This window comes from Cavia porcellus, unplaced genomic scaffold, assembly GCF_034190915.1.
Source record: "Cavia porcellus strain 051 isolate PalLab524CR breed Dunkin Hartley unplaced genomic scaffold, mCavPor4.1 scaffold_1, whole genome shotgun sequence".
In the NCBI taxonomy this organism is placed as follows: domain Eukaryota; kingdom Metazoa; phylum Chordata; class Mammalia; order Rodentia; family Caviidae; genus Cavia; species Cavia porcellus.
Genome location: NW_026947484.1, coordinates 158,154,559 through 159,273,356, shown reverse-complemented (window position 1 = coordinate 159,273,356; position 1,118,798 = coordinate 158,154,559). Strand labels below are relative to the sequence as shown.

Here is a 1,118,798-nt window from a genome sequence, read left to right as displayed (position 1 = left end):
AGGGCTTTCAGTCCATGGTCAGGTGGCCCCACGGCACAAACTGCGTGGCAGCATGGAGGAGAAACACTGCTTACCAAGTAGTGGCCAAGTGGCAAGGGTAACAGGCATCACCTATCCGGAGTGGCCACTACTGTATTTGGTTTTATCCTCACACATTTTTCCCTCATGGGCTCCTGGCAGGGTCTGTAACCATCATGCATTTTGGAGGGCGGGGTGAGCTGGCCTCCCAAGCCTTTTGAAATATGGCTGGAAACATCCATGATCCCCAGTTCGCTTCCATGTGGTGTGCCTGAAAAGCCAGCATGATGTGGATGGCACCAGGTTGGCCACTAGCTTGGCCTCCTTGGACTACAGCTGCAGTAGCCTCTGAGTGCCTGGATGGCTATGCTTGGAGATACACTGGATGGCAGCTCTGACTGAGCAGCTATGGCAGCAACTCCTCAGACGAAACGTTTTTTGTACCTTTGAGCCTGTGATGGGGGGGTTCTTCATTTCTTTTTGTGTTACACATTTTTTTTTGATAAATAATTTTGTCTTTCTCCTTTTTATCGGTACCGGGGATCGAACTCATGACTGCCTGCTTGCAAGGCAGGCGCTTATGCCACTGAGCTACATCCCCAGCCAGGGTTCTTGATTTCTGAAATGCCTTCAAGGTATCTTCCTTCCTGTTTGCACTAAGTACTTGGCTTCTCTTTGATGCTAACCCATCAGCAACTATCCTCTCCTTTGCCCATCTTTGCAGGGGTCTCCTTTCCAATCAAAACCAAACTTTCTAAATCTGTAAGCTGTCATATGCTCTTGACCTGGCCAAAAGCAGCCAGCAGTACTCAGCCTGAATGGTAGCCTGCCCTTAAGATTTCCTCTGCTGGAACAGCTTGCCATCTTGCATCTTTCAGTTTAGGAGTATGGACAAATGTACACAGATTTCTTGCTTAACACACATTTCCTCTAATTCAACTGCCAATGGAGTCTGTTTGAAACCTCCTTAGTCTGGCCTTTTACTGTCTGCATTGTTATCAGCATTATGGTGTTCTGAGGTCTGACCTGGATCACATATCAAGTATGGCTCACAATATTCTAGGCTATTTCTAGCTTACACCCCAAAGTTTTTGAAACTTCCCACAAAGCAATTTCAGAGACTTCTGATTTACAAGCTCAGGTAGTCACTGCAACGATCTTGTTCACTCCTGATACAAATTTTGCTTGAGTCACTCTCCCAAATGCTGGAACAGAATACACGCATAGCTTAAAAGGAGAGCTACATTATAGGTCAGTTTCAGTGTGCCGAGTACAAGGCCGACTTGCTCCAAGATGTAAATGGCATGGCAGAGAAAAGATGTTCAGTGCATGTGGGTAGGATGCAGAGAGGACAGAGGACTTAGGGACATGAATATACCATTACAAGTTATGTCCCCAGTGACTTAAACATGAGCCTTTGGGGGACATTTTAGACTTACACTGTAACACTTGTGACTTCTAAATTTCAATTAACAGAGGAAAGGACAGGGATCCCAGCAGCTTTGGTCTCAATGATCTGTCATTGAGGTAGGGTCTTCCATAAAATTCTTTGGGAAACCAGAGTGTTTTATAGTTCTCCCGATCATATGGGCTTTATCTTAGGAACGAAGGTAGATTTAACTTTCAAATATCAGTTCACACAGACACTTCATTTAATGGCCAAGCTCTGCTCCTGTGACTAGGCCATTAAATAAGTCTCTAAGAAGCTGTACATTCGGCACTACTTCAGAATGCTTCTGTTAGCAAACATTTCAATTTACAAGTGTTTGGCAAAATTTTGCTTTTCCATGCGAAGTCCACATGGAGTGACAAACACAACCATGGCTATCTTCCCCAAAATCATAAAACAAATTAAGATCATAAATAAAGGTACTGCTAGTGTATGTATCTTACAAAATTCACGACAAAGAGATGGCCAAAGGAAACTCCAACTCAATGACTTTCCTTTGTGTAATTTTCCCAGGCAGAACTGTAACATGTAACACAACATAAAACTATTGTATAGTAGGATCAGCAAAACTATAGTATAGTGTCATACTATACACTATGTGCTGCACAGAAAAAAAGTCATTTACGCTCTATGAAAAAGATGTACAGCAGTGTACCAAAAAAAAAAAAAAAAAAAAAAAAAAAAAAAAAAAAACTATCCCACGGGGTAGGGGTTGTAAACCAAAGTGGTCCTAATAGTGCACTTAAGTTTTAAGTCCAATGACCTGTTAAATAGGTAGGTCATTAAATGAAGAATACTTGTACTAGATATATTTTCAAAGTATTTCAATGAAAATAATTTCTAGCACATGCTTTCCAATAACCATTACAATAAAACACAGCAGCCACCAACAAATCATCAGGTGGGCTCAGACAATACTGATCCCTCAGAAAATCCAGGGTATCTTAAGACACAGCAATGAAACAGAAAGTGCACAGCAATAATCAAGACTGCAAACCAGATATGCTCTTCAGCAAATCAATACAGCATCTAATCCCCTATTCTATCACATCCCCTGTCCTGACATCTTAGCAGCTTTCATGAATACTTCAAAGTTACATTGGTCACAACTGATACTGCTGGAAGCTGTGTTTAAGTGTGCAATTTTGGCTCACCAATGAAAGTGCTTCCATAGGCTACTAGGAGAGACCAATGAAACTGAAGTACTAAGGGTCACTGAAAAATGAACCTGCTTGCTCTGTTAGAGTACTGGAAATGCCAAACATCTGTGACAGGAAAACTGGTATTAAGGACTTTGGCAGATAGACATACCATGGAGCAAAGGAGGTGACTATCCAGGGGTGTAAGACAACCCCCCCCCCCAAAAAAAAAATTTCAAGAGTGCCAATTACCAGTGATAATTGCTCAATTATTTCCTGTGGTTTGGAGGTAACCCTTGAAAAAATGTGCACCCATGGTATTATAAGTCCTAAATTATCACACTTTCAAAGGCAGTATCACTTCTAAAGTTTACATCTGAGAATTTACCTTCAAATGAATCAGCTTTACCACCACCTGATGAACTGCTGGAAGCAAATAGTTCTAAGAAGTGAGCCACCAGAGTACAGATACATGCTTCTGGCCTCTGGCACAGGACAGTTCTGCCTCCATCATGTGAGCAGCAGGTCTCATAAGACCGTGATCCAAATCATATCCCTGATGTATAAAAACAGGCAAACCATGCATTTTCTAAAATGTCAAGTAGCTAGCTTTTCCCATGGCAGAATTACTGAAATAATGTATTTTGAAGACACTTGTCTTTTCATTAATGCTATTTGCTAATGCAATTTTTAATGAATGTTCCTAAGACACAATAAGCTCCTCATTCATTAACGAGTTCTGTGCCTGTGACTAGGTCGTTACATGAACTGGTTGCTTATGAGGAAACGTATACAGTATGTGTATGCCATTATTCAGAAGAAATGTCCCAAGGAGATGCAACATGTGTATCAAGGTACTAAATTAAAGTTCTAACAAGATATACACAAGTGTACCTAAAAACAAAAACCAGACAGGTTGGGTATCTGAACAGTATGCCTGAGTTTTTAAGTCTGAGTATTATCAGCAGCATATATACTGAACACAGTAAAGAACATGTACCAACAGACTGTCTTTACCAACTCGTGTGTACTCAATTTTTTGTACTCTTCCCTACCTTGTTTCCTTAAATGCCTAGTAATTTATTGAAAACTGGAAATCGTAGGTCATGTATCAGTGATGGGATTCCATTGTTTACTTCCAGCTGTTTGTTCCACCTGACAGTTACCTGTGAGCAAACTGCCAATATTGCCCATCATGTTACACGCAGCTGTCACGTTTTCAGTTTTCCATGCTTGCTGTTTGCAAGCTGATGTCCTGTGCCTCTGCAACCTGCTCATGTGCCAGCAAGTCTCAGGTTGATTTGGTCTTACAGTACCTTTATCAGTATGTTTTGGACTTGACTGTGTCTTGTGTAACAACCCATGCAGGTAAACTTTATCCTCTTGGCCTTTTGCACATTTTACTCACCATACATTATTTCCTTGAAATTATTTTTAAACAGCATTTTACATTTATGGTTTGCACTTTCCATGCTTTGTGGAGACCTCCATTTCCATCTGCTTTGCTAAGCCAACTAGTACCTTTGTTGAGACCTAGTGAATTTTAAAATAGATTTGTATTTCATCTATTATCTTCAAACTACATTTTGTATACCAGGACAGTTGTTTTTCCCAGTAAGATACTGGATCACCTTGTGGCTTTCACTGCTTCTGACAAGTGGGCTCATCACTGCCCCATACAGAGCTTTCCCCTCCTACGCCTTTTTAACACTGTCCTATTCTTAGGTTTGAGGCGTTTAATTGCCTTGCCTGTGTGGCTTTTTGGTGAAATCTTTGAAGAAACCCTTACATTTGCGCTTCTCCCAGTCATTTCCTGTCTGGAGACCCAAGGACTCTACACAGAGGCTCGCACACATCTGTAAGGCTCCTTTTCAGCACTCTGTGAACATCAGAGTTCTCATCCTCACCCATTCCACCTCACCTCAGGGAGAATACAATGCCCCACAGGAAAACTGTCACAGTAAATTCATTCAAAGGTGTCAAATGGGAGGACACAGGGACAGCATCTGCCTTTCTCAGTTCACCAATGGCCGCCTCACAGCTCACATATTAAATAATGTTTAGGGTTAAATGTAGGATAATCTTGGAGTCCTCAGCTAATTTTACTTTTCATCTTCAAATTTGCATATTATCTATTTTTCTTTTGTTTTCATGAAGTGAAAGCTTAGGAGACTTATACTCAGTTTCCCCCTTTACAGACTTTAATACATCTCCCAGCTAAATCCCACTGGTGTCTCCAAATCATTTATTCCCATTAAAAAACAGAATTTCATTATTTCTTTGTCCCAAGAAGGTAATTCCAAACTCTGTCTAGTTTTGTTACTAACTCGAAGTCTAACTCTGTGGCCCGAAAACATTAATGTAAATCCTTTTGACAGTAAGGATTACTATATGGTCCAACAAAGCACAGTGGTAGGGTCAACACAGTAAAGTGTGCCTGAAGATAAGGAAGTATTTTCAATTCTAGATAAATGAGACTGTATCAAGTGGAAGGCAAATGAAAAATCAAAAGGTTCTCCAAATTACCAGTGTTATAGTGTGAAAGATGACAATACAGTGGTTTGACATGTAAAAATGATACAGGAGGCAGGTAAACATATTTGGTGTCTATGAAGTTAATATTATCAGTAAGAATTTCTGCACACAAACCCACAACACATGGCAGGAGTAAAGATAGCAAATATTTGCTAAACACTGATGCACCAGACACTAGTATAATCATTTACACAATCTCATCAAATTCCTTCAGAGTATTCTTTCCCACCTTTTAATGGGCATGACACCTTATGCAGCAATCTCCCCTAGGGCCACACAGGCACTATAAACTAAACTGTAAGTACTTTCAGTTCAGTGGGAGAAACAGACTACAAAGAAATCAACTGGACCACTGTGTCCCATTCACTAAATCAATCTTTATCTATTATATTCAGATCGGAGGTATTCAGTCTTTGTGGTGACCTCAGGGACAATAGCCCATAGATACTTCTTTGTCAAGAAGGCACAAAACTGTCTTTGTTCTGGGTTCAACACCAACAACTTCAAGCAATTATTGTTTTCGGTGTTCAATGAGTTCCATCTTAATTCTGACTGGATTATCACTAAATTTCTTCTCTCCAAGGTTCCCCATATAGTCTTCCTGGTTCAGTAAAAACATGACGTCTTCGCTGTTTAAGTGAAGCTCACTTTATTCATCTAAAGTCGTGGCCATTAAGACTGATGGTTTTAATTTTTCAAATACTTTGAAGTACAAAGACCTCTCCTCCACTAAACTGAGTTAACAATTTACCTACTTTTTGTAAGTATTATTTTAGTACCTTTATTTGGCTATACATTTAGAAACACAATCACACATACACATACACACATTTTAATTTGTGTATTCATGACATGCTACCATACCCTGTACTCTAAGCACTCAATCAATTCAATGAAGCTGGAAAAGAACACCAAGTTTTTCCTGACCACTCTCAATTTGACTCTCATGTCCCATCCCTCCTGATACCATTAAATAGCCATCAAGGTTCCTATTTAAATTAAAATTACCTTCCTGATCATCAATATAGCTGCAGGTCATTTCTTTCCCTATGTGACAGCTCTTCCATAAACCTTCCCTCCCATTCCCCATTATTTGTTTTGTTTCTACTGGAGAACACATGTACCTCACAGGACACAGGGTACAATGTGAAAGGACACTCAATGGCCAAAACTGGAATAGCGAGCAACAAATAAATAGAAAAAAGTATCTATGGACATAAATGGAAAAAGTTCTAAGAATAATTCCAAATAGATACAGATAACCACTTCCAACAAAAAGTGGAGCTTAATTCTGCCGATTGTACAGTGGTGAAGTACAATTAGTAAATCTTGCTTCAAAGTAATTTAAGTAAAAAATACTAACTCGAGTGGTAATTCAGGTGAACTCTACCTTACGCAGATATGGAAGGTTATCATCCCCGTAGAGGTCATGTGTGTATTGTGTGCCACTCACAGATTAGACAGGTACCTAGCCTCAAAAAACCTACTGCTCTAGAGCAGCAATGAGAAGTACAGCCAATTCTAACATGGAGTAGGGAAATTCTACAGGACACCAGGACAGTATTTCCCTAACTCGCCAAAAGCAAGGAAAGAATGAAAAATAGGGCTGGGGATTTAGCTCAGCGGCATAAGTGCCTGCCTTGCAAGCAGACACTTGTGAGTTTAATCCCCGGTACCGATTTAAAAAAAAAAAAAAAAAGAATGAAAAATAAAGAGCAGAGATTAGGAAAAGTAACAATTGGTGCAATGTAGTACAATACACTGGCTCTTGGAACAGATTAATGGGAAAAATGATACAGTAAAATAAAATCTAGAGTAGAATTAGTAAACTAAAGTTAGCGTTTTAGTTTTCAAAAATATAACATAAGATGAAAACAGTAGAAACTGGGTGGAGGTGTTTTGAGAAATCTGCCTACAATGTTTGAAACTTTTCTAGGGTGTGTACTACTAACTGAAGTTATAGCTTCTTTACCAAGTTATTGGATTAGAAATATCTCAACTGGCTAACAATCTCATATGTTGGCTAACAATCTCATATGTATTTTCCCAAAGACTTGATTTTGTTTTTACTGTATGTAACACTGAAATCGGTCAAACATGAGGTAAGCTTCCTTTAGGTTCCTTAAACAAGTATTTAATTCCCTGACATGTCACCCTAATTTGTTTTTGTAATCCTTCAAAAGTGGTCTTTATGTTTATACAGCTTATTCTTAACTTGGCCATTCATTACTTAATACCATCCAATACTGGTTAGATGAAATGCTTCCAAGGGAAAACTTAAGAGAGCTTCACAGTTAAACAGTTGTTGGACACCACAGTAAAGTGATAGTTTAAGAGTAATTCAAGAAGCAAGCTAGGGTATTCTATTCATAAGGCACAGGTGTGCACTGGCCAGTAGGAAACATTCAACTCTCAAAGTCACAAGTGGTAATTGTAAGTACCCAAGGTTGTGAGGTAATCACAGCTTTTTTGAACGTTTAAAACCAAGCACTCACATATAAAAAGCAAATACAAAGAGGTAAACAATTCAAAGAAAACTGAAGTTAAAAATCCACATTAGGTCACAGCTTAAAAATCTCTAGTTTATTTCTAACAAACACCACTTGATGCTTGACTCACAGACTTTATTTACATTTTTCTACAGCATCATTTTCTCTTGAAATGAACTAGTACAGCTTAGTTAAACCAAATGAAATCATAATCATCCAAATTGTCTGTCAACTCCTATTAGCTAAATTTATAACCTTGCAATTGCTTAGTACAGTCAAAGTTTTAAATACAGAAAGCACAAGAATAAATGGTAACATGTAGAATCTAGATGATCATCTGGGCAACTTAGAAGGTGGACTTTCGAGAAGTCTGAGGCACAATTACAAGAGTAAAAGTTCTTGTGCAACCTACAGTAAATGTAGCAAGGAAAATTAAGACATAAAAAAATGGGAAAGCTCACTGTAAAAATATTATCAAAATATTTCTACGTATCTTGTATTCATCTTTAGATCCTTGGAAAACATTTTAAAATAAAAAACAAATATAATTTGTGTTTGATCTGTCTACTAAACACCTTGTTTTTATTTAAATTGTGGCAGACAATGTTAAAAAAAAAAAAAAAAAAGAGAAATCAGTACTCTGTAACAAAAAGATCCCAAGCACAAATGCTGATTTCCCTTCATATACTTACCTTGCATCGTCACTGAAGATACTGTTAAGAGAAACTTTTATTTTCAAACCAGGAAACAAAATGGAGCTCGAGACCAGATTTTAACTGAGAAATAAAACTCAAAGCATTTTAAGCCATAAGTTTTTTCATGTAAAATGAAATATAATGACTCCTGTTTTTATCATGCAGAAACAAGCATTCAATTGCTATTCTGAAAAACATGTCATTATGTTTGAAATGACACATCTCTGAATAAATGTTTAATCACATGTCTGTGCTGGCCCTTTACCAAAAGAAGGAACACACTTCAAAATCTTTGATTTGTTCATCAAGTACAATTTAGCTTTTTCTAACCTACTGTATTTACTAACTAGATTTTTCTTTTAAAGGACACTGCACAAACCTTTCTAAACCTTTTACTTAAGATAAAAGATTTTTAAAATACAAGTAACCAGATTAGCAGAGAACTGATAAAACTATTAAACGCTTCTTTCTTTGTCCAAATTATGGATAAGAAAAGGAAATGGTAATACTGTGCTCCTTCTGCAATCCACAAGATTTTTCTGAATTAAATGTGGTGATGCAAAACCGGTATAAAAGAAACAATGATTATCCTAAGGCAATTTCAGCATAGGGAATTTAAAATGAAGTTTCACTTGGCCACTCAGTTTAACTCTTCATGGCAGGAATCATTCTGATATAGGCCAAAAACACAGACGTTTAACTTCTTTTCCAGGTGAACATAGCAGGTTTTTTTTTTTCCCCAAAAAGTACTTGTTGAAGCTGAAATGGTTTTAAGGGAATAGATGTAAATAATAAACAAAAGAGCTTTTATTTGGGGTATTATGGCTTAAAATGCAATTTACTTTTAATTTCACAAATAAACACATTGTATTATTTTGAAAAACAATAAAGGCATGCACCTCTACTAGCAGATTTAGCACTTCTGACCAAGTAAGACATCAACTTCTTAAAAACTGTTTCATGCACTGTACTGGATGTTTTTTAGGATGTAAATTTTAATACATTATTTCTTTTTTGAACTTGAACGGGAACCAGAATGGGATGATCCAGAAGATGACCTGTGGTGCCTGTAAGACATAATGGAGAAAGCAGGCAACCTAGTAAGCTATAGATGGATTTTAGCATTCACACTAAACACTACAAAAAATTAAACACCTTGATGCTGGTAAAAGGAATAATAAATTAAGATGTAAGCTTACAAAAACAAAATTATCTGGTACTTAAGACTTTAGATGTAAGCCCAGAAACGGTGTAATAGTAATCAAAATCCTCTACAGTTTAAAAGTATCTTCTCATTTCAAAATATAGCCACCTCTCAATTATTTAAGGTAATAAAGAAAAGCCTTGCAAAAATGCGTAAAATTACACAATGTACCACAAAGACATGTAAACTTGGTAAGGGAAGTGTAACTAAATCAATTTCTCCACTATACTATATAAAGTGTAATAGGCCTATATGTAAAACAGATACAGCAAGGCTTCTGATTGTGTATGAGAAAATATATTAAGTAATTAAGTTTTGGAAATCTAGGTCACACAAAATGACTGTACAATTAGTTATAGTGTTATATTCATGCAGCTAATATGAATAATTCAATATCAACCTGGGTAAAGTAGTGGTGTTCCGTAGGGGTTGGCCCTGGGCTCAGGGTTGTTTAATGTTTTCACCAATCACCTGGCTTATGGAATAGAGAACATGTTCATTAAGTTTAGATGACAACAAACTAGGGGATTATATGTGGCTAAGATAAAAATTTGCAGAAGTGGTAAGAAAGCAACAGACTGAATTTCACTCAAGTTCAAAGTAATTTTCTTACAAAGAAACAAATACGCATAAACAAGACAATGTGTAATCATAATTTCAAAATGTGAAGAAGTAAAACTAATCAATCTGTACAGGTAGGAATGAGATAATCTTACTGGTAAACCCAGCTATTATCATTCTTTATAATACTTCTTTTTACGAGTTAAGAAGATATGGACAATCTGCAAAATTATGAAGCCATCAGAATAATTACACATTGAGAACCAAAATAAATAAATAAATACATAGGTAGTCTATTGCAGAAATGGCTGACAATGAACAATTACACTCCTCAAATTTCAATGCAAAGTAATTTAGTAAAGGTATGTTTTATAAAAAACAGATTTAGACTGCAAAAAGCTTTGAGGACTAATTTCCTTATAGATAAAAGGCAAATAATAAGCTGTGGAAATCCACTTATACTTGTTTATAGGAGGACAGATTGCCAGTCATCTGAAAGTTTAACATTTTATTAAATGCCCTAGAATCCCTGCCATTTTGAATACTTAACTGAAAATAGCGTAATATAAAAATCAACTTGCAAATTACTTCAACATACAGCTTCTGAACTGCAATCTCTAGCAGACAAAAATAACCGAGAGTTGGCTATAGTAATATAAATGGAAATAAAAATTTAAACAAAATGATCAGAGAATAGTTTGATCTACAACTTATTTCTAAGTTGATTCAAGTACAAAGCTAAACAAAGTTATCTTGTTTTCGATGTTTCAAAGATAAGTATAACTTGCTGTTGGAACAACAGAGGTAGATACCTAACCCCTTACTACAAAGTCCATTACATTACACCTTAAAAACACCCATTCTTATTTCTACAGAAACCCAAACCTTTCGGGTGACCGTGATCTTGTTCGTCTTTTTTTTCGATCACCAGGAGAAGAAGATCTAGAACGACTTCTCTTTCTGTTCCTCTCAGGAGAAGATGATGAACTTGAGTAAGATCTTTTTCGTGGGGAAGAAGAGCCCCTGTGGGACCTAGAGCTGGATCTTCATTGATTGAGAAACAAATCAAACATTTTGTTAAAAAAAGAAATGAAGAAGATTATTTATAACTATGAAGTTTTAGTAAGAAAGAATACTTACTGCTTATACTCAACAGAAGACTTCTGGATCAACCATGAAAATACTATTTAATACAATTATTTTAACTTCATCTCTTTTTAAGAGCCTTTAAGTATTCATTGCTTCTAACTGAAAATCACCTTATGTAGGATTTTTTCTATGCTTATAAACCTTTTCAATTTAAAGTACATACATAAAAATCAACAGATTAACTGTAGTTGTGATTCAGAAAATATCTCCCTGCATTTGGGCAGAACGTATGTTACACAAAACTTCCTAAAGAAAACACATGTAATATTTCCTTGCAGAATTATGCACTCATTAAGATGTTATAGAAAAATGAGCGATATGGTACAAGAATAAGAATGAACATTAACCATAGGAAACTACTAAATATTCAAGATAAATGAGTAACTTTAGGACTTGATTTATAGTCACAATATTCTATCAAGTAATACTATTTATGAAATATGACATGTTGACATTCACATGTTTCAGGCAAAAGTAAATGTGCAATAAATAAATGCAAATTTTTTCTTCATTTACATATTTTGGTTGAAGGAATTTAGCTCAAACTTCCCAAAAAATTCACCTTTGGGCTTAACATAAAACCAGAAAGCCCAAAAGGAGAATTCTTTGGAAAGTTACGAGCAATAAAAATATATGGGAAGAATATGAAGGCTGTTCTGTAAATTTTAATTACAGTGTTTCCCAAAGGGAATACTAAAATTTAAGAATTTTCATTTAAACGGCATTAAAATTAAAAAAATCTTACTAATATGTAAGAAAAAACGTTTGCTCTCTATTTTGTACTGACTTAACACAGATGTGTGCAACATTCTTTTCTCTATAATATGATTAAACTATAGTTGTCCTGAAATCCTAGCTTTGGTTCAAACAAGCTAGTAATTAAATGCCATTGTTCAACTTCAGTGTGAATCTCCATCTCCATATTAAGTTGGATATCAGAGTCTTTCTGTATTTACATTAATGCCTTTAGTATACAATCAGTAAGTTAACTTAAAAAATAAAGGCAGCACATTTTGACTAGTATTTCTAGAGAGCATATACTAACTTCGAATTATTTCCCCTTTACAGTTTAAATGCAAACATAGGTTAACAGCAATGATTAAGAATGTGTGCCACCTAAACTAACCAATCATACTGTACTTGGTGTGGTTTTTTTTTGTTGTTGTTGTTGTGAGACAGGATCTCCTTACATAGTTCAAGCTGGCCTTGACCGCACTATGCAGCCCAGGTTGTTCACAAACTCTTGTAATCCTCCTGCCTCAGCCTCCTGAGTGCTGATTACAGGTGTGCACCACCGTGCCTGACTACATTTGATTTAGTTTTAAGAGCAATGTGTATTCTATAAATACTGTTTATAATATTGTTAAAATTTAGAGTTGAAAATATGTACATAAATACTCCCAATAAACTTCATCTAGTATAAATAACAAAGTTGCTTCTGTTAATATTTGCCTTGCAAAACAAAACGTGTTTTGAGGCAGTTATTTATTCTTCCTTTCAATAAAATGTTCATTTACACTATATATTAATTTTGCTAGAACTAATTTACAAAAAAATAGTGTCAATAACTAGAGATTTGACATTAAGACTTGGTTCATCTTCTTACTTCATCATAACCAAAACAAACCTTGGACACATCATGTGGAACAGCCACCTTAATTCAATCATGGGAATGTCTTGGCACATTGCTAGCAATGGAAACATCTCATGGCGAGAAAATTAAGCTGAGGCAAGTGCATTAGTTTTCTAATGCTGAAATAAAATTGACAAGTAGAAGCAAAAAATAAGGGGGGAAAAAGCAGCAACACCTTCTGCAGCCTATTTTCTCTCTCTGCTTTACAGAGAGATGCTACCTCATTCACCTTGATTTCGACCCACGAGATCTCGAATGTTCTCTGGAACTGGAACGAGATCTTGACTGCGAACTGGAAGAACTTCTTGAACGGGACCTGGAACAACATGGAAGCATTTTTTTTTCCAGGACCACTTAACTGAGCTTTGTGATATGAACACTGAAAGAAAAATATGCATTAGAGTTCATTTTCATGTAAAAAATAACTACAATATACATTATCTTCCAAGTATTTTAACAAAACTTTTTAATAAAAAAAACACTTAAAAGTCAACTATTACTTTTTACTCGGATTAAATTAACACTAAAATCATTAAACTATAATTAGAAGTCAGGACTAACATATCCAGAAGATAGAATGTACGGTTTGTTAATTTGTCTGTATTGTTAAAACTCATTCTATCTCCTTGGCGTGCTACCCAGTGCTGCATGTTAACCACTAGCACATGGACATCTGATCATTGTGCTTTTCTATTTACTATCAATGGCATTAAGATATACTAGTATTCCCGCCATGGCTATACATAAAGTTTACTTAACGTATCTCTTGAATTTGCTCCTGAGGAAAGATACTGTTAACATTTTTTTCTGAACATTATTTTATAATTACTATTTTATGTTTTTAGGCTTTATGTTGTATTCATTAATGAATACTTTATGTTAAAAGTTCTTATCTAATACTTTATCCCTAAACATGATTAAAATCCAATGACTATAGTATTATTTGTAAACAGGATTTTTCAAGATGAGGCTTCTAAGGTACTGCTTTTCAGCTAAAAATTTTTTACCTATAAAAATCAAAGAATATGTCTTCATATGAGCCAACAAAACAATATACAACACCAACTAAGTCTTTTTTTATTACCAACTAAGTCTTTTTTTATTCCTAGACATCCCAAAATTGTGAGAAGTCAACAGAACCGGAAGGCTGAACAAGCTCCTTTATTTGGAATACTGACGTCAAACTGAAGTATTAAACAGTTGTGTAACACGCAGTCACCTTTAATGCCCAGAAAATTTTCGTACTAACTTTTACCATCTTTAATAAATAAATCCCTCATTTATTTTATGGAAGCTTTTAGATACTTAAATATCATTATATCTAGTAATTTACTTGTAGTTCTAAGCCTATGTCAGTAAAAGGCATGATACTAAAATAAAGGACATTTAATACTAAGATTTTGCATTTCTGAAAATACTGGACAGTATCTACAGGGCACCAAGATGAAGTCTTTAAATGATGATGTGAGTGAAAATTCTGAAGTAAAAAATAAAGCTATTTAGTTAAAAAAATAAAAAAGATAATATTTATAAATAAAGAAGTTAGATACTGACATTTTGACTGGTGTTACCCTTGACCTGTACCCGTTTACCTGGACCTAGACCTTGAACTTGAGGGAGAGGATGAACGTGATGAAGATCGTGAAGATCGAGACTTTGATCGACTTCTTCTATTGGATTTCTTTTTATTACTATCTTCTTCTTCACTGGCATCAAGATTGTATTTTGAGAGGTCAGCATCATCTTCATCCTCATCCTAATAAAAATTCAATTACGTATGTGAACATTTACGTATTAATGCTGTCTACTGGGAAAGATGAATGGTTCGTGTGGTAGGAGAATCTCTGGATGTACGGTCAGTAACTGAAAGAAAACTCACTCTCAGTTCTGGAATTTATCTATCAATTCGTAATGTCAGCTGAACAGATTTGATTAGTGTCTCAGATTATTCAGATGCTAATCTACAAGTCATATTCATTTTCTCCCTATCACAATCTCTTAGCCCTTACCAAGTTAGTCAGAGTATTTTCAATTCTAGCTCCTTAGAAGTCCCTAATTCTCCTCCTTTAGTCTAAGGTAGGAATTTTGCTCCTTTTTTCTCCAATGTATTAATTGAGACTCATCTCCCTAACTCTGGAAATTCCCTTTGCTTTTCTAGGATCTCATATACAAAGACTCATCACCCCGAAGAACAAATCAGATTAACTATAATCGCTTGTGTCTTAACACTTGCATTTCAGATGCCCTAAAGTAAGAGCCAGGTCATTAAAACACCAATCTGACCCCACAGAACACACACTACTGGACTAGAGCGGGACTGCTCTCTGTTCTAACCACAGTGGCCTATGGATGACTTTTTTAAAAAATATTGCTGACCTGTTTCCCATTTATAGAAATTGTAATTGTTGTTCTGCCTGAAGGTGCTTTTACCCTAGCTCTTCCTGGGGGCTCCTTCATAATCAATTAAGTCGTAATTCAAATTTCACCTTTTCAGAAATTATCCACTAAAACCAAAGTAGCTCTTTTTATTACATATCTATTAACAGTGTCACGTCTTCCATAACATTCTCTCTATAGCCTTCTTCATTTAAATGTGCCTCCTGTGGAGAAGGATAGCTCCATCAAGATGGTGTAACAGCTTCAAAACGAACTACTCCACAGTGGAAACTACTCCCTGCGAGCACACATCTTCACCCAGGGTCCACAGACTCAAAAGCACTCATCGCATAGTGGCTCACGTAAGACAAGGGCAAGATGGACGTGGAAACTGCTTACCTCATCTAATTTATATTTAGAAAGATCTGCATCCTCATCTTCTTCTTCTCCCTCTGATTCTTTATCATCAACTTCCTTTAATATAGACGCAGGACCAACTGCCTTCCCTCTGTACTTTTTCTTTTTACGCCCAAACTACAGAAAAATAGTTTCAACATTTTGTAAGCTGAAAATGCATTGAAATCAGTATTTTAAAAAATTGTTTCTAATATTTAAATGAAGTATTTAAAAATACTCCTCTGCACTAAAGATATTTTCTAACATATCCTCCTACTAGTATTCAATCTATATACTTATATGACTTACCTCATCATATTCTCCATCAGATTCTTCTCTTTCTATATACTCAACATTTTCTCTTTCATTGAAACCACCACCATATCCTAAAAAAGGAATGTAAGAATTCATTTGAGTAACATGATATTCACATTATCTGCAAAAAACATAAGATCTAATGAATGGCAGTAGCCTATCTACCTGGTATATTTCTAATCTTTTAAAAGCTTGTAACCTCTCAGACCAGCCTCAAAGCTATATATCTCAGCTATAAAGTCACGACTATATTTTTAACTCTCTTCAACTTCAAATTGTCTTCTATAAAAAATTTATGATATATATAAATAGAAAACATTTTAAGCTTCTGCTATAATCATGTTTTAAAAGAACATTTGTCAATACTGTATCATAATTCTTCTAGGGAAGGTAGGCCCAATGAAAACTACAAATTAAATTTCACTGTTTCCAACTCCAGTTCAGCCTGAAATCTTTTTTTTTTTTTTTCGTCTTCTTTTTTTTTTTTAATCGGTACCAGGGATCGAACTCACGACCACACACTTGCAAGGCAGGTGGCTTATGCCGCTAAGCTAAATCCCCAGTCCCAGCCTAAAATCTTGATAAACTGAAATTTTCCTGAGGTAAAATGTAGTGAGTCACTAAGCAGAATTGGCCATCCTTTGCCACTGGTTTAGTTGATTTTAACACAATTGCTTTTTAGTATAGTTAAAATTTATTAAAATTCTCTGAAATATAAAACTTCAGATCAAAAATATTCTGCTAAATAAGTGATTAAGACCAGCAAATCATCATTCTCTAATCAAGAGTAAACAACTTAAATGGTCACATTTTTCACAGCAGTACCAGTACACAAGGCCAGTGATTCCTTTAAGGACTTTATGAGCCAGCAAAGTAACTTTGTATTTGCCAAGCATGAGGATTTAAAAAGTTTTCATTTCATTTTTTAAAAGAAAAATCCCACCAATTAAACACATTTTTTCTCATTAATATACTCTGTACCAGCAATTTTAATATTTTTTCCATCCTTTCTTATAAGCTACAGAAAAAGAAACAAGTTTGATGAAAACAAAGAGGTTATTAAGTATGTGATATGAACTTGTACAACAAAGCCAACCTACAAACTTCTCTGTACAAGGGAAAACGTAGTAAAAAGCTTTCTACTGCAAGAAAATATGGATGTCATTTACCCTAAATAGGTGAATTAGAGCTCTAAAAACCACAAAAGTGTAACTACACTGCAAGAGTAACAAACTTCTCTTTTATTCCTGTCAGGTCCCACTGAACTCCTCTCTTAGAGAACAAAACTTAGAGAACAAGAGAATAAGTTACTCTGCAATTATGATCAGCAATAGCAAAGACTGGTAGACAAGAAAGCAGGAGAGGCTCAGGACATCACAAGCATGGAAAGAGTGTATCAAGTGAGAGGGTAACCAAACCCAAGCTGTGCCAACTGCAGTTTATATTAGACTGTCGCGAAACTTTAAAGGAGTCACAGTGAAAATCAAGGAGAATTTAAATGAAGGCAGTTTCTTGAGTTTATTTTAAAAACTTTTATTTTAAAATAAAAAAAAATTTTAAAAAGTTTATTTTAAAATTTAAAAACAATTTTTTTTAAGAGTCTGGAATTTAAGCCTAAAAGCAATCAAAAGTTTTAAACAAGGAAGTTTTCAGTTTGGAAAAACAAACGCGAACACCCACCCAGCTCTCTTGGCTGCACTGGGCAGATTATGTTTTCATGACAACACAGAATGACACAACGATATTTTTGCACAGCTTAAAAAGCTGAATGATAAAGTCACATTTGAATTACACAGATACATGGTTGGGCTAACTGTTGATAATGGGAAAACTAAGTGCTGCCAGATAAATAGTTTCATTTTACCACTGACAACAGAGCCAGTGGCAAATTATTACATAGGCCAATGACTACTAAACACCAGTGGAATAACCAGTGGGTTTCTAGGACCCATTTGCAAAGAATTTCAAGTTTTATCCTTTAGAATTTGTATTTTAAGATTTTCTCAAATGATTCTCACGCAGTCAAGTTTGAGAATTGCCTGAGCTTCAAAGGAAAATTTGCAATGTGTCCCTTTGCTCTTACTGTTGTATTAGGATATCAAATGAATAGAAAATACCAATTTTCCGAGCTTATCTAAAAATATAGTGATATCTCCACATAGGGCTCCCTACCTGTAACTTACACACTAAAATTATAAAATGAAAGTTTTAAAAATACATATAGGAGTGCCCCATAGGGTCCCCACGAGCAGGACCTGGACGCTGCTCACACAGCCATCTGCAGGTGGGGCTGCATCACCTGCTGGAAGAAGGGCGTGGCGAGGCTGGAACCCTGCCTCACAACCCCTGGCCGCGGAAGTCCTCCTACCCTTCCATTCCCTTACCCATGTTCCCAGCTAAATAGATGACCAAAGGTCTTTCTTACGCTTAAAGCAAACAAAACAAAACATATGGGCACAGATTTCTCAAGTGAAATTATAAGGGCAGAACAAACAGCATCCTCAATTAGTACTGCAACTCTCTGAGAAGGTACTATCAATGCTTAACTCAATCATTTAGTTAAAAATGTCACTGTTGTTATACCTGTTCTTTCTTCTAATTTAGCATACTTTGGAGTGTTACACATGTTACACTCTGATCTTCTGGCCCAATTCACATTACTGCAACTATAAAAACAAAAAATACTGTATCAGAAGCTTATAATACAATATTACAATGTCAAATTGTTAGATATTCTGAATTTCAAAATAAAAATTAGAATGAAATCACTATCAAAAGCGATGTTCACTAAGAGATAATATAAATCAAGAAAACATATACTGGTCCAGGAAATGTGGGTCCCAATGATGAATCAGATGATTTAGGCAGAGAATAAAATCTATACAATACGAAATGTACCATCATGATTTTGAAGAAGACAAATTGTAACTTCAATTTAAGTGCCTGTAATTCTTTAGTCTCCAAATGCACGTCAAAGAAGAGTAGGGTCATAACCTTCCAAGTTAAGTAGCCCCTCTATCCTGGAGTCATAAGCATTAAATTTCACAGCATACCGTATCTGGTGACTTAATATGCTGCAAGAAAATTTCCCACTACAAATTTAAAATTCACAGGACTGAAAATTTCTGTAAGATCCTTTTCTGATTCAGTCCTGTTTTGTATATGTAGGATTTATTCACATGGCAGAAAAGTTGAGGGGGGGATCAACACAGAACTAAGTCCATAATTGAAACTAAATATTAAAAAATCTATTTAGGAATAATTTTTTTTTTGTCTTTTTCCTTTTTATCGGTACCAGGGATTGAACTCACGACTGCCTGCCGCTGAGCTAAATCCCCAGCCCCTAGGAATAATTTTTTATGCTAGGCAACTTACAATTCTAAAATTATTCTTTAAATAACATGAATTTTATGATGCATGTCACATTAACAATAGAAATTTACATTTTAGAGTTTTCTCCTGAGGAAGTTAAAACTTTTAATATATCATACCCTAATTACCTCATCTTAATTCTTTATTGATATACAGTCCATTATAGTAACAAGTATTTAAGTTTTAAAACACAAAAAGAATACCTAAAATTTCTTTCCACTACACTTAAAATGGAAAATAGACTTCACAACTAAAAGGCCTCTAATAACAGAAAATTAATAAGCCTTGACTGGTTACATCATAATCTGAATGAAGAGTGGACAATAATAGGAACACATACGTTTTACACTGCCAGTCATTAGCACTAAATAGGCCTCGGCTCTTTTCTGCCAAAGTTTTTCCTATTTCAGTGCCCCCAGCTTTCATCATCTTGGCCTCAGTTGTTTTCTCTGAAAATAAAAAAATGCCGTATGAATCCAGGGAAAATAAATGTCTTGTACAAGATTAATACAACCTTCCTTAAATACTTACCCCGACCACATCGATTACAGCTGGTTCTTCTCGCGAAGTTTACATTTCCACATCTGAAAAAATGAAAAGCTTTTAGAAATGTCACTTAAATTAATAAAACGGTTGAGTTTTTATGTATTCACACTTCACATTTAGAATCCTGAAACAAACTCATCTGAATCACGTTAATGTTAGCATTAACTATAAAAAAACTTTACAATTCACTAGAAGATGAAACAAAACAAAACAAAAAAAACCCCACCAAAATATATGATTCAGAAAGTTAGTGGAAAAAACTGATCTGGAGTCAAAACCCAGAACTCTGATTTTCCCTTTCTAGTTATATCACCTGGTTATATTCATTACCTAGTTATATTCATTACCTCTGTGCTTTGGTATCCTCACAGAACCACCGATCTTTAATTAGAATGAAGCCTTCTTTACCCAGTGAAAATGAGATTTGACTCTCAACAATTCTTGACAAGGAACCAGGGAGTTAAAAAACACATTCTAAACTAATGCCAATACCAACAAGAGTAAGATAAATACAAAAACGTGTTAAGTTTTATAATACAAAATCCTAGTGCTGAACCGAATGGGGACAAAGTTGATAAAGGAAACACCGCTTCACAGAACTTGATGAAATGTTCTTTTGACAGATAGAACGTGGAATGGTAAGACGAAAGGTTAAGTTATACTAACTAAAAATGCAGATTCAATAATAAATAATTGAGTTTTATAAAATGTCTGTCAAACCTGAAACCTGTAGGACAAAACCACAGCCGGTATCCTCAAGGCAGGAGTTAGAATGTAACTTTATGCTTGCAATTAACAGAACTAAAATTCATTACCATTACCTTACTAATGTATAACCTGTTATCAGCAAAAGCAGGTTAAATGCGGTCAATGACATACAATGCTTACGTTTAACAAAAAAAGACCAACATGTTACAGTAGAAATACACCTGTCAAGAATCAAATGACAAACTGAAAAACTTCTAGGTTATTTTTCTTCCTAAAAAAAGCATTAGACTCTAGTACTGAAAATACACTCTGAACATGTCCCCTGGATTTATATATATTTTATTTTTAAAATGAGTTTAAATGCATTTTACGCTTAAGATGTCTACCTCAATGTCCAGGTGCACTGTCATTAAAGACAGAAAATAGCACACCATTTTTCAGGTGACTAAAAAGTGCAAGCCAGAAGTTATTCTAAATCTTCTGACGGCTTTTGATACTGTATTATCAAGCTGATGGCATTCCTAACGTAACTTTGGTTGTTCCATGTAACCATTATGAGCTAAGACTTGAGTTTCCACACGTTTTCTTAATACTGAACTCCCACTTACATCACAGTGCGTACGTGCCTTATTTATGTTACTGCTCAACACACGTGTTACTTGTGTTCATTACAGTGGAGTGATTCTGTTCCTATTTTTAAAACGAAATTCAGTACCTTCCTTTGAGTTAAACGGCCCACAACACAACCGAAACGAAAACATTTGTCCCACACGGTTTTTCTTTTGCTATCTTGAACTGCCTAGCTTAGTGACAAGGAATAACAACACTTTGATGTGAACAAGCGTCGTACACTGTATTTCTTTGATGTGTCCAAGTGCGAACACCTCTACTGATGCACTCTTCAGGACAACGTGACAACTTAATTTGGAACACACTGCGTTTAGCGACAACGACAGAAAGCAGAGTCACACACGTGCCTGGGCACCTGCGGGGCACAAAGCTGAATTCATGTAGGGAAATTAAAGGCCCATTAAGAAAAATCAGAATCTCCCAGATTGAAAGATGGGACGAACCCTGTGAGACCGACCAGTCGGCTCCGTATTACAAACAAGAGCCACAGGAAGCAAGGAGATGATGTGGATGGAGAAAGCGACGCTACCAGGGCAGAAGGACAAAGTTCCGCGGGGAAAGTCACGTGGGAGTCCGGAGCGCTCTGCCCTCCTCTCCCCTCCTCTCCTTTCCTCTGCGCTCAGATTCTCGGGGGCTGGGGGTCCGCACGCCACAAGACCAGGCCACCGCGGACACAGGCCGCCAAGGAAACGCAGGCCACAAACACTGCGAAGCCCCATGACCTCCCAAACGCCTGGCTGCGACGAGAGCCGTCGCCCTCTTCCCGCCCCAGCTGCCGCTTCATCGCCGCCTCCCAGGCTGAAGAAGCGCGAGGAACTCGCAAACATGGGAAATCCCAACAGATCACACAAGCCTCCTGACAAACCCAGCCCCAACCCGGGACCCTTCAGGAACTCACTTCTTGTCAGGGCAAATCCAGTCCCCGTCACTGACTCGGAAATTCTTGGTCGACATCTTGATCGCCTCCACCGCCACCGCCGCCCGCAGCTACGTCTTCGCAGGAGAACGCGGGCCGGGTCTTTCGGGCTCTCGGGCTGTTCGCGCACTGCCTGACTCCAGCCCGACACTGCGGAAGACTAGAAAAGGACGGCGTCAGGCCGGGGTTGCGTTTGAACGCTTTTTTACAGACTAAGGTGCCTGTGCGCCTGTTTTCTCTGGCGAAAAGTTATCGTACAACAACCTTTTAAAAATACCTAAACTAACAGGCATGCCCAGGACAGTCCACGCAGGAGGCCTCCGTGGCACTAGAAGCTTCAGAGAGCCCCCTACAGGCGGGAGGACCCAAAAGAAAAAACACTTCCGCTTACATGGGCGGGCCTAGGGAAGTGGAGGCGGAAGTGACGCGTAACTGTGTTGAGGTCGGGGTCGTGGAAAGGCCAGCTACCTAGTTTATGTTTGGGACGTGGGGTGTTCACGATTTTGGAGAAATTATTTTAGTAAAGGGAAAATCCTTGTTTCTTCATTGTGTATGTGGGGTGTCATGTAAAAACCTATTTTTATACATAAAAAAGTGCGATATAAAAGGGTACACAAAGCCAATAATTGAATAACCAGGGTGTTGATAAAACCACTTGTGTCTTTTCTGCCCTTATCCCACTGCTTTCCTCCCGGTATAACATTATCCGTTATTTTGTGTTCTCTTTTGAAACAAACCTGGTTTGTGTACATGATGTTTAGTTTGGTAAACTGTTTAGCTAAGCATAGTTCACTTTTTTACACTTGTCTTTATGCTTCTAAATTCATCCTATGTAGTTGCATATACCTGTAGTGCGTGTATTTTGTTTCTATATATTTGTAATTCTTCTCTTGTGATAATTTATCCCTTCCTGTCTCAGGTTTTGCCGTTGCGTTTTTAAGAATTCTGGCATCTGGGGGCTGGAGATTTAGCTCAGCGGCATAAGCGCCTGCCTTGCAAGCAGGGAGTCGTGAGTTCGATCCCTAGTACCCATGAAAAGGAAAAGGACCAAAAAAAAAAAAATTCTGGCATCTGAATGCAAGTATTTTTAATATCTTTAGTTTTAATATTTGCTTTAATATTTTTGGTAATTCTAACATCTTATTTAGGGGTTGGCAGCTGTTGATTATATTATGTAATCATTGGTTATCCTGGACATTGAACAATATTGTGTAAACCTGGGCCTTGTTAAAATCCATTGGGGATGTTGATTTTGTTGTTTTTGTGCATTAGAAGGCAGTCGGTCCAGTTTTGAATCGGATGACAGGTTCAATCTCTCCACTGACTGCTGATTTTTATACCACTTGTCTCAAAGCCTTTGCTGTGCTATTTTAAGTCTCTACTACACATACAGGGATTATTTGGTGCTTTGGCAGCAATTTAAATCATAGTTCACAGATCTTTTTTCTGTTTAGCTTTATTTAGTCTTCTGTCCGCCCTACACATGTGTGAGCTTGACATTTGGATAAGGTCCACATTTCCAGCTCTTTTTGATGAAGTCCTCATTTCCTCATCTTCTTGCCAGAAATACGTGGTTTATCTTGGAGTTTTAGCTGCCTTAGCAACAACTGTTGCCTGTGGCTTTAGCTGGGCAAGGTAGTGAGAGACAAGGGAGAAAATAGTGCAGATTCCCACCACACACTTAAAACTATAGAATCCTTTCTTGCCTGTTTCTTTGTCTACAAAGACATTTTCTCTTGTGTGTGGTATGTGTCCAAAGCAAGACCTAAACCCCCTTGGAGTCAGAGTCCAGATTGAAAATCTTGGACACAACCCAAATGCCCATCAGCTGCTGAATGTATAAAAAAAGATTTTTTAAACATTTTTTTGTCTTTTTCTTTTTTTATCGGCACCAGGGATCGAACTCATGACCGCCTGCGTGAAAGGCAGGTGCTTATGCCGCTGAGCTAAATCCCCAGCCCCAAAAGATTTTTAAAAATACAATGAAGTACTACTCAGCCATAAAAAAGAAACTTGAGACATTTGTAGCTGAATGGATAGACCTTGCGACCATACTCTGAAGTGAAATAAATTGGACAGATGTGTAAATACCACATTGTTTCTCTTTAAGTTAAATAAGAACCAAAATATAATAGATATTCTAAAATACAGAGGGAAAGGAAGGATGGGAAAAAGAAAAAAAAAACGAGAAAAGAATACAGTGGAAACAAAGCTTTGTAAATGAGAAGAAGGTTTAAAGGGACAGTAGGGGAACAGATAAAAAGAGGACTCCAGATATATCATGTATAAGTGCAAACTTTCTGAAGAATATAATCATTGTGTATATCTAAATGGTACCAGTAAACTTAAAAAGTCAAAATTGAACCAAAAACAAGCAAACAAAATGATTTAATATTTCCATACAAATTTCTAGTTCGTAGATGCCTCATATGTCCAGTCATCTAGCTGGGAAAAAAATTACTTCTTTTTAAAATTTTGTTTGGTACTGGGAATCAAACTCAGGGCCTTATGCTTGCCAGGCAGGTGCTTACCATTGAACTACTGGCCCAGGATTTCTTAGTTACTCCTGTCATTGCTGCTACCGCAAATTGATAAGAGGGTAGGTCTCTAGGCAGAGCTGTGAGAGAAGACAAGAAAACAGATACAGGTCCTTTCTGGTAAATTTTTATTCCTTGTCCCAGTTTGCATGCTTTTTTTATGTCTCAAAGAGCTAAGATAATAGTTTCACTTGTGTTATGTTTGTACATTGTGTCACCTTGAGAATTCTAAGAGATTAAGGGATTCAGCTCCCCTACATCCTGGGGCTCCAGAGAACAAGGCTTTGTGTTTTACGATGTTGTTCATTGTATCAACCTGAGGAGGTAGGAAGTTTAAGTGACTCAGCAGGGAGCCAGAGGACTTACTTTGTAAACATCCTGGGCCTGTGCAAGAGGAGGGGAGGGAGGGAGATAGCGTAAGTGCTACACCTACCCCAGGGGAAATAATATAATAAAGGCAAAGGAGGGGGAATTGAGGACCGTCCTTCACAGGAGCTTCAGTCTTAGTCTGCAGCTTGAAGGACATCTCCTGGCTTCTGGCGCAGACCGTTTGGCTTCTGCCTTGGACTCTTCAGACTTCGTTGTAGATTGTTCAGCGTTCTGTTGCAACCCCTCGGACTCCTGATACGGGCTTGCATGGGACACTGCAGTAAGTTGCAGCCCATGGGCTGACCCCTTCAGCCTCCAGAGTGCAGATGCCCTCTTCACACTCCCTCATCTGACTTTGTGGCTGAACATTGTAAGCCATTCTTGTAAATTCTTATACCTTAGTATAGCTTGTGTTATGTCTGTTTCTCTAGTAAACCTTGACTGATACAATGGGATACCCTGAATTTTTTTTATTGCTATCAGTGGGAAAGGCAGGCTACAGTGGACTTACTGAGCCTTGACTAGCACTGCTAATCAGGAGAAAGCAAATTAAAATATTAAATAATGTAGCCTGGCACGGTGGCACATGCCTGTAATCCCAGAACTCTGAGAGGATGAGGCAGGGGCTTGCAAATATGAACCCAGCCTGGACTTAGCAACTGAGAGACCTTGTCTCAAAATTAAAAAAAAAAAAATTCCCAATTCACAATGTCTGTTGTACATTTTGAATCTTATTTACTCATTCAGTTTTTTACACTAGTGAGACAATACAATGTTTACACATATGGGTCTGATTTATTTCACTTATGAGTATGGTCTTGAGTTGCATACATTTACCTGTAAAAGTCTCTAGTTTATCCTTATTTATGGCTGAGTAGTATTCCATCATAAAAAATCACTTCTTTTTCATCCATTCCTCAGTTGATACTAAATGTACAATAGAAATTGTGAATTGGGGAAAAGCTGTTCAAAATAAAAGACAAACTGTAATTGGGTGAAGGAGAAAGGAAGAAAGGAAAAAATACATCTATACACGAAATAGTTAAGATATATGGTCAATCAGAAATATAGTTAAGTGCAAAGGCTTGGGCTTCAATCCCCAGCTCCACAAACCACACAAAAGAAAACCATAGTATAATGTTACTACATATCCACTCAAATGAAATAAAAAAATTCAGGGAGCACCAAGCAATGGAGGATGTGGAGAGCAACGAGAATTCTCTGAAGCCACAGATAGAAGAATCAGTTGATCCATTTACATAGGGTCTCTTAAGTTGTGATGACCCAGCTTACAATTTCTAAATTTTATGAGGGCGTGAAAGTGGTACATAGTCAGTAGCAGGCGGAAGTATGAACTGTGACCTTCCCCAGTCCACACAACTTACAGTTCAGGGAGGAGCAGGGAGCTGCAGTGCACAGTCAGCTAAACAGCTGCGGTTTACTGTGTTGCTGAGCTACCATGTTCAAAAAGTGCACTAAATGCATTTTGGACTTGCAGTATTTTCAAGTTACACTGGGTTTAATGTATGTATTCTACTTTACAAAAGCAACCCTCTCCTAAGTGGAACAGCATTTGTGCTTTGAAAAAGGTCATAATTTATTAAATCTGAATTTACACATATCTTATGACCTTGAAATTCCATTCCAAAGTATACTTCCTAAGAAATACATATATGCACTAAAGATATGTATGGTGGAGCCTTGGTTACTTTTCTCTTGTTGCCACGACAAAGTACCCCACAATCAGAAATGAAGAAAGGGTTTTAGCTCACTGTTTGTGGCAGTTTCAGTCCATAGTCAGCTGGCTCCAAGGCAGGGTAGCCTGGCACTGGGCAACACCACAAGGCAACAGCCAGCAAAAGCAGCCAGAACAAAAGCAGGGAACAGCAAGCTTCTTTTCCTCCCTTCCCCACACCCCATTCCCCGGGGGTGTAGCACTGACAAAATCTCCTTGTCCTCCTCTGGTACAGCATGAAGATATTTACCAGTAAGCACCCTGGCTCCCTGCTGAGTCTCTTGGTTAAACTTCTACACTTCCCACGTTGACACAGTGTATCAACGGTAATAAGTGATATGCATAGCTGCATTATTATTGTTGTTGTTGTTGTTATTGTGGTGCTGGAGATTGAACCCAGGGCATTCAGACTAAGCTATGCCCTATACCCTACTCTTCTTTAAAAAAATTTTTTTGAGACAGGGTCTTTGTAAATTACTGCATTCCCTAGGCTAGGATGGAATACATCTCAGCTTTTCAGAGTGCTACAGGCATGTGCCACCACACCTAGCTTGAATTATTTTTTAACTGGTACCTTCTTCACTGGTTATCAATGGTGGATTGAATAAATTGTCACACACTCAGAGAAGACTCAGTGGAAAGCAATAAGAGAATAAATTACAACCCCATTGAACAGTATTGAATTGAAATACAGTATGGAATTGAAACAGCCACACTTAAAGTGGCATATGCTATGTGATTCCATTTACATGAAGTTTAAAAGCAATGGGGCTAATGGAGGGTAGTGATTATTACCCTTAGGTGGGGTGGTGGGTGGCCTCAAGAATAAGGGATACTGTAGCTGGTAAACGATATCATGCAATTACTATTACAAATAGTAACTAACTTTAGTGAGAAGCTTTTGTTTTAGAGCAGTATGTCAGCAGAAAAATCCTTGGCAGGACCTCTAGGATATTGAGTAAAAAGTAAGATTGTATCTGGGAATGGCCAGAGAAGGTTATTTGACTTCAAGGACTACTACTGAGTTTTCAAAGAAAAATATTCCTAGGGTAGCAAAGGAGTTTCTTTCAAGTATCCTGACTCCAAAGAGAACTCCCTTAAGACCTCCCCTTCTTTTTATTCTAATTATATGCTCACAGAACAATCCTCTGATTGATACTTTTGCTCCCCTCCTGGGTACACCTGCCGGACCATCAGGGAATACCGAGTGAGTTACACACACAAGTTATTCATCCAGATTAAATTCTCTTTATAGGCATATAGGATAAGTTTGCATTCTGCTGTGCATGTAAGTTTTTTTTCCATGTAAGTGTCTTATGGATTCTCTTAACATGTTGGTCCCACAGAGGTTAATTAAGCTCTGGTGGAAGGGGTGAGGTTGGGTTTCTGAACTCGGTAATCCAGATGTGGATGTTGTATTGGGGCCGTCTCTGCTTGCAAGTAACAAAAATCAGAATAAAACAAGTTAAGCCTACCCCTCCCCAAGAGAGGTGAAAGATGAAGGTTATAACAAAGAGAAAGTGGAGATGGAACAGCAGGACGAGGGTGCACTGCAGTTGGAAAGAGGCTGAAAGAAGCCACACGGGGCTCTGGCTGAGAGCTTTTTCAGTTCTCCCTGATTTCTCTGTGTACACAATACATACTTTTCCTTCACCAAGCCAGCTCTCTACTACGTAGTTCACAAGGCAGATGTAGGGTGGCCTGCTTCTGAGCCAGCAGGGTTCTAACCTGGCTCTGCCCACCACAATGGGTCACCTTTCTTGGTAGTGTCTTAGGATGTTTTGGATATCAGGTGTGGTCCTGGACAGCAGAAGCCTGGAAGTGTTTTGTTGTCCCCTAGTGGCACCTTGGAGGCCAGACGTGGTCATCAGTCACTGTGTGACCTCTTCAGAGTCCTGGTAGTGTTACCACTCTTACCTGTAGAAGGTTCGCATCAGGTGGCCAGAAGCCCTGGGACTGGTATCTGTGGAGTGACCTAGGGATGCGTGGCCATGCTAGTTTCTGGAATCTGGCTGGACATAGTGGTGCATGTCTGCCATCCCAGTGCTTGGGGAAGTTGAGGCAGGAGGATTGCCAGTTTCAGCCCAACCTGGGCAACTTAGCAGGACCCTCAAAACGAAAAATGATAACAGGACTGGGGATGCAGCTCAGTGCAAAGGACATGGATTCAGTCCCCAGTGCCACAAAACAAACGAACATGGGATTTACTTCTCGGAAGCCAGCAGAGCTTCTCTGTAAACTGCTGCTGTGACTACTGATACTGTTACTGCTGTCCTTGCTGTTGCTATTCAGCCTTATATTTAAGTGAATGGAATTATAGGGGAAATTATTCCACTGCATAGGCCTTGTAGTGTAACCTAATCAAAGGAGTGAGTGTACCGCATCTTTACAAATCCCCAGTGCACTTGAGGGGAACAAGCGTGCCAGGGATCTTGAGATCTTGGGATCTTGCCTCAACATCCTGCCAGCCATGGCTCTGGACTAGGCAGACACTTCAAACCATGGCCAGGGCTGTCCCGGGTTTCTCAAGGCATTGAGAAACCCTTCTTAAGCTGATTGCTCATCCATTTTCTCTGATGAGAAAATAGAACAGCAAACTAGTTGATGAGCATGCTTAAATGCATGTGAATATTCACACACGCTCAGGTGTCACATACCCCAAATACATATCTCTTAGCCTATTTGTCACACAGCTGTTTTTCCCTACAATTAAAAAAAATGTCTGAAAGAAAAGAGAAGAGGTTATGTGGGGTGTTTTCTTTTAGGGGGATAGGTACGGGGGAACAAAAAAATTAAAACAGTACTAGTACATTTCACAGTATGACATTCTTAGACATTCACAAAAGCTGTGAATACTTATCCACATACTTCGTAGTTCTCCTGTAGCTTATGTGCTCTTCTCATTCTGGAGAAATTGTTGAAAGGAGATGTTCACCAGCTGGTGTCTCAGAGTCCTTTATGAATTAGTGATGGTGTTTACTAGCCATGTAGAAATGGGGAAGTCTAATTAGGTCAAGACCGGCCCTGCAGATCACTGAAGGCAAAGCACGTATAAGGTGTCACTTGCAAATTTACCACGGTGCTTTCTTGAGCACGTATGTTTAAAAAAATAACCTGAAACAATACAAAGATTACATGCAGGTTTATGGAGAAAACCATACCAAATTACAAGAAAAACTTTGTGTTTATGTGTTGTGAAATTTGTGTCCGTGTATGCCAAAACAACACCATTGGACTTTACAGGTGTTCCATGCCACTGGGAGAATAAGGTGCTTGATACTAGTAGGACACCATTAGTTGATTTGCTTGATGAGTATAAGACTAGCTATTGCAGCTAACAGGTGGATCATGTCACAATATCTTACTATAGGGGGTGCACAGGGTGTTTGTAAATACAGGTGTGTAAGTAGTTAGGAAATGGTGTTGCAGTGTGGTGTAGTGTATGTAGTACAGATAACTCAGTGTATATTGCCAGTATTTCTAGAGACAGCTGCCCCACTGCTTTATTAGGAAAAGTAAATGCATTCGGTTGTTTCATCACAAGCAACAGAAACCAAATCGGGCTAAGCTTTACCCTCTCAGGGTATGCAATTAAAGAAGGGGAGCCTGGATGTGTCTATAAAGTAAGCGCCTCCTTAAATGATGAATCAGAGGCAGCCACCTCTCCCTGGCATTATCCCATTACCCTGTCTTACCCTTCTTCAAAAAGTTCTTTGGTTTCCCTCTTTCCTGGGGGAAAACAGTTAAGAAGCTGATCCACACTTCTGTAAATAACTAAAACATTTTATAATTTATATTCATACGAAGGGATTGTCAATAAGGAGAAACTAAAGCTTGAAAATCATAGTTCAGGCTCTCAGACATTTTGAAGGGCTAAATGAATGGAGCAGGCTATGTAAGACACCAGGGAATGAACCAAGTTGTGATGTGCTGTTCAACAGCACACAAATTCAACCTAAAATGAGGACTTGAGACTACAATGAGGAACATTTGTTTGGAGAGCATTTTTGTCCCCTTTTAAGGGTTCCTTGTGACGCCTTGTTAATCATTGCTTGGGTTTTCATTCCTACAGAGCCCAAGGTTTGCCATGATTGTTTCCATTATTTATGACCCTGTTTTTTTTGCTATAATCTATGAGACACAGAACATTCCTGGGGAGTTGTTCCAAAGATAAACAACAGAGAGAAATAAACAAATTTTAGGAACAGAAAGGTTAGAGCATTAACAGAATCCTACAGTTTCTTGTGGACAGGAGCAGCTTACTAAATGAGACCAGGACTAGGTTCTATCTGACCAATGTGCTTTCCTTTTTCTATCTCCTACTTTAAGGACTTCTGGAAGTCTAAGTTCATGACCACAGCACGGCACAAAGAATAAGAAGTTACTCAGCGTCAATGTCCAAACTCCCAGAAGGCCCAAAGACCCTTAACTGAGAACTCAGTGTGAGTCTCTTAAGGCCAGCCCTGAACAGAGCCATCTGTGGCTTATTAATAGAATCAGGAAGTAAGAGTAAAGGACAAAAGGACCCCTGTGCAGGAATCCCTGTAAGAGACAGGGGAATGTCAGGGTGGTCTGTTACATGATTGACTTTAGGACCAATCTAAACGGTAAATCATAGTATGGGGAGGAGAGGGCCAGAACATTCATTCCTTAAGAATGTATTTTGATCCTACTTGGGCTTGTGGCCCTGGAGGCTCTCTTTTAATCCCTAACCATGCAGTCCTGGAGGTTTTGGGCCTCTGGCCTCCGAAGTCCTTTATCTCTGCATATCCATCTCATGCTTACATTGGCCAACATCCTCACAAGCACCTGTCTGTCCCCATGCTCCCTTAACCCAAGCCCAGTTTGAGATTTCTGTACAAGGATGTTCAATCATTAAGTCCAGTCTCCTGGTGAAGAAGGGATAAAGCAGCCAGTATGAGAACCTTTCCCTTCTTTTCCCAGAAGATCACTACTAAGGGAAGGAAAGAAAGTAGGTGAGCTGGTCTAATCCTCTTGTTAACTGGAGATGCACATTAATAGAATAAGGATTTTAGGTATGAAGAGGAAATAACTTTTCTACTGAAATCCTGAAGTAGGATCTCACTGGGTAAAGATTACTTCTAGTAAATAAAACTAATGTATTGATTAATAGAACATGGCTTTCCTGGTGTTGTAATCAAGGATTGTGAGGAAAACAATTAAAATCAGGACAAAGAAGTTATAATATTTTATAATGATCACCCAGAGTTAAACATGAGAAAGTGCAGGAAATCTGTCCACAACACTGAAGATCCAGAATATTCAGCCAGGCACCTAGATCCCACAGCAATGTCCTGCATGAGTCCAGATGAAAACCCAGAGCCCATCACAATGCCTCTCAAAAGTCCAGCTAGAGGTCTACAGCCCACAAAAAGGACTCACACCAGTAGTTTGTTTTATGGATCCACGCTGGGAAGGCCCAAAGGTCAGCAGTGGAAGCTAGAAAGTCTATGCCAGTGGGGTAAAGGAGCTATGCCTGTTAAGTTGAGAGTTCTACACTGGAGCCAAGAAGGCATACTCAAAATAAGAACCAGGGCTTCCCTGAAAAGCTCCACAGCCATCCTCAGCGACAAGGAGGTCCCAAGCTCCTCTGACTATAAGAACAGTTGAGTACATGCTAGAAAGCCAGCATGACCAGTTTATGCTGGAGATTAAATAGCACACATCTCTTCTTCTGGAGCCAGAAAGCAATGTTCGATGTAAGGACCAGAGCTCCCCTAAAGTGAATCACAGCCACTCTCACCAACAAGGTCCGGAGCTCCTCTGATGACAGTGGTCGAACTCATAGTGGAGAAGCTAGTCATGACGAGCTCCTTCAGGAGAACCAATGGCTCAAAACAGTAGCACTTAGAGAAACCCACAGCACCTCACTCGTCTTCACGTCTCTAATTATGCTGGCAACTTTCCTCAGGTGGAACATCTATGCTCAGTACCATGCTGATTTAATCCAGTTGGTGTTAGGTTGATCACCAGTTTTTAATCCTAACACCTGGAAAATGTCATGTAATATTATGTCATTTTATAACTCTTTGAGAGGTATAAATTAGAGAAGTTTCATGAATTACATGCTCCAATTGTGTAAGATAGTGATTTACAAAGCCCCCACTGAAATCTTGTATGCTGTCTTGGGTTAGTGGAAATAAAGAACCTGGAAAGCTGCACAGAATATTTGTGATAATCTTAATACTCAAGTTGAGTAGCTTGAGAGACATCTGGGAGATTAGAAAACACATTTCTGGTACATTTGTGTGGTTCATGTGGTAGGACCTTGAGGACTGTACCCTGGGCTGTTCCCCTACTCTCTGGTTCTGGGATGCCATGAGTTGGAAAGGCTTCCTGTGCCATAGATGTTTCTGCCTTGTAGCTTAGTCATGGATGGAAACTCCTGAAACAATTAGCAAAAAATTAAATTCTTCTTGCTTTAAACTATGTCTGTCAGGGCTTTTGTCCAAAGCACTGAAAATTTGACCAATAGAGAAAACTGGCACAAAAGTAGTAGGATCATTTCCATAACTGCAGCTGACTATGTGCTTTAGAAGACTTTGGAAATGGTTTGTGGAAGGAGTTTAGAAAGATTTTGAGATGTCAGCTAATGAAACCCTAGGCTCTGTAAATAGAGACTGATAGGTCATCTTGATGAGATTTCAGAAGACCAAAATGATGGGTATGTGGACAATAAAGATTGTTTTCATGAGGTTTCAGATGGAAATAAGGACTTTACTGGGATTTTGACTAAAAAACACGGGTGTTACATTCTGTTAAAGAACTTACCTATATTTTGTCTTTGCCCTAAACTGTATGTAAGGCTGAATTTAAGAATTAAAGAATAATTAATTTCACAGAGGAAATTTCAAGGCAGCCCAATGTTCAGACTGTTCTATGGGTTCTTTTAGCCACATTTGTAGTGAGAACATTTAACAGTTAAATGATTTGAAAAACTTACATTTTGGCCAGAAAAGAAGCACTAAGTTGGGGCTAAGGAAGGGATGGTTGTTGAAGAGATTACCCATTATTAGAAAGAAACCAAATAATTTGCACCAGGGCAAAAAGAGCATTTTGAGGGAATCTCAAGAATCATAGAGACCCCTTTTACTACAGGTTCAAGGGTGAAAAAGTTTAAGCTCCTTTACTTTGAGAAAAAAGTTTTAGGGTGTCATGGACACTCAGGGCCACATAAGGAAATACCCCTCTCCCTGTTCAGCCATTCAGGCACTTGGAGGTTGCTGCAATCATAAGTCAAAGGGGTCTGCATATATCTTGCACTGGCGACAGACCTCAGCATCATCCATGTGATGTTGATTTTGCAGCTATGCAGAATGCAAGAGTTGCAGTTATGGAGACCCCAGATTGCAGAGGAAGATCTGAGAGGTTGTGTGAGACACAACAGGTTCACGGCTCCTGCCAGGAGCCTCTGAGTGGGCAATTTGTGAAGCATGGTTGTGAGGTTGAGGTGGCATTGGGAATCCCAGGAGGTGTAGATGCCAGGAATGTAGACAGTCTGTCAAGGAAAGCTGGGGACACTGATCAGAGCCTGCTCAAGAGAGAACACATGTGAGCTGGAATCAGCAAGCCTGTTGGAGCTGGGCTGTCAAAGCCCTCTGGAACTCCATCTCACTACCACATGCTGGTGATGTTGGATGTGGAGCTGCACGATTTGCCCTGCGGGGCTTTAGTCTTGCTTTGTTTCTATTTCTATTTCCCCTACACCACCCCCCACTTGGAATGGGAATGTTTGCCTGTGCCATCTTGTATCTCAGGAGCATGTAAGTTGTTTTTGATTTTTGTAGGCTCTTACAGCTAAGACTTTGGCTTGCGTTTGGGCCTTGTGAGCAGTGCTGGCACTATTGAGCCTTTGGGGCAGGGTTTATGTTTTCCATTGCACACAGGATTGTTACATCATATTAGGTGGAATTATGACCTTGATATTGTCTCTACATAAAGGGCCTGGTTTAAAGAGAGGTGTTCAGGAATCGAGTTGACAGGGTGAATTACAGTGTCTAAGCTGATCAATGTGATCAGCTTGAGAAATAGCTACACTTCAGAGTGTGACTGGCCCCTGGCCCCTGGCCCCTGGCCCCTTCTTTGGTGATTTTCCCCTGTTCTTTGCTCTCCATGCCATGAATTGAGCAGTTTTTATCTGCCATACCCTTCTGCCATATGTCTGTCTTGGAACCAGCTAACCTTGGGCTCAGATCTCAAAAACTATGAGCCAAAGAAAACTTGTCCTCCTTTAAATCTTATGTCATGCATTTTATTCCAGCTACAGAAAACTGACCAATACAGTGCCCCAAGCTTTTTTTTTTTTTTTTTTTGGCTCTGTCTTTGTCTCTTTGATTGCTTGTGTTTTTAAGATGATTGGAAAACTTAATATTGCCTTTGAATTCTTTAGGTTTGAAGAGCCAATCCTTGTATGAACTCACCTGGTTCTAGTGATTGGGCTGTACTGGAAAAGACCAATCAGAATACTGTTTTCCTTTGGATTCATTTAGAAACAGTGAGTGAGGGTAGTTCTCCCTGTTGAGAATTGCTAATCTGGTAGAATTTAAGCTCCATTATATATATAGAAAACTTACTTATAGAAAGAAGTCAAACAGACATAATAAAAGCTAATAGATGGAGAGAATTATAGAGAAAAATAGGAGATGAGGACAGAAGAAAGTCCTTGAATGTAGCATTTGAGTCTCTGAATTTAGCCTTGCTAAAGCATGCTTAGTCATTAGGCTGCCTCATCACATGAGCCAGGTCAACACACTCTCTGTTTGCGTAAGCTAGTTTGCACTGGATATCTGTTATTTGTCACCAAGAAGTCTGACAATAGGTAGAATTCTGCATAGCTCACACTGGAAAGGCCTGAGAATTTAAGGGCAGGCAGGCCTGCTAGAAAGGAATGGTTTTCAGAGACTAAATATTTCTGGGATATAAGAATATGCCTATTATGAAGTCTTTTTTTTGAAACAGGAAATGTGTATATTAGAAAACTAGTATTTTGAACTTCCAGTGCTGGTTCATGTGAAATGATAATTGGAATTTTATTTAAGATTACAGCAATGTCAGTAGTTTTAGGGACTTTATCTACTTACAAAGGAATGCTGTACCTTTTTGTTCTTGTGTGATTTTTCCCTGTATGTGAACTTTCTTGGGGCTTTGTGACTCGATCACATGTAGTGTTTTGTGAATCCAGCTTTGATTTAGGAAACAAAACTTGCCTTGAAAAAGGCAAGTTTATAAAGGGTATTTTGGTAATTATCCCTTTATTTTTAATTACTTATTTATATATCTCCAATTTCCTACAGACAGGAAATGAATCTTATTCCCATAACCTCAGCACCTGGAATGTTGTGCTCAATGTTAGTAAAGAAAAGAACTTTATTTTAGCATCTCTGAAACTGCACAAATCTGACCAGTGTGAAATTGTGCAGACTCAATTCCCTCCTACTCTCTCCTAAATGTCTGTGATTATTTTAGTCGGCACGCAACGAAATGTTTCATGTGATAAATTCTATTACAGTTAAGGCATGTTGTAAGCAATTGCTGCAGTAAACAGGTACGCCTACCTTAAGCAAAATGTTCCATAGTTTAAAGTAGTGGTTAAAATCTTGGGTCCTTGGCACAGGAATTTTTGTTCTGTGTCCTTGTAGTCTTGCAACCTTCGTCAGGTTGCAACTTTTAATTTTCCTTATCCATAAAATAAGAATAGCAATGTGTCACATATTCAGTATGTACCTGTTTTACAGCTCTTTGCATGAAGAGTATCTATAACATGTATGCAAGCATTTACTGCTGCTATTATTACTGTTGTTATTTACAAAACCCTACTTTTATCAAAGTAAAATGTGAACAATTTTACATCTTTATATAAAATGTATGTTTTGTTCTGTGTTTTGGTACCAGGGGATTGAACTGAGGTCTGGTTTTCTATTGAACTCCATTTCCAGCCCTATTATTATCATTATTATTATTATAATTATTGATTTTGAGACAAGGCCTCACACAATTGTACAAGCTAGCATCAAATTTGCAATCCTCTTGCCTCAGTCTCCCAAGAAGCTGGGATTATAAGCCTGTGACATTGCAACTTTTGTGTGAATTTAAATGAGCAGATGTAGTCAGGAATGGTGGCACACACCTGTAATCTCAGTACTTGGAGAGTGAGGCAAGAGTATCCTTGTGAGTTAGAGGCTAACCTGGGCTGCATATGAGTTCAAGGCCAGTCTGAACTACACAGGGAAACCCTGTCTCAGAAAAACCAAAATAAATAAGTAAATAAGTGTATATCAAATACTTAACACTTTATTATGCAATAATCAGTTTTCAAAACAGAATAATTTAACACTTAGGTACACACACACACCTACACTTCAGTATAATTTTGAGGATAACAGGTACAGAACTCATTTAAACCCGTCTTCATGAGTTCAAATACAGGCTATTCTATATATTGTTTGTGTGATTTCAGGCAAATTATGTAATTTCTTGGAATCACTTCTAATAAGATAAGGATGGTGATGGGATCTATTCCCAAGTGTGGTTCTGAGGATTAATTGAGGCAATCTCTCTAAGGCAATAAAGACAGAGATGGGAAAGTAATAAGTAGTCAATACATATCAGCTGCTAATGTTGCTCTGAGTCTGAATCACATTTAGTTGTGTAAATGAATATAATAAAATCCATCTATCCAGTCTGAAATGTAGGTAAAATATGATAGTGCCCTTGAAAATGTTTGGTAAATAGTAGGTATTTGATAAATGCCAATTTTCTTTCACATTTTTATGATTCAGGAGACAACTCTGAACTTTAAAATGCCTCTAGGTTATGATTATACATATCAAGTATATCTCTGTGAATATAGAATAAAGACGATCAGGTAGAATTTTATCAGTGACTCATACTTAACACTGTTTATGGAATAAATATTCAGTTGGCTTGTTGACCGTTGTTCTAAAAGCAGACTGTGCCAGAAATAAGTAGTTTTTGTTAACTCTGGTGGTTTTGGTTACAGATAAATGGTGATTTAGTTTATTCAGAGAAAGTTAGAGGAGTAGTTTGCCATTCCAAGTTTCTCATGGCGAAAACTGGTGTAGTCTGCCAGAAGCAAAGGAGGATCTTAGCAATCAATAGGTGCACGAGGAATAAAGGACTTCATTATGCTGTTTTGCTTCCACAACTTGCACCTGGAGCTATTTAATGAGCGTGCCCTTTGGAGACAGGTGGTACTCGGCAAAGTGTAAACCTCTTTAAACCTCTCCTTGTCTCAAACTGACATATCTTCATGACACTGTGAATAATCAATCTAAGTCTTAAATGATGTGAAAAGCTTTTATAAGAATGTAATTAGTCGAAAAAAATTTTTCCTGGTCTGTAGGAGCACACATTGCCAGAACGAGGTAAAGAAAGAATGTCAGGAAACAGCTGGGTAAAAAAGTCACAGATTCCTTGAAAAAGGCAAGTTTATAAAGGGTAGCGGTGTGTATGGGGTGGACAAGCCCAGTAGATGGCGGTTTAGTAACACACAATACCGTTTTGTCTTCATAGAGAATTCATGTTTTAGAAGTCATCTTTTCTTGTGATACATAGACGGCATCTTTTTAGTGTTCTTATGTTCATTGCAATCTTCTTTGTTACGGAAAAATTGGCACCTACCATCTCTGTGTGTCATCTCTGTAGGCATAGAGAATCAGACTTCTTGCAAAGTTATCAAGTGATACAGGTTATCAGAGGGACACTGACATTTTCTAGGATTTTTCAATCACAGTTCATTAGCATCATCTTTATTACAAAGGAACACAGATCTCTTTTGATATTTGAAGAGACAGTGGATTTGAGAATTTTTCAGGTAAAATAACAGCACAACCAACAATTGATTTCTTTGAATAATTGTTTAATTTTAGTACTTCAAGATTATTTTAACTGTTTTTTTAACTGTTAGGTAAAAGGAGCAAGAAAAATGGTAGAATTCTTAAATCTACCTTTGCTGAGTTAAGATTCAAAGATTGCATCACTTGTTACATGGAATTTGCCAAAATCCAGGCATTGGGAAAATTCTGTCCCAGAAGAGAAAGCTGACAGCTCTCCCTGAGATGGAATCAGGCCATTATCCGATGCTGTATTTGTTTAATTGAGCATACATTGTATCCTTCAGCAAGAAATCTTCTACTTGGTCCCCTATTTTCTCAGTCATCAGGGCCTGACAGATTTCTCACACAAGCAAGCATTGGACAGTGATACAATTTTGACACAAAATGTGCTTATACTTCCAAAGCCATTAAACAAGCTTGTTTGCTTATAATATTTTAATAAAATAAGGGACCTTCTGTGGAAAGCAGTTTTAGAAACACATCATAACATTTTAAGTGTGTAGGTCTTGCAAGGTTTGTTCCAATTTTCTAGCAACAGAGTAATAAGATTTCCCTAACAGATGCTTAGTGATGGATACTCACGTTGTCACTCAAGCTGGCAAGGTTTAGAACCAAAAGCTTTCTCCATCATGTTACCATTTTGAAGGATAAGCTATTACCTATGATTTTGTTTAATTACAAAGTATACTGTATAAATTTAATATGCTACATTGGAAATATACCCTAGAAACCCACTAGATCTTATTCTACAAATTTAATTTTTTTTTATTTTAAAAAGCTTAAGATAAAAGAGGACATAACAAAACAGATCAGAACAGACTAATTTAAGCAACATAGTGTTTCACAAGACAACCCGACATAACGGTAGCTACCATAGTGTTTCTTTCCTTGAAATATACAAATTTAATTTTTATCCCAGACAAGATTCTAATCCTGTAGGCGCCTGCAGAAAAACTTTAGCCCAGTTCTCAGTAATATCACAGAACTTAGAAGTTTGAAAATATCCTTAAGTGTAATATATTTCAGGTGGAGGTGGGTAGGAATTTAGACAATAGAAGACATGGGAGAGGCTGGGGAGAGCAAAGGGATGTAAAAATGATTAAGAAGCAGTAAGTATCTGTATCAACTCCCCAGGATTAATGTAATTACTATGTATCACAAATATATAGTAATAAAAAGAAAAAATTAACATATAATTTTAAGGATTTTCTTTTTGTGTCTATCTGAAGTTGAATTTAATTGCTGTTAATATTTAATGATGATTTCTTTATTCATTTTCAGACATTTATTTATAAAGCGCCTCCCATATACTGGTATGTTTCAGAAACGATGTTAGACACTGTTAATCCAGAATAAATATTTCCCTCTCTTTACCCCTGAGGAGGAGCTCAGAATTGAGCTGGGAAGGTAGCCAGGTAAATTAATAACTATCCTGTAGTGTGATGAATGTGTGACAGGTTTGTATACAGTCCCATGGGGAAACATGTAGGATCCAGTCCATGTCACTTGGAGATTCTGCAATGAAAACAGAGGGTAAATTATATTTAAACTGGCCTTTAGAGTTTGGGAATTCTCAGAGGAGTGGGGTCTGAGGATGCAGAATAGAAAATAGACACAAAGTAAAAAAGTATTTTCAGAGAGTGATATTATAAAATATAAGATATGATGGGAAATGTTGTATAGTGCTGGACGGTCACTCGGGGAAAGATTGCAAATACAAGATGCTAAGGAGTTTAGCATCATGATTTGTAGAATATAGGGAGCTACTGAAGAACTTTGAAAATGAACTGTTATGGTTGATACATTATGTCAATTTGAGAAGTGTAGAAGTTTAGTTAAGGGACTCATCAGAGAGCAAGGATCCTTACTTTGTTGTAAATATCCTCATGCTATGCAAGAGGAGAGCAAGGAGATTTTGTGAGTGCTATGTCTGCCTTGGAGACGGGGGGAGGGTGACCTGCACACAATATAAGGGAGGAGAAGGGCTTGCTCTTCACCCTTTGCTTGCTCTTGTTGCTTTGCTGGCTCCTGCCTTGAAATGTTGCCCCAGCACCAGGCCACCCTGCCTTGGAGCTAACTGATTACAGACTGAGACCTCCACAAACAGTAAGCGAAATAAACCTTTCTTTCCTTCACTTTGGGTGTCAGCAATGAGAGAAAAATAACCAAGACTTGAACAAAGGATTATAGTTCATTTATACTTTTAAAAATTATCCATGACAATGGTGTGAAAGGTTATTTGGATTAGACCAGGGATAGACAAGTCAAAGTATATGCAAGTCCTATACTAGCACGGGATAAATAAGAGAAAAGCGTATGTTTTTTTAAAAAATTTTTTAAATTTCATTTTAAAGATATTAAGACAAAAGAGGACAGAACAAATCAGATAAGAACAGAACAATGTAAGCAACACAGCACTTTACCACAAGACAACTGGATATTAACAGTAGCTACCATAATGTTTCTTTCTTAGAAATAGTTGAGCATACCTTCACATACAATAGTATCAAACATAACAAAATAGTATAAAAACATTCAAGAGAATAAACGTATTACAGGGTATTCAGAACCAAATAACAGAAAACAAACAATGGCTACTATATTATCTCATTTTCCATAAAAATTTGTTTATGTCATCACACATTAAAATCCAATAAGATACAACGTGCTAGAACCAATGGAAACAGAAGAACAAAAGCATGGTAGGACTTCAAATCAAGATGACATTAAATCAGCAATGGCTGCCATAATGTCTTGTTTTCTTTGAGAAAAACATATGTTAAAGAAATTTTTAGAGGGGCTAGGGATTTGGCTCAGTGGTATAAGTGCCTGTCTTGCAAGCACGTGGTCATGAGTTTGATCCCTGGTACTGGTGGGGAAAAAAAAATTTTTTTAGAAACTGAGTTCATAAACTTGGTGGTCAGTTGTTTCAGAGAGGAAAAAACTAGAGAAGAAAGAAGTTAAGGGTTTTAAAGAGATCTTCACATCATCCTTGCAAACTTTTGAACACAATAACAGATGAGAAAAATGAAGGCCTGTAACGTTAATTTGCCCAAGCTATGCTATGAAATAACTATATAACCAATAACTCATATGTTGAACCCTACCCCCATTGCAATAAATATTAGCTTTTGTTTGTTTGTTTGTTTGTTTGAAATGGAGTTTTGGGAGGTGATTAGGTTTAAATACGATCATGAAATTGAGATTCTTACCAAGGGGTTAGTGTTCCTGTAGAAAGAGTCCTGTTTTATGGCTGTTACCTAGAGGTCCTCTCAAAACTTCATGTGCTCATGAGTGGAGAGTTTCGAGGGCGGCCAGATTAGAGTGTGTGGATGTGGATTGATGATGTGATGCGGGGATTAAAGGTGTGGATAATGGAGGCTCCATCCAGGGCACCAGTAAATGGTTTGTAGCATGAGTGGAATATAAAGGGACAGAAAGAAGGCATGCTGGCTGCTGCTGCTGGCTGTGTTGGCTTTTTGCTACTTTGGCTTTTTGCTGCCTTCCTGTCTGCCACATCCTGAAATTTTCCTACACTGTGATGCCCCTCCACCCTTGCTTACCTGCTTTGCTGTTTTTTTTTTTTTTATCTCATCAATAAGAAAAGTAACTAAGACAAGACTGAAGCACTAACTATCTCTCTGTCCCTCTGTCTCTGTCTCTGTCTTTCTCTCTCTTTTTCTGTCTCCTCTCTAACACACGAGGGTAGTGCAATCTGCAGGAAACAGTTGTCTGCAAGCCAGAAGGGGGACCTAACCAGAATCTGAGAATTCTGGAGCCCTGATCTTGGACTTCTCAGCTTCTATAAAATAAGAAATGCCTATTGTTAAAGCCACCTAGAATGCCATATTTTTCTTTTTAAAGGAGCCTGAGCAAACTGGAATTACCCATAGTAATTTATAGAAGCCAGTTTCGAGCACATTCTTTTTGATTAATTCCAGAAACCAAGTTCTTCAACACTGTGCTATTTCTTTCTATAATGACTGAGTAAACAGTGAGGTCATTTATTGGGCCAGAAAATACAGGAAGAAGAACACGTGTTGAAGGGAAAATAATGATTTGGCCATTAGCATCCTGAGTTTGATGAACATTGCAGGCCAGACCACAGACATATTTAGAATGGAATACGAAATAACAGCCACTTCTAGAAACTCATGGAAGAAACAGAGTCAGAAAGTTCGAATTTAGGTATCCATGAGGCAGGGATGGCACAGAGAATGGATAGGGGAGTCCACTGCTGTGACCCACATGGCTCTTGAGGTTCTTGGGGTGAAGGACCGTGAGAAGATGAGAAAATAAAGAGACTCCCTGGGATGGGAAGAAAGGAAATGCCCCCTTCACTGTAGGGGCATTTATTTATACATGTTATCAATCTAATGTCATGTGACACCCTGTTGTCTTGGCAACTCACTGTTTGGATTGTTTTGGGGCTAGGTGTTCTCTGGGCTGAAGCAGCTTCTTCATGTGGCTTGCCCTGGATGCCCTTTGTTCGTCATTGTTCTTCGGATGGCCATGCCCCAGCGCTGCACTTGTGATCAATTTCCAGCTTTAAATGGCTCCCAGAAATCCACAGAAGGGCAGGACTCTGTGTGCAAGACGTTCAGTGGCTGTGAAGGATACTGAGAAGGAGCACAGAAATGGACTCAGTTTCCATAGAACTTCCACACAAGTGTGTGGAGACATCCCTTTTCTGTCTTGGGAATACCCTGAGCAGAAAGTTGGACTAAATTTTCTTACTTGTGGATTAGTTCTGTCAGAGCCTTTTTATAATTTAAAAAGTTTCCAGCCTCTCTTTATTCTGATGTTGTCTCTTTCCATTTGATAGCATGATATGCTACACCTTACAAATTCCAGTAGTCATATGAGAATATAAGTCTACTGCATAGATTATGCCCATACCCTCATCTTAATTCCTAAACTACAGCTGAGGCAATTTCATTCCCAGCATGTTTCCATGTCGAGACAAGAACTGTTCCACTAGTGAAATAGTTAACACTGAAATCCCAATGGATGATCACAGCATATCTTTTGCTTCCTCCAACTAATTGAATTCATATTTAACTTAGTTAAATTACTTATAGAATGTATATTCTGTTTTGTATGCTAGGATTTAGGACAAAAACATAAAGATACTCTATCTCTGAAGCATTGCCTCCAATCTTGAGAGTCTTATACAATAAGAATACAGCAGAGATGCTAAGATATTTACAATGCTAGTATAATAAATCAAATAAGTCAGGACACATTATAGGTGCAGTGGGCTGTTACAGTGGAAGGTTTAGACCATTGCACCTGAGTTGAAAATGAGATATATCATGTATCTATAAATGCATACCTAAACCCCACAACTTTGGGACTTAAAATAGAAATGATTTGTTATTTCTCACAACTCTGTGAGTTCACTGGCCTTTGTCCTCAGCCAGTGGCCAAGAAGGGTAGAGCCCAGAAGTCTCACTCACAAGCCTGAGATACAGGTGCTGTAGGTCAACTCAAGTCTTTGTGTCATTCTTTCCTTGTGGTATCTCACACACCAGGCAGGAAAGGCTTAAACTTCTTCAGAGAATGGAATTTGAGTTAGGCTGGAAGTCTAATCCTATTAATTCTACTAGAATTGTTTATTTTATTTTGGTGAAAGTAATTGTGTGAACATGTTGGTATGGGGAAGATGTGTTAGCAACTGTTTCGCCCCAAGTAACCATAGAAGTTGTTATGAAGAGAGCAATGTTGGGGTGAGCCTTAGAGGCTGAAATGCTCATTAGATGATGGAGGTGTAGGAGAACAAGCAAAAGCCCTTTGAGGAGGGGGAAAGAGCAGTCACACAAAGGCAGAAAGCAACATAGTTGATCCATGTATCAGGTCATATGGAAATGCATTTAGAGGAAGAAATGAGAAATGAGCGTGAGAGGCAAGCAAAATGATTGAAACCTTTTATAAGAAGTAAATTGAAGTTCTCTTCCAGGCTGAAGAATGCACTCAGAGAGGAATTATGCATGAGAGCCATTGCTCCTCACTCTCACTGATCCTTCTGGTACACTGTTGGTTTTGTGTGTTCTTGATCAACAAGTCCCCTGTGGCTTCATTTCCTTTCTCAACCCAAGTGACAGCCCTTGGTCATTCAGTTAAACCTGGGTTCATTGGCCCCCTTAATTCTTGACCCTCTCATTCCATTATACTAAATGCAACTGTCAATTAACCATCTGTGTATTTTAATCCTGAAACTAGGTACTGAGTAATACTGGAGTGAATCTCATGATTGTGTTGACTGCTTGCCTTATATATTTGTGTATGTATAAACAGAAAATATTGGCCACCTCTGTTAGAATCTCAACATTTTCTAGTGAACCTTTTCAGACCTTTCCTTTTGATGATATCTGTCTTAATCACTTTTCAAAACTTCACACAATGCTGCATACACTCTTTACCCTAGCAGATTACTTTGTCTACCTCACAGAGGCAATAACTGTTTTTTTTAAATTTTATTTAAGGAGAAAAGAAAAAAAAAGCAGGGAAAGGGTACAAATTATACAGATGTACAGAAAAAAAATGAACAGTAGGAAATCACTAGTTAATGGATTACATATTGTCATCTTAGAAATAATTGTTCAAGTCACAAAATTAAAGCTTGTAAAGTGGACATTCCATCAATGATACTGCAAACAGTTCTGTTCATTGATCCAATAAAACTCTGTGATATCATTTTCTATCTTATACACTTAAATATACATGCAGTTATATAGTTTGGAGCACTTTCTTTTCCTCTCTTTTGTACCATGACTATTACACATTTTGGGTTTCATTGCTCCCACGGCTCTTATTACTTTTTTGGAAGAGAGTAAAACCAAATGTGACATAACAGAACAGAAGGTCAAGTCAAAAGGGTGGACATAATAGATAATGTAAAAACATAATACAAGGTGATCATCAATGGTTACCATAATGCCTCCCGCTATCTCTAATAGAATTGCCTATATCATTAGTTGTAATACAATTGAACAAAACAGTAAAGAATAAAACCGACAAAACCAAAACATTGGAGACATTGTAGGTCTTCAAAAGTAGATAAAAGTCAACAAGAATGGGCGTCATAATGAATCTCATTATCTTTACAGCTCATGCCTAAACTTTCGAACCTGATACTATCCAGAAAAACAGAATAGGGGAACATCAGTTAAAAACCAGATGGTGAGAGTAATACAGGGCTTTAAATCAAGGTAATGAAAAGTCAAAGTGGGTTCCTATAATATATCCTGCTATTTTTTTTCCTTTAATTAAAAGGATAAAGATAAAAAAGTAAATAATGGAGTGGAGATTGAGATAAAAGAGGGCATAACAACGAAACAGCACAGATCAAAACATAACCATTTAAGCAGAATAGTGTTTCACCACCAGATAATCCTAACCTAAAAGTAGTTACCATATTGTCTCTTTCTTTGAAATCCTTGAGTACAACTTCGTATACTGTAGGATTAAGTATATCAAAACAATGTAAAACCATTCAAGAGAATGACAGCATTACAGAGTATTTAGAATCGACTAACAGAAAATGAACAATGGTTTCTGTATAATCTCCTTGTCTTTAAAAGGTTTTTGCTTATACTATCGTACATAAAAAAATCCAATAAGATACAGCCTATTTAGACCATTGGAGACAGAAGGACAAAAGCTAGATGAGACTTCAAAACAAGATGATACTAAATCAGTATTACCTATTCAGATGTCATTGTCTCCAAAATGGCTGTTCCTATCATCCAATCAGAGGCAATAACTGTTACAGCCTGAAAGATCTTCATTTATAATCTCTCTTTGAAGTGCATTCCATTTCCCTCGTTCTGTATTGTATCCTTCCTTTCTTTCCAAATTCCTGTTCTCCTAGGACTTATTTTACCTCTCCTACCCCTCTGAATTGATTTATACCTCTCTTACATCCTCCCCTTCCCACCTTCCACAGTCATCCTTCCTCATTCACTTTGCCCTTGATCCCATAGCTTCAAGCTTATGCAAGTTCTTGCTCTAGTCATGCCCTTTATTAGTAGCTTTCTAAATTTCCCTAACATTTTGTTCAGCACACACCATGAAAAGGTGTTCTCTGTCCTACAAGCATTCTCCTGACCCGTGCTTTCACCATCAGCAGAATTCTCTCACTGTGACCCCCCTTCCTTTTATTTATTTCACGTTTACTCCTTAGGCAGTATGCAACTTGACTTAAAGTCCTGATTGAATGTCAAGCAGTTTCTGATGCATGGTGTGCATATAATAAATATGCATTAATTAGTAGCGTCTAATTGCTGAAGTTGTGATGGCATTTAGTCTTCATCTTACTTATTGGGAGTAAAGGATCTTGCTTTACACTATAATGGCAGATTGAACAGAATGGCTATGATTCTGCACTCTATACATTTCTTTCCAAATCAATCATATTCCATTTACATTTTGGCTGACAGGAACCTATGCTGTTGTATTAGGGATCTGGCCAAAGTCTCCAAACTCCCAAATGAATGTATGGCAAAGGCTTAAATAAGTGAGACAAGAGGTATGATTTTAGGGCTCCAGGAGGAACAAAACCCTCTAGCAAAGTTCAAGACTGTGGGGACTGAGACAAGGAATGTCTCTGAGTAGCCCATATTTATTTAGTTTTTCAAACAAGGAAGGGATTAGAGTGGAAAACACGGGAAATTGAGCAGGATCTTGGGAGTGGTTCAAGGACTTTTCTAAGTAACAGGTTATGTTAATTTAGGAGAACTATTTTATGTTAATTTAGGAGAAGTACTTTAGGAGAAAGTCTTTTCACTACAAGAGTGCAATGCCTGCGGCTATAATCTCTTTTTAAAAACATTTTATTTAAAGAGGAAAAAAAACCCAGAAAAAGGGTATATTGTAGCCTAGTTCTAACCTATGCACCTCTTTCTTGTTCTGTATGTGCCGCACCCCCCCTCTTAGGTTAGGTAAGTTTCCATTTCCCATAAAAACCTTAAGTTTCAGTCCCTTGTAACCCCCCCAACCCTCTTCTGCCCATCAATAATAAAATGTGCTGTTCCTTAAGAAAAGTTTAACTACAAGGAAATTATAGGATGTCTTCCTAATCTAAACTTGTTTGAAAGGTAACTTGCTTGTTTGCAGGATGTGCTTTCCCCCAGAGGATGTTTGCCTAATCTAAACTTGCTTGTTAGCCCAACCCTTACCTGAACCTTGCTCTTCCCAAGAAATGTAATTGCTGTTTTCTTGTTCTGTAGTGCGCCACAAACCCACCCCCTCCTTGCATTGTGGGACTAGCAGCTGTTTGTGGTTTTACAAGATAAAAACCCTGCCCTTTAGTTGTCAGGCGCACAGTCTTCCATATTGGCTCCCAGAGACTGCATTGCCAGGTGTAGCCTAAAATAAAGCCTTTGCTCCCTAAATTTTAATTTCTTGCTTCCTTGGATTTTATTCTGGGGTCCGAGCTATCACAGTGTACAAGTAATACAGAATTAAAAAAAAAATAAACAGTAAGAAATCACTAGTTAATAGATTACATATTGTCATCTTAGAAATAGTTGTTCAAGTTACAAAATTAAAGCATACAAAGTGGGTATTCAAACAGTGAGACTGCAAACAGTTCTGTTCAATGATCCAGCATAAACTTAGTCATATGGTTATCTATCTTATACACTTAAATATACATGCAGTTATATCCTTTAGAGTACTTTCTTTTCCTCTCTTTTTTTACAATAACAATTACACATTTTGGGTTTTATTACTCCCACAGTTCTTTTTTTTATTTAAGGAGAAAAAGGAAAAAAAAAACAGAAAAAGGGTACAAGTAATATAAAATTTAAAAAATAAACAGTAAGAAATCACTAGTTAATAAATTACATATTCTCATTTTAGAAATAGTTGTTCAAGTTACAATATTGAAGCACCTAAAGTGGACTTTCAAACAGTGAGAGTGCAAACAGTTTTGTTCAATGATCCAAAAAACACTAAGTAATATGGTTATCTATCTTATACACTTAAACATATATGCAGTTATAACCTTTAGAGCACTTTCTTTTCTTTTCTTTTCTTTTTTTTTGTAGAATGATAATTACACATTTTGAGTTTTATTACTCCCACAGTTCTTATTACTTTTTTTGAAGAGAGTAAAACCAAATGCGATATATCAGAACAGAGTCAGTCAAATCAAAAAGATGGACATAATAGATAATGTAAAAACAAAATATAACATGATCAACAATAGTTACCATAATGCCTCTTGCTATCTTAAAAAGAATTGCCTATACCATCAGGTATAATAAAATTGAACAAAATAGTACAGAACAAAACCAATAAAAGCAAAACATTGGAGACATTACAGAACTTCGAAAAAGATAATAGTCAAACCAGAATGGGCATCTTAGAGAATCTTACTGTCTTTAAAGTAGTTGCCTATACCCTCAAACTTGATAGTATCAAACAAAACAGAATAGAGTATCAGTCAAAGCAAGATGGTGAGAGCAATACAGGGCTTCAAAAATCAAGTTAATAGGAAATCAAAATGGTTACTATAATATATCCTGCTATTTTTATTTATTTTTTCCCTTAATTAAAAATAAATAAATAAAGGAGATTGAGATAAAAGAGAACATAACAGCACAACAGCACGGGTCAGAACTGAACAATTTAAGCAACATAGTGTTTCATCACAAGATAACCCAATATAATAGTAGTTACCATGGTATCTCTTTCCTTGAAATATTTGAGTATAACTTCATGTACTATTAGCATCAAACATATCAAGACAGTGTAAAACCATTCAAGAGAATGAAAGTATTGCAGGATATTTAGAACCAACTAAAAGAAAATGAACAATAGTTTCTATATTATCTCCTTGTCTATAAAAATTTTTGTACTATCATATATAATAAAATCCAATAAGATACAACATGACAAGACCGATGGAGACAGAAGAACAAAAGCTTGATGAGACTTCAAAACAAGCTGATATTAAATCAGCATTAGCTATTATGATTTCTTGTTTTCTTCAAAATAGCTGTTCATACCATCACAGACAATAAAATCAAACAACCTAGAATAAAACCATTTCAATTAATGAATGAAAATATTATAAGGCTTCAAAGCAATATAATAGAGAATCATGATTACCACATACTTTTTTATGTATTCTTATCAGTTCTTACACTAGGGAAACTATTTGGTATTTATACATGTGCGTTTATTTCACTTATGAGTATGATCTCAAGCTGTACCCATTTATTTATAAATATCTCAGTGTGATCATTCTTTATAGCTGAGTATTACTCCATTGTATAAAAATACCAACTTTTTTTTAATCCATTCTTCAGTTGATGGACCTTTAGGTTGTTTCCAAGATCTGGCTATTACAAATTGTGCTGCTATAAACATGGGTGTACATATATCACTGTGGTATGATGTTTTCAGATATTCTGGGAATATGCCTAGAAGTGGAATAGCTGGAACAAATGGAACTTCTTCCATTCCCACCTTTTTGAGAAATCTCCAGAATGATCTCCACAATGCTTGCACCAGTCTACACTCCTACCAACAGTGCAGAAGAGTGCCTTTTCCCCCACAGCCTCTCCAGCATTTGTTATTGGTAGTTTTCTTGATCCTGGCCATTCTTTCAGAAGTGAGATGCAATCTCAGTGTAGTTTTAATTTGCATTTCTCTCATGAGTAATGATGATGAACATTTTTCTATGTATTTATTTGCCATATGTATTTCTTCATCTGAAAACTGTGTATTCATCTCAGATGCCCATTTTTGGATTGGATTTTTGAATTTTGGGGGTCTATTTTTTTTAATTCTTTATATGTTTTAGACAGAAATCCTTTGTCTGAGGGACAGTTCACTAAGATTTTTTTTCCCAGTTTGTGGATTTTCTTTTCACTATGCTGGAGATTTCTTTTGACATGCAGAAACTTTTTAATAAGACATGATCCCAGTTACTGATTCTGGGAAGTATTTCCCGTGCGGTTTGAGTCCTATTCTGAATTCTTTACCTATCTCTATGTCTTCAAGGTTTTTACCCAATTTGTCTTCCAGTAGATTTAGTGTTTCTGTTTTAATATTCAGATCTTTGATCCATTTAGATTTTATTTAGTACATGGTGATAGGCATGGGTCTAGTTTTAGTTTTCAGCATATGGAGAGCCAGTTTTTCCAGCACCATTTATTAAAGAGACTGTCGTTCTTCCAGTGAATAGGTTTGGCCCCTTTATCAAAGATAAGGTGGTAGAGTGTGTTTGTAGTTGTGGTTGTATCTTCTAATCTATTCTATTGATCTTCAGCTCTGTTTTGATTCCAGTACTATGTTGATTTTACTACAGTTGCTTTTGTAGTGTAACTTCAAGTCAGGGATTGTGATGCCTTCTGCCTTGCCTTTGCTGCTTAGAACTGTCTTTGCTATTCTAGGTCTCTTTTCGCTACAATCTCTATCTTGTTAATTGCAGTTGGAGCCAGGTGTCCTCAGCTGTGATCTTATCTTGCCCTTTGAGGCATCTCTCTGTTCTCCAGTCAGCCATGCCACAGCCTAGCACATGTGTTCAATTTCCAGCTTCAATAGCTCCCAACGCTGTAGCAGTTGGTAAATAAATTGAATATTATCCTTCCTTTCCCCACCCCCTATGTGAGTGTGTGCGTATGCATGAACACTTTGAAAATGATTACTTTTATGTCCTAATTAAAATGCAGTGCCCATTTAACAGATGATAATAATCACAAGTTAGTTGGAGCAACAAAGCTTTCCTGTAAACTAGGAATATCTGTAATGTAGCTCCTCATGCATAGAAGGCAATCAATTAATTTTTGTGGAATAAATTTGATGAAGGTTCCTTATAGATAACTCAGGAAAAAAAATGAGCATAGGATGTGTTTCTGCTAATTTAAGTCAAATATACCACCCCTCATTAAAGTTTAGGATGTTCTAACATTCTGACTATCATGCTACTGTTTATTGAAAGAACAAAAATCTCCACAAATCAGTAGAGCAATTCACAGGGCTTCTGTTCTTTGATAAATTTCACCTATTAGTGTTGTTTTAGATGCAGCCTTTCCATAAACACACAAAAACTCATGAAGGGTTTGAACTTAAGCTGAAGCTCTAAAACTAAGTACTATTGACCTTCAGTTTATCAAACTTTTATCTTACAGTCTGTGAGCTCGTTTAGTAGCATCAAGTGCAGGAAGCCGGAATGGCATCTCCTCTTCTGGGTACCTCTGGGATCCTCCTGTATAGTGTTGACAGTCCGCCTCAGCCAACCTGACAATAAAATGAACCATTTATCCAACACAAGCAGGCAGAAGCTGAGATGCTGCATCTTTTCTCTCTGCCTCCTGCTCCCAGAGCAGGTACGGCTTCCTTTGGGCTGAACACACACTCACAGCACTTCATCAGCAAGTTTTCATGTTTTCTGTTAAATTGGGTTTACTCTTCTTATGTGAATTTTCCCCTAGATACTTTTTTTTTTCAAATAGCACAGAAGGAAGTTGAGGTGAACTAAAACTTTTTAATAAACTTTGTGGTTATTAAATCTTAGAAAGACAAGACTTCTGAGGCACTTAGGGGAAGTCACCAAAGTGTGTGCACATGTGTGCATATGCACACACACGTATATTATTTTTATATGTAAATTTAAGTCTTAAAATCTAACTTTTCAAAGGGCTAGTATTTAATTGGAAGCTTTTACACATGGCTTGGGAGTCTACTATCATAATGTAATTATTTTACCATCAAGAATATCAAGTAAGGATTTCATTTCACTACTTGGCAGTTCCTTTTCTTAACACACACACACACACACACACACACACACACACACACACACACACACAGAAAAATATTCTATTTTTGAGTGTCTCACTTGAGATATATGCAACCTATTACTATTATAGTTGCTTGCTTAGAATTGTTATTTTATTTTTTCTGAAGATAAATGCTTCCTAGTTGAGCTGTGTTTTGTTGGTACTATACAATTCTAAAATGACTAGACAGACTTAAGAGCCATCCTAATTCACTGAATAGTTCCAATGTATTTTATTGTTATATATACAATAACCTAACGGACACCCAAAGTGTTTATCACCTTAAAAATATATCAACTCTTTAAGGTACCTAAAAATGCCATCATCCTTCTGCTGTAAGGCCCTTGTTCTCCTGAATGCTTTTATAAAAATAAAACTGTTATTAATAGAATGCGTATACCATAAACAATAAGTAGGATTCTAAGCATAATATCAAAGGGACCAGGGCAGAAAGATTTTGATGAACTGTGGTAGCAGACGTGCTATCAGGAAAGCATGCAGTCCTCAAGCTCTGCTCAGCTTGCAGACAGGCTGAGGCATAGCTCTGCAGTCCTTCAGTTATAATCATCAGAAAATGCAGAAGAAAACATCTCAAACAAAAGATAATGTATTGGCTGTAAGAACTGATACTCGCATTGTGTGTTCCAGTTGTCAAGATTTTGGCTCTTGCCTCTGAGTTCACCCTCCAGTGCCCTCAGGGCTTTTCCTCTAACGTGAGGCCTAGGCTGAGCTTTCTCAGTGAAGGAGGCCTGAGGATACTGCAGGAGGAAGTGTTCTCCAGAGTCTGGTCACCGGTCCCTCAGCCAGCAGTAGGGGTAAAGATGGAGCGTTGTCTGGGTCACGTACCCTGAACGTGGTTCATCAGTCACCTGGCCTTGGCCTGGAAATAGCATTTGTGCTATGCTCTTGGTATGACAGTTGATTCCTGCAAGGCTTCCTGTCTGTGTCAGGGCTCATTGCAAGCTTTTAGTTTCTTAACTTGTAATTCTGGGGCTCAAAGACCCAAAAGATTTTGTAACTATCCACTGCCTGATTTACTGGTCACAACTCTTAAACATTGTGGGTGTGTACCTCTTGAATAGAATGAAACATAGCCCAATGGTCCCCTTAGAGGTGTATAACAACTCTAGATGTTTTCTAAGGTAGTGCTTCCATGGCTTATTTAGTTGATCATGGCTCACAAACTTGACCAGTTTTGACTTGGCACCATATACTAAAGCATATGAAATAAATATGTGGCATTCCAAAATATGTAAAATGCAGTTCCGACATCTCCATTGATTTATATAAGACAGATTAATGAATACCTGTAATACAGGAATGAGTGAAATCAGGTTGATGATAGAGATTGAAATTATCATTGCAGCTCAGAGAATAAAGAGCATCTGTTGCCATCAGTGAAGGGTTCATTGGAAAGAGAGACACTGTTTTGTGCTTTGAAAAAATGGGTAGAATTTTGATATAAAAATGTAGGAGTTGATTTCTAATGAGAAACAGCACATCCTAAATGTATAACGTAACACTGACTGGGATGTTTAATAAAACTATATTGCTATGGCGTAACACTGTTGTTAGGGAGGCAACTTGAGAGTGGGAGTGGGAAACACATAGGGAGATGATTATGGTCAATCTTAAAGACTAAGCTAAGAACTGATATCTTTACACAATGAACAGAAGCCAGGCATGCTGGCCCAAGGCTGTAATCCCAACCCTTGGGAGGTTGGGGAAAGACAATCACAGTGTTTGAGGCCAACCTAGACTACAAAGCAAGATTCTACCTCAAAAACAAATAAAAAACTAAAAAACAGAAAGTTACACAAAACGAGTTCACAGCTCAATGGATTAATAGAAAGTTAACATACTTAGGAAGCCACTATGCAGATCATAAAATAGAACACGCTCAACATATGGGAAAAGCCATTCATGCCTTTGTCAAACATTGCACTTTTTTTTTTATCATAGAAGGAAATTACACTGGCTTTTGTTTATTACACTGTCTTTAACATAACAGATTAGTACCACTTACTTTTGAATTCTACCTATTAGTAGATGTGTATATAATTTTGTATCTAATTCTTTCACTATTGTTGATGGGATATATGTAGGCTAGTCCACAATCTCTCTAATGTGTTTTTTTTCAGGGTTTTGATGTTAAAGATAGGAGATTTGGATTTATGTTTGCATGCAATGATGCACTAGTGGAGTTTGAGCTGGAAAATTCTAGGAGCTGAATTGCATGAATAAGACTAGAAGAAAGATTTGAGGAGGGGAGTTAGTTGGGATACTGTTGTAATGACTTCATAAAAATAATGCAGAAATAAACTATGGTATTAATGGAGGAACTTACAGAGTTGGAGGTGCCTTTACCTAATAATAGGATTTGGCAATTAGTGAATTGTAGGGATAAATGTAATGTATTTATTCAGTACATTTTCAGGGATTCAAACATGTTTGAGCCTGATAACTATCAAAGATGATAAAGCTTTAACCAAATTATGAAGACTTGAAAGTCAACACAGGGAAATTCTTTTTATTCTAAAGTTAGGTCTTGCCTTACTAAACTATTTTACCAGCCTCTTAGTTTAAATTTGTGACAATGCTTCTTTTCCTAACTCTCATTTTTCATCATCGCTGTGGACAATCATTCTTGGAAGATGCTGAATCTGTCAAGGAAGAAAGAACCAGAACAATGGTAAGATACCTAAATTGCTTCCTCTCTGTGAACTCAGTATCTGGAGAAAGCAACAGAGGCTTTTCTATTATTCAAACCTGACAGCTTTGCTGTAAGGACTGATGGTAGCTAGGAGAATGACGGGCCTGGGACTTGGGAACATGAGTACACATAGCTTTTAAAGTGGTTTTATTCTGTGGGTTCACCTCTATCACTAATTCTTTCTTTATCTCTACGCAATTTTTTTCCCCTAAAACTGACACAAGCAATGGCTTTCCCCATTTCTCAGCAAATTCTTTCTTTAGCTGGGAATTCACAGAGATCTGGCAAACGCGGAGCAGCTCTAGGGGCAGCAGTTCTTCACCTTCATCTGTACTGATGTCACAAGAAAGGTGGTTGATCAGTTTGGTTGAATAATTTTTGAGACAATTTCCTTGGATAACAGTTCAGGCATTGCTGGGCTATGCTGTCTAAATGAGCCCCTGTGGAATGGATCTCAAAGACTTTATGTAGGTTTTAGCACAGCTTTTTCAATAGAGGCTTTCACATGTCTTGGGTAATATTTTACTATCATTGTATCCAGAAGTGTATGACTACTCATTAAGCTTGTTTATGTTGCTTCTTCCAATGGACGGCTTTGACAAATGTTTCCTCTTAAATTTGTACTTTCCAGCATTATTATTATGCCTTTGGTCTGGTACTAGCAAGATGCAGAATTAATAGTATCTTATATTTCTAGGTCACTTTGAAATTTACAAAGCATTTTTACATCTCTTATCTCCTATTACTTTCCCTCCACCTCGTGAGTGAAGAGTCATTATTCTTGTTTTACAGATCAAGAAATGGAGGCTCAAGGACATACATAATGTCACAGCCACTGATTTGTGGAACATCCACTCAGACTCGTTAAGTTCCGTGCCGTTTGACAGTGTCTCTTCCCTAGTTTCCTCTTGCATCTGGCTGTAGATTTTCATGTTATCCCTCAACTGTTAATTGGGAACTGTACCCTTGCCAGGTGAAGATGATCTGTGTATTGAATACATAGACAACAAGTTATTCTCAAAATTAGCAGACATTAACTTTGTGATATAAGATTTTCTTTTTATCTTCTTTGTGTTTATTTCAATAATTCTTGCATTAATACATGTATTACACCTTGTACTAATGGTGTCTGTAAGTGTCCAGTAAGCTTCTACTATAAGGCTTTATTTCTTTGACTTCTTTATGTCCCTTCAACAACAGCCAGATTATGTCATCAAAAGTTGACTCTCTTCTCAGTCTAAGAACTGAGTCCAGGCATATGCAACATTTTTCTTGAGAAAAGTTATTTCCCTGAATTGGTTCCATAGATCATTAGCCTGAGGTTGGATCATTAGTAAATATATTAAATGGAATAATCAGAACAAACCTAGGAATGAAAAGACAGTTCTTCATAAGATTAATATCAACTATCACTCAGTCAAAAGATGAAAGGCTGAAATTCAGGTGAGGACAAGTATAATGTTTGTTGATTTATGAGAATACACGGCTCAATCACCCACTGCAATCTACTGACTCAGATCAATATAACAGAAATAAGACTCTCTGAAGTTGTGTTCTCCTAGGATCTTCTAACAAAAAGCTCTTTTTAAAAGGCAACACTATGAAATTCACAGAGCTATGACAGGTAATGAGGTTTTCTTTACAGAGCAGCATACCGTGCCCATCCTATCGTTGAAAGAATAATCACAGGAGTCAAAAAGCTGAACAATATAGTTTTAAATTTTTTTTTTTGGAAAATGACGTGAGTATGCAGTTGTTTAAATATTTGGACATTTTGTTAATTTTTTTTCCTGGCTAAAGAGTGAACATCTCCATTTTCAGTCATAGCACAGATTTATCAACATAATTAAACTTTCCTGCTTCAGGGTTGTTGGAGAATGATCCAGCCAGCACAAACCAAGTTGGAGAAAGGGAATTATTAATTAGGTCTGAGACGATGAAGCACAAGCGGTTCTAACACTCTACTGTGGAGATGGTGGAAGCCAAGTGTTAGAGGAAAGACAGGGTATGAGATTTGTGGCACTGAAGGTTAGGCAAAAGAAAAAAAGAGGCTAAAAAGGGAGGTATGAAGAGGGCAAATGCCATCTGACAGTGAACTTCTGGTCACTTGAAAATTTTCTCCTTTAACAGTGCAGGGCATATGATGATCGAGTTTTTGTCTGTCTGTTTTAATGGAGCAGTAGGCACGTGATGGGAGGAAGGAGCCAGGCTGGTTATGAGGGCTGAGGCTTGGACAAATGAAAATTGATTATTTTTTCCCACAAGAGACATTCCCTTGTTGACTGTCATTAGATACAATTTAAAATGTGTGCCAAAAAAGCCCCTGCATATGTATTCAATTATTTAGTTTTTCTAAAGAATTTGACTCCATGTTTGATTGACTTTTGCCTATGGAATTGAATGACTCTGGAGCTCGTTTAATAATACAAAGTCACAGACTCAGAATGGGAGAAAAATTTCAAGATTATCTGCTTGCCCTTAGTGCAGAAATGCTAGTACTAAGGTCGAGTGGAAGTCTGGTATGTGATTCTCTCTTCCAGAGTATGTGCTACTTTAAGAGATGCTCCATTCTGTGCTGTGTGGCCTTATTTTTATAATTTTTATTTTGGCTTCCTAGGAAACATGCTTTATGTGTAGCAGCAATTTGATTATACTTATGGAGAACTTCTTGATCAGATATAGTCTTAGCAGAACTCGTAATCCATGGCCTCGATCCTACCATCAATGATATACTAACATGACCCAGTGTACAATTGCAGTCTTGCTGACATCAAATTTTCAGTTTCATTTTATTTTATTTTAAAGATAATAGAACCAAACAAAATAAAACAGAATAAAGCCAATCAAAGCAAAGCAGTGAAAGTGGTATGGAACTTCAAAACAGGATAAAAGGAAATCAATAATAGCTACCATAATATAGCTTGCTATCTTCACCATAGTTGTCCATAACATCAGACATATCAAAATAAAAAAAAAGAATAAAACCAATCAAAACATAACATTAAAAAGTAAATTGGAACAAAACAAAACAATGAGAACAATACTGCACATCGTTATCTTCAAAATCGTTGCTCATATTACCAGTTACAGGGATGAAACACAACAATATAATGGAACAAAACATTCAACTTAAAAAACAAGACAGGAGTAATCCCCCATAGCTGACGCATTGCGCACTACCATCCTCTAAGTAGATGCCCAAACCATCAGCCCCAGACCTGCAGAGTTAACCAAACAATACAAGCATCAAGCTGCTCCCTTCCTCTCAGTTGCTATCACCTCACCCTGAATCCTCTGAATCAGTGAAGCAGGAGGAGAAGGGGTGCTCTTCTTCTTTTTCAGCCTCCTGGCTGGCTCCTGGGAAGGTGTGGTTTCTCTTCTGGCTGAGGCTCTTCCCCATCAGCATGGTGGACCATACCTTCTCGTGAAGCATGCTCCACCGCACTTATGGGTAAGAGCCTCAACCAGAAGAGAAATCAAATCTTCCTGTGAAGCTGGCTCCACCATGCTGATCAGTAAGAGCCTCAGCCAGAAGAGAAAACATGCCTTCCCAAGAAGCAGGCTCTGCCATGCTGTCCATCAAATTTGAATCTCAAGCACAGTGACAATTACTTATCATTGCTGTATTACCAACAGTGGTACCCTGACTGGCCTGTTTCTCCCCTGGGACTTTGCTTATATTTTCTACTTTCTTAATTTCTAAGTGAATCTTTTTCTTGTTTCTGAAACAGATTCTTTGGCTTTCTGTCAATTCTGTGCATATCAGTCATCTGGGGAGGCTGTTAACTGTGTGTAATTTAGTAGTGTGACATGGAGGTATAGGAAGTTAAAGGCATAACATCTTCTGGGTGACTTTGGTGTAGTTGGAGAATGGGGTGACTTTTGGTGGATAGTGTTCAGGTGATATAACGCAAATGTGCACTTGCACTTTAATAGAACATTTCTAAAACATTGCTGAGTCACTAAACTAATAACTCCTAATTTATTCATTTACTATTAATTAATTAATTCAACAGATATTAAGCATTTACACTGTGCCAAGCACTGTAAAGAGCTTTGGGATAAATAATTAAGATTTTTGGAGGTGGGATGTATTGGTTTTCTATTGGGGGTACTTAAGAGAATGAAGGATTTTACCTGAATTTCTAGATCTTACATAGGGCAAATATTACCAGTAATGTTCAAAAAAAACCTGGACATTTGTTTCTGAATTTCTGTATCTCCCATAATCCTAAAAAGTGTGACAGTTTAGAGATTTTTAATTATAGGCATGTTTCTTCCAGTGTGTAAGAAAAAAGTACTCAATAAAACCAGAAATCTTAGCTCTAATAAATGTCTTAGGTAAAATAGTAAAATTCAATTATGCAAGTTTTCTGCCAGGTTTAAAGAAACACAATTTTCTTTTATAAATGTGATACTAAACTGGTTCATGTTGCATGAATAATACATATAAGGATGACTGCCTATGCAGTTGTGCAGGGTATAGAAGTGTTCCAAAGCTCATTGAGCTGAGAATGTAGCTCAAGTGATAAAACGCTTGCCTCTCATGTGTAAGGCCTGGAGTTTGATCTCTAGCACTGTAAATACAGAATCTCCTTTCAGCTAATAACAGAAATAACTTCTTTGTTTCTTTCTCTTGAGGGGAAGAGGTCACTGGAGATTACATCCAAGGCCTCCAGCATGCTAGACAAGTACTCTAGCTTTGAGCTATATTCCCAGTGCCTAAAGCAACTGCTAAGTAAAATATTGTTAGATTAGAGCCAAATTTCATGTTTGGTAGAAGGTATGATTTTAGATTATAAATTAATGATCTTAAGTGAATTTTCAAAAATTCCTAATATATTTTTAGATTTCTCAGAATAATCTAACTATATTATTGTCAAATAAATAGTTTAAAGGAAATTATACATGTCAACATAAACTTAAAACTCCTTGAATGGCATCCATTTTGGTTCCCACCAAAACCTAGATTAAAGTATTTTGATCAATTCATCTAAACAGAAATTACTAATCATTTATTTCACACTACTTTCTGTAACAGAATTTTATCCTAGTTTGATATACTCTTCCTGACTGAAGTCTTTTACCAATCACCCTTTCCTACCATGAAAATATGTATGTACATTGAAAAGTAAAAATTCATGGCTATGAGACTAAAGGTGTTAAAATTTTCCCCGAATTGATTTTTTCCTACATTGATTAATATATGCTTAAACCACATAAATAATTTTACATTTATATAAACATAAAATTCATTAGAAATATACCCATTGTTGTGATGGCTGAGCCTTACCATTCCACACATTTATTTCTCTGTAGAGGAATATTGCTTTTTGCTAGAATGAGACAAAATACAGCTTTATCCTGGTTTTTTTTTTTTTTTTTTTGGTTTTTGTTTTTGCATGTAAGATCTGCAAAAATGTATTCCTATAAATAAGGAGATAGGAATGGAATTTTGTTTTAGCAATGCCACTCAAATATTTGAACTCCTTCCAAGTTATATGCCAAAACTCACATAGTTATCTATCATCAAAAATTATTTTTAATGATCTACCAGCTGTCATCTCAATCAGGTCTTCTTTCCCTTTTATTAAAGGCAAAGAATAAAACTCATTTCAGATTTCATTATTCAGTTATTAATCATAGAGTTTCTCGGCACCAGCTCCGTTATTTTGAGTTGTCCTGTTTTTCTAACTCTGGAGACCGATCACTCAGTGCACCTATGGTAATAGGTTATGGTAAAGTGAAAGACAGGCATCTTTTGTTTTAAAATGGGATAAAAACAGGAACAACCAGCATGAATAGTCTTAAACCATTAAATAGTAGAAAAAGAGTGGCTTTTAAATTTAGGATCTACCAATCATTTTTTTGAAAATTTTCATGCTTCTAAAATATCATATCCTAGTTTGAAACCTGCTGATTTGGGCATATCTTATGCTCAAAATGGTTAATAGTTATTCAACGTTATGTTAATGTAAATTTTTCTACATTGGAAAAAAGAAACCTATGGGAGATTATATATTTATAAAAGAGCTATAGCAGTCTCTGCTGTTCCACATGACTTCTGTTTTGTTTTTCTTTCTTTTCTTTTCTTTTCTTTTCTTTTTTTTTTTTTTTGAGACAAGGTCTCCCTGTTTAATTCAAGTTGGCCCTGAACTCACTATGTAGCCCAGGCTGGTTTAAAGTGCATGTCGACCCTCCACCCTCTTGAGTTCTTGTCGGTGTCGCTCCCGGCCGGCAGGAAGAACACGCAACAATATCTGGCAGTGGTCAGGCTTTTCTTTATTCTCTCCTTATACAGTCTGCCCCGGGATCCTACCCGGCCGAAGCCTCAACCGGTCCGCTCCCCGCGGCTCCTTCCGTGCTTCTTCTCTACAGTCTGTCCCGAAGCCTCTACCGGTCCGCTCTCCGCGGCTCCTTCCGTGCTTCTTCTCTACAGTCTGTCCCGAAGCCTCTACCGGTCCGCTCTCCGCGGCTCCTTCCGTGCTTCTTCTCTACAGTCTGTCCCGAAGCCTCTACCGGTCCGCTCTCCCGGCTCCTTCCGTGCTTCTTCTCTCGTGGCGGGAGAGGCACTCACTTTTATAGGGTAACAGTGGCCAATCAGTTCAAAGCGCGCGATGCGGGCTGATTGGCTAACATCAGTTGTTGCTAGGCAGACTATCTTACAGAGCGGGTTGTTTACCAAGCAGGAAGCAGGAGATAAGCGCCATCTTAGCACACTCGATGGGAGGGGTAATCTAGCTCAGGCTTTGCTTTTTCTTACAGGCCTCATGTCCGCCAAGTAAGTCGACCGGGCTCGGCCGCGGCTCCCAACAAGTTCTGGGATTATAGGTATGTACCACCTGCAGTGCTTTTTGAATAGTATGACAGGAGCTGGGGATTTAGCTCTGCAGCAAAAGCACCTGCTTGGAAAATGTGAGGTCATGAGTTCTATCCCTGATACCAAAATCATCATTATCATCATCATCCTCATAGCATGACAGTACAATTCCTGCTTTGAACAGCTGGAATCCGTCTCGCCTTCCTTTGGATTTTGGGAGGTTTGTGACTATGGCGAAGGTGATATCTTGAGACTTAGGACATCAGGTGATAAATGGTGACAAAGTTCTGTCAGGTGACTTGAGATGCTCACTACAGGCTCCAGCTTCCAGGCTGTGAGACCACAGACAGAACAGCAGAGCGGGGAATAGGTTTTCTGATGGACAAACTGACATTGTTCTTAGACAAAAGATGGGACCCAAGAGAGTAATTTAGTAACTCAAACAATCCGATGTCTGCCCAAATCAAAATTTATAAAAGTCTTGCCTGATTTTGGTCAAAATTTGTCCTTGCATATTATGAGAATGATGAAGCATATTAATAGTAGACAAAAACTACTGGGCATATATTAACAGTTGTTTAATTTCATGGCTTTTATAGGTTCCAACTTGCAATAAATAGGGTTCTCAAAATTATTTATCTTTCAAATTTAAATTTTTATTCTCAAATGAATACTTGTGGCTAATTTTAAAAAGCCAGTAGCATTATAACAATCAACAAAACAATAAGTACATAAAAATAGGCTGTGTTCCCATCTCAAACATTTACTTTCAGTTTCTTCCCAGCTGTTTGCTCTGGTATTTACCTTGCAGTTTCTAGCAAGATAGTCTCTTGCTAATTCTGAGGATGTTTTCACTCTCAGACAGTATTTATTAGCTCCTTCTGGGGCAGGTCAGGATTATCTGTTTTATGCTTCCTCCCCAGCCCTTTTAAATGCATAAGCTTATTTTTCCTGCTCCTGTTCTCTCACTATGGAGTTCTAACATGGTTTTCTGATACGTTAGCGTTGAGTCTATATTTGTATTGTACTGTGAGTACTTTTCTTCTCTCCGAACTTTAAGCCAGTAATTATTGTGTCAGTTGGCTTGTTATAAGTCTTTACAACTATTTCAGTCCCACACTTTCTTACAGAACTGTGAAAAAACTTACAGCTAAGCTAATGAACATGCAATCCCTCCCGACACTTTCCTTTTCTTCCTCCCCTCCCTTCCCTCTCTCCTTTCCTTTCTCCTTCTACTTTCTTTCTTTTTAGATCAATCTATTTTGAAGCCTGGTATCCTTCTTCAAAAATGTGGATTGGTTGAGCTCTAGGCCAGGTGCTGGCCAGGTATGTATGTTGAAAGTCTTGTCGCTGGTGGTGAACCTACGGCACACGTGTCTCACGGAAAGCTCTGAAAGGTTTGCCATCATTGATCTAAATTGTTATTGCTGGGAATCCACCCTACCCCCCGCTTCTTTTCCCCCTGTATTGAGTTTCCTGCATTTTATGTCTTGCTCTTACTTGATCTTTTTGTCATTATTTTGATAAAACATATATTCTAACATTTTCTGACAAAGGCTACATGTAAGATAAAAATTTTGCAGTTCTTACATGTTGAAAATGTTTCTACTTCTATGCTTAAAGTGAAGCTGAGGATAGAGTTTTAGGCTAGAAAATTTCTCTTAGGATTTTCAAAACGTTGTTTCGTTGATTTCTTGTTGCAACTGCAAGTCTGATGCTATTCCATTATCTGACTTGTTTTGTATATGACTGGAACTTTTTTGTCTTTTCTAATCCTTGGTGTTTTGAAATTTCATTATGAATTTTGATGTAAGTCTTTTTCTCATTCATTATGTAAGACTCCAATTACGAACTTTTAAGATGAAAAATTTTATATTATTTTTGGTAAGTTTTTAAAATTAGTTTTTTGCATTGTAGTAAGCTGAACCTTGAGAAATAATTAATTAAAATTTTTTATTTATCTGTTTTCCATCATTTTGCTTCATATTTTTAGAGTAATGTCCTCAATTTTATTAACAATTCAGTTGAATTTCTGCAATCATGGCTTTAATTTTCCAAAGCTTTTTCTTTTTCTGCAGATGTCTTTTTTTCTTTTAAAAAGTACCCTGATCTTATGCTATAAATTTCTCTTATCTCCTTGAGGATATTTATATTATATTTAAAATTTAAAAATTTTATATGGCCTCATTTTTTTTTTTCTGATATTTTCTCTTGTATTCTATCATTTGGATTTCTGTTTTTAAGATAGAGACTCTTTCCAATGTCAGGTCATCCTTGTCCACTTGGACCTATGTAATTTGAGGTAAAAAATTCAACCTGGAAGTTCTGAGTGGCATAGACAGAGTCTGTAGATTAGTGGGTTTTACTGTAAAGAAATTCATTTTTAAGGTCCCAACATGTCAATGCTATGAGTCTTTTCTTCTAGGCTGATTAGTTTCTCTATTGGGGAATCTTCTAAATATCTTCTTGGAAGGCACAAATCTAGCAGGCAAAGTCAGTTGGCTGGTAGGATGATGACACTGGTGGTTAGTATGCAAATTTCATTTTATTGCTACTTCCAGGATAGGGCCTCATTCTTGGAGTGAATTATGCCATTACTCTTGAGTGCAGAGATGTTGCTCCATTGTCTCCAAGTATTGAAATGGGAGGTGCAACGTCTGGGGTGTGGTAAGGGTTCTGAGCGAATGTGAATTTTTAATCTGTCTTCCAGTTTCAACCCTACCCTAACCCATGATGTGGGGAGCTACTTGTTCTTGGCTCTTGCTGAGTGTTTCTGACAGTTTATTTGAATCTTTATCACCTGAGTTCTGATGATGAGTCCATGTCTTTTCCATCTTATAAAGTTTTGTTGCTATCTCTTATCTCTGTTTGCTCATCTCATTCCCTCTCATTTTTTCTGTCTCTGTGTTTTATGCATTCATTATTTCTTTACCCTTATTTTGACGTTGTTTCAAGATTGAATGTATTAAATATGTATTTAAGCCATCCTACTTAATCTCATTCTGCAACTTTTCAATGTTTTTTTTCACTTCAGTGATTTATTAATTCTGCCTCTCAGTGAGCTATTTTTAATCATAACTTTTTAGAGCTTTCAGAAAGTACAGGTCTGTATGAAAAGTTAATCAAGATGTATCTCTTCATCTTATTCTCCTGATCCATCAGTCTTAAGAAAACTAGAGAAAGCATATTAATAAGCATTCACTCAGGAGAACTCGAAAAGCATTTAAGGATTTGGTTGCGACATTGCTGGAAGACTGAATAGGAAGAGGTAAAGGTGAAGCTGCCCCTCTGTGCTTCCTGTTTGACTGGAGGAGCTACAAAGAGGACAGTGTTACCAGAGTCCAGGATTGCTGTGCTGAGAGAAGGCTGAGGTTCTGTGGCTTCTATGCTACAACTATTGCCACATTTTGCAGGCAGCATTGTGCAAAGCCAGAAATCTGTGATCTGCTCTAGATGCTGCCGTTGCCGCCATCAGAGGCAGAGCTCATGAGCTCCGTAGCAGTGAGTCCAGTGGAGACCCATGACTCTACTGCTGTGGAGTTCCAGTGCCTTGGGAGAGCCCAATAGCCGGCATTTGTCCTGGCTTCCTCAGTGATGCACCACCAAAGGGAAAATCCACACAACACTACTCCCTCCCTTTTGCCTTCCAGTCTCTCAACAGTGTCTCCCATTGGCAACCTGACCAGAAAGCAGCTGGCAAGGACGTTTATGACATAGATTTAGTTTGTAGGCTCCTAGCCATCTTGTGATAGAGAGGAGATTCCAGGAGGCTGGAAAAATGCATTTAGCCAGTTCAGGGATTTTTAAAGAGAAAGTCAGTAACTGATATCTGAATAGTCTCATTTTTTCCATGTAGGCATATCTGTCTGGCACATCCTCCTAGTGTGACACACACCTCTAAATATATTGTATACACATATTTTTAATAATTAGGGAGACTTTGAAAGTATGATCTGAACTGCTTATTGCAAAGAGGACTGATGATTTTCCAACTGCAAAGAAAATTTCAGTGATTTTGGTATTTTATAGATTATTTTGGCATTTCCAGAGCTTATCTTATATGTTACTGTTTTGTTAACACTTACAGAATGTGGAGGGAATATATAAATTTAATAGATTGTTAAGTGGGACTTTCCTATTGTCTTGGATTTTTGGTTATGGCCAAAAACTGAGCATAACAGGTATTAATTTCTGATGATTTCCTGAAGAAAACCAAAATCAAACTCAGAAATAGACCCCAGGGCCAGCCAAGTGGGAGCAGGACTGGGCCTACTGCCACCTACATGGCCCCCAACCTCTTACATTTGCTGACCCTGTGCATTCTTGGCTTTAAAAAAATAAAAGATGGGGATCACTTGTTTTTCCTTGATTAACCTTGTTTATTAAAGTGAATATAATCTTAAAGGAGACTGTAGCTGTTTTTGGTACAAATTAAAGATGAAGAAAAAACTATTTGGCAATTAGTAATCAGAATACAGAAGGGTATCTGTATCTCAGATCCCTTTGGTTCCCTTGTCATAGAACTATGTGTTCAGTTTTGCTCATGTTTTGAGAACCAGAAGTGAGAACATATTTATGAACACATCTAGTATTCTTGATTGTTAATTCTGATTCCTTCTGGGAAGAGCTGTTCAAAGTAAAGGAATGTGAGCTGTTAAGCATCAATGTTAATTTGACTGCAGGACTCATAAGTATCCAAACCACTCCCTGCCTCAAAGTGTGTAGCAAAGGTACACCAGCCAACAAAAGACAGAGAGTTTCTACTGCAAAACTGCAGGGACTTCATTTCCCAAGCCCAAAGCATAACAAGAGGGAACTAACCAGGACTTCATAGAACCTGACCGGATCTCTGTATACTTTATTGATGTGAATGGTCCAGAAGTTAAGAAGGCCAAAAGGTTTATTCCAACCATGTCTGTTCCAATATCTGATCCATAGTGGTAGCCAGTGTTTTCCAAGTGGCTAAAAACTATTCATCAGTGCCTAAATGTGAGAGCTAAGGACAGCTGGAGATGGAGAATTTATTTAACTGATTTGTGTATAATAAAGACAAATATTAGCCAACTTTCTCTTTATCAGAGTTGAGGCGTCTTGTAAAGGAAAGTGATCACACAAGCGTGTAGCCTTTCCTCTTTGATCACTCCACTGTGATACAGGTTAGAAACCAGCACCTGACTGTCTAGCTCAGCACGGGGAGGAGTAAGCTCTAGTTGAATAGCAGAGGTGAAACAACATGGACTAGCTTGAAGAGGATGTCAGCCTTTGATGAGTCGTGCTGGATAGTTTCTACCCAGTATTTTACAACTGCATGTGTTAGTGAAGAACAAGCCTTAATTATACATGTTGTGCATTCAGTTTATGGTGGTCTTCAAATTGCTTTCTCATCTGCAGAGATACTTGTATGTCTTGATGATTTTGTGCTTTGCAGAATTTATGTCAATTCACGTTTTAGCCTTGTGTCCTTAACTGCACAGTATGTTCATGTAGCACAAATGCTTTGTCTTTTGTGTCATTGTATTTCCAGAATTTAGTGCAATGCCCGACACTGTGTAGGCAGTCAGAAATTTGGTGATGATGAAGTCTCCTAGGGTATGGAGGTTACCGTTTAGGTTCACCAGGACTTTGACTGTGCTCCCCTTTTAAATAAAAACTGTCTTCAAATATAGGTATTGTTAGAGATAAAAACTGGTGGTCAACTTAACTCCAGAGGAATTAAATCACCGTGGTGCTGAGTGTAGATGTTCCACCTGAGGAAAGTTGCCAGCATAAATAGAGGCGTGGAAAAGGAGAAGGAGGTGTTGAGGCATTGTGAGTTTCATTAAGTGTTGCTGTTAGAGCCATTGGTTCTCCTGGAGAAGCTCTGGTCCTTACATCCAGTATTGCTTCCTAGCTCTGGAGAGGAAGACATGTGCCACTTAATCTCTAGGACAAACTCATCATGCTGGATTCCTGGCACGTGCTCGACTGTGCTTATTATCAGAGGAGCTCAGGGACTCTGTGTCGCTGAGAATGGCTGTAGTGCTTTTCAGGACAGCCCTGGTCTTTGTTGTGAGTGACTTCTTGACTCCAGCATAGAACCCTCAGCCTGCCAGCACAGCTCCTTCACCCTGCTGGCATAAACTTTCTAGCTTCCACTGCTGACCTTTGGGCCTTCCCAGCACAGATCCAAAAAAGAGACTGATGTGAATCTTTCTTGTAGGTTCTAGACCTCCAGTTGGACCCATGGGAGGCATTGTCATGGGCTCTAGTTCTTCATCTGAATTCATACAGGATATTGCTGTGGAATTCAGGCTCTTGGCCACAATATTCTATGTCTTTGGTATTATGGACAGATTTTCTGCAGTTTCTTGTGTTAACTCTGGGTAATCACCATAAAATAATATTAAAAATTCCATGACCTGATTTTATTTGTTCTCCACATAACCCCTGACTACAACAGGTATTAAAACATTTTCTTGATATTTTCCACTTTTAAATCATTGACTTAGCATTTTCAGTACAGCTTGCTGGGCTAAAACTTCATATTTTTGCCTTTGTGCTTATCCATTTTGAAGAATATGTATGTAAAGACACATTTGGAATATGTTATTTGTGAAGAACTGCAGAGACAAAACATTTTTATAAACCTTCTTTTTGAGCTAAAGAATAGTCAGAAAAAGAAATAGATCTTGCCTTGGAGTGGTTCAAGGCAGGTTGTTGTAATAGGAAAATTGTATTGATCTTAGGACAGATTCACTGTTTTTCCATATTGATTAAGTTACTCTTTAATGCTTTCTTGGAGGACAAAAAATGACACTGATGATAATGGAAAAATATTAATGGGAAAAATTGCCAGTCAATGTGCTAAATTATGTATATCAGCTCATTTAATCCACTCAACTATTCTATAAAGAACACGGCGTTATCATCAGAAATTCATCAGGTAGAAAACTGAGGCTCAGAGGATTTGAGAAATTTGCCTCAGTGTCACCACCAATCACAGTAGAGCCATGATGATAAACACATTTATTTTCTAGTCTGGTTCATAACATTGATCACCATGCTTTTTGAAAGGCTCTTGCGAAAGGAGGGAATCTCGAAGAGGAAGTATGGTCCTTTTTTAAAACAACTTTTGGGAAATTACCCAAATCATCAGAACTCTGAAAGTGATGGCTATACCACTTGAGAGTTTGCTCAGAGCTTCGGACTAACACATTTACCTAGTTTAGAAGTAACTGAGAGACCCCTTAGGTTGAACTTTGAGATTGACATGCTTTGCTTACTGTTCTGCGCTGTAAGTCATTCTCCCTGAGAAGGATGATTCGCTTGTATAAAAGAGTGACCTGTGGTTGACTTATTGTTGGAAAGAAGTGAAAAAAATTATAATAAGATAAGCATTTTGAAGGGGGTGAAAACCTGGGATCAGGTGCAGTATTACCCTTTTCCTATATATAGAATTTCATTTATCTTGTCTAGTGCTACAGAATTTTTTTTTTTTTGGAATAATGAATGGAGTTATTTTAACTGAGTGCTAATGTGGTGAATGCCAGGTGAAAAATCCAATTGAAATGCTGTCACAAGTTTCTTTTGTTTTAGTGACAAGAGGTGTCATGTTCTTTTGATTCCTGATATATGGAGTGTGAACTGATAAATAGTTTGTAGGTGAAATTGTCAGTCTCCATTATTGCATTCAAGCAATTATCTTTTCTGGTGGCTTGCAATGCCAGCCATGAAATTCAGGTTCCGATAAACAACACAGATGTGATCAGGCATTGAAAAAGTACTTATTTAGAAAATTGAAATTCCAAAGCCCTCAAATACAAGGGGAAGAATTTGCTGTTGTTTCCAAGAATAAACAAGGAAACAAAAGTGGGAAGCAGAGGCCCATTAGAGGTGAATCTTCCTCAAAGGTTATGAAGCTTACGCGTCAAGGCCCTTAAATGATGGAAAGAATTTCTAAGGCTTTGAAAGAGACCCTAGCAATGTATCGCCATGGCCCTATACGTTTGAAAAATTTGGGCAAGATTGCTAATTACAGTAAATTAAGACGGCTGATTATTTTCCACTCTGACTTTTCTTCCATTTCATTGTTCCTTTATTTAGTAGTTTTGCACAGTTTCCATACATTTTTAAGATGTAGTTAAAGAAACTTGAGTGAAAAATGTATTTTGCTTTAATTTAGAGGAATATATTTATGTGTTTTACAACATCACTTCTCATATATTTGAATTACTCTTTTCTCATTCTAGTATTGTTATAGCTTCCAGGTATACTCCTATGGTCTGGTCTGCCAACTTGATTAATGCTGTGATTCACTGATTTATAGCCCAAACAGTATACGTGTTATGAATATACTTTATAGTGTATAGCACTTAAAGTACATGTGTTTTGGAATCAAAATAAATTTTGAATTGTACAGATATAGAAATTTGAATTGTACAAATCTATGGAAAACTTAATAATTAGATGTATACATGTACTATGTCTATCCTTGGTTTTGACTGGCAGCTTTGTTTTGCCATATTTGACTTTATTCTCTTCCAAAAAAAAAAAAGTAATAAGAACTAAGGAGTAATAAAACCCAAAATGTGTAAATTTTGTTGTAAAAAGGAAGGGAAAAAAAGTGCTCTAAAGGATACAACTGTAAGTGTGTTTAGGGATGTTAAATAACTGACCATATTAATGTTTTTGGTTGGATCATTGAACACAAGTGTTTGCAGTCTCTCTGTTTGAATGTTCACTTTGTATGCTTTGATACTGTGACTTGAGCAACTATCTCTAAGATGATAATGTGTAATCTATTAACTGGTGATTTCTTACTGTTTTGTTTTGTTTTGTTTTGTTTTGTTTTGTAGTTCTGTATTACTTGTACCCTTACACTGCTTTGTTTTGTTTTGTTTTTTCTCTTTTTCCTTTTAAATAAAATAAAAAAATAATTAGATGTATAAAACTGTAATCATATAATATGGTTCCTTGTAAAATTTACAGCTCTCCAATATACTTAGTAATTCAGTGTGTGAATTTATCATATTTCTTTCATTTCTTGCAGTGGAAGTTCTGTGAAATAAAGTTTACCTGAAGAGATGTAACATTGATGTATCTGCATTCTTTTTTGCTGCCAGTCTGAGGCTGAGGACATCAATTGGTGGAGAAATGACAGCTTTGGAAAGCCACAGGTGGGCCCCAGTACACCACTATTGAAGACTTTCTGTACTGTGGACTTGTGATTGGTCAACAATGGAATAAAATCAATAAAATGAAAAGACAGCAGCTCCCTTTATTGTCCTTTTGAAGAAACATGAATTTGAGCAACCATCCATACACCAAAAGCCTTTACTTGGAAACTAGATAAGAAATTACAGCACCTAGACAGAGCACAGAAATAAGAAAAAACACGTTGAAGAAGGTAGGGAGGACAATTCCACATTACCTTTGTTACCTCACCCCAAACCTGCACAGCTCAGTGTAGAGAGATACACTCTCTGTAGGGAAGAGAGAGAAACTAGCATAAAATGTCTTTGCAGACCCCAATACCACGCCAAACCCAGTACCGGTGTGGCCTTCACAGCCCCATACTACCTGGTAGCCAATAAGAGATGTAGGTTTCAGATCCACTGGAGCATCATCCTGATTCTGCATCCTCAGGCTTCAAGTTTACCTTCTGTACCCAGACTTAAGCACCAGGCCCACTCCAAACCTGGGTCAAACCTAACAGACCCAGGGCCTATACTTTTTTTTTTTTTTTTTTTTTTTTTACCATCATACCTGTATCAAACCGATGGTTGCAGGCTCCAAACTCGCCTTTGTTGAACCACAGAGCAAGTTCACAGCAGGGTTAGACTGGAACTCATAGCTTCAGGTCGAGGCAATCCTTTGTGGCTTCAGGTTCCAGGGGATTGAGGACTGAGCCACCTCAGCAGGTACTGAACTGGCCTTTGTGGGTGTAGGATTCATATCTACGTAGGAGCTGATCTATTTACCTGGCAAGCTTGCTTCAGATCCTACCCAGCATCTCTCACAGAATCTTTGGATAATTTGGTAAACTATTTCTCTACTAAAGTCAGTCTGTAAGGGCTAGAAAAGATGCCTACTTCTTCAAATGCTTAGACACAGATCATAACATCAACAAAGGAACAAAATAAAATGCTGGCGACCAACATTAAAAAAGTGTACCAACTCTACACAAGGAAGATGAATGTATTGCAAACATGTGCCACTTAAATAAATTTAAAAATCTGTATTTCCTGACAAAGACTTTAAAGTAAAGCTCTTAAGAAGATTCAGAAAGCTACAAGAGAACACAGAGAGACAACTAAGTGAAATCATAGAAACAACATGTAAGTGCAATGAGAAACTAAAATGAGATACAAACCATAAAAAAGAACAAATGTTATGAAGTTAAAGAACACACAGAATGGATGGAAAAAATACAGTTTCAATAGCGCACTTGATAAAAAAAAAGAATCAGTAAGGTCATAAACGAGTCATCTGAAATTGCAGTCAGTGGAGAGAAAAGAATGTAAAAGTGAATGTAAAAGAATGAAAAGGTGAAGAAAATCTATATGACTTATAGGAACTCACCAAGTGAGTAAATTTATACACTATGATAGTCGCAGAAGGGAAAGAAAAAAGTAAGGAGCAGAAATAATATTTTTTTAAAGTGACAGAAAAAGTATCCAAATTGGGGGCTGGGGATTTAGCTCAGTGGCATAAGCACCTTCCTTGCAAGCAGGCAGTCCTGAGTTCGATCCCTGGTACCGATAAAAAAGGAAAAAGACAAAAAAAAAAAGTATCCAAATTAAGAGAAGGAAATGAACATCTAGATTATGAAGCTCAAAGAACATAAATAGATTAAACATAAAGAGATCTTTAGTGAAGCACATCACAGTCAAATTCTCAAAAATAAAGATGAGATAATTTGGGAAGTAGCTAGAGAAAGTGAGCTATCATATACAAGGGAACCTCTGTTTAGGCTATCATCAGATTTTTCGGCAGAAACTTCAGGCCAGGAGATAGTGGGATGATGTATTCAAAGTGTTGGGAGAAAAAAAAAAAAACTTCCAATCAAGAATGCTAGTAAAGCTGTTTTTCAGCTATAAGGACTTTCTCAGATAAATGAAAGTAGAAGAAATTCATTACCACTAGGTCTGCTTATAATAAATACTAAAGGAAGTTCTAGAAGTCAAATGAAAGTTTTTTTAAACAATATAAAAATGTGTGAAAGCATACAATTCACCTTAAAAGTTAGTATATCAAATTTAGAATATTCTAATATTGTAAGTGTGATTTGTAAATAAGTTGTAATTTCAATATAAACAATTGCAGGTATAGTAATTAGATAAATTATATATGAAATATATGAACTGTGACAAAAATAATGTAAAATCTGAAGGGCAATTTAAAGAGTACTTTTATATGCTGTCAATGTTAAACTTCTACTAGCCTATAAAGAACTATTACAACTATTAAGATTTTTTTGTAAACCTTATGGTAACCACAGAAAGGCATATACTAGATATACAAAAGATAAAGACAAAGCAATTAAAAACATTTTTTCTGCCGGAAGGAAAGTCAAAAAAGGAAGAAATGAACAAAACAAGTACAGAACAGTAAAAAACAATTAACAAATGACAAAAGTTGTTCTATATGTTATCACTTTAAATGTAAATGGATTATATTCTCCAATTAAAAGATGTAGAACAGCTGAAGCAGTTTTAAAAAGATCCAACAGTAAGCTGCCTGCAAGAGACTAATTTTAGTTTTAAGAGCACACAAAGGCTGAAAGATAAGAAATAGAAAAAGATTTCTTAAGCAGATATTAACCAAAAAGCAGCAATAGTGTTTGTACTTATATAAGACAGAATACATTATCAGTCAGATTCTGCAGCAAAAGTAAATGTAAGAGAAAAGATTTACTGATATGCTTTCATTAAGGTAAAAAACTCAACTGGGCAGCCTAACTTCACACCTAAAGGAAATAGGAAAAAAAAAAAAAAGAGCAAACTAAATCTAAAGTTAGTAGAAGGAAAGATGTAACAGGAATCACAGGACAAATTAATGAAATTAATAAAATACTGACAAAGTAACAGATCAATGAAAATATGAGAAAAAGTTAAATAAAATTGACAAATGTTTAGTCTTAGAAAAAGGATATGACTTACATAAATAAAATTATAAATAAAAGAGATATTGCAACTATTCCAAAGAAACTCAAAGGATCATAAAGACTATTATAAAACATCTGTGGCAACAACTTGGACAAATTAGGACAAATGGATAAATCTTTAGACACATTCAGCCTACCAAGACTGAGTTGTAAAGAAATAGAAAATTTCCATTGGCTAAATATAAGTGATGAAGTTAGATTGCTAATAAAATTTTCCCATAAAAGAAAAGCCTGAGAGTTACACTGGTGAATTCTATGAAGTGTGTGAAGAATTAACACCAATTCACCTAATTTTTTTTCCAGCAAATTGAAGAGGAGGGACCATTTTCAAACTCCTTCTAAAAGATCAGCATTATTTAGTTATCAAAGTCAGACAAAGAAACTACAAGAAAGTAAAATACAAGCAATATCATTGAAAGACAGACATGCAAGCATTCTCAACAAAATACTAGCAAACAAATTCAAAAGCACATAGAAAGAGTTATATACTGGGATCAAGTGGGATTTACTTCTTGAATTCAAGGATGGTTCAACATATGTAAGTCAACAAATGTGACAAATTATATTAAACAGAATGACAGGGAAAATCATGTGTTCATCTCAAGCAGATGCAAATGAAGTGCTTGACAAAATTGAACACACTTTCATGATATAAATTATTGAGCCGGGCGTGGTGGCTCACGCTTGTAATTCCAACACTCGAGAGGCTGAGGTGGGAAGATCCCTGCGAGTTTGAGACCAGCCTGGGCTACAAAGTGAGCTCAAGGCCAGCCTGAACTGCATAGCAAGACTCCGTCTCAAAAAAGACAAAATAATACTAATAATGATATAAATTATTAATAAGTGTAGGTGGAATATGTTTCTCAGACTCCAAAGGAATATTAATGAATAGTATTGAACATTAAGTCCCAACTTATGAATGAATTCTGTTCTGGGAGAACGTTTGTAAGTCAGATGTGTTCTGAAATCTGACAAAGTGAGTCTTACACACCTTTGACACAAATGTACAATGTGTACTGCTCTGAACTTCCTTACAGTCCTGTCCACATTATCTCTGCTTTTCCTCTTGCTTTTAGACAACCAGAACTCTGAGCACTGTACACTGTTTCACTATTCTGTACACTGTTACACTTTCTGTACACTGTTACACTACACAGTAGGCACAACTGTGACCCAGCAGACACATAAGCTACTTCCAAGATTTGTACCAGTCTGCAAATGTTTGTGGAGTAAGGTTCATTTTTATCTGTAAAAATTTGCAAGCCAAATGTTTGTGAGTTGGTCACTTGCTGTATAAAAAAGGGATTTTATATATATATATATTTTATATATTTATATATAATTTTATATATATAATTTATATATATAATTATATATTTATATATAAATATACTTTATATATTTATATATTTTATATATTTATATATATTTTATATATATATGTATATATTTACATACATACATGTGATAAAGTCTAATTTGTAAATTAGGGATAGTAAGATATTAATAACAAGTAATAATAGAATAGAAAAAATATAATATACTATAATAAAACATATATGAATATAGTCCCTCTTTCCCTGAATATTTTAGTATTTAGATTTTTCTTCCCACATTTCCTCCATCTTCCATGAAGTAGCACAGGTCTGTGTACATTCACAGGGTAAGAGAATAAGCTAGTCACTTGAAGCTGAGGTGCATAACTTGCACAATATCCTTTACACTGAAGTGTGGAGCTTAGATCTGATGGGAAACTTGTATCTATTTACCACTGACCCCCCTGCCAAAAAATCACAACATCAACCCAGATTCAAGAAGGGAAACAGACATTTCTTGCAGGGAGTTGCTGTAAAGAATTTGTGGTCACTGCACTCTGTCATACAGGTTTTCTCAGACTGATAAAAACTTAACCACGTATGTAACATTACTAAGTTATGAATCTGAAGAAAGTCACTTACCAGAAATGAAAAAAGTTGAGTCAACTGTCCTAGATAGAATACTGTTACCATTTTATTCTGTACATAAAATATTACCAGAAGATTATTATTATATGAAGAGGAATAAAAAAAAAGGAGCCAAATAATGTGTAGAATGACATTTCCTATGTGGGGGCGGCATAAAGAAGCAGCAGTTGAATCTAGTTGAATTTACGTTTGGTTTATGTAACCTGGATGTGAGAAACATGCTTGGGGATTCCTACATATTGGGTTTTGGTAAGTTAACACCACTTGCTGGAGAGACTGGGGAAAACTACCTATTTCTCTGCTTTTTATTTGTGGAAAGTAGTTATGCTTATTTCCTTACATTTACGTGGGCACTGTTAAACAATATATTCAAATGCTTCATGCTTTGGTGATATTTTTATTAAACATTTCCACTAAGTACCTGGTTCTTTTTCAAGAAATGGGTTATCGTAGTGAACAAAATGAAATTCAAAATATTGCTACCATCAAGAGGGTTACATTCTAGAAAGAAGCTTATGTGTGGTAACTGATATACTCCTGAGATTTATATTCTATAAGGAGCATACATTCTAGGTTTCAAATACTTGTTTATGTTTTTTTTTTAACATAAAGACGAATAAAATTGAGTAAAAATAATTGATGTGATAGTCTACAGTAACTTCAGACACTTTCTACTTAGAACCCTGCCTTCATAGATCAGCAGAGGGGACACTGGGAGTTCACATACATATGAATGTACCCAAACTGTAAACAGAGGCTAGATTATTTAGGATTACTCTAACTCATTTAGGAAAACTGAATCTCTCTGTCACATTTTAAAGAAAAATCTTTCTTGCTTTTATTTATTTACTTTTTAGTATTCTGAATAATTATGGAAAAGCTAATTTCAGAAAACTTTCCTGTTTTAAAAACTTTCAAACTTTCCATGTGTTCATAAAGCATCTTTAAAATGCATTCTTTATCAGTATGACAATTATATTGAAAATATCAAGCCCTAATGTGTAAGATAGATAACCATACTACTAAGTTTTTGCTGATTTATTGAACAAAATGGTTTGTACTGGTATTATTAGATTGTGTCCACTTTTTATGCTTTGATTTTATAACTTGAACAACTATTTCTAAGATGACAATATGTAATTTATCAAGTAATGACTTCTAAGTGTTTTTTAAAAATTTCTGTAATATTTGTATCCTTTTTTTCTGTTTAGCTTTTTTCTCTAAGTTAAAAAAAAAATCAAGCCCTGAGTTGCTATGCATTTTTCTTAATCATTTACTCATTGCGTAGAAGTAACTTTACCTTAGGCATCAAACCTATTGATGGGTCTTTCTCCTATGAATGAATAAATTATCTTTGTGAAGTTGCCTGGCTGAGGGAGAATTACCTCCTTTTATATTGAAGTTATATTTTTTAGGGAGCACTTATTTTAAATCCCATCTATCTTTAAACTTTGGCAAATGGTTGTACATTTGTGATTAAATGAGAGAGTTCCAGAAATTCTAGGAAAACAGATCAGCTTATCTTTTTATTTTAAATCTAGTTATAAAATATCCTATTTTAAGGTTTATACATTATAGTCTCTTGGATTTTACAGCATTAATTAAAAATGATGAAGGACATAGTTACCTTATCTACCTGTTAGGGAGGATATGGAATTTTAGCATACAGACAGATGTGCGGTATTAAAGAATACAACTTGTAATTAGAAAAATCCATTCTCAAAATGCTTCCTCTTCTAACCCTAGTTATGGTTTTTTTATTTTTTTATTTCACAGACAGGCAAATTTGACTGTTACTCGAATGAAGTTTCTGTTTTCATTTTAATATCATTTCCTTTCTTATCTAAAATATGACATTTTATCTAAATCATTTTATAAATATGCATTTTGAATTTTTCACATAATTTTTTAACACTGTTCCTGTCTTTACTCCGATTAATTTATTAGAAATAATTCCCTCTGCTTCAGCCTTGTTTGATGGTGGGTTTGAACAAAGACAAGCTTATCTGGCCTTAGCTCCTAGATCTGTCTTAGAACAGTAGCATTTGTTGTAGAACTGGTTTTTTTCTCTCTGCATCGTTAACCAAATAGCTTTTTAGTCATTCATTATGAGCAAGGTTGTGACATCTTCTTTATACTACTATTTCTCAAACAATCCATGTCATTTACACAACTCCAATTTCTGCTTTTGAGTTACTCAAATTAGATCGATGTGTTCCATCTTTTGACTTTTGTCTTTTTATGAACTTCTTTTTATGTAATGTGTTTCATCTGTAAGGGTATTATGTTAGAAAAAGTACAGAACACAAGAAAAGAATTTGATAAATTCATGAATATGGGAAACTTTTGCTAACAAATGGCATTATTAAGGATATGAACTGGGCTTGGTGACACATGCCCATAATCCCAACACATAAGGGATGAAGCAGTAGAATCTTTGGGTTTTTGAGATCACCCTGAGTGATATAGTGAGTTTAAGGTCAGCTTGAATTATATAGTGAAATCCTGTCTCAAAATAAAATAGCAGAAAATAAATCTTAAAAAAAGATAAAAAGATATGTCACATACTTGGCAAGGAACTTCTGTATATAATATTTAAGAAACTTCCATATATAATATTTAAAGAGCTTTCTCAATTTAATGAGAAAATAATCCAATGAGAAAATAAAATGTTTCATCAGATACTTCACCAAAAAATATACAAGTGCCAGCACTAGTCATAATAATGCAAATTAAAATCACGATGAGGTATCCTTGTATAAAATGGAAACCCAAAATACAAAAATATCAAGCATTGGTGAGGAGCTAGAACCCCTGGAATTCTCCTACACTAATGGTGGACAAACACAATAACATAGCTGTGTATCAGTCAGCTGTTACAATGCTGAAACTGTGTACCTGACAGACATCAGGGAAGACTTAATGTTGTTCACTGTTTCAGAGGTTTTTTTTCTTTTATTCCTTCTTTTTTGCTGTATCTGGTTTTAATGAAGCATTTTATATGTTCCCTGTATTATCAAATCAATTAATCTTTAAAAATTTTTGTAAGTGTTTGGAGTTTTCAATATAGATTCACTTGTAATATAAGTACATTGCTCACATAATGCTATCGTGTTTCATGGGCGATGTAGGTACTCTCCTCTCATTGCTTAGAACATCCCTGAAATGCCTTTCACTTACCTAAATAATATAGATACCCAAATACAATTCGTATTCCTGTTTGAACAGCTGTTTGATTAATGAAAAATTACAAAAAGAAACTATTTTATTCATTTATTTCCCTTCTAATACTTAATGTCTTTATGCAGATTTTTTGTTGTTGTTGAGATAGAGTCTCATTATGTAGCTCAGGCTGGCTTTGAACTTACTACATAACCCAGGCTGGCCTTGAACTCACAGTGATCCTGTTGCCTCAGCTTCCTGAGTTCTGGGGTTACAAGCATGCACCCCCATGCCCGGTGTACATTTCTGATCTACATGTCATTTTCTATTTTCCTGCAAAAATTGTTTCCACATTTCTCGAAGAACAAGTGTACTGGTAATGAATTCACTCAGACTTGTGCATTAGGAAGTCTTTATGTCTGCTTCCTCCTTTGAAGGATAATTTTGTGGGATATAGAATTTTAGGTTGATGTTTTCCTTTAATCACTGTTAAACTGTTCTGTTCCACTCTCTTCTTGCTTGCATAGTATTTGACCAGGAGTCTGTGGTGACTCTTATCCATTCACCTCTGTAGGTTCAGTGCTTTTTACGTCCCTCACCCAACCCCAGATTTCTTTGTCTTTGGTGTTTAGTAGTTTGACTATGGTATAATGAGGCGTGAGACTGTGTGTGTGTGTGTGTGTGTGTGTGTGTGTTACATGCACAAATACTTTTCTGGGTGTTTATCCTGCTTGTTTTGTGAATTTTCTGGATATGCCTATTGTTTGGTTTCTGTAATTTATTTCATAAATCATAGACTATTACAATATTTATCCAGCTGTCTTTTTTCTTATCTTCTGGTACATCAATGATGCATATATTATACTTCTTAAATTGCATATATTTTTGTTTTTCTTTTTGCCTTCCAGTTTGGGAAATCTCTAGTCACATATCCTCAAGCTCGTTTATTACTTTCTCAGTTCTCTGTCTCTTTCTCCCTCCCCGCTACTGTCTCTTTCCTTCTCTCCCTCCTTCCCTCTATGTCACTCTAAGATTTCAGCTGTGGTTAATGCTGACTATAGCTGTATATATCTGCAGGCATGAGAAGCTTCAATTTCCACTCCTGTCCTTGTATTTTACTCTCCTAGTTTCTTTGGTATTGCCTAAGAATTCCTGGAGTAAGGTCTGAATCCTGGAACTCTTGCATCTGTTGTCCCCTATAATTATACTGCAGTCCTATTGATTTAGTGATAAGAGTGCCTCTTCCATGGGGAGGTATTCTACAACTCTTCATCTTTTAGAGCTTGCACCTCTGATTTTTACAGCTCTGTGACTCCCCACACCCTTCTGTCGGTCATTGGGAAAGATAGAAAAGGCCGGGGTTGGGTAATGGCCCTGATTACCCACATCCAAGTCAGATGGGCCCTGATGAAATCTTTTTCCTGCCCAATAAGTTTTTGTTGTGGAGAATATTCTGGGGATATTTTTAAGATATTTATTCTTGTTCTTTCTTTAATCTTATCATGTTTCCTCCTGCTACTTTAGCTTTTCACCGTGAGAACCTAATGAGTTTCCAGAGTCTAACCTCATACTGTTAGGGTCCCAGGACTGTGACCCCCGCGAGCTTTTCACTTCCATGCAAAACTGACCTTAGCCCCCAGCAAGTCTTCAGCTGCATCCTTCAATCATTCCTGCCATCTCCTGGCTCCAGGGGCTTCTGTGCCCGAGACGATCTCTATTCATTGCTCCCGCCAGCTGGAACAGTGTTTGTGATTTCCCCTAAGACCTAAGTTCTTTGATAAATCCAAAATAAGTCTTTAGTTTTTAATTTGTTTAATTGTTTTTTCTTATAGGAAGGATGAGATGATGATTTTCAAGCTCTTTGCATGTCAGAGCTATAACAAAAGTCCATACTTGGTAATCATGTTTCTTGTTTCTTCTAAATTTTATACCACATCTTGCTTGTTGAGGGTCTAATTGAAATGGCTGTAGGTTTGCCTTGGGATTATGGTTATTCAGTAGTAAATGAAGTCTGTTACTCAGTGTGATCCTTCTTTTCAATCTCAAAGATTTCTCAGTTTGGACGGATACCTATACATTGACCTTGCAGAAACATCCTTGGGAATAATTAAGGACTTCAGTGACAAAGTTGCCTCCTGTATCTATCAAGTTTTGTTCCTGGAAAACTGTACACTGTTTTTCTCCTCTCTTTACTCCTCTAGAATCTCTCCCATCATTCACTTTCCTCTTTTGTTCTTTTTACAGAGACTTGCTAAGGGACAGCTGAAATATGTTCTGCTATAACAGCCGAGACCTGCTGTGGCCGCATAGCTAAGCTATTGGAATAGAGATTTGGGGATGGAGGTCATATATCATAGCCATTCACTGCAGGAAGATCTTATCTAGAAACATGTGGCTTATAAATAAGTAGGACTTCACTGTTTTCCCCTAAGTAATTACTAATTTGTTCAGAAAAATCTTTGTCCTACGTGGGCCAAATATTTATTCACCCAATAAGAGTTTATAGAGTCTCACTTCAAAACCCTTGTCTTCTTGCTTTATCTATTAACCATAGATTGTCATTAATTAATTTGTCCAATTTTAATTAATTTCCCATCTTCAGGTAATTACCTGTTTGAAACTAGACCCACTCTACCCATGTAAGCAGGTGGACGCACATTTTGGTTTTCTCCTCTTCCTTTTCTCTTCTGAAAACTGCTCAGACTTTTTAAAGGTTATTTTGTCCCTTGTTCCAGTAGGCTTAATTAACTTAGCCTTGTTTTCTGTACAGGTTATTCTGAAAGTGTTGGACTTCTAACAATTTTAGAATTTTGGGGGCAAGTATATTGACTGGATTACACTGCAGTTCTCGAAATACTTGATTCTCCTGAAAAAGCACATCAGATAGGCCAGGCAGGAAAACTTCTTTAGGTTTCACTGCTTGCTGGTACTTCACCATCTCCATCTTAACGAGTCACTGCTTCTGACACTACTTGTGGGAATTAAGAGTATTCTTATCTCAGCCCTGCAGCTAGGGAGCTTGAGACAGAGGCTAATTGACTTCTCAGGATCATCAAGAGAGGGCAAGCCAGGCTGCCAGGGACGCAGCCCCAGTCTCTTGTTTCTCAGCCTCTCTCTCTGCACCCCACACACAGCACCACTGCTCAGATACTATAATGGGCATCAAAAGGTGGAGGGACCCTTCCATCTTTTGCTATTGCTCCATTCCTGTCCTCTGTGGACTGGCTGATGCCATCCATGTTGGAGGGGGTGCTACAGTGTGGCTCTGGAGAGTTCCCCAAGGTCCACATAGGAAAAAAGCAGGCCCCAGCTTGGTGTCTTTGGAAGTGAGGAGAAACTTTAATGAGTGAGGACTACCATGAGGTCTTTGGGACATTTGAGACGTGCTCAGAAAGTTCCATGGGATCTTAGTCTGTTTCCTCTTTTTTTGCTTTCTGTGTGAGTGGTGTGAATACCACATGCTTGCATCCTAAAGAGCTACCTTGCTTCAGTCTCCAAAGCAACAAAGCCAAAAGATCATGGATTGGAACCTCCAAAACCATGACCCAAATAAATGGCCTCTGTTTGTAAGTCAATTATCTTAGATAATTTGTTACCTTAACAGGAAACTAAGCAACAGAGGGCAATTTGCTTTACCAAGTATGCCAAATGCTAAGGTCAACTAGCAATCTGCTCACATATACACCTAGAAACACAGTTTAATAAAATGATATACCCTAAGTCATCTGCTTTTCATCAGCTTGAAACAAATACACTTATGCATCTCATTAAGCCATATTTCATCTGCCCATAGACACAATAACAGTCATAATTCCATCTTATGTGGTGAAACCCTTCTGCATGTAACAGAAAACATAGTAACCCTTCTCCCTGAAGCCAGTTCTCCAGTGATAGTTTCCTCTTGTCCATACGAGGACAAGGGGAAACTTGTCCTGTAACTTCAATGCTATAATGAATTAACAATAGTTACATACTATGATATAAAAAAACAATGCATTTTACATTACATGATAATAGAGGAAAGAGCCGAAAAAATGTGAAGATACATGTATCCACACATAAGTGGAGTTTTATCCAGAAGACCTGGCTCAGAGGATTTTTCCTGAGCCAGAAATTTCTTTCTTGCAGTTCTGTGGGCCAGAAGTGTAAGCACCAGCTTTGACATCTCTCCTCCACTTGGCGGTAAATACCTTCTTGCTACATCTTCACATGGGCTTTTCCCTGGGTGGGTACATTCCTGGTTTTTTTGTGCATCTGCATTTCCCTTTTCCCATAATGACATTAGTCAGATTGGATTAGAGTGCATTGTATGATGCCCTTGAAACTTATTTACCTCTTTAAATGTCCAGCCAGCCACATTCTGAGGTGCTGGGAGGTAGGGCTTACACGTTTGAATTTTGGAGGAACACAGTTTCCTTTCTAATAAAAAGTGAAAGATTTCTGACAGGCAGCATAGATTCTTCTTCCTTTTCCTCTATTTTCACTTTCTCCTTCATAATTGGGAAGCAGTGTAGCATAACAGCTAACTGCCTGGACTCTTGATTGGTCCACTTGGACACTAGATTCACTCTTTGCTAAACTGCTTCTTAGATTTGCAATTAAAGTAAATTGCTTGACTTCTGTGTATCTCAGCTTCCTTGTAGGTGAAGTAAGGATGCCAATAATATCCCGTGGGGATGGTGTTAAGCTAAAGAGAATAAATACATATAACTTAGTAGTGACTGACACATAACAAACACTCAGTAAGTGTTAAGTATAAAACTGCTATAATTTCTGACCATAAAATTGTACAATGTGATACAGACACATAATAGTGCTCATAAATAAAGATTTATCTTCTGTGGCGCTGTATCCATTTTTCATCAAATGTCATAATCTGAAAGAAAGATGTGCAGTTTAAGGTGACTATCACAGCTGCCATTTGTGTCACTCAGTGTTCACATTCAGCATGCATCTGTGTGACCATCTGTTCCTCCAGTGGTATTTCGGATGCCTAATATTGTTAATAATAATAACTCCTTGTGTCTTTTGTATTTGTGTGAGTGATCATTTCTGTACTTAAATTTACTGTTCCAAATTCACCCTCAATCTAGTTTGTTGGTTTTCTTGTGCATAAATTAGCCTTTCTACTTTCTTTATAAAGATATTGATTGCAGAATTCTTTTTAGTGACACATAGCATTCAGTTTTTGCCTGGAAATGTTCTAAGCATTTTTCATGTCTTAAATCATTTTGTTCTAACAACAGCCCCATAACATAGGTACCATTATTGGCATTTTACGTTTATCAGTCAAATGAAATACAAAGAGATCACATTGTTTGCTCTTTGCACAGTGAGTTAGAGACGGTGTGATCAGCACACCTGTGCATTCCTGGTTTTTCTTTGGGTACTCCTTTTTCTTTACCATTCGAAATATTAGTCATACATGTCCTAATGAAAGTTTGGTCAGTGATGGAACATATATGTAATACAGTGGTCCTATAGGATTATAATGGCTGAAAATTATTGTTACCTAGTGATATTGTCGCCACTGTGATATTCTAGTGCTACTATGGATCACTCGTGTTTTGGTGATGATGCTGTTGTAAACAAATTTATTGCTCTTGTCATCTGAAAGTGTAGCAATGTAATCACATATGTTATATAATATTTAATAATTAACAAGTATATTACTGGTTTATGAATTTACTTACTGTACTTTTTATTGTTAGGGGATATTCCTATTTATAAATGTTACTGTAAAACAACATACTATTTTATGCTAGCTACATCCTCATCCATCTGGCATTATGTAAAGAGTCTACAATGGTTATGCTGCACCTCTTAATTATATGAAGAGGTGGTGTTGAGTGATTAATCTGCGTGGTGTAGGTTTGTGTGAGTATATGCTATAATGTTTCCATAAGGATGAAGCCACCAATAGATGCATTTCTCAGAGAGTATCCCTCATGCTAAGTGACACGTGACTGCCACCTTTCTGGCCACTCCTTAGATTCCATATTAGGTCTTCCTTTTTACACAAGATGGCTCTTGAATATGGGAATTTCCCAGGGTTCAATTCTTGGAATGTTTGTCTCCTCTAAGCTCGCACTCACTCATTCTAGGATGAGGTACAGTTTCAACAGTGAGGGACCTTACATTTGTATCTCCAAAGCCATTTTCTCCCTGAGTTTAACACATATTTTCAGTCAGCTTCCAGGCACTTCCAGGTTGGGTGCTGAGCATGCAAAAACTAACTCATGATTTGCCTCACTCTCCAAATTGTTTCTTCTCCTTCAGTTTCAGTCTGAAGGCTTCAGAGTGGATTTTGCAGTCCCCCTAATTTCATGCCTGTGATTTGGCAACAAGTTCTAATGGTTTTAGGCCCAAGAGGCTCCCTAATTTTGCCTTTGTCTTAAATATCACTCTGCTTGCTTTAGTGTAGCAATTGTAGACAGGTGCTCAAAGGTTTTCTATTCTCTTTCTGTCCAATAATGATTTTAACCTGATAAATGCCATCACTTGACGAGTGTGTCATTAGTTCATGCTGGCATTCTCTGCAGTTATTTTATTATTGTTATTCTCCAATTTCTCAGGTCTAATGCAGTAACTTTTCTTCAGTTAGATTTCTGCCTTCTGTGGTAGGAAAGAACTCAGTTCTTATTTCATCTCAGCAATGTTCTTCTACAAGAGCAAGATGCTTTTAAGGATCAAGCCTTTTTCAGAGGTTTAAAAAATAGATGAGTGTTTTGTTTCCTCAAATCAGCAGTTACCAGCGCACAAATAGAATGGAAAGAGATAAACAACTCTTAAAAAAAAAAAAAAGACATGGGCTAGATTCCCCTGAGCTAGTTCCCTCATCTACAAAACATTTCTGGTGAGGACGTTAATTACATTACATATTATTCCTTCCCCAGAATTTTACAACCTTCAAATTTGTCTGGCTGTTTACTCTAACGGATCCTCTATATAATCTAAAAATGAAAAAAAGATCTGTTCTACACTGGATTAGCTAAAATTTTTTCTGAATGTTTTGCAGGGTTGTTCCCAAGTGCTGTCTAAGCCCCTTCCCTCTCCTGGTCATATTCCCTAAGACCAATAACCTTCGGTCTCAATGCTCAGGCTTTTCTTTGTCTGATGCCATCTACTTCTCCTTTTTCTGAAAACACACACCTAAACTTGACATGACTCTGGACATTCCTACCTAGTTTTTTCAGCTGCACACCTACCAATACTGTTATCTAGGACAACCCAGCCCTTTATGATAAATGGCCAGAATGATAATTTTTCTCCAGTTCCTTGCCTCCATATTTTTTAAAAATATAGTTGTTTAACTCCTCAATTTTCTTTCTGAAAAATGACTCAGATTCTGTAACCTGACTCTCTTCACTTACTTCTAGATAGCGTTTTACCTCTGACATGCGAGGCAACTGTGACAGTTAAGTGGATCTCTATGTGATGGAGTTGGGCTGCCCAGGGCATTAGTAAAGCATCTTTCTGGGTGTGAGTGGAATTTGACCTTGGAGTCTGACCCTTTCCTTCCTGATACTTCTGTGCTTTGGTTCCTGGCCACAGTGAGCCAAGCAACCTTGTTACATCAGATCCTATGCTGGGTTGTTACTGATTTGGAGTCAGTGGATCCATGAACTGTACCCTTTGTGACTGTGAGCCAAGTAAACTTCTCCTTTAAGTTGTGGGTGTTGGATATTTTCTTCCAACAGACATAAAAACTGACCAATGGCATAACCGCAAAGCAGGACAAAGCCTCGACCCAGACTCAGTTGGCTTCCTGGACACTCCTGTAAGTTTAAAGGCCCTTCAAAGGAAGGATTATATCATTCAGAACTGGAGACTGCCCCCTTGGAAGTTCTCTGGCAAACTATTCATAATACCTCTTTGGTGAATTACAGCCACTGTGTCATTACACAGCCCAGTCTGAGAGGGAGAGGATGACTTGGTCTTTCTGTAACTCTACATCTACTGGACCCAGTCAGTGTTCCTCCCAGAGTCCTCCATGTCATTTTTACCCCTGTGCACTCCCCCCTCACCCTGTACTTGTGATAATTCTCCTTCAGAGGGCACTCTTAGACTTTGAGGGCTACTTTGCCAGAAGCCCAGAGAGCTGAGGGGTTCCTTGGAGTGCCATTCTGCTGTGGTGGCTCTTAGCTGATGACTGCATTCCTTTGTTCCCAGTCCCCTCCTCTTCCTTCAACCCCTCTCTCTGTCCTTACTCACAAAACTTTTTTCCATTTTACTCTTCTTGTGTCACTTTTTCTCTTCCCTTCTTTAGTTTCCTTCTCCCCCTCTTTAGTTCCTCTTTCCTTTTGAACAATTTCTTCTTATATCACAGTATCTATTGTAATTTGGATCCTTATTTACTTTCTCACACCAGGGAGACAATGCAACATTTATACATTTATGTCCGTTTTTTATTTCCTTTAAGAGTATGGTCTCAAAGTGCATCCATTTACCTAGAAATGGCTCAAGGTTTTCCTTTTTTATTGCTACATAGCATTCTATTATGTAAAAAAAAATACATCTTTTTATCCATCCAGTAGTTGATGGGTGTTTGGGTTTTTTCCAAGATTTAGCTATTTCAGTCAATGACTGAATGGTGATGGACGCTGCCCTCCAGAGGACAGGATCATTCTGAGGTGTGAACTGAAGTTAGTCTCTGTGAAACCTTGCCTGAAGTCTTACTTGGCTTCTTTCTCCCCCATCTACAGCTTTTCTTCCTCCTCCATTGATTTTTAAATTGTTCAGTGGCTCAGGATGTACTTCTGGAGATCATGACCTAACACATCACTTAATCTCTCTTTCAAGCCTGTTTTGTTTGATGACAAACAAGACTAATCCAATGTAGTGAATTCAGATTTCATCTCAATCAAGCCAGAAGTTTCCCCTTCCAATCTCTCCTTTCTCCAAACATCCTGACAGTACTAGAGTGGTGGTGATGTTTTTCTGGTACTCCGAGGGATTGTGTCCACCTGGTGCCAGATATCAGAAGCCATCCTAATGACCAGTTATCACCTAATTACCTGTTCCCATTGCCATGGCTAAGGCTTCGCACTCCCTGTGTCCCTTCCCTCTTCCCTCCTGCATCTCCTTCTCCCTTTCCTCCCTATGTTCTACCTTCTCCAGTTCCGCCTCTTTCTGTATTCCCAACACTGCACACACACAAAACCGTTAAGTGAAGAAAATAACAGTGTGGTCCCTTTCTAAGCCAAGTGTTAGCACCCTGATCTCACAGACTTAGCAGCATTCAGCAATTGAGGACAAGGAAGGTAATTAGTTAATTACCTGTAATTAGAAGAATGTAACTGCAGGTCTTCAACCCTGAATGTTTCACGCACACATTCTCCCCTTCCTCCATACCATCCTCCACATACTGTGGTTGTGTCATCAGTCCTCATGTTCAGGGACTTTCCAGTTTATGGTGATCTCGGCCACCAGAAAAGCAGGTCACAATCATCTTTTTGGAGGCCTATTAGAGAAGGGAGAATCACTTTGTCACCCCTGGAAATAAAAGCCAGAAGGTTCCTCACTGATCTTCCTCCTGGAAGGTGTTAATGAACGCCTTCCTTTTCTCCATAGAGAAACTTTCCACACCTTGAAACTTTCCATGGGAACTTGCTTGTGACCAAGCATGTACTTGGATGTAATTTTACCTGGTAAGCAATTCACTGGGGGAAGGGAGGATGTTTTAGACTACTGGAAAGGAAGTAGTGGTTCTTCGGAGAACACAGGTGTTTGTAGTTGGAATCGAAAAGAAGATCCTTTAGTAACAGGGCTACCGCATGATGACTGTGGAAGAGGTGCACTGTGGGAAACCTTCACACGAGGACAGTGTTCATAAATTACTGATAGCACCATGAACAAGGAAGTGTCAGCACAGTACTTAAAGAAAAAAAAGTAACTTTCATGCATTGGAGCCACAGATCGGGTAGTATCTTGCCAGATTGAAAAGGCAGCTCTGATCTTTCCAAAGGAGCAGAGGTGGCATAACATCTCATTCCTGCATGTGTACCTGGTTCTCCGATGCTCCCTGAAGCAGCTGCACCTCTAGCTAGCCCTGTAAGTGCAGCAGCTGCTCAGATGCATTGCTTAGTGAGGGGACACACAGTGCAGCCTGCAGGACGTGACTTGGTTAATATGCTTCACTATGCCTCGCCTCTCCAGCACTTGGGGGCACATCTTTTGTTATTCTGCTTATTTCTCCTGACAAGGGCATGATTTGGCAGTTTGTTAGGGACCAACATTACCATTTAGTAGAAGAACACTTGCTGTTTTAAAACTTTTAACTTGAATAAATGTCATCGAGAGTATATTTGTTTTAACCTATTGACTCTTAGCTCTTAAACACCTTCGGCAGGATCCATCTGTATATACAGAACCTGAAATCATTTGCAGTTTGGTAAAATATCTCATTGGTAGCATTTTCGAGTGCTGTTATGAATTAAGTACAGTAGTATCATCTTATGTTCCATGTGAGGTCTTAAACCTGACATTTACTTTCTGCAAATAAATTCCTCATGAAAACTGGCAAAGTACTTTCTCCACCTCCACATTTATAGTACTTTAATCATTTTGTTTAAAGTACTGAATAGTAACTTGGGGACTTTTCTTTCTTTCTGAAGCTGTACTAGGGATGAAGAGATCTAGAGTAGTAGGTACGTTAAAAGGTATATAATAATTGCTACCTCTATGACTGCATCCAAATAAAATTTCAAGCTTAATGAGATTTGATTTCAGTTCCAGCTTCCTGGTTCGTGTGTTCCCTTCGTCTTGAGAGGGTCCAGTTGGTTTGGCCTTTTACTATGCATCTTTGGTTTGCGTATTTTTCTGTGCTTGGATTTCTTCTGCCTCACCAAAAGCCATAGTGTCTCCTTGTTTGGTGATATGAATGATTTCTTTGGTTGGGATCCAGTCCAGAAGGAGCTGAGTGAATGCGTAGGCCTGGGTTTTCCAATTCTAACACAGCCACCTTATTAAGAGGAACTTCAGGCTAATTGGAGATTGCTACAAAGATACAGCAATTTTACTTTGACATAATATAGTTTAAGCTAAAAGGAAACTCGTATTGGAAGAAAATTTGCTTTATCCAATAAATTTAGTCTGGTTATAGCAGTGTTTGAGGTACTTAAGGAGAAAATGATAAACAAGACAGACGAGGTCTGGGCTCTCAGAAAGCTCTTCTTGTCATGTGGTGAGGGAACAGATAAAAAGCTCTGCAAGGAAAGATGCAAAATGTCAAGCCAGGTACTACATGCAGTGCTAAAATGCAATAGCCTGATAAAATGTGGTCCAGGTTGCTTTAGAGTATCAGGGGAATCCTCTTTGAGGGGTTGTTACTTGAGCTGAATAACAAATCATGCTTTTTTTTTTTTTTTTTTGGTTTTGTTTATCTTTTTGAGACAGGGTCTTGCTATGTAGTTCAGTCTGGCCTGGAGTTCTCTTTGTAGCCCAAGCTAGTCTCAAACTTGCAACGATCCTCCTACCTCAGCCTCCCCAGTGCTAGGATTAGAGACATGTGTCACCATGCCCAGCCAGTCATGCTATGTATATTGAGAGTCATATGTGGTTTAAGGGAACAGGATTCTTAGCAGAGCAAAATTCTTAAGTATGAATGAATATGGGTTGTTATACTAAAAAAACCTAAGATAACCAGTATAACTGAAGGACTCTAGGCTAGAAGAGTGGTAGAAGAAGAAAGAGATGGCAGAGGTAGGCAGGGGGCCCAGCATGGAAAGCTTGATAGGGACAATTTAAGGCATTGGAATTTTGTCATAAATCTCCAGGGAGCCATTGAATGTTTTGGGCAGGGATGTGATATTTCTGAATAATCAGATTGGCTTCTATATGGAAAGTAGAAACACTCCTCTTGCCTGTCTTCCTGCTGTGGATTTCTTAAGAGTCTTTGGATGTTTTTTTGCACACCGTTCTGATTACTGAAGCCTTACTTGAAATCCTGCCAAAACTGTATTTCTCAGCATGCAGCATCATCAGATTGAACATACGCCTCAACTTAAAATCCTTTGTGTCAACCAAGGGAACCACAGAGACAGGAAATTTTAAGACGAAGAGGCCTATATGGTGAACACTGTGTGTAATACATATACATCACTGAAAGTGACAGAAGGTTGTGACATTGTTTATTCATGGAAGAAAATGAGTAACCGCAGCAACTTGGGGTCCAAAGCCTTGCTACTTAACTGAGTAGCTCTAAGTGACTCTCCTATTGATGATTCTGATCTAAGGCACTCATGAGGTTTTTAGTAAGGCTCATGAAATCATGACTGAGGATGCTTCAACTTCGTATTTCCATTCCCTTTTTCTTACTGTGGGTTACTGTGTTGGACTGAGCTTCTGCTGAGAAGACAGTCAAGGCCCTGGGCTGATGGGACTTGCAGTGTAGAGGGGTAGAGAGGAATAGGCACTTCAGTGACTGTGAGCGTGGCGAATGCTTAGGCCCAGTGCCAGTTGTTCTAAACATTTTATCTGTGTCTGAAAAATTACTAAAGCCTAAGCCCTAAATTCAAGTGGACTTTCTCGGTAAAGTCACAGGAATAGTATTTCTAAAAACCTCCTAGTTAATTCTATGGTACATGCAGGACTGAAAATCATTTCCCTGTGTCATTTCTTAATCTTAGCCTGACTGACATTCTCAGTGGGATAATTCTTTTATGTATGGGGACTGTGGGACTGTTTTAATCTCTTGTTTTTGGTACTGGGGATTGAACTCAGGATCTCACGTTTGCTCTGCAGGCACGCTGCTGAGCTAAACCCCTGGCCCTGTATGGGGACTGTTTTGTTTTTTATTTTAAAGAGAACAAATCAAAATAGAACAAAACAAAGCAGAATAAAGAAAACCAGAACAGAGCAATGCAAACAACACAGGACTTCAAAATAAGACAATAGGAAGTCAACAGTGGCTACCACAATGTTTCTTGTTTTCATCAAAATAGTTGTCCATACCTTCACACACAATAAAATCAGGGACTGGTTTGTGTATAGTTAGCAGCATCCCTGGCCTCTGCCTACTCCATTTCCATGCAAATTGTAACCAAAACTGCCTCCACAGACTACCTAAAATAGATCTTGTACTACCTCTGTTTGTATCCTGTTTTATTTTTCCTCAAAAGAACTTATTGCCTTTTAACATTATAATAAATACATTGTAAAATATCTCCTCCTTATAAAATTTAAACATAAAAGTTGATTTTAGTGTCTGATACATAGTAGGTGGATAATATATACTGAATTAATGATTGTTTTATAAAACGGGGAGTATAAAGTACTATGGAGAATCGCAAATCCTTGGAAATCAGACTAAAAGTTTCAAGTGTCATCATGTTCTTCAGTGTTTAATTTTATTTTGTACTTAGAAAGGCTTCAAATATATATATATATATATTCTTACATACTTAATTATTAATGAGCAAATGATATGTTAAACTTTTCTCTGATTAGGAAAACGGGATAAAATATTCATTTATCTTCAAAATACTGTAGTTGTAATTAAGTTAGCTGTATGTATAAAGCCTTATTTTGGCACAAAATTTTGCTAGTGTCTATAGCAAAATGTAGCCAATATTGGTGGGTAAATCTATAGTCAAAATTTGCTAAAAGATTAAAAGAAACATTTGCCCTGTAAAGTTTCTGAAAGAGCATATCTGAATTTTTGTGGTGGACTTTGAAGTTGAGACAATCTTCTTACATTTTACCCAGCATATTTACATTAATTTCCATGACATCTTTTTTGAATAGCTCAAAGTATTTTTATATGAGATTTCAAATAAATAACCATGGCTTTGAGATAGATCTTATGAGGTTAAGTCTGACTGTTTTTCCCCAGGCAGGATTACACTTTAAACACTAGACATGCACATTTTATTTATTTTGGAATTATTCTAAGAAAACAATATCACGATGCTCTGTGGTGCGTGTTCTCTCCTGTTCTAAGTGTACAGTTGTAAATTGCCAATATAAAAACTACTGCGGCCTCTAGGAACTTTTTAGAAGTATGATTTGCTCCCCGTGTTAAACTAATAAATAAAGGCAGACTCTTCTATCATGAGTTCTGCCCGCTCGCACTGATTTCAAACCTCAGCCATTCATATGCAAGTTTGTTCCCATTTATCTTCAGCATCAAACTGCTGAGCAGATACTTGACTTTCTTGTTACAGTCCCCCTTTTTCTTTATGCTTATTTGCCTTTCCCTCTTCTTTTGTCTTCCTTTTCCTCTCTCTATCTTCATTCCTTTACTCTTTGACCCTGTGAATATTTATTATCACTATTCCACATCCGAGGCATGTGGAATTGGAGTTTTCTTTGAGTTTCTTGGAGTTTTCTTTGTCTCTAATGGAATTTATTTTTGAAGTTAAGAAAGCAAGTTACAGAAAAGGTAAGCCATTCATTTAAACATATTCAGCCCATTCAGCAGATGGTTGTTTATTTTTTCTATTATTTAATTTTTTAGTGTACTATATGAAAGAGTTGCTGGCCCGGACCGGACACTTTAGCCAGGAAAAGCCTCAGCTGGAATTAAAGAACTCCTGCCTCCCCTGCCCCTTAGGAATTTAGGGGTATAGGTAACCCTATACCCCTGCGCTTAGTAACCTACCTCTGGCGCCAAACGTGTGCCAATGGGCTACCTGTGCATCCCTAATACCCCTTAGGGTCCACCCCAGACAGAGGCTACTTATGGGCCTCACTCCGCGTGTTCGAGAGAGAGTGTGTTCTAGAGAGAGACCTCCGGCCCCGGGGTGGCGATGCTGCGCCCCGGGGGCCGGGGGGGGGGGTGTCTCTCCCCGCATTCCCAAAGTAAAGGTTACTTATATTTTATACTTCTTATCTTTGCAGCCACCGCCGGCCACTCCACTCCACTCCACTCCACTCCACTCCTTCCTTCCTTCCACTCCTTCTCCACTCCTTCTTCCTCCCCTTCTCAGACCTAACAATTGATGGAGTAGCTACTATGTGCCAAGAGCTGATTTTGATGCCAGGGATAGAGATGTGAACCAGACAGACAAATTCTTGGCACCCTGATTATAAAAGCTAGCGGTGTTTCACAGCACATACTGGCTTTAAATCTCCAGCCAGTGAAACTTAGCAGTGGGGAAGGTGCACCTTAAGTGATCAGTTGTTTCTCTCTTGCATTAATTATGCCTATGAGATTCTCCCTATTATTTTAAGTGTAGCTCATGTAGATAAACATGGATCATCCACTGCAGAACCAGAGCTGAGAGCAGAAAATACTACCTTAGGGCAAAAGTGTAACTGGCCAAGCACAAGCTAGAAAGATTTAAATAAATATTGTAGAGATAGTTTCCTACCCTAACACACTAGATAAAAATATGGCAGAAACTGCAGGAAGGAGAAAACATATGAAAAAGAATAAGGTACTTAACCAGACAGAATAGGGACTGTTACAAAAGACTTTTTAAAAAGATCTGCTTTTATTGAGGAAGTAAGACGATCACCAATTTGGGTTCTCACTGCTAAGATGTCATAGCTTCGGTAAAATATGCAGTCCGAAACACCAGTTTCCCCTGTAAATCTGGTCAGCTGGTACCTATTCCAGACCAAAAATTTATTTCCACGGAGCTCCATGGAAATAAACTTTTGGTCTGAAATATTTATTATGCACACGTATTTCTAGTTGGGTTTTTTTTTTTTTTTGGTACCAGAGATCGAACTCACAACCTCGTGCTTGCCAGGCAGGCGGTAGGCCACTGAGCTAAATCCCTAGCCCTGCACACATATTTCTAAATTAGGGCAGGGGCCCTGGACATTTTGGGGTGTAGAGACGGAGTTAAGGAAATGCTTTAGCACTACTAGGAACTGGGACAGAACGAGAAGAGGGTTAACTAAGCCAGGTGTCTTTAGGTGAATTATTTCCCCTAAAAGTTCTTGTTTCTAATTTGGATTTTTGTTACAATAGAACTCAAGGAGGTAAGATTGGAGTTTTACAAAGGGATCGCAGGAGAACAACTGAATAGATATAGAAGTGATAGGTAAACATTTTTTACTGCAGTCAGTCATAGAAAATTACCCTAGTCGAGCCACCTTCGGCTGTCAAGAATTGCTCTGTTACTGCATTATACCAGCTCCTTACATTTTATTAGAGCAAATGAGTCCATTGCAGAAAAGGATTTCTTTGCTTTGATTTTTTTGATCTCCTATCGCTTATGTTAGAGCTAGTTTTACAAGGCTGAAAACTCAAATTCTCATTCCTTAACTCATCTGCTACATTGTTAGGTAGCTCTTCAAAATATGCCATGAACTCACCCCGAAGATATTTAGTAATACACACGCTCTTGCCTTCTATTTGGAAATCAAAGTGACTTAGTTTCAATTGATAAAATACATACACATAAGCACTGAAGCCATTTTCCTTTGACTAGAACCCTTCTGAACTTGAGAAAAAATAAAACTGTAGCGTTGTGGACTTCAGTGTTAATTACTTGAATAATAAACAAACATTATTTTAAAATAGTTTGTTAAACATACAGAATAAGGAGAGAACTACTAGGTATTTTACAGGGCAAAGGGACTTAGATAATAAGAAAAAAAAAAAACAAGTTTGTCTCTATTAATGTGCTCAGGAAGGCAGCTGAGCCGATGAGATGTAAGGTACCAAGAAGGAGTGTGGTCCTTTTCACTGAGGGGAGTGGAGTGGGGGGTGAGACACAGCGAAACCCAGTGTAGTAATCCCTCCTGTTCTTATTTAGAAGAAAAACATCAAAGAAGTGCCAAAACCAAAATGAGAGAAAAGCAGAGGTAAAGTGAAGCTAAAATAGTTCACTGAGTATCAATATTCTGAGAGTCAAATGAAACAAAATGTGAGCTAGAGAAGGGAGAGCTAGGGATTATAGATTTAAGAAAGAGATTTAAGTAGTAAAACCCATTTCTTTTTGAGTGGGTCTCACAGGAGTTCTTTAAAGTGACCAGAATGTACCTTCAGGAATGCGGGTTACTATTTTCTCAGGGAGGCAGCGGAAATACAGTACTGGGACCAAAACAAGCATCATCCTCTTTTGCATTTAAATTACTTCAAGAAATCTTAGTTGACACTTCAGGCAAGTTATAAAAGAACTGCACGTTTCAGTCATGGGCACTTAAAATCAAAAGATAGGGAAATGCATTGTAAAAGAGAAAAAATTAGGAAACCCAGTGAAGCCATGAAATATGATTAGAAAGTTAGTGGAAGAACAGAGAATATCATAAAAGTTCAGAAAACCATCAACAGGGGTGAATGAAAATGGACTCTTTTGAAGAGTAAAATGAGTAAGGTAAGACTGTAGGGAGGTTGAGGGGAAAATACAAAAAGAGCTTCATTACCTGTGAAGTGCTTGCTTGGTTTTCAAAGGAGCTGTTAATGGAATAAAAACAATAGCCCAGTTGTCCACCAAGGGCTGCCTAGGGAGGGACTCTTCCCTGTCATTGTCTTAGTTATTCTGGAACTCAAGTTGATGACCCCATCTTTATCTAGAATGTGACTGACAGAGAGAACATAGCGATGTAGGGACTTTCTGTTACATCTTCAAATAAGTGACACACTTAACTTCGCTTGCATTATATTGGCCAAAGAAAGTCACAGGGCCACCATGTCCAAGTAGGAAGATGCAGTGCTATCCCATGCTCTAAGAGAAAGATCCAGATATTTGGCAAAAGCTATAACAACTGCACCATAATGAACTTTAAATATTAATGTTTCAAGAGTGGAACAGGCTAAGTACATACATAACCTTAGGAGAGAGTTAGCTAAATTGCTGTGTGCACTATTAATGGAATTTGTTAAAAAGCTCAGTATTGTAGAACACCTTAACATTTCAGTCTGATGTCAAAGAAATAACCATGATCTTTCAAAATATTTCTTGCAGTAAAATAGAATAAGGGAATAGTCTATTAGCCATCCCCCCTGCCGAAGAATGATCTGTTCTCATGTAATTCTTCTTTCTTATAGGTGCTAATTAATTTTCTAATCTGAATTTCTGTATCTCCTGTTGTTTTGTGCTCTGAATGATACGGTGTCTGCATTGGCATCAGAGTTTAAATGGATGAAGTGTAAAACACAAAAACAAATAAAATACCTAAAAGGGCTGTGTTTCTGAGATTTTAATTAGATCTGAATACAAAGCTAGGAATATACCCAGGAATAACTGTCAATCTCCCATAATAGTTCTCCACATTTGGTGCACATCAGAACCATCTTTGAACTTGATAAAACACGCAGACACTAGAGCTCTACTCCTGTTGTTTTATATCAACATCTCAGTGAGGAGGGAATACGCATGTAGATTTTGAGAAAGTGGTGAGCACATTGCAGTAAGCAGTGCAGTTTTAGGAATACTGACTTACAAAGAAAAGAATGACTTAGAGAAGACTCTAAGGCCAGCGTTGCCCTCTCAGTCCTCTATTCAAAATTTCCACCTCTAATTCGAAGGAAGTAGATATCAGCACACTGGCTGCAGAAAAGTCACTTTAATGCAATTTTATAAAAAAGAAACTTGGAATGCCTGGTGTTGCATTGGGTAAAAAGTCAAAGCCAGACTTCATGGTTTGTGGCTGTTTCTTTCAAGACAAAGATACAGTGCATGTGGCATTGAATTGCAAGAGTTACCTGGTTAATTTAGAGAGGTGAGGGGTTGGGTGGGAGGCTGGGAGGCAAACTGAGACTCTTCTGCTTTTGAACACAAGCTCTAAAATTGATGACATTTACATACTTTAAGCGTAAAATGACTACATTTAAGACTGTGATGGGAGGATACTAAAGAAAGCTATGTAAAATCAAGATGGAATTCACGTAGAGCAGTGATTTTTAATATTCCTGCTAGTGCATCAATCTGCAGCAAAGTCTACAGTGCTCCCAGCCAAGGGTGGAACACAGCTAAGCCCTGAACTAACACTTTGTTCCTGTCATTGCCATGAGCAACAGCAAGTTCCCAAGAGACTCAGATGCCATAGATTCCTTTGAAAGAGAGGAACACATGGCCAGAAGAATGAGGATGGAGTTTTCTGGAACCCAGACAACATATTGATTATGAGTATTCAGGAGTATTCTGCACTTGGAAAATGTCACCTGAGGGTAAAGTAGCAGGAAAATTATTCAGAACATTCTGTTTGCTTCTTATTTGGCAAGAACTTCACAGGCATAATACAATTAAATTTTCAAAGTTACCCTACTCTGCAGATGTTATTATCCTTATTCTACATCAGCGTATCAATCAGCTGCCCATCACTGGGATGCAATACTGGACACCCACAACTCACAGGAAGAGAGGTTAAAGTGAAGTCACTGCTTGAGGAATTTCAGCTTATGGATGGCTCCAAGGCAGAAATGCCATGGGAGAAGAATATGGCAGAGCAAAGCTACTTAGTTTGTGGTGGCTGAAAAGTAAAGCAGAAAACCAGCACAAGAGGAAGAGAGGAAGGGCCAGATATACTTCAAGGTCATGTCTTTAGACCACCAAAATACACCCAGAAGTTTGCTTTACTGGTTCTCTGGGTAAATCCCAAAGCCATCCCAGCACATCCCTCCCCATTTCAACTTAATGCCCAAACACGTCCTTAACCTTTACTTACTCTCCAGATAAACCCAAGATCATAACGCCCCCTAACATGACACACTATCACTTATACAACTGAGACACAGCCATCCTTTCCACAGTTCTCAGCAATTCCAGAATTACTAAGAACTACAAGCCAAAGTTTCTAGTGGTACAGGGTAAATACTTCTGTTCCAAGAAAGGAGGAATAGGGAACAGAAAATAATGGGCCAAGGATAAATTGAAACCCAGCAGGACAAGCACTAAGCTTTTCAAGCTCTTGGGGTCCCCAGCACACCTTGGGCATCAGTCTCATGGTATCATGCATTGGATTTTCAGGAGCTGCTGACCTGGGTTCCTGGCTTTCCTTTGAAATATAGGTGGAAACTCCATGATCCACCACCATCATGTGGAGAAACTAATGTCAGTGGAAGCACAAACTAAGCCCTTGTAGACTATAGCTTCAGTAGCCTCTAAATGCCTGCATGACTGAACTTGGTAAAAAGAAACCAGTTCCCTAACTGGTGATTCTTAAGCAGAGTACCCAAGAACTCACTTCTCAAATAAAATGTTTGTATTTTTGCCCCCTTGAGTCTATGATGAGTGTGGTTTTACTGATTCCTGAAATGCTCTCAAGGCATATTCCTTCTTGCCTCTGTATGAAGTACTTTATTTATTTTTGCTCATACTAATCTCTTTAACAACCATATTTCCTTTGGTTTGAATTTTATACCTGAGTTTCTTTTGGTCAAGATACAAGTTTTAAAGTTTTTTCCTTTTATCCCTGATTCTCACTATAAATTTGGCTAAAAGAAGTACCTATGCAACAGTCAAAATGTTGGACTGCCTGGAAATTTGCACTCTCAGATCAATTAGTCCACCATCCTCAGTCTCATTTTCCTATAGTCTCAGAACATGGGCAAAATGTGGAAAAAGAATTTTTTTTCTAGAGTGTAATACATGTGATCTCTATTCCAATTGCCAATGAAATCTTTATTTTCAGCTGAGATATCTGGAGGCTAGTCTTTGCTCTGTGCAATCCAATCACCATTCTGGTTGTTTAAGGTCTATTAGAATTATCCATCAGGGTCTACCTGCAGCATTCTGGGGTTTTTCTAGCCCATATCTACAAATCTTTCTGAAGTCCTAACACAAACCAATTCCAAAGGTTTCTAAATCACATGGTCAGGTACAATCAGCAGTGATTTTTTTTTTGAAAAAAATAAAATCAAATGAGCAAAAGAAACAAAACAAAACAAAATGAGGTCATTCAAAACAAAAGGATGGATATAGCACATAATTAAAATCACAATACAAGGTGATCTACGATGGTTACCATGATGTTTCTTGTTATCTTCAATAGAATTGCTCGTATCATTGGGTACAATAAAATTGAACATAGCAGTATGGAACAAAATCAATAAAAACAAAACATTGGAGACATTACAGTTCTTCAAAAGAGGGTAATAGTCAAATCAGAATGGGTATCATAATGAATATTATTGTCTTCAGAGTAGTTGCCTATACTCTCAGTTGCCATCTCATGTGGACAACAGATTTGAATAAAATCAGTCAGGACAAGACAGCAATCGAACAAGACAGATTCAAACAAAATTGGTCAAAACAAGGCAGTGAAAGCAATACAGGGCTTCAGATTAAGTTAATAGGAATTTAAAAATGGTTACCATAGTATATCCTGCTACTTTTGGAATAGCTATTTTTGGAATAGCTGGAAATCTAGTACACGTAGACAAACTGGAACAGAATATAACCAAACTAAACAGAGCGATGAAAGCAATATGTGTTTCAAATCATAATACAAGATTACCAATGGCCTCTGCCTTCCCTGTTTAGACAGTTCCTCTCCTTTCACTTTCCCAGGGTGCATTGTACATTTGTATCCCACTAACTCCTTTAGTTTTTAGGTTAGGGAGGCAACCCACTATTCACCTAAGTTGATTCTGAGCCTTTTTATTCCTGAGCTTGGTCTCAAGTTGTATCCATTTAGCTACAAGAGCCTCAAGGTTTTCCTTCCTTATAGCTGAGTTCTCCATTGTATAAAACTGTTATGTCTTTCCAACCAATCTGCAGCTGATGGGCAAGCTATCCTCACTTTTTCTGGTTTCCTGTCACATAGGGCATTATTTTCTCATCTTTGATTTTCATCTATAAACCCTCTTTCAGGTTAAATACATGTCTTATACAGAGCATCTTGATGGACCCTATCTCAGTCAGCAATGATTGTACTCTCAGTACCAGTTTTTTTTTAATTGGTCAACTTTCCCATCACTCTGGTACAATACCAAGCACCCACAACATAAATGAGTAAAGGATTAACGTGGCTCATGGTTTCAGGGAATTTAGTCCAGGGCCGGCTGCTCAAAGGCAGAAATATCATCATGGAAGAACAGGAGGAGCTATGATGCTCAGTTCATGGTTGCTAGAAAACAGTGGCAGAGAAACAGTGCCAGAGAGGAGACAGAAAGAACAAAACATAAATGCCAACATCATGCTTGTTTGATCCACATAGATACATCCAGAAGCATGATACTAGGTTACAGTGAGGATGTTTTCTCCCTAGCCTATTCTTAAATTCCAAAGTTCTTTATCCCTAAATTCAATATATTGTGGCCAATATCAACCAAGCTCTTGGAAACACCCTCACACTTTGGGTTATCCTATCAGCTACCTACCTCTGTGACAAAGTACTTGAGATAATCAACTTTTAAGGAGGAAAAGCTTATTCTGGCTCATTATTTCAGAGATTTTTGAGCCCAAAGTCAGTTGTCACTGCTTTAGGGCAGTGACAAACAGTAGTATATCAAGGTGGGAGCATCTGGAAGAAGAGATTTGTTCACTTTATGGGGACTGGGAAGCAAAAAGCAAGAGACAAAAAGGAAGGCACCAGGGTCTCAAGATCCCCTTCAAAGACATGTCCCCAGTGACTGGACTTTCACTGGGCCCCACCCATTAAATGTGGGCTACTCCCTCCCAGTCGTGCTGGAGGCTAGCGACCAAGCCTTTAACACCTAGGCCATGGGGGCAGTCAACATCTAAGCCATAGAGTTTCCCTTGAAATTTTAATTTTCCCTCCCATGACTGGGACTGACCAGGTTTGGCAATGACATTATACCATGTGCTTTATGAATGAATCTATACCTTCATCAGAACTGGTACCATTTTACTCCTTTGTGGTAGTGTCTTATCTTCTAGGAATATTTCATGTGGACAACCAGATGCCCTAACGAGCTCTGTCAGCTATACCTATGTGGTCATCTCAGAGTCATGAACTAGTTTTCAGAGCCAGAATGGTTGTAAAGTGAAAAGATTGTTAATTTTAGATACAATGGTATTTCATTTGTAGGGTCACACAATATTTTAGGTGATTTTCACATACAATGCAGGAAAAGTTCAGGGCTCTGGCTTTTACAGAGGTTTGGAGACCAACTCTAGTCCTTGACTTTGTGATGCATGTTTGGATCCATTTGTTACTTATGCCCATATGCGTTTCAGTTGTGGCACTTCTGGTCTATAGCATTCTTTGTCTGTGGTGATGGTGGCAGGTATGTTTAACCCATGTACACTTTACCATTGACAACTAGAGGATCATACTTAACATCTCTGCAGGTTTGTGTCAGGTGTCAGGCAGTCCGAGGTGATATCAGCTAAGTTCCTTTGAGACCACTGTTGTGGAACACTAGTGACCACTGCTAATCAACATCTACTGTTTCTTATAGATGCAGCAATACCATATTCTCCGTAGCCCTAGCGGAGGTTACATAGTACCTATTGAGGATGGTCATTCCTCTGATGAATGGACCACTCCTCTCATCTTGCCCGTGGATCTCATATTTATTCTTACTGCTGGTGTTGTACAGAAGGCAGGTGGTGTAAAAAAGAGATTGCCTGGAAAATGCAGTGAAATGGCTTAAAAAGTTCAAGAGAAGACATGGTCAGAAGTGTTTTCCTCCATTTGTATTATAAGATTCTAGGTGGGATTTTAATCATCAGAAAATGAATAATCATTCCCATTTTTCTCAGTGCTCTGGATAACATTCATTCATAGTCATCCTCAATGAAACAGCAACAACCTTTGAGAGAGTCATTGGAAGCCAATATTCACCGGTGGCACAATGAATGATTACATTATTATATGACTAATGATATAAGCAACATAAAATAAATGGTATTAGAGAACTGCAGAGGAAAAAATCTATCATGTTTCAATACACAGTGTACCAAAGAGCCACAGCGTTGTAAGTAATAACTGTGTTGGTACATTTTTCTCCTAGTTGGGAGGTCTGAAAACAACCAGGAATAGAATATTTCCCAATACATGTAAGAGGATGGTGCCTGCACTTGAACAAGAAGAGGTGGTGACTCAAAAGAATCTTCACATTAACCAAGTGGCCAAAAATAAATATATAAGCATTTCTTCTGTCTCGACTATTCTGAAACCTTAATCATATAACTGATTGCACACAAATGGGCTTGTGAATTTCCAAATACATTTTAAGGGGAAATTGTTAATATTGCATATAAAAAATATTGATCTCAAGTCCTACACATTCAAGGGAAGCCCTGATACTAGGAGATGGTTCTGGAGAAAACTGAAGATGTCCCAGGATAGCTCTATGCATAAATGTATCCATAAAGTTATGGAAACACATGCTTTTGGAGAAAATTAATACATGTGCTTAATTGTTAGGCTGAGGAAATAGTGTGGAAAGAGGAAACTCTCCAAAACATTAATCAGGGAAAAAATGAATAGACTTTTTGTGCCAATAAGTGCAGAATCAACATAAGCATTGGTTACCTCCAAGTGCCAAGCTTTAATAACAGGGAGGGACATGGTATAATAATAGGCCCGGATCTTGATTACTTTTCCTAATGAGAGTGAAGCACAGCATGGAAAAGTGACAACTTGAGATAATTCAAAATGTCACATTAGCTTTGAGTTTCAATCTCTTCCACAACCAGTCTTCATAAAAACTGCTAATGAGTAGTAAATTGGGCTGATTTGAGCTGCATTTTGATCTGCTTCTTGTGCTAATCTTTAGAGAAAGGATTTAGGTCATGGGATGCTGTGGATAGCACGTTAGAGCAGAAGTCAAGCAGCCTGAGTTAGAGACTGGGCATTGCATTAACAATGCGTGAGACCCAGTGCTCAGGATGGAAAAGGAACTAGCTATTGAGGAGCAGCTGGCAGGTGCTGTGCACTGTGCTAGGTCCAAAGGAGACAGGCAAATAAGGCTAAGGCCCTGGAACTACTCACAGAGTAGGAGTGGACACTGACATGGAATATTGTAGCACACGTCTCTTGTAAAGATATGAGCAAAGGAGTGTAAGAGTCCAGAGTACAGTGTGATTAACAAAGAGTGTGACATTAAATAAGGATAGATGTTAGCCACTGTGATCTAAGAGGAAGCAATAAGCCACATGTGTAGCTTTAGCATTTTAGGAAACCACAAGAGGAAAAAGGCACAGGCAAAATTAACTTTAGTAATACATATTATGTAATCTAATAGATTACAAACACAAAATGGGATTTAAACATATAATAGGTAAACAGTTATTAATTAACAAGAGTTCACATGCTTATTGTATCTAGTCTCTGAAATTCATCGTGTGTTTCACTTTCAACAGGAATCGGTTCAGATGAACCACATTGGGAGTACTCAGGAGTCACAGGCAGCGAGCTGCTACTCTCAAACAAAGCCGTGAGTCTGCATATACTTCCAAAAAGAGTTGAGGTGTGTGTGCATTTTTCAGTGACGGATTTCAATGGTGTCGTGGGGACGGGCCAAAGATCCGGGTGCTTGGCTGCTCTATTAAATTCGTACCGCTACATGGTTCATAAACTGGTAGTGTCTGGGTGCATAAGGACTTCTTGGGGAGCTTGTGGATTCCTGAGATTCCCATCACAGGGTTTCAAGTGGAGCTCAGGATTCTGTATTTCATAAAAGAGCTTTGATTATTACTATGTATACTCAGGTTGGGGTCTACTGGCCACTGAGCCTGTCAGTTCTCAGCCCGATAACCACAGAGACCCTTTGTCCAAATCCTCTGCTCTCCTCATGATGCCTCCCTTCTTAGAGTACAGTAAGGCCTGACTTTCTCAGAAAGATCTGCAAAGCGACTTGGAGATGGGTAATGGAACTTCCTCTTCCATCTCGTTTCTCCTTTCCTTCTTGCCTGCTCTACTTCAGTGACATTCTTACTGGTCCTCTAACACACGAAATTGGTCTGATTTATGGGCATGTGAACATGGAACTTTTTCTCCCCATAGTATTTTTCCCTCAGTGTTTTATAGCTTTACTTCTTTAAGGTCTCTGCTAAATATTTTAAGGATTTTCTTGAACTTCTTATTTAAATAGCCCACATCCCTTTCTCGCTTGATATTTCTTACACATATTTTGGTTTTTGAGTAGGATCTCTCTTAGTGCAACACCTACCCAATGTCCAGGGATATTAGCCTGTTCTGTTGACTGATACTTACTGCCTAAAACTGTAGGTGGCACATATTCAATACGTGTTGATTAACTAAACATAATCCAATGGCAGGAATATAGTGGGAACTCATGAAAAAAATGCTTAAGGACTTTCTCTTCTTTAACTCAAAGATAGAATTTCATTAGGCAGCAATTTAGTCCTTTTAAGTTTTTTGACCAAAAATGTCAGAGGCTTAAACAAAATAATTAGGAGACTGATTAGATTGGTCAGTCTTTTATGAGAAATAGACTGTGAGTCCAACAAACATTTTAAGAAACTCTTCGATTGAGACATTGGATCTCTACTCCCATAGGATTTGCCCGTAACTCATACATTAATGAAATTCTTATTTCTGCTTCAGGAATTTATTGCCTGTTTCTCCATCTTTAGGAATTTTTCCAGTCATTATCTATGTGGGCATAGCAGAGGTTACTGTTAGTCAAGTATAATCATATTGCCTGCAAATATGATGGACCCAGTGGTGAACATCTACCTCACCAGAATTTGGACTTGAAATTAAGAGAGTTGAAGTAGTTTCTTCATGAATACGCACAGTAGATGGAATTGTTTCCCTCAGAAAGTCCTAACCCCTGGAACTTAGGAGGTAACCTTATAAAAACAGGGATTTCACAGATGTAATTAAGTTGTGTAAGGAACACAGTCAGTTTCTACACAAGGAAGATCCAGGGAGTAAACCTTGAGGCATCTGTGTTCATAGCCTGGCTTTTTTCAGCAACAACCAAGTTCCTTGCTTAATTGTATAAAAATTCTCATGCTAACTCACGTTACATTTTCCAAATTAGTTCTATTTTTTTTTGTTTGTTTAACTTGCAACTGAAAGAATCCCAATCATCACAATTCTCCTTTAGAACAATTTCTTTTGTGAATCAAATTTTAAAAATGACTGCCTGTATTAAAAATGTAACCTTCCTTAGCGGCTGCTATAGCAGGATTGAAACCAGCCACCACTGACTTATTTGTTAGGACTAGTTGCCTAGGCAGTTGCCTGAAACTTCAGTGCCTTTGGATTTGGAAATGTCTCTTACAGAAAGGTAAACTCTGTAACAGCTGTAAAAAGAAGAAAATTTATCATCACTAGATTGGTTTCCCAGTTCTGTGGCTCCTTCAGAGATAGTTGCTGTGCTGTGGTTTCTGAACTCTATTTCTGTAAGCCTGCTGAGGTGCTGCTCTGTATGAATAGTGCAAAATACTGTTCTGTGTGCGGGCACAATGCAGGGATGGATGAGATGCTGTTACTTTTCTCAGTGAGCTTGGAGATCAGTGAGGGATGAAACCCAGAAACAATATATTAGAAGCCAGGATAGCGTGAGACAGGTGCTCAGATAGGAGTGCCACCAACAGACTCAGAGAAGAGGGTGATTATTTCTGCTGGAGTTATCAGCGAAGACTGAAGGATGAGCAGAACTTTGATTGACGGAGATGTATGATCCCTTTGCCCCTATGAACAGCTAGGTTAGATGTTCTTGTTAAATATTCACATGGTTTCCTGTACATCTCCATATTCAGTGCATGTTTTTGCCATTGTACTACAAGCTCTAGCAGAGCAATAATCCCATTTGTCATGGTCAACATTGTATCTTCAGAGCTTGTTACTGAGCTTGGTGCATAGCAGTTGGCAAAAAATGCTTTTTTTGTGAATGGATAAACTTGGTGATAGGCCCATGCCATTTAGAGGATAGAGCAGGTGAGTAATCCTCTATTTCAGTGATTTTTAAGGACTTCAATAGTGAGGGCTTATGTAATTTTCTCTACAGCTTTTACACTAACATGACTAGTTACACTTCACATGTTGCTTCTGCTTCAACTAGGAAATTCTCTCTACCACTCTGTGAAGGTTCCTGAAAAACAAAAGAATTTGGCTTATTTGTCCATTTTCCAGTTGAGTTTATGCATGTAATTGGCCAGATTGTATAATTACTACCCTTAGGCTAGATGTCTCAACTAGTTAGGCATGATTGCTCGAGGTTCTCAAGTTCATAACATCACTTCTAAGAGGTATGATCTAGTTATGGAATAGTTTTACTATTCCATATTTAATAGTAGGAGAGGATTTGGACTAGAAAGACACTGATTGGTCTGTGCAGAATATTACTTCTTTAATAGCCTAATAACATACAATGAAAACAGAACAAGTTTCCTGCTCACATTAATTGCAGGCACATTAGACTGTGTAGAGAATTCTAAGATATCAGACAAACTAGCTAAAAGAGATGTCTTAATTACTTCCCCATTGCTGAACCACAACACCCAACACCTGCAGCCTGAAGGAAGAAAGGTGGGTTTTTGGCTCATAGTTTCCGAGGCATCAGTCCATGGTTAGTAGAGCCATGGTTAGAACGTTTATCACAGAAACAAGGTGCTCACTTCATGGTGGCCAGAAAGTAGAGAGGGAAGGGAAGAGCTGGAGAGGAAGACAGTGTTTTCAAAATCATGTCCTGTCCCCTCAGTGGCCCCCTCTTCTGAACAAGCCCTACCTCCTAATAGCATATTTAAATACTTTCTGTGTGAATGGATAAACTTGGTGATAGGCCCACGCCACTTAGAGGCTAGAGCAGGTGGGAAATCCTCTATTTCAGTGATTTTCAAAGACTGAAGTCATGAGGGCTTATGTAATTTTTGTCTACTGCTTTTACACTAATGTGACTAGTTATACTTCATGTGTTCCTTCCTGTCTGCTTCAACTAGGAAATAGATTCATTAATGGGCTGTGGATTCATTAGTGGGTGAGTCCACTGATCAGTGTAAGGTCCCTATGATCCAGTTACCTTCTAAGAGCCCCACATCTGAACACACGAGGCTTTGGGAGAACGTTTTATACCTAAATTATAATGGATAAATTTCCTGTTTTCTTTTTTTCTTGTTTCCCACTATCTCTGAAAGGAGGAAAGAAACATAAATTTGCTTTGGTTATCTATTAAAATATTCTCTTTATTTTAAAAGATAATGAAAAGATCTCAATTTAGAGTTTTTAAGTGCACACAGAATTTGTATATTATTATGTGTTTAGTTTTTCTTTTCCTGCCTATGTGTTGGATTCACATTCATTCTTTTCTCCACTGAAAGTAGTTTGTATTAAACAAGGAAAGAAGTTCATACCTACCTGGTTAATATGATCATAGAGGTAAGGGAGACTAGAAATTCAGACCAGGTCATTGTGGATCTTTTTCCTTAAATAAAGTGAGAAGAGCAATGCACAACAGAAACAACAACTGAAGAATATTACTGACAGAGAGAAATTCTTTAATGGTATTGAATTTGACTGTGTTAAAATATGTATGAGTGTTGGGGATACTTGTTGACCGAGATGAGATGAAAGAAAGATGAACTTGAAATTACTGGCTGGCATGATGTTTGAGATGTACTTGGAATCTTTTAACTCTATTCTCTTTCCCTCTTTGGTTTTAATTTGAGTAACTTTTATAAATCACTTTTGAAGGTCCACTGTCAGCAAGAAAAACCCACTGTCTGAGTCATGTTCTCATACGCTGTACACATTTCCCAGAGTCGTATGAGGCTGAAATTTTCTCAGTTGGCTTGACTATATTTGAAGACGGCTCCTTCCTATTTCTTACAACGTACATGAATTCCGTTTGGTTGAGATAAGTGATTAACAATCTCTGTCGTAGCTACTGTTATAGACCAGTGCTGCAAAGAAAAAAGTAAACAGTGGTTGAAGAGTGAGTTAAAACCCTTTCTACCTCTCTTGTAACAATATGCTTGGGTAGCAGTACCAGGCTGAAAATGAAAATTTTGTTCAGGATCATTTGTTCCCTTTTTTCTGTGTTCTACAACGAGAGGTATCCCATTTCTCCCATCACAGTTTTTCTTTTCTTGTAGACAGTTTCTTCCCTGTTCCTAACATCTATTGTACATTTTGGATCTTATTTACTTGTTTGGTTTCTCATTGTAGTGAGATAAAACAATGTTTACACATGGGAGTCTGATTTATTTCACTTCTGAGTATGGTCTTGAGTTGCATCCATTTACCTATGAAAGTTTCAAGTTTATCTTCCTTTTCTTTTTTTTTTATAGAAAAAATGTATACACAAAGTACTTATACAGCTAGTATCTCTTAGTTCTTTGAAAATAAAGGCTTGTGCTAATATTGTTTGGACAGTGTTTCATGCTTATGTCTTGTACTCTGAACAACTAGCATGAATATAGCAATATATAATGTATTGACTATTGTTAGTCTCCTACTAACCTATTTTTAAATTCTGCTTTATTGTTGTTTTTAATTTTTCTCTTTGAGATAAAAAGTCTTGATCACAAGAAAAGAACAATGTCATCATCAGTTCTGACCATTTAAGAGAGTAAATTTGAACTGCAGCTCTCCACCGTGACTTCACACACGCAGCTGTATAGCTGAGACCTGTTTGCTTCCTGGTGAGCATAGTCCTCCTGCTTCCCTTCCAGAGGAGCTCTTTGACCTCATCACACTTGGAAGCAATGCCAGGAACCTTGGTGGCTTTCTTGTAGCCATGAAGGGACAGCCTTGAAGACAAAGGACACACAGAGACTTGCACACTGACCAGTACGAAGGATTCTGATGGTCCTCGAGAAAGTCATGAAGCTCCTAAGCACACAAGCCCTTGGGATTTAGTGCACACTTCATTACTATTTTAAGTTGTACTCCTTTGTTGTCTGTTGAGGTTTCCTGGATCGACAATATCAGCGTGTATCTTTTCTCTTCTGCTTTTCTATTTTCATGCTCCCGTGTCCCATGCCTATACCAGCCTTAGGCTGAAGAGAATATTGACAGTTACTAGAAGGTCCAGAGTATGTTTTAGCTGGTAAACTACCTTCCAAAAGCAGATAAAGTAGAGGAAGAGCACTGTGAAAGCTCTCACCCGGCTTCAGTAAATTTGCATAATTTAATCTCATTTTATCCTCCCAAGGCATTTTGAGCAAAGATAGTATTATCCCTGATTTCACATTGAGGGAATTTAGAAAGAAATGTATGCATAATTTACTTAAAGTTACCCTTCTAGGAATAGAAAAATTAAACTCTTTATTGAGATATAATATATCCAAAATATATATGATCATGAGGGTATATGTAGGATGTGTTTTCACAAGTTGAATGTATCTATGTAATGAGTCTGGCCTCAGACACAAAACATGAATTATCCATACCTCAGAAGCGCTTTTGGCTTGATACAGATCACACTCCTCCTACCAGGATTCCTGCTAACTTGTAACCCAAAAGTTTTATTGTTGTTCTTTCACTAAATTGAATGATTGGGTATATCTTTGCCAGTGACTTAAACTGACAATACTCATATTCGTAGCAGTCTGTGCATATTAGTTGATGAGGTTTTAAACTGATTATTTTCATCGTTTTGTAGGGTTTCATTGAATAAAGTACATTCAACCTTACATACTTTAAAAGTGTCATTTAAACTTGTGAACAAACTTTTCACACTCTTTAAAGAGCAATATTTCAATGGTCGAAAAACTGTTGCATGTGGCTGATATTCTGGGAAATAGTTTTCCTGCTGTATGCTGTATTATATCTTATTCCATAGAGGCTTGTTTAAAAAGCCAGTGCAGTAAGGGTTTTTTCTGATCTCTTCGAGGGTTTGAGGATAAATGCCACATAATGAGTATTCAAACTGTTCAGCTGTTTTGTGACTTGGTAATTCTCAATCTCTGCAAGTCCCTGGTACAGAACCATGTGTCAGTGTCATGCAAACCTGACCCTTCTTCTGTGACATGTGTCAGCTCCATTCTCTCACACTTTCCTGGTGGTTAGTGTCACTGTGCATCCATTTATGTATGTTAGTCATTTGTGTGTCTTCTCTGGAGAAATTTCTGTTCAAATCCTTTGCCCGTGTTTTAACTGAGTTATTGTTATCATTATTTTGCTATTGAGTTGTAGGGGTTCCATATGCACTTTAAATATGAATCCCTTATCAGACATATGTCTTGCCCATATTTTTTCTAATTCTTCAGTTTGTTTTTCATTGTGTTGGTTATTTCTTCTGCTATGTAGAAGCTTTTTAATTTGAAGCTTATGTTGTTTTGCTTATGATGGGTTTTCATGTTATATTTATCTAAGAGATCAATGTCAATCCCAATGTCATGGAGATTTTCAGTTATATCCAGTTTTTTTGATATGTAAATATACAGTTTTCCCAGCAAAACAGTTATTGAATAGATTAGCCTTTTTTAAAATCTAGGAATTCTGCCATATTCAATAATATGGACAAACCAAGAAGACATTATATTACCTGAAATAAAACAGTCACATAAGGAGAAATACAGTATGATTCCACTTTTTTATGTGAAACATTGATATTTTTAAAACTGAATTTTTATTTTTACATGTTTCTAGTACATAATTACTGCATTCTATATGAAGTATCTAAAATAGTGAAACTCATAGAAACAGACAGTAGAACTGTGGTTACCAGCGCTATGCTGAGGGCAAACAAGGGTGTGTCACCACACAAGTACAAAGCTGCAGGTGGGGAACCTGAATGAATTCTGCAGGTCTGCCATGCCGTGTTTTGCTTGTAGTCAATATTTATGATGTACTTAATATTTCAAGAGGTTAGACCTCATGTTAAATGTCCTTGTTACATAACAAAATTTTGAACAATTAATTAGTTAACTAGATAACTTTTCAAATTCACCCAAGGGGATATATAAGAGACTGAACCAAAGTCACAACCCAATTCTACTTGACTGCTTATTTTATAACAACTTCTCTGGCAACCAAATGTACCTTGGCAAAATATAATTTACAATAGTTCCATAGGAGCCAAAAAAAGTGTGCCAAAGAAAACACATTGGTATGGAAAAGAGTAGTTATGAGAGAACTCAGGCAATTTCCCAAGACCAGAAGAGGAGAGGATGGCAGTTACATTTCCGATTTAGAAGGAAAACCATCATTTACTAAAAAGGCAGATTAGCGGCTGAAACACATTATCAGTGACTCAAGTGCATTGTTTTTGAGCTCATCTCCATTCAGAGCATGGTTATTCCTTTTCTCTTCCTCTTCAGTCTCTGAGTCAACGGAATCTATCTTCCCAGCATTGGCCATGTTGAATTACAGTGGTATCCTTGGTTTTGCTAAGAGCTATGCCTTGTAGGTAACCAGTATAAATGTGTAATAAGTAAAACAAAGTAAGTTTAGCTTTATAATTTCTTCTACATTTACAGTTTAAAACAGATCATGCAGATGAATAATCAAGTGTATCCATTTGTGTTTCCAGTAGATGTCAGCGTTGGACTGTTTCTCAATGCTTATTGTTGCTATATTATTTTGAAAGGACCATAAATATTCAGTATGAAATATACTGAGATGTAAAATAGCAGGTGCAGCAAATCTGTGGTGAGGATACATTTAATGGGTGAAGGATTCAATATTCCATCTACCAAGCAAACAACTGTATATAAAAACCCCATCTGTAGCTTTTTTATCCATGTCCATTTTTAAAAATCAATTTATTTCAAAATACCAGTATACTATTCTGTAGAAGATAGCTTTGTACAATTAAGTGACAAAATGGATTAGAGCCATTGACAGAAATGTAAATATTTGAGTAATTTTAGGTTGCATCTGTTTAAATCAGAAAGGGGCACAGAAGGATTTTTAAAAATCTCATTAGGATAAAATTCCAACCATAAAGTTTTTGGTAAAATAGCTTTTGAGTTAATCTCTTTTTTTCCTCTCTTTTTCCTCAATATTAACATCCCATGTTCATTAGTTTAATGCATGTTGAAACCCCGTCTGATAATACTAACCCCAATTAAGCCAAATGGATGGTTGATCAACATAATAGGGAGCATGACATGTATAATTCATACCTTCAGTGGATCCTAAAATTGACACAAGTATTCGAGGTTATCAGCACACAGGACACAAGTTTCCTAAGGCGTTGTGCAGTTCTGTGGCTAAACAAAGTAGATCAGGCCCTGGGTCCAGCAGAAATTGCTTAAGAAACCAAGACATCTTGATCCATGAAGAAGAGAATCTTAGCCATCTTTGTAGAATCATTGCATGTACATATACACCACCAGTGCTATAAAGACTGGAAAGAGCTATGAAATCTTTCTTCACAGCATCTTCATGTGGACCTTGAAGATTAAAGAGGGAAAGGACCTGGTTTGAGTTATGCAACCTCATGAGTCAAATTCTTTTAGTATTCTCATTTATTTCAGAACAAAAACTACATATTGAAGACACTATATATGTACTGTAAATTCTACAGTGTAAATGTACTGTAAATTCTACAGTACATTCCAAGAAGAATTAAAAATTTCCCTCACTCTCAAGAACTTTGGGAAATAGGATAATTGAGAAAGTATAAATATCAATATAATATCAAAGTATATTTTAGCAAATTTAGTGACAGTGCTATGATGAGCGGGCAAAAAAGCAATATTTAGCTGAGTTAGCATCTTTGTAGTTTCTAGAAAGTGATTATTTCTTGCTTGAAAATTCTCTCAGAAACTGTGTTAGTCAGACTAGGAAAGAGCATCATTGTTTGGTGGGGTAACAAATGGGGTTTGAAGTCTACTGGACTGATCCACTACATTTTGATGTCTTGTCTCCTCCCAAATTGAGAATTGATTCTAATATTTATTGACTGCTGGAAAATATCTGTAGGGGAATTGTATCAGCTACTGTGATTCAGAAGACTGGGTCACCTAAAGGAAAGAAAAGGGAAAGCAAAAATAAAAATAACGACAATTTTGAGGCATAGCTGAGTGAAGGGATCACTGATTTAGTATACACTGCCCCCCCCCCACTGGTTCATCTTGAAAGCAATAGTATGAAATTTATCACTATAAGGGATGTATGTGGGTTTTGTCATGTAAGAGAACCAAGTTAGCTCATATAGAAATCAAAACCACAACCGTGACCTCATTTATACTCTTTTTGCACCCCCAAAATTCTTGTCACTATGTGTGATAACTGCATCCAAAGTGATTGACTTGAGGCACTGGTAATAGGATATGATCACATCAATATGCATCAAAGTATGATCTACTTCAAAATAATTTAGGTGAGTTTCAGTGGTCATGCAATAGACCATTATCCAGAAATAATGGTTTAGAAAATCTTTTCCTCACATTTTTTTTTTCTGAATGATGGAAAAGAATACCTCTTTTATGGGCACTATATATTTCCAACTATCTTTTTTCATCTCTTTGGGACACTACAGGGAAACACATTAGATCATAACTCAGTACCAGCGGAAAATTCCAATGATGAACCCAGCTTGTTCAAAGCCTCCTTGACATTAATCTGCCATATGCAATCACCATGTGTGACACTGAAGATCATATTTCAGTTCTGTACCAGAACTCAAAACTATCATGCAACTCATCCAAATCATTGGAGAGACATGCCTCTCCAGATAACAAGTGTGGGCGTAGGAATACAGATAGATTCGAGGGTACAATTACTTAGTGTCTCAGTTCATAGTGTCTGCATCAGTAACAAAAATTATTGTGCATTTCCCTGATCTCTGAGTACTAGAATCATTCACCTCAGTGGGAAGAAGGGAATGTACTTTAATACCTGGGTATCTTTTCATTTGGATAAACTAACACACATTCTACCTGACACCCTGAGTGTACAGTCAATACTCTGCTTCTGTATGCAGAGGAAGAAAGGGGGAGGGCATGGAGATAGGAAGATAGTGGTGAGGTGTGGTTGGGTATAGTGTTCCTTACCTTTTAGCTGTATAATGGTTTTTAGAAATAAAGTCTAAATAAAGTCACATGAATGTGCTCATTTTGAGTAGGCTTAACGTCTCCATATTTAACTCATAGACTTTAAATATCTCAGGCATAGACTTTCTTTATCAAGATCTTCATTTATCCTTTCCCACCATGAATTATTTTAATGGTTCATCAATCTCCTTTCATGACTCAACCTGTTTGATAATGATAAGTCATTTACCGTTTTGCTCACATCCCTTTCAGCCCTAAAGATATGGCAATTTCTTTTGGGTTGGAAACCCCCCAAATCGGCAGCATAGGGAATGGAGAACAAGTATTTGTTTCTTCCCCATAAGTAAGTATTTAGAAATGAAGTCTTACTTGCAGTCTTGAATTTTGGTTTCAATGCCTAGAGTTTAATCACCCCACCAAATCCTCTCTCACTGATGGATATTGATTATGAAGTTGATTAAAATGATTGGAACACAATGGAACACAATCTCATGAGGGGGATGTAGATTTAGGGTTCTGTTGATTCCTTGTAATTCAGAGAAGCAAATCACTGGTGCCCTGCTGTTGTATAATCTTGAGGGTCAGATTGTTTATTTTTGCCAGTGTAGCAAAATAGTCTCAGAGGGTTTTAGTGTATTTTTGCTGCTATTAACTGAGAAGTATGTGTTGTGTGTGTGTGTATGTGTGTGTGTGTGTGTCTAGCAGGAGGTTTGAGTTCCCACTTACCCAGCATAAAAATGAGAGTTATCTGCATACCTCTTAATTCAGGCTTAGTATTTTTTTTTTACTTGGTTTCCTTTGAAAACTGTCTGTCAGGGCTTCAAAACCATCAACTGATAAATTTCTATACAGCTGCCTGGGTGGTTGTAGTAATGAAATGTGACTGTGCCTTACAGTATCTGACGATTTAGGATTATAGGCAGAAAGAACAGCTTTTAAAGGAGACAGGCATATTCTTCAAATGTTGTTTTGAAAATGATGAAACTTAATGTAATCTATCGTGCTGGGGCTGCTTTTGCTATATTGGTTTAACAACAAGATATCCTTCCAGTAAAATCCTCTGGTCTCTCTCCCTCTCCCTCTGCTTTCTTTTTGCTCATTATAACAGAAATCTGGAGCTCTGCCTGTCAAAGAAAGCACAGTAATAAGCACCAAAGGATTGTTCCCAAAGAAACGAGGTACAATCCTGCATGGGTGAAATGTTAAAGAAAGGAAAATACTTAAGAAGCTCTCGTGTCTTTCCTTGTGTTTATACTCTTAGGAAATTATTTTCTGCATTTAGATGAGACCAGTCATGTTTCCACTGAATGTGAATATTGCAGATTGTTTTGAATCATATTACTCTGAACTTAAAATAATTGTTTCCTAAAAAACAAAAAGGTTGAGTCTATGTAAAATCCATGTAGATCGACTCTGTTGTTTATTATTCTCCTAAAATGCACAAAGCAGATGATTTCATTTTTTTTTTTTTTTTTTTTTTTTTTTTAGTTTTAACAGTTGCTTGTGTAGGTGGGTGATACAGTTTAGGACTCAATAGGCTGATCTGCCTTAAGCCTAAGACATCCCTGCATGTGAATTTGTCTCAGATCCCAGCCAGGGAACAAGCTAGAGGCCCCAGTGTCTTTGATGGAAAAATACAATACATTCCGGAGTCAGAATTTGGGGTCTGGAGGCTGCTGAAATATTCTTTGTCAACTGGTGTGCAGAGTTGTGGCCTGGAGGAGATGCAAGGCAAGAAACAAAAGGAAATGGTTCTCAGTGAATATAGTACACAGATGTTCGCGACTGTACCCAGGGTGTCCAGTAAATGAGATATTTGCTAAGAACAATGAAAGGCAATGAATACTACTTCAATTTCATTGCCACAACTGTTAAAATAGAGGCTATCGTAAACTTCTGCAGCAAATTTTGCATCAAAACATGACTTTAGAGAATATATGGCTAAATGCGTCAGTCAGAAATACACTTCTTAAATCATTTTTCCTTTAGAGTAAAACTATATAGTCTCTATAATATTTAGCAATATTATAGAATATATTTCTGTGTGCCCTAAAATTGTAAGTCTTCAATGTATTTTTGCTCCACCATTTCTGCCAGAGACCTTATTCTAGGAAGATAGCTCTGAGTGCACCTATCTTGTTGAGGGTGAAATTTTGTATAATCCTGAATTTTTCTTGTGTAGGAATCACATTAGTGTTTTATCTCCTTCAATATTTTACTATTTTTGTCTACTTGGATTATGTAAAAATATGCATCAAATTTCCTGACCTCAAGCAAAGCTCTAAGCGTATGGTTTAATTCATGCTATAGAATTTTACCAGCAGTAATTCAAACTCAATACCACAGACCAACACTTTTGAAATGTAATTTTTAAAGCTTTTGACTACAAGGAGCCAAATAGATAGCAATGGTCTTGCTGAATGATCCAAGTGTCTCCCTGGGCAAAGAAAACAGTCAAGTGACCTCCAGACTTTTTGTGTGGATCCATGTCAGTGGGCTCCACATAGGAGTTGATTTCATTTGGTTCTGTCAAATTTTGAGCCACTGCTGCATGTTTGCTATATTTATAAATGTTTAGAAAACATTACAAAGAGTATGTAAAACTGAATCTTGTTCACTCAAGCTGCATGAGTAGGATGATATGGTTCAGGAGCTAGAAACATTTCATCCAACTTTCATTTTGATTATTCTTCTTTTTGGTACTGGGGATCAAACTCACAATCTTGTGCTTGCCAGGCAGACACTTGAACAGTTGAGCTAAATCCCCAGTTTTTCTTTCTCTTTAGTCTGATGTTATGGGCAAAGATTCTGTGTGTTATAAATTGGATTCTCCTACAAGTAGCCTTACTCATTAGACAAGGATTCAAGTGCAATTAGTTTCTCAGGTGAAACTTTAAGAAACACCTGGAAGGAGATAAACCCAATACATGACTTCATCAAGCAAGTTACCACTCTGGATTACTCCTAAGTTTGGGAACTTGGGGGCCATGTGAGATACACATCTCAGAGTGAGCCTCTCGCCTGCTGCCTCCCATCAGTCACCATTATAGATGCTTCTGGAGCTCTTCAGTTTTCCTGTACTGCTAGCGGGCTCCATGCATGAGTAGAGCTGGTGGTGGGGACCAGAGACAGCTCCCAGGCAGAGCTGCAGAGGCTGGTGGCTGGGGTTGAGGACGTGTGCAGACGTGGTGGTGACCGTGGAGAGCACATAAGAAGATATGGAAAGCATCTGTGACCATGCTGGTTTAGGGAGATAAGGTTCAAAGATCTTGGATCAGTTTCAGTTTGGCAGCAGATGAAAAACAATGTTTTACACTGAGATTAAGTCTTATGGATTATAAAGCAATGCTACATAGAGCAAAACTACCTTTGGAAATACATTAGGGAGATCCCATGTTGGAGACTGACATATATATTCTTAATGGAATCATCTTCCAGGCTTTTTTCCATACTGTTTCTATAGTTGGGGATCATATGAGGTGATTGGCTTGCATGTGGGAGTAGTGTTGTATGAAAAAAATGCTATCTTTAAACAGTGGAATCACACTCATTTTTTGAGAGGCCCTAAGTCGAGGAAACACCATACTTCTTATTTTCACACTTAATTTAGGCTTGTGCTTCTTGAGTTGGTGTGTAGAATTACCTGCAATGTTTAACTTCTCTCTTTCTCCTGGGGACTGAAGTTAATTACATGCAGCTTAAATATGCATATGATGTGACTGTATTTGTTTACAAAGACCTAACATAGAATCATCAATAGGCGAACTCTTTGGGTGTGACTGGAAAGAGTTTATGCTTGGGAAATGGAATAGATTACCCTGCCTTTTAAAGAAATCAATTAAAGCTTTTTTAATAGTTGATGCAAGTTCAGTTACTTGATTGATGTAAAGAATTTGCCACCAGAAAGTAGACTGCAGACTCTGCTTTTCAGGATAAAGCAAAAGTTTTAGGAATTCGAACAGTGCTGTTTCATAGTAAGGTCTGGAAGTGGCTGTGGACCTTAATCCTGATCTTATTTTCATGAGCAGGCATTATGAGAAAACAGAGTTGAAATATAGGACAAGAGAAAAACACTATAAATTCATGGATTCCCATAGTCATGTTCCATTGGCACTGGTACTTAGAGATTCGTAATCAGAAAGTAGAGTTTTCTCCCATGACCTCCTAAAAAACCTCCACTGTTATTAACACTGGAGTTCTACTGCACCAGTTTTGGTTTGACCTTTATCTGTATTGTACCCCGTAAAACTGACATGCTGATGTGTTGGAATGTGTGATGCCTAGAAGATCAGATGTTTGCTAAGTTCCTTGTGGTATCTGCAGTGCCAAGTGGAATATCTGTTGCAAGGAGTGTGCTCAATAAATAACTTTTGAAAGAATAAATGGTAGGGGGCTGGGGATTTAGCTCAGCGGCCTAAGTGCCTGCCTTGCAAGCAGGCAGTCGTGAGTTCGATCCCTGGTACCGATAAAAAGGAAAAAGACAAAAAAAAAAATAAAATAAAATAAAATAAAAAATAAAAAAAAAAGAATAAATGGTAGTTGGCATTTTAGGAGGATTTCCTTCTTGGGATCCAGCTAGATTTCCAAGAAATAATAGCCCATGATGAAAGACCTTGAGACCTATCTGTAGGAAATAGTATTTAGAGATACTTATCAAGGTGGGTTAGTAAGATAAAGCCTACTGGAAACCAAACTGAGAGTGACAGAGAGACCGACTAGGGAAATAGCTCAGTGGCACAAGCATCTGCCTTGCAAGTGCAAGGTCCTGAGTTCAACTCCTGGTGAGAAAGAGAGAGAGAGAGAGAGAGAGAAGAGAGAGAGAGAGAGAGAGAGAGAGAGAGAGAGAGAGAGAGAGAGAGAGAGATGAATGGAAAAGACTGATCCAGTGAGCCAAATTTCACAACAGTGCTGACTGCAGGAAGGAAGAGTGGTTCCACAAGAGCGTGAGACAATACTTAAAGGCATCCTTTATTCCCCAAGCATACCCTCAGGTGCCATTTCACCAAGCTACCACCTTTTGCATCTATTTCCATTTTAACTCATGTCATGTTGTATTGTCATTATTCATTGCAGACATGCTGTCTATTTTTTAGACTCTAAGATAACTGTTCCAGATTCTTGGCTTAAGGAAGAGAGGAAACAGTGGCCCTCAGCTGCTTTTTAGATTGCTTGTAGACACTGCCCATGGATAGGCTGTGGTGGTGCTTTCGCAAGCAGATTCTGCTTTCTCATGTGCTGTGCTTTCATGCCTGTTGTGTCTGCTAGAAGTGTTTGGGTATGACTGTCTGCTTGGCAAACTCCCACCCACTCTTAAGTCTCAGCACACACACTGTAGCCTCTGTGTTGTCTCGCCTTGGGGACTGTCTTCCTGAGTTTCCACTGCCTAGTGCATATTATACTATACATATTATGACAGCATGCTAGGTATTTGTTGACCTTCCAGATTTTTGGTAGGAGTCAGTACTCTGACTCAGTACCCTATACCAGCCTTTTAGATTCTGCTATAACTCTGAGGTTTACCCAGGAAGAACTTCCTTGAAGTCTTGAGTCTGCAGAATCAGCTACTGTATCTTACAGTAGGAGAGTGTTTAGTATGCTGGTGCAATGGGTATAGGGTTAGAGAGCTAACAGTATTTGCTCTCTGAAACGTGTCTCTACTTCTCTATTTCTAATTTCTTCATCTGCTGTCTTTGAGTGGCTTCATTCTCTCTGCATGTGAATTTTATGATAACCATCTTCCTCCTATTCTTATGTCTCATCAGTGGAGATGCAGCATGGTTAGAACATGGTGTGTGAGCTTCTGGAGTTCCATGATCCACAATTAGCATCATGGATCATGATATTTAGGTTTGTTCTTGGAGACCTATGGAGCTGTCACGGTTTCTAGGCCACGGCTGTGTCTCTAAGGACAGGCACTGATGTGTCTCGTCTTTTTGTCCCTAGCACTTAGTGGGTTACATAGTTGTGTGTCACCATCCTCACTATCCTGCACCTCTAGAATGAGAATGTGAATCATCTCACATGCTGAAGGATGCTAAACCTTAACAGCTAGCACCAGTGTTCATTTTCTGACCCAGCTAACACCCAGAAGATAAGAAACATTAATTCTATCTCTTCTCAGTCAGTATTCAGATTTACGGCTAGAAAAGAAGCACTTTAGTTCTTTGAAGCATTTATATCATCTATAAAAGAAGAACTATGGCTTTCTATCACCTAAAGCTAGAGAGATTTACTGACCTTAACCAAAGGGTTATTTAGAATTAGCCATGTATTATACTTTGCATACCTAGGATGTTTGATTCTTTTTGAAATATGATCAACTAGCTATATGTTATTTGGTGTTCAGCAAGGTAATGGGGAAAGTGAGGAAGCTATTATTAAGTTTGAGTGATAGAATTTGAAGAAGAAAGAACATAAAGAAATCCTGTGACTTTACACAAACTTACTGCTAGGTAGCTGCAGAGTCAATACTATCCCATGAGGTTACCTCATGTTTAATATACAAATTGAACACCCAAGAACATTTCTCTAGATTTTAATATGTTCCATGCTGTGCTCTGTGTGCTAGCTATATTAACTTACAAGATATTGTTATGATTTACATCTAAAATGTCCTCAAAAAGTCTCATGGTTCAAGGTGGGACCTGTTTGGAAGAATGAGTTACTGAGGGTTTGACATGCAAGGACCTATTCTTGTCCCTGGCTTCTGCTTCTCTTTCTATTCCTGGATAACATGGCATCAGAAGCGTTGCCTGCCATGCTTCTCTGCTGTTCATTTATACCTTAGAGCCACCAAATCATGAACTGAACCCATTGAAACTCTGAAGCAAAATAGCCCTGTCCTTTACATTGTGAACGCTGGGCATTTTGTTCCAGTAATGGTAAAGTAACTAATACTTCCCAGTAACCCTCAGAGACAAAATGATAAGGTGAAAATTTGGCACAAGTCTTAGCTCTTCCCTTTTGGTTTGTTAGTATCTCTTTGTCTTGACTTCACTGTGGGTGGAGCACGCTTCTCTCGATTGGATTATGTTACTGACTGTGTCCAATTGCACATGGGTGAAACCACCAACATGCTGGCCCTAAACATGAGCACATTTCACTCCTTTCTCTCACAACTTTTCCATCACCATAAGAGAAACCTACTCTGCAAGCAGGAAGGAACTCTACCCACAGCTGCATCTCCTGGTTGACCACAGGCTTGCAGTGAGAAGTGGAGCTGCTTCATCTGCTGCAGCCAGAATTAGAGGAGCACTTTCACCCCAAATGACACCAAGTGTAGAGCAGCTGGACCCTAGCCCATCTGCAGATCTGCAAGAATGGTTATTCTTTAAACAACTAAATTTCAGAGGGCATCAGTTGGCTCTTTCTGTGGCCAAAACAGGAAACTCATGGAGGCAAAGAGAGTCTAGGCAGCTTGCTTAGAGCTGCTCAGTAAGCTGAGGAGCTACGATTTGAACTCAGATGGTTCATTTGCAGAGCCAGAGTTCTTTAGTTTTATATATTTTCTCTCTAGTACTCAAATAGAATTAATTCTAAAACTAAATGTAATCACTAAGGAATTTCGTTTGGAAAGGGAAGCAGAAGGGCTGCATAATATAGCAAAACCTTGGGGGATTTCAGAGTGAGACACTCCTAGGTTCAGATCTCAACTTCACCACACACAATGTGGCTTTGTAGGAACTGTTTGATGACCAGGAACTTTCAACTTCCTAAAAAAATATTGTAAGGATATGGTCTATGACATGAGGGGTTAATCATCCCATTTATCAATCCATTTATGTGCTCGAGACTTTTCTAGGCACTCATAAGCCTGAGATGAGTTAAGCTGTACTAAAACATTGCAAGACAGTCTACAAACAAAACAGACAGACCACATACAGCAGGATGAAGAAGTTAGTGTCCTATGTGGCATTTGCATCTGAAATGAACTCCCAGTGTCCTGTGTCTTTGCTGACAGCAGGTGGTGCTATTGGTAGGTGGTGCAGCCTTTAGGAGGGGGGCCTAGTGGAAGGAAGAGAGGTACTTAGGGGCGTGGCTTTCCAGGGGGTTTGGTCTCTCTCTCTCTCTCTCTCTCTCTCTCTCTCTGTCTCTCTGTTTCTGTCTCTCTTTGTCTCTCTGTTGGTCTTTCTGTCTCTGTCTCTCTTTCTAGCTCTCTCTGTCTCTCTGTCTCTGTCTCTCTCTGCTTCCAGGTTCCATGAGACAGATGATCAGGTTTTGGTCCGTCCTGTTCTCCTTTTCATGACATTCTGTCTCATCACAGACTCAAAAGCAGCAGAGCCAGCAGATCATGGGTTGAAATCTTTGAAACCATGAACCAAAATAAATCCTTTTGGCTTTTAAATTGATTATCTCAGGTCACAGTGACAGAAAGCTGGCCAGTACAACATCAGGCAGGGTTCTCCAGAGAAGTAGAACCAATGAAACTTTCTTTTTCCCCCCTCTCTCTTTCTTTGCATTTTTCTATCTCCCTTTTTCTCTCTGTCTGTCTCTGTCTGCTGTCTCTCTTCTTTGGTTTTCCTCCCTCCCTCCTTCCCTCCTTCTTTCCATTCCTTCCTTCCTTGCAATTGTCTTGTACAATTATGGAGGCTGCGGTGCCCTGAAATCTGCAGTGAGCAGAGCAGTAGACAGAGAGAGCACATGGTACAGTTCCAATGCAAGTGCAGAGGCCTGAGAATCAGGGAACCAGCGTGTGAGTTCCGGTATAATTCTTGTCCCATCTTTCCAGCTCCAGCCATTCCAACCTGCAGGCCCTCAGGCAATGGGAAAATTCTCTAACTTAGCTTTTTCTCATTCAGTCTTTCAACACACTGAAGAAGGCCCAACCACATGGGGCAGAGCATTTTGCATTATTTAGTCTATGTGTTCAAATATTAATCTCATTCTTCAGTACTTTCTAAACACACTCAGAATAATGTTGAACCAAACACACACACCTCCCATGTGCTGGTCAAGCTTGCATATAAAGTATGAACCCTTGCCATTTGATTTGGAAAGTAGTCAGGGAAGGCATCCAAGGGAGGTGTTTCTCCTGAAATACCTTATAGAAGAGAACATGCATTAGCTACTCATTAAATGCCGGTTTGTCTTTCCTGTAGCCTTTAAAGTTGAAAAAACCAAACACTCCTTTCTTAGTCCTGCAGGATCCTTTTCAGGTCATAAAGCATGGAAGACTTTTTCCCCCTTTTTGTGCTGTACTAAAGAAATGCTGACTCTCACTGAGGCTGAGGGTCACTGGCATGGATCATTTGTAATTGCACAACGTAATTTCCACCCCCAAACAGAATGCTTCTTGATGGTGTTTTAAAATCTCCAGTTGCTTTTTACTTATGAGGTGAATTTACAGTGAGTTATGTTCTAAGGTAATTTAACCTGACAAGACACACCACACTCAAGACTCACTGACATGGTTTTGTTTCTCCCTGGAGGAGAGGCTGTTAGAGTAGAGTGGTAATCACTGCAACATGATCAGCATGGGGGAGATTGATCACACCTAGGAAAGTGACCTCATGGAGGATCTTTGCAAAAGGCACACCTTTCTTGCTGATTGATTACACATCAGGGTGACCATCCCTGGATGGGGGACTCAGTGTGGTCCTCACCTTCTGCTGGCACATGCACTTTTTTTGTGAAAGTTCATGCAAGATTGATGTGCATCAGCTGGAGAGTAGGGTCCCATAAAAGCACAGCTGCTTTTGGAAAAAAAAAAAGACAGAGAAAGGGATTCATTGTCCACAGAAATAATGATCATAGGCCCGCTTCAAAGTGATGATTAAATCTTAATAAATTCATGGAGAGTGGTCCTCTTGCTGAGAAGGAGTCAGATGTGTCCATGGAAGAAAGGGCCTCTTCCCTCTCCTCTCTGATCCTGCCAGATCTTCAGGTTAGTGTTGCATGGGTAGTTTTTGCTCTTTCAGTTTTTATTCTAGATCATTGCTGTTCCACTTTCATATAAAATATGTTTATTAAGGCTCAGTCCATTTTCTTGAAATTGTGAGCTTCATTATCGGATAGCTGGTGATTTCCTCTCACTCTCCATGCAGAAATTGTCACTGGCTTCATATCCTTTCCTGTCATCCGAGTGCCCTGCCTCTACCTGAGAGCCTTTGTGCACCAGGACAGTACATTCATCTCTGTGCCTTTGCGGCTTCAGCTTCAGGGGCCTTTGCTTTTGCTAACCCTGGGGATGTCATCACTTGCTTGTTTCAGCTCTGAAATGGAAAATATTTTAATCTCTGAGCCCATTACTTTCTTGTCTCCATATCCCCTCCCTGTGATTATCAGATTTGTCCCTGAAGTTCTAAGGACCTCTAATCTCTGACCTTTTTGCTTTTCTTCTGTCAGCTCTCTCCTGTCTTCACTTCCTGCTTCAAACAGGAAGTGTTGTTACCCTCAAGTCTCTTGTCTAATTTTCTTCTGACTTGGCTCGGTGGGAAATCCTCAATTTGAGCTCAATTTCTTGCCCCCTCGTTAGCCAGAGTTACTACTAAAAAATAAAATCACACAACTTTGAAAACTAATGCTATTACTGTTATCATTACTGCCAGTTAATTTTTCATGATCTCCAGGCTTAAAAGAGCCAATACTGCCTCATATTCCTCATGCAAAGCCATCCCCCCATTTTCCTAATCCAAAATTTCTCCTCTTTCTTCAGACCTCCCTACTTCCTATCCTTTTGCTTCTCAGTAGATCACTGGCTCTGATTTCATATAAAAAAAAAATCATTAGCTTGAAGTCATCTCACAGTGTTGCCAATTTAACTACAAACTTATGACATTTAACCAAGTCCTCCTTGTTTTCATATCTTGCAGCGAAAGTGGAACTGAAAATCTTAGGGTTTGTCTCCCATGATTCCATTCTTTTCCCCTCCCATCATTCCATGATGTACGCAGTTGTTTTTTCTGTGGCAGAAACTTGACCCTCATCTTTGACTCTTGACTCTTCCTTTTTCACAATAGACAATCAGTCCCTTACTCCCTGAATATCTCTGTAATTTATTGCTTTCTCTTCATCCCATTGCCGCAGGGTTGCTGCAATACCCTTTTTATAACCATCCATTTGGCCTCCAGGCTTACCTCCATCCAATCTGTTCTCCATATCTCAGCCAAGGTGATTTTCCCAGCATGTCAGTCTGACTTCCCCACTTAAACTCTTTCTCTGTTCTGTGTTGCCTTTAAAAGAAAGTCTCAGTGAGGAAGGCAGCTTGCGAGTCTTGCACTCTCTTGGAAAGTGGCCTCCTTACTTCCCACTATGCTTCTCATCTAAGCTTGCAAACTGAGCTGTAAGTCAATGGAATTGCCCGAGTTCCCCTACCCTGGATGCGTTTGGCCTCACTTCTTGGTCATCCTTCATGCTGTGATCTTCATCTTTCTTCAATCCTGTTCACCACTTCTGATTTTGGCATAGACATGACCTCCTCTGTGAACTTCTAGCTAGCTCTTCCCTTCAAGACTGAGCTGGTTACGCATCTTATGTGACTGTGTTGCTCCTTGTATTTTGTCCATTTTTGTGCTTACCACACCACACTGCAATTTTTTTGTTTACCTATCCTCTCTTCCACTAGAAAATGAGTTTCTGAAGAGCAGAAGATACTTTTTTCGTTGTGCTATTACCAGTGCCATAAATTACAGGCTCAGTAAGTATTTGTTGGCAGAAGAAATTCCAGTAGTACACTGTGTGCTATTTTTTTTTTTTTTGCTACTGATTTTACAGGGGCAGGAATCATTGGAAAAACCACCAGCAGTCAGTCTGCAGAAATGAAGAGATGTGGGCAGATCATTCATTGTAGTGTAGAAGAAAATCAAGAAATATAATCACAGCAAATTTTGAATTCATCTTTAATTATTTTTATATTTCAGAGTTGAAAGGCTTTTCATATGCCTATCTTTTTTTTTTTTTTTTTTTTTTTGTCTTTTTCCTTTTTATCGGTACCAGGGATCGAACTCACGACTGCCTGCTTGCAAGGCAGGCGCTTTATGCTGCTGAGCTAAATCCCCAGCCCCATGCCTATCTTTATAATGAGTAGAATGGTCCTTTACACAGTTTTGTTTTGGGAAGGAGGTGTGTGATAAAGGAAAACAGTCTTATTTTTGAGACCAATTCATGCTAGAAAAATCTGCAAATATTGTACTAAGAGGTAGTATTTTTTTTGCCATGTTGTTGAGTTTTCTTCAAGAGTGCCATTATATTAGAATTATATTATCACAAATGATTTCCAGGAGGGCATTTTAAGTGGATTATTATATGGAAAAAAATTTTCAAATACACATCTCTGTTCTTAAAAGTCCTGGATAAAACAGCAAGAATATAGCTGGTCTAATGGGATAACTCAAAATTCTGTGTTGCAAAAGACAACTTTTTGTTCTCTCATAATTCTAGGTTGTAGCCACTCATTCTGCTAGTTTTAGTCATGTTGCAAGGAGGATATTTGACGACTGAGTAGTAATGAGATTTAATGTACATTTTATTTAACCTTCTATCAGGTAGGCCAATTAAAATGTTACATTTGAGAAAGCACACAGTCTGCATTCTGTCTAGGAATGTAATACATGAACTTACACTTTAAGATGCTTCTGTTTTATACTCTCTAATTAATGATGTCTACCAATTTATTCTCTGGGGCTGGTTAGCTCTCCTACTCAAGGCTCAATGATAATACAGCCCAAACTATTTGAATCTGTAAGAGAGAGTGTATTTTCAATAAACAGAAGATAAAAAAGAAAGAAAGAAAGGAAAAAACCCACCCTGCCTATATCCAAGGTGGAGGTTAAGCCTAATTGTGTGAACTTTGGAGCTACCTGCAGAAACAGTAAAGCACTCTGCATGTGGCTGGGAGGGTCATAAAGGCACAACTGTGACTATTATAAATGGTCCCTTGCCCTTTGGTGCATCATACTGATCCACTGCTCTGCTTCTCGTGGCCCTGGACTGTTCGTGTTTGATACGCTTCACCTTTCCACTATGTTTCTGCCTTGGAATCAGCTTAACAAGAACTGAAATCCCTTGAAACTATGACCTAAATTAATACTCTCCTGCCTTGAATTGTGGATGCTAGGTATTTTGTCTCAGTGACCAGCAAGTTGCCTAATACAGAAAATTGATACCAAGAATGAGATTGTTGCTGGGACTATGCTTGACCATGTGGTTTAGAAGCCCTTGGAACTGACTTGCCGGAGGTGTTTGAAAACTTTTGCAGATATGGGTTAGAGAATCCAGAGAATCCATAAGAGCCTGGTGGATAATTCTAGTCAAAGCTCAGAAGACCAGAATACTGATAGGAATGCAGACATGTCTCAGGAGGTTTTCTAGCCATTGCAGTAATGATATGTGGTTATACTTAGTAAAAACAATCATCTGCATTTTTTCCTATGTCCTAAGATTTTGTAAGAAAATGAGATTAAGGTTGATGAATTAATTAATCTGACCAAGGACATTTCAAAGTAGCCCCACATTCAGACCGTGACATGGGTACTTCTTTTACCCAGATTGAAGATGAGACTTGAAGGCAAAAAGCAGAGCAGAAAAATTTGAAAATCTTAAATTTTGGCTCAAAAGAAGCTGTGCATAAAATTGGGGCCAAAGAAGGCATGGCTGCTGAAGAAATTGGAACCAATAAAAAGAAACCAAGTACTTTGTGCAGACATCAGGAGAAATATGCCTTGGAGGCCATCTCAAACCTCAGCAAGATCCCACCTATTGCAAGTTCAAAGGTGTATAAGTGTTCACCTTTCATTTTTGAGAGCCTCTGATCCCCTGCTCTGGAAGGGCTTCCTAGGGAGTTGGTTCCCTGAGATTCATTTCATCATGTAGTGCTATCCAGGCATTTAGAGGTTTTGGTTTTTATTGTCCAAGAGGCCATGATTACTGCCTGTGCTAGCTCCAGACTGGTGTTTTCCATGTAATGGAGGTATTATCAGCATACTGTGCAAAAGTTGTGGGCTAAGAAGGCTTGCACCCAGATTTCAAAGGGAAGCCCAGGAGGGCAGACCAGAAGCTCCTGGGAGAGCAATGTGTGAACACAGAGAAAAACATAGGTGCATTGGAGATCTCAGGAACTCAGATGCACAGAACTTGAAAGTGCTTGGGAAAGCTGTAGTCTGTGAGCAGAGTAAACCTGAGAGAGGTCATATAGGTTGCAACCAGCTTGGTTACGGGGGTGGAAACCACAAGTACTCTGAAATTTATGTATCATTACCATGCTCTCTCGATGCTACATAAGGAGCTACAGGAATTACTTCTTGTGTTGGTGTATTTTGGTCTTGCTTTGGTTTGATTCTTTTCTATCCTTCTATTTTTCTCTTTTAGAATGGAAATACTTTCTCTCTTCCACTGTATCTCAAGATTGTAATTTGTTTTCACTTTTTAAAGAGGTTTATAGTCAAGATTTGTCTTGAGTCTCCACAGAGACTTTGATGTGGTACCATTAAGACTTTGGAGAAGGGATAACAGCATTTTATGTTGTATGCAAGATAGTTACAAGATGTTAGGAGGAATTATTAATTTCATATTAGGGTTATTTAGAGACTAAGGACGGCTTAAAGAGATATATTTGAATGTTAAATTGACAAGGGGTGAATGTGGTAATGAAGTCTAAGTTTTTCAACTTCATTGGCTTGGGATCTGTCTAGGAGGTTGGGAAAGCACACTTCTGGGGATGTCTGGGCACGTCATGGAGGTAGGACCTTGGTATTATATATGATCCTTTGGTCTTTGCTCTCTGGCACTGTTGTTCTCTTCTGCTATCTGGCCACCATGAACTAAGCATCTTGCTTCATGATGATCATGAAATGAATCCCCTAAAAATATAAGCCAAATGAAACCTGCCCTTTAAGTTGTGCATGCTGGGTATTGTATCTGGATGTCAGGAGAGCTAACTAGTACCCCTCTTTTGACTCACTCACTTTTCAACTGTAAGCAAAACAACATATCTCTTAGTCACTTTCTTCATGCTAAGACACAATTCCTGATACTTACAAATGAAAAAAGGAGACATTTACTTGGGCTCGTGGTATTTAGAGGTTTCAGTCCAGAGTTATCTGATTCCAAAGCAAAAAAGGCATGATGGAGATGTCCATTAGGGAAAGACTGCGAACATCATGGTGTTAAGGAAACAGAGCAAAGAGAGGTGCCAGGGAGGGAGACAAGCCTTTCCAGGTTATGCCTCAAGTGGCTTCTAACCAAGCTACACCCTAACAGCACACTCCACTGCCGAATTCACTAGTGGATGATTACACTGTGCCCTCAGGTGCCAGCCACATACATGAAGCTCTTGGGGGCCAATCTAAATATAAACCACAACTCTGCACAAGCCTTTTGCTTTTTGGAAAAAAACCACATGAGACATCCAGGTCAAAAAAGATTATTTATGGTACAACTGCTACCAGAACTTTTTCTCTGTAGCTATGATTTCATTATACCTAGAATAAAGAAAAATGAACCAATATGGCTCATAAAATTCTGGGAAGTTTATTGTTATTGTCTTCATCATTACACCAGGATCATGAAAATGAACAACATGATAAATTAAGCCCAATTCTGAGGTAAAATTTTTTCCATAATTCACTTTGGTGATATATTGAAATGGCAAATTTAAACAATAACTAAGTGTGCAAGTATAGAACGGTTATCTATTTCAGGACACAAAGAGAAGACTGGATGTGATCTGACTTTACTTATGGATCCATGTTTCTGGAATGCAATCATACCATATATGAAATTCAATCAGTGTAAGAACTGCCAATGATGTGGTTTAATTATTTGGTAGGTTTTGGGTCTCATCTTTATGTTTGGCTCTGCATTAGTCAGCCTAAACTGCCATAGTGAAATATCACAGTCTGCATGTCTTAAATAACAGAAATATGTTTTCTCAGTGTGGGGGTTGGAAAGCCAAAGATTGGGGCTCAGTCAGGTTTTGATTTCATGTAAGACCTCTTTTATAATATTACTGATGGCTGCTTCTGTCCCTACATGGCTTTTCCTCTGCATGTCCATGGATGGTTTCTTGGTTACTTTTTCTCATTGCTGAGACAAAATGTCTGACACCCAAAGTTAAAGGAGGAAAGTTTATTTGGCTCACAGGTTGTAGAAGTTTCAGCCCAAAGTTGGCTGGCTCCAAAGCAGGATGGCATGGTAGAGAGGCATTGCAGAAGAGAAACAGTCCATGGCAGAGCAGACAGGCAAGAGAACAAAGGGGCCTTAGCAGCTTCTTTGTGGCCCTGTTGTATTCTTTCCAGGCTATCAGGACAAGATAGTGCCAAACCAATCATTAGTAATCACGCATCCTTAATCCAAGTATCACACAATCTAGATCCAGACACTTCTGAAAAAGCCCCATCTATGACAGCATGAGCCTTTGTTGGGGACATCTAGATACAACCCAAATGAGATAGAAAGATTTCTTTTTTTGTTATAGAGGACAAGTCCTATTGGATCAAGCCAAACCTTTGTGACCTCATTTACTCTAATTACTAAATTACTGTCTAATGATTGTAACTTCAAAGACACTTACTTTGGGGTTTAGGGTTTCAACATGTGAATTAGAGAGAAATGTGATTCAGTCTATTGATGACTTAAGAAAAACAGAGATTTTTTAGAATTTTACACCTTGTGTAATGCCTGTATATTGCAGTAGGGTTATAAATGTAGAGGATGGAGCCTATATAAACCTATTAATTTTGCTTACCAAGAAGTTGATATTAGAATCTAAATTCAACTCACCTAAGGAATCTAAATTCTTTTTAAAAAGAAAGAATAATTAGCCATGAATGAAGATGGAGATACGTCACCCATATCCTCCTTCCGTGAAGTATTTGTTGTGGGACTACTGAGAATTTTGCCTGAAGACAGATTTCTGTGGTTTGTAGGCATTGTTTCTCCTGCTTTTAGAGCATTGTGCAGAGCCTGAGGGTGTTGAAATAGAAAGCCACTGCTCCCAGAGCTCTAGGAGGGGTGGCTGGGGGAATTACGAGACTGCTTCTTCCCCCTCTCTTCTGGGATGGTGATGCCATGACACCCTCTATTAAAACATCCTGCGTAGCAGACCCAACTTTATGACCTGCTTCTCTCCTCCCTCCAACTCCAGTTGCATATGCCTCATTGCTTAAAATCATTACAAAGATTGATCAGAGGTAAGAGAAAGAGGTGATACCATTATTGATAACTAACTTTACACTCTGATTCATTGGACCCATCACTGTTCCTAAGAATTTCTATCACTTTTGTTGTACAAATATGTGCTTAGTTTTTATTAAAGTGGTATGTATATATACTGTATTTATCTGTTTTTTGACTAAATCATAGTTTTCTGTCTTCCATGTTAGTAGTTTAACAGTACATAGTTTCTACATTCATTTTACCCCCAAAATGATTCTTTTGGGTTTCTCAAGGTGAAATTGACAAAAAATTATATATATTTACTGTATATAAATATTAGTGTTTTGATAATGTATAGTGATTACCACAGTGGAACTAACTTGCATGTTTATCATCTCACATTGCTCTCTGTTTATGGGTGTGTGGTGAGAATAGTTAAATTCTCCTCTCGGCCAATTTTAGTGCATATTACTGCTAACTCGAAGCACCATGTGGAACACTAGGTCTCCAGAGCTTATTCATTTTGGAACTGCAAGTTTGTACTCTTTGATCAACACTTTCCCTTTCCCTCACTTCCCAAGTCCCAGTATCTACCCTTTGATTGTCTGTTTCTATGATTTTGACTTTAGATTTTACAGATCAATGAGGTCATATCATTTTGATTGGCCTTTCTGTTTGGGTTTGAATTATTTCACTTACCGTGGTATCTTCCAGAGCCATTCACTTGATCTACAATGATAGATTTCTTCCCTTCTTGAGGATGAACAATATTCTATATATTTATTTATGCATAATATTTTCTTTGTCCATTCATCCACCAGCAGACATTTAGTTCATTTTCATAACTTGGCTATCTGAGTAATCAATGCCACATTGAACGAGGGAATGCAGATGCCCCTCTGAGAGTGATTTTCTTTCCTTTGGATGTGTACAGTACACCTAGAAGTGAGATAGCTGGATCATATGGCATTTGTTTTTCAGTTTGGGAGGAATCTATTTATTCATGGACTCATACACTTAATTTAGTTACATGTCCCTTTAGTCTTTAGTATATTTTAATTTGGCCCCTCCTGTGTTTGGTCTTTTATGACATGATCAGTTTTTAAGAGTCCAGGCAGGATCCAGTCATTCTGAAGAATGACCTTCAATTTAGAGTTGTTTCATCGTTCCATCAAAATTGCTTAGTACTACATAGGTGATGTGACCTTTAAGTTTGATTGTACCAGAAACCACACATTACATCATCAGTCTGCCTCATTGATAATGTTGGTGTCCATTGCATTTCTCCATTGTAAAGGCCCCTTTTCAAGAAACAAATTTTGGTAAAGATGTATGTAAGTTTAAACTTCTTTCCCATCTAAACGATTTCTGCTTTTTACATTTTGATTTATTTTCCAAAGTCATACTAATCCATATCCCATGCCAAATAATGGGGACATTATCAAAAGATCTGAGGAAAGAGAACTTGTAAATGTGACTTTCATTCTCAACCTGGAAACATTATCCATAAACCTACTATTCAGTTATCTTATCATCTTATTGCAGCCTTTTGTTAATTATAACATGTAATGCTAGCTCAAAAATATTCAGAAAAATTTTCTCATGGATCTGAGTATTCCTAACCTTTTGTCACTAACGTATTGCTTATAACTTTACCCTCAATAATGTCCAGTAAAACTAAAGTGGATCAGGCAAGCATCAGAACTATATAGACCCCATGTATCAAATGGGAAAGAATGAGGTAAAGCCCAAAAGATAAGAAACAATGGAAGGTAGATTACTCCCAGACGGCTTGCTCCAAATTTAGGGAAATGAAGGATGTTAAAAATGATACTGATAAAGGAAGTGAAAAAAAATGAGGGGAAATAAAGAAAGCCAATTGAGTGCAAGTTTCTGAGAATAATTTACCTCAATTCTAGTGCAAAAGTTCTCTTTTAATAGTTGAGTTAGTGTGTTTGGATTTAAAATTCTGACTCTTTCTTTGTATCATTGTTTGAGCCTGGACAGTTTACTTGATCTTGCTAAGCTTCATTTCTCCATTTATTAAATAGGGATAGTAACCCTTATATCATGTAGTTTTTGTAAGGGTTAATAATATTGGGTGCTCAAATTCTAACTTTGAGAAGATTTTCAACGAATGTTATCTGTTGTTACAAATATCACTGGTGAATTTTTTATGGTGCTTTGTACTATATAGACAATATCCACATCAGACATTATCTGACTCAATTCTTGTACAAATTCATAGCAGGGAGAAAAGAATAAACATGATTAGCAATTATTGATTTCCATATTGATGAAACATCCAGGGTGAGACCTGAACTGGTTTACTCTACCTGATTAAACTAAGATTGATGCCACTGTGTCACTTTCCTGCACAAAGCAGCTATTTCTAATGTCTACAAAGCAGACAAACACCAACTGCATAGTTTATGCAATGATGATATTAATTAAAGAAAAAATGCCAACGCCAAGTCAAAGATAATGAACCATTAATTGGAATTGTAAGAAGCAATGTTTTGTAGAAGCAAAACAATTATCTCAACATTTCTTATAGGCAGTATCACCAAAAATGTGTTTGAAGACCAAAACACTTTCCTTTTGTCTTTTTAAGGAGCTACAGCAAGACTAGCTTTAGGAATAGGATTATTAGATGTTCTAGCACTGTTCGGTCTGACCTTATGCTTACTACAGAGTGAACTGTTCTATTTGACTTTGTAGGCACTTGTTTATACTCAAATGAATTAATAATGCAAATGATTGATTATATAAGTATTTTAATAGGTAGACTATAATCTCACCTGTGTGTCTATGAAGTGGATTGCATCTACATGATTTTGAATGTATTGAGTGATAAATATACATCTATGTAAATCATAAATAATAATGGAGCTCTTAGTGTATGTTTTGTACTGTGCTGGATTGGAGATGAAAAAGAATGGCAAATGCACCCATATTGTCTTCAAAGAGGTCACAGTTTTTTGGTGAAAAATTGAGTATTCAAAATACATCATGCAATGTACACAAGAGTTCAACAGGAGCTCTTTTGTGATATATTCTATAAACTAACAAAAAATCAGTTCAGGACTCCAGAGCATCAATTAGAGCCCCACTTCCTTTTCTGCAAATAGCTGAGGGGCATCGGGGAGGAATGTATACCTCCACGGCAGGCTCCTAGCTCTGCATCAACCTGGTGCTGAGCTGTGGGCCTTTGGGTCCCACCCTGCCTGCAGTCATGTTTCTATTCCTTGGAGTCAATTTCCTATAGAGAAACAGCAGTAACTTCTTGTCCAATCAACACTACCTTGTTCTAGTTCCATAGACTCTGAATATGACTTGTTTCAGTTTTAATTTTTTTAGTACATGTTTGCATCATGTAATAATTACACTCGGCAGGGAACTGGTACATGTTCTTATCTTAATTCCCTGTTTTGAAAGCATTTCAACATATTACATCCATTGGCATAATAAGAACTGCTATGTTTTTGCAACAAGGTTTTGGCCTTCAGAGGGTGCTTTTTTTTTCAGAGGATAAAGATTGTCCTGGGTGAAGGTGCTAATTGCAAATTAGGTCAACATACAGAAGTTAAGATGTGTTCTGGTACTTGGACAAAGGCAATTCCTTCAGTAGGATTTTTGTCTTTGACCATTTGCTTCTTTAAGTGTTAAAATCAGAATTTTTTAATATCACAGCTCTTTATGGCTTATAAAACAGTTTCATGCATCAGCTACTTCATCTAGCACTCACAGTAACACCATAAAATAGAATGACCACTCCTTTCTTTTTTCCTGACAGATGGGGAAACTGAGAGATAGCAAGTTTATTTAGTGTGTTCCGTACCACTCAGAAAATGAAGGCTGAGCAGAGAGTAAAGCTCATTAGTTCATCTCCAAACACTTTTCTCCCAACACGCTAGCTTTATGTTCTCTTAATTTCTTCTCTCTTTTTCTCTTCTCTTTTTGCCCTTTTCCCTTCCTCTGCAATATTTCCCACTCTTTGTCTTCTCTTTCCCTTTCATTTCTCTTTTTTCTCTCTTTCTGTTGTTTTAATTCTTTTGCTTGAAATTTTTAATAAGGCAAATGAACATTAGGTAGCTGAGGGAAAACTCCTCCAATCAAAATGTCCCCCTTTGAGTCAGTAGAGCAATTTCAAAGAAATACATGGTGTGATAAAAACAAAAAGCAAAAGACAGCAAACACAAACTACAAAAAACAGACTCCAATCTTAGGAAAGGATAGGGGTCTTCAGTGTGGCTAATGTTAGCAACAGTGAGAGACAAGCTTCAGCTTCTGCGGTGCAGTACAGCCAGGTGGTTATAGATAGGGTTGGAGGGTATGTTTTAGAATGTACCATGAATTAGGGCTCACAAACAGCCCATGAACACGAAATTTGGTCAGTTTCATTGGAACTGGGTGAACCTGTCCTTTCAGATTCCAGCATTTTAGGAAATGTTATCATGGGAGTTGAAATTTGGGTCTATGATTATGATTCTTAGACAAGGCTCGGAGATCTCAATGAAAATCACTACATTGTCCTTATGCAAACCAAGTGGACCAATGGAGATCCAATCTCAAAGAGATGTTGATTGTGTTTTTTGACCCTGAGGGGAACTATGCAAGCTGAGTTTGAACCCAGGAACACTGTGTACAAGAATTGAGTCTGAATATTTCAGGATTTATTGAAATGTTTAAGCAGCATCTGCCAAATAAAAGCATTGTGCCTTCTCTTATTGACCATGAGACATAGCACCGCAACTGTTAGCTTTTCCCCAAAGTCCAAAACGACCACCAAAGTAAACCTCATGAATCTATTCAAGACCTGAGCCAGATACCAGCACAAGTAAAGACACTCATGAAAGAGGACTTCCAAAATGGCTTCAGAAAGTGGCAAGAATGTGGGATATGTGTGTTCAAATGGTGTGTGTGTGTGTGTGTGTGTGTGTGTGTGTGTGTGTGTGTGTGTATTTTGGGGAGGAATTGCTGGGAATATGGTCATTTATTGTAATAATTTTTTTTAAAAAAACTTAAGACTTCCACTGTGTTTTGCAATCATACTTCATGTATTGGAGGGGTTGTATTTATTATAAACTCATAAACCAGGATATGTGACCTATCTGGGTTAGAATAGAACTTCAGTCACTTCTGGCTCTTCCACTGAGCATGTTTATTTTATCTCCATGAGGTCTGGTATTCAAGCCTGTAAGAGAGAGGCCCTGACAGTCAAGGCATTTGGGAACCCTTTTCTGCAAAGAGTAAGAAAGACGTTGTGTGAGCTTTTCATTTATTGACATCCCTTGCAAACAATCCCTGTTTCTAATATTCTTTTCTGTTTGTGCCCATTTCTAAGTGAATCAGATAAAAACTAGGAACATCTGTGTATGAAATCTAATAAAAACATGTCTTATATGTGACTGAGACAACATAAAAATGACATTTGGGAACAGGAGAGAAAAGTTATCTGAACTACAATATAGTATGTCCCTTCTAAACATAGCCAGTGCACCTGCAATTTCCACTGCCTGATTTGTTTCTACCTCTTTAAAATAACGCATTTGTTGAAATTTGTATTCAAAACTATTTTTGGAAATAACTGGAGCATGCAACTGCTTGAGTAACATGCAGAACATTTAGTCTCCATATCTCCAGAGTTCCAGAATCGTCCCCACTGGAATTTGCAACTCATCTACCCATCTGTGCATTCAGTCTCCAGAGATCAATGCAAAGCCAAGAAGATAAAAGTCTTTGGGAGCCTTTGTGCTTTTCAACAGTAAACCAGGAATATCTGGGTTCCAGTTGTGGGTCTACATTTAGTACTGTGTGACCTTGAGATAAATGCTTGATTTCTCTGCTGCATACTTACTTGCAAAATAAAAAGACTGCACTAAGAAAAGAAATCCTGTGGCATTGCAGGGAAATCCTGTGTTTTCAAAATTGTGAAATGCCAAAGGAAATTCGATAGGCCACTTGGGTGGGTGGAAACCACTTTTCAGTTTATCTTTCATTGACTTTTACAATAACATTATAATAGAACAGATGTTTTTAAGGATTAATGAAAGATAAATATAAATTGACACAATAACATTGCTGTACCATTTCCATCCTGGTTCATTAACTGTCGTTAAAGATGCACTGTGACTTCTAGTTTGCATGTGCCATGATGTAGGCATCCAGGAGCTGTGCGCCTTCCCCACAGAAGCATCCCCAGCCTGCCATTTGAATCAATGGAAGTGTGAAATTCACTTCCAGATCATCTCTTTAGGAGATCACAAGGTCACTGCCACTCAAAAGAACATGGATGAGGAAAACAAGATACTGGAATAGAGTGGGAAAGAGAGAAGCTAATTCCCACCACTCCCTGAAGTTTGAATAGCTCCCCTGTGGTTTCAAGTTCAGTTCTGTTCTGCTTTTAATTTAAAACCATTCTCTACCCGGCAACTGATTTTTGCTAGTCTCTTGGGTGATTTTCTAAGACAGATTCCACTGTATTCCACCCTTGTGTGTGCACTTAGTTCCCATTAGCAGTAATGGGTGTTATGCATGTATAGCTCCCATTAACAATAATGGAAATTATGCATGTGCATCCAGAGGGAAGTATGCTCACCAATGCTGGAATCTTTTCAGGAGTAAAGTATTCCTCATGCAGCATTTGGCTTTTGTTTTAGGCATTTTATTGTGGTGACGATTTGTGCTGCAGAGAATGAGCAGGGTGTGAAAGACTGCCAGCTCCCTACGTGCAATCTGTACAGTGCTTTAAAAAATCTTGGCTGATAATTTTTTGCGTGACTGAAACAACAGTCAGGCAAAACCTGTTCAAGAAGTAAAACAGGCCAGGCATAATGGTGAAGGCCTGACATCCCAGTCTACGGGAGGCTGAATCAGGAGGATCACTGCAAGTTCAAGGCCAGCCTGGGCTCCATAGTGAGTTCAAGATCAACCTGGACTTCACAGTGAGACTCTGTCTTGAAAAAAGCAAAAAGTAAAACAGATTCATATCATTTAACAAAAGAATCAAGAGGGCCGAGTGCCAAGTAAAATCCTTACAGGTAGGGATCATGGTAGATAATGTCACTGGTTTCAGGGTAATAGACATTGTATAGATTTAACAGATGGAGAAAATGATTCTTCAGAAACCACTAAGTCTATTTATGCAGCCCATAATAACATTTCTTCAGATGAATGTGTCTTAACTGGAAGAGATAATTTCTATCATGATACATTGGTAAAAATATGGAAGGCCAAAGGTGATAGTATGAGGGATTGTGAATCACCAGCACATTCATTTTAGAACGAGTGATGCAGCAAACAATCTTTAACTTTACTAAGAAGTCAAAACTATGATTCATTTTCATTTTCATTTTTATGAGTGGCAGAGTGCAGTGAACACTAAAGATGTTTTGGACTGTCAAAGTGATGATCTAAGTGTTTATCTCTTCAGAGAGTGCCTTTTGCTGGAATATCCAGCATCGATGTTGATCTGTGAAATAAACTGGTTGTCTGGGATACTTCTCACCCCATTTGGAGACAGATAAACCCGTGACCCAAGCAGGGCTTGGGTTTTGGCCATGAGCGTGAATGACCATAAAAACCCTGGATTATTTAAGAGCCTAATAGTTAGGGGGAGAGCTACCTGCCTCTAAAGCTGACCCTGTCAGTTGGGAATTTATTTTACTTCTCCAAACCCAGTTATCTCACACATAAAATGAGGATCATAATTTCTGTATTATAGTCGCTGGGAGGATTCAGAAAGGTCTAAAATGGCATTAGTGGGACTATTCTGAACAATTATTATTCAGGAAAATAAAATTGGCCAGTGCCAGAAGTCAAGATGTTTACCTACCACATCATGTTGTCAGCACCTTCTTAGTTCTAAATTTTTATATATTTTAAACTCTGTTTATTATTTAACCATAAACCTGTCTGCGATAGTCTGTCTCTCTACATTTGGGGAAGGATAAACACAATATTCTTAGAAAAAGAATTTTGAATACGTAGGCTGATGCCTGCTTTACTGTGCTACGACTTTAGTCTTCACACGTAAGCAAAGCCAAACAATTATGAACTCTAAATTTTGATAATACATTCACTTACAAGAGGAGCGTGAATTGTTTGAAGAGAGTAAGAATTCCTATTCTTTCATTTGTCTCATCACTGTGATAATGAGTGTGCAAGAAATCTGTAAACAATGAAGTTCTTTGAAACCCTCACACAGTAAGGGATGGGTCCCCACACATCTCTCCTACAGGACACTAACCTCTGTGTTGCTCATATCTTATTTGTGAAATAGTGTAGTAGCTCATGTCCTCTTGTAAACTTTTAATTATCTTGGGAGCACTTACAATATCTATTTCAAATAAATGCTATGTAAAAAGTTGTTCTATTATATTCTTCAGAAAATAGCAAGAAAAATGTGTCTTCCTGTTAATACAATCACAATTTGAAAAAAATATTTTCTACCTTTGGTTGAATTCATGGAAGTGGAACCTTTGGATACAAAGGACATCAACTGTACATACTTTCTGACCATTCCTATCTGAAATATATTGAAATGTGTAGAGCCTACAGGCTACCCATTTACATAGTTGATTAACTAGCTAATTACTTTGCATGTTACAGTGGAAGGAGATCTCTGTAAGCCTTAATTTCTGTACCGGCAAAAGGAAACTACAAGAGTGTTTTATCAAGTTAGTTTTAGGAGTAAATAATGCCACACATAAATCAAGTATTACTTAACCAGCATTGTTAGTCTGAGAAAGTTCTTGAAAAATGGAGAGTATAGTCTCTGGAAGTTACCTAGTCATAGGTTGCGAGTAACCAGCAAGACTGGCTCCCAAGGAAATATTGGGGGTGTGAATGGAGTGGTTCTGTGAATGAATAAGACTCTAGACAGTGATAAAGGATACACATTCTCCTGATTACTTCGGCTTTCTAGGATTGGCATCACCAGCTACAATCAGAACATCACAGCTTCTCTCAGCATGGACTGCTCTGAGGCTGGGAGGGTGGCGCTTATCTCCAGGAGACCTTGGTTTATGGTAGGAAGCATAGTGAACCCCTTTGTATGGCAATACCCACTGATACAATGCCCACTTTAATCTGTGATTTTGAAAAAGATTCATTTTTTTTTCCTACCAGGAAAATTGCATGTCCCGAGTAATGATTTGGTGTCCATTTTGTTGTATGCATTTGTTAATTAGGATTTGTGGCTAGGGGAAGAAACAGCTTCCACAGAGATGACAGTCTGTTTGCAGAGTTTTTTTTTTTTTTTTTTTTTTAAGGATTCCATAGAGTTTTCTTTTAGTAGATATTCAGTTTATATTTTCATTGCTTACTTATTCATTTGGAAATACTGAGTATACTTTGTAAGCTCCTAAGGGTCTGAGAAGTTGGCTTGTTGTTGTTGCTTGCAGATCTTTGCAAATAAAAATCTGTGCATGCTGATTTGCTCAGGTGGAGAAGGAAATACCAGGTGATGATAATTGCTACCTCAAGTACTCTCCATGCCCTTGCCTCACTTCAGTTTCTTCCTATGATGCTTAGTATCACTTGCAGCTATCTATCTTTTTGTTTGCTATCTGTCTCCCTGAGGACAGAGATTTTGTCTGTTTTTTCCTTACTGCTATGTCTGTGATCTAGACCGTGGCATATACTAGGTCCACAGTATCTGCCTATCAGATGAACAATTGCTTCTCTACATAGCTGCATCCTGCTGCATAGGTGTGGTGAGGGAAATGGAGCAGAGGTTTCGTGGGGCTTCTACCTGCAAGACTGAGCGTGGTATTAGGAACCAACCCAGTCTCTTGGCAGAAGATGGAGGTAGGAACCCAGTTTTTCCAGTAGCTGGAAAAATTTTTCCAGGGTGTACATGCCAATTAGCATCTTCTAAGTCTCCAGGTTTGAATCTGTACAAAAGTTAATAATACTACTTTCAGCAACATAATTATATGTGCTCTATTTTGTGGATTATAAATCTGGGTTGTTATTAGCACATAGCATCACTGGAAAGCAAGATTTTTGTGACATTATCCATATAGCACATTCTGCCTTCAAAAGCCCTATGAGTTAGGGGGGAATCTCTGTTCTATGTCTCAAGTTTCTTACCCGGAATGAGAGCTGTTTTTTTGACGATTCTGAATGTTCACTACAGCTATGAATGTCCATGTCACTGAAAGCTGTATTTTTCTTTTCATCTTCCTTCTTAACATTAGGGATTATTTAGGTATTGTTTTTATTTCTATAAAAAATACCATAAAAAGAAATTTAATGTCAGGTGGTTGCTTCATTTTCTTATCATTAGGTGCTGTCCTACTTAGAATGGCAAATTTACCCTCTGCTATGGCTCAAATTTGCAGTATCCTTTCCTGTGAAAATGCAGAGTAGCTACAAGGAGCACCTTTCCCCCAGTAATTACTACTGTTGATGTGAGGTGCAGTGCTTTTCATAGAGGCAGTTTGCTGTGTCGGCAGGAAGGGTGCCCAAGTTGCATGAGACCTGTCTTTCTCATCCACATTATTCTGCCTTTGAAAGGACACTTCCCCCCACCCCCAATGTGAGAAAGACAACTGCCTTTCCTGCTAAGAACACTTATTTAGAGATTCTCTGAGCAGGTTATGGCAATCGTGAGCTGGACATGTGAGTGAGGTGGGTTTACTGGCTGTTAAAACTTAGGGTTTGTATTAACTTTCTGGACTCTATACACAGAGAATTCACACTTTCCCCTGAGAAGCAGGACCTGAGGACCAGGGAAGCTGCAGTTCTGTACCCAGTGGCTTGGTGATGGTATGCAAGGGATGCTATTATTAGGGAAGAGAATTTCCTTTAGGGAGACTTTTTTTTCCACGGAAGAACATGGAACTGCCTTGTACCTGTCTCAAACCCTGAGTGGGGTTGTAACAGAGGTTGAACTGAAGCTGTTGAGAAGTAGGAGTAAATGTAGGGTGAAAGCTACTAAGTTAACATCTGGTAGGCAGTGACAGACACACTTGGAATACCATGAGATCAGTGGACTCACAGAGAAACTATAGCTCTTCCATGTGAAGGCTTGCCCTAATCTCATTCAATTTGTAGGTCTAAATCTTCCTACTTCTCTCTAGAATATGTTCTTCTTTCCAATCAGGCAAATCTTACCATTTCTAATGAGTCACATTCACCTTTACTTACATGGCTTTATTCCTGTTTTGACTTTGGGCTAGAGAAATTTCTTTAATTCTATTATTTCTGTAAAGGTGTAGAGCAATTCCTATCTATCTCATTTGACTCTGCAAGCCATGTAAATTTACCCTTCTCCTGAACACAGCTTTATTTTACAGTCACTTTTTAGATTTAACTCCATAGGTTATGCATACATCTTCATGTCAGAGAATAAAGGTGTGTACTGTTTTAAAAATCCACGTAGGCTCGCATGGAATTCTTATTTTTTTGCTGTAAAGTTCTTGATATTTAACAGTTATTCTTGTTTTCCTCCCTAGTGAATATAATGGTGTGCTCTACCCTCCAAAGCTGCCTTTTATTTATTCTGAATTGTCTTCTTTTTGCATCTGTTAAGAGCCTAACACAGACTGAGGGAAACACAGATGTCTTCTTTCTCTTCTTCTACAACCATCAAACCTCGTTCTGCTGCTCAGCATTTTTCTAGAACCTTCTAAATTAATTTATTTATTCATTTTAGCTAGCATGCTGACCTCTTTTTTCCCAGGAAATCATCCATAATTCAGGGGCTGTTTATGCATAACCACAGCAGTACAAATTTTTAAATAAAGCTATTATGAATGGCAATAATTTGGGCATTTTGGTGTATTTCTTTCCGAAATGGAGGAGATTTTTCAGTGATTGTGTTTTACATATTTTATAGAAAGCCTTTGAAGTCATTTGCTTAGATCTTTTTTCTAAATGCTTCCTAATTTTTAATTAATTTTAGATGTAAATAGAATGTGACATCTTTTCTGTTTAAAGAAATGTTAATTATCACAAAAGTAGAGCATGCAACAGCTGGTTGAAAAGAACCCAAAATGAAGAATTATAGCATTTTGAACAGAAGGATTAATTTTTTTTATTAAATTGTTTTGGTTTTTGAAACTTGCTTGCATTTCTTCTAGAAGTTGATTTTTGTGAAAAAGAACACAGGCTATATTTGAGTATTTATCATGGAAACAGTTCTATTTGGAATTGTGACCCTATCGGTCTGTAATCGGATGAGCGTATACAATTTAACCTCTTTTGGCTTGTAGTTTTCTCATGTATAGGATGGATTAATATAGTTTTACCTACCTGGTAAGACTGTTGTGTCCATTAAATCAAATAGTATTTGTAGAAGACAACATAAAGCCTGGTGTGTACATAGCACTTGTTACTGGAGTGATTGTGTCTATCAGAAGAAAACTACTTATTTCAATACCAATAATTATATATTGTATATATATAATTATATATTGTATACCAATAATTCCCCAGCCCTCTGCCTTGGCTTGACATCCTTTGAAGCTTTGAATTCTCTGAAGCTGTGTGAGCTTTGGCTCTGCCCAACTGCAGAATTAGAACTTTATTCATTGAGCTATTTTGCCAGTATCTGGAAGATTCTCTATGAAACTGGGGAGAAATGGGGAGGTTTAGTCTTAAACAAGATTATGAAGAAGCCAACTCATGAGGTTTATTGCCTTAGCATTGTTTCTGTACCCAGTGTTGAGGGCTGTCATATGCCTGAGTGTGGGACGATAGGTGGATCTGGCATTAGTTCAGCTCATAGATACAAATTTAAACATAACATGTAATAGTAAGCCATGCTGGTGAATGACAGGGGACAGTTCCAGCAAGGAGATGGACTTCGCAATGGACTAGTCATGTCCTTGTATATTTATACATCCATTCGTCTAGGTATCTGATGATGATTGAGTACCTTATATGTTCTAGGCACTGAAGTAGGTACTTGGGATATATCAGTTAATAAACAAAGGCAGCATTTTCTGTCTCCAAAACTTGAGGTCTAGAAGAACAAATACATAATAAAATAGAGCAGATACGGAATAAAATAGAATACATATACAATAAAATCATAAGTGAAGTATAGGAAGTCAGAAGAATAAAAAGAACATTCTACCTTAGCTATGGGTCATGGAAGAGCTCCTTAAGGGAGTGTTATTTAAAGTAAGTAGGGAAAAGGAAATAATAGCGAGAGAGAAGTAAAGCCTGAATCAAAGAGAGGAGAGAGGATGACAAAGAGCAGGGCTTGCATTAGCATGCTGGAAATGAGGGCCCTCAAGGCAAGCTAACACTTTGTCACCCCTTAAAATGGATATTTTTAAAACCATTTGTTCAATATGTATTTCTGGGGGCCAGAAAGAAATTGATTTTTCTATTAAGATAAATTACATGCAAAACACATTCAGTTAGTAATTCCCTTCAGCTGGGTACAAACAGAGGCAATACTGTGGAGCTATTCAGCAAAAACATTCTCCGTTTTCTTCTCTCTCTTCAGTGTGTGTGAGTTTTGAGCCAGAGAACTTCTTGGCAGGTGTATCAAAAGTGCAAAGTTTAGATAATGCAATAAATGACTCACGCCTGACAAACAGCCTCCTGTCATGTATTACTTGGGTTTAGAAGTTCAGCACACTGTCAATTTCCAGCTGTTACTTTAAGTTTGTTTTGCAGAAATATTCGATAAGCCAGTACATTCGGGGGATGAGGAGAATATCTTTCAGTTACATTTGTGGGCACCGACTGCTTTTCCGAAGCAACACCAGAGTAACTATTGCAGCTGAAGGAGGAGCGGAAGACTAAAGTTAGCAAGCTTGGTATTTTAACATGCACCATCGAGGTGAGGACATCGCACAGTGCAACCCCTAATCCAGTTCACAAGTCACTGGAGCATCAAGTGACAGGGAGAAGGCACGTGAGAGGAGACTGCAAAGGTAAATGGAGACTAGTGAAGAAGTACCCGGTAGGAAGTACATGGAATTTGTGAGAAACAGGAGGTCTCTGGAGAGCACGAAGGCAGAAATGAGTCTGCAAATGCCTTGGTTTAGAAAGATGCTTCTTACTGTATTTCAGGCCAAAGCTTGGAAGGGAAATACGACTTCTAAAAAGGAGGATTCTCTAGGAGAATGTTAGAAGAACTGAGGAAACAACGGCAGTGGTTGACCAGGGAGGATGTCAGAATGGTGAGAAGCAGAGGGCACGAAATGTCTTGCTGCAGAAGGCACCGAGCCAGCAGTCTAAGGAAGGGCTGACCAGGTGGACAGCTGACTGGTAACAAAGCCCCATCCACTGGAGTTCCAGGAGAAGGCTCCCCGGCCATGAGGAATAAACAGTAAAATCAAGATGAGGCCTTAATATAGAAATCATTGTGGATAGTGAGGCATCCACTAATTATAACAGGAATGGAATTATAACTGGAAGGAACAGAAATGCCACATAGAGACCTAAAGGAAAGTGGTAGTGATGCAGGGGAACAAAACTCCCAACCTACTAGATGTCTGGTAAGAGACTGTGTTCTCTAAAATCGAAGAATGAATTTTAGGAACAACGGAGGTTAAGAGCAGAATATATGTAATGAGAGAAAGAAAGCTTCTGTCTGAGAGAGAGACAGATGGGGTTCGGAGTGGGTTGCTAGGGACTCTGCCTTTTCTAGGGACTTTGGTGGAGTGGTGGGGAGAATTGGAAACTTTTCGAGATTGGCTTGAGGTGGGGCAGAATTGTGCTCAACCAATAAGATTAATTGCTCAGGTAAAATTGACTAGATCAGGAATAAAAGGGGAAATGGGCCATGTAGCAAGCAGGCATGAATATAGAACAGTGACTTTTCCTCTTCCTGTAGGGGGTTGGGATGGTGACTCCTGGCTTCCTCAGGGTGATAGAAACCTATTTAAAATATCAATTCCTGATGCTTATCCTTAGAAGTACGTGGGTGCATCTGATTTATCTTTTGTCTTGAGATCTGGCTGCAGTGGGAGGTGTCTGTCTCCCCCACACTTGCAGGGTATCTGGCCTTCTGTCTGAGGCCTGTGATATTTATATCTAACTCATTGCCTATAACAGTAGGAGGAAAGGAGATGTGGGGTAAAAGCTGTAGTGAGTGGGTACCGGGAACTCCAGGGACCTGGTCTCAGGGCTTTAACTGTCATAGTCTTGTGTCAACAGCTAGTTGGAAAGAATTTGAGAGGCTAGGATGCTAATAGCTGATAATGACATGTTTTACATATTCAGCCTTTCTCTGCAGAGAAGCCAGAATCCTTAACTGGAAACTCAATCCTACATTCTCCTGCTTTAAATGCTGGAGTGGATGGGAGTAACAGAAGATCTAAATCTGTGTTATGGTTTAAACAGCCCTGGATCTTCGGGTACAAGGCCACCTTTTAATCTCACGTTAGGGTTTAGCCACCGGAGCCTGCATTCTGTTTTGGGTTGGTTTGGAAAAGCACTGTTTTCTCCTGCTAGCGTTCTCTTCTCTTCACCTCTTTTCATGCTTTACCCCAGCCCTGCTCACTCAGACCCCTTTCCTTGCTGTCTCCCTCACAGCTACAACAACTCATAACCCTTGCAATTGTAATTATGTAATCATTTTAGAAATAAATCATCTCCTTTATCTTTTCACAAATGGACAGCAGACTCCAGGATAAGAGGGACCATGTTCGTTTGTTTTTTTGTGTTGTATCTTGGAACCGGAAGTTTCCAATATATATTTGTTGAATAAATAGTGGAACTCATGAGCTATTTTTGTGTAACCTCTGGCAATGTCTAATCCAAAGCATTGGATTTCAGACAGTCACTATCTGAAATGAGACGAGAGATGTTAGAGTGAAACTATACAAGGGTTATCAGTAGTAGAAACGTTATCAGTAGCAGACAGTTGAACATTTTTTGTATGGAGATGGGCTTTCCTAGGATCTCTTATGCTGTCTGATGGAGGGAATGATGCCTTATTTTACATACACTGATGCTACTGTTCTGGCACAAAGAATAATGGAGGAAGTAGATGGAAAGGGCGGAGATGAGCCTAAGCTAGAATCAGAGGGAGGAAAGCGAGACCTCCTAGTTTTAAGGAATGAAATCTCTGAACACAGCAACTCCTGAGTAGGATAATGTGTAGTAACATGAACTTTTACAAATATTAAATTTTAAATACGTTTCTATCACCCTGAAATTTTGAGATGCTATTCTTTCTCATTGGAAACCCCCCCCCCATTCTGTTTTGCATTCGATTCGATATTCGATAACAGATTTCCTATTTCCTTGCCACGTGAAGGGTTCTGGGCAGGGTTCTCTGGCTTCTGTTTGCTCACTGAGGATAACAGAGTTTGAAGAGAGAGGAAATTTGTGGCCCTGTATGAAGTCAAGAGACACAAAAAGCAGTGGGGCACATGGGTGGTGATGATGTTTTTCCAGGTCCAATGGGAAGGACAAGAAGACAGGTCCCCAGACAAAGGAGATGTTCATTTCCTTCTGGGCAGCCTCAAGAGGGAGGCAGGACTTCAAGTCCCCTTGATGAACCCCTAAGGTTAGATGCCAAGCTTGAGTGCCAGCTTGTTAGCTGGCTCTTCTTTAAAGCCAAAGCATGATATAGCAATGCCACACTGGAGGATTTGACGGTGTCATGCGAGCTGTAGTAAAATCCGGATCTTACGTAAGCAGACAGACACTCTAGTGATGAGTGTTTGAACACGTGGAGGTGAAGTGAGAGCCCCAAAACTCAACACAAACCTGGAAGGGCGAGAAAGCCTGGTAATAACTGAGTTTATATCTCTCACCAGCTCCATGGGAATAGAAATTAGATCATTTATAGCCAATAACGAAATATGGTTTTGCTTAAATTGTTATCTGCTGCATTTAAGCAAATGCACAATAATGGTACAAGCTGTATTAGTCTTTTCCTCCTATTTTGAGAATGTAGTTCAATTTTAAAAATTTGAAGTTTGAGTCAAATTTGAAAAATATTTCAGGGCTCATCTCTAAACTATCTGCATTGCGCTAACTGACCTTACCACCCACAGAAAGCTCTTAATGGAACCTTACCAATAAGAGTGATAAGTAACGTCCAATTCATATCCATTCCTGTGGCCACATCATGCCAAACAGGTCTGGGGGGCTGCCCCTGTTATCTGGAAGAAGAGAATAACCTGAACATCAGTCTTTTCATAAAAAGCTGAATTATTACCAGCAAAGAGTGAGTGTCACACTGAGGTAATACTTAGGTATTACCTTAAAGAGAATAAGGCAGTCAGAGACCTGTTTCCTGTTTAGGAGGCAGATGCAAAGACACTGTGTTCCAAAGGAGCCTGCTCATGACAGGCTAGTGGTGTCAACTCCACACGGGTAGCATTGGCAATGCACAGGAAATAGGGAAGTCCATTTGCTGACTGCTTTATATGGTTTGACAGTGAAGTGATTTTTTTTCTATTTCATAATTGCAACTTTTGAATCCTTTGACTCAGTCCTGGCAGTTTTAAATACAGATTTACTGAGGTTTCATTATGGACAGGACACTGAGTTGAATGTGGGAGGATACAGCAATGAATAGCAAGTTAGGGTTCCTGATATTTGTAACATGGGAAGGTGATATGTGTGTACAAGAATGACCATCACGCCAAGGGAGTATTAGTTTTAGAAAAGATGAGAAAAAGATACTTCTATGTCTTTTTATTCCTTTAATGTCTCATTTTACCTTTTCTCTTTCTTTTTGTTTGCTTTTCATCAGAATTTGCATACAAAATGTACAAAACTTCTGTGAACAAGTAGGAAATACTAGATGGATAATTTCAGCCTCAGTCACCAGGTGTGGACACTGACGTTAGAATTGAGGCAGTGACAGAGGGGGGATAATGGAATTTATAAGGAATGTTTCGCAAGGTGGTTGGACAGGCTCCCTGCTTCCTTCTCTTCCTGCTTCCCTCTTCTTCTTCTTCCCCTCTTCTTTCTTCCTTCCTTCCTTCTTTCAACTTTAGGTAAAAAATCACATAGAGATGCACCCAAGATAGGGTAAATAAAGCAGGATCAGTGGTATGTTAGAGCCAGTTTATACTTATAAGAGACAGTTACCAATTATTTAGGAAATCTGTGAGCTGGTTTTTGAATTGTGCTAGCTTGCAAATCTGCCATGAGGTGAATGTTTACAAAATAAAAGTGTGTAAACCATGATGTCACAGCACACAGACACATATACACACACATGCACACACACATATATATGGCCAGAAAATTGCTCTTCAAGCTCAGTGGTGAAAATAACTTCCAATTTTTTCTCCTTCCCTCAAAGCTGTGACTCTTCTAAGGGAGCACGTGGAAAGGGGCCTCGAAGAGAGGCAGTGACCTGAGATAGATTGTAACACAAAGAGGCTGCACCAAGACCGCCAAGGGGAGAAGGGTGCTGGAAGAAGAGATGACACCCCAAAAGGCCCCCCCCCCCTTTTGATCATCAGGAATAACACAAAGAGCAGTTAAGCAAGTGGTTAATGGTGCTTTGAAGAATGAGAATTTCTATGCTACAGGTGAACCGCTAATGAGATTTTCCAGGGAAATAGGTGACGCGAGACTTCATTTTGCTATACTTCATGAATTTTCTGTTTCCAAGTCTTGTATGAAAATGAAAAACATTAGAAATGGGCAAAAGTTCTGTAATTATTGGTAAACAGATTCTTGAGTAATGAAGTATAATTTAAACTAATATTGAATACGAAACATGTTATCACCTAACGTGCCGTTATGTATTTTGGATAGATAACCAACCCTGTAACGCTGTAATGGAAATTGTTCCACCTGAAGTTTTGGTTGTAGACCACTCTGATGGTATTTGGCATTCATTTAGATATATTATATGACTCTTTAATTGAAAGCTTGTACTAATCCAATAAAATTTACCTAATAATTATTTGTGCATATCCATTATTATTCAATAATGCAGAGATGAAAGGTAAATATTGATGAATGTCCATGGAAATGACAAGTTATTGCCGGTGTCTTCCAAATGCATAGAATTACACATACAATACCAGCATCCTATATTTTCTTGTTAATGTTTTAGGAAAGAGGTAGAATTTCTTTTACTTTTCAGACAAGTCATCCTCTAAAATGTTGACAAGGGAAGTTATTTGTGTCATCAACTCTAGAGTACTTGAGGTAAGGTACAAAATAAGGTAATTCTTCAAAGTACAGGAGAAAAAGTGCTCTTTTGTGTGACAGTAAATAACATCAAAATTACTGGAGAAAGGAGAATTTTACTGAAACTCATGTTGAAGCTAAAATTTAAACTTGACTAAATCAAGAAATAACAACATAAAATTGTTACTTGCTATTTGCTGCTGTTTTCTGCTTGGCGTATCCAGGGACTTCATTATCATGCTATGTCCCCAGTTCTCACATAAAATACTAAAACCTCCATTTCTAATTCTTTCCACCTCTCCATTTGCACTTTATTATTATTATTTTAACAAAAGGAGCTAGAGCTGTGGGAAATTTGACCGGTCGTGTAGAACAGAAAACCCTAGCATGAGAGTGAAGCATCTTATTGAAGTTATAAAACAAACACTTTTATTTAATTTTTTTTTTTTTTGTTAAAGAATACTCTTTTTCTTTACCCATACTAGGGATTGAACTCACGACCTTGTGGGCTTGCCAGGGAAGAGCTTGTACTGCTGAATTAAATCCCTGGCAATAGACTTCGGTTTTTTTGGTTCCTACTTTTATTAGTTAGGCTTTTATTACTGTGTATGCATATGTATAAATATATACTAATAAATAAGTAAGTAAGATAAGCTAATTATTATATAATTTTAGTCTACACTGGATAATATTTCTCAGGGTTAAAACACTGTCATGTTTTTTGTACCACACCTTCTCACAAACCTTGTTAAGAAACTTTAATGTATTATGAACACAATAAATGTGCAGACTTTGTGTAAATCAAAACATAGTATGCTTATACTACCAGAATTAATTTGTGTTAACTGCATAATCTCATCAAGATAAAATCTGTTACTTTATCTACCAATTTGGAAAATTGTGCCCCGCCCCTTCATACATTTAGAATACAATTTGTTCCAAATCTTGACTGGCAGATTTCAACTATGATAAGAAATTTGTTCTTAAAGTTCTTCGTTTTAAGGGCTTTCCCACTGAAGAGATTCACAGGAATTTTATTTTATTTATTTATTTTTTCCCCCAGGGATTTTTTTTTTTTGTACCGGGATCGAACTCATGACCTCACACATGCCAAGCAGGTGCTTGTGCCACTGAGCTAAATCCCCAGCCCTCCCCAGGAATTTTAATGTTTCAGAATAAGAATCTGGTAGAAACTCTGTAAAAACATAATCTCTCATTTTACAAGTTCAGTTAGCATCACAACCCACTTAGGGGAGAGGGTGGCCTTCAAAGATCATGGGAGGTCCTGAGCCCAGATTGCTGTAAGGCTTTTTCTTCAAAAGGCTTTAGGCTTCAGAGACAAGTCTTGGCTATAGACACAGGCAACTTACTGTGTTTTGTGTGTTTCTTTTGCATCTTTCTGATGCTAGAGTTTCTAATGCTTAACTAAGTTTAATCCAGTTTTTTTGTTAACTCCTTTATATATCTTTCTTCTGCTTAATATTACCCATTCAGCAACCTCTCCTATTCAGACTTAAGTAGAAAGATGTTTAGACAGAAAGTGTCTGGGAAATTGATATCTATAAGTTTATTTCCAGGGTGATTCATGGTTTTGAACAATATTAAATTGTAATGTTGTCAACATAATTCATCTAACAGGGATAAACAACTTATTTTTACAAGTGTAATTTTATTCATCTGGGATGAGTCTTTTGGACAGGGCCCAGTTGCGAGAAGGCGGAAACTGGTAATGTGCTTGTTTTCTCCAAGTCTACCAATCTGGAAAGAATAATTTTATTTTACATGTTTCTTCACTTTTATGGATGACTTAGATTTCAGTATAAGACTACCATTTTTTAATAAGAAATGAATGGGTGTTCATCCCTCTAACAGAAAGTGAAAGAATGTTTTAGACAGAGCATGGCAAAATACAACCATTGGGTCGGCTCTGACCTGTGGCCCATGTTTGTACAGCCATGAGCTATTTCTTTTCTGTTTTTAAAGAATTTTAAACACCCACACAAATCTTCAGCAGAGATCATATTTGGCCTTCAATATTTAAAATCTTTACTCTCCAGCTTTTGAAAGGAAAAAGTTTACAGACTCCTGTCTTAAAATGGGCAGAATCGAATGACAGCTTAAAACTTTTTCTCTTTGGCAGGTACATGGGAATTTACATGGGAGTTAACTCACTGAAATCTTGTGAAATATTAGGTGCACCAAGAATGAAAGGATTGTCCCCGTTTTTCAGACAAGAAACCTGAAATATAAGAGCCTACTATAACGTCTAAATGTTAGAACTAAGATTTACACTAACAAAAGTTGGAATCAGGGCTTGTAGAGGTAACCACTGTGTTATGCTGCCTCTGAAGGTGATCTGAAGTGTATTTGTCTGGGATCAGTCCCATTCCTGGTACCAGTCTTCAAACAGTGAAATTAGAATCACGATGTGATCGGGGAAATAGTGCTCATGTACAAGGTAAAGTACCTAGATTGCTTTAAGCATGAATAAGATACCGTGCTATGCCTGGTTTGGCTGTACAGTGCTGCAAACATTAAAACCTGGATGCCCAAGGCTCTCTTTATCTCCAGTCTCTTTGTAGTGGGCTGACTCAGCTCGTGGAGTCCCTACCCGTGACACTCTCACAGTGATTTCGTACAGGACCTTGCTGGTCCTTATGATTCCTCACTCTGAGGCTCAGTATCTGTCTGCCCAATATTTGGAATTTTTATAACTAAAAACACTTCCAAACATTCCTCAGAGCTGTTACAGGACTGGAGAATCTTAAAATAAACTCTAGGCTGGTCAGCTTACTGGCAGGTTAAAGCTCAGGAGGGTTGAAGGCATACTCCTGGAAGAGCCAGGTTGTCATGGCTCCTGGCTGCTTGCCTTCTCATCTCTGTGCCTTTCACATTCAGGAAGAAGTCTGGGTTTGTCCGGAGAAGAGTTCCCAGCTTGGCTGCAATTTTCTCCTGCTTACATCCTGAGTTTTAGATGCCTCTGTTATAATTTCCTTGATTTGATTTTTCTTCCTTGCCTTCGGTTTTACAGCTACTTGTGAAAATCTTTAGCTTCTCATTGTACTCTCAATGCTTTTATAGATTTATCTTCGCTATAGTTTTATAGTGTTATTTCAAGAACATTTTGCAAGGAGAGGAGAGATAAACATACATACTCGCTCCACCATTCTGAAGTAGCATCTATCAAAATTTATGTGGCAAGAAAATGTATCTGTAGATATACTGATGGGTTTCCTAACAGATCATGCTTTATTTCATTTATTTTGTGAGATTTTCCATCAGCTCTGTAATGATGAAAATAACAAAATCCAGATCTGGAGGTGTGAGTCAATGATAGAGTGCTTGCATGGCATGCCTAAAGCCTTAGTTGTGATTGACAAGAGACTAGGGAGAGGGGAGAGACAGACAGACAGACAGAGAGAGAGAGAGAGAGAGAGAGAGAGAGAGACAGAGAGAGAGAGAGACAGAGAGAGACACAGAGAGAGAGAGAGAGAGAGAGAGAGAGAGAGAGACAGAGAGAGAGAGAGACAGAGAGAGACACAGAGAGACAGAGAGACAGAGAGACAGAGAGACAGAGACAGAGAGAGAGACAGAGAGAGAGAGACAGGCAGAGAGAGAGAGAGACAGAATCAAAGAATATTAGTCCAGGTGTAAAGCAGAAAGCATTTGGACAGATGTATTACTTTCCTGTCCTATGAATAGATAGGATTCCATGCAGTGAGAAAAGAGAGCAAAAAGCATGATAAAGCTAGGAGTGTCAGGAGATTAGTAAGTACTGTCCCAGTCAGAATTCTCTGTGACTATTTCCTGGAAGAGGAGGGGATCTGAGCTGTAACCAGACATGGTCCAGGCTTCAGTCAAATGAGCGGTGTGCATTGCTTGGGCTCTGTGGCTGTTCTGAGTTCTTTTTGTCCCTGTATTGAGGGCCATCCCTTGACAGCAGTCAAGAAGGTGCCTGTGCATCTTCCAGAAAGGCTGAAACTTTGGGATTTCATTTAGCTCTTCCAGACTCAGCCAGTATGCCTGACCTTGTCCTCAGGGTCTAATATATTCTAAAGCCCTGAAAGGAAACATTTTGGCTGTGTATATCTGTGGGGAAATGGCAGAGGTGTAACTGTCGGCCAAGGGCTCCCAGGTAATAGTTGATACAGTGAGGGAGGTCACTTTTTAAAGTTTTGTACACTTGTAAAGATTTGGGCATATTGGGAGAAGCATTAAAGGGTAGCGCAGTAGCATACGGCGAGCAATGGCAGGATTTAAACACCCTAAGATCTGACGGCTCGAGTGGAAGAGTGGGTCCCAGGATCCAGCGACACTGTATGCAGACAGCAGGCTGAGAAGAGCTGTGTCTTCAGTACCTAGACCCACTCTGCCCTCGCTGTCTGCATTTCTCGAAGTTGCCTCCCCCAGGCTTGCAGTCAGAGCTTAGGCTAGGTCATATGTCCGTTTCAGGGAAGAGACATCACCAGAGTTCCTATGGAAACTCTCCCTCACAAAATTTGACCTAGAATTGTCCTCTTCGGATTCCCAGTGGTAAGGGATCAGTTGTTGTTAAATTTTCAATTTGCTGAGGACTGGTATGTTTGTAAAAGAAAATAAAAACTAATAACTAGAAAAGAAAAATAAAGGGACAGAAAACAAAAAGCTCTAAGTATTATTATTATTTTTTTGTGGTAATAGGTATTGAATTCATGCCCTTTGCACTGACCACTCTAGCTTCCCACCCATTTGCAACTTTTATTTTGTGACAAGATGTCACCAAATTGCTAACTTATCCAGTTTGGGTTCCTAATTGTAATCTTTCCTGCCTCAGCCTCCCAGGATATTGGGATCATGGATGTACAGCCCCATGCCTGTTTTTTTTTTTTTTTTAAATTTCTGTTTTTAACTTTGAGATTCATAGAGATAAAATTACTCTGTTAGAAAGTTGTAGAACTTCCATACTCATTTCATTCTGCTTGGGGAAAGGACTGATCATAGCCTGGCATGATCTGTGTATCAGTCACCTCTTATCAGCAGCCGTCCAGACTCCAAGATACTGACTGTGGCATGTATGCGAAAAATAATAAATATAATAAAGCAAAAAATAAAATGGACATAGAGACACAGTCACTAAAAATAATACTTTTTGATAAAACTCAAAAAATGATAGCTTTTAGATTTTTTGTTTGTTTTGAGGTTTTTGTTTGTTTTGTTTTTTCTTTGCTATACTGGGCGTTGACTCTAGGACACTTTAACACCGAGTCACGTCTGTTTCTTTTTCACTTTTGATTTTGAGATGGAGTCTCCTTAAATTGTCTGGGTTGATCTTGAACTTATGATCATTCTACCTGACCCTCCCATGTAGAAATTACAGACTCTTAATGTGATGTGATATATGTTAGCATTTCCCAGTGTTGGGTAGAATAAAGATGCTCCATGATTTAAGAACTCCAGTGTCAAACAGCACTGGGAAATGTGCCTGAAGCTCACAGTAAGCATTTGGATAGGAAGGATCAGAACAATCCAGCAGCAAACATTGCTTTTTTTTTTTTTTAATCCCAGCACTGATGGAGAGGGGTGGAGATGCCCTTGGGTTTGTTTGATTTTCAGCATTGCAAAACAGACAAAGAAAAAACAAAAACCCTCAGCACTTCTCAAGCCGACTTGACTAATCCTTTTGTGGTGTTTCATACCTATTAGCAGCATCATGTGTAATTTTGGAAAGTGCTATATACACATTTTCCTGCCTGACAAGGTAAACTAAATGATTCTCTTTGATGGTATTCCTAATTTTGTGCTTCTATGAAGTATTCAGATTTGGACCAGTCATCTGATTTTTTAAAAACCCTGGTTTAAGTTTTGAGTCTCAGAGTTGTTATTATATGCTTTGTAACTCATATATATATATATATATATATATATATATATATATTTATTTATATATGTGTGTGTATATATATATACACACACACACAATAAGGAATTGTGTTAAATATCCATTGTTAATGAAGCAATTTTTTGGTTTTCCATTAGCTTTTGCATATTTACCTGTGGCTTGCTGGAAACTTGTGATTTACAGGAAAACTTAGAATATATGACTAAATACTGGCTGTTGCAGTGCTTCTTATGTGTCAAGCTCTGAAAATTTATATTTTCATAAATATCTGTGAACAATGGTATTGTCACATTAATAGAGAAAGATAATTCATTTTGATTTCACTGGGCATGTGTCAGCAGAGGACTTCTCAACGCAAGATAAATGTGTTCTGTCCAAGTGGGAATTGAAGATACAGCTTTTGGCTCTGCTGACCTTTGTGACTAAATTCAAAATGAGATTCATGATCGGGGGCGGAGGGAATCTAGGCTTATTTGGCCCAAATTCTGCGAGTTATTTCTTCCTTAATATCTGAATTTTGTGCAGACAGAAATTTGATGTAAAATGCTTCCATCTGTTTCTGTCTTAGTCCATTTCTACTGCTTGTAACTGATTATTTGAGAATGAAAATTAATTCCTTACCATTTTGGGGGCAGGGAAGCCCAAGATAGTAGTGCCGATGGGTTTGGTGCTTGGTAAGGGCCAATTCTCCATAGGAGAAGGCCCTGAAGAACTGCATCGGTGGGAGGGAGGAACAGTTTTTATAACATAGCCGAAAAGCAAAGAGAGAACAGCTTCCCAAAGCCCTTTCTAAAAGACACTGAATCCACCCATGAAGGTGGGGGCTTCCTGGGCTACTCCCCTAAATTGAGTACTGGTATTTTGGCAATTACTCTCCGCCTGAGTTTTGGAAGAGGACAAACAAGCCTAAGCATAGCAGTCTCTTCTGCCCTCTATAGCGTAAATAATATCTGTTGATGGTATTTTCCATTTTGTTATTGAATTTCACCCTTGCTCCCAAAGACTAAGAAGGACTCGATCTTTGATATTTATTAAGAAAGTATTATATTTAATGTATTAGATCTAGAGAAATCTAAGGAGAATGAACTGTGTTCTTTTCCTGTTATCACAGGAAACAGTATTAGGGTTATTCACTTCCCAAGTCCACCATGTGCGATGCATTTAAGGATTTGTAAATCCTTAGATGACAGCTGCACAGGGTTACACAGATGTAATGGGTGAGGTCGCTGGCCCAGGCCTTACGTTGTGACAATTTCATAGAGAGAAATACTCACTGTTTGATGGTAGGATAGTGTAATGGTTAAGAGAAGACTTAAAGCAGTAAATGTTTAACAACCAGCCCGAAGGGTGTTGATTTGAGTCCTTGCTAATTTCCATGGTGTGAATACTTTGATCATGGTGGCTACTCTCCAGAAGGAGACATGCTGTCACTAAGCAGAGTGTCAGAGCACAATGTGCTCATTACTGTTTTTCTGCCATAGAGATAAGATATAGCCAGATTCCAAAAGCACTCATTATAGGACAACATAGCTAGATACTTCTGATGTGTTTAATGCTTATTACCTGTTTTCCATGTAATTTATTTCATTGTAAGTTCATATCATTAAACTTTTAGTAACAGTCATGCTTAAAAACCATATCAAAAATTTCCCCAAAACTTCAGAGTTGGCCCTTGCAAGCTAGTTCTTGGGATCTCACTCACGTCACTGGGTAAGGAAATGAAGTTGAGGTGAGTTTTGAGTGTGATTCCTTGCTCCGACACCTGAAGAGTGTGTGCCCATGTGACATTTTCATTTCTTCCTAAAGCCTCAGTTTCCTCAGACGAACGATAAGAGTAAAATTCTATTTCCTCTGGATCACTATTGTGAGGATTCAGTAAGATTGACAGTCTCCCCACTCCATCCTGAGAGCAAGGGCTTGGTTGCTAAAAATTTCATAAAGTCCCTGTTAGAACTGTGACCAGAAAATATCTTTAAAAAAAAACTAAGCAGGAAGTCATTAGGAAGAATATGCTCCGCACTGCCTAATGATGTGATTTGCATAATTCAAAATTCAAGGGAAGACAAGCAGACTACTTTAAGGATTCAGACTGTGCTATCACAAAGAATGAATATTTTTCCTGGGATATGTGAAGTTTGGTTCTAACAAGGCTTCCTTTCACCTTAGTGTTATGGTTGTGAAGAGGAGCCTAATTCTGCAGAGCACAGTCCTTTCTTGAGTATCTGATACGATTTTCAGGCCCCAAAGCTTCTCCTTAGCTCTTACTTCACGGATTCTTGCTAGGAAGTAAAATAAAAATGTGCAGAGACTTACACAGGTAACCTTAGAAAAGAGAGAGGCATAAATGTAAGAACAGGGATCAAGCCTGGGAACCAGGAGGAACCCTCAGATGAATGGTTTCTGATCTTGGACTTGGAGAAAGTTTCTTCTTTCTCCTTAACAAGAAGTTCTCTGCATGTTTTGTTTCTGCTCATACAGCAAGTAAGTGATTATTTCTCGCATTCTACAGTAGTGTAGGTGTTGAATGTCTCTCACATGTCCATGTTAAAGGTTTGGTCCTCTGTGTGTTGCCCCTGGGGAATGCAGTGGGCATTCAGGTGGTGTGATCTAGCAGGAGTCCTCAGGTCATGAACAGGGATATGTCCTCAACAGGCACTGCCCTCCTTATTTTGCTTTTTGGTTCTTGGCCATAAGGTGGCTAATATGTTCTGCCATGCTGTGAGTACCATGCTGTCACTGCCATTGCCATCTGTCATGTCCAACAAAAGCCAGAACAACATGTCTCTATGGTTTTGGACCAGAAACCTCAAAAGTGTGAGTTGATGTAAACCTTTTGTCTTTATAAGTTAATGATCACAGGTATTTCATTATAGTGACAGAAAGCTGTATAGACAGAAAGCTGACTAGCACATACATCTAGTAGGTGTTCTAAACTGACTAGTACTAGAGTACTAAGTCCTAAGTACTAGAGTACTAAGAGTACTATGGTGAAGAAAAATGAGTGGCCATCATCTACATCAAAGTTGAACACTTCTGGAAAAGACACTATCAATGCGAAATCAAAGTAACAGAACACTAATTACAAGCAGTAACAAGTGCTGTGAAGAAAATAAAATACCATAATAGAGAAAGCCAGTTCACGGGGGAAAAGAATAAAAATTAAAGTGAAATGATCTGATTTTATAAATGCATAGGTTTATTTTTCCTAAGAGCAATAGAAAACCATCGAAGAGTTTGAATAGAGAAGGAACATAACCCCAGATGTTTTTGAAAAAAGAGTTAAAGGAAACAATGATGAAGGGGAAATGTGGGTCAGAAATTACTGTGATGCTCTAGAAATGAGAGGAAGGTGGGCAGGACTAGTGTGCTAGCGGCAGGATGACATGATACCCAGGAGTCTGCGTTTGACTGAGGACAAACAGAATCCGCTGCTGTATTGGAAGCAAGTGCTAGTGAGAGGGAGGATGACTCTTACACCTCAGCATTTCTATAAACTATTTGGGAAACATACTCCACAGAGATTCATAGGCAGAGGGAGCCTTAAACATCATGGCACTTGACTGGCATGGCCTTCGGGATTCTGGGAAAGCATTTAGGAAATTTTACCGGGTCATACACTGGTGTTAATGTACAAGGATGGGGTAGACGCTTGCTACCATCTCATCCTTTTTCTAATCCGACTTCTCCATCACACCTCCTCTCTGCTGCCCAGCCTTGGAATGGTTATGAGCATGTTGGGAATAGGAGACAAGAGGAAGAAAAGAATTTGATTTGGCTTTAGGCTCTGGAGTTACACCCATGAATAATTAAATTGCTGTGAGCTACCCTTGCTTTTGTGGAGTAATTACAGTGCTCTCAGTTCCAACATACCATGCATCGGCACAGGGCTAGGAGATGTAGCCTAATCTGAAGGTATCCTGTTGTGCCTGACTCTGGAGATGCTGCTGTAGATGGAAAGTTTGAAAATGATGCAGGAAGTGAGTGTGTGGAAAATTCTTCTAGTTATCACTGTTCAGTTGTTTCAGTGACAGAGCTACAAATATTTATGAATAATAACAAATTTATACTGTAATAAAAGTTCATCTATGCAACTTTTAGCTCAGTGCAATAGATTAATCATTTTAAAATGCAGTACTTATATCACGGAAGGGAAGCAACTTAAGGGAAGTCAGAAACATAAACTGAGATTAAAAAATGGTAGAAATGTCAATATTCCGAAAATTATTTTATTGTATAAATTGCACAAAACCCAATAATTCTAACACTGAGATTATGGTGATAGAGAAAGCAGTTATAATATTTCTACCCTCTGAAAACACAGATAGTAGAAAGGACATCTCATTGAAAAGATTATGAAAATAGGGAACTATTTCCCAAATAAGAAATCAAAGGGCTGAAAGAAGATTATAATAAAGTCAATTTTTATGTTCACACAGGTAAGCAACAGCTTTTTATTGATAAAGGTATTGTGTTCATTAATGCAGTGATCTCTCATGACGATCTGCTTCTTGGAGACAATTTTTTCAATGCAGTTTAATAATACAAAAATTATGTTTTGAAAATATTTCCCAAGATTTTACAGAGGCTCAAACAGAGCATAAAAAGGAAGAAAATACTATGTAAGCAGACATTTTGAAAATAATAAAATAAAATAAAATAAAATAAAATAAAATAAATCAAACTGTAGTGAGCCTATTTTAGCTATTCCAAGACTCAGCAGTTGTAGCTCTTGCCGTGTTTAAGCTACTTTTACCAAGATGGTCACTGCTCCTAGCGCAGGTGCTCCCAGGCCAGATGTGTGCAATGAGAACTTTTGAAAGTGCTGAAGACTCCACAGGGCATAAGAAATCTGTATTTATTGGAATTGCAAGTAAATCAATTACAAATGCCTCTGCACTCGCGTTTTGACTAACAGATTAGAAAGAGAGAGGATTCAGTAGTATTTTGAAGAGCTTAACAAAAGTAATTACAATTAATAAATTTTTAAGTGAAAGACATTCACCTTTCAGAGGCAACAGTGGGAACTGGCTTTCTTCAATTTGCTAGATCTGACTCATTTTCACATTAACAATTGGAAAAATGTCAAAAGGAAAAAAAGTAAATGAGACACATCCACAACAATTGAGGAAGGATTAATGGCAATATCGGGAAACATGTATGAAAAGAAATAGCAAAGAAAAAATTGGGCATAAGCTGAGTGTGGTAGTGCATGCCTAGAGGCTGAGGCAGGAGGATCATTACAAATTTGAGACCAGCCTGAGCTACAAAGTGAGTTCAAGGCCAGCCTGAACTGTATAACAAGACCTTGTCTCAAAAAAATCCAAAATAAAATAAAATAAAATAAATAAAATAAAATGTTGGTTATAAAATACTGATCAATTGTTTTGACAGTTTATCTGGATAGGAAACAATGATTCATTAGTGATACTCATAGTCTATTACTTTATCAAAAAACTACTTCTTTTTTTGCCCATGGAAAACACCTACATAGATATCTATAATTTTAAATTTAGGAAAAAAAGGAAGAAATAACTTTGAGAAATGGCAACTCAGTGCTGAAAAATGTCAGCAATAAGTCTTATGACAAAGCAGATGCAGTGAAAGAGGAGGAAAGGTGCTGGTGACACTAGAAATTTTAACATGGAAGCAGAAGACAGGCCACGCGGTCACCTGGAAGCTGGGTGGTGATATCATGAGAAAATAGCCTTTCTTCCTTGATCCTGGGTGTCTACGAGGGGTGAATTCAGACAGTGGCCTGGCAGAGTTCACTGTAAAGCAGACACAGAGAGGATCGTGCCCTTGAAGGAGAAGGTGGGTAATGGCACGTGGGCATCTGCCCTGAATGTGAGTCGGGGTGTCTTCTACACATACAAGTCACTCCTGAGCTTAAGGGTGCTATGGTGGGTGCTCTGATGACTGTCTTAGGTGCATGATGTATTTGCTGATGTCCATGCTGATTGTAGCTATGCAATCAGTGTTCTTCTCAGCAATTACTTTGGGATGTCACTGTTCCTTCCCTGTTCTTTTCAGATGGTCAGCATTCCTTTCTTGAGACCTTAATCATGCAGAGACTTAGGAAGGAAATGTATGACAGAGAAAGTTCAAATCTAGATCAGGTCTTAGTGCAAACCTTCAAAGAATACTTCCCTTTTCTGGTATCACTGGGTTATGGGTTATGGCGACCAGGAACACTGTATGCCTTGATTTGGAAATAGAGACTTTGTGTCTTTAGGGGTTTGAGGTCTAACAAATGATTATAGGTGTGGCATACACTGAGGTCTTGTTCCTTTAATAACAAGTGCAACATGCTATTTGGGAGCACTTTGTGTCTTAGGCTCAGTAATGTCTCACTACCTGCACAGCAGTTCCCTAACCTGCACAGCTCATTCCCTTCACTGTAGCAGGAAAACCAAAGTCTGAAATTGAATGCTTTAGTAATCTTTCAATGGCTATGTTTTCTTTCAAGATCCATCTCATAGATGCAATATTTTGTAATGTTTCTATATCTTTGCGCTACATCGTGATTACATTCATTTTGGGATGGTGGTACATGGGTTTAAACAATGGAGTGTGTTTAAAATACATTCAACTTAATTCTCACTGAAAAGTCTCAGAAAGAGGATCGGAGACAATTAGTGACCACCAGAGCGACAAAGTGAGAGTAAGCTTTTCCAGATCTCTATTGACGATCTGTCACCCATTGAATCATGGTGTTTCCTTCCATTGTGGGTGGTATGGTCCTTCTCTACCCTCCTGCTCGAATGAGATAGATCATAAATTTCAAGTGCCTCATAAAAACTAGAAAGGTAGCATTTGTATCATACATGGAAGAAATGATTTTTAAAATATTAATTCCCACGAATAGACTCCACCCTACTCCTGGAGCTCCATCAAAAGCTTGGCCCTTCCTTTAGTTAATGGAGCAGCCTGATCTATCTGTGCTGCCCTTTCTTGCCTTGAGGTACCACCTCCACCCCAAATTAAATCTTTGCCTGGATGCTTGCACTTCTTGCCTTGGTTTTCATTTCTATTGCTTGGTATTCATTTCATGAGGATTAGGGTTAGAGCGACCTCATGTTTGGTATTATATGGGTCTTTTACAAAGTTGTCTGAGCCTTAGATAATAGATATAATGTCATTGAAGCATCAACTTTTATCAGAAGTTGTATGTGTAAGACATTTCTCTAAAAAGTTGATGAAATTTAGTATGCAATTTTAACTGCTCTTCTGAAGATGTTTTAGAATGCTTCAGTACAAGTAAGAAAATACAGGGTCTTTATTTGACATTACATAGGAAGTTTTGTTTTATCATCTTTAAGCTTTTTAAAGAATTGGGAGGAAATTGAGAAGAAAGTTCATGGAACTTGACACGACACAATAGGATTGAATGATGACCTTATCAGAAAATATTCTGACATCGAAAAAGCAAATAGAAACAAGTGTTCTTTTAATTAATTCATTAAAAGAGAGAGAGTTCAAGTAAAAGTATGAAAGAAATTAATAAAGAAGAGCTAATTATATTCACACACTAGGAAAGATATTTGAGATGAAATATTGGTGTAGGAGACCAGAAAATGCCACACCACCATATGCCTCATTGGGAGGATAGGCTGATTTGAGTTGATTGGGAGAACTAGCAGACATAGAAGCAGCTATGAAAACAGAATACAAGTTACTCCTCTACAGGAGAAATCTCCATTTATGATAAAAGTCTATTTACCAGATGATCTTCCTTTCTATGCCACCAAAAAGAGGGTGACTGTACTCACAAGAGAGTCACACAAGAACCTGGAGAAGGCACTAGCTTATATCAGTATGACAGACCTTACTTTGTTTTTTCAACCATGCATTTCTTCATCTCCTTTCTCTAACTGGTCTTCTCCTCTTGTTTTGCCTGCATTTGTATTTAAATTTGAATTCTCACCCACTTCTTTGAGCCTGACTCCATTTCTTGGGTATCTCCATGAGTCCACACAATACGTGTGTGTGCATCGCCAACACCAAAAAGGAATCCCCGGTGTTAGCTCCTTATGAACTGGAGCCAAGAGGCTACGAAGAGGAGCCCTCGTACATCTGCCTAGGATGAGAAGGACTCTGAAACCTCAACTCTTTCAGAGGCCACCACAGGCTTATGCAAAATTTGTTTCTATGAGGGTGCCTGTCTGGCAATGCCTGTTTCACTGATGGTTGATGCCACCCTTGCCATTAATCCCTGTAACCCAAGGTGATTGTTTCAAGACAGCTAACTGACACCTCCTCATTTCACCCTTTATAAACTCTCATCTTTCATTGCCTCTCTGGCTGCATCTGGCATCCACCATGGTGTGTGAGTCACAGATCGCAACCTCTTGGTATCTCTGAATGGAAAAAAACCAAACTTATTTTGGAGAAAACATCTCTCTGTCACTTGTTTTCAGGCCTAAAGGTGTTGCTAAGCTTTTGTTTGCTTTTCTTGATAATCTGTTTTTTGGTATGGACACCAAACAAAGAATCAGGATGGAACTAAGGAAGATTCTGGCTTCATCCTATGCTGGTTTGGGATAGGTGAAGATGACAAAGCTCTCAGAGATGGGGAATGAGTCAAGCAGAAACACAAAAGCCTCCAAGTCCTGCAGGAGAAACTCAGAGAGAGAGACTTCACTTCTGATGCTGCTTTTGGGGTTTTGCAGTCTCCTTTAGTTTAAAGTAATCAGCAGGCCGAAGCACCAACTTTGGCCTCTCATTTCTCTGCCCAGAAGTGGCACTGGCCATATATAATTTTTTTTTAATTCATTGAGATTCCTTATTCTAAATATAGATTTTCATATCTAATAATGTACCAGTAACTTTGTATTACTTTTCTTAAAGTGTATTACTTTTCTTATAAAGAACTCCCATCTCCCAATGGCCCCTGTGACTCCCTGGATATGATCTAAGCCTAGAACCCCTGTCTGTCCTGGTCATATGCTGAAGGAGAGGAGACCGTCCTGACTTGTCCTTCATATATCTCTTTGTTGGCTCTGCAGGCGAGAAGAAGCCTTCCACATAGACCAGTGACCCAGGTACTCCCCGAGCTGATTCACAGCAATGATCCAGGCTGACAACTTAGCTTCTGGAATGAGACTGCCTGGGTTTTGCGGCTCCACCACTTCATGGCTTATGAAATCAATCAAGTCTAAGCTTTATTTTTTTTTTTTTTGCAAATGGTGATGGTAGTATATTTACCTCATTCAGTTATTGAGGCTCAAATACACTGAGAAGCTAGATACTGACTTAATGAATGAAAGACAAATAATAAATATGACCACAAAAGTAGAGGAAATAGTGAAAATTCAGGAAGGATGAACAATAGGAGAGAATTTCAGGAAAGAGGAAGCAAGGTTTAAGTGAATGTCATGTCTGTAGGGCAGTGAGAAAAGAATAGGAAGAAGAATTGTCTTTAGGTGGAAGTCTATATTTATGGAATTCCTCATTTCAAATTTAGCCTAAGGAAACTGACCATATTACTCTGACAAAATGAAGTGGAAAGTTCTAGGTGGTAGTGCTATAGTGTATAATTATTTAAGTCTGTTGATTTTTGAACTCTGCACAGCATGGATGCAATCCCCGTACAAACTCTATTTCTCTGTCTTTTTTTTTGGATGCTACATTATGATAAGCCTCCTTTGTTCCCAAGGAAGACAGCACTTTTCCTTTTTTTCTTTAATTTCCCATAGATAGAAGACAGCATTGAACACAGCCTACCCAGGGCCTTTGCGAAATACGTGATTGTTCCAAAACATCCAGGGAATATATTGAGAAGGGTTCATGACCAGGACCTCTCCGGGCCAAGGCTTCCAGTACGCTTTGTGCAGCCCCTTTGAAAGAAGAGTAGCCTCGTGCAGTGAATGACTTGTTATGAAGCCACTCCCATCAGTGGTGATAACAAAGGTAACAAGCAGTGTGATCAAGCCAAATGTGACAAGCCAAAGATGACAAGCAGCGTGATTCTGTGCCAATCTCACAGCTGTCTTGGATGCATCTGCAGGCTCCGAGCAAGCGCTCTGTGTCTGTCTTCTCTCCGCAGCCGTTGTTGCTGCTGCGAAGTGAGAGGGTGGGGTATTCAGCACCTTCCTGCCTTTCTCTTTCTGAAACTCCTACTTCTCCCGAGCTGTTGGCACCACATTTGTGCTTTGTTATTATTAAACTTTCTAAACTCTGAGGATATGGTGGGTGCTGTTTTAGGTGCCCGAAAAACATCCACGAACAAAACAAAATATTGCAAGTGGCATTTTGACTTTATGTCTGTTTGGTAGATGCTTTCCATGTAGCTTATTATTATTTTTGTTAATCTGTCAAATTTGAAACATCCCACGTTCACATAAATACTTTTGGTATTGAATCACGCATTTTTGTTAACTCTCACATTCACTTTGAACTGGAAATTTTCTAATCTGAATAAGCATAATTATAGTTAACAGTATCTTCTGTGTTCAGCTTTCAGAGATAGGTTTGCATTGTATTTTTCTTTGATTTTATAACATTCATACAGACATGTCACAGGCTAGCACCACCAGAGACTTGTGCTCAGGAGTCAATTAATGCTGCTGGGAATGACTCTGGGCGCTGCATTTTGTTTAAAGTTCTTTTCCTTATCACTGACCATTCCTTTCAGGGTAGTGGACTATCAGCCTCCGGCCAAACTTTAAAAAAAAAAACAAACGCTGGTTTATACATTGCTCCAGGCTCACGCCAGAGAAATCCGAGAAATTGCAATTTTCTTAATCAGGTTAAAAAAATATATATCTGTAAGCAGAAATAACATGGCTATGTTTCATTATAAACTTTTACTGCTGCTAAAACCCAGTTTCCTTCAGAATTTTTTGAAACCTCTGGGTGTGTCTGAGAGAAGGCGAAAGCAGAGACCGCTATGAAATTAACAAATGGACATAAATTTGCAGTCGGGATAATGCTCAGTTCCCTGTTCTGTGGCTGTCCTCGGGTGTGAGAAGTGATTAGGCTTTCATATGTGAAAACTTCTGCAGACTCTTGCAACCCACCTGGGAGACTGGCTGCCGAGCTATAGATCAGGGGAACTGTGTACTCATATCTTGTTTCTTGAATTCAGCAAAGGATTTGATAAAGCACCTCTCCGCGGTTGTCACAGAACTGAAGGAATGTGAGTGGAAGGAGCTATTGTTAAGTGACTGCGCAACTGTACTCAATCTCTTTGAAGTGTAGATGATCAGAAAATAAATGCTTGTAATCTGAACTGAAATAAATTAATCCGTGTTAATCTGCGTGTACTGTCACAGACCCACAGGATACTACTCCATACCCTGTTGTTCAGCGTGTGGATCACAGATCTACAGAAATTTCTAGGTTCAACTTGTCAGCCTGTGTGCCTTTCCCCAACAATTCCACCCCCTGCTCTCTAGTAGTTACAGCTAACAGAACTTCTCAACACTCTCCTGTTTGCTATTTCTGTGACATGTAACCCTGACTTCGAAATTTTGTTTTGTTTTAGAAAACTCATTTTCCTTTGGCTGCCAGTGTACCATTGTTGCAGTCTGTCTCTTACTGCTATGAAGTTCTTTTGTTCCTGGTCTCATTTAACTTCTACTGAAACCTCAAGTACTGATGTCCCAACCTGCATAGTTTTATTAATTATACTACTTTGAGTAATTTTACGCTAGCTTATACACTATTTATGGCACATTAACGCCAAATCTATAACCTCAGTCTAGACCACGTTCCTGACCACCAGAACTCCGAGTCTCATCCCACTCTTTGCATATGACCCTCTTTTAATTTAATCACTACATTAAAGTTATTTAACATAAGCTACTTACCCTTCCTTTTCCCAGACTTAGTATTAATAATAACTGAAAAAGGATTTTGGCATTGGACACAAACTTGTTTGATGTTTTATATCTATTACTCACTAGTTATGCAACACAAAGCAAATTAACTTATTTCTATTTGTTTTCTATTGCTGTCCACAAATTACTTCAGACCCAGTGGCTTCGTTCGCTCTCAGTTTCTGTGGATCAGGAGTCTGAACATGGCTTAGTCGGGTCCTCAGCTTCTGTTGTCTTGCAAAGCCGTAACGAAGGCTTCAGCTGGGACTACGATTTCATCAGTGCTCACCTGGGGAAGGATCTACTTATGAGCTCCTTCTGATCGTGCCTTGTTTACGTTTATTTGGAAAATGGGATTTAGGAGTGAGAGTCAGGTAATTACGAACAGATATTTTATCTACCTGCATATGTGGTGGTACATTCAGAAGTCCTTTTATGCAAGATTCTGCTGTGTGTCTTTTATCTCATTGCCTATCTTCAATGTCCCTTCTTTGTTGTAAGCAGACAATCTCCACAAATTCTTAGAATGTCCCTTGTGGGCACTACTGCCCTCCTGACAGGCACTGGGTAATCATTCTGTATGATCAGATTCCCCATCCTGGACACAATACCCATCACCTACAATTTAACAGGACCTACAACTTAACCCAACTACAAAAGGAGAGGTTCAATCTACATAGCTCACAGTCCTACTACATTCTGTGTATCTTGGTAGATATCAAGGCAGACACCTCATGGGAGAAGGGACTGGTGGAATTCATGGTGGCCTAGAAGGGAACGTGGGAAGAGGTGTCAGAGTGCAAGGCAGAGGGGCCAGACATAGAGCCCAAGCCCTGACCCCATGATCTATGCAGACACACCAAGAAGCGTGTTCTACCAATTTCCAGGTCAGGTTTCCATACTCTGCCCTAAATGCACCCATACCTAACAAATATGGATTCTTCTTTTTCTTTTTAATTCAGTAGAAACTTTATGCTGTTCATATTCAAACTGAACAAGTTCTTACCGAGTCCAGGTGAAGGCAAGGTTCCAGGTTCTGTATTGTTTATAGCAATCAACACAGTGGTGGACACTGCCTCACTTTCTCTTAGGAAAGTGACATAAAATAACAGAACACAAAATAACTCACTGCACTGGGCAGTGAGTACTGCCTCAAACACAGACCTGTTAAAAAGATACAACTTAGTATCTGAACCCTTCCATCAGAGTTCAACTGAAATTCATCAGGCAAGGATTTAAGGGAGACAAACATGCGTGTTACACTATATATTCAGCTAAAATATGGTCACTAATTCCTTTCTAAGGTTTCCATCCTTTTTTTGGTGACTTTTCCAAAAAAACTGGACTACTGATATTTTATGAGTCACTCAAACTTTTCTGTGATTGTGCTTCTCCTGCCACCATTACCATTGACTGTCCTCACACTGTCACTGATCTAAATTTTGTTCTTCTTTCAAAGCTCTTCCATGGAGCTATTTGATTCACGAAAAGATGCTATTTGCGATGTAAACTGTTACCTTACTCTTTTTAACAATATTTTGTGTTCTTGGGCCAGACATAGTGATGGAGACATATCTTGGGTCAAATTAATGTTTACTAGAACATGGAAAATACTGCTTATGAGTTTGAATAATCTGTAGTCCCTGCTTTATGTCAGTTTTGAAGACCAGAGTCTCTATATTATTCTTTTTTCAAAAGAATAATACTTCCCACAGAGCCAAGTCAAGTGTTATGTATTTATTAACTCACTGATTTCTCAGTAAGTCAGATGTGTACTATATGTTGAAAACCGCATGGGTTCTGAAGTCAAGCAGGTGGACTCTGGAGTGAGAGAAGCTGACTTCAAATGTTAGTCCTCAGTTTTCTGACTGTGGCATTGGCAAATTATTTCAAACCTAAGTTTCTGCTTCCTCGCCTGCAAAACAGCAATGATGGTAGTGATTTTATTATGATGGCTAATGTACCATGTCCCAGGCACTCCATCAAGAATTAAGATTGAGAACTGATGTCTTTGGAGTCAGATTGGACAGGATTTAATCTTACTGCCTGGATGATTTGAAACAAGTTGAGCTGTATCAGAAAGCCTGAGCTCCACTGAGAATGGCGCTACATGCCATAATCCCAGCACTCAGGAAGCTGTGGCAGGATTACAAATTTAAGGCACTGGCCAGCCTGGGTGAGGTTGGGACCAACCAGGACTACATAGCGAGATTCTTCCTTCTGAACTTGCCTTATAATCAGTCTTCTGAATCCTATGGATGATACAGCACCTTTACCAGCACAGAATGTTCTATATCAGGATCCCTTATGCAAACCGTTATTTGGTTAATTTGAGATGAGCATCTCAGTGCCTCTTATTGTTCTTAGAGTAAAATTCCAAATATAGTCACCTTTCAGTTCCTAGCTCCCAATGGGTACCAAATGTATAGATGTTCAAGTAGCTTACAGGAAAGTGGCATGGCATTTGCATATAATCTGGGCTTATCTGCCTACAAACTTCAAATCCTATCTCTGTGCCTGTAATATGTAACAAATTCAAGTGGGATATAAACACTTGTATACTGTATTGTTTTAGAAAATAAATGGCAAGAAAACGTCATACATGATTTTTTCCCCACACAAGTATTTTCTACCCTTGGATAGTTGCATCCAGGCTGTGGAACCCATGGGAATGGAAGGCCCAGACTCCCCGTGTCCTGAAGCCCAGACCTGTGTCTGACAGCTGTCTGTGTAGCTGAGCTCACCTCTCTCTCTGCTTTGCTTATTTCAGACAGAAGGGTCAGCTCTCTGTTTTGAAAAAGCTGGATATTTTCCCAGCTAGCCCCGTCTCACAAAACTTTCTCATTTACATATTTCCTGGAATGTTGCTACTTCTCGTGGACTCTCCTGACTACCTCTGCTCCCCATCTTTGTTACCGTCCACTTGTTCTCTCCAACCTCACTCTCAGTATGATGATAACAGTACATACTATAATCGTCTCATGAGGTTCTTTGAAGGTTTTTGGTGGTTTTTTTATTCTCTTGGCTTATTATATATTTATTTCTAGTCTATTTCTTCTACTTGAACGTAAATTTCATCTACTCTGGGCCTGAATATTTGTTGTTTGGGCTTACAGTTGTCATGTCTAGAATTATCTACAAACTGAGTTGTAGGTACAAGTTAGGAAATGGATTCTTTTTTGGTTATTAAGAAAATTAAATAAAGAGTGCATTGTGTCTGGTAGAAAATAAATGGAGTGGCTATTGCTTGTTGTTATTATTACTAGCGACACTAAGAAATTGCCTAGCTTTTGTGAAGTTTGCCATCTAGCGGGGCAGAGGTGGTTGTATAATGAGTCTGCTATCACTGTGAAAGGGTGGGATGAGTAGGGCTTTTCCCATATGTGAATATGTAGACATCCTCAGGAGTACTTGCTGAACTGTTTTACTAGATGATTCTTACAAAAACAGCAACAAACAAGCAACCAACAAATAAAAAACCAAACTGCCTAGGAGCAAGCACAGCATAAAATAAGTGGAACCCATGGCAATCCTAAATAGATTTAATATTTTGCTATTTTAGAGGTAAGGATCTATTATCCATGGCAAAGTAATGGAGTGCAAGAACTAGCTGTTATATATTTGTTGATTTTATCATCTGCTCCCTAATGTTACTGGATGTACGATATATCATGATGTAGATCATGTTTATACTTTCCTGACCTTTTGCCCTCCTCCCTAGAGCTGGCATCAAAAAGGGAGTTATGAGGATTTAGGCCTCCCATAATCTCCCTAAGACCTCTCCAACACTGCCCCAAATTAAATTCAGTCTGAGTGAGGGCATGTCTGCCATGTGATTGCAGCAGCGGGATCAGTCCCCCAGCCACACTTCAGCCTATTCTTGCTCTTAATTCTCTCTTATGCAGACACTTTGGGACAACAACTTCCCTGCTACTTCTCCCTTTGTTCCTGCCTTATAATCACTCTTCTGGATTCTACACATTATACAGTATATTCACCCTCGCAAAAGGTTCTATATTTGCATCCCAAATTTTGGTAATTACAATTTTATGCTTAGCAAATATATTCCCTCCTATTAGCAAATCTTCAGAGCATAGTTGTGGAGATAAGACTGACCTCTCAAATTTTATGATTAGGACCATAATGTTTCCATGTTGATAAATTATACATAGAACAAGGCAGTTTCTTTTCCCACCAGGATTTCTGTTTCTGCTTCTTGAAACTACCAAACTAGTAAGAGAGAAAACATGGTCTTTTTTCCTTGTTGGTTGATTTCCCACATCAAGGATATGCACGAACTGGGGTGCAAATAAGGATATCGATTTTATTTTATAATAAAGGGACAGATAAAACATTAGTTTAATGTAGAAAATATGCTACTGATGGGGCTGCTTCTGGTGAGCTATCTCTAGGTGCTTTTAGTGTGTTATTTTATAGACACACAACTTCAGAGATCACATAGTACCCACTGGGTTTGGTGAGCCACTAATGACAATTACCTTTTTGGCAGTGTGTTATGGTTTGTGTCTGGATGTCTTCCCAAAGCCTCATGTGATCGTGGATATTGGATTCTAGAGTTTGTCAGTAACTCATGATCCAATGCTGGGATTATGGCTGTGAGTGCTATACCCAAGTGTGTGTGGCCTACATATAATATAAGGGACAGAAAGAGTCTTCTCTCTGAGCTCCTCTTCTTTTGCTCTTGTTGCTTGTGCCATTTTCCACTGCTGTGAACTGTTGCCCTCTGCTGTGTGCCACTCTGCCTGAGAGTCCATTAATTATGGACTGAAACCTCCACAAACTGTGAACTAAATAAACCCTTCCTTCCTTCGCTTTGCACATGAGATAGTTTGTCCCAGCAATAAGAGAAAAGTAACCAACACAATTGTATAACTAAACTTGCTGAGAAGAGCAGAGGACCTGTGTTAGATCTCTCCCCCTGGGAAGGAAATGGAGAGAGGGTAGGCTGTGCTTGGGTGAAGGGATAATGATCACAAATGGTCGCCTTTTAGAAGGAACAAGATCATTGGCAGCATCTTTGCCTCCTCAGGTTGTCAGGCAGTAGATACTGTGAGTAACATTTTCAATGAATCTCTCTGCCCCTTGAAGTTTACAAATCACCTTTTGTTTTTGTTTTTGATACTGGGGATTGAATTCATGACCTGGCACCTCTCAAGCAGGCACTTATGCTGCTGAGCTAAATCCCCAGCCCCTACAAATCACCTTAAAAGAAAATTACCCCAAAATGAATGTGTGCTGCAGGAACAAGAGGCTTTAGGATGCTAGTGGTGGTACTCATCATAAATAAGTACAACAATAATTACAGCAGAATATGGAATGGAGACCGTGTACATGGCAATGTCAAAACAGGCCATATCTGAGAAAGTGAGGGGCTAGTGAGGGTGGCCAGGCATTATTCAGCGTGCAATGAATACTTTTGCAATCTATATTTTTATTTATTCATAGAAGAAGATGGCAGAATAACTGAAAAACAGTACTGATAAGTGATTTGAAACAAAAGGAACCTAGTTCTGTGACCTGTGCTGTTAACGGTTCTGTCTTGTTGCCTCTCCTGCATATTGAACTATGGTTGTATAGATGCTCTTGGAGCTGCTCAGATTGTATGGTGGTTTTGGGTAGATGTGTTTCTAGTTTCCATCATCTTCAGCAGTGTGCTTCATGAGAGCAGCTCTGGACCTGTCTGGTTTACCTGAATCCACAGACCCTAGTGCAAGTGCCTATACACATACATGTTCAGAAAATGTTTATTGCTTTTCAGTGTCAATCAGCAAAAGAAAAACAGTTCTGGCATTGGAGTCTTAAAGGATGAAGGAGAGAGGGAGTCAGTGCTGTTGGGCATCTGTTTTCTGAAAACCTCAAATCCCTTCATGCTTTACTTTTGTGTCGGTAGTAAGAGCAGAGATCAACTGGAGAAAGCAAAATCAAAGGCACTGCAGATGCCAGGCAGAAGGTAGTGGACTCAGATGAGAAAAAAGAGAGAAAAAATTTCTCAAAACTTTTGCCATATGTCCACCATTTTTTTGAAGGATTCAAAGATATAGCTATGTTGGTAGAAGCTGACTTGAGGAGAAGCTCCCTGAATTCTGAGTAGGTCTTCCATTTTAATTATTACTTTGTTTATCAGAGTATAACTAACTAAGAAAAGAAAGACAAATTCCTCTTAGTTTTGATTTTTCTATATTTTTCTCCAAAATAAAAAGTTGTATGAGTTGGAATAGGACAATAGGCTTAGTTACCTATAAGTCTGGTGTATAGGAAAACACTGAGAGATCTCCAAGGAATAATTATGACCCAGATCTTCCTAAATCTCAGCCATCTATGAGAATGAAGGAGGTTATGCATTTCAATACTCAAGCTTTTCAGTTCTGAGCTTATGTAAGAATTTTAGCACCTTTCAAAGACCCACTGTTTTGTGACTACTTTTAGAAACATTAAAATCTCTTTGATAAGTTTATAAATTAGGAGTGGGTTTTCTCACGCATTTCATCTGTATTTGTGGTGATCATTCGGGCCTACTCACTGGCTTTTGATTCTCTTATTTTTCACAGCTATGAAGTTGGTGTGGTTTTGAGTTGTTTTGAGCCTGAAACGCTAAACTATTAAGGAAAACAATGCTTTCAGTTCGTATCCATGGCCCCTTTTCTCCTAGGAGTGTAATACTGCTGGGATCACCAGGTTTGGATGAGATTTCAGTGTCTGTCACTTCACTCTATCTTTATTGTCACTGACTCTCCCGCCCTATTGTGCAGCTGCCATTGGAAATTCCTCCTTGACTTTCTCAAGGGTTTTGTCATGGTTCTGTGCCAGCTGGCAGCCTTGCTTCCCTGCCTCCCAATTTATGTGTATAAATCTTAGTTCCTCAGTGTGCTGGGAGTCAGCCCGCAGGTAAATCGGTAGATACGAATAATGTGCAGGATGTTCCATCACTCCAATGGCAGACATGATCACTCTGAGATTATCATGAAAGGTACCGTGGTTGATTCAGTTGCTAAGTCCCAGGACATGTGTGTCCATCGCAAGGGCTTTTCTGGATATTATAAATGCTCACTTACTGGAATCTTCTCTCTTTCAAAATGGGGAGAAGTATTGGGAACTGTATTAGTGAGGGTTTTCTAATAAAACAGATTGTGTAGAAGACATGTTCCTCTTTCTCTTTCTCTGCCCCCCTCTCCCTTCCCCTTCCCTCCTCTCTTTCTCTGCTGTGTGTGATATAGAATTGTCAAACAGAAAAACCAGTGTCCCAGCTCTGGCACTGCAGGGAGAGAGCTTCTGTTAATTAAAAAAATCTTAGACTTTCTGTTTTAGTCAGGCCTTCAGTTGATTGGATGAGGCTCACCATGCGAGGGAGGTGGCCTGCCAATTCAAAGGCTCATCTCACCTAAAAGCACCTTCCTAGACACTCCCAGAATAATGTGAAAACAAGTATCTAGATACCCTGTGGCCCAATCAAGCTGACATCTGAAACAAACCATGGGAGGGACCATATGTTTTGATTCTCATCTAAAAGATGTGTTTACCTACCAAATAACTCTAGGGGTGGAGAAAAAGACAAGTCCCAGACAGGTATAAAAATGGAGCCATTGCCTTTAGGTGAATAATAAAATGTAGAATGGTGCTCATGCATGGAATCTCTAATGGAATAGACAAACATTAAAGAAAAACCAGAAAAACACACAAAACTTAACCATGGCAACAAGAGCAAAAATACCCCTGAGAAGAAACAGATCTTGGAGGGAATGGACCCACTCCTTACCACCTACAAGTCATTTGGGAGTGTTAACCAAATCCTGAAAGTTTTCATTAATTTTTGATCCCTGGAGATAAGAAACTTAGGGACACATAGCAATGTTTTCCTTTATCAAACTGAGTGGTTGGAAGTAAAAACCAAAGAAATCTATAGGTGGCCATCTGAAAGAAAATATATTATTTAGATTAAGATTTGTTCATAGATGATAGAAAAATGGAACTCATAGCTCAACAAGATGTGTATGTATTTCTTGTATCAATGTAGGTGACTGGGCTGGTACATTTGGAGAAACTTAAAACTTCTTTCCTTGGCGTCCTGCTATTCCACCATTGCAACCTTGACCTCAAGGAAATGAAGATGACACATTTCAAGGAGGGGTGTGGAGCAAAGAATAAGCCTGCTGGCTCTTACGGAAGTTTCCTGAAAGCCTTAATACTCTGTGTGTCCCCGCAGTTTCTAACTGGGGACTCCTCTCAGCTACAAACACACAGTAGAAACACAGTGTGCAAAATGTAAGCATGTTCTTTATTTTGATCAACAAGGAGTGCGGTTCACCATTTATCAAGGATTCTATTTGTGTGTGTGTGTGTGTGTGTGTGTGCACGCACACATGCTTGTGTGAGTGTGTCTAAGTATGGATACTGCAAAACATCACCTGGTAATGATTTTAAGGGCCATAATGAATTCTGAATTCCCCTTGGAAATGAACATTGTTTTCTACAGTTAGATAAATTTATCTCTGCTGTAGGGTATTTGGCAAATTACAGAAGAGCAGAACTCTGGGATTATAGGTGAGACAGGCAATCAGTTCATTATGTCAACTGCATTTTGTCCACTTTTCTCTTTCTGCAGGCCCTTCAGGTACCAAAGATGTGCATCAAACCTATACCCCAGGGCCCTCAAAGTACAAGCAGTTTGGAAAGGAGGACAGACTGAGTTCTCACATGAAAGGAAGGAAACAGAAGGTCACTTCCACCAAATATGAGCAAATAGATAAAATGAGAAAAGTAGGAAAATAAATTGTGATGAGCAAATGAAAGAAATGGCTTGTAACAGCTATCTAGATAATTACAAGTTTTTTTTAATTTGCAGTGTAAAAGACAACTTCTAAGACACAAAAATCCAAGGAAAAGAATGAAGTCTCTACAAGTGATTCATGTGTCAAGCAATTTAATAAGGATATGATTAAATGTAAAAGAAGAAATGTCAAAATAGCAGAATCAAATTAAAATGGAGATTGCATGTCAAATGAAACAGAATCAAGACCCACGTTTGTAGCAGCACAATTCATAATATTTAAATTTTGGAAGCAACCTATATGCCCATCAACAGATGAATGCATAAAGAAAATGTATTAACACAATGGAGTACTACTCTGCCATTAAGAAGATAATTTGAGCCATTTGTAGGAAAATGCGTACACCTTGAGATTATGGTGTCATGTGAAGTAAACTGGACGCATAAGCTTAAATATCACATAGTTTCTTTTATATGAGAAACCTGAAATCTAAATGCAGATAATAAGAAGTAGGGAGATTAATCTTTCTCAAATGACAGAGGATCAAGAGATGGAGGGAGGGCAGAGAGAGGGGAGAGATAGGGAATGAAGAGAGGAGTGAAGGTGTATTTCCTAAAGGCTCCAACATGCCACAGGGATGTGAACATTATGTGCTGCAAACGTTATTAATAAAGAAAATGATCAAAAAATAAAACCAGTGATGTCTTCTGAAACCAAACTTTCCAAAGGGCCTGATGGAGAAGCTTTATCCAGACGAAGGCTCCATTATTAAAATTAAAGAATTATAAAGTATTTGTCATTAATTATATATTTGTACATTTATAATAAATGGATGAAAATAATTCAGGCTTAGACCTTAAAAATTTCAAAGTATATATTATTAATCATATGCTTGCTCTGTAACAAATGAAAGCAGATGGTTCAGGGCTATACCTCTGACTGTGTTTACATTTCACACAGGACAGAATTTGGGGCACTTCTTGCTCCATATATCATTTGATTGAGGAGATTGTTATAGTTGCTGAAATCAAAACTGGTTCTGTTTTTTCCAGAGGAGTAAATTCTTCATTTTTTTTCTTTTTTCTTTTCCTTCTAAACCATCCAAGATTGAAAAACAAGAGTGGAGTGTGAAAATAGCATGAAGCATTTGACATTTTGAAATTTGTTTTTCTCCTCATTCCACACAAACAGTAGCCTGCCACCGTGCTGGTCTGAGATTTGGGCTACAAACAGAGACTCAGCATGGGGTGCCCCATGCCCTGTATGGGCCAGAAAGCTGGCGATGTGCTCAGGCTGCTTGGTAGCATTTGTTTCACTCACCACCTTCCCTGTTGGTTTTCTTGAGATTACTGTGAAAGTCAAGGAAGGTGCATGTGTAGAGTTGTGCAAAATAGCTTACTTTTTTCCATTTTCAGGAACTGTATTTACTGAAACTGAAACTTGGCTTGCAAAGGTATTTATATTATGGCAATGTCTATTTGTCTACATTTCTTTAATTTATGCAGTATATGTTAATTACTCTTTAATGTGAAAATATTTTGACATTAATTTTTCTCATTTCTTTGACTTCTTGAATAATTTCATTATGAGGATGGTTCTAAATCACATCTGCTCTCCAAGCTTCTGGGTTTTTATTTAGTGTATACATACATACTTCAATATTGATGCTTAAGTTCTGTGTTTGAGGATTCTTAAAACATTTTTTAGTAAACAGAAATAATAGAGGTAACTTTGGTCTGTCGGATTTTGGATGATAAATTCTGCATAATCAGAATGTCCACATATTCAAAAAAGTAAAACATCTATTTACACTAATCAAATTATAGAGTTAATCATATTACATGAATAAAGCAAAACACCCAGTTTGGAGCTGGGACAGGTCACTTAACAAAATAGGATCTGCCTGACTCCCTTAGAAACTGTAGCATGTGGTTTATCTGCTGCCAAAGGATGATCAGAAAGATGTGGTTTTCCTCCATGCAGAGGGAAGCATTGTGCATATTCAGAGATAACACTTGGCTCCTGCTCATCACTCCTAAACCTCACCTAAGATTTTATATGGCAAAAAAGAGATGTGTTTGTGAAGTTGGGAAATGGATTTTCTAAGATTTCATCTGTTTAATCTAATACATTTGTTACCTTCCTAAAACCAAGCACCGCAACCCTAGATAGCGCCCACTGTGTATGTACCATCACCTGGTATATACATCCTGTGCCTTATCAGTCGTTTCTGATACATCTCCACTCTACAAGGCCATTGAAGTGATTGACTGAGAAGACTATAGTTTAGAAAGACGTGTTGACTAATCACTTTTTCACACAGTTGATAAATGTTTACGACTTTTGGAGCTGATATTCCTGATATTCTGAGCTGATATTCCTGAAACATCTTATTATCCATTATTCTTGGAAAATGCTCACAGGTACAGTGGGAATGTTATGCTCCTTGTTGCTACTAGCTTGATATCTGGACTACTACGTATTTAGGAAAAAAAATGGAAATGCAGTGCAGATTTTTCTCAGGGTATATTGTAGCAGCCTTTGCTATAGTTGCAAGAATTTAAAAAGTATTTTCCAAGATATCTATCTTGCACAGACAAGACCATTTTAAATTGCACTCATTAAATCATTTGTTGTCACCGCCAACAGCCATGTGGAGGCTAGTTAACAAATGAAAAATGAGCCCTTCTAACTTGTTTACTTTATAGGGCTGCTTCCTTTATTTCAGGGTGTTTTCTTTCTTTCTGGTAGCATATTGACAAAGGGGTTCCTGTAATAGTACTTCCTGACAAAAATTAAAAATGTGAAGGTTGAAAACATCACAGAGGCAATACCTAAGTTTACATAAGACAGTAGTGAAACTCCTTTTGAAAGTGAACCTTGGATCTACTTTCTACTTTGAGGGAGGGAAACCATTGAATCCATATTTACTTTGCTGAAAAGGTAGTATGGAAACACCTGAGAAATTTAGAATTCTTGGTATAGGGAAAAATCTTCTGTATAATGACCCCAAATTTATGTATTAGTTTTCTTGTCACTGAGACACAATACCAAGCCACCACAACTCAAAGGACTAAAGGTTTAATTCCCTCAAGGGTTCAGTCCGTGGTTGGCTGGTTCCAAGGCAGAGAAGCCATAGCGGAAAGGTATGGTGGAACAAGGCTGCTTAGTTCAGGCAGTCAGGAAGCAGAGTATAAGAGCCAACGCATAAGGAGTGCAGGGCTCAGGCGCAGACCCCACCTATAAGTGTGCTCCTCTAGTCATCGGAGACAAATCCCCAAACCCAGTAGGTCAAAACTCCACCATCACCACCACAGTTTATCTCTGAGGGTTTCCTTCTAGCCTTCAAGTTTTTCTTCAACCATAAAAACAAAGGGTCTTCAATCCTTTATTTGTTCATTTGTTCCTTCACTCATTCATCAATCTAATGGAAGTTCCCATTTACAAGCTTGTTGGCTTGTGGGGTTTTTCTTTGTTACTGTGACAAATTATTTTTTTATTTAATGTGAGCTTATGAACATTCTCTTTTCATGGTAGGTTGGCTGATAGCTGTGGTCGAATGTGTTGCTAAGTCTTAGGAAGGGGGGAATTCTTGTTAGCTCTTTGCAGTGCTTGGTGTCTTAGAGTCCACAACAAGGAAACATTTATGATGAAAAAGAACTTGGCCTTACGTAAATCAAGATTTGGCTCTTGGTTCCACCATTGTTTCTTTATATGGAAAAAATAAAATCCTTTAGGTCTTAGACTGAAGATGACGTGAAACACAAGTAAATTCGATTGCATGTAGTAAACATTCAATGTGTTCTGTCTATTCAGAACAAAAAATTCATTCTTCTGAGCATTTAAGAGGTATTTAGCTTTATGCCTAATATACGACTACTTCACATGAGCTTCTCAGTTTTCTTCTAATTGAGGAGTGATTGGAGTTGCTGAATTGTATGCAAATATTTGTATTTTAAATAGAGTTCAATGCCATTTTCAAGTTTTAATTAACTTAGAGTTTTGAGATTATTATTACTCGAGAAATGAGTCATTACCAATGCAGCAAAATTCACACAAAAATTACCCAGAGCCCTGAAAATATGGTATAAATATTCCTTCCAAGAGCATTAATGACAATATGAAAGAAGCACAATTCTCACATCAACCCTGGTGTTAATGCTATGAACGCTCCTGCTATTAGATACTTTCTCATTTGTCCTGGCTGTGCTCTGAGGTCTGACCATTACTTTGCTTTCTCAGATGATATGATGGAAAAGAGATGTGAAGTAATTCCTAAGTTTGTACTTTCCTCAAGGTTCCCTACACACTATTCATTGAGTACTTTGCCCTATTCCTGCCAAACTGTGTTATCCCTAATGGCCATCACTGCTTCCTGGTGTCCAGGTGGGGTTAGTTGTATTCACTGAGCTGATGAATTGTCCTGAATGCCCATCATGTGCCCAGCATTCCTGGGGCAGGAGCGAGGTGGAGGAAGAGGATCATAGTAGACACCAACATTGATGACTGACGTAGGAGGCCAGTTACATAAGGCTGGCAAAGCATGTTGAGATTATTTTTCTAAAAGCAATGAAATACACTGGATGGCCTCATGCAGCAGAAGTTGGTGTGGCTTATGCTTTGAGAAGATCATTGTTGCACAGAGAATAGAGTAGGGGATGTCAGGTGGCCACGCGTTGAGACAAAACACCCAGCCAGAGATCTCTGAGCTGACGAAGTGAGAAGCTGTGACTTGGATTAGCACTAGATCTGAGAAAGATTTGGGGTGAGCCTGGGGGTGGTACCAATAGGACCCGCTCACAAGGAAGCATTAGAACTAGTGACAGGATGCTGGAGTCAGCGCTGGAGAGACCGAAACCTCCAGAGCAGTTTGCAGGCAGTACTTGATCTCCTTCATGATATTTTATTCTCTCTTAAAGAGCCTGGAAGCTTGCTCAAAATAGTAACCCCTCTTGTTTATCTTTCAATCACCCATTATGCGGTTATAACTCAGTAAGTTTTTGTGGAAGGGAAAGGAAATACGGAGGTAAGCCTGAAATTATTTAGCTTGACAGAATAATGGCTACTGTGTTACAAAGCCTTTCACAGGGCATGCAGTACAATAGAAGAACGAAGGCCCTGAGTCCTTGCCAGGTACTTTACAGAATGGTGTGATTTACCCAATTTACACAAGAAAAGTTTACTGCTCAGAAAGAAACTGGGATTTTATAGGTCTAAAGCAAGTATAAAACATACTTTTGCAAAGACGATAGATAACTCCCTACCTGAATATTTAACAGTCAAAATTAAATAAGATGCAGGTCCTCTAATCTTAATTGTTTTAAGGCACATGTAACTCACTGCCTTGTATCTTAGATTGTCATATGTAACATTGCATAGTCCATTGTCTATCAGTCAGAACACTTTGGGTTTTAGCAAATGGACACCCAAACACAAGTGCTTCAGGGGTTAGGAAGAGAGAATCGTTATATCAGAATCATATAACAGAAAGTGTGGGGTAAGACTTGGCCCTGAAGGTAGCAAATGGGCAAAGTCTCAAATTATGTTATTTTAGAACTTGGTTCTTTACTCTTCCTGTTACCTTACCACCACATAGCTAAAAGAGCATCAGAGGCATTGAGAGGCACTGAGAGGCTGAGGCAAGAAGATCTCAAATTCCAACCAATTTGGGCAAATTAGTGAGATCTTATCTTAAAAAAAAAAAGAGTCGAATTTCTAGCAGTTCTCACCCCTGGCCAATGGCACTAGCACCTTGATACTTCACATCCTCTGGTTTTCACTGGGAAAGAAAGAGCTTCTCTGGAACACGGAGGGAGTGAAGTGCTTCCTTAAAAAATCTGAGGAAATGTTGACAAGAAGTAGCAGAAAATGGCAGGCTGAAGTATAATAAATACCCACTATATAAGAGCAGTTTCCTGTCAATTTAAAGAATGCGTGTGTGTGTGTGTGTGTGTGATTCCAGTGCATCCTCTTTGGCATGTATCTCCTATACGTGGAAGTTTTTAGCTTCAAGATTATAAAAAGCTGCATTCCCAGGGCTTAGCAATGTGTAGGCTATAAAGTACCTAATAGTTGTTGAAAAAACAAGCAAGCGTGAGTCATCCCTTAACCTTCTAGAAATTTCTGCTAGACTTCTCTGTTGACTTTTTGGATAAAACAAAATCACAATTTCCATGAGTGTGTATAAATAATTTGAAAAATCTCTTATACACTCCCAAAATAACATCACAAAGCAATGGTTGGATTCAGTTTCAGCCTACTGAAAAGGTTTTACACATGGAAGTTTTTGGCTTGCATTTTAAAATCTGGGTTCTTTTGATCTGTGTCACCTTTGGGGTGGAAAATAAACACCATATTTCCTATGGCATTTCGGAGAGCTGAACTTGATAATTCTAGTGGTGCTGTTTTGCTCTTTCAAGACGTTTAGTAGCAAGCACATATGTGTCTGACTAAATGTCACTGTGCTTAAAGCTCCTGTAATTTGGATTCGGAAGCTGGCCGAGGGAGGAGGAAGACAGAACTTTTTAGCTTCTGATTCCCTGTCCCATGATGTTTCTTTGTTCATTTGATTTTAATGATTCCAATCGGAGTTGAAACAAAAGCTGGAGGATTGGCCTACCACGGGTTAATTACTTGGTGGAAGGGCTATTTCTTGAGTCTGATGGTGGGGAATGGGTCAGAAAAGACTAATTAGACAAGCTTCACGTTCTAGGGAAATGCTAGTGGAACAGGTGAAAAAAACTGGCGATAATTGAGGCGCTAATTATCCTCCACCTAGCAATTGGCCACCAGGTGTTCTGCGGCACATAAAAGAAGGGACTGGCAGAGCAACAGAGGCTGTTTTTGTTCCGAGAAACAAGGAAATTGGGGAGAAAAAACAAAAAACAGACTTTAAAATCCACAAAACGGTGTTTCATATATTTCTGACTTATTGTTTCCTGCTGCATGGAGAAGAAAACTGGATCAAAGTTACTTGCTGGTGTGCTGTTTTATTTGTTTTAAAAGAACTTATGTTCCATCCAGCCTGGCTATACCAGAAAGATTTCAGTGTTGAGCATAAGTGCACGTACATCCCTGTGACTGAGTTTATGGTAACCATCCACATGCACATTGATTAGGAGGGAAGTCTATTGGCATATAGAAGACCATGATTAGTAATAGAATGGTAACAAACCAATGTGAACTGTTAGAAGCTATGACTTCATGATTAGCTTTTTCCTTTTTTGCAGGCTGTGTTGGAACAGCATAAGCATGTAAAACTATCTCTAGTGGTGTGAGACATGTTACCAACATAGCCCATGAAAAATCTTTCAAACATCATCTTTTATTACCCTAATTTCTCATTTTGTTAAAAAAACACCACTATTCAGAATTAATAACTTTAAATGGAATTATCTGTAATGGAATACTTCACAGGTAACAGAAATCAATTAAAATGGTGACTATCTGGGGTTAATGATCACCATTAAAATAATATTCATAAATATGCATTCAAGCCAGAAAGGACAAGACAAAAGTGGAAAATATTTTTGAGTGGCACCAGGAGAAAGTAAGTTTTCAAAAGGGTGAATCTCAGACATATGTGACCCTTGCCTCCTTCCATCAGCTCAGAGTCTGCCATCCAAAGGCCAGTACTTTGGTGTGGGCTGAAGGAAGCAGTGCTTCCTGGAGCAGGCTCTGTGCTTGTTTTTGGATTTTCACTGCTTAAAAGGAATGGAACTCCAGTTACGGACACTGCTCAGGGCAAGAGCAGCTTGTCTAAAGAGTCAGTGGCTGTTTTCAGACCTAAAATCTGTGTCTCTGTCCTGTTTTCCTGTCTTGGCCATTTGCCTTGGCAAGGAGCATGTTAAGGGTGATTTTGGAACTGGATTTGAATCGTAGCTCTACCATTCCCTAGTACTGTGGGGCTGAGCAGGGACTGTAGCTGACTGTCAGTTTTCTCCAGGCATAAAATAGAGGTGATGTTTAATACTGTGCAGGGAATTTACAGGGATTAAGTAACATGCAAAATGCCTTTTGCATTAAGTCTAGACTAGAAAACTAAGCTACTGCATAGTGTGTAAATATCACATGTGTGTTATATGGTGAAATTAATACAACGAATGTGCTACAGTGAAAATGCCAAGAAGCGAACCAGAGATGATTAAGCCACTAGTGGTTGGTAGTAGCAGAGCTCAGTTTTTATGCCAGTGCAGGAGAATAAGGAGACAAGCCCGGATTACTAGAGCTCGGAGACCATGGCCTTGGCAAGAGTCTCTGCCCGTGTGTCTGGATGGAGGTGAGGAGGCTGACACTGTGCGTGATTCTCTGAGAGGCAGAGAACTACAGTATTCTGAAATCTCCCGTGCGTCTTCTCAGCTGAGCTCAGCACAGCAGCCTCCTGAACACAGCCTACCTGAGTGACAGAGAGGACAATGGAATGACAAAGAATCCATCAGACAGTGAGAGTCCAACGTCTGGCACCGTGGCACGTTGCCTGGCGCATGGCATGTCACTGGGCCTGTATCCTTCTCTTCTCTTGGGAAGAGTCCAGCATTGCCTTTTCCTCTCTCTCACTTCCTTCCTTTGATCTTTTAAAGGTGGCTGGTTTCAGGTGAGATCAGAGAAGGAAGTTTAACCACTGTCTGCACTCTGAATTCTCTTTGTTGCTTCTATGTACTGCCACTCTTGGGGCCCATATTTTTGCCTCCATTGTTCTAATGTTCAGTGTTGTCTTTTGTGCGTTAAAACATGTATTAGGACATGTTTGTGACACATAATAAGTACATTCATCGTGAGGATTTGATATCTATCTGTCTGTCATCTGTCTATCTATAGTTCACAGATCAGTTTTTCATTTTCACTTTCTTCCCTCTCCTCCTTCCCCTCTCCTTCCATCCTCAGATTTCTTTTCCATCTGCAAAAGGTCTGCCTTCATGTTTCCTATCATCTCTCTTTTATTTTCTCTTTTAACTATGTATCCTTTGTGTTTCTCATGTAAGAGCAGCCATGCGCTATTTAACCTTCTGTGTCTGATTCATTTTGCTGATGAGCATTATGGATTTGAGATCCATTCGTTCTCCTACCAGTGAGTCAAACTCATCTTCTTTTAACAACTTGTCTTTTAGAGGAGGACAGCAAGTGAGCAGCTCCCTGTGGACTTGTCACCTCTCCTCCTTGCCCTCGGGGCGTCCAGTCTCCCAGTCTCAATCCTGAAGCCAGGGAACATGGTGCATTTTAAAGCACACGTCCAAATTATTTAATCAAGTTGGGGTCTTGTAAACCCTACCATAAATTAATTTCACTCTTCAGGATAGTGCTCATGTTCCTGCTCCCGTTAAAGACAGACCCACTCTTAAGTAGGTGCTGAAAAGTCAAGCAGCTTTATGCTTGGCTCCTGGATGACCTTCCTGTAGGGTTTTTGCTGTGCTTTCCATATCTGGCTCCCCTACCCTAAAGAACTCATCAGAACTGAGAGCACTGTGGGGCTAAGAAGAGTGAGGACAGTGTATTAACACACACATCCTTACAAGTGTGGTGAATTTTAATGGAAACACATCATGGAAGCAAAATTAACCAAGCTACACATCCTTTTGCTGCTTTGATGTTGAAAATGGTTATCTTTAAGAGAGATATATTGAATTCTTTCTAATCATATAAAGAAGTTGTTTACTCCCTGAAAACCGTGACCAAAAAATGGTTAGGGACTTGACTTGTGAAGGAATAAGTCACAGTTATGTGAATAATCCTCTACTCCAGGCAATTTCAGCCAGTCAAATAAGGCATTAGTGTACAGTAAAGATTGCTTTCTTTTTTTTTTATTCTTTAAATAAGTTGTCCCACATAGAATCATCAAAAATTTACAGCTTTCTAAGAGCTGAAGGAAGGACCAGATAGCACTTGTATTTTAAAACAGATCACTGTTTTCATTTTTCTGCATTTAATATGTATGTAGAAATTAGACATTCAAGATCAGAAAAAAGACTACAATCTCCTTTTGCTTTTATTGCAGTGCAAGTACCCGTTTAAGCAGCACCCAGACTTAGATGCGGGCATTAGGAGAAGCATCTGTGGAGTAGGTATTCATGGGGATGAAAGGTTAAAGATAAGAGAAGCCTGAGTACGGATTTTAATTCACCGGGGAAGCTGTCAGCGGCATAATTAGGAGAATAAGCTGCAGAGAGACTGTGTAGAATGCAGCTGCTAAACCATAGCCTATGACAATTTTAAAACTCCATCTTTCTCAGCCTTTAAATAAAAGCTTTTCCCACATCAAGGACTGTCTGGAGAATATGTCTTCCATAAACACTGCATGAAGACCGATTTACGATTACTGAAAGAAGAATGCAGCATATTTCATTGGGGGATATATTTCCAAATTAGAATGGCTTTCCTTTGACAGCATTCCATCTTGTTAACTCTTCAGTGATTCCAAGTTCTTGATTTTGTATGGCTCATGTATTCCTATTTTTTTGAAAACGTACTTAGCTTAAGTCGAAAAGATCTGGAAAGAAGATAGTAATGGTTCGATTTAGTCAGCTCTAGTAGCTACCGATTCCCAAGAGAAAAAGTTGGTGAATAAATCACCTGGGTATTGTATTAAAATATCTCAACAGGGAAAACCATTTGTTATCACAGAAACCAGCTGCATCAAAGTAGAAGGAACAGTGAGAATGAACGGATTATATATTTGAAGCCAAATTACTAAATTTTATAAATACTGTAAGACTTTAAGAGAATATTTTATTTGTTTCTATTAGTTGTTTTATCATTGTTGTTTGAAAGTAGCAGAGGTGAACTCAAAGGCAAAAAGCCTGGCGGCAAAAAATTTGAAGGATTAGATTTTGGTTGTTCTTTATTAGCTTCTTGGCTCATTTTGTAGAGCTAGACTCCTATTTCATGTCAGAGTCATGTACAGGACAGAATATTGGAAGATTTGGGAAGGTGGTGCCTCTCCTGTGAATGTCAGCTGAAGAGACTCCATAAGAGAAGATGGAGTAAGCTGTGCCTTTTGAAGAATTCGGGAGTGGAGAGATGTTTTTCTTTTGTTAATATGGTGAAAAGCCAGAGTTGATGGGTGCCATAGGTTGGACGAACTTGGTCAAGGCTTGTGGCAGTGAAAACAGAAGGAACAAGACCTCAAAGGCTGTGTCACTGAAGTCACATGGAGACTAGACCCAAGGCATCAGACCCTTTAGCTTCACTAACGTTTCATGGCATAAAAGCTATGAAAGAGCCTCCAAATCCCCAAAGACTTGGAGAGCTTGAAGAACGTGTGTCTTGTAGTAACCTCTGCTGCAGTGAGCAGTCATGTGAGGACCTTCCCTGAGCCACTGGCATAGCCCAAGACCCTGGGACGTGTGTGAGAGCAGAAACAGTAAGACAGGAGATAAAATTCTAGACAGTATGGTTGGATCAGTGCTGGAAGATGGATCTAAGAGGGCTTAGGAAAGTAAACTTTCATATTTCTTATAGTTTGCCGAGATTGAGGCCCCCTGTACTTAGCCAAAATTAAAAACATATCTTAGAGATAAAGTGATATTCTCATCTGTTATCTCCAATGTGCCTTATTCTGGAGACTCTCCTTCCTCCCTGGATGCCTGACATGCAGATTAGCACCAGCCTGACACCTTCCTTCCTATCTTCCTTCATTAAGATCTCTGGGCATAAACATCCTCTTGCCTGAAAAAGGACTACACATAAGTGCTTCTCCAAATTTTTCCTTATTCCTCCAAATTCATAACTGCATTTAATGTCATTCCTAGGAAAATTATCCTGGATTTTAAATAAAAACCTTCTTGTCCCACAACCTCTCCTCACAGTGCCCTCACAGGGTCAGTATACATGTTCCTGAATCTTTTTTCAAAAGGACACCAGTCATGTTGAACTATAGCTGACCCATGTCCTCATTTCTTCTTAATTATGCCTTTAAAGTCTTAATTTCAAATATAGTTACATTCCAGGGACATACTGGGAGTTAAGACTTCAAATTAATCATTTGAGGTGAAACTTAATTCAGCCTGTAACAGATAGATGGAATCTCAGTCGTTCCTTCTGCAGAAATGAGGCCAGAAATAGACCTGGTCGTAGACACAAGGACCGGGGTCTGGGGTCCTCTTGCTTGCTCTGATCCTTACTTTCCCAGGTTCAGAGATCCCTGGTATCTCCAGTTCCTTCCCTTGGTGGTGTGAGTGCACGAATCTGCTTTCTCCCTTTGACTGCTGCACCCCCTCTACTCCTCTCCCTACTCAGATCCTGTTTGGGACCACCTATCTGGCTGCTTCTTTTCTTTCATACTTGACATTCCTTTTTTGCTATGCGCCTTTCTATTACTCAACTTTTTTGATTTTTATACTTTATGTCCTTTTCCTCTTGACAACATAGAGGTAAATGTGCAGCTTAGATAATTCATGTTTAACTTAAAGTCTGTTGCACTGCTTTTAACTGTTTACTATAACTTTGATTTACTATAACTACACCTTGGCTTCTAAATTCTGGAGAGTTCCTTATTCATAATTGGAGAAAGGTCTGTTCTCAGTGCATCAATATAATTATTTTTGTAGAATTAATTACAAGTGGTATTGTTTAGGGCCTTATAAAAATTGTATCTAATATTTGATTCAATCACTTGTCAACCTGGTGAAAAGTGTACATATAATCTTGGGTTCACAGATTACACAATTTATATCATGTCATAACATTTAGATCATTTAGAAAGATATTTGAATCAATGGAGCTTTCAGCTTAGACCTTATTACTTGCTAGTGCAAACCCTACATGGAGTCCAAGCAAATTCCCAGCTTGCTGTTTTCCAAACATACCCCACGTATTTCAGCCTTGGTGCCTTGTTTAATGTATTTCTTCCTCTTAGCGTTATCCATCTCCACTTGTTAAAATCCTTTCTGTTTTCTCAAGCCTTCATCAAACAGTCCCTGTCCTAAGGCGCCTCCCTGTGTGTTTTCTGTGTCATGCTTGTTTTCTCGTGGGGCTCTAACTTGACTGTAGTCAGGTTGTGACTGAGTTTGGCTTATCTTTCTCCTTATACCATAAGCATCTTGCAAGCAGAGAAAGTTCAAGTCTGTTCTTAATGAGTATCTATGCATTTACTAAGAGCTCAAAAGTATCTGTTCATCTGAGTTGCACTGCCTGTATAAATTGAACAGAAACTTGTAGTTCATAAATCTTGAGCAGTATCTGCATATTCAAATACTAGTGACAAAGTAATTAGGAGGCTAAATCTGTTGTTAATACTTTTATACATTGTCCTGCCAAATTATAAAAGACAAAACTGAAAATAGTGAACTCCAAATCATCCCCAGTATTCATGTTACACAGCTTATTTGGGGATTTTCTTTTCAGTTTTAAAAATCAGTTACACAGCATCGTAAGCAGTTTTGGACCAAATTTAATAAACACTTAAAGACATGTCAGTCCGTTAAGCATGAAAGACTCAAAGAGTGCTTGGTTATTATGAGGATGATGGAAAATGGAGAAGACGTCTGTTGAAGAGACATTCCTGGGAAGGCAGAATTAGGAGCAGAGCTCAGTCCTGTCAGCAGGGAAGAGAGCAGAACTAAGCAGACGACACATCCAGCAGTTTCCCCCAAGAGGCTTGGAGTATGAAGAAGCAGCACCACCAGTGTACTAAAAGCCCTTCAGTGAATCACACCACTTCAGTGTGTTAATCTATGTCATGGAGTAGGATATTCAGAGGAGTGAAGATTCTTGGCCTCAGTAATTTTAGAAGAATTTGACTTCCTTGAAACCAACACATAATTCCGTTTAAGAAATAATGTAATTTTCCAACATTGCCCGGCACTACTGTGATTTTATCATCTTGTTATTCCATGGCTGTATCATCAAGGACAAAAGTAAAGCAAGTTTTTTCTTTTCCTGTATACACTACACGTGACCAAGAAGTAGCAGGTCATAGGGAAAATGCAAACATAGTAAGACACAGGAACCAGCATTAAAAAAACAAGCAAAAGCAATAGCTATGTGATAAATATCAGCTCCATAAATGAGTCATAGATTGATGCCTCAAATGTAGAAAACAATAACTAAGTATTCATTGATGGGGATGAACTGATATAAAAGAAGTAACAAAAGGTAATGAAAATTTGTGTTCCAACCTTATGGAAGTTAGTCAATCATGGTTCATACCTAGAACTACACTGCATTAGAACAGGCTTTTATATTCAAGGGCTCATAGCTTGATATCCGTATAATGCACAGCTGAGCAGGACTTGTTGAAGGTACCTGTCCAGAGTTCAGTGCAAGTTAGTGGAACCACTAGTGGTTGAATTCTAATCTCTGACTTTTTTTTGGCTCACTGTGTGTGCTACTAATCATAATTACCAATTATAATTATAATCTTAATTATAAAATAATAATATTTAAATTAATTATTAATTATAAATGGATGAAGAGACTCCTGGAGAGTGGCGGATCATGGGGATGCTACACTCATCAGTGGATTAATTCGGTGGTACTTACGGTTGAGTGTGCTAGGAGGGGCGTCACCTGCCGAGGCCTTGCATTTGGAGGTTTCTGTCTCCCTACCATCTGTCCCCTGTGCTCTGCTTTCTGGTAGTGAGAAAGTAAGAAATTTCACTTAACCAACCCATTCGACATCACGTTCTTACCTTGGAGCCAACTGAGCATAGACAGGAGTTTCAGAAACTGGGTCAGTTTTCTGTTCTGAGTTGTGAGTGTCAGGCATTTTGTCTCAGCTTAGGGAAAGCTGACTGACACAGCATGCTTCTTCTGCTTCCCACATCACCAGAAACAGGCAAGCATTACCAACAATCAATGCAGCAACTATTACGATAAACATAAATGAACTGTGAAGGCTTAGTTGTTTTATTTTTTTTTTATTTTTTTATTTTTTTTGTCTTTTTCATTTTCATCGGTACCAGGGATCGAACCCACGACTGCCTGCTTGCAAGGCAGGCGTTTATGCCGCTGAGCTAAATCCCCAGCCCCGACTCAGTTGTTTAATCAGAACGTTTTTCACAATTCTTTATATGCCCTCCTTTACTCACTTGTTGAGCATTTGCTGTATTTCTACTAACTGTGTCAGCAAAATCTAGTCTCAGTTTTTTGATGAACTCCTTGAGAAGTGTGGCGCTTTTGTCGAAGCGTATTCAGGTAGTTTAAGAGGAAACAAATAGGCATTATAAAGCAGGACTCTCTTTTACGTAAGCCCCACCCCCCACCTTTTTTACTGCCCAACTTGTGTTCTCTCTGGTCCCAAACAATTCCTCTCAGTCAGACATTTGTAAACCAATGCCCTCAATTACGGAACAACTGGGAGTTCAATGAGAGTGTGGATAAATAATTACATGTTCACCCTCTTGTGTGTTAAGTACGTAGGAGTAATATTGTGGACAGCGTTACAGGGACACAGAACTGCTTTATTATTAAAAATGAGATCCTTTAGCTTTCAAGAAATATTGCACTCAACACAATGTTATATGAAAGAGAAGCAATCTTAATAGCTGTTTAACTCTCTTATAAGGACCTGGTTGCTGAGTGGTGGTATGGAGCTTTGTGGGGCATTTGTAGTGGATTTCTTCTTACAGCTTTCATGATTATTAGGCAAAAGCATCAGAATAGTAAAGCCATGCCTTTTGCTTTCTGAGCAGGTCTCCATAAGAAATTTAATATGGTTCAGCGAGAGAGACTATGGTAGCAAGTCCATGTTAAGCCTAAACAAACTGCAGTAGAAATTGAAATGGTTGTCACTGGCTCAATGCATACCCCTGGATTAAACTGAAATATTACCCATGTCATGCAGGGATATTGAAGAGAGTTGTAATTCTGTAGGCTTCAACTAGGTACTGTCAGTAGTAACCGCCATATGAAAAACAGTGAAAATACATTTCTGGAAGAATTATTAGCAAAAGGTAAAACTACAACAAGGAATGCAATCCAGAACAATAATACACTAAAGAAGAAGAAAAATTATTTGCTATCTAAAATAGTAAAATTATGAAAAGCTGTCATCAGTGAAATTGCCCTCCTCACAGAGTAACAGAACTGTTTAGGTTTCCTTTACTGCTCTTGTTGACTAAGCCGAGTCTATACTATTTGCAGAGATATACACATTATATTATTTATTTCTGTAACTGGTAAAAAAATTCCAGTATGATGAATAACTTCTCCCACAGCATGCATGGTTTTATTTAGTACGTACATATTAATGTCTGAAATTACATTTCGACTCTACATTCACTGAGAATACTAATCAAATCACAGGCACTTCGATGACCTTGAGCATGGACCTCTGTCCTTCACCTACAGAAGTAAAAAATGCAAACAGAGAAAGCACGGGAAGATGTATAAGTATTTGTAGATTCACAGCATAGGTTTATCTCAGGGAGTGTTTATTCTTCCAATTTTAATACTTATATATGCATTTTCTGAGAGCATCCACATTCTAACAATGAGATGAGAACTATTTCACCAACCCAAAATGTTGTAGGCTGCCCATCTTCCATTTAGGCCATTTGAGTGATTTACTACCTATGATAGTAATTGCCAGTTTGACAACCTCTTTATTAGCCAAAGCACTTTGCAAAAGTTAAGCAGGAAAGTACAGGAAACTCTTCTGAGATTAAGTTATCTTTCTCCTCTAGAGAAATGACCACAGAGTCCATGTGATTGGTCATAGATCTGCAAAGGTTAGGGTCAGGGCTGGGATTAAAATTTCAGGACCAGAAACTGGCAGATATAAACTGTAACACACCACCACCCCCATCACACACACACACACACACACACACACACACACACACACACACACACACATGCTATGTAGGACTAATAAAACATCTAAAGCGTTTTTAAGCTTCTCCAATAGTAATGCAACCTCCTGTGATCCCAATTCCCAATCTCCAGAAAATACTTGCATCTTTTCTCTCAGGCTGTTAATATGGAGGATCATTCTGTGAAGGGAAGTAATAGATTTTGTGGTTTGGTTTCTGCTCTTAGATTTTCAAGTAAAGTAAGTTATAATCCTAGAAGTTCACCATGTTTTACTCAGCACTCCTATTAACACAGAGTGTTGAAAAGTGAGCAGACAAAAGTATTTTCTGGCTGGTTGATTTTATACTATCTGCTTTTTTGTAGAAACACAAGGCAAGAGTATTTTAAAAGTTATTTACATTTAGTTAAGAGGAGCACAATTGAACACTACCAGAAGCTGCAAAGTTTTAAATAATTGACTTAGAGTAGAGAAGACAAAAGTATTAAAAAAGACTTAAATGAACAGAAAAATCTATTTATTAGGCTGAGAAAGTAGAAGACAGAAGAGCAAGAGCTGACAGATTGACATCCCGGGAAATTACTAATGTGCTCCACACCCTAGAAAAATTTAAATCATAAATTTATTGAGCATTTTAGACTAAGAAAAACAGTGAAAGAAATTATCTACTAATATGATATCTTCGTTTGTTTCTAAAACCCTTGATTTTTCACATTTAGCATTACAGCAACTGAGATCCACCTTATAGTGAAAATGGTTTGATTAGTGTTAATATTTTCAGATTTCCAACAGCTGCTAATCTTCAGGGTTCATGAATAAAAAAATTCAGGCTTTATAGGAATTCTCTTAATTATGTTTTTCTACATTTTTTATCACTACTATTTTAATTAAATTGACTGGCCACAATACTATTTATTTATTTACTTTTATCTCATTATAGGATTATACTGAGGCTTAATTCTATACACAGGCTATTTTAAAATGATTTAGCACCTAAAGGATATAACTGCATGTATGTTTGTGTAAGATGGATAACCATATTACTAAGTTTTTGTTGGATTGTTTAACAGAATTGTTTGCAGTTTTACTATTTGAACATCCACTTTGTATGCTTTAATTTTGTAACTTGAACAACTATTTCTAAGATGACAATATGTAATCCATCAACTAGTGATTTCTTACTATTTATTTTTTTGAAATTCTGTATTATTTCTACTCTTTTTTTCTGTTTTCATTTTTTTTTTCTCTTTAAATTAAAAAAAATGATTTAGGACAGTGTGGTGTATTGGTTAGCTTTATGTAGCTGGGTCAAAATCCCTGACCCCCCCACACTTCGGTCTCACAGTTTCAGTCTGTCCGCGGTTAACTGGTTCCACGGAGAAGGGGCCTTGGTGGAACAAATACTCATGCAAAGTGAGGAGGAATTAGACCCCAGGGGAAGAGCACCAGTGAGGAAGTGACTGGCAACCAGACGCATTCCCAAGGCCACACCTGTGAGCTACTCAACTGGGCTCCGATGTGTGCTACACTAATCCCAGAGCTCACCATGTGGACCCTCAGCACTTAACCATCACACCTTGTTTTCTGCCATTAACTCACTATCTCTACGTGCTATAGCTATTTTATCATAGTTCGCATTTCCCAAGCTGAATAGAAATTATGGCACATATATTTAAAAGTTAGTAATCGTAAAATGATCATTTCAATCACAGAGTTAATTGTCCCGTTTGATAATCTTGACTTTTTAGTATGCAGCACATCGTCCGGATACAGTAAAAACATAAATTTCTTCTTATGTCTGTTGGTTGCCTTGAGAGTACGTCTGAAGTGGCTTCCAGCTTGACAAGCTGATGCTGAGTTATGCATCGCATGATGTAATTGAGCTATGTGAGCTGTTTTTTATGCCTTGGTTTTTGATGTTGAAATCAATATTGCTTTTGCTCTTTTTATATTTGAGAACTCCTTCTGATTTTATGTTGTAGCAGTCTACAGTATTCCCATCATTTTATTACATTTCTTCCACAGAAGTATTTACAGGAAATTTTCTTCGTTGCAATTATTCAAACACTTAAAAATGCTAGTATTGGAGAGTATTGTTGGGACGGCGTAGTACTTGGGTCCCTTGATAAGACCCGCAGTGTTATGGCTAGGGTGGTCTTCCTCACTCAGTTTGTGGGCCTAAGTCAGTCATCTCCAGAAATGACACATTCTGAAAGGAGCCTTGCTAACCCTCAGCAGGCAGGCCTTTCTTAGTCCAGTCCAGTTGACATATCGGGACTAACCGTCACAGTTGCTAAATTTTCATTTTCATAGAAGAATTCTATTTCTCTCGTTTTGTCCACTGGTTTTCCTCACTATTTTGGATTCAAAGAAACACATAAATTTTTAAGAGGTTTCCAGATAGCAACAGTATTGGCACCCAGACACCAGTTGTGACGTGGCTCTGGTTGCTTGTGTGTTTGTAAACATCAAGGGAACCAATTTAGAGATTTACACAATGATAGCGAACAGCTTGGAAGGATAGTCAACAGTAATCGTAAAGCACTGTTTTAACCTTCAGCTGAACTACATGGTTGTGAGAAATGGACAGAAGACCAGATGAATTATAGAGTCATTTAAGAACAGTCCTAGAGTGAGGGTCAAAAGGAATAGAGTTCTGCATAATTGCAAAGGGGCTTAAAAGCTGAACACTAAAGGCTGTAGCTCTTTCAGAACTTTTTCCCTCTGAACTGCTACACCAACTGTCATTTGGATGAAACACAGGATGTTGTGATCTGGTAAAGAATGAACAGGCATCAACTGACTGCAGTCAAAAGGAGATTCATGATGTTGGGGTAGCCAGGTAAAGATCTTCAGCAGGATATAATTTATTTTCTTTTTATTGTCTCTGTAATAGATACATATGATAAGGAATGAGCTATTACTTAGATAAATCTAAGAGATTCTTTCCATTTAACTACATTAAATGCATTTTCAAAGTGATAAAATGCATCCTCATACTTTAATAGCTATTTTTGTTATTATGTAAAACAATAATAAATACATTTTGGAGTGAATTGTATCTCTGATTTGTTAAAATATAAGAGAGATACTGAGTTGAAACTGAAATTGCGATATCTCAAATATATTTAATATTTTGATAAGTATATATAGGAAGCATGATCAAAATAGGGAATTGGAAGTTTTAAAATTTATTAAAGTAGAAGATACACTGCCATTAATCCCCCTCAAGATGGTTCCCCTTGCTTTAAACACAACAATTTTATCTTTCTTGTCACTTTCTGAAGCAGTTCTGGAAGTACTCTTTCATGAGAGTCTTTATAAGAGGTGATTAAATATGGTTGAATGCTGCCCTGAAGTGTCATCCAATAGAAAGATGGGCTCATCTACCTTGTTCAACTGATCTCGCACAATGTGACTTCTGACTCTGTCCCAAATCAGAAAGGCCATGAGAGGGGGAAATGTTTTGAGTGGAACCAGGGTATTGAAACAGCCAGCAGCAACTGAAGCCAGCTGCGAAAGAGGATTTGCAGAGCTACTTCTAAAAGTGGCAAGCACCATGAAATAAGTGTGCTCTGTGCAAGAGAGAGGATTTTGAAGAGAATGAACGGTACCCTGGCTTTTCTGTAGTGCACTTAAAAAATTTATACATTCACTAATTTTTTGGTTATCCCTATACATGGTATAATATTACATATACACATTTTTCAATTGTGATGTTTTTGAAGTCTAACTATCTTGACACATATAGATACAGTACATTAGTTTTGAATAGCACTACATACTGTAAATATCCCATAATTTACCAAATCCCCTGCTCATGGAATCTTCCAATGTTTATTAAAAATTATACATGAAGCAGCTATATTATTAATTATGATAATGTTAGCTATTCTGATAAAAAACGCCCAAACATGCTATTGTTCATATATGATAGACTCTTACTCTGTGCTTTTGTTGAGATGATAGTTCTTGAGTGGCAGGAGTCTCTGCTCCAAGTAGGGGAAGTGAGTCCTTTCCTATTAAAGGCTGCACTACGGACATTGTGGTTTCTGAAATCTTGAGCTTATTGGCAGCAGGCCAGAGGGAGGAAAGAGCCTGGAGCTTGTGTGCAGCTCCATGTCATCTCCTTGTCACTGGAGCTGGAACACACATAAAATGCCAAGAAGCCAAGGAAATTTTATCTGTGTGCTCAGGAAAAGGAGAAATGGGGTATATGGTGAAGTACTTTACCACAATATCTTTTGTGTGTCTTTTTGTGCCCTTTCATGACTCTATCAATGTCCTAGATACAGTGGGAAAACATCCAATTTAGTGAATTAGTCTCCAACTTAATGTAACATCAGTCACTATGTATTTCCGTTCCCAAATCTTTGCCTGCTCACAGTCTTCAGACTTTTCAATCTTTTAAAACTTTCCATTCTGTTGACTATATCTAAATGTGGCCTAAATTTGCATTCCATTGTTTGGAAAGTTGTAATTATTGGTCTCTCAAATGCCTTTTTCTATATCTATAAACTTCCTTTTCTATCTTTTACTCACTTTCCAATAAGAATTATTATTATTACTATTTAGTAAAAATGCTTATTGAGTTGAATGAGTTCTTTATGCTAGATCTTGATCTGGTAATTTGCATTGCAAACATATTGTTTATATCATATGGCCATTTTGTCTATGATGTGTCTTGATAAACAGAAGTTAACTTTAATATACTTAAAGTTACTCTTTCTTTTGTCTTTTTGTGCTTTTGGCGCGTTGCTCAAACATTTCTTTCCACTCTGATGTTCCAAGCATACCTACCTACATGTTCTTCTATATATTTTATTTTTTATTTCAAAATGAAAACGAATAAAAATGATACAGAATTTCAAAACAAAACAATACAGATTAACAATGCTTATTATATTGCGTTTAGTTATCTTCAAAGTAGTTGCTCACATTACAAGATATAGGCGTGAAAGGATGCTCACACAAAGAAAGCATAAACCATTCGTTGTGATGAACTGAGATTAGTGTATAATTATCTATCATGTGTATGATTTTCCCTGCTTTCTCTTCTCCTTTTCCCCATACCAGTTGTTATTTCCTTTTGAGCAGTTTCTTCCCTTTTCATTTTCACATTTTCTATTGTACATTTTGGCCCTTATTTACTCTTAGTTTTTTATACTAGGGAGACAACATGATATTTACACATGAGTCTGATTTATTTCACTTAAGAGTATGGTCTCAAGCTGCATTTATTTACTTATAAGAGCCTCGAGTTTACCCTTCTATATAGCTGAATGGAGTATTCTCCATTGAATAAAAACAGCACAACTTTTTATCCCTTCTGTGGTTGATGGGCATTTGAGTTCTTTCTAAGATTTACCTATTACAAATCGTGCTGCTCTAAACATGAGTACACATATATTGCTATGGTATGATGCTTTCATTTTTTCTGGGAAAATACCAGAAGGGGAATAACTGGATTGAATAGGACCTCCAGACCTAGTTTTTTGAGAGACTGCCATATTAATTTTCACAGTGGTTGTACCAGTCTACACTCTCACTGACAGTGGAGAAAGGTTCTTTTTTCCTACAGCCCCTCTTAGCATTTGTTCTTGGTTGATTTCTTGATGACAGCCATTCTTTTTGGTGTAAGATGGAATCTTCGTGTTGTTTTAATTTTCATTTCTCGTATGACCAGTGATGTTGAATATTTTTTTCATACATTTATTTGCCATTTGTATTTCTTCTTCTGAGAAGTATATATTTATCTCAGATGCCTATTTTTGGATTGAGTCTTTGAATTTGGGGGACCTAATTTTTTTCAGTTTTTTATATGTTCTAGATAGAAGACCTTTGTCTGAGGGACAGTTGGCTAAAATTTTTTCTCAATTCATGAGTTTGTTTTTTCACTCTCTTGGTGATTTCTTTTGATGTGCAAGAACTTTTTAGTAAGATGAGAACCCAGTTGCTAATTCTTTGAAGTACTTTTCGTGCAGTTTGGATTTTGTTCATGAACTCTCTGCCTGCCCCTATGTTTTTAAGACTTTTATCTACCTAATCTTCCAGTGGATTTAGTGTTTCTGTTTTAATGTTTAGATCTTTGATCCATTTTGACTTTAGTGCATGGTGATAGACATGGGTCTAATTTTAGTCTTTGGCACATGGAAAGCCAATTTTTTCCAGTGTCATTTATTAAAGAGGCTGTCTGTCTTCTAGTGAAAGTTTTTTGCCCCTTTGTGAAGCATAAGGAAGCTGAGGGTTTTTTTTTTTTTTTTTGCAAATAACATGCTGATTTTATCATAATAGCTTTGTAATATAATTTCAAGTCAGGAAAAGTGATACCTCCTGTTTTGCCTTTGTTATTGCCTTTGCTATTCTACATCTCTTCTGTTTCCAAATGAATTTTAGGAATATTTTCTCTAGATCTGTAAGGTATGCTAATCGTATTTTGACCAGAATTACACTAAATCTGTATAACAGTTTTGGCAGTACGGCCGTTTTTACAATGTGAATTCTTCTAAGCCATGAATGAGTGATATCTTTATATTTTCTGATATCTTTTTCAATCTGCTTTTTCAATATATAGATGTTTTACATCCTTTGTTAAATTGATTCCTAAGTATTTCATTTTCTTGGATGTTACTATGAAGGATGTAGTTTCCCTGATTTCTCTCTCAGTGAGTTTGTTGTTTGTGTACAGGAATGCCATTCATGGGTGTTGCTTTTGTATCCATCCCATGAAAATTTTGTGCTGAATTTGCTTATTAAGTCTAGAAGTTAGTGGACTTTTGGGGTATTCTATGTAGAATATCAGGTCATCTGCAAATAATGACAATTTAACTTCTTTCTTTTGTATCCTTATTCCTTTTATTTCTCTGTCTTGTCTAATTGCTCTGGCTAACGTTTCCAGAGCTATATTAAATAGGAGTGGTGATAGTGGGCATCCTTGTCTTCCTGATTTTAGACTGGAAGCTATCGGTTTTTGTCTATTTCATATGATGTTGGCTGTTGACTTGTCATAGATGGATTTTATCAGTTTGAGGCAGAGACCATCTATTCCAATTTCTTTAGGATTCTTAACATGATTGAGCATTGAACTTTATCAACAACTTTTTCTGCTTCTACTGAGATGATCATGTGATTTCTGTCTTTGGCCCTGCTGATATGATATATTATGTTGATCGATTTGTATGTTGAACCATCCCTACATTCACTTGGTCAGGGTGTATAATCTTCTTGATGATTTGCTGCATTCTGTTTGTTTGTATTTTATTGTGGCTTTTTGCATTAATGTACATTAGGGAGACAGGCCTGTAGTTTTCTTTTTTGGTCAGATCTTTCCCTGGTTTTGGTATCAGAGTAACACTTGCCTCAAGGAATGAGTTAGGGAGAATTGCTTCCCTTTCAACTTCATCAAAGAGTTAGAGGAGTATCGGTGTTAAATCTTCTCTAAATATTGTAAAGCTTTACTGTATGCATTTGCTTTTAAATTCATACATAATTTATTTTTAGGTAAATATAAGGTAATTATCTGTTTATTTTCTACATATATAATCACTTGTTGCAACAGCACTCATTAAATTGTTCTTTGTTTCCTAAGTAATTTTTGTTTATTTTTATAGTATGATTTCCAAAACACAGGAGTTTGTTGCTGAATTATGCCCAGTGATCTATTTTCTCTGTCTCAGCACAACACGGTATGTTTGCACTGCCGTAGCATTTTAGTGACATTCTCTGTTCTTGTATATTAATGTTTTTCACTATTATCTTGACTTTTCTTGTCCTCTGCCACAATAATTTTAGGATAACATATCTAAATTCCACTTAAAAATCTGCTGGGATTTTCATGGGAACCATGCAACTTTATGGATTGACTTGGAGGTAGAACTAACGAATTCATGTAAATGCACACTCCTACCTGTGGATAGAGTTTATCTTTCTACTTATTCAGGGCTTCCTCTTCAGCAGAACTTAATATTTTAATACTGTTCGGATTTACTATGCAATTTTCTTTTTCATGGGATTATGAAATGCTATTATTATTATTACATATTTATGATGGCATGTGGAAAACATTTTTATTTTTGCATGTGGAACTTGAAATGATAGTATTGGTAGTTTATATGTGCTCATTATTAGGCTACTGGAAAGCTGGAAATTTGTCACTCATTTATTGTGGTATATACAAAGACTGTTAGAACAAGCCCTGAAAATATGCAATAAATATTTGTAGAATATGAATAAATGAGTAGGACTGGTGCTTTCCTCATTTAGTTTAATTACTAAAACATTCTTTCTTACTTTTATTTTCATGTTAGTTGTCATTTTTAGCATATATGCTCAACATTTTATAATTAACCTAAAATTATTTAGACTATTTACTTTATAAAATTGAAAACTACATTTGTTTGCTTTAAAAATTCTCAAACCTCCATTACACATATATTTGTATCAGAAATTTTAGCTCCACTTTTATTTCTTTGTCTTTTTGAGACAGGGTCTCACTATGCAGCTCAGGCTAGCCTTGAACTCACTTTGTAGCCCAGGCTGGTTTTGAACTTGCAGTGATCCCCTTGCCTCAGTCTCCCTAGTGCTGGGATTATAGGAGCATGCCACCATGCCCAGCTTCGCTTTTATTTTAACATTAAATACTAGTTAACTATTAATTAAAATTTAATTATAATCTACCAATTTTCACTTATAGATCATTTAAAAATATTCTCCCTTTGGATTTGTCTTCTTTGATATCCGTCCTTCTCAGTTCCCTCTCTTCCTCCTCCTCTTTTATTTTGCTTCTGTCCTTTTCTCTCCTTTCTCCACTAAGCAGGAAAACTCCCCATATAGATGATACAGACCTATTACATAGTCTCAGTACTTTTCAGAGGATACAGTAGTGATGTGCATGAATGACATAATTAAAAGTAGTTTTGTTTGTCATTATTTTCTCCTGACAGTCTGTTGTGGGAATTTCTCTAAGACAACTGGTATACCACTAATTTATTTTGCTTCACAGTTACATCATAGTTCCTGACATGAATATAGCATAGTTTATTAAATCATTGTCATTGTCATGGAAAAATGACTTTATTCCAACATGCTTACCTTTAAAACTAATGCTGAGTTAAACATTCTTGCATGTATGTGAAAAGATCTCTCTTCCCCCACAAAGGCAGAAATACTTCTGGATCCTGTTATAGTTGAACTGCAAATTTTAATACATATTTATAGATCACTTTACATAAAAACTGCTAAAATTCCAACTTCTACCAAGTGTGTATATCAGTACCTTTCCATGTGTTCAGGTGTCACTGTGGCTGGGATACTTGGCAGTGAGATTGTGTGAAAAGTTATGCTTTGCACCTTCTTGCACTTCCTGAGTATCTCATCATACATTTTAAGTATTTGTAATTATGTATTCGTATTTTTTGCATAATTTGGATTGTTGTCATTTCGAAACTATACATATAGTTTTTTCTAGCATATTTCATTTTTTCAAAAACTTTATTCTTTTGATTTTATTTACATCTTCTTCCAAAATAATTTTTACATACCTAGTACTCATATTTTTTAATTAAAAAAGTCCTCTTGTATGATAGCTACCCTCTAACGTGGCTATAATAAACCAAAAGGAAAATAGCAAGCATTGGCACGCATGTGGAGAGACTAGAACCCTTGGACACTGTTGGTGGATATGAATGGAACACGATGTGGCCATTAGGGAAAACAGTTAGTGGCTGCTTAGAAAGTTAAAAGTAGAATTACTGGGCTACCCTCAGTAGTATCAGGCTGCTTCAGGGTTTCTACAGGAGCGCAAAGCAGATAACAGACAGAAACTTGTAGGCCAGGGCTCACTGCAGCACTATTTACAAAGAACAATGTGGGTGTTTATCGACAGATGAGTAGATAAAGAAAAACATAGAATGTACTTACACTGCAATACTAATCAGCTGCAAGAACGAGGAAAGGTCTGACATATACTGCAGCATGGACAAATCAGGAAATATTATAGGTTAAATAAGCTAGAGAGAGAGGACAATTGTACAATTGCACTAATATGAAACACCTACATTAGATAAATTCAGAGACATAAATTAGATTAGAGGTTACCTTAAGCTGAGGGGAGAAAAGAGAAGAGAAATTATTGCTTAACTGGTAACAAGTTTCTGTTTAGGGTGATAAAAACTTTTTGGAAATAGTAATGATAATTTTAGAACATCGTGAGCATAACTGATAACACTGGGATACACACTTTAAATTTGTTAAGATGGAAATTTTTATAGACATTTTTTACCTCAATAAAAATATTTCCTTGAGTCTTTGATGATTTCCAAGTTTAACTCACATTTCTTTACATACAATGTGTATCTATGTGTATGTATTTATGCCAATATGTCATGATTTTTTTAAAAACATGCTTTATATAGGGCTCTAATTTCACATTTTCCCCTTATGAATATAAGTATTGGCCCCATTTATTAAACAATCCTTCATTTTCCACTGAATAGAACTGTAGACTGTCATTTATTAAAATCTCTTATATCTGCTGTTCCATTTTTATCTGTTCTGTAATGCTTATCTATTTATATATTTCAATTCTAATCATCATAATAATTTTCTTAGTGTAGTTTTAAAGAAAGTGCTGATAACTAGATGGGAAGTTTTCTCTCATTATTAATCTTTTTCATATGCTTCTGGGCTGTTCTTAACCATTAAATTCATCACTGTAAAATTTAAAATGATGTCATCTAATTTTTTCCAGGCTTTTTTTTTTTAAATTTGATTTTAAATCAACTTAAACTAAAATATAATTTTATTACATTGATATTACCTTATATCAAATTTCTTAATAATGTATATTTCTCCATTTGTTGAAAACTTTTCTGTGCAATAAGTCTTTATAGTTTTCTCTAGGAAAATTTATTTTTACCTGTTTCAGGACATCTTTCTATTATGATAAATGGAGTTTTTTCCAACTCATGATGCTAAAATTGTAACAAAACCTAAGATATTTGGATCTGGGAAGTGTTTAGTAGGAAGCTCTGATAAGATCTTAGAAAAACGACAAACCATGTAAAATGGTGGCAAAAATATTGGATAAATCTGTCTCCTGCTACTACCTCATGAAACTCACCAAGAGCAAAGTAATTTCCTAGCGAAATGTTCAGACTGTGGCGAATGTTTTTAACTACATTTGCTAATCTATCTATATGAGCGAGATAAGCTTAGAACATAATGGACTAATTTACAGGAAACTTTTAGAGGGATTATAAAGAGCCCACAACTTTTGGGAAAATTGAAACTGTTTCTTATTTCCAATCGCTGGAGTCAGTAGAATATTTTAGAGTTAACATTGAGCCTAAAGGCAGAGATTAAATGAAATACATGAGCACTGAGTACCAGTGGAGTGTTTAGATCAAACCAAGAAAGTGGGGTCAAAACTTCTGTTAAGCTCTCTGAAGCTGGATGAGAAGTTACACATCTTCTCCGGGGAACACAATGTTTTAACTGAAGAATAAATCTACAGTTCCTAGGAAACTTGATGGGCCCAGTATTTATAATTAAATCTAGGAGAGAAGCAAATCTAACATGGACTTATAAGTGTGGCTTTTGAAAAATGAAGCTGACTACCACTGATTATATATATTAAGTTTTATAGAAATAACAGGCTGGACCAAAAAAATTGAAACTTGTGAAAAGATTTAAAATTTATCCATGTAAGAATCATGCTAAGAAAACTGCTCACCAGAAGGAGGATGTTTTCCAAAGCCTCATTGGAAGTGGTCAGTGAGGTCTACTGACAGAGAAACATGGCGAGGAGGACAGAATAGAGGCCTGTGGAATGCATGAGAATGAGGGACAGGACCCCGCTTTGAGCATCCCCTGTCTCTGAGTAAGGTGCATCAGTAGTCTTTGCTTAGTGACATTTTCAGAATTGCTATTACAACAATGACTACTATGCTATTTTATTGTCTCTGTTCTACCATTGTATGTAAGGTCCCCTGGGTGAAGAGGACGAGTGACAGTTCACCATTCAGCCTCCCCCATCTCTTGATCAAGTTGCATTTGGGCACAAAATCCTTGACCCTGAGCCCATACAATGATTGTCTTAAAATTTTTGGAGTTTACAAGATACGAGTGCTTGTGAATGTTTGAACAATTGTCTTTGATTCTTTATCTTTTGCAAACCTTTGCCAAGACCTCATCACAAGCAGAGAGTATTTATTTCCATTTGATGCTTACACTTGATCTCCTGGATGTCTTCTTTCTCCAAGAGAGGCAGGTAAGTATTCTAGGCAGCTGCTTCTATGCCCACTAGGACCCAAGAATGAACCTTGAGAACAGTCATCCCAGTGTCCAGTAGAGCCCACCAAACACCAGCAGGGTGGCTTCAGTCAGCACAAGATCTGTGAGAATGCACAATTGTTTTAATGTCAAATCCTGCCAGCTTTTGTAAAAAAAGGGTGAAGTAATAAATATTTTATCTTTGTAGGCAATATAACTCATATGCAACTGGACCACATTTGTGGTAACACAAAAATAACTTTACACAGCCATAAGCAAATTGGTGTGACTGTATCCAACAGCACTATTTACAGACATCAAAATTTGAACTTTATATAGTTTTCTCATATTCAACATATTATTTTGCTACTTTCATCAATTAGATATAAACATCTTTATCAGCTGACAGGCTAATATGCTCACATACAAAGATACACATACACATGGATTATGAAAGACTACACTTAGCCACCATGCCAAAAACTGTTTGAGAAGTCTTGTTTGAAAGTACCGAGTTTTGTGGTCTGACCTAAAATTTTCTCTAGTATACCAAGATGGGGATTCTAAGGTCTACCCCAGCTGTACTGTTAAAAATTCTTGAGATATTTCTATCTGTCCGAGTTCTTCTCCTTCTGATAGGTGTTAAAACTTCAACTTTCTTTTCTGTTCTCACTGTGTATTAATCTGTCAGGTTAGACTCTTCAGTTTGTATCAGTGTACGTTTGATGTTTTTGTTACACAAAACTCTATTTCCTTACAATTTTTCTTTCATTTTCCTTTTATCTATCATTTTTGAAAAGCAAAAACAAAATATTTTTCTTGGACTTTATATTCTGAACAGACCTTTGTGTGTGTGTGTGTGTGTGTGTGTGTGTGTGTGTGTGTGTGTATGTATATATATAATTTATCCAGGCAAACATAATTTACTCAAGCACATAATACTACCACTTGACTTTATAACAACATTCTTTATAGTGCTGTTTTGTATTAAGACACAATTTTTAAAGGTACCATTTCATACTGATAAGAATACACAGGAGCTGAACTGTGTCTCTCCTACTATGGAACCAAGAAGTTGTGACTCACTAACCAATATGTCATAGTTAAATGTAATCACAAACCAAGTAATTTTTAAAGTGAGATTCAGCACTACAAGTAATTCTGAGTGCATTTCAGTTGATAATGACATTTAAACTGAGAAGTCACTGTGACAAGAACAGCAAAGCACTGTTAGCTTACAAATATCTATACTTGTCCAGATAAACAGGCTCATCAAGCTCCCTAATTCTCCTTAAAGGCACATGGAAGCCCATTAACTGGACCTTATCACCGATCAGAATGGATCTGGTTATCATTTGACAGGGGCAGTTTCTGAAATACACTGCATTACATGCATGTATTTGGTGCTTGTGGTATTTCATACTATAGAATGTATTTTCCAGCCTAAAATACTAGTGAAATGAAAGCAGAAATAATCTTTTCTGTTCTTATTTTATTTTCCTCCTGACTGCCTCATAACATTTTAATCCAAAATAACTTTTCAAGATATTGTAGAGAACAGTGACACAGTTTGGAGCATCAATCGTGTGATGGTCAGGTTGGATTACTTTTGAGTAAATTTTCAGAGCCAGAAGAGAGGAAAGAAAAAGAAGTGAGGATTCAGGGGTTTGAACCCAAGAGAGGTCAAGATAAGTAAGGACAAGAGCACAAGGAAGGGAACTAGAGGGAGAGAGGCCGGAGCAAAGAAGAGCCAGGATTGAATTTAAGTTGGAGAATAAGGGTTAATTCTGCAAGACTCACCTGGATACAGAGGAAGGGAGCTGTTTTGGTCCTGCTTAGAGGAAACACTTAATTAAAAAATTTAAAACTGCTGAAAGTGCTGGTTGTTTGGCATAGTAGCTGCTTCAATATTAACAACACCTTTGAATTTGAAACACAACTCTGTGTGTGTGTGTGTGTGTGTGTGTGTGTGTGTGTGTGTGTGTAAGGCCTCACACATAAGCAAGCACTCCACCACTGAAGTACATCCCCAGCCTTAAACACAGTCACTAGCCCTGGGACTCTATGAAAAAGACCTAGTTTTTAAAGTTCAAGAAGAAAAGCACAACAGAGGATAAGGTCTGTAATTTTGAGGAGGGAGATAATATAATGGTTTCATGTTTCCCGATAACTCCTTGTCAGTGGATCTGCTTAGAGTGCTCTGCAGAGAAAAGTCCCACTGTCCGTTGGCTGTGGCGGATGTGAGAAGTATTATCCACATCACCGTTCAAGCAAGAACATGCTGCCTCAGTGCTCTTGCTCCAACCTCTGGCAGTTTGCATTTTGTTTTTCTCCAGTATCTGCTTCAGCTGCAGAGAATCATTTGCAGCCGAGGCACTGACCTCAAGGCAGAGGCTTTGAGTAACTGAGTATTGGGGGGATGTGAGGTCCAACTGGTCTCGCCTGTAGCAGGTCAGCGCTGATGGGCCTGGCTCCAAAGCCCCTGGGGTAGTAATAGGAGGTCCTGTCAGGCTTCCATCATGCACACATTTCCTGTCCTCTCGCTCCATCTGCCTCACCGTCTGCTTTTCGAGAGCCCAGCCTGAGACATTTGGTCCCAGCACAAGAATGTCATCATCAAACTGTGACACCTGCCTTGGGCAAGGGAAAGTGCCTTTGCCAAGCTGACACCGGTCTTATGAAAGACAGTAGCTCCTCCCAAAAGTCTTTTTTAAAAAATTGGTAATGATTATATCCTTGAATAGCTGATGCACGCACATTTAATTCTTGTTCCTATCCTCTTCTCTGCCCTCCGTTTTTTGGTCCTTGTGTAAAAGACCTGTCTCCCTGATCTGTTCCACATTTTATTTTGCTCTTTATTTTTATTTTGGGTTTTTCATGTAAGAGAAACTATGTAATGTTTAGGCTTGTACATATCATTTGTTTCACTTAATATGTTATGGTCTTGAAAAGCATGTTTTTCTATAAATGGCTCACATTTGTCCCTATTTATGGCAGAGTTGTACTCTATTGTGTATAAACACCTCATTTTCCTGATTAACTCATCTCTTGATGGACATAGAGGCTGATTTTAAGACTCAGCTATTATGAGTTGTTCTGCTGTAAACCTGGGTATGCATATATAGCTGTAATGTGGTGTCTGTAGCTCTTTCAGGAAGATACCTAAAAGGGGAATCACTGGGCCAGATGGAATTCCTAGTTTTAGTTTTTTGAGAGATTCTCATAATGCTAGAAATGGTTTACAATATCTCCAACAAAAGGGATTCCCCCCCCCCCACAACCTCACTAGCATTTGTTATTATTTGATAGCCATTTATTCTGGAATAAAGTGAAATCTGAGTGTTGTTTTCATTTGCATTTCTCTAGTGGTCAGAGATATTTGACGCACATATTGTGCATATACTTCTGAAAAGTGTCTGTTCATTTCAATTGCCCTTTTTTGACTGGATCTTTTAGTTTGGAAGATCTGATTTTTTTTTTAATTCTTTGTGTATTCTAGATGTTCATCCTCTGACTCAGGAATAGCTGCAATTTTTTTCCCTGTTTTGTAGGTTGTTTTTTCACTCTGTGGTTTCCATTGCTGTGTGTGAAGTTCTTTAATTTGATATGATCTCATTTATTGATTCTGGTTGCTTGTATGGAGATTTCTTTAGTCATTTTTCAGTAATATATTTGAGCTTGGCTCTTTATAGCTCTTTGCATCTTTCCCAAGATTCAACCACCTCCATTAATTTGAGAGGGGGGGATGCAGAGTAAGTGGCCAGCGCCCTACTCTCTGAGAATGGTCTGCACTATTAGTAATGACAGAAAGCTAATCCACACATTAACATATGGAAAAAAATCTATTAATAACAAAACTATACTATGCTGGCAATAGCAAGTAAATCGCAACAGTCATAGTTTTAAAAGATAAACTGGATACTGAAATATTGTAAGGACCAATACTGTGCCACCCTTAACCATAAAAAGGTATCCATAATTATAGTATAAACAAGAAGACAAAATATTGACAAGTAGTAAATATCTGCTGAATGCCTCAACCATAGCTCGATTAACAACAGAAAATAATTCCATAATAATAATATACAATTAACTATCTAGAGATAATAAAGCTTAATAATAAAGCTTGTGTATAAACACCAATAATTATCTTAGTAACTATAGAGAAGGTGGGGAACAGGAGATTGAAGAATGAACAGTTTGAAAAATTAAGCAATAGAACTTAGGAAGGAGGAGAGAAAAGGGAGACGACAGATACCACTAAAGAGTAAAGGGAAATTAACTATGTTAGATAAAGGAAATGAAAGAACAAACAACAGAAAGATGAAAAAAGAGAAATAAAAGGGAAAAGGAAATTCCTCCCAAGCTCTCAAAATATATGAATAGAAGAGGGGAGGAGAGAGAGAGAGAGAGAGAGAGAGAGAGAGAGAGAGAGAGAGAGAGAGCTAGAATGACTCTAAAATGTTTTCTCTGCATTTTTTCCAGCATCTTGGAAGTCACAGTTTTTCCATGTAGCTTTCTGGCCTGCGGGTTTGTCAGGTACCCGTGTTCCTGAGGCCACTCTGTCCATTCTCCCCGGGCTGTGGCAACTGTTCAAGCTGCATCCTTGCTCACACTGGTAGATGGGAAAGCAGGCAGCCCTCGGATCCATGCTGGGCTTCGGCAGCTGGGCCAGAGTTTAAGCAGAGTTCTGTACTTAATCCCTCACTTTCAGACTCAGTCACTTCTGAGAGCCACAGAGGTCGGGCCAGTGTCTCCCCATGGAAGGAGGCCCTGTCTCCTGCCCAGCCTAATCTTAAGCCTCTCACGTGGTGTACGTCTAGTGGGCATCTTCTCTATGATGATCTTTATGACTATGTCTCACCACTCACTGTGGGACTGTTACACTAGAAACACTGAAATGGACTTTGTTTCAGGTATTCACTCAGGCTTTATTTTTGTCTTTTGAATTGAGACAAGGTCTCTCCATGCAGTTCAGGCTGACCTTGAACCCACTGTGCAGCTGAAACCGGCCCTGGACTCATGGCTACCCTTCAGTCATTTCCCCCAATGTCACCTGAGAAAACCCTCTCTGGCATCAGAGAAGGCACTGCACTGTGCTCCTTCTCCAACTGTTGCCTGCCATGAGATGGAGTCATTGTGGAGTAAAATCCCATGCTGCTTTTGCAGTTTACAATAATCTTTCTAGGGTCTTGCACTGCTGGTGCAATCCAGTGTTTCTCTCTGCAGCTTCTGACCCTGGCGCTTTACCTGTGTCTGTGGACATAGTTTCCCCTCCCTGGAAAGTCAGATAAACTTCCAGACTGCCTCAGTCTTTTCTCTGTTTCTGGTCTGTTTCTCCAATTTCTTTGTAGCTTCTGAGTTTCCTGTCAGTCCTTCCTGATTCCCAGAGATCTACTTAGACTTTATTCTTTGCCACTTTGTTGTTTTCCAGGGGTCTGGATTCCCTGTTCTGGAGAGGTGGAAGCTGCTTTGGCTGCTACTCTTACCATTTTGGTTTTCATCAAGTCATGAAGTCAAACAAGAAAATGAATTATTTTCTTGTTTCTGAGTCAACATCAAAAGGAATATTGGAAGTTTCTGGAGAAAAACGCTGGACAGATTTGATCATTTATTCTTTTTTTATTTAAAGAGAAAAATGAAAAGAAAAAAACAAAGCAGTAAAAGGGTACAAATAATACAGAATTTCAAGAAAAAAATACAGTAAGATATCACTAGTTAATAGGTTACATATTTTCATCTTAGAAACAGTTGTCCAAATTATAAAGTTAAAGCATATAAAGTGTACATTCATACAATGAGATTGCAGACAGTGCTGATCAATAATCCAACAAAAGTTCAGTAATATGGATTTCCATCCTATACGCTCAAACATACATGCAATTATGTCCCTTAGACCACCTTCCTTTCCTCTCTTTTTAATAACAATTACACTTTTTGGGTTTTTTTACTCCCACAGTTCTTATTACTTTTTTTGAAAAGAAGAAAACCTAACGTGACTAAACAAAACAGAGTCCATTAGAATAGAAGGATGGGCATAGTACATGATGCAAAAATAGAATTTCTGGTGATCACTTATTCTTAAACACTGCTTTAATGTTACCTCCATACCATGTAGAATCTAGCAGTAGAAGATGAACACTTAAAATGTAATTTAATGGCTACTACCTGGAACTTCTTTTGGGCCTATGGGAATCTGGGAAGCAAAAGGAACAACTTTGCAGAGAGATGTTGAGAAAGAGAAATGACAGTATTTTCTTGTGGTAGAGAGAAGCTGGAAGAGCTCTTTTGATGAGGAGGATGGAAAGCACAGAAGCACCAGGTCCAAGAAGCATGGTGCGTTTGGGAAGGGTAGACAGCCTGTGTGAGGAAAGTGGTGAAGGAAGCTCAGAGGGCATCAGGTGGGTGGCAGGGATGTGCCAGCCATTCCGGTGACTGCCTGTTTTGATTTGTTTTGGACTTGGACTTTATCCAGCAGCCAATGGACACCTGTGGAAGGGGAGACTGATGCTGTTTGTCACTGTCTCAGACAGATGTTCGGCTTTCCTTGCATTGCTTCCAATGCTGACCTTGTGGTCCTTTGGGTGAGCTGACACCTTTTGGGGACTTAGTTCCTTAAGAGGATGAGCCATCGCTGAGGGAAGTCAAGCCTCAAAGCAGTTGGATCTGGGTCTTTTCTAGTTTTGGGTTGAATTTTAATGAAGTTCAATATGCTTAGGGCTACTTTAGAGGCCTGGGATTTTAGGGAGGCAGAAGCAGGCAAAAAACAAAACAAAACAAAACAAAAAAAACGGTGTGTGGATGCTGCAGCCAAGCAAATCATCACCTGTGAGTCAGATTTCTGAATCAATTTCCTTTCTGCCATTCCTGGGCTTTAGGGAAATCACGCATAACAATGTGTGTCTGTGCTGACCTGGAGGTGTCGCTCTGTGTGCCAGCAAGTGACATGAGGCCACACTGCTGGAAGGCCTCCAGCTGCTCTGGGCAGGCTGTCTGCCTAACTGAGACAGGATGCTCAGGGATATAAACAGATGTCCGGCCACATTCTCTGATTTGTCTGGGTCTCAGGAGCTCCAGAAAGTCTGTAAACTTATACATGACTAGAGTTCAGTATAGATAAGCTAATAGGTCCAGGGAGAGGGTGAGAGTTCAGGGAGGTGGGAGGGAGAGGAGACGGCTCATGGACAGGGGAGGAGTATATTTAGGAAGTATAAATGCAGGAATGACCCTCAGGATCTTTGGCAGGAAAAAACACCAAAGTGTAAGCTGAGGGCTTAACATCTGCCTTCACATGCAGCAAAAAGATCAGGAGCACTGATACAGCAAGAGGCCAGTCTGAAACTCTTGTCACCACATTACCTCCCAGAGGCACCCATGTTCCTTGGGAAGGCACAGGCTGGGGGGTAAAATCATAGGATCTCAGCTGGGCAAGAGCGACCCTGCAAAAAACATGTCATGAAAAAGACTCGGATAAGGTGGAAGCCATCTGCAGCTAGAAAGATATGTGCATTCCACAGAGCAGGAGGTAAGGAATGATGGGACTTCACTGGTGTCGTCAGAGAAGTACTGTGGTTCTGCTCTGGGACCAGATGCTTTAGTGAAGACTGAGGGTACTTCTGGGGCAGTAGTCATAGTACACTGTGACCTTAGGGAGGCAAAGCCTGAGGACACTTTGGTGCTTGGTTAGGCAACCATAAAACAATGCAGCGAGGTATGCCTGAAACCAGGAGGAAAGAGAAAGGGGAAAGGGTTAGATTTGAAAAAAAGTGTTTATATGTCAAAGCATGTTGCAGATTGTCTGGTTTGTACGTGGGTGAGAAGCACACCAAGCAGGTGAATAGCACAGATCTGAAGACCTTAAGAGAAATGGTAGATGGACTCTTATTGGTGATGATGAAGATGAGAAGCCTGGGGAGTGTATTTAATGGATGATCGGAAGCACTGGAATGAAGAGGATGTAAGTAATGCAGGGGGAAAAATACAGAAAAGGGATCCGGGTATAGCTCAGCGACACAGCACTTGCCTGGTAAGTTCTAGGTTATGACTTTGATTCCTGGTAACTCCACTAAATATATATACAGGAAAGTCTAGGAATGCACATTGGAGGAAGTTTGCAAGAATCTCCCAGAGATATTCTGCCTTACAGAGAGTAAATCATGAGGGAATGGTAACAGCTGAAAGGGACTGTGTGTTCAGTAAGTCAGCCTGTGCTCATTGATAGCAGTGGAGAAAAATGTCTCTGAGCACCGGAGTATCACAAGCTACTGGGCTTGTGGCCATTCACCCTCCTGTATCCCATCACAGAGAAAAGACACTGAGGGTGTGTTGTCAGGGACAACAATCAAAGAGAAAGTCCAACCCTAAGAAGTAAATGCCATTATTACCAAGGGGAGAAGTAAAACTAGCGCCGCTCTGTTCTTCCTTGTTCTCTCTCTGCCTGCTCTGTACAGGGACCCACAGCTGGGACTGAGGACCTTGCGGGAGTCAGTGTGTGCTAGAGAGCAGAGTGTGACACGTCTCGGGAGACTTTTAACACGTATAATTGTGCTTGAGACCTTCATGCTTTCGATCTGCAATTGGACTATTTCTTAGCTTCCAGGTTTAAGTTAGAGCAGATGGAGAAACAAGGCGGGCACCTAGGGAAGAGGGCAGTACCTAGACAAAGAGGCCTTTGAGTGGCCATCTGCCCACAGCCACACAGCAGGATCAGCCCTGGCTGTACCAGTGTCAGACATCCTGCTTCTCCAGGGCTGGCCCTCGGGTTTGGATGCTTCTGGTGGAAGACGAGGATCAGCTACTTCCTAGTCCCTCTTTCCAACTGTGTTGGATGTGCCATGCTCCACAGGAATCTGGAGGAGTCCGGCCTCCTGCTTCTGCTTTTTCCGTAGCATCCCTACCTCCTGTCATGGTTCCCCCTGAGATACAGAAACTTGAGTGGCTCCACTAGAACGCATCTGCCTCTCTCTCCAGAAGGGTCTATTTTTCATTTCCCTCAGATTTAAGTAAATAAACTCATGCCATATTTCCCCCTATTTTGTCATGCACATAATAAAGAGGAAAACAGTATTTATTGAAGAGCGTGAATATTTGCTGTTTCCAATTAGGAAGAGGAAGCTAAAATAGCATAGAGACTTTTGGTTCTTTTACCATATTTAACTGAATCTGGTGTTCAAGCTGCACAAAAGTAGAATTTATTAGTATTTTCTTTTTTTTTAAATTAGGGCTTTGTTTTCTAACACAAACGGGACATTTGAATCCATTAATAACTAAAAAATGTAAATGTTATCATTAGCATAAAGTAAGCAAAACTGAAACTCTTACAAAAGACACTACTTAAAGATGCAGGAGAGCTGCTTGATAAAAATCAATCAAAATAAATCCAGAAGTGTTTCTTCTAGTTAAGAAAAAAATAATGTAATTGGTAATTACAAAGCCAGAATAGCTACACTGTAAACAGTTGATTAAGGTTCAATGGCTTTCTCTGCAGTGCTTTGAGGCAGGGGACTGTTTAGTAGGTAGAGAAGAACTTCGGAGATAAACAAATAGAATTAGGTAAGTACATTTTCTCATTTATACCCACGGGAAAAATATCTCATCCTATCAGCCACTCATATTACAAATTAGTTCCATTAAAAAACTGAGCTAATTTCAGTGTTTGCAAAGTTTTCATATTTTAGATAAGTGTATTCTTTCCCAAAGATCACAAATTTTTTCTTTTTTCTTTTGGTTTTTCTTGTCAACTCATTAGTTGGAAGGACTGAAATGAATTCTCGTCATTCTCTGATATTATTTTACGTTGTTTTAGTGCAGCTCTCAGTAAAATTTGCTTTTCTGGTATTTCTTTGAATCCATTTATTCTGCAAATATTCACTGAGTACCCACAATATTCTAGGCACGACTGTCAGTACTCTCAGCAAAAATCCACAATGAAGTTAGTTTTCTCCATAGTTACGATTGGATATATTTTTTTCTTCTCATAATCATGCAAAAATATAATTTCCTTTTATCTTTTTCATGTAAATTTTTCTGTCATAAGCATATTTTCACTTTTGACAAAAGAAAGTAAGTTTAATTCTCACCCCTGATAAATGTGAGGCTGTTTTTAAGGTTCTTGTCTCAAATTTGATTATTGCGTGCTTTCCTTGTGGGGTGCCCAGGCTGGAAGGTGAATAGTACACATACTTTTTCCTCTTCTCATTGCCCGGTCCTCGATTTCCATTGCTCTGCTTTTTGGGGCCTTTGCTAAGCACTCTTCCTTGATTCCAGAAAGATGGGGAGGCTGTAAACTGATTTTGCAGATCAGGAGTGAGAAAGTATTGATAGTTCCTCAAAATACTGCAAGTGAGCTGAGCTGAAATTTCACAGGACTGTTATTGTTTTTGTTGTTGTTGTTGTTGTTGTTGTTGTTGCTGTGTGTGTATGTGTGCACGCATGCGCATGTGCTTCCAGTGGCCTCTGGACTGAATTGCTGACTTTCAGCCTCCTCATCCACCTCTCTACCTTTTTTTCACTCTCCTTTTTTTTTTTCTTTTTTTTCTCATTTACTTATAGAACAGTATTATCCCTATCTTCTGAAGAGGGAAAGCTTCTCTTCTGAGCTCTCTCCAGAGCTTAGACAGATGTTAATAAACTTGCCCTGGAAGAAATCGAAGAGGTCAGCTTAGTGGCTAAGAGGAGAGTGTTGAAGTCAGATGGACTTAGGTTCAAGTCTCAATTCTGTCACTTGGTGTTTGTTTGACCTTTAGCAATTGATTCTTCCTTTCTGAAGGATAGCTTCTGTCTCCGTAAAACACAAAACAGTGATACCATTTCCCTTATCACTTTGTTGAAACAATTAAATGACAAAAAGGAGCACTGACCCTGTTGGACTTGGGCAGTGTTTTGAATCACTTTCAAATGAAGCGCTATGATGCAGATCCCAGGAGTGTTTGGGAAACATTCTAGAAATGGATGCTAGGCATTCTTAAAAGGCGTCTTCTGCCATTTACTGTTTCCAGATATTGAGGTACAGTATTCACTGTTGTATTCTCATTATTGCATACTTTCCCCAGAACAACAGTGGACAGTCAGGAGGTGTTTGCTTCATGTATGAATGAATTAATGGTTTGAATGAATGGTTTGAAATGAGAAACACATTGTACCTTCTGCATGAGGAATGGCTGGGGTTAAAACAAACTATGAAGACACCTAAGCGTCCAATCTGTTGACCCTGGGCACAATTGAAAAATGTTTTGAATGTGTCAGTTAAAAAATTACTACAGTGAAGGAAACATTGCCATTGAAGTTCTTCAACACACTGCCCCTTGCTTTGGACATCCCCGTCCATCATTCTCATGCTTTCCAGTTACGGAAGTCCTAGTGCATGAGTCTTTAGCTGCATGGGTGCCTCTAGCTCAGTGTTCTGAATTGATTCTAAACATTTACTTTGCATGGTCGTTCTGAGTTTGGGGAAAAACCAGAAGTCACATGGCGGCAGATCTGGAGAGTAGGTGGATGAGGACACACTGATGTTTTTACAAGAGCCTGCCTTTTGACGCTCAGGTATTTTATTTTTTAATCGCAACTCAAAAAGACACTCATGAAAGAGCCTTTGCAGAACTCCTTCAGAAAGAGGCGAGAATGATAGGATATTGTGTGATGGATGCAAGGGAAGTGTTTTGAGGAGGATCCATGGCAATATGTCTTTTACTGCAGTCACATTTTTTTTTTTTTTTTTTTTTTTTTTTGGTACCGGGGATCGAATGCAGTCACATTTTTAATGTGAATCTTCTTGTATAGATTGATTAACCCATGAAGAGGCCCTGAAAAGACTCTGAACACTGCACAGAGCAGAAGTTAGTATTAAGGAGCTGACATTTCCTTTTGTGTGGACTCATTTTTAATTAGGAGGGAGAAATCCTCCTTGCCACATTCACCAAGGAATGACGGGTAATGGAGGAAGTTGTGTTGGCCATAATGTGAGATTCACTTATATGACCATTATTTCTCCTAGGCCCAGAGAGACAGATGTCCCAAAGTCTTTTCATTATTTTAAAATATATTTTTACTTTTAATTGACATAATTATTACACATATTTATTAGATACAATGTAAAATTTTAGTACATGCATATAACATACAATGATCATATGAGAGTAGCTGGCATATCTAGCACCTATAAAACTTATCATCTCTTTGTGTTGGGAATATTCCAAATCCGCTCTAGTAGGTATTTTTGAAATATTGAATTAATACCTGTCAACCATAGCTTTACTGCCATGCTACCAAACATAGTAATTATTTCTCCTATCCAACTCTACCCCAATTTCCAATTACTATCCCTTTTCTTTTTCTTCACAGCGTTCTTTAGGTCTAGTAACTGTTGTACTATTTTTTAATTTTTTGAGATCAACTTTTTAGCTTCCACATATAAATGAGGACCCATGATATGTATCTTTATGTGCCTGTGCTATTTCGCTTAACTTAATGTCTGCTACTTCCATTCAAGTTGAAAATCCATTGCAAGTACCAGAGTTTCGTTTGCTTTACCAAAGGATAGCATTCCTCATGTACATGCATCACACTTTCTGTATCTAGTCCTCAACTGATGGACACCTAGGTTGATTCCGTATTGTGAATAGTGCTGCGCTAAATATGAGTACAGATGTGTTTTCAACAGCATGATTTCCTTTCTTTTGGATGTACATGGAGATTGCTGAACTCTATGGTAGGTCTACTTGTAGGTTTAAAAAATTTTTTTTTATTTGAGAGAGGATCTCACTATGCACTTCAGCTTGGCCTTGAACTCACAGCACTCCTCCTACCTCAGCCTCCCAAGTCCTGGGATTACAGGTGTGCACTATGCCTGGCTATTTCTAGATGTTTTTAGAGGAAACTCCTTACTGCTTTCCAAAATGGCTCTAATAATTTACATTCTCATCAACAGTACACAAGAATTTCCTTCTCTTCACATCTTCACCACGATTTCTTTTTTCTTTTTCGGTGTTTCTGATAACAGCCATTCTAACTGGAGTGAGGTGCTACTGTGCTTTCGACTTACATTTCACTGATGATTAGTGAGGTTGAACATTCCTTTACATACTTCTGGCCTTTTGTATATCCCCTTGGAGAAATGGCTGTTCAGGTCATTTGTACATGGTTTGAGTGAGTTTGTTTTTGAGTTTGGTGGTTGAGTTGAGTTCCTTATGTATCATTTGTTGGAAGCAGAGTTTGCAAACAATTTCTCCCCTTCAGTAGATTTTCTCTTCTCTCTGTTCCTCAATTTCTTTGCTTTCCAGAAGCTTTTCAGTTGATTTAATCCTGTGTGTTAATTTTCATTTTTGTTGCCTAGGTTTTGGGATCATATTTAACATTTTTGGCCTTGACTGATGTCCTCTCTGTTTCCTTCTAGTAATTCCCTAGTTTTGGACCTTAAATTTAAAACTATAATTCATTCTGAGTTGATTGTATACATAGTGAGAGATAAGGGCTAATTTATTTCCTCTACATATGGACTCATTATTTGTAACACTTTATTTCATTCAGATATTGGAAGGTCTTGCATTCATTTGATTATTTGACAGATCTTTTTCCATTAAAAACTTAGGTCAAAGTTAGCAGTAGAAGTTTAAAAAGATAAACATGGTGACTTGATGATAGAAATCGATTCATAGCTTTTGGTGTGAGTTATTTCTATTTTTTCCTAAATTCACAAGTGAGTCTAAAGGAGAGAATTAGTTGAAAACTATTAGTACACTAAATCTATTACATACAAAATTTTTGAATTGTGGTTTTAGATTTTTTAAATCTTGGTTTTTTAATTTTAAAGTCAGAATAACATTAGAATGTTACCAAGAGAATTAGAGCTAATATGCTTTGTAATATGCCCTTGGTAAGTGCTCAGTAAAATACCAGTCATTAATATTTGTACCATAAAAGAGATGTAAGAAATATGTCACTCTAAATCTGAAGGGCTTTGAGGTATTTGGGGAAATGTAGTATTATTAACAATATGAACAGTCTTATAAATCTATTAAATGCCACAGGTTTACCCAGAGTGATCATGGAATTAAATATTTTAATTAATCTACTTCCTCGGGCTATCCAGAAAATAAATTTTATTTTAATTCTTATTGCTGAAAACATTCCTAAAATCGAATCATTGCCTTTGTCTTAAAGAGTCTAGTGTAGTGTACATAATTGAGTCAGTTTTTGCAGTGCCGCTGTGTTATTCAGATCCAAGGGTTTTCATTGAATGGTGGCGTAAGCACTGCTTATTGAAGATAAGCAGAAAAGATTATTTAGACACTCAGGACCTGTCTGAGAGGATGTCTTCTCATTCTTTTTTCCTTTTGGTCCTTTAATTTTAGGATGAACTATTGTTCCTTCATTCCTGGTCCTCACCTTGCAGACTATTGTTGTAGAATAGTCTTGTTCAATGACATCTGATATCAGTTCTGGGGAATTCTCTTTTATGTTCAAAAATTTAAAATTCTATCCCCAGCCAAAAAGTAAACAAACAGGACTGGCCCACAGATCCATGGCAGCACTTTGGGATACATTCTAGTGAGAACAAGAATAGAGACATGGAGTCTCCTGCTATTCTAAGATGTGCTGTTCTGGCACTGGGAGATTATTTAGATCCAAATAATAAAACAGTCACTCTTACAATAACGCTTGCCTTCCTGTGTTCTCATGAAGATGAAATGTGCTAACATTTGTAAATTACAAAAGGGCTTGACCCTCATTTACCTTATTTACTAATCTATTCCCAAAGCCTGAGACAGTCCTAAGGGATACATGTTGAGCAAATGGTTAAGTAGTATTATTCCTTTTCTTTCCACTGTAGTGCTTTTACTGTGCCTTTCTGGTGGCATTTATCATATTCCAGTAAAACTAGTTTTATAACCTCTTGTAGTAAACCAAAAATTCCATTAGCATCAAGGTTACTCATGTCTCTTACAACTATGTTACCCATGGAACACAGAATAGTGTCCAACATGTGTCAAGTGAATGCAAGTTGTGAGTAAACCCAACTACATAAGTAGTATGCATAATGGATGTTCATCGTGTTATCTTCCTAAATTGTCTTGGCCAGTTACAGAAATAGTCCATCCCAAATCTTTCAAGTGCATTTAACATAAAAACAATGACTGAGTACCTCTTATGTTTGTTGCAGTTATTGGATGCAGTGCTTGGTTTTTCAACTCTGAACATGCACTGTACTGTAGGAATGACACATAAGACACCATACCTATGTGACTCCTACATGGGGAGATCTTATATGAACTGAAAGTATTTTTAAGTAGTGCAATTCTTCTCTTTTGGTAGAACTGGTTAGTAGTAGGCTCAGTGGGAAAGACTGAGAATTGACTTTGAATCTCTGCCTTTAGTCTTTGTTAGATGGTTGTAATTCACCGTTCACCACGTTTTTGATGATCTACTTTACCATCTGATGCATTTAGAAGGCAGCTAATTTGTGTCTCCTGAAGTCCAGGCTTTCTCAGCCTATCACTCCTCCTGAGAGCTCCCTCTTGCCTCTTGAAGAAGTAGTATGTTACTATCATAATTTTATTGATAACCACATGATTCATGTCACCTGCTTCTGCTAAACCTTTTTTGTTAGACACTTGTATCTTTTTACTTAGCTTTTTCATGTTAGCCATTTGTTTTATCCCGAAGCACCTGGGCTTTAAAAATATAATGCATCTTCCTAGCCTATTGAATAGAACATGCATGTTGTGCTAATATTCCAGCACAGACACAGACATTCAGTGATACTGGAGTTATTCAACTTCTTCAGTATTCTGTTAATTTTTATAATGGCTTGACAAATTTCCTGGTTGTTATGTAATCATTAGGTTTCCAGTATATATAAAGAGTTGGGCAGTATATTGATTCTAAGACTGAAGGCTTTGATCCTCTAGAAAATATTACATTATTTAGTCTGTCAGCTTTCAGATGCAAAGTTATTTTGCATGGACATGATCATTAGAGATAAAGAAGAACCAATACATGTAAAATATCTAATTTTCAGGTGGATTTGGTTCTGTTTCATATCACACCCACAAATGAAAAATTAACGGCTTAGAAAGTATTATTCTAAAATATTAACTCATAATTTATAATCAAATTATAAAGGAAGTGACTATTTTTATCTAATCTAATGCAGTTGGTGAGTACAAAATGAGTAATATATAATACTTACCAATGTATACTTGAAAATATTATTTACCTGAGTATTAAAGACAAGTCTTCAGATAACTGAAAATCTAGGAAAAAGTTGCTCTCCTTCAAAGGTAAAGATAGAATTCATAACTTTGCTACGGATTATAAATTGTTCATTCAAAATTATAGCACAGCTAGCCATCAAAAAAGACAATATAGAAGATATAAGTACAGTACATAGAAATATAACCATCAGGTTGTGAAATCAAAAAAGTTTGAAGTTAGAGTGAGAACATTAAAGGTAAATTATCTATTAGTAAAATATGTTCTCCAATTAACACTTCTTGTCTTAATAATAGCATATTTTAACACTTATTACAATGTGTGGTAAAATTTTACATGCACAACTCCCCCCTTTAATGACTGTACCTTGTTTACAGTGCTAATATTAATCACTGTGTTTATAGCACCTAACTAATGCCTAGCATAGGCCACCTTTGAATTAATGTTTAAAAATAAATTTCTGATGTATTAATAATTAAATTAAGCATAATAAGTAAAGCATAATGATGATAATTTATAGCTCTATTAAGTGGGAAGTAAAATTAGGAATTGAGGAATATTCAGTACACAAAATTTAATATTTGACAGGATCTTTTAAAGTATTGCTTCATTTCAGCATAAGTTGTAGGAATATCAAAAAAATTTGAAAAGTGAGAAGACAGTGTAACTATTTGGAGAAAAGTAAAACATATTCTATCTCCCCAAAAGATTAGGCTCGAGCTCCTTCATGTCAGGGCTTCCATTATTGTTTTTTTGTTTAGCTTTCTTTAAGATTAAAAATAATGATACCACTATCTGTATTATTTAGAATCTGGTTATGCTGCCAATACCCTTTCACCCATTCATTTCTGAAATAGGTAAAGTGAAATGGATGTTTATTTCTCTTCATATTTACCCATGGACAATCTGCTGTACTACCCAAAGAATCTAGGTCTTTTCTGTCTTGTCAACCACCATGAGCAGATTTGCTGCTATTGAAAGTGGCTGAGTCAGTCATTCTGATCACATTCCAGCAAGTGAAGAGTTCAAGAAGAGACTTTCTTTTTCTTTTAAAGCAATTTCTTGGGATTTTCACACAGACGGTCAGCATGTATCTCATTGGCTGAGGTCACTTTTTGTTAGTGAGGAAGTTGGGGTACATGCTGAAGGGAAACCATCAATTTCTGTGAGACAAACAAACTGTAGCCAAAAATCATACATGTGATAGAGGAGGAAGGGGATATTTTGTGGGCTTGTTTTCCTGCCAGGAAACAGGTATGTCGTGGAGGCCCCACTCAATGAACATAGCTCTGTGAAGCTTTGATTCCAAACTGTCATGTGGGAAATAGCAGGGATCAGGGCGTGCATTTGCTGGGACAGAAGTTGGTTGAGACTGAGGTTCTGATGTAAGTGACAATGGTAACAATTTCTTGATTCCGCGTTTCCCGATGGTGGCTGGGTGAATACACCTCATGTGCTCCACATGTGTCCCTGCCACTGTGGTTGTGGGGCTGACGGTAGTGGGAGCAGCTTTCTGATTCCGTGGCATTGTGATTGTGCAGAGGCAAGGCACCAATGGATGCCGAGTGTGTGGTGTGTGTCTGGGGCCAGTGAGCTTTATCTTTAGCTTCTGCTAAGATCTTTTTAGCATACAGCATTGAGCATTCCTGACAAGAGTGGAAGCTCTCTGCTTCCCTGCCTGATCTCTCCTCCCTGCAACCCCCTCTCTTTTTACCACGATAATCAATGTCTTCAGTCTGATATTTGTCACCTTCATGTGTACACATTTTATGTCCATGTATATCTGTGCATGCACATGGTATTGTTTTGTATGGTTAACTTGCATATGAATGATATTAGGCATGTGTTCTTCTGTAGCTTTATTCCTATCACATTGTGTTTATGAGATTCATCCATACTGATATACATATGTTTGGCTCATTTTCACTGTTGTAGAGCATTATATAATTTTAATACAATGCATTTATCTTATGGTAGTGAAGAGATTCTGATTTTTACTAGTATAAACATTTTTTGTTGAGAAATAACCTTTAAATATATAAGATTATATATTTACACAACCAAGAGTATATACATGGAATGCATCAGAGAGAGGTTTGATAGGTTATTGACACCTGAAAATTTATTAGTTACTGACAAAGTTGTTTACCTAGAGTATAAGTGTGGCTCTTTATCCATGTCTTGGGTAACATTTGATATTGTCATAGTCCTCAATTTTTGCCCATACCACAGATGAAAAAATTGTGTTTTAACTGTGCATTTCTTTGATTATCTCTAATTTATAAATCATCTTTAATAAACTTGTTGGTTTTTTGAGCAAACCTTTGGTAAATTTCCCATTCATATCTTTCTCCATAAATTTTATTGGGCTAATCTGGAGGAGTGTCTTTTCCATCTTGGTTAATCATTATTTTCCTGTTGAATGTATTGTAAACATCTTTTGCACAAGCTGGGACCTTCCCTTTCATTTTTCAAATGTTGTTTGTTTACTTACAGAATTATTAAAATTATAATATTATTGAAATTATCAGTAACATTTTCTATGATTTGTATCCTTTTAAGACATTTTTCTCTTAAAGTTATAAGAAAACCCATCATATTATATAGCAAAAAATTTATCATTTTGCCTGTTTTATTCTGGTGATATGTCAGTTGGTGCAATCAGACAAACAGACTCACTAAGAATGATCTAAAATTAGAAATTTGAACTTCTCCATTATGGGATCAGGCAAATCAGTCTTAACCCTGCTGTCACTTTTGCATATGATGCTGAGAGTAATGTCAGAAGGTAGGCAGTAAGAAGGAAGGACAGATAAAATGGGATGGCTGGCAGAACCACGATCCTGAGGAATAAGCTACAATCTGACTTCATCTTCACTGGGTCATAGTTGGCTTCTATCCGTCTCCAAACCACCAGTTCTGCAGCTAAGGAGGACCTGGAACAGATGCTGGCTACCACTCTTCGCTAGAGCTACGTAGCCCCTAGCCCAGGAAGCCATGAAGGTAAAGGATGATCTCCCTGGGGAGCTGGAATTGGCTATGCCCTCACTGCTGCCTATGTTAATGCCAACCCTAAACTGTAAAAATGTGCACCAGCCACAAAAAAAGCCTACTCTATGTTGATCTTCAGGCCATAAATATGGCTACTATTCTCTTCTTTTCATATTTCAAGCAAATTTCTTTGGTGGCCACGCTTAACGATCAGAAATGCATAAAGAAGGGAGGCATACAAAACATAGTTCAACTGAGTCAGGTTTATTCTTTACAGAGCCATGCACTGAATTTACTTCATGTAGCCTATAATAATAATTAAATTTTATTTATTTATACTTTCAAATGAGTGACCCCAGCCCTCTTTCTACCCCCTTGCACTGATTTGCAAAGTCATTTATATCATGCATTAAAATCATTAATATTTTTTAACTTTGGTCCAATACTATTTGTGTTGCTAACTCTGTGCTATAGTTTTAAAAATGTGGTATTTTATAAGTAAATAATATGACATTTGCAAATTAGCAAAATATTACTCTTTTCCAAATCTGTGTAGAACACTTAATGATATAATAATTGTTTCTAAGAAATTTTTAATCTCAGGGAAATAGTTGATATAAAAACATCAAAGGAAAATATATTTTTATGAGACAAAAAATCTTTTAAACATAAAGTTTGATAGCTGCAAAAATGTGCACTTTTCTTTTATGTATTTTATATATTTTTTATCATCTTTATCTCTGACATAAGAAATAATTCCAAATTAATTTACAAAAGAGTACATCTTCATGATGCTCGTCGCAAGTATTGTATTACACAGACTTGGAAATCAGTCATATTTTGCAATTGTTCTGTTATTTGCTACTAAAAATACTACATGTTTTATGAACTCTGTGCTGCTTGAAGTTTGGACTTGTTAAATTGTTCATGGTTCACACTGTATATGCTTTTAAATGTTAAGCATTGCTTTGAATATATGGCATGCTGACCCTCTTTGTATCCAGAGATGCAATTAAAAATAATGGCCTAAATATTCAGGTAGTAGCGAATGTTGGCAGTATAGTTTGAAGCCTATTCATTTGACCTTTTTTGTGGCTCGCGGGCATGCAGTTTGTTTTTTAATGGATGGCAAGTTTAAGATCTACAGTCATGTCATTTTTTCCCCCTGACAATTAGTAAGATAAAGGAGAAAACTTTCATGGAGAGAGATTCCAGCTAGGCTCCTATCCACAGATCAATAGTATCTAGTGTTTCCATAATGTAAATATGCTCTAACCCTGTCTCTAGAGATTCAAGAAAGATCAGCTGTGTATAAACAAGATTTTATTTAATGAGTCAAAAATAGATGAAGAGAAATTGTACTGCGGTTCTTCACAGATCGTTTCTGTGGTTTGGGAATGATGCACATATATAGTTAATTAAGACAAGAGAGAATAGAAGATTTTGACTGCATTTACCATAAAGAAATGAGAAAAGTTTAAAATGAAGTACACATAATTACCTTAATTTGTTTATCACCGATGTATTATGAATCCAAATGTCATATTCTGCTGGATGTACAATTAGATGTCAATCAAAAAAGATAAAAGAGAAGGAAAAGAAAAGAAGGGAAGGAAAGGAAGAGAAGGAAAAAAAATAGGCTATTTAAACATTCTGTAAACCTCTAATCCTGGGAAGCATTCTCACTGAACATCCTCTCTTCTCAGCTTATGTATGTATGCTTTTGCTCATCATCCATTTTAAATGGCCGTGTTAATATTTTCATGTTATTTTTTGCATCTTACAGTTCCCATGTTTTTAATTTGAAAAAGAGTTGTTTGTTTCTTTTCTGATTATTTCAGAAAGAGTTAGCTCTACAGAAGCAAAAACATGTGTTCCTTTTTTGCCCTTTCTGTGATTCTAGAAACCAGCAAGTGGGCACGTAATAAATGTAATCAGTGAATAAATAATCACCACTATTTCTTGAGCCATAACTATGAAACTGCCTTGAATTATGACAACACAAAAGTTTGGGTAAACATAGGCACGAGAGGGATTTAAGGAAGCTCCTAGAATCAAAGTAACATGAGGCAGCATAGTATTCGCAGACATACAGAGTTTGACTGGGTGTTGTGGTGCACGCCTGTGACTCCAGCAGTTGAGAGGCTATGACAAGAGGATTGCTCTGAGTTCAAGTCCAGTCAGTACGAATAGTGAGACCCTACGTCAAACCAAACCAATCCAAACCAAACCAAACCAAACCAAACCAAACCAAACCAAACCAAACCAAACCAAACCAAACTAAGCCAAACCGAATGTAGACACAAATGGACAGTCTTCAAAAAGCGCTGCTATCAAAGGAACCAGCTTTTCAGCTTTCTGTTATAGTATACAAGATCAAAATTCCAGGGGAAACACAGAAAAAAATTTCTTCTTGACAAATTCAGTGAATCACAGAGAAGTCCAACCTCGCTCTATGCCCCATCCGGCTCCCTTTTTGTCTATTACTCTCACAAGCAGCTTCACACTTCTGCTTTGCAGTTCTTGTAGATTTGAGTTTACTGTCCGTTGTAACTTCCTTTCAGCCAAAAAGACTTCACTGAGTTTTTCCTTTAAGTTAGGCTTGTCAGTAATTATCTCACCTGTATTTATCTAGCAATGCATTATTGAATCTCATTTTTACCAATGGCTTTCCTGGGTGCATAACTTAACTGGGCCACTTTGCTCCCCTCATGCCAAACACAGTGTATCATCCCACTGCCTCTCATTCTCAATTTTTTCTGAGGATGAGTGAGTCTCTACTCACGTTCTTTGGCATTTGAGTGTTTTCTTTTTGTTTTCAGTATTTTTTTTGTCTTTGTCTTCAAGTAGTTTCACTATATTGTGTCTGAGTATATATCTCTGGGATTATTCTTTTTGAGGTGCATTAAGACTTTAATGTCTAGAAATTAATATTTTTCATGAATTTTGGGAAACTTTCTGCCATTTATTTCTCTGTTTCCCTGTTGCTTCACCCTCTTTTTCTCAGAAGACTACTGTTTCCTGTATTCTATGGCGTTACTCTGTAGGATCTGCTAAGTTTTCTTCCACTTTTTTCCCCTCTTTATCACACAGCATAATTTCAATTATTCCTTTTAGTGTTTATTTATTTTCTCACCTTAAATCTGCTGCCAAATTCACCTAAGAAGTTTATTCAATCCTCTTAGTAAACTGTTCAAGCATTAAAATTCTCTTAAAATAATTTCTATTTCTCTGTTGAGCTTTACTCTTGGTTAAGGCATGGTCATGTCTCCTTAATTTCTTCAGCAAAGCTTTCTTTATGCTTATGAATGTATTATAATAGCTGTTTAGAAGTCTGTGCTTCTGAATGTGATATGGAGTCCACTCAGAAGTACTTTCTGTTGATGGACTTCTTTTCCCTGAGCATCAGTGTATTTTGCTATTACCTCCATGTCTTATATTTGTGGGTTGGAGCTGGACATTTTTGATAGTGCATTATAGAAAATTTAGATTCTTTTAGAGTGCTGTTGTTTTTCATTCCTTTTTATTTTAGAAACTCACTTGAACCTAGACTGAACAACATAACATTTTTTATTTTAATTTCACCTTATCTTGGCTTTCTAGTTTCCCCCGGTGTCTTTGCAATTCTGTTGTCAGCTATAGATCCAGGCAGTGTTACCCTCAGCGACGCTGGCAATTGGTCTGTGGGCAGCAGTTACATTTGGAAGCTGGTGCTAGTTCTCAAGTCTGTTTTGGGTTTTACTTTGTGCTCAGGTCTCTCTGGTCTCCCCATGTAGGTGCATAGTTTTGCATCTGCCAGGGATGCCTCAAATGCTTGCCCCTCTGTGCTTCTCCCGTTTGCATAACCTCCTTTTGGGCTCTGATAGCCTCACCTCTTGACCCAAGAGGGTCAAGTTTGGGTTCCCAAAACTACAGGGTTTCTTCTTCCATTTTCTGCCATACTGACCATCTCTCCAGCAACAGAGAGACTTTTGTAGAAAGTTTCTCAGTGATAAAACAGTAAAGTGGGTACCTGGCTCGTGCCTGTATTCCCCACCCTGCCAGAGATCACAGAGTTGAGTTTTCCTGGGCAATTTAGCACGTCTGTTTCAAAACCAAACCAAACCAAACAAAAACCCTCTATAGATTTTTATTGATTAAGATGGGGGAGTAAGAATACCCGCTTGTGTATTTCTTGGTTTTCCCTTTCCAGGGACAAAATTCCTGCATCCGCAGCTTCAAGGAGGAGAAGTTTTTTTCCATTCACATTCCCTAGTGGTGTACATTCCACGGGCTAGCTACTTTTCTTAAAGAAATAGAACTGCATTCAAGGAGCTGTACTTAAGAAATGGTGTGCAAGAAACATATCCTTAATTAGAAGATGAAATCCTGACTTTGAGATGGGGATAAGAAACTGGCGAGTTCGGAAGAGGCTGAAGTATGAACTCATCTTCCATCCCTAACTACCATCTTTTATCCCTACTTTTCATGGCTCACAGTTTTCAGAGTATTCGTGCCCCAGAAAGTTGGGAACAGTGTGGCAGAAGGGATGGCGGGAGGCAGTTGCTTTCTTCCTGGCAGTGAGGAGCCAGGACAATAACACAGTTCAGGATTCCCGTCTGGGTCACCCCTGCACCTTCAGCCAGGCCCCATGGAAGAGCACAGTCAGCTGCTGAACTCATGGGTGGGTTTTTCCATGAGTTAGGGTCAGCTGCCAAACATGCAGACTTGTGAGGGACGTTTTTAGACCTAAACCAGAATGCGCAGCAAAAAGCCAGAGTTCTGTCGTGGCTACTTAAGACGGTACCAACTGTTTTAGAGTAAACATCAATTCTATAAAGGTGAAATTAAAATAAAAAATGATTAATTAAAATGATAAATTAAAATAAAAAATTATAAAGATAAAGTTGAAATTAAAATAAAAAATGATAAGTTGTTCAGTCTAGGTTCAAGGGAGTTCCTAAAATAAAAAGAAGTAAAAAACAGCAGCACTCTAAAAGAATCTAAATTTTCTATAATGTACTATTGTTTGACTTTGATCAGTTTTCAATATGAAAATCTTCATTTTTTGGATAATTTAGTTTAATTTAGTTCATTCATGTAGTTATTTCTGGTACAGAGGATTTGCCTACCTTTTCATGGTACCAGGACACAAGGTCTTCCTTCTTTTTCTTAAACAATGAAAGATTTATGTTTTTATTTTCCAATCTGATGAAGTTTTCAATGTACATGCAGCAGATAACCTAGAAGAATCTATAATTTAAAAGGGTCTCTCTTATCTCCTTAGCCCTGAGTAGTAACATCCTATTAAAATTTTCCATATTCTTTTTATAGTTGGCAACTCCATAAAGACAGAGATTTTTTTTGTTGTTGTTTTTTTCTTTCCCTTATTAATCTTTCTACTGCCAACCCCTGGAAGAGTAGCTAGCCCATGGAATGTACACCACTAGGGAATGTGAATGGAAACTTTGGGTGAGACTATGTGTCAATGAAAATTCATCAGTTGCAACAAAGGGAAAAGATACATGGTTAATCCAAGTACTGTATATCTCTGACCACAAATTAGCTACATTCTTCCCATGTTCAAAATATACAGCCTCTCCCCGGACTCGCCAGTTTCTTATCCCCATCTCAAAGTCAGGATTTCATCTTCTAATTAAGGATATGTTTCTTGCACACCATTTCTTAAGTACAGCTCCTTGAATGCAGTTCTATTTCTTTAGAATCATGAACTCATCTTCCATCCCTAACTACCCAATATATATTTTACAAAAGTCATGAAATAAATGCTGTGTACTCCTCTCAAATAAGGAAAAATAGGATAAACAAAGAATTAACTCTAGAGCCTATAAAATTTTGAATTAGTTCTTACAATTATTGCTGCTGAAGGTTGATGCTGTAAGCCCATCAGTGTGTGTAAGGGAACTCTTGGTTCTGCCTTCCTACTTATAATTAATAGCTTTGTTTATAGTTGTATGTTTTTCTCAATCTGCTTACCAGCAGAATTGTGGGGTCCAAAGTCATCTTTCAATTTTATACCATCTATTTTCCTTTTTGAGGCAGTTGGTAGTGTTTCTGTTCATTCATTCTTTAACAAATTTTTATGGATCTCCCATAAATCTTGTGAAAATTTATATCATAAATCAATAACCATACTCCAAAACTAATTTGAGATTAGTTTTTTTTCTACTTTAGGTTTATACTAAGACTGCCAGAGGCAGCAGTCCTTAAATTTCTTAGAATCTGGGTTGCTTAACTAAATACTTCTTGGGTCCAAAACTTGTATTCCTCTGAGGCACTAACAAAGAATTTTATGGTATTTCTCTGCTTCATCTTTTAATATTTTTTTTTTAGTCTTACCAACCATTGATTCTATGAGTTGAAAGCCATTTTCTTAATTTAAATATTGATTGCCCTATTTCAAAACCACTAAGTCTTGGATCTTTCTAATCTAGCAATTTTCATCTCTCTCACATTTTACTCATAGTAGCATAAAGAATTTTAGTAGGACTTTTCAACAATGCACCTTGAAATTTCTTGAACGATCACTTCCTTAATTGAATACATTTTCTATTTTGTACTTGAGAGTGGACATAAGCATTACTAAAGCATTACTAAAGCCTTTCCAAAGCCATCATGTTTCCGTAAACCCTTCCTTCACAGTGCTTCACATTTCACTCATCTCCAAATATAAATTTGGTACTAGTACCTAGTGCTGCACAAATTGTTCCATAACATGATAGTTTTATAATTGAAACATTGTCCAATGAAATGACCATAAGATTTCAAAACCACTCAGTTCTGAATCCATTTTATTTAGAAATTCTTATTGTTGGACAATGTATTAACATCATTGCATTTCTTGGTCAATATGCAGATAGAGTCATGTTGGATCCCTGGGATAGTGCTAGCCTGTCACTGACAAATTTAAATTATGTGCGAGACAGATTAATCTTAGTCATAAAAATATGTGAATTATAATAGATAATTTCTAGATCTAATTTGTCCAGTTGTATTCATAGGGAGAAAGTCAGAGAAATGGGCAAGTTATACTTTGATCAAAAAGAGAACTGAGGGAGAAATGAGAGATTATTAAAATTATAATTCATAACTTCGGATTAACTTTTTAAGAAATGAATGAGTTGCAACATGGATGTTAAATAATTTATGTATTCTAGATAGCTGAAAACATTATATTTGACTATTTTATATATTCTATTATTTACTAAGAGAATTTACAGATTCTGTAGATTCTATAGTTTTGAATTTGGCGATGACGGATGAGGGCAAAGACAGGATAGCAGGAACAGAGCTTCTTAGAAATTGCCTGAGATTTTTTTAGTAATACAAATGATGTGCAACTCACCTAATTTAATTAAATTTAGAATCATAACAGACTCTTTGAAGGGTTAGCAAAATGCTTTTCTTTTGTATGTCTCCTCACGGCTGAAATGCAGTACATTAAACTGAACGAGAACAATAGAGTTTCGGCTAATCTCATCTGCAACTCCATCTGATCGAATGTGAAGATTTTAATTAAAGCTGGACTGCGTTCAGCAAGAGGAACTATTGTAACAAACCATAATTAAGTTGATTTTTCATACGGCGTAGGTCATGCATTCATTTTTTTATTGTATTTAGTTCCTCTAGTGCTATATTTTTACCTTCAATATTCCTGTTTGCCTATTCACAACAAACTATGAATTTTCTATTTTCCATCACAGGTATTGTTCACTGGTCTCAGAGATGATCTGTCTAGTGATATTCCATCTTTAGAAACTTTTGGGATATTTTCTTCCCTAAGAATTCTCATTTTAAAAAATCATATCAGTAGATAAGAAGCCGTATCTTGCAAGAATACTGGTTGTAAAATTATGCACATAAATGTGATACAAATATCAATGCACTGCATTTGCTTCTTTTAAAATCAAAATTAAAAATCATTAACTATGGACACAGTCTACTAACATTACTGACTTCAGAATATATACTTCATGAAAGCTAAAACCACAAAACAAAACAAAACAAACAAACCTCATAAGATTTGTTAAAATTGGAGATACTTCACGACCTGAAGTATAAATGTAAAGAAAAGTGATATGTATGTAGTCGGGGAATGCATTTATATACCTCCATTATCCTGGCACATTCTAGTAGAATAAACAAAAAAATTGGATCAAACAATACTGATTATCCATTAAAGCAATTTTGTCCAAAGGCACATAGATATGAGGTAACATCTTCTCTTGGTAATGGGGAGGACATAATCACTGATGAGATGCGGAGCTGGTCCTATGTGATCTCACAAGAGAAAATGTTGGTTGGTTAACATTTTTCTTCCATACTGAAGCTCTTTTAATACATCATAGATAACTGATTTCAAGAATCTCTTGAGTTTGCAATTACATAAATTAAGTTTGGAGTTTATAGAACAATATTCCTAAAATACCTAATAACCTCTGCGAATGTAAATAATATATGACATAAGTGTGAGAGAAACAATTAGTGATATCAACAAGAATGAAAATGGGTAAAACAGATTTAGAAGAGAGGGGAAGGAAGAGGGGAAATAAAAAATAACAGCATGTACTGCAAACCTGTACTAATAAAAAATAAAATTAATAAAAAAATACATGTATGTGTGTGTTTCAGAGTTTTAAGGAAACAATGCTGTCATGTACTTGAAAATTTCCTGTATGTGCTAGCAAATCCTCATCTTTCTCACCTAAAACTCTGAAAATTTGTATCTGTGATTCTTTTTTTAGTTTTACTATTTATTCATGTTCCCATATATGCTAATATCATACTTACTTTTTCTTTTATTTAATATATGATAACTTAATGATGATTTCTACGTTTGTTTACAACTTTTATTTTTCTGCTCCACCTTATACTTTTAAGATTTATTGATTTTTTTTTGAGTGGCAATAATTTATATTTACTATTTTCTTCTACTGCAAATAGTTTCACTATACTTACAGATTTTTGAATAGTAGCTCAGGGACATATGCACTAAGGATAGCCATTTGTAAGAGAACTGCTGTACACAGAGCACGAGAGTATGATTTCTTGACACTACGAAAGTTGTTTTCCAAGGTGATTGTACACTTCATGTTTTGCCAGTCTGTAAGTATGAGACATATTTAATTGGAAATTTAATTATTTGGACTTCCCTGATTTTTAATGAAATTGAATTATAGTTTCATATGTTTATTGATCATTCAGATTTGTTCAGCAGAATGCCTTTTAATCCACTTAGACCACTATAATAAATTGCTGTAAATTGGGCAGATTATGAGTAAACAGAAAAGTATTTCTCACAATTTTAGGGCCTGTAAAGATCAAGATCAACATTCTAGCAGATTTGGTCTGATGAGGGATGACTTCTGGGTTCACAGAACAGGGCCTTCTGTGTCTTCACATGGGAGGAGCAAGGCATCACTGAGACCTCACATAATCCCATTCATGACACAGAGTCCATTCATGATACAGATAGCATGTAATCTTATTCATGACACAAGTACATTCTTGATGCAGCCTTCATGCAGTCCCATTCATGACACAGGCCTCTTATAATCCCATTCATACACAGAGCTCTGGAGGTCTAATCACCTCCCAAAGACTTAAATCTACTAATGGTTACATTTCATTGTATTAATTTTGTAAATGTACAGACATTTAGACAATACCAATATCTCTGTGTCTTAGTTACTTTTCTCATTGCTGAGAGAAAATAATCAAAACCCAAAGTTACAGGAGGAAGAGTTTATTTCATTCACAGTTTACAGAAGTTTCAGATCATAATCAGCTGGCTCCAAGGTAGGGTGGCATGGCAGGGGGCATGCCACAGAGGAGAAACAGTTCATGGCAAGCATAAAAGAGCCAAAGCAAACAAGTAAGGGAGAAGGCAATTTTTGTCCCTTATATTATTGTACCCAGGATATTGGAATTAAGGTAGTTCCAAACCGATCAGTGTCTGATTATGTAATCACACGCTTTAATCCCAAGATCATATACTCTAGATTCAACCACCTTTGAACAAAACTCACCTATGGCAGCATGAGGCTTTGACAGGTAATTTAGACTTAGACCATAACACTCTGCAAGTCCATTTTCTTTGTGTTCGTCCTTTTCTTTTTCCAGATGGTCTTAAAAAATATGTACTATTGTATACATGTTTTTATCAGGTAATGCATTTCAAGGATGACCTTTTACTTTATGCTTTAAATTTTAATCCTCCTTATGGTAAATTTAATGACAAGAAGCTTTTACATGATTTAGTTAAAATTATCTGTACTTTGACTTATGAGTAAGTTTCATGTGTTGTCTAAGAAATCCAACTCTATCCAAAAGTCAAAGGATTTCTTTAGGTTGTCTTCTCAAAACTTATTTTTTACTGCTCCCATTTAGGATTTTATGTGCAATTTATTTGTTTATTTATTTATTTATTTATTTGATGTGAGGTAAGAGCAGCCAAGTTTTTTCATATCTGTGGATTCGACCCAGTTACATGAACTTACTAATCCAGTTTTGTACTGGTCTACAGAAACCACTGTGTCTTAAGTCAGTTTATACAATTGTTAAATGAGTCTTTCATGCTTTATTTTGTTATTTTAGTAATTTTCTATTCCTGAGCAGAATCACAATGTCTTAATGGCTGTCAATTTATGATACGTCAATCTCTAGAACGACAAATTCCCCAGCCAAATTTCCAAACCATGTAAGTTCTGATTCCATGGAGATGTTTGCATCCTATTCTGTGTGCTGTAGATAGCTCCCAACACCATGGTCTCATCAGATATTTTCTTTACCTCTTTTTCTTCTCATTTTAAAGCTCACTTTTTATATAATTGGCTCTTTATATTTTCCAAACTCCCCTTTACAGTTTTACTCTTGCTATCGAATAATCATCAATCCTAGTTTACGGTCACTATTCCAACTCAGTCATCTGTTTTTCAGTTACATCTACTTTTTCATAAACCTATTGATTTTAACATTGTAACATACACATTTGGCTTGTAGAAGTTTTATTTATTCATTTTGGATGCAATAAGTTGTGTTTTAATTATCATCATCAATTTTCACATTTCCATTTCTTTCATTACTCAATTTGATATTTGATATCAGGTCATCACTTGTTTTTCACTCATGGTACTTTTTCCTGTTTGACTGTGGAGTTATAATTTCTGAAGTTTATCTATCAAAAACCTTGGAGTTGTAGAAGAAAAATGGATGCTTTTAGAGAGTATTTGACTTTGCTTCTTTTAGAAACCTAGTTCACTATCAGTTTATTAAAATAAATACTTGCCCACTGGCCAGGGAATTTCACAGCTTCTTGCTGCACTGGACCAGCTCAGCAGCTCTTGGGCCTGCCTGCACCAACTTCCTGGCTTCCTGCTATGCTCAGCCAGCTCCGGGAATTTGGGCCTGCCAGTGCCCTCAATTCTGGAGACTGGGCGGTCTGGGGTGAGTGTCCCTACAGCATCCTGAGCCCGGGAGTTTGGGATCATTGCTCCCACCAGCCAAGGACTTCACAGCTTCCTGCCACAGACCAGCCCATAGGGCTTGGGCCTGCCTGCCCCACCTCCAGTGACCCACTCTCAATCCTGGGAACTGGGCAGCCAGAGACCCAGGAGCTGAGGGCATAGAAGAGGATTTCCAATAGGCCCTGGGGAAGCCTTGGAATAACACTTGAAACATGGAAACATAGGAAAATGACAAAATGAAAGGCCAAAATACAATCTCAAACCTCCAGTCCATCCCAAGAAACTTTAGGAGCTCTGTACATAGAAGAAAATATATACCATACACCTGAAATACATGAAATAATAGCAACTGAAATAAAGAAGCAACTCCAGGAAGCTTTAAAGGATTTCAAACTAGAAATAATCTCCCAGGTAAAAGAAGAAATGATAAAAGAAATGAAAGAGATGCCGAACATATTTAAAGAAGACACAGTTAAAAAATTGGAAGAACTAAACAAAAAGATAGAATCCCCAGATGAACAATGTAAGAAACAAACAGAATACATAAAGCAGATACAAAGAGATATACAGGAAATAAAAAATTCCATTGAAAGTTGTAAAAACCGCCTCAATGAAAGTGAAGATAGAATTTCAGACCTCGAAGACAAGATTGTAGCTAGTGAACAGGAAAGGAAAGATCTTTTAAAAATAACAAGGAATTAGGAAATAACAATTCAACAGCTGCAAGATGATGCAAAGAAAAACAACATAAGATTGATAGAGATAAATGAAAAAGAAGGGGACAACTTAAAGTATGTCAAGAGGATATTTAGAGAAGTAATAGCTGAAAATTTCTCAAACATGAGAATTGAAACTGATGTCAGGATCAGTGAAGCATATAGAACTCCAAATAGCCATAACCAAAATAAAACTACACCCAGACATATAATGATCACCATCCCAGAAATCCAAGATAAGAATAGAATATTAAAAGCTGTCAGAGAGAAAAACAGATCACCTATAAAGGAAAACCTATCAGAATCACAGCAGATTTCTCAGCACAAACAATAAAGTCATGAAGAGCATGGGGTGAAGTGTTTCAGATCCTAAAGGAAAATGATTTCCAACCTATAATGATGTACCCTGCAAAACTGTCCTTCAAAATCGATAGAGAAATAAGACACTTTCATGACAAAGATCAGCTGAAAAACTTCATGATCACCAAGCTAACCCTACAAAGAATACTGAAAGCCAACAGTTTAGATACACTCAGGAAAAAAACACTAAGCAAAGCAGATAATGAAACAGAATGGAAAGATAAAGATGCAACAGCAGAAAGATAACATGTCAACCATAAACCAATATATAAGAGTTATAACCATTAATGTAAATGATCTCAATGCACCAATAAAAAGAAACAGACTGGCAGAATGGATCAAGAAACAACATCCAACCATATGCTGTGTACAAGAAACCCATCTAACCCAAAATGATACTCACAGACTGAAAGTCAAAGGATGGAAAACAATACTTTATGCAACAGGAACCCCCACAAAAAGCAGGGTTAGCTATTCTGTTTGCAGACAATGTGAACTTCAAACCAAGAATGATTAGAAGAGATAAAGAAGGTCATTACATACTGGTTAGGGGAAAACTTCAAGAGAAAGAGATAACAATCTTAAATATATATGCATCAAATTCAAGAGCACCCAGTTATTTAAGCAATATTACTAGAAATGAAAAATCAAATTAGCAATAACACAATTATAACAGGAGACCTTAACACACATTAACACCAAGGGACAGATCAACCAGACAGAAAATCAGCAAAGAAATAAAAGTACTGAATCACACCTGTGAACAAATGGATTTGATAGACATATACAGGGTGTTCCATCCAACAACATCAGAATACACATTCTTCTCAGCAGTACATGGGATATTCTCTAAAATAGACCATATACTAGCCCACAGAACATATTTAAATAAATGCAAAAGAGTTGAAATTATCCCATGCATCTTATTGGTTCATAGTGCCATGAAATTAGGAATTAAATGGCCAAAAACTGAAGGCCTTTACCTTAAAATTAGGCACAAGACAAGGATGTCCCTTATCACCATTCCTATTTAATATAGTACTGGAAATACTAGCCAGAGCAATTAGACAAGAGAGAGAAATAAAAGGGGTAAAGATAGGAAAAAAAGAAGTTAAATTATCATTATTTGTGGATGATATGATACTTTACATAGAAGACCCCCAAAACTCTATTGAAAAACTTCTAGCTATAATAAATAAATTCAGCAATATAGCTAGATATGAAATCAATAGCATTCCTATACACTAACAAGAAAATCCCAGAGAGAGAAATATAAGAAGACACACCCTTCACACTAGCAACAACAACAAAAAAATGAAATATTTAGGAATTATTCTCATCAAAGAAGTGAAAGACCTATGTAGGGAAAATTATAATACCCTGAAAATATAAATTGAAGAGGATCTCAAAAAATGGAAAGACATCCCTTGCTCATGGATAAAAAGAATAAATATTGTGAAAATGGCTATTCTCCCAACACTATTATACAGATTCAATGCAATCCCAATAAAAATGCCATCAAAATACCTCATAGATCTAGAGAAATCACTCCTCAAATTCATCTGGAACCAGAAGAGACCTAGAATAGCAAGGACAGTTCTAAGCAGCAAAGGCAAGGCAGGAGGCATCACAATCCCTGACTTGAAGTTATCCTACAAAGCGACTGTAGTAAAATCAACATGGTACTGGAATAAAAGCAGAGCTGAAGATCAGTAGAATAGATTACAAGATACAACCACAACTACAAACACACTCAACCACCTTATCTTTGATAAAAGGGCCAAACATGTTCACTGGAAGAATGAGAGTCTCTTTAATAAATGGTGTTGGAAAAACTGACTCTCCATATGCTGAAAACTAAAACTAGACCCATGCCAATCACCATGTACTAAATTAAAATCTAAATGGATCAAAGATCTGAATATTAAAACAGAAACACTAAATCTATAGGAAGACAAATTGGGTAAAAACCTTGAAGACATAGGGGTAGGTAGAGAATTCATGAACAGGAATCAAGCCGCACAGGAAATACTTCCCAGAATCAATAACTGGGATCATGTCTTACTAAAAAGTTTCTGCGTGTCAAAAGAAATCTCCAGCATAGTGGAAAGAAAACCAACAAACTTGGAAAAAATCTTAGTGAAGTCTCCCTCAGACAAAGAACTTCATTCTAAAACATATAAAGAATTAAAAAAATAGACCCCCAAAATTCAAAAATCCATTCAAAAAATGGGCATCTGAGATGAATACACAGTTCTCAGAAGAAGAAATACAAATGGCAAATAAATACATGAAAAAATGTGCATCATCATTACTCATGAGAGAAATGCAAATTAAAACTACACTGAGATTTCATCTCACTCCTGAAAGAATGGCCAGGATCAAGAAAATCACCAACAACAGATTCTGGAGAGGCTGTGGGGAAAAACATACTCTTCTGCACTGTTGGGAGGAGTGTAGACTGGTGCAACCATTGTGGAGATCAGTCTGGAGATTTCTCAAAAAGCTGGGATTGGAGGAAGTCCCATTTATTCCAGCTATTCCACTTCCAGGAATATTCCCAGAAGATCTGAAAACATTATACCACAGTGATATATGTGCACCCATGTTTATTGCAGCACAATTTGTAATAGCAAGATCTTGGAAACAGCCTAAAATGTCCATCAACTGAGGAATGGATAAAAAGATGGTATTTTTATACAATGGCTATAAACAGCTATAAAGAATGATCACATTGAGATATTTATAAGTAAATGGACGCAGCTTAAGACCATACTCATAAGTGAAATAAATCAAACTCACATGTATAAATACTGAACAGTTTCCCTAGTGTAAGAAGTGGTACGAATACATAAAAGTATGTGGTAATCATGATTCCCCATTATGTTGCTTTGAAGCCGTATAATATTTTCATTCATTAGTTGAAATGGTTTTATTCTGGGTTGTTTGATTTTATTGTCTGTGATAGTATGAACAGCTATTCTGAAGAAAACAAGACATTATAATAGCTAGTGATGACTTAATATCATCTTGTTTTGAATTCCCACCAATCTTTTGTTCTTCTGTCTCCATCAGGTTTATCATATTGTATCTTATTGGATTTTATTATATGTGATAGTATAAACAAAATTTTTTATGAACAAGGAGATAATATAGTAACCATTGTTTGTTTTCTGTTAGTTGGTTCTGAATACCCTGTAAAACTTTCATTCTCTTGAATGGTTTTTCACTGTCTTGTTATGTTTGATACTATAGTATATGAAGGTATACTCAAATATTTCAAGGAAAAAGACATTATGGTAACTACGGTTATGTAGGTTGTCTTGTGGTGAAACACTATGTTTCGTAAATTGTTCTATTCTGACCTGTATTGTTATGTCCTCTTTTATCTTAATCTTTTTCTAAAAATAAATATAATAAAAATAAAATAAATACTAAAAGGTTTTTCCACCATCCATATAGTGTTCATTTTCGTTTCGAAGCCACCTTGTACAAATTCACTTAGAGTTAGGAATTTCCTGAGGAAAAGATATTTTTCCCATTCTGTTCAATAACAGAATTAAGGAGAGCAACTTTGCTTGAACTATTCCTGAGGGAGTTTTAGCAACTTTAAGGTGTTGTTGAGGGCAGTGTCTCCTCTCAGAGTCCCTTGTGGAAGTAGCTGAGTGCCTTGTTTACCGTCCTTATTGCCTTCGTTGGCCTTAAGAATCAAAACATGCTCCTCTGGTGTAAGTGACCTCAAGACAAAAGCTTAATAAAGTAGTAATCAACTTGTTTTGGTTTATTCCTTTACTTAACTTTTGATCTGATTATACTTAATGTTCTCATAAGTTTATCAATGCACTTAAGCAAACTCACGGGTGAGGAACAGGTTTGGATGTTTTCAGTCAAGCAGTCACTGTATGTCATTTGCTTTTTATATTTATACACATTGTTATTATTATTTGAAGTTCTCATAATAAAAAAGAAGCCTTTTTGAATACAAGAGGTCTTCTTTTAAACAATGTCTATGCACATCTGGAGATCTTTTTGTATTGGAAGTATTCCTTTTTTATTTTTTTAAATTTTATTTTAAAAGGCAAAACAGAAAAAAAAGATAGAAATGATACAGAGTTTCAAAAAAGAGAAAAAGGAGGGAATTAACTCTAGTAATTTCCATTTTTTATTAGTGTTTGCCGTTCATAATGACTGCATTCGTCTTGGAGGATTGGTGCATGCACAAAACACATCTTTATTTTTTCACCCCTATCCTGTTTGCCAAAGATCTATCTCCCTATTTATATTACCTGCATTTCACTTTTGTCACTGTTTCTTAGAAAACGTATAATTATAAGTGTCTGGAAAAGTACTAATTGACATATAGTAATTTCTTTTGTTACTTTAAAAAATCTATTTCAGTATTTAATTTTAGACATGCCTTCCTGGCTTTATTAACAAGTGATAATTGTTTCTCAGAAAGTTAAATACTCTTATAATTTATTCTCGTGGAACTGTTTTTGTTTGAAATAGAAAGATTGGGGAGGATAATAGAATTTCTTTTCTCCTTATCACAGAATGATGCAGAAAAATGCAGACTCAACTCCCAGACTGTTATTTCCAAATAAAAAGATACCTCTTGTGAGATGCGCTGACATTTAGGGGAGAGATAACGAATATGACTCTGGCCTGTGTCTTTGTAACTCCTTCACATTGTGCCACTGGGCTTGATAATATCAAAGTTTTGGTCAGCAAGGTGTTACCAGAACCAGTGCAAGCAGAGTTCTGAGGATGCTTTCATGGTGGGGAGTACGCTTTTGGATTCTTTCTTCGGAGCTCAAAGTCATGCAGTGAGTTAGTGTCTACCCACCTGCTGGAGTGAAAGGCCCTAGGGAACAGGAAATCAGAGTGCTTGGGACAACAAAAAATACTCCAGTAGTCAGTCAGTGCCCTAGTACAGAGAGAGCTTTTTCCAATGTGTGGCTCAGTTACTCACCCCAGAGTGGTATCAGTAGATACACAGAGTTACAAACAAGAGCCCAATCGATCTCTGGATAAAGCCACACAGCACATCATTGTGTTAACACTACATTGTAAACAGTTTGTTATGAGCAGTGGATGCACGGCAGCATATCTTCCTGGGAACCAGGAAATTTTCCTTTTCTGCATAAAAGCCAAACTATGCATTTATTTCATTCCATAATATGCCCTTACTTCCAAAGCACTAAGCAATCTACACTAAAGTACAAATTTCAGACCCTTCCCATGCCATTTCCCTTTTTTCATCAGGATATCTTTTTTTTTTTTTTGTAAAGAAATCATCCAGCAGGCCTCAAATAATTTTTTCTATTATTAATTTGATCTGCGTTGAGTGAAGCGTTATGCAAATGTTTGCCTTAACTGCTAAAAGCTGTCACTAAAGGATTTCTATGCCATGCTGATGAATAATGCCAGACTGTTGCTCATACTCCTTGATGAAATTTTGACCTTGCTTGCTCTTAAAACATTTTCTGTTCTTAAAGCTCTAATTCTGTTGAATGATTTCTCAATGCTTGTGGAGTCATACTGTGTAATATTGGTCATATTTCACAGTGTGCAACATTATATTGCATGTATATTTTATTACTGAGCAGTTTCATTTTGTAGTCTTGCTAGTACCATCGTATAATTAAATTGTAAACTCATGTGGTGTAAAGGTCAGACGCTTTAAATGTACAAAAGCAAATGTTGTGTGTATTTAGGGTTCTACTCAGAGTGTGCTGAAATCCACACAAAGGGTGAAGAAATCATATAAATTACAGTAGATACTTCTAGTACTTGGACCAACGTTATGTAGCATCCTGCTGTTCAAAATAAATCTTCTATTAATAACTTTAAAATATGCCTCTATTTTCTTAGAATACTCATGGAAGAAAAAGATGTCAATTAAATATTTTCAACATAGGCATGAGTAACTGGTGGCTACCACAGTCTTCTCCCGAACTTTTGTTAATCCACATTGTTTTTGCTTTGTGTTTTCTTTTGAGAAATACACTACAACTTCCTTCTTGATAACCAGAAACTTGAAAGGTTGTGGCTGATCAATTCTTTCAATTTCACTTCTTGTAAATGGACAATAATTTCAAACTACGTACTTTAAAATGTGTTTCTTTAAAGGTCCGTATGATTGCTTGCATTAAATGTATTTACTTCATCTCAGCCAGCTACTTAAAGATTTCAGAGAACTGAAGGCCAATTCAGTTTTGGGCAGTATTATTTTCAGATACACTGCCAGGACAGTAACATATAACAGTTTTCATTAAAGGGTAGTTGAGCTGTTTTTAGAACATTCTGAATTACATTTAAAGGGGTCATATGATGGTATGGTAAAATAATCACAGCATTCTGCTGGATTATCTTTTCACAATTTAGAAGTGTGTACAGAGGTTATTATCTAGTTATTTAGAATATGAGAATGATCTTAGCATAAGTTAATATATTAAAGCTCCAACCTTTTGCATGATAATTTATATCTTCTATTTTAGTTCTTCCTAATTAGTGTCTCACTTGCAAGGTGTCCTGATAAGTAACTGCATATATATCCACAGATCTGAGATGATTTCTCAAAACTCTTATGAGGTTCACAAAGTAATTTTTAAAGATTTTCTTTCATTCAAAGTATATAGTAGGCTTTCTGTCTAGAATAGTTCTATTTCAACTATTTCCAGATTAAGAAATATTAGAAAGCCAAATAAGTAAATGTAACACATTTAAGTAAAGCAGAAACTCACAGTTAAGCATCTTTGAAACTGCTATACTTGTTGTTTAGAGGTTATTGAGAAAATTGCAAAAGAGTTTTTAAATTGCAAAAATATATCAATATACATTATCACAATATTTTTCTGCTTTTAGCTTGAGGTAGGGCTTAGAAATAAATTATTTTATTTTATTAAAAGGTAAAGCCAAATTTCAAAAAATAATAAGAGAATTACAATAGTTAGTACGCTGTGTATGATTAGTTTCAAAATAGATACTCAGAGCACAAAATATAAACAAAAATGATTTTCTCTTACAAAGAAGAAATAAACAGATACTAGCACAAAATATGGGAATAAGAGAAACTAGTAATACAAACAAAACAAACTGGCATAAAATATTTTTCAAACAAGTGAATGCATACTTTAGGGAATTGCTTGACATTCTCCCTACTATCTATCTATCTATCTATCTATCTATCTATCTATCTATCTATCTACCTGTCTTCCATTTTGCTTTATATATCTATATCTTTTCTGTCTATCTACATCTCTATCTCTCCAGACAGTTATAGGTATAATTTCTTTGAGAAAAACCATGAAGTATCTAAGCTTGTGTGAATGACCTTCTTCACTTAACATTATTAAGTGACTTATTATTAAATGATGTTTTAAGTAACAACCTATAAATGCCTCAAGTTTATCTTTCTTTTCTGCGGAGTAGTACTCCACTGTGTATAAATACACATTTTCCTTGCCATTCATCTGGTGATCACCATATATGATGTTTCCAAGATTTAGTCATCATAAATTGTGCTGCTATAAACATGGGGTAGGCATATATCCCTTAATATGGTGATTTTAACTTTTTTGGGAAGATACTTAGAAGGGGCCTGAGTCTAATGGAGTTTCTGTATTCAGTGTTTTGAAGAATTTCCACACTGATTTCCATAATCGTTGAATAATCTACATTTCCACCAGCAAGGTAGAGGAGTTCATTTTCCTCATGTCCTTGCCACCATTTGTTATTAGATGTTTTGATGACATCCATTCTTTCTGGAGTAAGACAATATCTCAATATAGTTTTAATTTGCATTTCTCTACTGGCTAGAGAGATATTGGCTACTTTAAAGATATGGGCTATTTTTACTTATTTTGAGAATTGTCTATTTATTTGGGTTGCTGGATTTTGATAGAAGCTTTTATTTTTGGGAGCCTAATATTTTTAGTCATTTACTTATTCTGATGTCCTCTGCCTATGGAATAGCTGGCAAATATTTTTTTCCCATTCTGAACATCGTCTCTGCACTGCACTGGTTGTTTCCTTTGCTGTGCAGAAGCTTTTCAGTTTAACAAGATACCATCTGTTGATTCTCAGTGTTGTTTCTTATGCCACCAGGATTCTGTTTGAAAAGTCCATGCAAACTGTATCTCAAGAGTTGCATGTGCTTTATCTCCCAGCAGAACTGTTTCTGCACTGCGATCTTTGAGCCATTTTTATTTTTAGTTTAGTGCTTGGTGAAATACATGGGTCTAGATTCAATCTTCTTCATGTGGGCATCTGGTTTTCCCAGGCTCATTTATTAAAGAGTCTGTCTCCCCCCAGAGTATGCTTTTGGTCCCTTTGTCAAAGACAAAATAACTATATATACCTGGGGTTGTTTGTGATTTTTCTGCTCCACTGACCCGCATGCCTTTTTCTATGCAGTACCATGCTGTTTTAATCACTGTGGCTTTGTAATACTGCTTCAAGTCTGGAACTGTGGTAAGTCCGGCTTTTCTTTTGTTTACCAGGATTACTTTTGCAATTCTTGATCTCTTCTGATTCCATTTGAATTTTTGGATTGTTTTCTCTAGACCTGTGGGACATGCAGTTGGTATTTTGATTGGCACTGGTATATCTATTTTGGAACTATAGTCATTTGCATTATACCTTATTGGTTCTTTCTACCCAGGAACGGGATATTTTCCCATTTTCTGGTGTCCTTTTTACTTTCCTTTTTCAAAGTGAGGTTTGTAGTTTTTATTGTAGAGGTCTTCTACTTCCTTGGTTAGGTTAATTCCTGAGTAGTTAATTTTTTGATTCTATTGTGAATGTTAGTCATTTTTTTTAAATGAAGTCATTCTTTGTGTATAGGAATCCTATTGATTTTTGTGTTTATTTTGTATCCTGTTAAATTTAGTAAGAATTTGGGTATGAATTCTTGGGATGTTTTGGTGAGTTTTGCGGATCTTGTAAGTGAAAGATCATGTCATTTGTAAATAATGCTGGGAAATCAGGAGAGCATCCCCACCTACACCCTGGGTAAGCAACTGGAGGGTCCAGAGGGCACTCAGGGTGAGATGATAGTAACTGAGGGGAAAGGAGTAGCTTGATGCTTATATTGTTTGATTGACTCTGCAGGCCTGGGGCTGGTGGTCTGAGCATCTATTTGGAGGATGGCAGTGTGCATTGTGGCAACTGTGTCATTCTGTCTTGTTTTTGAAATCCAATCTTTTGTTCTATGTTACTATTTTGTTTTATTCCTGTATCTAGTAAACTGAGCAACTATTTTAAAGATAATGGCATGAAGTGTAACATCATCATTAAATTCCTATCATCTTGTTTTGAAAAGCAAAAGCAAAACAAAACAAAAAATCCATGATACTTTGACTTTGTCTTTTTCTATACTTATCTCTTTTATTTCTTTCTCTTGCCTGATTGCTTTGGCTAATATTTTGAGAACTATGTTGAATGGAAGTGATGGACATCCTTATCTTGCTCCTGATTTTAGAGGAAAAGTTTTCAGTTTTTCTCCACTTAATATGAATTTGGATGTAATAGATTTTATGAGGTTGGTCATAAATAGCTTTTATTAGACTGACCCTTCCATATTGAACATGATCTTTTTACATGTTATGCTTCAGTAAATATGACAATGCAAAATTTTATGGCTTAGTGGAAGTCTAAAAATATTTTTTTGTTTTGAAAATGACAAAAGATTGTTTCAACTTCAAGTTTATTTCTTGATATATATTTATCTCTAATATTAATGAGATTTTAATGGCATTCTCTTCTTCCCTGCCAAAAAACTATTTATCCTCTCACTGTTCTTTGAAGTGTGGTTTCAGCAGGTGCTTCCCCATGCTATAAAACACGTTGACTTCTCCACTGGGGACCCTCCCAACTCCTTTGATCCACCCTCCATACTGTGGAAGTCACGTGGACTTATTTGCTCAGTGTGAACTCTCTTGGTAGATTTTAAAGCACCCAAGGACAGAGCGATAGTGGTGCTGCTCAGAAGTATCACAATACCTGGTAGGATATGCGGATCATAGTAAATTTTGATAAATATTTGTGGAACTGATGGATTAAGTGAGATACTCTAACTAAAATAAACTTATCACAGATATTTTAATTTCTCATTCCCGCCAGATTTTGGTCCTTCTAGAGATTCTGAGAGACTTTGGGATGGACTTTACTGGCTTTACCTACCCCAGCAGGCTCAACACCATTGGAAATATTGTGGGAATATTATATTTCTCTAAGATACCCAAAGGTAGGAAAAAACTACTTTCCATAAGCTGGATTCATGGAGAGCTGGGAGCAAGGAAAACAAAAGCAAGAGCAAAAAACAAAACAAAAACAAAAAACAAAACAACCCATAAGACAATTGAAAGCAAAGATCTTTGCTCACATAGTTGGAAACTCTTGGGGAGATAAATCCCAAGCTCTCCCCTGGAGTACAAGATCTTCCTCCTATGAATTTAAGGTCATCATTTGATTGGAGCTATTTTGAATCTTGTTTCATTTGTTCATTCTCTATGCTGAGTACTTTAGAACTGTACTTTTAAATCTGAGGATTAGCTTACTATATAAAACAAAGAAGATACAGATAGATATTAAAGTTTATTTTGAAACTATCAAAATAGGAAGTTGATATGAATATTTTAGTCAATATTCTTGTCATTCCAAGAAATGACAAACTAGAATTATCCTCATTTTGATGCATTTTCTTGAACATAAGTTCCTTCTGCCTAGAATTACTAATGCAAATATGTTTGTGATCTGTGAAGCAGATGGCTCAAAACTGAGTCTTTTTTTCCTCAGTGTAGCATTGTTTATGTCAAATTTAAAACCACACCATTTTCAACATTTAATGAAGAAAATATTCTACAAAATGCTTTTAATTTTTTAAGTCACTGTTTTAGATCATAATGTGTTTGAAAGACTTATTTGTGAGTCCTATGCTATACAAGAAGGTATTTTAGAGTTAAAAAATTAATAATTTGATATAAGCCAAACTTTGATTTACATTCAATGATGGAAGGAAATCTTGACAGAAATAATATAAAAAGGAAGCTATAAAACTATAGCATTTGTTCTAGAAACAGACAAAGTATTTATATTCTTCTATCCATATTTGAGCAATGACCTTTTAACAATATCTGAATCATCACTAGTGCATGAGTAAAATTCATAGCTCATTTAATTTTTTAAAAGATTTACCTACAAAAGTCTGAAGTGTGGAACCATAATCTGTAAAAACTTGATTAAATATTGTGACATTGTGTATCTTTCACTATAGGCATATTTGCTTTCGCTATTGATTTTTTTCATAGGTGTTTGAAATTTCTGGGTCTAAACTGAACAGAGAATGGGAGAAAGTTTTTATTACATTTTGTGATCATTTTAGCTATCAGAAATAATAAGTAAAAGATGAATGCACTGACGGAAGACACACAGTGTGCAGAATTGACAAAAAATCTTTTCTTATGAAGAGCTCTGTCCCCTATAAAATCGATGACTTAAAATCGAGATCTGTACCTAGAACTAATCCTTTTAAGGTTCTTTATACAACACTTAATAATTCAATATCTGATTGGAAGATAGTTATATATTGTTTCTGTACTAAAATAAATGCTTCCCATGATAATTTTTATGGGATCATGTGAAAAATATTTCATCTTGTATCTAAGTGCAAAGAGCTTTGTTACAGGACAAGTAGTTTTGCAAGAAAGAAAAAATTACTTTAATGGTTTTTCATGAAGATGAAGCATTGCTGGATACACCCAATTTGACTGCATCTGAAAGTGTGCATTTAGAGATAAATAAAGGTAGCTGTGAGAAGTCTGTCTTCCGATAAGGGTCCGGATCCTTCCATCCAGCATTCACAGAATGTCACCCCAGAGTGAGAATGGTTTCTACTTGAAAAGAGGGTGTCACTCTCAGTAGTAGAAATCCAGCTTTCTCACTTTCACCTTCATTGTTTCTGTGAATGGAAGTCTGCTGGAAATTTCTTGTAAGTTATCTTTAAACAAATCTGAAAATATTACTTTACGTACTCTTTAATGCTTGACTATTACGTTTTTATTTACACATCTCAGCTTGATTCAAAACTGCTCGCAACTATAGTTAAAAACACAAAAGCGTGGAGAAAAGGTATATTAATGAGCCATTCACAAACTATGTCTTTAAATGAACCTTCACATAAGCATTGCCCAGATTCAATGTTTTAATTTATTGTTTCATGTTCTTTGTTAACTGAAGAAAAAATAGACATTATTTTTACCTGTAATAGTTCATTTCTGCATCTTGAATTATAGTTCTTATTTTCAACATGTCTCTTATTCAGTAATTATACTGTACATAATAGTATCTATTTTTGGTGCCAGGGATTAAACGCACAACCTTACCCTTGCCAGGCAAGCGCTTGTGCCACTGAGCTAAATCCCCATCCCATATACTGTACACAATTTTAAAAAAGCTATTTACGATCACTACCATGTAGTTCTTGTAAAGTACAGTATCTAATCTTCAGAAAAGTTGCAAAAATAATGTCAAAAATACTGTATACCTTTTCGTCACTTAAATGTAGTGATCGTTGCAGTTGGGCACTATTTTTCTTTCTCTCTTCCCATGCACCAGTACAAACCCTTTCTGTCATTTACTTTATCGTTGAAACCATTGGAGAAGGAGCAGCAGGGGTTAGGATGCATTGTCCCTGAATGTGTACGCCTTGGCTTGTAAAGGAACCAACAATGTCCTGCATAATCCTAACTCAAAGACAGCATGAGCACTCATTAATATTATACATTGGCCAATTTATTCAGTCCGTATCAATGTCCCTCAATTGACTCAGTATTGCTTTTAGAGCTGTTTATTTTTTAAATCCACAAACCAATCAAGGATCATATTTTGCACTTGTCTCCTTTATTCTAGAACATCTTCTAAGCCTGTCCCTCATATTTTCACATTTCTGGTGGTTTGCAATAGCTCAGGGCAAGTGTTTTGCAAAATGGCCTTGAACTTGCTTTTGTCAGATTGTTTCATGTTAGGTTTTTATTGGCTATAATATTACATGGATATATCACACCAATAAATATGGGATATATGTTTTTCCCATTACTGTTGATGTTATATTTCCTTATCTGATTAAGTTGAGATCCATCAAGTTGCTCTATTCTGACATCTTTTTCCCATTATCACTAATAAAAATACGAGGATTGAAACCTTGAGACTATGCAAAGTTTTTTGTTAATACATTTTCAGCTATCAGTCCCTATCTCTTTATTATATTATAGTCAGTCTTGTTAAAAACATCCTATTTGATTAATAAATATTGTGAGTTTTTTGTTTAAATCATAATCCAATGTTTACTCACTTTGTTTCATTTTGAAGCCTTTAAAATATCTTACATCATAATAGCCTCTCTTCCTGCTTTCTCCTTATACCTCTTTTTCATACCTATGGCTTCACTGGAGAAATGAATGAGTTGTTTGGTAGAGCCTTGCTTGGTGTCCTCAACTTGGTCCTCTGTTCCCCATATTTCCTGTGAGCTAAGGTTGAGATCTAAAGCTTCACTAAGTTCCTTCTAGGATTTTAAAGGCACACGCTTCACATGTGATGCTAAGTACCTCTATTCACTCTTTTAATGATAAGAATACATCTTTGGCCAAACCAACATAATTCTATTTAGGGATTGTTAGCTTATTCTTTGTGCAGAAAATGACATCATGGTCCAACTTTATTCTTCACTGTGTCTGTGTATTGGCTTTTCATTACCACAACAAAATACCTGAGGCAATCAATTTAAAAAGAGGAAAATTAGCTTTGGCGCGCAGTTTGAGACGTTTCTGTCTATAGTTGGTTGGTCTTCTTGCTTTGGAGCTTGTAAAGAAGCAATATGTGAGGGCAAAGCATGTGTAGACCCAAGTAGTTCACGTCAGGATGGTTGAGAGTATTAAAAGTATCAAAAGCCTTTCATTTATGGATCTTTCGGGGACATTCCACTTCTAAACTATGGCTCTCAGTAATGGGAAAAGCTTTCTTGTTGGTATTGTCTTGCTCATAAGCATTTTACCATAGCTTACCATAGCTTACCATACCACTGCAAACTAAAGATGAGAGTGATGGAAGACATAACCATGTAGGCCAGCCTAATATTAGCAGGGGGAAATTCTCAGCTGAAGTTTTGACTTCAAAGTTTATGAAACCCATCCTTACATTCCCTTTCTGCATGTCATCTGAGAGACAGGAAGGACTTTAAGAGCAGAGCATAAGGAATTTTCCAGTTAAGCAGCAATGAGACAACTACATTTGTACTGTTTCCCTGCACAAATGCACTGCAATGTCTTATTTTCATACAGAATCACCAGGGCTCTGAGCTGAAGGGCACATGCAGCTGGTCACTTCACTTTCACCTTTTCATCTCTAAATGAAAGTGTCCACATTCCTTTCCGGTGTCCCTGATGTTAAATAAATATTTCAGTGAGTACAATTCTTTCTAATGTCCTCTTAAAACCCATTCCCTATAAATTCCCCATTTGAGTTCCACATAGGCTTTGTTTTCTTGTCTGTGTCAGTAAATAACTGAAAAGTGTGGCCATGCTCTCCTAGGCTGTTTAGGCCTCACATGCATGGAGCTTCATGCAGAGATCTCTGATCAACTCATATGTCTGTGTCACTAGAGGGCCAGGACTGTGTGAAGTTGGCCAGGGTCAGGAGTGACAGAGACGGATGGGCCTGGGAGAAGGCAGGGAATTCCTCCTCATCTAAGTGGGGAGGCAGCAGCTCTGGCATCACTGAATCACTGTCTGTGGGGAAATGTAGGCCTGGTCCTTTTTTTTTTTTTTTTTTTTTATTTAAAGAGAGAAGAAGGAAAAAAAAAAAGAAAGGACATTAAAAAAAAAACAATGCAGTAAAAGGGTACAAATAATACAGTGTTTCTAGAAAAAAATATATACAGTATGAAATCACCAGTTAACAGGCTACACATTATCTTCCCAGAAACGGTTGTCCATATCAGTAAATTAAAGCATATAAAGTGAACATTCATATAGTGGAATTGGAGACAGTTCCGTTCAATGATCCAAAAGCTCAGTTATATGGTTTTCCGTCCTACACTCGAACATACCTGCGGTTATATCCCTTAGTCCACTTTACTTTCCTCTTTTTTACAGTAACAATTAGACTTTTAGGGTTTTATTACTCTCACGGTTCTTTTTACATTTTGAAGAGAATAAAAACAAATGTGACTAACCAAAACAGAGTCAGTTAGAACAGAAGGGTGGGCATAGCACATGATGCAAAAATAGAATACCAGGTGATCAAAAGTGGTTACCATTGTGCCTCTTGCTATTTTCAAATTGAGTTGTCTATATCAGCAGGTATAATAGAATTGATCAAAACAATACAGAGCAAAACCAATAAAATCTACACTGAGGACCTTACAGGACTTCAAAAAAAAGGATGATAGTCAATCCATATTGGGCATCATAGTATATCTTATTGCCTTCAAAGTGATTGCCTATACCCTCAAACTTGATACTATCAAACAAAATAGAATATATAATAATCAGACAGAACAAGACGGGGAGAACAATACTGGGGTTCAAGTCAGGTTAATAGGACAACAAAAAAGTTACTATAATATGTCCCGTTATTCTTTAATTTAATTTTCCCTTAATTAAAAAATGAGAGAAAATAGATTAATTTAAAAATAGGGGGACGATTGAGATAAGAGAGGATATTGTAATAGAACAATGCAGGGCAGAACCGAGCAATTCAAGCATCATTGTGTTTCACCACCAGATACTCTAACATAATAGTAGTCACCATAGTGCCTCTTTCCTTAAATTATTTGAGTGTAACTTTGCGTACTATAATATCAAGCATATCTAGACAGTGTGAAGCCTTTCAAGAGAATGCAAGAATTACAGGGTATTTAGAACCTGCTAATAGAAAACAAACAATGGTTTCTATATTATCTCTTTGCCTATAAAGAGTTTTGTTTATACTATAGCATATAGTGAAATATAGTAAGATACAACATGTTAAAACCAGTGGAAACAGATGTACTACAGCTTGATGGGACTTTGAACCAAGACGATATTAAATCAGCACTAGCTTTTATGTTGTGTTGCTTTCTTCAAAATAGCTATTCGTGCTATCATAGATACTAAAATCGAACATCCCAAGGCCTGGTCCTTTCATGCCTTTAATTCTCCATAAAAACTAGCGATCTGGCATTTATGAGAAATCTCTTGATTTCTAAACATTAGTTTTTATTCTAAACTTTGAAGTACTGTATAAGCCAAATCTGTGAAATATATTTGAATGGTCAAATTTTGCCCATCAGGTGCCGGCTGGGGCTTCGGCTAAGTTCTCTCTAAATTTGCCAAACATCCAGCCTCCTGAGCTTCTTGCACTGGACGGCTCGTATCCTTCCCATTATCTTTGTAAAATAGGGTCCACAAAGGTGAAACCACGCGTGGTCTGGTGCTGACATCACAAGATAGCCACTTCTGTTAACTCAGTCTGGACTTTGTTCCCGTCCTGCTACTCTGTTTTACCTCTTCCCATTTCCAGGTGGCCTACTAGAATCGTCACATCCTTTTAACAGGACCTCCTGTCAACCTACACATTGTCCTTGTGACTGACTGCCTTCCTGCTAGTCTAACAATGTGTATGCTTTAGAAATTTACATTTGCTTCATTATTTTTGAACTTTTGAATGGCACTCTCATATTTTTCTTTGGGTAAATACCTTGACCTTTTGAGAAATGAAACTTTGTAATGGGAGAAATCTAACCTATATCATTTTTTGATATAAGTTAAGGAGAAAAATCTGGGGGGCTCATAGCAATCTGACACGGCTATCTGTTCCCTAAAACACATCGTTGGGAAAAAACAATGCTTTTCTTCTTCAGCTCTTTAAGTGGAATCAACCTTTTGGTAGGACATAAGCATGTTGTTTAATTTTGTATTTGGCAGGATAGACTGAATCTCAGTCTGATTATCTGATATATGCTATTACAATATCCATTAAAAAGTCATTCTGCTAATGGTAACAAATGTGTAGATGTTTCTTCTTTTGCAAATGATGAAATACTATTACAATAGTGGGTATTTTTTTTAAAAAATCTGCCACTAATTTAAGATCACTCTCCTAGATACCAGTGGAAATTCTGCAGAATGAGAGCTTTTATACTCTATGTGGTCATAATTAGTCTATTTGAGATGCTGAATATAAATTAAATGAATGAAAAATAATGAAATTTAAATATCAAAATATAATTTGCATCAATACCAATTCTGGCAGACTTTTCACTAGTGATTGCTCTTCAGTAAAAACCACAACAAGAAAAAAAAAAAACTAGAGTCTTACATTGTTATTTTCTATTGGGAGTTTCAATTTATTTCTAATTTTGTTATTTTATATTTGGTCATGTACATTATTGCAAACTGAAATAGCAATATCATTTTATACCCTTCTGTTTTCCTCTGTCTGTTCTTAAATCTTATTGATATTTGATATTGAGCCTTTGGAAGATGAAAATCTGATTATCTTGAATAATGAAACATGTGCCAGTGAAATTGGACAAATGAAACTTCATTTAAATTCTGAAATTTACATTTCACTTTAATATATTGATACAACCTCCTACATACTTAGAAACACAAGCATATTACTGTTTCAAGCAGCATAATTATCAGCTCTGACAATGCTCCTGTAAAGAAACATTCCCTACAAGTTGACTGCTTTTCATTTTTGTCCTTCTAAGTGTTCCACATATTGGTGAAAATAATACCATGATTATGAAGGCACTTGCATACAAATATATTTTTTATGTCAATTGGCAATCAGGATTCTGAAGAAAGATCATGAATATTAAAACTGTGTATGTAATGTTTTAATTGAGTGCTATTTAGTCATATCAAATTTCTATTATGTTATACTTTTTAAAAAGTGCGTGTAGAAAATCGTTCACCAAATAAACATTGGTAGTTTATGACCAGAATGGGGTTTGCTTGTGTGTAGTGACAAGAAATCTACCTTACTTTCCAAATCACAAGTGCAGAGTACCAAGAGGACAGCCAGTTTTTAAAAAGTCTTGATATCCAGAGGTTAATTTTAAGGTCAAGAATCATAATGACCTCATTTAACATTAAAAAATGTAGGGGGTAAATGACCCAAGCAGTTTTGTCCTGAGGACGGTTTTGTAAGCTGGGGCAGAGAAGAGCATGAGAAACAGAGACGGCTGTACTGTCCACCCTAACACTTCTGCTGTGATGCTGTGAAGTCCTAGAGACCTGTCAATGTTCCGGTTTATTTTCCATCAGCAGCGTTTGCATAGATTAGTAACTTGCCAGCAGTTTCCAAGGCATAATGGCCCACAGCCAGAGGATATCTGAAATGCATCCTCTGCCAGAGAGTTGTCCAGACGCTAGAGACAAGAGTGACAGGTGCTCCACCGAGTTCCCTGGTCCGGGGGTCGCATGCTGGTCTGAGAACCCCTTCTCACCAGTCTGTAGGAACCTGAGAGGTGGCGTCGGGTGTGAGCCCTTAGAAACCGTGATAGCACTTTGACATCGCTGCTATTTCTCAATGTGTGATCAGCGGCCTTCCATCCAATCAGATTAAAAGAACCACAACGGTAGAATTTTTCTACATTTCCTGCTTTATATTTCATTTCCTTTGTAGTAACTTATTTTATTGTGTTTTAATATGTACATTGAGTTAGAAATTCAGACCATCTAAATATTTCTCCACCAAAGATAATGTTTTCCCTGGTTGGTCTGCAGGTCAAGGGAGTGGATTTTTGCAGAGTATTTGACACCAAGTGGATGCCAAACAATGGAGAAAATCCTTCCCCTCCTTTCCCTTCCCTTTTCTTTCTGAATACAGTATATAAAGGTAAAGGCTTTTAAATGCATGTCTGAAACTGGTTCAAGTAATCTTGATCCAGTTTTCAGGGATGTAAATTGATCCCTCTTTTGAAAGGACTTCTGGAAAGAGTAATAAGATCCAAAATGCATAACAGATATTGTAAATAATGGGAGGAAAGTACTCTAAAGGATATAACTGCATGTATGTTTAAGTGTGTAAGATAGATAACCACACTACTAAGTTTTTGTTTATCAAACAGAATAGTTTGTGCTGTCATTGTTTGATTGTCCACCTTTTATACTTTGATTTTGTAACTTGAACAACTACTTCTAAGATAACACTATGAAATTTATCAACTAGTGATTTCTTAGTGTTATTTTTTTGAAATTCTGTATTATTTTTACCCTTTTTCTGTTTTGCTTTTTTTTCTCTAAATTAAAAAAAAGGATTTCTACATTTTTTTTTCCCTGTAAAAATGTTTGCAGGCAGATTGCTGTGGACACACAGCCATAGGAAAGACACAGATCCATTAGATTTTTTCTCTACCCGGTGAGCCCCACTGGAAAGCAGTGCCAATGGACAAAGGGATAATATCACAAGCCATTATTGTATCCTAATCACCGACAGCGTTTATAATGACCATGGTGCAAACTGTATGCTAATAATGAAGTCGTCCTGTGCACTTTGAAAAAGCCACATATGGTGATGTACTGCTTCCTACTGTTTTGTATCTATTTATAACTCAATTATCTAGTGTTATTGTTGAGGGGTTGTTTTTGAATTGAACAGTAACTGATCTAAGCTGATAGCAAAGAAAGAAAGAAAGAAAAAGAAAGAAAACCTATAAAAATGTACTTAGTGTGCTCTGTGTGTCTCTTTCTGCATTCCTTTGCCCAAATCTTTATGTTTGGACTAGCAGTAGTGTTTGGTTTAAGGATTAAATGCAATGTTTGCTTTCATTCTTTATTTGCATGTAGAAGGGTTTTTAAACCCTGTGCCATTAGTACGTGATTACATTGTTACATCCAGTCAAGTAATAAATTAGGCCCATTTGAAAAGAACGTTTCTTTCTGCTAAGACACTGTTTCTGAAATTATCATTACGGTGGGTAATGACCACAAAAGTGTTAATGCCCTAAGCAGTGTACCTCACTTACTTCTGAAATGACTCACTGGAAATCTAGCTGGCCATTTTTATTTTATTTTATTTTTATTTATTTATTTTTGCTATTGGCTTTATTATAACATTGCTAATAAATGCTAGATTTCCTTTAATCTCTTGCATGTGTGGCCATACCTGTATGATGCCAGTAGGTGTTATATTTTTAAAAAGTACTTTAGTAACTACTTTCAGAGTTCAGGGATTGATTTTATTTTTTCTGGTTCATCTCTGTTTTTATATTTTGTTATCCTACCAGATTAATTGGCTTTGACACAAAATGAACAGTACGGTATTTGAATGGCATGATAAATATTTCCTCAAAGAAAGTTTGTGACTCTCTAAAAATGAATCCAATTTGTTATCAGCACCTTGCATTCCTAGTGCTGTTAGGAAATTGCTACTCATAGATGCATTATGTGCTTTTAGCGCTACATAAGGAAACTCAGCAGATACAACCAACTTCACTAAGGTAACGTCACATTAAGTATACTACAGTCTAAATAGAAAGAGAAAAATGCCTCAGAGGGGGATATGGTGGTACTATTATCAGCTACATAATGTCAAATTTATCCTTTAAATCATAATACATTTAAATAATTGTATGTTGTAGGAGTGTCTAATGAATTAAGTGAATAATCCCTAAGACCATTGAAGTTTATACATAATTTCCCAAGAAATAAAAGATTTATAAAGGACAAACAACATCATTGATCTGTGCCTGTTATCAAAATGAAGAAATAAGTTAATTACTGTTTTAAAGAGTTTAACAAAATAGATAAAATATTGAAGCTATCTTCTGCAAAAGCAAACAGGCAGTAAGCATCTGACATTAGTGAAGATGGTGAGTTTAAGTCCTGGACACACTTTTGATCTATGTGCAAAGGAACCATCCAAACCAAGATGTAACTCCAGGTGCCCAGAGAGTAGTCAAGGTTCTCTATAGTCATCTTCTTAGCTAATTGGAAGCAACTTTGCAAAGGATTATGGGATGCATTATGGTTGCCATCTTCCCAGATACAGGGTTTGGACCCGATGTGGAGATGGTGATGACTTCAGGAGACTCATGGTCTTTGGGGTGGACTTGAAGATGATCAGCATGCTCACTTCCATTCTTGATTGCTTGACAAAGTACTTGACGGTCCTGCACCCCTGAGCTGTCCTCTGTCCCCATGGGTGTGCTTGACACAGGCAGCCTTGGTTGGGGAGAGGCCACTTCTGCTGCTTATACCTGAACCACCACAGTGCCGTGGAAGGCACTTTAAAACAAATTAATCCACTTTACTTTTTGAGAGAAGTTTTTACTTCACAGCAAAATTGAGCAGAGTCCCAATATATCTCTGATTTCTTACCCACCAAACTTCCTTACTGACAGAATTTGCACCCCAGGGGTGCATTCATTACAATATACCTCCACTGACCATTATCACCCAAGCCCTGAAGCATGTAGTAGGGTGCATGTTCAATGGCTCTGGGTAAATGGATGAGGACATGTGTCCACCCTGCAGCATCCTGCAGAGCGATTTCACTGCCTGAAGTCTCTCATCTCCACCCTTCAGCCTCTGCCAACCACAGCTCCTCTTTCCATGGTTTTGCTTTTCCTATGTATCGTGAGCATCATTTAGTGTGTAGACTTTTCTGACTGGCTTATTTCACTTAATAATATGTGTTCACATTTCCTCTAAGATTTTTCATGCTGCAGTAGCTCATTTTGAGTGTTAAATAAATTCATTGTCTGAATGTGTTATCATTCATTTATATGTTCCCTGATGAAAGGGCATTGCACTGGCTTCTCTTTTTGTATTTAAGAATAAAGCTATTATAATGTGAAGTGATATGCAGGTTTTTCTGCAGACCTGTTTTCTCAGTGCATGAGTTCTATGACAAGAGTCCGTTTAGCTTTGTAGTAAACTGCTGAACTATCTTCTAAAGTAGTTGTTGCATGTTGTATTGTCATCAGGAATAAACCACACTTCTTGTTTCGTATCCTTGCCAGTATTCCAGGTTTGGTCATTCTAATATGTATGTAGTGGTGTCTCACTGTGGTTTAATGTTTAAGGTATTTTTCTATATTAAAAATCTTTTCATAAGTTAGGATGGCCATATGAGCAGCTGTCATAACATCCCCAGGTTTAGAGAAGACTTTTTTTTGAAATCAGATTTATAGTGCTATAAATATTTTATGTGCCCATCTATACTTTCAATAGTTTTGCTTTCTGCTATTTCTGGTACCAGTGAACTGTGGACCCAAAAAATAATGTGGGAAATTATAAAAATAAACAATCTGTAAGTTTTAAATTGCATGCAATTCTGAGTAGAATGGTGAAATCTGTCACATAACCACTCTGTCTTCCTGAAGACGTGAGTCATCCCTTTGCATGACATATTCATGCCATGTCCTACCCTTCCCTTAGTGATGTGGCCTCAGTTATCAGACTGACTGTCAGGTACTGCAGTGCTTGTGTACAACCAGGAATTGTCTCCTGGCTTAATGTCACTTCACAAAGCCTCCCCTGTACATCTCGCTTCTTGTCACCATGCAGACATTGCACCACCTCACACTGTCACAAGAAGGGTGAGATATTTGGAGAGAGGAGAAAGAGAGACCATATACATGTAATGTCTATTATATGCATTGCTGAAATGATTCTATTTATTATTGCTCTGTTTTCTGTGACTACAAATTAAACCTTGTCAATCAATGTGTATCTACCTATATCTATATTTGTATCTGTATCTGTATCTATATCTATATGAAATTTGGTGATTTTGGGGACCTATTTTGGGCCTCAGGACATATTCACCATGGATGATGGGAAGCCACTGTAATTATTTTAAAGAAGTAGGCACAGAGTGGTTGGAAAAATTACCAGTAGAAGAATAGATGGTTAAAAATTCTAAAGACAGTATTCTCAGCCTGAAACCTTTTCAAATGTTCAGCTTTAGCAAAAGAGGCTTCTGGGGATTTTATTATTAATCTGATTGGGTCCACTGGTTATCTAAATGTGTTTGCCAGAAAAGGTACACCGTGACAATGACACTGGAGAAAGTAAACCCGTAGGCTATAAAACTAAGTTTTATGGTAGTACTTCTCATCTAGATTGAACTATAGGCTATTTTTTTAAAAAAGTGATTATAAAATTATTGAATGATAATCCAGTGATGGTGTTTCACAAATGCTAATGAGTTAACTGGATTATGTTAATACAGCATGCACAAAAGTGCTATACTATTTCTTTAGCTCTTATTTTGAAAATATTTTTTATGAAGTGTGTACTATGCAAGTCACGTGGACTTCAGTTTTATTTTATACATCATATTCTTACTAAACAAACTTGCCATACAGAATCAAAATATTAGTACTGTTTCAAGGCAGCTTTGTTAACTGAAATTTAGCACATTCATTTCAGAAATAAGATGGCTTCTTTATCAGACAATGCACTGTTTTTAATTGGCTAGTCCTGTGGCTAGAAACAAAGGAACAAAGCGAGCATTCTGAATTTAATTTTTTCATTTGCCAAAGAGGTTCCTATTGGGTTAAAAATGCAATTACGTTTCATATCTGTGAAATTATTTCAACAGGACGGCTAAATTGCCCTCACAATATAACAAGTAAAGTTTACTGCTAGCAACAGCTTGTTTTGTAATTATCACATGGGAGCATTTTTCCAAAACTCTAATTCCAGTAGATATTGGTTTAATTTATCAGAATTTCCCATTATAGTGTTTTCAGGTAGGGCATTCAGTTATTATTCAAACACAATGGTGTCTGAGTTCTTATGTATTAAAAACTGAATGAGCAGACAGAAATAAAATTATATCTCATTCTAGTAAAAATGACAGCAATGTTTTTTTCCTTTAAGAGAATCCCAGGGGAGTCCCAAACTGATTATACTCTGCTCTCCATTGCTATGGTTAATTAATCCAAAAGAAGCATTCATTACTTTTAATTTTTAAAGTTCTCTTTTAGAATGCACGTTATTTGACAGACAAGAACAGAAAAGTTGCCATAGGAATTTACTTAGCAAAGGCATGTATTCCTAACTGTGGAAACCCACAACTCATAGTTTCTCTTTTTCTCTCTCCTTCTTTGTTTCTTAGTTTATTTATACACACATAGGAGAGAAAGGGAAGGAGATAGGATGGAATTGGACCCTGGATTAGTTTCTCATTGCTACTGCATCAAATGACCTCAGATATGGCTCAAAGCAGTAATTTTTTTTTCTTACAGTTCTGAATTTCAGAGTTTCACAGGGCTAAAATCAAGACATAGGTCAGGATGCATTATTTTATGGAAATTAGAGGGACAGAGCTGTTTCTTAATTTTCAAAATAGCATTCATATGAGATTGTAAACATAATTATTTGAATGATATTTTAATGGAGGATTCTGCCTTAATATTTCTACCACCAGTCATGATTAGGCAAGAGTTAAAAAGATTCAGAGATAAAAATAAAAAAGATTCAGAGGTTGAACATCTGTATTGTGGCTTCAAATTCAGAATCATTTCAGACTGGATCCAATTGTATGTGCTGGAAGGGAGAGCCAGTGACTCCAGTGAACTGTATTTTTCCAGAAATCAGAAATCCTGCGTGCGAAGGTTTCTTCTTGCTTCTGTTCTCTGTAGATGCTGATCTGAAGGGTCTTCATAATAAGAACATTGCTGAAGTAGTCACCTCATCATTTTGAAAATGTCTTAGCCAATAGTTTTCTGGTATCAACAACAGATGCAACAGATACAAGAACAATGACTCCTGAAATGCTGTGACCTCCTTAGAGTGTGAACTGATGCATGCATTCCTCAGGAGGAAGGCTCTGAAAGCCACAGTGCAGTTAGGGTTTAGCTGACAGCTCTGGATAGAAGAGAGTGACACTGCATCCACACTTAATGAGTTTGTCTGTTGTTTGTCACCTATAGTAAATAAAATGAGTCATGTGTATGCAACGACTGATACACAGATTTGACACAGAGGTATCCCAGTATACCTTAATCAGTCAGATCTGTCATTACAATATCCTATAATTTTGTCTTTTTTTCTTTCCTTTTCTTTTTCTCTTCTTTTCTTTCTTTCTTTCTTTCTTTCTTTCTTTCTTTCTTTCTTTCTTTCTTCCTTCCTTCCTTCCTTCCTTCCTTCCTTCCTTCCTTTCTTTCTTTCTTCCTTCCTTTTTCTTTCTTTCTTTCTTTCTTTCTTTCTTTTTTTTTTGTTTGAGACAAAGTCTTGCTCTGTAGTTCAGCCTGGCCTTGAACTCACAACAATCCTCCTGCCTCAGCCTCCCCAGTGCTGTGATTAGTGATTACAGGCATGCCCATCTAGAACTTTTAAGATTTTTAGAGGTGCGCCCCGGGCTGGCCTAGATGTGGGCCTCTCCTGCAACTCTGCCTTTTCTGCAGAACACCTGGGGCACCCAGGAACTCCAGCCAGAGGCGCGACCGGGGCTGGCCTAGACCTGGGCCACTCCTGAGACTCCCATCATCTCCACAGACAACCTTGCAGGACCAGGGAACTCCAGTCAGAGCTCCCATCTTTTCTCCCAGAACCTTGGACTATCGTGGATTAACTGTGCTAGCTTGAGGCGAGATTCAGTGACTGCCTCACCCAAACAGAGGATCTCAGCAGGCTCCAATCAGTGTGTTGAGTATGCCTCTAAAATAGAGGGGTACAGTAGGTAAATAGGGCAGTATTAAAGCTCTTTCCAACTAACTGTAAGACCTTGGTGAGTCTGGCAAGAGTGTGGGTGGCTTCTTCCTGCACACAGAAAACATCTGGCAGGGGTAACTACTCTATTTGCAGACAATGTGAACTTCAAACCTAAAATGATTCAAAAAGATAAAAAGGTCACTACATACTTGTTAGTGGAAAAATTCAAGAGGAAGAACTAACAATTATAAATATATATGCACCAAATACTGGAGCACCCAACTATATAAGACAGATACTAATGGACATGAAAAATCAAATACACAAGAACACAATTATAACAGGGGACCTTAACAGCCCATTGTCACAAAGAGATAGATCAACTGGACAAAAAGTCAGCAAAGAGATAATAGAACTGAATCATACCTGTGAGCAATTGGATTTAGCATATATTTACAGAATGTACAACCCAACCACATCAGAATACACATTCTTCTCAGCTGCACGTGGGATATTCTCCAAAATAGACCATATATTATCCCATAAAACATTCTGAAGTAAATGCAAAGGTATTGAAATTATCCCATGCATAATATCTGACCATAGCACACGGAAATTGGAAATTAATGGCAAAAAATTGCAAAACCTGCATAAATCCGTGGAAATTAAATAACAACGTTTTGAACAACCAGTGACCTACAGATGAAATTAAAGAAGAAATAAAGCAATATCTACAATTCAATGAAAATGAAGAAACAACACACTGTAACCTGTGGGATGCAATGAAAGCAGTCTTAAGAAGAAAATATATAGCAATAAATTGCCATATCAAGAAAACAAAATGAGCACAAATTAAAAACCTAATGTTTCATCTCAAGCTTCTAGAAAAAGAAGAGCAAGTTAAACCCAAAGCTCATAAAAGAGAGGAAATTGTAAAGATTAGAGCAGAAATCAATGCAATTGAAACTAAAAAAAAAAGAATTAATGAGTCAAAAAGATGGTTTTTTGAGAGAATAAACAAAATTGACAAATCTCTAGCTAACCTCATAAAGAAAAAACCTCAAATCCATGCAATAAGGACTGAAAAGAGGGAAATTACTACAGATCCCATGGAAATTCAAAAGATCATGGATACCTACTTTGGAAATCTCTACTCACATAGAATGGAAAACACAGAGGATGGACAGATTTGTAGAAACATATGAACTACCAAAGCTCAACCAAGAAGATCAATTTTAAATAACCTAATATCAGCTACTGATTGAAAACGTAATTAAAAACTGACCAACAAAGAAAATCCCAGGTCCTGATGGATTCACAGCTGAATTATACAAGAAATTTAGAGAAGATTTGATGCCAATACTTCTTAAACTCTTCAATGAAATTAAAAAGAAAGCAATCCTCCCTAAATCATTCCTGGAGGCATGTATCACTTTCATACCAAAACCAGAGAAAGATCCAACCAAAAAGGAGAACTATAGGCCAATCCACTAATGAATATTGATGCAAAGATTCTCAATAAAATACTGGCAAATAGAATGCAGCAAATCATCAAGAAGATTATACATCATGACCAAGTGAGATTCATTCTAGAAATGCAAGGATGGTTTAACATATGCAAATCAATAAATGTAACACACCACATCAACAGAGTTGAAAACCAAAACCATATGTTCATCTTAATAGATGCAGAAAAAGCTTTCAATAAAGTCTAACACCTGTTTATGATAAAAGTCCTTGATAAACTCAGAATGTGTCTACCTCAATCTTATAAAGGCCGTCTATGACAAACCAATAGCCAACATTATACTACATGGACAAAAACTGAAAGCTTTCACTTTAAAATTAGGAACAAGGCAGGGATGTCTACTATCACCAGTCCTATTAGATATAGTTCTGGAAACACTAGCCAGGGCAATCAGACAAGAGAGAGAAATAAAAAGAATAAAGATAGGAAAGAAAGAAGTTAAATTATCACTATTTGCAAATGACATGATACTTTATATAGAAGACCCAAAAATTTCCATTAAAAGACTACTACAAGTAATAAACAAATTCAGCAGTGTAGCTGGATACAAAGTCAATGTTCAAAAATCAATAGCATTCTTGTACACAAACAAAAAACTCACTGAGAGAGAAATTATGGAAATATTGGCCTTCACAATAACATCTAAAAAAATGACTTACTTAGGAATCAACCTAAAAATGTAAAAGACCTATATGTTGAAAATTATGCTATGCTAAAAAAGGAGGTTGAAGAGGATATTAGAAAATGGAAGGACATTCCTTGCTCTTGGCTAGGAAGAACCAACATTGTGAAAATGGCCATACTCTCCAAATTGTCATACAGATTTAATGCAATCCCAACCAAAATACCATTGACACGCCTCACAGATCTAGAGGAAACACTCCTAAAATTCATTTGAAAACAGAAAAAAACTAGAATAGCCAAGGCAATTCTGGGCTACAAAGGCAAGGCAGGAGGCATTTCAATTCCTGACTTGAAACTATACTACAAAGCCACAGTGATAAAATCAGCATGGAAAAGAAATAGACTTGAGGATTAATGGAATAGATTAGAAGATGCAAGCACAACTACAAAGACACTCATCCACCTTATATTTGATAAAGGTGTTCCTTTTTCTTTTTATCACTACTGGGGATCGAACTCATGACCGCCTGCTTGCAAGGCAGATGCTGATAAAGGTGTTAAACATGTTCACTGGAAGGACAGCCTCTTTAATAAATGGTGCTGGAAAAGTTGGCTCGCCACATGCTGAAGACTGAAACTAGACCCATGCCTATCACTATGCACAAAACTAAAGTCTAAATGGGTCCAAGATCTAAATATTAAAACAGAAACACTAAATCTACTGGAAGATAAAGTAGGTAGAAATCTTGGAGACACAGGAATAGGCAGAGAATTAATGAACAAAATGCAAACTGCACGGGAAACCCTTCAAAGAACCAACAACTGCGATCTCATATTATTGAGAAGTTTCTGCACTTCAAAAGAAATCACCAACAGAATGAAAAGAAAACCCACAGAATGGGAAAGAATTTTGGCCAGCAAAACCTCAGACAAAGGACTTATATCCAGAACATACAAAGAATTGAAAAACATCAAGCCCCCACATTCAAAGACCCTCTCCAAAAATGGGCATCTGAGATGAACACACAGTTCTCAGAAGAAGATATACAAATGGAAAAAAAATACATGAAGAAATGTTCACTATCACTTGTCATTCGAGAAATGCAAATTGAAACAGCATTGAGATTTCATCTACTTTTGAAAGAATAGCTGCCATGAAGAAAACAACTGACAACAAATTTTGGTGAGGCTGCGGGTAAAAGGAACACTGCTCCACTGTTGGTGGGAGTGTAGACTGGTGCAGCCCTATGGAGAATTTTCAGAAAACTAGGATTGGAAGTTCCATTCAACCCAGTTCTTCCCTTCCTAGGTATTTTCCCAGAAACCCTGAAAAGGTCATGTTCCAGTGATGTATGTGCAGCCATGTTCATAGCAGCACAGTTTGTAATAGCTAAATCTTGGAAACAACCAAAATTCCCATCAACTGCAGAGTGAATGAAAAATATGTGGTATTTTTATAGAATGGAATATTACTCAGTACAAAAAGGACGATCTTGAGGCCTTCATATTGAAATGGAGGCAACTTGAGACCATCCTCATAAGTGAAATAAATAAGAATCATATTTATAAATAATACATTGTGTCTAATTTAAAAAGTAATGAGAACTGTAGGAGTAATAAAACCCAAACTATGTAATTGCTATTGTCAAAAGGAGAGGAAAAAAAGTGCTCTAAAGAATATAACTGCATGTGTGTAGGATTGATAACCATATTACTAGGTTTTTGTTGGATGGTTGAGCAGAACTGTTTGCAGTCTGACTGTTTGAATGTCCACTTTGTGTTCTTTAATTTTATAACTTGAACAACTATTTCTAAGATGACAGTATGTCATTTGTCAACTAGTGATTTCTTAGTGTTAATTTTATTTTATCTTTTCTGGAATTTTGTATTATTGCTTCCTTTTTTCCATTTTGTTTTTTTCTCTTTAAATAAATTTTTAAAAAAGATTTTTCAAACAGATTTTTTTAAAGAATCAAATGCACTAGGCTGTATATAATGATGGTAAAATGATCAGATTGACTATTTTAAATATAGTTCTTAGCCTATTACTCCTGGATTATTTCATCACTCTGTGCCTTCGATTCCTGAATTCTGAACTAATTGTTCTCATATCACTAGATTACTCAGAGGAATATAAGAAAGAAAAAAATGTAATATGTACAGTGAACAGTCTGCACTTTATGAGCACACTAAAATGTTAACACTTTTTGCATGTAAACTGACTATTTAACCTAGAGCTTTGTGGCACTCAAATTTATATTCATGAAAAAAATTCTTATGTTTTTCTTTTAATAAAGGAAGTGCTAAAATGAGTAGTGATTTTATTTTAAGACAACACTAACTTTGAGGCTCAAGAGGAAAAAAAAACAATAAATATGATTTTGTTAATCGGAAGTCTTACATAAAACTACTCAAAGTAGACACCAAAGGGATTTAAGATACTCTAAAATTTCATTAACCAAACATGTATGTTGTACAGTTCAAATTTCAATTCACTGAACGTTGGCTTTTATGTTTATGTGATATTGTTTTAAAAGATATTTGGCTATATAAAGTGATTTTAAAAGTGCAGTCAGTATATTCTTGCTGGTTCCAGGCATGAATTTTTAGCACCTGACACTGTGTGCACCTAGAAAGTATCTAGCACCCAGGAGATTTGGGGGCTATAGGAAAATTTGCAAGTGCTTGTCATCTGCCTACTGATCCTGCGTAGAAGCCAAATGTATTGGGTCCAGGAAGACAGTAAAAGGACACATTTTTTAGGACGTAGACATAAATGTCTATTCTACACAATGTACTGAATGACTTGTCTAGCAATGGTGGAAAGTTATTTTAGGAGCATTGATCTCCACTGTATATAAAGTTACTGGGATGTTCTCCTGTAGACTACGTATCTCTTTGCAGGTCTTTTGATTAGGTGGGAATCTCTCTCCCATTTTTTAATAAAGATTTTGTTTTTCTTTTAGTGCTTCATGAGTTTTATTTTTTCTCATACAATCATAATGCTATGAAGGAAAATATGATTGACTCCCTATTTCAAGGAAGAAAAACAGGCAAATGTTTAGTCAGGAAATGCAAAGGCCATAAAGATAATGAAATACAGTTTGAACAAGCTTAGGCTTGATGCTAATGAATTATTCTGGGCTCCCCATATTCTGTTCCCTAGGTAATTTGTAGCCACTGATTTTAGATTAAGAACAAAATGAAGAGAATACGGAAGAAAAATCCATTCTTCATCCTTACTGTGGAAATCCAGTCCGGACAGTTACACTAGTGTAAACACAAGGGGGAAAGAGTAAATTATGAGGTTATGAGGGTACCACATGGGTTGCCCATGAGTTTTTAAGATAGCTTGCAAGACCACACCTCATGCTTTTTCTTACAGTATGTCATTCTCTTTCATCTTCTTGTGTATGAAGTACAGCTTTTCTCTGCCAAACTAGGTCTTAACCTGGGAGCTAATGTGAATGGCACATCCTCCTGTTGGAATTGTGACTTTCAGCCTAAAGTTTATGTTGTCATTATTGGTCATGTGTAGTGATAAATGAAACCTGTCTGTGAAAAAGACGATAGCACTTTGCGTCTGACATGCAAATGTGATTGCTGATGGCGGACAGGGGAAGAGGTGACTTGCACATTTTGTTGATCATTACAGCGTCACAGATGGATTGATTATCCAGTGTCAGGATGAACATATTTGTAATGCATGAGACTTCCAAAAGTGCTTGCTCTCTGCTACTTGTCTGTTATATGTCTATTATTCCACGTTTAAAGGGTTTAATTTTTGGAACCAACTTTGTACAAAATTTCTATTTTCTTTAGTTTAAACATGTCAAGCATTACCTCGTGTGCAGTGGCATTTCCAAATATTAAACAGGACTTTTCTTGACCTGTGTCAGAAATATTTCATAAAGAATGTTCTAAACATGTAAGAAGGGAAGGCTCTCTGTATTTGTTTCCTTTCCCCCTTCTGAATACCTCTTTACCTCATCTGAGACATAGTTAGTTATCATTTATTTATACCTCTCTATAAAACTATGCGTCCTTTCTTTCATTCACTAGTTATTCCTTTGGAACTACATTATTAAGTCAGATAACAAGTAGCACATGTATGCAATAATATCAGTTTATTGATATTTACAATTTAAACAGCTTTGTACTGTTCTTCTGTTGTTGTGTATGTTAAACGGCTTTGTTGACTTTTTGTTTCAATTCATTTTTGCCATAGCCAGGGGTAGATCATGGAATTTATTTCTGCCCATAGAACATTTTGTTCATGGAGAAAGGCAGAAACTACTAATTAAGCAAGTTCAACAGATGCAAACTGTGCTTGTCCTGAACAAACTGTGACGGAAAGAGAGCGTCAGCAAACTATGTTCCATAGACCAAATTTCAGCCACCAGCAGCTTTTGAATAGCTCACAGCTATGGATTAACCATTTCTAAGTGGTTGGAAAAGAATGGAAGATCTCATGACACATGAAAAGGATATGACGTTTGAGTCCATCAAGGCAATGCTCCCGGGTAGAACCATATGAAACCATTTGTATATTGTCTATGGCTGCTTTCCTGGTTTACTGACAGGGCTGAATAGTTCCAACATACCAAATTGCCTAAAATATTTACCATCTCAATATTAACAGAGAAAAGGAATCCTCCTGAAGAGTAATCCTAAACGCAGTTCAGTTTAAACCATTAATTTCAGCACAGCAGGATCCTACCAAACCCTTCTTTTCTGAGACTGTGTGTGAAATGACATAGTAACTGTGTGTGATTAATCCTGATTTTGAGGGTGCTACCTCTACTAGTAAATTCACCTGCCATATGATTTCCAGTTGAGTAAAAACTTTCTGTTGCATTTTTGCTCCATGATAAAATCTACTATAAATCTTTCCAAGTCCTTTGGCAATAAACTTTTGCATGTAAATATTGAAGCTGTTTATTTGAGGTGAATGAAAAATCAGTGTTTCTTAAGAAAGCAAAGAGCCTCCTAGTGTTTCCCTCTTCTTTGATGAGAAATTAATAGAAGACTTTGAAACTAGCTTTTGTTTATTTGTTTGTTTGAATGCTTTTAAAAGTGTGGGGTTAGAGCAATGTTTTAAAGCAGCCTTGTTCTGTCTCTCTGGTATTCAATCAATGGAGTTACAGGAATTCTACCTTTCTCCAATAAGCCAGACAGAGGTCTCCTTCCAAGGTAGCGTTCAGATGTTGGCTTATTAACGAGCCACATACTCTATCCAAAGGTGGTGTTGTAGTCAGGGGTTGGGAGAACAACTATAATCAGGATACAGAATTTATATTATTTTATGATGGTCACCCAGAGTTAAACACAAGAAAGTACAGGAAATCTGTCCAAACACTAAAGACCCAGAATATTTAACCGAAGGTCTGGATCCCATAGCAATGCCCTGCATGAGTCCAGATTAAGACATAGAGTCCATGACAATGTCTTCCACAAGTCCGACTGGAGGTCTAGAGCTCACGAAAAGGACTCATGCCTTTTATGGATCTGCGCTGGGAAGTCCCAAAGGTCAGCAGTGGAAGCTAGAAAGTCTATGCTAGCGGGGTGAAGGAGCTGTGCTGGTGGGATAAGGGTTCTACACTGGAGCTGAGATAAGAACCAGGGCTGCCCTGAAAAGCACCACAGCCATCTTCAGTAACACGGAGGTCCTGAGCCCCTCTGACAGTAAGAACAGGTGAGTACATGCCAGAAAGCCAGCATGACGAGTTTCTTCTGGAGATTAAACAGCACATATTTTCCCCTCCAGAGCCAGGAAGTGATGCTAAAAGTGAACCATACCCACTCTCACCAACAACATCCCGAGCTCCTCTGGTGACAATCCTTGAACTCACAGTGGGGAAGCTAGTCATGGCGAGCTCCTCCAGGAGAACCAACAGCTCAAAACAGCAACACTTAAGAGACACCCACAAGGCCTAACTCTTCTTCTCCACGTCTCTATTTATGCTGGCAGTTTCCTCAGGTGGAGCAGCTACGCTCAGCATCATGGTGATTTTAATTCAACTGGTGTTAAGTTGACCACCAGTTTTTAACTCATAACAGGTAAATAGTTTTGATCCACTTACCACACTGTTGTCTATTAAGTTTACCAAAAGTGTGCTATTATGGAGACTTTGTGCCATGTATCTAGTTAGTCTAGTTAGAGCACTCTGCAGGTACTCATGGCACCTGTCTAAGAGCTACATAGAATACAAAAGTCATTCAGACATAGAAATTAAATTGCCAACAGAATCAAACGACCACATTGTTCTGTACCTGTTACTGATTATACCCACGCAGTGGTATTTGTGAAACAGGGACCATTTAACAAATGGTCTCCTCAGCCTGATGCCTGCTAGAAACCAGGGTGCTGTTAGTATTATCCTGGCACCAAAAATGTGCCACTCATATCTTTTCATTTATAACACTAATTTCATATAATAATTCTAGGTTTAATTTTAAAAAGAAACCTGTCATATATAGGGTACTGTAGAACTATTCAGTTCCTATGTCAACCCTAATTAAGACCTGTCTCAGAATTCATTAAAACCTGGCCCAACTGTTTAACATCTCCTCCAGCAGTGCACCTTTAGATGAAAAACACCGTACCTCCCATTTTTCCCCTATTCAGTTTTTGTTGTTTAATTAATAGAAACCGGTAATTTGGAGGGATGAATTACAAGTGCAATGAATAGTATAGGCTTTGTATAATTCTCTAAAGATTGTCTATGCCATAATCAAGGTGAAGAAAAAAATGCTGATTGCAAATGTCCTGAGCTGACAGAATTATATATTTAGAATCATAAAGTCTGTGGTAACCAGTGAAAATAAAATGCATAATGAGGACAAAATTAAATGGATGATAGACCTCAAGCTTTAATGACTCAAAGAAAAAAATTCTAACTCCAGCTCTCAAAAACATGCTTGTCAAAGAGAAATAAAACACTTTTTTTTCCATTTAAGCAAGGAAAATTACTAAATTAAGATACTTTAACATTTTATCCAGTTTGTAGTTTGGTGACAAGCTTTTGAAGAAGTGATTATGGTAGACTTATAAATGTATATGATCTTAAAAGTACTAAGTCTTTGTTATTCAGACAAAATCAGTTCACGATTCACTGAACAATTAAGATAAAAAATATATATTTTTCCATGTGAACAGAAATGTGAGAAAGATTGTTCCTTTACATCTGTACCAAAGGTTTGTTTTGCATTCCAGAGGAAAATTTTGAAATGTCTGCAGACCAAAGGCTGATTGCAGGTTTTGTGGGTGATTTGCACCTATTTAATCCATAACAGGTTTTAATCCATGTTTTGATCCACTTACCACACTGTTGTCTATTAAGTTTACCAAAAGTGTGCTATTATAGATGTTGGGAGCCGCGGCCGACACCGGTCGCCTTACTTGGCGGACGTAGGGCCTGTGGGTGGGAGCGGAGCCTGAGCTAGATTGCCCCTCCCGTCGAGTGAGTCAAGTTGGCGCCTGCTTCCTGCCCCCTGATTGCACTGGCGACTTAAACAACCCGCTCTGTAAGATAGTCTGCCTAGCAACAACTGATGTTAGCCAATCAGCCCGCATCGCGCGCTTTGAACTGATTGGCCACTGTAACCCTATAAAAGTGAGTGCCTCTCCCGCCACGAAAAAAGAAGCAAAAGAAGCAGAAGAAGCACGCAAGGAGCCGCGGAGAGCGGACCGGTAGAGGCTTCGGGACAGACTGTAGGGAGAAGCACGCAAGGAGCCGCGGAGAGCGGACCGGTAGAGGCTTCGGGACAGACTGTAGGGAGAAGCACGCAAGGAGCCGCGGAGAGCGGACCGGTAGAGGCTTCGGGACAGACTGTAGGGAGAAGCACGCAAGGAGCCGCGGGGAGCGGACCAACAGAGGCTTCGGCCGGGAGGATTCCCGGGGCAGGCTGTACGGAGAAGGAAAATAAAAGAAAAGGTTGTCCACTGCCAGACTTTGTTGTGTGTCCTTCCTGCCGGCCGGGAGTGACACCGACAATAGAGACTTTGTACCATGTTTGCACCTATGTGTGGTCACCTATTAAAGAGACTAATACTACAATGATCTGAGTTTGTCTTTTAAAGAAATAAGGCAAATCTCACTGCCTCTTGATTTTCTTAGGAATCTTCCATTAAGGAATTTTAGAGATACTTTGGCTTTTACCCCTTATTCTCTCTTCCATCATAAGATATGAATTACTTGTATGTCAGAAGAATTTCCCTATAAACTCATATTTTTTATCTCTGTCCTAAGCATCTTTTTAACTAACATACTACTGGGAACTGGAAAATCTGTTTTGGACTTCAGGGCAATAGAGACACTCAAATTCTGTAATCTCTGTATTCCCACTAACATTCTCTTAGAGTTTCTGTATGAAAACATACTATACTTTCATCATTTATATGCAATGGAAGGTAATTTAACTTACTTTGTATTTTTATCAAAGAAAAACTCACATGGCCATAAGAAAACATGTTTATTTTAATGTCTAAACATCTCAGTAAGGATGTACGTATGTTTCAATACAAGTATGAATTAATAATTCATTTTTTAAAACATTCACAAGAGAGTATGCATAGTCCTGTGCTTCTCCCTGGGACTTAAACACTTACTACAACCGGTGTAGGACTAAAGCCGTGAAAACCACTTTTCAGGAGCCCAGTGAGTTGTGGAGCATATAAACAGTGTGCTCAAACTGCATGATTCTAAATCCATAACAACAAGAAGACAGGGCAGAATGAACTTTTTATTCCTTCAATATTTTTCTATTTCCCCCCTATTTTTCACTCTGGAAGTCAAGCCACTCATAGTAGAACAACAGTTTGCAGAAAATAGAATTCTCATAAACATTAAATGTGTCACAAAAGTTCAAAGCCTTCCTTGACATCATTTTCTTCTCTACCATAAAATCATTTAAAAAACCCAAAACCTAAAATCCACTTTCCATCTCATATAGTTGTAGCAGAGAGTGGCTGACTGCTCACCATACTGATTCTTTTTCTGCTGGCTTCACAGCTAGACACAGTCCTTCCGGAAGTTGTATATGGCCCCATGAAAAATGTTTTGTTCGGTAGCCGGCAGACTGGTGGAGGTGATATATTCTCCTTCTAGGCCTGGCTCAACAATTCAAAGAGAACAAAGGAAGTGCAGAAATGTGTGAGCTGAAAAGATTGTACACTCCTAAAATACGAAATCAAATTGAAGTAGGTTGTACGGGACCAAGAGCCATTAAGTTCCAGACCTATGACAGAAAGCAGATTGAGAGAATCAGAAACAGAAATCAGGCTTTCCAAGCCTCTGTGGACCCCAAGAGGCCGACTCCTCACCAGCAGAAGATGGAGCTAAGAACAACGATATAGAGAACCCCCTACCAAAGGGTAGAGATACCAGCTGGGGAGAGAACGGGTAAAGGAGATGTTCCAGAAGTCAGACTCAGGGTCCAAGCAAGAAGTTTCTTCTCCTGTATGGCAGAGTGCTTCAACATGTCCGCCCAGCAGGAATTTTTAAATTCTTGCCACAGTCACTTTTTTTGGTATTTTTCTGAATGGAAGACTCTCTGTAGTTGTCCTATCTTACACGACATTCCTAAATCAGATACGCATGTGATTGGGGAACTGTGGATGACAATATACTGTTTTGTACTTAAAAGAGGTGCCAGTTCATGTGGAGACACATATGGACCAAATGGGATGTTTTTAACAGCCCCTGAAATGTTGAGCTTCAATCAAGATGCGCAATCGGGTGGGGATTTGGGGAGTGGGAAAATGAGTTCTAGGCATGGGAGCAAAAGAGTTCATAGTTAGAGGCTAACAGGTGCAGTATGGCAGAGCCCAGCTGCTGACAAAGTCTGTCTCCCCTTTCTCTCTGATAGACATTTTCCAGCCCTCCTCGGGCACTGTTCTGGGCAGAACGTTGGTGGGTGCTGAGTGCCATGTGGAATGGCAGCCCCTAAAAGCTTTGTGTGTGTTTCCTCCGCTCTCTCCCTTCTCCTGTCATCAGATGTCACATAGCAAAGCAAGCACTAGAGTCTATGTTTGGAGGATTGCAGTAGCTTTGACAGCCTGGTCCTCGGGTGGGTGTCTGGACGGAGGAGCACACTTCCTACCTCTACCAAGCTGCGTGGCTTCTGCATAAGTGAGAACCTTCACCTGAGAGGAGCCGCAGAGATCTCAACGTTTAGAATTCACCCCAAGACATGCACAGGGTCAAAATAGACAGTTTTTCTTAAAGTCTAGCTGTAAATAACCTTTTTTAGATTAGGAGATCTGGTAAAGTCTATTGCTAGTTGCAGTTGAGATTTTGTTTGACATTGTGGAACTTTGGGTTGCATTATGATCTCAACAACAAAATGATCTGTTTTCCATAGTATCACTGTTATTGACCTGGAAAGCTAAGAGAATTCCTTTTGTGTATTACAGTGTGCTATGATCTAAATATTTGCTTTCTTCTCAAAATCGTGTTGAAATCCTAATCTTTAAGAGAATGATATTAAGAGGAAGAGCATTTGGAGTATGATTTGGATTGTGATGGAGCCTACCTGAATGGGGTTTTATCCTTAGTAAGGAGACTGATGAGAGCTGTTTGCTCTTTATATGCTGTGAGAACACAGTGAGAAGGTGCCATCTTTAAAAGGGAAAGTGGATTTTACCAGAGACTAAATCTACCAGCACCTTGATTTGGACTTCCTAGTCTCTGGAACTTTGAGAAATAAATTTCTATTGCTTGCAAACTACTCATTTTAAGGATTTTGTTTTTTTGGTCCCACTGTGAATATAGTAAGGTACAACAGAAACATTTTGTGTGAATTTCTGAAAAGAAATCAAATGCAAGTTTGCAGACATCACAAAGTGAACCATTGGTATCTTAATTTTTTGGTAGTCAATAATTCTATAGAAAAAATGAATGGTAAAAGTAAAATCAAAGAGGCATTGGGAAACCCATTTCTTCACAGAGAGCACATTAGCATCTATGAGGCTCCAGCTTTAGATCTACCACCAACTGGCATTTTAACCCTGACAGAAAGTTCAGAAACCGTGCTGTGGTCATCATTTTCTACCTTCTCCCAGTCAATAGGGACTCTGATTTACAGCTGTCTATAGATAGCATCTGTGTATCTTTATCCATATCCATATCTGTATATCTTTCTATTATCTATCATCTGTCTATCTATGTAGCAATCAATCAATCAATCAGTCAATCAATTTTTCATCTATACTCTTAGTAACTTTCTCAGAACTTAGAATTTAGGGGCATAAATACTTGGCACTAGTACTGATTTCTATTATCCTCAATCTTCATGCTATTTATTATTTATTCCAGCACTTTTATCACACATCTGTTGTATATCAAGCACTGCTTTGAAATCTTCAAGGTGTTATAGTGAAAAAAAAACATAGAAAAGTGCCTGGCATCAGGCAGGGGACACAGAGGTAACAAGAAACAGCTTGAGTAGCATGAAGAGCTCCTGGGTTTACCTGGCAGGTAGGGTGCTGCGGTGTGAGGGGTGGGAAATGGGTGTCCAAAGCCTAAGGAGAAAGAGTTTCAGGAAACAACAGAGAAATAATGAGATACTGAATCACACAGGATTTTGTGCTTCATAGCAAAACTTTGGGCTCTGCTCAGAATGACATAGACAGACAGTGGAAAGGCTTCAGCAGAGAACTAACTTGCTCTGATGGGACCGCAGCAGCTCCACTGTTTAGAACAGGGGAGAAGCCGAGCCTGACATTAGGGGAGCAGAGTGAAGGTTTCTAGGCAAGAGATGGGGCTCTGAGCAGGAAATGAGAGTGGTGAGAAGTCGTGGGATTCTAGATGTGCTTTGACGCTGGAAGTGACAGGATTTGGTGGAGCACAAGACGTGGAATGTGAGAGGAAGAGAAGAGATGCACTGACTGTATTTTTTGAGCTGTACAGCTGCAAGAAAGGAGCTGTCATTTCCCAGAATAAGGAAGACAGCAGGCAGAGATAGCTCAGAGGGAAATGTGAGGAGTGCAGGCCTGAGACAGATCTCCTGCTCTCCAGCTGTCCCCAGTAGGGGCTCTGAGTAGGTGGCTGGTTGTAGAAGTCCTGCGTTCCCTGCAGACTTTCAGGTTGGTGGTGCAGACAGAAAAACACACAGATGCCTTTAAAGCTGGAAACTGGATGACATCACTCAGGGACTAAGTGTAGCAGGAACAAAGAAGCAGTCTGAAGGCTGCTTTCAAGACATAGTGTTTTGGAGGAAAACCAGGATCCATTAAAAAGATCTTGAAAAGGGGTGGCCAGGAAAGTAGGGGAAAAATCAGGCTTGCAAGATTTTAGAAGCCAAATACAGAAAGTATTTTTGGGAATAACAAGTGATCTATATTAATCTTGCCAACTGCTAGTGACAGGTCAAGTAGAACAGGGGCTGAGACATTCATTACATTTGGATTTAGCAATGTGAAGATTAGTATCGAAGCTGCTTTACCAAATGAATGGGGGCAAGAGCCTCAATTGGATTGGATTCCACGGGGAGTGGGAGAGAGAAATAGTTCAGTGCCAGCTTTGCTTTTGACAAGTGGTGGTATTTGGGCCACAAATTAAATGAACACTAATGTCTTGACACATATTGCTCCAAATGAGGACTCAAGCCCATATTTATCAAATATTTATTGCAATTCACAATCTGCCCAAAACAGTCACGTTGCAGAAGCAAGCTGCAATGTCTCCGCTTCTGGAAAAACTCTTTTTCCTTTCGAGAGCTCTTTGCCGTGTCATCTGTGCTCCCCGAATGCTTCCTATGTGCATTCACACTACTACGTTGTGTTGCAATCATTTATTTATGAGTCTTTCTCCCCCAGTCAGTCTCCCATTCCTTCACCTTACACAGTCTTTGGTAAAAGTAGGTATTCGATAAATACTTGATGAATGAATGCCACTTTAAGTCAGTCTCAAAGACGCAGAATCACGTAGAAAGCAAATTTACTGAGCATCATGGATTACAGGTAAATGTAGTTTTTGTTTACTTTTCTGAAGTTTAATGGCCTGCACTGTAGGGAAATAAAATTGTCTATTTCTCTGAATATATCTGTGCACTGTCCATTTTACTCTGAAACAAAAGACTAGAAGATAACAGGGCATGGATGTGCTAGGCAGATAATAGTTTTAGATTAAAAATTTTTATGACTTTTTCATGCTATTACATTATTCAGATTAATTTAGAAGCCTCATGGATGAAAAGAGAGACTCTAGGTAAATCTATGTAAACCGTTTTTTTTTTTTTAAATGAGGGAAATCTAGAATTCTGTTCAGTCTTTCTAAACATCTCTCTATCCTCAGAGTTCAAATATTAATGTTTATATGAGCATTTACTATAACTTCAGTTCAGTGGTTAATCTCACTTGGAATGCTGGGCTTTTTTGTGAGGCTATTTTCCTAAGAGTGGGTCATTTTTACAATTTTTTTGCAAGTACATGCTTGTGGTACATTGTGATTACATCTATTGCGGGGAGTTGGGAAGATGAACAAAACATCTTCATGTTTCTTTTTTATACTAGCTTTTTATCTGACATATTTTTCTCACACATATGATTATGTTTGAGGCACTAAGTTGGAATACAGGAAAATACCTACTATAAGTAAAATATTAAGTGTGCATAGAAAATATTTTATGCTACTCTGTTCTTTAAGTAAGCCATTGCTATGGAAGCCAAACTACTGCTAAACTCCTTAGTACAATTATGTAGTGGAGTCCGTGTATAGATTCAAAATAATTTGTTAGATTGATGTTAAATAACATTGGGTCTATTTTATGTGAGGAAGAATTTCTTTGTTTTCATTGTTGCTTATAAAAAGAAAACTTTAAGCAAAGGAATTGTTTATATATTTTCTACTTAGAGATGGTCGTCTTGTAGGAAAATACTATATCTGCCTATTATCTATTTATCTCTATTTCTCTACCTATCTATCCTCTTTCAGTTACCTATCATCTATCATTATCTCACCAAGTTAAAATTTTAGTCTTTAGAAAATATTAATTTTACAATTCCCAACAATTCTGTGATATTTTTCAGACCACATCAGATAAAATGTGACATTCTGGTGCACTGTTCAATCTATTTATTTTAATAATTAGGTAAAGAATTTGGATGCAAAAGACACTAAATATAGAAGGATAATGGAATCTTTTTCTCAGGCTATAAAGTAGAAAATTGTTATTAAATTAGCATGGCAGTAAATGTGTAATGGGTTTCCATGTATAATTTATTACAAACTTACCTGCTTAGAGGCTGTGTAGTGAATAGTTTTCATAATTTGGCTAATTACATCTGAATCTCTTATTTAGAGATATGCTGTGAATAAACCTTGTCAGAAGAAAGGGTTGCGTTACCTACTCGTAAAACTCAAGAAGCATAGATACTGCTACACCTGGCAGGCTATGTCTTGGTTTATAAACTTAGGTTTCGTCAACTGCTTAAGACTTGGATCTCGGGAAAGTGAAATCTGTGGAGGAGAAGTCAGACATTACCCAGGGAGAGAGCAGTAGCGTCGAAATAGCAACATAAATTACCCCGAGACTGTAGGAGAGGAAGAAGTTCCTTTTCCCATCACTCTATACACCGGACTGACAATATACAAATTAACAAGAGGAAAGCACAGAAATGCTTTTTTTAAAGAAATATATTAAGTATAGATTTTATGTGGCATGGAAATCTTCAGGAAGAAATGAAACCCCAAAAAGAAAAACAAACAACAAACAAATAAACCCGTTTTGACTCTATGTTTGATGGAGAAAGGAGACAAGATATGATAGAAGAAATAAAAGTAGGTAGAAATGAGAAAAGCAAACCAGAGGGCTAAGTCATAAAGCTGCCCAGGGTTATCCATGTCTCGGTCTTTCCTTCCAGACCCATCACATACAGATCCCTTACAGATACTTTCTAAACCCATAAATTAACCTGGTTGATAATGAGCAACAACCTGACCTTAAGACGAAGAAACATGCAGATGTTTAGGCAAACTCTTAGGCCACCTGTCTTGAAGGTGGATCCGCTGCAAATGTACCCCAGCTCCTGACCCTGACCTTGGGGTATGCCTCTGCACTGTGTACTTCTTCACCGTGGACTGCTAAGCCTGTCTCTTTCCCTCTCATTGATGCATTCTGATATTTGCTTGCTGGGAGTCAAGAACCTATTCGATGGTGCACTTTGAGATCCCCATCTCCGCTTTAGGGAGGCTCTTGGGTCTTTCTTTTGTCCCTGGAGATAACAGTCCTCCATTCCTGTGGATTCTATGATATAGGGAGGGAACTTCTCCCAGGAAGGTTTTATGAGAGATTAGTGGGTATTTCTAGTACCTGTAGTTTCTCAAATTCCTTCAACTTAAAATCAGTGTGACACCATGCCATATTTTGAGGTACAATGTTCTGAATCCCACCCATGTGTTGTGCTTACCTGGTCCTCTGGTGTGACCAGAGTTGTCTTGGCTTTGTTTCCTGTCTTGCCACCATCCTGCTATCTAAATTTCCCATGATTCTGAGAGATACTCAAGAACCTTCCAATGAATTCCTTTAGTTGCTACTTAATTCTGTTTCTATTTATAATCATGACTGGAGGACTTTGATGCACGAGTTCACTAATGTCACAACTTATGGAAACACAGACCCTTTAAAATAAAGTTTTATTTTTGAAAAATGTTTTTCAATTTGGGTGAGGAAGTTCAAGATATAGAAGTTAAGTTCTCCCAAGTTCTGGAGGATTTTGTTTTTATCTGTTTGTTTTTGCAAATATCACCAAGAATTTATACTGGACAATTAAAAGGCTTTATTCTCATTGTCACTGTGCAATTTGAAAGGAGATTTGTTCAAATTCACATTTTGTTTTCTTAGTATCCAGTTTCAGCAATTGCTTGGGGAGAAATTTTTAATTATCAAAGTCATGGAGAAAGGGAAGATCTATCTCTATACTGCATGATGTGATGAAGTATTTCATATTTTCTTGAGAGAAGAATGTGATACACTATTGTCAAATTCTCATTTTAGATTATCGAAAATTTAAAGAATCACTAATGACAACACAGAAAACAGAATAAAAACTTTTATTCATGTTATTGTTTTTGTAAGAGAAGCTTTAGTTAGTTATAGGAGGTACACACACACACACACACACACACACACACACACACACTGTCTCACACACACGTTCATGACATTTTCAGGAACACAAGTTATTCAACAACTACCTTTCCAGGTGAAAATACACATTAACTTTCCTCCTCCTGTCCCAGTATCTTCTTCCCTCCCTCCAAGTCCTGCATCAGTTCATCTTTCTCATATTTTTCACTCCTCTTTTTCTTTCAGTCTGAAGACGAAGTTTTGTTGCAGAAAAAGAATTGAAGGAACAGATACTGTAATTTTTTTTTTTCGATTTGGTGACAGTGTCCTAAGTGCCTAAACTATTTCTACCAGACAATGGCCTCCTAAGGTTGCCTGTGTCATGCTGTGTTGTCTTGTTGAATGAAGGGTGAATGTGTGAGAGGATGAAAGCATGCTTCATGAACATTTCAAGTTATCTAACGAAGGTTCATGTTAATCTCTTTTCATTCTAATGTGCATTTCATTTTTAAAATTTCCTAAAACAGAAGACAAACTCTTCTTGTATCATCTTAGGCTGAGAATGTCCACCAGCATGGCAACCAGTGTACAAGGTCTTGGTTACTGGATAAAAAAAGATACATAACACTGAAGACTTTGCTAATACATTGCAGAAACGGAACTGCTATGGAAACAAGAATTTCTGAACACATACTAAATTTGCCTGTCTATAAATTGGAAAAGCAGGTTTTAGAAAAAGAGAGCTTATTTCAAATTAAAAACAAAACAAAACAAAACAAATCCCACTCTTTGTCTCTGTCAACATTTAAAGGTATTAGGCAGTAAGATTTTTCAAAACATAAAATAGTTGTCTACCAACAGGAAGATGTATTTCTGGAAACAAATTTTATTCCAAACTTTTAAAAAAATCTACTCTTCTCCATTTCAGCATTTAAAGCAGGTGCCATTTTCCAATTAATTAATTCACAAGATGTTCCTTATGCTAAAATTTTAACAAATGAAACTTAAACAGAAATTGTTGGGTGCACTGTTGTCATTCTTCTCTCTCTCTCTCTCTCTCTCTCTCTCTCTCTCTCTCTCTCTCTTTTTTTTTTTGAAGTTATCCAGAACTCAGGAACAGCTTGCAAGCTTATTCTGCAGATCACTGATAGCAATGTGTTTTTGTGTTTGTGTTTAAGTATGTGTTTTGTTTCAAAAGACATCCACTTGAAGCAGTTTCAACTCTTTGTTAACGATTTCTTAAGGAGTAAGTAAAAAATGAGCTGTTGACTACATTTTACCAGGTCACTTGTCAAATGAGAAGTAAAGATTTCCAGTTTACAGACAGGCATAATTCACACTTGTGCAACTACTTAGAAACCATGTAAAATTTTATGAACCCTACTAGGTGTTTCAGAACAATCAAGAAATCTTCGTTCTTTATTGTTAGCTTATTGCAGTCTTCAGGGACTATTCTGCATGCCTTTCTGCTAGAATACATCCAAAATTTTCTCAAGAGGTTCCATGTGCTTGGAGTATTAAGCACAATTCAGATCTGCAGAGGTATAAGTGTGCTGTGCTTTGGTATTAAATTAACATTATTGAATTCCAAAAGGGCAAAATGAATGAAGAAAGTAGCAAATTCAAATTTCCAACAAGGAACATCCCAGCACTTTTAGCAGTGTACTTGAAATGGAGGAAGAAACCCACCCACCTTTATGTTTTAAAACTTGGAAAGCCTAACGAACCACTGGGATTCCAATACTTTCTGGGAAACCAAAACTTGTGCTAGGATTGGGCTCCTTAACTGGAAGCAGGCCATTCGGCCTTGCTATAGCTTCTTGCAGTGTTCCTATCATTTCCATTGGAGTTGGCTGATAAAATAGCAATATCTCATTGTTACTACTTTTTTCTTATTGAGGTGAAATCTCTGTCACACCATGAATTAAATGCTCCCACCACCACCACAAAGTGTCTCATAGGGTTGTTTAACAGGTTTCTAAAATACATTAATTTTTCAGTAGGGTAGATCCTTAAATCAAGCTGGCTCTCATTATACCGTCTTTTACTCATCTTTCTATGGGTTCCAGAATATGCAGTGATGGTTTTTGAAATAAGGGAGAAAGTAAGTAGAATATAAAGAATATAGAACATAAAAATGTATAAGAATTTTTAAATCATTTAAATAGAGATTATATTGCCAAAGATCAAAATACTAGCAATTTGTTATTTAACTGTTTAAATTTTTTATATTTCATAATCTTATGGCAAAATTTTTGCTATGATAAAGAATCATAGATTACACAGAGCATACCATTTCAGGCTATGTAAATCTGTTTTCATGGAGTCTCTAAATCTTTCATTGTATTTGAACTGTTTTCCAAATTGTAGATAAATGGTATTAAGGAAAATGGTTTTAAAGAAATAAATTATTGTAGTTAAAGTTGTAATTGAATTCTCTTTCTCTTTCTGGAAAAAGCTGGGTTTGCCTCCATTAGAATACTAAATTCGACATTCTTGATACATATGTGTGTGGATTCTCTGAATTTTCCTTTTATTTAGTTATAAAATCATGTCACGACCCTTATTGGTGAATTAATGTGCTAATTTCATAAAAGTATCTAAGTCATTTTCCAAATTCTTCATATTAAAAGGTGATATCCTCAGGATTTGCATTATATTTTGACAACAAAATACAAATATATTTTTAAAGTTGCATATAGTTTAGTTTCTTCAGTGAAAATTTCCCCCTCCTGATTGTTCCAGAGCAAAAATATGTACATATAATTAGTAGTTTGGTATGAATTGGTTCTAACAGCCTTTTTCAAGATTAAAACTAGTATTCTATTGGAAATTTCAAGCATAAGGAGGTCATTTATGTGTATTCTGACAGTAGTTCCCCAAGAACTCTCTTACTCACAGGTTTCTAAGGCATAGTCTTAATGGATTATTCCAAATTTGGCAAGTCTTTTACACAACGCTATGCAGAAAAAAGATATGTGTGTTTGTGGCAAGACACTTCATTTGGGGTGATGGATCTGATACACCAAGGACTGTGTCCGAAGCTGATGTATTTTACATTCCACACTCTAAAAGCTTCTACAAGACGTACAATCTGATTTACTTTTAATCTCATACTCTCTGGAGGAATTGGAAAATCAAGGGAGGGAGGTAAATGATAGATATAGATCACTAGATGGATAAGATGACAGGTAATGTGAAACTATTTTAGTTATATATTTGTATAGACATTTGTGAAGTAGCTGTTCCTATTTCTAGACAGCCTAATAAGTGAAAGAAACTGAGGGTATTTTTGCATTTCATACTTGGCTCCGATATTCCACCGAGTAAAGAGTGTCTCCAGGAAATCAGCTAAAAACCCTGAATCTCCTGTTCATTGTTAGTATGTGACAATAGTAATATTTTCTACGTTAAAGTGTTGTGAAAGCCGAGGCAGCATTATCTGCCAAATGCTTTGCCATTACAGAATGCAAGGTGAAAGAGCTGGAAGCCTTCAGGGTTAACTCCAGCCGCTCCAACCTTCTCTGGCATGGAGACATGTGCTGGACCGGGGATGGGAGACTGCGGTCCAGCCTTAGGAAGACAGGGTTTTGCTTGTAGGGAACAGAATGAAACCATTGCTTTCTTGAAGACTGGCAAGCATTTATTTGATTAGATTGCCAAGATTTCCTCTTTTCACCAGAGATATCAATTCCTAAATGTTTTCTGTACATTTGAAAAGATTCCACAAAAGTATAGATCAATGTCAGGGAAAACCATCAGTCTCTAGACTTGGATCAAACTTCACTATTTTGAATGTGTTTTTCTTGGAAAAAAAAATCTTCTTTTAGATTCCTACATTTCTTTGTGACAAGTTGAAGTGAGTAATTATTTTCTGAATTCCCATGTGTGTTTTGGAAGTGTTTGTGTTTTGACCTGTTACATTCTGAGGGAAGCTAGCTCTGTTTCGGGAGCTGGCTTCCCACGTCTGGTGCTTGTGTTGTTTCCTTATGTCCATGACAGAATGTGAAAAAAACACAAAGAACGAGGCAGTAGAAATTCAGGCATGTGTTTTCACTTTTTGTGCATTTTCACTTTTTGAAGAGCGGGTTTTGGTGTCTGTGGTTTTCACAGAATAACAGTGACACTCATTTCAGATAGCTTATTAAATCGGTTGTAGATCTTTCTCACGGTTTCTTATTTTGTTTGCTCTACTGCCTGTTTCCTGTTTATTTGGCTGACTATTTTCAATGGATAGATTTGGGGAAAAAGGCTTCAATCATTTATTTGGAATGAACTCCCATTTGTATATTGCAGCGCTCACAATCTAAGAGCTCACAGCCCAGCGAAGTGTTTTATTTGGAAAGCAATGTATTTTTAAAGAAATTGCATCTGAGCACCACGCGAGAAGCTTACTCCCTCTTCATTTCACATCCAGCTCTCTTAAGAAATTATGTTCCACCTGGTTTTCTACAGGCATTTGTTTTTAGTTGATTAGACTCTATGACTGTGAGGAGTGTCATCAGTCTTTTTTTTTTTTTTGTTAACTCTGCTGCGTTTCATCAACAAAAATGATAAATAATTGATAAAAAGTATCTCCAGGACAGTACTTTCTGGCTAGGTGTAATGCAGTTTTGAACCTTTTGGGAATCAATAACAGAGAGAAAGACTAAAGTGTGGGACCGTTTGAAGCTAGAGCATCACAAGTTTTCTCTCCAGATTGTTTTTGGAGGAGCAGAAAAGATGTGCATGTACACAATGAAGGAATAGCAAGAGTGTGTTTAGATCGTCATTTCCTCCTATTTTTCTTATACCAATAGCTTCTTTTTAAATGAGTCAAATACATATTTTAATTGATAAACTGACTTTATATTCACCTATTGGAAACAGTACAACATATTTTACATCAGATTATGAAATATGGATGTTTTACTAAAAGACAGGAAGAACTTTTTCCAGTCTTTAAAGTAAATACATATTCAAAGGATCTTAAGGCATACCATTTATTCATATTCATATCTATTGAAATACTGTACATCCACATACTTCAATAAATAGTTAAAAACCTGACCTCTTTTAAATCATTTCTGGATTTCAAAAAACAATTTTTTATTGAAAAGATTAAATAGGTAACTTTTGGCTGTGTCACAAAGCTAAGCACAATGGATAAATTAACAATTATTCAGTAATTTCATCAATATAGATTATTGGCTTTGATAATTCAGTTTCTCAGAGTTGTCTGGCTTCACGCGTAAGGGTATTTAACTATATATATGTTTTTTGTCTGGAATTATCTGGGTAATTTTCTTAGTTCTCCAGTCTACTTTCTAGATATAGCTTAAATGTTATGATGAAGCATTAATTTTTCAGCTAAGGTATAACCCCCCCTCCCAAAGTGGCTTTATGTTTGAAATTCTCTCTCTCAAATCTTGGTGTCTCAACGAAACACATGATACTATAAATTGGGTAGTACTTTTCATTATATAATTGTTGAATAATAGGAACTTAATGGTGTAACAAGGCTTATGCTTGGGATGAGATCCTTGTAAAACATAATTACACCACCTGCATTTAAACCAAGAATGCAAATGAATAAGTTAACTACTCTAATATTCTGGTTCTTCCCTCCCTCTCATCCTTCCTTATTTCTAGCTTTCCTCCTTTTCTTCCTCTCTTCTTATCTTCCTTTTGTTTTCTCTCTTTGCCTCCATTTCTATCTTTATATTTTTTCTTTACTCTCATAACTGCTCTTTATTTTCCTTCCCTCTTTCTTTGAAAAAAATTAGGGGCAGCCAAAGGAATCCCACAAATGGAACTTGTGGAAAATATAATGCTGAAATGAAGAGCTAAAAAAATTGTCATAGATTGAAGGATAAATCAATGTTATAAAACTGCTATTCTGAGATTGCAACAATCTTGTACAGTCAGGACTGATAAAATGGAGTAATCAGACATTTCATATGTCCATAAATGTAAAATCATCTACTTGAACATTATATGCAATACATTCACACAAAAAGCAAATACTGTAGTCTTATTTGAACAATATTGAACTCATAAATACTCATGATTTCACTCTGTCCAGGGGCCTAAGGACTAGGAATGCTGCTGTGATACAGAAAAACATAGTGAATACCTCCTCTGTTTAAAAATGTCACTCAATAAAGTCTCTTCTAACATAAAGGCAAATACATATAGCTACTGAGCTATGACTGTACTTCTCACGTTCTATGGGAAAAAACACCAGACTCCACAAATTCGGAATCATGACAACACTTTGAACTAATTATTTGGTTCATCCATAGTTTATACCTCAATTTACCTCACATGTACCCTACAAACCATACAAAGAGGAGGTATTTTTAACTCTAGGAAAATGGTCACTGTATAATATGCATTCTTGATCTGTTTCTTTCTCCCAAACGATGGTACAGATGGTTAACACTTTTGTGGTAGCACCACTATTTCTAGTAAGTAGATTGTTATGGAGTGTGTCACTTTAAAGCTGCAATACAAAGAAAAGATTTTGTAGTTTACTCACCAATTCCACAAAGAATAGATTTTTTGAAAGACAAATACATAAAAAATTTAAATATCGTATTTTTAAGAACCCACTTTAATAAATCAGTCGAATTGTGCTAAATTTATTACCACTAGTAAATTTAATAGCATTGTGTCATATTATTGCCATTTTGTGGGAAGACTGTATTTATGTTCCCTCATTTGTGATTCATTTTTCTAATTAAAACAGATTTATTGTGTATGTTGTTCTATTTTTTATTTGAATAAAAAAGTCACAATTTTTAAGCCATCCCTTATAGGGTAAAGTATTAGCTATCTTAAACATGTACAACTTCTCTAAAATGTCTTTTATCTAATATTTCTCGTAGAATCTTTGTTTTCGTATGACTTACAAAAGATGATAGTTTGTAGAAATATAGGTGTGCTAAATTGGTAACTTCATCCAACCTGTAAAATGGCTTTCAAGGCTGTGGTCTCTCTTTGAGAAAGAGTGAAACTCTCAGCCTATTCCTGTAAAATAGTAGTTTAGACAAACAGCATTTTCCTTCAAAAAGGTGGTTGTCATTCTTTACATAGAAAAAAATTTTGAATATGCACGGTGAATTAATAATTAATAGATCTTAAGATGGTCTCATCACTGGTATCTTCCTTCAGTCTTATCAATATCATGTAAGAAGATATGAAGCATGGTAATTTAGAGGGGTTCACTTGTTTGACCTACAGAGAAAAAGTTTCATCAAAGAATTAGTTACTTCAGGGACTGAGCTGATGAATACTAATATAAAATATTTGTTGTATTTTGAAACTTCTTAAATAATATGCATTCTGGACTAGCAAGTCAGTGATGTTTTCAGGCAGAAAATATGCAAAATGCTTCTCTCGGGAGAAGCACTCTTTCTGTCATATTTACTTACCTATCACAAAACCAAATTATTTTTGATCACTTACCAGCTCATATAATATTAGGTAATAGGACTTGCTGTTCTTTCCAGCAAACCCTCTTAAAAATGTTGGCTTGGAGCAGCGAAAGAAAAAGATGCTGTCTTGCTAGGCAATCCCTTGAGTGAGCTGTGCTATCACTTTTAATGAGAATTATTTCTCACCATGGATGTAACATTTTGTGTTAACTAGAAAAATCTCATATGGTACATTTACTTTACCGTGTTGTTAAAATATTTTTAATCCACAAAAACTGAGTAATTCTGGGGCAAAATTCTTAAGCCCCACTTTTTAACAGAAGAATACAGTTCAATAGCTCCTCAGAGATAGGGTCATGTTTAACTCTATCATTAGGCTTTAGTTTTGTTCACAGATTATAAGGTTTAGCAAAACACTTGGTATGAGTTGGAGACGAAGAGAAAAATATTATTTTATGAAGGCACACCCATGCTGAACTTACAGGAAAGAGAAGCGGAGCTGCACAGCCAGTTATAGTACAAGGCTCATTCCTGAAACCTGAATATCATGCGAGCAGAAAAATCTAGATATGTGTTATATCTCGAAGAAATGATCTGAAGGCAATATTATTTGCTGTCTTTATCAAAAAAGAAAGAAATGCATCTTTGTAAATGTGGATTGACTCTCATTGAAACAGGGAACAAAATGCTTGTATTGCAGCCTTAAAGAATCACATATTCACTGCAATATTCGTTTTTTGTAAACTACAGCCTGCAACCTAGCAGACCATGACTGAATGCTTTTGAAAAGTTGTAGATTACAAACATGAAATCACAATTAATATCCTCTAAAAGTAATTTCAGAGCTTTCACGTCTTAAAAAAAAAAGGACAATGTGTACTGCTTCACAAGGTAATGTAGCTAATCAAAAAAAGAGTAGAATTAAAGTATTTACATAATGAGCAATTCTACAGAAGGCCATCATCCTCACGTAAGCACGGCTGATTATATCCCACGCTGCTTTTAACAAACTGTACCAGATTGGATCCAGCCATCAGCAATTTCAGAGAATCCTTAAAAGCCTTTTATGGGTCTTTAAATTTATTGTAGAATGGCATTCTTCAGGTAGAATATGCTGGTGAAAGAAGACAGTGTCAACACAAGGTACCAGCAGGAGAAAAGAACGTCTGCGCTCCCGGTAATTCCATACTGGGCTGTACTTGGAGCTGGAAAGAAATGGAAAAGATTCAATCAAAATCTAATATGTGTCTTTCAGAATCATAACACAATAATCAAGAAGCAGCAAAGTCTACTGGGGAACTCACAGGTTTAGGGGTGGGACAGAATTAGGCTCATGCCTGAGTCTGCTCTGTGAGTAAGCGTGGCCCATTTGACTAACCTCTCCAAGCTTCAGTTTTCTCAAGGGTAAAACAGAAATAACAGACATAATGTGATCAGCCTGGCTGGGCTGTGACAAGATCCAGAGACATAGCACATCTAACACAGTGCACCGGGGTTGACACAAGCTAGGTGTTCAATAAGCAGCCACCTAACACTTCGATTTCTCTGTGGGAATGATAAATAATTATATTTATGGACAATATCCATCCATGCATAGACCTCTGTATCTTTCTTATCAGCCAAAGACTGTACTAAATTCCAGAGCAACCAGAAAAGAGTCTTTCCCTACCAACGACTTTTTTTTGTATGTATGTGAATCAAGAAGAACAATGCTAATGCAAACCTAAGAATGTAAGAGTTGCATGCACTAACAGAAGCATCGCAGAATTTAAACCCACGTGGGCAAGGAAACAGAGTTTTAATGGATGGAAGCACCATGTGGATAGAAGAAATACACACTCAAAAGCAGGAGAAAAGGAGAACATAGGCCGAATTCCAGGATCTAAATCTAGCTTAGTCTTGCTGGACCAAGTTTTATGCCTGATGTGGAGGGAATTGAGAATTGAGAACTCTCGGCAGGGAAGATAATTTTCAATTGCAATGTGCGGTGCTTAGGTTTCCACGCTGAAGCAGATTTCGAGGAATTTGGAACATCTGAATGCATGACTGCATTTCTACATTAGAAAAGCCAAGGTTTTCCTCATGGAGAATCTCAGGTGATACTTGCCTAGGTGTCACATTGCATTGTTACCACACAGCTAAGGTCTCATTAAGTTTGGTTTGTGGTTGGAGGCCACAGAGTGGATTCTACTTCTGTGTAGCATCCAGTGGCTTCCATGTGTGTGGATTATATCATATTCTATAATGAATGTCTCGGACATGTTTAGACTTGCTCAGGACACTTCTCATTTGCCACAATAATAACAGTAGAAATAACAACAACAAAAAGTCCACCAACATAGCTTTACGTGCTTTTTCTTAATTAAACCTGATTTTTAAGCACAGATTCCTAGTACAAACTGAGGAATGCAATAAAAAAGGTACAATTTCACCACTTTCAAGTCTGTAACTCAAACATAGGATGAGTTTGGCATGCACTGACTTTGAATTACCTACCTGAGGTTTTCACTGGGACTTTCACAAGTGACTATACTGCCTTGTAGCAACAAGAATTGATTATATTGTTTACACTGTCAGAAGTTAAGGGCAAATAGGTGCATTAGCTTCTGCGGTAATATCTCCTCACAGGGCGATTGTTGGTAAGTTAGGGTCCCTGGGCTGAAGAGACTACTTTTCAATAAACACAGAGTGTAATCAACTACTTAATGCAATGCATCTGTGTGCATCACCAATGAGTTTTAAAAACAAAAAGTGATGTGGAAAATATATCTTGCTCAGTAGATAGGATTTAAAAATCTGATGTCTAAGGACTATAGTTTAAAACTGTAAGAGTACTTGTTTTCTATTGATAAAGACAAGAGAATATTTTCAAAATGTAAATATGTATTTAATTTGTGTACAATCAGGAAACAACTATTTCAGAGCATTTTTAAAAATAGGACTCCTGAGTGCAATAAAACTAGTATAATAGTACAAAATAGTAAACAAATGTAGGAAGTTGTGTTATAGATTAAAAAAAAAACCTGTAAAAGCTAAAGGGAAGTTAGATATTATTTATGTTCCTGGACTGTATACTGGATATGCTTTGTGTGCTCAAGGGCTAAATCAGACAACACACAGGAAAAGATAAATAAAATGCAATCCATTCTGTCAAGAAAAAGTTCACTCTAATAGGGGTTACAAATAAACACACAAATATAGGACATATTCAGCTGCCGTGAGAGGTAAGGGCAGACTTAGAAACTGCACAAATACAAAAGTTCAGGCAACATAGGTTTTTTTTTTCTGTTTGTTTGTTTTGTTTTTTTTTGCGGGGAGGGGGGGTTGGTACCAGGCATCAAACTCATGACCTGGCATGTACCAGGCAAGTGCTTCAGCTGCTGAGCTAAATCTCTTGCCCCAACAGACTTCTTTTAAAAACAAAACTCAGTGATATAGTATACATACTTTAGTACATGTACATCTTAATTTCTAAAATGACTGCACATTGGTCCTTTGCTAGAATTTACTTTCATTCTATGACTTTATTCTCATTGACTGACCTTCATTAAGTGTGGCTTGTGTGTGAGCTGAACTAGTTAGAGAAGAGGGTCCACGGCATTAAACCGAAGGCTCTCAGTACTATTTGGGTTAATTCGATTAGATTAGCATGTAAAATCCCAATAGAATATTCCACGCTAAAAAAGAAAAAAATAAAAGAAAGTAACTTATAGCTGTTATGAGAATTGGCTTCAGGACTCGTAAAAGTATCAACATCTTCAAAATGGCTCTTTGGATTTCCAGAAATGTCCTCCATTTTGTCTTACAAAAATATTAGTTCCTCTGTGTTTTCTTGGCTACTTTGGATGGATTTCATAAAATGCCACTAGTGCTAGATAAGGGGGTAGTCTCCTCTGGCTTGCAGTCCCCTTGAAGTCAGGGAGTGCGACCTCTTGTCTCTCATCCTCTTCTGGTGATGAGAGCAGCATGACCATGGCACCAAAAGAGTGGCTTGATGGGGACCCCATGCCACACTGGTTTTTGGAGGCCTTGTGTCAGGCGAGAGGCAGAAGTGCCCAGGCTGGATGCAGAGCTAAGCCTGTGGGATTTCTCCCATTTGTCAACAGGAAGATCCAATCTGCGTTTTAACACATATCTTACATCTTGTCTAATTATGATTATCACTCCCAATTACTTACAGCTGCTGTATATTATTTTCAGTCTTGGCAGTTTTCCCTTGTATTGCTCTAGTTTTTATTTTTAGGCAAGAGCAAATGTAACTGTGAAATATTTAGTTTTGGTACAATACCAATTACTCGCCTAGGCAATTTCCTTAAATTACTCAAGCTTTAACTAAACTACTCTGAGTCATTTTTCAGATTCCTATCACCGTCTTAGGTAGTTACTTAAGCTACATTAATTCTGCTTCCACAAGAGAAAACTTACATTTTCCTGAGAAAGTTTATACCTTACAGGGAAATGAATGATTTGTACCCAACTTAAGTGGCATGCAAAGGTCAGTGATTAATATGCACCCAGAATAGAGAACACATTAAACTACTGAAAAAATTATGTGCTATTGATTAGATGCCATTGACTGTGTGACCCTATTCCACAATTTGGAGTGTGAGAAGCTTGTTTGTAAGGCTGTGAAAACTTCTTTTAAGCAACATCTGAGCCCCTATACCATCAGCAGCTGGGAAACTCTGATTATACTTTGCTTTCTTGAGTCACTTTGTTTTACCTAAACTGTGGGTGGAGTTCAAGGGAAGAAAAGAACAGCAAATCAGGATGCACTTTGCAACCAGGCATTCAACCTTTGATTGTGGACTCTGGAGAAATCAGGCAGGACTCAGAATAGGTGATTAATCTTATTATTCCTTTCTCTTATTTCTTGTGTGAAGTAGTCCTTATTCAAAGAGGCAAAGAGATGGCATTTTTGCTATAGCACAGCCCAAGCATGCCTTCTTGTGTGCCATCTCACCCTGGTGGTGTGGGGGCATCCACAGAAGGGTGAATACCACATGTCTCCGTGTTCTTCTTCCCCAGGACTTTGGGCTTGAGGAATTGTGCTTGCATAGCACAGTGCAATGTAGTGAACCAGATAATGTATGAATTTTCAGTTTGTTTCTTCACCTAATGTTATTTTAATGTCCTGTCCAATGTTTCCTGGGATATAGAGAGATGAACAGACTATGGCCCATTTTTGAGCAGCTCCCAGATTGGTAGGCTGTTTCGGGTGAGCCCCTCCCACAGACAGCATCTCTGGCATTTAAGTGAGAGAAAGTAAGACTTGAGTACCTGGCCCTGAATTCCTGCCAGCCAGTCTTCCCCTTTTCTTTAGCAGCAATCAGACTAGCAAAAGCATTTTTGTGTACTTTTCTGAATTTAGAGGTCTTAGGCTACCAACAAAAATCTGTATTTAGGTAATTACTTTAATGATTTAGATTTTTATTTTTCACTTGATAAAATAGTGACTAGTTGGAAACCCCAACATCTTTGACAACCTGAACTTTTAAAAGCAAAAGATACTAAATTTTTTTTTTCACAGAATCGCTTTCTGTTTTGTGTGATAACAAAGAAAATGATAGAAGAATCACACCACTCTTTTCTGCTTCTGACCAGTGGAATTTCCCTGTCAGCCTGATGGTCAGAACTCCCTACCTGTTTCTCTGCCAGTCCAGCATCCTCAAATCACAGCTTGCTGAATGACCATTTTGCTAGGGTTCATGGTCTACCAGCTTGTCTTCTCAGCAACAATTTCATTAGAAATTTTAAACACATATTTGTCTCTGCCATTACCAATATTCAGAAATATGCTACGACTTGTATTCAGAAATCTGTGTCTGCAAAGAGCCAGATGAAATTCTCCAAGGCCATTACCTCTAATGTGGGGAAAGGAGAATAAAAGTGAAATCCACCCAAACGTAGACAAGTTCTGCTGTTTTATTTTCTATCCTTCATGGTCATTAAAATCTTAAAGATTGAGTTGCTTGTTAATATCTTCTGAATGAGCTGGATTTCCTTTGATTATTTCTGTAAGACAGAAGTAACACGGATATGCTACCTCTGTTTTGAAGTGTGTGGTCCATACTGTTGATTCTGTATAAATCTCAATGTTTCTTTGAATTTGATGTGGTACAGTTATCCATCCCAGTTTGGAGAGGCAGATAAGAGCCCTTACATATTTTGGTGTGTGTGTGTATGTTTTTAAAAAGCCTTTATTGTGTGAAATATTTATATACACATACAATATAATACAAATTGGCTTCACTACATAAATTTTAGCTTTGGCCTTTAAGGCATCAGCTTGCTGAAGAAAAAAGGCTTCACAGAAATAAAAATAGAAACCCAGCTGTGTTCTTAAGGTCACCGATAGTCATTGCCACCAGCTGTCTCTTCACTGTGACACTGCTAGTGCGGATTAAAAAAAGAGAGAAAGAAAAACGGGAGAAATTACAAACTGGCAAGCAGTTTTGCAGGTTGTATGGGTTTTTAAGCCTCTATCTACGTGGTTATGTGGGTGTTGATATATTTAAGTTTTCCTGTAGGGTGTCTAAAGTTGGAGATTTGACAACCATATAGTCTTGTTCGTTAAATTTTATTCTTCGCATCTTTTGTGTCAGGAAGGTTACCCTAAACTAGCTTATTTTTAGTTCCTCTGTGATACTGTTCTTTCAGCACTAAGGATCAGGAATTTTATGAAGCTTGATTACCTTTTTCAATTTTTGGAATATTCCACCTACTGTCCTTTTTAGAATCCTTTGCAAATGCCACGCAGGCTGGTGATTATCCTGCCCCACAGCTCTAATTTCTTTAGCTTGTGTCCCTCATTATGTCGTTAGCAGCTGCTCTCAATGATCTGCTACTTGTGCCATTATATTTTGGTTATTAAAAGTTCTTTAAAATATTCAAATGATTTTGTGTAGAAGCTGACACCTCCTGTCAACCCCAAACTGCATTTCCAGCCCTAGGGCTCCTGTTCTCTGCCACAATCTGCATGTGAGTCACACTCCACGGAGGCTCTCCACGCTCGGGGCACTGCCAGATCTCTGCTGTTTCGATGTATTCGTTCACACTTGGTTTTCTAGTGCCAGAGACTTCTGGGCTTCCATGGTCTGCATGTGTTGAAATAGTGCAACCTGCACAGAAAGTTAGAACCTGGTAGAACTCTTAAGGGTCCTGGTGCACCCTTTAGTTTTACAGAGGAAATGAGGCTGGTAGGTTTTCAGTGAAGCAAACATAAACCAGAACTCAGGTTTGCCCTGTGCAACTATCTTCTGTGCCTTCCGTTCTGTCTAGCATCCCAGGTGGAATGCATCCACCAGCCCCTAATTTCTCTCATAACAATTTGCTATGGTCTGTACTTTATTACTCTCATGTGCATCTCCTTTAGTAAAATCTAAGTTTCCTTAAAGCAAAGATCGTACTTTATTTCTGTATCACTCATAGCATTTGATCAAGGGGTTGGTACAATCAAATATTCATTGTGGAGGACTGAATTATAGATGCATTGTTTTAGTTTCTGCATTTGCAATGAAGCTTTAGCATAAAACTCGGGAAGGCGTAGGGAAGAACACTCAAAGGAAGACAATGCCATTAACTAAAAATTCAAGACTCAATCATCTTGAATAGCCAATTTCTAAGGTTCAAAATTCAAGACATTGTAGAGTAAATCTGGTTCTATCTTAGCGAAAAGAAAGTTTTGTTATCTTGGCTGTTTCTGAAGGCATCATGCCATAGAGTTACACACACACACACACACACACACACACACACACACCCCAGAACTGTTAAGAACTCCATTTTGTGAGCTATTCCTATTTGGATGTATTAGTGAAGTATGGAGACTGATGTCTTACGATCAGACATACTATCCACCAACTTAACTCTTCAGCGCTTCACTTTTCTCAGCTGAACTAAGGAGACACAAGTATCTTTCTCTTAGGGCTGTTTTGATAAAAAAATGAGACAGCTAAGGAAAGTACTTACTACAGTCTTGACAACTGGGCATTAAATGGTAGATCTTAAAATGTATTCTGACTTACATAAGAAGTGCCAATCTAAAACCCTCCCTTGACCCAAGAAGAAATATTTAGTTATTAAAACATGGTCATGTGAGCAAAAATTTTTATACATTTGAGACAGTGAGTCACAATGCAACACTCTCCTTCTAATGCATAGCTCTTAAAATGTAATCAGAAAAGGCTTTCACTAAACATATAATGCTTGAGAACCTGCAGGTCATAGTGAATGCCCATTCCTCATGCATTGTTCTATGTGCAGAGGTGCGGTTTTTGTATCCAACTCCTTGAAGTAGATTTTAATGCTGTAAGCCTCATCCTGTTAATCTCTGGGTTAGTCATCCATGTTTCGTCTGCTTAGATTTACCCTCCACTTCCTCCTGGTTCTCCAGCTTCTGTCTGACACACTTTGACTTCTACTTAAAAAGCCGCTCCAGGGTTACCTCTAGGTAACTTGCTCGGCCTCTTCACCGAAGGCCTCATTACATTCAGACCCCATGTCTTGCCATCATTTTTCTGTCATCCAGCCTGTGGGTTCCTAAAAGACGGTGGTCACGGTTTTTCATATTTCTTTTCTTTGCCTCTTCCCCAGGGGCTAGCACAGTGACTGCATATAATAAGATCTTTGAATAATTGCTCTTTTATATCCCTACATGAGATAAATTTGCAGAGTACACTGGTCTTGTACACTGTTTGTATCTGGCCTCACATCTGCTCCTTATTTTAGTTGTTGCTATGACAACCAGCTGTGTGAAGAGCAAACAATTGTGAAGTGGATTCCATGGGGTTCTTCAGTGGGTCCCCAGTAGAAGACAGCAAGGTTACAAGCAAAGGACCACTCAAGATCTCAACATTTCTAGAGGGACTTGTTTGATTTAGTCCAATTGCCCACTAGGGTTCCTTGAATTTTTTTCCTAAAATGACCACTTATAAACAAGTAAATTATTTTAGAGCAAGCTAAAGCATAATAACAATGCTCTGGTATAAAGCATAAAAGCAGTAGATTGTAACTATCTAATACAACTTAATATTTCCTTTTAGTACACATTGTTTTGTACATGGAGAGCAATAAATTAATTTTGGATAAATAAATCAATTAAAAGTAAACAATTATCTAATCTTTCTGGCAGCATCTTTTTGACTTACGATAGTTTTTCACCCATGCATCATTTTTATGAGCTCTGCATTAATAATATTGTTAGCAGGCATATGTCCTTAATAATGAAAAAGGAGTCTTAAAATCTTAATTAAATCTTTTTTTTTCTCATAGATTTTATCCCAGGAATATCACCCACTGTTTTACAATATCATCATTTTGGTTTCTGCTATACCAGCAGCAGTATCTAATGAAAGTCCTGTTGCATTTCTTAAATATTTAAAGACACTCATAGTCTTATATTTTTTATTAGGACTTTAACTATAAAATGCTCCTTTCCTGTATAACCTTGATATGTTCTTTCTGTAGGGCTCTCTTTTTACCTAAGGTGATCCAACTTACAAAGTGAAAAAAAAAAAAAAAGAGAGAGAGAAATACAGTCATTATGAAGGAAATTTGGGGGACATGTCCACAAAACTTAGGTATTAGGGAATTCTAGTCCAAGGGATGAAAGGAAAAATTTACATAATGAGCTTACCACTGTATACATGCTTAATCTGACACTGATTTTTAAAGATATGCAATAGCGTCCTTCCAAAAGCTAGAGGTGATAAGTTGTACAAAATTTCTTTAGACATTGGTCAATAAAACATCTCACCTCTGACTTGTTTGTATACTTGTCAAATTTGGGCATATATTTTATTTTTTGAAAGAAATTATGGCTATAATACCAGTAGTACTCACTGAATTAATAAATGCTCCAGGGTATCAACATGTTTTGATCCACTATTGCTTTTTGTCACAAGACGCTAGGAATATCTTTGTCTTTTTATACAAAAAATCCTTGTCATATTGAGTGATACCTCTAGTTTAGAGTATTTTCCATCATTCTTAAACTAAGTATATATATTTCAACCTAAAAGTGGAAAATTGATGTCTTAGCTTAAGTCAGAAAATCATAACGTAGGAATCACTGATTTGTGCACATGCAATTCCTTACTTATTCAACAGTTGCTTTTTAAGCACCTACCACGTGTTAGACATTGCATTTGGCACTAAATATACAAAGATGAGTAAGAGCTAATGCTTGATTTTAAAGACTTCACAGTTTAGTTGAAATAGAGGAGAAAGAGAATCATTTCACCCAATCATGTATTATTAGAATTCCAAAATTAAAAGAAACTTTGAAAGAATCCAATCTCCTTTGTCAAAATATAACTAAATCTGAAATATGGCTAGAGAAAGACATTCTAGATTTAAATCACTTTAAAGCGAGAAGATACTGGAACTTTGAAAAGGCAAAAGCTATGCAGAGAAGGAAGGGCTGCGTTCAAACTGAGTTTAGGACCTTTACCAGTACATCACACCGATCATCGTGATTTACCGAGTATCTTGTTTCAGGCTTTTATAGCTCTCACTGCTTATTAATATTAAAGGTGACAAAGATAATCTTGAACTATTTCTAAATCTAACATGATTGAAAGAATTCTACAATCCAGGAATGTACCCAACAGTTAAACACCTCTTTAGTTAGGCATTTCAACCAAGAAAATAATGAGTTTCTTCTATGCCTATGCTGGAAGTGATACAGTTATACTTTGAAGTATTAAATTTGGGAAATAATTTCTAAGACATACAGTCAATGTATGCTATATTTACATTTCCTCGATATATTGGGGTTGGGTTATTTTAGTATCTCACATGTCTGAAACTCACAAAAAAATTCTTAGTCAAATATTTGTGATTATTGAATATTTGCTTATTGGAAATTTGTGAATGATGACTTTATTTATATAGAAACAGCACTGTCTAGAATTTAAAAATAAGTGTTTATAAATTCTGCTACATATCTAGACTCTGTCTTGATACCTCCATTTCTCCAAAGTACTCCTGAAATCAGAAAATTAGCATTCAGAACATCTCTGAATAGAATAGTTTTTTTTTTTTTCTGTTGTTGTTCAAGAGAAGTTACTTCAGTTTACTATTCATGCTTGAAGTCAGGATTTGAAAACTTGAAAAATGGAAAAGGGATTAATGGGACTACATATTCCTAGAGAGCAAGACTATAGTTTAAAAATTAAATGCACCAATTTTTTTTTTATTGCAGTAAGTTTTCATCTTCTGGTGTACCCGTATCTAGGAATGGCTGCTAGTGAGATCAGAGAGGACACAAATGTGTGTGTTCTAACATACATTTCTATTTCACACTAACTGTAACTATAAGCACAATTAATAGGAATGTTTGACATCATTCTATTAAAAAGAATATCTGGAATGCCCTGTAAGTTTATGTTCAAGGTTTAAAGAAAACATTCATACATTTTTGTGTATTCTTAGAAATGTCATTATAAAATGGCTTGGGCCACACAACTGCATTTAGGAGAACTTTTGTTAATCATAAAGTTAGAAAAGGCAGATGATTACTTTTGATTTTCCTCCCAAAAGGAAACAATGTTAATATCTCATTGTTAGTTTTTTTCCTTCCCTTGAAGACAAAGGAACAGAAAAAGCACTGCTTGTTCTAGAAATCTCCCTTATTAAAATGCTTTTTGTCTATACTTAAACTATTCTTCTGATATTCTTTACAGGAACAAGATGATCTTTCGCAAAGTTTAAACATTACGGCAAATATCTACTTTTGGAGAGTAATAGAGCCACTTTATCCACGTGTTCGAATTGGGAATAAAATAAAAACCCTCACCAATAAGGCAAATAGAGGTTTTCATTAAGTAGCATCCCTGTTTATTACAGAGCAACAACAATAATTTTTTGGATTTCAGTTTAACATTGAAAACAAATCCCAGTTCCCTCTTCTCTTTGATGCAGCTGGCTGCTCTATGCCTAATTTCTAATACACAATGGCAATGCCTATTGTCACAGGACTGGCTTATTTGTGTATTGAAAGCTTCATTCAAATTTGTATGGCTTAGGATGTTCAATGCAATGCACAAATTGACGAGTTCGATATTCTTCAATTTGTCGTAATGGTTTTTGTGTGAATGTTTTTCTTATTTAAGATTGCCAGAATGCCATTTTTATTCTGTAAGGAGTAAGGTGACAGTTCTTGTAAAATCTCACAGTTGAATGCTAAAGACAAAGGCCTAGGTCAAGGTCACAGTTTCTTATAGCACCATGAAAACTAGCACTGATAAAATCTGGGCTTAGCAGCTGCAGGAAAGCAACCTGTGCAGGGCCTTGTGTGGTGTTTGCTGACAGGGAATTGAAATATGATGTGAGGCTATTAATGAAGGATTCTGGAAGTGAAAGGGAGTGAAATGGACAAAGTGGATGTTGAAAAAGATACTGAACCCTGACTGACACTGGGAGGGGCCTGGGGAGACTGTGATCAAAAGCTTTCCCCAAAACCCAGGCATAGTTAATTTGGAGCCCTGCACATACACCTCTTCACCCTGGACATTTCAATTTCCCCTTCTCACATACGATTACCAAATTCAACGAGCACTAATTCCAGTCGTTCTTTGAAAACCCTTCTTCAAGTACATCTTGCCCCACTGAATAGCTTTCTGGTTGGTTTTTAAGGCGTGGAAAAGGAATTTTGACCAAATAAGGTCACTATGGTTTTATGTCTTCATCCTTGAATCATGAAAGAAATGGATTCAAAAACTCATTTTAAAATAGGAGAAAAGCTCCAAAATTCTAGAAGAACAAAAGGTGTCACTATATTTCTTAGGTGCCAATTAGAGACGTGTGTCCTGTACATTACTTCTTTGAAGATGGTGCCTTTTCATCATTTAATTAGTAGGTAGGAATAAGAAGTTCTTTACCAAAGGATTAGAGGAACCATTGGAAAAACTGGATTCTTCTACTTAGTGTGGACAACTCACTATTTTAATTCCTCAAGTGTATTTTCAGTGTTAAGCACAGGGTAGGATAGCTACAGCATTACAGCAGCAAATATCTGGGCAAGGCATGTAAAGAACACTTCACAACATTCTGCATTGGTTTGGGTGGTTGTTACAGTGACTTCCTGACCCTCTTTTTTTCAAAGGTGACTGCTTCAGAAAGTTTCGAATCAAAAGAATTTAGAACAACAAACTACATCAAGTAATGTGTCTTAAATTTCTATCTGCATGATGAGTGTAGTAATACACTTGGATTATTGTGTTGAGGGGAAAATATGTGTAAACTTGCTTTATAATGCACAAATCAGTTTATACACACTATGTGATTGCAGAACATAATTCTCAATGGCTTAATGGAGACTTTAAAAGGGGAAGAGACTGAACTTTGTTGCCGTTTGTTAAACAAATTCTCACCAACGAATGGTAAGGGCTTAAGTGATGAATCAACTCAGTCACCAATAATATAACCTGAAGTGTAATAACCAAAAACTAAAAATAATTTAGAGAAAATAAAAGTATCTTTCTGGGGATGCCATCACTTTTCTGTTGTAATTTGTATGGTGCGATAGCTGACTTCTACAAGTATCTCTTTTATCATTCGCTGATTTATGCATCTGTGGGTTCCTTTAAGAAATATTTGTGTAGAACCTATCTGTGTGTAAGCTGTCTGAATGTCATAGGGGATAATAAATCACAGAGCATATGGTTGGAGGATTCTAAACACGTACCACTTACCCCAGAAATCCCATTCCCTCATTTCTAAGTCAAACACTAATATGGGTATCTGTGAAGAGTTTTTCAAATATAATTAGTAAGTATATAGGCCCAACCTGGTCATAGGAGCTCCTTCATAAGCAGACAGCTGTCTCCACTTGTGGTGACAGAAGTCAGAGACAAAAACCCAGAAGGTTTGTTCTGTTGGTCTATGATCCCAGGGCCCCACACACTAAGGAAGACAGGTGACTTGGAAGCAGAAGCATCCTCCTTCTGACAGCCAGCAAGGAAACGCGGCATCCTTCCTACAGTGAGAAGGAAGTGGATCCTGGCAACCACCTGAGTGAGCTTGGCAGTGTGCCCTTCCCTGGAGCCTGCAGGGAAGAACCCAGTTCGGCTGAGGTACCGGAGCTACCTAACTGTGAGCTCGTAATGTTGTGCTGATTTCAGTACTTCCATTCTTGGTAATTGCTGCAGACAGTAGAAAACAAGTATGAATCAATAACCTCCTTTTGTACCCGAGCCTGTCAGGTAAAGTGTTGACAGGCAATGCAACAGTTAAAGAGGCAAAAACTAGAAAGGGAAAACAAAAGGACACATCCAGGTAAAATGGCTAAGGGTCCAATGTGCAGCACGCACACTAGGTGCTCTGAGCTGCTGGAAGGGTGTTTCACAGTGGGCTTCTTGGGTCTCAGAAGTTCTTCCCAATCAGGAGGCCATGAAGCATAGTAAGGTTTGGCAGGGAAGGATTTCACATAGCTTCAAATGAATCTCCCTGTGAACCTATTTGTCTATCTTTAATTCACATTTTCGTTTTGCTGACGTTATAATCCTGTGCTGTCTCTATTACTGATGATTTCTACAAACCTTTCTCCACCTATGAAAATAAGAACAAAGGCTGCAATCAGAGACTCCAGGGGGCTGGTCCTATTGCTCTACTGAAAGGAAATAATCATCAGCTACTTATAAATCCAAGATTACTCCACTTCCATGCCGTGCCCTGAAGGAGATACCACATTCCTATATGTAATCTCTGTACAGAACACAGCAAGCAAGCTGACCACAGGACCCTGTGTACACGCCCCCACCTCTTCACTATGAAAGGCCCAAATCTAAATACTTGTCAGTGAATAGCTAATCCTAGTCAGCCCATAACAACACTCATCTTTCTAAGTCTTTTGTGGCCAAATAATAAATACAGATGATACAGAACATAGGCACCATGGCAAATTTGTACAAATAGAATCTAGAGACAGTGACAGAAAGCTTAGTCAAGCATAATGCCCACGATGTACAAAGCAAAAATCAGGACAGTAAAACATCAAACATTTCCCTGAGGCTCTTGATTGTATGAGGGTCCTTTGGGTCCTTTGGTTTAGAACTACCTTCTCACATTCCCACAGCTGAGTTTGGACTAAAATATTCGTTATTTACAGCCCTTATTGAGGCTGCAAGGATATATATTACACATATGCACACTGCGGAAGCCAGAGTCATGTCTTCTGTTCATCTTATTTCCCCAAGGTTACAGTCTAATTGTGTTTCTAGTAGGGGAAAGAAGGACACAAACACTTATTCCCCTAAAAACACTATTTCATATGTAAAAACTCATGTCCACCTAGTTCACTTTTGTATGTCTTGCTGCTCCATGCTGCTTATCATGCATGAAGCGAAGAATGGATGGAATGAACAAAGCATAGAGTTTGTTGTTCCTGCCGTGTAAAGTTACCACAAATAAACTGCACAGGGGAAAGAATAAATGTGGAAATAACCTAAATCTTTTTATGCAGATGAGGTTAAAAAAATATCAGTCTCCCTTAGAACTGCTTCTTTACATTGTAACAGCAATTTATGTTAAGAGTCACTGGGACAAATCAGCTCATAATTTATTTTAAGAAGTCAAACCAGCAAGATCAAGTGTCCTATAGGTGGTATTTCATCTCAACATATTAAAGCATTCTTCAGAAATGTAAAAGATAATCTCAACCGCTGTGTTCTGTAAGCAAGCAGAAAATTATGTAAATCTGATTTCCGTACTATGTGCCTGCTCTCTCTTTAAAGCTTACTAAATCATATCCAGATTTGTAAACACAAAAGCACTGGATCCAAGATACATTTGCTTTTCAAACACTATGAGGAAAGGTATTTTGCAGGGTGTAATTGAAAAATTCCTATCTGTTTTCAAAAGCCAACAAATCAGCCGGTTGTGTGAGATTAAAAAAGAGCCACCAAACATCACCTCTTCACTTATTATGGGCTTAATTGCTTCCTCATAATGGAGTGTGACAATGTGATGGGGATAAGAATAGCACCTGCTTTGAAAACCACATATCAAAGAAATGCCAGCCAGGGTGCAGGCACCGCCACAGCAGCCCTGTGGAAATTCCCCCTCACCTGTTTCTTAAGCCATATGCTCTTACTCTCTCTTTTTAGAACTACATAAACTCATCGCCTGAATAACTTGGTGGCTACTCTGTTAGCTCACTTAGAAATGTCAGTCTTCTTCTCCCCTGCATTTTGAGATGCCTTAGGTACCCATGAGGCATATGTAAATACTGGGGATTTATCTGAGACTAATCTCCTAGACCATCTTCCATGGACACAAAAGATTCCTACATAGCACACACTACAAGAGGGAGAGAAGACAAACCTTTGAACTGGAAGTTACAAGAATCTTGAGTCAATAACCATGCCAATAGGATAGACCACTGGCCTCACTCTTCCTTTATTCTGAAGAAGGAAATCCTTTGATGTAAGGTTAATTAATTAAACTCCTAGCTGCTGTGGATTTGCGTTTACCTGTCCTAACACAGTCTAATCTATTTGGAAATACATGTCTAATGTGTGCTTTCAAATCTAATTTCTTGTTTTGTGTTTGGAGAAGGCAGGAAATCCCTAGCTTTGCTGTGGAGTTGATTACGGCAACAAATCTGCAGATTAAAAGATATATGCATTGCTACCTCTGTTTTCAGGTAAGAGAGATGAGTAACATTTCTGTAAATTTTAAAAATGAGGTGCACGTGTGTAATCTCAGCATCTGGAAGGCAGAGGTAGGAGGATTGGTATGAGTTCAAGGCCAGCCTGAAATGCTCAGTGAGACTCTGTCTCAAAAACACAAAAACAAAAAATAAAAACTAAGTAAAAATAAATAAAAATGAGATGAGATCAAATTTTCTATTTTTATGAGCATAAAGCAAGTAGTTAATTATCTGTCAAATAATTCTAGTCAGTCAGTTTGGTAAATCATAAAGTGATAACATTGTGCTAATTTGTGTATCCTAGAATTTCGTGAGACTGAGACATGGAAAGAGCTGTACACTGACCGACAAAGGTAACAGGACAAACGAGGAGAGATGTGCTCACAGGACAAATGAGCTACGCACCTGTGTGTAGATACCCCTGCTGAAAACACACACACAGGGCACAAGCACAGACACACACTCACAAACACACGCTGTCACACATGCCAGTGTCACTGAGCCAGTGGAAGACACTTCCTGAAAGGTCAAATGGAGCCTGAGACTAATGGGGGAGTGAGCTGGCCTGGATAGCACCCCGTTTCTGTATTTGCAGGATACTACTCCAAAAGATGCACAGGCCCCTTGTTTTTCACAGCAGAAGGCATGAGTGGCCATGCCAGCACTGGGGCTTAGTCCTGGCTAATTAACATGACACCAAGGTGTCACTCGGCCGGTGGGCTGAAGGCTCCACATCGTTATCCAGGCATGCATGGGTGGTGAGCGCCATCCTAAATATTTCAGGATAACACTTGTACAACAATGCTTTCCAAGCTAGTGTTTTACAAAAACGGAAATTCATCTTCCTGTATTTATAAAACTCTTGTAGTTATAAAGGCACTGAGAATGACCCCCAATGCATGCAAGATGGAGTGGGGCCCTCAGAATCAGTGTGCTCTTGTGGAAATGCATAGCTAAAGGAGAATGAACACCTGACTGAGGCATGCTGGAGATTAGAAAATAATGGGAATACCTAATTCTTGCCTAGGCCCACTGTGTTTAAGCGCGAGTCTAAGATTTTTGTATCTGTAAAAGTTTTTACACGTCGCTACCTAGATGTGAAAACCAGATGCAAAAGCATTGGATCCCAGATTTAATTTAACCCATGTAGTTGTAAGATCTGCATTATTAATCACATTGCTAAGGCTGACCTTCAGAAATAAGCCAAACGAATTAAATAAATAAGCATAGTGGCCGTGAAAATACAGAGAAAAGAAAAAGCCCTTTTGATTCTCTTTAATAAGGAGGGGGAAAAAGTACTTTAGAAATCTTTGTCACCAATGGGTAGCGTTTCTTAAGACTTCTCTTTTATAAATAAGTCAGAAGGAGTAAGGAGAAATCCTGGCAAGATCACTGCGTATTTTTTGCTGTTGTTGTTCTTTGATTAAGAATGTCATCTGGATAGTTTCAGATTTTTTTTTTCCCTAAGCCACATTGAATGGAACTGGCAAACACAGCCATATTTATTTTCAGTGTACTAAAACTTGGTGGAAAAGCTCTTTTTAAAAAAAGAACGAAAGACTACCCAGCATGCAAATGAATTCTTTTAAGCCAAGGATCTACACATCCAGGTATCGCAGCAGATTTTGTGACGTTACCAATGGTACAATGAACACAAAGCTTAGAAGGGGCTGAAAGTTGCTGCCAAGTCTAAATCACGTTTTGATTTTAATTCATATGTTCAGTGGATGGAGCATAGCATCCTGGAGAGGAAGGATGGGATGGGTCCCGCGTCTTCTTGCTATGAGGCTGAGCCAAATCACCGGAGGCCAGCGTTCTCTGAGAGTGGAGTCTGGAAAGTCATCCATCAGAGGCCTGCCCATCTGTTAGGTCCACGCCAGGGCACCCCACTGTGTCCTCACCCTGGGAGCTCCCAGCCAGTGCCTGGCTTTCCATATATCACCCCTGTGGCAGCCAGACAAATGGTGGTGATTAGGACCCTGTCCGGTGGTTCTGGCTGAGAGAGCCTCCCATTTTCACATCCCTGCTTTGGGATACTCTCCTCTTTCTCCTAACAGTCTCCCCTTCAGGCATTTCCTCGTGGCCTTCAGGTTAAGTGCTTCTTTTAGAGAAAGAATTGATGCTCTTTTGTCTTACAGTGAAAATATAATTAATAGATTAGGCATATTTGGTTCACTGTCCAAGATGGGAGAATGATTTATGCTAATTGTTTAATGGATGTTCAAAGTCCTTCTATGTTTGAGGTCTTGTGCCCACTTTGTCTGTCTTCTGAGAACCCTAAGTACCTGGTAGGGTGGACAAAGCAAACGTACGTGTAATTGTCACATAAACTCTGAGGAGGCCCACCTCTCCCTGTCCTGCAGAGTCCCTGCTCACGGCTTGATAAGAAGGTATTTCAAGGAGACAGCATCTTCCTAAGCCAGCAAGCTGTTACCTCTCAAGTTCTGTTTACCTCTGGTGCTTCCTGGCAGACTCTGGCCATTGCAGCTCCTGACTTCTGGTTTAAAGGCTCTTTTCCTGTCTGTTTCTAGCTTTCCAGTTTCACGTGTACCCAGCTGATTCTTCCTTGGCTCTGCTGGCTCTGCAGACTTCCGTCTGACTTGGCTCCTCTCTGGTCTTGATGCCATTACCACCTGCCTGGCTCTGTAGCTTCATTCTTTCTCCTTGATGCTCAACTAGGTCACAGAGGAAGGTACAGGGCCTGCTTTATTTTGTCTTATTTAAAATTCAAGTTCATAGTTTTGGTTTTTAAAGGTACTTCTTTTCTATAGTTAGTCACACTGTGTTTTCACCCTAAATCCTTGGATTATCCCAACTTTCTAAAGTTCTGATAGCATGGGGTTGTTCATGAAACATCTACATTTCAGTCTGTTGATACTGAACGTGTACATGAACATATATAATTTACAGATTTTGCTGAGTTGTCTTACAGTTTTCTATAGTGTGACTCTCCATATATGAATTACAAAGAGAACATTATTTTTTGTGATCAGGTCAAAAAATACTCACTGGCATTGTTTAGCCATATTTGAAATCCAAAAATACTGGTTAAAAGGCAAGTAAAATATAATTCAACATATGATGAAAGTATAAACCTTGAATTCAGTTTATTTAATATTTAGGTACACAAATACAGAGTTTGAACTGAGAAAAAATGGCTGTAACTGCCACTTTTTCTAACTGGAAATAGGAAGATGATACAAAGAATGGCATAGAAGCTCAGTGTTCAAGCATCTTTGCCATTTCTAATATTTCACTCAATGGTTATAAAATAGCAGCTTTAAGACTGTGTCTTAGCTGTTCTTAGAGAAAAATTGCCATTGTTTTAGATCTGTTTGAAATCTTCTTCTGGCCAAAATCAAATCATTAAATCTCTCTTTTTTTTTTACCTAACCACGTGCATGTAGATTTCCTCTCTAGGATATCAACAATGATTGTAGGGCCATTTTAAAGCATTTTAAATTAAACTTAACAAAAATTAAAGTCTGTAGAAATTCTGTGTCCATACTTCACAATATTTGTTGCAAAGGAGGGAGATGAGTATTTCTTTTGTTTTATTCACAATGGCATATCCATTCATTCAACAGGTATTTCCTGAACATCTACTATTTTCTAGGGAGTTCTAATGCCCTAGGGTTACACCAATGAACAAACAAGTTTCTTGTGGTCAGGAAACTCACATCCAGGCAAGAAGATGGAGAAAAATAAAACATTGGGCATGATATGGAATTATAAGAAAAAATAGAACAAAGGCACAGAAGGTGATCGGGAAGGAAGTATACTTCCTATGCACACAGGATTTTAGAGACCTTCGCTAAACACTGGAATAAAGTAATGATGAAAGGTCTTAAAATATTTGGGGAGACAATGGTAGGAAGAGGGGTGGTTGGCACTGCAGTCCCAACATTTTCTTGTTGAGTGAAAAATAACAACAGCAGCCAAAAGACTGGTTGGAGAAGAGAGGAGTCCAGTAAGACTGTGTGTACAAGATGGGAACGCCAGGAGACAAGATCGCAAAGGCCTTACAGAAATTGGCTTTCCTTTCTCATGAGATGGGACACTTTCAATGCTTAGGAGCATAGGGCTGACAGGTTTTAGATGCATCATGGGCTCTTTGGGATAAAGTGGGGACAAGGCCGAGGCAAGGGAGAAAGAAAGGGAGAGAGAAGTCAGGCGACTGTCACCCTTTAAGCAAGAGACAGTGCATATGCATTAGCAGCTGTGTTTGTTCAAAGAACTTATTTTATGGCGTGTCTTTAAGGTGTGCAGTGTGAATTTCTGATCTGCTCGGGTGCTGTGCTTTATGTGCTTATGTCCCCATCAGAAGCCACGTTGATGCGAATCCCCAGAGTAACTGGACAAGGAGGAAAGCTTTGTAGGAGGAAATTGGACCTCAGAGCCATCTTATTAGACCTGTACAGAGGGCTTTGAGGACCAAGTTTCTGTGCCCCTCTTCAGTGTGAGCACTCTGCAAGGAGTCCTCTGCAAGCGCAGGACTCCTGGACCTTGACTTTGGACTTGCAGCCTTCAAAACTGCAGAAACTACGTTTCAGTTGTTAGTAAATTAACCAGCCTTGGCTATTTTATTATGGCAGCCCTATGATCACAGTGATATGGTTACTACATTTGAGCTAATTAACACACCCATCTTTTCACATAATTATCCACAAGCAATTGCTTTATGGAAACCTCAAAATGGACATGATGCCACAGAATGTCCCAGATCAATAAATAAATGTCACTTCTGGAGCCCGGGGTACACACAAGATGGAGAGATTAATTTATTCTATATCTTGATGATTTATTATTATTGCTAATAAGATAGTAGTTTGGTATATTCCAAATTAACTTCATAAACCAAGAGAAGCTACTAAAAATATCTATCACCAAGATGCATTTTTTGAAAAAATCAGAATCACATTAAGGTGGCAGAATCAATACAGGGCTAAGATGAAAGTAGTCCTGCACATAAGTGTGATCAAAGTATACTCTATGTGTATATTTGTATGTGTGTGCATATGTATATAAAATTAAATCTGTATAATTAATTAACTGTTCAGGCATACATGGAGTTCTTTCCTTTTATCTTGTTTTCCTTCCTTTTTTTTTTTTTTTTTTTTTTTTTTGCTGAAGATTGTTGCCACGGTCTTGTGCATATTAAACATACCCACTATTACCAGGCTATACTCCAATCCCTTATAGAGGTTAAATATAAGCTCTATACTATTTGTACTATACAAAGCACTGTAGATACATGGCTTGACAAAAAGGAATAATGTTTTTAAATAGTATTTTCCTGAATGAATATAATCAGTAAAATCATAACAAAACCTCATGGTTCAGATTAGGCCAATGTAAAAAAGGCAGAGAGGTTGAGGACTGCTTTCTCAAGGTACAAGGTATGTGAAGTTTGGGAATGACAGCTAAAAAGTAACAGTTTCCATGATGGTGACATGTTTAAAAGTGATTCTGGCAGTAGTCGAACAACTGTTCCACAAAAAAAATCACTGAACTGTTCTTACTGGTGAATTATGTTATATGAATTATATCTCAATAAAGTTGCTAGTAAAGGATGTAATATCAGACATGGTGGTGCACAACTGTAATCCCAGCACTCAGGAAGCTGAGGCAGGAGAATCCATGTAAGTTCGAGACCAGCCTTGGCTACAAAGTGAGCTCAAGATCAGCTTGAGCTGCATAGCAAGACCCTGTCTCAAAAAGACAAACACCAAATGAACAAAAAAAGTAACATCAAAGTAATAAATGAAGTATTATCCATCAGAAGTAATGGTCACATTATAAATATGATCTCAAAAATTCTAACTTTAGTGAGTCAAGAAATTCAGGAATTTTTAAATCACATATGGCCTGTAATCTTAGTACTCTGTGAGTCTGAGGCAAGAGAATCGTGAATCATACCCCAACCTGGAAAAATCTGACAATCTATTTCATAAGTCAATCAATCAATAAATATTCCTGGGGGCAACTGCTTAGCATGAAGGCCTTGAGTTCAATCCTTGCGCGCATGCGCGTACACACACACACACACACACACACACACACACACACCACGAGAAGAAAAAGAAGGAAAAAAAATATTAACTTGCTTTGTGCAAAATATTTTGAGTGCATTTCCAGACCTTTTGAATCCTCGGATGGCAGTGTGAGTCCATGCATTTATATTCTCTCCTGGGAAGAGAGTGAGTGAGGAGGCTGGGATGGGAATGAGACCTTGGGAGAAACCGAAAGGGGGTATTATTGAGTGCTCTAAGGAAACAAAATGCCTGTGTTTATCAAGATTCATCCAGAATATTTTTTTTTTACATATCTTGTGCTTCTGGTAAATTTCACACAAAAATCACTGTCCAGGTTGGATGTAGAAAAAGAGAAGTGCAGTGTGTGTTTAAGTCGCAGGTGAAAGAACCCCACAGAATACAGGTTTCACGGAGTCTGCTGCAGAAAGAAGTACTCTTCAGGCTTCTCATCAGTAGCCACGGCTTCTTTCCGGAGGGGCCTGCTCTTTCTTGGGACTGTGTGCCTTACCAGACATGGTCCTGTTTCTGTTAGTTACAGCTGCTGATCTGTGGCTCACATCAGCCACCTTCCAAATTTCACTGCTCATTAAGATTTTCAGTATGTAACAGATAAATCTCTGTAAACCGTTCGGCTAGATTTGAAGCTGCACAAATGACTCTTTCTGAGCCCCTAGTCTACAATGACAAAATAGCAGGTGTTCTGATGTCTGGGGCCATGCTTAAGCTTGGCACCAAGAGCTTTTGCAGAGCTACTTCAATCAGCTTCTTAGGAGAAATACAACTGTGCTTATACTCAAACTCCTAGAACCTCTTCCTATTGTAAAGTATTTCTATCACATAATAATGATACTTCAAATGTGATGAATCCTGGCATCTTTGTGCTGAAAAATTACACTGTATAATAATAGGCTCTCTAAACAAACATAATTGTCTTTTCATTTCAATGAAAAGAGGGGTGAAGAACTACTTTGGGAGAAATAAAGTAAGTGTGTGTGTGTGTGTGTGAATGGGTTTTCTTTCTTTTTTCTTTTCTTTACAATTTGAAAAATGATTGAGGCACCACAATATTTTTGTCCTGGCCTGGAGCACCGACTGGTGATGATGGCCCTAGGTTAGATTCTGTAGTCAACTAGTCTCTACCCAAACTCATCACTGGTTGTCAAGGAAGCCTGAGTGTTTCAGACAGGCTGTTACAGGCAGAAAGTCACTAGACACTCTTGAGAGTGCATCTGACCACATTTGGTACTATGGTGGCCAGATGGAGAAAGCTGGCTCTACACTTGGCCAATCACAGGGCTCTGTACTCTCCAGGAGGAGCAAGCATTTCTGGCCAGAAATGTCCACGGGACTTACTTTTGTGTCATAATCTTTTCGCCTCACTCTGATCATCAAACAACTGTTCACTTCCCCTCGTCTGACATTCACAATAAAAATAAAAAGTTCCTCTCAGTCTTTCCAGTGAACCAACCCTCAAATCTCCTGTTCTCTGGTCACTGCCCCTGATTAGTTTCCATTTCCCATTTCTGTTCTCCTCCAATGACTCTTAACAGTCATGGTTTCCACGTTCTGTGCAGGGCTATGATCGGTTCTGAAAAAGATGATGTGTATTGGCGGATCGAGTCATTTTACAGATCCCATAGCTCAGAAAAGTGGTGGGGAAGTCCACATTGAAGTACGTACCAAAGGGCAAAGGCTGAGAGTAATTCATTGGTTCAGTTTCTAGGGTTCGGATGGACTTCCACACTACTGCATCTATTTCCTTTCCTTCAGTGAGGCTGAAATATGTTGACTATTTCTACTCATCCTGATGCCATATACTTACTTTCCCATGCTTCATAGGTGGGACTCAGCACTCTGGGTGTGGCTTTTGGTTTGAATCGTTCTACCAGTCTTTATCTCCTGCCCTCTGTCTTTCCCACTTGCGTGTATGCACACACTATTATTTTGGTTTGTTCTCATTTTTTTCTTTACCACCAAGCAATTCATCCTTTTGTAGTTTTTTTTTTTACCATCTCTGTTCATTTCTTAAGGAATTTAATCCTATTTCTGTTCCCTCGTTTGTGGTTCCACTAAGAAAATGTGTTGTGTATCATCTATCATCGTTTCTCCTAAAACTACCAATCATCATGTCATGTCCCAACAATACTACATTTGAGTATCTTTACCCTGTGTATAAAGTACCTTATTCCCTAAATAAATCAATACATCTTCTTAGCTGATGTACACAATAATAATTTTCTACAAGTTGCAAAATACAGAATCACCCACACGTCCTGAAAATTCTTATAAGTGCCACTATCCCCACCCTATCACAAATTGTCCAGGTGTAATTCTGCATTGTTAATCACAATCAGAGCTTACAGCCATAAGGTAGTTGGCTGTAATCATACTTCGGAGAGTATGATTCTATTTGGAGTAGTGATCAATTTCCAAAATGGAAATTCTATTAATTGTCAGCATATAACAATATATCTGACCTTTGATATGAAAAAAGATACTCTCTAATGTTCTACATGCTGAAGTCGTTTCCCATAGTTTCTTTAGTGCGGTTAATATATAGGTCACGGATACAGATTCCACTCAGCACTATGCCATGGAATTCAGGTTCATCTTTCTCCCTTGCCATGCCCTGACATCAGCAACATTACCCCCAGCTGCCAGGTTCAGCTTTTGGCTCTCAGATTTCACTATTGATTCAGAAGCTGCAGATCAACAAGATTCCCAGGTGATTCCAATGCATACTACGTCTGCAAAACCCTGCCACGGATCCTTATTCTGCAAGTGTCCTATTTGTAGAATTGCAAGAACAAAATGTTGCTGCGCTTGGTAATTGGTTGGTTCTACAACCTCAAACAGCTTAACTGACCCAGGGGAGTAGCTTGGTAAGAGTTTAAACATTATTACTTTCAAATGCATGCCATCATAGACTATCAGTCCCCCAAATTGCAAAACAGGGTAAAGCAGTCAGTCACAAGGTAGCACTTGTAGGGTGCTCACTTCATGCAGAAGTCTCAGTGAAGCTTCCCGGGTCATTACACAGGAAATTGAGAACATGTTTCAAGAGAGTGACAGCTAAATGTAAGAGACTTGTTTGCAGAAATTCCCATGTACAATATGTACTCCTCTTAGGCTAAATTTCCCAGCTGTGTCATGAATACAGTCAATCACAAGACCACTGCGTGGGTGGCCAGCAATCACTCAGATGCAAAGTCAAGGTACCCCCACATTTGAAATCAGGGTGGCTAGGAACACAAAGGTGCAATCAGCAGATCCCAGATCCCCAAATCACATCAGTGTCACATAGCCTCGCTTCGCGAGTTGCTGTAGGCTGTAATCTCCCCTTCTTTTTATCCTTCTCCACGCGCTTTTGGGGGCCCTGCTGTTGGAGCAGGACACACTTCCTTGCCTTGTGAATGTGATTCAGCCATCTGATTTGCTTTACCCAGTGACATGAAACAGAAGTGCCAGTGTGCCATCTCTGACCCTGACCCTCAAGAGAAGTTGGTGAACCACGGTGAGCAAGAGTCGGTACCTTCCTGAGCTGAACAGTAAGTGATTAGATTATTGAGTCTTGCAGATAACTGCAATAAAATTGAATTTTTCTTTTAGTGACCTGGGAAGGCAGTGTACATTTTTAAGAAATCCTTTCAGCTCTGTAGCACAGCAACCTGAGTTTGTGTTATCATCTACACTAGGAGTTGACTGTTTTATCTATCATCAAATATTTCCATGGTTAGCACAAGTAGACCATTAGATAAATATTTCAAAAGGTAATACATGTGCACATGTGTTGCTATTCTACTAAGATCACCATGTGGATATCCATTTACCAAAAAAAAGTCCAGTCAGAAGGGGGAAATCCTGCAAATTTACAAGAGATTATTTTATTGAACCCTATCATTTGTATTTTTCATTATTTGAAGGTGAAAATCAACACCACTCAACATTAGTACCTCATGCTGACCATAAGGTTGATAGTATGTCAAGTAATGTGTGTAATGGCTGCATGTTATTTATAAATCGATTGAGAAAATATTGGTGAGGATTACATCCTACAATGACCTGAATCATATAAAGCATAAGAAATCTACCATATTAGGAAACATATTTCTGTGATTTATCTTATGAAAATATCATCCCTATATAAATGCAGCTTAAGTACATCAACATTCAAATATAAATTACTTAAAAATATAATTACTTCTATTTTTCAACTATCTTTTAAATGCATCTTCTTTATCTTCAATAGGTAGCACAGGAAAATACATCACAATTAGATACTAACCACACATTTTCTCCACACACAGAATAATCCTGCCCTCTGTGGTGACGATACTCTAAGAGAACAGAAGTTAGTTGTGGGGGGGTAAAAGGAAAGTGAGGCTGGTAACAAGTTGTGCCTGACGCTGACCTGAGTGCCGCTGTGCCTTTGGCTTTCTGGATGTTACAAGGGTTGAGTGGCAGGGAGAATCCTGTGTTCCCATCTGTGTGAGAGCCTGTTGTGCCCAGGTTAATCCACAGCTCTGTCCTCTCAGACTCAGCCAGTTGTGGCCACACGTGCCGACTCCAGCAACCAAGAAAACACCTGTATTCTCAGATTCTTGGCAGATACACAAGGAGTGCCAAGAACGCTGGCAATTTTATCCATTTCTTTTCTTCTTTCTCTTTAGCTGAAGCCTACTTTCTAATTTATCAAATACTTATTGGGTGATTTTTTCACCCTCTAAACTTTCCTTGTAAGTCACTTTTCTACCAGGAAGGCTTTGTAGATTTCTCTAGGTCTCAGTGATCCATTCTCCCAGCCTCTATTTCTTTCCTTGACACTTAAAAGAGACATTGGTTCTAATTCGTTTTAGTTTAAGTTGATATTAAAACCTTTCATTATGTCTGCTTTTGTTACTTGCAGGTTATCTCCTTGGTTAAAATGTTGTCGAAGGCCAGAGCAACTCCTTATATATATCTTCTGTTCCCACAGCAGTAGTGCAGAATGGCCGTCAAATAATGATTTGTTGTTCAAAAGCATCAGTGAATGAATCAATGGCTTCATGACTAGCAGTGTTAATTCCTTCATTAAATGTTTGACACTGTGGATGCACACATGAATAAGACACAGTAACTGTCCTGAGGTTCAGATCTAAATCAAGAAAATTTGCATCCTTGTGCTTTTAGTTGGATATATGTTGCCTAATGTTTGTAGGTTTTTAAAATAATGTGAAAAATATACTTCAGCTCTATGTGTTCTAATGAGCCTAAGTAATGCCCACGGATGCTTACAGTCTATGGGAGATACTACTCTAGTCAATTCTTGGTTAACTCTTGTACAAGTTTTCTAGATTTTTCATTATCACTTTCAACTCTGTCAGAGGATAAAAGCTGGAAATGAATTTTAATTTTGGCTGTAAAAACTGTCATAAAGTGGATACTGATGAGTAGTCCAGACCTACAGATTTAAGTGACTCTGTGAAATTATTTGTGAGCATCCTTTTAGTAACTGATTCTTCCATTAATAATTATAGGTAACTGTTTCTCACCAGTGGGTATGCAATAATGTCTTTTCTTTTTTTATCATTAGCAAGTATTAGTATTTAATTGCAGGAGCCATAGACTTCCAAAAACTGCAATTTTGGACTTTTTAATGTGTTTTGAAGATACAGAAATTGTTCTAAGAGAATGTAAAGGAAAATTCTGTATCATCTTTAGCCACCCCTCTTTGAAAAGTTCTGCTGTTTGTTCATTTCATACTTGCAAATGCCCAACTGTTCCATTAAAATGAAAATGTATTCATAGCAGTACGTAAATGAATAGGCATGGCTATGTTCCAATAAGGTTTTATTTATGAATACTGAAATTGTGATTTTATATAATTTTCAAGTGTCATGGGATATTGTTTATTCACTTGATTCTTAAGAACTTTTGAAAATATAAAATGCATTTTTATCTCAAAAGCTATATAAAATCAGGGCTGAGTGGGCTAACTGCTGTATTTTGTCTGTGCCCACTCCTTGGAGCTGAGTCCTTGTGGAAGAGTTGAGTACTTGCACAGATACCTTAAAGCCTAAGAAATTGTAACTATTTACTCTTTGGCTTTTCAAGAAATGTTTATTAATCTCTGGTTTAGACAATAACATCTTTCCATTAAAGGCAATTAAGTGTTTGTATGACATATAGCAAAAAATATGAATAAAACAGTTTTACCCAAAGACAACAAACATTCTAAAGCAATAATAGATGTGAATTCCAGTGGTATGTTTTGAGCAGCTAATTTGTGCCAAATTCTATTCTAGACATTGGATATTACATGGTGAAGGTATATAAATGGTCATAATCTCTATCATTATGCAGTTTGCATGCTTGAACATGGTCCCAGATGCATCACTAGACATGGACTTGATATCATATAAATGAAATATACTGCCAAAATGACTCCCACAAACACTTCCGGCTTCTGAGAAAAATTGGCAATGACAGAGCAGTGACAGGAGTCAAGTTTTAGGGTTATCCAAGTAGAGTGGTATCACCCTGCCCACTGAAACTCTACTTGGGGTTAAGGACTTACAAGAAAACTCTTTAACTTATCTTCTTAGAAGCTTCATCTCATCCAAGAGGAAAATATAAATTCAGTGTGAAAACACAAGCTAAATTTTTTAAAAACAGCTGAACTTATTAAAATTGTCTTAAAGCTAAGATAGTGGATGATGGGACAATGTAATTAGAAAAACTTGGAATTCTTTGTGGAATCCGAGAGACATAAAACTTTGCATGTTTTACTTGAGTTTGGTTGAGTAGTCATAGCTTCAGAGAAGCAGACTAATGGATGATAAAAAGCTGAGTTAGAAGTGATGACTCACAATAGAGGAGGTGATCTGCTTGGAGTCTGACTGAAGAGAGCTCCAGCCCTAAGAGTTCTGCCAACCAGACACTGCCACCCAAACTGCATCTACCTCAGAAGAATTCAATTTACCATGTTGGGAGAGTAAGACCTTGGGAAAGTATGTGACTTTAAATAAATAGAAATCACCAATGTGCTTATTGCTAAGTTCCAGCAATCTGTAGGCTGACTGATGGGAACCTGTATGGGACAAGTCCAGTGGTCAAGGACAATGCCCCCGTCTCAGTTGTGTGACCAACTGGACATTCCCAAGGATATCTGGTAAATGTTCAGTCCAGGGTTATTCTGTAGTGCTAACCTCTGCTACTGAGTCACTGAGCTTCCTATTATAATATTTATGAAACAAAAGCTGATTATTATATCTTTATTTACAATATGCCACTATATTTTTACATATCAGATTATGCTTCTGTAACAGATTGTCAAGATAGCACTAAAATGAAAACTGCTGCTGTTTTTAAAATAGACAAGACAGCTTAGACTACGAAATCTGAATCATATTGCTGCGAGGAGTTATCAGTAGGGAAGACCTTAGGTGGCTTTTAGAGCATCTGACCACATTAGAAGATTATTTTTCCTTTTACTAGAAGTCAGGCTGCCTCATTTGAGATGAACTCATTGGAAATCATTTCACAGAAAACCGTGAGGAAGGGAAAATAGGAGACATTTCAAATCAGTTGTGTACCAAATAGATTTCTGTTTAGTTTGTTCTGAGATAACCATCTCTGTAAACAAAGCTGGGGGACTTTTGTGCTGTTTTAGAAGACAGAGAAAAAAGCTACCTATTCTTAAATGTCATGAAATAGTGAATTGCTTCACAGAATTGGGAGGCAAGCCTCTATAACGTGCTCATTATTTTGAGAAAGTAAGATGAATCGTTTTTGACAAGATTGACTTTTAAGAATTACACGCGATACTATGGAGAAGGATAAATATTTCAGAACTGACATGTTTTACATGGATTGTATCCCTGTGACCAATTTAAGTGACTACAAATTCAGCTGCAAGTTTAGATTTTAATTAGAGGTGACAATAGTAGGCTGCTGTATGTTCAGTACAAGTTGGTTTCTCACATTCCCTTATTCAATTTGTCTTTTTAATGTAAACTTATAATTGTCACAAAGGAAACATTACCACAGCCCCTGAAGCCACTTAGTCCCTCTTCTGGTAACTACTCTTTCCTAAGAGTAAGCAACATGCTGAATTCTAATTGTGACAGTGTTTTAACTTTAAATAAATATAAACAGACAATCAATGCTCTTGAGTCTTGGTTATTTTCATTCACCATCATGTTGATAAAATTTATTCATAATTTTGGCTGTAACTCTAGTTCATTCTCATTCTTGTGTAAGATTCCACTGTGTACGTGTAAACCAGCTTATTCTATTGCTGGTAGACCTTGTTTCTGGATTTTGGCTATCACAGTATCACTACTTTGAACATTCTTATACATCACTTTTGGTGAACATATGCCTCCCTTTCACACATATGTTGAGAAATCCAATTGTCAAGTTACAGGGTCCAATGTGTTCAGCTGTAACAGACGGGTGAAGACTTTCCCCTACTGCCTCCGACAATATAGACTCCTACTCAAATATATGACAGTTATGTTCAATCTCAGGCACCCATTACATATTTTCATTTTAGCCATTTAGAATATAGAGAGGCTTTAATTTGCATTTGCATGGTAATTAATGACATTGAGTGTTTTTTTTTTTTCATATCTTTATGGGCTGTTGCATATGCTTTTCTGTGGAGTGTCTATGTTATTTTGCCCATTTCCTTTTTCATATTCTGTCTCAATCCTAATGATAGGAAATGTCTGTGTATTTGAGACACTAGTCTGTTGTTGGATATAGATATATTATAAATATCTTCTTCCAAACCATGCTTTGCCACTTGATTTTTTTGTGCTGTCTTGTGTCACACTGTTGAATAGAAACTGTGTCATTTTTAGTATCTTCAGTTATTATTTTTCTCATGCTCATCCATCATGGTACATCATACATATGAATCTTATGAAGACCCAAATAGGAAGAGCAATGATTCAGAATCCCCCATCTAGCTCTGTAGTCCAAAACTCCTTTTAGGAGCTCTGTCCCAAAGGTATGATTGAGAAATTAGGCTGCATAATATTTATCTTTTTTCTCCAGAAGATTACTTTGGTCCTAGTGTTTTAGTGATAGTTAAGCTCATGTAGATAAAATTGGAAAACAATTAATTTTAAGTATAAGTAGATACTCAAAAGACTGGAAATTCATTGCAAATAGAAACGCCATGTCTCACACTCTTTCTATACCCTAACACCTCCATGGGTCATATATCACTCCGTGAAGGCTGTTGCATTTTGTTTAGTCATGTAAAACGCCTGTTGCATCTGGTCTGTTCTCTTCAATGTACCACAGGAGGGCAAAGGACAGATATATTTATAAGTTCACATAAAAAAGCCCTTTTTAGGTCTAAATATCTCAGTATCTTAAGACGGAGTTCAGGCTCCTTACTCCAGCCCATGAAGCTATGAATAATATGGTTGCTGCTTTTCCTCACTTACCTGGATTTCTCTGCATTTGTTGTCCACATCTTTTCTGCCTCCTGACCTCTGACCATTGTTCACATCACTTGACCTTGAAAAGCATTTTCTGACCTTCTAAGTATACATATTGCTGTCATCCTCCCATTAGCTCTGTTCCCTCAAATGTTGGAACATAGTTTGTGTCTCCTTTCCCAAGCAACTGTGACCCTTCAAGCTAAGACTATACATTATTCATCTTTCTGTCCAAATTACTTAGAGGTTAATGGACTCCTCACGGTACTTTATTGCATCAATGAATGAGCTATTCTATGATGTAAATTTTTCCCTTTTCAAAATATTTTTAAATATTCAAAAAAACTTTGATCCCAGAAATACTTTATCCTGCAATAAAGAATAATTAAAGGAAAATATCAGAGATGCATATTGGCTACAGAGATTGGAAAAGAAACCCTCAGTAAGCTTGCATGTTTTTTAAACCTTTACAAGGCTAAGTGATAACCCCATAGGAAAGAAGAGAAGACAGTAAGAACTTTCCTTTGTTCTACCTGGCCAAGAGAAGCCAGCTTCCCTGGTCATCAAAAGGTGACTTACAAATTGTGGTGTTTGGTGTCACAGGCCATTGTGGAAAATAGAGGATGGTAGTGAGGCTTAGCAGAGCTGAGAAGAAAAGGAGTATCTTGGGGGCCTGCTGAGAGGAAAAAAAGCCATTATCCCTTGTGCCCTGAGAGATAAGAGTGCTCCTTGGTAAGAAGAGGCTGAGAGAGATTAGAGAAGAGGAGGTAACATTCCAGAGGCAGGAAACTCTGAAAGCAGGTGATAGAGCAGGTCTCCTGATGGACTCAGGGCAGGTTGCCAGCAAACACAGTCTGAAAAAATCACAAAGAAGGTCAAGCTGCTCTCCGACTTAGAAGTACTTTATACAATCAGATTCAACTTTACTGCAGTAAACAGTGAAAGTCACGTCACAAGGAGCTTTCTGGAATCTTTGATTTTAGTGACAACTGTGCAGTAGAAAAGGGTAGGATAAAAATCTTGTTACTTTTCATTTTTCTCCTTTCAAGAGGCCTCTAATAGGGTTTGATGCTTTGACTTTGCTAAGTTTATATAAGATGTGGAAGTAACCCGAGACCACTACTGAGATGGCTGAAAACCCAGCGCTTTCCTACTAAATGTGTGCGGGCTCACAGAGTGGGAAGCCACATAGACTGCGTCACATGGAAGTAACAGGTCCTTTGACAAGCAGTGGACCAGACCCTGATCGTATCAAAATTTATATCCAAAGAGGTATGAAAGTGCAAATGCCCATTAATTCACAATAGAAGCTGGTCAGATGAAAAAATGGCTGGTATCAACTAGATTTGGGGGGCTGGGGATTTAGCTCAGCAGCATAAGCACCTTCCTTGCAAGCAGTGGGTCGTGAGTTCAATCTCTGGTACCGATAAAAATGAAAAAGACAAAAAAGACAAAAAAAAAAAAAAAAAAAAAAAAAACCAAAAAACTAGATTTAGTAGCGTTTACTTTCAAGTTTTAAATAATCACTATGGAAAAGATTAGACTCAATTGCATCTAGGGAGAGAAAGGGTGCTTTAGTCATGTTTAATTCTGAGTATGGAGTCATTTCCAAATTTTTAGCTGGTAGTAAACATTTTAATTAGGACCTACTAGTTAATGACATAAAGAAAACTACAATACAATTTTAAGAATTAAATTTAAGGACTATATTTTAAGTTCAACTTATTAAATTGTGTGTTAGCATCATTTGAGTAGCTCTGAAAAGTTATACCATGTTTCTATATACATTTTATCACTTGTTATAGCATGTTTGTAAGGAAAACTTTATTATTTTCCTTATTTTATTTTACTTGTCTTTTTGAGACTGGATCTCCCTGTGCAGTTCAGGCTGGCCTTGAGCTCACTATGTAGCCCAGGCTGGTCTCAAACTTGCAATATTTCTCTTGTTTCAGCCTCCTGAGTGCTGGGATTACAGGTGTGTGCCACCATGTCCAGCTATTTTTCTCATTTTGTAATTCTGTTTTCTTTCATTTTATAGATGGTGAAACTGAGGTTCAGAGAGATTTATAGATTACAAAATCATTAAATGAACTGAAGACTGAAATCTATGGCTAAGAATTTCAAATCCTGAATTAAATTGTCGAGGACATTCTTCTTAGCCTCACCGTTTCCTACTCCATCCTCTTCTCATTGAATAATATAACCCTGCATGCAGAGATTGAACACAGGTCTTCACTCTGAACTACATCCTCAGAACCTTTCTATTTTTAATTATAAGACAGATTATCACTGACTCTCTAAATTGCCCAAACCTGGCTTGAATTTGTGATTCTTCAACTTCAGGTGCCCAAAGCAATGGGATTACATGAGCTCACCTTAAGTCTTAATTGTAAACATTTTTGCTACAACAAATTATTATTATTATTATTATTATTATTATTATTGTTATTTTTGTCACCATACATAGTGGCACATGCCTGTAATTCCAGCATTTGGGCAGCTGAGGCAGGAGTGTTGCTGCAAGTTCAAGACCAGCCTGGGCTGCAAATAAGTTCAAGGCCAGTTTGAACTGCATAGTGAAAAAAAAAAAAAAAAACTGCATCAAAGAAAGGAAGGGAGAAAGGAAGAAATAAATAGAAACTTTTATATTTGTATTTTGTTTTCAAAATGTTTAACAGCTTGTTGAATTTTGTATAGAAGGCTAGTATCTATTTTAAACCTTCTTTCTGTCATTAATTCTGTTCAGAGAAATATCTGTGGAAAAGAATTTTTATACCCTAGTGGTATCTTTGGATGTTGAAAACATAGGTAACATTTTTCTTCTGTCTTGATTCATTTTAGATAATCTTTAATTAACACATAATAATGCATGAAAATGTGCTTTTAAAAAGAAAAGGGGCCTCACACTGACAAGGTGTGTAACATCTTCCTGTTCAACACTGTTTTTATAAACTTAGAGCAAGATGAATTTCTACCCACTCTGATATGTTGGCCAGACTGGGAATTGATCACCTTTGATTTATTAATAAATTATGCAGGCCGGGCTCCTGAAGGGTCTCCTCAGTATTCCAGAGGATATCAGTGCCTTACCAGGTATGGCAGGGTTAGGCAGGAGCTTTAATAACAGATATTCCTAAGTGATTCTGGAATATTCTAACAAAGTTCCTAGAGTTTATTTATTTTTCACTGTAGCCATTTCCATAGTTTTAAACAAATGATCCCAGGGGAAAAAACCGACGGACTTCTAATAGAGCAGGTGATACCACTGCTCCTCATCCTGTAGACTGGCTGTTGGACTTGAGACTAGGAACATGTGTACAAAAGTGATCAGAACTCTTTCCCTGTTCTTGTGGTGAGCATGTGAAAATTATGCTGCTAGCTTTATAAATCCAGTAAAGTTTCTTTGAAATAGGATATTTTAAATCTTATTATGTATCTTAAAATATTCAATAATTCTATTCCACAGTATAGCATGTAATCCTAAAAAAATTCAATTGCAGCAAGATTTTATTTTTGAATATGTAAGCTTCACTTGACCTTGAATACGAACCCTTTGGACCCAAACCTTATCCCCCAGCTCCAGAAGGGAATCAAAATTAGCTCCAGAAATAAATGAATAAAATCCATTTTAAAATCATGGGGCAGCCTTCCATGTTAAATTCCAAACAGCTATACTTTTACTCTGTGATGAGCTAGTTACTGATACCTGATAAAGTGTGCCCATTTGTACGCCCTTCTGAGGTGTATATATACACGGACTATATATTTATATTTATGGTTCCATCAACCTTCCTGTATTTTATTTTTTCTTTGAGAAGTCCCATTGGATGGCTGAGTTTTATACGCTTAGATTTCCCAAAACAGATATGCAAAGCTAATCCTCAGTGCTGTGACTTCACAGAGACTTCATAGGATGTTTTAATTTTTCATATCTTTAACAAGTTTGTAGGTTTTCATTTAATGTTCCAGATAAAGCAGGAGCTTTACAGAGGCGGGATTAAAGAATTATTTCTAGACAAGCTCAGAGTAGAAGGTGCTATGTGGAGACACAATTCACAGAGAAAACCATGGGCTTATTAGTGATTAAACGCAAGTGTCACATAGAATTCACACGGTCTCATCAGCAAAGGTTTTGAAGCCTACCTTGGCTGTTATAGCTATCATGAATTTTCCTTAGCCATCGGGTCACATAAACACTTCCCTTCATCTATTAATTTGTGAGCTTTTAGGGAAACAAAATAGTCATTAATGAGAAAAAAACTGAGCCTATTCACTGAAAAATGACTAAGAAAAATGCATCAAAAGTAATTGCTGGAAAATACAGCAGATAATAGTACTACCTCCAACAGCAATGTCACTTGGACTAATAAGCTTTATAAAAGTATCTACAGAGAATTTATTTCAGTAGCATAAACACAGGAAGAGTCCTTTGACTTCCAAGAAGATGAAATAATACATAGGTCATGAATACATAAGTTTTATTTGTATAACCGAAAGTATTTCACCACTTCAAGAAGTATTTATGAGGCAAATTACTGGAAGACTATGGAATTAAATTTGGTTTTATATGGCATCTTTCATAACTCAAGTATCTCAATGGCTTTTTGAAAGTACAGAAACATGGTGATGATAGGAAGCTGAAGTCATTATACGTTTAAGGGCAGATGATACAGGCACGGATTCAGAGCAGTGCTTCAAGTATTCAGAAAACAGGACACTCTGCAGCCCATCTTTTACACATTTGGTGGCATCTTTATATTCTACCTTTGCTACCAAGGACCTGTTTGAGGCTCCATGCAACCTTTTTTTAAAAACCATAATCCTGTCCCTGGTTTGCAAAATGGAATGACAATCTTCAGCAAGTTTTGGTTGTAGAGTTTGAAATGCTCAAATTGCTAGCCCTGTGCTGTGTGAATGAGTCGATTCAGGATATCTAGGGTAAGAATGCCACTTAATGTCCAAGATCTCAACAAATATGCATTTAATTTCATGGAAATACAATGGCAATTCGTTGGATTTTTTAATGCCAACATCAATAAGAAATAGAAAAGACATAAATCGACTGATCATCTGGTGGATATATCACTTTTACTAGGAAAGTAACACCCACAGTTTTTTCAGTAAGCTGTGGGGAAAAGAAGCACAAACATATGTTGTTGCCCTTGATATTTTGTGCCACAGAACGCTCTGTAATTAGAAAGTTTTGTTCATGTCAGAGAAGAGATCTCCGGGAAATGAAAAACTAATAAGTTTCAGTGTGAATCTGGAATCTGGTTTGTTTACTGGCTAGGAAAGGTGCTAAAGAGAAAGCCACACATGTGATAGTCACAAAATCAGAAATCAAACTTATACACAAAAGAAATAACCTCCACCCATTTCCTCTACTCTAATGAGGCACAGTTACACCACAGATATGAGATTAACATTTGACGACAAATACTGGTGGCTGACCAGGTCGGATCTTTTCCTTAGTTTTTCTTTTTGTCAACTTTATTTCATGAGCTTTCTTATTTTGAACTTAAGCTGTTTCTCTATAGATGTAGTTTATCCATGTCTTAAGACTTCCATAATCTTAATATATTCTCTGCCTCTTCATGGCAACAACTTGTCCATCGGCATCAAATGACCATTGAAATGACCCCTACTTATCGCCAACTTCAAGTATTTCCTGCAAATTTTTGTTTTTAAGAAATTGTCACTAGATTTCCTGCTTTTCTCTTCTTTACAACTTACGATGACAATGTCCATTTCATTAATTCTGGATCCAACAGGTTTTCAGTTTTATTCCCTTTATTGCCTTTTTACTTGAGGGAAGGAATTGCAAATATCTATGTGACCTCCCAGCAGATTCTCTGGAGAACCATTAGCATTAGCTTTATTTTAAATTTCTTATCTCTTTTTAAATATAGTCAATTCAGTTTTTTGAAATGCTCTTTCCTTTAGTAACAGGGCATGGGTATTTATGAGTTATTCAAATGGTTAGATTACCTGGTGGATTTTCTTCAATATGCTTTCCACTCTTACAATAAAGATTCCCCAAGGCTCAAGTTAAGTAGAAAACATTTAATAAGAAGTTTGAGAAATTGAAGGAGCACAACATTTGTAACCAGAAGCCTCAACTTCAAGTTTTGCCAGTCACTTACTAACTCTGTAAACTCGCACAAATCCCTCATTTTTACCTCCTTGTCTACACCATAAAGGTTTCCTAAGATCTGCCGACCTACATCTCAGATCCAGGGAGGCTGTGAACCAGCGTAGTAGACATTGGAGGTTTTCTCTTGCCAACATCCTACTTTAGGGCAACAGCTTTTCAATATTCAAAATTTGTGGCTTGGGCAGGACATCCCCCAGCCCCCAGCTCTGGACTGGAGGTCAGCCAGCAATCGAAGCTTGGACAGCCAGGTCCCATGACTGCTGCTCTCAAGACGGACACAGATGGATGTGAGGTAGTCAGACTGTCAGCCAGCAACATAAATACTGAATAATAATTCAGAGTGATTCACTGAGTCTAACGATGGCGTACTGAATATGTGATTCATTATTTTCTACTTCTTAAATTCTTAAGAACCAATTCCCATGCAGGATTTTCAATGTTTCCTATGATTCCAAAGGTAACTCAATATTCATTCTAAATTCAATCTATGGTGCCAATATTATGAAACTCTGCTCTAGAGCCTAGTACACTGTTTGGTCCATAATATATTTACATATTTTCCCCCAACTTTCTCAATAAGTAGTATTAGAATGACTGAATGACTACAAGAAGAATGTGAATGATCAGGTGAAAGTCCGAAAGAACATCATGAAAGCAACTCATTGAAATTCCTTCCGGTTATCTTTCAGCACAGGTTGAACTTTGGTTAAGGTCTTTGACTATCAAGCTGGCAATTTTACGTATATTTTCATTACCATTTTTATGCCTCTCAGTTAAAATTAATAATTTATTATTTAACACATGTATCATAAATTTATTTTAACATTTTATCCATCTTCTGTGATTTATAATCCCAAATATGTGTACCTTCAACCTATATAGCATGTGTATGTTTCACCCGAGATGAGAAAGTCTTGCATGTAGCTCCTCAGAAACGTCAGCTGGTTCAGGATTTCAAACACAATAGAGATATGGAGATGAGAAAGCCTGAAACTTTACTAAGGGTAGCACCGAGAGCTCCTTATTCTACAAGCTCCTCACACCGTAGTAGACCAGGGTGGTTGCACATACTACTGTCTCCTGGTTTCTGAGAGTGCTCACATCTCTTCCTTACTTATGTCCCTCTCTCTGCTAGCTCTTGGGATTCTTGATTCACAAGGTGTCTTACTTCTACCCCTTCTCTAACCCATTCCTCATTCTATGATACCGTGAGCTCCCCTCTAAATTTGCTTCATTTCTCTCCATCACCGGGCACTGGGACTCAGAACATGTTCTCAAAGCATGTTGAGTACTTTGAACAAAAAAAAAAGTACTTCAGCATGTTGAGTACTTTGAACAACAACAACAAAAAGAAAATTCTCAAAAGCAGGATCTCATTGACATCCCTTGCCCTCTATCTTCATCCCCTTGTCTCTCATGAAATGAGTCATAGAAACCACTGTTCCTCTTCCTCAAGAAATCATTGAAACTAGAGCTCCTCTCCCCCAAGGGAGGTCACAAGACATAGAAGTAACTCTTTCTGTTCTTCCTTACAGACTCTCACTATAGAGGGGTCCTGCCCCACATGCCAGAGGAAGGACTTGCACAGAGAGGTCAAGATGAATGTGGACAAGCTTGGGACATTGCCTTCTTCTGTCTGTTCCCTTTGGATCAGACTTGTCTTGGTTCCTCTTCTCTCATTGCTAAGACAAAATATCCCGCACCTCAAATGAAGGAAGGAAATGTTTATTTAGCTTACACTTTGTGGAGGTTTCAGTCCATAATCAGCTGGATGCAAGGCAAGATGGCATAGCACAGAAGAAACACTTCAAGGCAGTAGCTAGAGCAAAATGTGGAGGGAGAGCAAGCCTCTTTTCCTCCCTTATATTGTGTAAGGCCACCCTGCACCCTCGAGGTGGGTGCAGCACTCACAAAACCTCCATGACCTCCTCCTGCATAGGATAAGGATATTTACAAAGTAAGAATCCTGGTTCCCTGCTGAGTCTCTCAAACTTCTAAACTTCTCAAATTGGCACAATGTATCAACCAAAGCAAGACCCTCTCTGTTCATCAAACTTTGATATAGCTGTTCCTTTTTCCTCAAAGTTAAACATAAAAGATACCTGGGTTTTTGGGTTATCATTTCTGAAAACTCTGACATCATTTAAAACTTTGATTAGATGAACTAGTGCTTCTCTCTCATTGACCCTTTTAGGAATGTCATCTGTGATCCTAAGTGAGCTAAGCTCCTTTGCTTTTGCCTTGTCCTTCTGCCATGATGTTCCTGCCCTGGAGCCAGCCTTTGAAATCATGACTCAAATTAAACTCTCCTCTTTGAAGTTGTGGTGTCAGGTATTATATCTCACCAACAGGAGCACTGATTAAAACAGCATCACATTGTTCTGGTTCTACTTGGCTTTCAGATCAATATTTATAATGTCTCACTTCATTATATCTCAAACCCAAATAAAGGTTTTCAATGCTAATCTATTGCCTAAAAGGCAAATCTAACATCCAATGAATAGGGTCAGGCTCTACTTCCATTGCCAGTGTTTCATTTCAGATCTTTCCTGTATTAACTGGGTCTTAAAAGTCCACCCATATTAGGTTTTTCCTCCATGCATCACATGTTTATTGTCCCTACACGATCCAAGGATTTTTATAAGTCCAAGGGAAAAAGGAATAAAGAGACTATTTTTTAAAACTACAAATAGATTTCTTTATTCAATTTCAAAGCTAAAACTCTGCAAATACAATATAATCTGACATCTCATATACATCCCTGCTTTATATTGTACAGTTTAAAGGAAGCCACCTGTAAATACTATTTTCTTTTGCAAAACAAAATAACCCCCCAAATTACAGTAAAGTATAAAGCGGTTCTCAAGTGGAAAAGTTATCATTCCCAATGACCTTGACTTGCTCGTTCTTCAATCAACCTCTGTCACGTTCTGCTTCACCAAACTTGGTCCGCTCAACAGTAGTATGATTTTTAAGATTCATTCAGCTTAATAATTTCTACTATATTCTGAGGTTTGATAGAATTTTAAGTACTGTTTCCATTGTGACTAGGGCAGAGGTGATGTGAATGAAAAGATATTCCATGCAAAGTCAGATTCTGTGCCACTTCGTAAGTCAAAACTCAGCAGGTGTAAAGTTCAGAGTTTAAATGGTCTACACAATGGCCTGATTTATTATCTTCATGTGACGAAAATGTTCTCTGCAGTCTACTGCTTAGGACAGTGTATAAATACCACAAATATCCTGTATCTTCAATGTGCCCAAATCTTCCCTGAATTTCTTAAAATGAAGTGGAACTTTATTTAATTGAAAAATGCTGTTCCAAAAGGAAAGGAGAAAATAAATATTTACCATGATATAGCCATACTACTTCTTCACAGGTATTCCAAGGTATGGACTATTAAAGTATTTTTGATATTAAAATTTTGATTAAAATTGTTCAAGAAGAGATTTACTATTTAATAAATCTTTTATGTTGCAAATATATTGAGAGAACTAACATTTTATGCAATCAGAATTAGACCTGCCTTTATATGAATGATATTCCTGATGTCTCATAGCAAATATGGGAAATGGGGCTTATTATTGCTTTGTATAGGAAATATGGTAAGGCTCAGAGAAGCTATAGTACTGCCAAGCGTCACACAGATGTGCTTTATGCTGGCTCCATGTGACGCCAAAGCTTGCAGGTATTCCCTGTTCCCCATGGTTGCTCTGAGGAGCTCATCTATTTTCCTAGAGTCACATGACTCTCTCACATAGAAAGTTGTTGCTTACTGTCCTTGTATTCTGTTAATATCCCAAATTCCCATAAACTCTTATTATGTGCACCATTCCTTTATCATTATTTTCTTGTTTTAACTTATTGTATACTCATGTCCTGCAAATCCCTTAGCTGTGGGATTGATTGTATATTTAATAATATACCCAAGGCTCACCATATTAGTGCTTTCCCTACATCAGGTTCTTACTAAGCACTTACTTTTGATTGGCAATTTGCATTGCTATGCCCTACATAGTGTCAATCAGATTGCATCCTTGCTGCTTAATTTTGATACAGTTTCAACCATAAAGGAAGCCATAGGGATCTCTGAGTAAGAAATCTGTGTGAGCTTTCCAGGGCCTGGTTTGTATCACAGGGTCTGCTTATGGTACACGATATACAACTGTTTAATAGATGACTGAATTAGGGGTTCTGACTTCCTCATGGTAATGAGGAACACATTTTCCTAGATCCTTTTCCGTATATAAACCAAATGCTTCTTTGATACAGATTATACTGAATCCAGAACTTGATTTTTATTTTTACCTAAATAACTAACTTTTCTGTGTTGGTTCTCATGCCTCAGTATCTCCCAGTTGCCTTTGTCTCAGTTATCACCCCTGAGCCACTTCGATCCTGTCTCTCCATTCCTCAAAATCCTCCCGTGGCATGCAAGATCAAGTTAAGTTACAGACTGCAAGGTTCAAGAGTTTTATCCTTAAACTTCCTGTCTCATTTTTTAATTTCCTTTGCTGTAAGCATATTCTTTCTTTAAATAACAATTAAGCTTGCTCCTTACATCTTTTTATTTTGAAAAATACGACTGCACCTCAAAGATTATTTTCTTCTAGTAACAGTCACCTTTATTTTAAAAGGATCATCTCTGAGGTTTTTCTCTTCTATAAATTCCACTCTGATCTTTCTCTAAGGAAAAAGAAAAGCAATCTTCTTCCAGGTTGCAAGTCAGTCTTTCAAGGGTTCTGCTAGTCTAACATCGGAGTTATCTCCTACCTCGGTGTATTTCTTGTTTTCTAAGAGGAGGCCAGATGAAGTTTTGTACTTCTAAGTAAGTTACTGCCCATGTCACTTTGCTGACCACTACATGGTGGTGACTGCCCATGTCACATGTCTTCTTTGCTGACCACTACATGGTGGTCAGGAAGCAGAGAGAGGGGACAGGCTCAGTGCTCGCTGACTTTCTCCTTCTGCTGCAATTTTTTTCTATCAGAGGCCTCAGCCTGTTCCATGGTGCGATCCCACCTTCAGGTGAGTCTTTGCCATCAGGCTGTCACCCCCTTGCTGATTATCTCCGGCAACACCTTCATAGACACACTCAGCAGTGCCTGCACTAATTTCCTAGGTGCTCCTCAGTCCGCTTGAGTTGATGTCGTGATTACCATCATCCTTCCCCACCATGTCTTTGCAGACAAACTCTTCTATGTGCCAAGCTAAGCTTTCTTATCTCTGGCCCATAACAGCAAATGCTACCATTTACTTTTCCAATGTACTTAATACTGACCAGGCACAGCACTGGAATTGCATCAGGTATTTGCTTAGTGTTACTTGAATAAATGAATGAGCAATACATACATTTTATTTCAACCAGGGCTGACATTTCCTAGGAACCATAACATGTTACAGTGATTTATTAGTTGCTCAGCACCAGCACTTTTAACAGGGTGGGGCCTTGTGACTGACCCAAGCACAGGCTCTGAATTCTTGGTTGTCTGGTAACTTGGTTCCTTCATCTTGGAAAGACCAATGGCAACAGAGCATGGGGTAAGGTAAAGCGAGCAAGGTACTAATGACTATGGTATAAAATTTAAGTGAGTTTTTACAGCACTAAAATGAATATTGTATTAAATTTTATACTCTAGTCACCAGTCTTCCTTCACCCTAGTCTCCAATCTCTGATGGATGTTTTCCTCCCCGTCAAGCCTGGTTTTCTCATTCATAAAATGAGGATTTAAAAAGAGAACTCTACAGCCACTGTCTAAAATATCTTTTACTGTGACGTGAGAGGATGTGATGCATAAAGCATCTTAGCAGCGGTGTGACTCTCTGCTCTCCAGCCTAGGCTTAGGTTGTGAACCTAAGCCTTAGGTAGTGAGCGCTTGGTGAGTTTGGATGATGCAGTGAATCAAGGAAACGTGAAGAACTCTGGAGGAGCAAGTGAGAAGGCACTCCAGTTAGCAGAAGGAAATTAAGACATTTTGTGTAATGAAGGAGGAGCAGAAAATGCCCAAAGCAGATTCTGTCTTGCTTCTTCAAAATCTGCTTAAATAATTTATACCGACAGTAAAAGCAAATCTTGGACTTGTAATTTTTGGCTTAATTCCAGTTGCATATATTAAAAGTGTATCCCATACCATTGTCAACTTAATTTGTTTTAGAGATTAACTAGTATAAGAACCTGAACTGTATCTTGTCTTCTCAGAGATGGTGAATTGTACACTTAGGACTTCTCAGTTTTATGATTTCCAAAACTGCTGCTGTGTTTTCAGGATTAGATTGAGTTTTCATCCAATGTCAATGATAAATTTCTTAATATACAACAAAAGTGTCCACTCATTTTTCAGAAAAAGAAAGTTCTTCCAAATCTTTGGCTACATTAACAAAAATCTCATGAAAATTTTTTGCTAATCAATCATGCCATGACATTTTAAAAATAAAAATCATGCATTATTCTATTACATGCTTTTAAAAATAAGATAGATTACTTCTAAACGATTGTCTTTAAGATTTGCATAATTAGCTGAACTAAATTAACATCCTGAACTTGGTCATGATTGCCAAATTTGAAGGTCTTACTTCCAACTTTTGTTGAAGAAGTTTGAACTAATTTATTCTTTTTATGAAGCTTGAATATATATAATCAGTTTCTCATTTGAATAAGCAAACTGGCCCAACAAAAATTTTGCAAATTACTCTAATAAGTTCTCTTGGTATTTTCCACAGAAGGCTGAACAAATGTTGACGGAAGGACACACTGTTTGCTCTTGTCTAATCTTCCCATCTGACTTATACAAATGTCACTCATAAATCTGAGACACATGTCCAATGACAAACATCCATAAAATGGCCCTGTGAAGAGATAATCTCCATGAAGGACTGATTATAGAAGATGAATCTTGAGCCTGAAAGATTACTGCACAGTCAGCCTACAAAACTGAAGGGCGCTTTAGGAAGGACACGATCCAGAAACACAAGAAGAGAAGAAGCCATGGAGAAGACAGAACCAGTGTTTTCTTCCTGAATCCTGTGAACTACGCCTTGTTACAGAGGCTTTAGAAAACTAAGAGCCTCCTTGGTATGGGAGGGACTTATAGAGTTCATGCACCAACCCAGGCTGTACTGGTATAACAGATGATAGGAAGGGATTCAATTCCCAATTTGTGTCATTCCCGAGTTTGACTTTAATTATGAGATCATAGATGTATTTGTTTAAATTAATCTATATTAACATGCCTCCTTTCTAAATTAGGTGCCATAGAACAGGGGGCATTATTGGAAGAATAGATACAGTAATTCCATATAAAATCTTGAAATAAAATCCACTTACAAGTTTACTCAGTGATATAATCTAATACTATACTCACTATGTAATCTAATACTATCATGGGAATCCTTAGCATTGGCCTGAAATCCATATTGTTCTTATGGTCCACATTTGTTAGAGGTGTGTTTTATCCACCTCTGTCAGAAGAGAACAAATCTGTTACGAGAAAATAGAGATTTAATAGCTGGCATTCAGTAAATGCAGCAGACTCTTAGAAGAGGGGCCCTTTCAAGATAGTATGTCAGTTAGAAAGCAAAGGAAAGGCAGGAAGGCAAATGGAGCGCTAATAGGTAACCTCAAGGTAGTTTCCTTTTGTAGTGCAAAGCAGCACTTACAAAGCAAGGCCTCACAGTGGGACAGCCCCTACCTTTCTGGCAGCTGCCAGCACCAGGCCAATCACAGAAGGCACTTCAAATGATTTCATCCTGTGAATGGAGGGAAAGAGGCTTTTGTGCTAAAAACCGATTATATAGGAAAAGCAGTCAGAGCTGGCATTCAGCTCTGACGCAGAAAATAAACCTAACAGTTCCTATATGAAGAGCACTTTTCATCTTTCGGATCGAGTTTACTTAAAAAACAACCAAACAGTCTCCTCATTAATAACTGAATTTTAGTACCAAATTCCATTGACTAGTGCATTTTCTCAATAGGAAGAATTAATTTGTAGTGACAAAATTGAGAAGACTTTCTAGGAACATTGGATAGTACTTAAGCAATGGTACAAAAGCTGGTTGTATATATGCAGATACTATAGATTTCTAAGCTAGGCCCTCAGAGGCCATACAGAGGATGGAAATACATTACAATGGTGGACAGAGACACATTTGTTACAACCTAGGCTCAAGATAAAGACAAAATGACCAGTCATACATCCTTCCCCAAGAGATAAACAGAAAATTAACATCATTTACCCTGATAGGTGGCCAATACCTCATGATTCCTCTCTTTCTAAAAAGGTCTTTGTTCTTTTCATGTACTATTGCTATGTGACCTGCTTCCCTGTTCATTCAATATTACCTAAATGGCTAAATTTATAGTCTTATTGGTTGATCATAGTTTTGGCCCATATTAAACCTGCCTTGTGATTTTGCTCTATAAAACTTCTTCTATAAAATGGGGTCCATGGTAACCCATTTTTTTGGGTCCCCTCTGTCTCTCAGGATCTATCTCTCTTAGTAAATATTTCTATTCTTAAACTGTGCTATTCCTTAGAATTCATTCTTTGGTTTTAGGAAATACAAACTTGGTTTATCTGATAATGAGAAGGTTATGAGTTATACTTACTTCACCTGTATCATTTGGAGGTCCCACCAAGATAACTCACGTGGATTCTAGATTGTGATTCATTTGAGTAATCAAACATTGTCATTAATTTTTGTCAATTGCTTATGACTTAAATTTTTATGCCTTGTCTTTTTTATGCATTGTTTTTCTATAAAAAATTGATAAATTTAAACTGAACACATGAGAAGCTTATAATGTTTCTTTGATGACACATTTTACATTTGTAGGCAAGATCTTGTATTCTTGTTTTTTGAATATTATATTTAGACCTACTAGTTGCTGAATTTATTGCTACTCTTGGCTTGACCTGTCTGATCTGTTAGACACAGTGGTAGGAAAAAGTAACGTTAGAGCATCCTCTAAAAGTCTTTGATGCTAACCAAAATTTAAATTTTAAAATACTGTAAAATGGGTCTTTTTATGAATCTAGTTTATATTTAAGAAATACATATGCTAATAAATCATGAAACTCTCATATCCAGTTAAAAGGCAATAAATAGACCAGCAACTATTCTTAAGACTCAGGAGGACAGGCTTCACTGGGAAAGTCCAGTCTGACCTCCCTTCTACACTCTAGAGAGGAATGTCGAGTTTGCTTTGCCTCAGTTTCCTTTTGTGCCTGATCTTCCACTGGTTGGGAGGCAGTCTTAGCCCTTGAGGTACTCCAGTTTTGCCTTTCCAGTCTGATGGTGATGACTCATGGGCATGTTGTGTCAATAACCCACCATGAGCATGAAAAGAAAATATTTCCTTTTCTGATATCATTTCTTACATTTTTCCATCACTTACTTCCCTTTTTCTGAGGCATGTTTCTGCTAAAGATTAGAGAAGAAATCCTAAATTGACTCTTCATTTTCCTCCTACCCAACAACTAAGAACTTTCAAGTTAAACCGGTAAAAAAAATGAGAATTTGCTAACACCAAAGACAGGAAAGTACCTTTGCTAATGTGTTAGTCATGGTTACTGAATGAATGGGTACAGATTTTAACTTGTGAGTTTCATAAGTGTGCTATATATAAAGAGACATACAAATTTTAGGTTAGATTTTGAGTAAAACTTAGCCTTGTTTTGCTGGTAAGAAAGACTGCCTCAGTGATTAGGTACATAGCACAAGTGTCTTGGGGACTTCTTTGCCCTGGGGCCCAGGGAAGGATTGTTCTGAGCCATTAGTTACATTACTTCTATCTCTATCTATCTATCTATCTATCTATCTATCTATCTATCTATCTGTCATCTATCTATCTATCTCTAGAAGTGATCTCTTTTACAGGGTAGGAAGTGCTCCAATCACTTCCAATTTGCTCTTTGATTTTTTTCCCTTTAATTTCTTTCAAAAATTAGAAAGCAGCTCTCTTGGTTATTTGTTTAATTTTTCTAGGGATACTTCCTTCTTTAAACATGACTAGTACAGCTAGAATCAACTGTAGCTTGTACTTTTTGAAATATGTCCTAGAGTTTAAAAAGTGACTTTCTGGAACAGGTAAGGATGTGAGTTGATAAAGGTGACCAGTCCAACCTGACCCATCATTTGGTCACTCTCCAGACAGCAGTCATCTGCTATGAAGCAGGTCACTTGTGGGACCCTTTGAGAAGATACGGAAACCATGTAGAGATTAAAAGGGATGCCTACTTTCCTCCTGTGTGATGGGAAACTCAATGTCAAATGCTCTTACTCATTTTAAACATATTCTTAAACACTAGAAATTGTTCAACCTTCACACATTGAGGAACAGCTATTTGATATTTTTCTTTGCCCATGCATGGCTTGCTTTCTTCCCAGTGATAAAATAATATACAGAGAGAAATATTGATTATGGTACTATTTCACAACTAGATTTATGGTATAAGGGGGAGAACAAAATGGTCAAAGTTACCTTTTGTTCAGACATATTTGCCTTAAGGGATAACCCTTTCTTATACTCAAAATATAAATGTAAGCCACAGGAAAACCAGACACTTCTGGTCCTTACAGCACAGTCAGATATATCTCCTACTACTAAGCCTGAAGTTCCTCACCCTCTCCTTTCAGACTCTAAGGGTGAAGTTTCCAAAGCAACCTTATTTAATGCCTCATTTGCTGTTCCTGAGCCTGAGGTTCCTAAGGATTCGCTGTTACTGAGCCTAAGGATTGTAAGCGTCATAAGTGAAGCCTGTTCTGGGGTAGATCCATCTGTATTTGATTTTTTTCAAGTTCCTCAAGGACAATTTCCCTTAGAGGAGAAAATAGTATAGCATCAAAGACATCTAGAAAAGTTTCCAATGATCCTCATCAGTACATTGAGGTCTTTAGGAAACTTATTCAGACCTATAAACCAGGCTAAAATGACAAAATGCTATTATTAAATCAAACATTGACTTTTAATGAGAGACAAACAGCATTACAAGCTGCTGTTACATTTAGAGATAAAAACCATACTGTTAATTTTAAAGGCCAGAAAACTGGCAGGCAGTGGAACAGCTGGCTCCTATTGGAGCCCTAACAATACCTACACAAGATTCTTACTGGCCTGCCAACCAGACAGAAGATTGAGAGATATTTTCAAACATATATTCTTAAAAGTCTAATGAGGGTAAGAGGTAGGGCCTCCAATTGTTTTAAGTTTTAAGTATTCATCAGAAAGGTGAGAACCCCTCTACCTTCTTATGTCATTTACAAGAGATAAAGATGAAACATACCTCCCTGGCTCCTGGTTCAATGGAAGCGCAGACTTTTTTTAAAGAAAATTTATTACCTAATCAGCCTTAGATATTAAGAAAAAGCTACTAAAGATGTCTTTTGATCCAGATAGCTTACTTGATCTTTAGTAAAAAATTGCTTACTCAGTATTTATAGTCGGGATCAAGAAGTGCCAGAGTGTAAATAGTAAACAGATCAAGACAAGTGGGGGCCTTGATTGTGGTATTAAAAGAAATGGCCTCTAAGTTTGATTCTTGAGGCTCCAGGAGGAGCTCAATGACTAAACTCATCTGCAGAGACTGGTAAAAACCAACATGATAAATGACCCCGTAAGCCATGACCTGATTATGAAGGTGACCATTGAAAGACAGACTGTCCCCTGAGATGGAGGTGACAAGGATCAGACCCTTATCAGCTGGCCCAGCAACACTGAAGACCCCTAGACACTTTTCCCCTTGCCTCTATAGCTGGACTGTCATCTTCACGGAGGAACCCTGGTTAAAAGAAAACAAAACACAAAACAAACAAATAAACAGCCTATTGCTGGACACTGGTGCATATCTCTTGGTCTGTCTTTTCAATCCTGGCTTTCCTTCCAGTCATCATGCTTTAGTAAAAAGAGTCACTAAAAGACAGGTAACTTACTATTTCTCACAACCCTTAGGCTATAACTGGGACTATTTTCTCTTCAACCATTCACTTTTAATTATGTCTGAAAGTTCAGGTCCCTTCCTAGTGAGTGATACCTTATCTCACTCTTATCTCAATGCTGTAGTATACATACACCCAGGTCAGACATGCTTCCTCCCTCTCCATGGAGACAAAAATAAATCTTTAAGTATTAACAAGAAACATAAAATTAAAAGACCAATAGGAGCTGCCCTGGTAGAAATACAACTCAAAGATTCTACTATTTGTCATCACCAGAGATAATATACTCTGAGACTTGAAGTTAAAAGAGGAATACTGCCTATAATCAATAACTTAAGGATTTGAGATACACTTACACCCTTTAATAGACCCTGCAACACTCAAATCTTGAGAATTAAAAAACCTAGTAGAGAGTAGAGGTTGGTACAGGAAATGCAACAGAATTCTAATCCATCCAGTGATACATAACCCATACATTCCCCCTTCCTGAATGATGCTGGTTGTTTTTAAGTGTTAGGTTAATAAAATACTTTCTTTTTTATTATTACTTATACAAATTCCCAGTTTCTCTTTGTCTCTAAAAATTCGCATGACCAGGCCTCTCAGCTGACTTGGACTGTGCATAGGGGTTCAGAGACAGTCCTCATTTTTTTAGACAAGCGTTTTCTCATTATTGGGCATGTTTTGAATTTTCCCAAATCACAGTTCTACAATATGTAGATGATACATGGTCACATATGCCCTCAGAAGAGCTCCCTAGCCAAGGCATCTGTGTCTATTCAATTTTCTAGCAGGCAAAGATTGTAAGGTCTCTAGGTCTAAGGCACAACTTTACAGCCTTGAAGTGAAACACTTAGGTCTTTTCATATTTCAGAAAACTCAAAGACAGGGTGGAGAGAAAATTGAACCAATATTTTCCTTCCCACGAACCCAAACCCTAAAACAGCTAAGGGAATTCTTGGGAATTACAGGCTTTTGTCGCCTTTAGATTACAGGATATGATGCGATCGTAACTCCTCTATCAGGTTACAAAGAAAGCCCAAAAAGGCAGATACTTGTATTTTAACCTGGGAACCTGATTCCAGAAGCTTAAATAAGTGCTTCTAAATGCCCAGCACCTAGCCTATCTACAAGATGCCATTTCGATTTATATGTTGATAGTAGGCGAGGCACAGCTTTGGGAATTCTTGTTGTCCTTCTTATCTAGGTTCTGGGGGCTGAATGGAGGGCTTGTGCCCTGAACCACATCCCTGGCCTTTAGAGAGGTTGAGGCTGGAGGATCACAAGTATGTGAGCCCAGTGTCTGTAATTTAGTTACTCAATAAGACTCTGTTTCAAAGCAAAATGTAAAACAATGGCACACAGGCTACTATTTTTTAAACAAAATATTGTTTTAGTCATTAGGGAGATTAATTAGATTCTTGTTCATTGCCGTCTAGGTATATGATGGGATGCTGCTTCCTTGCTCTTTGGAATTTTGGCAAGATCATGAGACTCAGTCATCCAGTAGAATAGGAACAGTAAAGACAGTAGCACATTTGAACTTGAGAGAAGCCTTAAGAAGTTCATGATTTGCCATGATTTCTTTTCACTACGGAGGCAATAAATGATTGGATAGTAGGTTCCTTAGCCCTGGGTAAGGAGACAGGACAAAGTGCCTTCTGTAAGGTTAGAAGGAAACATAAACTGATGGAGTTGTCACACGCCGTCACTGCCAATCCTCATGAGCACAGATGAGCATAGTCAGTTTTAAGTTGCTAACACCGGGCTACATTTTGTTTCAGGAGTTTTAGTGAATAAGTTTCCCATGCATTTAAAATCATGCATTTCTTGTTGTGGTATACTGAAAGCAAACACAGAGTTCAGATAAAGCAATTCAACATGGGGAAAAGTGATGTTCTGTGTGCTATATTCTCATCTTAACCCTCAAGGAACTCACAGTCTAATTAGAAATAAAGGATTGGGGATATAGTTTAATGGCATAAGCATCTGCTTGGCAAGCACAAGGTTGTGAGTTAAATTCCCAGTACCACCACCCAAAAAGGGCTTAACAGAATCTTAAAAATAAGTAAGTAAATAAGCTTTGTTAGATGAGCTTTATGGTCAGAAACTCAAAGGAGAACTTTCCGAACTGGGACACCTCTTTTTGGGGAAGGTTGAGGCTCCTCTCATTTCTATCTTGAGCTGCTGCTTTTAGTTATAAACTCCCATTAGATTCTGAGCCATCTGCAAAGGTTCATGTAGTTAATCAAAGTAGATTAGAGTCAAGTTTCAGTTGTGTGTCAGCAGCTCGCTAGCTAGTCTCTTCATTAAGGAATGGAAAAAAAGGAGAAAGAAATAGTATCAATAGAATTGATTCAGTTCATATAATCAAGTCAGGGTTGAAAAAATGCCACGTGAGTAAATTCTGATTTTCGGTATTTCTCACGATGAGTCAGTAAGATTGGCAAATCCACTGGGTTGAGAAATGTTGCCATAGTTTTTAGTCCTCATTAGTGGCATGGTAAATTTGAAAAGAGAAGTAGTGCACTGAGGGCAAACATAACTACACATTATACACCAAAAGGAAGGGTTAAAGATAAAGAGAAACAGCCAATGACGCCAAATCAAGTTAGAGCTTTAACCGTATTAATATCATCATCCCATTTTGGTTTATTTTGTGAAATTAATTAAATGAATAATAATTTAAAGTATCTGTTAGAAATGAAGAACAGCAATTGTGTTGCAGACCTAAGTCCATGCGTACCCCTCATGCATGTAAATTGAAGAGTCTTTTTCATTCCAGAGCATGGAGAATGAAGAATAGCCGTGAGTGAACTCATCAGGGAAACTGCATTCTCCACATTTCAATTAAAACACTCCGCCTCACTCTGTTGACGAGGCAGAGCAACTCATGCTGTGAGCTGCTGGATTGGTGGGAGGGAGGCTACACAATAGGGTCTACCATAATGACTAATGGAAACCGTATCTCAAATAGTGGGTGTAACACAAAGACCTGTGGCTCACACTTGTGCAGAGGAGAAGGGAGTTGGCTGTTCATTTATTCTTGAGAAAGTCCACACCATAAGAGTATTAAGATTTCAGACAAAGATCCTCTATGACCTCCTTTGGATTCCATATGGAACTCTAGCACCCTTCTGGACATGCTTGAATGTCATTTCTGACCTTAAAATTTGTATCTTTTCCTTCATTTTTAAGTATTTCAAATTTATGCAGAGTTAGTGGGATTGTAAGTGAAAGATAAGAGTGAAAAATTAATTTCAATGAAAACAACAGCAATGAAAACATGAGAACTAAATCTTGGGTGTTACCTATTCCAGTTGCTGTATTAACTAGATGCTGACCATACAGTGGACAGTGAGACCATCTTGGGCCTGGTGGAACTTGTAGTCTTTCCTGAGTGGCTGCAGTAAGATCTTTGAGTTACCTACCGAGGTATTTCTGGGCCTAGCTAACACTACCTCCTGCTGAAAATGAGTCCCCTGGACACTATCCATGTGGGTAGGATCTGCATCCTGGATCTACCCTGAGTCTTTTGAAACTTTTTTTACAATGAGCACACATGCTCACATTGGGAAAAGAATGTTCTGAAAGCAAAGATTATCCTAGATTATATCCCACTTAAAATCCTGACACCGATGAACTCATTAAATTAGATATGGGTCTCAACTCTCGAGATCTTTTCTAGTGCTGACATTACTAATTTCTTGTTACAAAGCAGGGCACAGGGAGAGAAGGATGGCATCAACAAGAATGTAAATTGGAGTCATATGATGAAGAGAATACACATAGGTCCCTAAATTCAAGTCTCTATATAAAGGATATTAGGAAAAATGGCAGATTTTACCAAATCAGTATTAAAGATGTACATTTACTGCGTTGTGAAATCTCTGAAGAAACAGGTCCATGCTTATTTTTAATTTCTCCATTTCCCAGACCCACAACCATTTACATTCCTTGGATCCCAGCCCCCTTACCTGTAAAATCACTGTAATAATATGCAAGTCAGGAGTATACTGGACAGCGAGGTAAGAAGTGATGATTTGTGAGAAAGAGTTTATGGTGCCTGGAACACTGTTTGTAGGGCTCTAATGACAGCCCTTTGTAAAAGACATCGCAGTAGTGGTAGCAACGTGCTGGAATGCGGTGTCTCTTTCTGTTACTCCTACTGGCCGCTGGACACATATACTTCTTATCTGTGATTCCTTCCCTGACAAATCCTTACTGACCACTTACTTTCATCCAGGCTCTGCGCCTGCTTTTGCCTAACATTTCCCACCGCCTCCCTCTTTCTTGCTCACTTGGAGCTGGCTGGATTATAAACCATGAGTTTAACGAATAATTAAATGGAGCGGAAAGTCAGAACGTGGTGTGCACTAAGCACTCTGCACAGAGCTGAGCAGGTGAGAGAGGACTAGGACACACGGCCAATAGGTATCGGGTCAGAGCAGTTTTCTTTGAGAAAAACGATAATGTGATACAGATTTGAAAAGAAAGGGATAGAGTCATATGACATTTGGGGAGACCAGCGCCACCAGAGGGAGTGTGAATGGCACAGCCAAGGATAGATAAATGGGGGCCGGGCACTGGGAGGACCCTGAGCCAAGGAAAGGGGCGGGGCGTAGTCCTGGAGACAGAAGAGTGGGTGGGAGCGCTGCAGAGCCCAACCACATCCCAAGAACCTCAGCTTCTATAGTCTGGAGGAGACGCTGGACCAGTCAGACTTGCAGAGGGGCTCCAAAGCTGAGGGCAGCCTTGCCCAGGAGCCCTTCAAACCAAAAGCTGGCTCTTCTACCAATCTAGAAATCTCTTTTTCATAATTTTAATGAATTTTTGTTTTACATGTCATCACAGAAGATTGAGTATCTGTCCATTGTCAGTATTTATGGAGCACTGCTAAAACTATACATGCATAGGAAAATACCTTATAAAATTAATCGATCAGAGGAAAGCAAGAAAAATTTGCTCCTGTCCCCTTAGTAGTTATTTGTGGGGCACAAAGCCGAAGGTTGGATTATTGGGTAAGATTTGTCCATAGGTCAAATTTAGTAGGATTTATGTGAACGGATCCTGAGGTTGTATTCGAAGTGATGATGGTATAAGCAAAACATGCCTGAGGTCTGTGAGTTTGCTAAAGTAGATGTCATGGTGTACAAATGGAAAACAAGGTGTAAATGAATATCCAGGAAATTATATAATCTGCATTCCACCTGTCATCTATCATATGTGTTTGTATTTCAGTCATATTTCAGTAATGCTTCTGTAGTGGTACACTAAGGATCCTTTTATCTTTCAGTGTCATATTTTAACAAGTAATATGAGAAGAAAATTTACCTAGTGAACTAATTATTTTAATTTGGCAGAATTTTTCTCATTTACATTTTTGACAATTATTTATGACTGCTATAGATAATGAAAGGTTGTATGTTTTTTAGAAAACTGTAAAAGCACTACAGACATTAGGTGAACCATTAATTTTGACTGAGGATGAAACATTTTATACATTCGACCTTTTATAAAATATTTTCCTATTTGAAACAAATTGCTTGTCAAAATCAAAGCTACCTGTTAAATTAACTGGAATTGCAAACAAGCCTTTCAGTTACCCGTAGGACATTTAAATGTTAAGTATTTAGTGGTAGCCATTGAATATCGATTTTATAAATCCAACTTCATTAGCTTTTTGTATTTTAAATGGACTCAGCATGTTTTAAATAATAAATTATTATTTCTAGAAAAAAATCTTGTAATTTTAAGCACAATTATCTTTGTTTTTTCGTATAACTCAGGGTAAGAAAGTTAAGGGAATATTTGGTTGTTTTACTTATTTATTTTTTTGAAGGTAGGAAAATTTATTGAAGAAAAGGAATGTGGAATAGGAATAGGGATAATAGTTCTTGATAGACAGAGGGGATCCCAAATGGATTGCTTAAAGTCTCAAGTTTACTCTACTTATGAGGTCATTTTAGACAGTGGGTGCTAGGGAATATATCTCATCCTGGTTACAAATGGATTTTCCTATTCATCAGTGAATTTTTCATAGCTGATGAATCCATCAGGGTTAACTGTCTTGCTACCCAAAATTGAATCAACACATTTCTTAAGACATTATTTACCTTGGCCTTGGAATGGGGGAACCTTGAGCGAAAAGCTGAGATGAATTGATGAAAAGAATCCCAAGTCATTAACTGCTGATGATGGAGCTTGAGAAGTACAGAGTCACGGGGGAAAGGAGCTCACTTGCCTTCCATCCATCTTATTCTTTCTCTGCATTTCAATACTGCTTGAATACGTACTTCATTACAGGGGATGGCTAAGATGGAAGGGCACCTGCTAAGTCAGAGTCATAAAACAGAGCTACAGCCTGCCGGCATGTGAAATTTCTCTAATTTATATTTTTTATGAAAACCCCTGCACATTATGTGTTTGGCAGCATAAATAATACAGCATGTTACTTAAGCAATTTTACATTTACTGTATTAGTAAGTAAATGCAATGGCCACCCTTATTCTCGAACAATAAAAACTACCCAGCCTTTTCATGAAAGATGATTGCAATTTCCATTGGCCTGTATGTGCAATGAAAAACCATCACTCATCAAAATTTTAGCTATTTTCTCTTAAGATAGAAGAACATTTTGCTTGAACGTTGTACGTGACATTAAATATTCATGAACCCGAATAGAGTTTAAGTATTAAGTGAAACAGTTAAATTCTTTTCAATGAGATTGAAATTCTTTTGGAACTAGGTAAAAACTGCCTCTAACCTGAAGAGGTGTTCAAAATCACCACGGTAAAGAGACGGTGTGTTATGTTCAAAGTGCTGGGGTGATTTGGGATCAGTTTTTCTGAAAAGCCTGTTCCTCCTCTCAAACTGATTCATGATAAGAGCCTCCATTTGGGTCAAACAGTATTTAACCGCTTGTAAGTTTTAATTAAATGATTTGTCACTTGGAACACATAGTTTGTCATCCTGCAACTAAAACAGTGTGTCTTTATCAGAAAATGACTCAGAGGGAAGGCATTCATCTCATTTGACACTTGGACATCCATTAAGATAATTTGGTTGTTGCATAAGGATAAAGTTGATGTTTTTCTTAGATAGAGCGCATCATGCTTAGTAAGTAGGATCACATTGTAAACTATTAAAAAAACCATAATTTACTGTATAATTAAATTCTAATAAGTACTTAACTTCTGGTCACTTTTTATTAACAAATGTTTAACTTTCTGAGATGATAAAATCCTCTGCTTGAATTTAGTATCTACAAGAAAATGGAGAGCTGTAAATGAAAAGAAGTAAGTGGAACTGGAATTATCTACGGCTAAAAAACCCAAAATGTTCATCAAAAGCACTTACATCATTGTAGACCTGACCGAGACCCTGTCTGCAGTCTGCCTAATACAAATCAGAAAGAGCTTGGACAGACTGAAAGGGACAACTGATTTAATTAAGGAAACAGCAGAAATCTGAAATGTTTCTGTAAAGAAACATGTATCTGGAAGAAATAAAGGCATTAAATTCAGTATTCAAAATTTATCAAAGCTGTATCTATGTTTGAGAACACTCATCAAGCTGCCCAAATTAATTCAACAGCCCCTGTAGCTGCTTGTGTTTTTACACTAAGGTAGTGGCTTATGTTACTATTATCCCATGAAGAGCAGATCTGTTAACCAAAATTTAAAAAAAAAAAAAAAAAAGCGTTCACCTTACATTTATTTTGAAACTGAAAAGTAAAATCACTTTACTACCAATATCATCACTAAGTCTTGAAGGACTTGGTCATATCACAAATTTGGGTGAAATAAAGTGCCGTTTGTCCCAGAATTCAGTGTCACTATTGCCCTTCACGGACCACACACTCATGGTGCATCCAAGTCACTTGAGCAAGTATAAAAATCCTGATACCCAAACCCTATCTCCACCCATATAGGTCCAATTGCTTTGGAATAAAGCCCAGGGGTTGTATTTTACGTTCTATTTTGCAGCTAGGGTTAGTATGCACTAGACTTACAAAGGCAGTGTTGAAGTAATGCTAATGAAGGGGGCAATCCTAAAGAAATATGTGAGAAAATCTGCTCTTCTGTAGCCAGGCAGATTTAAAAATTTAACATCTTGAATTTCTGGCTCTGCCTAACAGCCTTTAACTTTCCCGCACCCCATCACCACCAAGTTTCAGAGGTGTTTATTTTTCTTCCTGTTCCCCTTTTGTCACCCTCCTCATGTCGTTTCATATGCTCAGGTGAATCTACTAATTGTGATTACAAAACGGTTTCCCAGCTAATGAAGCTTTCTGTCTCTCATTGAGCTTTTTGTTTCGTTTCACACATGCTAGAGAAAAACTTTGTGAAATGTGCTTCTTGTGCTATGTCCCTTCTCGAGAACCTCCAATGCCGCTGGTGTTGAGAACTGACACCCTCTAGGCATACACAGCTTACTTGCTCACTTAATGAGACGTTGCTAATTCACTGTCACCATTTACATAGGGAAATGCTAGATGAATAGGTAAAGAACATTGTTCTTCATTCAGTACTTGCTGAAAGACTTTCAATAGGAAGCATCAATAGATTGCATTTTTAAATTTCCCATTTCAAAATACTCAAAATCATTTCTTGTTGTGTTCACCAATCTGAAATGATTACATTGTCATCCTTCCCCAATTTTAAGCAAATCCCCGACCTGCACACTGTTTTAAACCAAAAGTTAAGTTCTTAATAAAATCGAACTTTGAATTCTTCCTGGAAGTTACTACCAACTCTGCTGTGGTTATCTTAGTTACATAGAGAAGCAACAAATTCATCACTGTCTTATCAATATGTTGTATCGGTGATATTTGGGGAATCCTCAGTTCCTCATTCCTCACAGGACAATGTCCTGGTGTTTATTTCAGCGTGGCATTCTGACTTTCCACAAGCTGTCTTCTGACCTTAAAACCTACCAGTCACTTTTGCCTAGGCTGGGTTCCCGACCGCCGCTTTGGAAAGTGTCTGTTCTCTGCAAATGTCATGAGCCTTCTTGGTCTATCATTTCCTCATACTGAAATTCTCCTTCAGTTCAGTTTTCAGTAAAACTAGCCTTGAAGGGAAATGTACAAGAGTTGAATCAGGCTATCTCCGTGCTTCCTTTGACTCTTATTTAAAATCTGCCCTGGAGTTGGTGTGTGCAGTGACAGAAGAAATAAAAATTGTTGGCTAAAATAATGGAAAGGCATTGACTGATGGTTTAAATATGTTTACTATAAGTAACCTGAATTACAATTTGTTTTGCTAATTTGGAAATACATGTAAATTTGAGCTTTGAACGTATTCCATTTTTCTTGCTATTTATAGGTAAATCAGCCCAACTATAGCCTTACTTAATTTTTTACTTTTATGTTTTTAGAAAACATTTCTGTATGTGATTCAGACTGGCCTGAAACTCACAGCACAGCATATATTAACTTGTGGTTCTCTACTGTCTAGACTGATGATTCTGGCATAAAAGATGAAATGTAAATGGCCTACAGGAGCTGTGCATCATGAGGATATACTGATTCTTTCTTAGTACTCTTAAGAGAGTTGAAAATGGAAGCAACGTGATTTATTGTTTTCTTTTCCCAGGTAATAGAATAGAGTTGACCAATCTGTATGTGTGCCTTTACTATTTGTTGAAAAGAAATGATGCACTGGAAACTTCTATAGCAAATGGTAGGTGCAGTATTTAAAGTGTGTTTCAAAATCTCCCAACTGTTCATGTGTTGGAAGCAATTTCTTAATGGTCAGTGTTGCAGGGGGCTTGGTAGAAGGTGTTTGGGCCACGAGTGAGGTTTTCATGAATGTCTTTCATGGAAAAATGGTCACGCTATTTCAGAACTCAAATCCTGTTTTATTCTGTCTTGCATTCTTGTTTGAACTTCTGTCTTTCTATCATGAGCTGAAGACTCATAAAGCTCTTCCCAGCAGCTAAATTAGATGTGAGATCCATGATCTTAAACTTGTGTGCCTCTAGAGCCATGGGTCAAACTACACCTCCATTCTTTATAAACCACCCAGCACAATTAGCCAGAGCACTGGAGATGCCCAGCAGTGGAAAAAAGTCATTATTGTTTCATTTTGATTGATAGAAGGAATTTTTAGGTCTTTCTCTAAAATAGAATTCAGGCTCAGGCATCCATTCAGAATAAGAAGAAACTATAAAGCAAACAGGTAGAAATGAAATAAAAGATACAAATATAGAAACATATCCTTACTGTTCTACACCTGAGGAAATAAAAGTCTATATATAAAGGAAACTTTGCTCCTGGGACAGAGGAACAGAGGAAGAGGGAAGCATATAGGAAGGCTCATCAGGAGAGTGACAATGTAATTTTTAAAAGCAAGTACATGAAAGTATGTGTAACTAGGAGAAACTTAGAGGATGTTGAAAGGCTCCAACAACCATCTGAAACAAGTTTTAATAGAAGAAATAATAGAGAAAGTACTACTTGCAAGAAAACTGTTGAGACATATTAGTATTAAAATTGAACATACAGAGTGAATACCAGTTGGGATAAATAAAACTAAACACATAGACATAACACTTCAGGATACTTGCAGAGGACAATAATAAGGAGACTGTAATAAAAGCTAGCAGGAATAGTGGGTAGATTACCTACAAAGCAACACAGCAGATTTCTCATTAGCAACTACAGGATGTTAAGAGATGGGGTGGGGATTTAGCTCAGCGGCATAAGCACCTGCCTTGCAAGTGTGCAGTTGTGAGTTCGATCCCTGGTACCGATAAAAATGAAAAAGACAAAAAAAAAAAAAAAAAAAAAGATAATGAAGCAAACACACAAACAAACATGTCAAGCTGGAACTCTAAATCCTATGAAATCACCTAAAGTAAAAGGTTTCACATCAAACCTGAAGCTCCCTCCCTCTCTAATGAGGGCATCCAGGGGGAATGAATGATCTACAGTGTCCTTCTAACCATGCCGGTTGACCTCTAAATGACTGCCATATCACAGAAACAGCACATACTACAGACGAGGAGTCTTTGCAAATAAAAAAATATAGAACACATTTGCTCTCACTAGATTGCTCATTGTAAGAGACCCTGGATTTCGTGGAAGGTGGGGCATAGCTTACTCCTTAATGGACAGGGGAGTGGTAATCACCTAAACAATTCCCAATCCCTGAAATTACCACAGTACAGAAAAAAAAGAGCTCCAAATTCCTACAGGTTTTCTTTGTAAACAATGGGCATATATTATTCAATACTGTTCTATTTACTTGAGATGAAAATTCATCCTAAAGTAAGGAAAGGCACATTTTTGGAAGCAGCATTTAGTCTTGAGTCCCTGCAGGAAATGAATGTCTTGCCTGAGCCTGCTTCTCGCCTGTATCTTTTGAATCATTAATAAAGTTTGGTGCTGGGTAGGATCTATAATGTGCAGAAGTGTTCCCTGACAGCTCAACCCTTTGGGTTAACGCTGCTATTATTCAAAAACCCTGAACACATTTTTAAACATACCTAAGCTAAGAAAGCTTGCCACCCACAGGCTCACGCTGGAAGAACTAAAGAATGTCTTAACAAAAGGAAAGTTAATCCAGGGGGAAGGAAAGTTAGAAAAGGAAGGCAAACACAGAAAGTGGTACATTTTGGAATAATTTACTGATGAATAAAGAAATCAGAGCAAACCAGTGTGTGTGTGTGTGTGTGTACATGCATGTGTGTGTGTGGACGTGTGTGTGCATATGTGTGTGTGTTGCATGTATAGATGCTTGCGTGTTAGTGAAACCATAAACAAAAGCTCAAAACAAAGCAAGAAAGTATATAACCATGAGGTGAAAAGTTACTCATTGAGTATGTAAACAATACTAAATTTCTTTGTTTCTTTGGGAAGATGTTTCTGAATATATTTAAACTTTTTGAAAGTGGAGTTAACTCTGCATGCTAAAGTGCAAGTGAACTCAAGCACTAAAAGAATAGAATAGGAAATATATAGCTTCCAAATCAACTGAGAAAAAACTTGAAAAAAGAAACATTAGAAATTTAGTGGAGGTCAGACAAAGAGAAAAAATGAAGACAAATATAACATCTTAAAACAGTATCTCAAAACATATATTCTGAATGGATATGTATATATATTTTTTTTGGGGGGGGGAAGAACTATACTAAATTCCAGATGAAGGTAGTATACAGGAATAGGAAAAGGTTCTTCAACCCCATCACAGAAAAGACATCTGACATAAGAAAACAGTGAGCATTAGCATTTGGTAGGCACGGCTGGTGCATACTTAACTTTATTATATTATTCTTTTACTTCTATGCATAATCACATAGTATATGTTTTAAAATATGAAAGTCTATTGCTTTCCATAGATCGCTGTTAAGTATTTTAAAGATATGACTTGAAAACCAGTGGGGAATGAGTATTTCGTTAAACAATTTAAAAAGAAGTTTGAAAAAATATTTAAAGTTTGAGTCATTCAATGTCCTCCAACTATAAAGGAAATAGGAGGAATTAATTATATCAGCCTGAGATTTGTGTGATAAGAGTGGAATATACTTAACAATGTGCCACTTTAAATAATTGTCTACATGGCTATGTAATACATGTTTGTGGATTGTTCTGTGTAAAATACTCCTCAAAATTTTAAAAGTTAACAACAACAAAAGCCATAACATAACTGTAGTCCTTGTATAATGTTAATTTCAAAATTTAGAAGTGCTATAAGAGACAGCATGCGTATTTGCTTAAGCAAGAGTAAAACACCCTTTAGAAAATCCTTTAATAATTATTCGTTAGTATGTTAAGGAACAAGTCTTGATTGAAGATTTAAAATGCAAGATGTCATTGCAATGATCCATCAGCCACTTACATTTCTTCTTTTCTGCTGCTAAAATTTTGATGTTTTAAAATTTCTTCAACTTGGATTCTAAAGTTGGAGTTGCATTTTCATCACCATAATTTTCTTTTGAGTAAGACATATTCAATTGTGTTTTATTTCATTGGTGCTCACTTTTGCAGATATTTAGGTGTTAGTTTACAAAACTTCACTGTAAACTTCTCTCACAGGAGGTCTTAAATAGATGTAAGAGCTTTGCCTAGAGATCATAGTAGGAGTTTTCTGGTTTTTTTCTAGGCCTCATACTACATTTTCCTTTTAGGAGTATTTAAAAACTCCTATGAAATAGCTTCATTAATATCTCCTTTTATTAGCCTGTCTATCTAGAAAAAAATGTTACTTGATTTATAGTTGAATGACAGTAAGAGAAAAAATAGGAAGACCATACTGAAACATTGAAAAGACTGTGAAATCCATTCTCAATTCCCATCCTAGTCTACTTGCAACAAACAATAGATCATTTATTAGGTGTCTCCAAGTCACACCTTGTCCAGAGAGAAGTCTGGCCTGTGACTTTGGTTTCTAGAAAGAGCTTTCTCATCCTGGAATGTCTTACCTGATCGGGACAGAGGGGGCTTTGCTTGGGGCTTTCAGCCAATCACTATCAACGTGTGATGGAGGTTTCCATGAAAACAGTCATGTGATGTGGATGAGGCTTTGGGTTACAGGGTATTAGCTTGATCTTGATCCAACTTCTGTCATCCACACATGGGCAGTAACAGGTATCTGCAGGACAGAGGCTTCACAATGCGTGTGGACAGAGGAGGGGTGGTCACATGAACTCTAGCTGGTTAAAGTTGTCCATGTTGCCATGTGTCATACAGAAGAGAAGTGCGATCTATCTATAACTCCTTTTGAGAGAATACCAAGGGACCTCCATACATGGAAGCTCCCTGGATTTTGCCTGCTACATCTCCTCCCTTGGGTGCTTTTGATGTGTATCTGTTAGCTGTAATACAGCGTAACCAAGAGTACAACACCTTTAAGTGAGTTCTGTGAGTCCTTCTAATGGACTGCCAAAACCAAAAGTGGTTTGGGAACAGTCCAAATTGCAGCAGGCCCAGAATAAAAACACAAATGATCGCTATTCATGCATTCAGTTGTAAGGTTGTTTTCTTCCTGGTGGCTTGTCTACAAACGGCAATACTGCTGAGTATTAGCTTGCTATGTTCCTGAATAAGGATACTGCCTTCAAATAAATTGTAATTCTAACCAAGGTTCTCTGTGAACATTCTATGTATTAAAAAAAAAAAACAAAAAAACAAAAAAAAAAAAACTTGCTTAACCTGTGCAGTTTTTTTTTTAAGCAGTTGGCCTAGCTGAATATTGATAATATGAGGGAACTGGCAGATATTCAGACTGCTTTTATGAGTATTTTGCTGTAAATTTTGTTGACATTCACTGGCAGATGCTTTTGTTCAGCAGGTTTCTTGACAACTGTGTATGAAAAGCAATTTTTCGCCTTTCGCAGGGACTGGTCAAAGGCTGAGGCTTGCTTTTGGTGACACTGCGTTAATTGTCTCCCATGAGACTGCAGAGAGCTGAGGGGGAGATGGCATTTTCCGACTCTCACCTCTGCTGTTTGCTACTTGCCTTCTAATAGCCCTGGTTTGTGCCTGCAGCGTGGACTTGCCTTCTAATAGCCCTGTTTGTGCCTGCAGCGTGGCTGCCCTCGCCCTTTCTGCTTTGCAGGGACTTCCTCTCTTCACCTCCCACTTCCTGCGGTCCACTGAACTGTTGGGAGAAAGCGCCCAGTGGTTTTAGTCAGAGCTGCGCCTGAGGTGGATGGGCAGAGCCCCTGTGAAGGCGAAGCAGGGTTAGTGGAAGGTAAAGCCCTTGCTGGAAGCTCCCCGCCTGCTCTGCTGAGGCGTTGGTTCCCTTAGCAGATGACGGGTGCTTCCTTATGTCTGTTTCTTTGTATACATCTTGGTCCTTGATCTCCGATGTCTTACAGAGAGGCCAAGGAACAATGATATTTCACTCAGGGATTTTGTTTTTAAACTCACAGAATTAAGGATCAAAATCTGTTGGAAGCCGGAGGGCATGAAGAGGGAAAACTATTGCAATGATCTTGTACTTTTCTTGTACATTTTACAGTGTTTTCTCTTCAAGTAAGCCAAAGACTGTCTCTGTTGCATCGGGATGTTTTTCAAAGGTTCCCACAAGACAAATATGTGCCTTTTTTCTTGGTCCCATTCCTCTTTGTTCTAAGCAACTGGCACTCTCTTATTCTTTTGATTTCTTTTGCTGTTAAAAGACACAATGACTGTGTCTGTTTTTTTTTTTTTCCAAGTAGTGGACGTGCGCACATCTGTGTACAACATAAAAATACTATGACATCTGTAAAGACTGGAAAGCTTGATCACATTTCTCCCCCTCGTCACAGTCCTCCAAATTCCCCAATACCAACGGCTGATCCTCAAATTCCTTAGTGAGGATTTAAATTTCTGACCTAGCTTCATGAAAAAATAATTCCCAGTCACCACAGCTATTTGTAACTACATTAGCAACTTCCATCACAGGCTGATAAGCTGAGCCCTTGGAAACAGCTCTTGCTACCTTCTCAGCTTTGAACTTCTCCACTGCCCTCAGTACCTGGATCTATTTGGGCAGTGTACTTTTATTCAGCTCTCAAATCCTGCAAGACCGATCCACCACTTTGCTAACACATCAGTACATCCAGTAAATATTTGGTGGGCTAATTTGGAGCACAGAGTGAAAGCAAGTACCAGAATATTCCTGTGGTATTGTGTGAGAATGGGAAGCCTGAAACGAGATTGATGATCATTCTGCTATTACAGAGGGAGAGTTATGGACGCTGTCTGTTAGGAGTAAATAGATGAAACTCACATCATGACAAATGGGGGGAGGATGTCCCATTGACACTCTGTATGCAGCTAGATCAAATCTTATCTGAAGCCAGAGTTTCTTATATATTCAATTTCTATTTAATTACTCAAAATAATATATTCATTTTAATAAGCTATTTTAAGTTTTTGTCTGAGTGTGTAAAGTCCTACAAATTGCTACTTAAAATATAGATGATGTGTTATATAAATCTAAAGTTTACTTTATTGATAAATAGTATATTTTTGCATGTGAAGTAGGCAGAAACAATCATTCTACTACTACTTTTATAAAAATAATGTAGATGAAAGAACTGTATCTGGATTTCTGGATGTTAGATCGAAGGTGTACTTCTCCTGAGGGCTGGTTAGCTTTGCTTGTCAGTTGAATCAGCGCTAATGATTTTACTTGGGCTTCTTTATTTGGCCAGGATTAGTATTCTACTGTCATATTCTTGCCCACTCATTCCTTCATCGCTGTATCTCTCTTGCTTACTTATGCACTGAAGCAATTCCATGACAGAGGACTGAAGAAGCCAATCAGAAACCCAGCATTCCATTTACTCTGGTTGCATATAATCCAGATAAACTCACTACCCAGTAGAATCAATCAGTAGAAGAAAGTCATTATAAAAGTATGTCTCACTTGCTTGTTTTTCCTTCCAGACAGGCTAAATATTTAATAGGAATCTAGGTGTTATTTATTCATTTTTATTGGGTCCTTCTGACACCCAGCCCTGCATTGTGATGGGCAATTAAGGTAAATATATGGATAAGGGAAAAAACTCTGCTTCTGGGAAACTGTTTTGCACACCAATCTCAGTCCAATTGAGTTATGGCTTCAACATCTCTTGCGTAAAATCTTTATTTATAGGGATTTGGTATACTTTAAACTATTTGTATTCTCAGGGGAGAAAATCACAGACTCTAGTTGGGAGGGAGTCTTTCTTCCCCCTACCAATATGCAATTAATATTGTCATTGATTTTGTCATCTACAGTGGTGGTGTTGGTTATTAAAATTTCTTAGTAGCACCGTGATTGATTGTATGTAAACACACTGAACCCACCAATAAATTGTTTAATATATGTTGAATATTTGCACTTCTTTTATATGGTTCATGTAAATTTTACTTGGTTTTAAAAATTTCCAGGAGGGCTCATTTCTAATTTTCTAAGATGGTTCATTTCAAACTTTTTGAACATAGAAATTGGACAATAGGGACAGACTGAAAAAAATGAAGTTGGTAGACTACCATTCGAGAAATAGTCACATTTTTCAAATTCCTAATAGTATTAGTCAACATCTAATAAAGAGTTACTATGTGCTAAGCATTGTTCTATGTTCTTTTTATAGTTAACAGATAATAATTTCAGATATTTATGATGTACGATGTGTGCCCTGATACGCATGTAATTGTGTAATAATCAGTCATAGTGTTTAGCTCATCTATCCCCCATGTGTTATCATTTCTTCACAGTAAAGACACTTCAAATCCTCTCTTAGCCATTTTGAAATTTCATTTCAATATTATTAACCATAGTCTCTACTGTTAGATAGGATAACAGAACTTAGTCTTCCTATCTAATTGACTTTGTACCCATTCACTGCATCTTTTTACCTACCCCACCCTCTGGTAACCACTGCTCTCCTTTCTTCTTCTATGAGTTCAGCTTTTTGAGATTTCATACACGAATGAGAACATATGCTATTTTTCTTTTTGTGCCTTGCTTATTTCACTGTATACAGTGGCTCATCCCTGTCAAAATTGACAGGATTCACCCACTATTAAGGTTCGAGAAGATTCCATTGTGCATGTGTACTACATTTTCTTTATCCATTCACCCACTGGTGGACACTTAAGGTTATTCCTTACCTTGTCTCTTGTGAAAGCACAGCATTACAATGTTATACGATATCCAAAGTGTCCCTCCAAAAGCATCACTGTGCAAAGACATAGCTCCTGCAGCACTCTGGGAACTGATTGGATCCTAAGGGCTACAACTGCATCAATGGGTTAATCCATTGATGACTCCATAGTTCAGTGGACTTATTAGAAGGGGGAGCAAATTGGATGAAGCAGGCCACTAGGGGAGGGGTGGCTTGAAGGATGTGTCTGGCCCCCAGCCCCTTCTTCTCTGCCTCTTTCCTTCTCTGCTTCCCTGCTTCCCATATGTGATCAGCTTGTCTCCACCATATCCTTCTTTTATATGGTTCATGTAAATTTTACTTGGTGCAAGCAAATTTTGCTTTGATGCAAGCAGGCTACTAATGAAACTTTTGAAACCATGAGCCAGAATAAACCTTCCTTCCTTTAAGTCACGTCTATCTGGTATTTTGTCGCAGTGACAGAAAGCTGACTTACATACATGGATTAATTCATAAAAGCATCAAAGAAATCTCACACATTTAACAATGCTATTTTCTTAACTTTACAGTAAAATACTGGGGCCAGAAAGGTTAAAAATATATAAGGTTTTAGGATCGTGGGTAATGAGTACATCACATTGCAAACCTCTACCCCCTAACTTTGTACTATTCCTCCATTGCTTCCTTTCTCTTCCTCCTTTCCGCCCTAGCTCTTTCACAGTACAGATCATCTGTGCATATACTGCATGATTCACTTATTGTGTTCATTGTGTACCTCTCTCGTTAGAATGGGAGCTCTGTGAGGAAATAAATCATTGTCTGCAACACTGAGGCCACACAACTGGTAGGCAATGCCTTTTGCTGAATGAAAAAAGAAAAGAATGAATGAATTGTAGCCCCAGCATTAAAACAGAGAGTCTCAGGGAAGTGGGAACAGTGAATGGAAAAGCAAGAAGAGATATTTAAAACAATAACATGAATCCTGGCCAGACCAGAACAAGACAGTATCTTTCATGCCAAACCCTGCTTCTTCCAAAGAAATGTGAGTGGTGGGAATACTTACTCCTAATTGTAATGAATGATTTCCAAAGAAATGTGAGTGGTGGGAATATTATCCCTAATTTGGAATGAATGACCTCAGAGAGGTAAAAAACTTATATAAAATCTTACTAGTAAAGACTAGAGACTGGGTCTGATTTGCTCTTTTCCTGTGTAAATGTTAGGCTCCTCCCACTATTTTATGTAATAAAATAGCTAATGTTTATTAAAAGGTAAGCATCATTATCACTGCATGTTTATTTCACATGACCAATTCCATTTTGTAAGCCAGTAAGTGAGACAGACTTCACTAGGCCAGGAACTGTGTGTGGTGTTTGCTTAAGAGCATAGAGCTCTCCTGTGGGACTGCAGAGGCTGAGCTTCAGATGTCCAGTGCTACCCAACCGGCCTTTCTTTCAGCACCCTCCGGGCTCAGGCCCAGACGGGGTGGTCAGTCATCGTCACCTACTTGAAGGAGCTGAAAACTCCCTATAAATTTAGCTAAATACTCAGCTCATACAGACAAATGTTTTCCTTTCTGTTAATAACTATCCTTCTCCACACAATGATTTTCAGGAGAGTGTTTTCTTTCTTTCTTTCTTTCTTTCTTTCTTTCTTTCTTTCTTTCTTTCTTTTCTTTCTTTTTCTTGTGGTTGCTCCTTTATTTTAAAATGACACTCATGAGAGACAGTGAGAACTGGTCCAGATTCAAGGAGATTAAATATACATGGCAACTAAACGCAATGGGTTAAACTCTGGATTCCAAAAACAATTTTTAACGGAATTTATTGAGGCCATTGAAGAACTTTGAATGTGGATTCTGTTTCTTCATTGTTAAACTTCCTGGATTTAATAATGCTACTACAGCGGTAAGGCTCTACAATATTATCTGAAGTTGAATGACTCAGTGTTTTTAATAATGAACATAGTATCAACAATATACACAATTAAATATCTGACACAGAGTAGGCAAAGTGTGAGACAGATACCAGGGATGGGAAGGACCTACTTTATTTGGCAAACTCATCCTTCTGTTGTTGGCTTTGTCAAGGTTTACTGAGGATGCATAGGTGACTCATTTTGCCCTATAATGCTTTTGATCCCAAAATTGCAGCAATCGTAAAAATGAACTTTTATTTACTGAGTATCAAAATAAAACAAAACTTTTCAGTTGACTGCATTTTATAGGAATAAGGATTTTTGTATAAAACCTTTACTTTTAAAGTTTTATACTAATAAGCTAGATTTCTACCATAAATGATGCCAGAAAACATTCAAACATTCTCTCTGGGCTACTTCAGTGTAAAACCACTTTATAATCTTTTTGTTGGTAACATAATATAGACTCCTAGTCATTGATTTTTCTAGGTTCTCCTCTTTTCCCTTGAACAATTTTTCTTTTAAATATTTATTGGAGGAGCTGTTTATACATCTTAAACTTTAAAAAAATTATTTATTTTCTTTATTTCCATTGTCTGCTGAAGACATGTTTTTAGTTACTGAATAGTTAAGAACTACATTTATGCCTTTGGTTTAGCAGTTATTAATTTTCCTTTTAGTCCTTTACATTTTATTCTCTGAGCTTTACGTTTTCACTCCATGTACCTTATTTTTTGGACACTAGCCTAATCCTGAAGACCAGCAGATTCATTTATACAGCAAATAACAGACCATGGAACTTTAAGATTAACATGCCATCCCATTTTCAGCACAAGGTCCTTGGACACTGATGAAACACTGCATCAAGAGCAATGCAGATTAAACTCCTGCTTATTTTTTAAAGCACTGTTAACTCTTCTTACTAATTCATTTGCACACTAAATAGCCAAAGACAGAAATAAACCCACACCACAAATAGCAGCTAATCTTCACTGTTGCCAAAGTAGGAGCATATTGATATTAAAGAACTAGTTTTGAAAATAGGAACAAAAAAGCATTTTGGACTTGGTTACTAAGAGACATTTTCCATATATAGCAATATTTTTAACATAGAAGGAAACAAACACCTGCTTCAACTCATCTTTTAAACGAAAGAGAACAAACTGTTAAGTAGTGAGGAAAATTGAAGAAACTTACTTATGTAATTCACAAGATCTTTTCTGAATAACACATAGCCAGATCCTTGCAAAGAAAGCAACCATGATTTTACATAAAACCCAGAATCCATTAATATGACTAAGAAATTTTCATGTTTTACTTTACCATTTTGAATTTTGTTTTGTTCATTTTCCAAAGGAATTTGTGCCATTAGAGTATAACCAGATTGTTCGTTAAGAAAGAAGAATAAAGGGGCTGGGGATTTAGCTCAGGGGCATAAGCACCTGCCTTGTAAAGCAGGCAGTCTTGAGTTCAGTCCCCGGTACTGATAAAAAGGAAAAAGACAAAATAAATAAATAAATAAATAAATAAATAAATAGAAAGAAGAATGTGATAGTTCTTACTTTCAAGCCACAAATCGCAAATTTCCAAAGTGGACATTGCAAACAGATGTGTGCTTATCAAAATTACATTAATGTCTACTTTAAAGCTGCACATCTGAGTACGTGTAGAAAAAACCTCTTGCTAATTTTTGACAATTTATACCATGTAAAATACCACGTAAAATAGAATGTTGTCAAGAAAGTCATGAATAAAGTACTGCCTTGATGAAATTTATGTTCATGAGGAGGAAAAAGATAATTTAATGTTATTTCATATAAGCATTTGGATCACAATTAGAAAAATGGTAGCGAGGGTAGACCACACTCAGAGTGTGTATCTGAGCAAAGGCCTAAAGACCTCCTCAATGAGAGGCCAGAGATGTCGGCAGGATGTGTCTCTGGCTGGGGGAACCACCTGTGTAAAGACCCCAAGACAGAGTCTTCCTGCCACGGTGTGTTCACATGTCAGAGGCCAGTGTGATTGAAGGGAGAAGGGAGAAGTCAAGGAGAGGAAAATAGGGAGAGAAATGATGACAGAGAGATGGCCGGGTTCCCAGTTGCAGAGAGTTTTGAAGACTGCTATAGTCTTGGGATTTTATGCCAATTAGAAAGGGAATTGCTAGAGAGTCTGAAGACAGCAAAGACTTCCCAGAATTTACATATAAAAATTGGGCATTGATTGGTATGGGAGCAAGAGCAGGAGCAGGTGGGATATTTAAGAAGCATCTGAATAATTTTGGGTAAAAATGATGCAGTCTGTATTATATTTTAACCTCCAGGGATGGCTTTTCTCCAGTGAGGCATTGCATGCATGCGTGTGTGTGTGTGTGTGTGTGTGTGTGTGTGTGTGCTTGCATTTTTACATACAAATATAGCAAACTGTTAAAAGATGCAGTTTCCTGGGTTTTATAATCAGATGACTCCCATCCACTTTTAGTGGCTCCCAGGGGTGCTTTGAGAGAAGGAGTCACTCAAGGTCATGTTCAGGCTCAAAGAAAAAGAGACCCATAATTGGGAGAGGCCAAGTGGCAACAATGATATCAGGTATATTCCAGGGCTGTTCCAAGGCAACTGCCAGCAGTGGATTTTAAATAGCTAAGATGTTCTGGCTTTGGCTTCAAACAGTAAAATAAACGAAAGTGCCTAACATTTAACAGTAATTTCCATAATAGCAGTATCTAAAAACGTATTGCAAATGTCACTTTCACAAAGTATTTCCCTCACCTGGATTCTTATTCCTGAGAAGTACAAAGCTAAATATAACTTTTTTCTTTTCTTTCTTGTATTCTCTGGAAAATAACTAACATGTGCTCTTGAAAAGTATAAGTCTAAAGACAATAAGAATGTTTTAGGTACACTGATCAATTATGACCAGATCGTCCTAACAGTGACTGATGGATTTTGAGGCACGAGTGAGAACTGATTTGCCAACATCAGATTTCCATTCCCTTCAGCTTCTCTGATAGACTTTGTAAACATCAGTGTACATGGACATGTCAGCATTCTAAAAGTGATTCCACTAGGGTGCATGGCTGAAATACCATCTGGACATTAACCTCTAGTACAATATGGCCTTTCACATAATGGTGCTTTTTTTCAATCTCCAGAACCAACTGATTTTATTTATTCTATTGCTTCTAAAGTTTAAACATATATAAATCTCTTTCTGCATAAAATAATGGCCTGAAATTATTTCTTCAAAATAGTGATCATTTGCATTTAGTTGGCAGCACAAATTTATCTTTCTGTATAATGCTGCTACATCTTAAAAAGGCAATATCATAAATGAGATTATCCCCTCAGAAAGCAATCCCAGAGTAGAATAAATCAAGATATGGAAGCCTTACAAATGGCCTTTAATATAATGGATATTACCAGAAAGTGTGTGCAACTGAAATGTTCTAAGACAACAATTTATTGCTGGATTCTCAGTAGGTAAGATTTCCTTTCAGAAATATATTAGCGGCATCTATCCAGTAGTATTAATAATCTCCTATCTTTTGGGGCCGCACAAGCTGGCACAGGACCATACAAATGTAAGTCTTCATATGCAATTCTTTTTCTACAGCGATGGAGAAAATGAGGGCTGCAGAAGATGTGCAAAACATCCAAAATCTTACAGTTTCTTAAAAAAAAAAACAAGAAACTACTTCTTATTTACTAAAATTTCTTTGTTACACTGTAGTGATTTGGTGCAAATTTTTATTTTATGAAAGTCTATATTCAATTTCTTGGAGGAACTGAATACAATAAACTTTTAATATTTGAAACTGACAACTTGGCTATAGTTTTTCACTAATTAAAATATTCCTCAGAGTAGTTTGTAATATTAATGTTACAGCTTGAGGTTAAAAGTTTCCCCAGAACCTCAGTGGTAACAGAGAGGACTTTGCAGAGATGGCTGAGTCTAGGGTGTGTGGTGCTGGGATTAAAAATGTTTGATTACTAAATTAGTCCACTGATTGGTTTTGGTGTAGTTGTGGGTGCAGAAAATTGAAAGGCCCACACTGGCTATGGGTGACCCCACCCAAAGTGTGGGTAGCCTTAGAAAGGATAAAGGGACAGGCACTCTGCTTCACTGCCTTCTTGTTTTACTGATGCCTGCCTGTACTGCCATGCTGTGCACTGTTTCTCCTCTGCAATGCCTCTCCTCCACACCACCCTGCTTTGGAGCCAACCATGACCTGAAACTGCTACAAACCGTCGGCTAAACAAATCTTTCCTCCTTTACCTTTGGATGATGGGTATTTTGTCTCTAATGAGAAGAGTCACTGAGACAAGCAGATAGAGTAACTATTTATTAAATAACCACAAGTAGAGGTTTATAGCAGTGAGATGTGGGCAGGATTCTGAACTTCGTAATTTTAGTGTATAGTCAGCAAACTGTGTATGGGATTAGGTGGAGAAAGGAAGAAAGGAACATTTAACGTCAACATTCTCTGTGCTTGGCCTATACCTGGCTTCTTTTCATATCCTGGAAACTACTAATCTTTGCACTGTCTCTATAGTTGTGCTTTTACTAGAGCGTCGGATCAATAGAAATCAGACAGTACATAGCTTTTTCAGATTGGCATATTTCACACAGTAGCTTGCCCTCAAGTTTTCTCTAAACTGTCTTTCCATGGCTTGTAGCTCCTTTCTCGTTTGTGCTGAATAACATGATTGCCTGAGTATGCCTCGGTTATCCCTATTCACCTACAGAAGAAATCTTGGTTGCATCCGAGATTTGGCGATTATGAATAAACCTGCTATAAACAGCTGGGTGCAGGATTTTATGTGGACGTAATTTTTGAACTCCTGTAGGTAAACACCAAGAGATGTAATTGCTGGGTAGTACTTTTAGTTTTAAAAGAAGCCATCAAGCTACCGTTCAAGGTTGCAGCACTGTTTTGCATTCCCATTGGCTATGAACGAGAGTTTCTCTTGATTCACATCTTTATTGGCACTGGGCAGTGTTCTGAATTGCAGTTTTTCTAAGGCATCTACTAGTATCTTGCTGTTGTCCTAATGGGTGTTTTCCCAAAGACATATAATGTGGAACATTAGAGGCTTTTATTTGGCACTTGTGTATTTTTTCAGTGAAGTGTTTGCTAAAATCTTTAATCATGTTAAAAATCAAGTTTTTTTTGTGTGTTCTTATAGCTGATTTGAGGAGTTTTTGGGTATTCTGAACATCATCCTATATATATCTTTTGCAAAGATTTTCCACCCCTTACCATATGCTACTCGTATTGAAAGGAAAGAAGGCAAAATACTACCTATTTCTTTAGATGTAGGGAGAAGGTAAAAAGATTGGGCTGGACACCTTGCCTAATAACTCAGCTATCCTCAAACGCGGCAGCATTCAGCTACAAGGGATAGGGCAGGTCTTTCTACCTTTACGTCTCTGCTGGCCTCTATTGCTAGCTTAGCGTCTATTGTTAGAAAGTTGGCTCTTAATAAATATTGGTAAAAGTGTGTCGTATGAATCCCAAACGGACATTTACGCAGTTTTTGTGTGTGTTCTTGTTGAATGTAAAGGAAGAACAAAAGAGAGCTAGAGATAACAAGTATGCTAATTTACTGACAGTATTTGGCACGGGTCCTAGAACAGCAATAAGTCAATGAATGATATAATATTTATGATACTTTAAAAACTAGCAATATTATTTTTCTCCTTATTACTATGCAAAAGCATGTGGCATCTAAAATCTTCAGTTACATTTTATAAAATGCCACACAGGGCTCCATAGCACAGTGTTGGATGTTTGTCCAAGGGAGGATTGCATTCACTTGATTTTGCAAAACAGCAAGGTAAACAGCAGCTGTAAGAGTCTTGGCCAATTCTATTCCACATTGAGATAAAAAAACTGAGAGGAAGAGGTGAAAAAACAGAGGAGTTTTGGAGCTCTTAGGTTGCTTGAAAATGAAAGATGATCTGTCCCCACAAATGCTGAATCTTGTGGTCTTGATAAGACTACACTGTATTTATGAAGTAATTCCTAATAATCGCTTGAAAGCCCAGCAAGATGGCATCAGGAGTCCCGCTGAAATAATCCCACGTGCTAACGTTTTGTTTAATGCTTTGATAAGATCTGAGAATGTGCCTCTTTCTTCTCTTCCTCCCTGGTTTTAGTGTAATATTCGTAGCTTTCTCCCAATGAGTACTTGGTTCTTGGAGCCTTTTAAAACTGTAGCCCACTGGAACATATTTTGTTCCAGAGGTTCGTGCCTTTTACACATTGTTATTCTAAATTCCACGAGTCATTTACTTACTCATAATCGAGGTTTTTTCAAGCCTCTTTGAGTTTTTATGCTCAGTTCCACACTATTTGTCCCCAATTTTGTAACGTTAGCCAAAGTGACTAATACGAAATCTTCTCGGGATGGGTCAAAATGGAATTAATGAGGTAGTTGAGGAGTGAATATTATTGCTTTATGAATGACAATGTTTCTCTCAGAAACTGCTGAGGGCCTGAGTGGTTTGTTATAATGGATACACACCCTAGCATGCATTGGGGGAGAAAAAAAGTTTCGGTGAAAATGAGCAAACATTTCCCTTTGTAAGCGAAATGTATTTTTTCTTGAAACTGAAGAAGTTATATTTGCTCACTAGTTTTCTTTTAGATGTAATAAATGTGCAGCAATGGATCTCATATTGTTTCCATTTGAAAAACACATTTTCTAAAAACATTAATGATGTGGCAGATAGAACAGATTAGCTTACTTGACAGTTTTCGCACCATCCCTCTGATTTTTTTTCTTGTACTGCAGACACTGGAAAACTAAAAATAACATTTCCTGACTCCCTGGGAGTTAGGTTTCCAGACATGATTTATGTTCCACAAATCGGAAGTGTAGGCTCAGTACTTGAATTTGCAACTTAATTTTTCAAAGCGTGAGGCTGAGGGCACACATGAATGTAACAGGGGTGGTGGGGTTTGGCTGGTCACAGTGCTGGTCACAGCACGCAGTCTCAGAGTTCCAATGAGGCAGTTTCCCCTGGAGGAACCAGTTTTGGTGGTGGACGTTCTGAACGTCCAGCTTCCTGGCCCTGACCGGGGAGTGGAGTCCTCTCTTTGGTAGGAAGCTTCCTTATGTGGTTCTGGGGACAGATCCTGAGCCCAGCTTTACCACCGTTTATGACAGCACCATCAAACAAATCTGTCAATCCTGATTCATCATAAAGCTGCTTTGGAGTCCAGAGCAGCTTCTGTAGCTTGGTTTGTGCTGATTTAAGTCTGAGGTTCTGAAGTTGGGGTGTGAAGTACTGAGTGTCTCAGAATCTTCTTCAAAGTTATCAATCTATTCTGCAGAGGAAAGGCTTTCCCATGTGGGGCTGTAGCTTTCTACCTACGCTGTCATTCAGTAATCAGAGAATCAGATTCTCCATCTAATATTTGGCTGGATTAATCAGTTATCTTTGGTATTTTCTCCACCGTGTACTTGAAGCGCTCTGTCTCTTTCCTCCTATTATGAGAAGATCCCTGCTGACTTCAAAAACCCTGCGCCTAACGCGTCTCAGATGCCTCTCTGAGCGTCTGTTGCCTGCAAACATTAATACAACCAGCAATCCTGCAACACTGGAGAATTAATAAAACTAGAAGTTTTCTTTCCCTTGAAGATTGTATGGTATAATTGAAAAAAACACACTCAAATGGAAACAAATGGATTTAGACATAGAAACAGGCTCCACAAATTTACTTAATATTAGTGTGATTTTGGAAACGCTATTGAAATTTTGGGACTGTTTCTTGAGATTCCAATACTTTTCAGGGTCCTTGTGAAGGCAGATATCTATATAGATATCTATATCTATTATAATTATATCTATCATAATTTTGCTGTAGGAGAGCTACTTTCTTTTTGCATGTAGCCCTAGTGGAGGTACCAGGAATAAGCAAGTTGTACAATATAAACCGAAGGAAGATAATTTTCCTTTTTACTATTTTAGGCAGCATTCGGAGCAGGAATAATGACCTATGTTCAGTGAATTGGGAAATCTTTCTTGATGTTTTAATTCTCCCAGGTAGATTAGTTATTTACAGTGTCCAAAACAGGGGTACGAGATTTGGTCCAGACGATGCCAGCCATTACCCTTCCAAGGCTTTGGCCCCTGCATGCCCTGGCTCCCATCTCTTTCTTGGGTCTGTTTCTCCAGCCTCCTGTCTCTCTCCTTAGTTTCTAACATTACTTCTATGATGTCTTTTGTGTGTGTGCGTGTGTGCATATGTGTGCGTGTGTGTGTGTGTGTGTGTGTGTGTGTGTGTGTGTGTAAGGTATTCAGAGTCAGCTTTCCTTCTTCCTGATAAACAGATTACCAGAGAAGTATTTTTTTTTCCTATAGCATAAAAGAAGAAACAGTTGTGAAAGGTCACATTATTATACCAAGGTCATGTTGCTAGGAACTAGTATACAAATCATGATTTAAGGTCAAGGTTTTAGGCCATAAAACCTATTTTTATATTTATTTAGAGCCAGTTTTCTGGTCAAACAGAACTGTCTTACTAAGCCTAAATTTGTTTAACAAGTCTTTCCCAGGAGGATGTAACCTGGAAGCTGCTATTCAATTCAGTCTGAAGTACTTTACAACAGGAAGAGTAGAAACAAAAACCCACACAGTGATGAAAGAGCGGACTTGCTACATTGATCTCAATTCATTACACATTCTCAAAACAGGAGGAAATTGAAATGACTGCACTTGCTGACCATAAAAAGTATCATTTCCCTTTTCATCCCGAATAAAACAATACCCTTATGCAAATTCAAAAAATTAAACTGAATTCCATTATCACTTAGGTACTAATCTATATAATCCACTTGAAATTTGTCTGACTTAAAATTTGAATAGATCTGTGTTATATATAGTTCTTTACTTTGCCTTATGAAGTAATTTTCAAAATAGATAGCAAATTCTAATTCTTAAAAAGGTATTTTCTCAGCTATTCTTCTGAAGAGCTGGTTCTTTAATTTTTTTTTGTACCATGGATGTATAAAATATAACCAATGGGGAAATACTGCTACTTATTTAAACATTGAAATGCACTTTAGAATCAATATGCATTGAATACCCACCTAGCTGAAAGCAAATCTCATTATTGCTCTCTAATGAATGTTGGGGACTTTAGGGTACCATGTGCATCCCCAAAGACTTTCTTCAGAATGACAGCCTGTGAGACAGCATGACCCTAAGTGAGCACTGATGTCAAATTGTCACTGATTTGTTTTACCTTCTAGTAGTTTCACAGGCTGTACTGTGATAGAAGTGTTTTCCTTGCTGATGGTGTCCAGCAAGGAAAGGTAAATCCCCATTAGTCTCCCCGATCCAGGAAACTCCCTGGCCCTCACTGGCATTGCTTCATGAAGGGGGACATGGCACTGGCTGAGTCATACGCCGCCAACAATATGCAAAGAGAAGGTTGCGGAGGGAGCCTGAAAAGGTCTCCTCACTGATGAAAAGATACAGAGAAAGGGCTTCGTCTCCTCCTTTTGGCACTGATTTCTGAAGTTTGGAAAGCTTGGAATTGAGACAGTCAACAAGGACCTGAAGGCCTCTTAGCAGAACACAGGCTGCAAATGCTAGCAAGACCTAACTTGCGGAGTCACTGAACTAAACACCTCTTGAATCAACTTTTCATGGGAAATAAGACTTCCTGATTGTTGAAGTGAATTTGAATTGAGGTTTCCTATGATGCTCAAGCCCCAGCGTCTTAACTGATAGACGAAGCAAATTTTCAAGAAGCACTGAGCACAGGGACTGGCCTGTAGCAGCTGCCCAAGTGGTGTTTATTAAAAGGAGGTTAGTAGTATCCAACACGATTGCAGACCTGAGGGAGCACTAAGGAATTCATATTTATTTTAAGTAAAGATAAAATGGTGGCGATGACTACAAAAAACAATGGATACAATAAAATATTGGATAAGATGGGGCAAGAAGCAGGAAAAGTACATTTTACATTCTCCAGTGACAGCCCGGGGGCTTGATCCTTTCATTCCTGGAAGTGCAAACATGAACTCACAGCACAGCACTTTTCTCATCTTTCTTCTAGGTGTGAATGTCAATAAACGCTGCCTGGACAAAACCCAGGCCCCTCCTCATTCCTAACCTGTAGGGACCACAGGAGCAAATGCTTTTTCTTTCACGGAGGGCAATATCTTCAAAATGGAAAAGCAGGGTTCCCACCTAATGTGTACAACAGAAAGCAAAAGAATGGGATGTACTTATTGGTTTTCCTCTTGCCAACATTTTGGCAGAGGGAAGTTTGTGTTTTGAAAGCTTATTAAATCGGATGCTCTGCTTTGAACATAGCTGTTCCTCCAAAATGCCAAACATCACAGTGATGATGCTGGCAGATGAGGCTTCTGGGATGTGGTTAGATCAGGACCTGGAGTGTGGGTTGCAGGCCCTCTTCAGAGGTTTCAGAGAACTGCCTCCCCCTTTCTGCCCTGACAGGGTACAGCAGTCAAGGCTCACACCAGGCCCCTTCCCCATGCCAAGGTGTTGGTGCCTCCATCTTGGACTTTTCTGTCTCCACAACTGTGAGAAATAAGTGTCTAAGATTTGTAAATTACCCAGAAGGATTAAACTAACATATAGGGCAAGGATTAAATGTAAACTGAAGTGGCTGGAAAAATCTCAGAGGTAGGAGATACTCCAGAGAGAGCAGCTTTCCCAGGGACGGGTCTGTTTATCTCTGTAAGTGTCCGGCACAGAACAGCTTTGCTATAGAGGCAAATATTTCAAACCACTTACAACTGGGTCTGTAGCTCTTGAAAGTCATTGATTAAAAATTTATCAAAAAATTATTTTCTCCATTTTTTCTATGGAGATCTCTGTTAACCTTACCTGGACCCAAAGGTACTTAACTAGGGTGTATGTGCCCCCATAATGCCTGAACCTGGTCTCTCCCCCATGGTTTCCATCTTCCATGGCTCCCACTTTGCCCTTTTCTTTCTGCCCTCTTCAAGCACATAGACACCCCCTTGTTATTTTTCTTCTGTTCTTTTGAGTATTTATATTCATGGATTTTTTTTACAGATATGAAATATTTTATCTCTAAATAATTTATTGCAAATATAATAACATGTACAAGACACAACCAGTTTTGTGAAACAAAGATATGCATAGATAATTTTTTATGGATAGATCTTTGAGTCTATTCCCAATGTATCGTGAACCTCATACTTAAATTTTTCTAATGAAAGGTATATCATACTAAGTGACTCAGCAAAACTCTTTTAAGCAGTATAAATGCAAGGAGCTTGCTTTTCACCAGAATCTAAGTGTAGACTGTTTTTTTTCTAGCGCCTGTTGGACCTTGGCCTTCATTTCAAATTCATTACGCTAAAAATTCAATTCACTATCTTTCCTGCAAAATTCGCTCTATATTGTGATAATCCTGTTCCTACCAGCTGTTTCACAGTTAGCATCGCCACTCCTGCTTACAAGATGGAATCATCTTTGCATTTTCCACAGATTCATACTCCCCATTTAGCTATTCACCAGAGGTTTCTTCATTTTTCTTTTGAAAAAATCTCTTTTATGTCCCTGTTCCATGGTCATTTACTGTCACCCTGCAGAAAGGCCAGATCACTTTAGACCTACAGTCCTGCAGTTTGCTGACAGATGCCCATGAATCCAGGCCCTACCTCATCTAAATCATCGTGTGTGCTTCAAAGAACCACAGCAGAATTCTACAATAGGAATATACATTGTCCCACTAAGAAAAACCTCCAAAATCACCTCTGAAATGCAGAAGAATTCACAAATAAACACTAATTAAGAGAAGTTCATATTCAAGAGAGTTTTTCATTTAATTTATGAAATATTTTGATAGAAAACTTCTCAACTTTAGACAAGAAGCTCTTAAACAAAGTTTTTTTCACATCTTTAAGTCATATATTTTAAAAACTGTGCAAGCATTTACTATTTTGTAATGGAATGGGCTATAAATTCTAGACCTCAACATCTTGATTAGGCTCCTGCTGGCATTTTGCAGTGGTCAGCATTATTTAAAATGTGCTTTTAGGAAATAAAGAGGATACTTTAGAATATCTTTAGGTTTAATTTGCATCATTTTACTTACCCCTTGTCTCAAATTCAAGAATTTTAGATATTTTCAGTTTTCACTGTTCTGAAACAATACCTCTCTATGAGCACCACTTGACTTTGAAAGTCATCAAGGATGTATGTCCTATGTTCTGGTCCACTTTTTTTATCTTAAGCTTCCTGCTGCATCTTTGGAGTCCATGGGCTGGAATCCTGTCCTTATTTGCTTTCAACTATCGCTCACAATGTGCCACCTGATCTAACTTTATCTTCTTCTTACTTTAGCACTCAGTTCCAGATTATGGTGGAAAAAATTTGACTCCATCTAAAAAGAAACCTGGCTTTTGCTTCTGACTCCTGGGAGCTGATCCGTAGCACCTAGCACCTCCTGCCGGATAGGGTATTTTTATCAGGGTCTTTGGCCACCAGACAGTCTAACATTGTGATTTCTGATGAGGGCTTTGGGGCCATGCTACATGATGATTAAAGTAAAGAACTGATGATTAAATGTAGGTGGGCCTTTGTGAAGAGCTGGAGTCTAAGGAGTAGTCATGGAGGAAATAGGTGGCTGCACCTCAGTAAATATTCAAGACACCAAAGGGTTGATTGGGCTTCTGTAATTTGCAATACTGTGTGTGTTCCATTGCATATTGTGGCTAAGAAGACAAAACACCACCCATGACTCTCACTAGAAGCTGTGTGTTTGGGGTCCTCTTGGACTCTGCCTTATGTATCTCTTTCTTTGGTTGATCCTCTGTATCTTTTCTCTGTAGTAACCTGTGAGTATAATCATTTCCAATGAGGTAGTGCATTTTGTCAGCAAATTGAAAAACCCAAGATTAGTTGTAGGATCCCTGAATTTGTAGCCAGATGCTCTGACGTGTCAGTGATCTCAGAGACCCAGGACCTTAAGGCAAGTGTCTGACATGGTAGCTGTCAAGTAACGGTGGCTCCTTCAAATTGCACAGCTGGTTAAACTCACTGCACAGAACCGCCTGTTTCTTAACGGATCCTCTCAGGAGCATCTCCCTCACTGATGTTCCCTTCTTTGAAATATTTCCCTATTTATATTAAATATCACAAGTTTTTCATGGTTCACTGGAAGTAAACAGTAAGCAATACTCACAGTAAGTACCAGCAAACATTTCAATCTAGGACAATGGAAACAGAGTAATCTGGTAAGTTCAGACAACATGAGGAAGAGAAAGGAGGGGAAGGACTCTTTATGCACCATGTGAGCAAATATCATGGAAATATAATATAATCATAAATTATTAAGCAGCGTTTGCCATGAGTATAAGCAAATATCTCAATATAGCACAATGGAAATATAGTAATCTGATAAGTTCTGACATAAGTACAAGAAGAGAGGAAGGACTATTTCTATATAATGTGAACAAATATCATAGGTGGGAATAGTGATACCACCAAGAGAACATTAAGCACTTTCCCGAGAAAATACTGCATCGATGAAACAGTTCAGCAATTCTATTAGCATTTACTGAGCTCACGCACATCACCAACCGTATGCTGCTGACTCTCTGGGGATGAGTATCTGATGAATATGGTGGGTCCTTGCTGAAACTGGTTTGGTTTGGTTGGTTACTGGTTAATTTTTCTTGACAGAAAATTATTTCAGAGGCATCATGCTTTGCAAATAAATCTCTGCTTTATCTAAAAATTTTTAACTGAGTAACACTACCTGTGAACTACCTATGTGTTCCCTGCCTGAAATCGGTAATATACCTGTTAGTTGTAACTTTTTCCTATTTCTTTCTTCTACCAATGGTGGAAATAATCAATACAGAATTTCTGCCCCTTTTAGTAACAAGAGCTCATGCTAGATCAGGTGAGATTTTTTAACACAGATCTGAGAAAATAGAAGGAAGAGTCGTTCGTAGCTCACTAAACAGAACTAAATGACATAAGGAACTAGAAGGAGCAGAGGAATTCAGAGGACAATAATGTGATTCATATTGATATTTGGCATTAGGCTGAAAAGATATTCGTGGAAACTTTCAAAAGTCCTGAAATTAGAATCATGGACAGTTAATTTTCAGCTTGAGCACAGTAGCTGTTGGTAGAAGAGGGCCAGGAAGGATGGTGGGCCAGGGGTTTGGTAAAATTTCTTTGTATAATATATCTTCTTTCCCAGGACTTATTTTTACTTCTCTGTAAATGATAAGGGAACCAGGATACATATTTCTTTGGGCTGGAATTGCAGACTACATTCTTCTTTTTAAATCCTAAGATAGTGTTTTTCAGAAAGAAAAAAAAAAAAAAAAAAAAAAACATCACAAATAGGCATCCTGGAGGGCTCCAAAGGACTCTGAATTGGGACAACTCTATAAAACCATAGTGTTTGATGATGTCTTGTTCTGTTCCTTTCCCACAAAAGATCCCAGCTGAGCTAGGGAGGTGCGCAATAGATCAGCAACAGGGTGAGAATTCATCATTTACTTGGCAGAGTCTTGTGAAACTTCATCAGTAGAATAAGTGAGTAGATCCTCACTGTCTAAGCAATCTGCACATTCCACTTCACCCCTTAATGGGTATTAGCATCCGTGACTTTGTTAACATCTATTCTCAAGGCTAGGAAATCAACCGATCAAAATGATACCTTTGGTTTTGACGTGCTTAATCTGTCCATCTAAAGCATTAGATTTTATGAATCAGATGAGGAACATATAATGGGTCCAGTTTCCCTAACTCTACCTGACCCCAAAGTACAGAAAGAATTGGGGAGAAGGGCTCATTTATGTTGAAATTTCCCATAAGAAATTACATGTCGTTAAAGCGATTTACTGAGTACTGGCTAAGTATTTTACACACTGGGCTGGTAAGTGTTGGTCCACTGACAGGAGATATTTTTATTCCTGTTCTTTTGTAAAGAGAAACTGCCCCTTTTGATTAAAGACATATACATGTCCTGTTAGAAATGTATACTATCTCTATGATTTCCTGTGCTCAGTCTTTTGAAATAAGATTTTATACTTTGTATAAATTGTACACATATCAGAAATACAAGGTTCACTCTGTGAATTGCTTGAAATCTGTATTATTCTTTTAAGCATAAATATTTACTGCCATTTTACAGATTGAAAAATTATGTTTGTCTTAAGATAACATGAGAAGTTTTTTGAAACAAGATTTTGAATCTATCTTTATGAATAAATTATTTTCAGGGAAGCCGATCATCAGGAGAAACTTGAGCTTTGTTGATTCCCTAAATTGTGTTACTTTAAGAACTCAGATTTCTCTTTTAACATATAGTGGACAATTTCTACAAAGCCACAGAAAAGATGGAATACATGTAATTGTAAAATGCACAGGCATGAGTGTAGGAGAAAATGGTGACGTACAGATCAAATAAATAAGTTAGGCAAAATAAAACCCGGCTTTATTGTTTTTGGGTTAGAATCTACTTTTAAATATCTATTTACTCAAGATATAATGATAAATTATATATTTTCTGTGTTTTGTTCAGGATAGGAAGAAATGACCTTTTCTTACTTCTCTTACAGAAATTAGCATATGCTAAACTAAAACTCATAAGATAATAGCTGCCATGGCCTCTAAGACATCTCTAAGACTTTAGCATGAGTTCATTAACGGCTGTTGAACTGTACTTTTTTTCTGTATGTCTGTGACTCTTCTGCCTAGTAAGATATAAGAACAGGGAAACAGACTCCTCTAATAGTCATGAGGTAGTAGTCATCTAATTAGTAATCTCTTGGAACAGTTTCACAATTCTTCTCTTGCATGTGTTGAGGAAGGATACAGAATTCAAAATCATAACATTGTAAAACATACCTTTATCTTTAAACACTTCGTTCTGGTTTAGGAAGGTTCCTGCTGCATGAACATGTATGTGATGAACCAGTTGACTTCCCAAGGTCTACTAATTTATGAAGTGAAAATTAATATCCTTGTATTAGACAAGTCTGGTATCCAATTATCGGTAGAGCAGATGTGCTTTTTTTGTATATAGAGAAAAGAGATTTGAGTACCATTGATTCAAGAAGTAAACTAGCATAATAGGAATCCTCATTTTGCTTTACTGCTACCCTCAAGATGAATTGCTGGAGGATATGGCTGCCTCCCACAACCCCTCTAAATATCAAAAAGGAACGTACAGCTAGGAAAGGTCTGGGCTTGGCTCCCTGCAGCAGTAAATTGTGGGACTGTGACTCATACAGCTGCTATGGGTACCTGCTGTCTGCCAATCCTCTTCCTTTCATTTCTTCTGCCCATTGGGTATAGCCAGTCATTTCCAAAAGCTAATTTGCAGTTGATTATGCAATCTGCCAAGCCCAATCAATGTGCATACTCATGACCACTCATGAGATCATTTGCCTTAATCGTGGGAGACCTCTAGGTCACTCCTCAACCACAGGGAATATATTCAGTGGAGATAGTTGTAGGGGTGCCCACTACCCAGCTGCTTGCCAGGTCTTTTGGCTTCTGTTATTTTCATCCCTTGGATACTGCCAGTGATATGCAAAGTCGCTTCAAAGACAAATCCATTCCCCATCAGTGAGAAGCCCTCTGCTGATCACTGGCAGGATGAATATAAAGAATTGAAGATACTTTGGAAGCTTTCTTTAATCCTGTCTCTCTCCTCTTAAAAACATTGTTAGTTTTCAGCAAAAGTTTTTTTCCTTTTATGTAGAAAAATTAACTCTATGTGTGTAAAGTATTTTTAAAAATTAACCCTCCTCCTAGGGTTTATTTGGACTATACTTCACCTATATGTCACCGTTTGTGACACAAATGGACCCAGTCATAATTTAACACATACCCAAGGATTGTGGCTTCAATCAATTGTCGAAGTTTATAACCATCTAGGACAGAGAAGGCAGAAATATATCATAGGTGTTGCCATTCTCCTTCCTTTCTCCTTTATATATTTTTATAGATTAGCTATAGATACAGATATAGATTGATGCAGGTATATAGAGAAAGGTAAAGATATAGTTAGATATATTTATAGTGTCTACTATGACAATCATTATTATAGGTACTAAAGATATAAGAAACAACAATTAATGTGGAATTTTTGTCCTCATGGAGATTCCATTCTAGTGGGGATAGAAATAGTAACAATCTTATCACAGTATCATTTCTTCTAGAGCCCTGAGAAGACCACATGATCTTTCTCAGTCTTTACTCCAAAGTCACTATTAATCAATATAATTAGGCAGATACGATGAGATCTATTTGTCATTTCTGATCTATACAGCCTACTAGTAATAAATAACTCCCAAAACAAAGTACTTTCAAAATTTTACTGTTACATTTGAATAAAAATATTTTACCATAGTAAGTGTTGTAGGCAGCTGAGTTAGTTAGACATATTATAGGTAGTCAGACAGGGCTAGGCCCTAAGGAAGCTGATACAGAGGACCAGATATCTGATGACCTTGGAAGGGACACACACACCTCTTGCTGTGGTGAGATCTCCAAACAGAAGACAAAACAAATGCAACCATACCCTAAGTATAATCCTTAGGGGTTAAATCTGAATCACCTTGAGAAGTCAAGAGTCACCATCCTAACCCCCTATAGGAGAAGTCACTGATCTCTAAGAATGCCCACTGCCTACATGACGTGCTTTCCCATTTGTCCCCAATTTAATCAATTTTACCTAAACTATTGATCTTATTGGCTAAGTATAGTTATGTCACCTTGAACCCATGGTTTTACTCTATAAAAGTACCTGGAAAAGACAGAGTCTTGGGCAACTCGCTTGGGAACCCTTCTGTCTGTCTTTAGACAGAAGCTTTCTTTCTTTCAATAAATATATTTTCCTAAAATTCATTCTTCAGTTTTAGAGAACATGAACTCGCAGACATAGCAGGTTGGAAGGTTCATTTCCCTATATCATTCTGATTTAGTATAGTCTATTAGTAATAAATAACTCACAAAACAAAGTACTTTCCACATCTTACTGAAAGACTTGAATAAAAATATTTTACCATAGTAAATGTCAGGTTAATGTATAGGGCACTGACTTTTTAACCTGCACCTTTGTTCTCAATGCTGGGTTGGACTAAACTTCGATTGTTGTATTCATAAATAAAGTGATTCTTTTCACTGAATTAAGATTAAACTTCAACAATTCATCTTATAAGTGTCACTTGTTAACAGAAATTTTCGTGAACCAAAAGTCAAACATCTAAGTAATTAGTTGTACAATTTCTTCAAGTCTATATAAGTACATTTTGAGAAAAGTATTTGCAATTAAAAAGTGTTCAAGTTACCTCACCTTAAGTTAATATAGCTACAGCTATATTGTTATAATGTTGTCAGGGATTTCATAGTTTAAGTTCTGGAGCCAGATATGAGAGCCAAGTTAGGTTGAGAATAAATAAAACCAAAGCATTTAATAGCCTCATAATCTATTAAGCATCTGATAAAGTAAAAAACCAAACCAAAGCATAAATAAAGTCAAAGCATGGCAGAATCTGTGAATTAACACAAAAGAGGAAGTTCCTTCACTTTATCCTAGTCTAAATTCTTCCCTAAGACTCTTGATTTGAATTTCTGATAAGATTTCTAAAGTGAAAACTCAGTTTTTGACAAGGATAATGTCTCAGTTTTTGGAATTGGTCCATTTCTTCCCATGTTACATTAGAAGGTCTCCTGTTGGGAGCCATTGAAGCTGTAACTTGAACGCATGCGTAGGGATGTGGCATGGCCAGGGCCTGGCTGATCTGAGAACAAAGAGGCACCTCAGAGGGCAAGATAAGGCTACAAATGAGGATACCTAGCTCCAGCCCTAATTAACAAGATAGAGTTTGTAGCTGAAGGTGTTTCACTTCTGTAGGGAAAGTCAACCTGGAGATTTTCTCCTAAGACCCTTCTCCTAAATTAACATAATCTGTTACTTGGAAAAGTCCTTGAACCACTCCCAAGGTCCTTCTCAGTTTTCTGCATTTTCTACTCTAACCCCTTCCTTGTTTGAAAAACTAAATAAATATGGGCCACCCAGAGACATTCCTTATCTAAGACCCAAGAGTTTCAAACTCTGCTAGAGGGTTTTGACCATCCTGGAGCCCTAAAATCATACCACTTGTATCTTTATTTAAGCCTTCACTGTACACTCATTTGGGACATAGGCGATTTTGACCAGGTCCCTGATAGTCTCATCTTCTTTGCATTGATGAATCTTTTTGACTTTCAAAGATAAGATGAAGATTCATTTTATCTTCAGCATTGTCTCTCATCATTTTAGTCAAATGCAGTGGTTTTCTGTAAGATTGCTCAGCTCATATTTACAACCATACTAATATATCCAAGCATGCTAATTTGAAATACTATAATTTCCTTACACAGTCTTTTAAACTTTCCACAGACTTTAAATTACTCAAAAGTAATGTTGGTACTAGAAAGAAAATGGTTTCCAAGAGTAGCTATCATATTTTCCATGAATTTATTATCTGTTTAACCTAGACACACATGTAGGCATGTGCACACACACATTTCCATTTGAGACATAATAATAAGCTGAAGTGTTTTGCAGGCATACTATTCAAATTAATTGAAGTATATGCATAATTGATTTATATTCCTAAGCCAATGATAGCATATATTCCTTATGATTAATTCATCATTTTGGATGCATTAATTATTACTCAATAAATAAAAATAACTTTTCTATGATAACTATTTTCAACATGATTTTTAATGTAATTTGGAATTTGAATAACTCCACAGTTGGGAATACTACTCAAGGATGCAAATGCCATTTTTCTGGGTTATTGAAAAGTAAATTTGTCAAGAATTAGGAGATAAAGGTGAGCACTTGAAGAATTACAGCAATCTGCTGGACGTCTATTAAAAAACAGGCTAACTATAGTAAATATATTTCTATTGTAGCTCGGAAATGTTTCAGAAGAAACTGAGAGCCATTCCTCAGTACTTAACCATCAATAAATAAGACCTCAGTCCCACAACTTCAAATCCAGAACCCTGACTGTGAGCCTTACCAGTCAGCAAGCACAACTAGCCTGGCCTCGTAGGGAACCAAGCTTTCATACTCTACACTTCTCTGACTCTGAGACCTTACATCTCCTCCTTGGTGGCTTCCTTTGTAGACTTTAAAAACCACTGGTTCTGGAGGTCACGCAGGTGAGTCCTTGATTATTCTCACACTAGCATTACTGTAGGTAATGCCTTGCATGTGTGGGTTATGAAAAAGACTGCCTCAATTAATTTAGGGGGACATAAAGGTTTTTTTTCCCCCAGATCACAGACCCATGTACAGACTTGGGCCCATGCAAAAATCTGATGAATGACCTTTTGATTTCTGGAGGCTCAAAACTCCACCCTTAGATCACGCTAATGAAGCAGTTTCCTGAGTGCGGGCTCTAGATGGCGTTTCATTGTGCATACAGTCTGTGAGTACTGTCTCTCCAATTACCTTTCCTTTCCTCACATCACCCTGATTCTTGACCTAAGAAGTATTCTCAGCTTCTATGCTTGTGGAGGTGGATTTGAGACTGGAGTCTCCTCATCTGTGCATGGATGCCTCATGAATAAATTCCTTTCTTTTGTGAAACTGGTTGTTTTAGCATTTGGCATATTGTGTGGTAGGTAAAATGGGTCTGCTATTGAAAGCCTTGGAGCTCCAGAAAAGTCAGTAAGAGGAGACTTCAAGATCAAGACTAGACATCGTCAGTGACTATTTATGGATAAAAAAATAAACAATCTAGGTTGATGACTATCTGTGCACTTGCTATTGACAGTTCCAAAGATGCCAAAATGTATAGCAATATGAGAGTATAAGGATAATGTTCATAGAGACACAGGCAGTAGGAAATTGCATGTAATGCACACAACTACAGGTGAAGAGTTCATATATATATATATATATATACATAATGACTGATGTTTTTATTATAGCTACCATAAATCATATCACACAAATTTTGTTAAAATAAAACATCTTATTTATATATTCAAAAGTTACACATTAGCAAACATGTCTCCATGTGTATGACCTTCTATTGACTTTGCTTCACTTTCCAAAGGCAAAGTATAGTGAAATAATCAATGATAGAATGAGAATAGTTTTATGCAAAGTCTCAGTTTATTGTAAGTGAGAATATATGATTAGATATGCTCCACGGTTATTTGGTCAGAGGTCAAATCTTTTGGGAGAGGAAACAGTGTCTAATGCTGAAGATGGGTACAACGAGTGAATTCATAATTTTCCCAGATTTGGAAAAGTTCCTCACTCTCTTGCGGCATGAGGCAATGTTACCATTTTCCCTAAATTTACATGTTCTTCTGGGATTGGCTGGATGATTTTGTACTTCAGCATAGGAAGAACTTTTGGAGTGGGTCTGGGAGAAGACAGCTTGTCTACCCTTTAACCACAATGGACCGAGGCACTCAGACAATTTCCTTTGTAAACGTAGAGGTGGGTTAATAAAAGTCGTAAGGTACTATTGCCTGCTTGTGTGAGTTTAGAAAAATTAGAAAATGTTTAGACAAAATGTATTGGTGTCTTTATTGTAGGAATTCTCAGGATTTTAAGAGTGTAATGAGCAATGTAAACATTTAAGACAATGGTATCATATGCAGGATTTCCAAATCAGTTTGATCCACGTTACTTTGATGCATTTTTTTCTCAAAATGATACAAAAGTAGCATGTAATACCCATGAATTTTCTAAATCCTTTAACCTGCCACCACACATTATATATATACATTTTACATTTCAGCATTTATCAGAGATTTAGCTAAACAAGGTGCAAAGAGTTTACTTTCCAAAAGCTCAGAGACTTCCTAGAAATTCTATGAGTTGAAGCACTATTTGAAAATGCTGATTCTATGTAGCTCCTTGTCAGACTTTTAGAAAATGCATGGTTTGATTTATTGTAGTTATAGTTTTGTTGAGATAAGCTTAAAGAAAGCAATGTTTTATTCCTATTCTCGCAATCACAAAATATCAGCTTATATCTTTGCACTCAGATGGTCAACCAGACAGATAAAGTTAATATTAAATATACCCAGTGTGAATATGTAGTGAGAAAATACAACAGAGCACTTCTATCATCTTTTACATTCAAAATTATACTGGTCAAATTGAACATCTGAATCTTAGAATATTAAAAGTGGTAAAAAAATTAATCCAATTTAGGGTTTACACAATAGCACTTATAATACAATTTATTCTGTATAGGTAGATTCATGAAACGTGGTTAAAAACTAGAATTAATAGAATTTTAGATGCAATGCTATGTGGGACTCCATACTAACAAGTTTAAAGTACTACTACTGCTCTCCATTCTCAACTCAAACCCAAGATTTCCCTGTGAAACAGGAACATTTCTTTCTTTCTGTAGAATTAAGTATATTTTTAAAATAGCTGCCAATTACATGAAGATGGGGGCTTTTCGGATAGAAAATACACACTGTTGAGAGTATTAAATGTGAAGAAAACATGCAAGCAAAATAAGCTTTAGGAATAACATGTGAAGGTGCTAATTTATTTACTTTGATTATCAAGAATTCAACCATATATATGCATATATATTTAATGGTGACTAAATAATTACATATACATATTACACTAATAAACATCACATATTAATTTCTTTTGACACATGACACCAAAATAGCATTAAAGATGCAATTTAGAAAGGCTGAATTCAAATGACTTTTGCAGACACTTTTCTTTATGTACAGAATTCATATAGTGACTAAAATGTAAAATCTGAGACACTTTTGTATTAAGTTCACCAATTTGCTGAATTTTTTCTTTACCTATTTTTCTGTTTGATACAGAAATTTTCATCTCCTCACCAAAATAATGTGAGATATGAGAAAAATAGCTCTTTTATCTTGGTGAATTGCCAGCATTTAGAATCTGGCTATCACTTATGTAGAACCAGAAAGGTACATTTTTCCATGTCTTTGCATTGGTAAAACTGGATGAGGGACATATATGACCTAAATTATGAAAAAGATTAGAGAGTATGTGTCATTTTCTACATGGATAATAAAAACTCTAGTGGCCAAATATCTTTCTCTGAAAGCAGAACAGTAACACTAATATACACCTAAAATGTGTTAGGGTTCATCTATATTTTCTTAAAATATTTCAAAATGGCTGGGGTTTAGCTCAGCAGCACAAGTGCCTATATGGTTGTGAGTTTGATCCCTGATACCTCCCCCCATAAATAAAATCTCAAAATGCTACATTGTACATATTTTTAATCTTTATTTTGCAGAACAAAAAGAGGCCCCTGGAAACAGCCTGTGAGATCATGCTGTTCACAAATCAGAAAACCCAGTTCAAAATAATGAGGTCTTGGGCAGCCTACGACTGGTTCAGAACTTCTAACTGAGATGAACATACATTTCCTTTGACAAAATGAAAACATGCTGGATCTGAAATTACGTGCAGATGGACCTGGAATTTTCAAAATATCTTGTTCTCTGTGAAGAGAATTTTCTTTTTCTTTTAAATACGTGGAAAATAATTATTTAAGGATTACCATAAGAAAACAGAGACAAGATATTTATTTCGTATTAAATGTGGGAGCCCCAAAAGTCCAGGTACGAATATTCACTGAGAAACTCACTTTATTTTTAAGATCACAGGCTCTGAAATCAGATAGACTCTGACTCAATCACTTGTTCGCTCTCTGAGCTTTAGTTTCTTCTATAAATTGGGATGAATATACCCACTGTTAGGGTTGTCCTAAAGCTGGGATAAGGCATTAAAATTATTTAATGTAGCACTGCCACAGAGTAATTGCTTAATAAATGGTAATGCCTGTGATTGGAATTTCCACTCCAGTGCTGTCCACCGAGACATGCTGACCTCCCTCCAGGTATCAGAATGTTGTTTAGTTATCATGGAGTCAGGGTGATTCTCAGTCACCCACTGCTGTCTGACAGGCAGATCCATTACATTCATCTGCCAGAGACATCGTTCCTGGACAGGACCTCAGAGAGAAAGTCTTGGTTTCAATAATTCCTATTGTCAGGTCACAGAGTCACAGCTTGGACCCATTATGATCGATAAACTGTTTACAGAGCAATCCAAAGTCTAGAATCCTATTTGTGTGTTTGAAATAATGTTTCATTCTCCTGTTTTATACCTAGAGGGCTGTCTAGATTCATGAAGTGTCACTTTCTCTGGGCTGATGCGGGCTATCTTCTATCTAGAGCAGTGTGTACGAAAGGTAAAAATCAACGAACTCATGGCTCCTCCCAAGTTTATAAGCACGCTGGACTACACAATATAATAGGGGTGCACAGATGGATAAAGTGGAAAAGCAATCAAATATAAATTAAAAAGGTACAAGTACCCTGCTGTTACTTATCTGCAGGGATCTTCTCATCTCAGTCCTGCAGGAGTTGAGGAGCTCACTAATTCATGGTTAGATGAATCCAGTAGAAATGTCTGCACTGTCATGAGATCCATCTTGTTGGCCACTTGTCAGATTAAGGGACAAGTTACCTACATTAAGGAATTTGTCACTCTTGGGCATTTAATTAGCAGAATAATAACATAGGGATTTACAGAATTCTGTTTCACTCATATGAGCTTCGTTCCGGGGCTCCTGATTCGGGGATCACTGATTTATGCCTGAATTGAATCTTGATCATGTGCAAATCTCGGATTCAGTGCAGATGTCTCAGAGTAGAAAAGTGCTATGTGCTCATCTGACTGGAGAAACAGTCAATTTAACTAAGCTCATAAGAAATACAAAGCAATTTCACAGCCGATTTAGACCCATAGACCTTTTTACCTGGTTTATAGGAAACTCATAGAAATTAAGAATTGAAAGCAAAGTTTAAGATCATCTAGCACAATCATTCCATTTTATAAGTCTGTCTTCCCAGAGGAGCTAGAGGGCACTCAAGAGAGAAGCTGCATTTGTTTCCAGTGTGACTGTAGAAGGCAAGAAGCCCTAAGCGTAATGGATGTGATTTCAGACTTTCTGGGTAAGTCAGAGAGTCTTAGCGCCTAAGCGCACCTCCTATTTTACTTAGCTCCAAACAAATGAGATATTAAATGCAAATAGATTATGTGTCATAGTCTGCTCCCACAAGCAGCAACCGGATGGAATTTTTCATTTTTCATTTGACAGGGAGTATGAACGATTTCAATATGTTATTATTACATTGATAGGAGCAATCCTCGTTCAAGGGATTAGTGCAAATCATAGTTTGATGAAATGTTGGGGTAGGAGGCGAGAAGGTGTCACAAAGTTCCTGGAGAAACCAGTACTCACATAGAAAGGTCACCGCAGAGTTCCCAGCCGCAAACACAGCACAGTGGTGCCACCTAGTGACTGCATTCCTCTGGCTGTGAGAGGCACAGGTTTCTTAGCAGGGAGAATCAGATTCGTACATATTTCACATCCCAACACTCACTACGTATTCCTGGTTTGTTTTACCCTATCAGATTCTAAGGACAAAATGAACACTGGACTCTAGGTCTTTGAAATCCATTGGACAAAAACAACAGAAGGACAGGAGATGTGCCTAATGCTTTGTTCCTGAGGAGTGCACATCTGTTCTGCTCTAAAAGAATATAAAAGCATTTCTAACATTTGATGTAATGAAAAAAGAGATAACACATTTCTGTCTCTGTGAAGCATATTTTCCAACTACTTCCTAACGTTATTTTTTTAAATGAGCCCATGTGTTGCATATAATAGATGCTTAAGAAAGGATGCTGAATGAGGATGTTGGGTGCTAGGTGAATCCCTGATCATAAGAAGTTTCAAGAGAAGGCATACCTAGACAAGTACACAGGTTCAAATTGCCCTGCACGAACATGTGTGATGACTCTCCAGGGACCTGAGTGAATCCTCCTTTGAAAATCTGAGGCATATCCTGAAGTCAAGGGTGTTTGGTGGTTCAAATGGAAGCACAGTGGTAGAGGAAGACATAAAACCAGAGAAGGGCCAAAGGAAAGAGCTATGAATGAAATACGAAGTGAAGGCAACACAAATTACTTGTGATAGAATAAAATTTGCCATTATCAATTGTAAGATGAATACACAGTGTACTGTTACATACGCTGACAGTAAAGGCACCAACTCGATTCTCATACGTGTGATTGCCTAACAACTGTAACACCACACTGAGCTGACTGGTGCTACTCTGATGCAGTGAAAAGCAACAGTAAATGTGAAGAGTGCTTCATGAATGGGACGGTTTTGATTTCCTGGTTATATGAGCAGAGGTGAAAAGTCTATATGCCCATGAATTTTTTCTTTTACAAACCACTAACACAGCCTGTCTTCAAAGCTACTAAGAAGCAAAGTGCATCATTAAACATGGTGCATTTTGTTTGTGTAGAGGAACAAAAGATAGGCTCATTTTGGGACAAAAATCCTCTGTTGCAATTTTAGAGTAAAAGTGCTCAAACAAGATTACCTAATTTCATATCATCAGACTTGTCATTATCATTTAGGAACCAATCAACAGATGAGTTTGGACTATTGTGTTGTCATGAACATTTAATGAATATGGACTTGATGCCTGGAGTAATGCAGAAATACTCCAACGGAAAACACATGCTAGATTTGTGGGTCTTTGTGTAAATTCTTTTATGCCTCTGAATGATAAATTATTTATCTATGCAATATTGAAAAAACTAATGCATATATCAGAAGATTCTTTTTGGTAGGTTGACTAAATACCTTTAAAATACTTCTTAAACTGTACTCACGTTGCAATCTGAGTATGAATATCATCCTCTTCAAAAGTACATACCAGTCTTGTCTATGTCTCTTGCACATTCTCTGGTCTATTTTATAAAAAGAAAGAGGAAGACTAAACTTTGGCTACTATAGCTGGCCTGACGGGCAGGCTGAGCCCTAGGAGGTGAATCCCCAGACAGAGTGATTGTGTGGCAAAGAAAGTCTCTCTGCCCAGGTGCCCATTTCATGGGTGAAACGTCTACTGTCAGTGGTGAGTTATTTAGTGTTAGTCATTTCTTTAAAAACACAAATACCCCTATGTAGGTGCACATTGGCGGTTACTGTGGTTAAGATTATCACAGAAACAGCCATTGGTTCAACAACTAACCCACTTACCAGTGGATAGGATTTTCTCCTTTCAACCCCTAGGCACCTGTCCATTCCACACCCTGAGCACAGTGAGGAGCTCTGAGCCAGAGGGGAATGACAGAAGATGGAGAGAATTTTGAGGAGACAAACAGGCAGCACAAAGAAAACTGTGCCACTCAAAGGTGACTGTGGAAAGCAGAACTGAGGGGACACATTTCTAAACAACTTTACCCTTTTCTCTTAGATGCAAAACTGCTATTAAACAGAATCTCCCTTTTCTGTTTGCTTGTTATATTTCAGAATTAAAAGTCATTTAAACCATATGCATCCCTACTTGGAACAACTACAAACAAATGCTTGCTGATTGGCTTTTAAGTCTCCTGTGTTCAGGAAAGAAACCGTTTCCTACATGTATTATTGGAAGACTAATCACTTATTAGACCAAAAGTCATTAAATCCAATTGTTTCAAGATTAACTTGCATTTTTTTAATCTTTCCTGTTATAGATGGCTTTTCTAATTGATCAGTTAGCCAGCTGGGATTTATCTCTTGCATTAAGATCTTTTAGTCTTCTGTTTATGTGTATGTGTGTGTGTGTGTTTTCATGTGTATAATATCAGCTTGTTTCATGAAATATTACAGTATTGATGGAAACAATGTGGCCTGCTAAATGTGATCGTTTAATAGATATTTTTAATTTACTACAGTGGAGTCATTGTTTATAAACATTGAATATAAAATTCAACATTGAAATACTTTATGTTCTCAGAAACTCATTAACTGAATATTGTAAGATCCAAGGAGGATTAGTATGAAATGAGAGAAAATTTTAGTGTAGAAAAAAGGAGCTGTCCTTTGGTAAGCAAAGTGATGAGATTCCAAAGGTGTCACCATCTTAAATTCTGGACCCTCTGAATCCATTACATAACAGAACAAAGAGGCATTCAGATAGCAGATAGAATTGTGGGAGGTGACAAACAAAATGGTTTCCCTAGAACATTTGAGAGAATCAAGTGAATTTCAGGGGGTCTCAGTGTTGAAAGGCAGGCAGGAAAGTCATTGTTACAGAGATGTGAGGTGAGAAGGATTTGAACAGTCGCATCTAGAAGAGAGACATGAGAAAAAGAAAGTTGGTGACCTCTAAAAGAGATGAAGACAAATTGCCACTGAGAACTCTGGCGCAGAATGCTGCCTGATTGGTGTTTGGATTTTAGCCAATGAGACCCATTTCAGACTTTGGACCTAAGAGACCATGAGACTTAATTTGTCTCATTCTAAGTTGCCATGTTTGTGGTAATTTTTACAGTAGAAACAGGCAACTAATACACTGACTAAAGTCTTTGATTATTCACTTGTTCGTTCAGTGAGTTCTGGGTATTTCCTGAAAGCCAGACATGCACACATCACTCTCTTTAGTGTTGGGCCAGTGGAACTGGTTTTTATTAACTCTCTCTGTTTTCTTCTATTAGTGTAACAGGACTGATAAGGAGAAGAAGAAACTCATTTTTAAATAGCTATATTGGGAGAAAATTCTGCATTTTATCAGCCTTTTGTTTTTCCTCTTTTGAATAGATACATCAGGAGAACTCTCTTCTAAAGCATCTATGTTCCCTGTATTAGGTTGGAATAATTTATACACATTTAGTTTGAAATATAAAATATAGAGGCATGGATTTAAAACATTGACCTCTCATCCAGATGAATTCTTCCTCACAAAAACCCACTCCTTTATTTATATATTCATGCAATGAGTTTGGTCCTTACCATGTTCTAGACCCTCTTTCATATACTGTAAAGAGAAAGATTAAGAGAAAAACGGAGAATTGCACAAAAAAACCTATGTTTTCCCCTATAGGATCCTACAGTCTAGTGATGTGGGAGATACATATTTTCAAATACAAGGTAAGGTGGTGAGTGCTTTGATGAGTGTGATAGAACTCTATGATTTCTTATAAATTACAGGATCCCAGTTAAGTACTTAATAGGAATTCACATTAATAAATATATGCTATTTTGGTCTATAAAACAAAGTGGTAATAATTACCAATAATTTTAATTCTTTGGTATATAGCAATCATCTGCTTTAACATATAAAGGCATGATTAGTACATGTGACATTGGACTTTGAGGTTTTGATTCCTACCTTTTGTGGTATTTGCTCTGAGCCTGGAGCAAATCAAAAAACGAAGGATTTAAACGATATTTTGAGACTGAGCTGAAGTTTTACTAACCAAGAAAGACTGACCAAATGTTGAGAAGTGGAAACTAGAGATCACCCACTACTGCATCTTTTCTTTATGAAAATAGAGCATCATATTCTAAATTGCATCATTTCTGCTGCACTTGTATCTGGAAATTAATCAACTAATTATGGATAATTATGATTAATATCTGAATTCATTATATGGAGGCATATTAATTGGAATTTGAAATGTATTCGGAGCTATCTTAAATTCCTTACAATCTAACAATCAGAGAATAATGGAAGCCTGATTGTTTCCAATGAGGGGAAAATCCCACAAACCTTGAAATAAGTTTTGAAAAAATACCACAGGTTGGTGAATTATTTTGTAGGAACTCATCACCCAGATTGCAGAGTGACATTTGTACTCAGGTGGCCTTTTTCTGAGAGAGGGCACCAGAGTCGTAGCCTGTGACTGGGCTTTTAAAAACTGCTTGATGCCTCTTCAGCTTCATTTTCTTACTTGTACAGGCTTACAATTGTAAAACACCCACCATGATATTATTCCCATGTTTAAAACAAAACAGAACATTGGAACTTTTCCCAAAGAGAAGATTAAGGTTTTAAGCATTTGGCCTGAAACTCAAGGTGTTTCTGTATCCTTGTGTTTCCATGGTCTGTGGGGAGAGTTGGAAGTCATTATGATTCCACTCTCTCTTCTTCCAAATCTAATAAAAAACCCCACCATGCTCTGATATGTTTCTCGCCTAAGTAATTTTAAACCAGTTCCATTATCTCCTTCCTACTACCCCTATCCTATGCCAGGCTTTGTCACATCTTTCTTGGTATTTTATAATAATTCTTTTTGATGCCAATCTTAATTACACCAATTAATCCTTCACCTTGACCCTCAAAGTTACACAGGAAGCCTAATGCTCAGCCTAGGTCAAACCAAGCTTCCAAACAAGTACACAAACCCCTTCAGGATCTGGCCCTGTGAATTTTTCTAGCCTGACTGCGCTGCCTGCTTGATCTACACTCTAGAGATTATTAGTGGCTCCCTTTAAGTGCACAGTGGTGTACTCTGTGTATTCCACCTTGACCTCACTATTTTACCCAATTCCAGAATCACTTCCTCTAGAAAGCCTTTCTGGATATGCTTCTGGCTGGATCAACGCTCCCCGGGTGCATTACAGTGCGTGTTCACTGCAGCAGTCTCTTGTGTTCCATGCCTTTGTCATCCACTGAAGTGTGAGATCTAAGTGAGAAGCAGTGCGCCAGGCACCCTTGCATCTCGCTTACATGGTGCATGGAGCACTCACATGCTCAGATGCTAGGGTGCTGACAGGAACTGCACTATCGTGCTTCCCTTAATTTCTCCCAGTTTCTGTACTTTGCTTATGGTCTAGTCCTTTGGACCACACATACATCTGTCATCTGTTCATCTGTCCACCCGTCCTACCTTCGTCTGTTCATCTGTCCACCCATCCTGCGTTCATCCATTCATCTGTCCACCTGTCCTGCGTTCATCCGTTCGTCTGTCCACCCGTCCTGCCTTCATCCGTTCATCTGTCTACCTATCATGCCTTCATCCATTCATCTGTGGTCGTCACATACATATAGGTACTGATCAAGTTCCAGATATGTTTGAATTTTCTATCCAGCTAGCAAATAGGCAAACTACTCAGTCTTACTGTTATCTTGATTTTTGAGGGACTATTTTCACCCTCCTTTATTCTTGAATCAGTTTTACTGAAACACAGTATAGTTTCTTACTACTGAAGCACGGCATAGCTATGTATGAGATTCTTTTCACAGGGGTTTTCTAGGTTCACTCATTCATTCCTTCTTTGAAACAATGTACTTAAATGACAGTTTCATATTTTTTCCCAGCATAAAACTTTATAACTCCATTGAAGACTGGCTTAATATCTTATTTCAGGTACTACAAGAGACTCTGGCATAACAATGACTTTAGGATCCTCTGCTACCCATGGAAAAGAGTACGCTTTGTTTCAATTGGTAATAAATTCATTTTGTTTTTTTATGAGATTAATTGCTTTTATAGATGAGATTAAAAACTGATGAAGACCAGACACTACCTAAGGTAAGGTTAAAGGTGCTATGCAATCAGTTGTGAGGAAATGTCTTAATTTCTGCACTGATTGTCTTGTTCCAACCTTTTGTTAGCTGATTGAGGGTTGCTGCTAAAACTTTCTGGCCTGTGTGAAGGAACTGCTAACTACCAGGCTCTGTATTAGATAACAGAGGCATAGAACTCAGTTCAGCTGCCACCCTCAGGTTTCTCCATTGTCTGCCTCTTTGATTTTTTAGGTATTTTCTTTTTGCTCCCTCATTCTTGGCCAATCTTCCTAATATATGAAGATTCTATTCACATATGTGAAAATTTCCTCCAAAAATGTCTATTTTTTGGGCAAAATTTATAGAGCATAATATATTAAATGAGAATAGTCATGCATATGGCTGTCTTCTGAATAGTTTAAAATTTCTTTAAGATAATATCTTGTGCTCCTGGAACTCAATGCCTGATTACAGATGTTACTCAACAAATGTTTGTTAAATGATGAATTATGTTTTCTAGTGGAAACTGGAAATAAGGTAAGTCAAAGAAAGGCACTTCCATTTTTAAGAAAACCAGGAATCCATCATAGTAAAAAAAAATTTTGTTAAGTAGATGAATCAAATAGGAGTTATTCATTTCAGAGGGGGATTTCTTTACATAATGTGGTACCTTCTCATGAATTTAATGATTCAGTTTACAAACACTACATTTTATTTTTTCAAAGGAACTTTCTGTTGTTTAAAGTGATACAAGCATATTTTATGGTACAGTTCTGGACATTTTCTTTTTGGTTTTTCCATACTGATGACCAGTGTTTAATTAAAAGTAAGTATATTATTGTTTCTTTGGCTGCCAACTGCACCTAGATTTGTTCTATGAACTTAAAAATGATGTTAAAAGACACATAAACACAATTCACCATTTTAAAACAGTGAAAATTTCCCAGTCCAATGGAAGGGTCTGTGTTGATTTTTGGGTCTATTATCAGGTATAGGGAAATCATATTTTAAAATAACTTCTTTGTCAATATATATATATATATATATATATATATATATGCAAGCCTATTATACTCTGATTATTAGTGGAAGGCATATAAAGACAAATTGTCTGCAGAAAAACAATTTTCATATAATCATGGGTAAAAATTATTTCTAGGGACAAAATGAACACAAAAAAATACCAGATAGGGGGCTGGGGATTTAGCTCAGCGGCATAAGCACCTGCCTCTTGCAAGCAGGCAGTCATGAGTTCGATCCCTGGGACTGATAAAAATGAAAAAGACCAAAAAAAAAAAAAATACCAGATAGGGCATCAGTGGTGCCTTAAAGAAACTCCTAATTTTAATTCTCTGCATATCAACTAAATTACTTGGCTGAGTTGGTGTTATTGATTATTAATCTATATGAAAGCAAGTAAATATTGGTTTGACTGGAACTTTAACTTTTTGAATGACCATTGCAATGCAGTTTAGACAGTTAAGACCTAAGGATCTAAAACCAAAATTAGAACATTGTTAAGAGCTGATTCTGCCCCAGGAAATTCAGCCTTGACACGCTGAGACACAGTCACAGAACAGAGTATTTCGTAGTGCCCACCGACAGGCTGCACTAGGGAGCTAATAATTATTTCAGAAATAGTAGTTGGTTTTATTCAAAGTAGACTGTCTTAGCCTCCTTTTCACTCTTCAAAATATAAAATGTTAAATATATTTTACAGGTGAGCACAAAAGTGTATGTGCTCATTTTCATAAACATTAAAGGGGGCCACTGTGGACTAGGTGGTGGGATAAGAAGCTGGTCTCACCAGCCCAGCAGGAAGGCACATTTCAGCTGCTGACCCTTACCCAGAATAACTTGCGATCTGACCCAGCAATTACAATAAAAGCAGTCTAAATTTCCAAACCCACTGCATAGCTCATTCATCACGAAAAATGCCCTCTACCTTTCCAACTTTGAAGCTGATCAAAGAATAATTTTCTTTTGTTCTTAGTGCACACTCTATTTTGTGGCTTATTCTTGAATAACGATGTTAATAATTCAACTTTTATTCCCATCGATTGTAACAGATTTTTACTTGTCAAGAATATATACAAATATAAGTTATGACTATACGACTTTCACGTCTTGAGAACTCGTGGGCATAAATGATATAAATCTACTTTCTTCAATCTATTTTCAGCATGTTTATATTTTCATAACTATATCACTTTATCTCTAACTTCAGTCTTTGGCAGTAATATTGGAAAATATGAGATTTCTGTCAAGTTATTTCATACTCTCTTTTCCACTTATGTAGAAGCAGCAAATAAGTTAGTTAGCAAATCTAATATGCATTTTTTAATCTCCTAAACACTTTTGATAGAATTTTCATTTACAATTGTTATTTGGATCACATTTTTAAAGTTTTGTTTGAAACAACTGGAAATTTAATGTTTGGCTTCATTCATAGTGAAAATTCTTTTCCTATCTTCCTTTAATGATCTTTTGCTTAGAGTTATATATTGTCAAACCCTTCTCTTGTATCTTGCTTAGCAAAATGTGCATAATTTTCAAAGCTTTTGTTTATCATTTACACTACTGCTAAACCACATATTCTTTTAATCCCTGTCCAACCAAACTGTTCCCTGGAGGTTTTCAACAACTTCACAATTAATGATGGGTGAGTCCCATCTATGATCTCATTTGTTTTTCTGTCCTTCAACCAAATTCAGTTCAACTCAACATGAAAACATGCATTATCTCTTTCAAAGATTGCAGGGCTGAGGAGTTCAATTTTAGACTTTTTAATGCATCCACAATGTTGAAATATTTAACCCTAGCAATAAATTGACCAATTTGGGGACTTAATGGCTGTTGCTTAGGCATTCTATAGGCAGTGGCAACAATTATTAGGTCTCAGAGTAATTGTTAAACTAAAATGTATAATTTCTTGCTTTTAAGCAAGTTATTAAAATTTTCCTGTTCACACACACACACACACACACACACACACACACACATATATATATACATACAAATTTATTATTTACAGTTTTATTTTAATCTGTGATAAGACACGCTAGTACAGCTATTTACCAATATTGATCTACTCAAATTTTCAGCAACTCTCTATGTGAGGTAGTGTATTATACTTTATCCTTGTCCTGTTTTAAAACAAAAAGTCAGAGTCAGAGAGAGATTAAATAACTTGAAGTTTGCACAGCTAAAAGGCAATAGAAGTAACATTTAATCCTATACTATGGCTTCATAGTCTATCTTCTTGAACCTCATATTGTACTTATTTTGAAGAAATACAACTCTTTATAAAGGTAGGAACTATTTTAGATTGTTTTTAGATAGCTGTTTTTTTATATGAGCCACTACTGAAACAGATGGCCTGCTGAAAAAGAATCATGTTATACTTATCATAGATGGATTTCTTCCCATAACCACAGTCAGCAGAAATGATGCTAATAAATGCCACCAGACACCTCTTTAAAATATCTTGGATTCCATTGTTCTTTATTTGAGTCGATAAGGAAGGTACTCTATTTTATTTTAGGAGGACTTCATCCAATAATTAGGTCAGTGGCCAAAGAAAGAAAGTAAGCACTTAGCCACTCTTTCTCCTGGGTAATATATAACATTTGTGGAAGGTAATTGACATTCACTTTGAAACCAATGAAGAAAAGAAGACCGCAAAGTTTGCTATTAAGATTAATTCTGAATTCTCACATAAACCTGAGATTATATTACTCTAAAGAGGCTGAGAGATTCCATGAGAATAAGCTCTAAAAATTTAAATTCAAAGAAAAACTACATCTAAATAACTAGTTGTTCTTATTGTTTCAATATAATGCTCAAAGTTGAAGAACTCTAAACCCCCACCATAAAGGGAAAAACTCTGATTTATAATCATGTCACTTAAACTTTGCCTGCATCAACTATAAAATAATTTAAGACAGAATACTCAAATATGCTGCTTTTTGAGAGGTTATGAAAGTGTATTCTATAATTTGACCAGAAAGTGTTATGAGATTCTTTAAATACATAATCATAGACTTGCTTATACTTGTTTCATTTTGGAGGTGGGGGTAATTCATAATCATCTAAAGCAATTTAAAGCATTTTTGATTGATTACAATTTGAGAAAGTTTTTTTTTTTTTCATTTCTAAAACACTCAGTTTCTCAGATCAGCAAATCCTGTTTTAGACTAAAATTTCATGCCATTTCTGGAATGAGAGGAGAAACAACTATTTAACTAACTTACACCTCTTTATGAGTAGGCAGCCTCAACAAATCCTTTAACTCAGCAGTTACAGAAATCCCTATGAACTTTTCAAAGTTAAATCACTTTAGCAGTTCCACTTTCTTCTTTAAATAGCCAGCAGTCAACATGCAAAATTAACTGCTAAATTCCTCTGTAACAAGATAAAAGTCACTTCTAATATCCAGAGCCCTTATCTCGATTTTGTGTCATTCAGAAATGCTCACACTTGAAAACAACTTGTAAAAACACACTTATAGCAATGGTCTATCTTTTCAAACTGAGTATTTGAGGTTGAATTAGGAACAATCTAAAAATAAAGCGCAAACAACTGAAAATAAGTCCCCGGACTTGACAGTTTCAAGAGACCAAAATCTCCCACTGTAATCGAGCAGGAATGGAATTATCGGTTTTCCCCCAGTTATTTTTCCTTTTGGAAGCACTAAATGCCTCCCTGCTTCATAATGACTTTACAATAATGTAATAGCAAGCCAAACTAAATAGTTTTTTAATAGCTACTCAGAAAACCTTGTAAATTCTCTACAGTTCTGTTTGCAAAAGCCAAAGCAAATCACCTTGTGACTATATACAGCGTGGCACGAATTTACTGCATGAGTCCTACAGAATGAAGCAAAGGATGTTAACTTTCAGCCAGGGTGCCAACAGGAGTGCCACAGAATCCAAAGGGAGACAACACCACAGATAGACAAGGACAAGTAACAGACACGAGAGCAGTGGTGTTAGCACGCAGCCCCGAGGAACTGAGGTTGTCTGTACGACATGAGAAGCTCTTGTTTCATGGGAGAAGTACCCAGACATACTTTGTGAATGTATGTGGATACTGACCTGGACTTGTGACAGGACTAGAGGTAGTAGGCTCAATAATTTCTACAAAAAGGGAAAAGGAAAGAAAAGAAAAACATTTTGTGTATTAATCATACATAAAAGACAAACACTCATGAAGACAATCAACAGTCATGCAACATATACACAAGGGGTCTTTGATTTGAAGATTTCCCTCACCATGGACATAACTGATTGGGGTCTTCTTTCTGAGACTTACATGACACCTGTCACTGATTTTGCTGTTAGGTTACTTTTTATATTGGGGTCACACTGGGAGCCATTTCCATATTCTAATTTATAATACCAAGGAATGCTGTATCAACATTGGGGACCTACACTTGGGTACTTAGATAGTGGTTTACAAAATCAGCTTCTAAGAAATTACTAAAATGTTGAATGCCTTCTCAGAGTGCTAACACTGGTGCTATAAAGTAACTTAAGTGTTGCCTCTTACTGTGTATTAAAAATAAAAATCGTGGGTAGAATTCATATGATGCCAAAATGTGTTTTTAAAGATAAAATCTCATTGTATACAAGCATAGCAAAGAACCTGGCCACTCAGAGGACCAGTTGTGTCTGCTTTTATGTTTCTAAGCAAGAAAGTAAACACATACACACATATCCTGGCATGCATTGTTCACGTACATAAAAACATGTACACATTCTGAATTACCTGCAATGTATGTGAGTTACTACAGGGCACCACTGGCTCGACCACACATTTAAGTAGAAGATAATCATACCCTTGGCTTATCAAGGTAAGTATCTACCAAACAAGTTCCATGGCATTTTAAATTCCTTATATATTATTGAAGATTTCCATTTTAAATCTCTGTTTTAAAACAAGTCTTTACAAATGGCAAGTGAGGGTTGTAACAAAAAGTAGCAGGAACATAAAGATTAACATTATGGTTGGCAGAAATAAAGGACATGGAGTATTTTTAGTGGTGGAGAATGCAAACGTGAAGAAAATGCTACATTCTGGAGGAGTTCTCATAATGGGCTGGTCTGAGAATCTGGTCAAATTTTCTTATCATGATAGAACATTTTTATTGGTTGGATTCTATCATGGTGAGAAAATAACTAAATGCTCACAAGGGAACACAGTGCACACGGCCGCAAGAGGTGAAAGCACATGCAAAATCTTGTCTTTGAAACTTCTCGTGCTCATCTTTTCTCTCATGACCTACAAGAGATGCTGCAAACAAATGAACAACAATAACAACAACAACCACAACAGGTTTTCTTTTAAGTTAATAAGTCATTTATTTATTTAATTGGAACTTCTCTGTGACTCAGTGGGTAAAGCAAGGGCATTTTCCAATTGCCCTTAGGGGTAAACTATTAAGCTATTGACCACTGGTTCAGTGATAAACCATCACACAGTAGGGGCTAAAAAGTCAACCTTCCAAGAAGCCAGTGTTGGGAGTCAATTATGTAAGGGACTGAAGTCATTACTGTTCAAGTGTGGATACAGGGCTGATTTCCTGGACCCTGGGCTCTTTCCTGACTGTTCTGGGCAGATAAATCACGCACAATATATTTAGCTTGCAAAAATCACGGCTTAGGTTTTAATGGATTTGAGACTTGAGAATATACTTTTAACACAGACATTCCCAAATGACAGAAGAGTCAGAAAACAAACTATAATTAAAGGGTAAAAATGTAGCTATTTGTTACACCGTGGGATTTGATATTATTGTGAAAGTTTGGAAAAGAAGAACATTCAATAATTTTATCAAAATTCCATTAGTTATAAAAAGGTAACAAAATTTTAGATTAAAAAGTCATTGAAAAAAGAAACAGCATTGTATTGGGCATTGCTTTTTTGGTGGGCTGGCAATGACAGCAATGAATAATTTTATGACTATTATGTTTGTAAATTTAAAAGACAATCTTTCCAAAAAACAGACATATTAGCTTAATGCTATACAACAAGTTCATTAATATAAACTTAGAATATATGCTCTAAAATTTTTCTTGTAAAATTTAAAAGAGAAATGAAAGCACAACGATGGCCTGAAAAGAAGTCTAACTGGAATACATAAAACTAAATTCAGCAGGGCAGTGAAGTCAGTTTTTGATGTTCAATAATTTAGACATTTACACTTCAATTTCTTCAACTGTTTGGGTTCCACTGTTTGGAATTCTTAATGCTAATCTGAGAGTTCACTGAAAAAGATGGGTGACATACAACTACAACTTCATCGCAGTGAAAGGAGGGTAGAAACAAAGAACTATCCCACAGAAGCAAGCTCTTCATTGTGCTTGCTTATGTCGAGCTAAATTGCTTATGTAAGGCCACATTGTCTCACAGAAAGGCTTTTTAAAAAAGACAGGAATTTAGTGCACGCAAAATTATGTTGCAGTGCACGCAAGATCCACTCCATAGCTTTAGCTTCACAGCCAATCAGCCAACACAAATTTTTTGCTTCGCCTGTAAGACCAAGGTAAGGAAAAATCTGGAGTGAGATCATTTTCATGTAAAGCAAAAATTGGAAAGGGAAGTTAGCTGAGTTAGTGATTCAGACTGTACCATTGTATGGGTCACACCTATGACTGGATGGGCAGAAAGCAGATAGAAACCACAGTGAGACAGAAACACTAAGGATCGAGAAGTTAGTGTTGAGGTTTGTGAATGAGAATCAACTATGTATCTTGACTAGAGATCCCTGAATGGGTGGGAAAGGACCAGTGTAAACTGGACTCAGCTCTCTCACCTGCCAGTACTCACTACATGATGCCAAGCAAGGGAAGGGAAGTCTCCAAACCCTACTGCCAGCTGCCCAATCGCACTGAGTCCTACTTTGTATTGCTGTTGGGAAGCCTAAAGAGAGTTTATAGAAACACTCAGGGGAGGAAGTAACAATAGTAGTTTTATGCTACTGCTTATAGTGGGGTATGGAAGAAATGCATGGAAATCAATGAAGAAAAAATGAAACAGGGCCTCAGAAATTAGACAGCACTTAACTTTATGAAACAGAAACAAAAATTGGAAAGCAACATGAATAGTTAAAACTATATAAGCAAATGAAATTCTACTCAACGTAAATGCTAAATTTGTCAATTAATACAGGGAGCTGGTTTAGGATAATTATCCCTAACTCATACTTGGTGCTGCAGGATATCTCTAGGATCCAGGGTTTGTTTTTTTTTTTTTTTTTGGCTTTTTTGAAACAGGGATTTGCTATGCAGTTCAGGTGAAACTTGAACTCACTTTGTAGCCCAGACTGGCCTCTAACTCACAGAAATCCTCCTGCTTCAGCTTCCTGAGTGCTGAGATTACAGGTGTATGTGATCACACCCAGCATCCAGGGTATTTTAAAATGCTATTGTTGAGGTAAAATTTCAAGGCTAATATTATAGATAAAGATCCATCGTTTTTTTCTGGAGAAATGCACTTTAATCCTAAAATGTGACTTTTTTGTCAAATTGAAGGCATATATTTTTAATGTGTGTAAAAGATATTTAAAATTAAAATTTTATTCTTATATTGTTAGATAAATCAAATTATTCCATTAACTCAAGATTACCAAGCTATTTTTCCCAAGAAAAGAATGATATTTTATTACTTAGGAAATTTAATCTGGATAATAGTTGAAATTAACTAAATCTAATAAATTTGTCCAAGATTTCCCTGCACTCTTATGAGGTTACTGATTTAACATTTCAGAGACTACTTATTCAACAGGTGTTATTGCAAAAATAATTACTATATTAGATACGACTGGAGAAATTAGTAAGTCCTTGCTAGGTACCAAGCAGCGATGTAAATGTTTTCCACGTATTGACTGATTGCAGCCTCTCAACACCTTTCTGCAGTAGATATTATTATTAATTCCATTTCATAGAGGAGAAAATGTAGCACAGAGAACATAAATATTTATTGTCCCACAGCTAATAAAGAGTAAACATGGGAGAAACACAATATTTTAGCGTTCTAGTCCCTCACCTCTCAGAAGAAAGGGTCTATGTACTTTCACGATATCTATGTATACTTAGATGGAGCATTTCAAAGCAAGAAATCTTACAATTATTTACATGCGTGGCTTTCCCATGAACAGACCCCTTCCTCTGGAACACCAAGGAAGAGAACAGCTTTTACTGCTAGAATGGGAAGAGAGGCAAACTCAATCAGCATTAAGACCTGGGGATTCCTATACTGTGTTTTGCAGTAAGGAATGATTTAAACACCATTTTTCCATTTTGCCCTGGCACTGGGAACCAACCCTAAATGTCATCATTTGCATGTGTGTAAGTTTTGGTGCCATAGAGGGCCATTCCTCAGATAGTCCTGAGAAAGCTATTATAACACAATTATACAATTAAATAGGAATCTTGAACTTGTAAACCTTAACTCCCCAACATTGTAGTTTAAAGCTATGGTTTAGCTTTCAAGAATGTCATTTTTATAGGGATCAGGTTTGAGCTGTTGTTCTGTTGTCTTAGTAATTAACTTGTAAGCAGTGAAATATTGTTTGTGGGGTTCTAAGTGGGATCTCCTGATGCACATCACCACATCTCAGGGAGTCTTTCCTTTGTGTCTCATTATGTGGAAAATCAGAGCAAGTATTCTGGGGTTAATGGCAGAATACATCACTGCGGGGTGCTGCATGGCTGTGACAAAGGTTTTAGCCAAGGGAAGGTTTTAATTGTACATAAAACAGAGGTGAAGAGAAGTTCACCGAGGCAGACATTTTCAACAGTTACAGGGAAGAAGGAGGCATCATGTAAAACAAGATTTAATAAATGTAATTTGGTTGAGGGCAAGAGGAAATTCTGCTAGAATGAGGTATTGAGGATGCTGGATTGTAGGAAAGAACCTAAGAATCATGGGTAATGGTCCCTTTTATAGACCTCCTTAATTGTTGTTTTACAACTGTACACACATAACACAGTTCTAGAATGGTCCAGCATTAAACCTTGACTTTGTAGTTTTGGAGGCCACAATTGATTTCTAGGTTGTTGCTTTATCCCTGTGTTATTATACAGCAGTGATGTGTGTGAGTTTTATCCTTTAGAAGGTTGAGAGATAACATGATTGTGTCATGGAGACACGGTAGAAATCAATCCTTTTGGTTGCCATGGTTTCATCTGAAAGCTCTAACTTCCAATCACTATGAAGTGGAAGCAATGTTGTGTTTATAGAAGAATGAAGAGGTTCTTCTTCTGGAATAGGCAAGGTTAGTATCGAGGCAGCCACAGAAGACAGACGGTGAGCTAAGTTGGATACAAAGAAAAACAGAAACTAAAGAAAACCAAGCAAACATAAAACCCTTGTGACCCCTTTCTTTTCTTTTTGTGTGCAGGTCCATAGTGTGTATCATGTCTCTTAAAGCAATGGAACATCGGAGTGGATGCATAGAGTACAATTTAGGCACCACACTTTCTCCTCCACGGGGGAAAAGCATGGCTCTGGGCACTCAGGTGTTTCTGCTTGATAAGAGTGATCTCAGGATCACTCTAGAATTCCCGTCCAATGCAGACAGTGCTCCTCTGGCAGTTGGAGGACTCAGAGTCCATCACATTTGGAAGCCTTGAGAGTGTGACTGTAATGTGAGCTGTGGATTTTACTTTCCATATGCATAATTAAGAAGTGTAATGGCCCACAGACTTCTCTGGGTTGTCTTCGTTTCTATCACAGGGATGTTGTTTAAAAGATAAATTAGCATAGTGGTTACTAACAGAGATTATGAGGGAAACTTACTTGGAATAAAATCCTGGCTTCAGTGTTTAAGAGCTACTCATCCTGTCAAAGTTTGTGCATTAATATACGGAAATAAAGGTGATAGCTAACAGCCAGTATTGTGGTACGCATGAATAAGATAACATACACAGAAGTTGTTTAGTAAAAATACTTGTCTCGGCAAATACTCGTGTCTGTATAAATGCTAGTTTATTTTTTAATTGAAATTGTTGTGAATGACTTTAGAACCATTTAAATAACTGCCAACACTTTATGTTGTTATAAATGACTATCCTATAAATTACCTTAAAATTAACCTTAGGAGTAATTCTTTCTCAAGAAAATATTTTTTATAAAAAAAGAATACGAACTGATTCCAAATATTCACTAAAGGAAGCTTCCAGGCTAACATCAGCTCCTCTCAAAAAAAATTTTCACTGGAACTTTACAAATGCACAAGATGCTCTACATTAACTTCATATAAGTTTTTTTGTGATACATGCAATTATTGTTTGAGGTGTTTTTATGTGTGTATGTGATAGAATAAGGGAGAATTCACAGAGAGATAGGAATTAGAATGTTTCTGTAAATCTATGTGTTCAATATCCATCTGAAGAAAAAGCCTTATGTCAATACTAAGAAAGGATGCATATCTATTACATTCCTGGTAAATATCCTGAGACATTGTAAATATTGCCGTACTTAATCTTGGCTGAAATTACTTTTCTGAATGCAAAATCTTCCTCTCCCCTTACTAAGATCCAGTTCTGTTTTGAGAGAGAAATTTTTTTTGTAGTAACGAATGGGCACTAACTTAAAATACTACTTTCATGTGTCATAAAATAACTTTCTGAACTTCTTTTTCAATTTGCTGAACTATATTCCCCTATGGGTATAATTTGAGGAGATGATTTTGAAAGAATTTTAGTTCATGCTATGAATTATTACCAATTGTAATGTTTGCTTCAGACTTCTAGGTAAACCACCAGCTTTCAGCAAATATAACGTTGATCCAAAGCTATTGAGGTACTTTGTGTTTTAGTGAACATCTCACATACCTCTCTGAGGCCAAGATTGTTTGCTTTTCATCATTATACAGATAGTAATCTCAGGGAAAGGTCTAATGAGACAGGTATATTTCTGAAACACACTTCTCAAACTTTCAAATAATTGTGTTAGATTTTAGCAAACTCATGCAGTTTCTTTCCTAATACCAATTAGAATATAAATAAAAATAAAAATAAAAGAAATACATTTGAAGGTAACATAAGAATCCAAAAGTATTTACCACTGATATTTATAAAAACCATTGATATACTTAAAAAAGTCAACGATACTGATGTCATATAAACAAATAGATTGTGTTGACACCTGGTAATTAGTATTTTTTTTTCTTTTTATCAGCACCGGGGATCGAACTCACGACTGCCTGCTTGCAAGGTAGGCGCTTATGCTGCTGAGCTAAATCCCCAGCCCCAGTAATTAGTCTTGACTGCTTTTATTGTCTTAAACTTACATAATCATTATTGTTTCTGAAGACTAACCACAACCTATTGGCTCTTTCACTTTTTCTCCCTTTGAGACTGTATAGAGGAATGGCTTTTACTTCCTGTCACTAGATGATCTTGGCTGGATTTTTAGGAGATCTTCAAGGAGCTAACAAATGGCTGGATGCATCGAATCACCCGTGACCCTAGACACACTGGGGCAAAAGGGGAGATTGACAAGTTCAATCCCTGCCTACAACTCAGTCACGTGAGAGATGCCTTAATATGGCTGGAGTCCAGCAGACCTGACTTCCTGTCTGTGCCATCTACTAGCTGTGAGAATCTTTGTAGGACATTGATCATAGGTAATTGGGGCTTTTGAAGATGAATAATGAGAGCGAGACACCTGGACACAGTGACTCACGTGTTAAGGGAGGGGGCATTTTATGTTTCCTTTGTGGCCTGGATCTAGGCATCCACAGGTCTGTTTGGGCAGTACCTTCTAAATGATTGAGTAGCAAAGAAGCTGAAAACTAGCAATAAAACAAGGCAGCCTGAGGATGGTGACGCATGTCTCTGGAATACTGGCTTTCCATTGTAGAGATAAAGCAAGCCTGTCTGCCCACTGGCCAGTGTGGAATGGCATTCAATAGCAAACCCTCTCTCTGTCTGTCTCTGTGTCTCTGTCTCTGTCTCTTACACACACACACACACACACACACACACACACACACACAGATGCACGATGCTATGAGACATCCATAAAAAGTGAGGAAGGCTGAAGGGAACTGCACTCATCTGCAGCTTCCTTCAGTCAGGGTTCTAAGGATGGGCTCAACATGCAACCACAGGAAGAGAACAAACTGGCAGAATGTGCTCTTCTGCCACCCTCCCTGTGCTCCAGGAGAAGCCATGTGGCAATGGCACAGCATTCTGAGAAACCAATACTAGCAGAACATGAGGCCTGCCAAAGAGCTGCTGGACTATTGCCTCAGTCAAGGAAAGACACAGCGGCCAAGGATAAAGCTGTGTGATGACTTCCCTATGGCAAAGCTGCCAGATCACTGACCATTGGAAATCAGATCATCTTGGCATCTTTATCCCTTTTCAAGTGCACCTTTCAAGGGTCCCATTTTCCTGATGCTGCATTAGGAGCTGTTGAGCCTGGGATGGAAGAGACAAATTCTTTTCTCCATTAATTGTACTGAAAGGTAAATCTGGCAGTAAGAAAAAGCAACAAATGCCATGGTAAGAAAAGAAGTCCAGGAACTTGTAGTGGCCAAGGTGTGTGTGTGTGTGTGACTTTCTAAGACACTAAACTTTGCTTCCTGCATTTGAGTCACACACTGTGTCCAGGTCGGCAATGGACAACAGAAGGAGAAGTCAGATGAGTTCCTCGCTGGTGTGAACATGTTGGAAAATTTGGCCAGGGCTGGCTTCCGCAAGCATTGAGCTACCTGGGGGAATGATTCCAGCTCAAAAAGAGCACATTGTAACCTGAAGTCATTTGGAGACTGTTCTGATACAGCATTCATCTTACGGTTAAATAATATGAGACCTTGTTGTGGTTTTGATCTAAACTATCAAAAGTCTCAAGGGTATGGAAAGTGATCAGGTCATGGGCCACTTTCCTCATCAATGAATTCACCCCATGGTAAGTTCACACATATGCTTCACATGGGAAATCCAGAGTGGGAAAATTCATGAGGAATAGTTGTTCACAGACACAGACCAAGTATCCTAAATCTGATCCAGGATTATAGGATTTCTCCTACTGATTCCAAATGAAAATTCTACCTAAGTCTGCAAACAAAAATCTTTTCAAAATAAGGCAGAATAAATATAAAATAAAGCAGCTTCTGTTATGCAGATTGAAGTAGAAGCATCTGACCAGGATATTTGCTTCCTGGGTCATACCATCATATTTCAATTCTCACAATTTAATTATAAAATAAATCATTATTACATGGAAAGAAAAGATAGAAAATGCAGAAGACCATAGTAATTGAGCACACTTGTTCTAATTGCATAATCTACTATACTCAGGTAAAAGAAATATGCGTGATTTCCATTAAGATTAATTTTGGACAACAAAGCTTTATCAAGCTCACTGCATCTAGATTTTGCCTTGTCTAGATCTTCCAGATGATGTTGATTCCAAGACTTGTAATAGTCACAGAAACAATTTATTCAAACAAGATATCAGTTATCACTGATTCTTATACAAATTGCATATTTCAGAGCAAGAAGTTGTTCTCTGCATGGAAAATTAAGCTCTTGGGAAATGAGTACCACGCACAGCACCAAGAGCGTATGAAAGACGGAGTGTTTCATCAATAAAATCATGTGAGATTTTAGGCCTTACAAAAATTCAAGGCAGTTTTAAAATGCTATTTATTTGTTTTACTTCCTTTGCCCCCTGCAGCTGGATTTGAGCAGGATTCATCCAGGCAGCTGTCAGACATCAACCTTGTGTTTACAATTCCTTGCCAAACTGGATACATCTTCAGATTTCCTTCAATCTACAAGCTCTTTTCCTCTGCTCTTCTTTCCTTTTCCCTTTCATTTCTTTCCCTTTCTTTCTTTTTTTTTTTTTTTTTGGTCATTGGCTGAAATAATGTATATTTTAAATTATACTTGCAATGTTAATTTTTATCATCCATGTAAGTAGTGTATATTTTTAATAATTAATGTTAGCTTTGCTCAAAATATCTAAAGGCTATGGATGAAAGAAAAAATAATCCATACTAGGATCCATTAAAATTAAGCTTTGAAAGAGATACTGTCAGGGAAGTATTGGCACATAGTAGATACTAAAACATTTTATTACATGAGTGAAAGACACAGGTACACTGTCTTCTATAAACGTGGGTGTAGCCACCCCCATATGAATGCTTTGGTGTGTACATTTGAAGCCATGCATGCTTTGCACATTTGCTAGGGAGGTAGTTTTTGGCCAAGTCACATATTCTGTGAGCCCCATTTTGTCATCTAGAAAAAATGGAAAAAGTATGTAATATCAGTTTGTTTTACCTCAGAGTGGTGACATTAGGTAAATTACATACTTTTTCTGAAATTCAGTTTACTCAGCTGTAAAATAGAGAAAATAATAACTTGCTTTAAAAATGTTAGGAAAAGTGAACTAATTTCTGTACAGATATTAGTTAGAATAGTTCCTGGGAGGTAAGAGGTATTTATTAATGTGATTTAGATTGCATGCATGTTTTGTATGAAGCATTACAACGATCATGGTCTTCTATCTAATGACACTGAAGATCTGACTATTATTGGGGAACTGAGCAAGAAGCAGCCTGAGCTGCTACAGCTCAGATGACATCAAGGAGAATAGTTTATAATTGCACCGAAATTCACTTTATTAGAACACAGCAGGGTACGGTGGGAAGAACGTTCACTCGGGAATCTATCCTGGTTCTTTGATTACTAATTATGTAGCCTTGGACAAGTTATCTTACCTTTTAGGGCCCTTTCTGCATTCAAAACGTGGAGCAGAAAATCAAGGGAAAGAAAATTATAGGGTACTTGCCACATTTGAGATCAGAACCAAAATTGGAGTTCGGGTTTCCTGACTCAGGTCACCTAATTCAGCAGCTGATTTCGTCTAAAGTGTTTCATTCATAAGTAGATGCTAGAAAGATTATTCACTATTATGTGTCAAGAGCTTTGGTTTTTGCTAGAAATATGACAGTATGTAAAAACCAAGCTATACTCGAATGACGTTCTTTGTCTCGCAGGGAGGAATGAATGGTACAGGATATGGGGGTCTGATGCTAGACTTACAGATCCTTAGCTGAGCTCAAAGCCTGAGAATCCAGACCTGTTGGTCTGTCTTTGACCTGTCCACACAGGAAATGAGGAGTGCTTTGTGTGTCTCACATAGAGGCAACCTACCTACACTCCTTATGATTTAAAAGGTTTGTTTTGTGATTTCTGGGCTTCCTCTGAAACTGCCAAATAGTTCTGAAGTAAAGGAATTCTTCTTCAAAACTTTCCTAGCTTGAAGGTAGACTCCTTTGGAGCCAAGGCCCTCTGTGCCAACTTCAGTGTGTGAGCATCCCACTGAAACCACAGGTTGTGAGTTGCCCACTGTCTGGATCCCAGCACCCTTTTGCTTTTCCTCATTCTCCTTCCCTCTCTCTTTTTTGTCCTTTCCTTTCTTCCTCTCACTATCATTCATTTTGCCTCTTTTTCTGTCTTTCTAGCTGTATTCATTGTTGTTTTCCTTTGCATCTTTAACTATACGTGGACTGTGGTGTTTCACAGACGTGGTTCATTTCATGAGAAATCTCTCAATGCTTCCACTTCCTGTGGATTTGATGAATGACACAGCAGCCACTACAGCTACCTCTGTAGGAAGAACCCTGATCTGAGGCCGAAGGATCTGGGTATGAGTAGCTGAGTAGACCACTGCAGCACAATTTAGAGTTGAGAATGATAGACCTTCCCTCTGTCTCTGAGGGAGAGAGAGAGATTTGATTTTGACACCCTCTTCTACTATCTCCTATGAAATTATCAGCCTGAGCCTGTGGTATTCATGGTGGAATTCAACCTGGAAATATTTTGATTCTATGGTTCTAATGATTATGTATATGGAGCAGACTCCAGGGCTAAGTATAAATGAGGTAAATACAAAATAAAAAGTAAAAGTAGTACTTCATTTAAAATTTCTTAAAATTGAAACAATAGCTCTTCAGTCTCAGGTGTTTCTAAGTTACTTAGTATTTGGTTATAATTGGTATAGTTCATGTTAAGTTTGATGGGCTGAATTCTTTTATAATCAAGAGTATTATGGAGGACATTTTTCCTCCAAAATGCTCATTTGTTTAACATATGGTAAAATAAAAATTTTACAGTAATTGTAAGATCACTTGATCTGCCTTAATAAGTCCATTTATTCAAAAGTTGACCAAATACCTACTTGGTGCCAAGCATTACATCATATGCTAGGGTACAAAGATAAATGGGACAGTATTTGCTATCTGGAAGGATACACCCAAAAATTAAGATAAAAATTGACATATGACAACATTAAAATATTTATTCCTACCTAATAATAATGAAGGTATATTGGATCTTGAAATTAGTGATAATTACCATGTATTTTCAGGAAATTGAGATGTTTTAAACACATTAACTCTTTTACTCTTCAGAACAATCAAGAAAACTGTTGCAATGATTTGACTATGTTGCTTGCATTACAGATGTTGGAGAAGTTATATATCTCAGTGTTCATATGGTGGGACTCTTGGGATGTGAGTGAGTCCAGGACTCTGCTCTCTTGAATGGTCTGATCCATTCACAGATTAATCCATTTGTAGCTTATTCTGCTGGTGAATGACTGTTTTACTGTAGAAATAGCTCTGCTGTGGAGGCTAGTGCTGCCTGGCTACTTTGCTCTCTTTCTCCATGCGATGCCCAGAGCCGCCTCAGGACTCCGGAGAGTCCCACAGCAAGAAGACCCTCACTAGAGGTGATCACTTATCTCGGACTTTCCAGCCTCTATAAATGTGAGAGACAAGTTTCTTCTGCTTATACATCACCCAGTTGTAGAAAGGGAAAATGGGCTAAGGCAAGTGGATACTATTGTCACCATCATCACAGAGGAGAGAAGAGTTTAGGGAAATTGAATCTTTACATAGATGCCACAGAAAGTAAATACCACAGGGAAAGTTCAAACCCAGAGGTGCTCTTTTCTAGAATCTAAGTATTTCATACTCAAGCCAGTGATTCTTAGATAGAACAAGGTAAGGGGTAGCCCTCAGGATAAAGAGTAAAATGGAGCTCACAGGCCTGAAGAGCAAAAGTAACTCAGGTTAAGACCTGAATCACCCACTGTCAGTTTCCTATAGAAAGAGACGCCCTTCTGATAAATGCCTTGGTATATCATTTCAAGCTAATAATTCAGATTATTTGTAGCTGGGAAATAATGAAGTAAAGTTGCTAGAAGGAGGCTGACACTCTGGTCACTGTTCAAGTCATTCTAATTTTTCCGACATCTACTGAGCAGTTCTTATGGCCATTAATCATGGGTGGAGAGCTGTGTATACCAGTGTGTTTACATCCGGAATATCTCTATGTTTTTAATCTCCTCATACACCTGAAGTAGGAAGAAGGAAACCCTTTAGAAACAGCTTTCAGTAAGATCCATGTTTGTTTGTGCCCTTGTTTCCCTGCAGATTGTAAGCAGCATTCTCTCTTCTTTTTTCTGATCCCGTCAGCCTAACTGCTTCATTCATTAAGAGAAAGAGACAACAGACTGGGAAGTATTTGTTTGGGGCTAATTAATTGGAATTGAGAGCATGTGTATTTTGCAATTTAGCAAAGGCACTGGTGTGGAAAGGGAATAGGCTGCTTCTGCCACTCCTGGTCTCCTTGTGTCTTTCTGTGTGAGTAGATGGCTTCTAGAAACCCGACTTGGAGCTCTGCACCTTTATCATCCCTTGAAGAAGATTAGAAGCAAAAACAGTCAACCACGCAAGTGGAATAAAAAGGGTAAGGTGCTTAAGGATGTTAACAGTTAAAAAAGATAGAGTCGAGAGGTTAACAAGTGGAAGATTCTGCCGTATCATTGTGGTTCTGGACCGAAGTGGTGACAGCATGCACATCTCTGCAAGGGAGGTAGGGAAGGGGACTGCTTTGCCATCTCTGCTCAGCCATGGCCCCACGGTAGGCTTTCCCAAGGTGGACTCCAGTGATCGTGACTCCTGGTCTTCACATTACCGTTCCACAGCTGTGGACTAGCATGTGGCAGGAGTTACGGGCATCACTCTGCACTGGGGTAAAAGAGCCCCTTGCTGCAGCTGTGGCATGTGGTACATGGCCTGTACCAGCTGCTCATCCCTACTGCTCCAAAGCTTGGGGAAAGTCATGCTGTAAGCAACTCTGTAGAAAAGCCCACTGTCTTAGTTACATTTCTCTCCTTGCTGAGACAAAGTACTTTACACCCAGAGTTAAAGGGGAAAAGGTTATTTAGTTCACAGTTTGTAGAGGTTTTAGTCCATAATTGGCTGGCTCCAAGGCAGGGGCACAGCAGACAGGCCTCAGACAAGAAAAATAGTTCATGGTAGGCAGAAGGTAGCAAAGCAACAGGGGGATTTTCTACAGCTCCTTCTGTTCCTTATATCTTATCCAGGCTACTTAGGGCAAGTAGTGCTCTACCCTTTAACCTAACACCCTTGATCCTAGCATTGCAACATGAAATCAGTACCAGTGTCACATGTTCTAGACCCAGCCATCTCTGATAAAGCCCCACCTATGACTTCATGAAGCTTTGTGGGACATGTAGACATAAGCCATGACACCCACGTAAGACGATGGAAGTCTTCTACTAGCATCCACCTTGACTGATCCTGCAAGCAAACTTTTTAGGCCTGTCATTGTGATTACAATCTTGAGAGACAGGCTGATCCATAATCACTATAGAATTCTGGCTCACAGAAACAAAAATAATAAATGTTTGTTATTTTACCATGCTATGCTTGGAGTGATTTGCTTTGCAGCAAAACATAACTAATACAGTTCAGCAGTTACCTTGCAGAGACAGCACTGCCTCTGCAGACACATGAGCCTTTCCATAGCTGGTGGCTCCCCTGAGTGGCATTCTTCTGGCTGCTTTGGGCATAACACTTCACAGAGACACTTTCCCAAATGCTGCCACTCAACATGAAGGGTTGTATATCTTAGAGATTTAGTTCCCAAGGGCACAGTTGTGCCCTACAGATTTTAAACTTTCAGAAAAGAGGAAATGAGATGCTTTTAGGGAGCAGGCTCCAATCTGTATTTGACTTTAGCTTTTTTGTCTCTGTTTCAAAGACATCTTACATTCTTGGATATTTCTGACGTTTGAGTCATGTGTCAAGATGTTGTTGATTCTAGTGATGGCAACGTTTCCTCTCATATGCAGAGCAGATTGTTAAAACATTCTGAGGCTGTGGTGCTCCTTTCCATTCTGCTGTTCCCAATTTTATTGTCACTTCAGAAATAAACTACAACATATAAAGGAGCACTGAGAAGGCGGCTTTAAGAGCCCTGGGGTAGAGCTAAAAGCAGCTCCCTTGATTTTATGTTGGAGCCATCTGGTGCTTACATCAGCTACCACTTGTTTTCAAATATATATTATTTGCGACTTTGTAGAGCTGAATAACATGAGCCCCTTTGGTACAGCAAATATTGTCAACGTACAGTGATTTAAATAAAAGAAGGAGCTAGTCATTTCATACGAATCTGTGTGGATAGAGGTTGAGAGCTTTGCAGCACTGAGAATCAGGAAATTCTTGTTCAGAGAGGGGTCTAAAACTTTGTCCTTCTGTACGCCAGGGAAACAAACTCTCTTCAGAGAAACCACCTGTGTCTAGAGTTAAGACTAGCATTTGCTGAGTGCTTACTATGTCTTAAGCATTGTGCTAAACACTTCACACACTTCATATACAATCCAAGCTTATACCAGAAGGCATTAGACAATGCCACAGTAATCATCAACTTTGAAATGCCAGAGCATTAACCTAAAATGTTTTTATATTGCTATTATACATTCATATGGGTATAGCCTGCAGAGATCAGGCTAACATCATATTTGTGTACCATATGGAAATAACAGAAATTTCCCTTGCTCAACTTGGGAAAGAAATGGGAAGTGTTATACAATAGTTCTTTTACAGTTTGGTTTGGAAACCCCACATATGGCTCAAAATGTCACTGGGCAAGAGAAGTCACATGATCTTGCCTAAAAATGTACCCAAATGACTGGGAATGGAAGAAAACCTAAACTAGATAAGCATTGGAAGTCTAAAAATACTTTAACAGACTCATTTTATAGGTGCAGGAGGCAACTGAGAGGTAAAGTCAGGTTTTAAGACCATTTACCTGAAGAATAAACTGGATGATTGTAAACACAGGAGTGTTAATAGTGAAAGCCTTTGATTTAACCAGTATGTACAGGAGAGAATTCCTGGTCAAGGGTAACAGTGACTGAAGGGAGTTGTTGAGTTCCATGATAGTTGGGTTACTCTGAGTACAAAACACACTTTCATGGATTACCATCCTCCAAGTGGGTAGGGGTCACTGCTCACCATAGAAAGCTGAAGCACACAGGATATTGCCAGCAGCATTACAAGTGTTTAATAAACACTGGATGAAGTCTATGGAATGGATGTGCTCGGTAGCACTACATGGTCTGGTATACACTAGGTCCTAGGTCCTAGGACACATGCTTGGTGTTGGTTTGCGATGTTTGGATGTTTGCAGTGAGGTACACCTTGCTCATTTATATTGTAGAACAGTAAAATTAAGCTGCACTATAAATGATCCACACCACAAGGAGAGTAACAGGACTGCGACTCGGGAAGTTTTACTGCTCAAAGCCAAAGAGCAGAGAGGCCATCCTCTGAGTTAAACTGGCCTCTCCCTCCCTCGTCAGCTGTGAGTGTTGTTTGGGGTTTTCAAGGTCAGGACAGACTACCTAGTCACAGATGACTACTCTCATTGTCATCGACGTTAGCTTTCCAGTGCTGTGTGGGTTTCAGTCACATTCATCTCCAAGGGTATCACATTATAAACTGAAACTGTCCTTAAGAGCTCTTTCCTCTCCTAGGGTCTGGTGCCGCTATTTCCTAGAAAGACCCTTCCTTCGAGGGACCTTTCCTAACTCACTTTTGCTGCTGTCTCGGTTTACTGAGGTGGAGTTCTTCGCTACTCACCCAACTTATCTCTTTTTATGAAGACCAGGGGATGCTACAATCAGGGGATGCTACTATCATGTATTCTTAATCAAAGTATTTGGACATACTTTCCCACAGTGCAGTAAATCTGCTTGGCGTGTGAAGGGCAGCAATCTACTTGTCAGAGGGTTTAGGGAATTTTGTTTCTCTGCAAACTTACCTATGTAGTCAGTGTTTTAAGAGTAGAATCCATCTCTCTGAGTATAACTTACAACAGCCATCACAGGGGCATTTATGTTGTCTCAGAGGCCAGGATTATGAAAGGGATTTACTACAGCATGGTGTGGTGGTGATCTACATTTTATGATTGTTAGGAGAGTTTTTACAGTTATGGTTTATGAGTGCTTAATCAAATAATGTTGCATATCTCATCAGGATGGTCAGTGGAACTTCTGATTTTACATGAAACATGCAAACATCCCTCGTCTGCAACACGCAAGGATTACTCTCTCACAGTGATCTTTACATCAAATATGTGAACACTGAAATTTTCTGAAAAAAACTAATATCCTATTTCATACATTCATGGAAGAAAAATCAAACATACTTTAACTCTGAAGAAATTTCAGGCATACTTTTCACATAAATAATGAGATAAATATTTGAGAAATAAATTGCCTAATGAATATTCATATAATTAAAATAATATACCCAAGTATGTTTGGTAAAACATACAAACACTTGAAATCGGGAAACCTGGAGTTTTACCTTCTCCTGTACTTGCATTTAAGATTTTAAACAAGTTGTTTAATTTTATATAGGCAACCACAGAAAGAAAAAATTAAATTAGGGTCCAAAATGTGTACTAGTATCTCCTCTCTCCTGTGGGATACCACATTATTGATGAGGGCACTTTTGCCTGCTAGCCATAATATCCAAAACTCTCTCTGTCCTGGTCTCAGATAATGACTCCAACAGATTTGATTTCACATGTGTTATGAGGTTCATTCATAATCCCAAGCAGATAATCTTAAAAGTTCCTCAACCAGATCATTAAAAATATCCTTTAATATTGAAAGGATTTGCAGCCTAAAAATAACAAATGCTGATGCACGTGCATAATGGCAAAATAAGGACTGTAAGTGTGAGCACTTCGTATCTTTAATCGCAAACACTCTTTTCTTCATTCTTCTTTTTCTTAGAATACATTCTATGTCAACAAGGATTCTTTCCTCGACCTAAATATAGTCTTGGCCCTCTAACTTCTTTAAGACTTTCCCGGAGCATTTGACTTAAAGCAACTACATGGCCCAGCTGTTGGAAGAACCCTGGTCAGTCTTGTTGGGGAGAATCCCTCATCTCGCCATCTGATTGCTGCCCACATGTGGTCATATAGCTCATCCCTCTCATGATACCTGGCTATTCCAGCTGCCAACCTCAAGAATTCTCTCAAGTCCTTAATCAGAGTCACCTTGACCTTGATGCTATCTCTTTACTAACTTTCGGTGTCACTGACCCCTGCTTTCTTGATTCACTGTAGATTACTATTTTTCCATGCTGTATGCAGAAGGAGCTCAGAGCCATACTGAACTCTTTTCCTCTTCAACTGGAAAAGTTCCTGACTAAAATCTGTTTTTACTGCTTCAATGACTGCAGCTCTGGGTTTTCTTTGATGTGTAAGCAAACAAAAGTGTATTTTGCTTTACAGCGTATTCTCAGGAGAACCCAACCACTGAAACTGCCAAATCTTTTGCCATTGTAGAGAATTGGCATGGATGAGAAGAAGTGTTTCTTTGTATTTGATCTAAATATAGGGACATGCACTGATCTTTCTATTATTAGGGTTTTGCAACATAGATTTTATTTATTAACATGATATATCCTTCCACAAAGGAACTAGGTCAGCTTGTAAAAATTACATGTACTTATGATGTAATTTCCTTTTCCCTTTTCTCACCCTGTGTTACTGAAATTTTTTCTCTTGTACACTTTCTAGAAATGAGATTATAGTTTGAACTGTATTCATTCCCATAACATATACTTATTACCTGCAGGTACCAGGGTACCTTATAATTTTTCCTTACCCTCTTTTCAAATGACCAGTATCATCTCTAAGTTGGTCTGTCTTTAAATAATAGGGCTATTTCAAGCATTTCAAGATGAATAATTAATCGGCAAGCTTGGAATCTGTCTGGTATCAAAGTATTAATGCCTGAATTAATTTTCAAGTTATAACTGTTTTCATTTACACCTACTTCCTTGCTAGTTATTTAAGGCAATTTCATCTTCCCTGACTGTGGCTTGTATGTTAATGTATTTCATTTTAATGAATACTCTTTAAGCTGTAAAAGTAGGCCAGACACTATCAGAATGTGTCATAAGTGGAGAAATCTGAATCAAAGATAAACCTTTTAGATGAAAAGGCTTAGAAAGAATGATACAATGGAGATAGTTTTAATTTATAGCTGAAACATAACTCATCTAGTATATTACTATAATAGCCTCCATCTTTTTCAGAGAATTAAAACACAGATGTGGATTCACATCTGTTTGTGAATAGTTTTACGAAATTTAACCTAACATTGTGATTATATACATGAGCCAATTGGAAAAGAAAAATGTTTACTAGGTAATGCTTCTTAAACTAACTTGCTTGATTTAACCCCAATTTTATATGATGTAGTTACAGTCCAAGTATCTTTAGGCTGGCAGCATACCTGTAATAATTACATTTAACTTGGTACAGAATACTTTAGCCAACATGGTTGCTTTTTTATATCAAGTATCTTTCTCATAGAACACTGGGAAATAATGCTTAATAGTAAACTAGGCTTTGCAGAAAAAGAGTTTTTCACAGCCATTAATAAGTCAGCATCCTAAATAAAAATTCATTGCTTTCCTTAATACTTTTGAGAATTAATAAAAGTAATTTTGTTGTTTAACTTTCACCTCTATGCTTTCCAGGCATGCTTGATACTAGAGTAGGCAAGTAAAAACTATTTATTAATATATAAAAATGGATGAACTTTTTCACCCCTAAAAAGATTTCTTCTTCACAATGTAATTGTTTCTATAAATGTTCTGTACTGCAAAAAGTACTAATAAAAATAAAATTTTTAAACAGGAAAAAAAAGAGTTGGACATCCAGCTCAGTGCAAAGGCCTTTAGTTCACTCCCAGCATAGTTAAAACAAAACAACAATATAAAAAAACTGGACATTAAATAATTATGAACCAGACAAATGTCAGTTGAGTACCAATTGCACATAATATTATTTGGTTAATTAGACAACACTCTATTGCTAATTACAGAGAACTATTTTTAAGAATGGGTTACTCATGGAAATCAGATATGCACACTTGCTTGTTGCTCTTTGTTGAGGAGTTAGCTCTGTTCCACCTGGGGGTAGCTTTTAGCTCCCATTAGGAGGCAGTTTTGTATCAAGGAAGAGTGACTCAGTTAATTGATCAAGTGTTAAGAGTGTTGGGAAGCAGGAAGTCAGGTCCTATGTTGGTATCTCTAGCCCTACTCCACCCTGTCAATGTTCAAGCTTCAGAGACAATGATTATTGGGTGTTAGAACCCCAATCCCAGACAGAGAGTTCCCATTAGACAACATTCTCCTCACTTCCTATGGAAAAGATTTGGGTAGTCTAGACCAGGCCTAATTATTATTTTTATTAACCAGAGAAACACAGTTTGGACTTTGAGCATTAAATTCCTGGAGTTTTTTTTCTCTAGATTTCATCAGTTAGGTTGTTTGGTGCCTACCAGTAGAACATGCTAGAAAGTTAGGATAAGAGCAATTTTAACATTTAAAATGTAAGGCTAGAAGATGAAAGTGCAACCCATCTAAGGTAAACGCAAGATATTATCCATTATCTGCATGAAAACAGCAAAGCATAACTTCCCACATACTCATCATCCAGTCTTCTTCTTCTTTTTTATTTAAAGAGAAAAAAAAGAAAGGAAATAAAAAAAAAAAAAAACAAAGCAGTGAAAGGGTACAAATAGTACAGAATTTCAAGGAAAAAAATACAGTAAGATATCACTAGTTAATAGGTTACATATTGTCATCTTTGAAATAGTTGTCCAAATTATGAAATTAAAGCATGTAAAGTGAACATTCATACAATGAGACTGCAGACAGTGCCGATCAATGATCCAACAAAAGTTCAGTAATATGGATTTCCATCCTACACACTCAAACATACATGCAGTTATATCCCTTAGACCACCTTCCTTTCCTCTCTTTTTAATAACAATTACACTTTTTGGGTTTTTTTACTCCCACAATTATTATTATTTTTTTGGAGAGAATAAAACCTAACGCGGCTAAACAAAACAGAGTCGGTTAGAACAAAAGGATAGGCATAGTACACGACGTAAAAATAGAATATCAGGTGATCTAAAATGGTTACCATTGTGCCTCTTGCTATTTTTTTAAAAAGTTGCCTATATCGTCAGGTATAATAGAATTGATCAAAACAGTACAGAACAAGACCAATAAAACCTACACTGGAGACCTTACAGAATTTCAAAAGAAGATTATAGTCAAACCATAGTGAATCTTAGTGGATCTTATTGCCTTCAAAGTGGTTGCCTATATCCTCAAACTTGATACTATCAAACAAAATAGATTATAGTAAAATCTGACAGAACAAGATGGGGAGAACAATACTGGGGATCATATCAGGTTAATAGGAAAACAAAAAAGTTACTATACTGTATCCCACTATTTTTTAATTCAGTTTACCCTTAATTAAAAAAACTGTAAGAAAAAAATAGATTAATTTTGAAAAAGGTGGGATTGAGGTAAAAAGAGGACATTGTATTAAAACAACACAGGTCAGAACTGAACAATTTAAGCATCATTGTGTTTCACCCCCAGATAATCTAACATAATAGTAGTCACCATAGTGCCTCCTTCCTTGAATTATTTGAGTATAACTTCATATACTATAGCATCAAGCATATCAAGTCAGTCTGAAGCTATTCAAGAGAATGAAGAAATTACAGAGTATTTAGAACCAGTTAACAGAAAACGAACAATAGTTTCTATATTATTTCTTTGCCTATAAAAAATTTTGTTTATACTATCACATATAGTAAAATATAGTAAGATACCACATGTTAAAACCAGTGGAAACAGGTGTACAACAGCTTGATGGGACTTCAAAACAAGATGATATTAAATCAGCACTAGCTTTTATGATGTGTTGTTTTCTTCAGAATAGCTATTCGTACTATCACCGATACTAAAATCGAACAGCCCAGGTTAAAACCATTGCAATTAATGAGTGATAATATTATATGGATTCAAACCAATATGATTAGGAATCATGATTACCACATAATTTTATGTATTCTTATCATTTCTTACACTAGGGAAACTATTCGGTATTTATATATTCCCATCATTTCTGAGACTGTATTTATTGAAAGGAAGGATCCCTCCTCCACTCCAGAGGCTGCTGGAATTCTATCTATGGAAGGAGCAGACTTTTGGCATGAGATTTTGGGAAAAGACTTACTAGGTTTTTGAGCAATGAACTGAGAGGCTCCATTGAGTGATGGATTAAAGGGGTCCACTGAATGCACCTCCTCACGCCCAAAGTACAGATTTCATTTGTTTTACATTATACAGTTACTCTCCATACTCTCACATTATACAGTTACTGAGCACACAGTTTTCCTCACATTACACTTCTGATAGGTGGGTAGCTGATTGTCTGTAGGCTACAATAGTCAAGTATAAAGAGTCCCAAGGCTGAGTAGCAATGTCAAATGAAGAAGAAGCAGGAGGAAGCTGCCTGAATGCCACTGTATCCTCTCTGCCGTAGAAGGGGGGAATTTCTGATGTGAGTCTCTGTGAAATTGTTTGCCACACAAAAGCATTTTAAAACACTTTTAACACACATTTTAAAACACTTTCTGCTTGTGAAGTGTATGTAAAGATGACACAGATGTGCTGTCTGTCCACAGGGAAGGAGCAAATCAACAGCTTTCTAAACAGCTAGTAAGAGTATTACTGAGAAGGAACAGAGTACAGGACCAGCCAGTTTCAGCATGTGAAGTTTGGTATTTTACTAAACTGTTTCTTCCTCAGGTAACTCAGGAAACGACATGAACAAGGATCCATTAGAGGAAAACAGAACATGTCTCATAAGACTGAATGTTCTCTAGCTTTGAACTAATGGAAATAGTTTGGATTTTGCTCTTTGTAATCCTGGGAATTGTGAATATCTCTCGATGTCCTTGTTCCACCCTGGAGTATTGTTAAGGGATACATTGAGGATGATATCCCTGAGAACTTCTTTCAGACTGTTCTCATGTGTCTGTCTGATATTTTTTACAACTCACCCAAGAAACAGCAAAATGTACTTGCACAATGTTGCCTAAACATAAATACTAGGACTATAGATACTCATGGTGACTAGATTGTTAAAAAATGCTGCATGTTTCTGAACTTAAGCACATCTAAGAGTGCTACTTCGTGTTGTGTAAGGTGTCATGTGTCACTTTCTAAGTATCCTGTCTTTAATGAAAACCAGTTTGGGGACCAATGACGAAGGCGCAGACATATCAAGCCTTCATACAGAAAAGCGGCCTGTAAGCTGCGGCAAATGCTGTGGTTTCCCTGCTGGAGGCACTGAACTCACATTTCAGATCATCATGAAATGCATATGCAGTCCTATCGGATTCATGGGTCTGAATCCATCTGCTCATTCATTGCCTAGCCAAGAGAGGAGCCAGACAGAAAGGCTAAAGGTTTCTGAAGACAGGTGCAGTTAGTTCAGAGAGTAGATCAGAAAGAGGGCTGAAGAATTTAAAAAATGACAATTGTGTTCAATGAATGATAAGATTTGCTCAGCAATTTTAGCAGCATTTTCTAGAATACACTATATACACACACAGTGGTATATATTTTATCTTGGGGATTCATACAACACTTACAAGAACTATCACAATGTAACAGTGTAATAATGTCATGTCAGAATTAAATAACATTTTAAAATTTATTTTGTCTGTTTCATTATTACACATACACACATACACAAGTTCACAGGCATATATAAACTCACACTCACACTGCACTCAGGAGAAAATAAAACACTAAGGAGGGACGGGGAGATTAATATTCCCAGTCAGCCATGCAGAAGGTTACGTGGCTATGTTATAATTTGAAGGTTGCTGTAAATATTCAATTAACCTATTCCTCATGTCTTTTTTACGACTGCATATGGTGATAAATATGCCTAATAAGAACGATCACAGAAAGACAGATGTGCAGAATAGTAAAATGAAAACACCTGAACAGATGTGTAATTTTTTTTTTGCATGAAAGGAATAGGAATGTTGAGAACAAAATTGGCAAAGCATGAAAATGCCCTTACATTAGGAAAACAGGGTGGGAATTGTTGTAGAAATATTCTGTGGATTTATTTGAAGTATTCAGAAAAAGCCTCCCCTGCTATAAACTCTCAAATTCTATGAAGCCTGATAGTTTGTAGTTAAAGAATTAGTGCTTTAAGGTGGAAGTAATTAATTTATTACACTTCCTTTTGTAATACAAATGCATTTGATGGGTCATCTGTATGCTATGAAGTGATGAGGGATGGGTTGTGCAGTGATGTGCAAGTAGCAGAATCTTAAATTGTGATATGGCGTGTGGGGGCTTGGCATTGGTGATATTTGAGTCTGCGAAACTTCCCGAATTTGGCATTGTTCTGGCAAATGTTAGCTTGGAGATGGAAGTAGTATGGGAGAGGCAGGGAGTACAATTTCCATCGCTTTTGAAAGACAACATGATACACTTGGAAATAAAGTGCTAGAGAAACTGAGTATTTCTGTGTCTGGTAGTTTTAAGTATTTATTTAGTTCCACTTAACTAATTTCCTGCTCATTTTAACAAGGCAAAGTCTTTACCTTAACAGCTTCTTTTTAAATTTTAGACTTACAGAGGAGAGGTATTTACAAAGCAGAGTATGCCTGCGTACCCTCCACTCAGCATGTTCAAAGGTTAAAATCTTATGTCACCATGATCTCTCAGTTACCAATAACCAATAGTAAAACTATCAGTGCAAAGCAAGTCACACTGCTGCAGTGTCATTAACTAAGTTACCCGTTTCATTCAGGTTTCCCTGGTTTCTGCTGATGTCCGCTCTGTTCTGGGAGCCAATCAATCCCAGTACCTCACTGCACTTCAGTTCATCCCCACATCGACTTAGAGTCCTCTGGTGTGCCGTGGTTCTTCAGGGACTTTCTGTTCTTTCCGACTGAAGAGAACTGGCTGGATTTTTGCAGGACATCTTTTAATTTGGGGTTCTCAGATCTTTTCTCATGCTTTGACAGAACTTATATATTGGGAGGAGAATCTCACAGAGCTGAGGTGCCCTTCTTTATAGGGGTACACTATTTCAGTATGTCTTATTACTACTGACAGTAACCTCAATCATTTGGTTAAGAGGACTCGTATCATAGTTCTTTACTATTTTTCTTTTTCCATACATTATTCAATGAATCACTTGAGCAAGGGGAGGAAAATTTGTTTACCTCTGTAAGGAAAATTAACGATTTGTTGGTATATGATCAAATCACCACAGTAATTAGTATGTATTTTGGGAGCAACACTTTGAGGATATAAAAGTATCATTCTTATTTTTAAAATTTTGCCCATTTACTTTAATATATACATAACAGTATTTCTTATCTGGCACAGTCATTACTGTTGTGTTTGTGTGTTTCTGTTATTTCCCTCATTCATACATTTATTAACTGGAATTCCTCTGTAAGAATTGCTCCTATCAATATTTGTTTTAAAACTCAAACTGTTCCACTTTTTTGTAGTTTTGTAATTCTCTTGGGTTGTTATGAATGTTTAACTATGTCCCTCATCCATTCATTTTGTCTATCTATCCATCTATCATGTTGCTCTGTATTATATCATTACATCCTAGCACCATGAGATGCCTACTCGAGGCTCATTTTGTATTTTCCATGTGAAGACACAGAATCAGCCATTTTTCCAGGACTCCTGACTACATTTATTGGAGAATGGCGATAGACATCAAGATCTGGGTGTTAGTAGAAATACTTGTCACAAATAGAGTGACAGTACTTCTAAATTCAGCAGACACTGTTAAGAACTGCATACATGACTTATTAGCCCCTGTGTACACACATACCTACATTTATATGACATATATATATATATATATATACACACACACATTTCAGACATACATATGTGTCACACACACATAAACACACATATATATTATCTCATATATATATATATATATATATATATGAGTTCATATTGATATCTCTAACTTTATTCATTCATGACGTGACTCTTTCTAGCATATGACCTTGCTTATTTATTTTGCAGTGGAAAAACCAATTTCCATTATTTGTAATATGCTACCTGTTTTGTTCTACCCTAACATACATGTAATACTGCTTTTGGAATCATTAATTATAACCTAATGAATGATGAATTTGCCAGCTATGGCAGAAGTTTTAAGTTGTTAGCCTGATAGTATCAAATCAGAACACAATTTTGGAAAGTTACTTAGATCAGCTTCTTTCTTCCTCACTCATTTCAGTGTATTATGTGATTCATTTGTTACTCAGACACATTTCTGAGTCTGCATTCATCTTGGGTTTTCATGATCTCCTGTTATATTTTAGAACTTTGCATACCATAAAGTTAATCTTCTGTGGTGCACATTTCAGTGGGTTTTGACAAATGCAGAACTGTGAATATTCTACAATGCAGATTAATTTCATTGCCCCCAAAATGAACAGCAAACTGTTTTGAAAGAAAAAAAAATAGATAAAACATGAGCAACTCCTCAAGGTTTAATCAAATTCCTTTAAACATGCCTGTGAATCATGTGCTGGTCTGGGTCATAATTTTATTCTTTACTGATCCCAGTTTTTGCAGGGAATATAGCACCCAGCAAAACATCATCCACTGTACGCAGGTCTCTACTAAAGTCTCTTGTATTCCAAGATAGTTGAGATTAACATTCTGATAAAAAAAATCTTCGGACATTCTAAATGCTGTGATGTTCACAGGGCTTCAAAGATCTAGGAGTGGAAATGCTTTTCAAGCTCATACTCTGTAACCCACTGGCTACTACATTCTATCCCACTGGTCCTCAAAATATTGTTCAATGACCAGCTGTGTGGTCTTATCACTTGATCTCTGATGTTTAAGGATGTTACCCTGTTGACTTATCTTTGGTACTGGGACTCAAACTCATGACCTCACACTTGCCAGGCAGGCTCTGTGCTGCTGGGGTATAATCCCAGCCCATCCTGTTGTACTTCTTACTAAGAGTCTATGTGGTTGATGGTGATGACAATAATAATAGTTGAAAGTCACAACTTCTAAAGAACTTTTATGCTCTTTGCATGTGGCACTTTACAATGGTACCAAAAGATATTAAGGTCACCTATTACTACAATCTTTATAAGTACAGATGGGAAAGCTAAGTCCTCAGAGATTATCTCAAGGATTAGAAAACTAATAAATGGCAGAGATTGTATATAAGCTCAGCTCTTTTCAAATTTTTTACTATTCCTCTTATCTATGTTGAAGCTCTTCAGTGCTATCAAAGGAGAAAACAAAATGAACACATGACCTTAACATGTCCTAGGCACTTCATAACTTTTCATTTGTGTATCTCATCTGATTTTCTGGTGCCCTCGGAATTTTTTATGATAAATACTACCAGTTGAGGATAGTAGGACTGTGAGAAACAAAGCAGCTTTCCAACAGTCATCTAGCAATTTCACTTTCAAACTGTCTACACATTGAATTTATTTTGACTAGATCACACTGAGATTTTGTGAAAGTGATTATTATTATTCTGTCTCTCCAATCCAACATGTTGCATTTCATGGAGGGGAACAATTTGCACTTTATGAAGGACCATTCAAGACTGAGTAGCCATGAAAAGTGAATGGATACAATGCCAGGTAAAGGGTAAGCTTTACACCCCTTCCTGTCCCTGAAAGTTTCCTGACTTTTGATTTCCACCCCTTTGAAAGGTAGACTGAAGGGAAAAAAGTTCTAAGCACTTTAATAAAGAATGTGTTTTTGTATTTCTAGATATAACTGGATTTGAATCAGGCTCCAGTTTACACTAGCTTATGAATTTGACCAAGTTGTTTAATGATTGAGCTTGGACTCAATTTTATATTCTCAAAAATGGAGACACTGTCTCATTGGGTTGCATTAAAGATCAAATATATAATATATATAAAGTGCATAGTACATCCTGGTGGTGATCCTAAGATTAGGTCTTAAGCCATGTGGTTTTCACCCTCGCTAAGCCATTTAGCAGGGCCTCTTTCAATCCTCACCCATTAATTAAAGGAGTGTAGGAAGTTTATCATAGATGTTATTCAAGCAAATCTGTAACAAAGATCCCTGGTGCCATTAATGTTGGATTTTGTTTCTGTTATGTTTTTCTTGTGGCAGTGAGGAGGATTAAACTCAGGGCTTGATCACGCTAAAAAAAATCGTCTACAACTGACTTACATCTTCAGCCATTGCAGTTAATAATTTTGACTCAGCTTTCAAATTTTCCAATAACAAAGTGGCTATACATCTTGATTTATCTGAGATAATCCTCATATAAATTTTAATAAGATCCCCATTTTCCTCTCAAAAACGTCCTAGTTTGAATGACAAACAGTATGATCATACCAGTTAAAAAGAATATTTTTCCTTGTATACAGTAGTTTCACTGTATTTTATAGTTTAAAGATACACAAAAGACACTAACTGAACTGGGGGAACAAAGCATTAAAAGAAATATTCATTTGAAATAGAAACAGTTTGGTTCTTGGTTTTTGATACCAGTAGTTCCCCATACACCATGAATCTAAATATAGAGATACTCAAACGTCTCTTTACTCAACATTGGCTTCTAGAATTTTCAGTGTCCAACAAATGGCTCAGGTGTCCTGTCAGTGTATGTTCTGCCCACATCAAAAGGAGAAAAAGTGACAAAAATTATTTTTAAATCTTTTTTCATGAATATCCATAAATGTAGCTTTCCTTAATTATGGAGATGATGGGGACAGATCACATGTTTGCTAGTTTAATAAACTTAACCGTAACCGTCCTTTTGACTGGGAAATCGCGATTCCTTCGGTAGAGGTCATTTTGAATCGGTTCCCTTGATGTTTGTAGGCTGAGGTGACATGGAGGAGCAAAGACACACTAATGACAAGTCCTTGAAATTCTTCTGTATATTTCCCTAGCTAAAAAGCTTTCTAGTGACAAGGCAGTCGTCAGGGGTTTGGTTCAGGTTATCATTAAGAAATATCACAGGGTTTTTTTTTTTTTTTTTTTTTTTTTGACTAATAATAATTATGGGTGGCAATGAAAAGAACAGTCTTTTTCAGTAGAACTTGCTCTACTTGGTTTTCTGCTATTATTCTGGCACACATTTGAGGGTATGAATTTCTGTTAGAATTTAGAGAGCGCTTGTTTTTCTTCAAAGCAATGTATGTAAATCTTTAGCTTTACCTTGTTGCTTTTTTGTTTCTAGAGCAGGAATAGCAAATACAATACAGTGCTTACCACCAACTCCATCACCTAACAATACAAATAACCTCCTTCCTTTCTCTGCAATCTCCTTTTTCTCTCTATCAAGACAGTTTTTTTTCCAGCTGAGCAGTCTTAACTTTGAATAAATCTATATATTCAAGTACAAGACTCTTTCTTTCTTTTTCTCTTTCTCTTTTTCTCTTTCTCCTTTTCTCTCTTTCACTTTCTTTCTCCCTTCCTTCCTTCCTTCCTTCCTTCCTTCCTTCCTTCCTTCCTTCCTTCCTTTCAGATCTCATTTACATTTAACAGTTGCTGTAGGAAATTGCTTGGCTATCCAGCTCATTCTGTGTGGTTGAAGGGTTTTCTCCTACTTTCCTTAAGTCATCGGTAGAGGTAAGAGCACCAGTTCAGTTGATTTTTGATGGGGTATGCCATGGTGACAGTCCAAGTCTCACTCATTCCTGCATGAAAATGTCTTTCTTGGCCCTGCACCTCGTGGACTGCAGCCCAACTGCTGCTCTGCTCCTGTTCTCTGGCCTTTTAGTTCTAGGGCCAGGATCCAGACATCCAGTTTACCTGGCTCACGTCCTTCTCTCAGCAGAGGAACTCTGAGATACTGAACTATTAGTTGTTCATGGGGCTTCACAGTTGTCGCACATTCACATTCACATCTGCTGTTTCATTGACTGAAACAAATCACGTGTTTGCTGATGTCACATATGAGGGAGGCTTTGCACAATATTTGGAGACAAAGATGAATAATCTTTTTTTAGTAGGTAAGTGAATATGCATGAATGATAATAGCATCTCACATAGAAATATGTTTGTTTATAAAAGTCATGTTCCATGAAATGTTTCAAAATAGAGAGACAGACCTACCTTCTCTCTAGTGCATCCAGAGATTCCATATTTCCTGGTAATTCTGGGAGACACTGAATCTCCTGCAAAGCTATATGCTTAGATTGCTCCAGGGCGCTGGCAAACAAATGGCCAGTGCATGAACCCAAGAAATGGCTGATTTTTTTTTCCCTCAGTGCTTTTATGCTGCTTTGCACCTGGACTCTGTGAGTTAGATCAGAGAAAGCCCTCAGAGCATTTCTGCAGAATAGTGCTCTAAATGCCCACATAATTTTAATTACAGACCAAGCTTAAATGGATAATTTAAAATATGCTCCAATCATACAGAGGGACAGTAAATTATCATCTATTATTGACTGAATGAACTGGAAAGACAAATAAATCGTTGCTAGGCCTTTTACTATCATTTTGAGAAGTAGAAGAACATAAAAATGATAAAAATATGAGCCACGAAAATGTAGGAGCAAGATTTTTGTTGTTTTGATTTTTTTTTTTTTTTTTTTTTTTTTTTTTGTTATACTGTCTTAACAGAGGTAAGTTTGAAACCAGTAAAGGAGTACATTTTTCCCCCCTGGGAAACATTGCCTATCTAGTGTAAAAGAAGGTGAAGAATTTAATCAATAATTTTTAGCATTTGAGAACCAGTAGCAGTAGTTGAGATAAGAAAAGAGAAACTCATAGTACCCAGCCAAAGTTTGGGGGACTTGTCCCAGCAGGTTGACACAAGAGGACTTGAAAATGATACACTGCTGGTGTCTTTTGTCCTGATGATAGGTGACAGACAGCTCTACAGAACAGACATACACACAAGGGAAGAACAGAGAGAAAAAGACCAACATTTCAAAGTAAATGTCTCCTAGGCTTGGAGATGGCAGGATGCAGGGAAAAGTGTTTGGCTTTTTTAAAATGCCTCTACAATTTCAGTTTAAAACTTTAGCTTCTCATCAGATATTTTCAGAAATGCAAAATCTCAGGCCCTAGTTCAGATCTACTATATTAGAACTTGATTTTAACAAGACCCCAGGGGAAGTGTATGTACTTTCAGGGTTAGAAATCGCTACTTCAGGATGACTATGTCCTTGCTAGGGAATGTGTGTATATTATTTACATAATAATCACTACAACTTACAGCTGACCCCATTCAAAGACGACCTAGATTGAAGTCTCAAACACTGGGTAAAAATTATATACATAGGAAAGCAGTGACTTAAGAATCTGGACTCATTTCTGTGACTTCACGATCTTTATTTCCTCTGAATTGTATTATGTTTTATTGTTGCCAAGAACTAGGGGGAAAATAAAAGCCCTTCTTGGTTAACACCTCAGTTCTCTTACAAATTCCAGTATCTTCTACACTCACATTTTATTTTTTCCTTCCTCTTTTCTCTTCATATTCACAGGTCCAAAGGTATTTTAGGCACAAATACATATACATCTCCTCCCCCATGTACACAAACTTTCAAAAATGTAAACAAGATTCCCACTTAGAGTTCAAAGAAATAAGGAAAGTGTTTATGGACAATTTTAGGAGATTGATTCTGGGTGCCAACACTTTTCATAAAATTCTCCAGGCAGTAAATAGAATGTGGAAGTAATAAAATATTTATAACTATGTCCCACAAGTTTAAAACCAGACTCCATTGATCAGAATGTAATCACTGACTCAGAGCTATAAGAAGATTTCGAGATAATCTCATCCCACATCCTGAGACCTTAGGTGACTTTCCAAGCTCCTCTGTCACCCAGCCATGATTAAAAGCCAGGTCTTCTGATTCCTAATTTAGGGTGCATCCATTTCTGTTGGGTATTGTGCATTACCAACGGAAGTGTAGAGTAACTAACTGTCCATTAGGAACACTATGGGAACATACATTTTGCACAACATTGCACTATGCAGAATTGGTACTGAGCTCTTCTTCCCTAAGCAGCCAATGCCCCATTTTTTGAGAGGTAACTGGGTAGAATAAAATGGTCACAAAGCAAACACTCCCTACTGGGTCTTGGAAGAGAGCCATGCTTTCATGGCTTTGAGCCTTTCTATGAATTCTTTCCAAAAGCAGTGTTGGATCAGATTTCCACTGAGCTCCTACTTGACTTAATCCTTGGCTTGGGGTTACTACAGAATTAAGGCATATTCAAAAGAAAAGAAAAGGGAGAAATGAACAGCTGGAGTTTGTGTGCTTATGCATGTTTCTGTGTATGTATACACAATAGTTTAAGCCTGGCTAAGACTTTTATGATTCATGTCATTTCTTGTATACCGACTTCAGCTTGGTTCTTAGTGGTTTTCAGTAATAAGCTATTTGCTTAGCAGGGAAAATAAGTGTCTCTCCCTGTGATTGCCAAAATTGTGTTGGTCTCTGTGCGGAGCACATTTCGTCATTAGGAACTCAGGTCCTCTAAATAGGACAGAGCAACAAGTATTGGCCTGCAGACAGGCACACGCAGAGTGCCAGCTGACTCTTCAGTTCCTTCGCCAGGTATGCAGAAAAGAGAAGAAAAAGAAACAGCAAAGGCGCTTAGGAAAAGAACAGAAACATGAAATAAATATGATGGATGGAGTGGAGGATGGAAATATCGGAAAACAGAGCATCGTGCTAGGACAAAGGAGTCACATCAGGCTGGGATGTAGGTTGCCCTAACCTGTTTAATTGATTTGTATAATTCTTAAGCTTTGCAGATTTCTTTTCATAAAATGCTTTAATCTTGCTAACCTGTCTCCATCTATGCAACAAATCCTAAAAAAATGCATGTTGTGATTTACCACGGTGGTGTGCAGACTGGGCCACATGAAGATAGAAAAGGAGCCTGGATACAGGCTGCCGCTGTGGAAGAACACCCAGGATTGCTGGCAACTGTGAAAGGTGAGGAAGTGGGCAAAGAATCAAATCCCCCAGAGGAAACACCTCCGCCAAATCCTTGATGTGGGACTTCTGGCTCTGGAACCACAGCAGCATAGATTGCTGCTGTGTTAAGCCATCAAGTTTGTAATCATTTGCTACTGCAAGCCTAGGAGATTACTATAGATATTTGAGGTGTGCAGATTTTTGTACTATGTTTAGCTTTAAAGGATCTGCCTTTCAGTATGGCAGTTTGTTGTTAGAAAAAGGTATCAACAAGCGAGGGAACATTTCATAGTTTTTTGTGTATTCTATATATGAAGGAAATGTAGTCACGGAGCAGGCAGGAATTCATCCTTGGCTCAGGTTTTTAAAAAAGTCATCTATTAATTTTATGTCATTCTTTGTCAGAGAATTGCTGAAAGGCCTGATGTACATCTGCTCATTCATTTCCAAAGCGTTACACCATGAAGCTGATATGTCCCGTCTTCCAATTAAATGTGTGCTAGTAAGGAACAGAGTTGAATTTGAACCCGAGTCTCTGTAGTTTAATTAAGCGTGGCTTTAAACAGTGAGCAGTCATCTCTACCTGTAAAGAGCCGGGCTGTGAGGATCTGGGGCTTTGGGTGGTGGGTGGTAAATGGTCATCTTCTCAGCAAGTTCTCAGCTCTGGTTGTAAATTGCCATGGAGCACACCAGCAAGGCTCTGTTCCAGTGAAACTTTACTTACTGGCACTGAAATTTGAAGTTAATGTGATTTTCATGTGTCCAGAAATATTATTCTTTTGATTTATTCAAGTATTGAAAAATACAAAAGCCTTTCTTAGCTCATGGGCCATATATGCAAACAAACAAATAAAAAAACCCAAGTGGAAGTTACATGTTGCTTCTTTGCTTTTATCATAACAGAAAGAGAGGGCCAGCCATAGAAAAAGTCCTAGAAAGTGAAATGAAAAAGTACACATTTGTATGATGCAAGGTTTTCACTTATTTGAATTTGAAATCAAAGCTCTCATTTGTTTTTAGTGTCTTGGCGGGGGCTATATTTCCTGAACTTGGAACATTTTAAGGAACTGGCACACCTCTTTCACAACACAGGTTGAAAATATTTCCCCTCCACAATAATGTGAGACTCTCAGTTAATTAGTCATGAAGGTCTTCCAGGAGAAAGAAAGGAGTGAGGCTTTGTGTAGAGAGGATGTGGGTGGAGGTTGGAATGCAGAAGGATTTATTCATAGCTCCTTATCCTGTAGAGATATGCTCCAAAATGTTCCCCACATGCCTCCAAATGCAGATATTACTAAATATTACATATAATCTACCACACTTGTCCCTGTGTATACACATATAACTATGATATAGTTGAATCTATAAATTCGACACACTAAGAGATGAACAACAGCTAGTGCTTGCGTTTGCTAATATAGAGGGACTTGTCAAAGAGCTATTGGAGATGGAGGGAAAGCAGTTTACAAAACATAATGTGAGGGGATGCTGGAGAGATTCCAGGGACGGACAGGACCAAAGGCCACCTTGGAGTTAGTTTCTGGTCAGCAGCGTGTCTTGCCTTCAAAATAGCTACAAGGAGGGAACAAGTCAGCTGATCTCTGGCAGGAACTCTGCCAGCAAGCATGCACTTCTCATTTCCTTCCTGTGACTCACATGCATATCATGACTAACCTTAGGCAAAATATGAGACTTCTAAATCCCTTCTTCACTCCTTTCACCCCATGTAGGCAGCACGTCACTGTAAGAACAGGATACCTGCAAAGGTCACAGGACCCTTGGCCTCAGCTTCCTGAGACTGATGTTATGAGAGGCACAGTACACAAACTCAAACCAGAAAAAAGGGATGTTGACATTCTTCCTTGTTAATATGCTGAACTTGTGGTATGGTATACAGCTCTTGTTTTCCCTATCATCACATTAAAACGTTTGAATGTCCAAAAAATCCATTAAAAAGTTTGAACGCCCCAAAAAACCAATCTATTATTACATAAAGAGGCATATTTGCTGCTGGTGATGCAGAGATGGAGAATACAATAAAGCTCAGAATCTAAATATTAATTAAGCATTAGGGATTGTTTTAGTTCAGTCAGGATGCTGTAACAAAATGCCAGAGACAAGATAGTTTATAAAGAACAGGATTTTTGTGAAAACACAATCAAGTGTAAGGCAAATTCAGGGTCAGATAAGAGCCTATTCTTTATAGATGGCTGTATCCTCTCATGGTGGAAGGGGTAAATATGCTCTCTGAGGGTTCTTTCACAAGGGCAATAATCCCATTCAATTGTTTAAATGAATAATTTGTTTAAATAAATAATCCCAATCTAATTGTTTACCAAAGACTCTGCCTCCAGTTATTATGTTGGGGTTAGGATTTTAATTTAGAGGCAAAAATAAACATTCAGTCTTGACCCACTTATAGGAAAATCCATGTGTTAAGTGAAATAAATCGGACACACAAGCTAAATATTGCATAATTTCTCCTAAATGAGAAACCTTAATTCCAAAAAGTAAAACGAAAGATAATAGGAAGAAAAGAAGTACATCTCTCCCAAATGGCAAGGGGAGCAAGAGACAGAAGGAGGGTACAAAGAAAGGAATTAAGATAAGTTATGTATATATACCAATTCCTTGCAAGGAATATAAGTCTTATGGACTTCACATGTGTACTAATAACAAACAGACTTAAAAATTCAGCCTACAGCAATCTGATTTTTTGAGGACAGTTGGAAGAAAAAACAATCTTTGAGAAAAATGCCTCAATTTTATTTACAGCAATGCAGACCCAAGATTCTTTTTGGTTGTTTTTCTTTCCTTTTTACCCCTATTTCTATCATATCCCACAGCCATCTGCTTGAGATAAAAATTGATTAAGTATTGCAGAGTTTGGTGCAATTTCCAACGTGTATTTTTTATATAGATTGTGCTCTGAATGTAGTAGCTGAGTTTTAGAAAAATAGCTTGAGGGAAGATTGTTCTAAAAATAATATTTCTAGCAAAAGGCAGAAATTATACAGAAATTGATAAGCATTTTCTATTGCCTATACTTTAATCTAATAGTTGAAGTTTTTGAACTGTTGCATTTTCTAGTAATAATGTATATATGAGGACTTTTTCCTGCTTTGTTGATACTGAGGATAAAATTCAGGTAAACTGAATTTGCTCTCCTACTTTTAATTTTCACAGTATTCTGTGTTATATGAAATGCTACATTTCATATAATAATTGATTTTGTTTTATTTTTTACTCACAGTAAAGTCTAGAAGTGAAATATAACACGAGTGTCTGTTTCTTACTCTGCCAATTTGCCTGCTGAAATCCTAAACCCCAATATGGTCATAGTGGAACATGGGGTGTTTGAGAAATAATTAGTTCATGAAATGGGTCCTTTTAAATGACATCAATGTTCTTATAAAAAGGGACACAAGAGCATTCTCTCACCTTCCATCACATAAGGATACAATCAGAAGTGAACAATACTCTATAACCCTGAAAGAGACACACAGCAAAACACAGCCATGCTGGCAATCCTGATCCTGGCCTTCCAGCTTCAAATCTGTAGGAAGCAAATTTCTGTTTTTAGTAAGCCACCTAATCTATGGTGCTTTGTTCTAGTAGCCTGACCTGACTAAGACAACTGGTAGAACAATGTAAAATCTCAAGAATCATAATGATAAAATTACTGTCGCACCATTGAATTTCACTGCCAAGGAAATTCTATTTATTGTCAGTTAAATTATTGATTTCCTCAGCTGTTATAAAGAAGCTGTTTTATTAACTTCCTATGAATTGTGCCTCTTTGATGGGATGTAAAATCAGAGAGCCCTTCCTTCTACCTCAGGGTGCGATGATTGCTAATGAAGACTCTCTGTACCCCTGATGCTAGTTTTCACATTTGCCTTCAAACCCGGGCAGAAAATTCCCGAAGCAAGGGTAGCCATGGGTTTCCAGACATCTCTGAGGCCCTGGGAGGTCACCGACATGTTCCAGATGAGCAAGCTTATGTTTATTTTTCCATTATTAGAAAACTATTTATTGATGTTACTGTGAGACAAGCCCCAGAAAAGGGTTAGGTTTGCAGAGGTAAATGAAAACATACATGGAGGTATGAATAAACACTTCAAAACAATTAAGAAAACACACACACGTACATAATAGCAAGTATGCATATATTATATATAGACATCTGCGTGTGTGAATATATCTGTATTTCAAGTCGTTACAAAAATATGTTGTATGTGTAAATACGTTATGTGTGCGTGTATGGATAGATATGTCAGTAATGTAACACATAACTTTTAAATCTGTTGTTAGGAATAATACATGAATCTTACGGAACGTGATAAATGAACTTCAGATAATAAAGAATTGTGAAAAAAAGAAAACTTAGTAATGTGGTGGAAGGAGAATTTGAGAGAGAGGGAAAGAGGAAACAGGAGAGTAAGCACAGTTTGAATTAGGAAGACAGAAAAACTGTGTTGAGCAGTTAACATGAGGTTGAGTACATTTCAGGGAGAAATAAATGAAGAAATTTATCACTGTTATCGTTGCAATAATGTGGTGTCTCTCCCGCACAGTTAAGAAAGTCTTCCGTAATGATCTAGATAACTGCTAACAGCTTTTAGTTTATTTATTTATTAAAACAAAACATCTCAGCTTTATTGAGGTTACACATGGTCCTTGCTTTCAGGAAATGTGGAGTTGAAGTGACAAGCATCTAGTGCTTGATTCTACCAGTTTCCTTTGGAGAAAGAGAGCTATAGCATGTCTCATTGGCAAAAGGGGACAGAAGGTTTCATCATATGTGAAGCTCCTGAGGGATTCCCTTTCTGGCTCAGCTGGAAACTACTGATTGGAACCATATTTCAGGTGACCTCAGGACTGTTCAGACCAAAATGTGGCTGAACATTTTCTCCTTTCTGACTTCAGCCTGTTTCTTTCCCAGGGGTAGTGGTAAAACCGCTGAATTCACCGAACAAAATCCTCTCTTCATATCTGCCCCTAATTAATTCTTGGACTCCTTACTAGACCTCTTGATACCTGCTTCCTCTCAGCACACACATGCACACACATACACATGTGCGTGCATACACACACACGTACACATACACACACGCACACACATGCACACATACACACACATACACACTGTCCCTATGTAAGAGAATTTGAGGACAAAACAAAATGTTTTAAAACAGTGTAACTATAAAAATCTTATTGGTTTTCTGACTCTGGTGACACATGTAGGACTTTCCAAGGAGAACATGATGATTGAACTTAACTGTCACTTTGACTGAGCTTGAGATCTGCCCTGGGGATTCATAAAGCAGACATTTTGGTATGTCTGGTGGATCATGGAAGCTTGACCTTGGCTTCTATATGTGTTCTCCAGCTCCTTGTTCTCTGGAATTATTCTCCTCTCTACTCCCAGGATCTCATGAACTGAGCAGCTGTCTTCTACCAAGCCCTTCTACTGTGAAGTTCTTGCCTTGAACCAGAAAACCAGGGACTGAATCCTCTGAAATCATGAGCTGAACTAAACCTCTCCTCCTTTAAATTGTTGTGTCTCTGCAATGCAAAAATTAGGGAGCTTGTGATAGAAAACAATTCTTAAAAGGAATCATTTAGCAACTTTTGTCTTTTAAAACAAGAAAATGTCTCTAATTTATCACATTATTAGACTTCAGTTTTTTTATACCTACCCTTTTACTTTTGACAAGTGACACAAGTTACACTTATACATTCACACCACAGAACATCTCACAGAGCTGTAACGGTGTCCTCCCTATCTCAAACTACAGCTTATTGGTGATCTTCAAACACCTTCTTTTCCACTAGTTCTAGTACAAGACAATGGATCTATATGGCTTTAAATGAAATAAAATTACCTACATCAATAAAATGTGAAGGGACATATAGCAATTTTATAGTAGTGAAATATGATTTTCAGATAGAAAACAATATATAGTGTCTATGTTATAAATAATTTTTTAATTACATAATTTTAGTGGTTAATTATTTCTTATTGCAGAGTATGTTAAATACTATTTTAAAATTGGTTTACGTACAGTAGTTTATTACTATTTCTTTTTAGAGGAGAAATATTTCTCTACGATTCCACCACCTCTCCTCTCATGTATCTGAAGATACATAAGTGAATTTGATAAGCAAGTTTTCCTAATTTACAGAGGAAAACTAATAGAATATTTTACCAAATTGAGGGCAGTTACCATAGTATTTAGTTAGTACCTGATGGCTTACCCACAGCTTCGGAATTGTTTATTTGCTTCTGTTGTGTTTATATAGTTTCCTTTTAGATTCATAGAAAAAGGCACTGCTGATTCTCTTTTTCTCTCTCTTTTTCTGATGTTGCTGCTGCTGCTGCTGAGAATTAAAGAAAAAAACCCAAGACCTTTCACATGTTACACGTGCATTTAATTTCTGAGCTACACTCTCAGCCCGACAGTGTTTACCTTTTTAATTTATCATGTCCTCTTCTGTTTGGTTTTCAGGTTATGTCAATCTACATAGTCCAGGCTGAACTTGAGCTCACTCTGTAGCTCAGCTTGGCCTTGAACTTGTAGTTATCCTTCTGCCTCAGTCTTCCAAGCATTGGAATTACAAGTGAGTGCCACACATCCAACTCCCACTTTTGTGTTTGATTCTACGAATGTTTGCTAACTACCAGATTGGACTGATGGTGTGTCAAGAGGTAAAGGGAAGTTTTCATTTTAGACCTTGTATTAAATAGCATAGATTCATGAGATAAGAGCTCATATCTCTTGTGAAAATTAATATTAGAAAGTAGGACACACTTTTGCTATAAATAGCATTTTACCATCATTTCCTTCTTATGCATAAATATATTTTATCTAAAGTTCTCTGAAAGTCAAAATGAAGGGTCCCCTATGGGTACCATTGCCTCACATGGTACAGTTAGGAAAGTTGCCATCACATTATTTAATCAATACAGAACTGGTCTCATAAATTCCTGACACACCAGGATGTCTTTTTAATCACAGTCTGAATTGGCAGCAGGATTTACCAATTCTTAAAAAAACAAATACTAGATTTCTGTATGATTGGTCAATCACTTTTGCCACAATCAAAATTAAAGTAAATTAACCAAAACCTACAAAAGCACAATCACATCCAGAACATAAATAAGGAATGAAATAAAATGTGGAACAAGGTGATAGATCTTTTGCAAAAGGAAAGGGGATTAAGGGATGGAAGGAAGGAGAGGGAAAGGGTAGGAGATGAGCAGAGAGTTAAAATGTTTGATGTATGCGTTCCAACACAACATGATGTGGCTAATCATTACATACTACAAACATGTAACAAAATAAAAATTAATAATTGAAATGTGAGCTCATTAAGCATAAACAATACTATTAAAGTACATTTGTGGCACGCAAAGTTTCTAAAGTCAAGGCTATCAAATTCGCACAAACTGATACGCTTTTCCTGTGTCACAGTTAATTTTTAATGCAGTACTGAGTCCAAGACCAGAATGAGGCGGAGGAGGCTGACTTGCCTTGATACTGCACGTTCCCACTATGCTTCTGTCATGCATTGGAGCCTTAAGTTTTCAAACTGACGTGGGACATCAGCCTTTGTCTTTTATATTACAATGGTGATGATTTCTGGCTTGAACTAGGCTTTATTTAGCTGCACTGCAAGTTATTCATTAGCATTTAAAACTAACAAGCCATCTATCAGCTCTGCGGACCTCTCTGATCCCTACTCCTTCCTCTTAATCACAATGAAAGTGTCATTAGGCTGTGATACACAGCAAGTCTAAACAGAGGCAGAGAGTGCCCTGTTGGGGTTCTGAGAAATTCTCATTGCTCCTGAGGAGGAGGAGACTGCACAACACACCTGAAATACAGGCTCTGCTCATACCGAGACCATGCCAGTACCGCTGGTGAGTCAGGGGGCCTGTGTGTCTAATGTGAGTCCAATCCTTCTCTCTTCGCTCGCTCCTGTCTCTCTCTCCACTCTCTCTCCCTTCTCTTCTCTCTCCTCTCTCTCTCTCTTCTCTCTCCCTCTCCACTCTGTCTCTCTTTTCTCTTTCTCTCACCTCTGTCTCTGTCTCCCTCTCTTCTGTCTGTCCCTTTCTCCTCTCTCTCACCTCTCTCTGTCTCTGTCTATACTCTGTCTCTGTCTCTCTCTATCTCTCTCTTCTCTGTCTCTCTCTGTTTGTCTCTCTCTTGTGTCTGTCCTTGCCTCTTTCTCTCTCTCTCTGTCTGTCTGTCTCTGTCCCTGTCTCCCCCACTCCCCCTGACTCTCTACATATATATTTCCAGTATTCTGAACAGGAGTTAATATGCTCAGCACCAGTGTCTCTCACATTAACTCTTTTCTCACTATTGGGAAAATGAAAGCATCTGTTATATTCAGTTGTTAGGCCTTTTTTCCCCCACTACAAATGCTCGCTTAATCAACCCTGGATTACCAACATAGGGAAGGGGCTGGCCATGTGTAAATGAGATCTGAAGGCGTTAAATCAGAGATGTATAAGTATATATTCATTTAAATCTCTTGGCGTGCTCAAGCATTTTTTTTAAACAAACATGTAAGTGTATTAACTTTCAGGAGGTTGGAATTACTGTTGTTGAAAGAATACTAGTTACTAAATGTGCCTGCCTGCACGTATCACTGTGATTAGGTGCTAATAAATGAATAAACTTAGCTCTTTGCTTTCTGGGTTGTTACATTGTCAAAGGGACTCAGAGAGGAGTAATCAATGAACACTTGATAAAGGGTGACTATTTAGATTGGTTTGGTAATATCATTTTAAAAGCAATTTTCAGCTACTGATAGCACTGAAAAGAATATGCTCCCAGAAAAGATTAGGAAACCTTCAGAGGCAGAATGCTTATAAAAATAAAGGACTTTTTGTTTGTTTATTTTGAGAATCCTTAAGTACGAAGGGCCTTACCTTCCTCCATAGGGAGTCACACAGTAGCACTTGGTCTGGCTTAGGGACACTGGTGAACATGCCTACTGTGGGCAGAAACTACCATGTGTTTGATGTTGCACTAAAGAGCAAGTAGCGATATAGAATCAGTCAAACCACATGGCTAAAGAAAATAAAGTCAACAAGCAAATTAGGAGTGGATGACTCAAAGGTGAATATCACATATGCATTCTTCACAGGAAAGGCGGACAGCATTAGTGGATACGAGGTACATCTTTTCAGGTTGCAAAATGAATGAAGCAACACTGATTTTAGACTAATGCCACTACAGAGTTGGTTTATTTTTTTCTGATTTCACTGTTATGTCCCTGTGGTCCCCAAACAACCTTCTGATTGTGATTTGTTGTCTCATGTAGACTTGTCTCTATAGAGAGAATGCTTGATCCTGTAGAGTTCAAGTAGATCCTGTCCTCGGACCAAGAATTAATAAAATGATGGCTGATTTTGATGGCTTTCTTTTAGAGACTGAATGAACTGATCATGCCATATATATTACAATCCAAGTCAGTGCCTCGCTATAAATTAAAAAAAAATAGATATTCTAGAGTCTACTTAGAATGCATGTTCCTGTCTTTTGTACTTTTAGACAGCATCACTTTGTTATATTTTGCTAAGCCCTGGGAAGTAGACGATAAAGACCCTGTGAGTGTGTGAGACAGAATTGTAGAAGTTAGAAGACAGTGACCAATGAAACCTATTGAGATTAACCGAGACCCTTACTCTTTAATTAACTGTGATCCTTGAACTCATGGTATCTTGCAAGACAAGAAGGTGAAGAAATTGAGAATTTCACCCTCTGGTATACTATCACTGAACGGGAGCACATTTTAACAAGCTCATTGCATTATTTCTGTGCATAATAAACTTTAAGAAGCACCCTGGACATTTCAACCACCAGTTTCATCTCTCGATCTACACAGATTCTCAGGGGATACTCCTTCATGTATCTCTAGTACTGCTACATGCTTTGTTGTGACATATTTGTTGGGAATGCCAGGAATCAAACTTTTAACTAAAAGATGAAAAGAAAAAACTCTTACTCACACCATCTTGTGGGATGAGACAGTGTCTTTGGAGACGAAGAAAACACTGCATTCCTGAACTCAGTGTTCTCTCGGAACAGGAAACACTGCCTGTACAGATATCCATCTAGGGAATCCATGTTACTCCTATGGAGTCAGGGCTCAAATCAAGACAAATCTGCTAACTCTCTGCCTACTGGCTTTGCTGTGAGTAATGAAGTCTTTTATCTCTGACCCACGAGTCTTGTGTTCTCTGCCAGCCTCCATGGAATTGTGGCAAGCTGACATTAGCTTATAAGTAGGGTAAAATCTCAGACACTCCACAGATATTGACACAGATTTCTGTAGTCTTTTTTTTTTTTTAGCACATTTGCAAACAAACAAATAAAAAATAAAGCATTAAGAGAACTGAGATTGGGGGCTGGGGATTTAGCTCAGCGGTATAAGCGCCTGCCTTGAAAGCAGGCAGTCATGAGTTCGATCCCTGGTACCGATAAAAACGAAAAAGCAAAAAAAAAAAAAAAAGAACTGAGTGAGTTCTTACCTAGGTTCTGCCACTATGGTTCTAACTATGGCAAAGACCAGCTATTACATCTTCTATCTGGAATAGTGCATTCACACGTAAAATGAGAGGGAGAAGACCAGGGATGAGATGGGGGTGGCAGCTCATAGATAGTTTCTTCAGGTCAGTAATGATGTCTTAAGAATTTATTATTGCCATTTTATGTGAAATGCAGAATCATTTTCTGAATTGGAGATAACAATGAATTTATATTCTATCTCAGCCTCAGGGACCTGGGGATCTGTTACAAAACCTTAATAACTTACTCTCCTTAGCGTACTCTAATTCTACATTAAGAAATATACATATGTTCTATGCACACTAATGCTTGATAAGACACTTTTTCACTGAATTCAAAATACGTGAATCATTTTCAGGATCTCTGAGTGAGTACAATTTTGGTAATCTCCAGATCCCTACTCATTGAGGGCATTATGGCATATGGGCATCTTTGGAAGACAAGTCACGTGTTGCTTATTTAATATAAAATTGTTCTGAAACTAAATATGCAATATCATAATTTTTAAGGAAGAGAGAAAAATAGGGGAAAGCATGAGGCTATGCTGATACTATCATAGGCATGAGCTGTGCATCCTGATAGATATTCTTCAGAAATGGGAGAGAATATGCCTTTGCCAAGGGAGGAGCTGTCTGCACTGTACAATCTAAATTGATGGAAAATCTGGTCATTTATATCCTGTAACATTGAAAAAGACTGATTTTGTTGTGTAACTAAAACACAGCAGCAGCTACGGAGTGTCCACCTCTGTATCAAAGGGAACTAGTGCATTTGTATGGCCAGTCTGAGAGCCTTGGGGGCCTGAAGAAGACTCAGTATAGAATTCTGCCCATTATTCATGCCCTGTGTTCCCCCAACAAACCCTAACTGGAAAATAACCAGTCTTGAAATGTAGAGATCAAAAGTGCCACCCCTTAGTGAGCCCCTCCTCACCTTACCTGCCACCACTCTTGCTTGGTGGTGGCACTGTAAGCCGGGCGTTTTGATCTCTAGTTTGCAAGGCTGATTATTTTCCAGTTGGGTCTCACTTTGGGGGAAATGTGGTTGTTCCATTTCCTGAGGTTTTAGTTAGTCACAGTCAGCCATGGCATGAAAGAGAATTCTGGAATGGAAAAACTTAGAAATAAAAATTTGATGTTTCAAACTGCACATCATTCTAAGTGCGATGATGAAATCTTGTGTTGTCCTCTTCCTCCCAGAGTTCAAAACAGCCCTTGGTCCGGGGAACCCATGCTCTATACCTCACTCATCTGTTAGTCACATAAGCCTGCCTCAGTTACCAGATGCACTATTTCAGTATTGCAGTGGTTGTGTTTAAGTAGCCTTTATTTTATTTAATAGAGCCCAAAATAAGAGTACTAATGAAAAGGAAGCACCATGCACCACTCGAAGGACAGATTAACTCCGCTGTGCAGAGACAGTGTAGGGCATACGGGAGAGAATAATTTATACTGATTTGCTGGTGTCCACAGTTTGAGGTGTCTCCTGGGGCTCCTGGAACGTACCCTCAGGAGACGGGGGCTAAAATATTGCCTTCCCAGCTAGACCCATCCTTTCAGGTCGCTTCTGTGTAGAAGTTAGTTAGCTGAGATAGAACAAAATGAATGGTAAGTAAAGGATCGGACTCATTGGCATTCAAAACTTTTCTACCAAAATATCTTTTCCTATGACTCTTAACAAATGACATTAGCTAAGTTGGATCCTCCTGAGTTTTCAAGCAAACCATTTTTCTAAAGAAGCCACAAACCAAGCCTTCAGTCACAGTTGCCAGTCACTAGAGTTATGGGTCCCCAGGCTGTACCAGTACCAAGTGGATCATGCAAACTGTGCAACCTTCAGGGCTTTCTTCAGACATTTTCATGGGACCCAGTATCCAAGAAACAACCTTAAAAAGGGCTAGGACCTGGCCATTAAGAATACTGCTTGGAAGTTCTTCCCAGAGTGGAGAAGGACTGGCTGTCTTTGAGAGCTGCCGAAGGACCATTTGGCACTGGTGGATAAAGGATTCCTTTCTCTTCCAACTGGCAGGATCTGATCACTACTTCAGACTGGTGGATACTGTGGGTTTTCTTTTAATGCATCTTCAAAATAAAGACACTATTGCATTTTTCTAGTTCGTAGCCCATCATAGTAGGCTTTGAATGTGGGTAACAGAAAATACCTTTTTTCTAGCCCTCAAGTCATCTGACTATGTTACATTCGTGATGCTTAGAGAAAACTTTACCCCCCAGAGACCCTGGGCTTCAGTTACATCCACCACCATGAGAGTGCACTGTGGCTTTCTACATTTCATGGGACTGAGTATGTTCTATACAGGGGAAGAGGATATCGCCTGGACATGTGGGTTGCAAAGGACTAGTGTTATAAGCACTACCAGTGACCATCAACATTTATCATGTCCTTAATAAAATTTTTGGCAACACTAATAAAGAACAAAATTCTTATCTTTCCATGTAGTGAAGTGTGCCCATCTTGCACTGACCAGTGGGACTTCAGTTTAAGTGCAGTGTACAAAAATTATAGAGAATTTATTAAGGAAAACCTGTAGAGCTTTACTTGCTCTCCGTCCTCCTCCCCGCAGCATGAACTATAACTTTGATGCTTTGATCTGGAATGTCCTTCCTGGTTCAGGACACGACTTTGGGAATGGATGCTCCAACCCTAACAGACACAGATGCTTTGGGCAAGTTATCTAAAGAAGTGGTTCACAGAATTTTAACTTCTTTTTGTCAGTTCTTTCCAAATTCCCCAGTATCTTCACATTGCCTATTAAAAAGTGATGAACTAGTACCTGGAACATTCTTATCCTTCTGGTGGAGTGTCTCCAAACACTTTGCTTTCATAGAGTTATAATGGTGAAGAAGAATGTAGATGACCCAATTAACATTTATGCATGAGCTATTATTCTTGACGTTAAGATTTCTAAAGTGATTTTATATAAGAGCAATGTTAGAATTTTATCATTTTTGGAAGATCACTTAAGAAAAAATGCAAGACATGGCTGCAACCTTCAAAAAGCTATCAACAACATCGGAGGAGCAAAAAAGCCTTAGAAAGTAAAGACCAGAAACATATTCAGATGACTGCATATCTGTTACAAGAAGTAGGCTGCAATCATTCATATGTGTGTATATATCTCTATCTATCTATCTATCTATCTATCTATCTATCTATCTATCATCTATCTACCTATCTATCTATCTAATAGTGGTCATGGAAAAACTAAAATGAACTCAAGGTGATTTTAAATCTAGCTGTACATGCACACACACACTGTTAAATGTTTTCCAAACATCATGTTAGGTTCCACATTTTTTTCTCCTACCCATCTATATGGTAATGAGTTCCATTTCTAGTCCGAAATCATCCTCTACATTTGTCACTTTGCTGTATTCAATTTTATAAATAACAATGACAACAAAATAATAATATTTCTCAAAAATGCTAAAAGCGAGGTCTATCTCATGTTGCATTCAACCATTGTTAAATCACAAAGGATAATAATGTTGTCTTTATGTTTGAAGATAACGGTTCTGAATCACCATGAGCAGAATATTTGCTTGGAAGTGCTTTTCCCCATACGGACACACACTCCCTCTGTGTTCCTGAAACCATGATTATCTGTATCTAGATATAGACCTGCGTTCTATTCTGTTCTCCTTCATTCTTTAACTGAACCTAGATCTGAACCTGACCTCATAGCAGCCATACAGAGGAAAAACTCTCAAACTCCTCTCCTTAGCCAAGCCTGTAATTTGGCAGCATGTGTGAACGTTAAGTAAGCACATTATGATTCCTGATTATCAGAGCACTCTCGTTTGTGTCAATCACATCTGGCTACTGTCACAATCAACTTTATGGTACCTAGCTGGAACTAGCCATAGAGATTATTAGAAACAAAAAATAAAAATAGATAAATAAAAATCACAACACTCAAACAAAGGCAAGTTCCTCAGAGAACTGAACTTTTCCTTGGTCTGAGACTGGTGGCAACATACAATATGTCAGAAAATTTATTGGACAAAATAAACTAACCAAATGTTAAACTACTGATGGGTAATTTTCCAAGACATATTCATAATACTAATTAATCATCTGTAATCATATCATTATTAATTCAGAATTTCAGTAATCAAAAGATGCGACATTTAAAATCTTCACATTGAGTTCTCCATGTAATTGTTCAGGGGCAAAGATATTGAACTTTATCATATTACTCAGCAATAAAGGATTTTCTTTGTAAGTGTCTTTGAAGAGCTTATTGCAACATCCTGCATGATTTCAAAGAAAGAAACATGTAAACAATCATAGTGTGAATTAGGGAACAGATTAACAGTGTACTAAAAAAATGGTTAAGGAACCATATATTAGTAAAAGGTTAACTGTCTCATTAAAGAGTTCAGCACTAATTGTCCTACTATTTGATCAGCATAATAGATCAATGGGGTGAAATAATTGCTCTTTTTTTAAGTAAAAATTGACACAGATGCATATGAGGTTTCAACAAGAGAAAGAAGTGATAAATAAATACACGTATGTGAAGAGAGTGAACCATCGTAGAGGAATTGAGGACGAAAGCAGCCTGCATCGGGGCAACTGGGATAATTTCACAGGAACCATGAATCATCTTAAGAACCAAGTGTTACAAGAGTCTAGCGATTGTTTACAGTCTTTTATATTTTAAAATTTGTCAACATACAAAAGATATTTTTGGCTAATAGCATTTCTATAGCATGTTAGGGAAGGCATCATCTCTTTGCTAAGCCATTCATGTACTAACACTTTATCTTCAGTATTCTCCATCTTCCAGAGACTCAAACTTTCTATCATTCACTCAGCTTTGTTGTTCTCATACGTCTAAGGACAGACACTGTGATAACTGCTTGCTGACATTTGCTGTCCCCAGACAAGCTTTCAAAGGAAACACAGAGGAAATGCTACAGGACAGTGGGAAGGGCAAGGATTTTTAGGCCAAGATCCCAAAAGCACAGTCAACAAAATCAAAAACATACAAGTGGTGTTGACATCACACTAAAAACCTTCTTCTCAGTAAAGGGAACAATTAAGAGAGTGAAAAGACAACCTACTGAAAGGGAGAAAATATTTGTAAACTATATTTCTAAGAAGTTAATATTCATGACGTGTATATTTCTTATTTAGTGCAGCAATCATCAGCAATATATATATATATATAATTCAATAACAACAAATAAGTGCTGTAGAATATGGCATGCAAATGACCAGCAGGGATATGAAAAGAGTGCCTAAATCTTACTAGTCATCAGGGAAATAAAAGCAAAGCCACAAAGAGATAGCATCTTACTGTAGTAAGAATGGCTATTAGAAAAGTGACAAGAGATAAGCAGAGGGTGTGCAGAACAGGAAGGCCCTGTCCACTGTGGAGGGGCTGCGGACGACTGCAGACATCCTTGGTCGCAGTATGGAGTAGCTCAGTGATGGAAAGCGTGACTGAGATGTGTCTGAGGTGTGTGATGCTCTGGGTTTCGTCCTCACCTCCTAGGCCACCACCCACACGTCTGCCTGGCTCCCTCAAGATGAAAGAAACACAGAAAGGAAGAAACTACTCTAACATCAGCAATCTCATCCTGACCGACTGGAAATGAAAACAGTAGGTTGACAAGACTTCTGCTCTCATCTGTTGACTGTGGTAGGAGAACCACAGCATGGAAACAATTTGAGTGTCCATCAACTGCTGAGTGGATAAAGAAAATGTGACACCTGCAGATGATGAAATATGATTTGGTCATAAGAAATGAAATCATGCCATTCACAATGACATGTAGAGAATTGGAGGACATTATGTCCAGTGGAATAAATCCAGTCTAGAAATTTAAGTACTGCCTGATTCCAAACATACATAGGATCTAAAAAAAGTTGATCTTGCAGAAGTTGAAAGCATATTGGTGACCAGCAATAGACTGGGGACAGCAAGGAACCTCGAGGAATGGGTCATGGCCCAAACAGACAGGAATGAGAAATTTTGCTGTGATACGAGTTTATCACTCCACATAACAAAAATGTATTATGCACTTTAAAAATGTTCAAAGAAATGAATTAGAATGTTTTCCTCATAAAGGTAGGAGAGAGTCATGTTTACAGACTGAAATAGTATATAAAAATATATGTATCAAAATATCACATGGAGACAGTGGATATAGCTCAGTAAGGACTGAGGATATAGCTCAGTGACACAGTGCCTACCTGGAAAGCACGAGTCATGAGTTCGATTCCTGGTACCAAATACATATATATATATATATATATATATATATATATCTCCCATGGTAGCTGATAAGTATGTACCATGTTTATATTCTTATTAGTAACTTAAAAAATTTCCAACCCCAAATTAGCAGTCTCTGATATGTTAGCCAAACTCTGTATTCCCAAAATAGCATGAGACTAAAAATTTAGGTGAATAAATTCAATGATAAAAAAATTGTAGTTTCAGCTGGGTGTGGGGCACACATCTGTAATCCCACTATTCAGGTGACTGAGGCAGGAAGATTGCTGTGGGTTTGAGGCCAGTCTGAGCCACATGGTGAGTCTGATATCAGCCTGAACTACACGATAAGATCATGTAAAAAAATACACACACACACTCACATATATATTAAATTACTAGTTAATTTTTTATGCCAAGGCTTGCAGCTTAAAACCTCCCTTTAAACAAGTAAAAAGAATGAAAAAAAAAATCAAAGAATCAGTATTCAAGTTAATGTGTGGGACAGGAAATAAGAATCACAACTGAATCCACCTATTTTAAAGCAGCTTAGGGTAAGCATTCCTTCTCTGCCTCTGGTCAGGTAAGAGGAGAGGCAACAATGGACTTGGATACTATTGTGATGCTAATACAAGGCCTTGAAATCTTTTTATGACTAGATAATGTATTTTTCCCCACTGGTCTCATAGAATTAAAACATTACAAAATAAGCATCCCCTGACACCTCGTAACTTAAGTCTAAAGAAATAATGTTACTTAGATCCCAGTAGTGGGGATGAGAAGGAGGACAGTACTGAACTGATAGTATAAGAAGGAAATATTTTATGTTGCAGAAAATTTAAACAAGAAATGCAGCATAGGTGTGAAAATACTGATGGATGCCTGTGTGTATTACAGAGACAATAAATCTCAGTCATATGGGGGAACCTGATAGGGGTTTGAAGATGCTGAATTCCATAATTTATATCTCAAAAAATTACAGTGACTATGATAGAAATCACGTAAAACTGAAAGGAGATATAAATAAACATCCCTGCCAAGAGCCAAGCACTTTGCACCATTTTTAATTCTGTTAACTCCATATGAAGTAATTTTACTAACTCCATTTTATAGTAAGGCAATTTGAAGTTAAAACTAAATAATTTGAATATATAATCATATTGAGATAGATAACTGTATTTTTCTTTCCAGCTTCTGAAGTAGGAGTGACACTCTGAATGCCACTGGTACCAGCTTCTGGCAACTGATTTAAAATTTGCAGGAATTCTGCAAAGTTTTCATGAAATATAGCCACAATGGAAATTAGGTTATTTTAAAAGAAAACAGATTAAATAATTAGTATATAATTTAAATTATAATCAAAGTGGATTACAAACAAATGCAATAACAACTCAAAGGTCTCTTCCAAGTTAATTTACTACCATTTTTTGTATTCAGGTTACTGACATCCTCAGAGAGGAGAAAATATTTGAAACTATACTTCTAACACAGAGTGGGGTAATACGGCACATCTCCTCCTACCTCTAAATTCAGTAACATCGCTTTGCTCAGCTGAAATCATCCACAGAGACTGTATTTATAGCATGGAAGGTGGGGAATATTCCAAACTATAGGTTGATTTGTTGTTTCGTTGGTTATATAGACTTAAAAAATTAGGGGAGAAAATGTTAACGGAGACTAAATCTAAAAGTGTGAAGCCTTCAGCCTCTATATCAGGCAGAGCACAAAAATTTGAGGGCATTTTCTTGGAATATTTCACATCTATTCTCTGACTCAGCAAAGCTACTGATACTTTACCACATTGTATTTGTTATTATAAATAAAAAGAAAAAGCCAGGTTTGTAGAATGGCACTCATAGCTGGAATACCATACACACATCACACAGATTGAACTGCAGCCACAGGTCAAAGTGAGGTACATGCTTTTGGCAGAGATCAGTGAAATATGTGAGAAAAGCAACTGCCTATGTAGAATTCACAATAAAGACAATTGCATACATTGTTATTATCTTAAAGTGTTGTTATGCACATTCTTTTTTTAAATCAAATATTTACCAACTACTAAATATTTAATAGTGAAGACTAAACTATTTTTAAAAAGTCTGAATTGAACTATGAGGTTTTTGCAAGATATGAAATTGAATCTAAGTAGATAAATACATAAAAGTGCTATTGTTTATATGAAAATGAAAGAAATTTTGTGAAGGTGGTAGATGATGTACATAATTGGTGTACATTATAAAGATGAAAAAGTAAGAAATATGTAATAAGCACCTTTTATGTCTCTGAAAAGTATTTGCAATGCTTCTTTGTGTCAACTTTATCTAATATTTTGAAGAGAAAAGGGAGATATTGTTACTGTGTATAACTCTATAGTAACTTACAGAAGATTCTTTTATTTCAATCACAGTAAAATTTTTTAAAAATTTAGTCTCTAGGACTACAAAGTACAATGTATTTCTGACCTTTGCCTCTGTCTATTAGCATACTATATGGCTTTATATTTTCTTCATTAAATTTAAATTCCCTCAACTTTTGTATACATATTTCAGGATTAACATGCATCTTTTAGAAGTCACAGGAGATTCTTTGAGGGTAAGCAAAATTTTCTCAGATCAAATATAAAAGCAAGCAAACAAAACGTCTTTTGGGCAACCAATTCTGTGAGCAAGAGAATATTTTTGAAAAATAAGCCTGCTTCTCCCCAGGAACATATGAGAAAATCTTTCTGCAAATTTCAAGCAAAACTAAGTTGCATCCCAAATTGGCCATCTGCGCTCCAGGGCTGAAGCTGAGAACGTGCAGAATTGCTTGAGTAATTCAATTGCAGGCAGAATCAATGCAAGTGCTAGCACTGCCCTGGTCAAAGGTTGGCCTTTAGGCTGTGATTTAAATCAGTTGTGAGTAAGCTAAGTTTGATTACATTTTCAGTGATGAAGCTTTCAAAAGCAATTTTGAGCTTGCCTATTCAGAGGTTGTTAGGTTTTGTCCCAAATCTACACTTCTGGTTGGAAAGAAGACAGGATCTTCCCATCTCTTTTGGTGATGATTAGGTCCTGGAGTTGAACACAGATGAAAGAAGGAGAAATAAGATAGAATGATCCAGAAAGCCAAATCTGTACCAGACAAATGGGTATTCCTAATAAAATGTGAGTCATTTATGTTTGCTTTCCTTTTTTAAAAATTATAATGGGTACAAGACTAAGAGGAAGGAAAGATTGAGGGATGTTGTACTAAGTGAAAGAGTAACGGGATTATCATGCTGGTTGCTTTCAGTCTACCAATTGCTCTGGTGTTCAGGAACTATTCTTTCAGGTGTTATTGGCAGGAGACATGTTGGGGGAAATACAGATGGTTTTGCAATGTAAAATAAAATGGGTGTAAAAAACCGCTGTCAAATATGATCTCCAACAGGTAGTGTACTAACATGAGAGCAATAAACTCTTTCCATATCTTTTTCCAGCTGAGTCAAATCTGTAGAGTTGATACACATCTGTACTTAAGTCTTACTGAAGATGTATTCATTCAGGTAATACTGCTCTCTTTCATTATAACTCTTTGGCATGTTTTTTTGCTAAACACATTTAGATTCTAGAGTGTTCCCAAGAATGTTTTTTTTTTTTTTTTTTTTTTTTTAGAAAATACAAACTTCTCTATAGCTGTGGCCATGAATTTTTAGAGGATATACTGGTGAACTGTCAGTTTCAGGAATACATGTTGTCATATTGTGTCTTATGAAGCATGCTAGAAAACATGATTCCTATCAAGTGGACTGAGTAGGGACCCAAATGATGCTTTGAGAAGCGTTATGATCTGCATCATTGATTAGTGCTACATGTGCACTAATTAGATTGCTTTTAAAAATCAAAGAAAGGAAGGAAAGAGTATGTAACTATCTAAAACCACATTTGGAAGCTAGGGAAGGAAAAGTTGCTTATTTGGCTTAAAACTGCTGAAAGCAAGATGTGTATTTTTTTAAGTTTAAAACTGAGAAACATCTAGCATATTATAAATATTTGGCCATAGAATAGGTGACATTCATTTCCACACAAGCAAGCCTTGCTTGATTTATTCAAGCAATATGGGGTGGATTGCTAATTTGTGTCTCTGCAGAGAAATCCCAATTGTATTACATTTGTAAGTGTGGAAATTGAGCTCACACTGAATAGACATATTCAGGGAGGAAAGGCCACTCTAGGGTCTTCCCCAGCACTTTTATGCTTACTAAAACTGATTTTACAGTGCTTTAGAAACAGGCTGGCTCTTCAAAATATCAATTCTTTAATAGTTAATTCTTCCCTTTTGCCTTTATCTATAACATCAAAATAGCAAAAAGAGAGAGCCAGTTTTACTTTGCTTTTTCTTTGGGTGGAACACTCTATTAATTATGCTTTAAACTGATTAAAGAGAAATGGGAAGCTTAATAATAGTGACATTCAGCACTTCATTATAAGAACTTCGTTCACACATATCACTGGGTCTCTTATTAGGGCCACATTTCCACTTCTCATAAAAAGAATCAAAGTACCAAAGAGGAGGTGGAGAGTGCCTCAGATTTTTGTCATTTATCATGTGCTCAAATCATCAGCATGGGCTTCACATCCCATCAGAGCAGTGGGGAAAACAGTGCATGATGGGTAAATACAGCCAGAGACACTTCTCAGAAATAATAGGGGAATTTCTTAAAGGAGCTTGGAGAGGGTCTTCCAGAGAAAAGATTAGGAAAGAAAAGATGCTATTCAACAAAAAGTCTGCTAAGACAGTTCCTTGAAGCTGGAAATGTTGGCAAATTTTCACTTTTACAAAGCTCTAACAGCCACAACCCTGATACAAATAGGGTCACATGGTGGCCTAATTTTTTTTTTTTTATAGGGTTGGAACTGTGTGAAATAAAAGAGTAAGCAAGATGATCTAATCCAATACCTTTTCAAAGGTTGCTGTTCAACCGAATTGAAACTGTGAACATAAAGGAGATTTCCCCTGAGAAATTCTTTGCAGAGACGATAAAATAATCAGGTCCGCAATGCTTGGGTGTTAAACTTTATGGAAACACACCACAAAACCCAATGCATCTTTTTTTGTCAATAAAAGATAATGTTGAGTTCAGTGACATAAATGCACAGAAGGAAAATTATTGGCTGCTTTATTACTTTGTTGGGATGTAAGTATAACTTTTAAAATAACAACACAGACACAACTGATCGTTGAATGTATGCAGTTATCTTAGGAGCTAAAAGCTTTTGAGTTGAAAGAGTACTTGGAGGGAGATTAGTTACTCTGGTCATCTTGTTTATAGATGAATAAACTGAGGTTGAAGAGTTAAGTTAAAGGTCTTTTCAGGTTAAGGCTAGGCCTAAATTGTCTGATTGCTAGGTGAAGGCTTTTGGTAAAATTTTATGGTTACATTTGACTTTTCTGGATCATGTTGCTATCGAATTCTCATAAGCTTGCAACCTTTCAGTGACAAGAGCAAAGGCCAAAGTCCCTTTCCTCCTTTGGCATTCACTGATTCTCCTTCACTTTTGGGGACAATATGCAGTTCTAGTAGCTTGAAGATGCAGCTGTCAAGTTGCCTCTTAACCTGAGATAAACACAACAGCAGAGCAATTAATCTTGTACAACCCTCTCTCTCAACCTGCACACTCCCCCCCCATTCATTATAAGAGAAGGCTGTGTGCAAGACTGATTTAATTAATACTTCTAATAAAAAGGACCATATTCTACTGCTGTGCACAGACAATGGAGAAACGAGTCTGAGAACCAGTTTGGTATATTTGGATTCCCAGTGAGATGAAGTTACAAAGTTACTCGGGTTACAAAGAGCTGAGCTTGTTTTGTGTTTACCATCCGAGAAAAAGACACTGACACTTAGTAGGCACCTGTTTTGTACCAGGCATTGTGTTTGCCATTTGCATGCCCTGCATTATTTAATCCTCACAGTAATCCTTTAAAAATAGGTAAGTCTTTATTTTATAGGACAGCTAAATTTCAAGGCTTGAGATGGAGAGAGCTATCCAAAATCCTTCTGTGGAGATTATGGTTTCAGGTTGGATCTGCTTGACTAAGCTTTTTGTTTTCAAGCAGCAACTAGTGTTGGAGAGAGGGGAGGGGTGGCTTGGGTGGAGAATGTCCCTCGAAAGCCTTGTGCATTCTTGGCAGGGATCTTTGAAGGGACTGAATCATGGGAGAGACATAACTGACTTGCTGAAAGGAGCCCGGGTCTGGTTCTCCGAGGCAGGTCCCTGCGGGTGTGAGCTGGGTGTTCCTCTCTCCTGGCTCCTCCCTCTAACCGCCAATTCCTGACAGCTCCCTCAGGAGCAGCTTTCACCAAGCTCTTCTCACCTGGTGGATTCAAAACTTGAGCCAAAGTAATTCTCTCTTCCTTTAAGTTGTGGCTGTGTGCTATTTTGTCCCAGCAAGGAAGAAAGGCAGTTAGAAAAAGCTAAGTTCTAGCTTTAGTTCTCGAGTTTGATTTTGGTCTCTAAGTCACTCGCTTTGGGCCTCAGTTTCCTCATCTACAAAACAAGGCAGTTTTTCTAGACCAGAGATTCTCCAAGCGAGTTCTCTGGAAGTCTGTGACATTTTTGACAGACTTCACTGCTGTGTGCACAGCTGCTATGTGACCGGGAAGGCAAAAAAGCCAAAAAGGGCAGGTTTAGAGATTTTTCTTCAAGTCAACCAAATTAACTTCAATGTCATCTTTATTGTAGCCATAGATAGCACAATGAAATTTTATTTAGCAGTATCACAGTGGCCCCATAAATCATAATTGAACTGAAAAATTCCCATAGTTGGAGACAGAGCTACGGCAACATCATAACACAAGCAATGCCCATGCATTTGTAATAATGCTGCATAATCAAACCTACTGCCCTTGTCCTATAAATGGAGCATGTATAATTATGTGCACTGCATGATACTTGATAATAAATGATTGCATGATGGCTTAGATATGGAATATCCCCCCAAAGTCTCATGCATTTAGAGTTGGGGCTTTTGGAAGGTGATTGGATCATGGTGAAACTCCACTCAGTGGATTTGTCCACTGGTGAACCCATAGCTGTATTTCCTGTTAGGAGATAGAGCCTGATCAGAAGCCGTACATCTCTGGATGCAGGAACTTGAGTGTGTCTTCTTGTGCATAGATCTTCTTCTCTTGCTCTCTCTTCTGGCCTCCATGGTATGTGTGGCTTTCCTCTGACATGCTCTTCTGCATTGCTGGTTCTGCCACAGAGCCAATCACACACAGACTGAATATTCTGAAGCCATGAACCCAACCAGACTTCTCCTTTGAGTTAAGGTGTTGAACAGTTTGTTCCAGGGATGGGAAATTGATTAATATACTATGCTGCTGGTTCATGCATATATGAAACTATGCTTATTATTTTAGAATGCTCTCCTTCTACTTACAGAAAACTAGTTGAATGTAAAACAGCAAACAGCATCACCTTGGGGACAACCTCCTGCATCTTGTGTTTACCACTGTTTGGTTGCATCATTCATTCTCTCTTTTTTCATAATTTATAATCTCATTGTTTGCTCATCATGACTCTAGGAGAAATAGGTTTCACATATATACATACAAACATATGTGTGTATACCATATACCCTAGGTGTGCAGCAGTCTATCATTTAGATTGGTGGTGGCAAACCTGTGTGTGCTGCAGTGGGGTGTTGGTTACCACTGAAAATTCTAAAAGGTTCACCATCACTGCCCTACATGATGTAGCTCTCCTCTGTGATATAGGAATAAAGGTGAAATTGGCCCATAATGCAACTGTCAGGGCATATCACTTTTCTTGATAGGGCAGTAAGGATTTACATGAAGTTTCATTTTGGAGAAAAAAGGATTCAACTACTTAAAAAAGTTGAAAGAAAAACTGCCTAGCAACACTCTGGCTCTAAAATTCTGTCAGTTAATGTGGATAACGAAACCTCTGATAGCATCAGCATTTGGCTTTTAAAGAATGCAGTTTGGTGATCTGGGGCACCTCAGTCCCCAACAACCCAACTGCTTCAACCTGCTAGGAATTCTTCTTCTTGTATGGCACAGAATGACCGCTTTGTAATTATCTTCTTGAGAGTATGAGCAGATTTGAAGTATAAGGTGGGAGGACAGAGAAACTCTACTGCTTACACAGCAGTTCACACACATCATTTGCTCTAGGATTTATGGTGAGATGGACGTGATTATGTCTGCGTGGAGAAGAGGGCTGTGGCTGTGTTTATCACCTGATATGGAGTTTTCCACTGGAAGCAAATTCTGCCCAGTGCTTTGTTTTGTTTTCGAATCAAACTGTTTGCAAACGGAGGCGTTTGGGAACTAAGGTGTTACTCTACTTCATTTCAGCAATTTGTATACAGTCATTATTTGTGGGATAATTATATGTCTGTGAGTGTTCTATTTGATAGAGTGCCATCTAATAGACCTATAGAGCAATATTGAAATCTACCTACAGCTGCAAGCCTAATTTTTGTTAAATATTTATTATGAGACTATCCAGGAAAGACCTGCCATAAACATCTCACAGCTGTGAGAATGAAGCTAGTTAGTTCACGTGGCACTCTGTCCTCAGTAATCACTAAATCTGAATTTATTACTGCCTCCTTCAGCCAAAATGAAAACCTTATCTCTTTTATACTGCAAAAAGGGAGATCAGTTTTGATTTAAAAATATTAGTCTTTTAAACTTGTACTGTCACCTTTCACATTGAGTCAAGCTATGTAATAGACAAAAGAGGGCATCCATAGAGTAGTTTGCTAGTACTGTGGAACATTTGAAGAAAATAAGAAGCTGAAATATTACTGGCAAGAGGAAAATTCATTCCAGAGGCAACAGGTCTGTCAAAAACTATCAGTCAAATCTAAACAGAAAAAGGCTGGCACGTTGTTGCCACTGTTCCTTTCTCTACTGTCTCTGCCATTTCCTTTTGGGATGCCAGCTAAGTTGAAGGACCATCAAATTATACAGACTAAGAATAGAATATGACAGGGAACTTTCTAGAGAGCTCTATATTATTGACTCTAGTAGGACTTAGAATTAAAACTTTATGATTGTCTTCAAACGCTACTCAAAGCAGGTAAAGATAAGCTTTTGTTGAGATTTCTGAAGGTTCGAAGTATAATACTTTGAGATGATGAACTGTCCTTATACCATTATCAGGACTTTGTTCCAGCAAATGATTTGGGACCATACTTCATGAAAACCTTAAAGGAAAGTTTGAGGTCATATATCGCTGTATTATTATTATTATTATTATTATTATTATTATCTACTTATCTACTGGAAGCTATAAGGAAAAATTCTTTGGCAATTCGAGGCTAAATTTGTTCCAAATATTTTCATATATTAGGTCTCAAGAGAAGATTGCATTAAACCAAAACTATGGATTTTAAACACTTTTATTTCTTCATAATTTTTCTTTTTTTTGCTTCCTTTTAGACAGTGAACTTTTAATCTATGTCTTAAATGTTTGTTCTTTTGGGAAAGTGAAAACCAAAGTATACACAATAAGTTTTACATAAGGGAAAAGTTACATTTTGCTGGCTTTTGCATTCTTTCTTAAATGATGGTGTACATTTGATGAATTGGGCCCATAGATGGCAGAATGGGACCATTTCATATTCTTAAAGGAACAAACACAGAAGAATCTCTTGTCTATTCAGTTGTTCTTATTCCAGAAGCAAAAATTATGAGTGAAGAGAAACAATAAAATAAATAATCCTTAACCCTAAACTTTTCACCTCACATGGAATTTTACTACAAATAGCTGGCACATTGTCATCCACTGTGAATTCATTAACACACTTTTTTGCTCAAGAACTGATCCACACCATTAGGTAGAGGATTGTCTTTTATCCAATTGTTCTACTTTTTATTTTTTTTTTTTTACGGATATCTTTCAGAAGCTTATGGACACATGATCAAGATGTGAAAACTTTACCGTATATGTACCAGTTTTTTTGTACTACATGTACTATAAATTTTGCACCTTTGTTACTTGAGTATGTGTACTCTTTCCCAGAAGTAATTTAAAGCAGTTCTCTTGATGCAATTAATGACTACATTCTCTCCTTCAAATCATATGTCATCTTACAATTCCACTGAAAGCCTAAAGAAAAGGGGCTTTAAGATTCCTTCATATTAAAGTCCTTGCTTATTTCTCCAGACCCACCCCCCCCAAAGAAAGGGGCAGTCAACAAAGAAGGGTTGGTGACAATCAGAAATCTTGTAACTGTAGCTCATCAAAGGCCAGAGTGCTGTGACTTTGGTGCTGGAAGTTGTGGGCATTCACATTGCCATTTGGTCCATGCATCAGAAAGGAAGCCCAAGGCTAGCTTTATAGTAGGGTTGCCTCTTCCTTTCACAGCCTTCACTCTACATAAAGTTGTTGGTTCTTCTTTGTCTACTTACTCATATACCTATTTAACAACAATCTATAGATACCTGGCTTCTTCTCTTGGTTTTCCATGAAACCTCTCTGGCAAAGAGCATCACTTACTGCCCGATTGTCAGAAACAATGCGTGGTTTTCGAATTTTCTCTGGCCTGATAGTCTCCACCATGGTATCTATGGTTACTTTGCTCATCTTCATCTCCACCACACTGAGTTTGCATCCTTTTCAGGATGCTTTGCTCCCTTAGTTCATTTCTGATGCTGATTTGTTTTCCTCCATCTTTTCACTGGGTTTATGTTTTCAGGAAAATGTGATTCACTGGCATCATGAATTGACTGCCACTGTTCTGTTACCTTCGAAATTTCTACCTGCAGTCTAGATTCAACACCCAGATACCAATGGATATTCCCCAAACTGAAAAAGTCTCAACATTGAATGCCCGCTCTCCTTTCAGTCTCTGCCTCCTCCCAAAAGTGTAATCCTTGTTACTGTTCTTATCTGGTGATTCTCACCCACACTAAACAGAAGTTACCTAGATTCCTGCAACTTCCTATTCTCTCAGATTTGGTCATTAATTCCTTTCTCCTATGTCTCTGCTCATCTTCACTAATTTTTGTGCAATTATTTTGTTTCACTGTTGTTATTGAAAGTTAAGTGTTATGGTTTATGTCAGTGGCCCCCAAGCCTCATGAATTATGGATTCCATCAAATCTAGTGCTCGGATTGGTGGTGTGAGTGTTAAAACTGCCAGGAGTGGAGCCAACATACGATGTGACAGTGGGAACAAGGTGTCTCTCTCTCTTGCCAGTTGGCACCTAGCTTTGCAGTTGCCATGAAGGGCTGCCCCACCATGCCATGCTGCCTTGGAGCCAACAGAATATGGATGGAAACCCCCAAGAAATGTAAGAAATAAACCTTTCCTTCCCTAATTTTGTGCATCTGGTATTTTGTGTCAACAAGAAGTAAAAAGTAACTAAGACATTCAGTATCTGCTTCTGGCATCCGCATTAAGTAAGACTGCCTTTCAGGAATGAAAGTATTCTGTATCATACCTTTATTAAAACCTTTCATGATCTATAAATCCGAGATAAACTCCAAACCCATTTTTAAACCTTCTTGTCCTAATCCCTTCCAATCTGTCTAGTCTCTCAGCTCAATGCACTTCTTCTTCCTGCTTTTTATTCTAACCTTGTGAAACTTGCTAGCTAGTATCTTCAAATGGATAAGATTGTCTTTATGTGAGCTCTTTCACAGTCATTTTATCTCTGTCTCTGCTGCTATCTCTATCTCTGTCTCTGCCATTTCTACAGCCAGGATCAACCCAATATGCCCTTAGTTTTAATGTTCAAGGGACCTCTCTTCTGTAGCTTGCCTTAAGTCACATAGATTGAATTGGGTGTTGTCTCATTTGTATTAATGTACTTAGAGCTCATGATTGTTGAATGAACTGTTAAGTTTGGCCTCTGAAAATGGTAAAATGATGGCTATGAGGGTGTTTCAAGCTGTACCTTAGTTACAGCTCAAATAGTGACAGTAGTGACTCTTTCAGAAGACCCTTTTCTGGCCATTGAAACTGGATTGACAGTGCTTTCTCAGACAGTGAATGAGACATTTTACTGTATTTTATTAGAGTCATCTTTTTACTTCTCTGTTTCCTCTCACTTTTCTGAGAACTCTCACATGTAGGGTTCTAGTTCTATGAATCCTCTTGTCTCCAACCCCTAAGTCAGTCTTCATACATCATAGGCAGGCAATATACATATATGACAAATAAGTATGCTATGTAATGAACCATGGCTCAAAATACAACCATGAGTACTGGTTTTGGCTTTTCAACAAACTACCTAAATATCTGCAGTACCACATGACAGGCATCACATTTAATCTTGAATTGGTGCCACAAAGTCTGGTAAATGAATGAAGAAAAGATGAGGTCTCTTCTGAGCTATTCCTGCAATATTATTTCAATTTCTGTGCCCTGCCTCGCCTTGGTTCATGGGGGACTGTTTATCATTAAGATCTCTATATGGTAGCAGACAGACAGTCATCCCATAAAGTCAGTTGCTTTTAGATGTTCTGAATGAACTTAATCATCTTATGCCTAAAATTCCCCTTTTGAAACATCACAATACAAGGAAACACCAAACAAATTTTTCTTTTCAAATTCTTGTTCCTTGAATTTTTCTAGGTAACACATATGAGTTTCATGCACAAATTCCAAAAATTGCAAGCTTCAAGATGAATGGTTAATTGAGATTATCAGATTGAGTGTTCTTGGGGATGGAATGGGATAGCAATGGCTCACATTTATTTATTAATACTTATTTCCATGCAGACTGAGTATCTGGTGCATTAAATGCACTATACCAACTAATTCCTATTCTAGAGGTGGGAAATGTTATTATTGTCATTTAATAAATAGGTTAACTGAGGACTTGGAATTTAGGTAACTTATACTGAGTCACACACAACTGATGTATGATGTGTGAGATTCCAACAAAGATCTGCCTGAATCCCTTTGTGAAACACACATCCAGACATGTTCACATACTCTGAAGTGGTGTCATTTTTGATAGCCTACGTATGTCAAAGCTCTGCACTCCAGCTTGCCTTCTAGCTTTTTGGTTATCTGGGGAATGTTAGTTGCTTCAAGTAAGCAGAACATTGTAATAGTCTCATAAGCATCTCAGGGTTTATCATAAATAGTATGGACAAATATTCCTATTGATGAATCTGACTTGAAAGGTACTATCATAGTTTGTCTGTGATTAGCACTAAATCAGGAAGTCTACATTTCCAATCACTCTGTCTTGAATTTAACTATTCAAGTATACAAGTCATGAAAGCATAAAAAATATTCAAAACATCTAATAGCATCAAATACAGAAGGTACCATCTATCTCCTTTCTCCTGAAACAGGAAATGGGAAATTAAGAAATATATACTTTTTTACCTAAAAAATGGGCTGATCATTAGCAATTTTAAAAGGTTGATTAGCAAGTCACATTATAGGCTTGGTTTTTAGTTTTGGATCATTTGAAAGGTTAAGCACATTTCCATTCAGTGACTTTGAAGATATAGGGGAGACATACGGACATTTACTTTAAAAATAAAAATTCATAAATTAAAGAATAACACCCAAATTTCTGAAGATGAGATGATAAAGCTTACCAGAAGGACAATTATGTTATATGTACAGATTTACCTTTGGAAAAGTATGTTGGAAATAACACAAATTAATTCTCAAACTACAAATTTTTTTTTGTTGTTGTTTTTGTTGTTTGGACTGATGAGGATTCAACCCAAGGTTTCAGGCATGCTAGGAAAAGGCATTATGACTAAGCTCCTCAGACCTCTATGATTATTTATGTTCACAAAGATAAACAACGCATGGTATTAGTTAGAAACTTGGACTCTGAAGCCACCGGGTCAGGATTTAAATTTTTACTTTGTCACTTACTAACGATTTGACTTTGACCATATTTATATTCTTTCTTTGAATTTCTTCTATAAGAAGGGTATTATGGAGTCAATGTCTGAATTGTGGAAGAATGAAATGAACAAATTTATATGTTAATTAGAATAAAGTCTGGTCCACACAGTCTACAATACATGTTATTTGTAATTACAGTGATAATGCTTTGTATCTTTAGAAATGCTCATACTACAGCTAAAACAGAACACTCTCATTTATTTATTTATTAATTCACTTTTTTCTTACCCAGTGTTTAATTCATTTATTCACTAAATGTTTAGTTGTTGCTTATTTAATGGCAGATTCTGTGGTTGGTGATAATGGGAGATAAAATATCTTATCAGTCATTGAGTCTTCTTTCTCAAAAACTAATGGCTTGATGAAAAATCATATATATATATATATATATATATATATATATATATATATAAATAGTTAAAAGATCTGGAAATGTATCTCAGTGTTAGAGTGCTTGTCTAACATGCAGAGGCCCAGGTTTATCCTGTGTCATACATAAAGAAATAATGATTATAGTATAAAACACAAATATTTAATGCAATAACAGCTTCACATGATGTCAGACAAAAGCTCTGCATAAATAGATATTGAATCAAAATTAGAGAGTAGATTTGCATATTTGTCATTAACAAATTTAAAAAATTGTACTAGTGTTCAGTGGCTCCTCAGCACTCAGAAAATCATTGGCAGATATGAAAGTCCATCCTGAAGTTCCGTGTTCAAGAACCTTTTCAGCAATGTGCTACTTCTTGATTGTCAGAAATGATAAAATATATTTAAGAATTGACACTTGTACCTAATTTATCATATTTAGCTAATAGTTCAGTTTTTAAAATCAGGATATAATGTTAAAACTTTAACAGCAAAATGTTAATAAAGTTTTAAGCCTTATTTTTTTTACTTTTTAAAATGTACTTATTTTTTCAATGTTTTTGACTAAACCATGTAAATATTAATAATATTCCAAAGAATATTTACATTATGTTATGATACTTACTATTTTCTAGTCCTGCCCATGTGGTTCATGTTACTCAATAAAAACAATCATACTAATGGAAGAAACTCACACAAGGGTATTATAGTACAGCTATAGCATGGTAAGTAATGTTTTTCTTTCAAACATAAATGTTAAGAAATACTAAGAAAATAAAAGATGTGATGGAAACTGATATGTCTTAATAAACATTAGAAGTTCTTAAATTATGGAAATTCAAATTCATAAATGATGAAACCTTTACTGTAGTATATTTTTTTAACTATATCCCATCAGATATCCCAGGCTTGTTTTTGCAAAATGGACATGGTCATTTCTGAGATGCCCTACACAACACTTGGTTTTCCAAGGGTAACCTCCTGCACAGGGTAAAACATATGTATATCACATACAGAGATGCTAACCATGAAGACATCTGATTCAGATAACTTCATGAAATTAAAGAGATAATGCAATCTTTCTGGGGGTTTGTGCATTTTAAGAAACATCCACAATTGAATATTGGGGATATCATTAGTTGTAGCAATTTATGGGTTACTCAACTTTTAGTAAGCACTAAAAGTAATCACAGTAGGTAACATTAGTAAAGGCGCCTGTCCTTTAAAGTTTTGATTCTATGTTTTTCCTTCTTTATTCATTTCGCAACCCTAAGAACTCTGATATATCAACACCATAGCAATGATTTTATTAAACTCTTAAGTTATATTTCAAAATACAGTTTTGGGTAAAATATGGTATCTACATGGATAAAATAGTTTGCCCTTAATTATTTACTTAATATTTAATTTCGTTAAAGCTACTTTAAATTGTGGTTATTCCAGGATGAATGTCTGAAGAAAACCAATGAAAAGTCCATTCAAACCATAATTAATCTATGGTTCAAGATAATATAACACATTGTTTAAAAATCTCTTATTTTTAAAATGCAAAACAAAGCCTTTGAATCCTCAGTTGGAAGATGCATTTCAGTTAGTCTTATTAATTATGTATTTTTCCCTCTTCTCAGCACAGAAATGTTTTTCTACACACATGCAGACATCAGTAGGAATTCAAAATTCTCATATACTCATTACTTGGGGAGCAGTTTCCTCTATATAAGAATTTGTGTCAGAAGAGGCTGAGTTCTATCGGGAACATACTGCATCCCTAGCTTTTGCTTTTGCTGGTGTATAAGAGCCAGGAGGCCCCAGGCACATCTTAGTGGCACTGTGTTACTTACGATTAAGAGGCAGGCTCGCGTTGGTTGTGCCCAGCTTGTTGGCAGCCACACACGTATAGTTGCCGAAGTGCTCCTGTGTCACGTTGGTGACGGTGAGAATGGATCTTGTACTAAAATTTTGAATAATAATTCCTTGTTGGCCATTGAAGAGCCTAGAAAACAAATAAGCATTGTGTGAATAAGTACTGGGAACCTGAGCTTCATATTTATCTTAGATGGGTAACCCACAGAGAGCTGGACCACATTGATTTTAGGCTGTAGTGTGACAATAAAGCCATTATACTCTCCTTTATTTTTCTCCTCCATTCTCTTTCTCTTCTTCTTCTCCCCCCTTTCCTCTACTTCTTTTTACCCTTATTCTTCTTTTCCTTCTTTCCTTTTTTTCCTATTTCTTCTCGATCTATTCATTCTCTCCTTGTCTCTGTATAATTTTCCTTCGATTCTTTCCTCTAGAAGTTGCCATGCATACAAGCTTTTCAAAGTAAATTAATTCCAATTGTGTTAAGCTCCTAAATGACAAGGCCACACAGACACACTTTCTGTGATGTTTGAATTATACACCTCCTTTTATAGTGTTATCCCAGGTACATGGTAAGTAGCACATAGGCCAGGGAGTCCAGCAGATGTTCCTTAACACCAGCTTTATTAAGCTTCTTTCAACAGGCCCTTTAAGATAATTCCTGACTAAAGGATTCTTTTAGTCACCAACAAGATGTGACTTCTGCTGACTAATTCATGTACTGATCACACTAGGGGGTATGCAAACTCATAGTCCAAATGGCATTGTAGTTTTCCTCTTTGGTGTGTTCATTTTAGAACTAAATATTTCTTTAATCATGGAGATACTAAAAATGACATCTCCTGAGGGTTTAAAGTTGAATGCCTTTGCATTATGCTGTGTGGCTAGATCTGAATAAAAATATACCTTCAGTCAAATGCAGACTAAAATAAATAGTCATGTTTGATTATTCCAGGGATTACTTACATTTCATGTAAGATTTATCCAAAGTGTAAGCTTTACTTATATTAGCAAACCTTTGAGTTGACTAAACACTGAACAAAGTCTAACTTGAGCAATAAATCAAATGAACCCCAATTCTGACACAATTTGATAAGTCATAAAGTATCACTCATGTGACACCTTTTACTTACATTTCTAACTTATCACCATTTACACTAAATTCTTAAAGTGAGTATTGCATACTTTTATACACCACATTGTCAAGTTCATTTTTAACTAATTTTTCTACATCTGCTAAAAAATCACAGCTTTTGTCACCCTGCAGGCTCCAGCATTTGAGCTCAAATCAATTTTCCTGGGTCTGTATCCTGCATACATTCTCTCAAGGGTTCAGCAACACCCCAGACTGCTAACTAAATCCCTGTTGTGCCCCATCTACCAAAACCTAGATGGTTTTTCTGCTAAAGAACTGAGAAGAAGCAAAACAGGATCTTCACCTGGCTAGACACGGGGGAAGCATTCTCCAGGGAGGGCTGGCAAAGGCTACAGGTTATGTTGTAGTCAGGGGTTGTGCGGACAACAATTAGAATCAGGACATGGATTTTATAATATTGTTTTTATAATGGTCTCCGGGAGTTAACACAAGAAAATGCAGGAAATCTATCCGCAACACCAAAGACATAGAATATTTAGTCAAGGGCCTGAATCCCACAGCAATGTTCCACACAAGCCTAGATAAAAACTCAGAGCTCATGACAGTGCCTCCCATGAGTCCAACTCAGAGCCCACAAGAAAGACTCACACCAGTCTCTTTTATGGATGCGTTCCGGGAAGGCCCAAAGGTCAGCGGTGGAAACCAGAAAGACCATGCCAGCAGGGTGAAGGAGCTGTGTGGGTGGGATGAGGGTTCTACGCTGGAGCTGAGAAGTCACACTCACAAGACCAGGGCTGTCCTGAAAGGCACCACAGTCATACTCAGTGACAAGGAGGCCCTGAGCTCCTCTGATGATAAGCACAGTTGGGCACATGCCAGGAAGCCAGCGTGATGAGTTCATCCTGGAGACCAAGCGGCACACGTCTCCAGTTCTGTAGCCAGGAAGCAATGCTTGATGTGAGGACCAAAGCCTCTCCAGGAAGACCAACGGCTCAAACAACAACTCGTAGGAGAACCCACAGTGCCTCAACACAACAATGCCTTATAGCAACCTCCTTCTCCTTCTCCACCTATTTATGCTGGCAGCTTTCCTCAGGTGGAGCATCTTTGCTCAGTGCCATGCTGATGTAATCCAGCTGGCATTAAGTTGACCACCAGTTCTTAAACCATAACAGGGTACTACTTGTGCATGCTCCTTATGGCTTCGTTCTGATTGAGTTGGCTTTCCACTGTCTGCCCTTTAATGTGACTGCAGGCAAAGCCCCAGATGTTGCTGAGTCATGCAGTGTGCCCAGGCTGCCTGTGTTTGCAGGGCCAGTGCTGGCCTCTGGCCAGAAGTCCTGCTTGCATCTTCACAGGAATGCCACCTGAGTGCTTCAGCCCTGCTGCTCTCAGCTCAGCCAGGCAGGAGATTATGGCAAATAAAAAAGAAAAAGTATCTTCTTCCTTGGGGGCTTTTCCTTGTTTTAAGGGAAACTCTATTTCTTAGTTACCAGAGAAATCTAAAGCTTACTTCTTTACTGTAGTTGGACATTTTAGAAATACTGACCTCCAGTGCCCTTTAACATTCTTGTCTTCATCTGGTAAGTAACAGGGAGGTACTTTGAGGGAGGGTGACTTCTGGGAAGGAGTGATTTTCTTGTAGGAATCTAGAGTTGGAAGCTTTCTTAAATGTTCAAATCAACAGTGAAAATAGTGTTTAAGTTGCTGCAAAGCTGAGCTCTGTGCTGAGCAATAAGGACCAGGCTGAGCCTAAAACATGAACTCTGCCCCTTGGGAGGTCAAACTCCAGCAACCGAATCAGGCAGGGAAACAGGTTTTTGCAAGTGATGATCCCACCCACCATCAGTTATTGGATGTAGAAATTTGAGGCACATCCTCAAGTTCCCAGCCTATGCTGTTTTCATGTGCTTAAAAACAGTGAAAAAGTTCTTTAATCGATGACTTTTTCTTGTAGAAATAGATTTAATTCCAGATGGTTATCTGTAACAGAATTTTCTATAAAGAGAACCGTTCTTGTATTGACTTAGAGTACAAGAGATGTCGTCCTGTAGCCTCTCGCTCCAAAGGAAGAGAATGAAATCCTATCAAGCTAGCAGTTAAACGTGGTCTGGCTTTCTTTTAACAGTGGATGATCAACTTACAGTGCTTACTTGGAAACCAGTGGCCATTTTTCTTTGTTGCGTCTATATCACAGGGGATGTGGTTATAAGGTGCTTCTATTGCTGTAGACCCTGCTGTGTTCTACCTGCTGATGCCAATACAAGTTTGCTCCTCCTCGAGAACCATTACTCTCACTTCTCCTCCTTCTGCTTTTTGCCAACTCCTCATAAATCTGCGAACTGCCTGCGATTTGCTTTCCCAGCTGACGCTGCCAGCTTCTAAGTGACACAGCCCGACCCACTAACTAGTTCTGAATTAGAATAGACCCTGTATTTTCCAGTGTCAGTCAGAAGTAGCACATGGAAGGCATGCTAATAATGTGGGCCACTTGCATTTCTGACTCATGAAGTGTTTGCAGAATTTACAATCGTAACCTCCCTCAGGCTGTCGCTATCTCGGATGACCAGAAGGGCTGGTAGCGGCTTCACCATAGAAAACCTGACTTCACAGCCACCCAGTACCCGTTGTTGTCGAGACTGCAAAAATAAATGGAGCAGCTGCCACAGCATCCTATTCATTTTATATATTCATCCTGCCTCACTCCACAGCTTAGGATTATTGTTCACTATCTGTCTTTCCAGGTTAGGAATAACAATAAGCATGGCTGCTGCCATGTGATGGTATTTCTAGTCTTTTTAGTGTGAGCAGGACTACTTTATACATGTGGAATGTGTTAGCTTTACTCAATACAGTTCTGATGGCAGCAAGCCAGTGCAAAAAGATTTCAGTCTTGCACACACGAACATTTTGGCGTTCAGAGGATGAGGAACTGACAATGAGAAATCATGTAAGCATTTCCAAATGTGTGCATCAACTCGTCTTCACAGCCAACCTAACAGATAGGTGTCATTAGTCCCATTATAGAGGTGAGAAAACAGATGTTTAAAAAGATTGAAAGCATTTTTTTATCATGCAAGCATCACATCCATATCCTCTATCTGTATCCTCCCACAAGAACAGTTAGCATACAAATCCCCAAGTAGAAACCTGGATACCATATTTAAGTTTGAAGAGGCAAGTCAGAAATTGTGGGTGGTTCAGAAAAATTGGCTTTAGCTGAGGAATAGCAGTAATGCAGCTAGCAAGCCTGGCAGTGCACGCCTGCAACCCCAGCACTCAGCAAGACTGAGGCAGAAAGACCAAGAACTGAAGTCTACCCTGGGCAGTTAACTGACTTAGCAAGACTCTATCTTAAAACATTAAAAATAAAAAAATCTGGGGAGGTAGCTCAGTGGAAAGCCCCTGGGTTCTGCCTTCAGTAATGAAAACAATGCAAAACTAAACCAAGCCAACTGAACTAAACCATAAACTAAACTAAAGCCTTGGTGGACCTAAAAGGTCAAATAGTATGTGATAGCCACACATGAAACGCTGGTTCAATCAAAAGAGTGAGTCTAAAGAGATAAAAAATTAAACAAAAATATGGTTCATTCTACCCAGGTACTTGTGTATTTCTCCAGGCCGGAGGTCGCATGCCTATTTACTTGGAGCTTAGTATCCTTTCGAGGTAGCCTCCTCCAGCAGATGTCACCAGCCTCCACTGCAGGCCATCCCTCCCCTGGGCTACTCACAGTCTGGGATTGAAGCGTAACATTGGTTCTTTCCTTCTCATTTCTTCAACCTGTCTCTCCATAGACATATACTTTCTACATCAATTATCATTTTTCTAAATGTTCACTAAATATTCAGATATAGAAAATCTCTCTTTATGTATTAATAGAAAGTCACCAAGAATGGCAAAGTGTAACCTGACCAGGTGACAAAAATGTGCTGTTTTAGAGTAATTCCAGAATTTCTTCTAAAGTCTGAGTTCCAGGGTGGAACTGTGGAATTATTTCACCATCTGTTTTGGAATAATCATTTCAGTTTTAAGTTATCACACATTTGGTGTGATTTTTTTCAAATTAATACCCATCTTCCTCATTAAAGTACAACTTTATTAGGAAAAGTTTCTGAATGATTTTGTTATTCATTGTATTAAAGCATCTAGTAAGACAGTGCCAGATACCTAATAGATAGGCAGAAAGTAAGTAATTGTTGCATGCTTGACTGCGTAAATTATGCTATTTCATTTTGCAAGTCTTAGCTTTTTCATCTGTGAAATGGGAAAAATAGCACAATGTTAATGTAAGAATGTTCTAAAAATATAACCTAGTTAACATCTCTTCACACATATACCAAATGCAGCAGGCACTAGATGATGATGGGCAATATTATTGTTCAATGATAAGATGTGTATTTCTCAGACAGACAGATACATTTCCTCTCTGGGGGCAGCCAAATATTAAACACTGAGCATACAGGAAATTATTTTTAAAGGAAAGATCTCTGAGAGTGACTGAAAAGATCGGGGCATCCTGATTTCCACATGTGCCAAGCCCAGTACCGATCCATGCACATTATCAGACTCATCTAGGTTTTCACAGATGTGATGGGAACATAACAAAAAATAGAAATAAAATGGGGAGTGGAATGTTCACTGCCAGAAACTATAGAGAAATGAAAATGTATGTGAATTTGCTGCTATAGCAACCTATTGGTTTATTGTGTTGCTTGATATTTAAGACCCAAAAACAATATGGTGTCATTTATCCCTGGGAACAGGCTGAAGGATGTCATGCATCACTGTGTTAGCCCCAAGGGGTATCTATCTTTAGTTGTGCATTTGAATAAATTAATGTTATTAGAATATATTAGGCTACTTTAATGATCCTAGATTTTATTAAGCTCTTTAAAATGTATGCCTTGTTTACTTTATCAATTTTAATGAAATTAATAATTTTGGAGAAGAGATTTGGGACTGCTTTACTTGTGATGGTTGGACTCCCGCAGGGAGGATCCTTCCTTCTAAGCCTCCATCAAATAAACAAAAGCTAACATACAGGTATTGAACTTCCCCGGATTGCAATGTGTTCCTGAGGACCTGGTCTAGGACTCAATTTCTCCCCAACCTTTACTTCAAATACCAATGCCCTCATGATTTTAACATCAAAGTTCATCCCACAGTACAAAGACACAACCATGTTGCAGAGACTACGTGCACAGGACAGCAAGGCAGAATTAAAGAGCAGCTCTTCCTTTCTCCAATTACTGTACATGTTGGTTTTCCCAAGTCCTGCAGTCTAAAATGACAGGATCCAACTGTAAAAATACTCTCTTATCAGTTCAAAAGTGAATTCCAGTAAGGCAGGTCCCACCTTGTAACTATTAAAGGCTATCACTTATTCTTGCAATATAGTTTGTTAGGTATTGAGGTTAAGACAGGAACAAAGGGAATCCTGCTGCTGAGGAGATAAAGTTACTAAGGGAGATGGACAGGTAAAGGAAGTAGAGGATAGTTTCATACGTGCTTAGGTTAAGGTGAACACAAGCGAGAATGTCTAGAGAGTCCCCTCCCCAAGTGAACATGGGGTCTGAGTGGCTGTCCCAGAGAAGGTAGCACGGGCACTGAGTCTAAAGGACCAGTAGCCCAAGGAAAGCAGCTAAGGAAGCCAGGGATGGGTGCATATATGGACGGGGCTGATAAGCAAGACACCCGACCTGTGCAGAGGGCTGAGAGACAGAAAGAACCTCACAAGGGGGAAACTGACATCTCTCAGGATGACTACGGCTCAGGTTGTAAGAGTCAGAATGGCACGTTTCTTAGCCAGAGGGGTGCAGAGGGGCCAGACATAAATCCGCTCATGCCACACTGTGGAGTACATCTGGTCCCAGGACAATGACAAACTTAATAGATGTCATGTAGAAAGTGTTAAGGTCAGACATTATTTTGGAACCTTCCCTATCAATTTTAAGAACATAACTAGATTCCACTCATTGGCTGGTGGACTCTGTGTACAACAGCGACATTTCCATCACAGAATGTCCCACAGCTGACTTCTCATGGTCCCTCCTGTACCTCTTTCCCTGCACTCCAGCCTCAGCTAGTGGCCTCACCGTTCACCCCGGTGTCTGGATAGACAGCATGACTTATCTTTCCATGGCTCCTTCCTTGTATTTCACTGGTGACTGAAATACGCATCACTCCCCTTTCTCCTGCTTTATAATTGTGCAGCCAGTACTCTGGAAATGTTGCTACTGTACACAGAGTCCACCAGTAAATGGGTAGGATCTAGTTATGTTGCTTGAATAGCACAATGCATTAACCTCTCGGAGCAATCTCGCCTGCATCGCCCTGCGCCCCCACGCATTCTCGCCTCCTCCTCACCGTGCGTGGTGGTGCCTGCTCATCGTCTGATATCTGGCATGCAGGTTGCCTCGTCCCTGGTTTCTCTTTCCCTCTCTGCTTCCTGCGGTAACGAGTTGAGCGCTTGCTCCACCCTACTGTTCCTCTTTGAACCTCATCCTGTGGTGAAGCCTGAACCATCTAAACCTTTCCTCCTGCAGCTGTGAATGTCTGGTATTTTGTTCTAGTGATAGAAAAAGTGAGTGACACAGGAGTGAAATATCACCAGACACAAATGACGTAATGGAACATAGAAATGAGGAAGCACTAGAAATGCGTGTCCTTCAGTGTGGGAACTTGTTTTGTTTTCAGATTCCCCAAATTATTTCACAGATGCATATTTGTTCAGTGAAGAATAGAAAATTAAAAAAAATAAAAAAGAAATTTAAATTTAAGTTAGCAGAGAAAGTTATTTTTATTTATTTATTTTTGAGACAGGGCAGTACTATGATGCTCAGGCTGACCTAGAACTTTTGGGCTCAAGCAATTCTCCTGCCTCTGCCTCCTGAGTATCTAGGTCTATAGGCACCACCACACTCAGCCAAGGAAAAGTCATTATTAACCTAAAAGACCAAGAAGATGATTTCTACTACATTTCTAAGTCAAAACATCTAATTTTTTAACTCTGGAAAAATGATCTCTTAAAGAATAGAAGAGAGAGAGACAGAGTTCATTTCTTTTTATTTTTTTCAGTATAGTCAAAACTGTGATGTAAAATCTAGAAGAGAAATATCTGGCATGGGAGTTGGAAAATTAGGGCTTCCTTCCCATCCTGTACTTCCTTGCAATACATATCTTCACTTTTATAGCATAGTTTTTTTTTTCCAGGTCTAATGTGCTTGGAATTATGTGAGGAAGGGTTCAGAGGACAGTGATATCTTGGTTCATAATCTCAGCTCATTCCATGATGCTGGGGAAGACAGCATACTCTTTTCACCTCCTGAAGCGGAGTTTGTGAACAGAAGTAACATTTTGCCAAATAATTGTGCCTGGAGAATGAGTTATTTGTGAACAGAAGTCTTTGTGAACCAAGGTATCACTGTGGCTGATAAATACATGTTGGAAAGGTTGTACACTGTTAAAATTGCCTTTGAGGATTTCACAAACATCTTATTTGAAGCACCCATATTTTACAACAGAGAGAGCAAAGATGAGATGGTGAGTCCAAAATGACACACTGGAGTCTGAGAAGAAAATAACAGAATGTCCATTTATACTGTGTTTTCCCTCACCTTTTAAACTGTAGGTCTCGCTGGGGATTTGATACAGGCAGCGTGCAATTCAGATGTGCACACACGTAAGTAAAATTCACAATGAACATATTGTTAATTTTTGCTAAATTTTAAGTTTTACTCATAGGTATGTTCCAAAAAGTGTTGGAGACCTCTGTTTCACATGATTGAGAACTAGGTGAAATACTCTTTTTTTTTTTAAGAGCAGTGCTATATTAAACACATATCTTCAACATTAGAATTTCACATTGATGGGAAGGATGCTCACACTGTATTATATAGAACAAAGAACAGTTACAGGGGCAGCACGCTAGATCTCTGTCTCTCTATATATACATACACACATATTGGAAGTTTCTGTATTGAATAAGATAGCAAGTTGTTTGTGTGCATCTCTTTTTCTTAATTTCACCTCTCTCAGGTAACATCCCCACCTTGAGCTGGCTCTACATAAATTGAACAACACATGCACTTTGCAAAACTACCATATACCACATTGCTTTGAAATTATAGTGTATTGATCGAATGTAATATGTTTATCATTTCTACATGGGTAAGTTACGTGAAAAATACCAGTGAAACAGGAACACTGAAGACATATCCAAAAAAATATGTTTAGTCATTTTGGGGTTTCATTGAAAGTATTAGAAAATATTCTTTCCTGTATTCCTTCAACAAAATGAATATGGAAATGAAATCTACTTCCTGTCTAGATGGTTAAGTAGTGAATATAGACCAGGAGGAGGACAGGAATGCTCACCACACTTGAATACAGTTTCCCAAGTTCATCTTACCTCGGGAAATCCAAGAAGGAAAAAAATCACCATTACCTAAAGCAAAACCTAACATAATCTGAGTCAAATGGACCATCATCACGCTTCTGTATGGTGAGCATGGAATACAGTACTTCAATACCTTGCATGCTTCAGGGAGGTATTTTCCTATCAATTCAAAATCTCCTGGATAGCTTTATGCACATAGAGAACTTATTCCTCATGCCTACAAGGCAGTTTTAGTCATCACTTTTCTTTGTAGCAATGTTGTAAAGAATGACTTAAAAATGCATGGAGTAAGTTTTAAATCTGTTGGCTAAAATGTCAAGATACTGCCAAATGCAAAAAATATTCTGAATTTAGGTGAATACTAGTTTGTATGTGATATGTTAATATTTTTAACATTTTAAAGAAATACTTGGTTTTCTTTCATGAGGGGAGTTTATAGTGACCTTTGTAACTTGTGCATCTATCCCTATCTTAAATTATGATGGAGAATTAAGAAACTCTATTTAAAGAATTCCAGGAAGTATTACTAAGATTAGTACTTTGCCTAAAAACAGGCGAAGTGAATACAAAGGTATTTTAATACTTTACTTGGGCATTTATTTAATTTTTAAAGATTTACAAATAACTGTGTACTAACTGTGGACATGTGTGTAGGTATTATACACAATGTGACATTTTGTTTTGTTAATCCACCATGGAATTATTAAATCAAGCTAATTCACACATCCACCATATAAAAGCCTGGAGGAGAAAAACTGGTTGTGAGGAACAAGAAGACACAAGTTGAAACTTCCTAGGCCTCAGGCTTGAATTTTAGGAAATCAAGAATAAGACATGGGAATTCAGCCCCATCAGCATATAACAAAATTCCGACCAACACAAATGGTAATGCTGGCCTTACAATATGATCTGTTATACCTGTTGAGATGTCATTCCATTAAAATCTGGAGTTTTGGCTTTAATTCAAAGTGAATTTTACTGTTGTCAAACAATGAACTAATGTAATTTCATGTCATTAAAGACATTATTTGCTTAATGGTATTTTGGATGTTTGGAAAATATCTTTTAGTTGCATAGAAAGAGTGTGTTCCTTATCAACATCTAGTATCATCACAAAAAGTTTAAATTTCTTTGTATGCCTGATCCCCTTACTTTGAATTTCCCAACACTAACATGTATGGTATTCGGGGTAAAACTAAGTCTGTCGAGACCTTACTTCCCAGGCACATTGAAACAAGATGCAGGGTTAAAAAGTGACAACCTTTAACCAAGGGGCAAGATCTTAATAGGAGCATACAAACAGCCCTTTTCATGGTACTTAGTTACACAGCACAATAAACTGAGCCAGTTTGGAGCACAGATAAGTTATGCACAAGAGAACTGTGTGGGAACCACTGGTGAAGATGGCATCTTGAGATTCCTACTTCTTGCTATCCATGTCTCTGTGTGAGCCCTGCTGTACTATGTAGGACCTCCTGTGGAGCCACAAAGAAATGGCAGAAAAGAAACCTCATGATTGCTGATCTCAGTTGCGAAGGATATAGTGCTCCTATGTTGCCCTCCGCTGGCTCACTGGTTCTAGAGGGAGCCAATTGCTTTGTGATGAAGGCACTCCAGCAGCCCACGGAGACACCCATGACAGTTAACAGAGGCCATCTGCCCATAGCTAACATTAACACCAGCCCTCTTCCTGCTTATTCCCAACGCAGAGAAATGGGTTTTATAGAATTCTGAAGAAATAGAGGCACAGCTAGAAATTTTCAGCAGCCTCTGTGTTTCATATTTGAATGAAAATCTGGTTTCAAAAATCTTAAGAGAAGTGAATATTCATAAGCATTGCCTGGAATATAAGTATAAAAGACTGTAAGTTATGTCTGATTATTTATATAAGCCCCAGTAATAAAAGATCTCTGGAAAACATAATTCTAGAGTTTACAGCCCTTTAGCTTCATCATGACAGGATCTCTGACAAGGTCTTGCTCCTGGATTGGGACTTGGAGATCAAAAAGACAATTTCAAAAGATGTTGTATGTGTTTCCACTCTGGGTCCACCTGATGCCATTTTTCCTTGCTCTTGACTAAATAAATTGGGCAGTTATTAGATTATTGTTTGTATAGTCTCTTATTTGGCAAATCTTTAATCAACCCCAGATCCTCTTACCTCTGGATCAAGAAGTGACCAACATACATGATACACGTTTCAGTTTATCCCTCGCCCTCAACACACTTGTGCTCTCTTTGCACAGTCTCAGTCTTGTGTTTCTGCCATCTCCTGAAACACTTCCAGAAATCTTCTTCTATGAGTGTCTTAACTAGATGTGATGAAAATACTTCTGACTGGCACACAACAAGAATCATTTGTTTGAAATCATTAAGGTGTGACCTCATGCAGCCCGCTCCCTGGAAGTGGGACCTGTAACTCCTGGTTATTCTCCAAAGTCACAGTGACTGAAAGGGAAATGTATTGAATCATTTTAGAACCCGGAGGCAGCTATGGCAGCTAAAGATACTCAGGAAAGAGGACCACCAGAACTGCTTCAGAATACGGCAAGCAAGACGGGGTAAGTGTGTTCAAAGTGAGGTGAGGCTTTGGACAGAGATTAATGCCAGTGTGTCTTACTGTAATAACATTAATATTTCAACCTTTTGTTTTTTTTGGTACCTGGAATTGCATCATTGATCTAAATCCCTGGTTCGTTTCAACTTATTGTTAATAGAAGCTACTATGACCCACAATAGGTTCCAGAGTAAAGAGGTTAGGCCATACATAAAGGCTTGTAAAACTTCTTGTGCTTAGGTAGTTCTCCCACTAACTACATAAACTGGAGGAAATTACTTTAAATATGCTTGTTTTGCTCTTCCTAGGAAGGGACAGAATAAATACAGGTACATGATGAGAACAAAATGGGTTAATGTTTGTTAACAACTTAGAGTGTGACATGTCAGACAGCACTGGACAGTTTTTCATTTTGATGAGGTAGATATGTGAATAGCCTGGATCTTACTGATAGGTCCAGTTAATGAGTGGATAGGCAGGACTTTGAGAAGGGAGAATAAATCTGTTTTTTCTTTGTTAAAAAGTGGTTCGCAAACTTTTTTAAAAATTTAATAAAATCTATATTCTCTCTCCCCAGGTTGAAAAACACAGTCACTGAAGCTGTGATTATGGCCCCAATTGGTCCTTTGCTATATTTACAAAGGGACAAGAAAGTGGATTGAGGGTCATGGCAGCCTTTTTTTTCAGTAGTGCTGAATGTAGAACATGGAAGAAAACAATATTCAGGATATTAACAATTATTGGAAACAAGATGACCTTTATCAAAGGGCCTTTCACGTGGACTGTAAGAAGTAATTCTAATCATTGGCTTTTAGGAAATGTGACAGATTATTGAAAAACACGTTTGTGGCCTGATGATGTTATTTAAATTGTGTTTTGTTGAGAACAGGAATTTGGGGGTGCTAATGAAGGTGTCCTAGTTGGGGCTGTCCTGTGCAGGTAGCACTGAAGCTCTGTGGAGCCCAATTCTGTCAGAGAGGTGCTCTGTTCTTTGACCTTGCTTCTTGGGCATTGTCATGGTTTATGTCTGTGGCCCCCAGGCCTCACGAGTTTGCATTGTGCATTTGGGATGGTTCATTGTCTAGTGCTTGGATTGATGGTGTCAGTGCTCCACCCACATAGAGGTGAGCCAGGATGTGATGTAATGGCAGGAAGAAGGTGTGTCTTGCTCTTTGCTGGTTCCTGCTTGCTGTTTGCAGCCGCCATGCCCACCTGCCTTGGAGCCGAGTGTGGACTGAAACCTCCAAAAACTGTAAGAAATAAACCTTTCCTTCCCCAACTTTGGGCTTCAGGTATTTTGTTTCAGCAATGAGTAAAAAGTAACTAAGACAGGCATCCAACAAGATTGTATTTGAACAAAAGTTCTATTACTTTCAAATGGTTGAGAAGCAATCTTCTGGATCCTTGTCAGTCTAGATAAATAGCAACAAACATCTTCATGCTGGATTGTCAGAATCAGAGACTGGCTATCTTGGCAGACAAATTGTCTTGTAAAGGGGAAGGAGGGCAGCCATGGGCAACTTAATTGAATCCTCAGGATATAATGATTTGGGGTGTTCTACAAAGCCACAAGGAAGCAGATAAGAGTTAATAAAAACATTAATTAATAAAAGAAGGTAAATTTGCACACCCCAAGGTGAAAAAGAGTTCACAATGAAGAGGTACAAAAACCCTTAGGTCAAATCACAGTTACTCAGAACACTAAGAAAGTTATGAGGATAGCCTTTCTTCTCCAGGCTTATACCAAGCTTGGAGACCCTCTTCTACAAATGTGTTTCTGGATTCCAACTGCAAAAACAAGTCACCTGTTTGCATCACTACATCTCTTTTCCCCCCTTGTGACAGTGTGTAAGATCTTCTGTGACCTCACAGTTCTCTGTTCAGATATTTGACTGCAATTAGTTAAGAGTCATGACCTGTGTGAGTAAAACCCACAGACATATGCTAAATTGTGTCTGTTTGATTTGGGACATGAAGAGATTCAATATGGTTCTGTCTACCATTCTCTGGACTATGAGCCTTCCAACTCTGGGAGCAGATGCATGCTTTATAGGTTATCTCCTCCCCCTCTTCACTGCACCTTTCAGTTAACTCAGGGGTTCTCGTCTTTTCCAGCTGCTTAGAGACAAGACAGCAGGTGGAGAAGTCTGAATGAGGCTAGTGGCTCCTGGGAAAGAGAAAGCTGTCAAGCACTGCCTTCTATTGTGCAGTGGCTCTTGCCATGACTTCTGAGCTTTCTCAAGGGCACAATCACACAGAGCCAAAGTGAGAGTCCCCTGAAATCCCCTTGGTTAGTGCTTTAAGTATGTGTTTAAGCTTCTCTGCAGCCTCCTTACTGATAGAGTATCTAAAACACAGTTCTATAAAACAATATGTTAAACTGTCTTGTGGGAGAGGAAGCCAGGTGACAGGGTCGGGGCTTATCAAGGCAGCCAGGCAGAGACAGGAGTTGCGACTGCTTTGGCACTGTTCCCGTGGAAGCTGTGTCCCAGCCTTCAGAGGCTAGAGCACTTCCCAAGTAAGCATGCTTGCCAAGCAGAACCTGCATCTGGGATGTGGGATTCTGAGACATCTCTGAGATCCTCTATAGCAACGTGGCTGTTTCTCCTGGTGGAGATCAGCTGCGCATCCCTCCCCCTGGGTCCCTTTGGTTTTCCTGCAGGTAAGGAGGCTGCTGAGAACTGTTTGAGCCACTGAAAGAAACTGCTTAATGTAAGTGTCTGCAACACAGACATCAGCACTGGTGCTTGAGATGCGGTAATAATCACAAAGTTCTTACTTCTTCTCTCCTTTGTACCATTCAAAGGCTGGGGGCGGCACACCTGCACCTTCACATCTGATCAATCCGCTGCGTCCGGGGGTCACAGTGCCAGATTTAATTTCCTGAATCGTAGGAGCAACTGAAAAGAAGAAATAACAATAAAAATTTGTGTATATGTGTGTGTGTATATATGTATATTATATATATATATATATATATATATATATATATATATATATATGAACCTAGTGGTAAGGAAAAATAATCTTCAGCAGAAATAGAACATGCATATATTTTTATTTCTTTTATATTCAAAGCAATTTATGTCTGATAGGTGAATGCATCATATTTGCAGCATTTTATGCTTCAAAGTATAAGATTAGTCATTTTCAGCTTCATTTTTCAACTTGGACAAGAGAAGAATGCTCTCGGGGCGCACAGAGTAAACTGCAATACATTCTGGCCTTGCTCCTTACTGGAAAAGTGGCAATGGTGAGGGGAGCACTTCATCTGTACCCCTAGCCAAACTCCCAGAATAGCTCTCACTCACCCAGAGGTCACTGGGACTTGTCATCAGGCTGGGTGTCTGATGTCCCTCATCTCACAGTCACACTAGAAGCAGGTAGTCTCATCCTCCTTTATAAATGCAAAAGCTGAAGTTTGGAGAGTTTCCATAATTTGTCTATGGTCACACAGTTACTTTAGTTCCAGAATTTGAATTTGAAGTCAGCCAAATTGAGTCAACCTGGGGTCTTTCAATAACACTATGTGTTTTTTCCCTGTGCCTTAACAATTTCAGTGATTTTATTGTGTTATTTCTCTACCTGGATGCAGTTTGTTTCCATTTCCACAGATTCTATTTGTGGTGTTACTGGCTCTATACTCTTCACTATACCTCTAGCTGGAAATAACATTCTTTTCTCTAAGTAGTTTATCTGAATTGCTTATATCATATGCTTTCTCTCTTGCATTGTCATTATTTACGAATATGCCAAGCTTCTTTGCCAGAGCCCTGATGGTAGGGCAAGTGTTAGATTCACCTTTGCACATTCAGAGACCGAAGCACAGGGAGTTCTGGTTACATAGCCAGGCCTTTCTTCACCAAGTGCTTATTGAGCCATCAATATGTGTCAGGCATTTCCTCAGGCACTGAAAGGTCAAACTCTTGATGCCCTTGAGCTTACGTTCTAAATGGGTGAGGCATGGAGAAAAGGACTACAAAGAGAAAAATAAAAGCAATAAGCAGTCTAAATCCAATGTTGGAAGGTGATGAGGAACATAGTAAAATAAAGGCAACAGAAAGCCCTTGCACTGAAAAGTAAGGAGAATTCATGCACAGAGTAGAATGCAATTGTGTATAGACTAATCAGAATAGGGCTCACTGGGGAGGCAGGTTATCCTGAAGAGACTGGGTCTAGACAGGTGAGTGAGCTTTTTGGTATCCAGAGAAAGCCCTTTTGGAAGAAAGAGAATGTGTAGCAAGGCCCTGAGACAGAAGTAGTGCTGGTTGGCTCATGAAATAATCAAGAGAAAGGAGGAAACACAGTCAGTGTAAGGACCCCAAAGGACCACGGGGTGGGGGAGCATGGAGGGCTCTGAGGACTGTTAAGAAGCTGGTGAACCACTACAGAGGAAGGGTAAAGCCCAGCTTGTGTGCTCACAGGATCACTCCCTCTGCTGTTGTGTTAAAGAAAGACCCAGGAGAGGTCAGGCTAGCAGAGGTGGGAGCCTGCAGGACACTGTGGGAGAAGCCAGGCCATGCTGGGACCATACAGGGTGATGGCAGTGGAAGTGATCGCTGGCTTTGCGGTTAATTGTAAAGCTGGACCCAGGAACATTTTTTTGTTTTGATAGATTGAAGTGAGGTTGAGATAAAGGGCAGAGTCCAGGGTGACTTTATTTGGTTTAAGTAGCTCACAAGTTCGAGGGAATCCCATTTACTGAGATGAGATTTGAAGGGTGAAAAATATCGAGTGGGAAGAATCAGAGTTGTATGCATGTGTTTTCTCATAACTATTCCCTTTTCTACCAAGCTCTTAACATTGTACACATTTAAATTACACCATGGGAGAGAATTTAATACAACTGGAATCTTGAAAATGTAAATAGGAGTTCATTCAGAAGTATGACCTAGGTAAATGTGTGTGTCTGATATATTTGAGGTTTCTTGCAAAGCAATGAAAATGATCAAGGTTTAATGTTTTCTTCAATATGTCAGTATACAAAACAATAAATAATCTTACAATGGGACATTACCTTTCCTTGTAAAAAATACCCTAGTAAATTCATCATTTTGTGGTAAGGGCAATACTTCATTTTGAAATGATAGCACTGTGTATTTCTCCATGGTGTTTATGCTAATAATACAGATTCAATTTGTAGTTCTAGGATAAATTCACAGAAGTAGTTTCATGAAAGCATTTGCTAATAAGTTGGTGAAAAATAATGAATGTTTACCATAAAACGTTTGAATGAGAAAATGGTAGCAGATAAACACACACACATATGTGGACAAATACATGCCTAGTTATCTATACATCGGTCTATACAAAGACAATATAAGGCATCACTTAGTATTTTTTAACATTTTGTTAAGCAAATATTCATGCCGCACCCTATCCATAGCTGTAAAATATACAAACGCCAGCTGTACATGAACCCCACTCATTGTCAGTTATGACACAGTTTTGTGTTGAGAGGCCCAGGTAAGACTGGGTTTTCACAATTGTCCTCACAGTCTTTCATGTCTCCCTGATGGTCTCCCTGTCACACCCACAGACCATCACCTTTCTTGATATCTAACTATTATTGAAGATGAGATCACCGTATGCAGCAGGAGCTCCACCGTGACCTTCTATTGATAATCTGGTTAGTTTAATTACTCTCTTGTTTGTCAAGGGGGCCATGACTTATTACAAACAAAAGCATGAAATCCGGAATATTGCCTGAAAGCCTGGGCATAACGAACTGAAATAAAAATCTAATTAATCATTAAAAGGCTTTGATAAAGTAAAACATGTAGATAGCTTTGCAATAGGTGCTTCACCACACAAGTGAAGGGGAAATGACCTGTAATCCTGGAGTCTGTGGGGTGTCTCTGAGAGATGCTCTGTAGGGAAAGAACCATACTGTGACACAGAGAAACATGGATAAACAGCGAATCAATAATTAATAACGGCCTGTCTAAGAGGATGTCCTAAGAGTGTTTTGCAGAGCAAAGACTGACAGGGCTACAGAATACAGAATAGTCAGTGTAGAGAGAGGATTTTCATGTAGGTTTTATTTAGTGACTAAAATTATAAGCATGAACATAAAGTTCCCATTGATTTTTCTTGGGGACATGAAAATTTACATTACTTATTCATATCACTGTGCAGCTTTTGGAAATCATCCATTCATTTATTCTTCATTTCTTCTTCAGGTCAAGAAATATGTGTATGAGGGACCACGATAATGGAAAAAAAAATATTCATGGCCTCATAGAGCTCTTAGATACGGAGAAAGCTTAGCTGGAAATTGAGCAAGGCAAAGGAAGAAGTAAAACAAGGCATGCGATCCTATGTGGTACAATTACAGAGCTCTGTACTCTTAAACTAGTAATTGAGAATTACAAGATGAGTCAGTCCAGGGACTATATGGAGGTCTTACCACAAAAGAAGAAACAGGAAAGGCAGAGACTCTGAGTTGGTTCGCTCTTAGAAGCAGAAACACATTTCAGTTTAGCACCCAGCTTCTGCTTAAAGTACATCAAAAATGATCATCATGGCTTGAGCAGAGTATGTAAGGAGAGAAATCCAGGGAAGATGTGAGGGCTGGTACCAACGGGGCCTGATGTTGTATCCGTGCTGAAGACTTTGAATATTTTTCCACGAAGATGAGATTTGGAAGATTTTGAGTGCAAGAGGGATATTTGATTAAAATTTTATCAAGATTCTGTGTCTGTCATGTGAACATACTTTACAGAAAGGCAGGACAGGAAATAGGCTGGATCATCAGAAGTCTGGTGTGGTAATTCTCAGTATGCTGAGACTGTTGCTGCCTACTCCTTTGACAAGACAGGAATTGAGGAAAAGCAGAAATAGGTCACTGGTCACACTGGACCAAAGTCAAATTCTTGTAGTTGACTGGCAATGACTGAACATTTTCATTGAAACTCCAAATTGTATGTTGTTTTAAACTCTGATATTTGTATAAATAAAAGGCTTTTAGGACTAACCACTGAAATGCCCATTTTTACCCATTTTATACATTCTTTAATGGAAGAGTTCTTAGACATTATGCTGCTAACATACAATTGATAAATCTCTTCCTGGACACAGACTTTTCAAAAGTATTTTGCTGTAGAAAGTTGTATTTGAGCTTTTGGTGAGCTTGATATTTCTGGACACATACTGTCAGTATATTGGATGCCTGTACGATTAGATCTCGAGGGTCTATGGCACATCTGAGGCTATGTAATCTAGGACTTCTAAGAAATAGTCACTAGTTCCACAAGATTTCATGTGCTTGAGAGCTAGCTTGTGCTTGTGAATTTCATGAGAGGAAAATGCTTCCAATTTTGGCCCACAAGGATATAGCCTTTTATTTGCCTGGGATAGGTGTTCCTAACAATTATGACTAGGTAAACTTCCAGCTGGAACTGTAGCAGTGAAAATTATAAGTATGCTTGGCCAAATTGCCCCAAACAGGCTTTTTACACTAAAATATTCCATGTGCTAGGAAATGATAAATGCTGGAAAAAGTGAGTGAATGGTGGGGTGATACCTGAGCACTGGCTCCTAGAAGCTGTCTTTGATCACCACACTGTGACCGCAGCTCTGGGACTCTTGACCCTGAATTATCAATGTATGTGTTGTTTCCTGTAGTGTATATGTACGCACCTTCACATGTTTATGTTTCAGAAACTATTTTCTTTTGTCATGGAGGTAGATTTTGTTCCACTCTGATGTAGTCTTTTAATGATATCAAAGTTAGTAAACAAAACAACTCTTGAGCTGCTCACTCACATTCACGAGCACCCTGGCTTCCTTTGGAACAGCCTGAAATGTGTGCACTGACACCTAAGCACATCTGCCATGTGCCAAATTGTACATGACTGTGAGATGAAACAATTGCACAGTGAACAAAATTGGTTTCTGACAATGTCATTAGACAGATGTAGGTAAGTGCAAAGAACAGATGTTGAGAGAAGCTAGCTTAAGGGTCAGCCAGAGGTATTCAACACCTGTGTGATTAGATGCTCAAAAAAGAGGACTTTTCCCTTTTCATTTGCTCAGTGGGATCTTTCCTTGCATTGTTTGGGCAGTCATTTCAGGAGCAAGATAATGAAAGGTTTTTTATCCAAAACTCCAGGCTATGCAGGTGCAAGCAACAGAACCTCGGTACTTGGCACCAGACAAGCCTAATCAAGATTCATTTTCTTAGTTACAGGACAATAGCTGCAAAGATCATCTTCCTCTTTTGCTATCCTCAATGAAGACTTTATGTACAGCATCTTATTATCAAACACCAACAGAGTCCAAGAATTATTTCAGTAGCCTTACTAAGTTGAGGTAGTTAAATTAAAACTATATAGATCCAATGGTAAAATAATATTGTCAGCCTTACACCAAGCATACAACTTAACTCTCACATGTCTGTATGCGAGAACACCAAAATAAACGTAAGAAGTAAAATACAAGATAATAGGGAACAAGGAACTGGATCTTTTGCAAAAGAGAAGGGGACTGATCAATAGGAGGAGGTGTAGGGGAAGAATGAAGACATATTATGTACAAGGGCAGCTCCCCACGATGAGTGTAATCATAGGCTACTGCAAAACATCTACTGATAAACGTATTATTATTATTATTTTTTTTAAAGAGAGAGGGGTTGGGAATTTAGCTCAATAGCATAAGCGCCTGCCTTGCAAGGGTGCGGTCAAGAGTTAGATCCCCGGTACCAATATAAATAAATAAACAAACAAAGAGAGAGAAATGATGGATAGTGATGATGGTGCCACAACAGATAACTACAATAGAATGTTTACTCAAAGACAAAGAATAAGCTAGATTTCCTAAAAGAAATAAACAATGAAGAATTTAATCCTACATGATGTGTGGAAGTACTGTGGTAAGCATGTTGCCCTTGGTCTATGTTATAGAATTTATAGGTCAAACTAAGGCAGCCTTGGTCAAACAAACAGCCTTTGTGAAAAAACTAGTTTTCAATGCCAACCCGAGAATATAGCACAAAGGATGTCGTCAGTGCATTGTTAGTATTTGTTTACTTATTTTATTATTATTATTTGTATTGGTAGAGATCAAAGCCAGCCTCACTGAACTATTCCCTCCATGATTCAATGCATTATGGATCCACAGGAGCATAATGGCAGGTGGAAACATTTTCCTTGAAGATGGGTAAAAACTCAAGGTTGGAAATAATGAGTCTTTCAAAGGTTGTCATAGATTTCAGAGAAGCACAATCAGACAGTCAGCAAACTCTTTCCAGAAAGCAAATATGTCCTTGGTTTATGGACTAATCTTACTTTAAAGCAAGCGAAGAACCTCCTTGTTATTGATAAGCAAAAAAATAAGTAAATAAATAAAATTTATCAATTCCAGTACAAAAGGTAGAGTTGAAAAATGGGCTTTATGATTTAAGATCTTCTACCTTGAATTAAAACTCTGCTTTCAGGGAATGAAAATATTCCAATTTGCAATATACCTCCAGCTTGCCTCAGATGGTAAACATGAGTAAACACAGTGGCTAAATCGTACATTGAATAAAATCTCTCAACTTTCCAGTAGAACAAAAGTGGCTCCCCAACTTACTGTTCCTTAACTTTTCCAAGTCCCTGTTTTCTCATTTGTAAAATAAATAATTCTTTCTTCATGGATTTCTGTGTAGACAACATAAAACACTGCATGAAATGTCCTCACCTCAGTGTTTTGCATGGAGCTGGTCGTCAGTAAAAAAATGAGACTTTCTACAAAAGGATAGAGTAGCACAATCTTGCTTCTTGCAAAATTGTGGAATCATTTAAGACAAGACAGAAAATAAAACTGATTCTTTGTAATTCATTGCCTTGATATTACAAGCACGTCTTTAACTGAGCTAAAACCTGAACTTGCATAATACTTTTTAGTCTTCTAGAATTCTGTCTGTATGGAATTTACTTTAGTGAAGTTAATAAATAATATTTTTGAGTGGCAGATGTGGAGATATAGTAGACTTCATCTTATCTTTCCTTGAAGAAGTATGAGGTCTAGATTTCATAATGTGACAGAATATGAAAGTCCTCTCTAGACTCATAAGCAGCAGAATTTTTTTTGGTATACAAAAGATCAATGTATTGATTCAGTTAAGCGTATGATGAGGTCACTTTCTTTTTCACAACAAAGACAGTGATAAATGGAATTTCACATGTAAACTTGACCTTAATGGTTTTATTAAACATTTAATACCCAATATTACAGTGTGCTAAGCTGTGAGTTCTGATTTCTTGTGCTATCAGAGCTACAGAACAAGGCAAACTATTTGGTAAGAAATTTCACAAAGCTATATATGAAATCTGACTATATATGGTATCGGATTTAGTATTATTAATGAAGGGCCTTGGACTGGCCTCTTTGGTTCTTAAAGAAACATCTGTTACTTGATTGAGAGCAAAAGATAAGAAAGAGCCTTCTTTTTGAAGCCCAAATTTCATGCTATTATAGTATTGAACTCTTTCAAGGGGTTAATACACTGAGCTGTTATTAGTCATTTATATTACGTTATGAACAGCATTTGAAATTCTGTCAATTACAAGATCGCATGTGTTAGAGGCCACTGGAGAATGCATGGATGGATGGATGGATGGATGGATGGATGGATGGTTGGATGGGTTATTGGTGACACATGAAGATGTAGATAAAGCATAATGAGGAAAGAAGGGTTACATCATGAGTAGGTCAGGGGTGGTTATGCAGAATCCGTTCACATCATGCTTTTGACAAGGGTCAGTGCTGGTGAAATTACAGCTTGGAGTAGCTCTCTCCCAGTCAGAGAGGCTCAGCCCAGTGATGCATGCACAGTAAAATATGTGTGAGATTTATTGGACCACTAGCTGTATCAATAGGAATTAAATGGTTCACTGTTTTCTAGCTCCTCTCCAAACTTTCTCTCTTTCGACTTACTCATGATGTGATCTGTTGTCAGTCATGCTGAAATGATAGCTGTGTGTGATTGATTGGATACACTGGATAAAGTTCGCAGAATCATGAATTTGGGGCTATCCAAGGGCATCTCTAGTCTCAACAAGGATAGGCCTGCAACCAAAGTTACCTTCAGCACAAGCTTCATGAATCCTACACGGTTTCAATGTATCCTTTTCATGTTGAAGTCGTTGTTACACATTTCCGGATAAAACTTACTTTGTCAGTCCTAAGAAAGGCAGAAGTTCATATTCTTTCTTTAGATTTACCTTTAAAAATTGTGCTATAATTGGAATTTTTATGGGAAATATTTCTCGTTGTAATACATCAGGGTATGTTGGGCCTTCTAGACTGCTTATTGTTATATTTTATGTTACACTTTTAAAGATTAATAGTGATCTCTCAAAATGTGACTTAGACATACATATGTATACACATATATACGTGTATGCATACACATATATACACACATATACATGTATACAGACATACATACATACAGTATGTACATACAGTACATACATACATATACAGTCATGTATGCATACAGACATATATGTACACACACACACACACACACATATATATGTATATATATGTATATATATATATATGTATATGTACATGAACACAATTAGGGTTCTTGAGTCTAAAAGTAATAGCAATAATGGTGTGTTTGCTGATAGACAAAGATACCATCTGTGGAGTCTTTCTTCAGTCACATTGCTTTTCTGGCTTCAGGACCAGTTCCTGCCACAGCCCTGATGATAAATTTGTAGACATCAGGGAACCCTGGGTGCGTATCATTTCTGTACTCATGTAATAAGCTCTCAAGCCAATTTCTTAGTTGACTGAATGGTTTATTATTTCTTCTTGTTACCATGGCCTTCAACAATCTTAAAATAGAACATTTAAAAACTTGATTACCATTCAGTTATTAAAATTGTTTAATTCTGCAAAATGAATAATTCATATTGTTAATATATTCGAAGGATTTACTTTCTGAACATGTCGTTTTAGAGGAAGTGACAAAAAAGCATTGAATTGCTAGAAAGAAAAGGAGAAATTAAACAAAATATAGATTATATGTCATAGAAACACAGTCATAAGCTATGCATTTCTCCCTGGTTACCTTCTTTAAAGGCAAAAAGATGATGGGAGAAGTCTAACAAGACTAGAGTGAATATATATATGAATCATTATTTTCCAAACTTGCCAATATATATTCCTCCTAGTAAGAAAATGAACTTCAAAGTAAAACCGCTTGTACAGCTCCATTTATGCAGAAGTGAGGATCAGATGTATTCTCAAATCTGTGTCGTGGAGGAAGTTACAGAGCACTATTTTTATGTAGCTCAAAGAAGCAGTAAGTAAGCAACAGAGCTCCTGTGTCTGCAGATTCACAACGAGCTTACGAACAAGGCAAAATAATAATATGAATATTAATAATACTAATAAACTGGTGAGAAGTGATAGGAGTTTCAGCATTAAAAGATGATTTTTCTTCCCATTTAAAAAAAAAAAACATCATTTGGATAGTGCTATTCATGGAGAAAGACAACTAAATCAGATAAACACAGTCATAAGGAGGAGTAAAAGAATAAGAAGATGCAGTGGAAAAGACATGGTACCAACAAACAGTATGTCTCCAAGAAATCAGAAAATGTGGGAGGAGAGGTGGTAGAAAACTGTAATTTTCCAAAATAATAATTTGAGTTTACTTGGGACTCAAGAATATTTTGCAAGGAAAAAGTGTCACTCTTCCCAAAATGATTAAATACAAACATGGTAAGAGGAAACTCTGCCTAACAGCAAAAGTAACTTGACAACCGAGGAGTATGTCAAGACGAGAAAAGTGTGACTGACAACAAAGAAATTCCATCTCAGCAAGAGCAGCCATGAATAAATTATTAGAAAAGAAATGCTTGTCTCTTTCCTCTTTTTCTCAGAAATATCTCTATAAAATGCAGCAGACACCTTCAGTTTCATGTCAATCTCATTTAGTGCCTAATCAAAATCACTACATCTTCACTATATTCCTCTGTCTCCTACCAAGCTCATTTATTGTACTCACTGAACATTACTGTTGGGGGGATAGGTCAGTGCATAGCCCTGCCTGGCAAGTGTGTGGTCCTGAGTTCGATTTTCAGTCTCAAACAACAGCAACAACAACAAAATATTACTATTACCAGTTCATCAAGGCCATTACAAAGCATTTTCAAGCCTTGAGAGATTCTATAATCTTGTTAGCTCTGTCTTTATAGTGTATCAGGGCTCTGGTCACTTCTCACCTAACCCATAGCTGTTATGCAAGTAAATTATTTCCTCTTTTGTTAAAAAGGTTCGTTTTAATTGACACAATAATTGCACATATGGAACTGATATGGTGTGACATTTTGATATATGTACAGAATAAGAAATGATCTGATCGAGGTAACGAGCATTTCCATTTACTTCATTGTACATCCTGCGTGCCTTGGATGAATCTGGTCGCAGTTTCCTTTCTGACTTTGACCTAGCTTCCTCTGCAAGTTGTCATCAACACGGCATCCCAGTATTTTCTGTTACAATAACTCAAATCTTCCAAGCTTGTTAATACAGCCCCTTTTCTCCCTCCAATCACAATACAGTCAATATTATAGTGGACTATGCGGGCCCAAAGCATCTGAGATTCCTGGGATGTTAGAACCTCATTTTCTATTCTGTTTCTCACCCTGTCTTCTTCAACCATACTGAACTATGATACTGTTGAATGCATACCCCAAAGGCCCTTTTCTTCCAGGCTTCTGTTTCATGCTTCCTCAGCCTGGAATATTCATCTTTCAGATATCTATATGCTTTGCTTATATCCTTAGTTCCTTCCAGTCTTTGCTCACATTTTACCTTGTTATAGAGGATGCCTCTGATCTCAGGTGCAAAAAATAGCAATCTTAAACACCTCACCTTACAACCTCTCTCTTCTTAACATCAATATCCAGATCATGGCCTCTCTCTAACATACTGTGTAAGACAAAGCACTTTGAATCCTCTTTCTCTCATTGGAATGTACCATCCACAAGAGACAAGAATTTTGTTCAATGACAGATTATTTCATGTGCCTATCCCCATATCTAAAATATACTCTGCCCTCTCTAAAACTTATAGTTATCCTGTGACTTCCAGCACTCTGGGTGGCCAAAACAAGAAGAATCAAAGTTGGAGACCAGCCTGGGAACTTTAGTAACTTGGAAAGCCCTATCTCAAAATAAATTATCAGAAAGGGCTGGTGATGTAGCTCACTATAAAGGCCCTGAGTTCAATCCCCAGTGTAGGATGCCCCTAAACACACACACACACGTGCACGTGCGCACACACACACACACACACACACACACAAGAATAGAACGGAGTGACTACTCAAGTCTGTGAATTATAGAAATGTTGCAACTTTTGGTGGAGGCAAAAAAGATCTTGTAATGTCATTTCCATTGCTGAGTAGAAAATTTCCATAGGATTATCATTTGCATGTTTAAAATTTCTAACATTGTATGCTTCTAAAATGAGTAATGCACTGTCTGCATGTATCTAATCTTCATAGTTTTGGTAAATTGCTATAAAATAATACTACATGCCTTTTCATTTCTTTATACCTACTTAGTTGACTATATATAATAATTACAGTGTTGAAATAAGATAGCAATGTATTGAAAATGAAATTGTTAGCTTTAGGATTTCACTTTTACATATTATTCAATATCACATGTAACATTACACAATGACACAAAACACTGTATATTAGGATAAAGAATTCTAGAAAAATATTTAGGGAGTTTTTCAATGTCTTCTACCTTATATTTTGAGTCATAGAAATCAATCAGAGCTAAGTTTTAGGCCGATGTTATATTTAGTCATCCATAGCCACAATAATGGTGAATAACTACAGAATTCTAGTGTGTGTAAGAACTGACATTTAGTTGTTATGAACACATTAATTCTTTATCATATCTGCAGTGCCTATTAGCTAGAACAGTATATGGTCATGCCTATTATCAATGAAGCCGAAGTCTATGACTCTTCTTGTATTTGGATGAGAGGAATGTTTGTCAAGGAAGTGTGCAGATTATTTCTTGTAGGTAGCAGTTTCTAAAAACACATAGTCTCAAAAAGCCTCATATCTAGGCCAAAGAGGGTGCCATGAGAAAATGAGTGTTTGAAATAAACAGTGGATTTGAGAGCACTTGACAAGGAAGAGCAGCAGAGAGAGGACACTTGCAGAAAGCAGAGCGGCCCATGGAAACCAAAATGACAGCAAGTGCTATGCAAAGTAAGGGCTCTAATAAGCTAGGGTGTGAGGAAGGGGTCAGCAGGGATCCCGGGGAACACTGGGGTAAGGCATGGGAGGAGTCCCCACCCACACTGACTGCAGGGGAGAATTTACGCTTGGGAGATATTTTTCTATTTCCTATGTCATCTACTGACTCTGTGTTTATTCGGAATGTTACTGTTTCTGCTCTTCACTCCTTTATTTCCTTAGTGCTAGTGGTCAATAGCTTAAAATGATTTTTGCTCAAGGTTCTAATGGAATCAGAAACCTGCCAGTGCTGGGTCATAGTCTTCAGGGTTTCTCTATGGCCTACCAGTATTGGCAAGATAGTAAATGCCTGAAAACGTTAGTCGAACAAATTAATATAAAAAATAAATGAATGCAGTATATCTATAAAACACTGTAAATCTTTATTTTAGTTATAATTTTCCCTTAGGCTTTTTCAACTCTTATTTCAACATTTGGATTCCAAAGCCTTACATTTAATATGCATGCTTTTACTGTGTTCAAGGTTCATACAAGTGATGACGGAATGCATTTGTATTATGTGGTTAAATATTTATAATAATGTTATTTTCTAACATATATTTCTCAAAACACTTTAGTGAAAAAATTCTAACAAATAAAGATATGGAAATGTAACAACTTCTGTGTATTCATGTTTCATCTATAATTTAATGTGCAGTTAAAAATGTGCAGTTGAAAAATTATATATTTAAGATGCGCAGAGTAATATTTTATCAGATAAACATGTATGTGTTTTAAGGATATAAACATTTATTTCTACTAGAAATCATTATTAGTTAAATCTAAAATGTATTAGGGGCCCAAATAATCTACTCCCTTTATATATAAACTAGAATAAATGATTTCAAACTAAAAAGTTGATCTTTGTTTACTGGACATACAAAAAGCAAACTGTCTCCAAAAGATCAAGAATGTGTGGTTTCTGAATAATGTTAGAAGCAACACGTTCTGTTTTCAATATTATTATGGTTAAGTTCTTAATAAGTTCTCTGAATTTGAGTTCGTGGGTATTTAAATTTGGAAATTCATAGTAGTAGGAGACTGTGGGTATGTCATAAAAAGTGTAAAGACTGGTCAAGACGACACTCACTATTGAGTCTATAATCTGAAGACTCCGCCCAAGAAGTTCCATGATTGAAATAATGACCCACGATGGGCTTATGTTCCTCTGACTGAAGGAATCGTATGAGGTGGGATCATAGCTTCTGATGCTATGGTTTGATATGGTGTGCACGTGTGTGCGCATGTGTGTGTGTTTCTATTTCTTCTAGAATGGAAATAAAGTCTACATTTGGTATCTGAATCAAATGTTTCCAGTGAATTTCAAATGCATAATTCATAAAAACCAAAAATGGTAAAACAATACAAAGACTACTGACATTTATTTAGCTATAGAAAATATGCAAAAAACACTATGTAGAACAGGTTTTGTCTTTTAACATTTTAATGAGCTATGAGACTTTCATGCATATTAGTTATGTTGCCCTAATTACTCATTATAATTCTAATGTGCATTTTATATTTAATTACAATGCTTATAAAGATTTGGTATGGACAGTAAATTATTATAACTAGCATGTGCATAATGATTATGAACTGAATTTATTAACTTTTATACCAGCATTCAATGTTGGTAACTTTCAATTTCACCTTGGTGATTAACCACATTGTCCGATTAAACAAATATTTGCATGGAATTAATTATAAATTGGCAAGAAGCACCGTCCAGTTTTTGGTTTTGCCAATTTTCATCAAATTTCATTTTCAGTTCCCTTAACTTATTCAATGAATGCATACTCTCACTCGAAAAAATATTTAAGGGAAGATGATTGTCCTTCTTAATCTTATCAATTGTCTTAAGCTTGTTTAGAGATTTTAATAAAAAGCCTAAAGTTAGACGATTAGAGGTTTTATGATTGTATTAGTAAAGCCAAGTAGTTTTCTGAGATGTCAATTCTTTAGATCACAAATCAAAAGTTGGGAATACTTTTTAACATAATTTTCACATTTGATAAACTTAAGTAATAATTGGTTTCTACCAACAAGAATTCTTTTCCAAATGTAGATGCCATAACATGTTTTCATAAGCTTGATGTTAACTGCTTGCCAAATCATTCAGATTAAACAACCGCTCCCCCCAACACAAACACAAACACAAACACAAACACAAACAAAGCCCTGCATTAGTTTTCTATCCTTAAAATTTAGAATGAGATTCTACATCTAGAATCTCCACATCTAGTGGACAGACAATGCATATTAACTGGTATTTAGGATGGTGATAATGTGTTCTTGTAAAAATTCACAAAAAATAATACTAAGCAGAACTTAATCAACAGAAACTACAACTTTACCATATAAGGTCTGATTTTTAGACTTTGGATAGTCATGTTTCTGACTAAGGTAATATTTACCTTCAATGAACAAAACAGCATGTAAATTAGAAAGAAACAACATGAATCAACAAGGAGACTTTTTTATTAAAGAAACTCACAATTTTTGAAATCCTGTAAGGTCTCCAGTGTAGGTTTTATTGGTCTTGTTCTGTACTGTTTTGATCAATTCTATTATACCTGATGATATAGGTAACTTTTTTAAAAAATAGCAAGAGGCACAATGGTAACCATTTTAGATCACCTGATATTCTATTTTTATATCATGTACTATGCCCATCCTTTTGTTTTAACCAACTCTGTTTTGTTTAGCCACGTTAGGTTTTATTCTCTCCAAAAAAATAATAATAATTGTGGGAGTCAAAAAACACAAAAAGTGTAATTGTTATTAAAAAGAGAGGAAAGGAAGGTGGTCTAAGGGATATAACTGCATGTATGTTTGAGTGTGTACGATGGAAATCCACATTACTGAACTTTTGTTGGATCATTGAACGGCACTGTCTGCAATCTCATTGTATGAATGTTTACTTTACATGCTTTAATTTTATAATTTGTACAACTATTTCAAAGATGACAATATGTAACCTATTAACCAGTGATATCTTACTGTATTTTTTCCTTGAAATTCTGTATTATTTGTACCCTTTTACTCCTTTTTAAAAAATTTATTTCCTTTCTTTCTTTTCTCTTTAAATAAACAAAACAAAACAAAACAAAACTCACAATATGGGCATCCACACTATGTAGCTGTTAAAAGCTTTATTTATTTATTTATTTATTTATACTCTTTTTTTATTTAAGGAGAAAAAAACAGAAAAAGGGTACAAGTAATACAAAATTTAAAAAATAAATAGTAAGAAATCACTAGTTAATAGATTACATATTCTCATCTTAGAAATAGTTGTTCAGGTTACAAAATTGAAGCATATAAAGTGGACTTTCAAACAGTGAGAGTGCAAACAGTTTTGTTCAATGATCCAAAAAAACTCAGTAACATGGTTATCTATCTTATACACTTAAACATATATGCAGTTATAACCTTTAGAGCACTTTCTTTTCTTTTCTTTTGTACAATGACAATTACACATTTTGGTTTTTATTACTCCCACAGTTCTTATTGCTTTTTTTGAAGAGAGTAAATCCAAATGTGACATATCAGAACACAGTCAATCAAATCAAAAAGATGGACATAATAGATAATGTAAAAACAAAATACAAGGTGATCAACAATGGTTACCATACTGCCTCTTGCTATTTGAAGAATTGCCAGTTATAATAAAATTGAACAAAACAGTAAAGAATAAAACCAAAGCATTGGAGACATTACAGGACTTTAAAAGAAGATAATAGTAAACTGGAATTCCCTTTTTTAAAATTATTTACTTTTTTCTTTTTATATTTTTAATTAAGGGAAAAATAAATAAAAAATAGCGGGATACATTATAGTAACCTACTTTGATTTCCTATTAACTTGATTTGAAATCGTGTATTGCCCTCACCACCTTGTTTTGACCGATTTTCCCCTATTCTGCTTTGCTTGATAGTACCAAGTTCGAAAGTATAGGCAAAACTGTGAAGACAATAAGATTCATTAAAAGCTTTATTTTAAGGAGTTGTTTGATTAGAATATTAGCTTATGACCAATAATTTGCTTGGGACAATGAGTAAATATATCTGCAACTTAAAAAGTTTAGTTCTTGCCCCTTGCCTTGTAGACAGATGATAAACTCCCCTCGAAGATATGTGGCAAATAAATGAGAGAACTCATTAAAGAAGTGGATACTAGGAAATAATAGTATGTAGTACAGACTTGAAAATACATGGTGTTCTCATGCAGACACTACTGAACCATGTTAAAGGAGTGTTTATCCTTGTGTGAGAGGGCTATGTGTGTCTAAGCTCACCTTCCTCAAATGCTCCAGCATAGTCCATTCACTGATGAGTAGATATTTGTATCTACCTCTATGTCTGTGTAGTATGTAGTGATATTTATGTACTGCATATAAACGATTAAAATTTTCATTAAATTTCACAAATTTACCATCACTTTGAATATGACCACTTCATATAGCATTCCATCATCTAGAATATACTTCAACTCTTGGTTCACTTGCTTGCTCTATCACAAAAATCATTTATAGAACTACATCACACTAATCTTTATAGGTATGAGCCAATATTGTGGAATGTCTATGATAGTACTATTAACAATAAACTTTATACACAATCATTTGATTTTATATGTCATCCCTCTACTGTATACAGAAAAATTTATGATCATATTAATATAGCACAGTATCAATAATTACTCTATTATCTCCTTTAGTGCATTATTATCTCTAAGACAGAGTATGTTTCTTAGGTATCACTTTATTCTCTAAATTAACGGATATTATTTATTACATGTCAGTTACTAGGAATAGCCTTTGTAGCTGGAACTATGGCTTGAACATAATAAATATTCACCCTAGGAGTGAATGGATGAACGAATTATGGTTTTTAACTCTCCAGTCTGTTGACTGAAGGAAAAGCTTTTCAAAAATGGCTTTCTTTCTTCATAGACTGCTTATAGGTGAATGAAAATGAAGAATTGGTAAGTGTACTCCTCATCAATCCACTCAATGTTTTCATGGCAATATTCTCCCAAATTTTATTTAATTTCATGAACTGATGAATACAATATATTTTGTGAAGGATATATAACTGCACACTACTTTTAAAATGCCACTAATGAGATTTTATTCTGTAATCTGCAGCTGAGATTGTGTTGGTTGTGCATTGTTTATAGTAATGTAATTCACAGCGATACTAATGCAAAGATTCCTGTTTTTAAAACCACTTCTTTATTGTCCGTGAATCTGATCCAACAGGCTTAGTCTCTCTTATGAGCTGCCTGCTTTCATATCTAGTTTGCATCTTCCCTATCCCTAGAGCGCCCTGTTCTTTGAAAATGCCACAGGAATTCTCTTTAGTGTCCTTGCTAATTACATAATAAAGCCTCTTGGTAGTCGTAAATTTAGTGTTTACAATTCTTTCTTTCAGAATGATTTCAAAGGTCCATCACTTGTACAGATAATAATATTTTGTGGCCAGAAGTTCAAGTTTTTGTGACTGTATTATGGGAAGAGTAGATTATACAAATTTGACTCTAAAAGTAACAAAATCATTCCTGTTCACTTCAGGAGTCAAGGACTAGACTATGTATGACAGTTTCATTAGGAATGGACTATCCCAGGGAAGGAATTACCTGAACATGAAAACTGGAAAAAAAAAATCTCTATTTTCATGGTCAGGTAAGGCTATTGGAGGAATCTGCACTGAATAGCTTTTGCTCAGAACTCTGTGGGGTCAATCATATTTTTATACTCCTTGAACTTGAATTAATTGCACTAAGGTCCTCTGATTTCCCTTTATCTTCTTGCTCACTCCCACACCCAAAGAAGAAGAGTGGCTGGTGTGTGTGAATAGCAGATAAAACAGACATTTATAGATGGACCCCTTGCTCTCTCTTCCCTCAGATAGCGAGCTGACAAAGCTGACAGCATTGGTATAGCGACCGTAATCCAAGCAGTGGTTTGGGGAAGGTGTTAAGGCTCAGGGCAGCTCCCATGGGTGCCTGTGGTCTTCCAGTGTGTCTGTGACCGGAAGCCAAGTTCACGTTGAGTGCATGTTACAATCTGGTGTACTTGAGCCCACACTCTGGGGGCCAAAAAGAATTCCAGCAGCAAATTAAGCATCCAGAAAAGAGGGTGTGGCAGACACTAGGTTGTTTCAGACTTGAAGTTACCAGTACTGTGTGGGTTATTTTTACAGTGCTGTGGCAGCCTTTGACTGCTTTGACCAAAAATGTAGCTTTATGTCTTAGATGTGGGTCACATGAGATTTCCATAGGACTTTGTCTTAGGAGAAAGTTTATTAGAATGACTTCTGTCCTGCAGGTGACAGAAATAAGTCTTGTTTTTATAAGATGGGTCTATGCAAGTGTCCTTGCCTGACCTTAAATAAAGAGCAGGTGGACCCGGTAGGTAGCTCAACAAAATAGGCCAGGCTGACTGGCTGAACACAGGCAGTGCCAGGGCAACTTGGCACAGATCTCAGGCTGGATCTGCTATATAGGCTGCTGTGTGCTGACTTTGAAGTACACGGGCCCATGTGGTCTGGTAGTGAAGATGAAGAAGGACCTTCCATGCTATTCGTTTTCCCACCAAACCTACAAGACGGAAGGCCAGATTCATTCAATGCCAACGATACCAAGTATCCAAATAAGTGGGAGCTAGTAATGTAGCTGCCACAATTTCTGATTCCCTGTTGTTCTTTGAGCGGGCTTTCAGGTATGAGCGGAAACCAGAAAGGCTACCCCTGGGAACCTAGGCTTACCCACATGTTCTTAAGAGTCACCCCACACAACTGCAACCCAAAGTTAGGTCAGTGCTTATTAATTACCCAGTCTTGGAAGATGGTTTTTGATTACTGAAATCTAAATTGTGACTTCATTCATAACTAGGTTTTAAGTTTTATAAATGAATGAAAAGAATAAGGACCCCCAGGATTAGGAGAAAATCCTATCTCTTTGAGTGGAGGTTGAGAAACAATTCAGTGATGCTACTGAAAATGTAAAGATTTTAAAAAAAGATGAATGGGCCTTGGAAGGCATAAGGAATCAGGTTGCTTCAAGAAGTCAAGCAAGAAAATATTTGTTTTATTCCTTCAACTGAGCATAACAGATGATTAAAAATAAAATAAGAATTCTGAATGATTAAATGAAATAGAGTTAGAAAAAAATAGTTGAAATCTTGGCATTTACTTCAGACAGGTATTAAGGGTACTGTATGATATGTCAGAAGACAATGATATTTAGGAAAACAAAATACTTGGTTCCCCTTGCCTCCTCATCAATATACCAAAAAGGAAAATGTACATTAGTTTTTACTTTTTCAGAACAAAACAAACGATCCTATCCATATCAAACATATCATCCATTATTCTCAGTCAGCTGGGGCATGAGCTGGATCTAATGTTGAAGGACGGGCAGACAGCATAGGAGGGAACTGTAAGGAACTTGGTAGCCGTCAGTGGTGGGTATCAACTCAAAGTACTGATGACAGAGATGTAAGATGGGAACGTGATGAGAGAATTATTTAACAGGCAAAATGGATAGAGTTGGTGATAAATTGAATTTAAGGGGAAAGAAAGATGGAGGTGTTAAAAATTACTCCTGAACTCTCAGCTCACAGAACTGGATGGATGGTTATGCCAGGAGAGTGTAGAACACTGTGTATGGCGGATGAAAGAAGACAGCCGGAATCTCATGTCCAGTATGGAAGTGGGAAGTTTGCAATACAGTGGAGCAGAGGTAATACTACTTGATGGATGTGTAAAAATTGGTAGGCAAAGAGAAGACTGGCCTGGCTTAGAAATGTGTCACTTGTGCAGGAGAATCATCTGATGTCATAGGTAAGGACTAAGATTCCAGAATTAAGGGGGGACTTTTAAACAATGTGTGTCTTTTATTACTCAACACTTAGGAATGCTTTGTATTGTCTAAATCATACTATTCATATGGAATCTTGAATATCAATAAATGTTTTAGGTTCTTGTCCTGATAAAAGATCACTTTTTTAGAGTCAGGGAATGTTTTTGAAAAAAATGTGAACAAGCAAGTAATCAAAAGTAAATTAAACCATGGGGCTGGGGATTTAGCTCAGCGGCATAAGCGCCTGCCTTGCAAGCAGGCAGTCGTGAGTTTGATCCCTGGTACCGATAAAAAGGAAAAAGACCAAAAAAAAAAAAAAAAAAAAAAAAAAAAGTAAATTAAACCCAAAGTGGAAATGACTGGAATTTTAAAAGTGATTTTTGTCTTTGTCTTTTTCTTGTGTTTACAAGGTTCTGTATTCTGTAGTTACTATTTATCATACATTTCAAATCTTTCTTGACTGGCAAGCTCAGTCCTTAAAATAGTAGTGTCCTGCTACATTCAGACATAACTAAATAATTTTCTAAAAAATTGTAGCAAAATAAGTTTAGAGGAATTGGTTAAAAACATAAATGGAATAAAAAAATCCAATGATTTGAAGAAAATCACTTTCTACTTTTAATTAGTTTCAGGAAAATTAATAATATGTAAATTTTTCAAAAGTATTTCAAATATGCCTACTTTGTATTAAATGATTTCATTTTTATGTCCTTTAGCTCTTTTTAATTATTAAAATGGTGAAAACATATGTTAAAAACTCATGGTAAATAAAATTTTATATAATAAGCAAAACCTATAAAAGCTGAGAATTATTAACAGTGCAAAGATTTTCGTGGATTGAGGAATTGATCGATTGACAAGAAGTAGAACTGAATCATTGTCAAAAGGCAAGCTCTATTCTGAGAGAAGTTTCCATAAAATTTCATCAAATTTTAACAAGTATTTTCTAGGATACATCACCAAATTGTATTTCTTACACTTGAGACTATACGTGGATTAAATTTTATGGATTGTTTGTACTATTGGGAAGTAGTATATCATTTGTCTTTTTGTTAACTTGCAGAAATATTTTCATAACTGAATTTTATGCAGTGGAGTATTTAATAGCAATCATAAAATATTGTATCTGTCTTGCTGCTACGAGTTCCATTGTTCCCTTTAGCAACAGGCTAGATAATGCTTATAACTGTTTTTGTGTCTTCATACAGAATTTGTTTGAAATGGGGTCTTGTTTTACTGCCTTGAATGATCTTGAATCTGTGATCTTCCTGCCTTAGGCTGTAGAATAGCTGGGGTTACAGGAACTCACCCTTGCGTGCAGGTTTAGAGGAAACTTTTACCAGATTCTCAAGGAACTGCTTGTATAACAGTAGCCCATCCCTTTAAGGTTAGGGGGATGTAGAGGGTAAGCTTAATTTTGTGTCAGTTTGATTGGCTTGGGATTAGTAAATGCCTCAGGGATTAGTAAAGCATGTTTCTGAATGTTCATGGAGGTGTAACCTTGGGGCTAAATCTGGTCCCTAGCTCAGTCCTGTCTGGCCTTCGTCTTCTGTTTTACTCCTCAGTTGCCATAAATTAAGCATCTTTGCTCCTTCACATCTTTCTACCATGATGTTTCTGTCTGGGAGACAACAAACCATGGACTGGATTCTACAAAACCATGAGCTGAATTAAACCTCATGGACACAGATTGCATTCTGACTGAATGCTAGCAATGATAAGTAATCTATAATAAGCATAAACTATGTGCCAGAAACAGTCCTAAGTTCTTAAAGTGAATTTTCTAATTTAAGAAGCCCATATGTCTGTTGCTATTTATTTTTATCTTTTAGATGAGAATGCTGAAGTTAAAAAGGTTAAGTCATCTTCCCAAGTTTACTTAGCTGATGAGCTGGATTCAAATCCAGATTTGTTTTGCTCAAGAAATTTTTATTATGCTGGCAAACATAAATTACAACATGGCCATGCCTGCTTAATTAATTTCATTATGAGAATGTCGTTTATCTTCTTACTGCTTCCTTAAGCACCTCTCCTGTGAAACCCGGCTATATCCTTTCCCAAATACACATCCTTCCATCCAGTGTGTTTTTGTCATGTAGATCAGTTGCACCTTACAAGCAGGAAGCATCATAGAGCTTGGAAATGGAATGAATTTCATACGAGGTTTTTTCCCTTTATTTTTAGCAGTACATATTTGCAAGTATATGATGCTTACATGCCTTGGGTAGAGTTGGCACATGTATCTAAGGCATATTAAATCCCCTTTTTCATCTACTTTCCCTTCCTTTCTCCCTCTCTCCTCTATGAGTCTTTAAACTTTCTTTAACCTCCTTAATCCTATTTAATTAGTAGTAAAATAGGAATGCAAGGTTGTAGGATTGTTATAACTACTAGAGAATCAGAAAATAAAACTTTTAACTAGTATCTGGCTCAAGAAACCAAATAAGACTATAAGTGTCTTTTTGATGTTTGATTCTTCAAATAGAGTGTGAACAGAACAGTGGTAATAACTGGGATTGAGCGCTTATTCCGTGCTAGAAATTACCCTAAACACTTTTCACACACTAACACACAGCCACAGCAGCTCTGTGAACACTATTAGGGCTTCCGTTTTACACCTGAGTCAGGAGACATAGGCTGTCTTATAGATGGCAGCTATTTGCATAATAATCCTTCTCTTTCTCAGAAAAAAAATGTTATTTGTATACCTTCGTCTCACCTGTAGTGTTTCCAGATATGTCCACCTGGTTGGCTGTTAGTATTATCTGTATGTCTTTCAAGATCCTTTTGTTCCCTTATGCAGAATTTTTTCACTAAATAATACCACATTATCTAAGAATGGAGGGAAAAATTGTAGCTTTCAATAGGTAAACTCAGCCATTTCATTTGTTAAAGGCAAGGAATAAGATTAAATGCCACGGTTGAGAATCAGCCTGTCCTCCAAATCCAACCACTCCTGGGAGACAAAACTGGCCATGTGCAGGTAACTGTTCACACACTCATTTTCTCTATCACATGTGCTGGTGTGTAGAGCACAAGGCAAATAAACAGAAAAACAGCCCATCTTTGCAAAGAACACTTGTGCATATTTGAAGATGCAGAGATGTGTAAAAGGAAGAACAATGGGACACAACACAAATTCCTTGTGCCCAATCACAGGCTTTGTTGAGGCAAGCTTATGGTTTTTGATTTTCATCAGCTGAAGAAAAGATGTTGCAAATACTGAGCATTTCTGCAGTTCTTCTAGGTGCAGCTACAAAGAGCTGGCTCAACAAAGACCCTTCAAATAACAAAGGTTTGCTGCTCTTGCTGGATGCATTTTGTTAGCATTTTCTCAGTCTGTGTTTCAGATGGCTTAGGGGTGAGTCTGTTTGATGGTTGAGTGTTACAGTGGAAGTGCGTGTGTGCGTGCATGCATGTGTGTGTGTGACTGTGTGTGTGTGTGTATGTGTGTGTGTGTGTGTGTGTGTGTGTGTGTGTGTGTTCAGGAAGTTGAAGACTGAGGTGCAGTCCTTTGGCACTAGTCTATTAACACCCTTGCTCGAAACAAATACTACACCACTGGTGAGGAGGGAAATGAGAGTCGCTGGCCATCACTCACTTGTGTTTGGGCTCCAGGCAGTTATGACCTGCAAAGTGATGTGGGAAGGGAGGAACACCCAGGTGTCTCTAATGCACATCAGTATCAGAGGCGGTGTGAATGGGGTGTATACTTCCACCAAAGTGTCTTTATGATGTATTAGTAGGGAAGTGAAGAAATGAGACAAGAGCACATGAAACCAATCAGGACTGTCCAAGGGGAAAATGCAGTCCACTCATTTTAGCATCCATCTCCTCTGCTCCGTCGCAAGAATGGCTATAAGCAAAGGTCATGGATCAAGGCAGAACAGCTGTGAATGTGTTCATAATTGGCCAATCCCAACCTTATGTGTTGTCTGTCCTTACACATCACACGTTTATCACCACAGTGGCAGGCCTGCAGCATAGTCCTTGTTATTATTCTCCAAAAATAAGTGATGCTTCCAAAGTGAATGAGCTATGGTGTAGCTAAGAGTTTCCAATGTGGCGTGCCTGTGCAGAAATGAATTATGAGTTAAATGCATTCGACTTAGGATTCTCCTTAGTTGATGTGCCGCCACACTGCCAGCACAATGAGAAGAATCTTGGCTGTGAAGACAGCTGTATAGTCTGCAGAATTTGGCTCAGGAAAGGCTCATGGGGTACAGACCTCTAATCTGCCTGGAACATAGAGTTCCCTTGAAACTGAAACAATGCTCTTGGCTTAAAATGATACACTGCAGAGGCGAAGATGTCTCAGAGTGTCAAAGTGAATTATCCTCCTTCGCACCCTCGTCTAATCTTTCCTGGTGATTCAAGCCAGGGAAATCCTGGCAACGATAAATGGTAGGAAGTTCTTTTCCTAACAAAAGTTATAGAACATGATGAGGAGTTGGTAAATGTTAAGTGTTTTGAATTGGATGTTCTCACTAAGCTTAATTTCCCCCAAGGAGAAAGTCACTTGAAAAATAAAGTTCTTCATTAATAAGTCAGTATCATGCTAGAGGAAATTATTTCAATAGCCAAATACAGAAGAGCTTAAATGGTCCACCACAGAATGGAAAATTAAGAGGTCATTTATTATTTATTAAAAATTGAGAGCTTCCTATTAGAACACAGTGTCAACCACTCTGACTTGGATTGACCAAATAGCTCTCTATTAATAGATTGGAATGAATAGATGGGAATAGGCATTCTTTTCCTTAAGATGAGGTTTATGGGTTAGCTGGCAGATGACTCCTGACCATTGGAAAATTACCTACCACTTCCATAACAAAGAAATTCTTCCAGAATCTTCACAGAAATCCAGCTGCTAATTCTGCTGGTGTTGATTTTGCAAAACTCACACAACTAGTATGCCAATCCACGAACTCAGACTGTGTTTCTGAGGACACTGCTCATTATGGCTGTATAATAAATGGGAGTGCAGAAGTCACCATTAGTAGGGAACAGATTGTTTGGGTAGCAAAGACAGCAGCTGTCACAGCTTGACAGCTTTCTTGTTAGTGAATCAGCTTTCCTGACAGCCTATTTGATGGAAACCACCGTTCACTGACAGTGCGTTATGGCTGATACACATATGTATCTCATGAAAAACGAGACAGTTGTTGAATACTCATGAAAGGTTGAGAGACTATAGTTCTAGGAACTATGTTAAAAAAGGATGAAGTTTCTATAAAGCAAGTCTACCAGTGCATAAAACATTTTAATTATAAACACGCACATGCTAACAGAAGTGTAGGTGGGAAGCTTGATGGAAGGTAGAGTTCCTTGATATTTCTTGAATTGGGTCTCTTGTCTGAGAGTTTTATTTTCAAATGAGGCAGACATGAGCACAGCACACTTAGGAAAGGCACAATTTCCCCGCTTCCACATCTCCAGATTGTCACAGAATGATGCTGGGGTGGGAGCGGGTATCGCCCGCTCAGTTTGAAGCTGGCGAGGAAGCACTGTGAGTGGAGCGTGGGTGACATAAGTAAGTGCAGCCTGACTTGTAGAACGCAGGCAGGTGTGGGGCACACTGCTCTGCACACACCTGACAACGCATCTCAAAAGTGAAAGTCTTCACTTTCTGCAGCCCAGGGCCTCTGTCTGAGAAGAGATGTGGGATAAGAATACTGCAGATATTCTGGGGGTGATTTGAAAAGTGACGAGGATGATACCTCACTGGAATGAGAATCCCAGCTCTGCTCTCTTGGACTTCTCTGGAAGGTTCACTAATTTATGTTCCCTGAGCCTTCCCAAAATGATCCATATGCTCTGGGCCTTAGGCAATATGGTAAGTTAATGCATTTACCTGATAGCTTTGTCCAGGTTCCCATTTGTCATCATCACATCATTTGGCAGAGTTTCTGGCCTCTATTCAAATGAGAGTCAGAATCACAATAAGCAACATGCCTGCAGGTCTGGGGGCAGTGGGGTCCCCTGAGATGTTGACTGCACTAGGCTGGCAGGGCTGAATGTATCACTGCCCAAAAATTCTGCTGCCCTTCACAGACTGCTGCTAAGATGACCACAATAGGGCTGAAAGAATGAGTGCTTGAACCAATGGTGATATGTGTGAGTCACTGGATAGAGACAAATGATAAAGATGATCATGGTGGAAAAACAGAGAAGCAAAAGTCAGTGACAGCTAAGGGGAAAAAAGGAAGGAGGGGAGAAATCAAAGGAGGAGAAGAGAAAACAGGAGGGAGAGAGTATATAAGGAAGACTTATACAAATGAAATGTTTTTAAATGATAGTGAGATGATAAATCAGTTACAGAAGCAGAATATTTGTTACTTTGATTTGCTCACTCACTTCCTAGACTCATTAGAAAGTGCACTCATAAAGTACACTGGTCTTACGTCAGTCTTTAGTAGGCAGTACAGGATCTGCAAATGTTTATTTTCATTTATAGTAAGCAATTTGCAAATACCTGCTCTGTAAAAATCAGATATGTTTCTCCCTCATCTCTTTTGACATTCCTTTCCCTGAGAGTCATGATAGTAGGAGTTCCAGGCAGTTGTCAGTCTTTTATCTAGCATTGGGGTTGTGAGGAACCCTGGAACTTTTAGGCAGGGCTAAATATATTGAGGAGTGAGCAAGAAAAGTTTAAAGTAAAAAAGAGGAATCAAAGTGACTCTTCTTTAGAAGTGAAATCATGGCCTCCATTCAAACATGGAGAATTGTTACTCTGTTAAGAGCAAGCTGATCGTAAGAGATGAAGGAAAATTACACAAATCTCCAAACATTTGTCCTTGTGTTCCTTTGACTTTACCCCAAATTTCCCAAATCTTGCTACAGTATGAGGTTTGCCAGCAAGTCTGCAGGGCACAGTTGCCAAAGAAGATGGTCGTAACTGATTGGGGCTGACCACATTTCCTGCATCATGAATTCTTAAAGAAGACGATTTTCTCAGTGATCCAGTGGTCGAAGGAGTTTCTCGTACTCGAAAAAGAATGGGATGTTGGAGAAGTGCTGTTTGAATGGGAGAATTCATTGCAAAGCCAAAATGTGAAAGTTACATGGGATATGTAATTCACTGAGTTCTCTTGTGGGAAGCTGTGTTTCTCTGCAGTCTATATTGTTACCCTGGTGTTTTTTAAGACCTACATTTAGGAGACAGGATCAATAGAGAAGAGGATAAATCTTAAGAGGAAAGGGACGTATACTATTGTTCCTAAAATTCTCACTATTCCAATATGTTCTACACAAATGTAGCATGTGGGTGGCTGCTTCAATTTGCAAACGCCAAGGTTCTTCAAATTAAATCTTAGAAATAGTGTAATTTTCCTAAATCCAATAAGAACTAACAAAAAAAAAATATCCAGAATCATTTGGTGGTAAGTAGGATGCCTTTAGGACTGGTATTTGACATGATTTGAAATCATAATGGTCAATAGAAATCATTCATTAACTATCCTCAAGAATTTTGCAAAATGTGAATTAAATTTAAATGAACAACAAACAATTGATGGTTGTTTTTATTACTTAACACAAAATATAATATGCTTCCTATGGAAAAATGTTACACTGCCCCAGGAAAGGAATTTTTCTGTGCCCAGTTTTTGTCTGCCAAGCATTCTAGCTGCCCAAGAGAATTCCACATTCACTGGGAACAAATGATTAAAAAAATTCACAATAGCTTTTATGATCCAGGCCTCACCTTTGCATCTTGGTACTGGCTCATTCCTGGAAGTGGAATATTTTTCTCTAGCCACCTGGTCAGCTGCCTCAGCTTTAATCCCCTGTTCAAATTTCACCGCAGCAAGATTTTAGTCTGATAATTCTTCTAAAAGCACCAATCCCTACATTCAGTTGTGTTCACTTTCTGCACTTCTTTTGCGTGCCATTGTTTCATGATTCATAATTTATTTTTAGATTTTTTTCTTGCTGCCAATCCTTTACTATCTTTCTTCTGTTGCTAAAGGGAAGGCTCCAGGAAGCCACGGTCTTTTTTATTTGTTCATCTGTCTTAAGATCCTATACCAGTGTCTTGTACGTGGTAAGCACTCAGTGCCTAGCTATTGAATGACTATCATGGGTGAGTGGTTTCAGAATAGGTGCTTAAAATTCACATTCCTATTTTCACATCGTATAAATGAAAGTATGAAGTATCAAGGTGCATAATATCAAGTTTGGAACACTTATTGAAGTAACAATTCTTAGGATCTTCGCCGGTGCTAGAAATTTTCTTCTACTGTTTTTAGAACCAGAGGGAACTCTATCTGCATACTTATTCTGGTCATTTCCCAAGATTAGTATCTATTCATACACAGTAAATAAAAATCTCTAAAATTTGCTACCACAACTCTTCCCTTGTATAGTGTCACTCTTTAGTTATTCTGCTATTGGCTTTCCTAGTACTATTTGTACACCTGAAACTCTTCAATTGCGTATAGCTCTGCTACCTTGACAATATACATAACGGTATTTTATTAAACACTCTGATCCTCAGATTCAAATTAGGAACCAATCCATAATATAGGTCATTGTTGAATCAGACCTTTCCCTTTTATTTTATTAGTTTGAAGAGAAGTCTTAAAGTATGCTCCAATTTGAGATCATGTTTAAAGCAAGCATATATTTTCTGATTTTTGAAAAATATAAGTACTTTTATTTGAATGCTTTGCACATAGTATGCAAGGAATGAATATTTGATGATTAGTGAAATCCAGCTTACCATGTAGAATGAGTATAGCTGCTTAATATGCTAAATAGAATAGATGTGACCCCTCCAAAAATTTAATATTTGACTGAAGAAACAAATTTGGACTCTTAATAATAGTGCTATTAATAACCCCTTAAATTTTATTTACATAAGATAATTTAGAAATTCAATATACTCCTGAGTTAAGAGATTTTTCTTAGTCTGACAGCAGAAAAAATTAGTCTTTCAAGAATGATTTTTAAAATAAAATAATAAACGGGTGAAATAAATCACTACCTTAGGACTTTTTCTGTTTTTGTAAAAAAATACTCAACAGCACCATTTTTGAAGCCTGTGGTAAGACTTAATCTCTTTTAGAGGAAAAGACTAGGTCTGAAGTTTCTGGACATTTGAAGAATATCCCGGAAGTAAGACACTAGCATTTATCTTCACGTGACCTTAGCCCTTTGACAGATAAGACAGAGTAGGAAAAATGAGTATTAAATTTCAATCAGGGTTAATCAGATGACACATTGGGTTTCAGGGAAGTTGAGTAATGATGGGGAAGTTCTGTATTAAATCACTGTTTGCCTCTTTGCATTGAATAGATCATGATCTCCAGGCAGGTATTTGTGGATTATAGCATTCATAAGAAAGAAAACCTACTTCTCTGAATTATATGCTTTTTCTTTATCCTTTTTCTTATCATACAGTAATGGAGCTACTAGTGACAGTTTGCTCAAAAATCTGCAAGTTTACCAGTACAGTATTTTAATGTCAAGACTGACATTACTTGCCATTTCTAAAAAATGTGGGTGTGTTTATGTGTGTATTGAATATATATGTATTCATATAAATGTATACAAAGAATACATAATGTAAAGCAGAAATTAAAGCAGGACTGCATTTTTTTTACTGTGATCATCTAAGGAATGGTAGATTTGAATTGAAAGGTTCCGCTGAACAGGTATAATATTACCTCTGAAAAGAAAACACATTCTAGAAATTGATAATGAGCTCTGTAATATGACTAATCTAGCTCTCATTATTTATGAAAATCTGCCAAATATATTCAGAAATTACCTGATTTTTCCCCCTATTTGAGAGCTGCAGCACATGATGTTTAAGGGAAAAGTTGATCTCTGGTTAGACCTTGAACATCTTGGTTCACTGCCTCTTCTCTAAGTTATACTATATACCAGAGAGCAGGACAGTCTGTTCAAACAAATAATTAATGAACACCACATATTGGAAAAATCATTCCTTTCTTCCTATTTGAAAATACCTGTATTATTGCAAAGTAAGTGACAACTATTTGGTTTACCCTTGACCAGGAATAATACCTGAAGTCTCATGGAGAAAACTTCTGTTTTTCTGCTGTATTACTGAGAGGGCTCTTCAAGGGATTTTCCAAGAGAACTTGAAAGCTTAAGAATGACACAAATGACCATTCCTGCTATATTAAATTTCTCCTACCATTATTATTATAGGTACAGACTCTGAGTAATTATATTAAGATAATAGCTATGGGTATGATATTTACCTTAAGTACAGAAAAAGTCATCATGCTTAGGATACACTGGTTCTAGTCATGTCATATTAGTTTATTTAAAAAAATATGCTGATAGAATAGTGTTCCTTTTATCCAGTGAAGTCAAAACCAATGAAATTCTCTGTTTTGGACCAAGCATGTTCAGGACTCTTTTGACTTAATTATCTATTTTTCATAAGCTTCCTCAGTGTCTGACTAAGACACAGGAAAATGTCTTCTCCCTTCATTTTCCAGCCTTGGGTCTCTGCTGAATTGCCTGCTACATTTAACAGTGCTTCTAAATGCTTGTGCAACTTAATCTTTCTTCATCATGAGTCTAGCCCATGAGCCTAGCCTTGCAAAGAACTTCAGAAATTTGATCAGTCAAATTTTGACTGAATTCCAGAATTGGCATTGCATTTGCCTCAACTTTGATATGGAAGGAGAGTGTCACACCTTTCCTACATTCTTATTGACATCCTAACAGAAGGAATAATTGTTTTTCCACAAGGTGTGTTCGAGAAACACACAGCATCTTATCTCTACCAGTAGATGAACTCCCTGTAAGCCATTTTCCTTTTTGATACTCCTTCCTCTGGACAAGAGCCAGTCAACGTTCAGTGATTCCTGTCTGAACTTTTGTCTATTTGTTGGCTTCCTTGTGATACTGACAGTTTATGCTGAGTACTTTGCAGTTTATCCTTTATTCACCTTTCCCACTAATTTCACTCTTTCTGACCAGGCTGAAAGAAATCAAAGAACAGAAGGTAAATATATCCTCTTCTTTTTTTGTCTTTTTCTTTTTTATCGGTACTGGAGATCGAACTCACAACCAGATACTTGTAAGGCAGGCACTTATGCCACTGAGCTAAATCCCCAGTCCCGTAAATATATCCTCTTAGTCCTATTAGCGTCAGACACTGAATGATGCAGACACTTCATACATGCAAACACTAAACAACCAACCTGGCTTGTGGCCAGTTTGTACACTTAGCATACTATGCATATACTGTGCCACTGATGCATCTCCACGAAAATTGGATGTGGATGTTATAGTTCACTCAAAATTTACACACAAAAACATAGATAATATGGAAAAGAATATATATGAGGATCTCTTTCACCCCAGTGAAAAATCACATTTCATCTAGCCTACTGGTTTTTCTCTAGTCAGAAAAATATGTAGTCAACTTGCACTGTCCCCATGCACAGATGTTTATAACTTTCTTAAAAGAATGCTCTGGGGTCTAAAAATATCTTAAAAATCATCTTGGCCAAGACGCAATTCTGTTCAGAAAATGCAATTTAAAACAAAAACCAGAACAGTTTCTGAATTACCTGACCACAGGGTAGAAGAAACCAGTTCAGCTATCTCAAAGTGTATATGCAGGGAAACATAGAAAAATGTTTTTTAAGATCAGCATGGTTTGGGAAACAACTTGAATATGAGCTATATACAAGTGAAATCCAATAATTTTGGTAGGAGCAAAATAATTTTCATGTTTATCTGGTTCTATTATTTTAAAGTGGAGAAAAGGAAGTTTCAGAAAAGTTAAATGACTCATTCAAGACACAGGCATAACCTGTCACTGTGCTCAAAAATATTTTGGTCCTTTAAAGTTGTGCAGGGTGCATTGAACAGGGGATCGGGAGCCTGGACTCTATTTCTGGCTCTTTTGACAGGACGAGACCCTCGGCAGAGTACTTAACCACTCAGCTTCCTCATGTGGAAACTGTCTGGCTGGACCAGTGCATCCCCAGAGAGCTTCTCTAAAAAGATCCATAATTCAATCAAGGAATGGCTGGTTGTTTCTTGTTCTTCAGTTTGTTTTTCCATGAGTTTTTGACCATGTCCTGACCACAGTCCTTCCTGTCCATTAACCAAGGACTGGATTTGGAATTTTTTACCTACTTGTTTTTGAATTGCTTAGTATATATCTCTATCACATTTGGTTTTCACCATACTCTTCCCTTAATAAAACTTAAATCTTTTAAAAAATTTCTTTAATGAATTTTTTTGTCATTCAACTCTGTATTTCTGATCAATTTCCCAATGACTTTTTCTAAACTCCAGTTAAGGGCAGTCCCTGAGCCTTTCAGTTGAAATCAGTACAGGAATTTGCTTACTTTTTGACGATTTCCTAATTTTGGCACTTTGCAATTATTTATATATATGCAGAAAAGTCCAGGAAACACATGCAATATGTTTGGTTTTACTTTTAGCAAATGTAAAGTTCATTAAAATAAGATGTATATTTTACCAAACAAACATGAAAATATTAGGAAATGATAATATCATTATTATTCGCAAAAAGCAACAATTTTATTTTCTGGAAGTATCACAGAAAACTGAAATAGCTTTTTCCCTGAAGAACAATCTGGGATAATACATATTAGGAGGTTTAAAATGTGTACGGGGTAACTGAAGAATTCCATTGCAAAGTGTTTACCCAAAGGGCTGATGCAGACATACACCAGACAATACCGAGATTATCACTGTGTCTAATAGCAAAAAGGAAACACCGTATTAACGTTGTTGTAACTTGTGATACATTTATATGAGAAACCATTTGGCTACTGAAAAAGGATGCTCATGAAAACTGATAATTTTCTGGGAACTGAATAAAATGTATTGAAGTGGACAGAGTGAAAAAAAAGTGTGTGCATAAAACATGCAGTGAGTAAAGATAAATATCAAACTTTTAACAGCGTAGTTTTGGGTAAACATTGTCCTCTGATTTGTAAAACTGGCAGTGAACTTAGTTATGCATAAGAAGTTGGGATGTCAGTATGCAGAGAAAGTTTGTTTTCCCGGATAGCACATCCTGGGCTTGCCCGTCTATACGATGGCAAACATGCTAGTTCAGAGCTGCAGTCAGTGCTTCTCTCCTGGGTCCGATGTGTAGTTGAAACCTACTCAGAGAATGTCCCTGACCTTTAGTGACTCCCCCTCAAAAATGATAGGATTGGGAAAGGATGTGTCCTTTATACTATAAATATTAATTAATTTTATAGTCTATGAAATGCTCAGTGTATGAAGTGAGAAACCTCAAGCTGTTGTATATTTGTGTACCAAACACGAAACAAAAGATGTGAAAATATGTGTCAAACAGTTGGTGGCATTAGAGAATATTTTATTCCTATATCTGACACTTTCAATTTTTACATTTCAATTAAAAATTTAAAATAGATGCAAGATACAAAAACCTTATTTCTCCATTTAGTCATCAGGAGAGAAATGGTAAACCATGGAAAACACAGCCCACACAGAAATGCTGCAATGTTAAACTGAAACTTCAGTGACCCCTGAATAACAAGAACTATGATTATCAGGGTTTTTTTTTTTTTTTTTTTTTTTCTGGTTTGAGCTGAAAGTTATAGCTTACACTATTTATGGTGAAATGACTCCATACAGATGGGTAAATCAGATCAAGTGGAATCAGAACTTTGGGTTCTAATTAGATCCAGCTGTTCCAAAGAAGCTGATTCTTTATCTGTAAGACCTAACACTGGTAAGCACAAGTTTCACATTTAAAAAGTTTGAACCTGTGAAGATATAAATACAGCCATAGCAAGTTTTGAAATGCTGACTGTGGCTGTCTTACTGCAAAATAACTCTTACATTTCAACTGGTCTTATTGAGAAAGGTTGTAACAGTTTTCTTTGTGCTAGTTACTCATGAATGTTGGTTGCGTTTCTTTTAACCTTCAAGTACTCCAAGAAACTTTCTACCAAAAAAGTTTGGTTTGTTAAGTTGTATTTTCCTAAACTTCAATTAAAATGAAAATAATAATATCACTCACACTCCAAAAAGTTTTGATATTTTCATGTACAAAGAAAAAATTTAACTGCAGTTATCAGCTAAACTCTGGTGTATTACAAGTCTCTAATGACTAAGGCATTAGGCTTTTAATATCTTTATTTAGAGGAATAAAATAATAATTAGATAACTAATGATTTTTTGCTTTTCTCTGCAGGAAATACTAATATTATTTGAATAATATGATCTTCATGCAATTTTAAAAACAACTTTGCAAAAAGTAAAGCAGATAGAAACTCATAACTAGGTAGCAAATATCTTTATTTTATTTACTGATATGTGCTGTGTGATATGTAATGGGCTAAAGAATTTTTGGAATAACTATGAAAATGAAATCAAGGATCTATTTTTGACTAGTGAATGCAATGTGATATATGAAAACATTTAGTTTCAAGAGTAGTAGTTGACTTACATTTGGGAGATTGGCCTTCACTAAGGTGTACTTGCTTTTAAAGAGTCTGTATGCAGTAGAGTACAAATAACTTGGACTTGTGGGCAGAATGATCCGAGTTTGGTTCCATGATCAGCATGTTACTCAAATAACGTTGAGAAAGTTACTCAGCCTTTATATGTTATATTGTTTCTCTACAGAACATGTACAAAAATATTTGACAAACAGAATCATTTTAAAGTATTCATAAGTAATGTGAATATTCTACACGTTATGTCAAGTTATTTCTCTTTGTGTGCATCTAGACACTCATTCATTCTTTTCTCTCATTCTTTGTTCTATCATTAATATTTTTCAGCTAATTTAATTGAAATATCATTAACAGTCCCCAGACAGCTCAGATGTCATTTCCTGATTTCCCATCAGATGTGGATGTGATTTTTGTGTCTTTATTATGGCACAAATCATTCCTAATCTTTACTATTGAACTCAGGTATGGATAAATATGTTCCATACACTGTTTTATTCCATAAGAGCAGCAACAGCTAAGATCAAACAAAACACAACAGTAGATGCCAAGTATCTTGCTAAGTACTTTTCATACATTATCTTGTCTTCGTTAATTTTCTCCCATTACTGAGACAAAAATGCCATTTAGGGGGAAGGATTTATTTACCTTACAATTGGTAAAGGTTTCAGTCCATAATTGGCCCCCTACAAAGCAGGGTGGCTTGGCAGAGGAGAATCAGTTCGTGGCAAGCAGAAGACAGCAAAAGCAACACTTATTACTGTATTTCTGTTCCTCTTATCTTATTGAAGCTATCTAAAGCAGGTAGCACTCACACTCTTAATTCTAGAGCCCTTGAACTTAGTGTTACATAGTGAATCCATCTCAGGTCACATAATGTTGATCCAGCCACCTCCGAAAAGCCCCACATATGGCCACAAGAGGCTTTAGGGGGACATGTAACCATAAGCCATAACATTCCACTCCTGGCCACTGAAAGACTCATGCACATCCCTTTATGCAAAAATCATTTAGCCCATGTACAAAAGGTGCCAAAATCCTAACATTTTCAGCATCGCTACAGTTTTACTGAAGCTTCCTCTGGCTAAACTAAAAATGTTTTAAATCATTCTGCTGGACTCTATGCTCTGGTTTATGTTCACCATAAATCTGGCTAGAAGACCCCAACAGTAGCCGTGTCACACTAGAATGCCTTGAAAGTTCTTCTGCCAGATTAATCAGTCTACTACCCCTGGTCTCAACCTTAAGCAAAATCTTGACCATGAGCAAAATGCAAATAAATTTTATGTAAAGGCAAAACACACGTTGTCTAGAGACCAGTAGCCTATGCAGTCCTTCTTCCCAGCAGAAACTTCCTGAGCCTCAGGAAGGATTTACTGGTCTTGGTTACCAGTAGGATTTCTATCTGCTTTTCTGTGCTCTGACCATAACCTCCCATTAAGTATGACCTAAGGTGCTCCAGATCTGCATTTTCAAATAGCATCTCCAAACTTTTCCTAACTCTTTCTCTTTCCACAGGCCAGTTCCAAAGGCTGTTATGCCACCTGCCCAGATAATGTTACAACATTTGCCCTACTTATAACACCAAATTCTGTCTTAGTTTTCTCTCAATACTGAGACAAAATACCTGATACCCAAAGTTAAAGTAAAGGTCTATTTCACTCAGTTTGTAGAGATTTCATTCCATAATAATCTGGATCCAATGCAGGATGGATTGGCAGAGGGGCAAGCACAGAACAACTAGGTCGTGACAAGCAGAAGACAGCAAAAGCAAAGCAACAAGAACCCTTACCAACACCTCTGCCCTTTTATCTTATCAAGGACACCCAGGGAAGTTAACACTCCCAGGCTTAATCCTAGTGCCCTTGAGCCTAGAATGCACCATGAATCCATTTTAGGTCCTGTACTCTAGATCCAGCCACCTCTGAAAAATCCACACAAACATCCATATGAGGCTCTGAGGGGAAAATCTAGATACAAGCTGCATGGCTTATTTAATTATTTCAAATTTATAAGGTACAAACATTACTTTTGTTTCAACTTTTTATGTAGGAACTTAAATTTTCTACAAAGTACAAAATTTCAAAAAATTTATTGTATTTTGTATAAATTCTTTTACTTACACTATGTAAGACTTTCCTGAGGCAAGATTTATTTGTATTTTACAATGATGGAAATTAAAGCTGAGAAAGGATACTTAGTATCTCCTTATAATCCACTAAGGGTAATTAAGATGGACAAACAAGGTATTCCAATCCTGATTTAGAATTCTGCATTCTTTCATTGTACAACATATCAGAATCTTATTTCTACCAATTACCCAAGAAATACTTCTTTAAAGAGTTGGCTTTTTTCCTTACTTACTACAATGTCAGAGTTGAGCAGTAGCAACAGACACCACTGGGCACCTAAAGCCTAAAATCTCTACTATTTGAACTTTTATGAAATATTTTTGCAAATCCTTGTTGTAAATCATTATGACTTTGCCTTTGGTAAATTATCTCTTTCTCTTTCAATTCAGCATTTTAAGTCATCTCACTGGAAAGTAGAAATCCACTCTGATATAAATTCATTTATTCCAAGCCTTGGAACTCAGTGCTCTGGCTTAGATACTACAATTACAAAGCATAACGAATATAAGTACTTAAAAATATTTTGCTTTCCTCAGCTTTTTCTATATTTAAATTCTCAAATTTAAATATTTTATACTTATTATTATAATCTTAATGACATGTAGAAGGAATGCAACAGTGATTTTCTGTAAATGCAGCCTATGACTTTCTACTCCTTTTTCCACCTGTAGTCATCACTTTAACTGAAAACCTTCTTTGGAGTACTTATGAAGGCATGTTACATGCATATGCTTATAAAACATGAAGCAATTTAAAATGTTTCAGAATAGCTGAATAATCATGGGCATCGTCTTCTCTCCTGAAACTGGAAAAGCATTTTAACTGACAATTTATAAAGACATCTGTTTCAGAAATTCCTACACAGTTTGATATATTAAATAAAGGCTGTTTAATTTACCTCACTTTACCTTTATTGTGCTTGCCAATTTCTGTGTATTAGATTGAGGTGTTTTAATATTCATTTATTATATTTCTGTCAATTGACTGTACAGCCCTGTCTGATTCTTAGTTATTATTTCTGTACTCTGTCTTTATGAAATAGATCATACTATTCAATGCAGATATATATCACTAAAAGACATTATTCACACATGCCATGCCTGGCATGATTATTTGCAAAGCTATCACAACAGCTTGCATTTGTGGCAGAGCACTTGGCATAACCGGGGACTCTGCTAACTTTGCACGTTACATTCTCATTGTGAACATTTGAAGTTAGATATTAATGTTTTTTCACTCAAGAGATGGCAAAATGAAACTCTATGGTTTTTAGTAAATTGCTCAAGGTCATATAGCCAAACATGGCAGAATCTCTTTTAAAACCCACATCCTCGGGCTCCAGAGCCCTATTCTATCTGCTAAATGATACCTTGGATAACTCTCTTTGTTACCAGAAAACATCGTTATACAAACAAGACTGTGTATTATTCAGACTTAAAGGGATGTGCTATCAGGACACAAAAAGATGGAGAAAGCTTGAATGCATATTGCTAACTGAAAGTCTGAAAAGATTACATGTGTGTGATTTGTACTATCAGGTGTTCCTGAAAAAGCAAAACTATGGATACAGTAAAAAGATCACTCATAAAAAAAAATCACTCATTGTTAGAGTTTTGAGGGATTGGTGTTAGGGAAAGGTGAAGATGAATGTGAGCCATGCAGGGTATTTTTAGAGAAATTGTTCTGTTTCATAATGTACTGGTAGTTATATAGTATCTTTTTGTCAAAACTCATGATATGCACAATATTGAATGAACCCTTTGTAAATATAAATAGAGTTAATATTAACGTGTCAATTTTGGCTCATTAATTGTAACAAATTGAAAATTGCTAACAATGTTTGAAAGTAGCTTTGGGTTAAAGATTTGTGGGAATTTTTTTAGAATTTCTGCATAATTTTCTCTAGACTTAAAACTGCTAAAATTTATGTGCATATATTCAAAGCAAGTTAAGTAACTTACAGGTATGATCCAGGCTTCACTCACAATGGATTCCATTCTGTGGTATGTTTTGAGGTTTAGACAAAGTCTATATTCTGTTTACTGAATGTATTCAGTGGCATGTGTAAAGGCTGTGCCAGAAATAAGATAGGATGAAAGATTTATTGTAGGTTGATATTAAATAGGTCAAGTGATAGATAATTTCCCAACTCATTCTGACAGAAATGACAAGTGATACTTTTAGTGAAAGTAGATTCATTTTAAGCATAAATAAAGTGTTGACATTGTAGGGTGCTGGTTTTCAATCAAAACGTAAATTAGGAAGGGGACTGTCTAACACACAAGTTAAATAGTGGGATACAACGTATCACTGACAAAGAAAGTTTTCTTATAAGTAATGACAGAAAACATGGAATGCATTTTACATAGTGAACTTCAATCACAAAGCTGTGGTCAAATCATCTAACACAGCTCATCTGTATGTGTTTGAATTTGTGAGTTTGCTGGTTGAATTTCCAGTTGTGGTTTTACTTATGTCCAGTTGAAACTCCTCTTATGGAGCCAAAACTATACTCTTTAATTCCATTCAGAATAAAGCTTAAGATGCTTGCATTCATTATTTAAAGATCACTTATTAAGTATCATCATTTAGGCAGAATTCACAACTAATTGGTGAGGTAGAAGGTTTAAAAATTATGGTGAAATATGATCATAAAGAAGCTTACACAGAAGTTAGGGAACTATCCTAAGCAGAGGAAATGTGGAAGCATCTTGAAAAGTTGCATTTAGGGGTATAAATAGATCAAATGTACTAAAGAAGCGGGTTGCCTATAAAAAATGATACTATACTCATACCATTCAAATAGATATAGAAAAAGTAGACTTCCTAAATGAAAACATCCAATTTTAAGGAATTTGTGAACTCCTTTTCTTCCTACAGAGAATGTTCCTTTAATTTTGGGAACCTTCCAGCATTACTGTATACAAATATCAATTTCAAATGTTGCTGAGGGAACAAGCAGAATACAAGCTATGCCACAAAACAGACACATTTTCCTAACGATTCCATTTCTTCCATATTCAGGTGCACAGCAAGATCCATAAAAATGGATTCAAATGCCTTTCTGCCCCGACCTTAAGAGTTGGACACAGCTTTGCTTTTGTGAGACAGAGTATGGATTTCTCCACATCTTATGACAGCATCACTGTTGAGTCCACATACCCTTTGTCACAGCAGTTGGAACGGCAGGGTAGTGTATTCAGGTGGTTTTCCCATTGGCAAGCACTGTGTTAGTCACTATGGGAAGCAGGTACAAGTGGTCCACAAAGCAGATCTACCCTTGTTTTCATGGACTTTGGAGTTTCCAGAGGTAGAAAGCACTGAGAAAATTGCTCTACAAATGATGGGCTAATCCGAGTTGTGAAAGATATGACACAGGAAAAGTAATGCCACAACGATGTATCACACAGGACAGTGCAACTGAATCATATACTAAGGTACTTAATTATATTAAGTATCATTATTAGTAGGCATATTAGTCTTACGATATTTTTCATGTGTCCATTCTGTTGAATTCTGTGATGACTTTGTACAGTGTCTCATTTAACTCCATACACAAACCCATGGGTTTACCCCCAATTTACAACTGAAGAAATAAAATTTACCCAACTTGATAATATGAGTGAACCAGAAAGGCTGCCTTGCATAGTGTGGGTGATTCTCTATCCGATCAGATGCATTGCTTAATTTAAACATCTACTTCATTGACAGGAAAATTGAATCTCAGGATTAAATTGTCACAATGTAACAAACAAAATCCCCCAGAATTTTTCCTTGGAAAGCAATGAATATCTGCTGACCCCTCTGATCCTTTTAACAGGAAAAAAAAATATTTAACCTTTCTATACTTTGCTTCCTGTACATAATATTAAAGATTTTACTCAATTTTCTTCAGGGTTTTTCTATTATAAAAAATTGTGAGAACTTTTATTAAATAGTTTCTATAGTCTTGAAATAAGGGGAGTCTGTCTTATGAAAAGATGAATGTAATATTTTTATCTCCATTGGTAATTTAAGGAAAATCTTTTAATCTCATTTATCAGAATAAATCTTGTTAGGTTCTTGGGAAAGGTTTTGACCCTGATTTTGTTAAGCAATTGAGAAGTCTTTATTTTATTTATTGACAAATGGAATGAGTGGCCTAAGGTCACAATATTGCAGCATGCACATTTACTAATACTGCTTGGCTTCGAAAATAATAGCCAGGATTTGTTACACAGAATATAGAAAGATGCAAGAGTATTGAGCAAGGAACCCCGTGGGCCACTGTAGTGTGATAAAGGAGATCTGAAGCAGAGTGCACAAAGAATGTCTTGAAATAGCTTCACACTCATACAGTGAAACACAATAGTATAAAGAACTAGTGAATTCTTTAAAAGGCAAACAAAACCTCATGTTTCTTCACAGGAACCATCTCTGGGAATGGGCTCTAACAATGGTTCAAAGGGATTCTATCCCGACCTTTACAGAAACTGTAATATGTGCTGGGGGAAAAAAAAATCTGCAGATCAGGAATAAAATAAAAATTTCTGCCAGACATCTGCTCTTAGGGGAATTAAATTCTCATGTTTATCTCTAAACATCATAGTAATACATAATATGAATTGCTTTTTGGTGCTACAAAACCACCTAATCCTCGGTCACAAAGATGCCTGCCAATTTTTGTCACCATAGTTTGAAAGAAACAACGTTGTTATCATTAGAAAAGTCCAACATGAAGAGGTGCATTTAGAAGCACACAGATCTTTCAAGAAAGCAGATTTTAATAATGACCACAATCAAGCTGCACGGAGACGTCAGGGTCTGAAGGAGATGAGAGCAGATGTCAACAAGTAGGAAAACACTCACAAAGAACAGGCTGGGGACTCTGAGCGTGAACTTTACATATGCCAGTTTTGATGGTTTGGTCCTCCCTGGAGAGTGACCTCCTCCGGTAATTGATAATGAGGAGAAAGTTTGCTACCAACCATTTGCAAAGCTTAACAAGTGGTTTCACCACAGAGAAGAGAAATGTTTTTAAAATCTGTAGCTGAATTGAAGACCAAATTAATAACTACAGCAGCATCATACATTCTTGTAGGCTTGAGCAGTAATATTAACCCACACAGGTTTAGAAGTACATTCAAAGTCTCATTAGTAGACACTTTGATTTTCTGCCAAATGACGTATCATTTTAATCTCAATTCGAATGTCATTTTCTTCCATGATTCCAGCGTAGCTCCAGTCAAAGCATAATAAATTGCTTCTTTATCTAGGCATCCATAATATCATAATACATACCTCATATTGCATTGTAAATTTTATAAATCTTTTACAGAGTAAGCTTACTGGGGACAGGTATTGTTTATTTATCACTAGATCCATATTACTCAGAATAGTCTATAGCATAGAGAATGCTATAAATCAAGGGGATTATTTGCTCATGGAAAAGATATACATTATTAAATTCTTCATAAAAGCAGCTCCTTCTGTTACCTAGATGTCTTATTAATTTGACAATAATTATTATCACCTCTGAATAAAAATAAACAGATTTTTTATGCTACAAAGAATTAGAAATATGATGTATCAGTAGGTTTTCTCATTTTTTGGACAAATACACAGCAAACACACCTTAAAAGAAGAGTGGTTTAATTGGATTATGGTTTATAAGGTTTGATCTATGATCAGCTGGTTTAATGCAGGAATATCCTGGCTGAGAGTTAAGGCTGAGCAGCACTGCTCACTTCATGGCAGATGGGAAGCAAAGCACAGGACAAGAGTCCCAGTGATATTTATTCCTTTCAAAGGGATGCTCCAGAGACTCACCTACCACAGCCTCACCACTTTCTAAAATGATATTTCACTATAAATATCAGTGGTTTATCCACTGCTGGAAGTAGCACCCTCATGATTCAATCAGCCCACTGAGAGTTTCTTAAGCCAGTTGTGGTTCATGTCTAGATGTCCCCTTAAAGTGCAGGCATTCATAGGTTTGGGCCTTTGAGAGGTGACTGGCCCATGACAGGGTCATTCATCAGTGGATGAGTCCACTGATAGGCGTATGGCTCACTGTGATGTTGGGAGGTAAAGCCTGGTCAGAGGAGGAGGCATGGCCTGAAAGGATAGGGGCATGGTCTGGAAGGTTAGATTACCCTCCTTCCACCTTGATCTCTCTCTGTTTGGCAGCCTGCCATGCCATAAGTAAGTCTCTTCTGTCTGAGATATGAGTTAAAGCGATCTTGGATCGTGACAATTACACTTTGATCTCATGTATACAACTAAGTTTTTGGACAAGATATTTCTAAGATGAGCACCCAATTGTATGCAACCTTTTTCAACAATGTAAAAATATTGATAATCAACAATTAGAAAAGAGTAAAAGATGAATAGTATAAAACTACTAAAAATTTCTAGAAAAAAGTTTATGCTATTGTTTATGACAATTTAAAAGAACTTTGGGGACCCCTTTAGAGAACTACAGATAGTTGGGTATATTTCACTTTTCAGAAATTTTATAACTGACTAGATATGTGAAAATATTCTAAACCATAAAGTCATTGCTTAAATAATTGTTCAGTAAAACTCAAATAATGAAGCCTCAAGTGACAAGGAAAGATCTAAAATCTTGATTATTATTTTTGTACAGCTATTAAATCTGAGATTTTCTGCAACAGATTCCATCCAATGTGATGAACCCTGTGGGCATCCTGACAAGATCCTGAGCCTTCTGACACATGAGCTGTGTGTTCAAGGGTTTAACTTCTCTGAGTTTGGGTTGTAAACTGCCAAGGGTTAGAATCTTTGGGGTTACATGAAGGACAGCGACACAGAGCAGGGCAGTTTGTGTGCTGTATAATGCACTGCACAAGAGAACACATAAGTTTGAATCTGTGCTTCAGCTGCCCAAATAGTGCTAACACTGGGCTTCTCCTTCATCAGGAGGAGGGAGGGCAGCTTTCTTTCCAGTGTTCCTTTTCTGAAAAAAAAAAAAAAAAAAAGAGCTGTGTATCCTGAGGGCTGCATCTGCTTTGAGACATTATTCAAAGTAGCTGCCTAGGCTAGCTAGCTGATACACTGATTATAAAAATCAAAGCAGAACAAAGCAAAGCAAAACAAAATGACAAGACAAAACAAGACACAGAAACCGTAACTGTAGAATTCTACACATATAATAATCCTTACTAATTTTAAGCATGTTAGGCTTTTAGATATGACCCTGTATAATGCACATTATAGCATCAGAAGCACTATGGACCATTCAGTTATGCTTTGTTTTATATCACATAATGGAAATGATAAGGGTCCTATGACTCATGCCAGCATTTATTAATTCTGCAAATATCCAAACTAATGCTAATAGAAATGCTTATCCAAAGAGTAATAGGGGAAAATGTAATGGAAATAGTTACCACTTACAGGCCGTCTAGCACATGCATGTATGTGTAATAATATGTGTATAATATGTATAATATGTTTATAATTTCTAACTCTTATGAAAGCCTTGTCATATAGTTGTTATTATGCCCATTAAGAAGAGAACTAAGCATGGAGAAAATGCATAATGCTAAAGATCAGGTAAGCAGTATGTGAAAAATAGGAGTTAGAAAGCAGCTCTAGGGCAACCCATTTGGGACCGCTTCTGTCTCTCAGGAGCTATTCCTATTCTCCAATAAATTTTCCTACTCTTAAAAATAAAAAAAGAGCACAACTCTGTCTGAGGCATACTTCTATAGGATACTGCATGCTTCCACTCTGCTGTCTTGCTTATCTGCTAATGCAGTTTAAAAAAATACATTTCCATATTCTGCTTCTTAGTAGTGCTATGGCCTCAGGCTAGTTGCTGTGAAGAAATACAACATGTGGTTAAGATTTTAGCTTCAAGAATCATAATAACTTGGGTTTAAAACCCAACTCTACCACTACCAATTCAGTGACATGGCCTGTCTTTGAGGCTCAAGGATAATCATAGCAGTTATCTGCTAGATTTAATGTAAACAGGGAATAAAATACCATATATGTAGAGCACTATGTCTGCCATATAAGGAATAGGCAGGAAAGTATTTGTGAGAACCAATATGATGTAGTCTGGAATTGGGCAGGTTTGGAAGCCTAAAATAATCTTCAGCTTTACCACAAGTTCTGTCATTGAGTAGATGAGATACACCTTTTTCTTTTAAACCTCAGTTTCTCTCATCGGTGAATGGGATGAATATAGTACATGTCTCTTAGCAATTGGAAAATAATTAAATAACTCCTTGTAAAGAACACACTGCCAGTTGCATTCTGAGCTGTTTGAAAGCCTAGATGGTTTTGCTGTTACCACTCTCAAAGGTGGTGATACACAAGAGAATTTGGGAGCATTTATGTGTATGGAGCATGGTACCGAAAAGCAGTAGTAAGAATCATTGCTTCCTTTTATCACAAGGCGGCAAATATTTAGGAATATTCAGGCACCGTCATGACTTACATTGAAGGGCTGAGGATTCTACCAGTTATTGACAAAAAAGTTGGGAGTCCTTTTAACGTGAAAAAGAGCATTAATTGTGCATGTATCAAATACTATGTCCACCAGAAATGTCTTGGAAAGTCCTTTGCATACAGTAAATTGGAATGCAAATGTGACAGTCTTTCTAATCTCAGAGAAAGTATATTAAGAGTATGCATATAGTATAGTCTAAAAAAAGATGGAAACATATATCTAAACATTTGCATAAATAATTCAATCTTAAATCTCTCCATTTTCCACAGATTTTTAAATGCAATTAAAATTTGTTTAGTTTTATGAAAATAATGGATGTGAACATGAAAAAATTTTCAGCTATCCACGAGCACCTCAAAATATAGCTACTTACTACCATCCACCCACTCTCTGGAATTAATTATTCATAGCAGTTTTGTTCTGCTAGTTCTGTGCTGATTACTTATATAACCTAAAGGAGTATATTATTTCATTTGATCATATTTAAATTATGTATATTCATTCTATGTAAGAGAGATGAATACATTAGGAACCCATCCCTCTTCTCATTATTCTGCATTCTAGTTTAATCATGCTATTATTTTACATTGTCAGTGTTTGTGACATCCTTATTTTTTTTTTTATCTGTAGTTGCCTTCTTTCCCATGTTAGACTCAGTATTTAAATTCAACAAAATAAATTTTTGCAAGTTTATGAGCAGGTGAATATTTTAGTTGCAAAAAGAAAATGTGTCTTGTGATCTTATTAAACCCTTACTCCCGGAAGAAGATATTCCCCAAGGGCCAAAGTCTACTGGAATCTCATTTATTTTTGCAAGTCCTTTTTTTCTGTTGGTTCATTCAGTTGTCTCTTTTTAGCTTATCTCGTGTTATCATATTCTTGTACCTTTTAAATTTTCACTGGAGACTTTCATTGAGAAATTGAACTAACGTCTTTACCTACATGGAAAGGTCTCAACTTGCCTTCAGACATGACTGATAGTTTGGTTCATATGTGATCTAGGATTAAACGTATTTCTTTTAGCTTTATATGCACATTATTAAGAGACTAGGTTTGTGTGCTTAGGGTTGTATGCCGTAACCACAGATTTCTCCAGAAGCAAAATCAATTTTTCAGACTTCTCTCGTGACGAGGTAACTGCTTTTTTAGGAGATGATTAGGGGTTCTTTACCAATGGAACCCTCAGTTATATACTCACTGGGTGTCTCCACTGTAGAAGGCATGAGGGTGAAGTTGACATAGGTGCTGGGATTCTTGTCAAAGTGTCAGCTTGCTTTTACCAGTAAAGAATTTGAATATGCTTTCCTCAAGTGCACTGGACAGGCTTTGTTTGCTTTACCTTTGCTCTTTATGTCTTCTGTTCATATAAGGCATTTTCAAAACCAGTGTTCTTTTTCCTTAGATATCCGCCCAGACAAAATAAGCTTATTCTATGTAGAAAACCCACTTTGTAGAATCTCTGTATTTGCCACTACATTATTTTCTCCTTTGACTGACTTTGTCTAATATGGTTTCTCCTAATATTTCCACACAATTTCCAGTCTGCTTCTATTTTCCTTTTCTCATCAAGATTACTGTGATTTTCTCAAATTCATTTTTTTTTTGGTGATTTCCATGAGAATTCAAACAAGAGAGCAGATAGACATGCATTACGTTGTCTGTTTTATATTACACAAAATAATATTAACTATATTGCAATTACTTTTAAACATAATTTATACTGAAACCTTGTGAGGATTCATCAGCTTTCCTTTTTCACCATTGATCAAAACCTTACCTGTGTTATTTGACCTCTTAGGGGAAAAAAAAGAAAATAAAAAGAAAGAAAGAAAGACAGATCATATCTCTCTGGCAAGGTTAGGGTGTATTGTACAAAATATCTCTTTGTGTTTTTGACACTCTTTTCCCCTTGATCTGTTTAAGTTGATCCTATTATTGTAGCAGAATAGCAGCAGAAACGTAGCCTGCCATTTAGACTTACTTTATCTAGAAAAATGTAAGTTTCTAGGGCAGATAACCTTTAATAAGAAGGTATAAACACACACTTTCTATCAAACCTTCCTTTGGAATGACGATCCAAATGTGGAGATGACTTAAATCCAACAATATCAGGCCAAAGTAAAATAACTGTCAAAAGGTTAGGTCAGCAAAAGAAAATTTAATAACAGCACATCAAATATTTACCAAAGCTATTTGCACAGTTAAATCATTCATGAAAATATATTAAATACTTTAAGGTAGGCTTTCATATGACAAATGATGAATACTTAGGAAGTAAAATGACAATATTCTGTTAATAATAAAACTAATTTTTCCAAGGTTGTAGTTTCTTTTACCATTTTCATCCACTTTTGCTAGCTGGGGACAAAAGTTCAGTCCAGTTCTTAAGTTCAGTGCACTTGCTATTGATTTTAAATTATGGGGAAATCAGAAAGCTCTGGAAGCAAAACAGATGTGTGCGTTAAACCGGGGCTTGAGGGTAAGCAGAAGGAAAACAGCGCTGTGAGGCTTGGCTCTAGTTGTTCCGTGTTCAGTCCATAAACATGCATGGAATCCTGCCTTGTGATAGGTACAAGGGATAAAATGTGCGTGCTTCTCTCTAGGGTCTCACCTTCAGCCGCCTGAAGACTGACGAGGATGCTTGAGCCACACCTATGCCCCCTAGGAACCCTGTTTCAATGCAGGACAGTTCCAATTTGCAGTGACATTTTTTGTTTTTGCCTTAAGTGAGCTCTATTTTTCTTCATTAAACTCTTATCTTTGGTTCTTATTCACTTATTTGGAGGTTTTTAGCTTCCTAAATCTTTATTTTCCTCGACAAAATATTTCCAGTTAATTGTCACATAAAAAAAAACCAAACACACAAACAAATAAAAACCAAACAACAGTAGCAGCAACAACCTCCAAAGCATGCATTGATATTTTTGAACCTCCATAGGTCCTTTGGTATCCAAAGTATGGAATACAAATTCTGATACAGGACTCATTCATTCTTTGAATTATGAAGTTTATTGATTACTTGACATATTCTGTGTGAGGGATTCAAAATAAAACAGCAAATAGCTTCTGTCCTCCAGATGTTAAGCTTAGTCATCTAAACTCATCCTCAGTTAATCGTACCGTCATCTCATGTGAAACCCATTGTTTCTCAATGGACAAACGCACACACAATGAATTTACCATTTCAGAGAAAGTGGTTTTCTAACTCCTTCACACAGGAACATTATATGCAACCTACTTCCAAGGAATAGAATGGGTCTATCTTTTATACCATTTCCATTTTCTGAACATAGTTAAAATACTTCTTTGGGATTTTCAAGACTATTTCTAACAATACACATCCCATTCAAGCCATGGGTCTCAGATCAGAATAATTCCTTTATGGGAACCACATGCTAAGACAGCCCTGGAGGGAGTTTCATTTCTCTGTCTTTGATTTTAAAGTGCAGGGGGGAACCAGGGGGGAGCCCCACCATGGAAATAGAATAGTCAGTTCTTTTAGGCATTCAATCAGCATTAAAAATGAAACATACTAACACACATCCTGGCTCTGTTACTGAAGTTCGTTTCGATTGGGGTAAAGAATACGCAGAGTTTATCTCTGGGAATGCCATTCAAGCCTCTCACAGACGTAAGCACCACATCCAGGGTAAAACATTTCAAGCCTGAACTGCAATTATGCTGGGATTTACTACAAATCTTCTATCTAGAAATATATACACTCAGAAGTAAAAGCTCGTTTTCCTTTTGTTCTGTAAATTTATGCCAAAGTCTAGTTCTTGCTATTACTTTAAATGTTTAACATACCAGAAAAAGTTCTGCAGACAGGGCTGAATGACTTCTGTGTTTCATCATTCTCTAAAGTGTAATTTTGAATGATTTTTTCAGTTGCATTTTAAACCATGTTCCAATCTGAGATTTATTTTGCTACTGAAGCCATCCTGTTATTTCTCAAGTTCAAGAGCCTATAAAAAAAACTCATGACCTCATATTTAACAAACCAATTTGCAGTATTCTGCAGGCATCTGTCTGTAGGTTCTTACAAATATTTGGCCCATTGTTAACACTTATATTTGTATAAGGTCCCCTTTCACAGGATAATACTAATTATTATGCCTGATCATGCGGCAGAAGAAATGTGAACACTGCTGTGTAGAGAAGGCGATACATTTCACTAATAGTAAAATTCCAAGACAGAAAAGGTAAAAAAACAAATACCAGATAAATAGAAGTAAGTTGAATCTTCACAAATGCCTGCATTGCTTGAGTTATTCCATGATAAGTTTAAAGATAAAAAAATAAGGGTGTGGCCTTCCATGTGGCTATTATAACTCAGTTTAAATATATATTCTGAATACTTTTAGTAATTCAATGAAAACTGCCACATTGACAGTAAAAGTTAACCTCTACAACCTGGTAATGAATTAGGCTTTTTCACATAAATATGCAATAAAGCCAAGGTCTTGGAAATACAAACAGGCAAACAATGTGTGGGCAGGAACTTTAGAAATGTGCTGGATGGAGAAGTTAGTGTTGCAATCCAGCAGAATGATAGAGCCATAGGATCAGGAGATCTGGGTTCTGGATCTGATTCTACATCTTGGGGTATAAAGGAAGAGGGTGGAATACAGGGATGTTACTGGGAAGCTCTTAAAGAAAATATTTTTCCTTAGAGTTTGTTCATAGCAGGAAGTCAGAACAATGTGTCTCAAAAGTGCATTGTTCAATGAAAATTTGGCTCAGACATTTCCTTTACATTGGGTTTAGAAGAGCAGACTACTTAAGGGTATTGCCTGCAAAACTGCACTGGCTAGGTGCAAATCCTTCCTTTACCCACTACCTTTGCAACTCTGGAAACAATAACTTAAAATTCTTTTATGTTATCTGCAAAGTAAGTGTCACAGTATATCTCAAAGGGTAAATATTAATTAATTCTTTAGAAAACTGCTTGCTATGTTTAGGTACTATATAAACATTAGCTAATATGGTCATCATCATCACTATGGACATTAGTTACAACTACAGCAATAGATTATAACGAAGCCAACCATCGATTCTTCATTTTTACTATTTGCTGACACCCTCATTCCTTTTACCTCCTGTCTTCCTTTCATCTTTTAGTGCATGCTAGGCACTAACAGTTAAAATCATTATTTTGGTTGGGTCTGCGAAATATTTTATTCCTGATAGGAAAAATCTTTTTTGTGTGTCATCTGGACATGTTTGAACAGCTCTCAGAGTATCACAGAGAGGTTCATTCAGCTGGTAAATTGCCCATTACCCTTGCTTTTCTTTCTCGTGGGAGAAGAAAGCATCTTTATTTGACCAGAGGAAACTCAAACCCTTTTACTTCCTTTTATTAGGGGACAACCCTGGTTATTAAAGTCTATGCCATTCCCAGGGTAGCAGTGGAAGCAGCCATTGAGGGCTTGTGTGTCAGCTTTTGTTACTTGTAAGCTAACAGGGAGGAAAGACCTCCGTGCTTCCGACAGTGAGCATGCAGCATTGTTAAAAAAATAGGGTTAGAGCTCATTCTCGGATACCTGCACTTCTTGAATTTATAGAATATTTCTCTTCAGGAGCTAACAGAGATGTTATTCCTTACTAGAAATGGCAGTTCCCCAGCCCTCAGGAATGGGGAGGCGGAACTTCACTGAGAGGATTCCTATTAACTTCTTGAATCTGTCTTTGCCTGGAGCCTGAAAACCCCAGGAACCTGGATGAAGCTTGGTACCTCCTGGAGGGGCAGGCAAGGGACAAACAATGCCAAAGCTCACTTAAAAAAGCTGGTGCGGATCTCTAGGTGACCGATCATGAAGACAGAGACCAGGAAGGGAGGAAAGGTTCCCAAGAGCTCCCTGTTATGTAGGGGCATCATGGGAGGCCCTGTGTCTTGACCCCGTTGTCTTAATTTGTTATGATGCTGCGATCTTCGCTGGTTTATTTTTCCCTTAGTCTAGCATTTATTGAGCGAGAATTTTTAACTTTTCCCATATGATGTGCATTTGCCTATGTCTTCTTTTAGTTGTGCAAATTTTGCTTCATAAATGTTGATGCTGAGTCTGTGCAGATTTAGATTTAGATTTTTGATGTATTTCTTTAGTACCAGATCCCTTTGTCACGATGCCGTTTCTCTCTCTGCTTCTCATAAACTTTCTTCCTTTACAATTTCAGTTGTTTGACAGTAAAATTACATCAGGTTTCTTTGGTTCAGGTTTCTCTTTATATATTTTTAAGTTCAGTGCACTTTGGCTGTATTTAAGGTAGGTTTAGAAAATTGAGCCTTTTAGTGGAAATAGATCATCTACTTGATTTTAAGATATTTAAGAAAATTTTGGGTATATATTTATAAACCATCCTTTATAATTTAATATTTCATTGTCTATTCTTTCCTACCTGCTTTAGAGTAAATATGTACTTCATTTTATTATTTCCTCAATCTCTTTTTTAGTTTAAAACATTTTATTACCACTTTTGTGATTGAGTTTTCCAGATTGTCAAGCAACAGCCATGAGTTATTTCAGTATGTATGTCACTTATTTCAGTATCTATATGCATATGTATATATGTCTATATATGCATATGTATATATGTCTATTCATGCATATGTATGTATATATGACACATATATGATATAGATGAGTGGTGTGGTGGGATATACACACACATATGGTGATCATCATATACAGCAAGTGTTGTTTTACAAAGTTAACAGACACATTGCTATTAATCTCACTAAATTATGCCACCTCATATTAACTTCACTAATCTCATCACTCTTGACTCTTTCTGAAGCTTCTCTGGAAGTCTTCTATTGGAAGCATCTTTACAAGCGTGATCAAATATACCATGAATGCTGCTGCCAGGTAGCATTCAACAAAAAGACAGGCATATAAAAACATGATGGTTTGTCCTTGTTCACCTTCTGCATGAGCACGGCGAGACTTCTGGCTTTTCCCAAACTCACAGTGAGAGTGAATGGTACAAGTTTTGTATTGAGGTAGGACCACACAATAAAGGCACAAATAAAAGAGGACTTCCAGAGCTGCTCCAGAAAGTGGAAAGAGCCAGCAGACAGGTGTGTTCCAAGCGAGGGGGAGTATTTTGTGGGAGATTGTTGCCAATATGTCTTTTACTACAATAATTTTTAGATTAAAATATTCATGATTATATAACATACAATATATAATAATATATTTATGTGTTATATAATATACATTATACATAGGAAGAGAAAGAGGCAGTGAGAGATGTGCATATTTATATCTATATTTATATTTTGCAGAACTTGGAATTAGAGTACCCCAGGCAGGGCTTGAATTTCCAAATATAGCCTTATCTAGGTTCTTGTCAACTTCAAAACTCGTCAGATCTGGAATCACATTGCATTTTGACAAGAAAAAATCTTGTTTCAGCACGTGGGACATATCAGTCTTACAGTAGTGTAAACATTTCAGGACCCCCATATTTTTAGGGTTATTTCCTGGTAGTGTTCTGCATTTTAAGGGAAAGGTTGAGAGTGATACTACAATTTCTAAAAGGTGGATAAAATGCAAACATTTTGGGGATCTTTCACAAGTTATATCCAATGAAATTATTTCTTTCAAGAGAAATCTCTTCATTACTTGAAGCTTTCAGCATTCATCTTGAGTTTTGGAGAAATTAGAATCATTACTGATGGATAACTGCGTGCGGAAACAGTGCTTTTACCATTTCACATGCATTTCTCCTCCTTACAGAACCAATTTCACTACTCTCATGTTCTTATATAGTTAATTCTAGACGTATTGTAATATTCTAAAACATTCTTAGTGTTATGTATGATCTGTTTTCATTTATATATACCATATCTTTATTATGGGCGTTGTTCTTTATCCCTGACTGCATCTCTGATCAGGCAGGGATAGAACTTGTTTCAGGTGTTCTGTTAGTGCACTTTCGCCAGTGCTGAACTTTTTTAGCTTTAGTTTAACTCATGGCATGTTTGTTTTCTTTCATTTTCTAATAATTTTTATTAAATGATGATCCTACTTTCATGCTATTTTCTTTTGGTAGTTTAAAATCATCTTTCCATGACCTTCTGTCTTTCATTGTTTTTCACTTAAAAACTTGCTTGTCGGTCTTCCTGTTGCTCTTTTGAAGTTGTTGTGTCCTTTTGTGCGAGTCACTGCTTTTAAGATTTTTCTCCTATCTTGAAGTTTCAGAAGTTTGCCTGGAATGCACACACCAGAGGCTCTGCATTGTCCTTCTTCTAGGTCACACATTATTTAACTTTGTACTTCATATTTTCCATCAATTTTCAAAAGTTTTAGCCGCTACTTCAAATATTTCTTCTGGACTGTTAACTTTCTCTTCTGGAACTCGACTTATCTTTATGCAATTGATACTATGTCTCTTATGACATATATTTATTTCTGTATTATCTGTATCTTCTTTTTCTCTTGGTTTTTACTTTGGATATTATTAGTTTCTCATCTTATAATTCATTAATTGTTTATTCTGAGATGTCTACAGTGCTGGTAAACCTACTTAGTAATTTCTTAAATCAGTTTCATTTTTAATTTTATAAATTTCCCTTGCTTTTTAAATGAATTCCAATAAGCTGAAGAAATTCTCTATAATGTCATCTGTTTCTCTGAAACTCTTCATCATAATTATATTATAGTCATTGCTCCCCAGGTTCTGAGTTATGTGTGGGTCTATATCTATTTTCTATTTTTATTTAATCTATTGTGTTTTGCCATTTGCTTCTATCTTTTGGCATAAAACTTTTCATTATATGTCTACATTATGTCTTTAAAATCATACAAACTATTGATCACACACTCTTTATCAAAACGTGTTCATATTGCTTCAGCTAGGAAATATCAAATTATTTTAATGAAATGCAAGTGATCTCTGATTGGATTTTATTAAAATTTTTGAAGCTTTCATAGCTCTTATTTTTTTTTTTTTTTGTAAATTTCAAAATAAGGTCAACTCTGGGATTTTTCTTTTGGTAATTTAAAAATAACAGATCTCATCTGCTCAGTATAGAAAGAATAATAAAAACTATTTTGTTTATTTTAGTTTTTTTGAGGGAAAGAGCTTCCAGTTAGTTTCTTAAGCTCCTGAATTATTTGTTTTAATGAACTAGTACTTATTAGGGAAACCGACTAAGTCAGGCTGAGTTCTTTTTTGTCTTTTCTTTCATGGATCCTATGTCTTCCTTTTCTGTGTCTTCAGTTCTGTGAGACTTTCAACAATTCTGCCTTTTCTGGTTCATAGCAATGTCCTTGTGCTCTAACAACCTGAGTTCACATCCCTGTCCTGAAGAAAAATAAGCAGAAGCCCAGGATGAAAAGGACTGCAAAATGATAATTCTCTTACATGCACACACACACACACACACACACACACACACACACACACACACGTGCACACATATACACACACAAATACTTTAGCATCACTTTGACGACTTCAAATATTTTGGCTTTTTAAAAATCTTTTCCTTGTGTTTTCATCTCAACATTTCCAACACAGTGATGAGTCTACCTTTAGGAACTTCATTAGAATTGGAAGCAGAGTTCGAATAAAATCAATTTTATTGGGCTATATGTCAATACATATTTGTTTATTTTGTGACCTTAAACTTTAGAGTCAACGAACTGTAATATTCATTGCTGTTAGGTCCATTGGTATAATGACATCTAAGGGATGTTATATTGGAGGAAGGAGAGAATAACATGGCTTTATACAGCAAGGTTCTGAAGAATAAGAGACCTTTATACCGTGATGCTGTTTATATCCTTAACACTTGGTAATCGTGACATTTGCCTGGGGATGACCTGTGGGGAAACACAGTAAAAAGTGCTTTTCATTTTGCTCCAAACTTAGTAAAGAGTAAAAGTAAAGAGATCTCACAAAATCTGTATAATCACTATAATTCTTGAAAGAAAGGGAAAAGTTAACAGAAGTGTGTTTTATGTTAAAGTTTGAGAGGCAAAAATTCGTATCAGCAATAGATAAAAAACACTCAAAAGAAATTACTTTCCAAGAAAAATAATAGGGTCTTGTTCTCAAATAATAATTTCGAGGGGTTGCTGCAACCCTGCCATCTTGGGAAATTCATCTCAGTGTCAACTTTAGTCTTCCAACAGAAGACTTGTCAACAGAAGTCTTCCAACTTTTCTCTTTTGCCTGGCATTAATTACCTTTTCTCAGTGGTTATGATCTCATAATCATGATGGTCAGGGTTTTCCTCATCATTTTCTATTCTAAATAACTTTTTGACTGGTGTCTTAGTTTGGTAACCATAGTTCTTGACAGTGGTCAATTATATTTTTCAACTTTCACGTTATCTAATTTCTTTTACTGAATTTGTGTTAACATTCTGGTTGTGAAATTTTAAGGCATATTTTGCCTCTGCTCTTTAGTGTACCATTCCATAAATTCTTATATTGAAAGTTATATGAATGCTATGAACTGTGCCAGATATTTTCTAATGCTAAGTGTGTCCAAAGATTTAAGTCTTCACAGCTCAGTACTGATTTCTAAAGTTGACAACTTGGGAGATGTAAACTGTGTCATATTTTTATTAATTGAGAATGTTCCTGGTGGGGACAAAGTGAAATTAGTGAAAAATAATATATTCATTGAGAAATTAAAACATGATATCTTTTCAAATTTTAGAGATAAATGATCACGAAATACCACTGGGAATCCCTTAAGATATTGAGGAGCATTTTAAAATATGGGTGCCCAAAAATATCTATCCCTTGCTGAGTTATAAGTTTTCCTAAAGTGTAACCAGTTATTCTGTCCTGCTATGCATTCCAGTTTTGCATAGCAGAATGTAACTTGTGCCTAATAAATGTTTGCTAAATCAATACATGAAAAATGAATGAAAAAGAAGTGCTACTATCAGAAAGTTGGTCAGAGTTGCATATTTTAGTTTCTTAGATCCTTGCACATGGAGAAGTCCTCTGTCTCACTAGAGGGACAGTGTGTTTAGAATTATCCCAACTTCACTTTCAAATAGCACACCATAGGAAGCCCTATGACTAAGACTTGTTAAAGCTTAATAAGAGACTTATTATCAAGATGAAACTAAATTGACACCAGAAAAGCAAAGGTGATGAATTATAAAATTGATAGAACCTGAAAGACTTGCCCTAAGAGAATGTTCTTTTGGCATGCTTGAGCCCTTCTCACCACAATTAGCTGCTTACTTGACCCAGTGTTGTGGTTGTTGAACCTACCAAGTGAAAATGAGCAACATATATGCTTACCATGTGCCAGCATCAGCCTGGTATCATCCTGATGGGTACCTTTGTAAGACTGTGAACCAGGCATTGAAGTGTAGACAAGCGAGCTCAGATACATAGTATTTTGTTTGCACATTCTCAATACAGTATTCCAAAGGAATACGTTTATTTTCTTCTTTCCTTTGAGCGCTAAAGTTGTAAAAGTACTACTTGGCTTCTGCCTTTTTGAAACTTATGTTCTAATACGAAAGGGAGCATAAAAACCAATTATAGTACTTTAATATAGCATTACTAAATCTAAATGTTTTTGTCATGGCAGTGCATTCAGAATTAGAAACATTATTTCTTTAAGAAAGAACATTGTTTTCTTAATATATCATAAGTAAAAGAATTTTTAAAATGGGGAGGATTCAAAATATATTTAGCTCCAAACAGTCTGAGGACACAAATAAATTCATGTTATTTGACATTTTAAAATAGGTGAAGTCCTTATGATGGTTATACAGAACTGATGCCCATGTGTATTTATTTCTGCTAATTTTTCCCATTTAATAAATAATTGTCAGTTTAACAGAGCTCATTGTTTATGGAAAACATTCATGGAAATTAGTAGTAAAGAAATGTGGAGTGGTTCAAAATTTTTACATCACCTTTTGAACTACAATAAATTATTAGTAGAGAAATATTAAATCAAAATGCCATCATGGGTATTCAGTTTCAAAATGTAATCTCTCAGCCTTTCTTTTTTTAACACTACAAAAAGAAACTTGGGAAAAGGTATGTACTTCTCCCCAAAACAAACGCTAAGCGAGGAATAGAATCATTTGTATGATTTTCAGAAAAATAATGTATCTTTTCATATTCTAAACAAAAATATCTCTAAAAGTTATGTTGAAGTCTAGCTTCTTTTCATCTAATTGTTACAGACCAAATTAACCCAAAACTATTTTAAATAGGTCAGAATAATAAATTTTTAGTTTGTCACTAGTAGAAAGATCTTGACAATTAAAAAATGACCATTAGTTCAACAAATCAAAAATGCAGGATAATTCCAATATTCAAGACACATGGGAACCTCATTTCCACTTGTTTTGCTTTCAGTTGATATTTTCTCTCCAGCTATGATACTGAACACTTCCGTATGCAAAATATAATCATATATATTTTGCTGTCTATACTCTTAACATTTCATGTTACATAATACATGTAATACTTCTGTGCAGTGAACATTTTCATGATTCCTTTGACCCAAGGAATAGTCTGTAGTCTTTTACAGAGAAATCACACACACACACACACACACACACACTCACATGCACACACACACACATACACTCACACGCTCACACACAAATACATATTCCATATTCTCTACATGGAATGGTATGGTACTCTGCAGTACGTGATGGTCAAGCCAAGTTTACTGAGTTCACAAGTCCATACTCAATAATAGTCATGTACTGAACACAAATGTGTAGGTAAGACTGCTTTGAATAAACCCAATCTACATATGGTTTATGCTGCACGCTTTTCACTGTAACATAAATATGTCCTTAGAAGTCCTCTTTGGCTGTGCTTCGTAAATGAGAGTTCCTTTCTGACACTTTAAATTTCATTTTCTTCATAGCACTAATCAGTACCAGGCATAAGATATTCTGTTTTTATTGCACATTTTCACTAGCACAATGCAAGTATCTTGAAACTTGTCTGCTTTGTGTTCTTAGTAACCTTAATGCTGCCTATAACATTTTAACACTGAATAAAAATATATATTTGTATTAGAATTCTTAGAAGCAATTAGAAGCAATAAGATAAGCAATAGGTTATCTAGGCACGCCCAGTTAAAAGATAGGAAAACAGAAGTCAAGTGAGTTTTTAGGTATAGAGTCAAAGCTATCTTGGACCTCAGTTGGAGCCCAATGCCAGGCCTTTCCCCACCACTCTGCACAGATTTTCTGAAGTGACCACACACCCACGGTATCTTAAGCCATTTGTGGGAACTGCGGGAGGGAAGAGTTTCCCATTAACCATAAGACCAGTAGGAATAGAGAAAACATTTGTTTCATAGCACAGTGAAATATTTATTTCAGTGTCTAAAGCAACTGAATTTGGATGATAACTTCCAAAGGAATAGTAAAAAGTGAATATATGTTACAAGGGACATAGTTCAGATATAATAAATTAGGCCCTGTGGTCCAACTGAAAACCTAATATGCACATAGTGTATACAACAAATATCAAAAGTTCATGTTTGAAAAAATAATTTCAGTTTCAATGTCAGGACTAAATATCTGGTCCATTTTCAGAGTAATATTAGACTGTTACAGAGTTCATGTAGTCTATCTGCAAAATAGGAATTATTACTACTTTTAACATATGATGGTAAAAAAAAATGTGATATGTGTGAAAGTGTTCTGAATGATATGAATTTAAACGAGTCTTATTGTCTTATTCAGAAATGCATGCTAAGCCACCAAGGAGAATTTTGCATTCTTGTAAATGAACATATTACAAGTTAGGGACAATTGTTTTTGGAAGTTATTGTTAAGAAAATCTTCCAATATGCCTCAAAGCTTTGTGGTTCAATTATGAAAAGAAGAGCCAATATGTTTTAAATTTTATCTCTCAAATAAATACTATGAGCGTCTGTTAAGAAAAAAAAAATGATTTTGTAAGTCCAAATTATATTTTATTTGCATATCAGACTTCTTTAAGCTATTGACAATGAAAATACAATTGCCCTACAATGCAATGATTTCTGCACAACCAAGAAAATGAATAAGAACAAACTGGGCGTGATGTCCCATGTAGTGGATACTTCTTCACACCTCTTTTCCATCACCACAGGATGCCATGTTGGGTAGAATTTTCCCAGTCAGTAGTCTCTGTCCTGCTAATCATTCTTTCTTCAGAATATAACCCCAAGGGCACATCACAGTCTCTCTTATTCTTGTCAAGTATAGCTGCCTAATAACATAGATCAAAATGTAAAACATTTCTACTCTTTTTACTCCACCTACCCTCAACTCATCAAGAGAAAAAGGGGACAAGAAAATTTGAAAGAACCTGCGGAGAAGGAGGCTGTTCCTCGCTTGTAGTTATTAGGTGATCAACAATAAGTATCATGACCAGTGACCACCAAACAAGTTAAGATTGATGGCAGCTCCCTTTGCAGATTGTCACTGGAGGGAATTTAAGCAGTAGATCACAGTTGGGGCATTCTGCTGAGGCACAGACCCTCTTCATTATTCAGCATATGATCATGGGGGAGTTACTTAAACTTCCAGAACTTCATTGCCCCTATCTGTGAAATGGAGATAACTGTACCAACCCCACCATTTATTATAAAATTTAAATGTGATTTTATATGTAAAATGTTCTGCTGCAAGCAGTCATTGCTCGGCTGCACATATCCACAGGGCACCTTCTGCTTCCATTTGCACCCTCCACGATTCACTGATCGTGACAAGAGCCATTTGTTCCCACAACTTAGTCCCTGGATAGGATAAAATTGTAACCTACTGCCACCCAGGCAGCATTATCTTTACTGCAGGCCTCTTAATGATTAACAATCAATTATAACATCATCCTTTAAATTCAATCTATAGCACTGTCAAATGATTATGTACTATAATTAAATTAATGATATTGAACTTTAATTTTCTTTGCATGGCTGCTTTTATTTGATGTCTCTTATACTCTCATCGAGTTAACATTGGTGGGAAGTTATCGTATTTCTTTTACAGTCACTAAAGAATAAGCCTTTAATACAATTTTTAAAAAGACAACCACAAACAGAAATATTTCCACATGAGCCACTTTGGAGGTCGACATTGGTCATCCATTAATTTAGGATTTGAAAATTTAGCAAAAATTAAAATAAAAGCCCCTTTCACAGAATAAGATACATGTTCTGTGCCTCAGTGTCTGAGCAGTGTCTCAGCAGGCAACACTGACTGGGGCTTAGAAACCTGCTCTAAGATAATTTACAAATGGGAGACCTAGGCTGGAGTGACACATGCCTAACTTGTAAACTTGCTTCCTCTGACATTACAATCTTGTTAATCTGAGACTCCAATGATGAAGAAAGGATCAAGATTATCCAGCAGAAACCAAAACCTGCCTTAGAAAGTGTATTGGAAAATGGTAATAAGGTTTACGGGTAATAAGAAATCAAATTATAACTTATCTATGTGACATCAGTTTGAAAATTGGCCTCACAACTTGTGTCCTGAATGTGAACTGAGCCTCAAGTAATGCTACATTTTATTCCCAGATCACATCATGGGCATAATTAGGGATTTGTGGAGTATGGTAATATAAGGGAAAGTATGCCTCTTGCTCTAAAATAATTTCTGCAAACACATGAAGGAAAATGTGTGCATTATTATATGTATATTATAAAGAAAGATAGGGAATTGGTAAGCTGAAGATTTACATAGAGTTACAAATAATCAAAAGGAAATAAGGGTAATTTAAAGTAGATCAATATGTGTGTGTGTAACAGTGAACAATTATGATCTATGTAAAATGAATATTTACATTAAAAGCTTCCCTTTATTATGCTGAAACTTAGCGTCTATTATATTTGTTCGCTTCATGGTATGGTAAGAGTGTAATTTATTCTACATGAAAATGAGTGTAATGCAGAAAGTAATGAAGTGGTTATTCAAAATTTATCTTAAATGCTTACATGTGGACACATGCTGAGTGATTGACCATCCACACATTTAATAATATCCTCTGGCTAACTGCTTGTCAGGCCACCCAGAGCAAATCTGACCTAATGGCCACATCAAAAGATTCAACTCTATGTTCCCACCATGCTTGTGTGTGGAAATTTTCAACCACTGTGAACTGGCTGCCAGGCATGTGGTACTTCTGACTTATTTATTCAACATTTCATTCACAAGTGATTTATTAGGTACCAAGCACAGTATTGAGGGCAGAGTAGAAATTAGGTCATCAGCATAAAGGCAGAAAAAGGAGGTCTTCAAGATGGTTAAATGAAACAGTCAGAATTTAAAAGAAGCATGGAAAATACATTCAATAGAATATCTCTGTAAAGGTGGGACATGTCACTAAGACAAGCATGGTACAGGGGATTCAGGGGGTACAAGAGCACAAGTAATGACTCGTGTGTTCTATCAAGGGACAAGACACTACATCCCAAAGGCTCGGAAACTGCTGAAGACTTTACACAGGACAGTGATAGTATCGGGGGCATATTTTGCAGTCATTACCTTGAAAACAATGTGGAGAAGCTTAGAAATCAAACAGACATGCTCTGAATTTCAGCTGAAAGTTTTGCCCGTTAGTTTTTTTTTTTCCTTAAGTCTCCCACCTATTGTTTGATCCATCCTGATGTCCACCAGCAGGAGACAACCGAATTCAATGATGCTGTACTCCTTATTTGTTCTTGTCTTTGAATTGTCTTCTCAACTTCTTGCTCCATTGTGTTAGTTTTAGAATCAGTTGGTCAGGTTACACAAAAATATCTGTTCACTGGAATTGTATTCAGTTGATAGATTTATTTGAAAAAAAATTCAACTTGTTTTTCGCATTCTGTTACGGCTGGTGTCCAGATGTCACCCCAAAGTACTCATAGGTGGGGAATTTTGGAGGTGGCTTAATCCACCTATGGAGTAGAGATGTGTAATATCTGAATTGGTCCCCTAAGTAGCTTAGCACGGGCCTGAGAGTGACTGAATGGACTTATTGAAGAAGGAAACCCCCATCCTGGGTGTGAGTGACACCAATTAACAGGTTTATAGCCTGGATGGAATTGAGAGGGACAGAGGGAAGGCAGCCTTCACTGCTCCTGTCTGCTCTGCTGTGGGCTGTTTCTCCTCTGCCATGCCACCCTGCCTTGGAACCAGCTTTATGGACTGAAATATTTACAAATTGTAAGCTATAATAAAAAATTTCCTTCCTTTAACATGTGGATGTGAGGTATTTTATCTCACCAACAAGAAAGTAACTAAGACAGATTTGGTACCAGAGAAGCGGGGTTGTTGCCATGACACTTCTTGACCGTGGGGTTCAGAAGCCTTTAGAACTGGTTTGTGGGATGAGTTGGTGATGCCTGCTAAAGAAGCAGCCCTGGAATGGAGTAGGTCAAACATGATGGCAGATTTTGGTCAGAATTCAGAAGGCTGAAATCTACTGAAATGTTGAGAATAGATGCGTAAAGTCAATTATTATTTACCTTAACAGAAAGGGAAGAAAATATAATTTTTCAAAGTTAAATAAGATTTTTGATGTGGACATTTTGTGTGTTTAAGTTTGCTTCTCTTTATAGGTTACAAAGAGGTTTAATGATAAATGTATGTTGAATTCTATTGATTATCATCCCTCAAATATAGTAAAATTTCCTCCTGGGTTTTCCTTTTAAAAAAACCTTATAATGTAACTCAAAATTCGAGTTCTGGCAATCAAGTTGACTGTCTTTTAACACATTGTTGGAATCTGTATACTAATACTGTGTTTATAATTTTTGCATACATTTTTGAATGAGGTTGGTAGATAAGTTCATTCTCTTTTAATCTTTTATATGATTTTATTACAGGAAAATTGAAACTAATTTTAAGACTAATATTTTAAGACAGACTTCTAATGAGATTAATCAAAAGTGAAAGAAGCCACAAATAAAATTAAGAATGAAAAAGAGAATTCTACATGTCACACAATTTAAGTAGATATAAACAGACTATTATTAATGAGTCCATGGAAATTAACTGGTCCTTGAAATAGAAAATTTCCTAAAAATATAACTTCTTAAACAGTTGAGAGCAATTTTTCATTGTGTTAAATCAACACTGCTTTAACTTATGCCACCTCCATTTATAAGTATGCTACTATGATTGTCAAGTATGTTTAAGAGGTTTTCAAATGCTAGCATTTAAATATTTCATATAATAGTGAAACATGGCATTAACATGTCTGTATAGTCCTGAAGCTTCTCTTGTTCCCATGAAAAGAAGAACATGAGATAATCATTTTTAATAGAAATGTCATGTCAAATAGTGGAGGTCATTTTATGACAAGATTTCTTATTTTTCTTTTCTCTAAACATCTTTTTCCTAGAGGCATCAAGAACTCTAGGTCTTCTCTCAGGACACTTATGATATTAATAGTATCATAACACCTTCTTTTTTCAAAAGTTTTTATCAGCACACGTTTGCAGTCTATGGTGCTTACTTTCATCTTGGGAAGTGGGCCCAGGTACATGTCGTCATTTCTCTTCCACTTCCCAGCCTACTATTTTCCTTCTCTACATTTCCTTCCCCTGTTTTCATTGGTATTTTTTAAATTGATGTTTGCCATGTATAATGGTGACATTCATGGCGGGTAGTAGATACATCTTTGAGACACATCCTAAAATCTTTTTCTGCATCACTTTCCTCCCCCGACACCTCCTACCCTGTTCTCTCTTTTCATAGCAGTTCTGGATTTTGATTGTGTCTCTTTTAATTTACAACTTTTTCATTTCATTTGCATTGATATAAGTTCTTTCTTTCTTTCTTTCTTTCTTTCTTTCTTTCTTTCTTTCTTTCTTTCCCACTTGCAAAAGATCTGCCTCCCTGTTTGCTCAATATATTTTTTATTTTGCTCTTTACTTTATGTTCTTTGGATTTCTGATATGAGAGAAACCAAATGCCATTTAAGTTTGTGTGTCTGATTTATTTCACCTAAAGTGATACATTCAAGGTATATTCATTTTCCGACACGTATCTCCATTTATCCTTCTTTACAGCCAACTGTATTCCATTATGCAGGACACCACATTTCCTTTATCCACATATCTATTGATAGGCATACAGGCTGCTTTGAAGTTTCAGCTATTATGAATTGTGTTGTTATGAATGTTGGTATATATTTATTGCTGTAATGTAGTATCTTTGACTCTTTTGAGAAGGTACCTAGAAGAGGAATAGCCAGGTCAAATGGAAATTCTATTTCTACTTTGTTGAGTTATGATCACTTTGACAGTATTGGTTCTGCCTACATAGGAACAAGGGATATTTTTTCACATTTTGGATGTCCTGTTCAATTTTTTCCAAAGTACTACAGTTTTGTTGTAGAATTCTTTTACTATCCTCATTATTTTATTTCCTAAATATGGACGCATCTACATATGTATATATTACATATATATTTTTTCACTGATGCTACTGTAAATGGTATTGTTTTCCTAATTTCTTTCTCAGTGAGTTCATTACTGGTGCAAAAGATGTTTGCACCATCAAACTATTGATGTTTCTGTGTTGATTTTTTTTATCCTGCTACCTTGCTACGTTTGTTTATTGATTCTAGAAGTCTTCTCATGGAGTTTTTCAGGTATCTTATATGGAAAGTATCATGTTATCCGAAAGCAATAATAATTTGACTTTTTCCTTTCCTATGCACATCCTTTATATCTTTTTCTCTATTTCTCTGGCTAATGATTTGAGTGCTTTTTGAACAGGAGGGGTGATAGTGGGCATCCTTGTCTCTCTCTGGTTTTGGAGGGGACACTTTCTGTTTTTTCCAGTTTAATACAATGTTGGCCAGTTTTTAATGACTGGTTTTTAAAGAATTGCAGTAAAATCTTTCTATGCCTATTTTTTAGTTTTTTTTTTTTTTTTTATGAATGGGTCTTGGGTTTTGTCAAAAGTATTTTATGAGTCTATTGATATGACTTTTGTTCATACTTTTTATGTGACATACTATGTTTTTTGAGTTATGGGTGCTAAAGCATTCCTACAATCTCTGGATGAAACCTACTCAGTCACGATGTACGATCTGTTTCATGATTTGTTACATTCTATTTACCAATATTTCATTCAGGACTTTTTGAATCTGTACTCATTAAGGAAATTGGTCAGTCATTTTCCTTGGATCCTTGTCTGGTTTTGAATAAGAGTCACGCTCTTGCACAGAAATGAGTTTGGAAACATTACTTCTCTTTCAATTTCACTGAAGATTTTGAGAAGGATGTGTGTTATAATCTCCTGAAAGTTCTTGTAGATTTCAATGGTGGATTTATCAGATACTAAGTTTTTCTTAGTAGGGCATATTTTTCAGCATCAATTTTATTGCTTGTTATTTGATGGTTTGAAATTTTTATGTTTTCTTGGTTTAATTTTGGTAATGATTATAGGAACTTGTCTGTTTCTTCAGGATTTGTATACTCATTGGAGTATAACTTTTCATAGCAGTTACTATCTTCGGATTTTGATTGTGTCTCTTTTAATTTACACCTTTTTTTCATTTCTAACTGCATTGATATAAGTCCTTTCTTTCTTTCTTTGGTAGGTTTAACTAAGGCTGGGTCTTTTATATATATCTTTTCAAAGAACCGGCTCTGATTCATTGATTCTTTGTAATTTTTTTGGTCTTCGTTACATTAATTTCTATTCTGTCCTTGTGATTTCTCTCTTTAAATTAAATTTGAGCTTAAATTGTTGTTTTTTGAATATCTTGAGGGTCATCACAAAGTTGTTTATTTGAGCTCACTGTTTAATGTGACTACACATTAGATGTAGTTAACTGAAATATGTTTTTCTTTTAGGACCACTTTCTTTGTTAACTTGTTCTGATGTGTTTTACTGGCATTGTGCTTTGATTCTAGAATTGTCCATTGTTTTCCTTGATTTCTTCTGTGACTCATTGGGTATTCAAGGATGTGTTGTTAAATTTCCAGGAGTTTCTAAACTTCTCATGGTCTCTTTGACGATTTGTTTTTAGTTTCAATGCTTAAAGATCTGATAGTATAGATGGAATGATTTAAAGTCTTTTACACTTATATAAATTACCTCTGTGGTCTATTTTGGAGAAAGTCCTGTGTGCTGAGAAGAGTGCATGTTCTGCTGCAGTAGAGTAGAACACTCTATTACAGTACTACTACAATTGATATCTATTAAGTCTGTTTGTTCCTGTGACCTTTTTTTGTTGATTTTTGGTTGAGTTGATCTCATTGTGCAAGTGGGGTATCGAGGTCATCCACTGTGATTTTGTTGATGTATATCTGATCTTTTATGTTCGGTAGTATTTGTTTTATGATGTCAAGTGCCTCGGGATTTAGTGCGTATACATTTTCAAGTATTGGATTGTTCTGTAAACTTTTATGTAGTGACCTTCTTTGACTTTTTTGATCAGTTTCAGCTTGAAGTTTATTTTGTCTGAGAATAAAATTGCTAAACTAGCTAGCTTTCAGGGTCTTGGTACATGAAATATTGTTGTGAGAATTCAAATTTTTCAAAAACCCTGAAGAAATTTGAAACATTGTATTCATTGAATGCTGTCTTTCTTACCTCCCTATTTCTGCCCTATGTCCTTATACAATTACATATTTTTGGTTTTTATACTTGATACCTTGTATATTTAATCTCTGTTTTAAGTTTATTGCTCTTGGCTTTTCTGACTAGCAATCTATATAATTTCTTCAGATTTATGTTTTTTTTTTCACTGAATATTTCTTTAACTGTACCTAACCTTTATATGTTGTGGATTTTTTTTATCATAATCCTCTAATTTTCATATTTAGAAGCTCATTGAGGATTCCACTCCAAATTTCTTATATTTTGCTCATTTTAAAACTTCACTTTTGTTTCTTCTAATAATTCTAGCACACAAAACTGTTACTACTTTACTTACTTGTTATTTTCCTTAATTCTCATTCCTGTATTGTTATTTCATTGTAAGGCATTTGAGGTTTATCTCAGAGATTACCATTTTATTCAGAAATTTAACTACAAACATTTAAATATTTTTGAAGCATAGATAAAACCTGTACCTCCAGTTTTCATGTTTTTGCTTTTTGGCAGTTTCTGAGAGTTTCACGTCTTTGAGAAGACAGAAATTTAATCAATCATTTTTTTTTTTTTTTGGATAGAATAAAACTAATAGATGTCTGAAAAGTTACATGGGGAAGGGCTGAGCTCATGAGCTCTAAAATACATTCCCCACCGCATGAAATCAAGATCAGATTGCAGACAGGAAAGAAAAATTCCTGCGTGTTCTTCTGAGACACAGGATGCATTTGTCACACATTCTTATGGTGCAGTTAGAACTGGTTGGAGAGGTTGCTTTATTTTGAGGATCTCTGCAGCTGTCTTTGCCCCTGAATTTTATCTCCAACTACTTGTATCTTGCATTATCATCAGGATGAGTGCATAAAGATCTCAAGATGCTTTCCTACTCTCCTTGAATTTCATTGCAATTCATTTTAGAGTTCACAACTTACTTTTACTGTATCTTTAAAAATGATGTATTTCAAAACATTCTTTGGGAATTTTAAGCAGCATCCTACTTATTTTTACCCCACAGGATTGCTTCTGGATATCGAATTCACCATACCTCTAAAAACGGGAATCTCAAGCTTATTATAATACTTTCTTTCTCTCTCTCTCTCTTTCTTTCTTTCTTTCTTTCTTTCTTTCTTTCTTTCTTTCTTTCTTTCCTTCCTTCCTTCCTTCCTTCCTTCCTTCCTTCTTTCTTTCTTTCTTTCTTTCTTTCTTTCTTTCTTTCTTTCTTTCTTTCTTTCTTTCTTTCTTTCTTTCTTTCTTCTTTCTTTCTTTCCAAATGAATGCTTGCTTAGAAATCAGTTAATTTGCTAGCATTCTTTGTCTTTTTCTCATGATAAAAGGCTATTAAGCTTTTTATAATTTTCTTCCTTAGTGTAGTTTTCTTGAATCTTATCTACTTTTTTTTTAAAGAAAGTAGTGGTGTTAATCACTTTTTATTCTTTTTTTTTTTTTTTTTTTCACTGCTGGTGATTGAACTCAGGACAACCCATATAGGAAGCACTCTGCCAAGGAGCCCTGTATCCAGCTCGACCCTTGCTATCTCAAAACGTTACCAACACAAAATATTCAGTGCTTTATTGTTGTTTTTCAAAGATTTGGGGTATTATTCTATTTATTTGAGGTTCTAAACTTCTGTTATTCAATTTAAATCAGACAATATGACATAAAGCTTCTGCTTCAGGAGACATTTGGAGTTTTTTTTTTTTTATTGCTTTGTTTCTGTTCTGCTTTTTGAGACAGGATTTCTCTATGTAGTTCAGGCTGGTCTTGGACTCACTATGTAACCCTGGCTGCCCTCAAACTGCTGGTGATCATCCTTCCTCAGCTGCCTCAGCTTCATGGTTCTGGGAAAATAGGCATGAGTCACTGCCCCAGGCTGCTGAGATATTTGTAGATAAAGAACAGGTATAAAACCATGGAGCAGTCCAGTAAGATAATTTATTCTTTGACAGTTCAAAATTAACATGGGTGTTAATTCAAAATTATTATTAGTAAACTTATAGACCCTGACATTTTCTCTACTTCAACTAGAGAAAATGAGGATTTCTCCATAAATCTTCCTCTGAAAATGTGTAAATTTGTGAATGTTTTTCCTGAGACTATGTAAATACACACATGCGCACCTTTACGCCCACTAAATATGCACTGTATATTATTGGAGACCATGAGTTATAAATTGACGGTATATCTGTCCTAGGCTCCCTTGCCCTGCCTGCTTCCTGGGCTGGTTTTGGAATGTGGAAATCGCTCCTTCTTGGTAAGTGAGATTAGCCCTCCCATATAGAGCTGCATCTTGTTTCCGTTATGATAAACTTGCCCATTGTACCATGGCATCTATGCTGATCCAAGAGAAGCACCTCACCCCCGCCCCTACACTGACTCCTAAAATGCTTGCTAGCAGAAAATTGGGGGCTTTTTCTCCTAGGGAGCAACTGGTGGTCCCAGATCCCTGCTATGCATCCCTCTACTTTGTCTCTTGCTCATTCTCTCCTTTCCTGGTTTGCTCTGTAACTTGGACAGAGACTGGAGCCCACTGCAAGGGTCTCCAATAGTGTACATGCATGGATGTGTGTGTGTGTGTGTGTGTGTGTGTGTGTGTGTGTGTGTGTATACACTGTGTACAACTTTTCAGTGAATGTTCTCTACTAGTATGGATTGTTAGAGAAGCAACACCCAGGCTGACAGGCTTATAATTCTGTGGGGCGAGTCTAGAATATGATTCCATGTCTGTGTGGCCCTTTTTATTAGAACAGTAAGTTCTCGAATATCGAATTGAGGGCAGGCACTGGCAAGGTTGCTCTGAGCTCTCCTCCTGCACAGGCACCCTCTGCATAGGACCTTGGCCTTGATTGTCCTCTATAGTGGAGATAAGTGGCCAACTTGCCATTTGCCTTGATCTCATTTATTTCTTCACTGGTTCCAAGCCTAAGAATGCAGATTATTGCACTATAGACTAATTACTCTTCTTTAAAACAATGTTATTTATAAACTAGTGTACTAATTTTATTTTCTGTGAGTTTATTTAATGAACCTTTATCCATACATAAATTGTTTCATGTTATGTTACTTTAGGTCTGCCTCATATAAGCAATATATCTTCGCTTAATATATTAGCATATAAGAAACATTAGTGGCTTAAGCAGTATAATTTTGTCCTTTAATAAGTCAATTAATCATAATAGTTTGCTACTACAATGTTCATTTTCATTTGCTTTTCCTTTTTGTGTATGTGTATCTTTTATACTTTATAGATTTTTTTCTTTTATTAGTACATGCTTTCAGTATGTAGTAATTAAACTCTCTGTAGAAATTGGTACACACATATAATGCTTTTTAATTCCCCTCTTTTCTGCCTCACACCACCCCTTTTGTTTTTCCAGCATCTGATTCATTTATTTGTTTTTTACAATCTTGTAAAGTTCATTATCGTATATACAGGCTGAACACTAGACTGACAGGTTTAGGAACACGTAAAACCTATAAGACAGTTGTACTAAATATACTTTTAAATCCATTGTCCGCACTGGATTACAAAATCCTTTCTTTTAATTTCTCTTTTTTTCCCATTATCTGACTTTTTTTTGGTATACATTTTGGCATGTGAAAGTTCCACGATTGACGATGGAATGATAGACAGTGGTTAGTGAGTTTCAGGCTGACCAGTGTTTGCTTTTCTCCTTCTGTCGTCTCCTGAAGAACACTGCTGTCTGCTGTTGTATTCCTCTCCATGTCCTTGCCAGTTACTGATGGTTTTTTAAGATGTATAATTTTAGATTTCATAACCAGATCTTCCATATTCACTTCTATATTTACACAGGCATTATATACATTTTAATGACAAACTTTTTGAAGGAATGCACTGAGTAATTGCCATCATGATCTAATTTTAGCTGTTTTTCAGACTTTGCTGGTTGTCAGTACTTTGATACTATGATTTTTCTTTATTGAGCGAGTGCCAGACAAACTGGCATCCAGATAGATCTGTGGAACGTGTATTTTTGGAGACCTTGTATTGCTGTGATTCCTTCCTTCTGCCATTACAGGTTGATGATTTGTTCTTAAGGGACAATTAATTCTCAAATCTGCAAGCATGGCTTCATTGTCATCTACTTAGTATTGTGGAGGAGAAATTTGAGGATAGACTGATGTTTAAAAGCTTCTCTGTAGAAATGACTTTTTTTGGTGAATTGAAATTGACATAAAATTTCATTTATGTAAGTGATCTGATAACACTTTAAAATATATATGTTTGGGTTTGTTGGTTAGTTTTGTACAAATTGTATTGGTTTTTTGAATTCTTTAAAGTTTTATTCAATGACTAGTTTAAATATTGCTAATTTGGTTAATTTTCTCCTTAGAAACACTTATGTTTGCAAATAAGCTGTTTGTTCAGCATCCTCTACATCACATTCATCTTTTGTAATTTTTATTTCTTTGACGTTTTCATCCATATCTTGGAATCACACCTGTCACCTTACAATCAACTCAAGCATCTCTAAAAATGTATTTTGTTTACCTTATTCTTTAACTTATACCGATAATTTCATAGTCACTGATTTTTTGTAGTATACTATCATGTCTAGTGACTTTATATTTCTTCTTTTTGTAAGAGAAATTATTAACTTTTAAATAATATGACTGACACTGTCATGATGGTTTGCAGTTTTTAGTTTGGATCAAAGAAACTTCATATGATGGCTCAGGAAGAGATACCACTTTCTAGAAATTTCATGATTAGCATGTCACAGTTATATTCTCAATACATGTGGAATTTATTTTGCTTGAGTTGTGAGAAAGAATTTCAGTATCATTTTAAAAAGTAACTTATGAGAACAAATTGCCCACAACCCATTTATTTGACAGTTTTTTTTCTCTAATTGTCTCAACTGTCTTATTCATATATACCAAAATTTTGTTTAAGTATGATTCTTTTTGGAGCCTATCTCTTTTTTTCCAGTTGTAGATTTATCTGATGTCCTATTGATCCCACACTTTTAATGACATCATAACACATTTCAAATTTGATAGGGAACATTATCTGCCTGAAAATATTTTATTAGGAATTTCTTACTTTTTAGGGGCTGGGGATTTAGCTCAGCAGCATAAGCGCCTGCCTTGTAAGCAGGCAGTCATGAGTTCGATCCCCAGTACCGTTAAAAAGGAAAAAGACAAAAAAAAAAAAAAAAAAAAAGAAAGAAATTTCTTACTTTTTCAATACAAATTTTATAATCAGCTTGCCAAGTTTCATGATAACTAACTTTAGGTTTTTTATTGAAATATGTAATGTAGTTCATTATGAACATTACTTCTTATGATATCCTTGGACATATTTTCTATTTACTTCACTTCGTTCTTTTATTTAAATTATTCTATATGTGTATTTATTGAGATAGATCCAAATTGTTTGGTTTACACTGTAAATAGTTATTTTTTCTTAATTTTTTAAAAATTCTTTTGTAAAAGTACTGGTCTTCAGGTCTATTAACCATTTTTAAATCATTACTAATTGCATTAATGTATTTACAAATCCTTCTAGGTTTTATATATAAGCAATCATATTCTGTGGCATTATGGAATTTTTAATTTTTCTTTTTGAGTCTTTTTATTTGTTACATTTTTTTTCTGATTCTGTTGTATTAATCTGACTTGTAAAAATGGGCAAAGTTGTTACTCTTGCCTTGGTTTTTTTAAGTGAAGTATATTTTCATTGAATCCACATATGTGAAATGTTCTTTTGCTTTTTACAGATCACTCTTTTCATGCAGAATATTGGTAGTTTTTAAGAGATTTTGTAAATGTTTAAATCAATTTTTATACTATAATTCATTTCATCATATTGTAATTCCTTTTTTATGTCTTTAAGCATGCTAATATCTTTTTCATGCTCTATTTGAAATAATTCCAATATTTGCAGTATTTGCATCTCTAATTCTGTAGCTATCTGCTTATTTTTCTACTGACGCTTTCTTTCTCTTCTATATACTGGATTTTTAATTGGGAATTCATAGTTGTTGGACTCTGTCATCAAAGTTTTGTACCTCATGTATAAAATGTGTGCTGTAAAAGCCAAGCTTCTGTCACTCCTGAGACACTTTCAACTTCATTTTCTATTTCATATATTTAAGAGTCTACAGGTCTTTCTTTTGTGACTCCAGGCCTACAAGAGAGGGCCTTATGGTTGGAATTCTCAGAGAAAAATTTTGTTTCACCCACCCTCTTCCTTTTCTGGCTATTCTTTGTCAAGTTTGGGATAGGTCTGATGGACTGAGATTTTTCTTCCTGTTTCAACTTCTGAGTGTGTCACCTTTTCGTTTCCAGGTCTTTGTGAGAGGAATGTCACTAATGCGATTTTTCTTACTACAAGGGGTGAATGCTTTGTCTCCAATCTCTCAAGCCTAGCAAGTTAAAACCAAAATCCACACCTCCAAGGAGCTGTGGCTTGGGCATCTTGCCCAGAGAACAGCAATTGTGATGCTGCCTGGCTTTTGATTCATGTGTCTCATATTGTCACAAGCTTAGCTGTGCTGTGGAAGACATATTTCTTATTTCATCTAGCTGCTAGCAATTTTATGTGTTTAATACTTGGAGGGATTTTCTATATCTCTACTATAGGTGAAGGTAGGAAATCACAAATCACCAGCTTTCTTTTCTTCACAATTGGCCGTCTTTATAATTCGTCCTACTGTCTACTGTTTTTTCTTCCTGTCCTTTTATCTAAGTTTCTTTTTATTTCAAGTTTTGCGATTCTTTTGTGGGAAATTTTTTTTTCCTCTCATAATATTAAGTGTGTTCAGTAGTTTTCTAAACTTTGTTCTGCTAGAGGGAATCAGTTAAATATTCACTTCCAAATTTTATTTATTTTTTAATATTGTTCCTTGTTTACTATACATATTTTAGGTTTGCCTTCTTTCCCGTTTGCTATCCTTGTAGTTTTTAGTTTGAATGAATGCATATCTAGCACACAGTATGAGGTTCAAAAATATTCCATCAGCTGTCTTCCGGATTGCAGTTGAGATTCACTTCCTGGGTCAAAGGGCAGAGTGGGGGGTATGGTCACACCTCTGCTCTTTTCTGTGTCCAGGAGATTTAACTAAACAGAATCTATGGCATCAAACTTGGGCCCATTTCTAACTCTGGTCTCTGATACCATCAGTTTTAGAACCAAAGGAAAGGTGAGGCATGCAGCATGTTTCTTGCAGTCTTTGATTTATCTTTTCCAGTTTATATATAAACTTTAAATTGTAAAAACACCCAGGAAATGCATTAGGTCCTTTGATAAGTAAGGGAAGAGTGAAAACAAGAGAGTAATACTTAGGTTGTTTCTCTACAAATTTCAGTTGCACAATAAAGAGAAATTGTTCAGCTTGCTTTTTGGTTCATTCTGGAAGTTTCTTAGCCAAGAAACAGAAGTTCAGAGATGGAAACATTTTGTTTCATTCTGTTTTATTTTGTTCGTTGTTATTTGTCTTCTTTCAGAAAAGATGAAACTGCTTTCTTCCATGAAGATCACTGTTTTTCATGTTCTAACTAAAACTCTTCATTTTTCTCCAAATCCCTTCTGGGTACTGGCTTTGTGTCTGTTTTTGGTTTTGGACTTTTGCAATCACTGTCCCTTTCCTCCTTAGCCTAGTCATATTTTGTTAGGAAATTTAATGGTCATTCACCAGATGCTGTTTTGAATCTAATTGTGTTTTGTGCAAAATCATGTAGCTTCAAAGGCATTACATTCAGATATTTTTTTCACCATAACTCATAAAATTTGCAAACAGAAGTTTAGCAGATTATGCTTTGCGTGGGAGAAAATAGAAGCATTAGCTCTACAGTCTTCTAAGAGAGCTTCTTCCAAGCTGGTTGCTTCTAGGCTAGATTTTGAAGTAAGGCAAAGGCAAAAATTTGTATTTCTTCAACAATAGGTCTATATCCTTGATTGTATTAGTCAGGGGAGGTTAAATTTTGGGAATGAATAGATTCAAATGTGCAATGAAGCAACAGAAATAAAGTTTAGTTTTCATCTGCATGAAACTCCATCATTCTCCCCTAAAACTCCATAATATTTCAGGTCAGGGAAAGGACCATAGGTATGTGCTACACACAGTTATTTCTGGGTTCAGGGTCATGCTTTGGACTCTTACTCCAGTCAGAAAGAAGGGGAAATAAACAAGGCAGAGCATGTATTTTAAAAGTGAAACCTGGAAGAGGCTCCATCCCTTCAGCTTCTATTTCCTCTAGTGGGACTCTCAGGGCCAAAAATAATCACTGGACAAGGTGGCCCAGTTATGGTTGTGGTAAGGGTATGAAAGGAAAGTTTGATGCTCATCTTGAAATCTTTACCATTTCAGATAATTGAGAAAATTGTATTAGAATACTGGGTTCTTGGAGTCACACAATTTAACTCATGATGCATTCACAAGTCATCAGATTAATCTACCTCCCATTCGTCTGGGCAGAATAGTTCATAAAAAGTTTTAGCCAAGATTGCACCTGCAGTTAAATTATACAGAGTTTCAAAGCGCTTCTGACATCTAGTAAGGAAAACAGGAGAGTTTATGAGACCAATATGCTTATAAGGATGAAATGACATTAATGAAGAAAGCATTTGTGAAGCTAATTACTGATACACCCCCTTGCATCTCATCATGTAAACGTACACTAACTAGTTCTCCTAAATGCAGATACATTCTCAACATCTGTTCTAGGCTACAAAGCACTTACTTGTTTAGGGCCATGTGTAACTCACTGAAGAAAAATTAATATGCATTAAGGCAATATATTTTATTATCTTACTTAAAATCTTAGAATATTTTTCCCAAATTGCTAAACTTAACTTTGTAGCAGTTGGAGGAAAGCCATAAGATTTTTGACTTTTTCAGTTGCCACCAAACCACTTTTAAGGTTTTGATAAACCTAATAGACAATGGCCTCAAGTGGTTAGAAGGGAGAAGTGACTTTTTAAACGTGGAACACACAGAATGTACTATAAGCTATGTTGTCTTTCCTTTTATGACCTATGGAATCCATGCCAGTTAATGCTTCTGTTAGGTATGCATTCTTTTATAGATTTTATTTTGTTTTTTGTACTGCTGGTGATTTTACTATAGAGCAGTCAGCAGGTCTGTTACCTGATGTTGAGACTTCATCCTGGTCATGACGAAAGAAAAGCTCTTATCTCAACGATTTGTGAACAAACCCTATTTGAACGCAACCTTCTGTCTAAGCTTCTCTTTATTTGCACAGCAGCCTTGCTGATCACACTGCTGTACTTTCTGGGCCTTTAGATCGTTCTGTTGTTCCACACATTGGTCCTGTCTCATTCTATGGCTTTTATTATCTCCTCACAATTCTCCAGAAACTGCAGAGTTCATACTAAATAATCGGGCTCCTTTCTCAATTTACACAGAGACCGGGTAGTGTCTTGAAAGTAGTCTTGGATCTAGAATTAGGTATTTAGTTTCATTCTAAGTCCTTTTGTGAACTCCATGACCCAGTTTGCAAAATCATCTGACCTCATTTATATACATGCATAAGACAGAATGGAGTGATTTTAAAATCATCCATAAGCTACAGAATTCTATGTATGATTGATTTAGAAATATTTATTTATTAACTCAACCTTCATTCACCAGATAGTATGTAAGGTATTAGGATTAATGATAATGCAGGTTAAATCATTTGATGTAATACCAACATTAATCTTCATGCTTCTTTGTATTTCAAAAATGCACCAAGCTGAATCATTTCATCCAGTTCATGTGCAGTACCCCGCAGCACTAGGGTTTAAAGACAGGGTGACAAGTTTCGAAGCCTGTGCTGACGGCTGCTGTTTAAGACTGCTTCAAACTCAGGAATTAAAGACTCACGGGCCGCAGAAAGAGGGATTCGGGAAACGGAGACTGCAATGAGTCTACATAGCAAGAGCTTTGTTACAAAAAGACACTGGGAGGGTACCAGCCACGGTGTGAGGAGGGTCTTACTTACGATAGTCACCCTCACAGTAGGTATCACATGTGGGTTGATTGACCTCCAGCTCTTCGTAATGCAGAAGTGGAGCTCCTGAGAGCTGAACTTAGTTTCTGGAATACTCCATAGTTGGTAAGTTAACTGGTCAGAATTAGAACCTGTGCTTTTCTGATTCCACATCCTGCTTTCTTCCTCCTGCTCCTGCTATAGACATAGCGGTGCTACTTTGAAGTCCCCTGAAATTTATTCCCCTATAAAGGTACTTATTCTTTCTGTGAAGTTCAAGGACAAAACATTTGACCAAATTTGCCAACAAAGTGGGAGAGAAGGAAATTGTCATTTTTAAAAATTTCTCAAAGAATTCACAAAGCGGAAGTAGGAGATTAGAATTATTTAAGCCTGAAGCCAGATAAGGCCTTTAAATTTTTACCTCTGTTTTGGGGGAACTGAATACATGCAGTCCTTCAAAAGCTCACATATTTATCAGGGAAACATTTGGAAATCTCAGATACAGGTGGCACCAAAGAGTGAAACTGGGACCAAGATGCATATACTTTTTGTCTGTTTGTTATTTTGCTTTGTTCTATTTTATTTTAAATTCATTTTTTGTCAAAAGCTGTAAAATAAAGAACCTTTAAAAGTAAAGTTCCTTTTACATTTTCACTCTGTCTTTATTCTGTAATCACTAAGTTAACATTTTATTATCACCCAGCAGATATTAAAAAATATGAATTACACTCATGTGTTATACAATAAGTATAACAGGGACTGAATGACTTAGCAGTTTTGTGAGTGGTTATTCAGAATTTTGTATACAAAATTTATTGCTACTCCTCATTATATAAATGTTTTTGGCTGGCTTAGGATGGCTGTGCATGGGCGTGGAAGTATAAGGAAACAAAAGAGGGAAAACAAAACAAAACAAAACAAAATAAAACTGGCTGTGTGAAAAGAGTGGTAAGCAGTGAATGATGGTGAGCGAGAGAGGAATAACAAGTCAGTGAGAACAGGGGTGGGTGGGAACAGGACAAGCCAGCCCCACTGTACAGAGGCTGTTTCCCTGTAACTAGGTCCTTTTTAGTCCAACTTTTTCTACAAATTTTTCTATGTAATGCATGTATTTCTGCCATGCTTTTTCTCTTACTATTCCATTTTGTTTCTTCATATATAATCACAAGTATGTGCAGTTCAGCATAAGAATAGAGCTAAGCATGATGACTCCAGTGCTTGAGAGGCTGAGACAGGAGGACTGCCATGAATCTGAGGCCAGCCTGGGCTACGCGGTACATGAGTTTAAGGCCAGCCTCAACTACATCCCAAGATCCTGTCTCAAAATTCCAAATAAAAATTATACTTGGGAATTTCTGTGAAGTGAAATCATAATGTGGCAAAGCCTTTTTAAATTTTTTTTAAAGAGAGATTAATTCAGTGTGGCTTCATTTTATGAATGGTTCCAAGTTTTGGGTCAGGAATAATTTAATTCCATAAACTACTTGGCTTGACATTTGTGTTCCTGGGGAAACATGCTGATAAATCTGGATTCATCATTACACGCAGACTTATAAACTGTATGTGCGAGTTTGAACCTTTGGGAGCTTACTTTGAACATGAAAGCATCAATATTTCCAAGTGTGCCATCACAGATACACACATTTAAATTACCTATACAAACGTGTACGTATTGTTTTTTCTTTCCTGCTTTAACATTTTACTTCAGTTCAGCATGGAGTCATTTGCAACCCACAGCATCTTCATGTTGCTAGAAATTGTTTCTTTGCTGCAATCAAATAATCAAACTCTATTATACCTATTATTTTATATATTATTTTCCTGAAATAAGTGCTTACCTAGAAATAACTACAGATAAAAACACACAAATGTAGCTAAAATAGTTGTTTGTGCATTAGAATGATGGAATTGTTTCATCTTTTAGTTTTAGAAAAGGAAGAATAATGTATTTATTTATATAAATAACTATAGTCTATGTATTATATATCAACTATATATATCTATGCATAGTAATTTTTTTTTTCTTTCAGCAGATGCCTTTTGATTTTCTGTGAACAAAGCGGGTGAAGATCACTCTAATCCTTAACACAAAAACTCCTCTCCCAATTAAAGTAAATGTTTGGGAGGAAGCATTTGAGTTAAACTACATTTCCAACTCATTAACTAAAAAGAGTCTTGCTACCCTAGTCATGAGCTCTATGTCTAAGATTTACACCCAAGGACCAATTATGTGTCTATCAATTTAAAAAAGCCAAAATCATGTGTTCCTTAGCTGAATGTCAAATGCCACAGTTTTATTTTGTCTAAGGAGATACGGAAATGATGGAATTAAATCTGAGTGTCCCACATCACCACAAACCCAGGGGATGTGTTACAATTTAATTCCAAGCCTTATCCTTCGTGCTGCTCTGCTGGGCAGGAATGTGCTTCCTGAAATCCTGTTTTAGGGTGATATCTACATGTTGAACTCTTCACTGTCCAACACACCCTCCACATCCCTAGGGCTCCTGTCTCCTCCAGCTGAAGCCCTGCCCTGTGCATCAGTACCTCAGCCTTCCCTCATCAGGAGAAGACAGAGCCCTCACAATTAGTCTCCATGGATACAGAAAATCAAAACGTTTAAACATGTGCCTAATATTCAGACCTATATCTGAATAGTTCTAGCATCTTTAAAAAAAATGTAATTACAGAGCACGGGACCTAAGTAACCCTGTGTCGCTTCCAGAAGAGCAACACCCCCTGGTCCCACCTGCATCCTCCATGGCTTTAGCTCTGATTTCTTCCACTGCCTGTGGGTCCACCCCAGGCCACTGCGTCTTGATGGCTCACACACATCGCCCTGTCCAGCGAGGCCTAAGAAGCTAAGCTCTGCTCTGTTTCTTTCTCTTTTTTTCTTTTCCCCTTCCCCTTCTTTTCCTTGCTTCTCTGCCCTCCCTCTCTTCTCTTCTCTCTCTCTTTTCCTCTAACTCTCTCTCTCTCCCTCCCTCTCTTTCCAAATACCTGTCACATTCAGCTTCACCCTTCAAACTCCATCAGGATCACCATCTCTTGGAAGCTTTCAGCAACACCTCGAGACTGTGTCCCTGTGTTTTGAGAGCCTTGCATAACACCTTGTGATTAGATTATCAAAGCGCTTGTCACACTGCACTGTAACTGTGCATTTTTTGTTTTCCGCTTTCCCAGTCTTGAACTTGTTGGAGCCCTGTGCCCCAGGCCCTCACACCTTGGTTGCCTGCTGGTCAGTGACAACTAAGTAACTAAAATGATGTGTGGATAAATGTGGATGTGCTTCTTTATATTGCGTTGACAATAGCATATGAAATAGTACTATTTAGGAGAATAGTTGATGCGTATTTTATAGCCCAAATTTTTGTTAAACAAATTTTAATTAGGTTAAAATAAGCATCAAACACAGTCATTTAAGATGTAACATAGAATTCAGCCTAAATTACAAGCAGAAGTAAAAGATGAAGTAAACAGAAAGCAAAAAGGAACATAAAATGAAGTCCTAACTAAAAGCAGAGGTGACTACTGTGAACTCAAATAATGCAATTTTCTCCCGATAACATACCAGTTATCTTTGCTGTGCTCACATTCTGAATACTGGGTTTTTCTTTTTATTCGAGGTGACGACCATGTGTCAACTGCAATCTCTTCTAGTCCTGTTTGACGTGTCTTCTCTACATTGTGCAATGTTTTAGAGAAAACTTCCAGAATAACCTAAGAAAAAGGGTCATTTACCAGAAGCCTTCTCTTCCTCATCCTCTGCCCCTGTCTCAACTCATTTCAGGCGTTAATGCAAATGTGTTAAGTTAAATCAATAGGAGCATTCTCTCCCACAGATTTGGAGTTTTATGGGATGATAAAGTGTACATTTGCATAAGTGAATATGCAACAGGTACAAAACAATGCAAACGTAAGTGGCAGTGACACACTGGGTTTTAGTACTTCACAGCACCTCGAAAATTGTCTCTATTATTTATTTGACCACAGGAAGAATTACTCAATTTCTGTTTACTGAAAACTGTGTGCAAAATTCTTTGTACCATCAAACCAAATGATCAACACAATGAATTGGACGGCTAGGTGTGAAAATTTAAATCATGTCCAAATGTCTTTTCAGAGATTGTGCTTGATTTTATTTTTTCCAGTTAATAATAGATTTCTCTTTTTAATTTAGAATATTTTATTAAACTTGGTGCACCTAATTTATTATCTCAGTAATCTTACATACAATGAATGAAGTATGAAAGATACACTTTCTTCAAAAATAATGGTTGAACAAATATTTTTGAAATAGTGATTTAAATGTGCATAAAATTACTATCTAGTGTGAGGTGTGGTCCTCCTGGGAAATTCAAGATATTTTCCTATGGAGTTGGATAATCTGCCTTTGTGTTTATTTTTTTCGGATTATTTATATTTTGTTAGTGCCTATCAATTTTACAAAATTTTGGTTCTGAGTTTGGTATTGTTATATGTCTATAAATACGTTTTGGTCATAACCATTTCCCCGTGACTCTCCCTTTAATCTCCTCCTTCCTATTTTTGCTTCCTTCTTTTCTACTTTTCATGCCATCTTCTTTGTTGTTTTTATTCTATATATTGGAAAAATCCTTCAATACTTATCTTTCCAAGCCTGGTTTATTTTGCTTACCATGACTATATTTATTTTTTTGTCATCTTGCTGCAAATAATTTAATCCTTCCTTAGGGCTTAATGATGCTCCACTGTGTACATATCCCACATTTTCTTCATCTATTCCTGCTCCTCGGGGCAGCTGGGCTGTTTCCATGTTTAGTTTAGTGAACTGTGGTATCATAAACCAGAGAATACAGGTATCCTTGGAGTGTGATGTCTGTAATTTCTTTGGGTGCATTCAAGGAGTGATATAGCTGGACCAAGTGGTGGCTCTATTATTATTTTTTCTTTGAGACACTGCTATGCTGATTTTCATGGGGCTTCTGCTAATTTACATTTCCACCAGTGATCCAGAAGGGCTGCTTTTGCCCCACATCCTCAGGAGCATTTGTAGGCTTTTGTGCTCTGGATGATAGATATTCTGACTGGGGGAAAATGGAATCTCTAAGTAGATTTGATTTGCATTTTCCTAATCAGTAAAGGTGTTGAACATTTTTTTTTCCTATACTTATTGGCAATTTGTATTTCTTCTTTTGAGAATAATAGCTTTCTTAATTCATGGCTCTTTTGTTCTTTAAAAGCAGGGAAGCTATTAAACGTATTAATCTCTCTGTATCTAACCTGTCTTATCTGTTAAAAAAAAAAAAAGAAAGAAACCAGTGTTTCTTTTCTCTGAAAGAAAGCACTATGCAAATGTCAAGATTTCTTTATTGACTCCACCAGAAAAATTCAGCAGCAAACTTGGCATCAGACAAATTATCTCCGGATGGACAGACTGCTGCACACCTGTGGTCGCAGAAAGCCAGAAGGCTGAGGCAGGAGATTTACAAGTTCAGACAGAGCCTAACTAAGCAACTTAGTGAAAGCCTGTTTCAAAATTAAACATGCAAAGGGCTGAGGAAAATTAAGCAACAAATCATCTATACCATGCAGTCATTGTCTTGTTAAAAAAAAAAATTATAGGCCCAGGGATTTAATTCAGAAGCATACTGCTTGGGAAGTACTAGGTTGTGAGTTCAATTCCCAGTACCAAAAAATTAAAAATAAAAATATAAATAAAATAAAAAAAATTAAAAGAACTAAAAAGACACCTCTTTTGTTCCTAGAAGGATGATGCATGAGTTTACCCAGAAGACTGAAATTTCTTTAACAATTCATTCATTCAATAAATACCTTCTAGATATCTTTTAGTTCCAAGTGAAAGGAACATGTCAATTTTCAAGAAACAATAAAACACTTTCCCTCATAGAGTTTATATCACAGGATAAATTAGGATTATATTTATATATTTTTTTAAAAAAATCACTTATTTGCAAATATATACGCTATGCAAAATTCATAAAATTGTCTCATAAAGCTTAAAGTTTATGTTTATAAATCTTCATATTTTGCATTTTATTTGTATATGTACAAATCTTTTCAATTTTAGAAATGTAAGTTGATGGAATTTTGTATTTATCATATTAAATGTTTATAAGGAGACATATTATTGCCTTGAATTTTCAGAAATGGAAATTATGCTGCAGAGAGGAAAAGTAAAGTTTCTTCAAGATCTCCAAGGCCAGTTAATTATGGGAGAGTAAATTATTTGTTCATAACTTTTGGCAAGCAAGTTATTGATGCTCTATGTGCCACATTCTGAAGCAGCCACTCTCATGTACAGTACACACAGAGCAGAGATAAAAGGCCTTCGTCCATCCCAGGATACAAGCATCTCGCCCCTTTGCTGGAGACAACATTCCCGGAAGGGCTTGGTCCAGCCCTTGCTGGCTTCTAAGGTCCGGGATTCTGCTCTCCTCCCCTGAGCTATAATACATGACTCGTCTGTGGTAGCTTCTAGAATCAGTTCCCACTGAGGACTTGTCACACATCGATCTCTTTTTTCCTATCCAGACATTCAGCAGTTCCTGCACTTAGTTACATCTCTGCACTTTCTAAAATTTATTCACTCTTAGATTTTGTTAAAAAACAAGTGATGGGTCTAATATCCAATAGGCCACAGTCAATGACTGAACACAAATGTGAACAGAAAGGTGAATCTGTCAACATCTAAATTTCTTATCCTCCTCTGGTTTAGAAACTGCTCCAATCTCTCTTTCTCTCTCTCTCTCTCTGTCTCTCTCTCTCTCTCTCTCTGCCCCTCCCCCTCTCCCTCCCCCTCTCCCTCTCCCTCTCTCTGTTTCCCTCTCTGTATTTATTTTAATCTCCCAAATTCTACATATGATACCAATCTATATGTTCTCTACGGTTCCTTTTTACTACTTTAGTTTATATTTTGATTTAATAAGAAATGTACAAGAATAAAAGAAATATACACAAAAAGAAGCCAAGTAATAAACTACATAGCCTATTGAGAAAGAATGAGTCACATTATTGTTGAGAGGCCTAGAAGCATACCATTGTTCTGTTCATAGTAAGGCTTTCTGTAATTCAAAATATTCATTCAATAAACAACTCAACCTATACATAATAGGTTAAATCTATTGATCATCTCACCAAACTATTAATTGAATAGAAATAAATGTTAAAATGGTATAAAGTCTGTGACAAATAGGATGTTACTTACTATGTGTGTTTTCTATATGTGTTGAATGTGGAAGATGTATTAGATGAACAGTAAGACATTAAATATTTCCTACATGCAGGCAACCCACATCTTTTCCCCAAACTGACTTAGCACATGACTAAATCTATCAGAGCTTATGAAAATTTATTACCTTTTATCTTGAGTCCCATATGGGGAAAAGGACAGAGTTTCCCTGCAAATTATAACTCACAAAGCTACTGCGATTCCATATGCACAATCAATATTGATGAAGAAAAATGAAAGGGAGGCCACCTTGAACCCGTCACTGCAGCACCTGCAGGGATTCTGGGCGTTTTCAGGGGGTCCGCAGTTTTTTGCTGGCAACATAGACTGCTGGGCTCAATTCGGGGCTTTGATGAACTAAAGTTTATTCAGCTGGCTGGGCTAATTTCCTCTGGAAAATCAGCTCTGTGAAATCCACAGGTAGCTCCCCAGTTTTGGTTTTTCAAGGGACAGTTTTGCAAATCTAACACTTTGTGAACTTTGTCACCAATGGGGGCACACACACTCACACACCAACACATCTCAGATAACAACCGTGTACAGGCAACCTCAGCATGGAGCAGCATAGGGAACTTTCAACCCAATCACTGCAGCGAAACACAATCAGTGTGACACAGCTTCTGCAGAGAACGTTCGTACACATGACCTACAAAGCTACGACTGGGGGAGGGGAAGGGGACAAAACTGGTTATTTAAAGTCATTTCCAAACGCTGCTGAGTCCATTGCTTTTTAATGGGAGAGAAGATAATTACACCTGCAGCAGTATTTTATCTACATGGAAGTAAGTCAAAAACACATAGTCTGTGTTATGATTCAGAAAATCCTTCCCTACCTTGCTTTTATGCCATATTTCTGATTTTCTTCCTATTTACTGACTTAAGTTAAAGTGATTAACCATCTTCTACACTCCCTATTTTGAGGCCTGTGATGGACCTAGACAGCCATCCATGTCTTCTCCTCATTGGATGGGATTTGCCTCTGATTTCTCTGCTCCCATCAGTGTGGGAGCTCAGCCCCTTGCGGATCTCTAACGCAGCTGCTCAGTTTGGGAGCTGAAGAACTGGCAGCCTCTGCTCCCAAATACTTTGTTCAACCTTGGAAGACAGATGGAAGCAGGTCTCCCCATGGAGGACAGAGCAGACATGTGTACAGGCCAATCTAGTCATGGTGACAATTTGTCCTTCTGTGGCAAAGGGCAGGTTTTCTGAACCACCATTAAGAAGAAACCAAATGTCCTGAATGCAGGATGACAGGGCATAATCTGCTGTATGTAGATGTCACCCAGTGCTCATCCTGTAGGTAGTGGGGCACAGAGCACAGCTGCAAAGAAATGACAGTCCCTTGGGTATTATAGTGCTATAAGTAGCAAGTTTCATTTGTCCTTGTCTCTGTGGACGTTGATGAAATCTGAAGTCCTTCAGAGTTCTTGACGTCTCATTATCCTGCTTCTGTCCTTTTGATTATGGGATAGATTCTCTTCTTTACTCAGACCCTTTCTATGGTGACTTAAGTGGGTTGATGTGTCTTCCTTTCTACTTGGTTTCTCTCCAGGTTTCTGCCTCTTAACTTAGATGTTTCTCAGTCTAAAGTCCTCACATGTCCAGGAAAATGAGAATTAGATAAAAAGCGAGGTGACAATGAGCTAGAGTCAGAGGATAGAAACAGTTATCTATAAACCCCAAGGAAAGTAGAGAATATACATGGAATGTGAGCCTGTGGAAAGCCAGACAGCAATGCCCAGACAATGCCACCCCTGTTAGAGACACCCTTATAAAGCAGTATCGCTCCTGTGAGTTTTGAGATGTGTGCACAGTTAGGCTAGGCGCCTGGCGGGCTGGGCAGCTTTGAATCTATTTCTTTATTTCTCAGGGCTCAGTACTAAAAATAACACTCCATAGTTGTTCTATTTCTTCCTTACTAGTGCCCCAGGAATAAAATCGTACACACATATTCACTGAAATGTGGTTATCTCTAAACTGCTCAGGGATTTTTTCGTGTTTGTTGCCTCTTATTTGAGAAAGTTCCAAAGGGATGAGCCACAGCCCTCTGCAGAAAGACTGCTGGGAATCAGTAAAAACTTGACAAAATTCAGCAACACTAGCCAAGTACACCAACAATTCTGATTCAACAGAGTGGAGTGGACCCAGCAGTTCCCACTTGTGGTGGATTTCTTGAGCAAGTCCACTAATGCTGGTCTGCAGAGCTCTCAAAGAAACCCTGCCCTAAAAAATACTTCCCTCATCTAGCACCATGCAAATGTGCTCAGTCTAATAGAGACAGTTCAACTTCGGGGAACAGATTAGTCACTGACAAATGTGGGCTGATGACAACGATTTGCTCTGGCAGAGAGCTCAACGGCTAGGAGTGTTTTGAAAGTTATTTTTTGGCCCTGGAGACTGAAAGACTTTCATTAATGTGAAATAACTGATTAGTTTTAACATTCCTGGATGTATTTGAGGCAATTTCTTCTAATCTGTGGTATAAAACTTTGTGTACATTTTTACCAAGCATCAGATATGGAAAGATGTGCAGATGGAATAAAAAAGTGAAGGATGGAGCTTGTATACATTTTTTTTTATAAAGTACTGGTATACCAAAGGTATTTGAGAAATTTTACTTGAGAAAATTAATAAGAATATATTTTAAAGAAAGACTATGGGGTTATTTTTGAAAAGTAAAGACAGTCATCGCTGTTCAGACAGTAATATGAAATACTGTTCATTTCAGTGCTTTGGGGCATTTAGCTAAATGGTGTAAACCAGCTGCACCAATGACTCTGTAGGCGTCTAACAAAACTTCCTAATAATGGCGAGCACAGGGAATTCTTTCTTAACTTATCAGTCTTTTCCAGAGTAAGTGGAACTAAACTATCCAAGTAACAAGTGTCACAGTACAGGTTTCCTTTTTGAGACCAAGTCTCTCTAAATGACCTGATCGGGACTTCAGCACTTAAACCTAGTTTTGGTGTCTTCTAGGTGAAAGCCACTGAGGAGGAACCATGCTTGCTGTAGACACAGTGTCACCATTCTTTGGAACATCAGAGGCTAGAATGAGATTGGAAGCCTGTCAGTCTATACATCAACTTGAATGCCTGCGGCATTAGTTGAGATGGTTGGTGTTACACAAAACAACCTGGTCAATATTTCACCACACACGCACTGTCACTGTCAGTGGGTGATATTTAGAAATTGTCCACCTCTTAAGAAAACAGCATCACCAGCTTCACACAATATGTTTTGTGTTGTTTAAGCTTTTCTTCCCAATGATCTTGGAAAATAACCCCAGACTTACAGTTGACGACGATTTTTACTTTCTTCACGTCTGGAAAGGACACATCATTTTCTGCACTGCATTCATATTCGCCAGCCTGGTCCCTTGTAATTGCGTAGATGTCCAAATACTGTCCACTGTCAAATGGTTTTGCTACCCCAAAAAAGAAAGGAAGAAAAAAGAAAGAAACAGCATGTTAAATTGTAGCTGCCTGAGGCTTCATTCAAGTAAAACAACAATCGTGTGAGTTCTTACTAGATACTGCTGACAAAACAATTCCAGATGAAACTGGGGAATTATTAAAGTCTTTGTTCTTGTGTGTTCACAGGAAAACTCCAAGACGAAAAAACAGAAGCAGAACAAGTTATATTATAACAACCATTTCCCCAGAGCAGGATATACATGTGCTCCTTTTAATTGATTGTGGTCCTCTAACCTCTTCACACATCAAATAGAGTTCTGCACATTTCTGTAATTGAGTTCAACAACCTTCTACCAGGGTAGATGAAATTCACTAATATGACTTGGTACATATTGACTTTTATACAAGGCGAGCCAGCAATTTGACACTTAACCCAGCTAAACGTTACTTTTCTTTTGGAGAAATCTATCTGCACTCACGTTTTTGAACCAGATGGCTTGATAAGAATATATAGATCTAAGAAACCATTGCCATACTTCTGTTTCCAAGAAAGTAACACTGTAAGAGCTGTATAAATCCATCCAACAAAATTTTTGAAAATTCTTCATTACTTTTAAACTTCAGAGTTATGTAATTATTTTTTAAAAAAATTCACCTTAGCTTTTTTAGTATTCCAGTGAAAACATTGTTTCACTAAAAATGATGATAGATTAAAAGCATCAAGTTATAATTACAGATGAAGGGTTATCCCCAGTGAATGAGATTTTAAATAAAAATTCTGTTCCTTAATAATGGAGTTGTTATTTAATTGAAAGCACAAAGCCATTGAGAAGGAAGGATTTTTGATTATCAGAGAAATGCAGTGCAAGGTGGTGCCTGTCTGAATTTCCCAACCAGGGACCCTACTCCCTCTTGATGTCAGCCTGGGAAAATTTCATTTCAGTGCGTATCAAAGCAAACTGCAAAGGAAACAATGGCTTCACTGCCTCATCTCTTTCTATAAGATGATGTTCTTTGTATCATCACTTGACAGTTTTTCAAGAAGTTGTAACAATCAAAGCTAATAAGAATATTTGATTTTAGTGAATCAACCAAGCTAAAGCTTCGCTTGGCTTTGCCAACCTAAGATCCTTTCCAATTAATTTTTTCCCCCATGGATTTCCTGAACCCACATGTTATCTGTGGCCAGTCTACCATTTAAAGATTCCAGGCAACCATGGGTTTGCTAACTAAAACTTTGAATGTTTAAATAACATAAAATTAAACTTTAATTTCTACTTATGTAGCCGATCTCAAGTGGTAGATAGAGGAGAGTGAACCCACTACTGTAGTCAGCTAATAACTATTTCGGTAATCTGGGTGTAAGCTCACAAAACAATATTTATTTCCACTACTCAAACTCTGAAGACCTAATTTTAAACTCATTCTTCTAGCCCATCACTTTTATTTGCTTGACTTTAGTAAATTAATACAGTCTTTAATTTCTATTTTTCTACATTTTTCTCTTAGTTTCACCTCTGTAAGAAACATACTCTAGTTTTATACATGCCTGCAAAAAAAAAAAAAACTATTAAGTATAGAGAACTGGATTCTTGTTCATATCTAAGAATTTTTTGGAGTGTAACTTGAATTATAAACTAAGAAGAATGTTAAATATCAAGTGAAGAATGGGAAGCAGTAAAACACTACCTCAGAATTAAATAATCTCTCTGGGTAGCACACAATGAGACAGTCACAAATGCCATGGTACACTACTGTGAAATTCTATAAAAATGAATTTATTAGGATTTAATATATTTTTCAATATTAAAAGGTTACTTGCACATTCCTGTTTTTGTGAACTGATGCAATTTCAATAATGCATACCTATGATAATAGGCTTGTAGCATAACCTACTTGAACAACCAAGTATGTATTATTTAATCCTTAAGGAAATAATTAAATGTGAAGGACATGGGTATATGTCTGGTTGTTTATGCTCAATCTATCAGAGATAGGGACAACAGTTTTCAAGAGTATGAAAAAGTAGGAATAAACACAGTCATATATCTAGCAAGAATCAATAAACACAATGAAAAGTAGGAAACAATAAGCTCAAAACATTAAGAAGAAAAGTGATTTTATTTCTGGCCTCCAGCCTGCCTCATAGCACACTAGGAACCCCTAAGGACTTCAAGAAGCTGTACTACAAAATGCCACCAGATTCAAGGCCTTCATGTGAGATAACTCCAAGAGAACCATTCATACTCAGTGAGCAAGTGTTCCTGAAGCTGACCATGTGGTTTATCTAATATATATTTGGGACTCTTATCCAACCCTGATATAGAATGAAGTCTGCATTTACAAATAAAAGAATTTACAGGAAGTGGCTATTCATTGCATAAACCATAACCCAAGAGCTGTAGAGCCGGCAAATGGATTACTTTACCAACAATATCAATTGTATATCATTAACATAAAGATACTGAAGAGAAAGAAATCTCAAACCCATGGTCAACCTCTTTCTATCCACCAGAGTCCTGGCAGTTAGGGCCATCTGCTTCCATGCAGCCTGCATCAGCTCTTCTTAAAGGTTGGCAAGTGTTTCTATTGTTTTTACACAAATAACTCTGTTTCCATCCTGAATTTATCATTCCTCTATTCCTACCAGAACTGAATTGCAGATTTTAAATTTAGAGTTTCTTTATCTAGGATATGAATTCTGAAGTTCCCTAGTTGTCTATCAGTGTTTTCAGCTGCCTCTTTGATTTTTGCCTGTGCTCTGCTTTTCTTTAGTATTAACTCTTTCACTTAGTTCTATACACAAGGAAGTCAATCCTGCCATTAGAAACTTGGTTAGTAATGACCTCTGTCTGCTTCTGTTTACAGCAAAGTATTTGCCACGGGATATTGAAAGGCAGCATAGACCATTTCAGTTCAGACATGCTATAGAAATCAATCTATCCTTCCACATGGAAGGGAAGCTCAAGGGTACAAAGAAACAAACGCAGGAAGGCTACCACCCAAACTGAGACTGTGTGTTTCTGAGGAGCAGGGACTGTCTAAGTGTATCTATTATAAGTCTAGACATTAATATGTGTTTTGTCTCCCATGGTGCCAGTTATAAATGAGATATAAACACATTAATATATAATAAGCACTTTCAGGTCACAGGTTTTATTGTCCACCAATGTCATTGCAATTTCTTTTGTTTCATTTTGTGCTTCTAGATCTCACATAATGCATAAAACATCATGTACTTTATAAGTATTTATTGAATAATTAAATAAAACGATAAATGAATTAATATGGACACATGTGGCAAATGCTTACATTTGAAGAAGTCGTCACTTCTCTTTCAGAGCTGTCAAGGAAAATAATTTTAGAAAGAGATGTCATCTTTATTGACATCCCAAAGCGATAGGTGGTGTTTGGGTCAGAGATCCTTTTTAAGAACATAAAGAGCAGACCAACAAAAACATTAAATACAATAGAAGCAGTTTTCTCTTGTGTATCGTCTCTTCCAAGCTGAGATAGATCTTTCTCAAAAGACAGAGAACTAAAGAAATTTCACCACCTTTCAGTGACATCCATATGGTGACATCCTTACAAAAAATTCCTTCAAAGGGATGTTAAAATGTAGGGTGCAGTTATGCTTTGAAACAGCTCTTTGGGACTGACTTTTTATATGAACCCGAACAGAAAGAGTTGTATGTCAACCTCTCAACATTATGAATCCTTGGGCTTTGAGGATTGCTAAGGCATTTGAACAATTCCTTATGTTGCATATAAATATTTTTGTAGTGACATCAAAATTTATATACTTCAGAACAATATTTTCAAATAAAATTTCCTTCTTCAATTGCTGACATTGTTCCTTACTTAGTTTTCCTCTCATCTCTCTGTTCAATTTCTTTTCACTGTACACAATCCATCACATGTTCATATTCCTTAGAAATTGTTTCTCCCTTGTAACTTCTTTTATACTGTGCTGATTATTAGTGCCATTAGATACACATAATGATCATGTTCATCACAGGGAACTTGTACCTATACGTGACATATGTTGATTCTTTTTACAAATTTCTCTCCCCTCTTTTCAACCCCTCTTTCCCTCCTTATTTACAAAGCTTTGTTTGCACTTTCCCTTCTTTTTTCATTTTTTCTTTTCCTTCCTTCCTTCCCCGCACAGTTCCCCTATCCTTTTTAACAATTTCTACCTGTTTCGCATTTTCTAGTACACGTCTTGATTCTTATTTACACTTCCAGGTTCACACACCAGAGAGAATGCAATATTTACACATGTACCTTCAATCAGTACACTCTTTCAGAGGATGTTATTTACTCCTTTATATTTCATTACCAGCTCTGTATTGACAAGTGCCTGAGTGATCAATTTAGCCTCTATAGGTATCTTAAATCTTAGACACATATTTCCAGTGTGCCACTTGCAGACTCACAGAATCTCTAAGCTAACAGAGTCAGTATCACTGCCTTTGCCTGCCTCGTCTGCCAGCCTTCTCGTGTTCTCAAACACCACAAATATTTCCATCATGACCTGGATGCTCAATCCAGAAAGCTTCACCTAAACATTGACAGACTCCTTTTCCTCAGTCATCTACCCATCAGTGTGTCCTATCCATTTCATATGCAAGGGCATCTCAAAGCTATTTTGGAAGCCTCTGCCTTGCTGATCTTTAAAAACACATGCAATGTTCCATGCTACTTACCAGAGTTCTGTCAATCATTTTCCACAATCTGTGTTCAGACAGAGTACTCACCCTTATCATAACCTCCATGTAGAAAGATATAGTGTTAGGGTATCACAGCCATTCATTACCAGATTACCTTGCAATTCTATTTATAATCTACACTTGGAATTATTTATTTATGCTCATGAGAGTAATTATCTCCTATCAGCTTCTGCCCAGCAGCACACCCCAGATCATGGAAATATCTTGTATGCAGCATGCTATGCTGTGTGGGTAGGGATATGAGTGGTAAATGGGTTACCTTGGCTCAAATTCTGGTTTAGTCAATTATGAACTGTGTGACATTACACAAGACACCTAATCATTTGTAACTTGTGAGGGTAATGACAGAAACTGTTATATGGCTCTTGAAAAGACTGAGTTACGGCAAATAAAATACTTGAAATGTGTGGTGCGTAATAAGAATGTAAAAAATTGCATTTGCAGGTATTGGAAAGTGCAGGCTTAGGCATGTTGGTGGTACCAGCTTAGATAAACAGTGCTTCCCAATTGACAAGTTACTCCATGCAAGAATTCAGGCTTCTGTCTTAACATGATACTTAATAAGAATTAGATGTGAGAATAGGAAATCACTGAAGAGGTATTAATTGCCACGACCAGTTCAGACCTTACATTATTGTAAGACACCAGTGAAAACATCTGTCCTGTGCCTCAGCAGACTTAAGTTCTGTCCTGAGTTGGGGTCCTTTGTTCCTGATTCTTAAGGACAACCTGACATTCCTGGTCACTCTCTGAGGTAATATCATTATGACCACACTCGCCTCGTGCAGTGGATCTTTCTGTTGTCCAATGCACCTTACTTCCAGTTTTCTCAGCTAATGGGTTCTCGTCCTTCAGGTCTCTGCTTGAACAGTATTTCCTCAGAGAAACTTTTTTGATTCATACTCTGCTCAGATAAGCTGCTGCACATTACAGTTTTACAAGAAACAAAAGTTTTGCTCTACTCCAGTGTCTTATGTGCATAGCTGTCATTACTTAATAGCAACATTAAAAACACATATTTTTATTATATTATAAGCAAGGTAAAAGGATATATTTTATTCTTTATCTAATGTATGTTTACATAATCAATATGATAATAATCTTGTATTATGCTCTATTATCTATTAAAATTTTTATAAATACATATATGTATATAATAAATAATAGATGAATTAAAAAAGCATAATAGAAAGTCCAGATAATTGACAATTCATTAGAAAAAAGAAGATAACCTTCCTTTTAAACTAATGCTTGACTATATCATAACTAAGTGTATTTAACTTGTTTCACTTCTATTACTTGTAGATATCTTTTTTTTTTGATAAATCAATTCTTCAGTAAAACTTAAGTGAACTTAGGACCTAAATTCCGTGACAATCTGCCTTTCTGAAGCCATAAATTCAAAGCACTACAAACTGAAAAAGTTCTGAAAAACTTTGTGTTCGTATTGAAAATGTACAGATGTTTTTCTCTAAATAGCATGATAATAATAAACTATGTAACATTTACCTTTTTTTAGGTATTATAATTAACAGAAAATCAAAGTGTACTTCAGGATGAGCATAGGTAAATTTCTATCATGACTTTTTCTATTAGACTTTCTATTATGCTTTTATAATCACATATCATTATATAAAAATGTATATTTATGAATATTTTCATAAATGATAGAGTATAATACAGAATATTATATAGTGATTTGATATATATACCATATATTACATACAAAATAGAATATAACCCTTTGTCTTGCTGACACAGTATAACACAAAATAAATACTTTAATGTTAATTTTTAAATTTATGCAAATACTGTAACATTTTTTTATAAGGCATTTGAGCAGCTATAGACCTTGGCATCCATAGATGGCCCTGGAACCAATTACCCACTAATAAAGAAGGGTGTCTTAGAATAAGACTAAAATGTTTGTTTATTAAATCTTGCTGATGAAAAACTGACTGATATAAAACCTAGACCTAAGTCCAAAATCTTAGTGTTTGAACTCTATGATTTAAACCCAATACCACTTTTCTTATTTGTGAATTGTGGTAATGAAAGCACTCACTTTAAGAACTAACTAAAGGTATGAATATGTAACTCTTGTTTATAAAACTAGTAAATATATGACAGATGTTAATTTAATCCATGAAAAATACTGTTTGATTTTTTTACTAACAATACATGAAATTTATATATATTTACTTATTTATATTTATTGAGGAGGATATATGTTATATATATTTATAATTTATATATATATATATAATTTATATATGTAGTAAATTATACATATATATTTTCTAAACCATTTCCCAACTCCCTACCTCCTCCCTTGATCTCTTCTCCCTACCCTAAAAATTCTTATGTTATTTTTCTATGGTTGCCATAACAAATCACTACAAATCTACTGGCTTAAAACCAGTAAATTAATTTTACGCTAATTTAATATCTGAAAGATGCTATTGGTGCTTGTGTTTGTTTTCTACGGTTGCCATAACAAATTAGCACAAATTGTTAGTTTAAAACCACCCAGATTTATTATGTCATAGTTTCTTAGGTCAGAAATCCAAGTCTATGATAGCCAGAATAACGTCCCACCATGCATCAGCTACACCCCTGCCAAGTGAGTAATTAGTTAATATGGAAAATCTGAGTATTCCAAGAATCTTGAGCAAAGGCAAATATTTTGGGAGGATCTTGTCTAATATTATGAATTTACAGAAGTAGAGGAGAAGCAGAAGAACAGATCAAAAGGGTGGGACATTTAAAAATGTCTCAAAACCATTGTTGAATTTATAGATGAAGGAAGGAAGCCTTGAGCCAAGGAAACTTGGGGCTGGTGGAACCTGGGAATGTTCCCTAGCTCACAGAAAGACAAGGGTGTTTCTTGGGGCTTCCAGAAGCAACCATCTCCCATCCGTAACTGATTTCTAATTTAATGAGACCAGTAGTGAAGTTCTGACCCATAGAAATGTATGATAATACATTTATGTTGTTTGAAGTCACTAGGTTTATGGTAATCTGTTGTAGAAATTGTATACAACTCATACAGAACCTCACAGAAGTACAGTCGACGTTAGAGTACAAGTATTCCTTTCTGGTGACTCGCTTACTTGCATATTCAGGATACTGGGAGAACTGTATTTTTCACCATTTTAGTGCTTGAGGACCTCACTGTTTTGTTTTATATTTGGTGGCTGTCAGCTGAGATCCATTATGAGTTTCTAAAGATTGCTTTCATTTCTTGCCTAGTGTTCCCAGGACTCCATCTTCCAACCCAGGAAATGTTGGGTCAAATTGTCCACACTTTAAATCTCTCTTGTTTCCAGCCTTATCTCTCTGGTGTATTCATCTGTTGGCCTCTTTCACTTTCAGTATGAATGTGATTCTATTCAGCCCATCTGTCTAATTCAAAATCATTTTCTTACATTTAGTCCTTAACATTAATCACTTCTGAAAAGTCGCTTTCACTAGGTAAGGTAACAGTCACATCATCCAGTGATTAAGGCATAGAAATTCTTGGTGATCATGACTCTATCTACACATGTTTCATCACACTTTGTACCTTTATTTGTGTATACAAGTTATTATTTGTCTATAAATGTTAAGAAAAATGGAGAAAGTTTGTGGTGGAATTCATGAAGTTCTTGAGATCATCGATTTCTCTGAATAATTTTAGTGAGTTTCATAAAAATGAATTCAGTGAAGATATTATATTTGAAAATTACAGAAAATTTTTATGAGAGTACCATAAATATGTCAGATAATATAATCTCAAAGTGTTATTAAAACACAGTAATAATTGAGTTTGAAAGGTTAATGAAAAGATGATGTAATAGGGTAAATGAAATCATAGAATTCATATACTGAGATTATGAAAGATTCAGAAGTAAGTAAAATTAACTAGTAAATAAAATCCCAAGGTTCTTTTATTCACATAGTCACCTTAATCCTTCAAATCACACTGAAGAAAAATCCTGACCTCACAGTTAAGTCTTTGTTTTCTCCTTCTGCTGGCCCTCCAAGTTTAAATTCAAGCGGTCATTCAACAGAAGTTAAAAACCCATGAATTTCCTCTGACTTTTGAATATGCATAAGCATATTCCTTACAAAGAATGTAAGACCATTACAAAAGTCTTACAATTTATCAGAAAATATAAAAAAATTGTGCAGTTATACATTAAATTCTGAAAAATGCTATATTTGTACAGAAATATGTGATACTGTGCTGCAATAATTTTACCATCACAATCTCAAGAAATATACTCAAAATTGACGAGAGGATGTACAAGTGAGTCTTAATCGAAAAGTAGAGGTCATAGCCCTAAAGGGCACATATAATGAATTTAAATTGCAACTAGAAGTTACTAGAATGCTATAAATAAAAAAATAGTTTATTTTGCATATAATATTAGATATATATATTATATCTAGAATTGCACATATATATTTTTATATTATATATTTAGTATAGATATGAATGTTAATATACAATATATATATATATATATATATATATATATATATATATCTGGAATTGTGAGCCTTGTTTTATTTAGAAGCAATGATCAGATTTTTCTTCTTATGATAACCTCTAGAGAAATGAGTGAAATATTAAAAAGTTACTTCAGACACTGGGCAATAAGAATGATCCTTGATGAAGAAGAAGGAAGCAATATGGGCTCCCTCATTACAACTCAGAGTACATTTCCAGACTTTAGGCTCTGGGGCATCTCAACTATAGTATAGCAGCCTTGCTGAGTTGCGCTGCAAAAGCTTGGAATTCAATAAGAACAAAAAATTTGAGAACTATAATACAGCGATTTAAAAATTAGGGACATACTCAACCAAAAACCTACACAAACAGATATTTTCTTTCTTTACTGAACACTAGGGGAAAACCTCAAAGTCAAGGAGCAAACAACTGAAGGATTTGCAACCTGAACATTTTAAAAGCTCAGATAACAGTAAAATGTGTCTACATTATTCTCTGATGATCAAGAGTATGATCATCATAGCATTTAATGGAGACACCAGAAACCTTATGCTCTAAATATATAAGCTGATGAAAAGCTGGAGTAAAAACTGCTTGGTATGTTATTAAGATCTGAAACATAGGGTCACTGCACCAAAATAATGTCTAAGTGATAGAGCTATCTGTGAGAAAAAGCTTAACACAATTTAAAGGAATAAAAAAGAATATTTAGGGGCCTAGGGACTTAGCACAGTGGCATAAGCACCTGCCTGGCAAGTGAAAGTTCGTGAGTTTAATATCCTGTACCAAAACAATGAGAACAAAAAACAAAACAAAAAACCCCAAGAATATGTAGACAACAATAATGTAGCAGCATAAAATTGTATATTCAATAAAAAATCAAACATTCAAGAAAGTTGTGAACAATAACTAGGAAAAATCAAAATAGAAACTTTTAAATGATAGGAATAAAGTAACTGTCAGACAAAGATTTCACAAGATGTGCTTATTATAACTATGCTCAAGTGTTTACAAAACATGAATCTTAGGAGAAGGAAAAAATTTTCAAAGTATACTAGGGAAAAAGCTTGACATAAGAATGTAAGATACATGCAATGAAATATTAATGTGAAGAAATTAGAAGATTAGACATTGAAGAACAAATTTTATAAAAATAATATTGAAGTCCATATGGGGCTGGAGAAAGGGGACAAAAACAATATTTGAAGAAATATAGGATTTGATACATACAGTACAATGTTAAATCAATGTAGCTAATAATCTCAAAGAAAGATAAACAGACACATATAATTAAAAAAACCTCATAATCAAATTATCAAACCTGAGGGAAAAAGCACATCTACAAAGCAACCAGAAATAAAATAAAAATTATTTACTAGGGAGGAGAAGAAAGGATTATTGCAGACAATTTGTCTGAAGTTATGCAAACTGGAAGACTCCATTCTCAAAAAACAAAATAATGTACTATGTCAGTATTGTACCCTTTAATCCAAAGAAGCTGAAAAATGAGCAAAAAGAAGCTAAAGTAAATTGAATTGGGGAAACAATGCAAAACTGGAAGGTAGTAAAATTTATAAAGAATTACTCATCAATACGGAAAAACTGAAACCAAAACCTGGACTCTTAACGATCACTGAAACTAGTCATGATGAGCCTGAGTGAGCCTGAGTGATTAAGCACAAAAGACCACAAATTAACAATATCAGAAATAAAAGGGAAGACATCACAAGAGTTCTAGGAAAAGAGAATGACGACCTAGTATATATTATAGCAAAGCACTATGGACTAATTACTCCCGCAAATTTACACACACGACTTTCTTGAAAAACACAAATTTACAGAATGATGTGCAAAACCTACCTCTAAACACTTAAGGAAATCATGATTAACTGTTTGGTCCCAGACATGGCCAATCTCAAGCAGTGATGAGTCATCCAGCTCGCCACCTCCTTCCCTACCCACTTTCTCACCTTTACAGACAAGGTCCATAGGAAGCTCAGTGGACACCGTCGTGCTGACCTCTCCCTTACTTTGTCTCACTCGGATCCATTTTCAGTAGATTTCCATGCAACAGTCATCGCTTTGTACTCAGCTAGCTTTGGTTTAATGTGCTACTGTTCTATCTTTCCATTACAAATAATTGTTTTGATGTATTTACTATGCATTCCGCAATATTTTGCTTTTTGTTGTGTCTATTGCCTGAATAAACTTGTGACACTCAAACTCTTGCTGTGATAGTTAAAACAATTCCAGTATTTGACTCAGTTTCATGTATGTTATGCGTGGACACTTTAAATGTTTATTAAAGATATTTCATGGGGAAGAAAATAGATGTATGAAACAATAAATGTGTCGCATTTATGACTACAGTACACCCCCACACAGTCATTGTTCAGAGTTCCCAACCTCAGGCTTTTGTGCTATTTTCATTAGAATCTAATTAATCTTCTTTGCTGTGACTTCTGCAATTTTATGGAAACTCACATATCCTTGGTAAACGTGTTTTTGTGGGAGGCTTGCAAGCAGCCAATCCGAGAGCATTATTCACTTCACCTTGCTGCTGATTGGCTGTTGCCTTGCAACACAACTCAGTAAAAGCACCAGCTTTTTCGCATCCTAACATTTTGCTGCACCATGTGCAGCTATCTCCCGTGTTGGTAGTTTTGCTCTCCTTAAAGCCCTAAGATCCCTAAAATGCTGCCAGAATGTCCTACACTTTCTAAGCCTTTATCAATACAGTATCTTTAAATTAAATTAAATTAAATTAAATTAAATTAAATTAAATTAAATTAAATACCTGGAGGAGACCTAGCATATTCAGGGTTTAAACTATAAAAATAGGCATTTGGAGGTATTTTCTGACCATATGTAGAATCAATGTGTTTTCACAATTCCCAGGTGATCTAGGAAGATAACCCTCTCAAATTTTGGAGGCAAACTGTATTATTGGCTCAGGTCAAACTTTTGAAAACTTTGAAAATTTTTGGATCAAATAAAAAATGCATGGCTTTTGAAACCCACTAATTTCTTGGTTTCCAGTACAGTACTTCCAGTACTGTAATTCTTCATTGAATTTATTTATTAAAGTATGTAGCTTCTAAGACATATTTCTCAGAGTATTATGTCATTTTTCTGCATGAGTAGATAGCAGCATCACTTGTATTTATTGTATAGTTGACTTTTTTCTATGCTTTATTACTTTAATAGTTTCATATTCTGCATGAATTTTAACCAACCTATTGCATATAAGAAGCATGTAAATTTAAAGTGTTTTTTGTTTTTAATGTGTGTTACATAACATTCACAAAGAATTTTTATTGATTGATAAAAGCATAAAAATACAAAATCCACAATTTTGATAAGTGAAAATTGGTATTTGTTTTGCAATATTTTATTATACTGAGCATCTTATATGTTTTGGGATTTTTAGTTAATGAATGAATACATTAGATAATTTTGGGTTTAGGTTGAAATTTTACATAGCTTGCATTTTAATTTTTTGGTCCTTTGTTGTTCTTATAATAAATGTTATAATACCAAACTACTAAAAAATAAATGAATCAAAATTCCAGCCATGTGAAGCAAGCAAACTTTAGTAAATCACTTATTATGCAAAGGGCTTCTATCAAGTGAAAACATACAGCTCAATAAACAGGAAAAATCTTGAGCAGATATTGTATGAAGAAGATACTCAGCTGATGAGTAAGTTCATCAAAAGATGCTGGATTGATTATACCTTAGGAAAATAAAACACTAGAACAGAATTGAATTCCACTGCCTGTGTTTCAGAAATGCTAAACAAAGACTAAAACTACTAAAAAGGGTAACTATGATTTTTTGACTGCTAGAGTATGAGACAGTAGTCACTCTAGTAATGAATTTTTCATAAAATTAAACCCATCTACCAAGTCACTTAGCAATCTTATCCTTCAATAAATTAAAAATGTACAAAATCTGTGTGAAATAATTGTATTAATTTTATTGACAATTGTTAAAATCTGAAAATGGTCTAAATATGCTTCAACTGGTGAGTCAATAAAGAAGTTGTGGTATATCCATTTGTCAAAAATACCCTTTGCCAATAAAAGTATTCATTCATACACAAAATACATGAGTCTCAATTACATTTTACTCAATGAAAGAAACTAGCCCCAGGGGGGTCTATGCCCTATCATCTCATTTGTATGATATGTTGAAAAAGCCAAATGACTGAATTAAAGAATACATCAGTTCATGTATTGCCACATGTTGGAAGAGGAGAGACTCATTTACAAGAGTAGGACAAAATGTGAGATTTTCCTAGAATGACAAATGATTCAGTATACTGATTGTTGCAGCAGATAGATGACTATGCATTTATTAAGTCATATAATTGTGCATAACAAAGAGTGATGTATAACCTTCAGCAAATACAAATAAAAGCATATTGATAACTACTATTCCCATGAGCATGTTCTATATTTTAAAAATTGCAGTGTCAAATCTTGATGAGCATGTAGAACACACACAACTCCTTCCCATGAACTCATATCAAAATCTTCTTTATTAATCCTTTTAGTCCTGCAAGGAGGAAGAAACTCTAGCAGATATTCTAATGGATTCTTGGTTTATCATGTTTTAGAGGTTCCATAGACATGATGTGAATTACACTCAGCTATCTGTTGCCTCAGGATTCAACAGAAGGTTTGTAAGATCCTATTGTGTTACCTGGGACCATCTTTGAACAATATTCACTGTGCTACATGATTTGTTTACATAACAGAATCTTGATTTCTCTGATTCTTAATATTTACCATAAATTAATGTAGAAAAATAATATTCATAAAGAATTGCATGAAGGAAATTCATTTATTTCATTAGCTATCATGAATTTTATTTTCAGACCAAGCCAGTCTACTTTGGTCGTCTTATTTTGGCATCTCTTAAAACCAACCTTGACAAGAGTGGTTTGGAGTCATTGTATCAGTCTTCATTGAGAATTGTTGCAGGAAATTTCATATGCAATTCCCTGCTGTCTCTGTATCAGCCAATGGTTAAGATTCCTGTCCACAGTTATGAATCCTTGCTAAGAATTCGTGGAACACAGTATTTACAAATTTTAGTTTCCAGAAAGCTCTACATCTGTGATTTGGGGTTTCTTTATATTATAATCGATGGTCCTATAAATTACTACTGTCCCTTTTGGTTTTATGCCACTGGGAAATTTTGAAGCCAAGGAAAAGTTACTCTTGAGATCTCTATACTTACTGGAGCTTTGTGGATCATTAAATGCTACGTGGATAGATCAGAACATCCTAATTAAGAATACAAAGCCAAGTCTAATCAGAAAATTACTAAATTATTAGAACAGAATTACTTTAAATTAAATAGATCATTTCCTATTGGCTACTATCATAAAGTTTCTAGATTACATTTTATTTATAAACAGAAATATTTGTTGAATATATAGAAAGTGAAGAAATCTCATGCCCAATAGGCATACTGTATGATTATGACAGCCTTGAGATCACCCAGTAGCATTTTAGGAACTAATCACAGGAAGATTTCTGAAAACCATGTGGTGTCTTCAGGAAGCAGATACATATCAAGAGTCAACTCAAAATATGTTTGTAAGAGTGACTTTGTCAGAAAACAAATGAAAGCGGTTATTTAAGAACAACAATCTAAAGGAGAATCAAGGCTTCATATTAGAAGCATTGTGTTTCATGTCACATTAAGTAATGTGTTTTACTTTCAGGTTCCTCATCAATAAAGGAGGAACCTGAACTTAACTTACAGGGTTCTTAATGTTCATCAGTATGGAAAGATGCATAAAGCCTTGCACAAAATCCCCAAAAAATTAAAATAAAAATTCTTAGTAACGATTATTAATAAGATACGGTGGAATTTACTAGTCAATATTCAGTGTCCAATGGTATTTAACAAGTAAAAACTGTGTTGTCACATCTCACAACAATGCAATTTTGTAAGCCAAAACCTTCAAAACAGAGAAAGCAATTTTACAGTTTAAAGAAGAAGAAACACATTTGCCTATTCCCACCGGGTAAGGAACACAGCACCTCAGTGTAAATCACTAACAGAGCCCTCCTGCCATCCCACATTTTTTATTTTTGTGACCACTTTCTAGCTCTCTACATTCTACCTCATCTGGTGGTCTGAGAATCATTTTTCCTTGGAAAATTGATGATTGAATGTTCAATGACAAATTTAGTCCTGGTTTTCCTTTAAAATGTTAAAGTGCTAAAAAGAGGAAAGAAGATAATATATTGTGTATTATACTAGAGAACAATTTTCTCCTCCTCTCCCTTTACCCAACACACACCTTCTTCAACAGGAATAAATTATGAACAGAACAGGCCATTACTGTTTATGTGGCTGTCGCAACTAGGTTCTGCTGTGACCAGGTTGAATCCATTACTAGCAACATATTATTTACTGTCTCTCTGAAAAGCCCATATGTTATTGGTCTGCAACATGTGAAACCTCTATTATGCACCATTTGTAAATATTATAACTTATCCGAATGTGCTCATCTACATATGCTGTACTCTAATAAAACTAAATTCTCCAGATGACAAATAGTTCTAGTTACACAAGGTTCACCTACGTATCAAAAAAATATTGTCTATGTTTCCTCTATACCTGAAAAACACTGTTAGAGCATTGTATATCTTTTGACACTTTTGTTCCTTCTGCTTGAATCTCCAAGTTAGGAACTGTTTGGTCTCTGCCATTCCTTTTGTTATGTAAGCATGAGTCACAGACATCCCTTTGCTGTTGTGGGACCAGCGGGCCTGACATGCAAAGCTAATCCTAATTATGTGCCATCTCTCTTCTGGGTGTTGATAAATTTCCCATCATTTCCATATAAGCAGCTTAATCTAATAGTAATTTTTAAACTTTATTTTATTAGTCTGTGTGTGATACGTGATGCTTTTGTTCGTTGTATGGAGTTGGTATTCATAGATAACAAACACTGATTACTTACTTTTTATTTCCCATCCCACCCCTCTCTCTTCTTTCCCTTCATCTTTGTACCCTTTTCCTATCTGAGAAGGATTTATATTTCTACTTCTTATTACCTATCTCAAAGCTCTCTTTATTTAACTTTTTACTTTGGGTTTCTCACATAAGGAAAACCATGTGATATTTAAGCTTGTGTACCTCACTATTTCACTTAAAACTCTTAGTCTCAAGGTGCACCCATTTCCTACAAAAAAATCCAGTTTAACCTCCCATATGGCAAAGTAGCACTCCATGGTACAGAGACACCATATGTGATTTATCCGTTCAGCTCGTGATGGACATATAGGCTGCCTCCACTATTATGCTATTATGAATTGTGCTGCTATAAACATGGGTGTGCAAATCTCATTCTAACATGATGTGTTTTTGAGGAAGGTTCCTGGAAGAGGAATCGTTGGGACAAGTAGAATTTCTAATTTCAGTATTTTTAAGGTGCACTTACAATCTAATAGTACTGTGATTCCAAAAGGAAATAGAATCCTTCCATAAATGCTCCTCTACTAGTTCTGCTTTAGGGACTATCCTTAGGCAAAATTGTGTCATTTGAAATATTTCTAAGTTGATGTGCTAATCCCCGCTACCTCAGGATGTGTGTAGATAGTCTTTGATGAGGAAATTAAATTATTAGTCTATGCCTTAGTCCTCATAAGAAGAGGAAATTTGGAAAGTTGATGTAAAGACACAGAGAGGAGAAAGTCATCTAGAACCAAGGAAAGGGAACTGATGCATTGCCTACCTTGCAAACTCAGAGTGAAGTGACCCTGCCGGCATCTTGGTTTTGAACACTGATCATTCAGACCTCGGAAAATACGTTTCTGTGTCTAATGTTGCTCTGTTATGGCATCCTTAGAAAACTAATATACATGACATAGGAATCAGGGATGCAGAGCTTGTGGGCTACTGGACATGAGCTTTATGTGAAACACTTGAAATCTGCAGATTGTCTTAGACTCTTGGTTTTATTTTTCAACAGTGATTGACTTTTTACTTAATTTTTTTCCATAGTTCAAGTATTCGCCATTTATCTTCAAATAGAATTCAGGGAATCACAGAGCCTATAAGAGCCAGTCACTTAATATATTCAAATTTTTTCTGTAAAATACCATTCTCTTCCCAGTAACCTAGTTGGCCCTTTCTATATGCTTCAAAGTTTGCTCATGTTACCAATCTCTTGATCTGTCTTACAAAACTTCAGCCACAACCAAAGGCGAAAAAAATCCTGAAGATTTTCTGTTATAAAGAAAACCAGTACTACTTTCTTCATATTTCAGGTTGATGTTGGGAAAACGGATAAACTAAGGGTTTGAGTTATAAGGTGTCAGGAAAAACAGTTTTAGGAAATAAAATTGTGCCATTCTCTGGGGAAAGAGTTTGAAAGCACTTTATGTTTTTGCCCTAACACATTAAACCTTCAGTTTCTGCAAAAGGATCATTTGGGTTCACCGTTCCTCAGTGCGAATCAACATGACGATATATGAGGTTTAGGAAGGATTTTCCACTTGCTAGAGTCAGCAGTTTAGAAACAGAGAACTCAAAAGGCTCGGCTTATTAACACGGCACAAATGTTCATTTCATTGTTAAATTGAAGAGGAGAAGATCAGTGAATAAGGGACTGTGGTCACCTAAGAATGACCACAGAATTTTTGGCCCTTCTAGAATTTGACCATAATTTAGTCAGCTCTCTTATGCACATACTATGTGTTTTTCTCTGCCAAAAATTCCTGCCATATTAACTATACTTTAGGTTGAGGGCATCTTTTCCTTGGAAACTCTTGCACACAAGGAAAATGTTTTAACTAAGAACAAAAACACGTCAAGCTATTCGTACTGATTCCCCTGAAGGCCCAAAGTCATGTTCTAACTATGTCACTCAGTGAGCCTGAGCAAATGACTTGACTGCATTTCAACACCCATGATTTCTGGCTTTGGCAAATTTGCCATAGAGAAGGAACTATTAAGGAGGAGAGTTACTCAAAATAAATGAGCTGCAGCCAGGATTTTGATGGGGTTTACCGAAGAGATGCTTTGATGACTTCTCAACTTGAGGTTTCTTTCATGATCTGCTTAAACATAAGCAGCATTATTTACAACCTCTGCTTCCACCTTACTCGTCCGTCCACCGCAGGAAATCAACAGTTAAATCACTACCTTTACTACGAACAATGAGGTCAGTACTGATTTCTCTGGAGAAAACATCCGCCAGCACTGCAACATCCTTTCAAACATAACAGGTGGAAGCAGTCAGATTGGCTGAAGTATTTATTTATAGCGTGAGGGGGGATTAAGGAATGCAATGAGTCTGCACATTTACATGCAAATCATTGACCCTGCCAGGAGTTTACAAAAGTAGATTTGTTTTATAAACCATGAAAGGAATTTCCCTGACAAAACATGTATGCTTGCAACTTTCCTCTCTTATAAATTCTAGTACAAAGGCCACTGTTCTGGTAAAGCACGTTAAAAGGTAAACCCTCTGTGCTTCAGTCTCAAATCATACTTCGAGGGAAATATGCTTTCTGTTGATGACTGATACACACTGCAGAAATACTCAAGTCACATATAATATTTCTAAAAATGTATGGGATTTGAGCATTCAGTAAATATTTACCAATATTACCAATTCTGCATTGCTCCTTATTTAAAGAGCTGAAAATACAAAATTGAGCAAGATTCCTTATGCTTCTGCTTCCATTGGTATAAAAAAATGAAAGAAAAAAAAGGTAGGCAAAATAGAATACCAGTTAACTATTCATGCTTGACTTAGAATTAAAACAGAACAAGGTTTCTAAAACTTGGCACTCCTGATACTCTAAACCACATAATTCTCCTGTGCGTGTTTGTGTGTGTTTGCTATCTTGTATATTTAGGATGCCAAGGGCATCTTCAATTTCTACCTACCAAATGCCATGACCAGACATCAGCAGAAGTCACTCTATCTCAGGCATTTAGAAATATTCCCTGGGACATGTTTCCCTGGCACAGAATCTCTAACGTAAGTGCTGTTCTAGAGAATGCTTGTCTACTCACAGTGTAAGTGTGGCTCGGAGGCCATAAAATGTAATTTAAGTGGAAATTTCAAAGTCATGCAGGAGAGCATGGGAAGGACCCAGGCAAAGGGAAATTGATGCAAGAGCTAGAAGACAGAATGAGGACGTCTTGATTGAGAACCAGAATTAAGTCCCTTAAGGGGAGAGAAAGGTGGGGTGAGGTTGGAGAGCAGAAGTCAGCAGACATAGAGTTTTCACCAGGGTGCATTTTTTTCCTAAGAACAATGGGGTGCTATTGGGAGATTTTACATCAGTGAAGTGGTACTATGACTTATGTTTCTAAAACACCCCTCTGGCTTCTGTCTGGAGAAAGGATGGAACAGGCATGACATCTGTCATTAAGAAGTGTCTAATAGCCTGTTGTTATGTTTAGAATAAAGTAATAACTTCTTACCTGATGACAAGCCACTTGTCAATTGATTTTTCATTGAATATACTATTTCCTTTGACAATATACTTTACCCATAGTATACATTCATTTCAGTTAAAATGGATTTTTAGAAAGTGTTCACTTGATCTCTATGACAAGGAAAATAAGAATAAATGGTCACTGAATTTAGAAACATAGGTTTTTGTCAGTGAGCTTGGGATACACGTTTTTAACTTTAGATGATTTCTTGACATATAGAATGCAGAAATTATACATCTTGTGTTGTTTCACATAGCATGAAATACTGGCCATTTTATACCTATTTTATGTTTAATACTTAGCAACGTTATTCAGATATAAGTGGTATACAATTAGTTACACAGTTACATAGAATTATATCAAATTTACATAAAAAAATCCTTTATCATCCACACATTCAAGGTAAGGACCATAACCAGAACTCTCCTTTTTCCAGGGGCTCTACCCGCACCCCAGCCAAGGACCGAAACCGGGGCCTTCATACTGAGCTACATCCTTAGCCCCCTTTTCAAAATGTTGAGATAAAATTGGCTAAGTGGTTAAGTTGCCCAGGGTAGTCTCAATCTTGCGATCTCCCTGTGTCGGCTTCCCAGAACACTGGGATTATAGCATGTACCACCACACCAAGCAAGAAGTTTCCCTCTGGATCTTCACAGGTCTTCCCCCGCTGCTGGCTTATCTGTACGTCACACACCTAGGAGAGAACTGCTTCTCTTTCACCACGGGTCAATTCATATTTTGCAGTATTTTATGTAAAATGGATTCATACAGAATGAATGTTTCTTGCATGGTTTCTGAGGTAAACCTATTGTCACTCTTCTCTTTGGTCCTCTGTTTATACTGTGTCCCACCCCACCTGCCCTTACTAGCTCTGCGACCTTACTTTTTACTTTTAGCAATTTGATAACACTGTGCCTTGCTATCCTTGGTACTTTCTTCTCTCTTTCCTTTTGGCTTTTTTGAATATTTTTGGCCTCTGGCTGTGGTTTTGTAGAAAGACATTTGGTATTTGTCCCCAGTTCCTGTTGCAGAGTTCTTAAAATTTTAGGGATTATCTGAGTGACAAAGGTGACTCTAGAATCATTCGTTCTAGCAAGACAAGTTTGACAGGCTCTTGGGTAGCTTCAGAGTGGAACCCAGCCACAGAAAAATCAAAGCTCATTGGCTGCTTGAAACTTTCAGTGCCTTCCAAGTCTCTGCAAGACAAGAGAGGCTAGAGATTTAATTACTAATGTCTAATAACTTAATTAATCATGCCACATTGTAAGATCATAATAAAATACCTTGAAGGACAGTGCTTGGAGAGATTGTCAGTTGATGACCACATGCATCAGCCCAGCAGGTAGGATGTACCATCTCGCAGGAATAGAAGCACTTGTGCTCAGGAACTTTGCAGAGCTTCTCCTCTGTAACTATGCATTTGGCCACGTACCTGCAGCCTTTGTGAAAACTCAAAGTTTCTTACAATCAAGTGCCTTCCAGTATGTTGTGAGCCACTCTGGCAACTTATAGTATCCACAGGGGAATTCTGAGAACCCCTATTTATAGCTGCTCAGACAGAAGTACAGGTGTCCTGGACTGACAAGTGTTGTCTGGAGTGGAGGCTGGCTGGTGGGACAGAGTTCCGTAATTTGAGGTTCGTGATGCGAACTCCTAGTAGCATCACAGTTGAACTGAATTTCTGGACATGCACATGGTATCAGAGTGCAGAAAGTAGTTTTGGAAAAGACACCATGTCTTTTATGTCAGGAAGGAGAAAAACATATGCCTTTCATTAGGTTTGTAGTTTTCACCAAGTTTGGAAGATGTTGTAACCATTAAGTTCCTCAATTTTTAAAAAAAAACTTATCTCTCTTACTTAGACACTATAGTTATATCATGAATAGGCTGTTTGAAATTATTCTTCAATTTACTGATCCTTGGCACATTTTTAAAATTCTCTTCTGTCTGACTCTAGGTGGTATCTATGACTTATATCCAACTTCATGTATGTTTTCTTATGCAACAGAATAAGAAAACATACATGAAGTTGGATATAAGCTGACCCATCATTGGGCATTATCTTAGGAATTTTTAAAAATTCATGGAGATATATTTCATCTCCGTATTTGGTACACCAGATATAGAGGTATAAGAGCAGTTTATGTGATCCTTCCCACTTGTATGTCAGTTTTTATTAATTCATTTCTTCACTATGAATCATGTTTCCATCACCCTTCACATGCCTGGTAATTTATTTTAAAGAACAGCCCATGTTAATTTTACTTGATTAGTCAATGAAAACTTTTGTATTCTGCAAATATTTTTGATCTTTGTTCTTGGATACATGAATGTTGGCTTTTAAGAATTGTTTTCAGTTTTCCAATGGAATCAGCATAGGGCTCAGTTTCAACTTAAGTATTTCGCCATTGAACCAGGTACTGTGAACTCAGTCCTTTGGCAGTTCATTTTGCAAGATCAGATAGTTGCTTTATAAGCCAAGGGGGGCGTTCTGTGAATTTCTTTTGCCTCTCTCTTTCCCTCCCTTTCTCTCTCTCCCTCATCTCTTCCCTTCTCCTGTCCTCTCTCCTGGTTCCTGAACTCTCCACTCTCTTCACTCACTTCACCCCTGAATCAGTCTGCTGCACACTGGTTGGGCCTTACCCCCTGCCCCTCAGTCCAATGTCTCTCTTAACCTAGGAAGCTGACTCTGTATTCTTTCTGATCTCTAAAGAATCTTTGTCTTTCATTGCCCATTGTTCCAGCTTTTGTGGTCATTTCATCAAAAGAAGAGATCTGGTCACTTTTACTTCCTGGCATGAAAATGTTTTCAAAATATCTGGCCCATAGAGAAATCTCAATGAGAAATAAAGTATAGGAAGTGTCATTTTCATTCTTAATCTTCCTGGGATTCTAAAACCAATGCTATGCCTTTCATATACTGTATTCTGTTCCCAGCTACTCACTGCCATTTTGGGAACTTTACGGTTAGAACTCTTACACTTCTAGTGCTCTTTCTTATAGCTTTGAGTTTAAATTTCATCCATGCTGATTAGCTTAAGTAAGTGGTTTAACTACCGTAACTGTTTTCAGTTAACAGTTAATTCTATAACTCAGTTTTCTGCTTTATCTGCATGAAGGTGTATCACTAAGAAAGGAAATAATACACAATTTAAGATCACCAAGTTCGTGTCTTAAGCAACTGTTAATTTTAAACTAAATGAAAAACAAAACAGACTATTTAAACACAATACAAAATTGCTTTTATTAGAATTTCTGGATAATTTATTTCCAGAGCACATTCTCTGGAAATATCCATAGACTGGGCTGTTTTGGAAGGGGTGGCTTTCGTTTTTATGATTCTTTTCCAGAATACTTTGATGGATCTAAGCTTATCATCTTTTCTTCTCTTTATTTTCTGATAAATTTCTTAATCCCTATTGGATTATGGCCCAGTTTCTTATAGTTTTTCTGACATCTTGAATAAGATAATATTCTATGCCAAAGACGGTCACTATCACCACTGCTGCTGTGATAGGAGAATTGACTTTATCTGCTCAGCATCTCCCCACTTCTGTACAAGTGACATTTGTTCTTGCGTCTGTCACCAGATTGGTTGAAAAAAAAAATAACGAAACTGCTATCTTCAGCAAGTGGACATGTGCTGAAGAATTCATCAGAGATCGCTTCTCAGGGGTGGAAACTCGGAAGAATGTCAGATGATAAATTGCTGCTGCTGTGAGTTACTGAAGTTAGTATTTAGAAAACTTAGACAGTACTTACGTGATCCTTATTGAAGTACAGCTGTTACTGTCAAATGTTAGCTGGAATGTTTCTCCTTCTTTTATCTTTCTTCTGTGAAACTAAGACTCTGAGCAGTTCTTTTATATATTTTGCAAGTAATCATAAAGTATAGTTTTATTCACGCCTTGTGTTGAGTGGGGAAGAGGAAGAAGTTCTGAGAACTCCTCCTTGATTTTGACTATTTTGTCTTACTCATCCTAAAAATACAGCTTTTTTCCCATGCAGTGTGTTGTTTATTTACTTTTCAGAATTCCACATGGCAGCTGCATTGACCATAATTTTTTTTTCCTTCAAAATGACAGAAACTCAGTTTAAACTAAACATAAGAAGTAATTTAAAGTGTTAAGTAACTGAAGGGGGCCTGAATTTCTGAGCCAATGCCAAAAACTCAGATAGGATCACCAGAATTTAGAACTTTGATGCCTCTTTTATACTGTTTTACTGACAAGTAGGTTCCCTCTACGGGATTGTAATGATGACCACTCCTACGCCATTCCCAGGCCTCCACAGTGTGTATTGCCTTTAAGGTCTTTAGTCTCAGAAAGATTGCAGTATTTTCCCCCCAGAATTCATATGGATTTGTCCCCAGAGATTTTGAAAGGACTTGAATGTGGTCTCTTTTCTGTCTCAAGAAGACTCAGCACAGACACAGGGATGAGGACACCGGGCGAGGTCTTCACTCACACTCACGCTGTCCTGACACACTGTGTTCAGCATGTGTAACCACTCAGCGCAGTTCTCCTGACACACACTGGCTCCCAGAGGGGAAAGAAGAACTGCTAAGTGCACACATGTGACAATCACCTACCACCAATGCTGCCGACTCCTTTCCGTGACCTGTCTTTCTCTGTGTGTAGCCAGAATCTTTGTAGGTTCAGAAAATGTGGGACCTGGATTTCAGTTAGCAGATAACTGAGGGGTGCAACATGTGGGTTTCTGAACACCTTGTTTTGTCTTTTGAAATTGTTACTTGCTCCAATTAGGTATCACATATGAGACTATACTAGGCTTATTTTCTGTATCACTTTGATGTAACTTGATTAATCGTCCTGCTACATTCCTACCAATCCACTTCCTCTTAGTTTCTTATATGATATCCTTCTGTTTCCTACAACTTATTTTTTGCTGCTAAAATTAATAAGGTAGTTTATAATTGCATATAAGTTTAATATACCAGAGAGAAAAATGCATAATAAGCATTTTGAATAATTTAGTAACAAAAGAAATTCAAGATATGTTCAAAGAAACATGAAACCAGTACAGCGATGACTAACACTGTGATGAAGAATTTTATTTTTACTCATTTTTCAGATGTTTATTGGGAATTTGTTAGGGTTCTAGTATCTTATTAGGCCATGGGAAAAAATTTGAGTAGTGATTACTCAACTGATTCTTAGAAATACTTGCAAACTGACGTGAAAGATTTATAAGGACCAAAATATGAACACATATTTAAATGAATACAGCCAATTTTTGTTTGCTATGGTGTAAGCATAAGATTTATTAGAAATTCATAAATGGCAATCAAGTACTCACAGTAGTGCACTCTGGGGGAAGAAGCAAGATTTGTTCAATCTGAAAGGCATTTGTTTTCATGGCGAGGGGCATTTGTGACTAATGGCAAAGAGAAAAGTTAGTACACAGGCAAAACTGACCCTACTTTACATGTGGTAAAGGACAATTTGAAGTGGGTTTGGGCAGAATATTGGGTTTATGATAAAGAATAATGAAAAGTACTTTGTGAATTACTGATGGAGCCTGAGGACTTGTAAGCAAGAAAAGTTGTAAAGCAACCACACAGGATCCGATTAGAAAGGGACATGGTAAAGGCAACAAGAACTCGCCGTAGAGCTTCTGAGTAGAATCATAGGCTGGAATGTGCTAAGTGGAGAAATGGGTGTAAAATCCATGCAATCTAATCACTACACAAGCTTATGCTTGAATCCTCTGAATAGAACAGTGCCTACTTGGGAAGGATTGACCAGGACCAGATGGGTCTGGTCAGAAAGGACACACTAACTGAGTGCGTTGCTGACACGGGTAAGGGTCTGGGTGAAGGGAGAGGTTCTAGTTCATTTCCACTCCACTAGATAAATATATGATTGGGGTCTGGAAGAAAGACACCTAGGGAAACATGCTAGAGACACAGAGGGATAAAGCACAAGCAGAGACCCAGGAGAGTAACTGGGAGGATGAGCAGGAGAGGTGGGAAATGGGAAGGAGGGCTGATTTCGCCATTGCTGAGTCTTACACTTCCCTCCCTTATCAGGACTAGGACTGAAGCGGGGTTTGGGTGAGGTCAAACTCTTGCCGGACAGGGACAGTTCCATATTTGGATTGTCTATTTTCTCTTATATATTTGATTTTTATTGATGATCTGTTAAAATATTTTTTGAAAGCAGAATCTAACATATTACTTTCATCCTGCTTGATTTAAGAGTAGAAATTTCACTGTGTGATTTCAGACACTTTATGCAATCTCTCTAGATTCCATTCTGCTCCTCAGTACCAATGAAATCATTGAGTCTGTTTTAAAGTTTTGAAGGACAAATGGTGTGACATATATCCCAGCAAACTCTGCTTTACACAAGCTTTGTGATCATCAGTGAGAATTTCCTTCAACTCTTCACTACATTGTTTTGTCCTCATTTTTTCTCTTTCTCTTTTCTTTCTACCAAAATATGAAGTACCTAAGAAAAGCTAAATCAGAAATTATTCTTGTTGAAGGCTTCTTCCCATGATTGAGATCTGATAAGAGGAGAGGGTTGAGGGAGCTGGGAGCCAGGAATTTCTTGCAGGATTGATATGGTCATCAGTGGAGAACCACTCCATGTGACAGGAGGACATGGTAAAAAATAAACTGCAAATTGTTATCGTTAGCTTTCCCACCATCCAGCCTGCTCTGGGACCTCTGAGTCCATCTGGTCAACCTCTTCTTTTTGCGTGGGTCTCCTCATTTCTGAGCAGGACTCTCCTGCCTCAGGGGTTCTGCACGGGCTGCTGCCTCTGCTTCTCACTCTCCCCAACATCCCTGTGTGCAGTTCCTGCTCCATTTTCATGTCAAATGCTACCTTCCACAAGAGGATCTCCTGAAAACCACATTTCAACTGCAACATTTTCCTCCTTCCTCACAAACCTTATCAATTTCCCATCTAAACCAATCTAAGCGTCTTTTAACATGCTATATGATTCATTAATACACTTATTTGTTATTTTTTTCTCTCATTGGAATGAAAATCATATAAGCAGGCAAGCTTTTGTTGATTTCGCTCACTATACATTCTACATTTGACACATGATATGCTCTTAAACACTGGGTAAACTTTTAAAAAAAGTTTAGAATTTACAGGAGAATTCTGGGACTTGTACATTAGCAACTTAAAAAAAACTCAATAGAAGATATGGCTCAATAGTTTTAATGAAAAAATAATTAATTACATTTTTTTCATTGATTGGGAAACAATACTTATGAACGAGAATTCAAAGACAACTTTGGAATAGTCTGATAGACATCAACCAAACTAATTTCAAAGTGGGAAAATGGGTGTTAAATCTGATAATTGGAAAAGAAGATCAGGAAGATTAATTTGGAAACAGATACAAATTGCAAATCCCAGAGGCAAGGGAACTTTCCTAAATAATTGTTTTTACACTGGGAGATAAAAATAACCCAGAGCGCCCAGTTGGGAAAATAACTAGGATGAGGACAGGATTCCCAGAATCAACATGGTTGGTCCAGAAAGTGAGTGGTGACCATAAAAGCAATGGAGGGAATTTCAAAGATGCTTGAAATTCTTTTGACCAAGGACATAGTTAAACAGCAGTGGTGAAAATTCAGGTGATAATTTGGGAAAAGAGATAAAATCAGAGTAGAGAAGAAAGTCATCATGCCTAACCTGAAATTCATTTTGAGATGGTAGCAGGGGTGATTGTGGTTTTAAAAAAGTGTCGGAGTAGAATGCTCAGCCTTCTTACATGAGGGAACTAAGGCTTCCATGACACAGCTTTCAAGTCTCCTGGGGTGTAAGTGCCATGGTACATAATTTCTTCGCATATATAAATGTTTGGAAACTCTGTAAGGCTTTCCAAACTCTGTAAAATATGAAGGCATTTTAAATTCATCACCACATTTTCCAAATATTATTAAATAGATCATTGACATGTATAGTTACTATGAAAAGTCACAAAATGTAAACAAAAATTCTCAAACATCTGTTTTAACTTAGCTTTAGTAGCCAATTTTTTTGTATTTAAATCTAAGTCTTCTCCTGTCTTTACAGTTTTTAAATGCATAAATGCTATCATGTCAGAGAAGTGCATGTGGGTATTGTTTGTGAGGTGTGTGTGTGCACACATGTGTGTGCATGAGTGTGTGTGTGCATGTGTGTGTGTAATCTGATTATACAAAAAAAAAAGGACCATGGAAAATATAGTGAATAAAAAAATCAATAGCAAGGAAAAATGGTTTTATTTTGTCATTATGGGGTTTATTACTTTATGTTTCTAATAAATACTGAGGCTTGGGAAAAAAAAGAGCTTGTTGGGTTTTGTTCTTAAGTGGATTATTGATTTCAATAAATTAACAACAAGATCAAGGCAATAATTCTTATTAACAAAACAAATCAGAAAGGTGTGTTCTACATGATTAATTTTAGGCAGCATGTATTGTGTAGTTTCTCTCCTTATTGTTGACAATAGTATTTGCCTTGTTTGATAGAATAATGCACAGAATTTAGCTCTGGGCCCTGCACTTTGGGGGACCCTTTCTCACGGTCACCCGGCACCCCACCGGTCACACTTGCACAATTACACGATGTTGGAAGTCAGACCTGTTGGAAGTCAGCCCTTGGGGTGAGGAGTACTCAGCCTGAGACCTGAAGTCATACTTCCCAAAAATATTTGGGTCTCTTTTCAAAAGCAGAGAATGTGCAGTAGATATGTTGTTTTAAAAAGGTGGCAGAATAATTGCTAGTTAGGGATAATTATTTTGATTAGGGCATTAAGTACGTAATGAAAAGTTCTTGAAAGAATGTAGAGAAGAAGCGGATTTTTGTTTTGCTTTGTTTTGTAGGAAGTTCATTTGAAAATCACACTGCTTCTTTCTTGGCTACTCACCAGTGGAGCAGACAAAATTGGACTTGCCTAAAATGAGTGTTCCTACGCTCTTCCTCTGCAGGAGGGGGTACACAATGATATATTGTTTTCATATCCGGCATCTTCAGAAGACTGGTGTTTACTAGCACATAACTATTATAAGGCCCTGGAATAAAACTGCTGAGATTTAATTTTAAGGTACTTTGAACGTTGTGATTAGTAGTTCTACAAAAGCATGGTACAGGCCTCATGTACAAATGAGCAAAGGGAAAAAGGAGAATGAGGTTGTTCTATTCATTGATTATATTTCTGTTACTTTATTGCAAATATATTAACTGATTTAGATGAAAGCCATCAGTTTTCACGAGACATTAGTTTTTACCAGCAATGATAATTTAAATTTCACAGTTATATGTGAAATGGGAGACACCTTGGTTTTATTGTTAATTGCTGATTTATTTGTGTTTGCATACATTTAATGGTACCCAAAGTGATATAATTAATGAACATATAATGAAGTTAGTTGATACTTTGATTTCATAATCAAGGACCTAGACTTAGCCAGATATCTCAACTTTGTTCTAATAATTTCCTGTCTTAAATTTGCTATTGCCACCCACAGTTAAGACACGATACTGGCTGTTTTGTGTATGCTTTAGCTTCTATGTTATCCCTGAAAATGTAAAATACGGTAAATCACTTGTTTTCGAATGTTGTTTCTGTTTTGCTGTACAGTCCAGAAACTGTTCTATGTAATACTTCATAGTTTTAGAAATGCACGTTGGAGAAAGTTTTGTGGTGGGGGATTTAATACACCACTTTTCCATTGAAAATTTTGAAATTTGGATTTGAATTGAATTATGACCATTTTATTTTACTGTATCTACAATGAGGATCAAACCCAGGGTCTTATACCGCCACTGAGCTATAACCCCAGGCCACAGCTTTTATAAAGGTATTTGTACTGACATTGGTAAGTTGTGGATAATTCCTTCTAGCCATTTTCAAAACTCTTTATTTTCTGCTTTAGAAGAAATCAAGTTAGCTTTTCTGACACTTCCCAAAGATTGATTCAGTCTCTATCACTAAGACCGTGAATTGATATAACTGGCACATACATTTTCAGAAGAGCTGAATTTCTCTTTATTGTTATTGTATCAAAAAGAGCAAAAAGACTGTAGTACTTTACAACATCTGTTTTGGGGAATAGCAACGAGACGTAAACCATCCACCATCAATAAAAAAACACTTTATACAAAGTTCTGTTAATAGGATTACGGAGAAAATGCTTTTCCATAAACTTGAGAAATACTAGATTAAAGAGATAAAAATCAGAATTCCTTATTTCTGGACTTCCTGTGCCTTTATTACGTTACTGTGCCTGGTGACTCCCCAAGACAGGTGTGTTCCGCTCTCTGAAAGCAAATGTGGTCTCAGAACAACTCTTTCTTCTTCTTCATTTTTTTTTCTTTCTTTCTTTCTTTCTTTTTTTTTTTTTTTTTTTTTTTTTTTTTTTGCAAATCATCTGCTGGAATTATTGTGCCAAAGAGAAAAGCTTTTCAAAATGCTACAATGCTACACAATGTGCTGTTGGCCCCAGAGGTTAGACAGACATTTAAAAGGCAAGCATATGTACATTATAATACCCAAGCATCTGATCTGTTTGTTGCTCTTTGGAACTAAAAATAATATCTTTGCGGAAAATAGTAAGCCCCAGTGCAGGTGCTGGGGTTGCCATTGTTCCCGTGGGAACAGTTTACAGATGTTCACTTCAGCATCTGCCAGTGCTACACTAGTGAACTTGTATTATGTATATTAGCCAAATAAAGAGGAATGTTTTCTTAGACTTTTTAGGCGATTTTTGACTGCAGCTTTTCCTAATCCAGACACACTCTTATTCTGACCGTGCCTCAAGTTTGTAAAACGTCATTTGTCGAGACCGAGAGGAAGTTGGAAAAGTAGATCAAGTAGATCGGATGCATTATTTATATTTCAGCTTCATATCACACTTTGGTCGGAAAAGCCCAAGGCTCTTAGAACTTTCCAATAAAGCAAAACTAATGCAAGTTAGTGGAGGAAGACACGATGAGCAGGAGGAAAAAGGACCAAGAAGTAGTTTAACAAATACTGCAAGTATAATTACAGCCTGTTAAAACTTACATGATATAGCCATGCATGGTATCAGGACATTTCAGTAAACAACATGACACATGTGCAAAGGTGGCGACCTATGGTAATGAAATAACTGAAAAATTTCTGTCCCCTAATGATCTAGCAATGTTGCATCCATGGCAACATCTTAGCACAAGTTAATTTTGTGTTGTGAGGATGTGGGGTAGGTAAATAAACCTACTGCACTATCAGTTCTACAGAAGTACAGCATCTAAATTTATGTACTGTATATAAATCCTGACATTGACAATAAGCAACTACTACTGATTTATGCACTTACTATATGGCACTTCTGGTCATTATTTTAGAGTATATGGCTACTGAAATACAAACTGAGTTTGTCATGTTGTATCCATAGTAGACTCTGATAACATGTGTTTATTGCATCTCAAAACTGCTTTGTTTTGTCTCATGTTTGATTTAAACTATTGTCCTGTGCACGGAGCCATAAGGTAGACCACATGTGTCTGTATACAGCCTAAGTGTGGAGACACTTTCTTGCCTAGGTTTGTGTAAGCATTCTCTGAGTTTGGCATGATGAGGACAGCACCCAATGACACAATACTCAGAACCTATCCTAGTAGTACAGTGAGATATGACCGTACAATAACAGTATTATAACATAGCTATCACTACTTTGGTTCTGGAGAGGCATGATAAGGGCAGCTTCTTACAAGCAAGAAACTAGATGTGATATCCTTCCTTCCTTCCACGCCTAAATGCACAATGTATTCATTTATTTCCAATAATTATGTTGAAACTTTTAGTATTGAAAAGTAGTAAATCTTTCAACATTAATAACATAGATCTAAACATTGTGGTTATTTTTCAGACTTTACTGAATACCTGAAGTGTTCATAAGTGACCCTAGACTTCTGAATATTACAGAGCATTGATTCACATATTGGTGTTTAGGGAGATTGGACTGGTACATTCTAAACACTGTCCAGGACCCTAAGGGTAGAGCGATGGACAGAATGAACAGGAAAAATGTATGGGTTTTCCTGCTTAGCTTCTGAATTTTATAACTTCACAGAAAATAAACAAACAAAAATAAAGCAGTACTGGCAGTTACTGGATGAAGAAGCATAGCATTAAGAATGGTTTAGGTTCAGCTCAAGCAGCAGATGGCCTCACCTCAAATGAAACCCATGCTTTCCTAGCAGAGTGGCTCTGAACATGCTGTTAGATACTCGTTTCCAAGTTCCAGGTTTTTGAAGTATTCGTAACCACATTTCAAGTTATTCTCCACTAAAATGGGTATAAAATAATAGCTACTTCCTAGATTTGTTGAAAGACTATGGACTTCTTTTACACAATCAACTTTTCCCCCACGATTGTTCTCTTTATTTTTCCTATATTAACCTCTCCTCTACACTGGCTCTTGAGACTAATTTCCCAAAGGTTGAGAATAAATGCTTTTTGAATGAAATCTGTCACCCCATCTTCTCTTTTTCCACCACCTTTCATTTGGAAAGGGTCTTTATTCCTCCCAGATGTGATCTTCTTTCATCCCCTGGTGATCTCACATTGACCGCTGAAATTGCTCCTACTGAATTCACCATTGATCTTTAAGTTTTAAATCTGTGGCAAGTTCACTGCCTTGACATTTCTGTCTTTCATAATCTTTTTTTTTTTTTTTTTTTTGCACTGGGAATTGAACTCCCGACCTATCATTAGCCAAGCAGGCACTTACGCTGCTGAGGTAAACCCCCAACCTCTGTCTTTCATAATCTTGGGGGCTTTCTCCTTCTCTGCAAGATCTCAGTCAGTTCTCTGATCTGCATCTCTCCCTCTGCAATCATTCCCTGGATTCTGCCTCCACACACCCACTGGAGGAGGTGGCGAATCAGGTTTCCCATCCTCTAAACTGGGATCTTTCAAGTTCAATCTGCATACCTCCCATGTGGAAATCATGTTACTCTTTCGGTGATATTTTACCGACTTCCACCTTTTCTTCACTAGATATTGCCTGGTTCTTGGATGTTTCACCAGCAACTTTTGATTCACGTGTCCTTCCTATTTCTTTACACTCTGATTCACTTATTACAATGAAGCTGGTTTCAGTATTCATCTTTCAAGACACACCTTAAATTGAACTTCCTTTACAAAGCCTTCGAAGTATACTAGTTCAATTGTATCACAACTTGAAAATGTGCTTAAATTTATTTCTTATGTATGGTTATTTTTACACGCAGAGTAATTTTGAATCTACCACTAACTTTAGATTGTTGAGCACTCAAAATATCTCAATGTATTTTTCAAAATATTGCAAAAATGAAAGTGAATGTAAAATCTGGTACTTGATGAATGGTTGTTGAATTGGCATGGATGAATGTAAAGAAACACATTGTTTCTCAAAATAATAAATGAAATGGTGTGACTACACGATTTGTATAAAAACTCATAGAGGCATAATGCTATTATAGACATAGGAGCAAAAATATTGACAAGATAGCAACAATTGTACGATCTACCTGTTTATTGTGTAGCAACAATCGTACGATCTACCAAATGAATAACATTATACAATGTATTTGTTGAACACTCAAACAAATACAATAAGTTTATTATCAAGTTATCTAATTAAGTTTTAAAATGCAAAAATACCCAATTAATTGAATGTCATATATATATATATATATATAGTAGCATACATAATAGATGAAATATACTTCTGTGTCATTTCAGACACACCATTACCTGTGCTATTTTTGTGATAATAGGTGCTAGAGGGCAGTAACCAAAGATGAGTCATTCTGGAATAATATTATGTGCTCATGGGCATTGAGAAAAATTATTTTAAAATTGTTTCTTATGAATCAAAGGGCTAAGAAGGATTGAGAAAGTCATCTACTTTAAACCCTTGCTGTAGGGCTTAAAGTTCTTACATGCTATTGAAATGATTGATTATTATTCACAGAGAATATTCATACAGTTTCTGATAATGTGCTTTAGAATCTGCCTACGTTGTTATTTTTTGCAGTGTTTTTTGTTATTCTCTGTTTGAAAGACTCAGATTTACCAAGTAAGTTGACCAAAGACAGTTTTGCCAATTTGTGATAAAATGTTTTATTTTTTAATAGAAACTATTTCTTTTAAAATTATATTTAAAGTTTCTTATTGCCTATTATCTACCAGTTCACATTAGTTCTTCTAATTAATTTCTTACCACTTCTGATAGATTCGCTGAAAATATTTTGATAAACTTTCATCCCAAACAGGGCTTACATTTTGATATTTAAATACCACATATACATTTAGAAAATGCATATATTTAAAGACTTTTAAAATATAAGCCACACATTTGATTTTTAAATATCTACTTTACAGTTCATTCAGTTGCCATTTAAAAAGTACTTTCTACCCCTGAGGTGAAGAAGCACCACTGAAGCAAAGCGTAATGTTTTGAAGTAATCAGTGATTGATAAAAGGTTGTGTACCTGACACAGAGTATAGGCCCTTGAAAACGCACACTTCCAGCATGCCCTGGTGAAATCTGCCACCTCTTAGAATTGCTCAAGTTGTGAGCTTCTGTCTCGTGTCTCCAGGACACAGTTTGATTGGCGTTCGAAAAGTCCCACAGGACCAGATTTCCCTGGATATTGTTACCTTACGACCAACCTCCGCTGTAGTCAGCTCTGAGGCTGAATACCTTTCTCAGCCTGGTATAATAAGAAAACTAAATATTTGCTGAAGAATTGAATGCATTTTTAGATGTGCAGAGGATAGAAAGATGTAGATAGCTGTCTGCCTCTTGCACAATTAAGGAAAGCACTATTCTGCAATTCTATTCCAACCAAACTAAAAATGCCAACTGGTATTTAACATCGCAAAGGCACATTTCAGATGGGCTTTGTAAGAGGAATCAGGAAGGAACACTTGAGAGTGTAGGGTAATGTTGGATGCTTCCTAAAATTGTTCTTGAATATCAGGATGAGAAGAAATCAGAAACCATTCATGCATGTTTTAAGCAAAAAAAAAAAAATTATGTATAAAACCAGTGTTTCAGCTTATAATAAACCTCAAGCAAAAGTAAAGATGTAACCTGAATTTTAAAAGAAATCCTTTTGATTTTTCAGTTTATGAAAAAGGAAATGAAAGAGGCTCACCCATATTATATTCCAAAATGACTGTTAAAATTGACCTTTTACTCAACCATTTCCTCAGTAGTTCTAGAATTAAATTCTGGCCTTGATGTCCTTAAATATTTCATATTCAAACTCCTCTCTTACAAAAGTGGAAAATACTTTCTTTTTCTTAGAAGGGAATGCTAATATTGAATGAAGGTTTAGACTTCTGGTTGTTCTTGTCATCCGAATGGAGATTTAGGGGTAGAAACATTTTGCAGTAGTAGTAAGGTAACACAATGAGCAGGTGATGGTTTATTTTATTATTAGCACTTACAGACTAGGATAGAAACCTGGTGGACAAAACAGATCATAAAATCTATGCTGCGCTGGTTAGTTTTTACTCCCTGGGGCAAAGAAGGACTGTAGGGTAGTTAATTTTCTCACAGGACTGTTCTCCTGGCACTGTGAAGGTTGGATTGAATTAACTAATCCTTCCTCCACAAGTGATGTCCCCTGACCCATTTTGGGGGTCTCTCTGGCTCAGGCTCTTAGGCTGTATGAGTGGCAGACATTACAGCCCCCGTAGGCAGCTTATCCTTTCCGGAGCAATTCTTGCTTAGTCCATCAGAATTCATACTCATCTGCAAAGCTACGCTGAAAGCAGAAGGCGTGATGGATGAGCACAGTCTAACCACCCTTTTTATCTTTTCTGCATTCTTATTACTCCACAGATTTGTCTCTTCAATGCCTCTAAAAACTGAGCTTCCTTCACTTGCCCCATTTGCAAAGTCCTTAGTGGATTTCTGGGTCTTTTAACTAGAAACAGAATTACATGGTAAGTACGATTTTCCTTATTCAGTCCAAATTATTATCTCTAGTTACAACCAGGGACTAAAGACAATCAAAATCAAGATGTAAAATTAAGACACCCAGGCACCAAAGTCAAAGATTCTTAGATCATTCTTATCCCTTTCAGCAAAACTGGCTATCTCTCTTGTATTTTATGTCCATGATATTGTACATTTTCCCAGTGAATTCTGGGAGAGTGTCAGAAGTCCATTTTTCTTTCAGTGCCTTTGCAAAACCAGAGAAGTTATTCACTAATTCAACAAAAAGTTTATTGAACATCTATTAAGGTCTAGGTAATAAGTATAATAACAAACCTGATTTATAAAAATCATTGCCTTTGTGAAACAATAGAGTTTTGTCTTTTTTGCTTCCATATTCTAGGTTTGACCCTTATAAAATGACTGCTAATGTTATTAGATCACTTGATGTCCTTTAATGGCTTTGAATTTTTACCAGAAATGAAATGTTGCTTCTTTATCATGTATTCTAAACACATTTGTGTTGTTCTTTGAACAGTATCTGTACATCACCAGTTCATGATACTCAACTTTAGACATTTCTTTCTTCCCATCCTTCCTTTCATGATTTCTGATGAGGGATGATTATTGCCAAGTTCAAATATTCCATAAAGTATTCGCACAATGATTAAACATTTTCCATTTATATGAGGTCAATCATCTGTGACTTCCCTAGAAAGAATTCACTGGTTTTTGTATGGAATTTACTTCATTGATTTTTATAAAATAGCTGTTTATATGCTCAGCCTCTTTATATTTTTTGAACTTTTGAAATGGGTCAATTGTTTTGTTGTATTTAACTACCATTCTCCATTTGGCCGTCCAAGGAAGAATAGAGATGGTTCTTCAAATGGTGAGTGACTGACCCCATTATTCCAGTGCAATATCTGAAATATTATTTAGGTTGGCTGTGCTGCCCCATGCTTTTCTAGGTATTAAACTTAAAATAGATATTAAGATTATTATAGATTTAATTAAGAGAGGAATGCATGGAAATAGTGGAATTAAATGTCAAGCCTACTCAAAAGACATGAAACTGAGTTTTCCATGTGGATTGTTCTGGAAATAAAATGAGTTGTTTTTTTTTTTAATGACACAAAGGTATTTTTAGGCCTTGCCTAGATTCAGGAGATACAAGAGCTGTATCAGAGATTTGGATTCCATTGCAATGAAATTCGTAACATGACATTGTCCTTGGCAAATCTTAGGAATCATATTGCGGTTGCTGGAAACCACAAAGCAGGTAATTTCATTATCAGTGTTTGCATTATCTTAGTAATCAAGCTACAGGGAATTTTAAATAAAAAATATACTCTCAACTAAGACACTGGAAATTTCAAAACTGACAAGTGAAAATTTATTTTTTCAAGAATTATTGGGGCGACTCTGAAAGAGACATCGTGCAGAGCTTTCCCCAAGTGCCGAATTTGCACTCAGGAAATGAGAACCGATTTACTCACAGAAACAAATCTGATTCAGTGATTCCTTCTGCTTACTGTGTCCTTGGTTAGGCATTCAACGTCTCGATTTCATTTCACACTAAATTTTAGAACTTTCATTACTGCTGTAGGAAGAAGTCACTCAGAGACTGCTAATTCTCCAAGTGATCTCTTCTGGGTTGGAGGTTCAACAACTGTAGTTGAGGAACTCCCATGTAAAGCTGCATTGAAATCTGATCTCAGAAAACGTATTTAAATTTATTAACAACATGGTAGTATCTGCACCTGTGGACATTGCAAATATGATAGCTACTATGAACTATCTAATCAGTTTATTTTTAATTCACCTTATAGCTATGTCCTAGTAACAGTTCAGCTCTTGGAGGCTGGGGATTTAGCTCAGTGGCATAAGGCCCTGCCTCGCAAGCAGGCAGTCGTGAGTTCGATCCCCTGTACCGATAAAAAGGAAAAATGAAACAAAACAGTTCAGCTCTTCCTGTTCTTTGCTTCCTTCCTTCCTTCCTTCCTTTCCTTTATTCTTTCTCTCTCTCGAAAAGAAATATTCCATGTGTCAGTTTTTCCACTTTAATCTTCCTGAAAAAAATCCAATTATTTTTGAAATATCCATTCATCCTCCCTGCTAATATTTGTCAAGCACTTAACATATATGCTATGGATTGAAATTTCATGCTGTGTCTCCTTAAAATTCATATGTCAACACCCTAATCTTAATGGGGTGATATTTTGAGTTAAGGACACAGAAGTAACTTGGTTATGAGAGTGAAGCTCTAATGATGGGATTAGTACCCTTTTATAAAGAGCCAGAAGGAATAAGTTCTCTTTTCATTATATAAAGACATATCAAGAAAGCAACCATTTGCAAGCCAAGAAAGAGCTTAGTCAAAGGACAAACTGAATGTGAGTTTCAATAGATCAGACAGCCTCACTCAAAGCCTTCAGGTAGGCCTTTTAGAGTCATTGGTGAACTTTTGTCTGATAAATACCTGCCCAGAAAACTCATGGGACAGAGCCTCTAACTTAGTGCATTCAGAAGTGACCTACTTTCCTGCACTAAACTCCACCTCCTAAAGGTTCAAAACAAGAGCTTCAATACATGAGCTTTTGGGGGTATATTTAAGATCCACAACATGATAGCAGCTATTAGGAAACTTGGGAAAGGGCCTACATCAGAAGCCAAATCAACTGGCGCCTTCAGATGAACTTCCAGCTTCCAGAACTCTGAGAAATAAATGTTTGTTTTTCAAGTCAGTCAGTCTATGATATTTTGGCAGTTCAAATTGACCAAGACACATTTCTGCTTAAGCTAATAGCTATCAAGGATAAAGTAAAACTCAATTCAGAGCCACCTTTCTTCTTCAAGAGAGTAAAATGTAGTTGCAGACAGTGCGTAAAATCTGGGCAACGCTAGTAACTTGTTATGTTTAGTAAGATCCCGATATAGATCATTTATAATTCATCTGTCATCGGCATTTTCAAAGGCAGCCCAAGAGAAAAAATTCAACTAAAATTTTCATAACCAGATCGGGCTCTTTGTTAATAAAGTATCTTAATTTTAACTAATGCTGAATATGTTGAAAACGAAAGTGTCTTTCGTATGGTATTTGTAAAAATAGTTCCATCTAGGCTGGAAACAGAACTTTATTTATAGAGACCCTTGTTGTGGCATTGTTGTACTCAGAGATTGTCAGCAGGGTCCTAACAACCTGCAAAGGCATCTCAAGGGGCTCAGATCATACTGAGGATGTCTGTGTAGAGTGACTGATGATCAGCTGGCAACTGCATGGCCCTGGTGGCTCTCTGATTATCTGTCTGCCCTGAAAAGATCTCATGCTTGGGTTTCTCACTTAACTGCTTGCTACTTAGGGCTTATGAATTGAGTCGTCCTTCTTCTGTCAGATAATTGAAGTGGTAGATCTCTCTCCTTGCATCATTCCAACATCACCTCTACACTGTAGATTGCATGAACCTATCTTTTCTGTCCAAAATTGGAAATATAATCTAACTTAACAGCTACTTAGACTTCCCTTATGGCTCATTTTACTGTCCACTTTCACTGGTGGCTTTGGTGACCTAAGGATTAATTATCATTGAAAAGTGATGAAGGGGTAGTTCCATATCCAGAGAGTCAAAGATGTCAAGCTTGGACAGATGGCATTTAGACCCTACTTGTTATTACTTTTGCTAATGTCAGAACATAACATGAAGTTTAAAAGCATGAAATTTATATTTAGAAATTTCAGGGTCCAAATGCTACTCTGAACTTCAACTTTAATTCTAGTTCTGTAAAGGAAAGATGATAATTACATGTTTGTTGTAGTTAAAATGACATGGGACTATAGTGTTTGGCAGATGTAGCACATAGCTAGTGCCCCAAGCAACATTATCAATACTACTAAGCAGTACAGGCTTAAAAACACACAAGGCACCACCGTAGAAACATATCCAGGGCACTTAAAATTATGCCATGTTATGCTTATCTTTCACCTCTATCTTTAAAAATAAGAGAAGGCAAATTTTTCTAGAAAAAAATCCACACAGTACGTATTTAAAATTTTGTAGATCATGTGAGCTCTATTGTACTTACTCAATTCTATTGCATTGTGAAAGTAGCCATCAAAATTGCAAACAATAGGCAAGGTGATCTTCTAATAAAGCTTTGTTTATGAAAGTAGATGCCAGGGTAGATTTGGACAGAAAATCTTAGTTTTCTGATCCTGCTCTAAACTACTGGATTACTTCTGCAAAGTCATATAACCATGTATCTCCATATATGTCTGTGTCCTAGTAGCAAAACGGCCAATTCCTGCCCATGATCCTTCTACTTGGCAAATAAAAAGAACTAAGAGACAAGTGCTGACTCTTTTTTAAAAAAATAAAGATTAATTTAAAGAGTTTCCTTTTATTCTGATTTCCACCGTGTGTTCTCCTTTGTATTAAAACATTAGGAACATGAGGAATTAATGGTTACAGATGTTAGAGATTGTTTCTGATGGGATTCAGTTGGTGATCTCAAATTTGGGCTCTGTCCACTGTCACCACTACCCACTAAACAACAGAAGCTGTATGGATCACAGACATAGTTCAAAATTATTTTATATTCAGAAGGAAACTTTTTCATTATTACAGCATAAAAGTATATGTCAACATACTGCTAGGACCTTTGAGGACTTTTAGTCCAAACTTTGTTTTTTGGTCCTGGGAATCGAACTCAGGAACTTGTGTTTGCCAGCAGGCACTGTGCCACTGAGCTTGATGCCCAGCCCACGTGTAACCTTTAACTTCTTCTTGAATTGCTACCCTGGCATTCCTGCTATTCTCCAAACACTCAAGATGCCCTTTCTGGACACCTCCAACTTTACTACCTCTGTGAAGTCTGATACATTTTTATAGCCCTGATAGATAATTAAATTATTATTATTTTTACATAACAGTAAAAAAAAATGGTCTTCCTTTAATTTATAAGATAACTGGCTTGCCCTCCAGGGTAGATATGTCTTCTTCACATTACAGCTTGTTGACATCTGGCATGGTCTCTGATCCACAAAATACAACAAAACAAACCAAAACAACAATAACTCTTGCACCAACAACCCAGTGTGCCACGACAAGCATATTCCAATTTCCTTCTTAACCTCCAATATCTATCTTTCACTTTCTCTGTCAACTGATGACTTCACTTGGTGACTTGTTGAGAAAATATGAGGAATCAGGAACTCTCACAACGTGCACTATCTCATGAACACACGCATATTAACATTTACATCTCTATTTTAATCATAGCGAAAGACTCATTAGTTTATAAAAAAATAAAGTAAGGTTGTTACGAAACAACAGATAGGTTGATGAGTTAGTGTTGAAAATATGCCAGTTCTCCCTATTTAATCCTTATATTTCTGTGGGTTTTCATTGTTATTGTTATTTTTGAGGGACTTTTGCCAAAACGTTCCTGTATATTTAAATCGAGGAAAAAAAGTGTAAGTGGAGCTTAGTCAATTTAAAAAGAAAAGGCAGAATGCAATTGCCTTACCAAAATCAAGGTATGCTGCACAGCCAGTAAAAACATGGCAAAAATCCACTAAAAGACAATTATAATAGCGAGAGAGAATTGTTTACTGAAAATAATATTGCATAGATCAATATAAAAGGATAAATCATGTATTTTAAATAATGTTGGGGAAGGTAGTTCATCAAGCAAAGAAAAAGAAAATATAAAATATGAAGCTAATATAAAAATAGCCAAATATACTTGTCAAAGAAATGGCATACATACTGTGAAGCAAGAAATTTAGGTTGGCAACATCAAAATTAACTTTTGATTACCAAAGAAAATCAGAGCATACATACAGATGGTGGAGGAATTACATAAATTGTATAAATTGTCTATGACAAGGAATTAGTACTTGTATTTTCTTGGAGGATCATCTTGTTATTATTTAAAATATTGCATTTAAAAGACATACATTAAAAGATACTTCTCAAAATGAGTAGCCTGTATAATACTGTGTGTGAATACATGCTTCAGTGTCTTGTTAATCAGATGAACTAAAATTTTTCAAAAATTGTACTCAGCCTTATTCCCATTGAGTTGGACACAATTACATATTTTTTGGTGAGAATGTTGAGGAATCAAAACATCAAAGCAGTGGGATTTAAATAAATTTAAAATCTCAAAAGAATCGCACACAGTCACATGAATTCATTCTCATTCAGGAACGTACAGCAAATGTATTGGAGTTGATGATTTAAGGCAGGAGAAAAAAAGGAATTGAGTCTAAAGAAAGAGAAAGAAAAGAAAAGGAGTTATGCATAGACTGATGACCATCAGCTGTGAACTGGGGCATAGTTTTATCGTGGTTTTTGCACTGAGGTTCAAAACTAATTAAAAATAGTAGCAATGATAAAAGCTGAGTCAAAAGTAGATTTGAATTACACTTCAAATTTTCCAAAAATGTTCAATTCTAAAATGCATGTGAAATTGTTTCTAAGAATAAAGTATGGCTTCCAATGTCAGGGCAAACCTTCTAAACTCTTTTTTTTTTTTTTTTTTTTTTTTTTTTAATAACCAAAGAGGAGAAAGACTTATTTAGATTCCTAGGATCTTTGTATTCCATTAAACATTTCAGATGAAGAGTTTAGTGGGGAAAACAACTTTCATTATATTTTGATTTTGTAATTGATGTAGTCATCTGTGCATCCAATCTTATCATTTGCAAATAAATACTATAATACCTTCAGACTCAGATTATAGGGAAGACGTGTGGTCCTTGATTTGAAGGCACAGATGTTATAAGAGACGAGATGGGTTTTTGATCAATTAATAAAGAAACCAGAGATGGGAAGACATAAAAAGTTTTGAGTTGACTAAAAAGGGACTAGAAATCAATAAGAAAGCTGGTTTCTACAATTATAATTTGTGATATTTAAGAAAAAATACTGATGAGAATGCAAAGAAAGTATGGTCCTCAAAATAGCATCTCTTTGGTTTACAATGGTTGTAAATTAAATCAATGACAATGAGACAGAGCCAGCAAATTGCACTTCATTATTTGTTACCTACGTGTTCTTGTCTGTAACTTAGCATAGTACTTTGTGTCACAGTTAATACAAAGATTTGCTCAATGAATAATCAAAGTTTTAAAATTTTTCCTTAAAACTATAGGAGTAAAAGATTATCTAGGAGAATTAGTAGAATTTTTCAAACACAGGATAGTCAACTTGGAGCAGTTTTAGTAACTCTGAAATATTGTTTCATCTAGTGTTTTGTGGTTATAATTAAAAACTATAAAATACTTGTGAGCTACTTTAACTTATGAAAGGAAATGTTATTCTAACTGCTTATTATATATAAATTTTGCAAAATGAAATTTAAGTGTGCTCTCTGAGCTTCCTTTAGTCACATGCATATTCCTTCTCTTAAACGTCTTTCAGGCAGGCTGGATGTTAGCCATTAAAAAAGGAATACTGGTAGTTTCAATTATAGAGAAAGCTTATCTATTCTAAGGGTCACTGAAGAATTTAGCCCTCTTCTGAAAATAAAGGATATATCTAGTGTAAATGATTTAGTTGCATTACTGGCTTGCAAATGACTATTAAATTGAGTGTAGGAGGGAGGTAATATTCCTTAAGACTATTTCCTTTAGTGATAGTATAATACATCAGCTCTTTAGCATATGAAGGGGCAATTGACTTAGTGAGGAATAGACACACTAAAGGAGAGCTATTCTGAAGCCAGTCATATAAATCTCATTAACAACAACAATGAGAAGATGAAGTACTTCCTGTATAGGTATTTACTAGAAAGGATCAGATATCCTGATATGCAGATCAGTCAATATTCTTCCATTAAATCCATCTCAGTATATAGAACAGAATCAATATGGAAACACAAATGTAAATGCAAAAATATTTTAGTGCCTCTTCAGAGTGAAAAGAATAATCTGGTGACAATTCCTTATATCATCTTCATATAATAGAAATAGCATAACTGAAGTGAGGAAATATGCTCTGATTTTTGCAATAGATTCTTACAACCTTTCCTACCCATATTCCACCCTTCATTCTCCATTTTTATGTCTGATTAGAGGGCTAAAATGTGTTAGTGGGAGAAACAGAGAGTTGGAAAAATTATAACTACTTCCTAACTTTTAGGTCTCTTCAAGTTCAAATTTGGAGGACAGAATAAATCCACCAGAAGATTTTTTAAATTTACTTAAGCCTCCTGGTTTTGTAAACACTTTCATGTTGATTATTTCATTTTGTCATCAAATCAATCCGGTTGGCTAAGCGTAACTTTCCACATTTAGATAAAAGAAGAATAAACTCCAAAGAGATTAAACATCTTGCTCAATAGCACAGAGCAGGATAGAAGAGCTTTGAAAGAAAACAGTTATTTAGACTTGTTAGTGCTTTTCCCATACTCTCTAACTCCCCCATGTATTTGTAACAGCCGGGTAAGTAGATGCCCTCTCTCTAATATTAGCATTATAAAGATTATGTTGGTTTACAATATAGCTCCCTATAGGTAAATTTTAAATTTGAAGTTCATTCCTGATGAAAGATACATGTGCATGTACGAGGTCTCATGTATGCATTCTCGTGCACATACACATCCACATTTCTTTTAATTAATTGCTATTTTATGTATGTTTTAAACACACTCCCCATGAAGGGAAAATGTGATGATATACTGATTACAAATAGTTTATAACTACTTTGTTTTGGAAAAATATAGATGAAACGCCTATGCCTTTATTTTATAATAAAAAAATACTTTTAGGTTTTGTATGTTTCCATTTTAGTGTACTGGAGGCATTTTTTTTTTTTTTAAAGCTGGCTAGCACCAAAGGAATACATTTGATGCCTTTAGAAAAGTTTCATTATCATTTCCAGAAAAAAATAAAAAAGGTCCACGGGCTCTCTGGTGCTCACATGATGGCATAATTTAAAACAAATGAAATCAAATACAATTTTACTTTGGCATGAAAAATGGACAGTGCATCTGAAGCTCTAATACGCAGAGGGACTGAGTTCTGTGAAAGATTATAATGTGCTTCTTAGAATCCACAAAAGAGGAGCAAAAAAGCCATGTAGACATTGATCAAAGAAAAATTATCTAAAGAAAATAGAACTGAAATATTGAACAAGGAGAATGGAGCAAAACTAGGAAAAAGGCTCTTTGTAAATATTATAACAAGATCAGAGCACTTTTGTTTATCTAGAAACCAATTAGGTTGTGTTTACTTAAACTAAGAATCTTTTCAGTCTGGCCCATCGCAATACACATTTACAAGCATTTATGTCTGTAATCACAACATCTGCATTGGAATCACCTGGTGCTACATAGAGGGAGATTTTTAATTGAGGAAGAAACTTCCCCATTATCACTATCATAAGTATTCATGGAATCACCATTTACCTAATCGAATCATGAGTAAACCAATAAGTGGGATGTTATCACAGTGGACTCAACTGCATACAGGTAAACTGTGCTTCTTAATTTAATATTTTTGTTTAATTCATCTAAAGTTTGTTTTTTTCCTGATATGATAATAATAGCATATATATGTGACTGTAGAACAGGAAAGATAACATTCTTAAAGCCCTTACATACTACCCACGTGTGACATACATGCCCTGAGAGGGCAGTTTCTCATATGATTAGGTTTGAGCTTTCTCTGTAGCTCTGCCTTTCCCTACAACCTGGGCCCCCTCATTTGCCTTCGTTTCCATTTTCTTGGCTTTTCCACCCTCCGGCTGCCACTGTCACCTTGAGTAGGACCATCTAGCTTGGATCTGTTTCATGGAATCTGACCAATAGGTCCAAACTCACCTTTTAAGTTTTTGAACAGGAGTTGGCTATACAGCTGTTGGAAGAGACAACTGGTTGTGTTGATCATTTTCTCCTTGAGCATCACGATACTTTATTTATACTTTACTTACTAAGTTAGTATTTTTGATTATAAAATAACAAGCATGGACTTACTAGCCTCCCTTCCTTACTAATTGTTTACCTTTGACAAACATCAATCATTAATACAAAAAGAACCATTACAGCCCCCTTAAACGTTTGATGTTACTTATTTCTGAACAGAAGTAAACTGCCTTTCTAAGCTCTGAAAATATCAGCTCCTCCTGATGGAGAAATTCACCTCTCTCAGACAGTAAGCCACTGATACTCCTTTGCTTTACATGTAGAAAAGATCAGATTTTAGTTCCTAACTGAGCTGCAACTGACTCTCACAGGAAGCTTATCACTTAATTTTTGTCTTTCATGATTTTAACAAGCTCATTTTTAAATGCATCTTGAATTTTCTTAATGCTTATGTTGTGACTCTGTGTGTGTGCAGGTACTTATATTTAAATGGGTATATCTATATTTTAAGGGACCATAATGAAATACAGCACTGTTTATTTCATTTATGGAATTAAGGTTATGATTAGAATCACAAAATTAAAGGACTTAGGGGTGTGCAGTAGCTAACAGATGATTTTACTCCATCATTCTAGAGGTGAGAACACAGTACAATATTGGATGTAAATCTATCATTCTTTGTGCTTTCTGTTTGCCTGCACCCTTGAAAGCAGAAGAGTATCCACGATGGCTGGGAATTTCAGTGGAATCAAGTCTTACATCCTCCTCCATCAATGACAAACTCTTGGTCAGGGTCGGCGTGAGCAACTCCAGCTTTGTCATTTCAATCTGGCATTTAAAATTTATCTTTCCAGTTTACGTATTTCAGCTCAAAATCATGGAGGCAGTGCTTATGATGGTTTAGATTGCAGTATGATTTGAAAACATCAAAGAAAGGATTGGACTTGTGAGACAGTGGATGATCAACATTCAACACAATGAGTTCCCGCTAAGGATATGAGGATGGGCTGTGGACGCCTCTGAAGATCAATACTATTAAATCACACATTTTCCCATTGTTTGACTTCCAGATCCCAGACAGAGACCTTATTGATTTTATTTGGCAATTTTCCCCCCACTGTTTGTTTCTTGTGCTTTGTCTACCCATTGGACTATGATCAAACAGCACCTTTCATCTCACTTTGCAAGAGCTATTCAGCCCAGAGCTGCTCCCGTGGCTGTTACTCAAAGGAGGCCGCCAGGCTGCCTGGATGAGTGTACCAGATCCTAGCTCTTTTTCCAGGAAAAGAAATCCTGCCTCTCTCAAAAACTGTCTACGTAAATTGGCTCAAAGCAGCTTCCTTTCTAGAGAGAAGTCCAAAGACACATGTTTTCTATCAATAGAAAAATACAGTCAAGGATATATCCCTTCAGAATTCCATAATGAAAAAATTAATCTGAATACAGATGTGTACAGATGTAAAGATGTAGGGAAAATTGTGTGACACGAATACTTATAACAATATGAGAAGATGAGGTTTTAAACTTTGATAATTCGGAGGAAATTTAATAGCCATCTAGTTCACATGAAATTGGACAAATAAAAAATAATTTTAGTCCATTTAAAAATGCATTGAAGAATAAGCAGGGGTTTTCTGTAGGAATTACACAATACATTGAAGTACTAACCATGAAATCAGATATTGGGCTTCCATGGTGCCATACAGAGAAGAAAATGAACTGAAAAATGAGACGGGATGTTTCTAGTTCTGCACTAGGTGTCAGTAAACTTTTTTGTAGAGAGCTGGAAAGCAAATATTTTCCAATGTGTAGGTTTTAAATTCTACTCAACTCTGCCACTGCAGTACACACACGCCTAGACAATTCAGAAACACACGGGTGGGAGTATGTGCCAGGAAAATTTCATTTATACAACAGACAGTAGAAATGTTTATCCCACAGGTTGTAGTTTGTTGATTCCAAAGATCTACAAGAGGGGCTAGGGATATACCTAAGCAGCACAGTGTCCGCCTGGCAAGTACAAGATCCTGAGTTCAAGTTCCAGTACAAAACAAAATTCACAGGAAATACGCCTTTCTGGTTTTGTAGATACCTAGGTTTTCTATGAATACCAGATTCAAGTTTATCATCTGTTCAGTGTTACATAACACTATTATTTCTTCTAAATGTACAGTGGCAAATACCTCCAAGCTCTCAAATGGGGGACCAAGGCAAGAGAATGGTAACCTTGAAGCCAGCCCAGAATTCACAATAAGCTCGAGGCCCGTGCATTACATAAAAAACAAAACAAAAAACAAAAAAAAAAGCAAAAAAACACTGCCCAATCCACAGAGAAAGCGGAAGATCAAAAGGCTCAGCCTGGGTTTGTGTGTCAATTAAAAAAAAAAATGAAAATCATAATCCAATGCAGTACTGTCTTATCTGTTTTCATCAACATTTCTTTTGTTTATGGAACAACGATGTGAAAAGAAGGTAAAAATAACATGGAACATCATAGACTCAGGCATTACTACATGGCAGAGTTAACCAAGGCAGCATTTCAGGATTTCAGACTTTTGAAGTTCAATTATGAAATCAAATTAGCTGGCAGATAATAAGTGTTCACCAAAGGATATTATTTAAATCATTATTTTTTTTTACCAGTGTTGGTGACAGGAGAAGAGGTCAAATTATTATACAATGCATAATACACATAATATGTATGGAAACATAGGTGAGGCTCAGGATAGAAATGGATTCAGTGCTAACGGTTCTTTACACTTCGGCAAAGACAAAGGTTCACGTCTCGCACTTGTTCCAGAGTCATTTTGGCCAATGTCATTAGTACTTAGAGATCTACATGCTGGCTTTTCTATAATTACTTATAGGGAATCAGTGGTACCCAGGCTTCTGCTCTGGATTGATAACAAATTACCTTTCCTGATGTTCTAGTATCTATCTTTCCTTGTTTTCTGAGAATGGGATGTTACTGTTTCTTCAGTTTCACCTTTCACAAGTAAACTTTAAGCTCATAGACACATAAATGAGAGATATAAAAGGAAGAATAATTTTAAAATAATGAAATTGAAAATCAGCGCACAAGAAATCTGATGTTGAAAGACAATCTGAATTGCATCTTAATCTAGGCATGCTTGCTGTTCAGTCTAGACATCATGATTAACGATGATTATGTCAGGGCCTTACAAGCTCAACATGTGTCCTTCAATTTAGTGGGGTTTGTAGAAATCATTTTCTATTCAACCCCCTTCCATCTGATTACCCCTCCATCTGTAGGAAGAAATCCCACAGAGGACAGATTTGCAAACTGAAGTCAAATAAAGTTTGAGATATAATTCTATTACCAAACTATATAGGTCAGAGTTTTAATTCTACCTCAATATTTTTAGATTACTTCCTGAGCTGTAGATATGGACCCAGGACTTTTCAAAGGCAACATAGGCGAATTTTAACACAAATTTACTGTGCTAATAAATTCATCAGACACTCTTCTTTGAGTTATAAGCTCAAATCAAATATGACTGTGCATTTTTCATATTCAGGGTAAGTGAGCATATGTATTGCAAGCACAAATCAGATTCAACAGGTGCATGATCAGAGGCATTATTTTTCCCTTAACTATCTGTAAACTACATGTGATGACTTTTTCCATTCTTCCTGATTAACTTTGTGGATCCAACATATGCTCAGCAACATTTCAGAGCTGTGATGGGAGCAGTTTGCAATTTGCGACGGCTACAGAGCTGAACACCTGGGAAGAGGAAGGCTGACTTCTCCGAAGACTGCACCTCCTGTCACAGACCACAGGAGAGCAAAGGATGGGGACTCCTTTGAGGCATAAACTGCCAGGTGACAGTCCCAGTCAGCAGCAGCAGACACCTGGGGTGATGAATTGGGCATAAAGCACATGCAGTTTCAAGGCAGAGCGATGATGGAACAGAGCTCAGAGACTGAGCATGTTTTCAAAAGGAGAACACCAGAAGCTTTCTGAAAGAGCCGCACCTGAGGAAAAGGACCTTTGTGTTCCTCAGATGTGACAGGAAGTGTGGCAGGAATAGAGCTGAGGAGAGAGAGCTTGTGAGAGGCCTGTGGTAAATGCAGAGGTGCCGGACTCCTTGGACATTCTGTGCTGGCCACACAGAAACCCCAGGCCTGGGCTTTGGAGGAATGCATGAAAGGGCAGGGGACATCACTTTTACAACTGCCGCTGTGCACTCCTGTTTATGATTGGCTGAGTTTAAATGTTCACCACTGCTGTTGCTTAATGTTCTTTCCACATAAACCTTTTTTAATAAAGGAAAAGCAAAACGCTCTCCTCTAAGTTGAGGTGGGACCAGATGACAGTTACCACCATGCCATCCACATTTGCTCTTTAACATGGCCAGTTTGTTCAGCTCCCTCTGCTTCTCTGAAGTGACTTTTATTAAAATAAAAATGATCTCAGTAAAGCCACACATGATAAACATTCTTCTAAATCAATCTTATTCTATCTCTTCTTGGATTATTTTCTATTACAAGCCCTTGTTCCTCAATAATCAATCTCCTAAATTCTTACCAGTCCCACTAGAATTTCTTGCTGTCTCTTCATCTCCTGTCTCCCCCCATAATCCTCAAATACTGGTTGTGGGCTTTGTTTTCCTTCCTTCTTAGGACTTTATCTCATAATTACAAGTCATATTTCCCATCTCAAATTTCTCTTTGAAGTCAGACATGATATTAGTTATTCTTTAATATTTCCACTAGCACGTCTGATATGCCTCGCTATGAAACAGTCTACAACAGAAAATTTGCTTTTTCTCTGAAATCTACTTCTAGTCTCACCTCAGCTAATGGCCTCCCCATTCTGCATTCTGAGAAGGCCGGAAAAATGAGAGACATTTTCCCATTTTTCATTTCTAAGCAGTCTTTTAGTTTAACATGAATAATGTCATGGCGATCACCAGCCCTCTTTTATCTCCACTGTCATCACCCTCACTAAAGTCAGCATCATAATTACTTCAGTCATGTCTAACTGGTCTGCCCACATCTGCAGCAACTTTCCCCTGCATTCATTTTTACACAGCACCAAAGACACTTTCCAAAATTTAAATTCCAATTATGTCACACTTGTATGCAAAATCGCTTGCATGGAGGGGAAACTTTTAACTACCACCCTGGCCTATACCTTTCCCTTGATCTGACCAAGAGAAGATAATCTTGTTTAACCTCACCTTAGGTCATTCTTTCCTTTTTTCTGTTTGATCCTGGCCTACTGGCTTCAGTCTTGGAGAATGCCAACTTTTCCTTGCTTTCAACCACTTATAAGTGCAGTTACATTTGTTGGTAGGGCAATGCTTCATTCACAACTTTTGGTTCTTGACCTGCAACACTTGGTTCAAAAGCTAAGTCCTCAAGCAGGCCTGATTCACTTTCCAGTTATGCATGTATATTTTTTGTTTTTTTCATATATGTCTTATAAAATGAGACTGCATACTCTAAAAGTAGTGGCTATATTTTTTCACTTGTCAATATATATGTTTGGCACGCTAACATAGGAATAGTTGAGCATGTGGTTTTGGGAGAAATACATGGAAAATGAATAAATAAATTTAACAATCATATAACTATTTTGGCTTTTCTTTAGGTAATTTAGTCTTTGCAAAACTTGCAGAATATCTTGAAAAGATTTGTGCTGTGAATGTTTTTGCACCATTAAGAAATAACAGCCTTTCTGTGTCCTCATAGATAAGAGATACTCAAGAAAAAGTTGTACTAGCAATAGGACTGATTGATCGCTACAGAGATCAATAAATTATAGTCAAGAAGCGGCTCAGAAGAGATGGTTCTCTCATTTGTTGCCTGACAATCACTTCTTAGATGACCACTCTTCCTTTTCACTTATGAATGAATCTTAAAACAACGCCATCAATGATTTTATTTGGAAAGTTAACATTCCCATTGATCATTATGTTTTAGTAATTTAATCTGTAGGTTCACTATTTACTGAAGGTTTATAAGTTAAATATATTATAACACTAGTCTCATCTGCTTCCCCCAAATCAGCTCCTAAGACAAACCAACCCTCTACACAATGAAAGGCAGAGGACACAAAGGCATTTTAAATTTCTGTTTAAAATCCACAACTTTCCTGCTTGTGTCACAAAAGGAAATATTAAATATGCTTCCATGGAAGACTCAGCTATCATCAACTTTGCAGAGAATCTCATTCTGAGACATCTTTTCTTCTCTTCTGCTGGTTCTTTTGTCCTGTAATTGAATTGAATTCATTGCTCAGCCCATTCTTCCCAGACAGCTCCTCATTTGAGAGCCCCGAAGATGTATCACTGTCATACATCGTCAGAATGACAGTTCTATGATGCATGCGAAGGCTGCATCTTCAGAGTTTCATTACAGCACAGAAACTGTGACTGCTACTGGGCTGTATTCAAGAGCAAGGCAAAAGGAAACGTTAAACTACAAGGAAAAAGAGAAAAAAATGAGAATTCTGCCAAAGATTTATTTTAATGAATTTCTATAATCTTTTATATTTTAAAGACATTTTCAAGATTTTATATGGCTTGCCATTAATTTGTACAAGCATGCAAAATATTCTTTAGACATGTCTCAGGTGTACAATGAAATTTAATCTTAGTGGGGCAAAAGAATAAAAATTTTAGATTTTTAAGTCTTAAACTTTTGGGCAAAGTTTACATATCAAGTTTATGTGCCATAAATGTTGCAGTTTAACCTTTTTGTCAGTTTGGTAAAATTAGTCTCTCAGCATTTCCTGAGACATTTTCATTGTGCTGGAAGACATTTCATGAATCCTGACCCTTTTGACAAAATTCTTTTTGGAACATTTTTCACTGAGGGTGAAAGTGCTGTCTTCTCATAGAAAATATTCTCTACAAATATTTGGAAGCTTTAGCAACTTGAAACAGGGCTGCATAGTGAACTAAGATTAGACAATTTATACTCTATGTTAATGATAATAAGCAGGAATGACACTATTATTCAAAGTCTTCCAGGCATAGTAGCCTTTATATCCTTTTATCCTGGCTGTGTTTAGGTGAGTGATTATTTAGAAATCTCAGAAAGACTTGGATCCTTTACTCTGATGCTAATCCCTTAGGAATCTATAGTTGAGGAAAAGGTTCTTTTCATTGTTGTTCTTTAGTTTTATGGGTATTCCCCCTAAAACTCATAATGGAACTAGAGAAAATAGTTTCTTAAAATGAAAAAAAATTACCCTTCTGCCAATACATTGTGTTTTTTGTCCTTTTCTCTTTACTCACAGTTTATTGCAATCTGAATAAATAATTCAAACTTTTATTTTTGGAATCATTGTGGTCATTGCTCATTAAATAACCCCTCCTCCACGTTCTGTGTAGAAAGAAAATAAACAAAAATCCCCACCACTTTAGAAATGTAAACGTCACACAACATTAACATGATTTTATCAAGTAAGGCCACAGCATTTTTCACTACCTTATTATTTTTCTTAAGACAATTATTGCATAAATATAAAACATAAGTTACATTTTAGTAATAGCTAAGGTACAGCTATTAATATTAGTAAGAGCTAAGATACAGTTCTTAATTTTTGGGTGTGTATTCCACAAAAGCCCACTTGTAATAGTTCTTTGACATAACAACCTGTCATTTCAGCATTGTTATATCTGGTTTTCCAGATCACTAAACCAAAGCACAGACAACTGAAGAAATTTTCTCAGTCTATAAATCACGGTAGCAGAGGTTCGAGTCTGTGACTAGGTAACCCAGGTACTAACCATGTCCTTTTAAACAGTGGGTTACATTGTCTTTTTATATAAATTTTATTAGTTTCAGAAATGTTAGCTTTCTCTACAACATATTTTCTCTACAACATATTCTCTACAACCAATTCATATAAATGGTCAATGCAGTATAATTTTTAGTTATATCAATTTTTAAAAGATTAGTCAGTAATAGAGGCTTGTTCATCATGCAATACCTTTGCAGTTTTCTAAGGTATTATATCATTTAACAAGCTCAGCAGACAAATTCTCACTGAGTGTCTACTATGCAGCTGTAATTTTCTGAAACATTTAGCTCTACTTACCTGAATCTAAGAGATAATATACAAAAAGTGTTTATCAGAGCTTTAAGGATCCAGTATTAATAGAAATATTCTAATTTTCCACTAATGATTATTACTAATAATCATGGTGAAGTTAATTAAAATATAATTTTAACACAAGTTGAATTACAATTAAAATCCAAGAACAATGCATTCAATTTGCCTGGAAACTCTTCTAATAGTTAGGTACAAGCCAATCATGTATTCTTGTCTATAACTGTTATGGGCATGTTGGATCTTGATGTTTTAAAAAGTTGATTATTAAGTCATTTTTCTCTTTATTATTCATGCATATTTAAGAACATATTTAGGAATAGCATGAAATTCCAATAGGTCTTTGAGGAACAAGACCTAACACTGATATGGGGGTGGGGAAAATTATGAGGTTCAAATATCATTGTAATAAGGGTACAGGTTAACAATGCACTGTTTTCCTCATGCATGTGACATGTTAAGTGACAATAGTTCACATAACAAACAGTTAACAAATGTTAACTGAAGGCTTGTCGAGAAATACTGGGCAATATTAAATCTCGGTAACTAGCATTTCATGTGGCTATCCAGAAAGACCCATTTCACACACCCACCATGCTACTGGTGCGCTTTCTGAATGTTTATAGTATCTGTCTAGTGATGTGAATAGACATTTTGCTTATAGAACTCTACCTTGTCTTGAATTAGCATGAAATTTAAAACCAAAATAAAAGCTTAATTTCTAATAATGATAGCCATTAACCAAATCTCTCATTTGTTTAGACATAGTGATTTACCTAATGCTTATGCCTAGTACATTGAAATCACTGGAGTAACAGATTCTAAAAAATCTAATTCTCAAATTAAACATGAATTAATAGCTACCATTATCTTCTGGTCTAGTTCAGTCCACTAAGGGAAGATTTAATGTATAAGGCATTTGTTTCTAAAGTCTAATTCTTTCAGAAAACCAAGTTTCATAGCTTAAAAGAAAAGAAATGTATCTATTGTGAAGTACTTGTGGGTTTCTGATTTTTTTTATTGGTTTTTTGCTTTGTCTCATTTTGCTTTATATGGGTAAGTATTTTGCTCTGAAAATTTGAATTACTTTTGCATGGATTAATCATATCATCAGGTCCATTTTTGGGTCTTATGCATGTGTTAAAACACTGAAAAATTTTCTTGACTTCAATATTCAAATAACAGGCATTAAAAGTTCTGAAAACATGCCATTTAGCATAGACTGTCACTAACCAGATAGATGTTGAGGGGACACAGGAAATAAATAAATGAAAGCTAAAGTTATAAAGAAAACTCAGAACAAAGAGGAATTTTACCTGGATCTCTGAACTACTGGTGTGTAATCTTACGGTAAGTTTCACTTGCCATCATTATGCAGATTCCTTCCTTATATAATTACCCATTCTGTAAAGCCATCATGGAAATGCAAACAGCTCTGCAGAGAAAGCTACTGATAGAGTAGCTCCATGGAACTGGAACCAGAGTTTGTAATCTGAAGCTTTAGTATTGTTGAAATGTCATCAGCATAAATTGCCGGTTTGACTGAACTTTTTTCATCCTAACACTGGAGAGCAAAGTGCAGTGTCAGGACTACAAACCTGAAACAAGGACCCAAAGAATTATAGTGTTTGGCTGACAGGATGCCAAGCTGGAAGGTGTACACACAGCAGCATTGCCATTATATCCCCCTTGGTGTTGGCCCAGCACTCAGTCATTTCAAAGACTTTTGTCACAGAAGAAGAGGACAATGGAATTTAGAACATTAGCAGGAAATAAGACTTTCTGCTTTGTCCCTGTGATGACTTGAGCTCTTTTCAGAATTACTTTAAACAATGGGTTTCAGCAGTGCACATGAAATTTAGCTAATAATTTTCCTTTTTTACAGTCTTCTACTGTGTCTGATAATTAACAATTAACATTTTCTGTCTTAAAGTTACATTATTATAATTATGGAAGCTGTAGTGGGCCAAACAACATTTAATATTCAAAACTCTTTTAAAATGTCAGGTGGAGAGGTCAGCAAACTGTTCTTAACCACATAGGAAATTGCCTCGGCTCTGCTGGCCATGGAAGGTAGTTGCAACTATTTAACTTTCTTGTCTTAGAGCAAAAGTGCCTATGAGGCTTGGGTTTGATTGTATCCATGTGGGACCTGCCCAGGGAGTGGTTGGGGCACACTTCTGAGTGTGTTTGGTGGGTCATGGAGACTGACCTAGGCTCTGTAACTGATCTCTCTTTCTGGCACCATCCCCTTGCTCTCCTTCCTGGCTGCCATGATATTCCTGCCCTGAACCCATGTGACCATGAGCTGAATCCCTTAACAACATAAAACAAAACTCCCCTTTTTCGGTTGTTAGTGTTGATATTATGTCTCAGCAATGATAATGCTGACTAATAATTAGCCATAGGGAAAATACAAAAGAATAATCAGGGCAATATTCTTGTTTACCAAGAAAGGAAAATATGATAAATTGTTCCATAAACCTGAGACTGCTCATGTATAGTCTAATGCATACTTGACTTTGTTTACTACATTAATCCTGAAAGTACTCTCATTGCCAAATAAGTCCTTAAATCTCTTAGTTCAGAACAAATTTATTGTCATCTTGATTGATACTACATTATTAATTTACAACACCAATACTTACACACAGCAATACTCACGAAAAACATTATATAATACTGTTTTCTTGGATTTCAAAATTTCTAGACTTTTTACATGATTCTCAAATATTATTTTATGACAATTTTAAGGCTAATTAAATACTAAATAATTGTTGACATCTTTTACTAGCTCAGTATTCTGTATGAAGTGAAAACTCATGTTAGGAATAAGGAAAGAATCAAAATAACCTCAGGTGTAGAAAACTAAGAGAATCTATCTCCAGTTGTTCTAATATAAAGGAGTGGCTATCAGAAATTTAAACAATGAAGGGAACTTAGAACAACACAAAACAATAAGAAGGGAACAGAAAACAATAAGAAAGATGAAAAATGAAAAAAATAAATAAAAGTTTTCATTTATTTGAGTTTTTAAAATCTTATTTACAATTTAAACAAGATCTATAATACTTTATCCAAAACACTTTCTCATATATTCAGAAAAAATATTTATGAGAAGTGCATTTTAATTGGGCAGCATAAAAGAAATAAGGTTTCTGTGCTTCACTTGACTTGTTAAAGGTGGCACCCTTAGATTATAACTTGCACATTTACAAAGCAATATAGAGAACTTCTAACTGTGCAAAGAGATTCAGTTAAAAAATCTTATTGATGAGTTGGATTTATGAAAAATTTAATGCTCAAGAAGTCCCCAAAAAGAAAACAAAGAAACAAAAATAATAGAGAATAAACATAAATAAAAAAGTGTGAGAGGTTCACTTTGGCTTGTTAGCCAATAATTAAACCCAAAGTGAGCTGTCTAAAGCATCAGTGAAAATACAGAGGATGAAAAAACTGAATAAACAAGAACTACTACTGTATTCTGTTTCATATGCTGTTGTCAATAGTCTCACTTAGAATATAGCAACAGATGTAGGTTAAAAAAGTAAAATGACAGAAAAACATAACTGTTCATAGCAATTTTTTTGTTATAGCAAAAATTCAAAAGAATCAAATATTCAGTGATAGATGAGCGATGAAGAAGATGGTGATGTAGTCATATTGAATGATTCTATTCAGCAACAAAACAAAAATTAAAGAATCGATGCAGGCCACAGTAAACTGAGGGCCTTGGCATAAGAGGTCAATTTTTCGGTGTTACTTAGCATATGATTTCAATTAAACATCTTTCTAGAAAAGACACTTATAAAACTGGACAATCAGGGGTCGTCCAGGATAAGAACAGGGGTGAGCGGAGGTGTCAATAAAAGGGACAGCACAAGAGATATTTGTGGTAAGGGAATAGTTCTGCATCTGCTGGTGGTAGTCAGCTCTTGTGATGGGACCAGCAAAGAACTGTACACACATGGTTCACTGCTGCCCATTTTCTACTTCAGTGCAACTCGAAAGTTGTTCATGAGAGAACAGTCGGGAGAAACCGAGTGAAATGCACATGGAGACCATGCTAGCTTTCTAATTCTGTCTCATTATTTCATAGTATAAATAAAAAAAAATCATGCTCATAGGAAGTAATTGACTTAGTCTAAGCATTATATTCATTGATAGAGTAAGTTTAGTCTTCGATTTAAATGATTATGTGTATCTTTCTCACTACTTATTGCATGGAAGGTAGCTGATGAGTGTGGGTTGAAGGATAAAGGGTAAAACCAGCGTAAGCAGCTCTCTGTGTAAATGAAATATGTCTAGAGTGAGGCCAGAAGAAAAACAATGGGGAAACAAGAGAAAGCAAGTGCTTTCTTGTGCCACTACTACATCATCTCGTTTTCAGTTTTAATTTCTAATTCTAAAAATCTACAGCATATTTTCTAATTTTAACCTCAAGTTCTGAGAGTCCAAAGAGAGAAGTACCTGAGTCTACAGCCATGGGATGAGGAGGAACAGAACATCTCTGGACCTAGGTTCTAAGAGATCATAGACAAAGCCCCTGACAACACTGCAGAGGGTTCGTTTTGCACAAGACAGAAATTTTTAATTACTCATCTTTCCCGTGATGCTTAGGAGTGGTTTTATGAAAACCTGAAGGATGAATAGGAATTTGCCAGTTAGATAAAGAGACAAAGCATATTCCTAGAAAAGGAAATACCCTGTGTGTAAGGAGAGAAAATAAATTTCCACCTTGGCTAACAGTGTACATGGTTACATTTCTACATCTAAATACTGTAGTTCTCATTTACTTTAATCCTATAAAAATATAAGTTGAAAAAGCTAATAGAATTAACAGACATGTCACGTTCAGTAGAAATTATATGATGCTGTATATCTGAATATAGATCATTAATGAATTACAATTTGAAATTATTGGAAGCATTTAAAAAGTATACTCGAAGTCTAGCTATTCGTTATATAATAGTTAATATTTATGCTAATTTTACTCCTTTTCTCACCATGGAAAGATTACAAAAACAAATCTATGTACAATTTGATTTATAAATCCAATCTGTCTTCTTCCCGCTTCATGATGTTATCCATTATCATTATTCTAATAACTCCACTAACCAACATTCCTACTATTTAATTAAGCTAAAAATATATCTAAGCACTTAAAAAGAATATGCATAATGATGAGAACTGTAAATTGGAGAGTGAAGTCCAAAATATTATTCTTTAAGTTACATGAAGATGAGATTATGTGCTTCATTCTTATAAAAATTATATTGCCGCATCAGATTGAAATGCCTGAAAAGATGGTTAATAACCAGCTGTGGATTTGCATATGACATTATAAGTTTTAAAACAAATTCGTGCCTATTACCTTATTTAATTCACACAATAGCCATCACACATAGTTGATCAAATGGGTTAATAATTATAGTCAGATAGGTGGAATAAGCTCAAGAGACCTATGTAGTGGTGACATTGTATTTCTCAAAAGTCCAAAGTGGAATTTAAGTGTTTTTACTATGAAAACCTATGTGAGGTAATGCACTCCTTAATCAGATAGATGTTTCTATTCTACAGTGTATGTATACTTTAAACCATTATGTTATACAGAATAAATGTGTATAATTTTGTCTGTCAGTAGCTACGGATCACTGAGGCTTAGACAGTCATGCAAAGACTGGCTGAATGGATGAACAAAGAAATCATTTTAAAAGCCCGTGGATCTAACAATTGCTAGTCCTGAATTTGTTTCACTTTTACCCTGTGGAGAATCTGGCCATGAACTCAAGGCTATCACATCAGTTTTATGATGCTGGAGTAGCTCTAGAGAGTGGAGTTCTAGGAGTCAAGAGAACAATCCGACTTTATGTATGGTAAGGGCCATAATGTATATTTAGATAGGTGTGTCTGCTTTCACGTTGGTTTCCTTTACTTGAGTAAATAATGCTAAGCATGTAATGTGGGTAAGTCTCCTTATGAGTGAGGAAACTGAAAGACACTTAAATATAAGTGACATCAAAGGAAAAATTTGCAGGTAAATAAATATTCCAACTACATCTTTCCAAACCTATATAAAATGTTCCCTTCTGATTTTATTAATAGCAAATTAATTACATAAGCATTGGTTAATAAAATTACACAAAATTATAACACAATAAAATTTGATTTATTTGAAATGAAGTAGGATCTTATCTGTTAAAAATATCTGTCATTTGCAAAGGATGTCTGAAATATAGCTTGAACTTTAAACTGAACATAACTATTAGGTATATGGTTGTGCAAATAGACCTGTTTTGAGGATGATTATCACCACCTTCTTAAAATTGACTTAACTACTTTGGGGCAGATACACACCACAGCAAAATCACTGAAGCCCATAAACACGTTCCAGCCTTAATGTTACTTACCTATGGTATCTATGTGACAAGTTATACTCTGGGGTTTCTAGATCCCTCAACAGTTAAAAAATTTAATTCTAACTCTAAAATCCTTGATTCTGAACAGCAGTTTGAAATTAGACCCAGAAACCTCACAATTTGTATAATTTCATTCTCCCCTGATTACTTCAGCAGTTCATGCTGGCCTATTAACATGTGAATGCCAGTTGAATAAATCCCTTACACATTGAAATGAAGACTTGTCTCTTGTGATATTTCTATTTGAGTCTTTTGTTTATTGATTTATGATTATCCAGTATACTAAAGCGAAAATAACCTTGACTAGGAATCAAAAGATAGCTTTATTCCGGCCTCTCCCAGAAATTCAGAGTTTTGTGAACTACAGTGATTTTAGATATAAAGTAAAAGTATTAAAGATGCATTCTGAAGATTTCAGGGTCTCAAAGTCATTTTCAGCCTTGATACTGCACTTACAAGATACTAGGGCTAGATTTTCCTGGAATTATGTTTTGAAGAACACACATTTTAAGGCATTGGAAAGGTCAGTTCAATGAGTTCTTGTGTCAGTCATGACTAGAAAATTTTATTTGTTGAATAATATACAAAAAATTAAAGACTCGACCCAAGTTCTGAATCAAGGAGGTCACATGAGAATAAGGAATTGCAAACAATAATGATGCCTCTCTTGCCACTTTACCTGATGGGGAGATGTGTCTCCAAGAGATGGAAGGTTCTGGCTTCCCAGTGGCCAAACAAGTAAGGGTGACATTGGTTCCTTCGTTGATGGTCATGTCATTAGAAATGTCATATATCTTCGGGGGAACTGAAATGACGAAACACACAGTGGTCAGAAAATATTTACTAAGTACTGTTGAATTATGGTAATTAACTCCTCCATATCCTGCAGTAAATTATGGCAATAAAATCTCCTTGTATCCTCTGGTCCTAACCTAAAAGATGAGTCTTAAGACCTCTCTAAGACTATAGAAGACTTTTGTTGTTGATGGGTGGCTCTATTTTTGTCTAATTGTTAAATATAAAATGGGTAAAGTTGAACACAATATTTAATAAAAAGGTTAAATATTGATTACATTAAATATTTATTGAGTAATTTGTGTTTAACAAATTAGAATGTGTCAACATTTTTATGCTATCACGTTATCTTTACTGTAATGGTAGATTGTCTGTTGAATACTTAAATGAAAGTGGAAATGTTGAAGAAACCGCAAATGCAGAACCGTTATGCCTATACCCTGACTAAAAAGCTGCACGAAGCCTGACAGGATTCCGAGGGAAGATTTCAGAGTCTCTAAGCCATTTTCAGCTTGGATTATAGTACTTATGAGACAGTAGGGTGAGATTTTCTCAGAACTTATGTTCCAAGAAACACAAATTTGAAGGCACTGGCAAGGTCAGTTCAATGAGTTTTCATGTTAGTCATGGCTAGAAAACACTACTTGAAAAATATCTCTTTACTCAGTAGTTCTCAGAACCTTTGTTTTAACCTTATGCACTGTAAACTTGCAAGAGTGAAGAGAAATACTGTACAGAGAAATACTGTACAGTGAGTTTTCTGATCTGTTTGACTATGGAAGCTTTTATACAGAATTGTTGAACATGGGGTACTATTTGGAAAATGCTAGACTTAAGAATCTCTATACTAGCTTTTAGGAATATATGAACATATTTTCTTGGAGTCTACATTTAATTTCCCATTTAATTCTCAAATGCAATGGGACATGAATTCTGTATTCTCCACAAGCTGGCTTTGTTACCTAGATAAAGGTAAGTAATCGCTCTCATCTTTGGTATCTGCCTCTGAAAGTTGGAAATAATATTACAAACTCTGTAAGCTACAACAGGTTTGTAATATTATGTTAAAGAGCATAGAGGTCACTGTCATCGGTATTAGCTGTTAGGATTGGATTTTGGGGAGCACATTAACAGGGCATAAACTTCAATTCAGTTCTGCACCTCTCCCAGCTTTAAAATTGTTCTGGAACTTCCAAACTTTGGTAGTATGTATGATGGACTTGTGCCACAAGTAAGTTTGGCTTACTTTATATACTTTATAGTATGCTGATCTCCAGGTCAAATGTAAAGAAATGACAATTAGTGTGATAATTATTAAGAAAATATGACCCTTTAATTCTAAGATCCTTTTGATTGTTTCACTTTGTTTCTTTAACCAAAAAATGTTTTCATAGTTATTTTTAAAGCCAGTAACTATATATCAATCAACAAATGAATACATTAAAATGTGGTATTAAATACAGTGGGGGACCATTCTGTCATAAAAATGATAAACTTGAGTCATTTGTAAGAAAACAGACGCATCTTGAGATCATGATGGTAAGTGTAGTGACTCAGGCACACGAGCTTAAATAGACCATACTTTCTATCACATGAGAAAGTACGAGGATGATGTAGATGATATTAATTATATAGCTATAGATAGATATATATATTTTCTTAAAATAAAGAGAGATAATAAGAAAAAAGATGTGAAAATAGATATTGGAACCCAGTGGAACAATGTATCTGAAAGAATACCTTGACTTACTACAATTGTCATGCTTTATATGTTCTTTGGCCTATTTGTAAAATCTTATAAGGTAAATAAATGAATGCTATGCTGGAAAAATAAAAGGCAGGTGCATGGGGGAAGAAGGAAATACAGATGTGTTACATGCATGGGTGAATATAGTCATTATATATAGCAAACATACTAATAAAAGGGTGTGTTGGGGGAACAGTAATTAAAACTCTACTGTAACTATACACTAAATAAGTCATACTTTGAATATTGGATTTTCAGTGAAACCACTGCTCTCCTACAAGAAAATCAGGATGATATGATTGCAGATATAAATCATTTGATTATATGTAACTGTTGATGTGATTGAGCCAAAAGATTGCTTCTTAGGTGAAGCTGTAACTGTCCCTAAAGGAGAGTTTAATTGACATTTAAAACATGCTATCACACAGCTCTTTAGTGAGTGCTTTCAAGCACATACTAAAAAGCACTCCAAACAAAAGACTATTTTCAGCTTAGCGGAAAAAGAATGCAAGCAAAGTCATTAAAATACTCTACAGGAAAACAGAAAATTTACATGATTTGCTGGTGAACAGGAGAGATTAAAATAAGGCTAGAACATGAGATGAAAATATTATGTTGATGTTTGAACATAGGCATACGTTTGGTATAGGAAACTGAAATACATATAATATATATGTTATATATAATATATATGAACTCATAAATGAATGTGTACATGCATACACTGATATGTACTGGTCACTATTAAGAAAAAAGTTATATAGTGTTTTCCTATTTTATATAGAAGGCAGTACTCAGAGCTCTTAGTCTAGTCTGGTACCAGTTTTAAATGACGATGTGCCATAAAAAATATAATCTATCCTTGAACATGCAGCTCACTATTGGGTAAATTATATCTGATCATAAAACAGATTGGTTGCACCTTTATAGTTCTGCCTACATTTAGGTGCTAGCCATCAATAAGCTAATATTAAGCAGGAGCATTTTTATACATAATCAAATAATCAAGTCCCTTAGCAAGGAACTTAGATTTGACATTTAACTGTGGGAAAACATGCAGCAGAGGAAGAATGGTGAATTCCAGGTGTGACTTCTCAAGTGTGATTGCAGTCACCTCCCAGGGCCTCATGGATCAGAATGTATCACGGGGAAAAAACATCTGGAAAGAGAAAATCATCCAGCACAGCTCAGTCTCCCTAGAAATTAATCACCTGTTGACAGAAAATGTTATATAAAGAGGACAGAAATTTCTCTTAGGCATTGTTACTTGTAGAGGGAAATATATGTAGTTAGTTAGTGTTAATGCTTTGCAAATTTTTAGGAGTATTATGGAGTGAGTAAGTTAAACCCTAAAGACAGTTTAAAAATTTAAAGCATAGTCCTTGCTCCGAGAAACTTAAAATCAACAGAGAGACGCAAACGGCAAAGTAACTAAGAGAAGGTAAATACTTTCCACATTCTCCCTTCCCACTTTACATAAGTAATGTATGCAACAGATGCATCTTCTGCTTCACAACTGTAAGACTTCTGTAAGGTTGCTTTCTCCTAAAGTGAGTCATATACTTTAAGCACCAAGTTATTCAGTACATGTTACACGTAGCACAGAAAATCCACAGAACACTTCACTGTAGGATCACAGAAATGGGAGTTGAGAGGACTGGTTGGATGAAGGATACTAACAGTTGCCAGCCCAGTTGCCAAAATAAGATCAGGTGTGAGAGGACTTGGTGCATCAGACCAAGGGAAGATGGAAGAAGGAAGAGATGCATTCTCCCTGGCTGTGGGGTGGGAAAGGATGTCTGAACTGAAGGTGCTGGGAGCTTTATTTGGCTCACAGTGTTTTTGTTTAAATGAACAAATATGATTTTTCAAAATATGAATTAATATGATTTTTGTAATATGGAAGTCTCAAGCTTTGGGGGTGTTTGCGACATACATGGTATGTCTGCTTTTCTTTTATTTATGAGAAACAAATATAGTAGCAACAAAAAACAGAAAACTGAGAAGGGATTTTTAAAAGTAACTGACTTCTAAGTGGATGTTTCTTTCCTAATGATCTTATTTCCAATTTAAAAATAATGAATAAAAAAGGGCCAGATATCCTCAGTCAGCTTAATAATTTTAAGGTATTCAATAATTACACTTTTAAGGAAAGCTATTTTGGAATGTAGTGCACATTATTGTAGCATTCATGATCAGGGGAAGAGGAGTGATAAAGAAATAGTAGAGTGATAAAGACTAATTCATCTGTTATGGCTTACAGATATGTATGACTTAAGTGTCCTCCCAAAGCCTCATGAGCTCACAGCTGGGAATTTTAGGAGTGGGCTGGATCTAGGGGATGTGATGCTGGGGTAGGGGGTGTGTGATACTAGATCCTCCTCTGATTGGCTTGGCATAGTTCTGGGTGTCTATGATGGGAAAGCCCTCTCCGGGAGTGCATGGCACCAACCACAAGATTTGTAGCCTGGGTATGATATAAAGGAAGGGCAGGCTCGCTGCTGCTGCTTGCTGCTCACTGCCTTCTGCCTGCCTCGTCATGGATTGTCTCTCCTCTGCCACACGTTGTCTTGGAGCCAGCTGACAATGGACTGACACCTCTACAATCTGTGGGCTGAGATAGATCTTTCCTCCTTCAACTTGTGGTTGCTTGATGTTTTGTTCCACCAACAAGCAAGTAACTAGATACCACCTAGATGTGAATTTGTTCAATATGTGAGAAATAATTACTATAACAACATCCTCATTCCTCTGGTTTTCATCAGGACTCCATAAAGAAAAGCGTCAGAAGATAGAAGTTCTCCATCTCACACCACTGTGTCCCTCCGAGCAGGACTCTAACTGGAGATGAATCGGCCTGTACAACTGAGTTCAGTATTAATTGCTGTGCAATGTGGGTAGAGAGATTTAAGAATAACGGAAGTTTTCTAAATCTGTACAATCACTGCAAAGCTACAAGGTTGAAAGTGGATTTAAAGTTTGCTTTGCAGATGAATTTTTTTTCAAAAATCTGCATATCCGTTTAAGAAAATCACACTTGAGGCCTCAGATTCATGCTCCACTTCACCTTCCCTTTTCTCTGCCCTTAAACTCAATTGTACTGAATACCTAGTCTTCCATTCCTCCTCTGTTGGCTCCAAAGAGAAGAGACGACGCATCTATCCATCAGTTGAGATTCTCTAAGGTTAATTTAAGTCTCTTGCTGGTTTCACCAACACTGAGGGACTAGACAGTCTCATTTGTCCCTTTGGAGTCCAGTTACCAGGGTTCTCGGAAGGAAATGGAGCAGCATAAATAGGAGAAATCTTCAAATACATGTCCAAATCAGATCCTGGAGCTCTCCACACAGAAAGCAGTTTAGGATCTTCCCAACCGTGTGCTATAATGAGTGATTGAAACTGTGAGTGGCTGTATATGTGCACTTTTTTTCTTGTTCTTTTCTTTTTTATTTTCTTCTTTCTTCCTTCCTCCCTACCTTCCCTCCCTTTATCCCTCCCTCCCTCCCTCCCTCCCTCCTTCCTTCCTTTCTTTCTTTTTCTTTCTCTTTTTTCTTTCTTTCTTTCCTTGTTTCTTTCCTTATTTATTTGTCTGTTTCTTTCCTTATTTATTTGTTTACTTTTTGTGCAAGGCCTTGAACCTAGCATCTCACCTATGCTGAGCATGGCCTCTACCACCAACCACGCTCCCAGTCTCTATTTTCTGCCCTATAGAAATAAAATTTTTATCTGTCTGTTAGTTGAATGAGCAATTGTCATGATCTTAATTTTACTTTCTCTTACAGATTAATCTTGTCTGGAACACTATCACTAACAATTTGAGAAGTCTACATAAGGGTGACTATTCTGTATACTGCAAGAATCGTACAACTAGAGAGGACTGTATTATATAAAAAGTCTATGCTGATGACTTTTAGAAGTAATAAATAAATAGTCTATACCTACACTAAATTGCCTGAACTGTGAAAATGGTATGAAAAATTCTTATAGTAGAACACATTTGGTGGTTTTGTGGATATTTGTACGGGTTCATTGAAATCAATTAAGTGCCCCATGGCACTTCAGTTGTAAGAGTCCATGAAAACAACAGCTACACATAGCAATCCATTCTTTAGGTTTCTAGAGCTAACAGGTAGACAGCATATTTATTCTATCAGAACCATTAACACCCACAGATTATTGAAAACCATTGACTTAGTATTTACTGTAATGGGAATATTCTCAGCAGCCAAAATATCTGCTTATTCAGTTATGGTATAAAATTAGAGTGGTGTAGACCAATGCACTCAACAGCTTCCCATTCATTTGGTGTGATGTAAGTCCATGATCAAAAGCTTTAAGGTTTTCATACACCTATTTGACTTATGCATACCATCACGATATCTGTTCTCAAAACATAACTAAATAAAAGTTCAAGTGATTCCCTCTCATTGATGTCCTACTCCATTGAACCCAACCCACTATAAGTTCTCCCACTTTAAATCTTACCATTAAAAGGAAGCAGTGAAATGTGAAATTCTGCGTGAGAATGTCATGCACTGATGACTTTAATTGTCTGGAAACAATAGTCTTTTTACGAGAATGTGCTCTTATCTTAATATACATATCCTTCCAACTTCTGGAAGTTGAATCCTAACTCCCAAGTGCAGGAAGTACAGTTTCAGTAGCTCATTTCGTTAGTCATACGATTAGTGTGCCTTCATCAAAGGGATCTCAGAGAACTAAATAGTCCCATACACCATGTGAGGTTTCAATGAGAAGGTATCTCCTGGGAAATAAAGGCCCTCAACAGCACTCAATTGGCCTACACCTTGATCTTGAATTTTCTATTCTCTAAATCTGTGAGAAAATCATTTCTGTTTTTATCAGCAACCTGCTCGATAGAATTTTGCTGGAGTGGTCTGAACACCAACAACATGCGATGTTTGGAAATAATCACCAGTACCCTATCCCTCTACCCTTGTCTGTTTCTAATCTTAGAGTTCCTTTGGTATAGTAAGTCTTGGTTACCTTCTGTTGTCACTTGTACTTGTATACCTAATTGCTTCTTGTTTATTTTCTCTTTATCAAATATATGTTGAAACCTAGTATAGGAGTCCAATACATTTCATTTAATAATAGATCAAAGAACCAAGGAAAGGACTTGGCCTATGTAGGATATTCACTAAGTATTTCTGTTTTGTTCTTTTGCATGCTAATACTTCAATATCTCAGTAAAGAGCTCACATAAAATTTCATGTCTTTGTAAGAATAATATAATATAAATTCTTAGAATTAGGAGAAAATGCAATGATTATTATTTCATGGGTACTATGTAAATTTTCTTCTGGATTTTTGAATTCGACGATTCAGTATTACTTTTAACTCTCCTAAAAGTACAGTGCATTCATATTCTATTTTTAAATACCAATTATTGCTACGTAAACCTAGAAACATAATTGGATAATAATCACAGAAATTTCTTTTTAAGAGAAAGAGCCATCATAGTTTTTATAGTACTATGTGTGTTAGCTAGAGTACTTTTTGCTTCAAAAGTTATGTAAATTCAAAGTCAAATGGATTTGATTTTAAAGGCAGAGACATATTACATGTACTTTTTTCCTTCTTCCAGTTAGTTTGTATAAACTATATTTCTGAAGCTTTTCCAAACTGCTTGAGTCAACAAGCTAGACATAACTATAAATCTTGGGAAAACTGGCCTTTTTTTTCACTCCCATATCTAGTTATGGCTGGCAATACCAAAAGAACATTCCTGCTTTTCCTGGGCTGGCACTTCCCCTTTCCGTCTTGGCCAGGCCCCAGAAGGTAAAAGCAGATCTTTGTCACATAGCAAATCTCCTGGAAAAAGGTTCTGCTCTCAAACTGAGATGAAAGAATATTTCATTTTTTTTTCTAAATTAGTACACTAGTGGCTCCTGACTGTTTCATGGCCCCCTTCAAACCAGCAGCAGTGCTTCCTCCAGCTGATAGACAATACCTGACTTTTTATAGTTTATGACATTTCAGAGATTTCAGTGGTTTTTCCACTCATCCCATCCCTCAGAGATAGTGATAAGATGAAAAAAAAAATACTCGAGTATGAGATGTAAATGCAAACTTGCCAGATTCACGAATTGCCTAGTGATGGAATACGCCAGAAAACTTAGGGGGTAAGGAACATGTTTGAGCTAAATGTATCTTTTTAGACTTCAGTTCCAACTTTGAATCATGCTGTGTAGCTGAGTGCTTGGGTTTCTTTTTTCATTTAGAAAACCTATGTACAAGCTTTTCTCACTCTACTGTGTCCTTTTGGAGTCAACTGTAAAATCACTGCAAATCAGCAGTGACCTCCTTTAATTTCTCCAAATATCCAGCCATTTAACAGATATCTATTGAGCTCCACATTTATCAGGGAAGTGAATCTCAAGTAGCCCATATGGAAAGAGAAACACATACATTACTAATTATTTTAGAGTCTTAAGTAAATAAAGAGGTACACATGAGACATTTTGGAAACATATACAGATTTAACACTTCCTAAGGAGTCATAATTCTAGGTGATATTGACAATATGACACAAAGTTATGAAATACTTGGAATTTGATCAGGATGTGATGTTTTAGAAATTTTAGTTTCCTGTATGCAGTTAGGCACCAGGGACATATCGTGAGTGTTTCAAACTCCTGTGATGGCAGGAGAGATAGCTTGGAAGATCTTCAATCAGTAGATATGTAGTGAGTTCCAAGATCTTAAAATTTTGGAAACCCTAACTTACAGGAAACCAGAAAGATCCCTTCTTAAAACTTTCTGTCATGTTTATTTAAAATCTGCACTCTAATTATAGAGGTCTTCCAGATTTTCAGAGTAGTTATTTGCCTTCTGAACCTAAATTAATGTGTAACTCTTCCTAAAAAAGAGGATTCTGTAATAACTTACATTTATTCTCACATTTATTCAGAGCAGCACGGTGGGTGTGTGAAGGGCTCCTTATTGGGGGTGGAAAGATGTCATGGAAGCCTCCCACTGTGCGAGTTTTCCCTTTGGGAGAATCCCCTCCGCAGAGCAGTGAGTGAGATAATAGTCATGGGGTGAAGAATATAAGCATGTAAGAGAAATAAATTCCTTCAGCTATGGCAGCATAGAAAAGTGACATTTTTATTTTGACCATCTAATACATGGATCACGCATCTACAGGATTAAAAAAAAAAAAAAACAACCAAGACAGCCCTGAACTATAACCCAGGTTTTCTCATTGAAGAAAATCATAATTGTTAAATGGATTGGCATTGACAAATAAACATACACTCACATACACATAAAGTTTAGTATACTGTAAAATTAAGGGGGCTGGGGATTTAGCTCAGCGGCATAAGTGCCTGCCTTGAAAGCAGGCAGTCGTGAGTTCGATCCCTGGTACCGATAAAAAGGAAAAAGACAAAAAAAAAAAAAAAAAAAAAAAATTAAACAGAAGAATTTAAAAAGGCTACTGATTTTAGAGAGGATAGGCTTTGCTAGATTCACCCTTATGTAATAATTTTTAAATTCTATTGGTGAATACAAATTAATACTTTGCCGTGCATCCACATTAAAGGCAGAAACATAGCATTCCTGTACAAAAGTTGCAACGCTTTGCACTGTGAAATTTTTATTTTTGCTTCATTTTGGTTGCAGGATAATGCCTGCCTTCCATGTGGATGTTTATACACCAGAGTTCAAATTCCTGCTGCACCTCGGCTAGCTGCAGCTACATTTAGTTGGATGGTTCAAAAATACAAAATAGTATAGGACCGTAGGACTGTAAAAACAGCTGCCCCTCAGGCTGGATGGCTGGAGCACATGCAGCAGTGCTGAATATCCCAGGGACTGCCCAATTCACACCCCTGCCTGGGAAAATCCACAGGACAAACATCGCAGCTGGAATACCTCAGAGAAGCTTAGCATGGCCGTCCACTTTTACTGAAGCAGAATTCTTACTCAACCGACTTTACATCTTCAAAAGTGAAGTGATGGTAACAATTTATTAAGAATTAATCATGAGGCTTTTCTTGGAAACCACCTGGCAGGATATTTTTAAGAACTTTAAAAATTTCAAGCCCATAGATCCAGTGATTTCCCTGCCAGGAATTTACCTTACGGAAAGCAGGTACCTTTCAGTGTACTCTCTTGTCCCCTAAGCCTGGTGGCCAGCTACAGTTTTCATTTGGAAATGTACGAAAGGATGCCCTGTGGGATGGCCTTGGTGAACTTTTCTTGCCTCATCTTTGGCAGGGAATTATTTTCCACATAAAGCAGAGGAAACAGCCCAGCTGTGTCAAACTAGAACCCAGCTGCCTTCTTTGCAAACGTTTCCCAGAGCTAAAAGCTTGCTTTAGGGTTTTTTAAAACACCCGAGTCATATAACTGTGCTAGGAGCCATAGCGTTTATAATGTAGCACCTGTCTCTTGCTTCCATGGGTAAGTCTGTTCAAGCTCAATATGAATGTTGCTTTTTAGGCTCAGGGTTCTGTAAATGTGTTTAGCACATATTTTTTTTCCATATCTAAAAACTGCCATGATGTTTTTTGCACTTGGAGTATATATATGTGTCATTTCAGCACCATTAGAAACATAGTACCTTCTTTGTTCTGGTTTCTTTGTTTTTTGCAAATACTATTTATTATTCCAATTATGAAGGTAACACACATTTGCTGAAAAGAAAACCAAAAATATATAAAGAATAAGAAGGAAAAAATAAAATCATACATTATGTTGTAAAGTTTAAAATTGCTCTTAGGTATGTTAAAAAATAAATGGATACTGGTAATTTCATGTGATTCAAATTAATATAATGTCACTATCTTGTAAAAATTATTATTAGTAGTTTGATATATTTCACCTCGATATTTTTAGGCATGTAGTTGTACATAGATCCTAAGTATTTCCATATGGTCCAGCAAACTCACAAGGAAAGTGGTGTTGAAGCATTGGCTGGAAATAAGTGTGCTCAAAATATGTACTCTAGGAAATGAGCTTGGGGGAAGTTGTGAAGAAATTCAAAGTGGACATTGTGAATTCCTGATTTTCCTTTTGGAAATACTTCTTTCCAAAGGATACTCACAGGAAGAGTTGATGTTTGTTTGACATTGACATGTGTCATAGACTGAGGGCTTAGTGACTTTTCTGTTGCTTGGCCAGGTTGACTTCAATGACTGAGCAGAGTTCTGCCCAGTCCCCAGTCCTTCTGCCCCTCATCCATCTGCTTTCGTGGTAGTCAGCTTGTGTGAAAATTATCAGTTATCATAGAATGGCCACAACATTCCTCCCACAGTTCTTATTGCCACACTTTGACGAGAGAGTGTACAATTAAACGCAGAAATATCCAAAAATGTATGCCCAGATTATAAAATTGGAAGATATATGGAAGCAATTTTCCAAAATGAACCTCACTTTTCTGCATTACTAACATGTAAATATTACGAAAAAGAAAAAACAGGCTTCTTGTCTCTGCCACAGTGCCTGGCATTGAATTTGAGTATAATACTGATTGCTTCAAACAATCAACTTGAGAGGAAGTAATGTGTGCTTTGCAAACTAGGTCAGAGAAAAACCTCATTAATTTCCTGCCCTATCTCTGAGAATATTCACACTTGCAGGCCTGGGCCACTGTCCTATTACAGACCACCTCGGGACCACCACGCTAGGGAGAATGTCTGGAGGTGCCTTATGTGGATGCCACACAGGGACTCAGGGATGACAGGAAGAGCACCCAGGAAGCACCCATCCTGTCCACACCCTCACCGTACCACACATCCCACTGTGCTCTCAACTACTGCATCCAAATTGCCCAAAGCGAAGTCTTATGAGTGAAATAAATAACTGTAGTTGTTTAAACCATGACATTTTGGCAAGGTTTTAAAAAGAATAATAAAATTTGGAGCTCTTGCATTACTAGATTTCACAATTTGGAAAGTTACAACAGAGAGAGTATGGTGTTGGCATCCAGAGACAGAGGTGGAACAAAATACAGCAGAGACTTCAAAATAGCTGACCAAACTGTCTTGTTCAAACCTTGATTTCTTATGCTCATAGTTAAACATTTCAGCTCATAGAGAACATATACAAAAGGAGGTTCAAGACAAAACGTACATATATGTGCAGTCACTGGTAAGGCCTTCAAGGAGAATGCTAAGCAACAACAACATCAACAACAACAACAACAACAACAACAACAGCTAAAACTGACAGGATCCATCCAGAAAATGGAGATCAACACTTGCCAGATGTTTTGATTTGAATTACCTGTCATCAACCAAATCACACTTTTCTGAGACCTGAAAGAAAATGGTTCTTACTGTAGACACTGTATCATTACAAGCTGGATAACTTTCAGAACACAGAAATCTTCACGGCGTAGGTAAGTAAACAGTGCCTGCGGATTTATGTGTGTACAAAACCTTCACCATATGCCGCATGCCCTGTGGGATCCAGACTCCGGCAGGAAGTCACCATCCTGTCACTCTGCCTTAAATCGTGGTGATTCTTCAGCCTGCTTTGGCCTTGGAAGACACAATAGGCCATTTTTACAATGTATTGTTTGGGTATATTTATATATATAAAAGAACTACATTATCACACCCGCATGAGGTTGCTCATTGTCCTGGACTAACCATGATTGCATCTCCAGAGTGACTAGAGTTCTGCTGTGGGAAATGTTCTGGGAAGGGGTTCTATTCAGGCTTTAATTGTGGAGAATAGGTTTGTTGTACATTAAAATCATGATTCATGTTACTATCCCAGAAAAAATATTCCTTGTCTACCCTTTCAAAAAATGTGCATATTTCTTTATCTAGTTTCTTGAGAACGATTTACTTACTTCCTTATTTATTTTTTAATGCTCTGACCGACTGTTATCACAGAGCTATGTGCCGGGAGACACCAGTGTCCGATGGCTACTCATACAGATTCCTTGCTGAAATTGGGTTAAAGACAATTTACCATGCTGTCGGCCCCTGGATCATTAGTCACAGGGGCTTAAGTGCATTCTCTTATAATTCAATATCAAAGAAATTGCTTTTATGACATTAAGTATATTATATTCAAAATTGTATAAATTATTGAAATGCTATGCCTACTGCCAAGATATAAGACAGTTCACATGGAAAAAAAAGTTCGGTTTTAAATTATTCATTGGGAAAAAAAGGCAGTCTCTTGACAGAAATTGTTTTATACTGAGGCTAGCTTCTGGGATTTACATTTAAATATGAATCACACAACTGAAAATTTCAGATACTCATTATTTTCTTGGCCTTGAATAAAAGAGGTTTATCTCTTTAACTCTTTGATTTCCTCAAAGAATGGATTAAACATGATATACTGTTTTATGGAGAGGTGTTATTCTAATGACCATTAACAGTAGCAAGAAAATAGGTGTGCTTGATGGGTCATGATAAAATCTTATAGGAGAATCAGACAAAAAATTCAAATTTGGTGATTCGACTTTAGTGTTTTGGGTGGACTATAAAATCTATGTAACCAAAATATGCCTTGTTATGGCTTCAGTCTCAAAATCCTCTGCTAAGTTTCATGCTCGCAGATGGGGCTTTGGGAATGCAGTCGGATCACAGGACACTTTACCCACCACCGAGTTCATCCATGAGTTCACCCAGTGCTGTGTGCTGCTGGACGTTGGCCTGGTTGGAAGACAGAAGTCACTGGGGACACTGCAGAGCACCTGTGAGGATGGTTTCCCTCCTTGGTTCTTCCTCTTCTCTGCTTGCTTCTGTGAGATGAGTAACTTCTCTACCTCATGCCTTTCTATCATGATGTTGCGCCTTGAATCCATAGAATGAATCCACTGAAACTGAGTCCAAATAAACCTGTCTTCTTTTAACTTGCAAGAGTCATGTTGTATATTTTGGCCTTGTGACTGGAAATCTCAGTACATTATAATTACATAATTAATGAATTACATATATCAAATAATTATATATGCACACAGACGTTTATGCATATATGCATATTAGTTATATAATTATATGCATAATTGTGCTGGATATGGCCTGTGCAAGAGTCTTATAGCATCATTATGTTTCTTTGTTAAATACTGGCACATGGTAAAAATGAATAAAGTCTTATGACACAGAGGTTAACTTCAAAGCACCTGTCACATACCTTTATATAATATTCATTTGGTTAGAAAAGTTTCCTTTATCTCTTACTATGCACAAGAGACCTTGTTAGGTATTAGAGATTTAAAATTTAATAAAAGAGAAATTCTGTTTTCTGGCAGATTATGTATTATGGGAAGAAATAAATATTGAAATAAAATAAAAATATCATTAAGTCCCGATATATGAGGCACATATACATAAATATTACATAATCTTAAGGGAAATGTAAGTAAGATATATGGAGATAGAAGGATGGAAATGCATATGTAAAGATGATTTTTAGAAAATTAATGTTATGTGACTGAAAGAAAGAATATATTCCGGGTACAGTGATTCCTGTGTGAGAAACAGAATTGGCAAAGATCACATCATTGGTAGATCCCAAAGTCATCTTAATGGCTGCCATGGTGGGTTAAACTATTTTGTTGATCTTATCTAAAAGTATTCTTATCTAAAATTTCCAGCCATAAATTTTCTTTTTAAAAACTTTGGAAGAAGTCAGATTATGCATGGCTCCTGAGTACCTTAAGAGATCAAACTTAGCACACGGTAAATGTTCAGAAAATGTCTATTATTTTTGTCAGTCTTAAATGCTCTTTATTTTGGGAATTATACTTCACACATTCATAAAAGCTCATTCTCCCTTATATTAATTATTACAGTCTGAGAAGCATCAGTGCTTTAGAATCTCTCTCAGAGTTAAAATAGATTTTGAATGAATTACTCCAGGCTATCAAATCATTATAATTTTTTAAAAACTGGTTTGCTTTAGCTTCTCTAAGGATCTAGGTATGTTACGTATTTCCATATCCCAGTTGAAAAGAAAGTATAATGCATTTTTATTTTGGCTCTCCACATATTATCATATTCTATTCTTTAGGACTTAAAATTCAGTTAAAATACAGTTGAAAGTGAAATGTGTATTCCTTTGGGCAAGTGTGTTCTGTAACCACCTCTCCAGCCCACTGAGCTTTCTTGTTTTGAATACTCCAGTCTCATTACTGCATAATCCTCTAAAACCAAGTCAAATGCTTCTTTTTCCCTTGTTTTGAAGCACTAAACAGCTATCCTCAGCACTTATTATGTTAGCTCTTTCATATTTTTACTTAAAGTTCTCCTTATAATTACTTGCCATTTTTTCGATGTTACAAATTAGTAGTGAATGGAAGTATGAAAATTACATCCAAAGTTTTGGGTTGGATTTTGAAAGAAACAAATGAAAAAAATTATTGAGGTAAAAATATCTAAACTTATTTTTTGAGGAAGTTGACCAGGTTAGCAGAGAAAGGGTATTCATGAAAGTTTTGAGCACACAGATATTTCAGCTCAGAGCAACAGAGAGAGAATGAAATGAGGTGTGAGCAGGGATTTCACATAGTCAAGCTGTCTCAGCTGGCTAAGTCAGTACCAGTAGTATGGGGATCAACTTATGTCAGGCTGAAAAGAAATGCTAAAGGAGTCCCATAAGAATCTGTATTTGGTTCTTTCCTTTGGTCAACTTTAAGCAACTTGGATGAGTCTTGGAGATGTATTCACTGATGCAATTACCGAAAGTCATATTTTCCACTTAGTCACTACAAGAGTGACCAACTGACTTGAAAATCTGCAACTAGAAGTCAAGCAGAGTAAAAAATGTCTTGATAGAATGCCATGTTTGGGCACTGATGAAGAAGCTGGAGGGGTTTATGTACTGAGAAGAAATGTAGGGAAAAATATTTGGATTGGCTTGTAGATTTATTCTAGCTTGACTTAGTGGGCATAATAATGGTAGATTTGGGCCATCAAAATGAAGGGTTCTAAATAACAAATGACTAAATTTGCAGTAAAATATTTTATGACAATGTAGTCTCTCTGGCATCAAATGATTTTCAGAGAGTAAGGGAAACAGCAAATGCTCAAATCAAATAATGTTAGAATTTTTCAATCGTGGTATACATTGATTTTACTTGTACTGTACACATGTGTATGTGTGGAAGTAAATCAGAATTCTGAACACACTAAAGCGATAGGATTGTTAGAAGTAGGAGATAAGAGAAGAGCAAGGGATGAAGGAAGCCACTACTTTCACCATATGACTACAAGATAACTGTCGAAATGGAGGAGAAAACAAGAGGAAACAAAGCAAAACAGTAGAAGGAATGAACCAGTCCACGAAGAAAGAAAAATGGAATGCCTTCTTATGGTTCCTTTAAGAGTATGAAATATGGATTTTCCTGTTTTTATCATATTTTTAAGCAAAATATTGTAAATAGGAAAAATGTACTGATATATAAAATGAATGAAAATCAGAGAAGGTAGCCCAGGCCAATGGTTGAAAGCTGATAACTCAATTCCTGGGAATCTTACGAGTTGGAGATTAGGCATGGTCATTATTAAACAATACAACATTAAATTACATTTTGTGAAGAACAAAAGTTTTAAGGCATCACTTCCTAAACACCTGGTTCCATGTTGCCATTGTCTGTCCTCTGGGGTTATGTCCCTGCCTTGCAATTCTATGGTAAATGTATTGATCTTTTCTCTCCCATACTGTCTGAGCTGTGTTTGGTGATGCTGTGGTCATGACTTGAAGTTAGCCCCTGTAGGTATATTTACATCATGGGAACTGCAAATCCTACAAATCACAAATTTCACAATGCCTACAAATCTTAGAGAATTAGTTACTAAGTATTTGTCAGCAACCTACAGGTCTTTATATAATCATATGTAAAGAATATATAGTAAAATATATTCATATAAAAACTATGCACACATTTCTTTTCTTTTTGCAAATATCTCTTAATAATGGAATACTTTGTAGTGTTTCTACCAACATGAGTGATCAGATACTGAAAATATAAAAATGCATCAAAATCATGGTACTGTCCTCAGAAAGTCTAAATCCTTTAAGAGAGAAAATGAGAAAATTAGTAACTGCAAGGTGGTATATTCTGAAGGCTTTAAGAAAGAGGGGGAAAGATTGTGGCATTTAGGTGAAAAGGGGTTGATTCTCTTTAACTGTAAGTAGGTAGAGGAGTGGTGGGTGGAGGGAAACATCCAGAAAGACTTCTCTAAAAGAGAAAAAAACATCTAAGCTCAGCTTTGGAATAACAGAAACAAATTGAATTTGAGAAGTCTGGAAATAAATGACTATGTAAACAAACATGTCATGTTTGTAAATCCAGCAATTTAGTCGTAAAAGAATTTGGTTGCAAACAAGATTAAAAAGGTAGGATGGGAATAAATTGTGGACAAACTTGAGGTAAGAATTGCTAAAATAAACAAACAAATGCAAAAGCAAACACGTTCTAAGTGGTTATTTATTGTGTTCTCTCTGAGGGCTTAAAATGTAGTAGCTCCAAATAAGTGCTTGTTTAATTCTTGGAATAGAAAGAACATTTGATTAATTTCTTTATGGAGTAAACATTGTCTTCTGCTATTTCTGCTATTTGAAAACTCCACTGGCCATCTTCAGGTTTGCCTTTCCCGTACTATCTGGATATTGCCTCCAGTATCTATCCCTAAGCAATTTTTTTCTGTGTTTCATTGCATTTCTGCAGTCTCAGTATATGCATGCAGATTGATGTGTCAGTATAAACAGATGGAAATATGTCCTCAGTTGATGAATAACAGAAGAGGCCTTTCTCATCCTGTTCCTCCCAACACCAAACCCACACACTTTCTGCCCAGTTTCTCTTCTCCTCCACATTTATCTCTGAATTGTTTTTAATCTCCTAAGACGGCATGACCACCCGCCTTTCAAGCATATTGCAAAAACAGCACTGACTAAGTTGATTTTTGCCAGTTATTTTATTGAAGAAAACATGTACCAAATGACAGCAGAGTCACCAGCCAATGGATCTTATGTATATAAAATTGTTCTTTTGGGAGGGAGTCAGCAGAACCTGGCTATGACTATTATCAAACTGTTTCTCTCATTTCTAATTTTGAAATCGTAACTTAAAAGAGACTGAATGGTGTGCTGCCTAGTGAGTTTTATTTTATAAAAAGAGGATTAAACAAAAATGCACAGGGCAAAACGTAAATTTTCCCTCTGTAGTAGGGAAATTTGTTCCTGTATGGTGGTAGCAAGGCTGCTAATTGATCTTTAAGCCCATTTCCTCATCTGGGCAGACAAGTAGATGTTGCTTCCCAGAATCCCTTGCAGTGTGACTGAGTTTTAAACAATGAAAGGTGAACCGGAGTGATGTGTGCTACTTCCAGACTTGGCCCACAAAATTCTCCCATGGGAGACATGCACCGCTGTTGCGTATTGTCATATGCAAGTGGTCTTGGAAACTGCAAATCACATTTTACAGATGGTAGAAATACAAAAGAGAAGAAAATTCTCACTAGACAATGTTGGCCTATAAGGAACAATTTATTTTAATGTTCTATTAGCAAGAAGTACACAATAGCCCCCACATTTTATAGAAAAGATCAGCCAACATGTAAAGAAGACATTTCTGTTATATAACACACTCAAATGAAGCTTCAATATTCAAATTTTAAGGCAATAATTGTAATCATATTAACCTATTCCCCACATTAAAATGAATAAAACACAGCAAGTTCTCATTTTGTGAAAATGATATAATGTGACATTAAATAAGGACAAAGATTGTAAAAGGAAAGTCATTTCATTTATGAATAAAGACGACTTATATTTGTAATATTCAATCCATCACGTGAATCTAGCAATGTATTTAAAACAATTTCAAAGTAAGACTGCTTATCCCAGGGATGAAACGAAATAATGTGCTAATTTAATATTCTATGGAAAAGCTGTATTTGATATATATGCATGTGTAAGGTCATACTAATATGTTGAGAAAGTATTGTATAAGAAATAATCTAATATTAATATATATGCTATGCATTAGGAATAGAAAACTTAGGTGACAAAGTTCACATTTTTAACTGTAGAGTTTGATTTGCCTTGTTAAATGGAAAGTAAGAAAGTCCACTGCTTTTATTTTACATTTCATTGAAATTACTAGCAAGTTTGCAATGATTTAGAATAAATGAGAATTATAAGTACTGAACACAAAAGTACAAATAAATCTTTGTGGTAGATAATGTAATTGCCTTGTAGATCATTCAAGAGAAGTTACATACTATTAGAGTTGATAAGAGAATTTAGATCACTGAAAGATGTTAATTTTTCTCAAAGCTATACATTTCATGCAACTGCAATTAAAAATCCATTTTGTTCGGAGAACTGAATGAAACCAACCTAATCAATGTAGGAAAAACAAAACAAAACAAAACAACAACAACAACAACAAAAAGACCAAGAGCTTCCAAAACATGTAGCTTTCAAGAAGATAATAGAATGGAACTTACTCCATGGTGCTCTCAAGATTGTAATGCTCTTCTAAAAGAAAACCATAGGCTAGAATGAAACTGAACTGGTACATACACAGATTTAATATGAAAGCATGATATTACAAACCAGAGAAACAAAATTCAATCAATATTGCTAGACAATTGCCTGCCCTTTATAAAAGACACCCCTGACATCTAACATCACATTACATAGAGAACAAAATTGAACATACATCAGAAGTCTGAATATCAAAACAAAATTTGAAAATATGTAAATAGAATCAATATGTGATATTGATGATGGAAAACAGTTAAACTTGACAGAGACCATAATGAAACCTATCGATAAATGTGAGTATATTAAATTTTAAAATGCAGTATTTCTTGACATGTGAAATATTATGAACAAAATTAAGCAATGCTGTATATTTTCAAGATGTACTTGCAAATAAATGTAAGCAAATAAAAGATTCATTATCCAGCTTCCATAAGGAAAGTGAACAATGAGAAGTAAAATAATTAATTAACAGAAAAATGGATGGAAGTTATGAGTAGGAAATTTTTAAAAAATGGAAATTTCAATGGACAATTCCGTTAATTACCTCAGAGAATATATGTATTCACACTGAGGACAAGCTGAATAAGCAAAACTGGGATGTACCTATGTAATTAAGTTATAATTGTGACTCATTTCGTGCTGAAAAGTTGGAACCAGTGGCTGTTATTACGTTCATAACAGAAAGTCTTCTATTGGTTTGCTTACATCTAATTGGTTTGATAAATATATCTTAGATCAATAAATTTTAAAAATAAGTAACAACCTAAAATCCAAAGCTGAAACTTTAAAAATCAGATATTATCAAGTTGAGGAAGATGTCAAAATATGAAAATCTAATACTGCTGAATGCAACATAAATCTGCAAACACTCTGGAACTAATAAAACCGAAGGGACACAGACACCTTTAAAATTTCATTTCTCAGTATTTGCACACTCTAGAGACTCATTACATCAAAATGTGGCCCTGTGTCATGTGGGAACTTAGCACAAATGTAGGCTCTCAGATACATTCAAATCCTCTATATCAAAAACTCCAGAGCAGCAAGGCCTCCAGGCCGTTTACATCCACATTAAACTTTGAGAAGCACTGTGCTCCACGGGCAGTATTGGATTCACATCAGGACCTCCTGGGGTGTTTTAACATGTTCTAGGGGATGGGTCCTTCCCTAGAGAAACTGAACCGCCATCCATATCTTTACCATTTATCCAAACGTTTCCCAAAGGGCTTTCCTGTGCAACACAGAATCTGTGCCATGGAAAAATCCTGCTTAGGCATGAGGAATCACAGTCACGCATCAGGTAAGGATGGGACAAGTTCTGAAACGCTGGTTTTATCATTGTGCAAACTTACTGTGAGCGTACTTACACAGACAAATGGTGGAGATTAGGTTTGGCCTTCTGATGCAATCAGATGTGGCAAGCACAATATGTACAACGCTGCAGGTGCTTAGCATATTGTTTTACAATAAGCTATTTCATAAAAGTACAAAGAATATATCCTAAATAGTGATAAAATGTATAGAAAATACATAAACAGGTAATGTCATTTATTATCATAAATGCTATGTAGTATTTTGTCATTTACATTATTGTCCCTGGTTTTATACGACTGGCAAAACAGTAGGGCTGTTTACAAAGGCAAGTGAGGAATGTATTTCACTATGATGTTGCAATGTGTCCAGTGTCACTAGGTAATAAGGATTTTCCAACTCCGCTGTGATTGTAGAAACTATCATTTTATTTGTGAACTATCTGTGCTTTACAAATCAGTATATGTAAAACCTGGGCATGGTGGCTCACTCCTGTAATCCCAGAACTCTGAAGGCTGAGGCAGGAGAATCATTTGCAAGTTCAAGATCAGCCTGGGCTACAAAGTGAGCCCAAGGTCAACCTGAACTGCATAGCAAGACTCTGTCTCAAATAGACAAAAACCCCCAACAAACAAAACAAAACAAGATTATATGTACATGTCTCTATGTCAAAGAATACATAATTTGCAAAAGCAGAAATCTAGGCACATGCTAAATATCTGTGAATTTTTAAAATGAAGGATTATGTAATAGAACTCTCAACTGCAAACAAATGAATATCCCAGATCTTTGCATATCAACTATTGTAATAAAATGCTTGGTGCAAAAAGCCAATTGAAAAGAATCATGCATTATAAAAGTATATTTTACATGTAAATTACTATGTACATATATATTTGTTATCAAATGTTAAAACAAGAATATAAAGGATATAGGCTAACTTAGACTTAACTGGTAGTATTTGAGGGTATTTTGCATAAATATTTAGTGTAATCTAAGTATTATTTTTATTTTAAAAGGGAAATGTATTCATATTATCTAAATATTAAATCTGTGCATTGGTGCACCAGTTACCTGTATTTTAAAAACTTTCATATAACTAATAAAATTTAATAAAAATATAGATTCAGAGGTTCTTATCTCATGAGATTTTCATGGACCTGAAAATATGACAATTGTATGCTTAGATCAAGATGTAGTTTGGTATAATGAGTGTTAACTAGATATGAACCATCACTAATAAAATTATTTAATAGAAAATAAAATAGAAATTATAAGTAGCAACTCTTATTACTAACAAAAAGGAAGTCAACATAAAGTTAACGTAAAGCATACGTTAGAACATAGCCTCTCTGATTACTTTTATCCATAAATCTTCCTCTATATTTTTCTATCCATTCCTTTTTCTTTCTTTCACTCTTTTCTTCTTTCTTTCTTTTTTTTTTTTTTGCCTTTTTTTTAATCTTGGGCTTATTGCTTTTTCTACAAATTCTTTCTTTCTTTTCTATTTTCTCTTTTAACTTATTCATTTTTTCTGTTTACTTAATCCCCATTGTAAGTGTCACATCCTAAAGCACACAAGCAAACTGTCACATAATTTTAATACATAATTTGCAGGTATCAAATAGTCGATGCATTTGACTCAATGGGATGGCTGATAAAATTAGATACTTTAAAGTCCAAATGGCAATCACAAAAAAATTAATATGAGAAAATAATGACAACATGAATGAAAATGATTGCTTATTTTTGCATTGGGTTTGCTTCCTGTAAGTTCTATGGTGTGTGTGACAGCAAATATCCGACAGATGCAGTGAGCACTAAAAAGATGCACTTTTCCAAAACTGTTTGCAAACTACAAATCCAAGTCCTTCCAGAATAAAACTGAAATATCATATGGCTTCTTTACATGAGAAATCCAAAGACTAAATAAATTCAAGAGCTAACTAAAAGTTAGATAATTCGACCCAGGAAGACAGACTACTGCAAATAAGCAAGGCACCAAGAGATGGACAAAGAGGGAGAGAAAAGGGAGGCAAAGAGAACTCAGATATTTTCGGTACAAATACCAAAGTCCCATGATAAATATAATCATTATGTAGAGGAAATACGTGTTTGCAAAAATATATGCATTTTAAAATATTTCAATATTCTAGATCCTAGTCATTCTGCATGTACTCAACTGAAATGAAAATGAATCAAAAGATCTAAATGTTGGAATCTGCTGAAAGATAAAATAAGTAAAGCTCTTGCAGTCATTAGTGTAGGAAAGGACCTTCTGAACAGAATAATGACTGCACAGGAGATAATACCAAAAATCAACCACTGGGTCATAACAAATTAAAAAGCTCTCCAGCAAAAGAAACAACCGACAGAGTGAAAAGCAATCCTACAGATAAATATTTTGTCATGTATTCCTCAGACATAGGGCTAATATCTAGAGTACATAAAGAACTAAAAAAAAAAAAAAAAAAAAAAAAAAAAAAGACAAAAGAAAGATGCCCCAAAATATAACACAGAGTCACAAAATGGGTAAGTGAAATGAACAGACACTCACAGAAAAAGAGGTACAATGGTCAATATATACTAGAAGAAATGTGTGATATTGCTGACCATTAAATACATGTAAATTTACATAAAACCCCACTGAAATTCCAGAAGACTTCAGAAGGAATAGGTATTATCAAGAGATCAAATAACTACAAACGCTGGCAAGGCATTGTGGAAAAAGAAGCCCTTCTACACTGTTTGTGAAAATGTAAACTAGAAAAATGAGTATGGGAATCAGTATGGAGATTCTTCAAGAAAAGTAACACTGAAATTTCATTTGGCTCAGCTATTCCTCATCTAAGTGTCTTCCCCAAAGAGGTAAAAATACCACATTACAGAGACACATGCATACTCATGTTTATAGCAGCATAATTCACACCAGGAATAACTAAATCTTGGAAGTGGTCTATATGTCCATCAACAGATGAAAGGATAAAAGAAATGTAGTATTTACTCATTGGAGTAGCTCTACCCTAGCCATAATGAAACATAAATCTAAGTCATTTGTAGGGAATGGATGCACCTTGAGGCCACCATGTTAAGTGAAACAAGACACAGACACAGCTTAAATATCATACGGTTTATTTTACGTGAGAAAGCCCAATTACACATAAAGAATAAAGTAAAAGATAGACCAGCGAGTAAAGAAACAGATCTGCCAATTGAGATGGTAGCAACAGAAGGAAGTAGAGGGAAGGAAAAAGGGGGCACAGGGATGAGGAAAGGAACTAAGAAGTGTTATGTATTTTTGCCAACCTCCCACAAAGAGTGCGACATAAACAGAATGTGCTGCACACATGCACTGAAGCTCTTTTTAAAATGTGGCTAAAACATAAATGAATAAGCCTATGTATCAACAATAAAAGAAAGTAACAGTGCTTTGTGTATTGGCAAATTGTGAAAAAGGCTTCAGCTAAAATTTACAATAGGATACACTTTAGTGATCATCTCAGCCACCTTTGTGGGTCCCACGAAAAGGTTCAAGTCTAGGTGCACAGGTAGGTTTCTGATAAGGACTCTGTGGTTTGGGCGACCTCGCTTTTGTGACAGTGTGGTGCTAATCTTGTTTTCTTCACTATGTATTGTAGCACATAGTCCAATCTGTCTGTCTGTCTGTCTGTCTCTCTCTCTCCCTCTCTCCTCTCTTTCTCTCCCTCTCTCTCTCTCCTCTCTTTCTCTCCATATAAGTATTGTATTTTAGTAGTTAACAGTAGCATTTAGCTGATCTAAACCATGAACCAAAGCCTTATGACACACACACACACACACACACACACACACACACACACACAGACACACACACACACACACACACACACACACACACACACACACACGTACTTCTGCTGGTCGTTCTGCTGGTAAGCACGAGGAAACGGAAGGGCCTGGGTCATGGGTCGTGTAGACCCACAGTCTGCAGCAATCTGTCTTCACATCTCCTTGGGAAATGTGTAGGGCACTTTTAAGAAACCACATTGTGGCTGGGGTTTAGCTCAGTGGCACAAGCCCCTGCCTGCTTGGCAAGTGCAAGGTTTTGAGTTCAATCCCCAGTACCAAACAAACAATATCATTGTGCAGCCTTAGCAGCAGCTGAATTTTTGTAGTTGTTTTTAATTTTGGAGGTAGTTACAACAGTTATTGCTCTTTTTTGAAAAATAAAAAAGCAACCACAAGTAGATTTTTATTTTATGCATTTTCAACGTATTCAAATAATCTAAAAAATGAGTGAAACAAGAAAGAGTCAAAAATGTGGGTCTTTCCTAACCTGTAATGGTTAAATTTCTTTTTAAACAAACAAGGACATATAATTAGGAGGAACAAGTTTTTAAAATGAATTCTAGAATATAAACACTTCTAAAAATTGCATTTATGGGAAACTTGATAGATACCTAGAGTGTACACAGTGTTATGTTCTTGTGAACATGGAAGATATCATATTGCCAGAAATCTTAAAATTTTAGAGCCTGTGCATGTACAAGGTGATACAACAGAGAAAGCACCTTAATTGCTTTGTACAAAAAGTGCAAACTAGGTTCTAGAAGAGCTGAGAGAAGTGTTTTTGCCTAGCATGGTTCAAAGACCTTTAACAAATGGTAAACAAGGTTTGCAAGCTGGTGAAAGAAAGTATTTGCATCATTAAAGATAGAAAAAGGGCTTCAGACAAGCCACTGTGATTTCCTAGAAGACAGATGGAAACACTAACAGAGACAGAACCTATTTCTGGAACACAGTACTCCACGGTAACGCCCGGTGCTAGGCATTTCATAGCCAATATCTCATTTAGTAACAAGTCTCAAAAGGTCACGTGATGTGTGAAATAGAAATAGTTCGACTAAGTTTAAGAGAAGAAAATCTGAGGCCAAACGTACCATAAGTGGCAGGCCTGTGTCTGAGCAAAACTCTATTTCCATTAAAGCTTGCATTTGTTGTACCCAAAATGTGCTGGGATGAAAGATCATGGTCACAGAGTCTTTGTGTCACTGTTGTGTCACAGTGCCATGCCCTGGAACACATCAACCCACCCACAGTGGAGGTTGCTCTTCAGGGAAACTGTATTCTATACCATTTGTTTGACATTGAACAAATGACCTAAATTTTATGATTCTTGATTTCCTTCTGTAAAATTTGAATAATTATAGAATACACATCACAGCACTTTTGTGAGACTATGTGAAATAATACGTGTACAGAAATAGAACATTACTTGACATAAATTATGTGCTTGATAAACGATAGCTTTATGTAACTAGCATTTAAGTATTCTTGCACCAAATAGCTTCCAGTCTTTCTGATTTCTAATTTATTTATTTTTTTAAATTTCAGAATGGCTCTCAACAGTGTATACGTTCTTTCAATGTACTTAGCCATCATTATTTCCTTGTAAATAATATGCTTGGGCAGATTTCTTTCCTCTTATTAGGCAGACTGCATAAACTGAGTCATCAATTTTCTATTTGGGCTTTTCATTTTTATTGAATATTTTTAGGGTACATAAACAGGCTTACTTTGTTCAACCTGAGTCACTATGATACCTGGTTGTAGAGGTGCTCAAGCATAAAATTTCTTTGCTTCTTGTCATTAGGAATCATTTTTTGTCATAATAAAAAGTGTGTGGATCTTTAAGGTTGGCCAATCAATGTCTGATTTAAAGAACACAAATAAACATTCTCTCCCTTCCGGAACCATAGCTCCTGTCTCCACTTAGAGCAAGCAGAGCTCAGCTGTCTAGAGAAAGCTCTGAGAGGAGGCCAGCATCTTGAAACTGTGCCTGCCTTTCTTATGTCTTACAGACACCAGCCTGTTTAGTGGGCAGAATCAGACTTGATGGACCAAAGTGCCCTCTGTTAGGCAGAAGATAACAGTTCATTAAGAAGCAAAATGACAGGAAAAGTTAACCTTAAAGGGTAAGTCCATGGTGAGACTTCAGCATGTATTAGAAATAAATAATGCAGAGAGGTAAATATCCATTAAATGTGCTCTAAGAGTTAGAAAGATAATAAGAAAAGTGAGAAAGTAAGACATTAGGTAAAAACATAACATAATTTGTAATTTAAAAAAAGAATGAATAAAAGATCATAGCCATGGCTCATTCCCAGTCTGCAAGATACTTTATCACAATAAGCTCTCCTCCATACGACATGTGAAAGGCTGTTGTACTCACAATATTTGTGTCAGATCCTGTTTCTCCCATTTTGGTGGCGGATGTGTGGGGCAGGTACTTGAATCTGCTGACAGCACTTAGCTGTCAGCCAGGGAGCTGGACTTCAAACTGAACTAATCAGACTCTAAAGCTAATTATTTTTTACAAGGGTATGCAGGCAGAGGAGAGAAATATCAGAGATGTGTGAAATGGAATCTTGAAGACAAGAGTTGCAGACTCCACCAAGAGTTCCTAGCGGTTCACAGAGGAGACTCTGAGGCAGTGAGGTGGTGTCGCCTTCTTACAACCTTCCTGATGCCTGTGCCCTGGAATGCATTCCGAGGAGGCAGGCAGACACAGTTTGGGTAAGTAGCTGCGGTTTCTCCTCTAAGACATCACACTAGCTGGGTGTAGTGGCAGATATCTGTAACCCTCAGGCTTTGGGAGGTTGAGGCAAGAAGATGTAAGGCCAGTTCAGCCTGGATAGCTGCGTGACTCAGGAGGATCCTGTCTCAATATAAAAAAAAAAAAAAAAAAAAAGTTGGGCACATAACTAATTGCCAAGATCCTAGGCTCAATTCTCTGTAGTGTAATAATAACAGTGATTATATATATATATATATATATATATATATATATATATATATATACACACACACATATTTTTTGGGGGGATACTGGGGATCGAACTTACAACCTCACACTTACTGGGCAGCCACTTGAACCACTAAGCTAAATCCCCAGGCCACTAATAATAATTTTTAAAAGCATCACACACTGCAGTAATATCCATACTGATCTGCCTCATCCAGGTTGTGAGCCACTGGAGGGTTGGGGAAAGATCTCGTATTGATTTACATTGTGTTTAATCAGTGAAGAAATGTCTGATACACTGTAAGTGATTGAAATTCTTACTTTGTTCCTCTGGCCATTCTGCTTTTTGTCCCTCAACATATCATTCATATTCCACACTGGGTCAAAACTATCGGATTTGTTTAACTTGCAAGCTCTGTTCTCTTAAGGTTTTGCCTGTTTCCTTGTCAATGGTGACAACTCGGTCCCTACCAGAGTCTCCCCTTCCACGTGGACACAAAGCCCCCTCCCTCCAACCACACTAGGGCTTCGTTGCACACATCCCCCACTCTCTTCCTCAGCCTGTTTCATTCTCATTGGATCCCACTTAGGGCACACATTCTGCATCTCTACTATTGAAAGAAAAACATTCAGAACCAATAGGACCTCTTGAACCCTATTCCCTCTTTGAATACTGCTAATTTTTACAGTAAAGTGTTGTCAAGGAGTGTCTATATTCCTGGCACCAATTGATTTCATGCCATTCTCTCTGGATTTCATTGTAATTAGACATTGACTACCATAACTCCTCAGCAGTTACCCAGTCTCTCCCTATTCCATTGTGAGGCGCGTGTTACTTAACTCAGGGATCAGTTCTCCACCCTCCTCCTCCTCTTTCTCCTCCCCTTCTCCTCCTCCTCTTCCCTCTTTTTCTTCTTCTCCTCCTCCTCCTCGTTCTCCTTCTCCTTATAGTTTTCCTTCTCCTTCTCCTTCTTCTTCTCCTTCTTCTTCTTGATGCTTTACAGAACATTTAAGACAGTTGACCTTCTTATCCTTGAAACACTTTCTCCATTTGGCTCCTCAGATTCCACAAGTCCTTCCTGGAGCTCTGATGGTTTTCCTTATCTCACTGGTCTCTTGACAGTAGACCTCTACAGAGATGGATTCTTAGATCTTTTCTTCAACTATATCATGGCTTTAGAGATCCCCAAAAGTTCCTGGTTTTGAAATACCAAACTGAAAGCTGACAATTATCCCCAGTTGTGTTTTCATAGCTGTATTCCTAATTGTAGCCACCAAGCTCTCCCAGATTTTTCTGCTGAATTTTATTTTTTAAGGAAAGGAATATTTATTGGGGAAAAGGAATGGAGACTACGAATTAGGAAAAAAGAATAAGAATAGCTCCTGCGAGACAGGAGGGCTCCCAAATCTGTTGCCCTATCTGCTGAGGTTTAGACATGGATTTACGGTATGTATGTAGATTGCAAATAGGTAGATATATAACTCAACTCCAACATGTGCCATGAGAATTACTGTTATCCCCACAGAAATATGCTCTGCTACCAACTTCCTTCTCTCAATTTATTGTCACTAGTGCTTCTAATTCACTCAAACTCATGCCCTTAAAGTTGCCCTTGGTTTCTCTCTTTGTTCACATTCTAGTTCTGACACCAGCTGATTTATCTTATTTCATCTTCAGAGCTTTCAAATGGGTCTGGTCATTACTCATGTTCTCTGCAATCAGTTCTTACTGGGCAAGTCATAGTGATCCCTCTAAATAAATTAGATTGCCTTGTTTTTCTGCCCAAAACATTTTACTGGCTTACCCTCTGTGACCCAACTGGCTTGTTGGTAGAAACAATGGGTGTTAAAGGTAATTCTGCAAAGTACACTGAAAGAGATCTAAGGAGAAAGCTTTTCTTTTAAAGACTAAGCATACCAGGAATAGAATGCTGGTGTGAACACTAGAAGTGCTTCCGGAGAGGTCTCAGATGGAAAGAAAGGACATGTTACAGGAGTAGTAGGAAAGGTTATCCATGTCACCAACTGGCAAATAACATAGTTGAATTACATCCTAGGGTCTTCTGAAAAGCTGAGATTGTGAGCAAACACATACTTAGCTGAAGTCAGGTGTTTAGCTTAAGATATTTCTAAGCATATGCTGCAGATATGGCTTGGAATATCTTTACTGCTCGGAGGAAAAGCAAAGACAAAAGCCATAAATTGAAAAAAAATGATCATGTTAAATTAAAAGATAGCAGAATTAAAGGGCTTAAGAAATTCTCAATCTATTCATATTGCTTAAGATGGGAAACTGTTCTGAAAAGGAAAAACCAAGTTGTTGTGAAAAATCAGTCTGTGAAAACAACCTATGAATTTAATTAGTCATTTGTTAGTAAGACAGAACAGGGCAGTAGAGTTATGCTATGAGATGAGCATGCCTTATTCTTCTAGAAGAAGGAAGAATAACTCCATAGTTTACCAAGAGACCATCAGAGCTGCATCCTCATCACAGACCCTTGCTTGCATATCAAGAGACCAAGGATGTTTCCTTTTCAGTTTAGAATACTGAGTTACCTCCTGGAATCCAGTGGCAAGAGCCATTTCACTGTCCCACTGGTTCTTCAGGGCAGGAGACAGAACACCTAGCCAAAAGGAAATACTCTTGAGTCTAAATATCACATGGAACTTGCCTCACTAGGTTTTGGATGCACTAGGAGGCACTATACCTTTCTTCTTTTCCCCTTTTGGAATGAGCGGATCTCTCCTAGTCTTCCCTCATCACTGTGTTTTAAAAACACATAATTTGTGATGTTTTCCAATTTCAAAGATGGTAAGGAACTTTGTCTCTAGCTGAGTCATAATTGAGCCCCACTCACACCAGCTTCAGGCGCAATCTAGATGGACTTTGAAGTTGGACTCCGTGTTAGAGTGGATTAAGACTTTAAGTGCTCTCAGGATACAGGATGTACATTTTGCAAAAGAGAAGAACACGAACTTTGGGGTAGCCAAAGTGAAGAATTATTCCCCCACCCCATTAAATGTTAGAAGCCATGTTAGAATTAGAGTTTTGCTTAAAGCTACAGGATGTCAGAAGTGAGGGTTCCTAATTGGACAGTGCAGGGGCTGGGGGCTGTGACAGAAGAGGAGGAGATGCCAGAGTCCTCTCTCTATGCATTGGCGTAGAGGGACCAGCATGTGAGAACATCAGAAGGAAACCAAGTACCTGTTAAAAGTACCCCTCACCAGAAACCAATCATACAGGTCCTAGGTCCTAGAATTGTATCCTGCAGAACAGTGTGGAAATAAATATCTGTAGTCCAAATCACCTAGGTGGCAGAATTTTGTTCCGACAGGGCAAGCAGGCTAATACATCAGCACACCTAGACAAAGAAAGAAGGTGCTTTCCATGCTGACGGTGACCTCCTCACTCCTACCTTGTCTCTTTTCCAATATCATTCATTGCTGCATTTCCATCAGCTTCATTAGGTTTCCAGCTTTCTAGCTTTCTCCTGTCTCAGGCGCTATGCCTTGCAGTTTTCATTCATCTGGACTCTGCCTTCACATATATGCATCAATGTCCTTTGCACTTCTTTTAAGTCTTTTTTTAAATATCATATGTCAAAAACAATTTCCTGGATCACTCTATTCACAAATACTACCTTTGCATGGTTCCTGAGGGTCCCTCCATAAAACTTATCATCAGTTTCTAACATACAAATCATATATTTCACTTTTTTCCCCAATCTCAGTAAAGCAAAAGTTCCTTGAATAGGGATTTTTATCAGTCATGGTTACTGATGACGTTGCATCTAGAATAGTCTCTATAGTATACTACATGTTCTACATAAATATATTAAATTAATTCTAATGTATGTATGTATCCTTCTGTGATAATCAAAAATAATGATCCTAATATTGGCATTCATGTTTTTTGAATGGTAAGTAAAATTATGTACTGTTTTATTAGATTCTTACATTTCATTAAATGGAAGTAAATAATAGATCAAGTATCAATGTCAAGGGAAAAAATCAAAGCCTTATGATACCAGAGCAAAGAATCAGAAGTGTAGAATATGATTTCTTCCATTTCTTCTATTTATACAAGACAAGATTTGTGTGTAATATTTGGAAAGGAATCTGTCACTTATCTAAGGCTATGTTTGTATATTTATGGGCTGTAAACCTGATCATAAACAGCAATCATAGGTCCTGTTGCCAATACTCCAAGCCACTGTGAATGTTGCAAGGTGAATTAATTAGTAAGAACAGCTGTCACATATGTAATGCAGCTCTACAAGCTCTCCTGGCCACGGTCCAGTGGCTGGCTCCTCAGCAAGGTGGAAGGACAGACTGTGCATGTACATACAATCCAACTCAGGCTCACATGTGGAATCTGAGCATCACTTTCAAAGATAATAACACACTAACACAATTCCAGAGATAATTGGAAGGTTGTATTTAGCGAGCAATTTTATTGCAAGCTCATTATAGTATGCAAACAATATTTACAATTTCTCATGTTTCCTTTGTAAAATGCTTAACTACTTGCTGGATGTAATATATAATAGGCACTGAATAGAAATGTGTGCACACCTGGGTTATTTAAATGGAGAATTAGTATGCATGTTTTTAGTGATAGACACTGGAAAAAGCAAACAGAAATTAAGTGGTTAATGAACAAATAATGACTGTAGAATAATTGCTTTTGCTAACCTCTCAATATCTCATTATCCAAATAAAAACGGTGGAATATAATTTCAAATGATGTAAGGTTTCCAATCTATTACCTATTTTTTTTACAATAACTTTGTGTACAAAACATATGACTTACATTTACCAAGAAATTGCCACCCTGATTTCTGAAATGAAGCAGTATGTAACTCGAGATTTTCAACACTGGTATGGATGATGAGTAATTTTAAAATGTCTAATGAAAAGGAAGTCTACAAGAAACCTAGCCTTTATTATTCCTAGGTTAATCTTCATCTGTGCCTTTTGATAAGATATTTGTTTAGGTACAAAAAGAAGGTACCGTTGAAATTTTTAAGAAGATACATTACCAAGGAGTAAAAATTCTAAAGTTAATACAATAAAAATGCTCTGAGAGTTCTCTCACATGCTCTTGTGTCAGTTGGTATTCCTATGATCAGGATGTTTAGGTGGTTGAACAGTGGAACCCACTGTTGATAAGCATGTTAATACAGTAATACATAGTTTTAAATGAATATGTAGGTCAGTACAGTGCAAGAAATAATTTCAAGTCAAAGACCTTTTGGAAATGTCTCAATCAATTTTTTGAAAATGAGAAACAAAAACAGGCAAATAGATGGATGTAAAAATCTCAGCAGTTGATTTTCTTACTCCATCTATGGTTTCATTATGTTGCAACCTCCAACTGGTTTTGACAATGGTCATGAAACAACTTCACATTCATAGAGAACTCATTTTTTGGCATCATATTGATAGGCAATTTGGATACACATCATCCCATTTAATCTCCACAATGGCCCTAGGCATTGACATTATTTATTTGTTTTTTGTGTGGGGCTTGAACTCAGAGGTGCTCTAATACTGAGCTACATCTCTAGTATTATTATTACTCTACTCCTAGTATTTCATTATCATTATTTTAAGACAGAGATATGGTAAGTGGCCCGTCAGACTAGGACTTGCTGTCTCCTGCCTCAGTCTCCTTAAAGGCTGGAGTTATAGGGGTGGGCACTGTGCCTGACGAAGGGGACATACTTTTTATTTCTACTTAGTGGATTTTAAAAAAATGTGAGCAGTCAAATAATATGCACAAATAAGAGACTAATACATACCAAATGTGGATTTTCATTTGTCTTTTGACACTAAATTTATTACTCTTAACTAACTACCATTCTATAATGCCATCGCATTACTGAAATGTAACGGCACTAACATATTTAGCTATTTTTGAAGTAAATTTGACATGAGACACTTTGAAGAATTACTAGGAAGCCTATACTGAATCTTGTGCACTGATTTTGGTACTAGGCATCGACATGGAACTTTAAAAACTTTCTACTTAAATGCCAATGTCAAATATTTAAGGAAAGAGATATTAAATAGTCTATGTAAACAGAAATTGTCAATAAAACAGATAAAAATAAGAACAATAGAATATTATTTTAAAAAATCACTGTCCCGGAGAGGATACAAATGGAAAGTGTAATGGGCAACAATAGAATAGAGGGTAAAGACACTGCATTCCAAATCTAACAGCGATTTAATGAAATTTTATGAAGAGAAAATGAAGCCCATGGGAAATTGATGATGTTTAATTCAGCCACACCTCATGTCTTGATTCTTTTTCTATGGTACATATTCGCAGTTTGTACTTTTTTGCATTTCCAAAGTGTAGGTTAACAAACCATTGCAAAAATGTTTATATCAACACTTCAACACAGGAGACCACACTGAGAATTGGAAATGCAATTTTGAAATTTCAGGGGAAAAAAATCACTGAGCAGTTTCTCCGACAAAGGTTAGTCCCTACTTACCACAAAAATGGCTTTCGTGTGGCAGAAACACATCTGCCACAGAGCAGGAAATAATGAGCCTCACGAAGAAGCATGGAGGCACTCAAAGAGATTTTTTTTTCTATTCTCATAATACAAAAAATATACAAAAAGATGAGATTGCTCAGGTCTCATATTCTTATCACTCTGTTTGAAAAACTTCTGGTGAAATCATACCTACATATGCACATATCTGAACTTTTAAAATATATTTTAAGACATCATTTACTTACAGCAAACAGAAAATGATAATGGGTAAAATAACTGTAAGAAATCATCTTGATTGTTTGCATAAAAAAATTACCCATAACGTTGTACGACTTTTTACAAAGAAAAATAAAACTGCTATACCTTCCTGGGATGCCACACCAACTTATCAAAAGTTAAAACTTTCAGAACAAATAACATGGTGAAATAGAATGGGAATTACAATTTAAACCAAGTGAAAACTACATCATTTTAAAGATTTTATCAAATGCACTATTAAATTCAATTCTTCCTTATCTATTATGGATGTTTTAGGTTCTCTTTGGAGAATAAGCCAGCTCTATCTCTTCTGTCACCACTAGTTTCTTTGTATGTATTCTCTGATGGCAATTAGATGATCTAAGTGTATGATTTCTTTCCCATAATCACTGTGCCAGGTAAATATTTTCCGTATTTGTAGATGAAGACATTGAGCAGTAGAAGAAAGGATAGTGAGAATATCAGCCACACAGCTGGCCCAGCCTGCAGGTGTATTCTGCACAGAGAGATCAAAAGAGACTTTAATACATTTTCTGCTGTAGCTGCACAACTTCTGAACAAACAAGAACATGTATTTAATCCAAGGTAATATTAGCTCTCAACTTCCAAAAGCACTAAAGTGAAAATGAATAGACTCTTTTGCATAATAACTCCTCCCAGCTCCTTATTACATATTGTTACTTCAGAAAAGGAGAACAATAGGAGGAATGATGGGAGGTTTTCTGAGTGGGAGACACCCAAAACGAGCATGTGATCGCCCCTCCTTCAAGTAAGCTGTCTAAAGCTTTTAAATCAATGCACAGCAAATTAGCTCAAACAAAGATGACAGCAATAATGCCTGTCTCTCCTCAGTTTGTCTCCTACCCCATTCATCACTGGCTGTGGAACCCAGTAGGAGCGTGAATCTGTGGTTTTCTCCATTTGCATGGTCAGATCCTTAGCGCCCCATGATGGAAGAGCGGCCCTCATGGATCTGCACCTACTGCTGGTTAAACACACATCTGCCTGCAAGCAGGAGCTGCTGCCGCTGGGCGAATGACAAGATAAGTGACGGCTACCCAGGAAAGAAGAATGGCCCTGCCTCCATTCCTGGTTTTTTTTTTTTTTTTTCCAATTTATTTGTGCTGCAGACACATGTGGGCGTTGGCAGAAAGTCTTGCGTCTCCCAGGTTTTGATGAACCTGTATCATCACATTGCTCTGGTCTTCATCAAACAAGCCAGCTAAGAAACAGATAAAACTGGTCTTGGCCCCATCTCTAGGAATTTACTGCCATAGAAATCCAGTGAGCTATCTCATTTATTTCACTTTTCCAAGAGTGATTTAAGGGCTACCCACAGGGTGAATCAGCACCAGCTAAGTTGCTATAATAGTTCATTCATTTATAACAGAGATTTCATACATCATGTATTTCTCAGGCTTTGTACTAGGCATTGGAGTTACAAAGACAAGTGATCTGATTCCTGACCCTGAAATGAATCCAGAATATATATATATATATATATATATATATACATATATATATAATATGAATATATGATTTTATAATATATGAATACCTTTTTAATATAGATATGAATACATGATTTTATAATATATATGAATATAACTTTATAATATAAATATGAATATATGATTTTATAATATACAAATGTATGATTTTATAATATATATAAATATATGAGTTTATTATGTGTGATATATATGTATATAAAGCAGGCTCTGTAGTGTTACTAGTTATTAAAACATTAGCTAAGCAGGAATGGTGAACAGAGAGGGAGCTTTTGGGGAAGGAGGAATTTCCTGCCCTTTAGTTAAATTTCCATTTGTGTTCTAGAATTACAAGCTGTTCTCAGATTCATTTTAATTTTTTTTAAAAATCAAATTACATTTTGTAGTGACGTTTTAAAAATCACAGTTTTCCTTCTCAGCAGACAATGGAAATGACAGTCTGCTGTACTTTGTTCCCCACAACTCCAGGATTTGTTTGAGCTGCTTGCTATAGAGTAAATTTCACAATTTTCCAGGCAGGTAATCAAATCACACCCATGGATAAAACTGAGACAGTATTGGTACTGCAATGCCACGTTGAAAACACAGCGCTCACGCACATTAAAAGCTTTTGAATGGTTTTACAGAAATAACAACATTAGATGAGACTTTTCAAATTTGCTAACTGTTGTTTATTAAAGTATGCATTTCTCAAATGGATTTTTCTATTAAAAAAGTGTTTCTACATCTCGATATCAGGAACAATTTCCATCTACATTTTGCTGGTTTTAATCAACATGCGTAGTGGAAAAAGGTTCCATCGCAGGTGCTGTGAAAGTTTCACCAGAATTTCAGGTAGGAACGGGGTGGTCAGTCAATGTAGGTGAAACTACTCTCAACCATCCAAGAGAGTCCACTGGCTCCATGAAACCCTAAAGACGACGCCCAGTTTCATGATTCCTTTTACATCCTAGGTGCTGTCACCTGGGGGACAATATCACCACGTAGGAAGAAATTAAGACTGGAAGATGCAACTTTCTTATCTGAGGGGACAGAGAGAGCTGTTTTCTTTCCTGAGTATTTCTTTTGTGTACGTGAGTTTCTTCTTCTCATCAGCTTCTGAACCCTCATGTGACCTCATTAGGAAGGTCTTCTCTAATCAGAGGCCAGAGATTTAACTCTGTGGCTTAAGCCCTGCGTAGCAAAAGCGAGGTGGTGAGTTGGATTCCCACTACCAGAAAACAAAACAAAAGGAATACTATCTAGTGGCCTCATTGAATAAAGCTGTTTTCCTCTGGCCCAGGTTCCTGGCTGTTGTATTAGCTCATTTAATTTCTTCATAGCACTTACTATAACTTGAAATTATGTCACCTCTTACCTGGCTGCTTATTTACTTGTGTATGATCTTTCTCTTGCCTCTACAAATAATGCCACTGAAAGGCAAATCTGTGAGAGAGAACATTTCAGAAGTTATTGTTGTTTCTCAGCATTTAGAAAGTGTCAGACATGCAGTAGTTGCTACATTAATGTGCATTGAAAAGGAATGAAGAGATAAATGGACAACAAATTGCAGAGGCAGTACTCAGATTCATGAGATTTATTTAGTCTTAAATTCAATGATTTTTTTTTGTCTTAAACTCAATGTTCTTTTTACTCCCTCAAATAATCTAAATGCGAGGATTACAAGTGAAAAGCGCTTTTCTTTCTTGCGTGTCTATAAGGCCTGCACTACCCCCAGCTTTGCAAATTCTGTCATGAATATTGTTTTCCTCCCCCTTTGCAACTAACTAATTTTCTTGTCTACTTATATCAACCAGTGATCATTGATGAAATAAATAAATACTTTAAAATTTTTATTTGCATAAGTCCGTGTTTGCAGTAAGTAATATTTGAAATAGTAAGAGGTCGAATGTACTCCTTTTTGGAAAATTTGCCACCTTTCCACAGTTAATTATTATCCCTCGTGCCCTTAACATGCTTTATACTGAATTTAGGTTTTAAAATACACCAGTAGGATCATTTCCTTCCAAACACGTTAATGTTTTCATTCTAATTATGCTTTGTCACACACATCTAGGGAACAGAAAAACCTGAGAAATCTAAGTGTCTGCTTATCTACTTGCTGCCTGGCACATGACTACAAAATTCACAGGAGAACTCAGTAGTATATCCAAGTATTTCCTTATAAAGCTGGCTTTCTGCCATCACTGATTTTATATCTTCTTGTTCATCTCACCACTTTTATGGCACCTTTCCTTTACTGGCCCTCCTTCCTACTCACCATTGCACCTTCTTAGTGAAAAGTCTTGTTTCATATTGTATTCATCACTTTTCAGTTGCAGCTCACACTCAAAGACAGAACAAAACATTTTCCAAGTTCCAGCCTTCTCACTGGCATGGGCTAATGTTGGTGGTCACTGTAGCTCTAGAAGATTCCTGCCAGATTTGTTAAGCCTCTGTGAGAACTTCATCAAAATCCGTTTGCTTCCTCTGCCTGGTCTTGCTTCCTTCTTCCTTCACCAGTTCTGTTCCCTAATAAGCACCTCACGCTCCAGCTCATGTTGTGCTTCCAGCGAACTGAATCTGCAGGCTGCCATACCAGCAGTGATTTGAGAAAGCAGGCCGGAAGTTAGTTTGGTTTCTGGATTTAGATCACTTGCCACCTGGCAGGCAGTGACAATCCACCATGAGTAAGGACAATGCAGATAGAACATGGGACAGGGTGCCAGCCAATCAGAACTTTCACCTTTGGGAGTTCGGTTACATATAAGAAGACATTGATACAGGAGCGTACACTGACAGCCTATGTCACTGTTCATCCTGAGATGTGTAAAGACAATATTCCATGTGAGAATCTAAGAATTCTGCAGTGATGGCTGTGCTCCTGTCATGGTACACATAGTACAGCATAGTGGCTCCAGTCTGTGTGACTCATACCCACTTGACCTGGTGCTTGTCAAAACTGAAAAGCAGAAATGGATAAACTCACTCCAAAGCTTCAGTTCTAAAGTGATGTGAAATAACTCATTAGTTTCTGTGCTGATTATATGTCACATGCTTTGGATGTGTTGGATTACACAAAGAACACATTGGATTAATTTCTCTTGTCTCACTTTGCTTTAATTTTTACAATGCAGCTATTAGAAATATTTGAGAGTGCATAGGTGGGTAACATTGTATCTCTACTGCACAATATTATTCCATAGGAAAAAGAAAACATTGAGATTTGTTAAAAGACAGCTGAAAGCTGGATAGAGAAGCCAGTGGACCTTTTTGATTTTATACAAAGAACTTAGCATCTGCTCTAGTGAACAGGTGAAGATAGCTACAAGCTCAATTCTTGGATTTAATCGTCAGATTGTCCAAACATGAAAAATGTGTAAACACCAACTGAGAACAAGGTCAGGATGGAGACATGCCCCTGGATATTTTTATTTCCTACTTTCAGCTTGGCCAGCCTATGATATGCCTTCCTCTCCCAATTAATAGATAGCATGCTGCCATCTCTGTTAAAAAATCTGCAAAATTTCCCCTTCTCTCTGGCAAAAGATATCCACCTTAGGACCTGTCCTTTTCCACCTGACAATAGGCTTGAAATTATTACATAGCCACAATACAGCAGCTAGGATGAGATGCTCAGTACCTTAAAGGACCTGCCAGACTCAGAGGAAATGTACCCACTGGGGTTGACTGAGTGCATGTAGGAGTGTATTTCAGGAGTCCTGCTTATTCAACATGCTAAAATATAAAATTGGACACGGAAGGGTTTATTGACACAGGTGTGACTTTTTGAAGTACAGAATTTAACTAGTAAGGATCCACACCAGAAAATGTTGTGCATTCCATGCTAGGATGAGTCCTAGAAATGTGGAATAAATGATAACACACTCTAAGCAAAGGTGAAATGGAAGAAAATTCCACGACATGCAGGGGGTGGGGGTAGGCCAACATGGCAAAGCAGAGAAACGTAGGAATGGAGGTCAGTGTAGAGCCCATAGACCTGGGCGTGGATGTGGCCGGCCTACGTGCCATTTACCAGACTAGACTTCTTTTTTTTTTTTTTTTGTCTTTTTCATTTTTATTGGGGATCGAACTCACGACAGCCTGGTTGCAAGGCAGGTGTTTATGACGCTGAGCTAAATCCCCAGCCCCCATTTACCAGACTTCTAAGTGCAAGTCTAAGGGGATGGCAGCAGAGCTGATATTTGATGGCAGCTTTATGGATCAGGACTAGAATGAGAAAATGTTTTTATATGTTTGTATTCACTGAGATGAGCATGAATAATAGGGCCCAGAACAATAAATGTTCTTAATCTTTGGTATTTAAGGGAGTGAATTTTTCAGTTTTTGCAAGACTGGTAGTCAAGACAGACTGACCCACAGACAGTTACAGGCATGTTAGTAGACAGAGCCACCATTAGGGAAAATCTCCAGGTTGCTAAGAGTTTGCTCTAGCAACCAACTTGAGAGGATGTGGAGAATAAAGGCATCATATCAACAAAAATCCTTCATCCTTTGTCCAGACTGGAGACCTAAGCCTGTTTTCAATAATGTTTTGTTACAGTTTCCAAAGAGTAAAGATTCCACAATTGTACTTTACACATCTATGGTATATTCCCATTAGTCTTCCACCAAATGGACCATGGCCATTTTATTGGATGGACATTTCAATAACAGTTGTGTATTGGACCTAATTAAACAGTGGTAGCCAGAGACAATCATTATGGTTGTCTATATGTCTGTATGAGGGTATATAGGCATTGGGCAATAAACAAGTGAACAGAGTTGTAGTTAGTCTCTAAATTAAAGTGCATCTGATACTGAACATTTATCTTGTTCTTGAATGCATAGGCAAAAATTACACTTGTAAAGTCTTTCAATAACTCCACTGTACCTTCATGGTTTGGATAACGGGTATCATACAAGGTGAGGCTAAGTGTAAGTTCTCAAACCTATTTCTTATTCAGCCAAAATAGAAAATCAAGTAGACTATTTATCCTAAGAGTGGGAAATCGGTTTGGAGTTAGTTTCATGCTCATGGATCTAAAAGACATAAGGTTTGTTTTTATGTAATAACAGTATTGAATCTATATTCTGAACCCTCGAGAAACAAGATAGATCCTGGAAGACAAGTCCAAGCTGAACCTAATAAGGGTCTCCTCACAGCTGCCAGACCAGATGTGGTATATTGCTAGAGCAGACTGATACAGCCTCAGGAACTTGGTACAAAGCCACTATTCTGGAAAATGTATTCTGTCTCAATCAGAAAAGACAATCAGAAACACAATCACATTTACATGGATTCAACAACAATATTAATTTACAGTTCTGCCCCAGGGTGATGTTAACTCTTTTGCCCTCTGTCATAATATTATCTGAAGCGATCTGGACCATCTGCAACACCCACAGTGGTTCATACTCTCCATTACCCTGATGCTGGGGTATTGAGCATGCCAGATGAGCAAGTGGTAGCTGACATTCTGGAGGCCTTGGTAGAACACAGGCATTCCAGAGGGTAGAAGATAAATCTGTGCAGCCTGGTTAAAACATTTTGAAGAGTACCAAATATAGACGAAAAATTTTATCTTGTACCTTCCTGCACATAGAGGGAAGCACAGTGTTCTATCTAGTGGGTCTTTTTATATTTTAAAAGGGAATATATTCATTCTATCCCTAGAGATGTACTACTTGATGCAAAGATGTGTTGACATAAATGTATTGGTTTGTTTAAATTTGGGTGAAGCCTGAATCAGATTTGGGTGTAAGAGCAATAGTTCCACCTCTTGGGTCACAACAGTCTCAAAATAGAACTTATGAAGTTGGAGCCAGCAGTGCTGGGAAAGGAAACCATTCCTTGTCAGTAAAATTGTCATATAAAATTACTGACAAGTGTTCTTGGAGAATCACAACATAGATGTGTAGATCTCCTAAGAGACACCACATTCGATGGGAGAACTTTGCAAAGAAACTTTTCCTGTCATATTACAGCAGTTGGCATACATAGAGCGTAGTTCGTGAGATACTATGGGACTGGATGAAATTACAGTTATGAGCTTGGTTCTTTGGCTCCTAGAGTCCTTAAGGTGATTTTTGGAACCTTTACTGCAAGCATCATAAGGAAGTGGTGCATTTGAGATGAAGCATAAGTGGGGCCCAAAGATGCTGCAAGCTCTGGGGTCAGATGATCCAGAACCCATGGCAATGCTGATGCACCAGGACACCTTCAGCCCACATCTAAGCCCCATGGCAAGGCAAACACGGCCAACTGAGAGCACAGGAAGTAGTGCCAGGGTTAGCTCCCAGGTCGGTTATAGTTTCCACATGAGTGCTATCCAGATATGAACAGAGTCTACACTATAGACTTATAGAATACCTTGCAAAATATGGTTGAGGACTGGTTCTCTCAGTGAGTATGGGCATCAGTCCGTTTACTTGTTCTTCACCTTGTATGGGAAGAGAAATGGTTCAAGAAGTAGTCGAGAGATGTGGAAGTAAGACAAAAAGACTAGAATGTGGAGACATATCTGGATGTACTCATGTACTGAAAGACATATCTGGATGTACTCGTGTACAGAAAGAGAGAATCTTTGGAATGGATGTAAATATCTACTACATGAAATAGGCAGCTCTTGAGGCACTAAAGAATCAGCTCTGTAAAATGACCTGGCCAGGCATTGCCAGCCCGCCTTTGGTATGCATGTCATGGAGACACAATGCAAATACTTCACACAGCTCAACTGCACCAGTCTCAGCTTACCAAGGATGACCTACTGCCGTGTTTCCCCACGCCTGCAGAAAACTGTTGCAGAGCCCTCCACCACCATAGCTGGGAACTCCGGCCACTCAAGATGAGTTGGCTACTTGGTTTCCCTTGCGTTTTGGAAAGAGCAGTGGTTCCTTATCACGCAACTGATCTAGAGTTTCTCGGGACTTTTCTCCAAAGTATTTGGGCCACTACTGTGAACTGTGATTGACCAGGTTCCTCTTTCTTTATAAGTTGTATAGGTGGGTCCAGATCCACAAGTTCTATCGCACACTTTCTCCAGACTGCTGGCTTTATAACATGTTAGGTTAGTCTCTGTGAATACAGCTGATATGGCTGAGTATAGACCATATTCTGGGAAGATGGGTGTCATGCTCCAAGGCTCAGCATACTCCTTGATCACAGAATGACTACTCCTCCAGATAGGAAGACCCCACAAGTCCAGGAATCAAGGTAAATTTAATAAGGTATTAAAATGATTGTCTTAGGGTCAGACTCAAATACATCATTTCTTAAAATGTAGTGGAGGTATTTCCTGCAGAGTTCAAATTTCTGCATTATTTCTTACTCCAGGATTAAAGACTTCTTCACAGGATAATGGATTGTGAGTACCTCCATTCCATCGTGGGGAAAAATATCCAACTCAATAGAATCTTCTTTTAAAATGGAATTGTGATCACAAACTATTCTAAATTGATGACTGTTTTTCTCATTGTGTATGGTGATAATGTTGCTAATCCTTACTTTCTCTGTGCATAGAAGCAGTCTGATATGAAATAGAACTTGGGAGGTACAAAATATTTTAATATTTAGAGAATATTTGCATTTTCAAGATGATTTTGCTGCCAAAACTGACAGGAACTAAACTCTGGTCTATTTTATATAATTATCCTCTATTCTCAGTACACTATTCCTCTACTACTCAGTGCATCAGACCTGAGCCTAAAATACAAGAACAGGTTCCCTAAATTTCAAGAATCTTACAGCCTCACAGTGGAGTTTCCAGCCAGTGTTGTGTTTCTTCTTCCACGTTTCACGAGTTTTTATTTCCTTAGGAAAAGGCTGCAGAGATAAAGTGTTGAGAAAACAGTAGCAATGATAGCAGATTTACCACCTGCCCATTCGCCACCTGCAGATTTATGGCCAACGCAGCCTATTTTGCCATCTGGGTCAAAGTCGTATTTTCACTGGAAATATTTTGGTAAGTTATTGCTGGCATTTTTTACATTGCAGGTGGTGATCACACAGGTTTTATGGCACTTTCATAACTGCATGTCTGACTGAAGTGCACAGAAGCTGATCTTTCCTGAATGCCTGCAGAAGGGATCTGATGAAATGAAATTCACTGTAGTCATTACGCTTACCAGCGCGGGAGCACACCTAAGGCACAGAATGTAACTCTGAGGAAGGTGCCAAGTTACCTCCTCTGATTGTTGCCAAAGTACAGATTTGGGCATCCAGGAGGGAGAAAGAAGCTATTCGAGGACATCGAGGCTCCTGTCACTTATAGGAAAGCTTTTGTAGTTGGTGAAAAAACTAGTTTATTGTCATGCTTTGAGCCTTGCAGTTATGTAACTGTAGCACTTTTATTACTGAAGCAGTGCTACACTTTATTAATTTGTGATGTCCATTAAGTAGTTGGATTGTGAAGGACAGATTTGATGCTGTTTGCTCCTTGTTTCTGGACTCTCTAGTCTCTTGTGTTTTCTTTCATTCTGTTGTATCACTCTGTGTTTTTCATCTAGGCCTATTAGTAAAACTTTTTTGATGCTGTTTTTATTATCTGAATAAAGTTTCCACTTTTAAAACAATTTTTCTACTTGCTGATCATTTATTTCACTAATTCTTCTCTCTTCCCTTTTCAATAAAGCATGTGCCCCTTGAGACTCAGTCTGGCCTTTTGTTTGTTTTGCTTTCCCAACAGCTGTAGCTTTCTAATTACATGGCAAAATGGGTACACACAGACTTCCAGTCCTCATCATTGCCTGAGAGTCAAGGGAAGTAAAAAGGAAGATTATTCTTGTTCTTTTATGTTTTTATATTTTTAGGAAAGAATGCGCTTGTGAATAAATGATCTGCATTACATAAAAGGAAAATTGTTTTTCAATTCTTAAAGTTTCCTCCTTATTTACAAGGAAAAGATTACCTGTATAATTATATTTCTACAATGTCAAAATAGATTGACCTTTTCAAGGAACACTTTCTAATACACCAGTGAGACCACCAGGGCTAATGATAAAGAGAAAGAGAACATCCAACACCCATTAAACTAATTAGAGATTTGTTGACAAATAACATTTTATTACTGATGACAGCCCATATCCTTTCAGTAAAGAAAGGTGATAACAAGCTTTTAAATAAGGCCTCCAGCAAGCCCTGCTTTTAAACTTATATTTTTGCTAAGAAAAGTGGTTGTTTTTGGTTTTTCTCCTTAGATGGTGGGTTTCAAAAACATGAGACTCACAGTGACACCTGGTTTGTTAGGGTTGCCCAGTAAACAGTCAATGATTACACAGAAAAACAAGGAAGGCTTTTATTTTCTCTTCTATTGTATTCTATTTTATGGAGAAATGGAGCAGAGAGAAAAAGGAAAAGTTTTTCCTTTAAAAATACATAAAGCTTTTTACTGCTGAGAGATAGAAACAATCGCAACTCACTATTGATGGGTGAAATTTGATAGGCTGCTGGAAATTGCCACTAGAATGACTGCTTTTCCATTTTCCAAGTAAATTGGAAAAGTCCACATCACTTACCACGTTATTTTGGTATGCAACCTTGCTCAATCAATGAAGAAGCTGAAAGACTATCTGGAGATAATCATTCTTCAATTTCCGGTGCCTCAAGTTTTTCTTTAAAGAAAAACACTTCCGTGTTTTCATGGTAAATACTGGGAGAGAGAAGGCTAGTGTGGGTTCCCACCAAGTCACCTTCCCCGGCTCTCCCGTAATTTTTTATCTTCACTCATACTCTACAATTCAGAAAATGCAGAAATTGAAAATCAAAAGAATACTCTTCTTTACAACATTTGTTTCCAAAACTAATTATCAGAAGGCAAAACAAGCAATGCAAAAATTTCCCTTCTATAAAAAACAGTTTTGAAATTGTTCTCTAGAAATGAGAAATTTTATTTAACTATATCAGTAGAAAGTCATTTGAAAGATTTTTCTTTCTATTGTAATTGACCCAGATAGAACTACAAATTCCTTCTCAACTATAAAGATGAGAGAGAGAGAGAGAGAGAGAGAGAGAGAGAGAGAGAGAGAGAAAGAAACAAAGAAACAAAGAAACAAACAAAGAAAGTTGTAGAACTAAGTGTAAGTTCAAGCAAATAGTTCAGCAACAAAAATTTCATTTCTGGCAGGCTCTATAGGAGTTCAATAATGCCTTTTAAATCATCTCAAACTTGAAGAAAAGAGTAACATTTTTTTTTAAAAAGCCAGCAGGTTATTCAAATTATGAGATTAGGCCATCTATGACTGTGTGTAATAAGTACTAGAAGAAAGATACAAACTAAATATTTTGGAATAACTGGCATGGAATAAGCGAACGCCCTTGCACAGTATTCCAATCCTTCACCATTGCTTACTCTGCAAGGAGCCTGTGAATTTCAAAGCATGAATGTTTTCTTTATATCCAAAGTGTTTAGTTCAGTTCTCTGCTCATTGTTAGTTCTCAGCAAATGCTTTGCGTTTTTCTTTGGCTCTGAATTAGTTCCATTTTTCACTCCTTCACATGGAAGGCAGGAGCAGGAATCGCAAGCCAAGGCAAGGATGTAATAAAGAGAAAATAGCACCTGGGTTCCCGTTCCCTGAGGGAACCACCCTGCAACACATTTGCTGCTGCACGGGGATGGTGACCTTTTCCTTTCCTCCTGTTCAGAAGGTGGGCTTTCTTCTTTCCCTCTCTTTGCCCCTCGCTCTTTTCTTCTTTCTTGCTGAATGGTCACTGTCCAGTCTCTGCGGCTCCCCACAAGTCTACTCTGTCTTTTCAGAGTCTCGAATGTGGTGACGAGGGTGCATGCCATCCAAGCCCATGCTACTTTGGCTCTCTAGCAACCTCTGCCTACCGCCATCAGACACCAAATCCTTGAGTTTCTAACTTTCTAGCAAAGTCCACCTGCTGTCCTGCACGCCGCAGGAGCTGCTGTTTGTTCTGCTTCCGTGTCATTATTTATTGCCTGCAGTGTGAGCTGTGCTCCTTCAAGAAAAAAAGCTTTGGCTTATGGTTTCCTCCCAATCAATGTGCGATGAATACTACTGACAGCTGAGCGATCCAGGCCGAGGGCAGCGTTAAGGAGCCGCGAGTGTTTCAGGGCAGGTCCTTTTCACAGGGAGAGAAGAGAGAAGCGCATCCCATTTGGAAATCGTAGAACAGCGCTGAAGTTGAACCCTCCTTTCTCATCTCACGGGCTATGCGACTGTCTGAAGTCAGAATCCAAATTAAGTTAAAAACAAGGCCTTAATGTAGTTTGCAGGTTATCTTTTTAATGGCTCCTGAATTTGTCAGATAGGGTTTGTTTTTTTTTTTTTTTCCTGCATTTGGCTATTCTCTGAAATCAATCAGCATTATACCACAAAGAATTTCTTGTTATATCAATTCCTTTCAGTTTTTTTAAAAATAAAAATTATGTTGAAATCTTCATTTCTTTGGGGGCTTAACAGATACTGGATCCAGAAAATCTCTGGCATCACCACCAGTAAGTAAAACTCTGTTACATTTCTAGCAATACTCCAAATCTCAGTGCAATAAGCTCCTATCAATGTGATGAGGCAGACGGCCAGTCTTTTTCAGAGATATCACACCCCAGTTATTTCTGGCAGGGGTTCTGATATAAAACAGGGCTGCTCCCTGCAGCTCTGCAGCCCCTCAGATTGGATGCTGAGGTTTTGAACACCCTTTTGGTACCTTGACCTCTGCAGTTCAGCTCTTAATTTGGTGTCCATTCCAGCCAAAAAAAGAAGCACTCAGTAGCTTCCTTCGAGGGAAGCAGAAATCTTCTTCTGCCTCTGATCAGATCCTTAAGAGAACAAGGTTCTTACAACCTACTTTTGGAGTTTGTACTAAAATACATAGCTTTAGTCTCTATTCTGCAGAACAACCATTCCTAAGGTAGAATGTGTAGGTATGTGTAAGGCCCGGAATTTTATTATGCAAATTACTTCTACCATGTAGGTTCGCTGATAATCTACTCAACATTCTCTACCCAGTAGCAATTTCCTTTTAAGAACTCTGTTCATCTTTCTTCTCTACTCTAATCTTTAAGGACTCCAGCCTGTAGCTAAAAGTTCATACAAATCCATCTCCAGAGTGGGCTACGTAAGAATCTGGGCCCCTCATGACTACACATGTGTTTTAGGTTTTCAAGTATTTCAAGACAAACAGAAGACTGCTAGGGCAGGGATGAAGCGTAACTTGACTTTTGTCTCTGACTCATTTATTTATCATTTCATTCATTCATTCATTCATTCATTCATTCATTCATCTAACAGACGTTTCACTGTTACAGGGTGGGAAGCATGACTCTAGCATAGACCAGTGGTCAAATACCTTGTCCTGGAGAGGGTCTAATAGTCAGCATTTCCAGCTTTGTGAGCCCCAGGGCTTCGTCACAGCCATTCAGTTTCAGCTATTGTTGCACATCATGTACCACTGGCAAAGCCTGAGCTAATTAATGATAGTAACACTGTTCTACAGAACTTTAATTCAGAGACAAATCAGACTGTCAACCATTTTTAGTTTATAAATGGCACTTTGGTGATTCTTTTGTTGGTACTAGTGTCAAAACAAGAACAGAAACAAGTCGTCTGCTGCATTAGAACTCCATATCAGGTGTGTAAATGGCCCCTTCAAGTGTTGCAATGTCCTGAGTGTTTTGAGAAAAAATAAAGCTGCAGAGAAGTATTTATAGAGGAATGTATGTATACATGACAGTGTCTGAATAGGATAGCATTTCATGAGACTCCTTCTCTATTTTGTTATTCCCCTTTCTCAGCTACGGAAAACTTTAGCTCTTAGCTGTCATAATTCAGCCAATCAGTTGAGCAATATTTGCTTGGTATTTATTTGGTGTTATGGAAAAAACATAGTTGTATAAACTAACTTCCCTGCCTTTAAGAAGATTGCAAAATTGCTGGAATCCCTAATATCATCTAAATCCCTAATATCATCTAAAAGTAGGCATTCCGGAGATATTTTAACCTGTTAAATTAAGAAACTTTAAAAGATGGACTTTTACTTTTCTCCATGCAGTCTTAAACATTAGTCCCACAGATGGATGAAAATTTAAAAATAGGCAGCAATATTCTTTGATTTGATGGGTTTGCATATAAGTAGGTAAACAGAGAAACAACCTCTATCTTGCAGGGAAGAGTCTTTTTAAGACAACCAGTTGTTATGGTAGAAACTGAGTACCAAGGCTCTGGAAGCCTAAGTGTTCAAACTCCTGGGCACTCAGTTACTATGACGGTGCTGTTATCAAAGGTTCTAAGGGCTAGTGAGATGTGGTCTCTGCCCATAGAAAGCTCCTGGCAAGAAAACAATTACAAATAAGACCATAAAGTGAATAAAGCTTCTTTAGTTCTGGGGCCATGCAACCATTCCACTCTTCCTCTTTAGTTACACAGTGTATTGTTAAAACTCTACTCTGGTTTAAACATCTGAATGTTTTGGCAAAACTGTAAATGTCTGGCTAATCATTTAAACACTCTGACAAGTCTTCACTGAGAACCTACTAGGAGTCAAAACTGCTCGGCAGAGGGTGCTACCAGGTTAGGTAAGGGAACATGTGCTCTGTTATCAGAGGGCTGTTGCTTGAGTGAGAGAAACAGTTTTGAACGTCACTGGCTGCAGACAATTACAGCACAAGGTGATATGTTCTACGAGAGAGTATTGTATGCCACAGAAGCATAGAGAATGTGAATGTGGTGAAAACTGTTACAGAGGCATTGGGAAAGATGGCATGTGTGTTTTTCCTGGAGGACAGAGTAGATTTATATATGAAAGAGGAGACAGGAAATTTGGGGTTGGGAGAAAAGCATATCAAAAGCAATGAGGAACTCCTCTTAGCCTGCTGTTTTGAATTCAGGTCTACCGGGTGTCTCTAATGAGAGGGAACCCTGGTTGGGAAGGAATCAGATGCACCATTTGGATGCATTTTATTAGATAGTAAAAGGGAGAGATGCTAGGTGATTGAACAGAAAATAACAGAAAGAAAGTAGGAGCTGGGCTGATATAAATGTGCAAGATGGAGTAGAAACGTGGAGACTTTACTGCAAAATCCTCCAAAAATCACAAGCTTAGGTGAGAGGGGTGTAATGAGGAAGGGAAGGAGGGAACCTGAAAGACAACTCAAAGGAAAAATGACAGGGCCCAGTGACAGGCTGAATGGGAGGTTTGAATGAGAGGGAAGAATAAAGGATAGTGTGGAAGAGGGTGACACCAGTGTCAGAAGCAACATCGCACCACGGAACTCAGAAGCCGACGATCAAACTGACACAGCACTCGCTTCTGCCACGTGCTCGAAAGCTCCTCATCACAGACACAAAGCCGATGGAGAGCTGCCTCTAGGATTTTCTTGCCCAGGAGCACATGGCAAATGATGAACTCCTACAAAAGGAGCCCTCTCAGGTAACTGGCTGATGGGTCAAACCAAATTAAAGGCCCACAGAGAGAAGGCCATCTCTGAAGTCTATGTAATTTAGAGCTGCAAAGAGACATCATGTTCTCTTTGTGAAGCTTCATCTGGGTCCCCTATAAACCATGATAAAACATCAAATGGCAATTTCTGGAAGACCCTCTCTAAAGGTATGTTGAACTGGTGTGAGGAGACAGAGGGTAACGCCATGCACCACGCAAAGAGAGCAGAGAAAAGAGCAACTGTGACAGATCACAGAACCAGGCCCACTTAGGCAAAACCAGATGGCCCATCCCAGATGCATATGCAATGGCTACGGGGAGAATTTGTCAGAGAAGCTCACTTACCTCAAACTTCTTTCCTGCTCTGCTTAGCTGTTGATTTAAGAGTGATCTTGACCATAAACTATAAAGGTGTTATTACTAAATAACAAATAGTATTATCAAATAATTATTAATATATTTGGAAACTGAAAGTGATGGGAAACACAGTTTTCTTGGGCCCTAAATTTGCACTCATAGCTGGCACCCAAAGCTTATGTATGAGCAGCTGGTCCATGAATCTGGAAATGTTAGCCAGAGTGAAGGCATTGTTATGCTTCAGTCAATAAAAAGAAGCTGTTCGTTTTCCTCAAAACAGGGAACTGTCCTTTGAGATCATCAGAAAATAGACTTGTTTTGGTTAATCTGTATTCACTCATATTAATATAAATATAGGGGAAGTGTTATAGGCACATTGCTTTTGTAACTGAGAAAAGTACTCTTTGTACCCGATATTGAGAAGGTGCTGGTGTTTTTCTTTGTAACAGAAAATAAAGTATATCTTGTAAAATTCTGAGTCAGACACTATTGTTTTCTAAAGGCAAATACCCTTAACTCGTATCAATGGTCTCTTCTCGGGAGTCAGGAAGAGAAAATTATACACTGTGAAAGAAGAGAAAATTTATTTCTCCATGGTTGGTCAAGCCTAGAATTTTCGACAAAGAGAAACTTTATGGAAGAAACCAGTCTTTTTGTGAGCTAGAGGCAATAGAGAAGAAAGCAGAGCTGCATACAAAACAAATGACAAATGCCATTTGAGCTGGTGGCTCTGACATGCCAGGGCTTTGTGTGATTTTTGTTCTGTCTCTAGCAATATGTAACCTTCAGTCGGTCTCTCAGCCCCTGACCTGGGCTTATGCCTATAGGGTCCTGGTGTTACAAGGCAGTTGTATCAAATTTATACTGCATTCTCTACAGTAGGGTTGAAGAAATCTGGTTCCAAGCATCATTCTTTATATGCTTAATTATTTTGACCTTTTCTTTTTTTTTAGAATGTTAAGGTTTATTTTCCATAAGATCTACAAGACTGTCACTGCAGTATAAGTACATGATTGAAACTAGTTTTCCAGTTGGTTTGTTATCTTATGAATAACTTGTCTTACTCCCCCTAACTTATTCAGGTTAGAATTGTTCCTGAAATCACAGATTATTTTTAAATTAATTGCATAAGAGTGCCAAACACAGGGCCCAGTATATGGCAGACACTCGGAAATGTTTGTTGAGCAAGTAAATGACTTCTCTTCAATCTTGGATTTTGGGTTACTTTTTTTTTTTTTTTTTTTTTTAAAATAACGTTAGCCAAATAAGTTGCCTTGTGGTAAAATGTGAAAGAAACTTCAATCATCCTGGCATTCCTCTCAACAACTTGTTTTGATTCCTAGTTCAAAATCTGGTAATAAGGAAAATATATATCTAGATCTACGGGCATACTGATTAATCTTATCTGTCAAATGGAGCAGCGGTGAGCCCGGGTCCCCCATTGCTCCTGAGTGCCACTGCACAGCGTTTGAGCTCTGGGCTCAGCAAAGACACTTTCCCTTCCCCCTGGGGCTGGCATCACCCTACCCACCCAGGGCCTGAACAGAACTAAAGGCAGAGGGAGGTGTTATTTGCAAATTTTTTCATCTTCCTCTTCGCTGTGTGAGCAGAAACATCTCCTCTCCTCTCCTTCCTTCAAGCCATGATTCATATCAGCTCTGTGTCTTTCAGGTTTCTTCAGATATGGAGTGCAGAGACCTTCTGGTCCGGCTCCCTGGAGAATGCTAACCAATCCCACTGAAAATGGCTTAAACTTGTGTCTGCATGGAGCACCGGCTATTCTTTAAGTCTCATCACTTGGGAATAAATACTGGCCTCCGCTGTTTCTATGTTATTAGAGCAGGGTTTTGTTTTGTTACTCCTGAAATGCTACTAACACATAACAGTGCTGTTTAATATTTATGACCTTACACATAGGTTAGTACCTGGTGCTGTGTAAGAAAATACTCTAAACTTAGTACTTATTTATCTTTCTTTATATCCTTATGCAACCACTGGGCATGTGTGCTGGTCTGCACCAGGTTTGACTGATTTCAGCGAACTTTTCTCACTGTCTTTGCCTGGTGGTGGATCTACTCAAATGGCTGGGGTGAAGAAGATAAGGACACGACCATATCCCATCTACCTTTTTTCATAAAATGGCTAAAGTTTAAAACAAAGAACTCGTAAATGCCTCTAATCCTCTTGAAACTAAATCTCAAACCTGGCACACTCCTGCTTCTGCCACATTTGTGGTCTTTGTTATCTCATTTTCCATTCTTCACCAAGAATGATCTACCCTAAGCACCTGCATAGATAGTAATCCCACAGGGCCCTGGCATTCTGCTTTGGAATTGCTTGTGGGAAGTCTCTGATAAAAATAGTCGAGCTAATAACAATGATCATCTATCACATGATGTCCATGAATGCCTGACAAAATTCTAGGTGTATTATTTATGTTCTATTTATTCCTAACAATAGCTGGGCAAGGGAGAGACTATTCCTATGTTGTCTGCAAGAGAGGCCCCTTGTGAGCCAGCTGATAAGAGGGGAACCAAGGCTTGAAAGTTGGGTCTGGCTCATTCCAGACCCAATGCTCAGTGTGAAAATTCTAGAAGGCTGACACTGATTCTCCTCAGACTCCTCTTTCTGATGAACTCCACTCATTCTTCCCCTTCCCCAGGATGCCCAGTCACTCTTACTGGCCCCTCATTAATGCTCTCTGCATTTGAAGTGTCTCAGTTTTAATAATGGTTTCCCCACTGAATGCAGCATAGCACTGCCCCTATATTCAATAAACAGTAGATAACTTTATATTAAATCACAAAATGTTTTTTTTTTCATAATTACTGCCTGTATCACTGAAGATTCCCATCCTGCTCCATTTGTACTGCCTTAATTAACATCTTTTTGAACAGTAAAGCAAAGGTCACAAAAAGAACGATATCAGTCATTCACAATTGAACATTATTCTAACTAGAACAAATATTAAAATGTATCTTCTAGTTCCCTCATTTTTTTGGCTGGAAAACTCAATGGAAAGCACAGGTTTAAAGTTAGGTAAGTTTAGCTTCTTCTAGCTGTTCTAAAAATACTAAAGTTGGGAAAGACTATTAACTGACTATATATTGACTGTATATTAACTGACTGTATACTGTATATTTTTCTGAAAATTTTATAATCTATAGGTAATTCCCAATTTCATCACATTATTTGAAATACAGTGATGTAAAAATATATTCTTATATTTTAGTCTCTAAAATCTAACTATTTTTTTTTCATCCAAACATAGTATGTATTTAAAATATGCTTTTCCAGGGGTGTAGCACAGCACTTGACTAACCTGATGAGACCTTGGGTTCATTCTCCAGTACTAGGAGGGGCAAAAAAATATGAAAGTTTGAAAAATAATAAAATATGCATTTTCCAAAAAGTCCTCAAGAAAATAATTAACTATGCTATTGTGGAAAATCGTCTCATTCCAAGACAAAAAATTTTCATGATCCAAAAAACATAGGTTACAGACCAAAGTGAAAACTATATTGTATTGGTGAAATATTGCATAATTAAAAAAATAATAGCCATGTCAAAATGGTAGATATATTGTGTCAACTTGAGTTAGTAGTTTAACTAAGCCACTTTAGCCGGGGCCAGGGCTTCACTTGTAAACATCCTCAGACTGTGCAAGAGGAGAGCACAGAGATGACGTGAGTGCTACATCCGCTCCAGGGTGAGTAGCTTGCATACAATATAAGAGTGAAGAAGATAATTTCTCATTGCTTATTTTTACTTTTGAAGCCTGTGCCATTTTTGTCTGTCATGCTATACTGGCTTGGAGCCAGCTGATTACAGACAGAAAGCTCCACAAACTGTGAACTAAATAAATTTTCCTCCCTTAATTTGAGTATTGGGAATTTTACCTCAGCAATGAGAAGAAAGGAAGTAATGTACACACACATAAGAAAGTACACATCTTTGCATATTCTGAGGGCAATAGACTTTAGTAAGAAAAGTCATTGATGGAGTAGCTAATGAGAATTTCAGTGCAAAGCATTTAGCCCCCAGTAGAAAGTTACACACAGGTTGCTGACGGCCTAAGTGGGAAGTGTAAGAATTTATTGTGAGTGTTTGACAGCGGTTGTGAAGTGTTTTATTTCACCTAGAGTAGTCTTGAACTGTACTCTGTTAAACATCTTCATAAATGACATTCAGTTGGTTGTGCGCGGCATTAATTAAATTCCCCTCTGAGAGTGGGTATCAAGTGAGAGATAACATTATAATACAAAAAGCTTAGGGAAAAATGTCTTGAAATTAAACAAATGAGATTCAATCTTCACCTATAAAGGCCAGTATTTCATTAAAAAATTGATCTAATAAAACTTGAAGGAGAATTAAAAATTGGTTTCAATAAAGTGCTATCTCCAATAGTTAATATAACATTGATTTGATATTCTATTATAGGGTTAGAGAAAACATGAGCTGCTTCTGTAAGGGAAATGAGTTTTCAGTCTTTATAGTTATCATTACCCTTCTCCCCCACCATCAAAATAGAAAGGAAATTCTAGTGTCCCCTGATCATGGCAAAGTTGAAATGCTATGGGGATATGTACCTTAACAAAAGTTTTATTGTTATCAGATATCCATCCAGTAAAATGGAAAATGGTTCCATGTGAAATACTTAGAGACAAAGATTGGAAGACAAAGCTACCCTTGATTGAAAAAAGACCAGTGTTATGATAATTTTCTACAGATTCTTCAAAGGAACTGAATGTTTCTAAAGAAACAATAAACATTAAACTTTTGGAAAACAAAATCAAGACAGCAAAATATGTGGCTTGTATTGAAGGATCTAATTTTGATGATGGTAAAATAGGCTGATTCTTCATTTGCAGAATGGGGCATATTATTTGCAAATACTCCTGAGCGGTTGTTTTTACCCAGAGCATTGAACCTCTTCTAATAATGGAAACTCCACCTGTTTCTGCAGAGATTTTAGTATTTTTTGAAGAAAATATATTCAAAAAAGATTTCTTCATAGTGCTTCTCTTTCAATAGTTTCAGAGTCCTTTTATTGTTATTCTTTGAAAGAAAAGCTGAAACTTGAGTTGCATAATTACAGCTTTACAAAATAAATCCTCTATTTTGAGGTTTTTAGTGGCGATTTCTTCTTACTACTATTAGAATAATGGCAACAGAACATAGCTGCAGGTGACGATGTAAAAAGATACCAAACAAGAATGTAAGAAGGCTTTTCCATTTTTAGAAAATGTGATTATATGCATTATCTCCAGTGCAGATTTTTCCTTTTCTGTAAATATAATTCCTGGAAGCGTTTGCTTTATGGAAGGACTATAAAGTAGCTCAGTTTGAGCTTCTCTATCATACCCAATTTAAGCGAATTACAAAACATTGTACATCAACAATATCTATAGGATTATGTGCAGTGGGCAAAATCTATTTCAACTATTGCAAATATAGTTAGGATTTTGCTGCCATAAATATGCCAATGTTTAGAATTACCTCTTTTTGAGAAATATGTTAAAATAGGCACTTTTATGTATTCCATAATAATTTGTAATTTAATCTTCAGAATTTAAGACAGCAAGGAAAACATTTCCAAAAAAGTAGATTTATTCTGGAATGAAAGTCCACTCAAGCAAATAGCCACATCTTATTGGCATTAATATGTATCTATAGCATTGCATATATGAAAAACTTTAATTATTTGCTTTCTCCTTTGTTATGTTGAAAAGTGAATGGGTTAGTATTCCCAGTTTGAGTTTTACTTTAAATCTGAACTTCATTTTGTTACAGAGTGATTTATGATAGTCATAGTTACCAAATTTAAAACATCCCAATTGGCTGACAATGTGTGATGGTTAATCATGATTGTGGATTATGAGATGCCTAGAGATGTGATTAGACTTTGATTAGATTAGATTTTTGGAATTTGGATGGGCAGATCCATAGACATGTTCATAGATGAAAGACCTTTTAGGTGGTACACCCTGTTGGAAGGAAGTGAGTGATTGGAGAGCGTCTGTAAAGGGTTAACTATCCGGGGTTCACCTTTTCTATCTCTTGTTTGCATTTGATGAGCAGTTTCTTTCTACCATTCCCTCTGCCATGATGCTTATGGCCTTGCCCCAGGTCTAAGAGGACTGGAAATCAGGTTACCATGGACTGAAATCCCTGAAACCATGAGCCAAAATAAATCTTTCTTCTTTTAATTTATTCGACTTTGGGCATATGTTCAAAGCAACCAAATCCTTCACTAATAAAAGCATGTGAGGAAATCTGGAATATCACAGATATATTAGCACCACTGTAAATCGATGAAATAGTTGATTGTATGCATCAGCTTGACTGGAACATGAAACGCAGACGCTTGGTGAAACATGAGTTTAGATGTTCCTGTGAGTGTGCATTGGAATGAGGTTAACATTTAGTCTGTGGACTGTGAATAAGTTGATTTCCCTCTATAATATAGGTTGGTCCCATATATTCTGAATGTAATGAAAGGTTTACCTTGGATAGAAAGAAACTGAGGCACATAGCCTGTGGCTTTAGACCATCAGCTATTTGATTAGTCTCCTCTTTGCCAAGCTACCTGTACATTTGAGACTTGCCAGCCCCTGAAATCAAGTGAGATCATTCATATATATATATATATATATATATATATATATATACATATATTTTTTCTACAGATTCTATTTCTAATGGAAAAAAACAAAAAGTCCATCAAACATCTACACAATAGAAGGAATAAAGCTTCAAATGAGGAATCTTTACAGAACAGAAAAATATAGCACCTCATTTCTCCATAATAACATAAACCCAAACTGTAATTTAAATTTAACTCTATGTCATTTTTAAGAGAAATGGGTTAGCAACCCATAAAGTGTACTTATTATAATTCCACTATTCATGAAATAACTTTTTAGATGGGATAACCAGAAATTAGATTGATGCCATGCTGTTGAATCCCAAATCTGAAATACTAACACAGAGAAGCACTTCTCCTGTGCCTACCAACTGGCTTCATTTGCTTCCTTTCTCAGTTATGTTTGGACATTGCTTTGCCATCAGAGATGAAGCAATGTCGTGTTAGTGTTCTGTGTTGGTTATGTGTATCCATGCTGGAGTCTCCCTGGTAAAGAGTCAGGGAAGGTCTCAAACACTCAGATCCCTCATCTGCAAATTAGAAAACAAATCACCTACTTTACAGTGTCAACATACTGTGAATGCAAGGGAGGACTCACTCAGCACACAGTAGGACTACAGTCTCTGCTTCTAATCCTTTTTTATGACATATCTCCTCCGCACCACAGATCAGTCTATTAATGCTTTTTATCTAATCCATTACTCAATAACTATGGACAATAGCTCCCAATTATTTATGCTACATGGAGAGAGTTTGTCAATTTCTCACCAAACCACATTGAAATAGATTCTCAGGACATCGCTTCTGGATTAGGAACTAAAGCTCTGAGAATTGTTGCTTTGAAGATTATGCACTAGCCCTTAGCAGAGAGAGCATTTGATTCAAATTTAAATCAAAACTGTGCTTTTGGTTTTGCAACTTAGTGTCACTGCCAATTAGGTAATTGAAAATAGGCATTTGTTAGTTGAGAAATCGCATTCAGTTGCCAATGATGACAATATTCCTTCCTTTTATTCCCTTTTTGTGTTGCTTGATGATCTGGTACTGGTAGTGGTACTCTTGGGAGCTTGAAGTCTGATTCTCTGACTTGTTCAACAGTGAGACAGAGTAAAAGGGAAGGCTCTGAAAGTGTCTTCCCTGGTGGTGCTTTTGAAGAGGAAAATATACTACCTACCTATTGAGCTCAATTTTTAGATTCATTGTGGTTGGATGAAGCACAGACAAATGCTTGTGGACAGCATTTGTCTTTCCATGCCTGTTTCTAAGAAGCCAAAGATGAACTGGGTATGATCTAAAGATCCTTCCAGCCTTGTGAGAGTGAAACTTTAACCAGATAAAAACCCACTAATAAATTTCTCTAAAATTAAAGAAAACATTTTTTAATAAGTAACAAAAATGATAACAGCATATTTTGAAAATTATTTTCATCTACAGTGGTGAATGCATCTGTAGACTTTCCATGAAACTCTTCTCTGCATGCACATCACTTATAGCATTATCAGAAATTTTATGCAAAAGGAAACCTTGGTGTTGTTATGGTAGTTTTAGATATCACTTCCAGCATAGAGGGCTGTCTTCTGCTATGAAACGTCCTTCCAATATACGAGAGTGAAGCATCTCATTTCTAAGATATGCCTAACAATATGATCATTAATATTCCCTCAGTCTCCTCTATTTTAACCCCAGAACAATGTTCTGAAATCTGAATTTTATAAGCGACAGATCTGTAATTCTCAAATACAGAATTTTATTATGAAGTCATATGTAAAATGACCCTATTATCATTGGTGACATTCTCCCAAATCCAGGATAATATTGCTACTTTTTAAAGCAAACAATTTCTGCAGACAATATTTCTGTCTTTTTATTTTGTAAAATGATTTTACACTTTTAAGGGAGAGTGATTATGGCATTGTCTCAAGTGTCACATCAGGTACATCCAAATGGCAAATGAATGTCATTATAGTACCCATTAGGGAGCTCACTTTGATTAAAGAGGGCATCCGTGCCCACGGACAGCTGCTGTCAGAGGGTTCCAAGCTGAAGCAACATCCTGTCTGCAGCTCTGGGACAGGGAAGAGCTTGTACTATGGCAGAGAAACACAGACGTGCTAATCTTTGGAGAGAAATAGACTTAGATACGGAAACAGAGCATGAAATGCAAAACTCAACAAATGAAGAGCAAACGAATTTGTGGTTTTATTGGGAGAATTTAAAATAAATCCATTTCTCATTAGGCACTAGAGAAACAGGAGTCCAGGTATCAACTCCATTGTACCAAAATGGCATCAAATATTAGTAGCTTTGCACAGGCAGAGAAACCAGTTCACCAAAGGGTTTTCCCAACCCAGTTTCGTATTTTCTGCCTGGTGAGTGTTAGAAGGGTTTTTAGTCTCAAAACAAAACAGACTCTAAAACATAAGTTCCACTCTGTTCTTACAAGCACAAGCAGTAGATAATCATCAAGGCTAGAAAACACTCAGAATCATTGTAAAGTCCAAAAGAAGAGAAAGTAGGCTCATTAGACCCAAGGCCACCCCAAAGCAAAGAGTTCAGAATATAAATTTTAGTTCAGCATTTGAAAAATTTGAAACTGGCCTATTTTTACACCTCATTGTTTTTCTAATTGAAAAGACAAGTAAGACAGTAGATTCATTAGGATCTATTAGGTGCAGAATCACTCCATTAATTCAATATTTTCTTGAAACCTTAAAACCTCTAATTGACAGGAAATGTAAAGTTGCAAATTGGTGATGTAACTCTGTGATAGGGATGTTAAACAGCTTCTCCTTTGTGTTTGCTTCAGTTTCCCTCTAATGTCAGGCTATCTTTCTTCTCATTGAACAGGGCTGAGGACATACAGAGAGGCTGGTGCTCGCTGCCGAGTGCCATATGCAATTTCCACCCATACCAGAGGGAATGAATGTAGGTTAAGGGGACAGACTTAGTATTTTTAAAAATTACCTGCCATGTGCTTTTTCCCCAAATGTCAGGTGGCTGGCTCCATTAGAAGTGCATCATTAATCAAACTAATGAGAAATGTGAATGTCGCCATCTCTTAACAAAGACATAGCTTCTCAGTGGGGAAGGTAGAGAATGGAAGAATTTTATGGAGTAGACCTTCCTGGCCATCGGTTTGAATACACTGCAATATATAAGCCGGGGCCTCCTGATCTTTGCAGTAATTTAATGTTCCATAAAGAAGATCATATTACAATCAAAATCAATTTTATTTATGGATGGGGAAAACAACAAACACAATCTTAACGATATTATAAGCCTTACTGGTATTTCCTTTTTCTTTTTTTCCCCCCCTTTTATTGGTACTGGGGATCGAACTCACAGCCGCCTGCTTGCAAGGCAGGTGCTTATGCCACTGAGCTAAATCCGCAGCCCAAGCCTTACTGGTGATCCTTCTAGTTGTCAGGAGGATGCTAAAGAGAGGAATTTTGTGTAGCTAACTACGACCCTGAGATTAGTGCTAATAAAGGGAGCCATCCTTGACTCTCGATATATATGAAAAGCACTCTGAGTTCTCCTGCCATAAAGTTACATTTGCTAGACTGGCAAGGGTGATGTGAAATAACGGTTCCATGTCTTGGCTTTAAATGAAAGAAGCTCTTTATTGGCCCCTTTCAAAAACTCATGATGAGCTTAATGCAAAAAAAAAAGAGCTGGAGATGAACGGAATATGGGAAGTAACATCACTATCAGTGGCTAACTGTGGTACAAAGCATGAACTCAGATCATGCTTTTCTTGATCAACCAGACATCATGGCCATCTGTGAACAGGCCTTCTAGGTAGACAGGCAAGAGGTATCCACAACACTGCCTTCTACAAAAGTTTGTATTTGTAGCCAGAAATGATTTTACTTTTATTTTTAGAGGTTTTGGAAGCATCTATTACATTTTTTTCTTAATACAAGTCAATTTGAATTCAAGCCAGATAGTAATTTTGTGTTAAGAATAATCTACTACAGTTCTTTTTCAAGCCAATCAGTAAAATCACTAAATTTTTCTAGAAAGTCTTCTTAATATATAATGACTTAGTACATTTTAGTTGGAAAGCATACAGTCATATAAAAGGGTTTTCTGTTGAATTTCAACATAACAATCAGAGATGGTAACAATTTTTACCTAACATTTTAATAATTACTTTTAGAGTTTCATATATGTGCACAAGTATGTATCATGGCATACAGTCATATTTTATATGAAAAAGCAAGCATAAATACTAGTCAGTTTAATAGATAATTAAACTTGCAATTTTATTATTATGCATATAAAATCAGAATGAGGAAAAAAGAAAAGAAATTATGAGGAAATAAAGTCTATAAATAAAGTCTAATATAAAAAAATTTCTCTATTCTGAGAAACCAGGCCTCCCCGATTTCTTTACAAGAGAACACTGAAAGTAAATAGTGACAACACCCCCCAAAAGCAGTAATAAATAGTAATATTTACTGGGCATTTAATGTTGGCCAAGCTCTGTTCTAAACACTTCACAACCAACCAGATTTTCCTAGCCACTTGAGGATAAGTAGTCTTGGTATTCCCTCTGTTCAACAAATGGGAAAACTGTGATGGAAAGAGATTAAGCTGACCCAGTTTACACAAGAAGAAGGTAGCAGAACCAGGTTCAAATCAACTGCCATCTGTCCCTAGGTTGTTACTCTTCTAACTGGAAGCCAACAATGCAAAAATGCTATTTCCAACTTCTCGAGGGTTGTCTTTGGAAGTTTAACTGAACGGGGGGAAATCTCACCCCATGTCCCTCAGCTAATCAAAGTTCTTCTCATAGAGATGCTTTAATTAGATTGTTTCAGCAGTACCAAGCATCCTGGGGTACTATTTATCAACCACATATATCTAACACCACAAGAGACCTTAGCTATGGACACGATTATCTCCTCTGTTCCTGAGAACTACGAAGATAAGCCCAGGCATCCATGCATGGACTCAGCCATACACATGGCGGACTACGGAAGTTAAACGATTGCAGCTGTGATTTTAGGAATATATTTTTAGTGGGAAAAACTTCATGAAGTAATGAAGCCAGTCGCTGGCCACTTCTTACCTTCCTTTGTGTTTCTGTCATCTTAAAGCCTCACTGTACCCTACTCTTCTGCAGATTCCAGCAATTCTACACGGATGAGCTACCCATGCTGTTCTTTACTCTAGGTATACTGCATTGGTCTGTCCATTCTTTGGTAACAAAACATCTTAGTAATTTATAAACAGTAGAAATGTATTTCTCACAGTATTGGAGCCTGAGATTTCCAAGATCTGTATAGCAGCAGGTCCCATGGCTGATGAGACCTCATTTTCTCATAGATAGTGCCTTCTCTTCCCAGACTAGGAGGGAACAATGGGCTCAGCTGTGTTACCTTGGAGGGCACTAACTCGCCTGTGGGGGCAGAATCCTTATTCTCCAAGCACTGCCTAGTGCACTTTATTCTTGATACTGCTGCATTGGGAATTGGGCTCAACACATGAAATTTAGGGAGATACAAGCATTCAGACTACAGCATGCATTTAGACATATGTCATTTAGTGCTTTCTTCTGATGTCATACCGTACCCCCCAAAATAAACTCCTCTTCCTTTTTTCATAGTCCTACACCCCTGCATGCCATTATTATCATCAGGCAAGATTCTTCATTTTAATACTGTAAGGGCCAAGACTGTGACTGCGATAGATATGTTTGGATTGCTGTGAGAATTTCTTTGTGATTTATTATTTTTATGTTTTAACTAACAAAGACAAATACATATATATTTGTGGTATGTCACATGATGTTTTGATATGTGTCTATATTGTATACACTGATTGGCTAAAACAAGCTAATTAATACACCAATTACTTCCCATATGTTTCATATTTCTGTGTGTGTGTGTGTGTGGAATGAGAACATTTAGCAGAGAATTTCTTAATTGTACTGCAAAATAAACTCCTACACAGTCCTGTTGGCATATCCTCTGCCATATGAATCAAAATTCCTACTAATGAATTTATACTTATATGTCTGTATGTTATTTATTTATCTCATTTATTTTGAAGCAGACCTATAAGGAATTATTTCTGATTGCTTCTGGTTTTGATTTTATCTTTAATGTTTTTGTTTTTATTGTTGACATGAAAAAGAGCAGTAAAGTGGGTAAGATTTGACTTCTCACGAGGCATTAGGAAGCTTTATTATTTAAACAAAAGTTACCTAAAAATAGCATTGCTCATCATTTGAGTGTTAGAGTTATCTTCAAAGACTCAAACATTGGTTTTTGAAAAGTTCCTCAGTGAGATACACTTAAAAAAAGGCCTGGTGTTAAAGCACTCAGAGCCGAGAACTCCTCTCTTGCCAAGGATGTAGTTTAGAGTCACTTTACATCATGGTTTGGGAGAGCACAGTCCCTGGTCCATGTGACAGCAGCCCCATCCTGTCTTCCATCCCTGAAGGTTCAAGGAAAGCTTCTGCTTGCTGTGGGTCTTGAAAATGCTATGCTGGCCTATTTGTGAAGAGAAGGAAGATTTTCTAACAGATCGCTTTGGCTATCTGCACGATAGCAAAGGATCGTTTTGGCAGGAAACCACACAACACAGCAGGGTACTCTGGCTTGAACAAAATGTTTTTATGCAATGTGTCACCAGGGGAATTGCTTTGCATGTTGACATTACCACCCACACAACACAAGCCCCAGTTGATTTCCTGACCAAATGAGTTTTTCCTTCCTAATATTACACAAATACATCCTGGGTCTCATTTCTAAATAATTTAATGAACTGTTGTTATGGGTTATACTGACCTGAGGTTTTCCAACACTGCCAGCAAGAGGTGGGTTAGAAAATTCAGACACATTTTCTTTAAAGATATTTTATATTTAGTTAATGTTTTTACAACATTCAGATATAACATATTCCTTGTATTTGAAATGAAGTAATCTTTCAATTTGCAAATAACTTATTAATTTCATTCAACACAATTTATTGAGTTCTAACTTTGTGTGTGATCATCAAGTTTGTGTTTAATCCAGCCAGGAATGGTGGCACAAACCTAAATCCCAGGGCTCTGAGAGGCCACGGCAAGAGCTTCAGTAGTTTAAGCCCAACCTGGGCAATATAGTGACAGAGCAAGACTATGTCTCAAAATTTAAAAACTAAAGAAAGGACTGGGGATGTAGCTAAGTGTGAAGGCTGTGGGTTACTGAGTCCCCGTAACTGTAAAAAGAAAAAAATAAGATATGGCTGTAGACAGATTTTAAGACAAAGTAAACTAGAGGGGTACAGGAAAAGTGGCATGGTATTTCAGAGAAAAGATATTATTTCCAATGATGAGGAACCAGAGAATGACTATAGGAAAGCAGAACCCAACATGGATTTTAAAATTAGCTCTGTTTACTTGCTTGTTTATTATTTAGTATATCAGAGTGTAGGTAAAGATATCAACCTCTGGATTTAAAGCATATGGCTTCATATTCTCAGTCTATGTGTCTACATTTTGTGACTCTAGACAAGTTGTGAAGTTCACCTCCTCTCTTTGCAAAGTTAAAATGAATGTGGTTCCTTTCTCATGTTTCTTATCGTGCATGCTTCTGGAGGAGGGCATAGAAAGTTTCATGGAGATGTCTTCTGGAATTGCACAATGTCAGTTTTATCTTAGAACTCACAACTACTACTTAGATAGTATCAGAATTTTCTATCATTTTTTCATCTGTTAAATAAGCTCAATAATTTCTCCTCCATTTAATTGTTAAGGGGGATAAATACCAGGTGTGTTCCCTACGAAAAGTGGGCAGATCTGGGTGGGATGAAGTGTGTGTGCCTCTAGGCCCAGCACTGGATAAGGTGAGACAGGTTCCAGATGACATTAGGCAACCTCGTAAGTCCTTGTCTCAAAATAAAAACTAAAAGGACTCAGGGTACAGCACAGTGGTAGAGCATCTTGGATTTGATCCTCAGTATGAAAAACAAGGCACAACATTACTGTTAATAATAATAATAATAATAATAATACTAAAAACAGATACTAGGGCTAGATTATGCAGCCTCAAAGTCTAGGCAACATAAAATGCTAAAACTCTACAGGCTTGAGATCACAAGCTGACAGGCTGTCATCCAGGTTCAGGAAAAGACCTGTGAAAACTGTCAGTGCACATTTAATTTCTTTGGCCCAACAGTATTTTCAAAATTAGGAAATTTAAAGTCTTGTTTTATTTCCCCCCAATAACTACCCTCTCTCTGTCTCCTTACCTCCTTCCTTCCCAGTCTCTGGTAACCCCTTATCCAGTTATTACTCAAAATCAAATCAATAAATGCCTTTAAAAAAGCTTCTTAACAAAAATGGCCTGTGTGTTGATATAAAAACAATCAGTTAGGACTGTGACTCCTATACCTCACCAAAATCTCTTTTCGCCAGTCTCCACATTGTCTTCTAAATTCCATGTGACTCAGTCAGTTTTTGTGCTATCTGGCCAGGTTAGAAGCTTGAGGTTTTTTACTTAATGAACAATGGATTTATCACAACTGATGGTTTGTGAAGAAGGATGGTTCGTATAATTATTTTCAAACTTTTAACTTCTTCCCAATTTGTACATTCGATTATGGAAAAACAAGATTGGCAGCGGGAAAACATAAAGTTTTCAGAAGTATTGTAAAAGGTAAATAGGCATCAAAATTCTCTAGGAAAAGAACTGATGTGAAAGTTTTACCAGAGGAATAAGTGAGAGGACTCTCCTAACTGACTGGAAAAGAAAATCAGTAATAATAATAATAATCAACTCAATCACAAGGATAAAGATGAATCCTAATCTTTTAGTTTATTTAATCTCAGAGTTGTACAAAGATTATGCCCTTCAGGAAATGGTTTCTGAATTAAATTATAAGCAGCTTATATGCATTTTTTTCAATCTTCAGAATGTCGCCATGTTTTCACAGCCCTTACCCACAACTTTGTTACAACTAAAAGATAATGATTTACTGCTTTCAAATATGCAGCCAAGGGCTGCAGATTGAACTCATGGGCTCAAGCACTTGCCTGGGAAGTGGGAGGTTGTGAGTTCATTTCCAGTACCAAAACAAAAAACAAACAAAAACCACAAATATGCAGCATAATAAATTCTCAGACACAATTTTACTTAATGACTCCTTGGGAGGTGGTCCTGACATGCTAGATAGAAATTTAACATGACTTTGTGGAAGGGAAATTGTGATATTTTCAATTACATTTTGGAATTTACTAAAAGATACATGTTGGTGTTGGAATTATGCCGCCAGGGTAAATTCCACCAGATTATGCCTCTGTCTTGAGAATTCCAGTTGCTATGTAACGCACTAGCTGTTTTATCCATTCAGAGAAACTCAAAAGAGGTAAAAATGAGGAACTCGGAGTAGAGAAAATTGAAAAGCTAAGTGGACATAATGTCTTGTTTCTCTTTAGTTCATTCTTTCGTATATCTGAATTTACAGGTTTTTATTGCTGTTCACAGTAGCCAGATTGAAAAAGGGTTTATAACACAGGAGAAGAAAGCAGCTATAAAGATTGTTACTGGAAAGTAAAATTTCTTTACAAAAAATCTCAGTGTTGTCTGTGATGTTGTTTGGAATGTTTACATGTTTGAGGCAGTACTTGCTTCGATGGTTTTCATTGCTACATTTGTGTTTTGTATAAACATGGCCAGTTCCAAACAAAATGGAGTGGTTGTGAGATGTGCGAAGAAAATCACTGAGCTTGAGATAAAACTGGTGGTTATTAACCTGCGGTGCCAAGGGCAGTGCAAACCTGTGGGGATGAGCAGCTGAGACACTACTGATGCTGGTTTTCTGGACTTTTGAGGATTTGAATTTTATTAAGCATGCTTTTTCTGAAGAGTTAACCTAATGTTATATATCTCCACCTTTGCACACTTGCTTCTTGCTTCTTTCTCCAATTCTTTGTCAACCTGGCCAACTTCTAGTTATCCATTAAAACTTGTCTCAGGGCATTGCATCCTCTATGAAAATTTCTTTAATCCCCTCCCCACAAATGTGTGGGGGTACCGTTCATTTATTTCTATCCCTTCATTTAGCATTCTGACTTGCTGACTTTAAATTACCTTCTCTGTGAGCCTTAGAATTACTCTCTCATCTGTGAGCTCTCATAGTTCAGGCCAAACTTTTACTAATCTTTATAGTTCCAAAGTGTAGTACAGTGCTTAGGATGCAGTAGACTTTCAATAAGTGCATTTTGTGTGATGATATTTACTAATTCAAAAATAGTATATTTTGACATATTTTTATTTTCTTGCACATAGCCTGTGGGATATTTCTAATACAGTATCAAACATTTTGAAATAAATTTTAGAGTAAAAATATTTGATCAAATATCATAAATCATCTGACCTATCCAGAAGCAATGAAATTTAGTTTAAGTATCAAAAAAGCATTTGTAATGGACAATGTTCTTTGTAAACAATATCTAAATAACTGTGAAACATTCTAGACTACCTAAAGTCCAATATACAAGTCTTTGAGGTCACCTTGTTCTTGACCTAGGAGTTGCAACCCTTAAATTTAGGATCTTCCATATTAGCTTTAAATACACCCCAATGAATACTAAGCTAGGCATCTAAAAGTTCTATAAATCACCTTCCTTTCCCAAGGTCCCTTTCAAAAAATTGAACTCAGTTGTATATTTTCCAATGTGTAGTGTGTCAGGTCAAACTGCAACCATTTTCTCTTGATAAACTCAAATCCCTGACCTGCCAAATTTCTTGTAAGGAAGTATGGTCATTAGAAAGCAAAGCAACTTTTATTCAATCGATATACAATTGCTGACAAACAATGTTTGTATAATCTCTGGTTTTCCCTGATAGACCTTGAAGAAACTTCATTTTTTTTTCACTTGTGAAGTTATTTTGGAAGACTGTTAATGTTTTCTTTCTCTTTCAAAATGAAAATGAATCTGAAGATTCCCTCAGTCCTAGGAGAAAAATTTCTCAATTTATGATGCAGAAATTCCCAGCTCCACTCTGGAGGAATCTGCCATACCCACTTGACCTCTAAAAGAAATATAAAAAGTCCTTTATAAGACATTCATATTGGCATTTGGAAGATGTTGAAAATTAATTTAAAAAGATGCTTCACACTGAGTCCAGAATGTATTAAGAACAATAAGCTTATGATTTTGATTATGCCTAATCATCTGCATGGTACAGTAAACCTAGTTTTGAATTATGAATTCTTAACAGAGTCTTAAAATTAGCACTCCCTTAAATTTGCATTACACTTTTTCAAGGTACTCAGAGAATATTAGAGGACACAGGTAATATTTATGTCACCATGAAAGAAAAATCATTGTTATAACAGATGACTGGGGTGGCAATGAAGTGTTATTAATTCTACTAGGAAATGGCTGAATTTACCAAAAGTACATTCTGAGGGCCTGATGTTGGGAATTTCATGCTTAAATGTATACTTGTGAACCATGATTGCGATAAACAGGTTGTGCATTCCAGTTTCCGGTCATACCTAACATCCCCTCTACCTGCCCCCGGTAGAGGTCTTTTATAATCTGTGTCTTGATACACTGCATCTGCTGCAGATGGTGCATTTTTATTTCTACCCCTAAAAGCCTTTATGGCTCTTTCTAAAGATGGGGGTATTGGTATTCGTGGGTGTCGATGCTCAAATATAGAGGGCAAAACAAGAAAAAGATAGGATCTGTTTTCAGGGAGCACTTGTTCTACTGAAAAGTGAGTTGTTTCCCAAGGAAGGGCCCTGATAGATAATGTGTACATACAAATACACAAGCTCATAATGAATTTAGTAATATTAGGAGATTACAAAGGGCAACAACTGCTCATGAGTGACCTCAGATGAACATATAAGCAGGAAGTAATTCTCTGAGTAAGACCATGAACCTGGACAGAGGTGTGGTACTGCTTATCTACTGACTTCATTCATTTCCTCCAGGTATTACTTCACATAACAAATAAATCCTCCACAACATGCCAGATACAGTGGTTAGCAAGATGTAGTTCCTTATTTAAAAGAATTCACAGTCTACTACACCTCAGATTGTGGAAATGGACAAGATTTACAGCTAACAATTCTTGGCTTAGGAAGAGAATTGTAATAAAAGTTTTCAAAAAACAAATGAAGCAATGGTGACATAAAGAGAACTCCAGACTTGTTTATAAATGTTTATTTGTCTTGTGGTCCAGATATTTTGTCTGTCCGCATGTTTTTTGCCTAAAAATTCAAATCCAAAGTCTTAGCTTAAATATTGGCACCTCAACAAGAGATGCAGATTCTGAGGGAAATCCCAGTGCACTGCGGGTCATTTTACTCATTCTCAGTATTGCCACGGGGTCCCTCTGGCATACAGCTCACTACTGGGAGTTATTTAAGTATGTATGTTTTTGTGCCTAATTGTTATTACAGAAGGGAAGAAACAGGAGCCCAGGAGTCAGAAAACTTAAATTCCATTCTAAGACCTGTGTTTATTGGCCATTTGACATTGGGCGATTTCCTCAGATTTAGTTTCCTTATCTGTAAAATGGAAAGAGCCAATGGGATGAATTACTAACAGGAAAGTGTGAAGCAAATGGCAGAGGTGAGATTTTTAAAAAAAATTTTTATAGTCTCTGTGGTTACAAAAGTCCAATATTAAATTTCAATATAATGTAGCACTCACTGATGTCAGAGGGAATGCAGGTGTTAAAAATGTCCTGTCTTAGGACCCCACCGTTGCTTGTAGTACTTGTTGTAAACTGGAATTTAATTTTACTGACCCACAGCTTTCTTCCTTATGTCTGACTTGCAAGCTGCCTTGGTCTCATTAAAGAAGCTTTATCAATTGTAAAGCCATGTAAGAATATACGGTAAAATTACTTAATTATGATACATTAATTCTGTCCAGTTCAGCTTCAGCAAACTACAAGTCACCCTCGAGCTCCAATACTTAAAAAATTCTGCACCACCTTATAATTTCTAGAGGATCTGACTGATGAGGTTTTTAAAGCTGGCTGTAGAAAGCCTTTCTGCTTTCCTTCTTGCAAAGCTGAAGGATTTTGCATGATTTCCCTTTCCTCAGGGTATTCTCCAGGGCAGCAAATTTTGCAGGCTCTGCTTTTCCCTCCCTCTGTAATGCCAAGTGTTGTAATTTGGCTTCCACTCTCTTTTTATCCTGATTTCCATTTCTTCTAACGCATTCTCCCTCAGGTTCTATTGAAGTGGGATCCTCAGTGGTCACTCTGCAGCAGCACAAACACATCTTTGAACAGTAGCTGCCCGCCCTCGCACATCAACAGCCCAGAGAGCTCCCATTGAGACCTCCTTCTCTCTCACTCACCCGAAGCTCACGGAGGAATATGATCTTCCTACTTTGTCTTCTTTTGAAGTAAACATTTCTAAAACTCAGGGCTCTCTTGATCGGGATGCAGCTTCCAGCTCTTGTAGGTGAGTTTTAAAAGCTGTGATGGCTTTGACATGAGATGAAATGCAGCCTGGAGAGCAGCATGTTTGTGGAGCCATCTCGGAGCTCATCAAGTACAACCTGAACTTCATGGATTCCAATGGAGAAGTGTGACTGGAACCTGGCTGATGCCTGCTAGTGACAGAAGAGCCTGTTTGAGATGGCCAAATTTCTCAATGGCAGTTGAAGAAAGAAAGAAAAAAGTCCAAAGGAATTCAGCTGCTATTTCACCCTTTTCAGGCTGCCTACATATGCAAAAAACAAGCTCCTTATCTTGGTTACTTTTCTGTCATTGCTGAGACAAAATACTCAACACCCAAAATGAAGGAAGGAAAAGTTTATTTAGCTCACTGTTTGTGGAGGTTTTAGTCCACATTCAGCTGGCTCCAAGGCAGAGTGGCATGGCACCAGGGCAACACTTCAAGGCAGCAGCCAGGGAAAGCAGCCAGCGCAAAAGGGGGAAAACAAGCCTCTTCTCCTCCCTTGCATTGTACACAAGCCCATACTTAAGGATGGAGCAGATGTTAGAAAATCTCTTTGCCCTCCTTTGCACAGGCTGAGGATGTTTACAAAGCATGGATCCTGGCTCCCTGCTGAGTTACACTTCTAAACTTCTCAAGTTGACACAATGTATCAATCATAACACTCCTTATGGACCACAAATGCACCAGCAAAAGTACTTTTACATCGTTGCAAAATCTGATGATTAGTCCAGGATGTGTATGTGTATGTGCACATGTCTCTGTGTGTGTTTATTAGAAAAAAGATATTTCCTTGCATTACAAAAAAGTAACTTATAAATCAGATCTCTAATTTTTTGTCTTTGTAGGTGAAAATGTACACCATTTTTTTTAGTGAAAAGTGTAGCCAACATTTAGCCATCCCTCGTGGTTGGCTCCTGTCAGCATTTATGGAAGATCCTTCCTCCCAGCTTTTGGCCTTGTTCCCCAATAGAATAGTCTAAACTCAGCAGTGGGAGAAAATCCTCTTAATGTGGAAGTTATACATCACTGGGTCAAAATCCCCCAGCCGCTTCCCAACTCACTGAGCACACAAGTCAAAGAGCTTGCAGTGCTCAGTGGTCTCCAGGGCTCTTTGCCATGACGTGGTCTTTTTCTTTCCCATTCCTGGGTCACCTACTTTGCTCTCCCTCATATACAGCCATGGCCTTTCTACGGCTCACTCAACACTCGAAGCACTGTCCTAGCCCAGGGCCTGGGACCCTGCTGTCCCACTGGCTTGGTAGCTTCTTTCTTTAAGAAACTTGTTCTATCACATCTCTGGGTTACACAGCTTTTAGCTTCTCACTGACTGAGCCGCTCTGAAAAGCCCACCCTGCTTCCCTTCCTCTTCTGGAATGTATTTTTATTTATACTTTACTAGCCTCTAACCCAGGAGTCAGCAGTCCCTTTCTGGATAGATTCCAGTCATATGTTTTCTGGTGTATCATTTCAGTATTTCTTTTGAAGCACTGAGGCCTTCATTAAACGATAGGTAAATGAAATGCATGATCATGTGCCAGTAAAAATGGATTTACAAAAGCAAGTGGTAGGAAGAACTTGATCCACTGATTAAATTTGCTGATCCTAAGATATTATATATTTCACTCATTTTACCTATCAGGTTTCTGGACGATACATTTAGAACTGTAAACGCCACCGTGCCAGGGTTTGGGTGTCACTTTTCCCCACTGCCTTCAACAGTGCTGGGACCATACGTCATAGTGTTCAACAAATCCTCTGTTCCATAAAGTCTCCCATTTCCCCATCTAAATGCCCAGGTGACAGCTCCCATTCCTGAATGAGGACACGAGAAGAGGACAGCCTCTCCTCACACCCTCACTCTCACTTCCCTGGGAAAATAAGCAAGGACCATCTGCCACTCTCAGGATGGTTAATAAAAGAAGGAGCGCTGCCAACAGCCTGTTGCTAGATCTTTATTGCTCTGCAAATAAGGCTGAGGTTCCCTTCCAAATTCTACCAGCCCAAGTCACACGTGATACTGTTGTCCTTACAGGGTTCCACCAAGAAAGTCCAGTGAATATGCAATCGTGAGGTCTGTAGGACACGGCCGAAATGCTTCTCCCTAAAGAACTCTCCCTGAAGGGGTATATACTTTCTTTTCTTCAGCACTTACTTCTGAGAATAAGATTTCATAAGTGTCTTACAAGGTAGGAAAAGATCAGTGTACACTACACCCATATGTATCTTCAGTTCTATTTCTATCATCAAGTGAGAATTTGTAATTAAAAACATTTATAGAGTACAAGTGGAGGTTATTATTTATTAATAAATGTGGAATTGTTAAATCGAGGCATACTTTTCCGAATTATCTTGTCTCAGTGCATTTTCAGCAGTCTGTCTTATTCACAATGTTTGCACAGTGCACCTTGGGATTATCCAAACATGGTGGCAAATGGCTTTTAGATTGCTTTATGGATCAGAAAATTATGATTTAAATCTGCTGTGTGCTTCATTAGAATGACACCTTAACCCTTGTGTGTAATAAAAGCGATGTTTTAAAAGTCATTGGATTTGATTTTATATTTTCACAAAGTACAAAGATAGTAAATGTTACCTTACATCAGTGGTACAAAACCATGAATTTGGATTTCTTGAATGCATGCTTAGTAAAAAGAGAAGCTTCAATCCCACAGTGGAAATATGAGAGGGTAACATTTTAGAGCAGAAAAGTCTTTTGAGATTTTAATTATATCTCTGTCTTTTATATACAGATGAAAACCCTGAGCCCCTTCCCAGAAAGGATAAGCAATCTCCCAAGTAATAAAGCATTGCTGTGCTTGGGACTGGTGAACATATGGGCATGGAGAAATTGGAGATTGTTTTTATAGCAGAGCAAGTCTGCATAATCAAATTAAAACAGTAGAAGCAGACATCCAATGAGACCCAAAGTGAGAAAAGGCCATTGAGAAACAATTGCTAGTTTGCTAAATATTAACAGCTAAAAAGTCATTTTTCTTTAACTAAGTTAATTTTACCTTACAGTAGGGAGACGTTTACTATCTGTGAAAGCTGGAGGGTGATGTTGGTCTGTACACTGTGATACAGGTTAGCCTCCTGCTTGGGATCACAAACTGGCTTGAGTAGTAGATTTAACATGTAATAGATACACAATGGGTGCAAGTCCCCAAATTTTTTTGTGACTATGTTTCTCCATCTATAAAATAGGGGTAGTGGTAGGACTGGCTCTTAAATAGTGATAAAAGTTGTTTGTTTATTTAAAAGACTGCATGGACTGGAGATACAGCTCAGAGGCTGAAGAACCAGCCTGACAAGTGAAAGGTCCTGAGTTAAATTCCTGGTATTTAAATAAATAAATAAGACAGCCTGTGAGCTACTGTTAGACTCTAAGAGGGGTTGCATACGTAGCTCCTCTCCTGAGCTTAGAGTACTGATGTATTTTCTCTTTTATGACAGTCTCAGTCTCTTCCCTGAAATATGGTAAGATATTTAAGTACCTAACTTCCATCCAAACAGTTGAAGCCAGAAGCAACTTGCCAGGTCTAAATCCAGTCTTTTGCAGACTTCTTTGCTTTTATTTTGAAAATAAAATGAAACAAAAAAGAATAAACAAGATGATACAGAATTTCAAAACAAAATAATAGGAGATTAACACTGCTTCATATGTTGCGTACTGTTGTCTCCAAAGTAGGTGTTCATGTCTATGAGATACAGGCATGAGAAAGATGATCAAACAATAGAACAATGAAATCACAGTGTTCTTTTTTGATGAAGTAACAGAGATAAGCAGAATAGTTACCTATCTTGTATATATGTCCATATATATACAATAATTTCATATGAAAATAATATATATACAGACATTGTCTTATCCCTTCTTTTTCTCTCTCTTTTCCCCATCTCAGTTCTTTCCTTTTAAGCAGTTTCTTTCCCTTTCACTTTCACAATATCTATTGTACATTTTGGATCCTATTTATTGCTTCGAATCCTACACGAGGGAGACAATACAATATTTACACACGTGAGTCTGCCTTATTTCACTTATCAGTGTGGTTCCAAGCTTTTGCAGAAGCCTTTTCCACATGCAAACCCCTTCCACTCTAAAGAGGAGGAGAAACAGATCTGTATGCATTGCCAGCCTTGGCTTCATTAGCACAATCCAGTAAGTAGTAAGAAAGAAAGAACTTGTGCAAAGAAAGATGGCTAACCTTTATAAATAAACTGATTATTTGCAAGCATAAAATGAAATTAATTTAGGATTATTACAGGGAGACATGAGTAAACTGCAGTTATTAGAGCATAATACAGTCACATTAATTCAAGTTAGTGAGTAATTATCACTGTTTCCATTTTTCTCTTTAACCATTTCAGAGGCCTGACACAACAGAATTGAACGGACTGAAGTAAACTTTACTCCTTGAGGAGAAAAGTCTGCATTTAGTTATATATCATGGTGTTCCCTCTGTCAGGGGTACCTTTACAAAATTCAAAACAGCTCTTCTAAGACATTATTTCAATTTTATACACAGATGTATAGTTTTGAAATTATTTAAGACAGAAGACAGAATGTATCTTAATAGTTTTGAGAAACATTTATAAAAAATTTTCACGTGCATGCTTCCTCTAATCCATGCGAAACCATGACATTGTCTTATTTTTCCCCCAGTACAAGTAATGTTATATAATCATAGTTTGAAGTACTTATACATGCAGGTCCTCTTATAAGCAGAAAAACAAAACAAAACAAAACAAGGTTAAGAATACAACTAGGAAGGAAAATAAAACAGCCTAAGTGTGCTAGTGCCATAGTTCACACTGATACATTCTTTTTTTTTTATTAGCCAGCTGTGCTTGAGTGTGTATTCTGTCCCATTTCTAACACGATCATTCACCCATTTTCAATAGTCAGCATGAATAACTTCATCTCCTCCCCTCACCTGCCCTTTCTCTACACATCTCCTACCCCCCACCCTCTTGCCATAATGATTTCACGAATCATCTCTCTCTTTCTGAAGACAAACCTTGAGATTGCTTGTAAATTCTTTACTCTGCACTTTTGGGAAAGGTTAGATGCCTTTCCTCTCCTGTTCATTTTTAGCTCATACTGCACTGAAGTCAATCAATTGGCATAGTTGTGTGCTTTGCAAAGAAGCTCACATCTTAGTGACCCATTTCTCAGCACAATCTTAACACCTCACTTGTTCAAAAATGTATTTGAGTATATAAGTAATGGAACGAAAGATGACTGGACCTACTTCTTGTTTTGTTTTTCCTTTTTGAAATTGGCATTCTCACACAGGGTTGTTAAGTTTCCAACACAGATGGCTCCTTGTCAGATGGGAATAGAAAATGCTACGTCTTCCAGGTACCCCTCAGATACTGGAACTGAAGAATGTGGCACACACCCAAATGCTGCTTACATACAATGAACAGGAAGACTGTCCATTATTAATAGAACATTAAAATGCATTAATATCTGCCAGTCATTGTATGGCTTGTATCACTCAATGATGCCCATAGCATTTTAGGGTGCTTATCTTCATGAACTTTTAGTTAAGAAAAATTGAAACCTGGCAAAGTAAATAACTTTTTTGCCCAATGCCTCGTAGCAGAGGTCAGATGCTACCTTAAATCTCTGTGACCAGAAAACACGTGCACATGTCACCGAATTACACTCCCTCTCCGCATCTAGCAGATTTCCCCCTCAGGTGCCCATTGATGGATGGTCCATGTGTTTGCCAGAGGGCTTCACTATGGCAGGGGACTGGAATCCAGGATTTCATAGCACCAGCTCTTGGTGTCAGCAATAGTAAGTGATTTACAGTCCTGGAGACTGTGCACTTGTCCTCTGTAGAGGTCACAGGCATGCAGTTCCCGGACTCTGACACAGCTGAAAGTTAGGTTTGCCCTGTTCTTACTTCACTCCAGGCATGGTAGGGCCATGCTCTGAACAGCCTCACAGAACCCAGATTTTAACCTTAGGAATAACGTGTATAATTTACTAGCTTTCACCACAATCTGATTACACCTAAAAATTATAAGGTCATGAGAGAAAAACAAGAAAATAAATTTGGTTGTGAGGGAATTGTGACTAAAGTAATTTTTCCTGATACATTGATGAATGTGGTATGAGAGGTGAAAAAGTGGCAGATGGTATTTTTTATATCCTTAATTTATTGACCCAAGTGCCCTCCAGCCTCCAAAGCACCTTCATCTGACAGAAATTAAACAAAATTTCAAAGAAAAGGGCAACACAAGACAGGAGCTATTTCCAGTGCTGAAATAGAACAAGGATCACAACAATAAACAGAAAAATCCTTCCAACAAAGCACACAATAAATAAAACATCAAAAGCACAAACAGAAGAACTCAATTAAAGTAGAAAAGTTTTCAGTCTTTCCCTGAAGGACATAAATATTATTATTTATTATTTATACAGTGCTCGAGGTGCACATGGCACTATCTGCCAGGTTGAATATCATATGGAAACAAAACAGAGAGTCCTGTAGGGCTTCTGATTTAGAAACACACTGAGAACAAGAATGCATGGAGTCCTCCAGAAGAAGGAAAGGCAATACTAAAGACCGGTCCACGAGCCAGCCACTCTCTAGCAAAGAAGGGTTTCAGCACTGTTTTCCATGAGGAAACTTCAAGGTCAGATCATATTTGAACATTTGCAATACTTTGACAATCAATCACAAATCATAAGGTGAAGGAAACATGGCAATTGTTAGGAAAGATGAGAGTTGAGAACCTTCCCTGGGTAATCTATGACTCCTCACCGCACTTATTTTCATTGGTTACCTGGAGAATCAGAACTGAAAGGATTTTACTAGTCACACCTAGAGTCTCAAGTAAAACTTCCTTCTCTGTAAAAGAAACTTTTGGGGTGGTATAGCGTTGGCTTGCCATGTGTTAGACCGTAGGTTCAGAATTCAGTAGTTAAAAAGAAAAGAATCTCTTTGCTTTTAAAGTATTTTGAGTATCTTTGTAGACATATTCTGTATATCTCAGATATTGCCTAACACCTAACACTAAGGAATAGCCCTTGTGATTCTTTTGTGTAGAAAATAATTTTTTAATGCCAATATTAAAATATATACTACATTTTCCTAATTTTCCTCACTGGTTTTCCCTCAGATATCTCATGTGCCAAGTGGCACGATGGAACCTTTATATGAGAGGCAGCACTCAGTGAGAAGTAAGTAGGTACTTGCAAAGCTGACCTCCAAAGGGCCTGACGTTGGTCTCTCGCACTGCCTTACTCCTTGAGACGGTGGATTGTGGAAAGCGAGGCCACCCTGAGAGAAGTCTTCTGCACAGAGATACTTCCTTCCACTTGCCCATGTAGTAATACAGCCAAGGAGACTTTTGCCAGAGCCAAAAAGATAGAGGCACCCCGGCACGGACATCAGCCTCCCCATCTGTGAGCTAAATAAATATCTTTCCTTTCTAAAGTACCCACTTCAAGTGTTTTGCTATAGAAACACAGAATTGACTGATTCTCTAGCCTTGGCTTGATGTGCCCTCAGTTCTTATCACGTGGGATTGCAGCAAATTGGCTGCACAAGAATCACTTCTCTTATTTAAAGGAAAGACACTTAAGGAGAGCTGGGCACAGTGGCACACGCCTGTCATCCCAGCACTTGGGAGTCTGAGGTAGGGGGGTTCACTGTGAGTTTGAGAATAACCTGGACTCCATTGTGTGACAAACAAACACAAAACAAAACAACAAACAACATCAACAAAAGAAATATAAGGAAAGCAAGTATCTATTAATGTACCAAAGCTATGTTACCTTAGGTTAAAAATGTATCTGAATAATTTGAAGCCCTCTAATTTAATAATAATTAAAACAACTCTATAAGACTAATACAGTATCACCTAAGTAGATCATTAGCAATTACTTTGAGAAGGGAATTTTGGTTTCAGAGACAGTGCTGGAGTTATTTTGACATGATTTCCCATAACATACCATATTCAGCCATCATAATGTCAAAAAGAATATGATAATCAAATAATAATGAAAAGCTGATGCGTTCCCCACCATTTAATGTTTCAGTATTAAAAAATTATTAAAGTCTATGGCTATCATGAGTAATGTAAGCTATATTTAAATAATGGCACAAATACTTGATTCTAGAAAGTGATATATATATATATATTCATTAAAATCCATGTGATATTAAATTGTTTCATCAAACATTTCCTGTAATATTTTGGTCATTACAATATTCTGTGTTGGGTATGGAGTAAGTTTAAAAGCACTATGGGTAATTATAGGATTATAATTATAATATACTTATAAGATTGTAATTATAATTATCCTGCCTTTACAAGGTTGCCTCTCAGCTTAGATTCTAGGTGATTTTATGATCAAGAAATCATATCTACTGCTATTGTATGTTTTATAAATAAATGTGGATAAATATGATAGGATAATGAAATACTCTCTGGATGCAATTTCAAAGGACAGGTCAAACGTCAGGTCCGAGGATAATGAGTTTGGTACACCACTTAACCTCTCTAAACTAGTCCCCTGTCCTGAAAGTGGAACTATACTTACTTCTTTTTGCTTTACAATTTAATGTGACACTGTAAATGCAAATTATTTGTGAGGATCGAAGCCAAGTCCATGATGTCTGAGTATTAGGGGGTTTAGGATGAATAATACTGAGAGACACATTATACCTTTCCAAACTGGAATTCAAGTTTCTGAGAGTAAATGGGATGGATTTAAATTGTTTGATTATTACATCATTTAAAGAATGGTGAAATAATTGAGGCCGTTTAAATTAATTTTTAAAAAGACAGCTTAGAACTGCCTTACAATATTCAAAAGTTAATAAATTGATTAAGAAGTATGTTGTCCTTTGGTGTTTTTCAGAGATCTGAAATATTAACTAAAATTGTCATTATTATAACTGCCACATTTGAAATTAGTAACTGCATATATGCTACAGACAGGAAGGGTTGTTTTGTTCAGTATGGATTTTCAAACCCCTTCCAATTTTAAAAATGCATGGTAATTCAAATATGGCCAGCAAGCATTTTAAATGTAGTATTTTTCATTTTTCTACATCACTACATTTTAGTCCCAATTAAGTATTTTACATAGGATACAGACTAATCTTAATAACAACTTTGAGAGACCCTGTCCCACTAAAAATAAAAATAAAACAACCCTTAAATTAGAAGTCACACTTTTAAAAAATCCAAATAAATTTCAAAATAAGTTTAGAAAATTATAAATCAAATTGAGATGGTTTATTAAAAGAAAGGATGAACTTCTGAAACAACTAGTAAGACCTCTTACTATCATAGTATGGTCAGAATTAAAAGAAATAGTCTAATTTTCAATGTTCTGTGTACGGACTGGAATTAAGATATGATATTGGTTCCTGTAAGATTTCATATAAAATGATTAACATTAGATAATTACAGTCAAGGGAAAAGATGTAAACTAATAATACTCAAAAGCATTAATAAACATCAAATAACCAAATTATGGATTAGAGATAAGAAGACAATTAAAATAAAACGCTTATATTTCCTTTTTATAGAAATGGTTATGTCAATCTGAAACGGAATTTTAAACAGAAAACAGCAAGATTATCAGCTATAAGAGGAATACATTTTTGAATTGCACAAAGAAATTTTCTGGATTTGGAGAAATCAGGATTGTTTGTAAGTTTCAATTAAGATTGTCAACAATTAATTCACCATGTGGAGAATTCACACAGGCCACCATGGTGATATGAGAAATTTTAAGTGACAGCATTAATGAAATCAAATGTAAATGCCAGAGAAAATAAAGACAAGCACCTGAAATTCAGAGAGTACTCCAAAGGAAAGAAATTAGAGTCCAAAGTAATGAGGAAAGACCTAGATGTAATGAAGTATCTTTGTTTTGCTCAGTGAGATCTCCCACTTTTTGACTACATCTATGTACCTCACAAGGGAAGACTCAAGATTAAAATTAGTTTACCAGGTTATCTATGAAAAAAAATCACACAAACTGAAATAACAAAATTCGAACAAATATTTCCAACGTGGCATTTTCAGAAATATAGAAAAATACAGTTTATACAGTTTATACACAGTCTGTTCTAACTCCATAATATTTATTTTTTACAAAGTAATCTGACACTTTTCACTTTTAATAGAAAAAAATACTGCATAATATTTGAATGAAACAAAGAGAAAAATTGCTTTCAATTTCCCCTTGGCAATCCTGTTCACTATTGATTTGAATATTAATTCAAGAAAATATGTTTCAGTATGTGAATTCAATGTTGCTTTGTCCTTGAAAATACTTTAGGATTGTCAAGAACATTGAAAATTAATTAATCAGTTTCCTACTAAGTTCCTTGTGTTTGATATCAACTATTTGCTCTTTGAAATGAGGATATCATTTACACTTTGTAGCTAGCATCCTTATTAGTGGCACAAATGAAGTGCATGTAATGCTTGTTAAAAACATCATTCAATATCTCATCCAAAAGAAATTTAAACCTTTTCACCAGGTATTTTAAATATTGACTCTCTTAATAAGTTACTAAGAATATTCTTAAAAAATATTCTTATCTCAAATATTATTTTGGGAAGCAATTGAACTTTATAAAATACAAACCAAAATAAATTTTCATGTCAATTTCCTTATGGTGGCCACTCTGATTTCTTATGATACAAGAGATCCTGGACAAAAACACAGTGGTCTTAATCAACTGAAGTAGAAGACCTTCTTTTACAAATAAAGTAGATGATGGATGGATGGGTGGATGGATGGATGGATAGGTGGATGGATGGATGGATGGATGGATGGATGGGTAATGGATGGATGGGTGGGTGGATGGATGGATGGATGGGTGGGTGGATGGATGGATGGGTGGATGGATGGATGGACAAATGGACGGGTTGGTGGATGGGTGGATGGATGGGTGGATACATAAATAGATAGATGCATCTATCACTAGCCAGGTATGCAGACAGACCTTTAGTCATATAAACACAAGGCTATGGTCACATTCACTGACTGTAAAACAGCTCGTGGCAGAGAACCTCTAAACCTGAACTTTCAATGGCTCCACAGAAAATCTACCTCCACTGACCAGCAGTGTTCCAGCCACTGTCTTTTGCACGTTTAGCTGTGTTAAACTGCTTCTAGTTCATGGAAATTTGTGTTTCATTTCTGAAATATACTCCTCCTTTCTCCCACTTCTGCTTCATTTCGTCCCACCCTAATACGCACACATGCACATGCACATGCGCACACGCGTGCACACACACACACACACACACACACACACACACACACACTCACAAACTCTACCCTCCACTCTTTTGCCTGCCCTCTACCCTATCCTAGGAGTATGAACACATGGAAACCAAGACCACTGTCTGGTTCATTTCTCTACACACTTCTTGTCCTACATCAGAGAGCATTTTCTCTTAGGAGTATACACTCAGTTTCAAAATCTCATGCCAGAGGTGCTTCTTAAGTACCTTTAACACAGACTTCTCTACACTACTCCCCAAACATCTGTCTGTTTTATACACTCACCAGTTTAATTTCTATGATGGCAAGAACCTTCCATTTCTCTTTGTCCAAAGAATACTATTTAACACCAAATAGAGCTTTAAGTTACAAGTCATCAAGTAGGTAAATGTTTTCTAATTAAGCATATGAGAGAAAGAAATTCTAAGTGAAATTACATAAGCTAGTAATTAAATTAATTGATACATGTCCTCAAAGCCTTGATTACACGGAGAGACAAACTGACAAATGCAATATGGACAAATATAGTTTATTTACACTCATACAGTGATGCTATTCCATCATTGAAAAATTAAAAATTTTTGAAATAAAATATTCTGGACTGTTGCTACTATGCATGAAATAAATTTTACTGGAAAATGCAGCATGAAGAAGTGTCTACTGAAATTCTGGAAAACAAACAGTCCATAGGGGAAATATAATTAGTGTCATGTTTACTTAATGTGGTGGATACCGATTGTTAGATAATGTTAACAGTGCAGTGTGGGGTTGTTATTTGCAAGGAATGGAATATTACAGAAAATCTAATTCAACAGAGTAGATGGTAGAATTTCACCTGAACAATATGTGCATAGATAAGGATTGAAATATAATAAAATTATGCAGTTTACATTCAAGTCACAAGAAAACAGTTGTAAAAAATAATTCTTTTGCTTTTGTTTTTCTTTACTGTCACTTGATAACGTAAGAAATGTGGACCTTGTCCTGACAGTACTTATTGGGCAACAGTGGTTTTATATATTAATACATTACTCAAACTTGTTTGGATAACATTTATAAACTGAGCAATTGAATGTACTAGTACTCAACCCACATTACTTGTTTTGACAGTTTTAGGCCAAGGAATATAATGTTGACAAGGACCTCCTAGAAAATGTTACAATTTACAGAGATTAATTTTTATACAAGGAATTAAATTATGCTAATGCATAATCGTGTTACAGTGTTATATAATTAACATTTAAAGGAATGATCGATCAATTCTTTCCTGAGCATTGGTGAAACTGCAGATATTACATTGAAAAAAAATCATTGCTGGTCAACAGGAAATGTCTTAAAATTTAAAAATCTGTCAATGTTAAAAAAGAAAAGAAAATAGCTTAGATTAAGTGCATGCTTTTTGCACCACAATTAAACCTTGAGGGGATGTGAGTATCACTAACGCACATTACTAATTCCAAAATTTGGCCTTGTAATTTCTTAAAGATTAGGCAATAATTTTATTATTCATTCTGTTAGACTGTGTGAAATTATGTTGGCCTAGAGCTAGGTTGAAAAATCACAGACCTATGAATATGACTATTATCTGGCTCCGTAAGTGCCTTTTTATACATTCAAATCTCTGTGCTCAAATTTGAGTTCATATCACACTCATGAGATGTTTCCTAATGAAGGTGCCAACCTGCAGGAGTGAATGTTCAAGACACTGCAGAGGCAACCTATACCCAAATGCAATAAACCAGCAGATTTCCTGTGTGCCTCACCTAAGCAAGATTATAAAATTCAGCCTGAAGGGCAGAAGATTTTGTTTCTAAGAATCTCAGCTTTCATATGAATACCTGGGGATAAGAGAGCTGTGAGGAGCAAGTGTAATGGAAGCTAAATTCTATTGCAGGTTTGCATTAAATAGAAGAGCCATACAGAAGTTCTCTTAGAGCCTTTTTCTCCACTGTGCGTTATACATATCAAATACTCTATTTATCATCCATGTTTCAGGGACCTGGGAGTGCAGAGTAGATCATGTAAAGTGCCACTTACATAGGCTTGCTCTTGTAGGTGATACAGTACACGGAGACATGAAAAGACACAGCCCGAGGATGTCTCACTAGTGGGCGTGCCCTCCTCTTTTTGTAAAATCTGACTGAAGACTGAATTCTCTAAAATTTCAATCATCTTTAGATTCAAAATGTGTAATACAATGCTTTTGGTAGACATTTTGCCTTGCTAAGGAGGTTCCCCAGTGGTACTGTTATTTAATGAGAAGAGTCAAAGTAAGAGTGATGTAGAACTAAACACTTTTTCCATAAGGCATCCAAACTCTAGTGGTCCTTAATGTCCCTTGGAAGCTCAGGATGTTAACCCTGTCTGTTACATACATCCTGTATACTAAGAGCATCTGTCATAACATGAAAGAGTAGCTTTCTACTGGTCTATTGATACACTGAAAGTTATATGGATCTGTACTAGAAAATAGCACAATGAATTTTTAAATCAGTGATGAAAGTTTTAAATCAGATTGCTTCTACCTTCTTTACAGCTAACAAAGTAGTTTTCACTGAGACTCAGTTGTATTTTGCTCTCATTTGTTACTTGGGTTTCTTGCTATTCTCTGAGTCCAGTTATAAACTGAGGTTTACCACTAATTTGACCTTGAAGTATCAGTTCTACTTCAGGATAACTGAAATGTCAACTGGTCCTTTCTGAGAGGAACTGTGGGAACTTTCAGTCATAGAAGTCCTGCAAAATTTTGCTGACATGATTAAACACAGGAGCAGCAATCTTACACCTGTAGGCTGTACTGTTTACAAAGTGTGGTATCCTGGCAAATAAAATAACAGTATTATTAAATGATGGTGAATAAATGATGGGAAATAAATGATACTGTAAATAATAAATGGTGGGACTTATGCAGTTATATGATGTGGGAAGTTAATACAATTTAACTTCTAAAATTTTTCAAAACTGACTTGATGGTAACGTGCCTGTAGATACTTTTTGAAACTTTCATTTAAGCAGAAGACAGTAATGTTTCCTTCTAAGTGCACAGACTGGAGGCATATTCTGAGGTGATTTTAATGCATTTTTTTTGAGCTACCATGGTATTTCTTTACATATAAGGGATATAGTCTAAGATTTTTAAGTGGATGCCTGAAGTCACAGATAGTGCTAAAGCCTACTAGATACTGATTTTTCCATATTAACAAGGCATTTAACGATCATTATAGCTGTAATCTTTGTTGTGTAAGGTAGGATTAGTGAAACTAACATGAATTTCTGTATTGTTCTCCGTGACTTCATAAAAGTTAATTCTTATCATAGATATCAGCAACCTTAGCATATGATTTGAATTTCTTTCCACAGTATGAACTTTACATTTTCCCTTAAAGGAGACACTTTTCAGTCAGTTTTTGCTATACCCTGATTGCGAGCATCATCCCTACTGTGCTTGGGGCAGCTGCAAAGTAAAGTCAGGGGTCTGGAACGCTGCATGCCATACCGAGACAGTGTGTCTACTTACCTGTGGGACCACTGAGACTAAGCGTGGTATTGTGGGCTGGGACAGAGAGGGGTGGAGGGAAATTCCATCCCAGTGTTAAGAATGGGGTGCAGCAAAAGTTTATGCACTATTGTTTCTGGAACTTTCTACTTAATATATTGAGAAGGCAGTGGACATTGGGCAGCGGAAACAAGCCAAAGATAACAAGCACAAAGGGATGGAACATGACAGGCAGAAATGAAGGGTGTCACTTCCTGTTTGGCTGCAGATTTCAAACATGGCCTTTCCCCTCTGGCATCCCATAATGTTCAAGATGGTATCTGTTTTGTGGTCCTGGAGCTCTCAGATACAGTTGCACTTAAAATTTCTCTGTTCAACATGTTGGGCATACAACATGAGCAAATAAAACTTTGTCAGTTTATCTCACAGAAAATTAAGTGTGTCCAAATATCACAGCATACTTTAGTAAATTCTGGTAAACAGAGATTGTAGTCATTTAAAATTTTAGTAAAGCAACTCCTGGCCACATTACAAGGAAAAGAACAAAGTAACAGTGTATGGCATCTAAGATTTTAAGAGTATACTATACTATTAAATATATACTATAATAGTACTAATAGTATAATGGCCAATATTACAATGAACAGATGTTCATTTCATTTCTATTTCCTTTTTTTTTTTTTCTTTATTTTTTCTCCTAAAGGGGCTGTAGAGCAAATAACATCCTACCCTCAGGCTTTACTGATATTTCACACTGATGAACAAAGGGACCTACATTTTATGAATCAGATGTAATTTTTCTTTCCATACCTCTCACTTTATACATTTTTATAATTCAATAACTGAGGCACATTAAATTAAATTTCTAATAATGTAGAAGATAAGGTCAAATGATGATTCAAAGGTTTTTTTCCCTAGTGCTAGAATTATTAATTTCTACAGAGTGACATTATGTTTATAAAGTGGTTTGAGTTCAGGTTTAAAAAAATTAAATATAGAAATGGATACATAAAATATATGAAACTCATGGTGAACCATTGTTGGTAAGGGTTGCTTTGCACTATGAGCAGATTAAACATCTATTGGTAAGAAAAAAGTTATTATTTTTAATGGGGAAATAGAATTGCAGCATGGGTTATTGAAAAGGTTTTGAAAAAAAGTGAAGTTTTTGACTTGAGCTTGCCTCATGATATGACCCAGAGCCAGTTTATTAATGTTTCTAAAATACTGTTGCTTCTTTTTCTCACGTAAAAAGATTATGTCTACCCCATCAGTTCAGAGGGTAGAGATAAGAAATAAAGATAATGCACATCAAATAATGCTGTATTCCACCCTCACTTGGCAAGTATGTTTATAGTTAATTGTTGGTTCAACTTTTCCTAGTTTCCCCCCTCAGTCTCTCTGATCTCTTCCTCTTCCCAAATCAATGGAAAAAACAATAAGAGGATGATGGGTAATGCCACCAGTGCATCAAGAGGGTCGTGGTATCACTGAAAAACTTCATATTCATCATTGCTGTGGTTGAAAATGTGCGTGTCGTTGCGGTTGAATAGTTCACATCAAAACAAAATCTCATCTGTATGACAGAAACTCTGTTGTGCTGGGTTTTGAACATAATCCAAGACACTAAAGACAGTAGCAAAATTAGGCATTTGGAAAAATCAGAGTAAGAAAGGCATTTTCCATGCTTATTTGCTTCAAAGGATGCTCTGATTTTGTTAATTGCCTCAAAGAGTGCTTCGATTTGCTATTTTCTGCAAACAGTATTCTAATCTAGTTTATCCTCTGATTGCAGCTGTGTTCAAGCACCCCAATAGCTTCAGTTCATGCTGAACTATTCTTCTGCAATTAATTCACTTGGTTCCTCACGTGAAATGATTTACACCTATTAAGAGCTAAGTGGGAAGTCATTCCACTATTGCTTATGAGTCATTAAGATAGCTTTTAAAGGACCTTAAATTGCATTAGTACCTTTCATCGAAGATCTCAAAGCAGTCTATGAAAACGCATTATCATATTTGGAGGAAAATAGAATAATAAGAAATGTATCCAAATGTGATGTAGAAGGTACAAAAAGTTCGTATTATCTTGAATATAAAGTTATCTATGGTCTTTCATATATTTATTCTCTATAACTACTGACTTCTCACTTTTCCTCCTAGTGCAGCGAGGTTTGTGGGTTTCTGCCTAAGCTAAGGAACCTAAGCACTGTGTGGCTTTTCTCATACTTACGAGCCAATGTTTTCTGACATTTCAACTTTATAGTGAATCTGCACCCTTGTCACTTCCTGCCGCTTCCACACCCCACTGTGATACTCTACTTCGCCTGAAGAGTGGACAGGATGTGACTCTGGTCTCACTTAAATGAGAAGAGGCTAAGTACACCTGCTTCCTCCTGCCCCATGGCTCTTCAGTTAAATGATGGTTAACACAAGAGGATTTGGTTTCATTATAACCGCATCAGGAGTGAAGGTTCTGTAGGCATGAATTGCTGAGGAAGCATTTCAGGAACGTTTTTCTGTATCAAATTGACATGTACTTAATCAGACAAGTATATAAAAACCAGTATACCTTAAATGGCAATCATTTAGTTGTACTATTTTATAATAAATTTCAAAAAATAAAGAAATAGACTCATTTTGTCATCCTCATTTATAGTGTGTTATTAGCTTCCATTGGACTGCAAAGCAGGTCTCTGACCAAAAAATACTTTTTGTTTTGGTACGAGGGATCGAACTCATGACCTCATGCTTGCCAGGCCACTGCTGTGCCACTGAGCTAAATCCCTGGCCTCCCAAAAAACACTTCTTAAACCAAAATATCTAATTTGGTTACCAAATGATTCTGTTTCTCTCTATAAATGCAGATGTTTGATTTCTTTAAGCCTCTGGAATTTAACCACTTCATATTATCCATCACAGTGCCTGTGGTAGCTTCAACTGACTTGCACCAGGCTTCTGACACTGGTCAGGAGAGCAGCAGGCACTAGGGCTTCCTGCCTGGCGAGCACTCAGAGTAGGAACTCAGCCTGCTTCTTGCTCTGCAGTCCAGCAAGTCTGCCCTGAATGACCTGCATGACTGAATGTTCAACCTTGGACTTAGATCCAAGAAAGTTAGAAGCATGTGTATTTTAGACTATTCCATCACTCAGTACACTGAGCACCTAGGATTTAATGAAGGACCAATACAAACACCTCTACCAAATACTACTTTCTCTGGAAAATCACTTCTGCTTAGGTATTGCCCCTTAACAGTTCCCCGTTCCAAAGTAGATCAAAAAGATGGAAAGCCTTCATCAAGGTAGACTAATCGACATTGCTTTCACGAACTCATCCTAACCCTGAGGCTTTGTCCACCAAGTAAAGACAGAGTGTACTGTCTAATAAGGTATTTTTCTACTTTATTCTTAATCTCTTGGTTTCTATACTGTGTCTGCCCTGAAGTTAGTACTGTTTCTAGTTCTCAATTTTTTAAGCTAACGATGACAAGAAGGAGCTTTGAGTAGTTTTGGCAGATCGGTCTTATACATTGTTAATGTATGAGCCATTAAATACAGAGAGCTTTTTTGTATAATATAAGAATTTTTCTTTGTCTGCTGTGGTACTATAATATAGAGACCTCTAAGATAACAATGGAAAGAAAGTTAGTTCACTAACCATTCTTCAGTGATTGATAGATTCAAGGTATTTCAGAAAATGGAACACAGTCTACAGTAATTAAAGAAGAGTTTAGAAGAAAGTGAGACTGGAATTAGAACGTGAAAGATGTATCTATATCATTTTATTTTCTGTACCTCAGAGAGATACACATTCATTCACAGATAGCAATCTGAGGATGTTTTCTGCGTCTGAAAATTTTGCAAAAAGACAATAGGAATAGAGAGGGTCTGTTGGCTGGGAGGGAAAGGTCACAGATTTGAATTGCCTACATGTAGGGGAGGAAATGATATTGTTACAGTTCTTACATGAAGCCATATTGGGGCATCTGGGTTGAATCGTGTATCCACAGGAGACAGAAAATTACTTGAAACTAAACTTCCCAATAGATATCACGTGTGATAGAACAAGACAATCAGGTCCTGCTTTAGGACTCTTACCTAAGAGACCAGGAAAAAGTGTGCTATCAGCAGACTCACTGTGGTCTGGGAAGGAGATGGTGAATCCTAGTAGTAAGAGTTAGGATAGAATTAACATGAAACTCAAGTAACACGGGCTGTTCAGGTTAAGAAGCGGATAGGAAAAATAATGAGTAGGATCAAAGAACCAAGGAGAATTCAAAGCAAAGCTAGGAGGCATGAAAAAAACAAACAGAAGGCGTGAGAGTAAGAGAGACAGCTGAACTTGGAGAAACGCAGTTAGATCCAGAAGGCCACAGAGGAAAAAGTAGTTAGAATAACAAGTAGTGATTGGTAGGGTGCCACGGCTTCCATAAAAAATAAAGTGTAGCAGCATTTGTCTGAAACTATAGAAATTTAATTTTTTAGTGGTGAAAGGATTGAAAGCTGAGATCAAAGTAGCAGCAGCTCTGGGCTTGTTTTTTGTTGCGTTTTGTTTTCTGCCGAGGAGGACTCCTTCTTCCTCGGCTCATAGATGCCCTACTCTTTGGTTTTCTCACAGTTGTCCCACTAGTCTGTGCCTGTCCTTGTCTCTGTAGAAGGTAGCCAGTCACACTAGATTAGGCTCCACACTCCTGACCTTGTGGAGCTTTATTTACCTCTAAAAAATCCCTGTCTCCAGATATAGTCACATGCTGACCTTTGGGGTTAGGACTTTGACCTGTGAATGGGGGAGGGGCACAATTTCCTGTTAGTGACCAACAGACTAGAAAAGAAAAAGATGAACGACTGAAACAAGAGTCCCAGTTTGTTATTTATACCTTTGACAATAAATATGCATTGCATTAATAAGAAACTAAAGAAAGATATTCAGGTGATTTGCCCAACAACACAGTTCATGGCTCCAGAATCTCAACATTCTGCTGAGCCGTCCTGAGTGTAAGGATGGATTCCTTAGTCCTTGACGGAGGTGATCTCGTAAATTTTTATTATAATTTAAGGACAGCAGGAAAATATACCACGGACTGTCATGGCCTGAAATTCATTTGGACTTCATTTAGACATGTCAAGATAATGATTTACAGTCTTGGGTCTTCCTAAGGCAAATTAGAAATGACTGTAAAGTCATTTCCTCCTCCTGGTGATAATTTCAAACACTGAAAGAAGCTCACTCTTAATATTTTAATTTTGTTTTGTGGGTGAAGGGGAAAGAAGTGATTGAGAAGTGTTTAAGTCAATAAGCAATCTCACATCAAGTCAGTGATCATTATGTCCTTTAGCGCTTTGTTTTAAAGTTTATAGAACACAGGAAATCTGTCTTCCATACTGCAAAATTTGAGCAAAGATTAGTAACCTAGGAATGAAGGGCTTTCATTATCCTTGTCTGCTTTGAGTCATAGACTCTTGCATTAACTCTAGTCACCTGAAGGCTTGTTACAACACAGTGTGGGGCTCAGTTCCAGAGTATACGATTGATACTCCTGTATAAATCTGGAGAACTTCATAGTATTAAGTTTTCAGGAATGTTGATACAAATGGTCTAGAGAGCTCCGTGAGTAAACCTCAACTCTTAGGCAGGTTTCTACCTATAAATTCAAATTTTGCCATTTTACTTTGACAATGTATTTTGCATTGGGAAAATATCTAGTATTAATTAAATGTATTAAATTGCTCATCATCAATGAAAAATTTGCTAGGAATACAGCAATCCTGAAATGCTTGATATTTCAGAGAATACTAAATCAATTGCAATTATCATCACTATGGAACAAAGCCAAGGAATTAATAACTCCAGGAAGTTAATGTGTATTAAAATGTTTGGTACTTGTTCAGGTATCCAACGGTCTGAGCAGCACCAACAAGAGGACAATAGAAAGTAACACAGACCAATCTCACATCTTTTGATGAATTTCATTAATAAGAGGTATATCTGGCTCAATAAAAAATGTCTATTCTCTGATTGCAAAGTATAATACATAAAACAAAACCTGAAAACTTATGCACACCTAACCTAGTGACCAGAAAAATGTTAAAAATGTGCAAAGATTGATGAGTAGTCAAATGTATTTTTTGTTGTTATTGTTGGCATAGAATTGAGGGTTAAAAAAACACCTAAAAGAAATAGGTTGGGAGCTTGCAGTGAACTCAGTATATAAGAGAAGAGAATCATTTTTAAAGATTAGGATTAATTTATCAAAAAAAAATTAATATCCACCAGCAAACTGGCTCAGCCCAGAGAGTTTCAGAAAAGCCAATAAACTGTGTATGAAACTTCCCTACTGATCATTACAAGTTAGGTGAAAATCTAATTAAATAGAACACAATAAATACAAAATACACTTCCTTTTTCAGTATTTTGGAATTTTCTATAGATGCCAAAAGTTATGGTTCACCCACAAGTTATAAAAGTAATTTTTCTCTCTAGGAAAAACATCTAAACTTTTTGCTCTTTACTAAAGCATTTCACAAAAATCTTACAAATGCCAGGTTTTTAACATGACATTCAGAACATTTCTTGGGAACAGTTAATTTTTTTTTACCTCTGTGTTCAGAAAAAATTTGAGCTATTTTTTTCAAACTGAAAATCAATTTATAGACAATAAAAATGTAAAACAGCTAAAACATTTTCTTTTGTGATTGTCCACTTTAAAAATATTAAGGACTAATGAAAACTTCTGTATGAAATTACTTTCAATGCTAGCCTCAGAAACTGAAATTTCTTATGAGTTTTATAGAAAGAAACCCTTTTTCAAACTAGCAAAATATATTAACTTTAATATTGCTTCTTTTGAAATATTATCAAGTGTTATAATCTGAAATATATGTCTTTTTCCATAATATTTCATAAAATATCATTTTAACTTTAAATATCAAGATTTCACAATAAAGAATTATTTAAGGCCTCATGCTTCAAAATTCCTCTTTATCAATAGGGAAATCTTTGAAGATATGCTTCCAAGTGAAAATAAATAATTCTATGAACAAAATGGCTAATATTTTATTATTTCCTCATGCTTCAAAAATACTCATGCTTCAAATAAGTTTAACTGTATTTTAAAATATCATTTGTACCATTTTCCAGGGTTGATCAACATTATTTTAATTTATTTAAAAGTGTCTTATCTAGAGATAAAAATTATTATATTCCCAATTACCAAAACAAATCTTCTCCCAAACTAGGGTAAACAGGAGAAAAGATTCTTTGGTTCTTGATGAATTTTGTTTTGATTTTTCAAAACTCCTTTGAAATGAGCTCCAGGCTCTTTCATATAGATAGAAATCCTTATACTTTCAATAGAGCTTTACAAAGTACTCTTTTACCCTCCAGTAAAATATTATTTTTCAGCTTCCCACCAAGATAACCTACTGCCTTCAATTTTGGCTGTATGCATACATATTATTTTTCCTATCCATAAATGTGACATCTCAAAAAAAGGTTAAGAGCTTTCAACAAGACTTCTGCTTACAGCTGTAGCAGTTTCTTTAAAGCCTCATGTTATCATGCCACAATAAGGAAAAAAACCAGAAGAGGATTAATGTTTATTTAATTATTAACATTGAATAATATTTATATTCAATTTCCAAATTATACTGAATGTTATTAAAATTCCATAAAGTTATGTCATATATCTAGTGTTAGAACAGAAGACAATAGGAATAGATGAGGGCATAAATACTTTATATTCAAGAAATTCAGTTTATAGACTCACTTTACTTTGGTATCTCAGTCACATTTTCTTATGTACAAAGGATTTTCCAAGAGTTTCATTTGGTCAGAATCTTCCTACAGCACAGTGTAGCTGAAATTGCAAGGAAATCCCTCTTCTAGAAAAGATGATAGATGCTAAGTTCCCCCAAATATGCAGGTGCTTTATGTGAGATTTTTGTTTGGGACAGTAAGGGAGTAATGCAGAAAGCAATCATGAAAACAGGGAAGAAAAGGAGAATGACAGTTCAAAGAGTGCAGTATCTGCTTCAGGACAAATTGAGCTTATAATAAGAACACCATTGATACAGAACACTGCTTTCCACGCCATCCACTTCATCAGCCCTTCTAGCACCTGTATGCACGTGGCCGGAAGAGTCTCAGACCTTAAGTCTAAAATACATTCTACCAGTTAATTGCCAGGCAATTGGGATTCAGCACAGGTTTCCACATTGATGTGTTCTGAGCCGATCTGTTATTGTGTGTGTCTATCTTTAAATATACGGAACATTTAAGTAGAAAGTTATAACCAAACCAGTTTAAACAAGGATTCTGCACGGTACATCCTGTCAGTTTGCTTTCACTTGATTAGTGACTATTAACTTTGGAGAAAAAAGTGCTACCTACATGTGTGTGGGAAACTAGATTGCTCTAAATGTTTCCTGAATACCAGGAGAATCATGTGACTCTACCCTATTGAAATAATGCGGCAGACCACAAGTGAGTTCCCCACTGAATCATTTTCGACTTAATGTGTCCTTGTTTGAATGTTTCCTCCTCCAAACTGCTTTTTGCTGGTGGTTTTTCAGGGTATGCACTTCATCTTGCTATTTCAGCTATATCTGGGTACTATAGAATGCAGGCAGTTCTTAGCACGCCTGATAAACTGGTTGACCTCTGTAATCTACATTATAGAGAACTGCACTGCAGCTGCAGACGTTTGCAAAGGTAGAAAATTTGTGAAGAAAATTAATCTGTAACTGACAGATGTTCTCATACTAACACCATTTGGGAATATGCTCTCGGATACATGGTGATTTCCTGTGGAATTCAAGAGTGCTGTTATCTCACTTTTCCTAGTGCTCGGATCCTCAGTATGGCAGAGAGATGGACTGTCATCTAAATAAACAGAGGCAAACCTTGCTTTATAGTTGGGGAGGAGCAATTTAAATCTGTTGACTTTCACGTGTAGTCCTTTCCATTAATGCAGTGAGTTGTGTAACTGCTGATAAAAACTGTCCTCCTTCCCGTGGAAGGCACAGTCAGTTGCTTATATCAAAATTCAGAGTCAGTATAAAGCTCACCAGAAGATTTCATCCTGTTTGGACATTTTATAGCATCATAGGGAATTATTTTTCCCCTAAGGGTTTTATTATTAATGGGAACTGCCCACGTGCTTTGAGGGAAGAATGGACTTCCTCAATTAGAAGACCTTTCAAGAGAGTTAACAGAGAATTTATTTTTTCATTTAGGGAAGAGAATGTTTCCCATAAGATCACTGAATCTTTCATGGCTGATGTTCTCGCAAACACAATGGGTAAAAATTTTAGTTCCTTAAAAATTAAACAGACGCTGTGAAATTTAATAATGCTTAAAAGGGACCTATCTTTAGTATCACTGCTACCTCACCACCTACCACCTGGAGTCACAGGTTATCCGCTCCACATACTAAAAAAATCGTCATTTTCAGGAGGAGAAGAAAAAGGCATGCTTTTCCCTTTGGGGAGATTTAGTTACAGTGGTTCTCAGTCCAGACTTGGAGGAGTTTACAAACTAATCTTCCTGTGTGATAGTGAGTAAATTCCGTTGCCCTGGAAGTTTTTGTTATTTGATTTGGAAACCATATCACCTATGCTGACTATTGCAATGACTACAGAAAATACGTGTAAAGTATCTCAGCTACATAGACACAGAAATGTACTCATCAAAACAAGCATTCAATTGTAGATACAATATTCACTTTTAATTCAGCTCAGCTTATGTAAGTTTAAAAACTGTAATTTCACCTTTTTTCAGCTTGGTCTCTGAGCAACAGTCTTTCTGGGCTTCAGTTCTACTGGACATAAAGCATTTTTTGGGAAAATTACCTCCTGCCATCAGGGCCATTCTGTAGGATGGATGTATCCATTATGTTCCATTGGAAATGATGCTCCATTCAAAATAGAAAACAAGGCTGGTGTGGTGGCACATGCTTGAAATCCAGCATTAGTGAGGTTGAGGCAGGAGGATCTCTGCAAGTTCAAGACCAGCCTGGGCTACAAAGTGAGCTCAAGGCCAGTCTGAACTGCATAGTGAGACCCTGTCTCAAAAAAATACAAAAATACAAAAATAAACAACAAATAAAAATATCAATTTTAAACATTGATATTTAAAACATTAGACATTTTAGAGAATAATAAAAATAATTTTCTATAGTGAAATACACAATATACATATGTAACAAAACATTAAACTTTCACTGTTGTTTGGAGTACTGGCATATTATTGACTGTGTGTGGAATTGCTGTTCATAGAAAATGGAAATTGCTGATTTTTTGTTTGTGTGTTTGTTTAACAGGAAACTATGACACAGATATACAACTCAACAACATTTGGTAATTTGCCCAGGAAAAAATATAGTCTATCTAGCTTAAAGGTAATTACAGATTACACAATAAAGTATGCTCTTCACTGAAAATGCTCAAAGAAACCATTTCCTTAAAGTTAATATTGACTCAGTTTGATGACCACATACAACACAAATGGTTTACTACTTTTGTTATACACAACAAATATCTCAGCTAGATAAAGTTCCTGAGGACAATAAAAAAATCAAAAACTTCCTAATTCAAATGGTTTTCTTTGCTCATGGGTATTATGACTCTTTTACGTTCTTAATCATAATACCTCCATCTTTATGCTTTTGTCAAATCAATGAAATGAAATTGCTCCATTTCTCTGTGGGCTTCCTTAAAGCCTCCTGAATGTAATTTAGTTTACTGGCTCCCTACTTTGTATTTTTCTTAATACTTGCTTTAATTGCCCATTACTTTTCTACCTTCTGTTGTCACTACCTTATGTTTTGCTTTGCATTGTTTATTCTTTTTTATCCCTCAAGAAAGATTGATACTTCACCTCATTTCTTGGAAGAGTTTGGTATATAATTGTTTAAAAGAGTTTCACTTCATGTGTACAGAGGATTCACTTGAAATTTATTATAACACCATTGTTGACCATTATGTATGTGAATACCCCAATAACATGAACAATTTATTCATCAAAACATTTTAAATTGATATTTTGATTACTCGTTAATTAAACCATCAAAATCTGGTAAAATGATTAGAATTTCAGAATTTGAAAACTACGGGTGTCTTACACTTTATGTTGACCTAATTCTAATATCACTTGGTTCCCAAGTCCCCTAAAAAGGCTTAAATATCTTATTAAACATCTATGAAATCAAAATCCTGTGCTTGACATGTGGGAAATTGGGCACTGGTTGACACACTATTGTAGCAAAAGAAGTTCATCAACAAAATCACATTTCAAAATATTTAATGATTTTTTAGAGTGAGACAGGTAAACCTGTTCACTGGCAATCATATCCAATCAGTCAAATCAATTGCTTGGTGAGTGATTTAAATTCACATGGAAATTGCCTGGGTTTTATTTCTTCCTTGAAACATTTCATGCTATGTTTTTGAAATGATGCACAAGGATCTGAAAGGATTTCTGAAGGGTCCCACTTTTACATGCCAAAAGAATTGCCAAGTACTTTCTTACTCTTCTTCATAAAACCATAGATGGACTGAATTTGTCTGCCTTGGCCAAAATATCTTTCCATGACTGAAGTGTGAGTTTGTCTTAGGCAGAGAGGGGCCTAAGGTTTAGGTTCCCCACCTGGTGATTCTAAGGATGTCACAGAATAATGAGCACAGTAAACAATTAGCATCCTCTACGAAACAGCCCTCAAATGGGCTGTGGCATCTGTTTATCCCTAGCTCTAAAGCTAGTAAGAGCCAGGACTCTCCAAGGTACCTTCCTTTTCAGCTTCAAGTCTAATTACACTTCCTGCATTTCAAACTGGTGAGGCACTTATGGCTAGGGAGAACACTCACATCATTTTATAGTAGAACAAATTAAGAATCCCTGCAGAAGTGGGAAGACTGCCAGCTTGCAATTCTCCCCCAAGACCTGACTCACATAGAAATGTTTCTTGCAGGATTTTTACTTGTTTAGATTTATTTTCTTAGAATTTTTTTATTATGAAAATATTGCACATTAGCACTTTTTCAAATTTCTGTAGTAAAACACAAAATTAGCAATTCAACTGTAAGTAAGAGGATCTTAGTGAATTTAAAACACATGAAGCTTGCACATAAAAACTGAAATGTGCAATAAAATCTCCAAAGTTCTAGGGAAATGGCTCACAAGCCACTAATTAATCACATTAATATTATATTTAATATGTTAAAAACACGAGAGAATAGAGAAGTTCTCCATGTTTTAGGAAATCGTTGTCACTTGATTGCTTAGCATTATAATAAATACCTGATAAAACATTATGTGTCTCTTTAAACTCTTATATGTTCTAGGTTTACTTGAATATCTTTTCCAAACAAAACAAAAAGTCTTTATATTCACTATGACATTTATAAAATATCTTTTTAAAAAACTACCTTTATACTATAAATTGAGTAAGATATAGAAATGCTTTCAATAAGCAGGTGGAAGCCTGAGATGAAAAGACATACTGAAGATGCTAATTAAATCTTGTGATGAAGTTTCTATATCAAAAGACGACAGCTTTTACACTTAGGCACTTCTGGGAAAAGACTATCAACCATTAATAGTTCTCCTGACAAGCCTGGATTCCAGTGTTTGCAAGCTTTCAAAGGAGTTGCTAATTATACACAAAGGAACAAAAGGTGTTGAAAACCATAACAGAAAGGGCTTAGATTAGTCCAGGCAAATTTCCTGAACGGCAGACCTGCTAACCATGCTCTCCCTTGAGAATTATGGTTGTATTTAGGTCCTAATAAGAAGAGTAAATGAAAATGTTAGTGTTTGTTTTAGCAGTGCTAATCTAAGAACAGTTAAGAAGTGAAGGTTGGCTTTGTGTTTCTTCCATCATATTAGCCTGGGTATTACATGAGAAGATAAACAGGTACTGTTTTCATCCTGAACACAAACTATCATGGTCAGTTCACAGCATGTGCTTAGTTAAGTGTTATGGGAGGAAGGGGATGGGTTAGTGGGAGGTAGCGAGGTGGATCAATTCATATTAAATTCTTCACATTTAATCAAATAGATTATTTTGGCCAAAACATTTAGCTTCACTCTTTAACATCAGTCATCTTCTAAGACAGAACTATAAGGGCATTATGCACATTACAATTTTCACACTCCTTACCTTCCCCTAAGCAGAGAGAAATAGCTTGAGGAAAGATAGCTGAGACATAAAACTACCTATCTGAGCGACAGGTATCATATTTATAATTGTGCAACAATTACACTTGCTTTTTTTTTTTTCAGAACACAGAAAGAAGAGGTTATCTGGATCCCTCTTGCTACCTTGTTATTCTGTACAGCTCAGTGCTAAGAAGATTCTGTTTGAGGTGAAGCATATTGCTTGATTTGCCTAAAAGTTTGACAGTTTTCCAAAATGTAAATCTATTTCTTTCCTACTTGCCATTGGCTATGATTTAAATATGACCCCCAAGCTTCATGTATTGCGAATGTAAATTTTCAGGTTCATGTGCATAAGAAATGTATAGGTGAGGCTTTCAGGAGATAGTTCAGTCAACACCAGGATGAAAAGATGTGTTTTTGTAGCAACACAAAATGGTTTAAGAGCTTTCCCATCACACCCAGGGGGCCAGAGGCAGATGCGTTTTCCTACTCCTTGTGCATGGAGTTTTAAAACATTTTTTTTAAAGAAACCACTGAACACCACACATCCTCGTTGCTACCAATGAAAGAGAAGTGTATATGCTTCCGGAAAATCTGTAGGAAACAGATCTCCGTATGGAATTCCTACACGTTACCCTCTTTCAGCTTTCAGCACCACCAGGAGTCCTGTTTGCTTGTCTGTTGTTATGACAATCCTGAGGTGGTCCATGGAACTCTCCAAAAGCCAGGTGAGCTCCAGCTCCTGAGAGGCCATGTGCAAACGCATCTTAAGGATAGTGAACAGCTCTGAGCATCCTGAGAGGCCTATGATGCCTTCCTCATGCTGTCACTGTCTCCCAGTAGAGTCTCTTGCTCATATATTTGTACCTATTTCCGAGTAGGGAAACAAACAAACAAACAAACAAAAAACTCGAAAAAGCTAATGCAGAACAGGAATTTAGAATTTACAACACCAATCTTTAGGCATTTTTCTTGAATGCTAGATTTTGTTCCAATGTAAATCATCCTCGATAACTCAGAGTAAAAGAAGCTACATTCAAATACGAAGGGGAGCTCTTTAGAGTATCCTCCTAGGATTACTAGCAGCAATGGGATTTCAATTGATTAAGAAGTTACAATGTAACAAGGATGTTATTAGGTACTTTGAAGACAGAAGAGCACTTTCTCTTAAAACTTGCATGCACTGGTATCACAGACTTTACAGATGAGGAAAATAAAACCAAAGAAGTTAAGTAATTATTAAAAGAAACCTGATTTATTTAATCAGGACTATAGGATCTTGATTACTAAAACTGTCTAACTTGTTAAATACAAATATATTTCCTTAATAAAACTTTAAATCATTTAATGAGTTCTATAAAGAACTTATTGAAGTTTTGAAAAGAAACAATTGAAACTACTCATAGTAAATGATTCATAGACAATGTACTAAAATGTATAGGAATCAGCTGTCAAAAGCTATCGCTATATCTATGCCATGCTTTTGATATTAACTAATATTAGCCCTTGGTAAGACTCTTTGGAAGACTTGGAAGGAGAAACAAGGGCATGCATACTTCAGTTTTAATCGATTTGTCATTTTACTTCCTACTTATACACTTCAGTTGATCAAAGTTTTTGTCATTATTGTTATCATCTAATCCTAGTGAATGCTTAATATTTCCTTGGGCCAGTGCTTCTAACTTCATATATTATTTAATTTTATTCTCAGAATCAAATTTTTCAGTACATTTTTTATTAAAGTTATCTTGATACAAAAACTTCTATTTTTGTCCATAAAATGCTCATTTTTAACCTGTCCAAAAATTATGCATTCATTATCATATTTTCATCACTTCAAAAATAAATGTCACATTTCTTAGTATTTACTGCTTATCTCCCATGACCAATAATCTGCACTATGTTTTTTTTGTTTGTTTGTTTGCTTTTTTTTTTTGTACCAGGAATCAAGCTCTCAAGTTCATGCTTGCAAGGCAGGCACTTACTCCACTGAGCTAAATCCCTGGCCCTGCACTATTTTTATAGATTTTTGTACTCAGGGCACTGCATATAAATGGAGTCATAAAATGTCATGTTTGATGCCTGGTTTCCTTTTAATATTTTCAAAACTTAACTAAATTGTGACATATCAATGCACTAAATAAGTGCATAATGTATATTAAATATATATTCTGTCATCAAATAATTTTCCATCCAATAGATAAGTTGCATTTTTCATTCCTTTATCAATTAATGGACATTTGGTTTGCTTTTACTTTTTGGATATTATCTATGATGTTAAGAACATCCAAGTGCAAATTTTTGTGTGGACAGATCAGTTCCATGAGCTGTACATCTAGAAATGGAATTAAAGATCATGTATTAACTTTATTTAGTATTTAGAATTGTCACATTGCTTTTCAAGCAAGCTATAACATTTCACATTTCCACTCTCATGGTGTAAGGACCCCACCTTTTCTGTATCCTGGCCAACATGTCTCATTATTTATCCCTTAAGTATAGCTATCTTCCTTTGTGTAGATCATCAGTGATTGTAGATTTATGCTTGTTCACTAACTAATAATGTTAAACATATTTTATGTGGTTCTGAGAAATTTGTATATTTTATATGGAAAATGCAGATTAAACTTCTTTAACATGTTTATAATTGAGTTACTTTTACATTTGACTGTTTACTTGTAAGATTTCTTTATGAATTTTAGATACACTGTATGAATGCAAAAGTTTCTGTTGTACGTGGGTTGTTTCATCTTTCTCATTTTCCCTCTTTCTCTAACTCTCTTTTCTTTTACTCATTATTGAAGATTAAATCCAACACATCAGTGTTCTAGGCAAGCAGTTCCTCATTGACCTATACCCCAAGGCCTTTTCATTTAGATAATTAACAAATAAATTAATTTTTGTGACACAGTTTACTAAATTACACAGGCTAGGATCGATCGTATGACCTTTATGCTTTTGCTTTCTACATGCTTGGGATTATAGACATGTGCCACCAATCCTAACAGCTCTTTTCTTTTTAATCAGGTCCTTCAAAATTAAAAAAAAATAGTTTTTAATTTGATTAGTCCAAATTTTAGTTTTTTCACTGATGCTTATGCTGTGTTGCTAAATCTAAAAACAACTGTATAAGCTAAGATCTGAAACTTTGCTCCTCAGTTTCCTCGTAAGCGTATTGTAGCTGTAATTCTTACCTTTTTATCTCAAAATGAATTGATAATTTTCAATCAATCTGGTCATACATTACATGAGATAGGGACCCAACTTCCTCTTATATATGGATATCAGATTTCCACAGCACTATTTATTAATTCGCTGTTCCCTCACGCATTTAAAGTTTGGTCACTTTTATCAAAATTCACTTGGCTATAAATACAAGAGTTTAATTCTAATGATTTTTATCATAATCTCTATTCTAGAAATAGAAAATTGACCTTGGAGTGTTAAGCAACTTGGCAAGGATGGCAATGCAATGAGATGCTGGTTTGCATAAAGTTGATGAAACTGACTCCAAATGCCATGATCTTCACGGGACTGATTATTTTTTTAACCCTAATTGGTAATGTAATCACTGAATATTCCCTATTCACTTATGGGCTATAAAACAAAATATTACTAAAAGTTTATTTTACACTTAAAAAAGCCTAAATGCAAGAATATAACATTCTTTCCCCTGTCCAACACAAAAGCTAGTAAGGACTGAGCTCAATATCACACAAATGTCAGATAAGTCAAGACAAAGGCAGTGTTTTTTATTAGATTTGGGATCAAAAGGATAGTTCTCTGGTCTCAGCAGGGCATCTAGGTAGGTCCTAATCGTTGATAAATGCTTTAATTTGTCTGTTATCTCATTTCCTGAAAAAAGCATTTTGAAGTATCTAAGATACATTGTGATAAATATCCTACTTTGAGAAGTATTGTCAAACAATGCATGTAAATTTGTACTTTACTTTTCTATAAAATGAACAAAAAAGCATATTAGGCTGATGATTTTAGAGATACTAAGTCATACAATAAAACATACAGTGTACTGCCTAGTGGGCGCTCCTGAATGACAAAAAAACACCATGATTCAGCAACAAAAACATAGAATACATAAAAATTTAAGGTTTTTGTTTGTCCACTTTGCTTTTTTTTTTTTTCTGTTCATAAGTTGCCTCAATGATACTAAATTTCTGTAAATTGTTGAAGAATGTTTTTGCAGAATTTAATGCTCTTTTTTTTTTTTTTTTTTTTTTTTTTTTTTTTTTCTTTTGGTACCAGGAAATGAACTCCGGTCCTTGTACTTGCCAGGCAGGTGCTGTGCCACTGAGCTAGATCCCCAGCTAGAATTTAATCTACCCATACATTCACATTGGACAACTCTGAGTTATACGGAAATGTAAGTAATTTGAACATTATTGACTTCCAAAGAATTAGACAAAATATTCATTAGTTAGAAAAAGACCTCCCAGTTTATAAATTTTAAGCTAACAATATTGGGTCTTTCAATAAGTCAATCGATGGGATGGTATTTTTGGAAAGAAATGAATTTTAAATTCTTAAATATCATCTTTGTTAGTGGATTATACCCAATAACTCACTAACTATGGGACTTGTAAACAAAGAAAACACTAAGTGACATTATCCAAGTCAGTCTGGGGGTATTTAAAGTTTTTAGTCATCAAGGAGGCTAATAAATTCTTTCTCAGGGTTATGGCTGTGACTTTTAATGTTTCCTTTCTTAATGCATGCTGATCTTAATATCTAAGAATGGATTATTTCATAAAGTGTTTACAGTCATCAAAACCTATAGGCTTTTCTAAATGAGAAAAGCATAAGTGTAAAGTAACTTTTGAACTTTAAAACAGTACTTGCAAAAACTGAGATTCAAAAGTTCTGCTTGTGTGAAATATATATATATATATATATATATATATATATATATATATTCTGCAGATGAGAAGTCTACTGATGCAGCTTCTTGAAGAAAACTGTAATATTGTATCCTTTTTTATCTTTTTCTTCCATATAACATCCGCTAAAATGCTAAACCAAGGTACTTGACTTTGGTTTCTGAACAGCCTCCACAGAGATACAAGAATCCCAGCTGCAGATCTCAGGCTGAGACTGGGAAAGTGGAGGGTGAAGGATGGGAGCCTGTGAATTTTGAGTTATGGATGATGAACAAGGACAGTTAGAGCAAGGAAGCCTATGGGGCAGACATTAGAACAGGATCAACTAGCAGAAGTTAGAGACTAGTAGACAAGAACAAGAAAGTTGATCATGGAAGTTAGAGTGTTAAATTTGAGCAGCTCCTTGCAGTAGGGGTATTGTCACAAATGAAAGGGAGACTGAGGAAGAAATTTGATATGCACTAAGGGCCCTGACCCCTTGCTTGAAACAGTTAAAAAGTTACATAAATACATTTCAGTTTTCAATGTATTCAAATGTACCCAAATTACAAGCAAAACTTGTTCCTCTCATTAAATATGAGGTAAATTCATTTGTAGAAACATTTTTTATTAATTTCAAAATATCTTTAACACAAGGTCATGGTAGGGACTGTCTGCTGCGTTTTGATTGGAAACCATTTCTCTGCACAGTTTAGGTAAAATTTTCCATATTTTCCTTTTGATATAATCCAAAATTCATCAAATATGAGCCATTGAGCTAAATGTCCAAAAGGTCAGTAGGACTGTTTGAGGGGCCTCTCTGGCTACTGTTGACTCTCCAGTCTGAAGCTCTCTTTCCATTCCATTGAGTATCTGGGACCATTGTTAAGGGGCACAGAGAAAGCACGGCTAGCAAAGGAATACATTTGAGGTCTACACAACTAATAACACCCTCATCCGATATACTGAGCACAGAGCACCAGGGTTTCATTTCTCTACTCAGAGCCACATGATACAGTGCACCACTGGGGGAAATCCTGCTTTAGGAAGGTCCTAAGAAGTTTCTTTGCTCTCATATAAGGGGATTCCCTCACATGGTAAATAGGCAGGGGTTAGGAACACTTAGAAGGATACTACAGTGGTGGCGGGCCAGTTCAATCATAGTAAAGAGCTATAACTCATGAACTGGAAGTTTAAAGGTATAACAAGCTATACTTACCCCTTTTGGGTCTGCTTAGTATTTACTGAAGCATTCCAAAGCATTCTTTATCCAAGTAATGCAAATAAACACATTACATGATGCTATTAGGAATTAAAATTATTTATTGTATTCACTTTATTTCATTGAATTGTCCAATTACTGTGAGGCAATTTAACAATATAAAATCCTTGAGCATATTTACTTAGTTTTTGAAACAGAAATAGTTCATTTTCATTTAATAATATTCAAATCACTTTAATTGCCTTCACTGATACATGTAATGTTTTGAATCTTAATAATTAGAGTTATTTAACTTGCAAGGTAGCCAGCTATGTTACCGGAAAATGAGGGCAGGCCTCCAATTAATGTAGGAAAAGAATGTTTGCATGTTTTAATAACTTTTAAGAGGAATAATAAGAGTTAGGCTGTGCCCATAATTATAGATGCTAAGGATGGAAAATCACATTTGTTTGCTTAACTCATCTATCAGTATGTACAGTTATTCTTTCTAAAATGTAAGTTTATTAATTGATATTAATTATTATGCTGGACAAGACACATGGAAGGGAAGAGGCTCAGAAGCAAGAAACAAAACCTGCCCTCCATGTCGACATACAAAATAAAGAGAGCAAAAGAAACACTGCAGTTGAGCAGTGCTAAATTGTTCCAAAAATTTTCTTATTTAATATTTAATGTGCACGTAAATTCTCATCCAAGGGACAGATTCATCTGATTTTACAGCTCATTCCTCTCTCTAATGAAATCAACTGATGATAACAATAACTTTTGTTATGGGATCTATATTTGTAGAGTTGGAGCCATTTGGAATCATCCGATCGTTGTTTTTTCAATTCAAGGTTTGGAAATGAGCTTTGAGTTCAAGGCAGAGTAAATATAAACTAAATGATCTGGGAATTAAAAACAATAATTTATTTCCCTCAGGCCTATCTTGAATAATACTGCCGCCACTGCTAATCATAGCAGCTAACATTTACTGACTGCCATACTTGTGACATATTGATACAATTTATTATTTTTTAAAAATTTTTGTCTTTTTCCTTTTTACCGGTACCAGGGATGGAACTCACGACTGCCTGCTTGCAAGGCAGGTGCTTATGCCGCTGAGCTAAATCCCCAGCATGTCTGCATCTCTGTGCGCTAGACTACGAGCTCCATGGGAACCCTCTGGAGGCTTGTCTGCTGCTGGATCCCTGTCTCTTACTTTGTATGGCACAGTCTAGGTTCAAAGTTGCAATTATTGGAGGAATAATCAATTTCACCGATCCAGGGCTAAGGAATTGGCTTCTGGAAGATCGATCATCAGGGGAGGCCACGAGGGTAGTTTTCTTCTACAAACCGTGTGATATCGGGATCTATCTTAGCTACTTTTTATTCATTGTTGGGACAAAATACTTCACTCCCAAAGTTAGGGAAGGAGAGTTTTATTTCTTATAGTTCTTGGAGGTTTCAATCCGTACTCAGTTGGCTCCAAGGCATGGTCACATGGCCGGCTGCCATTCATGGCTGGCTGCAAACAGCAGGGAACAAACTGGGAACAAACTAGCAAGAGAAAGCTATAAGCCTTCTTCCGGCCCACACATCCTATCCTGGATCCGCCCCTAGGCGGGTGTAGTACTCACACCACCAATCCGAGCGCTAGACAATAAACCAATCACAAACGCATAATTGCAAGTGGTTTGTGGGCCACTGATGTAAACCGCGACAGGGTCCTAATGTGTGCTTTCCATTCACACTTTCCCCAGCAAATAGATATGACCATCTTATATTTTATGTCAGTCACTACACCAAAATGTAGAGAACAATGTTAAATGATAATGTTTCTTCTATTTAAAAAAAATGCTAAATATATATTTTGTTGCTTACAATGTTTTAAGAATTTAGTACCAGGAATAGAACTCAAGATCCATCATTGCCAGGCAGGCGATGTGCCAGTGAGCTATATCTTTGGCCAGCTTGAGGAATTTAAAGAAAGAATAATCGTATTTCCTCTTGCAGACTTAGAGAGAGGCTGGCAAAAACACCTAGAAGTTTAAAGATCCTATCATGAGAAAAAAGGGGCCACCACAGCCCTAACTCCCTGGGTTTTGGGCATGTCTAGTACATGGTAACATACGAGCATAGTGTGTTTTGATACTAGACAATATCTGAAAAATCCAAAGAAACTCATGAAAATTAATTTAATGTAAAAACATTTGACTTTGTATCTGTCTTTAGCCAATGATGATTAATAGATGCTGAAGAATTTCTTATAAGGCTTACTTCTTAAGTATTATATGTTAATTGATTTGATTTTTCAAGATATTGAGAATAATTCATTTTTATGAAGAGCTAAGTCCCCTTATAGTTACTGTATTTGTCTTAGAGATGCAGTGTACGAGGATCTGTTTAGTCAGATATTATTTTTTTCTTTTCAGTAATTCAGAGCTATTTAGTATCTACCCAGTGTCTGTTCACTTTAATAGTATGTTTATCAAACAAAATATAAACTCTATTTAATGTTCTCTCAGCAAAATTATAGGCAGAACTTTGTTTTCCATGCTGTTTCTCTGTACTTCCTGAAATATTAACCAAACTTGACAAAAGAATTTTATATGATAATAGAACTTCAACGAAGAATTTGAATTTGTCAGATATTTTTAGCTTTAAATCAGTCAAATGATATCAGTGTTATTTCAATCTAGAGATGTCCTGGAAGTCCAGGACCACAGTGAAGCACTTAATCACATGACGAGCATGATCATCTATGGATTTTGGTGCATTAAGATATATTCAAACTACATGATTTATTTATTGTTAGTATCTACATACACTTGTGCTTATTAAACCAATGGTCCTTGTACATCTAAACACACACACACATATATGTTTAGACATGCGTGACTATATCTCTGGAATTATGACTTCCTCTATATATACCTGCATAGATATATCTATATCTATATCTATATCTATATCTATATCTATATCTATCTATCTATCTGTATATATATATATATATATCTTAATCATGTAACTTTCTCTCATCTTCTGTCTCTATATTTGAATATATACCTATAGTATTAGTTTTGTTTTCATGAATGAGGCAAATGTAAGCTGAACATGCCATTATTTATTGACTTTAAAGTTAACAAACAGAAACAGATTTCTGGACTTCTGATTTGTATGAGTTTTATTCATTAATTTAATAATAATTGATTCATTATTTGCTTTTTTCTCTCTGTATGGTATATGAACTTAGAGGACTCCATGTCATCATTCTTTTATACGGTTTATTAAAATACTTTACAGTATGTTTTATCTAGCCAAAATGAAATCTGTATGAAACAGTGCCTCAGGGAACAAAAGCAATTGTGATGCTATTGTTAAAAAGAGCCATGTTATCTATCAGCATACACAATGGGAAAGTGGAAGGGCTTGGGCATGTTTATTAATGGTTTGATTCCAATAGATACCACTACATAAAATTAATTTATATTTTAATCAAAAGTTGTAAATTATGAAATAAAATCAATAGTATACTATTATGTGTGTCAAGTTTACACAACTGACAGAATTAATGATACTTATATTATGATTTCCAAAAAACATTCAACTTTCCTTTATCACTATTGCTCTTCAATGCAAGACAATGAAATTGTGTAGAGGCCCAAAACCTGATACAGTAACACAAACTAACACGGTGGCAATGTTCCTTAAAGTTTGAGCACTGTCAGTCAAAGTTTATCTGTGTGTCACTTCCAGTATGCAATTTTGCAAGACTAGCAGTTTGTCCTTGAGAAGAAAAATGAAAGTCTATACTATTAAATGTGACTGGCCACAGATATAAACTAGTTTGTGTTAGCCAATTGCTTACAGAATCACTTGTTTTTTCAAGAAGACTCCCCAATGAACTGTCATATTTATTAGAATTTTACCCATTTGCTGTCCACCTACTCAATCTGGTATTCAGAAAGTAGTCAAAGCATGATTGAAGGTGTCCTTTGACAATTTTACTGCAGAGACACATGGTTCACATAAGATAGCTACATGACCTAATGGGAGAGTGGACACTTATCCATCTCCCACCTAACATGGCATGGCGGTCCCTTGAATGGAAATCCCTTGCTGCACACAAGGTTCACAAGGCATACAATTGAAATCAATCTATGCATTTATGCACACTTTGAATGAAAGCCATAGGAGCCAATTTAATTGTTTGTAGTTAGAATTTTCTCAAAACCTTGTGGAACAGGTATCCTTTTAATGAATGTATTTCTGTATAACCTAATGGATTCTTTTTCATTACATAACCCTATCTGAAGTCTAAAGGAATTGAATCTGATATTTTGGTAGAGATATTGAAAAAGTACTTAATGTACCAACTAAATTTATATTCCCTCAATCAACTTATAAAATTCAAAATTTAAATATCAATGAAAATATTCCATAAGCTTTTTGATAGAAAGCTATGTATAGAAATACTTCATTCATTTAAAATATCAGATTTTCAATGGAATACTTTTGTATGATTATAAAATGCATGTCTAATAAAAAGTATTTTCAAGTAAATGCTTTTTATTTACATGTATATATTACCCATATCAAGGAAATTTTTAGTGCATTAGGAATTTCCTTCTTATATTGCAGTGCCATAAATATAATCAATAATATTTAAAAGCCATGAAAATTTTCTGTTAAAGTTAAGCAATAAGGGTCACTTTGGTCATTAGTCTTTCAGAATCTTGTTGAGGCAAATAAAGTACAAGGTAGATTGTAATCTCACAATATTTTAAAAAACACTTTCTGACTTAGGAAGAGACACAAAACTCACAGAGAGGTCATCTTGACCAGAATCCAGAATCCACTGAATATTGTTTTCCAAAGGCATAAAGCCACATATGTCAGAAGGTGTAGTCTAACAGTCTTTAGTCCAAAGGGCCAGAACCTGTTCACTCATAACTTGATAAAATGACACGTTTGCAGCTGTTAAAAAGATTCAAATTAGAAGGCTGTTGGACTGGGATGGTTCTTAGAAGTTTAGATTCATAAGTAAATGAAATCCAATGTAAACAAAACATATGCTTAACTAATCAGAAACAACTTCACACCTGATCTCTCTCTCTCTCTCTCTCTCTCTGTGTGTGTCTCCCTGTCTCTGTCTGTCTGTCTGTCTGTCTCTCTCTCTGTTTCTCTCTCTCTCTCTCTCTCTCTCTCTCTCTCTCTCACACACACACACACACACACACACACACACACACACACGATGGCAATGGCCACCAGTAGTAGTCACGGGCTCTTGGCCCAGCTAATGAATGTCTATAGCTCACTCCTGGAACCTATTGCCTATTTCCAACGGTGCTCTGCTCCTGGATTGTTCTTTGTTTGAATAAACTCAGTCGATTTACTTTGTCTAAAGTTTTTCTCTTAACAAGCTTCACTGAAAACATCTGTCCTGTTAACTTTTTTCATCCCAGCAAAATAAAAACAATGCAAAGCACAGACTGCCTTGTGCTACCTTAGATTTCAGAAGACGGCTGTAGATTTGAAGCCAGCCTCTCTCTCTGCTGTTTGTAACTCTCACCCAACCTGAAGAACAATTGCTGGACAAACTTGACGATGTCATTTGCATTTTATGAAGACTTTCTTTTTATCTCACTCTGGAGTTTTCTTGCTGTATTGTTTACTGCCTCCAGCTTACTGTTCAGCCTTGCTCATCTCAAGAAGAGGACGGTAGAGCCCTCTGTTTCCCTACTTCTTCTCAATCTATACTATGTGTTTTCCTTTGGAAAGGTATTCTAAAGATGTGAATGCATATTTACAAGAGAAAACAGTGGATCTCATTTAATGCAGATTAAACATGTTGCCTAAAGTAAGCATTTCCATGAAGTTTTTTTTAAAATTCATTTCCAGGTCTGCCTTCTCTATTCATGGTAGTTATCTAGAAATAACATGGCACTTACTGACCTAAGTGAATATGGATAATGCAATTGTAATATGATCAACAAAACCACAGAATTTAAACTTTTTTAGAAACATTATGTAATTTAATTTGAACAGGTATTAAATTATGATGAGACAAAACTTGTAATGACATCAGATACGTCTCTTCTATACCACGTGCCCTTGCATCTTCTCCAACATAACTCTCATTCTAATTTAATACAAACATTTTTAAAAGTCTAAAAACAAATAGAAATCTGGATTACGACAATGTTTGACTGCAAACACTGTATCAGCCCTAACACATGGGCTAAGTTTGACAGAATTCCGGAAAGAAAGACGATCAGGGAGTAGAGGAAAATACCGTGGTATTTCTTCCTACACTACAGGAAGTTAACCTATTAGGGTTCAAGAATGCCCCGAAGACTCCTCTGTTGAAGGCTTGGTCCCAGATGGTGGCACTCCTCAGACATAACTGGATCTGGGGGACACTGCCTTCATCAAGGAGGTAGTGAAAACCCTGTTAGAAGACAGAGCCCTATTCAGAGGAAGCAGGTCACAGGAGGAGGCCTCTAAGCTTATAGCTTGTCCCCAGCCCCTCCCTGAGCCTCTCTCTTTCTCTTTCCTGGCCACCATGAGGTAAGCAGCTTTGCTCCATTCTTTCCATGATGATATTCAGATTTGCCATAGGTCCAGAAATGATGGGGCCAAGCAACCATGGGTGGACACTGCCAAAACTTTAAGGTAAAATACATCTTTCTTCCTTTGGGTCAATTTTCTCAGGTATTGTGCTATAGTGACTAAAGCTAACCCACAGCCACATGTCTTAAAGACTTCAGGACCCACACGGTTTCCTGAGAAGGCAAGACGCACATCTAAATAGGCTAAGCAGAAGAGGTTCTGAGAGCTCATTCAAAGGAAATATAAGTCAAATTAGCCTAATTGATTCTTTTCTAACTCTATAGCCATAGGTCACTAAAATATAGTATGAGTTAGCATCATCTATAAATTTTAAGACTTGATTTTAATGTTTCTTCCACATAAAAGCTATAATTGTAACCCATTCAACAAAATTTTAGTTATTAACCACTTGGACAAATATACATTATCACTTCTATAGAGATATGGAACTTTATATATCCATACTATCTATCTATCTATCTATCTATCTATCTATCTATCTATCTCCAAACTATTACTTGTGTTATTTTTGTTTCTAAAGTAGAAATTAAATTTAGATTATTTTTATTTCCCATCATTAAAAATAAAGGAACTTAGTTCCTTTATTTTTTTAATATATATTTTTTAAACAGCAGTAAGTTCAACACAGTAAACAAAAGAAAGTCATTTGAGTCTATTCAGGGTTTTAAACCGACAACTCTCAGTAACATTAATGAACCTTGCGGACCCTTGCTGCTGAGATAGTGGCGGAACTCCTGGATTCCTCCTGAGACTTTTAGAACAATTAAGTCTTTGCTACAGTACTCTTGAAAAGCAGGGGTCCCCTGCAGATGGTGGGTGGTTTTCCTCCAAAAAGCATTTCACAATCAGGCAACTAGGACCGGCAAACTGGGGTGTGGTATAACTGGCATGGCCCTGCAGATTCAACACTGCGTTTTCAGAGATACACTCTGAACTAAAATATAGCCTTTTAGTGCTTCTTGTGTTCCATCAATGTGATCGATCTGTTGTTCACTTAACCTCTACAAACCTCTTCTAAGCAAACTTTCCTCTGTCTTGCTATTCCTATTTGAAGTAAGAACAAGACAATCACAGTGCCTGACACCAGTCAGTTAATTTTATAATCCAAATTGACACCCCACCCAAGTACCTACAGTTTAAATAGTAATGCACTGTGAGTTTTAACTGGAAAGAGGTTTTATATGATTTTACATGTCACCTGAATATTTATTTTGTTCCACTTTACACAAATCTGTGTACTTCCATTTATCTTGTTAGTTCCAAATGTAAGTCTCTCTTGGCCAGACTTGGAAAATAAATTAGACTTCACACACGTTATGAAGCCTAAACTGATATATTAATATTGAGGAGGCGTTTGAAAGATTTATTAGCCACAAAAGATAGCAAATATTATATCAGAAATATTAAACATGTTTAATCAAAGTCATCAATTGCTATGCAAAGACTGAATAAATAATAGAGATTTACTTAAATATCTGACAGATTCAGTGGAGTCTATCAAATGATTAGAGCTTACAGGAAAAGAAAAAGAACCCAAGAAATTAAACTAAAATCAACAGATGGAGTAGGACACTACATCTTATTTTAAAAAGGTCTTTCCTTCGTCACTAATTTTTAAAAGTAGCCGCACAATTTCAAACATTAAAAGTCTGCCAAGCAATATTCAATAACATTTCTCATTCATTTAACAAATATTTAATGATTATCAGAGACTAGAACACATGTCAGTTTCCCCTGATAATCTTTAAATAAGATGTCATTTCGACCTTTGACAGAATTAGAACCCAATGTATGAGCAGGCAAAATACCCAACTGCAGTAGCAATGTGAACACTCACAAACGGAAAGACTTCAGAATGAATCTTTGTAAAAAAACAAAACAAAACAAAACAAAACAAAAACAGGAAAACTTGCTGAAAACAGCATATATGTTAAATGCCAGTGATCCTCAAAGTTGGGTGTGATGATTCTCATTTTGCAAATAAGCGAACTGAATGTTATCAATAATATTGAATTTTTTGTGAAAGATACGAATGCTAATTATGGAAGAATGGGAATTTAGATTCAGATTTTTCTTTTGTACCAGAAATCAAACCTCAAGACCTCATGCTTGCCAGGCAGGCGCTGTGCCTTGGAGCTTTATTGCTGGTCCTTAAATTCAGACATTTCAAGTTAAACATCATTTCTACTTCTTTTTTACTGCTTTCCCTACCGTTTAGTGAGTTAATGAAGGAAACTGCATCCAAAGTCACATTCAGTTTATCTGGCAAAACTTTAAGTTTCTAGAGTAGGTTAGGTGACCATGCTGAGGACTTGGATAGCTTTGGATTTTAACAGAAATTCTTAGCGGACTTTAAAACTGCACACAAAACACACCGTGTGGCCAGAGATCATCATTCTGTTGGCTTTCTTTTATTGAAATCATTATCAGATGCCGATGTTGTAATAAAACAGACTATGGGAACTATTGCTCCAAAGAACATACTTTAGGAAGATATTTTCTGTCATCTCCTTCTTGTACACCTATCAATACATATCCATAGAGTATACGTACATACGAGTATACATATATATCTCTATAGACGTTGATGTATTCATGTACACTTATTATTAGACAGAATATTTTCATAAAATTTTTAATAATTGCCAATTTTATTATTTAAAATGATTTTCTTAACTCCATAACCTTTTTTAATTATTAAGCTTCATTGCTTAGTACAATTGATTTAGTAGAGTTCTCTGGAGATAATCCTTAGCAGTTTAACAAGCTTACTGGTGCAAGGTATACCCTAAATTTCCTGCCACATAGAGTCTCTGAAGTGTGTAAGTAATATTTTGCTGCATTACACTTTCTACTCCTGTTTAGTATGGATAACAGAAGAAAAGTTTATAGAATATCACTTCTAAATCTGTATTTTACATGTGATGTCCCCATAATGTTTATGTTTTTGGATTTCTGGGTCTTCAAGATTAGACTTCAAAGGATGGGGTAGACCTACTGCCAAATGATTGGAATTTACCACCTCAGTAGAATTTTCTTTCTGTTCTTTTTATCCTGACTTCAGTTCTAATAATTTCCTTTCTAGTTGTTCAGCATTTTCCAATCCTTTGTTACAAAGAGATGGAACACACACACACACACACACACACACACACACACACAAAATAGAGCTGACATTCATGAAACCCATTATTTTATAGTCATTAATATGTGCGTCCAAACTCTAGCAACATAAAGTGTTCCTCTGGAGAAAAGGGGAAAAAAGAAAAAAAATAAATAAAAAGAACAGTGAGAGCTAAGTATACCCCTTGGTGTATCCAAGACAAACAATATTTTTCCCAGCATGACTTTAATCCCTCGGTGGTTTAAGCTTCTTTGTGAAGAGTTGATCACAATACCAATATCCTCTCCATTAACATAAGAATTGCTAAATTTAAAACAAAGGCATTCTAATTTGAACAATATAAGAAGATTGTGAGATATTTCTGTTACTTGCTGAAGACCAGAGCATATGTCAATCTGGGATATAGATGAATTGCCAAACCTGCTCAATTATTAACTCTTTTTGAGCCAACCCATAATAATTTTCTAACACTTTTTGTATGGTATAAGAGGGGACTGCAGGGCAGCTGTGAAAGTTGGAGCACATTACTTTCCTGGCTTTAGATTCATCCTGAGGTCAGTTTCCTCACACATAGACTTCATTCATTCCTTATTTCATCAATCAAAATTGATGTGATTGTTGCGTTAGCACCTAATCAAACTTACTGCTTTGTTTTTCTTCCATATTTCAAAGACAATTTAAATGAAATACAATTATTTTTGGCAATGAGTGAATAAATTAATGGAAAATATCACTTATTTATGCATTTCCAGAACTGGCCAAAAGCCACCACATTTCTGTGCACTAATTCTCAGGAGGTGGGAACTTAAAATAAGGGCTATTAGGATCCCTGATCACTATACAACAAAAACAGAAAACACTCACAAATAAAACACAGGCTCACATTTCTCTCTATTAATCAGAATTTTTGCAAATTCGTGGTAAATTCTCCTAGGGAAAGTTAGGATCTTTTTACACTAAGCAAACATGTGACCTGTAAAACAATATCTTGTAACTTTCTTCCCTTGTCAGTTAAGATCTCAGGCACACGGGACATGTGTCTGTATTGTGGTCCTCGTACAGCCAGTGACAACTAGATACTGTAATTACTATCATTTATTTGATTGTTCTATTCTTTACATGATTTCAAGTCTAGTGCTAGCCTTGGTTCAGTCACTTATACTGACCATTGAGTATAGAAGTCCTCTCCTCCATACAGAACCATAGGGAAGTGGTTTATTTTTCTCTCAGGTTACGCAAGCACTCAAGCACTAATGTACTACAGGTTTCTCTCATTTGGAAAGATACAATTCTTCCCTAATTGTGCATAGCTTTCTAATGGGACACAGGAATTGGAAATTACCAAAGCCAGATCAGTAGAGTCTGTCTTGTGTCTATGTCTGTGTGTCTATCCTACTTGTTATATCAAACAAGTCAGGAAGTAATGTCACTTCCCTTTTGAATATTTCCGCATAGATAATCATGGTACCACCATTTTACGATGAAATCCCTGCCTGTTGTTTCATCTGGGTGGATTTATTTGCTCTTTTGTTCTTGTTTTGGCTATTGGTAATGACTATAATTTCGCATACAGTCTTTTCATCTGCTATTAAATCTTTTCCTTCAGTTGATATTAAAGTTTTCCCAATAATTTGATCTGTAATTTGTCTGTCATTATGAAAGTTAGAGGCTGCACATTAAAAAATACATGTTTTAAAACTGCTTTATTTATCAGGCTGGAAGGCAATTGGTCTCAAATTTTTAAAAGGTTAGCAAGAATCACAATAGTTCTAATAAACAAAGTGGCAGAGCAGCATTTTAGCATATTTATGTTTGATAAGAAGCCTTTCTGCCATTATAAAGATGAAAATGTCTTGGCATATGCATTTTTCTATGTTGTATTGTCATCAGTAAGTAAAATGGAGAGTTTTATAAACAAGCAGTTAATACTTACAACGACATATCTATTAAATGAGCCAGAGTGACAAAGAGGTAAAACTAAAGGAGTTCAAACAACCACTGGGTCTTTTATCTGGCTAGAAACACACAGGTCTCTTTTGAATGAATTTCATTACAAATAGAAAGAGAGGAGCTAGATATGGAGTATTGAACTTGGAGCCCATTTCTTAGTGCATTTATCTATTAATTTGTAAGATAATTCTTATGGATTTCATCCTCCACCAAACACAGGACTGAGCACTTCAACTTGAGTTCACACAGTTGGAAAGGGTAGAGCCAAGTCCTCCATTCATACTAGTCATGCTCTTTATATGCTATCCTTTGAACCTCTCCATGGTACGAGCCTGTACAATGGTATGGTATTTCTGGAAAAGCACTCTCTCTACAAATCACATTTCTGTTAGCTGGTTCATGTCAACTATGGTAGCATGAAGCAGTTTATTAAGAAAATATTTACTGGGAAGTATAAATTGCTATAGCTTGTGTCTGGAGTGCCCACCAACCCTCATGTGTTCAAGAATTGGTACCCAGCTTGGTTTTCTTGGAAAGCGGTGGAAACCATTAAGTGGTGAAGTCTAGTTGGAGGCTTTAGGTAACTGGGAGATGTGTTGCAAGGGGACTGTTGGGTGCTGGTATCTTTTTGCTCTTTCTCTCTGTGTTCACTGGTTACAACACAGTAAGTAGCTCTCTCTATATGGCAGTAACAATATGGCGTTGCCACAAACACAACAGCTATAGGGTCAACTTACTATGAACTAGAACCTCCAAAACTTCAAGCCAGGATAAACCTTTGCTCTTCTAAAGTTGATTACCTCCGATATTTTGGTACAGTAGCAGAAAGCCAATGAACATATGGACAAACATATTACTGCCCTCCCATTGTTTATCTTTTAGCCAAAGCAGTATATTGTCCAATAGCAGATTTTTATACAAGGGTGGAAAGGGTCAAAGGTGACTCAGAAAATTTATGATTAATAGCACTTGGATGGAGGAAGAAGTGTTCAGAACAGAACACGGATATGCAAAACATCAGGCATTTTAAGAGTTTCAAAATATTCAGTACCTCTACACAGTATAGAATAAAAGAATAAAAAGGAAAACATGAACACAGTGTTTTCAGCTTTAGAGGAATTAGAAAAGTATTAGCATGTTATTCTGTTTATATCACTTTCTAGAAGGCCACTTTTATACTGTTTGATGCTTCAACAAGTCTTTGTTAATTTTGTGATTTTTTAAAAATCAAATAAAGCATAAAGGTAAAAGTATAAGGAGTATTATTGGAAACAAACTGTCTTATGTTCATCTTTCCTAACCATTATGATAATTAACAGGTAATTTGGCAGTGAAGTTCTAGATGATATGGAAAAGCTAAAAAAAAAAAAAAAAACCCTTTGAAATGAAAACCTGGAAATATAGAATCATCAAGTCAAAATAAAGGAAAAAAAAAAAAAAAACCCTAGACATCTTAAATTTCCAAAACACAGTTTTCTAACATTTTGGTATTCATAGATCTAGGTTTTTGTGTTTTTGTTTTTCATTTATTGTTTTTGTTTTTGCTTTTGCTTTTTTTTAGCCACTTTTAAAAGTTTGATTCTGTGCTCAGTCAGGAATCCAGGGTGCTGGACATGATCGGTGACTTCTGTTTCTTTGATTAATGACAGGAGTCCAGGGTAAAGCAAACCAGGCAGAGTAGGCATCACACTTTTTCTCCATTTTCCTGCATGTGCATGCTCTCTCCTTCCCCATGCATGGCAGGCTTTCTTTGTTTTATGTCAGAGTCACAGAGGACAGAGGCCACATCCACGCTTGGCACAGTGCGCTCGGCAGGCCCGGGTGCCCGGGCCACTCATAAATATCACTTGAAGGTAACGATACAGAATGCTAAGCACTGTGCTGGGACAAGGAGGGAGCTGCAAAATGATGGTGCATGTTAAATCAAAATGGCATATGCAGTCTTCTGAGAAGAGTAATACAATATTTTAATCATAAGTCTAACAAATGATCATTTTCGTTAGAGGGTGATGAACCAGATATCTGATCCCCTCACTTATCTTGAAAAGGAAAACAGAAGATAATTCTCATTTGGAGCTAGAGAGTGCTTTCTGTTGGATTAGCATGGTATTTTAGCTCTAAAGTGTATTTCAAGAAGTTGTTGTGAATTCAGAGGGTCCAGAGATTCATCCATCGCTTCCCTTTGATCTTTTTGAGGCCACACTCATTTGTTGGCTGCATCCTCATGCAAAAATTGCTTCCTATCCTAAGTCAGAAGCAGCCACGTTGAATAGCAAATCACACTTCGTATAGCACAGATTGAGTTCGGCTGGCTTTAAGCAAGATGTCACCACTGTGCAGTGTGAAGTTGAAAAAGGAACATGTCACACTGTCAGAGATGAGTGGCCCATGTGATCGGCCAGCGCAAAAGTTTGGCAGTCATCGCAGCACATGCCCAGTCTCAGAAAGTAGGACAGGGTCTCCTTTAGATACCGAGGAAACACTCCTAGGTGTGCACAGCCCACGCAGCTCCTCGAGAGATGGATGAGCCTGGGAATGTTTTCTGCCTTCACACCATTGTTCGAACACTCTGTGAAGCATCTTCATTAGCCAAATAAATACCTTTGAGAGCAATTTTTATTTGTCCAGAGTAGATTTAAAGAAACTATTTCCAGAAATCTTTAGTAGGTCAGTAGCTTCAGGGTAAATTTATGTTACTATGAAAAAAAAACACAAAGCTTTCCTGTTTTAAAAGAAAAAATCAAAATGCTTTTTTAGGTATGCTGCATCTAAAAAACAGTCAGTACGCTGAAGCTGAGGAAATGACTGTCTTCTCTGTGTTGCTATCCTGACACTTCATTCTTGTTCACTCAAACCCCAATTCACTAATATACTCAAAACCGAACTCCTTTTCTGTACTGTTAGCTCAGAATAGATTGTCTAACAGCTAACGTTTGAAGGTCAAGTTTATCGATTAAAACCCACAGCAATGAAGTATCTATTAAACCAGGGCAACGGAACACCCATGTGGCTTAATCTATAGGAAAATTTTCTAGATGGAATGATTTTGTCAAAAGCTGGCAACTGTATGTAAGTTTTCAAAACTACAACAGTGTCGTTGGATACGTTTAAAAATTATAATGCTCAGATTTGCAAGCTGAACATCTCAGTCTCCATCTCCATAGTCTTCTACTGTACGTGCCGCTGCAATTCTCATTCAGCTTTTCAAGTGCAAAATATCTCTAGCTTCCTATCTGGAGTTTCTTTGTCACATCTTTACAATGTTCTTTTTTCCCCAACCAAGTAAAAAAAAAAAGTTGCTATATTATTTTCATCTTGAGGTGATCCACAATACACAGAATGAATCACTTCTATACCAGAGTTTGTTATCCTGTATAATAACTGGAAAAAAAAAAAAAAGCCAGCATTATACTAATGGTAAATATTGGTCAATACCATGATTACACGGCCGCATCAGTTAAACAACATTGCCATTATGGATAAAATTTTACCTGACATTGCCCTATTTATTATTTAGTGACTCTCTTTTCTGTCTTCTAATCTAGTTTAGTTTCAGGAACCTTGAGAGCAGGATAAAAAGATATAGTCACTCTCTCTAGAGAAAATCATATCAAAAAGTACCAAAATTGCATATCCTCTCTTGCATTTTTTGGTTAAAGAACACCTCAATTTAAAATCTAGTCTCCTTGTTTGTTACCTTTTAGAGTATTTTTTTCCCAATGATGAAAGCTGACATTGCTTCAGGCAGGGAAGCTTTAGTCAGAGTCTGAGACAAGTTGTGATTTAAGTCTCAAATCTATTTTGCCCATCTCATCATTTCACCGTATCTTTCTACCTATCAGGCTATGTTTCCACCTTCCCCAGCCGCCAAGATGGTGGAGTTGGATGAATATATTTAAAGCTTCTGTATGAAGCCACTCAAAGCCACTGCTTCCCCTGGCAGCTTCTTAATCTGGGGGAGCTCCCAGCCGTGGCTCCCTAGGGCTCCCTGCTTAAGCTTTCAGCAGCTGCTCTGCTCAGCAATGAATGGCTCCAGTCAGGAGTAGAACCAGGCAATTACAGTCTCCTACTGGTGCTCCCCAAGAGTCTCATTACTTTTCACATGCTCAAGCAACCCCCCACAGCATTTTTGTCTCTCAGGAGGAGGACATCAGCATGTCCTCCTCAGCACTGCAACTCAAAATGTCTCTGATCCAATGGTCCCTCCAGACTAAAGACCACGCCCTGTTCCCTCCCTAACACCCAAGGCTTATTTTACCAGTCAAGGACAGAACAATTCAGCGTCCCACTTCTATCTGCTTCTGCTGCTCACACAGAGTCTTGAAGTGGCCCCTCAATCAGTTCTGAATGATTTTGTACACACACCAAGAGTAACTTCCAAGCAGAAGACTATGTAGCTGGCCATCTCTTTCTGCTTTCCCAATAAAAGCCAAGCCTCTTTCTCTACTCCTTGCTTCACTTCAAAAGTTGGCTATGACCCTCCAGAAATGAGAATTACATCAGTATCGTGTTCCCTGTGTGGAATTCTGCACTGGCTCCTCTCTCACTTTAGCATATACATTTGCCTCCCAATCAGTATCCCTGCCCCTGAGACTTTTAAATTTGCTCAAGGGAGAGGCTATTTCTCTTTTGCAAACCTGAGGTATTCCAGCACCTATGCCCGAGTAACACAAGGTGCATGCACAAAGCATGTACCTCGGTTGCTTCAGTGTTAGTGCCCAAGCCTCGTTAACAGATTTACTAGAGGACTCTCAAATTGTTCCTCATTGGTTCACATACAAGGCACAGGTGCAACTCTAAAAATTGTGGCCCAGAATCCTGCTGGACGGCTCATAGCTCCCAAGGTAAAAAGCACAACCACAGCTCTACAGCCTCTCTGTGGGTTACTTTTCTGAAAGATGCAGCCTGTGTAGAAAATGAAAGACTGCTGTTCCCACTCATGCCATTGTGTATTTGTAGCTCTAATATTCATTAAAGATGCAACTGAAATGTTAATGATAATTGCACCCAAAAAGCTAATAAAAAGAAGCCCAAGGCTCACATAAATGCCAACATTTAATAATTATGCATACTTTTAGCTTTTCCTCCTAATTCATCTTACTTTCTGATAATTAGTTTAGTAAATCTGCGATCCCAACATATGTGTAATTAATTTTAAAATTTGTTTTAAAATTTGCTTTTCAGACTCAGGAATGAGATGTATTTCTTCAGAATGTAAATAGGTAATTATCTTTATGTAAAATACTTACCTATATAGAAGATAGAGTTTAAAAATATACCTCTGGGGAATATTTGCAAGTAGGAAATACTTGCAAAGATCAGTATGTGCCAAAATCCATCCAGCAAAATAGCAACTGATCTAAGTATTTTAAGTGAAAAGGGTTTAATACAGGGGTGTTTACAAATGTGATAAATAAAACATTGAATGTGCATTGGAGAGGTAACTGAGAGGTTTGCACCAGCGAGAATCCACTGACATTTATGCAACAGGCATCACTGCCAGAACCCAGAGGTCAGGACTGTTGATAGCAGCTCTGAGCCCAGCGTGGCATCCTCCCTCCTGCAAGCTGTGCCAATTGCGGATGTCCTGTCCAGCCTAAGCGGGAGCCCAGGAGAACAGACTTGCTGGGGACACTGCCTGTGGTGTCCAGAGAGAGGAAAACAGCCTAACTTCTCCCCTGGTCCTGTCTTCACTATCTTTCTTGCCAGCGACTCCCACTGGGTGAATCCTGCCAGAAATCGGAAAATAGCATAGCTTGGGAACACTCTCCTGGGAGTAATACCAAGCGCAGCAGGAGAGGAGGAAGGAATGTCTCTGAGATCAAAGAGGCAAACAATCAGCGTACAGTTGCTGTTCTTTAATTTTAGGTAGCAATTACTGTTCAAAAAAGGTAGAATTATTTCAAATTATTCTAGTTCAAAATCTTAACACTGATACCCTTTATTATATCTTTTTCACCTAGACTTTCTCACTGGGAAGATAGAGTCTTTAATTTTAATATTTTACTGGTTAACTTCATTGACTATATGCTTAAATCAAAAATCCATTGGAGGGGCTGGGGATTTAGCTCAGCGGCATAAGCACCTGCCTTGCAAGCAGGCAGTCGTGAGTTCTATCCCCGATACTGATAAAAAAAAAAAAAGTATAAAAAAAATCCATTGGAATCAATAAGAGCAATATCAATTATATTCTGACTCTGGAAAACAGGAAAGGTATGTCTCTATGCTACTAGACAACTGGAAACAGAAAGGTTATAACATCCATTGAAACCTTCTCTGAAAAAGACACTTTAAGTGTAGTATGTGTTTAATTGCTTTCCAGATTTTCCAGTAAATCAGAAAGTTGCCATATATTTGACTTTTCAAAAGATAAAAGTAGATCTTAAAGAAACAAAGACACTTGTTTACTGCCAAGAGGAATAGATGTGCAGCTTAAAGTGACGTTATTTTCACAGCAGGTATTGAATTAAAGTGTGCAAGTTTTTACCCAGTTAAACTACTGAATATGCCTTTTCAGATTATACTACCTCAAAATAGAAGGGCTCTAACCAGAGGTAATAGCAGTATGCACCATGGTCTGCCTTATTCCACACTGAAAAATAGCTTTAAAATGTTCAAGATTTATTTTACAAAGGGTTCATCCATAATTTTGCTCAATTGAAAACCTGAAAGAATGAATGAAGGACCTGAATAATTTTTTGTTTGTTTAGTACATGTTCATTGCTTGCGTTTGGTATGAAAACCTTTGCCTGTGTTGATACACAGCTCTGTACAGAACTTTGGCTCATGTAAATTATATTTTCCCTCAAATTAAAATTGCCAAAGTCTTTTTCTGTAAAACTCTCATTTATTATTTTTTCCACCACAACACGCATCATGAATCTGACTTAGTAAAATGATGGGGATTAGAAGAGGATAAGGATCCTATGACCCAGAAAGAAAATAAGCAACCAAAGTCATGCTTACCTAACTAATCCTCTTAATTTAAACTTTCTTGTCATGTCAGCATTCCTGATATTAATGCCCTAAAGACAGTATCAATACAGTAAGTCACAGCTTAAACAAAGTGAATGGCATGAAACCAGGGGAAAAATACATGTACATGTATCCAACCAATAAACCCACTGAATCCCTCACACTTGTCACACAGTTTTGGAATTGTGGAAGTGAAAAAAGGTTAAGATGTAGTCTTCAATCCCAAAGAGTTAACCTCTTAATTGTAGCCCATGAGTGGAGTTAGGGAGATCTTGAACCTTATACTTATATAAAGAAGTACAGAAACATGAAGGGTAAGAATACTAGAAATAAGGTTGACAGATTTCATCAGGTTTTCACGTGGGCTCTTCACTGTAAAGTCTTCAGGAAGTACCGTGCTATGTGCAATAGCCAACATCCATTCAGAAACTGACAGTGTAGTAACATAAGTCACTTTCCAGGAGTTTCTCTTTTGCTCTTGCCAGAAAACACTGAAAGAAATGGAGGTGTAGTGGCGTGGGGCAGAAAGACCCTGAGGCATAGGTCACTCCAGCTTTGCAAAGCAAACTTTGCCACTTGATTCTCCTGGGCCCATTGCCTTTCTGAGATTATATACCATAATTCATTAATGTTTTCTGCATCAAAATATGCTAAATAATATCATCACCAGATTCAGTTATTGTCCTTAGATATATTTTATCTTTGCCCTAAATAAAGGTCACAAACATGTCATTCAGAGATGAACTTTAACAATAGTGAAATTCCCATTGCCTCTGTAGTAATATCTTAATTGTCCAAATGATTTGAGAAATGAAACAAAACTATTCCACAGAACAAGTCACATCACAATGACTTTCTAAGAGAAGATAAATTATTCCACCTGACTTAAATTATATTTGCTGTGTTTCTCAAAATAAATGAGGCAGATAGAGGTTGGAAATATTTTATTTTAGAAATTTTCATAGTGATAGTGCATGTTGCACTGGGATTTGACATGTGTACTTACATGATGACTTTGTTTGTTGGGTTTTTATTTTGGTATAAATAGAGATACTTCAAAATACGCAGAAAATACAATGATTCTTTGATGCATATACAATAAAAAACTCAGAGTTACTTCCAAGAATTAATAATCTTCCAAGCATTAACGTGTGCAGTCTGAGCTTTGAGACGCTAATCATGTTAATGCTTCAGGAACTGTAATAACTATCCATTAATCATTAAAGGGAATTTTAAGGGCAGGAAATGTTGCTTAAAGGGTTAATTACTTTAACATATTTTCAAATGGGATTTCGAACTCTATATTCTCAAAAACAGAACTACTGCTTTACTTAGTCTTGAAATTAATAACGCATACTGCTCCTCGTTAAGCTTAGACATCTATTTCCAGATATTTATCTCTTGGCTATTTTATACAAAGTTGAAGGATAGAGTAGGGCAACATTATTGTTGATCAACACTGACAACAAGCTATACCATTGTTTTCTGCTCCTTAAGCAAACCTCTCAAAATATTATACAAGTCATAAATATATCCAAAGGCAGAGGAATAGAAACTGCCTTATTGCACAATTTCCTCTTTAGCAAAAATGCAACTTTAAATCCCAGTAACAGTTTTCTTGGTGTGACTGATATGGAAACCAGCAATACACACTATATGCCACTATTATTTTTCTTGCTCTTACCTACCCATCTCTTATCAGCAAGTAACAGTATAAAGTTTATAAGGAAATAGCATCAATCTCTACATTTCATTTGTGTGTGGTAGAGTACGTCTGGGTTGTCAGTGTAGTTTTAATCTAGAATGGAGCTCTAATATCAGATTATACATAAGACAGTATGGAAAGCTTTTCATGCTAAGTTTTTTCATCAGGAAAATACAAGATCTCACAGAGATTAACAGAAACTTTCCTGCATCATTTATTGAACTTAACTGGTCTTTGGCTCCACTATCAGTGTTTAAGCATTGTTCAGTCTCTGTGAGCACAGTAGTACTTGATTCTCATTGGCATTTGCAATACAGTGTGAACTGGGATAGACAAAGTGGGATCTACAATAAGCAGGTTCAAATTCCCTTCAGATGGAAAGACAATACATACATCTCTTTCAAGTTAACTTGTGCTGTAATAATTAGATATCCCTTCTAGTTGATTTTTAAAGAATAAATGATCCAGATTTTCTGATAAGCAGGTAACATGCATGTATCACCACGGTGTGTTATTCCTGGAAATTTACTCCTATTATCTAGTTAGTGCTATAAAAAGATACGGATCATATTAACAAAAACTAGGACACTTCGAGGAGACCTTGTCACTCATCTGTCCTTGAAGTAACTCCCTATGAATTCATCATTTTCACTCTCCTAAATTTATATTTTGCAACAATTTAATCCTGAAAGTTCACCATGACACTACATTTCTTGAAGTCAGAGATGCTTTCGATCCTTTATGTAAAATATAGCTATGGAGCCAGTGTTTATTTTAGGTGTTTTTCTTTGTTTCCAAGCCAAAAATCCTAATAGCCCATGTTTGGGATCAGTTACTAATTGCTTTGCCTCCTGGATTACATTCAGAACTGAGTTCATCTGCATAATCTTCCTCTTCTTCCCAGCCAGGAGGACAGATTGAATCCAACAGAGTAGGAACTAGTTAGAGGATCTTTTCCTCAGCCCTCACTGCCAGTAAATCATGAAAACACTGACATCTTCAGGCACCAGGAAACTCTTCTTAGGGGTCACTTTTTTTTTTTTTTTTCTGGATATCATTTTATCGCTTGTTGAATGTTTTGAAATGTTCACTGCTGCGGAATGACTTGAGTTTTCCAGCATACGTGGCATTGTAACACGCTTTTTGACCATTTGGGCTTTCTTCCCATGTGAGTTGTTAGGGGAGAGCAAGCCCACATCCTGAGATGTGAAGGGCATCAGTGGAACCTGCGATGGACCTGTGCTGTCCCTGACTTCAGATGAGTGACGATCCAGGCCTTTGTGGTCATCAGAAAGAGGTGAAGAGCAAACTAAGATGTACTAGTTGAAAATAATACAAACTCTTATCTGTGGCCTCATAGAACAGTTGTTCCTCTGATATTCACTGGCCAGTATAATTTTATTTTAATTAATTAATTAATTAACTTATTTTGGTACTGGGAATTGATCTCAGGATCCTGTGCTTGCCAGGCAGGTGCTTCTACCGCTGAGCTATATCCCCAGCCCTGGTCAGTATAATTTTAATGTATGCTTACTTGATATCTTAAAAGTAAACATACATTTAGAGAAATGGTACTTGTAGAAGTCTGTATCAAGGACGGGCTCTAAATGTATGGGTAGATTAAGATAATATTCAAATAAGATTCTGTTTGGTTTATTTAACTGGAAGTTTGTTTAATTTCTATTTAATATGCATTTTTGTTCGCCTCTGTCCTTCAGGTTGCCCTGAAGGTGTCATGAAGGGCAGCCCAGTGAGCGGTCGCTGTATGTGCTGTGTGACCAGTCCTCACACCTTCCAGGGCCTCTCGCAGTCAGCCCGCAGTAGAAATGCTTCATTCTGAGTAAGAGGATCAGGGTATTGAGATGTTATGGACCATGAAATGAATTACTGAGCCTGTGCATCTCTGCACTGGCTGCTAGGAATCTAAGAACTAAATGTTTTTAAAAGTTTGGAAAGTACACAGAAATCATGACATAAGTTTAATGATCTACCTTCACCTCTGAGGCACCCTCCTTGTACCTTGCTTGTGTTTTGTTTCCCACGCCCTATTTTTATCTTGGTGCACTGAATAGTTCTTCATAAGCCACTTTAAACTCCTTCCAGAATAAAACTGGATGTTAATAATAAATGATGTTTGAGTGAGCTGTCTTTCCATTTTACAAAGGCTTTTTCACACCAATAAGTAAGCCAGGAAAAGACCTAACATGGCCATAGTTTAAAGTCTTTGATTAGAAGATTCCAAAGCCAGGTGGAGTTTGGAGTGCAGAATATTCATTAAGGAATGTGCTTGTAATCAAGTCCTAGGGGGAGGTAAGAAATAAGACTGACTAGAGGGAGAAATTGAAGTATAGTGCATGGTGGACCACAGCTCAGGTATCCATCTGGAGCTCTGCAGTAAAATGGCTCATTTGAGTTACCCTACTTTGGCCTGAAAAGGTGGAATTTTTCAGCCTTTACCTCAGTCCATCATCAGATATTGGCTGTTGTAGCAGGGCTTGACTTTGGCCAACGTGGTTCTCTGCAACTAACGATGTCTCACGAGGGGCTAATCCCCGACTGATATCTGATGGCTACCTTTTCAGTGGCTGGAGAAACAAGCCCTGCCTTGTAAAAGAAGCCTACTCACCCTTCCATCACAGACACTCTAGGTAGATCCAACACCGTAAGGAAATGCCAATGTCCTACAAAGTTAAATACACCTTAAAGTTTGTTTTGTTCATAGTTATGTGCAAGTCAAGTCTCCTACTTTTCAGAGAATTTCTAGAATATAACTCCCCAAAAGTGCATAGGTAAAATGATAAACATTTCTTATACAAGCACTTTATAAACATTTCTTATGTAATCATTTCATAGACAATAACTGTGTCTATTTTTTGCTCTATATTACCTGATGCATATTATGAATCTTTCAAAGCAGAAGCCATTCTAGTGCCTGTTCACATAAGTATCACTTACCACATTTCACGTCTCCTTCTGCTAGTATAATTGAGAGTTCTAGCTTCATAACAAATTTGCCAGTCTCACACCTTTCATATCCATAAATCATAAAGATTGCACTATGTAAATGTTCCATCACATGACTTAAAACACTGAATAGTTGGGTAATTTTGTTGTATCAATACAAAGTTATACATAGTTAATGGAAAACACTTATTTTGTTACTGAATATCTTAAGCAGTTTTCACTTCCTTAAGCCAAATTTCAAATTATCAGATACTTTAATTTCCACTTGTACATACATTGTTCAGCTCAGTTGATGAAGGAATATGAAAAAAAAAATGAGATTCACTTTTGGACCAAATTCTAGTAAATGCTAGGCATAAAACAGTTTGTGAGTTAGTTATGGAATAGTTCTTATTAAATGTAGTTTTGCCCTTTTAAGTAAAAAACAAACAGTGACAGTAGAGTGGTTTTTTGCTTGTTTACTTTCTTTGTGATTGTTTTGGTTGTTTTGCTCGTGCTTTTTGAGTTAAAGATCTGCTTTGTGTAGTTCTCTTTTGGCTGAGAAAATGAGTGTTCATGTATTCAGAAATACTCATTTTATGAGGGAAAACTTGAGATTGGGGTTCAAGTTTTCTGATTCCTATTCCATGCTTTTCCTTCATTCTTGGTCTATTCTTTTTATTAAAAGCTTTGAAAAAGAATTCGAACCAACAAATTTCCCATACCTATCACCTCTAATGGTAAAATCGTCACTTAGATACTCCGTTTTAATAATGATCTTAAAAACCTATCACTTTTAAGGACAAACATCACTTTGTACCAGTCAACAACTGACATCAGTGACTAGCAGGGCCTCGCCCCATTGCTAACTTCTGTTACCTTGGAGAACAAAGGATTGACAGATTGTTAGGTGAAGAGTACACGCTTCAGCATTGTTGATCTCCAACTGAAGATGACGCAACTCAACACATTTAGAAACTGAAGAGATGTGTACATCAATTTACTTTTGCTGAATGAGAAGTAATGTCACTTATGTGGAATTGGCTTTTCATGATATTTATTTTATTTCTGAATTGACTGACAAGCCTATTAATGGACTCCCCTGAACTTTAGTTATGTCATTGGAAAATAACTCACATATCAATCAACTCATAATAAGTAATTATGTTCATAAATACTTAAAATTATTAACTTTAATTTGATCCCACCATATAGGTTCAGAACAGTTGGAGTGAATTTGCTATTTTCTAAAGGCACAAAATATTATACTAATAATATTATACTAATAAAAAATTTGATAAGAACATTTTTAACTTGCCAAAAGTTCACCATTACCAAATGACTAGCAAAATTGCGTATGACTATAGCAAGTCATAGGCTAGTTTCAAAGTTGTTTAACTCTATTAAAAATCTGTATATTGTAAGATTAAACAGAATTCCTATGGAAATTAAATATATAATATATATGATAGCCTGGTTTAAAAACAGAAGCATAACACAGAAGAAAAGAATTGAAAATGAAAAAAGGGTACACTTAGTGTACAGATATATACCATTGAAAGTTTACAGAGTACAAGTACAATGTCTGAATTTTAAGTGAATCAATTATGGCACTATTGAAAGAGAGTTTTGAATAAAAAATAAAAATATTTCAGTCCTTGGGCTAAAAATTAAGGTCAAAAGGCAAAACAAAACAAACAAACACAAACAAACCTGAATCTGGATGACAAGAAATGTGTTTGTATTTTGTAATTTCATGTCAGTTTTGAATCTGAGCAAATACCTGCCCTCTGGATTGTGGGAAAATCAGGGACTGAAGTTAGATTCTTGTGAAAAACGTACCATATTCTCACATGACACTTGCACATAATAAACATTATCACATTATGCAACAACCTGCAGTAAGAAAGACTACTGAGGAAACTCAGCAATTACTCATTCAGTTTATACTCTATTCCTTAAGGCAAATTGCTTAATAAAAAGCTTAATCTTATCAAAATGTTGAAGCTGTGAATGAATTCACCTTTACCTTTTGTATGAGAAACTAAAGCTCTAAAAGTGTCCCGAAGGATAAACTCAGAGATAGTACAACAGAGGTGCTCGTGCAACTCTCATGGTGCACATTGAACACGTGTGCAATTCGTACCGTGTTTTCATGCAATCTTTTGTTAGAAATATCGCAATGTCTTTGAGTTCCACACAGAATATTTCTATGCCAGCAAAACAGTATTAATCTTTAAATCATAAGTAAATAATGGAAAAGGGCAAAATATACCTTTTTCACTTTACTAGCACTATAATTGCATTTTTATTGAAAATTATTTGCATGGGAGATACATAGGCTTTTACATTTTAGTATGCAAGAGAAGGAAAATAATGATTCTGTCTCTATTAGGAGATTATATATTAGATAGCATAATTTATGATCTCCTGAAATTAAATCAAAGCATAAAACATTGTGTACATATTTTGCAATTACTCTATATTTAAATGAAATAATTCTAAAAGGCTTCCACTTTTCATTGTAATTTGAATCAAATTAAACAGAAGTAGGGTAGACACAGGGTGTTGGAAGGCTGGAGGATTTGCTTTTAAACAGTTATCATCCATATTTCAAGAAGTTTAATATTTCAATGTATCTATCACAGGCTTTCAAATATTTATTTTAATGTGTCTATTATGGGCTCTCAAAAATTTATAGAAGAGATAATTGAAAGAAAGATACAAAGTAGTTCATGGGTAAAAAACACAATGTGGCATTAATGGAAATTTCTTGCTCTTTGTAAGTGGTGTTGTTTGTCTGTAGGAGCTCTCACACTCAATGGTATCTAGCAACACAATTCCATGAAAACAAAGACATCACAGCTCCCAATATTGTCAGCTGCACCCAAGTCACTTTGGAATCTAAATATTAAACATTGTAAGCAGGCCCTGCATGGTAGAGCACATCTGGAAAAACATACCTTGCACAGTGAGATGCACCTGCATCGTTCTCGGTGTGTGCTGGGTCTGGACAGAACACGTGTATGGGCCATCATCTGTCACATCTACGTTCTGTATTTGGAGGCTGTAATCTCTTTTATTCAATGTGGAAATTGAAACTCGAGGATCCACTGACCACTTATCACCTCCAGCAAAGATAATACTTGATCGGTTCAGCCAGGCACCCTTTGAAGCTCCATCTTCCAAATAACACCTGCAAATTACCAGAGACACAACGATATGAGTCCAAATGAAAATAGGAGCTGCCATTATCTTTGTTATGTGTTTCCTTTCCATGTGCCAAATAATAGCACAGCATCAAATGAGTACATCAGGCATAAATTTGGGAGATACAAATACCGACCCACATCTTCCATTCCCAATGCAGATGCGAACAACACTCACAGACAGTTGCTTTTTAAAGTGTGTGTGTGGGCATATGTGTGTTTGTTTCAATTCAGAACAAAACTTGTGCTCCATTCCTTTTGGAGGACAAATATATCTACATGGACTTAAATTAGCTCTAATAACACTTTTGCTTGTTAAAACTCATTGTTCTTAAATTATAAGAAAGAAGAAAGGTCTATAAACTGGACTATTTTCACCCATTCCATATGTGAATATGAAGAACTGGTGGTTGAAAGGCTACAGTATCACAGAAGTATGAAGGTTAAAACCATTTGCTGAGCTGTTAACTTCTATACTGAAACTTCAAATGTATTTTACTGATAAACTTAAAGAAGGCTTTTACTGACGGCTGTCATAATTAAATGTAGCAAAGCTAATATATCCCTTTCAGTAGTACACTGTTTACTATCTTTCCAATAGTTTTCTAGCAAGCATTTATGAATGCACAAATATTTATTAGGTACCTATCTATAAATTTTTTAAAAAATATATTGCTCTTGCTTTCTACAAATTTTAGTCTCACGAAGAAAAGAACGGCAGTAACAATTGTGACTGATGCGAAAGGGGAGACACAGACTAAAGCATACACAGGTTCCTGGAATGACAAGAGTCACCTAGCTGTGGAAAGGTGTTGGAGGTGAAGAGAAAGGATGTCCATGGAAAATGGGAAAATGGCAGGGATATTTGAATCATGTAAGACACAGTATGCCCCACAGGAGTGAATATGTGGGCAATTTTGTATCAGGTACAGACAAGAAAATTGGGCATTTTGTGAAATTAGAAGCAAACATGGGCTGCAGGTTAAGAGGAAAGAGAGATCAAAGACAAACTTGAGCCAGATGATAATAGCATACAAACTCATAATTAGTAAGTTTTAAGCTATTTAAAGTCACATATTATAAGAAGATGCAAAAATACAATTCTGTGTCTAACAGAAGTCAGGCACTTCAAGATTTAGAATAGACAGCTACGGTCATATGCCAGTGATTTTGCTGAGGCCTGAAATTCTATATTTCACCCTGAGAATGCTCTGTTACAAATTAAAGACTGGTTTTCTTAAATGAGTACAAAGCACATTTTCAGAATGAAAACACAAATACATCGAACTAGTTTGACAGCCTTTCCACAGAATACCTCGGGGGATTGAATGCAGTGTTTGAGATTGCTACAAAATTGCAAGCTGAAAGGAGCAGGGGACTGTGGCCAACTGTAGGAATGCAATCAGAGGCTGAAAAAGTAAGCACAAGGTACACTGTCCAATCTCATTTGCAGTCAGCTTCACCAGCTATGGAACCCAAACTAAAAAAGTCGCAAAGGTCACTGTTAATTGAAAACCTTTTCCTTATGTATCTAACGAAGAAAATAACCCCACCTAATGATATAATTAAACAATTGTGTTATATTATACTTCTTAATAATATGCAGAAAGAAGATGAGGGAACACATTTTCCAATCCACAACATCATATCCATGCTGAGATAGGGCGGGGCTCTGAAATACCACTTTTAGAACCGTAATTCCAGTGTGTCATTTAGTATCTGAAGTTAGCAGCTATTTTTGTGTGACCCGTGCATGTGTGATCTTCACCTTTTATCCTAGTGGGTCCTTATTACAGCCCCGCAGGGTACAGATTGCTATGCCCTTCATCACAAGGAAATAAATGGAGATGTTTAGGTTAGATGACTTTCCCAAGCCACACAAAGAGGAGGTGGCAAAGTTGAATATATAATCAAATCTTTCTCCACGTTCAATGTCCTTTCCACTGTAATGCAGATCAAAGACTTCTAAAACGGGCTTCAGACAGGGGAAGATGATTAGAATGTTGCAGATATTACTGCAAGTAATTTCTTATTTACTGAATGTGACCAACTGCTTAACCTGTCTGATTCTAAAGGAAGCAAGAAATTAATTATGAATGGGTATTTTACCATGAAAGTCTGTTTAGACTGCTCTGCGGGGCATTTCCTTTTCCCCAGAGACAGTAGCAGCTTTACTTTTATTTGGTGGGGGTGGGGGGAGGGGCAGGAAGACCACAGATACTAACCGGTGTGTCTTAGCATAAGCTTTATTCTTCTGTGCTTGGTTGCCAACGGAAAGGCCATCACAGAAGAACAGAACTTAGCTCCAACACTGTGAAAAATTGGGGGGAAGGTGTGTCTTTTATGTCTTTGGTGCAGGATAACAATATTTTACAACTGTTGTTGGCCCCAGTCCAAAGTTTTTCAAAGTACATTTTAGAAAAACCCCTTGAATGAGACACAGGAAAGGCATATTTTCATTACTTCTTCGAATATTTTGTATAGTTTTTATCCAGCTCCATCTATGAGTTTAAGCTGAAGAGATTTGAACTTCCATGTACTGGATGGAATTTTACAAAGGGAGAGTAGTCAGGCTTAGGCAACGCTGTTTGCGAAATTCACGTCTCACATACAGAAAATACACACTTTCAAGGCAGAGGTGTGAGACGCACATACAAAATACCAGAAATAGACCAAACACATGCAAGTGTATCTGTGTGCTGTGTTTGATATGTTTTTATCATTGTGATCAAGATTCCTGGAGCGTACGAAGGCTACATCTTTTACTTTCACATTTCCTTTTTATTTTCCACTCACACCTTATTTTTTTTTTTCTTTTATAACACAAAGGGATGGATGTGTACGCTCTCTGAATTAAGTATGAAGGGAAATTATACAGAGTATTGCTGGGGGAGTGTGATAGTAATTTATTTTTCTATTCTGTGGGTATCAAAACATGTATTTTTTGGTTTATGAATTCTGCTCTCTACAAATACAATGGGTATTCTCACTGTAAAGTCAATGTTTAAATTTGAAAATATAGTAAAAGACACATTGTCAATAATTTCTCTCAAAAATGTTCCCCTTGCTTCAAACACATCCTGTCCTTTTTGCCACTTCCTGAGACAGTTCTGGAGTCCTCTTTCCTGAGTGTCTTTAGGAGATGAGACCAAAAATGTGAACACTGCTACTATGCGCCCCCAATGGAAAGGCTGGTTTGCAAACACTGTGGAGTATCCTTACCCTCTTACACTGGGTCTGAGGCCCTCAGCATTAAATACCTGATGAATTCTGGGTCTCCCTCAATGTCAAAATACTGATGCAAGGTTCGAACACCAAGGCAGTCATGACCAGCGAGAGAAGGACACTTGGAATCCTGGTCTGCACAGAATTTACAATGTAGCAAGGGTATTAAAGCATGTTCTTGAATAGCCACTGCGCAGAACAGGAAGTGAAAGACATAATACATTGCCATTCTTGGTGAACTATTACAAGAGTCTTTGAAAGTCTCTGACTTCTGCCCTCGACCCTTCTGGCCAAGTTCCTGTCCCCAGAATAAACAGAATGAATAATTCAAAGTTTAAATCAGACCATCCACAACCCCCAGCCTTCCTGTTTAATTCATAAGAAAAAATATGAATCCTGATAGTAGCTAGTGCAGCCCTGTGTGAGCGGTGTTTTGGTGCATCTCTGTTCTTACCTTCTGCAAATCTCTCCAGGTCCCTAGGTGAGCTTCCAACTAGGCCTGCATGTCTATTTCAGAACTTTGCCTTCCACTTGGAGTACTCTTAACACAGAATGCTGCGTAATTCGCTTCTCTTTAATTTAGGTCTGAATGATGGTATTAAAAGCAAACAGCACCACTCTTTCCGCCACTCCAATTAGGCCCACTATCTGTTTACTCCCCTAGTGTCTCCCTCACTGAGCTAGAGATAAGATCCAGGGTGTTTTCTCCCTGGTTACTTCTGTGATGTGATAGGCTATGCTACGGAGGATGTGCTAAGCAATCTAAGTATGTGAAGAAAGGAACTCAGCACTGAGGCAGAAAGTGGTAAGCTGGGTACAGCAGAACGCTCTAGCACATCACACAGGTAACTACTGGAAGTCTACATCCATGTTACGAGTTAGATGTGTACCAGTAGTTTCACATGTTCAGAGATGGGACTGGACCCCAGGCGTGCTGCACACCCCAGCCCATTAATCTCTGGTACTTTCACAGAGCAGTGTGGGCTTACCACATGGGAACTACTCAGAAGATGCAGGTCACTGGGGCTGTGCCTCGGGAGGGTGTGTGTCACGTCCTGGCCCCTCCTCTGTCTCTCTGCTTCCTGATCACCATGATGCGAGCGCCTTTCCTCCACCAAGCCCTTCCACCATGCCATTTCTGTCTTGGAGTCAGTTGACCATGACTGAAATGTGAGCCGATGTGAACCGCGCCTTCTTTCACATAGAGGTGTCTAGTATTGGGTCACCACAAAGGGGCAGTGGCTAAGTCCCTCGTGACAGTCTGCCTGCCACCCACCAGGCATCCTTTCAGGAGCTTTACCATCGTGAGTCCCTCATTATCTTCATGTAACTCCTTGAGCAAGAGGTTGCTGCTGTCTTCATTTGAAACAGACTCACAGGCTGTGACTTGAAAAAAAGCAGTGGTGTACACTTAACCCCAGGGGCAAAGGTGAGGGGGCTTGGGGTTCAGAATGGAGGCGCTGGTGCTGACGGGGAGGGTGGATTAAGGGACAGTGGCCAGATATGAATGAGGCTGGAGGAAACTACCATTCCCTGGTGACAAATGCCAATCTTTTTCTTTCTCTGGACTTAGCAATGGATCACTGTAGCACCTGGCACCTAGCATTGTAGCACCTAGCAATCTTGGGATCTCTTTGAAACACAGAAAATGAAATAATCTGAATAAAATGCTTAATAATGAATACATCTTTTAATCAAGAATAACGTGGCTTCTCTGCAGTGTTTTTTCCACTTTAAAAAAAAAAAGTAAAATCTGCTAGGCTATATACTCTGTAAGCAGATGAAAAAAGGAGTTCAAATAATACATTGTTCTGCAGATATTATGCCTAACACCACATGAAATATCATGGCAAATACTTAAGATTTCAGTCAGTCTGAGTATTTGGTGTACACAGTGCCAAACATCTTGCTATTGGAAAACGTAGCTTGACTATTTCATTTTGTTTCCCAGCTGTTAATTCTATAAACCCAGGCTCCAAAAGATAATGCTTTTCCAATGAGGATAGCATTTCTGCTACTGAAGTGTTTTAAGGAGCCCCTTTATAAATACTGTTAGTACACACCAAGGCAACTTCCAAAGTGGGGGCATGAAGTTCCATTTGATGAGCTGCTAGTGCATCAAACTGACGTTGGATAATTCTAACAGACAGTGCCTGTGATACGACCTCCTGCAGTGATTAAATCTAAAAGGTGGACATCAGAGAGTTTAGCGGAAATAAACGCGTATATTTACAATTTTTAAATCTGTGCTATGAAAAAAGCCTGTAGCTGCTGAGGGATGATTTTATCCTTTTATATTCCTAATTCCCGGTAACTCGGTTCATAAACATGATCCTAAGCATCATTACCGGTATTCCACACAGCAAAGTTTACTTGGCTTTGTGGAAATAGCTCAGCTTTTCTCCAGACACACTGATTAATAGAAGCTCCCATTGAATACACTAATTAATAAAAGAAAGGCAGTACAATTTCCCAAGGATTCAAAGCTAAATCACGTAAAAAGGATATTCCTATGAAGATATGGGCCAGTTAACTACATAGCCATCTCTTTCTCATATAAAAAAAAAAAAATCCTTCGTTTGACAGAAAGAGAATTTTCAAAACCATGCACAAAAAAACTCAGAACCCCACACCGTCTTCTTGTTAATTTGGCTCACAAAGAAAATGCTGACATCCTAAGAGGCAAAGTGAAGTAAGGATAGTAAAGTGGGGATTAAATGAGACAGAGCATTTTATCCTCTGTCCCACCTGCCTTTGTTTTTAAGGAAATATCTTTTAAAGAAACTTTATGACAGTTTTCTCTAGAAAATATGTGCATTTGGCCATATATGTAGATTCGTAGGGAATTTTATATATACAAGTCATATAGCCTGTGTTTCCTAAATAATAATGTTTATATCACATCATTGGCTTGCTTTAGAAAAGTTGTCCTTTACTGTTACACTAAGGCAGAAATTAATATTTCGTTCTTTCTTTTGGGAAGTGTAGAGGGAGGCAGGGAATTTTGTCAAGGATAATGGAAAATCTACAACACAAGCAATTGGTCCAATGAGCTTTCATGTCTTAATGAAGCCCTCAAACTTAGAAAAAATTATATTGTGAAATATTTCTCAGTGTTACCTGCAGTTTCGCAGGTAACAGTTCAATACAGTTGCTAATGAAACACTGACATTCCTCTGAGCCAGATACTTTTCTGCCCACATTGCATACTTCTCAGCCAGTCCTCACAACATTTTGAGGTAGACATTCTCAAGTTTTCTCCCAGTACCATTTTACAATAAAGAATTGAATGGGAAGGAGAAAGATGGTGAGTAATTTATGGATGACTTGGTCACTGAAATCTGTACTGCATAGAAATAACATCATCACAGCTTATGTGAATTCCACCTGCAGGCCTATTTGTCTAATGAATATTAATGAAGTAAATACATTTGCTTATATGAAGGGAATGATGTCACATGGGCCATATTTTATTTCTTCGTTAGTGGACACAAAGAAAAAAATACCATTAAAAACTACATTGTGTTTTTAATAATTTTTGAAGGAAATAAATGTTCCTTGTATATTTCATTTAGACACTGCTTTATGGTAGAGTAAGTTTGAAGACATAGTACCTTAGATAAAGAATTACAAGTTATTAGTTACTAGTGAAGTAATATAAAACCTTAAAAATGTGAAATATTTTTTATATTTTAAATTAGAATGAAAATACCTGAAGAGAAAAATAATGGAATTTTATGAGCTTTTCTTACTTTTTGCATATAGAACTAACCTAATTCTTTTCTAAAAAGCTGAAAACTTCAATACAATGAAATTATAGGAGAAATACATATGCTTTAGTTTTATTTTAAAATGCAATTTAAAGTCTTTAGTGTATGGATGCATTTTTTATTAATTAATCACATGTCCAAGCATTCAAATAATTAATTTTAATTTGCAATTATATTACACATTTATGCAATATTCAACTATTTTATCTTACTTTTTCCATTGAAATGTATGTCAACTTAAAAGAAAGAATATCTGTGAAAGGGTAATGCCAACTATTTAGGATGCCTCAGTATGTTATTTGTAAATAATCCAACATATAAATATGCAGTTGTTGGGTAAAATGAACATGAATGGACTGAAATCACTCTATACACTTTAAGAAAATCCAGAAAGTCTGAATACAATTTTGGGTCTATGACTTCATTTTGGGTCTATGACTTAAATCTAATAATGTTCATCTTATTGTGGTAAAAATAACAAATTTCATTAGTTGAATGATTGCTATGACTTCAGAGGCATAGAAAACAAATCTACATACCTTTGCACAAATCATCCTCAAATACTGTGTTTGTAGGGGTATCTCATTCTCACTTGAATGTTCGCACATACAGCACAGAATGCAAAGATCCTGGCCAGGAGAAGGCGCCACATGTTTAAAACCTGACTTTATTTAGACCTGACTTCATTCCTATGGCTTTAAATATGAAGAAAATTTTAAACTCCTTTGTCATGCCTCCTTTTAATTTTTGAATTAGCTAACCCACCCTGCTTTCTCCCACATGGACTTGAATGCTCGAAGGATGTCAAGATCTTTGCCAACTGGCAGGGGCTTTGAACCTCTGCGGGAAAGAGTTGTATGCAGTGTGGTCTGGGCATAGCTGCGTCTGGGGAAGCTGGACCTTCAACTCTGGAGCTAGAAAGGGGATGGGCACTATATTCAAAACCAGCAGCATCTGAGAGGGAGAAAGCATTCATGGCCGAGAAATGACTGAGATGGAAGTCCGGCCCCAGGAAGGCTCTACAATCCAGCTTCGTTCCAGAAAGCCACACTGTGAGTCCTCTGTCGCAAGGCAAGGAATAAAAAACACAGTTTCTGTGCAACACTGGCAACTCAGTTCCTTTCTATTAACTGTCTTTCTGTTTAATTAATTAAAAGCATTATATCGGTATAAAAATAGAAGTGATAAAATAAGCAACATTTACAGAAAGGCTCTAAATTTGTGTTATTTGTCAAAGTAAGTATATGCCATTTTACTGCTTCCTTGAATACAGATACTTAAAAAAATATGACTTCTTTCTCTCTGTCTATGTTGATGTTTAAACTTCTTGCTGATCATGGCTGGGTTTTTTTTTTTTTTTTTTCTTGTTTTTTTTTTGGCATAAAAATTATTCTGAACACAAATTTTGTTTTATGAATAAAAAATGGCTGCAGAGCACAACTAATTAAAGCTAGCCTTGCAATCATTAACTAAAGTAGCCACTAATTCATATTTATCTGTTCTCTCGAGAAAAACTCAGTAAATCATAATTCAGGATAAGTTATGCCTTAAAATACAAATTAGGGAGATTACCCCAGAGGAAAAATCTAATGTACTTTCTTTTTATTTCAACTGGTTCCCCCTAAACACAATTATACTATCTTTTCTCAAAAGATGCTAAAAGAGAAAAAGACTCTTCAATTTGTCTTCACTACATCTTATTATTTTTACGACTTTTCTGTAAGAGAATGAACAGTACTGTGTGGCGACGGCAGCTAATTTTAGAGTTCAGGTGTCTTCTTTCTTGTATTCCAGCTGTGTGACCTGGGACGAACTAATTTTTCATAATTTTCTTACATGCAAGATGGGGCTAGGAAAAGTAGTTACCTGGCAAAACTGGTGTAAGGACTAAGTTAATTAGTTGATTTGATTGTCTTAGGATGCACCTGGTATATGGTAACTATGTAATTGAAGTTACCAGTTGAGACCCTAGTTGACCATGGTTGACTCAGTATATGAGGAAAAATTAAAACTACAGGACATGTCACTTGCATCAGAACTCTACATTATCAACTATAATTGGGGAAATAAAGAAATTTTCTTATGCAAATGAATAAACATTTTGCTTACGCAAAACAGGGACCAGAAAGAATGCTTCCTAGATTTTATTTTTATAGATAGAAACTATGGAAAAAATGTTTCCCTAAATAAAGCTCTCATGCTGGAAGGAGCCCTGTTACAGTAACTCTGACTTCTTCAACCTCATGAGGGTAATATCCTAAAATATTCTAACAGTCTGCCAGCAAATATCATCCCTAATACTTCCCCATTGGCAGACCCTATTACTTCCTTTATAGATAACTTTGAAACTGCTTATGTTACAAAATGACTTATCAACTTCTACATGTTTGTTGTTTCAATGTTAATAGTTTTCATTATCTCTTCATTTAATTTCAAATGTTATAGCTTTACACTTGAGCCTGTTCCACGAATATGACTGATGTTCAGAAGTTTTGAGAATGAAGATTTTGAAAGCAGGAGAAGGAAGAAGAAGTAGCTCTAACACAGACTCAGGGTCATTCAGGCACAGCTTTAAAAAGGAAAATATGAAAGTTTAAGAAAAAAGTTTTGTCTTACAACTCTTTGTGTATAATTCTTAGAAAATCATCACGTATCTATGTGTGTTTGATGCCCGGGACTCTTTAAATACTAGTGTTTTTGCTGTTACAGCTCTGGGTATATTTGTCCATTTAGGTTTTTACTTTCTAATGTAAAAAGAGGCCAGGGATATGACTCAATGGCATAAGCACCTGCCTGGCCTTCATGAAGAACATGGGTTGCTCTAATACAGTTGGTTTAGAAACTCTTTTCACTTCCTTTTAAGTCTATGTTTAACATTGCTAGAAATGTCCTAAAGGTCAAACGGAGATATAGTGACTTTGATTGTAATTGCCGATTCATAGCTGTCAATATGTATCCTATCTCTTGAAATTAGTAAGAGTATAAAAAGTTAGTAATAATAGTGCCTGTGAAACTTGCTAAATCACACAAACTCAAGTATCCTGTATATTTACTCGGTATTCAAATACATTTGAAAATTACAAGTCAACAATCATGTGCTTCATATATTATTTGTAAATATCTAGTAGACATTTTCCCCTCTTGAAAAATGAAAAAAAATTAATTTTTTCTCACTGATCAACTCTGCAAGAATTGTTAAATATTTCCTACTGCAGTGCTAAGGAAAAGCTTCAGTAGGGCTGCCTGTGTGTGGAAGGGGAGAGACAGAAAAAGAATGGGTGGTGCTTTGGCATGAAAATTGACAAGATATGAAAATATATGTCATAATAACCAGTGAAGATTAGCAAGTTTGAAGATGTAGACCATATATAATTTACATTGCTTTAACCTGAGTTCTTTCCTAGTGAGAGCAGCAGAAGCTCCCAAAACTCACTGCTTCCCCAGTACAGGGGCCATCCAGCAGCAGGAACTAGTGGACAGCTGGACTCGTCATGTCTCAGTGCCTGGCTGGCTCAGGGAAGCAAATGCCTCCAAGGGATGTAAAATTCCACTGCGATTTTGGAAGAGATGAGACTTCTGGCTCGGCGTCTCTTCACTAGGTGGATGCCTATTTTCCTGTCCCTGAGACTAATGGTCTTCAAGGTCAAAATTCTGTGATACTAGTCATTGCTCTTTTGAGGCCCTTGAAATGAGAAAGTGAACCTGAAGAACAAAGAAAAAGATCGTCACGGTAAGATTCTTTAGAATTTTGTGAACTGGAATCCACTGGAGAAATAGTGCTGTAGCTTCTCCAAGAATAATTGCCCCTTGAATTCAGAAGAGTGTTGGGCTGAATCATGTCTTTTCTGGTCACTTACTAGTCTTGGTGATTCTGCAACTAAATTTTTTCTTGGTTTTTACATCTTTTAAAAGGTCTGCTGTGGAAGGATTGACTGAAATGTCTCAGGTCATAAGCTCTAAGCAACTAACTTTGCATGTTTTGGAAGCCATTCCACATCTGCACACAGGTTTGATAGACTCCTGTGGAAGCCGGTACAGCCTCACCACATAGACTATTTCGCTGGATTACCCTACACTGTCAAATCAGTCATGACATTGTTTATCACCTCTGCTGAACTGTAAAGGACCCTACTTAACTTCTTCATTGTTATATTCAATAAAAGGCAGGACTTTGGTCGGAGGTATAAGTAATGCTCCAAGAACCTCCAATAAAACAATTCAGGAATGGTACATGCATGAGGACACAGCACATTCTGCTGGAAATAAGAATGTGTGTCTAGGTCAGGTCAGGTTAAGCGAAAGTACAAGAGATCACACTGCCATCTTCCTCATTCTAATTTTTTTCAGTTCATTTGGCCAGATTACCTTAAATTGGAACATGCACAGGAATCTTTGGATGTGTTCTATCATCCAAAAATCACACACATTTGAAACTAATAGGCGTCGCCACTATCTTTAGACTTTTCTTTTAACTGAGTGCTCACTTTACATTAAAAATAATTTGGAGGAGTTAAATTCTATCTTTGAAACACTGAAAGTGGAAATAAATCTGCTATTTGTCTCAGAAAAACAAAGAGAAAAATGTCCAGTTATTTTTTTTCCTAAGTTCCTAGGACATGGAAAAGATGCTTAAAGGCAAGTTTAAATACACAGAATGGGTGAGAAGGATAAAAAAATATTTATCTGATAAACAAATATGATATTTAAATCTGGGTAAACTTCTAATTTCCTTTTAATTTGATGTAAGCAATAGGCAGGCTTTTAATTGTCATCCTTATAAAAATAGGAAGACTTACTTTGGTGGTTTTCATTTTATAAATGATCCTCCCACATGGTCACTATCAAAGAGTATTACTTCTCATTTAGTTCACTGTTGATGCTTCATGGCAGCAAGGCCTTTATTTTCTTATCCAAAAGCAAATGAATTATCTAGTACTCTCAGGTTTGCCTACCTTTTCTTGCTGACCACACACTAATAATCACTTTTAGTACAATTTGTACTTAATTTAAAACATATCTGAGGATCATAATTAAATATAATAAATGTATAGTAGTTACAAATTAGAGAATTGGGAAAGGAAGAATAAAAATCGAGCATTTTTAAATTGGCTTCATGAAATGTATTGTTTTCTAAAACTGTAAGGCTTACTACATTTGGAATTCATTTTTCCTTCAAATATTTTTATCCTCGAATACTCTGTTCTGTTTCTGAGCTGGTTTCCTCTGTAAGGGACTCCTTACTGTATTCTCTACAATTCTCTACCTTAGTCATTAATCTCCCATGGGAAGCTGTCAAAATCTTTTATGAAAATCGAAATGCACTATATCCACTTTTCTTATCTTTCACAGTGCTTTATTTTCAAGCAGTCCAGCAAGTTAGTTAAGCACACATTGCCTTGTAGAAACCATGTTAGGAATACAGCCACACTGTCCTCCCCCATTATTCTGTTACCAGTATTTCACAGCGGGGTTTGCAATCAATACCAAACACACGGATCCATTGTTTCTGGCTTTGCCTCTCTCCTAAGCACCTTAATTCTCGTATCTTGATTCTAATGCAAAAAGACTCCGTGAAACTCATACCATTTATACATGGGCATTTTTTTCTGTATCTCTAATTGGCCTCTCTAATTCTGACCACTTGAAACCAGCTATCTTATTTTTCATTTTGTTTTCTCTAAATCATTAGTGTATCATATACATGCTTTTTAGGATTTCCATGAATAGGATATAATTCTTAAAGGCCTATCTTCTTTTGTCATGTCCTTAATACAAAAGAAAAAACAATGATGGGTTATAAAATAAATACAGGAATTTCTGGAAAGCTAATAGATTTTAAAGAGGCATTGTATTGAGTTAGACATAAATGAATGGATTAAATTTCCTTTGAAATTCACATTGGTCCAAAAGGAAACAATTTCTGGCAAAGAATGCTTTTGATTTTGCCAACTATCAAATTGTCTTACACATAATGAGAAACATTTGTCTTTCATCTTCTGCAATGGCTGGAAGTCATCATTATCTAACAGATGCTCAGTGACCCTCGTGAAATGAGCTGGTCATCTCAATAAGCCATTAATGGGCAGGCAACTATGTCAGGCGAATCACCCATATTACTGCTAATTAAACTCCACTTTTGTATCTAAACAGGAAGACCAAGGTGAAACTGAGAAACACCTTTCTAATCTTACTGGCAAATAGCAGTAAACAATGAAAGCAGCATGGTTATTTGGAGACAGTCAATTTCCACTTCAATTCCACCAGCAAAATTTATTTCTCAATTCTATGTAAAGATGTCAGAAAATTAAAAGACATATGAAATAATCCCTTGTTTTTAACATGCTTATAGTCTTAAAGGGAGGCTAAGTCAAATTTTACATGGTGATTACCATGATATACACAATGAAAACACCAAAAGATACACAGATCTTTAAAGGAGTTGCAGAAGAGAGAACATACATCACTGCAGTAGAATTATGACAGAGATCAGGGATGTGAGTTGTCTCTTCATGAGCAGGAAAATTTTAGGCAGCAAGAGGTAAGTAAGAGCTATCAACACAATCAGTCTTCACAGGAAGGACCAAGAAAAGAGAAAAACAGAGAAAAAGGCACAAAATAGGAAGGGAAGATCTGCAATATCATGCATTCTGAATTAATGACTAGAAGTATAAAGAAGAACATGAAATAAATTTTACATTTATTGAACGTAAGAAAATGGACATGTTCTGCAGAGAAGATAATGATCAGTGAGAAGTAGGACAAGATGCACGATCTGTAGGTTGAGAGTGGACCACTCTGAAAGGACAGAACAGTAGCTTGGGGGAGCTATTTCTTGTTTCTCTCACTTGTCAGGTTGATATCAGGTCTAGACCAAATCTACCCAAATCTTCTTGGGTTATCCAGAGAAGAACTGAAGACAGCACTCTCTGCTTCCCCTTGCGGACCTTTGGGAGCTGTTCTGCTCATGTGTTCTAGAACTTTCTAATTGACGGTTGCCTACATTTCTTAAGCCAGTTTGCCACCACACAATCTCCCACCTTTGGAGAATTAAAAAGCAGAGAGTGTTCTAAATGTTCTTTCCATTCATTCATCCCTCTAGTATATTATTAACTTTACCAAGTAGTTATTAAATTTGCTGCTTATTTTCAGAATTTCCCTTTTAACTACCATACTGATTTGGAAATGTATGGCTTCAAAAATCTCATTAATTTCCAGAATAATAAGACCTACAGGTAAACAATTATAGGAATAAACTGTTTGGAGGTAGTAAAATGTGGATCGGTTAAGTCCAAAGAGACAAATGAAGGAAACCATAGGGTTACCTTGTACAATCGGAGTTGAAAGTGAGGATTTTTAAAATAGCCAGAATATGTGCTTAAAAGTAAGCATCATCATCTTAGAAGTCACTACAGCCTACATTGGTTTGGAAAGAAAGAAAATTCAAAGAACAAGTAGATGAGAGAGTCATGGTCATGATAAAATAATTCGTTCCAAAACATGAGGCATTTAACACATGATGAGAGTGAACAGATTCTCTACATGTCTGAAGTTGTATACTTGAACACTTGCAAGACCTACTTAAATCTAGGAAAGCGGAATAGAAGTCTTGGTTTGAGAGCATAGATAATAATAACTTTAATTTATTGCATTTGAGCTATAAGTGGTATCACCAGAGAAGAGATAGTAAAACATTAATTATAAACTCAGTCCTTAGGAAAAGACTTAATATTTGGAAATTATTTTCAATAGATCTAATTATGTCAGTTTGTGAGAGATTAGGAATAGGTCAGCTTTAAAAATAGAAACTTATAGGTCTACTATGTAAGTCTGGAGTTGCAAATAGTAAGAAAATACCTTAACACAAAAGCCAAAGTAAGTTTTAAGAGGGCTGGATCTTGTTCTGGGTCAAATATTACAGGGAAATCAGAGAGGAAGACCAGTATCAACTGGAAGATAATTCTCAGTGTCACTGAAAAGTTTAGCCTTCAGTAGAGTGGTGGTGATATAATGTAGGGCTGTTATGAGAGTTAATGGAAGAGAAGGAGTAGCAACAATGTTTTCATCAGTGTTCAAACTTAGTCTTTGACAGGAAGTAAAATCATGTAAAATGGAAACTTTTAATAGCTTTCCAATTTTGTTTTGTGATCTCACTGCATTTAGTGTCTTTAAGATCACTTCTTTTAGCTTAGTACTTATATTTATCAGGCTTTATTTATAGGTATCACTGAACAATTAGATGTGCATGGTCGGTAGTCTCTGAAACTATAGATCACAAACTTCCCCCTTTGTTGTTGAGTTGGCAAGCATCATTAATTGCTGACAATTTTCCTAAAATATTTTTAGTGGAAGTGCATCTTCAGCCAACCAATATTCTAAAGATTTTTTTAAAGAATCTAATCAATATTTCTGTTCTCAAGATAAGGTAATTAATGGATTCTTTATTTCCATTCCTTAAAGTTGTTTGGATAATTTTAAATGTATAGAAACAGGACAGCAACTGACAACATTTATTACTCATGCAGGATTTGAGGAAAAATAATGATTAGGTTTCTCCTTATTACATTTTTAGTTAGCATTTGTGGTGAGCTATTGTCAGTCCTCAACAATTTATTACAACATTTATTACACAGGCTATATTCTCATTTCTTGTTGACATCAAAAAAGGCTATTTTCTACCTAGCAATCCTAAATATGGAAGGACAAAGACCAACCAAAGAAGGGAGAAATTATTGTCTTCGAGGAAAAAGATATTTTTTATAGAAATTGATTGACACTATGCTGATTATCCTTCTTATATCCTTTCTTATTTATAACTCATATACCAAATTTATAAATTCAGGCATTGAAAAAAATGAATGACAATGTATTAGTATTGGCTGGATACAATCCTAAACAAAATGACAGACTTTTTAAAAATCTTGCTGACCTAAACGATTATCAGGATAATTCACCTACACACAATAGCCTCAGAATTCACGAATATTAAATTGAACATGAGGAAAGTGTTGGAATAATTATAAATACTTTCAATGATTCTTACTTTTCTGACTTTCAAATGGAAACCGAACGAAGGAAGACAATAAAAACCAAACCTATGCAATCATATTGCAGAAAATACAAAAGGCAATCATACAATCAGTTCAAATAAAAGGTGATGACAATCCATTCATTATCAGCCACACACAATGATAATCAAATAACAATTACCATCAACAGTGCTATCATTTATTTTAAGTACGTATTTAGTGACGTATTAGACACTATTCGCATATGCAAAAGTCAATGAAAAGTTAGTGTTGTTGCTAAGTATTCATAAATTGCATCTCAAGGAACTTAAGAGCTCAAAATAACAAACTGGACATCACTGGAGTTAGGATTTGAACGTAATTACTGATGAATTCAGATTCCAGGCCCTTTCTGCCACACCTTCCAGATTACTACAGCATCACAGTTTTCTAAGGTGCCCTCCAATTTTTACTATATTCAGTTGTCTAAATGAAATGAGGAAACTGCTATTTCTGGGTGAGCCTTAGTCAGTGTTGATGCATGCTCAATGATTCAGGAAGACAAACAATACAAAGTAGAAGATGATTCTCTTCATTTTAGTAGATAAATTCTTGAATGTTATATTGCTCCTTCCCTATCCCACAGATAAAAATGACAATGAACTCAGGCTTCCAGATTTTCATACCTAAGGAACTGTAAACTTCCTGAAGGCAGCCTTGATTATAAGAGTCCCTGTAGATCAAAGGTAACCTGCATTGATCCACTTATACTCTTATTTATTATCTAAACTTCAAAGTGCTTATTTATTCTCTTACTGGAGCCATGGAGGCAATCAATATAAATATAACTCAAGTCCCTCTTTTTTTTTTCCAAGGAACTCGAATCACCACTTGTGATTTGGCACAGATCAGAATTCGGCCTTAGCATTCAAAGAATAACTTTTATTTGTTTTATGCTTTGTACCTTTATGCTGTACTTTTTTATTTACTGTTCTCACAAAACAGCCTAGCACTGGAAATTAATAGGGTAATATCTATTAAACTGTCTCAGTTGTAGGTCAGATGTGACTCTGACCACGATATCCATCTTTGTTTGCCATTTTCCCTTGTGAGTGATAGCAGGAAATTTAGTTTTCGTGGAACCTTTAGCCTATAGGTTTAGTTCACTGTACTGTTGCTGAGGAAAGAAAGGGCTTAGCAGCCAATCACTGCTCTGGGAGGGGCTCTGTTCATACATTGTCTACAGACAATATTTACTCTGCTTTAAAAATGAAGATGTGGGAAAATTCAATTACTTTTCATTTCATTTTAAGTGTATAAATAAAGATTTTCAGAATATAGAACTAGTATGATTAGTTAGGGCCATCAGATGGTACTCCAAAAAAGAAAAGAAAAAACCCAACTATGTAAAGTTTATTACAATACTAGACATGCATTCAGTCAATCAGAATGCTTACCAAGTTCTTTAGGGGAAAGATTTTCTTGAGGACAATATAATCATGGAGCCAACTAGAGAAATTTTGTTCATTTACCAAGAGCTGAATAATCATTAGTTGAATATATTACTAACTGAATAAATCATTTTTCACCATGATTATTTATGATCTATGTTAGGAATATAGTCAACTTTTTAAAAAGGAAATTTTAAAATAGCATCCTCAAATTAAATAATGATGATGACATCAGTCTCTTACAAAAGTAAACATTCACTTTTCTGTTTTATGGCTCTAGAATCGAATCACTGTCCTCATGTCCGCTGGGCAAGCATCCGGCTGCTGACTTATGCCAAGATCTTTAACTCAAATGCTTTCGCCTGCTATTCTAAAAACACTGATTGCCATGCCTTCAGGTAATCTTGAGGGCGGGATAGGAACTCTTTTGTACCTAATAAAAATAATGTTATAAGTAACCTAATGTTTGATTAGTAAAAGCTTGTCATCAGAGAGACAAGACAAGAAATGAAGATCTGTATTTCCCAGTCTGATATCTTCAAATTTATACAATGACTATGACATTCTATTTGTACACATCATTCATATTTGCAAAAATATTCCTTCCTGTTTTACACTCTGTGAATTTCAATGGTCATGCAGTTACATTTGGCCTAAAGTTTAGGTGTAGAGAATGTGGACTCTGGGTAACACAACCTACTGTAAACAACTGAAGGTCTCAACTCATTCATATTCTACCACCAACTAATTGTTCCTTAGTATTTAACACAGGTGGATTTAAGTACCCTCTCAGTTCAACAGGGGAGTTCTTTGGGATATTAACAAGCGAAACTTCAAAATGTATTTCTATGTGCATACAAATTAATAGAACTTAATCAGGTTTTATCACTGCAAGAAGGCCCAGACCATTTAGTATGCTGAAGTTCATGAGGATAATATTACAGAGAAAAATAATACACACAATGACTGCAACTTTTTTGTCTCTGAACATGGAGTACTAATCAAACTTCTAGAATTAGTGTTCCAGAGAGGAAAAACAGTGCAAAAATAGAGATCATGCCTTCAGGAAATCTCATTTTGGACATTCTGGATTTTTTTCAGTTGTTTAGTTCATAAAACAAAAGCCAGAATGTTAGTAGTTTTACCAACAAGGGTAGACACTGTGTCATCAGTTTTTGCTCTACACCAATAATCTGAAACTGTAAATTCCAGCTTTATAAGCCTTAAAATAACTCCAAAACAGTTCTAGGAAGAACTTTAGTTTCACTCAATATATATAAAAGACAGAACCAAACTGATAAATGATGTAGTTTTAAGAGGAAAAGCATATCCGTAAAGTTATTAATTGGGGCTGGGGATTTAGCTTAGCGGCGTAAGTGCCTGTCTTGCAAGCAGGCAGTCGTGAGTTCGATCCCTGGTACAGATAAAAAACAAAAAGACAAAAAAAAAAAAAGTAATTAATGATCAGAAAATGAAATGCTACAGGGCAAGACCTATGCCTCAGTAGTACACCATTTACTTAGCATGAACACTCTGGGTTCAGTCTCAAGAATTACAAAAAAAAAAAGACTACCAAAAAATAGAAAATATTTGGAGATGATAAACAAGAACACACTTATGTTTCTGTAGTGGGAAGAAATAAAGGATAAACATATACATTTCTTTGTAAAAGATTAACATTGTATATGGCCAGAATAATTATCAATATTCACTCTGAAATAACAATCACATTGAAGTATTAATTGGGTTGAAAACAAACTAAGCACAACTACTGATCTCATTGATACAGTAAAAATATTTACCATAGATCAAAAGTCTACAAGAATAAAATATATTGTTAGCAAACAATAAAAATAAGCAAAGCATTGTGACTGACTACCAATACAAAAGAATGACCCAGTGAACAAGAGGACAAGTATCTCTGCATTCAAAGAATGTACCGAATAACCTTCCCACCATTCTACCCACTTTAATCTCATTCAGCATCCTGAACTTCTATTCTGATTACATAATTCCTTGCTGAGTACCATGAAATAACTTTTATATCCCATAGAATCAAGCCAAAGGCATTATCCTGAAATTAAACATTATTTTACAGTCTGGCTTACATTTATTTTCCAGACTTTTTCCCCTAAACCTTTCAATATGACCTTTGCATAATAGGCAATTTGGTCTCTTTTCTCTTTCCTGAATAGTTATTAGACAGAGCCATTAATGACAGATTTCCCTGAAATGTCCTTATTCTATTTACCACATGTTAGAGCTTCATTTATCCTTTAATGTCCATGTTAAATTCCCTCTTTGAAGTTCTCCTTCCTTATCATCTCACATGAATAGATTTTCCATTAAAGTAGGCACAATTAGCGTGGGTCACAGGGGACCTTTTAAAAAACTTTCTGTTTGCCCACATGCATGCAGTATATAGGTATAGCATTTTTATGAGGAAAAATGTGGGATGAAATGTTACGCCTGCAGCTTTCCTTTCTATTACATTTCGCCCTCCGGGGTATTTTTTCTTTTAGCATCCACCTATTCCAAATTTCTAACAGCTTTCCACCAAGTAGGAGTGAACTGATTTCAAAATGTGTATTATCCATATCAGCATGTAAGCCAGACATTTGCTGTTTAAGACTAAATTACAATCAGGAGTCAAACTGTCATCTCTTCATAAAAGATCCAGATAAAACCTAAAATAAAAGAGGAAATGGAAAGACGAGATTTTCTTATACTCCAGGAAATCATGCTACTCTCAAGAATCACACTGAATATAACACTGGTTCACTGTTTTCAATGTTCTGTTGAGGAGAACACTTCAGAAATTCAGGGGCAGCGACTCTTATAATATGTTGGTTCCCTTCAGTCCTGCTCTACAATTCAGAAGTAATTAACTAGTTCATGTTTTCTATCCACTTCATAACATGTGGGCTTCTGTAATTTTAGGTGCCATCAATAATTGATCAGGTTGCCACCATGTTTTAAAATCTCATCACTATTTCACTTTATCCAAATAGTACATCATTTTCACAACGAAAGTTGAGTAAGTCCCCAGATAGTCACTACTGTTTCCCCAACACTTTGTAAGTTGCACCCTTTTACACATATGGAAATATTTTCTCCAATATGCTCCATGGAAGTTTGATAAATAATAAATAACGAAGTTAGGAGAGTATTAGTCCTAGATGACCATTTAGTCTGGACCATAGTATGTCACATACTTTTTACACTACATGTATGAAAAAAAAATGAGTTGTTTAAATCAAAATAACAAGTTTAGTCTAAATGTTTTTCTATCCCTCAACTCTCAAACACTTTCCTAGGTAACCAAGAAGCCAAACAGGTCCCCACTCTGAAAATTTGTAAAAGTACTATGAGTTTCCTCTGTTTGTGCCATTGTAGCAACTGGCTTTTAAAATTTTTATCCTAACAGTTTATTTATAGAATACCTTCCCTTTTTACACAAATATTGAAGAAATCTCACATAGTTTGTTCAAATTACTTAGTGACATTTACTGACAACTTCCTGGGTAAAATACATCATATTCACCTTAGAAAATTTCTTTTGAACTTGGTTGTTAAAGTTTCTTATTTCTCCAACAAAGTCACTATTTTTTTTATATTTTCCCAAAGTTATAATGAAGCATTTCTTAAAAATAGATCATTTTTTAAAAAAGGTTATTGCCAGACATATTTCAAGTTGATAAAGGAAAACTACATGTTATTTTCTAAGAGTTTTATAGTATCTGGAAAATTATCCTAGCATAAAATGAATTTATAAGCTTCCTTTATTTCCTATTACCAATGAATCTTTAATGGCCAGGGCAGATTTTCAAATTAATTGTTTTACTGTTATTAGGCTCTCATTTCTTGTACCAGTCCAAAACTCAGGCCAGCGTTCCCATGAACGTTAGTGCCTAATTAGGAGGCTTAAAGTTAATCTGCAGGGCCAAATATTTGTTTCATCATTAAAGCCTCACTTTCCTGGGAGTTAGAAATAAGCAAGATCTAATTTTCTTTAATTTCATTGCCTAGGTCATAGCAGTAAATTCAACTCAGTCAGCTCTTATAAAATTATCTTTTATTAAAACAAACTATATGTTTTGTAGAAATGCAGAAATAGTCCCACAGAGACAAATTTTCTTAAGCGCCAGAATACAAAATAAAACCAGGCTTATTTTTCTCAGGTATCATTTAGGAGAAGCACAGCCACATGGGTCCTATAAGTTGGTGAGTCTTGATTTTTTATACATAAACTATTAGTATGACTAGATATTAGACTTTTGTCTATGCACACATTTAGGGAGACTAAGAGGTGTCACTCTCTTAGGAGTTCACCCAAATACACAAAGCCTCAGATGTGCCAGGGTGGGGAGACTGCTTCTCCTGAGTCCTGATGAGGGCCCTTCATCTCCTACTTTCGCTCCCCAAGTGTGGGCTGCTTCTACATCAAGTGCCTACTCACTCTTCGACCTCTTGAGCTGTAACCTGGAATCCACTCACATGCTGTTCGAGTAAATAAGATTTGCTTCTGGATTGAAAGCAGGCCACTGAGTGACATTCTACACTGGTGGATGACGCTAATTTTATTTGCTGAGTAAGACACCAAGAGCACGTGTTAAATAAGAGGCCAGGTTTATAAGAATTGATTTCTCCTGGCATTTCCATGAACACTACCTGGTCCTTAAACTCCCTGAACATGAGAAGCTGTGAGTGTTGAAAGCAAGATTACAAAGTCACCAGCCAGGAAGAGAGCAGAGATGATTAAATTAGCTAATGCAATGGGATACAAAATCATTAAGCTACGTCAGGCCTGATGGAAAGAATTACTGGAATGAGAAGGCCTGAATTCAAATTCTAGAAATATCACCCAGAACTTCCTACTTCTCTATGTTCCATTCTTCTTCAACGGCACAATAGCATCAACTCCAACATCAGTTTTCTAATGAAATAATCTTAGTTTTGGGGGTGATTTAAATATACTAGCTTTATTAATATTTATATTCTTAAGAAAGGGTTGTGAACAGGCACGCATGACAAAGTTGGCTGTTGAAAAGTCCAAAGTAATGCTTTTATGAAAAGAAATTCAGTGCAGTCTTAAAAAGTGATGAGTGCCAAAGTGTCAGGCAAGACAGCGGGGGAGAGATCTATTATTGCACCCAGTTTTCTGAAGACAAGAGTCCAATGTATGCTTGTCAGCACTAAAGGTCAATACAATGCTGGGCGTCATTTAAAAGGTTATTGGAAACAAATCGGAAAACATGATTCCTTTCTTGGTTGTACACCGATCTGTCAGGGAATGATGGGATGGGAAATGTGTAATTACTGTGACAAAAATCCACTGCATTCGCTCTTACATATTCTCCCTTTAAAAATGATTTCTTCCCTTATTAAACTACCATTTTACTTGCTCTCAAGTAAAGTGAGCAGGAATGAACATTTACAAAGGAAATTAAGCCCTCTTGATCTAGCATGGTCAGTGGTCAGATTGCATAAGTGGGGAATTAGCCTGCAATCACTGGTATAATGATATCACCTTATAATGAAAATCTGCCCTAGTTGGCTCTATTCAATATACTTAAAAATCCTTTAGAAATTAAGTCACACCTATCTCCTAGATAATGATATGTTAAAGCATATCTGATTATTGCATTTATAAATGCTAATTTAGAAGAATAAAAAATGCCTCTCATTTCTCTCCAAGGATACACTGTTTAAAAAAAAAAAAAAACCCTCAGGCATTTACTCTATTCCTTCCAAATTCTCTGAATTTCTTGATTTTTTTTGGAGGTAAACCTTTTGTTTCCCTTCTCACCCTCAAGAATAAGTAGAATAAATCAGACTCACATGTAAACATCATATTGTTTCTCTAGTGTAAAAAAAAATGAAGGAGTAAATAAGATCCAAGTTGTACATTAGGTACTGTGAAAGTGAAAGGGGAAGAAACTGCTCAGAAGGCAAGAATAACTGGGATGGAGGAAAGGAGAAAAGTGGGTAAAATAATATTTATAATATATGTATATAATAAATACACATGATAGATCATTATACTACTAATCTCTGTTAGCTCATCAGATTACCTTTTCATGTCTATATCTTGTAATCTGAGCAGCTTCTTTAAGGATAATTCTCAATATGTTGACCATCGGTAATCTATTATTTTGTTTTGAAATTCTGTATTATCATATTTATTCTTTTTGGTTTAAGAACAAGAAATAGACTACATGGGTGACAGTTGTTCTCAATTCTGAATGCACACTAGAATGACCTTCACAGCTTTTCAGTAGCAACCACAGCCTCTTTTGATTTAAATATAATGAATGTTCTTGTTTTAAAAAATCATATATAAATAGTCACTTTTAAATTTAGATGTTCCAGTGCGAATTTTTCACGGATTTGTTTATGACTGCTTGCATGGCTCTCTAGAAATCATATGAGCAAGAATAGTTTTCAATGCCTAGATTTATTTTAAACTTTTTACGTAAATAAAATTGTATGTTTGTATCAAGAATAACTTTTTATTATGCCTATATACAGCCACTTCTTCTTCCCTTTTAAGTGCCTGAAGATTCACCCACAAACTGTATATGGAAGCCATAGCTGATTCATTAATCATGGAAGCTGTACTCAAGGGTAAAGAGCCTTCTAGCTTGGAGAGGTCAGCAATAGTCATTTTACTTTAGAGAGAGTGCTGTTAATCTTCATGTCACTTAGGCAGAGGTTGGTTAGTTTTATCCCAGGAGATGTTTTGCTAATATGATAAAGTGAACAGCCTTTAAATTTTGTAATGTAGGTAAATGGAAAGCATCAGTTCATGGAGAAAGAGTTGGTGGCTCAAAGGATATGCACAGCTTTAATTTTGCCAAATTGGCTTCTCAAATGTGCTAGTATTCACACCATTCATTAATTTGTGGAAAGAGAGAGAGACAGAGACAAAGAGAGACAGGCAGACACACACACAGAGAGAGAGAGAGAGAGAGAGAGAGAGAGAGAGAGAGAGAGAAACAGAGGGAAACAGAGACTGTACTGCAAATCAACACTTTTATAACTTGTACAAGAAGATTTGGAATATATATATATATATATATATATATATATATATATATGCTCTCCAAGTTGTCCTAATTAAGAATTTTCAGTGTTTTTTCTATTTTTATCACTGGATTGTTATGAAAATGTTAGTTGGAGAAAATTTGCACCAGAGTTTTCCATTGTGTAAATATGAATCAATTTCTACAAAATTCTACATTCTTAGATGATTTACCCTGCTGTCTTCAAATGTTCTCTTCTGTATTACAGCAGAGCCTCTTTACATTCAGATACACAGAGCCCCAGGATGATGAGAGTGGCTTGTTCCTTTCCAAAGGAACTTTCCAGTTGCATTGAACTTTCCAGTTCTGCAACTGTTATAGCTGAGAATTTAATGTAACACCATTCAAAGTCCAATGGCCCATTCATTCTTGATTCTATTCACTTTCTTCTATTTCCTAATTGTAGTGAATGTTTTCCAGTAGTGGTCACAGTATCATCTCCTCCTTCCTCTGCATTAAGATCTCACAGTATCATCTCCTCCTTCCTCTGCATTAAGATCTCAAATTGTGTTGATCACAGGGAGTTTAAACTCCCTGTGTAATGAGGTCTGTCTTAGATCTTTGTCTCTCAGTAGTAGAACGTTTTGGAAAGGATGAGGCAGGATTTCTGTGGCTAAGAAAGCCACACGGACTCTAGCCTGTTCTTTTGTACAGATCACTCTCCATTTTATTCCTCTCAGGACTTTTTTCTTGGAATCCAGTTGTGAAAAGTCAAACACAGGTAACCTACTCTGAGTATCAATAGGAGCTGAGCCTTTGGCTTCTACAGAAAGAGGTTCCGCATGAATAAATGAAGAAACTTCCAGATAATTCTAATTTCTAGCCATTCAAGTCAGGTCAGCTCTGCCAATTCAGGTTTTTTTTTTTTTTTTTTTTTTTTTTTTTTTTTTTTTTTTTTTGCAGCGAGGCTCTGGAAATTTCTGAGCATACTTGAGGGAAGGCTGTCAGGCCCTCTATGAGTTCCTCATCCACAGTATCTATGGACAAAATAAAATGATCATTGTCTCATGACACTATGTTTGTGGCAGTTTTTTATATGGTGATGCTAAGAAATTATTTTATATTTTTCAAAATTAAGGGAGAATACTTACTTTATTTGTATATAATCACATGTAAACAAAACATTCTCCAAAGTATATTTAAAAGTTTAGATGTTCAAAAAAGACAATTCTATATCAAATTTGAAGAAATATTGGGTACAATAGGCTCTGATCACTTTCTATCGAATAACCAAAGATGATAATTAACTGACCTGAGTAGATGGTGGTATTAGTAGTATTCTATCTAGCTTGCATCCAGAGTTGACCAATGGAACCAGATCTCAGCAACGATGAAAAAAATTGTGGATAATATTTTCCTTTTCTGCTAATCAGGAGTCACCCATAGCTATGGAGCATCATTCTACTAATCACAGCATTAATATTTTTATACTTGCCATATGAAGATTTACTACTAGACGCAGTGGTAGTACTAGAGGTTGTGTCTGTGTAGCTAGGGCTGAGGAAATAATAGAAATTGTGGACCAATGACAGTCATGGAATCATTGAGCAAGGGACAAACCAGGGATCACTTACATTTCATCATATGTAGGACAATGCATGATTGTGTGATCAAGTTTTAGTAATATTTTCTGTCTTTGTAGCTGATTGTGTCACAAATACTGCACCACTGAGAGATCCTCTCAGGTATGGCCATGTATTCTGTAGAGCATATATTGGGGGCATATTGCTGAATAACATTGGTGATGTTACTGAGTATTGTGTTAATATTATTGGCGAAAACTGGGTAATAATAATACTGAATTTGTATAATGCAAAATCCAGTCAATCTGTATTCCAGAATTTCCGCCCATGTGGGATAAAGTCCTACAAAGTCTCTAAATCTCATTTAATTATGGAGATTTTGCAAACCCCACCATTTTTATTTTGAAAAGGCATTTTCTTTTTTTTTTTTTTTTTTCTGAATATTATCCTTTAGGAAAATGTATTGGAGCCTCTCTCACAGCTTCTAAAAGGATGTCTGATTTTCCTTAAGCTCTTCTAGACTAATTATGTGTCCTAGATCTAAATTTTCTGCTTTGGATAGAAATTTGGTACTGATTAGACTGACAGGATAATTTTGCCTTTGAATATTCTTAAAAAGAAAACCTATGTCTCACCTTTACTCATTCTGTCCTGTAGTTGGAGGATTTTTGAGGTATGATAAAAATATGGTGAATGTTTAAATTAAAAAAAAAATAAAACCTATCACAGTAAAAGACACATCACTACTAATGTCCCTCGAATTATTCCCACTGGCTCCCAACACACCTGTCTCGTGTTCTTGGGTAATCGTCCTATAGGCATCTGTTTCTGCCCCTTTCTAAAGCACTTCTGGAAGTTCTTCATGAGTGCTTTTTTTATGTGGTTGCCTCATTCCTGAAAAACTCGAAGCTGTACAGCAATTTCTGTCACAGCAAAACACTCCAGCATGTCCTCTTTCACTGTTCCATGGAATCTGGTGCCCTGCAACTTCTGGCTCTTTGCTGAAGTAAAATAAAATAAGTAAATGAGGTTAACTTGTAATTTGATTCAAGACATCACACAGCCATGAGAGAGCAAGTGCAGAGAGCCAAGAAACGGGGCTTCCAGGACTGCTGCAGAAAGTGGCGAGGACGTGGGACACGTGTGTTCCAAGTAAGGGAGAGAGTGGTGAAGAGTAAAGTCTTCTAACATGATAATTTTTAATATTTAAATTGTCACCATATATTAAGATGACATCTCATACACGTCACTTCCTGATTTTGAATGTAACAGATCACTTTTTTTCCCTCTAAAGAACATATTAATCTTTCTAACAGAATCCAAAATACTACATTAGAATGTGGAAAGCTTCATTTGGGGAATGATTTGAACTCTGTGTTGTCTGTAAAATGTCTTGTGTTAAACCTTATATGTGTCTCAGATACCAATTTCATTTGATTTTGTTCACAAAGCAGTAACAGAAAAAGAATATTGCTCATGCTTCATAACTAAAAAGTTATAATGTACCAAAGTTTTCCTAGCTTACACAGTATGTAGTTTGCTACATTGATAAAATGGCCACTCTAGGAAAAATGAGGGTATAGTATCTGTTGATGCAGTCTTTAATTCAATAGCCATGAATAAAATTCTGATGTAGAAAGGTCATAATACGCCATCAAAAGGTGCAATTGTTGGGCCGGAGATTTAGCTTAGTGGCACAAGCAACTGCCTGTCAAGTGCAAGGTCATGAGTTATATCCGTGGTACCAAAAAAGAAAATTGCAATTATTTACTTTAGTCATTTAAATATGTGTTCATAGATTACAGAAATAATGTTACAATCTGGAAACAATATACACCTGTGCTTTTAAACATATATATATATATAAATATGTAATTATATATATATATATATTACATATATAGATATATAATATAGATATATTTGAACTTTTAATTTTCAAATAGATACAAATTATGATACTTAACACTTTATCAAATATAGATAACCTTTGTGGTTTTTTACAGCACAAATATCTCATTAAATGACTGATAGTCTGTAAATTTTGTTTGCATCAAATTTTTTATATTGACTTATTAACTCTTGTCCTCTTTACTCAGCCATTATTTTCTTTTAATATGTTCATGAACCTAGAAAGTTTCAGTATCATGGGCAAAGTATTAGAATTAGGCTTATTTTTCCTTCAACCAAAGTGGAGATGTTCTTCTGTCTGCTTATTTTCCTACATCAATTGATGATTTTTTTGTTCTGCAAATTTCTTCAAAAGCAGGTTTCAAAATCTCTTCTACTGGTTTTCCAAATATTTTGAAAATTATACATTTAAATTGTTTCTAACTTATGTAAAAGAATCAAATGGTCTTTCAAAAAAGTGAAAATTCATGTAAAATCAAATATGCCATGTTCCCAGCAAGGGGAGGAAAAAAAAAAAAAAAGCCTGTGTTTTGTAGCAGGCTTACACTCAAGCAAGTCCGAAGCCCATCAGTAGCAAGTGAAAAATCCCTGCAGGTGATGACAGCCCATGCAGATGGGAGCTTCTCTCTCTGACTTTCTGCTCTGTGGCACAGCAACAGAGATGAAAGGACTGAAAAGAAACATATAGTTTGTGACCACACAAAAGTGGTCGGTCGTACCTACAGGACAAGAAAATAAACAGCTCTTAAAATTCTTCATAATATTTAATACGCTCATGCTTAGCAGAAGTACACAAAAAAATGTATTATAATTTTAAATTCAACAGGCTAAATCTGGGCTCCACCAGCCGGGTTGCTAATACAGGTCAAGGAATAATTAGCTGTGATGGTTTCAGTTTTAGAAGACCAAAATGAGCTCTGAGTATATTCAGAGCTAAGAAAGAAACGAAGATTTCTTCACTGATATAATAGGTTTTGACAAAAACATGAGACCAGAGAGCAGATGATTATTACACTAAGATGCACTTTTGAAAAAAGAGTGAATGGAGAACTGACATTAGACTTGCAAAATTTAATAAATGCCACAATGCTAATAGATGGACGGTGGTGGGACAAACGTCCATGCTGAGTATCACTACTCACAGTGAAGCAGGCAGAGGAAGAAAAACAGACAGGATCTGTCCAACCATCACCCAAGGGCACCAGTGACTTCTGGTTTACGATGGTCTCAGATGATAGCACAAATGGATTTTATAAATCATCATAGGCCTTCTTGGGGAAGGAAAACTGTAATCTTGAATGTTAATCAGTAAGAACCCATCTTACTTTGATTCTATTAAAAACATGGGAAAATTGAATAAATGGAAGACACACATGATTCTAATTTTTAAACTTAGAAACTTAGAGCAAAATTAATCTGCTCTCATAATTATGTATATAGTAAATAAAAGGTACCTCTATATAATCAACATCTTAGACTTGATGAATTCCAAGAGAAAAATATATGAATTAAGCAAACTTACCTAGGGGATAACACTGGGTATGTCTCAGCTTACTTATTTTACTTCGAATGTAAAGAGCAAATATCGCAAATATTTGATGCCACATTATATTATTTTCTCAAAACTAAATGACTGGAAATAACCACATGGAAGTGTAGCAGAAGTGATTTCGTGGTGTTAAATCTAATACTGATACTAATGTCCTCTGTATTACATCATTACCAGTTTTACTAGACAGTCACATGCGGAAGTAGAAAAAAAAAGCCCGTATAGTAATGGTGGTGATCAGTCACACAACATACTTGAAAAGTAGCCAGATGCTACAGCTACGGAGAACAGTTTCAAGCAAGCAGTAAATTTCTCAGATTGTCACATTTTAAAACTAACGTGCTTTCAAAGATAGCACTTTCACTCTGCTAACACTTCTGTCCAATTATCTGCTCTTTCTAATAACTCTGGAAACTTATCAACTTTCCCTTCAGAAATTACATTGGATAATTGAAAGAAAGCTGGCAAGTTACACTGGAGAGAGCAAGTATATAAGTGTCACTCGACTTTCTACGTTCACCTCTCACTATAATAGGAAGGACCCACTCCTGCATCAAGGAGCAACATGCCAACAAGCACAACACTTTGGTACACAAAAAGATGGCTTAAGTAATGACCTATGTACTCAGAGGTTAGTATGAGAAATAAAACATTCAGCTTTTGAATACCAGATTGATGGTAGTCAGTGAGTTAAAGTCTTATTACAGCTCTTGGGTTTGTTTATTTATTCAAAGTATTTATTGCCACATTCACTACACACCTGTTCTAGACCCTGCAGATAGGAATATCAACAGAACATATAAAAATGTCTGGAACTGACATTCTTTAAACAAATTCTTAACTCACAATACAGGAGGATTCACCTTTCCTGTCCCTAACAATTCTATTAGAATGAGAGATTTATCTGATAGAAAATATACAGAAACATTTTTTGAAAAAGTATAGAAAATGTTTTTAGTTTTGCACTGTGTTTGTATAGAAGTTTGATGGAATATAGAGCTAATTGAAGAACAAATATATCATAGGCATATTTTTCAGAAATATACACTATCCCTCTTTAAATTTGACCTATTATATTCTAATTGGAAAAAGCTAGATTTCATTACATACACGCTTGCACCTTATTCTACAGTCCCTCTACGGGATGATGATTTTTTGGGTGGAAGGGCCAAAAGAAGAGATATCAGAGACCTGGCATGTAGGCGGTAGTGTTTTTCATATGGAAAAGCTCATGTCCCCAGAACTGAGCCTCCTCCTGTGGAGTCCTGTCACACACTGCTGTCCTTCCTCCTTTGCCACCTGACTTTGGCAACTGCTTAGAAGAAGCACGTGTAGCCATTTATGTTTCTGGCAGCCCTGGCACTCAGGGTTTCTATGATGACTGTGGTATCCTGAGCACTTAGTGCTGGTCTTTAGGTTTACTTCGTGGTGTTTGGGAACTTTCTGTTCTGAGGAGGGGCAAACAGGATAAGAAAATCAGAGTATTTTATCTTAAATCTTACCCCGGGATTAGAAAGTCCTAGATTCGTGAGCAAAGAACAGGAGCAAGTGGTACTCCAGACACATTATTGGGATTTCAGCTGCCTGCTGAGGCTCCGGACATGATTTTCTCCCAAGGAGCAGTGCACCAAAAAATTGGCATAAAGTCCTCATGGAACAAGATGAATTACAACATTTTTGGTGTTATTTTCTTCTTTGCAAAATTAGGTAATGTAAAGGTTTCCTATTTGGATTTGTGAGTCTCTACCTCTTAAATGCTCAGAGCAGATCTTGGCTTGATACAAGGTAAATAATATTAGCTCTTATCAACAATTGTGGAAGTAGGAGGCAGATAATAAAACATGTTTAAACAATTAAAATATTTTGCTGAATGGCTAGCAGTTTTCTATCTCACGAATAGAAAGTCCATCTTTAATTTTTATTTCATTCATTTCCTCTTTCGATGTGTATTTTAGTGTGGGCAATTATTCTCTTATAAAGTATCTATTTTAAATGCATTGTGTAGCTGAATCACAAATGCATCTGAGGGTCCAAAGCTGTACTGATTGCTCACTAACATTAAAGGCCATCATGCAAGTAAGAGTGCTGTAGGCTGAGGGGAGGACATGGAGACACTTAGGCAGCCAGGGTGGGCGGAATAGTCAAGGACTGGGAGGCAAATACCGGTAGTGTGCTGGAGAGCCAGGTCTGGTGGGTCAAGATCTTTTACATGAAAAGGTTTGCTGCAATGCACCAAGGAGTTATTAAATGAGATAATGACACGCTTGCGGTTGTAAAAAAATCACTCTGACTTTAAATGACAGGACTTTGTAACCCATGACCTTGCGCATTCTTTTTCCTGACTGCATCCTGTTTAGAGTCGACACTTGCATACATATTACTGATTCTTTTTATTGCCTTCCCTTCTCTCCTGTTCACTCTCTGTCCCTGGTTCCCTTTCTCCCACTTTCATTACTGTTACCATTACCATTAGTAAGATTTCAGTTCACGTTTGCAGCATAACTATTGTATTCACTGTGGACAGTTCGTGCATAGACACCTGAATTGACACATCCTAAATCGTTTTGAGTCCAATTCCTCTGAATCCTCTTTGCATCTGTATAAGTGCTATGTCTCTCCTTTCTTTCAACAGTATTTACTTTGCTCTTTACTTGATTTTCATTTTGGACTACTCTCATGAGACTAACCATATGGTATTTAAGTTTGTATGTCCCATTTATTTCACTTAAAATTGTGTTTTCAAGATATGTCCATTTTCCCATGAATGCAGAGACCATTTATCCTTCTTTGTAGCCACATAGTATTCCACATACATAGATACCACAATTTCTTTATATTTAGGATAGAAAACATTTATCTCTAGGATTGGAATGAGTGTATATTCCTGATTTTCTAAACTCCCCCTGTATTGCACTTTGTTACTGCAGTCATACATTATTAATACTGTAGTGTTCTGGTGGGTGTTTTGGAACTATCTGTACAGTCTTTTTGTGCATCATTTCTTTCTTTGTAAAACTTCAGTTTGTAACCTTTCTTATGTGAGCTTATCAGTTTTTACCTATTGAGCATTTAGAGCAGTACTTGGCTTGCGGTAAACAATCAAAGTTAGTTCTTTTCCCTTTTATTTCTGAAGTTAAACTATTTTATGTGTGGGTTGTTCTTATTAGTACATTTTCCATTCACAATCATTATGTTTATTCTGAAGATTTGGTACAATTACAAAACCCATCTTGATTCTTTTCTCACCCTCTGCTCATCCCATCTTTCTCTCCTTCCATCACTTGCTCCTCCCATTTGCAAAATCTCCAATTCTATTTTTCTCTTTTATTCTTTTTTCCATCCCCTTTTCCTCTTCCCTCCAGTTCTTAACAACTATTGTGAAATTACTCTGCAAATAATAAAACAGTAAATAAAAACATTTTGGTTTTTAATGCACCCGTCCAAATGAATACTCTGGATTTTTCTCCAATTATCAATTCTACATTCAGTGTTATTTAATGTTAAACCAGATGCTTTTATTGTCAAATTAAAAACAACCCTGAGTCTTTTATCAAACTATTATCTTGCATGTTTAAGCAAGATTCGAAGGGAGTTCTTCATGTTTTCTGTTTTGCTTCTATCAGAATGCTTTCAGAGGTGCCTTGGTCCTCCCCTAAATGTGGTTCTCCTCTCTTCTTACAGGGACAGTGCTAACCTTATTACTTTAAAAGGTACTCACATTTCCGTGTAAGTCTCTTGAGACTGTTTTTAGGAAAATGATAGAGTAAATGACAGAAATGAACTATCCATTGCAGTACAATTTATCATAGAGTGTTGCATACCATTATCTCCCAAACACGCAGTGTAGTAATCACTTGGAGTAGCGATAACACATAATTGTATGCTAGTCATAAATTATAGGTGAATGGCAGTTTCAGCTAATGAGAGCCAAATAGCAGAGCAGGCGCTGTAGTGATTAGCAAAGACGTGGTTATGAATGCATTTATTACTGGTGTATTACAAAGCTTTTCAATTTGAAAATGGCAGGTATATAAATAGACACCACGCTGGGACCCCTATGTCTGCAAAGTAAAATGCCTAACGCTAGTTTACCACTCCTGCCTCCTATGCAGGTTTATTATAAGGGAAAGAAATGGAAAGAAGCGGAAAGTAGATATTAAGAACAAAATAAATCCCTCAGTTTATATGCCTTCTTTCAAAAATACTTCTGTCAGGTTGAATTCACTTTATACCTCTTCAGGAACAACCTAGGCGTACCTAATCTCAGTTACATTTTTTTTTTCTCTCATTTTACATTTTGAATTTTATTTCTCTTGCTTTTATGATGTGTGAAAAGGTCACTCTCAACTGCTCAGTAGCATTTGTGTCTATGGAGATCTCAATATTCTACCGAATAGATAGAATTTTATTTCCTTTTCTCTATATACTATATTTTCAACTGGTACTTATTTATGCTTGAGATAGTAAGAAATTTCTGTTTATTTTGAAACAACTCCACTCAAAAGTAATTTATGAGGTAGAACTGAAATAAATGATTATGGCAATAATTCTTCCCCAGCTGACTCTTTTTCTTAAAATGTACTCTAGGCCGTAATTTATTGTTGCTTTTGGGCTGGAAATTCAAAATAGAATAAACACATTTTTAAAGACTAAATATTAAATAATAATATTTCCGCCAAAGTCCTATTTTGAGAGTCATTGCAAAATTATCTTATACTGCTGACCATTGTAGCACACATCTGAAGAGGCTGAGACAGGAGAATCATTGCAAATTCCAGGCAGCCTGGGATACATACCGAGTTTGAAGTCAGACTGAACTACAAAGTAAGATATTATCTCAAAACAAAAACAAAACAAAAAACAGCAACAACAACAACAAAAAGATTTCCTTGAATACATGAGCATATGAATAAATAAAATTACTAATAAAGAAGTTTTAAAACTTAAACAAATTTTTATATTATAATAAAATTAGAAAATGTCCACAACTAAAATTTTATATATTGAGATTTGCCTCTCTTTGGCTATGGTTACTACTTTGATTCTCATAAAACACCTTTCTGATATATCTCTGAGTAGATCTGGTTACTATTTACACATGTGTGCACACACATACACACAGACACACACACACACACACACGCACGCACAGATTGCCAAAGTAGTTTTTTTCTTGAGAATGCTTTTTATTTCTGTCAATCAGGTTTCAGACTTCTATCGTTTTCTTTATTTCAGTGTCACAGATTAAACAAGGCTGTCAACTCATGATAGCATGAACTGTCACAGGGGCTCCACCCTTCAACTTCTTTTTAAGAAACTGAAAGCTAACATTCTTTAACGATTTACCTGCGAATAGTTTTTTTTTTTTAATAATGTGTAGGTTATTAAAACAAGAGGTGGGTGTCTTGAGGAAGAAATTAAATATTCCTTGCTCAGAAGATACATTCAAACTAACAGTACTTTAATTCATTTGTGGTATTTTAGTTTCTGGTAAGTCTGTATTGTGTGTCGTCTTTTGAGTGAGGTGTAAAGGTTCTTCCCATCCAAGTACTAACCAGGCCCGACCCTGCTTAGCTTCCGAGATCAGACGAGATCAGGCGTGTTCAGGGTGGTATGGCCGTAGACGGTGTGGCACAATTCCTACTCCAGCCTCTTCTATTTACATTAGTGCACCTTACTTCTCGTAAACGTGTTTGTAGACTAGGTTCTACATCTCGTGTACTTATGTATCTTCCATAGTTCAATTTAATATTTTCCCTAGTGGGTGTTTCATAATTGTTTACAAAGTTAATAATTTAAACTGCATCTAACACAAAACAAAATCTGACACTTCAAATCTTTACAAGTCATTTCTGTATCTGTATATTCAAGATATGCTTAATGTTTTTAGTCTTTAAAATGTCAGACCAACAAATACTGATTATTTTCTCTCCACAGAATCTATGTGGGAGAATGCTGGTACTGAGAACAAGTTAGTAACCTGTACTCAAAATTATGCACTAAGATATACTTTGGTTTAAGAAATTCAAATATTAACTCTAATATTTGTATAAGAAGTGATATAATATTTTATCAGCATGTTTTACTGAATAATTTGCAGTTCTAGTGATGATACCAAGAATTTTATAATATTTCATTTAATTTTCTCAACAGATCTATGATATAGGAATTGATACAGCCAGTGGATAATCTCAGACAGGTTTCTTTTAGAGAAGGATTCACATGAAATTCAAGATTAAGAATTGGTTTATAATTATCACTTCAAAGCCTTGAAGTCTTTGTGTACTCAGAGGTATTTGAGCCAGCATTTGAAGGCTTCAGATGAAGGTATTCATGGAAAGCTGTACTTTGAATGTTTTTTAAAACTTACTTACCTGATACTACATAGCTACTGAGTGAGAGTTGCTGTAATTTAAATGCAGGCCAATCAGAGTTTACACTTGCTGCTTTCAGCATTTTTAGTCCTAGTCCCTTCTATGACTGTGTGGCTAGACTTGCTATATTTTGCTAGGTTGGATGATAAAAGAAAGGGTATATAAATGTTCAAAGTTCTGTTCCCTAAAAAGATGTATTCATTTACCAACAAAGTTATTTACGTATTATAACTAGGCTAAAGATGTTAAGATGAAGATAATCAACCTAGCCAACCCAGGTGGGCTGCAAACACTGTCATAAGAAAAATGCTGTGGAGATTGGACAGGAGGAAGGCAGTGTGAGGGGAGAGACAGAGGCTGGAGCTGCCCAGGACCAGTACATGGGGCCATCAGGAGCTGAGAGAGAAGGGACAGAATCTTCTAGAACCTGGAGAGGTAGGCGATGCCTGTGAACCTTGATTGTGATCCATATCTCCAGGATGCCAAAGAAGTTCTGTTTTTTTTAAGTGAAACCAAACCAAACCAAACCAAAACATAACAAAGAAAATCAGAACAGATCAATGCAAGCAACCCAAGAGTTCACAACAAGACAACAGTACATCAACAGTGACTACCATAATGTCTCCTGTTTTCTTCAAAATAGTTGACCATAACTTCACACACAATAATATCAAACATAACAAAATAGAATAGCACCAATCAAAAGTATGAAGGATGTTATGGGCAGCTATATTGAAGACAATGAGACATTATGGTAGCCACTGCTGATTTACTGTCATCTTGAAGTCCTATCAAGCTTTTATTCTTCCATTTTGATTGGTTCTATTCTGTTGTGTTTTATTTAATTTTATTATGTGTGACAGTATGGACAACCTTTTTGAAGAAAATGAGGTGTTGTAATAATCACTGTTCATTTCCTGTTTTCTGTTTTTGAAGTCCTGAAGTTCTGTTATTTTCAACCACTAGATTTGATTCAGTTTGTTATGAGCTCTCTCAGAAGCTAAGAATTTTAATCTATAATGTGGAACAGAAAGAATGAAAGATTACATTTGATTTTTGTTTCAGCACTTTTATTTTTATCTTAAAATTAATCTGTTTACATATTCAATGGTACATTATTTTGCAAATGTCTACATCTGATTCTTGTATTCAACATCAGAAATTAATATCTCTTGCTTCTCATATAAATATGACTAAGAGAGATAATCTATTAAAATGTTTATACCTTCATTATGACATTCTGCAACCTTTATTCAAGTTTCCACTAAAATTAATGAAAGCTTTAACTAAGTCAAGAATAGCAGCAGACAGAATGCGTGTGTTTCTTCCGTTGTGTCAAACTTGCTGCACTATCGTACATAAATGTTCAGTCTGTGCTCCTGAAAGAGATGCTAATTCTTGTGGGGAGAACCTAAATTTGGCAGGAGACATATCAACTCTTCTTTAGTCATTGTTCTTCAAAAAGAGTTATTTTCCATGATACACAGGTTGAATTACTGAATAGAAGAAAATGTACCCACCCTTGCCTGATACCATTTCTCTGCAGATTCAGTAGCTGATTGCCATGTTACTGAAGACACATCTCTGAAGTTCATTTTCTCTTCTATGAAACAAAGGCTTTTGATAGAATTAACTTCAAAATATTTTCCAACTCAAAAGTTTTAATCACCAGAGATATTTTTACCATGTAGCCAAATTCACCTATAATTTTGGGAGGAGCCTGTCATTGAATGTAGTCACTTATGTTTCATAGAGAGATATGCTAATTTCTAATGTTTCCTAAGAACAGAACTTTTGGCTTTTGTTGTGTAATCCTTAACAAGCACAATATTTGGTACTCATTAAGGCCTCAAGGAAAATGTTTTTTGGCCAACAGAATTTCTATCAGTGCTCCAGGACTGAACTTCACAATCATATTATTCATGATGATAGAAGAGTACATAAAAGTCTCCAAAGTAACCCAAAAAATGAATAACTTAATCTCAATCTTCAAAAAGAAAAGTTTATATTTTAAAGATTTTTGTTTTACTGCTTTTGTTTTTGATTCAGGTCACAGACTCCCATGACTACATCAGAACCTTAAAACACAGTAGTTCCCACCCAAAATTAGATCATTAAAGCAATGTCGATCTCATCAGTTTATACAATATGTACATGAACCAAGAGATTAAAAAGTAAGGAAGCTATCATTTTTGACATCACTCTCAAATTTCTGTGCTATTGTACTTGTTGGTTTTATTGGAAGATTTTCTTTACATATACAAATTTGAAAATTGAAGGTTTCTGTGTAACTTATTTTTAACACCTGATAAGTGAATTTGATTAACAGAGACTGGTTCCTAATCATAAGACAGAAGGTTTTTCTTGTGTGTTATGTCAACTGTAGCCTATCGTTTATTTTTCAGTATTTGGAATTTGGGTAATACTTTCAAAAGATTCTTTGAAAATAAAAGTGATTTGTGAATCTGTAAGTAAAATTTTAAAAATCATGGTACAAATTCCCTTTAATCAGTTGCTTTTGTCTTTGTATTAGGATTTTCAAGCAGAAATTTTTTTTGCAAACACTTTAGTCTGTCTCTAAAACCCACAGATATATTTTGAAAGAATTGTCAAAAAGGAAAATAACGTATAGTTGAAATATGTTCTTCAATGGATGTAAATGCAGAATTCACACAATTTTTTTTAACTGGCGAGACAATATTTGACTCAGTTTTGTTTCTCGCTACTTTTTACATCTATGTAGAGATTCTTTTAAGGGAGCTTAAACCTGGAGACTTTCCACAATGGTTATAGAAGACCAGGTACTCTAAAGTACAAAGGAGAATTTCAAAAATACTTATTTATCCCTGGATTTTAGAGACTGAGAAATACTAGAGATGTTATTCACTACTGTCAAGATAAAATGCCTGCTTGAGGGGAATCTAGATACCTTCCAAAGAGAGACTGTTATTTTAACACTGATTTTTTTTCTCGCAAACCTCTTTAAAGAGTCCCTAAGAACTGAATCTCGGTGATCTTCAGTTTTATCTACCTGTACTTTATGTAACAAAACAGTGCAAAAATGGTTTTCAAAAAAATAGTGTAAGTAACAGAGTGCAAAGCAGCTTCCATACTGTTCCTCTCATCACCATTTTAAGAATATTTTCCCTTCTAATATTATAATAGACAAAATATTAGTGAAAATGCTGGCAAGGTAAGAGAAAAAAGAGGAATAGAACCAAGAGAAAAGAAAAACAAGTTAAGGAGACCAGCAGCATTCATGGACTGCCAAAGCTCTGTTATCAACTGTTGCAGGGAGTTTGCTGCTACCATGACAGCCTTTTATATGAAGTCGAGCACTTATGGAAATACAAACCATTCACTTCAATAGCCAGGGGGTTCTTCACATTGGCAGGGGTGCAGGTGGTACTACCAACACTCTGTTTAAATGTGGAAACTGTCCTACCTTCTTTGAATATGAATTAAAAATACAAGTTGAATAAGATGAATTGATCATTCAATTCTGGTTCAACTTTTTCTTCATGTAACAATATCATATTTTTATTTGTCCTCTTTCTGTATTTAATTCTGTTTCCAGTAGTGTCCTCATGTTTGAGAGCCTAGACTTTACAGTATACTATGAAGAGCAATGAAGATGAAACCAATTTACACTCTTGAATTTGCTACCTAACAACTATCAAACTCAACTTGAGAAACTGTTTCCACAACTTATCAAATACAGATGATACAGCTCTACCTGTGAAACACACTAGACTTGCTGAGAATCAGAGCAGACGATCTGTGTAAAAGCATTTTGGAATGTTGGGCTGAAGTTCCTGACTGAATGTGTTACATCTTCACTTAATCTCCCCAATGACACCAAAAGTCAATGAAGGAGGGAAAGTTTAATTTAGCAGGGCGATGTGAAAAAAATAGGCGTGACAACAAGTGAGGAGAAAATTTTAGATGGTGAAAGACTGACAGATGATTGGTTACTAACTCAGTAAAGAAGAAAAAGATGAAAACTAAATTCCTTGTGTACAAAATGAAGCACTTCAGTGTAAGCCCTGGAAACTCAGAAGGTCAGGAAATCAGAGGCACGTGGCTGAGAAAAAGGGAAAAATGATTGTTTCCAATTATGTGTGACCTAAACCTTCTTTACCTCTTTCAGGCAGGAGGAACTATATAAAGTCTCCACCATCAAGGACAACACTCCCGGTCATAGACCACCCAGCAGGCTGAAAGCAGGAATAAAAAAAATTTGTACTTTTAAAACAAGAAATAAAATGCATAGCTTCTTTCTGTGTATACCTAACAAACAGCAGGCACACAAGTTCTCCTAATCCAGAAGAAAGAAAGAAATTTTGATCTTTGAAAAAAGCTTTTGAAGCATGTCCTAAAGACATGAGAGGGAGATAATATTTGGTGTTTCCCACAAAATGCCCGAATCATCCCGATGAGCCTTGCACAGTGAACACTGCTAGCTCTTCATGTAATTCCAACAGTCGGTTATGCATTGCCTTCCTAACATAGTTAAACAGAGGAGAATAGAAAGTATTTCAGAAGAAAGAAAGAAGCTAATAGAACAAAGGAAGACCAAGAAAATAAATGTGATGTAAGAAGCAGACATTTAAGGGAGAGGAAAACATTATTAATAACTTCAGAGAAGTAAATTCTGGCTTCCTAGATAAGAGTTTCTCTATAATAACAGTATACATACTGGAGAAAATTAAATAGACCATTGAAAACATTAAGTAAAAATACTTCAGACGATATAAATGAGGGCATACAAACAATTCTGCAAATAAAAAAACAGTATTTTTAAGTATATTTTTAAATATACTAAGTACATGAGTTTAAAAAACATAAATGAATGAGAATGAAGTATGTTATGTTATGTTGTTTAGAGATTTTTGCCACTTACTGTTTATTTAAACCCAATATGTCACATACCTCCCAGAGAGCACAAGAAAGAAGGAACTAAATACAAAGAAAAGGGATGAAGAAAGAACATTAAAAAAAAAAAAACACTCAAATTTCAACTCTCACCCTTGTCATTTATAAGAAATGCCTAAAACTAGAAAAATTCTCCAATATTGCATGTTATAAATAAGATGGAGATACATGCAGGAAGAAATAGGAACAAGAGTAACAAGAGGTTTAACCTGTGAGCTATGAACAGCAGTTAAAAGCTTGTTTTAATCTTTGACTTTTGGAATTATGCATATGCATTACTTTGATAAAAATTTAATATTCAGTCAAAAACTAAGACAGTGGAAAATTGAAATGTAAGCCATTATTAATGGACGATCTACTACAACATAAGGATCCTTCCCTAATAAACTGAATAGATTATTGTAATTTTTGTAAATTTTTCCAGTGCTAGGATTTATCTGAATAATATGGAAAAAGAAAATATCAAAATAAAATTCAAAATATGTGACATTGATATTATCCATTTTCACTCTTCTGAAAATAATTTAATACTCTTCTATATGCTTTTAGATGAGAAACATCTCCTCACCCCTGGAGTGACAGAATATGGGAGAGAGTAGGGAATATAAGTTTACATCTGATTTGACAATCTCTCTATTCTAAGCAGTTCCCTCCTTTTCAGTGGGCTCTTTTCATCTATCAAATGAAGCTCAAGCCTCTTAGCATCCTTGGTGCAACACAGCACAGTCAGGCTCAACCACAGAGAATGGAGCTGAAAACTCACAGAGGCTGGTGGTGGCCACTTTCAGTCTCGTGTGCTTAACTATCTTAGGACCAAACCCCCACCTGGAATGCAGTGCTGCTGTGATGCCATGCTATTCATTGCACCCCACATTTTCTTCCCATCTTTCACTGTTTGGCTTTCTGTTTTCCATTCTATATAATTCAGACTGTGTATTCATGATCCATGCCAATAAACTTTCCAAAACCATGACACTGAATTAAATGTCCTTCTTTTAGGGTTCCTTAACAACCATGTTTTCATCTACTTTCCTACCTACACACCAAATGTCTCATGTTCTATGCATGAGAGAGGTGGTAACATTCATCATTGCACCCCGAGATCTATTGGATATTAAAATGACAATGAGATCTACAATAAAGAACTTGGAAACTAATAGTGGAGAAAAGAAACAAGTGGGAAATTTATGATTCCATGTTGACATTGAGAAATAAATTGAGAAATGGGAGTTTCTCATTTTCTGACAATTTCTAGAACAAAGATAAGTACTGCATGGAGTTTGTGGCATGAAGAAACTTTCGATTGGTCATTGTGTAATTAAAACAGTTGCTAAAGAGCTCAGTGCAGAACACATGGAGGACTTAAGCAAGGCCATTTGAAAACAGAGGACTTGTTCTGAGGATACATGAATCATATTTACTAAAGCTCACGATGGGAGATAGCGTTTTGGAGTCTAGGAGAACCAGGGCATAAACAAGGCTGGGTATTAATAAGAAGCATACAGTTGATGAGAATGGAGTAAACCCTGAAAGTGAGTCCTTAAAAGAAAACAAAAACAAAAAACAAAAAACAAAAAACAAAACAAACAAACAAACAAACAAACAAAACACTTACCAAAGTGCCATGACAGAGACACTGGAGAAAAGAAGACAAAGATCGTGGAAAAATTAACAGATAACAGGCTGCCAGTGCCTATGGGAAACAAGACCCTGGAGAGATGGAGACGTCATTATGGGGCTAGGCTGGAATCGGGATGTTGGAAGGATACAGCTTCATACAAGAGAATGATTCATATCTGACAGCCTCAGCCTGAGCAGGAACTAGAAAGCGAGGTGATAAACTGAGATTTAGGAATAAATGAAAAGCTAGAAGTTTCATATGTCACAGTGAAACAAAAATTGTCCTGCAATTGATGGGAATTACAGGAGGATTTTTCAATATACTACCACTCACTTGGAAAAATAAACCGTTCATGTTAGCATCATACATATTGTAGAGTCATTGATAATGTGTAATTTCTTAGCCTCCAGTAAGTATTGTCCCTTAAAAAATGTAATCTGTGACACTGTTACTATTTGATTCATTCAATGTACAGAAGATAATAAGGCTTACAGGATGATATAAATTAAAAAGCACAACAGTAAATAAAATCCTGCTTTTCAAAATGAAAAGTCTTTTTATCAGCATTTACAAATTCAAAATAAAGCCAATCTATAAAAAAATGAAATAGACTGAAACTTTTTAAACTTCCAAGGTTAATATTAAACCCATGAGCATTTCCATGGCTCCTGTTCTTCTAATTTAACTTTCATCACAGCAAAACCACTCTTGCATTAATCCTCACCTTTTTTTTTTTTTTTTTTTTTTTGCCTCAAAGGGGCCCAATTCCTTTGCTCTTTTATTTGACACAGGGTATTACACACAGGGTCCTGATGTCACTCAACAACCAGCGGAGAATTCAAGTTTCTTTAATTATAGCTAAATTCCTTTTCACACAAAGTGACAGGGCTATTGATTTCAAAATGTCTGAATCCTGTTTTCTGTTTGCTTTTCCAGTTGCATAAAATTAGCAACAGCACCTTTATTTCCTTCAAACAGTATAACAATTCTTGTTTCATTGCAGGGCATATAGCAGGGTTTCAATAAATGTTTACTGATTAACTCTGAGCAGGCTACACAGTGTTTGAATACTTTTAAAACTGTGGATTCAGCTACTCAAACAGAGGGACAACAAAACAAAGCCAAATTACCTAATTCAACTTAGCTCAATCAGAGAGCACCTGGCAGAGAGATTAATTTAGGGAGCTACCAACAAGTGTAAATGAACAATCATTTACAAAAGTTCATTTCAAGGGGAGAATCTTTGAAGGCATAAATATCCAAGAAAATGAAAATGGTGCTCTGTTTTGTATCTTTTGAACTCCAAATGTGCGCACATTTCACAGGACATATTTCCTTGTAGGAGCTTAGCTTTGGTGTTAAACGAGCCTTATATCTTTGTGGTTCTTATGAATCCTATAGTGAAAGCAAAACCCCTGCATTAGTTAGGTGGATTTGATAAGTTTAATGTAGTAATTGTTAAAATTACGTTTAAAAGCACAGTCATATAGAAAACAGTACAAATCATAATCATTTGTTAATCAATGAGGGCACTTCGCCATTGAAATGCTTTTACCCATTGTAGGAAATACCTGCAAAATCTAAGCCAAAAAAAAAAAAAAAAAAAAAAAGTAAAATTAGATGCCAAGTTATTAAAATGTAATGATTTTAAATTAATGAATATGTGAAATAGCAATTTTGCTATAATGAACTGAATGCAAAACTGTACATAATGATATCTGAAAAATGAAATGACAAGAAATACTTATTTCTTTTCCCAAAATCAAATTAGTGAGTTTTAGAATCTAGCAGCAACAACAAATAAAACAGGACTTTCACGGTGGCATGATTTATTTCCTTTGATCATGTCATTTCTACAGTTGCAGAGCAGAGAATAATTCAACATCTTCCAAAAATTTCTGTGCCTTCCACAGGGCTTGGCCTTGAGTCAGTTTTGCTTATGACAAGTAGAATCAAATTAAATGCAATCGAGCCTTTTAAAAGTGCTCTTGCTAAGCCTTCAGCAGTTCAGACTGTGTGGACAGCAGTGCATAGGCCGCTAGGAGGAAAAGACTTACAGAGAACAAATGTCGGACTCCAGAAATGCAAACTGGGAAAAAGCTCAGCCTTATGCACCACGGTGCAGCCGGTCTACACACAGACCACGCCGGCATGTAGGGATGTGGCTTATTGGGTCAAATCTACTAGTGACAATTTACGAGCTTTTTCCACCTGAATTTCAAAAAAAATTCAACAGATTTTTGCATGGAAAATAACCAGCTATTCTTCAAGTAATTGTCACTTAAATCGTTCATGAATAATTGTATGAGTCACTGAAGCACAATGTCAAAGGAGTGTCGATACCTTCATTAATCCAACCACGATAAGACATCTCTTTGAAATATTTTTGCTGCTCCATTCTGTGATGTAAATCTAGTCCCCAGTAAAAGCTTTGAGAAGTTAATTTGTCATTTCAGTCACCTCTCTGCTATGCTGTGATTTCCATTTTTCCCGCTTCCTCTGTGCAGCCTCCTGCCCACCCTGGGCGTGTGATCCTAGCTCCCGCCCCCTCAGCTTAGTCATATCCGGCCACGCACAGTCCTTGCAGGCTTCCGCTGCTTCACAAAGCACTGATTCCTTTGAGCTAGTAGTTAATATTCATTTTCCACGTGTAAAACTAACTGATATCCATAATGCAAAGTTCATAAACTATGGAGAAAGAAGAATAAAATTAATATTTGTATAATGTTACATATACTCTGAAGTTAGAGTACTTTGACTGGAGTTCTGATGACCTTGGCATAAAGTTTAATTTCTTTCAGGTGGATTTGATACATTTAAAGCAATAACTATTTAAATTATGTTTAAGAGTTCAATCATACAGAAAACAGCATGACTCATAATCATTCCCTAATTATCAAGGGCAGTTTGCCATTGAAATGCTTTTGCCCCTTGTAGGAAATATCTGAAAAATCTAAGCAAAAAAAAAAAAAAAAAAAAAAAAAAAAAAAAAAAGATATAAAATTAAACTTCAAATTATTAAAATTTAATAATACTAAACTAATGAATATGTGAAAGAGCAATTTCACAATCATAAGTTGAATAAAAATTGAGCATAATGATATCTGAAAAATGAAATGAAAGGAAATGCTTATTTCTTTTCCCAAGAACAAAATCAAATTAGTTTCAGAATCTAGCAACAATGACAAATAAAAGAGGACATTCTCGGTTTGATCAGATGGGCATAATAATATCTTACCTCAAGTGCCTTGATAATAATTGAAAGAATTCATGGAACATGTATTTTAGAATTTAAGAAAGTCTACTAAATGATCTGCTACTACTTTTCAGAGAAACTCCTAAACAGCAACACTGATGATACCGAACTACAAACTAGCCATGATAGAATAATGAGTCTTTTACCTATAGTCTAAATAAATCAATCCTTCTAACCATAGAGAATAAATACCATTCTTATCCCCATTTTACAGATGAGGAACTCAAGACATAGAAAAGTTCCATTACCCAGGATTGTTCAACCTATTAATGGCAAAAGCAGAATCAGAATTCAGGAAATGTGTCTCTATCATCCAGCCTTCATCTCTACGTCACACTGAGTTAATCACTGTGCCCTCTGGATTCTTCTTCTGTGTTACAAGAATGCTAATCTCTTTCTCATAACCAAAAGCATAAATAAAAGCAACCTGAATCGTAATGATTTGGAAAGCGTCATTATGAGAGTACTCAGAATAATGTAAAATATGAAGATGTATTCAATATTCCTTGGGCACTCTCTCTTCACTGTACCTTTGAAGTTATGAAAATATTTCCCTGAGAGTCTCTCAAATAAAATATGTATCACCATACACTTTATGTCAAATAGCTCATTTAACCTTGATAGGGTTGTTGTATGAGAAAAGAGGTAAAAATAGGGTAAGTAACTTGCCTGGGGTTATACTGCAGAGAAATTCCCCACTTGGGATTTAAATGTGAGTTACCTAATAATATTACAACTCACATAACTTCAGAGTTTCTACAGGGAAGAGGAATGATATATTCATATTCTAAGTTTTCCATGTAATAGCTTTGATAATGTATGAACAAATCAACTAGATTACATATTCACATGGCTTTATGGTTTCTAGAAGAAGGTAACCATAAGACAATGGATAGGAAACAAGCAAAAGTACTTTATCTCTTTGAATTCATTAAGAATTCCATTTATTTGACATGAGTTGCTCCCCAGACTATCTAGAAAATTAGGGCATTTGATGGACTGGTTTGTTCACTCTCTAATTGGTAGACAACTTGTACTGCTTCACCATACTTGGAAGTGCATTAGGCTTTATAAAATAATTTTCTCCACCCACCGGGGTTTCTCATGTTTGAAATGAGGATGACTTTGCTCAAGAGAAAGAAATTAGAGGAAAAAAAATAGGTGAAAGGCATTAGCTGTGAAAATATATCAGAAAATGCTGGAAAGGGAAAAGGGAGGGACGCCTCCCTCTGATTTCATCTGGAAAGATACAGCTAATTAAGTTTGGCTTCAGTGTGTGAGGATTCTATAGGTGGTAGGATAATTGCTTTTATCATTTCATAAAATATAGCTCAGCTACAAAAACATTTAATCCTCTAAATCCAGGATATTTATCACTAGCTTAAAATTGGGCTCCAGGCTTTTACCCCAGCTGGTCATTAATCTATGAGATATGTTCCACACAATAGTACATTATGAGACTTTAAAAGAAACATTTGTCTTGGCTGAGTGAATATTTAAGTTTTCTTTTCTCCTTCTTTGGATGCTGAACTCAAGATTTTTCTCAGGACCTACAGACTGTGCTTCATTCTTTCTTTCTTCCCACACCTTTTGCAGCTTTTTGCTATCTCACACTATCTTGTCCCCTTTCTACGCCCTCCTGTTGCGGTCACCTCAAGGAATATTCAACAGGAAGGATGTCCAAGCTCCAGACACATGCAAAGGGGTTCATGATAATGATCAGTATAATCAAAGTCATCCAAGGAGAAGCATGTTTCTAAAGAATGTCTATGTATCCTGTTTCCCCGAGCGAATTAGATGTAGTAAGACATACCCTCTTCCGATGCCCTGACCTGTTAGAGGGGGGTTCGCTGGACTGTGTCAGATCTTCAGAGTTTGAAAGTCCACTGTCACCATTGCCCTTGAAGTGCGGCAGGACTCTGAAATGCTCTGTCCCCTAGTGGCAAGGTCATGGGCACAGAAAGGGGATGACAGTTTTGAAGCACAGAATCACAGAACCTAGTGGTCAACATACCAAGGTACTAAAGTCATAAATTGTAATATCCGCCTTGATATTTTGACACAGAAACATTGAACTCAGAAAGTCAGTGCCCTCAAAACATCATTTTGAATGATTTGTGAACAAGAAATTTCTACAAAGAGAAACTTTCTTGGTGACTCTGGATTCAAGCTGGTTAAGAAGCAACTACCCTGCTTTTTCAAAAGGATGCCCTGACAGCCTCAGGAGAATTCCTAAAGAGTTAATGTCCCATTCTCTGCCAGATCTTCTTAATCCTGTGTGTTCTATAGCTCTCACTTACTGAATCCAGATAAAAGAGACACCGTGTAAGAACAGCAAGTAGTGAAAGAACTACTCCAGAGTTTCAATCAGGGCCTAGCGTCGGCTTCCCATCTGGCACACAAAAAAGGGATAAAGAGACAGGCGGGAGAGAGAGTCCACAGCAACTACCAGGCAGAAATACAAACCGTTACATGGTAGCGATCTGTGAAAGGGTAGCTGAGGAGGGAGACAGTGCAGAAGCAGGACTAAATAATACTAACCAAATAGTACAGGGCCACTGCTGAGCAGAGAAAGAAAGGGGCAGGAACAGAAAGCAGGACACTGACCCCCACCACTGACTACTGCGGAAACATGAATGCACCCGGCGCACTTCAAGGATCCAATTTATTAGACTGCGTGTGGATAGAGCGTTTCGGAGGCCATAACAAGGAAGCACATTCCCCCCAGCATCTAGACTGCTACTGAGCGGTGAGAAAGTAAACACCCCCATTTGTGACACAAAAGGGAAATTACATCCATTCATGGCCAGGGGAAATTCTCTGGAATATTATGATGAATTGAAGAAATCAGGGGATATTTATTTTTTCTGCAAGATCTACTTTATCAAAGGCATTTGTTTTCTCAGTCTCTTCTTAAAGTTCCTTTCCTATACCATTAACCGGCTGGATGGATGTGTATAAAATAATCAGCCTTGCCACATGGAATTGGAAAGTGTGGTCCTTCATTTAAAAAGCAGGGGTTGGAGGCTATTTTAAATGTTATTTGGGAATTGCACGACAGCCCTGTGCTACTAATGAGGGAACATTCTGTTGGCTTTTCCTAAGACCACTGACTCCGAGGCTGCAAATGAGCATACACAAAAGCTACCCTGACTCTTCTGACCCTGTCCTGTTCACAGCTCGGGGATCCTATGGTAGCGATGAACTGCCACATGAGTCTGGTCACACATCAATTGATGTTTTATGGTCACTAACCTATCTTAAAGGGACTGAACTCTCCCCTCCAATCTCACACACATAGAAAGGAAAGTAGACAGAGACATCTGTAAAAAAGGGAGGAGAAAAAAAGCAGGAGTCAAGGGGATAATAGGAAGAGTAAGAGGACAGAAACAGATAAAACAGGAACATACATTTTTAGGTGAGGATAATATAAAATGAAAGGAGGTATAAAAATGGAAGAGGATAAAAGGAAAGTGGGAGAGGACAGTGCCGAGTTGAATATATGTATAGATTTTACAACAGTCCTCACACAGAATAGATCTATTATAGCAAGTTACAAGGCTGGGAAAATCAAAGAGACTAAATCCTCCTCTATGCTTTAATAAAAATAAAATGGTTATGACTGCACAGTTGAGCACACATGGGTTGGAATGCAAAGGGAAGCTGCATGTCTTATGCTCGATTATCTCTGATATTTGAAGTCACACCAGACATTTCTTAGGCTAAGCACTGTCATCTTTGAAGGTCTTCTTTTTCTTATTGAAGAGACTTATAACATCTATGAAAGAACTAAACGGGAGATGAATTAATTTGGAAGATAGAACAGTGATATTAGGAAGAGAAACAAGATCAAAGTGGCTGGGAGAAGGGAAGAAAACACCACCACATAGGAAGAGGTTCAAGTCCATAAGGTAAACACAACTGTTGTCTTTCCATGATTCACCATTGCCATTTTTCATCTTGTGGCCTTCAGGGGAGAGGCACTGAGCATGTGAGACTGTGATTCACGATGTCAGTCAACAACTTCTACCACGATAGGTGTGGAAAGAAGGTTTTATTTGTACTGAGGAAGATTCATGAAGAAGAATGAATCAGAAGAAAGCTATCACTATTGTTTTTTGTTAATCTCAAACATCCAAATGATCTTTTCCCCTGAGATGACCAATAGCAAGATGAGCAGTAACTAAATACGTGGTGATGGGGCAGAAAGAGAAGGAGGAGCGGAAGGAAAGAGGTGAGATGCATTCATCTCTGCAGCCTTGCAGGAGCTGAGGTCCTCGCCACGTCCACAGAGGTGACACGACTCCTGGAGCGCATGTAACCTAAGCGGTTGTTTACCAGCTTCCACTCCCACAGATGTTCAACGAGAACAAAATAAATTAGATCAAGAGTTTTAAAATGCATCCAGTAGCTATTTGGCCAGGGAGAGAAGACAAGTGGCTATTTCCAAAGCTGATGTACCAGGTCAGAATACTCAATATATGATAAAAATTAATGAGGCAGTAAGTGATCCAGCTGCAGATCTGATCAATCCAGCAATTGCATTTTGTGTAGCCTAAGTAGAACAAATGAGTAATGGCATTTTATGGCTAGGTGGCTAGGGCTTATATGACTGTAAATGTTATTAATGATTTTAATCCATCTTTAAAAATGACCCAAGTCCATTAAAAATTAAAAAAATAATCCTACCAGCAGGCTTATTCTCTCGACTCTTGGACAATAAAGCTTACCATAAATTATACTGGTAAGTATGTTGCTAAATATACTACTAATTATTTCTACTAAATTGTATTGGTCAGTATATTTCTAGGAAATTTAACAGTACACTCTCTTTTTCTTTAATAAAATAGGAAACCGAAGACATAAGAATCTGTTTATCACAGCTTTTGTAATTGTAAGTCTCTCAACCAAAACTCCTTGTCTCAAATTTCTCATTTAAGTAACAATGAAATTATTTTTTCCAGTGCCTTATCAGATATAAGTCCTAATGCAATTTTAACTATCCTTGCTATTTCCTCTCAAGCTGTTTTTGATATCCAATGTACAAGTTAAAGTGAAATAATTAACTTGGACTCTTTATAACAATGATGGCTTGTTTCATATGAAGTCATTACGTTACTGTAATATTAAATATTTTTCTCTTCTTTTCCACATATAACACTTTTATTACTAAATTATTCAAGTGAAGTCAGAATTTCCATATCTGAAACCTTATTTTTCTTATGGAACCCTAATAGTTTCAGTGTAATGGTGACACAAGTTCTACCAACAAAGACTGTATTTACAATAGTTGTTGATCTTATAAAGAGAAGGTAAATTCTGTCACAGCTGCTAGAATGATATATTTGAACAAATACATCAATAGTTTGGTTTCTTCAAAATCATTTTTGACAATGTTAAAAAAATCTCTGTTCTTATTTATTGATGTGTACATCATTTTTTCAAAGAATTGCTGAGTTATAGTTAAAATTGAGGTCTGATTCTTTTATAATGAAATTGTGTCTCTGCTCAGTCATCTGCAAGGGGACTTTTTTTTTTTTTTCCCTTCTGGGAGTTGAACTCATGACCTCATGTTTGCCAAGCAGGCACTTACACCACTGAGCTAAACCCCCGGACCCCTGCAAGGGGATTCTTAATATCTGATATTCAAATCAAACATGCTATTTGTGGGGGGGATTGTTGGTTATAATCGTAAAATGATGCAAAACTCTTTTAATATTTGACATATATCACCTTGAATAATATTGTTTCTCATATCACTAGTAAAATGGTAACTTATTAAAATTATAAAATATTTGTTATCTAATATCTCTCTGGATATGTCTCTAATCTGTACTAATTTTCATCAAAAGACTAAGGTATCCAACCCACAAACATATTAATGGAATTTAACTATAGCAATGATGCTTCAAAACTGTATTTTCAGGCCATATATATAATTAATGAAAATATGATTTTCATAGATACTATAAATTCAGTGTGCTCAATTGAACTGTCTTTCCCTAAACCACTCTTGTTTGCTTCCTTATATTCCCGATCTTTGAAATATTGTTTTGTAATACAAGGCAGACAGCTGAGTGCTATCATGCATGCCTTAATTTTATTTATCCCTTTCCCTACTTCTTTTTGGAACACAAATTCCTTAGTGAAGACAGTCATAAATACTGGCCCGAGTGACTGTAATGACCTCCCTAATGATTTCCTCACCTCTATCTTTTCATCTTGAAATCTATTCACTAAACACCCATTAAGAGTTAGATTTCCAGGTGAAAATTTCCCTGCATGTTACTCTTTGATACTCTAACAGATTTCATATTGCAGACCACTCATTTTGTGTCATTTGACCCATTCTGAACCCTTGCCACTGATTTCCTCTTTTAGCCTCTATTTCCTGTCAGTAGCAAATACACATTTTGCTTAAGCCACATAGAACATATTTACTTCTTAAACTGGACAATTTTCATGATTCTCCACCTTGGATGTTGCAACTAGTACGTTCTTAAGGCTCTTCAGCTTCAGCATCTCTCCTTCAGGGAGGTTTCTCTATTGTGTATGCTCATTAACACTTATGCTACTTGTACCAAACTGCATTTGTGCATTCTTTCACTGATATATTGTATCTATTTAATCTACTAGATTACAAGTACCAGAGAATAAAACTCAAGTATCCAACTTTAAATTTCAAACGTAACCTATCATATATGTCTCTGGAGTGTTGTCAATTAATACATGAGTGTAGTGTTAAATTTTTAAGACTTTTTTATGGTACACCCTGAAATCAGGTATTCTGATACCTTTAGCACTGCACAGTGACACAACATGGCACTGGCACAAAAACAGAGATGTAGAACAATAACAGCACAGAGGGACAGAGACAAACTTATGCAACTGTAGCTGTCAGATTTTCAAAAATCAGATCATAAACCTACATTGGTGCTGGGAATACTGGATGTTGATATGTAAAGATTTGAAACTTAATTCCTGTTTCTTGCTCTGTACTAAAGTCAAACCAAAATGGATCAAAGACTTAAGTGTAAATCAGGAATTTCAAAATCATCATAAGAAGACATAGAGGACATCCCTGAAACCCTAGGCACAGGCAGAAACTTTCTGAATAGAATCCTGACAACACCGGAAATAGTATTAACAATCAACAAAAGGGGTTACATCCCATTAATAAAGTCTGCCATGCAGCAAAGAAACGGTCAATGAAATGAAGCAATAATATAGAGAATGGGAGGATGTTTTGTTTGCTACTCTTCTGACTGAGGATTATTATCTACAGTATGCAAATAACTAAAAAACATTTTCTAAATCCAAATAAACCAGTGAAGGAGCATATGAATCAAATAGACATTTCCAAAAACAGGGGCTAATTTCCAATAAATATAGGGAAAATACACAGCATCATAGCAATTAAAAGATGAGAATCAGAACCCCTTTGAGATTCCAACTAACCCTAATCAGAATTGTAATCCTGCAAAATGCAAAGTGTATCAAATGAGGATGTGGGAAAGAACACTTTCACTGCTGGTAGGAATGTGAACTACGAACCAGTACCACAACTAGTTTAGACTGTTTACCTTAATTATCTAAGGTGTTTTGTCAGACAGACAGAAAGCTACCACTAGTATTACAGTATATATACTTCCAATATAGATGACTTAAGGGTCATCTTTGGAGAATATGACTCCAAATATTACACCACTAAATATTCCTCAACTAAAAGATTCATCAGTGGCCCAGGACTCATTATTTTCATCCTTTCCTTGGACTGGGCAGCAGTATCAGTAGCTGGCATCTGACTTACACTTCATGCCAGGGGTCCTGAGGCACGGGTCCTGTCATTTCTTCATTATTCCCATTACGTACAGTGTGATAAACTCTATGACTAGAAACAAGCCTGCCTTTATTGACCCAAGAGTCAGGAGAATATCAAGCAAGTTTATATTAGTTTAGGAATGGATGTACAAAGGAATAGATGAGGCCTGTGGTTTAGAGTTTCATCAGCTGCTTCCCGAAACGGCAGTCTTCATTTTGCTAATGCAGAAAGGTCAGAGGTGCCAAGTCACAAGCACTTCGTAGGGAGCTCTGAACCTACAGGTCACAAACCTTAAATATGAGATGCCAAACCCATCACCAAAGTCAAACATCTATATGCCCTGCTTATTAAAAATTCATCCTTCTCGTACTTTTTTAAAGCCCAGAAGTCCAAATAAAAGTTTATTTATTTACTTATTTAGTACCAGGGATCGAACTCATGGCCTCATGCTTGCCAGGCACGTGCTGATAACACTGAGCTAAATCCCCAGCTTAAAAGGTTATTATTACTGTGAAATTTGGAAATCGTTGCTTAGTCTCTAGATGGCTTCTACATATACTACCTCATGGAAGGAAGAAAGGCGCATTTTTCTGCAGGGTTCTTAGAACATGCAGACTTAGACCTATCGCTTGTTTCAGCTCTTAACGTCTAAAAGCACGGGATTGCTCTGTGACTCTCCTCCTGTATGACAATGTGAATGCCCCCAGAGACAGAGGTTCAGGACTCATTTCTTTCATCCTTAACTTGTACTGTGCAATAGCATCTGTAGCAGGAATGCATCTATCACTCCATGCCAGGCAAAGCAGTGTCAACGTTGAGAAGACCCTAACACTCCACATTTATAAGGCTAAACAACTTTCTTACCCAAAGACTCCCCTGAAAGTGTGATCATTTTCTAAAAGTCCCTAGTCGACCCTAATTTATGAATGCAAGGTAGAAGCAGGTGAGCCCAGGAATGCAATTGCCACAGAGAAAATTTCCTTGGTACCAGCTGAGTCACACTCAGGTAGAAAGGATTTAAGAGTTTGCACTCAACACTGATTGAGAAGAGTGATCAGAGGCTTCCCTGGAACAACCTCTTTCATATCATCTGTTCAATCTCATTACTGGAACAATTGATACCTTAAAGCTCTTTCCACCTTGCTCTTGAGGAACAAGCTACAAAGCGTATGTGGAAATACAGCTCTATGCATTTTGACCACATCATGAATAACACTGCTATTGTACATGTGTCTAAAGAGTTAATATCAGAAAGATTGTTGCTGTTGTTCTTAATTTTGTTTTAATGAAGGTGCTGGCAAAATAAATACAGGTCTGGAGAAAGTTAGACGTTCTTACATTTTTAACTCTTGCCTGTTATTTTCACTGTACTTAAGAAACGATTTAGTGTAGTAAGCATCATTACAAGACTTTAATGTATTTTATTTATTTTCTCCATTTTTCTTTATCATTCAGGTCTCTAAAACGTTCAAGGAAATTCTGGAATGATATAACCTGTGCTTGCACTGTATGAAAAATGACAGCAAGAACATCAACTCAGTTTTTAATGTCACACACAGGCAATCAACATTTTCTTTCTATTCACTGGAGCAGTCACAAATTACAACTCATGCATAGCATTCTTGAACAATTTTCTAAATTAAATTAATTGAAGTTTTGTTTTTAATGGAATTTTCAAAATTACTAAGAAAATCTTTGCTTTGTTAATGATGTTTTTAATGTCTTGGCATTAGACAATGAATATTCTTCAGAATTAGGAATATTTCTCTGTGTATATATGCTAACTTTCTAATTGCAAAAAGAATTAGGGATAACCATTAATGTGCCCCAAAATGCATCTATCCAGATTTTGAGACTTTTGGTAGAGGAAGAATCATTATTGGTAATAGTTCCATGTAGATTTTATGAGCTTTAAGATTTATAATAAATATAGAGTAAAATGATAATATTGCAAAAATACAGATTTTTAAAAATCAACCTCACTTGTTCACAAGTTGCAAAATGTGATTACATCCTTTATGTCATAGTTAAATGCAAACACATTCATTTTCTTTTAGTGAAATATAACTTTAAGAGATCACAAGATACTTCTTATAGAGGAAAGTTGGGGTCATGCTATAGTATCACAAATGGACCCATGCATTTTTATGCTTATTCATTGGTTTCTGTCTATTGTTTCCTCACAGTGATATTTTAAGCCTTCGCTAAAACCCCTGAGGATCTAATCAATCCCATAAGTATTAATGGACTTCTTTTTCAATGTCATAGGAAAAAAAATCAAAGTTATTAAGTTGGATACTCTCACAATTGTTCTAGCTATCTCAAAAATATCTCTGTATTTCCATCCAATTTCCCCTTCTGGGAACTAGTCTCACTTTTAAAGCTAAAATAATCTTGATCCCATTTCTTCTGGCTTTCTCTCATCTCTCCTCACCTGACAAAACCTTGAGTCTCTTATTCACCCAAAGTGCCAGGCTCTATGAAAGGATCAGTAGACAGAAAAGTAAATAAGATTATCTCCAATATAAAACAGCTCCATTCCTTGTTATACACATCTCTCTTTTGAACTTTGACCCTTTACATTCTGAGTAAAGTATTTTCCAAAGTGACGGATGATTCTCAATTGACCTTTTTCCAGTCTATGCTTCTCTTGATCCTTTTTGAAACAAGCACCCCCTTTTGTTTCTGTGACACTGTGTTTTACAAATAATCACTTGCCTGCTTGCTTCTCCACCCTCTTACTTTAACTCCCAAAGGAGTGGAGGGTAAGATCCACTTCTCTTGATATTTCTCAGCCTACTGGTATTTTGTTAATAACTGCTTAATACTAATGTCACTTTCTCTGGTGTTTCTCAGAATTAAATACTGTATTCAACTTTCATTTCTGTTTTTAGCTTGAGCATTATATCTCAAACTCTGAAAAGATTTACTGTTGTCATCAATTAAGTATGACTAAAATTGAAATATATATATCCAATCAATCAGCCTTGAAACTTTATAGTTATCCTTGAGTCCAAACCTATATATTAATTGCATAACTAATTTTGTTCTAATTTTTATTATTTCCTCTTACTTTAGGATCTCGTGACATTACACTTAGTATTATTGGAAAATCTTTCCAAATGATTTTTTTATCTTTTTATCTTCTCTCATATTATGAATTTTATGAGATTAATCATTTCAAGTCTCTATGGATTCCTTTGGGTGTTACTGTAGAGTATTTGACTTCAGTTTACTTTTACACTCTGGACCTTCCTGTTTTTTCTTTCTAAATTTCAAGCATAATAGACTTCCTGATATTTTTCCACTATAAGCATGGCATATCACTAAAGACAGTAAAAAGCTCAACCCCTTGGCAAGTGTGTTAATGCAAATATTAACTATCATTTAAATTCAAATGTCCTTTCCCTGAAGAATCAGCTAATAAGTCTATACCAACACATCTAATCCAATGATTTATTCTTCAAATAGTGCTTACCACCTCTACCCTGTCTTCTGGCTCTTCGTCATAAGCACAACAGTTTACTCTCTTGTGGATTTCTTGAAGACAGAAACCACAATTTCTGATTCTAAGAACTGATATAGACCTTTCAAAACTAAGACTTCAATAAAATGTATTGGATTCATTCTCTCTTAAAAATAACATTACACTAGAATTTATATATCAGAAAAATATTTATGACTCTGTTACATACTTTTCCCCTTGCATAAATTACTTTATTGGTCATATTCAGTGCAGAAAGACACTTTCTCAGTTACTGAGCTAGACATTTAGTCTAAAGGGTCTCCAACATTTTCAAAAATCCTAAATTTCAAAATTTTACCTAAGGACTGATCTCATCCTAGCTAAAGTCAAACCAGAAATTAACATTTCTTAGGTTTTGCAACTACATTTCTTAGCATTACTAAATTTACCTGTTTGTAAAAATTAGCAATTTTGAAATTAAGTATTAATTCACCCTAAGACAGAAGAAAATCTTCAGAAGCTGCCTAATATATAGAAAGACTAAGATACCTACAAAAAAGGTATAAACAGTAGGGAATTAAAAAAAAAATTTTTTTTGCAGTGTTTAGAATTGAAGTCATGATCTACTACAACCAGACAGCTGCTCAACCCCTGAGCTACTTTCCTGAGTCGAACAGAAGGACTTCTAGATTACAAGTTTTTGTGTGCCATTTATATAAATGTTCTAAATTTCAGCGAGTTTATTCAATAAATGGGGTTAATCACAATACTTATGACAAAGATTTTGTGAAGATTAAACAAAGGAATGTTTAAAGTGATTGCAATGATTATTGTCATACAATTAACAGTTGATACTTATTTTTAGTAATTAATATTGTTCCTTTTCATCCTGTAGGTAGAAGACTGTTTCAGTATAAATAATTGCATTTTATACTGATAAAATAGTCCTGCTTTTAAAAACTCAAATTCAAACACCAGGCTGGAATTGTTTCTTTGCAATTTCATCTGGTTTTATCACTTAGGTAAAGCCCTGTCCATGCACAGAACTTGATTATAACATAAAAGGCAATAAATAAAGTAAAATTTAAGAATAACCTGGTATATCCTTCTTTAATTCTGTGAGTTCTTATAATTAGCAAAGTTCTATTGGTAAAACGGAGAAAATCTCCAAGAAACTTTCTGGGCCCTTTAATACTTGAGACTTGAGATTTAACTTTGCTACTTCCATTGCCTTAACTTTAGTACAGGCTAGGATCACCTGTTACTTGACAGAAAGAAAAAAAAAAAAAAACATTCTAAATATGCTAAGCCTATCTCTTACCAAACATAGTCCTGATCAGATTCTCTACTGCTAAGAAACTTCTTTGGTTTTCCACTGCTGACGAAATGGGCTCCAAAACTGTTGGCCCAGAACTCAACACCTTTAATAGAAGAAGTATAATTCACCATTCTAGTCTTGGAATGCTATTATTTACCTCACACCCACTATATCAAGGCCAAATTTTACAATAATCATGAACTTTTAAGACACTATTTTTTTATTAACTCTATACTTCATTCTGGTCATACGCTGTGTCCTTTCTGTGCACATACTTATCCAGACCTCAAAAGATTGCTTAAAGAGAGGTTATGTCTCCTGGTACATTTTCACTTGGTATCTTCATACAGCCTCATATTTTTATTTCTATACATATGGTGATAGACAAATCCCTTCACATGTAATACACACACACACACACACACACACACATATAATGTATATTAGGAGCACAAGTTTATATTTTGTATGATTTGTTATATGTGTATATGTCTTCCAGATATATAGCATGAGGATTACTCACCATTACAAATATACACACTTAGCATTATTATATACATATATATATATATATATATATATATATATATATATGATAGTATAATATATTTTCATGATTCAGTTATCTACCTTTCTTTTTACTAAGTTTTTAGCTCTGGGAGATATACATCTTAGTATCAAACCAGGCATATTAAGTGTTTACTGCAGTATTTTTTTGTTTTAAAACAAAAAAAGAATAAAAACAATACAGAATTTCAAAACAAAATAATAGGAGATTAACACTGGTTAATATATTGAATATTGTTATCTTCAAGGCAGGTGCTTGGATTACAAGGTACAGGCATGAAAAACTGATCGAACTGTGAAAGAAAAAAGCCATTCTTTTTTGATGAACTAACAGAGATTAGTAGTATAATTATCTATCATATATATATATATATATATATAATCTTTTCCCTTCTTTATTTTCTAATTTTCTCTTCTTTATATATAATCTTTTACATATATACACAAATATATGTATTTATAGAGAGAATATTATACATATATAATATTTTTCCTTTTTTCTGCCATCCCAGTTGTTTTCCTTATTGTACTTTTCTTAAATGTAAGAAAATGATTGAATGAATGATTTCTATTGCATCATATTGAAAACACAAATGTTTCTGTTTTTTCTCTTTGGATTCAGTGACAGATACCCATTTCTACAATGCACTTTTTAACTACCAATTATTTTGACACTACAAAATTAGAGGGCTGAAAGAAATGCAGGACACCACTCCAGGCTTCCATGAGGTACATTACTTAGCAAAATATCTTCTGCTTTATAAGAGTTCAGTTATGAAGATGATTTCATACCCTGTTCCATTCAGTTGGTCTTTTCATATGTAGTAATGTTCATTTTTAGTTCCTGAAGACAGCCCTGAGATATTTTTCAAGGTAATAGAACCATTACCTCCCTGCAGGGCACCATTTTCCTGTCTGGCCATATGACATAATGCAAAAAATTTTACAAAAGTTAAATGTGTCAGAATAAGCATGGGCTATGTAACAGCTGGGTATAGGCATTTGAATTGAAGGTCCTCCATTGACAAACATCTATATTCACTGGAGTGTCTTTTGTCTTCTGAAACTTTTTAAGACTGTTTTTCATTTGTTTTTGTTTTTCTTATTTCCTATAATTCTAACATACTTGAATTTTGATCAGTGTAATTTTTGCCCTCTCATCTCTGGGTTTCCACATGACCACTTTTGGTTACTAAAATGACATAACTTTCACTTTGTTTACAAACTATTAGTGGCTCTGTCTTAATTGTTGAGACATCAACCTTAACGCCTAACCTTGCTTCTGGTTAATACCTTGTTTACTTTGTCACTAGTTATTTGTTATCATTTTCTTTTCCCAGAGTTGGCCTGTTTCTGTGAAAGTGCTTGGTATATAAAAGTAGCATCCGTAAAAGAGCCTGTTTTGGGTTTGTTACCATATTGAGAGTTAAGTGTATGCTATCCTGTTCAGTTCTCCTGCTGACATTAAGGTTGACCCTAAAACTAAGTTTCAGGAGAACTAAATAACATAATCAATATCTGAAATGGATGACCAAAACTAATTTCATAGGTTATAATTTCAAGCTTCCAGCAATTTCTTAAAATGTAAATATCATAGTGACCATTATTCTTGAAAAATCACCCTATCTGGCTGCTTACTTTTCAAGTTTCCATTAATTTCCAGTTCTGTTTGCAGTTTGGGCAAAGGTAATAACTATGGGTAAAACTACACTAAGAAGTATTCTTTATGTTGAACACATTCATGCAATCTTATTCTGAATGCTATAATACCATTTATATACTGCAGATTAAGAAATGGAGTTTGAGGAGGAAAGGTCAAAAAAATTCAGCACTGTAGAAGCTTTAATAACCAAAAATATAAAGGCTATGCACTTTACCAAAAATATAACTTGAAAGCTCATTTATGTTTCCTTTAAATGTATTTAGTTAATTACATTTAAAAATATTTTTATTGCTTTACTTAATGTTTAACGTATCACAGGAAAGAAACGCATTTTTCGTGTCATGTTTGTGAATGCAGTTGGTTAAAGTTTTTCTGTAGTCTAATGTCATAAAGTCTTTATTTGCTATTCAAATAGTCTCTAACAATGAACTAAGGAGAAATTTATCACATTTCTCCCAAGATGAGGGTATTTTGCATCACCTGTGTTTATTTTCCTCTCTCATCTTTATCATTGATTTTCTACTCTGAGGGTCGATATAACTCCAGACATTCTTCACCAGCACCTGGGATGCTTAGACTTACTCTCAATTCGTTGCATCGAAATCTGCATTTACTGGCTCCCCTGGTCTGTATGTGTACTCATACCAAGATGCACTATTTCACAATAGCATCGGATATGAGTCTTCTGGTTATGTCATAAAGAAAAACATACTAAATTTAAAAACTTATGCATCAACATCAAGTATTATCCAAGAAAGACAGAAGGACACAAAATTAATGGTACATATGTAACTAGAATTCTAATCATTATTTTAAATTAAGAAGAGCAAATAAATACTGATGCAAATTTATAGATATTAGAACAACCAGCCCAGTGGTTGCTCAGGATATCAAGGACTTTAAAGAGAATGGAAAAGTGATTGCCAGTAAACAAATAGGAATTCATCTTCTAAGAGACTCTTCTAAAATAAGTACTCTTGATTCACACTTAAGAGACTCATGCCAAAGACATTAGACATTTGAGTCATAAAGATGATTAAAAAATAAAATATATATATACATACATATATATTTTATATTTTAATGCATATATATATATATATATATATATATATTCATTCGCCTCATTAGGAACCTCCCACAGAAACACCTTAATATCAACTTGATATTTCATTCTACAGTATTTCCAGGTATCTTCATAAATTTACAATTATCTTACATCAAATTTTTGTTTTTGTTTTTGCAATACGGGCATTTTTTTTTTCTTGTAATGTGTAACCATCTCCTGATCTTTTCATGACACAGTCCTTAAATTTTAATATAATTGGGGCCATTTGTTTAGGTGTGTATATCATTAAAATTTTTTTGGAAGGAAATTTGCTTGAACATTGACTTAAATCTCCTTCTTTTCCTGCCGTCATGAGGTTGTAAGATGGAATAGCCAGAGAAAATAATTTGTGAGTCTAGCAATGGATTCAGTTTTATTGATTAGTGATACTATCTTAATGAAAACTGCATATACAGATGCATAAAATTTGTTATAAAATCATAGAAATACACAATAAATTTTAAAGGGTATCAATATGGTAATTAGTGCTGTTTTTCCAACTGTAAACGTTCCTTCCATTTTCTTGTTGAATTTCAAACAGTTCTACAGAGCACAAGTACAAATTCAGCAGTATTACTTGGGGAAGTAAAATGATGACTTTAATATCAACTAATTAGCAGAGACTGTTCAACACCTGGTCTGTGATTTCAATGTGATAGAATCACAGCCTCAAGGATCCTATGGTCCAGTGAAGTGATAGATGTGATCATAAAATAGCAGAAAAAGCAAGCACATAATGTGTGGGCAGAATTTTATTCTCTATTCTATGCACTAAATGCTCAAAAAGAGTCTAAAGATTTCAGTGGAAGAGTGTTGGAATAACAGCACCATGTAGCATGAGGAAATGATATAAAAATTTTAGTACTCTTATTACGAATCAATAATGCCATATTGATTGTCCACTCTTAAATGTAAATCAATACTAGCTTTCCAAAATGCAATTCAGCAATTCATTAATTATTCTTTACAAATTGCACCAAAGAGTTTATCATAGAACTCCCATGGTTTCCTCGAATCAATGCAAAGGACATGCCAAATTTAGAATATTGCATGTTTCTCAGCATACTAAAAGTAACTGCTGCTAATGGGTTAGGATTTAAATAGCATAGGAGTAACAACATGTTGAGAGGTTACACCTGTTATTAACCTGTAACGTGGCTCAAAAGTAGCACTTAAAACTAAGCAGCATTCAAATGGGAACTAGAAGGTTAGCAAATTATAATCAAAACACAGAGATCTAAAGAAACAAAGAAGCACAATTCTATGTCCATATATTCTCTTCCTGAGAAGATTTCTTTGGGGAACCTAAAATCTTTGTAAAGTTCTTGAGGTTTTCCTTTCAGCCTTGATGCCTTTAAGGCATATGCAAGAGCTGGGCAGTCAGGTCAGCTTGCAGTCTAGTTGCAGCTTCCCTCTGCCTGGTACAATATTGACTTGTACCAGATGTTGTGTAGACAGCAACACTTCTGTACCTAGACTCGGGATGAAGCAGCACAATGAAGTGCGGCCTCCAGCAAATGCGCTCTGCCACCCTAACGGGGTCCTGGCCAGACTCAGGTAGAAATTCAAATAAGCAAGGAGGAAAAATGGATGGAAAAAGACCACAGAATTAAAAGGGAGCACAGTGGAATAGCAAACGGTATTAAGATACTGTTAAACAGTATTCAGGAAATTTATAAGTAGGTATAAAACGGGGTTCGAGGATGAGAAAAGCCATGGTTTTTGTATGATACCCTAAGTTTTGGTTTTTGAGTTTATTAAATGAACCTGGTTTCACTGCTGAACTCAGCTCCACTTTCTCCTCCCCTTCCTCCTCTTCCTCCCCTCCATCTCCTTTCTATTCTCTTCCTCCTCCTCCTGGGCTTATGCAAATCAACGTGGCACAAGATGATATGAAATGTTATTTAATAAACACATTTGAAGGCATATACATGGCATTTCTTTTCCAGAATTGATTCACCATAAGGAAAAGCCAAGATATGAGAATGAGCAGGATGAAAATGTTTTAGTCTAGTTCAGAATATCCGTTATTTCTCTTATATCAGCATATTTTTGATCTAGTACTATGAGCACATTTTTTACATGAGCTTATTTTCTGGAAATAACTGAGAAGGGAATATACAAATAAATGAGAAAGTAACATGAAGAAAACAAAAACACATGATCTTCTATTTTTTTTTATTTTGACACTATCCCTGATTAAGTTGAGGGAAAAAAGGCAGAAAATACTGGTAATTGACCCAATAATTGCTTTACAACAAATGTTATTCTTCCTTTTTCATTTCCTTTTGCTCAGTTACATGCATTATATTCATAATTATGCAAGTATAAATAATTATACAGAAAGAAAGAGAAAAGAAAGAGGATGTTCTGAAAACCAATAAATAGAAAATTTTCCATAACAACAAAAAGGAGTCTGAGTCTCCATAATAGAAACAGTTGATGGCAATTTACACAGTAGTGGTCACACTCACATGGGGAAATGACATAAGCTATTTGGTATGGTAAAATTTCAAAAAAAAAAAAAAAAAGATATAACAACTCATTGTCTCAGTTCTTAATATCTAGAGAATTTCCAAACTTGTGCTTTGACTTTGGATATGGTAGTTAAGAAAACCATTCCTAATTCATTTAAATATCCTGGAGACTCAGGTTTCACTAGCCTGAGAACACGCAATATTTGAAAAGGAAGAAAGAAAACGAAGGATAGAAACTTTGCAGTTTACCCACTGAGCTCCTGAAAATGGCTGTTATGGTGGTCACATTAGGAATCCCTACTCTCCTCTCTGCTAGTTCTTGGGTGATTAGGTGACCCTGTGTACTGTTTAGCTGACTTCTTCTTGCCCTTGGTTAGCAGTTTGAATTTTTCTTAGCTGATGCCTAAGCTCACATTTACCTGTCAAGGGCACTAACACACAAGCACAGTGACTGGGAGTTGAAATTGGCATCAAACCTCTGTTTATTACATTTATTTTGGAGTTCGCTACTTCTCTTAGTATATATTGCGAACTAACTAGTGATTGAACTTTGGAGGCAAAATAACAAAGACTTGAGTGAGGGATGTCCTACATACCTTCAAGAAAGAGAAAAACAATTCATTAAAGCCCAAGTAGTAGATAAACAATGTCAAGAAATCGGTCACCAAGATATAGAAATCTACGCCATGATTACAAAACCTAATTGATGACATACTCAATATTAGAAGGGAAATTTGTCTTTATGTTCTCTTTTTCTTAATAAATTATAATCATTAAATAGTATCAAAGTTCAAAAATTTTATAAAAATCATCCATTTTAGAATTAAATATATCTATATTTGTCTTTATTTGACATTTATAAAAGATTACTTTAAAAACTTGCATTTACATTACTACTGATAAAATTAATTTGCTATCTAAATATGGTCAAAATATGCATATTTGTGTTTATAAGTTAAATTTCCATATTTCACTTATAAAACAGGTCAGTTGAGCACTTGTAAACTACTTTCATGACTTCAATATTTCAAGCTATTAAATGGATGACACTCATGTGCAGACTCAGCAAATAATATTTAGAAAAAAGAAAATAATGCAGGAAAATCAATCCTATAAATGTATTTATTCTATTTACTTTTATTGTTCCTATGTACAAGTAACACAAATAATAATTACTAAATATTGACCATTTCCTGTACAATTTCACTCAGTTTTACAGCACAGAAATTTTTTTCCATGAAGAAGTAGCAAAGACTTAAATACCTATGGAAGGAAAATCTCATGACAGTCTACGAGGTTTGTCATTGTGACGTTGGTCATTTAATGATTGCATTTATTTAATTTCCAACTTCTTTCATTGTAACTCTTCTATATTTGAAATAAAATATGCAAATAAATTCAGTCTCTGGAGAAGGGTAAATTCAACCATGAGGCAGAAGAGATTTCCATTTTCCTAATGCACTTTGGCACTTCTGTGTGGCCACTTGCATTAACCTATGAAAGTATCCCCAGCTCTGTCAGCCCTTAAGAATGTGTTAAAATGAAACGGTGAATCTGGAGTTCTGAGAGTAAATAAGCCTCGTATAGAAAAGGGCTTCCAGACCACATAGGTAAAGCAGAAACACTGCACGCATTTTAAATGCCTGTAGTCATCATTCTCAACCACAAAATGTAATGTGTCCTATCAGAATAATTATTTTCCTCTAAAGTATCAGTGACACCAAACAAGTGTCCTATTCCCACTGTGCTAAGGTAAAAACCATCACAGTGCTGCTTAGGGTGTCGTGAGGGGAAAAAAGGTTCACACCTCTCAGGTGCAGTACGAGTTCTGACGTGAAGCACCCAGGAATTAGGCAGGGACAGCACCACAGAATGTGGTGAGGGAGAGCATGACAATTACATTGGGAGAAAAGTTCCACTAAAAATCCAAATGTTCGCAACCCAAGTAAGGTGGAGGTGAATCTCCATTTCTCAAGTATTGCCTTGATTTAACCACAGGAAATAAACTGTAGAAAAACACAGAGGCTTGCGGAGACACGGTTAGACTGCCTTTAACAAGACCCCTGACCTGCAGTTGAATAGTTCCTGCAGGATCCTTGCTTTTCTAACAGAGCGCAGTGCAGGGAGGTCATTTCTAAACTGCTTTTTGATGAGGTAAAGTGAAAGATCAAGGTCAAAGTCAATACTGTAGTTGTTTTTTTTTTTTTTTTTTTTTTTTCGTTTGTTTTTGCATGTCTAAGAAAGCTCTGTTTCTGCATAGATTTCTTCACTCCCGGTGAGGTCTAAGTGTATTTCTTTCAAAAGTAAAATATTTCCATCTAACATTTGAAAAAAAATAGAGGCTAAATATTAACTTGAAGAGTTTGTTAAGGTCTCATTTATAAACCTGCTCGCACCCTTAAAAAGTAATTATTTACTCCGATGTTCATTCTCCTTCCACATGTTTGTAAGTTGGGTCATTTCTTCTGTAACTATTCATACTATTCTTCCAGTTTGAAAAGAGTATCCCAGAGTGAGTTCAGGCATTAAATCCTTTAAAGCATTTTTTTTCTTCTTCTTCTAAGTCCAGAGGACAGGGAAAAAATCCACATAAAAGAATTTTTTAAAAAGGAGAAAATTTTCTCCTTCTTATATAACCTGACCGATTTTCTGGGTCAAGCTCAGTGTGGGCTCACTGACAGGCAGCGGGGAAGCCAGGATGCCCCCAGTGAAGGTCATCTCTCTCCGCTGGTCCTCCTCTCCTGTGCCACTGTCTCACTCTGTCACCATTGTCCTCTGACTACTTGCTGGAAAAATGTAGCTAAAAGCAAGGAATTCAGCCAGAATGAGAAGAAAGGAAGAGAACCTGCATTAAAAAGTTCATCTGCAAAAGTGAACTACTTCAATAAACTTTTATTAACGTTTTCTTCCACTCAGACACAATAGATTTGAACTTTGGAAGCTCAGGCTTGGCCTACTTTCATTCTCCAAAATATGCTTTGACAATAAGGTTATTTCTACTGTTCGTGAGTAATTATAACTATTTTTCAAAAAAAAAGCATTAACATAATACTTTGCTTAAGGTTTATGTCTTATGTTTTCTCTGTTTTTTTTCAGGAAAAAATGTCAAGTGGACCATTTTATGTCTTGGTTATAATGAAATCGAGGAGAATAGTGGAACTTGTAGGCAATACAAAAGAATTGAAAGAGATATAATGGGTTCTGAAGTTTTGATATGGAAGTGTGAATGTCTCCATATTGGTTGTTGGTTAAAGTAATGGGGACTTTCCCCCCTGCAATTTTATTTAGCAAACGTAAATATCACTTTTGACTAAATGAGGAAATAATAATATCTTCTATATATTTGTTCATTGGTTATATTGATGGATATAAGTCATTATCATTTATATTTTATAGAGGAGAAAATTGAATATGACAATCGTGACAATTCCAAGGTCACAGAGTTACAAAATAGGTAAATCAAAGAAAAGTTAGACATTTATTTCTAGAAGTCCTAATTAAGACTTCTAGCTCTACTGGTGCTTTTCTTTCCATTGTTGTGAATATTTTTTTAAACTCTAATAAATTGCACCTGTCTTGTCTTTTAGTGATCTAATTGCATTACATCACTATGTTTTTCCTATTATATTCTCAGAATTCTCCATGGGTAAGTCTCCATGCTCAACTCACCAAGGCTCTAATTCACTTATAAATGGTAAAAGCAGTAACCCTGTCTTTGGCCTGTTTTCAGAATGAAATGAGATAGTCTACATCAAAAATTAAGAGAAGACTTGGCACACAAAAAGGGCTCCTGAATATTCAAATTATTATTGTGAATTTTTGTAACCCTCTGAGATTTTAAACTAGCAGAAATCTGAGCCTTATCCCTTGGAATTCACATTGTATTGTACTTTGTTCCAAGATTAATTAATTCAGTACTTAATGTAACTTGTCCCGAATAACAGATTGATGTAACGCAATACATAAATCAGCCTGGGAGAACCATATTTCACCTGTAGAAGTGTTTTATCGGAATCACCCCTAGTGTCACTAAGTGGATGCTGCTGTGTTGGTGTCCTGGAAGGTTCTATAGTTGTAAGAGTGAAGTCCTACAAACCTTCATGAAAGCCTGCTCCTCGTATTTAACAATGCCAGGAACCATTAAACAGTACAGAAACCCTTGTCAATTTATTTCATGCAGTAATACATAATACATGATCACTGAGTTTGGTGTGTATTTCCTGAATCCTGTTTTTCATCTCTCATATCAGAAATCACCAGAATTCAAATACAAGATTTCTTTATTCTCAACTCTGGAAAATTAAACACGACAAAGCCATTCCTTTTCTCTCGCCATGTCAGGGACAGTTTCTCTTCTGTGTTCCATTTTGTAAAGGTTACCATATGGATTCTTACATAATATTCTAATTTTGATTTTACTTAAATCTAAAATTAGTATCCCCCCCACTTGGGTTTTTCTTTTTAGAATCATCCTACTTTTAAATGCAGTTTTGCCATGTTTATAAAAAGCATGGTCTTGAGATAAAAATACTCCTTGGACCACACGATCCTCAAAGCCCCTGGCTGCTACCATCTAGAAAAAGACACATAGCATGCAACACTCAGAGAAGGAATTGTTTCATGACCGTTGACATGTAACCTACCGATCATCCATCCAACAGGCCTTTCCGCATTGTGACCTGCTAACCTGTCCTGCACTTAGCCAGTCCCGATGTGCTGAGGATGCTATGACTCATCACTTTCTGACCGCATCAGTGTCTCCTAGATATCTGGGCTTTTAGACAATGAATGAAATACAATATAGGTTTTGTAACTTTGGGAACAAAGTTAATGGTGGGGGTCAGACAGTTTGGGTGATCTACTGCCAGTTAAGAAAACAATTCTGGCTATGAAAAGCAGAGACTGGAATGAACAATAAAAACCATCTTAGCTGCCAAACACACGTGGAAGCAATGACAGGAAGGGAAAACATGGTCCAGGAAGAGATTTAAAAATAACCTGACTGAAAAGAAGTCCCCTCTGCCACTGGCCAGCAGGCTTGTCAGTTTAATTTGCCATTGAGGAAAAAAAAAAAAAAAAAAAAAAAAGGAACAAGAGTCAAAACAGGTGTTTGATTCTTTTCTCTTTTTTAATGAGACAAAATCAGGTGAAAACGTGGCTCGGCCAGCTGTGAAGAGCTGCTGACACCAGCGGCTGCCACATCCCCCGGCCTGTGAGATCAGTCATGAGCAGCTTCGGACAGCTGATAAAGGGAGTGAGGATTTGGGGAGAGGGAGAAGTCAGAGGAAAAGCAGTGCTTGAAGAAAAAATAGAAAGAAAACACAGAAGGAGAGGAGAGAACAAATGGTGTCCATCACATGTCCAATTTAAAAATGCCTATTTTAGTCTTTATTTTCCTAATTAGTACGAAGTCATACTCTTTCTTTTTCCTCCTTCTGTTCACAAAAGAACATGCGATGAAAAAGGATGGAAATGAAATTTCTGCCTTCTGTGCAGCGCTCAGCTCTCTACACCTGCCAGGCTCAACTTCAAGGCTGTGATACTCTCTGCTGCCTATTTATATTCTCCCCTCCCTGCTGCCCAGCCCCCCTCATTTCCCTGAGCTTCCATCCCTCCCAGGGCAGTGGGGAAAAGGCTGTGTTCTCTGAAATCGGGGTTGTGAGCCGCGAAAAGAAAGTCCACTCACTGCAAGTCTAAGGGGGGGACCTCCTAACAAGGTAGGAGAGTGGGACCATCTATTTGCTGGGAGGAGAGTGGACCATAAGTCTGGGAGGGAACTGGGTGGATAGAACTGTGGTCCCTTGGAGCACAGGATGTCATTGTGCCTCTAGTGACATTTTCAAAGATAATTTGAAACATACACACAATGTACGAACACATGGGCCCTCTTGTAAGAAGCCCTGGAAAGAACATTCCAACGCGATGGTCAACAGAACACAGAAAGGTGGTGTGCTGAGACATAACAGGAAAATAAAAAGCGGGTGTGTAAAAGTCAATATCCCTGTTGAGTTCTACTTTAGGATAATGACCTATCCTAGTACCCTGTGCATGGTTTTGGCCATTTCCATGAAGGTCCATGAAGGCTGGTGAGTATTCAGAGACACTTCTGGACATGGACTATGAGAGAATATGAGAATTCATAGGACATTAGGAAGTTCATTACTGGTACACGCTTGAATGAGACGTAGTTGGTATTAGAATAATTCAGAAAATCAGTGGGCGAGCTGATATCTTTGGGATCAGGAAGTTTTGGTTTTGAAAGGACAATCCATTATTGCCACTGACTCAGATCCACAGAGCAATATTTACCTAGCAGACAAAACACTCAGAAACAAGGTAACCAACTGAGAAGGTTCACAGACTTTTTTATGGATTATATGCAGAATGAACATATTTTGTACTTGCTAAAGTTGATCAGAAATAATAACTGTATAGTAAGCAAGAGATTCCAGAGGTGCCAACCATTAATAGGCAAGAATCTTTGTCCTCAAAGAGCTGGCCTTCGTGGAAACCATAAAACATTCAAACAGATTTCTAGAGTACAGAATGTTCACTGTCAACATTAGCAGTAATAGTATGAAATGGTCACATAGTGGAATGGCGTGGCACACAATTTTGATTGGAAAGTTTCCAGAGGGCTTCGAGATGTCTCACTGGCTCTAGGAACTGGAGTTAGCTGCCATGAAGAGTGATACTCACGAAGGCAAACAGGCAAACAAGGAAAAATGACCCAGAGTGTGCAGTGACCTATAAAAACCTCAGTGAAGAAAGAGTATAAAGCCATGAAGTTTACTGAGTTTAGGAGACAGGGAAGAAAAAAGAGGTGTGGGCTGGCCTGTGGGGTGTTCCACAGTTTTAAACAGCTTAGAGTTATACTGAAGGCACGGGGAAGTCAGATCTTTGTGGCTCCCTCTGGTGCAATTAAGAAGGTGTGATTTTTAAAATTATAGACAGGCAGAACAATTACAATAAAAATAGCACAGGTGAGTATTTGGTTTGAGATGATAAGACTTAAATTTACCCTTTACATATGATAGCTAATAAGCTTTTTTAACAGCTTACTTCTATAATCAATTATATTAGCAATCTATAATTTTCTGCCACTTTAGAAATGTTTTATTGAAATCTGTCACTTCAGAAGTGTGTTGTTGACAGTAAAAGAACCAAAGAGGTCCAGTGACTTTCGCAAAATATGCTCGGCTCTGCTTGGCTCCCTCCCTGTCTACTGCAAATCTGAATGCTAAGAAAGAAATCTGTAACCTTGGGACGTTTCATGAATTTTAGTTGTTTAAACTCCTGTCTCAAAAAGGGGCAACCACAGTCTGTCTACAGACTTGGACAGGGCTTTGACACACATTTTTGCTCTCTATTTAGTCCCAAAGAGAGTCATTTAGAGGTCATTGTTTTGTTCTTTGGGCCAAACAGACTTCTAGTCCAATGCATTTTGAGCAAAACCATTCAGTTGCCCTAAAAATCATCTACTGTTCCCTGACATTTTTATGCACTGTCCTTCTTGTAGCAAAAGAGACATAAGTTTCTTAATAATTTAATATAGACTGTAATCATAGACATAATTTTGTCCAATGCTTTGATTTTTTTGCCCTGGCAAGACAATAAATTAATATGCCCTTATTTATTTTTAGTCTCTCATTTATTCATGGAAACTTCAGAAAGTGAAAGTGAACTTTCCCTTTGGTCCACCAAAACTGGGGAATTCTACATTTTTGTTAGCATAACATAAATGTAAATAAATAAATTTCCACAATTAAAAATAATAATTACTAAACTTTGAAGATATTAGTTGAATATTATGCTTCAGTAATCACAGGGACTTCTAAAAAATACAGAGATTAATTTTGGTGCAGTTGAAAACTATATTCCTGAGACATCTGCTTAGCTGACGTGTTCATGAACAAGTTTTGTTGTTTTTTGTTTTAAGATTCATTACTCTGACATTTGATAATTAGGACTTGATTTTCTTTTTATTCATGCTATTGAAAACCTAACCAACAGGAAACTTGCATGCATGGAGATTAATAGGTAGGTGTTTACCTAAGAAATTATTTAAGAATGCATAGGAAGAACGCTAGTCCCAAGAGACTCTGTGGGAAAAAAAAAAAAAAAAAGAGGGGTAAGTTGCTTCACAGTTAATTAAATTTGGGAATTGTAGAATTCAAGAGATTCACATTGCACATTAGCATTTTAAAAGCTCTAGGGAACACAGAAGAAGAAGGGGAAAAAATGCTTTTCAACTTCTTGTCTGCAGCAGCATTTCCAAAATGCTGTAACCAGGAGACTTCTCTTGTTGTAAAATACTTGTTAGCTTTATCATCACCACAGTATTACGTATCGAGTGCTTATCCGCTGCCTAGCATTGGGTAGTACAGATATTATCTCGGTTAATAATTCTGTTATTTAAGGTGATTAAACTTCTTGTTGAAAGAATGCATGGTAATAAAGGGAAATCCTGCAAACAGTAGGTGGCAAAAATTTTTACATCTAGGGCTATTAAGTTCCACAGCAATATTCTTAGAAACTACTGCCATTGTACATATAAAATTTTTTGTTTTATAATTCATTTGGACAGTAATTTCTGAGACACTGATGGAATGCATCTCAGGTATATTATTATTATTATTACTACTACTTTGTTATTTTAAAATTCAGATTATGGAATTATTTTCTCAGGGCTGGGGATTTAGCTCAGCGGCATAAGCGCCTGCCTTGCAAGCAGGCAGTCGTGAGTTCGATCCCTGGTACTGATAAAAAGGAAAAAGACCAAAAATTAAAAAAAAAAAAAAAGGAATTATTTTCTTTAATTATATTAGTAAGCATATACTGTAGATAAAATTAATATGTAAAGGCAATTTACATATGTATGAAATTTTTAACAAATTAATTGTTCTAAAATATATTAACAATAATATGCTTACATATCAAAATCTATTTAACACATCTTGATAATTCTTTCAGGTTTATAAAAATATTAACGTAAGACTCTCAATAAGGCAATATGAGGTGTTTCTTTATATATTTTTGAGACAGGATCTCACTATTGAATTCAGGCTGGCCTTGAACTCACTTTGTAACCCATGCAGGTCTCGAACTCACAGTAATTCTCCTGCCTCAGCCTCCTAAATATTGTGATGACAGGTATGTGCCACAACGCTTGGCTCAATTTGAGCTTTTAAAGGTAATATTTCATTTAACCTTGCTCACACACAAAACCAGTAATATCTATTCCATTCTTATTGCTGTGATATATTATTATTAAGTTTTATTATGTTTATGTGCATAAACAAAATTAATTCAATTTTTCTTTTTGAAATGTTTATAGTGTTTGACATAACATTTTACCTTTTGCTAAAATAAATACATACTAGTTATAAAAAATATACACTTTATTGTGGTCAGGATCTGATTATTTATAACTGTAGTGTAATGTATTTAGACTGTAATGTATTAATAACTGCATCCAACTGTAGTTATACTAGAGACCAACAGTGACCAATGCACACTCTTTCTCAGAGTTCAACATTGATCTGATATGAATATTTTCAGGAATCTTAGAGTCTATGACTAAGGTAATGTCAAACAATATCAGAGTAAAGCCAGGCCTCCAAAGTTATCTTATCCATGCTAAAGATTTATGCAAATTTAAACTGACACTGTGGTCCAAAGAGAAAAAGCAGAAGAAGAATAGTGTGTGGTGACTTTTACTGTAAGCTAATTTTCTCAGTGTTAGAGATGATTTCATGTTGCATTTTTGAATGGAAATGCCTTATTAAAATTATTGATGTGTCATGGATAGATTTGAACCATATTAAAAAAAAAAAAAAAAAAAAAAACCTAGACTGGACTGACCAAAATGACAACAGGGTATGAAACATATAGGTGTAAGAGGAAAGTAACATTTTTATCTACTGCATTTTACGATTTTAATGTAAGCACTGAAATTATCCAGTACATCCATTGCACCCTAATAGTATGTTAAATCACGATGTTAATCAAAAACGCTCTGCCAATCCACCTAAAAGCCCACAAATCCCCAAAAGTCTATGTGAGATGAACAATGCATCTTTATTTTACAGTTAGAGAACTGAGAAAAAGAGAAGGTGAAATCCTCTGAGGTGGTACAATTGTTAGAAGAATAACTGGGTTTCAAATGGAGGCCCAGGTACTTCTGCAAGCTAGTGCTCTCTTGTGCTGTCTCCCAAAATGAAAATGGGGAGGCGCCCATCCCGGGGTTAAAAGGAAGGGGAATAGTTCAGGGAAACCTCTGCAGGTGTCTGGAGTCTCCAAGATAAAGGTAACAGGACTGAGTGGAATGGAAGGTGGTTTACTTTTAAATACTCGGGCCTTGCTTTCCTGTTTGGAGAAAATAACCCATAAGCTTAGACGATGGACAGCAGTTTATGAAAGGCCAGTGACCAAGAACTGAGAAGTTTGGATTCACTCTGAAAACCACTGCTATATCCGTGTCCTGGAGGAAAGGTAGAGGTTCACCAACTTACATTCAATGAAAAATCACCGGATGGCTCAATACCAACCTTCCGGCAGACTCCAGTTTCGGATTCACTTAATGAAAACTTCTGGGTCTTTGTGCCTCAGTTAGAACCTCAGTTAGAACCAAGTTTCTTAACTGAATTTGTATAGCTTCTTTAGCAGGCTTTGAGCATGACGTTATACATTTGGATGTACTGAATTTTGTTTTTGATTTTTTTCATATTGATTATTCCCTCTTGAGGTCATTTTTAAATGTTTCTCATAATTCGGCAAAATATGTGTTGAGTGAATATAGTATGCATTTCAATGTGAATATACAGAAGTATAAGTTCATATATAATATATATTATATTATATATAATACCTAAATATATAACCCAAAGGGAGTTTAAAAGATTGGACAGCATGAGTAGAAAAATAACTGGAATTTTTAAAAGTCTATATAAATTTACCGAAAGCAAGATGAATGCTACAGAATGTCAAAACATGGAGAGTTTGTAAGTTAAAGGACAGGGATTGATTCTAGTTTCACGTGCTATCTTCAACTGTGCCACCTCTGCTTACTATCACATTCCATGATATTCATCATTATTCCTTTATATAATTACGCCCGTATGATCAAATGAGCTTCTTAAGGGCAGAGAACATGTATTATGACCTTAGGACTTGGCAAAACGCCTGGTAAATTCTAACATCCAAGGATGTTTGCAGGATGAGTAAGTAGATGGCAAAATACATGAATGCTCACTTTGTGAGAAACTCAAATGAACTTTGAAATGATACAGCATGTTTTGCCATGCAGATATCCCAAAGCTATCACTGTGGCTGAATTTATACTGCAGACTTTGAGTTTTTCTTAAGACCAATGTAGTACATATTACTTGTAAATCCATTACTATCCAATTATTTTCTGTTGCAGAAAATTGGTTTTATCTTAATTAGTCATAGTTTTATAAAAAAAAAACTTTTAAAATTGGAAAGCAGTACAAAAATAAAGTTTTAATTATATTGAATTAGGGAGAAGGATTCTTTAAAGCCAGTTTGTGAGTAATGCCAAAGAGATTCAGATACTCTTATTTCCAAAACTATAATCATTTACATAAATTTATCACCAGGATAAGAATGCAAGCCTTATAAAGGCAAATATATTTTTTATATAACTATTTCCCTTGATCTTTGAAGTCCTGGAATATTATATAGTTCATTAAAAGGATCAAGTAAATATTTCTACCGTTGGTGAATGACCTGCTACTATCATTTGTAAATTATATACCAGCAAAACCAAAGGTGCATATTTACCTATATATTCTAAATGGACAAGACTCGCTATGATATTTTAAAAATTGTGAACTTTTTGGAAAGTTGACTGTGAAACTGACCCTAGTCAAATGACTCAGAATACAGCCAAGAAATTAATAATGTCCTTGCCTAAGTTTTGAGTTTATTGATGTAAGAAAAAATGAAAAAAAACTATACATGGTGCTTTTGAACAGTGACTGAAGAACAACACCCACAATACGTAAATAAACAAATATAATCTTGGGTGATAACTGTTATGAATTAAAATGAATCAGCACAAGGGGGAGAAGTTAGCACAAAGAGACAGACACATAGAAGGATAGCCCAGGAATATGGAGAGTTGGCACGATTGGTAGGAAACCCAGAGGAACAGAGCTAGAAGTTTTCTCAAGGTAGCAGGTAGGATCACCACAAGGTTTCTGTGCTTCCACTATTATGTTACAGAGGATACTGGCGACGTCTCAGTGCAGACAAATGATCCAGGATGGATGTCAAACACATGCCTTAGGCTGTGAATATAGAAAGGAGGTGAAGGACAAGATCTACTGTGAAAATGGACAAACCCTAGTGGTTTTGGAATGATGATAGCACCAGAGTTTAGGAAATCTGATTCGGTGCATACTGCGTAGTTGCAGGAGAGGGCGAGAGCATGTGTCTGTGTCCTGGGCATGGTGTGGAGGAGGAGAAGGTGCAGGAGCCAAAGATGAGTCCAGGGTCTTCCATCACAGCATGGAGTGCATGGTGCACTGTACTCACAGCACTGGGTTTTCTATGCTTATTTACTTATTCCCGTCTAACTGAAGAGACAGATGAGTCCTAGTCACTTAAAATACTATGTTAAAATAATCTATTTTGAATTCTCTTTCTTTTTCATATGTATATATAGTGTTAATTATATGGACACAGCATAGAAGCCTATTTACATAATTGTATGCATAGCTATAAAATGCTCTTAAATCTAAAGAGTCGTTTCTTGTTCATAATAGGAAACTGAGACAAAAAAAAAAAAATACAGGACAACACTGTTTTCTAATCCCTCTGCGTCATCTGCCAGCCTGGTTCCATCAATATGAACCTGAAAATTCTTGAAAAGTAATAAAAGCTATGAAGTACTTAAAAAAATGAAAGGACCACGGGAGACAGAAATGAAACCTTCACCGGATCAATGAGTACATTTTCAACTGGTGGAAGCTTTGAGACAGCAAAGACATTTTAGAATTGTCTTTGTCTTAATTTTAAAGTTGCCACTTCTCTTTTGATAAAAGCTGAATAACGGTCGAGGTTCATTACTGTGCCTAATTTGCCATACAATGTCACATTTTCTCAGTGTGTTCCAGGCACCACTATAAATTTGAAACTACACATTTTCACCTAAAATCGTTCATGGAATCATTAACAGTTATTTTTTCCCACATTATCTGTGCTTCCTTTTTGAGGGCATAATTAATACTTTTCTAATACAATTAAACTTTCTAAGCACTATTCATTTTAACTACAATTTATTGAATATTGATGTGGCTGTGTAGGCTCCAAAGGCTTCACCTATTCTGATTACAATGAAAGCAGCAGTATTACAACTAGGTGTTATAATTCCCTTTTTTCAGATAAACTCAGGAACTAGTAGATAAACTGGGCAGGTTATTTGTAAAACTCTAAGAGTTTTAAGTATGTATTTTTTTTATTTTTGTCAATAAAGTCTCACAAATTTTGAGGGAAGATCACCTAAAATGTTAGCAGCTGGTAGGAAATGAGGAAAGCACATTCTCAGGGGTCAACACTGCAAGGATGGGTACTGAGAGAGATGCAAATCTCTTTTATGCAGAGTGACCTCTGTTGGATAAAGAAGGCATTGGAAAGCCACGGACAAAGTTGGGATGCAGGCCAGAAGGAAAGTTGGAAGAATCATCAACCATACTACAAGAATTCTAAGAAGTAGCACCCTGATCAAGAAAGCTCCCAGAAAAAGGAAGAGTGGAGATACTTGCTATAGTGAGCGCTACAAAAGATCAAACAAAAATTGTGATCAGATAAAAGAAAACAATGCTCAGTTTTACACTATTTAATTGAAAAATGTAGGAAACATAATTACTTCTGAAGTTAAAAGCTAACGGTTAAACATGAACAATAAATCCACTGAATTTGCAAAGCTCTTAAGGAGTAGTGACAACTTCTAAAATCTTTTAACTTTATTGTGACTTTAAAAAGTGACAATATATAACAATAGAAATACTCAAATTAGTAAGAATAAAATGTCTCTGTACCATCCTCCTTTCATTAAATGTTATTTCATTTTCATCAGTCATGACAGAATTGCCCTGAAATAATAGAAACACCTGAAGAAGGAAATCACCCATCCATCCTCAGGTCCTTTCATTAAGAAGAACTGTGCATGCTCTGTTCACTGCATTACGGTGCTTTCATCATTGTAATGTGTGCTACAAAATTCACACCTAACGCCTGAACCTCTTTCTGTCTCGTTTTTGCAGAGGGTTTTGGTGTGGTGGAGGTGGTGCTGGTGCTGGTGCTGGTGCTGTTGAAGCTTGAGCAGAACCCTCAATACTTGTCTGAGCTAAGTTAAACCCAAACCTCTTTCACAAATAAAATTACTTTATTTTAATTGCTCATGTATCTATAACCACTTGGCTGAGTGTTTACAGTTTCTCCCTGTCCCTATTTGCTGGCTGAATCCTAAAAGCTGATTTATCAGGGGAATATTAAAAAGGCTTAGTGCTTTAAAATGCAGATGCTAATTTTTCTACACCGACCTGTTTCTGTGTAAATGAGAGGTATTCAGCTAAACCTCTCATAATGAGATTAGAAAAAAAATCTTGTAAATTTAAGCAAGAAATTTTTAAAGTTAATATAAATCTTCCATACTAGATTACATCTTATGTTTAAAACATTTTGATAAAAAACTCTTAATAAATAGCACAAGAACAATAATTACTGAAATAAGAAATTAAAGAATTGAGCTATATAAAGACTTTCATATACACAGGGGATCAACGAACATTTAAGTGAAAGAGAAAATCATTTAATGAACTAGCAAAAATAACGTAGGTGTATTAGGGAGTAGTAAATGTCATTATATTTTATTGCATTCTTCTATCAAATTACACTATATTTTCTTGCCTTGATACACTCACTGTATTGCTTAAACAAAAGAATAAACAAGATCATAGACAGAGACATAGAGAACTGAAGAATTGTTTATTATCAAAGTGCATGTGCCTTATTTTCATTGTATTGAGAATAATCCCTGAAAGTCCCCAGTGAGCTATTTTATATCTTAAGAGCACCACTTTTGTCTCAGCTCTAATATAAAAATTTTTAATATTCCTTATTTCATACCATTAGCTTTGCTAAAGTTTAGAATAAAACGTTTTCCTTGCACCGGTGATTCATGTACAAAACTATATAGTTTCTTAAGAAAAAAGAAAAACAAATTGAGATAAGTCTATGTACAAAGGAGTTTTGTAATCACATCATCTTTATCACCATCATAAAGAAAATTTGAAAAGTCTATAGTGTGTAGCTTCTATTTTCAGTTTTGTTTTTAGTTGAAGCAAGAGATATTTAGCATATTCTAACATTTATAAAGCACTTGTACTAGATAGCAGTGCTTAATTTTGTTTACTCGATTTTAAAGGAAATCTTTCATTTTAAATTATCAGATGAGCCATAAAATAAAATAACATTCCTTGGTAAATATGTCAAAAAGAACCTTAACATTTTAGACCATAAACTCGATGCCCTGGGAAAATGAAATTTCTGTTGGTTCATTTTACTAGGCAGTACAAACAAATGCTTTGCTAGTAAGTTCTTAATGAGTAAATTTCCAAATAATTTTCTTCGGGTTGTTATGAACATCACATAAAGATGCAAAAGCCTTTTTCTGAATGCTCCTACAGCCTTGTTAGACTTAATCAAGGTTATCACGGTGTTCAGCTGTGTATTTACTGTCGCAGGAAAGATTCAGTCATTATTATGAAATGTAAGAATGCTTCAAGCTCCCTAAACCTGACAATTACAAACCTTTAAAACTTCTCTTTATGCAAAGTTGACAGCTATAAGCTTACATCTTAGAAAGACAATATACATTGATGTACTATAATGGTAAATTCCATTACAATTTCTGAGCATAATATGCACATTAGCATAATATAATTGGTTCTGCCTTTAGGGTAGCCAATCAGATTGTGCAAAGGCGCCTATTCATAGAACTCTTAAAATGATTTTCCATTTGGAAGTTACAATGAAACAATTCAATTTCACTTTTCTACAAGTAAATTATGATCCAAACAAATAAAAATGTATATGAACCTTTTAAGGAATGCTTCAGATCAGATACCAAATATAACTTATCATATACATTGTTAAACTCCAATGTCTCATATATTATAAATTTAGTATTAATTCCACCAGGAAAGTCAGAGTTTTGTTCAAATTCTATGCACTTACAATATTTTAAGAGTAATGCATTAGCAGGTGGTGACACATACTTGTAACCCCTGTATTAAGAAGAAAGCTGAGGCAGGAGGATCCCAGCTCGTGCAAGGCCAGCTTGAGTCACATAATGAGATCTTGTCTCAAAAACAAAACAAAATAAAATGGAAATGTAATAAAAGCAATAATTTAAAGCAAAGACTTGTATGAATACTGAATTTTATACTGAAACCTAATGATTATACATGACATCTCGACCATGGTGGAAATAAGGCATTTGCAAAAATGCATTCACAAGATAAAATTCATTGGCTAACTTGGTAATTTTTACTAGCTTAATGTCAATTTATTAATATCTTAAAACTTCTTATTAAATAATAAAATAATTCATTGTTTTACTCAGTAAGACTGGGGGGGGGTATATTACACATCTCCAGGTTCTACAAGAATCTTTGTATCCAAGTAGTCTTAACATACGAAAAGATACTAAAGAAGATAAATTACTCCAGGGCCAAATTGAGGGAATAAAGCAGAATTTTAATTTTCATGATTCCTATGGGATTATTTGCTAAACTCTGAATTGCATTTAGCAGAATTTAAATAATTCATTGACATGAGTGATAGTATAATTTTTGGTTTTTATACTTATGGCCCAAAAAAAAGTTTCAGTTCTGAAAAAGGGAACCTCAATTTCATGAAGTGATGTAATTAAAGCAGATGGTTAACTGGATCAGATAAAGTATCACTTTTTCAAATAAAGTACTACCAAATAAAGAGGCTCTCCTGTTGACTAATTTACTGTTAAGAATAGAAAGACAGGGAATACCTGGGAATGTGATTTTTGAACTGGGTGATTTCTGCACTTTCTAGTTCTGTTAAGAGGATTATTACTGGAAATCTAAATCCACATTCTTCCTGTTTATTTCCACCTATATTCTCTTCTTGCAATAATGGAGTTTCCCACATCAAAAGATAGTTAAAGTTATTTTTCAAAAAAGTGAGGTAATGCATGTAAAATACAATTTCAAAAATGAATTTTACGAGTTGTTTGTCTCTCTTTTAAACTATTCACAATAAAATTTCTTTAAAAATATTTTCCCTGTTAGCTACTAATTTCTCACACCCCTTTCCATCTTCAAATTGTAGGGAGGCGGCGGCATATTTTGACTTGCCCCTTGTCAAAATACCCCTGGCTGTATTCACTTTCTCTGCAGTGCAAAAAGTTTAAGTGCAAGAAATTAAGACACCCATCATCCTTCAGTTACCTTGGCTGTGACTCTACTAATAAATTCCTTCTTGTAATCCTTTTCCTATTTGTTTGTAATAATTTATAATTTTCTTACTTTTTATTTCCATGTTCTCTGGCAAGCCTTCTTTTGCTTAGCTATCTACCTCTCAAATATTCTTATGCAATATGGATAAATTGTGAGACCTTTGTCTCTTCTTACTTTGTGCATTAGGTACTCCTGGCTGTTAGTCTGAATACTTGAGTTTCCTCTTTGTAAAATTGAATGTTATATTTTGAGAAACATCTCATCTATTGGTAGGTGGGAGATCTTTCTAAAAAAAAATTAGCCTTGCCTGGCAGCATATGATAGATTCACTCATCACCAGTTCCTATGTAAAATTCATACACTTTTCTTCCTAAATAAATGCATACTAGAGATTTGTTGGATAAATGAATAAGAGGTAGAATTATTAAAAATTATATCTGATGTAAAATCTTACAGCTATAAGGATATTATAATTTGAAGTTTTCAACAAGTCCATCACATTTTTATTAAAAAAGAGATTTGTTCATTTTTAAGCTATATAAACAATTACACGGTCTTAGTTGCTATCAAAATTCTGAAAACTTCTAAAATTTATTTCCATTTAATATCTCCTTGCTGATTATTGGATTCAACTCTCTCCCAGCTTCAGAAGAATCTCCTAGTCAGCTCCCAGAGGGCTTTCTTTGCCAGCACTGTGGACTGGTAGGCCCCATCTCAAACTGAGACTCTCTGAGCCATGAGTATTCCCAGATGCACTGGATGCGCATTAAACTCAGATCAGCATGGAGCTGGGTTTTTTCGCTTGGATTTTCCACCAACATTTTTGCTCAAACGCTTCATGCTCATTTCCAACAGACTCACTATTTCCTACATATCTCATTCCAAATTTGTTCTTTCCCCTGAAATTCTTATCCCAATATTTTGCTTCCAATATTCTCCCAGTTATCCAAAGCAATAGCATTGGCCTTCTTTATCTTATACATCCTATCGTGTCACTGAATCCTATTCATTAGACAGTTTTAATTGTTCCAAAATTTGTTCTTCTTCTTCCTCTTCCCAAAGTAAAGCAATAAAACAAGCCCCCAACATCTCCTGCCTTGGCCATAGCAACAGTTTCAAATTGATTCTGTGTCATGATTATTTATGTTCATCTTTCACACTATGCTGGAAATATTTTTCAGGAGCATGCATCTTATTTATATGCCTTGAATAAAAGATTTCTCATAAGTATCTATTTTACATAGGTATATATAGAATCATTATGAAAATGTATGTATTTGATACACCAAGAGGTTGGTACATGAATGTGAAGAAATTTATGCAATTATGAGCTCTCTCCATGTAAAGGAAAGTGATCAAACAACTCTCCATCTCCTTGACCATCCTCACCTCTTTGACTGTTTCACCCACAAATTACAGCTTCCTGGGCACATCGCTGAGTTCAAAGCACTAAGTGATTTCATGCCACTCTCCTGCTACCTCTACCTAAAACGACTTCTCTTGTCCTTGGAAACCTGAAATGCTCCTATTTAACCTTCAAGGCTCGGCTCAAATAGCTCCGTCTTTGTCAATTGCTCTTTTTCCAGATAAAATTTATTTATGATTTATATTCCCATAGTATTATACACAATATATATATATATATATATATATATATATATATATAAAACATATGAATAGATATAGATATATAGAGATAGATATATAAATATACATATGTATCTTTATTATAACAGATTGAAAATTGGAAGGTTTAAATATTTATTTCCTTTATTAAAAGCATTAGTTCTATGATGGTAAAGACAAGATCTTACATTCCCTAATTCAGGGTGTGATGAACAATAACACTGGTAATAAATAAACGAAATAAGATGGAAGATTTGAGTAATGAGAAAAATACAAAATTTGAAAATACTAGAATGAATATCTCTAAAATATAAGTTATTCAAATGACTGATTAAATAAGGCATCGGAGCATCCAATTATATACAGGAATATGTCAAGATTTATTCATACGATTCACAAATAAACTTGAAAATATAAAAATAGATGATGGGTAAAGGATAAAGGTCTCAAAATGCTAAAGGTGTTGATTTAAAGGTAAATGGAGGGAAAGCAAAGACACAGTGGAAACTTAACAAAATTGTGGGCTAGTGGAGGATGGAAGCTACTTGGCCACCTGAGCAGCTTTGCGAACTGGTAAGTCTGGAAAATCAGCTTTGGTCCTCATAGGCCATTTACAACCTGCCCAGGGCTCTGTGCTTTTAGGAAACCCATTTACACATGTTTATTGATAATTAATGCAGTATCCTATAAAATATCAGCATCTTTTGTTGAAAAGTATGGATTTTTAAATAGAAAACAATACCTTAAATTCAACAATTCATTCAGACTTTTTCTATAGACTTCAAAAATTCATACTAAAGCGGAAAATAGTATTTCAACAGTGTAGAAATAATTCTAAGGATAAAATATATTTTCAAGAGATTCTTATCACCAAGAAGAAAAATACTTCAACTATAGCAAATGATCAAAGTTAGAAAATGAAAATAGGTGCAAGAGAAATGAGGCACTTTTTTCTTTCCCTTTTAATGTAGAAATTGGGGTAGGTTCAGAGATTAAAAAAAAAAGCATGCAATTAAAATATAGTCACACCCATAGTGGAAAAAATAAAAAGTAAACCTGCTGTAAAAATTGTTACCTGTGTCTTCCCCCTCCATGAAATTTGTGTTAATAAACACTTCTAAAAATGATTAAATGTGAAAAGTTATTACAGCTTTGCAAACAGGTAGTAAAAAATATAAAGTCAGTGTCTCAAAATGTCTAATCAGCAAGCTCATGTGCGCACTTCACAAGTGAAAACCTGAAACATAAAAGGTTAACACTATGACTGCAGTGAAGCTATTAACATCTGTTTCAGGTATAAGAACTGTAACAGATATTGGCCTATGAGGAGACATATTTAAGTCAGAATATCATACTCTAGTACCTGGTATTTAAGCAGTTTCATTAGAAGAAACAAGATTTAATCGCTAAATCCTATACCAGTACAGGATGTGTGGATACTTTTATTTATGGAGTAATATAGCAGTTCTATCAATTTTACAAGTAAGATAAAACACCCAGGGTTCCTCTGAACTGTAGTCATCACACTGATTAAATAAAAAAAAAAAATAATTTTGGTTCAAAGCAGAAAAACGGCAAATATACCACAGAAAAATGAATCTGTACAAAATCTAATGTCACTGAAGTTTCTGAATCATTGGATTAAACCTCAGTGACCTTGGGAAGGATTAAAGGGAAATTTTAATGTTTACAAAGATCATACAAAGTTATTTCCTGAAAGTCTGTCACCTTTTCCCAGGAAAGATGATGCTTCACGTACAAATGAGAAGAAAACCACTATAAGACATTATTTGGCATGCACTGCTCATAATACAGTTACGTTTTTGTGCCATTTCTTAAAATTCACTCCAAATATTTTCTATCATGTGTTGTGGTTTCATTTTTATTTATATGAGGCAATTGGAGCTAGATTGTCCTAGATGACACCTTATGAATTACTAAGCTGATTAGTCCTTTAAGAAATAAGAAAGAGTATAACACAATCTCGTTAAGGTGCTAAGAAAATGGGTCCTCTCGGTGTTAAGCAGAAGGGTTCTTTTATGTGAACTAGCCAGAGAGACTGAATGCTTACTCATAAGAGCCAGCACTTGCTGTAAAGCAGTTATTTTTTAAAACTCAAATATTTTATTTTTATTAGTATGTATTTGCAGTACATAATGATCCATTCATGGTGAAGTGTTGGAACATGTGTTTAATGCATTTTAATTCTTTTCAAATCCCCGCCCCACTTTACTCCCAGACCCTCCAGGAATTTTATAAAATAATGTTTTGTGAATTTCAAAGTCTCCAGGGGACCACTGTAAGCATCCCTGGCAATAGGAAAGCAGAGGAGGGAAGATGGACCGGAGCCAAGAGAGCCAGGAGCCAACAAAGTGGGTCTCTTCAGCCCCACGTTCGGTTTATTCCAGTGCCATTCCACCTCTGCATATGCTGGATAGCAGCATTCAGGTCAGTGTGGTGTTTAAAAATTAAATGCATTTCCTGCCTTAAAAAGAATCATCAGAATTGCCTTCTTGCTGCCTCTTGAATGACAATGTTTAGGCAAGAAAATACATAATTAAGTGCCTAATGTTCACAGTTTCACAGTCATTGGGTAGCAACACGAAAGAGGGCTAAATTTGGGAGACTTGCAAAGGATTTCCCAATTTTATAGATGAGAAGAGACAGAGACCCGAAAAGGTTCTGGGCCTTGCGTGGATTTATATGGATCAGTTAAAAACAAAAGCCTAGAAGTGAACCGGAAAGAGCTTGAAGGAGCCAGAAGTGAGCTCAGAAAAGGAAGAAATAGGGAGAGGTCGGAGTTCAAAGCAACAGATATTTTATGACTGAACTGTTACAGGGATTTTCAAGACAGGAATAAAGAGTTTAATTTACGGAGTATCTCGGATGCATCATGTAATTTCCATGCAATAAAAATTAATTGCTGTAGCCCATTGAGGTAGGTATCATTTTTTCCACATGTATAGACAGAACAACTGACATGGATGTATGCTATAATTTATATTCACAGAGCAAAAACATTGTGGTGTTTGAAAATAAAGCCCTGCTCATCTTCCTTCAGGACACTTACACTTCTACGTGCACTACAGCAGCCCCACAAGGTGGACAGATCACGTATTTTCTTACGTATTTGAGTAACTGACTGAAACATTAGGAGGTAGTGGTTTGGGTGCAACAACTTTGAGACCCTAGTGGCTGGACTTTTTGAGTAATGGGTAATTCTTCCAAGTCATCATGAGCCTTGTGGTTTATGTCTACAATGCTCCTCCAAAAGGCTCATGGGTTTAGGGGCCAGGTATGGGAAGGAGACTGAATCTTGGAAGAACAGATGACTGGCTGTTGGGAGGTGGGGCCTGGTTAGAGGAGGTCACTTGGCGCTTTAGTTGTAAGCCTTATTCTTTTCTTAGCTTCTCCCTTCTCTCTCTGCTTCTTGACTGCCGTGGATTGAGACTCCTTTCCTCTACCATGTTCCTTTGTCATCCTGTTTCTGCTTGGAACCACCAGGCCATGGACTGAAACTCTGAGCCAAAGTAAACCTCTGCTGCTTCAATTTGTGTGTTCTGGGTACTGTGTCCCAGTGGCAGGAAAGTGACTAAGAAATAACAGAAATGAACATGGAGAAAATTCCAAATTTGGGAGCAGAGAGCTAGGGACCCAGGAGAAGTTAGTGAGCAGAAAAAGGAACTGAGTGGGAAGGTGCGAGAACATGCAGCACCTGCCGTCTCCAGAATAACACTGCTCGTGGTCTCTAGTCTCATCTGGCACTGGCATGGAGAACAGTAAAGATAAGGAGTTTCAATCAAACTCTCCAGCTTTTCTGTACTTAGCATGAGTCATTTCTAGATAGCAAGGAACATTGTAAAATAGGTTACCAAGATGCAAGTTCATAGTTGACTTTCATCAGTTTTCTTCCATTTATCACACTAAAATGAAGGGTCCATTTTGCTGTGTTACTATTTACAGTTCTCATATATGCATCCTTCTAAAAATAATCCTGCTTACCTAATATTCGTCTTTACAACACATGTTTCAATGTGGATGAGTACAAGCTATAGCTTCTGGCCATATTGATTACAACTTTTGTTAGTCTTTTTTTCGCTCGGTAATCTGCAGTGGTTTGCTGAAATATCCTCAGACTCAGTTCCTTCATTTATAAAATGAGAATAATGATAAATCTCACCTTCTTGGCTCACTGGTCAGCTCAGTTTCTCTTTAGAAAAGACAGTAGCACACAAAAATTATTCTGTGTGTTAATTATTATTATTTAGGAAGATTAGTCTCAAAAATCACGTTTCTATTAAAATCATACTGTGCCGCAAATGTGGACCAATAAAAACAAAAATTAACAAAATAAATTCAAGAGATTGTAATGAAATTTCAACAGCTAAAATGTTAGAATCATGATTCTGTTACAGCTTAGATAAGTGCAAGCATAATGGAAAGAAACTTTCTGTCAGCACAAAATTAAACTTGCAGCTTTGCCACTATTATAAACTAATTTATTTACTTAATTTAAGCAACTGAGAAATTTGTTAATAGATGAAAGGGTTATGCCTGGTATGATAAAAGGGACTTCACTACTTCTGTAATCACATATTTTATTGAAAAATCTTTGGGCTATTTTAATATTCAAATCAGCAGAATATTTAGCAGTAATATTGTAAGATTAATATTTGTACAGGCACCTGCTCATTTAACAGCAGACAGTGCAGTCAAGCTACTACTCTGCTATAACTGAAAGACGTTTTTAAAGTGCCATCAAAGGGAGGTTTCTATACAGGGTGGAATTCTTTTTCTGATATCATGTATTTCATAAACGATGCTATTTTTAAATGTACAAAACATTAGTCATTGCCTTCTTGGTATTCCACATTCAAGTAAATTTATGCATTGTAAATTATAACCACAGTAACATGGGCAATCATTTTGTGATCTATTGTTTCATTTTAATCACTTAGTGGGTTTTAAGAAATATATCACACTTTTGCTGCTTTGATTTCTTTTGTTTACTTTGGTCATGTTAAACTTCCATCCCACATATCCCATGCATGGGCATTTTGCCACTAAACTGTGTCTCCAAGCCCTACAAGATGAGATACAGCCCCTGCATGAGACATCCAGCTGGGCTGCTGAACACCTCGGATTTTAAGAATATGACTTTTTAGACTGTTAAAGTTTTGCCATATGTATGTTGTTTAGTCAGAGCACAGATCTCCACAATTTGCTTTGTCTGTATGAATTAAATTTAATAATGTTAATACAATACTCCAAGCAGTGCATTGCTGGGGGATTATTACACGTCTCTGAGGTGGATAAAACCACTTGGATTCAAGCTCAGACATCCCCCCCAAGGTGTACTATAATTGTCCAGAACATCAGCCCGCCATGAGTTATTGTTTAATTGTATTTTTACCTTAAACAAGAAAATCAACAAAATGCGGTCTTTCTGTTAAAGAATGCAAATTTCAGTTACTACATATGTTTCAGAAAGCTGGGAGAAAAAAAAAAGTTTGCTTGTACTCGCTCTTATTAGCACAGATAGTACAAAGCAGAAGTACCCTGGAGTAACATGAACAGAATTGAATTATATGGAGTTTTTGTTTGTTTTTATGTAAAATTCACTTCAGAATACACTTATTTGAAAATATTTGGCCAGGTACAGTACACAGTCATGCTAGCCAAAAGCACGCAGGTGTGTCACTTCCTCCCACCATTGTTTTATTTCTTTAGCCCGTGGAAAACACCAGAAGGAGTTCCATTGTGCACACAGGTGCGATCACCCACTGCAGAGGATGGATTTTGGCTCTTTTTAGAGGAGGAGGAAGGGAAAGGGAAAGTGTTCTGCATGTTTACTTCCTGACTTGCTCCAGATTAACCACTGGTCCACTGTGAAGCAAAATGACATGTCCAGTGTCTTAAGTTCTCTTATATTCCACTTTCCTTTCCTTCCCCACACCTGACTTTGTGACAATATGTTAAACAGCTAGTAAGCAGCTCTTGTCTATAAGGGCTTGAAGTACTGTTGCTACTTGTTGCTACTTCCCTGGCTCAAAATATATATATATATGTATATATATATACATATATATATATATATGTGTGTGTGTGTGTGTGTGTGTGTGTGTGTGTGTAAAGTCAAGAAAGTGATTAATTTCTTTGAACCTTACTTCCTTTAGCTCTTACTGGACAAGGTACCATTTTCCTTCTCTTAAGGTAACTACCCATGGCTTTAAAAAAATCAGAATCTTATTCTGCAGTTTAGGCTGGCCTTGAACTCATGGTGATCCTCCTTCCTCAGCATCTTGCTGGGATTATAGGCCTGTGCCACCATACAGGCAGTCATGTTTGGTTAAATTCAAATTTAAACAGATAGTAAACATGAAGTTCAGACTCAACGGCTTAATTTTAAGGCACTGTTTTTGTGATGTTTCCATGCAACATGACACAGAAGTTTGAATATGCACATATGAGAAGAGGCTGAGAGAGACACAGGGATCTCTGTTAGGGAAAATCAGCCTCAAAAAGAAAGTGTTTAAGAGGTTAAATAAGAGTGACTGCAAAAGTTAATCATTAATTTGAATTGACAGTGTCTCTGAGCCAGACCATATGCTTGGTACTGTTGTTTCATCTTCAGAAAATGTTTCAAGACCCTTTTGTATACTTTGCATTTTACATAGGAGCAAACCAATAACCAGAAGATAAATTAATTTGTGAGAACTCCCACTTCATAAGGAGGAGTTTGCAACTTAAATCACTATCTGAGAACCGACAGCACCAGCATTCAAACCTAGAACACTGCATATGAAAGTCAAAAGCTTTTCTACCTTTCATAAGCTAAATATCCTAGAGCAATTCTTTGGAAATCACTCTGAGTTTCTCATATAAAACTGCAATAAAACTACCGTAGAATTAAGATCATCTCACATTCCTCCTTTATTTAGGAAATCCTATACTTCACCCATGCATTTGTTGGATTGCAATAACCCATGTTCCAGATGGACAGATTTAGAAATGACTTTCAACACAAGCAATTACATTAACTTGGAAATTTTAGAAGTGCACAATTCAAAAGTTGTCCTTTTAGGTACTGGAACTGTCTGATTCTCCCAAATAAAGCAGTTGTTGTCAAATGTCAACCATTTACAATGTCTCAAACTGCATCCCAGTTTGTGTCTGTACACATCGGGAAGTAAGGTGGATGCTACTGGGGAGAGCTGACCCCAGAAATCTGCCCTCCTCCGTAACTGATTGCTTACTTATCCCACATGACTTATTTGGATAGATAGTAGATATGCATTTTTCCCGGAAATGTTAAACTCTTATGGGAAAATGTGAAGCATTCCTAATAAGCATTTAACATTTCTGAATGTCACAGCTACTTATATGGTTTTATGCTCTTCTAGACTACAGCAGAAAAAAAGGACACATCTATGAAGTTACCATTAAAAATGGTATTAAATGACACAGATGAAAAATGAAATATTTATATTTTTAAAAAGCATTTTCTATGTTTTATTAGAATGTTTAAGGAGAAAAAATATACACTATCTCTAACTCCTTCTCTCAGCTGCGGAGCTATGGAGAAGTAGAAGAAAAAAGATAATTTAAGAATGTCAAATGATTGCAAATAATCAACACAGTATTTATTTTTCTTTTTGCAACAACTAAGGATATAAGTAAATATGATGTGAGAAAGAAAAAGTAGCTTCTAGTTTCTCATCCTCACATCATAGGATTTGACACAGGTAAAGTTTTGCAAAATGGAGAGTGTAAATTTTGTATTTTTCACTTTCCTAGGAAATTGTCACCTTTTTCAGGCATTCACGGTGTCAGAAAGTGCACTAGCTCTCCTGGTGCCAGGGACAAGGTCCTGATGCATCCAGTTCAGTCCCTGTCCAAACAGAATCTGTATCCGGACTTTACCTCTAAATTGTAAAATTAGAAGCTAAAAAACAAATAGGTTGACTCTGATGCTGCAGATTTTACCAAGACACAGGAACAAAATCTTAACAGAAAAGCTGAAACTACAGTTTAAGACCATTTGAAAAAGGCAAGAACTACATTTTATTGGTAACTAATATTACTGGAACTGCTAACCTGTTATTTCACAATTCTCTCATTTATCATTTACAATCACATTATGAAATCAATATCACTGCTCTTCTCCCTTCACAAATGTTATAATCCTAACAACTGATAATGCCAGCAGACTATCCTAGACAATTATGGATTAGAGCCAGACTCCTTAAACCAGCTGTGTTGTAGCAGTTCCTTGGAAAGCAATCTGCTTTTCTCACTTAAACCACGGTTGCCTTTGTTGTTCTTCATCAGTTTTTAAAAATCCTTTACTAACATTTAGAGGTAAGAGAGTATAATTAAATAATTTTTATTCACAATCAATTGATAAACTGTGTCATGATAAAGTGGATGCAGCCTGGAGCCCTTGTAATATCAGAGTATGCCTCCATTATGTGGGGCAAAAACACAATTTCATTTGGATTTAACCCTGTGAAATACATAATACGTAACACAACTCCATTACTAGAAGTTCTTTCAGGATAGAATGTTGCCAAGTCATTTATTTCCATTTGCTCCCTGAACCATCTATAATTAACAAAGCTCCATTCTTGATGTTTATGCCACCACTCAAAGTTGCTGACCCTGGCTGGTGACATTTCTTCATAATAAAAGCTGTAAAAGTTTCTGTTTCTAAACATATTTTCTAGCATTAGTGAATCTTAGTCCTTCACCTCCCCCATATTTTTATTAGTATATATAGGTTTTATAGATTAGTGGGATTAATTTGGTCATGTTTGTAGGTATACACAACATAATTTAATCATTTCACTGCCCTCACTTCATCCTCCCACGGAGTGTTAGATTTTTGGGTGAGGGAAGTGATCTGTGTAGTAAGGGTGTCATGTATCTGGTAAATAACAAGGCTTAGAAGCATTAGTGTCTAAATGTGAGCAACTCTCTTGGTATGGTGGCTTCTACTTTAAAAGAATCTTTAAGTTTGCTAATCCATGCTGTTGAATGGTCACAGTGATAAGTAAGGATTAGGTCATTCTGTACGCACTAAGAAACAAATACCCATGATGAATATGAAGGACATAAAAAAGTAGTGACAACACTTTATCAAACAAATGTGATTGCATTTACTAAACCAAGATACAGATTAACATGTTTAAGCTCAGACTGGAGCTCAAGCTGCCTCCAAAGGAAGTTCATATGCCTTCCACTAAATCATGTTGTTTTAATAACAAAAAAGAGTAGTTTTCAAGATCAAGGGAACTAGTCAACAATTCAGCAGGCAGCAAAATTACTGTGTTTGTAAACTCAGCCATATGTCTTTAAATCTGCCACACATAATATCTCTATTTGCAAATGATTTCTCTTTACAAAACAACAGGGTGCAAAGATGAAAGAGATCTTCTCTGTCTTCAAAAGGCTTATAATCTTTTAAAATAATCACTTCCTTAGGGAGCAGCAATGGTTACAGAAATTAACTGCACCAAACATTTTGTGTTCATCAAAAATACAGTGAAGCAATGCTCACATGGGTGCTCCATCAGCTCCATTCTGAAGGGACATGAATGGATACCACAGTAAGACTGAGACCAAGGCACTGAGTACAGACTATGCCTTGAGAGATGCGTCACTCCGGGAATTGCAGACATTGACCGAACAATCATCTGAGTCAGACTGGGATAGCTTTAGTGATACGAATATAAGCAAACTAAATTATGAGAACATGAAAGAGGAATTTTCCCAGAAGAAGAAAGAATATAGGAAATGAATACTCTAAGCATACAGAGCAGAATGAGTCAAAGCTTGGAGGTGGAATTCATTGAAAAGCTTTGGAAACAACAAACTATGCAATGTGATGATAGTTTGGGACATCTGAAGAGAACAGTGGGTGGCAAGATAATGATTCCTCTGAAGGAAACAGGATATTAGGCTACTACGGTTTTGTTTTCTGTAACCACTGAGAACCATTGAGATTTCTAATCAAAAATTCATAATTTGTTGATTCAAAGTCACCATGTAAGGAAGGTAAAAGATGGATTATTGGACTCAGAGATATCCCTGCAGAAGTCCAGGCTAATTCTTTCCAGTGATGAAGTAAGCAAGAGAACATACTGGACATTTCAAAACCAGTCTCTTGAAAAAAGTGAGGAAATGATGAACTCCATTTTTGCAGAATTCTAATGTTCTAGTAATAATTTATTTTGCATTTGACAAAAAGAATCTTCTGAGTGTTGCAAAGAAAAAATATATATAACTCTTTGTTTTGGGGGAGATAATAGTTCAATATCAAAATGATAAGGAAGGTCTTGGATTTTTATTTTGCAGAATTCCTGGAGAACATAAAAGCTATTAGCTTTCATCAACTTGATACAAGAAATGAATGTGGGATCAAGAAATATATATTCAGTGAGTATCTTTGGTTATTGAGTACAAACACAAATAGTATGCCAACAATGCAGATATTTGGGAATTTCTGGAAATGCTGGAATTCTTTTATGATCAGAGTTATCTGAAGATTAATTCAGGTTTTACTTATTTTGATAAACTTTGGTAATTCTGGAAATACATTTGGAAAGTCTTTCTGATGAGACAGAATACTGGTTGCAAGCACTTTACTCAAGAATATATTGCCCATACACTATGAAGTGGAAGGAAAAAGTAGAAGAAGTAAGTGTACCCAGCTGTGAAAAGGAGTAATACATGTCTAATATGCATGTAAATAACATACATAGTTAAAGATTTCAACAATTTCATTTCCTGAACATTAAACACTGATGCCACATTATTATATTTAACTCTTTGCCATGAATGTGACTCTCTGTTAGATTATGGTTTTCAATACCCAAGTGAATGGAAAACATCTGCATGGCAAACGCTTCACCACAGTCTCCCCTAAAACCTGCATCATGGCTTATAAAGTGCTGGGTATAATGCAAGCCAGATAAATACTTGTCAGTGTGGAGGAAGAGAAATCCTCTAACGAATCTGCAATCGAAGTAGACAAGAGCCCAGAAACACACTGAGTGAACCATCCTGCAGGGTCATTCGCACAAGGATCACATTCACAAAGCGCAGGAGCCAGCACTTAAGACCACTTAAATAAAAACACCTTCTTGAATGAATTGGCAACAATAGGCCCTGAGTATAAAATGGAAATGGAGTAGATGCTGATTACAATGAACGCATCAGCCCGCTCACCCTTGGCAGCTAAATTGGCCAGTGCCATGAGAGCACTGACAAGAAAATCAGAGAACAAGTCCATCAGCTCTGAACCTCAGTGAAAGGAAAGAAATTAGGAGTGTGTGATGTGTGGTGTGCACGTGCCTATGCACGTGAGAAGCAAGTAGGAAGCCAGGAGGCTTATTACAGGATTCTTACAATGAAACAGGTGACTCAGGGCAGGTTATGTGGAGCTAGAAAGAAAATTCCAGCTGGAATGTGAAAACCAGCACTTTCAATTGGGTTAAAAACAAAACCCATCAGAAAGGATGGCTTGCAACTATTTTCAGGAAATTAATTTCATACTCTTCAGCTTTTCTCTCTCCTCTAACAATGAGAGAAGAGAGACTCATCATCCATACCTATCCTTCACTAGACACTGAAACAGTCATCTGGTTTCTGTTTAGCTTCATCCATATGTCAGTGGTGTGTGTTTCAAGAAACAAATGCTAATTGTCCTTAACTGGAATCTGTTACAAAAGATGCACTTATTTGAGACTATGGATTTCTAGACAGCCAAAATGTTAGCAATTTAAAATAAAATTTAAGAATTAAAAAAAAAAAAACATACCTTACGCTATCAGTTTTAGTGTCAGCCACTAATTCTTTTTTGTATTCGTCTGTGAATTTGAGCCTCAAATTTTCCTTCCTCAGTCTCTTTAAGTATGCTTCCAAAATGTTTTACAAAGATTTAAAAACTATTTTCATGTACTGAACATCCAGTTAATGGACTTCGCTGTCTTGATCAAAATATACAGGGTCTTTTACTTTATTTTTATATCATTAATACAATAATATCTTTGACATTTTTTGGCTCCTTACATTGCAAATTACAGTAAAACAATACCTGTTCTTAATATTTTGTGTACTTTAAGACTATTAACTGCAGAATGGATAGAGAGTTCACCCTTAATTTTCTTTCTTTCTTTTTTTTTTTTTTTTTTTTTTTTTTTTTTTTTTTTTTTTTTTTGGTATTACCAGGGATTGAACTCAAGACTCACCCTTGCCAAGCAGGCACTTACACCACTGAGCCCTACATCTTTAGTTTTTAAAGTGTGATGGTGTCTTCTCACCCATGTGGGTAGTAGTCCAATGCTGGTCTTGGGAATTACGCCAATTCTCACAAGAGGATAGAAAAACACTGATTTGGAAAAGAATAAGAGGATATTTTTCTTTTTACTTCTGTTTTTCATGAAACACTTGCATAAAGATGGAGTGCATTTCTTTGCCTCTTGTAAAACAAGGACTGTATCAATACCAGCACATGTATTCTTTGAGCTCTAGAGAAAAAGAAAAGAGATTATGCCCTCTTCACAGCATGGCACATGAGGTGGTCACAATAGGAATAACTCTGATATCCTGGAGCTGCCACTCAGAATCATACTCACGCTGAAAACGGCTTCCTGAGGCATGGAGAAACTAGAATGCAAGACCAGGAAAATGCCACAGGATTCAGCCTGAGAATGGATCCTCTACACAAGAAGAAAGGAAGTTAGATATTCCCTGCACGAATATATCCAAGGACCCTATGCAAGCATGCGTTTGGAACACTGGCAATCACAGGGAGCATGGGTGTCAGATCACAGAAGCGCAAATTAATGAATAACACTTTGACTTCTGGCTTGTCCTCAATTTACCCTCTCTCTCATTAACTCTGGAAAGTTCAGATACCATACAAGCACTGGACAACTGAACGAAGCAATTGATGTCATATATCAGCCACATTTTCTGACACAGACCATGAGTTTGAAACAGGTCAAAAACAGGATAATACAACTTGAGATTTCATTGCTTACACTTAGAAACACATCACAGATAGTTTAACTGTGAATGCATACAGATTTTCTCATGAAATATTAGTAGATTTTAATATGGATACCATCCTTAAAACTTTAAGAATCTATATCAACCAACATCCCTACTCCCTGTAGCAGCTTAAAAAAAGACCTAGATGATAAGGATGGGAAGAGAACTATTTTGTGCCTCACTGCATGGAATTCCACTTATCCAAAGCATATCTAGGCATGTACTTATGAATATGTATTTCCCCTTTTTTGGTCAAATTATTGGGTTTTCTACTCCTAAGAATACGAACAAGCTGTCTCCTGCATTATTTTCTGTGACATGGCTTTTTTTCCTGAAGGACGATCTTCTGATACCCCTAGGTGGGCACCATCTTGAGTCTGCATCAGAGAACTTGTAAAAATCGTTCCCCCAGAATCGATAATCTTAATTTTCTCACATTCACTTTTATTTTGACAGTCTTTCCAATAACTTTTATAAAACATTTTATTTTACCAAGTTTTCTTTTTGAAATGGCCAGAATTGACTTGCTTTTTTCATAATAGGGGGTTAATAATATGCCAACTCTGGACTACATATTGTATATAAATAGTATGATGAAAATGTGCAATTGAAACTTAAGTTTTAAAAATGTATTACAGTAAACATGTTGCTGTGAATTCCCCTCAATCTACTCCACCTTGCTTCCAATACATTTTCCCTATCATTCTTAAGACTTTTGGAGACAGTTCTGCAAATTGTGCTTATGAATGTCTTTAGAAGATATGATAAAGAATATGGTGGATGTAGCTGCCTAATGGGATCCCAAATAAAGGCAGGCTTGTAAAAATATTACCACGTGTCTTCATCCACCTATTCAGCAAATCTTACATTGTGCGATCTCTGCTTCTTTTCCGAAGTCAAAATGATAATGAGAGATAAATGTTCTGAATGGGTGCACACACTGAGACAGCCACGGCACTGTTACTGAAGAACCTCATTCAAGGAGGCTTCCAGAGCTGCTCAGAAGGTGTCAAGAACAATGGGACAAGTGTATATTTGAAGTAATGGGCAATACTTTGAAGGGGCCTAATGGCAATGTGTGTTTTACTATAATAATTAATTTTAAAATTTATACGTTAAACGTTCTTTATCACATGCCTTTAATATTGGAAGAAGGAGTTGAAGTAAATTTTGTTTATACATTTTTCTTATACATTACTCACAAACAATTTTAAGATGACCTCAGAACAAATATCATAAAACAATTTTAACTTTAAAAAGTCAGGGCCTAGGGGCTGTAGCTTAGTGTTAGAGAACATGCCTGGAATTTGTGAGACCCTGGGTTTAAAACCCAGTACTACATAAATGGAAATTAAATCTAACTTGAACAAAATATATTTCAGTCAAAAGTTAGCGTAATTATGTTTGCAGTGCTCCGAGCCATACTGCTATGTATTTTCAATCATATATTATTTGAGGTTCTTAAACGTGTGCCTTCTATCATGTTCTGAAATAGTATGAATGACACTTGAATAAATGTGCTATGTATTGACCCAAGGCAAGGGCACTTGAAACAGCATTGTGGAATTTACCCTACTGAGTCACCTGTGTTGTTTTAGCACCTGCTGGAATAATACAATGATTCTAGAAATTCTGGGTGGAATTTCATGATTGTTCTCTAGCCATATTTAAAGGGAAGAGATCTGAGAAGGAATATCCATTCTCAGTGACACAAAAGAACAAATATGAACATTAAAAATTAATAATGTAATGGTTGAAACAAAATTTCAAGGAAAACATTCCAGAAATGAAAGACTTCCCCACTGTGCAATCTGAAGCTCTCTGCACTGATTTGTATGCAGACACAATGTCCAGCACTGGAGGCTTGGAAAATATCTCATCTACTCTGAGCTTTAGCTGATGTTCACAAGATGTTGAACACCGTGCTTGACACATAATACTTAATATTACTGAGACTTGATTATTGGTGAACAGATTGAGAAAGTTTAGAAATTCTTATCAAATCCAAACCCTCAATGTTCTTTAAGTTCAGTAGCAAGTGTGAGAAAATAAAGTTTTAAAAGGATGTCATTTTAAAAGGCAGCAAAAATGAAAAACAACAATATCTTGAGCTAATACTGGAAGGTCTTTGAAAACTGTCTGGGATATTCCCATAATTCTACCCGCTCTTATTTTCAAATAAGATAGAAATATATAGAAAATTTGCATGACATGCAATTGGGAATCTCACAAACACTATCTTTACAATCGTATCTTAATTGCAGAATTGTGAATGTAGTTATTTTATTTAAGCAATATACAATGCTGAGGACAGTAAAGTTGGATCTGTATTCAATGAAGTATTGCATAAGTAACCAAAACATATGAAATTGTGATTTCGTATAACAGAGAATCATAAACTCTTGTGTGATTTATTGCTGTATAGGCAAATGCCTAACACTTCCTTAGAAAGAGTTCATCTTCCTTTGCTGGAGAGGATTAATCCTAAATAAGGTGGACCACTGTGAGGTGGCAAGGGAAGATTATCAGATGGATGCTGGCTTTTTTCTCTTTTGATAAATGGCTTCTGAATCAAGTGTATTCTAAACTCAGGATTTTTTGTATTATACCAAAACACATGCAGGTAATTAAAGCATTACTTTCCAACAGTACATGCCTGAGGTTATCCTTACGGTGCCCAAAGACAGATCAGAAATATAGTTTGTAGAACTGGGAGGAAGTTATTTCATCCTCCAATAAGATGATGGTCAAGAACTAGCTTAATGTTTATGCTTGCTCATAAGCCTGACTGCTCATAAGAATTTGTAGCTATGCCTTCTTAACAAAATCCCGATACCACAAGTCACTATGCAGCCACATTAATGTTCTCAGGTATTCATGATCAGAATAAGGCATTTAAAAAAAATCTCTTCAGTGGTTTGAAACTAAAATAAAGTAAGAATTGAGGAAAGTCAGTACACAATTTGCAATAAATGGAGGCTAGAGTGACGAATCTTCAGAACAGTGATGCTGAGTTTAGCATACTGCACACTTGAAAGTGATAAATGAATTATAAATTAAAGATTAAAACCAGATAGATGACTTCAAGCAATAGGCATCTAGTTTCTAATAGATTAAAGCAGGTGAATGACTCAATGTATTTACCAGCAGTAATGCTTAGCTTTTTAAAACTTTTGAAAATTAAAAAAAAATAAAAGAAAATAAAACATAAGCCATTTCCCTTCCCAATGGTAAAGAAAAACCTATTTAGAGATTTCTAGACATAATGACTTTATTTTATTAGACTAAAAACTTTTCAAACATATAAGATATAAAAGAGAGGAAATTTAATTCAAAATAAGGAAATCTGAGATAAAGCAAATAAATTTAAAAGAAACAATCCTAAAAGATGATCAAAAAATTGTAACATGAGAAAAAATAGAAATGTAGGCTATATTGGAATTGTGTCTAACAAGATAGTCCAAATTAAGTCTATATGACCTAGCAACGTCTGTCTTTTTTTTTTTTTTTTTTTGTCTTTTTCATTTTTTATCCGTACCAGGAATCGAACTCACGACCGCCTGCTTGCAAGGCAGGTGCTTATGCCGCTGAGCTAAATCCCCAGCCCCATGTTTGCCTTCTAATAGTGATGATTTTCAAATACACAGACTGGTACACAGACTATAAAAAATGATTAACCATTTTCCTCACATTTACCATGGAAAAAAGCTCGGAGTGTTTTAAATTGAGCATTCCCCTCTCCCAGGCTTCTGCCCAAGTTCATTTCAAAGATTATTTTTTGCTATATTTTTCATACCAGCAATCTGTTCTTCATCTTTTAAATATCTACCCATCCATTTCAGCAACAGTTTCAAGCACATAGAAAATGCATAAGATTTAATATTAGTAAGGGATCCAACGTCCAATTCTAAAAACCTTTGGAATGCTTATTTTTTTTGAGCACCTCTTGTCACCCTATGTATGTAAATGAAAAATGGAGCAGCAATAAAGTTAAAATCTAAAGTAAAGTCATTCAGTCCTAGTGAGTAACTATGTTAGGATGATCTCTTTGCTAAAATTATATACCACTCACCATTTTAAAATAACTGATAAATATTTCAAGAGGCAAGTGTCATAATATATATGTGAATATATATATATATATATAATGAACTCATTATGTATCAATTGAGACATTAGTAAATATTAATTTCATAAGATAAAGTAATCCAATAAAATGTTAAAATGTAGAACCCTTTTATAAATGATTCTCAAATAGGTTTCAATATTCTTTTTGAAAGTTAGTTTGGTCAGCATTTAATTTTAAATTCACAAAGAGTATTCCTCTTGTAAGTACTCATTCAATTCATACGCATCGATGTGATGGAGACCTAAGAATCAAATTTTCAACTGGAGGGGATTACATTTACTAAAAACAGGTAAATATTCATATTCCAGTAAGCATTTGCTTCATTAATTACCATTTGATTCTTTAATTTATTACATATTAGTGGGTATTAAGCCTTTTTCTCCCAATAAGCAGATGAAATATCAGAGCATATAGAACCTAAAGTAAACTTTTGTTAAAAAAAAAAAAAAAAAAAAAAAAAAAAAGGAAAGCCTGGGCGTGGTGGCACATGCCTGTAATTCCAGCATTCAGGAGGCTGAGGCAGGGGGATTGCTGTGAGTTTGAGATCAACTGGGGCTACAAAGTGAGTTGAAGGCTGCCTGAAGTGCATAGGGAAACCTTGTCCCCAAAAGACAAATAAGTAAATAAATAGAATAAAAATTTAAAAATAAAATTTTCTCAGACAAGTGTTCAAAGTCATAACCAAACCTTCCATGTCACAGAAGTGCTAGTAAATCAGATCAACTACTACTGATACCTTTCTCCTTTACCCATTTGGGTGATTCTATCCACTTGCAACGCTTTTCCCCGTGTCTCTTTCCCCTTCTAAGTGTGCAAAAATGAGCACGACCTAGGCACCTTTGGAAATCTACTAAAATTTAAAAAGATTTTCTTTATTGTCCTTGTCTGGATAGATAAACGCTATGAATTCCTTAGAACTCTGTCCTTGTTCAAACTATGATCCAGACTGTCAAAATTAGAAGCACCATGATTGTTTGTTTCACTCGTGACTTTTTTATTTGTTTTGTTTTGTTTTTAGCACACCAAATCCTAATAAACGTATTGCCCAAGAGCACATCCATGGGCCAGCGGGAAACTGTGTCTCTCCTGCTTGCTGTTGTCTCTTCTAGCTAGCATTTCAAATCAGTCCTGCATGTAGGTCACCATCTTTTTAAGCTTGAGCTGCATAATTACTTTAGACATATTTACACAGTGCCTTTTTCATAAAGGAAAATGATTGAATTGTAGATAGACGGAGTGGGTTGGGGGAACCTGCAGGGGCCTGCTTTGACTCTTCTAGCAAATAGGGAACCAAATATTCTCTAGGGATCTGATTAGCAATCGCACCACTCTTAGCACGTTCTTCTAGGCTCTTCCCTAGAACCATGGAGATTAACCTTGTATCAGTTTCAGAGTGAAGACACATTCATTCAGGAGTTAGTTCTTTTCTGCCTTGATTACGTTTTTGAAAAAATCTGAGTTATATAACATCTAAACAACCTTAAAGAAACAAAAATAAACATCAGACTAGGGATTCTCCACGTATGAATTTTTCCATGGTTTAACCTGACACAAGTTAGCTGTATAAAGTGCTGGAATGGAAAGCTGCTTGCACATATATATATATATATATATATATATATTTTTTTTTCTATGTGAAGAACATTGCAGCGCTCTGTATGTTACTGTGCCCTTTGTCCAACACACACAGGCTGAAACCAGGAAATGCAGGAAGCAAGGGCCTGTGGGTTTTCCCTGGGAAAGATGGAAGGTGCTTTTCCCATCACCACCTTCTCTTCATTCTTTTTACATCTTAATGCTGGACACCTGGTGATGCACCATATAAGGCTGACTCCCAGGGCACTGGGAGGAATTTCACTCTGTTCAATGATCTGAATTCCAGGATGGTTAAATCTTTCAAAATAACAACTTTGAAACTGCAAGTTAGTATCAGCTTCTGGATAACACCGAGTAAAATGTGCACCTAGAGTTTTTGCTCTCTGTGTTTTGTTCATTCATAGTTAGCTGAAATATTTTTCATTGTGGTGGAAAAAAATGACTGCAAATATAGGATAAAGAATTCAATTATATTATAATATTTGATTTTGTTCTAGTGCACTGCTTTTCAAGATAAGATAATATTTTTCTGTATTAAAAAGAAAAATTATGAAGTTTCAGAAAGTCATAATCTTTTAAATTAATTAATGTAAAGTATATAAAATAAATTTAATAATGATTAAGTGAAAAATATTTCAAAAGTGAAAATATATTTAATTTCATTTTTTGTGACTCAGTTATTCAATATATATAATACACTTACTGATATTGAAAAACATTTCTATGGTAGAAATAATTAATTTCACTTGAATTTATTTTAAACCAAAAGTGAGGATGTATACTCACTTTTATGTATACACATTTATATAGTCACACAATTTTAAGTAGCAGAATGTATGATTATTTTGGTTCTTACTGCAAATGTCACTGGAAGTACTTAGCCATCACTAATATGTGGCTTACTCAGATATTTTTTTAAAAAGTAGATTACTTTCTAAAATGCTTTGCTCACATTAACGCTCACAAACAATCAAACAGGAGTTTAAAAACACCTATCTGTAGGCGGCTCTTCTAGATATTGTTATGTGAATGACCACAACTGTGTTTTATTGGATGTGGTAACCCCCCCCCCCAAAAAAAAAAAAAAAAAAAAAAAAAAACCCTGCCTCTCAGTGTTCATGTCTTCATAAAGTTCCCCAGGTGCACTGCATACAACAGCATTGATAGGATAGTGGTGAAATTACAAAATGTGACTTCTGAGGTCAGATCATAAAACTTATTGCACCTCTGTCTTATCTATTAAATGACTCTGCAGGTGAATCTAGGACACTTGAGCAGCTGTGTAAATAGGTCCCCCGAGAAGAGAACTGAAGTTTGCTTCTGAGAAGGTTCAGCAAGAATTTGCCCGCCATGTGCCAAAGCCAACTATGGACCAGATCATCAGTTCCAAAGGAACTCCAGATCTGAAGCTAAGTAATAACAACTTTTGATATACTAAATATGTATAGAGTAAAAATACATGGTGTCTTTGTTGAACATAAAACTGTTTTTTGTAATTAATGGGATGAAAGATAAAACATTTTATCAGTTTTATTTTATAAATTTTTGAGACTTGCTTCAATGAACATTGAATCTCAGATTCTGAATTTTTTTGTACTAATCTCCAAATAAGATCATCATTCACTCTACTAAACTCCCTGCTTTCCTCAGAATCCCACATAAACTTTCCAGTTTTGGGTTTGCATGTGTTTTCCTAGGCATTGTAAGCTGTAGCTTTCTCTCAATGGCTGAAGACTACCCACTCATCACTGAATTTCAAAGAACACAATTACCATCAATGTATAGCAAGATTTTGCAGAAGGAACCCAATTTTCCATGGCATCTTTACTGTGAAAACATACAGTTTAATCAAGATTATTGTCATGAGAAGACCTAAAAGGATACATTCATTCCTGAATTTGGATTTTTTTTTTTCTAATATAGAACATCTTTACTTAACATTTCATTATCAAGCACATACACACACACACACACACACACACAAACTCACTTCTGGAATACTGTAATGCTATGAACTCTGGAAAGAATCCAGACCATTTGCGGTTTGGAGTAGAATAAAATATTGCCAATGATTACATCTAGAAAACTGTTAGTGCTTCCTTACGCGATGCTATATTATTTTATTGCCTCGCAGAAGCATTCTCATTTTCAAAGCTTCGTTTGAGTAATCTGAGGGCCACTGACATCCGTGAAAATGGAAAAGGTTTGTTTGCCAAGAAAAACATAGCTTGGAAGGAGAGGCTTGGTAACTGGGTGCCCAGATGGAGACCTCGTGAGGCTTTCTGTTTGCTGGTGAAAGCACAGCATGCAGGACTGTGGCTCCCTGTGCTCTACCCTGGCACCACCACCGTAAAAACTCTGCCAGTGATCCTAAGGGAGTGTATGTTTTCCATCTTGGAAGTTGTTAATTTGAGTGGAACCAGGGTCCCGAATCCCTCCCTTTTTAGTAGAATGTCAAGAGCATGAGAAGAAAATATAAAGTCTATCTGTCCTACAATTGTCTAAATGGAAAGTCTGTCTGTTCTAAAGTTGTCTGGCCAACTTTCTGGGGCACTCATTCCAACATCCTTGACTTGGTTTACCAGAAAAGTTCAAGACATGGAAAGCTTATCCCCAAAATGATTTGACAGAACTTGCTGTGCTCACTCCACGGTCAGGTCTATATTTCCTGTAGAGCCTAGTGACACTGTTCTTGATAGAACGATAGAACGGTAAAGTAGGAAGAATTTTATCCAAGTGGATATTTAGGAACCCAAATTTAGAAGTGGACACCTATATGGATTTTCAATGCTATAAAAAGTGTGTCTCCAGCATGAGAGTGACAAAGATTTGTCAAACTCTTTCAGAAAATACATTATGACTTCCGAATTACTAAAGAATTTCTGATTATTGCTTCTGCTGAAATAGCTTCACAACTGAGTACAAATTAAATAACTTTGATATTGACATAGAAAACATTATTGAAGCAGTACTAACCAAATCGGACCTGCTAACATAAATTCAGATGATGACTCTTACGGAATTCTTGTGTTCTAAAACCTGGGAAACGCTCATGGATGTAGCTGACAACAGGAACCCTGATTTGGTTTTGTATTATTGTCAGGAATCACACATGTTGTCAAAAGGACAACAACTTCAGTTGATGTCAAAAATTATACATACATAACCATGTTTCCTATGAAAGTGCAAATATTCAAATTTGTATCCAAGCAGCTCTCTTATCAGAAAATTAATTTTGAACATTTAATTTTTAATATACACAATTTTCATGTCTCGCTCTTTCTACTTGTTTTTAGTATTAGCCCATTAACTTTTGCATAAAAATACTGATATGTTTTTATGAATAGCTCTGCTTGCTGTATGATTAAATTGAATGCTAGCAAATTATCAGATTTTTATTAAGAATTTTGCTTTTCTGTTTATATTTGCCTTTTACCTGGGTGGGACTTCCTTTTGATTCTCCATTGTGACTAATTAAGGGTTTCATTTTTGCAGCAGATCTTGTAATGTTTTCAAGGCTGAGCTACTGCCTTTGCTTTACTATCCTGTCTGTTTCTACTTTGGCAATAGTGGCTACTTGATTTTAGTGTACTTTTCTTTCATTAGTTTGTGTTTTTCTGGACAGATAGTGGCTATTCAGTGCATATGTTAATTAAGATAGTGTCTTAGAAATGATTAATACTCACAAAGTATTGTATGTTATTAGGTTAAAAATTAAGTTAAAAAATTCAGGCCATTTATTTAGTTTTGATATTTTTTAGGTAAACCTAATGCTCGTAGGACAAATGATTCTATCTGGGTAGACATTTTCATCTTTATTATAATTGAACAGGTAACTAGGTCTGACCAATTGTTAGAGACAAATTACATGTGACAATTTGAGGTTTTTAATGTCTAACACTGTGAGCTTTAAGTTAAAAAGTGTATTTTATATATTTAAATTACAATTAGTGGCTTATATGTAAGAAACTATTTTTGCCATTTAAATTGAACCCATGTAATCTAAAGATTTTTTAAAGTATCTTTTAATTTTTCATATCACATAAATCATAGTGAGTTGTAGATACAATTCACTTGATGTATTCTTTAAAATTAATTACCAAGAACCACAGTAAGGTAATTAAACTTAAAGGCCACATAACCTTAGCCCAAGTCTCTCTATAATTAGCTAACATAGATAAATTAAGGAAAATTAAAAATGTTCAATTATTTAAATATTGCCCTTATGTTTTTACTCCCTTATTTCCTGTAGATCCTTCCTGATAATATACCAGCTTTATGTTTTGTATTTACGGTAGAATGCTGGCATCAGAGAATTTCAAATTTTTGAAATTACAATGAACTTTAAAAATTTTCATTTGAAGTTTTTAAATAAACTAAATATAATAGAACCCTAAAGAAATGTTTGTTGAACTGAATCTCATATTCCAAATACTCAAGATGAAACCCTGGCTTCCGACAAAAGGGATTATCAAGCAATTAGAAAAACATAAAAGCACAAGGTGAGATGATAGAATTTAAACCCGCTGAAGTTAATTAGCTCTGGGGAATAATCTTAAAATAATAGGGACATTAGCTAGAGCAAATCATATCAGTATATCTCCTCATAAAATATAGAGCATGTAGCAAAATATATATATATATATATATATATATATATATATATATATATACAGAAAGGGAAAAAATTCTTTCTATCCCAGTTTAAAGTAGATCGTCACCATTCTTTCATGGTACACTGGAAACCCTCCAGGGTCAGAGACACCCTTAAGAAGTTCTCTGGTGCAGGGAAATGTCCAGTGAATTGGAAGCCATAAATACCCGCATCACTGGCTTTATAGATTTTTGTCCCTTAGCACTTTCCTTCTGCCTTTGTCTTCGTTCTCTGTTTCTCTTGATTTTTTGGAAAGGTTTCCTATCTTTCACATTTAGGTTACAGATTCTTTGGAACAGTTCAACAATATATTTTTGGATTTATTTCTATAAGTATATAAATTTAAATGAATCATTTTAAAGGGAATCTTATTTTTCAAAATAGTACTCAAACAACTTGGTTTATAACATTATGATACCCTATTTCTCAATACACATTTATATTGTGATGATTTACTTATTATATAGTCTTGCAAGTTTTGCTGTGTTTGGCAAATAGTCACTGTAAATTCACAATATTTCAATATCACTTTGCCATTGAATTTTCCCCAATAACTGACCTTCCATTTAAGCTATCTATACAATTAAAACACCACTTGCACACATCATATCTGCCCTATGTGTACATAAAATGAAAACTCCATCCCCTTTCCAATAAATATCTGAATATATTCAGAGTTTTCTCTCTGCATTAGGTAGCTGGACTTCTAAGAAAAATTTTGAGAAGTTATCACTTTCAATGTCAGAAAAAGACAGTCACTACTAATTATACTTAGAGATCAAAAGGATGCATTTCATTTGCAAAGGCATTCAATTTGTGGAGGCAGTAATACAAGAAGAATGATAACACATACAGCACTTCCCCGCTTCAAAGCATTTTCCAAATGGTAATTAACTAGCATGATTACACATTCAATAAAGGACGAGTGGATCACATGCTTTCCGTCAAAGAAAACCCCAAAAAGCAAAAAAAAAAAAAAAAAAAAAAAAAAAAAACAAAAACAAAAAAAGTGAGCACTTTATGGTAAAATGTAAACCTAGTTTTTCATTGTCAATTTGAAATAGTTACTATATATTGCTATCTCTACTACTTACTATGAATATTTACTCCTTTCATCAATATTGAAATTATTTAGAAGTTAGAGGATATATTAAAAGAAATAATTACATTGCCTGTATCTTTAATGGCATAGGCTACTCCTTTTGAACAAAGACATTTACAGTTAGTTTCTTTTAATGAATAAAAATTAAATGAATTATAATCCTTAAACATTCTAAGAATAATTTTTTCTATACCAAGAACATAATTATCTTTGTCTGTGTCTTTTCCTTTGATTCACTGCTGCTTGACTTGCTCTAAAATTCTCTTCTGTTTAACTATGTATTTTCCCTCTGTTTTTCAGAGATAATATGTAAACCTTCCTTCCTTTTTTCTTTTTGGTATCAGGGATTGGGAAGTGAACTCACAACCTCGTGCTTCCTAGGCAAGTATTTGTGCTGCTGAGCTAAATCCTTGGCCCTGTAAACCTTTCTTAACATCACTAAAAATGATAGCAAAGGGTAACAGAATATACAGAGTCTGCTTGTATTTCAGCTTTTAGAAACATGAAATATTTTCTACTAACAAAATTTTATTTGTTTTTTTCTCTTTCTTTTTTTATTTAAAGAAAGATAAAACAGAATAGAAAACGGGCAGAAATAGTACATATTTTCAAAGAAAAGAAATAAACAGTAATAAATCACTAGTTGATATATACACATTTTCCCCCCACAAATAATTGTTCAAGACACAAAAGTGGAACATATAGATGGGAGTTGAACCAGGGAGACTGAAAACCGTTCTGTTCAACTATCCAACAAAAATTAAGTGATATGAGTATCAATCCTATACACTTAGACATGTATGTATTTATCCATATCTTCATTTATGTTGAGACCTAACAAAACTTATTAGATTAAAATCCTTTTGAACAAAGATTGATAATATTGCTGGATTTCACGTCATAAAACTCCGGAATCAGCACTGGTTACTGCAGTGCCCCTTTCTTTCCTTCAAAGTATTTGTTCATTTCATCATGTGCCATAAGATCAGTTCTCATAAACTGTTTATAGGTTTTACACAAGTATGAGTCTTAACATGTGTTTCTATCCTTTCTATATTAGAGGGAGAAACAGAACAAAGCAGGACAAAACTAAACATATTCCTATAGAAACATAACACTAAAAAGACATATAAAACTGCTGTATAAGGAGTTCTATCATGATTACTGTGCTGTTTCTTGTCATCATCAACCCAATTGGCTATATTATCAGATAAAGTATAATTGAACATATTATACATAGCAGAATTAACAGAAATGCAACTTTGTAGATATTGTAGAGCTACAAAAACAGGTAGTAATCAAATCAGAATGATTATCGCGGTGAATCACTGTCATTTTCAGTATAGTTGTCTATACTCCTCAACTTGGTACCAGCAACCTAACAGTTTTGAATAAAATCTGTCAATAATAAGCAGTATTCAAACAAGTCATATTTAACTAAGAGCAGTCATGATACAACAGTGTAAGTCATACAGGAATCCTGATTGAGTTAACAGGAAATTAAAGATGACCACTGTGCTATGTCCTGATATCTTTGGGACAGCTTTCTGTGCCATCAGATCCAGTGTTTGTATATAAACTAGGATGGAATAAATTCCAACCAAGCAGAGTGGTGCTGGTAATAAGGGTTTTAATCCCTGATACACAATTAGCTATATCTTCTGCTGTTTTTTTTTTTAAGACTATTAGACTATTTCTCCCCTTTACTCCCCCAGAATAAATTGTGTATTTTTGGGTCTCCCCATCACTCATGGTTTTATATTGGGGGGGGGCAACCTGCTATTTATTTAAGTATTTCTGAACTTTCTCACTCCTGGGCTGGATTTCTAGTTTTATTTCTTCATTTTAAAAAGCCTGTCTGTTCAATCTATCCATAAATACTGGCCCAGTTACCCTTACTACTCTCTGGTTCCCTAGCACATCAAGTTCCATTTTCTCATATTTGATTTTGGTCCATATAACCTTCTTTAGGCTAATTATATTTCCTATAAAGAGTCTCTCGGTGGACCTTACCTTTTGATCCACTCTGCCTGAGATTCTCTCTTTTTTCCCTCAAGTTAGTGTATATAGGCCACATATTAATATTTCTATATTAGAAATTATATCTAATATTCTTTGCCTCATTTCTGTTGTGCCATTTTTCTGTCATTAGTTGTCTGTTCTTTTTCATTTTGCTTTCTGCTCCATTCATTGCGGCCTCTCTGCCATTGTTTCTGGAATCCTGGTTACTTTTCTCTCTCTTTAGAATGTCCTGCAGTATTCTCTGTAGAGTTGGATTGTTGGTTGCAAAATCCACCTGTTTCTCTTTATCTTGGAAGCACCTTGTTTCTCCATTAATTTCTGGGGACAGTTGTGCAGGATATATCAATCTTGGCTGGAGGTTATTGTCTTTCAAGGCTTGGATTATTTCACTCCACGCTCTTCAAGATTTGATTATTTGTGCCAAAAAGTGTGCTATAATTCTAATGGGTGTTCACTTGTAAGTTATCTGTTTCTTGTCTCTGACAGCTTTTAATATTCTGTTCTTACATTGGATTTCGGGAATCTTGATTACTATATGTTTGGGTGTAGTTCTGTTTTGACTGTAGGTGGCTGGAGTTCTGTATGCTCCATATATCTGAGTATCTTTCCCTTTTCCTATGTTGGGGAAGTTTTCATTTATTATTTCTGTGAATAGCCTTTGCAGTTCCTTTGTTCGTACCCCTGCTTCTTCTCTCACATTCTTTATTCTTAAGTTATAGATTCTCTTGTCATCTTCTAGCCTTTGTATTGTTACTGCTTGTTTCCTTGTTATTTTAAACAGGTTTTTCTTTTCATGCTCCCACATTATAAAACTGTCCTCCAGTTCAGATAATCTATCCTTAGTTTCTTTCAAGCTGTTATGCCAGCTTTCAATAGAGTTTCTAGTTTATTGGTAATCTCTTTGAACCTGCTTCATGTATTCTATGTTTGCTCTATTTTCTCCATCAAATAATTCTCCCCCCCTACCTTTTTTGGTTCTTTTATTCTACCTCTTGTTTTTTCTTTGGAGGTGTTTAGCATTTTTTTAACTATTCTACTTATATCCTGCTTTACTTGGTTAAATACTTCCCTTTTGAACTCGTCTATGAGGTCCCAAAGACATTGCTTTATGTCTATTGGTGCCATGCCTGATATTGCATGTTTTCTGTCCTCATTCTTCTTTGCATTTACTTTTCCTGGATCAGTGTTCTCAGATTGGGGGCCGAGGACCCTTTCTTGTTGCCTCCTCTTCTCATATTTTCTGTTCCTTCCATATAGGTGTATATAGGAGGCCCAGTTTCTTTCTTTGTCAGTTTCAGTTTATCTGATGTGTGCTGACTGGGTGGTCCCACCCACTGCAGTGTACTAAGAGGTACAGACCCATGAAGCCTATGCTGGGCTCGCCCCTCCAGGTCAATCTACTGAAGGCTTCACTGCTAAGGTGCACTGCCAGGCGCAGGGACCTGGTTTGGGCTAGCCTATTCTGCCTCGGTCCATGGCATCACCCAGGTCAAGCACTCCCAACCAATCCCACTTGAGAGGGAAATATGTGACTGAAGTCACTGAAGCACCCTGTTCCAGCCAGTCTGCCCAGTCCCAGAATGTCCTCTGTTGGAGCCTCCTTATCTATGAAAGGGTCCCTGTTCCTCTCACTCACTGCAGGTCTATGCAGAGTTCCTTGCCAGCTTTGCTCTCAATTTGATTCACCAATTCCCACTCTCAGAGCATTCATGTCTCTATCCCAACTGTGCCAATGCAGGCGTGGCAGCAGCAGGATATTTAAGCCGCAGGTTCCAACAGCAGCACAGAGACTTTAGCTGTTCCAATCATAGCACTGGGATTGCATTTCCAATTGTTTTCGCTCAGCTTAGTTCATTCCTGGGTCAGCAGGGTATATCTCCCTCTGCTTAGGACTTCCCACACTGCACCATTCATAGAATCTAAGTTGGCTATCTCAGAGAGCCTCCATAGCTGCTGTTATCTATCTGCCATCTTCTCTCCACCACAAACAAAATTTTATTTGAAAAACAGGATATCATCCATTACTAAATATATGAAAACTATAAGAAATTGAAAAATAAATAACAATTCAATTGTTTTTAGGAAAATATAAAATCTAGTTTGGTCCAAAATTTTTTAAGAAGAAATACTCATATTATGCATAAAATCTCTGCACCCCATTTATTTATTCATTTGAAAAAAAAGTATGAAGAAACAAAACAGTTCATGATTATGTAAATCTAACTTCTAGATCCTAGTTTTGAAAATACCTGTGGTACCTAAATAACCTACCTCAAGTCTCTGGCTTCCTTTCTCACTTTCCTAAAGTTTTCAAGTTAATTCTTTTTTCAGGATTTCAATATATACATTTTTCCTTGATTTATCTATTAATGATTCTTCTCAAAGTGGTAAGCTGTTTCTCTGAGAAAACTGAGTATATATAATAGAGTATATGAATCCATCACTGATCCAAAATAAGATTCAAATTTCTGATTTTTGCTAATATTTCACACTATTAAAGAGTAAGTCAAAGCTTTGTGTTTCTCTTTGTATAGGTCTTTGGTTCAGGGGAAGAGGTATGCAAACAGAGAAAAGCTAGTAACCATAGCTCAGCTGTAGAATATGAAATTTATTGACTCATTATATATTAATTATTTTCTACTAGTATGAGAAGGGTTACTCTTTATACCAGGACATGAGATAAAAGTAAGATTCTTAGCTGAATTTGGGTAAGAGTTTAGGCTTTTTTCTCTCAACTTCTCAGAATTACTTTTCCTATGATATTTCTAGATGCAGTGGCAGAAAATGAAGTTAGAATCATACACTGAGTACGCAGACTTACAGTAATTTATTTACAAGTTCATCAAAGTGATACGAATAACAGTGGATTCTTATTAAGCTATTTCTTTAAGAAACGTATGTCTCCCTTTGCTCCTTATATCATTTTCACTGATCTATGCCCTTTGATTATATTTAAAATGTATGGTAGCTGGTAATTTATTTGTATTAAATTAGTTCCTTTTCATTATGCATAACAATGCTTGAACAAAGAACTAATAGGCTGTGAAAGTTAACTTTTGTTTTGGAGTCTGTTTATAGTATATTTTCTTTATCTGCCCACTAATAAGTCCAATTAATCACCAAGTTCCATTGACTGTTTTTAATTACTTTTCTGGCTCAATACAGGTAGATTCCACATGGGTCTTCTGTGCATGTTAACTGTTTGTCACACAGCTGCATTTCTAGCTAATCCTCTGTGCACTGATTCTGGTTAATCTGTCACTCTTTTGTGTCCCATAGCAGTTGCTTTATCGTTTCTCACACAGCGGATTTCATTCTGATTTATAAATCTCCTTATTATCCCAAAAACTCAGAGTTTCCAAAAGTGATAACAGTGCTTATACTTGAAGTGTCCAGTATTCTTACTGGTATTATTTAATGATAATGCATGACAAAAACAATAAATGATACCTATCACTGGCTGCAATCCAAATTTTTTAAGAAAGGAAATTCCTTGTATAATCTCTTTGCCATAATATTCAGATTGTACATTAGTAGAGAACATTTAAATCTCACATTTTGACTTGTTTTTTAATTTTTGTACCTTAGACTGGACACAGATAGCATTCTGAACCAGGAAGGCAGTTGCATTCTCTGCAAATGTTCACGTGTAGCAGAGTTTAACAGTTTGCTTAGGTCCTGGTCACAAGGAAGAGATCCTTCTGCATTTCACTTTCTTTAGGATGGACAGTAGGAAAAGTGATGTTTTCTTTCTGAGCTCTAGTGTAGGAAGGGGTGGCTGAAAGCCTGGAGATCTCAGGGATCCAAGGCATCTTTCCCGATTTCACACAATTTTGAAGAAGACCTATTTCTGCCAAATACATATTACATAACACATTGCTCGACTGACATCACAAAACACAACAGAACAGGCGGCTTAAACAGCAGCCTTGTTTTTTTTTTTTTTTTTTTTTTTTTTTTTTTTTTTTTTTTTTTTTTTTGGTTATGAAGACTAAAAGTCTAAGATCAAGATGTCAGCGTATGGGTAGCTGATGTTTTACAGAAGTCACAAGAGATCACACTTTGGGTTACAGATGGTAAACACAGAAAACTCTGAGGTCCTGTTCTTGTATTAATATTTTATTGTTGCTATTGTTGTAATGCAGATTGAACCTTGGGCCTTCACACTAAAGTATGTCGGTAGCCCTTCTTAAAATTGTTTTTCTTTTTTTTTTTTTTCTGTAATAAGACAGTTTCTCACTAAATTGCCCATGTTGGGCCCAACCTTGTGATCCTCCTGCCTCAACTCTCAGAGTGTTTGGATTAAAGACGCGTAACGCCATCCCAGGCTTCTTTCTGTTCTTTTAAAGCCACTAATCCTACTGGATTAGGGTTCATCCCCAGTGATCTTATTTAGCCTCACTTACCCCTAAAAACCAATCTCCAAATAGAGTCATGTTTGGGATTAAAGATAGAAGAAAGAAACTTTGAAACAATGCAATTCAGTCTACAGTGCACACTTTTTCTACAGTGCACAGTCTACAGTGCATTTTTTTCTACATTTCTCCTGATAATTTCTTGACTTAATTAGAAAAGTTTAAACATGATCAATCAAGCAGGATGACTTTGTGTTTAAGAGGAGGTCCAAGGTTTTGCCTCAGCCTTCATGTGGAACTTTGTTATTCTGACTGTAAGGAGTATCTTGCATATGAGGTGATTCAGCCTGGTAATTTGAAAAGAAATGAATGAAAAATCATAAATAGATTTAAAAATCTCTTTCTTTCTTTCTTTCTTTCTTTCTTTCTTTCTTTCTTTCTTTCTTTTGCACTTGTAAGTGTTGAAAGTAGAGGAAGTTAGAAAAGAGAAAGAACCCAAAGAAAGAGTGAATTAGAAATGCTAGCATTAGAACTCAAAGCACGCTCCTATTACGTAGTACTATGTGATATCTGGTTCATTATTTGGTGAGCAGCAGATTGAAGAGTCCAAGACTGGATTCTGTCCAAGCTGTCTCAGAATTCAAGTGTCTAACTAAACACATCAATACCCTTAGAAATACAGTGAGGTTAGACAAAAAACATGAGCAGTAGGTTTGGCTATGCCTAGTTCAGTTCATGAGCATCCTTTAAATGACAATGACTAGGGTTCATGCCATAATACAGATATGTTGATCACTCAGGTATTTGTGATAGCTGCTGTTACAGTTTTATGTTACTAAGTAGGCAGATGATTTATTTATAGAAAGTAAGCTTTACAATTTCATGTCACTATCTGTTTATTAATCCTAAGAAAAACAAACTGTGGATTTTAAATTACTCATATAATTGTTGTGTGTTTTGGTGCCTAATCCCATTCCTTGAAATGCATGAAAGGAATTAAAATATTCAAATTGTTTCCTTTAATTCCTCCCATGCACTTTTGTGGGCGGAATTAACCTCTACACTCTAAAATGATTGTATGTGTAATATTAAAAATGGAACATCTCATTTCCTTTTTATTTCTATTGTGGGGATTGTAAATACCAGAGGCACCCTAATGAGGACTTTACTTTCACTATAGCACAAAATAGAAAAGATGCCTTGGAAAAGCGACTGATAACTTGTCTTTCATACTGGGGTCCTCATATTCTACAATTCCATGATTTCTTTTTGCTTTCATTTTTCTTGTTGTCTTCATCTTACTAATAATTTCAAGCAACTTAAGATGACAAGATGTCAACAGTGAAGCTGTAGAGGCTAGGATCTAGTTCCAAACAGGACCCTTTTTGCTGGTGTATTGATGTTTTAGTTTAATACCACAGGGTAAGTTATGCGTATCCAAAGTCACAAAATTCTAGCTATTGAAATTAACAATAAATGGTTTTAACCCGACTTACATTACAGACCAATAGTCTTTCAAAATTCTCTTCTCCAGTAAACATTTCTTTCATTCTTTTTGGAAGAAGCAGAAAACTTTCTTTGTGTTGCATCTCAAGTGGTGACTTATCATAACCAGATGCTCTTTCATGTGCAATTCCATTCATTCAGATTTAACACTTTTTAAAATTATCATTGACTTAAACAGATCTTCAGTACACTTGGAAATGCACAGACAAACTTACTCAGGCAGCTATTTTTTAATAGTTAAATGGATAGCTTGAATGACAATGCTTACAGTTACAAAGTGAAAGAATAATGTCCTCTATTTTGGTTGGCTTTGCTCAGTATGAAACCAAGAATTTTCCATAGATGTGTACATTGTGCATGCTAGATCCTACATCACATTTTTGCTATGAATTGCGTTAGAAAAATGAAACAAGGATGAAACTTACATTTTGAAAACAAAGTGAAACCAAAAATATTCTGCTGAATCTGTAACCTTTGCTTCACACAAAGACTTGAGTTCCCTTTATGACAGAACCTTACAAACTGCAAGTTTCAATGTGATTTAGTTGGAAACTCAGGTTTTAAAGTATCCATCTTGTCCTGTGACAAAGTAATTGGCTGGAAAAATTATAATAAAATTTTCATAAAGTTCATATTCATGAAGTGGCAAAATTGCTTTTAGGAAATTACGATATTAATAATTTACATCCATGTCAATAGCATTTCCAAAATAACTCACTCTCTCTACCTTCTCTACCTGATGAACTTACCCTGATTTCTACCTTCCTTCTACCCCTACACACAGAGACAGTTAAATACACAGACACAATGAGATCTAGAAACAGACTATTCATTTTAAGAAGATAGCTCCTTGTTTAATTAGAGATTTATCATCTTAACTAGCCATACTATTGCACTGAATTAATTTTCCAGGGTTTGCAGAATTAAAGATGGTAAAAATTGATGAACCTTAGCTGTATTTCCCCCCAAAGGGTACAAACTTTTATTACATTTCAGTTGCAAAACACAATTAGCCTCTAACCTAACCATGTTAATCTCCTTGAGTTAAGCTTATGCTTTTCTGCTTGTCTAGAAACTTTTAATGAAAGATCTATGTCTTTTACAGCCGATTTTAATAACCTCTTTATTTGCATCTCTGCCCTTGTTTAGAGGAGGAGTTAATTCGATAAGCTCCTGGATTACAGAACACTCTTTCAAAATTGGAGATAAATAAAATTCTGTGACATTCAATTGGAGCAGGCCTCAGCAGGAGATGGACACCAACGATACATGTTACTCAATTTCCAAAGATTTTTATGTAATTAACTAACAGGGATCCACTGGCATGATCCATTATTTCCAATTCTAAGCCCAGAATTCTGATCTTTAAGCCACACCATTTTGAAAAGAATGGATTTAAAAATTGATTTTATTCATGGATAAGTAGTCCTTTAGAATCTGACTTTTCCCCCTCTTGCAGTAGATAAGTTACAGTTTACCCTGTGTTTTCTATAGCACATTATGTAATGCCCAAACTGATCCAAACTACATTTTCCGCTGAGCAAAAGTTTTCATGAGTTAAATAGAACTTGTCTGAAAATGGGAAATAAATGGTCACATGTGGAATTCTGCCTCAATAGTACAGAGGGACCTCCTGGTCACCAGTGAAAGGTTTGATCCCTATTGGGTGAGCTCAGGTTTTATCTCTGAGGTGAGATTTATGTCAAAAGAAAAAGCAAAGTCACATTCTCTTTTCAATACTGAACTTCAGATATAAACGCTGAACTGTGTAGTCATGAATTTGCTAAAATATGCAAGCACGGTAATCTGATTTACCTCTCACTGTCTTGATATTCCAGCACTGTGTCATCTGTTTCATTGCTGCCGGTTTGCACTTATTTCATAAAGGGTAGTTGATATAAGGTGGGGGGGGTGTGTCTTGAAATTACATTTAAAAATGAATTTGTTTGGGTAGGTCATGGGAAAATATTCCAGAAATATTTTAAACATAGAACTTCATGTGCACAGCATCAGTTTTCAGTCACTTATCAGTGAGATTAGACTGCTTTGCATAGAGGTTGTATTTTACATGTTATCTAGTACTAGGTATGGTACATAACCCATTGAGCTCATCCATACAGATTTAGTGAAGGAAGACAGAATCTATGAGTGAATAAGAGACATTTACTCACCAACTGGAATGTAGATGGAAAAAGAGGAAGGGAAAAAAAGAACTGTTAAGTTCAAAATTTTCTCCAACCAAGGTGCAGCAAACCTGTGGTCTCAACACTGAGAAGCTAAGGCACAAGGATCCAAAGGATCCAAAGTTCAAGTTCCATTTAGACAAAATTTAAAAATAAGTGTAAAAAAAGGACTAGGGAGTTTTCAAACCTCAATAGCATTTCCCCCTAAAAATTCATGAAAATATTCTCACAGAAAAAGAGCCACTCGAGCAATTTAACCACGGTTATTTCTAGAGTTCACACAAATGTCTTTTGTCCTTGCTATTCTCAATATTCTGTAATCAATAGGAACATATTTATGAAGATGCTGGTTCTATCAGTAGAACCAGTATTGGTAGAGTACTTTATGATTTTTCTCATGGACTTCTGCCCTGCTTCTTCCCCCAAGCGTAATCACAATCCCGCGTTGTTTCCTACATTGGTGCCAGTGATCATTTTTTCTTTTGCTATAAGTATTTACCCTTGTGTTATGCTAATGCAATTTCCAAATAACTAGCACTTCATTGCTTCAGAAATTTAAGGGCAAAGTTACTTAGTATATGAGTCAGAATCTTCCCCAAGCTGGTTCTATCTTTATCTTCTTGCAGTACTGATACATTGCTGGCATGTATGGATATTCTCAAAACCATGTCATTTCTTTTAAACATTGCCTATCTAGTTTTTATGTCTGAAAAAAAAATGTTATCTCTTTTACCATTAGGAAATTTCCATCCAACAGCTCCACTTTTTAAAGCCTTCCAAATCATCCAGATGAAATGAATCACTCTTTATTCTGTGATACAGTATTTACGATGCACTTTTGGGAGGGTAGCTGTTATATTCAGTGTTAGCAGAATTTATTAGGTGCTCTATATTGTACTACATGTATTCATGCTTTCTTCTTCCAAATTGAAAAAAATACTATCCTTATTTGATTCTAAATGTCCAACATCTAGAATGTATGAAGAAGCAGAATCAGTTCAATAAATATAAGTAGAGCATGAAATAAAGTAGTTATAAAGTACTGTGAGGAGTCATCTATTTCCTTTGGTGACCAAAGTGATGAACTCCCAAAAGACATGTACATCTTGTAGTCTTTCATTCCCAGGAGCAAACAAAGAGTTCCTGTTCATGTCTCCGTTGCTGGGAAATAGCTTTCTGATCTGATCTCAGCTCCAACATCCCAGGAAGGAACTAACTTGTCATCTCAGCTAACCCTGATGGATTGTGACTGACAAATTCAACCACATATATTTTCCAAAGACAGTTTGACCTGAAAAGGAATCCAAGTTCTGCTCATATCACTAACACTAGCAAATGAATAGACACTTTTGGAGAGAACGCACCTCCAGTTAAGTCCTCTTGCTCTATGCAGAAGGTTCAAACAAGAGTATACAGCGGAAGTGAAGCCCTGTGAATCCTCAGTTCTAAAGTCAATGTGAGGAGAGGAAGTGAAGAAAGTGCTTTGTATATGCTACTATTTGCAAGAAGCATCTGTTCTGTATATTTCCAAATTTCTAGATCAGGTTGCAATATTTACTTTGAATTAAAACTTATTCAGGGCCAAATTATTCTCAAGCTGTGGTGGTAAGAAGAATCTTGTGAGACAAAAATAATAAGTTTGAGAACTGAATCCTTTTCCTGGGTAGTCTCACATCCCAGTGAGCTCATAGACAGCTGGTTTTATGTGCATATTCTCTCATGCGCTATAACTTCTTACCAATGACATGAGGATTCCAGGGATCAGATAACTTAGCAGACTTGTCCTAGCTCAGATATTGAGTGCAAACCCAGAATTTGAATTTGAATGCCAATTGTTTTTAAAGCCAATTTTATTTCCAACATAATAGGAATTTAAGGAATGACATCTATTATGACTGCGTATAATTAAATATGTAGATAAGAGATTTCAGCACATCATGAATATCTCTCTCCTCATCATCTAGGTAGTATCCTAAGAGTAACCCATTATCCCCATCTATGCACAATTTGTAGTATGCCTGTTAGCCCCAACATGTAAGTGGCTACAAAGCTGAGAAGTCAGTGCTTGATCACATAGGCTATGAATCTCCCCAAGACTTACTACTCAGAGAATCTCCCAGTAAGATGTAACCTGTAGAGTGTTAGATTCAACGTAGTTTTTGACAGCTACTGTTCTGTAAAATAATGCTCAGTAATGAGATGCATTACAGATATGAGTTCAGTTTAAAGACCAACTCAAGTGGTGCATTTTATACATTTTCCTGTGTTGCAGCAGATAGAAATATCTGAAAGGTACAGAAAAAATTTTAAAAGCATTTATCCATTTGGCATTCATTTTACTCAAAACTGTGCTTGCCAGAAGAGAACAGCTTTAAGTCAGATGGGGAGAGGAGACGGGTAATTAAGTCTGTGTCACTTATTTTGTAAAAAGAAGCAGCCTTGATCAGAAACTGTATTGCCTTCCCGATCTCTCAAAAAAGAACACTTTCACTTCATCTTTTTTCTCTTCAGTTATTAAAAATAAGCTCTCCAAATACAGAAACCAGACACAGTTAGCTAAAGAAAAGAAAGCCTCTAATCCTCTCTCCAGGCATGTAGAGGAGCTGAGGATACTTTACCTCTGCGGCTTTGTTAGTGTACCAGTAACTGCGGCAAGATAAGCTCTGACTGAACAAGCAAAGTACTGCTAATGTCTGAGCGGAGTTTCCTTGCTTTGGCTCGCTGGTATCAAACCAGAGCACAGTGGCCTTGAGCCCCAGTGGCTCCTTGTGTGCAGACACCTTTCTTTCATCAGCAGAGTCCAAACACATTCTTGTCAATTTTTGAAGAATTTAATTTCCATTTCTTCCCAGAGTGGACTTCTAAGAGAATTTGCATGGCTAAGGATATTTGCATTATCAATAAAGCAGAATGTATATAGTGACCAACAGTCTTCAAGAATGAGAATCATTATTTCTTTTTACTCCAATAACACTTAACATTCAAATTTTTCTTTCAACCTTGCCAAGAATTCTAACTTTTTTCATAGCAAAAGATTCTGACAGCAACCTTGAGGTAAGAGATGGTACCTTTACCTTTTTTTCCATTCTAGAAATGAAGGAACTAAAGTACAGAATATATGTGACTTGGGTTAGGTTCATAACATTTACATGCAGTGTCTGAATTATAAATTACTAGTAACTTTAGTTTTTTGTTTTATTATTGCTATCATTAATGTTATTTTCACACCTAACTTTAGATTCAAATATCATATATTGTTATGGAAACCAAATTCCAATTATCCTTTGATAGCCAATAAGATATATGTATAGATAGACAGATAGATAGAGAAAGAGAGGGAGAGAGAGTGATACTGAAAGCACCTAAAAAAAATGCAAAGCTGTAATCTATCTTTTCACTTTTTTACTGGTTATCTTCATCTTTCTTTGTGCATTCTATACACTTATCCTATTATGTTTTAAGAATAAATTACAAGTTCCTTAAATATGGGGTCAAAGCGTGGGCCCAGGTGTAAAGAATGTAGGCAGCCTGTATACCTGCCTTCAAAGCTCCCATTTCCTCCTTGCAGTTTTATAGTTTTTTTGGAGATCATCTCTCTACTGGTCCCATTACTAGTGCATTGGCTTCAATTGTGATGAAATTGTTTTGACAGAATATAGTAGCACCCATCCATTCTTCCACAGAGCTTTAGACCTGAAACACTGGTATTTCTTCTTATCCAACAAAATGTCAAATAAAATCAACCTACAGAAGCTATTTTGAGAACTTAGGATCCTTTCTATATGTCTACTGAGTGCTCTACCAAAAAGTAAAATGAAGAATTTTAATTGTGGCAAAGGTTACTGGGAAGAGTTTTCTTTATTCTCATGTTTGGTTGACTTAGGACAAAATAAAACAAAGTACAAGGAATACTTTTAACAAAAAATTAAAATAAGGGTTTTCACCACATTAATATTTAGATAAATAGGAGAACAAGAATAATGACTGTTTTACATTAAGCAATAAAGTGCTTTATCTTCATTACTACATTTGGTGCTCACTACACCCCTATAACACATGGTTTTAAACCATCACTTTGACCATAAGCAAAATTTGGCTTAGAGGCTTCAAATGACTTGTCAGACGTCAGCAGTCCCAAAACTGGTGTAGCAAGGACCCAAGGGAAGGCAGCCTGAGACCAGTGTCCACATAATTAACCAACTGTAAAGTAAGAATATCATTCAGATTTGTTTTCCTTCACTTTATAATGTATCCAAAGTAACCTTTGAATACACAAACTAAGGTAATATTGTTAACAGTAAAATTAACTCATGACTGTTAAACATTCATTATTTATTATTTGCAGTTTTCCTAATTTTTTCAGAATTACTTTAAGAATACTACTTATTAAAAGAAAACTACTACTTATTTTTTATATAAATTTTACATATGATGATATTGTCACAGGTAAATAACTTTCTCAAGATTTCTCTACCAGTAAGTTGTTAAGCAAGTGTGTAAATCTAGGTATCCTAGCCTAGATCCACAGGGTTAATTGCTACATTAAACTGCTTGTTGTTGATAATCATTTCAAATTATACATTTTCCATAAACAAAGTGAGGTGTAAAAACAAAGTTTAAAGATACAGAATTAGTCTGCTACCTCTAGCGCCTTACGGACAATATCAAATGATAAATGATGAAGGCCTTTTATGGGCTGAAATGCAGCCTTCCAAATTCAAATTGAATTCGTAAACCTGAGTGTGACTACTTTGAAGATTGAGTCTCTACGAAAACAATTAAGCTTCAGTGAGAGTGAAAGTTTGGGGCCCTGGATAACTGCTGTTGTTACAGGATGAGGGAGAGACTGCAGTGTTGTAAAAGCATATGAAAAAAAAATGGCTACATAAGGGAAGGCAGCCATTTTCTTTCCAATGAGGCCTTCAGTGAATCTAATTCTGCTTACACCTTATTCTGGTCCACCTAGCCATCACAAGTATGAGGAAAGATATCGTGGTTGAAGTCACCTACCCTCCTACTCTGTGGCCTTTGTTATTGACAACTCTTATAGAATGAGGCATTCTCCAAATCCTCATAAACATTAAATAAGAAAGTATGAGAAAGATATGAGAAAAACAAAACTTGAAAACTAGGTATAATGCTACTGAAATATTACCAAAACTGGACAGGATATATTTTAGACACTCCCAGCAAGCATTTTAGTTTTGCCATAAGTTCCCAAGTCTATTATACTTGCCTACACTTATTTCATGTTACGTATTTGGAAAAAGCTATAAGGAACTACTTTATTAGTTGCAGCAACATTTGGTGACAAAATAGCAAGTTCTATAAATGTAGAAAACATCGATTTGATTTGTGAACCAAATTATGTACCTTTTAATTTTAAGATCCTACCTCAACTCATGAATCTTTCATGTTTCATAATATCCTGTACATTAGAGATTTAAATTTTGTTGTGCTATAACAGTGTCTGTATATGTTCAATTTCCATTACCCTTAATGAGTGTTCAGCTCAGACTGGTTTGTCGAAAGTTCACAGTGTGAATTGCATTTTGATTTCATGTAAAGATGAGAAACATCTCGTCATACTCAGGTGCTAAACAGAAGATAAAGTGCATATTTTAACACTGTACCGATTTCTTACTACAGAAAAAAAATTGACTAGATGTCTACTCCAATTTTGGAAAGTACAACTTATTCAATTTATAAAACTTTGAAGATAAGGTACTATAATTTACAGACAATTTACCTGCTCAAAATCCGGTTTGAAACATAGTTTTACAGTGAGCGATTTTCCTAATCTGTGCTCTAGCTTGTCAATTTTGTTGTCCATTCTAACAAGAAACATAGCCAGTGATGCATAATAATATCAGGTTTGTGAATTTGAATAGATTTCACATCCTGAGAAATAACGCCAAACTGTTCTTTTTTTTTTCAAGCTGTACTTAAACTGTATAATTTGCATAAAAATGTTATCTAATTTATTTTCCTTAAAACAGGAAGAAATAGGGAGCATCCATTTTTAACTTTGTTGAACAGGATATAACTCTCATAATTTTATCATTACTAGAAATTATGTTCATTATAAAATATTTGGTAGAATCTTTCTAAATGGAATGTGTCAAAGGATTCCTTCTTTCTATCTCACGTATAGGCTTTAGCTTTCAGCTGTGAAATGTATATTGATAAGTTATTATGTGGTAGCATAATGCAGGGAAGATCAGCTCTTACAGAGGGAATCATTTCTGGTCAGGAACTTCACGAAATGCAATTAGAGCCCCACTGCCCATTTTTCGGTAGACTCTATTATACGGAGAGATGGATGAACAAGAGAAGGAAAAGATGGATAATTTATGAATTTTAGCATATGTACTTCTACATCAACATTTTAAAAAGGTTACATAATATAATACAACTTGTTGAAGTAAACTAAACTTTGTATAATCAGAAGCTCTTTTACTAGCCAAGATGATAAATGTAAGTAGACTCAAAACGCTTGCCTGAACAAATGACAGTAGTAGTTGTGCTGGTATTTACACAAAACTTTTCTTAAGTGATCCTTATCTCCAAATACCAAATGAGAATCATCCCTGAGCTATTGGAAAGATATGAGCATATGTCGATGTCTAAATATTTAAATTAAAATACAAACATTTTTGTCAATATTATCTCTTCTTAACAGAGAAAACAGAGGTACATTAAACAAGTAAAAAGTTAGCCAATTAACATGTGGAAAATAACTAGTTTTTAAAGAAATATTATTTTCCAACAAAGAAACTTTCAGGTTTTAATCAATCATTAAAAGACCTAAAATAATTTATTTTTGCATTAATTTAGTACATAAACATTTTTGTTATGAGAAGGATTTCTTTTCAATTAGGAGTCCAACTCAACACCTTGCACTTGCCTGGCAGGTGCTATGCCACTGAGCTATGTGTCCCGAACCAGACAAGGACTCTGGATATGGTATTGGATATGTCACAAAACTATTGTTACTTGCCACATAAATATCTACTGATTTCTCTCTCCCCCTTACACAGAAACTGACACAGACTCTCATGTGATTGCACAAATTTGGTAGGTTTGGAAGCCACTCAGAGGACTGGTGGAGAGTCTTGCTGGGAGTAACGATTGTGGAATTACAGAATGTCTCGGCCCTCACCCCTTCTCTGCAACTGCTCTCCTGTTCTGCCCTCCAGACTCCAGGAACTAAGCATCTTTGGTCCGCCATGCCCTTCCACCACAATCTTTCTGCCTTAAATCCAGCTGCTCATGAATGAAACAACAATTTAAACCTCTCGTTACATTGCAGAAGTCAGGCACTGTTATGCAGTACTGGGACAGTTGACTAAAGCGCCATGTCTTTCTGACATTTTCTTCTCTCTCTTCAGTGTCTTCCTGTTAGTTCCCACCGAGGCAACACTCTACAGGGCAAGGAAATTCGTGTCCCAATGTGATTAATTCATTTTGAATATGCAATTGAGACTTGTGTTATCATCAAAACTACTGTAGATAAGACTTTTGAATATTCTACTGATCATATATGCAAGAATATATACAGCACATTGGTGAGCTGATCATCACAGAATTGCCTATGTTTCTTGGTGTTTTAAAGAGATAATTCTCTTTCTCTATGGGCATTCATATCCCTGAAGTTAATTTCAAATATTTGTATCTTCATACTTGGGGTCTGTTAAAGCAGTTTTTATTAATTTTTATGTGGCTGTATATGACTGTTAATAATCTGATGATTTATTTATTTAATAATAAAGAAGATAACATCTATTACAGATAGAATTTTAAGATTCTCTTAACTTCATAGAAAACAAAAAATTTACTTAGGTTTTAAATGTGTATTCTATAACTTTTAGGGCTGATCCTCAGATTACTGATTTTTTATAATGTACAAACGGAAGTAGATGGTTGCATTAATTAAATTGGCTTCAAGCTTTCTGGAGGTCTCCAATAACTTTTTTTTTTTAATTATAGCTTAATGTTTTTTTCTTGCACTTGCAAAATTGAAATTTCTTTCCTAATGGCTATGTTTCTTGTACTTGTTCACTCTTTTCCCAAAAGAGCCATAGGGTTCTCATTGGAAGCTCTGTCAATATTAGCTATCAGTAGTGACTTGGTCAAAAACGCTTTTAAGTTTAAAAAACGCAATTTCCTGTGTTTCAATTTTATTGCTTCACGTAATAGAACTAAGATATGATGAGAATTAGAAGTAATATTTGTGTAGTAATAAAATAATAGTTTCTAAACTCAACTGAAGAGACAATATATATCTAAAAAATCTGTATCTCAAAAAATAACCAGTGGATAGCAATTATAAATAAGGACATAGGGAATATTATAAGGAGGCCAATAGATGTAGAGTCAAGAACCAAAAATTCCAGGAGGAGAAACAGAGGAAGGAGGAAAAAAATACTTGTAGAGATAACAGAATGTTTCACACTTGCAAATCATGAACTCATAGCACAGTATATAACAGACACATACTTAAATAAAATAGATACCCCATCCCACACAGTGAAAACACAAGATACCAAACTCAAAATTTATAAAGTAACTAAGGGAAAAATATGGTTAATGAAAGCAAGAGAGTAGATATATAATAAGCTTTTTGATAAGATCAATGTATCAAAAATATGATGTAATAATACTTTAAAAAGCCTGGCATGGTAGGAGAATAAATTAAAAGTTCTAATTATCAGCTTAGGATTTAAGCTAACACAAATGACATAAAGACACTTTCAGATGACAATATTTTAATAGCAACTATTAGTTAAAAAATTAAGAAAAACAACTTCAAAAGTTTAATAAAAAAGGGGAAAATCATTCTGAAAGGTGCAACCAGAACCTAAGAACCAGTTAGCAATAAATAAATTGGAAGATATGGAAAAACACAATTGAAGGAGTCAGACAAAGGTATCCTTGACCTTGTCTGTGTTCCTAGAACTTGCTCACTGGTTAACTGACATAGCTACAGAATTGCTGTACCTGGGTGTGACGTTCTCTGCCTGTAATCCCACTGGGAAACTGAGGCTGGAGCATTGACAAAGGTTAGAGGCCAATGAGAAGGACAGCCTGAACTAAATAGGAAGGCCTATCTTGAAAACAAAACATCTAAAATAATTGTAAAGTTTTCATGTATCTCAGTTAAACTCATACAACTTAAATATGCTACAAAGAGTATTCTTCACCACCCTTTCTGTGTATAAGTGCATCACATGTTTCGGCTGGAAAGGAGAAAATCTCTTCACTCATGGTCAAGCTCCTGGAAGGTGCACCAGCATTCCAGCCCCTGGTTTTGGTAGTTAAAAGGAATTTCTGTGCTCTACTCCTATGCATAAAAAGAGGACCAACACTCTGATGTCAGTTCTGTAGTTTGTATTTGGCTGTCACCCAAAATTCATCTTTTAAGAGAATGTTCCCCAAGTGACACCATAGGGAAGCCCTAGGGACTTCAGGAAGTAGTCTTATGGGAGTCCTTCGGTCTTTCACTGCATGCCCTCAAAGGGGACCATGGTTTCCTAGTTCTTTACACTTTGTTTTTTGCTTCAAGACCCTTAGTCAAGCAATTAACTGGGCCACATTTTCCTTGCCATGTGTCATTCTGCTCTGGCGTCCATCAAAGCCCAGGAACAATGAGTCTGTCAGATCTTTAACTGCAACCTTCCAAATTATGAGCTAAATAAACATTTTATCTGATATGTAGTTACCTCAGGTTATTTCATCACACTAATGTAATGCTGGCTTATATAACAGAGAAAGCAATAAAGTTGATGTCTATTATTAGACAGTAGCAAAGCTAACTTTTTAATGCCTGCTCAAAACTATTAATATTTGCATGCTTCAGCAGCACATATACTAAAATTGGAGTAAAATATTAATAAAAGCATATTTTCTTAAAATTATTGAATATCTCATGGATTCTCCCTAGACAATTTTATTTTTACCATCATCTACACTTTTAAATAAACCTCTGATACAGTATGGAAATTACAAAAGATAAATATGTGTTCTCATATTGTAAAACTCAAAACAATGCCATTTCTACTTTTTGCTTTACTGTATTTTAAACTTGTAGATTTTAAGTTATAGATTTATGATTTCAAAGAAATATTTTTCTTTTAATGTTTATATTTCAAAAAGAATAATTTCCGTGTCATACAACTATACCTATGTGTGTGTCATCTCTATCTACATATCATAGCTTACCTGACATTTCTAAGTTCTACTTTAAGAATGCACATACAGATAGCCTTGATCTTAACATACTGCAAATCAAAGTAATTTTATCCCCAAAATGTGACTTCTAGGCTATTTAAAGATGAAGTATTCTTTTATGCATAAATTACTTTAAAACAATTTTAAATATTTTTAGAAATATTACATTTCAACATAACAAACAAATGTAAGAAAGATCAGCCACAAGTTTTAATGAAATAGAGATCCATTTGATTGTAATTAAAGTTCAAAAAGTATCTAGTAAGGAAATAATTGGTGGGAGTTTTATAAATTCTTAAAAGGAGTTTGCTTTCTATTTGCTATTGCAAAGCACACTATATGTTGTTACTGAAAGCACACAAGTTAGTGTGTGTTTACCTTAAATTCTGATTTACAAAATAAGACCTTAAACAATTGTCCTCCAAATGTTACTCAGTAAAAATGGCAAAACTATGAAGAATAGCTTTGCTCCATGTTTTAAAATAAGAAAAAAAATATTCTAAGCTTCTGGCTACTTTTGAAAATGACTTCAGCAGTATCAAGCTGTGAAGCATCTACAGCTCATCTGCATATCCTCACTTCTGTCCAAGTTTTTATGGCGCTGACCATCTGGATGAGTGAATGCTACAGATGACCGCCCAGGTCCTTTCAGCAGAAGCTAAAGTTGTGCCTGCTGCTATGGAAAAATATTTTGGTTGGGCCTTGGGAAGTCCATTTGTCAACTTGCTGCAAAGTGGAACCGTGCCTGTTATATTCTACACAGAATTTCTCCTTTTGGTGTTAATTTCCTGTGTTATTCTTACTAGGATGAACAACAGGGTTTGTCTCTGATTACTTATAAACGGTCACATAACTAACAGCAGAATCTGAGAACTCAGGTTGGACTTATGATTTAACAGTTTTCCTGGCTGTTGATTTTTGCAAATCTTAAACTTCCTTAGTTCCAATGCCTCTGTCTTTTTAGGGGGTTCATAATACATAGCTAACTAGGCTGTTTAAAAAAATAATGTAAGTAAAACAAAAGCAGAGTCCTTTAATTTTAAAAATTAATAAAATCAGCAAGCTCTTATAAGAGTAATCAAGAAAAGATACTAATAAAATACCTATTGAAATTCAGAAAATAAATATTTAAATCAGTAACAAGTTTTAAAATAAAAAAAACTGATGGGCCTACTTTATACAAATAAGCATGGAAATCTAGGTGAAGAATAACTGAAGTAATAAAAACATACTATTAGTGATATAAGTCTTGGTAGCCAATGTTTAGAGGCAGTTCATAATTCTTAGTAAGACTGGATAATACATAGCTTCCAAGACAGAAATTCCACTTGAGATCTTCTCTCAAGAAAATCATATACATGGGTATGATGGAACATGGGTGAAATATTTTGTTGAAGTATTTTAAATAAGAGCAAGATTTAGAAATACCACTAACATTCTCTCAATAGAACAGATAAGTGATTTTTTTTTATTCATTTAATGAGATACTATACAGCAATAAACCTTTAACCTCACAATAATATGGACAAAACTCAGCATGTTGGCTGAAAAAACAAGTTAAAGATACCTTTACATGTACAGTTTTAAGTACAAAACTCACCTGCATGTATTCCATTGCATAGGATTTATACCTGCTCTTAATTACTTTTTTATGACTCTTTCCATGTTTAAATAGCTGCAAAATTTAAATGCAATTTGTATATTATAATACCTACATTACTTAGAAATAGCTAAAGGTAGCATTTACCTAAACTATAAGTTAATTAAGGAGTAAAATAAAAGAGAGTTGGTAGGAAACAGAGATTTTTAAGGAAGTGAAGGAGCTCAGGAGAAGGAGGGAGGTATGTGTGGAAAGGAAGCAAAAGAGCACAAACTGATCAAAATTATGAATAATTTAATTGTGCTGTATTGTAACTTTTATGTACCTATGCCATTTTTATGGATCATAAAAACTAATTCAAAATAAAAAAAATCATTCATGAATATTCCACGTGGTCTAAGATAAAATAACTCATATCCTGATTATATCCTGCAATTTCATTTGTCACTAAAAGAAGCAGGCTCCTTTCTCTAACCAGTTTATTCCAGAACCCAGGTCAATCTTTAGAAGACAAGTCTGTGTCACAGGGTATGAAAACGCGAGTGAGCAATGAAAGAGCATAGAAGTTGAGTTATATAATGCAAAGTCAAGATCCTGTCCTTTCTGATTATGGACATGAAAATTATTGGTATTCATAGCCATTGACACATTTTTTGACTATGTATATCTTTCTATGCTATTACATTTTCTGAAAATAGATGATTTCATACCTTATTCTTTCCCCCACACATTCTACATCCTGATTCCTAAGTAATGTTGCAAGGAGCTAAGGAGATAATAAGCCTATTTGTACTTTGAATTCCAGCCTAGTTCATCTACATAATTTGCACTCCTTTTACCTTTTAGCTCATTATTTTTCAGTGTTTAGACCTTACATATTCTACTAGTTATGTTTTACCTAAGGTGCTATGAACAAAAACATCAATCACAAGAAAGGCAGCTAATTTTTTACTCATAATCAAAATATGTAAATAACATTGCCAACACAGGGGTGTCTTTGGGAGGGGACAGCTAGACATCCTGTCTCACTTTCTAAGTCATTGCAATTGTCAGGATGGTAGTTTGACAATTACACCAGCGAATGTTTAATTTGAGAAAAGATGTGTGCCTGATATAAGCTCAGCCACGCTTTGTTAACCCAAAGCCTCGCTTACCTTCCTAGAGGCAATTCCTAAACTTCATGAAGCTAAGTCTCCACCAAGCATGTTGTCTTAAAAGGTTACAATTGAAGAGAAGACATAGTTCTCTCCCATGCTCATACTATACCTCTGAACTTCTAGCTTTCTTGTTTCTAGATCAGCCTCTCCCTTTCCTAAGTGCCCACTCTTCCTATTTAGGGAATGATGCATAGTAGTGACTCCAAAATATGATGACCACACCAATGGCTTCAGTAGGCTTGGTCTTTCAAAACATGACTTATACTACCATTCTATACAAATGGCCACTAAATATTTCATCACAGGTTAGTTCTATTACAAATAACTTGGAAAGCACATGGACAATACTAGCACTACCTGGTTTTCTTTAATATTGACATAGAGTGATACATTGTCAATGTGACACTTCACAGAATTCTAAGTCAGTAAACTCAGAATTTATTCTGGTGATAACTTCGCTCTTTAAAAAGGTAGAAGTTAAAGGAACCCTCCTACTCTTCTTTGTTTTGGGTTACTCTGATCACTCAGAAGAGACCTCCTTCCCCATTTGTCATAAATGAGTCTCAGGGATGCCGCCCTTCTTTCTCTATTAAAAAGTCAGACACAGACTCTACACATTCCCCTTCTTTCTTCATGGATGATTTGCTGAATTGTTGGTCTCTACTGAACCAATCAGAAAAGAAATTCTTGTTGCCTAAACTGGTCACATTTCTCTATTTAGACAGCTGAAGTATGGCTTGTTCTTACCTTCTGAAGGAGCCTGCTCAGGTTCCTGCAGAAAATGAAAAAAAAAAACATGCTGAGCTCAAGTTTCTGCATTCACTGCTCTGTGATCCTGGAAAGCACTTCCCATGCCTCCCCAACACGTCTTCTTATACTCATCTTGTTCCGTGGACTCTGGTAAAGAGACAGCCCTTCTGTCTACCCTTTGAGATGTTTGCAGGTTTCATGGTCTGAGCCCAATGCAAAAATCTCTATCCCCTGTTGTAGGTCATACTATCCCTCTCCCCATAATAATCTCCGAATCGAATCATCTCTCTTTCTCTAAATCCAACTGCTTCTAACTGATATCTGTGATAATAAATCGAGGTAGAAACAGCTAGTTTTTACATAGTATTTATCTCTGTCCTTTTCTATGGTAAAAGAACCAACCTCCAATTCTTAAATTTGAAATGTAGTCTAAATTTTCCTGCCCTTCATCTAACTCACCGCAGCCATCTGCAGTGCATTGGGTGCTTGACTCCTCCAAATTCTTCATACGTTGAGATCCTAATCCCTAATGTGAAGGTATTCAGTCGTGAGACTTTTGGTAGGTCCTGCAGTGGAAACCTTATTATGAGCTTAGTGTCTTTATAACGGGAACCCAGAAAACTAGCTAACTCCTTCCACCATGTGAAGAGACAAGGAAAATGCAACACTGGCGAATCAGAAAACAGGTTCCCACCAGAAAGAAAATCTTTGAGCTCCTGAATGTTGAACTTCTCAGTTTCCATAATTGTAAGAAATGTTTCTGCTTTATTCTACTAGGTTAGGCTAATTTGCCATAGTAGTTTGGACAGACTACATAGACACTACCTTTTCACTCTGAACCTCTCAACTGGGCCTTACAACGCTGAGTTCTCCACTTTGCCTACTTGGTGACAGCATTTCTTGAGACTTGGCTTCCAAACCATATGAGTCATTTCCTATAATAATATTCTACATTCCCATCCATACAGTGTCTACTAAAAATATGCATACACACTTCAATGGATGTCATATTAATAAATGTCTGGGAGCTAATGGCCACCACTTTGAGCACCTCTTGCAACTGTATAGGACAAAGGTAACTTGTATTAATCTCATGATGTCTCAATAAATTTACCATTAAAATACTTACAAGTTTTTCTTTTCCTGATATATGGAATGTTTGGTGGGCTCTGTCTCTTCTCTCTTTGTCTGTGTCTCTCTGTCTTTCTGTATCTCTCTTTCTCTCTCTATATATATAATATACATATATAATATACATATATATATAATATATGTATAATATATATATATATATATATATATAATCTCTATAGATAGATACAGAAATACATAATTGTTTCTATGTTACTGGAGAACCCTGATTAATCTTGTATGTAGCAAAATTTAATCAATGAGAACTAATGAGAATTGACATTCACTAACCAGACACGACAAAGAAAAGGAAGCGTGTGTTTTCTCTATGAGTTCTCCGCTCTGCTCCTGGGATGTCAGTGTGATGACTGCATTCAGAGAAGCCCTGTAGGACACTGAACTGTCATCAAGGTGTGGAGGTGGGGGACAGCAAATCAGGATCAGCTCCTGGATTTAGGGACAGAGTCTATCATTTGAAGGCAGACCTAACACTAACTGAAGCATCTCACATAGCATCTCCTTTCTGCACATAAAAATTGCATTAAAATAATTAGAAAATAAAAATCAAAACTCTCACCACATCAGGGCAAACCTCTGTTATTGAGTCCTTATTTTGCAAATTGTTCTGTCTTAAAGGGAGAATGGAGAAAAGAAAAGAAAAGAAAAGAAAAGAAAAGAAAAGAAAAGAAGAAAAGAAAGAAAAGAAACCACTAGAAAAGAATAGTGAATGCTTTGTAGGAATTAGGGTAAAGCATCTACTGCTCTGAAGTAATTTTCTGAACTTCCAGCACAGTAAATGAATAGAAATCAATAGAACACAGGTAAAACGTGGAACACCTAATAACTACTTTCTTGAAATGTGCATATTCTTCTTATTAGCTAGGAACTAATAATATCTTGACTCCAAAGAAGGTAACTCTGACATCTTCATACATTAGGCAGACTGTCTTTTCATCCAGAATCAACTGTGACTATTAATTCTCACTCCCTAGTGTAACCCAAAGAGTTATCCCTCCTACACAGTGCAAAGACACAGCAGAGATGCAAATGTACCATGACTGTTTATGAACTTCAAAGCCAAGAGAAGCAGCTCTCACATTTCCAAACCTCCAGGACCTTACTCCATTTTAAGGCCACCAAAATGACTGAAAAGAAATCTGAACACACTACTTTCCCACCTTTTACCTTTGAACTCAATGTCATATTACAGCTCATAGGGTATTTCTGCCAATGACATATACAATGCATATGCACAAACATCTATAAAAACAATGATACTGGGGATTCTACACATCGAGTTTTGACTTTGGATATTTGCTTACAAATTCTACCAACACCAATAGGAATGATATGTACTTATTTATATGTGAAGATTAATCACTGTAATTTAAAATAAAATATACAAATATTTCTGTCCTTATATTAATTGACTATTGCATATCTTGATAGAACTATATACTAATTTACATCTAATTCATTAGCATACCCACTAATGTATTTTTCCATACACTACAGTGTATAGATTATGTACATATTAATTTACATATATTATTTTAACCATTTTAAATATAGCTCTTATAATGCTTATTTTTGAATATATTTTCTCAAAAACTAAGCAGGGTTATGCTAATGTATACAAAATTGAAAAAAATATGAAAAATTATCTAGATCACAAACATGTGGATATATTTCATTCACACACACACATACACACAGAGATATGTATCAGTGGTTACCTTAAAAAAGATATGTGTATCTGTACCCTGTTATATATTTTATATATTGTGACATACATTATATGATCATATGAGTAATATAATATATATTTCTATATACGTGTGCACAATTATGTATATAACCTGTCAAAAATTCATAAATTTTAATGAGTTTTTGATCTAAAGAAAATGTTGATATTTAATATTTTCACATTAAGATATATATATATATTACTTCTCCCCAATTTAAATTCCCCCCAGTTTGCCCCAATTTAAACATGTCATACAAAAGATTATAAACTCCAGAGGAAGTAATTGCAGCTCTTGGTCCTCATTAATTCACTTAGGAATATACATCAGTGATTTCTGAGTGACATACGGTTGCTTGATGATCCGAGTTAAGATTCATAAATGACCATACACTAGAATACCAACTTTATAGTACAGTAAAGTTAACCTAATTAGTACTCCAGTGGGAACAGAAATGTTACAATTAATTCATTGTCCCAATTAGCAAAAGCTCATAGGAAAATGTTGTGTTAGCTGGTTGGTCACTGTTTTCTTGATTTTTAATGATAAAAGTCACTGTTGCATGTAAGTGTGAATCAGCCTTAGTTGCAAATCTCAGTACAAGAAGAAAGAAAGAACTTTAGGGAATTCCATATATATTCTTAAGAGCATGGCACCCAAAACAATGCAGATCATTACAATAAATATACTTTGACATGTGTATCATTTTTGTTATTTGGTCAACAAAAATTTAGGCAAAGTGGGTCATGTGTGAATTATTATAACAATTAAAAGTTAGAACAATCAATTGTCTTTTGAATTTAGAATAATTAAGGAATAAAGATCAAATTACACTTCTATATTTCTCCATTGTATTGAAAGAAAATTCCCAACAGTCCTTATGAATGCTGTAAGGTGTTTCCAAATATTTAAAATTGCTATTTGATAGCTTCTACTTATCTATGTGTAGATACGGCTATATGAAATTCCAAGGTTCACATTCCCAGTAACCTCAAATATTTCCCAATAACCACTCTAACGTCTTTCAGCAAATACGTAAACATTAGTCTGCTTGTCTCTCATTCTCTGTGTCTGCCTCTCGCTCTCTCTCTCTGCCTCTCTCTCTCTCTCTCTCTCTCTCTCTCTCTCTCTCTCTCTGTGTCATGGTAGTGCCATGTTTACCCTCATTGCCTCCGAACTCATGGGCGCAGTCTTTCTACCTCAGTTATAGAGTGCATATAACTGCACATCACTGTGCCCAGTAGACTTGGCTTCTTTGAGTAGTAACCTTCTAAGTACCTTGTGTAACATCATCACAGAGAGTAGAATTGTTTTAATTAATTAATTTTGCTGGTGCATTTTAGATAGACATAACGATCCTATTCATCATGGGGAATCTCACCTGCATATGATCTGTCTTGATTATTTTTTTCTCATTCCCACCCCCCCACAACTCCTCTTCCCTCCTTGTTTGCACAAGCTTTGTTTCTGTCTTTTCTTTTTTTTCTCTTTTTATGTACTTTCCCTTCCTTATCCATTCCCCTCGCCTAGTTCCCCTGTCCTTTGGAACATTTTGTCTATGTTTCATGACAGCTACTATACAATTTGGTTTATTTATTTATACTTCTGATTTCTCACATGAGAGAAATGATGTGACCCTTGAACATGTGTATCTGATACAGTTTACTAAAGAGTACGCTCTCAAGATCATGTGTTTATCTAGGAATGTCTCATCCATCCTTTAAAATTTTGACTGGAATGGATGAACAAATTTCTAGTTGGAAGATATCTTAGCCTGAGTGTTTAGTTAAACCAAAAGAACAGAGTAATGTAAGAGGAGATTCAAAGAACCACAGCTTGATTCAACTTTGTCTCCATCTACCGTTGTGAGGGTCTGGATTGTACCACATCGTTTTTGTTCACTGTTTCATGTCAGTGGATACAATAGACGAATACAAGTGACCATAACTAACTGAATGACTAAAAACTAAATATTACCGAAGAGCAAACTAGGGCAACATGAGTTTTGTTGCTTGACACTAGTTAGCATGGCTAGTGAGAGACACATGCTGTGTGGTTAAAAGTAGCCACATATATTCCTGCCCCTGTACTAATGTGCCACTTTCCAGATCATTTTAGCAACGCCTTGTGTTTGCTTATTAGCTGCCTCTGAAATCAAAGAGTGAATGAGTCTATAAAATGGCTTAGTCTGCCCTCATACAGGCTCAGAGAATATTTCCACTTAAAGATATTAGAAAGAAATATAGCTGTAGGAATGACGACAAAAAGAGGATGGAAAAAAGGAATAGTGTTTTTCAAATTAAAAGAGGAGTAAAAGGTGGAAGAAACAGGGAGGAATGAGAGAAGTAGGAGGACTAAAAAAGAAGAAAGAATCTGAACATATACCAACTTTCCAAGAGAAATGTAATCATTCGGTACTGCACACAGGGATTCATCAAAAAAAAAAAAAAAAAAAAAAAAAAGAACGCTGATATCACACATGGCAAAATTTCATGCTAACAAATAGGTTTGTAAGACTAATGCTAGATGAATGGATCTACCTGTGGAGACTTTAATCTCATTTATTGCTTCCTTGTTACATTGTCAGATAAAATATTGGTTAACTAAAGGTTTTCTTAACCAGTTTTTGCATTCACTTCAAGCTTGACTTCTTTCAGTTAATGACAAATGATGATGTAGATTAAAATTAGGATACAGACTAAAGATTTTAATGTGTGCTTTGATACTGGAATATGGAATTATGGTAAAATGCCTTACCGTTGGTTTCTAAGTGGCCATTTTTGTTATAGTAATTATTTTACTCCGAATATAAAGTATGCCATAAATTTTTAAACCATCAGCTAAAATCAATTAAAATATTAGTAGCCAGTGAATTAGTAATCTTGCATGAATATTTCTGCATTATAGAAATAAATCGGCTGTGCTATTTCTTGTAGAATACAGTGCTCCCTCGGTTCATGATCTTAATTCTCTGCACAGTTCTGGCTGCAAACCAAATAGGATGATAACTGACTCAAGTATCTCAGTAAGGTTAACACTGAACTAACCACGGAATTTGCATTGCCTCTTCTCCTACCCTCTTGGCAACTACAGTGGTGGAAAGAAGTAAGTTATGAACCGAAGTACCACGTTACTTACCAATCATTAACACATTTAGTAGGAATCAAAGTTCAAGAAAATAACTATGTTGTTGTCTTTAAAAATAAATTTAAAACAGATACAAGAATTATCCAAATCAGGTTGAACAGAGAAATATCCAATGATATCTTAGTAATAGTGGAATTTGTTAAGTGAGTACCAATGGACATTGACTTCCCTTTCATATGGATTATTTTTAGGAGAGAGAGGAACTGCTTCTATGCTTTGATTTTTTAATAGCTGTTTTGAAGAACTAGGTTTAGGCTCTCAGGAACACTGAGCAGAGTACAGAGTTCCCATCATTCCCTTGCTCCTGGGATGGAATAAACTTTTCCATTATCAACAGCCCATGCCAAAGTAATGCGTGTGTTGGGCTCACTGAACACATGCTGGCTTCATTATCAGTTGGAGACCATAGAGACGAGAAGTCCTCGGTTCTGAAAAACATTTAATGCCATGCGCCCCCTGCACATCCAATCCAGGCTGGTTCCGCTGTCCTAGGCTCTCCTGTGCTCTTCCTAGTCTTTCTCCCTCTCCCTGTAATCACGGGCACACAGGGCTCTTCTTACTCTCTCCCCTGCTTTGCCTTTGCCACAGTCTGATGTAATTGGAACCACGCAGGATGAACAATCTTTTCGATCTTACTTTGCTCAGATTGAGAGACCTACCCATCCCCATTTTTAGCCCTAACTTGTGGGAGAGGCCAACTTCCTCACCTGCTCTGTAACAGCTTCCACTTGTTATAGCCAGAGTTCCTCAGAGGCCAGCCAGGGCTGCAGGAGGCACCCAGCTGCTCTGGCATGGGGTATGGCTCCCTCCTTGGGCTGCATCCCTGCCTTACCTTCTTGTTGAGGTGTTCTCAGATCCCACCTAAAACTACACATTGTGAAATCATGGATATCACTTTAAATGCCAGTTGCTCACTCATTTCTCAACTGTGGTTAACACCAACCAGAGTATAATAGAGTTATTTTTCCCTTTGGATCTATTTCTCGTACTAGATGAAACTTTCACATGGATCTAGTTTTTCTGGAGTGTATTTCCAACTGTATTGAGCCTATTTCACTGTCTAAAATACAGTATTTGCTTAATACTAACATTTTAAGTGATTACAATATTGATAAAATGCTTAAGTTAAGGTGATTGCAATGATACTTTTAAAGAAAAAGTACTCAACAATATTTCTAAATTAATGACCAGAAAATTATGCTATCTGCAGAGGAACCCAAGTTGGAATCTGAAAGAAAAAAACAAACAAATAAAAAAAAAAAAACCCCACAACTCCATCATGGATGCATTGAAATATGCGTCAAACGCCACATCACCAGATCACAAAGTCATCATACGCAAACAATTGAAATGAAGCAAAACAATTATAAAAGACAGCATTACATGAAGTGACTGTGACACAATGATTCAGCTCCAGACCTGTGGTCAAGTGATCTGACGGATTTCTAGACAAAAAGAAAGTGCAGAGTGAGCAGATTTTTCAGAGCTCAGGTTTTCATAGATCTGATTTATTTTAGGCATTTTCTAGAGGATTATTTGAAAGCTGAAAAAAAAACCAAGATTACATTTGAATATTTTGTATTAGAATGACTGTTGCCATAAATATAATACATTTTATTAAATATATGTGATGCATAATTTTGCATATTTAAAGATGAATAGACTAAAAGATTAGCTGGCCAGGGATATAGCTCGGTGGCATAACTGTCTGGCAAAAACAAGGTCCTGAGTTCAAATTTTGGTACAAAAACTATCAAAAAAATTCATTATAATAGTGCCAGGGAAGGTTTGATATTTGGGAAAGTGCTTGCATTATTTGTACTTTCAGTCTTGGAATTGGAAATGTTTTTATAAGATATCCTGGAGTGGAGATTGCTGCTTTAGAACAGTGGTGGTGAAAGTGATGCATGTGTATTATTGCATTTTTAAGACAAAAGACGTTAATGTATGCATTGGTTTTCTAATCTAATATCCCATGTTTCCAGTTTAGTTGAAATGTGGGCACTTTGTGATAAATAAGTGGGTTTGGGGTTGCAGTTTGGTACTCTGTGTCTCAGTTCCACCATTTCTAAACTAAATATATGCTAGAACTTTTGTTACTGTAGCCATTTATTTTTGTTCCCTTACATTGCAGTTTCAGTTTTGAAACCATTTTCTCTTGCATTGGTCAGACCAAGTCAGCACTGCATATTTCTTTGCCCTTCTAACCAGTTACTTCTCTGTGATACAGTGTCTGCATTCCCCGCAGTATTTCTTATTACTAATGCTACCGAACCCTTCACAAATTATGCAATAAGAAATGAAATAAAATTACAAAAATTAATTATTTCCCTTAAACTTTATGTTTCCCAATAAATTTGATTCCTGGAAAGGAATTCAGAACAGGGACCTTTATTGACAGCACTGAACATAATTACAAGAGCAAGATGTCCTTGGTAAAAGCTTCAACGCAGTAATTTCTGATAAATCACCTAAAAAACTAGTGCCCCGTTATTATCATCCAGTTGATATTTAGTATACTTTTAATACTGTAATGAAAATACTTGAAAGGCCAATTAAGTCTGGATGACACTAAATCATGACTAATTATTACCAACACGTTTGATCAATGTGCTCTTTTAAAGGGGTTGATGATACGATTTATTTGGATGAACATAAGATGGACTGAATTACACCTGCCTCTCTCGGTTTTTCAAGGGCATGTAAGACATTGCTATAGAGTTTCACACTATTTGCTGTTATTGTTGTTTTGCTGTTGCTGTTGTTTCTTTATTTTTAGGGATTTTGGTTAAGTATCTTTAAAGTACTAGACCTAGAGAGACAGAAAGAGACAAGGAGAGAGAGAGACAGAAACAGAATAATTGGGCTCTCTTTTTCTCTCTCTGTCTGTCTCTCTTTCAATTTTTCCTTAGACTACTCTGTTTTGGTCTGGAACACTGAGTCTCCAATTTTATTCATTGTGTGAATATATATCTTGCTTATTCCTTGATCTTTAGAATCCTTTTAGACTTAACTTCTAGCAGTACTTGTGCTCAGTAAATGTTTTACTTACCAAGCAGTGGTGCTATAGTTTTGATGGCTCTATTTCCTTTAAAATGAAGGTGATTACATTGTTTGTGTTTGTTCCATCATTGATTTATTGGTTGACGTAAGGTGATACTGTATTTATTATGAAAACATTCTTTGAATTAATTTTCATTTGTTTGATTTATAAAATATTTAAATTTTTATCTATATGCCTATTGAATAATAACTTCATGGAAATTATTAAAAAATATTTTATTGGTAATACAAAGAACTTCTCATTCAGTACAGTAAGATGTAACAAACACACAAACTCATAGGTAGAGTTTAGGAAAGCTGGTTCATAGTTATTGATCTTTCAATATGTAGCAAATGAGTTGCTACTGTTTCTTTATTGTTAGTAATATTTGCAGCTGTATGATTCCTGGTAAGATTTTCCCTATGGGTTATTCATCCTGAGTATGAAAATATTAGTGTAAATTAATTCCAAGGATCTCAAATTTCTATGATTCTCCAAGTACTTAGGCTAATTTTTGCTTAACTTTAAATACAAATAAGAATAATGATATTCACAATGCAGGGTTTATGTTCAAAGCAATAATAGAGCTGAATTTACCCATCAGAACGAGTATACCTCTCCACCAGTACATTCCCTTAATATGAAAATAATGTCCTATGTAGAATAAAAGATAAAATGAATTATTGAAGAGAAGACATGTCTACAGCCATATCACCCCGAACAGGCCCAATCTCCCCTGAAGAATTAGAGTAAATATGAATCCCACAGTACTAGGTATTCCTCAGATTCCTGAGAGGTTTTTAAGTGGAGTATGAATCCACCAAGGTTGGAAAAAATTGTTTCACTAACTTGCTAGATCTGGCTGCCTTGTGCATGAGATTAGTAGGAGACTTCTTTGATGGCTAATTAGTTTAAGAAATACTGTTGATGATCAACATAAATAAATTCAGGACGCAGAAAGGTGACTTCTCAGTGGAATCTGCAGACCAGAAAAAGAAGCACCATCTAGGAACACATGAGAAATGCTAATTGTCAGAACTGAGCTCAGTCCTATTGAAATCTGAAACTTTGATGGGGAGAGTTGAAACAATAATGTTTGGTCAACAAGACCATCAGGTAAATTTCATAAACACTGGACTTAAAAAATTGGCACTGTGGTCTATAACACTCATCTTCTATTATGAGTGACATGAAGTATTTCAGAGCTGCTGGGAATAATGTATTCAAATTTTATAGAATGGCAAATGAAGTTTAGGTAACTGGTAGCCATCAGCAAGTAAGATATAGAGCCCAAATCTGCCTTGAACATGATTAAAATGTTTATTATTCCTTCTGTTAGAAATAGCAAGATTATGACAATTAGAATCAATTCTTGGTTCCAAAACTCAATCTTAGTTCTGAATTAGTCTAAAATTCTAAAGAATATTTTCACGTTCCTTTAAAAGTACAAACACGCAGTTATCAGTTAAGAATAAAAAGTACATAATAGAGATGTGCAAGCAATGTTTTGCTAGGAGGTGGTACAGTCACGCACCAACTAATGAAAGGGATGAGTTCTGAAAAATGGGTCATTAGGTAATTTCTTCATTATGGGACTCTTCCAGAGCACAGTTGCAAAGGGAAGACAGCTACAATGTCACTAGGCTGAAAGACCTCCTGGGAACACTGTCATGCACACAAGCTGTTGTTGACTGAAACATCATTAGATGGCACATGATTGCGTGTAGATAGAGAACCTCCGGGCTTGGGTTGGAGCCAGGCTTCTGGTTGTCTAACAAGCTCCTAGTGGATGCTAATCATCCAGTCGCCACATGATGCTGTTACACAGCTCATGTTTGCCTAACAAGCACACTGAGGTTAAGCCCGCCACATCTCCATGCAGAAGCTGCACCTCATAATGATGTGAGTTTAGGCAAGTTAGAAAACCTCTCCAGTACCGTCTGTCAAATCAGAGTAGGAACCCAGTGTATCTTATAATGACTGCCAGGTTAGGTGACGTATTACACAAAACAGGGTTTCAAAAGTAGCCACACTGTAAGCTCCTATCTTTTAGCTAAAAAATGTTAAGATCAAGAAGTCACCTATTATAAAAAGTGACCGTCTTCCTTAAACATAATTTTGATTAATTCACATAAAGTAACAAAAGTTATATTTTAAACCACATATCATACAAAAAATAATGATTAGTTTTTAAATTAGTGAAATAATAAAGTTTATCTTTTATGAAGTAATATTTGACTTGTAGCTCAAATCACATACTCAGGATTTACATCTGTCTCCATCAATGATGTTGCCAGTAAGTTTTACAGAGAGCTTTTATATTTCCTAGTAGTCTTTTCTTTAATTCCGCCTGATTAGTTATAGCCTATGTCCACATGGAGCATTTTAAATAATATCATGCCCTAAAGACAGAAGATTAAATTATGGGCCATTAAATAGATGTAACTAATTAGTCCAGTGATTAATTTTAAATTTAGTTGAGATAAGAAATATGGGATCCTACCTAACTTCAGGGACTTGTGGTATAGAGATTTCTCATTTTCTAAACTCGAAAAATGATTACTATTATATTTTATGAGTCTTTTAATAATCTAAGTAGTCAAATTAGAAATGAAAGTTGGAAGTTAGGGATCTGCCAGGTGACCAAAGGCTTGCCATTAGATTTTAACCTCTATTAGAAGCCTGGATAAAAATGGCATTTCTCATGATTGCTTCAAAAAACTAACTGGCATATGTTTCTGAAGAGAATAGCTCTATATTTATTTTCAAAATTATACCCATGTGCAGGAGTCCTTAGAACTTAAATCAGTCCCCAGGATGTTGCCAAATAGAGTCTGTTAGGTATGTTATATGAATCGAATGCCTTAAGGCAAAAAGTTCATCAAAGAATAATTAGATACTTGGGCAACTAAGGACAGAGAGGGGAAGCAAAGAAAGAGATCTAAAATATTCCAACTTTAGCATGTTGGAGTTTTCTTCCCTTAAAAAAAATGAATCCCCATCCTAGAAATAACAGATAATGCAGCAAGAGTTTACTTTATAATTAACGTGTAAGGGAATTTACACAGTTAATTTACATTCACATTTACAGGAACTACCTCTAACCTACATATTGACGGAAGAAGCTCTTTAATATTATGAGTCCAAGAAACCTATCTAAGTGCCTAATTTTTTTCTCCATTGCCTTTAATTAAAATAACTCCAGGATCATCTACCTGATAATTTGGATAATTTTTTTTTTTTTTTAAACAGGAAGCGAGTTGCTCACTGAGCACATTTGATAAGCTTACCTGACGACAACTCGGGGTCCATGAAAATTAAACTGAGCACCTTCTCTGCAGGATATCCACGGTCCATTCACAGGGAGCCAAACACTAGCTTGCCTTCTTGCCAGTTGGCCTAGAGAGTTGTGAGCCCTTGAATAGCACATTCAGCCCTGTAGAACTAGCTGCCGTCATCCGAAAAATAAGGAGCTAAAATTGTCTGCAAAGCCATGTCAAGCTGAGATTCCATGACATCTCTGAAAAATTTCTCCATGTTATGGTGGTTTTAATTTTAGGAGTTCTCAGAGTCCTTACACATGTGAATCCTTTTTATGAAGTTTGATGAAAAAGTATGCATCCTCTCCTGAACTAGATTGCTAATCTGAGTTCAATTTATGGCATTATTTTCCTTCCTCATTAATTGTATAAGATGATCCAGTCCATCATTTTAATCCTAGAAATGTTTCCATGAGGAATAAGCATGGATTCCTCAGTGCCCCAGCAAGGTAATGTGCCACATTACAATGAGATCCTCTCAGGTATATGAAGACATCCATTGCTGTACACAATATGAATCCACAGTGATGCAGACAATGATGATGATACTATATACTTAGTAAGACAATAATGGTATTAGTTTGTTTCAACTGCCATAAAATATTAGTACACACTAAATGGTTTAAGCCATAGAACTATTTCTCTTACAGTCTAATGTTCTAAAAATCCATAATTAACAAATTAATAAGGTAGGATTCTATAAGATTCTTTCTATTCTCTTGTTGGTAGTTTCTATGCATTCACATGACTTCTGTTGAGTGATTTTGTGTGTGGATGGGTGGGTGTGCACGCATGCACGTGTTTATAAGGATAGTAATCTTCCTGGACCAGGGTCTCACCCTTGTTACTTCATTTAATGTTAATTCCTTATGGCTTTACTTTCAAAATGTAGTGACACTGATGGTAAAGACATCAGCATAGGATCTGGGGGAAAATAAAAGGTTCCATAACACCAGTGAGCAAGGTTTGAATCAGAGTAAATGAGCAATGATGGGTTAGCTGGGCGAGTTCTATGTTTTGGCAACTTGAACTTATTCAGTACAACTGATGGACTGAATCTTCTGAAATATTGAGCCAAATTAAGCTTCTGTCCCTTTAAATTGTGGGTAACATCAAATCAGTATAGTTCTCTACACACCACTGAGAAGCCTTTCTGAATTGAGATGCTTTACATCTCACTAACAAAATACCAGGAGATGGAGATGCACTGGGGAAAGATTTCTAGCTGAACAAGAAATCTGCCCGTTCTTTCTCCCATTGTAAGAAGGTGGATTGAAAAAAAACAAAAATGAAAGTTGCTCTTTTACCCTCATTTATCTAACAACATTCTATTTAATCAGAAGCAAACAGTTCACAAATGAAATGCAAGGCCTTTTCTCATTTTCAGTCCATTTTCAGATGCATTAGAGGTAAGATTCATTATTATGCTACAAAATTCAACTTCCTTAAATTTTTATCATCAATGGTCAGTCTTTAATTGTATGCTGACATTTTATGACACTTTTTTAAAAAAATTTCTTTTTCACTGAATGAGAAACTCAAAGATTAGAGCAAAAAGCAAAACACTTTGGAGTCAGTATTATTCCTACAATTTCACACTACATAGGTAGGTATCTTTTAAAGAAAACAAATTAAGTCATTGGCCTCTGATCCTCCATAGATTTGGGAAAGAAAATGTCTGCAAGTCATATTAACAGTCATCGATATTTGCAGATGGATAAGTGTAGTATTATTCTGCAGCCAGGAAGCTTTTGTACTGCCAGCTGTGTGTTATTCCAAGAGCAAACAATATACACATAGCAAAATGTAAGGAAAGCACCCTAACACTGTTTTGACTTTGGCAGTGTGTTTCTATCCCTGGAAATATGTTAGGAAATGTGAGTGTCATCCAGGTTATTACCAGTAAACACACGTATTAGAAAAACCACATCTTGGTGAGATCAAATTTACAAAACTTGTCAGTAAATAGTCTCCACTTAACGTTCTTATTTCTTAATAAGGCTTGTATAATGCAAGTTGGGTAATTAGCATGCAGTTGTTCAATGAACATACATTTCTAGTGTTTCTGGGATGATAAATATCTAACTTCAAGACAAGGAATCACAAATGTGATTAATTATTTTTTAGAAAAGTCTGAATAATGCATTAAGTCTTGAAGAAGTTTGACGCTTAAAAGTCAAAAATAGGTAGTGCAGCTTTAAGGATTTTAACTTATCACTTCTTCCTACTTGTAATTAAACAATTATTAAGATCACTTCTTTCATAAGACAATGATTGGACCTGGTGTATAGAATAATGTGTCAGAAAGTCTGCCAATCTGTTGCTGCTCACAAATGGGGGAAACTGACTTAAAAAATCTGTCAAGTAAGTCCATAGAAATTATAGAAATGTCTATGAAATGTGGTCTCAGAGAGTTATGTTAAAAGATAAAGTGAGAGTTCATAAAGGTTTAGTGGATGAGAAGTCAAGGTCTCAAAGATTAACAGGTAGTGGCTACCAAAAGGGGCAAAGCTGAAGCCAGGCAGAGGCAATAAAGTATGCAAAGACCCTGAGTAGAGACAAAAATGGGGTTTTCTGCTCATTCCATCTCATGCAGCCTGTAATGAGTACAGAAACTTTTATGCACTGTGAGTTTTCATGATGTGAATTGGCAGTAACTGGACTAATTATGTAGCTCAATTTTGACTAGAAGGGCATGTTGTAACCCTCATTTAGACAAGCAAATAAAAGCCCTAGACATAATTTATTAGGGTGACACCACAATTACTTTGTCTGAGTGGTTCCTTAGTTATCATCAATAAGAATTTTAAGAAAAGAGGAACAGATACCATACAGCTACACAGCTATACGGGAAAGATATGCCACTACACTTGAGCAAAAGCCAGATCTCATCAAAGTCTGGATTTCCCAGTGATATTTATTGACTAGTTCTACATTTATAGCTATAGAATCCTTTTATTTGTGAAATACCACCAGAGAAAACAAATCGCTATTTCAGTTCTGAAAGTCTTTGGCTGTTCTCTAATCCCATTTTTCCCATTAAGATAGTTATTTCTGAGTGTAATTTTTTAATAACCCAAATTTCTTAGAAAGACAAATATGTTTATTTAGTGCTGGCATTGAATCTCTGAGCTACTCTCCAGACTCAGATCACTTGACAGTCTACCACAGGAACCAAGATGGTGCTGAAATACATCGTGCTCCTCTGTAGCTGGATCTTTGATTTTCCAACAAGTGCCAGCACTTGAAATGATTAATTATCTGTTTATTTTAGCATATGCACATGCACACACACAATCACACACAACCACATACACACACACACACACACACTCAGATGGGTAACTATGCCTCTCTTTCTTTTGTTTTCTTGTCCTATCAAAACAAAGATGTTACTCTCTATGACCTAATGCATATTCTGGTTGAATTCAAGCTGTATCACTGAAAATGAACTCCAGCACATTTTCTACCTTAAAATTCACAGAATTCTAGACTTCTCTCCCAAGTTTCTTTCCTCTTGTTTAATCTCACATGAGTTTCCACGAAAAAATCAATAACCATTCAAATTTCTTTCATTTCAGTTAATATTCTCAGTAGTTTAAAAAAAAATAAAAATCAAATCAAACCAAACAAAATAAAACAAAAAACCATAGTGGGCTATTTCTAAAGTGAACTATAAGTACATTTTTTGCTGAAAACATTTTAAAATAACTGAAGCCAGACAAAATATTGAACTCAGTTAATCTATTCAATTGAGGAGTAATTATCTAATCAATTCTAACTTTGGAGGGTACCACTGTTTTTAAAAAGCTAATTTTAGGAATACCATTATTAGCTGGAAATATACATGTTTATAATTATAGTAAATAGATTAAAAGAAAGATAAAAACATTAATAAGCCACATATTAAATTTATAACCTTTAGAAGTATCACAGTTCACAAACATTAACAGTTAAGGCATCAATACTCCCAAAAGTTGTATGAAAGAAGGTCATGTAACATCCTCTAGTTAGTATAATTTTTAATAAAAGGAGTTCTAGAATCTTCCAGTATTCATAATACACAAATGGAGATGCTTGAAAAATAAAGGCCTAAAGCTTAAAAGCAATGAAATTATCTAAACAGGTATATGTAATGTAGTAATACTTTACATTTTGCAAGCTTAGCTTTTTGTATTATCTACACACATTTCCACTGAGATTTTCATTTTTCAATACATAGGTTAGATTTTAGAACAGTTAACTTAGGTTAAAATACATCTCAAATAGTTCAATAATCATTCATATTTATTTTTAAATTCATAAACATTACATTGAAAGTTTATAAGAAATTCTATTATCTACTTCCTAATATAATAAGAGGTCAGTCATATTTATCTTCTTCATCAAAAATTTCCATTTGTTATTATTTTCTGGTAGTAAAAAATACACTACTTTTAAGAGTACTTTTATTGCTGGAATTGGACAGAAAAGTCAAGAACATTTTTTACCAAGGCATTTCTGTGGTCCTTTACTGTCATTACTTTAGAATTACAATTTATTTTTTTTTAAAGTTAGTTATGTCTTATTAAAGTGATTCTTTTCTATAAAAGTATTTCCTAGACTATAAAATTTTAGAAACCACAAATTCCAAAAGTGCTCTTGCGATAAAATAAAAACTTAGCCTGACCAGTTTTATTTATTTTTATTTTTTTGTATTTTTACCAGTACCAGGGATCAAACTCACGACCACAGGCTTATAAGGCAGGCGCTTATGCCACTGAGCTAAATCCCCAGCCCCAAGCCTAACCAGTTTTAAGAATGTCTATAATGGTTTATTTTCAGTAAAGGAGACTCGTTTCTTTTGCCCTCCCAGTTAGTGTTGGAAATACTTGTTTTGCAATTTTCTCTTCTAGCTCATACGTCTTCTTCCACTCCTCTCAGGTCCTCTTTTAATAATCAAAATAGCAGATGAGAAATGTCCTTTTCTTTAAGCTTTGCTCCCAAGTATATATTTTTAAGCATGGCTAAGCATCTTGCTAAGACTTCACAAGGCCTCAAACCCCTTTTGCAGGAATTTACTTCCCTCTGTGGATCACATTTTTTTACACTTCAAATACAAGCCTTAAATGATCAATTTTCCAATTAAGGTTGAAAATACACCAAATAACTAGAAATGATGTTTGAAGTTTTCAAGGTTAAACTGAATTTTGCTTCATTGTAAATGTTCTTCATAAACAGGCAAATATCACATTTATTTCATTCTTTTTTTTTTTTTTTTTTTTTTTTGTCTTTTTCTTTTTTTTATCGGTACCGGGGATCGAACTCTCGACTGCCTGCTTGCAAGGCAGGCGCTTATGCCGCTGAGCTAAATCCCCAGCCCCTATTTCATTCTTTAAATTTTGTATCTACAAACAAAAATTTGTTTATCTAGAATAATAAATCCAATCATGATTCCTAATTATTTTACTATATAAATACTTCAATAAAGAATGACTGGTTGAATTCACAGACTAGTTCAGGGAATTTCAGTGAAGCTTTATATGACCCTCCTAATTTTCTCAAATTTTGTATTTTCCTTTATTTTTGCATTAAATGGAGATTTAAAAAAAAACACAAGCATGGCCTAATATAAAATTCCATATTAAAATATAAAACAAAATCATAAATTCCCTGAGTAGTCTATTTACTCTTTTTACATATTTTTTGCGTTTTAATGTATTTTAAAAAATACATGAGTAAATTGGAACTTCAGAGTTTTCTTTGAGGGGTATGCTTTTAACGTTAATTTAACTATGTAAATGTTTTAATTTTTTAAAACCGAATTTTCCAGCAAAACTCACTCCTATGAGTCTTCCACTGATTATGCTTCCACCACAGACCTCAGGCCTCCTCTATAGCAGTTCCTGATGTCTCCTGACCCCCATTTTAATCCATCATTTCCTCTTTCTGTGCAATGACAAGAAAATTTTTTACATGAAAATCTATCATTTGACTTCTGTGCAATGGAATTTTAAATGGTTTAATATCAAAGGAGGAAAGGTGACCTCCGAATTCAAAAGTTTTAACCAATTAAAAATTTTCAACCATCAATATAAATTTTATGCTGTTTTTTTTTTTTTTTCTACCACCAAAACATCCCATACCATGCTTAAAGTTTACAAAGATGAAAGGTTTTACCTGCTGTTGCTCAGACTAGTGGGAGAATCTGAGAATTATCCTGAGACCCCTGAGACCAGACAGTTTCTAGGTGAGAGTTTCCTGACATCAGATGTGATTCCACGCAGTGTGGGTCTCACATACTCACTCATGTGCTTGCACGGAGCTCTAGGATCTTTGAAATAATTTTGAAAATGATCAAAGAAATTTCAAATGCTGCAATTTTTTTCTAATAGGCCACATCTCCTTGTGAGCAAATTATATATTAGAAATGATTCTTTTTCTCCCCCTATGTTTAACCATTTTGGCTCATAATTCTTCTAGCATTTTTGTGTTGTAGCATCCAGTGGTCAAATGTGATCGCCAGAGTTTTATAGGTCATTTTATAGACCCTGAAATAGTCACATCACTGATATTTTGACAATAACAAAAAAGAAAAACAAAAAAAGCAAAACAAATCCACAAACTGGGGAAGACAACTACATATGCCTCCTCTGTTTCCATTGGCCACTCTGACACAGACCATGAGAAATCAAACAACTGCACAGAACTGGACCAACAACATTCAGACCATAATGGTTTATTTTTCCAATTTATACCAAAGTATAACTAGAAGGAATAATCCAGGACTGCAAAGATGTAATGCCTTTTGCTGGTGGGAAACAAAACTAATACCAGTCATATGTTCCTTGTTCTATATGTACGAATGCAGAATACTGGCTTATTTATCTGGCCTTTTGTTAAATATGGGGCCCACTTAAAAAACAAACAAACAAACAAACAAAACTATATATATATATATATATATATATATATATGTCACATAAGTTCTGACTCTAGGATATACGTTTACTCTTGAAGATAATATGTAATATGCATGGCTCACCAAAAGTCACATCAAGACACTACCACTCTGTACCCACTGACCTAAAATTATTATGTTATAACTCAGCCCAGCCCTACTCAGTTACCTACTTTGAAAGTATCCAACACAGACATCTTAATGGACCCTTCCTGGTTTTCTTTTTTGCAATATGTACTGAAAAAATGAAAACTAAATCTAAGCCTTAGCTTTACTTAATGAGAAACTTTTTCTAACAGTGTGTGAGAAGTCTGTATTCACCAAGGTCTAATAATAACAGACAAGTTGAAATGCAGAGAGTTATATCAGAAATTTTAATCTGATTATGTCTCACACCAAGAAAACTTAAGTCACAGGAAATCTCTGTCCTTTTTCTGAATCAATCCAACATGTAAGTTAATTTTTAGGACTATAAAATTATCCCCAAAATTCACAGAAGTGTTAAAATTCAGCTTCTGAGGATGAAGTGGCATTTTCTCTCAAAAAGTCAAAAAAATTAAAAATAAAACCAAGTAAAATAAAAAATACCCTTTTATTAGATTAGGCTTACAAAATGCATTTCATTTTGAAATCAGCAGCAGTGAAAGCTCTGTAATTTCAAATCTTACAACTATTTTCAGCATTTATAATTTAATTTAATATGCTAATTTTAATTACATAATGTATCATTTTACTAGCTTTTACTCTTAACTATAAACCTTGCAATTATTCAGGAGTGTCTTTAATTTTATTTAGAGTTTATATGTTAGAACTTCATGGGATAAATTTCCAAAAATTTAAAGTAGTTTTGAATAATACACTTTTATAGTTTTTCTTCTATTCTTTTTTATTCCTTATTGTACCAGATTTGGACATTCCTTGGTCAGGCCTAGAGATGATTTTAATTCAAAGCAATTTGGATTTTCTGGCCAGGAACACAGATACTATATGTGGTAATGTACTTCATTTGTTAACTATGGGTGAAATACTTAAAGAACATGTCTTGTCCCATTACTCATAAATGTTTTGGATTTTATATTTTTTCCTTACATGGGAAATGCAAACAGACATATTATTCTAGTATTTGACTTGCTAATTTTCCTATTTAATGATATTAAACTGTTGTAGAAGGAAGAAAAGTCTTTTAAATTGATGGATTGTCTTCTTTTGTGGTGTGGAATGAATGACACATCATCTACATTTCTCCAAGTAAATAAACTCAGTGAAATCTTTACTCCCAGGTCTAAATTCTACATTTTTAATGATTCAACTTGCTACACCTAACTCAATTCTGCAATGATTTAAGTTTTGCCCATAGAGTTAGCATCTCACTGCTTTGTAAAGCTTAAATGGTGCTTTTAAATGTGAGATATCTAAATTTACTATTTTCTTCTGTAAACATCACGTAATGTTCTTTTAGTTGATGCAACTTAATTAAACAAATACTTAAATATCTTCATGTAACTCTGTCGCTCTAGTACTGAATCTTAAAAGGAAAATATTCATATATTTAAACTTAGGATGAAAACTGAAATATAAATAAAACACAAATAGAGATCTTGACATCGCCAACATAGAATATTGAAAGTTAAATGCTTTAATGCTAATAAAATAATTTAATTTTCTTCTAAAGACTGAAATAACTTTTAAAAATAATCTTGCAAGTTCTATCTCATTGATTCTCTATTTCTGAGGAATAAAAAGGCAGACTTGAAATTATAATGATGACTTAGGGCCCAAGAGTGAAACTGAAAACCAAATCAATACTTAATTTTAAAACACTGAGAGAAAGTTTTAGAAATACCAAACGAGCTTTCTAGACTAGCTATTGTTGTGGAAGCCACATACATAAATGTTCCTATTTTATTTACAATTGATTTTATCTGACTTCAAGAACTTCCTTCTGTTGTACTATTGCAGTTATAACACACCATCAACTCATTAAATCTCAGCTCATAAAACGAGTCAGCAGGAGCTCTCGTTAACCATTTATTTATTCAATATAATGTAACATTCAACATTTTGGTAATCTTACAGAACTGAGGCTCTTTACTACATAGCTAATTCCACTTGTAATGGGTATATATATATTTTTTTACTGCAATTCATTGAATTTTTCCATTTATGAAAATATTCTGGCATGGTTCCTAACACCTTCACATATAAAGTAGACCTAAATGATTTGCGAATTACTTGCTATTTCGTGAATATTTCCGACAATATGGAACTCCATCTGTGGATGAGAAATGAGCTAAGAATGGTAGAATGAGTTTTTGCAGTTAGGTTCTCACTCTATGTCTCAAGCCTGGGATACATACAGAAAAACACAGATTAAGTGACATATCAGCAGAAGTCGATTTTCTGACAGTTCTGGAGCTTGTAAGACCTGGTCGAGATGCTAGCAAGTTCATTTTCTGGTAAGGGTGCCCTTTCAGGAGTACTCACAGCCACATTTGCAAGGCTATGCTCTCCATGGAAGCAAAGAGAAAGTTCCAGGGTCTGTTGTTCTCTTATAAGGACCCCAATCCCATGAGACCAGAACACTATTCTTCTAAACTTCTCTGATTCCCTGTCCCAACTCTTGCATGCTTCAATGAGCATCACCTTGTGGGAAGGGTTCAACAGTGAATTTTAAGGTACAATATTGAGTTCACATCAGCACTTACCATTAGGAGCCTGACTTTGCGTTTCTGTCTCTGCTGTAAAACAGACTACAGAACAAAAATTCAGTACAGGATATTCATGCAGCTTTTCAACAAAAGCAAATACAATGCATCATTCTAAATTTTGTCAAAATGAAAGCTTGTTACTTAACTTATATTAAATAATTCTCTTGCAGGAGAGTCTGCAAAGACTCTCTCAACATTTCTATAAATATTGATCACCAGGAGGTAAATAACTGCTTTTAAAATTATTGGTCAATGTTAAATTTTGAGTGTAAAAATCACACCAAATTTGGCTTGTAAAAATCCAAAATACTTGGCCTCTATGTCTGCATCCTAATTAGGATTTAAGCGAATAAAATGAAGTTCAGAATACTGGCTTCACCAAGATTTCAGGAGACTTCATTTTTCCTTTGGAGCTAACTTTAAAAAGGAGGCTATGGATTATTTTAAATAGAAGACTATTTAAAGAGAAAAATATGTCCTTAATCCAGAAGGATGAATGATACCTAATGATGCTTAGATTGTTCCAGTCGTGTTTCTGTCTTTTCTTTCTCCATGCCAATCTCCCCGCCTCCCTCCCCTAATTTTCCTTCCTTCCTTCCTTCCTTCCTTCCTTCCTTCCTTCCTTCCTTCCTTCTTTCCTTCCTAGTACTGGCGAGGGAACACAAGACCTTATAGTTGTCAGGTAAGAATTGTTTCCATTGAGCTACATCCCAGACCTCAAATCATTCAAGAATTAGTGAAATACTGGTTTCAAACACAGCAAGGATCTGGTGCTGCTGAATCTATGGCCGTATGGTCAAAAAAGCTGAAGGTCCAACTAATACAGAGGTCATTAAAATAAATGCTAGAAATCAAGTTACAAATGGCTATAGTTTTTACAGTGGTATTTCTCTCTGGTTTTCCATGAGTTGATTTATTGAGGATTGACAACATTATATTGCTTTTTCAAATCTATATTAGATCTTTATATATGTTTTAATGTCTGTCTACTCACCTTCCCTTTCACTCTTATCTCTTATGCAAATCTAACACACTGAAATCACTATACTGATTATACAAAAGTAGTAAGAGGCAGATAGTGAGCAGAGAACATATCAGGAGAAATATATCACTCAGAAGAAAATTAAAGATACACCTAAGTTTCTCAGTAATTCTCAATCAATTCTGCCTTACAAAGAACCCTACACTTAGTTGGTCCATGAAATAACCACACAGTACTTATAAATGCATTATTTGTATGATAAAACATTAGTCTAAGTAATATGATAAATTAGTTGATATTTGTTGGCATTTTAGCCCTCTCCTTTCAATTTAATTACGTTAAGAAAGACTTGGAACTCTGAAAATAAGACAGTAGCATGATGTTTACGAATGTAAGCTTCAAAATTGAAAAGCTAATTTTCAAAAAAGTACGCTTTGCATGAACATTGCTGTTCTTGCTATTTTACACTAAACTTCCATAAAATTCTATGTTATAACTGTGACCTTGTTATATAAAATGCGAAAAAGAGCATTTGTGTTCAGAAAACTACTGATATTTGGGAGACAGTAAAATCAGCCTAGCTCTGTAAATACGCTAATGAGACAACTTTTTTTTTTTTTTTCCTAATGAGAATGTAACTGGAAAGCTTTTAAAGTGAAGGTTTTGCTAGCTTCATTCTTAACAAGGCCGACTGATACATCACATCTTCTTACATAACCAACAAAATATTACTATTCACTTGTACACACATATATATTTACAATCATATTTATTCTTATCAACATATATTTACTTACATCATGATATTATCCTATGAGTCCAGATACATTTATATTGTCTTAAACAGTTATTTTTACCTAATTATCATGCATTTTATTGCTGAAGCAATAATACAGAAAGTCAAATAAATCCCAATCTCTCTTTCAAAAAATTGCAGAAATATTTAAGGAGTGAGCAACTTCAGCAATAAACCTACTTAACAAAATGAATTTTACAATCTGAGTGACAATTGCTTTTAATCCAAGCAAAGTCAATAAAAGAGAAACCAATCTTAAAGTGAATGCCATCTTTTTATTGTTCTTGCTGTGTCATGTCCACAAGTGCTTGCACCTCTTTTTATTTTTATTTTTCTTTCTTTTGCAAGTGTTTTCTTTAAGAACCCAACATCATACTTGCTTATGTTTTCCACAGAGTAATATGAGCTGTTTAATCAGCATTTTCCATCATGGACACTTGGTTAATGAGGTGTTGAGATTCTCAAAGCTAGGTTTGTATTTGGTACTGTGTCCCTCTCAGACTATCTGAGTCAGGAAAGTGAATAAAGACTTTAAAATGTAGTTTACATCACCCATTTGTCCTTGAGACCATCCCACCTTTCTTACTGCTGTATATTATCTGAGCATAATTAATACAAATTTTTATATGTCATGGGTATGATCAGATTACAGCTTTGATGCTCTGTCTCCTCTGATTTGCTTCTGATTTGATTCAGTGAGGAAACTACCCTTCTTTACAAAGATGAGGAAACTATTCTTCGCTACTAACCTGTTTCAGGTTTTCTGCTCATCCATAGATAAGAGTTGCTGGCTCACAACAGCAGTCAGCACCTTGCTTGCTGAAATGGGACACCCAACACACACTACTTGAGGCAGGGGAAGTAAATTTGGCTCATGGGTTGAGAGGTTTTGGACCATGGTGGGCTGACACCAAGGCAGAAACATCAAGGCAGTCAGGCACGGACAAGCAGGTTTAGCTCATAGCATCTGGGAAATAAAGATCTGGGGAAGAACACCAGAGAGGAAGAGGACAGGAGCCAGACGTAGTGGCCAGAGTCACAGCTAATATCTCATCCAGACACACCTAGAGGCGGGCTTGATATGATCATCTCTGCTCACTTCCAGCCAATGAAGTGGCCAATCATGATTAACAGCCACACTATCATCTCAGTTTACTGAGAAGGTAAAGTCCAAAAGTTTAACCGATACTGTGTACTTGAATGAATGGTAAGCCACTTCCACTCTGCATTGAGACCTGCTTCATACTGGGTGTCTGAAACGGTACTGGAGCAATTAATTTCTCTCTCCATTCTCCCTTTTTCTATTGTACACATCTAAGTTAGTTATAAATATCACAGGCAGTCAGACAGGGCTGGGCCCTAAGCATAGAAGTCAACTGTGCCTGGAGGCACATTCATTTTAGGCAGTCAGGATGAAGAGGATTGCTTACACCTGCACCTTGAACCTACCTAACCTGATGGTTTTGCATAAGAAAATATCTTTCAGAAGCTGGGGTAGGTGGATGGGAAACCCACTTTCCAGACACCCTTCTGTCCCTTCTAGGTATCTTCCTATTCTTGCCCTCAATTATTCCTAAAATTCAGTACTTGATTTTAGAGGACAAGAAACCAGCGTTTTGGAAATCTAGCAGATTGTGACTTATGTTATTTTCCTTATATTATTTGGGGGTCCATTTATCATCCTTATGTCACTTCTTTCACTCCTCTCTTCACCTGGAAAGCTCATTGTCTGATACAGATATGAGAGCGTGGAGATACCAACATGTGGTGTTTGGAGGAGTGATAAAGAAATAGAAAACTTTTAGAGGAATATCCTTAAATTCACTTTACTTCTGCATTTAATTTATGACTATAAATCAACATGCAATGACAGCACACAAATGAAACTGAATAAATTATATCAAGATCGGACTTAGAAAAGTGTGCAATGTACTTAATTTTATTTTACAACTTGCATGTTTTGGTGAAAACTAATGCCTTTGAGCTCTTTGACTGTGCTCTAAGAAGTGACATTTCCATCCATCTTCCTTTATTCTCTCCCTCCATCCTCTTCACCTCCTCCTTCCAACAATGTATATATGTATCTGTTCTGAAGGTTTGGATTTGGTTGATTCCAAGGATAACATAAAATTTGGAATGTAGAAACTATATATATATATATATATATATTTCACTCCCATTGTCCCACCATAGGCAAAACAGTGTGTCTCCAAAGATATCTGTGTCCTAATGGACAGAACTTTTATATGCTTACCTTATGTAGGCAGAATAATTTTGCAAATATGATTAAATCAAGAACCTTGATAATGGGAAATAATTTTGGGGGTGTTCCGGCCCAGTATAATGACCAGCCTCCTGATAAAAGCAACACAAGGTGAGAGTCAGAGAGAAGTTGTGACCATAAAGCAGGGGTCCAAATGACTGCCTGTATATGAAGAAAGATACAAAAGAAGCAAAAGTTGGAGAACATGCATAATTTTCAGAATTTATTAAAAATAAGTGCAGTAGTAGATTCTTTCTTAGCATCCTAAAGGACCCTACACCACGGGATACTAACATTTGTTTGTTTGAAACCAATTCATCTGTGGCAAAATATCTAATGAAAAGTAGAAAAGTAATAGAGTCCTCTTCTCTGATTTCTTCTACAATAATACCCACAGATAATTTGATAGAAAATTTTAGGAGCCGTGAATTTCTACTTCTTAAATTGTTTCATTTAATTGTATAAAGTGACATTGCATCTCTTTTGTCTTTATCTCTCGTTGTTTATCACAATATTACATTAAATTTCCTGATTATAAAATAATTAAATGCTAATTATAAACAGCTACTTTTTATAAAAGTACGACTCAATGAATAAAAATCAATATCACTGGCTTATCAGAGAATAGCTGATTTACCAGGTGCTTATGTGGGGCATGGAATTATTCCATATGTTCAAAAAAGAAGAGACATGTATCATACAAGGAAAAATGTAAGTGGAGGTGGGTTATAATCCATTTACTGTAAACTTTTAATAATAAGAACATTGAAGTCTCTATATGCCCACCTTTCTCTCCATCCATCCATCCATCCATCCATCCATCCATCCATCCTTTCACCTGTTATTACTTTTCATCATAACAAACAAAGATGACAAATTCAAGATTATCATCCCTGACTGTTCTCCCTAGGACAGACAGTGCCATCATTTTCAAGCATGTCAGGACTATTTGTACTCTTACCATCCTCAACTACAGTATTTTAGGATAAAATGCATTGTTTGCTACAGGTATAGGCGAATTTTAAAATGTGGTTCTTGAGGATTTGATAATCTCAAATTCTTAGATAATCCCAACTGCTGAGAGTCTATACTTTAGACTTACTGGATTTCTTAAGCCTCTTGAACAAGTGGTGAATTAAATCATCTATTTCATGTAGATAGTCTTAAGGTTAATGCCTTACTCATTAAAAGTCACATTGGGCATCATTTTCAGAGAAGATTTCTAAATTCCCCTTCTAGAGCAACAGGCAAACGCAGCCCCATGCCTTATTAACTTTATAGTATCCCTAGTCAGCTTCCTTACATTATAAATAGAATGAAGTTCTTGAGATCAGAATTTGTGCATTGCTCACATTTTCCCTTAAGGCCATCCACGTGTGTGTCCCCCAACTTTTAAAAAGAATATTTATTCTAATATATGAATAGAGACATGTTCAGATGAATGTACCAAATATTTGACAAAATTAATTAAAATAACTCTGCCTTTCTTAACTTTTTACATTTAAAAAATTTTTTTTTCTTGGCTTAAATGGAGGCTAATACCTAAAAACTGCAACCTCGAACAGCACATGTTTGGCCTAGATTGATAGAACAAAATTTTCATCAGCTAAGTGATAATGTAGAAAAGCAGGTATAGAGGATGAGTAAAATATTCACTCATGCAACTTCAAAATATACTAAATTTAAATATAATCCTTCTAAACATAGTTTACACACAGTCTTTTCCTTTACAAATCATATAACTTGGATTTGATATGTTGTTTAGGATGACCTAAACAGTATTGCTTCAAAGGAAAAAAAAAATCAGGGCATATTTTCAGTAATAAGAGAAATTTGGGGGTTATTTCAGAGTCCTACAGAATGATAAGGCTGAGAATCAGGTTTGGGCACCAAAATGCAAAAAGGGAGTAACTGGACATTTATCAGAGACATTCATTGCCCAGAGGGAGAACCTCGGACACTATAAAGGAAAAAGTGCAGTTGAGGTAATAATTTTGTATGTAAAGATGGAATAATAGTAGTTTTAATGGTCACAAATTTATTGAAAATGGAGACAGTAACACACACTCAGCAAGCAAATGATAAAGCTGTGACAACCCTGAAAAGACAAAGAGAATCTACCTCTTACAAACGGTTATTGAAATTTTGAGATCATGAATGAGCCGGGAACACAACTCTGTGGAAGGCCCTTGTCCGGACTAAAGGAAGAGTTCGTGACATGCTGCATGGCCTTCGCGTGGCTGAGCTGTGGGCTCCCCCAGTTCCCACCTGCCTCCTCACACACTTATTACTGCAAAGCAGCTTCAACTGACCAATCGACGTGACAATTTTCTCATTTCTGCCACTAAAACTTGGTAGCTGAGCTCCAATGTTTGAGCCAGCAATGAAGATGTCACATATTCCTGATGACATGGTCAAGGAGGATGGATTCTCTGCCACCCTGGATACCTTGACATCATGGATAACAAAGTCATGCTAACCTAAGGACAAAACGAAGCCTTTGTTTCGTTAAACCAACGGGATTCGTGGTGTATTGTAATGAGACCTACTGTATCTTGTAGGTAGAGTATCAAATCACAGAGTCACAGAAACGCATGATAAATATGGATTTTAATAGAAGAAGACAGTCAAGGCTGAACACCTGGGGATTGTGGCTGGAAAGAAAGCAAAGGTCCCGTGACTGTAATGAGTTCATCACTGTCATGTAAGAGAAAATTTTCAGTAAAAGTAAAAAGTAAGAATTTAACTATAAGGGGTGACTGATTAGAAGACTTTAGCAGTTGTCAAATCCCATTATTATGAAGGTTTGAAAGCGAAGGAAAACAACAAAAATAACAACAACGACAAACTTTTGGGACTGTTTACTGAAGACTTTCTTAGGATTTGGGAACCGTTCAGATTATTTGTAAGTATGGAGACAAAGAGACAATTTTTAAAGTTAAGATAACAGAAAAGAACAAGAGGCACGGGTAGCAAAAAGGAGCTGAAGTTAGATATTTCATAGTCAAGAAAGGCAGTATGTAGGGCAAGCTCACACTGAATGTGTTTAACTACTTCAGCTGAGAAAGTTGCTTTTCCCAACCAAGAAGAGAGGACAGGGTTAAGTTTATAGAGAACAGAAGAGTTTTGTAAGTGTTTAATGGAAAACAAAGCAGAATATTCATCAAAGATGCCAGATGGTGCTGCAGACTTAGATGTAGCTAAGATAAATATGACTTTGCCCTAGAAGAAGTAAAATCTAAACTTAATACCTTGAACAGGAGAAAAGTACTAACTTCTTTTCTGAAATTCTTGTGGTTGGGTGATGGAAATGGGAAAGTAAGTGAGAGCTGGTACAATGATTTTAAACCACACAAAAATGGCGGTGGAAAACTTAAAGAGCACTTTAAAACCTAACACTAACAGAGCTAGAAAGACTTTTTCCTACTTCCTTAAAGTACATTGACAAGCTACTAGACAAAACAAATGGGAGCTTGGTCTCAGTGGTGGGTTTAAAATTTCATACTTCACTTTTCTTGCTATGCTATTCTGTAACGCAAGGAAAAATAAAGTTGGAGTATTCACATTCAATCTGAAGAAACCGTGACTCAAACATATAATATGAAAATTCCATTGTCTGCTTCCTCCTAGTTCTTTGTGCATTGCTATACTTCATTGTACAGCACAAATTTCAGTACATATTGCTAACTACGTTAGTTTCAGTTACTTAAAATAAAATTTAGGGATCAATTCTCAATCCCAACCATGCAATAAAGAGACTAAAAGAGGAAAAAAGGGACTTGAATAGTAAAATTTGGATTTCCAGGATGACTGGATTATACAGCTAAAATGACAGGTCATAATTTTTTCCCATTGCCTTGAGTGGAAAACTAAGTGAAAACAGACTTAAGACAGCAGTGTTTTTAGGATAAGAAACTCAACAAACTTTTTGACAAAGAAGAATTAAATGATCCAGGGCGATGGCAGATTAGAGATTAATTTACTGCTTCTTAATTGTGCATAAATCCTTAGACAAAATGGTAAATTAAGTATCATTAAGATTCACAGTATGTTCAGTATTCTTTCTCTATTAAAGGAAAAATAAACCCTAGTAAAATGAATATAGATACATACTTGTATATGTGAAAATTTCCTATTTCCTGTTATGGCATCAGCTAAGAGGCATCCAGGTACTTGAGAACAAATCATAAAAGTTAGAATTGAAAAAGATCAAGTGTGATTTGTGTAGCTTCCTCCAGAAACCAATTGTTCAGGTAGGGAAATTTTTCTTCTTATTAGGTCTATACAGAATAATTTGAATGCAATATCACTAGGATGGGAAATAATCACTCATCTTCTTAAAAGTAGGTTACAAAGAATCAAATAATTGCAGAACTGCTTTGCAGTGGGGATGCAGGAAGGAAATTAACTTAGAATATTATGTTTTAGTGTGAGAAATTTGTTATAGCTGAAGTTTTAAGAAATCATACTTACAAACAATGATCTCTGCTAGACACTTCTGGGTAGTTTCTATTATAATGTAGCCAAAATTCTAGAACATAAGACCTTACTTTGAAAAAAATATTAAATAGCATCCTAAAATTAGGATAAGAAAACATGATAGATACTTAAAATTTTGTTAAAATTTCTAACACTAAATGTTAAAATATGATAAACACTTCTACTTATTTTCACCTAAATTAATATAACTTTTGAATGAATTTCTAGTCTCATTTCAAAGAAAAGTTAAACTTAGCATTTCTTAGGGAAAAATATTTCAACCCCTTTTGTTTGTACTAAAAAATATTTTCTTATCCACAGAAACTCTATAGTCAGTGTATCTTCTCTGAGTTATTTTATTTAAATAAATAATTGTATCAATAGATCTTGTATCTATAAATCTCATAATATTTTAGTTACAATAGATAGACATTTCTAGAAAAGTGTGTCATCCTCAGTAAAAATCAGTGCTTTGAGAAAAAAATTGAAATTTAAAGATGCGAATTTCTAGAACATCATAATGAGTATAGAGAACATAGGTAAACAGGTAATTGTAACTAATATTATTAAAGTTGCCTTGTATTTCCTCCTTATACATTCATAAAGTGAGCAGGTCAGATATTTTGTGAGAAAAGTATGCAGAAATATTTTTGAGTTGTTATAATAAACATTCACTTTTCATGCAATGATTATTTCAATACCAACTATTATTTCAATAACCTAACCTGTTAAGATTCTCTACTAACTCATTAAAGGCATGTGCAGAGGGGCATCTTTCTATTTGTGACACTTTACACTTTGTTTCAGGGCTACTTGAATGTCTTCAGAGTCATCATAAATAATATGCTCTTCATAGTTCACCCTGTAAGATGAATGTCCAGAAGTGTATCAATACAACTCAATATTTTTCACTTCCAGCTATATGATTTTAACGAAAAGATTATGTCATGTGTTGCAATTATATGACTAGTGTAGATGAATAATGATTTAGAGAAAATGCTTTATAGATTTGCAATTATTTATTTCCTAAGTGGCAATGTTCAGCTTCTTTTAACATTAGAGCTCCTTTATTTAAAATTATAATATACTTAGTAGATTCTAATGTTAAATCTTTTTTTTTCTTCTTGTGGACAGTTAATAATTTCCAAGGCAAGTAAGTGACAGGGTTTTCCTGTCAAGAAAACAGGTGACATTCTGTTATTTTAATCTAGTTTGTCAGAAGCACAACTTCAACTAAAGAAAGTATAAAATAATTTAATAGTTTGATTATCTGGACAAATTCCTTAATTTGACAGAATTAAGCCTGTGATAATAAAATTAAGGAAAAGCAGTGGTAATTTCTAACTTAAAAAATGTGTTAAATATGAAAATACATAACTGTAGAAGATAAAGAAAAAAATTCACCATGTTACTAGTTTCCTGTTTCATCTGAATCCTTCTTTCCATTTGAAGTAAGGTTGAATTTAATGATCTAGGTAAAGGGAAGGAATAGTAACAAATAAAAATACTTCATTCAGTTTTAAACGTGTGGTAAGTACCATCAACTTATATCTTATTTTTTTTCCAAGTAAGTTCTATGGAGCTGATCGTTGTTAATGAAAATTTTTCTTAAAAAGTAGCTAAGGGAACTTACTAACCTACAATAGATTCCATGGAGTAATTCCCAGACAAATTCAAATGGGTTTTTATAGATTCTATTAATATTTCAAAATTATAAATATATAGTGTATCTCCACCACTCTATTTTCATTAGAAATTTGAGTTGATATTATTAGGCAAGCAAAAATAGACAATTATTTAATTCCTTTGCAAGACCAAGATTGGTTTATGGCTATAGAAAGAGGGCTACTTATCTCCTAAATATTTTAAAAATATAATCAGAAAACTTCCCTCATGCCTAGCACCCTTCAACCAATAGAAAACGGGATAAAGCTGTTGATCTTCTTACTTAAGAATCCACAGTGTCTAATTTAAACTACTTATCTTCATACAAAGGCAAAAGTTAGAGGGTGAAAATTTCTAGACCCTACGTGCTCCCTGGGTGAGGCACCATGAGAGATAACCTAATTGGAAAACATCAGATTAAATTGGAATTCAGTGCGCAGCTAGAAAGGAGATGTTTAACTTACTCATTCTCCAGCAGTTTAAAGATCTGTGTACATGGGGACTCTCCAGAATGCCTAAGGAGCTTGTTCCTGTGGGGTTGCCTGCGGTGTTTTCTGCACGGCTGCCTGTACACTTGAGGGCATTATTTTTAATTACAAGTGTAGTCGCCACACTGAATGCACTGGATACACAGATAGGTCCAGAATGAGAATAGAATATTAAAGGGGTGAGAAAGTAAGAAAGAGTCTTTGTCAGACTCATTTAAATGTGTATTTTATGAAAGCTATGATAATTTATTGCTCCCTATGGAAGTCAGTTATTTTACAGCACTAACCTTTTTTTGATGCTGAATTATTTATTTTTTAATTTAGTTAATGCCCAATTTTAAAATACCATATAGCAGAATCAGCTTTTTTCTTTTAAATAGAAATCAATTCTTAATTACTTCAAAGATTTCCATTAATTTTAATAAAAATAATTTTAATAAAAAATAACCAGCATCATTTAGCCTCTGAATAAAAGCACAGTTTAGACACTTTGAAAAATGTAAAGAATCCGATAAGCCCCATTTTTGCTATTTTATATCTTGCTGTCATTGTTTTCTGAATATTTTTATATTCCAAACATAAGATTTGACATTTTATGCAAATAATACCACTACTAATTTATTACTTATGGATGGTAGATGACACTCATAATCAATATTTTTTCACCCAAAATTTACATGTGTTGTCTTGGGGATCACAAAAGCAAGCAGGAAAAGTGGTGCCAAACTCAGTGATTCTATCCGATGCACTCATTATTTGATTTTCTGGCTTGAATTTGGACTTAGGGAGTAGAAGCCACAGGTAGTTACAAACGTTTAGTGGTTTTGTATATCATTATGCAGACTAGTGTCACTCCAGTATGCACCTGAAATGATTTGTATGGTCTGGAATCGGTTATTCAGCCTTTCTTGGTGTTAGCTTTATCCTTTCAGCAGTGTAGATAATAACAGAACCTACCCATTGAGGTAAGGCAAGTGACTTAATGCAAAATTTAAGTAGCACCTTGGCTGATATATGCAAAGATAAAGAATGCCAGCTATTATAATTACAATCAGTGTATATATTTTATCATTTCTTTCTAGGTTTTAGAGACATTGACAATTTTGTTTCATTTCTCCTTCCCTTCCAAAGCTATGGATAACATGAACTGATATCAGGAGAAAAAAGTGATTCATGACTACAATTTTACTCACATGTATAAAGTACTGTTTATTGAATCATAAGGCACAGTGTTGACCAAGGATGATACGCAATGTGTACAATGCCTTGGTGTGCAAAGACATTAAAGTGACTCACAGGAAAGTATTCATGACAGATGAGTCACAATGAATATAAAAGATCACTTCATTCTTAATCCACACTAGGAACGTTCTCATGCGTTACACTCATAGAAATGTTCTTTTGCAGGAAAACCCTTCCTGGGTGAGAGAAAAGCTATTACTGACTTTGCTACTGAGTGTCTGGAAGTCAAGGACAAGAGACACTGGTGACCATGATAAAGGTTACTCTTCAGTGTGCTAAACCACTTGGGACGGGAATTTGCACTTGTACACCCTCTGTGCCCCCAGACTTGATGCGTACCACGAGTACTGAGGAGGCAACTGATTCTCCCTGCTTCTGCCACTGCTAGCTTGCATTCATAGACAATGCACATTAAATCTCTGCAGCAATTCTCTGGAGTGGGATCATGCTGTAGATAGAGAGGAAGATGCAAAGTTGCTAGCATGAGGATACCTGTGAGTGTGGAAAGCAGTCAAATTCATTTGCTTTATTACATACACCGTTGTGTCTTCTCAACAAAAGGAAGTCTGTGAAATTCTTCTACTTTCATTCTCCATCCTGATCTTTAGAAAATATAGACCCATTTGTCACAATATTTTTAGTGTGTAGAATATTGAGAGCTCTCAGGCTGATAATTTGGGCCCTCTCTTATTTACTTCTTTAGATTATTTTTCCCATACAAAAAATTAATTGAAATTGCAAAGTCATAATCAGAGTTCTTTTTGTGTATCGTAATTATAATTTACTCATAATTTTTCTGTAATACATTGATATTTTTCCAAATATACACACTTTCTATGTCTCATTTCCTAATTTCTTTGCTTTTTGTCTTCTGAAGTCAACTCCCCCAGTATTATCATCATCTTTTTTCTGATCAAGTGCCAGAAATTTCTGGGGTTTTTGTTTTTGTTTTTGTTTTTGTTTTGTTTTGTTTTTTTTCCTATTTCCCTGCTCCACTGCTTCATCACCTGATGAAGACCTCCTACTTGGTGGGAAGATGTAGGAAATGATGGAGAGCCTTTGGATTTTAAATGTTGGATGGCCACCAGTTCGTATATATATAGTATACATTAGATTCAAGTTTCTTTTTAGAATGATTAAATGGTATTCCTATTGAAAATCCTATTATATCCCCTAATTATTTCTTATTCCTATTGAATGGAGGTTAGAGATGTGAAAAAGCTTTGACATAAAAAATGCAGGGATTTAAAAAAAAATTTTTTTTTAAATTTTATTTAAAAGGAAAAAGAGAAAAAACAAAGTGGTGTAAGTGTACAAGTAATAGAAATATATATGTATAAACGTAGAGATCTTTAGAAATATGCGTGTTTGGAACAATGTGTGTGTGTTTAGAGGAAGATTATTAGAAGCAATGTCAAGAAAAGCAAAACTGAAACTAATTAGAGGAGCAGATAAGAACATGGGCAACATGCTGAAGCATTGGGAAAGCTGGGAATTATTTCAACTGCTTTAGCAGAGTGCTTATACCCAATCACTCTTTGTAAATGGATTCGGCTACCTCTTTCTCTCTTTAATTCTGGATTTCTGTAGAACCTCTCACAGTGGCTAACGTGTTCCACAGATGCCAGCAGGCTTTATGTTTCCCATCATCCCAAGGCACAACAGGATTGAATTAGGACTGAATTAACTCTGTGTAGGATGGCACCACACCTGCATTGGTCAGGGCTCTGCTCCCCTCATGCTACGCTTTTATTGCATGTACAACTAAACGTTATAAACTCTCGCTTTCTAGGTGCAAACATTCGTGTAATGTAATGTTATCAACTGCTAGTCATAAAGGCAATGTAACTGCCATTGTTTGGTAATTGGATGTCTTTAGAAATGATCAACTTACTGAACCAGATGCTCATGGCTTATCTAACCCCACACATACACTCTACTGCTTCTGATGTTCACTACTAGTCTGACAGTTATTACAATTAGGAATCTAAATGATGGTGTAGGCACAAAACAGATTCTTCTTCCAATAAATACTCTGTAAGACCACATTCATGCTTTCACAAAATATTGATTTTTCTGAGGCAAATTTTCATACAGGAGTTACATTTTAGTTTTTCTGAAACAGCAGTGAATTGTGAGTATAAAGAAGTTATTGTAATTAAGAAGCATTTGTGTTTTGGAAAAGGTGAGTCATACAGGAAGATGAAGTGACACATTTGTCATTACTGCATTTTAAGGCAAACTGGGATCTGTAGAATCATGTCTTTGCAGACCTGGAGCTGTTTCATGGTAGTGGTTGCCGACAGTTGTTTGACTGTTTTGTTTTTTCCGGATAACTTTACTTCAAAGTTTCCCTTTGCTAATCTTCCTGCATCAACCTTTTAGTTATGTCAGTGAAATGCAACAAAAATGCTCAGAAATAGAAGTGGTTCAGAATCTCCGAACTACCCATTACTTCTGGCCTTTTATATTTGTATTTGTTTTTCTAGTTAGTGTAGAACATAACAGGAAGCAACTCTGGGGTGAGATGAACTCCCAAACCCCCATTTTCCTCGTGCTGATTCCCACTGTAAATCGAAAATCAAAAGTTAGACATGTAGGGATTTTGGATGAACCTAAAAAAAGAAAAAAAATGTGGAGGGAAATAAATTTCTTAATGCTACTTAACAGCAAGTTTTAATTTTTTTTTAAATTTTACTTTTTCTAATTATGTAGAAAACAATTCACGACTCAACCTGCATCAATGGTTTGTGTCTGTAATATTGCTCAGGTTAGGGAGAAATTAGCAGAAACAGTGATGCAAGGATACTTACTACTGATACCAGAAAATCTGGCACCAGCCTGGCTTCCACACGGAGCCCCAGTGTGAGTGGAACACAGCCTGCGAAGGAGGCTGGCTGCAGTGGGCACAGCCTGGACCAAGGGTGGCCAGGTTAATAGGAGGAAGGGAAGGAAATGTAGCCCTGTGAGGGAGGTGGCTTTGGAGCTCTCCAGGAAGAGGGCATCACAGGGAGGGCCCTACATCTGCCAATCACAGGTTGATAAACGCATTAAACTACAAATATGGGCACCCACGCAATGGAAGGACGCTTCCAATTTTTCAGGTCTGAGGATTCAGGGCTTCCTTCCTGGTTCTTTTGTGGGTCCAATCTGATGACAGGGTGGGTGGCCAAGGAGTTCTGATAACACCCACAGAGGCCATGAAGGTAGGAAAGCAATGAGGATTAATCCAGCTGTAGGAGTTCACTTAAGAATACTTAGGTAACCGCAAAATATTAGACACGTTTTTCAGTGCAACCAAACTTTAAATTCAGGTGAAAATAGACCAGCCCTTTTTAAACAGAAGAAAAGTATTGTGTAAGCAAAAAAAATCACCCTGGAGAGTTTACCAAATCACTTTGGGTTTCGAGGTTCAGTAGCAGGGTAATGGAGATTTTCACTTCTAAAACAGCTACAGAAAAGGTCTCACTCAGGGGAGTGCAGTGAGTGGGGTGCCGTGAACGACTTTTTACTTTTCCTATAATCTGTACGTTTTTATTCTTTTTTAACTTCTTGTACATTAAAAGATACTTAGAAAGAAAGTAACTCCATCAACCTTAAGTTAAAATGTATCTATCCAGCAAATCTCTTTGAAAAAATATCTGTGATCTATAAAGCAGCAAATGCATTAGGGATGACATTTTAAAAGAACTGCTTTGTGAAAAAGCATAGATTGCTCTGAATTGCGAACAATCACATCCAATTTATAACTCGAGACTTTGCAATTTGGATTTCTTTAAAGTCATAGGCAGCTTTAATGATTTAACTTTATAATCATTAGTATAATTGTTGTACATATAGAATTATAATCAATAAATATTTGTTGAATGAAAATAAGCAGAAATATTTTAAGCTAATTATAGTTAATTTAATCCCTACTTAATGAAAATAAAATATCCCAACACGATTTCTATCCTGCACCCCTTAAGAAGCTGTTTTAATTAGTTTGTTTTATGAAGAATATTTATGCTGACTTTCAGATAATAGCTTAATTAAAAACACATTTAAACTATATGAATAGAGATTAGCATTTAAATCTTCAAATGAAATAATCTTTAAATATTTAGGTTTGTTATTATTTTTTCCTATTTCTTCGAAAGAAATTTGCTAACACTAAATATGCCCACACCTTCACATTTGTAGACACCTTTTCAGTGACTTGGATAAGAATGTTAATTGAGATATTGTATTAAGTGACATTAGAATAGTTTCCTAACAGCTTATGCCATTTACATCTGACATTGCGTTTTATCTGAGCTCCTTGTTGCTTGCTGGTCTGAAAGCTCAAGACAGTGTAAGGAGCTTCCATGAACTTTGCCTTGCAAAAGAAGTGAAGCTATCACAAGCCATTTTCAGTTTAATCTCTTTCTTCCTTCTATTTTTACAGCTTCATTTCTAATTGATGAGTTTTACTAATATGTATTTGAAAAATATGGAAAAAAAGCCCATTTTTTCAAATGTAATAATGATTTTCCCGGAACTATGTATATTCTTTTTAAGGAACTAATTATTCAAACTAGAGGTGTCTGTGCACACCTGCTCCTCCTTTTCCTTTCTCTATCTTTCCTTTCCTTGCAGTACTGGTGAGGGAAGCCGAGGCCTTGCGCTTTGCTAAGTAAGCACTAGGTCACAGAACCAAACCCACAGCCCCATGCGTGGCTGCGTTTGTCCACAGCAATCTCTAAGCTGACGGGCGGCGGCTATAGTTGTTCTATTATTCATATCGACAACGCATGAGTGAATTCTGTGTGAATAAAGATCTGAGGTAAACCAGAGCTTAGCAATACTGACACTGCTTTCTGTACTTAAACGTCAGCATTATAGACACAAAGAGCGCCTCTATAGCTATTTCTAACTCGGCCTGTTTGGGAGAAGAGAAAGCAAGCTTCGTGCTGCAAGACAGATCCTCCTGTACCGTTAAGACTGTGAGGTCAGGGACAGTTTGTCCTCCCTCATGCACTCCTTAATATTCCCGGATCCTATCTCTGCTCTCCAATCTCTCAATGCTGGAAATAAATTCCCCAAAGGAAAAGAAATGTCTCTTCAGTGTGGAGGCAGCCTGCTTCAGGGGTGGACACCTGCTGGCTTGACGTGCTTAATATAGGGCAGACTGTAAACAGAGGGATGTTCACTTGCCTCTAGGTATTTTTGATCCTCAAGTGCCACCTGCTCTGGGAGCTGCAGCCAAATGTTATTTAAGATGCTGGAGAAAGTATGGCAGAGGGATGTGCGCATGCGCGGGGCTATGCAAATGCGACAGTCGCTCAGAGATCTCTGCTTCACTTTGCAGGGAAGGGACGGGAGGGACCCAAAAGCAGGGCCAGGGCTTCTCTTCCAGCAGGAAACTCCGTTTCTATTAAAGATACCTGGCTTTCAAGGGCAAGGACCTCTTCCTGTGTGTGCCTGAATCTTCCTTCCTTCCTAATGCTACTCTGCGTAGTAGTCAGTATGTGCCACGAGTGTGGACCCCACTGAAGAGAACATAACATTTTATTTTATATTTTTTTCTGCAGTCCTAGGGATCAAACGCTGCCTCATGTATGCTATGTACCTGCTTAGTACTAAGTTACATTCTCAGCTGCTGTACTTTTGCTTAATTTACTCTTATGTTGTTAGTGTATTCATTCGTGTGAAGCTAGAGATCAAACCCATGGACTTGAACATAGTGACCATGAGAAGTATCCATGAGCTACACCAGAAGTCCTCTTTTATTTTTAATTTATAAGAAATAATTGTGCATACTTATGTAGTCTTGCAATATACTTACACAATGAAGAAGATCAACAAAGCTAATTCATCAAAATTATGAACAAAATATTCATTATTTGTGGTGAGAACACTTAAATTCTTCAATTTAATGAATGGAAGTTTACATTATCATTAACTATAATTACCATGTTATGAAATATTACCAGAATTTGTTTCTTGGTAACCATTTTTCTATCCTCTACTTCTAATGGTTCAACATTTTTGGATTCCACCTATTCTTGGGATTATACAATATTTCTCTCTCTGTGCCTGGCAGATAATACTTGGCGTATTGTCATCTAGGTTCATCCATGATTCAAAATGACAGACATTTTTATTTTCTAAATATGAATAACACTACAGTATTCTCATATACTCTATTTTTTGCCTTATTCATCCATTGATGAACTTTTAGGTTGTTTTCAAATCTGTCTACTGTGAATAATGATGATATATACATGGAGTACAAATATCTCTTCAACATAATGATTTCACTGTCTTTTACATATATATCCAATACTAGGATTCTTGTATTCGTTGTTGGTTGTGATTAGACGTGGTCCTGGGGATCATATTTTTGGCCAGTGACAGGTTCAGGTGAAAGTTTTCCTCAGTCTTCCTTTCTTGATGTTTACAACATTGTGCTGCTCATCTTGTGAAGTTGGAAGGAAGGAAGGAAGGAAGGAAGGAAGGAAGGAAAGAAGGAAGGAAGGAAGGAAGGAAAAGGTAGGAAGATAAGAAGGCAGGACAAAAATGAATGAAATAAAGAAAAGGAAGGAATGAAGGAAAGAAAGAGAAAGAAAGCCAGTAGGAAAGCAAAGGAAAGAAAGAATAAAGGAAGGAAGGAGGGATGGAGGAAAAAGAGAGGAAGGATGTAGCCCTTACCGCTAATAACTGAGCAGTGAGTAGGTTAGCAACTGAGTGCGTGGCAGGATCGGTACGCACAGTACTTCATTCACATTCATAGCGAAAATCCACCAGTATTTATGGCAGAGTAGCAGTAATTCTAAAAGTGTGATCCCAGATGATGTAGCCAGTAAAACCATACCCTTATATCCCTGCTTTTGATTGTGATATAGAGGAAGAATAGCCCTTACTCAAAATGCCTGGAGCAGGAAGAGCTGCAGAGTTGAATACTATTGGATTTTGGTGTGCCTGCATAGGTGACATCAGATGTCTTGGAAATGAGACTCAAGTGTAAACACACAACTCATTTCTGTTCCATATTCATCTTCAACACAACCTAAGAAGTAATTATAAATAATATTTCTATTGCACGTGTTTTTTGAACACAAACTATCACATGAGTGAAGTGTGAAATTTTCCAGTTGTTGTGTTCCATCAAAACTTACAAAGTTTCAAACTTTGGATTATTTTCCATTTTGAGTTTTTGGATGAGGGATTATCATCTGCGGTTACACAGCTGAGTTGTTACTAGCAGACAGCTACACAAGAAACACATTTGTTGCTCTTGTACAGGAAAACCAATACAGTGAACATAGCCACACTCCAAAATTTGGTAAGGATTTAATTTAATACTTATCAAATTACCAATAGTATAACTTGCAGAAATAGAGAAAATATTACTAAAATTTATTTGGAATCAGAGAATAATAATAACAATTTGGGACAAGAAAAGAATATTGCAATCCCTGACTAAAAATGGTATTACAAGGCTACTGTGATAAAAACAGCATGGCATTGCCAGCAAGGGTTAATGGAGCAAATTAGAAGAAGTAGGAACAACTTTAAACATAGTTGGTCAAATTATCTTTTTTTTTTTTTTTTCTTTTTCCTTTTTATCGGTACCGGGGATTGAACTCACAACCGCCTGCTTGCAAGGCAGGCGCTTATGACGCTGAGCTAAATCCCCAGCCCCAGTTAAATTATCTTTTAAAAAGGGGGCAATCATGTTTGCAAGAAGAAAGACTTTTTAATAAATGGCTCTGGAAATACTGGGTTTCCTCATGCTGAAGATTAAAACTATATGCATATTTCTTATCATGCACTAAACAAAAATGAAAGTGGATCAAAGATCTAAATATTAAAAGAGAAACACAAAATCTACTAGAAGATAGAATAGGTAGAATTCTTAAAGATGTGTGTGTGGGTGAAGACATTCTGAACGTCTGATTTTTTTTATCAGACATGGCAAATATGAAAGAGATCTTCAAAGCTGCTTCAAAATGCAGGAAAAAGAATAAGTGCACTTGAAGCAAGAGGGAGAAATTATAAGCTGATTGATGTCAATGTGCCATTTACCATAATATGTTTTAAAACCTATACATGCACTATATATTTTGATTCTATTACCACTGTCTTAGTTACTTTATGCTCTTTGCTGAGACAAAATACCTGAAGCCCAAAGTTGGGAAAGGAAAGGTTTATTTTTTACAGTTTTTGGAGGTTTCAGTCCACACTCAGTTGGCTCCAAGACAGGCAGGCATGGCTGGGCTGCAGTTCATGGCGTCCGACAACAGCAAACTCAAACCAGCAAAGAGAGAAACACACCTTCTTCCTGCCATTACATCACATCCTGGCTCCACCCCTATGTGGGTGGAGCACTTACACCATCAATCCAAGCACTATACAATGAACCATCACAAATGAACAATGCAAACTCATGAGGCCTGGGGGACACAAACATAAACCATGACACTACCAATTCTGTTTCTCTAGAAGGCTCTAACTGATACAGGCTAAACAATCAACAGCTGATGTGTAATCACTGTAAGAATTAAAGTTAAGGAAGATTTGTGTGTTTGTAATCATGGGTTAGAGTCACATTTTGTGTGTATTTCTATCACATATATGTACATAAATGTATGCTCATTCAAATCATATTGTGTATATATAAAAAAAATTTAAATTTCCCTTTTGGGGAGCTATTTTCAACTAAAGTTTAAATAAATAAACTTGTAATTATTAAATATATTACCACTTAGGTAAATTTGTTAAATTTCAAGCACACAAAATGCACAAAAAAGGACCTAAAGGTTTGTGTCTCTTAGTGAAAAGTTTTAAGGAAGACATGATATCCAGTGTGGAAAGTTATTTTTCTCATAAATAATCTAATTAGATATCGAGCAATTCAAAAGTTACAAAAATAAAGATTATTTCACTTTATTCTGAGTATCCTGTTCATAATGTTTTATATTTCAGACATAACATTAATAGTTCTCACCTCTTTACCATGTTAGGATTTTCCAGTTCAATGTTTCCTCTTCAGTTAGGAAGTAAGCATTAATACACGAATTCATTTGCTTTTAACTTCTAGTGAGAAAAATTAAAGACTTTCCTAATGTCACACAAGCTGAAAGGAAGCTGAATAACTATTGATTTTCCATTAGTACAATATATCAGCTAACAATGGCAACAAATTTTGCTTAATGCCATGAAATGCATCCTTAGTAGCCAAAAACTATGAAATAATGTAATTTAAGAAAATGGTACATTAAACGCATGTTATTTTCTTAACGCATTCATCCTAGAGGCTCTTGTCAGTGTCCTGGAATAGACGCAGTGTTCTGAGTGGCTAAGGCTGCCCTTCAGTCTACAGCATGATCTGTAATGTTTTGCTGTCGACAGGAAAAGATGACAATGTGACATGATCATTGAAGTCTAAAGGTCTGTCAAAAAGGCTCTGGAGTGACAGGAGGGATTCCTTTTCCCTCCAGTGTGTGGTGGATGGGGTCTCAGCAGCAACAGGATCTTGAAGAATGATTATGAAATTCGTGTACAGTGATAAAATAGGAGTATAAATGTCTATTTAAATGGAGAGCATGACACAGCACAATATAACAGAACAATGAACACAGAGGGTTGCAAAAGATAAACACATTTGATGTGCTTGAGTAGTAACTTGGTAATTTGAAATAAAAGCAATAAATTTAACAAATACTATTACTTGTTTCATTGAGGATACAATGGCCTGTTCTTATTCAATAAATAAGAAAAGTGAAAAGGTTTATCATTGTCTATAGAATAAAATTTTTGAATATTTCTCCATGATTGACCTAAGTAGGAGAGGAAGATACTCTTTAAAAAGATACTATATTTGAAAAACTAGAAGATTTGAGTAGGTTATCATAAAAAAGTACAGGTGGTTATGCACATTAAAAAAGCATTCTTAGGTAGAGGAAAAGCTTAGTGTTCATGTAATTAAAGAAATATTTTGGGGAATATTTCAAAAGATATACTGTTGTAATTAACAAGAGATGAGAGTTCTCCTCACTGGAGGTGTGGGATACTTAATTTTTCTTTCCCTTCAGGGGATATGTGGGAATATGGGAATGTTTTTATTTTAGTTGTCACAACTGGCAAAGGGTTAGTCTTAGCATGCTGTACCCAAAGGACTTGGCTACTCCACAAATCCCTGGCCAGTCCCTCAAAACAAACAAAACTATCCATCCTCAAAAGCAGTAATGGTGAGGTTCAGAAATACTGTGATATCTTCAAAGTTAGATTTTCATCATCAATATGCAGATAAATGATACTTAGCTATGCTCATATCTTCTGAGATATTTAGTCATGGGAGAGAAGAATCGCTTCACTTAGCTGGCCATGGGAGGATTTTAACATGAAACATGTATATACAGTTAATTAAGAAAAAGTAGCATAAATGAATATGATACCTTCATAAGCAATAAGAATAGAACCTTTTGAATTATTACAGAATTTTAATCCAGCTTTTAAGGTTGACTTACATTTAACGTTTTTCCTAATGTGTTAGTGGTTGGTGAATATTTGAAAACTGCAAGTTTTAAAACATTATCCATAAATTCATTGTAGTAAAAAGGATATTAGAAAAACAGGCCTTAAATTGTATTTTATTTATCACCAAAAGGTATTTGACTGCATTTTATAAAGGAGAAAGATGAATCTGTGTAAAGCGTGCTGTGTAATGAAAAGACTCATTTGCTGATAAACTAAAACTTTTTAGAAGACTGTGTTACTGAGGAGCATAACTGAAAAGATATAAAACCAGATGGCAGCATGTATCCTGCAAATGAAAGCAGCAATCAAAGATTAAAGTAGTCATTCAATACAATATTTTATTCATATTTTATATATCTGTGTGAAATTGAATGCTGTTTAAGATGTTTATTGAACAAGTTCTGTTTTTTTAAATAGGAAAGTAGTCTGTTATAAATTTGTTCCATTTCTCCCTCAGATTCTGCAGTTTTCAGGGAACAGTGTGCCATTCTGAAGCTGTATGTTTTAAAATATTCTATATTTCCCTTTAATGCACAAGGAATTTTGTTTTAAAAACTGATGGTTAATGGAGATGCCAAAATTTGATGAAACATAATCAACCATAGGAGATTAGAACGCATTTTTGCACATTTGTGCAGACCAAGTATACACTTAAAGTTTAAATTTTTGGATGTAGAGAGGTAATATTATATCATAGTACAGACATTTTTTTTTTACTTTTCTGTTGTATATATATTTATCTAAGCTAACCTATCCAAAATTTAAGTACCATATTGCCATATATATTTTATCCTGACATTGACAAGGTACATATACACCACAAATGGCAAAGGCAAATTGTTGGGTCTTCTATTACATATTGAAACCTTCCCTAATATTTTATAACTGATGGAAACTTAAAAAAATAAAATTCTAAATATATTTTTAAAAAGACAATTCTACAATTGTAATAGTTATGCTATAGCATAGCTTCTACTTTAGATATATGACAAAACTAAAATAAATATATCTTAATATTGGTTTTATCAATATACAAGAAGACAAAATATAAATCTACAACTTACTTTTTCCTAGAAGCTTAAGTATATATGTCTCAAGAAGATAAAGTCTCAAGATTGTCAACAAGCAAAAGTATGAAAGCATAGAAAACAAACCTGAACACTGATTTATTTTTTTCCTAAAACAACTAAGTTTACACTAACATATGCTCAATTACTTCTCCAGGAAGGATTTGTAGTGATCAGTGATACCACTTCAAGAATATATTTCTTATGCTTCTTTAAATGAACAAATACACGACAACAAAGCAAAACAAAAACATCCTTAAATCCCTTGTATGCAGTAAGGTATTAACTGTATTTGGCTACAGATACTTCAGAATACATCGTCTGTATCTGTTACACACACACACACACACACACACACACACACACACGCATTAATCCATGGTTCTCAGCAAGCTGTTCTCACTTACAATGCATTTTGTGTGTAATAACAAATGGACAATCCCAGAGCAAAAGAAAGTTAATCCATGGTTAACAATGTTCCAGGACCTGGTTTTAAAGAAATAGGTTTTGTAATAACATAGGGAAAGATGAAGTTGCATATTTTGTAAAAACATCTGAATTGTATTCCCAATCCACTTGTGTTTTTTTCAAAATAAATATGTCAAGTTGAGTACAAATATGAAGATTTTATATAAATTTGTGTGATATATGTGTCATATATGCACACATGAATGTATTTTACTTTTTGCATTGGTTATGTATGCATGTGATTTATGGGTATATATATATATATATATATATATATATATATGTATGTATTAAATTTATGAACCCTTTCAAACATAGCAAATACTATCATGACATGAAAATAACCGAAACTGCAAGGCAGAGTGGCTCATCATTATGGTAACAATTTTTCCAAGAATTATTATTTAAAAATATTATTCTAATAGGAGAAATGACAACTCTTTAGCATGTTAGAGAATGGATTTTATAGTGACTCCAAATCCACACAAACAAAAAGTAGGAAGACTTAGAGGTAGAGATGAGCTATAATTTCACTGAAACAACATTTTCAAAGCACAAAATAAAATTATGGTCCATAATGGTAACATGTAACTTTGAGGCATATTCCTAATATATAGAAATAATGAGACATATTGAGAATGTACACCAGTTTTAGAATATCTTTTAAAAATTTGTTAGTTATTAAATAAAGTTCACTGAGAAGTCTCTTTTAGGGGGGTTACTAAATCCCTATGCAGTATCATTAAAATGACACAAATATGTTACTTGTAATTATAGATTTTAATGTCTATTTTGTGTTCATCTTTCATATTCCCCTATACCTTCAAATATGGTAAAAGAACTTTATTTTAAAAGACAATTTTTGCCAATATAAAAGATATATTGTTGAACAGAATGATTCCTATAAAAATTTATATTTATGCAGAAAACCATAAGATTAAATTAGTACAATTCATGTGAGTATATTTTTATCCAAAAGCACAATCCTTCTAGAAATATGTGATCTGGCTGAGAAAAGCATTTTGTTCTATATAAAATAATAGTGCTTTAAAACCATTTTAGTATTGTAATGATGATAAATTCTTATTGAACATAATATTTAATATGTAGACAAAGACAAAAAATTCGAACACTATATTGTTTCTAAAAATGTAACGAAGAAAGCAAAATTTGGGAGTAAAAAACCTCATAGGTTTTTGGCAATGGTAAACAGCTCTAAATGGTCAACTCCATTAAAGATAACAATATACAACACAGTAACTAGTTGTTAATCTCTTATTATTTTGTTTTGAAATTCTGTGTTATAATTTTTATTCTTTTTTGGTTTGTTTTTAGAATAAAGAAGCTATACTTTTGAAATTTGAATCCTAAAAATCACATTCAAATGGGAAGAAATCATCTAGTTACAGTTTCAATATAATCTCCTATTAATTTGCCCTGTCTGCCCCCAAAGAATGTTGAGAACCCCTTCATATACACTTAAAGCCTAATACTTTAAGATGGAGGTAGAAATAAAACACCAAAACCAACAAACAGAAGTTCAAAACAATAAAAATGATAAATCCTTAAAAAATTACCCCAGATATTGGAACCCATAGAAGCCCAGGGGAGTATAAGTTAATATTTTGGGCTCACTTTATGACACAAAGCATAAAGACCAGAGTTCAAGTGCTACACTTTCAGTGACCAAGGTCTCAGGTTAGTTTCTCATCCTCCATCAGCCTGTTTCTTCTCTGAAACCGTATTGTATGAAGAATCAGAGATGTCATCCTATTTGAAGTTATCATTTCACCCACCTTCATAAAGCTGACAGCAGTCAAAAGATTCTTAAGTTATAAGCAAAGCATTTAATACTCCTTACAGGAGTTCTAGTTCTCACAAGTTCTTTTACCACCATCCAGAACCTCCAGGGTGACAAGAAGACACCCAGGTGGTTGGTGCACTTTAATCATGGTTGAGGATGGCTGGAGTTAGAAAATCCCCAAATTTTAAGATGCCTTCAGGAAGACTGGCCAATGCTCCAAAGGACACCATAATTTGATAATAATGGTCTAAGAGCAAACCTGCCTTTTCCTCTGCAGGGAGAAATTATATCTCTCTTCCACGATTTTGCTTTAGAAACATCCTTGAGAAAATAGCTAAGGAAAAAGAGCTGCCACAAAATGTATAGAACTGTCACAGAAGATTGGCTCTCAGTGCATAATAACCACTTTTTTGTGACCATCGATGGTCTGATTATTGATGTATGCATCACAAAGTTACCAAGTGAAGCTTATTACGTAGTGTGATAGTATATAAATATTTTCAAGGAATAATTTTGCATAATAAAATTCCAAAAAATAAAAAGTCTAAATATGATATAAAAATCTAATTTATTAAGAGATTCTCAATGCAGCTTGATACCATATTTTTATTTATGAAATAATGAATCAGTAGAAATGAAATATCTTCAATACACTTTCATTTATTGGTTAAAACAGGCTCTATATGACACACCGTTCATCACAATTAGGAACCTGTTGAGTCATTATGCTTCTGATCTAAGAGGAAAAAAATATCTGTAGATGCAAGTTTTTAATAAGTCTTATAAAATCTTTTTTCAAGGTCCAAACAAGGTCAAAAGAATATTGTTATTAACTGACTGGACAACAAAATTAAACAAAGGAACAGAAAATCACCATTTCAATCACTTCTGCATTCTGGGATTAAATAAATAAATAAATAAATAAATAAATAAATAAACGCCAGCACCTTAAAGGAGGAGAGGATTATTTTGGTTTATCTTTTGGTCCATGATCATCTGGCTTTAAAGGAAAAACAACATGGCAGGGAGGCAGAGCAGAGTAAAACTGCTCTACCTATGCTGGCTAGAAGACAAAGAATAAAAGAGGAGACAGAGACAACAGTATACCTTTCTAGGTCATATCTCAGCACCCAAATCCAGCCAGGTCCATATTGAACACAGCCTCTCAGGAGCATAGCACCCTAATGCTTAAGCCTTAGGGGGATACTTCAGGTCTAAATCATAACATAAACAAATTAGAATGATGTTAGACAAAGAAGTTAAGTGTTTATGGATTAGATATTTTATCAGCCTAATAAATATAACCAGTTGCCTTAAAAGAATAGCAATATATACACATGGAAGAATTTTAAAGGACTACTAAATGTAATCTAAAAATTATCCAGGTAAAAGTCCAATCTCTTTTTGAGGTCCATACTAAGTGAAGCTTGGAATAGTTCTCAATGGCTACACAATGTAGGTTGTTAAAAGTTCAAGGGATGTAAAAGTATGAAAAGCTAAAATTGCATTATGTGATATAATCACACAGACCTATGATAGTAAGTCACATTAAAGGTTGTTCAGCAGTGTTAAAATCTCTTTATAAAATAACACGTTCACAAAGAATAGGTGTGGAACATTTGAGTAAGAAAGAAAATATTAAAATGTGGCAATAAATCATGAAACTTTCACATCCAAAAATGAGTTTTGATCCCCACTGAAGTGTAAAGTTTCATAAACAGAGGTGCTATAAAGTAGACATATATAACAGTAATAGGCTGACACTGAAATATGATATTAGATAATATTTACAAGTTATATAAAACCAGTTCAACTTGAGTCGTGAATTCACTCAGCAGTGACATAAAAATGACAATCTATGCTACATATGAACAAGGCTTGGACATTCTTTATAGGTTAAGTAAAATACTTATAAATTCTAAAAATATTCGCTCATTTCAGTGCTACAACTGTTAATTTTATTTGTTGCCTTGGCTAAACCACAGGATGTCCAAGTGCACGTCAGAACATTTTTCCTGGGTGTGTCTCTTAATGAGATTAGCATTGAACTGGCATCCTGAGTCCAGCAGATTTTCTTCCTCGGTGTGGGTTATCATCATCCTATTTGTCAATGTTCAAAAATCTGGAGGAAAAGAAAAATCACTTGCTCGGCCCGACTGTGTAAGCTTGGACATCTATCACCTGTCAGCAGATTGGGACGCATGTGTCAGTGCTCTGAATCTCTGATCTCTGGGCTTGAGCTAAAATTTCCACTATTGGTTCTTCTCATTCTCCAGTCTTTAGAATAATGGAATTGGACCTCTCATCTTCTTGGATTCTAGTTTGCAGACTCCAGGCTGGGGGACTTCTTACCATCTTTAATTGTATGAATTAATTTTTCAGTCTTTCTTTCATTTCTTTCCTTTCTTTCTTTCTTTCTTTCTTTCTTTCTTTCTTTCTTTTTTCTCTCTCATCATATATGTATATATATGTATACAATATGTATTATTTTACATACAAAAACTATACATATATTCTATTAATGTTTTCTCATGCTAGAAAATTTTGGCTAAAATTACATGGTTTTAAATATTTTTCAATTATGTGAATTGAAAATTTTTTGAATAAGTCCTTCTGATACTCTGATTAATAACTGAGTTGCTTGAGCAAACTGTGTTAAAGTTTTATAGTTAATCATACAAGTGACCTCAATACTCTAGAGCTAAATAAGATAATATATACCAAATGAATTTTTAAGTTATAATATTATATATTAATAAAGACATAGCTGTGTTGTTTCCTGTATACCAGAATCTGTGGATGATCACAAATGGAGAGTAAGAAAAAAAAAATAGTGAGCAAAAATCTTGTAGGGCAAACAAGGATGAAAAAATGATCTTGAAGTTCAGGAAGTAAAAGTCTCTCCTAAGAGATTAAAGCAGGGCAGGCAACTCGGAAGAGATTTAAGTTTTAATTTATTTGACTGTTTGATGTAAGTCTAGTTGCACAGTCCATGAGAATGAATAAAAAGGAGTATAAATAGATGGCATTTCCATGTCACTTGAAGCTACCCTGAAGTGATAATCTTGGAGCAATCCTTCCCCTATAATTTTGCACTCCAATTCTATAGTGATTTATCAGAAAGTAGTTAAGTTTGACTTCAAAATGAATAGAATATAACCTCTTTGCACTGATAACTCCTTGAGCCAATTCGCCATCATCCCATGTCTTGCACACTGGCGATAGCATGCCACCGGGTACCCTTGTGAATGGTTCCATCCATGGATCTGTTCTCAGTGCTGCTTCCACAAAGTCTGTGATGCAGGTGCTGTCATGCCTCTGTCCAAATCTGATTCAAATGCACCCCTCAACCTGGTGGACAGCAATCCCAATACAGCATGCCCATTACCCTTGGTTTATGTCCCTGTCCTGACAGAGAGACACAGGCTATCTTACCTCAACTGTGACTCAGCTAGGTGCATGTATTCCTCAGAAGGCTTGGGCTAAGCCAAGGCCTTGACCACTCTCATTTTCACTGGTAAATGTGTTTATGTTGTTCCTTGAAACACTAAAATAAACATGGTGCTAAATATGAAGAAACCATGCCTGCCAAATTCGTCCAACCCTCAGAGAAAACTGAGGGTTTCTTTTTACAGACACATCTGAATGCAGCATTTCTTTCTTCACTGTCACAAGGACGCTGAAGCTCTTTGTTTGTAAGCTCTTGTAACAAATGCTGTGGTCTCACCATTCCAGCTGTTATGCTTCTTTCTTTGGAATACAGTTAGCCTCATACTGAGATGGTCTGGAGCTACCTCTTGAAGGATTCTGCTGCCACTTTTGGTGTGGCTGCAGTGGTGAGTCTGGCCAGACCAAATGCCAGACCTGAGCTTCTCAATCCTCATTCATTTTGGACTTTAAACTGCTGCTATTATTATTATCATTATTTTGACATTCTTAGTGATCCTAAATATCCTTAAATGTCTGTATTATACCCCAACATAAGATAAAGTACATAAAGACAGAAATATTTATTCTACATCTCTAGCACTCTGGATATCTTCAAAAAATAGAACACAAAATATTTGTTAGGTATAAAATGAAGGAAAAAATGAATGGATAGATGGATGAGTGGGTGGATGGATGGATGGATGGATGGATGGATGATTGATAAGGTTGAAGAGGAAAGTTGGAACAAAGAAGAGAATGAATAAATCAGGAAAGGGCATGACAAGCTTTTCACTACAGGAATCTGATTTTAACTAAATTTTTTATTGCTCAGATTTGTTAGCCTTTGTTTATATTCACTTAATTGGGATATACTTTTATAAGTATGACTTCTGAGATTTTTAAAATTAATTTGTTAAAATCTTGTAGCTATTCTCAGTCAACTTCTTTGAGAGGTATAACTTTGAATACTTTAACATCTGCGAGTCACACACTGCATATGCTTTTCTTCTAATATATTTGGTGCACACTGGGATGTTTTAGAAATAAATAAGAAGAAAACACTGTCGTTAAATTTCTTATGGAACCCCAGGAGAGCAAGATATGCACAAATACAAAATTATAAAGCATGTAATATGAAATTGATGATAAACAAGTCCCTCATTCATCGGGTTAGGAACAACGATATGACAGCCTCATAACATGTTTACTCTCTAGTGAGAAGAGTGAAATGATGCTACCACGTCAACACCTTGACAAAGTTATCATTGACTCTAAAATCTGCAGTGATTTACATTTATAGAAAAATAAATTTATTTTCCTATTTTGCTCTCTTGGAGTGTGGTGTTATGGTCTAGTGCAGAAGAAAATAAATCTGAGGTGAGAAAAAGGAACAATAATTATATTTCTTGTCACCTGCAAGAGCAAGTACCTTCAGAAAATCTTTAAGGTAAAAACATCAAAGGGAGAAGCCCTTACAACTGAACTTTCACAGCATGTACAGTGTAAGTATGGTTTAGAAGTAGAACTTGAAGGTGAGGTATTATGGCAAAGTCTTCAAAATGAATATGAAACTACTGCTTGTGTCTATTGACATAGGAAATCTTGTAGTTCTAAACATGAGATAAGTATTTATGTCTTGTGATTTTATGATAATTATAATGAAAATATGATGGGTATTATGTTATTGAAAAGGAGCACTTTAAATTCAAGTGATCTATAACAAATATAATATTGAAATACGAATATTACAAAATTGAAAAGCAGAATCTAGACTGCATAGTGCGTAGGAAAATTTCCAAGTTCTATTCATGAAGTAAAAGCTGGTGAAGAGCGAAGCTGACTAATTTTTTTTCTCTCATTTAACTGTTGTGACATTTTCTTCAATTAGATTTCAATAGGCAACATTCTTTAAAATTCAATAATTATTTTGTCATGACAGTGCTCATTTAAAAATAAAGACTGCTAATCCTAGTTACTAATCAATTCATTTTTATAATTATATGGTTTGACACTTTGGGAGATATGTATGAGGAACTTATGATAGAGTTGTTTAAATACAGAGTTCATATAGCTCAAATTACATCTTGGAAGCAAAATCTTTTAATGCATATTGATAAATTGCTACATTTCCTTCATACAAAATGTAGCTTCTGACATACTACACCTTAACAGGGAATGTAGTGGTGTAATACGTGTGTTATATGAGAAATTATCCTTTCACATGTAAGCAAAAAGGATGATATACACTCATATGTTGTGCATAAAATAAAACTTTGATTTATGTCAGAGATTGGAGACTCTCTGTCTTACAAATTACATCTGTGTTCTAAGAGGCTTGTGACTCAACAGTAAATAATATTCTAAACAAAATGACCTTATGATTAAAATTTCACTTAAGCTTCAATTCAAGCAATCAGAATAGTAAATTTTTAAAAGACCAAAAAAAAAAAAAAAAAAAAAAAGAAAGATATAACACAACTACTTTTCAGGTGATGTGTGAAAATATTTTCATAGATATTTACTAGCATATAAATTGTATAACAAAATATTTGAAATTGTATAGTTATTATAAAAACACAAATGATTATATACAGTATGCTTTAGTCACAGTGTATTTATTCTATTTAATTAGAATAAAATTGTCCCTTTTAATTAAAGCAAATTTCATTTGACTATGCCAATAATTATTTACTTTTAAAGACTATTCAAAATACCTTACATTTCCAAATTCTGTAGAAATAATGCTTTACTTTTTCATCTGAAACAATAATCACATATTTTATACAACTAAAAAGTAAATTCATTTAAATGTAACCTAGAAAAATGTAAGGTGATATTAGAGTATTATGATACAAAATGATTATCATCAAAATTTGTGAATTGCCTTTAAATGCTTGTGAATTTACAAACTATTTGCCTTCATTGAAGTATGTATTTCAGCATTCCTGAAGATTATGACTCCATCATCAAAGTAAAAAAATGATTATTTTGGTGGGAATAGACTTATATAGACTAGCATCAGTCACAATATATGACTTTTGGCTTTTTATGGAAATGGATTTTATTGCCGAGATAATATTTATTCTAGTCTCCATTATACTTAAAAAGTAATTCCTTTCACTATTCAAGGAAATAAATGGCAATCTCTACTTCAGAAGAACTGCAACGAGAGGGGATTATGAGCATGAGATATATGCAACAATCAAAAAAACAAACCAAATACTGGATGAGGATGAGACACAGTCTTCAAACCATGAGGCGCAGGCACTGCAGAGCAGGAACCCCAGGTTTCACAGTGGGTTTGCCTTGTGCCTGGTCCTCTCACTGTCTCCCAGAGTCCAGAAAGAGCTGTGAGTCCTGGGATGCTGATTTTGCAAGGCGATATCAGGGAGGGCAGAATTTTACAAAGAACCACAGGTAGGCATGATGAGGAGTCCTTAAATTTTCAGCACAGTATTGATCACGGTAGGCAGTGGAGTCAACTACCCAAAGCAGAAAAAAGAACTTTCAAAGCGCTAAAGAGACATTAAGGTATATGTTCACATCTGTCACGTAGAAGGAAAGCTGCCGCTACCTGCCAGACTGATGGCCCGATTCGCAGACTACGGGGCGGGCCATGACGCCCCAAAGAGCTAGACTTTGTGAGGGAGAGTACTGTGTCCAAAACAGTGTTACTCTCAAGGACTGAGCAGTTACAAAAGCAAGTAAGAAGCTGGAAGATAAAACTCCAGATCACAAACATGTGCAGGATTTAAAAAGTAAAGCAAAAATCAGCATAAAATTCACACTGCTTGGCATTCAGTCAAAAAGAAAAATAGATTAATAAAAACCCGTATTTTCAACAAAAACAATGGCAACAGCTGTATATTTAAATACTTTTGAAAAATATGTAACCTCAGTTTTTCAGTTTTCTTGTATTAGTAAGAGACCCCCTACCTAACTGGCCTGCCCTATGGTGAGAGATGGATGTTCACTTATGAGTCCTCACAGCCAGCCCGTGACACGGACACCTGGGCTGTAAGATCTTTGTTACTGTGATGAGTGACACCTTGAGCATGACGTCACTCTTTATTAGTGTCTAGGTACTCGTATGTTTATGACTGTTTTGAGGGTAGTAAGTCATGAATATTCGTTTTTCATATTCATACAAACATGTTTTTTTTAATGTTGCCAATTAAAGGCAAGCAACAAAAATCAGCCAGTAATAGATGCCGTGTTGAATAAAAATATACTCTGTAAATTCCAAAGATTGTAGAAAAACAATAGAGAGGAATAAGAAAGAAACAACCTCAGTAATCACATTAAGCACATGTATTCTAAAGGGGAATATCAAATTCAAACATATTTAAATATTATAAAGTTCTAAAGGTGGTCTTGGCTTGGGCTGCTGGGGCAAGCAGGTCACCCACTTCCCCTGCTGCTGAGAGTCCACCCAGAGGATGAATCCACCCCTGCTATGTCATTGTCATGGCCTAGAAGAGTCACAGAATTGTCTGCATTTGGAGAGAAAGTCTCTACTTTTTGCAGATGGCTACCAATCTCTATCCATATAGAGAAACTGACTTTAGAAGCAAAATTCCATTTCTAAACCCATAGACCACCTTTCAACATCACAGACTTCGTTGCTTTACTTAGCTGTTCTCTGAGCTCAAAATAACTCAAGCTGACTGTATATCAAAATAAAAATAGAAAGAAAGAAAAGAAAAGAAAGAAAGAAAGAAAGAAAGAAAGAAAGAAAGAAAGGAAACCTGTTTCTTAGTCTGTTTTGCCATAACCGAAAACTTGAAACTAGTAATTTATAATTAACAGATGGCCAAACAGGAAGATGCACCAGATACAAGGTCCCTTTAATCTCTAGGAGCATAGACATTATAGGTACCAAACTTGATCTAAGATTAGCAACATGCAGGAATATGCATGGTTATGAGAGCTAAAAGAGGAGGGAGGAAGGGAGGAAAAGAGAAGGAGTTAGGATCTCAAGCTGTATTATATATCAGCTCCCCAAATGTATGTACTGCAAACATGTACCGATAACATTAAAAAAAAATTTTTTTTTAAAAAAATGAACACAAAGCCATGAGCTCCCAGGAAAACCTATATCAAAGTAACAGCCATCTGATGAGAGCCTTCCTGCAGCAACAGTATGTGGAACAAAGAAGGTGAAAGGAGAGGGAGCTGTGGGGAGATGATGGAGGGACAGCTGCAGAGGAACACAGAGCAATAACCTCAGGAGCAGTCAGTGTATTATAATGGAACCAATCTCATCCACTAGGGCAAAGCACGCAAGATCCAGGCCACCATATCTTAAAACCACTATCATAGCAATTCCATTGTCACCTGACTTTGGGAGAGGGCAGTCATTGGACCCATATCAAAGTACTGATAGCTCTTTTTGTTGCCTTCGGTGAAAGAGTTCCTGTATTATAATTACACATTTTTGCTTAAGAATGATTAACTTTCTCGCATTTAATAGACATAGATTGGAAGTGTTCTTTTTTATTTTATTTTATTTTTTAACAAACTTCACTTATGACTTGCAATAGAAAGAGCTCAATCCTAAGAAAATGCTAAAAATAGGAATGAGATGCAGGCACATATTGGGGAAGAAATCTAATCCTGAGTCCAATAAAAAGATCCATTTATATTTTTAGTTATCCATTTTTAGGGACAGTGTGTGGCACATGGATATTTAAAAATGGAATTTATTGTATTTTTTTCAACTGTATATAAAGAAGGATCTTCAGTCACTATGAATATCTGCAGGAGACGGGCATCACCTCACGTAGTAAGATCTGGTACTTTGTGAAGATACAAAGCACTTGGAGCATATTCAGTACAGCATACTCAAGAAGTGAAGGAAAGGAAATCCAAGGTGCCTCATCTATGTAACATGGCAGGTCAAGGAAGCACAAGTTCAGTATTATGGAAATACAGGTCATGAATCCCAAAGACGCAACAGGGAACACAGGGACCCATCTCATCGAGATGTAAGTGCACTTTGTAAGAGGCAAACTATATGCACATGTCATTTTCAAGTGATTATGAAGTACAAGTGCTGTGTTTTATCCAGATTTTCCAGTCTTAATATGATACAAACTAGTCTTGATATGACATGAACTCATTCCAGTGAATTAAAATAAAAGATATACAAAGCAAACTTTCAATAAGAATAAAGTATGTTACTTGATGGTATATATTACCCTGAACTATATTTTCAAATTTGTGGCTAAAATCTACGTGTTACTCAGTAAAATCAAAATTTTCTGCATTAAAGTGGTTGTATCTCTCAATTCATTGGCACCGTTCATTAATTTTGATTTTAGGAAATCAGTGGTAATAACATTGGTTAAAAGGTTACAGCTTAATCCTAGTGATGCATTTCTCTAAGATTTGGCTGGTACCATGTGTTTTAAAAATGATGGCAATTGCACCTCAATAGCAAAATATACAGGCCCCTCATTAAGAGTGCCTTTGCAAGCCTGGAAACAGCCCCTTGGACAAGGCCACAGAGGCAGGCAGGGTTTTCTCCAGTGCATTATGCTTTGTGGTTTACGACTGTCTAGTACGGTAGAGGTTTAGCAAAAGTAAATCTCCATAAGTGCGAGTCAAACAATGACAGTTAATAGAAACTTTACCCAGTGCCATCAAGGTAATAATTAACAATTTACAGCAAAAGAGGGAAAGCCTGGTAATAAAAAAGTCAGCGACTAATAAAGAAAAGGAATGAAGTAACTGCATGAACACTATACCCAGGCAATCATTATAAATAAACCAACAGCGTAACTGTGCTTTTCACAAAGCGTCTCTGTCTGGGGACAACACACAGTGGAAAGTGGAGGGGACCCGTCGTGTATCATTCATTCTACTGCTCCTGACTCCAGCCCCACGCCCTCTCACCCAAGGAGGTAATTGGTACTTAGATTTCATAATTTAATGCTTTGTTAGGAAGGTTCTACTCTGTCAGTGTGTGAATATATTTTTTTTTTATTTCTGACAAAACGGAAAGCAATTCTGAATGATGATCAGAGACACATGAAAATAAAGATATATGGACTTGAAAAATGTGAGATTGGGCTTCAATGTAAGTGGTTCAGTAGCAAAATAGTTGGCCTATGCTTCACCAAAAAAAGATGCATTTTCCTATGACAAATAAGCAACCAAAAAAGCCAGTTATGAGACACAATCTTATGGTTAGATAGATTATGGGGGGGGGAGAGACACACAGAGAGAGAGAGAGAGAGAGAGAGAGAGAGAGAGAGAGAGACAGACAGACAGAGACAGACAGATAGAAAGCGAGCCTCCTAGGGTTGGATATATGTTCTTGAAAGACCCATGTATTAAAGACTCGGTCCCTAGCCAGTTGCACTACTGGAGAGTCATGCAAGTAGAAGGCAACGCCTAGGAGAGGTCATCTTGTCACATGGGATACACTTTCTTCCTTCTTGTTTTTGCTTCCAGGTCATCTGATGAATGGATGTGCTTTACCAAGCACTGTCCTCCATGATGCCCTGTTTTGCCATGGATTCAGAAATGATGAGGGTAACCAGTGAGATGGTCTCATAGGCTGGAGGCTCCAAAACGGAACCAAAATAATCTTCACTTGTTATGAGAAGAGTCCCCCTATAGCAATAATGGAAAACTGAGTAACAAACATGGGTAGATAGTTAGGTCAGTAGATTTGACTTATAGATCAATTGATTGATGGATCAATAGATGGATAGAGAGAATATATATCCCTTTCTAATTTAAATGTATGATGGTAGTTCAGCATCCAATCAAAACTGCTTCTAAAATTCCTACAGATAATCAAAATTGAAGTGCTCAAAGCCTCAGAAATCAATGGTGTAGTATTTGCATACAACCTAGGCATGTCACCCTAAAATCTGAAGTAATTTCTTGATTACTTCTAATATGAAATGTGCTGTAAATGCTATGGACACTGCTGTTAGGCTGTATTGCTTAATGCATAATGGTAAGTCTTTTCACATTCTCTATAAATGCAATTTTTAAAGAAATATTTTGATAAAATTTGATCTGTAAATGTGGAACCCGTAGCTACAGAAAGGGTTAAATGTAGTTGGATATATTTCATCTCATTTAAGCAAAACAACGAATCTGAGACTGTTATCGTCCAAGCTATTTTTATATACATAATCTCATTGTATCCCAACTGTATCAGAGACACAGATACTAATCAGGATATCAATTTGTCTTAACTCCAGGTCTAATTGAGTGATATTTACATGTAAAGACACTCAATACCTGTTGGAAAGAGAGGATCTATGCTTGATCAGAATCTTTCTGACTAGTCACTCTAATTAATTATATTACACAAATGTCCTATCGTGATAGGATGCATTCAGTGTTAATAACACCTGTGTGTGTGCTCATGCCTGAGTGTGTATGGGGGTGTGCTCATTGTCTCTGTGAGTGGCTGTGCTCATGTGCATGTGTGGAAACTGAGTCTGGGTTCCCACATGTGTGTTGAGAGAGTACGTGAACAAAGAAGGCCATCAAGACATCACTGATGGACAGAATCAATGATGACAGGTCTTGAAGACCAGCGGTGGCTTATACTCAGTGTACAAGAGAACAACGTGCATTTTCTAGTAGTTGTTCATTCAACATCCCCACCTCTGTTGTAAAGAAGAGATGTTCTGTTGTATATTTCTTTTGATAGAGAAGACAGAATAAAGGTAGTTATGTGTGATAAACTGGTCTAACATGGTGATTCCTACATCATATGGAATGACACTACATGTATTACATTGGGATGTGTTGTAATTTCTCTTTTTTTTTTTGAATAATCAAGGAAAACTTAATTTTATTATCCTATTCCTTAGCTCTCAAGGTGCTCACACTTGGATGCCTGTCTTGTTCTGCTCAATCCATAACATGGAGCCCAACACATGGGAGGCCCTTGGTGAGGGAAATGGCAAAAACTACAATCCTAAGACAATTAATGCTCCCACCTCTAAGTATCCCAGACTACCAAAAAAATGGCAAAAAGGAACACAAAGAATCTCAGAGAAGTGAGGGAATCATTACTCACTGATGATCACAATCATGTATTAACAAAATGCTTCTCAGAGAGGTTGCGTGTCAATTTGCTATGATCTCCGATTCCAAGTTGCATGCACAAATTCATATCCTAGCTCTGACCATGGCACTGTATAACATGTGTCAATTTATTAACCTCTATGAGCTACCATCTGTCTCCTGGAGACTTAAATCATGCTGATTATACAATAGAGGATTACAAAAGTGCCTGTTTTATAAGATTGTGATCTGGATTAGATTAACATTATGCAGGATTTACATTTGTCCAAATCAATATTTATTTACACTACATATAAAGCAAAGCAATACATTCCAAAGGACCCACTTGTGAGGCTATTACTCTTCAAGGGGCCAAGGGACAAACATTACATCACTTACATGAATTAACAGAAAATAGGAAGCTAGATATGGATCGATGCTGCTGGAACCCTCACTGCTCTTTTTTGCCTTTTAAAGTGTTAAGTGTGACGAGGATTTTCAGCCTATGTGTTCTGCCACCATGTATAAATTTAGTAATTAATACACAGATGGCAAGATTGTATGTGATCATCTCAGAACAAAACTGAAAATGCAAAAGAAAATACCACCATCGTATTGAATTTACTTTTATTTTCCAAATTGCTAATAAGTTTATGTTCCTCTCTGAGCTAAGTATGTATAAATATAGCTTAAAGGTGGTTTAGTGTGTAGATTATTTATTATTTCCGTAAATATGCACTGAATGCTTGTCATGAGCCTGGGATATAGAAAACATTATGCAAGCCTTTTTAAAATACAATTTGAAAGACTAGTGACTCTGTTGGACAATAACACAATGGGAAGAAATGCCGTTATGTAGTAACTTTTCCTGATAAAAAAAATATGGTTTTGTGAGGTGCAAAGCTAGGAGGTCATAGGAAAACCTGATTGAATTGTATAATTTAATATAGCATTTCCATTTTTCTTATCACTCCAGCAATGGATATTTAGAGATCATTCCTTAAATACACACACACACACACACACACACACACACACACACACACACCTCACAAACACACCACAGACACATGTATGAGTGTTTTTTCCTGAACTACAGTCAAACATTTTCATAAAGTTTTATGATAATCACTAGAAATCTTGAAATCAACTTGTTAAAATTTCTGGGTAACAGTGTTCTACTTACATAACTGAAAATGAAATCTTCATTCTCTTTCTTAAAATGCAGTAATTTCTGTTTCACAGAAAATATTTTGTTGGAGGCTATGGGATCCCAAATAATTATTAAATATCTCTCTCTCTCTCTCTCTCTCTCTCTCTCTCCCCTGGTGCCTCCCCTCCTCTCTCTCATTTCAAACTTAACATTTAAAAATGAGGCAGAAAAAAAAAAAATGAAAGTGGCTCTCGAAATGTTTGTGAAGCTGATCCTGAAAACATTGCTTCTCTGTGATGGAAGCCATGGTTCCTCAATTTGATTTACAAAATATGGCAGATTTCCCGATGCAGATTTTGAGGGAAGTCCTGAGCCCCAGTGCCCCTGCATTTATCCGTGGTGACAGTGAGACCGCCACAGGGAAGAGTGAGTGTGGGATGAGGGAGGCAAAGATGCAGCAACCAGCATACCTTCCTCCTGGGAAAACATGGAGAGCAGAAATAAGGAGATAATGTGGTTAACAATTCAAGACGATAGACTCAGCGGGAATTTCCACTAAAAGAAAATAATTTCAGGCTTTAAAATTTGTATAATTTCTAAGAATTATTTTATTATTTCTGTGATTAGTTTTTTGGCAGATTTCACAGTTGCACGATTAAATATCTCCTTTTTCTGACTCATGGGAGAATGCCCTCTATAATACACATTTTTTTCATGCAATTATAAATATACTGTTAAAAATTTATAAAAAGCTGGGGCTGGGGATTTAGCTCAGCAGCATAAGCACCTGTCTTGCAAGCAGGCGGTTGTGAGTTCAATCCGCGGTACCGTTAAAAAGAGAAAAAGAAAACAAAAAGTTAAAAAAAATTATAAAAAGCAACAGATAAATCTTCTTCCATGTATATACTTTAATGAACCTAATGGTTCTTAGTATCTGTTTAAATTGTAAATTCAGGTCAATGTATCTTGACCACAAAGGAAATAGTTTTCAATGTAAATAGATATTAATTTAGTGTTTTTGAATGGAAGTGGGAGGGTATGTCAGAATGGCCTGGAACCTTCTTGATGCTCTTGATACCTTTGGAATCAACTCTATTATTGAAGGAAAAGTTTTACACTTTGTAAGTTTTTTTCTAAAAGTAAAATTACTACTTAATTGAATAGGATTCCTTAATTGTAAATGTATAGTTACTCTAAGTGGAATGTTCCATAAATATATAAGATGTTCCTGCTTGCCATAAATTATGCAAAATGTATAGTGTCTTTCAAGTACTCCAACTTAGATTTGATTCTCTCATTAGTGCATTAATTTTGAAACATATTTACTGAATATTCAGGCATATTCTAGGAATATAGTATACATACAAAAATGTAATGATTAATGAAAAAACATAATAACTGGTACTATCTGGTATTTTTCCATATCATTTGCATTTGAGGTATTTCCTGCTGCTATAATGAGGATGCAATCCTCTTAAAACAGATTAGCAAATAACCATGCATATTCATATAAATTATAATTTTATAGGATATGAGTTGGAAATTCAGAACACAGAATTTATAGGTGAATAGAGCACACATCTTTTAAATTTAGAAAGTCACATTTTCGCATGTAACAAAAGGAAAACAAAATTATTTCAGAATTTCACCGCAGTTGATATTCTTTAACAGCCCACTGTCTGCAGCCAAACTGCACAGATCTGATTACTTGTTGCAGAGACAGCTTCTCTCTAATCCCTTGGAAAGTCCAAATTTCAGAGAAAAGTAGAAACAGCAGGTACAATAGGAACCAACTGAACTTTACCCATTTTTTGTTTTGTTTTATTGATACATGTTTTCAGGACAGGAAGTTTACATTCAACCTGGGGAATGGGTACATGTATGTGACACTCTTTCTTTCTTTCTTTCCCTTCCTCTTCCTACACGCTTCCCTCAGTCTGCCTGTAAATTCGCACGGTGCACATTCATTCCTGCTGCTGTTCCTATTCTGAGCTCAGGTTTATTGTGTGCAGTGTTTACATTCATTGAGGCTCTTAGGTTCCTGTACACAGAATAGTTTAGTTCTGCTAATTCCCCTTCCCATGGGCCAGAGATCTGGTTCTTTTTTCCTTCTATCCATCCTTCTGATGCTCTTCGTTTATACTTTGCCTCACTTAAATGAGGGATATTGCTTTGTATTTAAATGTGTTTGTCTGATCTATTTCACTCAACATTATGATTTCCAGGTGCATCCATTTCCCTATAAACGTCTCTTTACACTTTAGAATGTACAGTTCTGCTCTGGAAATACTGTCTTGATTCCCTGACTTTCTTCATATGTCTCAGAACATGTTTATACTTATACATATATTCTCTGATTTCTGTACACTACTTAAGTCCTTAGAGAATTATAAAATAAGATTTGATCTTAGTCTTTCAGTTCAATCTAGATGTGCAGCTCAGTACTCAGGACTTGTACTGTCCTTCCATGATCAATACATATATATTTTGGGGGAAACTCTTGAAAAATGTCAGTTATACAATTTTGATTTGCACTATTTTCCTTTACTCTATCATGATAAAGTTAGATAGGGGCAGGGAGGTTTTATAAAGCTGTCTATTTTATTTTATTTTACTTTACTTTATTTTATTTTTGAGACAGAATCACACTGTTACTAAGTTCCGGAGCCTGTGCTCCAAAGCATGATTGTCCTGGCTCAGCCTCTCCAAAAGCTAGTGTAACGAGGAAGGGCCAATCAGTGCACCCAGGTAAGAAAACTGTTTTAATTACTTTTACCATGTCAATCACAATAGTATGTCTATAAAGATGTTTTAATGTGTTTTTTTAAATTAGTGTATAGGTGGCAAAAAATATACATAGTAAATGTAATTTATAGGCAGTCACACACTTCAGAGGTTATATTCATAAGCAGAACCCATTGTGAAATCTGGAGAGAAGTTGAATTTGCTACTATGTCACTGTATACAGTTCCTTGCAAACTAATAGGTACATCTAACACCTCTTTCATTCACTTGTATATCTAATGAAGAATTTGTGACTCAATGAATTTACTTTACCAAAAGGAAAGCGTACAATAATGTGTGTGTTTGTGCACATGCATGTATTTTTTTTGTATGCACAATGCATAATTCATAGTTAAGCAAAATCAAATTGACATACACATTGAAATGTATATGATTTCACTGAAAAAATAATTGCCATTGACAGGAAATTTTCTAAATGATTTCCTACTGAATTCAAAATTCACATTAAGAAAAAACACAATTTAATATATAAACTTTTCTAAGGATGAGGAATATATAAACTATATATTCCTCTTATATATAAATATATAACTACAAAGTTAATGTTTTTAATTGACCCCTGCTATCCCTATATAATAACTACAATTTGAACTGATGACCTGAATATCAGATGTATTTTCTATAAGCTTATTACACATTGTGTTACTCCTTTCCCATACCACTGCTCTTAACCAGCTGATAATTCGCCCATTAATTTATTTTTATGGGTGTTAAGTCCTAAAGCTGAGTGTCTCAGACAGAGAGATTTTGCAGATTTCATCTGCCATTCAAAATTATTATTCTTTAATATTAATTTGCATCAACACCATCCCTGACACCTGTCATGGGACCTAAGGCTTTCAAGCTCCAAAGACATCGCAAATGTATAACTGACATACATTGACTTGGACTGGAGAGTCCTTAATCACTGTTTTAAAAAAGAATATATAATAAGTAAGGAAACTGGGCTGTGATATCCCCTTAAGGTTGTGAATTTTAAAGAGATATAAGAAGAATTTTTGCTTCTACAAAGAGTAAATATAATCATCTTTTAAAAAGGAATCGAAATAAATTTGAAGCAGCTATTAATGATAATTATTTGAAATTTGACAAAACCAAATTAGGGAGTTTATCTAGAACCCTAGCTCATGTCAAAGACAAAACATTAAGATACAGTATGTCTCTTGCAAATTTTAAATTTCATAATAGTGATATTTGTGGTGGCATTTGGTTATTAGTCAGTTCATAAATGAAAAGATTGGTTGTATAAGTTTGACCAGAGCTTGCAGACAAGCCTTTGACTTACTGACATAATTAGCAGGAAAATGCCTGGATTAAGATTTGTTGATGATGTTTAGGTTTCTCAAGGTGCACATCTGCATCACAGTCCGTGCTACACAATGCGTTCTGACAGTTGTTTGAGTATAAACGTGGTAATTCTACCACACATGCACGTTTCTCATGTCCTTCTACAACCGGATCATCACAAATGCATTCATATCAAGATTTGCTGGTCATCCTCGTGCCCATTCCTCTGCACTTTGGTTGCTTGATTTAGTTCTTGGTCCAATAATAATACCTCTCATCTTTTTTATTAAGTGTTATAAAAAAGACAAAAGAGACAAAGCAAGAAAAGACCGAAGGAAAGGGGACGTAAACAAAAAGAAATAAGAAAGGACAGCTTGCCACCATAAAACAGAAGTTCCAAAATAAAGGTCAAAAGTTTATAAAGCAGTTGTTCCTGTATTTACATATATAAGTGTTTGTTTCTTCCAATACTTATTCATTTTTTACAGTTTAATACTCTTATGGCCTATCATATATTAGGTGTTATATCAGATAATGCAATTTCTATGGTGTACAGCAGGAAAGATTTGCCCTTAAGGGATTTCCAGTTCAAAGTATTGTTGCATAAAAAGAAACTATACCTAATATGATGCATGTAAAATATATGCATACATACAACCCCATGTGCGCACACGTAATACATAGTACTTGATGATAAAAGCATTAAAAATACTTAAAAATTATGTTAGTTTTACATTAAAGACACTGGCATTGTTACTATGTAAAGTTTAATGTCAGCTAATTTAATAAGAGAAATAAATGGGAGGTACATTGTTATAAATGACAAATAAATATAATTGGAGATGTAGGAAAAATTTCTAGAGCCTCAGAAAAAGAGCTGACTTTGTTAATAAGACAAAACTAAGACAAATTATAGCATTTTTAAAGGTTACTATATTATACTAGTATTTATAAAATGTTAGAAGGATTAGTTAACTATATCCTAAAAAGATATAGTAATTTTAATGATTAGTTAATTTAATCAAATAGTCAAAATTATGTACAGAGATTGGTAGGGCCATAAGAGGATGAATACAGTAACTAGGAAAAACAGTCTAAGTATATTACAATATACACACATATTCTGTGTTGAAAAAACACACATATGATAATTAGCACATTATAGATTTAATGAACATTTAAGGGATGTTGAGTATAACATATTATGATATATGTCCTCTTCAAGCTTATATGAAACAATTACACAATTACCACATCCTAGGATTTGAGCATGTACTTGACCTGGAGAAATCCCATGAATCATATTTTATGACCCAAATGTAATTAAATTAAAAGCAAACAGTAAAAGAAATATCAAAATTATTACATTTGTAGCTAAAATGTATGTACTTAAAGTATATTATAATAAGGTTTTTTAATTCTCGAACTGACTAATAAAATTATCCTACATATCACATGAAAGAATTTCGTGAAAGTGTCACTGAACATGATATTCACAGCTTTAGGTAAGTGCGTCAGGAAGGAGAAACGAAAGTAAACGTAAGTGAAGTATTACTCAGTTTAAGAAATTATACAAAAAAAATAGAGTCTACTGAAGAAAACAGTAAGTTTGGGAAAGTGAAGCTACAAGGAAAAATGAAATAGAGGACAAACATAATAGCATACTGAAGAGGGTCATTGACACCATGGGTCACCTTGTGGAAAAACTCATTCACTGAACAAAACTATAGTGAAATTGATTAAGAGAAGAGAACAGGCACAACTATACACAGAGTATTAGCAACTAGAATTTTAGCAAGTACAAGAGAGACTTGTCTAAGTTGACACAGCCATATCAATCATATGGAAGGTATATCAAGAAAGTATTGTTTGAGACCATCACCTAAAGATCAGAAATTGATGATGTATTGTTTATGTATTGATTATACATTTGTGTGTATATATATATATATACACAAATGTGTATATATATATATATGAAACGGGGATGATGCATAATAGTTGATTGAAAGTTGACTGAAAATATATGTGTATGTGTCCATGTACCTATACATGTATGATTCAAATATTATAAATTATAAATTAACTGAAACTATGCTCACAATGATCTTCTTCATAGGTTTTCAATACAATGACTTAGAAGAAGAGAAAGAAAGCTGGATGTAAAAAAGAGTTTAGATGAATGATAGCTTTTGTAACAAGGGTCAAGAAAGATATTAATTTGATGTAAGAAGGCAGAAGAGCAGAATAAAAACCACCACTGGAGAGTTACATGAACACAGGTGGAAATTAGTTCCAAGGAGAAAAGGGTGCTTTCCATATGGGCTTCTTAGAACTCAAATGAGCTGTTTTCTGAAAATCATGCATTGTTTTGTATAGTGGAAAGGGCATGGTATTTTTCTGAAAGGTATCCCCAGGGAGAGGTAAACCTGAATGTCACCTTGTAAAAATGTGACAGGAGAGCAGCAGTGGGAGGAGTAGTGATACCAAGTGTGAGCATCTCTTTCCAGGCATATGGAAGGACTGATATAGGAGCTGGGATAGATTTAGCATGTGAAGTGTGGCTGTTTTTACTCTTGGCAGGAGGTGAGCATGTGCGTATGGCATGGGGTTTGAGGCAGTAAGGAGGGAGAAGTTAACGACAAGGAGTGAACAAGTTAAGAGATGAAGTGTAGTCACTGAGAAACCAAGAACTTGGTCCAACTACAGTTTCCAGCAGCAAACCCGAAACTCTCAGAGTTTCTGTGCTAGCTCATGGTCTTGGACCTCATGACTGATTAATCGGTGATAAGCAATCTTCTAATCGCCCCTTCTCAAGTTCATTTTTTATAAATCTCAATCCCCTTTAGTCCATAATGGGCTTTTGCATTTCTAAATCGGAACCACAACAAATATCCTTCACATCGGGGAGAGTTCAGGAACTCCCAACTCAGAAACCCACCAGACCAGAACTATTTTGTTGTTATTGTTGTTATTGAAATTCTGTATCAGATCTGAACTATGTTGAAGCCAATACAAACATCAACAAAATGTTAAGAGATTGTTCATGTCATAAAAACTTTTATACCACCTGGAATATAATTCTGTGTATTCAAAGTGTACATTATGCTTTACAGTGATATCGGAGAGTCAGATCCTAAGATCATATATATTTTTAGATCAATATTTTATGAACAGGACTCTCAGGACAAGTCTGAGTCCTGCAGCTTTAGCAGGTGCTAGATGAATACAGGTCACTGGTTACATTAATACATTAATAAATTGTCCTTCAGCATGGAAGTCACCTAGCCATGTTTGAACAGGATAGATTTTAAAATGAGACCATTTTATAAGAATGGCTCTGAGAAACTGTCTTGTTTGAATATAATAATAAACATAAAACATACACTATGTGATGATAAATAGTATATAACAATATTGCAAATTTCTATCCTCTTTAGAAAAAATACATAGTAGACAACAGAACAATTAAATGAGCTTTGTGTTTTAGATTATTTTGCTTTTATAAATGTAATTCTCTTTCTTGCAGCCATTTGAAACAGTTTCACAAGGTACCAAAAATTCATACATCTCAATTACACCAAGAGTACTTTCTGATTCTTCTAACCTTTCATCACTGCTAAGAGCACTGTGAGCCCCCCCCCCCCGCAGGAGTGGTTCCAGAAGCAGTTCTCTTTAGTAATAAAAATGGTCATTTCAAATGCTAGCATTAAAGGACACTGAAACATTAACTATCAACTTCAACGGAATGAGCCCATCTTTCATCATGTTTCTAACCTGCACTTTAAGAGAAGAAATGTCATGACAACTCAAGTCACAGTCACTGTGATTTAGTCAGTTATCCTAGAAATAATCAGATTTCCATTTAGAAGTAATTAACATTCTGGCAAGGTAGTATCTCCTTATAGCTGGCCATTTCATCGTGACTCAAATTCTTCCAAAATGATATATTAACTACATTTTAGTTCATAAAAAGGTTTGAGTATTTCCACTTACTCATGTTATTAATTGTTCTATTATACAAAAAGTTGAATATATTTGCTAAGCTAGGCATAATCTATTCCAATATCACTAGACTCTATTTGGGCTTTCAATCTCTGTACAAAGGCTGATATATTAAATATAAGAACATAGATCATGCACAAATTCTGTATCTAAGGTAAGTCTCAGTTTCCTCGTCTACAAAGTAAAGGTAAGGACAGGTGTTTCACAGACCTTGAATGAGATAATAAAGGGCGTGCAAAACTGACACCTAACACATGGAACGTATTCATTAGGGGCAGTGATCAACAATGAAGATCGGATATTAAATTGACAGGGGACATGAAAAGAAAGTGCAGAAGCAGGTGCAAGTGAAGTGATACATTTGACTTATTTAAGAAACAGGGCAGCACACAGAAATACTGGAAAGTTATTGAAGAGTATTTCAGATACCACTCTGTCTCATTTTTTTTTTTTAACTTACATCCATCATTGGCTATTTCTTGGACAATTAACAAAGAAATTATCATGTCCTTCCCACATCTCATGACGCTACAATGGTTAAACAGCAACATCAATAATTAATATTTTCAATTATATTTCAAGAACGGGGGCAGCTGGGTGTGGTGGCACACACCTGTAATCGCAGTACTTAGGAGACTGAGGCAAGAGAATTACCATGAGTTCAAGGCCAGCTGGGGCTACATAGTGAATTCAAGGCCAGCCTGAAATACACAAGAAGCCCCTGTTTCAAAATAGAAATAAAAGTAAAAACAAAAACAAAAACCAATATCAAGCACAGTGAGTAACCAAAATACAAAAATCTGAAATGCAAATGCTCAAAAAATGTTCAGATTTTAGATTATTTTAGATTTTAGATTTTCTCTGTAAACATTCTCTATAAATATTAGATCTCTGTAAATATTCTAAAAGGAAACACACACACAAATTGAAAACACTATCAGTCCCAAGTAGTTGAGATTGGATCTACTGGATTTTATCTCATTTCTACCCTGCCTGTTGCTCTGGTTGTCAATGATACACACAGGGTCCTTATATTGTGGAGCTTAACAGTTTAAATGTTAAGTATTTATTAGCACTAAGTCATTTTCATGTAAATTCCAAATCAAACCAAGCCAAGTCAAACTAAGCAAATAAAAATAAAGTGAAAGAAAAAAATAGTGTCCTTAATAGGTCAAAATATAAAGTTATTCTTATTTCTAGAAGTTTCCCATCTAAGAAAAATATCTGAACCATAACAGTTGAAAAATTCCTAGAATGTTCTACAAAAATTAACATGAATATTCTAAGGGGAAGATGCTATACCACAAGTATATATAACACTCCTAGAGTAAAATATTCAATTTTTATTTTACAGAGATAATACTCTATCTATTTGACTCATTGTTTATGCTTTGTATGTTATATTTTGAACAATCTGCTGCAAATTCATAATTAATATCAATGCCATTCTTCAGTCTTTGGCATTATTTGAGACTTAGGAGCCACCAAGGCCACTTAACTGTTTCAAAATATTTCATAACTATTGTTCAACCTATGTCTTGAAAAAGAACAAAAATCACATTTTTTTCTCAGAATTTCAAACAACTATCACCACATTCCTGATTATTAAGTTGTTTTATTTTTAAGCTCCCTGTCCTATTAAGCTAAACATCACCACCATTAAAGCATGCCACCATTAAACTGACTTCTCTTCGTATAGTGGTAGCATGTCTTTGTCTTATGTAGGGCGCACCAACTATTTATTCACTAAATGAAAAAGGGACATTTGTACCACTTCTGTTGTGGTTTGGTTTGGATTTGCACTGACATCCCTGTCATAGAATGCAGGTTTGATAACCTACAGTGTTTCTGTGGTGGCCCTGTCTACGCTTCAGTGTTTTTACCCACTTTACATCAGTTAGGCACGCTCAGGGGTTAGCACCCAAAAGAGGATGAAAATTCACACAAGTAAGTCAGAACAAGAAAAAACATTTTCCATTTATTGTCTGAATAAAAACACGTATTATTGTCTATTAAGAATTTATGAAAACAAAAATTACATATATTCAATTGATACAAAGTTTTGGACTCTTTGATGGACTGTGTGTTCTGCTTTTATCCTGTATTGGAGGCTTCACATTCCTGAATTAGAAAGAAATTTTTAGTGATGTACCAATAATAAAAATTATGATAAAGGCTATTTAGTATGTTAATTCTGCCCCTAAGTCAGCATTCCGATCACTAAGTTTTAAGAGAGTGTGTTCTATATTCCATATATTTCACTCTCACATGCATTTCTGACAGACAGATGTGAGTGTAAGACTAGTTTAGCCAGGTAGTATTTATAGGGTAGTCTGTGAATTTACAACTGATGCATGATGATAAAAGCATCATTTTTAGTGCATTGAAGATATTTTTAAAAACTTGAGGCAGGGTAGATGAAACACTCCATCTGAATAGGGGATGTCAGTGAGGCCACCCTAACAAATGCGGGCCTTTGGCAGTGACCAAGCTACGAGTCCAGAGCATTAAGCTTCATTTGAGAACCATGACCCTTGATAGTTACTTAAATGCTGCTTGATTCTCTTTGAAGGCTTTCCTATAGTTTCAACAGGCCTGAAACAGAGCCACACAGAGAAACAAAGTGATCCCTACCACAGACTTAAGAACAAAGCAGCATACACGAGATTCTAACAGTACAGAAAGCAACAGCTGTCAGAGAAAATGTCACAGCTTAATTGATTGAACAACTCTTTCCTACTTTCACCATCAGATCATGAAGTACTGAGAGAAAGACACCAAGTTGGGCCATATGGGGCAACACTTGGTGAAACTAGACTTCAAAAGGACTAGTAATTTTGGAATGGTCTTCCAGTAGCACAGCTGGGAGACTTCACAGAGACCAGGCATTCTTCACCACGGAGCAATCAGGGTTGCTATCACCTGTGAAATATGGGCACTTAAAGTGTTGCGAAGATTTGGCTCTGCATCAAAAGACATCTTGGGAATCCATTTTGTGAATATAACCCTCTGTAAAACTGGCAGCATGTAAAAGCTCTCAGATGATGTACTGTAGGAAATAGAATACCTGATGCAAAGTGTTGTCTTTTGTGTAGCTCGAGGGAGAGAGTAGCTCTGGCTCAGTTGCCCTACAGACAGATCCTTGTTATAGTTTGTGTCTGGATGTCTCCCCAACCCTCATGTGTCATAGGTGGGGCTTTTTAGAGGTGGCCGAATCTAGAGTGTGAGACACTGTCACAAAGTCTGTGATATTGGGATAAATGGTGTGTGATTACTAACTTAGTCACTGATAGGTTTGCCACGATTCTGAGCGTGGATGATAGAAAGCTCTGCCCTGGATGCCAGGGCTACCTCCTGGGATAGACTACAAGGGACAGAAGGAGGCATACTGTTGTCCCTTGCTGTTGATTTGCTGCCCTTTGCTTGTCGTGAGCTTTTTTCCCCTCTGTGATGCCCCTCTGTCATACCAATTTGCCTTGGAGTCATCCAGCGATGGGCTGAAACCTCTGCAAACTGAGCTAACCTTTGCCTCTCTTATCTTGTGAGTGTGGGATATTTTGTCTCAGCTATGGGGAAAGTAAGTAAGATACTCTGTACTTGCTGTGATGCAGCTGAATAAGCTAATGCTGGACAGTACTTTCCACGTGGTAGAATGGCAAGCCAGCCCCCCTCCCCCTCACATTCACGGATCACTACAATCTTCTGCTACCTTTTCTTTCTCTCTTCTTTGTTCCTCCCAGATGAATCTGCTTCTGAAATCTTAACACAAAACCGGCATATATACCTCTACAGAACTGAAATTGAAGGCCTTGTTCTGGGTCACCACATTCCAAACTGGAAAAACATCCATGCAATAAACTGCGCTATTGTATGAAAATGAAAAATAGAAACGTGTGTTTTATAATATACATTAATCGATCAAGTATCTCACCCTTAATTAGTTTGATTGAATTTAAAAATGCAGTAATTAAAAACAAAATGAAGACATTACTGATTTTTAAATCATGAATAGTTGATGGTATGCACTATATAAGAATTCAGATAAAACATAAGGAAGTCTAATTTAACATGCTAATCTGAACCTGAAATAAAATCAAACACAGGTGTAGGTAACTTGTAAGACTGAAAACTACATCTGCTGAGGCTGCAGGTGGTGAATACCTTGGCTACATAGTGTGGAATGAGTGTAATAGATCCTATCTGTCACTAAAGGTTAGACATAATCATTTCCTTACGTGCTTGTAGATATCTACAAGACCCCCTGGGTGCTTTGGTTTAAAAATCTGCTTAGGTTATAGTTGAGACTGTAAACATTTATTTCTGATAGAGAACCTCAGAATTTGAGGTTAGCAAGAGTCTGTAATAGTCTCCTTGCTTTTCCTGTAACCTTTATCCTTCATAAGTGAAAAGAAACCCTTATCTCTAAGAAAACGATAAGGTAAACCATATAGGTCTTGGTTGATTAAACACAACACCTTGAATATCACTCAGAGGTAAAACAGGCACAGCAGGGTCCAGGTGCAATATTAGGTTCACATTTGTAAGTAAATGGGTCACTGAATTCCGCACAACACAAAAATCTCCCTGTGGTCTTCAAGGACAACACCAGGTATAAAGTATTACAGAACTTCAGTAAGGAAGATAATTTCTTGCTAAGTTCCAATAGTAAATATTACAAGCAGGGCCGCCTTCCCATCCTTTCTGAGTTAAATCGTCTGACCTCCACAAATTTAAATAATATGGAATCATGCAAACTTTGTCTAGGTGTTAGTGACTCCATTTTGCCTTGTGTCTGATGCTACACATTTTATTTAAAAATACTTTATTTCCCCCCTGTAATTATTTTCTAAGCACTTTTAAATACTGGAGAGAAGAATGATTAGGTCAAAAAAGTTAAACGAGATGAAAGAAATAAGAATAAATAAACGTAATGGGTGACAGAACAGTTTGGGGTTTACATTCTGCATATTTGAATTAACTGAGGTTAAAAAAAAAACCACACACACACACACACACACACACACACGGCAACCATAATGTTTACAGACTGATCTAAAATAAGACATAACATCCCCAAATATTTCCAGATTTTTGACAGAAAATTTAGATACTATAGCTCAATTTAGTAGTTTTAGGTGGTTTATTTATTTAGTTTTTACTTCTGAAAACTTGTTGTGATGTGTATTGGTTTTTCACAAAAGTCAAAAAGTTTTGCAAGCGATGTCTCACTTTCCTCCCAAAGATAAACGGGATTTTCGGAAGCCAGTTTAGCTCATTACTGGTAGTACTGAGTGTAAAACCATCAAGGTTTCATTCCTTTTTCCAACTCGAACAGCTGCTACCATCTCGAAAGAAGCAGGTGTTGATGCGTGAACAATATTAGCACTAAAAAGAACAGACCGTGTGGTGATGACTTTTCTCACCGGAATATTACATGAAAATACTTTTAAATCCCCCAAAGTGCCCAGGTGGGAAGGCAAATTAAACTTTAAAAAGTCTAAAAATGTCTCAATAGTCTCATTAGTTCTCTTTCCCCTCACAAATTTTTTGGTGAGGAAGTTTATCCTTTATGACTCTAAATAAAACCTATTTTAAAATAAAATAGTATACTTTTATAGTACAAAGACAAGAGGCAGCAGAAATATTCTAATTATTTATTGAAATCTAAATTTGGACCTTAAAATAAACTAATTATCATATATATGAATATATATATATATATATATATATATATTCTAGAATGACTCTTCACTGCAAACAGGATTATCCTTATAATTTTTTCCTGAAAAGTATGTCAGAGAGCCTTTTATATAAAAGAGCTTATTCAGGATATTACAAGTTGCAATTTTATGCAACTTTTGAGGCTAGAATTTAAGATCATATGAATGTAGACAAATGCCCTAAAATATAACACTCTACCTTCTAGGGCTAGGGTCAGGACTTTTATTCTTGTAGTGAGCCCTTTAGTTTTTAGAAAACCACACACACACACACACACACACACACACACACACACACCGTGTTGTTTATATGATTTAAGTTGCTTCATCTAAGATTCTCTGCACGTTTTATGGCATGCTGAATTTTGTGAAAGAACTAGGCAAGTACTGTGTCTCATAATGTTCATTTTGTGGAGACTTTTATTACACAGTCACTAAGTTGTTACCTTGAGACTACTTCAGGAAGTCCAGAGCTTGGGTTGAAAGTAATGTCACCAAAATGGGGTCTATATCCCTGCAAGATCTTTTCCCCTTTCTAAGGGGAAAGATTACCTGGATTTAAGGGGATTACCTGGATCTAAGGGGAAAGATTTTGGAGAGACTGAATTTAGAGAGCTAGAGGAAGACCCCCAATCACTTGGAGATAGACTCATGCTGAGTCAGGGGAGACACCTGACAATGCTCCCATCCTGCTGGGATAGAAACCTTCCCTGATGGAGTTGGAGGTTTAGCCTGGCAGCATAAGTGCCTGCCTGGAAACTGCTAGATTGTGAGTTCGATCCTCAGCCCGCCCCCCAAAAAAGAAAACCTTCTCTGACACACCTTGTAGAAGTTTGCTTCTGGATTCTAGCCCTGTGTTACCTGAGTAGTTCTAGGGTTAGAAGAAGCAGGTTTGCACTTCCTATGGAAATGGGTCTCAACCAGGCTAACATCACCTCCTGGAGGAGATTGGCAGTCTGGAGCCCTTTTTCTAGCATTACTTGGGAGTCAACACAGGTATCCAGTAGGTAGAAGGCAGGGCTGGAGCTAAGCACCATACAGTGTGAGGGCTGCATACCTAGTAAAGAATATCCATGAAAACATCAGTGCCGCAAATTATGGTTTCACTTGCCTTCTTCGTCAGTGTTCAGACAACTAGCATAGAAAGATTAACTTCAGACTCAATCATGTTTTTAGAAATTATGGAAAAAGTAATCACCACAGCCATCTGTGGCTGATGTTAATTCAGCTAAACTACATACTCAGCAGCAAAGGAAGTTGAGAAATGAAGGTTGGGTCCTGGCACCTGCGCCAAGTGTAGTGTGAGAGCTATCAGCAGATTCACCTGGACCAAGCAAGACGAGGCTGTCCTGTGTGACAGAGGCAGCAACACAACAGTGTGGTTACAAAAATGGGAGAGCAGAAAACCAAAAACATAAGACACATGTTCCTTAGAACACAGGAAGCAAGTCCAGCACACCCCAGAAAACATCAGAAGGGAAGCTGCAACAGACAATGCATTCTCAATAATTTGGGACTAAAATTCATCCTGATGTTAACATACAATCTTGTGCAAGGCACAGTGATTAGCAGCATATCAGTGATATTCCATTAAATAATAAATATATATGCACCAGTATGCATTATATATATGCACATGAATATATATATATATATATATATATATATATATATATGCTTACCATAAAAGTATACATATGGAAAAGAAAAAAAATTGCATAAATATTTTACTACTAAATTTATCGAGACATCAGGAGATTACTAGAAGTAAACTTTGTCCTCTCAAAGAGGAGGCCATGAACATCCAGACCCTGGTGAGCATAGTGAACTGCTAAAGTGTGTATGCATTTGTTGGCAGACTCTGCTATGATGATTGATATTCTGAGCCCAGTAACACAGTTAAAAGTAAATTCTAGCTTTCTTTAAGGTAACATTAAAAAGCAATTGGAATAATGTACAGCTAGGTACAGTAGCTTCTGTCCTATTTTTAAAAAGTTATTAGGGAAATTCCTATTTGCTGTGATAGATGTTCTTCTGTTAAGATAGAGTTGTGTGTCTTAGACAATTCCCTAAGTAAGTTTCAAGTGTTTTTTTTTTTTTTAATAAAACATATTTATACTACCTTTCATTCATTTTGCATTTGTAAAGTAAAGCCACATTATAACACTGTATGAAAGGTAATTTTTCTTAGGAAAATAAATGAAAAGACAGTAGGAGATGCACGAAAATGAGAGAGGTACGGGCATTCTTTAGTATTTATAATGAATTTAAAAGTCATCTTTTACTTTTTGGATTTTAGTTCTTTCATGGTAAGTACTTGAAGTTAAATGCGCCCATCACGTACCTGAAAACTGTCATTTAGCCATTGTATCGAGTCTCATCAGTCGCTGCTTTCTAAGTGAGTACATTCAGCATATGTGATGTAAGTCAGCTAAGACACCAGGCTGAAGCCTCCATGTCCAGAACCCACACTGCTCAGTTTTGATGTGAAGTTAACCGTAAAACCTTTTGTTTAATGATAGTCTGCTTTAAAAAGCATTCTTTTGGTTGCTTTATGCTTATTTTTCATTAGGTAGATTTCTTTCTGTTATGGCATAAACACACATATGACCAGACAGGATGGACTAATAAAAACTAATAAAGCTAGAAATATAAAGAAAATGTTAAGCAGAAGTAGAATTAGAAATGTAGTTTTAGTGCAATTAAGTTGTTAAACTAGGATCAGGAAAATTCAGAATACTTTATCTTAGTTACATAATCTTAGTTACAGAATCTGAAGATTCTGATATTAATTAATAAAATAAATTCAAACTTCCTATAAATTAATATTCTTTTCTGAAAAAATGCTAAAGGAGATGTACACTAGAATTCTTAAAAGATAGAAAACTAATAGATGGATAAGTGGATACATAATATATGGATATAGTTATACTCTTAAACCAAGAAAATAGGAATAAATTACATTACATAATTATAACATCATAGGTCATATTTTCTACTAGGAAGTAAAACACACATGATTTATGATAAAATAATAATGGCCCTACAGATTGTCAACATTTTTAAGTTAAAGATATGCTTGACACCCAGAGGTAACATGGAAGTGGATAATCCCAGAGAACCAGGAACATAAAATAATGCAAAATTGCATAAATCCACAACATTTTCTAAAAGTAAGAAGAGAAAGAGAAGCCAGCAGGCAGGAGAGGAAAGAAGGCTTCCAGCTCTTTGGCAAGCGTGCAGGCCACAAAGCCAGCGCTCACAGATCCTTGTGGGGTGTTGCTTTGTGGTGGAGAGCTACTCTGAGGCCATAGGTGCCTACTTAAAAGCATATAATATAACTAACAGAAAGAAGCTCACATCTGGAATGTAATCTATTGGACCTGAGGACTGTTTTTATTCATGTGTTATTTTCTGTAATTAGAAACAAAAGTGTCCTTGAGCAGGCTAAGGCCAGATGTTACAACTTGTTCACCATCCTTCCCTATTTTCTTTTTGCTCTCTTTTACCTTCAGGTGTTCTGATCTAAATCACTTTTCCAACAAAGATTGGAGGTAAACTCTTCGATTCTCCTGGTTTTCCAGTTTTGTTTTGTTTGTTTTTGCTTAGTTGTTTTTTGCCATTTTCTGGAATGATTACCATTTCTTTTTGGTATTCAAATATCAATCATTTCACCCAGGTGAGTACATTAAAACTGAACAGAAAAAGTCATGAGTATTTCTCTGCTTTGGCATTTTACACTTTGGTAATTTTCTAGAACATCAGTGTCTCAAATATTTACGTTTGCAGCTTTCTGTTCCTGTTTTCTCTCTGTTTTCATTTTTTTTATTTTTATGGAAAGCAAACTGAGGTAGAGAGAGCAAATGAAGTGCATTTATCTATCTGGGATCATTAAAATATTACGGTGGTTACTCTAATAGGTACAGAATAAAAAATCTGATGAAAAAAATTATTTTAAACAGATTCTTTGTGTCTGATAAATATAAATATCTTCACAGTCAAGGCACAACAAATATTTTCTCTCTGCTCTTAGAAATACCTTTTCACTTTGATGAATTTTTTGAATTATTTTTATTTTTTAGGTGATTTACATAAGCATCTCATCATAAACATTTCACTATATATATCATGATGAATATATATTTATTACTATAACTATAATCATGCTATATATATATATATATATATATATACCACTCTATATATGTAATCATTACTACTATATTCAAATATTGTGAATCAACACAATTATCTTTCTGTACAATTATCATTAAAAATACTAGAAGTAGAATATGCACAGTTGTCTCCAACTGTTATATTAAAAGAAGTCCCTCATGTTTAGAAAGGAGCTTAGTGGTGAACCATATTTTGATACACAGAGGATTTATTCTTGAAATAGAGTCAAAAAGTTGGCCAAAACATTTCAAATAAATATGTGAACATTAATCTTAAAAGCAGATGTTCCGGAAAAAGCCAGAAAGTGAATATATATCTTGCCTTCAGCATTTTTATAACTGATAATTCTAGGGACTCGTTGATTTGTGAGGTCATTAGACCACAAATGAGCAGCAAAGGCAGCACTTCCTTTGATTTCCTCTGTAGCTCTCTGTGTTTCCTCTGTAGCTCTCTGTGCTCCCTGCATGGTATTTCCGTCAGCTGCTGTCCTTCCTACCTGCATTGCCCTGCTCTTCACTCATCAATTGTGTCCTGTGTCTCCCTCATTTTTTACTGGGTTGCCTAATTTCTCTAAGTCAAGCCTCTTGAAAGTTTCAAATAGAGTTTGTAGCAAGGCACACATAAAGTATACAAGCAGTTATAAAACTAGCTATGGCAATATGGTAGTGGAATAAAATATCTTCGCTGGCTTGGGAAGGATTCTTCTCACTATTCTCAAACTTTATGCCAGCAGTTTGGGAGACAGTTTGATAAGGAACCAGAAGGAAAGAAGTACTATAAATAACCTCTGCATGTCTGGCTCCCTTTCCATCCTGCTGGACTGAGAGTAAATGAAGAAGTGTTTTGTTTATTTGTTTGGCTGTCCTGAGACTCTTCAGATTTCCAGTGTCACAGCATCAATTTCAGCTAGGTTAGAGGAAACTGGTTTACACGACATAGTCAGCAAGGCAAGGGCTTAAGAAGAGATGATTAGAATTACAAAGGATTGTTTTTCCTCTTGTTTCTTAGTAATTATTTGTCTTAAACAAGAGATATCAAAACAGATATTTAACTTCAAATTTATATAAAGCCAGTGAAGCACTGAGCTTACTCTTTAAAGTTTACTCCAAAGACAAAAATATTCTTGCCAATGCTGAGGTTAAATAATACTCTCTCTCATGGGATGGGAATATAGCTCATGGGCCAACGCGCCTGTCTGGCAAGTGCAAGGACTTGACTTTGATTCTAAGTACCAATTTAAAAAATATATATTGTATGCTTTGCATGGGAATGTAACTTAACACAGGCATATAGAAAACTATGGAGATTCTTCAAAAACTAATGAGAGAATCACTGTGTGGTCCACCAATCCCGTTTCTGGGTTTGGATCCAAAGGACTTTGATATTGGTGCATCCGAAAGATATTTCCATGATCACTACAGCAATATTCAATATTTATGGAATCAATCCAAATGTTCTCAACTAACAAATGTAACATATATGTATATATGTATATATTAGTGAAACTCTGTTTTTTATAACAAAATGGATGACCCAGAAAGATTATGCTAACTGAAGTAAGTCACCAGCACAGAGAGATAAATAACATTAGACCTCACCTGTATATGTGCAATCTAAAACATTTGAACATACAGAAGCAGAAAGAGGAATTTATGACTACATAAATCTAAGGAGTACTACAGAGTGGGGAAATGTTGACCAAACTACATGAGGTTTCAGTTAAAAATGAGAAATAAGATTTTTAAATATATTACACAATATGATGAATATAGTTAATAATGTTTTGTATAAATTTCAAAAAAGTCTGAGTAAGTTTCAAATATTCACACTACAATAAATGTTAAGTATTATAAGATGATGATGTCTGTAACTTGGTTTAATGTTCTATTTTTATTTTCATTTATATATATATATATATATATATATATGTATATATTAATAACACATGTACATACCTTGTCAATTGACAGTAATGAATTTAAAGAAAGTCATATGAATTTGATTAAATAATTTTCTCTTCAATTTTTCTTCACAACCAAGAGTGATCATGCTGTGATCAGCAGCTTGATTTAAAAGGGAAGGTTTTGGTCAAAGTCTGGGATGAGGATTTATAAAATTCATGGCCATCATCACTCAGAATATGAAGAACTATCTGAAAACTATGAAAATATTTTATCTGGCCAGAGGAAAATGTCCTATTCTACCTTGGTCTTAATAAGCCACGCCTCCTTTCTTTGACTCCAATTCCTTACTTTTAACCAAAAGGGGGGAAAAAAAAGATGTGGTATGGAAAAAGTTATGGAATGAAGAAAATAGGACTTAGCTTATTTGTAATACAATGATGTTAAAAACTCAAATAATTGGGGCTGGGGATTTAGCTCAGCAGCATAAGCGCCTGCCTTGCAAGCAGGTGGTTGTGAGTTCGATCCCTGGTACCGATAAAAAGGAAAAAGACAAAAAAAAAAAAAAAAAAAAAAAAAAAAAGAAAGAAACTCAAATAATTTTAAAATTATTGCATTGTGAACCATAATTGAATTTAGATAAATAAGCACAAAAGATATTTATATTTGATCTTGGAGGCAAAGCATTTAGATTAAATTAAAGTCAGTCTCTTGTTTTGTTTACTCCTTTTCTTTTTGAATGAACAAATATGTTCAAGTATAAACACACATAGCAATTTTGAATGGAAAATGAATTTTTTTACTTTTTTTTTAAACCTGAAGAGTGTGGCTACAAAAAATTTACACTGATTTAGGGAGAATTTATGGGAACATATTTCCCATAAATAAAGAGAACACTGAACTCCAAGAACTCAGTCATGTGCAGAAAAATTACAAACTATACTGTATAGTAGGAAAGTCAATGCAAGTTTTAATAAAGTTTTGGAAATTCTATCAGTTGCATAGTAGCTGAAATAGAGTGAACATAACAATAATTGGATATAAGACAGGATATGAGTTATTATCTGTCATAGATGAATCTAAGTTCATTCTCTTCAATAAAAAGTTAGAAAAATTAATTTTAAAAGTTTAAAGGAAATATATATATATATATATATTAGCTCCTTATCAAGAAAGGATGTTAGTATTGAATCAAATTCTTCTCATGTCTATAATAGAGAAACATTACATGTAAATCAGATCTTTAAAAATCATTCTTATATTTCCAATTCACCTTCAGAAATTTTATTTTTCTAAAAATTACCTAGTACAACTTTCAACACATTCTATGAAACACTGCCAAATTAAGTTTTTTGAGGCTTCAAATATTTTTAATAAACAGTTAATTACATAATATATTAATTTAAATGGGGACATATCATTCTAAAGAATTTTAAATCTTATTCTAAACTAATTATCTATTCTAAGATATTTTGCCTCAGGTCTGGATTTAGCATGTAATTTTATAATTTAGGAATCAAGTATATTGTCTCTACTGAATTCTTCTTTATCATTTTTAATATTATTTCTGCCTCTGACCTTTTCAAGACTCAACAGGTTAATGAAATATAAATTCTCTAATGATTACCTTTATGCAAATAATGCCTTTTTTCTTGCAAAGTCTTTATGTGATCTAGAATTTATGCCAAACTGTCCATTAAATGGATAAATGCTGATGAGGCTTCCTGCCTATGCCACATTTTTAACATAAAATTATTCCTGACACTTCTTAATCCTTGAGAAAATCTTCCCAATTTTGTGAACTTTAACAAATGTCAGTTAAAGGTCCGCTGACAAATTAGAGGTGAGTGGAAAGACAAATGAAAGACAACACAAAAATGTTCCATAGACAGTGACTGAGAGAGAGTTCTGGAAACATCACACTGAAAAGCAATAAGAATTCAGGGACATGAATACCAGTCTGAGTGCTTTGGTCAAGAAACTCAGAGGTAGATTTAGTTACACTCTATAATCTAAATCGTTCAGTTTACACACAGGCACAGTTCTTTTTGTTTGCACCTCTTCTGAAACATCTATTACAAAATTCAAAGTATCCAGTGTAATAGGTTGTAAGCTCTCTGGAACTTCTCGCCTGCTTTGCTAGTTCTGTGTTCTGCCTAAGAGCTCAGGATTCACACTTTCTGGGCACTTGTGTGTTTTCTCAATGTAGGAGTCAATGTTTCGTCAGTATTTCTGTTGCTTTTTTAATTGACATAAACATATACTGCAGTTTGGATGAGTCTTTAAATATCTTTTAAATGAGCATTTTCTCATCTTAATCTGTTTGAAATTGTAAACTCTTTGTTTCTTATTTATTTATTAGCATTTATTATCCTGCACCACACTTTCTCACAAATTTATTTGTCTAGTGTTTGTCTCCCTCAGGGAGAAGTTAACCTCTAGGAAATCAAGAGCTTGGGCCATGTTCTCCCTACCATAACGCCACCATCCCTACATGGCATATTCAAAGCAGAATATGGACTGAGTAGGAAAGTGTAAGCTCTATATGTTTAGAAGCTGGAACACAGTGAGAAAGAGTGTTCCTGTGTCAGGAAAATCGCTAAACTTTCAAAAGTAAGTCCTTCTGCTTGCTATGCTGATCTTCAGCAAGCATTGAGGAAAATTCATTTGTTCAAAATTATACATGTGAGCCCTCAGTTTGCCGAGCTGATGGGTTTATTGTTTGCTGTAGCTATTGGTAGTAGGCCAATCTTTTCTCTGATATCTTCGTTTTTGTAGCCCTGTTGTCTTTGGGCTTTCCCAAGCAATTGTTCGGAAGGAAAGTCTGCAAGGTGCAGGTCTTTGATTCATATTCACTTTGTTACACAGGGGCCCTTTTGATGTGCCACAAAGGCGTGAGGGCGGAGAGGCCCTGGACAGTCTCATTAGAGCCCAGCCTTTTCCTTGCCTGTGTGCTTTGGGCTTTGGCTCTCATGAGCACACCTCACCTCTCCCCTTAGGAGTGACAAGGAGGTTGGGCAGCTGAGGGAAACCTTTCCTTTTTATGCTCGGGTGAATTATCGCCATAAATAGACACTGATAAAATAGCTCTACTTTGTTAGGAAGAACAGAATGTTTACGTGTCTTTCAAAATAACATTTCCTGCCTCCTTCAGTTACCTTTTTTTTTCCCCGCCAAGATAATTTGTAAAATAAAATAAAATAAATAAAAAAGAACAAGTTGTTATCCCAGAAACATATTCTAATACTTTCTATAAACACTGCTGTTTAGTCATCTCCATATAAAGATAGGAGAATATACAAATCTGGGTGTAAACAAGCCAAGCATCAAAACTTTACAGCAGGTCACGGTATTAATACTAAAGTATCCCTCTTTGCCATTTTGGTACCTTTTCGTGATTGCATCAAAGACACACTAAGTACAGACAAGTTGAGAAGCTGCGCACAAGTATAAAATATCCCTGGCAGTTAAGTATTTATCTAAAGGAAAGTTAGGCTCTGATCCCAGGGAACTCTACAGTTGAGTCAAGTGCATTTCTGCATGAATTCTTTATCCAGCATTTTTCTCCAATGCATTGTCTTTTTTCTCCCCAACAGACAGAATATTCTTAAAATTTACTCTTTAAAATACTAGCATGCCCACCCTAGAAAAAAGAATAGAAGAAAGTTTATTTATACCAACATCAGTTCTTCAGTGTTACAAGTGTTTGATTAGAATCCAACTCAATTATCTTAACCAATAAAGAGAAAAATCAATATATTTCCAATAATTGTTTTGTGAATTTTCATGGGAAAATACCCTACATATAGAAATTCATATTAAAATATCAAAATGTCTTTCCAACAACTGAATGTGTTTTCCCAAGTCAATTGAAAACTGAGCTGCTTGTGACTCTGGCATTTCTAATGACAGTAATCGTGCCACATTGGCTCCTGCACTTCCAGTGCACAGAGCTTTAGTGCTTCTTGCGATGACAAGTGACTCCTCTACAAGGATAATCTCAGGCGTTCATTGTGAGGCTGTGAATGTTAAAATAAACCTGGCTCAACAGGAAAATGAAAGCAGAAACCCTGAAGTTCAAAGCAAATCATTTTCACATTATGAAACTCCATCACCAGTAAAAGGTATAGAGGTCACTAGGATATTAATTATCGAGTGTTAATGATTAGGTGGTTTTTTTGGAAGCAATATGATAATTACTTAATAAAATAATCTTAAATAGATTTTCATCCAGACAACATGCATAGTAGCCATATATAGTAAGTTACTCAACCAGTTATTATCCTAACTCAATTATTTCAGTCATTTTATCATTATAATAAAACACTGTAATTGCCTTTACTTCCATGTACAATAATGTATAATACTTTTAAAACAAAACATGGGATACCACTAGTAAACTAACTTGAAAATTTAAGACTTTAAAAACTTCCCATGCAGTGCAATTTATAAATATAATACTGATATGTGAGATATGATATAAAATACATGATGTATTATATGGATGTTACTTCCTTTGTTATAAATAGGAGTCCCAGAAGCTACTGCAATTTGCCAAAATATGCATTCATTCCTTATTCTTTACTCTGGTATAGATCTACCATCAATCAATCAATACTACTCTTTACTTATTTTGTTGAGCATAATGTATTGGTTCCCTGCAGCTGCAGTAACTATTCACCCTAAACTCAGTAGATTCATGAGACACACGTGTGTTATGTGTGGACGTTAGAAAACTGAAATAGGATTCATTGGACTAACGTCAGGCAAAACTGTTTCTTCTGGTGAGATCAGCCGGACCTGGATCCCAGCCTTTTTTCTAATTTCTAGTGGCTTCCCACATCCTTTATTCATGGAATTTCCCCATCTTTAGAATCTAAAGTGTAAGACTATGTCCTCCTGTGTAGCCCTCTCTTCGATCTTCTCTAGATTTTCTCTTTTTCTTTCTTTTTTCACTACTAAGGAAATTTATAATAAGCTTGGCCCACTTGAATCATCACCTAAGTTAATTTCTCATACTCGTTTTTTATTTTTGGAATCTTTACGCTATTGGAAAATTGAACTTTCTTTTTCTAGATAATATATCATGTGCTCTAGGGATTACATTTCTTTTAATGCAATGCAACATAATGCAATATTCTAACTTTCACAGAACTGTCAGTTTATTCGCTATAATAAGATTGTAAAGGTTATTAAAAAAAACCAACAAAATGTCCATACTGCATAATTAACTAGACTTTTTTTCCCTTCATATTTTAAGCAATTTAATTTCTAATTTCACTTTCATTACAACCTTTGATTGCATTTTTTGTATATCTATTCAAGATAATTGAAATATTACTATCGACAAGGCAAATAAAATCACAACCTTCTGGAATGCTTATAAGTATCAAAGTGCCGTCCTTACTGTTTCTCGTTCTTTCGCCACAACCTTCTGACATGGGATCAATGGACAATTGTTAATTTTTTTCTTAGAAAATGGTCACTTTTATTTAAGCTTTTATACTTACTGATATAAAGAATTTTTCAATTTTATAATCTTGCTTTGTGGGAGAAGGTGTCATATAAGTTTTACTTTTCAAAGAGTTTTATATTCACGGCAAACTCAGTGACAAGTAGAAAATGCTCATCTCCTCCCTGCCCTCCGCCACTTCCTCCTTTACTATTGGATATGAATTGGTGTAAAGATACATGGGTGTCCACCATTATAGTAACATTGAGAATAGTTCCAGTGCCCTAAAATTGCTCTGTGCTTTGCCTATGTGTCCCACCCTCTCTTTTATTCCTTGACAACCACAATCATTGATCTTTTTACTATTTCCGAGTTTTGCTACACAGGCCATTTTATAATCATATATTTTAGGTGACTTAGTTGACACTTGACATTCCTTAAGCTACCAATTATTTACTTGTCTCGATTGAAATGTGAACAGAGATCTTTTGATTTAAGTGCATTAAAAAATATTATCTTTTTCACATGATATGTTCACACCCTAATGCTGATGGATCCGAGAAGGAGAGAATTAATATAAATTGTAAAAATCTATGTTTTTCTGCTTTAAAACTCTGGTCTATTGCATTACCATTAGGCAGGGTGGGGGCTGGGAACACAGAATAAGCAAGAGTCACTGACCTTTGGGAACAGGTTTAAACTGCTTGAGGGAAGCACAGTTCATCTGATGTATGTATATTTTTAATCACTAAGAACTTGGTAGACTCATTCAGATGCAGTGCATTTGAAACCACTTTGCAGATTCTAATGTTCTTTCAGATATGATAGATCACTGTGCCGATTAGATGTCCAATTGGCCCAACTACTCATCAATAACAGGTGAACACAGCTTATGACCTAATTCAAGGAATATTTGTTAATTGAGTAGAAGTGGATCATTATCCAAAATGAAGCCACCAAGAAACAGAATCATATTTTGAACTTACTAGAGATCTCTTGGTTTCAATGAACTCTATGGCTATGCTGCTTTTTCCTGTATTTATTTATACCAGTGACCGTTTAATAGTCTAATTGAATTTTCGGATGTGACTTCCAACAGCCATGTAAACAGTAAAATGTTTTCTTTTTTTCTTTTTTTATTTATTTAAGAGAAAAAGACACAGAAACAAAAATCAAAAGAGATGAACAAAAATAAACCCAATACAATAACATTATAGGTTTACAAAACAAGATAATAGGAATTTGACAATGGTTGTAATATTGCATATTGTTATCTTCAGAATAGTTGCTTAAAGTAACAGATATAGACATGTAAAAATGATCTAATGACATGAGCATTAACTGTTTTTCAATAGCTAATACAAATGGTAGAATAGCCATTTTAGATCTTGTATGCATATTTTTACAAATTTATGTCTTTTCCTTTTCTCTTCCTTTTCTCATCTTTTCCCCTATCCCAATTACTTTTCCTGTTTGAGAAAAAATAAACATATGTTCTATTTTTTTGTCTTTTTGAGATAGGTTCTCAATATTTACTGCTGGATGGCCCTGAACTCACTTTGTAGCCCAGACTGGCTTCACACTCAGGAGTCTCTTGCCTCAGCTTCATGACTGCTGGGATTACAGGTGAGCATGACCACACCGAGCTGACTACTTTTCCTTTTTATAAATGTCTAATATTGTCACTAATGTGATGGCATCAGGACTGGATTGAGTAGACTAAGAAATACTTCTATTACTCAAAAAGTCTTGAGATAAAAGATAATATTTTGGAAAATAAACCTCATGGTATATTTCAAAAATATGTTTAAATAAGGAGGAATCATTACAAAAATATGGAACATAAAATATTGATATTATCCAGCTATAGGAAAGTGATTGATTGTAATGTTCAGGGTAATTATGGAGCCACACATTGCAAATTGTAATAATGCATGATTTTCCATAAATTATATTTATTCTTTTCATTGAAATACTCCATACTCTTTTGCATTTTAAGCCAGTTTTGCATGAAATATGGGCAATGTGAATATAAATATTGTATGTCACTGCTTTAAATGTATTTACATAACTCTTACTTGACAAACAACAAAAAAAATGAGAGATTTAAAACATTACTGAATATTTTGTGGGGGTCAGAGGACAGTTAAGATCAGATGAAACTGATTCTGATTTTAAAGATTGCTAAAGAAAATTGTTTAAACTGCACCAGTCCTTAATTGTATATTAAATATTTTTTTCTCGGGAATTGAGGAGTCAAAAATTATGCGTAAGTCAACTGTCTTTTTTCCCTATTTATGATTTTTTTGCACATTTCTAACTAGATTGTGTAGTTTCCTATATAAAAATTTGTACTCTGCTTGTTTTGCCTCAGATTTCTCTGATGACTATGTAACTCTTAATAACTACTTTATCATGTTCTCCACAATTACATAAATCCAACATTCATATGTTCAATGTATTTATATACCAAAAACTCTGCTCTAAACATTGCACCAGACACTAGGAACACACAATCTTAAGACTTTATCATCAGTAGACTCAAACTTTCCCTACTTAGAGGAAACTTGGTAAGAAAGAATACAAGACAGTAAGTAACATGCTGCACACAGAACACACTATTCTTCCAGGCAAATGGGTTAGATAGAAATATTATAGATGATCACACAAGGTTGGGTCCTCAAAGGAGCAGGGGCATAAGGTCAGGTACCTTGCAACTGTGAGGAGAGAGACCCCTCTGCTGTGGACCAGAACACTAGACAAAGATTAAATCAAATACAACCACATAGTTTCTGAGGATGAGCACCACGAATTGATATTCCAAATAGGTCTTTATCACTCTGAGGGAGTCAGGAGTCAGCATCCCAACCCCCTACTCTTTTAGCATCCCTGCTGACTACATGACTTACCTCCCCATTTGCCCCTGATTTAATCAGTTTTATCTGAGCAAGTAATCTTATTGGTTGAGCACAGTTCTGCCTCACCTCACGTCCACCTTGAGAGTTTCCATTTTTCCCCACCTTGGATATATCTCACCTTGTGGATTTCCTCTATGAAATTCCCTAGAAAAGACAGAATCTTTGGCAACTTGCTCGGGACTCCTTCTTTCTCTCAGACAGATGCCTTCTTTCTCTCAATAAACATATTCTGCTCTTATCCTCCATTGTTCCTAAAATTCACTCTTGGATTTTAGAGAATATGAACTCATACCAGACCTGTAGTAGGTCGGGAGTGTCATTTCCCTGTGTTAATATCACAAAGGCCCAGAGGCGGAGGACCTAGACAAACCAGAATCATGAGCCCACTGCTAGTGAGAGAGTAAACAAGGACCTGCCAGTGTTAGTGGGCCTGAGTATTTGCAGGCCCAAGAGCCATAGAAGAAGGCATTGGTTCAAGAGGTGATTAGAGGCTGGATATTTAGCACTAACACAGACAGAATAAACACTTACCAGGCATTTAAAGTAGATAAAACAGGACAGTAAGAGTAAAGTGGTGAGAACCAGGCTGCAGTTGCAAGCTGGGGGATAAGCTGGGAGGCATGTGTGTGGGGGAGACCTCTGCCATGGCAGATTTTAAGTTGAAAGTGAACTGGCCAGGCTTGATTGTGTGTATGGGTAGAAAATAGAAGGTGGGTTTGATGGGAAAAAGAATCACAGTTTAAGAACAGTGAGGAGTCACTTTCAAGATGGAGTCAATGAACATTTTTCATGTAAAACAGAATTATCAAAGAAATGATTCCCATCATGATCCTGAAGACAGGGAAAAGCTATTACTGACTGAGGCAGTGATTTAAGTGTAGCCGTGACAAGGTCATGGCTCACCAGGGTTTGTAGTATCTGCTGTTTTCACCATTTGCCAAATGAAGAAAACCGAGTCAGGTAGAAGCCATGGATGGGAATTCCTCATGGTGCATACTTAGCAACCGAGGACCTCAAGATTTCTCAAGCCCAAGAGAAGAGATGGAGTAAATCCTTATGTGTGAGTGGACGAGCACAGTGCTCTGTCTAGCTAAGCTCCCTGGAGTCCAGGGTCTCCCGCTGAGCTTCAGATCCAACAAGAGAACTCCATGTCAGTGGGGCAGTGTGCTTATTGTGGGACATTCATTTCATCTTTCTAATTTTTTATTATTATAACTGGCAGTGTTGAGCAATATTTTATAATTATCACTCATATCTGATTCCATGTTCTGAGTTACTTTTAATAAAATTTATCTCATGTAATTTAAATGTTTATCTGATGTAATCAAAAAGCTTGCAAAGATTGGTACCATTTTTCTTTTCCTTCCTGAAATGCTGAGATTCTGACCTTCTAGAAAAAGAAAAGCACTCTATTTAAATGTAACTGCAGGGAATACATTTTTGTCCAAGCCTTCCAAAACTTTCAATACCCTGAGATTATTTTAACAAATCGCGAGGGCCCACCTGCCACGCAGACAGTGCATGCAGGAACAATGCAGTCTCTGTCTGAACTGTGGAATTAGTCGCTGTGATGAAGTATCGCTTGCTTCCTTTCAACCCCTAACCACGGGCTTTGAGAAAGTCATACCTTTCTAGAACCTTGCAACCTCAAAAATTAAGAAGGATGGTGCTAACCTACTTTTCCAAAATTTTTAAACAGAAAAATCATTCAAAAGCCCAGGTAGAAAGAATTGACACAGGAAAACGGGAAGCCGAGGAAGTGAAATTGCACATTTTTTTCTTTCCTTTTTTTTTTTTTTTCCAGTCATTTAATGAAGAGGGATTCATAGTCAAGGAAAAAAATCATCACATGCAATTGAAATAATGACCATTATTTTCTTTATCATATTTTCTTGAACAATTCATTGCATTGAAAAGAATCATAAGTGTTCAATTTGTGACCAAGAGGCTACTGTATTATTTGACTTTTAAGGTAATTCCCTACAGACAGCATATTCCATTAACTGGTCCACCTCTTCTCTGACTCTCACACATCCATCAGCTCGCTGCATCCCAATTAACTCTCTTCTCAGTGGCATCTTGTCACAGCCCTTCCTGTGCCCTCTACTGATTCCCCTTGACAGCTTGCATGAACAAGTAAGCTAAATCAGGACACCAATGACTCACAGAGACTTGAGGTCTCTTACAGTTCTTCACGCACAGATTGTGTCTAGCAACACTGTAACACTTCCTTTTCCCCTGGGGTTAAAAGAATCCCCAGCTCTAAAAACTATCTGCTTATTAGAGGTGTTGGTTCCAGTTTTTCATTATCCTGCCGGATGTATTCTACATGAAAAATCTTCATAGGATTCACTCGGTCACCTGATGAAATAGACCGAGGGATGGTGTAAAAATGCAAGCTGTACGATTTACTGAAGGGTTTGAATATTGCATTTTATTCTTTTGTCAAATTTTTTTCTAGGCTGAAATACCAATTTTTGAAAATTCCTTTTTCCTAAATCACATACTCTTTGTGTGATTAGTTTATGTCGATCTTATGTTTTTGAAGCATATCCAACCAGCCTTATGGATTCCTGAAGACTGGAGAAGGATTTAAATCTGTGCATTAGTTTTCTCATCCATACACAAAAGAAGTACATCACTCCACTCTTAGAATATATTCCATATTGCATCATGAGTGGTGGTGATTCAACTCTGAAACTAGACAACTTTCAGCAAACCTCATCTGACTCCTTAGCCACAAATTTAAAAATGCTTTGAAAATTTGTGGCCTCAATGAATGTCTATTTTTGAATGCCTCTGAGAATCTTTACTTATTACAGTGTTATTTTTTGTGGCAATATTTACTTAAAACAGAGCAGGAAGATAGGTGAAACGCTATGTGTGATACACTGAACAGTATATGGTCAATTAGTACTAAAGCATTTTCAGGCTATTTTAATTTTCCAGTCCAGAATACTAAGAACTATGTTTCACAAAGGAAAGTGCAATACAGAGCTGAATAACACATTAACATATTAGCTGAATTAACTTAATATAAAGTTCTAGATGTTTCATTTTAGTCTTCAAGCTCAGATTAATTGTAATTCTTATTCTCATTAGAGTCTGCTAGTGAGGAATGAGTTCCTAATAAAGCAACACATCAAAGGAAAGCGTATGCTGAAGGTGCCACACATGGCTTAGGGCTAGTATCTGCTTCTGTAAAATCTAAATTGGAAGAAATAATAACTATATAACTGCAATAAAAGGAAGGGCCTACCAGTGCATTTGTTTTGGCTTGGGAAGAATAATTCTACTTATAACATTTTATATTTCCTTTAAAATGGAAATAAAAAGAAAATCTAGAGTACAACAATGTGCAGAAGTCATTTGTGTAAGCACTAAAGGCAAGAAAAAATCTTTACCCGCAGCTTCTGAGCTTGTTAGTGCACACAACATGATTTTAAAGGCACCCTCTTGTTCTCCAATACCCAGTGAGACTGAGGAGAGAATGGTTCTCATGGAACCACTGGATGTTGGTTGGGAAGGAGGCCAGTGAAACACGCCTGTAGGAGGTTTCTTCTCAACTTTGTTCCAGAACTAGGTGGCCTCAGAACCATACTGCATTTTGAGGCTCCTCCCCTTCACTCCTCCTTCCCTCTTTCATACAAGGGTCAAACTTGGGTCACTGTCTCTCCATACCCTCTCCTCTCCATTTCCTTTATCTGTATTAAATGTTCCCCTGATAAAAACCTACATGTAATCCTGCATTGATGACTGCTTCTCCGAGGAGCTAAACAAACCTACTGTAAATAAATTATCCAAATTTCTGTTGATCTTCAATTGTTAACACCAGGTGCTAGGGTATGATAACATAAAGAAGTTCTTTAACTTAAATAGCTCAAAATTTCATATTGATGATTGTCTGTTGTGTTATACTTGATTTAGTCTACTAAATCCATTAATCCAGATGTCTAAAGAAGGCAAAGGAATTTGAAGAGATGTCATTCCTTCTGCCACAGGAGAAGCTAAGAAAAGTTGCAACAATCAACTGACATCTGAGATTGGCCTTCACAAGTAATATTTCCTAAAATGGAAAATAGTGATGGAGAAGCCAGTTGGAAGAAGGCATTTTGAACAAAAGCAGCCTGAACTACACAGAACTTGTAACTGAAAATTACATATTAGAGGGATATTCAACAGCTCCAGCTTTCATTGAGCTATAATTCAGTAGCCATCCAAAGGACATTTTCCAGTGTAAACTTCAATGGTTTCACTTTCTTTAAACATTGTCTTGACAGATGAATCAACTGCCCCGCTGCAGAGCTCTCAAGCAGTCTGGGTTATGGAATGTATTCTGACACAGTGAGAGAGGACAGTTTTAACACCGATGTTGGATGGGGCTTTGAGGGACTCTGGACCTCTCTGTGCCACCAGCTGGAACAAAAGCAGTGATTTAAGGACAGGGAGCCTTCTCTATGCTTAGTGGCTTGAGTAGCAGCAACTGCAATGCTACTGGCCACAGGCAGGGTGCTGAGACTACAGGGCATGAAGAGATTTACAAGAAGGTGGCAGAAAGATATTTATGAAGAAAGCAGCAGAGGAGAAAGCTAGAGACACAGCAGACTGAAACAAAAAGACAGTGTGTAAGGGGGTGGAACAAGAAGGAGAAAAACTAAGAGTGCAAGACTGAAAAAAAAAAGAAAAATACTGAAAAAGAAAAGAAAAAGGAATATAATGAATTGCAGGTATTGAAAAGACACAGTACATGAGAGAAAGAACAATAAACAATAAAATAAATGTATGCTCAACTGAACAGAGAGTTAATAAACTTCATACAATGCATTAAAAATGAGAGAGGGGTGGGAAGCATTCGGTAGAAAACAAAGTAAACAATGGCTCTGAATCTGCAACACTGACTTTCCTGGCTATGATTTTATTCTCCCTTCTTGTGTTTTAGACATAGTTAAAACCACATGCCAGGGCTACAAAATTTACTCATGTCATTTATCATATTATTATTTCATCATATTATTATTTTATCGAGGAAACCAGCAAAAAAATCTAACAAGTGTTTGCTTGAGCTTTCTGAACTATCTTTTAAAAGTTACTGAGTTTGAGTCACAGCTCTGGATTCTTGCTGAATGACAGGAAATTTTTAATACTGGTGATTTTTAAAAATCCATTCACAGCAATTTCTTTACCTCTATAGGTATTAAAATAATGTCTGCTCTTAGGATTATTTTGAGAACTACACGAGATAACACAAAATAGTCTTTAGCTCAAGTATGTGAGACTCTCAACAAATTTTAACCTTTTTCTTAGTTTTGATACCAATACAAGTCTCTTTACCTTGCTTAACTTCAAATATCTTATTTTAGCATCAAAGTAACAAATATTTTGTTTGCGGCTGTAAAGATTAAAGACAATTAGTACAAAGCAATCAGCCTGGTACCTGGAAGACCTGCCGCGCAGGCTTCTGTTCCTCTTTCTCTCATTTCCTTTCTGTCTGAAAATTATTACTAATATTGTTATTGCCTCTATTGTTCCACCATTTCAATAAATCTTTATATCTATGCTATCGATAAAGGAAAAGACCATAACCTGAATAGTATTCTGAATGAGTTCAACTAAACTATGTGGTCTCACAACTACATTTCCTTTCTGCTTTAAAGATCTATGAGTAGATCGGGGACTGCATAATAGTTCCAGAAAATACGGTATAATCCAAACGACGAACTCTCCGAAACAATCAATCAAATGTGAACATACCTCTTGTGACTGACTTCATAAACTCTGCAATTACTTTCTCAGGGTCTGGAAATTGAGAAACAATAAGGGCTGCCTTTCCCCACAAGAGTGGAAGAAGGGCTGTGCGATAAGTAGGGGAAAAAACAGCACAAGCGGAAATGGAATTCATTGAAATGTTTCCATGCATTAAATAAGGTTTTCTACCACTAAAATCATGTCTCTACTTGAGGTCATCAACATAGGGGAGACAGACTAGATGAAAAAATTAAAATACAACTAATATTTTATGAAGTCAGGCCGTAGCATAAAAAGCCAAAAGGGGTGGGAGTTATTCACAAGTGACTATTGGCATGTTTCCTAATATGTTGCTCCGCTGTATAATAAATTTAGAAGTAACAAAACCCTACATTCATAATGTCTTCCTGCATCTAATAGAACTGAGGTAATTAAAAACAAATCCTTTCTATCAGTGGTCACATTAAACATCCCACACACACTTTTGTTAATACAGAGGAAACAAATGAATGCTTTGTTTGGACTTGAATACGTTTAATTCCTCGGATCTGATTTAATGTGTTATACAAAGATCACATGTAATGAGGTTTTAGATTAAAATGTGTTCTAAATACTAATCGCAGGCTTTAGGGACCTTGTCACTCCCCTGCCTCAACCTCCCAGATTACTCTGACATGCTCCTTCAGGTACATAAACCCTACATTTGGGTTCCTTTGGATGACTCCACTCTGATCAGTTTAATCAATGAATAAGCAAGAGAATAATACCATCACACATACACTATCATTCTAAGTTTAAAATAGTTTTGGTTTAGGAAAGAAAAGAATGTTAAATTGATGTCAAATGTGGATCTCTTTTACCTCTTGAAATGAAAATGATAGGACTCACACCAGAATGCTGTGCCATTCTCTAGGGCTATCTGTGCTTTAAAATAGTGGAGTTAACTTTCAAAGGCAGATAGTTGCAGAATGACAAACCTTTAAAAGGTTCACTTTTACCAATAAATTTTGAACTCATTGAGTTTAAGAAATTTGGGATTGTTCTCAACATTTTGGGGCCTAAATTTTCCTTCAGTTATACTACTTTTCAGTGTTTGTCTTCTGTGTAGCCTGGAGATTACTTCATACTTGTAGATCTGGCATCATTTAATTTTGGGCAATAATTTGTAAAGTGGGGAAAATTAATTCTATTTTTTGCTTTTAGTGCTTATACTTTTAAATTGAATGTGCTTGACTTTTTATTTACAGTCGAAAGAATTGATCTCGGTTGAATATGTGAGGTCGTATTAACAGATTTCTGCTTAAGGAACAGTCCTCTTGGAGGTGCATTCCTGTAATCCCATTACTTGGGAGGTTGAGGTACAAAAATTGCCATGAATTCAAGGCCAGCCTGGGCTACATAGTGAGTTCAAGGCAAGCCTAGAAATCCTGTCTCAAAACAAACAAACAAAAGTCATTTACAATTATTACTATTAATTTTTGGAATTGTTTGTAAAATATTTTAGAAGCAACTGTTGGTTGGCATATCAATCTGAATTATCATCTTTCTGCTTCACAGTTATATAAAATTTGCCCTTACAAACAATTGCCTAAAATTTGGATTTAAAAGCAATTCCTTCATCTAATAAGAATTTAATAATGACTGTGACCTTGGCCCAACAATAATGTCATCAAATCAGGATGACAATTCTGAATAACAGTCAAAGACAAAGAAGAATGACAGTGGTACTTTGGTTCACAAACTCCATTCTTTCCAGAATTCTGATCAGAAACCAAACTGGACAAGATTGGTATCATTTTCAATTGGTAGATATAGTGCTGAACTTTTGGAAAAATTGTAGGTTTTCTTCAATAATTATTCCTAGAAACACATGTTCATTAGGCACTGAGCCTTTTCCTCTAGTCTAACATAAAAATACATTTTAAAAAAAGCAACATATTTGTACATTTCATTTTAAAAATTTTTCAGTAGCCCAGTTAATGCCTGCAAACTTGTGTCCCCTCAAAGAAAAGTCTCTCCATTCAAACTGTCCTTTAATCACACTGTAAAAATCTATTATTGCATTTTCCCTTTAAATATATGATTGTGTTCTTGAACTCATGGGCATTTTTGTAACATCTCTCTCAAAAGCTGTGCCATGATTCAGGTGCCTGGAATTTGAGATTACTTGCTCATTCGCTCACACTCACTAACTTCCACTCTCCCCTCAACTCCAGAATCAGATTTCCAAAGAAGTCTTAGCTTTCAAAGCTGGAGTGGGTAACTCTGTCCTGAGCTCCCAGGATAGCGTTGTCTTGTGGTTTTTGTCACTGTGCATCACATCTTCTCTCTTGGCCATGAATTCTGAAATGTTTGGGTGTGTCTGATTCACCTCCCTCACCTCAGTGATTAGCAAGTGCCGGGTCAAGGCCAATGTTTGAGCAACTACCAGTGTTAGATCACAGATTGATTAGAGAAATCATCCATTTTTACCTGTATAACAAGATAGACTTTAGGTTGCTTGAGTATTTTCGTGTTTGACTCATTTTTTTTCTAAAACAGATAATAATAGAGAGGCACTGGAAAAGTTCAGCTTACATTATGTCATTTGTTATAAAAGATTGTTATTCTTCAAGTCATTTGCTAAATTTGGCATAAATTTTGAGGTTTGTAGAGAAGATTTTATGCAAGTCTATCTGACCTAAAGATCTTATTAGGGTAATGCATAACTATCCATTTCTTTTCTCTTTTTACTCTTGTCTTTCCTACTTATCATTTATTTATTATGTAATTAATAACAATAAGATGTCATTGTCTTAAGAAAATCTCAACTTATAAAACACAATAAAATGCTGTATTACTGAAGGAAAATATCGATATATTAGGCAAAATAACTCATGTATGAATGGGAGTGTGGAATTCCATTGATCAGACACAGCTATATTAAAAACTACTAGAGGAGAAGAGATTTAGCATATATGTGTTAATGTTGCAATCCTGCCAACTATCACATATGTTTTCTTAAGAGAGTTAGTTTGACCATTCTATTTCTCAATTGCATTTACAAGTATGTGTATGTGTGTATTTGTGTGTGGATGTTTTCTTTATAAAATATTTAAGAAAATAATTTCACACATTTTTGAGAAAGTAGGAGTTAATGAAATGAATTGATAAATTCTAAACACAGGAAAAATGTTTGTTGGTAATTAGTAAACAGTTTCCTAAAACTAAGCAACTTAAGTAGAAAAGTGGCTTATAATGAGAAGAGGATATTTAACTTCAGTGTTTTATTTTCCTAGAAAAATAGCATTGTTAAATCATAATGGATAGTTAATTCACATTTTTATTCCTAACCAATAAAGAAATCGTGTTCCTGACATTCATTCCAACTTAATTTTATTTTCTAATACACTAATGCAACACATCAATCAAATTGCTATGTCTATAAAATTAACATTTTGGTTTAACATTTTTAGAGACAAGAAAATATACATTTGCTAATGTACCCGAATAACTAATAATTATACATTATTATTAGGGAAAAGCTACAGTCACTAACTTGCTCTTTGGAAATAAATTACCTGCTGCTTCCATTAGGGAATAGAACTACCTAGTAGTTTTTGAAGTTGATATAAAATTAATTTATTTATATATAACAATATTATTAAAGTACTTCAACAGTAAAATATTCTGCATTTACTATTTGTGTTCAATGGATTATGTTATTAATACATTCAATCTTTTTTCACACCCTTGATACATGGAACAATGCAAACAGAGTGACTTGATTCTATAACTTTTGGTAATGTTAGTAAAAGGGTTACTAACAATAAAGGTTTACACGATGACTCCTTATCTATGAATATCTACGAATCCAGGTGAAGACCATTTCGTGTGATTCACTAAAATTCCCTACACACACACAGGGTCCCATACACAGGACAATGTACGATTGGTGTTCTAATAATTAGAATAATTGGGACCACACTACCCTCCAACTGACTCAGAGGATACTAGTTCACACAATATTAGAATGAGGATTGATTTTTTTTTTCTCTTTAGCTATTAGGTTTCTTTTGAACTTATCATTATTTCTATGTGGCCAAAATCCCCATGATGATTTTCTAAAATAGTTATTTAATATTATGAGGCATCAAGTAATAGATTTACACTGAGAATAGAACACTTACACACACACACAGATACATACAGACACAAAGAAGTAAAATTTGTAACATAGATGCTGGCTCCACTGGTTTGTTTTAATTATCATATAAGAGTAGTCAATGCTTCCTTAGATCCATGCCATGTTTCTTACAGTGGGAAAAACTCATTTAGTGGATATCCACATCGCGACAGATATCTTCTTACTGGGACTGTTTTGATCCATTCTAGAATGCCTTTTACCCCTGATTGTCCTGAAATCACATCTTAGTATTTTATGATTTTTTTTTCAGAGCACCTATCAAAGGCTACCTTTGAACTATGATTGCAAGCGGGGTAGGGCGTGTCCCAAATAGAGCATCACCAAGAAGGTGACTTTTCCTTTGGATAACCACACTGTGGCTGCTTCGGCAGTGGGGCACTGTGGGTCAAGGCTGGAGTGTGCCGAACTTACTGACTTGTAGCATGAGCTGGCAATGCCTTTTTCCCCTCTCATGAATCAATATTCAGAAACCAGTATCTAGTTCCAAAGTAGCTCAGGTAATCCTCCCTGAAGAGCTCTGTGCTGATCTCTGAGCCTAGATCTCATTTTCTGACACTTCAAATTATAATCTTTGCTTGTTTTATTTTAAGAAGGTACATTTATAAAAGAGTTTTGGAACATTACAAACATTTTATTTAAATGGGTGATTCAAGCATGTTAGTTTAAATTAAACCACATGCTTAGGATATTCATGGAGCTGTGTAAGTACTATATTTTATGAAAATGCAGGGTGCAGAGCGGCAGAATTTAATCTGGAGGGCACTTGTCCTCAGTCATGCGCGACAAGATGTATTAGCCATGAATGCTTTGCAGCGGTGCCACTCCAGTTTCTTTAATTTTCTAAACCAAGATTGTAAAAAGAATCAGTGGTATTGAATCCCACCGGCTATGGCAAAGAGGCTCTGCTCAGAGATAAAGGACAATTTATCTTCTCCTGTAAAAGAGAGCAGTTTTGGCAGGCAGTAAAACACATCGCAGTATAATATACTCCAGGAAAAATATTACAAAATATGGTTTTTTTCTTAAAATTTTAACAGTACTGATTTAGTATACCACCCCAAATAAAAGGTAATGATAGTACTCAGTGCAAATTACAAAAATTAAAAATGGAAATTACAGTCTAGGAGGGCATAAGCATATGTCTCTATGAGATGTATTCTTTGCAATGATTCAGTAAGAAGAATAATATTTCACTTAGGAAACTAAAATACTAATTAAGCTTAAGATATTGCATGTATTACCTCTATTATTCAAATTGGATATTACCACATTAAAATGGTGTGGTTTTCCTAGATTTTATTTTGTCCTACCAGGATATGATTTGCAAATTACAGGGCTTATCATGTCCATTTTTTTATATTTGGGGACTATGCCATTGATTAGCAGAATGGTTTCTTTTCCATTTAAGACACTGTTTTTTTTTTTTTTTTTTTAAAGTACTAAAAGGGCTGGGGATATGTCTCAGTGGCCAAAGCACCTGCTTAGTAAGCACAAGTTCATGAGTTTGAACCCCAGTACAAAAATATATAAGATCCTGCTTTTTATAATTTCGTTTTCCTGCTAAGACATAGAAAGAATTAGATTATTAATTAAGTCTTGCTGGTTCATTATTCCTACTCAGTACATATTTCAGAAAACTGTTGGTAATGTTCCATTGATAATAATTAACATATTTTAAAGGGAAAGTATTCATTTTTAGTTTATGGGATTTGAATATCACTACAATAGAGAAATATTTTTATTCATTTTTAGTTTATGGGATTTGAATATCACTACAATAGAGAAATATTTTTATGGGTTCTATCTTAAGTCAGTTACTAATGGACAGTCACTAACTTTGGGCATTAAGTATAGAATCAAACTTAGTGCATCTTTTATAAAATAGCAAATGATTAATTATGTGATTTTGCAGGTGGCTGAATACGTACAGTATGTGTTGGTTGGTGTCACTAAGGTAATATTGGTATTAGGGTGCTTGATATTAGAAAACATGACAATATTTTCCTTTCCTATCATTGAAATAATTTCAGATAGAATACTGATGACAGGTCAAGGATAGAAAAAAAAATCAAAGAGTCAACATAGACCTTATACAACATGAAATGTCAGTGAAACGAACACAATCTACAATATCTCTATAGCATTAGCATCCTTGTGGCTCAAAAGGGAATGTGAAAGGACTGTAGTAATCCGTCAAAAGTGGATTTCTGCATTGTAGACGTAATTATCTAACAAGATTAATGTAAGTGTTAACACTTTCTGGTGTTAACAGCATCACTTCCTTAAATACAATGTCTGGTATGACTGTAGGCAAGACATTATAAAGAAAGGACCCGTAAAAGTATATCTGAAGAACAGAGATTTCATTTAACTGGTCATTAGCAGCACCATGGCTATAATTTTTGATGGAGAATACTCCCTTATTCTTAGATTATATGTAATTCATTTGTTATATTTGCAGAAAAATACATACAAATGTTTTCTTGACAATTATATTAAAATCCTTCCCAGGTCAAATTACAACTCTAAAACCATCTTTACTACACACTATGTTAATTTCTGGGATTTAGCAACAGGCTTCAATTATAATTGCAGCATACTTAGAGAATATAAAATCTAGGAGTGATATCAGATTTATTAGTGATATTGGCCTTGGGTATAACTTCATTTATTTAATTAAGCGAGCACTATTCTTATTTACTATTAATAATAGTATTTACTATTCCAAAATTTCAAAGGAGTATCAAACTGTGCAATCCATATAAATCACAAGAAAATTAAATTCACAACTTGAATCTACAAAAGGAAGTATTTGAGCACAGTAAGTGACATTCTTACTTGTTCAGATGTTGGTCTTGCAAGCCACTTCCCTATAATATGTAAAAACAAGGTTTACTTCTTTACTAAACTAAAACAAATATTTTCATAGCAGTCAAGTGCATTCCTTCTTTCTATTCTCTGAGATAGAAAGAGAAGATATATAGATATAAATAGATATAGATATTATATCTATCTGTATCTATATCTATCTATATCTATATATATATATATATCATATGATACAGGTTAGCAGCAAGCATGAAGACAAAGTTCATGTGAGTCAAGGTCTTTATATAGATTTTTTTTTGGTATCAGGAATTGAACTTAAGACCTTGCTAGGCAGATGTAGTGACACACATGGAGATGATTGTGACTCACAATCGCAGGAAGAGCTCTGTGCTTCAGCACGGGGGGTAGAAGAAGTGGAGATCGGGGCAGGATTTGGGGAAATCTGCTTTGTATCCACAAAGGAGCCTTTATAGTTATTTTGTTTGTTTTTCTAAAATTTCTGGTCACAAAACCAAATGGCTTAGAACCTCTACGTGTTTACTGATGAGTAATATAAATGTACCATATCTCATGTAAAACGGTTGGAAATACAAGTAGATTTAGGGATGATTGATACTTTCCATCGATACTTGTAAAACATTGCTTGCTTTATGTGGGTATTAAAAGTGGAAAGAGTGCTATGTTGTACCCCAGAATGTGCCATGGTGCTTCTGATTTCCTTATGGTTGTTGATGTTCCCATAGCGCTGATGTAAACTGGCAAACAGAGCTATTACACAGAAGAAGCAACCCAAAAGCATCTTAGCTGATTCTTTCAGTCCTTGAGTACTTTCTACTTCCTCTGTTTGATCCACTTCCTTCTCTTGCTTCTTTTCCAATAGTTTCACTTATGTATTTTTAGGCAATACACAATCTTTACAATCAGCGTCTTATGACATAAAACGCAGCGTTTGGGAGAAGACTGAAGAGAACCACAGGAAATTCTTCATAGTACTATATTAGTTTTAAATTTGAATTTATTTAATTTTCTCTCCACACATTCTCAAATGCTGAAAAAAAATACAGGCACCTTTGTGAAAGTGATTGGGAAAAATGTAATTTTGTACTTAGAAAAATAATCATGGCAAGAGACAAAACGGCATATGTGTAACTATAATGAAAGGATTTCTGGCAAATTGTGATAATAAAACATCTTCCCACAAGAAGTCATTTTAATAATTGAGAATGAAATTAAAATTTTAATAACCATTTTCTCATTTCCCTGTGTGCCACATAAAAGTGGCAAGTAGATTTGGGACAAGGTAACAGATAATTTGGGACAATTAATCAGAGAAGTGAGGTAGCATCAAATTTCTATTTCAAGAGAATGAAATATTGCTGAGACAGTGTGGTCAAAAGTACCTGAAAATTTTATTGAAATATTCAGGTCTTCGGAAATAGATCAAAGTGCAAAAAGGTACACTATGTAAGTTTCTATGGACCACTAAAATTCAATGCTTTATTGTTTCTTCCCCAAATATGATTTGATACCCAGACACAAGGAAATAAATGCTTAAATGAATTTTAATCATGATAGTGATAAAATAGTACCCAGATATTAGCAAACCATTTTCTTCATTATAGAAAAACAAACACCTGAATTGTGTTTAGAGCATTTGCATTAGTGCAGTACTGACTGCTACAAAGTGGAACGGTTAGATATGTCGTATTAATCCACAGAGGCACCAGAGGCACCTTTTTGCTCTGGGAGGGCCAGACCATACAGAGCATCCACCAAACACACTGAAAAAGTTGATTCAATTAACTAGAAGCAAATGAGCAACATGTCATAATATGAAATATTTTAAATGATTTGTAAAGAGCAACTATTCATACACTTTTTAACAATATTGAGTTATAAATATGCCACTTCATTCTCTTCCACTGAGGAAGCTTCCATTTGGCAGTGTGCCCTTGCAAATGCTGGAAATCTACCTTCATGTCTCAGATAAATTGTCTCCTACATAATATTCCAACTAGAAAAAAAAAATGTTGGACTCTCAATTTCCAAACCAACAGATGTTCACAGAATAGAAATAAATCAGAACACATGGCTCAATAATGGAGCAAAATTCTTTACATGTGGTAGTCGTCTAGCATGTGAGAACAAATCTTTTCTCAGTAAGGTTGGGTTACTAGTCCATCTATATTGTTCCCATTAAATAGGAATTTTAATGAAACAAGCTAAGATTTAGTTTAGCATTTTTGCTTACCGTTGCATTGAACAAATATTTAAATTATATTCAACTTGAGCTGCAGTCCTAAAACTCTTCAAAAAGATAGTACATTACTAAGCACATGGTTTATAATTCCTGTTTATTAAGTCATGTGAACGTAAAGCTATGCGAGGAATAATTAAGCCATCGGAGTGAATGAAAATTACATTTATTTCAAATACTTTAGAAAGTAAGATGGGAAGGCTTCCTTCTGTGGAAATTATGGTGTTCTACTGCTATACTGGTATCACCTAAAAGATCTTGGATTAGTTCAAGGATGAAATACAGGTATTTACCCAGTCAACTCTCTCCCACTGGAAAGCTATGTCTACATTTTTTAAACACTTGCCCAAAATGCAGAGCACCTTTTCCAGTTAATTTGTATACTACACAGCATACAGATTGTTAGATTCTGGCTAATTTGTGATTGGAGTTGGAAAAAAGGAAAATAAATGATAATTAAAGGCTTTAAGGAATGCTATAATTCTTCTCCTTTCTTATCCTCATTCTTACTTCTGGGACAAACTGGACCAAAGAGAATTTTAACCATAAGGTAATATCAAGAATGGGAAAATATAAGGGCCACTATCAAGGTGCTAGGTACTTAATTGTTTGATGACTAGGGACACAGTATTGACCCTAGGTCACTTACTTTTGGAACCTAACAGGTGACAAAAATCAGTCTTTATCTTGCTTTAACAGCTGTTATATATTTTTTTCACTTGTAACCCTGCTTACTTCTGATATAGAAGTGAATGCTAAATTTGATTTTCCTTAAAGATATTATGGTCTGATTTGTCATTTCCTATTTGTATCTTTCTTTAGTATAATCTTTGATGAGAATGACAACTAGAAAAAATAATTGCTCAGACTAGTGGAAAAATTTAATATGTTTCTAGAAACTGCTATTCAGTGACTCTAACCAAGGTTATGAATGATACTTATACCTAATAGTAATGTAATATAATGTGCAAAGGAAAAAGCCACCTCGAATATTTAGACTGCCATGACAGCTGAAGGATTTAACACCAATGTAAGACTGAATGGTATTACACTGGGTCGTAATGGGCTTTAAGTATAACTTCTCAATAAAAAAGATTTCAGCGAGAGTGTGTTTTATTCTACTATTTAGATGTATTTGCTAGGTCGTATACCACGTAATTCTAAGTTTGATTTTAACTGCAAGATAGAAATTTATGTACTATTACTGCTAAAATTTCCTCCTATGTTCTGTCATAAAGTGATGATTTCTGGTACGGTGGCACACACCTATGATCTCAGCACTGTTGGAGGTTGAGATAGGAGAACCCCAAATTTGAATTCAACCTGGGCAGTGTAATGACACTCTCTCAGAAAAAAAAAAAAAGAAAATGAGAATAAAAGAAAGGACTAGATGTAGCTTTCAGTCTAACTGGCTATTGTCATTAACCAATAACACATACACACAAAAAGTATCAATGATTGTTGTATTCCCCATGTGAATAGGCAATATTAGCTCTACTTACTTAGAAATCTCTTGAAAAGGGTCAGTTAAATTCTACTGCCTCCATTTTATATTGTTTGGAAATGACAGAAACGAAACTTATATTACATATACTTCAACAACATCTTCATTTACTGGTACCACCCTTTATTAGATCTTATGAAAAAATCATATCTTTGAAAAGAAAGTATATCAATTCCTGTCTTTTTTTCCATCTTTGAAATACACTTCTTGTAGATTCAAGGCATATATTTTTACTGAGTAGCTGTCTCATTTTATGCCTGAAGTTGATTAAATCCATCTTGATGAAGCATATCACTTTAATAAAAATATATGGAAAACGAAAATTGGAATGATCATAATCACTAAATCACCCAACCTTGACAGGACATTAGCTTGATCTTAGTAAACATGTGTACAGTGAAGTTGCCAAAGAATCAAATTTCTCAAGAGCTAAAACTACATAAAAAATTGACATTTTGATGACTTTGTTACCACTCAAATTACATGTTCAACCACATAATGTATTTCTTGACGTTAATCAGAAAACCATGGAATGGGTTCCTTACTTCAAATCTGTAACTCCTCATTTAATAAGAAAACAATTCCTCCTTGTCCCCTTTCCTTCTCCCATTGTTCTCCTCTGTAACATGGCAGCTCCAAATTGAATCAAAATTGATTTTCAGAAATAAAACAGTCTTTAGCAATGTAAGTCGTACACCGGCCAGAGTTAACCAACACACCTACTTTAGTCAATAGTCATCATATCAGGAGGAGATCTGTGGTTTTCAGTTCCTCAAGTAGTGCTGTGTACAAAGTCAAGAATGTTGCACTTAAAAGGGGGACACGAAAAGGGCCTGTTCCACTTGGCATGCACTTTGCCACAATACTGTGGATCACTCTCTGTTCCCAGCGTGTGCCAAGATGCCATCGGTTTTAAATATACCCAACTAATTACACGCTGACTTCTTTTCGGTATTGTTATAGTTTGGGTCATAAGGACAAAAGGATGATGGGAGATAAGGAATGTAATGTGCACATATAGCCATTGAGTCTCACTTCTACTCAAAGTTAGTGTACAGGAAAATCAGGCAACTTACGTTTCATTTCTAAAGGTGAACAAACACTGTGCAATCAAAGATGTTAACAGATCATAACCCCACATTCTGATTTAGGAGCAGCGTAAAATTATTTCTAGTTTCTTTTCCCAACTTGTCATGGAAACCCTAAATCAGGTTATTGTGTCTGCATGGGCATATAAACATGCTGACAAATAAAAACCATGGGCTTTTGTGAAACAAAATACCGAACAATAAGCAATATGAAACTGTACTGATGACGGTCCATGCTTGAGGGTAGGAAAAGCTTAATTATGTTGCAAAAGTAGGATTCTCCTGTCAGGGCATCATAGCTGAGAAGAAAACAAAGCATATAATTATTTTGGAGAAAGAAAAAAAAAAGTACCTGTGTCAGAATGCTGTTACAGAATTTGGATGTGATTTTTAAATTATCAAGTCTCAAGGTGCAGAGACCAGGTTTCGATTACTTCTGCTTTCTCACAAAAGCCACTTGCGGGTGTCCTCTCTCTTCACTCCTCAGCTCCTATCTCCTCCAGTTTTTAAGAATAGGAAAACCAATTCAGGTTGAGACTCACAGCAAGACTCCAGGAGTCAAAGGAATAAAGCACGGACTCTGGCCTTAGGTGGTTAGAGACTGCCTTAAAGGTCACAGCAGATGAAGAGCACACTAAAACTTCAAGGTCAACTTCGGGTACATGGCTAGTAGACTCACATTAGAACTTGAATCGATTAGTATTCCAAGTCATTTGGGTTCATAATCCTTTCCTCCTCTTTAGCTTTCCATTCAGGAGTGATGAGTAACAGGTGAATTTTGCTAATTATAAATATTTGCATTTATTTTCTTGTTGGCTTCTCAAAATAGTAAGGTACTGTCTTATTGAATGTCTACTATATGTCAGACATGATGCCTGTTGCTGGGGATATGGAGATGAATATTTCTATTCTATGGGCACGTGGTTTGGTGCAAAAGACAAAGGGATATAAAACTAACTCTAACATAATGTGACATGGTAAATGTTACACGAGAAGTATAATTAAATACGATGTGAGCACAGATGGTATGATTAATCCTGGGGGGAGAAGGTCAGGCAATTTGGTGAGTGTGTATGGGAAATGCTATTTCTAAAAAGCATCAAATACACATTATTAACAGATGATTATATCTGAGTTCTGGCACAAAAGCTATTTCTGAAAACATGGCATGCTCTGAGAAGAAAATAGAAATACTTTCGACATTTATGAAAATATCTGCACCAACAGAAAAGCCTAAAATTCAAGAAATATCAATATTCTAATGATCCTTGCAAGCCAGTACTCATTCTGTGGATTCATTAGGCTCAAGGTGCTAAAACACCTCCTAATTTGATGCGGCCATTTACATGACTTTGCTGTCTTCTCAATTTACAATCTTGACATTATTTAATGGCTACATCTTCAATTAAACTAACCTTGCCATTGTTCTTCCTCTAAAAGCTGAATTTCTCCTAGTCCGGAGGATGACTAATGAATCAGGTCACCACAGATGACCACAGAGGAGAGGTCTTCACAGCTAACTGACTTCAGGGAAAGTCATGTTGTGTTTCAGAATCTCAAATTTCTTTTTATTTTCACTGATACAGAGTATTCATCAAGGTTCTCCAGGGAAACAGATCCAAAGGGATAAATATGAATAGAATGTAGCAGTGGGGCATTGGCAGAATTGGTTCAAGAGGTTTTTTTTTTTTTTTTTTTTTTTTTGAGACAGAGTCTCACTAAATCACTAGGTAGTCCAGGCTTGGCTTGAACTTGTGATCCTTCTGCCATGGCTTGCAAGAGTGAGGGGCTTACAGGAATTTGTCACTGCCACACCTGGCTGTAAAGTGACCTTGGTATAATCAAGTTAAACAATAATAGTGAAAAATGTTAAAGCATAAAATGTGCACTATTTACCATAATTTGTACCTTATTTATGTGCAATACTTCAAAATTGGTAATCATATGGAAAACCAAAAAAGCCTTAAAATTGCTTACAAAGCTTAATAATATATAATTAAAATAATATCAACATGTAATAGAAAGTACATTATTAACTAGAACTTATAAACTAAAGATAAAAATGCAAAACTGTATATAACTGTGCAAATTTTAATGAATCTGTTGATGAATCTGTTGATTTTAAGTATTAGAAAGAACTGTTTAAATGTTATACTAATGATAAGGCTGAGAGTTATGAAAAACTATACTGATATTAATAGTCCTAAATGACTATCTAGGAAATGTCCTATTAGATTTAACATAAATATTCAAATCATTAATAAGCAATTACACATTTAAAAATTAATAATTAGTCCCTCTCTAGCAACAAATGTGGAAGTTGCTTTGAGTCATCTGTGAGCCTGTTTACCTAAGCACACTGCTAAGAGGAGCACAGCCACAATATCATGCCCCTGATTGATACACATGGCTCTGCATACGATTTCAACTAGTGTTTAGGTGACTCTTATACTATGACTATGGGACAGAATGTAAGAAGGTGATATGCAGACTATAATTTGGGTTAGGGAAAGGATGTCATTAAGATGATAGGACATTACTCATCTGGAATTGAATGTTTATTTCACAAAAACATGGTACCTACATATGTATATTTGCTAAGCATTCATAAAATGATGAATTTCAAAGTGGCTACAATTGCTTTCAGCCCAAAGAAACCTAAAATCAAGAATATGAGAATATAGCTAGTAATACCCTAGAGAGCAAAAAGAATTGAACACAACAAAGTAACTACAAGGAAGATTGGAGTAGGGTGAAAAATAAGAGAATCTATGTGTGAATCATAGAAATTAATGAGGTGTATTTGACAAAGAAATGTTAGTTTCTAAAAGTGCAGAAATTAAGTTACTCACAGTATGTGGAAAGTTTATGGAGATTTAAAGACAAATCATATCAGAAAATGGTTAGAACCAAAATATGAAGAAAGCAAAAAAAAAAAAAAAAGTAGCGAGTGAAAACATATTATCTTGAAATAACTGGTCCTACAACAAATGAAACTCATAAGCTGAGAAAGAGAAAATACAAACAAAATTTAATATATCAACAACCCAAACATGTGTGTATTAGGATAGATGACAAAACTGCATGATTTCAAGATGCAAATAGAAAATAAATAAAAAGTTAGGAGATGAAGTGCACATTACAGACCTGAACTACGGTGGGCAGAAAGAATAAAGGATTTGGGGTGGACACAAAACATACAGTAAAGGGTCTGGTGCACTATGTGCGTGTGCAAAAGGTACTCTTTCACCACCTAAACAAACAAACAAAAATGATCACACACAGAGTCATTCATTTAAGGCAGAAAAATAGAGAAATGCCATGGTAGAGAAATAAGAATTAGAAGGCTTTTATGGGAAAATAGCAATTTATGAGGAATAGCAAATACATTTTCATCAAACCACAGCAGTAATGAACCACTGCCATCAAGAATTTAATGTCAAGTTTTAAACTATGCATGATATTTTACAAATTTACAAATACTGTAAGCCGAGCGAATTATTCACTTTTTGTCTATTTTGGGAGAGGTGTTGGTTGCAGAAATGTTGACACATAATGGATTTCATGTCATCTTCCCAGGTGCTTAGCAATACTCATTTGAAGAAAGAAATGCTAGATATATTTTAGCTAAAATTCTTTGGATTCTAGAAAAAATGCCAACCTAGTTAATATGTTTCTAACCAACAATTTACATATTCTTAATTTTTTCCCTTTTTTTTTTTTAGTTCCAGGAGTACTGAGGATTGAACCCCAACTGCGTGCTTACCAGGCAGGTGCTTATGCCACTGAGATAAATCCCTGGCATATTCTTATATTTTAAACTAATGTTTATCCAGTTGCTTTAATGTGGTGAAGATAGTTCTCTTTGTCAAATGTTTCTCAGCAATTTTATTAACTATGTTGGTGAAGCAGATAGAGCTTCACTAAGGTAGTCAAAAGGCAGAGAACTTTGAGTAAACCCGTGATTTCATCTGATTGTATAAGTATTTTGTGTGATCTGGAAAAATCTTTATCTATTTTCTTCAGGTGTAAAAAAGGGATTCTCATTCATCCAGACCTATGGTGCCCATTAAACAATGTAGTCCTGTGGAAAAACAGAATAAGTGCAAATGTGTGTTTAAATAACTTCGTAAACCAAGGCATCACAAGTATTAGTTGGGGAACTGTAAATTTCAAAGCACAGATAAATTAGAGCAAATATACTTTAGTTTTATGTCAAAATGTTTCTGTAGTATTGTGAGTTTAGTTTTTAAGTCTCTGAATGAAGGTGGAACTCGGAGGCATGGAGATTTAGCTCAGTGGCATAAGCACGTGCCTAGCAAGTTTGAGGTTATGAGTTTAATCCGTGGTACAAAAAAGAAAAGTTTTACCATAAATTGTATTTACTCACTTGAATAATCAAATGGAATGACATATTTTAAATCCTACACAGCAATCTACAGATATTTTTTCTTCCCATATAATTTTTATGTAAAAAAAAAATATATATATACATATATATATATAATATTTATTAATGCTCCTTTCAGAAAAATAAAACTTAGTTTTATAAATGATATGTATATAATAGATTCAATTACGGGGTGCCCATAAAAGCATGGCCCAGTCTAGTACAAGGAAAATAATTTTCATTTTAATCTGCACCAGTCCACTGAGAGAAAATTATTTCAAATATATGAATATTTTCCAGTTGATAATTATTCACTTATTTAAAATAGCTCTTAATTAAGGTTATTTTAATTCTTTACATATTCTAACAAAGTGCGATGTTATATTCAGGCTTACTAGAAAATAGCTTGATATGCATGATAATTACAAAAACCACCTGTTAATTTCAATCTTACTTTGAGGAAGTACGTAGTCAGAATTTTAAAAGGAGTGGGTGATTTTTTTGGTTTAAAAAATTACCAAATATGAAACAAAATAAAACAATATTATGTCCTGGATAGCCTCATCTTCCTGTACAGTGATCATTATTGATTAATAGTATAATTTATTATTTTTTTTGCAAATTTTATGTTTTTTAATTCTCTTATAAAATATTAAACCAAAAGAAAAACCATATGTATTCATTTTAAAGTAACTAAACACTTACATTTATTTTCAGGCACGAATGTGGAACACATATATCAACATTGAGTATTTAGAAATTTTTCTTTCTTTATTTAAACTTGTAATTATTTCATTTGTACACTATGGGTGTTGTCTTGCAATAAGCTTTGAATGACTAAGATTCAAGCTGAATTAGCAACGTTTTCCAGGCAGCATCATTTTTCCTTGAAGAAATAACTGATACACAGCCAAAATTAAACAGAAAGTTATTTGAAAGATGCTTGTATTTGCTTGAAAATAAAGCATTAGTACTTCACGAGAATTTCTCTTACAAATTTTCAAACCAGCAAAATTTAGCTTTCAGATCTCAAATTCTGCCATCATATAAAGCTGAATGCTTTCTAGATTCCATAAAACAATTTACATGACATTATGGTGATGTTAACTAATAGAATACATTTTCGGATGTTGTATAATGTAACTGTAAAATAACTTTACCCTGGAAAACTAATATTTTCTAATTGATCGGTGCATGCTGTTAGGAAATGATACTTGGGTAAAAGATATATTCAAAGGAAAAGATATATTGGGATGAAAAGAAAAGACGAAGAACAGAAATGAAATTTAAAAGGATGAAAATGCAATTATGCATGTGTGCCAACTCCCTACAATGCGTGCGTTCGATATATATCACTAACATGGACTAATAGAATTTTTTTTTAAAAAAAGGAACTATATAATAACGAGCCTAAAGTAACAGCACAATATATTTATTGATACAGAAGATCTAGTAATGCAATTAACCATTTAGAAATTGCTACTTGTCAAGTTCTAAAGAGAAAGATATACATATTTATTACCCTGATTGTGGTGGTGGTGTTTCTAAATTCACGGACACATGTATTAATCCTGGGAAGTTTTTAAAAATATATCAGTTATTCCTAAACAAAGCTGTTAAAAAGTAAAACATTCACAATTTTCTGAAAAAGTTATTATATTTTAAAGCTCATTCTGTCCTAACTATGAGGAGGCAAGATTTTCTTTCTATGCTCAATCAAATATCACATTGCCATAAGATGAATTTATAATCACAAGTAAATTAGTCCGGCTTCTGTTGAATTAAAAATTTTTAAAATATATAAAAAATACTATGATGGGGATTTAGCTCAGTGGTGTAGCTTTTGTCTGGCCAGTGTGCTGTTCTGTGTTCAACTTATGGTATATATATGACATGTCACTCGTCTTGTGTATAAAATATGTATATATGGATATCATTTCATATTATATAAACATATGAGATTATTGTTTCATTTATAAATGAACTGATACTCTTTAAACTAATGGGATAGATGTTGATGGACATGAGCATTAGCCAAATTTCTGTGGTGTTGTATTTTTTAAAAATATAAAGATGATGTGAACAAAACTAATTTTAACTTACCCTGACGTGAAAGCTTACTCTATAAAATAGTTCCCAGAGGAAGAGATAAATGATGTTGCTTAATGCCTTATAAAACCATATCTTACATCGTTATCACCTTATTTAAAATCATTTATTTCCCTAGGACTCATCTGCTATGCTAAGTGATGAATAGATAAAAAATTTTGGAAAAGGTTTTTAAACACAGATTTATTGAATGAAATGCTTATTTTTAAAGGAAAAGGTTCATGAAACCGTTATACATGCGTTCTGATTCTTGCTAGCCAGCAAGGAAATGATATTGGTAAAGATGTTTATACTGCTTCAATCCATTTAGCCTCAGGAGTTAAGCAAAAAAGAATAAGAGTGATAATATTAACAAGAAGTAAGATAAATTGTTTATATTCAACTTTTCTCGGTCAATTTATCATCAGAAATCTTAACTTCTAAACTAATGCCTCTTTCCCTCAAACAGTTCTGCAAAAGCCATATTCTCTTTTTAGCATCTTATGCTTTGAAATAAACTTTCCTCAGAATTTCCTACAGCCCGAGTGGCAGATGGTCCACTGGTTAGTGCTGACCTGAAATGGTGAGCACCAAATTAACACACTTGGCTGGACATCATCTCAGAAAGCCAGGCTTGGTGGTGGGCAGCTGGAACCCAATTTCTCAAAAATCTAATAGCAAATGAAGCCAGACAATTACTAAAGACAAAAATATTGGATTCTTAAGATATTTTGATAATCTGATTATGATTTTCATTTGTCATTAATTAATGCTTATGCATGAATTGGTAAATTGTTTACAAACATTTCTATCTCAGCATGAGGAAAAAAAAAACAATAAAGAAGTGATAATGAAAATTACATCCACGTGTGTGGAAACAACAAACCCCAATCCAGGAAATATTCTAATTAGTTCTAAAATCGCCTCTTTTGTTCAGCAAGATAAACAGCTTGCCATGTGTTAGGGCAAAAGAAACATAAAATATTGCCACTTCCGGAAGCTGAAGACGTTGTGACTTGAATGAAAAGTTTTACACAGTTGTCATAAAAAAGTACAAAGCAAGTTGTTTTTAAAATAAAGACCATGCTGTATCACAAGGGTATGGCAGAGACTAAGAACTGTGATAGCTTAGAGAGACAACATAAGATGAATCACCTGAAGTAAGCAATCGGGAAGTCAGGGACATGGTGGCTAGAAGGGATGGAGAGAAGGCATTTGAGGTGAAAAGGCAGAGCTTATACCTCGGAAATTTACCGTCTTCCAGTGCACACCAACACACATTGCATCTTGGGGATTACTGTGGAAGATATCAGGGGCCTAGAAGCTTCTGAAGTTATTAATTGCAGGGAACTGTTCGTCTTCCTTTCTGGAAATTTCATGATTAAGCAGGTTAGAGTATAATAGTAAAAATGAGGTATAATTCACAAAAACATTAATGTAGCCTCAATTTAATGTTTATTCCACCAGATATATTTTTATCCTGCTGATTTTTGTAAATCATTTAGAAAAATGACTCAGTCTTTCCATATGGGTATGATTTTTGTTGTTTTTGTACTTCACGACAAAAATACACATGGACTTGACATGGTGATAAATTGTGCAGCTAAAAACCCTTAAATTTTTTTGTATGAGGTAATGTGAAAACACTCCTGAATGTAATTCATAAAAGAAATATTTTGATTTCCATCTCTAATTAGTGTTAAATGTTAAATCACTTTCCTGAAAACATCAGCTATAATACTGCACGGAAGGAAAAGGAATGGTGAAAATAAAATATTTCAATCACCAATAAATATGATTAAACCAGTAGTTTCAAAAGAATGTTCACATAATAATGGACAGTAATATACAGGCTTACTTAGAATAAGTTTTAAGGTTCTGTGGGTGCCATCTATCTATCAGTCTATCTATCTATGATTTTTACTATAGATGTGTACTGTTGTAAAGTTCAATTTAAAAATTAGGTATAAGAAAATAGTCAACAGCAGTAGAAAGTAACAGGCAGCATAAAATCATACTGTAATAAAAGTTACTTAAAACTAATGGAATATTTAATTCTGAAATTTTCCATTTGCATCTTCACAGTACAGTAGATCCATAAGTAACTTAAACCTCTGAAAGTCAACTTTCAGGTCAAGAGAAATTGTTCTTTAATAGAGCAAATTTAAAACAGGTATTTAAAAATTTTGTATCATGAATGTTTATCTGAATTACATAATTCTTAATTCCATATTACAGAAAATCATAAAATGACTTGGTAGTTACAGGTGATTATCAACTACTATGGTGAAATGGAATCTATCACATTTAAATTTCTATTGTTCAAAATACAAAAATTCAGGTTAATAGAATTTTAAATAGTAATAGTCATTTATATTTCATTGTTATTTAATCTTAGAAGTTTTGCTAAAATGTTTCTGGATAACTAATTAAGATGGTAATATTTTTAGGGTTATCTGAAATATAGCACTTGTTAGCCATTTATAAATGTGCCTAACCCACAGAAATGTTAGGTATCATATAAATATGTTTACATATCACACCATGCATATACAGTATTTCAAAGTAATTACACATGCAACACACAAAATAACCAAATTTTTCATTATATAGTTCTTATCATTTATCATATAGTTAATGTATTTACTATTTTCATTTGAATATTTAATATTTATATTTTGTTTTCTAAAGCAGTTCCAATAAATATATTTTTGTAGTTTTTGTAACTATTGTTTTTCAGTTGTACACTTCATAAAATTGTTTCCAGATTAAATAATAGTATCCTCAAATTTAAAGTCTTGAAGTGATACATTTTCCACATTTCTAAAAGTCATTATTATAGTAAGCTTTTCAGAAATGGCTGAATGAAATTATTGTAATTTGAAGATCAACAATATAGTCATTTGTTTTATAAACAGAAAAAATCCTTAGATATAACAGCAGATATGTCTGATAGTTCAATTATAAAAAAAAAAAAAAAACAGTTCAAACTCTAGGGATACTGGAATTATTTTCACATTTAAAATTAAGTCCTAGAGCTTATTGAAATGACTTTAATACAAAATATCTATGCTAAATCAATGCTTATTCATGAATGGTTATTATACAAGCAACAGCGTTAACTCAGTTTAACAAAGTACATGAAAGTTCCAAGATAAACAATGGCAATGTGATTATTTTGGCCAAAATTAACAGTGCTTGCTCTGGCAGCTATGGATATAACAGTATGTTACAAAGAAATGATTACATTGGATAGAGCTATTTTTAAAAACTATTTTTAATCAATTACAATTGCCTATAATTTTCAATTAAATCTTAGACATAATGAGTAAAATAAGTCTAACAAGATGAACATAATTTTAAGTTAAAAATTTATTACTCTAATTAAACAAGGTTGAATTTTTTCTTTATTATTTACCTTTTTTTGCCAAAGACATAAGAATATCTCACAGAATGTAAGATAGAAATGTAAAACTAAGCGTGATTCCAGAATGAGAAGGTGAATAGTTATCAGGGACCTGATCAGCTCTTCCTCTCGGCTTCTTTCCTTCTAATATGGAGAAAATATGTGGTTTCCATTAATCAAATTCAATGAGTTACTTATAATATTGATTGGTTTATATTTGTGATGTTATTAGTGCAAGACTGGGAGAATCTCATGCCTACAATAAAATGAGTGGACCTGAATGATAACTAAATGTGTTATGTAGTGCTAATTGAATTTTGATATGATTAACAATTTTTTAACATTGCTATGACAATAGGAATATATTCAAAATAGGAAAATAGAATAAATGGGCAAGTTACTTTGGCTTCCTATCTGTTATTCATAATTATAACACTAAAGCTATCCAACTTTTCCAATCTCCAAAACTAAACAATAATTTTAATTTGTCATTTCACTTTCTGGGGAAATGCTTTTACAATTATCATTTAGATTTTGAAAAATAAAATTCCATTTCTCTGTAAAGATATTGAAAAGAAAAATGATCCATTTATTCATTTCCTAGAGCTGCCATAGAAATTTACCAAAATCTACAATAGTTTAAAACCAATTGATTCTACCTGATTCTGGAGGCTTCAAATTTTAAACGATAGCCTCGGCAGGGTTGGCTCTTTGTTGAGGTTCTAAGAAAACCTCTAACCCATCATTCTCTCTTGTCTTCCTTGGGCTGTTCTTGAACTTGCAGAGTAAGTCTCTGCAAGTCTCTGTCTCTATGTTTCATGGCCTTCTTTTTGTGTATCTCTGTACCCAAGTTCTCTTTCTCTTACAAACAATCCATTCATTAGTGTCACAGTTCACTCCATTCTATAACTTGAATATAACTTCAACCCCTTTTTCCAATATGGCCACATTCACAGACACTGGGTGGGCATGCATTTTTTGAGAGAATTCTGTTCAGCCCAACAGGGTGGATGATTATATTTAAATTTTCCTAAAAGTTACTTAGATTTTATTAAAATTAAAAGATGTTTGATAGAATTCTTTAGGAAACAAAGGCAAAATTAGACTCAGGATTTTTTAAATTGAGGGAACTCAATCCATATTTTCCTCAGTTTCCTTTATGCTGATCTTTAAGGTTACTAGAAGAGAAAGAAATGTTAATTTAATAAACTCTGCTATGATAAGATACATTTGGTAAACAGGGCACACAATACTATCTTGAACATTAACCTTGACATTAGCTTTCTAATATATGTAAAACTCCTAAAGACCTGTTCCTTGATGGTTGAAATAATTCATATAAGTAATTGAGTTTTAAAGCGCTGTTAACACCGTTAAGAGTAATTTAGCATAGGTTGATATTAAGTCATGGTTCCAGAATCTTTGGTATTCCACCAAGTAGAGGTATTGATGAACCAAGGCCAAGTAGTTTAGGATTCAGTCTTGCCATAAAATTAGACCAATTCCCAGTTCTCTTGATCTCACCAACAGATCGAGTATCTATCAAGCATGACTCCAGTGTTCCCAAGCTCTAGATAGCCCAAAGTCAACCTTCAGGACACAACATTCAGTTTGGGTTTTAATGGAAAGATGCTCCAGATAGCCAATGACAGAGTGGTCCTCACAAGTTCTACCTTGGTGGACTCAGACTCCAGGACCAACCTGAAGACTCTGGCTCAGGCCACCTGCTGAAGGATTCCAACAGCAAGGCCACCACCGAATGTAACGGTCAGCTTCCCCCAAACTCCAGAGGGGCTCATAAACAAACAAAGGGCTTTCCCAAACAAACTGGTCTACAAGGACTGGAAAAAGTCTCTCCTTCTTCAAACCCACTGTACAAACCCAATGATTAAAAACAACAATAAGGAAATATGACATAGGCAAAAACATAAAATAGAATAGAAGCAACTGACCCTAAAGAAGTGGAGAAGAATGAATTGCCTGACAAAGAATTCAACATACATGCTTTTTAGAAAGTTCAAAAACTTCTAGAGGTGGTGTCTATGTTCCACTTATCTATCTGGATTGGCTTAGGATTTATGGGTATCACTGTCATTTTTTCAACAATGGAAGAGAAAACAAACCGATGAGATTCTAAACTAAGTATAGAAGAACAGGCAGTCTCAGCCTAGTTGTCTTCGTGTACTTTTAACAATCTCACCAGAACTGGGTTTCCATGCTCTGAGATCCCCAAACAGAAATGTTCCATCTGTGTCCTTAAATCCACGAATCCATCTGTTCTAGAAATCTGAGCAATCGCATCCTAAGCAACAGACAGAAGCAGGGAAACATTTATAGATGAGCACGTTCCAGAAGTACTTCCTGTGTTAACGGCGCTGTTCATTATATATCTATACTGTCTCACTGGATAGCTATTGTACATTGCTATTGAGCATTTAAGACAGAAGTCAGTAATTGTGTTTAATTATAATTAAATGTAAATTGTAGTATTAATAATGGATTCTCTGTGGGCAGAATTCAAAATAATTATTTTAAAGAAAGGTAAGCAAACAATGGATAGTGGCTAAATAATTCTACCCCCGGCCATTTAATTCCCTGTTGTTAAGTCCTCAGAGATCACAAAGCAAAGACCAGCCTTCCTTCTTTTCTCTCACTGAAATTCATAACCTAGACATTTTGTAAATGGTTTTGCTGTATTTTAAAATTTTGCAGTGTTTTCTTATATGTAATTGATAAATGGGACAGAACTCTAAATCTTTTAAAATAAAGGAACTGAGCTAAAAAATAAAATGTATGCTTTGTACAAAAACTCTGGCTGGTTTGCAGAGAATTGTACAATAAAATGTAGGAAGGAGATGCTATGATTTAACTATGACATGCCCTCTGCATCCAAATGTACTGAGAGTCACGGCTGCCATGAGGTCCACAGTGTCCCTCCACCCTTCCTTCTGCCATGCTGTTTCTGCATGGCAAAGCATACTTTGGAGCCAAAGTATATGAGTGAAACCAGTGATACTATCAATCAAAAAACACCTCTGTTCCATTCAGTTATAAGTGTTGAGTATTTTGTCTTAGCAACAGAAAGCGGAGCACTTTGAAAGTCCCAGCAAATGTATTCTTTTGATAGTAGTATTAAAATGAATAAAGCATTTAAAGATTGCCACAGTTTCCTTTGTGATTAATTCACTCATAGAGTATGCTGTTTAATAGCCAAGAATGACAGTAATATCAACAGGTGTTTAAGATCTTACTTACTGTACAGTATTTCCTTACCTTAAAATACAAAAACTTGAAATAACATTACTTATGTAACATAAAACTTTAAAGCAAGTGAAGTGATACATATCTGTTGAACATTGACAATAAAATGACATTATAATACTTCTAATATTCTTTGATAGCCTTTCTCTTTCAAAAAAACAAAAAGAAACATGTGTTTAGTTCACCCACTTAGGTTTCAGTATGGTTTATTCAAGCAAATGTATCTTTTATTTTCATTTTCAGGTATTTAGTGTATAAATTAGTGGCTATAAGAGAATAAATTAACAATACAAACCAGCATTCTCCTCATCTCTTGGTAGCTTGACAGCTTTGTTACTGTTTACATTCCCCAAGGAGAACCTCAGCACCAAGTTATTGATTTGCATCACTGCACTTTTCTGACTAATTATTACCCATGCAGTCCCCCCAGTTAATCAGCTCATCCTCACAGTAAGATTAGCCTTCAGTTTAAATTCATTACACTGATAAGTGACAACATCACAGGCACAGGACCACCGCTTTAATTAAAAATGCTTCTGATGAACAGGAAAAACACTCCTGGAAGCTCAGTTTTATCAAAATGACTAAGTCAGGGTCCTCCCCTGGAGAACTCAGGCTTTCACTGAGGAATGGCCCTCCACAGATCCTGAGTTCTGAAAAGCAGATTCTTGTTTGGTCACATTCTCTGAAGAAGCATGACAATAGGAATGACCCTCTAAGATAACTGCCTGGGACAGCTGCTGCATTCATTGACTGTTTTTCTAATGTATGACTATGTTGTTTGAGATGTAAGGCACAGGATGGGAAAACACAGGATGCTATTTAAAATGGAGGGAAAATCGATCTGATGGATATCGTAAGGGAAAGTGTTTTACATGGTGGACACGGAAAACAAACAGGATGAATTATTTGCTGTTTACATGTGATATTTAATTTTCAGAACTTCTCAGTGAAGTGGGTCCTCTTGTCATTATTTTTATGAGCAATTAAATACTTGGAGGTCTCTGCTCCCAGATATAACTCCTAAGTTATTCATGGTTACACAGGTAATGCCGGACAAAGTCTGGATTAAAAGATCCTATTCACCAAGTTTAACTGAGTTCATTTTCTTAAACACAAATTAATACTACTACTAATTCTTGAGAGAGAGAGACAGAGGGAGACAGACATAGGACAGAGAGAAACAGAGACATACTGGCCCATTAAAAATCTACTCGGTTATTTTAATCTGATCCAGTGACAATTTGTGTCTAAGTTCAAGAAAGTACAAACAGGACTCGTTAAGCAAATTGTGTTATGCAAAGATGTCAAATATTATTAAATTTATTAATTTTATTAACACTATGATTTATGTTTTAGACTAGTTATTCCCATGACTTTGAAAAGGATGCACTTACTCTTATTTTGAACTTTCCTAATACTCTGATAAGGAAATGAGGACAAACATCTGAACATCAACAAAAGCCAGATCCCAAAGCTGAGTCTTTGCTCATTGTATCTTTAGAAAACCACAGAAATTAACAGACATGTGTTGGATAAGTGAATATCTGCATCTTAAAATAAATATTGGTGAAGGCATTCAGACCAGAATCTGTATCATGTAGCCGAAAAAAATCACTGCTTATAATTGAGACAGTAAGAAATTATTTCACCTTTCTAATAGTTATGTGGTTATGAATATAACAGATGACAATTGATGAAACATTAATGAGTCTATGTCAAGGAAAGCTTTAAAAATAAGGTACCGTATATGTTGCTTTCTAAGCTAAAGTGTTAGCGTTACATTTTAGACAATATTCATCTAAATGGCTAACATAAGATATTCTTCACTAAAATATGTTTAAACGGATGGATATTAGAGTTGTACTTCACAAATTCCAGATATTATATATATTGTTCACAAAAATCTTGTGAAAGTGATTATTAATATTTACAGATACATGAACTAAGAATCAGAGAAGTCATTTAGCAATAATCCTTTCCTTAGTGAAAAAAATGACAAAAATTTATTCAAACCCAAATTTCTGGCTCAAGTGACTTTTATTTATCATTCAATTACAATCCCCCTAACTTCTCAACAGAGCTAGATTACATGACGTCAATTCTGGTGTATGTTTAAAAATGCATTTAATTCATTATTGCAGCATTTAAATAAAGCACATTAGTATGTTATTCAAATACATCTTGGATTAACGATAAATTTAAAACTATATTATTGGTATTCATATTCCTTAAGTACAAAATTATATTCTTCAGTGTATTTAAAATCAACTACCTTATGAGATACTGAGTATAAAAGAAGTTCTTCACCAAAATTCTCCTAACATTAAAAAGTTATACTACATAGATTAAGTTTTGAGCTAAAATAACAGAGGACAAAAGTAAGAAAAATGAATATTTAAGAAACTAAAACTGTTCATAAGTATTAATAGTAAGCATATATGATCTCTTTAATGGGAATATGGTGAAGTTTTTGTTTTGTATTTTTTATCAGATTAAATTTTTGAATATTCTGTCTTCATTCATAAACAAATTTTTAAGACTGATCATTTTTAAATATAGTCTCATATAGCAGTTATAGTAAGAAAGACAAAAAATCTATAAATTTTAAATCAAGTTATTGTTGCTTTTGATGAAAAATATAGTATTTTTTGAAAGGAAGTCTGTTTACAAAAATTTTTATAAATATACTAAGATATAGATATAGATATGGATTTTGAGGAATTAATTTACTGGGTTCTTATAGTGTAGACTAAAATCTCAAGCAAGATCACACTCAGAATAAGAATTAATAATTAAATTGTCGTGCAAATAGCCATAAATATTGTTTGAGGAGAAAGTAAAAGAATAGTAAAGCTTCTAAATCCCTACTGACAGAAACATCATCTAACTTTTTATAGGAATGAATATTTATTCTACCTATCACTAAAACATAATTATACACTACGGGATTTTTTTGTCATTATTCAAAAAGTACCTTTCTTGTTAAAACACTGAGCTGTAGACATATTTGTAAATGTAACTGTAAGACTACTGATCTTTTCATATATAATGACATCAAATTGAATGCTTTTAAAAGTGTAAGATCAATCAGAACCTAAGATTCCAAAGATCTATTTTAAAAATGACACTGGCGCCTTCTTTATTTTCATGGCCAATACTTCATAGAGGGCACAAAATCATTGTGTCAACAGGGAAAAACACTGTATTTGACTATTTGGGGAATAATTACCTTCTTCACGGAAAATGTTATAACCTTAATTTCCGAAGTTGGGCATCTGCTGGCGTTTGACTTCATATATAAAGTCATACTTTTAAAAATTCTCGTTGCATTAGAAGCTATATTTGGCTTTTGTTGATAACAAGGTACAGTTGCAATTTGCATGTAGCTATCAGAAACTAGTATTTACCAGTATATCTACCTCAAATGTTATTTATGTCCTGGTAAAATGATGATAAAATTAACCCCACCCATATGTTTTGAAATACAGAAGTGTGATTTTGAAACTCAATTATTCTTAGGTGTGTATTTCCTTTTACATTTCTGAGTTCGTAGAAAACAAAACAACTCCTTTTTTCTGTCACAGTTGTATTCCATAATTTTCCTAAGAAATAGGAAGGTTTTGTTACTGTAATATTAGAGTATGTAAAGTGACCATTCACTCTATCTTTACAGAACTAGCAATATGAATTCCTTTGAAGGAAAATAGAATTTAAATGTATGCAAAGTTTCTAGGCCCAGAACACTGTTTAAATGATGGAATATTCACGACCTAAATGAGAAAATACCCTTGGAAAGAATCCGGACTTTGGAATCGGAGCAGCTGTGTGCACTCTTGCATTGCATGGCCCTGGTACCTGAGATAAGTGAGTCAATTTTCTTGCAACTTACTTTCATAGGCTATGAAATGGGAATGATAAGAACCTAGCTAATGGGAAAGTCATGGGGATGAGAAGTAATCTCGCACAACATAGTGCCTCATAAATGACAAGCATCCAATAAATGGCATGAAAAAGGAGCTTTGGACTGAATCTTTCTCAACCACTGTTTCCAATGTCCTTCAAAGATGTAAAGTGTCTACCACTGAAATACATAAAAGTTAGGTGGCTTAAGATAAACGCTTGTTCGAAACCAGAAGGGAAAGGGTGTGACCCAACTGCTTTATTTGAGACAAGAACCACCAATCAGCTTGCATGAAGGGAAGATTTGAGAGAACCACATAAGATATTATCACAAAGTTGAGGTCTGCAAAAAGAAACAGAGGCTGGTCATGATCCAGTAGCGAAAGGCAAAACAGTTACTCTGAATGAGAATGTTTAGGTCACATGGGCAGTGTTGGGCTTTGCTACGTTTACAGTTCATCTCTTCTACCAGTCAACATTTTGCCAAAGCAGAGGCTCTTCCCTTGTGAAAATCATGTAGCAGACTTGCGCTTCATGTAGTGTATATAAATGATGCACTTTTACAAAGAACATGAGGTCACTCCATTAAATGAGAGTGCAGCGGGTAGTTCGTCAGTACTGGAGAAAATTTGCACTTCACAGGACGTTGCCCTGGAATGTTAGCTAGCTTCATAACGTTATCCAGAGCACAGTGGGGTAAGGCTTTGGAGCTAGCCTGACTGAGCTGGACTGCTGGCTTCTACTTCTCATGTGTCTTTGGGAAAGTTGCTGAACTTCCCTGTACCTCAGTTTCCTCACCATAAACACGGGGCTACACAGCCCTTGACTGACCACTTTGTGGTTAATGAGATAGGATCTGAATCGGTAGACTGAGTAAAGTGGATTGTCCATCTAGACTGTTTCGGCATTATTGTCATCTCTTCTGCTGAGAAAGTAAAAGAACAAAAATGCAGGACAGGGGAATCGGCCCCTTTTCATTTCTGCTCACTCTTTTCCTACCTGGACTGGGATTTATGCATTGCCTCCCCTGGTTTTCAAGCTTTGGCTCCAAAACTAAAATTATACACCATGGAGCTTTGTGGCTCTTCCACTTGCAAAAGGTAGATGGTGGGGTTTGTCACGTCCCAGTATTGTATGAGCCAGTTCTTCCAAATTAATACCCATATTTATGAGGTAAAACATGATAAGCATACTAGAGTTCTATAAACTTTCAAAAAGAATTCTCTCTACAGTAACAGAATAAAGAGCGATCATAGAATGCTAGATGATAAAGTTCACATCTTCATCCACCTGTATTTACCTGAGGAAAGTTAAACTCACATAGTACACACCTGTGAGATTTTAGTGTCGATTTGCTCCTTATGATTTAGCTTCTTGTATGGGTTGGCCCACATTTTGGAAATGAAACAATAGAGTAAGGGAATTATGTTGAAAATTCACTTTTTTGAAGACATTGCTGTCACTTGTCAATGTGTTCCATTATCAGAATTAAGAAAAAAATAATTTTAGTGAAGGTTTTAACCAGTACTCACTTTGAATCCACTCTGTGTCACATTTTCCCCTTCCCTCACCACAATGTAACCATCCAGGGAAATTAAACTCTTAACTGAATGAATGAACACTGGGACTTACATTTCTATCTGTATAGATTACCCAGTCATTGAGTTCACATTACTGAAAATATTTATCAAATGTATTTTCTCAATTTCACTTACAGAAAATTATAGAATATTGAGAATCTAAACAGAAATAGTAACCTCCCATACTAAACCAATCCCTAAGCAAGTTGATCCAGAAATCCACTGTATTAAATCTAATAATTTTAGCCTACAGACATATGGTGATGCAAGCACAAATGTATGCACATAAAAAGAACAGTATTTTTATTGTAAATAATGGTTCAGATTATTGGCAAAGGTTCTATGAGTTCATTTTTCTTAAATAAGCAAATATTACAAAGTAAATTTCAAAATTTCTCAAGTAAGTAACCTATATCTCCACAAAGATAACATTTATTGACTGAGACTTTTAAATCTTTATTGCAAAAGCAGTATGCAAATCTAAGCAAAGTAAAATTACAATCTGGAAAATATACTTTTACTGTTAAGTCCTTGAGTATTATATTCATGGTAATCAATGCATCTTTTTTATTCATTTTTAGGATTGATTCATAAAGAGACCTAATGATCAAAGTTTCTAATTTATTTTTAAAAGCTTGTAAAATGAAAATTTGTTTCGCGAATTAGATTCATCTTGTTTCAAAGATGTTTTTCCCAATAAGAAAATCTGTTCCAACAAGCAATGAAAATTACATTTCTAAATTCCACATTCTTCTAGGACATTCTACTTTTATGAAAAAGCAGATTTTGTACAATGAAGAGTGTACTGTGTAATTTTTCCACTCAATCCCTTTAAGAAGTTAGTAAAATGAACAATCAATCCACATGATCTTTACACAGTTGCTCAGTACATTAGAATATTTCATACAGATAATCACTGGTTCAGTGGGAGTTCTCTGATTGCAGAGGATTTAACTGTTTAAGTAACCACACTGGGTAAGATACTTGGCAGATTTCGCTGCTGGAAATATCACATGAATCATTTGCCAGTCTAATTCTAGCAAAGCAAGCAGTATAGAGTTACACTAAAAGCTAAAAATCTTTTTAGTAATGCAATTACCTGTGTCCCCCAAAATTTTCTTTGGTGTAATAATATTACAACTGATTACCAAAAAATTACTTGTACCTAATATCTTTCTAAAAAGTAGTTCTGATTGGTACAAATGGGAAGTATCAACTGACTTTTGTAGCTTTGTTGTCAGAAATAGATTTGCTGATAAAAATAAACCTGGATAGATTACAAATGCATTTCTCAAGTCATCAAATATGTAAATCAAATTATGAGGTTCTTCATTAGAAACATAAATCTAGACTTCAACTTAATCCATATAAAGGAAGCACTAATGGCCCTTCGTTGGCTTTTGAACCCTAGATTTCTTTATAAAATAGTACTCTCTGTCAGTTGTTTTCTACCTTTTTGATCTATTTATATCCAAAGTACATTCTGAATTTGTCCTAACTACTGATATAAAGCTGAATATTTGATTTATAGAACAATTTGAATACTAATCCTGACATATAATTATGTGATCTACTTCCACAGAATTTTTATCCATTTCTTGCCAAATGACTTTGCATCTATTACAGAGCATTTCTATCAGAATACGTTTGTTTGCTGGTTCACCATCTAACCTGAGAGCAGGGGCCATGCTGTGCCTACAACATGATCTAAGCATCAATGCTATTTGGTTTATTAGCTAATTATAGTTTTTAAAAACTGGTAAATAGAAGATCTGAAGAAATCAATAGGCTAGAGTTGTAGGAGAAGTAAAAATTTGATCTTGTTTTTAGCTAAATGTGGTAAGTTCCTCAAAACAACCTCACTCTTACACCTGGAGAAGGAATCTACTTCACCCTGTTATCTGGACTGTTTCAAAGTGGCTTAAAGAGGGACAATTTTACAACTTTGTACAGAGTGTTCTGCTCCTGAATCAGGTTCTGTCAGCGTGGGCTTGCAGTTTTTTATTTTGATGAACTTTCAACAGGTCTAGACCACAAACCATGTATATGCTACATTTCTTATACATTCAGGTAAGCACATTTTGCATTATTGGAAAGAAAAGAGAGGGAAATATACTATTAGGGAGCTGAGAGAGCAGAGTTAACAAGCATCATGTTGGCATAACTGTTATGGTGTGGTCGTGATGAGCAATGCTTATGAACTGTGCTGTGGAAAAGTCCTAAGTAATCCCCATTCCTTTAAAGTTAAAGAAAATAGTTTTAATTGGATCCAAGGGCTCTAAATTCTCATGTCTGTCAAGCAGGTTTGTTTATCTGGAAGGGTAAGTGAAATACATTTCCTTCAGTGGGCGAGGCAGGGGAGCTCCTCAGAGAGCATAGATAACTACAGGGCTCTAGTTCTCACTCACACTTACAGCCCTGTGACCTTCATGGTGACACAAGTGAGAAGTGAATTATCAAAGCTCCCCAGAGCCGCCTTTCGTGCCCTGTGGAAAAGAGAACAGAATGACATAAGAGATCTACAAAGCAAGAATATGAGAGTGAATTAAGAGTGAATCAGAAACAAGTCTTTAAAATAGAGCCCTTCTGCTGGGTAGCCATATTTCCATTTCACAGTTCAAATGGCGGTGGAGTAGAGTAACATTCTCATATTTTTTTCACTCAATTTTTACAAACATTTGTAAGCTGATCATATAGAGAATGGTGTAGATTTATTTAATACAGAGAAGTACTATATGGCAAAGAATTCCCAGTGAATTAAAAATCTACAAAGCAAAAATAACACACACAGATGTTCCTAGTTTAATGACTGAGTTCAGTCTTTGAAACTTGGTCAGTAATTGAATTGTTCCCTGAATGAGGAATTGTACATAGCATACATGCTACAATAATCAGAAGGAAGAACTGGTCAACAGAAATTGAAACTTTATTTGCATAACTCCTACATGCAATACTGAAATGTATAACAGAACACAAAAATACAATATTACACTGTATAGTAAAATCAGCAGAAATTAACATACTGGATAAACAAAGTTGCTGCAACCCCCCACCCAAAAAAAATTGAGGCTCTATAAAAATAACTTCAGAGCTACACAATAAGAAGATGTGAACGGCAAAAGCATCAGATGTACTTAGAGCATAACCAAAATATTGTCACTGGAATACTGAATGTCTGTAAAGAAAAAGGTGGAGAGGCATTTTGAAGGATGACAGTGAGGGTGTTAAAACCTACATGATGGGAAGCAGGGATTTTCTTAGGGAATGGAAATTCATGAATAAGGTTTGAATCAATAAAAGAGTAGAAAGAGATTTGCTTTGCAGAGATTTTGCTAAGCAGGCAGCTGGATGTGATAGGAACAAAAGGATAGGAAATAAAGTCATTTATATAACATATGTAACAAGAAGTGCAAAGCATGTGTAAATAGTAGGCAAATTTGCAATACAAAGGAGCAAAGAGTAAAACCTGAATTATGTATCAGGATGGAATCCTATAGTACAATAGTAAAGAGAATAACTCATTGAGGACAGAGTTAACTTAGAAAAAGATACGGGAAGCCCTCAATACAGGTAGTTGTGACATTCCTGTAGGTATTTCCTTTGTAATAGCAATCCAGTTTAATCCTGTAAGCAGTAATATGAGTAAAATTATGTGTTGAGATGGGACATTGGTAACAGTTAAAAATTGGGAGAATTTCTATGGGATTGCTGGAGCAAGCAAGTGTAAGAATTTAACAGTAAATCAACATATTCTTAAGCAATATTTATTTATCGAGGTCAAACTTCAAAAGGGAGATCTTGCAGATAAGAATGCAAAGCATGAAGACTTCCAGCCAGATACAACTATAAAGTACACTAAAAATTTGTCCACTATTGGAAATAATCAGAAGTTTCCCTTTGCATGTTAAATTGTGTATATAAGTTCTGATTTTAACATGTCAGTGTTTATTGGTTATTTCTCTCTATAAAGGTGATCTTTGTGCTGTAATAAGAATAAACGGAACAGAGAGCACTGACAAATTTATCTTTGTATTCTCTTTCCACTGAGGTACATGACAGTCTGAGCAAGTTACACTCATTTCCTGGGCCTTTCATGAAGAGCTAAGACTCATTTTTCTAATATTTCAGCGTATAGTTTCAGTTTAGATACATAAAATAAACTGCAGGAATTCCCATTATGGAGAAAGAACTATTAAGAGTTAAGTGACATTGTATGTTAGGGTTCTCATCCAGAGTTAAAAGGTCTCACAGGCTTCTATTTTCTATTTGTTAAGGACAGTTAGAAAATGTTTTTTATACTTTAAGATATTTCTTTAATCTATGCACAGAATTTTTACATTAAAAAAGAAAAATATAATGTATATATTAATTTTTCTTGGATAAATCTTGCTTAGGAAACTCAAGGTAAATTTTGAAATTACAAATTATATAAAGTAATTGTGATATTATCATTTGCTACAGCATTCAGGGTGTCTAAAAATATTTTATTCCTATACTTGAAGGTTTACGTATCAATTAGTAGGCACCTGATAGTGACTATAAGCTAGAGAATGGTACGTTTAAAGCCAAAATCAGTTGTTTTAATCTGCATGACCTCTTGTAACAACACCATAAATTTGGTGACTTACAGTCAACAAATATGAACTCCTGAGTCCTATACCCTGGGGAGCCGGAGATCAGTTTAAAAACTTTAAAAAGATTCAGCACAAAAAGCACCCACATTTTGTCAGTACTTTGTCACTGTGTCCATGAATTGGTGGGAAGCCAGGGAGTGCTCAGGAGCTCCTTTTCTCTGGACCTTAAATCCATTCATTGGAGCCCCACCCTCAAGATGCGGTGCCCTCCCAAATGTTCATTTCCCTAACACATCGCAATCGGGATTAGCACTGCAATGTAAGTTTTACAGTGGCATCCATTAAACATCAGGCTAAGAATCTCAATTTACTCAGGATCTAGTGTATAAAATTAAAAGCATCTATAAGCCATTTCCCAGGTATTAAACATTTTTAATGAAATATCTCTAAGTTTCTTAAGCTTCTTCCAGAGTAGTTTATTAGGGAGGTCATGTGCTGTAGCAAAGTTTTCCTATGGTCTCATTTTGGTGTTGATATGTCCTAGGCACAGGCTTTCAGGCACAGGACATTATAACTACTGCATGGACAATGGCATTGCTGCTGTATGGGATAATTTAGTAAGGTTATAACACAGCAGGCAGGCGTTTATTAAATATTGCTCTCCATTTCTCCTTCCCTTGCTTGGAATGATCATATTTTATTTCTTGCTTTATTACATAAAAATTAACTGTTGTGTTTAAGAGTTGATTACCTATCACTGATGAATTTCCATGTAATGCTCTGACAAATATCAAATCCTTTCCTTTACTAATGCAACCCATTAGGCTGTGACAGTATGAGAAATTTCTAGCGCCTTTTGACTTCCTTTATCCAGCAACTGAGAGTTCCTTGGCAATGTGCAGAGTGTAAATGATACTAAAGTGAGGACATAGTAAAGTCTTTTTCCTCAGGACCTTACATTCTAGTAAGAGAGAAAGACATCAAATAAGTAGCCAGAATATAACTGCACGCTGTTGATAACTGAAATACATGCAAAGTTTACAATGTCTCTTCATTTATGTTTTGTCCTATAAACCATGATGAATATCCATGACTAATTGAATCAGAAAGTAGGTTATTTCTCACCAGCTATACAAGGTGTGATTGAAAAATATAGTGTAAGGTGACATTTAGAAAGAGTATTACAGTAAGAGACATCTCCATAACCCCCTTCAAATATTCCACCCTCACTCTGAATGTACTTATTCCATCTTTAGGTAGATGATTTTTAAAAGCAAAACAAACAGCCAAAGAATTAAGTTATATCATGAACAGATATAAATTCTATATAATAAATGTGGTCATTATGTACTTCGAACTTGAACCAATAAGTTTCAAAAGGCACTAGTGAAACATCAGGTTTCAAGGTTTCTTTTATGGTGCAATCCTATTTATTTTTTCTCCATTAATCACCCATGGGCTTCACCGTACCCTCAGGATTCCAGAGTCTAGCAAGACCCTCATCCTGAAACTTACATAGAAGCCAGGAGTGACTAAAAGAAAATTTTAGAGTACCAAAACTAGGACAGGTATGTCGTGTGGGGGAAAACTACTTGGGTTACTTCTATCAGGGAGCTGAATAGCATGCTAAAGAGGAAGATGGCCAGAGGAGGGTACTTACTCCAAAAAGTCCACATCGCTGTCTCTTTTCTGAGCATTGCTCATAGGTTCATAGACTCCGCATCCTACTCTAAAAAGAACCCTAAATGATGACAGAAACCTTACATGGACTTTTAGGTCTAAGAAATGGCCCAAGTATAACTATTCCATCAATTAATTATTCTATTAGCAAAAACTACAGAATGACTATTATACTTATTGATTAAAGGAGATGAACAAGGTCAATGTCAATGTCAACCAATCATTGTTAGTCCAAAACTGAAGCTATGATATAGAAATACATGTTTTTTTTTTTGTTTGTTTTGTTTTTGTTGTTGTTTGTTTTTTTTTTCCTCTCACCACCAACAAAGATGCTGAATCCCTATGCTCAGGGAACAGGAAATAAATGCAGTCAACTGTCTGCACTCAGGAGAGAAGACATAATATTCAATACTTACTAATTTGCTTTTGAAGTTATTTCCTAAAATTCTTGCAACAATCAACTCTTTTGCTCTGTTTAATATTTTTTTTGTTTTGTTTGATCCTAGAAAATATGAGATAAATAACACTGTATGTATCTTAAACACGTGTTTTATGTATGACTTTCTTGTATGCTATGCAATTGTGTTGGTCATGGGAATTATCTATTGTTTGGGGTATTTAATTAATCTTCTGATATTAAAATCAGACATACCACTTGGAAGTGAAACTAATTTTTATGCAATGAAAATTACAAAGTTTCTCATTAGGATGATAAAAATATGAAACATTAAACATTAAAAGTAGTAACTGAATTTACCTAAAAATTGCTCAAGTCTTCCATCTTTTTTTGCTGGGATTGGAGTTGATTTTATATTCGGCAAAGTTTAAAAGTCTGACTCCTCACTCAACATACTATATAAAAAGAACTGAAATGTAAATTCATTGGTGAAAATTTTATAAAACCATTTTCATTTAGTGCAAAATTTTAGAATATAGTATTTTAATTTGGAAATTAAATTATAATGCACTATTATACTTTAATCGTGATGAATATAACCTTAGAAATGGAAGCTTTTCTCATTTGTGTGTTATTACAGGTAAAAAATACTAAGGGACACAGATTAAGTGAAAGACATAAAGTGAAACAGCCAATAATCAGATAAGCCAGAATCCAGATTTCTCAAAAGGCAGTATGCCTATTTGACCATAATTATGAGCCATACAGAAAAAGGCTACTAGTTTTAGTTAATAAATTCAATTGAGTAGTTTAGTGTACTTGTATTTCTACTGACTTTGAGAATATAAGAACTATGAGTCCCTTGTCAGATTGTAGATGATGTGTGAAATAGTGGACTCTCTACTGGACAGACACATTATGAGAATTTGAAGCACTACACTAGGAAAAACCCTAGAGAAGTATTTAGACATATCAAGCACTCAAAATGCAATAGGTATTTTGTAAAGGACATTTTCTTTCATATGAAATTTTAGAGTTAAGGATGATGATGATGATGATTATGATGGTGATGATGATGATGATGATGAGGAGGAGGAGGAGGATGGTTTCCATCCAAAAGGTGAGGAAGGAAAGTGCTATTATAGCCACCCATAAATAAAGAGGCCATGACAAATAAAATATCTGGGAACTTATCATGACATCATTAGGAAATAAAATATTTGCAATTAATCACTACTCTTGATATGTCATTCAAAAATCAACAAAAGTAAATTCTAAGTTAAATAATGATCACCATCAATATTATTCCTTCTAAAGCAATTCAGTCGTTTCCTTGAGGTGTTAAAAATTCAATCTATGATAGGAAAAACAGATTATAAGATATTCATTGTATTAATATCAACCCTATATGTTTATGTAATAATTTATATGCAAAGTATAATCATATATATTAATATTTGGCTATATGCATATATACTTATATATCAGATTTGGCTATTAGACTTTAAATATTAACACTCAAAGAGCAGAGGCAAAGGCATCCCTTTCATTAAGCTATATGCAGGTCTCAGTGACACAGTATTAATTCAATACCTATCTTCTGACAGATTTTTAGGTTCACGTGACAGCTAGAATTTTATTTTCTTCATCAACAATTCTTTATTTGTGAGTTGTTAATTTCTGTTATATGAGAGAATAATTTACTTATGATATTACATGCAAAATATTTACATGAATGCTAATCCCTGGCATCTATCAGATACTTTATACTAGTTTCTGTTAAGTTTATTGAAAGTGTTATTTAATCCTTACTGCAAAGCTACATAATAATTATTTCCATCAGCATGAGGAATAATTTGAAGCACTGATGGGCCAGTCATCCTGTCTGAAGTTGCTGTAGTAGTACATGATGAACCTGAGAATTTTGGTCTTGCTCTTAAACCTGCCTCACACAAGAGCACTGAGTTATGGCTGCAGAGAAAAGAATGAGCTTTTCTTGAAGGTAAACCCAAATGATTTGTCTAAAGCATATATACCCATAAGTGTTGAATTCTCATGGCACAAAATTATATTTTTATAAAAATTACCTATTTGTAGAAAAGCAAAAGATTTCTTCATATGACACCATATTTGAAAAACATCATGTAATGTGATTCAAAAAATAATGCTAAATGTATGCCTATTAATCTTTATAATAGACAAATCTATTGAGCTATAAATTTAGAAGAGAATAAAACAAAAATTAAATATGTCTCATAATCTTAAAATATTATAATAATATAGTTTTGCATATTTTACTACAGCTTGTTTAATGTTTAGAAAAATGTATTGTTCATCTTATTATTCAAAAGAAGCCATGAAAATCATTCATATCATTATTAGTACACTATGAAAGTACAGTTCTAATTTCAGTTAAAATCACTAAGTATTCCTGTAAATGTTAAGCTTAAATGTATCACTTTAGTTTCTTATAAGGCAAGTTTCTTAAGTAGGGGGATGAATATGTGTCCATGTATGACTCTGCAAAAGAAAGAAGCAAAAATAATATTTATCTCATTGTTTTTTTTTTTTCCGGTTTCAATAGTAAATGATCTAGGATTTTAAGAATGGTTTGTGCATCTGTTTTCACTATTGGACTTTGAGGTAGAGTCTATCGCTGTCATATTTTTGTACTCCTAAACAAGCAAATTTGATACTATATGCATTCCTTATGTGAATACAGTTATTTTCCCAAGAAACAATAAAAACTAAAGTCACAATAGTTCCTAACTCATTACCTAATTACATGAATTAAGAATTTTAAATTTATTACTTATAGTGTATATCTTATGCTATTTTAAGTCATCTAAACCAAATATATCAATTTTGGTATGGCACAAAATTTGGATAAATAGATACATACTACCAGAATACATTTGAACAAGGTTTTTAAATTTAATTTGAATTGGAAGCTAAAATCCCTTTGTTTTAGGTTAATAGGTGATTTATATAAAAAGCTATATTTATCCTCTCAGATTTATCTAAGTATAGCATCTTAATCTGATTTTCCAGCATGCTAGGTTTAGTCCCTGCTCCAGAGATAATTCTATGTCTCATTACTTATTTATTTTGTTTAGCATTCTTAATTTATTTAGTGGTTTTATAACAATATGTGGCCTGGAACTTCTTTCGACGCATGTGAACTTCTAAAAAATTGTTTGTATTCAAAAGTATGTACTTTCCAGCATGCAAAAGAGGATTATTTTATACAGGATGTTACAAATCACTTAGCTTCTTATATAAACAGTGTAAGAGATTTATACCTTGTGGAATTTTCTGTTTCTCACTACCTTTGGTAAGTGAACTACCCAAGATAATAAGAAAGGTTAGTTCTATTAGACTCTGTAATTTTTTTTCAACCTACTTTACAATAACATGATGCATGATTTTGGAATTTTCACCCCCAAAATAAGAAGTCATTCACATTTTCCCTTTGGTTCATATACGCATGTACAGAAACAAAATTTATGGATCTTCTTCCTCATAGGCCATAGCTACCAGAAGAGAACTGTAAGTACAGTCAATCCACATCATCTGTGGCATTTATATTTTTTAAAGTCACTGCACTGAATTAGTAAATGGTGAACATTGCTCCTGGAAGAAACACAGGAGTAGGTTCCTCTCTTTCATCTTAGGGCCCTGTGATTCTCTGAGCACATTTTCTTCAACCAATCAATACCTAACTGCATTTTACATGCATTTTTGCCTAAATACTCCTTATATACTATTGATTTACTAACATCAAACTCACTCACACTGCACATTATGCCTGAAGGACGCTTACGTTGCAAATGTGTTTTTTCTATAAGACGCATTACTGCTTTCTGGGGCTGAGAAACACATGACGGTACCTGAGCTCTATATTTACAGCCAATTTAAAAGGTGAAATTACCAATTAAAAATGTGAAGAATATATCACTGAGCAGACAGTGAAAAGGACACCAGTTTACAGTACAAAAAATAAAATGAAAAGGCAAACTATCACATTGTTTACTATCTAATGGAAATAAAATTTTGCTCTTCTTTTCATGTATTTGAAACTGGGAATTTGAGAAGAGAATTGGAGGGTGAAGGGCGATAGGAGGATGGGAAAGACACGGAAAATGGGTGTAGGATGCAAGGTGTGAAGGTGCCCACCTTCCAAGATGAGTGGAGTTATCATGTACCCCAAATCTCCAAAATTTCAAGGGCAACTATCACATAGCCCATACTTAAAAAAAAAAAAAAAAACTGTAAAAACAAAAAGAGACCTCGTAAGAACTGATTTGGGGCTCACAAACTCTAAGGACTTAACAACACAGAAATGAAAATGTTAGGTCAACATCATTTCTCAGCACTTCATGTGGCTCAGGCTTTCTAACTGGTTGCAAAGAGATTAGAACAATTTGTAAATAATGTAATCAGTAAATAAATCAACATTTATTAAAGATGTACATAGGGTAAGAGGGTTATAAAACAATTCCTGCTACAATAGTGTGAGCACCAACTGGAATATGCATTCCTCCAGGCACAAGTTGTGTTCAGTTTGTAAGAGTGCTGTACAGCTGTGGTACCATCACTTCCTGAAAACATGTGGCGTGCTTTACTGTGACATCAACAATATTTAAATAATACAGAGAGACTTTGCAAGTAGTCAAATAGCTATGAACTTTAAATCGTGTCTTGTCAGTAAACATAAAAAGTACTACTCATGGCTATAAAATGTTTTTGCTGATGATTTACAGGAAAAAAGCATTAAATATATTATATATATTTCAGATATTTCATGTATTATTTTAAATATATGAAAATAGTTATGAATTGAGAAAACATCTCAAGTTAATATAAAATCCCCTACATCTGCAGTGAAGCAATATAATGTTATTTATTTTTAAAAAGTCCTAAGATTCCACTAATCTAAAATAACTACAAATTCTATATTTTCAAAATGTAAATTTAGAAGACTAAATTTTATATCCTAAAGCGTTTTTAAAAGTGTGGGCAAAAAGATACATGGTTTTAAAAGAAATCTTACTACTGAATGGGAGAAAATTAAAATATATGGAAATTAAGAATAAGTTCTGATAGAAGAAATTAATGTTGTTTGCCACAATACTTATATTAATATTAATAATTTTCAAAATATTTTTCCTCCCTTGAAATATTCGAGTTTTTGTATTACTATGAGACATATTCTTTTCTTATTTCATAAAATATTTTATCTTATTCGAGAAAATCCAATGTGTTTTTCCACCAATTGCCTATCTGTAAGTATCTAAAGTAATAATCCCAACCCAGTCTTTGGCTTGTTTCTATTCTTATCCTAAGTAGATCTCCCAACACCCTAGATTGCAGCCAACAAAATAAAACTTAATGACTGCCACTTGTGCTGTGCAAACTCATTTTAAACATGTGTATATCATAGTGCTGTGGTGTCATCCACCCTCTCCACCTGCAGCGTCCACACACTCTTTTAGCCATAATGCTGAAACTTTAACTCACCCCAAGTCAGACTGCTTCTTATCATTCCTTCCTACATCCATACTTTGTAATTCCTCTGCCTGGTGTCTAACGAATTCAGCTCAGTAGTATTTTCTTCTCTATTAAGCTTTGACTGCATTAGTAAATATGTTGACTGTTATGTCCACATTTGAATTTTTAACATTCATTTATTGTGGCCTTTATTTTATTGAAGTAAAGTCACAAATGATGGAGTATCACATCAATTATTAATATCGTTCATTTAATACTATTTATTTTGTAACTTCAATAGCTAGCACAATGCTTACCCCAAAGCAGTTGATCAATATTTTTTGTTTTGAGTGACAATACAACACTAAAGGGACCTTCTGTATACTTCACAATCAGTCACTTTGATTTAATATATGATATGACAATAATGTGGTACTTTTCCACTCACAAGAATCTCAGTAGAAATAGCAGAAATAGGGAGTTCTTTCTATTGTACACGCTAGCAAAGCTCACATTAAAAGGAGTAATGTAAACAGTTTGATAAATTCATTATCAAACTGAACTACTGCAAAATTTTAATTTTATTTTAGATTTATATCCTACTTGCTTTCAAGACATTGTTTCATAGTAGAACTTATACGCAATAAAATGTGAGATAGATAATAACTACCAAAGGATGTTTTTATCAGCTGGACATGCTTCTAAGTACTTTAGCAGTATTAATTCATTGAATCCCCATGGCATGAAATGAAATAGGTGTCATTATCTCTATTACCACTACAAATAAATAAATGGAAGACAAGGAAGTTAAAAAGATAAATAGCAAAACAACTATCAAAGCTTAAACAGCAGCATCAGATTGAATATATTCCTATTTCAAAACCCGGTACCCCACCCTCCCTACTTCAGGTGAGGGAAAGATGTGATAAACAGCTTCAGAACTTCATTATGAAATAAATTCCAACATTTGAGCACTAACTTTCATCTATATCCTTTGACTTAATTCCCTGAAAATGCAGGTGTTTGCCTGGAAAATATTCACAAGTCATATGCTATGTGAATATGATACTTTCAGTGATCTTATGGTTACACCTGGTATTGCTTTCTTCAAATCAAGACCTACATAAACTCATGCATGGCACTTTATTGATAATGTCTATTCCTTTTATTTTAACATAGAGATTTCCCACCTTCCACATTTAACGTCTTCAAACCATTTGGTGATTGAAGCAACAGATGATTTTTCTACAGGATTTTCCATTTCTGCCTTTGACTGGGTGTGTTGTCAATTTTTTAAAACAATTTTTAATTGGCAAGTCAAACGCATATATTTATGAGCATGACATGATGTTTTGCAATTTGTAAGCATATAGGATGGATAAATTGAGGCAAAAATATTAATTACACGATATTGTTATATTTTATGTGAGAACACTTAAATCTCTTCTCTTAGCAATTTTCAAGAATAGAATGTTGTTTTTAACTACAGTCATGGTTGTGTTATCTGCCAAATATGTATGTACTATAGCCATCTTGATATTATGGTCTTGTATATATTTTTTCTGCCACTTACATTCTACTTATATTTCTGTAAGTGCATGATTACTTATAGAGTCTTGGAAAAATGTGCAATATTTAGGCAATATTATTCAATATATAGGACTTAATACATGCTTGTTGTATCTATCATGGTCATATGCTATCTGGTTATCATACTTTCAGTGATTTTTAAGGTTCCTTCAGGTATTGAATGAATATTAGAAGATATCACATACTTTATTAAATAATTATTATGAATATTGCCAAATTTGATGGCAGTATTTTCCTGAAATTATCTGTGGATGACTTAATATGATGTTCACAATTTGTTTTGAAATATTTTAGCAAGGTAAAAAATGTATGTGCATACTTATTTGGCAAAATTCTGGTTAAATACTGAAACAGATAATGAGAATTTTGAAATTCATTATATTATTTTGAGTAGCTTTTATATATTTAAACATATATAATAGAAAGTCTAAAATCTGAAAACATACATTGATTTTTTATATCATCCTTCATTCACAGAAAAAAATGACATATTTGAATTTATTTAGGCCTAAATTCTCAGAATTACATATGAGGTTAAACATAAATTTTTAGCTTTTATTAATCTTCACTTAGATGCTCATTTTAGGAGAAGGAAATTGTAACTGGGGAAAGTTCCCCAGTTTTTTTTTTTTTTATTCAGTTTGGATCTCCAATTTGAGCACGTTGCCTGGCCTCATAGGCCCTAACTGTACATTACCATTCTCTTCTTCCTCATCTCCCCCTTCTGTTAGTCAAATCTGTCTTAAAATATTCTTGAGAAGAGCCAAAGAGCTACCAAATTTGGACATGTTCTATAAAGTCTACATTCCTCTGGAAGGTGATGTGAAATTTCAGGAAAGAAACCTTATTTGCCTTTTATTAGCATCCATTTACCTAGAGTACAATGACTTGTACATGGGTAATACTTATTTTCCTTTGCTACTGCTGCCATAACAAACAGCCATAATCTAGGGGGCTGTAATGAGGAAACTCATTTTTGTCCAGTTCCAAAGGCCGGAAGTCAGAGGCCACCGTGCTTTCTGCAGGTGTTCTTCGTGAAGGCTTTGGGAACAGGACCTACTCGGTCCTAGCTTCTCCTCTTGGCTTGTACACCAGTGCCTTTCCCTGGTTATTTCCCAGTATCATTCTTCTGCATACATCTATGCCCAAACATCCACCTCTTATAGAAACTGGGTATCTCAGAATACAGCCACCCTAATGACCTCATTTTAACTTGTCTTGGTGTAAATACTGTCTCCAAAGCCAGCCACGTATTGGAGTGGTGCAAGTTTAGGACTGCAAGATATGCATTTTCACATGACATGATTTAACCCCTGATTTCTCCAGATATATTTACTGGAGGATTCATGTGAAGTATCTTGGTTAGCAAGCTTACTTCGCACCTTTTAAATAGGAAGAAAACAACACAAAATCATAATAAACTACTAGGAAATTTCTGACTTCCTGTGGCACTTGTAAGGCTGTTCAATTCTGTCCTCTATCCAAAGTTACTTTATAGTCATCTTAACAATTATCTGTAAGGAACCCTTGAGTTGATAAAATGATAGATTTTATATAGAAATAACTACCTTGCTGGGGATTTAGCTCAGTGACATAAGCACTTGTCTGGCAAGTGCAAGGTTGTGAATGTGATCCCTGGTACAAAAAAAAAAAAAAAAAAAAAAAAAGAATTGGTATAAGAGAACGATTAAGTATCCATAAACAAATTATAGGTCTTTATAAAGTAAAAATAGCTATAATAGCTATATAATAGACCCCAAAACTATAATGCAGCCATGTAACTAAATTATCATATGAAATATTAACATAAAGAAATAATTGTAACTTTAGAAAAAGAATACTGCAGAAAATTTTATTTGCTATTGTGCAGCACTAATTTTACAAAAGCAGAAAGGATAAAAATTACATTGCTTTCATATTTCAGCTTCATAGCTTCTGGGTTGATTTTTATACTATAATTTAAGTCTTTAAATATAAGGCATTGAGTATGTCCCCCAAAAGGACATGTTGAAAGCTAACCATTAATGGGGGGATATTAGAAAGTTGGACCACTAGGAGGTAATTTAATGAAGGGACAGAAATGTCATTCGTTTCTTGAATAAGCAATCCCACACCTCTCCCAGTGGGTAAGAGCACAGGTAAATATCCCCCCGTGAACAGAAAGCAGAACCAGAAGCTCAACCCAATGGTACCTGGATGTTGGATTTTCTGGCCTTTAAAACCATGGGTCATGGTTTCCTGATCTTTAAACCTACTCAGTTTATAGCATTTGGTTACAGTGCACACATTATTTTCTTATGACTCGTGTCAAAATCTTTAAATTACAAGTAAAAATTTTAATGCGCATATTATCTGCATACACTTTCTGGTAGCTAATTATGAGGTGATATGAACCAGGTAACAGCAGTAGTTCAGGCACCAGAGAAGTTATGCAGTCAAGCTCCTAAACCAAAGCACTTTGTATGCTAATGTGTGAAATACAAAATATATATGTGACACACAGAATTAAAACCTCAATTCTGCGGTAGAGATTATAGGTGTTATGAAATTGCTACAGAGATTATAGGTATTTTTAGTATAATCAGGATGATAGTTATTATTTCAGAAAAGTGAATGGACCATGAACTAAAATATAACATTTATGTTGAAGTTTAAATTGGCTTGAGTTTAAATAAATTGAATAATGATGGAGGAGAAAAAAGATGTAGTCCTAGGTAAAGGAGGAAAGGAAAAGGAAAAAGAATAATACAAACGTGATCTAGATAAAGATGAGATTCACTCTGATACTTTTCCCATCAAGTACAAGGCAACTATTACTTTACACTTCCCCTCTTTTTGTTATAAATATTCCAAATCTTCTTTCAATTATTGGCAGATCTCTAATGATGTTAGTAATAAGAGAGCATTTTGCTGACAAGAGAGCATTAATTTTATGCGTTGATCAGGCTGAGGTGTGTCATCCAGTTTTGTAAAAAGTATTATAGATAATGTTGAGAATGCATTTCTCAGACGTGATTAACACTTAAGACAATAACCTTTGAATAGAAGATTACCTTCCACGATGTGTTTAGGCCACAGTGTTTACTTAAAACCAGGTGAGGAATTTAAAAGCAAACACTGAAGCTTTTCATAGAAAAAATCTTCCTAAAAAACTGTAGCACAGATGCTGCGCCTGGGTGTCCAGCATGCTAAATTTGCACCACAAATTTTACACTTGCATCACAAGCTAGCAAAATTCCTGAAATAACTTTTTGTAATATCTCTCTCTCTCTCTCTCTCTCTCTCTCTCTCTCTCTCTCTCTCTCTCTCTCTCTCTCCCCTAACCCTCTCTCTCTTGCTTTATCTCTGCCTCTCTTCTATCTTTCCATGTCCCTGTCCCCTTCTCCATTCTCCCCTCCTTCTTCCTCTTGTTCCCTGAAAAATTCTGACTTGTATGCCATCTTACACGTGTAACTAATTACCTGCCTCCCTACCTAGTGAGAAAACTAATTTTAATCTATACAGTGTACATGGATATTATGGCATATAGATAAAAAATAACTTGTTTAAAAGAATGGTTGACTGAAAAATATGTAGCTGTTTCATTTAACTTGGGGCAATTAAATACACATCCTTTCCCTCAAGTAATAAATGTTGAAAACTTTAAAAAATGTGCAGAGCAAGTCAATGAAGAATTCTTTCATTTATCGTTGCGCATAAAGACAAAACATGGACAGTATACACTACTGTTTCATAGCCTTAGAGTCTTTCGATATCTTCACATACTGCAGGGCTCTATTAAGCAAACTTTACATCAGATTCCTTTATTATTATATCCATTTTGATCAGAACCCTTAACAGTGATTACGCATGCTCCTTGTATATAATTAAAATTTCAGCCATTGCAATACATGCCAAACCAAGAGGAATGTGAGTTTTTCCTGCCAGTCACAAGCCCTCTACAATAGGGTCCTGTTTGTACATTTGAAAAACTCACCCCTACTGGGAAATAGCAACCTCCTTATTATGAAGATGGAACTATTTTTCAAGATGATCTGCTCCATGTACCCCTACCCTGCCTGCTACTCATAACTTACTATATAAATGGAAGGAACTGAAAGGTATATGAACACATGAATTCTGTTACTATAGGAACCCCAGTCAAATTCAACAGAGGATTTCTTATGCCTGTGTGAAGATCCTTTAGCAAAAACAGAAAATGTGTGGGGAGAATAACTGGCCATTAAACTAGAGAAATTTTCCAGTGAATTGACATGAAAGAGTAGCCTAGGATCTTATACTTTGCTGGGTCAGATTGTACCCTAAATGGGGCTTGTACTACAGCTACCCACTACACCATTAAGTGTAACATGCCTTCCAGTAAGTTATATTACTTAACCAGATTCCACCAGCATGATAATGAATTAAAGATAATAATTGCGAGATACTTATTTAACAAAAATATGTATTTAAGACAACAACATAAAAGACGAACACAAATATGCTATAGGCATATTTCTTATAGTATGCAGTATAATTTTACTTTGTTCTGAAAGATACCTTTCAATCAAATTTAGTAAGGTTCTCTTACTAGAAGATATTGATCAGAAGCTTTATTTGGAAAAGTTTCAGCACATTACTTTTTACTGTGTTGATATCACAGTGTCTTGCTTACAAATGTTTGAATGTATAAATATAAAAAGTACATTTTCTTATTAGCTATACTTTATTTGGATCTTCACAGAACATCCACTTGACAGTTTTACATTAAAATGTGCAACTTAACAATTTGGCTAGGGAAGTAAGCATTGAAGAAGTAGTATTTTTAGGAGCTGAGGGTGCAGTTTAGCGGTGGAGAGCATGCCTCGCAAGCATCGTGAATCCTCAGCTCTGTGGAAAGAGACAGGTGATTGTACACACTTAGTACTATATGAGGCTATTCCTGGAGTCTGGAAAGCATTTCAAACACTAGTGTGAAGTCTCAGACCATAAATGTGTTTAGTACACACAAGCTTCATACCAGCACCTGTGATTAACATGTGTTGATTTTTCTTTGATAACTAAATTATGCAGCTTTATGATTGTTCTATACTATATATATATATATATATATATAATATAGAGCATATGTGCAGATATGGGAATTTACACACTTACTAGAAAGCAGTCGCCTTATTGAAGAACAGTGAGTTTTAACTGTCTACCTAAAAGGAATTGCATTTGCAGGTTACTTTGTTTTTGCTTCAATTTTTCATTGAGCAATAATTTGACAAGAATATGTAGGAGGTTTAATTTATTTGGATGCATTGGCTGTTTTAAACCTAAAGATGTGGTTAATTGTTCAAATTTATCTGCTAATGTCGCCTCGGAGTTTATACTGAATTCTGTGGGAAGTGTATTTGTTTAAAATGTTGAACAATAATATCCCATTGCTTCATTTATCATCTCTTCCTTGTTGTCAACAAAGAATCTCTAATAGTCCCATTTTTACTTTATCTCTTTTGGAAATACTCGAAGAACTGAAAAGTTCATGTTAAGATGCTTTGGGGACTCTCTAGGAAATATTTCCATCTCATTAGGCTACATGCCCAGAAGTTCAGGCAGGGAAGTCAGACAATGAATTTCAGATCAAATCGCAGAATTAGAATACTTTTATAGAGTGACAATGAGCCTGAAGAGGGATTAAATAATAAATCACCACTCATCTTCACTTCTATATATGAATCTTTCTGCTATATCTTGGAACCGAGCCAAGAATGGGTCTTTTTCATTCAGTTACGGGAACACAGAACATGAAATGGAAGCAAAGTAAGACCCTAGGAATACTAAGTGTTTGTGCAGAAGAGATGCAAGCTGGAACATAATGTTACCAGTAGAAATGGAAAAAGTCTCAGGGAGATTTCAAAGATCATGTAAACTGGAAAAGTTTAACAAGTAAAGTACAAGAAAAATTAACTCATTAGTTAATGACTGCCCTGGAAGCAGAAGAAGCTCTATTGGAATTTCAGGATATTGACAAAGAAAGGTGATGATCAATCCACGCTTTTAGAATGGGAATGTTCAGGAAAGTGGGACTTGATGTTGAATGTGTTTGTTGGAAGAAATGATAACAACCAACAGTGAGACAAGAGCTGAAGCTACAAAACGCAAGCCACGAGACAAATATAAGTGATAGAACTTTTTAAAATAGTGCATCATTTTACTAAGTAGTTTCAAATGCTTTTCTCAAGCTGAAGAGTTTCCAGAGCAAAACTGGATCACATTGTTGAACAATACTCCTAGGTTGACATTTATTTCCTTCTCAACCAAATTCTTTATATAATGCAAGGTTTTCCTTAAAATTCATAACATTTCTGTTTCTTCTATATCATGTGCTCCCATGGAATTATTGTGTACAAATTTCAGAATGAAGCTGAGATGTGCTACATTGATAATTTTTTCATGGGTGTAATCAAGCTGTCCTCTTGTAGATAACACTTCTATCATTTTCTCTCAGACCTGGTAGAAAAGTATCTACACCCAGAGAACACTTGTTGTTAGATGAGATAAATCTTAGATGCCTTTCAAGTCATCAAGCAAAAGTTTTGACAGTTTTCAACTGTTTTGGAAATGACGCTTAAGGGCCTCTTATGCACATGGGAAAGCACATTTTCACAAAAGGTCCAACATTTTAAAGATCTAGTAAAGATCTAGTAAATTGCAATAAATTTTATACAAGTTGTTTTGTTTTGGCATTCCATCTTAATTGCATGAAGAATTGTAATTCCTTATTTGCTTTATATTACTTCTGGCCAGATACCCTCCAAAACTTTATACCCATTCCTGTTTCTTCCACCAGTCTGAGGAAGATTATAATCCAACTTTGTAGGACTATTAAAAGTTTATATATGAACATCAACATTTTAATATCATTTTGTTTGTGTGTTTTTCTGTTATCTATATTGTATGTTATTTTTTGGATTCTCATATGTTCAGGAAAAAAACTGTCACTGAGTCAATCTGTCATTCCTATTATGGTTCATCAGAATTACTATGCCCTCTAAACTGAATCCAGTGTTTTGCGGAAAATGATGAGGCGAACAGGGCTGATTTTGATTAGGAAAAGCACGGAAGTTAAATGCTCTCCCTCTGTGCTAATCTCACAGGCACATCATTTTTGAATGAAGTTTCATTTGCTTTTCTGTGAAATACATTTCACTTACAAATAATTCAAATAAAATAATAAATGGCATGAGGGATTATCTAGATCAAATTCATGAATACCAATTATTATGTTTCCAGTAACATGAAATGAGAGTAAATATGCCTGGCATATATTGAGTTCTATATAGATATTTGAATGAATAAATAAACATTCCAAATACAATCAAATTAGGATATTATGTTGATTTGTATTAGATATTATGCTACTCTGTCCCATACATAACACTTAAGATTTGATCATTTAAGAAAGCCTACTGTTATGCATCAAAACTGTATCTTAATTTCAAACCAACGAAGCTTCCATGGAAATGTAGCAAACATTCATTATCTTTTCTCCACATTAAACAACTTAAATTGGTATTGAATACAGAAGTTTGCATGCCACATTTTATATACTAGTTATGCAAGAATGTAAAATGTATGAACAGACACAAATTGCTTGATTTACTCATACTAGAAATTGGAATTCAGTCCCTGGGAAACATTTATCTCATAAAACAATGCCTATTTGCTTTGCTTACACCTACTCTACTGCGAACATCTTAGTAGCTAGCAATTTAGGCTAAAACTTAAATAGGCATTGCACATCCTGAAGAGATTTTCACCTTTTCAACCGAGGAGTGTTCACCAGATGAAAATTAGTATCTGCTAAGTGCTCTTCAGACTACCATGATATCATCAAGAAATATCACAAAAGTGTTGACACAATGCTAATCCAGCTGGAGAATCCAAACAAGTCTGTTTTCACTGCCATTTACTGTAAATTGTAAATGCACCAGCTGGGCAGATCCTTTTTCTCTACATACTTTCCATAAAAACAAACAAGAATGTGCTTTTTGTTTGTGTGTTTAGCTAGCTTATCTATTTTAAGTTGATGAGGAGGTACAGAATATGGATTTGAAGCTAAAATAAGATTAGGTATTATAATTATTTTAACCATGTAACTTCACCATGTTACAAATACCAAACGTAATTCATTTCTTAACATGTATTTTATTTATACAGTTCACCAGAGAAGAAAATTAATAGTCCAAAACATATAAAAACTAGAATATATCCTACGTATGGTAAAAATGTCAATGTTATTTGTCATATTTAGTAGAAAAATTACACAGTGTAAAGAAAAAGTCCAAATCTAGTTTATGTGATAAGTAAATTAAAATCATAATATGACTATAAAACCAAGTTAATGAAAAGATTAACAGTGAATTTTAGAGTAAAACATTCCTTAAAATTCAAGTTAGGATCTGGGGCTTAGAGTCTTCTATATTTTCTTTGATCAAACAGCTAAGTATTACACATAATAATATTTCTTACAAGAGTGATTGAAAGTTTAAGGAAAAAATTAAATATATGTGAGTTGGTTTACACTGCTCCTGACAAAGAGATAATGTCTGACAAGTGGTAACCTATTAAGAAATACCTGGCAAGTGGTAACCTATTACCACTGTTTCTTTTTATAAAAAAATACTGATAAATATACACACTCATCAGATAGCCTATATTCCTCCTCTATGTACTTGAAGACATTTGTGTTTTTTTTTTTTAAGTAATATTTTCTTTTCTATCAGGAAAAACCATGAGGGATGATAAGAAGAAGATAACTTAAAGAACATCTCTACTGATGTGTCTCGCTATTCACCAAATGAGAGTGCAGGTCTGTATGTGCTCTACTCTCCATTTTTAAGAGATGCTAAATGCAATCTGAAATGACAGCAGAGCCCTGGCCACACTGCCCTTAGAATCAAACTAGCAAAGACCAGGTATCTTAAATTCATAATAAAAATTTCTAAATGCTACACATTTCAGTATCATTTCCCCAGGTAAGTATGTAAACTCTTGGCAGAGTAATCACATCTGAATGTCCAGATTTTAAAAGTTCGTTTTTGACATTTTGTCTTATGGCCAAGATGCAGTAAACAGCTTGAAGTGTTATGGGTGGAAGATAACAAATTACAAGCAGATAATGTCCAGTATTGTCCATTGTTTTTCAAACTTCCAGCCAGGCAAGTGTTTAAAGTCTGTGGTTTATAAATCAAGGGCTCTTGGGATGTATCTTGGTGGTTGTCAACTTGAAGAATTTTGTGGACAAGAGGACATTTGACAGTAAGTGGATTCCCTTTTGGTATTCGGAATGCAGATGGTGGGTCAGCTGCTATCAAGGAGATAAAGGCCACAGGTGCTACTAATGACATTCAACCAGCAGGACAAACCCTATGACCAAGAATTATGGGACTTAAAGTATTAATAATGCTGAAACTGAGAAGCTCTTGAATCGGCTTCTAGACACATACTCTGGTCCAGTGTGTGTTTGAACATTCAGCAAACACCCTCCATTTTATCAAGGTTGAGAAGAAAAATATGGCTCCCACATGTTTGATTACTGCTGACCTAGAGAGAATATCACCCGAATTGGAGCAACAGAACTATTAAGCATACATAAGCAAGATACAGATCTTTCTGAGGCAAAAACAGCTATAATCCCAAAGCTATAAGACAACCATATGACTAAATTATCATATGTGATATGAACATGAAGTATACGGAATGTAAGTGTACATTTAAAAATTAAAAGTGGCAATGGATAATGGGAATATATTCTGTAGCTAGAAACTAATCTGCTTCACTAACCTCTAATAACATTGCATGCATATTTAAGCACTCAAATTCACCTAAATACCTTTAGTTTCATGGAAAAAGCAATGTATTTGGAACAGGAAATTCTATTTATAGTTGTTTAATAGCTGCATAACTGTAGCTATTTTATCTTTTTGTTTTATGATTCTGTCCACATATTTCACTGAGCTATTGTTCTGAGTATTATGAGGGAGAATGAATTATGGAGTCTTTTAAAAGTATAACTCCAGTACCAATAAATAAATAAATAAATAAAATAAAAACTAAATGTATCTCAAAGTTTTTCTACTGACCTTCAAGTATGTTTTCACTCTTATGCACTGTAAATGTTTGTATTTTTCTGTTTGCCTACTATTAGATGGAACACGATAAGAGCAAGAAAATGCTTTTTAGATTGTGGTTTATCAAGCCAAAGTTTGCAATCTGGGTTTCAGTATTTACCACGCCATCAGAAAATTACATAAATTGAGTCATGGATTCCAATTCAAGCTACAACTCAATTCAGTTAGCCTTAATCTACATGATGAGGTTGGTGCTGAGGGTACACCAAAAGAACAGTCAGATTCCTGAAGGACTGACAATAAGATGCAGAAAACATGGGCCTGCGTGCAGACAGCTCAGAACAGGGACAATGTCACTGTAATCCTGTTTTCTCTCCTATCTATTCTCTCAAACTGTGAAATAGAAGTATGCTTTTTTCCTCAAACCTCCTTACCCTTGTATGCTTCCATCATACGACTTATTGTGGCATTTAGAAATGTGTTTTTGGCTCATGAAACCATCCCTTAAATAATGGTAATAGTTTCTAATATTTAAAGGCTGCATCTCAAAACTAGAAGAAATTGTATCTCATCTATTATGGGAGAAAAAAATCTTTGGAATTCTACTATAGCTCTGTGACACAGAATTTTATCAATATATCAAATTTTAGAAAGAGAGCTTATCTGTGAACTGTATCTCATTATACCCTTCCAAAAGGTAGCATCATGACCACTTGATAGACCATTACAAGAGCACAAACATACAGGAAAAGAGGAATATTTCCTGACAATTAACAGGTATAGCTAAAATTATTCTTCATGTGGTTTTATCTTAGGCAAAACTACTAATCAGGCAAGATTTACATTTTGCAATTGGCTGTATTATTTTATTCCTCAGTTCTCAGTGGTGCTCTGTCAACTTTTTAATAATATAATTTTTCTTTATTTAGGTTCATTGAATTTTCTAATTTAAAGTAGATTTTCTATAATAGCTAAAAATTAAAACAGCAGGGGCTGGGGATTTAGCTCAGTGGCATAAGCACCTGCCTTGCTAGCAGGCGGTCGTGAGTTCGATCCCTGGTACCGATAAAAATGAAAAAGACAAAAAAAAAAAAAAATTCTAAAAAAAAATAAAAATAAAAAAAAATTAAAACAGCAATAATAACAAAAATCTAGCAATCATTTACTATATATTGTATGATTTACTAAGTGTCTCATCTAACTTTCCTCTTTTGGGATTCAGAATAAGCTTAAAAAGTGCTACTATTTTAACTATAACTCCTGAGAGATTTACATGAATTACCTAATGTCCCAACAGCTAGGAATTGAGAGAATCTAGGTCACTTGAATTGAAATTTTAGAGCACCCCATATTTTTCTACAAAGTATTTTGTTTATATTATATTTGGTCCATCTTTATTTTTGTCTAAAACTCAGAGTTGATCCTTTTTCAATAAGCCCAATTTGGACAAAATCATCTTTGTACAGGCACTTTCTTAATTAATTACAGGAGTTATACCAATAAGCAACATGAAATAATTTACAAGAGCTTACTAAGTGCTTCCTTGTGAGCTGGGACATGTTTAACTAAACACACAGGTTTTAGATGAAAAATCTTTGCAATTCCATGAAACATGCACTGCTGGTACCTAATGTGATACGCAATCTTTCCCCAAACCAAACTTCAGTGGTTGGCACTCATGATTCAAAACTAAACAGGTGACTCTAGAGATGTGCCATACTCACTACATTTCACTATTTTCCTAGAAGGGTCTCCTCAAAATAATTGGCCTCAGTGAAATGTAGTGTGGGTCTGGAGACTGGTATTAAATAATTGGTTAAATTAAAACATTTTAAATTAATGTTAGTAAGAAGCCAACATTTCTTCATTCTTGATTCAGTCTTTCATCATCTAGTGAGGAAGTCAACATTCTGAAAAGCTGGCATTTACATGCAGATTGGGTAATTACAGGCTTTTCTGAAAAGTAAAAGAATTTTAAAAGTTAATCTACAAGCAAGATATAATTAAAACAATTCTTATGGATTTAAAAAATACATAAAATATGTGACCATGTCAACACATATCCTTCTGAAAATTTCAAGATATAATTATAAGATAATAGCTTGAATTTAAACCCTAAGGGAGATAGTTTTCTAGAAGGATCACAAATAAGTATGTTACAAAAATAGCATATGAATGTTTTTATTTGAAGAAGAAATGTTGTGTATATTTTACAGAAATGATAAAAGTAAACAAGTAGTCACAATTAATTTGAGCCTAAATAGAAGTCTAGAGAGTAAGCTGACATTAGGTTGGTACTAAAGAATAAGAATACAAAGCTTGTGTACTATATATAAACAACTTTTATTATTTAAGTTCACTGTGAGACCTACATTGTGACCTTTGCACCTAACAATGTATTATAACAAATATTTATATTTCTTTTGCATTTTATATAAAATACTAGTAAGTAAATCTTCTGGTGCATAGAAAATCATGTTTCTCAAACAATGTCAGATATTGGTTTGAACAGATATTTACTCTGAAAAACAATACAAGACAAAAAGATGTGTTAAAACTACATACTCATTGTCATGGTTTATATCAGTGGCCCCCAAGGCTCATGCAATTATGCACTTAATCAAAGCTAGTGTTTGCGATTGGTTCATTGTCTAGCGCTCAGATAGGTGATTTGAGTGCTACACCTGCCTAGGGTGGAGCCAACATAGGATGTAATGGTGGAAGAAGGTGTCTCTCTCTTGTGGTTCGCACCTTGCTGTTTGCAGCCTGCCATGAATGGCTGCCTGGTCATTCCAGGCTGCCTTGGAGCCAACTGAGTATGGACTGGAACCTCCAAGAACTGTAAGAAATAAACCTTTCTTTCCTTACCTTTGGGCATCAAGTATTGTGTCTCAGCAGCGTGTAAAAAGTAACTAAGACACTCATAACTACCACATATTATGTAGAACGAGTAACCCTGCCATAGTAAATGTTACACAGTTCTATAATCTTCCAAAATCTCACTTTTGACACTTACCTCTTTCTGTAAACAAGACCTCACTGACCACCAATTGCGGGTCAGGTATGATTTTGATCCTACTTAGCACAGAGCAGGAAAGATCTGTGTTCTTACATTAAAGCAGTGGGTGAAAGATAATCAGCGCAGGGCATATCCCATGGGAAACACTGGGTGTCTACACTGGCCTGGAAGTTCACTCTGGGTTAAGTGGCAAGGCAGGGTCTCTGAGAGCCTTTATGGTGACATATTCATGGCAAGTTAGATGTCAGAATGGTATTTCTCTTATCTCCCAGAAAGCTGGGAAAAAGCACTACAATGCTGTAGGTGAAAATAATGGGATCTCTAAAGAGTGCATATTGAAATGTGCTTTTAATTCCCTGGAGAACTAAGCTGCCCTAAAACGAAAACTCAAGCAACATTGGCTTCTTTTGTAGTCTTACAAAAACACCCAGTTAGAACATGATGGGAAAAGAATGCTGTATGCTCTAGACCCCTTTCCTAAGCAACTGTTTACTGTTCTGGTTGTCTTGGATTCCTATGCTCATGGATGTGTCTGCCAGCATATCAGTTGTATGGCGACTGGGTTGTATTTTTATTTTTATTTTGTCCTAATGAATTCCAGGCACCTAATACAATCCTCTCAATATCAGGTTCTCAAATAGTATGTGTTATATTAATGACCAAATCATAATCAGAAGTATTAGCATCTCCCAAGAGATAAAAGCATAGTTTCTTTTATCACTTATAAATACAAATTTTTAGGTAAGATATCATTTAATTCCTTTTCTTGAATACAATAAAAAGGAAATTCTGTGATTACTTATGGACACATTATTGGGGGAAATTAATTTTCTAAAATGTCTTCCCATGATAAATATTTTTAGGATTATGTTACAAAATAAGACCAAGTACATAATATTAAATAAAAATAATTTATTACATGAATAAGCTATTTTATCTTCACTTAAAATATATGAATACATATACTGGTCTTACAATATCTGGCAATATGTTTTGCTTTATATTCATATTATCAGGCATTTAGTTTCTACTACTTCAAAGTGAAGTGATAATTTAAAGACATTTATGAAGCAATCTGAGTGTAGAGTGTAAATAAGTTTAATTATTTTCCCACAAATATTTTACAGCTAAAGCATCTACATCTAATTATTTTAACAATTGCTTTTACTGAAATTATCAAGGCAATTTACAAGACTTCAGTCTTGTAAAGATAACGTTTTTTTCTCATCATACTCCTGTTTCAACTGCCTCGGTCAATCTTAAAATAAAAATCAAACTAACAGGAAGGCAATGTCAGGGACATAGTCAACGGAAATTTTCTTACAGACTGTGAGCACCAGTTAAGATTTATTAGAGGAAATAAAGAGCACAGAACAAATATCAATTGGCTTAACCAGATATAATTTTTAATTTTTGTAGTAGCACCATGTATATTGATAAGCATTGTGTAGGCAAAACGTATTTAGTGGATTCTGATCAGGAATGGTCAAATGTTATTATTTAGAACTTCCTATGCAGACTAGATGTCTTTCTCTCCAAAAGAAATCATTCCATGTTTGAGGAGGTTTTTTTTGGTTTTTTGGTTTTTTTTTTTTTTTTTTTTTTTTTTTTTTGCTGTTGTTTGTTTTGCTTTCTTTTAATAGTCAAGCAATTTTATTAGGCAAAAAGGTAAGAAAAAGTCTGTGGACAGAATAAAATGCATGCTTAAGAAAAACATCCTTAAGTACTTTTTCAATGTGTGATAAATGTAGTCAATAAAAATAAAACTGTGAACTTAAGAGAGTCACTGTCTTCAGCTGATTAGTTATTTGTTGTAGTGCTCTGGGAATTAAGGTTACATCTTTCCAATAAAATTTCTGCCTTAGATATTTATCCCCTAAATTAAGTGAAGTGGTAATGAAATTTATCCACTATACAACTGAATAAAGGTCCAACATTAATAAATATTTATCCTCTGCTTATATTTTCTTCTTCTGGATAGGATTTTAAAAAGGAAAAGACAATGAAATAAAAGATAAAAATAAATAACAACCAAAGAGAAAGGCAATGCTATCCACATTACAAAGTTGGAAAGTATGAAGCATTTCATCACATCATTCTTTCCCAAATTGTCTTTTCCTCGTGTGATTTCACTGTTCGTATATTTCCATTGTTTTGATGGTCATTTATTTAGTGGAAATGGATAAATCATGATGGGAAAATGGGAAATAGCAGCCCTAGAAACAAGAGTGTCCTCAGCCATGACGAGTACATTCAATATGGAGGCCTGTGGCACGCCATGAGCTGTGCTATAAAGGTCCTTGACATCCAAATAAAATCGATAACTATCACTACTTTATGTCTGAGTAATCAGTAATATATAGCATTTATGTTTATAATACATGTACAACATTAATAACCAAGAATTCGTTGGACATTTAAATCTGGGATTATTAACAGGAATTTTGCCATTCACCCTGTTTAACTTCTAGAGTTGTTTTAATAATAAAATAAAATAACATATAAACTAGAAATATGAAGATATAAGTGTTCTGTCAAAGGTATGAAGAACTATACTTAGTCCTTAATTCGAAGCTTATAGCATAATTTATCAAAGGTAAAAACTGATATTTTTAACTTGGAATATCTTCATGTATTATTTACTTAGACAAGTTAAATGGAATATTTTAATGGTAGAATATAAATGAATGAAAGCAGTATTTAAATGGATCAGTTACTTTAATGGTAAAATTATGTGCATCTTGACATATAAAAGTGTTTAATAACAAACAAATTTTTGAATAACAATCGCATTTAAACTGCAAATGTTTTATTTCATTTTATATTAATTTTCTTCTTGAACATGATGAAAATGTTTAAAATAGTTCCAAAGGTAGATAGGAAACAAATTAGCAAAATAATGATTTTAATATCCTAAGTCAATTTAATAAATTTACAATTTTATAAACTAATGGATTGAGCAAATTTTATTTACTCAATTGTCAACACCTCATAAATTTGTATATATACTATATATAATATATACATAAAATATATAGAGTATGTATATATACTATAATGTATATATGATACATAGATAACATAGTATATATACATATATATAATATATGTATATGTATATATATATACTATGTATATATATGTATATATATACTATGCTTATATGTATATATATACTATGTATATATGTATATATATACTATGTATATAAATATACATATATATACATATATATACTATGTATATATATGCATATATATACTATGTATATAAATATACATATATACATATATATATACTATGTATATATATACATATATAACAAATATATATATATATTGTTAAGAATATATATATATATCCTTATTCTTTGTTTTATATATATATATATATATATATATATATATATATATAAATGACTTTCCTTAACAAAATTTTGTATATATCATTACTACCAATTTATGCCTTTTTATGTCAAAATATTTTTCTGTAAGCTACACTTACTCTAAACACTTGGACAATTTTTTTTGTTTTAATTATACATGACTGATAACTGTTTGCCTATTTGACCACTAACCTGTTTGTGATGCCAAATGAAAATTACTTAAAATACATAATAAATTGACTCTTTCATTAAGATGGTTTTGTTATCCTTTAATGTTAATTAGTTTTATGGTATAAAAAGTCAATCAGTTTCAGTATTTCATTAAATCTTAGACTACATAAAAATTCCTCTTTGCATTTTTCTCCGAGGAAAATACTTAAAATGCAAATGCTCAATTTAATTGAACTAAGAATTAATTTTCATCCTATACTATGCCACTAATTTACCATGGAATTAACAAGTCAGTGGTAGACAGTAGTTCAAGCTTTCAAGAAAATGCAATAAAAATAAAAAATAAAGTATTTATTAGATTTCTCATTAAATGGTAAACTATACTTCAGGCACCAGAAGCCAAAATTTTATCTTTGAAACCAAACTAAGGATATATTTTACTACTAGAAGGCTACTAAATACATAGCAAACCTCAAGCAAGTTGCCTTTTCAGTATTTTGAGTTTAAAAGTATTTTTCTTATTGGGTGCAGAAACTAAAGACAGAATCATCTCTGATAAATTCTAAATTTATTGAGCTGGTCATTTGCAGGGTAACTCAGTCCTTCCCACTTTATGATCCTCTACTCAAAAAATTTAGAGTACTAGTCCTACAGTGCTACACACCTTAAGATTCAAGAGATGTTTTTAACCAATTACCAAAAAGTACTACTTGTAGATATCTAAAATTAGAAAAATGAGAGACTATTTAATTCCTGATATCATCTTTGCAAAAATTATTTGCCATTCATGCTGTTGTATCATAACAATATAAAAATGTACTGATTTTTATATTTTCTGTGATTATAGTAATAATAGTTACAGGGAAAATCTGCTGCCAGTCTCATAAAATTTCTACTCTATGATTTATATGATACTAACATGAACTTGAAGAAGTAAAGAGACGTGATGCCCATTCACCTTACCATGCATTCCAAATCACATTCATGTAAAAATAAACTAACCAACAGCAAACAAGTGTAACAAATTTAAAATGTATGTGTGGCATAAATAGACATACACTCAAGCAAAACAAGTGAGGGATTCTACATAAAAAGAGTACTTCTAAAACTTATGTGCAAGTGACAAAGTTTAAGAACCCTACAGGATATCTGAAACCTAGGAAAATGGGGTGCGGGAAACAGTATATTAAGGATTACTTGCTTTCCTAGATTTCAGGCCACAAAGTTACTAATTGAAAGGTGATACATACATGTGATTGGCCACACAAAATCATGAGTCTGACCCTGTACAAAACAGAGCATGACAGTGCAAAATTTCATGACAGTAATGGTGCACACACTAAAACTCAAGAATTGTTTATATCTGGAATTGTGCCTGTAACACTTTAGGCCCACTGTGGAGCACAAGTACCTAAACCACGGAAAGGGAAAATGTGGACCAGCAGGCACTGGTCAACCCTTTCTGCAAACAATTTTTGAAGCACTTGGACTATTTAAGGCCCTCCAAAATACAAGGGCAGTTAAAGTAAGAATTCTGTTTTCAGAAGATCTATGCATGTGTAGATGTCTTTTATGTATTTGCACATATGGAACTAAAACAAAGGTCAGGAAGTTCTTTTATGAATTAAACACCTTTTGTTAAATCCAGCACTAATGCAAGGCAATTGGCCTTATTGCCTGGTACATAAATTTTGTTTGTGTATGTGTGTGTTTGCATGCATGCAGAGACAGAGAGAGAGAGAGACAGAGAGACAGAGAGAGAGAGAGAGAGAGAGAGAGAGAGAGAGAGAGAGATTTGCTATTGAGAGCTATGAAAAAAAAACTAAGTTTAGAAAGTGAACAGAACTTAGATATTATTGAAACTTTTTTTTAGAAAATCAATTGATGGTGAGAAGATAGCTCAATAAAACACTGGAGAGTAGCCAGAGACTCTATCTGAAACAAAGACTAATTGTTAAGTCCATAAAACATGCTGGAAGGTAGAAAGGTAATTACATTATGAAATAATATTGATGTTGCTTATGGTTAGCTAATTGTCCCTAATAGCAATGGAAATTTACTGTTAATATTTATAAAAATCAAAATGGTTAAATTTTGTTATTTTATTATTTGTATATTTTATACCAGGTATAATGCTGAAGAGTATATAAATCTTACGTTTAATTCTCATATCATATACATTAAATTTTAACAGTACCATATTTTAAGAGTGAGGAAATTCATTGTAATAAATTTTCTCATCCAATATTTTCAAATAACTAAGAAAACTACACCATTATATTTTAAGAACTCAATCTCAAAAAATATTATAAGTAGCCGGAAGTTCCACATGATCATTAGATTGAAAGGTTTTATGAGAACTTTGAAATACTGCAATATGGTTACAGAGGAGAAGAAAAAGCAAACAAGTATTTTAATCAATTAAGAATAATAACAGAGAAACATACAAATTCTGCAATAAATATTGAGAAAGGGAGAGAAACTGCTCACAAGGAAAGACCAACTGGGATGGGGGAAAGGAGAAATGAAGGAAGGGAAAAGATTAAAAAAAAAAAAATATATATATATATATATATATATAACAAAATTATACTACTAATTTCATCAAAAAGATCAGTTTGTGCTTATATTGATTAACTCTGCATGCCTGTATTTATAATCTGAGCAAATACTTTGAAGAGAATAATATACAATATTAAATATTGACCACTGTTAACATTTTTTATCCTGTTTCGAAACTCTGTGTCATTGTTTTTATTTCTGCGTACTTTTCTCCTTTAAAATAAAACAATAAAAAAGAATACTAATAAAAAGTTGTATTTTGCTCATTTTCCCAAATGAATATTATACATATAATCTTCAGTTTAACGCTAGAAGATAACGAAATTTCAGCTTTAGCTACCAGAAACCAACTGATTGTATTTGCCAAATAGGAAGAAACTTTTCAGGAAGTCCCAATGAATGAAAACCAAAATTATAGAAATGAAAAAGAAGTGTTATCCATTTTGTTAGGAATGGAGGGGTTAGAATAGTTCAGGAAATGCAGTGACAGTTGCATACATGCGTTGTTTCAGTGAGAAACAGAGAAAGACTCATTTTGTTTGCTGTGCTAGTCACAGAGAGGACTGCAGCTAATGATGAAGTCTCCCTTGCACATGTTATCATTTTAATCAAGAAAAACTAATGCTCATACACTGAGAAATTACACCATTTTAGAAGGAACACATTACAGAGGCGACAAGATTTCCATTCAGGATCAGAAGAAATTTTGAAGAAAAAAGTAAACACTTAATGGAGGATCAAAATGTGTCAAAAATTAATGACAAATTTTAGAAGAACCTACTCATAAAATTACAGAGGAGTGTATAAAGGGAAGTATTTTATATAAAGAAAAATTGAGTCCAAAAATAAAAACCAGATTAATGGGATGATCATCAGTTGTTCAAACTTACTTTACAGAGTGTCACAAAACTTTTGTGAATTAAAAATTATCCTCAGAAATTATCAGGAAGCAAATAGAATACATCAAATAAAAGTAATCAGTGACTATTTTGTTAACTTCACATTACACAAAGACATACCAAACATCATGAATGAGGGTTGTAAACATAAATCTGGAGTAATGTCAAATATGAATATGCTGAAAACTATTCTTTAATTACACCCCTTCAGAAAAAACCAAACTTTTACTCAGTGAGGCTATAAACTAAACTCCTACCAGCTAGCAGGAAAAGACAATGTGTCTAATGCTTGATTTTACTTAAATACCAATTAAACACAAGACCATAGAACATATGAATGACATGCTTAATAAAGTTGTAGTAAAATTAACTTTTATAGCTTTCTAAATTTTTTGGGAATAGTGATATATAACCCTGGGCTACTGAGGCCTTTCCAATGAGATTCAAGTTTTCAGTTATACTAGAATTAGCATAAATATGATTAAACTGAGGACTTGGAATACTATCACAAGCAAACTCTGCTTCTTTTTTTAAGTACTACAAAATACAAAACGCCCCAAAATATTGTGCCATTCAAAAAATTGAGCAGAGGCTTTGAATACATAGGCCTAGGAATACATCCTTGTTGTTCCCTTATTTCCTGTACTAAAGTTCAGAAAGTTACTCAACGTAAATGAGAAGCTTTCCCCACTTGTGAATTAGAAAACTTAAAGGTCATTGCAAAGATATACTAAAGTAATTTATATATAATACTACGTATACATCATGTTTAATAGCCATTCAATTTCTCAATTTCTTCTTATATTGTGCATAACTTGTAATCATTAGGGCTGAAATCACTTTTGGGTGATATTTTCTCCCTCAGGAAATCTATAATTTTAGGAATTGAAGATTTCCCTAGTAAATTCTTATGTTGGTCATTTAATTTTGGATGTAAAGTACTTAGGATCATTTAAAACAATTTCATTTTTTCTCCAATATACAATATAGCATTTCATCACTATAGACAAAAATGAGTTTAGTGTTTGTTATCAATTAGTTTTATCTTTTTTGAGAAACAGATGTAAGTCAATGGGTAAATCATTGGGCTTGCTATAAAAATAACTGTATCTCAATTCTAATCTAATCACTTCCTATCTGTTCCAACCTAAGGAGAGTTATCGTATCTTCACAAGCATCCCTGTCAAAAAATTGAGAGAATAATACCTTATTGTGTATTATTGTGAAACTCTGTCAGATAAAATAGAAACTTGAGAAGCACTAGATTAACTTGATTCATGATGCTGATGACTCTATCATTATAAACATAAAATATTCTGCTATACATTTTTCAAATATGCAGAATGAGAGTAAAAATTCATACACAACTGCTGAGCTTGAACTCAGTCAATAGACTGAGTCAATAGACTGTCTATGTCTAAAGTGGTAACACAGAAAATTCTTACCTATCAATACGGCCTCTGATCAGTACCACTGTCACCACAACATAGAACTGACCTGAGGAACTATAAGAAACATCTAATTCTGGATAATTACTTGTTACACACACAGAATCCAGAGTTTTCTATTTTTTTTTTTAACTCTAGCCTTCTGATCCAATGTCTTCCCCACTTATTACACCTTCTGTTCTAAACTATCACAAAGGTATATGTCACCTCCTGACTTTCTCAATACTATGATATTATGCTGCTTCTTCTTCTTCTTCTTCTTCTTCTTCTTCTTCTTCTTCTTCTTCTTCTTCTTCTTCTTCTTCTTCTTCTTCTTCTTTTTTTTTTTTTTAAATCGGTACCAGGGATGGAACTCACGACTGTGCACTTGCAAGGCAAGCGCTAATGCCACTGAGCTAAATCCCCAGCCCCTGACATTATGCTTCTTAATCTTCCTTATTTTTCTCCTATTCTGCTTTTTTATTCTTTCCTTCATACCCTCTATTTTTCATGTGACCAGCCAATTACACCTCTCTAGTAGTACCAGTAAGGGAATCGAATCACCATCCATCTGATGATCATAAAGTCTGTAGTTTCATTGCATTAGCAAGTACACACTGGTTCTAAACTCTTAACACCTCTTTTGGTGTTTCCACTTCTAGATCTGGAGGCATTTCACTTCTGTAGAGGGCCAAAGAATAAATGCAAGTAAAGTCTAACAAATATAATTGTTAAATTCAACACACACATTCAATGAATGTCGTACAGATGATCAAAAAATTGGAAGGGATTTAGGTGGAGAAATACTGTATATTCACATCAGTAAGTAATGCCAATAAAATTCAGACTGAGAGTAGAAGAAAAGTTGCCAAAAAATGATGGACTAGCATAAATTGAGTGCTTACTATGATTTGTATACTATCATTATATTATCTGTAATACCTCATATAACTCACCACACTCTTCATGGGAGGTATAGCCTGGCTAATCACATAATATGTAGAGAGGCATCAACCCAAACTCTGCTTATGCATATTCTGAACATCTCAAAGTATGACAATTTCAATCAAACTAAAGTGTCACAATAAAAAAAAAACTATGAATAAGCAAGAGTAACTTCAAAACTATTGACACTTTATATCTATTATTACATATCTATGATGTATAAAAACAAATCAACAGCATATGGTAGAGGAGTCTCCAAATATTCATATTAAAGTTTCCTTGATTATGATATTCTAATAAAGAGTTGCTTGAAATTATTACAAGCTGATGATATACATAGCTACTATTTTCTACAATAAACATAAATGAATGTGAAACTTGTTATGTACACACATGAGAGTAAAAAACATAATTATAGAATCTCAGTTTTTCCATCACTTCTTCACAGGAAATTCTTAGGCTTAGGAGAATTCTCATTATTCAATTAATATTTCAGGCAAAACATTTTCTCTTATTGCAGTCCTATTTAGTAAATTTTCTGGGCTTAATTTTGGGTCATTCCAAAGCATCTGAAGCTTTTATTCATGTGTGGATAACTAAGTCATGACCAGACATTTTCTCCCTCCATTTCTGTCTCTTCTTTCTATTTACAGTTCTCACTCTACCTTCAAAGTTTGAGGGTTAATAATGTGCCAGACACTCTGCAAAGTAGCAGAGTTTTCTAGTCAACTAATCAATTATTCAAGATACTATTGGTATGATTTGTGTCTAGATGTCTCCTCAAAGCATCATTTGGTCATAGATGGGGCTTTTCTGAGGTGGCTGGATCTAAGGAATGCAATACTATGGCTACGTGTGTGACATTTACATTAAGGGTGTGTGATTACTAAATCAGCTCATTGATTTTTTGGCATAATCCTAGGTGTGGATAATGGAAGGGCTTACCCTGGCTGTGGGTGACACCTCTAAAAAAAGGTAAACAGCGTAGGTGGGTAGAAAGGGACAGGAAGAAGATAAAGCAGAGGCTGCTTCTCTGTTACTTTGCTTCTTTTCTGCCTTCTGCTCACCATGAACAATTTTTCCTCTGTGACACACTTCTGGCCTGCAACCCTGCATTGGAGTCAGCCGTGATCTGAAACTTCTACAAACCTCGAGATGAATAATCCTTTCCTCCTCTAATTTTGGGAGTTGGGAATTTGTCTCAGCAACCATGACAATTATTTTGAAATAAGGGTTACATAAAAATTAAACATAATCTATGTTCTTCTATAAGAAATATTTTCTCTATAAAGTTAGGAAAACTTGTACGATTCTTTTGATATATTCGCAAAAAATTTATACAATAAAACAGGATAGAGTTAGAATAAATACATAACATCATATAATTATAGCTTTTACATTTATAATAAGTCTTTAAGTTGATATAATATATCTAAATTCATTTTAGATACATTGGAGGACATTTTTGGATACATTGAAGATGAGCTTGAAAGAAAAGGGGCTTCTTAAGACAAGGGAACACACATTTCCCAAGATGCTTTAAGTCACCCAGAACCTCTCAACACTGTAAGACAGAAGCCGAAACCAAAAGATAAATAAATAAGGGAAGAAAAATTCACCATGCAGTATGAGCATGGGTACTGGACTTGGTTCCAAATGATTTTGTGAATTTAGTAAAGAAAAGTTTAGCTCTGGACTGAAAAGAATTAGAAACATCTTCCTTAATTTTAGCCAATCACTAGCTATTTGGAAAGTACAATGAACTGGCTTCTAGTCAAAAAAGCAACACTAAGTGTGGTTAGCATTGCCAAATTCTTTCTTCCCTCTAGTCTGCTTTTCTTAGAGAAATGATTAGGAGACTAATACCATGCCAGCTGGATGCCTAACAGCATCAAAAGTCCTCTGTCAGGATTGAAAACTAGATAGGGCACAGGGACCACTGTGCTAATACATAACCTCCTCGACCCCATAAATCAATACCTCATGACCACATTAAAATGCAATCAGCTAGAATCAGTAACCCATGGTTTATATAGTTCTGTGGATCTGCATCTAGGCTGTGGTTGGAATAAAACAAAATTCTCTTCTGCTTTGGTTTATGTCACCACTGTTCACAATTTAGACTTATTGGTCTGTAGCAATAGAAAGTTCTCTCTATCTCTGTTACTTTTATGGATTTCAATAATTGATGTCTTAGGAGAAAGAAAGAACATGTTCCACAGTTTGAGTTAAAAACAGGAAAAAAATGTTACTGGGCCACAATAGACATTTGACTCACTTGAACTATTCCCTTTTTATGCTGTTTATACTTGCAAGTAGCAAAAGCACTTTTAGATAACTTGAGATTTTGGCTCTTTATAAAATCATAACACTTCAAAAAGCTTACAACTAGACCATTGAACTTTAAATTTTTTCTGCTGACATCTACAGTAAAAAATACATCTCAGTGCTAGAGATGTAGCTCAGGTATGGACCATGGGCCTGATGGGTCCAACTCCCACTACCAGCATGGGGAGTTAAAAAAATGCATTTATATATAATATTGACAGCATATACTCAAATACACACAAAATAACATTTAAACACTTAAATAATATTTGTCTTTATTGTAACATTCCTTATAGCTGTCATGTAGCACATTTTATTTTTGAAATGCATTTAGTAACCCATAGTTTATTCAAGACCATGCTGTAGATTGTTCCCTGCATTTTACAGATACCAGATACTTCCACTGTGTATGCCTTAATCAAATAAGACTTTTGCAGGAATTACTTCACACGGAGATTGTGGGGTACAGACTCATCTGAAAACATTTAATATCTATAAGATACAAAACAGGGTTAAAGATATGACAGTGATTACAATCTGAAACTAAAGGACATCTACATATATTCCTTCACTAATTTTCTGAAATTACTGGGTAAGACTTTAAGTGTGTCAGGTATGCTGCTAAGGTGCACTGGATAGATGAACAAGAGTCAAAGAACATACAAACCCTGTAGACGTTCCAATCAAACAGCACTGAAGAACAGAAAGCACACCGGAATAAAACATCAACAAGGATCCTTTAATTTTTTTAAGACCTTCTAAGTCATAGTAATGTCACAGTCGGGTAACTGAAATTCAGTTCAATAATGATGATGCCTATATAGAAAATTCCCAGATTTACTCTCTGATAGTATGGGAAGTTCTTATTTGACTAGTTCATATAAAATGTGTGAAACAGCTTAAAAACAGAATTTGATCCAATTTAAAATTTCCTTTAACAAAGGAAACAGACAGGTGATATGATTCCCCAAAGGAAAAGAATGGAGCAAAAGTTCTGATCTTTTTGCATACATGTAAAGATCTCTAGTGGTTTAGTAAAGCTTCCAGAAAGATGGGATGGCAGAGCTTAGGAAATTTTATTTTGCTCTCAATTTAGAAATCCTATGGAGTACATCACTGAAAGAAGTGCATTTTATCCATGATGATATGAAATTTACATTTTTTTCTGGCAAAGTTAAGGAGAAATACACTAACAATAGTTTGGATGGGGACTACTTGTTTGTCCTGGAGCCAGATACTAACATGAGTATTTCAGAAAATGGTTAGGGGAAGCCGGGGGAAGGTTGCTGGTCACTGAATTTTCTAATCCTTATGTAAAGGGATTAGTAGAAAAACACAATAACACTCGCATTTGAAGCTTCACATAGATTTGTGAAGTTCCTATAAATCTAAGTCATGTGAGGTCTATAATCTTTTAATTTAATCCATTTCAAAATAAGATATGATAGAAAAATGGTGTGATTTATAATTCAAAGATTCTATCTCTTTTAGAATCTAATCCCACACGAATCAAATACTTGATCTATAACCATTGTTACGTTCATATATTTCATAAGCAACCAGAAGCTTTGATTAGCTCCTCAGGTATTGGGCTGCCTAAAAGAAAGATCTCTAATTCCTATTGACTTCCACAAACAACACTGTAGGTGTCACCTTAGCAATGTGATTCCATATGGAGAAGTAGGGTTTAGTTCTAGTTCTCTTTGCTTCAGTTAAAAAAAAAAAAGTACAATGTTATCAAATCTTGTCATTACATTTCCCTCTACTACTTTATTTTCTACTCAAAAATTAAATAATGTTCTCCTAAATTTGTTTATTCAATTGTCCACGGGTTCAGTCTTTACACATTCCATTTATTACTCTTATCATAAGGTGGGTATTAAAAAAGAAACAATGTAGTCATCTTTCTTATTATATCCCTCTCCTGTTGCCAATTCTGTACTTGTCTCCTTTAGTATTTATTACCTCCAATGCTAGCAAAATAAAAATTATGGTACCGTGGTGAAACAGTCAGTCAAACATAATTAAAATCACTGAAACTATTACTTTTCACTGTATATCAATCAGAGTTCTCAAAGAAACACTTAAAACATTCTGAGTATTCAAAACAGATGATTTAATGTCAGAAATTTAGTATAAAAGGCATAGAATGGCTGAAAAGCCCAACAGGCCAGTGAGATAACCATAAGTTCAGTAACAGGAGCAAAACCTTACTGCGCCTAGATTGGAGGAATAAAACCATTACTAATTAAAGGACAATATATTATTTTTCAATGTTCTAGATGCATTTAATTTTGTCCAACCTTTTTAATTCTGAATAATTGAAAAGTCTATTTGTTTGTATAAATCTTTGTGCCCAAACATGCTCATAAGCTACTTACTTTAAATTGGTTGGTTTTACAATTAGATTAAATTAATTGCACAATACTTGATATCTAAGTGATTTAGACACATGGACACAGCTGGTCTTTGTCAGTGAGTTGTGTCCCAGTTGTCCAGGCCTCTCTGTCACCTTGCTATTCTGTGTTATCAAAGCTGGAAATGGTGCTACGAATCCCTCCAAGTCTTTCTCTATGTGGACCATCTTCACGCAGTTATTTGCAGGTGGAAGATAGTTTTGGGAGAAGGGAAATCAAGATGAAGTGAAAATCAAGAATATTTATCCTCCTTTTCTCTCTCATTTTAGGCAATGACCAGTAGCATTTTCAATTCCCACTGGTACATTTTTGTGTCAGATTCAAACTGAACACCAGCTCCGTGGTTTTACTGCCTTAATAATGGCTTTATATTAGCATACCAAGTAATATATGATTCTCATAAAGTAATTCCAAAAATCATGCCAGATAATGCTGTAGTACACTATTCCATTTTCTAGAACCTGTTTCTCCAAATTGACTCTTTATGACAATCTATTATCTCTTCCTTTTTAAAGAAGGAAACACAACCTCAGAATTTTACACATAGATGTGTAATGACACTATTTAATACATGCAGAGTTGTTTACATAATGCTAGATGTTCTAATTTGAAAATGCTTGTAGATTTGTACAGTTTATTTGGAATGTAAAACACATTGGTATGTAAGAATAACTCAATAGATTAAGGGAGACTTTCCAAAGATATTCTTAAAGTACAGCGCAAATAGATCTTTACTGCTATTGGTAATTCTGCATTCTGACACAAATCATTTCATTCATTAAAACCAATAGCATGCACTTCAAACCAATGCTAATTAGTGTTATCTCATCAGAGGACACAACATATGTATAAAGGCAGAGAAGAAATAAATACTTATATTTATTTATAAAAATACTTGCAAGACTTGTGAAGCTTCCAATGTAACAAAAGCTTCTAAAAGCCTCTCTTTTAGAAGATTCTAAATTTAAAAGCTACCCTATAAATGCCTATTTACCGTACAAATGCTCTACGAAGTAGGCAAAAGTCCTGCTCCTTACAGCAACGTCACAGTGAGCTATCACATGGCTTCCACTCAAGTCATTTGCATTAACATTGCAGAATTGTGTTCAGTTTTGCTAAAGTAAAAGACCATATCATATTTAAGACTAGAATCGCCCTTCTGTCTTTTGATTAAAGCATGACAAGCAGATAATAGGACATTTTGAATTCATCTCAGAAAGGTGGCTAAAGCTGTACAAAATTCACACAGAAGAGCTGAATGAGAAATAGATTGAAAAAATTAGCTTAAAAATGACATGTGTTTAACAAATATGCAGGGGCAGGGAGAATGTAAATGAGAATGTTCAAAGAGTTATTTCACAAGAATATTGAGTATCTTTGACCTGTTTACATGCTGAGTTAGCTAATGTAGTAAGAATGAAAACAATAAATTGACATGAAAGTCATCACAAAATTATAATTTAAAAAAAATCATCTGAAAGAACAGTGTTTGGCTTGATTATCCAAGTCTACAAACATTGGGCCTTAAGAAGACCAGTGTGTTATAGCATCTCTGGCTCTGTGGTCTGCCACCTGGTGAAACAATTCCTCAAGTCTTCTAGGTGCCATAACATGCAACTTAAAGAAGAGAATAGTTTTTCAGATTCAGATTAATATAGTGTATTAGCGATAAAATACCATAGGTACTAATGGTAGTAGCAATCAACTATATTTAGTAAATTAGTGCAACCCAAAAGTTTATCTTTATAGAAAATTCCATTGTAGTTTTAGGCGTTTATGTATTGAAATGGACAATTTAGTTAAGGGAAGTATTAAAAGTTACTATACTGAGTAGGTATATCATTAAATAGCTTCTCAAGAAGGTCCAAATATTTCAAGTTTATCCTTCTGAGAAATAGCAGTGAATAGTATTATTCACTGACCTTCAAAACCAAAGCTAAAATGCTAGAGATGTTAAAATTACTAGTTGGGATTTATTTAAAAATAAACTAAACATATATTATTTACAAAATCATATGGTTCATGGGTAACAGAATGATTTTGTCTTCAGAATCCAGCGCCAATTGAGGAAAACTTTTGTTGCGGGTTGCTTTCAATATCTTTCCTAAAAACAGATATGTTGGCACTCAGGGGATAGCAATGTGTCATCTGACCTGACCTTTAGACGTCTGTCTCACTAATGTAACCACAAGCGAAGAAGTCACTGGCTCGCGTGGTTGCACAGGTAGGCCTTTTGCACTTAAAGTTATTTGATAACTATTATGACTTTGTTGGTTTTCCTTAGGCATTTTGAGGAATATGTTACAACAAAAAATAGAATATATTGAGCTTGATAAATGATATTTAATTGTGCTAAGTGTTCTCTAAAGCACCTAATTCTTGTTTGTGTATCGATGAATAGGTGGCGGATGTTCATGGTGTAGGCATATGTTTTGTTTTCTATTAAATTAGAAAATATCAGGCCAGGGGTTTAGCTCAGCAGCTTAAGTGCCTGCCTTAAAAGAGCAAGTTTGGTTGTTCGATCCCTGGTGCCAAAAATAAATAAACAAATTAGAAAATATAATCAGTTATGACTGTAACTATGTAGATAAAAATGCGTGACTTTATGCTTGATGAAAGGTATGTCACTGAGTTTTTTACATTCTGTGAATCTCTAAGCCTTCTCTGTATCAATCCATAAACAAAGCAAACACTAGATGCAGGAGATGCCAAGAAAAATAACTGTTACTACTAAATATTTTTTAATGGATGGAGAATTTCTTGTAAAAATGCTAAATTATATCTAAAACTATGGCCAATGTAAAATGTTCAACAGCTCAACAGTCCCAAAGACTTATAAAATTAATGTAAGAAAACTGGAGTAAAAAGTAATGCAAACACAATTTTTGATTCATATATAACAAAAAGGTGTTTATTTTTAATTAAATGTCTAAAAAAGAAAAAAAATTCCCAATTGGTTAGGAGCATCACTGAGAAGAGAAAATCTATTCTTTTTTGGAAGTTTCAAAATTAAAAAATTACCTAAATTCAGATGGTACAAATCTCTGGATGTGGCAAATAAATGGATAGTAACCAAGGACCACATCAAACCAACAGCGTCTTCGTGACAGTGCCTCCACAGTGCAGCAAAGTATTACTTTCCCACTGAAAGCAATGATTGAGTTAAATATATGTCTCCTGGAAACAGACGGTGCGTAGAGCTATTTTAATTAACCATACTGTTTATTACAGTGTTCACTGGGTAACAGAATGCCAGGATATATCGTGAAAAGATCAGCAATCTACCAAACCCTTGCAAATGATACATCTCAGTACACATGCAGTCCAAACCTTATATGGCAAATCCCGTGATATGGAAGGTAGTATTTTTTATTAACATTGCTATCCAAACTTCTATAGGAAACTTAATATAAAGAGTAAACATAGGTTTAATTTACATCCCTTATATGACAAAGGGCTCATCAGTACTACCAACAATGAAAACTTATTTTACTGTCTTATGAAACACATTTGTTACTTTCCTATCACGGTTGTTTTCATAACAAAGAAGACATTATTTAAAACATACAGGATTAGTATGCATTTGAAATTATGATAGTATTTTATGTAAATTTGGGCTCATAAGGATGTTTCCCATTGTAAGAGTCTCATACACCACGCTCACACGATTAAATTTAAAATATTGCATGATTCAAGCACCCTCTTTCAGGTTAGGTATAACAGGTACACTCGCTTCCTGTAATCTGCACTTCTAAGTCAACCACCACCCAGTGGAGAAAAAGCAAATCTTTCTGGAGGATTTGAGGTTGTAAGGCAGCCGGGATGTTGGAGCAGAGAAAAAATGAAGGAGTAAGGCTGTTAGGTTTGTTTAGAGCTGAGTACTGTTGATTATCACTTTGTATTTTCACTAGAGGAAAAAAAAAATGTTTCTAGAAGCTCACTGTGCAGTTGCTTAGAGGTAAAGCCAGGCTGGGAGATTTGCTAAGGACCACACATTTCAGTGTTTAGGCTTGGAGAGAGAAGGGGAAAACAGGAGGAAGATTGGAAAGAAGTAGAACTGAAAACAGAAAGGAAGAAAGGAAGGAAGGAAGGAAGGAAGGAAGGAAGGAAGGAAGGAAGGAAGGAAAGATGAATGGGTGGATTGCAAGAGTATGGGACCAGAGGCTCTAGAGGAAGGAGAGAGAGAGGACTCAGGGAGGAAGAGAGAGAGAGAGAGAGAGAGAGAGAGAGAGAGAGAGAGAGAGAGAGAGAGAGAGGCTCAGAGGCTCAGTGTGTACACATGTGTGAGTGACAGTGACAGCGTGTGGAGCCCAGCAGTGGAGCCTTTGAAAGAGTGACAGAACCCGAACGTGAAAGCTGCTGCTGCCGCGTGGAGGTGCCTGTGGCCGTGCGCGAGCCGCCGGAGGGAGCGCGTTTATAAAACCAGTTTCTGGAGGGGGAGAGAGAGAAGAGCCCTGAGGGGGGCTCAGGAACAGGCTTGTGGGTGTGATCCAGATGAGCAAGAGCTCGGGGACAGGAACAGGCACTCGGGAGTCTGGGAGGGGAAGAGGCAGAGAATAAGGACTTTGAGGAAGGCATCAGGGACAGGGAAGCAGCAAGGGAGTCAGAAGAGTGGATGGGATGAGAGTGGTGGAGACGGAAAGGAAGAAATCAGAGAAGAAAAGCAATAAAAATACCAAAGACATGATGCAATGGAGGGAAAAAAGCAAAAAGGGAGAGAGAAAATGAAAAAATGACAGAAAAGCAGAGAGAGGAGGGAGAAAGCAGCTAAAAGCAAAGAAGGAACAGTGAGGCGAAGCAGCACAAAGTGTCCACGCGAGGGGGAAAATAAACACCGAGCAGTTTGCAAAAGTGGCTCGGTGCTCCCGTGTGATCGAGAGGCATCTGATAAACTTGCCACGCTCTGTCTCCAAGCAGCCCCTGACCCTCACACGGCCGCCGTGGGCACCGAGTTTGCAAGTGGCACCTCTCCCTTCTGCTATGCCCACCCCGCACTCTTCCCGGGTTGAGGCGGAGGTGTCGGGGGCGAACTGGTCCCCCGCTGCCTGCAAAGGGGTCTCCTCAGAGCGAGCACGCTGCCCGGCTCTGAGGAAGCCAGAGAGAGTGGCGAGAAGCGAGCCAGACAGACAAACAGAGAGAGGGACAGACGGACAGAAGAGGGAGACAAGTAGGACAAGCACGCCGTTCGTTCTTCCTACCTAAGCACCGCCGTGTCCCCTTTTCGGACCATCATGTTGTCCACGGACGCCCAGGGGAAGTCCACGCTCTGTCCGGCCGGGAGGCAGGAGGGCAGCAGGCAGCAGAGGCTGAGCAGCACCGCCGCCAGCCACTGGTTCGAGCAACAAGCGCCCTGGACCAAGAGCATCATGTCCATCCTGCTCGGGCCGCGCTCTCCGCTGCTCTCGGCTCGGCGCCCCCACCCCCCGGAGCTGGCGAGGCTTCCCGGGAGCCAGGCGTCGCGTCACAGGATTTTTTTTTTTCAGGAGTGGGTGGGTGGGTTTCTTTCCTTTCTTTCTTCCCCCCTCCTACTTGTTGGGTGTTGTTTCTCCCTTATTTTTTCCCTCCTCCTCCTCCACCTCCTCCTCCTCCTTCTTCTCCTCCTCCTCTTGGCTTTCCCTCCCTCCCTCCCCTCCCACCCCCTTGGCACAGTGCTGCACCTCCTCTAGCTGCCGGGGCCGCGTCCCGAGTGTGCGTGTCTAGGCTCGGGCGGCTCGCACACCATCTAGCGAGGAGGCGAGCGCGCCCGCCGGCGGGAGAGGGCGGAGCGCGGCTGCGATCGCGGCGGCTAGAGCTGCAGGAGCTGCGGGAGCAGCGCGGGGCGCAGCGGCAGCCCCGGCCCCCGGGCTCGCGCGCGTTGCCAGGCGGCCGTTTCCCTGGCAACCCCGCCCGGGGATGCAGGATGGAGCCGGGAGGGGGGAAACAAGAAGGAAAAGAAAAAAAAGCGAGAGAGGCTGAGAGAGAAAGAATGCAAAAATAAATAAATAAATAGGGGAGAGAATGACAAAAGCAATAATAATAATAATTATTATAATTCGGAGAGATGTACCCAGGTATTCAAATGGGGCAGTCCCAGAGATGCACCCTACACCGCCGATTTCCCTCCAGGTCTCAGGGAAGGGGGACGCCTTTGCAGCCCAAGTCCAGGGTCGGGCTGAGGAAACATAGCCAGGGGCCTTCTCTGTCCTTGCCCTCCGCACCGCTGCACCCTAAGTTTAAAGTCCTCCAAGTTGCAGCGGTCGCCACCGAGACGCCACAGACTGGAGTTGCATTATTAGCTACTGTGTTGCTTGTGCATCTCGCCCGAGTGGTCGCGCTGCAGTTAACAAGCTGCCAACTAGTTCTCTTATTTTTACGTTGCATTTACTTAATGATTTATTTTCCCCATTTTCGGGAAGAGGGAGTGAAAAAGGTGAAGGGCAGGGGCTGGTGGGACTCGAAGAGGTGCCAGGCCTTATGGGGCAGCGGCTGGCTTGTGGGTTCGATCGCCTTGGTGTACCCCGAAGTGCGAGCCAGCGCGCGCGCGTACACGGTCAGTGCGCAGCGCGGGTGCGCGCCGTGTGGAGAGCAGGGTGCGCGCAGTGCGCGCGGGGTGCGCGCGAGGCGCAGGCGCGCTGCGGGGCTCGGCCCGGTCCTGCCCGGCTGCGGAGTCGGAAAGGAACTGCACTGCAATCAAGGGTTTTAATTGTGCAACTCGAGCCAGGCCATCCGTTATGTAAGAGGCAGTTTAACCCGTGGGCGCCTATCGGGCGGAGCGATCGGCGCCTCCTAAGCCAGGCTGGGCAGAGTCTCGGGTGGAACGAGTCGCAGGACTCACTTAACCCGCTCGGAACCGTGGTGAGCTGCGGCCCCGGCCATCCGCGCTGCAGTCCCCTCGCCAGCCGCTGTCCTGGCCCAAAACAGCCAAAGCAAAGAGAGTGTTAGGATGGGGGCTTCCTGTATTCTCTCTCTCTCTCTCTCTCTCTCTCTCTCTCTCTCTCTCTCTCTCTCTCTCTCTCTCTCTCTCTCCCTCTCTGTTTCTCCAATCTCTGTTTCTTCTCAACTCAGTAGTTTCTGATTCAATACGCTTTAGCCATTCCGGGCCATTTACAAATCAATGCGAACCGGGGCGGGAGTCTGTAGTACTTATGCCAATCAATCTCTTTCGCTGGAGGAGTTTGGGCAGCGGAACGCGGGAGTGAAAGAGAGAAACAAGGAAGGACGCGGAAACCAGCCCGCGATCTGCTGCAGTCTTCTCCGCTCTGTCGCCTCGCCCGCGTTGGGAGAGTCTTAACCCTGGACCCAGTCTTGCCTTTAGCAGATGAATAAAGCGAAACCCTGCACAACCCGCCGGGTTTTCGCTGAGGCCGCTGTGGTCCCTGGGCTCAGCCACCCCAGCAGCAAGCTCTGCAGGGGTCCCCTTCCCGCCTCTCCCCAGCCGGAGCTCGCGGTCTGCACAAGGTGGGATGGGAATCGTTTGGCTCAGTGGCTGCGGCTCTCGGTTTTTATCGCTAGGCTTGAGGGTGTGTGGGGACAGGGAAAGATTCCGATCACCTATGACCACCCGGACGCACAGACTGATCCAAAGCCCCCTCTAACCAGCACCGCCTCCCCGCCCAGCTTAGGCTCCGCAAAACAGGAACCGCGCTGCAGGCTGCAGGCTGCAGGCTATGGGACCAGGCACAATCCTCCCAACCGCTGGGAAATGCAAAGCGCGCTGTAGTATTCAGCCTCGTTTTGAAACATCAATAAAATGTTAGTCATTTGCGGATGCATGAAAACAGTTTCTATACCGTCTGGGGTGCAAGGGAAATAATCGTCAAATGCCAGACTCGCTAATACTGACGCCAGATTCCTAGGTAACGCGGGCATCTCCTTAGCTGCATATCCCCTGCTTCCGTGGCTCCCCAATGGAAGAAGATTAAAATTATCTAGGGCAGAGAAGGGATTAAAAGAGCGACAGGTCACGTCCATGTGCAAAGCCGTGCGGCATTATTTGGTATTTTCGCTGGAGATGAACTAGATCCCAGGCCAGACGAGGGGGCGCGACAGCTTCCAGCACTATGCCTGGCTGAGTGCTGTTGGATGCGGGGGTAAAGATGCCAGAGTTTTGTTGTGCGATCTATGAAACTGCAAGACTGCTGGTTCCCGGAGGTCTGACATTTTCAGGAGTCCACACCAGAGCGGAGAGGGGAGGAAAGAGGAGGGGCTTCTAGGGCCAAGTAACAGGCTCTGCCTCTGTTTTAATAGTACAAAAATCCTTTGGGCTTGGGAAGGGAACCCTGAGCCACTTCTATTTAAAGGCAAAGGGGTTCTGTACCTTATTTTCACGTTGTCAGCTGCTGGTGTCTGATCAGAAGTCACTGAACGCTCACAGAACTCATCCAAAGCAAGCACTGAGTAGGTGTGGTTACAGATGTGTGGACCATTGGAAACATTATTTACAGATTCCTGGCTGTTGGTACTTAACATGAGTGCAAGAATGTGGGGTGGATGCTCCTTCCACCATGTGTACTTCTCCTGTCCTCTGGCTAGAGAGAAAAAATGCTTCAAAGCTTTTCAGGACCTTCTATGCCTTCAACCTGAGATATCTATAGATATATCTATATGGCATATATTTATACATATGTGGATTGTACAGGGTTTTCAATATTTGCATTTGAGGTCCTACAATTCTTCCGAACTGAGTCATAAATTCTAGAATTCTTGGTTGCTTTTGAGCAAAAGCCATAATAAAAAAAGAAAGAAAGAAGCCCTCCTAATATGGAGAATAGGTTACAGTATTGCTTTAAACTTTTTAGATGGTGAAGACTGTTTTGAATGTCATGGGGAGGCATCCTTGGTCAGGATTTTCAGAAACTGATATTAGGATTAATTCTTTTAAAATCACTTGCTTTATTTTATTTGAAAAAATACAATAACCACTAAGGAGCTAGTTTGGAAGAAGGGTAGAGACTGATTAAGATGGTTGATTATTCTATTATCAAAATTTCCTCTCTTTTATGCCTTGTGACCTGTATTTTGAATCACTCCAATGTTAAAAAGAATATTATAAAGTTTCTTTATTTAATGAGCCCTTTAAAAAAATTTAGTGGTGTAAAGGATATTGCTGTTATGGAAGACAATAGAATATACATTGACCTGTGATTTAGATCATGAGTAAAGTTACTTTCATCTTTCATGTTATTATCCCTGTCTAGACATGAGAAGTTTTAGGCAAAGCAGTACCAGAAACCTAACTGAAAGTGATACTGTAATTCCTGAAGGAGTCAGTTGGAGGCTCCAGCCACAGAATGTATAAATAATAGTACAAACCCATCTGTAATTGATCTGCAATTTGAGTAGAACTGACCTACACTCACAGCACCTTCTCAGCTACAACTGAATGGTACTGATGGTTTTCAAATCAGTGTGAGATGTGCAGAACCCTGGAAATTTCTTGCAGGTTTTCTCAACCTAGACTCATTTCAACGGAGTTGGCCAGGTAATCATAGCTGGGACCCTCTTGTGCCTTGGGTAACAGTTAACATCATCCCCAGCTCTACCCACCAGAAGCTAGCAGTAACAGCAGAGGGCAGTAGTTGTGGCAGCCAACATCTCTCTGGGCATTTCCAAATGTCTTGTGTGTAGGGGGTAATGAATCACAGCAATTTAAGAAATCTTCCATGAAAGGTATATTTCAAAAATACATACTGTCTCCTCTTTTTCAAAGAAAACATTGGAGCAGATTTATAGTTAAACATACCTATGTGATATGGGGAGTTACAAAATTCACTCTTCATGTGTTCAGGGTCTTTACCTAAGGGAGGGTCCCTTATGTAAAATTAGCATTGATGGAATGAATTAAATGATGGATCATGACAAAATATCGTCCTGTGGTTTTCATCTCTGTACTGTAGAAGAATTGCTCAGACACCATGACTGTTACCATGCTTCTATACACTTGGCATGCATTGTTTGTGACTTTAACTGTTGTAAAGGAAAGAAGTATGTTTGTAGGCTTTGTTTGAGAACTGGGTTACGCAGTCTACCGGCAAAGCTCTTGAAGCCACTTCCATTGAATGACCCTGAAAATTCCATCTAAGTATTTAAAAAAGAAAGAGAAATCTTACAAGAAATTGAGAGTAGCAATCTTTTCTAAAGCAGTGAGAGTTTTATTCTTTTTTCTTATAATAAATACAGTATTATTATTGCTTTTGTTATTTTTTCAGGGCTTCAAAAAAAGTACTTTTTAAAAAAATTTCTAAGGCTTTTGGAAGCCAAGTGCATCTATAAAAAACTAAACATTGAATTTGGTATTTTCCAATGGACTCTTAGGAATGTAAAATCTCATTTCCCAAAAGAAATATTTTATTTCTTTTTAATCTCATCTCCTAAAATATTCTGATTTTTAGTACAGATATTTTCAGAATCTGTTATGTGTTAATTTTGTCTTATCTTTTTTCTAGAATTTATATGTTTATGTGTGTATAGAAAACAACATTACATTATTATGTAAACTTAGAAGTCATCTTGAAAAGAATTACTAATTTTTATGTGGAGAAAAAAATCTTTACTAGCAATACAGTTTTCATAGAATAATATGAAAACATGCCTGTAAATAAAAATTCTAAGCAGAAAAGACCTAAAGCCATTCTATTCTGTGACTACTTCGGGCAAGCATCTGACTTTTTATGGTTACATTATTTTTTAACTTATGCTAGGCATAAGAAAATGCATAGTAAGGTAAATAATTGGCTTTTCTTAAGCTTACTATGAATCACTAGATCTGAAGTGATTTTAAAGAAATGTATCAAATACTTTTCCAAACAGCTGCCAATGCTCATGACTTTTTGAAATTTTTGTTCTAAAATATAACCGTCATAAAAACAAACTTTCACAAAAGTGAATAAAATATAAAAGCCCAGATTAGAGAATTAATTTTAAGAATTTAATATTGATTTAGTTTTATCTAGTTTAAGAAAGAAAAAAACCCTACAAGCCCACCAAAAATCCCCCACAAACCCTTTTTTAATCACAATCTTATTTTTCCCCTTTGAAATTAATCACTATAATTATTTCATGGTCACTATTTTATATTTCTTTATATTTCTCCTCTTTGTTTTATGTGTCTTTGAGATAATAGCTTGGTTTTACATGTGTTTATGCAAAACAGCTTCATATCATATAATATGTAATTATGCAGTATTTGTTTTTCTGTCCATCCTCTTATGCTGCACATTATATGTTAGGATTTCTCCACACAATTGTGCAGCTGTTGTTTCTTTATTGTTGTATCTATGTCGCATTTCACAGTGTGACTTTACAGTTATGTATTTATTCATTATATTGTTGGCAGACAGTCATATTCTGTATTGTCTATCATAGACAGTGATGCTATCAACACTCTTGAGTATCAATGTTAACAACTACCCTCGTTTGGCATACAGTCATATGATATATAATTATATATCTATATGAATATAAAAATGTTTCTGTATTTAATAATACATATGCTATATATACATATATAGTTTTACATCATTTAATTATGGGAATATTCTGAGAAATGTATTTTAAGTGATTTTGTTGTTATGCAAACATCATAGACTATACTTACGCCAATCTAAGTGGTATTAAACCACCAAGCACCTAGGTTACCATGTATAGTCTACTGTATCTAGGCTGCAACTTTAAATAACACAGGACTATATCAAATACTATAAGCAATTTTAAAATAATTGTAAATGTTTTTTATACGTAAACATACTGAAGCAAAGAAATGCCATGCTAAAACTACACAGTGAAAGATAAAGCTACTACAACATTGGAGAATGTCAATCACTCACAGTGGACCTGCCAAGACTGGAAATTGCTCTGTGTAAGTCTATGCTTATGACTGTGAAGTACTGAGAGGCTTATAAAAAATACATATTTAGGTTTCACTAAATTTATAACTTTTCTTTATCCAGTAGTAAATTAATCTTAGCTTACTTTAAGATTTTTTGCTTTATAAACTTTTAGCTATTTTCTTATTTTTTGACTCTGGTGATATCATCTAGCCTTAAACATGCTGTATAGTTCTACAAAATTATTTTCCTTGTACCCTTGCTTTATAACTTTTTTCTGTCACAAAATGTTTTATTTTTTGCTTTTAAAAGTTTTATTAGCTGGGCATTGTGGCTCACTCCCCAGCAACCAGGAGGCTGAGGCAGGAGAGTCATTGCAAATTTGAGACCATCCTGGGCTACAGAGTGAACTCAAGGCCAGCCAGAATGGCATAGTGAGACCCTGTCTCAAAAAGACAAACAATCAAACAATTTTGTTAAAAGCTGAGGTATGAGCACACACATTGCTCTAGTTTACTTAGAAACAAGCTCTTCGATCTCACTGGTTTCCATTCTCACACCCTGTTGCACTGGAAGTTTACCAGGGACAGTCACATGCATTGTGCTGACATGTACCATGAAAATGATACCTTTTTCTCGAAAACCTCAGGAAGGACCTTCCTAAAGCTCTGCTTGAGGAGGAAGTGTCATTCTTTTTATAGTTAGTCCATGGTGGCTTTCTTGGTTTCTTTCTTTCTTCATATTCACTTAGAAGTAAATTGTACACATTCTATATATCATGGTTTATGTCTGTGGCCCCCAGGCCTCATGAGTTTGCATTGTGCATTTGTGATTGGTTCATTGTCTAGTGCTTGGATTGATGGTGTCAGTGCTCCACCCACATAGGGGTGGAGCCAGGATGTGATGTAATGGCAGGAAGAAGGTGTGTCTTGATCTTTGCTGGTTCCTGCTTGCTGTTTGCAGCAGCCATGAACTGCGGCCCAGCCATGCCCGCCTGTCTTGGAGCCAACTGACTGTGGACTGAAACCTCCAAAAACTGTAAGAAATAAACCTTTCCTTTCCCAACTTGGGCTGCAGGTATTTTGTCTCAGCAACAAGTAAAAAGTAACTAAGATACTATATTAATGAAAACCTTTGGCATGAGGTCCACTTGGCCAGTTTGTAAACAGATTTTTGAAGTTGCAAAAATTTCTGCTAAACCTTTCACTGAGAATTTTGTATATTATTCCTTTTCTTCTCCTGAAATTTCCTTTTCTCTTGTCTCTTCTTCAGCTATGAACTGTTCTATGTCAACAATTCCTTATTAGGCAGTTCGTCTGGAGCCACCTGTATAATCTCCTAGATGCCTTCTTCACCCATGACTAGATGTAAACGGTTTTTCATTGCACTACAGACATGTTGATTTTTGCATCCTTTGCACTTCAGGTAAATCCTCCAAAGTCAAACAGATCTCTGGCACATGCTGTCCATACACCCTTTGATATAGCATCAGCCTAAACTTAAGAAAAGTTATTGATGCTGTCAGAAAGGTCACAGTGCTTCTAGATTAGCATCAGTTCATTGTTACTGGGCAATCTCCTCAGTCATAGCACTAGACTGGACAAAGGTCCTTCTAAAGTAGACAGCTTTAAAAACTTCTAGCCTTCCAAACTCCTTGATGCATTGGTTGGGTCAAAGATGTCATCTTCTAAGTGATAAATACTACTTTGATGTTGGGATCAAGATCACCACATAATGGATGAAATGTGTGAGCATCATCAACAAAAAGCAAAATCTTTTGTTTTTGTTGTATTTTTAAGACAGTGTTTCAGGCTGGATTTGAACTCACCATGTAGCTCAGGCTGACTGCAAATTCCTGGCAATCTGCCTGCATCAGCCTCTCCAGTGGTAGGATTACAGGTGTGAGCCATCACACAATTAGAGGAGCTGAGTCTTCCACAACTTAATTTGCTGCTGCACTATACTGTGAGAATATGCATAGCCATGTGTTGAAAACCCTGAGGCCATCTCTGGGCCAGAGAAAAAGGTTTTTATTTCTAGTCTGCATGCTGTCCTCAGTCAAGACTGTTATATTGTCCTTAATACCCTTCAAACCTGACATTGTCTCGGCCTCCCTCTAAATGAAAATATCTCCATTCTTTCATTTCCAGGATGGGGAAGTTTCATCCATATTGAAGATTTATTCTGGCAAGTCATTTTCCTCAACAACCAGCTTATCATTTTCAAGTTTCCAAAACAGTTACAGGTGGCATCACATCAGCAATTTCAGATTCCTCACTTAATTTCATGTTGTGTCCTTGTGATGAATGAAATTTTTGCACCATTTAAACCACCCCGACTAACACTGCATTCTGCACTGTAGTCGGGTCCTGCCTTTGATTTCAGCATCAAAACAAAATTTCACATTGGCTCTGATCATTATGGTGCTAAGAGGTATATTCTTATGTGTCTCGTGTTGAATCCATCTCAGTAGAAATTTCTCTATGCCTGATACAGGCTTTTCCAAAATTTTTGATCATTTCATTGCTTTCCATGAAGCATGTTCTTTAACATCTTCCACCTTTTATTCTTCTTCTTCAAGATGGTGGCTGAGGTCAAATCATTGGCAAGCAGTAACCTTCACTGGTTTTCTATCTTCATTACCCTTCATTATTTTCATTCTGTGTCCAGGTCAATGGCTCTGTAAAGCTTCTCATGGGCAACAATTACAACAAACACCTTATTTACAGAGGCCAGGGTGAACAAAATAACACAACAGAAACGATATGAGCAAGAGACACAATTAACACAAGACATATGAGGCTGCTGTTTGCATAACGTGGTGCACTATTTTACAGCAAACACTTTTATAAATAGAGTACACTGGACTGATAAAAAGTGTACCAGAGAAGTACATAAACCAGAGATATTGGGCTGAGGATTTAGCTCAGCGGCATAAGTGCCTGCCTTATAAGCGCATTTGAGTTTGTCCCCGGTACCAATAAAAAAAAAATAAAAATAAACCAGGGACATACTCGATCATGTCACTGTTGTATATTATGTACTTTACATAATTGTGCATCATACTTTCATGTTACTCATGACACAATAGGTTCACTGATACCAGCACCACTGTTCAGTGTTAACATGGCCATGACGTCAGGAGGTAGTAGGAATCCTTTATAGCCTTATGGGACCACCAAGCTGTATGCAGTTTATCAATGACCAAAACAACTTTATGAAGTACAGGTTTGGAGAATAGTGATTGTAAGAAACAATCCCTTGTGGTTGTGAAAGTTAGCAAGTACAACATCAAAATAGTGGCATGGTAGACTACAGACACAGATAAAAGTGGATATTATAGCTAGAATATGAGGTCACTCTAATAGCACAACTTTTTTTTTTTTTTTTTTTTTTTTTTTTTTTTTTTTCCTGAGAGAACCTTAGTATGTTTTTCTCTTAAGGTCTACAACTGATGAAATAAACTCTGCCCATAGTAATTTGCTTTACTCAGTGTCTAAAGACTTAAAATTTTAAACCTGTCTAAAAGAATAACCTTTCCTGCAATATCCAGACTGATGTTTGACCCAAGACCTGAGTACCAAGGTTTAAATTGATTCATAAAATAATCATTGCATTGGCTTACTTACAGTTCACTTATATGTTTATGAGTAGTCCTTTTCCATTTCAGTTTAAATTTTAAAAATTACTATCATCAAACTTTTGCAGTCCTTAGACTCAACCTTTTGAAACTGAAATAACTTTCAGGTCAATGATCAGCTATAAATTCTGTTGGTATGTAGAATCGAACACATAATATTTTATTCTTTTTTAGGCTTTATTCCCTTTAAATATTATTGGATGAAGAACAAAAAAATTGCTTGTAGTATTGGTGGAAATATGTTGGGTTTCTTTTAAACACAGGACTCTAAACATTTGCTCTTTGAAACAATAACTGAACAATAACGAGGCTAGATGTAGTAGCACACTCTTATAATCCCAGCACTCTGGGAGGCTGAGGCAAGAGGATTTCAAATTTGAGTGCAGAAATATTGCAAGTTAGAATCCAGGATGGACAACTTAAAAATACCATGTCTCATAAAAGGGCTAGGGATGTAACTTAGCTCAAAGACATTGACTTCAATCCCCAGTAATTAAACAAAACTAAGACAAACAAACACAACAACAAAACCAAACATATAATGAGAACCAAGCCAATTTTGAATAGAGCCAGATGAGAATACGGAAGCACCTTTACTCTGAGTTGATGATGGATAGTGATACTTATTTTTGTTAAAACGTTCAAATTCTGTGAACTAAATGTAGGTCCCAAAAGGTGTTTTTCAAAGATTGTTTTTATATCTAAGATCACTTACCTCTCGCTCTCCATTTCCTGTTGTGTCTCTTCCTTCTGAGTACCCAGTATTTTCTCACTGTACATTTGGTCTGATTATTAGATTCCACACACAATGACATCTTGTCTTTATCTGACATATATTAATAAAAATGCCCCCAGCCCATGCATGTTGTAGCATGTGTCTGAAATGCCTTCTTTTTCAAGGCTGAATAGTATGATTTTGTTATGTGGTACTTAAAAGTAACACCCTGCTTTCTGCCTAAAGATGTTTGCCTTGTTACCACCATGCAGACTGTGAAGATTCTTGCCACGCAAGTGGAAGGGTAAGCACCCTCATGAGGAGTGATTTCATCTTCTTTATCTTAATGCTCAGAAGAGAATGGATTTCTGTGTCACTGGGTACTTGGTTTTCATCTTTGTAGAGACCTCCAGGGTGTTTTCAAAAGCAGCTGTGTTAGGCTGCATTCCCATTAAATGCACTTTCTGTTTTCTCTACACTTTTGTCAAAATTTGTTGTCTTTTATCTTCCTGGCGATTACCATTTGTGTGTGAGGTGTTATCCCACAGTGATTCCACTTTGTCTTTCCTTAGTGATCAATGATTAAAGCATCAAGAAAAAATACTAATAAATTTAACCAAAAATGAAATTTTGTAGACTGAAAATATAAAATACTGATCAAAGAAATTGGAGAAGACTCAAATTAATGAAAAGACACCCCCTGTTAATGAATCAGAAGAATTAATAATGTTAAAATATACATACTATTACAGCAATACACAGCCTTCATGTAATACCTATCAAAACTTTAATAATGTTCTTTACAGAAATAGAAAAATTATCTTAAATTTTTATGAAAATCTTAAAAAAGTAAATGTCAATTCAACACTAAGAAAGAATATAAAATTGAGAGTATCTCACTTCTTTGTATAAAACTACATAACAAGTCCACACTAACGTAAATGTTTTCATATTTGCATGGAAACATAGAACAATGTTATGGAATATAGAGCTAAGAAACAAAATAAATCGATATATATATATATATATATATATATATATATATATATATTCAACCTGGACACTTAGAGGAAGAGAATACAGTGGGAAAGGATAGTTTTTTTCAATCAATAATGTAGAGCAAAGTAGGTTTCCATGTGGAATGGAGTAAAATCAAATTTTTATCAAATAAAAAATCTTTCAAAAGAGATACAAAACTTAAATACAAGACTTGAAACCATGCTCCTAGAAAAGAACATGAAAGAAAATGTTGACCTTGTTATTCACAAGGATAGTTTTGGATACCATACAAGAAACCCAGCCTGTGGAAGCAAAACTAAATAGTGGTACTGTATCAATCTAGAAAGCATTTGCACAGCTAAGAAACAATTGACAAATTAAAAGGCAAACTGGCAATCAGGAAAAGCATTTACACACAATACATCTGTATATATGTACATATGTATATGTATATATATATATATATATATATATATATATATATATAATTTATGATGAGCTCTTATGATGCACTAGCAGAAAAACAACCCTGGTTAAAAGTGTACAGACTAAGCAGACATTTCCACAAAGAAAATATAAAAAGTGACCAATGATCACACAAAAAGATGATTAATTATAAGTTTACTTTTTCTAGTAAATGTTTTAAAGTTTTTGTCTCTTTAATCTTAGGCTGTTAGTTTAAATGGATTTATTCAGTAGTGTGAAATATACTGTAACTGATACCTCTATAAAGGGAACAAAATTTTTTTAAAAACTAATTTAAGATAAACTTCATCAGAAAATTTCTCAGCCTCAGTAACTATTTCAAGACATGCAGGCTTTCATGGGATGCCACTGGCATGGCTATGATTTCAAGAATTTGTATTTTTTTTTTCCCATGGCCGTCAGAAAGGCTTCAAAGACTATATATTAATTTTAGAGGTGGCCTCCTTCCTGGAAAGACACAATGTTAGAAGTGAAGAAAGTGTAAAATTTCTTAGCTAAATATGAAATCAGTGTTTGTAGATAAAGAAAGCATTTCAATCAGAAAGAAAATTGAAAGAAAGGCCAGGAGGCCTCAAATGATGTAAGGACTTTAGTGGTTAAGTAGTGAAGAACAAAAGACCACTCTTCTGGACTCCCTCTTGCAAGGTGAAAGGATGGAATGATGTGACACACCTAGGGTCCTTCCAGAGTAACCGAACAGGCTGTGTGTTTTAATGATAGGAGGACCAGGGTTATTGCCACAAGATCAGGGTCCTCACAGTCCATACTGATTGGACGTAAACGGCAGTTGTTGACTATTTTATTATTATAAAACAACAATTCTGTCAACGTATGGGATACTTAAGCTCAGCTTCTGTCTTGGAAACTGAAGGAAACATTTACTGGGAACATGAGGTAGGGATGTGTCCACGTTGGTGAATTATGAGTAACAGGTAAACTGTCAAGGCTCAACTTATGGAAGTAACATAAGAAGAATTTACCTAGACATGTTAACTAGAATAGAAACAAAATTAGTTGTTTTAATCCTGATATATATTCTTTCTTGCTCTGTGTTGAGATGCATGTGTGCATACAGGAGTGGACACACAGATAGGGTCACGCACACACTATCTATAATGAAAGTATTTAAGTGATTAGTACTGGGTCTAAAGAACATTTGAAGAGGATTTATTCTGATCGTTTTATAATTGAGACAAGCCTAAAGAAAATAAAGAGCATTTGCCCAGATCTCATAATTTCTACATGAAGCATGTAAATGATCTACTCTTAAGACAAACACAAGTATGCTCCATCTCTATAATTACAGTCTAAGAGTTACACTTACCCATGTCTCTCAGTTTTAATTGGATTTATGAGGTAATGGTTATCTATACTCATTTAGGGGTGATCTAATTTTCCATTACCCAAAAAGCAAATACAGGAGCCCTTAATGACATTTAGTTCTGTCTCTTCTGAGAAAGCAGAGAATGTGGTCAGACAATCGCATGATTTCTTCTTTTCTGAGTAGCTCATTTTTTCCAAATGATTTTTATTGGTAATACAACCATTCAAAACCAACTTTGGTGTTCCCAATTCATATGTAATGGTTTGCTATTTTTCAATGTGGGATCACATGGTTTTTAAAGAATGAAACCAACTTTATTTTATCATGATTGATTTCTAATGTTCCTTGTAATTTTCACCGCAGAATGTGAAACAGCAGCATGGAAATGAAGGTGAGGTATTATTTGTTATAATAATTTCTCAAGTTATAGCTACTTATTTATGTCTTTACCTCACTAATGAATTGATTTCAAAAACAGTTTGCTGTAGATGATTAGTGATTTCTCCAAATTGTCTTTTAACCTTGGAAAGTGTTACCATTGTCAAGTTTTTAGAAGCAATCAAATGCACTAAACACCAGTGCCTACCAAGAAAATTTAGGATAAACTTGATAGTTTGAATAAACATAAAAGCCATTACATTCTCACTAGGATCTTATTATATGCTAGACTCTGTAAGTTTATTTATTAATTCATTTTACAGTGTTGTCTGACTTAATTGAGATTGGAATTATTTCATTTTAGAAAACAAATTGCATATAAAGAACACATAAATGGCATTTATTTAAATGTGCTTATTCATCACAACTCTGGTACAACACTATAAAAGCAAATTTAATCAACTGGATTTAGTTTCATTTCAATCTAAACCCTACTATTCTTTTGCTTTGTTTTAATTAAGTATAGTAGAATTAATATTATTTGAATTTTACCAATAAGAAATATGTAATATCTCAAAATATTTCAATGTACTGTATAAATACTGTTTGAAATTATTTTTATTGTGTCCAATATTTTTAGAAGAACAAAACCTCAGTTACATGGAAAATACTACAAAGAATCAACAAGTAGGACTTATTCTATTAAAACATTTTGCACAACATAATAAACTATGAATAGACTGAAAAGAAAGCCACAGAGTAGAAAAGTAGTAGACAACGGACTAATATCAGAGCTTATAAACTATTGAAAAATATCAGACTCCCCCAAATTTAAAGACCCAGTCCAAAATGGGCATCTGAAATAAATGTACCTCACAGAGGAAGAAATATAAATGGCAAATAAAATGCATGAAAAAATGCTCAACATCACTGGTCATTGGAGAAATGCAAATTAAAACAGTACAAAGACTGTATCTCATCCCAGAAAGAATGGGTATTATCAAGAAATCAACCAATAACAAATTTTGGAGAGGCTGTTGTTGGGAGCATAGATCAGTGCAAGCATTGTGGAAATCAGTACGGAGATTGCTCAAAAAAATTAGGATTTGAGGTCTATAGTTGATCCAGCTATTTCTCTTCTGTGAAGAAGAATTTAAAAAAAAAATTATACTACAGTGATTTCTGCACACTTATGTTTATAGTAGCACAGGTTGCAATATGTAAATATTGGAAACAACTCAAATGCCCATCAACCTAGGAATGGATTAAAAACAGACAGGAATACTATTCATCTGTACCAAAGGATAATCTAGACACATTTTTAGGTAAATGAATATACCTTGAGGCCATACTCAAATGAATTAAATAGGATACAGGTATAAATATCACATTATTTCTGTGGTGGAGATATCAAATGTGTAAATAATGACAATAGTGTATGAAAGATATTGTGAAATAGTAAGAAATCATTCAAAAGAAAAGGGAAGTAGCAAACGTGAAGAAGGAAAGGAATGAAAACAAAAAAAAGCTCATACATTTACATAAAGTAAATTGGACATGCATGTTTAAATATCACATTGTCACTCTAGTGTCAGATACTGAAAGAATAAACATGACCAAAATGTTTACCAGGAAAATATGAAATATTTAAATAGAAAGAAAGTGTTCAAATGGGAAGGGGAATAAGAAATGGGGGACTGGGAAAAGAATGAATCAAAAAAAAAAAAGAAAGAAGATGGAAGACAATGGAACATAGCTTTTGCAAATAAAGAAGGGAGGTCAAAGAGAGGAGAGAAGATTGGGGAAAAAGGAAGAATTGAGATGTATCACGTACATAATGAATATGATCATTATGTATACATGAAATGTTCTAATAAAATTAATCAAATTTTTTTTTAAAAAATCAAATAAGTTTTAAAAAGAAAAATAAGATTAAACTTTTTTTGTCATTTATTGACAAAGGCTAATAAAATTCTACATTTAAGTAGACTAGACAATTTTAGTATTATCCTAAATAGTAAATACATCCTTTTTGTTCATGTACAATTTAACCTTTCAGAGTATTTTTAAAATGCAGAATCAAGATTGTGGTACCTCTCTAGACATTTCCCTGGGTTCATAGCACAGTCAGAAGAATAACAATCTAAATTCTTAACACTTCTGTAGATGACAGGATGTGGCCTCTGTCCTATTTCCTAATTTCTCCGTCATAGATTATGCATTAGTGTTCTACAACTATAGTAAGAAAATACTACAGTCTGATGACTGATTCTAAACTACAGAAATTTATTTTTTTATAATTCTGGAGTCTGAAGTCCAAAATCAAAGTGTTTTCAGGGTGTGTTTATGACATGATTTAATATTACATCATTAACATAACAGTCACTCTGGCAATTAAGGCACTTGCATATGAATTTTGGGTGGCCAAACTTTAGTTCACAGTGGTCTATGTTCCTCAAGTCCCACATCTTGCTTACATTTTTATAGCCAGTATGTCACAATATTAAATTTTCTCCCTTCTTTTTGGCGCTAAAAGATGACTGAGGCCCATGGGTTTGTATTGTTTTATTTCTAATATCAGCACTGAAAGCTGGAAATTTCTCAGTAGAATTTTGCTGTTATTCATTGTCTCATGGAATGAAAAAGAAAGGTAAAAGGTAATAGGTATCCTCATTTCTATCGAGTGTCATTGTTCTCTGAACCTGCCAGTCAAAAGAGCAAAGAAATATATATTTTATATGTGAGCGTATGTATACCTAGACAGATGGATGGATTTAAATGTGTATGGAGGTCTACAAATCTTTCTCTATATAGACAATACATCTGTATTAAACTACACATGAATGCTGATATCTCCAACTCTGACTTATTAATACATGAATGATCCTAACTTTCTCCTCTTGCGTAACTGTGAATTCCCATTTTAAACAGGAAGAAATCTAGATTCTCCATATTTTCAATGCAGTTACCTAAGCTCCTTTCCATCATGCACATATCGCTGTGTCAGAAATGTTAGCCTGTTCCTCCTGGGAAACAGTGTGACCCCCTGGAATATTAGCCTTATGTGCCATTCTGGACTTTACTCTTAACAACTCACTTCCAAAATTTCTTATGTCAGCACCTTTTCCTCCCACTTCAGTGAGTTTTCTTTTTATACCTCTGAAATAGTAAATGCCTTTGTTCCATTTTCTCTCATTCTGAGGATTCCTAGACCTCCTAAATGGCACTAACGAAATATACACATGATGGTCCACATTTTGTGTGGCAATGTTTAGCTTTGAAGAATGCACAGTGCCCTACACCCCTCATTACAATGTGATACAGAACAGCTTCCCATCACCTTAAAATCTCCTTTGTGTTTTACCTACTCAACTTTCATTCAACCCACTGCAACCAGTAGTCTGTTTACTGTTTATACATTTTTACTTTTTCACCTAATGTTATAAAATTACAAACATACAACATGGAACCTTTCAGATTTTCTTATATGTAGTAGCGTGTTTTAAGGTTGATAAGTGCCAGATTGATCTATGAAGGCATCTCCATGCTTAGCATTTTGAACTCAAGGAAGAATTCTTCTCAGAAGAATTATATTTCAAAGTGGCATCAAGAGAATGTCAGGAAGAAAAATGAGAGGGGTTTGGCAGTTGTTCTTACAAATCCACCTTTGATCTGAAAGTCTGTGGAGTCTTGATAGCAGCACTAAAACTATCTTAAAAGTTTAAGGAAGGAACATGAATTTAAACAAACATGCAAAGCAACACTGTACACTACTGCTGGAGATGTGAAGATTTTTGACAAATCTAGGGTTTCTTCAATAGAAATGAAAGAAATCCATGCTTATGTGAAACAGAATCAGAATGTCCTAAGGAAAAAGTATGCTGGTATGAACATACACAAATTAAGACAGGATTAGATGAAAAATGGCAATTCGAGAAAATTATTGTAAGGGATTTCAAAGAAAATCTGAAATTTGCATTCACAGGATGATAGGTTAAAATTGATAAAGGCTAAGATCACATCAATGATGTGAAAAAGAAATTAGAAATACTCTTCTAGAATATAAAATAAAATGATATTGCTATGAAAGCAATCATTAAATTTTTGTGAATATGAAATACCATTATTAAAATTATATTCATTAATTCTTTCTACATATTTCATTAAATATTCATACAGCTATTTTGTTCTCTTCAGTATGTCAAGGCTGGCAATGCTGACACCAAAATTATTAATATAGAAATTTCTACAATGATAAAATATTCAAATATTGGTTCTTCCAAAAATGCTATTTTCATAACAAGTGGTATTAAATACTTAAAACATGACTAGGACAAATGGGGATTAAACTTATCATTTTTCTAGTATTTAATTTAAATTTAAGTAGTCATACATTCCTGATAGTTATGTATTAGACAAGGAAAAATAAAAAGATACTTATGGGTCCTTTAATTGTATTGATTAAAATATTATGTTTCTGAAATGTCATGTATATATGATTTGTCCAGTCATCTAGTTCTCATGACTTCTCAAATTTTAGGGATGCATTTTACAAATATCAGTTACAGATCAAATGTGTATGGCTAAATAAACTTGCACTTATGTAACTTCCAAATATCCACCACCTAGATCAAAATTCAGAACATTTCCATTATTTCAGAAGTTTTCCTTATAATTCTTTCCAGTCAGAGTTGCTTTGAATGGTAATCACTATTCTGACATCTATCACCAAAATTTTATTTGATTGAGTTAACGGTAAGTCAGGATTTCTATTTTTTAATCCACTTTCCTTCTCTTGCTATGATTGAGATGCATGCATTGTATACTTATTAGCAATATGTCATTTTCTATTGTCACATCATGATCTATTTTATGATAGTCTGCTGATTATCTTACCCCTTTTAGGAATGGGGATATTTGGAATGCTCCTAGCATTAAGCTATTATTAGTAAAGCTTTTATCATTCTTCGAGTTTTTGAAAGATATTTATTGTCTATGCCTGAAGGTGTCAGAAAGTTTTCTGAAATATTTAACAGTGTACGTATCTACAGCAATACAAGAACACATTTTAGATTCAGATTAAGTGGTTGAGAAACAGTTAAATATGTAAACCAGCCTGATACATGTAATGATATGTGAACCAGGATTTAAGTCAGGAAATGTAGATCAATGACTGTCTTTTTAACTATCAAATTAATCCATACACAAACAAGCAGAAAATTACTAAACAGAAATGAAAAAAAATAGAAAACCTAAGTTAATAATCATAAATCACTTAATATTTTTTTAAAAGCAAAGCACTAGAGTTAGATATTTTTCTTTAGTTAATTGTACTAAACTAAAGTTTAGTAGTTAGAAATAAGAGGACAGAAATTTGAGGTAGGGATTTAGCTCAGCAGCATAAGCATTTGCCTGGCAAGTGTGAGGTTGTGAGTCTGATTCTCAGTACCAAAAACAAAACAAAAAGGATAGGTATTTCAACCTTTATGAATAGTTTCCATATAATCAAATAGAATTATTTCTCTTGAATTCATATTACTAGCCTAGTGTTACTTTGAGAAAAAATTCAAAATAAATTTTGTCAGAAAAACAAAGCCTAATCAAATTCAGGAATAGAGACAGAATAACACTAAAATATTGGAAATTGAAACCCCTAATATAGAAAAAGTATGCTGTTTGACCATAATTCATCCATACTCAGACTGCAAGATTCTTTAACCATTAGACAGCCACTCAAGTAATTTGCGTAATATAAAATCAAATACTCATTTATCCTCATATATAGAGGCAGCACCAATATTTTATAAAATCTAAAATCCATTGATGATTTTTAAAAACAATTTATCAAACTAGAAAATCAAATATGTTTTAATAACTTGGTCACACTCATAGAAAATCTATAGTAAACTTCACACTTAATTAAATTATCAAACATTAACATCAATTATAGTATAGTGGGATGCCATCTACTATAAATCTCATTTAATATTATTCATGCTTCCAATCAGAGCATGAGGCAAGAAAAAGAATGAAATTAACATTGCTACAACTGAATGACACCACTCTTAAATGATTAAGGCAATGTAAAAAGTCTTAATGATAAAGCAAGAATTTATTAAGAGTCACAATATTGCTGAAAATAAGATATATCTATTGTAAAAGTATATATACACCAAAAGTATATATACACCATGCTTCTTCTGTGATACAGGAAGCTTGTGTTTTGGTCAGCTTCCATGAAATTATAGTGTGCTAAAGTGTTAGGTTACAAGTAAATAAGGTCTGAGATTATTCATTGTTTTGTATATGGAAAAAGTGAGGAAGTAAGTACTTAAACCTCAGGATGCTAATATCTCTGGGAGGAAGTCAAAGAAAAAGACATGATGAAAGAGAAATCTTAGGTTTTAACCATATTCTAACTCATATGAATGAGATTTAATAAATGAACACTGAATTTATGGTTTTGTTTAAATTGTGTATATGTGCTTTGCTTAATTTTCTAATGATCTCATAAGAATAGTTAAAATAATACATTAGATATTTATTGTAGGTACTTTGTACTTAAGTATAGTGAGTCTGCATATCGTGAATGCGAGATAAATTTTGGACAGAAGGCAATATGTACACATTGCATAATTATTAAAGTCCAAAGGCATATAAAACATAAAGCAGTAAACCTAGAAAAAATTAAACCAATGTTAATTATCTTCATCTTTGAATAGGTGAATAAACGTTGTTTTTTTTACCTTCTACTCCTATAGATGATTTTGCAATTTTTCTGTAACAGGCCTATGCTATTACAGGAACAGAAAGATTCATTAAGAAAGCAAAGAAAACAAATAATGTATTGAGACTACCTCATTATCACATGTGAGGGCTGATCAAAATATACAATAGGTGTTTAAATTTAAAAAATCACAATAAAAGACACTTTATCATTAATTCCACTCAAACTATTCCTTCTCATATTGAACACACATATCCCAACATTCTTGGCACTTTCTGAAGCAGCTCTGAAAATGCTCCTTCCTGAGTGTTTACAGGTGTGATCCAGATACGGCGAACGATGTGACAACAGCATCTAAGGAAAGGTAGGTTTGCACAATCATTACGATTGTCCTGATCCACCTTACTCACATGATCTAGAACTAGCGGTTTTTCTACCTTACCCCCAAATGAAAATAACCATGAAAGGTAAATATTGTGAATTGATGCAAGATACCAACGTAGCTACCATAGCACAAGTAGAAACTCAAGGAAAAGGATTTGCCAGGTTTCTTGGTCATGAATTTCTTAAGGCGTTCTTTGCTATTAAAATACCTTAGTTCTCCATCAATTTTGGAAGATAGCAGCATATATCGGTCTGGGTGGAAATTGTTTTTTTTAGGGTTTGAACCTATCTCTCCAACTCTTCTGGCCTTTATGGTTTCTGTGAAGAAGTCTGCTGTAATTCTGGTCAGTTTTCCTTTATGCAATATGTGTTGATTTTCTCTAACAGCATTTAGGATTAGGTTTTTGTGTTGGATTTCTAGGATTTGGTCTACCATGTAGCATGGTGTGTTTCCTGAATGGTGATAGAAGACAGAAGACTTTGTCTCTATGTCAGAGACAAAGAGAATTTAATGCTCACAGCATTGGGAATAGCCAAAACACTAAAATTTTCTAAGAACAATTCTCTATGCTCCAAATCTCACAAAACCAAAAGGGCAGATGATGTCTACACATCCACTGTAATTTCAATACAGATGGATCTAAAACTCATTAAAATCATATATTTATAATGAATTTTAGCAAATGATTAAGCTTGCGTTTATATTAACTATAATGAGCAGCATTATATTTATTTTTGGACTGTAAGTAAGTCTATCCTGTTCTCAGAAGGGAGATATCATCTCTATCTTCCAAGACTTTTACTCTAAAAATACCTTTACAAATAGTCTAAAGACATCTGCTAATATTTCTGATATGCACATATATGAGAAGTTTTTAGAGAATTTTCTCCCAACACTAATATTTCACTGCATAGCTATCACTGTTATCAACAGTTTATGTTTATTAGTTGATTTTATCTTCAGGTCAGCTGTGAAGTGCAAACTGTTACTCTCATTTTGGTGAAGAGTTAAATGAGACCTAGAGTGAGAGATCCTCAATGGGAATTTGTTAATTTCATCCTTTTGTTGTCTCACAGTGGGAATGTTATTGAAAGAATATTTGCATAAGACTTCAGAAAATTATATATTAATCATAAAAATCACTTCTACCACATTTTTGACATGATAGGTGTGTTCAACAGGAAAGAAAGCAATAAACATGTAAGTCATGGAACCAAGTGCATGAACAATACTGGCCAATTACAAAATGCAAGACTAACACTAATAAAAATGGTTGTTTGGATTGACACCAGAAAGAAGAAGATATTTTAGTAAATAGTGTATAACTAAGAAGACGAAAAGAAAATAGCTGGAGGAAAACTATGTTCCACTGTTTTTCAACTTTCACAAAGACAGTGACAGAAGTTATTAATGGAAAAACATTGTATGTGAAAGCATATCTATTATAATCTGTGCTACATGTATGCTTAAATGTTTCATCAGTTGTACTTCATTTAGAAAGATTGCTTTCCAGATGACTACCTAGACCTTCTGCTGTATTTAATAGTAAAGATTCAAAGGTGTGGGTGCTGGTGATTAAGGCATAGGAGTTACAATATTGAACTTCAATTTTAATGTGGAAGAAAGCAATAAATCAGATGACCATTAAGATTGTATTTCCAAATGCAGTTCTTTGTATCCATAGAGGATTGGTTAATAACTCCTCTCTGAGATACCAAAATCTGTCAATGTTCAAATTCTTAGCTAAATGTGTCCTCCCACATATTTTAAATAATTTATGTGATTTATAATAATTAAATGTGAATGATAGGTAAATACTTCTTATGTAGTAATAGTGAGGGAATGACAGCAATCACATTTAATTGTTTCATAATATTTTTGTTTCGAGACTGGTTCAATCCAAAGATGTGGAACCCATAAGTACAGTAGGCTTAAGGTGAGTTAATCACTGTGAAGAATACGGCATGGGAGTAGAAAAGACTATTAATATCTTAGATTTCAAATAGTGTGCTCATGAGAAGCCCCAGGGAAAAAATGCTTTCAGCAACAATTTTCATGAAGTGTCTTTCTAAAATATTTAATTAATAATTCTTCCAGGAAATGGGAGGAAGAAGTACCTATGTCAGATGAACTACAAGACCATTTCTATAAAACTATGTGTTGATAAGTAATCACTTGAACAGGAACTTCAAAAATACAGAGGATCTGTGCAAATTAGCGAAATTGGGGATTTTAGTTTTAACTGGAAATAATCACAGTTTTTCCAGCCCAGATTTTGGGATTAATTCATTTTGGATTTCTGAGTTTTGTTTTGTTCCAAGCTATGAATCCCACTCATGTAACTTCTGCATTACCTTGTCATTGGCCGTGATGTCAATACATTACAGTGCATGGTCAGAAATGAATGACTCTTTTTTTGTGCAGTGTAGCCTGTACACTAGCAAACTGACTCTCTAACAGCATATAATCTTCATGAAATTTGTTAGCTTTTATTAAATTATGAAAAGTACTAAAATAGTGTCCTATCATGTAAACACACACACACACATACACACATAAACACAAGGGAAGGATTTTGCCAAGGAGATACTCTTCCTGAACTTTTGAGTTTTTATTTTAAGAATAAGTCTTGCTAAATCACCCAGTCTGACCTCAAACTCATGAACTAGCTATATCAGTCTCCCAAGTATCTGGTATTACAAGGGTGTAACACTGCACTCAGCAAATTTTAAAATAACATGGTTCGTTAATAGGACTATAGATTTATTTGATTACTGTCTGTTCTGCCTGTGGTATAGCAAGTCTGTTTTATTTATTATTACATTTCCAATATCCAAGAATATTTACTGAATAAATTATTACCATTTATAAATTTTCAGTGTTGAATAACTTTAATCAATTGCAATAGAAGTTAATTCATCTTTTCTGATGATTATACAGAAATAAAAATCACCATGCTATAAAGTCAATATTAGTCCACTTCTGTTTTCTTTTATCAAATGTTGGTGTTGCTATAAAGGAGGGAGAAAAAGCATAGCACAAAATAAAAGAAGAATTGATTAGCAACAATGGCAATCTTTTTCAAAAATAACAAAGGTAAGCACAGTCAAGTTGAAACTGAAATCTGAAAATGGAAATGTAAAACAAAATGGAATTAGGAACTGTTCATTGAGAAAACGAATGGGTATATAGTTGCTTTTTTTTTTTTTTCTTCAGGAACACACTGGTTGGCAGAATCACTTGATTTTATCTATAACTTTCCTTGGTTTCCATCAAATACTGAAAAGCCAGGGCACCATTATTTCAGAGGGCCAGAAATGGAAGAACTCACAGTACTGATGTTTGGGAGAGGCAAAGTTTGCTTTAAATCCTGACTCTTTCTAGCTTGTAATCTTCGATGAAAAACTTTCCTTTTCAAAACACATGTTAAGCCTCAGACTTCACAGTATTAAAATACAGACAGCACCAGTTGAATTGGAGTGTTGCTGTAAATATTAAATTCAATAAATCATAGAATGCTTAGCTGACTGTTATCTAGTTAGTGATCAATAAACAGCATTTGTTATTGTTATAGAGAATGTTCTAGACAGATGCCTAATGAAAATTGATTCTAGAATGAATAGAAAGCTTCTCCCTCATTAGTGTTATTAGTCCTGGGTGACCTCTGTGGCCTATGGAAATAGTAGATTAGGGAACATTAACATGTGGGAACCTCCGTCACCATTTATTCAGTCTTATTAAGTTGATTGCATATTAGCATAAGATCCTTAGGTAGAGATTATCCAATGGGAATGTGAGAGAAAGGAATTAATACTCTTTGTGCACTTCCTATATATCAGGCGCCACTCAAGTTACATAGCAAGTGACGTCTCATTTAGCTTATTCCATGTATTGAGCCATTTTCCCTGTTTCTTAGAGGAGGTAAATGTAATCAGAGTGATAAAGTCACTTGTCTACGCAGGGTTTGGGATTTGAAGCTAGAACTACGAAAGCCCGTGGTCCATTCTGTGTCACTCTGACATGCTGACTTGAATACCTTGGAGTCACTGAGTTTTGCTCTAATTCTAAGGCTTCTGTCTCAAGGATGAGAGGTCACCTGGAACTGGTTGCTGGAAAACCCAAAAGCAGGAACTATACATGGTGAAAATTTCGATGTGGTGCAATTCCAAAAGTACTTATGTGTTTCCTCCAGTAAATTTATTTTTAATATATTATATTGGAGAGGATATACTCCTTTTACTATTAATGCCTCATCTTATTTTTTCTATGGGGGGGACCTGAGAGATTTATTGTATGCTACAAGGCTAAGAAGGCTGTCTTCCAGGTACTGCCAGTGAACTGGGACTAAAGTAATATTCCAAAGCCAAACTCATGTCAGTGCGGGACTGTAAGACAGTTTATGGACTGGAGACAATGGCCTATCACACGTACTCTTTTAAAATGATGCATCTTTTATGAACCTTTGTGTATAACTGAAACAATCTGAGGCAGCTTAAGGACATGATGACTTTGTTAATTATATATTCAGATATCGTGAGGAGCTCAAGCATAGAAAGGAAGCCAAGGCTCCACCAAAGACACTCAGTTAGAATATAGAAAGTGGTCAGGAATTATTTATCTGTCTTCTGATATCAATGCTGTGGAAGAACTTTCTCATTTCCCTAGTGAAATATGGCTATCTAAAAATGCATAAATGCCCAGGATGTGTTTCAGAGTGAGGAAACTTTTAGCCATTCACTCAGAGTCTGAGCAATAATTTCAAATTATTCAGAAAGAGAATCTGTGCAGCCCAACTGAGGCAAAAAATTTAGCCATAATAAGTTAATTGTAACCATGAGCCCACGATAATACAAACAAAACATTTAATGCCCATTCTTTCAGGGGTAGTTCTCCATGAAAGTGAGAAGCCTGCTTGGGTGGGAAAAAGTGTATCTAAAGTTTGGACACCATATACTCATCTTCTATGTAATTTCAGATAATTCATCATGAAAAGTTGAGTTAAAATGATTTTTAAAACTTTAGATACAAAATTGCTTCTAGCCCTAGCCAATTATTTCCAGTGTGTGTGTGTGTGTGTGTGTGTGTGTGTGTGTGTGTGTGTATGAATGCATGTGTACAAATGCTGCTAGTGTAGTAATCATTTTCTTTCATTTTGCAAGAATGGGATATTTTGCTTTAAATAGCAGTGAGATCATTTTCTGCACATGAAGATAGATTGCTTCACTGAAGTAAGAGGAATTTGTGCTGGACAAGGGAAAAATGAGGCAGAGTGCCCATCCACAAGGTTACATTGTGCACAATCACTTGGCTGTCCTGGTAGGGGGCAGATTAGCCAATGATAGCGCTTTAATAATCCTGCACAGAGTGCCATTCCATGCTAGACCCACCTTGCCTTTGCCTTTTGTCATGGTTAGCACATGTTTGATTTGCAAGGTGAAGGCAGAGGCTCTAAAAATGAGTCACGTCTAGATGCCTCTCTGTTAAGAACCACACAATGACATCCACGCTTTGAATGTAGTTCCCTCACTGGCAGCTGTGGTGATGACTTGCAAGGTTTACTGACCCTGGATTGATTCCATCTGTTGATTTCTGATGTATCCATTTCCATGAGGGTACATGGGTATGGATACAAATAGTGCTGCCAGAGAAGAATTACATTCAAAATGTTTTGTTTTGGGGAAAAATTCCTGGAAATGCTAGATACTTTTGAATCAATAAACTTTTGCTTTCTTATGTAATGATTCTATGAAGCTTGAATAAAAATACTGCTACCAAAAGTTAAAGCTTTCTTTTAAAGGCTAACTGGTAATGATTTTCAATAGTATAGTACAATTAATTTTATGAGAATTATGTTCTTAGTTTATACAATTTTAAAATTTATAAATATCCATATTCTTAGGAAAACATAAAATTTGGCTTATAATTTTATATAAAATTATTATTTTTTAGTTTTGATGCATACACACATGTATTAAATATTTTAATCAGTTTTAGTCAATAGTATAATAGTTGTAACAAGGTTACAACTATACAAAGGCTACACTTAGGCTTTGAATGAGACCACTAGAGTATCTTACTCAATTTCTTCATTCAGATCACATCAGTGTTCTTTGCAGCAATTTTTCCAATTGTAAAATCATAAAAAGATGAAAAGTTAAGGTTTGTAACACATCACTGGCAAAAACAAAGACCCTGTATATTTTGCATGATTATAATGATAATATAAAGTGAAAGATAGTATTAACTAGAAAATGACTATAAATGAAGAATGCTGCCAATAATTATCTAAACAAGAAATAGATGACACATATTTTAGAGACAGTGATACTATTTCAGTAAATATATTATTTCTAAGTGCACTTCATTGCTTACCTGTCTCCCCAAAATTAATCTAATTATTTTACTAATGCAATGAATATGACTAGAATGAGAGCAAAGGACATTTATCTTCTGTTAATAAGAATGCTTACAGCTTGAATACACAATAAGTTACTTCGCCACAGACTTCATTTATCCTGATGATGGTTAGTAAAACTAACATAGAAAGAGTGAAACTATAAGGGGTAAATATGTGGTTATTTTCTTAGAGATTTCTAAATAAAACCTGATATTTTGACTTATAGTTAATATCATTGTAAAATTGATGCTTATGACAATTACTTAAAAACCTTATGTTTCACATAAGATTCGCATCTTATCTAGAGGCAGAATGATAGAAAATGGTTTTTCTTCAAAAGAACAGCTATAATGAGGCAAACTGGGAATAACAACAACACTACCAAATTGAATTTCACCAAATGATTATTTTACCAAAGTAATAAATTGACACATACAGTGAGATAAACCAGTGTAGGTTGTGATGGTTATTTTTACCTGTCACCTGAAAGGGGTTAATTAAAACATTAATTCTAGGTGTGATTTTGAGTGTGTCTCCAGAGAGGTTAAACTTTGAATTATTACTGAGCGGAGTGAATCCACTTTTATCCATGTGGGTGATCTTCATCAAGATGAATTAGTTCCCCTATGCCACAAAAATACTGAGCAAGTGAGAATTTGCTATCTCTGTATCAGAGCTGGAACAACAGTTTTCTCTCATCCTTAATATCAAAGCTTTTTCATTTCTGTGGTTTCTCTTGAGTCTGTACATTTACAATGGTTATAATTCATCTACGATTAATGCTATTCCACTTCACAAGCATTGTGAGCTCCCTGCAGTAACAAAATAACCTTAATCCCCCCATTTATCCCCATAACATTGGTGTCATTCAATTCAATTTTTGTATAAGCAAGGTGTATGCACATATAGAAGACCTATAGTTGGACAATGGAGTACAATGTTGCTTTTCTTCTTACAAAGATCAGTGTGGTAATTCACTAAAGAGTTCTGAGCTGAATGTGTGATTGAGCGGTGGACCTGCTTTGTGGAGGAAAGTCACTTCGCACGTACCTGTGTATGGCACATCCCCTCCCCTCGCGCATCTTTCGCCCTTGGCTACTTGGCTGCCATGAATTGAGCAGCTCTCATCTGCCATTACTGTTCTACACCAGGCCATTTCTACCTTGGAACCAGCCGGCCATTGACTTAGCCCTCTGACATCATGAACCAAGTAAGTTTTTCTTCAAAAGGTAGAAGTCAGGTATTTTGCCCCAGCAATGGGAAACTGACCCATACAACTCTTTTCTCTCAAAATCAAGGAAAGTTACCAGGACACAGGAAAATTACATGATTGTCAAAGGACAGATTTTCCCGAAGGCATAAAAATCTTTAATATCTGTTTGCTTAATAACAGAGCATCAATATATGTAAGGATAAAATTGATAGATCTGAAAGCAAAAACAGATAAATTCATTACTATAGTTGCAGAGATCAACACTCTTCTATCATAAATGGGCAGAGCCAGCAGGTCTAAAATCACGATGGACATAGTTGGACTCAATAGTGCCAGAAATCAACTGCATATAACTCATATTTATAGTCATCCTTATTCACCCACAGCAGACTATTTATTCTTCTCAAGCCTACATATATACAACTTTCACCATGACACAGCACATTCCACGCTATAATACACACTTTGAAAAATTACAGTAAGAGAAATATCATACCTACTCTCAGATTATAATGGGTGCAAACTAGAAATCAATTAGAGAAAGATAACTTAAAAATAGCAAGGTATTCAGAGAGTCAGCAACACATTTCTTTTTTTTTTTTTTTTGGTCTTTTTCCTTTTTTTTTTTTAATTGGTACCAGGGATCGAACTCACGACCGCCTGCTTGCAAGGCAGTTGCTTATGCCGCTGAGCTAAATCCCCAGCCCCCAGCAACACATTTCAAAATAGCATGTGGATCAAAGAAGAAAATTCAAGAAAAACAACTAGGACTAACTCAAAATGGAAATGTAATTCACTCAAATTTGTGGGAATTTATGCATAGACTATTTTGCTTGCATCAAAATTATAACATTGAATGGTTATATTATTTCAAAAATAAAATAAAAAATAAGTCATCTAAAACTTCACATTAGGACATTAAGAAGAAAAGAAGAAAAACAAGATTTCAAAATAAAAAAAGTAAAATTAGAAAATATCAATGAAATTGATAAACTTCTATCAGGCCATCTATGACAGACAGAGAGAGAGAAAGGAATGGAAAGAGAAATAGGATGAGAGGGAGAAGGAAAGGGAGGGAATAAACTACTTATATCAGAAATAAAGCATGGAGAATAGCTACAGATATTATAGACCATAAAAGGAATGTTATTAGTAACTCTTTTGCTCACAAATAATCTAGGAAAAATGGGCTAATTTCTTCTTTTTTTTACATTTTGAATCAAATATATCTATTCTGGAAGTTCAATGAATAACTTCCAACAAATAAAGGATCTGTCCCAGATGTATGGATTGATGAATTGTACCAAACATTTAAGGGGAAAAATGTTCTAGTTTTCTACAGTCTCTTTCAGAATGCAGAATTAGGGGAAACACTTACAGATAACTGGTATAAAACCCTATTGCTGAAGTCAGACAGATATATTATAAGGAAACATCTCTTATGAAAATGCACACAAAAATGCTCAACAACTCATAAAATGAAATTTAATGATGAATATAAAGAAGCATTCCCCAAGACCCAAAGTAGGTTTAATCTCGGGTGCATAAAGATGGTTCTACAGTGAAAATGAGAGGAGGGTAAGACGGATCTATGCCTTCCCAGTAATCAGACCCACATGGATGCTCTGATTTGAACAGTTGTTTAGCACCAAACTCCTTTCAAAAAGCTAAAGAAGCCAGGAAGAGAACATAGAGTCTGGATTTAGCACAGTATTTTAAGTAAACAAGCAAGAACAAGTTGCTTGTATCACTCTTAGCCTGGTGCAAAGCAGCATGGAGAATGAGAGACAGAGAGAGTGAGACTGAGAGAGAGAGAGAGAGAGAGAGAGAGAGAGAGAGAGAGAGAGCTATAGATGGGCAGGAGCATGCATTAAAGCCAGGTCTTAGGTATGAAATCTACTACAGCCCAGCCCCAGAGAAACCCAGTGACACACAGCCTCACAAATGCTGCCCCCATTCCGGTATCTGTTGATTGGGCTGCTATGAATGCATTAGCCATGCGGCTTAGTAACTGCCTCCATCACCTCTCTTCCAACCTAAGGGAGTAGAAGGAAAATCAGGATTCGGTCTGATGGGGATCAGTGCAGTGACATTAGCACACAACTTTATCTTGGAACTCTGTGCTGAGCCTGCCTTGATGAGATCTGGCACCAGGGAGAAACCCAAGGCTTCTCTTCCCAGTCTGAACCCGCAGAGGAGTTAGGCTGATAGCCTTGCACAGACTTGAGATTTAGCCTGCTACATTTCCAGTCTTGGGGTGGGCTGGGTCACTTCTGGGAGAGCTCAGCTTCTTCCCTGAAGCTGTGAGAAGTAGGTGTGTCCAAGATCACACTTCCTGCTAAAAGACTATCTCCTGTATCACTGCACAAACATTCGGTAGCATACTCTCTCAAGCCTGGGGCTCACAATTTCTAATGCCCTGGAACAAGGCAGAAACCTATTGCCTGATGGGACAGACTCCTGTTTGCACCTGCATCTCTACCAGTGGTGGCATGAGTCTAGGTACATTCCTAAGAAAATTCGTAGCTTTGTGGCCATAAGAGTCACATATGACCCAGCATTGGTCTTGGTGACCAACAAAGCGCATTCATCAGTATTTCCAAAACCTTGAGAAACACACTGATCAGGACTCCATTTACAGTGTGGTAAGATAAGGCAGTAAGCATAAGACTTTGCCTTGTTATTTAGTAATGGGCTGGTGAAAGCTGATACCAGGCAGATTCTAACAGCCCTGATTCCCAAGCAAGTGTCCATGAACAGAGGCTGTGACAGGCCTTCTGTTAGGAGCCCCAGTCACTTAGATTTCTGTGACCTATAAGCTGTGGTTGGATAAGAAAGTTCTGATCCACAATTCTACTTCATATAAAGACAGCACAGAGCAATGTGCGCAATAGTTCTAACTCAGTACTCCACCCTGCTTTGGGTTAGTGCTGAACTCGGGATACAATATTAGGAGGCTAGAAATGGGCCCTCTTCCAGAGTAAATCTATTCAGAGCTAGGCAGAATTGTGTGGCCTCTGGCCACTAACCAGTGAGTGTAGACAGATTTCTGTGGCACTTCAGCACTAGGAAGGGACTTATCATCATCATCACTTATCACCATATCACCATTTGGGACATTTCCCCCATTCTTGTAGAATACCACATACCAATCCTGGATCACAGAAATCACAGAAAAACTTGAGGACTTGAAATACTGGTTCTGAAATATTGACAACATAACACTTGTGGAATAACAGCAAACTTGGACTTAAGAAAGCTTATATAAATAGTGGAAGAGGTTATATGTTTGAGAAAATACAAAGCCTATTTAATATTCCTGGAACAATGGAACAAAGCTAGATTATGAGAGTGGAATAGATTCCCAGGTTCCCAATGTGTGTGTAGTCTCCTGCCAACAAGCATGAAGAACATTCCTAGAACCATGACCTCCTCTAATGTTGAGCATCAGGTACCAGAAACTGGTCCCATCTTGGCCACTATGAGATAACTCAAGTGAAGCATTCAAAGTTTTAAGAAATAACAAAAAAATGATTCAATAATCCAACAGAAAACAATTTCAGAGAGATGAAATGATTTTTTAAAAATCAAGCAAATCCTTTGGGTAAAAAAATGCAGTAAACTCTACAGAAGGCATCAATAACAGAATGTATCAAGTACAAGAATTAGTGAGCTAAAAGGTGACTTGATAAAAAATATACAGTCAGAGGACAGATAAAAGACAAAGAAAGAAGAAAAATGAAGACAGCTTATGGAATGTCTCAGACAGCATTACAGAAAAATATTCTGGTTATTATAATTCAAGAGGGCTCAAAATTGCAAAAGGTAGAAAGCTTGTTCAAGGAGATAATAACAGGAAACTTTCCAAATGTCTGACATGATACAAATATCCAGGTACAGGGAACTAAAAACTTATTAGTTGGATTTATCTCAGATAAGTTTATCTACACCAACACACGTTATTACTCAGCTTTCAGTGTTAAAGATAAAGAGAAGATACAACAACAAGAGAATATTCTCACACACATAGACACACACACACACACACACACACACACACAGGTTGTGGGTCCAACTCATCTGAGGATAAGCTTCTTAACAAAAAATATTATAGGTCATAAAAAAGTTATTGGTATCTTCAAAGTGCTGAGGTAAAAGGTTAAGTAGGAAGAGAAGGACGGGGAGAAGAAAAAAAGAAAATAAAATAGAAAATCCCTGACCACCAAGAATACTGTACTTAGCAAAAGTGTCCTTTAAAAAGGAAGAGAACTAAACACATGACTAGGAAAAAATAGCTGAGAGAATCCATCTCTATGGAAGCAACGCCAAAGTTCTTCAAACCTAGAGAAAGAGACAAAATGAGTAAGAAAACCTCAGGAGATACAAAAGTGATGAGCAAAAGTAAGTGCTGTCAAACTCTGATCTTGTAAACAGGGGCTGGGAATTGAGCTCTGTGCCATAGGTACCTGCCTGACAAGGGTGAGATCACAAAAAATAAAAAGCAAAAAAAACAAAATAACAAGACGATATTGTAAAAAACCTGAATAAGACATGCATGTATTGTATATGAAGACAAAAATACAAAACAAAATGGTAGCTGCGATACTCAAAAATCAATAGCTATAATTTATCATATCAACAAGCTAAAGAAGAAAAACCACATGATTTTAATAACAGGAAGAGAAGTGCTTGACACAATCCAAGATCTATCCATGTATGAAAAGTACCCCCAGGGTACTAGAAATAGAAACAAACTTCCTGAAGGAGTTTTAAAAATGCATATTCAACATGATAGCACATTCTCACACTGATAAAGCATTTTGCTCTTCTGAATACGGTTCAAAAGTATTCCCTAAAGGTTCATGTCTTGGAAGTCTGATGTCCAAAATAATAGTACTGAAGCTTGATGGGAGGTGATTCTTAATGGCCATGATTGTCCTTATGAAAGAATTAGTGCTGCTGGCACTAAATGGATTTTTTCAGGAGTTCATTAGTTCTATGAGACCAGGATGTCACAAAGAGCACACCTGGAACTTCCTTAGTGTCTTGCTTCCTCTCTTACCATATGATCCCTCTTGCATGTCCTCATGCCATCTGACACCAGCTGCTACTCTGTGACAGCAGAAGGCTCTCACCAAAGGTCATACAGATGGGGCCACTTGATCTTGGCTTTTCAGCCTTCAGAACTGTGAAGTAAATAAATATTTTTCCCATATGTGTTTTCCAGATCTAGATATATCTTTATAGCACACAAGGTGGACCAGGACAAATATTTCAACATTAGTGGGCTATCTAGAAAATTACTGACTTATAAAGAAGGAGGAAATCTGTCTATGATTACAGAGGAGATGGTTTTCAATATAGAAAACCTGAAAACAAAAGATCAGCAAAACTGCTGAAATTACTAACAATGTAGCAAAGATTCAGGGTAGTTTTAAATGCAAAAATTATTTACTTTCCTATCTACCAACAATAAACAATTGTAAAAATATAATTCATGTCACATGAGAAGCTTCCAAATAGAAGTTCTTAGATATAAATTTAACCAAATAGGGTCTGTATGAAGAAAAATAGAAAACCAATAAGATTTATAAAGAAATGCACAGAGACAGATTTCATGTTTCTGAGGAGAAAGCTTGTGATGTACCTAATGTCACTTCTTCCCAAGTTCATCTATAGATTACTTGGAATTCTAACCAAAATTCCAGGAGGTTATCCTTTATAGAGAGAAGCTTGATTTACTGTTTAATGGAAAAGGCAAAATTCTAAGGATAACCAGCACATTATTGAAGATCAAAGTTGGAGACTGACGCTAACCAATGTCAAAAGATATTGTAACTCTAAAACAATCAAGACACTATTGCATTGGTGAAATATAATAATAGACAAATAGATCAGGGGAATAATGCAAATAACCCAGAAATAGAATCACATAATTATAGTCAACTGATCTTGATGTAAGCATGACTCACTGCAATAAACAAAATCTTCCCAACAAATGGAAGTCATGCAACTGAACAACCAAATGCAAACAAATAAGAAAATAAATAAATCTCGACAGACCTTTCACATTCATAAAAAGTAACTTAAAATAGATCACAGATGTAACTGTCCTTGATGACAACAAAGGACAAAACATATACAGTCTTGTATTTTAGCAACAATTTCCTTATGACATCAAAGGCATCATTCATATACAAAACAATTGACAGGTTGGACTTCAGTAAATGTTATAGAAATTATGCTCTGGGAAAGATACTATTAAGAAAATAAAAGGAGAAGACACAGACTGAAAGAAAATATATCTTCCTAAATGAGCTAAAGACATCGTATTACAGTGATACAGGCATAACAATGTTCATAGCAGCACAATGCATAAAGGTGAATCAAGCTGTATGGTGATAGACAGATGAATGGATAAAGACAGGTAATAACTCTATGTAATGGAATGCTCCTTGGTATAAAGAAGGATAAAGTCAAGGCATTGGTAGGAAAATGGATGCATCTGGAAAATACAATGTTGAATGAAATAAATCAGACACACAGGCCTAAGCAATTGAGTTAGACAAATTGAAAAGAGAAAACCAAAGAACAGATGTAAGGAAACGAGGGTATAGATCTCTTGCTAATGGGGAGGAGTCCAGGAGACTGAGGGTGAGGGGAGACAGTGAAATGGGAAGGAATGAGAGTTAATATATTTAATGTGCAGGTACGAAAAACATCCACAATGAATGTAAACATTATACATCAAAATAATAATAAGAACAAGAATGGAAATGGGGAAAAGGGACTTAGAGATAGAGGGAGAGAGCAAAGTGGGAAGAGGAAAGGAATTTTTAAAAGAAACATGCTATGTTACACACATATATGTATTCTCCTAGGTGAATGTAAAATTCATGTGCTGAAAAATGTATTAGTAACATAAAAATACATTTTCACAACAAAGATATATGTACCAAAGGACTACATATACAAAAACTCAAAATAATAAAGAAGGAAAAAACTCAATTTAAAACTGTGACAAAGAGTCTAACAGACCTCATGAAAGATCCAACTTAACAGAAATTTACCAAAAGATATATAGATGGCAAATAATACAGCAGGATAATGCACATCGCATGTCATGATGGCAATGAAAATTAAAAATACAAAGAGGCAGAAATAAGCATCCATGAGAATGGTGAAAATCTAGAGCACTGATACCAACTTCTGGGGAGGCAATGGAAAGTAGAACACATGCTAAAGCTTATATAACTACTTTCAGAGATAGTTTTCATATCTGACTAAATTTAACAAATTCTTACCATATGAGCCAGCAAGTGCTGTCTTTGGCATTTAGCCAAAGGTAAAACATGTCCAAACAAAAGCCTCCACATAGATATTTATAGAAGTTTAATTCATCATTGCCTAAGCTTGGATATATCCAAGTTGTCTTGGATGAATGAAAAAAGTGTGTTATGTCCAGACGTGAAATATTCTTAACTGTTAAAAGCTAGTGGTTAGCAAGGCATCAAAAGAACCAGAGCAGCCATGCTCTAATTTGTATCAGGAGTGGCTTCCATAGTCTCATGTGGTGTAGGTTTTGTCCTCAGCCATGGCACTATAGGCAACTGGTGGAACCTGACAGAGGTGCTGCTGCCTGGGAGCTGTTCAGGTAGCTGACACATGACATTAGGAGCTATGGGACTCCAGGTCTTCTCTTGTTCTCCCTTTATACCCTTGACTCAAGTAAAAGAGTTTTCTCCTCTTCATGCTGTGATACTAGTGTGCACTATCTCACAGCATGCCTAAAAGGAAAGGGACTTAGTGACCATGAACTGAATCCTCCTAAACCATGATCCAAAGGGTCTCTTTGTGGATTGATTTGTTATAGTTTATACCACCCTCTGGTAATCACTGCCTGTAAAACAAATCTATCTGTAATAACTTCTCTTTACTTATAATATTTTATTCCCATCTCTTCCACTTTTAAATTTCATTTCAATTGTGTACCTACATATTTATGGGTAATGGAATGTTTCAATACGTGTATACACAGTGCAATATTCAAGTTATAGTAAGCATATATATCTCCTCAAACCTCTATCATTTCTTTATGCTGACATTCAAAATACTTTCGTATATCCTTTTTAGAAATACACAGTATATTATAATTATCTATAATCATTATATTATACGTTAGAATTTATTTCATCCAATTAAATATAACTTAGGACCCACTGACCAAATTTTCTCTATCTCGTCTACTCCCTTATTTTCTGCAAATTCCAGAAACCACTATTCCACTATCAATTTCAATGAGTTTTTAAAATTCCACATATGAATAAGATCAGTCAGTATTTATCTTTCTGTGATTATAAGTTTAATTGATTTCCTCCAGTCTCATCTATATGGTACATGATGAGACTTCATTCTTTTTATAGGTGACACAGATTATGAGCCAAATAAGTTGTATAAATAATTGAATTCTAACATGAACGTTGAATGGATTAAAATGCTACCTAAGGCTACATACAATATGGTTCCAGCTTCCAATATTCTTAAAAAAGATAAATCTACAGAGACAGCGAAAACATGAATGGTTTTCATGGGTCTCATAAGAGACAATTAAATAAATGGAGCACAAATGATTTTTACAGCAGTGAAAATGTTACATATGACATTATAATGTTGGATACACATTCATGTAATTTTGTCTTCAAATTGAAAATATTGTCAGTGACATTAGGGTTGCTGTTGAGCTAGGAAAATACCCAAATCTGAATAAGTTCATTACGTGCCTAAATAACTTTTCTTGCTTATTTTTTATGTCTAAGTAATAGTCTAATCTATCATCAGATAAGGGTGAATGATATATATCTTGATATGAAATTCCAATAAATACCAGTACATCAGTACAAATAAATAAATTACAATTATAAGTTGACCTTGACTCAAAAACTCAAGGTATATTTTTGTCATAGAGTCAAATAAGTAGTTATTATTTATTAATAAATATATTTTTGAGAAGAAAAACCTGTAGTACTTCCCACTATTACACTAAGCAGTAATGTCCAAGCTCAGTGTTTAACTTACTTCTGAACACTATTTCAAACTCATAGTTTATATATAGTGTTTAACTTACTTCTGAACACTATTTCAAACTCATAGTTTATATATATATATCATGTTTTGTCAAAACTGATATTATCTTTGATATGTTTTATGTCTTTTTCTTTATCAAAAGTCTTCCTATTCTTTCTTCCCATATAAAAATCCTATGTCTTTTATTAAAACTTTCCTTAATCTGTCTGTGAGAATTTGCAGCCCTTCTGCTGAACTTACAAATGCAAGACACACCATGTTTGCAGTACGTGTTACCTCAGCCTAATATAATGTGGATACTCATTTGCATACATCTAAAATTAAAATAGAGGTTCTCAAAGGCAGGATGCGTTTATGTATTTTAATTAATTACAGAACATAATAGGATATCTTGCCTATTGTAGATTTTAGGTCTCCTAAATGAATAGATACTCAACATGTCTGGACTACACAATCGTAAGACAGTTCACCCTAAAGCTGTTGGTTATATAATAACATTCTTCACTATTGAGAGTGTGTATAAAAGGAAATAATTTCATTCCTTTCAGGTAAATATCCTGTTTTTCTCACATTATTGATTAGAAAAAGCCCTATTTCTTCCCTAGATCTCATTGCAAATAAACTGATCACAGATTTACATATTTATTTCCAGACTCTCACTTTTATACCATTGATATAAATGTCAGTCCTTAAGTCATTACTTTTCTCAGTTACCATAGTTTTAAAATCAGAAATTACATCTGCCTTTTGTTCTTTGTTAATGATTTTTTGTGTATTGCCTCTCACATATCCACTTTTCCACTTATACAAAAAAATGTTAGAACTGTAATAGAAATGACATTAAATGTGTAGATCAAGGTAAATTATTGCCAACTTAGTAATATTAAATCATTCAGTCTGTGAACATGGGGTGACTTTATCTTTGTTTATGTCTGAATTTCTTTCAGCCTAAGGCAAACTGCTTTATCACCATCCTCCTCACTCTTCACCCAACTGCACGCATTTCTATAACCTACTTGGAATCTTCCTTCTCATCATCTTCATGTAGTCAATGCCTGCTGAGGCTCCTAACATCAACTTCCCTTTATTGTTAGTAACTCTCCGTACTATTTTAACTAGTCCATCTGTCACCAGAACATGGTTTCAGAACATTTCTGATTTGCAATACTCAACGCCATTACAGTTTTAGAAAAAGCATTTAATCGATACATCTTCCTGCTTTTGTATGTGTGCAGTGTGAAGCCAGACATTGGATCCATTTTCTGCTCCCTGTTTGCTTTTTCTTGGAAAATATTCTATTCTTACTTCACCCAAATTTGCTAGAACCCTAATCAAGCAAACTGGTTCCCCTGTTACAGAAATAATCTTCTAATATATTATAGAGTACTAAATTACTGTTTCCTAGAGCATGACAAATTCATAGTTCACAATCGGTGTGTAATCCAAGTGCTGTTTATATCACCATTTTGCCCAGGGGAAGTTTCGGCACCGAAAGAGACAGTGACACTCTACTGTGATTATAAAATTTATATAGACATGAGACTCTCAAATGTAGTTTGTCCCAGGAAGATCTTTCTGGGAAGATATTTACTAGAGAAAGGACATCAGAGTGATGAGAGACAGGATTCTGAAGATACTATTTGACTATTCCTCTAGCCAGAGCTAGACTTGTGAATGAAGGAGTCAATAATTTTTCTTTTTATCTTACAGCAGATTGAACTAGGATTTTGTTCTTTTCTTCACAACCAATTTAGCTGAGTATCCCGATATATATCTTAGGTTTCATTTCAAAAAAGTACGTCTGTTTGATCTCCCAAATCTTTGCCATACAGTCATACAGGATTCCAACACTATTTTCTCTTGATTTTTTTCCTTCTGTTCAAATTGATCTGATTCCTTTAAAAGAGTAGATGGTGTTGCTACTTAGAAGAACAATAAAAAATTCTTTAGTGTAAACTTTCTTACTATCGTAACACCATAACAACTGTGCTGATTATATATAGTATAAAGGACATGCTTACAGATAATTTATACTCCCCATTATTTGTTCTAAGCAACACGATAAACTCTAAATATTTTATATTAATGGAACAGTTACTAATATTTCACACAGAAAGTATGTCAAGCTCATAGTTAAATGGTATTGGCAAGTTTACCTAGCTAGTGATTAACAAAGTGAAGATTCAAACCAGGTCAGTCTGATTCCAAAAGCAATGTTATTCTCATTAGACTTGCTATGAAAAGGAAAGGCATTATGATATGGAAATAGTGGCATTTTAGGAAGCATTTAAGACTGTCCCGATATTTAAAAGCAGAGTTGTTTAAAACACTGCATGTCTTTTCAGACAATATTGTGTGATTCATCTAGGATGGAGACAGGAGCAGTTTCCCCCTGCTGCTTACATTGAGTATTAAAAAGAGACACAACAATGAATATGTTGTAAAGGATTTCTCATTAAAATAGCATTTGTCATATTTAGATCTGCATAGAAATTTTAGAAGAATAATATACCATATGGGGACTAACCTTATAATGCAAAACAGGATGATTTAAATACTTGCTAAATCGAATTTGCCTATGTTAGGATTTTTCCAGTGAGCAACACCAAATCCATGAAAACTGCAATATCTCCAATCTGTATTTGTTATTTCAAGTATGATAAACATAAATAAGGAGAAAGGTAGAAGTTTATATTCCAGTAGTGACTCCTCCAAAGAAAGCATATCAATCATATATAATTAAGCTGTCAGTTCCTAATTTAGCAAGAAGTGTTCCACACCCGCACATGTAAATATCAAAATAAATGAAGTTTTGCAAAACAAAACACAATGCAAATGCTCTCAGTTTCTGTGGCACTCTGAAGTTTGGTGTGTAATTCTTTTCATATTTATGTTCTAAGTGTAACAGGTAGATATTTTATGAGCTACAAGAGCCAACATGCTTTAAGCAAACCATTTTACACTACCTCTAGACTAGAATTGTATACTTGCATACAAAGGTTTATGAGCCCTCCCTTCATACAAATATAAAGTTGGTTCTTGCAGGAAAATTTATAGTTAATCTTGGTCATGTCCTTGGACTGCCTTCCAGCACACAGACATGAAGTAAGCAAAAATGAAATGTACATGTACATGTATAAAACTTGATATGGTGCTTTTCAGACTACACAGATTTATGGGATAACTTTCATTGGCTTACTTATATTCAGTGAGGATCTTGGAAATAAGCAATGATTCCTTACACAGTAATTAGCTTGCACACGGCTATTAATGTCACACACATCAAAAATGAGAACAACAGTAAAAAATTTTAGTAAATGACCCCATAAAGTGCTTGATAAAAAATTTAAGATTGTTAAACTATTTTTCTCCAATATTACTTTCCATTTCTTTCTTCCATCCCATTCTTAAAGTTATTTATAGATGAAATAACACAGGCAAGACACACGATCATTAATTTCTATATAAAAGGTAATGTTTGCCTAGAAAAAGACAAGAGGGGATATATACAGACATCAGTGAAGGACTGCAAAGATTCCTCAGCAAAAGGGTTGTGTTTTCACGGACATTTTAACAATATCATTGAAAATGATTAAATGTCTGCATTGCATCTGGTTGTTGGAAAAACAAAAGAATTTAATACAGGTAACAGAAAATTTACAGAGAGGCACAGTCATTTGTTAGGAACAAAAGAGCCACAGCTCTGGGTGAGTTTGATAGACAAGGGGAAATGGAAGTAGGAATGAAGGAACAAAGGGGAGAGAAGTTCAGGAGGGCTGCAGGAAATCACAGCTCACTCTTCTCACAGTTACCATTTCCCTCAGTGAAGCCACCGCCCTGGAGATTACGCGACAAGGGTGGTAGAAGGGAGATGAGGCTGGCTATGATCTTTCAATATTAGAGAAACTGAGTCTGAGTTGCCCGGAGATGCACACACTTGAGACGCCCATAGCACAGGCATCATAAATCCTTAGTGAATCTTCTACATGACACATTAATATATTCAAATTGCAGAGCGACGTACAAGGAGAGCTCTGAGTCCAGCATTTGCATGGGTTTCACCTTGTGAGATTTAATTTCTCGCTGCATTGCTAAGTCTTGACCACAACACACAGGCCTGTCTGGTCTTTGCAAGGGGGAGCAAAGGATGTGGGGAGCACATACGAGAAACATGCTCTTTATTCTACAATATGTGTAGCATTAATTTATCAGTGTTCCAGTGAAGAAAGTATCTCCTAATGACAGTATGAGAATTTCTAGAGCAAAATTTTAATGACAAAAATCCATCTAGTAGGCATGTAAAAGTAATGAGGGGAAAATCTTTCACATAGCATGAAGGGGTAAGTGTCTTCATAAATCTAGGCAAAGTGTAAATATATTTGAACTTTAATCAAGGAAGCAATGTACTTTCAAAATAAGCACTAAAATAAGATCTTGTACTTCTCTTCCTAAATCTGAGTTTGATGATCCTTAGAAAAAATTTATTGCCTTAAATTTTTTTATAGTTATACCTTTAAGAGTGTAAATACTGAGTTCCTACCTTTCACCAGCAAATCTGGAGTGCTGACTTTATAAAAGCACAACTATAATACAAGGAGCCATGAAAAAATTAAGATGTACATTCTTGACATCAAAATAATTTAGTACATAGTTCTGGAGGATGAATAAGATGCCTACTCAAGTGATTACAGAAATGTATTCCCTTTGAAGTATGAAATGTTGAGTTTAACCCTGCACATACTAAACAGAAACTTGTATTAGAATTCAGGAGGGCAGAAATGAGACCCAACACAAATATTTACAACATTTAAAAAATGACAAAATAGAAACCCATTTCATCTTTTGTCTGTCCTTAAAGTACAGTCATTCTTCTGAAATTAAATTGACTTTCTCTATTTCTCACTGTTAAATGTTATCATCTATTCTAAAGCTTGAGTTATGATGTAGGACATATGCATGTGTCAAAGGACATCATAAAAACAATAGTCAGCAGTCTAGGGAGGCCACTGAAATTCAGTGCCAAGTGGGCTACATTCAGTTTATCAAGAATATTTGTTTTTGGTATAAACAAAATAATTCCCGTAACTATATTTGGTTCAGTGGTACACAGTTTGTAACTTTTATCTTCTCTTTAAACATCTCATAAGACTCTCTTCAACATTTTGGATGGTATTCATATTTTCTAGTACTAATGTATTTTTAATTATTCAAACAGTTTTGGTATCTACTGTGCATTAAATTCTATAAATGGTATCAAATATAAGAATGGTCAAGACTGATGTTGTTTGGAACTTGAGACTTAGCTCTGACAGAAAACAAATAAATAAATGAGCAACTAAATCAGTGACTAAATTGTAATATGTGTCATAAGAAAACCAAGATAATGAAATCATAATTATAATAAAATGATATGTAATTAAGATATGTGGTCGGAATAAAAAAAGCCTCCACCTAAGAGATCAGAGTATGAAAACTCTTCCCTTTGACATAGGGGTTCAACTTAAGGCTAGTGCTTTCTTCAGATGCAATGACTTTGTGGAGGTCTGTGAGGAGTGAAAAAGTTTGTTCTTTGGAGAGTTAAATAGGGCTGGGAGTATAGCACAATGGCACAGTGCCTGCCTGGTAAGTCTGAGGTTCTGAGTTCCATTACCTGAACAACAACAACCACAAAAAGGACATTGAAACTACTTAGATCACCATGGTGCCATATTGGTAAAGATGCAGTGGAAACCATTCAATATGCACCACAACTAGGTGCTCCAAGGAACCCCCTCTCAGCCTCTTGATATTTGCTTGGTTCTCTTGAATCAGAATACAGCTTTATTTCCATACATTTAAAATATAAGATAACAAAAACTTCACTCTTCTGACAGTTTAGGCTGTTTGACGATATTGGCTGGAGTAAAGAGTGGGTTGTGGTAGATAGAATTCCATAATGAACTCCAGGATCACAGCCTCTAATTTTTCATGAAAACACTCAGTTGAGTGTGTTCCTGAGGATAAAAATTCTGCAGGTGTGGTTTAGAGTCAGTTCAGTGTAACAGTGTGAGCCTGATGGGTCTCATCTCCTCACTTCAGCCCTTTTAAAGCTGAGCTCTCCATTGGGTGTGGTGAAGGGGCCTGTCATCCCAGCATTCTCCTTGCTGAAGGAAGAAGATAGCAAATCCGAGCCCCAGTCTGGGCAAGTATGCTTCTTAGGGAGACTCTGTCTCAACAAAGAAAACAAAAATGTGAAAGGAGGCTGGGAAAGCATCTCCATGTAAAGACCCTGAGTTCAGTCCCCAGTATTATAAAAAAAGAAAAACAATAATAATTTTCTTTGGCTGGTTGCAAAGTAGAAGGTCAGAGTTATGGAGCATGAGAAGTATTCCGTGTGCCGCATTTGCCTGGAAGATGCAGGAAATGGATAAAGCAATTTGAGAAGGCCTCTAGAACTCAGGAAAGAACCCAGTCAACAGACAGCCAGAAAGCAGAAGCTTGGGTTCTGAGTCCAAAGGAATTAATTCAGCCACAGCAGGAACTGCCTGAATGTGAGAATGATTTTTCCCAGAGCTTTCTAATTGTACTTGAAGCTGCTCAAATCACTGATTATAGCCTTCTGGTACCCTAACCAGAACACTAAGCTATTCTATGTCAGATTTTTTGCTTATTGCACTCAAAATGAAATTGCTTCTGGCTCCTCTAGGCTCCCTATGAGGCTGAGGATAAAAGAGAACAGGAGGGGCATGAAGAAGGATGAGGTGTTTTAAAATGACCGAAGTTCAGATACCCACCAAGTAGTATCATAAGAAAGCAGCCGCTATATTTCTGTCCAGTGGTGATATTCTGCCATGCAAGATGGAACGTTTTTGCATTCAAATTTCTCCAGGTAAGAAGCAGGCATTGTTTTCTCTGACCCTAATGCTACAAACGTGAGCAAATGCCAGCATATCAGAATTCTTCAATGTATTATGATGCACGAATGGTACTTGAATGGTGAAAGTTGGCTTTTCTTTTCTTTGCTTTGCTTTTTTAAAAGTATTTCTAACTTTTAGAGTAATATTCTTGGGTTCTTCTTCAAGTTATCAAAAAGCACCTCCCCCCACCTTAATCCATGTAGAAAGCTTAAGAGAAGCCAGGACCGATCTATATTCCTGTAATTCACATTAACCACTGACTGTGTCTTACAGATGGAGAAGGGGAGATAAAAGAGACAAGGAGAGGAGAAGGGGGTTTCCTGGTAACTGGATCTCTGCAGACTGCTGCAGTATCTGCCGCCTATGGTAGTGTCAGCAATTTAGCGGTGAGTTAATGGTAAAATCTCAGTTACAGTTCTCTTATAAATTATTTTAATTGAGAAAGTAACAGTTCTGGCTTGTGTTTTCTAAGGGTCTGTCTAGGCTGTGAAGATTGGAATGGAGGACAGTGAAATACGACTCTGTCACAATTGGGGTCAATGCCTCTGAAGCACCTCATCCTACCGGGTTCCACCTCCCAACACAGAGATATTTGTGAGCCCATCAGCGAACCAGTCACTTTGAGTATAATCTTGGAAGATGTGTGCACATTCCAGATGGTTCTGGTACTAACATGAGATTTTTGGAAGAGATTCTAGATCAAAACCATAACTCCAGGTAACTCCTGGGTCTTTAGGCATTCATGAGGGACTTATTTAGGTGGGATATGACATTTACTTCATCTAGGGTGAGAGGTATGGAATTAGGGAGAAGAAAACAAGTACAACACATACTTTTTAGACAAAATGATAAAATTTTCTGAAGACTTCCTGTTAGGAGCAAGGAAAAGGGAACATGTCTATGATAATGATTTGGGTTGCCAGCACGAGGAACATGGGGCCGACTTGTGGATTTTAGGAAACAAAAATGCCCAGTGGAAAAGAGAACAAGCATTCTGTTTGACCACATCAAGTTAAAATTGTCAAGAAAATGTATTAATAGTGATGTTCCAGCCTCACACTTGCTTCTTATCACTATTTTTCTCTTTGGGCTCTATTCTAATTTCTTAGTTGCAAAAAACATGATTAGTTTTGTGAGCCACAAAGCCTTTTTTAAGGATAGATAGTACAAGGTCACTTTGCCTGAAAATGTTGGCTTCTTATTATTTATTTTTCTTTAACAGTAAATATTTTCTCCAACCATCATCTACCGTCTGTGAAATAAATTATTTTCCAAATAAGATCAGACTGTTTCAGATTTTCATTTTAAAGAATATTATGATTTTAAGAGGAAAGTAACCAAGTTTAAAAAAATGCAAACACAAAAGAAAACACTTCTGTGTCTGCACAATCCTTGTTTTCTTTTGCACAGCTTTCAAAATCAATGGCAACAATACAAAATCAGTCCTATTTTTAAAAGGGTTAGTAGGTAATTTGTGAATACCCATTGGAGGATGTGGGTAATCATCTCTAATTAGAATATATTAGGCTGTACATCTTTTTAATTGCTATGTGTTTTCTAGCTTCCTGGTCAACAAAGAGGAGACACTGATCTCACACCTACAGCATATGATGCATTACCATTGCCAGGGCCACATCATTGGGACTAAATCCCTGGACAGAACATCATAAGGATTTTGTGATTTCCATGGTGGCCAAGGGAAAATTAAAAAGTGATTCTCTAAGGTGGGCTATTAGAAGGCTATAAAATGCTATTAAATACTCCTTTCTATGCATTATTTTATTAATAATACTGTACATTTAATGAGTTTTCTTCTACCGGGTTTCTTTTACCTTGTTATGAGCTTCATGAAGAGCAACACAGATGAGAGAAGTGGCCCAAATTGGCCACAGTCAGTTAGTTTCAATTTAAAAATAATTGCTTGTAAACACAAAGCTTTAGTCCTAATGCTAGATACGTACTGCAATATTGAACACATATACAAGTATTGTTAACACTCGTTTCTGCAACAAAATGGGTTTTGCTATTATGTTTGTGAAAAGAAGCCTGACATAAGTAGGCACCCACTGTTCAGGAATTCACTGTTGGCAAAATAATAAGACCAAAACATAGTACCATAAAAATAAGGACCAGGGGAGAAATTTGTAAGTGGGCAAAGCAAGGGGCTGACAGTTTGTCAGCCTTCCTAGTGGTCACCATGAGATTTACTATGTAATACCCAGAATGAGTGTCCTCTTTTCTGCAGGGCACAATTTTGTAATAAAAATATTTGAGGAGCCAGTTAAATAGAAGTATTGTTCATATTCTAATTTAAAGATGAAAAAATAATTCAGGAAAGGCCTAATCACTTGCACAAGGTCATCCTCCAAGAAACAGAGTAGGGCTCCTGAATTTTCACTGATGTCATAAAAATTTGTTCTCTCTCTAAATTGTTCAGAGTGACCTACATGTTGCATTAGATAAGTTTCCATGATTATCTGTCTTTGTATCAGTTTCCTTAAGAAACATACAAATATACACAATTTGCATGCTTTGAAGTCTTACAAATAAGTATATCTGATCATGACTGAATGATTATAAATAATGCTTCTAGCCATTTCCTTTGTGTTTTGTCTCTTGATTAGATGTAGTAGTAATCCTTGCAAATACTTTTGCCAAATAACGTTGACTACAATAAACTGAGAGAGCTGGGATAGCAAAGGTATAATAGATAACAGTTTATTCAATAAAGCTTCATTTTTCCAACTGTACAACTGGTTGGCTCTGAAGCAACTCTAGCCTTGGTATTTCTTGAGCTCTGAGCTTTGAAATCAACTCCTGACAGCTGCCTTGACCATCAGAGGATGTAATTTCCTTTCTCAGAGTTCCATGCTGGTGCCATTAGGATATGGTGGGCAATTTCCCTATTTAGTTTAGGCAAATAGCTGTCTCAAATAAGACCAGGTTGCTGAGCTTGTCCCATAATCGCCTTATGACCACATCTTCTTGGCCTTGTCCTCATGTTTGCTCATTGGGTGTGGGTCTTCCTTGTCTGACTTTACATGTCTCTTTTCTTGTCCTTTGGCAGCATCATGAAGCTCTGATGGCAGTGGTGCCCGCTGCAGCCTCCTCAAGATGTTGAACCCAAAATACATCTTACTAGAACTGTTACAGGCGCAACATCACCAAATGTAACCTGGCTCAGGAATAGTAAGCAAATCTCAGAACCTCTACTAATCTTGGGGTATATTTTCCTTTTCCAAAACTCTGCAGCTCCAAGAATACCTTCAGTAAGTAAATTCTGCACAATTTTCACACATACTACAGGGTATTTAGCATCTCTAACCCCTGATTCCTGAAACCCAGTAATAGCTAAATAGCTTCCCATTTTTCCAAATGACCTTGATTGAGAGCAACAGAAAGCATCCAAGGAAAACTACCGGTAAGCATCCTCCCACTTATTTACCCTCCTTTTTCCTTTTTAGACTACAGTGATCCATTTGGTCGCTGAACAAAAACTTGTGCCCAAAGCTCATGTTTCAATGGGGGAAATGATGAAAGTAAGCCAAGAATACCACTTCCTGTCCGAAAAGCACTCATGATCCAGATGTTCTCCCTCATGATGACTGTGACCAGGAGGGAACAGAAGGGTAATAACAGTCACTTTTGATGATTGTAAACTCTTCTGTTCCATTATATTGTTTTTGTAAGTGAGTGTCACGAGAATGATGTGTTGTCTTGAAGCACTGTCAGGCAAAATCCTATCTCCATTTCTTGTCAAGACCTCAGATACCACCCTTTCAGTCTCTTATGTGTCTCTTTGTAGAATTTCAGTGTTGACCTTCACAGCCACACCTGGTGGGCACAGCTCACTGTTGTGAAAACTGGGAGGTTAATTTATATTAATAGATTTGCTGGATTCATTACTAATTAGAGATGGTGACACTTGGTGATGCAAAAAATTTCATGTGTGTACTGAGAAATGCAAAATTATCTCTTATGTGCTGTGTATTTTACCACTCAAACTTTAAAATACATTCTATGCCTCAGTGTAATCTGAACTTAAGCACATTGAATGTAATTTTTAGTTTAAGATTTCTTAACGCATAATCACCAGGAATAGAATACTCAATGTCTTTCTTGTCTACTTATTTTATATTGATTACAGGGCAATATTTCAGTTTATTTTACTATCTTGAACTGTCATTGCAAGTTATTTGATTTTTCTGAGTGAAAATTCTTTATCATCAAGAAATGTGCTTCACTTTTCCACATGTTACCCACATCTTTGACCCAAAGTCAGTGAGTGAGCACTCAAAATATTTTTACTTGACATATTTGTGTTTCCCTTTAGCTTTCAGACATGATATGCAAGAACTATTTTCTGTGAAATCATTTCATTCTTTTGCATTCATCTAAATCCAATTATAGAGATGTCTATGCTCTGTGTCAATAAGATGTACAGCATTATCACTCACCAGCTGACTTCTTTACTGGTTTTGGCTTTGCCATTTTTTAAACAAACTGCTAAGAGACAAAGTAGTAAAAGTCCTAAAAATATATTGCTTATAGGACTGTTGTTATTGAGGACATTTCCCAGAAATATTAATAATTTAAGCTTCCCTTAAATTAGGGTCACCTTGTAGCTAAAGCCACTTCTTAAAAAAAGTTTTGTTAAATCCTTTATTTGAAGCTTTGTTATACAACTTAATCATAGGTGCTATATGTATTTAAAGTTTTTAAAATGTGTTTATTGTTGTGGGCCAACACGTGGTCATTTTTCATGTACATGACATCAATTAAGCTACCAATAATGATAATAGCAACACAACTTTCATTGTTTATGTATAACATAAATAAACCTGTAAGTACTTTAGAAAATGCTTACTTTAAATCAGTATCTTTAACTTGCATGAGGAGATAATTTTTGGTAATACTGTTTTATTATTTTAATTTTTAAAGAATGAAAACTATGCTCTACATACAAAATAAATAAAGAACTCATATTACATTCTGATAGCATTTGCTGCTTCTGATGCAAAATTGTGAACACATAAGAAAAGTCAAAAGGCTCTAGTTGTCACTGTGAAAAAACTCTGTGTAATTTTGGGACCACTCTAGCCTTGGGATGCTTGAATGTTTTTGCAAAGAAAATGGCCAGAACAGAGTTCTCTGCATAACTAGTCAGGTTTTGTGTTATCTGGGGACTACAATGGTATAGTACATTGTACTGAGAAACTGCTACCTAGCAATGACAGCAGTCTCCAAACTGGCCTGGAAGGACAGTGGACAACAGTACTGTCTCAATTGCAGAATGATCGACAGCTATCATTAGACTAGGTCTCCAACAAGTCTGAAGAGAAAAAGAATGACCACTTACTATGTTTTCTTTAAAGATCCGAGATTTACATGCCATAGTTCTAGAAGCTGAGAAATACAAGGTAGCGAGCTCACCACTGGTAAAATCCTACTTTCTTGCATTGTAACACTGCAAAAGACAAGACAGACAGCATGGAAGCTCTATTATGTCTCTCTTCTTCTTATGTTGCCATTAAATGTTATGCTGGGGTTTTAGTCTCACAACTTCATCTAATCCTAAAGGCCCCATCTGTAAATACCAGCAGTGGGTGGATTTGGTGATTAACTTTCCAATACAGGAACGTCTGGAGGATGCAGTCAAGCAATGATGAAGAAGGAAGAGTGACACGTTGTGTTCTGGAGTCCCTAGAAAGGAGAGGAGCAGTTCAGAGGTTGACACGATGGCTACAGTGGGTCACTTGGGTTGGCCATACAGATGCTCTAGACTTTTGCTTCCTCCTGAATGGCAAAGTGCACTGATCCCATTTTTCGGCTGGGACACTCTTGGATTCTCATTTTTCTCATGCAGCTTTATAATATATCTCCTTTACACAACACAGAACTTTCATCTCTTCTGTTATACAGTCTGTAAAACCTATAGTTATCAGATTCCTCCATGTGTGGCTTCCATCCTTGCACAGGGTTTTATAGCATGGGTCTCACATCAGAACTCAGGAGGGTCCAGGTGTGCAGCTCTAGGTAGCTCTGCTCATTTCATTCACACCCCAGCTACAATCCTCATGACAGTTCCAAGGTTCCAGTGCTTTAGATTGAGACTCTATTGTTTTATCTTAGCATTAATGGGCTTAATGCACATAGACAGAAACATCACTTCTGCCAGATATGGCTTTTATCTTTATTCTTATTCTGAATCTCCTCTGACACTTAACAAGTATTGTCACTCTAACACTTAAAAAGTATTGAATATCAAATGCAACTTTACTATCTTTGGAAGCAGATATTGGTGGAACCTCACCAATATCCCCTTGGCCTTCAATTGAAATGGGTATTGTTCTTTGTCACAGCATTCTCTGATAGCAGGAACACACTGTGTTCTTCACATAGAATATAAAAGGCATAAAATATCCAGGACCCCCTCAGTTAATCATGAATAAGAATTGCCAAATACGTAGACCAATTTCTTCACCCTTCTTGTGGGAAGATGTATACAGCATGTTGTACAGAGTCTCCCAGGTATTTCCAATGATACTGAGCCCTAGTTGCTAAATGCAATGTCTTGCTTACCCTGCATTGGCTTTGTCCTTTACTGATGGTGTCTTAAACTACTTCAAACATTGTTTCAGTATCTATTTTCAGGAACGCAACCTATTGTATTTCATACCCTTTCAATGCCATTTTATACTTGAAGCTTAGTAAAAGTTTCCACATGCATTATTTATGCCATTTCTTTATTTTAAGAGTAATAAGTCCATCTCCTTTAGATTGTATAAAATGAAGAGATAAGGTTGGCAGATCACAGAATTTCTCACACATCAACAAATATCTTTCATCATTCTTATCATTAAAATAAAATGCATACAAACATACACACCAAAACTCTCTTCTCACTCCTTTTATAAAATTACAGCAGAACAAATGATTTCTAATTTTGGTTTTGATAAACAGAATGGACATCCCAGCAGGATAATGGGCTTTATTATGTCCATTTCAGTTATTCCCTTTATACCTTAAAATTTATAGTTTCAAAGTACTACCTAGAGAGTCTTATGAATAGAAGCGAACTTCAAAATGACATTTTTGTATTATATAAAAATCTGTGTGCAAAGTACTTTTGAATCTAGAATAGATTACAATTGTTTTAATGATCTCAAAATAATGCTTAAATATATATTGATAAATTTAATAAAAACAATGTCATATTTTAGCATCTTTGTTGAGGAATAAGTAGCAAACAGTATGCTGCATGCAGATCTTCAGGTACACAATTGCTGATTCTATACAGGTATATAATCATGAAAGTATAATCACAGCTTTGAAAAAAAGCTTATATACCACTCCCAAATTCCTGTCTGACCTTGTTCTGCCCAGCCCACTCTTTCACATTCAGGCAAACACTGACCTACACACTACAGATAAACTGAAATTTCTATTTCCATCTGGCTTTTTTTATTTGATGCATTGACACTGAGGCTAACACGCACAGCATGTTTCAGTGGCTGATCTCTCTTATTACTTTACTAGTACTTTTACTGCTGAATACCATTGCCTTATGTGGCTTATTTATACATTAACTTGTTTGTATTTAGATTGTTAACAGTTTTGATTCTTTTTTTGGCTGTTATAAGTAAACTACTACAAGCAGTTAGGTATATGTCTTCAGAAAAGCATTATTTGTCTTGGGTAAAAACCAGAAAATGATTGGCTGAATCACATGTAATTATGTCTTTGGCATTGGCTCAAGAAATGGCTAAGCCACTTTCCAAACAAATTGTAGTATATTATACCTTTTCAGCATCAGTGTAAGGCAGTTACAGTTTTTATGTTTCCTTATTAATATGTGCTATGGTGATTGGTACTTTTTTAATTTTAGCAATTTAATATACATGTGGTACTATTTTGCAGTGGTGATAATTTTTATTCGCCAAATAAATGATTTTATTGTGCTAATGTACTACCAATCTTCCTATCATCTATATACCTAATGACTTTTCCTGTTGAGATGTCTGTTTATCTCTTTCACTTACTTTTTCAAACTGGTGTGTCTCCTGATTATTGAGTATGAACATTCTTTTTATATTCTGGATAAAAGACATTTATCAGTATTCTATATAGAGGGCGTTTTTCTTGCAGTTTATGACTTCTACTTTCTTTCTTTTAGTATCTTGAAGAGATGCTTTTAAGTTTGAGGAACTCAAAATTATTTTTTACAGATTTTGACTTGTTGTCATATTTAAAAATTCTTAGCCTAAGTGAGCATCATAAATTTTTTCATATTTTCATTTGGTAAGTATCACATATTTTAAATCACCATCCATGATCCATTTTACACATTTTTGTAGGGTGTGGTGTGTCTAACTTTCATCCTTGTGTTAGTTTTCATGTGAGTAGCCCATTGTTGAAATAACTACCCCTTCTCCAATGTGTCATTTATGATCCTTTGTCAAAAGCCAGCCATGAATCTGCAAGCAGGTTAGGTCCATTTCTTTAGCTTCCACATTCTTCCATTAATGGAACTTTAGACAGAAAACTGCACTTTTTTGCTTATAATATCTTTATAAAATAGACCTGAAATAGAATTTATTTTGACTTGATTATAGCATCTTCATTACAAAGACCTGTATAGTATTCATTTTTCCTTTCCCAAACTTATACTTTACAGGGCTGGGGATATAACTCAGTAGCACTGTGCCGGCCTGGCAAGCATGAGGTTCTGAGTTTGATTCTCAGAACAGAATACATATTTATATGTGTTTTTCACTTTCTATAAATGAAATCTTTAGCTAGAGGGTAGAAAAATTTGGATGCAACTGAGATCTTAGGTTTTTCTATTTATAAGGTTATCATTCTTTGTCTGTGGTGTTAAAACAACATATCCAAGCTGAGTAATTTTTGTGGGGACATAAATTTACTTCCCAGAGCTCAGAAGGACAGAAGATCCCTGTGAGAGCGCTGGCAGCTCTGTGTGCAGAGGTCTCTTGCTTTTCTCGTGTGGTGCGCATTTGCAGCGCCCTATGGAGAGTCACTGTGTTCTGTCTTCACAGCATGAGGAAGGACACAAAACCTGATGTCACTTCCTTTTAGGCCTTTCATTAGGCACAGGGATACTCATAGAATAGGAACCCTCATGTTGTAACCATTTCTGTCCTAGTCACCTTCCTCTTGCTGCCAGGTAACACCTGACATGAACAACTTACAGAAGGAGACATTTACTTTGGCTTACAGCTAATGCCCGTGACCTGCCTCCAAGACAGAGACTGCACAGCAGAAGGACACAGCACAGCCAGCTATGGCTTTGTCTGAGGATTCACTCACTGAGGGTAAGCTGACCCCTGACAGAAACACCTTCCAAAGCCGAGACTCTAAAACGTGAGTCCTTTGCAGAATTCACTCATTCCAGATCACAAACCAGAGCACTTTCTCCAAAAATCTCGTCTGCTAGCACCACCCCAAGTGGCATGCAGCTTCAGCGTGACTTTCGGAGGTGACAGACTTTCCAAATGTAGCACTGTCTTTAAATTTGGGAGAAATGTGTAGTTTTTAGTGTATGGAACTATAAAAGTTAATTTTAGATCTTTCAGATTTTTGATCAATTCATCTCTACTTATTTCATATTTCTTGAAGTGTTTTAAATGGTATTTAAAATTTTTTATTATTGTAATTTGTGAGTAGAAAAACATACAGTTGTGTTGTTAAATTGATCTTTAGTTTTGACATCATGTTAAATTTATTTAGTTGAATTAAAATACTTTTTAAAGGAATACTCCTTCAGATATTTAATGCAAGTGATTTCTTTTAATTAAACATAATTTTACCTCTTTTATTTCCGTATTAATGCTTTACTATTGTTCTCTTGCCTCTTGTCTAGAATCTTAATAAAATGCTGGACAAAAGTAAAGATAAATTTTCTTCTCTGATTGCTGAGTTTAGAAGCAACACAATTACTATTGTATTACAAAAATGTCCTAGATGAGAAAGAAAGATAATCAAGACAGAGAAGACTTTAGATTCTCCCTTTTCCACAAAAACACACAAACTCCACGAAAAGGCAAATACTCTTTTTGTAGCAATTCAAACAGCATGTGAACCACAGAAGATACAAAACCAGACATTGAGAAACTGATAAAAAGCTTTAAATCACTCTTTCATTTACATAGATCCTGTCCCTGGCAAGGTATCATCCATTGAGAAAGAGGCTCTCCAGCTTCCAACTTCACCAGGGAGAGAAGGCTTTTGCTTTTGTATCTATTTCCTTTGATGGGACTGACACAGACTAGCCACTTAGAATAGACTGAAGTTGGCAGATTCCAGTGACCCCACAGACTGAGTCAGCTAAAACTTCCTGCTTTCTACTTCTCCATGGGGAAAGACAGAGCTAGCTCCTCTGTCCAGCACCCCAACATTTCTCACAATGCTCAGACTATCATGATTCACCCATCCTAGTACCATGATGAGTCTGGGACATCACAGATGCAAGGGGGCAATGCCATCAGTCCCCTTCCCCAGTGCCTCCTGGCTCACACAAATAAGTAGAAGAAATGAAGCTACCTGCTTTTCCCTTGGGAGGGAAACACTGGGTAGAGACCCCTGGATGTCTGACTGGATGAACTGATGGTCTTTTCCTGTAGAATGCCCATTGTGAAGACCTTGAGATATACCTTTCTCTAATGCATAGACACCAACATAGAACGTTAAATCAATAAAGATTCATATGAAGATGCTCTAAACCCACGTCAAAAAAGAAATATCCAGAAAGTAAACCTAAAATAAATATGACTATTAAAGAGAATTAAAGATAATTCTCATAAAAATGTTCACCAAGTTGAAGAGAGTAGTGCAGGAACAAACAGAGAATGAAAATAAACAGAAAACATAGAAACAACAGAAACATCATAGAAACAACAGAAATGATCAAACAGGAAAAATTAAAAGAAAAGCACAATGACTGAACTGAGAGCTTCCTGCTAGGATTTAAAAGTTTAAACAGAAAAGAAAGGGTCAGTAACCTCAAAATCAGGTCATGGAAGCTTATCCAGAGGGAGAATTAGAAAGAGGAACAAAAATTAAAAAACAATAAACTGAAAGATATCAGAAAACAGCATCAGACAAACTACTATAAGCAGTATGTGGATATTAAAAGGAAAACAGAAAGAGAAAGGACCAAGAATTTATTAAAAAAAAAGAATGTATTGTCTAATCTTGGTGCCCAATAGACTTCCATACCCAAGACATAAAAGGATACTGTATAAAATGAAATTCACACTGAAGTGCATTATAATAAAATTGTCAAAAGCCAGATGAAAAGTATCTGAAACTAGCAAATAAAAAGCAACAAGGGAATCTTCAAAAAGCCCAGGAGCAATATTCTTTTTAGAATAAAACTGCAGACCAGAAGGAATGAAATCATATGTTGAAAGTGCTAAAAGAAAAACAATTGATAAAGCTGTCCAGCAAAATACTATCATCTGTAAATCTCTTCTTCAAAAATTAAAGACAGATAAATATTCCTCCGAACAAAAGGTGATGTATCTATTAGACTTGTGTTATAAGAAAAGCTAAGTCCTTCCCAATTCGAAAGAAATCAAAAAAGGAACAGAAATGCTCAGGAAAATATAAAACACTTTGGCAAATATAAATATATAGACATACGCAGATACTGCATTACTATGATGGTAGTTTTTAAACCATTATTAATTCTTGCATAAAGTTTTAAAAAAATTAAAAACTATAACCAAAATACATTTAAAGAAATGCAATATGAATCAATGTAAATTATTAAAGCAACTATAAAATACATATAAGGGAGACATTAAAGTGTAGTTTAGGCAATTGAAATAATGTTACCATCAGTTCAAGTAAATATAAGATATTTTATGAAAACTACAGAGAGCTTTAAAAATTACTTATCTAATTACACAAAAGTGAACAAGTACTCAAAACATCAGTACAAAATTTTTTGAAAGTACAGCAAAGGCATTAATAAACAGAAAACAGTCAAAAGCAGTAGAGACAAACCCCCCAAAGCCCCTAAAAATGGCAATTGTGAATCTTTTTCAATCAATAGTTACTTTAGCATAAATGGATTAAACTCTTTCATCAAAAAAAAATGAGTAGATGAATGGGGTTTTTTTTTAAACACAGATCAAATCCTAGTGATACATTTTTTATATGACACTCACTTAGATTTAAGGACCCTTGCAGACTGAAAGTGAAAAGATAGCTTATGCAAATAATAAACCAAAAGAAATCACAAGTGGTTCTATTTATATGGGATAGGCTGTCTGCTACTCAAAAGCTATTAGAAGAGAGAAGGATATTTTATAATGATAAAAGTATCAGTCAATCATAACTCACTCAGCACAAAACAATTAAATGTATAGAATTAGCAATGAAAGATCTGTGATAAATGAATAGTAATATGATAGACTTCTATATTAGACAGAAGGACAATAAATAAACAGAATATTATGGACCTGCTATAATAACATTCTACCAGAGGACAGCCCGGTGCTCTTTCTTCTCAAGGGCACCTAGCTCCTCCAGTAAGAATTGCATGGTAGGTCAGAATGTGATTTAATAAGGTTAAGGTGATTGAATTCATACTGGATCTCATTCCTGACCACAATGGAATGAAATGAGAAATCACCAGTAAAAGAAAAGCTGCAAAGAATTACAAGTATCTGAATATCAAAACAAACATTTTAAACAACTGTAAGGTCAAAGAAAAAAGTAAAAGGAAATTGAGAAAATATCTCAAGAAAACAAAATGCCCCACAACATATGAGATAAAGCCAAAACAAATTCTAAGAGAGAAGTTCATTGTAATAAATGCCAACATTAAAAAAGAACAAATCTTAACATAATTTATAGATCAAGGAACTACAGAAGGAATCAACTAACCCAAAAGTTAATAGAAGGTAGAAAATTCCAACGACTTCAGCAAAAATAAATTAAATACAACATATTATTAGAGACTTTTGCAAATCATTATATATCAACTAGTTGGATAACCTAAGTGGGAAATAAATTCGCAGAAATATACACTCTAGCAAGAATATATTATTAAGAAATACAAAAACATGAATAACATATTACTATCATGTTGGATAAATAAAATAAAACCTCCTAATTAGAAAAAGCCAACACTGGATAACTTTAGAGGTATATGCTTCCAAACATTTAAAGGAAAATTAATGATAATCCTCCTTATGATCTTCTAAAAAACTCATTTTATGAGGGCAAAATTATTTTACTAAAATTAGATAAAGGCACCATAGGAAAATCATACATGAATATTCCTAATGAATACAAATGAAAAAAAATCTTCAGCAAAATCCTATAGAACAAGCTGAATCCAACAGTACATTCAAGGATGATCTTTATTATAGCCAGTTGGGATACAAAAATAAGTAAACATATAAAAAAAACTACATGAAGACAATAAAGTGTTAAAAATCACATAATCTCAGTATATGCAAAAAGAATATTTGACAAGATTCAGCAAAGTAGAAATAGATGAAACACAGCTCAACAGAATAAAGACCATATATGACAAGCTCACAGAGAACATCATTCTCAACAGTGCAAAGCTGATTAATTTTCCTCTGAAATCAATAATGAAGTAAGAATTTCCTCTCACTGCTTCTTTCCAGCTAGGTATGGAAGTCTTAGCCAGAGCAATTTTGTAAAGAGAAAGAAATGAAACACTTCCAAATTAGATTGGAAGAAGCAGAATTGTCCGTATTTATTACTGACAGGGGTTTATATATTAAAACATAGGAGACTCAATAAAAACCGCCTAGAACTAATAAAGTCAGTAAAGTTGCAGAATACAAAATAAGAAATCAGTTCTGTGGTGATGGAGGAGGGCAGGGCACAGTAACCTCTCTGGCGCAGGGGAGGAGATCCTGCCAATTGTAAAGTCTTGCTAATCACGGACGCACAGCTGTAGCCCCCAAAGCAAGCCAAGCCCTGCACCTGGTATCAATCTTCTGACATCAAAACCTGCTGAACCTGGCACCGGAAGCTGATCTTCCAGGACCTGATCAAGAGGGACTGCCTGGATCA

The 1,118,798-nt window shown here is 36.3% G+C and overlaps 2 protein-coding genes across 6 annotated transcripts; both read right to left on the bottom strand.

The window, feature by feature from the left end:
- Window positions 1–7,703: 7,703 nt before the first annotated feature.
- Zranb2 (zinc finger RANBP2-type containing 2) lies at window positions 7,704–22,304 on the bottom strand. 3 transcript variants are annotated; one of them, XR_002788959.2, is made up of 11 exons: window positions 22,115–22,304; window positions 19,864–19,916; window positions 19,673–19,781; window positions 18,544–18,626; window positions 15,955–16,031; window positions 15,649–15,783; window positions 14,466–14,629; window positions 13,103–13,189; window positions 10,977–11,135; window positions 9,931–10,001; window positions 7,704–9,393 (listed from the first exon to the last, which is right to left on the bottom strand). XR_002788959.2 is itself a non-coding variant. In XM_023561236.2 (11 exons), exons 1-10 carry the CDS (start codon window positions 22,168–22,170, stop codon window positions 9,972–9,974), a joined length of 957 nt encoding a protein of 318 aa, XP_023417004.1. In that variant the 5' UTR covers window positions 22,171–22,303; the 3' UTR covers window positions 7,704–9,393; window positions 9,931–9,971. The 3 variants fall into 3 exon arrangements, 2 of the variants coding, with proteins under 2 accessions (XP_023417004.1, XP_005008765.2); XM_023561236.2 differs by having other exon boundaries at window positions 9,931–10,005; window positions 22,115–22,303; XM_005008708.4 differs by lacking the exon at window positions 9,931–10,001.
- Window positions 22,305–287,245: 264,941 nt separating this feature from the next.
- Negr1 (neuronal growth regulator 1) lies at window positions 287,246–1,060,234 on the bottom strand. Of its 3 annotated transcripts, XM_063258286.1 has the most exons (8): window positions 1,059,867–1,060,234; window positions 755,909–756,141; window positions 625,068–625,193; window positions 564,231–564,362; window positions 476,797–476,917; window positions 461,944–462,095; window positions 395,887–395,928; window positions 287,246–290,900 (listed from the first exon to the last, which is right to left on the bottom strand). In XM_063258286.1, the coding sequence occupies exons 1-8, from the start codon at window positions 1,060,040–1,060,042 to the stop codon at window positions 290,776–290,778; spliced, it is 1,107 nt and encodes a 368-aa protein (XP_063114356.1). In that variant the 5' UTR covers window positions 1,060,043–1,060,234; the 3' UTR covers window positions 287,246–290,775. The 3 variants fall into 3 exon arrangements, with proteins under 3 accessions (XP_063114356.1, XP_003478865.1, XP_012998402.2); XM_003478817.4 differs by lacking the exon at window positions 395,887–395,928 and having other exon boundaries at window positions 1,059,867–1,060,233; XM_013142948.3 differs by lacking the exons at window positions 287,246–290,900; window positions 395,887–395,928 and adding an exon at window positions 415,370–453,064.
- Window positions 1,060,235–1,118,798: the final 58,564 nt, after the last annotated feature.

What these genes read in the sequence shown, in the direction of transcription:
- Zranb2 (XM_005008708.4), bottom strand. Translation starts at nt 22,170, where the DNA reads ATGTCGACCAAGAATTTCCGAGTCAGTGACGGGGACTGGATTTGCCCT. An exon ending in CTGATGGAGAATATGATGAG is followed by an intron (nt 15,784 to 15,954) that starts GTAAGTCATATA and finishes ATTTTTCTGTAG; the next exon opens with TTTGGGCGTAAAAAGAAAAA. An exon ending in CTAAATATAAATTAGATGAG is followed by an intron (nt 14,630 to 15,648) that starts GTAAGCAGTTTC and finishes AATTTTTATTAG; the next exon opens with GATGAGGATGAAGATGATGC.
- Negr1 (XM_063258286.1), bottom strand. Translation starts at nt 1,060,042, where the DNA reads ATGGACATGATGCTCTTGGTCCAGGGCGCTTGTTGCTCGAACCAGTGG. An exon ending in GAGACACATCTCCCCATCAG is followed by an intron (nt 564,363 to 625,067) that starts GTAAAGTGGCAA and finishes TTTTTGGGGTAG; the next exon opens with CAAAACCATTTGACAGTGGA. An exon ending in TGGTACAAAGGAGAGAAGAA is followed by an intron (nt 462,096 to 476,796) that starts GTAAGAACTTTG and finishes TTTGTTTTCTAG; the next exon opens with GCTCTTCAATGGCCAACAAG.